Source organism: Rhinoderma darwinii, chromosome 5 (assembly GCF_050947455.1).
Source record: "Rhinoderma darwinii isolate aRhiDar2 chromosome 5, aRhiDar2.hap1, whole genome shotgun sequence".
Taxonomy (NCBI): Eukaryota; Metazoa; Chordata; class Amphibia; order Anura; family Rhinodermatidae; genus Rhinoderma; species Rhinoderma darwinii.
Window position 1 is genome coordinate 174189645 of NC_134691.1, and position 1153433 is coordinate 175343077.

General features: G+C 40.4%; 1 protein-coding gene and 1 long non-coding RNA gene across 2 annotated transcripts; one reads left to right on the forward strand and one right to left on the reverse strand.

Moving 5' to 3' along the window:
* The first annotated feature begins 102208 nt into the window (after nucleotides 1-102208).
* Nucleotides 102209-864485, forward strand: CDH12 (cadherin 12). Its single transcript, XM_075826751.1, has 15 exons — nucleotides 102209-102714; nucleotides 376648-376689; nucleotides 567503-567766; nucleotides 588237-588316; nucleotides 608595-609010; nucleotides 694753-695047; nucleotides 798600-798719; nucleotides 803568-803735; nucleotides 818981-819168; nucleotides 822705-822958; nucleotides 839836-839972; nucleotides 842489-842610; nucleotides 850386-850503; nucleotides 857546-857797; nucleotides 863903-864485. Exons 5-15 carry the CDS (start codon nucleotides 608681-608683, stop codon nucleotides 864397-864399), a joined length of 2481 nt encoding a protein of 826 aa, XP_075682866.1. The 5' UTR covers nucleotides 102209-102714; nucleotides 376648-376689; nucleotides 567503-567766; nucleotides 588237-588316; nucleotides 608595-608680; the 3' UTR covers nucleotides 864400-864485.
* Nucleotides 695513-716784, reverse strand: LOC142652808 (uncharacterized). Its single transcript, XR_012847934.1, has 4 exons — nucleotides 716706-716784; nucleotides 709727-709794; nucleotides 709259-709297; nucleotides 695513-695595 (listed from the first exon to the last, which is right to left on the reverse strand). It is a non-coding gene; the product is annotated as an uncharacterized LOC142652808 (long non-coding RNA).
* Nucleotides 864486-1153433: the final 288948 nt, after the last annotated feature.

Consider the following 1153433-nt stretch of genomic DNA (forward strand, 5'->3'; position numbering starts at 1 on the left):
CACAGGCAATGATTTTGTAATCTGTCTATAACAATTTTGGTCTGTCGAAATTTCTGAAGTGGAAGTTGGCAACCCTGCAATGGGTTCCTGTCCCAACAAAGAATCCAAATGCTTTTGAGTGATTGCAGAAGAAAATGGATAGATAGATAGATAGATAGATAGATAGATAGATAGATAGATAGATAGATAGATAGATAGATAGATAGATAGATAGATAGATAGATAGATAGGAAACTTTGATCAGCACATTCCAGCAAAATGAAAAAAAAAAATGAAAAAACATGTATACAGGTGCAAGTACGCCTGTGACTGCAAAACAATACACAAGAAAATGGTGACAGCACTCTGCGAACACCAATGCCACCATATCCCCTTCCCGACATCCGCCGTATATATACGGCGCACACCGGGTGGGGGAATATGGAGCAGGCTCTTGGGCTGAGACCGCTCCATAGAGCGAGTGTGTCGGCTGTGTGTTCGAGCGCGATCCCGCTTGTTTAACTCGTTAATTGCCACGTTCAATAGCGATCGCAGCATTTAAATGACTAAAAACAGGGGTGCAACCCCCTGTAACGTCCCAACGGCCCCCCCCATGGCGACATTTTTGGGAGCCGTTGGTTGGCACGGCAGCATGGGGGCCTGACGAAGTCCCCCTGGTTTGCCATCTTTGTACTCCTATGAAGCCCTGCCTCCGGCAGGGTTTCATAGGGGACTGTCAGAATCACGATATACTGCAATACATTAGTATTGCAGTATATCGTGCAAGCGATCTAACGATCGCTGGTTAAAGTCCCCTAGGGGGACAAGTAAAAACAGTAAAAAAAAAACAGTAAAATTAAGTTTTTTTTAACAAATAAAAAAAATAAACATAAATTAAAAGCTCAAAAAAAAACACCTTTTCCCATTTTCCCTCAAGCACAATGTGATAAAAATAAAAAGCTAACATAACTGGTATCAACGCATCCGTAAAAGTCTGAACTATTACAATATATCATTATTTAGTCCGCACGGCGAACGCGGTAAAAAATAAAAATGTAAAAACATCAGAATTGCTGTTTTTTTGGTCCCTTCTTCTCCCACAAAAAATTTAATAAAAAGTGATCAAAAAGTCTCACTTATGACTCTCAGAATGTGGCAACAAAACGCAAATTTTATTTTTAACAATCAGTTTTTTCCTTGTAAAAGTAGTAAAACATAAAAGAAAACAATATAAATGTGGTATCAATGTAATTGTATTGACACGCAGAATAAAGTTAACATGCCATTTTTACTGTACGGTGAACGCCATCAAAACAAAACCACCCAAAAGGTTGAGGAATCGCTGTTTTTTTTCTATTACACCCCACATATATTTTTTTCTTATTTCCCACTACATTATATAGTACAATGGTGCTGTGAAAATCTACAACTCGTCCTGCAAAAAACAAGCCCTCATACGGCAATATTGATGGAAAAATGAAGGAGTTATGGCTTTTGGAATGTGGAGAAGAAAAAACAAAAGTGAAAATCCGAAAAATGGCTGCGGAGGGAAGGGGTTAAACACTATATATAAATAAATATGCATTACTGCTGAATCTACTTACAATAGTGAGGTTCTTCGCGCACATTTTGATCCAATTGTGTGAGCCCACCTGTCACGACAAGGTGGATAGACAGACAGATAGATAGATAGATAGATAGATAGATAGATAGATAGATAGATAGATAGATAGATAGATAGATAGATAGATAGATAGATAGATAGATAGATAGATAGATAGATAGATAGATAGATAGGTAGATAGATAGATAGATAGATAGATAGATAGATAGATAGATAGATAGATAGATAGATAGATAGATAGATAGATAGATAGATAGATAGATAGATAGATAGATAGATAGATAGATAGATAAATGTACATAAACTTATGAAGATATTTTCATTTTTGGGGTTTTATTGTCAAATTAGTTGTTACTTCTGGATAAAATTCTTAGAAACTCACAACCAGTTGTCATCTTGCGATCATGTTCTATCAGTTGATGAGAAGGTCATTCAAAAGTGACAAATATGGCGGAAGATCCTGTCATTACATTACAAAAATGTCTGTCACCGCTGAATAGAGAAATGTATATAAATTAAAAAAAGAATAAAAAAGAATATAAGAGAAGATTACTTTATTAATCCCCAAAGGGAAATTCCAGTATCACAACAGCTCCTAGGAGCTACACATATAGTGATAAATGTATAGATTTTACCGCTCAGACTGTATGCAGATAGATAGTTCCAAGTCCCGCTTGTGTGCTATCAGTTATTATCCACCTTGTATTTACACAAGGGATATGGTAGAGTCTCGACCCAGATGCCTCCAATCGATTGCAAACCTATATCTCCAAGGGCGAAACCCAAGGTCGGGCTAGAGAGTTTGGCATGACACATGTTTTTAGATCATGATATGTTTTTAGATTAGTTTATCCTGTGCATATGGAATAAAAGCGTGGAGTTAAACTGTCCCAAAGGTGTTGCAATATCTGTTCCCTTTTTCCTACTGGATATATAGGTTTTTATTTTTTTTTATATAGGTTTTATATAGGTTCTAATAGTATTGGTACTCTTATATTAATCTTTGATGAAACATCCCCGACAGAAAACAGTGCTGAGTTGCTTTCTATAATTCTTAAGAAAGATGGGAAACACTTTTTTAAGGGAATTTGGACCACTCCTTCATGCACAACATTTCTAGTTCCTTGATATTCTTAAATCATCACTTTATGAACTGCCCTCTTTAAAAAAAAACACAGGTTTTCAATTGAGGTCAAATATGGAAGAGAGCCATTAGAAAAACCTTGAATTTGTGATTTATTTTTTTGTAGCAACGAGGGCGTCACCATTGCTCCAAACTGCTTTATCTTTTATCCCCAGTCCATTCCTCCCTCCCTTCCTTCTTTGATAGGACCAGGCAGTATAGAAGACGTAATTACGCCAGGTTCCATATTCTCCTGAGCACGCCCGGTCCTCGGCTTTTGAATTGGTGCATGGGCAGTACAGCAGTGAAGTTTCACCGGTCGAATCGGCTCTACTGCGCATTCACCAATTTACGTTTCACTAAATCCAGGTGGTGCACTGTACATGCGCCGATTAAGTCACACTATACCAGGTGGTGTACTGCGCATGCATCGATTCCGAAGCTGAGGCATGGGCGCGCTCAGAAGAATACGGGGCCATGTGTGATCACATCTTCTACACTGCTTAGTCCTGTCAATCAAAGAAGGAAGGGATGGAGGGATGGACTGGGGATAGAATGTAGAGCAGTTTAGAGCAACGGTGACACTCTCGTTGCCCCAAAAAGATAATTTGCATATTATGAATAAAGTTACTATCGCAGCAACGGAGCCACTCATCTAAAAAAGTGAAAACAGCGTTATATTCAGGTGAGGCTATGCTATATTACTGTGCTGCTGCTTTGATAGGGCAATTTCTGGTGACAGACTCGCCTTAAGGTCTTATCATCAGGCATGGGGTGGTATATGCAGTCTTGGGGCACTGTAGAGTAATGTAAGCTAGCATTTGAACTGATATTAAAACTTCTAAGAATTTAGACTGATCTACTGAGGATTTATTTTAGGTCAGTCAGCGATAAGCTGCCTTACTTATACATTTTGATTTAGATATCAAACACTAGCTTAGTGATACATATTCTGGTAAAATTTCTAGCTCAATATTTTTTTTTTTATATTTCTTATTTTTTTATTCTCTCACACAATATGGTGGCATATATATATATATATATATATATATATATATATATATATATATATATATACCGCCATATTGTGTGAGAGAATAGTGGGATTGCAGTGTTGCAGTGGGATTTATATATGCATATATATATGTATATATGTGTATATATATATATGTGTATATGTGTATATATCTATATATATATATATATATGTGTATATGTGTATATATCTATATATATATATATGTGTGTATGTAAATATATGTATATATCTATATGTTTATATATATATATATATATATGTGTATGTGTATCTATGTATATATACATATATATATATATATATATATATATATATATATATATATATATACAAATATAAATCCCACTGCAACATTTGTAAAAATCTCTTCTTTTTCCTTCACTATAATTTTTAGCTGCAAAGCTACTTCATTTACTATACATCAAAGTCTTCTGGTGTTATTTTCTATAATATGTTTTGCAGTAATATGCTAATATATCAGCATTGCATTTTTAGGTAAGTTTTAGCGATTTTATCTATTCTAGTTATAATTCATAAGCCATCAGTAAATACTTATGTTCGCTATTTTGAGGTTTCGTTCTTATTTTAATTGCAAATATGACATAATGACGTAAGATTCATGTCTATGAAGCAATGCTAATTTGGTTACACCAGCTGCTGTTGATACTTTTATAGCTACTACATAATATCCAGGTTAAGCTCTTTATTACTACAGTTGACGGCTTGCCCGGTATCTGATTCCTGGCCGTGAGCTCAGCAAGTTGCTTATGAAGATATGCAAATTAAAGTTGAATGGCTCTACTTATGCATCACTTCAAGGGAACACCTGCTGTGATCAATGGCTTTTGTTTTGTAAAATGTGTCAAATGTGCAATACAGTTATTGGTAGTGGGAGACTAACATTATAATTATTTCTTAGCAGAAATGGGAAATCTCCAAAGGTAGCCACTTGAATTGTATAGTGCATTAAGTTTAAAATACTCAAATAGCTTATTTTACTCACAAAGACCAGTCATTATGAAAAATTGCAAATGTAATTACATACTTTGTAATACGTTTAAAATACACAGGAACCACAGAAATCACAATTTTTAAGCTTCATTTATTTCTACTATAAAGGTATCTTTTTTTCTGGACAATCATTCTTCAATCCATTTCAATACGTTCTTCTACTTAATAATTTTCTTACTGGTATTTGCATTGGCCATTTCCATTGCAAATTTTAAATGAAATTTAATTAGTTTTGTTTCTGTACTCGAAAGTGTCATTTGATTTTTCTATACCAGAAACATTTAGGGTCATCTATACAACCATGTTACGGATCCGTGTTGTACGGATCTGTAGTGATTGGAAATATATGGGGCCATACTGGACCACTATATACTTCCATATCCCTAAAAAACTGTAGCATCCATTGCATACCATATTATGGAACTATTCTTCCCTAGAAACATTGCTTCTAGAGAAGAATAATGTGCTGCATGGAGGTAGCACACTAGGTCCATAACACGGAGGTGTATGTGCATGAACTTAGGTAGTGTCAGGGATCATTACCATGTATATTGTTTGCAAAAATATTATCCTCACACATATGTATATACATTTCAGTTCTTTGTGTAATATACTGATATATAACAAGTTCTTTGTTCATGTCGGACACGACTATGGAGACACCGCCCCTGGAATGCAAGAGGAATGTACAGAAGAACTTACAGCTGAGGAGCCGGTGGGGCTTGGGCACGTCCCACATCTCTAGGGAGGGGGCATGTGTCTTTTTCTGTGTTTCTTTGCTCTGAATAAAGTTAGTTTACTTCCTGTCCTATCTTAGGAAAGCTGTGTACCAACATCTCTCTGGCTGGTTTACTTCTTTCCATGCATGCATTCAGGTTTCAATTTACAGAGGTGGTTATTCGGTGTGGAATAACAGGGAGAAGGAAGCTACCCTGAAATTCGGACCTGACAGTAGCAGCACACTATATCTGCTTTGAAGTATGGCCGAAGCCCACTCAGAAGCTCACAACCCATCAGCATTAACAACAATGACTAAACATGCAAGGCATAGACGTCTTCATATTGTTCCTGTGAAATAAAGAATTTACAAAAGAAAAAGTAGATTTAGGAAAATACTAGGTTTTTATTAAACTGATCAATCAGTTGCTGAAAAAAATAACATGATGGGATTTCTTATTTGTTGCTTCATCCAGATGTTGCTTTGGTAGCATCAGTATTCTTATCCATGTGTAAGGGTGTGGGAAAAATATTTAAATTGTAGAATTACATATATATATATATATATATATATATATATATATATATATATATATATATATACACACATATCAGCAAAGAGAGACAGCAGCACTTGGTTTTCCAGCAGAAAAGTCCAATAATAGAGGGTGCCAGCTAGTTGTCTTGATCCAAAGACAATGTAGATATCCAGAAATAAATCCAGCAGCACTCCGGTAATCAAGGTGAAAAAAAATGTGGTTTATTGTGCCAACATGGCAAGTGCAATGTTTCCGTCCAACCTTGCTTGAAAAAGGTCCCAAGGTGGGACGGAAATGTTGCACTTGCCATGTTGGCACAATAAACCACATTTTTTTCTCCCTGATTACCGGAGTGCTGCTGGATTTATTTCTGGATATATACATATATATATATATATATGTATATATATATATATATATATATATATATATATATTTATCTATGCTAAAGTGTATGTATACCTAATTTGTGCACTGTGCCACTAAATGCTGCATGTATGATGTTTTTATTTCCCCTAGGTGGCGTTCCACTGTAGGAGTGACCAGTTCAGACTGTGTACTTATGTTGCGTTTATGTGGTAATGCACTGCAACATTTTTATTGTTTATTGCAAGGCAAATTTACAGTTGGCTCACTATAAATCAACATTGTAGGCTCTAGGATGTATGACCTGGATGCCATTTAGACTGCATTGCCATGCCATAACAGCGTCAGGATGATGCAGCGTGGCTATGCCACGCCCTGATGCTGAGCGCAGTGCTAGTTCTATAAAACAGCGGTGTTTCTGCTAGTGAGTTCAGTACAGTGTTCAGTTGGAACGGATGAGTGTTTGAGTCAGTATGATGGAACAGGTCATGTGGAACAGGTCAGTGTTCAGGTGAGGATGATGCAGACTGCCTATACCACGCCCTGATGCTAAGGGCAGCGCTAGTTCTATAAAACAGCAGTGTTTCTGCTAGTGAGTTCAGTTCAGTGTTCAGGTGGAAGATTAACGCCTACCCGCATAACTGCACGTCCTCGTGGGAATTTTCGGGAAGTCCTCGTGGGAAGTCGGTGACAGTGTGCACCGGGAACCGGGAGGTCAGCTGTCTCTGTCTAATTCCTTAAATGCGGCGATCGATTGCGATCTCCACATTTAAAGGATTTGTAGCACATCGGCACCCCCCACGATGCGATTGCGGGGGTGCTGATGGTCGGCATTGCAACCGGGGATCAGACAATGGCATCAGGTCTGCCATGTATGGAAGCCTATGAGGACCTGATAGGCTTCCTGTCAGCGTGACTGTCCGCATCGCAATGACAGTAAGGGAATGTTCACATAGCTTATTTTCATCAGTTTTTTGGGCCCTAAACACCCCGAAAAATGGCTGAAAATACGGAGGCTGAATGACTCCAAACATCTGGCCATTGATTTCAATGGGAAAAACAGTGTTTCGTTCCCATAAGCATTTTTTACGCGGCTATTTTTAATAACGGCGCAAAAAAAGTTCCCCGTAAAATAGAAGTGCATGTCACTTCTTGAGCCGTTTTTGGAGTTGTTCCTTATTGTCTCAATAGAAAAACAGCTCCAAAAACAGCCGTATGAAAATGCTTAAAAAAAACGGATGAAAATCAGAGGCTGTTTTCCCTTGAAAACAGCTCCGTATTATACAGCCGTTTTTGTTAAGAGGGTGAACATACCATTAGAATAAATTACACTATGTAGGTAGTGTAATGTATTATAGCAGCGATCAGTGCTGCAGGTCTTCAAGTACCATAGTGGGACAAACAAAAAAAAGTAAAAAAAAAAGTTGATAAAAATGTTTTTAAAAAGTGTAAAAATAAAAGTAATATGCTAAAAAATCATATAAGTCTCATATTATAGGAAAAAATGGAAACATTAAAAAAGTACACATATTTGGTATCAAAACTATAAAACTATAATATTATTTTTTCCGCACGGTAAATATCACAAAAAAATAAAATAAAACACAATGCCAGAATCGCTATTTTTTGGTCACCATCCCTGACAAAATATTGAATAAAAAGTGCTCTTACACAGCTTTTTGGACTGAAAAATAAAAACGTTATGGCTCTCAGGATATGGTGACACAAAAAGTAAATTATTAAAAATAAAAAAAATATTTCATTGTGCAAACACTGCAAAACATATAAAAAACTATATACATATTGTATTGCCGTAATAGCATCGACCTGCAGAATAATAAAATTTAATTTATAGCGCAAGGTGAACACCATAAAAAAATAAAGTGTTTAAAACGCCAAAATCGATAATTTTGGTAACCTTAGCTCTAAAAATGTAATTCAATAAAAAGTGATCAAAAAGTTGTATGTACCAATAATGGTACCAATAAAAACTACAGCTAGTCCAGCAAAAAAATAAGCCCTCATACCGAGCAATCGACCAAAAAATAAAAACTAATAAAATATAAAAAGACGTATATAAATTTGGTATCACCGTAATCGTATTGAGCCGCAGAATAAAGTTACGTTGTTATTTTTACTGCACAATGAAAGCCGTAAAAACGAAACACAAATAAATCACATTTTTTTTCCATTTTTACCCCCTCCGCAAACTTTCAGTTTAGAGTTTACAATAGGAACTACAACTCCTCCCACAAAAAAATAAGCCCTCACGCCACTCTATTGACTGAAAAATAAAAAAGTTATGGCTCTTGAAAGGCGGGGAGTGAAGAACGAAAATGAAAAAGCAAAAAATGTATCAGTCCTGAACGGGTTAATTTATTTCTAAGGAAAAAACTTTTATGACTACATGTGGGGTATTGCCATACTCGGGAGAAATTGCTTTACAAATATTAACTTTTTCTCCTTTATCCCTTGTGAAAATGAAAAAAATTCAACATTTTAGTGGAAAAAATGTTGATATTCATGTTCACGGTATAATTCCACTAATTTCTGCAAAAAACCTGTGGGGTCACAATGCTAACTATACCCCTATCAAATTGCTTGAGGTGTGGAGTTTCCAAAGGGGGGGGGTCACTTTTGGGGCGTTTCCACTGTTTTGGCACCACAAGACCAACAAACCTGACATGGGGCCTAAAATATATTCTAAAAAAAGAGTCCCCAAAATCCTCTAGATGCTCCTTCTGAGGCCGGTGTTTCAGTCCATTAGCACACAAGGGCCACATGTGGGATATTTCTAAAAACTGAAGAATCTAGGCATTAAATATTGAGTTGCGTTTCTCTGGTAAAACCTTCTGTGTTACAGAAAAAAAAATATTACAAATGAATTTCGGCAAAATAGACAATTTTTTTTTACATTTAAACCCTTCCTGACATGTCATGCATCCATACGCCAAAGTCGGGTAGGGGAAGTATTGAACGGGCTCACGGAGTCACGATGCCAGTGTCGGCTGTATGTTACAGTCGTCACTTCAGTGTAACGAGTGGCATCGCGCTCGATCCCGCTCGTTTATCTAGTTAAATGCTGCAGTCAATACCGACCACAGCATTTAAATCGTTAGAAGGAGGGGGCAACCCCCTCTAACAGCTCATCGCGCCCCCCACAATGCAATCGTGGGGTGGCGATGGTTGCTATGGCTGCCTGGGGGCCTAATGAAGGCCCCCAGGTCTGCCATATTTGTGCCTCCGGCACGGCTTACTAGAAGCCTGTCAGAATCCCAATATAATACAATACATTAGTATTGCAGTATCCAAAAAAGAGAACGTGAAGCAGCACTCAAATAAAGTGAATTTATTCATCCAACATGGAACCACAATCTTTCACCTCCTCTATGAAGGCATTTTCAAGTGCCTTCATAGAGGAGGTGAAACGTTGTGGTTCCATGTTGGATGAATAAATTCACTTTATCTGAGTGCTGCTTCACGTTCTCTTTTTTGGATATCCAACACATAAGGAGAGGTCACTCCTTTATTTTTGAAGCCATGCACCAGCCTAGTCAGGCATATGTTCACAGGGCTGCTCCAATCCTTTGCTTTTTTCTTAGTATTGCAGTATATAGTGCAAGCAATCTAACGATCGCTGGTTAAAGTCCCCTAGGGGGACTAATAAAAAAAAAAAAAAAAATTAGTAAAATAAAGTTGTTTTTTTATGTAAAAAAATAAAAAATATTAAAAGTTAAAAAAAAAACCTTTTCCCATTTTGACCCAAGAGCATAGTAAAAAAAATAAAAAATAAACATAATTGGTATCACCTCAAGTCTGAACTATTACAATGTATCATTATTTAACTCACACAGTGTACGCCTTAAAAAAAAATGTAAACCCCAGAATCGCTCGTTTTTGGTCACCTCATCTCCCACAAAAAATGAAATAAAAAGTGATCAAAATGTCACATGTACCCCAAAATGGTAACATTAAAAAGTAGAGCTTATCCCACAAAACATAAGCCCTCATACCACTCAATCGACGGAAAAACCAAAAAGTTATGGCTCTCAGAATTTTGCGACACAAAATAAATTTTATTTTTTACACTTAGGTTTTTACTTGTAAAAGTAGTAAAATATAGAAAAAACTATATATATTTGGTATGGCCATAATTGTATTGACCCACAGAATAAAGTTAACATGTTGTTTTAATTGCACAGTGAATTTCGTAAAAACGACGCGCAAAAGACAATGGAGGAATCGCTGTTTTTCTCATTTTCTGCCAAACAAATAATTGTTTCCCATTTCCTAGTACATTATATGGCACAATAAATGGTGCTACGAAAAATAACAACTGGTCCCGCAAAAATCAAGCCCTCATAGGACTATATAGACGGAAAAATAAAAACATTATGGCTTTTGGAGGTGGGGAGGAAAAAACGAATATCTAAAAAGGACTGCAGCGGGAAGGGTTTAATACATGTGAAATGCCTAAAGTGTTAAGAAAATTTCTGAATGCTGTCTTAAATACTTTGATGGGTACAGTTTTTAAAATGGTGTAATTTATGGGGCCCTTTCAATATATAAAGCCCTCAAAGCCACTTCAGAACCAAACTGGTCCCTGAAAAAATTGCCTTTTGAAATTTTTGGGAAATTGTGAGAAATTGCTGATAAAGTTCTAAGCCTTGTAATGTCCTAGAAAAATAAAAGGACATTAAAAAAAACTATGCCAATCTAGAGAAGACATATGGAAAATGTTAACTAGTAACTATTTTGTGTTGTATTATTATCCGTTTTACAAGCAGATATATTTAAATTTCCAAAAATTCAAATTTTTGCAAGTTTTCTCGAAATTTTTGTGTTTTTCATAAATTAATATTGAATTTATCGACCAAATCTTTTCACTAACATAAAGCCCAATATGTCATGAGAATACAATCTCAGAATCACTTGGATAGGTAAAAGAATTTCAAGCTTATTACCACATAGGCTATGTTCACACGCTAAAGTAAAAACGGCTGTAAAATACGGAGCTGTTTTCAAGGGAAAACAGACTCTGATTTTCAGCCGTTTCTAAAGCATCAAAAGTTTTTTTATGCATTTTTTTGGAGCTGTTTTTCTATTGAGACAATGAAAAAACGCTCCAAAAACGGCTCAGGAAGTGACATGCACTTCTTTTTACGGGATGGTTTTTTATGCGCCATTTTTTAAAACACCCGTGTAAAAAAACACCCCGTCTGAACGAAACACCATTTTTCCCATTGAAATCAGATGTTTGGAAGGGTTCAGCTTATTTCAGGTGTTTTTTGAGGCGTTTACAAGCAAAAAAACGCCTGAAACACTACATGTGAGCATACCCATAAAGTAACACATGTCAGATTTGAAAAGTGTCCACAAGGCCAAAACAGGCTGTGTCCTGAAGGTGTTAAAGAAAGCCTGGTCTACATCACAAAGAGAGAGAGAGCTGCTGCCGAGCTGTGTGAGGACTGTCGAGCTTCAAGCGTACAATAGCACTTACATTGGACTGGAGTCTGTGGTCCTAGAGGGTGTTGCAAGTGATGGTCAGGGTCTTACCCTTGATTGTGTGCGAGAGTTGTGTGAGCAGTGGTGGGTACAGCAGGAGCCTTTCCACGAGTCAGCAAACATGCAAACAGTGAACCTGTTGTGGCCTACTAGGCTTTACATTGCTAGAACAACCCCTGTATCAGGGAGGGGTGCACTTCTTCCTGTCTGCAACAGCAGGCGAGCCATAATCTGCCCTCCTGAATTGTGTTAAAGACTGTGCCTCTCTTATTGAGTAGCACTGTTGTTGCTTTTTTGATGTTGTGGCCGGTTGTGCAGAGAGTATAGTAAAGTTTGCATTTGCAACAAATCTCCCGCACATTCCATCTTTGCCGCAACTCACCTGTATTGGACCTTACACAGCACCTGTCATCGGCCACATGTATTATGGAGATCCAAATGAGAAATAAATACCAGTAGATTGAAATGTAAAAGGCATTGGGTTATATTAATTAGATGAAATGTGGCAGAAATATGTTAGAAACATGGTGCAAGTGTTATAAAATATAATTATGAAAGACTGAAATATATGAAGAATTGAAGGAAAATAAGTGGTTTGGCTAAATAACAAGGTAATAGTTGCACTATGTTTGATATGAACCTGTGTTATATTTGCATCTTACAATTAAGAGAATTGTCTAGCACACCATGAATTTTGCCATGTAATATATGTGACATAATGCGTACCTATTTAAATGGCGTGCTTGGATTGCATGTTGTTCTTAATACACTGTTTGATGTGTGCCTTAACGAGAGAACATATATACTTTTTTTAAGATTTTGCTATCTTAATCTATTTATTTATGTATTTATTCTTTGTTTGTTTTTCTGCCAAAACGGAACTTTAATGATGTCTTCACTTTTACAAACATCAAAAACAAATTATGAAATCCAGTCCCTAGATACCTTTCTTTTCATGCACTCATGTCCCAGGCTGCCAGCTATTCATTTATTTTAAGCCCAAATAGTAGGAGACATTAGTTGCTTCATCCATCCACCCAATTAACTATACAGAACTTTCCAGAATTCCTTATTTTTTAATAGCATTGACTGGTGACCTTATAGGCTACAAATCAGAGATAGAGTATATTCACTCACGGCAGATTTGTTGTAAAAATGTCAATGCATCACAATGGGGTTATTTCTGAAGTATATGCAGGAATTTCTGCAAGACCTGTTGACAGGAATAGTACATTCACAGAAATTGAAGGAACACATTTGTTTGTGCATGTGAACATACCCTGTCTAGAGCAGCCTTGATGGACAAAAAACGATACCCATTAGTATTTCATACTCTTTAGATATAGGATCAGTAAAGCGTGTCTTTGATCAGTAAAAGGTATTGGAAGGGAGGCTTTTCTCACTGTGATTGACTACCACGGAGACCTGAGAAAGTGAGTGGAAGGACCCCCTGTGTATATGGGTGGCAAAGAAATCACTTACCTAAAAGATGAAGTGCTTGACATTGGTATATGCCAGGCAGCTTCTTTCTGTCCCATAAACAGGGAAGCTTTTTAGCAAAAAATAACTTACAGTACAAGAAAAACAGTGCATGCAATTCCTTAAGATAAGGATCCGGAAGTACAGTCAAACGTTCTCTTTTTTTTTTTTTGCTAAGAGGAACCCATTAAAGGGAACCTGTCACTGGCATTTCACCTATTTCGCCAGCAATACCTGGTAGAAGTTGGTTACATTTTTTTTTTATGTAACCTATAATTACCTTCTAAGTCGGCTCCTTACATTTAGTATTCACTTTTTTAGTGTTCCCGTGCCATATGCTAATGAGCATAAAAGAGTCATATCTTCATTTGAAAAGAGTCATATCTTCATTTCTCAAGCATTTCCGAGTTTACCTCGCCTCCTTACTTTTGATTGACAGCTCCTCCCCTCCCCCCAGCACACGCAAAATCCCGCACTTGTGCATTGATGGCACACCATAGCGGCACATGCGCAATAACTAGATTTAAGGCCCGGACAAAGCAGCGAAGGGTGTTGGACCATACAAGACGGACGTGTGCGCGCTATCTCAGACGAGATTTCGACATTCAGGACAGGCCAGTTTTCGGCGGTGGGTGGGCATAAAAAGAGGAATGAATTATTACTGCCGGATTATTACCATAAAAGGCACAAAATGTTTGCAGACCGTTATTTACGGTCTGAGGAGGAGTTTAGGAGAAGGGATAACGGCAATAAACTTTTGACAGCACCGGCCAGCGAGGGGTGAAATAGGTGAAATGTTGGTGACAGGTTCCCTTTAAAAGTAAATATGTCCTTATCAGCATCAATACCCATCATAACATCTCACATCCTCTCTGTATATCTGCTCATATGATTTGAAAATATAGACAGAATATATTTGGAGATATTTGCCATTCTGCATCAAAAGATTTTGCTTTCTCATTGATCATCGACAAACTCAATAGGTTATCTAAGAACAAACATAATGTACAGCGAATGCTTATGAAAGTCACTTGATTTTGTAAAACAAAAAAGAAAGATGCTTCCAACATTTAATTTTCTATTTTAGGGATTCTTTTCTACAGTTATACGGTCAATTCTAATTTTGTAACACTAGGCTAAAATATCATGATTTGTAGATAATAACTACACGTGTGTAAATATATAACACAAATTATATATATTCTATTTTTTTTATTACTACTCATATATTCTACATTCAATATAAAGGAGTACAAAAATGGTCATTTAATGGTCTTGAAGAGAAAAAGTCCTACAATATATAACACAAGATATTCCTTTCACTCCACTTGACCAATATAACATAGCAATCCGTATTTAGCATAATTGATTATTGTCGATCTGATTCATTCTCGTATTCACTACTGTAACTCATTACTAATCGGTCTAACGCTCACTAACCTTCCCCCTCTACAACCTATTCTTAATGCAGCAGCCAGGCTCATCTTTCTGACCAACCGCTACACCACTGCCTCTACCCTGCGCCAGTCACTGCACTGGGTGCCCATTACATACAATACAATTTAAACATATTACTCTTACCAACAAAGCTCTACACAGTACTTTACCTCCTTATATCTCCTCCCTTATTTCTGTCTACCACCCTACTCACGCTCTACGTTCTGCCAATGATCTAAGATTAACATACTAAATAATCCGAACCTCCTAATCTAGTCTCCAAGATTGCGCTATCCCGAACAATCATATTCGTTTCCAACATTCACAGTTTTAAAGGAACAGTGTCATCAGAAATTATTTTTTTATATGTTAAAGATGTTAGTGCTTTATTAAAAACGTTTACATTCATTTGTGTGTTTGTGTTTTACTTTTTCTTATTTTTACACTTTTTCTTCCCTATGGGGGCTGCCATTTTTTGTTCCATTTCTGTGTGTGTCGATTAACGACACATACAGACATGGAATACGGCAGCCACAGTCCCATAGGGACTGCGAACGGCTCCCGTCCCATTGACTGCAGTGTACGGCGTCTGTGTGGGAACTGCGCATGCGCCGCTCCCACACAGTCCTATTCGAAATTGGCGCCGTCCGGCGCCATTTTCCTGTGGACCGGAAGTCGCGGCCGGACAGTAATATTACTACTTCCGGTCGCGGCTTCCGGATTTGTGCTTCCGGACACATCTTTTTAGATAGTCCTATCACATTCCCTAATCTGACTCCTTTCCTTTACTACCCCCTTCATTATTACATTAGACTTTAGAACCTGACCTCTTCATTTTACAGTATCCCCCACACTCCTTGCACCCTAATCTACTTCATGTCTGTCATACACAGATACTGGCTGGTGACCGGCTCATGCAGCTTTAGGTATACTCCATGTTTATATAAGATAGTTGGACCCTTGTACAAAACATTCACTTTTTACATTTTGTCTTTCCCTTATTTCCTCCTAGATTGTAAGCTCTTGTGAATCAGGGTCCTCACTCCTCTTGTTTGAATTGTAAATTAGTTTTGTCACTATGTAATGTCTGATATTGTCTGAATTGTAAAGTTCTGTGGAATATGTTGGCGCTATATAAATTAAGAATATTATTCTTATTATTGATCATGTTTGGAATTATTAGAATATTTTATAACGAGATACAAATTAGTGGCTTTTGTCAAATTTCTGAATGACCTTATATGTTGTCTAAGGTGAGTTTCTCATCAGCATCATTCATGTCATGTTATCAACAATTCATTAAAGATTTGCTGAACAGACACTTTAATTGTAGCTGACAGTCCTTGAAAAACAGTAAAACACCGGTGACACTGCTTACTGCAACTGAATAATAATAGTACTGCTGTACAAGCTGGGCATGTTTATTAGATAAAATGATCATAATTCCTTAATATTGATTTTTGTGCTCACTTCATAAATAATCTGATTTACTGGTTATTTTTTGTTATTATATCTTCTGTTCTATATTTATTAACATTGATACTCACATGTGTTTGGCCCAGTTCACACAAAGTTTTTTGGTGCTGATTTTGAAGCGGAAACCGCGTCGGAAGCAGCTCCAAAAAAACATCCCAAAACTTCTTCCATTGATTTCAATTGGAGGTAGAGGCGTTTATCCCAAGCATTTTTCTCTGCCTGTGGAAAAAAAAGCATCATGCCCAGTGGTTTCCACCTCTGTACCTCCATTAAAATCTATGGGAGGCAGAAAAGAAACACATTGTTCGTTTGGGGCATTTTTAGAGGCAGGTTTTGGTTTGGTTTTTGTATTTACTTAATTGAAAAAAAGCCCTAAAAAAAGTGTCAAAATATGTCTAAAAAAACTCTTGCATTTGAAAATCTGCCTAAAAAAATCCAGAAGGAATTTTGAGGTACATTTTTGGGCTTGGTAAAAAATGCAGTGTGCACATCCCCTTTAAAGGGATTTTCGCGTGAGAGACATTTATGACATATCCAAAGGATATGTCATAAATGGCAGATTATGCGAGTCCCACCTCTGGGACCCGCACCTATCTCTAGAACGGGGCCCCCTAAACCCTGTTCTGCCGCTCCGTGTTGCGGCAGAAGCACGTGAATTCTGACCATGAATTGGAAGACAGCATAGCTAGATGAGCTTATGCTGTTTTCGTAAGACCCATAGAACTGAACTGTGCTACGCTGTTTTCGTAACTCCCCACCATATAACCAGGACGTGGCTAGGAGGCAGCATGAGCAGAAAAAGATAGAACGGGGTTTAGGTGGGACCTGCACCTATTTGATATTTATGACATATCCTGTAGATATGTCATAAATGTCCCTCATGGGAAAACCCCTTTAAGTCATGATTATTATATGATTAAGTATATATATTTATTTTTGTTACCCTTTTTTTTTTACTGCTCCAATGCATCTGAGAATAAATTCAAAAAAGTCTTATATAAAAAAACACCCTATGCCATGCCATTAAATTAATATAGATTCCCTGAGCCTGCCCTTTACTACTGTATATAATATACCCTCGACACTGCCCCGCACACAGTACAATGCCCCCATAGCTGCCCCCACACAGTGTAATGGCTCCATACAGCCCCAATAGTGCCTAATAACAATAATAAAATACATACTCACATAACTTCCCTCTGCTCCTGTGTAGCTTGGCAGATATTTTCAGATTCCGCTGGACTTCTACCATATACCAGCATTTCAGGCATTCTATTGGTCCACAGTGCCCTCAATGCCCACCCCATTAAAAAAATTGCTTCATTGCCCGCCCCATTTTCTGCTTGTTTAGCGTCAATGTTCACACGCCCCGCAAGCGGACAGTGCCCAGGCCCAATGGTATAAACACGCATGATATACAGAGTTGATGGGGGGCTGTTATATACAGGGATGTGGAGTTATATACAGAGATGAAGGGGTCCCTGTATATAACTCCCATCATCCCTGTATATAACCCCTATCATCCCTGTATATACCAGTCAGCCATCATACCTGTATGTAACCCTCATCATTCCTGCATACAAGGTTGATGGAGTAATATACAGGGATGATGGGGGTTATATACAGGCATGATGGGGTTATATACAGGAATGATGGCTGGTATATACAGGGATGATGGGGTAATATACAGGAACCCATCATTCCTGTGCATACCAACCCGTCATCCTCCCTGTATATTACCCCATCAACCCTGTCTATAACCCGCATCATCCATGTATATACAATTGGGAAGGGCACTGTCTGCTCGCTGTGGCGTGCGGACATTGAGGCTAAACAAGAAGTAAATAGGGCGGGCATTGAGGCGGATAAAAAAGAAAATGTGGCACGCATTGAGGACACCGTGGACCAATAGGATGCCTGAAACTCCAGTATATGCTGAAAGTCCATTGGACTCACAGCTCGGCAGACAGGCGCCAGGCAGTGACGTCATTGTGCCTGTCTGCGCCAAGCCATGAGCGACTGGTGTTACACTGCGAATAGTAGAGCAGGGAACTGACGGCTCCCTGCTCCACCATATTAAAAAGTATAAATAAAACACTGTGCAGACTCCTTTCTATTTTGTTGACATGGAATCAACCAAAAAATTGAACACCAGGCAAGCGGAAGCATTTATGAATATTTACATGACAGAAATCCCTAAATAATCCAGCACTATACAACTTGTGCATGCAGTAGTATTTTTGTTCAATGTATAATACATAGCAGCTCATTATGTTTCCAAGGCTTATCATGTTCAGACTGCCAGGTATGATTCCATATCAACCATAGACAGCAACAGCACAATGAACTGGAATCTGAACCATTAAGCAAAATGAAAAAAAGTATTATTTTAAATAGGCCATCTGCCATACATGATACCCTTTTATCCCCATGCCAGATGAGTCATACAAGATATTTACTACTTGGAAAAGAAGTTATTTGTTATTTGATTCTGCCATTTAGATGGCACTGGGTATATCATTTAGATGTGCCTGTCTTTGGCCTTTTATGCACTATTTCAATACATCAGAGGTGATATTGTGTAAGGGAAGAATATCGGGATGCTGAACACAGCAAGTTGTTTTTTAATAGGCTGATTTGCACAGAAGAAGGCAGTATTGAATTGAGACCATATAGAAATATATCCTAGAGAAAATAAAGAATTGTAGTGTGGAAATTCTTTTCTTCTCATTGTCTATTAGTGATTGTATATTGTATTCAGTTGATAATGGAAACAGCATCAACCACATAACTAAAAACAGAGTTGTAGATAATAATAGTGCAATTCATCTTCCTTCGCTGAAAACTTCTGTGACATAGAAAACAGTGGGCATCCTAAGAACTGCATTAGAAAAATAGGTTTCAGTTTTTCAGTAACAAGAATCTCTAGCTTGTCCCCTGAAGGTTTTGTGGTAATACAAAGACACAATCAACTCAATTAGCCAGTCTACTGACTAAAAGAGTCTAATTGACTTGGCTGGGCTACAGAGACAAATTATTTTTCACTGAAGGACATAAAAGGTTATGATTTTAGGAAGGTTTGATCAATACATAAAAACTAGATGTGTATCATAAGATCCATTTAGAAAATAACCTGTTTTTTTGTATAAAAGGAAAGTAGAAGAACAGTGATAGACATGCAAAGAAACACACAGGAAGTATTTAGATTTGCATGCTATAAATACATTGACAACATTAAAGTCATTTCCATTTAACTGAAGAACATACTTGTATCTTCATGTGCTTTTATTCATAGACTGATTGCTTTCTGTCAAAATCATAGTCTACAATCAGGAAACAGGCAGCACATGCTGGAGCCACATTTAATTTAATTTCAGATGAAAATCATCTTCTTGATGGAATAACACATTTATAGCAGCATCCAATATGTCTTATTTTCTTTCTAAATAAATGAATGTTGCACTATGTTTCAACAGATTATGTGTGTTCCTCCAGATAATTAATGTAAGGAAGAGCATTATTGAACGAAAGAGGTTGGATTAGAGATCGTTTTCATGGATTTATTTGTCTTGTGTTATTATACTAAGGCTCTGTACCGACCCCGTTTTTACACTATGTTTGATGTATATGCTTGGAAAACCAGCCATCATGTAATAAAGTTGCATAGGTTGCATACAGTGCATAGGTTGCCAATATACTTCCATTGTAATAAAGTTAAGCCGATAAATAGCGTCTGAACATATGACCTGCACTCTTTTGGCATGCATTGATCTAATGATTGAGTTTAGTTTTTTGGGACAGATAATTAAGGCTAATTTACAAGTTCCTTAAATATATATTTAATGATCAAAGTGATTAATAAGGGGCATTGGCTACCTGAAGAAGGCAGCTAAGTTCTTTCTCTGGGCTTCAACAATTATCTTAAAGTCAATGTTCACCATTTTTTTTAATCTAAAATGGTCCAAATTTCTTTGCTGATAAATTTAATAATATTTTCAAATCTTCATTCATAGACAGGGAGTTACATAATAAAATTCTGTCTGCCTGCATCCACCACTAAGGGTAGCTTGGGAACATACTTCCTGTATGTAATGTGTACTTTAGACATTCTATAATCCTAAACTTCCCCCTAGTGCCCAAAGTCAGTTGCCCCCTGCAATTTTGCAAGGCTAATATTTCAATAGGAGAATATTTAACCCCTTAACGGCATGCCTTGTACATGTATGTAAGGGGAAGTATGGAACGGGCCGAGCTCAGTCCATACTCAGCGGGTGTCGGCTGTGTAATGCATTACAGAGCGGATACCTCACCGCAACGTGCAGAATCAAAGATCACTTTGGTCCTATCCATTTAACTCTTTAGATTCTGGGGTCAATCACGACTGCGGCATCTAAGACGTTAGAAGCCGACCCCCTCTAACATGCTATCAGCACCCCCATGACATGTTTGCGGGGTGCTGATGGTCGTCATGGCAGCCTGGGGCATAATGAAGGTCCTTCAGGTCTGCCATCTTTGTGCACCTATTGAAGGGTAACTAAACTTTCAGAAAACTTATGACATGTCATAGTGACATGCCACAAGTTTTGACCAGTGTGGGTCTGAGCTCTGAACCCCCATCAACCACTAAAATGAAGTGGCAGAAGCGCTCACTAGAGTGCTTCTGCTGCTTCATTTTAGCAATCGATGGAGGTCTCAGTGCTCAGACCCCCACCAATCAAAACTTCTGACGTCACTTAGACATGTTAGAAATTTTCTGAAAGTTTAGTTACCCTTTAAGCCCTGCCTCTGGGACATATATATATATATATATATATATATATATATATATATATATGTATATATATATATATATATGTATATATATATATATATATATATATATATATATATATAGCAAAAGAAAATTTGCAGCACTCCAATGTGAAAAAAATGGTGGTTTATTCACTCCAGATACAACAACAACGTTTCAATCCTACAATAGGATCTTTATCAGGCTTGATAAAGATCCTATTGTAGGATTGAAACGTTGCTGTTGTATCTGGAGTGAATAAACCACCATTTTTTTCACATTGGAGTGCTGCAAATTTTCTTTTGCTATATCTTACATTCCGTCCAAGGATCGGGACGTTTTGCTGGGCACCTGGTCAATGATTTCTTTGTGAGTGCTGCTGCCTTCTCTTTTGCTATATATATATATATATATATATATATATATATATATATATATATATATATATACATATATTTATATATATATATATATATATATATATATTCAAAAGAAATAAATCTTGAAGCACTCCAACAGGATGAATGAAAAAACGGTGATTTATTCAAGCCAACATATAGCAGTGCAACGTTTCAGTCCTACATTAGGACTTTTTTCAAGCTTGAAAAAAGTTCTAATGTTGGACTGAAACGTTGCACTGCTATATGTTGGCTTGAATAAGTCACCGTTTTTTCAATCATCCTGTTAGAGTGCTGCAAGATTTATTTCTTTTGAATAACGATACAGTCCTTGGATCTGGACTGCTTGCTGGCACCCGTTCACATTCGTAAGCTTTCCTTTTTCCTTTACCGAGACTGAGTGCTGCTGCTGTCTTTGTTTGAATATATATATATATATATATATATATATATATATATATATATATATATAGAGAGAGAGAGAGAGAGAGAGAGAGAGAGAAACAAAGGAAGGCAGCACTGCGCAGCTAGAAGTTTCAAGTGAAAAATAGCATTTTATTTACCCGTTGACAGTGCAGCGTTTCAGCCCCAGCATGGGCCTTTCTCAATTTTTCATACCACTAAATCGAGTTCAAAATAAAAAAGGTTATAGCTCTCAGAATGTGGCGACACAATTTTTTTTTTTTTATTAAATCGTTTTTTTTACAAAAGTGGTAAAACAAAAAAATATACATTTGGTATCGCTGCAATCGTATCAATCCATAGTACAAAGTGAGCATGTAATTTTTACTGCACAAAGAAACGCCATAAAAATGAAACCCCCAAAAAAAATCACTAATTGCTGTTTTTTGCCCATTTCACCCCACATTTATATTTTTTTTAAGTTTCCCAAAACATTATATGGAAAAATTAAATGGTGCCATGAAAAACTACAACTTGTCCTGCAAAAAACAGCAATAGCTGTTGTCGACGAAACAATAAAAAAAAAAATGCTTTTGGAAGGCAGGGAGCAAAAAACGGAAAATGTAATATTGAAAACCGGCCGTGTCATTAAGGGGTTAAAATGGCTACGTCTGCAGTGTGTCTGCACTTAGAAATCATTGATCTCCAATATGGGGCTATGTGAGATCTTATTATTCTACTTATAACTATAAACTATTCCATATTTACCAGATGGAAACATGCACAGATTACTATTACAAATTTGTAGAAATCATTACACGTACTATATATGTTAAAAGGATGTGTCTTCTACCTAATCTGTATCAGTCAGTCATGAAATTTACGTTTCCCTCTTCCATCAGTTTAATTGTATCGCTTTCCACATAAACGGTAATAACTGCCACTTATCTATCCATCACAGTTAAGAAAAACCACAAGTCAATATTCCAGTCAATAACACCACCAGTCAATAACAGTCAATAGCAAAAATAGTCAATAACATAGTCATTTAAACCACAATTCAATAACACAGTAACTAATACCACCATGAAGTACACACTTTACCGTCATCTGAGTTTGGATTAGCATCTGTCATGCTTCATTTATTATCCCTTGCTAAATATAGTCATAAACATATGTTGTATTACCAAACATTAGGTAGGGTACATCAATAATTTCCATCTTACACTATATATACTATATATTTGACTTGCCTCAAGTCTTGTTCCACCAAAGGTAAATATTTAATAACCTCTCATGAAGGTTTCTTGTTTATTTGGCTTTTGCTTTTGTGGGATAAATTATTCTTTCTTATGGTACCAAATTAGAGCCAATATTTTTTTGCATTTGTAAATCTCTGTACACATCTATATCATTAGGTTTCCGTCATCCTATCAATAGAGAAGCAGGAATAGCGTAAGCTTGTTACAAACCTGACAGGACGTATTGGATTTCTGTGTTGAAACGCAGCATCTAACAGGCACCCTGATCTTCACTAGGGACCACCTTGGTATGTTCTTAGCTATCAGGAACCAGCAAGTCGTGGCATTCTAACTGTCCCTTAACATGGCTAATTGGAGACAGGCAGATAACTGTATGATTATGCAGTGCCAAATCGAGGTTCAAGAGAATAGTCAAACGAAGCCAAGGTCAGGGTAAAAGGCAGAGTCACAAGCCAAGGTTTGGTACACAGATAGGCAATCACAGGTACAAGAATAAGAGTTCTGGAGTCAGGATGGGAGCTAATACTGCTGGTGTTCAGAAAGAGCCTTATAAAGACAGTCCAATTAGATAATGTGACACCAGAGGGAGGTCTTCCAATATGAAAGTAGATTCTCATGCTGACCAAATAAGGGAACACTGGCAAGTCATACTGCATTTTGAGCTTTGGCGTTGGAAATTAATAAAAGGAAATGCCAGGGTGAAGAGCCGCAAAAGTGAACAACAACAGACATTATTAAAGGGAACCTGTCAGCAGTTTTGAGGCCTTAAAACTGCTAACAGGGTGATATAGTGGAGGGGGAGAGCATATGAAACTTATCTTTTGTCCCAGTCATGCAAGTTGCATGACAAAGAAAACAATGTTTAATTCCCCCGGCACTCTGATTACAAGTGCCACCGAGGGGGGACTTAATGTGCAAGTGCTCCTACTCTTCATGCTATAAGCCCCGCCACTCTGAATAACGGCTCTAGAGGTCTCCTGATTGGCTGCTAGAGATGTCACTCAGATCAGAGAGTGGCACATGTGACCATGCAATTTGCATGAATTAGACATATGGTAAGTTTAAATTGTGCTCCCACTTCCCCACTATAACCCCTGAGGCTTTAAAATGGCTGACAAGTTTCCTTTAAAGTCAGTAGGATCTGTCAGGGTTCGCTGATATCAGTTTAAAAATGGATCTGACATAACTGTCATGACTCCATTCTAAACAGTAGCAATGATACTTGTGTGAAATGAGCCAAAGGGTACTATTAAAACAGCCGCTTACCCTATTATAGTATATGGATTAAAGAGCAGCTGTCAATCTGGGGGAGTCAGTAGGACCATGTATTATCAAATGAATGAGTGCCAATTTCACCAGAGTGAGAGACACTCTGTGTAGATGCTCATCACTCTGACTAATGGATGAGGGTCCTGAATAAAGGACATCCCTCTCTATAATCCAGCCCTTTTTTTTAATTGATTTTTTAAGTTGGAAAAAGAAGCACATTACATATGAGAAAAGTACCAATAGTGACATACATGACATCATGTCATGAGTAGACAGGCGTTGTTAGCATTATTAAATTACAAATATACTTTTTATGTGCAGATTTCTATGTACCAAACAGCTAGAAACCATTGTTGGAACAAAAAAAAATTAAAGGTAAAGAACTGGGAGTCCATTTCAAGGCCATTGACTCTTTCTCAAGGCTGAGTACTATGTGTCGATCTCTCGTTGTATACCTGCTATGAAGCACTGAAATAAAGAGGACTCCTTTTTTTAAATCGGTAAGTACCTTGGATTTTCTTTTACTACGGAAGTCAAATGCCAAAATGATAATGACGTGTCTAAACTACCATCAAATAAGCAATTATTTACAGAAATCAGCTAATCTTATTGCATAACAAAATGAGAAAGTTAAAAAGAGAGAAAAATAAATATTGGAATTATACAGTACTTTATCTAATGTAGTTATGAACAGAGCTACTTCCTTGAGTTCCTCATTAGAATATACCGATTCACATAAGCCCAAATTCCACCCCTCTGTATTTTTTCTATCTATTTTGAGGAAAAGAAAAAGGGGGAGAGGGGAGATCAAAAAATTGTGGATGCAACCTATCAGTACACAACACACACAGGGGGACCACAACCAGTTTATTGCATCAATTCCTCCTATATTCTGGAGAGGATTGAAACACTCTCCGTTGTGTACAGGTAGCATCAAAGCTTGCCCTTGTCCCCTTAATGGAGGAAGTCAAATCTTCCATGCGCATAATTTCATTGAATCTCTTGAACCATTGTCTTACTGTCGGAGGTCTCCAGTCTCTCCACAAAATACGGAAACAAGCCAAAGCTGCATTTACCAGATGTCTAATGAAGGGCTACTTAGTCAAGGTCTTTCACTGCTGGCACTTTGGAGTCCTCCACGGCCCGTTCAGCTAGCAAACATTTCTTTCAGTTCTGCTTTACCAGCACTTTACCAGTGGTGTGTTTTAAAAGCTATGTACACCTTTGAAATCCCTTTTTTTTTTCATATTAAAAATGTCTATCAGTGTGATTGCACCAATCACACTGATTGACATTTTTATTATGTCCTTTTTATTAAAAATGATTTTTACTTTTTGAGATACAGCTGCTTTGTATAGTGTATACAGTGCAGCTGTATCTTCCGCTTAAACTGTATCCAGCAGGTCCACAGGACTGACGGGTTCAGTAACAGTGGGTCCTGCGTGTCTCTGACATGCAGGATCGAGCTGCTATAAATTACATCTAAGTTTATAACTTAGATGTGATCGATTACAGGTGGATCCTGCATGTCAGAGACACACAGGACCTGCTGTCACTGAACCCGTCAGTCCCCGCTTACCTAACAGATTCAGGTCTTAGCGCAAGATACAGCTGCTCTATATACAGTATACAAAGCAGCTGTATCTCAAAAAGTAAAAATATTTTTTAATAAAAAGTATTTTGAAAGTTGCACCAATCACACTGATAGATATTAAACGATTTCAAAGGTGTACGGTACATAGCCTTTAACAATTTTATTGTGGCTGCCATATTTAATCCATACTTCTGGTCCGACCAGGGGCTTATTTTGTTGCAAGACTTTGGCAGTAGGAGGATAGGGAATTCTTTATTCTCTATTTGTAGCAAAAAATAAAGGCCTTACAATGGTGTGGAGTGCCGTCAGAACAGACCTCCTTGCCTGCAATGGTATTGCAGCTCAAAAGCAGAAAGGGACCGTTTGGGTAGAATCCCAGCTTTCCCTTGGTTATGCCACTGTTACGTGGAAGTTGTTCTTTTAATGAGACAGAAGTCGGTTCATGATCAGACCATTGAATAACTCAAATTTCTGTTTTACTACTCTGTCCACTAGGAATTTATCAATAAGGATCATGTTGCTCTGAGATTAGATTTTTGGTGCGGGGAGTAGTAGGAATAGTTGTGCTCAGTCAAAATATATATGCCATACACAGTATCAAATATAGAGTTGTAAGGGAAATTTGAAGTAAAGTCTAGAACTGGGTTGTTCATTGCGTTGAAGTCCTTGCATAATATTAGGGAACTTTTATCATTTTATGCACCAGTGTCAGAGTTTTGCTTAGAAAGTGACCCTGTTTGTTGTTGGGTGAGTACAAATTTATTATGGTGTAGTGCAGGTTGTTTATAGTGCATGTTACTATTCAGATGTAGTCGTCTTTACCTTGACTTTTAACGCATTAAATTAAAAAGTGGCTAGAACTCTTATCTTGACTTTTTCAATGACTTTTCAATGGCTTTTATTGTGTGATATCACGCTGCAGCAAGTTATCAGAATCAAGTTAAATATGGCTACATCCGTATGTCTGTTTTGGGGGTGAATACACCTTGCGGGTGAAGGAGGAGTGCAAATTATTATGGACCTCTCTGTGGAAAATTTTAGGTGGGTTTTTGTTACATATATGGGCTGCTTGTAGACACTCTATGTCACTATTATTGAGTTTGGCCTGTCTCTGTCCTCTGAGTTGATTACTTTTGCTTGTGGTTTTGAGATTTTTTCTTCCAAGGAGTTACAATACAAGAGGCTGTTGTGGGCTGTATCAACAAAGCCATCTTGTTTTCTATGTGGGAGACTCCTCCAAAATCAGTTCAAGAGGCTTGCAAATGTAATATAATGTTCTTAACGTCCCTGTAAAGGGTGCTTCAGATAGCATATATTTTAGAATAGTTTCTGAGACTGTTTCATCAGAGGTACTGAATGAAATTTGGTAAGTGTGACAGGGATCGTTAGTGTTGGATAGGTTACATGGCTCACCTCCCCTAAAGCTGATGAATCTTGGAGCTTTTGTTTTTGTTTGGCAAAACTGTATGATGGAGAAACAGAGCAGCTTGAAGAGACTTGAGGTGAGGAGACAGAAAAGCTGGAGCCACTATGGTACAAGAGTTGGAGAGGAGGCATGTAGAACCCATCCTCGGGTAGCACTGAGCATTATGACATGGAGTTGGACAGAGGAGAAGGAGCAAAGTGCCAGACAGAAGGTATTTCAAAATGGTATACTGTAGTTTGTGTTTTACCCAGCGATAAAGCGGTGATGGTGTTCAAAAGAGCCTCTGTTACTTTATTCCCTGGTGGTGAAAGGATGTAATCCCTTGCGGAACGGGTCGTGGATCCACTGAGAAGAAGAATTGGCGTGTTAGATTTTTCCTTGACCACTTTTTTCCTGCCCTTGTTGGTATTGAGTTTCCCAAGGGATGGTAAAAGCTTTTTAGCATTTGCTGTCAAAAGTATTTTGAGCGGATAAGGAGCTGATTTAGCAAAGCCCAAGGATCATGTGGCCATGTTTCTCGGCCAAACCATGCCCCCCTTCCCCCATTCAGGCTTCTTCAATAAACTGTGAAATGGCATGGTTATATATTATTATATTATATGATCTTCTCCAACTTATAATACATTATAAACTGCCATTTTCTATATAACTGTGTTTTACGTTTTCTGTTAAGGAATTATAATACAATGTTGTTTCCTCTGTTCATTGCATTATTGTGATCTCTCTTTATTCATGCTTCCCGGTTTTATGTAATGACCATTCTCACACTATGTGTATTCATTATTTAGGCTTCTCAATACTTTACTTGCAAAAGGAGTAATTGTGGTCAACACAGTTTTAATTATTTTCATTTCAAGGGTCTGTTAGTGATAAAGTCATAAAAGAGACGAGTTGGTCGGCACTTTTGTAATTAGGGAAATAACAAAATGATTTAAAGTTGTTTCTTTTATTGTCTCACTGAATAGGTATTAAACATGTCACCTTTAAATCATTTTTGTTATTTTTCTCATTACAGAATAATTTTTACCAACTCATCATTGTTGCCTGTTTGAAAAAAAAAACAGTTCATTTCCAGTATTTGAAACATCTATCCATATCAAACAGGAAAACTGTTTATCAAGCAGAGTATCCTCTTGAAATGCATTTTATATTATTCATTGTCTTGACATCGTCATTAACAATTAATAGCTATAGAGATCATTATTTAATTTAAATAATCTTATAATATACAGCAGAGCTATAAGTAGAGAACAATTCTTCCTTAATGGTTTTACTTTACTGCATATAATTTCAGCGGATATTACAAGTGGTTTGATAAAATGTAAAATATAAATGCAGTGATATAGAGCTTACATATTCAACGTATTGTTTTACATCTATTTCTCATGGTTATATGAATGAATTACCAGAAATACAGTGAATGTCCCAGTTGGAACATTAACTAAATATGCTGAATGCGCTAACAGATGTAGTGTGCATTAACAATACATTAAGCTCACAAAAGAAGGTGGATTTTACTGGGTTGTTGTTTTGCATACTGTATCTAGCATACTGTATGTAATTATGATTTGGTTAAATACAAAAGAAAGAAACATCTGAGTATAATAATACTCCAAATTGTTATATTACATTATTTAATCATATATGTTTTGTAAATAAATAATTGTATTCTTAACCAGTTCATAACCAGGCTATTTTCCCCTTTGAATAACAAGACACAGTTTTGCTTTTTTAGCACATACAGGTTTTTGTGTCTTATTTTCCATGATATATGGTGTTTTATTTTTATATTAGTATTTTTTGTGTTTTTAGGGGAAAGTATGTGAGAAAAAAAGTGTCTGTTTTATAAAATATTTCAATTTGTTGTTTTTTTCAAAGTCCCATTAAAATATTTTTTTTCAATCAATAACTTTTTTTCGTGTTTTTACAGTAGTATTAGAACATAAATGCATTATAATATATAACAGGTAGACCAGCTGTTTTTGTGGCAAGAGATCCAAGCCATAACAACATATATTGCATAACAGAAAAAGTCCAGTAGTGATTGGACCCAACAGAAGTCCATAATAACAATTCAGATTATGCCTACAACTCAGAAAATCCGGCATACATGTAGCAACACATATAAAAAGAGAACAAAATAGAACAAAGCAGCATATTAACATGATAGCAAAGTTATCTCAGCACTGTTACATATCAAAACATGCATATGATCAATAGAGAAGAGTAAGGCTTTGTTCACATCTGCGTTGGGACTTTGTTCATGGCTTCGATCTAAGCTTTCCGTCAGGGGAACCCATGAACGGAATCCAAACTGTAACAAACAAAAACCATAGGTTTCCGTTTGCATCCATCACCATTGATTTGAATGGTGACGGATCCGGTGCAAATGGTTTCCATTTGTCACCGTTGTTTTAGTCGACTGCGCTATTCATTCATTCAAAGTGACGGAACCCTTAAACAACGGTGACAAATGGAAATCAATGGTGATGCAAAAGGAAACCTATGGTTTCCGTTGGTTTCAGTTTGGATTCTGTTCATGGGTTCCCCTGACGGAAAGCTCTGTTGGAACCCATGAACTGAGTACCAACGCAGTAGTGAAAGTAGAGTAATTTAGAAGGTTAAGAAGGTGCACAATTGTAGGAATTGGTAAACCAGCATTCCCATATTTCTGAAAGGTGTGCATTTTCTGATGGGAGCATGTACCATGTAGACTACCTGGGGGTATTTCTTGTAGTGTACCTTGATGACATACTTGTGTTTTCCAAGGACTGGTCCTCCCACATTGAGCATGTCAGGAAAGTGCTCCAGGCCCTTCGGGAAAACAAACTGTTTGCTAAGACCGAAAAATGTGTGTTTGGGGTGCAGGAGATACCATTTTTGGGTCAAATCCTCACTCCTCATGAATTCCGCATGGACCCCGCCAAGGTCCAGGCTGTGGCGGAATGGGTCCAACCTGCCTCCCTGAAGGCGTTACAGTGCTTCCTGGGGTTCGCTAATTATTACAGGAGATTTATTGCTAACTTCTCGGTCATCGCTAAGCCTCTTACGGATCTCACTCGCAAAGGTGCTGATCTCCTCCACTGGCCTCCTGAGGCTGTCCAGGCTTTTGAGGTCCTTAAGAAGTGCTTTACCTCAGCCCCTGTGCTGGTTCAGCCCAACCAAATGGAGCCATTTATCGTGGAGGTTGACGCGTCCGAGGTGGGAGTGGGGGCTGTCTTGTCCCAGGGTACCAGGTCCCTCACCCATCTCCGTCCCTGTGCCTACTTCACCAGGAAGTTTTTGCCCACTGAGAGTAACTATGATATTGGCAACCGCAAACTCTTAGCCATTAAATGGGCATTTGAAGAGTGGCGCCACTTCCTGGAGGGGGCTAGGCACCAGGTAACGGTCCTTACCAACCACAAGAATCTGGTTTTCCTAGAATCTGCCCGGAGGCTAAACCCGAGACAAGCTCGATGGGCGTTATTTTTTACCAGATTCAACTTTTTGGTCACCTATAGGGCTGGGTCTAAAAATATTAAGGCTGATGCACTGTCGCGTAGCTTCATGGCCAGCCCTCCTTCAGAGGAAGATCCTGCTTGTATTTTGCCTCCAGGTATAATCATTTCCTCTATTGATTCTGATTTAGTCTCTGAAATTGCTGCTGATCAAGGTTCAGCTCCCGGGAACCTTCCTGAGAACAAACTGTTTGTTCCCCTGCAATTCCGGCTAAGGGTACTTAGGGAAAATCATGACTCCGCACTATCTGTTCATCCAGGCATCCTGGGTACCAAGCACCTCATTGCCAGAAACTATTGGTGGCCTGGGTTGCCTAAAGACGTTAAGGCCTACGTCGCCGCTTGTGAAGTTTGTGCTAGGTCCAAGACTCCCAGGTCCCGACCAGCGGGCTTACTATGTTCTTTGCCCATTCCCCAGAGAACTTGGACCCATATCTCCATGGATTTTATCACCGATTTGCCTCCATCTCAAGGCAAGTCGGTGGTGTGGGTTGTAGTAGACCGCTTCAGTAAGATGTGCCACTTTGTGCCCCTCAAGAAACTACCTAATGCTAAGACGTTAGCTACCTTGTTTGTCAAACACATCCTGCGTCTCCATGGGGTCCCTGTCAATATTGTTTCTGACAGAGGGGTACAATTTGTTTCATTGTTTTGGAGAGCCTTCTGTAAAAAGTTGGAGATTGATCTGTCCTTCTCCTCTGCCTTCCATCCTGAAACTAATGGCCAAACTGCGAGGACTAATCAGTCTCTAGAACAATATTTAAGGTGTTTTATCTCTGACTGTCAATATGATTGGGTCTCCTTCATTCCCCTCGCCAAATTTCCCCTTAATAACCGGGTCAGTAACTCGTCAGGGGTCTCCCCCTTTTTCTGTAATTTTGGGTTTAATCCACGGTTCTCCTCCGTTTCACCTGGTAGTTCCAACAATCCCGAGGTAGAGGTCGTTCATCGGGAACTGTGCACAGTCTGGGCCCAGGTTCAGAAGAACCTAGAGGCGTCCCAGAGCATACAAAAGACTCAGGCAGATAGAAGACGTTCTGCTAACCCCTTGTTTGTGGTCGGGGATCTGGTGTGGCTATCGTCCAAAAATTTGCGCCTTAAAGTCCCATCCAAGAAGTTTGCTCCTCGGTTTATAGGGCCGTACAAGGTCATTGAAGTCCTCAACCCTGTCTCCTTCCGACTGGAGTTGCCCCCGTCTTTTTGAGTACACAACGTGTTTCATGCCTTCCTCCTTAAACGCTGCTCCCCATCCTTGACTCCCTCGAGGAAACCTCCGGTCCCTGTTCTCACCCCTGAGGGGGTAGAATTCGAGGTGGCCAAGATTGTGGACAGCAGGATGGTCCAAGGCTCCCTCCAGTACCTGGTCCATTGGAGAGGATACGGGCCTGAGGAGAGGACTTGGGTACCCGCCCGGGATGTTCACGCTGGGGTATTGGTCAGGAGGTTCCACCTTCTTTTCCCCAATAAACCAGGTCCACCCAGAAAGGGTCCGGTGGCCCCTCATAAAAGGGGGGGTACTGTAAAGGATCTGCCAGACACAGCTTCTGTGTCAACGCCCATAGGTAATCAGTCTGCACCTGCTTCTATGTCTGTGAGACTGACTCCATCTTCCACCACTCAGTGTGGCAGGCTTAGGAGTGGGAGAGCCTATCATAGCCTTGCCAGACGGAGCTAGCTCTCGTCCTCTGTCTATTTATACCTGCCTTTCCTGTTCCTCCTTTGCTTGTGATTCTTCTCTGCTGGTTTCTTGGCCCTGCTGCAGCTTCTTGAAGTACTACCCTCTGCTTGTTATTGACCTTGGCTTTTCTGACCACTCTTCTGCTCAGCGTTTTTGTATCTCGCTCATCTCCTGGTTTGACTCGGCTCGTTCACCTCGCTTGTTGCTCACGGTGTTCCCGTGGGCAACTTCCCCATTTCCCCGGCTTCTTTGTACCCTTGTCTGTTTGTCTGTCGTGCACCTATTGAGTGTAGGGACCGTCGCCCAGTTGTACCCCGTCGCCTAGGGTGGGTCGTTGCAAGTAGGCAGGGACTGAGTGTCGGGTAGATTAGGGCTCACCTGTCTGTCTCCCTACCCCGACAATACAGCAGCAAGTTATCAGAGTCAATATAAAATTGGCTACATCTGTATAAATTATACATATAAATAATGCCACGATTTACTGTACATATAAAGAATACTGCTACATGCTGTCCTGCACATATATATATATCAGCCAACAAACAGCGACATTTCTGTCCAACAATAGGACCTTTATCATACTATATATATATATAGTAAGAGTATAGCTATTGGAAAACATTATATATAGAGGAGACTACAAATTGTAGTCAATGTCACATATGAAGATACCTATGGGTATCATATGCATCTATAACAAAGGGCAGATTTATAAATATCAACAGGTACAACATAGTCTGTAATCTATAGTGACAGTATAGAGTGGATCCGCATTCTAGTAGAGCAATTCCATATATATTACTGGGAATATTATCATCTCCTAGAGGATTTCAAAATTAACCCAAACCCATAATTATATGGGGTGTATGTATCAAACGTACAAAAATAAGTATGCTCATATTGCTTAGTAGAGTAGACCTGAACTAACTCGTCACATCTCAATATAATGTATAATTTAGATGACAGAGAATTTTTTTTTCCTTTGTGCATATTCTCATAACTACTATAGAATGTTCTCCTTTCCTCATAGACAAAATACATAAAAAACCAATAGATAGGTAGAATTTTTTCACTTTTTCTCAATCTAGGTGCAATGGGTCTCTGCTGCCTTCATATAGCCAACAAATCACTTCACAAATAGTATATATCTAAAAGTACAAAAACTTTCTAGCTCAAGATCCAGGGTGAACCAGTCAATAGGATTATTAGGGCAAAAAGATAGGCCACGATTAAGCACTTTAATCCGAGGGTCAGTTAGTGTAAAAGATGAAATATTCACCACTAGATTTGGGGATTTCTCCTCCGGTTCTGATATTGACGACCCCCCCCCCCCCATGCTGAAATCATCCTGCCTCTGGTCTTGTTGTGGTTCAACCTTTCTCTTATGTTTCCTCCCGCCCCTGCGGGATCACTTTCTCCTACTATTGGAGTGTCCACAGTATCTCCTAAAAAAGGTGCAGAAAATTGATCATCAGAATCTGTAACGTATGGATCCGCTGCTCTATGGCATCTTCTTGGTCCTCTTTCAGATTTCCTATGGTCTCTGGAATCAAATTCTTCATTCTGCTAACAGTAGATTTTCACTGTGGCATATTCATCCAGATCACGTTGCCATTTCTGGCGTATGTGTGTATATATACATATATATATATATATATATATATATGTATATATATGAAAAATAGAGCAAAGAAGCAGCACTCAATAGCAAAAAATGACATTTATTCACCCAACACATCAACGTTTCACTTCCTCCATGGAAGCATTTTCAAGCGAGGAGGTGAAATGTTGCTGTGTTGGGTGAATAAATTTCATTTTTTGCTATTGAGTGCTGCTTCTTTGCTCTATTTTTTCATATACTACATTGGGAGAGCGTCACTCCCTTTTATTTGAAGCTTAGCACCAGCCGCATTTGGTTCTCTTCACGGTGCTGCTCCTATTGTGTGTTTGATCCTATATGTATGTATGTATGTATATATATATATATATATATATATATATATATATATATATATATATATATGTGTATATATATATATATATATATATATATATACATGTTACACACATTTTTACACACATTGCACACACATATCTTAACCCCTTGCCGCTCCTGGACGTACTATTAGGTAATGGCAGCTGTATCGTTCGCGCTCCATGACCTAATAGTAGGTCTCGGGAGTAACGGCCGTTTCGGCCGTCCTCCTGACACATATAGGAGCTGTGACAGCTGCTGTCTTGTTCAGCAGCTGTCACAGCTCCTACAGCGGGGACCGATCGCTGTGTCCCCGCTGATTAACCCCTTAAAAGCCGCGTTCTATAGAGATCTTTTTAGGGGTTAAGCTGCCATCGCCGGCCTGCTACGCGATAGTGGCCGGCGATGGTGACTATGGCAACCGGACACCAAACAACGGCGTCCGGCTATGCCATAGACGGAAGCCTAGTGGGTCCTGACAACGTCAGGACCCACCATGCTTGCTGTCAGTGAGTAGCTGACAGTTCTAATACACTGCACTACGCATGTAGTGCAGTGTATTAGAATTGCTATCAGGGCCTCCTGCCCTCAAGTCCCCTAGTGGGACAAAGTAATAAAGTTAAAAAAAAGTTAAAAAAAGATGTGTAAAAATAAGAAAATAAAAGTTTTAAAAGTATTAAAAGTAAAAATCCCCCTTTTTCCCTTATCAATCATTTATTATTAATAAAAATATATAAACAAACAAATAAACTATACATAATTGGTACGGCCTGAACTACAAAACGCCGTAAAATAAAATAATAATAAACCGTACCACAATCACAATTGTTTGGTCACTTCACCTCCCAAAAGATGGAATAAAAAGAGATTAAAAAGTCGCATGTACCTAAAAATGGTACTGATTGAAACTACAGTTCGTTATGCAAAAAATAAGTCCTCGCACGGCTTTATTGATTGAAAAATAAAAAAGTTCTGGCTCTTAGAATAAGGTAACACAAAAAGTGAATGATTGTTTACAAAACGTATTTTATTGTGCAAACGCCATAAGACATAAAAAAAACTATAAACATAGGGTATCGCCGTAATCGTATCACCCCGCAGAATAAAGTGAATATGTCATTTATAGCGCACGGTGAACGCTGTAAAAATAAAGAATAAAAAAACAATAGTAGAATTGCTGTTTTTTAGTCACCACGCCACCTAAAAATAGAATAAAAACTGATCAAAAAGTCGCATGCACCCCAAGAAAACTATAATGGATTCCTCAAGGGGTCTAGTTTCCAAATTGGGGTCACTTTTGGGGGGTTCCCAATGTTTTGGCACCACAAGACCTCTTCAAACCGGACATGGTGCCTAATAAAAAAGAGGCCTCAAAATCCAATAGGTGCTCCTTTGCTTCGGAGGCCGGTGCTTCAGTCCATTACCGCCCGAGGGCCACATGTGGGATATTTCTAAAAACTGCAGAATCTGGGCAATACGTATTAAGTTGCGTTTCTCTGATAAATCCTTTTGTGTTATAAAAAAAATGGTATAAAGAGGATTTTCTGACAAAAAAAAATGTAAATTTCACCTCTACTATGCTCTAAATTTCTGTGAAACACCTAAAGGGTTCATAAACTTTCTAAATGCTGTTGTGAATACTTTGAGGGGTCTAGTTTCTAAAATGGGGTATTTGATAGGGGTTTCTAATATATGGGCCCCTCAAAGCAACTTCAGAACTGAACTGGAACCTAAAAAAATAAATAAATGAGGCAATACTTCGCTTCTTACATTATACTGATAATGAGCCGTGCCCACCCCGAGATGACCCCAGTTTTGACCGTTTGTATAAACGGAGACCCCTATTAGACCGTTCCAGTGCCCGGTTTTCCCAAGCATACACCCCCGAGAAGTGTATTTCTATTGATGAGTCCCTGGTACATTTTAAAGGGAGGGTTCAATTCCGCGAGTACCTAAGAGGGCAAGGTATGGCGTGAAGATGTATAAGCTGCGAGAGTGCATCAGGGTATACCTACAGGTTTAGGATATATGAAGGAAAGGCCACCCCCAAACCAGACTGCATCCTGGACTACAATAGGTACATGGGAGGGATGGACTTGTAAGATAAAATCCTGAAGCCCTACAGCGCCATGCGGTGTGGTATAAGAAGCTGGCCGGGCACATCATACAGATGGCATTGTATAATGCGTACGTGCTACGTCGATGTGCAGGCCAGACGGGAACTTTCCTGGAATTTCAAGAGGTGATTATCAAGAACCTAATCTTTAGGGACCAAGAAGGGGGGGGCACACAGTACTTCTGGAAGCGGGGCCACACGCATCGTACCAGGGCGGCAACACTTTCCAGGAGAAGTTCCCCAAACTGGCAAGAAGGGAAAAAGTCAAAAGAGGTGCAAAGTTTGCTATAAGAGGGCGATAAGGGATGACACAATATATCAATGTGACACGTGTCCCGAATAACCAGAGCTCTGTATGAAAGAGTGTTTTAAAATTGATCATACATCCCTTGGTTTATAATTTACCCCAATTTTACTTACCCTGATGCACTCCACACAGCTTATCCCCCTCATCTTTCCCCTCTGAGCCCTGCTGTGTGCCCAGGCAGCTGATAACAGCCACATGTAGGGTATTGCCATACCCGGGAGAACCCACATTACAGTTTATGGGGTGTAGGTCTCCGGTCAAAATGCTCACTACACCTCTAGATGAATGCCTTAAGGGTGTAGTTTTTAAAACGGGGTCACTTCTTGCGGGTTTCAACTGTACTGGTACCTTAGGTGCTTCTGCATACATGACTTCGCACTAGAAAATCCCCAGTAGGCCAAATGGTGGTCCTTTCCTTATGAGCCCTCCCATGGGCCCAAACCGCAGTTTATCACAGCAAATGGGGTATTGCGGCACTCAGAACAAATTGCGCAACAGAATGGGGTATTTTGTTTCTTGTGAAAATAAGAAATTTTCAGCCAAAACGACATATTATTTGAAAAAAATAATTTTGTTTTCATTCCCAGCCCAATTCAAATAAGTTATGTGAAAAAACTATGGGGTCAAAATGGTTACAACACCCATAAATGAATTCCTTGAGGGGTGTAGTTTATTTGATACCTCTGGGGCTCTGCAAATGCGACATGGCACCCGAAAACCAATCCAGCAAAATCTGGACTCCAAAGAACACACAGCGCTCCTTTCCTTCTGAGCCCTCCCATGGGCCCAAACGGCAGTTTATCACCACAAATGGGATATTGCCGCACTCAGGACAAATTGGGCAACAAAATGGAGTATTTTATTTCTTGTGAAAATAAGAATTTTTGAGCTAAAATGACATATTATTGGAAAAAATATATATTTTTTTAATTCCCAGCCAAATTCAAATAAGTTCTGTGAAGAAACTATGGGGTTTAAATGGTCACATTACCCATAAATTAATTCCTTGAGGGGTGTAGTTTCCAAAATGGGGTCACTTCTGGTGGGTTTCCATTGCTTTGATACCTCTGGGGCTCTGCAAATGCGACATGGCACCCGAAAACCAAACCAGCAAAATCTGTACTCCAAAGAACACACAGCGCTCCTTCCCTTCTGAGGCCTCCCATGGGCCCAAACGGCAGTTTATTGCCACAAATGGGGTATTGCTGCACTCAGGAGAAATTGGGCAACAAAATTGAGTATTTTGTTCCCTGTGAAAATAAGAAATTTTGATAAAAAATTACATCTTGTTGGAAAAAATGACATTTTTTTAATGTCACAGCCCAATTGAAATAGGTGCTGTGAAAAAACTGTGTGGTCAAAATGCTAACAAAAACCATAAATGAATTCCTTGAGGGGTGTAGTTTCCAAAATCGGGTCACTTTTGGTGGGTTTCCATTGCTTTGATACCTCTGAGGCTCTGCAAATGCGACATGGCACCCGAAAACCAATCCAGCAAAATCTGGACTCCAACAAACATATAGCGCTCCTTTCCTTCTGAGCCCTCCCATGGGCCCAAACGGCAGTTTATCACCACAAATGGGGTATTGCCACACTAAGGACAAATTGGGCAACAAAATGGGGTATTTTGTTCCCTGTGAAAATAAGAAATTTTGATCACAAATGACATTTTATTGGAAAAAATGTCATTTTTTTCATTTCACAGCCCAATTCAAATACGTGCTGTGAAAAAACTGTGCCATCAAAATTGTAACAACAACCATAAATGAATTCCTTGATGGGTGTAGTTTCCAAAATGGGGTCACTATTGGGGGATTTCTACTGTTTTGGCACCTCAACACCTCTTCAAACCTGGCATGCTGCCTAAAATATATTCTAATAAAAAAGAGGACTCAAAATGCACTAGGTGCTTCTTTGATTCTAGGGCTTGTGTTTTAGTCCACGAGCGCAGTAGGGCCACATGTGGGACATTTCCAAAAACTGCAGAATCTGGACAATACATATTTAGTAGTGTTTCTCTGGTAAAACCTTCTGTGTTACAAAAAAAAATGAATAATATTGAAATTCAGCAAGAAAAATGAAATTTGCAAATTTCACCTCCACTTTGCTTTAATTCCTGTGAAATGCCTGAAGGGTTAAAAAACTTTCTAAATGCTGTTTTGAATACTTTGAGGGGTCTAGTTTTTAAAATGGGGTGTTTTATCAGGGTTTCTAATACATAGGCCCCTCAAAGCCACTTCAGAACTCAAGAGGTACCTTAAAAAAAAGGCTTTTGAAATTTTCTTAAAAATATGAGAAATTGCTGTTTATGTTCTAAGCCTTGTAACGTCCAAGAAAAATAAAAGAATGTTCAAAAAACGATGCCAATCTAAAGTAGACATATGGGAAATGTGAACTAGTAACTATTTTGGGTGGTATAACCGTCTGTTTTACAAGCAGTTGCATTTAAATTCTGAAAAATTCAATTTTTTCTAAATGTTCTCCTAATTTTGCAATTTTTCACCAATAAACACTGAATATATCGACCAAATTTTACCACGAACATGAAGCCCAATGTGTCACGAGAAAACTATCTCAGAATCGCTTGGGTAGGTTTAAGCATTCTGACGTTATTACCACATAAAGTGAAATATGTCAGATTTGAAAAATGGGCTCTGAGCCTTAAGGCCAAAATTAGGCTGCGTCCTTAATGGGTTAAACACATATATATATATATATGCACATTACACATGCATATACTGTATATACACACACATTCCACACACATACTATCAGACACTCCCAGGTCTGCCTTCTTTCTGCCTCTGTTAAGACCTGCCTCTGGCAAGGCTTAACAGAAGCCTGTAAAAATGAGAATATACTTCAACACATTAGTGTTGCCATGTATTATACCAGAGATATGACTATGGCAGGTTCAAGTCTCCTAGGGGTACTAATAAAAAGTGTAAAAATAAAGTTTTCAGTAGTGCACAAAAAAGAAAGAAATATTAAAAGTACCAAAAAAAAATTTGCCTCTAAAGTAATGTAAAAAAAAAAAGCAAAATTGGTATTTCCGCGTCCGTAAAATTCCAAACTATTACAATATAACATTATTTAACTTGCATGGTGAACACCAACAAAATGAAAACACCAGAATCACAGTTTTTTTGTCACCTTAGTGCTATTTTTTTTTTTTATAAAAAGTGATCAAAAAGTTGTATGTACCAATGGTAGCAATCTTTTTATAACAAATAGTTTTTTTCTATGAAAAGTAGTAAAATGTAGAAAAACCTATATAAATTTAGTTACACCGCAATTGAATTGAGACACAGAATACATTTAAGTTGTCGTTTTTACAGCTCGGTTAAAGCCGTAAAAACGAAACCCAAACAACAATGGAGGAATCACATTTTTTTCTAATTCCACCTCACAAATATTTTTTTTCCGTTTCTCTGTACATTAGATGGTACTTTAAAAGTGTATCAATAGAAACTAGAACTCCTCCCACAAAAAAATAAGCCTTTTCACCAGTCGATTGATGAGAAAATAAAAAAGTTATGGCTCTTGGAAGGCGGGGAGTGAATAACGAAAACAAAAAATACAAAAATTGGCTTAGTCCTGAAGGGGTTAAAATGCAGGCTGATACAGTTTATCTACACTGATACATTGTTGTAATGCATATAAGGAAAAGAGATATATGTCCTGTTGGTTTATTTACTTAAGAAAAGATTGCCTAAACTGGATATAATTGGAGCAAACTCTTAGGTTCAAAACATTTCAATTATGTATTGGTTGTACACATCTAAATTTAAAACAAATTATTTTCACCGACAGCATGCAGGTTTTGTGACAATTGAGAGTAACTGCATTACAAAGTATATTGAAAGTTTGTATAACTTTCAATTATACAATGGTTTTGCTTTTTTTTATATGACAATGGCCTTACATTTTTGTATTTTATTGTCTCACTGAAAATCTCTAGAAACCGAGGAATTGTCATATTGGCAATAATTTTTTTTTGCAAATGTATGACCTTGTATTTAAAGGATCAATCAATGAAGCCCTTTTAGCCCTAAGTACTAGCAAAAAACATTCAATAGTGTAGCATAGTGTAACATTATGTTTCTATTCTCAATATGAATGCTGTGATTCCCAGTTGTGGTTGTTGTGGTAAAAAAAAAATATAGAAAAAATATATAAATACAAAAGAGTTGTAAAGATAGTATGAGGGAAAAATGTTTCTTGCACACCTACTGTATGCAATAAGATCTTACAACCTATTCATGTTGACATTTACCTTAATATTACGGAAGTAGTTCATTTACACAATACACTTTAAAGCAACTCTCGAATGCTCTGAAAATTCAAGGTAAATATCAGATTATAATATTTGTTAATATGTTATTAAAATTAATTGTATCATTGTGTTTAAGATTAAAAATATGTGGATATTTATGGCAGCAGTGCTCCATAACAATTTCTAATTAGTAACGCAAAATCTGAAACCCTGGGGTTGTGGTAGAAAAATGACAATCATTTATCAAAGCTGTAAATTGATTAAATTATTGGGGCCTTCACCCAGTAATCCTGCCCCCACAGCGCCACTGACCCAGTAATAATGCCCACCTAATGCCACTTACACAGTGATTCGGCCCCTGTGCTCCCCACTCAGTAATGCTGCCCCGTGTTGTTACTTACTTAGTAATACTGCTCCCAGTACCCCACACCCAGTAATGCAGCCCCTCAGTGCCCCCTATTCAGTAATGCTGTCAACCAGTGCCCTCCACCTAGCAATGATGCCCCTAGTGCCCCACACTCAAAAATGCTGCCCCCACTTAGTAATGCTGCCCCCCTTGTGCCCCACACTATAGTAAAGGCACCCCACTAATTGGTCATGAAGATTAAACTAATACTCACCTAGACTTATTTCCATGCTGAGCAGCTCAGTCTTTTCAGGCCCACAGCCTATGAGACGCCAGGATGGGATCAATGCAAAGACCGACGTGATGACATCACTGCATCGCGCTGGCCAGCCAAGAAGTGCTGGGGGTCTCATAGGCTGCATGTCTGAAATGGCCTGTTACCTGAAAGAGTGAACGACTCGGCAGAGAGCTGACAGTTTCCTGCCCCATCATAGTAATTAACTTTATTTGCATCCTGAGAATGCAGATGCAGTTCAAAGTGGCGGTCGTCCAGAGATATGGACCAAGGGCCAAGAATCTGGAGATTATGCAGAGGCGTAGCTAGGTTCTCCTGCACCCGGGGCAAAGATTCAGTTTGGTGCCCCCCCCTCAACTTATTTCCCGACATCTCCTTCCCCCTCGCCATGTTTTCTTTCCCTACCAATCAATGAGATGTAATTTTTTTTCACTATTTTTTTAATGTAACGCGAGTATAAAAGCATTTCTACATTTTACAAGCGATGTAGATCTATAATGTAATTAACATAAAAATAAATTAAAAGAAAATAAATTAAAGAGGCCACACACAGCCCCCTATAGATAGAGCCACACAGAGCCCCCCCTGTAGATAGCGCCACACACAGCCCGCTTCCCCCCTAGTAGATAGCCCCACACTCCCACCCCTTGTACTTAGCGCCACACTGTGAACAGACCGGTGAGCGGTAGCCTAGCGCTACCACTCTCCGCTCTGCCTGGTGTGACTTACCGGAGAAGCCGAGGAGGTCATGCGGGGCAGGCAGCGGCGGAGTTCCTTCTGACTAGGGTCGGTGCAGCCAGGGCCGGCCTTCGCTTGGATGGCGCCCTGTGCGGGACTCTCTATTGCCGCCCCCTGCACAAACCAAAACGTAACCACATATATGGACACGCTGGAACATATATACTGTACATACATAAAGATAGATATATAGACATACAGGCAAATATACATACACACATCTGGAATATATACAAACAGGTAAATATATAGACGTACAAACAAATATATACACACACACACACAAACACACAAACACACACACACACACACACACAAACACACACACGCACACACACACACACACACACACACACACACACACACACACACACACACAGATAAATACACAGACAGGAACATACACAAATACATAAAAGGCACAAATATACAAGCACAAAGACACATTCACAAACAGACCCATATACACCCACACAGGCACATATGTACACAGCACAGATAATGTAGTAGTGTTACCTGCAGTCCTATGTAACACCACAGATAACACAGTGATAACTCTCTGAGTACTGATAATGTAGTTGTGTCACCTGCAGTCCTATGTAACACCACAGATAACACATTGTGCTAAATTACAATCTCAGCTCTGCTACACAGTACAGATAATGTAGTAGATGTTACCTGCGGTCCTATGTAACACCACAGATAACACAGTGATAACTCTCTGAGAACAGATAATGTAGTAGTGTTACCTGCAGTCCTATGTAACACCACAGATAGCACCAGGGGCGTAACTAGGAAAGACTGGGCCCCATAGCAAACTTTTGACTGGGGCCCCCCCTCCCCTGGGTGTCACACACAGCCCCCCCTTCTAGATAGTGCCTTTTTTATAGCCCCCCCTGTAGATATCTACAAAGGGGGCTGTATGGCGTTATCTACAGGGGGGGCTGTATGGCGTTATCTACAGGGGGGGCTGTATGGCGTTATCTACAGGGGGGCTGTATGGCGTTATCTACAGGGGGCTGTATGGCGTTCCCTATAGGGGGGCTGTATGGCGTTCTCTACAGGGGGGCTGTATGGTGTTCCCTGCAGGGGGGAGGCTGTACGGCGTTCTCTACAGGGGGGGGGCGCTGTATGGCGTTCCCTACAAGGGGGGGGCAGTATGGCGTTCCCTGAAGGGGGGCTGTATGGCGTTATCTACAGGGGGCGCTGTATTGCGTTCCCTACAGGGGGGGCTATATGGCGTTCTCTACAGGGGGCTGTATGGCGTTATCTACAGGGGGGTTTGTATGGCGCTATCTACAGGGGGGGCTGTATGGCGTTCCCTATAGGGGGGACTGTACGGTGTTCTCTACAGGGGGGGCTGTATGGCTTTCCCTGCAGGGGGGAGGCTGTACTGCGTTCTCTACAGGGGGGGGCAGTATGGCGTTCCCTGCAGGGGGGGCTGTATGGCGTTCTCTACAGGGGGGCTGTATGGTGTTCCCTGCAGGGGGGGCTGTATGGCGTTATCTACAGGGGGGGCAGTATGGCGTTATCTACAGAGGGGGCTGTATGGCGCTAACGCCATACAGCCCCCCTTGTAGAGAAGGCTACCATACAGCCCCCCTTGTAGAGAACGCCATACAGCCCCCTGTAGAGAACGCCATACTGCCCCCTTGTAGAGAACGCCATACAGCCCCCCTTGTAGAGAACGCCATACAGCCCCCCTTGTAGAGAACGCCATACAGCCCCCCTGTAGGGAACGCCATACAGCCCCTTCTCCCCAAAAAATCCGACCTACAGTGTGTCCTACAAAAGACATGTATCCCCTATCCACAGGATCTCCACAGGATCTCCACAGGACAGGGGATACATGTGTGATCGCTGGCAGCGATAGGGAGAACGGGGGACTGAAAGTCCCCCTGAAGTTCTCCATGACTAACCTTAGACTTCCGGCGTCTGCGCAGCTCAATAAAAATGAAAGGAGCGCTGGTCACGCATGCGCACAAGCACGACCGGCGCTCCATTAATTTCTACGGAGCTCCCGACACAGACCCCGGAAGTCCGAGGTTTGTGATGGAGAACATTGGGGGGGGACTTTCAGTCCCCCGTTCTCCTTATCACTGCCAGCGATCACACATGTATCCCCAGTCCTGTGGATAGGGGATACATGTCTTTTGTTTAATGGCAGAGAGGGGAGATACCTCCCTGCTCTGCCGTAGTGTTCAGTGGCGTCCCGCTGTAGCAGCCATAGCGGCTGCTAGCGGAGCCTCCGGCCATGGGGGGGGCCGTGCCGGCGGGCGACACGGGCCCCCTCATGCCGCGAGCACCGTAGCAGCCGCTACTGCTGCTACGGCGGTAGTTACGCCACTGGATAGCACACTGATAACTCTCTGAGTACTGATAATGTAGTTGTGTCCCCTGCAGTCCTATGTAAAATCACAGATAACACATTGTGCTAAATTACTATCTCAGCTCTGCTACACAGTACAGATAATGTAGTAGATATAAGAGACAAACACATGCAGAGACACAGACAGACAGAGACACACACAGACAGACAGAGACACACACACACACACAGACAGACAGAGACACACACAGACACACAGACACACAGACAGACAGACAGACAGACATACACTCACTCACCATGTCTCCTTGCTGACAAGTGAGGGCGGGCTGTGGGCGGAGCTTCCTCTCTGCTTCTTGGCAGAGCACAGATCACAGAGTGGAGCAGATGCTGGAAGGCTGCAGAACGGGAGTGGACCTGTCCCCTGACCTGAGTTCATCTGACCTCATGTCACTGACGTGAGGTCAGGTGACTGGACTGGTCCACTCCATGGCTGTCACAGACCCCAGTCAGAACGCCCTATATTTCCTGGCTCTTCCTAAGCTGCTGCAGGTGTCCTACATACGGGGCGCCTGTCAGCAGCGATCAGCTGCTCTTCGGCGCCCCCCCCTTCCCTTGCGCCCGGGGCAAATGCCCCGCCTGCCCCCCCCTAGCTACGCCCCTGGATTATGCCACACATGCCCCATGCTAGCAATGCTCCTGCTGGTCTGGGATCTGAATTAACTATGGAGTTTGGTCTAGGTTCTGTAAAGGATCTGCCAGACACAGCTTCTGTGTCGACGCTCGTGGTTAGTCAGTCTGCACCTGCTCCTACGTCTGATAGAGTGACTCTTTCTTCTACCACTCAGGCTGGGAGGCTGAGGAGTGGGAGAGCCTATCATAGCCTGGCCAGACAGAGCTAGTTCCCGCCCTCTGTCTATTTATACCTTCATTTCCTGCTTCTCCTTTGCCTGTGACCCTGCTTGTTTCCTGGCTCTGCTGCTGCTGCTTGTACAATTTGTCCTCTGCTTCATATTGACCCTGGCTTTACTGACTACTCTCTTGCTCTGCGTTTGGTACCTCGTACACTCCTGGTTTGAATCGGCTCGTTCACTACTCTTTTAGCTCACGGTGTTGCCGTGGGCATCTGCCACTTTTTCCCTTAGCTTCTTTGTACCCTTGTCTGTCTGTCTGTCGTGCACATAGTGAGAGTAGGGATCGTCGCCCAGTTGTACGCCGTCGCCTAGGATCGGCCGTTGCAAGTAGGCAGGGACTGAGTGGCGGGTAGATTAGGGCTCACCTGTCTGTCTCCCTACCCCGTCTTTACAGGTTCTTAATTAATTTTAGGATCTGGGGTCTGATTAATTTAGGGATCTGGTCTGCGCTCTGAATAAATTTAAGGGTCTAATTATTTTCCGTGGGGCCCAGCATTTTGTAATTATGTCCTGCTTTTTAGCTAAGTCTGCTTTCTTCTCTATCCCTGTCCTAAGGCACTGTTAGTTTAGCAGTTTAGTATTTGTGTGAATTAGGCAGCACACTAGTTACAATATTGGTGGCAGTAGCATGATGCATGGGGCCTATAGAGGAACAGGTAATGTTTCCATGTAGCTTAAGGTTGGGCCCCCAGGATCAATTTCACTGGTGGGCACAGAGAGCATTCATTTGTAAATTATGGACATTTTTTGGTTATCAGAGGAAGACACCCAGGGAGGGAATGCACCACAATGTTTTGTTTTATTTTGTAAAAGCAGACAAACATTTTAATGTAATTCATGACTTATGGTGTGTCCTACTTAGGCCTTATTCACACGGACGTGTGGCATCAGCATATGGTGCCCGGCTGCGTGATTTTCGCGCAGCCGGCATCATTATGACACTCTGTTTTTATGTTTATAAACAGAAAAGCACGAGGTGCTTTTTTTTTTTCATTCATTCTTTTTACTACTGTTGCGCGAATCACGCGCGGCACCTGGAAGTGCTTCCGTGTGCCGTGCGCGATTTGCACGCACTCATTGACTTCAATGGGTCCGTGCTGCGTGAAACACGGGCAAGTATAGGACATGTCGTGAGTTTCACGCAGCACACATACGCTGCGTGAAATTCACTGACAGTCTGAACGGCCCCATTCACTAACATAGGTCCGTGTGACGTGCGTGAAAATCACGCACGTAGCACGGACGTATGACATGGTCGTGTGAATAAGGCCTCATGCACACGACCATAGCCATGAGCACAGCCGTGAATTTCAGGTCGGCCGGCTGCGGCCATTATTTTCAATGAGCCCGGCTAGCAGAAGACGGCCGTAATAAGACATGTCCGTTCTTTCTGTGGTGCGGGCTCCCGGGCCATGCATGGACCGTAAAAACTACGGTCGTGTGCATGGCCCCATAGAAATGAATGGGGCCGCAATTCTCCCATGGATTTTCGGGGCAATTGCGGCCGCAAAAGCACGTTCGTGTGCATGGGGCCTAAGGCCTTATTGAGTAGATTTTAAAGCATCATGCAATCTGTGCCTACAAGCTCCTGAGATGTAATTCGGGTTCTGGTTGTCTAAAAGACCTTAGACTAAAATATCTCACTGGGAAAAGAAGAGATACACTATTAAAACTTAACTTTTAATAGTTACAAATAATGGTTAAAAATTGGCTTACATACATTTTAACAGAGGATGGATAAAATACTAGTAGAGAAAGTTCTCAGCTGACAAGAAATATAAGAAGAGAGAGCTGATAGAGTAGAGGCTACTGAAAGAGATTTGATTTCTTTCCCCTCTGTGGTGATCAATCTTTTGTCACTTGACTACACAGATAACTACTCCTTGCAAACAAGAGCCCTATTCTAATATTATACTATACTATACTATACTATACTATACTATACTATAATTACATTGTTTTACTAGTGATGATGAAACCTTACAACTTTCTGAGCTAACTGCATGCATTAGTAATAAATGGTGTGCACTCAATATGTTTCAAAGGAGCTGTAAAGTTTGCATTTTTCTAAATTTAAATGTATCTGCTTGTAAGACAGATAGTAATACTGCACACAATAGTCACTAATTAACATTTCCCATATGTCTACTTTATGTTGGCATCGTTTTTTGAACATCCTTTTTTTTTCTAGGACGTTACAAGGCTTAGAGCTTTAGCAGCAATTTCTCCCATTTTCAAGAAAATTTCCAAAACCTATTTTTATAGGTTCAGTTCTGAAGTGGCATTGAGGGCCTTATATATTAGAAACCCCCATAAATCACCCAATTTAAAAAACTGCACCCCTCAAAGTATTCAAAACAGCATTTAGAAAGTTTCTTAACCCTTTAGGTGTTTCACAGGAATTAAAGCAAAGTAGAGGGGAAATTTTCTCATTTTTTTTTTTGTTCGGAAAATCCAATTTAATCCATTTTTTTCTGTAACACAAAAGGCTTTACCAGAGAACCACAACTCAATATTTATTGCCCAGATTCTGCAGTTTTTAGAAATATCCCAAATGTGCTCCTAGTGTGCTAATGGACTGAAACACCGGCCTCAGAAGCAGAGGAGCACCTAGAGGATTTTGGGGTCTCCTTTTTATTAGAATATATTTTAGGCACCATGTCAGGTTTGAAGAGGTCTTGTAGTGCCAAAACAGAGGAAACACCCTCAAAAAGACACCATTTGGCAAACTAAACCCATCAAGGAATTAATCAAGGGGTATAGTCAGCATTTTAACACCACAGGTTTTTTGCTGAATTTAGTGGAATTAGTCCGTAAAAATTAAAATCTAGATTTTTTTTCCAATAAAACTTAGAAATTATCAATTTTACAAGGAAGAAAGAAGAAGAAAAAGCACCCCAAGATTTGTAAAGCAAGTTCTCCTGATTACGGCAATACCCCATATGTGGTAATAAATGGCTGTTTGGACACACAGCGGGGCTCAGAATGGAAGGAGCACTATTTGGCTTTTGGATCTCAAGTTTACTGAATTGGTTTTCTCTATAAATCCAGTGACTTATAGGTGACTTCTCAGATTCTAGTAGTTTTTTCTAGTCTATTTTCTTCTCCATCCGGTGCATACTTCATGACGACTTCTCCTGGCCATGATCCATTTCTGCAGAATTTGCCACTCAGATGTCTACGGCTTCTCCCTTTTCCAACATTTACACACCTATAAACAAAAGTAAAATTCACATGGTGCCACACACTGTGCCTCTAAATATAATAGCACCATACACTGCGCCCCTGAATAAAATAGTACCAAACACTGTCCCCTGAATATAATTGTGTCAAACACTGTAAAGTAAACCCCACATACACAGTGTCCCCTGTAGATAGCACCACACACAACCCCTGTAGGTAGCGCCAAACCCAGCCCCTGTAGATAGAGCAATACACAGCCCCTATAGATAGTGCCACACATCCCCTGTAGATAGCATCACACACCCCCTTATAGATAGTGCCACACACACCCCCTGTAGATAGTGCCAGACACACCTCCCTGTAGACAGCGCCAGAAACCCACTGCGGATAGCGCCACACACACATCCCTGTAGATAGCGCCACACACACCTCCCTGTAGATAGTGCCACACCCCCCATATTGATAGCATCACCCCCTTTAGATAGTATCACACACAGACTCCTCTAGAAATAGTGCGGCACACAGCCACTGTAGATAGCATCAGACGCAGCCACTCTATAAATAGCATCACACCCCCCCTGTAGATAGCGCTATATACCCGCCTTGTAGACAGTGCCACGCACATACCACTGTAGGTAGCATCACACACAGGCCCCCTATAGATAGCATCACACAGCTCTCCTGTAGATAGTGCCACAGAGAACCCCTTTAGATTGCACCACACAGACCCCCTGTAGATAGTGCCATACATACCCCCTGTAGATAGTGCCACACAGACCTCCTGTAGACAGTGCCACATAGCCCTGGGTAGATAATGCCCCACAACCCCCCTGTAGATAGTGCCCCACTCCCCCCATAGATAGTGCCACAACACCCCTGCAGATAGCATCATACACAGTCCCTATGTAGATAGCACCACACTCCCCTATAGATTGCGCCACACATGCCCCCAATAGATAGCATCACACACAGCCCCCCTATAGATGGCATCATATACATCCCCATGTAGATAGTGTAACACACACAGACCCTGTAGATAGCATCACACAGCCCCCTATAGATAGTGTCACAAAGCCCCCCTGTAGATAGCACCACATAGACCCCCTGTATATAGTACCACCCCTCCCTGTAGATAGAATCACACACAGCCTACTGTAGATAATGCCACACACACCCCCTGTAGATAGCGCCACACATTCCCCTATAAATAGCACCACTCACACCCCCCTTAAATCGTGCCACGCCTGCATAAAAAAAAGACCTTGCAAGGGATGTCAATTGTATCTGCGTCCTTTGGACGCGGATACAATTGATTCTAGGTGCCTTCAGTTTTGTCACGTTTTTTCCCGCGATTCGAGGCACAAACGTGCCAAAACTAAGATGTGGTCTTTGGGCGGCCATGGGCCCCCCAGAGAGCCTCGGTCCCCGAGCGCCCACCATTAACTGACCTATGGGTATCTGCCACTGAAGAGGCCTGTGCCTATAGGTAGCCCTGTGAAAAAGGGAACCTGGTCCTCAGGTCAGAGATGTTTTATAGTTCACTAGATAGGAGTTGGTGCAGTATTCTCCATTCAATTCTTACCATTATATGCAAATTTTGTTAAGGTGTCAAATTTCTCACAATACAAATTCAATACAATCTTGCAACATGCTAGCAAAACCCTTGAATTGCTGCAATGCAAATGCACAACCACTGGGTAGCCAAATTTAGACACATATAGCATAGACATCTCACAAAATCAGCTTATACAACAAATATAAACAGTTCACATTGTAACGGCCGCTGATCCCTGCGGCCGCCATATACTTACCTCTCCATGGAGTCCTCTGGCTACTAGACGCTGCTGCATCCCGTTATCACTCCGGGCTGGCCACCGCTCTCCATTGCTGCCACTCTCCTCCTGCACTTCATTGTGCGCGCATGCACGCTGACCCTCCTGCTCTTGAAGGGCTAGTGGGCACCTAATTATCCACCTAACTTTTTCAGGGTATAAAGGAACATTTCTCTGGTTTAATCATTACCTGAGCAATTTGGTTTCTCCCTTCTTGCTAATAATATCCTGCTGATATTTTTTTGGGAATTCCTGTGGTTTCTTTGGAATTCCTGTGTTTGACTCTGCCTGTACCTTTGACTATCCTTGACTGCCGCATGCCCTGACCTTTTGCTCAACAAAGCGTGAGTGCCGTTTACCGTCTGACCTGCTCTTTGCTATACCTAATCCTTCATACTTTCTGTTGATTTAATACTATGCCTATTTACTTTGGCCGTCACCATGAGAGACTACTCTGGGGTAGCGACTTTTGGCTCCCAAGTAGCGAAGTCCAGATCCCTTTATAGGAGATAATGGGTGAATACCTGGGGTCCCATGGTTTAGAACTACATCAAATCCCTTGGTGACAAAGTGGGTCCGCACCATCCTCTGCAGGCCCACGTGATACTCTCTCTTTCCACGAGCCCCGTAAAAATATATAACTACACCGTGTTCCAAATTATTATGCACATTGGGTTTAAGTGTCATAAACATTTAATTATTAGTTTTTCAATTAAACTCATGGATGGTATTGTGTCTTAGGGCTCTTTGGATCATTTTAATCAATCTCAGACACCTGTGATAATTCGTGATCATCATACTGTGAAAAGATTTGTGGCTGATTCAGAGCACAGACGGGTTAGTTCAGATAAAGGCATAATGAGGAAGGTTTCTGCCAGACAAATTAATAGGATTAGGAGAGCAGCTGCTAAAATGCCATTACAAAGCAGCAAACAGGTATTTGAAGCCGCTGTTGCCTCTGGAGTCCCGCAAACCTCCAGGGGTAGGATCCTCCAGAGGTTTGCAAGTGTGCATAAAGCTATTATTCGGCCACCCCTAAACAATGCTCACAAGCAGAAACGGTTGCAGTGGGCTCAGAAATACATAAAAGACTAATTTTAAAACCGTGTTGTTTACTGATGAGTGCCGTGCAACCCTGGATGGTCCGGATGTATGGAGTAGTGGATGGTTGGTGAATGGCCACCATGTGCCAACAAGGCTGCGACGTCAGCAAGGTGGTGGCGGGGTCATGTTTTGGGCTGGAATCATGGGTAGAGAGCTGGTAGGCCCCTTTAGGGTCCCTGACAGTGTGAAAATGACCTTTGCAAAGTACGTATAGTTTATGACTGACCACTTTCTTCCGTGGTACAAAAATAAGAATTGTGCCTTCCGTAGCAAAATTATCTTCATGCATGACTATGCACCATCTCATGCTGCAAGGAATACCTCTGTGTCATTGGCTGCTATGGGCATAAAAGGAGAGAAACTCATGGTGTGGTCCCCATGTTCCCCTGACCTCAACCCTATTGAGAACCTTTGGAGCATCCTCAAGCAAAATATCTGAGGGTGGGAGGCAGTTCATATCAAAACAGAAGCTCTGGGAGGCTATTCTAACATCCTGCAAAGATATTCAAGCAGAAACTGTCCAAATACTCACAAATTCAATGGACACAAGAATTGTGAAGGTGATATCAAAGAAGGGGTCCTATGTTAACATGTAACTTGGCCTGTTACGTTTTTTTCTTATTGAAAGAGCTTTTGATTTCTGTAAATATGACCTCCTCATGCTGCAAATTCAACAAATTACCATTTTAGTTCTCTTTACAACCTTTAAAATGTTTCGATCTCTGTTGTGCATAATAATTTGAAACAGTGCATTTTTTGTTTTTTTACTTCTAAAAAAAAACCCTGTTATCATTAGGAGATTTGTTCAATAAAATTTGAATTTATACTCCAACGGTTGATGGCTTGAAGATTATACTGACTGTCATTTGCATAGACTATTTAGGAAAATCAGCGAAAAATAACATTTCCATAATAATTTGGAACGCGGTGTATATTAAAACAGTGCATAATAGAAATCAATACATCGCACACTATTTCCCTCATTTAATTCTATCATAAAGTAGACACAAATTCTTGACCGACTCTGTTTGTAAGCAACGTCATTTTGTATGCCTAGCAGTCGCTGGTTCGTTGCACTAGCTAAGATTAGTCTACATTGCCTTAGTAAAGCATCAACAATGCTTCTAGCAAATTTCACTAGCCATTCTCTATGCTGTCATGGTAACTGTACACTAAGTGAGAACAGCTCACAGTTATAGACACCTAGAAAGTGAAGTGAATCAATACCAATTGGACTTACTCATTCATTTAGAACGTGCGCCTATTTCATATATGCTATCAGCTATGGTTTAAACAAAGGTAACAATCTCTTTCTGTAGAGGTAATCCGCACTCACGTCATTCATATTATAAACTTAGCTTATTAATAAAGAGTATAAACCCTTGGCTGCTCAAATATTGCGATGTCTTATAATTGTCCCACAAGAACATCAGTCTTCACATAAACCGACGAGAATCACCTGCCCATTGGGAAAGGCAATGTTGATCAGTGTGTGGTGCTCTACTTAGGATGTCCAATATATGATCAGACGGCCACATTGTGCAACTAGACCAAGTTCAAGTACGGTACATTGACAGGCTGAATCTCTCTATAATCTTTCACTGCTATTACAAGGGGCAGTCAGGGTCCACCGCAGGTGTAAATTGAAGCACAACAGATACCTCATCTATAATCCGAAAACCACTGCGCACATTATCTTAAGATATAACAACATCAAATGAGTTCAATACCATTATTTATCAAAGTGCTAACTGTACTGAGATCACCTCACTTTCATTTTGTCAGAATAAACCACTTTATTTGTAATCAATCTCCATAGCGGGAGGGTGAGTGTAATGTGAGATCAATTTTCATCCGACTTTCATGACATTGTCAAAAGTAAGTGTCATCTTTCAAATGTTCATTTTCTGAAATATTCAAAAGACATACATTAAAAACAATGATAAGAAAAATATGGGGTAAATCCACAAAGCAATCTACCATCTAATTGTTTCTAGGTGTCAGGTGTTCCTTCAATGAAAAATATTCATATTTTACTCTAGGTTCAAACCATTGGGAACCAACGTATTGGGTTCATGTATCCATCAGTACATTATCTATTACTCTATATCTTAATTTACTTACATTATGTCCCTTATCTAAAAAAAAATCTACTACTGGTAGATCTTGTTTCTTAAGGGCCTATTAGGCTTCGTTCACATCTGCGCTAGGGCTAGCATTCCGTCGGAGCTTTCCGTCGGAAAGGAGCCCTGACAGATTTCTATGGTGCCCTGACATTGATTTCAATGGTGACGGATCCGGTGCAAATGGTTTCCGTTTGTCTCCGTTGTGCAAGGATTCCGTCGTGGCTTCCTGTGGTTTCCGTTTGTGTCTGTCAGGGCTCCGTTCCAACGGAAAGCTCAGACGGAATGTCGGAACGGAGCCCTAGCACAGATTTGAATGAAGCCTTACACAGCCGACGAGACCCGCATAGACGAGCGCCGACCAACGAGACAGCTCATTGATCGTCGCTCGTCTACTCCTGTCGCAAGGCGCTAGTATGGGGACGAGCGGTCGTTACTCCAATCGTTTGTCCTCAAACATTATTATAATTTCGCCAGTGCATCTCCCTGTTTACACAGGGAAATGCGCTGCAGACAACGATAATATTTCAGTTTTTTTAAAACAATACGATCAGCAGATAAACGAGCCATGGCTCGTTGATCTGCTGATAGCTGCCCTGTCTACACAGGGCAATTATCGTCTATGAACGATCGTGTGCCCGATAATTGGTATATACAATATAGGAGAGAATCCCACAAACATGATGATGGACTTACTGCGGAGCTGTTTTTTTAAAGATGCTTCAGAGTTCCATTGTTTCTATCATCAATGACTTTATTTCTTACATAACATAAAACCGTTAACAAATATAGTACATTTCAAGCTCAAACCAGGCTGTTTCTCAGATGAAAAAAAACACTGTATGAAACTCTGAGGCTGGGTTCACACGACCTATTTTCAGGCGTAAACGAGGCATATTATACCTCGATTTACGCCTGAAAATACGGCTTCAATACGTCGGCAAACATCTGCCCATTCATTTGAATGGGTTTGCCGACGTACTGTGCCGACGACCTGTCATTTATCCTTAAAATGACTGCCTCGTCAAAGAAGTGCAGGACACTTCTTTGAAACGTAATTTGAGCCATTTTTCATTGAATTCAATGAAGAACAGCTCAAGATTACGGGCGTCAATGATGCCTCGCAAAATGCGAGGAGGAGCATTTACGTCTGAAACGACGGAGCTGTTTTCTCCTGAAAACAGTCTGTAATTTCAGACGTAAAAGCCACTTATCGTGGGCACATACCCTCACAGTAGCAGGTGGGTTTAAAGGAAAAAAGCTGACAAACCAACAAACTAAACGGTACACAACATTTTTGAAACTGGGAAAAAAAGAGAAGTGATTTAGATGTACAAATTACAGACTTTACAATTTTATAGTCTAACTGAAATTTATGAAACCATCATCGAAAGAAAAGGCAGAAATAATATTGAGGAACTCTAATATCACATATAAGAAACCCTAATACAGCATATAGGAGTGATTCATAATAGAATAAATCTTGTCATATCTCCATCTTCCATCTCTTTCCTTCCTCCCCCCCCAACTCCTGACAATTCTGCTATCCCTGTTTTATTCCCCCATCCAATACCTCTACTTAGCTCCCCTTTGGGCTCACCCAGTTTTTTAGAAAAATCTTTCCCCATGCCCAAAAATACGCCCCCAGGAATAGTCGAATAAAAACAAGTTAAATACTTAACCCTTTCCTAAAACCAACAATCTTCACTGGAGAGGAGCAACATTATAACTATAGCTCCAGATATAACACTTATAATCTATTACCCCTGGAGTGGTTATCAGCCACAGAGATCCACAACAGATACCGATCCCACCAATGAATATACAAAAGTATAGAAAACTCGACACACCGCCTATGAAATGAAATAATTGTTTAAGTATTTACATCATAAATATTTCCTTATTTAGCATTTTAAGAATCAGTTATGAAACTCTATGTATTAAAATGGATAGGATTATAAGTACATTTTCATTCTTTTTATATTTTTAAACACTAAATCGTGCAATACCATACTTCAACAGATTATTTACCTAAAACAGAAAAAATTCATTTATTTTGTTAGATTTAATTTTAACTTTTTATCTTTTCGCTCTCAATGTGGCAAACTCGATTCTTCCGATATCACGGGTTCTGTACGAGAAAATAAACATTTTCAAAAGTTTAAAAGAATAATAATAACCCTTCCAAACATCACATGCTACCACATATATTTTTAGTATCAGAATTATGCTAATTCTTCCTATGTGATTGTTATGCAATGTGTGACGACGAACTGAACCTTGAACTTTGTTGGTTTGGTGGCTTTTTTCCTTCAAATCTGCCTGCTACTGTGAGAGTGATTTTATCTGAGGAAGAGTCCGGTTCAGGCTTGAAACGCGTTATGCGTTATACTTGTATACTGTTTTATGCTATCTTAGAAATGAAATCATTGATTATAAAAACAACGATACTCTGAAATATCCTTAAAAAAACAGAGCCGCAGTAACTCTTTGTGGGATTATCTCCTATATTGTATAGTTGAGAAATTGACTCCCGATGGGAACACATTCAAGGACAACTGGCCAGCAGTTTCACAGAAGGATTTATATTTATACCTACTGATTAGTCAGCCTCATACACTTCTCTGTACAACACCCAGTTGGTAAAAAGTAAAAACACGCCCAGTTGTCTATTGAGAAACTCATTAGCATAAATCTAAACTAGCTCATAACTTGCTCAAAAATGATTGTTTTTCAAAATATAAACCACTGCTATTATCTACATTACAGCGCCGATCAGATTATGTAGGAGATAGGGCACTTATAATCTGGTGACAGAGCCCCTTTAAGTTGTGTAATTCTATTTTGAAACAAAGTCATATAGGATTCCACTAAATGGTTAGTGTGCAATGGTTGTAATGTACTTTTTTTATACACATTGAAATCCCTCCTACACATTTTTAGATTATCATTTTCATTTGTTTTACACATCAATTGTTCACCTTTTCTCCCAAAAGCCTTGAGACATAAACATCTAAAAAAACATATTTAAATCAATTTCTAACTAATTAATTTGTTCTGTTGGACAAACGAAAGTCCCTTTTTGTGGCTTGGAAAGGTTAATAGAAGAGAAATTCACCACTAAGTTTTCACTCTTGGTGGATTCCTTCTGGGCACTATTTGGCTATGTTCACACGGGGTCTTTTGCCGAGTTTTTTGACGCGGAAACCGCGTCGCAAAACTCGGCAGAAACGGCCCGAGAACGCCTCCCATTGATTTCAATGGGAGGCGTCGGCGTCTTTTTCCCGCGAGCAGTAAAACTGCCTCGCGGGAAAAAGAAGCGACATGCCCTATCTTCGGGCGCTTCCGCCTCCGACCTCCCATTGACTTCAATGGGAGGCAGGAGAAAGCGTGTTTTCTGCCCGCGGCGCTCAATGGCCGCGGGCGAAAAACGGCGCGATCATTGCTATTCACACGGAGTATTTTGGGGGAGGAATATCTGCCTCAAAATTCCGTTTGGAGCTTTGAGGCAGATATTCCTCCCCCAAAATACTCCGTGTGAACATAGCCTTAGTCTCTGGTAGTAGTTTATCATCCTGCTATCGTTTCTTGTGTTTACATCTACCCCTCCTGGTGTGCAATGTCCTTCCATTTCCTCTGGTATGTTCTGCTCTAAAAGAAATGCCTATGGCTACTTGGGTATCGTCAGTGGAATAGGATGCATATTTGTTCAATATCTTCTCAAATCTCTGGCAGGATAATTAATTTGTATAAAAAAATGTGGGTCACAGATGTGGGGGCATCCCTCTGGGGATCCATTGTACTCCATAATACTGGTTAGATGTATTTCAGTTAAGCTATAGGGTAGATTGCTTTGTGCATTGACCCCAGATGTTTATTATCATTGTTATTCATTTATGTCTTTTGAATATTTCACAAAAAGAACATTTGAAGGATGACATTTTTGACGATGACAAGTTGAATGAAAATTGATCTTACGTTACACTCACCCTGCTGCTTTGGAGCTGCTATGCTATGAAATAATATCCTATAAAATAATAATAAATATGAAATAAGATGGTTTATTCTGATGAAGTGAAAGTGAGGTGATATCAATACATGCACCTCTTTAATAAATAATGATGTTGAACTCACATAGCTTGATATCATGTGCACAGTGGTTGCCAGAAGATAGTTTGGGTATCTGTTGTGCTGCGCTTTACACCTGCTGTGGACACTGACTTCCCTTTGTGATAGCAGTGAAACATTATAAAGAGATTCAGACTGTCAACGTACTTGTCTAATTGTACACTGCGGCCAACTGATCATATATATCGGACGCCCTCAGTAGAGAAACACACTGATCAATGCAAGGCCTTCCGCAACAGACATATGATGCTCGTCGGTTTGTGTAAATACTGACGTTCTTGTGGGCCATTTAAAATACATTGTGATAGATGACCAGCCAAAAAGGGTTAAAACCCTATATTAATAAGCTACAATTGTAATATGAATGATGTGAGTGCGGATTTCCTCTGCGGAAAGAGTCTCCTGCACCTCTGTCTAAACCGTAACTGATAGCATATAAGAAAAAGGTGCACGTCCTGAATGAATGAGTAAGTCAAATTGGTATTGATTCACTTCACTCTCTAGGTGTCTTTAGCTGTGAGCTGTTCTCACATAGTGTACAGTTACCATGACAGCCGAGGGAGTGGGTCCGATCCACAAATGAGTGCGGTCCAGCATAGGAAATGTATAATTGGATCAGTTAGAAGTGTTGTTGATGCTTCACTAGAGCAACAGAGGCTTCTCTTTGGTAGTCCGATTAACCAGCCGATGATGGGAATGCGGAATGACATTGTTTACAAATATAGCCTTTGTTATTGTGATACAGTTAGTGTCCGCCCATTAGTGTTTCCACGGCGGCCACTAACAGGCTTTATTCCGATGCAATTGCATTTTTATGGTGCTGCATCTGAATAAATAAATAGAGCAGGGAGCCGTTACCAGAGGTAGCTGAGGGCTGGGAGCATCCCTGCTCTAGCGGGTGAGATCGATATCAGTATCGATCTCACCCATTTAACCCCTCAGATGCCATGCTCAATAGAGAGCGTCGAGTGGTTTTGGAGAGAGAGAGGGAGCTCCCTCTCTTACCCCACCGGCACCCTGTGTGTGGTCACAGAGTGCCGTGTCTTCTATGGCAGCCGGGGGGCTTAATAAAGGCCCCCAGGTCTGCCACTAGTTATGCCGGCTAGGCCATGCCATTTTACACGGACAGGCAGTAATACACTGCAATACAATACAGTATTGCAGTGTATTATAAAAGCGATCGGACAATCACATATTGAAGTACCCTAGTGGGACTAGTACAAAAGTAAAAAAAAAAGGTTAAATAAAGTTAATAAATAAAAATGAAAAACCCACTATTTCCCCTTACAAAATGCTTTATTATTAAAAAAGTTAAAAAAGTTACACATATTTGGTATCACCATGTGTGTACCGAACCCGACTATAAAGTTATTACACTATTTAACCCACACAGTGAACGCCATAAAAAATAAAATAAGAAAACAATGGAAAAATTGCTGTTTTCTGTGAAAAAAATTGATAAAAAGTGATCAAAAAGTCTCATCTTCTCCAAAAGGGTACCAATAAAAACTACAAGTCATCCCGCAAAACAAAGCTCTCATACAACTGAGAAAAGCTGGATGGAAAAACATAAAAAGTAGCTTGGTCATTAAGACCTAAAATAGGCTGGTCAAAAAGGGGTTAAATGAATGATATAGTGTGCGATTATTGATATCTATTATGAACTGTTTTAACGCTGTTATATGAAACGTTTATTATTGATGTATAGACTGATTGGTTAATTGCTGTAGCACTGGGATTGGTCAATGCACCTTTAAAAATAGAGTGTATATAACTGTTGTTTAGGCTTTACGAGTGAGAACCTTCCTATTTATGCGTACTTGCATTTCTTCACTGCTGCAGTCTGTTGCTGTATCAACACGTGGACTTTTGGACTCATCTGGAAATATGTCGAGCCAAGAGGAAAGGTTTCGAAGGACACATCTATACATGCAAGCAAAGTAGCTCTACATGTAACCGCTGATTAAAATACAGTACTGGTTAATATGTTGTCCCTGTCTCTAATACCTTTATAATCTTATTGGAGACTATTAAGCGCCTACAGACTTTTGTCATATAAATCTGGTACTATGATATTTAATACAACAGTATTTTGTTTCCCAGTACCAAATAAACTACATTTCAGAAGATTAGCAATACTCAGCAAGTATGTTTTCTTACAATTGTTAAAAAGAAACAAAATTACTAAAATAATATATATATTATTTTATTTACAATAAAACAGATGTGACAATACTGAGGCATTATACATTGTATCTAGTGGCAAGGTGTATGGAAAAAAAACTCCTTTGTGCTCAGATAAATTTCGACTTCCAAAAAATAGGAATTTATTCACACAGGCGTATCAAATCAAACACTAATGTAACGCCTTTTAACCTCGTCTTCATCGCGCATATAACAAAATCACATCCTTAGGCTTATTCAGACGAACGTGATATACGTCCGTGCAACGCGTGTGATTTTTACGCGCCTCGCACGGAACTATGTTAGTCAATGTGGCCGTTCAGACAGTCCGTGATTTTCACGCAGCGTGTGTCCGATGCATAAAACTCACGACATGACCTATATTTGTGCGTTTTTCACGCATCACGCACCCATTTATGTCAATGGGTGCATGAAGATAATGCGCAGCACACGGAAGCACTTCCATGTGACGAACGTGATTCGCGCAACAGCAGTAAAAACCATGAATGAAAACAGAAAAGCACCACGCAAAAACGCACACGCTCGTGTGAATCCGGCCTAATAAATACTTTTGCTTGATTGCTTAACGACCAATTCAAGTGAAAGGGGTAAAAGTTCATTGTGGGAGTGTTTTAAAATTTTGTTTGTATTGAATTGTTTCATTTTATATTGTGTTTATTTATGACATGACAATAAAAGGTTAGTATTTATTTTGTTTCTTTTAATAAAATTAATACTAAAAAAAGAAACAAAATGAATACTAACCTTTTATTGTCATGGCATACACAAAATAAAATGAAACAATTCAATAAAAACTAAATTTTAAAACACTTTCACAATGAACTTTTACACTTGAATTGGGCGCTAAGCAATCAAGCAAGGGTATTTTATTAGGATGTGATTTTAAGTGATGTTACATGTCTGACAAAGACCTCAGTACGAGGTTGAAACGCGTTGCATTAGTGTTTGCTTTTACACTCTTGTGTGAATAAATGCAAAATTTTTGGAAGCCGACTACAAATTTATCCAAGTACCAGCACAGGATCGCCCCACAAAGGAGTATTTTTTCATACACCTTGCCATTGATTACCAGACTACGGGAGGACCCCCAGCATTGGAGCTACATACCCAGAGTCAACTCCGGGGGCCTGCACACTATGCTGACATTGGGGTCAGATTGACCTGACACGTTCTGTTGAGTTGTGCCGATGATCCTGCACAACTCCACCAGGGGAGTCTACCTAGATTCACTGAACATATATTGTGCATATCAGTGAATGTTATTACCTTAGAGGGGCACCATTTTTTTATTTTTTGTTCCTTTCTTTATAAACATTGTATCTAGTGTAACGCTAATCTGTGCTTAATAGCAGAGACATGAAATTGAATAGTTTTGCACCACTATACTTCCAAGATAAGTAATCAATCACTTGCTCTTCTACATCAGTACAATCTACTGCATAAAATTCCCTCAGTGCAGTAATCTGTTAACCTTCCTCGACCAAAACAATCTAGTGCTAACCTTAAAAATGAATCAGTTTATGTCAAAGAATGAACCTCATAAGAGAATACCAAAATATATTTTAACGTTATCTTCACTTTTATTAAAACCAACAAATGAAACTGAGCAAAATACAAAATACACAATTACATTGACTACATCTATGACTTCTGAGATTGAAAAGGGGCCCAGGTTTCTTAAGTTCAATCTGTGCTAGCTATATATGCTTTTTATTGATCTAGAGGAAAGCAAACAAAAAAAACCAGTGAAGCAATCTTCAATTTTTTGTGGTGCTCAACATAAGGAAATTGAATCTTTAGTCCTTGAAGATTAAAATATGGTCTTTCTATCCCAGAATAAAGCTCCCTACAGACCCAGGCGTCTACTATCTCGGCACATTATTGACTTGTTATTCGCAAATTGGCAAGCATTCCCAAAGGTAGTGTCTTGGTGTTTATTCTTTGTGAACCTTTTTACCAAATATAAGTCTTATATATAAGTTATATCAATTTGATGTTAAATAAGGGGGTTACATAAGTTTTATTTTGTTACATTTCTCTATCTCTCTCTACTATCTAACTTATTCTATAGTAAGTATGTGTTATATTTTTGCTAGGTTACATCAGTGAAAATAAACATTTACCAATGTAAAAAGTCAAAACACTTTGAGCAGTAATAAGTTTTACATTCTTTCTCACTAGTTAGTCTGTCCGTCTATCTATCTATCTATCTATCTATCTATCTATCTATCTATCTATCTATCTATCTATCTATCTATCTATCTATCTATCTATCTATCTATCTATCTATCTATCTATCTATCTATCTATCTATTATACATACAGTAAATTCCTTTTACCCAGTATCAATGGAATTTTATAATTTGTTATGCTCAGTCTGCATCTGGTCTGCATTATATTGCAATTCTGTGCTGGAAACATGTTCTTAATTATCAGACTTTTTTTGATTATTGGATATAAGAATATAGAAATGTCACTGTATATACAAATAAAACCAAATCAAAAAATGTGCACAAATTATTTATTTAAATAATTTTCTGATTCATCACTGTCTTTTGTGTTAAGTAAAAAATTATTGCAAAAGTGAGAATGTGGAGTTACATTTTTACATGTAAGCTGTATAATACAGCCAACTACAATTAATTATTATTAGTAGTATTAATTACTAATTTTGGTTTTATAAAAACCAGCGTTCCTGACAAGCCTCTTTATATGTCCTTCTATTTAGGGTTTATGCACTTGGCCATATTAGGCCGGGTTCCCATATAGCGTAAACGCTGCAGAATTTCCTCAACAGAATTTAGTGCGGAAAATCCGCAGCATTTACAGTAGCAGAAAAGTGGATGAGATTAAGAAACTCTCATGCCCACACATGAATTCAATGGAGATGCAAAAGCTGCAACAGAAAGCCAGTTGTTGCGACTTTTGCGGCGGAACTGCATCGATTCCGCCTCAAATATCGCAACTCTGCAAATAAAAAAGCATACTTACCCGGAACGTTCTCCTTCTTCCTGCTGTCTGGCCTTCAGGGATGACATTGCATCCCATGTGACCACCTCAGCGAATCACAGGCTGCAGCGTCACATGGCCTACAATGCCATCTTAGGATGCCGGACTACGCTCAGAGAAGAGGGTATGATAATATTTTTTTTCTCCACAGCGCTTTTATCAACAGCGGAAATTCCCTTAAAAAAAACACAATATGGTGCAATTTTTCGGTTGAAAGGTGCTGTGGGTTCCAGGTCGGATAGGTTGCACAGTTTTTATGCAGTGTATCCAACCCCTGGGAGCCCAGCCTTACGGATCCATTTTGGTAAGGGGTTTTCCTATGAGAGAAATTGATGAAATATCCACAGTACCACTGGGACCCGCACCTATCTCTAGAACGGAGTATCCATATCGGCGGCTTAGTGGTATGACCCAGTAGATAAAGTGGGGCACCACTTTATCTACTGGGTCATACCACTACGCCACTGAATATGGGTAAGCACTTGACTACGATTTTGTCCGAGTTTATTGAAAACTAGGACACTCTTTATGCTCATTAGACGTGAATTGTGAATACTTACACCTTACTCTCACTTTCTCCTCTTTTTCTTTCTGTCCTGACATATGTCCACCCACATGAGTACGTTTCTAAGAGTGATCTCTTTATATCATACATCACTTGTACTGAACCTCTATCTATGTCATGCATTACCTGTATTCAATTGTTATCAAATATATTTTCATTGTTGATCTAGTTAATATTGCATTTTAGATTCTTATGTGTTGATCAAAAAAGATTTTGTACTTTCTTAAATATTTGGATACTTTGGACTCTTTTTTTCTCTAGTTTATATGTTATTGTTTGGAGTTCGTATCTCCGAAATATTGTGGGTGGTTGAGATTCTATATCCCACCCTTAGGCTTCATGCACACGACCATAGCCGTGTGCACGGCCGTGATTTTCGGGTCGGCCGGCTGCGGACTGTCAGCCGCGGGCCGCCCGCAAATCGCGGGACATGCACATGGCCGCTGTCATTGTTTTCAATGAGCCCGGACCGCAGAGGATGTCCGTAATAGGACATGCCCGTTCTTTCTGCGGTGCGGGTTCCCGGGCCATGCACGGACCCTAAAAACTATGGTTGTGTGCATGGCCCCATAGAAAAGAATGGGGCCGCAATTCTCCCATGGATTTTCGGGGGAATTGCGGCCGCAAAAACACGTTCGTGTGCATGGGGCCTTATACTGTTGTGTCCTGTGAGACTTCTTTTGTTTAAGCATAATATTTACGCTGCATGGTGAACGGTGTAAATTTAACCCCTTAGTGACCAGCCCATTTTAGGCCTTAATGACCAAGCTATTTTATTCGTTTTTCTATAGTCGCATTCAAAGAGCTATAACGTTTTTATTTTTTCATCTACATAGCTGTATGAGGACTTGTTTTTTTGCGGGATTAGTTGTGCTTTTTAATAGCACCATTTTTGGGTACATATAATTTTTATATTAACTTTTATTAACCTTTTTGGGGGGGATTATAACAAAAACCTGAAATTCCGCCATTGTTCTATGCGTTTTTAAATTGACGCCGTTCACTGTGCGACGTAATTAACATGTTACCTTTATTCTATGGGTCGGTACGATTACGGCGATAGCACATATGTAGAGGTTTTTTTATGTTTTACGACTTTTGCACAATAAAAACACTTTTGAACTAAAATTATTTGTTTTTGCCTCGTCGCTTTCCAAGAGCCGTAATTTTTTTATTTTTCCATCAATGTAGTGATTTTTTGGGCTTGTTTTCTGCGGGACGAGACGTAGTTTTGATTTGATTGGTACTGTTTTGGGGTGCATGGGACTTATTGATTCATTTTTATTATGACTTTTTTGGGGGCAATGGAAAAAATTGCAATTTCGCCATGGTTTTTTGCGTTTTTTTTTTACGGTGTTCACCTTGCGGTTTAAATGACATATTAACTTTATTAATGGAGTCATTACGGTCGCGGCGATACCACATATGTGTACTTTTTTTTTTTTTTTTACACTTTTACTAAATAAAACCACTTTTTATGGGAAAAAATGATTTTATTTATTTTTTTACTGTACTTTTTATTAATAATCTTTATTTAACTTTGATTACTTATTTTATTAGTCCCACTAGGGGACTTTACTGTGCGATCTTCCGATCGCTGCTATAATGCTTTGGTATACTTCGTATACCAGAGCATTATTGCCTGTCAGTGTAAATCTGACAGGCAATCTGTTAGGACGTGCCTCCGGCGCGTCCTAACAGGCATATGTCCAGGGCAGACCTGGGGGCTTTTATCAAGCCCCCGGCTGCCATAACACCCCATCGGAGACCCGCGATTGCAGTCGCGGGCCGCCGATGGGTGACAGAGGGAGCGCACTCCCTCTGTAAACAAAGTTAAATGCCGCGGTCGCTATTGACGGCGGCATTTAACGGGTTAAACGGCCGCGATCGAAGTAAACTTCGATCGCGGGCTTTGGAGCAGGAGCTCAGCTGTCATCAGACAGCAGAGCCCCGGCTCCTGCCTGCACGGGAGACCCGTGCAGGACTTAGACTAGGCTGACGTGAAAAGGCGTCAGCCTAGCCTAAAGCCCATTAGTGACTGACGTAAAAAGGCGTATTGGTGGTCACTCATAGATGGAAAAACTAAAAAAATTACTTGGTCATTAAGGCCCAGAATGCATGCAGGGGAGGGGGTAAAATAATACTCCAGTGAAAAATGTTATTCATGCATTCTACACCTATTATGCCAATACATCTATTGGTGCTGTTATAACCTTTTTTTTCTTGTGGCTTTTGATCTATAAAATCACGTTTTTGCATGGTCTATTGGGTCACGTGACCCCTGTGAGCTCTTGGTGTCTGTGTTGCGGGAAGGAGTCACCATCTCCTGGCAAGGTCCCACTTTCAGCAAGGAAGGTTTGGTATGAGTTGGTGACATCATTTGTAGCCTCTCTTTTTGTTCTGACCCGTCATTGCACACCAGATCTCGCTGATAAATGGCTCTACTCTCTGTAGTGCCTCTTAGCTGCGTCGCTGAGTGTGGAGATGCTAAAGGGAGAAATTCCACTAGAATAGAAAGAAGATGCAAGCAAGATTGCAACCAATGATAAAAATGCAGAAAATGCAGTTATGGTAAGTAATGCTTCAAAGAGGGAATATATACCATGATTTAATAATACAAAATATAGAATATGTCCTATTCCAATCACAGACTCGACCATAGAAGTTTATGGACGCATGCAAAATTGCGGATGACTACGGATGTGCATCTGTTCATAATTGTGGGAGCATTGCTATGCAATGGCAGGGGATACCCTAAGAAAATGGTGCCTGAGCCCAATGGGTTGGGATGTGTTGGTGACATCATTTGTAGCCTCTATTTTTTTTGCTGATCCGTAAATCTGGATGCACTACAGACCGTATTTGTGGACAACATGCCAGATATGTGGATGACTTGCGATGACATGCGGATGACTTTGGATCCGTATTTGCGGAGAGTAAAAAACACTATGGTCGTGTGCATGAGGCCTTAATTATGCAATTAGTCAGGAGTGTTCTGTACTTTATTGTTCCAATGTATCTCAAATTATCGAAATTAATCTACTTTGCAAATAGTCTTGTTTAAAAATAGTGTATAGCTCCTATGTATGTCTTTGTCTCCATGGTTATAGTCTACAAACTAATCCTGTGCACTCTGATCCTGCAGTCAGTCCCCCTTTTATCTGTCCCCTCTTCTTCCTTACTTATGAATACTAATGTATTTTAGCAACAAGAGAGGACACAGGGATTGTTCCTAGTTACCATGGAGGCACATAGGTCTGTATAGGAGTAATAGACAAGAAACCATAGGAGATTTTTAGTTAAGACTATTTGCAAAGTTGCTTCATTTTCTTTTGGTTTTAGATGTATTGGAACAAAAAAAAAAAGATGACTGCAAAATTGACATACTCTTTTAGGACATTTGTTATTAGCATGGGATTCCTTTAACTACTTGCCTACTGCTGAATGACTATATAAATGGCAGCTGCTTTAACTATCTGCTGTCAGTGTTGGCAAGTGTAGATCTCTGCAACCACGCTGCTACTATACAGCAGTGGTCACAGGAATAGACCTTGGAGCACTGCTACAGCATTGCTACTCCGTTAACGCCCTAGATGCCACAGTCAATAGGCCACCTCTGTCACCCCATAGGCACCCCAACTATACCAAAGCATTATTAAATTATTATTATTTATTGATTATTGTGAGTCCCCTAGTGGAACCCCCAAAAATTATTTGAGTATAAAAAAAGTTTAAAAAAAAAAAAGTTAAACGAAAGAGTAAAAATAGTAAAACTATTTTTTTCTATAAAAAGGGATTTTATTTTCCTATAAGGGTTAAAAAAAATACACATATATGTTGTTGCCGCAATCGCAATAACCCATACAATAAAGTCAATGTGTTATTTAAACTGCACAGTGAACAGCAAAAAAAATCTTCAAATGACAGTTGCTTTTGCTTACTTTACCCCCCAAAAAATGGAATCAATAAATTAACTGTACCCAAAAATGGTTCTTTAAACAATATGACTTGTCCTGCAAAAAAAAAACCCTTATCGATGAAAAAATATAAAAGTTATGGCTCCTGGAATGCAGTGAAAAAAAACGCTATTGCTATTATTGTCCAACAGTATTAAAATGTTAAACATAAAGCTATACATATCTGTTTTTTCCGTAATCTTACTAACCAAAAGATTAAAGGCAACTTGTTATATAAAAATGTAAATAATAAAAGGTAACCAATATGTGCCCTAAATTGGCGGCAACTCAACACAAAAAACAATGGCTCTCTGAATGCGGTAATCCAAAAATATACCCCCCGGTAATTAAGTGGTTGAACAAAATATTTAATATTAAAAATCTGATATTAATTGTGTAGATTCAGATTGATTTACAGATTGTCAGATGCTGGTTTGTATAGTCATAACTAACAATGTTTTAGAAAAAGTTTTTCCACAAGTTTTACAACACCAAACAGCAATTATTCTCTTTCCTGTAAATCACCATTGAATATGTATGTGATTATCATCCCACTAAGAAGACTCTTTGAGGCTGCAAAGTCTATGAGCCCGGCAGGAGCAGGCTCATGTCATGCCTAAAAGAACTAAACAAACTCTATCATGCATGACATGGAACACTCCTGCTGTGTGCCTATGTGTGTCTGCCAAGCGGATTGTCTCTGCCACATGGGGACACAGGACATCACCAGAAATCACTCTAGCTTCTGTCTCCATATATCATATCTAACGATTTTATATACAAATTGTATAACAAGCATCCCATGCTATTTACATGTAAAAACTGTCCTCTCTTTTCACCTCTTTATATTTTCATGAGTAGACATAAATAATTCCACTTTTGCTTGACATGTTATGTGTAGTAGTTACATAATATCCAGACATTCTACAAGACAGCAAATCTAAGAATACTGAACCTTACTCTGGAAGTTACATCTTTGCCAGCTTTAAACAGTAGAATATAATGGGCAATACAATACTAGGCTGTGTACTGTATTTTGAAATGTATTTATTTTATATAGTAATCAATATTGAGAGATAATGTATTATTATTATTATATAATACTTAAAGCTCTATGCTAGTACTAGATATGCATAACCAGGCTCTGTTAACATCACCGATCTTACCGATCTTGTTTAACAGTAGAGTCTATGTAAAACTTTGAATGTGATTTATATATATATATATATATATATATATATATATATATATATATATACATACACATACATACATACATACATACATACATAGAAGGAAATAAGTATTTGATCCCTTGCTGATTTTGTAAGTTTGCCCACTGTCAAAGACATGAACAGTCTAGAATTTTTAGGCTAGGTTAATTTTACCAGTGAGAGATAGATTATATAGAAAAAAAAACAGAAAATCACATAGTCAAAATTATATATATTTATTTGCATTGTGCACAGAGAAATAAGTATTTGATCCTCTACCAACCATTAAGAGTTCAGCCTCCTCCAGACCAGTTACACGCTCCAAATCAACTTGGTGCCTGCATTAAAGACAGCTGTCTTAAATGGTCACCTGTATAAAAGACTCCTGTCCACAGACTCAATTAATCAGTCTGACTCTAACCTCTACAACATGGGCAAGACCAAATAGCTTTCTAAGGATGTCAGGGACAAGATCATAGACCTGCACAAGGCTGGAATGGGCTACAAAACCATAAGTAAGACGCTGGGTGAGAAGGAGACAACTGTTGGTGCAATAGTAAGAAAATGGAAGACATACAAAATGACTGTCAATCGACATCGATCTGGGGCTCCATGCAAAATCTCACCTCGTGGGGTATCCTTGATCCTGAGGAAGGTGAGAGCTCAGCCGAAAACTACACGGGGGGAAATTGTTAATGATCTCAAGGCAGCTGGGACCACAGTCACCAAGAAAACCATTGGTAACACATTACGCCGTAATGGATTAAAATCCTGCAGTGCCCGCAAGGTCCCCCTGCTCAAGAAGGCACATGTACAGGCCCGTCTGAAGTTTAAAAATGAACATCTGGATGATTCTGAGAGTGATTGGGAGAAGGTGCTGTGGTCAGATGAGACTAAAATTGAGCTCTTTGGCATTAACTCAACTCGCCGTGTTTGGAGGAAGAGAAATGCTGCCTATGACCCAAAGAACACCATCCCCACTGTCAAGAATGGAGGTGGAAACATTATGTTTTGTGTGTGTTTCTCTGCTAAGGGCACAGGACTACTTCACTGCATCAATGGGAGAATGGATGGAGCCATGTACCTTCAAATCCTGAGTGACAACCTCCTTCCCTCCACCAGGACATTAAAAATGGCTTATGGCTGGGTCTTCCAGCACGACAATGACCCGAAACATACAGCCAAGGCAACAAAGGAGTGTCTCAAAAAGAAGCACATTAAGGTCATGGAGTGGCCTAGCCAGTCTCCAGACCTTAATCCCATCGAAAACTTATGGAGGGAGCTGAAGATCCGAGTTGCCAAGCGACAGCCTCGAAATCTTAATGATTTACAGATGATCTGCAAAGAGGAGTGGGCCAAAATTCCATCTAACATGTGTGCAAACCTTATCATCAACTACAAAAAACATCTGACTGCTGTGCTTGCCAACAAGGGTTTTGCCACCAAGTATTAAGTCTTGTTTGCCAAAGGGATCAAATACTTATTTCTCTGTGCACAATGCAAATAAATATATATAATTTTGACAATGTGATTTTCTGTTTTTCTTTTTATATAATCTATCTCTCACTGGTAAAATTAACCTAGCCTAAAAATTCTAGACTGCTCATGTCTTTGACAGTGGGCAAGCTTACAAAATCAGCAAGGGATCAAATACTTATTTCCTTCACTGTATATATATATATATATATATATATATATATATATATATATATATACATACATATATATATATATATATATATATATATATATATATATATATGCATATATATAAAGCCTATCAGTGTGAGAGCGGATCCACCTGTTATCCATCACATCTAAGTTCATAACTTAGGCCCTATTCACACGACAGGGATTCCCGGCCGTGTGACGGATGTTTTTTGAACGGCCGTCACATGTGGCGGCCGCAGTAGGAACATCAAACCCCAAATGGACCTATTCACACAGCCGATTTTTAAACCGGGCCGTCAAAAAATGGTGCATGCCCTATTTTAGGCCGTTCTCCCGGCCACACGGCTCCCGTAGAAGTCTATGGGGCCGTGTAAAGCACAGCTGTCACTCGGATGTGATCCGAGTGACGGCCGAGCTTTCTGCCGCTCGTTCACTCCCTTCTCCACCTGACAGTGCGAAGTGCATGTGAGGAGGCGGAGGAGGGTATTTTTTTGCTCCCTGTAGGAGCGGAATCCCCAATCCCCGGCCATAGCTTCGGCAATGCTGTGGCCGGGGATTGGGGATTCCGTTCCAGGAGAAGTCCCTAACTTCACTGTCCATATATGGACACAGTGACGTCAGGGACTTCTCCTGGAACGGCCCCCTACAGTGGCGCTATCCACAGAAACGTAGGCGGTGCCATCTATGGGGGGTGCTATGTAAAAGGGTGCTGTGTAGAACTACCTACAGGTGGGCTGTGTGGCATTACCTTTAGGGGGCTGTGTGGCATTACTTACAGTGGGCTGTGTGGCATTACCTACAGGGGGATGTGTGGCACTACCTAAAGGGGGACTTTGTGGCACTACATACAGGAGGACTGTGGCAGTATCTACAGTGGGCAGTGTGTGGCACTATCTACAGAGGGAAGTGTGTGGCAAAAAATTGACAAATGAAATTCATCTGTTTTTAAAACTGACAGGAAAAAAAATGGATGCAAAATGGGTCAAAATCGGCCGTTAAAAACGGAAACACGGCCCGTAACAGAAACGGAACGGATGCAAAATGGATGCAAAACAGCCGAGAAAAACAGATCAAAATGGCCATTTTCATCAGCCGACACTCGGACCCTGTCGTGTGAATAGAGCCTTAGAATCTAGGAAAGACAGCACACTAAATTTGCAAAACGGAAAAAAGTGGCTTGCATATGCAACATGTTGGTCCTGTATAGAACCTTTATCAACACTATACATAAACACAGACACATACACACACACACAGACACACACACACACACACACACACACACACAGACACGCACACACACACACACACACACACACACACACACACACACACACACGCACACACACGCACACACACACGCACACACACGCACACACACAGACACACACACACAGACACTCACACACACACACACACACAGACACACACACACACACACACACACACACACACACACGCACACACACACAGACACACACACACACACACACACAGACACACATAAACGCAGATAAGGCTCTGTATGCATCTCCCCTGTCACTTCCTGTTTCTGGGGGAAAAGCTGTACTCTATCAGTTCTTCGAGGCTATAATAGTGTTTGGTATTTCTCTGTCAACTAACTTCCATCTATTGCAGCTGCCATAAAGCACATTCTCTGTGGTGCACTGTCTATACAGACAGTACAGAAATAGTGTGCCTTCAATATGGCCGCCCCTAGGAAAGTTTTGAAAAAATAAAAATAAATAGCCGTATCTTTAAAAAAACACACAAAAAAAAACATTATTTATATTCAACAGACTTAAATCTAATTAATTAAACTAAATTGAAATACATGAGACGTTGTGTTAATGTGTTGTTTTGGCCTTAATGACTGGACACGGTTCAATGTTTTTGACACACATTTTGATCTATTGGCTAGAACATTTTCATCTGTAAAACCTTATTCACGTGTATGATTTGTTTTATCATAATATGGCGTTTTTTGCTGAATCATGGCAAAAAACACTGCAGTTTTGCGAAAATTATGGGTATTATGCAGTATAAAACTTTTCTTTCTTCAGGTATATACTTTCAACTATATAGTCCAATGTGGTGTGAATACAGATACAGTATATAGGGGTACCTTTATAAAAGTATAATTTTGCTGTCAAATTTCCACTAATAAAAGTGGTGCAATTTAAAATTAATTTCAAAATTCTATTCATGGGGGGGGGGGGGGGAAATTACAACATACATCTGGTCTAACCTGTCATTGGCTGGCATAGAAAATGTACACGCCTATAGATATTTATATATACAGTGATTTCTCAAGTTATCATGGCCGTAGGTTACAATATTTTGTCTTACATGGATCATGGTAACTGAATACCACATTCCACATACAATGCTGCAGATGGTGCCAATCTGAAGTGCTTGCGGTTGGCTGGAAAATCCCCCCAATCAGCATGGCCATTTTAGTGGTAAAACACCCATGAATCAGGGCATCACATTGGGGGCAAATAAATACAGTGGGCACTGTATTAATTATATCCATGCACTGATTGGCTGTCTATTAGTGCCTCTCTGCATTACAGTACAGTGTGATATGTACGGTTCTCTACATGTGTCAGGATGAGCTGCTGCTTTGGACACCAGGTGAGGTTTTATTATTACTGTACACATAACCCTAAGGAAGCTCCTGTATTCAAACGATTTCTGACTTTTATACAGTAAGACCTTATTTTATCAGTATTAGTTATCTGCTTGCATTTCTTTAACTTCTTGAGGACATGAACAATTGTTTGATTTTTGTGTCTTTTAATTCCCACAGTCACACCTGTTTTATTTTTTGATCTGCGTACAGCTGTATGAGGCTTTGATTTTGTAGGTACAAGTTGTACTCTATTTATGTGCCATTTTTTTTGTATAATTGCAGTAGGTTTTTGTTTTTATTTATTTATTTACTTTTTACGCCATGCACCATACATCATAAATTATGTTATAAACCGATGTACAGGTTGTTACAGTTGTGGGAATGCAAAAAATCTGTTTGCATTATTTTATGTCTTGGAACTTATATTTAAAATAACTTATTGTAAAAATGTATTTTTGGGTTTTTGGTTTTGTTTTACTGAATTTTTCTAACATTACTTGTTTGTTTTAATATTATAAAAGGGATTTTTCATTTTTCTTTTTTAATTTAAAAAGTATGCTCATTGGGATGAAGCTACTACCTGCCTCTCAAGACAAGCATAGTCCTCAAAGTTTGGCAACCAGTTAATCTTTATTTTTTTCAGATTTGGTTTGCCTTTTTTTTAGGTTTTTGATACCAAGAGTTTTTTTATAGAGTTATTATCTAAAGTTACAATATTTACAGGTTACAATGGTCGTTCTAGAACAAATTAATATTGTAACTTGAATAAGCACTGAACGCTATGCAGCCTCTCATGTGCGGGGGGATTGGGTGGGAGGATGGGTTTTATGTTTATGTAAATGTTTTACTTTTCTAAAAATTGTAAATCTTCAATAAAATTATTTTTTTACTTAAAAAACATTAAGCACTGAACTTGTGCTCAAGTAAGGCTTTACACACACTGTCATATCACATATCCGTGTTGTACAGATCCATAATGTGGCGTGCATAGGCTGCTGTGGGCCAGTGTATGCCTCCATATATACAAAGGTTGTTTGTTATGGATTCATATGGAATCAGTCAGGGAAAAAATTTGTGGCATGAGCCAACACATGCCGTATTACAGTAATACACGTGACACACCGAGCAATGATTCTAGGGTAAAATCTGAAGCTTCACAATGGCGTTAGATGGTGGTTCATGGAGTGCCCATGCTGCCATAAAATGAACCCATATGGACTTGTGTGCCAAAGTACAGGATCTGCGCAAACAAAATGCCAGCTGCAATTAAGTGAAAAAGAAAAATAGAAAATAAAATAAATGGGCCCTAAAAACAACATTCTATTTTTCATTTACGTAAATATATTTAAAAAAATAAATAATACAAAACATTGTAAACAAATATTTTTTGATGGCAAAGAAAATATATGAAATATGACAATGTCACTTTGAATGTAGGCAGCAGATGTGTTCTTTTCAGGGTTATCATGTTCAAAAGTATATTATTGCCAATTTTGAAAGAGGGAAATTAGAGCCAAATATGGACTATGCTTTTATACTGTCTATTGCTGAATATTTGTCGATGGGAAAATAAATAATTAAGCTTCCTTTTTTAAAGGAATTTGTATTTATTTATTTTTTTACAAAACCTCAAATTACTTGTGTTGTCTTTCCTTGAATATAAAAGTTGGTTTTTATTTTTGCATTGAAATGTAAAACATAGAATAACAGGTATACATTTAATTGTGGCAATTTGTAGTGACCTTCAAAGTATCCTAGGGGCTATTCTAAGAAGTGATCATTTCATTACACAACATTTATTCAAGTAGCTTAATCAAAATAAATCTTTACTTACAGCTGCAGGATTTTTATCATTTTGTTTTTGTAGCTATAACAGTAGTAAAATATTTACTATAAATGTTGAATTCTTATCAAATACTCTAAATTATACATTTGTTTCATGTGTATAGTCTGCTGTTATTTACAGTTTCTAATTACCGTGCACAAATGACCCTCACAGTCACCCATCCCCCTTCAAATGTAATTAATTATGACCTTTCTGTATTGCATATACATTTTTGTATCTCTTCTAAATGTTTCATTTTTTTTCAGGAGTCAACACTGTTGATTTATTTTCTTGCCACAGGTTACAAGGCAATTTCCTGTGGTGTTTCAATGAATACTTTGATATCCAAAGCATAGTTCCCATCATATCCCTTAATCAAGAATATTAATGGGTTCTGGCTCTGTTTGATGTATACAGCATATAAACATGTAAATATATGGCAGACATAGAGCAAAGAAAATTTTACTTTATGACAGAATTGGTAATTGGTCTTTGGAAAAGGCTTTCTTGAATAAACATGGCAGGAAGGGCTGTTTTATCCATAGGGCATGAGTACTTTCTCACTGCTCTGCATACTACATTCTTCCTCTTCACTCCCCTCCTTATGGAAACACAGTCACAGCAGTATAGACTGTGTAGGGCTGGAGTCCAACCCTATAGTGACGTGTGACCCTGCCACCTCAGTCACAGATTATTGTGGATCCTCTCCCTTGAACTCCCACTGAAGCTACAGTGCCATCTTCAAAGGGTATGTCACCATTTACCTATACATTATACAACACTATTCATTTGGTCACTATATACATAGAGGGCACCAATATATGTAGTATAGTACAATTTATGATTAAAGATTTGTATTAATTACAAGCTGACAAGCAGACAAACTGGGTATTTGAGCACTCACTTCGAAAATGAGAGTTTCAATGTGGATAACTGATTGTATGCAACTGGGCACTAATAACTTACATGCATCATATGTCATAGGGGCTAACTAGGAGAGTCATTTATAGAGAAGAATCTAGGTGTACTTGTAGATTATAGAGAAAAAATATAAGGAGGGTTCGTCCAGCTCACCTTACTTGCAGATATGTAGAGTCACTCACGCACGGATCCCCGTGTCGGCACACGTGTAAGCATAGGAAAAAAGGCAAAGGATTGGATCCAGCGATGAGACTGTTTGATTCTGTTAAAATATAGGAATCTTCTTCCAAGTTTTATTAGGCGAAGGATAAAACAAGTGCAGTGAAATGTGGGTGGAATCCCAAATACACAATAGTGGGATAATACAGCGATTGGAGCGGTGCCTACGCGTTTCTGACTGCGTCCTTAGTCATGGCTGCTAAGGACGCAGTCAGCGTCAGAAACGCGTAGGCACCGCTCCAATCGCTGTATTATCCCTCTATTGTGTATTTGGGATTCCACCCACATTTCACTGCACTTGTTTTATCCTTCGCCTAATAAAACTTGGAAGAAGATTCCTATATTTTAACAGAATCAAACAGTCTCATCGCTGGATCCAATCCTTTGCCTTTTTTCCTATGTAGATTATAGACTTAGGCTGGGTTCACACGTGGCGGAATTTCACTTAAATTCCGCTGCGGACACTCCGCAGCGTTAATCCGCAGCGGAGCCGTTTGTCCATTGACTTACACTTTAATTTAGCAGTGTTCGTTTAGACGAGGCGTAAAATTCCACTGCGGAGCATAGGCTGCGGAGCGGAATTTGGTGTCCGCAGCATGCTCTGTCTGTTGCGGAGCAGTGGTGGACTCATGGCGGAATTTCTCCATTGACTTCAATGGAGATTCTAATTTCCGCAATGAAGTCCGCAGCTGTCATGCACATGTTATGTGTGCTGCGGATCCGTCTTGCTTTTTTAACTTGACATTTCTTCATTCTGGCTGGACCTATGTATTTCTAGGTCTACAGCCAGACTGAGGAAGTCAATGGGGCTCCCGTAATGACGGGAGCGTTGCTAGGAGACGTCAGTAAATAGTCACTGTCCAGGGTGCTGAAAGAGTTAAGCGATCGGCAGTAACTGTTTCTGCACCCGGGACAGTGACTACCGATCCCAATATACATGTATCTGTAAAAAAAAAAGAAGTTCATACTTACCGAGAACTCCCTGCTTCTGTCTCCAGTCCGGCCTCCCAGGATGACGTTTCAGTCTAAGTGACGGCTGCAGCCAATCACAGGCTAATAACAGGCTGCAGCGGTCACATGGACTGCCGCGTCATCCAGGGAGATCGGGCTGGATGCCGAAGGAGGGACGCGTCACCAAGACAACGGGCGGTAAGTATGAATTTCTTTGACTTTCACAAGGGAAAGTGCTGTCCCTTCTCTCTATCCTGCACTGAATAGGGAGAAGGGAAGTACTTTTACCGCAGTCCGCAGCAGCTAGTCCGCATCAATTTACTGCACATTTTGTGCAGATCCGCAGCAGAATCTGCAACGCAGATTCTGTGCGGCATTGATGCGGACAGTTGCGGAGGAAATCCGCCACGTGTGGTCATGCCCTAAATAACAGCATGCAATGTCAATCAGCTGCTTCTAAAGCCAAAATAATAATGTTGCATATTAAAAGAGACATGGACTCACGGGACAGGGATATAATATTACCTCTTTACAAAGCATTAGTGCGGCCTCATCTAGAATATGCATTCAGTTTTGGGCTCCAGTTCATAGAAAGGATGCCCCGGAGTTGGAAAAAAATACAAAGAATAGCAACTATACTAATAAGGGGAATGGAGAATCGTAGCTATGAGAAAATATTAAAAGAAAAAAAACATTTTTAGTCATGAAAAGTGACGACTAAGGGGGATGTGATTAACTTATATAAATATATTAATGGCACATAAAAAAAAACAAAACCTGTTCCATATAAAACCCCCTCAAAAAACAAGGGAACATTTCCTCCATCTGTAGAAAAAATGGTTCAATCTCCAGAGACGACAAGCCTTCTTCATATAACAGCTTTGCATCTGTTGAATAGACTGCCTGAAGAGTTGGTCACAGCAGGAACAGTTTATGGCTTCAAGGAACGAAAGTTCCACAATTTTCCCCTACCCCTTCCATTCACCAACATTCTATCCCCTACCCTGCTTAAACTTAATATATATGTATCTTTATCCAATGTACTAAATACGTAACTATATGTAATATTTACTATGTTTGCACTGTCTCTCTAGTGTTGTGGGGACAATAACTTTTTTCCAATTTCAAGTGTTGGAGGTTCGAAAATGTGTTAAAGCAACGTGTATGATGAGATCTGATCTCATTTTTGGTTATAAAACATACAAATTTGAACATGCCCTAAGGGAATTACTTTTCATTGGCCCTTACCTTATATTGCGGCGCATGGGAAAAGACAGAAGTCTGCTGTAGGCGAGTATAAGATAATTTTTTTCATGTTACTAACTTTATTTTTTGTTTTGCAGGTTCCGCTGGACCATTTGGACTACGTCGTAGATCCGTTAGACTACTTCAATGATCTCCTTTTTTTTCTTAAATAAAATGTATACTGAGGGTTGCGTGGGGAGTTTTTTTATTTCAATAAAAAAACATATTTTATTCACATAGTGCGGTTTTACTGCGATTTTGACGCACAGCCAAAAACTGCATTGAAAAAGTTGTGGTAAAAAAGCATGCGTTTTTCGATGTGGTTTTCGGCGGTGTGGGAAAAAGGCGCCAAAACCGCACTGTGTGATTACGCCCTTAGGCCCTGTTAACACAGAGTTTTTTGCAGGCTGAACAAAATCTGCCTCAGAATCTCTTCAGGAATGTTAAGGCAGATTTTAAACTGCCTGCACTTGTTTTCCACGGTTTTCGCAGCAGTTTTCGCAGCAGTTTTCACACGGCCATTGAAGTTAATGCAAGGACCACAGGCAAAAATGCCACGAAAAACACTCTGAAACGAGCACCGCAGGTTTTTCCTGCCTCCCATTAATGTCAATGGGAGGCCAGAGGCTGAAACCGCGGCAAGAAAGGACACATCGCTCTTTTATCCTGCGAGCTGCCAAAAGCCTCTCAGGAAATAAATGCCTCTGCCTTCCTTGAAATCAATACGGGGCGATTTCAGGGGTTTTATGGCGCTGATTCCGACGCTGTTTCCACATGAAAAACAGCACCAAGAAACTGTGTGAACAGGGAGTTATGTCTGTGTTTTTTAATACTTTATTGGCACCTTAGAAAATGGCAGTTGTCTGTTTGATAGTGTCCATTACTAAGGCGGGGCTTAGTGTTAGCCAGTAAAATGGTTAGCACTAATCCCCCCATTATTACCCCAGTACCCAGCGGTCATATGGAATGAAATGTAATCCCAGGGCTGCAGAGCGTCAGGACATCAGAGGGATGCGTCGCCATGGTAAGTATCAATTTTTTTTTTCTGGGCAGTTTTCCACAGTGGACATTCTGGCCGGAAAACTGCACTACAATTTGGTGCAGTTTTTCGTCCAAAATTCCCTGCGGCACACAGGTCAGATACGCTGTGTGCTTTTATGCAGCTTATCAGCCCCGTGCGAACATAGCCTAAGGGCAAAGCCCCACGTGGCGGAATTGCTCTTGAATTCCGCTGCGGACACTCCGCAGCGTTAATCCGCAGCGGAGCCGTTTCTCCATTGCCTTCCACTTCTTTTTAGTAGGCTTCGTTTAGATGTGGCTGAAAATTCCACTGCGGAGCATAGGCTGCGGTGCGGAATTTGGTGTCCGCAGCATACAATGGTTGTTGCGGACCAGTGGCGGACTGGTTGCGGACTCATTGCGGAAGTTCTCCATTGACTTCAATGGAGATTCTAAATTCCGCAATGAAGTCCGCAGATGTCATGCACATGTTATGTGTGGTGCGGATGCGTCTTGCTTTTTTGACATGACATTTCTTCATTCTGGCTGGACCTATGTTTTTCTAGGTCTACAGCCAGACTGAGGAAGTCAATGGAGCTCCCGTAATTACGGGAGCGTTGCTAGGAGACGTCAGTAAATAGTCACTGTCCAGGGTGCTGAAAGAGTTAAGCGATCGGCAGTAACTGTTTCTGCACCCTGGACAGTGACTACCGATCACAATATACATCAACCTGTAAAAAAAATAGAAGTTCATACTTACCGAGAACTCCCTGCTTCTGTCTCCAGTCCGGCTTCCCAGGATGACGTTTCAGTCCAAGTGACGGCTGCAGCCAATCACAGGCTGCAGCGGTCACATGGACTGCCGCGTCATCCAGGGAGGTCGGGCTGGATGCCGAAAGAGGGACGCGTCACCAAGACAATGGCCGGTAAGTATGAAATTATTTTACTTTTACTAGGGAAAGTGCTGTCCCTTCTCTCTATCCTGCACTGAATAGAGAGAAGGGAACCACTTTTACCGCAGTACGCAGCAGCTAGTCCGCATCAATTTACTGCACATTTTGGGCAGATCCGCCGCAGAATCTGCAACGCAGATTCTGTGCGGCATTGATGCGGACAGCTGCGGAGGAAAACCGCCACGTGGGGCCATGCCCTAAGGGTATGTTCACTAAACCAAAATATGTCTCAAATTAAATAAACAATTTAGACCTGTATAGTCCAAAATATAATACTTTATTTTATTCCTCCATAAACATGGACACTCCCTTCCCACAATTATATACAAAAATATAAAACACAATTAAAAACCATGAACTCTAAGGCTGGGTTCACATGACCTATTTTCAGACGTAATGCAGGCGTTTTACGCCTCGAATTACTTCTGAAAAAACGGCTCCAGTACGTCGGCAAACATCTACCCATTAATTTCAATGGGCTTTACGATGTACTGTGCCGTCGACCTGTCATTTTACGCGTCGCTGTCAAAAGTCGGCGCATAAAATTACAGCCTGGTCAAAAGAAGTGCAGGACACTTCTTGGGACGTAATTGGAGCCGTTTTTCATTGACTCCAATGAAGAACAGCTCCAAATTACGGCCGTAAAAGATGCCCCGCAAAACGCGAGTACATGCAATTACGTCTGAAATTCAGGAGCTGTTTTCTCCTGAAAACAGCTCCATAATTTCAGACGTAATTGCAGTTATCGTGTGCACATACCCTTAGGGCACATTCAGACGTGGCGGAATTGCTGTGGAAATCCGCTGCAGACAGTCCGCAGTGGAAATCCTTTGCAGACAGTTTGTCCATTGGTTTCCACACCTTTTTAGTTATCATCGTGCAGACGTTGCGTAAAACTCCGCTGCGGAATTTTCAGTCCACAGCATGCACCGTCTGTTGCGGAGAAAAAGTGGAATTTCACTGCGTATTTCAGCCTTTGCAATGCAAAAACGAAAATCTGTGGCAAGTCCGCTGTGATTTCTGCAACGTCTGAATTACCTTTTAAATATGGAAATGTTGGTGCAGATTCGTTGCGTAATTGCCTCAAATCTGCACCAACATTTGCAGTGGAAAAATTCTGCCACGTCTGTACGTGACCTAAGGGTATGTTCACACGCTGAGTCAAAAACTTCTGAAAATACGGAGCTGTTTTCAAGGGAAAACAGCTCCTGATTTTCAGACGTTTTTTAAGCCACTCACAATTTCAAAACAGTTTAAAAAAAGTCTGTGTGAACTGGGCCTAAGGGTCACACACTTTTGACAAACTTACACAAATAAAACCTGAATTATAAAATTAATAAAAATCATATTATACCCTAATACCCATATATTTTTTTGAAAGTAGACACCCGCCACATTGTGAAAATGCCACCTAGTATTGCTCACTAATAGGCATTTTCAAACAACTTTTCATGAAAGCACATTTTTGAAAAAAAAAAAGATGGCCAAAAAAATTAGGTACTGTATGTAGATAAAATTATGACCGGAGCATAGCCGTAGATGCACATCACCTTCTAAAAATAAAAGCTCAAGATGTGCAGAGTACATATATGCCACGTCTGCCTATGTCTACATGTGTATATTATTACAAAATCAACAAAACAGAAGATACTAAGAATATCAGTGATCTAGACGCCAGGAAACATTTGAGCCACAAAGTTGACAAGTGGCCTAATAAGGCACAGGGGTTGATGAGATGTGCAACTGCTCTTTTTCTCACCCCTCTAGTAGAAGAAAGCCCCCCCCCCTCTAAATGTGAAAGCACACGTCATCCGTGATTGGTAAAGGCGATGATACAATGAAGAAAAGTTCTTATATTAGCCCTCTAGGGTCCTCGGAAGACTGTACAGGTGGTGAGATGACAGTAACAGACTGTGTTCTTTCTTCCTGCTTCTTGCAGCTTCTCCCTTACACAGAACCACAAAGTAAACTTTTAATTCTGCTCCACAACTTTATGGGCACGTTCAGAGTTTTTAGACGTTGAAGAAAACACAGGGGATTTGCCACATATTTCATTTTTATGCATTTCAAAGGCTGAAATACGCAGTAAAATTCCGCTTCTTCTCCGCAACAGACAGTGCATGCTGTGGAGGGAAAATTCTGCACCGCAGCTTATGGTCCGCAGCAGAGTTTTCCGCAACGTCTGAACTAACTTGCCTAAAAATGTATTGAAACAAATGTAAAAAACGGCCGCTGGAGAATTCCACAGCAATTCCGCCACATCTGAACCTGCCTTAACCCCTTCCCGACATGCGCCGTACATGTACGGCGCTGTCGGGAGGTGCTTCCCGCAAAGCGCCGTACATGTACGGCGCAGTGATTGTGCGGGCTCAGAAGCAGAGCCGGCACCATCACCGCGGGGTGACAGCTGTATTATACAGCTGGCACCCTCCTGTAACTGCCAGGACCGGAGCTATTCTCCGATCCGGCAGATTAACCCCTCAGATGCTGCGCTCAAAAGAGCGCAGCATCTGATAGGTTTTCACCCGATCGGCAACCCAGTGATGCAATCGCTGGGTTGCTGTGGCAATCGGACGCCAGAAAATGGCGTCCGAGTCTGCCTTGTACGGGAGCCGATGAGGACCCGCCTTCGGCGTGTCCTCATAGGCTTGCTGTCAGTGAATAACTGACAGCGCTAATACACTGCACTACGTATGTAGTGCAGTGTATTAGAGTAGCGATCGGGGCATCAGGCCCTCATGTCCCCTAGTGGGACAAGTAAGAAAAGTAAAAAAAAGATAATAAAAATGTGGTAAAACAATAAAAACACACATTTCAAATAAAAATAAAGCTAAACTGACTTTTTTCCCATAGTTAGTCTTTTATTATGGGAAAAACCGTAAAAATTAAAAAAACTATACATAATTGGTATCGCCGCGTCCGTAACGACCCAAACTACAAAACTGTTATGTAATTTATCCCGCACGGTAAACGCCGTAAAAAAAACCATGAAAAACAACGCCAGAATCTTTGTTTTTAGGTCACATCTCCTTCCAAAAAATGCTATAAAAAGTGATCAAAAAGTCACATTTACTCCAAAATAGTACTAATAAAAACGGCAATCCGTCCCGCAAAAAATAATCCCTGACACCGTTTAGTGCACGCAAAAATAAAAAAGTTATGGGTCTTAGAACATGGCGACACAGAAAACAAATGATTTTATAAAAAGTGATTTTATTGTGCAAAAGCCGCAATACATAAAAAAAACTATATAAATTTGGTATCGCCGTAATCGTATCGACCCGCAGAATAAAGCTAACATGTAATTTAGGGCGCACTGTGGATGCCGAAAAAAAAAACAATAAAAAACTATTCCAGAATTGATTGTTTTTGGTAATTTCCTTTACCAAAAAATGAAATAAAAAGTGATCAAAAAGTCGTATGTGTTCCAAAATGGTACCAATAAAATCTACAGCCCGTCTCGCAAAAAACAAGCCCGCACACCGCTCAATCAACTGAAAAACAAAAAAGTTACGGCACTAGTAATGCGGTGATGAAAAAACATCTCAATGCGCAGGCCGGAGGGGAACATTCCTTCAGTTTCAGGGCCCTAGTATTTAGGAACTAGGAAAGGGAATGGACATAGCACATCCGCTGGAAGCGAGAGTGCCCGTATTATACCAGCGCAAAACTTTCCCAGCAATATTTCCCAAACTACGAAGGAGAAAAAGTCCCCAAAAGGTGCAGAGCGTTACAGAAGGGGGATAAGAAAGAAAACCGTTTATCAGTGAGACACCGGCCTGCGCATAACGGATCGCTTCACAGCGTAACACACATCTATGGATCATTGTATTATTTACCCCATGATTATACCCTCCTATTATGCCCTGATGTACTCCGCACAGATTACATATACCCCTGATATACTCCGCACAGATTACATATACCCCTGATATACTCCGCACAGATTACATATACTCTGATGTACTCCGCACAGATTACATACGCCACCACATTATAAACTGAAATACCAGCAAAACCCCAAACAGAACTATTACCAAGCAAAATCCATGCTCAAAATGGCGGTCTATTCCTTCTTAGCCCTACAGTGTGCCCAAACGGCAATTTATGTTCACAAGTAAGGCATCACCATACCCGGGAGAACCCGCTTAACAATTTATGGGGTAAGATTCTCTAGGGGCACAACATCTTGTGCGGTGAATGGGCAGATCAGTGGAGAAATTGCAATTTTCACTTTGCACCATCCACTGCGTATTCATTTCTGAAAAACACCTGTGGAGTCTAAATTCTCACTACACCCCTTGATAAATGCCTTTTAGGGGTGTAGTTTCTAAAACGGGGTCACTTTTGTTTGGTACATCAGGGGTTTTGCAAATGCAACATGGCGTCCGCAAACCATTCCAGCAAAATCTACGCTCCAAAAGATAAATACCGCTCCTTTTCTTCTGAATGCTCCCATATACGTAAATAGCTGATTATAACCACATATGGGGTGTTACCGTACTCGGGAGAAATTACTTTACAAATGTTGGGGTGCTTTTTCTTCTCTATTCCTTGTAAAAATTAAAAATGTTGATCTAAAACTACATCTTGCTGGAAAAAAAAATTATTTTTCATTTTCATGGCTTAATTCTAATTAATTCAGCAAAAAACCTTTGGGATCAAAATTTTAACTATACCCCTAGATGATTCCTCAGGGGGTAGAGTTTCCCAAATGGAGTCACTTTTGGGGTGTTTCCACTGTACTAGTACTACAGGGGCTGAGCAAATGTGACATGGCGCCCAGACACTATCCAAAATCCAAATGGTGCTAGTTCCATTCTGAGCCCTACCGTGTGTCCAAACAGCCGTTTATGACCACATGTGGGGTATTGTTTTACTCGGGAGAAGTTGCTTTACTAATTTTACGGTGATTTTTCTCCTTCAGTCCTTGTGGAAATGAAAAAAAAATACCTAAACCTACATTTTATTTGAAAAAATGTAGATTTTCATTTTTACGGCCTACTTCCAATAAGTTCTGTAAAACACCTGTGCGGTCAAACTGCTCACTATACTCCTAGATAATTTCCTCATGGGGTGTAGTTTCCAAAATGGGGTCACTTGTTGGGGGTTTCCACTGTTTTATCCCCTCAGGAGCTTTGCAAATGCGACATGGCCTCCGCAAACCATTTCTGATAAATTTGAGTTCCAAAAGCCAAATGGCGCTCTTTCCCTTCTCAGCCTCGCCGTGTCTCCAAACAGCCGTTTATTACTACATGTGGGGTATTGTTTTACTCGGGAGAAATTTCTTTATAAATTTTAAAGTGCTTTTTCTCCTTCAGTCCTTGTGGAAATGAAAAAAAATTAGCTAAACCTATATTTTATTTGAAAAAATGTAGATTTTCATTTTCACAGCCTAATTCCAAAAATTTCTGCAAAAAACCTGTGGGGTCAAAATGCTCACTATACCCCTAGATAATTTCCTCAAGGGGTATAGTTTCCAAAATGGGGTAACTTGTTGGGGGTTTCCACTGTTTTGTCCCCTCGGGGGCTTTGCAAATGCGACATGGCCTCCGCAAACCATTCCTGCTAAATTTGAGCTCCAAGAGCCAAATGGCGCTCTTTCCATTCTAAGCCCTGCCGTGTGTCTAAATAACCGTTTATTACCACATGTGGGGTATTGTTTTACTCGGGAGAAATTGCTCTACAAATGTTGTGGTGCTTTTTCTACTTTAGTTCTTTTGGAAATGAAAAAAAATTAGCTAAACCTACATTTTATTTGAAAAAATTTAGATTTTCATTTTCATGGCCTAGTTCCAAAAATTTTTGCAAAAAAACTGGCCTGTCAAAATGCTTGCTACACCCCTAGATAAATTCCTCGAGGGGTGTAGTTTCCCAAATGGGGTCACTTTTGGGGGGTTTCCACTGTTTTAGTTCCACAAGACCTGTTCAAAGCTGACATGGTGCCTAAAATATATTCTAATAAAAAGGAGACCCAAAATCCACTAGGTGCTCCTTTGCTTCTGAGGCCGGTGCTTCAGTCCAGTAGCACACTAGGGCCATATGTGGGATATTTCCTAAAACTGCAGAACCTGGGCAATAAATATTGAGTTGCATTTCTTGGGTAAAACCTTCTGTGGTACAAAAAAAATGGATTCAAAATGAATTTCTGGAAAAAAATAATGAACTTTGTAAATTTCACCTCTACATTGCCTTAATTCCTGTGCAATGTCTAAAGGGTTAAGAAACTTTCTAAATGCTGTTTTGAATACTTTGAGGGGTGCAGTTTTTAAAATGGGGTGACTTATTGGGGGTTTCTAATATCTAAGGACCTCAAAGCCACTTCACAACTGAACTGGCCCCTGTAAAAATAGCATTTTGAAATTTTCTTGAAAATGTGAGAAATTGCTGCTAAAGTTCTAAGCCTTGTAACGTCCTAGAAAAATAAAATGATGTTCAAAAAACGATGCCAATCTAAAGTAGACATATGGGGGATGTTAGTTAGCAACATTTTTGTGTGGTATAACTGCCTGTCTTACAAGCAGATACATTTAAATTGAGAAAAATGCAAATTTTTGCAATTTTTCGCTAAATTTTGCTGTTTTTCACAATTAAATACTGAATGTATCGGGCAAATTTTGCCAGTAACAAAAAGTCCAATGTGTCACGAGAAAACAATCTCAGAATCACTTGGATAGGTAAAAGCATTCCGGAGTTATTACCATATAAAGTGAAACATGTCAGATTTGAAAAATGAGGCTCTGTCAGGAAGGTCAAAAGCGGCCAAAGAGGGAAGGGGTTAAATGAGTGCTGCTCCTCAAATATCGCACCTAGAGCATTGATTCATTTTAAATCTAAGATTCTGGGCTTTATTACCAGTATCTAATAATTTTATGATGTATTACATACAGTATGTCCTTCCAGTGAAAGGGTTAGTCTTCAGCAGCCAATATATCTAAAAATGTGGGACATGACTATTTCAATAGGAAACAGTTCTAGCAACTTTTCTTTTCTAATAAGTGCATAGCATCACAGACATGTACAAATGTAATTTTTGAAGCGATAATGGTGTGTTTGAGAACCACCACACTATCTCCTTGCATGTGCTAAAGGGTGCCTCAACAGCATTTGGGAGTGTTTCTGATGAATGCTGCTATAAATAAAAACCTATGTTAGGCTGGGTTCAGACAGAGTTTTTCATTTGGAATTTTGAGGCAGATTTTGCTCTGCCTGCACGCTGATTTTCACAGCTTTTTTCACAGCGTTTTTCGCCCACGGCCTTTGAGCGCCGAGGGCAAAAAACACCACAAAATACGTATTCTCTGCCTCCCATTGATGTCAATGGGAGGTTAGAGACGTAAATGCCCCAAGATAGGGCATGTGGCTTCTTTTTCCCACGAGACTTTTTTTCCGCTCACGGGAAAAAACGCCTCCGCCTCCCATTGAAATCAATGGGAGGCATTATCTGACTTTCTTTGGAGCGTTTTCCGACGCGGTTTCCGCATCAAAAAACGTGTCAGAAAACTCAGTGTGAACTGACCCTTAGGTTAACAACACCTATAGGGGCATAGCTAGGGTAGACCTGGAGAGGCATGTGTCTTAGGGCAGATTCAGACGAACGTTGCGTTTTTGCACGCGCAAAAAACGTGGCGTTTTGGGCGCGCAAAAACCACTTGACAGCTGCAATTTTCATCCATGTATGATGTATGATTTTCGCGCAGCCGCCATCATAGAGTTGAGGCTAGTCGACGCCCGTCACTGTCCAAGGTGCTGAAAGAGCTAACTGATCGGCAGTAACTCTTTCAGCACCCTCGACAGTGAATGCCGAACACAATATACAGCAACCTGTTAAAAAAAAAGAAAAAGTTCGTACTTACCGAGAACTTCCCTCCCGGCCGTTTCCTTGGTGACGCGTCCTTGGTGACGCGCCTCTCTTGATATCGGGCCCCACCTCCCTGGATGACGCGGCAGTCCATGTGACCGCTGCAGCCTGTGCTTGGCTTGTGATTGGCTGGAGCTGTCACTTGGACTGAATTGTCATCCTGGGAGGTCAGACTGGAGGAAGAAGCCGGGAGTTATCGGTAAGTCAGAACTTCGTTTTTTTTTTACAGGTTCATGTATATTGGGATCGGGAGTCACTGTCAATGGTGCTGAAACAGTTTAACTCTTTCAGCACCCTGGACAGTGACTATCTCCTGACGTCGCGTACCGGAATTTTTTTTGCCGGGTTCGGCCAAAACGAGTTCGGCCGAACCCGGTGAAGTTCGGTTCGGTTGTCCGGGTTCGCTCATCTCAAAGACACTCCGTTTGGATGTTTGGAAACAGAAAAGCAAATGGTGCTTTTCTGTTTACATTCATCCTTTTGACAGCTGGTGCGCTGTTTCAGTCGGTTCACACGGAAGTGCTTCCGTGCGACCTGCATGGCTTTCACGCACCCATTGACTTCAATGGGTGCGTGATGCGCGAAATACGCGGAGATATTGGGCATGTCGCGCTTTTTGCGCAGCTGACAAACGCTGCGCAAAAAGCACGGACTGTCTGTACTGCCCCATAGACTTGTATTGGTCTGTGTGTGGCGCGTGAAAACCACGCGGCCCGCACGGACACAATACACGCTCGTGTGAATCCCCCCTTAGGCAAATAGCCAATGTGTCAATCTGCCTTGGCCGGATATTTAAATACAGAGCAAGTGCAGAAAACATAAACTTCGCCCCAGCAAAGGAAAACCTAGCTTACCATCTGATTACAGGACACATAGTAGCAGTGTTCATGATATGACCTTGATGAAAATGTTCTTCATGGAGCGGGATGTGATGTTTGCCTATGAGATATATTTTTACCCTGAGGTTAGCTCTGACTGTGTGGTTAAGCGCCGCTTTATGGAAACTAGTAAGCTTCTTGTTCTTCTGGTGTACTTGCACCAGAGTGGGCCCACCCAACCTCTGGGTCCTACAGGAGTAGCAGCTGTAAGGAGCCCACTCAGTCTATGGGACCCGTAGCAGCTGCCATGTCTCCCACACCTGTAGTTAAGACTATATCTAATAATATAATGTTTATAGCAGTTCTAAACAGGTGCTTCTGTTAATACCGCTGGTCTGCTCGTGAATCCTAAGATTGAGTCCACATCTATGCCACTCCTAACAGCGCTTTAATTTACAATATGTTCTTTTTAAACCATAGACACACTGTTTCTCCTAGGACTGTTTTTTTCGAATATGTTCCATTTATCTTTGAGTTACCTATTTCCATACTAATGGATTCATTTAAATCTCTACAGTTCTGGGCAGTTAAAACTCCAGAGTTCAATGCTATGCTAACATGTCCTTTTGCACATTGTTACACATCAGTAGACACCATAATGTTTCCTACATCTGTACTTGACAGTTAAATTGCTTCTGGACGGCTGATGTAGTGTAGCAAAAGTTATCCTATCTGCTGGAGCATTACAACGTGCCAGGTAGTATGTTATACATTAACAGAACTGCCTGATATATTGTTAGTGGAGGCTGTACTTACCAATATCATGTTAGCAATTCATCAGAACATCCGCACAATATCTGTATTTCTTCTCTTGAGCTATATATCTAGATAGTAGTAAGTGCTAAGAAAATCCCGCTGTGTATTTATATCACTGCTATTTTATAGATCTTCACAAAATGATTAATTAAAGTGATCCTCACAAGGGTTTGTGCGACTGTTATTTTGCTCTTAACATGCTTTGTTCAAGAGCAGTCATTTTCAACATCAGTTATTTTCTGCTTCTACATAAAATGACCAGGTATAGCTATAATACATTCTTAGCAACCGATGCCTTCATAAGCATTCTTTCTGACACACAATTTGAAATCTCTGTTGGATGGGAAAAACTAAGCTTCTGACTCTCTTAGGGCATGACCACACATGGCGGAATTCCTCCGCAACTGTCCGCATCAATGCCGCACAGAATCTGCGTTGCAGATTCTGCAGCGGATCTGCACAAAATGTGCAGAAAATTGATGCGGACTGGCCGCTGCGGACTGCAGGAAAAGTGCTTCTCTTCTCCCTATTCAGTGCAGGATAGAGAGAAGGGACAGCACTTTCCCTAGTGAAAGTCAAAGAAATTCATACTTACCGCCCGTTGTCTTGGTGACGCGTCCCTCTTTCGGCATCCAGCCCGACCTCCCTGGATGACGCTCCAGTCCATGTGACCGCTGCAGCCTGTGCTTGGCCTGTGATTGGCTGCAGCCGTCACTTACACTGAAACGTCATCCTGGGAGGCCGGACTGGAGAGAGACGCAGGGAGTTCTCGGTAAGTATGAACTTATATTTTTTTTTACAGATACATGTATATTGAGATCGGTAGTCACTGTCCCGGGTGCAGAAACAGTTACTGCCGATCGCGTAACTCTTTCAGCACCCTGGACAGTGACTATTTACAGACGTCTCCTAGCAACGCTCCCGTCATTACGGGAGCCCCATTGACTTCCTCAGTCTGGCTGTAGACCTAGAAATACATAGGTCCAGCCAGAATGAAGAAATGTCATGGTAGTAAAAACAATACGCTCCGCAGCACACATAAGATCTGCGGACTTCATTGCGGAATTTTGACTCTCCATTGAAGTCAATGGAGAAATTCCGCCATGAGTCCGCAACCAGTCCGCCACTGCTCCGCAACAGACAGAGCATGCTGCGGACACCAAATTCCGCTCCGCAGCCTATGCTCCGCAGCGGAATTGTACGCATCGTGTAAACGAACACTGCTAAATTAAAGTGAAAGTCAATGGAGAAACGGCTCCGCTGCGGATTAACGCTGCGGAGTGTCCGCAGCGGAATTTAAGTGAAATTCCGCTATGTGTGAACCCGCCCTTAAGGTTTGGGGAGCAATGAAAATAAAATTAATTAAGGCCTTGTTCACATCACATTTGTGATGCACGCTTAGTGTGTACGCTGAAGAAAGCTCCGGCGTACCTGCTAAGAATATCCATAAGTCTCCATTAACACAACAGAGGTCAAAGCATGTCTTTTTGGACCCCGTCCAAGTGGTATACGTAGCTATACCACAAGAAAGGTATAGAATAGTGTAGTAGACTACACTCTGTCTGGCTCGTATACACTGGTATACCACAAAAAAAAGTTATGAATAGTGTAGTAGACTACTCTATTCCATTGAAAGCTATACAATAAAAAATTGTATACCGAGCGGAGCTTATGGGAGCGTATAAGCGACATATCCCACTGTATGTCTATACAGTGGGATACATAGCAGCCTTCTGTCGGAAGTAACTGTCGGGAGATCCTCCTGCCGTATACCTCCAATGTAGTATATAAATGTAATGTGAACAGAGCCTTAGGCTGGGTTCACATGACCATGTTACGTCCGTAATGGACGGACGTATTTCTTTGCAACGGGAATGTTGATTTGAAAGTCTGCAGCATGCCCTGATTCGCACATGTATTTTTCCACTACATGTGTATGAAGTTTTAAAATACAGATGTGTCCACCCTTGTCTTGAACTTTGTTAAGGACTCCAATTTAACATGAAACAAATTCAATACAATACTGTAACATGCTAGCAAAACCCATAACAGGCTGCAATACACATCACAACCACTTGGTGACCACCCATAGACACATGTAGCATAGACATCTCGTGATGGAGCATTAATAAATCATACGTTTTTTTAAAGCTGGTCATCTCGTGCCACACATCTCAGGATATGTTGAGATATCATTATGTTGCTAAAAAAGCACATATTTTTTTACTGCTGATTTTACCATTTTCAATACATAGGGTAAAAATGGTGCAGCATTATAAATTTGGCACAACACGCTAGACACATTAGACCCATGGCTGGTGTACATGCACACCAATATTTTTCACTGAAAGATTGAATACGGGTTTAATAAATTTGGTGCATTTTACAACTCCTGTTAGCTATGCCCTTTTTTCTAGACATTTTTTTCAAAACTGTTGAGGTAGGCATTAAAAGGTTTGGCACACATCATGTATTCTACTTTGAGGTGCAATTTGTGACATTATTCTGACACATTTTTACTTAGTAAATCTCCCCACTGCATTTTTGTTTGCAGTGTTTTAACCTGTCAGAAACTAAGCACCCTGCCTGCCTAAATCCTATGAACTCTATGTAACAAACATAGTTTTTCCGTAAACTGAGCATATCACTTGAAGTGCATTTTTTGTATGAGTAAGGTAGATATGACAAGCCATTCACTACTGGAGCATAAAACAAACTTTATTGGTATCATTAAACATGACCTTTCTGCTCATTGTTAAAGAATAGCCTGCACTGTGGTACTAACAATTGAAACCACTTAAACTACACCGATCTGTAGCAGAATGCAAGAACTTTCTGTATGTATAAAATAATTATATGAATTCCTTGCCCCTGCCCTGCAGTTTATTGATACTATATGATAAGCTCAGAGTCAACCACCAATTCTCATGTGACATAGGAGCTATATACATTAAAAAACTAAAGTAAAGAAATATGTGTATATATTGAAGTCAAGCACATGTGTCTCTATTCCTTACAGTGGCATAGCTAGAGGGGTTGCAGGGGCAGAGCAACTGGGCTTCGATACCATAGGGGTCCTATGCCCCCCCCCCCCCGACCACACTAGTACTGTGATGAATCCTGCTACATTGCTTAAAAAATGTCCCCTAGAGATACACACTCATATAGCACTAGTCTGAAAATATGGGTGGCACAACCAGCAGTGTGTGAAATGGACACTCTGCATGTGTCGAGGGGGTGGTGGTTTCTTGTGTAATGAATTCAGGAGAGAACTTATGTTGCCCACTCACTGTGCCACCACCCAGCCAGTGTCTTCTGGATCTTCCCTTAGCCTTTGCCCTCTCTGGGAGCAAGGCGACATATGTAGAGGGAGGGCAAAGGCTAAAGGAACTTTGACTGCTTACTTCTAGGCTGCCCTACCTGCTGCCTGCCATTGCCATTGCAGAAGTTCAAGCTTGATGTTACAGTATTATCAGTACTACCACGGTCCACGGCCTCACTCAGGGATCATTACTGCCAGCCCAGTAAAAACTAAACATCAATTGAAATGAACAGTTTTCAGAATTGTGTAGTAGTCTAAGGCCCATTCACATGTGTTGGATGTGACACGGATTTTGGCGCAAAATCTGCCCCGAATATGATGACACTCACCACAGCACTATATGCATGCTGATGTTTTAATTACTATACTTCTGTTTACTATCAACAAGTCGGAGGCCCCATTCTGGCTTTGTTAGAAGTCCCTATGATTTCTGGTTACACTTATGACTGGCTAAATGGTAATATACTATGAAATGTAAATGTTGTAAGTTTCTACAAAAATATGCTGAATATATAGCAATAAATAAGGTTTTATAGAGGTTTACTGGATATATAGAAAGACTAAAAAAAATAAAAATATATAAATAAAAACAACATACGTTCCAGGACATATCCGGCACACATTGGGAAAGAAAAAAATGGATAGAAATGTATTAAGTCATCAATATAAATAGCATTTCTCTGGCTATTGCCCTAAGTATATTTTACAAAAGATAATACTACAACAAATAAAAAACAACTGGCCAGATAATTAAGAAAACAAAGAAGACCAATTGCAGGATATAGTAATATGAATTTGCATTAATGCATACAAAAAAATGGGGAACATCATAATGCATACACCCGAATGGACATTTAGGATTATCAGGTTCCAAAAACAATAGGCCGTACAGCTAGAGATAAATAGATAAACAAGGACCACCCTAAATACAAGTAATAATGTAGTATATATGTCGCAGTTGTGGGCAAGTTGCAGCCTTTACCTTATTTAAGCGGAGTTTATGCCAGTTGGAAAAAAAATCATAACCATTGATTTGTTTGAATGTAGTTAATGCAAATGAAAAAGACAGCAGTAGCTTTTCAATATTCTCATCTGTTGAAGATTGTGCATATTTATGAGGTCCTATTTCTTTTCACGGAATTTGCACACTTTTCCCTGGTTAGGAAGTGTTGAGGAGATTCACCAGCTGACTTAACTTAGTGTAAATAGTGGGCTGTGCAATAGGAACCTTGCCTTCTTTTAGAGTCCCTCAGACAAATTGCAGTGGAGTTTGCAGGAAAAACAAGAATTTTGGTTCCCGGTCTTAGTGTATACCCTGGGTTTGCGGATAGCATATCGGGTTTCTGTGGCATAGGTGGTGGTTAACCCATGTGGTGTAGCGTTCAAACACGCTGGGTTGATGGAGGGCGTGTTGACGTCCCTCACGTCCATGATGAGTATAGCTGTCAGCTGATTGGCTGACGGATTTCATCCAATTCGGGACTTCCTCAGAGCCATTGATTTACATTGCCTGTATCTACACCTTATATAACACCTTCATTGAAGGTACAGTAACACTCCTACATGAGGAATACATTTCAATCAACAGAAATACACAAATGTATCTGTTACCATTGGGTACAATTCCAGATTATTACAGAGAGTTAGGTACAAATCAGAATTAAATATAATTCATTATTGAATACAAATCCTACCAAGATTGTGAATATGTGATGCCCCCCCTGGGAAAAAAAATCAACAAAATAAGAAATGGGAAAGAAAAAAACCAGATACAATGGTTTACTGTTTGGGATGTATGTAGAAATATAAGGTTCATGGCAAGAGGGGATCAGTCGGGAAATAAAATATTTGCAGACCAAGACCCCCCCCCCCCGACAAAGAACGTGTCTTATCGGGCATATGTAATGAACAGAGAGGATAGAATGTTAATTTTCCGTAAAAGAGAATTTCCCCAAAATTATTTTTTTATCCCAGTTAATTAAATATTTATATAATTGGATATTGCTACTTATATAATCTGTTCCAAATACATATATACAAATAGGAATGGATTTTTCAGAAAATGCAGGACATTGGTTAATGGTAGCAGGGAATCAGTCTAGTGCATTGCCTAATAGGCAGTCACAGACCAGGTCCCCACTAACAAGAACCGATGTCAGCAGTACCCATATGTTCATAGATACAATAAGATATATTGACTGCAAGTTAAATATACAATATAGTAAAGATGCATTGGAAAGATAGCTAGAGGATTCTTTATATAGAGATATTATGGCCCATATTACACCTATTGGAATATTGGTCAAGGTGGAATGGAGCAAGCCAAGGACGGCATAAGTAGTCCTAGAACTGGTCCCCACCACTCAGAACCAAATTGTATATCCCCAACAATTGTGTCTTCAATTTAATGGACAGAGTTCAAAAGGTAACCAATGATAAAAGAATAAAGGGTGTATCCCCATTTCCAAGGACTGCCCCTTAAACATTGGATTTAAGAAAGATAAAGTAATCTTTAACAGGATTATTTCCACTTGACGCGGGGTAAATGGTTATAGCCATCGCAGCAGAGATACCCTTGACACTGATCAAAGTCAGAGATTTTAGTTATACATCATCTACATAAAAAAAAAATTTGAATTTAATTTCATTATTTAGACCACCAGGGGTCAGAGTACCCAGAGTGTAACTCCACATTGTTTCCTTTTGTAATAGTATTCTATTCTTATCACCTCCTCTCCTACCCTCTGGTTGTTGGTAAATTCCCATAAATCTCAGTCCAGAAGGGAACTGTTGGAAGTCACCCTTTCTTATAGCTGAAATATTGTTCACCTATGAGTACCTGCAGTTCAGGTTTTGTTTTTCCTATGTACATCTTGCCACATGGACAGGTAATTGGATATACCACCATACAAGAACGGCTGTTAATAAAGGTATATACACCTTATATTCTCTCTTCTGGTTAGCATCTGTAAACCTATATGATTTTTGAACATATTTACAAGAGGTGCATGACCCACATTTTTACATTCTTTTGGGATGTTTTTTTAACAAAAAAGAGTTGACCAAAAAACTCTTTACTGGATATATAGTGAGTTTAAATTTATATGGAGCTATACTTACTGTCAGCATGGAAGTCAGTCTACTATATGGTGAGATAGGAGCTTCTATCAAATTTAAACTCAGTATTTTTATATGGTGGTGAGCTAGCTTTAAATGGCACACCTATTAAAACTTAATGTAATATGTTCCCCCAATACTTCTGCTTCAGCAGCACTAGTGTGACAGCAATTGACACTACCCAATGCTGGAGTGAGGATATCCAAATTAGTAGTGATTTTTTATATTATGTCAATCTCTGCTATGGGGGTGGGCGTATTATTGCACAATGTGACACACTTGACATTTGTGAATCTGGGTGGCACTCCATTGTGAAGTAGAAGTAATGTGAGTCCAATTCATGGCCAGCCTTGGATACGTTCCACCAGTGTGGTCGCACAGGGCGCCAGCCGCCACACTGCAAGAGGGGCGCCAGCGGTTGTGTGTATCCCCGCGGCGTTGCAACTACCAGCGGGGATACACACTAGCTGCAGTCCCCTTTCCACTCGGGCGCTTCTTAACTTAGTGGCTGTCGCTACCACTGTAGCAGCCATAGCAGCTGCTAGCGGTGACACCGGGCATGAAGGCGGTGGCGCCGCTAGCAGCTGCTGCGGCTGCTATAGCGGTAGCGACGGCACTATAGAAGAGCAGGGAGGTATCTCCCTGCTCTGCTATCTACTAGCGCCACTGTATCTCCCTGAAGGAGCGGAATCCCCATGTGGCCGGGGATTCCGCTCCTGGAGCGCTGCTTGATGTCTCTGTCCATATATGGACAGTGACATCAGGGGAAACTCCTGAAGCGGAATCCCCGGTCACAGCGTTGCAGACGCTGTGACCGGGGATTCCACTCCAGGATAAGCCAATGACGTCATGGACACAGACGACAGGAGCTTCTCCTGGAGTGGAATCGACGGTCACAGCGTCAGCAACGCTGTGACCGGGGATTCTGCTTCAGGAGTTTCCCCTGATGTCACTGTACATATATGGACAGAGACATCAAGCAGCGCTCCAGGAGTGGAATCCCCGGCCACATGGGGATTCCGCTCATTCAGGGAGCTAAAGTGGCGCTATCTATACTGGAAGGGGGGGGGGTTGTTATCTACAAGGGAGCTGTGGGCTGTGTGGCACTACCTACAAAAAGACATCTGTGCAGGAGCACACAAAATACCCAGCTTTCCCGGCTATCAAATAAATGTGTGGAAATAAACTAAGATATAACTTTTATTTAATCTAGCTAAAAGGATTAATCCTTTAGCTAGACTGAATAAAAGTTATATCCTAGTATATTTCCACACATTTATTTGATAGCTGGGGAAGCTGGGTATTTTGTGTGCTCCTGCACAGTTGTCCTTTTTTGAATGTCTATTGCCCGCCGGCTATCAGGGTCATTTTGTAGTCCTTGCATTACAAGGGGGCTGTGGGCAGTGTGGCTCTACCAACCAGGGGGCTGTGGCACTACCAACCAGGGGGCTGTGTGGCACTACCAACCAGGTGGCTGTGGGCTGTGTGGCACTACCAACCAGGGGGCTGTGTGGCACTACCAACCAGTGGGCTGTGTGGCACTCCCTACCAGGGGGCTGTGGGCTGTGTGGTGCTACCAACCAGGGGGCTGTGGGCTGTGTGGCATTACCAACCAGGGGGCTGTGGGCTGTGTGGCACTACCAACCAGGGGGCTGTGGGCTGTGTGGCACTACCAACCAGGGGGCTGTGGGGCACTACCAACGAGGGGGCTGTGGGCTGTGTGGCACTACCAACCAGGGGGCTGCGGGCTGTGTGGCACTACCAACAAGGGGGCTGTGGGGCACTACCAACCAGGGGGCTGTGTGGCACTCCCTACCAGGGGGCTGTGAGCTGTGTGGCACTCCCTACCAGGGGTCTTTGCGGTACTCCCTACCAGCGGTCTGTGCGGCACTCCCTACCAGGGGGCTGTGCGGCACTCCATAGCAGGGGGCTGTGCGGCACGTCCTACCAGGGGGCTGTGTGGCACTCCCTACTGGGGGCTGTGTGGCGCAATCTACAGGGGGCTGTGTGGCGCTCTTTACAGGGGGCTGTGTGGCGCTATCTACAAGGGGGCTGTGTGGCACTATCTACAAGGGGGCTGTCTGGGGCTACCCACAAGGGGGCTGTGTGGTGCTACCTACAAGGGGGCTGCCTGGCGCTACCTACAAGGGGGCTGTCTGGGGCTACCCACAAGGGGGCTGTGTGGCGCTACCTTCAAGGGGCTGTCTGGCGCTATCTACAAGGGGGCTGTGTGGTGCTACCTACAAGGGGCTGTGTGGTGCTACCCACAAGGGGGCTGTGTGGCGCTACCCACAAGGGGCTGTGTGGCGCTACCTACAAGGGGCTGTGTGTCGCTACCTACAGGGGGAATCTGTGAGTGGTGGGTTGATGGTAATTTTACTGTGAGTGGTGGGCTGCTGGTCATTTTACTGTGAGTGGCGGGCTGATGGTCATTTTACTGTGAGTGGGGGGCTAATGGTCTTCAAGTGGTTTCCACCTCTGACCTCCAATTGAAATTAATAGGAGGCAGAAAATACCTGCGGCGCTCGTTTGGAGCTTTTTTTCCTGCGTCTTTTACATTTGCGTCAACAGCTTAAGAAAAAACACAAAAAAAAGGTCACACAATGTTGTCAGTTGCTGAAGGAATTTTGAGGCAGATTTTTTTTGCCTTACAAAAAACGTGTGTGAATATACCCTACGAGTGTAATGCTTGTTCTTAGCCATTTTCTGTCTTTCTCAAAACTATTTTTGGTAGTGGGGCCCTGAGCAAATTTTATTTTTCCAGTGCTGCCTCGAGTCTGAAAAGTTTGGGAAACTCTGTACTAGGCTACAGAATTCCGTCATGGAGCAGCTCAGTTCGTCATGGGAACGGGGACTAGGTGAGTACAATTTTTGTGTTTGTTTGGGGGCACTGTCTACAAGGGGGAGGTGGAAGACTGCATGGCACTGTCTACAAGGGGGAGGTGGGGGACTGTATTGCACTGTCTACAAGGGGGAGGTGGGGGACTGTATTGCACTGTCTACAAGGGGGAGGTGGGGGGCTGTATGGCACGATCTACAAAAAGGAGGTGGAGGATTATGGCACTGTCTACAGGGAGGCTATATGGCAAAATCTACATGGGGCACTATACTGTGTGGGGGCCACTAAGCGGACATTATACTGTGTAGGGGTACTACAGGTGGCATAATACTGTGGGCACAATTAGAGGACAAAATACTGTGTCCTTGAAGGAGTTGTAATATATTATTAAATATTATTATTATACTGTATGGGGACACTAAAGAGGCATTATCATTTTTTATGGGGCATTTTTTCTTAATGATGGGGTGGGGCGCCGAAAGATCATTTCACACAAGGTGCCATCTATCCTAGGGCTGGCCCTGGTCCAATTGCTGATTTATCGTAGCGCAAGACATGCACATACACTCACACACGATATAATATTATAAGGAAATCTAAATTGTAAACTTAAAGACACACCAAAGCTTTAGAGGATTTACTTACTTTATGAAAATGTTTCATATAAAACACATAACTTCATAAAAAACCTGGGCAATGAACCTCCTGCCTTCAGTATTTCAGAGTGATCTCAGCATGTCACGTTCCATTTGAAATTGCAGCGTGAGCACATGTTATCAGAATACTTTTCTCAACAGTTTCATAAAGCTTGTAGGCACACGACTGTCATGCAAGCTGCATTGAAACCCGGATGAAACATGCTACAGCTATAAGGTTCATTACTCCTTATCACTACGTCTATGTCCTGTGCATATCTAAATGTAAGTCCACAGCAACCTGCATCTGTGAGTGAGGAAGACAGGGAGCGAGAGATAGAGAGTGAGAAAGTAAGAGAGAGAGAGATGGAGGGAGACCAAGAGAGAGTATGAATGAGGTGGAGAGGGAGGGACAAAAATATAGAGAAGGAAGAACAGACTAATATAGAAGGAGAGAGAGAGAGAGAGAGAGAAAGGGAGGAAGAAAGAGATAGAGAGATATGGAGGGAGAGCGATAGATATAGAGAGATGAACAGATAGACATAGAGAGAGTTATAGAGATCGAGAGAGTGAGAATGAGGTGGAGAGAGAAAGAGAAAGAGAGAGATGGAGGGAGAGCGATAGATATAGAGAGATTAAGAGATAGACACAGAGAGAGAGATATGAAGAGATAGACACAGAGAGAGAGATAGAGAGAGATGTAGAGAGACGAGGAGAGTGAGAATGAGGTGGAGAGAGACAGAACCAATATAGAAGGTGAGAGAGAGAGAGAGAGATGAAGGGAAATATACAGTGGGATATAGAGAGAGAGAGAGAGAGAGATAGAGAGATGGAGAGAGACGAGGAGAGAGAGTGAGAATGAGGTGGAGAGAGATAGAAAGATAGAGAGAGAGAGATGGAAAGATAGACTGAACCGATATAGAAGGGAGAGAGAGAGAGAGAGAGACAGAGATAGAAAGGGAGAGAGAAAACCACTGACTGTTTTTGAAATTGAACACACAGGTTTATGTGGATGCATATATTATGAAACAGATACTACATTCCCTAATATTCTTTTGTTATCAGACTAGTTCCCTTTATGAGTAGTAGCAGTCTAATAATAGCATGGAATCCACAGGGAAATCAAGTTTCACACACTTGTCCTGCAAAACCATTCGCACAATGTGTACTACTGTTTATGGCAGTCTGTATGGCAGAGCAGACACAGGTTGTCATAAAACCGCTTGTGTTTGCTGATATGATGCATGAAATCTTTAGTGATTTCAATTTCCTTCAACATCCCATCATATCACTCATGCCCACGAGAGGCACAATGGTAATAACTGCATGAAAAATATTTGGCAAATGTTTCCCTAATATAGAAAAATGTAACACTGAACCTGCTTTTCTAATGTATGTACCTTTTTTTTTTTTTGTACCTGATGCAGCAGATCCGATTAGACTTTGCATAATATGTCCCTGAGCATGAAATAACATATAAAGTTTGTATTAATAATGTAATATTTATAACCTGATTGCATTTTAAAGAAATCCATACCATCAATACCAAACTAATTAAAATATAATCACTCAGGGATGTATCATACTCATTTCTCTCCTTTTAGAGCATTCATTTTCTATGGATTTGCTAAACATAGATTTTATATGTTTTCATGAAACAGTATACCAAATTGCTCCATGTCTGCTTGGTGTTTCTGTTTTAGCATATAAAATCATCTATTGATCGTATTCAGTAGCTTGTGTTAACATAGCTCTGTTTCCCCATCTAGAAAAACATCCCTGTAGGAGCAGGAGTTAATTTCTCTCCCTGTCAGATTACAGCTGCTTTGTACTTTTCTGCCCATTGAATGGTTTCCTCTGAAATAATTCAGCATTCCACCGTGGAGTCAAATAGGACTATTTTGTATGGGCGCACATTTTTTTTCTTTTTTTTTTTTGACAGACAAGGCTCAGTAGGACCACCAAATTCATTTCACTGTGCTGTGGCGGCAATGGAGAATCAGTCTCTGGGGTCAGAGAAAGTGTGTTAATCTACTTTATCTGCTAGCTTACAGAAAATTGCATATTTAAGCCTCTTGTTATGAAACAGCTACACCAGTCCCTAATTAATGTGTTGTACATGCAGTCTGAGGCTGAGCTACCTTCACCAGCGCAGTGCATTGCTACTGTATCTCCTCCAGCAGCAGCAGCAGCATCAGCAGCACAGCGAGGCAGGAGCACATTGGTTAACACTGTACATAACCTCCTCACAAATTGCACAGCTTCAGCAGCAACACATCCATTAGTCTGGAAAAGACAGCGTTCCCAAGTGGCTCCTGTGCATTTTCCCCCAATTCTCCTGTCACCGTCCAATCCTCTGTATGCTCTCCCTGTATGTAGGGAGTGCTCAACTCTAATCAGGTCAATGATCATCCCAAGTCTCAAGGGACCTGACAGGAGCCTATTGCCCTAGTTAGAAGATCTCTCTGTGTCCAGGGCACAGTGCTTGGAGATATTATACAGAGATCAGTGGCACAATACTACTCTGTACAAGAGAAGCTCTCAGGATTTCCGCTGGGCTGTAGTCAGAGGAAAAGGGACAGCACAAGCAGCACTTGCTGTACCTGCTGGGTGTTGGTTTGACTGCTTGGACTGTAGGACTGAATTCATCTCAATTAAGGTAAGTGATCCTTTATCTGGGTGAATGCATCCTCCCAAATGTGTGTATAGAAACTTCTGAGTCAACTGGCGGTCTGCACTGCAGCAAATCAGCCTTCTATCTCTGTCAATAAAAAAGGTTTTATTTCTCCCTTTACTATTTCCCCGATTCTATGCTGTCAATTTCTGGAGTGAACTGTTTTCTTTGACCTTTTCATGTTGTGTACTGGCTGGAAGGCTGTCGGTAAGCTTTGCTAAATAGATTGAGACGTAGTATTTAAGGGAAATGTTAATGTCTTTTATATGAATGTGGGAAATAATGCATTGGCATGATGGATCTCTGTAGTATATTATATTTTCTTACTTTGGACTGAAACTTTGGAGTTTAATCAATGCATCATAAAGAAGGATTTATGGCTGGAGTTAAAGAACTAGTAATGTATACAATAATTGGGTCGTAATGGGGGTGGGTATTATATTATTCTACTGAATAGATAAGGTACCAAGCTAAATCTTGTTATGTGTCCACCTGCAGGGTTAATATCAGGGGAACATACATTGAAATGTGATTCTAGCATAGTGGATATCTAGAACATAAAACAAGCCATTAATGTCATCACTGTACTATGTTTCCATCTTTCTCCAAGAACATTTTTATTTATAGAATAATTGACTGTATTAATAGGTCTACAGTACTTAAGAGACAGTGTGGAAGAAGCAAGATATGTGCTTATTGCCGATAAAACATTTAGAAGGCTGGAGGATCTGAATTACAAAGACAACAGCTTGGGAGCTTTCCCCATACATCTCAGTGCCTTGATCAATGTTACACTGAATTACAGGGAAAATGAATAAATCATTTCTAGGTTATTTCAAGGCAGGTGACTATGCTCCCCCAGCCCCCATCAAATCTTAAACTCCAGTAAGGGGAAGGAAATATGACATAGAAAGTGTTAAATCGAGAAGCCAAGTCAGATTAGGAACCAGGTATTTCATCCTGTCACTCTACATTTGAAGTTGGTGGATGATAGTCAAGGACTCTTTTTGTCAGACTAAGGTCACATATTTAAGTTAACAAGAGTCCATTGTCCTCTGGTGACTGACAGCTCAGATTTTCTCTCTCAGGTTGAAAGTACTTAAGGAACTTAATGATATTGTCATAAAGCGATAAGAACAATTATTGTTTTTCTTATACAACATCAATGCATATGTTGTGGATAATATACTTATTGACATGTTATATAGAAGTACGTGTGTGTATTAGTATGTTGTATGTCTGCAGATTTTTCCTACTTGTATTTATTTCAACTAGTACGATTAATTTGAATGGATATTTATTGGTCCGGTATTGTATACGGTATTTACCTTTTGACATTATTCCTGATATAGCTGTCCATTTAAAGAATCTCATTCTGCCGAATAAGAGATATAATGGAATCGGCATAGAAGTATATTAATCCCACCTGTGCATCAGTGATAAAGTGTTCAGTAAAAATTGAATGCCCCTCTGATAAAATTTCAAGAGCTGAAGATTTACAGAGTAGTTAATACAGTCCTCTTAATATCAGCACATTATATACCATTATACGGTTTAGATGATATTTCATTGATTCTCCGAGATGCAGAATAATTACAATGAACTTTTCCGTGCATACCGACCAATGCTGCATACTCCATTTTGCTAGGTTACGTAAATGAGAATGACCTTTGATTAGGTTCAATGTGTTAGGAGACGCTAAGTCACAAATAATAATGAACAGGGAAATGTTAGCAGATTGAATAAGGATTCAATATAATGTTCAATAAGCAAAAGGAGATTTGGATTCTTCCTGTAGACAATGTACAAAAAATCTCTGAAATTATGGCACTGACGTTTTGACGGATCTTTCATTGTAACATTTATGGTATCATAAAAAGTTGTGACCTCTAGCAGTCAGGCTCATGACAAATGTATTGTTTTAGGAAAACAAACTTTCTGTACGGGAAAGTGAAAATGCGTAAGACCTATACATAATGTTATGCACTGTGCACTACCATACTGTCATTTCTATTTGGAGTAGTCACTTTTTTCTGTATCACTAGACATCTGAGGGGCACTAGAAATCCTGAAGTTCATAGAACTACCCAATGCCAGGCCCTGTCTTTGTTTACCCCAATGGAGGGGTGTTAGGGACAGTTGGACTGCGCCCACACAAAATAGATTGTTAATGGAAATAGCGATCATTTGCCAAGATATTTAGTTCGAATACAGTAACATAAGGCTAGAGCAGATGGTAACAATTTGGTTGACTGTTGTGATTTCCCCCTACCTTTATTTACATCCCAAGGCCTCACTGCCTAAGGGTATGTTCACACGAGGGCGTCCGTAACGGCTGAAATTACGGGGATGTTTCAGCCTGAAAACATCCCCGTAATTTCAGCCGTAACGGCATGTGCAGGCGCTTGAACGCCGCGTCAATTACGGACGTAATTGGCGCTGCTATTCATTGGAGTCAATGAATAACGGCTCCAATTACGGCCAAAGAAGTGACAGGTCACTTCTTTGGCGCGGGCGTCTATTTACGCGCCGTCATTTGACAGCGGCGCGTATATTACGCCTCGTGTGAACAGACAAACGTCTGCCCATTGCTTTCAATGGGCAGATGTTTGTCAGCGCTATTGAGGCGCTATTTTCGGACGTAATTCGGGGCAAAAACGCCCGAATTATGTCCGTAATTAGTGCGTGTGAACATACCCTAAAGGTGCTTAGAACCTGTGTATGGTAGAAACTCCCACTTTTAGAAGATCAGAATGGTTTGGGATTATAATCTCCGAGCAAACTATACAAATATGTCTAGGCTCATAGGTCACACAACATAATATGTGTCATACGTAGCATATCTTTTTTTTAATAATATTATATATTGATAGCTGAAATGAAGGGTAAATAGTCTAATATATTATGTTTAACGCTCTCCACTATAAGGTATACCATATAACTGTATATGAAATAGTGAAGAGCTTTTAGGTCAGTACCTCTGCATTATAATGCTTATTTGTTGTTATGTAGCAATACATTATATTAGCCAAAGCCCCTTTATTCCAAAGTGTTGTGTTGGTAACTACACTTTAAATAAAGCTAAGGGCTTATAAACATTAAGACTACTAATAGGTGAATTGAATAACATTAGTTATCTGATTACAATGAAAACTGTCAGGGGTGGGATATATTAGACAGTAACTCAACAGTCAGTTCTTGAAGTTGATGTGTTGGAAGCAGGAAAAATGGGCAACTGTAAGGCCCTGTTCACACGGAGTATTTTGACGAGTTTTTTGGCGTGGAACCTGCTCTGCAAAATTTGTTAAAAACCGGCCGAAAATGCCTCCCATTGATTTCAATAGGAGGCGGGTTTCTCCTGCGAGCAGTAAAACTGCCTCGCGGGAGAAAGAAGGGACATACCCTATTTACACGCGATTACACCTCTGACCTCCCATTGACATCAATGGGAGGCAGAGAAAGCATATTTCGTGGAGTTTCTTGCCCGCAGCACTCAATGGGCGCGAGCGAAAAAACGTGGCAAAAAACGCGGTGAAAATCACGGCAAACGGCGTGCAGGAAGGTCAAAATCTGCCTCAAAATCCGAAATGAAATTTTGAGGCAGAATTTTCCTCCTGCAAAAAAACTCAGTGTGAACACAGCCTAAGGATCTAAATGACTTTGACAAGGGCCAAATTGTGATGGCGAGATGAGTCATAGCATCTCCAAAATGTCAGGTCTTGTGGGGTGCTACCAGTGGTTAGTACCTATCAAGAGTGGTCCAAGGAATGACAACCAGTGAAGTAAGTAAAGGCTAGTTCATCTGATCTGATCCTACAGAAGAGCTACTGTATCACAAATTGCTGAAAAAGTTAATGCTGTCTATGGCAGAAAGGTGTCAGGACACATAGTGTCTCATCTGCCATTCAAGTGAATGTTACTTTCACATACCACCTGTCTAAATATTGTTGCAGACTAACGTCAGAGGCCTCTTTCAGCATGATAATGCGCCCTGCCACATTGCAAAAATTGCTCATGAATGGTCTGAGGTACGTGCATGACAAAAAGTTTAAGATGTTGACTCGGCCTCCAAATTCCCCAGATCTCAATCTGATCACTTTTCTGTGGGATGTGCTAGAAAAACAAGTCTGATCCATGGAGGCCCAACCTCACCATTTAAGGGACTTAAAGGATACACTGCTATGGTGCCAGATACTACAGGACACCTTCAGAGGTCTCGTAGAGTCCATCCCTCAATGAGTCAGAACTGTTTTGTCAGCACGAGAAGGACCTACACAATATTAGGCAGGTGGTTTTAATGTTATGGCTGATCGGCGTATATACTGTGTGTGTGTGTGTATATATATATATATATATATATATATATATATATATATATATATGGATGTAGCCATCTTTATCTTGACTCTGATAACTTGCTGCAGTGTTATATCACATAACAAAAGTCATTGAAAAAGTCAAGATGAAGGATCTTGCCAGTGTGTATTTAATGCGTTAAAGGTCAAGATACAGACGGCTAAATCTGTATATATATATGGATGCTTACTTGCCTCATTTATATAGTATATTTGTGTATTTTAATACATATTAGTGCATCTAGTATAAACGAGATAAGATTGAACTTGATGGACCAGTGCCTTTTTTCAACCTGTGTAACTATGTAATGGCAGAAATAAGACAGTATTTAAAAAAAGAAGGTTCTAGATGATCTAATGACGAATGGCTGAAAGGGTTATAATTAATTTAGCAATTAATTAACTATAATTGATTGAGAAAGGTTAAACTTCATGGACCTGTGTCTTTTTTTAACCTATGTAACTATGTAACTCTAATTTGTACTTGTATACTGTATATATACATGTTTCTGGAGGTAACCATGGAAACCAGGAAGTAAACATCCAGCTTAAAAATGGTATATAAATGTATATTATAAAGATATATATTTCATTATTTTCATCTAATGACTAAAACGTTTATATTAAACTCTTAATGACCACCAATAGACCTTTTTCACAGTGGTCATTAAGGGTACATTAAGGGTCATGGAGCAGTGTCATAATCCCGGCATGGGTGTCCTGTTCCAGCTAGGATGGAATAAAGAGAGAAAAAACACGGCGCCACCTTGTGCAGATCAGTCGGTAAAGGTAGGGCAATGATGCCGTAATATAAGTATTATGCTCACCTAGGTAGGGAGTTTAACAAGCATATAAATGTAACCACAGTGCTGCTGCCAGATCCGAGACGGCATCCAAAAGGACCGTTTGAGAGGAGAGTTTATGCAGGAGAAAAGAGGATCATTCCAGGGGCGCTGCTGAGTGGTGGTAATAACAGGATCGAAGTTCGGAGATAATAAAAATGAAGGACTTTATTGGCTACGCGTTTCGACGATGGACAATCGTCTTCATCAGGCCATATACATAGTACAATGAACACGTCTTATATACCATCATGGTTCATACGTGACACGAGTAAGAAAAACCGCCAAATATGCAAAGGTCAAGGTGCGTTCGTGACGTCACAGCCGGCTTTTTACCTTTGCAACCAATCAAAACTTAACATCGGTGAAAAACAATACCTGTGTTACGTATAACACACATACATGATAAGTTTGTTATATAACATAAGAGTAAAAGACATAAAAAACAAAGTATTGTCGACATATGTATAATCTGAAACAAAAAGTAAAAACAGGCATGAAATAAATGGTTTAAAAAGAACATAATCCGTGGAAGTAAAAAAACTGTGTTTCAGACTTATAAGTTGTTACGTAGCAACGAAGGACGCCGGGACGCGAACCTGGTAACCAAGACAACCTGGCTGCAAACAGTGCTATAGGGAATACGAGGATACGTATCCGCCGTGGAAAACTAATAAAAGTTAAATCTTTATCTTAATCAGTGAGATCCTCAAACTTGAAATCTCTTCAATCAAAGAGGAACTCCTCAAATTTGTTGATCATCATGATTTCCTGAAATTAGAAACTTCCACTAGCAATAGATTGAATGTATATGAAAAAGACATCATTTTAAAAAAGATTAATAAATTAAAAAGGGATCGGAATGATTATACCCTAAATGCTTTAGGTGCCTGGAAACCATCCTTTCCACACATTCCCAAATTAGATAAGGCTGCAACCGTATACAACACCCCATTTAAAACGTATGCAGCACCATTGGATGCCCACTCAAGTTTTAGGGCCCCTTCTAACTCCCGTGCCCCCCATGCTGAGGGTAACACCTATAGTAGGTCTTTTAAAAACAGTTCTAGATTCCATCATGGTTCTAACACTGACAACTCCTTAACCAGAACACCCACCATTAACTTGGCGAAGAAACATCTGGCACGGAACCCCACAGTAGCAATACAACCTTGCATTCACCACCTTAATCAAGCGAACAGTGTGGTACCCAGTAAAATAATTACTGAAGTGCCTGTCAATGCCTGTACCAATGTGGTACCCAGTAAATCAATTACTGAAGTGCCTGTCAATGCCTTCAGAGCATCTGACTTAGAACTCCATCTCTCCAAGCTTTTTTCTACATCCGAACCAATGGAAGTCCCAATGACAATTAACTCTCCTTCTTCCTCACTCAACGACTCCATAGAAAACAGCCTGATATCTTTACTTCAATTATCAGTACACAGCACTCCCCATTCTTCCATTCTTGACACCCAGGAGAGTCCATCTATGGGCCCCTCAACATCGTTACTACTCAATGACAATCATTCTAAAATAGATTTAGTCACTTCCTCGCTAGATACCACCTACGCAGCAACCTCTTTTTTAGGGCTTCCCTCACAGCTGACCAGACCTCCGTTAACCCCCACAGTCAGCAGCAACGACATACTATTACCATTCCTAATGAGCCCCAAAGCCCAGACCATCACGAATTTTTTTCCGAAAATTCAGAAAATTTCAATAAAAAGAAAATTAAATACAGACATAGAGGACGTAGAGGTGGCAAGAAACACATCAAACAACGGTCTGAGAATAAACTCAAAGAAGAATCGAGTAAAACAATAAAAAATTTTAATTTGTCATCTTACCTATTAAACGTTGACGAGACGAATTTACTTAATAGAGGTTTGTCATTTTGCCCTACCTCCTCATCTAATGATTTTGATCTATTCATGGACCTTAACCGTTTCATCAGAAAACTTACTCTTATTAGACATTTTGCGTTACTGAAACCTAACACACTACCATTGGCAATAGATGACCCGCATACACCTGATTTAAGTTCTAAGGCCATCCCAGTTGAAGTTTTTGTAAAATCAGATTTCTATCCTGTCCATCATCAAGGCCCCCTCATTGAAACCTTCTCAACTCTCGTTAATAATGAATTTAGGTCTTTAGAGAACCCTTTTCCTTACCAGGATAATCTGACCCACGATGAAAGAAAGGCCATAAAATCTCTCCAAAATAACGATGACATCGTCATTCGTCCTGCCGATAAAGGGGGTGGCATTGTTATTCAGAATAGGGACAAATATTTGGATGAAACGTCGAGGATTTTAAATGATAAAACATTCTATTGTAAATTAGCGTCAAATCCCCTCCCTACCCATGTTAAAGAATACACATCTATGATAGAGAAGGCTTTTCTTGAAGGTCTTCTTACTAAAAAAGAAAAACGTTTTCTACATGTACCTTTCCCAAATATACCCTTTATTTATCACCTCCCAAAAATACACAAAACACTCATAGACCCTCCAGGACGCCCTATCATATCAGGCATCGGCTCACTAACCAGCAATCTTTCCCACTTTGTTGATCTACACCTGCAACCTTTCGTACTTATGTTACCTTCCTATCTCAAAGATTCCACCCAATTGCTAAACAATTTATTTAACCTCAAAATTGATAAGACTACACCACACATATTTTTTCTAACAGCTGACGTGACCGCTCTGTATAGTAATATCCCCCATAAAAAAGGTATGCAGGTAATAAGATCCTTCTTATCATCTAACACCCTAATCCCTGTCAACCAGGTTGCCTTTCTGACTAATTGTATTGACTTCATTCTCCACCATAATTCATTCACCTTCAATCATACATTTTACAATCAAACAAGGGGTTGTGCGATGGGCTCGAGATTCGCACCTGCCTATGCAAACCTGTACATGGGGGCTTTTGAAGAGGAATACATCTTAGGGGACCATCCTTTTAAGAATAACATTCTCCTATATAGGAGGTATATTGATGACCTGTTTTTCGTATGGACGGGAACAGCAAATGAAGCATCAAACTTTATCAAGCATCTAAATACCAATAGCTATGATATCTCCTTCACACACACTTTTTCGGAAATCTCTATAGACTTTCTTGATCTAACCATTAGCTTTGACATCAAGAATGGACAGTTTGTCACAAAAACCCATTTTAAATCTGTCGATGTAAATAGTTATATTGATTTTAAAAGTGCCCACTATCGCCCTTGGTTAACTAACGTGCCCTTCGGCCAATTTAGAAGAGTTCGAAAAAATTGCAGTACCAACGCAAATTTTAAATTTGAGTGCAACATTTTAGAAAAAAGATTCAGAGAGAAGAATTTTCCTTTAAAATTAATCCAAGATGCTAGATGTAAAGCCTCGGAACTATCTCAAAACTCCTGTCTAAACCAGGTAAAGAAGAAGAAAGTAGAACAAAATAAATACCATACTAACTTCATAACTACTTACACCCGAGGGAACAAGACTGTTAGAACAATTCTGAACAAAGATTGGCATATTTTAAAAAACGACCCTTACCTTAAAGATGTGATACCCTCCCATCCGAGCATCACCTTTCGTCGTTCCCTAACTCTGAGAAATATTCTGGCCCCGAGCAGAATCCGAAAACCCAAAATATCACCAACTACTACGTTGCTATCCAGACCCAATGGTTCATACAAATGTGGCCACCCGCGTTGTCTATGCTGCAATAGTATCAGCAACAATAAATATTCATATACATCAACTGTTACAAAAGAAATCTTCCCAATTAAGTCATCCCTAAGTTGCAGCAGTTCCTACGTTATCTACCTTATGGAATGTACATGTCAACTCCAATACATTGGTCGAACCACACAACAACTGAGATCTAGAATTAATAAACACAGATCCAATGTGAACACAGGTTTTTTGAAGCATAGTGTGTCTCGTCACTTCACTTATGTACATAAGTGTCAATTCAAACATATCACAGTTACACCCATCGAAGAGATACACCGCGATGTCCCCAATAGATATACTAAACTAAAACAGAGAGAAAACTATTGGATCTTTAAATTGCAGACCTTATGCCCAGGGGGTTTGAACGATATCTCTGAATCAACACTTGACTAAGTAATAGTTCTTTCTTAAATGTAAGGAACTACCCAAAATAATGTAACTCTCATCATTACACATAAATAAAATAATGTAACTCTCATCATTACACATTAATAAGTACTAAATAATAATTATATCTTATCCATACCTTCTACTTCCTTCTTTGTAATTTTCCCCGTATTTATTAGGTCCATCATGTTATTTCTCCCGAGTTAGTCATTATATATTCAACTTTCTTTCCGCTAATTCTATCGTAGTTTATATAATGCCGGTTTCCTTTTGATTCCATTATACAGAATTTCATGCATCCATTATAAATCATTGTTGTAAAATATTTAGTTCACTGATACAATACAACACCAGTGCCGAAAAATATGTGGTGCATCCTATGACACTACATAACAATGTATCGTTTTTTTCCCCCGTTTATTTTGAATTGGCATTAAATACTGTTTACTAGATATGGCTTATTAATACTATATACGTAATATTATTATTCATATGTTTAACAAACCTGTCCAGAAGGGTTCTTGCTTTGGTCCATTCACAGTGAGTGCTGATATGTCCTTCGTTCGCTGTTCCCGTCCTCCTTGTTTGTTTTTATCAGTTGCCTGGCAACGTTTCTGTTATAGCCATAAAAATAACCCCAACAATTGCAAGTATTAATTTTGCATACATATTCTTAATAAAGATTTAACTTTTATTAGTTTTCCACGGCGGATACGTATCCTCGTATTCCCTATAGCACTGTTTGCAGCCAGGTTGTCTTGGTTACCAGGTTCGCGTCCCGGCGTCCTTCGTTGCTACGTAACAACTTATAAGTCTGAAACACAGTTTTTTTACTTCCACGGATTATGTTCTTTTTAAACCATTTATTTCATGCCTGTTTTTACTTTTTGTTTCAGATTATACATATGTCGACAATACTTTGTTTTTTATGTCTTTTACTCTTATGTTATATAACAAACTTATCATGTATGTGTGTTATACGTAACACAGGTATTGTTTTTCACCGATGTTAAGTTTTGATTGGTTGCAAAGGTAAAAAGCCGGCTGTGACGTCACGAACGCACCTTGACCTTTGCATATTTGGCGGTTTTTCTTACTCGTGTCACGTATGAACCATGATGGTATATAAGACGTGTTCATTGTACTATGTATATGGCCTGATGAAGACGATTGTCCATCGTCGAAACGCGTAGCCAATAAAGTCCTTCATTTTTATTATCTCCGAACTTCGATCCTGTTATTACCACCACTCAGCAGCGCCCCTGGAATGATCCTCTTTTCTCCTGCATAAACTCTGTTCCAGCTAGAGCTGGTGCCAGGTCCCTGCTCTAAGGGCTGGGACCGAAATTACCTCAGATCCTGGCCATTTAACCCCCTTAGATGCCAGGGTTAATAGCGACCACAGCATCTAAGTGGTTTCAGAGGGAGGGGGCTCCTTCTGTCATCCCATTGGTGGTTCGCCCCTCAATCACAGGGTGCCGATGGTTTTCCTGCAGCTGGAGCTTGACAAAGGCCCCCAGGTCTGTCAAGAGTGTATGCCTGTTAGGCAGGGCCTAATAGAATCCCTGTCAATGTTACACTGCCAGGCATAATACACTGCAATATAGAAATATTGCAGTGTATTTTAAAAGCGATCAAAAGATCGCAAAGTAAAGTTCAATAGTGGGACAAAAAAAAACAAAAAAAACCAAACATTATAGTTCATAATAAAAAATAACAAAAAAATCCCAAGTAAAAAAATGAAGAACTCATTTCCCCCCTTACAAAATGCTTTATTATGAAAAAACAAACAAACAAAAAAATTTACCCATAATTAGTATTGCCGAATCTGTAACGACACAAACTATAAAACTATTATGCGCACGGTGATCGTAATAAACAAAAATAAAATAAAATGAAAAACAATGCCAGAATTGCTTTTCTTTTTATCCTACTTTCCAAAAATGAAATAGTGTTTAAAAAGTCAGATGTATCCCAAAATGGTACCAATAAAAACTACAAGTCATCCCCCCAAAAAATAATCCCCCATACAGCTACGTTGCCAGAAAAATAGAAAATGTTATACAGATGTGTCCTGAGACATATCCTGAGATGTGTGGCGCAAAATGTTCAATAAATGTGTCAAAAAACATATACCTACGACAGATGCCTCAGTCAACCATCCGTCCCCATAGACTATGTGTTATAAAAACATATGCTTTTAACGTATACATTTTCTTTACTGGATGGCTGTAACTGATGCCATTCATCGCCAGTGGACTACCATATTGAAAAAAACATATACATTAATGTCTACTCTTTTTACCGGTTGTTGCAAGATTATATTGAATTGGTAGCATGACAGATAACTTTCTAAAAATGAAGGGTGGACATATTTGTAGCTCTTAGGGTATGTTCACACGGCGGGGGTCCGTAACGGCTGAAATTACGGGGATGTTTCAGCCTGAAAACATCCCCGTAATTTCAGCCGTATCGGCATGTGCAGGCGCTTGAACGCCGCGTCAATTACGGCCGTAATTAGCGCTGCTATTCATTGGAGTCAATGAATAGCGGCTCCAATTGCGGCCAAAGAAGTGACAGGTCACTTCTTCTACGCGGGCGTCTATTTACGCGCCGTCATTTGACAGCGGCGCGTAAATATACGCCTCGTGTGAACAGACAAACGTCTGCCCATTGCTTTCAATGGGCAGATGTTTGTCAGCGCTATTGAGGCGCTATTTTCGGGCGTAATTCGGGGCAAAAACGCCCGAATTACGTCCGTAAATAGGCCGTGTGAACATACCCTTAGATTATGGCAACATAAAAACAAATACTTTCAAAATAAAAAAAGGGTTTTTATTGTGCAAAAGTAGTAAAACATAAAAAAAAAATGTACATTTGGTATTGCCATAATCATAAAGCACCGCAAAAGCAAGTTATCATGTTATTTATGCCACACGGTAAACGGCGTAAAATGAATGACGTAATTGATGTTTTTTTTCATTTCATCATCAACATTTTTTAAAAATGTAATCAATAAATTATATGTACCCCAAAATTATGCCATTAAAAAATTCAACTCGTCCCGCAAAAAACAAGCCCTCTCAGGACTATGTATCTGCTTTTGAAACGCGATCAAAAATCGGAAAAAAATCTTTGGTCATTATAGGCTGGTCACTAAAGAGTTAAAGAGAATCTGTCAAGTGATTTATGTTACCCTATCTGAGAGCAGCATGATGAGATCAGGGATATATAAGTTTATGTAATTTGGTGCATTATCCGCTCTGGGTGCCGCAGGGAATTCTGGTAGAAAAAACTGCATCAAATTGTGGTGCGTTTTTTTCGTCCGGAATGCCTACTGCGGAAAACTGCACATACAAAAAAAAAGTTCCATAGTTACGTAGCCTTGGCGGCGCTTCCCTCCTGCAGGCCGGTCTCCTGGGATGACGTTTCATCCCTTGTGACCGCTGCAGCAAATAATTGGCTATAGCGGTCACATGAGATGAAAAGTCATCCTGGGAGGCTAGCCTGGATGAAGAAGCACAGACTTCTGGGTAAGTATAAGGTTGTTGTTTTTTTCAGAGTTGCGATTTTTGCGGCGGAATCGCAGCTTTTCCGCCGCAAAAATCGCAATATCTTCTATTTGTTGCGAGTTTTACCTCCACATTGAATTCAATGAGGAAAACCTGCAATAGAAAGTCAACGCAACTGCAATAACGCACTGCAGGTTAATTTCTGTGCATTTTTTCCACTTAGAATTTACGCAGCGTGTGGATGAGATTTGTTCACTTGCTGCTACTGTACTATGCTGCAGATTTTCTGCAACAAAATTGTATTTACGCTACGTATGAACTTACCCTAAATCTTGACAGGACTACTAGGAGAGACAGTGAGAGTCCTACTTTCAAAAATATGATTGACAGGTTTCCATGTATAAGTGTATGTATACAGAGAGGGCTGTCAATCACTGTGTGTGGGTGGGATAAGCGGGACTCCCACTGTCCATCCTAGGAGGATTTTCTCTATTTTTTTCTCAGAAAACCTGCTACAAATCATACAAACTAGGATCTCAACTTCTCTCCCTCAATCATATGCTGCTCTCAGAAAAAGTAGCATTAATCACCTGACAGGTTCATTTTAAAGGGACATTTCCATGTTATAAAGCGATGGCATATCGCTAGGATATACCATCACTTTATGATTTGTGGGGGTCCCTGAGAATAAAGGAATCACAGCCCTGATATAGCACTGTACCCCTTCGCTGTATTTTCCTGCACTGCTGGCTTTACATCTATGGAAACAGCTGAAGTTTCTTGCAAAGCAGGATGGCTGGCAGTGTAAGGCCAGGTTCACACGTAGCATAAAAACCGCGGATGTTCCGCAACGTATTTCATTGCGGAAAATCTGCAGCATAATACAGTAGTAGTAGCGTGGATGATATTTAAATAAATCTCATCCACACGCAGCCTAAAATATCCGCCCAAAAAGCGTTCGTAAATTGACCTGCAGTGTGTTTTTTTCATTTATAGCATGTCAATTTATGCTGCGGAATCGCTACTTGTCTGTTGTGGGTGTTCCCCATTGAATTCAATAGGGAGGTATAGCCTGCAACAAATAGCAGATGTGATTTTTGCGTCGGAAAAGCTGCAATTGCACCACAAAAAATCACAACTCAGAAAAAAACCATTATACTTACCCAGAACTCTCTGCTTCTGCGTCCAGCCCGGCCTCCTGGAATGACGTTTCATTCCATATGACTGCTGCATTCAATCACAGGCTGCAGCGGTCATATGGGATAAAATGTTATCCCAGGAGGCCGGGCTGCAATAAGTCATAGGGACGTGTGGCCACGGCTGCAGGTAAGTATAGGCGTTTGTTTTTTTTTGTAACTGCTATTTTCCGCAGCAGACATTCCAGCTGAAAAACTACACCAGAATTTGGTGTGGTTTTTAAACTAGAATTCCCTGTGGCGTCCAGGGCGGATATGCTGTGTACTTTTACACAGGGTATCCGCCCTGTGTGAACATACCCTAAGGGCACATTCACACGTGGAGGAATTGCTGTTGAATTCCGCTGCGGACAGTTCGCAGTGGAATTCTGCAGCGGCCGTTTTTTTCATTTGTTTCTATACATTTCTATGAAAGTTAGTCCAGACGTTGCAGAAAATAACTGTGCGGAAATTAGGCTGCGGTGCAGAATTTTCCCTCCGCAGCATGGTCTTTCCATTGCGGAGAAGAAGCGGAATTTCACTGCGGATTTCAGCCCTTGCATTGCAAAAACTGAAATCTGTGGCAAGTCCGCTGTGATATCTGCAACGTCTGAATTACCTGTCAAATATGCAAATGTTGGTGCAGATTTTTTACGTAATTGCCCCAAATCTGCACCAACATTTGCAGCGGAAAAACTCTGCCACGTCTGAACATGCCCTAACTGTGCAGGAAAAAGGAGATTGCAAAATCAGCATTGTGGCACCTTCATTCTCAGAATCAGTCGGTGTCCCAGAGGTCGGGTGCCCACCGATCATAAAGTGATATCATGTCCTAGTTATATGCCATCACTAAATAGGACTGGAATAATCCTTTAAGATGTGGAGGGACATAATTGGTACTTTCTTGCACTATTCCATACTTTTGGAGCCAAAGAAGAAGTAAGAAGCACATGTGCATTATGTTATTTATTTTGGATCATTATGTGTAGAGAAATATGCGGGGAGTCTTTGATTCTTCCCCTATTACCAAACATGTATTAACTTTTTTTGATTGGGTGGACAGATGAAGATTAAAGGCACATCATAATGCACAACATATCCAGTATATTTATTTTAGGAAATGTTTGTTTCAGCAACTGTTTTGCTTTGATAAGCTCACGAACATGCTGTCAATAAGACTTCCTTGTGCTATTACCAGACACAGCTAAAAAATAGTCTTCTGTACTTTACCTATAGAGTGATATTCAGTGTAACTAGGAAGAGACACCAAGTTGCATCATTGTAAATATACTTGTTAGCAATTCTTGTAAAATGTAGCTGTAAAACATAGCTGCCTGCTGCAAAGGTCACAAATGTGAGTGATCTAAACTCACTATCCACAGAAATGTCATTGAGATGAAACAACAATATTATTAGGTGACAAATTCGACAGAAAAAATCTGATAATTGCAGAAACTATTATTTGTATTATTATTACTTTTATTATCACGCATATGTGTACACAAATATATGTACTGTGCATATAGTACATATGTTTCAGACATGTTATTGAGATATGTGATAATAGTTATATAGGTAGCAGCTGGACTCTACGAATATGAAGATTAAGGAGGTCCTGGTTCAGGTTTTCAGCGTAGTGTCTTCCTAAGCTTCTCAGCATCTACCCTTGTAAAAATGATTACGTCTGAATGATGTCATAATATAATTAGATAGTAAAGCGTATTAAAGAATTTCAATCATAAAATAAATTCAGGTGTTACTCTAACCCCAATTTTCCAAATCCCCCATGTGATAACTCAAATGGATTCGGAATAAGAAATATTTTCCAGTTTTATAGTGCCGTCCAAACTTTGCATAAATCAATAGTACAAGCGAATAAAATAAACTTGAGAGAAAATTGCCCCTTTCTCCAATTATGAGCCACTTCCTCTCATCCCCTTGCCTCCTGCAGGAATCATTCACTTTCAATTCACTGCTAAAATCCATCTTGAGAGACAAGATTGAGTATCAGCTCACAATGGGATCTGGTTACATGTTATCCCTAGAAGTCTATGGAGATGGGATATGGAGGGAGCAGCTGGAGGGAGACAGAGGCAGAGAGACACAGATACACTGCTACTTCTAGTAAGTATTCTGTCTCATCCCAGTGCTGGATTCACAGCTACACTGCTCAGTACTGCTGTACAATGTACTCCATGATGCTGCTGCTTCTAAGGGTGTGTGACAGAGATATAGGAGAGCATGAACTTAAGGTGGAAATATTAGGGTTAGGTGCAGTCTTACCAGAATTTTTGGATGTTGCCCACGCCCAACTTTAGTCCTTACTACACTGTACATTATACCTACCATTTCTGGTTTCTAAAGCATCATAGTTTTATTTAATGCTCTGAAGGATACTAAGGGATAACTGATAAAATATTGTAAGCTTGATGCTGTAAGCATCACTCATGCATTGGTGTCATTGACTTGGACATCCTTTTGGCATTGGAAGCAAACCGCAAACCTAATGCTTCCAATAATATTCACCCAAACATCAAAATGTGTTCCATAAAAACACTGCCTTTGGCTGGGTTCACACGAGCACATTAACGTCCGTAATGGACGGACGTATTTCGGCCGGAAGTCCCGGACCGAACTCAGTGCAGGGAGCCGTTATGTACGACGCTAGGAGTCCCTGCCTCTCCGTGGAACTACTGTCCCGTACTGAAAACATGATTACAGTTCGGGACAGTTGTCCTGCAGCGAGGCAGGGACTCCTAGCATCGTACATAACTATGATGCTAGGAGCCCGGCTCCCTGCACTGAGTTCGGTCCGGGACTTCCGGCCGAAATACGTCCGTCCATTACGGACGTTAATGTGCTCGTGTGAACCCAGCCTTTGAAGCAACAGCCTCGTCACTGATTAAGTACTTTTAACAAACTGTTCAATATCCCTTTTTAGATACCAATATATTCTAACTATACAATGATGCTAATCTTTAAATGTTAAAGTAACACTGCATTTAACTATAGAGGAAATACCTGTCATTGATTAATGATGTAACACATGTTCATAACAAATAGGAGTAACACAGTAAAAGGGTTCTTAATCATTTTCCAGTATGGCTTAAAGGGATTGTTTTGTTTGGGTTGTTGGTTTGGATTGTTGGTCTGGTTTGAATTTGCTGTCTTTCCTGAAACCAACTGATTGGCAGAATTAATGATGCTGGGTACACTCACAATCTGCGGCTATCTCTAGGGAACTGAAATGTATTGGGTTAGTTTCGCTCGAATTAGAAGGTGCCAATTAAAGTTTATAGGTGCCCAAATGCTTGATGTAGCTCCAGGCTGTTGCTAATTGAAGCCTCTTTTCTCTTGGTTTGCCATGCCCTTATAGGGTATATGAAATGTATTTGCAATATACTGTAGTATGTATTTGAATGTGCATTATCTTATAAATCACTTACAGGTGTTAACTTTGAAATGTACTATGTACAAAGTGATCTGAAGTCTAACTGAGGCTTTGTTACATCTGCGTCAGGGCTCCGTTCTGACGTTCCGTCTGAGCTTTCCATCAGAACAGTGCCCTGACTGACACAAACGGAAACCAGAGGTTTCCGTTTCCATCACCATTAATTTCAATGGTGACAGATTCGGTGCCAATGGTTTCCGTTTGTCTCAGTTGTGCAGGGGTTCCGTCATTTTGACAGAATCAATAGTTCAGTCGACTACACTATTGATTCCGTCAAAACGACGGAACCCCTGCACAACTGAGACAAACGGAAACCATTGGCACTGGATCCTCTGGTTTCCGTCTGTGTCAGTTTGTGTCTGTTCAGGGTCCCGTTCTGACAGAATGTCAGAGCAGGACCCCAACGCAGATGTGACCAAAGCCTTATGTAACACTCCGGGCAGCTTGGTGGTCTGAAGTGACATTTAATGCAGGGAATGGTTACGATAACTACTTCACTAACTTGTAAAAGTGGGTACAACCCATATTTAAACGTATCTCATCTTCATACTTCACCTTCAAGTCTAAGGCTTATCTTAGTTTAATAAAACAACTTTCCTCTTGGTAGTGATACCGTCCTTCAGACATCAATTACTTGTTTGGCAGCTTTGTTCACAGCTGGACAACTCATTGAATACAAATTACCGAGGACTCCAAAATCAAGTTTTTGTCTTATTTCAAAGACTGTAAATGTATTGATTTTATATAAACATTGTTCCCAGACCATATTCAAATGTAGATTGTTTAATAATGTATATAATATTTAACACTTTCACATCTTCATATAACATACTTGACCACTAAGTACATGACTCCTGTAGATGTTTTGTGCTTATTTACAAGCGATTCATAATGATAACATGCGTTTTGGAAAACTTAAAAATGGCAGAGTTTCCCTTTACATGACCACTTAATTAATTAAAGCATTTCATTTTATTAAAGTATCGCTGATGTTTCATTTATTCCCAAATTAAGCCATAAGAAATGGGACACTTTGAGTGCCTTGATTTCTTGCATAACAATTCGTTATGTTAGTCTTTTAATTCCATTTATTTATTTACACACATAAATATTCTTCACAGAATAGTTGTAAGAGGTATTTAATTGAAAATATTGGCAAATATCTTTTCACTGACATCAGCAAGCAAAGTGTCCTCCATTTAGTTTGCATTCACAGCGTTTTGCAGCTGTGTATTTTAGGGATTTTTAGCCCCGCTGAGCAGAAACAGCAATATTGTACATGTAATAACTGTATCTGTGGTTTTTATATTGTGTAACACAATGTGGTCTCAACAGAAACAGTTCTAGTAATATTGGCATTAACCATGTCTTAAAAATAATTAAATAAATAAAATTCACCACATTCCCTAATGCGGCCCAAAAAAAAATGTACAAACATAGTTATTGATGTTTTTTTTGTTTTTGTTTTTTTAAATTATGAGCAATCTGGCATTATTGTGTTGCTTTCATCGTCTTCCATGTAACAAAAATGTATCATTAAAATGAAAAAGAACATCATATATATCTAGGAAGACGATCATCTGGAATATTACATGACCAAAATGAAAAAAGTCAGCAAAAAATAACCAATTTACGTTTTTGATTAGGGTTCTCTAACACAGCCATAATTGTGATCTATGGTATTTTCATACATTATTCTTACTTAAATGGAAATGTATTCCTAAATATTTCTTTTTCTGCAATTATTTAATCCCATTTTTTGGCAAAAAACAAACAAAAATAAAGGAAGACAGATTGCAACATGGGGGAATGGTATATTAAGAATAACGTTATATATGGCCAGTCTTAATATAAAAAACACTGCAGTAAGATGCGTCTCATAATTAAGAGATGCATGCCTCTTGATAAATTAGGCGAATCTCTGGCTGTCTGTGCGCCAGAAAGTCAAATACCCCTTAATACCGAAGGTGTTTTAAACCTTAATGACCGAGCAATTTTGTACGTTTTTCCATCGTCGCATTCTGAAATGTCGCCATTTTTTGCGTCTTAATTTTACACCGTTTACCGTGTGGTATAAATAACATAATAACTTTATTCAGCGGGTCGTTATGATTGTGGTGATACCAAATTTATATGGATTTGTTTATGTTTTCCTACTTTTACACAGTAATAACACATTTTTTTCAAAATTATTTGCTTTTGTGTCGCCATATTTAAAGAGCAATAACTTTTATATTTTTTGACCGATGCATCTGTATGGGGCTTTTTTTTTGCAGGGCGACTTGTAGTTTTTATTGGTACCATTTTGGAGTAGATGCAACAGTTTGATCACTTTTTATCAAATTCTTTTGAAGGCAGTGTGAACCGAAAACAGCAATTTGGGTGTTGTTTTTATTATATTTTTTACTGCGTTCACCGTGTGGGTTAAATAATGTAATCGTTTTATATTTGGGTTCGTTACGGACGCGGCGATACCAAATATGAGTAACTTTTTACTTTTTTCATAATAAAGTATTTTGTAAGGGGAAAAAGTGGGGGGTTTTATTTATTTTTTTACTTGGGACATTTATTTATTTCAAACTTTACTTAACTTTTTTTTCACTTTATTTTTAGTCCCACTGGGTAACTTTACTGTGCAAACTTTTGATTGCTATTATAATACACTGCAATATTTGTTAGGCCCCCAGGCTGCCTTAGAATCCATCGGCACCCCGCGATGCACGCGGGGATGCCATTGGGATGAGAGAGGGAGCTCCTTCCCTCTAAAATCACTCAGATGTGGCGCTTGCTATTGAGCGCCACATCTGAGGGGTTAAACATGATCGGAGAACGCTGCTAGTGGTCGTTGACCCGAAGCCCGAGGCTGTTAGAAATAGCACAGGCTTCAGTAGATCCCCGCACAATGCGGGAAAAGTTCTTCGACGTGCCGACGTGAAAAGGCAGCGCTTCAGAAGAACTACCCTGAACGGCCGATGTAAAAACACTATACGCCGGTCGTTAAGGGGTTAATAAATTCCCCCCATGATCTTGCAAATTGGATTTAAAGGGGTTTTATCCACAGGGTGTGCTACTGGAACCCCAACCTATCAGAATAGAAGAGGTCCCCTATTTAGTTTTACTAACAGATGCAGCCGAAGGTGTCTGCATCCAGATGGAGATTGAATGGAAAGGTGACCACATATTTATAGCCACAATTGTTTTTTTACCATATAAAGAAATTCTCAGAAGACAGATGAATAGCATCAGTACAATACCTGTCCCCTTCTGTAGCCTGAAATGTTAATGCTATATTTGTACCGGGATTAACATAACGTCGCAATATTATCTAAAAATATTAACACTATTAATAGTTCTGTTCTAGATATGAAATCCAGGAAGCATCTTCACTTCAATATTAATATACAGCTGATACTCCACTAACATATTGTAATGATAGTAGAAATTTATTCACTCCATGTTGCGCTAAGATAAAAGTAATGAATATCATAAAAGGCATATTACAGCGATGACCTGCGTCATCAATTTAAATGGCATAGATTGATGCAGCACTGCAAATTGCAATATCGGGCAATAATTAGTGTTCTTATCTGTCAGTCTTTTGAGTTATTTTAATATTTTCCACACTTTATAGACATCATTACTTCTGTATGCAGGTGCATATTTCTATTGCTGTATTTGCACATAGATAGAATTGAGACCTATGTTCACTTTGTGATGTTCCACACATCACACTGAAGAAAAGGGCATGAAATAAGCCAGTCAAGCATTGAAATGGTGGAAATGAATATAAATTCTTGACTGACATACAATATCAGGCTATAAACTCATATGTCACAATGTCACTGCTGTTTTCAAGAGTAAAAATTCTTTATCCTTTTGACATTGGAGATTTTTTTTAAACACATCATTAGGAGTTTTGACTTTCTAACTTACACAATATTTACTAAGCTAACAGTTATAGCAAAGTACATGACATTGACTTGTATATGATCAGACTGTCTGTCCTTATGTTTCCTAACCGACCTTGATACAATCTTTATTTCCCCCGGCTTTCTTTATTATACTGGATATTCACATTGTCAATTACCATTGATCATCCCTCCAAAACAACCATTGATTCTTCACCTTCTTCTTTCATAACAAAAGGAGAGCAAAAACATCCACGCGTAGCAAGTATACAGCAAATTACCAGTTTTATTGTAGAATTTTACTATGCAAAACTAAAGAAATGTAGGTGGATCTGAACATATTTATGTTCATACCATAATACAACAATTTTTATAAGATAAAGTTTATTTTCTGAAAATTGCACAATACACTTTCACACCTCACCGGTATTCTATGCCTGAACTAAAACGCAAGTTACTGGCCAGTTTCCAAATCAATAAATCTCATTTTGAATACCTACCCTGCACCAAGCAAGAAGTGAATAGCTTTTGTGGTTCTGGACTGGGGAACACAGGAAAAGAAATCTTGGACTAGTTATAGATGAGATATATTTCATCAAGGAAATAGCAGCAAGTACTGTAATTATTATTGATGATAACCTGGAAAGCTCGACTTTACTACTTCGATAAAATGTTTTTCTTGTCAGACCCAAAGGTAGTATTTTTTCTGTTTTAAATTTTGATATTTTTTTTTCCATGTATTGATTTGAATTTATACAACAGAGTTTCTGCATAGCTGCAACACAAATGATTAAAGGGGTTGTTTCATTATCTATCATACTGGTTTTATCGATAAATTTTTTTAATTAAAGGGACTCTTCTGGAGTAAGTCTTAAAAGAGCACAATAAATATTAATAGAGAACAAAAAATGCTATCATTTCTTAATACATTCTATACTTAAATTTGATCCGTAGGCATTAATGTTGAGGAGAACCTGGGCGGAGAGGATGAGCAGGTTACGGTTTGCTTCAAGGATGGGACAAACTCTTTTGGTGGCCAAGGCAGGGGTTTCCAAAATGCGCTCCCGCTTGGCCTCTGAGTTTCAGAATGATAGATGTGGGATGCACAATCATTCATTTATTTACCCTATGTCCTACCCTACGAATGTAAAGCACCCATCAGAGCCCCAACAACTACAGCATTAGCATTACGGCATCTTTGTCACAATGTGCAATTAGTTGAACAAAGAAAATTTGAAGTCATAGAATTGTTTTTGTATTTTTTCTCTAACACATACCCAATTGACGGCTTTGGTTTTGCATACATGCTGCATGTTCATCCTAATGGATGGAATATATAGATGGAATTCAATGAATAAATCCATGTTCATGGGATGTAATGTAAGTAAGCAAATAATTGAGCTCTGTCAGTATTGTCTCAAAGATCAATGATCTAGGACCGGATTGTAAAACAGAGAATAATGGGATAATACAGCAAATCTTGTAGCCCGTAAAATGGAAATGTCCACACCTGTTTATTCCATCTCTTTGCCGCTCATAAGAAAAAAAAAACTGAGATATGGATCCATATTTCACTATTCAGCATTCCTTTGTCTTTTATATAGCACACATCACAATAGTAATATCCAACCGTCAATGGATTTTCAGTTTCTTTCATCTCTATCCATGACTTAAAACTTAACGCTAGCTCATGCATCCACAAAATAGGAAACTAACTATATTCAAACTTCTGTGATAAAGCTCTTTTGAGAAATTGGGTGGCAACTGAATTTGAATATGAATTTCTTGGACAGTCAGCAGAACAGAGAGAAACTCTCATGAAACAATATGATTTATTAGTAAGAGTAGGGAAATACAATGCTTGATACTTCTAACATGATAGAGATATTCTGATTTAAAAAGGGTCTGTTCTGGTAACTGATAAAAAAAACACATATATTCTATTCTTACCAGTCACATACATAAGGTTAATATAACTGTTAGTAACGGGGATAAAGCTGTGATGATTTCTTATACATATTTATTAGCAAAAAGGATAATTAAGGCTCTGTTCACATTTATGTTTAGAGCTTCTATTTGGTGAAGATGAATCTTTCTACCTTTTCAACTGTTAGTTGTGTCAAGTACAACTTTAAACAATGGGAATTTGCCCTATTACTACAAGTCAGTGCTGCTATTTTTCCTACAGTACATCTAAGGCTTTGTTCACTTCTTTCCGTCGGAACGGAGCTCTGACAGATACAAACGGAAACCATAGGTTTGATTTCAATGGCGACGGATGCAGTGCCAATGGTTTCCGTTTGTCTCCGTTGTGCAAGGGTTCCGTCATTCTGACAGAATCAATACCGTAGTCGACTACGCTATTGATTCTGTCAAAGCAACAAAACCCTTGCACAACGGAGACAAACCATTGGCACTGGATCCGTCAACATTGAAATCAATGGTGATGGAAAAGGAAATCTATCGTTTTTGTTTGTGTCTGTCAGGGCTCCGTTCTGACGGAAAGCTTCAATGGAATGTCGGAACGGAGCCCTAGCACAGATGTGAATGAAGCCTAACCGACTTATGTATTACAATAGCTACAATGTTCCTATGAATTTTGAACATTTGAAAGAACAGCACCACCAAATTGAGAATAAAATGATAACTGAAGGGTTGGGGGTGGATTTCATGTTTAGCTACCTTTTATTTGTTTCAATTAAATGAACATCAACTTATTCGTTATAAATGATTTGTTCACTGTTATAAATATAATGTTTTATTCTATGTATATTGTATGTATGTAGTTAAAGAAGGCGACTGGAAACTCATGTAGTAATGAAGTATGCCCCATCCTGTAAAGGCCATAGTCCAGAGATTTGGTCATTTGCATATTTAGTAAAATATACTTTTTTCCTTTATTTCCCTTATGCACAGACTTGCGCAAATGACCAACACCTTACAAGACTGACATAAGTGGTCAGTCAATTGCATATAGCATATACCGGGGATCCAATGGTATGGCCACTCTCAACTTTCTCCTCTGCAGCAACAGTTGACCACAGATTTGCGGTGGAAGAGAAGGCCTTCTGCGCAGCTTTCATACTTACGTCTTGACTCTTAAACAGTGATACAGATTGGCGAAATTACATTATCTCACCGGTCTATATCAGCATTCAGGAGTAAGGAGACAAGATGGGGAACCATGCAGAAGGCCTTCTCTTCCTCTGCAAATCCCGGATGAGAAGCATAGACCAGTGTTCTCCAGCTCCTAAGAAGCTCCAAGTAAGTGAGCATACTGGGCATTGTAGCAGAGCACTAAACAGAGCAGTAATGAAGCTCCCTGCACTCCCATGAAGCAGTCCGCCTCTTGTACCAGGTACACCCCACCCCTACTAAGCCCAGGTCAGTCATTGCAGGATTTAAGTGATTTAATATTGCACCTGGGCACTGAACAGAACTAAATAGTAAATGGGCACAGAACTCAATACCTCCTCAGTGACCATTTGTCATTCATTACCCCTTTAGTGCCCTTCTGTGACAGAAGGAAGCGAAAGGTGCAATGAAAGTTAAATGGGCTTCCAGTGAGCATAAACACAACGGTGCATTGAACTCTGTGCAATTTGCATTTTCTTGGCCCTTTAGTGTCCTCTCGTTCAGTCCCCCCTTTCTTCCCTATTGCCATTTATTGCCTCTTAAGTGCCCAAGTAACAGAAGGGTGCAAAAAAAACAAACAATAAATGTAAAATTGGCACCAAGGGGGCACTGAACAGATGGGCTTGACAGGGACAAACATTAACCATTTAAGCACAGTAACTTTCTGCCACTTTTTTGCGCAGGGAAAAAAGTGGTGAAAAACATAAAACATAAACCATGCCTACAAAAAATGTGTAATTAGTCTAAGAGTTTTTCAAGATAAACATTTTTTTCCAGGGGTTCTCCAATGCTAAAAAGGTTGGTAATCGCTTGCCTGGAAGTTGGAATCCAGGCCATGACCTCTATCCAAAATTGTAGATGCTATATATTAATAAAGGAAGTGGCCAGCCATTACAGATTTTCTCTCTATTCACACTGTGTTTTTTGTTTTTTTTAATGTCCAAATAAAAAAAAATATATATCCAAAATCATTTTATTCTGCCCATGTAAACTACACACATACATATAGCAACAGTACAGTGAGTACTGAACAATACATTTTAAGAAGGTTCTTCCCCAGTAATGTCAAGTGATGCTTGAAATCACGCTTAATGCATACTGTGATGCTACAAAGAAAAAGATTTACCCATGTTGCATTTTATCAAGTTGATTCTTTAGTATGATCACTTGATATTAGTTTAAGAATATCAATGGAAAACTGTTTTCAGAACACATTAATATTGTACTGAATACGCGCCTTCCTCTTCCTTTCTTCACTTCACGTATAATTAAGCTTAAAGTTATAGCTGTAGTGAGACCCTAGGAGCAGGCTTGAGTGCTGTTGAGCTGTGTGAGACAAGAGTAGAGTCTTGGGAGCATGGTGCTTAGATCTGATTACTTATTGTAAACACCAAAACAGTCATTTTCCGTGCTAAGAGAACCAGAGGGCTATAGTTTTAAGGGCTCTAAAGATTTCTAACAGTGGTCTAGGCATAGAGAAAGAGTGATCATTTTCTAGTTAACTGTAAATCCTTATGGGTTTAAATTGTTATCTGGCCTTTATTTGAAAGCCCACAGCAATAAACTGCTTTTATTGACTTAAAAAAAAATCACAAGACAATCTTTAAAGCAAGAAGAGATAAAGAAGATCGGGCCTGACCCCCAGAGTAGAAGAAGAGCGGCATCTACTTTAGTCCTCTACATAATAATTTCCTTCCTCTTTAATGCAAGATCTTTTAGAATTTTTTTTTTTTTTTAAAAAGTTGCATCCCCATCACAAAGCTCGAACACTGAAAATTTGCTGTCTTTTCAATGACATTGTATCTTGATGTGATAATTTACATTTTTGCTCCAGGTGGTGCTGGTTTAGATTTGGGAAATTGAGAGGCTTTTGGGAGGAGATCTCTGTCATCAATAAAATATCAAGTGCTGATGAAAATGTATTTCTGCAATCAAAAACACTTTCTGATTTGAGGTTGAATAAATGAATGTGGCACAAAATCTGCATGAAGCTTCTTTGATCAAATGCAGATGTATTCTTTTACTTGTGTAGAAACTGGAAGAAAACTTAGAAATGTATTTTGAAGATTAGACTTTGTTATTTTACTGTAATAATTTGTTTTCTTTTGTTTTAGTAGAATCCTTAAACCTGTAAATCATTTTTAAGATAGTAATGTAATTTCCTCAGTTTATATTTATGTTTGTACATTAAAGACAAGCATAACGTCTCAAAAGAAAATTATCTCTAATATGCCAAATACTTTAAAGTTCCTCCAGTAAAGCTGAATATACATATTCTAAGGAGTATTACAAAACTCTGGCTTAGTTGATTTTATTTGCTTATTTTTTTAAATGTCCAACTTACAGGTATACTATTGGTATTGTGTCAGAATTCTAGACAAAGTTGCACCTTCTTTCCGACTTGTCTAACAAAGAAGCACGGTTTAGTGGAGAATTGGGTGTGACTTAAGAGACCTTAAAGAAGCTCTGTCACCACATTATAAGTGCCCTATCTCCTACATAATGTGATTGGCACTGTAATGTAGATAACAGTGGTTTTTATTTAGAAAAACGATAAATTTTGACCAAGTTATGACCTATTTTAGATTTATTCTAATGACTATCTTAATAGACAACTGGGCGTGTTTTTACCTTTTTACCAAATGGGCGTTGTAAAGAAGTGTATGATGCTGACCAATCAGTGACCAATCAGCGTCATACACTTCTCTCCATTCATGTACTCAGCACATCGTGATCTTGCGAGATCACGATGTGCTGTCACTTACTCACACATTAATGACAGCAAGCGTGATCTCGATGTGTTGTGTGAGTAAGTCACACACAAACGTTACCGAAGTGTCGGGATTGTGAATAGACATCGCGTCCTGGCTGGAGGCAATGTCTATTCACTCTCAAGACACTTGAGTAAAGTTAATGTGTGAGTAAGTGACTTCACATTGTGATCTTGCAAGATCCCGATGTGCTGAGTACATGAATGGAGAGAAGTGTATGACGCTGATTGGTCAGCGTCATACACTTCTCTTTACCACGCCCACTTTGTCAAAAATTAAAAACACGCCGAGTTGTCTATTAAGAAAGTCATTAGCATAAATCTAAAATAGGTCATAACTCCGTCAAAATGTATTGTTTTTCTAAATAAAAAACACTGCTGTTATCTACATTACAGTGCCGATCACATTATGTAGGAGATAGGGAACTTATAATCTGGTGACAGAGCCTCTTTAAATTGCACCAACATTTTGGCACAATAAAAATTAGTCAACTTAGAGGTGGTATAAAGTTAGAAAGAAGTGTCTGAAGTGCACAAAAATGTATTATCCAGCATGAGCCCCTGTGATGAATCTAGTCTTGTTCTCAGCTGTCTGAAATTAAGACGGTATTAGTAAATCTGCCCTAGTCTGTTTAAAAATTGGGTGCTCCATGTTGAGTTTGGTGCTTTGTAATGCTTGTCTTCAAAATATTGACTCTTTGGAATTGCAAGGCACTGTGCAAAGGAAAATATGCAAAAAGTTTGCACACAAGTTTGCTCCCACATGAACCTATCCAAAATGATTGATTTGTGTCCGCCTTTGGATGGGTGGTGTCTTGTGTAGTTGCTTCTATTGACACCCACCATATAGTACCCAAGTGATACAGTGTAGATATAATTATACCATACAGTGCCCATTTAACGCTGCCCAATCGAAAAACTAGGGAATGTAAATCATTCTGTTCAACTGTCTTTCCAGTTTAAGGCAGCTAGGGTAGGATTGCAAGCTTCTGTTACCCAGGCCACCAGGGCCCTTCAGTAGTGACAAGTGATGCATTATGTGTGACCGCATAGGTCACACACCCCTAAGGTCATCCCTGCAAAAATAGCAAGGACCATATGGATCAGTTATTTTTACTGATCTGCTCCATCTGGAGTCTGACGTGATGAATTACCATACCAGTTTAGGCCTTTATGTGTCCCAGACACTTTATATTTTGTTAGGTTGCTTTTTCTATAGATAATGCTGCTCCTTATGTTTAATATGTTGACATGAGGATCCTAGATATTGTAGGAAATAAATCAATATTCCTTACACTACCAAACTATTATGCGCTACGGATTAGTCTTTTATATTTCTATTATTAATTTTCTGAAAATTTAGATTTGCTCAGATATGCAAGAATAAAACTTGGCAAGATTGACACATTCAAAAAGCCATATGTGATAACTTTGGACCTCTGTGTAAAAGAACGACTTGGAAAGTATAAAGATTTAACTCATTAACAAAGGGAATGGAAATGTAAATGACACTGGATACAAAGTTGATAAATCAGGGCTATTACCCTGTGAAAAATGTGCTAAGCGGTAACTTAATTAATGTCTGCAAACATCTTAGAGGTCGCTAAAAAGATTTTTGTAACACACAAGTCATACAGAGTCCTAGAGCAAGGACAAGGAATCACGTCCTTCAGCTGGGAGCTAGTATTTTTTCTTCTTTTATTACTTCTTCAACACTAATTAATGTAGTAGGTAGACAATGAATTTTAACAAATCTTTCTGAAGTTTGAATAACTCTTTTTGTTTGTTACCTGTTGGCGACTAAAATACAAATCCATAACTTAGTTTCCATTGACTTATAAGTTTAAATCATCGTCAAAGCAAATAAACTGATCAGTATGTTTGTGAAGTTTAGGAGGTAACTGTAGTAAAATCTACAGAGGAGACTCAAACTCCAGAGAAAAAACATACAAACTTCACGCATATATTGACTTGGTCAGATTAAAATTGTCATCTTACCATTTAAACTCATTGGGCTGTTTTTGGCCAGTTTTATGGTGATAAAGAAGTCACAAATTTTGACACACGCCATAGTTGCGCTACCAGTTTCTGAAAGTGGCGAGAAAAGTAGGTTGGGTTCAGCCAAAAAGGGCAGGACTTCAACCAAAATGACAGATTTATCATGCACTGGCTTAAATTATGCCGTACATCTACTCCTGCTTATAGCAGGCATAGATTTGTCTTTCTGTCACATGGACAGCCGAAGATGCGCCAAATATAATCGGTGCATTTTTCACCAACGTAAATTCATTTAAGACGCCTACAATTCCATACACTGTACCAAAGTTTACATTATACAATGGAACCTATAGCACAATTGATCCTGTTCAAAAATGTAATTCTATTACACAAAACGAGCAGAGTGAGATTGTAAAGGTAGTCAATAATGATTAACCAAAGGTGGCAAAAAAAAGAAGAAGGCTCCTGTGCAACAACAGCATATGGACCCCTTATTCTTTAATAGCTCATTATAGATTCTATAGGATAAATTTACTAAGACTGGCGTTTCATATGCCAGTATTGAACTCAAGTGCGCTGAAATACAATGCACCAAATTTATTAAGAGGGACATGCCTCTTAATAAATTTGACTTATCTTTTGTTGCTTATCCACCAGAAAATTAAATCTATGCCTGCTATGAGCATTTCTGCCACTAAACCCTGTCCACTTTTCCTGGCACTTTTAAAAAGTGGTGACAGGTGCGCAAATATACTGTGCGCCATAACTTTTCCTTGCGTTAAAAGTGGCATAACAATACGCCAGTAATTGTGAGCCATGAAGTTGATTAGCTCATTCCCTTTCATGCAATCTAGTTTGACAGTGGGTCCCCTTACCTACTGTATTATTTAACAGAAATTGCCAGGAGGCAAAACAAGACACTATTTCTACAGTACTTGTTTTCTAAGTAATAAATAAAACATAACTTTTGTTACTAATACTATGTCCAAAGACAGACTAAAATTTAATTTGAATCCCCAGACTAATAGATGTAGAGGTATACAACATTGGGGGTTCAGCTAAATGCAATATTACCACATTCGATCTCAGTGCAAAGAAATGCTTGCAATTGTGCTGCAGTCCGCAAAGGGAATAATTTGTCAATACTTGGATTATCACATTAGGATTAGACTAACAGAACAACCCCCCCCCCCCCGACATGTTTTGCCATGTACCGACGTCCTCAGGGGTATATAGGGCTAAGAGCGACCGATCGCCTCACTAGGTAAATTTATAGACCTGTTGCGTGTAACGTCTATGGCCGAGGGCCGTCGTTCAGACATACCCTCTGACTGTCCCGGCCATGGATATCTGTGTCCTCGGCGACATCTTCCTCCAGGGAGACGCCGGCACTCACTTCCGGGTTCTTGGACTGTTACCCGCAGGGTGCTCGCGCCCGCGCGTGCACAGCCTTAAAGGGCCAGTATGCGTCCAGCTGTCATTACTCAATAATTAGCCCAAATGGCTGCTGGACTATAAAAATGGCTCTGCCCACTTGATCCTTGCCTGAGCGTTGTTGTTTACCTAAGTTTGTCTTGCAAATGGTCTCCCAGTGTTATCCAGTTCCCAGTGTTACCCGTTCCTGCTGCCTGTACCCTGTACCCTGTACCCTGTATCCCGTGCTATAGTATCTACAGTGAGAGACAAGTCATGTCTTCCGCTGCATCTACTAGCCATCTACAGTGAAAGTCAAGTTGTGTCTCCACTACTGTCTTCATTGCCTCAGGTACCAGTTCTGGACTATAGACATTGTTTTGTACCTAGTTGGCCAGCTGCTATCCCGCTACGTGGTACGGCCCAGTGGGTCCACACCCCGCGCCGTGACATTGCGTGATTGGGAATCAGAGGTAGAGTTCAAAAACATGCCCACTTATAGAAATTGATGTATATGGTAATAGACCAATAGACAATTATGGTGCTGACCAATCAGAAGGGACCTTTGGTGCATGTGTATATGGCAGAAAGTAAAACAACTGCATAGTGTCGACCAGTTATTACTGCGCATGTCAGGATACTTAAAGATACAATTTTGATGTTTCGCACTGTGCATGGTCATAGAGCAGCGGCCCAAATAATTTGGAGTGCGCATGTCAAGGGACTTTACTAAATCCATCAGAAAATCGATTTACTTGTGCATATTTAAATGCTTAGTGCAACATATCTTAATATACAGACTCAATTATATTGTTACACTATTAGTATAATAACTTAAAGGTTTTTCCGGAACCAATTGACTAATTTCTATTTCGCTGCACATATAAAAATAATGGAATTTGTAATATACTTACATTTTGATTTCATCTTCTAACACCTGATTCCAGTGGTCGCCACGTGATGCATCTCCAGTAGCAAAAGCCTTACTTCCGGCGATCTGAGTTCCGTTTTCCGGCTGGCTCAATGTACGGGTACACTCCTGACGTCACTGTACACTGAGGGAAGTGGTGGACCGTTTACTCCCTTACTTCTGATAGTTTCTGGTCTGCTGCTAGGGAAGAGAAAATGACATGCAGGGGCTGTAACAGCGCAGGAGTGGGCATGCGTGGTAAGCACTGCTAGTCTCTGAGCATATGTGGTTTCTACACTAGCAGTGTTTACCACGCATGCCCACTCCTGCACTATCACAGCCTCTGTGTGTCATTTTCTCCCCCCTAGCAGCGGACCGGAAACTATCAGAAGAAATTATGTCAGGAGCCAGTAGTTAGTTGCTAGTAGCGCTCTGACAAGGACTCTGGTGCTGGGGTTAGGGGATTCCACATAGTCCCGGAGCAGAGCCTATATAAGCACTCTGCCCGGGACTCCGGCTCTGAGGAAGCCCCTGACAATACTGTCCATATATGGATAGTGATGTCAGGGGATTCCACAGAGTCCCGGAGTAGAACATATACTACTGCTCTGGTCGGGACTCCGGCTCTGTGGAAGCCCCTGACAACACTGTCCATATAAGGACAGTGATGTCAGGTGATTCCACAGAGTCCTGGAGTAAAGCCTATACTAGTATTCTGCTCTGGGACTCCGGTTCTGGGGTCAAATGAAGTTTTTTTTTTTTTACCATTATGTAAGAGAGTGTTGTTTGGTACAGCACTGATATGTTGCATGTTTATCGCTAGCTCTCACTGATCTAATGAGAGCAGTTAACTGGCAACAGAGATTAGAAAATGTTTATAGCTGAGTGTAGTAGGCGTGATGAGACCCTGCTGCCGGCGCATTGCATGCTGGGACACAAGCGGTGCATGCCGGGAACTGTATGACCGGAAGAGCAAGACAACGAACACACAGAAGTAAACAAACCTCAATGTAAACAAAAGAGAATAATGGTAAATTAAAAAATAAAAATTTAGGTAACGATATTCAGAGGGTATTAATAGATAAATTGGGAAGCGTTGCAGTAATTACAAAAGAAAAAAAATATTTGAAAATCCCAATGGCCTGGCTGTGGATTCCACTCCTAGAGGGAACATGATAGGTGCTACATCCAAGGAGGGTGGCTGTGTGGAATTACCAGGGAGGGGGGCTGTGTGGCACTTTCAAGGGGGTGGATGTGTGGCACTGTCAGGGAGGGGGGCTGTGTGGTACTACCTGAGAGGGGGGCTGTTTGGCACTACCTGGGAGGAGACGGGCTGTGTAGCACTACCTGAGAGGGGGGCTGTGTGGCACTACCTGGGAGACGGGCTGTTTGGCACTACCTGGGAGGAGACGGGCTGTCTGGTACTACCTGGGAGGGGGGCTGTGTGGCACTATCTACAGAGGGCACTACATTTATGGGGGTACTAATTGGGGGCCTAACTTCTATATGGGGCATAAACATGGCCTAACGTCTATATGGGGGCACAAAGTGAAATTTTCGGCCATTTTACTGCCACCGTGAGTTCCCCGCAAATTGGCCTACTCAGTCTGTGTCACCCAAGAACCCACATAAACCTGGAGCGGGCCCTGATGGGTCCATTAGGTTTCTATCAGGGTTTTGTTTTTTTTTGACAGCAAGAATATATTGATGGAGACTGTGCTTGTCATTCTTGTCATCAAAAATAACGAAACCCCTGATGAAACAGGGAAAATGGTAGTGTGAACAGAACTGAAGACATATTTAATATATCTCTTTGCTGTTTTCAATTTTAAAAAACACACTTCTATTATGCCTAATGTGTGAGTACAGCCATAATAATCATTAGAGGGTTTCTCTTTTTAGGTTCACAGCAACAGAGCTGCAGCATTATTTCATGAATGCATATAAAACAGAGTTTTCACTCTCAGCTCAGTTAGAGATAACCGTGATGAAAAAAAAAGAGTTAAAATTGGCTTTCCTAAGGAAAGTTCAACAAGTTAACATGAAACTCTTGGGCTAGAAGTCCTTTTTAATTTATCTTTTAAGATTTTCTTTGATAGAATGCAGTAAATTCGGAAGCACCTCGTTGTAAGTAGAGGAATGTGATCAGGACAGTAAATGTACAACTACAACATACAGTTACAAAGATAGGCAATTGCACCATCCCTTTAATTTCTTTTTAATGCCTGAATTACACATGAACGTCTTTAATTGCCAGCTATTACCTTGTTTTCATTTAACCTAGCACCCGGATTAATTTATTCCTATAAAATGTTAAGGTTAAGCACATTTACTTTACCTAGTCATCAGCGGCAATTGAGATTCATCGGTTTAGTTTTTTTTTTTAACTATCTCAATAGTTAGAGCTGAGCCTGAAGCATGCTCATTAATGCTGACAGGAAAAAAACTATCCACCATTTCATCTAAGAACTTTTTCTTTGGGCTAATCCGTTAGAAAACATGACACAGATAAGAAAGAAAAAGCTATAAAGTAAAATGTTAAATCTAAGCTTAAATATTAAAATAAACTAAAAAATGTAGAAAATTATTTTCAAAACTCAAGGAGAATTTTAAGATGAAAAAAAAAATACAGTGACCTTGATCATCTTATAAAGAATTGAAATGTCTATATGGGTGACTTTCACTGTTAAGCCAAAGTACACATGTGCTTGTGAGTGACATTTACTTACGTGTTATCTTGTGAAGGCGCCTTAACAAGGTAATACCCATTGAAACTTTAACGCAAGACAAGTATAAAAGGTAATTATCTTGTGAGAGAAGGCTCTCAAAATCCTGGGTGGTTTGAAGCCTTATTTTCGTAATGTGAGCATTTTAACACATTTGACACTTCTTCATTAATGTGTGTAAAAAGCTTTCAGCTTTATAATAATAAGTTATGTGTAGTCACCACTTCTGATTTAAAATGACCATCAAGAGATTATGAGAGCGAGTTATATTTTCCTTGGTTTCAGAAGTTTTTGTACCAATTTTTATACCACATCAGTTTTTAGATTGTCAGTCACAGTGATGAAAAATGGGCAGAACTAGATCTTCTAAAGGCCCTTTTACATGAGCCAATGATTGGATGAACGAGTTCCCGATCATAGCACCTTTTATGTGGCTAGTCATCTGGAATGTGTGCTACAACATGATGCAAAAGCATGGGAAGGAATGGTCGTAGTAATGATCATTCAAACCCACAATAACAATCATTGCTACGTTTCAATGGAGCAAACGATCGACAAGCTCTATTGTTGATCGGTGCTTGGTAAAGGATACATGGGCGAATATCTATCAGTGTAAAACCATCTTTAGTATGTAGTAAGAAAAATACAGCACCTCAAAAAGGAAAGTTGTTTTAGAACATTATCTATCTGTCTGTCCGTCCGTCCGTCCGTCCGTCTATCTATCTATCTATCTATCTATCTATCTATCTATCTATCTATCTATCTATCTATCTATCTATCTATCTATCTATCTATCTATCTATCTATCTATCTATCTAGGGTTTTTGTGTTCCAATAAGTTGTGCAAATGGATTGTTCTTGCTGATCTTCTGTTAACACCTTGGATCGTGTCCCTTTTTCCTTGTTTTGATCATTGCTACATCCAACTATTAGTCCGCTTTTTCATCCCGTATCTTTATTAGTAGTTAGCCTGATTATCATTTCTCCCATAGATTACTTTTTTGGAATCAAAACCTACAGTTCCTTTTGAAAGTGTTCCCCCCTTAGTGTTTTTCCTGTTCTGTTGCATTTAGCTGGATTTTAAATTTGAATTTATGTACTTGACCTGACAAAATAATTATAGTAGAATGATATAAAATACCTTGTTAAAACAAACTTAAAAAAAAAATAAAAATAAAATAAAAACTGAAAAGTTGTGAGTGCATATGTATTCACCCTCTTTGTTATGAAACACCTAAATAAGGTCTGGTCAAACCACTTATCTTTGGATGTCACAGCATAAATTGAATAAGTTGTCCCTGTGTGCAATCGAAGTGTCACATGATCTGTCACATGATGTCCATATAAATACACCTTTTCTGAGACAATGTTGTGGAGAGTTATAGATCAGTGTTGAGTTACAAAAAAATATCCCAAACTTTGAACACCCCACAAAGCACCATTAAATACATTAAAACAAAATGGGGGAAAATCTGACACAATTACAACCATGACAAGAGAAGGTTGTCCACAACCTAAACTCACAGACCGGTCAAGGAGGGCATTAATCAAAGATTTAACAAAGACACCAACGAGAACACTGAAGAAGCTCCAAAGATCCACAGCAAAAATGGAAGTTTCTGTCCATAGGACCACTATAAGCCATACACTCCACAAGGTGGGGCTTTATGGAAAAGTGGCCAGAAAAAAGCCATTGCTGAAAGAAAAATATAAGAAAATATGTTTAGAGTTTACCGAACAGCCTGTGCCAGATTCCCCAAACACAGAGAAGAAGGTTCTCTGCTCAGATGAGATTAAAATATAACTATTTGGCCTTCATGGAAAATTCAATGTGTGGCGCAAACCCAACACTTCCCATCACCCTAAGAACACCGTTCCCAGTGAAGCATGGTGGTGGGGATGATTTTTATCGGCAGGGACTGGAAAACTAGTCAGGATTGAAGGAAAGATGATTGGCAGTAAAAACAGGGCAGTTATTGTGGAAAACATGTTTCAGTCTGCAAGAAATTTAAAACTAGGATGGAGGTTCACCTCCCAGCAGAACAATGACTCTAAACACACTGCTAAAGCTACACTGGAGTGGTTTAAGGGGAAATATTTAAATATCTTGGAATGGCCGAGTCAAAGCCCAGACCTCAATCCAATTGAGAATCTGGGCATAACTTGAAGATTGTGGTACACCAATGCCTAGATGTACGAAGCTAATAGAGACATACCCTAAGAGACTTACATCTGAAATTGCAGCAAAGGGTGGCTCTACAAAGTATTGACTTTCAGGGGGTAAATACTTATGCACATCAAAGTTTTTTAACTTTATTATTTTTTGTGTCACAGTAAAAAAAAATAATGTTGCACCTTCAAAGTGATAGGCATGTTGTGTAAATAAAATGGAACAAACCCCCAAAAAATACATTTGAATTCAAGGTTGTGATGCAACAAGGTGGTTTTTTTTCCATTTTACTGCAACAATTTGGACCATTTTGTCATGTCCATTACATAAAATTAAATTTAATATTAATTTTAATTTTATATTATAATGCAACAAAACAGTAAAAACACCAAGGGGAAGGGGGTAATACTTTCCGAAAGCACTGTAGGCATCCACAATTTTTCGTAAAGAGTGTTTACTTTATACTCTGTATCCCCTTTAACTAACAACAGCCCTGTAGAAACAAAACTAATCCACATACACAATCATGGAACCCCAAAAGGATACGAGAATTCAATTATTTGCAACTGATAACTTATGTTAAATGGGAGATATTGACTAGTACTGGCCCCACTATGTGAATGATGCACCAGATTTACCCCCATGCAGCATGCACCATGCACCATATTCATCTACACACCCCTTGCTGCAAAATTTGGTGTAGGCTAAAGTATTTGAAAAGTTCAGAAACAGTTAATAAATGAGTTGCTTGGCATTACTCTGAAGCCTTGCTTACTTTTTCTGTCACATTTGTAATGCAAGGCCTTCAGAAATATGGTGTTTCGTCTGAATGCCATACAGTACGTTTCAATGTATTTACACCAGCCAACTGTAATGCTGGGTTCACACAACCTATTTTCAGACGTAAACGAGGTGTATTATGCCTCGTTTTACGTCTGAAAATAGGGCTACAATACGTCGGCAAACATCTGCCCATTCATTTGAATGGGTTTGCCGACGCACTGTGCAGACGACCTGTCATTTACGCGTCGTCGTTTGACAGCTGTCAAACGACGAAGCGTAAAATGACTGCCTCGGCAAAGAAGTGCAGGACACTTCTTTGCAACGTAATTTGAGCCGTTCTTCATTGAAGTCAATGAAGAGAAGCTCAAGATTTACGAGCGTCAAAGACGCCTCGCATAATGCGAGGAGGAGCTTTTACGTCTGAAACTACGCCGCTGTTTTCTCCTGAAAACAGTCTGTCTTTTCAGACGTAAAAGGCACTTCTCGTGTGCACATACCCTTACTGTATTTGTATGTCGTTTTGCATAGATAAAGGGTTTAACTTAGAAACTTACAACTACCTTTTGGAATGTTTACTGAAAAGTTCCTTCTTAATTTTTGGAGCTTTAGTAAGCTTTCTGAAAAGGAAAACCTGAAATTATACTCCCTATAGCCAATGGTAAAGTTATCTGTAGTTAAGTTTATTTAACCTTAAAGGGGTTGTACCATAAATAAATAGTATATTCATTGCATAGATCATAAAAAAATTCCAATTACCAAAAAACATCCAGTGAAGAGTTATGACACTTATTTACATACAGTGCCACCCGGAGTTCAAAGTGTAGAGCAATGTGCACATCCACCAATTGAACTGAGTATGCATACTCAGTCATTCTCCCCACAGCCAGTTCTCTTGATAGTGATACACTTCATAGTGGCAGCCAATAGAAATAGCTTTCTGCCCTACTTGTCAGGGAAGGAGCGGAGCCTCTGCAGTAGCATAGCAGTATAAGCTGGGTAGACTCTTTCTTAGCTTTTTAGAATTGTACATTTCTGAAACTTGACAAAATATATGAACCCCGCAAATGCCCACTCAGTTTTTATTGCTTTATTTTACCCCTTAATGACCAGCCTATTTTAGACCTTAATGACCAAGCCATTTTTTACGTTTTTCCGTCTCATTCAAAGAGCTATAACTTTTTTATTTTTGCGTCGACATAGCTGTATAAGGTCTTGTTTATTGTGGGACAAGTTGTAATGTTTAATAGCTCCATTTTGGGGTGCATAGAATTTATTGATTCACTTTTATTAACTTTTTTTGGGGGGAATAGAAAAAAAACTGCAATTTTGCCACACTTTTTTGTGTCCTATGTGCCGTTTACCGTGTGGTATAACTTTATTCAGCAGGTTTTTGCAATGATACCAAATTTATATAGATTTTGTATGTTTTACTACTTTTACACAGTGAAAACACTTGTTTTCAAAATTATTTGTTTTTGTGTCTCCATATTTGAAGAGCCATAACTTTTTTATTTTTTCGCCGATGCAGTTGTATGAGGGCTTTTCTTTTGCGGGACGACTTGTAGTTTTTATCGGTACCATTTTGTAGTAAATGCAACATTTTGATCACTTTTTATCACATTTTGTTTAAGGCAGGATTCAAAGAAAATAGCAATTTTTGCATTGTTTTTTATTTTATGTTGTACGACATTCACCATGCGGGTTAAATTATGTAATAACTTTATAGTTGGGGTTGTTAAGGACGCGGCAACACCAAATATGTGTAACTTTTTAACTTTATTTTGATTTTTAATAATAAAGCATTTTGTAAGGGGAAAAAGTGTGTTTTTTTTTTTCAAAATTCCACTTTTTTTTCTTACTTTTTATTAAACTTTTTTTTCCACTGTTTTACTAGCCCCACTAGGGGACTTCACTATGCGATCCTACGAACAGATTTATAATACACTGCAAAACTTCTGTATTGCAGTGTATTATGCCTGTCCGTGTAAAACATTTTTTTAAAAATTAACTTTATTAAACTTTTTTTTTACTTTTTTACTAGTCCCACTAGAGGACTTTAATTTACGATTCTCCGATCGCTATTATAATACACTGCAATACTTTTGTATTGCAGTGTATTACTGCCTGTCCGTTTAAAACGGACAGGCATCTGCTAGGTCATGCCTCCGGAATGATCTAGCAGGCATTTACTACAGGCAGACCTGGGGGCCTTTATTAGGTGCCCGGCTGCCATCGGAGACACAGATACTCGGCAATCTTATCGCCGGGTGTCAGTGGGATGAGAGGGAGCTCCCTACCTCTCTCTAAAACAACTCAGATGCGGCACTCGCTATTGAGCGCCGCATCTGAAGGGTTAAACGGATGAGATCATTAATGGCTCCCTGCTCTGTTTACTTATTCCGATGCAGCGCTGTAAAAAGGCTATTGCATTGGAATAAAGCCCATTAGTGGCCACCGTAAAAACACTATGGGGTGGTCACTAACGGGTTAATTATATTTTCATTGGTTTCTTAGGGAGTGCATACTATGGATGTCACACAGTACACATCTTCACTACTCTGGATCCTATGTTACCTATCTGCAGGAAAACTAAGAAGGGACTATGTTGTTAGCTGCCAGAGGGGGAAGGAGACTGATTTGCTCAGAGCTTGTCCTCAGCAGCAAAGAATAGCAGTAGCACTAAGGGGGACACAGGAAAGCATAAAGAGATAAAGAAGGTATATGTATCTGCGAGGAAGACTGGGCGTTACTTTACTGTGCATTTGCCATTCATTGCCCCTTTAGTGCCCTTCTGTTCAGTGTCCGCTGGATGTCAATACGCCATTCATTGCCCCTTGGGCACGAATTTTTCACAGAAAGACACTAAAATTCAAACATGAGTTTGCATGCACATGTCATAAAGGTACATACAACAAAGGGCAGCAGAAGTAAATGAGTGACTATAGGACCTCTATATTCAGAAAACACCAATCTGGCCCCAGGAGCTGTCTACTGCTGCAGCACCCTCCCATGCAGCTCCAGATAATGCTCCTAGCACACAGTACTACTCCCCCATCCTTCTGCTCTTTCAAATACCTCTCACTAGTCCATCCCTCCCTCCTACTGAGTGCTGCTCCCTGCTCTCTCAATTTAACCCCTTCGGTGGCAGAGCGTGTAGTCATGACGCACAGCGCTGCTAAGCGACGTCGCTAGAACAGCAATGACACTCCCTTTGTGTCCCAGTTGCACTCCCTGATGAGTACACTGTGGTGGCTTGGGCAGCCATGAGCCCTCCGGGAGTCCTGGGCCCCGGGCGACCTCCTAAACAAGACATATTATAATCCACCATTGCTTTATTGACACACCCCTAGAGATATGGGAGAGACTTTCTTTCTCTGAATGTTACAAAATCAGCACATTTAGAATTTACTCTATCGGACCCCCACTGGTTTCTTTGTAGTTTCCAGTTATTCATCTTCATTATCAAGGGGCATCACTGAATATTAGGGCTGGTAGATTAATTGCTGTTTTCCCACGTTATATTATCACCAGTCATCTCTTGCTTGCATATTACAGTACATCATAAAGAATAGGGCTGGTTGTATTTTTCATGTCCTCTCTGTTCCTGTCCTATAATAGTTACTCACTTCTCTGAGTGGTTGTTATAGCTCCTAACCAGTCCTGTTTATTACTACCATACACATTTATGGCATAGCCATAACAAGTGCACAGCTGTTTCTGTAAATCCCATAGACAATAATAGAGAGAGACGTGGCCAGTGCTCTCCGGCTTGTCATTGAGGCAGTCTTAGCCCTGCTGATATTGCAAAATTGGGTAATGGGACCACCCTCTCCCAGATGTGTAAGCACATAAATGTCTGTGGTAAGAATACTTTTTAATCAACATTATTGTAAGAAACATATGTTGTACCCTCTACTATTTGTGCACTCTTTTTACTGTGTACAGTTTTTTCTCATTAGATTTTTTTTTCTTTTTACAGTGGCAAGATCCGTCCCTGTGAAAGTGTTAATAAATGTGACTCACAGTGTACGTCAGATTTGTTCAGGTGCTGTTTTCTGCTCATTATTAATATAGAAAACTACATTGTGTTACATCTGTTTTCTAGTCCCACCATTGAGCACAGCTGCATATATTTCTATGGAGCAGTATAGCCATATTTACAGTATTGTGACAGCTCCGGAGATAAATCATGTGATGGTTAAAGGGCAGATAGCACAAACATTTCTCTATGTTTTGTGAGAAACATGCTTGTAGCAGAATGTTAAGGAGAAAATAAATTGCAAACAGACTGATGTTTATTCACTACAGACAGGAAAAATATCTGATTCACATCCTGCACAGTGTGCTATAATAATTCTGTAGGAACATACATTTTGTCATGTTATTTATTTTGTTTGCAATTACACAAAATAAATAGATTGAAATATACACTTGTTATGAAACTTGACATAGATGGTGAAAAGTACTTTGCTGTCCCTTCATGAATTATAACAACATCCTCGACACCCCACATGGCAATAACATGCAGTCTTTGTAAACCAATAGTCCAATTGTTAGTGTTTTCTTTCATACAGTATCTGTGTACATGTATGATCTGAAGATGTTGATGACAATATCTGTACAGCATTGCTAAATATATTGGTGCTATATTATAACATACTATATACTATATCATGTTGCATATATTATATTCAATATGATATACTAATAAACAAATGTATGTAGCTCTCAGCATGAATCCTATTTACACATAGTTGCCCATTTTTTGTGACCAGAAGGATATTCTATGTAAAGGGATTATTGTTTAGATATTGCTGATGTCAGCTCACCAGAAGATATTAGAAGCAAAAAGCTTTGAGCTTAAGTTCAGTGTTTAGAGACAAATAATAGTAAGCGATGTGATCACACAAACTTGGAATGTGGCATGGTCGCGGATGAAGCGCTGGTGCGAGCAAAAATAAAAATATTGCACTTGTCAATTTATTCAATAGCAGAAGTTGTTAAAGTCTTCAGAGGGTGGAACATAAGACAAAAAAACAGGGGCTGAATGCAATGTCTGTGTGGTAAGTAGCTACAGATGCTGCAACTGAGTGGATGGATGTTAGACTTGAAAAGAAACACAGACATGTAACGTACGGTAATTCGAAACAGGGGCCATGTCACATCTCAGTCTTTCAGCATACAGTACTACTTATACATTACAAAGTATGGGGATGGTCAAAAGGGGGCCCAAAAAAGTATTATATAAAGAGACAGAAAGAGAAAGAGAGAGAGATTGAAAGAGGAGATATACCGTATACGCAGGAGATAGAAACACAATTCCTATTGACATAAGATTAAAAAAAAACATATAACGTAGGGTAACTGCTCAATTCAAAATGGTTTTTTTTACACAAAATATCTACACATATTTTTAAAATCCATTAAAACCCTTTCTTCATGTTAGTGGTAAATTGTTTAGAAGTTAATGTACAAGGAACAAAGACATAGATAGTATTAGAGTGAGTCATCTTCTCAACAATTGCTGAATTTCTTAAACTACTAGAGCTTTTACCACCCACATTGCTCTTTAAATGGGCACATGTGGCAATTGTTACTTTTATTAAAGAAAATAGGTGAATTGGTATGCAAATGTTATTTGTTATGATTTGGCAGTGGGCAGACACTCTTAATTATATAAATAAATGAATTGACATTGTTGCTGCTAATTATTTGTTGTTGTTATTATTATTATTACTATAATTATTATTATAATCTATACATTTGAATATTCAAATAACTTCTGCAGAAACATAAAGAATTAATAATATAACATCATATGAAACTTGGAGAATTATACATGGATAGATCTTTTGCTTATAAGGTTCTTAAAGACAATTATAGTTAACTACTTGCCGACACAGGACGAGAATGCTCATCCTGAGCGGCGGGTACTTTGCGCCTTAAGACTAGCATTCTCGTCCTGTGTGACAGCCATGTCCAAGTGCGATCAGGAGCGGGGCAACGGCTGTAATACACATCCGCAGCCCTGCTCTAACAGCAGAAACAAGACAAACACTCTTCTCTCCGCCGTTAACCCCTTGAATGCCGTGATCAATGCTGATCGCAGCATTCAAAGTAAATAATAGCAGGGGGGCCTGCACTTTGATCACGCCACAGAAAATCCCTGTGACACAATCAAAGTCCATAACTTGTATGGTCCATTGAAGGACCCCAGGGCTCTCTGACCATATTTCCTGTTGCTAGGGCATACTGAGGTATGTCCTAACAACTGCCTGTGTAGAATCAATACACAGGCTAATGTACTGGCATATAGATCTATGCCAGTAGATTACCGTTAAAAAATATAAATTAAAAATCCCTCTATGGAATGAAAAAAAAAAATATGTTAATTGAAAAAATTTTTTTTACAAAAAATACACAGAAATACACATTTTTTTTACAATAAATAAACTTTTTAGAATATAAGTCCCAAAACATAAACAATATACACATATTTGGTATTGCCCCAACCGTAACAACCTGTACAACAAATATATTACATTATTTATGATGATCTGTGTAGTAATAATAATAATAATAAAGCTGCAGCGGAACTGCTTTTTTTCTGCATTATCACCAAAATAAAACTTTATAGAAATTAAACGATAATGTATTTGTACCAAAAAATGGTACTTACATAAAGTACAACTCGTCCCGCAAAAAACAAAGTCTCATACAACTACGTCTCACAAAAAATAAAAAAGTTATGAGCATCGGGATGCAAAGAGGGAAGTATAAAAAAAATGTTCTGTCCTTAAGGTCAAAATTGGCCGTGTCCTTAAGGGGTTAAAATCATACTCTTTTATCTTAGTGCCATCTGTATACTTTATTCATTCTCTCTAATTAATCTGGTTGCTTGGTAGCCAGACCCCTACAGCCCCCCATGACCACCACATTGGTACACGATTGAATGGTTTCTATCTATATGTATTAAACATAAAGTTTGATTATCTCACAGAGACATATGAACACCATAGAGGGGGATCTCCCACTTGGTCCCCCTCTCTATGAGTCAAGATGGAGAGGGGAGACTTTTGCAGGAGAAATATATAGCATAAATTCAACATTTGCTAAGGGTTTACTTATCTGCATTAAGAATTCGGAAATATGACAAAATAAGCTTTTTAGCCCCAGCCTTAATTTTATCTGAAATTTCTAACAACATTATCCCATACTATTTCTGCATTATGTCCTCTAATGTTCATTTTCTCCTTAAAAACATATTGTCATCTGCCATATGTAATAAAAGAAGACAGAAGGATGAAAAGCTGGCCCAAGAACAAACTCTCTAGTCCGTCAGTCTGATTTGCATTTTGAACTTCCAGGCTACAGTAGACTCTACTTCAGGCCAACTGCCAATACATCACACAACTTTCTTGCTGTGTAGACTGCTGGAAACCTGCCAGTTAAAGAAACAGTCTCTCTTCTAGACAGTAAGTTCTAAAGAGAATTTTTTTTAAATTAAAATCCTGTTTCTTTTCTGTCTAAGAATTCTGAGGATAGTAGCTGTAGCATCAAAATGACTATTAACATAATTGGGAAATTAACTGCAAGCCATTTCAAAGGCAGGAACAGTAGCATTGAAATAATAATAAAGAACATTAATTAAAAAAACGAATGCGGGGTCAGGTACATAAAATATTTAGCTATATTGAACATTATAGCAAGTTAAGTATGAAAGTGGAGGAAATGGCAGGATGGCTGTTTCATGTGATCCCATCTATTTCAGAGACTTAATTGCTAGAGCATGAACATTTTTATCTAGAAATAGCCCAGTAGCCAAAGACTGTTTGTCATGTTTCTTTTTACTTTAAGGCTGCACTAACCAGTCTTTTGCAGTTGGATCGGTCACAATATTGGTTGTCACATTTGAATTAGCTTCCAACCAATATGGCGGAAGAACCTGTTATTATTGTGCTTTGGATGTTGCTGTAATCTCTGACTTACTAATATATAATCCTCTATTTTTGTAGAAATGTACTTTCAATGCATACATGGCAGCTACCTGACAGACATTTCTGACTGATAGTTTAGTTGCTTGCAGTTTATAATCACTACATCCTTGCTAAAATGGAAATCAGCACTTAATGCACTGAATTTCTGGTGGGCTTGTGCTCATACATAGCAGCTAATCTGAAAAAGCAGAGCTGCTGTATAAAAGATTTAAATTTCATACTACCTAAAACTTTTTGTTGACAGTGTAGAGAATAAATACCAAATAAGCATTACCTATAAATAATAGGATGTTATTCACAACTGGGCATCTATTTTAAGATAAATACACATTGCATTTCAGGGATGAAGGAGAAACATTAGAGTTAAGGACCATGATTATGTTAAAAGTTACAACCAATCCTGGTGATGCGTCTCATTTCATCTTCTTTCTTTGATGTCTCATTAAAAGCTACTCTGTTCATATCGAAAAATCTCATTACGTTACTTTTTAATGGCATCCATAGTGGAGATGATTATTTTTTAATTTGCTGTTAATTACATCTGATTTCTGTTTCATGTAAAGTGCCAGCTGATTTGTAAGAAAGCATATGGCTTTACACAATGGTCAATAAGATGCAGTGTTGTATATAGTGTTATGTGCCTGGGTAATATACTGTAGAAGCCATATGACATAGGGTCCATGGACAGTCCAGAATTCAGTGCTGATATTTGAGCTGCTTTAGGGCAAGGCCCCACGTGGCGGAATTGCTCTGGAATTCCGCTGCGGACACTCCGCAGCGTTAATCCGCAGCGGACCCGTTTCTCCATTGCCTTCCACTGCTTTTTAGTAGTGTTCGTTTAGACGATGCGGAAAATTCCGCTGCGGAGCATAGGCTGCGGTGCAGAATTTTGTGTCCGCAGCATACAATGGTTGTTGCGGACGTGTGGCGGACTGGTTGCGGACTCATTGCGGAAGTTCTCCATTGACTTCAATGGAGATTCTAAATTCCGCAATGAAGTCTGCAGATGTCATGTACATGTTATGTGTGCTGCGGAGCGTATTTGCTTTTTAACATGACATTTCTTCATTCTGGCTGGACCTATGTATTTCTAGGTCTACAGCCAGACTGAGGAAGTCAATGGGGCTCCCGTAATTACGGGTGACTACGTATGTGCACCCATAATTACGGGTGACTACGTGTGTGCACCCATAATTACGGGTGAACACGTGTGTTGCCAGGCGACGTCAGTAAATAGTCACTGTCCAGGGTGCTGAAAGAGTTAAGCGATCGGCAGTAACTGTTTCAGCACCCTGGACAGTGACTACCGATCCCAATATACATCAACCGGTAAAAAAAATAGAAGTTCATACTTACCGAGAACTCCCTGCTTCTGTCTCCAGTCCGGCTTCCCAATATGACGTTTCAGTCTAAGTGACGGCTGCAGCCAATCACAGGCTGCAGCGGTCACATGGACTGCCGCATCATCCAGGGAGGTCACCAAGACAACGGCCGGGTAAGTATGAAATGCTTTTACTTTCACTAGGGAAAGTGCTGTCCCTTCTCTTTATCCTGCACTGATAGAGAGAAGGGAAGTACTTTCACCTCAGTACGCAACGGCCAGTCCGCATCAATTTACTGCACATTTTGGGCAGATCCGCAACAGAATCTGCAGCGCAGATTCTGTGCAGCATTGATGCGGACAGTTGCGGAAGAAATACGCCACGTGGGGCCATGCCCTTAATTTGAGAATACCCACAGCCAACATGTTTATGAATCCTGTGCATAATTTTATACATGTTAACCTATTATCATCATAAATTATATATTACACGTGTTGCAGAGCTGAATTTTTCGCTTTTCTTAGTATTATAGTTCTGATAAAATCAAAACTATGCAGTCCAAAAGAGTAAAATACCAAATTAATCTGTGCTCCATCTTTAGGCTTTTTCATTATTTTCAATCATATTACTATTATATTATTATCTACTAGTTTTTAAAGACATTATTTTCTACATTTTTACTATTACGCTAAACCTAGTAGTACTGAAAACGTGTGCATTTTCCAAGACGACTTCTATTACTGAGGACAAAGTCATATGCTACCTCTGTACATATTCATTAGCATAATAAATCCTTGCTTGGCAGAAAGTGCTAACTACAAATGGAAATGAGCTGTCAATGGTACAAAGTGACACAAATGTTGATGTATTGGATATTATGATACCATCCCTGTGATTCAGATGAAGAAGTTCATTATTGGAAACAGGGTTATAGACAAGATTGCTTCTCATTTGATGTTCTGCAAGAATTTATTTCCACACTGTATCTTGTTACACAAAGTATGGAAAGCCCTGACACTCTTTCCATTAGACACACTCTGTAATGTTCTGCTGTACACTACATATTTTAGTTGACATTACAGAGGAGTGCACTAATTAGTCATGTGCACGTTGCAGGCAATTTCACTTTTAAACGCAACCAATCATGGCTTATATTTTCTCGCAAATTGATGAAGTAGTTAATTATTTTTATGGCTTCTGGAACACTGACATGTATTACATTACTAGTGAATAACAAACTATAGTATTGGCTTCTTAAATGGTAGAGTAGCTATTGGTATGTGCTACTAAATGTGACAAATATATACATGTCTATATATGTATATATATATACACGTGTATATATATATATATATATATATATATATATATATATATATATATATATATAAGTACATATATATATACTTATATATAATTTTTATGTTATTTGTATTATTATTATTTTTTAGAATTTACGTTTATACTTAAAAGTGTTGTCCTATTGACACATTTTTTATGTTAGAAGGATTCCTCAAATAAGCGGGTCAATGGATGTACAGCTGCTGGGACCCCAGTAATTCACTGTACTCGGTAGAGAACCCTGCTGTAAGCAATTCTACCAGAGGTACAGATGAAGCCATCTTTATTTTGACTCTGATAACTTGCTGCAGCATGATATCACACAACAAAAAACAAAAGCCATTGAAAAAGTCAAGTTAATGGACCTTGTGTATTAAATGTCAAGATAAAGACGGCTACATCTGTAAAACATTAAATGGTGAAATCAATAGGAGATCTGTGTAATGCACACATGCGCTGGGTCGAATAAAGAAAGAGAGACACTTTGTAGCCATTCTCTGCTCTGGCTAATTGATGGAAGTCCAGAATGTAGAACTCTTCTCTGTTAACCTTCAATGCCCTAATAGGGTATTTGGAAAAGGGTTTACTAATTTAGATAACCCCTTTAGGCAACATATGGTTGAAGGAGAAGAAGGGATAATGTATAAAAATGAATTGCCCGTAAGAACCAATGACACCCTTGCTTTTATTTCCCAATCTGTCTGTAAAATGCTTGGGCCTCTTGGGTAGAGATTACACATCAATTCAGACAGTATATTGGGCGGTTCTGGGCTCTAACCAATTTAGTTTTATATTTCCAGAATGGGTTGAAGCTTGCTGCAAAAGAAAACTGTCTTACATAATATAAAACATTAAACCACCCTTAGGCTCAGTTCACACAGAGTTTTTTTACCGCTGAATTTGACACCGAAACTGCATCGCAACGCGCGGCAAAAGACATCCGAAACCGCCTCCCATTGATTTAAATAGGAGCTGCAGGCTCTTTCTTGCCGTGGCTTTGTCTCTGATCCCCCATTGAAATCAATGTGAGGCATTTTTCGCTACATTTCTTGCTCACGGCAAGAATCTGCAGGCAGGTCAAAATTTGGCTCAAAATTCCTGAAAAAATTTTGAGGCAGATTTTTCAGCCTGCAAAAAAACTGTGAACAGGGCCTTAAAGGTCTTTACTTTTCCTATTTGAAATCAGCGGAACGGTCCTCAGCAGCGCCACAGGCTGATCGTCTCCATGTCACGCCACATTGATGCAGTAATTCATGCAAATAGAGCCCCGACCAAGTACTGAGGGCATATACTGTACATACTTTTCAGTAGACCTACATTTCGGTATTACAAATCATTTTTGAATTGGGCTTATTTAATATTCTAATTTTCTGAGAGACTAAATTTTGGATTTTCATTAACTTTTAGCCCTAATCATCAACATTAAAAGAAAAACATGCTGGAAATAGATCACTCTGTGAGTAATGAATCTATATAATATAGGAGTTTCACTTTTTAAATTGAATTACTGAAATAAATTAATTTTTTGATGATATTCTAATTCATTGAGAAGGACTAGTATATATAGATGTAGCAGCCTTTATCTTGACTTTTAACGCATTAAATAGAGTGTCAAGATCTCTTATCATGACTTTTCAATGGCTTTTGTTGTGTGATATCACGCTGCAGCAAGTCAAGATAAAGATGGCTACATCCAATGTAAAAAAATACTTCCAAAGGTATACATAGCCTTTAAATGTACATGATCATGTGCATGAGGCCTAATAGGTACTAGAAACTTCTAAAATGGGCCTGTTCCTGAAGGACCAAAATGACCTGAACCGGAGCCATTTAAACTGTGTATGCAGTACCTCAGTGAAGGTGGGCTTTATTACAGTATAAGGGCATGTGCAGACGTGGCGGAATTGCTGCAGACCCTGTCCGCATCAATGCAGCACACAATCCGCGTTGCGGATTCCGTTGCGGATTTGGCTAAAATGTTAGGTAAAAGGCTGCGGATTTGTTTTTGCGGATTCAGGTTCGGATCACACCCTGCTCTCTTTCAAACATTCCATCCCAGTCTGGGTATAGACCTCGACACACATAGGTCCAGCCTTGATCCCGTGTGTTGCGCTCACTATACACTGCACTGGAGGTATCCCACAATTCGGGACGGTTATGTACCTGAAAAACAAACAGTGCATATTGAACTTTGATTTGTACTTATGAATATGTTATATATGTTATATGTTTATCTGTGTTATAATGTTTACATACTGCAGATGCTGCTATTCAGACATCATACATACAAGTAAACTAGTGAAAACATGACATAAACATGTAAAGTTACTTACAAGGTTAATAAGAGTGGACACTTCCATATCCATTCACCTATATCTGGCCATGGTTAATAGCTCTGTGTTCATGTAATAAGCCTGGAAAGCGAAAATGGAGACTTTCTCTTCCTCATCAGAATGATGTAATATCCTGTTCCTGAAAGAAATCCGCAACGCAACATACAGCAAATACGCAACACACATTACATCTGCGGATTTCATTGCATCATTTTGAAACTCCATTGAAGTCAATGGGGAAATTCCGCAACAAGTCCGCAACAGACAGTGCATGCTGCGGTCTGAAAATTCTGCACCGCAGCCTATGGTCCGCAGCGGAGTTTTCCGCAATGTCTGCACGAAGTTAACAGTTAATAATGTATCCTCTTTAAATACCAATGAAAATATTCATATTTTTACCATATTCGTTATTTCTGCACAGTTACATTAGGCCTTTTTTTTTTCAGTCCCTAGCAGAAATGAATATTCCAGGGCATGTCTTATTGATAACAACCATTAGCAGGTGGGCATCACCCTCTATAATAAAATAAGACATATAGTAATAAGAGTTGCACTTTGATGAGGAAAAATATGAAATCTTTCATGTCTTATTCATAACTAAAATAGCAATGCACATTGGTGGTATAAATGTAATGTGGTAAAATGTGAATGTTTTGGACTATAAGATGCAGTTTTTATCTTAGAACCTGAGCTGTAATCTCCTGCTGCGTCTTATCTCCTGAAGGCCAACAGATGCCAGGAGCAGGAGACTGAGCTCCGAGCTTCATAGGTCCTTGCAGTGCAGTGTAAAGGAAGCTGCATGTCCTGTGCTGTGTGTAAAAGATCTCTGAGTTATCTGATCACTGAACAGTCACATCTTACACACAGAGTTCTGTTGACTGTTCAGTGAGCAAATAACACAGACATTAGTACACACAGTAGAATAAATCTGTGCAGGTCCTGATCTGCAAGGACCTTCTAGCCACGCCCCCTCCTATGTACAGAGCCGCAAGACGAGCAGATTCAACACCATTAACCCCTGCCACTCCACACCTCTGATGTCTGGTGAGCTCAGGGGAGGGTGAGAGCACTATAGCTGCCAATATCTTATATTTCTGTGTCTGACATTGTTATGAGGCACTGTGGCTGGCATTGTATTGGGGCACTTTGGTACCCTATTGTCTCAATATTACCCAGGATATGTACAGTTAAAGGCAAAACCTTTTTTTTCTCCACTTTTATGCCTCAATTTATGGCTGCGTCTTATGGTCCAGTGCGTCATATAGTCCGTAAAATACGGTATATTAAATTGGCAAAGCAAATGGTAATAGGAAGGCTGAAAATGATAAAATATTAGTTCTAATAGAAAAGAGAAATTGTGATATGTTTCTTTGGTTTAGTGGTTATCACTTTGCAGATGGGGTGCTCTTCATGGTAGTGAAAGTGAATGCTAATGAAAGTTTAAAATCATGATAATATATACTTTGTACATATTGCCTTTCATACATCTATTTCATTTTAAACAGTTAGAAGCTGTAGAGATATCTGCTCCTGAGGCAGCCTCTTACTAGAGGGTAAAATAAAAGCTTTCCTGTCTGTAAATCTGCAAGTTAATATACTTCTGTAAAGCCTTTGACCTAAGATTCCTAAGAGACTGAAACACTGTATATTGAACAGGGTAACTACTGAGATTAGCGCACACGGGATATGCTGATGCGGTTCCACTGAAAGAATAGAAGGAATGCTTCACTTTTTTTTTTTTTTTTTTATGCTTGCTGAAATTTAGCAGTTTGGTGTAGAATAAGAAAATTAGTAACTTATAAATAGAGATGGTAGAATTGATAAGTCAGTGAAGTGGATCTAGGGAAATAATTACAAAGTGAGTATGCAAATTTTTCTCCCGACTATTTTCAAAGTATTTGATATTTGTTCCCTTAAATGTTATATGCACTAGACAGATCCTTTAACCAGTTTTTGACAGGTACTGTATATGTACAGCGCTGCTGCCAAGGGGTTTGCAGAAGCTGAGCCCGCAACATCAGCAGCGGGTGTGAACAATAACATACAGCTGACACTATGCTACAATGACCAACTGGCTTCAATCCTAACTGTTTAACGCTTAGATGCTGAGGTCAATAGCGACCTCGTCACGGGTGCCATGGTTTAACATGGCAGCCCGGGGGCTAACAATGGCCCCCAGGTCTGGCATCTTAGTACACCGAATAGGATGCCTGTCAGCATAACGCTAATAACATTCCATAATATACTGCAATACAGAAGTATTGCAGTGTATTATATGAGCGATCAAGCAATCGCAGTCTAGTCCCTTAGTAAGACTGAAAAAAATGTTTTTGAAAAAGTTAAATAAAATAATGTTTCAAAATATATAAAAGATAAATAAACACAAATCCCCGTTCCATGACCCAACTTTAAAACAATCATGATATTTAACTTGCATGTGACTGATGTAAAATTCTTCATTCCCCATCCAAATAAATGGAATGAAAACTGCTAAAAAGTCGTATGCACCCCAAAATTTTATTAACTAAAATGTCAACTCCTCCTGCAAAAAACAAGCCCTCACACAGCTCCGTCAAGGGAAAAATAAAAAAGTTATGGCTCTCGAAATATGTCAAAATAAAAATTATATGTCATTATTTTTACCACAAAATTGTTCTATTAGAAAATATAACTCACGCTTAAAAAAACAAGCTCTCAACTATAGCTCTCAAAAAGGCTACAGCTGGGGGCTTAACAAACAGAAGTTAATGAGTTAATCTGTAGAAATGTGTGAGTCTATGTGGAAGTCCCTGAGCTTAATTGGCACATCTTATAGTTTGAGAGGGCTCAGTAAAATATAGATTGGTTAATATTGCTCCCCCAAATAAAGGGGGTAGGGCATTTTTTTTTTTGTGCATATGCTCCCACTATGTTTTTGTTTCTAGTTTATTAAATAATCTAATGACAAAATATCAGATTTGATTGTAAAATTTTCCCCAGATCTTGTGAACTGTGACTATGATTACACATGAATGTCCATGTAGTACTGCATATTGATATGGTGTATATTGTGTCTGCTGTGCTGTGTGTAAACAATGTATACATACTGTACAGTGGGGACCTGAGCTTAAATATTTCAGACTGTGGTAGCAGGGCAGTTTTTAATTTCTCTGTCCATTTAACAGTGAATATGGATGGGATGAGTCATTTCCTCTCTTTGGACACCCTGAGCATACATGAGCGGGGCTAGCTTTAGCACTAGTTTAACATTTGCAGATACCAGGGACCAAAGCGCTTGGAGGGTCCATGGAAAGCTTGGTAAACATGTCCTTCATTTGTTATGTCAATTGTGATGTAGAAAGGGGGATCACTGCAACTCCTTCCCCAAAATACCCACATACTGTACATCTGAAGCCAGCCCTGTACATGAGAAAACAAATAACCAGTCTTCTGCTGCCATCCCCAGAATTGTGGATATGTACCAAATTTTAACGTACAAAAGTGTCCACGCTTACCTTTGCTTGAATTTGGTTAAGGACTCTAATTTCTCATAAAACAAATTCAATACAATATAGCAACATAGCAAAACCACTGAGAGGCGGCAACCAACATCACAACCACTGAGTGGCAACACACAGACACATATAGCACAGACATCTCGTGACATAATATTGTGAAATCATGTTTCTCACATCTCAAGACATGTGGAGAAAATAGAAAAGGTAAGAAAGGTCACATCTGTAAGTTTTATGTTACTCTTAAGGCAGTGTCTTGCAAGGGAATTAGAGGACTTATATAGACTGAAGAATTAGAGTGAAAATGAGGCATGTATAAGGCATTTATATACAAATGTTCTACGTCTAACGAGAATGAATCAATATAAGTAGTCATTTGGGCAGAAAAGTGAATTATGAGCCTCTGTGTTGCAAATGCAGAGGAATAACTGCTATGCAAACGTGATAATTCAGCTAAATGGATTACAAGGATAGCTAAGCGACTTTATGTTACCGTACATTGAAGCACATTTGAAAAGTTTGATTTAAACTTTAGTAAAAGAGCCAAAATTATTGTATAATTCAGTAAGTATTACAAAGTATATAGAGTTGAAGAATATAATATATATTGTAAACAGTCAGTAGGAAGACTGGTAGAGGGTAGGTATGTGCCACTGAGATTTCTTATCTCAGTGGTGTAAATCTCTGGGAAGTTCGTTGCTCAGCAAGGTTAGTTGGTGAGCAGGGGTTTTTAGGCTGGATTTTAGGGTCCGGGATTTAGGAATGGCTGTAGAGATTCTGGGTGGGATGGTCATTCCCATACCTCCACTCCAGGTTTTGGTTTCTAGAGGTTCTGAGTCTCAGCTGGCCCTGATTAAAAGGGAAGCTGACAGTGTGACGTGAGAGAGATTGAGGAGGAAGGAGGTTGTTATTCCTCCAGGGAGACTGCTATGACCGAAGCACCTAACAAAGGGGATTTGCACAATCAGGTGGTGGCTGCTATAGGGTGAGAACTTTAACCCCTTCCCGACATTTGACGTACATGTACGTCATGGAAAGTACTGACTTCCCGCATCTTGCCGTACATGTACGTCAAACGTTTGGCACCGGCTCAGAAGCTGAGCCGGTCCCATCATCACCGGATCTCAGCTGTATCTTACAGCTGACATCCGACTGTAACGGCGGGGACCGAAATTAGCTTCGATCCCCGCCATTAACCCCTTAAGTGCAGCGCTCAAACGCGATCGCTGCACTTAAGGTGTTTGCAGCTCATCGGAACCCCAGTAATGAAATTGCCGGGGTTCCGGTGGCTGCAATGGCAACCGGAGGCCTAATACTGGCCTCCCGGTCTGCCTAGCACCGAAGCCGGTCAAGATCCGCCCGGCGGCGGAGCCTGATCGGCTTCCGTAGCTGCCGGCAAGATGGCGCCGGGTCAGGAGCTGATCCGGCGTCATCAGCGGTGGAAGTCAGCTGTACTGTACAGCTGACATCCACCTGTAACGGCAGGAACCGGAGCTAGCTCCGATCCCTGCCATTAACCCCTTCGATGCAGCAATCGAAAGCGATTGCTGCATCGTAGCGGTTACAAGCAGATCGCCAGCCCTGACAGGCAATCGGGACTGGCGACTGCTGTTATGGCAACAGGAGACACAATGGTCTCCTGCTCTGCCATTACGGAAGCCGATTTAGGCCCCGCCGGGAGGCGAAGCCTAAACGGCTTGCTGTCAGTGAATGACTGACAGATCTAATACATTGCACTACATAGGTAGTGCAATGTATTAGAAAAAAAAAAATCTGACCGTTGGACCTTCAAGTCCCCTAGTGGGACTTGAGAAAAAGTGTAAAAAAAGTATAAAAAAGTGTAAAAAAAAGTGCAAAAAATAAAAGTTTGAAAACAATAAAAGTTTCAAGTAATCAAATAACACACAATCCCCCTTTTACTCTTATCAAGTCCTTTATTATTGAAAAATAATAATAAACCATATGTATTTGGTATCGCCACGACCGTAACGACCGGAGGTATCAAAATATTATATTATTTATTGCACGCGGTGAACAGCGTAAAAAAAACCCGTAAAAAACGTTACCAGAGTTTCTGTTTTTTAGTCACTTTGCCCTACAAATATTACAATAAAAAGTGATCAAAAAGTCGCACGTATCCAAAAATGGTACCTATAAAAACTATAGCTCGTCCCGCAAAAAACAAGCCCTCATACAACTCCGTCGACAAAAAAATTAAAACGTTATGGTTCTCACAACTTGGCGACAGAAAAAATACATTCTTTTTACAAAAGTAATTTTATTGTGCAAAAAGTTGTAAAACATAAAAAAGTTCTATAAATGAGGTATCGCCGGAATCGTACTGACCCGCAGAATAAAGGTAACATGTAGTTTATAATGCGTGGTGAACTCTGTATAAAAAAAAACCAAAAAAAGCTGTGCCAGAATTGCGTTTTTTGGTTTACCTGGCATCCCAAAAAATAGGATAAAAGGTGATCAAAAAGTCACATGTACCCCAAAATGGTACCAATAATAACTACAGCTCGTCCCGCAACAAACCAGCCCTCATACCGCTACGTCTATGAAAAATAAAATTAGTTATGGCTCCAATAAGTCAGGAAATAAAAAAATATGCAGTTGTGCCCGAGGAGAACATTTCTTCTGTTTCAAGAGGCGATTTATCAAGGACCTAAAATTAGGGAACCAGGAAGGGAGGGCCCAATCATATCCGATGGAAGCGACGGTGCCCGTATTATACCAGGATAATACTTTCCCAGCAAAATTCCCCAAACTACAAAGGCGCGGAGTGTGGACCAAAAGGGGGATAAGAAATGACACCATTTATCAGTGCGACACCGGCCTGTGCAGAAAGGATTGCTTCACAGCGTAACACACATCTATGGATTATTTTTATTTTTTTATACCACCTGACTATGCCCCTTATATACTCCGCCCCGCTTACATGTACCCCCACATTATAAAACACCAGCAATACTCAAACAAATATAGTACCAAGCAAAATCCGCTCTCCAAAAGCCAAATGGTGCTCCCTCGGCCCTGAACCCTACAGCGTGCCCAAACAGCAGTTTCCTTCAACATATATGGCACCGTCATACCCGTGAGAACCCTTTTAACAATTTTTGTGGTGTGTGTCTCCAGCGTCATAAGCTGGGCATGACATATTTGCCACTGAATGGCATATCTAGGGAAAAATATAAATTTTTAATTTGCACCATCCGCAGCGCATTCATTTATGGAAAAGACCTGGTTTTTTTTACGCTGTTCACCGCGTGCAATAAATAATATAATATTTTGATACCTCCGGTCGTTACGGTCGTGGCGATACCAAATACATATGGTTTATTATTATTTTTCAATAATAAAGGACTTGATAAGAGTAAAAGGGGGATTGTGTGTTATTTGATTACTTGAAACTTTTATTGTTTTCAAACTTTTATTTTTTGCACTTTTTTTTACACTTTTTTATACTTTTTTTACACTTTTTCTCAAGTCCCACTAGGGGACTTGAAGGTCCAACGGTCAGATTTTTTTTTTTCTAATACATTGCACTACCTATGTAGTGCAATGTATTAGATCTGTCAGTCATTCACTGACAGCAAGCCGTTTAGGCTTCGCCTCCCGGCGGGGCCTAAATCGGCTTCCGTAATGGCAGAGCAGGAGACCATTGTGTCTCCTGTTGCCATAACAGCAGTCGCCAGTCCCGATTGCCTGTCAGGGCTGGCGATCTGCTTGTAACCGCTACGATGCAGCAATCGCTTTCGATTGCTGCATCGAAGGGGTTAATGGCAGGGATCGGAGCTAGCTCCGGTTCCTGCCGTTACAGGTGGATGTCAGCTGTACAGTACAGCTGACTTCCACCGCTGATGACGCCGGATCAGCTCCTGACCCGGCGCCATCTTGCCGGCAGCTACGGAAGCCGATCAGGTAAAAAACGTTACCAGAGTTTCTGTTTTTTAGTCACTTTGCCCTACAAATATTACAACAAAAAGTGATCAAAAAGTCGCACGTATCCAAAAATGGTACCTATAAAAACTATAGCTCGTCCCGCAAAAAACAAGCCCTCATACAACTCCGTCGACAAAAAAATTAAAACGTTATGGTTCTCACAACTTGGCGACAGAAAAAATACATTCTTTTTACAAAAGTAATTTTATTGTGCAAAAAGTTGTAAAACATAAAAAAGTTCTATAAATGAGGTATCGCCGGAATCGTACTGACCCGCAGAATAAAGGTAACATGTAGTTTATAATGCGTGGTGAACTCTGTATAAAAAAAACCCAAAAAAAGCTGTGCCAGAATTGCGTTTTTTGGTTTACCTGGCATCCCAAAAAATAGGATAAAAGGTGATCAAAAAGTCACATGTACCCCAAAATGGTACCAATAATAACTACAGCTCGTCCCGCAACAAACCAGCCCTCATACCGCTACGTCTATGAAAAATAAAATTAGTTATGGCTCCAATAAGTCAGGAAATAAAAAAATATGCAGTTGTGCCCGAGGAGAACATTTCTTCTGTTTCAAGAGGCGATTTATCAAGGACCTAAAATTAGGGAACCAGGAAGGGAGGGCCCAATCATATCCGATGGAAGCGACGGTGCCCGTATTATACCAGGATAATACTTTCCCAGCAAAATTCCCCAAACTACAAAGGCGCGGAGTGTGGACCAAAAGGGGGATAAGAAATGACACCATTTATCAGTGCGACACCGGCCTGTGCAGAAAGGATTGCTTCACAGCGTAACACACATCTATGGATTATTTTTATTTTTTTATACCACCTGACTATGCCCCTTATATACTCCGCCCCGCTTACATGTACCCCCACATTATAAAACACCAGCAATACTCAAACAAATATAGTACCAAGCAAAATCCGCTCTCCAAAAGCCAAATGGTGCTCCCTCGGCCCTGAACCCTACAGCGTGCCCAAACAGCAGTTTCCTTCAACATATATGGCACCGTCATACCCGTGAGAACCCTTTTAACAATTTTTGTGGTGTGTGTCTCCAGCGTCATAAGCTGGGCATGACATATTTGCCACTGAATGGCATATCTAGGGAAAAATATAAATTTTTAATTTGCACCATCCGCAGCGCATTCATTTATGGAAAAGACCTGTGGGGTGAAAATGCTCACTACACCCCTTAATAAATGCCTTGAGGGGTGCAGTTTCCATAGGGGGGGTCACTTATCAGGGGTTTCTTTTTATTATTTCACATCTGAGCCTCTGCAGTTGTGAACCAATACTTTGTAAATCGCCAAATTAGGCCTCCACTCCGCATGGTACTCTTCACTTCTGAGCCCTGTCATATGTCCAGACAAAAGATTAGGGCCACATGTAGGGTGTTTCTAAAACCGGGAAACACCGCATAATAATTAGAGAGCTGTCTTGTTATGGTGGCACAAGCCGGGCACCACATATTGGCATATCTATGGAAAAAAATCCCATTTTCACTCTGCAACATTGAGCGCACACTAATTTCTACAAAACACCTGCAGGGTTAAAATGCTTACTACACCCCTTGGTAAATGCATTGAGGGGTGTAGTTTACAAAATGGGGTCACTTCTGGGGGGTTTCCACTGTTTTGGGCCCACAGGTGCCCAGAAACCAATCCAGCAACATCTGCACTCCAAATGGCGGTCCTTCCCTTCTGAGCCCTGCCGTTTGCCCAAACAGCAGTTTATGACCACATATGGGGTATTGCCGTACTCGGGAGAAATAGCTTTACAAATGTTGGGTTCTTTTTTTCCTTTATTTGTTGAGAAAATGAAAAAATTTGCGCTAAAGCTACGTCTTATTGAAGAAAAAGGACTGTTTTTATTTTCACTGCCTAATTCTAATAAATTCTATGAAACATCTGTGGGGTCAAAATGCTCACTACACCCCTAGATGCATTCTTCAAGAGGTGTAGTTTCCTAAATGGAGTCCCTTTTTGGGCGTTTTCATTGTTTTGTCCCCTCAGGGGCTTTGCAAATGTGACCTGGCCTCCGCAAATCATTCCTGCTAAATGTGATCTCAAAAAGTCAAATAGTGCTCTTTCCCTTCTAAGCCCTGCCGTGTGTCCAAACAGCCGTTTATTACCACATGTGGGGTATTGTTTTACTCGGGAGAAATTGCTTTACAAATTTTGTGGTGCTTTTTCTCCTTTAGTCCTTCTGGAAATGAGAAAAAATTAGCTAAACCTACATTTTCTTTGAAAAAATGTAGATTATTATTTTCAGGGCCTACTTCCAATAATTTCTGCAAAAAAACTGTGGTGTCAAATCGCTCACTATACCCCTAGATAATTTCCTCAATGGGTGTTGTTTCCAAAATGGGGTCACTTGTGGGGGGTTTCCACTGTTTTGTCCCCTCAGGGGCTTTGTAAATGTAACATGGCCTCCGCAAACCATTCCTGCTAAATTTGAGTTCCAAAAGCCAAATGGCGCTCTTTCCCTTCTCAGCCTCGCCGTGTGTCCAAACAGCCGTTTATTACCACATGTGGGGTACTGTTTTACTCGGGAGAAATTTCTTTACAAATTTTATGGTGATTTTTCTCCTTTAGTCCTTGTGGAAATGAAAAAAAATTAGCTAAACCTACATTTTATTTGAAAAAATGTAGATTTTCATTTTCACAGCCTACTTGCAAAAATTTCTGCAAAAAACCTGTGGGGTCAAAATGCTCACTATACCCCTAGATAATTTCCTCAAGGGGTATAGTTTCCAAAATGGGGTCACTTGTTTGGGGTTTTCACTGTTTTGTCCCCTCAGGGGCTTTGTAAATGTGACATGGCCTCCGCAAACCATTCCTGCTAAATGTGAACTCCAAAAGCCAAATGGCGCTCTTTCCCTTCTCAGCCACGCCGTGTCTCCAAACAACCGTTTATTACCACATGTGAGGTATTGTTTTACTCGGGAGAAATTGCTTTACAAATTTTGCGGTGCTTTTTCTCCTTTAGTCCTTGTGGAAATGAGAAAAAAAATCGCTAAACCTACATTTTCTTTGAAGAAATGTTGATTTTAATTTTCACGGCCTACTTCCAATAATTTCTGTAAAAAACCTGTGCGGTGAAAATGCTCACTACACCCCTAGATAATTTCCTTGAGGTGTCTAGTTTCCCAGATGGGGTCACTTTTGGGGGATTTTGACTGTTTTGGCACCGCAAGAGCCCTTCAAACCTGACATGGTGCCTAAAATATATTCTAACAAAAATAAGGCCCCAAAATCCACTAGGTGCTCCTTTGCTTCTGAGGCCGGTGTTTCAGTCCAGTAGCACGCTACGGCCACATGTGGGATATTTCCTAAAACTGCAAAAACTGGGCAACAAATATTGAGTTGCATTTCTCTGGTAAAACCTTCTGTGTTATAAAAAAAATTGTATTAAAAATGTATTTCTGCAGAAAAATATGAAATTTGTAAATTTCACCTCTACTTTGCTTTAATTCCTGTGAAATGTTTAAAGGGTTAAGACATTTTCTAAATGCTGTTTTGAATACTTTGAGGGGTGAAGTTTTTAAAATGGGGTGACTTTTTTGGGGTTTCTAATATATAAGGCCCTCAAAACCACTTCACAACTGAACTGGCCCCTGTAAAAATAGCCTTTTGAAATTTTCTTGAAAATGTGAGAAATTGCTGCTAAAGTTCTAAGCCTTGTGAGGTCATAGAAAAATAAAAGGATGTTCAAAAAACGATGCCAATCTAAAGTAGACATATGGGGGATGTTAATTAGCAACAATTTTGTGTATTATAACTGCCTGTCTTACAAGCAGATACATTTAAATTGAGAAAAATGCTAATTTTTGCAATTTTTCGCTAAATTTTGGTGTTTTTCACAATTAAATACTGAACATATCGAGCAAATTTTGCCAGTAACATAAAGTCCAATGTGTCACGAGAAAACAATCTCAGAATCGCTTGGATAGGTGAAAGCATTCCGGAGTTATTACCACATAAAGTGACACATGTCAGATTTGAAAAATGAGGCTCTGTCAGGAAGGTCAAAAGTGGCTAAAGAGGGAAGGGGTTAAAGATTGTTTTTCAACAAAGTTATATTGTTTTGTTATTGCTTTACCCAGTGGACGCAAACTCTGTACTAAAAGGATCTGCTTGTTTGGTGCAAATAAAAAGTACCCGCTGTGTCTGTTTTACCCTGTTTCCGTGTGCGTGACTGCCCAATACAGCAACCCAAGGGGGACGCCAGCTCACAATATATATATGTATATATATAAAATTAAGTGGTTCTAAAATTACTCAAGCACACAGAAACTTACTAAAGCCTCAGAAGCTAATAAAGATCCCCTATCTCAATATCAGTACAAGGCATAGAGCGCCAGAGGTGCAGGAGTAAAGAAGAAATTATCTTTGATGTTCTTAGTAGCAGCAAATACTGTGAAACATCCCTCTAAGAATGCACCCAAGATGACATTCAAACCATGTTAGTGCCCCTAACATGGTTTGTGCCACCCTATCCACAGAGTAGGTCATCAGTATATGATTGGTCGGGGTCCAGTGCCTGAAGGGCAGTCAGAGAGGCTGATCGGTGCGGGGTCCGGTTGTCGGACCCCACCGATCATATACTGATGAGCTATCCTGTGGATAGGTCATCGGTATAAAAAACAGCCCCATAACCAGACAACTCCTTTAATCGAAACACAGATTAACTCCACTAGGGGGTAATGAGCGTATGGTTACAATACGGCACTTATCTTGGCGATTACAGAAAATAGTACACACCGTACTGGTTACAGTCACAAATGGGTACATGCGTAACCACTTGCAGAGGGCCTCATAGTCATCAGGACCCAAGTCACTCACAGCAGCCGGCTCAGATCAAGGTAAACTGGCGGCAGGATTCACAGCGACAAATGCTGTCACAACCCAACTCCTCTCTACGGACCTTCCTATATACTGTAAGTCCCATGCGGTATCTTCTACTCGCACCCAACACCTGTAACACACTGTATCACTCTGACTCTCTCTGACATACACTCACTCTCTGGACATTACACGCTCTCTCTTTGTAAGGCAATCCACAGCACCTCCTCAAACAGACTGTGTTACCTCTCCACTGAGCAATGCGGTGCCATGCTTAGGCTTCCGCACACATGGCCAGAGCCGGCCAATATTTATTATGTGCCCACCGTGCTGCCAAGTCATCATGGCTTCTCAATTAAAGGTACAGTGTCAGCATATCAACAATACAGCATATCATGTGCAAACAGATATAAATACAGTGACACAAAGCAGTTTTCAGTGCATTTCTTTCGTATGGGATGCTGTTCAGTTTAAGTCCACCTCTGCAGGAGCATCTCCCTACATATTGTCTTGGTAGAAAGCTTTAACCCCACTAAGTAGTCAGTATAGTCAGCAAGACTGTGGGGAATTGGCTAGTAACAGTGATGGACCTTCTAATATGGCACAACTGTTAACATGGAGTCAGCAAAAGGCTCCCCTTTTACTAACAGCAAATGTTGAATCATTTTTACATGACTATTGTTTGTCCTAAGTTTTACAGTCTGGTGGGACTAGGAGGCATTGCAGTTTATTCAAATTAATAAAATGGAGAGTTATTTTTTAAAATATTTTTTTTGCCTGCCATAGACAACATGTAAACTTTTTACCTGCACTAGTTTATAAATCTTTTTTTTTTTTGTGATCATAATGTCAGGCACAATCTAAAAAGTAAAGATTTGTAAGCAAGAGAGGAATAGCAGTTAAGTATGAAATTGCAGAGGTCAGGGGAAGAGCAAAATACAATGATATCAATCAATATGGTGACTTTCATCTAGAAGTATTGAATTCTAGATTACCATATCACTTAATGCAAAAGCCTTGAGGCATTCACAAGGGCCACAGCTAATATAATCTAATAGTGAGTTTGTGAGAGTCGCTTCCCAATTAAATTTGGTAGTCACCCAAAGTGGAACAAGAATTAAGAAAGTTTTGGAGCGTGTTAAATGTGGTACATCCAGCCGGCTGCCTTGATATTCTGCCACACATTCTAAAATTGGCATATTAAATTGAAACTTTGAATTAGGAGTAGAGTAGAATGATCTACTACATTGTACAAGAGGGTTGAATGTTATTTGAGAACCATTAAACGGAACCTGTCAACAGTTTTAAGGTCTCAAAACTGCTGACAGGGTGATATAGGGAAGGGGAAGGGCATTTAAATCTTACCTTCTTTCCCAGTCATGCAAGTTTCTTGACTGAGAATATTATGTTTCATTCCCCAGGGGCGTGCCAATCGCAAGTGGTACTGAGGCGGGACATGATGTGCAAGTACTTTTGCACTGCATACTGTAAGCCCTGCCCCTTTGATCTAAATAACAGATCTAGGAGTCTACTGATTGGCCGCTAGAACCGTCACTCAGATCAGAGAGTGCCACTTGGGACCGTCTCATCTGGGGAATTAAAACATCAGTTTCTCGGTCATGCAAGTTGCTTGAATGAGAAAAAAAACTAAGTTTAAAATGCCCTTCCCCTCCCCTAAATCACCCTGTCAGCAGTTTTGAGCCCTCAAAACTGCTGAAAAGTTCCCTTTAAGGGGCAAAAAGAAGTAAACCTTAAACTCCCCAACTTCATAGAAACAGGAAGGGATTTCTTTCTATTCAAGTCAGGGCTGGAGAGAATTTCTTAAATAGTCCATCTATGCTCTTCTAAATAACTCACTGGATACATTTTGTCTCTATGGAGCTGGTCGATGACCCCTGATTGGAACTTTAATGTGCTACGTAGAGGATGCAATCTAATATCACAAGAACCAATTCTGATGACAGATCAGGATTCTTTATCCTCTTTTACACCTCTACTTGGTCACATGTCAAAAGTGATTCAAAGAACAAGAGGAGTGGGAACATACAATCATTTTCCTATATTACCTGACAATCAAAATCCAGATATACAATATGATTGAATTGGTTCCTATAGACGCTGCTATGAGAATTATGTATTAGCTACTACAGTACTGTCCAAGTAAATTCACATGTCTTTATCTGTTATATCAGCTGGTATATATAAAGGAGAATTATTTTTGCAGTTCCAGCTGTGCTGCATAGAATCCTACAACTGTTTATTTGGCTGATATAAGATAGAGTTCTGCTTCAAATAAATGTTCATTTTCTGAATGTAGGACATAGACATGTTGTTTTCTGTATGGTATTCACTATTCGGTAAAGATATATTGCAGACAATAGTCATGACATTTGCTGCAGAAGTGATTAATGATGTGCAGGTCATATTATCGACTGGATATCAGAGAAGAAATATACACCATGCTCATTTACAGTAATGTATCTTGTCTAGCTTGGGGGGGCTATTTCCTTCTTCAATGATATATGGCTTATTTTGCTTAGTGTAGAAATACATAGCTCATAATTTCAGGTGAATTAAGCAGTCATTGTAATATCTTGAATGATACTGTTATTGTAGAGCAGATAGATACAGATCAGCAGCACTGGACAAACAAATTGGGTGGGTGCACAGTCCAATGACCCTTCAGTATAGCAAAAACTAAAACTGAGGCAGAACAACCAAATAGGTGAAAAAGTGATCCTGTTTAATTCCACATGCAACATTTCAGCTCAGTGTCAGCCTTTCTCAAGCATAACAGTGTAACAGTGCACACACACACACACACACACACACACACACGCACATGTATATATATATTAGAAAAGGGCACCACTACTGCCATATCTCAAACAGGTTTGTCTAAAACCCACCAATCACAGATGAATCCCAACTAATAGGAGGAATGCTGAATGGATCAATTCCATTTTGGAACACTTTAACTCTATATTCTACAGTATATACCATCTTGGTACACCCCAGCACATAATTGCGGTATATATCTCAACTGCAGGTATATAATTTAAACTTAGTCAGCGATCTAATATATATTTAAACCAAATAGGATTTTGTTAAAGTTGGAATTTTATTGGCTAATGTATATGAATATTGAAACAAAAAATAGTATTTTATCATGGTCATAATAAGATCCACCATATATGGAATATAACAGATTCCCCCAAATAACCAATATAACCACTATCACCATCCTACACCAATTTTAGGATGGGTCATGCAATATATTCCACAGGAAAGTCCCAATCCAATCAGGTACCATCAACGGAATATAATTTAAATAAATATATACAGGGGAGTATATTTTCCATAAAGAGAGAATATTCATTCATTATATCTAGACATTCTTCAAATTTAATAGATATCAAACTGACGGGATTTATATAGAACAAGGCAGTAGTGAGATAATTGAAATCTCACTAATATAGTGCTGAAAAAAATTTTTTTTTTGCTAAACAATTGATATATGGATATCCAAGGCAGTATGTGTACGCTGTCAGCCTGTCCCAGAGAAGAAACTTGAGGACATAATTCTCTGAAGAGAAAGAAAAAAAAATTAGAAGCAGTGGTATATTTTATGAATATTACGTGAAATTTTTTATAAAATTTTTAAAAAATAGAAGAATTTTTTTTATATAATGTCTTAATAATTGTTCTATTACTGTTTTCAAACTCAAAGAGAATTAGAACGTTGAATCCAACCGGAGTATGGGGGCAAGTAATCATATCCAGGCACAACTGTAGTTCATCTAGAGAAACTAGGGGAGATTTAAAATCCACATGAAGGCCTCTACGGAATAGGGTGTCTAACTTGAAAATCCATTATAATTCCGATTGTTTTAACTTTGAAATGATATAGCCTCCACGTCTATGGCGTGGTACATGATCCACAATAAAAAGTTTAAAGTTATATTCAACATGGACCTGCTCTACAAAATGCCTGGGCAGGGGTAAATCGGCCTTCTTTGGGCATATTGTAGATTTATGGTTGTTAATGCGTGTTCTACACTCCAGAGTAACTTACATGGGCATTGTATTATGTGATCTGATGTACAAATGAAATCATTTTTCATTTTATGCACAGTACCTTTCATTGGATGGATAAATATTTCACTCCTAACCACATTTCTACAGTTTCTGCACCCCAGACATAGGTAACAACCTAATTTTCTAGGTGCAAGGTAAGTTTGATGGATTTTAATTGAAGAACCCACATTTGCATGGACTAGACAGTCCCTAAAATTTTGAGGTCTTCAATAGGCCATGCGTGGTAGAATTGAAAATTCTGGAATATCACAATAAATATTCCTCAAGATCCTCCATTCCTTCCTAATTATCTTTGCAAATTCATTACTCATATGGGAATATGTTGATAACAACGCTAATTTATGTGATATAATTGTGATGTACTCTTTTTTTTCTAGGAAATTCCTCCACTTTCAATCTTTTTTTGGCCAATAAACTTTTTGGATAGCCACGATATTTACATTTTTTTGTCAAATCATTCAATCTAGTCTCAAGTGCAGAGGGAACTTGTACGATTCTTTTTACCTTCAACATTTGGCTAAAATTTAGTGATGCGGTCATAGAATTAGGATGAAAGCTTTAAAACCGCAACAAATTATTACGGTCCGCTAGCTTGTTGCATAAATCAGTTCATAATTTGTTATCTACTCTGAAAACTCTTGTATCAAGGAACAGTATGGACTCAACGGAGGATTCCATAGTAAATTTGATGTCACTGTTTACTTCATTCAAAAATAAGAAAAATCATTATAAATCTTTCTGAGAGCCAGTTCAAATGACGAAAACATTGTCTATGTATCTCCACCACCTCAATATTTTAGTAAAGTGGGGAGGCACATAGACATTTTCCTCGAGGGCCACCATGAACATATTCGCATACGTGGGCGCCACATTTGAACCCATGGTCACCCCTCTTCTTTGAACATAAAAATTGTCACCATGTAGGAAGTAATTGTCAGTTAAGATAATCTCCAATAGCCCCATCGAAAAATCGACACAATCATTAGTATAATCCGAACTACGTAAAGCATTAAAAACTGTACACAACGCTCTAGTATGGTTAATTGATGTATAGAGACTGCATACATTGAATTATACAATATGCTGTCACTCAATCTCATCTAATTTGACCAGGAAATCTTTAGCATCCTGAATATATGACTTAGCAGATGTTGCAAAATTTCACAAAACATTATCCCAAAAAACAGCTATCGGGGAAAAGATAGAACCACAACCAGATACTATAGGTCTGCCAGGAGGATTAACCATGGATTTGCAAATGTTTGGAAGACAATATATGACCGAAAATACTGAATACTGACTGTCATAATATCTCTTAAATCTTTGTCAATGATAACAGAACAGAATGTTCTTTCAATAGTTTATCTGTTCTTACCTTAATTCTAAATTTAGGATCACTGGGCAGTATTTCATAGACATTTTCATCATCCAATTGCCTAGCTAGTTCAGCCAAATACCGTGATGTGTCCATGACCACCAAGGCACCACCTCTATCAGTGGGCTTGATGGTCAGGGACACATCACGAGATAGACTGTCAACTGCTAACATTGTATCCCTAGTCAAATTAGGGCGACCCACAAAATGGCCATGATCATTTTCCCTCAAAAAATATGTTTGCTGTTTAACAACATTTACAAAGGCATCAATAGCAGGTTCATTGATCATAGGTTGGTTTGTACTTTTCTTATATAACACCATCTCTTTTAGAGTTAACTCGGTACATTTTTCACATTTAGATTCCATATTTTTATCAGCAAATACAACTTGGAATTTAATCTTACGATAACATCATATAAGTCCAATTCAAGTTTGAACCAGTCCATACTGGTAGTGGGACTGAATGATAAACCTTTATTCAAGGTTGAGACTTCAGCAGTTGACAAATCATGTGATGACCTATTTACCACAAGGGTTTCTGTGGGTTATTGGACCCCTTCTGTTCTCTGTTCAGAGGTTGTTTACGGTCCTGTTTTGCTTTGTATGCTTGGGTCCTTGTACCTCCTCCTATGTTTGCACCCCCCTCGTCTCGGGCGTCTCTGTCCAGAGGGATGCCTAAAAAGGTAGGGGTTTCTAAATGATCAGAATCAGAAGTATGAGAAAATAATTTAATCTTTAAGATGGAATTGGTGGGTATTTTACCCTTGTTAACAGTGAGATCTTTTTGCCAATTGTATACTTTTCCAGATTCATAATCTTCAATATCACAATGCCATTTCTGACGATTGACATTTTCACCATTACATCTGAATTTCTGCATGGATTCAACCGCCCGTTCCTTGAAACTCTTTAACTCCTCGTCATACAGAAGAGATTTAAGGGTGTCATCCAAAGCTTGAATTCAAATTTTAATCTCACAGAGTTCCTTCTGAAGAAATTCAATATTTAGCAGCATTATATCATGTGAACGCATGATGAGAACGCTAGATTAGATCGCATTCCACATGGTATATGGTTGGCTTTACAATATTCTCCCAATGTGATCAAATGCAACTCAATTGTTATAGGAACTTCAAAGAAACAAATAAATTCAGTCTGTGCACACTTTGGGGTGTACCAAGGTGGTATATACTGTAGAATATAGAGTTTAGGTGTTCCAAAATGGCGTTGATCCATTAAGAATTCCTCCTATTAGTTGGGATTCATCTGTGATTGGTGGGTTTTAGACAAACCTTTTTGAGATATGGCAGTGGTGGTGCCCTTTTCTAAAACGGTGCCCACTGCATTCAAAGAAACAAATGCTCATGCTTAATGTCATGACGCACATATACGCAAATTTAAAAATGACATAATCAATGGACATGAACAATGGACAGTGTAGGACGCTGACAACCGACCCAGTGATGGTGGAGTAATTTATTTTTATTTATCTATATTGTATACACCTGATAATATAATGTTCGTATTCACAGATGTGCTGCCAATCCTATTGATTTACCTTATTGACATTATGATTATTACTCTGCATATATCACTTTATTAATATATTTTTATGTGTGTGTATATTTCCACATGATCCTATTGATATAGGATTTCATGTGAGATTTTGTATTGTTTTCACTATTTTTATACGAAATGTTCTTAATGAGATTTATAATTGTGAAACATATATATATATATATATGTATGCACACTTTGTTACACTGTTAGGGTATGTTCACGCGGCTTATTTACGGACGTAATTCGGGCGTTTTACGCCTCGATTTACGTCCGAAAATGCGCCTCGATAGCGTTGGCAAACATCTGCCCATTCATTAGAATGGGTCTTACGATGTTCTGTGCACACGGTCATTTTTTTTACGCCCCGCTGTCAAAAGGCGGGGCGTAAAAAAGACGCCCGCGTCAAATAAGTGCCTGTCACTTCTTCAGACGTAAATGGAGCCGTTTTCCATGGACTCCATGGAAAACCAGCTCCATTTAACGTCCGTAATGGACGCAGCAAAAAGCGCCTCAACATGCCATTACGGCTGAAATTACGGAGCTGTTTTCTCCTGAAAACAGCCCCGTCATTTCAGCCGTTACGGATGCTGCCGTGTGAACATACCCTAATGCTTGAGAAAGGCTGACACTGAGCTGAAACATTGCTTGTGGAATTAAACAGGATCACTTTTTCACCTGTCTGGTTGTGCTGCCTCACTTTTCTTTTTTGCGTTTTTGTAGAGCAGATGTATAGTGAAAAGGGCTGAAAGCGAATTGATAATATGTCAGCAGAGATATCCCTTGGCAGGGAGGTTGTTGGGGCCATGCATATTAAAAGCCAGCTAGAAATAAAAACACTTTAACACTTTTAGCACTCATTAGTTATAGGATAAATCTGCCAAGATTCTTTCCAACTATAATAGAAATATACCATAATATAGAATTTTATCTGAAAAATCCACAACTGATTTTTGCCCTTAGGGACAGTGACAGATAAATGAAGCCTTTTGTCAATGCCCTTTGAACCATCAGTAGCAGCCTTCAATCTACATATGGCACAGAAGATGTTTTTTGACAGGCTGACAAGGAATTGAAAATCCTGACAGTTTCCATCACTGTTATTAGATAACTTCTGCTAATAATGATAGCAACCCTGATACTAGAATTATTTTAGGTTATTCATGATTCATACAATACCATGGTAGCCTCATAATTGGACTACCATACAACTGGACGACCAGAGAAAATTATTGTGTGGTCTAACCAATATTTATCAACATATCACTTTTATTTCCTTTGTAAATTCTGCTGTTTTTATTGTATTCATTGTCTGATGCTATTTGTAGTAAAACCCATAAACCGAGCAGCAATAGATCTGCAAATGAGGTTTTCTGTGCCAAAAATTATGAGTTATGTGTCTGTGTCAGGGGTGTAACTAGAATTCATAGGGCCCCATTATAAAATGAGATGGGCCCCCACAACCCATTGACAGCAAACTGTAAGGCCACGTTTAGACGTGGCAGAATAGCTGTTGAATTCCGCTGCGGACAGTCCGCAGTGGAATTCTGCACCAGCCTTTTTTACATTTGTTTCTAGGAAACTTAGTTCAGACGTTGCAGAAATTAACTGTGTGGAAATTAGCCTGCGATGCAGATTTTTCCCTCCGCAGCATGCTCATTACATTGCGGAGTAGAAGCAGAGTTTGACTGCGGATTTCAGCCTTTGCAATGCAAAAACTGAAATCTGTGGCAAGTCCACTGTGATATCTGCAACGTCTGAATTACCTGTCAAACATGCAAATGTTGGTGCAGATTCGTTGCGTAATTGCCCCGAATAGGCACCAAAATTTGCAGCGGAAAAATTCTGCCACGTGTGAACGTGGCCTAAAAGTGGCAAGAGTAGCAATAATTGCAAGTATGGATGATAGTGTCATATATCAGAGAATGCACATAGTGGTGCTAGGTAGCAAAGAGCTGTCACCACTGTGAAGACGCCCCACCGTGTGTATTAAAAACGTATTAAACAAAGAAATACAGAGTTCTGATTCAATTTGTGAACCCTCTATAACTCAGTATTTTGTAAAGATATCAATCCGGAATCAGCATTTAAACATGGGCATAACAATAGGTTTGACCCTAAAACACACTAGAGTCCGTGATAACCGCACCGGAAACTCCTAATGCTAAGGTATACAAACAATGCTAGTGTTCCCTATGCTAAAATTCCTCCTAACAACCGACCCTACACGTTTCAATACTTATCATCAGGGGTCTGCACTTGGTCACTCTGGCCGGGATGCCAGCGATATTATTTCAACAGCAGATATTCTGCTGTACACCACGGAAGCATGCTCGCATAGATGTCAGCGGCATGTCTTTACAAAATACTGAGTTATAGAGGGTTCACAAATTGAATCAGAACTCGGTATTTCTTTGTTTAATACGTTTTTAATACACACGGTGGGGCGTCTTCACAGTGGTGATTGTACCCCTGTTTTTAGAGAGTTATAAAATAAATGTTATATTTTACTCATATATCACTTCAGTGAATCTACTAATTTTCCTATGTTGTGGGAGCACAATTATATATATCGTTTAATACAGTGAATATAGGTAGCAAAGAGCAACCAACTTGTTATCCCCCACAAAATGTTCTTGCACTTGATTGGGCACCCTTAACCTCTTTTCCCTATAGCAGCTATGGCTGCTTTAGCTATAGTAACGCCCATGGACGCTACTATTTTGGGCCTTAAAGACAAAGCAATTTTTTTGCTTTTTCCTCACTTTTACATTTTTTCATCGACGTAGCTGTACAAGGGCTTGTTTTTTGCAGGAAGAGTTGTATTTTTTAAAGGCACGATTTTCAATTGTTTTTTTGCAGGAAGAGTTGTATTTTTTAATGCCACCATTTTAGGGTGCCATATACAGTATAATATATAATGTATTTTTTGGGCCATACATTTGCAGCATCTGGTGTTTACTACATAGCGACAGTGCGCCACATGTACAGGGTTTTGCGCCAAGAGGTTAATTCAGAACCTACATCAACCTGAAGAATTGCTGGTGGGTGTATTCAATCCTGTACAGTTTCAACTTTGGTTTACTAAACATGAATCTCCACTTTCATCTAAAGTCTGCTAAAATAGAAATCAACATGAATGATAATGCAAATAATGGCAATAAAAACAACACTTGTAATAAATACAATGTATAGGCAGTATGGAATCAGTTTAGATCAGAGCTTCTCAAACTGTGAGGTGGGCTTCTCAAACTGTGAGGTGGGCTTGTCTAGTGGTACGCCCCACAGTTGTTAGAAAAATGCAGCTGATGAGGCAGATTGGACAGAGGTGATCATATAATGGAAAGTACTTTCTCTGGCTTCACAGGCCTTTCTCTAGCTACATAATTTAAGTTTTTTGCTTATTTTAATTTTATACTGAGTTCAGGAGACAGACTTTTGCCATGGACATTGACTAATGGTGAGGCCTAGAAATCACAATTTTCTGGCAGATGAGGCCCTAATAAAAAAAGATTGAGAAGCCCTAATTTAGATCATGTAACGATACTGCCTACTTTATGTAATATGTGATTTTATAACATTGACTGATCGCTGTTCGCTTATAACAAAGATGCAAATATCTATAAAAACATATATAATGGGGCACCATCTGTTAATGCAACACTACCACTTTGTTTGCTGTGATACTAATTATTAGACGTATATATACACACACACACACACACACACACACACACTCAGTTTTGGTTCTCTGCCTTATTACTGTGGGAGTATTTAAATTTTTGAATGTACCTCAAAAAGTCCAAAATATAAATTTTTAATAACCTTATTACTAGTGTCCTTTTTCCTGTATAAGTATTGAAAAACTATAAGATAACGTGAGGTGCATTAAAGAGGTTGTCTAGTTTGGACCACCCATTCTTAGATTGTGGATAACCTATAGATAAACTAATTCCACCTCTGGGAACTACCTATTTAGTGCTGGATTTCCCTACATCTCCTAAAAACATTACATGACAGGTTGATCTTTGAAATCAATGACCGACAATTGATTTCTATGGATGCTGAATGTCCTCCAGCACAGAGACCTGTACTTGACACAGTTCTTGGCTCTAACTAATAGAGGGGGTTACCCTAATCTGCTCAACATGCCCTTAATCTATTTCAGAAAACCCATTTTACATCATTGAGCTACATAAAGTATGTTCCTGTGGGCAATATTAGTTTTGGAATATGTAAGTTAATTTTATTTAGAGAAATCAGTGGGAAGTCAAAAAACTAAATCAAATAGGAAAAATATGAATTTCCGAATAATGAATATAATTTCCTTTTGGCTGTAATTAAATTGCTAGTAAAGTTAATTAATCATTTTTATGTAGGTGTTGGAGGATCCCGAGCACGTCATTGCTGAATAAATGTATTTTATCTATATAATAAACTGTATATAATAATGTTGTTCAGTACACATTAGAATAATTAATTTAACACTGTGATATTGCTTAGTCCATCTTCTCACTTGACTGGAAAATCAAAGATCTTCTTGAGACCAAGCAAATGACAAAGAAACTAAACTCCACAGAGAGCTAGCTCCCCGTGGTTTGCTGTTCTTGGAAGAGACTTCTGAAGGATTGCTTTAGCAGTGGGGTGTGATTTACAGTATGATTAGATTTTGAGATTTTCTATTATTTCTTTTGTTTGACATTGGCAATAAAATGTGTATACCTTGTTGACAAAAGTTTAATGCTGACTTTTGATTAATTATTATTGCCAACATTTTACATAAGAAATCAGTCTAAACTTCGTTGTGAAGCAAATATCAAATTGTGTTCTCAATTATGTGTTCACGTGGTACTCGATCACTAGATCACTGAACAATGCTACGTAGGCCATTAACTATACATATTAACCAATTAAATTATCAGATTATAAAAAGCAACTATAATATTTAATCCTTACCATTATATAACAATATTAATCAATATATTTACAATTTTTTTTATTAGATATGGGTGGACAATAGTGAAGAATATTGTAAGATGAGCCTGAAGGCAATGATCAAGATAAACAATGAAAGGCTATGTTTGCAACAGATGAGATAGTTAGGCTGGAATTGGCCCAGAAAAGAGGATCCTAAAGAGTTGAGTGACTGATGAGGCATTATTATATTATATGTTTGTAATTTTAGAAAAATTCTGGTGAGTCCTATCTCACCAGCTAAATAGTTCTTCCAACCTACGTATTTGTTTAAGTTTTTCTTGCCACATTGAAATAGTCAGTGGGTCTGGATGAAGTAACTTGGTGGAATCTAAAAACAGATGTGGTACAAAAATTGGTAAAAAAAAAACAAGGAGAAAATAAAGAAGATGCAGGCAAGCAGACACATGTACAGTATGTCTGACAATAGTAATATGACCATTATAATAGCAACACTATCTAATTTATACTAAGGGCTTTCACACCAACAAAAATAAATTGGCTGAATGAAAACTAAGATAATATTCAAGAGTGTGAATAAGTAATTATTTGCTGCAGCATACGAAAATTAGCAGTTGTATATATGTGTATATTAATTCATGTATTGTGAAACATCGTCAATGATTTAAGTATTTTCATAAATACGTCAAACACTGTAATATATTTATAAATTGTTTTATAAAGTGTTCCTGTGTAAATACAACATTTTACATTTGCAGCTTTCTGGCAGCAAGAAAAAAGTGATGTAATTATATTAGTTAAAATTGGATCTAGAATAACAATAATTAGTAGGACAACACAGTCATAAGGAAACATCCTGGTACAGTATGTAGTACTTTAGGGTCACTGAGACAGAACTTTGTGGTCAACATAGGACTTATTGCAAAGAAAGTGAATGAAAAATATTTTTTTTTTTTTAAAGGCTATGTAAACCTTTGAAAGGGATTTTTTTTGAATGAAAAGATCAATCAGTGTGTTTGGTGTAACTTTATAATTCGATTTTATTAGAAATTAACTTTTTGAGATACAACTGCTTTGTATTCTTCATACCGAGCAGTTGTATCGTTTTCTGAATCCTGTACCCGTCAGGTCCGCGGTCCTGCGTAAGTTCATAACTTAGATATGATAGATTACAGGTGGATCCTGCGTATCAGAGACACCCAGGACCCGTTGACACTGAACCCGTCAGGTCTACGGGACTGACAGACTCAGTTTTTAGCGAACGGTATAGCTTCTCTGTATACAGAATACAGAGCAGCTGTAAATTGAAAAGTAAAAATATTTTTTTTCAATAAAAATTAATTATAAAGTATCACATAACACACTGATTGAACTTTTTATTAAAAAAAATCCCTTTCAAAGGTATTCAGAGCCTTTAAGTTCAATGATGTTGTTTTTTTATTGGATAAATATGGTATGTTATTATGGCATAATGTCTCAGTTCCATGGCTAGCTTGCTTATAGGTGCAGATAGTTGCATTTTTAGGAATGAGAACACACTATACCTCATGTATCATGATTCACTTTCTATGGTAGATAAATCTTAGCGATCTTCCCTTGGATGACGTATTACATATTTTTCACTGGGTGGATACCAATGGGAATTTTTTTTTGTTACAACGTAACCTTCAATATAAGATTTGTTTCACTCTTTAGAAATGTATAATTATGATACAGTTGTATCTATACAGATAATTCTACATATAAATTGTAATTATAATTTAATTATAAATTGATATAAAGAGTGAAACAAATCTTATATTAAAGGTTATGTTGTAACACAAATTAATTTCCATTGGTATCCACCCAGGGAAAAATACCTCATGTATCATGCCAACCAATCACATTCAATGTTTCATTTGAAAACTGAACATGTATAAGTTGCTACATTGTTATATGTTGCTGTGGCCAGAATCTCTCTAAGGCCTCATACACACGACCGTAGCCATGTGCACGGCCGTGATTTTCAGGTCGGCCTGGGGCGGAGTGTCACCCACAAGCCGCCCACAAATCGTGCGCCGTGCACATGGCCGTGGCCGTTATTTGCTACGAGCCTGGACCACAGAACATGGCCGTAATAAGACTTGCCCGTTCTTTCTGCGGTCCGGGCTCCTGGGCCATGCATGGACCATGGAAACCACGGTCGTGTGCATGGCCCCATAGGAATAAATGGGGCCGCAATTCTCCCATAGTTTTTTGGGGGAATTGCTGCCGCAAAAGCACGTTCGTGTGCAGGGGCCTAAGATCATTTTAATACATGATCCCCATGTTTGTAAGTGAGCTTTATTTAATCTGATTTCTTGTTTTAAACTCTGTTAGAGCTCATTTTAAATTCAGATCCAAATCTTGTACATTGCATATAATATATGGAATGATGAGTCCTTGAAAATTGCAACCAAGGGCGCACATGAGAAGAATGGCAGAGGTAGCATTTTTCATTCCTCCACAGTGTACACTACAACCCTGCAAATACACTATGAATTACACTTGATCAATAAGGGCAGATTGTACAAACCCTGCTGCAAGAATTCAATATACTGGATGTTAGCTAATTCCAAAGCAGCTTTTGTGTGTGGATTTATGTGCCCAATCTGGTAGCTTAACTGCTGTATAACAGTTACATCGGCAAAGGAGTGATTGCGGTTTCATTGACATATATTCATTAGCAAATAGAGCTTAATGATTTAATAAAGGCCGCACTATAACTCCTGTGACACTGGGTGTCTAAATTTAGTTATTAATTTACATTATACATTTCTAAGCAGGGACAACCTACCGGAAGTCTTTTTAGTTTTGTAATTTAAAAAGGTTGTATGAGATTAGAAAAAAAGGCCTGTTTTTTCCTGAAAGCCTGAGTTAACACGGGGCAGATACGCTACGTAAAAGCGCGCAGCGTATCCACCCTGTGCGCCGCAGGGAATTCCAGGCGAAAAACCGCTCTAAACTGTGGTGCAGTTTTTCGGCCAGAATGTCCACTGCAAAAATCTGCAGCATTTAGATGGCTTGCTAGCAGGCCAGCCTCCTGGGATGATGTTTCATCCCAGGAGACCGCTGCAGCATGTGATTGGCTGCAGTGACGGTCACATGGGATGAAACGTAATTCCCGGTGGCCGGCCTTCTGACATCATCCAGGCCGGCCTCCTGGGATGACGTTTCATCCCATGTGACCGCCGCTACAGCCTGGGATTGGCTGCAGCGGTCTCCTGGGATGAAATGTCATCCCAGGAGGCCGCCCTGGAGAAAGACACACAAACTTCTGGATAAGTATAAGACTTCAAAAGTCATAACTTTTTTTATATTTTCGTCAACATAGCCCTATGAGGGCTTATTTTTTGTGGGACAAATTGCAGTTTTTCATGGCACAATTTATTGTACTGCATGATGTACTAGGGAACGGTAAAAAAATATTTTGTGGGTGAAATAGGCAAAAAACAACGAATACGTCATTTATTGTGAAGGCTTATTTTTTTGTGGGGCAAGCTATAGTTTTTATTGATACTGTTTTGGGGTACATGTGACTTTTTATCACTTTGTATTCCATTTTTTTAACGAGCTAAGGTAACCAAAAACAGCAATTTGGGTGTTAAATAATGCGCGTTAAATAATGCTATATTGTGATAGTTTGAACTTTTACAGACGTGGCAATACTAGTAATGTTATTTATAATTTTTTTTCATTGCTTTAGGGAAAAAAATTGGAAAATATTTTTTTGAACATGTAAAAAAACTTTATTTAACTGTTTTTTACATGTCCCCATAGGGGACTTGAACAAGCTATCATTGGATCGCTTGAATGATATACCACAATACTAATGTATTGCAGTATATCGCTAGCAATCTTCTACAAATATGGCAGACCTGGGGACCTTCATTGCATCACGGGGGCCGATTGCACTTCACAGGGGGCGCCCCCTGATCCTAACAATATTAATGCTGCGGTCAAACGGGTGGACTCAAAGTGATCTTTAATTCTGCCCGTTGCAGTGAGGTGTTGGCTGTATAACACAGCGTTCACCTGCTAAGTATAGAGTGGGATCAGTCCTATACTCTGACTTAAAGTACGTGGAATGTCGTTAACGGGTTAAGTTAATATTAACAAGTTGGTCTTTTATTCTAGATAACCCTGATGCTTTATATGTGCAAAGCTCTTAATATACTCTCTAAAGGGGGTTTTACACTGGGCGATTATCGGGTAGACAAGCGTTCATAGAACGCTCGTTGCCGATATTTGCCCTGTGTAAACAGGGCAGCGATCAGCAGATGAACGAGCAAACGCTCGTTCATCTGCTGATCATATAGTTTTAAAAAAAGTGAAATATTATCTTTGTCGGCAGCACATCTTCCTGTGTAAACAGGAAGAGGCGCTACCAACATGATAATAATGTATGGGGACGAGTGATCGGAGTAAAGACCGCTCCCCCCCATCCATAGCTCCATGTGATAGGAGCAAACGAGCGACGGTCAACGATGTCTCGTTGATTGGCGCTCTCTGCACCAGCCGATTATCGGCCCATGTAAAAGGGCCTTAAGTGTCTACACAACTAATCTCAAATAACCATTACCATTGTTCTACGTACTCATGATCTTGTGATGGTGACGATGACTTTCTCACAGTCACTGTCAGCATTAACATAATGGTGGTTGCTATGACAATTCTTAACCCTAAATAAAGACATGATAAGTATCTCTGGATTTTCTATCATGGTGAATGATCTTGCCAAGGTTAAGCTCTGTGTTTTACTTTCCTGAGACTATGCATTCAGCATATTGGAAGAATACTATAGTTCCCACTTGGAGATTTAGTTAAACAAAAATAATTTGATCAATATGTTTAAAATGTAGGAGATTGGTATGTTACTAATGTAGAAAAGCCAACCATGTAGAGAAGCCAACCATGTTACAATTTATATCTTAAAGGGAATGTGTCATCAAAAAATGACCTATTGTTTAAATCAAGTTTTTATGTTAAACATATTTTATAAGAATTTATGGTGAGTTTTCTTAATTTCTATGTCATGATCTATATTAAAAAATAATCCTAAAAACATCCAGTTGTTTCTCTGGCCACTAAGCCTCACAATAGACTGACACTTTCTGTAGGGATTCATTTTCAGCAGACATGTCATTATTTTACCAGGCATTATAACAATGAAAGGTAACACCTCTATATAGATGTAACGTCTGTGGTCGCTGACCACAAACTCCATCCATCTGGTCAACGCCCTTCACTCCAGAGATGTCTGCACATGCGGCCGTCCTGTTCCACAGTGACCACCAGGGTGCACTCGCGAGCTCAGTTCAGCTTTGGAGCCAGAGCTTACACAGGTTTGAGATTGAGCGGATTGCTCCCAGAGCACCCTGGACTATAAGAAGGGCTCTGCCCCTTCCTGGCTTGCCTGAGCCTTGTTGTCGTTATCCTAGTATGTCTATGCAAATGGTCTCCTAAGTGTTTTCCAGTTTACAGTGTTCCCCGTTCCTGCTACCTGTAAACTGTATCCCGTGCTATCCTGGTCAAGTGCCATGTTGAGCTGAAGTCGTGCTATGCTGTGTTCCATGCCTGTCCTGCTACACCATGCCTGGTGCCTGCCTGCGAGCCAGTCTTGCTACTCTCTAAGCTACCACAGGTACACTATACGAACTATAGACTGTGATCTGTGTCCTGTTGGCCAGCTGCCATACCGTCAAGGCGGTACGGCCCAGTGAGTCCACATACCCAACGTGACAATAGATAATACAGGATCCACCATTGATAATAGGTGATGGACACAGCTCCCCTCTAATCCCTTCCTGCACAATGACCTCTACACAGATCACAGAGCATGCCTAGAATCTCTCCCATAGAAGTCAATGGGTCTCTTCCTGTTCACAGGTTTCTATGATCTATAAGGCTGCTGTAAAGCATGTCTCTAAATGCTGTTAACAGCAGGTCATGAAAGATGGCAGCCCCTATATCCATGTACAGAAAAAAAATAGATCTAAAATAAAAACAGATTAGTAGAAAAGATTATGTTTCACTATGTGGTTTTAATTAGGAAACAATATATTAATTATACATTCCCTTTAAAGGGGTTTTCCCATACTGGACATTTATTTCATAGGGAATACTCCTATAAATTAAATAGTGCATATGTAACTTTACTGTTATTATTATCTTTATATACCACTGGGCTCATGTATCAATTGTTGCCAAACATAAAAATGGAGTAACATGTAGTATGTTTTACATTATTGTTTATTTCATGTACGAACAACTCGGACATTTTTAAAACATGTGGCGTGGCGTGGCTAAGCTATACACGCATGACCAACCATACCAGTTATAAGGACCTCCAGTTCAAGATGCAACAAATAAAACTTTCAAAAACATGTATTATATTTAGATTCAGATTTCAAAAGGGGCATCGGTATGGTATTAAAACAAATGTCTTGTACAAACTGTCTATACATATACTAGACAGAACATGCGTGGTCACTGGTATTGTCACAAACAGGCCTCTGGGCAAAGTGTGAATGCATTGTGTCACTATTGAATTTGATGCATGGCTAATGCAGAGGACAAAGTCTAAGGGATTGTTTGATACTCCATTTAAAAGGGTTATGTGGGGACCGAAAAGTATTAGCAGTGTACACTCGCTAATATACATTCTGGTCCCCTGTCACGCTGATTATAAGATTTTAATAGATTTTTATAGTGCTGGCATGGGACCGTAAGTCTTTCTTAATGATGACACGACTGTACTACTGCTACAGCAATTACATAGAGTTCAGCGGTGCCGGTCATATGACGAAGAGTCGTAAACTGGTTATCCACAGCACTCACTTGATCAGAAAATAGCTACTTAGTTTCAGCGGGATGCAAATTCCAAGTCCAGCGATCCGTTCTGGACAATCAATTCCTGCAAACAACTTGAGGACAGCAGCCATATGGCAAAAGTAAAAAAGTGTTTATTAACACATCCCAATATCAAAGTGCTACGTTTCGACTCCGCAGGAGCATACTTGATAAAGACTCCTGCGTAGTCGAAACGTAGCACTTTGATATTGGGATGTGTTAATAAACACTTTTTTACTTTTGCCATATGGATGACGAAGAGTCGTGTCGCCATGAAGAAAGACTGTGCCACTAGACTTCCGGTCCCCCTGCCAGCGCTATAAAATTCTATTAAAATGTCATAATCAGCGTGACGGGGAACCGGAATATATATTCACAAGTGTACTCACATATTGCAGTGAGTACACAGCTAATATGTTTCGGTCCCCACATAACCAGTTTAAAACATCCCTTCACGGTGGTATGACCTTTGCAAAGGGAATCCTCAATTTGCATCCCCTGTATAGTCTCAAATAACGACTGCTGACATTATTCATATGCATTCTGTAGCATGGTACAAAATCATAAGGCAGAAGTATGGTACTACAAATGTGTGTAAGAAAGCAGTCCAAAAATATCAAACATAATTCCATCATCATACATGAACAGGTATTAAGGAATCTTACTGCTCAGGCAAGTTATGGGCCTCCTGAGCAAATTTAAATATTCAGTGGTGCTCACCTGTGGACTAAGCACCAAACATATGTCATGTTCTTGGCCCTTTAAGAAGGCACACAACCAGTGCTTATTACTGAGCGATACAGAGTGAGATATAGAGTCAAGGAGTAGACCACAGAGGTAGTTGCAGCGGCCAGCATCCCCTATCTGGTATATTTGTTATATTATCACCCAGGTAGCTTATAACATATTGTGTAATGAAGTGGACAGTAACATTTCCTATGCGACTCCCAAGTGGTTTTTGACTTAGCTGCTTCATTTTCATGGTCACACTTAGGCTGTGCCCTAGTAGAGGACAGTGGGGATCCCCAGAACGGCATACTTTCAGTATAGGAACCCTTGGGGACAAGAAGAGATTTAAAGCCTGTTCAGGAGCTGAATTTTCCATTTTTCAATTTTGAATTGGATGTCTGTTTTGGACAATCCTCTCTAGTAGGGTGTTTAAAAATGATTTTTCTAAACCAGACATCCACTTTAATGTTTCACCTCTTACAAACAAATGCATTACTATGTTAATGCTACTGTACCTGTAATTGTATCTGAACTTTTATTAATGACAATTACAGTATAAACTGTGGGGATGCTGGCAGCATTTTGCTCCTGTGGCTAATATCAGACAGTGAAATTGTGTATCCATGGACATTAGACATGATATTATTGGACATAATAGGGGCATATGGTTTTCAATCCCATTGGATTTGGTGATGATTTATTCATCATTTACATTTCAAATGGGTTTGGAAAGATTTCCCGAAGAAAAAAATTATGTTACTAGCTTCCGGTGTTAGTTTGTTTGATATAGATAATGAATGCAGAGAGATGAACAGATTGTCAAATTTGGAGTATTCAACATTTTATTATTTGAGTGTAAATTGGCTTCTTTCTGAAAAAGGGTTTATTATTTGGAAGAAAACAATAGGATAAATTGAATGGATTTACGTCTTTTTCAATCTTTTTAAAAACAGTTTCTCTATATGCAGTATAACTCTGAAAGATGTGGAGTTCCAACTTCTAGGACATCACCAATCGAGAGCCAGGGTCCTGTTTAAAGTGGCAGTGCTCAACTCTTCCTGTAACTCCCATAGACTTAAATGAATAAATCTACGCAGGTGTTGTCACCTCTACCTTGACTTTAGTAGTGAAAGGTGGCCACTGGGCGGTTGGTTTGAATCAGAATATGAGGGTTACAGGACCACAATTCTTCCAGTAGTTTAAAGTCTTAGAAGTGGGGTTCCAGAAGTGAGGTTTCCAGTAGTGGAATCCCCACCTATGAGACATTTACGTTCTGGGAATATGCCATAATTGTCTATATTGGAAACACAGATTGATTGAAAAATTGCATCAATGGTAAAAAAAAACTATGCTTTTTATAACCATTAAAGGCTCATGCACATTGTACAGCAGTGTGTAGAGCCTGTATGGTTTCTTTAATACGGAGCCAAAGTCATACCTGTGTGCATGGAGGTGTTGCTTCTAGGAAAAAATACAGTACCTGTGTACTCTACATATGGAGTCCAATGGAGCATGCCAGGATTTTTTTCTGACTGATTCAACACATTAAAAGAAAAAAAGCATTGTACCTCTGTATGAATCGGACGAATACAGTGTTTCAGTAGATTGGTCGTGCACCTTTATGGAAGCCTTCTTACGGCTTTGTACAAATCGGAGCTGTAATATGGCAATGCAGTGGCTGATTAAGTAGACCATAGGCCCTGGGCTGTTCCTCAAACTTGGGCCCCCTTCTCCACCGCCACCCAGCTATGCCGTGTCTATAGTCAACCCACATCCTCCTGACAAAGAGAATGGTAACACCCAATTGTCTATTAGTCCTCGCCTACACAAATACTTTTTGTAGAATACAAGGATTTCCTATAACAGACATGTCAGGAGAAGTGACAGCTCCTCTGTAAATGCAGTAACACTTAGGTGAAGTCTTCTCTGATGGGAGTCGTTCTCCATCTGACACAGACCTTTATGATGACTTCTCCTGACCACTGCAGAGTTTCCTGGCAAGATATTTTTGCTCTTTGCTTCTGCAGCCATTTCAAGCCTCTATAGCAACACAAATATTCAGACACCAAGCGCCTTAAATTGTTCCATACCACAGACCAGATCCCTAAATTATTCCAGACCGTAGACCAGACCCCTAGATTATTCCAAATTGCAGACCAGACTGTTAAGCAAATCCAGACCCCAGGCCCATACATTAAGTCAGACCCCAGACCCTAGAATACATAGAAACCCCAGACCTTCTAAGCTATTAAAGTCCCAAGACCACACACTCCTTAAACAAATACAGACCTCAGCATAAACACCCTAAATAAATACAGACCAGAAACCAGATGCCTAAATAGAGACCCCCAGACCTGACCCCCTAAACTAATACAGATCTCAGGCAAGAACCCTAAATTCAGATCATCTAAACTAATGCAGACACCAGACCAGACCACTAAACTAATACAGACCCCAGACCAGGCCCCCTAAACTAGTACAGATTCTAGACCAGTCCCCTAAATACAGACCTCTAAACTAATGCAGACCCCAGACCGGATCCCCTTTTGCTGGTCATACACTAGGCAGTTTTGTCACAGTATTTTATTAGTAGTTTTACTCTTTAAGCGGGCATGAGCCCCTCCAGGGAGCTTCGGGCCCAGGGTGGCCGCCCCAAACGCTCCTATGGTAATCCGCCACTGCGGCCATGTGTATGATCCATAAGGTACATATAGTATACAAAGTATACGGTTGCATATAATTGCATGCCTTTTAACAATATGTTTAAACCTGGTCTGTCCTTTGTTAGAATAACTCTACTTTTCCTTCAGTATTATGTAAAACTATAATTAACAGAGTTTTCTGGGCCAAAAAAATAAATTGCTAAGAGCAGGAAAGTTTTCGATCTCCTCCATCTCCAGTGCTGCCACTCCGGTGCCACCGTTATGGTGGAACCTGACGGTCTTTGTTGACTTGTCCTGCAGTGATGACGTGCTGTTCATGTACCTGACTGCTTCAGCCAATCACTGGTATCAGTTGTCTAGTGCAGCATCATATTTGAGGCCAGCGATTGACTGCAGCAGTCACATGCATAAATGAGATGTCACCCCTGCAGCGAAGTCAACAGACTGGCAGACGCCACAAGAGTGGCACTGGAGTGGCAGGGGATTGTGAGTATTTTTATTTCTTGGTTTTGCTATATAATCTCTTTCTATTTTTATGTTATTTTGTGTGGCCTTGAAGCACCACACATATAGAACCTTTGTTGACAAATTATAATTTTTGCCTTGAGGCCCACTTTTGCCTTAGCAGGTATTTGACCTGTGGTGATATAAATGTCTTCATGTTGGGTATACAATTTTTCATTTTCAATATATAAGTTATTTAAATTTCATTTTATAACTAAAGTGGAAAATTACAAGTTGAGAAAGATCTCACTGAGAATACAGTTCAGCTTATATAGTGAGAATGCCAAAGTACTGACGTGAAATATAAAGAAAACTTAAGTGGGAGCTAGAGTGTGAGTCAATTAGTCTAATTAAAGAGTGACTAAAATAATGAAAAGCAGCAGGCTTATCATAAGAGTTGTTAGTCCAGGTATGTGCATTCATTCCTAAATAATGTGTATGTGTTATTACAATCATCAGGCACTGTTTGACATTCTCATAACTGTGGTCTCTAATCAAAAAAATTTCTCTTCACTATGAGATGGTAGAGGAGGAAAAATAAAGTTTGTCCAACAGTATCTATATTTGTTTTTATTTTATTATTAATAATAATAATATAATAATATTAATAATAATATCTATTATATTCAATCACTTTAGATAATAAAAATAGCTATTATCATATTCAATGACCTTAGTGTTTCTCAAACTCAAGTACCTGCTCCCAACATGTGATACTTTGAATATGTATTTTACCCACTTAAGGATCAGGGTATTTTTAGACTGTAGGACTGAGTTGCCCTGTTACGGATCCATAGACACTCTATGTGCCAATGAATGATGCATCCATGAGACATCATTTTCTCATGGATGCATCATTCAGTGGCACATAGAGAGTCTATGGATCTGTAGCAGGGCAACCTGGTCCTGCAGTCTAAAAATACCCTGGTCCTTAAGAGGGCAAAATAAATAATCAAAGTATCACATGTTGGGAGCAGGTACTTGAGGTTCAGAAACACTCATCTAAGGTGATTGAATATGATAATAGCTAATAAGGTGATTGAATATGACGATAGAAATGCTACTTTTTTTTCTCATGTATTCATATACAGTATATCCAACACCAGAACCAAGCTGAGTACATAAATACAACACCAGAACAAAGCTCATTAAATAAATACAGCACCAGAATCAAGCTCAGTACATATATACAACATCTGTATGGGAGACATACCTCTTTGTGCATCCCTATGAAATCAGTTAGAGGCACAGTATTGCCCTATATCAGGCTATAGTTGACGTATTACATCTGTATCATATACACTATATGGACAAAAGTAAAAAGTATTGGGACACACCTCTTAATAATTGAATTCAGGTGTTTCATTCAGTCCGGATTGTCACAGGTGTATAAAATAAAGCACCTAGCCATGCAGTCTGCCTATACAATCAATTGTGAAAGAATGGGCCATCCTAAAGAGCGCACTGAATCCCAGCGTGGTACTGTAATAGAATGTACCCTCAACTATCACCCCCTGAGGAAGCTATCTTAGAGAAACGAGCGTCGGGGCGCTACTATCAGGCCGCAGTGTGGGGCTACAACATCATTCATCCCTATGGGTAAGCTTGGATAAACACTGGGTAACATGTAGCAGACTTTTCTGTTACAAGCTTACCACAGATGTTAGATCCCTCTTTCCATTTGTACTTACCTTGACTGTGACTTTTTCCTCTGGACTTTTCCCTAAATGACATTAGCCATGTAATCCTTTTTCTGTGGGCACCTAGGAGAACATGATTTTGCATAAACTCTCTGTATCCCCCTATCAGACTTGTCACTTTATAAACTAGGATACATGTATGCTTATAAGGTATCATCCTGATACTTAATTTTGGTCTTTGTGAGGTAGATACAATTATTAAAAACTAATACATTAAAGCTTTTCTGGATTTAAACTAGTTGATACAACCACACTGATTTTTTTTTAGATCCCTTTAAATTTTATATCATGTCATTTTAGATTGTATGTTTCAATAAAATTTTGTAATTATTTTTTAAATTAACTGTGGCGTTTTGGCTTCTTTTTCTCAAATTATTTCATAATATTGTGAAGCTTGCTATGATATAACCAGTTACTGGAGGTGCATAGACACTTGTCAGGGGCACCTAACCTTTGATTTGACCTGCTGAGTCTTTATATTTAAACTATTACAACAAGCCAGTTTGTTAAATTTCTTCCCTCATAAATATTCCACAATCAACTGTGAGAGAGATTATTGCAAAGTAGGAGCGTATATGAACGACAACAACTCATAAAGATACGGAGCATGGTCGCTGAGTGCTGAGGCACATAGTACATAAAAACCACCAAGTCTATCCTGACTTAATAGCTGCAGAGTTCCAAACCTCTTCTGGCATTAACATCCCCACAAAAGCTGAGCTTCATGGCATGGGTTTTCATGGCCGAGCAACTGCATGCAAGCCTTACATTACCTAGCACAATGCAAAGCGTCGGATGGTGTGGTGTAAAGCACACCACCACTGGACTCTGGAGCAATGGAAATGTGTTTAACAGTCTGATGTACGAGTTTCAGTTTGGTGAATGCCAGGTGAACGTTACCTGCCTGACTGCATTGTGTGAACTGTAAAGTTTGGTGGAGGAGAAATAATGCTATAGAGTTATTTTCCAGGGTATGTTCACACGCTTACTAAGTAACGTCTAAAAATACGGAGCTGTTTTCAAGAGAAAACAGATCCTGATTTTCAGACATTTGCAATTCAAAGTTGCGTTTTTAGCGGCCGTGTTTGGAGCTGTTTTTGTATAGAGTCTATTAAAAACGGCTCCAAAAAGTCTCAAGAAGTGACATGCACTTCTTTTTCGTGGCCCTTTTGAAAAACGGCCGCGTAAAAAAACGGCCCGTCGGAACAGGACGCCAATTTTCCCATTGAAATCAATGGGCAGATGTTTGGAGGCGTGTGAACATACCTTAATAGTAAAAGCTACATGCAAACTTAATGAGGTTGAATTTATTAAGACTGATGTAGGTTTCCTGTATAATTTATGCCAGTTTCTGATGTAAATGATAGTAAATGCTTTGGACCGCAAATGCCCACACCCTCTTCTAATAAGCCCTGCTCATTTTTTAGAAATGTGGCAAGAGCAGATAAAAGAAGCCAAAAGTTTACATTTTTGTGACTCTTGACCCGTTTGTAATTTTTCTACACCAGAAAACTGGCCTAGAAAAGTTATTAAATTACGGCAATGTTGTTACATGACTCCACTAAAAGTACAGGTACATTATATATGAATAAAGAATAGCACAGAGGATAATATTGTAGTAATAGAAAAATGCTAAAAACACTACTGTAACAACTGGCAGGTATGTGGACCTACTGGTACACTCCACCGTAATGGAGCAGCTGCTGATCAACAGAGTCTATGGGAGTCAGTGATGATAAAATACCTGGAAAGTCAGAGGTGGTTATATGCCAGACACTCAGGGGACGCAGGTGTGCAGGACAATGATACTTGGCTAGGACACCAGACAGGAGTAATGCAGTCGTCTTAGACACTGGGCTTGGCTAAGACACCAGACAGAAGTAGTGCAGTCGTCTCGGACACTTGACTTAGCTAGGACACAGGACAGGAGTAGTGGAGTTGGTAGGTAGTGGTTCAGAATGCACTAGACCAAAGTAGGTGCACGAATAGGGTCCCAACCCAATCGTGTTTGAAGAAGTATTCGGCACACAAAATGTAGTTTTTAAATTCTTTAGATTTATTGTATTCGATGCAAGAGGCTTAGTGCGTGCGACGTTTCGGTCAGGAGACCTTCATCAGGCACTATTGGTGTACAGAATATTACGAGTAAATATATTTGCATCATATAAATACGTAAACAATAAGTATATCATATATCATAACATAAAGAAAAGAGAAATGAAATTAAATTAAAAAGATAAAAATACAAAATAAGATAAGAACAGTCATTTGACCAAGATACATACAAAGTTACTACGTCGTAGAGATTTTCATGACATTTGGTAGAGAAAAATAATAAGGATAGATAAATATAAGTGTATGTATGTGGATGGATGACATCCTAACTCTGGGCACAATATCCATATTCAAGGCAAAGGTATAATGTAATACACGGCAGAATATCTCATAGAGATCGTACAGAAATTCAGCACCACATAATGATCAAGAATATCCCTCAAGTGAAAGACAACACATATTAATGATAAAGGGTCTTGTCACTGGCGTAGCTATAGGGGTCGCAGCGGTCGCAATTGTGACTGGGCCCTGAAGCCAGGGGGGCCCACGGCCCCCCGCACCACATCAATAAAAAGTTACTATAGTAACTCGGGCCGCGGGCCCCTGTTACTATAGTAACAGACTGTACTTACCTTCCTGGTTCCGGATCGCAGCGGAGGTCCTGACGTCAAGCGCTGTGCGCAGCGCATGACGTCACAGCACTATGCGCCGCGCACAGCATCGAGACGACAGAACTACCGCCGCGGCTGAAGAGGAAGGTAAGATTAGCCCTGACTGGCGGGGTCCGACTCCCTGGACCCGCCAATCAGCTGTTTTGAAGGGGCCGCAGCACTCGTACGAGAGCTGCTCCCCTTCATTCCGGTCACACTGTGAATCGGTGTCGGCGATTCACAGTGGGAGCAAGTAAGTGAAATGAAGGGGAAGCAGCTCTCGTACGAGTGCTGCGGCCCCTTCAAAACAACTGATTGGCGGGTCCCGGGAGACGGACCCCGACACATCAGCTATTGATGGCCTATCCTGTGGATAGGCCATCAATGTTTAGGGACTGCACAACCCCTAAGCCTACGATGTAGCAGGCTTAGAGGGCCTATGAGACAGGATCACAGATTGTGTGATCCTGTCTGCTGGGCCCTGTATCTAAGCCAATCACAAGGTAGGCTTAGATACATGGCCCATGCGTGATCCTTTCTGATGGGCCCTGTATATAAACCTACCACACTGTAGGTTTAGATACAGGGCCCCAGCACACACTAATCTTATACCGTATAAGATTACTGTCTGCTGGACCCTGTATCTAAGCCTACCTTGTGGTAGGCTTAGATACAGGGTCCCACATACAGTATCACACATGGGCCCTGTATCTAAGCCTAACACATGTGTTACTAATCGTTTTTTTTGTGTGTTTTCTTACAGGTTCGGTCGTTGGACTATGGCGGATTCCAGGACTACTTCAATTACGGCTTTTTTTATTATTATTAATAAAATGGTTAATGAGGGTTGTGTGGGTTTTAATTTATTTCAATAAAATATTTTTTCTATGTCTTTGTTTTTCCTTAAACTATATTACTACCGCCTTAGTAATGGCCGCCGGCTAATTGACAGCATCCATTGTTAAGGCGGGCGGGGCTTAGTGTTAGCCGATGCAGAGGCGAACACTAACCCCCTTTATTACCCCGGTACCCACCACCACCAGGGGTGCTGGGAAGAGCCGGGTACCATCCAGTACTTGACCATCTGTAGTGATGGTCCGCCACTGGGGCGGCCGCAGGCTGGTAGTATCAGGAGGGGAAAGACCAGATACAGTGGCCCTTCCCACCCTGGTAATGTTAGGCTGCTGCTGCTTTATTGTATCTGGCTGGTTATGAAAAATGGGGGGGGACCCCACGTCATTTAAAAAAAAATAATAATAATAATTGGAAAGAACGATGTCGGGTCCCCCCCCAATTTTCATAACCAGCCAGATACAACACAGCAGCAGCAGCCTAGCATTACCAGGGTGCCACTGTTTTTGGCCTTCCCCAGCCTAATACTACCAGCCTGCGGCCGCCCCGGTGCCTGACCGTCCCTGCAGATGGTCAGGTACTGGTTCGTACCCGGCTCTTCCCAGTACCCCTGGTGGCGGTGGGTACCGGGGTAATAATGGGGGTTAGTGTTGGCCTCTGCACCTGCTAACATTAAGCCCCGCCTTAGTAATGGAGGTTGTTAATCAGCCAGCGGCCATTACTAAGGCGGTGATAATAAAGTTTAAAAAGATACAAGCACATAGAAAAAATATTTTATTGAAATAAAAAAACACAACCCTCATTAACCATTTTATTGAGAATAAAAAAAAACGCCGTCATTGAAGTCCTCATATCCGAAGTCCAACAACCGAACCTGTAAAAAAAACACAAGCACACAAAAATAATCAGTAACACATAAAGAAGCAAAATTATTATTCTTACCTTTCCTGGGTCCAACGCTGGAGCCGCAATGTCAGCGAGCTGGGCCATGTATCTAATCCTATCATGTGTGATACTGTCTGCTGAGCCCTGTATCTAATCCTATCGTGTGATACTGTCTGCTGGGCCCTATATCTAATCCAATCATGTGTGATACTGTCTGCTGAGCCACTGTATCTAATCCTATCATGTGTGATACTGTCTGTTCAGCCACTGTATCTAATCCTATCATGTGTGATGCTGTCTGCTGAGCCACTGTATCTAATCCTATCATGTGTGATACTATCTGCTGGGCCCTATCTCTAATCCTATCATGTGTGATACTGTCTGCTGAGCCGCTGTATCTAATCCTATCATGTGTGATACTGCCTTCCGAGCCACTGTATCTAATCCGATCATGTGTGATACTGTCTGCTGGGCCCTATATCTAATCCGATCATGTGTGATACTGTCTGCTGAGCCACTGTATCTAATCCGATCATGTGTGATACTGTCTGCTGAACCACTGTATCTAATCCTATCATGTGTGATACTGTCTGCTGAGCCACTGTATCTAATCCTATCATGTGTGATACTGCCTTCTGAGCCACTGTATCTAATCCTATCATGTGTGGTACTGTCTGCTGAGCCACTGCATCTAATCCTATCATGTGTGATACTGTCTGCTGAGTCATTGTATCTAATCCTATCATGTGTGATACTGTCTGCTGGGCCACTGCATCTAATCCTATCATGTGTGATACTGTCTGCTCAGCCACTGTATCTAATCCAATCATGTGTGATACTGTCTGCTGAGCCACTGTATCTAATCCTATCATGTGTGATACTGTCTGCTGAGCCACTGTATCTAATCTTATCATGTGTGATACTGTCTGCTCAGCCACTGTATCTAATCCTATCATGTGTGATATTGTCTGCTGAGCCACTGTATCTAATCCTATCATGTGTGATACTGCCTTCTGAGCCACTGTATCTAATCCTATCATGTGTGGTACTGTCTGCTGAGCCACTGTATCTAATCCTATCATGTGTGATACTGTCTGCTGAGTCATTGTATCTAATCCTATCATGTGTGATACTGTCTGCTGGGCCACTGCATCTAATCCTATCATGTGTGATACTGTCTGCTCAGCCACTGTATCTAATCCTATCATGTGTGATACTGTCTGCTGGGCCACTGCATCTAATCCTATCATGTGTGATACTGTCTGCTCAGCCACTGTATCTAATCCTATCATGTGTGATACTGTCTGCTGAGCCACTGTATCTAATCCTATCATGTGTGATACTGTCTGCTGAGCCACTGTATCTAATCCTTTCATGTGTGATACTGTCTGCTCAGCCACTGTATCTAATCCTATCATGTGTGATACTGTCTGCTGAGCCAATGTATCTAATCCTATCCATAGTTTATAGGGTCGTAGTGCTAAAGATATGCTATGCTGTCTCCTATACACACATTTTTTTTTGGGCGAACACATATGTATTGGGGCTATTTCCCCAGACATTTTAAGCCAAGTTCACATGGCAGCGTCCGTTACGGCTGAAATTACGGTGCTGTTTTCAGGAGAAAACAGCACCGTAATTTCAGCCGTAATGGCATGTGCAGGCGTCTTTCGCTGCGTCCATTACGGACGTAATTGGAGCTGTTTTTCCATGGAGTCCATGGAAAACGGCTCCATTTACGTCTGAAGAAGTGACAGGCACTTCTTTGACGCGGACGTCTTTTTTACGCGCCGCCTTTTGACAGCGGCACGTAAAAAAAATGACCGTCGGCACAGAACATCGTAAGACCCATTCAAATGAATAGGCAGATGTTTGCCAACGCCTTTGAGCCGCATTTTCGGACGTAATTCAATGCTAAAAAGCCCAAATTACGTTCGTAAATAGGGTGTGTGAACCCAGCCTTAGTGACGCCCCGGCTGCTAGTGCTGCATTGTTGGATCACTTAGGAGACCCAGCGTTGCAGCTGAAAGCTGCGGACCGTCGGCCATGAGACGTTTGCGGGGGGGGGGCCCAATAAGAACTTTTGCATCGGGGCCCATGATCCTTTAGCTACGCCCCTGGGTCTTGTGGATTCTTTGTGTATCTGGTCCCAGTATTTAAGGAAAGAAGATATTGCAAAATTTTCTGTACGATCTCTATGAGATATTCTGCCGTGTATTACATTATACCTTTGCCTTGAATATGGATATTGTGCCCAGAGTTAGGATGTCATCCATCCACATACATACACTTATATTTATGTATCCTTATTATTTTTCTCTACCAAATGATATGTATGTCATGAAAATCTCTACGACGTAGTAACTTTGTATGTATCTTGGTCAAATGACTGTTCTTATCTTATTTTGTATTTTTATCTTTTTAATTTTGTTTCATTTCTCTTTTCTTTATGTTATGATATATGATATACTTATTGTTTACGTATTTATATGATGCAAATATATTTACTTGTAATATTCTGTACACCAATAGTGCCTGATGAAGGTCCCCTGACCGAAAAGTCGCACGCACTAAGCCTCTGGCATTGAATACAATAAATCTAAAGAATTTAAAAACTACATTTTGTGTGCCGAATACTTCTTCAAATAGGAGTAGTGGAGTTGTCAGGTACACTGGACTTGACTAGGACACCGGACAGGAGTAGTGCAGTCATCTCGGACACTGGACTTTGCTAGGACACCAGACAGGAGAGGTGCAGTGATCTCGGACACTGTACTTGGCTAGGACACCAGGCAGGAGAAGTGCAGTCATCTCAGACACTGGACTTTGCTAGGACACCAGACAGGAGAAGTGCAGTCGTCTTGGACACTGTACTTGGCTAGGGCACCAGACAGGAGAAATGCAGTCATCTCGGACACTGGACTTTGCTAGGACACCAGACAGGAGTAGTGCAGTCGTCTCGGACACTGGACTTGGCTAGGACACCAGACAGGAGTAGTGCAGTCGTCTCGGTCACTGGACTTCGCTAGCAGACTGGACAGGAGTAGTGCAGTTGTCAGGGACACTGGACTTGCCTAGGACACCATACAGGAGTAGTGAAGTCATTTCGGACACTGGACTTTGCTAGGACACCAGACAGGAGAGGTGCAGTCGTCTCGGACACTGTACTTGGCTAAGACACCAGACAGGAGTAGTGCCATCGTCTCAGTCATTGGACTTGGCTAGGACACCAGACAAGAGTAGTGCCATCGTCTCGGTCATTGGACTTGGCTAGGACACCAGACAGGAGTAGTGCAGTCATCTCGGACATTGGACTTGGCTAGGACACCAGACAGGAGTAGTGCAGTCATCTCGGATACACTGGACTTGGTTAGGACACCGGGCAGGAGTAATGAAGTCACCTCAGACACTGGACTTGGCCTGGGAACCGGACACAGGTGGTGAAGTCGTCTGGGACACTCTATTTGGAACGGGCACCGGACACAGAAGTTGAAGTCGTCTCGGACACCCGATTTGGCACTAGAACCGGACACAGATACTTGATATGGAATTCAGGATAGGGATACAGGATACAGCTAAGGAACCATTTGCGGGACAAACATAGGGAAGACACAACATTGCTCAGGCAAGGAAGGAGTGGGCAGAGTTCCTTTTAAAGTTCCACGTGTGCTGGGATAAGTTGGGGAAGGATTTCCTGGTGTGTGTTGGCCCTTTAAGAGCGGGTCGGGCAGGAGTGCGCTCCCTATGGGCATCAGCTAAAGAAGGGAGCAGTGCACGCCGGCGTCTTTGAGGGAGGAGACGCCGGCAAGTCTTCAGATGTCTGCAGTCGCGGCTGCCGGTAAGTGGAAGATGCCGGTGGTCAGCGACTGTGGCCATTACAACTGCACATAAAGAAATTATTTATGTTGCTTCAGGCTAACACATACATGTGCCTATTTATTATTTTCTTACTTTGTTTCCCATTGCTTATATAGCAACATTCTTCTCCTATCTCAGTAACTCACCCACACTAGGGATAATTTCATAGGAAGCCAATTAACCTATTGTTACTCACCTTCTTCGTGGTGGCCGCTGGCTCTCTGCACACAGCCACGGGCCACGTCGAGATTCTATGATTACAGGCCCGCTCTGATTAAATCATGCAGCAACAATCCTTGCCTGTGGATTGTGGTGCATTCTGTTTAAGCTAACTACTTTGTTTTGCTCATTTGGATTTGTCACCTGGTTCTTATAATTTGACCTCTTCGTTCCAATCCCTGGTCCATCTTTCGGTTATATCACTTCTCTTGTGGTTTGCTGCATCCTGACCATGAAAGAACATACCCCTTGGTGGAAATTCTATGGTGAAGCACATGGAGATTCGTTAAACTTCACACTACATTTTAGCCAGAATCAAGCCAATTGCGATTTTAGTATACATGTCCCGTTGAGCTTCATAACACCTATCAGAGTTATTTATTTTTCTTTATTTGTTTGATTGTTTTTTGAGTGTGGAAGAAAATCAAAGTACATGGAGGAAACCCCCAGAAATGCAGAGATCACACAAACACCATGCAGATATTGTGCTTGGTTGTTTTTTTAACCCAGGAACCCAGTACTGCAAGGCAGCAGTGCTACCCAGTGAGCCACCATGTTGCTCAATTTACTGCTTATCTGCTCACTAAAGGGTCAGGTTACAGCTGCCCATAGAAGTCTATGGAGAGGGGAGGGGGTTGAGGGAGCAGAGTGAGAGAGAGGCAGAGCGACACAGAGACTAGAAATTGTTATATCTTACATCAGTCCTGGATTGACCGTTACACTGCTCATTACTGCTGTATGATATTCTTCATGCTGCTACTTCTATATATGTGATAGATAAAGATAGGGTTGCAGGACTTTTCTCTTCTCTATGTGTGTTGTGTATGTCAGACATGATAACAGTAGGGCTACATCCATTAGCTAAAAAAACAACTGAAAAATAGAGAGAGAGCCTGCAGAGGGGGAAACTGCTAAAAAAAAAAATAGGATACAAGTCATATAATGGCTAGAAATAGTGTTATTCCTCATGTACACACATATCACAGCTTATTCTGAAAAGTCATCTGAAAATTTAGGTACGCTTTAACAAGAATTATCGATTGACTAGCATTAAGCACCCCTCCTCTTAACCTCTTAACAACGAGTGACGTACATATCCGTTACAAGCAGGTGCTAGTTCCCACATTGTGAAGGATATATCCATCACTCTGATCTCGTGGGTACTTCCACTATACCCACGAGATCAGCGGCAGGATCACGGCTGTTATACACAGCCAGGCTCCTGCTGCAACTGCCAACATAGAAGAGCTCGCTGATGCCGTTGTCAATAGCGACCATGGCATCTAATGTGTTTGACAGAGGAAGGGAGCTCCGTATGTCACCACATCAGCACACCAGCGACAAGATTGCGAGTCGCTAATGAGTTTCCATAACAGCTGCAGGGGCCTAACAAATACCCCCATGTCTGCCTTCAGCAATTGCCTATTAGGCCATGTCAGAGGAATGGCATAATAGATTGCCTGTCAGTTTTACATTGATAGTATACCAAAGCATTATTGCCTAAGTATACCAAAGCTTTATATCTGCGATTAGAAGACCGCAAAGTGGAGTCCCCTAGTGAGACAAAAAAAAAAGTAAAACAGTTAAATCAAGTTTAGAAAAAAAAACAACCGATTACAGTAAAAATATATATATATTTTTTTTATTTAAAAGGGCTTTTATTGTGCAAATGTAGGAAAACATATAAAACCTTTAAATATTTGGTATCCCCGTAATTGCGCTGACCCATGGAATAAAGGTAACATGTTATTTACGCCTCATAATGAATGGCGTAAATTTATAACGCGAAAAACAATGCTGCAAAAGCTGTTTATTTTCAATTCTCTCCTAAAATTAAGTTAAAGTTAATCAATATATAATATGCATCCAAAAAATTTTGAATTTAAAAATACAACTCGTCCAGCAAAAAAACAAGCCCTTATATGGCTATGTCAGCGGAATAAGTGAAAAAACAAAAAATAATCCTTGGTCATTAACGCACAAAAAGACCTAGTCATTAACGGGTGAAACAGAATCTGCAGCAGATGAACCAATCAGCGTCATACACTTCTCTTCATTCATGCCCAGCTTTATTCAGAGCACAGAGTGATCTCGCAAGATCACATTGTGACGTCACTTACTCCTGCAGTTCCTTCAGCGGAGCGGCGTGAGAATGACCAGACATCGCCTCCAGCTGTGCCATGACTGCTGCTGAGGAGGATAATCGTCCTGGCACAGCTGGAGCCGATGTCTGTTCATTCATCCGTCGCTCCGGTGAAGGAACTGCGGGAGTAAGTGACGTCACAGCGTGATCTCGCGAGATCACGCTGTGTTGCGAATAAAGCTGGGCATGAATGAAGAGAAGTGTATGACGCTGATTGGTCAGTGTCATACACTTTTCTTTTTCAATGCCCACTTGGTGAAACAAAAAAAATACACCCACTTGGGCATTTAGGAAAAAATAGCATAAATCTAAAAATGATCAGAACTTTGTCACTAATAAACGTTTTTCAAAAAAGACAAAACAGTAGTTACCTACATCAAAGCGATTATTAGATTAGGTAGGAGATAGGGAAATATTAAACTGGTGACAGAACCTCTTTAACTCCATATCAGTCAAAGACTGGGAGAATATTGCTTTTGATGTATTGATCACAAAATAATTGCAGTATTCAAAGGTCAATGAAATACTGATCTTGCTTGAGATTTAGTAGGGCACACATTTGCACACATATGTCTGGTATACAAAACAGAAATATTAATGCTAATTAAACAATGTATCCACACCAGAACATTTTACACTTAATTGAATATCATTAACCTTGATAATTGAGTGATTTTTGCCATACTATCTGCCGGAGTTCTTGCTCTTATATTTCAATTAGCAACTGGAAGCACAACATGATGAATTAAAACAGGGAATTCAGACATTCATGGGCCGAGTACTTTAATATCGTCATGACTGAGGTCACCCATTTGCTTTGAGGCTAAAATAACATAAGTAATGCTCCTCTTTATAGGCTTTGCTTTTTGTTGTTATTGGTATTTAGTCATGCATGTGATTATTTTCTTGTTACTCTTGTCATTGCATGGAAAAACATTAATAGATTTGGACACATTTATAAATTTTTATTTTTGCTTCAGTTTTTCATTGAAAAAACACAAGATTGCCTATGTTTTAAGTAGACACTAGGATTACAAAGCAGAATGTTCTGTTATGAAATGTGTTTAGAGCTTAGCATAAACCAAAGGCTGGCAAATACTGTACTGAGTTCTTTTTTGTGCCCTTATCTTCTCAAAGGCCAAGTCAAAAATAGAAGAGGCAGTAATATACTACAGAAAGGGGAAGACCTGGCTGAAAACAGCGTAGGCGGCTTCCCAAGTTTTTCTTTCATATACTGTAAATTGATTAGACACAGGAGTCACTGTTTTTGTTGAATTGAAGAAAATAATGGTTGTAGACGGTCAAGATTCATGGACATGATTGATCTGCTAACTATTCTTGGCAGGCATTGTGTTGTCGTTTCCTGGTACTGCTCGGTAATTCATTTTCTTTGGATTCAAAATAAGGTTTCAATGTTTACAAAAAATTATTTGAAAAGTAAAGCAACTGTGATTCATGTTAAATAAAAGAAAAAAATGTAAGGTTAAATACATCGTCCTTCAACTCTTATCTTTATATTACTATTTTTTATATCATTGTAGTTTTATGGTAGGAAGAAAATGTACGATCCTTTTCTTTTGGCTTGTGTGTCTGCATCTTCATTCTTCTACTTTCATCTTTAGAGACAGGCAAGACATTGTGAATTCAGTTTTCGGTCTTTAACACCTCTCTAACATTTGACGTGACTGCATGTTTAACCACTTAGATGCTGCGGTCAATAGTGACCGCGGCATCTAATCTTCCCCATCATCCCATCAGACTCCCAGCAATGTGAGGCAGGGCTTAATGGGTTTTTCCAGCTAATAACATGATTTTACTCATTTTACTGTGCCGAGAGATGTAACATATAGATCGATGCTCCGGAGGTCAGATGCACCATTCTGCTTAGTCCACCGTTATTAGGGCCAGTTATGTGATCATGCCACTCCGTTCTCCTTTCAGAAGGCATTCCAATGGGCAGGTCAATTACATAATGTGCAGCCCGATCCCTTCCCTCTCCTCTCTACATCTAGCCCAAGCAAGAAGATGTATTTGGTATGGTCTGAGCGGACATATACAAGTAGTTCTCTATTTATATTTAAATGAGCAAAAAAAAAAAATATTAGCTGGAACACCACTTTAATAGGAGCCTGTAAAAATTACAATCCACTGCAATACATAAGTATTGCCGTGTATTGTACCAGAATTTAAACGATCGATTGTTTAAGTCTCCTAAAAGGACTAAAAAAATAATAATTAAAAACACAGTTTAATAATGTTTTATGTAAGGTAGAAAAACAATATTAAAAGTTTAAAAAAACTTTTCTAATTTTTACCATATTCACAAGTAATGTAAAAACATTTCTAAGAAAACAGAAGTGGTATTGATGTTTTCGTAAAAATCCAAAGTATTCTGATATATTGTTATTTAACCTGCAGGTTAACCCCTTAAGGACTGAGACATTTTTTTTCATTTTTGTTTTTCACTCCCCTCATTCCAAGAGCCATAACGTTTTTATTTTTCCGTCAATAGAGCAGTGTGAGGGCTTATTTTTTTGGGGAGGAATTGTACTTTCTATTGGCACCATTTAAAGTAACATATAATGTACTTCCAAATGGAAAATATATATATATATCTTTGCTGGCTGAAATTGGAAAAAAACTGTGATTCCTCCATTGTTATTTGGCATTCGTTTTTACAGCTTTCACCGTACGGTAAAAATTACAACTTAACTTTATTCTGTGGCTCAATACAATTACGGTGATTCCAAATTTATAGAGGTTTTTTTTATATTTTATTACTTTTACAAAGAAAAAACTATTTGTTAAAAAATAAAAATAGTTTTGTGTCGCCACATTCTGAGAGTCGTAACTTTTTTATTTTTGCGTGGATTGAGAGGTGTGAGGGTTTATTTTTTGTGGGACGAGCTGTAGTTTTTATTGGTACCATTTTTTTGGTACATTCATTTTTGACTGCTAAGGTAACCAAAAAACAGCGATTTTGACAGTTTAAAGTTTTTGTTTTTCACGGCGTTCACCATGTAAGTTAAATAATGGTATATTGTAATTGTTCAGATTTTTACAGATGCAACAATACCAATTTTGTTAATTTTTTACATTACTACTTAGGAAAAATGGGAAAAGAGTGTTTTCTGAACTTCTAATTTTTTTATTTTTTTTCCCAATACTAATAGTTTTACTAAACTTTTTTTTACACATTTTATTAGCCCCCCTAGGGGACTTGAACCAGAAATCATTAGATCTCTGGTACAATACACTGCAATACTAATGTATTGCAGGATATTGTCATTTTTACAGGCTTCTGTTAAGCCCTGCCACCTGCCACATTGTGGCGAGGCGATGAGCTGTCTATTCAACTCCTCAGATACTGCGGTCGCGATTTACCGCAGCATTTGAGTGGTTAAACGGCTAGCAACAGTGCGATCGCCGTTCCTGGCCATTAGTCCCAGGTGTCAGCTGTAAGGCTGGGTTCACACGTGGCGGAATTTCACTTAAATTCCGCTGCGGACACTCCGCAGCGTTAATCCGCAGCGGAGCCGTTTGTCCATTGACTTACACTTTAATTTAGCAGTGTTCGTTTAGACGAGGCGTAAAATTCCGCTGCGGAGCATAGGCTGCGGAGCGGAATTTGGTGTCCGCAGCATGCTCTGTCTGTTGCGGAGCAGTGGCGGACTCATGGCGGAATTTCTCCATTGACTTCAATGGAGATTCTAATTTCCGCAATGAAGTCCGCAGCTGTCATGCACATGTTATGTGTGCTGCGGATCCGTCTTGCTTTTTTAACTTGACATTTCTTCATTCTGGCTGGACCTATGTATTTCTAGGTCTACAGCCAGACTGAGGAAGTCAATGGGGCTCCCGTAATGACGGGAGCGTTGCTAGGAGACGTCAGTAAATAGTCACTGTCCAGGGTGCTGAAAGAGTTAAGCGATCGGCAGTAACTGTTTCTGCACCCGGGACAGTGACTACCGATCCCAATATACATGTATCTGTAAAAAAAAATGAAGTTCATACTTACCGAGAACTCCCTGCTTCTGTCTCCAGTCCGGCCTCCCAGGATGACGTTTCAGTCTAAGTGACGGCTGCAGCCAATCACAGGCTAATAACAGGCTGCAGCGGTCACATGGACTGCCGCGTCATCCAGGGAGATCGGGCTGGATGCCGAAGGAGGGACGCGTCACCAAGACAACGGGCGGTAAGTATGAATTTCTTTGACTTTCACAAGGGAAAGTGCTGTCCCTTCTCTCTATCCTGCACTGATAGGGAGAAGGGAAGTACTTTTACCGCAGTCCGCAGCAGCTAGTCCGCATCAATTTACTGCACATTTTGTGCAGATCCGCAGCAGAATCTGCAACGCAGATTCTGTGCGGCATTGATGCGGACAGTTGCGGAGGAAATCCGCCACGTGTGGTCATGCCCTAATACACAGCTGACACCCACTGAGTATGGAGCGCGCATGTCGATGGAAAAATAAAATAGTTATGGTTATGGTGGCAAGGGGTTAAGTACAATATAACAAAGAAAGGTTAAATGTTTATGGCAAAAAGACCAAAGACAGACACTGTTACATTTTAAAAACAGACATAAAATATGTGATAGATATTTTAGCATGTAATTAAAGGCTTTGTAAGGCAATGTTTTAAAAATAATTCAATAATATATAATTAGTGCAACTTTCTGAACAGTTTTTATTAAAAACATTTTTTTACTTTTTGACATACAGCTGCTTTGTATACTGTATACAGAGCAGCTGTATCTTTTGCTAAATCCTGCTCCCGTCAGGTCCGCAGGATTTACAGATTCAGTGCCAGCGGGTCCTGCGTGTCTCTGACACGCAGGATCCACCTGTAATATATCACATCTTATTTCATAACTTAGATGTGACAGATGACAGGTGGATCCTGCGTGTCATACCCGCAGGACCCGCTGACACTGAACCCGTCAGGTCCGCGGGACTGACGGATTCAGGTCATAGCGAACGATACAGCTGCTCTGTACAGAGAATACAGAGCAGCTGTATGTCAAAAAGTTAAAATCATTTTTAATAAAGACTATTTTCAAAGTTGCACTAATCACACTACCTAACATATGTGTATGTGTATATATATATATATATATATATATATATATATATATATATATATACATACATACATATGTATACCTGTATATACATACGTCCTCCTCCATTCCTGAAATCCTGAAAATGCATTTTTGGAGCAACCTAAGCTTCTTTCTCAGTAGCATACTGTATAATTCCTACGTATCTCCTTTTGCTTGGACCTTATATACAGTAGGCGTAAGTGTTTCTTTAAACAATTCGACAATTGGACTGAATTGGTAATGGATATTTTCCTCATAAGGGTAATACTATATCATTATGCAAATATGCAGGTTTCTCCAAAATGTGTCATATATATGTGAGTCTAGCCATAACTACAGCATCTCTTATATCATTTCATCATCACTGCATCAAAAAACAAACAAACAGTGTTCATGCTGTTACCCAGCAAGCCAATAGCTGAGTCCAAAATCTGATGCAAAAGCACTGCTGCGCAGTCGCACTGACTTAGTATCATTTTGCTATTTACCAAGTAGCGCTATAACTGTTGCGGAGCAGCATATTAGCTTAGTGAGAGACTGAGTGTACAATTGTTGCTAAGAGACTCTACATCCCGGAGTTTCAACTATGCTATGCCAATGTAATGTCACTCTACAGTTTAACAAATGGGGGCTATCCTACTTACCTTCAGCAATTTTATCTGGAAGACTTTACTATACCCTACAGCCCTCCAGGAGTAGTGAGAAAACACTAAACAATATTACAAAATACTATTAGCCACATGATATTTATGTGAAGATACTGAATCATATACATTTTTGCCTATTTAACATTTGCTCTATTTCAATTACCAAAGTCGGTGACTTCTAGTTTTTAGCAAGGTCTCCACTGCAAGTCTTCTGCAGTGAATTTTGTTCTAAGTCTCCTGGACCGTGACTGTTGCGGAATGTAATGAGTGTTGCTATTTTTTTGCTATTTTAGATATTGATATACTGCTATATTAATAGGATCCAGTTTTTTGATACATTGTTAAGATTTATTATAAGCATCATGTTATTTTACCTTTTTACTTTGTGAATATGGCTATTACGAACTTCCTTTTATCTGTTGTATATAACATATATTAGAGAACACTAAATATATACCTTTTACATATTTGAACCCATCTGTGTGGTGTCTTGAGTGCAGAAATCTATTTTAATGTATGTATTTTTAAATGTGTTTACTGGAAACCATAGTGACAATTACATCACTATGCACTAAATATAAATTAATGTAAATGTGTTATCTGATGCTTATATTCATTATTATTAATGCAGGCTGGTTATCAAGGACAGAGCTCCCTAACACCACCTGAAATGAAACACTTCCGTAATTTCAGTAGCAAACATAACTGTATATAAAGTATAGACACCTGCATGTAACACAGGAAATACCCATACTTGCTAACAGTCCTGATTTTGCCAGGACAATCTTCCGCACCAGACCGCATAGGGGTAGAGCCCGGGCGAGAGGGTTTAGCATGCCTCCTAGAAATTGTAAAGATTTTTACCTACCTTGATGCTTTTATTTCTTGTTACTTCTGTGAGTATGGATTAAACTTGGCGTGGAGCAATCTTTTTTCAGAGGGTGTTGCACTATGTGTCTTCCTTTTTCCATCTATTAGAGACATAAAATCCTTTTCCTACCAGGAGTTCTTTGAATGTGGAGAGGTACTATAGGATTACTAGTTCCTGCACGTGCGCCTGTGGCTTCCGCAACAGCAGCATCTTCCATAGGGGAAGTTGTAGCTGAAGCGTCCGAAGCAGTACTGGTAGTGTCATCATCACATATTTCCACTTCTGAAGCAGTTCCTGTGTCCCTGCCTGAATCAGGGCACAAAATAGCATAAGCTTGCTCTGCGCTGCAAAGTTTGCGCGCCATTCTAAGGGGATGTTCACACGGAGTATTTTGCCGAGTAAAACTGCCTCGCGGGAAAAAGAAGCGACATGCCCTATCTTCCGGCGCTTCCGCCTCTGACCTCCCATTGACTTCAATGGGAGGCAGAGAGAGCGTATTTCGCGCTGTTTTATGCCCGCGGCGCTCAATGGCCGCGGGCGAAAAACGGCGCGAAAATCGCCGCGAAAATCGGCGTGCAGGGAGAGGAAAATCTGCCTCAAAGTTTCAAACGGAATTTTGAGGCAGATATTCCTCCCCCAAAATACTCCGTGTGAACATAGCCTAATACCTTTCCTCTCTAATAACAGTTTTTTTAACTAAATTTTATTTAATTTTTTATAATTTTTTTTTTTTATGACATTTACAAAAAAAAATAAATAAACACTAACTAAATAAAAACAGGGGGGTTATTACAATGTAATGTAATGTAATGTATTTTCACTGTTTGTATTTATTTGTTTAAATTCTCTCCAGGGAGGAGGCTGTGTGACACTGTCTACAGTGGGCAATACATTTATGGGGGTACAAACTGGGGGCATAACTTCTTTATGGGGGCATAAACAGGGCCTAACTTCTATATGGGGGCACAAAGTGACGTTTTCTTCCATTTTACTATGTTTTCTACATGTTACTAATTTCCCCCGCAAAGCGCCCCACTAAGTCTGGATTGCACCGGCCTATACTAGGATCCCAATTCAGTGTCTTATAGGCTGCAGGACTGAGGATGTGGAGCTACGTTCATTGCAGGAACGGGCTAGGTGAGTATAGTTTTTTTTTATTTATTTGGGTGGTACCCGGGCACTATGTACAGGGTCTGGCACAATCTATAAGGGGGTTTGTGTGGCACTATCTACAGGTGGCTGTGTGATGCTATCCACAGGTGGCTGTGTGGTACTATTTACAGAGGGGCTGTGTGGCACTATCTACAGGGAGCTCTGTGTGGCACTATATACAGATAAAGCAAAGGAGAAACAACAGGAACCTCTCTGATAGCGCTGCTGACTAAGACTCAAGCAGTAGAGATAGTATATAGTATAGCAAGATTACTTTATTTATGGCTACGCGTTTCAATGCTATACCAGCATTGAAACGTGTAGCCATAAATAAAGTAATCTTGCTATAATATATACTGTCACTATTGTAGATTCTTAGTCAGCAGTACTCTCAGAGAGGTTCCTGTTTCTCCTTTGCTTTATCTTGTCTACCAGCGGTGGAACGTTGTGCCCTCCGGTCGCAGCCCAGCTGAAGCTGACATATTGTTTTTCCTACACACACCAGGGTTGTGCCTGCCATTTCCACAATCCACTCAGGTGAGCACTTTTTCACCGCATTGCTTCACCACTTTGTGAATAGGTGACCTTCACAATGTATCATTGTTCTCCTTTAGGACTATCTACAGGGGGCACTGTGGCATTATCTACAGGAAGCGGTGTGTATAATATCCCCAAGGAGCAGCATGTGGCACTATCTACTGGTAGCACTGTGGCACTATCTACTGGGGGCACTGTGGCACTTTCTACATGGGCTGTGTGTGGCACTAGCTACAGGCGGCAGTGAGCATGGCACTATCTACACTAGTTTTTACACAACCAGTAGTGGTCAGCACATATTCACTAGCCATTTTCGTTTGGAGCTTGTATTGTAAAGGGCTAGGCTGGTGGATAAGTGCAGACTAACACTCGTAGTGTAAAAGCCAGTGGTTAGCAGGAGCATGACAAAAATAACTTGGTTTAAAATGTATGTTTGGAAACCCCCTTTACAAATCCTGTGTTTGGCCCTGTGCAGATATGTAACCGCACAGTGAATACAGCTCTGTCTGCTGCTGACAAGAAAGGAGGGCAATTTGTCTCAGATTATTTAGTAAGGGAGCACTATCATTGGCAAATAGTCTGTGTGAATATTAGTCCATCACTGACTGAAGGAGAATTTTTTTTATCATGTTGCGATGAGGTATGTCAAAACTATCTACCTCATAATCAACCTTAACAAATATATACCAATATATTTATTAAAGCAGATCTTTAACTAAAATGTGCTGCCCTTTATAAGGGCAGCATATTATGGGGACATGTCTGCCGTACTATTAGCCTAAATTGCACAAAAAAATGATTGTGTGGCTATTAACAGCTAACATAGAATACAGGGGACTCAAAGTTATGAGTTTATTGTATTTATTAGGGGAGCACTCCTAGTGTCTCTCCTGATCTCCTCCCACCCCCATCATAAGTGGCTGTTGGCTGCTGTGTATCTGCATATATGCACAGTAGCTGTCAGTAATGAGGGGGGAGGAGGAGCGTAAGGAGGTGGGGGAGCGCTCCCCTATATTTTGTTTTAACTGCCATTAGGCCTTTTATAGGGTCCATAATAATAAAAGATCCGCCTTATTGAAAAAAAATGGCAGAGAACCCCTTACAAGAAAGCTGTTCTGGGAAATGTTTTTTTAAACGTGGATATATATCCCCAATAAAAGACAATGAACAAAAATTTAAATACACAACATGCCCTTGTTTCATACATGGAAACTACCAACATATAAAAAATAAAGAGGTTCTGCAAAGAAGAGTGGGCTAAATGTTTACAGTAGTGATGGGAAGGACTAAGTGAATGAATTATAAGTTTAGATTTTTCTAAGGATCACCAAAGGTAAACTTAACTAATGATGCTTATGAAATAGACTGGTGTCACATCATTTTAGAGGTCTCATTTTACAGGGATGCACAAGCTATTTGGTGAAATGGGAAACTTGCTTCAGGCGGTGCCCCGTTTAAACAAAGGGGAGCAACAAATCTGGGAGGACTAAACTTACTAAGTAGTAGTTCTATGTGCCATGCTACTCTACACTTCGATGGAGCCACGTTTACATGGAAGCTTTATTCACTAGTTGAATAAGCCAATAGGCAGCTGCTGAAGTATAATGAAGGAGCCAAGAAGTATAGAGAGCAGTACAGTCACTGTTAACAGGACTACATAGCAAGGGCGGACTAACCATTTGAACACTGCCCTAGGACTCATGGTCAGCGAGGGCTCTAGCGTGAAGCTGACTGGTGTGCAATATAGTTCAGTTAAAGGGACAGCCGTTGTGATGGGAGCATGTGTAGAGGAGGGTAATATCCAGTATGAGTGCTGGCCTTACTGATAGTTATTAAAACAGAGAGATTAAGCATTGACTGATTAACTGAATCATTAATAATCTCATTGGAGATTTGGCTAGAGCAGTTTATGTCTACTCAGCTCTAAAATGTAAGGAACAAGGCAATATTATCCTGTGTAAGGGTATGTGCACTTGTAAACTGCATTTACGTCTGAAATTACGGAGCTGTTTTCAGCAGAAAACAGTTCCGTAATTTCAGACGTAATTGCTCGTCCTCGCATTTTGCGAGGCATCATTGACGGCCGTAATTCATAGCTGTTCTTCATTGAATTCAATGAAAAATGGCTCAAATTAGGTCCAAAGAAGTGTCCTGCACTTCTTTGACAAAGCAGTCATTTTACGCGTCGTCGTTTGACAGCTGTCAAACGACGACGCGTAAAAAGACAGGTCGTCGGCACAGTACATCGGCAAACCCATTCAAATGAATGGGCAGATGTTTGCCGACGTATTGGAGCCGTATTATCAGGCGTAAATTGAGGCATAATACGCCTTGTTTACGCCTGAAAATAAGTCGTGTGAACCCAGCCTAACTGGAGCTGCCATGACAGTAATATAAAAAGTTAATATAAAGTTACAATGATACCCAAAATTCTCTATTCAAAAAAATAATCGTATTTAGTAAAAATAAAAAATATATACAAATAAAGTAAAACAAATGTAACCCCTATATTAAGTTTATGGAGAACAAAAGGCACTACTATGGCCAGTCACTGGTGAACGGTACTGGTAGGACTGCATTTCCCAACTGTCCTTGGGGCAGTGAGCTGGGGCCGAGCAACTACCACTGAGAAAAATAACTGACATTTTAGGTGTGTGACAAGTTTTTTTTGGAGAGGAGAGACGGCCATCTACAACAAGGCTGGAAAGATGGACATCTGAGATAGAAAGGAGAAGGACTGAGCGAAGAAATGATTCACCAACACTAGTGGGTCTCCTAAGACGAGTCTCATCTCAGGGTGCTCATCAAAAGAGGGTCCTTCCATTTCTTCTAACTGTAAGCTAACACTTAACCACTACTGCACATAATTGGAGGCAGTTGGAGGCCTGAACCAAGCCTTATTTCCACGTCAAAAGAAAAGTGAGTAATCTACTGTGTCAAACCCCTGCTGGTTGGGATATTCCTGGACGGTGATAAATAAAGACTCACAGCTTTGTAACTGCTGGAATCGATTTCTCCAACAAGACCTAGTACTTCACCTAATGCTCAAATTACAAATCATTCCCTTGTTAAGTGCACCTACGATTTCTAAAGCTTGTCAACATTCGCGGCAGTGGGGCCCCAACATATTGATAAACAGACTGTAGCAAAATATATTGTTTATTGCATATATTTAGAGTGTGCACATACATATAAGTAGATTGGTAGAAAGTGTGGGGTGGCTGTGTATAAGAGAATAAGCAAAGTCATCCTATAGAGTTTATTATATTAATATGGTCAAACTATTAATATTTTGTAAGATTGTTACTGTTACTCCTATCTGGATGTCTTAGGTGGTTGTATCCAACTGTCAGGGGGAGAGAATTGTATACTACCATGCTATATTCCTTTACCTTAGTTTGTTTACTCACAACCAAGTTGTAACTTTACCTGATCCAAAATCTAAATATGAAATAGTTTCCTGGTTCCGTGTTACCTTTCTCTGTTAGTATATAACTTCATAGTGTATTAAGTGTGTATCACGTAGGGTGGGGATTTCCTGAGCCAACAACTGACAGAAGAGACAAGCTCTTCTGTATACCTCACAAGCTCCTTGTCACGTTGGGTACGTGGACCCACTTGACCGTACCGCCTTGACTGTATGGCAGCTGGCCAATAGGACACAGGTCACAGTCTATAGTTCGTATAGGTGTACCTGTGGTAACTCAGACAGTAGCAAGACAGGCTCGGCTGGAACTTAGGCAGCAGACAGACACCAGGCGTGGTGAAGCAGGACAGGCGTGGTACACAGCACAGCAAGACTCCGACTCAATATGGTACTTGACCAGGATAGCACGGGATACAGGTTACAGGTAGCAGGAACGGGAAACACTGGGAACTGGAAAAAACTTAGGATACCATTTGCATAGACAGACTAGGGTAACAACAACAAAACTCAGGCAATACAGGAAGGGGCAGAGCCCTTCTTATAGTCCAGGGTGCTCTGGGAGCAATCAGCTTAATCTCACACCTGTGTGCACACTGGCTCCTTAAGGCTGGACTGAGCGCACCCTGGTGGTCACTGTGGAATGGGACGGTCGCATGTGCAGACATCTCTGGAGAGAACGGCGTCGACCGGATGGAAGGAGTTTGTGGTCAGCGACCACGGACGTTACACTCTTATCAAGACTCAGGTGGAGGCACTGCGCTAAAAAAGAAGAAAGATCCATTAAATCCCTATTATGTTAGAGACTTAATTAAGGGGTGTTACACAAAAATAAAAAAAAAGTGGTTAGCAATTATGCCCGGCAGCTATACGTAAACACAGTCACATCAGGTGACTGTATTGTCTATTTCCTCTTCCATTGTATGCTGCTATGACCCAATTCAGGTCCAACCACTTTAATAATTGTATATAGCTTACCAGTGTGTGTGTATGTGTTTGTATATGTAATTCAATGTATCATTCCATGAGATATAACCCAGTGTAGGCCATAATGCATAGAAAAACAAAACGTAAATAAGATATTCACTGTACTGTGACTGATTGTTTGTTCTGTCTGTACATTCTGTGCAAGACCATACCTTACATAGGAAATAAGTGACACATATTAACAATAACATGCTGAGACAAGTAAAATCACAGCTATGTACTAGCTTCAAGTAATGCTAATGATGCAGATACTGAAAGCAATGCAACATTAAATTGGATAAAAAATAGCACAGCAAGGGGAAGTATAAAGCAAAGTAATTGAAAGGCCTGGTTCTACCATGTCAGTAATATGAATATAAACTATATATCACATGTAATAACAGTAACTAACCAGTTTTAGAGAAAGAAGATGATAGATAGATAGATAGATAGATAGATAGATAGATAGATAGATAGATAGATAGATAGATAGATAGATAGATAGATAGATAGATAGATAGATAGATAGATAGATAGATAGATAGATAGATAGATAATAGATGAGAGCAAGAGATAGATTAGATAGATAGATAGATAGATATGAGATAGATAGATAGATAGATGATAGATAGATAGATAGATAGATAGATAGATAGATAGATAGATAGATAGATAGATAGATAGATAGATAGAGATATGCGACAGACAGACAGACAGACAGATAGGTGTAAAATCAACATGCAATTGATTTACTGTATGAAGCCGAGAGACCAATACAATGTGCATTTCTCAGTTGCTTCTTACATGCAGGTACTTTTCTGTCTTTTTATAATCTCGGATAACCCCTATAACACATTCTATTACTCCTTTTTTCAGAACTCTTTAAAAAAACTCACGTCTTTGGCTCCTTTTTGACATATTTTATGATAGAATTAGGATGCGTCCTGCTTAGTAAATCTATAAAATTGTAGACTTAGGCGGGATTCACACGACCGGGTCGCGTCCGAGCCCGAGTGCCGGCCGGTAAAATTGGCCATTCTGCCCGGCCGGTTTGCATAAAGTTATGCATCCGTGCCGGGCCGGGCAGATCCGGACAGTGACATCAGCGGCAACTCCTGAAGGGGAATCCCCATGTGTTCGGGGATTCCGCTTCAGGAGTTTCCCCTGATGTCACTGCCCAGATATGGACAGAGACATCAAGCGCTCTGTCCAGGAGCGGAATCTCCAAACACACGGGGATTCCGCTCCTTCAAGGAGCTAAAGTGCGGCTAGCACATAGCAGAGCGGGGAGATACCTCCCCGCTCTGCTATAGTGGCGTCGCTACAGTAGTAGCAGCAGCAGCAGCTGCAGCTGCAGCTGCTAGCGGCGCCATCGAAGGTGTCGCCGGGCCAGGGTGCTTTTAAAACAAGCAGGAGAAGGGAGCCAGCGCAGCGCTCCCTTCCACCTGCTGTACACCTCGGCCCTGCCACACCGTGTACAGCGATGCCATTCGTCAGAATGGCATCAACTCCTCCTCACATGCACTCTGCGCTGTGAGGAGGAGGAGATAGAGCGCAAGAGCCGGAAAACCCGGCCGTCACTCGGGACACATCCCGGTGATGGCCGGGTATTACCCGGCCCCATAGACTTCTATGGGAGCCGGGCGGCCGGGTACCCGGGCGAAAATAGAGCATGTCCTATTTTTTGACGGGCGGTTTTCCCGGCCGTCAAAAAATCGGTCGTGTGAATAGCCCCATTAGGGGTCTATTATTTCTAATGCAGCCGGGTGCCGGCCGATTTATGAACGGTCGGCACCCGGCCGGGAAACCCTGCCGTGTGAATGAGGCCTAAATTGTTATTTTGTTTTTCTGAATTCATACTTATTAGCAAGGACAAACAACAGAAGTACAAAACGACAGAATGGTTTGTAACTAGAACTCCCACTAGGCAGTACATAGCAGATTGGAAATAGAGCAGAGATGTTTTCTAAGTGTCTTCTTTTTGTCTCAATTTCTTAGCGAGTTTGTTTTAATAGGGATTATGCTAAGTAGAAGAAAAGTTAACCCTTTCAAGACCGAGCTCATTTTGGCCTTCAGGACCAGCCCCATTTTTTAAAATCTGACATGTGTTACTTTATGTGGTAATAACTCCGGAATGCTTTTGCCTATCCAAGCGATTCTGAGAGTGTTTTCTCGTGACATATTGTACTTTATATTAGTGGAAAAATTTGGTCAATAAATTCATTGCTTATTTGTGAAAAACACCAAAATTTAGAGAAAATTTGCAAAAATTATGATTTTTCTAAATGTAAATGTATCTGCTTGTAAAACAGATAGTAATACCACACAAAATAGTTACTATTTCACATATTCCATATGTCTACTTTATATTTGCATTGTTTTTTGAACATTATTTTATTTTTCTAGGACGTTACAAGGCTTAGTACTTTACCAGCAATTTCTCACATTTTCAAGAAAATTTCAAAAGGCGATTTTTACAGGGGCCAGTTTAGTTCTAAAGTGGCTTTGAGGGCCTTATGTACTAGATAGACCCCATAAATCACCCCATATTCAAAACAGCATTCAGAAAGTTTCTTAACCCTTTAGGCGTTTCACAGGAATTAAAGCAATGTAGAGGGGACATTGACAAATTATTATTTTTTTTGCTGCAAATCATTTGTAATACATTTTTTTCTGTAACACAGAAGGTTTTACCAGAGAAACGCAACACAATATATATTGCCCAGATTCTGCAGTTTTTAGAAATATCCCACATGTGGCCCTAGTGTGAAAATGGACTGAAATACTGGCCTCAGAAGCAAAGGAGCACCTAGAGGATTTTGTGGCCTCCTTTTTTTAGAATATATTTTAGGCACCATGTCGGGTTTGAAGAGGTCCTGTAGTGCAAAAACAGTGGAAATCCCCCAAAAGTGACACGGTTTTGGAAACTGCACCAATCAAGGAATTTTTCTAGGGGTATAGTTAGCATCTTGACCCCACAGGTCTTCTGCTATATTTATTGGAGTTTGCCTGTGAAAGTGAAAATCTACTTTTTTTCTGGAAAAATATTTAAAAAAAAGATATTTGCAAGGAATAAAGAATAAAAAGCACCCCAAAACTTGTAAAGCTACTTCTCCCGATTACAGCAATATCTCATATGTGGTACTAAACTGCTGTTTGGACCCACGGCAGAGCTCAGAAGGGAGGGAGCGCCATTTGGATTTTGAAGCGCAGATTTTGCTGGATTGGTTTTCAGTGCCATGTCGCGTTTGCAACGCCCTGGAGGGAGCAAAACGGTGGAAACCCCCCAAAAGTGACCCCATTTTGTAGACTACACCCCTCAAGGAATTTTTCTAGGGGTATAGTTAGCATTTTGACCCCACAGTTTTTTGGCTGAATCTAGTGGAATTAGGTCGTGAAAATGAAAATCTACTTTTTTTCTGAAAAAACATAGAAATTTTTAATTTTTACAATAAATAAAGGAGAAAAATCACCCCAAAATTTGTAAAGCAATTTGTCTCGATTACAGGAATACGCCATATGTGGTAATAAACTGCTGTTTGGACCCACGGCAAGACTCAGAATTGAAGGAACAATATTTGGCTTTTGCAGCTCAAATTTAGCTGGAATCGTTTTCGGGTGTTATGTCGCATTTGCAAAGCCCCTGAGGTACCAAAACAGTGGAAACCTCCCAAAAGTCCCTTTAGGGGACTGGAACGAGCGATTATTAGGTCGCTGGTACAATACACTGCAGTACTAATGTATTGCAGTATAATGTCATTTTTACAGGCTCCTGTAACAGCGCGATCGCTGTTCCTGTCCATTAGTCCCGGGTGTCAGCTGTAATACACAGCGGACACCTGCAGAATATGGCACGGGCACAGCGCATGAGCCCGCTCCATATATAACCCCCCGCACCACGACATGCTATTAAGTCGTGGTGCGCGAAGGCGTTAATGCGCAGCGGATGGTGCAAAGTGAAAATTAAAATTGTCTACTAATATGCCATTTTAACGCACAATATGTTGTGCCCAGTTTGTGCCACTGAAGACAAATACCTTATACAATGTTGAGCGGGTTCTCCCGGATATAAAATATCATATATGTGGACGTAAGCTGGTGTTTGGGCACGCTGTGAGGCTCAGAAGGGAGGGAGCGCCATTTGGCTTTTGGAGCGCAGAGTTTGCTTGGTAACTGTTCTGTTTGGGGTTTGGCTGGTATTTCAGTTTATGATGTGGGGGTATGTGTAAATTGGACAGAGTACATCAGGGCATAATAAGAGGGTATAATAATTCGGTAAATAAATAATAATCAGCAGATATGTGGCCGATGTCGCACTGATAAAGCGACCGATCTTATCCGCTTTTGGACACTGCACAATTTCAGTCGCTATATTCTGAGAGCCAGAACTTTTTTTATTTTTTCTTCACCGGAGCCATGCGAGGACTTATTTGTTGCGGGACAATATGTAGTTTTCATTGGTACCATTTTAGGGTACATGTGATTTTTTTTATCATTTTTTATTAGATTTTTTTGGCAAGCAAAGTGACAAAAAAACAAATTCTGACAATGTTTTTTGTCTTTTTTTTTTTTTTTACACTTTTCACCGTGCGCTATAAATGACATTTTACTTTATTCTGCGGGTCAATACGATTACGGCGATACCAGATGTATATAGTTTTTTTTTATGTTTTGTGGCATTTGCGCAATAAAATCACTTTTCGATAAAATTATTTATTTTTTGTGTCACCATATTCTGAGAGCCATAACTTTATTATTTTTCAGTCAAAAAAGCTGTGTAAGGGCTTGTTTTTTGCGGACGGGTTGTCGTTTTTATTGGTACTATTTTAGGGTACATGCGACTTTTTGATCACTTTTTATTCTATATTTTGGAGGGTTGATGACCAAAAAAATAGTGATTCTGACATTGTTTTTTAATAATTTTTTTTGCGCTGTTCACCGTGGGGGAAAAATAATATTATAGTTTTATAGTTTGGGTCGTTACAGACGCGATGATACCAAATATGTGTACTTTTTTAACATTTTCATTTTTTTCCTATAATAAAAGACTTATTGTAGAAAAAAAAAGCATTTTTTGTTTTGGTAACTTTTATAACTTGTTTTTACACTTTTATAAAACATTTTTATTTTATTTTTTACTTTTTACTTGTTTTACTTGAAGACCTGCAGCAATGATCGCTGCTATAATACATTACACTACCTAGGTAGTGTAACGTATTATAAACGGTCAGTGTGACGCTGAGACTCACACTGACAGGAAGCTTATGAGGAAGGGCCTCCGGCTGGTTCTCATAGGCTGCCGTGCATGGCAGACCCGGGGGTTGTGTGGCCCCCAGTTCTGCCTTATAACCGACGGCAGCACCCGCAATCGGCCCCCCGGAAAGTTTGTTTTAGCAACAAACTTTCCAGTTTGTTGTAGTAACAAACTTTCCAGGTCGTTGCTACAACAAGCTTTCCCTGCGATCACATGACCGGGACCTGAACCAATTAGGTCCCGGTCATGTCTCCGGGACCAGAGGCAGGGGTTAACAGCGAGATCAGGGTGTCAGCGCTACTCTGAGACACCCGGATCGCGCTTTTAGCACCCACCGTGAATTCACGTCGGCACTGCACAGAGCCCAGCAAATACTGACGTGAATATAAAGTGGGCGGTCGGGAAGCAGTTAAACAGGTTGCGTGGTTCTAAACCAGTCAACCAATAATTTGCCACTGAACCAGATATCCAATGAGAAAAAAAAAAATTACTTTATTCCATCAATAAATACATACAGAGTAAGGGCTTCTTCACACGTAATGGAATTGCTGCGTATTTTCTGTCCGGAATTACGGACGGAAAATATGCAGCGGAATACATTAGCAGCAAAGTGGGTGTGATTGAACAAATGTCATCCACACTCAGCGGAAAAGTTCAGTCCAGAAATTCAGCTGCGGTGCGTAATTTTAGCTCCGCAGCATGTCAATTATTGTTGTAGAAAGTGGACTGATTTCCTGCATTTTTCTGATGTACTGCGTAATTTGCTACGGAAATGCTGCAGAATTTCTTACAGGAGGTGGAAATGACATCACAGGGAGAAAAAATATCAATAGCTATAGAAAAAAATGCACCAAAAAATGGCACCAAAATTCACACTGTTTTCCACAGTAAAAAAATGCATGAAATAGTGCAGATTTTCCGCAGCAGATTGTCTGCTAGTTGATGTGTAAATCCTGCAGAAATTTTCTGCAGCAAATCCGTTACGTGTGGACAAGCCCTAAAGGCTAAACTACTTTGTTACATAGAGTACACTGGACACAATGAGGACAATTATCAATAGTGTTGTGTGGTGCATTAAAAGGGGATTTCTCATCGTAAACATTTATGGCATATCCCCAGGCACCTTTTTCTAGCCAATTTTTAAAACTCTTGTGATAGGCGTAAATACGGTCAAAATCACATAATTTTGACACGCCGTGGGCTCCATTTTTGGGTGCATTTTGGTTAGTAAATCTCCCCTATAGTATGCAATATATACAGTTGCGGATTAAGTAGACCATAGGCCCTGGGCTGTTCCACAAACTTGGGACCCCCTTCCCCAACCGCTGCTCTGCGGTGCCTATAGTGAACACCACTTTTCTGTGAGAGCATTGAAAAATGGGTGTTACGATTTCTCTTGACAATGGGCTGTGTCTCTACATACTGACAGTCTCCAATGATCACTGACTGTATCACACTGTGTAGGGACACTTCCTCATGACAATAGGAATGGTAACACACATTTGTCTATTAGTCCTAAGTACACAAAGACTTTATGTGGAATACAAGGACTTCCTACAGCATGTCAGGACAGTGGACAGATACTCTATAGATCCAGTGACTCACAAGTGACGTCTTCTCTGATGGAAGTCATTCTGTTTTCTTCTGCATCTAACACACACCAGTATGGGAGACTTCTCCTGATGAGATATCTTTGCTCCTCACTTCTGCAGCCTTTTCCAGCCTCTATAGAAACACACAAATTCAGACACCAAGGCCCAGAACCATACATTACATTAAAGGGGTTGTCTGGGCATGGACTGGTTTTTCATACTGATGACCTATCGATGTGCCTGGACAACCCCTTTTACTCAGACTAATAAATACAGATCCCAGACCTTCTAAACTATTGCAGTCCCCAGACCAGACCCCCTAAATGCATACAGATCCCAGAACAAGCACCCTAAATAAATACAGACCCCAGAACAAGCACCCTAAATAAATACAGACCCCAGAACAAGCACCCTAAATAAATACAAACTCCAGAACAAGCACCCTAATTACAGACCTCATACCAGACCCCTAAATACAGACCCCAGACCAGACCCCCTAAACTAATATAGACCGCAGACCTGACTCCCTAAACTAATACAGACCCCAGACAAGACCCCCTAAATACAGACCCCATAAACTAATGCAGACCAGATCCCCTAAACATAGACCCTAGACCTCCTAAATACAGACCCCAGACCAGACCCCTAAATACAGACCCCTTAAACTACTACAGACTCCCTAAATACAGACCCCATAAATGAATACAGACCCCAGACCCTCTAAACATAGACCCCAGACAACCTAAATACAGACCGCCTAAACACAGACCCCAGACCCCTTAAACAAATCCATGATCCCCTTATACTTATCTCGCAGCTCACCTCATGGTCTTCTTTCTTGCTGCTGGTCTAGAAGTTGCGGTCATGTAACCAGCAGATCTCAAGAACTGCAGACATAAGGTCATGTGACCTTTATGTCTGCAGGTCCTTTACAGGATATACACAATGCCGTTTTGTAGTGGTTTATGCCGCGATTCGCAGTAAAATCGTCTCAAATACTAAGTGGCGATGATGGCACATTCCATCATGTGTGATGACATGACCCTATATATTATCTATATACAATCTAAAATCAGATATGTGGTGAGATAGTTGTATGTAGAATGCCCTTGTACCTCCATAGTTATAGCATATAGTGCTGCTGTTCTCACATCAGTGTATTGGTGCCAATACTTCCCCCTACACTAAAGACCCTGATCTGAATGGTAACTCTTTAAGATGTATAGCTACGCCACTAACATTTATGGTAAATCTAGGAAATGGGGAAGGACAATTGCTGTAGAACTCCTTTTTTTTCCTCCAACATGTCAGTAATATTTAAGAATCAGCACAAGAAAAAAAATCAATTAGACTAAGCGACATTGAATGTAGAATGTGTTCTCTATAACAACTATTGTGTAGACCATACTTTGTCATCAGAGATATAATAACGGTGTCTGGCTTTTCAGACATCTTAAAGTGTGCATTGCCCAGATTGCAACCTTACAACTTTACTACGGAATTTATGAGCTCAATCAGCATAATATAATCCAAAATCCTTTGTGTAAAGCAGGGGTCAGCAACCTTTGGCCCTCCAGCTGTTGTGAAACTAACTACATTTTCCAGCATGCCCTGATAGCTAAAGGCTTGATTATTCCAGCCAAAGGCTGTCAGGGCATGCTGGGAACTGTAGTTTCAACAATTCCCACAACAGCTGGAGGGCCAAAGGTTGCTGATCCCTGGGTAGAAAAAACCTAAAAGTAACATGTATAGAAAATAATATTGAAATGATGTTATCAAGATAGTAATACATGATGCCAAAAAGCCACACAATGTGACAATATGACAGGGATGAGTGACTTTAAGTCTAAAGGGGTATTGCTATCATGGGATATGCCACAAATATCTGAAATATTTGTGTCCCATGTCTGGGACCCCCACTTATCTCCCTAACCGGGTTCCCCCGACTCCGTCCCACATCCAGGAGCAGGTAACACAGCCGCAGGAAATCGACATGTTTCTGCTGCAACATGCACAGCAAAAACTGCGACGGATTTCTGTGACTGATTTGCCTGCAGTTTTTTTTAGATTTTGCTGCATATTTTCTGTTGCAGAAAGTCTGTAGCATCTCCTGCCTGCGGGAACATACCGTAAGTTTGGGTTACTACAGGGCAGATTTGCTGCATATTTTGCCTGCATTTTGTAAGCCAAAACCAGAATTGGATCCAGCAGAGCAGGTCTATAAGGCCTTTCTTTGTATATCTCATTTGTTTAGGTTCTGTTCCTGGTTTTGGCTTAAAAAATACATGCAAAATCTGCAGCAAATTTGCACTGTGGGAATCCAAGCTTACGCTAACTGTGTATTTTCCTGCAGCTGCACTTAAGGCTGTATTCATACGGTGCAGTTTTGCTGCGCTTTTTGCCACGCGGTCAAAAACCAGACCCAAAAAAAACATGTTTTTTTCTGTGTTTTTTTTTGCTGCACAGCAAAAAAAACATACCAAAACCACACCATATATACTCTTAGGCTATGTTCACACAGAGTTTTTTGCAGGCGGAAATTCTGCCTCAAAATTCAGTTTGGAAGTTTGAGGCAGATTTTCTTCTCCCTGCACGCTGATTTTCGCTGCGTTTTTAGCAGAGTTTTTCGCCCACGGCCATTGAGCGCCGTGGGCATAAAACGCCACAAAATACGCTTTCTCTGCCTCCCATTGATGTCAATGGGAGGTCAGAGGCGTAAACGTCCGGAGATAGGGCATGTCCCTTCTTTCTCCCGTGAGACGGTTTTACCACTCGCGGGAAAAAGACGCCTCCGCCTCCCATTGAAATCAATGGGAGGCATTTTCGGGCCGTTTTTGACGAGTTTTGCGGCGCGGTTTCCGTGTGAACATAGCCTTACTGTGTATTAGACTATTTTTCAGGGTTCCCACCCTTTGTTATGTTTATTGGAAGTTTTCTGGATTGTTTTTAATATGTTCATCAAAAGAAGATTTTTTTTATGTTATATTGTGTGGTCTAGCACAACTTTTTCCAATATAGGCTTGGGATTCGCAGCCCAATTAGAGTGATAGGTGTTTTTGCTGAATCAACGGAATCTGTAACTACTTATCTTTTTCTGATTCTGAGTTGCAGCTTGTGTTATAGTCCAGAACTCCGTTTGCAATCCCCTAGATTTCCGTACGGGCACAATGTCAGCACACAGCTTGCTCTGGTCATTTAAGGTGCACATATACATTATATGACAGTTGGCCAAACTCGACCAAGCGTGCATGTGTATGGGGGAGTCGGGAAGAACAGCTATCTAAAGTGGACAGCTATCTAAATGTATGGCCACCCTAAAAGCCATTCCAGAGTTAGAAGAGCCACATCTGGTCCCTGCAGGGGAAATGTAGTATTATATCCTGGCTATCGAAATGAATGGATGGCCATCTAGTTTATGGACAGGCCGGGTCCACCAAAAAAAGTGCCATTTTTCTTAGACAGAGCCCCACCCTGGCTCATAGAGTGGGGTCCCGAGCTGGGGACCCCACTGTATGATGCACATGTGCCCTAATATGACATAACAAAAGGCGTTGTCATACCCTTTATTTATGAAAACTGCTGGAAACAATAAATATAATTTGTTTGCCATGTTGATCAGATTCTACCAATAATTTCTCTAGTGAGAAAACAGAAATGCTCAAGGTTTTCCACTACTAGTCATCACATGTGCACAGAAATGTTTGTAGATGGTGCTCCACTTTTTATTTCTAGAATAATTGTACACTACAGCATTGTTAGAACTGGTTTTGGAAAATTTCTGAAAATGTGAAAAATGTCTTTGATCTATAAAAAAAATGTTAATTAGATTTGGTGCCTGAAGACATAGTGTATGGCTGTATTACTGACACATGTCCTTTCAGTCATTCTGTTCATGGCTGAATGCAATACATTTCCATATAACACGGCTTGCATCAATCTTCCGCTCCTTCATGGTGTGTCTTTTTGTCCACTGTTTGTAACGCATGTTCTTCTATAAAGATTGATGATCACATCTATCACCCGGCTAACAGAGTATTCATTCCTTGTTCATACCAATGACTCAACTTTTTTAATTAAATTAAAACTTTACCTTTCCCACATTACATTCAAAACTTCTTTTCTATTTGGATGCCTTATTATAGATCTATTCTTCCCTGTTACTATCCCTTCAGGGATGAATATCTCCATAATGCAGAATACAGAGGCACCATACCATGGCCAATGGAGTGCCTATTGCTTCGCACTATGGAGCTGCAGGGATTATATGTGCATCCATACACGCTCTGCCGTACATGTGACGGGCTGACCATGTTCAACTCCCTCTTCCTACCCTGCAGTGATTAGCACATGGAGTTAATGTGCTGCTGTGATTTAATGCCTGTACTATTATCTCTTTGATAAGGCTGAGAACTAAATGAGCACTCTGCCCAATTACTATGGAAGTAATGTGGGGGTGATTTAACCACCTGGCTCCTGGATGAAAGACTGTTCTGCTACCCTTTTGTGTTTAAAACCTCAATTTACATACTAAGGGGCACATTAATAAAAACGTTCATAGTCTTGTAGTCAAGATATTGACAACAAAAGTCAAAAGCACGTGAGATGTATTTATAAAGCATGGGGTCCTGTTTTTGATGTTAAACACCAGAAAACAGACTGTACACACGGTCAGACCAAATGTACACTGCATAAGGCTGGGTTCACACATGGCGGAAATTCACTTAAATTAATCCGCAGCGGAGCCGTTTCTCCATTGACTTCCACTTTAATTTAGCAGTGTTCGTTTAGACGATGCGTAAAATTCCGCTGCGGAGCATAGGCTGTGGAGCGGAATTTGGTGTCCGCAGCATGCTCTGTCTGTTGCGGAGCAGTGGCGGACTGGTTGCGGACTCAAGGCGGAATTTCTCCATTGACTTCAATGGAGATTCTAATTTCCGCAATGAAGTCCGCAGCTGTCATGCACATGTTATGTGTGCTGCGGATGCGTTTTGGTTTTTTAACTTGACATTTCTTCATTCTGACTGGACCTATGTATTTCTAGGTCTACAGCCAGACTGAGGAAGTCAATGGGGCTCCCGTAATGACGGGAGCGTTGCTAGGCGACGTCAGTAAATAGTCACTGTCCAGGGTGCTGAAAGAGTTAAGCGATCGGCAGTAACTGTTTCTGCACCCGGGACAGTGACTACCGATCCCAATATACAGCAACCTGTCAAAAAAAATAGAAGTTCATACTTACCGAGAACTCCCTGCTTCTGTCTCCAGTCCGGCCTCCCAGGATGACGTTTCAGTCTAAGTGACGGCTGCAGCCAATCACAGGCCAATAACAGGCTGCAGCGATCACATGGACTGCCGCGTCATCCAGGGAGGTCGGGCTGGATGCCGAAGGAGGGACGCGTCACCAAGACAACGGCCGGTAAGTATGAATTTCTTTGACTTTCACAAGGGAAAGTGCTGTCCCTAGTCTCTATCCTGCACTGATAGGGAGAAGGGAAGTACTTTTACCGCAGTCCGCAGCAGCTAGTCCGCATCAATTTACTGCACATTTTGTGCAGATCCGCAGCAGAATCTGCAACGCAGATTCTGTGCGGCATTGATGCGGACAGTTGCGGAGGAAATCCGCCACGTGTGAACATGCCCTCAGGGTTTGTAATGTACAATACATGCACCAATTTTTATTAGTGCAACTATTTTTATAGGTGCAAATTTTGTAAATGCCACAAGCTAAATTTTGCCAACGAAAACCAGCAAAATAATACTTTCTATCAATATTTTTGTCAGAAGTACAAGCCCTTATTATTATGCCATATACCGTCTGTATTGTTTTTTGTCTATCCTAAGAACTGTCCTCCCAGGATACAGCAGGTGACCACAGATACATTTATATATAAAAATAATAATAATAATAATGTCATATTGTCAACAGATATATTCATCTCTAAAAATGTGGTGTTTGTTTGCAAACTCCCAAACGAAAAGCTATTATACATAGTGGACAGATGCTTTATTAATCTACAGCTTGTGGTTCTATGTTTTACTCAATACCTACTCCAAAACCATATCTGTGAAAAGTCTTATAAATGAGCTCTACTCTGTTTACTACACACAGCTTGGTCACCCACTGTACATAGGAAATCATTCACAGCTGGAGACAATGAGTCCATCAAAACATGGGAATGGATGAAAACTCCAGCAAACAAAAAACTAAAAAAAATCAATAAAAAAAAATCGTATTTAACCCTTTCATGGCCGGAAGTGTTTTTGGCCCAGAGTGAAATTTAAGCTTTTACTTAGGAAAATAACGGTCCAAAACGCAAACCTTATTTGAGATTTAAATGTATCTCAGCCTCTCTACATGAATGACAATCGTCCAGGTACATCATTTTTTTTCGTTAAGGCACAAGATCAGATAAGGCCAGGGTAGAACAAGAAAAAATTGATGGCTGGGGGTAATTATTGTATGTTTAGGGTAAAGTACATTTTGTGTGACAGAAACATATTTAAGCCTGAGCACCTGACGCACATGCAAAATGTGTTTTTGTCATGCAAAAGTCTAAAATTGGTTTGTGTGGGTTTGGAGAGATGTGCACTTTTTGAAAGGTGGAGGGCTTTATATTTTTAGATTTTTTTTCCATTGGTTATTGTTTTATTATGTCTTTCTTATTTTTTTTATTTATTTACATTTTGCTATATTTATTAATTTATTTAATTCTTACTATTGGGGCACAGGTTAGTATGGAATACATTATATACAGTGTGTGTTTCTTGCTGTCCCCATATACAGATTACTGATAACAGTGATCTAATGGCAACAGTCCATTAGATTACTGTTATCAGTGATCTGTATACACTGGTAACTGGTATACGAGTCTGTATACAATGGTAATTGGTATACGAGCCCCTTCTTGACAGTGAATCCCTATGACGTGAATCCTTGTGACATGATGTCACTGGGTTTCCTAGCAACCACCTGAATAACGAAGCAGTAGCTTCTGCATTCTGTAACACAGCACACAACATGAGCGCTGTGTTCAGAGGTATTTAGTAACAGGGAATGTCGGCAATGCTCTGTCAGGGGATTCAGCTCCAGGCGTAGCCCCTGATGTCACTGTCCATATATGGACAGTGACACCATGGGGTTCTCCAGGAGCGGAATCCCTGGCCAGAGTGTCGGAAAATGCTCTGGCAGGGAATTCCACTCCAGGAGTAGCCCCTGACGTCACTGTCCATATATGGATGGTGACGCCAGGGGCTTCTCCAGGATCGGAATCCCTGGCCAGAGCGTTGGCAACACTCTTTTTCAGGGATTCTGCTCCTGGAGGAGCCACTGACATATATAGACAGTGACATCAGAGGTTCACTCTAGGAGAGGAATCCCCGGCAATGCTCTGGCATGGGATTTAGCTTCAGGAGTAGCCCCTGACGTCACTGTCCATGTATGGACAGTGATGTTAGTGGCTCCTCTGGGACTGGAATCCCCAGCCACAGCATGGCCTATGCTCTGCTGACGATTTCGATCCTACAGGGAGCCCCAATGGTGCCATCTACTGGGGGTAGTGCTATCTACAGGGGGATGGAGCTGTCTTCAAATGGGATGTGGCACTATCTACATGGGAACTGCGGCACTATATAGGCACTATCTGCAGCAAGAGGAGACGGGGTTCGGGGCGCAGCGAAAGGGGGCGGGGTGGGTTTGCCGCGAGAGGAGGTGGCGTGGTGGAGGAGGTGGGCAGGCAGTGGGACCAGAGGCATAGCTCTGAAGAGCTCAGGGAACATCCGCCCGGTCCACTACCTGTGCACGTAACTGATGACGAGCCATGCCTTGGCTCAGCCAAAAGTGCAGGCTGAGCTGAGGCACGTACTGTCACAGGAAGTTAAAAATTCACAGACGGTGTGGTCATGTGACCGCATTACTGAAATCAGAAACTCTCGGACCTTCAAAAAGCAAGTATATTAGAAACTGACTGGCAATGGGTAAATTAATGCATATTAAAAAAAAATATATTCCTGGCCAACCCCTTTAACAACTCTGGGGGGCTTATGTTAGGCCCAAGGCTGTAATATAAAGCTGTCAGCCAAGGCGATTATGATGCAGGAGCTAACGGAGAGAGAACAAAGGGAAGCTCCTATCTTTGTTTTTTTTCCTATAAGGTTAATAAGCCAGGATTGATGTCAATCACAGCTGTACTCCCGCAGATAATCTGACGGGTGCTGCAACAGTGCACACAGGAATATTTGGACGTACCTGAATGTCCTAATGCCGTAATTTCTTTGGAAGTACAGGTACAGAATACAAACTAATAATGATGCGCAAAAGCCTTTACAATGTAAAGGTAGGAAAACCATATAAGCAATGTTATGATTTTTAACTGGACTACTCATTTGACCAAAATGACAATTCGACCAAAATCTATCACCAAAATTAGATGTTTTTGTGAATTAGTTACTGATGAAGGTAATTTTAATCCGTCTTTGTACCAATGGTATTGATGACTAAAAGTAAGAATGACAACCATATCAGTTTAGGATTTCTAAAAATCTTTTCACATGTTTCCTGTCACAACTGCTCCACAGTTCCTGTATCAAAGTATCTGAAAATGGCCCATTCCAGTAGGGGCACTTGCCATCGCATATACTCCCTGTCATCCTGGTGGCTATCAGAAATCACAGCATGTCTTTCATCAAGGACAGGCAACAGAAAAAAGAACACTGCACCTTTCTAATATTTATGTCAGCTGTATCACTGTGAGATTTCCGACAGTGAAAATGCAGGTAACCTTTCCGGTGATCCTTGATGTTTCCATTCCATGTTGACAGGAGAGTAGCGGAAAAGAGAATTTTATCAGATTAATATTTTCCATGATGTAATGGTGAAGGGATTGTTCAGGAAAATTACAGAATGTATGAAAATGTATCATGGCTTACTATTAAAAAAGGATAACTGCATATGAATCAACAACAAAAAAAAGAAAGAAATTTTGTCTACAGATCACTGCTGTGTTGCCTCTAATATCACAACATGAGTAGCTTCACCTGGGAGGGACTGTAGTATGTTTTACAGATTTGCTTCCAGGTCCTGTATGCCACTGTCCTGTGCAGAGGATTCACTTTATAGAGCCTGCAGGACTAATTTTCACAATCTTAGGTTATGTTCACATCTGCGTCAGAGCTCCGTTACGACGTTCCGTCTGAGCTTCCCGTCGGAACGGAGCCCTGACTGACACAAACGGAAACCATAGGAAATTGATTACAATGGTGACGGAACAAGTGCTAATGGTTTCCATTTGTCTCCGTTGCGCAAGGGTTCCCTCGGTTTGATGGAATCAATAGCGTAGTTGACTATGCTATTGATTCCGCCAAAACGTGCACATCGGAGACAAACAGAAACTATTGGCACCGGATGTGTCACCATTGAAATCAATTGTGATGGAAACGGAAACCTATGGTTTCTGTTTGTGTCAGTCAGGGTCCCGTTACAATGGATAACTCAGACGGAACTTTGGAATGGGACCCCGGCACAGATGTGAACGAAGCTTTACACTCATACAAATACCTAAATCACAACGCAATCTTTAGTTCGACCTCTTTCTTTGGACAAACCTTGACTTCTCCCTTGGATAGTAGACCACTACAATGTTTATTTAGATTTTTTTTTTTATATAATATAATTGCTATTTATTGAGCTTTATTTACTAGAATCTAGAATCTAAAAAAAGTATCTTCTAAGCATTTTTACATAATACCTATGGAAGCAATGTGAGCTCGTTTTGCTATTTGCTATTAAGTTTCTTTGCTTCAGCCCAGACATTAAGTTTGTGGTGAATTGCCAGTACTGTGACATCACTTTATTGTCTTTTTATATATTGATTTTATTTCTATAAAAAAAAAAATGCTTATTTCAACTAATACATACACATCAAACAAAATGACTGTATTAAAAATGTTTGATTGAAATTGCTGTGCAGCAAGTGTCATTTTCATGAACGTGGATTACTTTGGATGCAGAAAGAATAGCAAACATGAAACCATAACATATTGCTCAGGTGTCAAGTGAAGACATATTTATATACTGTTTTACAGCAGCTGCCAATGTCAGCAATTATACATTCAGCTGCAGAACCTATGGATCATTATATCCAGTGTTCGCATAAATCATATTTGATTACTTTTACAACATTTTGTTAAACTTCACTACCAATTTTAGTTTTTAATTAACATTTAATTGGTATACTTTATGACAGTAAAACAGATGTAAAACATATCATTAGGATTTATTGTAATTTCCCATAAGCATAGACTATAATTTTCTGTCGTGAATTACCAGAATGGTATTTCTACCTGACATAGACAGAATCCCCCCCCCCAAAACAAAAAAAATTTTAATCCATATTTCCCAGACTTCTGAAGAGTCAGGCAGGGTATATATCACTGCATAAATAGTCAGATTTGCCATACAGGGAAAGGGACAACTGTTACAATTATTTTGGAGCTGTAAAAGTGTCTCTAAGGGTATGACCAGACGTGGTGTATTTCTTACGCCACTGTCCGCATCAATGCCGCACATAATCTGCGTTGCAGATTCTGTTGCGGCTCTGCCTAAAATGGGCATTAAATTGATGCGGACTAGCCATTGCGTATTGAGGTGAAAGTACTTCCCTTCTCTCTATCAGTGCAGGATAGAGAGAAGGGGCAGCCCTTTCCCTAGTAAAAGTAAAAGAAATTCATACTTACCCGGCCATTGTCTTGGTGACGCGTCCCTCTTTCGACATCCAGCCCAACCTCCCTGGATGACGCGGCAGTCCATGTGACCCCTGCAGCCTGTGATTGGCTGCAGCCGTCACTTGGACTGAAACGTCATCCCGGGAGGCCGGACTGGAGGAAGAAGCAGGGAGTTCTCGGTAAGTATGAACTTCTTTTTTTTTACACATCGATCTATATTGTGATCGGAAGTCACTGTCCAGGGTGCTGAAACAGTTACTGCCGATCGCTTAACTCTTTCAGCACCCTGGACAGTGAGTATCTCCTGACGTCGCCTATCAACGCTCCCGTAATTACGGTTGCACACACGTAGTCACGCGTAATTATGGGAGCCCCATTGACTTCTATGGGCCTGCCCGTGCCCTAATAACGGCCCGAGATTACGGGCGTTCAATCTGGCTATAGACCTAGAAATACATAGGTCCAGCCATAATGAAGAAAGATCATGTTCTTAAAACCAATACGCTACGCAACACACATTACATCTGCGGATTTCATTTCGGAATTTTGAATCTCCATTGAAGTCAATGGAGAAATTCCGCAATGAGTCCGCAACAAGTCCGCTACATGTCCGCAACAGCCAGTGTATGCTGCGGACACCAAATTCCGCACCGCAGCCTATGGTACGCAGTTTTCCGCAACATGTGCACGAATCTTACTAAAAAGCAGTGGAAAGCAATGGAGAATATGTCCGCAGTGGAATTCCAGAGCAATTCCGCCACGTCTGGCCATTCCATAAGACGGATAATTCTGAAAAAGTTTTGGTAATTTTTGACTAAAGAGCAGAACCAAAACATTTATATTGACTGTTACATTTTCGATTTTAGTTGAAAATGGTTTTCAACTAGAAAGCCTCCAATGTGTGGCCATCTCTATTGTGAATGCCAAAAATCAGCACCTACTACAAAGGATAATTCATCTTTATTCGTAACATTTGTTTTTTTTCACACTGCATTTCTTCATATATATATATATATATATCTCAATTTATTACTTTATACATAATTATTTTTAACAATATTTAATTTCAGTGACTAGTAAATCTACCATGTTATGCTCTGACTATAATGGTTGTCCCTGCAGTCTCCCAGACAAACTCTAGAAGTGGCACTCATAATAAAATGACCACAATGCCTAGGGTGAGACAACCCCTTAAAGCCTATCTCTAACCAAGCATGAAAGCTTGAAATTGCTCCAGTATCCTTAGGTATAGTCACTGTGCACAATATATATGTGGTCTAGACTTTCATCAGGAAGAAGTTGCTTCCTGTCAGTCATTGTTCTCATGGGGTTAATATGTAGGTCTCCCAGTTCAAAATAAAAATATTTGCAAGACTCTCCACATTCTTTCATCTTACTGTAAGACAACCTTCCATTCCTTTTCACTGAGCAGAGATATAATAGTTTGAAGTTATGCCTATGGCTGCAGACGTTGTCAAAGGGCCCCGAGACTGAGGTAGGGAAAAACACGGTGGAGGCTTTCTACAATCTAGCTCTGTTTTCTTCTTTGTAGAGAAGATCTAATATATGTTATGACTAATTATCCTTTAGTTGCTGCATAGAAAATTTTTTTTTTTGGGGGATGACTTAAAGCTGCAATTTCTTGATTGCTTATTATTCCAAAGCAAATTTGCCTGTCAGTGTTCGACTGGCAAGGCCTAATAAACAGATACCTATGGCTGAGGACCTTTTTTGCCCTCAGCTGCAGTGTTAACCTATCAGCACCCCGCGATCGTGTCACCAGGTGCCAATGGGCTAACAGAGGGAGGCTCCTCCCACTGTCAAACGCCTTAGACGCCACAGTTACTTTTGACTACAGCATATAAGGGGTTAAATGGCTGGTATCAGTGGTTTCTATTAGCATCTAAGCTGTTTATGGATATGCCATAAATGTCTGACAGATGCAGGTCCCAGCTGTAGGACCTGCACTTATCTCTAGAACGGGGGTCACACGACCCCTGTTTTGCCAAGTTACGCAATTACCAGCCTACGCACTCAGATGAGAAATCAATGGAAAGGTAACCACGCATGTGAGCGACTCTCTCTGTTGATACCTATGGGAGTTACGGAATCAGCCGAGCCCGCTTTTTCTGTCTTTGTTATTTTAACCATGCTGTACTTATATACAGGTCTAGTGCATGCATCTCAGTGGACAATATAGATAGATTAAAATAAGGCAATTTTTCTACAAACATTTACATGATTTCACTGCTTACCATGCATTAAAGGCTATGTACACCTTTGAAATCTTTTATATATATATATATATATATATATATATATATATATATATATATAAAAAATAATGTCTATCAGTGGGTTTGGTGCAACTTTATTGATCTTTAAGGGGTTAGTAAAAATATTTAGAAAGTTTTACCAAATACACTGACAGACATTGTTATAAAAAAAAAAATACTGGATGCAATGCAGCTGTATCTCAAAAAGTAACAATAATTTTTAACCACATAACGACTTGTCATGTACTAGTATGTGACAGCCATTACGGGGAAGTATAGAGTGGGCTCACACACTCCATACTCAGCGGGTGACAGCTGTGTAATACAGCTGACACCTCACTGCAACTGGCGGAATCAAAGATCACTTTGATTCTGCCCGTTTAACACCTTAAATGCCGTGGTCAATCGTGACCACGGCATTTAAATTGTTAGTATTAGGGGGGTGGCCCCCTCCAACGCGCCATTGCCTCACCCCACAATACGATCAGGGGTTGTGGATGGTTGTCATGGCAGCCTGGGGGCCTAATTAAGGCCCCCAGGTCTTTCGTCTTTGTGCTCCTTTGAAGCCCTTCAAAGGAGACTGTCAGTATCACGATATACTGCAACACAATAGTATTGCAGTATGTCATGCAAGCGATCCAGTGATCCAAAAAAAAAATTAAAACTTCTCCAATTTTTTCACTAAAGCAATGTCATATATATATATATATATATATATATATATATATATATCATGCAAATTGCTGTTTTTGGGTGACCTTAGCTCTCACAAAAAATGTAATAAAAAGTGATAAAAAGGTCTCATGTACCCCAAAATGGTATCGGTGAAAACTGCAGCTTGCCCCGCAAAAGTTATGCCCTCACACCACTAAATTGATGGAAAAATAAAAAAGTTATGACTTTCAGAATATGGCAACACAAAACATTTTTTTTTAGCAAATAGTTATAAATAGTGTTAAAATATAAAACAAAACATATAAATTTAGTATCGTCGTAATCATATCAACCTGTAGAATAAGGTGAATATGTAGTTTTTACCACCTTATGGACGCTGTAAAAACAAAACAACCCAAACCATGGCATAATCTCTGTTTTTTGCCCATTTCACCCCATTTATTTATTTTTTCCCGCTTTCCATTACATTATGCAGTACAATAAATGGTGCCAAGAAAAACTACAACTTGGTCCCGCAAAAAAAACAAGCCCTTATATTGCTATGTGGATAAAGAAATAAAAAAGTTATGGCTTTTGGAAGGCGGGGAAGAAAATTAAAAAAACTAAAATTGGCCTGGTATTTAAGGGGTTAATAAAAGTATTTAGAAAGCTGCACCAAACACACTGATAGACATTTTTATAAAAACAATAAAAATGTCAAAGGTGTACATAACCTTTAAGTTGGACCGAATGTGTTTTTCCATATTACATTATTTGAATGAGGTTCCATTATGCCTGAGAGAGAGAGAGAGAGAGAGAGAGAGACAAGGCATCTATTGTTGTCATACAGACATCTTTTTTTTTTCTGCCCTGGCAGTGCTTGTGTACAGGACATATAGTCCCTGTCAGTCCCCCAGTCCATGATAGTGCTAGGATGCCGTGGGTTTCTTATAGATAACTGAATGTTAATTGTGTCTCCTGACAGTGGCACCTCAGGGTGCACTCACAGAAATGAATAGGATGTGTTAACTAATCCGTCACCGTCAGTTGTTTTCACATAAACATATAAATAAAACAATTCAAAATCTCATTGCAGATCATTTATAAAAATCTATTACCGGTAATCTTATTTGTTGCTTACAATGAATTTACTATTCACCAGTTGGTTGAATACATTGCAGAATACAGTATATAATAAAACAATTTAATCAGGTCTGATAAGTCTAACTAATGACTCATTTTGGCATTAAGACACTATTAGTATTATTATTATTATTATTATTATTATTAACACCTTAACGACCAAGGACGAAAATGCACGTCCTGGTCGGCTGCTAGTTCCCGCACCAGGACGTTCATTTTCGTCCGCATTTCAAACTGTCACTCTGTGTAAACACAGAGTGACAGACCCGCGCTGACAGCTGTCCTAGACAGCTGAGACATCAGTCTCGCCGGACAGCGGACCATCGCCGCTGCTTTCGGCAGTTAACCCCTTAAGTGCGGCGACGGATTGCCGTCGCCGCATTTAAGTGGTTTGAAGCACATCGGCAGCCCCCACGAAGTGATCGTGGGGGCTACCGATGCTTGTCACGGCAATCGGAGGTCAGATAATGACCTCCGGGTTGCCATGTACGGAAGCCTCGGAGGAACAGCCTCCGGCCGTTCCTCCTCTGCTTCCTGTCAGTGTGACAGTCACGTCACAATGACAGTTAGAGTACATTACACTACGTGTGTAGTGTAATGTACTCTAGCAGCGATCAAAGCTGCAAGACTAAGTGTCCCCTAGTGGGACAAGTTAAAAAGGTAAAAAAAAGTAATAAAAATGTTTTAAAAAAAGTGTAAAAATAAAAGTTATAAGTTCTATAAACACAAAATGCTTTTTTTCCCTATAATAAGACTTTTATTATAGAAAAAAAATGAACACGTTAAAAAAGTACACATATCTGGTATCACCGCGTTCGTAACGAACCCAACTATAAAACTATAATGTTATTTTTCCCGCACGATGAACACCCCAAAAAAAAACAATAAAAAACTACGACAGAATCACAATTTTTTTGGTCACCACCGCTCCCTAAATAAAGAATAAAAAGTGATCAAAAAGTCGCATGTACCCGAAAATAGTACCAATAAAAACTTCTATCCGTCCCGCAAAAAACAAGCCCTTACACTGCTTCTTTGACTAAAAAATTAAAAAATTACGGCTCTCAGAATATGGTGACACAGAATTTTTTTTTTTTATAAATAAGTCATTTTATTGTGCAAACGCTAAAAAAAGGACCAAACCTATATACATATGGTATCGCCGTAACCGTACCAACCTGCAGAATAAAGTAAAACTGTCATTTATAGCGTACGGTGAGCGCCGCAAAAAGAAAACCTAAAAAACGGTGTCAGAAATCCTGTTTTTTGCTCAGGATTGCAAAAAAATTGAATAAAAAGTGATCAAAAAAAATCGCATGTACCCCAAAATGGTACCAATGAAAACGACAGATTGTCCCACAACAAATAAGCCCTCACATCGCTCTATTGATGGAAAAATAAAGAAGTTATGGCTCTTGGAAAGCGGGGAGTGAAAATCTAAAATAAGAAGGCAAAAAATGGATCAGTCCTGAAAGGGTTAATTCATTTCTAATGAAAAAACGTATGACCACATGTGGGGTATTTCCGTACTCGGGAGAAATTGCTTTATAAAAAATGGTTGTTTTTTTCCTCCTTTATCCCTTGTGAAAATGAGAAAATGCAACATTTTAGTGGAAAAAAATGTTGATATTAATTTTCGCGCCCTAATTCCAGTAAACTCTGCAAAAGACCCGTGGGGTGTAAATGCTCACTATACCCCTAGAAAAATTCCTTGAAGGTTTTTCCAAAATGGGGTCACTTTTGGTGGGTTTCCACTGTTTTGTCGCAAATGCGACATGGCACCGAAACCATTCCAGCAAAATCATAAATCCAAATGGCGCTCCTTCCCTTCTGAGCCCTGCTGTGGGTCCAAACAGCAGTTTATTACCACATATGGGGTATTGTCGTAATCGGGAGACATTGCTTTACAAATGTTGGGGTGCATTTTCTTCGTTATTCCTTGTAAATAATAAAAATTTCTATGTTGTTTCAGAAAAAAAGTACATTTTAATTTTTACAGACTAATTCCAATATATTTAGCAAAAAAACTGTGCGGTCAAAATGCTAACTATACCCCTAGATAAATACCTTAAGGGGTCTAGTTTTCTAAATGGGGTCGTTTATGGGGAGTTTCTATCGTTCTGGCAGCTCAAAGCTTCTCCAAATGTACAGTGGGGCCTAAAACATTTTCAAGCAAAATATGAGTCCTGAAAGCCTCCGGGTGTTCCCTTCCTTTGGGGCCCTGCCGTGTGTCCAAACAACGCATTAGGGCCATAATGTGGGTATTTTTGAAAATAGGAGAAAGAGGGTGATAGATTTTGGGGTGTGTTTCTTCATTTTCATGTTCGCTTTACAAAGAAATCGGTCTTCAAACTAATACTTTTATGAAAAAAGTGAAATTATTTTTTTTTTCACCTGATATGCATTAAATTTAGCAAAGAACTGTGGGGTCAAAACACTTACTATACACCTAAATAATTACGTTATGGGGTCTAGTTTTCTAAATGGGGTCGTTTATGGGGAGTTTCTATCGTTCTGGCAGCTCAAAACCTCTCCAAATGTACAGTGGGGCCTAAAACATTTTCAAGCAAAATATGAGTCCTGAAAGCCTCCGGGTGCTCCCTTCCTTTTGGGTCCTGCCGTGTGTCCAGGCAGCGCATTAGGGCCACAATGTTGGTATTTTTGAAAACAGGAGAAACAGGGTGATAGATTTTGTGGTGTGTTTCTTCATTCTCATGGTCGCTTTACAAAGAAATTGGTCTTCAAACTGATACTTTTATGAAAAAAAGTGAAATTATTTTTTTTTCACCTGCTATGTATTAAATTTAGCAAAAAACTGTGGGGTCTAAATACTTACTATACCCTTAGGTAAATACCTTAAGGGGTCTAGTTTTCTAAATGGGGTCATTTGTGGGGGTCTCCATCACTCTGAGACCTATGAGCCTCTGAAAACCTGGTTTGGTGCAGGAAAACAAAATGTACTTCAAAATTTATAAAATTATTATTCAATTTGTAAGTCCTCTAAATTGCTGAAAATGTATTTTATTTTTTCAAAAGTGCTGCCAAAATAGAGTAAACAGATATAAATATATATTTAATTAAAAAATTGTACAGTATGTGTGTACATATGTGACATATTGCAGTTAAAAATAGGGGAAAATGGTAATTTTTACAAAATTTCTTCCATTTTTCTATTTTTTAATTAATTTCCGCAAATCGTATCAGTCTACTTTTACCACTAAAATAAAGTACAACATGTGACGAAAAAACAATGTCAGAATTACTTGGATATTCAAAACTTTCACAGAGTTATTCTCTGATAAAGTCAGACATACCAGATTTGACAAATCTGGCTTGGTCATTAAGGTACAAACATGCCCGGTCATTAAGGGGTTAAAGTTAATTGTTAGTCATACTGTGTAACGTTTTCTATATCTGTGGCCACCTTAAGACCTTCCTTCAAGTGTTTTAAAAAAAATATAAAGAAATATTTTTACAAAATAGACAGAAGCAGACCTCATATTTACTCACTAAATCAGTCTGATGCAGCACATAAATCATGCAGTGCGTCATGTTCACAAAATGATTTAAGCATCTCATATAAACAGATCAATTTTTATCATCGAAGCAATGTTTACAATAAGTTTGAAGGATCTCTTTCCTAATTACAATCGGCAAGTTAAGAAAAACAATCTATTCTGAAAAATACATATAGTAAATCAGACGCTCTTAGAAGTGAACCATCCAGGGAGGTAATGGGGCATGATTAAATGTTCAGCCATGCAGTATAGTTTAGCAGGTTTAATAATTTTACAAGTAACATAGGCTTGGTGTCAGATCATGAATGACAGATATAAAATGTAAAGCCAAGCTTTCGCATGTTACAAAAAAAAAACAACTCTTTAATGTCATAAGATAAAATGTATAACTATAACGTAACATAAAATGTAATGTACTATGTTATAATTAATTGATAGTGCCTGCAGTGTATTGTAAATCAGATGTCATGTCAAGTGTGAAAATCTAGTGACATCACCTAACAGGCCCGAGACTTATATGTGGCACATGAATCCTGTATTCATTAAGATGCAGATGAAGAACAGTACTTGCCCGCAAGGTACTTATGAATGTCTCATAAATGAGTTTCAGCATAACAATATACTCACATTTATTTACAATAGCAATTTAGAAATGGCAATGTCAGCTGTTTCTATGCATGGTAGTGTTCTGGCACCCAAAGCATAGACTAACATGCATGCTAACACTTATTATTCATCATCGTGTATAGCAACCATGGTTGTATTCAATGTAAAGTGACACATTCTAATGTTTTACTAATCTGCCCTTTTAATATAAGGTGAAAGGGGCAGAATTAATTAATTCAATCGGGAAGTTGAACTCCACAATCCAATCCTGGTGTAGCGGATATTGCTGAAGATTAACTGTGGAAGCAAAATCTGCAGGTGTGAACTTTGTTTAAAATAATAATTAAAAAAAACAAAACAGTATACTCTCCTTACCAATTCCGTGGTGCTCCCGTGTTGATGCTTTTCCGGTCCCCCGCCACATTCTGTTTACCTGCATCCAGCAATGATGTGTCATCTTGACACGTGAGCGCTGCACCCAATCACAGGCTGCAGTGGTCACTTGTGTCAACACGTCATAGCTGAAGCCATTTAACGGATTCCGGCAGGGGAACAGGGAAGTGTCACCAAGGGAGTGACAGGAGATTGATATACCTTTTTTTTCTACAAAAGAGAAATGCGCAAGTAAATCTGCACCAAAATCGGCACAATTTGGTGGCGATTTGCCGCTGCTGATTTCCTGCACATACTTGGTCAGATTTGCTTTAAGAGTTCTCTTTAAAGCTCTTGACTGTCTATGACTTTTGGCTAAGTGGACGAGAAAAAAAAACAAGTTGATAACCCATCTCTGTTAGACATGGTTGGGCAGTCAGGAAACATAATTCCAGTCCCTATTTTTTTTAGTTGCCTTTGACAGTCTATGAGAAAGTTGCAGCAAAACTATTCTTCACCTTTGTTTTTCCGATAGCTTTAGATGTAGAGTTTCATGCCATTTTTTCTAGTGCCATGGCCTTGAGCTGTCTGCCATGACTGCGGAAAAAGAGCTGTGCAAGCCATAAACACATTGAAAAGTTCTGATACTTCATACCTGTGCGGCTATCACTGTTTTTTGACTACTAAAAGTCAGCATTAGATATGCTTTTATTAACAAAAAACTTTTCACCATCATAAAATGGGTGTGTCTAATAATTCAAGGCATCTTGTAGTCTGAAAAATATGATTCATATAAAACTTATATGCTTTGGTTTTATCAATGCACTTCCTTCAACTTTTATACTGACCTCATTCTAGAGTTACAAGCAGATTACACTTATCTTCGTAAGTAATATTGTAGGTCTTCAGGGCCAGTTTTTATAGCAATAGTTTGCTTTGTGAGCCATTATCTCTCCCTTTCCAGTTTTTACTAAACCCATATGCTTCAGGGTCATGCCTTATCTCAATTCTACAGGGTAGTATTTCATAGATGTCAAAATGGTAAGCAACACTTTTTGTGGAACTCATTGGTAGGGGATTGGAGGCATCATGCTAGAAATAGTAAAAATGATGTCAATTGCTTGTTCATTTCTCCAATGTAACTCCCATAAATATGTGAAAGCAGGATCATATACAATGCCTACACTACATACATGGCCTAATGTGATCAAAATGACAAGTTCCACTTGAACTATGTTTATATTATTTTAATCTCCTCTGTTGCCATTTCTATACCTGATTTTATTCTCTGTTGTTATTAAAAAAAATCATTAGTGGCCGTCTATATTTTTGGGGTTATTTTCAACACATTTTTTAGTAGGCAACGTTCTGCAGTTAATTATATTTTTCACCATTATATTTCTTGTTTACTTTTTAAAATTATATTATTTTGGAGCGGTTGTATGGACAATAACAAACATGGTCTAGGGCAGGGATCGGCAACCAGTGACAATGGTGCCACAGCCGGCTTGTGGGCCATGGTTTGTTGGCACGCTTCCCTCTCCTGTTTTACAGCACCGTTCTGTGCTTGGTGGCGCTGAACACAGTGAAAGAGCGGCACTTCTTGATGCGATTGGCGGCATTGATCACCAGGAGAGAGCAGCACTTCTTCGTGTTTGTCGTAGCTGAACACTTGGCAGGCACACAATGCAGCACTGCTCTCTCTCCTGCCGTTCCGTATCCCAAAACGCATAATGAGCCGCAGCTCTCTCCTGGTGATCAGCGCCGCAAGGACAGAGTTCTGAAACCGCTCTGTAAAAGAAAAAAAATAGCAAAAGTTGGAAACCACCCCAAGCTGGTGTTCAGTGGCCGTGATCTTTCCTATGAACTCCCCACAAATCTGGTGTTTAGTAGTAGCGTTCTCTTCTATGTTTACCACCCAAGCAGGTGTTCAGTAGCCGCGGTCTCTCATATGTGCACCCCGCCCCCAGCTGGTGTTAAGTAGCTTGTATGCACCACAGATGGATTATCTTTGAAGAAAGTCAGGGACAAGGGTCACATTGAAATGTAAGTTTAATTTCTGTATAATTGGTTAAAGTCACATACGTGGTAAGAGTTTGTGTTATATGACTATCATGTTTGCATGGCACACTGTACTTCTTCTTTGCTTTTTTTTTTATTGGTACGCCATACAGAAAATATTGCCTAACCCTAATCTAGGGTATTTGCAGAAATCTCACATATTGCATGTCTATTCACAGCATTGTGCTATGCATAGTTCTTAGAATCCGTTAAACTAGATATAGGTTATTAGAAAGAGAATTAGGAGTCAATGAGATGACCAATTAAACAAAACATGGGTTACCAATATTCACAAATAGCTTATGTAAAAACATGGGTGAATGTAATGTCCGTGGCTGCGGGCTGTCAACTCCAATCCCCTCCTGACAAGTCGGTAAGCGCTGGCCCCAGCCTCCTCCTCAGGAAACGCCAGCGCTTGCTTCCATTCACGTCAGCCGGATCCCGTAGGGTTCGTGCGCACGCTCATGCCCGCTCTTAAAGTGGCAGCGCACGTACCAGACTTTTGATGAACTTTGACCCGAGTACGCTGGACTATAAGAGGGGTCCAGCCCCCTGCTTCTATGCCTGAGCGTTGTTGATGTTTCCTAGTTTGTCTATGTGATGGCCTCCTAGTGTGTTTCCTGTTTCTGTATCTGTTCCAGTTCCTGTTCCTTGCATTCCATAGCATCCTGGTCGAGCACTGTGCTGTGCCAAAGTCATGTCGTGCTGTATCCCACGTCTGACCTGCTTCACCTCGCCTATCGTCTACCTGCTGCCTAGTCCTAGCCGAGCCTGCCCTGCTGCTGTCTGAGCTGCCACAGGTACCTATACGAACAATAGACATTCATCTGCGCCCTGTTGGCCAGCTGCCTTACTGCCAAGGCGGTATGGCCCAGTGGGTCCACAGACCCTTCATGACAGTGAACATGGAAGATATAGGATTGCAAAGCCTGATAGGCGTGAAAATGGGTAGGAAACAAATGGAAAAATAAACATAGTGTGTGGAATTATACAGAATTGTAAGAAGGAATGAGGCAGGGTAAATTGCAATTTCAGGAAACTGTCCTAAGTAGTTACCAGGCCTGAAGTGGAGGGGGAGTGGCAGCTAAAAGGATGACAGAAAGTGAATAAACAATCATTAACCAGAAATAATAACAGAGCATAACACATTAGTTTAACCCCTTAAGGACACAAACCTTTTTAATTTAGTCAGAGACACGGCTTAACAGAGGCAGACAAAAGGCAGACCTGTGGGACTTCATTAGGCCCCTGGGCTGCCATGACAACCATTGGCACCCACTGGTTGTGTTGTGCGGGTGCCGATGAGCTGTCAGAGTGGGCTGTCCGCCTCTTTCCAGCGCTTTAGATGCTGCAGTTTTGATTGACCACAGCATTTGAGGGGTTAAATGACCAGGAACAGCGCAATCGCGATTCCTGGCCGTTAGTCCCGGGTGTCAGCTGTAAAATGCAGATGACACCCGCAGCGTATGGAGCGCGCTTCATACTTCCCTATAACACTTACCACGTACATGTACGTGATAATGCGTCAAGGGGTTCATAGAACATCATTTAAAATATCTTCAATAGTAGAACAAAAGTGGTGTCACTCACCGATATATGCAAATAATTTCTTTATTGAGCGATCATGGTCAATACAATGCGGAAAAAGTCTGGGGCCATTTCAAGTGATTCCACGCTTTGTCAAAGTATGGGTGAACGGGAAACGACTGTGAGCTTTTTCGACATCGTACTGACCAGGAGCGTAGAAATTACTGACACAAGAAACTCTATACAGGTGTAGTGCTGTGTCAGATATCTAAGGGTATGTGCACGCGATCTATTTTCAGACATAATGGAGGCGTTTTACGCCTCGAATTACGCCTGAAAGACGGCTCCATTACGTCGGCAAACATCTGCCCATTGCTTGAAATGGGTTTTACAATGTTCCGTGCAGACGAGCTGTCATTTTACGCGTCACTGTCAAAATAGAGCGTGTAAAATGACGGCTCGTCAAAATAAGTGCAGAACACTTCTTGGGACGTTTTTGGAGCCGTTTTCTCATAGACTCTATTGAAAACAGCTTAAAAAACAGCCATAAAAAATGCTGTGGAAACGCCGCGAAAAACGCCGCGAAATACGTGAGTTGCTCAAAAAACTTCTGAAAATCAGGGGCTGTTTTCCCTTGAAAACAGCTCCGTATTTTGAGACGTTTTTGACTCTGCGTGTGAACATATCCTAATAGTGCCAGCCCTTTTCCCGTCTATCTATGACTGTAATTTAAAATATGTCTATATGTGTCCTCATACCTGTGGAATAAAATAGCACAAAATACTGTAAGCAATAGGCAATGAATAATGCTTTTAAGACAAGAAATTTCTAATTTGTCACAAAGAGAGAGTATAAAAACAGCCAAATCATTCAGGAGCATTCCTACAGTAACCTTGGTTACATCATGTGCACACTATACATGTTAAGGTACATAACTTATACCAACAAATATCAAGGATAGGGAAACAGAACAAACCAAAGAACACTTCACAATTGCAGAATAAAATATAAAACCACAATATTTTACATCTAATCAGAGTACTTGAGGTAAAAGTATATCTAATGACTACCTCCTGTTTCCTTATATTGACCACTTGACCGCTGATCGGCAGCAATTTTATAAAAGATTTCTGGGACCCGTTAGTAGATTAAGTATATTTAGGAAAGCGTTAGAACCAATTATAGTCTGAATGTTAGCATTTAATAGCAGCAATTAGGATATTAATGCGGTTTTCCACGATGGACTATCCACAAGATAAGACATCAGTATATGATTGGTGCAGGTCTGACACCTGCACCCCGCACCGATCAGCTGCTCCGGCTGCCGGATGTTTTGAACAGTATTCAGTAGTTGGAGCCAGAAGGAGATGCTCCGACCACTGCATAACAGCCGTTCTGCATTGCTGCAGCTCAGCTCCTATTCACTTAAATAGGAGCAGAGCTGCAGTACTGCAGCTCGGTCGCTATTCCGTAACTGGAGCCATCTGCTACCGGCTCCAACTACTGCATACCATTCAAAACATCCGGCGCCCATCGCAGCAGGAGCATCTGATAGGTGCGGAGTCCGTGTGTCGAATCCCCACCCATTCAATACTGATGACCTATCCGGTAGCGGGTTGCCCTGCCCCGTTTACTAAGCCCTGCCCACTTTTAAAAAAGAGTAGTAGGGCCATGGAAAAGGGGAAAAGTCGCAAACTATTGTGCTAATATGCCATGTACCATAATTTGTCACTTTTTAACACCACTAAAGTGGCATTAACCTTTTAGTAAATTCCCCCCATAATGTTCAGAGTAACCAATCTTTTCTGCAATTTAGAGTTAAAGGCGTTTTCCGGGACATGAATAATCTGCAGTAGGGCAAGTGATAGAATAAAATAGTAAACTATCAGGTACTCACCACCTGAAATGCCACCCGTTCCAGATGTTTTGCTGCCATGAGCAGAACGTGACCGCAGGGCCAGCAATTGGCTGTAGCCACACGTGACAGACAAAAGGCATGTGACCGCTGCAGGAGCTTCCGGGATCGGAGCTCTCGAGAATGGGTCTTCAGCACCAAAGCGAGGGGCATTTCAGGTGGTTAGTACCTGATAGTTCTTTTTAATTTATACCATACTCTGCCCTATTGCAGATTTTTAAGTAGTTCTAAGGGGAGATTCACACGAACGTTGCGTTTTTGCGCGCGCAAACAACGCAGCGTTTTGCGAGCGCAAAAACCATTTGACAGCTGCGTGTGTCATGCGTGTCTGATGCGCGGCTGCGTGATTTTCGCGCAGCCGGCATCATAGAGATGAGGCTTGTCAACGCCCGTCACTGTCCAAGGTGCTGAAAGAGCTAAATCTTTCAGCACCCTCGACAGTGAATGCCGAACACAACAGCGAAAAACCTGTAAAAAAAAAAGATAAAGTTCCTACTTACCGAGAACTTCCCGGCCGTTGCCTTGGTGACGCGTCCTTGGTGACGCGTCCTTGGTGACGCGCCTCTCTTGACATCGGGCCCCACCTCCCTGGATGACGCAGCAGTCCAAGTGACCGCTGCAGCCTGTGATTGGCCTGTGATTGGCTGGAGCTGTCACTTGAACTGAAGTGTCATCCCGGGAGGTCGGACTGCAGGAAGGAGACAGGAGTAATCGGTAAGTTAGAACTTCGTTTTTTTTTTACAGGTTAATGTATTTTGGGATCGCAAGTCACTGTCCATGGTGCTGAAACAGTTTAACTCTTTCAGCACCATGGACAGTGACTATCTCCTGACGTCGCGTACCGATAATTTTTTTGCCGGGATCGGCCAAAACGAGTTTGGCCGAACCCGGTGAAGGTCGGTACGCTTGTCCGGCTTCGCTCATCGCAAAGACACTCCGTTTGGATGTTCGGAAACAGAAAAGCACGTGGTGCTTTTCGGTTTTCATTCATCCTTTTCACTGCTGTTGCGCGAATCACGCTCGTCCCACGGAAGTGCTTCCGTGTGGTGCGCGTGATTTTCACGCACCCATTGACTTCAATGGGTGCGTGATGCGCGAAATACGCAGAGTTATTGAACCTGTCGCGCTTTTTGCGCAGCAGACAAACGCTGCGCAAAAAGCACGGACTGTCTGTACTGCCCCATAGACTTGTATTGGTCCATGCGTGCCGCGTGAAAACCACGCGGCCCGCACGGACCGAATACACGCTCGTGTGAATCCCCCCTAAGGGTAAGGCCACACGGTGCGGCCAAGTTGCATTTATGTTGCGTTTTTAAACCGCATCAAGTCATTTTTCAATAGAAGTCAATGGTGAAATTTTTGTTATGGACAGACTGCTGCTATTATATTACAATGTGTTTTTTTGTGTGGTTGAACGCATCTTCATAATGTCCGACCACATGCGGTTAATGACCGCGCTGCCAAAGTTGTTGCTGAACTGCTTGCGTTTTTGCTAAGTTTTGCAATGTATCGTAATGAACTATATACAGGAAGCACCTAACAAACTTCAACATGGGTGAAAACTATGTCCATCAATTATTTCCTTTAAAAATGCAACAGAACTACAGCATTACAGAGACAAAAAACACATGCAGTTGACCACATGCGGTTTTCAAACGCAACAAAACCGCATCAACAATGCACCGTGTGGCCTTACCCTTAAAGTGTAAGGGGAATGCAATTTTAAGACTTAAATGAGTTGATAATATGACTCAAATAAATAGTTTTTAACACATTGATTATTTTCATTATTGAAGACTAGTTGGATATAAAAAAAATTATCTCATTTCATTGAGACAATCACCAAAAATTAGTAACAAAAAGAGCAAAAGTCATACAGTATGTAACCCAAGATGATACCAAAGAAAACTACAGCTCGTCCTCGTAATTTGTTTTACACTGACGGGCAATAATGATTTGGTATACTAATTATACAAAAGCATTGTATTTGCCATCAGTATATCGCATTGTGAAGTCCCATGGTGAGACTTAACAAACAAATTAAGACAGTTAGGGCATGACCACACATGGCGGAATTCCTCCGCAACTGTCCGCATCGATGCCGCACAGAATCTGCGTTGCAGATTCTGCAGCGGATCTGCACAAAATGTGCAGTACATTGATGCGGACTAGCTGCTGCAGACTGCGGGAAAAGTGCTTCCCTTCTCCCTATCAGTGCAGGATAGAGAGAAGGGACAGCACTTTCCCTAGTGAAAGGAAACGATTTTCATACTTACCGGCCCTTGTCTTGGTGACGCGTCCCTCTTTCGGCATCCAGCCCGACCTCCCTGGATGACGCGCCAGTCCATGTGACCGCTGCAGCCTGTGCTTTGCCTGTGATTGGCTGCAGCCGTCACTTACACTGAAACGTCATCCTGGGAGGCCGGACTGGAGACAGACGCAGGGAGTTCTCGGTAAGTATGAACTTATATGTTTTTTTACAGATACATGTATATTGGGATCGGTAGTCACTGTCCCGGGTGCAGAAACAGTTACTGCCGATCGCTTAACTCTTTCAGCACCCTGGACAGTGACTATTTACAGACGTCTCCTAGCAACGCTCCCGTCATTACGGGAGCCCCATTGACTTCCTCAGTCTGGCTGTAGACCTAGAAATACATAGGTCCAGCCAGAATGAAGAAATGTCAAGTTAAAAAAGCAAGACGTATCCGCAGCACACATGACATGTGCATGACAGCTGCGGACTTCATTGCGGAACTTTGAATCTCCATTGAAGTCAATGGAGAAATTCCGCCATGAGTCCGCCACTGCTCCGCAACAGACAGAGCATGCTGCGGACATCAAATTCCGCTCCGCAGCCTATGCTCCGCAGCGGAATTGTACGCATCGTGTAAACGAACACTGCTAATTTAAAGTGAAAGTCAATGGAGAAACGGCTCCGCTGCGGATTAACGCTGCGGAGTGTCCGCAGCGGAATTTAAGTGGAATTCCGCCATGTGTGAACCCGCCCTTAAGGTTTATTAAAAAATAAAAATAGATCACAGTAAAAATAAATAAAACCACTTTTTTTGCTTTAAGGGCACATTCAGACGTGACAGAATTTTTCCGCAGCAAATGTTGGTGCAGATTTGGGGCAATTACGCAACGAATCTGCACCAACATTTGCATATTTGACAGGTAATTCAGACGTTGCAGAAAACACAGCGGACTTGCCACAGATTTCAGTTTTTGCATTGCAAAGGCTGAAATCTGCAGTGAAATTCCGCTTCTTCTCCGCAACAGACAGTGCATGCTGCGGACTGAAAATTCTGCACTGCAGCCTATTGTTCGCAGCAGAGTTTTCCGCAACTAACTTGCCTAAAAATGTATAGAAACAAATGTAAAAAACGGCCGCTGGAGAATTCCACTGCGGACTGTCCGCAGCAGAATTCCACAGCAATTCCGTCACGTGTGAATGTGCCCAAAAAGTGGTTTTATTTTGCAAAAGTGCAAAAAAAAAAAAAATAATAAGTATACATATATGGTATTGCCACAATCGTAATGACTTGAACAATTAAATTAACAGATTAATTAAACCACCGGGGGAACAGCATACAAATAAAAGTAAAAAACAACAGCAGAATTTCTTTGTTTTTCCCATTCCCCCCAAAAAATTTTATAAAAGTTAATCAATAAGTAGCATGTACCCCAAAATAGTAGCAATGAAAACTACACCATGTCCCACAAAAAAATAAGCCCACATTTGGCTACATTGACAAAAAAATTTAAAAGTAACAACTCTCGGAATGCAGCGATCAACAACAAATATTTTTTTTTAAAGGGTTTTTATTGTGCAATTGTAGTAAAACATAAAAAACCTATACGTATTTAATATTGCCGCAATCGTACCGGCCCATAGAATAAAAATAACATGTTTTTTTAATGCCGATAGTGAATGGGGTCAATTTGAAACGCGAAAAACAATGCTGGAACAGCTGTTTTTTTTTCCAATCCCTTTAAAAAAAAAAAAAAGTCAAAGTTAATTAATATATTATATGTACCCGCAAATGTTGCAATTGAAAAATACAACTTGTCCCGCAAAAACAAGCACTCATATGTCTATGTTGATGGAAAAAGAAAAAACATAACTTTTGGTATGCGATGGTGAAAAAACGAAAAATAATGCTTGGTCATTTAGGCCAAAATAGGCATGGTCACTTAGAGGTTAATGGGAATGAATGGAAAACAAATGCAGCTGTATAGGCACACCTTTGTCAGACCATTTCAAACGGCACCACCGATTATAATCCCAAACGTGATTTTAACCTAGCCTTCAAATGTTATATTATTAGAATGTTTTGTTTGATTGAAAACTCATACATCACAAACAAAAATGTTAGGAGACCCAAAGAGAAACATATTTGAGTATGTATTATACTAGTTTTGTTGGTTTATTAAAAATGTTGCTAGATTGGCAGTAACATTTCATGTCTTAACCTTATAACCGACACCATAAGGGTATGTTCACACGCTAGACTAAAAACGGCTGTAAAATTCGGAGCTGTTTTCAAGGGAAAATAGCCTCTGATTTTCAACGTTTTTTATAAATGAAGCGTTTTTTTATGCGTTTTTTCCAGCAGTTTTTGAAGATGTTTTTCTATTGAGACAATGAAAAACAGCTCCAAAAATGGCTCAAGACGTGACATGCACTTCCTTTTTACGGGGTGTTTTTTATGCGCTGCTTTTACAGACAGACGTTTAAAAAAATGGGAAAGAAACGCCGTTTTACCTATTGAAATCAATGGGCAGATGTTTGGAGGCGTTCAGCTTTCGTTTTTACAGCCGTTTTTCGGGGCGTTTACGGACCAAAAAACATTTGAAAATAAGCCGTGTGAACATACCCTAACTGGCAAACATTCAGCAGAGGTTTTTGACTGAATATTCCAGGAAGCAATTATATCACTGTATATAGAGAATATGGATCACATCTGATTAAATGTTAATATAGGTTGAATATAATGGAACTTTTCAGTCTGATTTGCTATGTTACTTTAATGTTCTACACATTTTATTTTTTTTCCGATCAAGATAAATGTTTTCAACCATCGAACATTGTACTGTGGTTGATATGCAATAAAGAGGCTTAATGTGATTCCAGTCAGCAGAGGTTAATGGTAAAAGGCAAGTACTAACTCTTGCTTCCTGTGTTGTTTTCATTCAGCATCCTTTTTATGTTTCTATTTTCAATCAGGAACTGCACATTTGTTGCTTATAGATGACATAATTGGTTCAGAATGCTACTTAAGCTTCTTTCTGGTAGAAAACTTTCATGTTTGGGCTTCTTACAGTTATTAATAAAAGACATGTGTCAGCCGCGGGCCAACCTGAGCTGCCAAATCGTTCTCCCTGCTCCAGGGGTGCACGCAGGTGGGGTTTCCAGTTGGCCAAAAACCCCACTGCAGGGAGTACAGGCGCGTCCTATGGTTCTTATATCCCGTCATCCATGCCGTTCACTAGATCTGTGACCGTGGCATCCAGCAGAGACACATTTTTTTTTTTTAAGATCCTTGCACTAGTGCTAAAGCAGAAGCTGGCAGTGGCTTAGCACAGGGATCAAGTGCAGTACTGCCAACCCCTTCCTCCTCTTGGTGCCAGAAGAACTAGGCGGTGGGTGCCTGCACAGTGCTGAGCAGCCATTGACTTGGGCTGACAAAAAGAGCACAGTTCAGGAGGAGGGGGAAAGTTGAACTTCAGTGTAAGGAGCCTCATGGCAACAGCAAGTGCTGGGAGAAGGGTAGAGGTAGTTGCCTCAGATTGACTTTTCAGACTGCACCTATATAAAGTGAATGCACCTACGGAAACTGCATCGAATGTATAAAGAGACTGATATAAAGAGACTGCACCTACATGAAAAGACTGATAGAGAGACTGCTCCCACAGTTGCAATCAAAAGTATGCAACCCATATTGCAAATTCAGTTTATTAGTAAAATTTACAAATTTTCAGCTGTTTTCAAAAAAACTAACAAGAACAATTTAAATAGCTCAACACAACTAATATAACAAGTGGTTTCTAAAAATGTATCACAAAGTGAAATTTTTAATGGCTACAGCAGTGTCAGAATTATTGAACTCCTTCATGACTAGCGTCTTTAGTACTCAGTAGAGCACCGTAGGCTGTTATGACCGGCTGCAAACGTGATGCATATCCAGACACCAGCTTCTGACAGCGTTACTGAGGAATCTTGGCCCATTCCTCATGGGCAATGGCCTCAGTTTGCATGCTGCAACCACTTTCTTCAAATCCCACTAAATATTTTCTATGGAGTTCGAATCAGGCGACTGTGACAGCCACTCCAGAATTTTCCAGGACTTCTGAAGCTGTGCCTTGCTTGGGATCATTGTCCTGTTGGAACGTCCATTAATGCCTAAGCTTCACAGAAGTCATGACATTTTCTCCTAGGATTTCCTGAAATTTGACAGGATTTATCTTGCCCTCCACAGGCTGCAGGTTTCCAGTGCCAGAGGAAGCAAAGCAGCCCCATTGCACCACCGAGCCATCACCATGCTTCACTGTTTTCTTCAGCAAGTGCTTCATTCTTCCTCCTCCACAAATGCCAGGATTCATAGGCACGAAAAGTTTTTGTTTCATCGCTTCACAGAACAGAATCTCTGAAGTTGTGTGGCTTATTTACAGGGTTGTGAGTATATTGGCGCTTTTGGGTCAGTAGAGATGTATGTATTGGAGTTTAGACATGGAGGCCTTTAGCATTTAGTATGGACCTTACTGTGTAAACTGAAACCTCACTGCCTGCATCCACCAAATCTGGATGTAGGACTTTTTCAGTCACTCGAGAGTTTTGGACCAACTGCCTTCTCAGGAATCTGGTGTCAACCGATAACAGCTTCCTCTTTCTGCCACGTTCAGGTAAAGTAGCCAGGGTTCCTTAAACTTCTTTTAATTTTAAACTTGCAAACCATGCTCCCAACTGTATTTCTAGGAACATTCAGTGCCTTTGCTATCTTTTTAGAACATTTTACTAGTTTGTGCAAGGCAATAATCTCTTCTACTAACTGTTTGGGCCACTCTCTTTCGCAAAACGCACGTTCCTGATAATTGTCCTGTGTAAACAGGGCAACGATCAGCCGATGAACTAGCAAACGCTCGTTCATCGGCTGATTGTATTGTTTACGCAGCCTAAAATATTATTGTTGTCAACAGCACATCTCCCTGTGTAAAAAGACAGAAAAAGAAAAGAAAAAAAAGAAAAAAGTTACAGCCCTCAAAATATTTTTAACAAATAGTTTTTTCTTTGTAAAAGTAGCAGATTGTTAAAAAAAAAACTATAAATTTGGTATCGATGTATTGACCCGCAGAATAAAAGTTACAGATGTAGCAGTCCTTATCTTGACTTTTAAGGCATTAAATACACAGTGTCTAGATCATTTATCTTGACTTTTTCAATGACTTTTCAATGGCTTTTGTTGTGTGATATCACGCTGCAGCAAGTTATCAGAGTCAAGATAATGATGTGATGGCTACATCCGTATAATGTCATTCATACCGCACTGTGAATGGCATAAAAACAAACCCAAAAAGCAATGGAGGAATTGCTGTTTTTTTTTCCCATTCTATCCCACAAACATTTTTTTATTCAGTTTGCCAGTACATTATATAGTACATTAAATAGTATGATTAAAAACTAAAACTCATCCCTCAAAATAAACAAGCCCTCATATGGCAATGTAGAAGGCAAAATGAAAATGTTATGGCAATATATATATTGTTTTACTTTTTTCATATATTAATTATTTTTGCTAATTTTGTTTATTTTTATTATATACTATTGGTGCTCAGTTTAGCAAGGAACACATGATCTTTATGTTCCCTGCTGTCCCCATATACAGATCACTGATAACAGTGATCTAATGGCAACAGCCACTGATCTGAGTACAGAGACAGGTAGAGAAGATGCAAACTGCCTCTTCTTTGCATGGCCCCAAGCCCCCTATGTGCAGTGAATCACTTAAATGTCATTAATGACATCACAGGATTTCCTATAATCACCCGAATGCAGAAGCAGTTGTAAGGGACACAGCACTCATAAGGATAAGGAACTGATTTGTTTCAGTTCCCTTTGACAGAACAAGAGCAGGCTGTCAATGTGACAGCTGGATCCTGCCGATGGCACCTCACAATTTCCATTGATCCTATTTTGATAAATATTTTCACAGTTTATTTATTGGCTTTTAGATCACTTTTATCCATCCAAATAGGGTACCTACATGATCTGTCAGACATTAGAAAAGATCTGTTGTTGGTAACCGCCCATAGGTTTTCCTTATGCTTTACATATCTAACAATATTAAAATAATTAACTATAAATAGTAGTAGCAGGGGTAGTATTTTTAATTTGTTAGTTTTCTTTGTCCATATCATTTTTTTTTTTTGCTTTCTTCTTCAATTAATAATAAAAATGTATTTAGATGCTTACAATCAATTAGAGGAAGTCAATATATATTTTCTGTTAAGCAAAACTGATAATATTTTTCTGATACTGAATTACCTGGATTGACAATCAGTCCGTAGCAGAAAGAATCATATACCATTATTTTAATCATATAACGCATATGACCCAGGCTTTGTTCTAAATCAGCTGTATTGTTGTCTATAAGTTGAAAATAAGAGAAAAAAATAAATAAAAAATGAGTAGTACAGTACACAAAATCAAAGAGGTAAAGCTAAGGTTAACACAATAGCACAGATTACCGAGCATGGAGGGCAGCTAGGTGTAATTGGTAATCAAGCAAGGCTTGTATGCCATATAGAGTCTGCTGGCAAAACTAGTCAACACTGACAAATAGTCATTGGTTGACCAAAGGGCATCTCCCATAAGAAAATGACACATGGAAATATAATATTCCGCACTGAGGATTTTAAAACTTTCTATTTATATAAAAGTGATTTATATAGCAGCCTGTAGCAGCCTTACAGTCTGACTGACCTGTATATTTGAGGGTAGTCTGTTTTCTTAATGATGTGCCAAGCTTTCTTGTCAGGCCTGTAAAAGCAGTTCTCTGGGGGCATGCCATGCGGGTGACCGTAGCATGTACTAGAATGCCACGATAATATAGTAGGGCACATACAGTGCACAGGACTATGAAATGCAGTTGTTCCAGTATACAATATAGTGGACTATATACACATTTCTCATTTATTGCTAAACCTTGGAACAGATCTAATGGAGAAATGTAATATAGAACTTTATTTCTCGGGATTCATATGACTCTCTCTCTTTAAACTCTCCCAACCTTCCTCATTTGCATGTTTTGCTGCTCTTTGCAAAGTTTAGGCTTATAAGGAATATGCTCAAATATGTTCACATTTTTTATATATATTAGAAAATGAGTATGAACATAGTTACCGTAACGCAGCAATCACTCATACATTTAATTCTATTCAACTCTGACCAATTAGCTGACATCACTACACCAGCGTTTTGTGAAGCATCTGTGCAAAACCTCCAGGCATCTGTTGTCAAGTAAAAAAGCACTGAAAAATGTCAAAATCCCAGCTGCAAAGTCATAACTTCACTTGAGCAACTACATGACAATGCACACATGCACTGCAGTGCTAACAGGTGTGTGTATATAAACCTCTAGTGCATTGATAAATTATATCTCATGATAGGAAACAATTATCCTCAATGACCATGTGCTTGGAATTTTAGCACTGTAATGTTTCATTACAGATATGAAGATTTTTTGGTGCTTTCAGGTGCAGCCATATTATGTGCGGGTGACTATAAATATCAGTGTATGTAGACATGCTATATATTAATACACATATTATATGCATGGTTTGAAATTCAATACAAGTATACTGTAGTAAATTTCCCAGACTTTTATGAGGGCTTGTAATGACATGGACTAGGAAACTATGACAAAGAATATCTGTCGGTTGCATGAACCTGTGCAGGACTCGCCTCTCCAGAGTAACTCACATAGCGGTAGGATTAGTGGGAAGCGCCATGGAAAGGATGGGGAAATAAACTCCAGCCCCTTCTGTCCTGGGTGCGTAAATTCAGTACCATAATGGGGGGGGGGCCTCATTTTTATTTTTGGTTTTCATCTCTTCTATTTACACCACTGAACTTGAGTTATTTATTTTTCATCATTCACCATGTTGGATCATTCAGAATATTATTTTGTATAAAAATGATCCTTTGGATTCAAACATAGGACTTGCTTAAAACATTTCTCTGATCCAATCACTGTTCTTGCTTAATTTGCAGACTGTACTTGGTAATCTAGGAAAATTATATAATGGAGAATAACAATGATTTCTATTGTTTCAATGAAAACTATTTTTACATTTTCCATCTCACTTAAATATTTGAGGGTAATTTGTCATATTAGACACAAATCTCTTGTAGGGAAATAGGGTAACTTGACTACCCTCTCTTCTTAACGCTAGCACTAGTGACCTTTACCAGTTTTTGTTTTAAAGTTAACATAAATCACTATACAAAATCCTAAATCTTCTAGACACTATATCAACAGAGGCCTCACTAACAGGATTAGGGCTGATTCAGACGACCGTGAATTGCGTCCGCGCAGGACGCGTGGTTTTCACGCGGCACGCATGGACCAATAGAAGTCTATGGGGCACTACAGACAGTCCATGCTTTTTGCCCAGCATTTGTCCGCTGCGTAAAAAGCATGGCACGATCAATATCTCCACGTATTTCGCGCATCACGCACCCATTGAAGTCAATGGGTGTGTGAAAACCACGCAGGTCGCACGGAAGCACTTCCGTGCGAACTGCCTGTTTCGCGCAACAGCTGTCAAAAGGATGAATGTAAACAGAAAATCACGCAGCCGCGCATCATATGATGCTCCCTCACGGAGCAGGTAAGTGGCTTTTGCGCAGGCAAAACGCCGCGTGTTTTGCGTGCGCAAAAACGCCACGGTCGTCTGAATCAGTCCTTAAAGTCAGCATTTAGTTGCAACACAATTACCTAAATTGTAGTTTGGTTTGGTTACTTCTGCACAACCTTCTGCTCAAGACAAAAGAGGACAAGAACCTTCTTTATAATCAACTACAATTAGTGGGTTTTTTGCCGTCTCACAGCCCAAATTAGAACTTGGATTGGTGTCCCAACCTTTTATCCCCAGTCCCATAAAATTCTTGCTAGAGAGAGCACCTTTTCTCTATCCATACATATATTCTGGTAATTTCACAAAAACACATAGTATTTGCATTCATCAGGGTAATAAACACCAATTCCACTTCCTTTAGTAGCCACCTTGCTAAATGTAATAATTTGTTATTGGTACGACCATCTGATTGAGGTCATAATCTTCATGTGTAAGCCCAAAGTCATGAACATAAGAATTAACTGTGCGCTAATTACATGTAACTATCTGATGCTGTAACGTGAGGTTCTCGGGTTGTCCCCCTTAAAAGAAAATTCAAATGCAGATCAGAAAAAAACATTAAACTTTTAGGCCATGTTCAGACGTAGTGGAATTTTTCAGCTGAAAATGTTGCTGCAGATTCATTTGCAGCATCATTTTCATATTTGACAGGTAATTCTTACGTTGTGGATATCACAGCAGACTTGCTGCAGATTTCAGCCTCTGCAATGCAAATGGTGAAATCTGCAGTGAAATTCTGCTGCTTCTCCGCAACATAATGTGCATGCTGCAGAGGTAAAATTCTGCACCACAGCCTAAATACTGCACAGTTATTTTCCGCAACGTCTGAACTAAGTTTCCTAAAAGTGTATAGAAACAAATGTAAAAAACGGCTGCTGCAGAATTCCACTGCGGACTGTCCGCTGCGGAATTCAACAGCAATTCCGCCACATCTGAATGTGCCCATACTAAGCACACAAGTGGTTTTACAGTGCTACAAAAGCATATGGTTACTTTTTTTTTAAGAGGCACAGCAAGCTTGTTGTTTAGAACTCTTTTACTGGGGTCGGTTGAATAAGCGCTTGTACGAACCTTTGGTCCCGATCATTGCCCTGTGTTAACAAAGCGGCAATCAGTCAATGAACGAGCAAACGCTCATTCAACAACTGATCAAATCTTTTATGCAAACCAAAAAATGATCACTCGTCGGAAGCACATGTCCGTGTGTAAACAGCGGGATGTGCTGCCGTCATGATGCAAATGCATGGGGACAAACGATTGGTCACCAGACCCCACCCAGGTCTCTTTACTGAAACCTCCAGTCACTCCAGGATCCAGGTAGTCAGCTCACCACGGCTCTACTCGCAGAGTACACCCACTGCTACTTACTCTGTTGACTTTTCAGCAGCCCAGGTTTTCCCTACAGTTTTAGCCCAGGACTACAAATACAAGGCCACATGTCAGGACTTCAGGGAAACCAGATCCACTGGATTTTCCCTTCTAGGACTATCTATTAGGGTACTTCTGTACTACTACTGTAGGCCCATACTGCTCATTCCCTACTGGTCCCCACTCCCAGGCTCACTATTTCCACAGTCCCCAGCAGACTTTCCCAGAGCTAGCATGCCAGCAAAGCAATTACTCACTCACTGTTTCCGCAATGGCTCACATGTACTCGCCAAGCCATCCTCCTGTACGGCCTGCCTCACTTTATACTAGACTATGTGTAGTCTGATAGCACACCATCTGCCTGTGACTTTTGCGTCCCATTGTGATTTACACCACAGCAGTTTATATTTCCGTTCCGCGCAGGCTTGGATAACCCTCCGGCATCTATCTAACTGTCTGCAGCCTTCAGCCTTCTTCTGCCCTTCCTGCAGCTAGACAAGGCGTACTGATTCACCAAATCTACCAACACATTTCTCTCTCGCTATGCTCTTCTCTGTTTTCCTGGTCTTCCACTTTCTTATATATCGCATTGTATCAATGTCACCATTGGCTCCCCTTTGCTGGTACCAGGCTCTTCCAGCTCCACACAGTATCACAGTCTGAGACTCCAGTGACCTGAAAAATAAGAAGATAGGACAACAACATATGTACAGTGAAGGAAATAAGTATTTGATCCCTTGCTGATTTTGTAAGTTTGCCCACTGTCAAAAACATGAACAGTCTAGAATTTTTAGGCTAGGTTAATTTTACCAGTGAGAGATAGACTATATAAAAATAAAAAAATAAAATAACATAGTCAAAATTATATATATTTATTTGCATTGTGCACAGAGAAATAAGTATTTGATCCCCTACCAACCATTAAGAGTTCAGCCTCCTCCAGACCAGTTACACGCTCCAAATCAACTTGGTGCCTGCATTAAAGACAGCTGTCTTAAATGGTCACCTGTATAAAAGACGCCTGTCCACAGACTCAATTAATCAGTCTGACTCTAACCTCTACAACATGGGCAAGACCAAAGAGCTTTCTAAGGATGTCAGGGACAAGATCATAGACCTGCACAAGGCTGGAATGGGCTACAAAACCATAAGTAAGACGCTGGGTGAGAAGGAGACAACTGTTGGTGCAATAGTAAGAAAATGGAAGACATACAAAATGACTGTCAATCAACATCGATCTGGGACTCCATGCAAAATCTCACCTCGTGGGGTATCCTTGATCCTGAGGAAGGTGAGAGCTCAGCCGAAAACTACACGGGGGGAACTTGTTAATGATCTCAAGGCAGCTGGGACCACAGTCAACAAGAAAACCATTGGTAACACATTACGCCGTAATGGATTAAAATCCTGCAGTGCCCGCAAGGTCCCCCTGCTCAAGAAGGCACATGTACAGGCCCATCTGAAGTTTGCAAATGAACATCTGGATGATTCTGAGAGTGATTGGGAGAAGGTGCTGTGGTCAGTTGAGACTAAAATTGAGCTCTTTGGCATTAACTCAACTCGCCGTGTTTGGAGGAAGAGAAATGCTGCCTATGACCCAAAGTATACCGTCCCCACTGTCAAGCATGGAGGTGGAAACATTATGTTTTGGGGGTGTTTCTCTGCTAAGGGCACAGGACTACTTCACCGCATCAATGGGAGAATGGATGGAGCCATGTACCGTCAAATCCTGAGTGACAACCTCCTTCCCCCCCACCAAGACATTAAAAATGGCTCGTGGCTGGGTCTTCCAGCATGACAATGACCCGAAACATACAGCCAAGGCAACAAAGGAGTGGCTCAAAAAGAAGCACATTAAGGTCATGGAGTGGCCTAGCCAGTCTCCAGACCTTAATCCCATCGAAAACTTATGGAGGGAGCTGAAGATCCGAGTTGCCAAGCGACAGCCTTGAAATCTTAATGATTTACAGATGATCTGCAAAGAGGAGTGGGCCAAAATTCCATCTAACATGTGTGCAAACCTCATCATCAACTACAAAAAACGTCTGACTGCTGTGCTTGCCAACAAGGGTTTTGCCACCAAGTATTAAGTCTTGTTTGCCAATGTAAATAAATATATATAATTTTGACTATGTGATTTTCTTTTTTTATTTTATATAATCTATCTCTCACTGGTAAAATTAACCTAGCCTAAAAATTCTAGACTGTTCATGTCTTTGACAGTGGGCAAACTTACAAAATCAGCAAGGGATCAAATACTTTTTTCCTTCACTGTATGTATATATATATATATATATATATATATATATATATATATATATACATATATATATATATATATATATATATATATATATATATATATCTCCACAAGGGAGAGAGGAAAACCTGGACTGCACATCCACTTGCTGTACTTGATCTATTGCGACTCAGCAAAATGTAAAAAATGTACGAACATTTATACAACACATATTCATTACATCTGGCATCTGGACAGTCTCTTAAAGGACCATGTACCCTATTTACAAAAGGATACTTTCTGCATAGTCTATTGGCTACAATTGACACATTTAGTTTACCTTTACAATGTGCTATTGAAACATTTAGTCTTGTGTTCAGGAGACTAAATGTGGCATGGTGTACAAACAGATGTAGCAAGCTGAGTTTGTTATCTCCTACCTTGTAATAACATATATTAATAGCATTTCTTATCTTGTGAGATTTAATGTCGATTGTAAGTACACCGACTTTGTCTGGGACTCCAGCTCTGGGTAAGCCCCTGACATCACTGTCCATATATGGACACTGATGTCAGTGGCTTTCCCAGAGTTCCGGAGCAGAGCCTACACTAGTGCTCTAGGACACCAGCTCTGGGGTTGCCCCTGACATCACATTCTGGTCCAGGAGGATCCCCTGACATCACTGCCCAGGGCTTCAGCTCTGCTCTGGACATCACTATCCATATATCAGAGCAGGAGTCCCAGGCAGAGTGCTATTGGTGCTCTGCCCAGGACTATATGGACAGTCACGTTAGGGGCTCCTCCAATAGAGGAATCCCCAGCCAAAGTTTCGACAATGATCTGGCTGTGGATTCCACTCCTAGAGGGAGCTCCAATGGAGCTATCTACTGGGGGGATGTGGCATTATCTACAGAGGGCACTGTGGCAACATCTACAGAGGGCAATGTGGCAGTATCTACAGAGGGCACTGTGACAGCCTCTACAGTGGGCACTGTGGAATTATCTACAGAGGGCACTGTGGAATATCTACAGAGGGCACTGTGGAATATCTACAGAGGGCACTGTGGCATTATCTATGTGTGGGTGTGTGGCAGTATCTACAGAGGACACTGTGGCATTATCTAGGGGTGTGTGCCATTATCTACAGAGGGCACTGTGGTATTATCTACAGAGGGCACTTTGACATTATCTACAGAGGGCACTATGGCAGTATCTACAGAGGGCACTGTGGCATTATCTATAGAGAGCTCTGTGGCACTATCTAAAAAGTGGCTGCCCAATCTTGACATTCGTGTGTCTGCCAAACGCTGCCAACTGACAAACTGGAAAACGTGATTGTTGAAATAAGCACGTGGAGAAATCTCGCAAATTTCTGTTAAGTTTAAAAATAGTGGTATTATTATAGTAATGTAGTATTATTATAGTAATGTTGTATTGTAATAGTAATGTACTATTGTTATAATAATTCAAATAACTTATTGATTAACAATAATTTTGTATTGTATCAAATTTTAAAGTAATGCGGCCCATCAACATTAAATTTTTTTTATATGTGGCTCACTCACCCGGACGAGTTTGAGACCCCTGCATTAGACAGTCAATAGGTCCCACGAAATTTAGTTGGATTAAACTGGATGAACTATCTAATGTCTATGGCCACCTGAGGGAATATGTCACTGTCACTTGACTCTTGAGGCACAATTATGTAATGGCAGACATTTTCTTTTGGGTTGTTTCATTATTTTTTTTAACTGGGTATTCCTATCTTAAGCATGTATGGCATATCCACAAGGCATGCCATAAATAGCAGATAGGTGCAACAAACAACTTGTGCGCTTCTCTCTCTGTTAAAGTCTATGGGAGTTCTGGAACGAGCTAAGCACTGCTTGCTGTGGAAATGCCATAATTGCTTAAGATGGTAACAGCCCTTTAATAATAATTGGTTGTAAATTTTAGATACATGTAACATACATTTTATTTTAACCAAAACATTTGATAGACCTTTAACAGACTTCTTTAATACCTAATGTTGTTCAACACCATCTGCTATCTCTAAATGCAGTACTCAACCACCCCACCCCCCAAAAAAAAGAAAAATGTTAGCTATACTGTATGGTGAATTCTTATCCAGATACCTCCATGCTACAGACTGTAGGGATGAATGCCTGCATGTAATTTAAAAGTAACAAGGGTTCACAGTACTATAGAGTCATACCATGCGGCTCAGAGAGAGGGAAGCCCAGCCCTGATTGATCCAATCCACTTCACTACTGGAAAGTGAGAGTCCTGTGCGCTACTCCTCACTTCCGAAGCACTACATTGTTAGCAAACGTGGGGGTGGGAAATTGGCCCGTGTTTATGGAAGCGTGTGAAGGGGGAAACAAACACCAGACCCTTTTGTCCTAGTCAGCAGAATCTGGCACAAAAATAATGGGGTGGGGGGCTATTTTGATTTTGATTTGATCTTCTTTGTACACCACTACATAGGAATCAAAATTAATATTTGTAGTATTGTGGCTACTAACCTTGCTATCACAATCTTTATCTAGCCAACATTCACCTTGTGTCATGATCTGTGGGTATGTGGACATACTAGGCTTCACCGCCATAGCGGAGTACCAGCTGGCAAAACAACAGTGTACCAAGTATATATAAAGTTCAGCACAAGGGTACCTGTAATAGTCCAGACAGTAGCAACGGCACAGATGGGACCTTGGCGGCAGATGATGCAAAACGTGGAAGATGACACCAGATGTGGTGTAAGTCAGCAGGCGTAGTAGACGGCACAAGACGAATCCAACACTAGAGATGGCACAGGAACAAATACAGCACAGGATACAGGTAGCAGGACACGGGAACACAGGGAACAGGATACAGCTAAGGGACTATTTGCAAGACTAACATAGGAATACAAACAACGCTCAGGGGATGAGTAGTCCCGATGGTCAGTGGCCGTGGATGTTACAGTATCCCCCCTCTTATGCCCCCTCTTCTTGGGGTCAGGGTGAGAGAGGAACTTCTTCATGAAGGTGGGGGCATTGAGGTTCTCTTCTGGCTCCCAGGACCTCTCCTCTGGACCAAACCCCTTCCAATCCACCAAATAAAAAGTTCCTCCTCCTACTTTCTTGAAGTCCAGGATCTCCTTTACCTCAAACACATCAGACGAACCGTGGGGAGCAACTGCAGGGCTAGGGGTTTTAGTGTAGCGGTTCAGGACCACAGGCATCAGGAGGGACACATGAGAGGAGTTGGGGATTCTGAGGGTAGGAGGCAGCCAAAGCTTGTAGGTGACAGGATTAATCTGTTGCAGGATCTCAAAAGGTCCGAGGAACATGGGACCAAATTTGTATGAAGGCACCTTTAGGCGGATATTCATGGAGGACAGCCAGACTTTGGTACCCGAAAGATACTGGGGCAGTTCTCTTCTTCTCCTATCCGCTTTTCGCTTCATGCGATCAACTGCCAGCAGAATAGAGGACCGGGTCTGTTGCCAGATTTGCAGACTCAGATGTGGGTACCTAAGAGGTGTACTCGCCCACGGAGGTATCTCTTTGGCAAAGTGTCAGTAGGGATGCAGCCGCTGACGAGACTCCCCCAGCTTCCTCAAATGCAGTGCGGAAAGTCCGTAGGAGACATTGTAGGTCACGGGCCTCCAGTCCCTGACATTCCCAGATGGGGTTCGCCCATGCCAGGGCCTTGTCTGTAAGGAGAGAAGCTATGAATGCGATCCTTGCGCCATCAGAAGGAAATGCACTGGCATGTAGGCTGAAGTGGATCTGACACTGGTTCAGAGATCCCCTGCAGATCCTCGCATCCTCGCATCTCCATCGTAACAGGGAGGCAGAGGCAGAGAGAATAGCGAATCTGTACTGCCAGGAGGTGTAGTAGGAGGAGCAGCAGGAACAATAGGAGCAGGTGCCGCTTGCGTATCCATCAGATGTGCAATAATGTTCACCGCCTGGAGGAATTGGTCCTGTTGTGTCCGGTATGTCTAGCATCTCCGCCCGCATGGCTTGTGACATCGTCGTGTTCTTGGGTTGACCAGCGGGGTCTATGGCCTGAGCATACTGTCACGATCTGTTGGTATGTGGACCCACTAGTTCACACAGCCAAATCAGGGTAGCAGCTGGCCAAACAGTGTGCCAAGTATATACAAAGTCCAGCACAAGGGAACCTGTAATAGTCCAGACAATAGCAATGGCTTAGGCACAGATGGGACCTTGGGGGCAGGTGATGCAAAATGTGGCAGATGACACCAGACATGGTGTAAGTCAGCAGGCGTAGTAGATGGCACAAGAGGACTCCAACACTAGAGATGGCACAGGAACAAATACAGCAAGGGATATTGGTAGCAGGGAACGGGAACACAGGGAACACGATACAGCTAAGGGACCATTTACAAAACTAACAGAGGAATACAAACAATGGTCAGGCAATGAGCAAAAGGGTAGGACCCTACTTAAGTCCAGGGTGATCATGGGCTAATTACTGATGTTTAACATGTGCGCGCACTGGCTCTTTAAGGCCGGGCGCGAGCGGTGCGCGTCCCCTATGGGACACAGCAGAGTGAAGCGGAAGTGAGCGCTAGGGTCTCCTGGGGAGGAGATGCGGACCAGTGCTCACAAGTCCATGGCTGCGGCCGTCTGGTGGTGAGTAGTCCCGAGGGTCCGCGGCCGTGGATGTTACACCTTGTTTAGTTATCCTTTGTTCCTATGCATATAACGAAACACAATTTTGGATTTATTGTTTGTATTATGTTTGGAAAATCAAAATAATTCACAGAACAAAAGGTTAGTGCTGTTTCTTGACTCCTTGAAAGGCAAAACAGTCAATCAAAATTTGTTTCTCAATTCTACGTTTATAAAAAGGTGCCTGTTCATTGTGGCACAAAGAAGTGATTGGCAGGTCTGCAACCTTCACAACTCATTTAGACTGTTTATCAAATAATCCACAATTTTTCTGCTTACTTTCCACACTGTTATTGCTGTTTTTTTTTAGGAATAATACATCAACATTTAGTAAGACAAAGTGTAAGGTCTAAATATACAAACCTTATCTGTTTTTAACTAAGTTTAAGGGGTTGTCTCAGGACATAAACCCCTGTCCATATGCCATATTACAAAATATATACGTCACAGAGAAGTGTCCTGGATTGGGACCCCCCTCTATATGCTAGAATAGAGAGTTGCTCAATAAGTGTAGCTGTGGACTGGAGGACCCCGCGCATCCATGCATTATATGAACGGACATTTATTTAAATGGCTATCATGTACTACTAAGTTTCCCCTGCAGCGGCATGCTTTAGGGGAAATGTATGCCTAAACGAGGCTTCCCCCCGGCAATAAGAGCTGTTATCTCCGGGTCTGAGACAACCCCTTAATACAATGTGTATGATCTAAATATAGACTATAGTACATAAGGTTTAAAGCAAAGATACCTTAAGGAATAATCCCAGACAATGAGAAACACTGATTCTATCGATTTTTCTTGTGTGATCACAGGTATGTATGATATATATCTTATTACTTGACCAACACTGAAATTCAGTGTAGTACAACAAGTGCCATTTTATACTGTTTTTACAATGTTGTTTAAACAAATGTAACAACTGTTTTAAGAAAGAAAAATAAGCATTTAATTCCTCATTAAACTTGGAGGCTAGCCTAAGAAAAAAATTCTGCCCAATGAAAAGTACACCATGTAGATTCTTCAGAACTCTGAATTTACTCAAATAGATGTGATACAATTTCAGTAATTATTTTGGAATATTAGCTTTACAAGCAAAAGAAAAGTGGATGTGTTGAGACCCTAAACAAAACAGGGATATGTTTTCAATTCCCATACTCATGTGGGACCACTGATCAATTACTAGTTGTAACACATCTGCTTTAACATAGTACTAAAATGTAAGCTTTTAATTCAGTTTATGTAATTTAGCAGCTGGCAAAGTGCATCTGTGATTAAAGCAATTTTCCAGGCCCCCACTTATTGTGACTCGTTTGCTTCAGTTCATGAGTTACAGCCACCTGATAATAATCTTATTCTCACTGGGGGTTTAGTTGCTTATAGTTTCTAATCACTCATAAATACAGTGGCGTAACTAGAGTCCTGTGGGCCCCAGGACAAATTTTGCACTTGTAAACACCCCCTGTTGTTGCTCGGATGCGCGGGCCACAGAGATGTTGTGACTCTCAAAGACAACGTACATATAAAACAATTTTCTATGTGTAATAATATACCACTAAAATATACAGTCATAAATTAACAAATACTACCACTATACAAGGCACAAATCGCTCTATACTATTACTGAACAAAACCCAGTATACCAAGGCCAATATTACCGATGATATCACTATACAAGGGACAAATTATACCTCCACACCATGACCAGATAATACCACCACATAGCGAATAAATAATAACACCATACTGTTACTGAAAAATACCTCCACACCATGACCAGAAATTACAACTACATACTGTCTGAATAATACCACCATACTGTTACTGAATAAAACCGCCACACCATGACCACATATTATAACATGGGGGAAAAAAAAGTGGCCTAACTACTATATGGGGGGGCAAACGGGACATAAAAACTACATGGGGGCACAAGGAGATCTAGCTACTGTATGAGGGCACAAAGGGGACATAACTACTATATGATAACATGAAGAAGGACCTAAGCACTATCGGGAGGCACAAAGGGGACCTAACTACTGTATGAGGGAAAAAAGGAAGACATTGCTACTGTGTAGGAGCACATATGGAGGCATTTATTTGTAGGGAGTATAAAACAGGGGGTAAAATTACTGTTCTGAGGGCACTTAAACTGGGTGGGGCACTAAGAGCAGCACTATTAGGCGGGATTCACACGAACGGGTCGTTCCCGAGCCCGAGTGCCGGCCGATAAAATCGGCCATTCTGCCCGGCCGGTTTGCATAAAGTTTTGCATCCGTGCCGGGCCGGGCAGATCCGGACAGTGACATTAGCGGCAACTCCTGAAGGGGAATCCCCATGTGTTCGGGGATTCCGCTTCAGGAGTTTCCCCTGATGTCACTGCCCAGATATGGACAGAGACATCAAGCGCTCTGTCCAGGAGCGGAATCCCCGAAAACACGGGGATTCCGCTCCTTCAAGGAGCTAAAGTGCGGCTAGCACATAGCAGAGCGTGGAGATACCTCCCCGCTCTGCTATAGTGGCGTCGCTACAGTAGTAGCAGCCGCAGCAGCAGCAGCTGCTAGCGGCGCCATCGAAGGTGTCGCCGGGCCAGGGTGATTTTAACAAGCAGGGGAAGGGAGCCAGCGCAGCGCTCCCTTCCACCTGCTGTACACCCCGGCCCTGTCACACAGTGTACAGCGATGCCATTCGTCAGAATGGCATCAACTCCTCCTCCTCACATGCACTCTGCGCTGTGAGGAGGAGGAGATAGAGCGCAAGCGCCGGGAAACCCGGCCATCACTCGGAACACATTCCGGTGATGGCCGTGTAATACCCGGCCCCATAGACTTCTATGGGAGCCGGGCGGCCGGGTACCCGGGCGAAGATAGAGCATGTCCTATTTTTTGACGGCCGGATTTCCCGGCCGTCAAAAAATCGGTCGTGTGAATAGCCCCATTAGGGGTCTATTATTCCTAATGCAGCCGGGTGCCGGACGATTTATGAACGGCCGACACCCGGCCGGGAAAGCCTGCCGTGTGAATGAGGCCTTACTGTGCTGGGCCTAAATTGGGCTATATTACTGTTTGCGGGCACTATTACTGTGTGTTGCTTAAAGGGGGCACTATTACTGTTTGGGAGCACTATTACTGAGAGAGAGATAATTTACTTGGGTGTACTTCACACTAATAATTAGCAGGGGAGCCTGTGACTTGTCACTCATTCACTCAATGCAGCAATACATGCCAGCCATTTAAATGTATGGGCGACCATTGAATGCATGGACAGTCCAGGTCCACCTGGGCAGCAGCTGCTCTCACAGGGTGGGACATCCATTTATATTGTTCATATTCCCTAATAAGACATATGAACTAACCCTTTTAAATAAAACTCAGTGATCTAAGGAGACTTTTTAGAGATAAAGCTAAAATATCTATTTTTTTTAAAGATAGTTCTTTATTTTGGTTTTTTCAATACAAATAAAAGAGAAAATATAACAGTAGTTGCATTATATTTTGTATACATAAGTTATCAGTGTCATTGTACAAAGTAGAAAACAGCCAACATTGAGAGAGCAAATCGCTCTTAGGAGTAGTGATTAAGGGGTTGAAATCAACTTGGAGATGTGCTTCAGCGAGTAAAGGTTAAATTTTGGTCATTGTTAGAGGGCATATGCGTTTTCTATATCACTTGAAGATATTAGATTAATTATAATGTAATATTACAGATAAATATTTAGGTGGATTGGTGTTCTGGTATATTTATGTAGGATGTTGAAAGAGGTATATGTGGCCGCTGAGCACATAAGAAAAAACGAAAAGGCAAAAATAATAATAAATAAAAATGGAAATGTGGTGAGGACATGCCCACCTAAGGGTATACCTAAGGATATAAAAGTATAGTTAGGTGTAGTATTGGTTAAGTTCAGATAAGGAAGATATCCTATCCTATGTATACATGTGGTTAAGTCTAGTTTGGTTGCTAAACTTCAGTAACCTAAGAGAAAATAAGTAAAGGCATGATACATAACACATCATAAACATAGGCACGGGATGGTAATCCTATATAAGTAATTGAACGTTCTGTATTCTTTTAACTGAGTTGTTCAAACCATTGTCTTTTTGACAGAGAGGAAGTGGGCTATGAATTATTAGCTCAGGTTTCCTGGGAGCCCAATTCTTTCTGATTTTTTCTAGGTTAGAGATTGTGCGGCAAATTTTAGTTCCATGCTATGGGCATGTGAGACTGATGTCCATACTTCCGAGAGTGATGGAGGATTTGGGTTTTTCCAATATTTGGCAATTAAGCTTCTTGGTGCTAATATGTTATGGGATGCCCCTGTTCTTGTATGAGGCGGAAGTAAATGCGTTTGAAGAAAAGATAGTGCCAAGTCCGGTGTGGGAGGTATGTTAGTTGACAGCAGGTTTTTTAGACTATTTAAAATGGAGAACCAGAAGGAGTTTATTTTGGAGCATGTCCACAATGCGTGGAGGTAGTTTCCTTGAAAGCCGCATACATTCCAACAAAGGTCATAGTAGGAGGAGTTAGTTTTTACTATTTTTGTTGCTGTCAGGTGCCATCTTAATATCTACTTTCTTGAAAGTTCCCAGTGATAAACTCCTTTGGTGACATGTTTGGCCCATTTAAGAGCTGATTGCCAATTCTCCGGGCTATATGAACATCCTAAGTCTGTTTCCCAATGTATGTATTTAGATTTGATGTCGCCATTATTTCTTGTCAACTCATTGTAGAAGGTTAATATTCCCTTGTTGAGTGGGTTCATAGTGGAAAAAATAGGAAGGCTGTTCTTGGTAAAACTGGATTCTCCAGAGAAACGGAAGAGAGGGAGTGACAGATTTGTAGGTATTTAAAAAAGTCTGATTTAGGTAAGTGGTATTTGGAGGACAATTGTGAGCAAGAAAGCATGTGATGATTATCTATTAAGTCTCGTATTGTTTTTAGTCCATTGTTAGACCAATTGGAGAGACTGGGCCCAGCGATTGTATGCAGGTTATTGGTAGTAATGATATTGAGATTTTACTGTTATCTGGAGTCAGGTGTATATATTTCTTCCAGGCCATTTGAGTGACTTTAATACTGAGGGGTCAATAATATTCTGGTGTTTAGTGTGACTTTGATACGCTGAGTCCCCCACCAGTTACTTCTTCTTTTATTTGTGTCCAGTGTTTTTGGGTTGTATCTGGCCACTAGTACTTGGCTTGAACTAATAAAGTAGCCTTATGGTATTGTTTCAGGTCTATAAGTACCATGCCTCCTCTCCCATTTTAGAGTCATAAGCATGAATTGGGTTCTAGAACGGGAACCTGGCCAGACAAATGAAGAGATTTATTTTTGAAGTTAACTAAAGAAGGTGTTAGGGATTGGGATTGCTATTGTGCGCATGCGATACAAAATGGGTGGAAGGATGGACATTTTAAAGAAAGCAATTCTTCTGGCCCATTATAGTGGGAATATCTGTATTAAATAAGCACGTCCAGATATCATGCACGAGATGATATTGAGGGTGGATTGTTACCTCAATATTGTAAATAGTCAAGAAAGCTAAGGTAGCTACTTAAAAATTAACTTATAATAATTACTCCTAAAATAGGTATAATTTAAACTAACAAGATAAACAGAGTAAAACAAAAAACGAGGTGAGCTCATTCACGTATCACTCTGCTGAGAGACTCCCTTATCCATTGACAGCATTTCATAGGTATGAAGCATAAATAGGTACGTATATGTCTCTACTGAGAGATGGATTTTCAGCATAACAAATATTAAATAGATACTGAAAAGATAATTTGATCTTACCAGATTTGTACGTAGGTACAGCATACCATCTTCACCGGAATTGAGGACAAAGGGTTCAAATGCTTTGCCAAAACTGGTCTGCAAATTAAAGAGACAGTAGCAACCACCCCTCACTTACCCTATGACTAGGAGAACAACAGGGCAGATATTCAGTCCTATTTGCTGACCTAGATGGGAAATTGGCCCATAGGGCCCTAATCCTACACTAAACACACTCTACATATAAACCCATCATCCCAACGCGTTTCTTCCCTCCTGGTGCGTTTCTTCGCTCCTGGTGAATGATATATTGACGTGCTTATTTAGTTTTATTGTATTTGTGGCTATATATGGCTTTCTGACCATAGGCTTGAATACGGATCAATGGCTTATTGAGGCTAAAGAGGTTTTCGTTTGATAAAATGTTTGTCCAAAAGAAATATACTCCCTCATTTAATGCAGCATTCAAGGAGTTGAGTAGAATGTATAAGGAACAGATTATCTCTTGGTAGGAGGTACAGAGCCTGGACAATTATATCAGGCATGGTATTGTTCCACATGGTTTGAGAATGACTTTGACACAGGCACCCAGGTCTAGAAACCCAGGACTTATTAAAAAATGGAAAAAAAGAAGCGACTGGTAGTACACTTTGCTTTATGAACCTGTTTTGGAGGAGGAGAGATCCAATCTTGAGGTTCTTGATGGTAAGCTCAAAGAACAAATAGTGGTCAATCAAAAATTTCAGAGTGAACCAGACTTTTCTAGTAAAGAAAGTGAATTGCAGAATACTCTGGAATGTTTCCAATATCACCTTAAGGAACGTAAGGGTAAACAATTTACCAGAGACTTACAGGACTTAAAAGACAATAAAGTCTATCTGTTTTTGGGAGATAAAACCCAAGAATAGACCAGGATTTGGATCTCTCCTCTGCTGAGACAGAGGAGTCTGACCAAGATGGGTCAGGAAAAATACAGCGTGGTAAGGGTAGAGGGAGGGGGAGAGGTCACAGTATGGGCACTAGACAGCAAACCCCATAAAAACCTTGTTTTTTAGAACAAGGATACCCCCTGAGGAATCGCCACAACCTCACCCCGAACAGCAACTTACTTTAAAGACCCAAGTAGTCAATCTGTCTGATGGGGCCCTCAATGAAAGTGAAATTTATATTCTTAACAAGGGACTATCCTTTGTACCAACTTATGATTGTAAAATGGTTTACTGGGTAAAAGATGTTAATCTGTTTGTCCGACGTTTACGCTGGCATAAATTCTTTCAACAGCAGGAGAAAAGGGAAGCTCTGGACATGAGTCTCCCGAGAGACATGGTAGCCAATGTTAGACTACTAGAGGGACTCCGTGAGCATTTTGGTGATCTGAGGGTCTGTGGCCCTTTTACATCTCTGAGGAACAGGAGTACTAAAATGCCCCCCCTGGGTGATGTGTAATGTATTGATGTATTTGTGAATATGGTATCAAATGAGCTCATGGACCTCAATAGCAGAGACACCACACATAACTGTGTCGAAAAAGAGATGTTGCCATTGCGAATTCTTGAAAATGTTAAGTCTATTACTATCAAACCCTCAGACAAGGGGGGCAATGCGGTAATTATGAACATTACGCAATATTAAAAATGTGTGACAAAGTATTGATTGGCCCTGCTGTGTGTCACTGGAGGTGTGCCAGTGTAACTGGGCAAACTCTGGGTGCCTCACACCAGAGCTACTCCCCTTATACCCATTGACTTGGCCCCCATTTTTTGGCTATTAATTACTACCAGTCTTTTTAATATTTATCTGGTCTGACTCTCTTGGTTGAGCCAGACAGTAAGTAGCTGCTTTGTCTTTTAAACACAGATGATCACCGCTGCGAAGCGTCTGTGTTAGTGTACTAGTACCATGGTAACAATGAATGGTACTTTGCTCCGCCTACCTGGGCGTCTTACGTCAGATACAGAGCAGCGTGGGCATGCACATTCCTCCTCCCTCCCTCTATTATATACTACACAGCATGGATGGTAGGTGGAGCTGAGGGATATTTAAATAAAACAAACCAATGGTGCCATTGAGCGCTGATCTTTGAATGGTTTATTGCTACCTGTTAAATCAGGGGCCTGAGCTTGCCTTTATAGACTTGGGCTTTCTGATAATTCAGCTAGCTTCTTGTGTCCTTCTGGACTTATGGTTCCACTGAATCCTGGCCCTTATCGTTTTACCGCAGTGGTAATGTAATCTTTATTGTAAACCATGCAGTAATAGTGTATGTTTTTCTGCACTTGGTATTGACCCATAGTTCTGTATTGTCAGACTGGGTGTGTATACCATCCTATTATGTTAACGAAGAACCTCATATTCATGTTCATTGATTAATATTGTGGATGTGTGGTCCTTGTTTCTCCTCTTCAACCAGTATGCCATCCTATTATCTTTGTCTTATAACAATTTGAATGATTTTTTTCTGGTACATTACCCTTTAAAAAGTTGTGACCCCATGCTGTTTTTACAAATCTCTGGATGGGGCCATTATAGATAAAAATTGTCTCCAAAGTATCCCTTGTCTTAAAAAATTCTTCAGAAAATTGGTATAAAAACAAATCTACATTAAATCTTCTTGATATATTCCATGTGAATCCCCTGATGACTCCCAGGTGGGAAGAAACGCGTTGGGATTATATGTTTATAAATAGGGTGTGTTTAGTGTAGGGTTAGGGCCCTATGGGCCAATTTCCATTCTAGGGTCAGTTCTCCTAGTTATAGCGTGAGTGAGGGGTGGTTTCTACTGTCTCTTTAATTTGCAGACCAGTGTTGGCAAAGCATTTGAACCCTCTGTCATAAATTCCGGTGAAGATGGTATGCTGTACCTATGTACAAATCTGGTAAGATCCACCTATATTTTCAGTATCTATTTGTTATGCTGCAAATCCATCTTTCTCAGTAGAGACATATACATACCTATTTATGCTTCATACGTATGTCATGCTGTCAGTGGGTAAGGGGGTCTCTCAGCAGAGTGATGCCTCATTTTTTTGTTCTTATCTGTCTTTGTCTTGTTAGTTTAAAATATACCTATTTTAGGAGTAATTATTAAAAGTTCATTTTTAAGTAGCTACCTTAGCTTTCTTGAATTTAGTGTATTGTTGCAATTTATCAGGGATCGTTTGAAGAAGTGGATTAAACTTTTCTTTATATAGTGTTGTGTTGGTGGAAGTTAATGAGATTCCTAAGCATTTTATAGAACTACTTGGATATTTTTTGTTGCTTTTTTTGTGGGATTCCTACATTGAGTATTTGAGATTGTTTTTGTCATTAAAGTAAGATACGTTCTCAAAAGTATTGAGGGTTGTTTGCACAGCTGTAATGGACTATTGTGGGTTTGTTAAGACAATAATTATGTTGTCTGTGTATAATCCAATTTTATGTTCAGTTTTGCCAATTTTTAGCCCTTGTAAATTAGAGTTGGAACGGATAGATTCCGCTAGAAGTTCCATTATTAAGGTAAAGATGATGGGGAAAGGAGACATCCCTGGCGGGTTCTATTACTTGTTTTAAATGGTTTTGATAAGAACCCTGAGTACACTCTCTACTTGAAGGATTGGAGTATAGTGCCATTATGGCTGAGTTTATAAGTCCTGTGAGGCCAAATTTATTTAAGTCTTCTTCTAGGTATCCCCAATGGACTCTATTATGGCTGAGTTTATAAGTCCTGTGAGGCCAAATTTATTTAAGTCTTCTTCTAGGTATCCCCAATGGACTCTATTGAATGCCTTCTCTGTGTCGAATGCTAGGAGCAGGGAAGGCGTTACATGGGTCTCAGCGTGTTGGATCAAATTGATGATCCTGCGGGTTCCATATGGGGCTTGCCTGCCATGTACGAATCCAATATGGTAATGGTAAACCACGATAGGGAGAATGTGAAGAAGGCTGTTTAATTAAATGTTTGCGTATATCTTGACGTCTGTGTTTAAGATATATTTATTTTCAACTTATTTTAATCCACTAAAATATACTTAAAAATGTACTTTTAGTAATAAATTATGTTTAATTGACATTAGGAATCATATTGTTTTCTAACATCTAAATCGGGTGGTGTCTATCATTAACATAAATAGTGCATGTGTTCCACCAATTTTTTTTATTATACATATATATAATGCATAATGAATAAAGGTAATAGAAGTAGTCGTAGTGGTAATAGAAGTTTGGCCTCACCATGTTTTTAAAGAAATAAAAATGTAGAAAGTGGATGTAGTTTACATAAGCTAGAAATGAAGTGAAGAAATGTGAAAACGGCTTTCAACAAAAACAAACATAGTGTATTCCTCCTATAATTTTAATTACATTTCCAGCAAGTGAATGCTATCCTTTTATGCATATATATACAAACATATTTTTTCTTTATTCTAGATTTTTTTCACTTTACTGTAATCTTCTACTTTACTTTAATTGTCTAATTTAATTTGTAAAGATGTTTATATTGTTTTAGACTTATGTAATTATTGTGAAATACAGATCAATGTCTTAACAGCATAAACTAAAATAAATCACAGATGGAATGGATTTTTGGGTATTTTTTTTAATATAATTTTAACCCCTTCCCTTTTTGGCCACTTTTGACCTTCCTGACAGAGCCTCATTTTTCAAATCTGACATGTTTCAGTTTATGTGGTAATAACTTAGGAATGCATTAACCTATCCAAGCGATTCTGAGATTGTTTTCTCGTGACACATTGGACTTTATGTTACTGGCAAAATTTGCTCGATACATTCAGTATTTAAATGTGAAAAACACCAAAATGTAGCGAAAAATTGCAAAAATTAGAATTTTTCTAAATTTAAATGTATCTGCTTGTAAGACAGGCAAAATAGTCGCTAATTAACATCCCCCATATGTCTACTTTAGATTTACATCAATTTTTGAACATCCTTTTATTTTTCTAGGACATTACAAGGCTTAGAACTTTAGCAGCAATTTCTCACATTTTCAAGAACATTTCAAAAGGCTATTTTTACAGGGGCCAGTTCAGTTGTGAAGTGGCTTTTAGGGCCTTATATATTAGAAACCTCCAAAAAGTCACCCCATTTTAAAAACGTCACCCCTCAAAGTATTCAAAACAGCATTTAGAAAGTTTCTTAACCCTTTAGACGTTTCACAGGAATTAGACCAAAGTAGAGGTGAAACTTACAAATTTAATTTTTTGTTGTTGCAGAAATTCATTTTGAATCCATTTTTGAATCCATTTTTTTTGTAACACAAAGTTTTACCAGAGAACCGCAACTCAATATTTTTTGTCTAGGTTCTGAAGTTTTAGGAAATATCCCACATGTGGCCCTAGAGTGCTACTGAACTGAAGCACAGGTCTCAGAATCAAAGGAGCACCTTGTGGATTTTGGGCCTCCTTTTTATTAGAATATATTTTAGGCACCATGTCGGGTGCCAAAACAGTGGAAATCCCCCAAAAGTGACACCATTTAGGAAACTACACACCTTAAGGAAATTATCTAGGAGTATAGTGAGCTTTTTGACCCTACAGGTTTATTGCAGAAATTATTGAAAGTAGGCCGTGAAAATGAAAATCTACATTCTTTCAAAGAAAATATAGGTTTAGCTAATTTTTCTCATTTCCACAAAGACTAAAGGAGAAAAAGCACCACAAAATTTGTAAACCAACTTCTGCCGAGTAAAACAGTACCCCATATGTGGTAATAAACGGCTGTTTGGACACACGGCAGGGCTTAGAAGGGAAAGAGCGCCATTCGGCTTTTGGAGCTCAAATTTAGCAGGAATGGTTGGCGGAGGCCATGTCGCATTTGCAAAGCCCCTGAGTGGACCAAAACAGTGGAAACCCCCCACAAGTGGCCCCATATTGGAAACTACACCCCTTTAGGAAATTATCTAGGGGTATAGTGACCATTTTGACGCTGCAGGTTTTTTGCAGAAATTATTGGAAGTAGGCCGTGAAAATGAAAATCTACATTCTTTCAAAGAAAATATAGGTTTAGCAAATTTTTTCTCATTTCCACAAGGACTAAAAAAGAAAAAGCAGTGCAAAATTTGTAAAGCAACTTCTCCCGAGTAAAACAGTACCCCATATCTGGTAATAAATGTCTGTTTGGACACATGGTAGGGCTTAGAAAGGAAAGAGCGCCATTTGACTTTTGGAGCTCAAATTTAGCAGGAATGGGTTGTGGAGGCCAAGTCACATTTGCAGAGCCCCTGAGGGGACAAAACAATGAAAACACCCAAAAAGTGACTCCATTTAGGTAACTACACCCCTTGAAGAATTCATCTACGGGTGTAGTGATCATTTTGACCCCACAGGTGTTTCATAGAATTTATTAGAATTGGGCAGTGAAAATAAAAACAATCCTTTTTCTTCAATAAGACAAATTTTTCATTTTATCTACAAATAAAGGATAAAAAGAACCCCAACATTTGTAAAGCAACTTCTCTGGAGTATGGAAATACCCCATATGTGGTCATAAACTGCTGTTTGGGCACATGGCAGGGCTCAGAAGAGAAGAAGCGGCATTTGGCTTTTGGAGCACAGATTTAGCTGGATTGGTTTCTTGACACCATGTCGCTTTTGCAAAGCCCCTAAGGTACCAGTACAGTGGAAACTACCTAAAAGGGACTCCATTTGAGATACTACACCCCTTGAGGAATTAATCTAGGGGTGTAGTGAGCATTTTGACCCCACAGCTGTTTCAGAGATTTTATTTGAATTGGGCAGTGAAAATAAAAATATATATTTTTTTTCCAATGACGTAGCTTTAGCGCAAAATTTTGCATTTTCTCAAAAAATAAAGCAAAAAAAGAACCCCAACATTTGTTAAGCAATTTCTTATGAGTATGGAAATACTCAATATGTGGTTATAAATTCATTTTTGGGCACACGGCAGGGCTCAAGGGAAGGAATGCCATTTGGCTTTCGGAGTACAGATTTTGCTGGATTGGTTTCTGGTCGCTATGTAGCATTTGCAAAACCCCTGTGGGACCAAAACAGTGGAAACCCCCAAAAGTGATCCCCATTTTGGAAACTACACCCCTCAAGGTATTCACCTAGGGGTGTAGTGAGCATGTTAACCCTGCAGGTGTTTTGCATAAATTAGTGTGCACTCGATATTGCAGAGTGAAAATGGGATTTTTCCATAGATATGCCAATATGTGGTGCCCAACTTGTGCCACCATAACAAGACAGCTCTCTAATTATTATGCTGTATTTCCCAGTTTTAGAATCACCCTACATGGGGCCCTAATCTTTTGCCTGGACATTTGACAGGGCTCAGGAGTGAGAGAGTACCATGCAAAATTGAGGCCTAATTTGGCAATTTACACAGAATTGGTTCACAATTGCAGAGGCTCAGATGGGAAATAATAAAAGAAACCCCCCAGAAGTGACCCCAGTTTAGAAACTACACCCCTCAAGGCATTTATTAAGGGGTGTATTGAGCATTTTCACCCCACAGGTCTTTTCCATAAATAAATACGCTGCGTATGGTGCAAAGTAAAAATTTAAATTTTTCCGCAGAATTGCCAATTCAGTGGCAAGTATGTCGTGCCACTGTAGACACACACCCAAAAAATTGTTAAAAGGGTTCTCCCGGGTATGGCGGTGCCATATATGTGGAAGTAAACTGCTGTTTGGGCACGCTGTAGCGCTCAGATGGGTGGGAGCGCGATTTGGCTTTTGAAGCGTGGATTTTGCTTTGTAGTAGAGTATTACTGGTGTTTCCGTTTATAATGTGGGGGCACATGTAAGCTGGGCAGAGTACATCAGGGGCATTGTCAGGTGGTATAATAATGGGGTAAACAATAAAATAATCCATAGATGTGTGTTACGCTGTGAAGCAATCCTTTCTGCACAGGCCAGTGTCGCACTGATAAACGGTGTCCTTCCTTATCCACCTTTTGGTCCACACTCCGCACCTTTGCAGTTTGGGGAATTTTGCTAGGAAGTGTTGTCCTGGTATAATACGGGCACCCTCGCTTCTAGCAGATATGTTTGGGCCCCCCTTCCTGGTTCCCTAATTTTAGGGCCCTGATAAATCGCCTTTTGAAACAGACAAATTATTCCGCTCTGATCTGCACAACTGCATATTTTTTTATTTCCTGACTTATAGAAGCCTTAGCTAATTTTATTTTTTCATAGACGTAGGGGTATGAGGGCTGTTTTTTTGCGAGACGAGCTGTAGTTATTATTGGTACTATTTTGGTGTACATGCGACTTTTTGATCACTTTTTATCCTATTTTTTGAGAGGCAAGGTAACCAAAAAACAGCAATTCTGGCATAGTTTTTTTTAGTTTTTTTTATGCAGTGTTCACTATGCGTTATAAATTACATGTTAACCTTATTCTGCGGGTCAGTACGATTCCGACGATACCTAATTTATAGCACTTATTTATGTTTTACAACTTTTTGCACAATAAAATTACTTTTGAAAAAAGAATATATTTTTTTTGTTGCCATGTTGTGAGAACCATAACTTCTTATTTTTTTTTGTCGACGGAGCTGTATGAGGGCTTGTTTTTTGCGAGACGAGCTATAGTTTTTATAGGCACCATTTTTGGATATATGCGACTTTCTGATAATTTTTTATTTCAATTTTTGTAGGGCAAACTGACCGTAGATTAAATAACATAATATTTTTATAGTTTAGGCCATTACAGTCGCGGCAATACCAAATTTGTATGGTTTATTTATTTTTTTCAATAATAAAGAACTTGATGAGGAAAAAAGGGCGATTGTGTTTTATTTTATTACTTAAAATTTTTATTATATTTTTTACAACTTTTTTTTCACTTTTTTTTTACACTATATTTTAGTCCCACTAGGGGACTTGAAGGTCCAACTGTCAGATATTTTTTCTAATACATTGCACTACCTACGTAGTGCAATGTATTAGATCTGTCAGTCATTCACTGACAGCAATCCGATTAGGCTTTGCCTTCGAACGGGGCCTAATCAGCTTCCGTAATGGCAAACAGGAGGCCATTGTTAGATCTCCTGGTGTCATAATAGCAGTCGGCAGTCGTGCGATTGCAGGGCACAGCTGGCGATCTGCTAGCAACCACAAGGATGCAGCGATCGCATCCGATCGCTACATCTGAGGGGTTAATGGCAGGGATCGGAGCTAGCTCCAGTTCCTGCCGTTACAGGTGGATTCAGCTGTAACATACAGCTGATATCAACCGCTGATGACGCCGGCTCACCTTCTGAGCCGGCAACATCTTGCCGGCGGCTACGGAAGCCTTTCAGGCCCCGCCTCTGGGCGGGGGCTGGAAGTTTTCCATGCTAGGCACACCGGGAGGCCAGTATTAATCCTCTGGTTGTCATTACAGCCACCGACAACCCGGCGATTTCATTGCTGGGGTGTCGATGAGCTGCAAACACCTTAAAAGTAGCGATCGCTTTTGATGGCAGCATTTAAGGGGTTAATGGGGGGGATCGAAGCTAACTTCGGTCCCCGCCGTTACAGCAGGATGTCAGCTGTCAGATACAGCTCAAATCCGGGGATGATGGCACCGACTCAGCTTCTGAGCGGGTGCCAAGCATTTGGCGTAAGTATACAACATTTTGCGGGAAGCACTGGCTTTCCATGTCGTATACTTACCACAAATGTCTGGAATGGATTAATTTTGTTAATGTGGAACACATTGTAGTAGTCGGTAGTAGTTAGTTTGTTAGTTTGAAGCAAATTCTAAGGGCATGCCGCAACTGTCCGCATCAATGCCGCACAGAATCTGCGTTGCAGATTCTGTTGCGAATCTGCCCAAAATGGGCAATAAATTGATGCGGACTAGCCGCTGCGTATTGAGGTGAAAGTACTTCCCTTCTCTCTCTCAGTGCAGGATAGAGAGAAGGGACAGCACTTTCCCTAGTGAAAGTAAACAAATTTCATACTTACCGGCCGTTGTCTTGGTGACGCGTCCCTCTTTCGGCATCCAGCCCGACCTCCCTGGATGACGCGGCAGTCCATGTGACCACTGCAGCCTGTGATAGACTGAAACATCATCCTGGGAAACCGGACTGGAGGAAGAAGCAGGGAGTTCTCGGTAAGTATGAACTTCAATTTTTTTTACAGGTTGCTGTATATTGTGATCGGTAGTCACTGTCGAGGGTGCAGAAACAGTTACTGCCGATCGCTTAACTCTTTCAGCACCCTGAACAGTGACTATTTACTGATGTCGCCTAGCAACGCTCCCATAATTACGGGTGCACACACGTAGTCACCCGTAATTATGGGTGCACACACGAAGTCACCCGTAATTATGGGTGCACACACGTAGTCACCCGTAAGTACGGGAGCCCCATTGACTTCCTCAGTCTGGCTGTAGACCTAGAAATAAACATATGTCCAGCCAGAATGAAGAAATGTCATGTTCAAAAACCAATACGCTCTACAGCACACATAACATCTACATTACATCTGCAGACTTCATTGCAGAATTTTGAATCTCCATTGCAGTCAATGGAGAAATTCCGCAATGAGTCCGCAACCAGTCCGTCACACGTCCGCAACAACCATTGTATGCTGCGGACACCAAATTCTGCACCGCAGCCTATGCTCCACAGCGGAATTGTCCGCAACGTGCAAACAAACCCAACCACAAAGCTGTGGAAGGCAATGGAGAAACGGGTCAGCTGCGGATTTCCGCTGCGGAATTCCAGAGCAAATCCGCTACGTCTGGCCATGCCCTAACACTTCCATTCATTGACTTTCCATCCATTAACCAGTTATGCATCTGGGTACTAATAATCTACATGAACTATATGTTCTACGTAGAGCCAAACTAGGAGCATCACTTGTTGAGAAGGATCTGGGTGTATTTGTAGACCATAGACTGAATAACAGCATACAATGTCAATCAGCTGCTTCTAAGGCCAGCAAGATATTGTCGTGTATTAAAAGAGGCATGGACTCGCGGGACAGGGATATAATACTTTACAAAGCATTAGAGAGGCCTCATCTAGAATATGCGTTCAGCTCTGGGCTCCAGTTCATAGAAAGGATGTCCTGGAGTTTGAAAAAATACAAAGAAAAGCAACTAAACTAATAAGGGGCATGGAGAATCTAAGTTATGAGGAAAGAATAAAATTATTTAAACCTTTTTAGCCTTGGAAAAATAAGTCTAAGGGGGGACATGATTAACTTGTACTAGTATATAAATGGCCCATACAAAAAATATGGTGAAAACTGTTCCATGTAAAATCCCTCAAAAGACAAGGGGGCACTCCCTCTGTCTAAAGAAAAAAAGTTTCAAACCCTAGAGGCGACAAGCCTTCTTTACTGTAAGAACTATAAATCTATGGAATAGCCTACCCCAGGAGCTGCTCACAGCAGGAACAGTAGATGGCTTAAAAAAAAAATACCAATTTCTTGTAATAAATTTATATAATCGTCTCTTCTGAATGTGTAGAATTCTTGTTTGAATGTTGATTTTTATATAAGAGGGTGAGTCAAAAATTTCCCGCTCTCCGGTTATATTAAAACTTCAGTTGGCCGCACTGTCTTATTAGTGCTTTCTGTATGAGGTCGCTGTCTCCCCAGTCACTGCTGTGCAGGTTTGAATGTGTTACGTCTGCTTATTTGTGACTGCGGTGGGAGAAAGAATGGCTGCCCCACTTGTGATTTGCACGAAAAATGAGCAGCATGATTCGTTTTTTGTGGTCTGAGGGTGTGTCTGGTGCCGATATTTGTTGAAGTCTTTGTGCACAGTATGGAGAAAGTGTTTTGTCGTGAAGAAGTGTGTATGAATGGATAAAGTTCAAGGAAGGTCACACAAGTGTCAGCCATGAAAAAGGAGCCGGACGCTCGTCCACGTCCACGACTGATGACAGCATTGAGCGTGTATGTAAACTGATTCTATTGGATAGACTATCACCTGTTTGGTCCCCTGAAAGAAGCCCTAGGAGGATGAAGATTCATGTCTGAGATGAAGACAGGGGTGAATTTGTGACTTGCAGCTCAGCCTAAAACTTTTTTAATCTGGGAATATGAAAGATTGTTGACAGATGGACAAAGTGTATTGAAAAGCAAAGAAATTATGTCAAAGTGATGTATTTGTATCTCTATATCTATATGTAGATAGATAGATAGATAGATGATAGATAGATAGATAGATAGATAGATAGATAGATAGATAGATAGATAGATAGATAGATAGATAGATAGATAGATAGATAGATAGATAGATAGATATGAGATAGATAGATATGTGATAGATAGATAGATAGATAGATAGATAGATAGATAGATAGATAGATAGATAGATAGATAGATAGATAGATAGATAGATAGATAGATAGATAGATAGATAGATAGATTGATTGATTTATATATTTAACCTTCCTCTGGATCAATAGGGGTAAAACAAAGTTCTAGAATTTACCCATATCCCTTCCCTTTCTCCCATCCCCTGCTTGAACTTGATGGACACATGTCTTTTTTCAACTGCACTAACTAGGTAACTATGTAACTTGCTTTAGGGTTCATGCACACAAGTGTATTATGTCTCTGTACATCTTACTAGTTGTACAGGGCAGTTATATAGGCCGTAATGTAGGCCCTACTGTACCTCTCTATGCTTTTGATTTTATACTGAAAAATATATATAACCCCAGCACACACAAAGGTACACAAGAGATCCAGATGCAAACTAAATTTTAGTTTTATTGCAACAAAAGTGACAGTGTTGAGGTAGTAAGCGGCTTGGTAAGTGATAGTGTTGTGGTAGTAAGCGACTTGGTAGACGTTTCGGCTGACACTCGGCCTTTGTCACTGTCACTGTTCGTAGATATCGCTGGTATGGGATGTCCGCCGGATCTGCCCTGGGATATCTACGAACAGCGACAGTGACAAAGGCCGAGGGTTGGCCGAAACGTCTACCAAGTCGCTTACTACCTCAACACTATTACTTACCAAGTCGCTGACTACCTCAACACTATCAGTTTTGTTGCAATAAAACTTAAATTTAGTTTGCATCTGGATCTCTTGTGTACCTTTGTGTGTGCTGGGGTTATATATATTTTTCAATATTGTGGAATTCTCGTCCATACCCTACTAGCACCACGCCAACCAATTGAGGAGTGCATCCCAATATCTATTTTTGATTTTATACTGATTTCGTACAGATGCATTTGGAGTTTTTTTTTTCTCTCAGATACCATAAGTATCCAACAGGAAACAAAAAGTGTGTTGTTTTAGAAAGGAAGAGGGGTACCAATCCCCCTAACAATATATGTTTCTTGTTGGTAATTTACACCTGATGTAATCATTCTAAAACTTCTCCATAGTAAAAAAAAAAAACCCTCTTCAGAGGAAAAAATTGTGGCATGCTACTATGGAATATAACTGTAATACTGCACCATATGGCGGCACTTGGTGTGCTTATGGCTCTGTAGTAGTAGTAGTATGGAGCAAGGAGGAGTTTGTGTGGTAAGGACTCTGTGTGCCTATGTATAGCAGCCATGCACACTTTTTTGCCCTAAGTTGCGCCTCTGTTTGAAGATTGTAATATTTTGTAAACGAAATATTGTAGTGTGTGAGCATAATAAATTACACACAGGATGACTATGGATAATGTGCAGTTGCTTTAGGTTATTTGTGCTTTATGGAGCAGTAAGCTCTTTACGTAGAACACTCTTGCAGGGAGTAAAACTCTCAAAATTTCAAGAAGACCCCCCTGCCAAAAAAAAAAAAAGGATTCTCTAATATGCTTATATATCACTGTTGCAGTATTGTGAGTGACTGACCTTTTGTACATTTTTCTTGTGGAACTGCAATATACAAAGCTCTGTAAATGGTAATCAATTAACAAGAGAGAACAAAGAAGGGCATGTTGCAGTTTGGGATAGAGTTATATCGACCAAGCATTAAGGCATACACTTTTGGCCTTGCTTATAATTGTATTGATATTTCTTGTAAGCTACTTAATTTGTTTTACTTTCAAATGATGTCTTTTCATGGAGCACAGGTGCAATGAATATACAGCACTTAAAGGATAAAACACATTCCCAGCATAATGCTTGAAAACCCTTAGCTTTCGGAGATATAAACTGTATTAGGTGGTACTAATCACAGTACAGTTAATTTTACATTGATTTATAACCTAAGTTAGACCTATTTAATTAAATCTCCCCACGTCATGTACAATACATTTTATTTACATATACAGTAATTATTGGTTTAAAATCGAAATAAAACATCAGACGAAAGTCAGCCAAATTCGCAGATTTTGGTGGGATCGGATGATCATCTGGTGCATATGGAGGTTTCCTGAGTTTCAGCAGATGTCGGGGCAAAAAGTGATCGAGCATGTTGGTTTTTAACATGCCTGATTTTTTTGTTCCCGCTAGAGATAAAAAGTTTCTGGCAGTGTCTTATTCCACTCTCCCCATTGAATACACATGCACGCTCTCCCAAGCTGAGCCCACGTATGTTTGTATGCGCGAAAGGAATAGCTGTCGGCCGAACGAGTTATCACCGACAGCTCAGCTTTAAGGTCTGACTATTAGAACCTTAACCTATTATGGAAACTTCATGGACGAATGCAAAGCTGAGCCTGCTAAACTATGGTCTGTCTAGTATTGCAGCAGAGCCCTAGTGAATGGGGTTAACAAGAGTAGTGATGTGTCTGAAAAACAAAAAATTTTTCAATGAACGCCGGGTCCTTCATGCTTGCGGTTGGTCTGGATCCCAGCAGTAGGGTCCCACCGTTCACACATTTCTTGCAAATATTTCAATGCAATATTTAATTATAATATACAATAGAAAGTTTTGCTGCTGCGTTGTTTAACTAATAGAGCATTGCCTATAGTGAATACTGTAATAAACTTGCTGTTTTAAAGATAGGAAAATATCTGTATACAGACAAGAATGTTTCTATTCACAGACAATAAGCAGATGTTTTTGAAATGCTGAAGAATTGAAACACAAAATATATTTGAAAGTTATATAACTTTTCATTATACAATGATTGAAAGGTTCTTCTGGAGTTTTTAATAAAGATTTACTATAGCTAAAACTGGAAAACAAAAAAGTTGTCATAGGCTTTCTTTAGTAATTCTGTGTCGTTCACATACCGCTGCTCCCCATCTCGTATTGTAGTTCCCTTATCCTTCCTGCTTATCATCTGTAGGTGATGATGTGACTTTAATAAGACATCACGTCGTGATGAATGACTGGACATCTGTTATGTAAAAGATGTGCAGTAACAGCAAATAATAGGAAGCACAATCGGCAGAATTTATTAACTTTTCTACGCCAGTTTTCTGGTGTAGAAAAGTCGTAAATGGCACAAAAGTCACAAATTGCAATAACAATTGTGACTTTTCTATCATTTTATGCCTTGTTTCTTAAAAGTGGGTGGAGATTCATGCAAGGGGGTGGGGCCACCTGCCCAACAGGTTTACCATAATTTATTCTAGGTACTGCCATAAACCTATGCCATCTCAAGGCTGGCATATATTACACTTTCTGTAGAACAGACGGCCGGGGATGCACCTAATTTATTGGGAGATGTGCACCTTTTAAAAAACTAGGCTAATTTGACTCCAACTTTCTTTGTAGTAAGACTGGCATTTGAAACGCAAGTCCTAATAAATTCCCCCCAAAGCCTTTAGAATGTAAAGATGACAAACACATATTGTATACGTGATGTCATACAAGATTTTTCATTATTGAGTGGTCTAATCCTTTAAGGGCACGTTCAGACGTGGCGGAATTGCTGTGGAATAGTCCACAGTGGAAATCCTTTGCAGACATTTTGTCCATTGGTTTCCACACCTTTTTAGTTATCTTCGTGCAGACATTGCGGAAATGTCCGCTGTGGACCTTAGTCTGTCGCGGAGAAGATGCGGAATTTCACTGCGTATTTCAGCCTTTGCAATGCAAAAACTGAAATCTGTGACAAGTCCGCTGTGTTTTCTGCAATGTCTCAATTACCTGTCAAGTATGCCAATGTTGGTGCAGATTCGTTGGGTCATTGCCCCAAATATGCACCAACATTTGCAGTGGAAAAATTCTGCCACGTCTGAACGCGCCCTAACTTTTTAACCGTCCAAGTTATGATAATGCAATAGCTTCATCTCCGTGTTCCCTTACCTGTTTTACTGTGTTACTTTCAGTCCTATGCAAAACAATCACACTGTGATATCATAATAAGCTATGCTGCAGAAATACAAGAGTTTACATATTGCCAAACGCAAACTCAGCTCTGCAGATTGGACACTACCTCTAATCTTAGACCCTAGAAAAGAATCTGTCCTCATATGGGTAACTCTTCTGATGAATGATGTTTTTCCGGATGAAAATCACTTGCAGTTTTTCTTAGTGTTTTTTTCATCGCTGAAGTCAATGTGAGGAACAGCATGAGAGCATGCTGTGTCTTAAAAAGCATAACATGGTCTAAAACTGGCTAAAGACCAAACACTTAACTAACTAATGAAATGTGCAAATGGAAATTCATACATTTCTATTCTCGAGCATTGCACCTCTAGTCACTGAGATAAAATACTGAAGCAGAGACAATGTCACACATGTACTCCTTGTGAATGAATCCTTTCAGTGTATCTGCATTGCGATTTAAAAGTTTTTTTTAATGCAAAGTACATTTTTGTTCCTTACAACTGAGAAACGGGAGTCAGACACTATTTATATAGAAAATTAGAAAAAAATAAAATGTGAACATTGAGGAGATATAAAATATATAGAGGATCCAAAAACAAGATTGGACTGTACATGGGCCACACAAATGTACAAATTGGTAGCACAGAAAAATCCTAGTAATTAGTACATGAATATAGGATTAAAACATGCGTGGTACTAATGAGAGGCAGGTAACATCAGGTATTTTATTAATAAAATTGAAATTTTTCTAATTTTCTATATAAATAGTGTCTGACTCACGTTTCTCAGTTGTAAGGTATGATATATTGGAGTTTCTATTTTATAACTCCTCTCCTGTACTCTGGAGGTGTTTAACCCTATGTGGGGATCACCTAGCCATCTGCACGTGTCCTGTAAGACTTATGTTGTTTAAAGTAAATTTTTGAAATCATTTTACAACATTCTTCACATATCATAAGAGTAAAAATAGGGCTACAAAATGACACAAATAACAACTGCATAGCATTAATAATATAATGGTTTGTATGTAGTTCACCATAATATGCCAATGAGCTGTAGGGTACAGTAACACACCAATGGGCCATGTGCTGCTATGGGCAATGTCATTTGATGGGTAAATGTGTACAGTTAACCAGCATAAGCAATGAAAATAAATCAAGTCAGCGCCATTTATTTAGGCCAGATGGTGACACTCACCCAGAACAGATTTCTAGTACAGAACACGAGGAAGCAAAATGCATATTGGATCTGGTAAAAAATATGATGCTCTTCTTCCAACACACACAAATGCCTTTTTACATATTAGGTGTCTTTCTTTATGTATTCATGGTTTAAGTGGCTACTGTATAAGGTACAGTTTACATTTATAGTTGAAGACAGTAGACAGTAGTCACAAAGATACACATTGTCAGCCACACAACTCTGCTAGGCTGTGGCATTTAAATGGTATTTGTGCCAAGAAAACATTTTTCACACCATTATAGTACCATCACCAGCCTGAGCTGTACACAGCAGCCATAAAGATTCATGGGTCCATGTGATGTATGCTGGATTCTCACTCTAGTATCTGCCATGAGCAGTAGAAATCATTACTCATTAGCCAGGGCAATATATATATATATTTCATCAAAATGTGCACTAATAACCTCCCTATTATAAGTAGATTTAGCAGTAATGTATATTTATTTATATTTAGTGGTTTAGGTTGCATTGGTGTTCACAGTGTTCTTTTTCTGCTGTATATATATATATATTAATACTCTATTGTACGGTTTTGGTAAGCATGTGCTCACTGTAACTTCAGTTTCCTGCTTTTAGCTGTCATAAGGAGAAGCCGGTGTATTCTTCTGCTGAAGATGCTGTAATGACTATAACATGGCCGCATCTTAATGGGTTTTTATGGCTACTGAACTTTGTTCACTATGCAAACATTGAAATGCAGGCATATTACAGCTGTCTGATACCAGCCTCGCTCAGTCACATTTATTTTTCATTCTTGGTCTGAACTTATAATAATTGCATGATTGGTTAGTGCATTAACAAGAAAGGGCATAGGTCTACCTAAGAGTTATGATGCATTTTTTTCATTATTTTATGTTCATTTTTTTGTAATAAAAACCCAAAAAACACAGCATGTAAGCAGACACAAAAAAAGAAGTTGCTCACTGTGTGCTGTATAGTGTAATAATGTATTACAACATATGACAACATATTATAGAACCTGATCGTTGTTGTTAAATGGTGTTTTTTCTTTTTCCCCTGATATGTTCTTTTTTATGCACATGGTTTCATAGACTGAATTTCCCTGATTAACCCCTTAAGAACACGGCCAATTTTGGCCTTGAGGACCGAACAATTTTTTTATTTTTCCCTCTTTGCATCCCGGCACTCATAACTTTTTCATTTTTTGTCCGACGTAGTTGTAAAAGACTTTGTTTTTTTGCGAGAAGAGTTGTACTTTATGTAGGTACCATTTTATCATTTAATTTCTATAAATTTTCATTTTGGCAAAAATGTTGAAAAAAAGCAGTTCCGCTGCAGTTTGCTTTATTTTTTTACACCATACACCGATCATCATAACGGACGTGGCAATACCAAATATGTGTATATTTCATGTTTTGGGACTTATATTTTGAATAGTTTATTTATTGTAAAAAATGTGTATTTCTGTGTATTTTTTTTACTATTTTTTTATTATTAACTTAACTTTTTTATTTTTAATCCCATAGAGGAATTGTTCATTTTGATTTTGATTTTTGAATTTTAATGTACTGGCATATAGAAAAAAAATTATCCTGTGAACTGATTGTACACAGGCAGTTGTTAGGGCATACCTCAGTATGCCCTAAAAACAGGGAATATGTTTAGACAGCCCTGGGGTCCTTCAATGGACGATGAGCCATCTGCCCATACCAGGTATAGCCATCGATCGCGTCAGAGGAGTTTTCTGTGCCGCGATGAAACAGGAGTTTTCTGTGCCGCGATCAGCTTTGATCGTGGCATTCAAGGGGTTAACGGCAGAGAGAAGAGGTTTCTCTTCTCTCCGTCGATAGAGCGGGGCTGCGGCTGTGTATTACAGCCTATACAGCCGTTGCCCCGCTCATCGTGGCACGCGGACACTGGCTGTCACACAGGACGAGAATACTCAACCTGATGCGCCAAGTACCCGCTGCTCAGGACGAGCATTCTCGTCCTGTATCGGCAACCTGTTAATTTTATGGGTAAAGAAAAAAATCTACCTTGTTACATGCCAATATCTTAAACTGGAAGAGTTTGCAAATTGTCCGTGCTTTGTAATATTCTTTTCTTATTAATAGGATAGTTTTTGATCTAAAAGTTGTATACATTACATTTATGAATATTAAAATATAATATGGCAAGGTATCTGTATCAAAACCGGTCAATATCTAGCAGGTCTGTATAACTAGCCATACAGATGTTTCCTTCCTTACATTTCCTCTTATCTTAACATATCCTGAGATGCGTAGACTGAGATGCCAAGTTTTTTAAAAAAAAGCAACAACATGATTTTGCGATACTCTATCACGAGATGTCTATGCTATGTGTCTGTGTGTGGCCGCCCAGTGGTTGTAAAGTGAATTGCAGCCTGTCAAGGGTTTTGCTAGAATGTTGCCCTATTATATTAAATTTAGTTCATGAGAAATTAGAGTCCTTAACCAAATTCAAACAAAGGAAAGGGTGGACACATCTGTACATGATCAGGTGTCTCTGTGACAGCTATGGTTAGTGAGACATTTCATTTTACTTAGAACTACAGCTGTGTGATATTGAGGACTTCTGATTGACAGAAGTGCTTGGCAGTGTCCCACACATAGTTGTTGGGAACAGTGACAACATCAACTGACAATGGTAAGGCAAATATATACCGTATGAACAAAGTCCTCATTAAAGAAGAACTGTATGTTGTAAAACCACCCCAGCTGAAGTTCTTGGAGACTGAACTGAAACGGCCAATGATTTACAAATGAATACTTTGATAAAATATAATACCTGCAATTGCAGACAGAAGGAATTGAGTTAGGAGTGGAACATGGATAAGCTCTTTTGGTGCCAGAGACAGAGATTTAACACCCAACCTCCCATAATCGATCACTAAAGTTATGGCCCTTTAAGGACTAATTCACACTAGTGTATTTCACGTCCGTGTTACGCGCATGAAAATAACGCACGCCACACGGACGTATGCAACTCACTGCATGTCCTAGGAATTCTTGTGCATTTTTTGCGCATCAAGCATCCATTGAAGTCTATGGGTGCGTGAAAATCACAGACAACCCACGGACACACATTACATCTTCAGACGTAAATTGAGCCGTTTTCCATTGACTCCATGGAAAAACAGCTCCATTTACGTCCGTAATCGACGCAGCGAAAAGCGCCTCAACATGCCATTACAGCTGAAATTACGGAGCTGTTTTCTCCTGAAAACAGCCCTGTAATTTCAGCCGTAACGGACGCTGCCGTGTGAACATACCCTTATAGCTCCTTGTGAAAGGAGCAAACGAGCGCCGATCAATGAGCTGTCTCTTTGAACAGCGCTCGTTTACACGGCCCACGACGGGCCGTGTAAATGTACCATTAAGCATGAAAGCTGTCACATGCACAATCATTTGGCTTACAGCTGTCGGCCCTGATTCTCCCTATTGACATTCATGCACGTTTTGTTTATGCATGTACTGTACACTTATATACTGTAGGCATGTAGGCATGTAGCCGTAGAGAAAGACTGATTTATTTTCTTTTGCATTTTATTTTAAAATAATTGAATTGACCCCTGACCCAATAGTGGACACCTATCCCACCTACCCCCTGTACCGGCCATGGATTGAGTTATCATTATGCATATTGATTAACTTACAATAACGTGGGACTCTGGGCTTCTTCTTGCCATAGTCAGTACTCAGAACAATGTGAAATACTAGATAAAGACTATATTTGCTTATTTTACTACAGCAGTCAAAGGCATTTTGAGGAAATAGTGTGTTTTAAACAAAATGATTGTTATCATTATATTTTTTTGTACCGACATCATCTAAATCATTGTGACAGTGTAGAAAGCATATGTATGCTTTAACTAAGCAATTTACCAATTCAAGTGGGCTGCCACCACTGTAAGAGTTGAACACAGAAGTGATAAAGCTTGGCAATGCTTGAATAAAATGCAATAAGAAATCAATTTGACAGAGCCCAGATCTCGGTCTGGTCTACTGTTTATTGTCTTTTATTTTCTTTCAAGGTCAACATTTCTAGGTTTATGTGGTCTCGATTGTATATGACAGTGTTCCGGGAAATGTAAGAACACGGAGGTAATGTTTTTTGTATTTTGTAAAGTAGATCAATGAATGTTAACTCCTACTGGGGGAGAGTTTATATACCACAAAGAAAAATGTTACAGGAAGCAAACCACAAAATATAGGATGTGATGTATTAATTATACATTATTCATTCCACAAGCCAAGGCTATCTATCAGAGGAAACTGTATGGTCATGTATCGGTGTTGCATGTTCGCTGGTGTGCAATCTTCAGCTCCAGGACCCATGTAAAATCATTAGTGTTGGAATTCTGCAACAAATGAAACTATATATCTATCCCTTTAAAACAAATGTATTTTGTGGACTGGAAAATCAAAGAATTAATCAAATGCTTGTTTGCCTTCGATGTCTAATCGGTTTTGAAGCAGAACTGAAAACAGCCCAAATTCAATAAAACCAAATCTAGATAGATGTTTGGAAGTATCAGATAAAAGACAGAAATATGTTTATTGTTTACCTGATATACCGCAGATTTGTCAGGTCTCCTGTACTACCATATCAGAGGGCAGCATAGGATAGATGGGAGATGCCGTTGGGAGATATATTGTTTTCTATGTCATGATACTGTTTTTTATGTAAAGACAAATTAATAACTGCCAGGATAGATTGAGCCTGTGAGTCCTGCTTCCCACTGCCCATCTACTGCTGATTGACAGATTGTCCTGTATGAGATTGTTTACAGCTGTCAGTCAGAAGTGTATGGGCGGTAGGAAAGGGTACTCACGGGCTCAATCTATCCTGGCAGCTATGGGCCAGCTTCTTAGATGACAAAAACTGAATTAAATAACATCATAGACTATTATCTCTCCTCTATGATATTCCCTCAGATAGTGTAACATAGGTTACAGAAAACTCATTGAACCTCTTCCCACCCATGCACTGTATCTATGTGGCACTGGGAGCCGGCACTTACTAGTCCTGCCGATAGACTCTGTTTTAGGGTAATTGGGTCGGGGCTAGCGTTTTAACTATGATTAGTGGGAGTTTTTTTGGGGGGGTATTTTATATATTTTTTTTTATAAAAAAGAAATTTCTACTTTTTTTATGATCTGGCCCTCAAAGGTCAAAACAAACCTTTATTATTCTATAGAATTTTTTTCACACTATACTTTTCCACTATAACTGGGGCTGCACACCCCTAGATGCAGAATAAATCAGCCTTGTTAGGGTAAGTTCACATGTAGCTTAAATACTGCAGATTTATATTGCGGAAAATCCGTAGCAGAGTGCAGAGAGGATGAGATTTGAACAAATCTCATTCACATGTTGTATAACTATTAAGCGGAAAAACGCTCTAAAATCGATCTTTAGCGTGTCTTTGTAAGCCACAGCATATCAATTGTATTTGCGTAATTGCTTCTTTTTTGTTGCAGGTTTCCCCCATTAAATTTAATGGGGAGGTAAAACCCACAACAAATAGCAGTTGTTGCGATTCATCAGCAATAATCGGAATTCAGAAGAAAAAAATATATACTTACCCAGAATTCTCTGTTCCTGCATCCAGCCCGTCCTCCAGAGATGATGTTTCATCCCATGTAACTGCTGAAGCCAATCACAGGCTTCATTGGTCACATGGGATGAAACAAACTTTAAACTTTTTTTTTATGATCTGTCCCTCAAAGGTCAAAAATGACATTTATTATTTAATAGAGTTTTTTTCACACTATACATTTCCACTGTAACTGGGGCTGCACACCCCCAGATGCAGAAGTAATCAGCCTTGTTAGGGTAAGTTCAGATGTAGCTTAAATACTGCAGATTTTCCTCAATGCATCCATGGGTAAATATGTAACTTTTTTTTAACATTATGTTTTGCGCAGCGGACATTCCGGCCGAAAAACTGCACCAAAATTTGGTGCTGATTTTCGTCCAGAATTCCCTGTGGTTATTAGGCCTCATGCACAAGGAAGTACCCGTAATCACTGCCCATGATTGTGGGCACTGCCGGCCACCGTCGTCCTCGGACAGCCATCCACATTTTCGGCCTGTTCTCCCTTACAAAGTATGGGAGCACAATCCGTAAAAAGCAAAAGGAAATATCTTCCTAGGGCCCGGACACCTTCCCATAAACATACGGAAAGGTGTCCCTGGTCAATAGAAATGAATGAACAGAGAAAACAAAAGATATGACAACCGCTTCTGTCTTGGCTTTAGGTTCCCTGGCAGTCCCTGACTGATAGGCACGGACATTTAAGCACCTGCAAATTCTGCTGTATATATCCGGTGGTTGGTCATTTACCAGTTTTAAAAAAAAAAGTGTTGCAGAATTTATTTATTTTTGTTATATCCCGTTAAATACAAATAATACGAATTAAATGTTCATTTTAGTGCACCGAAAAAAAACTTGCAAATCAGCATAAATCCCAAAATGCAAAAAACCCACACAGCAAAGTCAGAGAAAAAAATATTAAAGGGGCTCTATGAATGCAGTGAGTCAAAAATGTAAAAATACGCTGCATTAAAGTCTACTTCCATTTTGCAGCCAAACTAAATAAAACAATTTTTTTAAAGTATTTTTCTAGCATACTTGCTTTATCAAATATGCTCCATTTCAGAGATGGAATGATCTAAATGGACTACGGCTGAAGCTGCAGGGCTACCACTACTGCTTCTCGCTTGCCTGTTACAAACTGATGTAAAATCCTTTGTTTGTAAATTCAGCGAGGGATGGGCACAGTGGCGTAACTACCGCGGTAGCAGCCGTAGTGGCAGCTACGGGGCCCTCGGCTTGAGGGAGCCCGTGCCGCCAGCCGACACGCCCCCCATATGCCCGGTTGCGCCGCTAGCAGCCATCAAAAAGTATAGGTCGGGCAACACAGGCCCTCTCATGCCCATAGGCATCGCTAGCACCAGAGGGGGGCCTGATGCTAGCGACAGCCACCCCGTCTTGCAGTAATTGTGCCTGCATCTATAGCACGCAGGTACAAATACATGCATTAGCGCTGAATGGCCGGTCATGTTCCGTGCCCGACCATTCAGCGCCTTACAATGAGGCTGATGGGCGGGGCACAATGACTTGCCCCGCCAATTGGTGCCTTTCAACGATGCAAGCGGCGCGATGACGTCATCGTGCCGCTTCCATGCTTAAAGGCGCTGATTGACGGGGCAAGTAATTCTGCCCTGCCAATCAGCGCCTTTGAACGACGTGTCGTTCAGCTCCAGCAGACCTGCTCAGAAGAGAGCAGGTCTGCATTGCCACCGGACAGCGTGGGGATGGGATCATGTGAGTATGTAAAGTTTTTTTTTTCTTTCTAATAAAACTGTGAGTGGCATAAGATATAGTGGGGGCTCTATCTACAGGGGGGGTCATCTATATGTGGGGATGTGGGCCACTATATAGGGGGGTCTATATGTGGGGCACTATCTACAGGAGGGTCTATATGTGAGGATGTGGGCCACTATATACAGAGGTGGTCTATATGTGGGGATGTGGGGCACTTTCTACAGGGGGTTCTATATGTGGGGCACTATATACAGGGGAAGCTATATGTGAGACACTATACAGGGGTGGGCTATATGTAGAGCACTGACTATAGGGGAGCTATTTTTCGGGCACTTTCTATAGGGTGGGCTATATGTGGGACACTATATACAGGGGTGGGTTACCTGCAGGGCACTAGCTACAGGAGGGCTATATGTAGGGCACTGTATACAGGGGTGGGCTATATGTGGGATGCTATATACAGGGGGGAGCTATATGTGAGACACTATCTACAGAGGTGGGCTATACGTGGAGCACTATCTATAGGGGAAGCTATATGTAGGGCAGCACTGTGGCTCAGTGGTTAGCACTATTGCCTTGCAGCGCTGTAGTCCATATGTGGGCACTATCTACAGAGGGTTGTATGTGGGACATTATCTACAGGGGCTTTTATGTAGGGCACTATCTACAGAGGCTCCATTGGGGTGACTATCTACAGGGGGCTATGGGGGCACTATCTACAGGGGGCACTGTGTGTGTGTGTGTGTGTGTGTGTGTGTGTGTGTGTGTGTGTGTGTGTGTGTGTGTGTGTGTGTGTGTGTGTGACAAAGTGTATGGTACTGTTATAATCAGGGACACAGTTTACGGTGCTATTATAATTAGAGGTGCAGTGTATTGCGCTTTTATTATATTTAGAGGTGTTGAAAATGTTAACTTCGTTTATAGGTGCAGAAATGTTTTAACCCCTTAACGCTCCATGACCTACTATTAGGTCATGCTAACTGTAGCGTTCGCGCTCAGTGACCTAATAGTAGGTCATGGAGTAAACACGGCGCCGTTCGCGCGGGGCGCGTTCATGAGCTGTGATAGCTGCTGTTTCCGACAGCAGACTATCACTGCTCAATGTGCCGGGACCGATCGCGGAGCTCCCCCGCCGATTAACCCCTCAGAAGCCGCGTTCAATAGCGATCGCGGCTTCTTAGGGGTTAATCCGCCATCGCCGGCCTGCTACACGATAGCGGCCGGCGATGGTGACTATGGCAACCGGACACCAAACAATGGCGTCCGGCTATGCCATAGACGGAAGCCTAGTGGGTCCTGACAACGTCAGGACCCACTATGCTTGCTGTCAGTGAGTAGCTGACAGCTCTAATACACTGCACTACGCATGTAGTGCAGTGTATTAGAATAGCGATCAGAGCCTCCTGCCCTCATGTCCCCTAGTGGGACAAAGTAATAAAGTAAAAAAAAAGTAAAAAAAAGATGTGTAAAAATAAGAAAATAAAAGTTTTAAAAGTAATAAAAGTAAAAGTCCCACTTTTTCCCTTATCAGTCATTTATAATTAATTTAAATATATAAACAAACAAATAAACTATACATAATTGGTATCGCCGCGTCCGTAACGGCCTGAACTACAAAATTATTTTGTTATTTATCCCGCACGGTGAACGCCGTAAAAAAATATATTGATAAACCGTACCACAATCACAATTGTTTGGTCACTTCACCTCCCAAAAAATGGAATAAAAAGAGATCAAAAAGTCGCATGTACCGAAAAATGGTCCTGATCGAAACTACAGTTCGTTACGCAAAAAATAAGTCCTCGCACGGCTTTATTGATTGAAAAATAAAAACGTTCTGGCTCTTAGAATAAGGCAACACAAAAAGTGAATGATTGTTTACAAAACGTATTTTATTGTGCAAACGCCATAAGACATAAAAAAAAACTATAAACATCTGGTATCGCCGTAATCGTATCGCCCCGCAGAATAAAGTGAATATGTCATTTATAGCGCACGGTGCACGCTGTAAAAAAAAAAGAATAAAAAAACAATAGTAGAATTGCTGTTTATTAGTCACCACGCCACCTAAAAATGGAATAAAAACTGATCAAAAAGCCGCATGCACCCCAAGAAAACTACAATGGATTCCTCAAGGGGTCTAGTTTCCAAATTGGGGTCACTTTTGGGGGGTTTCCAATGTTTTGGCACCACAAGACCTCTTCAAACCGGACATGGTGCCTAATAAAAAAGAGGCCTCAAAATCCACTAGGTGCTCCTTTGCTTCTGAGGCCGGTGCTTCAGTCCATTACCGCCCGAGGGCCACATGTGGGATATTTCTCAAAACTGCAGAATCTGGGCAATAAGTATTGAGTTGTGTTTCTCTGATAAATCCTTTTGTGTTATAAAAAAAATGGTATAAAAAGAGTAAATTTCACCTCTACTTTGCTCTAAATTTCTGTGAAACACCTAAAGGGTTCATAAACTTTCTAAATGCTGTTGTGAAAACTTTGAGGGGTCTAGTTTCTAAAATGGGGTGTTTGATAGGGGTTTCTAATATATGGGCCCCTCAAAGCAACTTCAGAAATGAACTGGAACCTAAAAAAATAAATAAATGAGGCAATACTTCGCTTCTTACATTATACTGATAATGAGCCGTGCCCACCCCGAGATGACCCCAGTTTTGACCGTTTGGATAAACGGAGACCCCTATTAGACCGTTCCAGTGCCCGGTTTTCCCAAGCATACACCCCCGAGAAGTGTTTTTCTATTGATGAGTCCCTGGTACATTTTAAAGGGAGGGTTCAATTCCGCCAGTACCTGCCGGGTAAGAGGGCAAGGTATGGCGTGAAGATGTATAAGCTGCGAGAGGGCATCAGGGTATACCTACAGATTTAGGATATATGAAGGAAAGGCCACCCGCAAACCAGACTGCATCCTGGACTACAATAGGTACATGGGAGGGATGGATTTGTCAAATCAAGTCCTGAAGCCCTACAGCGCCATGCGGTGTGGTATAAGAAGCTGGCCGGGCACATCATACAGATGGCTTTGTACAATGTGTACGTGCTACGTCGATGTTCAGGCCAGAGGGGAACTTTCCTGGAATTTCAAGATCTAATCTTTAGGGACCAGGAAGGGGGGGCACCCAGTACTTCTGGAAGCGAGGCCACACGCATCGTACCAGGGCAACACTTTCCAGGAGAAGTTCCCCAAACCGGTGGAAAGGGAAAGAGTCAAAAGAGGTGCAGAGTCTGCTATAAGAGGGGGATAAGGAAGAACACAATATACCAATGTGACACGTGTCCCGAAAAACCAGGGCTCTGTATAAAAGATTGTTTTAAAATGTATCATACATCCCTTGATTTTTAATTTACCCTGATGCACTCCGCACAGCTTACCCCCCTCATCTTTCCCTTCTGAGCCCTGCCGTATGCCCAGGCAGCTGATAACAGCCACATGTAGGGTATTGCCGTACCCAGGAGAACCCACATTACAATTTAAGGGGTGTATATCTCCGGTGGCGCATGCTGGGCACACTATATTGGACACTGAAATGGCATATATATATATAAAATTGCAAATCTCACACTGCACCATCTGCTGCGCATTATCTTTTACACAGTACCTGTGGGGTCAAAATGCTTACTACACCTCTAGATGAATGTCTTAAGGGGTGTAGTTTTTAAAATGGGGTCACTTCTCGGGGGTTTCAACTGTACTGGTACCTCAGGGGCTTCTGCATACATGACTTAGCACCAGAAAAGCTCCAGTAGGCCAAATGGTGGTCCTTTTCTTCTGAGCCCTCCCATGGGCCCAAACGGCAGTTTATCACCACAAATGGGGTATTGCCGCACTAAGGACAAATTGGGCAACAAAATGGGGTATGTTGTTCCTTGTGAAAATAAGAAATTTTGATCAAAAATGACATCTTATTGGAAAAAATATCATTTTTTTCATTTCACAGCCCAATTCAAATAGGTGCTGTGAAAAAACTGTGCGGTCAAAATGATAACAAAAACCATAAATGAATTCCTTGAGGGGTGTAGTTTCCAAAATGGGGTCACTTCTGGTGGGTTTCCATTGCTTTGATACCTCTGGGGCTCTGCAAATGCAACATGGCACCCGAAAACCAATCCAGCAAAATCTGGACTCCAACAAACACATAGCGCTCCTTTCCGTCTGAGCCCTCCCATGGGCCCAAACGGCAGTTTATCACCACAAATGGGGTATTGCCGCACTAAGGACAAATTGGGCAACAAAATGGGGTATGTTGTTCCCTGTGAAAATAAGAAATTTTGATCAAAAATGACATCTTATTGGAAAAAATATCATTTTTTTCATTTCACAGCCCAATTCAAATAGGTGCTGTGAAAAAACTGTGCGGTCAAAATGATAACAAAAACCATAAATGAATTCCTTGAGGGGTGTAATTTCCAAAATGGGGTCACTTCTGGTGGGTTTCCATTGTTTTGATACCTCAACACCTCTTCAAACCTGGCATGCTGCCTAAAATATATTCTAATAAAAAAGAGGCCTCAAAATGCACTAGGTGCTTCTTTGCTTCTAGGGCTTGTGTTTTAGTCCACGAGCGCACTAGAGGCACATGTGGGACATTTCTAAAAACTGCAGAATCTGGACAATACATATTTAGTAGTATTTCTCTGGTAAAACCTTCTCTGTTACTAAAAAAAAATTGAATAAAATTGAAATTCAGCAGAAAAAATGAAATTTGCAAATTTCATTTCCACTTTGCTTTAATTCCTGTGAAATGCCTGAAGGGTTAAAAAACTTTCTATATGCTGTTTTGAATACTTTGAGGGGTCTAGTTTTTAAAATGGGGTGTTTTATGGGGGTTTCTAATACATAGGCCCCTCAAATCCACTTCAGAACTGAACTGGCACCTTCAAAAAAAGGCTTTTGAAATTTTCTTAAGAATTTGAGAAATTGCTGTTTATGTTCTAAGCCTTGTAACGTCCAAGAAAAATAAAATAATGTTCAAAAAACGATGCCAATCTAAAGTAGACATATGGGAAATGTGAACTAGTAACTATTTTTGGTGGTATAACCGTCTGTTTTTCAAGCAGATACATTTAAATTCTGAAAAATGCTATTTTTTGTAAATTTTCTCTAAATTTTGCAATTTTTCACAAATAAAGACTGAATATATCGACCAAATTTTACCACAAACATGAAGCCCAAAGTGTCACGAGAAAACAATCTCAGAATCGCTTGGATAGGTTTAAGCATTCCGACGTTATTACCATATAAAGTGAAATATGTCAGATTTGAAAAATGGGCTCTGAGCCTTAAGGCCCAAACTAGGCTGCGTCCTTAAGGGGTTAAAGTGAGTAGCTGAAGACATCTGAGCGGAAAACTGCAGAAATGGATCATGGCCGGTAGAAATACATCATAGATGTCTGGACCAGAGAGAGAAGAAAAGAACTAGAATCTGAGACGTCACCGGTGAGTCACTTAATGTAAATGTTTATTCTGCCTCTAATCAGTACTGTAGCCACTGTATGATCTGCAGCGAGATGATGGTGGTATGATTTTTTTTGTTGTGAAACAGCATCTCCCAGCATATCCTTACCATTGTTCGGGCCATGCTGGGAGCTATCGTTTTACGCGTACAAACCTATACGGCAGGAGTTGCTCTAAATTGAGCTGTATTTGTTCTGGTCTTGTATATATGTACTGATCTCTTGTATATATGTACTGATCTTGGTTCTGATGCTGTATGTAAGTAATAAGCTTTGTTCTGGTGCTGTATAAACGTATGAGATTTGTTTTGGTGCTGTATATATGTAATGAGCTAGGTCCTGGGGATGTATATATGCACTGACCTTGGTTCTGGGGATGTATTTATGTACTGAGCTTGTTTCTGGTATTGTATATATGTACTGAGCTTTGTTCTAGTGCTGTATTTATGTACTGAGCTTGGTTGTGGTACTGTATATATGTCGGAGCTTGGTTCTGGTTCTGTAATTATATAGGATATATTTATAATAACAAAATTTGTGGAATTGTTCTCAATTCATTGTATATTTCATGGGAACCTGTCTGGTAGTTTTAATGCCTTGAATCGCCACCATGCGGTAATACATGACCTGACAATATTTCCAAATGTATAGTTTTTTTCAGATGCAGAAAAATCTTTCATATCCACTTTTAAAACGGTGCACACTATATGCTAATTACTCATTAAAGGGTCGAGGTGCGGTGCCGCTATCCTGAGCAGTCATGTAGTTCTGCCTCCAAACCCAACTTTCCATGTTTGATTGACATAGAGCTGGCTGAAACAACATTCTCGGATGTGCCATTGCCTTGTGGCACTATACACAAGGGGGGGCTGTGTGCCACTATACTGTACACAAAGGGGGGTGTGTGGCACTATACACAAGGGGGAGCTGTGTTGCACTATACACAAGGAGGAGCTGTGTGGCACTATACACATGGGGAAACTGTATGGCACTATTTACAAGGGGGAGTGCTGTGGCTCTATCTACTGGGGGCTGAGTGTGGCGCAATCTACAAGGGTCTGTGTGTGGCACTATCTACTAAGGGGGGGGGGGCTGTGCTGCACTATGTACCAAGGAGGGGGACTGTGTGGCACTATATACAGTGGGAGCTGTATAGCGCTATATACAGTGGGGGCTTTATGGCGATATCTACAGGGAGGCTGTATAGCACTATCTACAAGGGGGAGGTGGAGGCGCTATCTTCAAATGGGGTGTGACACTGTCTATAGGCGGGGCTATATAGCACTGTCTACAGGGGGCTGTATGGCACATTCTACAGGGGGCACTATTTATAAGGGGGGCTGCTGGTGGCACCTAAGGGGGGCCCGGTCAAGAGTTTGTTATGGGGCCCAGTCTTTCCTAGTTACGCCCCTGGATGGGCAGCCATGGAAACTTTAAAGTACTGTCAGCTTAATACACACATATCAATCTTATTCACTAAGGCAAGTATATTAGAAGCTAAAAGCAATTTTCTAATAATCAGTGATAAGCATTGCAATAAAGTGAAGTTAAATGTATAGAATTTTTTTTTATTTTAGAGCAAAGCCAATAAAGGATGCATTAACCATAGTCTTTATAGTGAAGCCCTCAAATGATAAAACTAAGGGTAAATTCACCAACTAAACATCCTCAAACATATCTCCTACTCATAGCTCTCATCTAAGCAAAATAAAGCTTGTATTTTAAATATTAACCACTTGTTGGTGATAATAAGTATCCTTGTACCAGTAAGGCCTCATTCAGACAAGCGTGTTTCAAGTCATTGTGCTGTCCATTGAAATAATTGACAGCACACTGACTAATGCTTTTCAATGGGGCTACTTACACATACGTTTTTTTTTCATGAAGCGTATGCCCGTCGCATGAAACTCACTGCATGTCCTATTTTGGTCAGTTTTTGCAAATGACGCCAATGTTTGCGTGAAAACAATGAACAGCACACAGACAGTGTTTCACTCATCAGTTGCTAAAGAAATGCAGAGAAAAAAAAGTTAGACCAGGAAGTGCTTGTAGAGGAGAAACACGGATGAAAAAAAGAGATGACAAATGGTAACCACACTGATCCCGTATGGACAGTCATATTAGTGAAATACAGCCCGTTTTTTTGCAGAGGCACAATAATCACGCTCGTCTGAATAAAGGCCTAAGGCCTAATTCACAGGAGCATATTTCACATCCGTGTTACACGCGTTAAAGCAACGGACGTCCCACGGACCTATGCAATTCAATGGGGGCATTCAGACATTCAGTGTTTTTCACGCAGCGTGTGTCCGCTGTGTGAAACTCACTGCATGTCCTATACTTGTGCGTTTTTTGCGCATCACACACCTATTAAAGTCAATGGGTGCGTGAAAATCACGGACAGCACACGGACGCAAGTGCATGTGCCATGCGTTTTTCAGGCAACCGTTGCTAAAGAAATGATGTGGAAAAAAACCACCTCCTTCAGTTTATTTTGCTGACATAAAAAATGTGTGACATACGGATAACATACATGCGGAACTGCAACGCAAGAAAAACGCTGTGTTTTTTACGCGCGCAAAATGGACACGTTATTGTGAATAAGGCCTAAGGCTGAGTTTTATTTGGCTGTTTGGTAAGTATTCTACTGGGGCAGGCAATGTAGTTGCAACGTTTGGATATTTTATCTAGTCTACTAGAGATGAGCAATTCTTTGGGTATGTTCACACGGCTTATTTACTGACGTAATTTGGGCGTTTTACGCCTCGATTTACGTCCGAAAATGTGCCTCGATAGCGTTGGCAAACATCTGCCCATTTATTAGAATGGGTCTTACGATGTTCTGTTCCGACGGTCATTTTTTTTTACGCCCCGCTGTCAAAAGGTGGGGCGTAAAAAAGACGCCCGCGTCAAAGAAGAGCCTGTCACTTCTTCTGACGTAAATGGAGCCATTTTCCATGGACTCCATGGAAAACCAGCTCCATTTAACGTCCGTAATGGACGCAGCAAAAAGCGCCTCAACATGCCATTACGGCTGAAATTACGGAGCTGTTTTCTCCTGAAAACAGCCCCGTAATTTCAGCCGTTATGGACGCTGCCGTATGAACATACCCTTTCAAAATACTGAGCTGTATTTGCCACATATAAAAAAAAGAAGCTGAAAGTAGGGACTATGGATCGGTATTTCTGCTTCCATTGTCTTATATGGAGCAAATATGACTCCATAATAGTCCTATAGAGGAGCATTTGGAAAAAACGCTGCTGACCATGAAATTGCCTCAAAAATGCTACAAACCAAAACGCAGTTGTATGCTTAGTGGAATTTATATTTCTCTTTAAACTTTAATGTAACATCTGGTCGTACTAAAACACGTGTCAAAAACAGAACCAAAAAAGCACAAAAAGGTTGTGTGTGATTCTAGCATACGGGTGCAGTCACACACGACAGATTTTGTTGCAGAAATGAGGTTGGGTTCCCACAGTGCAGATTTGCTGCAGATTTTGCATGCATTTGAAAAATAGAAGAAAGGCCTTGTAGTTCTGCTATCCTGTATCCAATTCTGGTTTGGGCTGAAAAAAACCGCATGCAAATCTGAAACAAATCTGCACTGTGGGAACCCAACCAAAATCAGTTTGATTCAGCTGAATAGAATTTGCAGAAATCCACGCACCTGGTACAGAAACAACGCCATTTAGGATGCAGTCACACAAGGCGTACTTGCTTTGTATTTCTGTAACGTAAAAATATGCTGCAAATAACTTTACATTGTAAGGCTATGGGAAAAATATTCTGCAACGCAACAAAATCTGCCGCATGCAACTTCACTCTTGATCCTGGCAGTTAAACAAAGGCACAATATACTAAACAATGATGTTGTGATATAGTTGGATAAAAGCAGTAAAGTAATGTCAAGCTTTTTCCAGGAACAGGAGTAACTACTCTTGCAGTATTGTATTAGAAAAAAAGATCAATATATGCAGGGCTGGCGTCAGCACACAGCAAACCCAGGCAAGTGCCGGGGCCGACAACCCTTCAGGGGGCCTACTCGGCTTCCGTGTGATGACGCTGATGTAATGGATCTTCCAGGAGTGGAATCCCCGGCCAGTGTTGCCGACAGGATTCTGCTTCTAGAGGAAGCCCCTGTCCAGGAGGCAGCATAACTACCGCTGTAGCAGTCATAGCGGCTGCTACGGGGCCTGCAGAATGAGGGGGCCCATCCCCATGCTGTCACTGCCCCCCATTCCCAGTGGCCCCGCTAGCAGCCTTTATGGCTGCTACAGCGGTAGCGATACCAAATTCAATAGTATCTGCATCCATAGGACGCAGATACTATTAAACGCTATGGCAGAAAAGGGAGGTAGCTCCCTACTCTGCCATTTACAAGGCTACAGACTCCCAAGCAGAGTGCTAGTAGCGCTCTGCCTGGGACTTTGACCCTGGGATTGCCACTGACATCACCATCCATATATGGACAGTGATGTCAGTGACTTCCTCAGAGCCTGAGTACCGGAGCAGAGCCTTTACTAGCTCTCTGCCGGGACATTAGCTCTCCTCCGGGCATCACTATCCGTATATCAGAGCAGGAGTCCCAGATAGAGTGCTATTGGCGCTCTGCTCGGGACTATGGCTCTGGGGTTGCCCCTGACAACTGTAATGATGGGCTAGGGAGACAGACAGGTGAGCCCTAATCTACCCGCCACTCAGTCCCTGCCTACTTGCAACGGCCCGTCCTAGGCGACGGCATACAACTGGGCGACGGTCTCTACTCTCACTATGTGCACGACAGACAGACAGACAAGGGTACAAAGAAGCAATGGGAAAAGGGGCAGATGCCCACGGCAAAACCGTGAGCTACAAGAGTAGTGAACGAGCCGAGTCAAACCAGGAGTGTACGAGGTACCAAACGCAGAGCAAGAGAGTAGTCAGTAAAGCCAGGGTCAATATGAAGCAGAGGACAAATAGTACAAGCAGCAGCAGATCCAGGAAACAAGCAGAATCACAGGCAAAGGAGAAGCAGGAAATGAAGGTATAAATAGACAGAGGGCGGGAGCTAGCTCCGTCTGGCCAGGCTGTGATAGGCTCTCCCACTCCTCAGCCTTAGGAGCAGGTGCAGACTGACTAAACACGGGCGTCGACACAGAAGCTGTGCCTGGCAGATCCTTTACAGTACCCCCCTTTTATGAGGGGCCACTGGACCCTTTCTAGGTGGACCTGGCTTATTGGGGAACCGAAGATGGAACCCCCTGAGCAATACCTCAGCGTGAACATCCCGGGCGGGTACCCAAGTCCTCTCCTCAGGCCCGTATCCTCTCCAATGGAGCAGGTACTGGAGGGAGCCTTGGACCATCCTGCTGTCCACAATCTTGGCCACCTCGAATTCTACCCCTTCAGGGGTGAGAACAGGGACAGGAGGTTTCCTCGAGGGAGCCACGTACGGGGAGCAGCATTTCAGGAGGGAGGCATGAAACACGTTGTGTATTCGAAAAGACGGGGGTAACTCCAGTCGGAAGGAAACAGGGTTAAGGACTTCAATGACCTTGTATGGCCCTATATACCTGGGAGCAAATTTTTAGAAGACAGCCACACCAGATCCCCGACCACAAACAAGGGGTTAGCAGAACGTCTTCTATCTGCCTGAGTCTTTTGTATGCTCTGGGACGCCTCTAGGTTCTTCTGAACCTGGGCCCAGACTGTGCACAGTTCCTGATGAACGACATCTACCTCGGGATTGTTGGAACCACCAGGTGAAACGGAAGAGAACCGTGGATTAAACCCAAAATTACAGAAAAAGGGGGAGACCCCTGACGAGTTACTGACCCGGTTATTAAGGGAAAATTCAGCGAGGGAAATGAAGGAGACCCAATCATATTGACAGTCAGAGATGAAACACCTTAAATATTGTTCTAGAGACTGATTAGTCCTCTCAGTCTGGCCATTAGTTTCAGGATGGAAGGCCGAGGAGAAGGACAGATCAATCTCCAACTTCTTACAGAAGGCTCTCCAAAACAATGAAACAAATTGTACCCCTCTGTCAGAAAAAATATTGACAGGAACCCCATGGAGACGCAGGATGTGTTTGACAAACAAGGTAGCTAACGTCTTAGCATTGGGTAGTTTCTTGAGGGGCACAAAGTGGCACATTTTACTGAAGCGGTCTACTAAAACCCACACCACTGACTTGCCTTGAGATGGAGGCAGATCGGTGATAAAATCCATGGAGATATGGGTCCAAGGTCTCTGGGGAATGGGCAAAGAACATAGTAAGCCCGCTGGTCGGGACCTGGGAGTCTTGGACCTAGCACAAATTTCACAAGCGGCGACGTAGGCCTTAACGTCTTTAAGCAAACCAAGCCACCAATAGTTTCTGGCAATGAGGTGCTTGGTACCCAGGATGCCTGGATGGCCAGATAGTGCAGAGTCATGATTCTCCCTGAGTACCCTTAGCCGGAATTGCAGGGGAACAAACAGCTTGTTCTCAGGAAGGTTCCCGGGAGCTGAACCTTGATCAGTCGCAATTTCGGAGACTAGGTCAGAATCAACAGAGGAAATGATTATACCGGGGGGCAAAACACAAGCAGGATCTTCCTCCGAAGGAGGGCTGGCCATAAAGCTACGCACCAGTGCATCAGTTTTAATATTTTTAGACCCAGCCCTATAGGTGACCAAAAAGTTGAATCTAGTAAAAAATAACGCCCATCGAGCTTGTCTCGGGCAGATTCTAGGAAAACCAGATTCTTGTGGTCATTACCTGGTGCCTTGAGTCACTCTATCAGACTTAGGAGCAGGTGCAGACTGACTAACCACGGGCGTCGACACAGAAGCTGTGTCTGGCAGATCCTTTACAACATCACTATCCATATATGGACAGTGACGTCAGGGGCTCCACCTGAAGCGGAATCCCCGGCCAGAGCGCCAGCAATGCTCTGCTTGGGGATTCCACTCCTGGAGGGAGCCCCAAAGGCGCTACCTACAGGGAGGGGGGCTGTGTGGTACTACCAGGGATGGAAGCTGTGAGGCTCTATCTGGAAGGGGGGCTGTGTGGCCCTACCTGAGAGGGGGCTGTGTGGCAAAACCTGGTAGGGTGGCTGTGTGGCACTACCTGGGAGGGGGTTGTGTGGCACTACTTGGGAGGGGGCTGTGTGGCACTACTTGGGAGGGGGCTGTGTGGCACTACCTGAGAGGAGACTGTGTGGCACTACCCGGGAGGGATGCTGCGTGGCACTACCCAGGAGGGGGGCTGTGTGGCACTACCTGGGAGGGGGCTGTGTGGCACTACCTGGGAGGGGGGCTGTGTGGCCCTATCTACAGTGCACACTAAATTTATGGGGGTACAAACTGGGGCCTAACTTCTTTATGGGGGCATAAACAGGGCCTAACTTCTATATGGGGCACAAAGTGACATTTTACTGCTGCCGTGAGTTCCCCCACAAAGGGGCCCACTTGGTCTGTGTCGCCCAAAGGCCCACATAAACCTGGAGCTGGCCCTGAATATATGTTTTAAGCTTCTCAGAGAAATTGAGGAATTATAAAGGCTCTTGGGTAGAGTGCATGAGAGTGCTCCCGAATAGAAACAGTTAAAATGACATACTAATAAGGATCAACAAGCCCATTAACAGCTCCACCTATCTGTAATGTTTTGAATTGTTAACTCTATCATTTCCAGAGCACAAGAATTAGAGGGCACAGTGCCCTCCGTTGGAGAGTTTTACATTAAATGTTTGAGCATCAACTTTTGTTCACATCATCCAGAAACTGATTGCAAAATTCTGAACCAGCAAGCGCGCAGCTTTCTCCATTGAAGAATATGGGAGGCACAGCACTGGAATACTTACTAGCAGGAATACTTACTAGCACAGTATGTGCTTATTTCTGACACCTGGATGGCCAGATAGTGCAGAGTCATGATTCTCCCTGAGTACCCTTAGCCGGAATTGCAGGGGAACAAACAGCTTGTTCTCAGGAAGGTTCCCGGGAGCTGAACCTTGATCAGTCGCAATTTCGGAGACTAGGTCAGAATCAACAGAGGAAATGATTATACCGGGGGGCAAAACACAAGCAGGATCTTCCTCCGAAGGAGGGCTGGCCATAAAGCTACGCGACAGTGCATCAGTTTTAATATTTTTAGACCCAGCCCTATAGGTGACCAAAAAGTTGAATCTAATAAAAAATAACGCCCATCGAGCTTGTCTCGGGCGGATTCTAGGAAAACCAGATTCTTGTGGTCGTTACCTGGTGCCTTGAGTCACTCTATCAGACTTAGGAGCAGGTGCAGACTGACTAACCACGGGCGTCGACACAGAAGCTGTGTCTGGCAGATCCTTTACAACATCACTATCCATATATGGACAGTGACGTCAGGGGCTCCACCTGAAGCGGAATCCCCGGCGAGAGCGCCAGCAATGCTCTGCTTGGGGATTCCACTCCTGGAGGGATCCCCAAAGGCGCTACCTACAGGGAGGGGGGCTGTGTGGTACTACCAGGGATGGAAGCTGTGAGGCTCTATCTGGAAGGGGGGCTGTGTGGCCCTACCTGAGAGGGGGCTGTGTGGCAAAACCTGGTAGGGTGGCTGTGTGGCACTACCTGGGAGGGGGTTGTGTGGCACTACTTGGGAGGGGGCTGTGTGGCACTACTTGGGAGGGGGCCGTGTGGCACTACCTGAGAGGAGACTGTGTGGCACTACCCGGGAGGGATGCTGCGTGGCACTACCCAGGAGGGGGGCTGTGTGGCACTCCCTGGGAGGGGGCTGTGTGGCACTACCTGGGAGGGGGGCTGTGTGGCCCTATCTACAGTGCACACTAAATTTATGGGGGTACAAACTGGGGTCTAACTTCTTTATGGGGGCATAAACAGGGCCTAACTTCTATATGGGGCACAAAGTGACATTTTACTGCTGCCGTGAGTTCCCCCACAAAGTGGCCCACTTGGTCTGTGTCGCCCAAAGGCCCACATAAACCTGGAGCTGGCCCTGAATATATGTTTTAAGCTTCTCAGAGAAATTGAGGAATTATAAAGGCTCTTGGGTAGAGTGCATGAGAGTGCTCCCGAATAGAAACAGTTAAAATGACATACTAATAAGGATCAACAAGCCCATTAACAGCTCCACCTATCTGTAATGTTTTGAATTGTTAACTCTATCATTTCCAGAGCACAAGAATTAGAGGGCACAGTGCCCTCCGTTGGAGAGTTTTACATTAAATGTTTGAGCATCAACTTTTGTTCACATCATCCAGAAACTGATTGCAAAATTCTGAACCAGCAAGCGCGCAGCTTTCTCCATTGAAGAATATGGGAGGCACAGCGCTGGAATACTTACTAGCAGGAATACTTACTAGCACAGTATGTGCTTATTTCTGACACAATCGAAGCCTATACCCAGGGCCGATTCTATCTTTTCTGCTGCCAGAGCCAAAAAGTGAAATGGCACCCCCCAGATTTTGATTGACACCCCCCTGGCTGATCTACATCACTAGCAGCTTCCTCAAATTCTTGCGGATGTGCCGTTGCCTTGTACTAGCATGAGCAGTTCAGCCAAGCAAAGTATACCTCGCTGCACGGTGCGTGCCCAAGTAGTACAAGGCAATGGCGCATCTGAGAAAGTTGAAGGAGACTGGTAGTAATGTATAACAGCCAAGGAGATGTCAATCAAACATGGAAAGGTAGGTTTGGAGGCAGGACTATGTGACTCTTCAGGGTTGCGGCACCGCCCCATGACCCTTTAATGAGTAATTAGAATATATATATATATATATATATATATATATATACGGTTTGACGCTCAGTTTGCCCTGTAGATAGTGCCCCCATAGAGCCCCCTGTAGATAGTTCCCTACATATAGCCCCCCTGTAGATAGTGTCCCACATATAGATCCCCTGTAGATAGTGCCCCACATATAGCTCCCCTGTAGAATACTGCCCAACATATAGCTCCCCTGTCGCTAGTGCCCTACATGTCGCCCCCCTACAGATAGCACTCTACATATTCCTCCCCTGTAGGTAGTGTCCCACATATAGCCTCCCCTGTAGATAGTGTCCCACATATAGCCTCCCCTGTAGATTGTGGCCCACATATAGCTCCCCCCTGTAGATAATGCCACTCACACTTTTAAGTGGAAACAAACATTTTTACATACTCACCTTGATGCCGTTCCCGCTCCGTCCTGCGTCAATGCAGGCCTGCTCTCTTCTAAGCAAGTCTGGTGGGGCTGAACGTCATTGCACCGCTTGCATCGTTAAAAAGCGCTGATTGGTAAGGCAGAAAGCGTCGCGATGACGTCATCTCGCCACTAGCGTCGATGAAAGGCACTGATTGGCCGGCCAGAATGACTTGCCCGGCCAATCAGTGCCTTTCAACAACGGAAGCGGCGCTAGCATCGTTGAAAGGTGCTGATTGGTGGGGCAAGTCATTCTGTCTTGCCAATCAGTGTCATTGTAAGGTGCTCAATGGTCGAGAACGGAACTTGCCCGGCCATTCAGCGCTTTTGAATGTAATTGTATCTGCGACCTATAGACGCAGGTACAATTAGTGCAGGAGGGGATTCAGCATACAGCATACATATTCAGAACACTGAATATAGATGTAGTACCGGCGGCCGTGGGTCTCAATCAGCCCAGCAGCCACCAGCTTACTTGTCCTCTGCCCAGGGACGCCAGCGCACTCTGCTCTCTCCTCCTCCCCAGGCCTATACCTGTAGGGTGCGTGCGCTCACTCTTTCCAGCTCTTAAAGGGACCATTTAAGGAACTCTGCCCACTTCCTCAGTTCCTGAGCAATGTTATCCAACCCAGAGTTAGTCTGCAAATGTTCCGTGTCCAGTTCCCTGTAATCTGTGTCCGGGACTATCCAGTATCCATGTCCAGTCCTGTATCCTGAGTCCAGTGTCAGTCTCCGTGATGAGTCCAGTGTGCGTGACGAGTCCAGTGTCCGTGATTAGTCCAGTGTCTGTGACGAATCCAGTGTTCGTGATCAGTTCTGCTTCCGATAATCCAGCACAAAGCAGCTAACGATAATCCAGTACAAGCCAGCTTCCGGTAATCCAACAGAAGCCTGCTCCCAGCTATCCAGCACAAGCCTACCTCCAGTAATGCGGCACCAGCCTGCTATCAAGATACAATCTACCATTGACTGTCTTATACCTATCTGGCCAGCAGCTACTCCGTTACGGCGGAGTAGCCCAGTGGGTCCACATACCCATTGAACGTTACAATAGAGGTCCCTTGGCAAATTTGAAGTTGGACAATTATTCATTATGGGGACACAGCATTACAGAAAGTATTTCACTTAGACAAGAAGGAATCAAATGGTACTTAAATATCTTAGAATGTGTTTTTATATTACATGAACTAAATAAAAATGCTAAGTTAATGATGACAGTCCCATTTTAAGTAATAATAAGTGCCATGCCTAAAAAAGTAGCAAAGAATGAATTCATATTCCCCATGTGTTTAGAGCCTGTCATCAAACTCTACCTACTCTACAAAGTCTATTTGCGGTATGTCTATAGTCATCTGTATATTTTTGTCTTTGTATTATGAAACAAAACTATAAGAAATTCCCTAATATGTAAAGTCAATTTCTTTAAAAGATGCCTTGAGGAGAATACAGGTGCCATTTATACTGTGAAAAAATGAGAGAGACTGTACAATACTTGTGACAGATTTTCTGATCTGTTCGTTATTAGAATTTTGGTGCCTGTATTCTGTTGATGGCATCTGTACGACAGTCACAGGGAATTTATTGTCACTGGATCTGCAGTTCCCTTATATGCAAATCACTCATTATTGGAAAGAGGGTGATGCAGATAATGGATATATATGAATTAAAGTGGCTCTAATGTGGAACTTCAGTTTAAGGGTAAGTTCACATGGGGCAGATACGCTGCATGGAATTCCAGATGAAAAACTGCAGCAAATTGTCCGCTGCAGAAAATTGCAGCATTAGCCGGCCTGCGAGCAGGCCGACCTCCTGGGATGATGTTTCATCCCATGTGAATGTGATTGGCTGCAGCGGCAGTCACATGGGATGAAACGTCATCCCAGGGGTCCAGCCCTCTGACGTCAGCCAGGCCAACCTCCTGGGATGACATTTCATCCCATGTGAATGCCGCTACAGCCTGTGATTGGCTGCAGTGGTCACATGGGATGAAACGTCGTCCTAAGAGGCCGGCCTGCAGAACGTCAGAGGTAAGTATAAGGTGTTTTTTTTTCTACGTTGTGATTTTTTTTTGTGGCGTAATAGCTACCATTCCACCGCAAATGTCTCAACACTTGACTGTTTGTTGCGGGTTTTAGATCCCAATTGAATTCAATGGGGAAAACTTGTAACAAAATACTGTTGATTCCGCAATCACAACTGACATGCTGCGGCTTAAAAAACTCACTGTAGGTCAATTTGTGTGCAGGATCTCCGTATATCACGTATGCAGTGTGTGGATGAGATTTCTTGAAATCTCATCCACTTCTCTGCTACTGTATTATGCTGCAGATTTATCGCAACAAAATACGTTGCGGAAAATCTGCAGCAGGTACGCCACGTGTGGACTAGCCCTGAATGTTTGTCCTAGGCTATGTTTAGACGTCACAGCTTTGTCAGGGTTATTCTGTGTGAATTACACACAGAAAATCCACAACAATTTACAGTACAATACATGTTAATGGGGTTTTGCAGTAAAATAAAATCAGCACAAAATTCAGGGCATGCAGAGGTGCCCCAACCATTATAACCATATAAAGTTATATAACATGCATTTAAAGGTGGGCATTAATTTTAAGCAATACTATGTAAAATATTAAAGTTTTACTTTATATATATATATGGTGGTGCACTGTACATACATATAATTACTGTATTTATATGTTTTGCTATATATTTTTATAGAAGCCCCAACTGTCATAACATAAAATCCTCATCCTGCTGCAGGCCATTTCTTGTCCAATGTGTTGTTGTAGTATATGCTTAGCTTTTTAGATTGCAACATCAAAACAAGTGATATTTCTTTGAGCTTCCACATGTCACATACAATGTTTTTCCATTTAAAGTACAACAAACGGAATTCCTAATAAATCCACCATCAGATGTTCATCCTCTTGTTTTGGCATTCTCTCAATAAACCCCATACTTTAAAAAATATATATATTTTATATAACCCAGTTAATGTCCTTAAACATTTTGTCTAAAATAATAATAGTAATAATAATAGCCTAAGTTTGATAAACATTAATATGTGAAAAATAAGCATAATACATTATTATACATACTTAAAATAACGTTTGTACAGTTAGTAATTTTTTACTTGCTCAATTTCTCTTATAACATGTCTTGTATTTTTTATACTTGCCCCAAAATAGGCCATGTATACTGTAAAGAGAAAACCTTTTAAGACAAGCTGAATGTAAATATTTATGCGGGTTCTCAGAACTGGAGGTACTTCAAGAACATGAAAGAGTTGCCTACAATAGATAGAAAGCTACCAACATGCACACTAAACATGTCCAAAGGGCTTTATTAGCCATAAGAAAGCTGAAAGACTGGTTTTCCAGCCTCCATCAGGCTGATATACGTTTGTATACCTCTTTTTAGAAGAAAGAAGAAAATAGTAGACTACGCTTTTCCGTCCTTAGGAGTTCCACAAAAAAATGATATATACCGTGCGGTATGTTTTTTTAACATGGGAGTCTATGGATGATTTATGCCACTGTATGGCATACGTCACAGTTCTAAACGTTTAACATAAATGTCTTGGGATTTTTAATAGCATTTCATTGCGTACAGATAATGCAAACCTTAATTTGACCCTGTTCATGGCATATACACATACAGTGACATCCTTGACCCTTAGGCTATAATGGTATCCGTTTAACATATAAGCCATGAGAGTTCATGACATATACGCTTAATGTATACCATTAAACTCTATAGTGAAAGATGCCACTGTTAAAGCATCCATCACAGCCTACATTTAAGTATACTTTGGGAGCTTTCCCAGTTTATATGCGTGGGCCAAAAAAAAAAAACGATGTGCACAGAGCCTTAGAGTGATCTTGGCCCCTGAAAATGTAAGGTCATGGACCCCTTTTAAACCACTGTAGCCATCACTTAGCACTTCTCTTTTATTTTTTCAGGCCCTGCACTGAATTTTTTATTTTTTTTGAGATTTCTGCCTGTAGACATTGAATCAAAACCTTTATTGTTTATATTCAGAGGCTAAAATCTGTCCTGGTCAAGTGATGATCACACTGGTGTGCGGCTTGGTATAAGTGGAACTGTAACAAGCCGCGCACCTCTGTGGTTATCACATAACCAGGGCAGATTTTAAGCTTCTGAATGTAAACAATAAAGGTTTCCAATCAATGACTAGAAGCAGAGAACTTCAAAACCGTGAGGAATTAGAAAATTGGAGAACTTTTCAGTACACAATGAACAAGCTTTATTTGTTGAAACATTATTTTGTAATTACGGGACTATGGGTCCCTTCTGACCATAGACTCTCAGGCACTGCATTAATGTCCAACCCTGGTTTGTGCTGTTTTTTGTTTTTTTTAATCTATAATATAATTATAAGAATAATAATTTTTATTTATATAGCGCCAACATATTTCGCAGCACTTTACAATTCAGGGGGTAGATTGTACAGACAATATCAGACATTACATATTGACAAAACTAATTTACAATTCAAACAGGAGGAGTGAGGACCCTGCTCGCAAGAGCTTACAATCTATGAGGTAATAAGGGAGAGACAAAATGTGAAAAATGCTTGTTAAGTACAAAGGTCCAGCCATATTTTATACACATGGGGTAGTACAAATAAAGCTGCATGAGCCGGTCACCTGCCAGTATCTGTGTATGACAGACATGAAGTGCATTAGAGTGCAAGGCGTGTGGGGGATACTGCAGAATGAAGAGGTCAAATTCTCATGACTAATGTAAAAGGGGGGCCAGGGAAAGGAGTCAGATTAGGGAATGTTATATGCCTGTCTAAAACAATGTGTTTTCAGGGCATGTTTAAAACTGTGGATGTTGAGAATTAATGTGAGTGTGGTAGCGCATTCCAAGGAACTGGTGCAGCACAAGAAAAATCTTGGAGACGAGAGTGGGAGGTTTGGATTATGGTGGATGTTAATCTAAGGTCGTTGGCAGAACATAGAGTGCGAGTAGGGTGGTAGACAGAAATGAGGGAGGAGATGTAAGGAGGTGCAGCACTGTGGAGAGCTTTGTGGGTGAGAGAAATAAGTTTGAATTTAATTCTGAATGGTATGGGCAACCAGTGCAGTCACTGGCAGACGGTAGGACCGTTGATATAGCGGTTGGACAGATAGATGAGCCTGGCTGCTGCATTGCGGTTAGATTTGAAAGGGGAGAGTTTAGTGAGTGGAAGACCGATTGGTAATGAGCTACAGTAGTCAAGACGAGAGTGAATTAGAGCGACAATGGGAGTTTTGGCTGTTTCTACAGTAAGAAAAGGGTGGCTTCTGGAGATGTTTTTGAGGTGAAAGTGACAGGAGCGTGAAAGTGATGGAATGTGAGGAGTTAAGGAAAGATCTGAGTCAAAAGTAACCCCAAGACAGCCAGCGTGCTTGCTGGGTGTTATGATAGTGCCCCACACTGTGATGGAGACATCAGGTTTAGGTAGGTTAGTAGATGGTGGGAACGCAAGAAGCTCAGTTTTAGAGAAGATTAATTTTCAGATAGAGAGAGGACATAATGTTAGAGACAGTGGACAGACAATCACTGGTGTTTTGTAATAGAGCAGAGGTGATGTCATCGGAAGAGTCATATAATTGGGTGTCATCAGCGTAGAGATGGTACTGGAAACCAAAGATTCTGATGGTTTGTCCAATAGGGGCTGTGTAGAGAGAAACAGAAGGGGACCTATGACTGATCCCTGAGTAATCCCTATAGCAAGGGGAAGGGGAGAAGAAGTAGAACCAGCAAATTACACAATGAACGAGCGGTCAGAGAGATAGGAAGATAACCAAGAGAGAGCAGTGTCTTTAAGGCCAATAGAGTGGAGCATGCTAAGTAGGAGTTGGTGGTCTACAGTGTCAAAGGCTGCAGAGAGATCTAGAATAATCAGTAGAGAGTAATTGCCATTAGATTTAGCCGCCAAGAGATCGTTTGAGATTTTAGTAAGGACAGTCTCTGTGGAGTGTAGAGTGCGGAAACCATATTGTAAGGGGTCTAGAATGGAGTTAGCAGAGAGATAGAGCATAAGGCGAGAGTAGACCAAGCATTCCAGGAGTTTGGAGATGAAGGGGAGATTAGAGACAGGTCGGTAGTTGGCAGCGCTGGATGGGTCAAGAGTTGTTTTTTTCAGTAATTTGTTTATAATGGCATGCTTAAAAGAGGAGGGATCGATTCCAGAAGAAGGAGACAGGTTTAAAAGTTTAGTCAGGTGACTAGTGGCAGCCGGGGAGAGGGACTGGAGGAGGTGTGAGGGGATAGGATCACTAGGACAGGTAGTGGGACGAGAAGAAGAGAGGAGCATACACCACCTCTTCTTCTGTTATTGGGTCAAATGCTGAAAGTGAAGAAGAGGGACTGCGGGAGGGAAGGAGATTGATGTTACTAGGGGACTGGGAGTTAATATCATGCCGGATGTTGTCAATTTTAACTTTAACATAAGTGGCCAGGTCTTCAGCACTGAGAATTGTGATCGGCACTTTAGGACTAAGGAGGTAATGAAAAGTATCAAAGCGTAGTTTTGGATTATTAGATAGGGTGGAGATGAGAGAGGTGAAATAGACTTGGTTGGCCCAGTGAAGGGCAGAGTTGTAAGATCTCAACATAAATTTGTAATGGAGGAATTCTGCTGACAAGTGTGATTTTCTTCATAGACGTTCGGCACTTCTCGACCACCGCTGATGAAAGCGGGATTGAGGCGTGTGCCAGGGTTGTCGTTGTCTTTGCCGGGTGATTTGAAGTGTAGGGGGGCTGCTTCATCCAAAGCGTTTTTCAGAGTGTTATTGTAATGTTTTGCGGCCAGATTAGGACAGGAGAGGGAAGGCATAGGGGACAATGTGGACTGTAGACTGTCTATGAGTTTCTGAGTGTTAATGGCATATAGATTTCTGTATGTCTGATGGGTAGGCATGTTGGGAGTTGGTGTTTCAGATGATAGGAATTGTGGAAGCCAGGCAGCAAAATGATCCAGGAATTGATGTGGTGAGCCCGGGGGGCGGTAGACAACTGCCACTCGCAGGGAGAATGAGTGAAAGAGTTTGAGAGTGTGGACTTCAAAAGAGGGAAATGTGAGGGGACAGGGGGAATAACCTAGAAAGTACATTGTGGGGAAAGAAGAATACCTACTCCTCCACCCTGCCTGTTCTCTGGTCGAGGGGCATGAGAGAAAGCCATCATAAGATAGAGCAGCAGGGGAATCAGTGTCAGACAGGTGTAGACATGTTTCGGTAAGAGCCAGAAGATTGAGAGAGTTAGAAAGGAATAAGTCAAGAATAAAGGTGAGTTTGTTGCACACGAAGCGAGAATTCCAGAGCGTACAGTTAAAAGAGATAGAAGACATACCAGGAATGTATGACGATAAACAGAGATAGACTAATAGATATATAGATAATCGATATGAGATGTAGAGATAAAAAACAATGTCTATCTCATATCTATCTATCTATCTATCTATCTATCTATCTATCTATCTATCTATCTATCTATCTATCTATCTATCTATCTATCTATCTCATATCTATCTATCTCATATCTATCTATCTCATATCTATCTATCTCATATCTATCTATCTCATATCTATCTATCTATCTATCTATCTATCTATCTATCTATCTATCTATCTATCTATCTATCTATCTATCTATCTATCTATCTATCTATCTAAAGATTAAATTAGAACAGTACCTAAAAAAATACTGTTGATTTACAGCTTCATACATCACTCAAATTGTTTAGCAATATATTCTACAGATGTTTTAATTTAGGTAAACATTATTGCTATTATTAAGGCGCAAAACCTAATTCCCCTTATTCTAAGGAATTTCTAATGGCACGGATACTATAAAAATAATAATGATGAAACTAAAACTACACTATTTTATTACTGATCACTCAATAGTGCCATTTCTCTTCTGTCATGGTACAGTATGCAGTAGTACAGTACAGGAATAGTTTTCCTTTTTGCTTAGCTTGAGACTTTTTTGCAGTTTTCTTCAAAAGAACAAGCACAGTAAGACACTAAATTATACCTGTATGCTAGATGTATGTACTAAAATAACTGAAATGTTTGCCAGTTATTAAGAAAGAAGCTACAAGTTATTTTAGATTCAGCTGAAAATTATAATAATAGGCTGTATCTTAGTCTTTACATATGGAGAATGCATTTTCCCTTAGCACTAAGCATTTTGCTGAAAGTACTTCACTCAGGAGTCTTTAAAAAGTATTAAAGGGGTTGTCCCAAGTTGATAAATTGAGCTATAAAGCTCCCCCATGTAAAAATAAGAAGAATTCTAATTACCTGTCCGTCGTCCAGCGATGTCGTTTTCTTGATATCGATGATTGAAGTTGCGGTCGGTCCCTCTTTGTATCCTGCTCGTTGCCTAGGTTCCCGGCCACCGCTATTTACCTTTAGCGGTGGCCGCGCATGCGTAATGACATCCTCTGCGTCCTGAGCAGAGGATGTCATTTACTCATGAACGCGCATCTCGGCGCATGCGCAGGAGATGCAAGGAGATGCAGTGGAAGGCACCCGTCGCGAGAAGTCTGCGCTCCGCTAAAGGTAAGTGTGTGTGTGTCTGTGTTTGTATATATGTGTTTGTGTATATGTTTGTGTATATGTGTGTGTGTGTGTGTTTATGTGTGAGTGTATATATGGGTGTATTTGTGTGTATATGTTTGAGTATATTTTTGTGTTTGTGTATATGTGTGTGTGTATATATGGGTGTGTTTGTGTATATTTTTTGTGTGTATATGTTTGTGTGTGTGTGTGTTTTTGTATATGTGTGGGTTTGTGTATGTGTTTGTGTATATATGGGTGTGTGTGTGTGTTTATGTGTGAGTGTATATATGGGTGTATTTGTGTGTATATGTTTGAGTATATTTTTGTGTTTGTGTATATGTGTGTGTGTATATATGGGTGTGTTTGTGTATATGTTTGTGTGTATATGTTTGTGTGTGTGTGTGTTTTTGTATATGTGTGGGTTTGTGTATGTGTTTGTGTATATATGGGTGTGTTTGTGTACATATGTTTGTGTGTATATGTGTATATGTTTGTGTGTATATGTGTGTGTTTTTTGGTGTGTTTATGTGTGTGTGTTTGTGTATATATGGGTGTGTTTGTGTATATGTGTGTGTGTGTTTGTGTATATATGGGTGTGTTTGTGTATATGTGTGTGTTTGTGTATATATGGATGTGTTTGTGTATATGTGTGTGTGTTTGTGTATATATGGGTGTGTTTGTGTATATGTGTGTGTTTTTTGGTATATATGGGTGTGTTTGTGTATATATGGGTGTGTTTGTGTATATGAGTGTGTGTTTGTGTATATATGTGTGTGTTTGTGTATATATGGGTGTGTTTGTGCATATGTGTATATGTTTGTGTGTATATGTTTGTGTGTTTTTGTATATGTGTGTGTGTGTATATGTGTGTGTTTGTGTATATATTGGTGTGTTTGTACATATGTGTATAGGTTTGTGTGTATATGTTTGTGTGTTTTTGTATATGTGTGTGTGTTTGTGTATATATGTGTGTGTGTGTTTGTGTATATATGGGTGTGTTTGTGTATATATGGTTGTATTTGTGTATATGTTTGTGTGTATATGTTTGTGTATATATGGGTGTTTGTGTACATGTGTTTGTGTATATGTTTTTGTGTATATGTGTGTTTGTTTATATGTTTGTGTGTATGTGTTTGTGTGTTTATGTGTGTGTTTGTGTAATATATGGGTGTGTGTTTATATGTGTTTGTGTATATGTTTGTGTGTGGTTGTTTGTGTGTGTGTAGGTGAGTATAAGTATCGGTACTGTTCACATTGATAACTTTTTTTTTATGTTGTTGCAGATTTTGATGTACCAATTGGACTACATCTTTGATTCGTTGGACTACTGCGTAGATTTACGTTTTTGAAAATTTTAATAAAATGGTTAATGAGGGTTTTGTTGCGGATTTCTTATTTCAATAAAAAAAAATTGTCTTTGTGTTTTTTTTTTCAAACTTTATTAGTGCCTAGATAATGGGAGTTGGCTGATTGACAGCGTCCATTATTAAGGCGGTACTTAGTGTTAGCCGGTGCAGAGGCTAGCACTAACCACCCATTATTACCCCGGTAACCACCACCACCAGGGGTGCCGGGAAGAGCTTGGTACGATCCAGTACCCGACCATCTGTTGTGATGGTCGGGTACAGGGGCGGCCGTAGGCTGGTATTATGAGGCTGGGAAGGGCCAAAAACAGTGGACCTTCCCACCCTTGTAATGCTAGGCTGCTGCTGCTGTGTTGTATCTGGCTGGTTATAAAAATGTGGGGAACCCCCACGTCGTTTTTTTTTAAAATTTAATAATAGACGTTGGGTCCCCCACATTTTTAATAACCAGCCATATACAATGCCGCAGCAGCCTGGCATTACACGGGTGGGAGGGGCCACTGGTTTAGTACATTCCCAGGCTAATAACACTGTGTTTGTGGCTGGTTATGATAAATTGGGTGGAACCCCATGTCTATTTAATAAAAATAATAAATAATAATAAAAAATGACGTGGGGTCCCCCCCATTTTTATAACCAGCCAGATACAACACAGCAGCAGCAGCCTAGCATTACAAGGGTGGGAAGGTCCACTGTTTTTGGCCCTTCCCAGCCTCATGATAACAGCCTGCGGCCGCCCCAGAGCCCGACCATCACAACAGATGGTCGGGTACTGGATCGTACCCAGCTCTTCCCGGCACCCCTGGTGGTGGTGGGTACCGGGGTAATAATGGTGTTTAGTGTTAGCCTCTGTACCGGCTAACACTAAGCCTCCCCTTAGTAATGGACCTTGTCACTCAGACAGCGGCCATTACTAAAGAGATAGTAATAAAACTTGAAAAGAAAAGACAAAGATATAGATAAAATATTTTATTGAAATAAAGCACCCCCAACACAACCCTCATTAACCATTTTATTGATGAAAAAAAAGCGTCATCTAAGTAGTCCTCGAAACCGACGTAGTCCAAACACCAAACCTGTAAAAAATCAAAAATATTAAAAAAAAATGAAATAAAACATGTCGTAGGCTTAGTTTCACTTTCATGTGTGATACTGACTGTTATACCATGTATAGAAGCCTGCGGCAAAGTTGGCTTAGATACAGGGCGCCAGCAGACAGTATCATACATGGCCATACAGACATTTATACAAACAAACATACATACATACATGCAAACATACATGCACATATACACATACAAACATGACAACATACATACAAGCAAACATACATACACATACAAGCAAACATACATAAATACAAGCAAACATACATACAAGCAAACATACATACATGCAAACATACATACATGCAAACATACATACATGCAAACATACATGCAAACATACATGCAAACATACATACATGCAAACATACAAGCAAACATACATACATGCATACATACAAGCAAACATACATACATACATACAAGCAAACATACATACATACAAGCAAACATACATACAAGCAAACATACATACATGCAAACATACATACATGAAAACATACATACATACATGAAAACATACATACATGCAAACATACATGCACATATACACATACAAAATGACAACATACATACATACATACATACATGAAAACACATACATGAAAACATACACACATACAAACATGACAACATACATACATGCAAACATACATGCAAACATACATACATGCAAACATACATACATACATGCAAACATACATACATGCAAACATACATACATGCAGACATACATGCATACATGCAAACATACATACATGCAAACATACATACATACATACATGCAAACATACATACATGCAAACATACATACATGCAAACATACATGCACATATACACATACATGCACATATACACATACAAACATGACAACATACATACAAGAAAACATAGATACAAACATACATACATGCAAATATACATACATGCAAACATACATGCATACATACATGCAAACATACATACATACATGCAAACATACATACATGCAAACATACATGAACATATACACATACATGCACATATACACATACAAACATGACAACATACATACAAGCAAACATACATACAAGCAAACATACATACAAGCAAACATACATACATGCAAACATACATACATGAAAACATACATACATACATACATACATGAAAACATGCATACATGCAAACATACATACATGCAAACATGCATGCATACATACATGCAAACATACATACATACATGCAAACATACATACATGCAAACATACATGCACATATACACATACATGCACATATACACATACAAACATGACAACATACATACAAGCAAACATACATACATACATACATACATGAAAACATACATACATGCAAACATACATGCACATATACACATACAAACATGACAACATACATACATACATACATACATACATGAAAACACATACATGAAAACATACACACATACAAACATGACAACATACATGCAAACATACATGCAAACATACATACATGCAAACATACATACATGCAAACATACATGAAAACATACATGCACATATACACATACAAACATGACAACATACATACATGAAAACATACATACAAGCAAACATACATACATACAAGCAAACATACATACATACATACATACATACATACATACATACAAGCAAACATACATACATGAAAACATACATACATGCAAACATACATGCACATATACACATACATGCACATATACACACACAAACATGACAACATACATACATACATACATACATGAAAACACATACATGAAAACATACACACATACAAACATGACAACATACATACATGCAAACATACATGCAAACATACATACATGCAAACATACATACATGCAAACATACATGAAAACATACATGCACATATACACATACAAACATGACAACATACATACATACAAGCAAACATACATACATACAAGCAAACATACATACATACATACATACATGCAAACATACATACATGCAAACATACATACATGCGAACATACATGCACATATACACATACATGCACATATACACACACAAACATGACAACATACATACATACATGACAACATACATACAAAAATAAACTCACCTAAGACGTTCCCACGAAGAGCTGAACGGTCCCGTCACTTTTCTTCTCCCATTCACAATAACAGAGCGGTGGGCGCAGATGACGTAATCACGTGGGCCTGATATGATTACGTCATCTGCGCCACAACGCATTGTTACTATGAATGCGAGCGGCGCCAAGAAGAAGGAAGATGGCAAGTGACGGGACCGTTCAGAGCGCCGTTAGAACGTCTTAGGTGAGTTTATTTTTTTTATATATTTTTAGTTTTTCGCCGGGTGCTGATGCAGCACCGATGCGGCGGGTACAAAAATGTAGTGACAGGGTGGGGGAGGGAAAAGTGGCTTGCCGATACGGGGTGAATGTAGTGTAGTGTTTGTGTATATATGGGTGTGTTTGTGTATATGTGTGTGTGTGTTTGTGTATATATGGGTGTGTTTGTGTATATGTGTGTGTTTGTGTATATATGGATGTGTTTGTGTATATGTGTGTGTGTTTGTGTATATATGGGTGTGTTTGTGTATATGTGTGTGTTTTTTGGTATATATGGGTGTGTTTGTGTATATATGGGTGTGTTTGTGTATATGAGTGTGTGTTTGTGTATATATGTGTGTGTTTGTGTATATATGGGTGTGTTTGTGCATATGTGTATATGTTTGTGTGTATATGTTTGTGTGTTTTTGTATATGTGTGTGTGTGTATATGTGTGTGTTTGTGTATATATTGGTGTGTTTGTACATATGTGTATAGGTTTGTGTGTATATGTTTGTGTGTTTTTGTATATGTGTGTGTGTTTGTGTATATATGTGTGTGTGTGTTTGTGTATATATGGGTGTGTTTGTGTATATATGGTTGTATTTGTGTATATGTTTGTGTGTATATGTTTGTGTATATATGGGTGTTTGTGTACATGTGTTTGTGTATATGTTTTTGTGTATATGTGTGTGTTTGTTTATATGTTTGTGTGTATGTGTTTGTGTGTTTATGTGTGTGTTTGTGTAATATATGGGTGTGTGTTTATATGTGTTTGTGTATATGTTTGTGTGTGGTTGTTTGTGTGTGTGTAGGTGAGTATAAGTATCGGTATTGTTCACATTGATAACTTTTTTTTTATGTTGTTGCAGATTTTGATGTACCAATTGGACTACATCTTTGATTCGTTGGACTACTGCGTAGATTTACGTTTTTGAAAATTTTAATAAAATGGTTAATGAGGGTTTTGTTGCGGATTTCTTATTTCAATAAAAAAAAATTGTCTTTGTGTTTTTTTTTTCAAACTTTATTAGTGCCTAGATAATGGGAGTTGGCTGATTGACAGCGTCCATTATTAAGGCGGTACTTAGTGTTAGCCGGTGCAGAGGCTAGCACTAACCACCCATTATTACCCCGGTAACCACCACCACCAGGGGTGCCGGGAAGAGCTTGGTACGATCCAGTACCCGACCATCTGTTGTGATGGTCGGGTACAGGGGCGGCCGTAGGCTGGTATTATGAGGCTGGGAAGGGCCAAAAACAGTGGACCTTCCCACCCTTGTAATGCTAGGCTGCTGCTGCTGTGTTGTATCTGGCTGGTTATAAAAATGTGGGGAACCCCCACGTCGTTTTTTTTTAAAATTTAATAATAGACGTTGGTTCCCCTACATTTTTAATAACCAGCCATATACAATGCCGCAGCAGCCTGGCATTACACGGGTGGGAGGGGCCACTGGTTTAGTACATTCCCAGGCTAATAACACTGTGTTTGTGGCTGGTTATGATAAATTGGGTGGAACCCCATGTCTTTTTAATAAAAATAATAAATAATAATAAAAAATGACGTGGGGTCCCCCCCATTTTTATAACCAGCCAGATACAACACAGCAGCAGCAGCCTAGCATTACAAGGGTGGGAAGGTCCACTGTTTTTGGCCCTTCCCAGCCTCATGATACCAGCCTGCGGCCGCCCCAGAGCCCGACCATCACAACAGATGGTCGGGTACTGGATCGTACCCAGCTCTTCCCGGCACCCCTGGTGGTGGTGGGTACCGGGGTAATAATGGTGTTTAGTGTTAGCCTCTGTACCGGCTAACACTAAGCCTCCCCTTAGTAATGGACCTTGTCACTCAGACAGCGGCCATTACTAAAGAGATAGTAATAAAACTTGAAAAGAAAAGACAAAGATATAGATAAAATATTTTATTGAAATAAAGCACCCCCAACACAACCCTCATTAACCATTTTATTGATGAAAAAAAAGCGTCATCTAAGTAGTCCTCGAAACCGACGTAGTCCAAACACCAAACCTGTAAAAAATCAAAAATATAAAAAAAAAATGAAATAAAACATGTCGTAGGCTTAGTTTCACTTTCATGTGTGATACTGACTGTTATACCATGTATAGAAGCCTGCGGCAAAGTTGGCTTAGATACAGGGCGCCAGCAGACAGTATCATACATGGCCATACAGACATTTATACAAACAAACATACATACATACATGCAAACATACATGCACATATACACATACAAACATGACAACATACATACAAGCAAACATACATACACATACAAGCAAACATACATAAATACAAGCAAACATACATACAAGCAAACATACATACATGCAAACATACATACATGCAAACATACATACATGCAAACATACATGCAAACATACATGCAAACATACATACATGCAAACATACAAGCAAACATACATACATGCATACATACAAGCAAACATACATACATACATACATACAAGCAAACATACATACATACAAGCAAACATACATACAAGCAAACATACATACATGCAAACATACATACATGAAAACATACATACATACATGAAAACATACATACATGCAAACATACATGCACATATACACATACAAAATGACAACATACATACATACATACATACATACATGAAAACACATACATGAAAACATACACACATACAAACATGACAACATACATACATGCAAACATACATGCAAACATACATACATGCAAACATACATACATGCAAACATACATACATGCAAACATACATACATGCAGACATACATGCATACATGCAAACATACATACATGCAAACATACATACATACATACATGCAAACATACATACATGCAAACATACATACATGCAAACATACATGCACATATACACATACATGCACATATACACATACAAACATGACAACATACATACAAGAAAACATAGATACAAACATACATACATGCAAATATACATACATGCAAACATACATGCATACATACATGCAAACATACATACATACATGCAAACATACATACATGCAAACATACATGAACATATACACATACATGCACATATACACATACAAACATGACAACATACATACAAGCAAACATACATACAAGCAAACATACATACAAGCAAACATACATACATGCAAACATACATACATGAAAACATACATACATACATACATACATGAAAACATGCATACATGCAAACATACATACATGCAAACATGCATGCATACATACATGCAAACATACATACATACATGCAAACATACATACATGCAAACATACATGCACATATACACATACATGCACATATACACATACAAACATGACAACATACATACAAGCAAACATACAAGCAAACATACATACATACATACATGAAAACATACATACATGCAAACATACATGCACATATACACATACAAACATGACAACATACATACATACATACATACATGAAAACACATACATGAAAACATACACACATACAAACATGACAACATACATGCAAACATACATGCAAACATACATACATGCAAACATACATACATGCAAACATACATGAAAACATACATGCACATATACACATACAAACATGACAACATACATACATGAAAACATACATACAAGCAAACATACATACATACAAGCAAACATACATACATACATACATACATACAAGCAAACATACATACATGAAAACATACATACATGCAAACATACATGCACATATACACATACATGCACATATACACACACAAACATGACAACATACATACATACATACATACATGAAAACACATACATGAAAACATACACACATACAAACATGACAACATACATACATGCAAACATACATGCAAACATACATACATGCAAACATACATACATGCAAACATACATGAAAACATACATGCACATATACACATACAAACATGACAACATACATACATACAAGCAAACATACATACATACAAGCAAACATACATACATACATACATACATACATGCAAACATACATACATGCAAACATGCATACATGCGAACATACATGCACATATACACATACATGCACATATACACACACAAACATGACAACATACATACATACATGACAACATACATACAAAAATAAACTCACCTAAGACGTTCCCACGAAGAGCTGAACGGTCCCGTCACTTTTCTTCTCCCATTCACAATAACAGAGCGGTGGGCGCAGATGACGTAATCACGTGGGCCTGATATGATTACGTCATCTGCGCCACAACGCATTGTTACTATGAATGCGAGCGGCGCCAAGAAGAAGGAAGATGGCAAGTGACGGGACCGTTCAGAGCGCCGTTAGAACGTCTTAGGTGAGTTTATTTTTTTTATATATTTTTAGTTTTTCGCCGGGTGCTGATGCAGCACCGATGCGGCGGATACAAAAATGTAGTGACAGGGTGGGGGAGGGAAAAGTGGCTTGCCGATACGGGGTGAATGTAGTGTAGTGTAGTGTAGTGTAGTGTACAGTACATTCACGGTAAGTTCGTCTCAATCGGGCTTACCATGCCCGCTTGAGACGAACATTCTCCCGATGTTGCTAGAACTACAGTATCTAGCAACCTCGGGAGCGCGCACACTGCAGAGCGGAGCGGCTTGATTGACATCGAGCCGCTCACGCCCCTTTTTAGAAAAGATAACCAGCACTTGCTGAGTTATAAAGTGTAAAAAAAGGCACTTAGGAAATGAATTTTTTACATTTTTGAACACCAAATGTTTTAAAATTCATTTCCTGCTTAGAAGGTATAAAAAAAAAAATTTGAGTCAACTTGGGACAACCCCTTTAAGACAACTAAAAAAAACTAGATGAAAAAAAGATATTTCAAGCAGGTAAAGAACAAGTCGCAAATCAGCCAATACCTTGAGACTCTAATCCTGATCATATGTGTATATATTTATATATATGTATATATTTATATATATATATATATATATATATATATATATATATCTAAAAATCATTTTTATGTTTTTGCTTTTATTTTACTTCTAGTGCTGTCTCATGTACACATTGACTTCGTCTATACAGCAAATTTTATGCAGCAACGGCTTTCAGAAATGCTCCTATTGGAATGCATTGTCTGGCATCGTGGTATAATGGCATCAACACTGTTCCCTCTAAGCTGTGCACTCTGGAAGTAATACAGTAAATAATTCAACACCCTGAAGATTGGTAGAACTTTTATTGGGTTTATTGACCTCATTAGTTTCTTGTTTTAACTCTTTGAGAGCACACATCTTTGTGGGGGCACTGGGCACCAATGCAACACAATCATGTGAGTGCAATAGTGGCAAAAATGACCCTTGATTTCTATGGGAGAAAGACTTGGGCTAGGCATTGCACAGTATAAAATCTCCATCTAACCTAGCCTGTAGTTTTTACCAAAATGTTATGACTATGGGCTGTATAACAAGAGTAGATTTCAACCTCCCCAAAATATACATGCTGTTGAAACATATATCTCACTTGTTAAAGATCAGATTAAATCATTGCGGGAAGCACAGAGTGGTACTTGTAGTCAGAATAATTTGACTCGTATAGAACATATGGCACTTAAAGAATTAATGGATAATAAGGATCTTACTATTAAGCCGGCAGATAAGGGGGGTGCCATAGTTGTTATGGACACCTCCCTTTATCTGGAAGAAATGACAAGACAACTGAATGATACTGATGTTTATGCTGCTCTGTTGGGTGATCCTAAGTTCACGTATTTACGTGAATTGGATACCCTAATAGATAATGCATTTAAGAGCAAAATCATAGATAGAAACCTGCATGATTTTTTACAGGTAAAGTTCCCTGTAACTCCTGTCCTTTATCTATTGCCCAAAATTCACAAGGATCCTATTCGGCCCCCTGGACGTCCTATTGTTTCAGGGAGCGATTCCCTATTTGTCCCAGCAGCAATATTCCTAGATAAAATTCTTAGGCAGTTTGCCATTGGTGCAGACTCCCACATCAGGGACACCTCGGACTTCCTGGTCAGAATTCAGGATCTTTTGATGCCTGACCGGTCGGTTCTGGTTACCCTTGATGTGGGAAGTCTATATACTTCAATTGCTCATCAGGAGGGCATTGATGCCTCACTTTTCTATTTGGAAAGGTCTGGCTTTTCTGAGGACAAAATTGGGTTTGTACGATCTTTACTGAAATTTATTTTGGAAAAAAATTATTTCTTGGTGGGTGATACATTTTACCTACAGAAGAGAGGAACGGCAATGGGGTCCAATATGGCCCCCACATATGCCAATATTTTCATGCGGCGGATTGAGGAGGACCTTGTCTATGTGTCCCACCACTTCAGTCATGTACTGCGGTGGTGGAGATACATAGACGATGTCTTCCTCATCTGGACTGGTTCAATAAATCAACTACAGGAATTTGTCATATTTCTTAACGGTTTGAATTCCACTATTCAATTTACGATGTCATTTTCCACATGTTCTATTGAATTTTTGGATACACGCATTTCCATTGTGAATAATAGATTGGTTTCTGATCTGTTCACGAAGAAAACGGACAGAAACAATCTCTTGCACTTCACCAGCAGTCATCCAAGCATGTTGCTGAAATCATTGCCATACAGTCAGCTAATTAGAGTCAAGAGAGTGGTTAGTGAGGAGAAAGAATTATCGCCAAGACTAGACCTAATGTGCAAAAAATTTTCTGAGCGGGGCTATCCAGATTATGTGTTGGATTTTAATAGACGGAAGGTTGAACTATTGGATAGACAGGATCTCCTCGCTGGTCAGGTGGCTGTGCACAAGAATGTCCGTTTACCCTTCATCTCCACTTTCTCCTCATTAAGCCCACAAATTGGTGGGATTCTGAGGAGAGATTGGAAGATGTTAGAGAGAGCCTTTCCGAAGGTTACTGAATTCCAGGAAGGGCCGATGATGGCATATAGGAGAGGCAAAACCATCAAAAATAGTATAGTCAAGGCCGATATTGGGTCACGTCGGAAAAATCAGATGTTCTTAGCACCTCCGAAACATGGATGTTTTCCATGTCTTAGTTGTAACATCTGTGACAATATGATTAAGGGGGGTGTGTTCAATCACCCACAAACTGGTCGGCCAATTACCATAAAGGGTTTCTTTACGTGTCAGTCTTCATATGTCATTTATTTGCTGAGCTGCCCATGTGGGCTCCACTATGTGGGTGAGACCACTACAGAGGTACGTCTCAGATTGAGAAACCATAAATCAAACATCAAGACCAAAAGGCAGGATTTACCAGTGTCGAGACACTTTGTTGAGAAGGGACATAGCCTGTCACAGTTGAGATTCAGAGTCATTGACTCTGTGCCTCAGCTGAGACATGGCGGTGATAGGGGTCGGATGCTTAAAAGAAAAGAGCTCGAGTGGATTTTTAAATTGGAGACCATGTCTCCTAAGGGACTGAATATAGAATATCCTTGTGGTCCACATATTTGAGATAGGGATGGATAATTTCTTCTCGTCTCTCCAGGACTTGTAGAGATATGATAGGTTGGCGTTCTCTAAGGTGTAATTGGTGTCTTTGATGTATGTTTGATTTGAGGTCTTATTTTGACCTTTTTCGAATATGCATATTTTATATTTGATATTTTGTATCTGTTTTTATATTCCATTTATATTGTATATTGTTATATATAATGAATTTCTTCTTTTCACATCTTTTCTTTTTTGTATGCTTTAGATACACCATTATATGTCAAGCAATCTTTGAGAGACATTGGAAAGCGGCAGAAGTCTTCCTGTTTTTTCAAAAAAACGTTTATGTCATGTTTGGAATGGACATTTATTGAGCGTATATGTGTTAGTCCATTTAGAAATAGCATGGATCTAAAATAATTGTCTAGGTGGACGTTATAGTTCCTATGCTGTGGTTGTCTGTATTTCCTCTTTTTTGTATCTATATTCATGTCTGTTCTAATGTGGGCATATCATTAAATATTTGACGCATACTGTCTTATTTTGACAGATGCGTTTTGTTCCTTTCCCTCCCTTATCTAGATAGATTGGAATATTTTAACCCTGTTGGAGGATTTTTCTCTAATATAAAATCTGTATTTTGCCCCATTAGTGATTATAGTCAAAATTACATTAAGTAAATAGGACATGTATATCCAGGTCTTTACCGCTAGGGGGCGGCAAACCACACTGCCTACATTGGTTCGTATCTATGGAGATTATTGTCCAAAACCCAGGTAATGTTCTGGGGGATGGACAATATAGACCAGGATACGAACTTCATTCAATTATAGATCTAGTGCTTTCACTAGCATTCCCCGCTCTATATGTTGTTCAAAATCCCGGCTGGCGCGTGCGCAGAAAAGGTGGAACGCATGTTCCGTCATGGCGCATGCGCAGTGGGGTCTCTGATGTTGGATGCGTTCCACCGGACTTAATATCCGGTGCGGACGCCATCTTGGGACATGCGCAGTAGACACACACGAGTGTGTCAGGCGCATTTCTCTATTTTGTGCATGACTGAACGGCCTACAGTAAGTACACTACCATTTAAACATAATGAGCTTCTGCCTGCTTCCAATTATCCCTTATTGCTCCCACTTACAGTGTTCTTTATTATTGTCACCATACCATGCATATATATTGAATGGTTCTAATAGGTTTTACAATGGAAGGATTATGTGCACTTTGTGAATGTTTTTCTATAACATTAATATACACTTTTTTACATGTTTTGATGGAATTATGCATTTTATTGCTTTATTACTGATGTATGTATACTCCTCCTATAAATACTTTGCACTTTGTTTCATTTTTTATGGCTTGAGAAAGGTTCCTGTTGAACCGAAACGTTGCTTTACTGAGGTGAATAAATCCACTTTTTGCTTTCATCTACTCTGAAGTCCTGGTGCCGTTGCTGTGTTCTACGCCTCTCTCTATTCTTTTTGGGGAATTGATTCACCCCCAGGTAACGAGCACATGGCCTGATCTTTTGGTAACCACTGGAGTGCTGTGTTCATCTACCATTGGACTGTATTTATATATATATATATATATATATATATCTAAAAATCATTTTTATGTTTTTGCTTTTATTTTACTTCTAGTGCTGTCTCATGTACACATTGACTTCGTCTATACAGCAAATTTTATGCAGCAACGGCTTTCAGAAATGCTCCTATTGGAATGCATTGTCTGGCATCGTGGTATAATGGCATCAACACTGTTCCCTCTAAGCTGTGCACTCTGGAAGTAATACAGTAAATAATTCAACACCCTGAAGATTGGTAGAACTTTTATTGGGTTTATTGACCTCATTAGTTTCTTGTTTTAACTCTTTGAGAGCACACATCTTTGTGGGGGCACTGGGCACCAATGCAACACAATCATGTGAGTGCAATAGTGGCAAAGTTGACCCTTGATTTCTATGGGAGAAAGACTTGGGCTAGGCATTGCACAGTATAAAATCTCCATCTAACCTAGCCTGTAGTTTTTACCAAAATGTTATAGCAGTTCAGTCCTCTTAGAATAAAGTAATTTAGGCTTGAACTATACATGAATTTAATAGGATATGTATATAAAGAACGATTCTTGACCTATTTACAAGTACTACATAGATGCTTTCCACTTCATATTAGGTTAATAACATATTGTTTTATTAACTGGCCCTTTTTAGGGATTTACTTAATACTGTAAACATATGAATACATAACTAAGTATCTCATAGCATTTGCCATGCTGTTATCTAGCAGAACAATGCAAAACCGATTGCGACTCAAGGATTCACTTTCCGGTTAGATTCATAACACACAGGATGTATCATAAGTATCTAATTGGTGCGGACCCACCTCAGGAAGAGGACAAGTCAAGCAAATACAGTGAAGGAAATAAGTATTTGATCCCTTGCTGATTTTGTAAGTTTGCCCACTGTCAAAGTCATGAACAGTCTAGAATTTTTAGGCTAGGTTAATTTTACCAGTGAGAGATAGATTATATAAAAAAAAAAAAGAAAATCACATTGTCAAAATTATATATATTTATTTGCATTGTGCACAGAGAAATAAGTATTTGATCCCCTACCAAGCATTAAGAGTTCAGCCTCCTCCAGACCAGTTACACGCTCCAAATCAACTTGGTGCCTGCATTAAAGACAGCGGTCTTACATGGTCACCTGTATAAAAGACTCCTGTCCACAGACTCAATTAATCAGTCTGACTCTAACCTCTACAACATGGGCAAAACCAAAGAGCTTTCTAAGGATGTCAGGGACAAGATCATAGACCTGCACAAGGCTGGAATGGGCTACAAAACCATAAGGAAGACTCTGGGTGAGAAGGATACAACTGTTGGTGCAATAGTAAGAAAATGGAAGACATACAAAATGACTGTCAATCGACATCGATCTGGGGCTCCATGCAAAATCTCACCTCGTGGGGTATCCTTGATCCTGAGGAAGGTGAGAGCTCAGCCGAAAACTACACGGGGGGAACTTGTTAATGATCTCAAGGCAGCTGGGACCACGTCACCAAGAAAACCATTGGTAACACATTACGCCGTAATGGAGTAAAATCCTGCAGTGCCCGCAAGATCCCCCTGCTCAAGAAGGCACATGTACAGGCCCGTCTGAAGTTTGCAAATGAACATCTGGATGATTCTGAGAGTGATTGGAAGAAGGTGCTGTGGTCAGATGAGACTAAAATTTAGCTCTTTGGCATTAACTCAACTCGCCGTGTTTGGAGGAAGAGAAATGCTGCCTATGACTCAAAGAACACCGTCCCCACTGTCAAGCATGAAGGTGGAAACATTATGTTTTGGGGGTGTTTCTCTGCTAAAGGCACAGGACTACTTCACCGCATCAATGGGAGAATGGATGGAGCCATGTACCGTCAAATCCTGAGTGACAACCTCCTTCCCTCCACCAGGACATTAAAAATGGCTCTTGGCTGGGTCTTCCAGCACGACAATGACCCGAAACATACAGCCAAGGCAACAAAGGAGTGGCTCAAAAAGAAGCACATTAAGGTCATGGAGTGGCCTAGCCAGTCTCCAGACCTTAATCCCATCAAAAAAACTTATGGAGGGAGCTGAAGATCCGAGTTGCCAAGCGACAGCCTCGAAATCTTAATGATTTACAGATGATCTGCAAAGAGGAGTGGGCCAAAATTCCATCTAACATGTGTGCAAACCTCATCATCAACTACAAAAAACGTCTGACTGCTGTGCTTGCCAACAAGGGTTTTGCCACCAAGTATTAAGTATTGTTTGCCAAAGGGATCAAATACTTATTTCTCTGTGCACAATGCAAATAAATGTATATAATTTTGACTATGTGATTTTCTGTTGTTTTTTTTTATATAATCTATCTCTCACTGGTAAAATTAACCTAGCCTAAGAATTCTAGACTGTTCATGTCTTTGACAGTGGGCAAACTTACAAAATCAGCAAGGGATCAAATACTTATTTCCTTCACTGTATGATGCCATTTCCATTGAAACCTAAAGAAGTTATGGAAACAGCTAAAAGCAGATACTCTCACATGTTCAGCCTCCTTTCTTCTTCCTCAGCCACCATCAGCTAATCTTGCGGGATGCAATTGAGCCCCTGTTCACCTCATAGGACAAACCCTAAATGTCAATGGTCACAATATCCTTTTAATTTACTCTTACTTGTCACTGCTTCGTAGGAGCAATGAGCAGAGGGCAGTTGCTGTTTATGGCAGTCTGTACTCCATCAATGGGTTGCCCACACTGGTTGCAGAGATATTTGATTAGTCCAATGATGGAACACAGACTGCAGTAAATAACATCTGTATTTCATACATGATATCTATAGGAATTTGTATTTAATTATCAAATTATTGTAATATGTAAAGAAAGTTATTTAATTATAAGATTATTAGGAAATTGCTGGTTATATAGTTACAACATGTATTAATTAGAGTTTCACTATAATCTTTTACTCCCAATATATTACATGAACATTTTTAATAAATCAGAAATGTGGGAACCTTCAGGAATACAGTAATACACGTGTGGCTGGGGGAACTTATTGAGTCATGTATCTCTGACAATTTGTACAAGCTCTAAAGGTCACTTGGTGCTAACAATTTGGGAGACAGTGTTGCTTGTCTTTGTAGAAATAAGGAGTTGTGCACTGAATTCCAATGTACATTTGACCACCCTGGAGATCTAGCGAACACTCTTCAACATATTCATAAAATTCAATGAGAGGACATAAAACAACATGACAGTAAGTTAAACTAATAAAATGTTTTACTAAAGCAGAATTATGGCAAATGTTAACTCAGTATTTTATCACATGGGCAGCATCTGCGTCATTTTAAACAAAAATAAATATAGTAATACTTTAAAAATGTTATATTTTTTTCTTTAAATTTCAGTATCTGTATTATAAAAAATCCTGAAATACTGCAGTTTTCTCCGTGACCACTGAGATCTGACAACAGGCTGACACCTCCTGTATTGTAGATAATCTCTTTTCAGATGTTGCTGTGTACAGGGAGGCAATCATCTTATTATCAAAATGCAAGGCTACAATAAAATGTAATACCACTGTTACAAAGCTGGAAACAGGTAAAACAGGAATGACCCTACATGATGGGGACAGCTCCGCTACTCCTCCATACAATGAGATTATTGTGCATGAGGCAGAGCATGCTCACAACAGTTTCTCATAGATGTTAATAAATCGTTTTCTGATGTCCATGTGCCTATTGTATGGTAATTCACTATAACTACTGGTGCAGTAAGATGGTTACCCCCATAACCATGTGAAGAAACTAGAACGAAAGTATGCAATAAAAAATAAAAAGAGATTAATAAAAGAGACTGTTTCAATATACAGGGTGGGCCATTAATATGGATACACCTAAATAAAATGGGAATGGTTGGTGATATTAACTTCCTGTTTGTGGCACATTAGTATATGGGAGGAGGGAAACTTTTCAAGCTGGGTGTTGACCATGGCGGCCATTTTGAAGTCGGCCATTTTGTATCCAACTTTAGTTTTTTCAATGGGAAGAGGGTCATGTGACACATCAAACTTATCGAGAATTTCACAAGAAAAACAATGGTGTGCTTGGTTTTAACATTACTTTATTCTTTCATGAGTTATTTACAAGTTTCTGACCACTTATAAAATGTGTTCAAAGTGCCATTCTTCATGAATGGAAACCTCAAGGCCACGGGATATCTGAAATTGCTACATGATGATGTGTTTCCCTCTTTATGCACTGAAGCTGGCACGTTCCCTGAGTTTTTCCAGCAAGATTGTGCACCACCACATTATGGGTGTCAGGTCCGAGCATTCCTAGATGAACAGTTTCCTGGAAAGTGGATTGGTCGTCGTGGGCCAGTAGAATGGCCCCCTAGGTCTCCCGATCTGACCCCCTTAGACTTTTATCTTTGGGGTCATCTGAAGGCAATTGTCTATGCTGTGAAGATATGAGATGTGCAGCAACTGAAACTACAGATACTGTAAGCCTGTGCTAGAATTTCTTCTGTGGTGTTGCTATCAGTGTGTGAAGAGTGGGAGAAGAGGGTTGCATTGACAATCCAACACAATGGGCAGCACTTTGAACACATTTTATAAGTGGTCAGAAACTTGTAAATAACTCATGAAAGAATAAAGTAACGTTAAAACCAAACACACCATTATTTTTCTTGTGAAATTCTCGATAAGCTTGATGTGTCACATGACCCTTTTCCCATTGAAAAAACTAAAGTTGGATACAAAATGGCCGACTTCAAAATGGCCACCATGGTCAACACCCAGCTTGAAAAGTTTCCCCCCTCCCATATACTAATGTGCCACAAACAGGAAGTTAATATCACCAACCATTCCCATTTTATTTAGGTGTATCCATATAAATGGCCCACCCTGTATATTTAACCCCTTAATGACAAGCGACGGATAGATCCGTCACCATCAGGTGTTAGTTCCCGCATAGTGACAGATATATCTGTCGCTCTGATCGGGTGGGTACTGCCAGCGTACCCAGGCGATAAGCGGCAGGAGCACGGCTGTTATACACAGCCTGGATCCTGCCACAACTGCCGAAATCAAAGTGCGCCCTGATTACGACAGTTTAACCCATTAGATGCCGCTGTCAAAAGCGACAGCGGCTTCTAAGGTGTTTGACAGAGGGAGGGAGCTCCCTCTGTCACCCCATCGGCGCCCCCGCAAAGAAATTGCGGGGCGCCGTCAGGTTTCCATGGCATGCAGGGGCCTAACAAAGGCCCCCAGGTCTGACTTCAGCATCCGCCTATTAGCCCATGCCAGAGGCATGGCCTAATAGATTGCCTGTCAGTTTTACACTGACAGGCAATATTGCTTTGATATACTAAGTATACCGAAGCATTATATAAGCGATCAGCAGATCACACAGTGAAGTCCCCAGGGTGGAACAAAAAAAAAAGTAAAACATTTAAATACAAAAGCTTACAGTAAAAATAAAATAAAACCACTTTTTTCCCCAAAAAGTAGTTTTATTAAGTAAAAGTGTAAAAAAAAGTTAACACATACAAATATATGGTATCACCGCAATCGTAACGACTCTAAGGGTATGTGCACACACACTAATTACGTCCGTAATTGACGGACGTATTTCGGCCGCAAGTCCCGGACCGAACACAGTGCAGGGAGCCGGGCTCCTAGCATCATACATATGTACGATGCTAGGAGTCCCTGCCTCGCTGCAGGACAACTGTCCCGTAGTGTAATCATGTTTTCAGTACGGGACAGTTGTCCTGCAGCGAGGCAGGGACTCCTAGCATCGTACATAAGTATAATGCTAGGAGCCCGGCTCCCTGCACTGTGTTCGGTCCGGTACTTGCGGCCGAAATACGTCCGTCAATTACGGACGTAAATAGTGTGTGTGCACATACCCTAACAATAAAGTTAATGCATTAATTAAACCGCCAGATGAACAGCGTCCAAAAAAAATTCAAAAAACAATGGCAAAATTCCTTTTTTTTCTCCCATTCCCACCATAAAAAATAAAATAAAAATTAATCAATAAGTCCCATGTACCCCAAAATACTACCAATGAAAACTACACCTTGTCCCGCAAAAACAAGCCCACATATGGCTACATGGACTGAGAAAAGAAAAGTTACGGCTCCTGAAATGCTGTGATGCAAAAATAAGTATTTTTTTTTAAAGGTTTTTGTTCTGCAAACGTAGGAAAATATAAAACCTCTAGATATTTGGTATCCCCATAATCGTGCCGACCCATCGAATAAAGGTAACATGTTATTTATGCCGCCTAGTGAACGGCGTAAATTTGTAACGTGAAAAACAATGCTGGAATTGCCCTTTATTTTCAATTCTTTCCTAAAATAAAGTTAATAAAAGTTAATCAATATATTATATGCACCCAAAAATTATGCAATTGAAAAATTCAACTCGTCCCGCAAAAAACAAGCCCTTATACGGCTATGTCGACGGAATAAAAAAAAAGTTACGACTCATGGAATGCAACAGTGAAAAAACAAAAAAATAATCCTTGGTCATTAACGCACAAAATGGCCTGGTATTAAGGGGTTAAAATAAGTAAAAAGTAAATATATATTTCTAAATAAATAAACAGGATAATAAATTCCTTTTTATTATATTTGTTTCTGAGAAAACTGAATGACAACATCGCTATAATTTGAATCATCCTAGCTCTTTATTACAATTAGGCTTTGTTCACACTAATCCTGTGACCCTTCGTCCGGGATTCCATCACAATTTCTGTGACAACAACGATATAGGCATCGCTATTCTTGCAGTCAAAATGACAGAAATCTCAAAAGACCCCATAATAAGTTAATTGGGTCTGTTGATCAACATGTTGTTCCATCATACGATGGATCAGGTAGAGCATCATAGCTTCCGCTATAAACTATAGCTGTAGATGTAATAAATATTCCTGTAAGTACTTCTTTTCTTTATGGGACCAGTTGTAAAAATCTGAACTGTACTGTGTACAACATTCAATTATTGGTTTTATTATTTTATTAGCGAACCAACATATGTGTATGAGTGAATTATCAAAAAATGTGTTTCTATATATACAGTGAAGGAAATAAGTATTTGATCCCTTGCTGATTTTGTAAGTTTGCCCACTGTCAAAGACATGAACAGTCTAGAATTTTTAGGCTAGGTTAATTTTACCAGTGAGAGATAGATTATATAAAAAAAACTCCTTTGTTGCCTTGGCTGTATGTTTCGGGTCATTGTTGTGCTGGAAGACCCAGCCACGAGCCATTTTTAATGTCCTGGTGGAGGGAAGGAGGTTGTCACTCAGGATTTGACGGTACATGGCTCCATCCATTCTCCCATTGATGCGGTGAAGTAGTCCTGTGCCCTTAGCAGAGAAACACCCCCAAAACATAATGTTTCCACCTCCATGCTTGACAGTGGGGACGGTGTTCTTTGGATCATAGGCAGCATTTCTCTTCCTCCAAACACGGCGAGTTGAATTAATGCCAAAGAGCTCAATTTTAGTCTCATCTGACCACAGCACCTTCTCCCAATCACTCTCAGAATCATCCAGATGTTCATTTGCAAACTTCAGACGGGCCTGTACATGTGCCTTCTTGAGCAGGGGGACCTTGCAGTCACTGCAGGATTTTAATCCATTACGGCGTAATGTGTTACCAATGGTTTTCTTGGTGACTGTGGTCCCAGCTGCCTTGAGATCATTAACAAGTTCCCCCCGTGTAGTTTTCGGCTGAGCTCTCACCTTCCTCAGGATCAAGGATACCCCACGAGGTGAGATTTTGCATGGAGCCCCAGATCGATGTCGATTGACAGTCATTTTGTATGTCTTCCATTTTCTTACTATTGCACCAACAGTTGTCTCCTTCTCACCCAGCGTCTTACTTATGGTTTTGTAGCCCATTCCAGGCTTGTGCAGGTCTATGATCTTGTCCCTGACATCCTTAGAAAGCTCTTTGGTCTTGCCCATGTTGTAGAGGTTAGAGTCAGACTGATTAATTGAGTCTGTGGACAGGAGTCTTTTATACAGGTGACCATGTAAGACAGCTGTCTTTAATGCAGGCACCAAGTTGATTTGGAGGTCTGGAGGAGGCTGAACTCTTAATGGTTGGTAGGGGATCAAATACTTATTTCTCTGTGCACAATGCAAATAAATATATATCATTTTGACTATGTGATTTTTCAGTTTTTTTTTAAATATAATCTATCTCTCACTGGTAAAATTAACCTAGCCTAAAAATTCTAGACTGTTCATGTCTTTGACAGTGGGCAAACTTACAAAATCAGCAATGGATCAAATACTTATTTCCTTCACTGTATGTATGGCTGCACAATATAAGGTTTTGATTGGTGGGGCGCTGAGGCCCCCACAATCCCTAATGTAAAGTGCCAGAAGCATTCAGCTTAGAACTCTGAAAGTCTTTTTCTGGCTCACGTCAAATAATAGAAAGCCCATAGCCTATATAAAGCCAACTCTGCCTCTCTAAGAAGATCCAGAAAATAAGCTGCCATGGAACTTTTGAATTAGCTACTCAGCAACTGATCACATTCTCAGCTAATGCTGTTACTAACAACGTTGCTGAACTTTGACTATCGATACAATGTCTCATCTCTTAGGCCTCATGCATACAGCCATGCCCGCAATAACGGCCCGTAATGGCGGGCATGGCCGGCCACCAACGGCCGCAGCCCGCATTTTCAGCCTATTTTCCCATACAAAGTATGGGAGCATGGCCCGTGAAATATATGAAAAATAGGACATGCTCCATAATTCCCGGCACAGTTCTACGACACGGACACCTATACGTAGCGATACGGAAAGGCATCCGCGGTCAATAGAACTGAATGGGTCCGTAATTGCGGACCGTAAAACGGTCCACAATTACAGAGATTGTTTACAGTAGTGTGCATGGGGCCTTAATCTACAGATGTGTTCTTCTTTACCTTTTGTCTTATATGAAAAAATCTTGAGAAGTGTGGGACAACATGACCAGCTTTAAAGGAAAACTTGATTTTGCGATACTCTGCCACGAGATGTCTATGCTATTATACTATGTTTCTATGTGTGGCCACCCAGTGGTTGTGATGTGAATTGCAGAGTGTCAAAGGGTTTTGCTAGCATGTCGTGATATTGTATTGAATTTATTTAAAGTAAAAATAGAGTCCTTAACCAAATTCAAACCAAGGTAAATGTGGACACATCTGTATGGCTATTTTTAAGTACTCTTCGTTTTCTATTGTATGTGTATAGTTATAGTAAAATCCTCAGGTTTAAAGGGGATATCCGGATTTCTAAATCTGATGAGCTTTCTTAGAATAGGCCATCAATATTAGATCGGTATGGTACTCTCGACACCCCTGCTGATCAGCTGTTTGAAGGTGACCAGAGTCGTACCACACCATTCTAATATTGATGGCCTATCCTAACGATTTTTCTCTCCGCCGTAGCGGAGTAGTAGCTGACCAAACAATAGTCAGTGATAGTCTTTGGGACAAAAGTACCTGGATATATTTGGCAGACACTTGGCGTGGAAGACACTTGGCGTGGCAGGCACTTGGCACAGATGACACTTGTCACAAACGACACTTGGCACAGATGACACTTGGCACAGGTGGTGAGCTCAACTCCAACAATAGACTTCACACTGGAACAAACAAAATTACTGGATACGAGATACAGGATACAAGAACACAGGATACAGGATACAACTAAGGGACCATTTGCAAACGAACATAGGAAGACACAACAACGCTCAGGCAAGAAGGAAGAGGGCAGAGTCCTTTTTATAGACCAGGGTACATTGGGATTGGGTAGGGAAAATTTTACAGGTGTGTGCGCTGACCCTTCAAGGCCAGGAAAACAGTGGAGCAGTGCAGCCATGTGTGCCGGCATCTCCGAGAGAGACTCCGGCAAACTCCAAGTGTCCTGTGGTCGTGGCTACAGAATATATAAAAATAGAGAAACCGCAGCACACATTTCTTGAGGTATCGAAAGGAGTATAAAAAGTATTTATTTCACCATAATAGACAATGAACTTTCAACCCTTAGTGTGGGTCTTTTTCATGCCAGTGAGTATAACGTGCTGGTGGTCAGCGACCGCGGGTACAACAGTAATATTTAAAGCATCTTTTCAATTTGTACGTTGCATTATAAATAAAAGATGAAAGATGAAAAGATGCATTATGTCCTTTGCTAACTGTTTAAATGTGCCATGGATGGCAGAATATGTACTTTGCAATAAACATTTCAAAGTTTTAATTTTGTTTGCAAAGAAGGAACCACTAAGTTAATCCTAAGTTACTGATTGGTATAAGATCAGAATTATAGAAATATAATTAAAATGTAGAGGTTTCAAACATACTTGGATAGGATTTAAGTTTGATAAATGTATTGATTAAGATTAAAATACAGTATCAATGTTTGTTTTCTCAAATGTTAATAAGGAGCAGATGGCAATATACGATGAAACTAAAGACGTAATTCATCTTCATTATTACACAGGTATGATTCTCATTTACACATAGTTCAGGTTCTAAAGTGAGTAGAATACATAATGGATGGTTTAGATATTATACACAATAAAGTTATTTTGCGGAATGTAAAAGTATTAAAAACCTGATTATATTTTAAAGGCATGGTGTCGCCCCAAAAACATGTTTTTTTTTAAAAATTTAAACATTTAGTGTGTGGGTGATTAAACATTGTTCAAATTTTTTTTATTTTTTTCGCGAGTCAGGAAATATTATAAATTTTTTCAAATTTATAATACTACCCATTTTTGGTCACTAGATGGAGCTGTTTGGAGCTAGTTCCCAAAATTGCAGCATTGCAACATTGGGTTAAAAGCTATCGCTCTAGTGAGCGCTCAGCATCCCCCCCTCCTTTATCCTGGCTAGTGACGGGATAAACGAGGGGTTTGAAAGGTTTAACCTGCTACACTGTGCGTCGCCATTTTTTGAGGTAACCCACAGTGTAGTAGGTTTACATGCAGTAGTAAACACACACAAACACTAACATACATTGAAATCGCTTACCTGCTCCTGCCGCCGCGGCCCGTCCGCTCCCTTTGCTGCCGCTGTTCCATGTGCACTTGTCCGGAAGCCGCGACCGGAAGTAGTAATCTTACTGTCCGGCCGCGACTTCCGGTCCACAGGAAAATGGCGCCGGACGGCGCCAATTTCGAATAGGACTGTGTGGGAGCGGCGCATGCGCAGTTCCCACACAGACGCCGTACACGGCAGTCAATGGGACGGGAGCCGTTCGCAGTCCCTATGGGACTGTGGCTGCCGTATTCCATGTCTGTGTGTGTCGTTAATCGACACACACAGAAATGGAACAAAAAATGGCAGCCCCCATAGGGAAAAAAAAGTGTGAAAAAAAGAAACAGTAAAACACAAACACACAAATGAAAATAAACGTTTATATTAAGGCACTAACATCTTTAACATATAAATAAAATATTTGTGATGACACTGTTCCTTTAAGTAAAAATAAGATGTTATATGTGAAATGTTCGATTCCTTTAAAGGGATTTTCCATGTATATGCATTAATGGCCTAACCTTAAAATAAATCATCAATCAGTAGGGGTGGGACCCACAAGACCCTCGCTAATCAACAGATCTAAAGGGCTCAAGTAAATGGTGCTAATCTACAGTAAAAAGTGCAATTACAGATACAGATGAGTCGCTGTGCTTGGATAAATACTGAACGGCCCTTCATTCTGTTGATTGGTGGGGTTAAACGGATCAGACCCACAGGATCACACATTGATGGTCCTGCCTAAGGCCCCAATGAACTGTGCATGAGTCTCGTTATGGTTAGGTTCCCATAGCGTTAGGGGAAAAGGTAAATGTCATTTAGGCATACGTTCAGCCGATATATAACAGTGTCTTATGGAATTTTTTTGGTATGCAGTGGTTAGTACCTACTGTACATAAAGTGGTCCACGGAAGGACAAATAATTAAATAGTGACAGGGTCATGGGCATTCAAGGGTTATTGATGTGCATGGGGAATGAAAGGTAGCCCATCTGGTCCGATAGCACAGAAAAGCTCATGTAGAAAAAATTGCAGTAAAAAAAATAATGCTTGCTATGATAGGTATAGTACTATAACACACAGTGCATTATAGCTTGCTGTGATTAGGGCTGCACAGTCGCAGACAGGTCAGAGTGTCCATGCTGATCCCTATTCATGGCTGAAAGCACCCACAAAGTGTATATGAGCATCAGAACTGGACCATGGAGCAATGATTAAATGTGGACTAGTTTAATGAATGGCATTTTCTATTACAGCATGTGGACAGCTAGGTGCTTGTATTCTGCTTACCTGGGCAAGAGATGCCACCAGGATACACAATGGGAAGAAGGCAAGCCGGCAGAGACAGTGTGATTCTCTGGGCTCTTGGGTTCTGGTATTCATGTGGATATTACTTTGACACGTAGAATCAGCCTAAATATTGTTGCAGACCAAGTAAACACTTTCATGGCAACGATATTCCATAATAGCAATGTCATCTTTCAGCAAGATAATGCACCCTGCCGCACAATAAAAATTGTTTAAGAATGGTTTGAGGAACACGACTGAGTTTAAGATGTTGATTTAGTCTCCGAATTCCCCAGATCTGAATCCGAATGATCACCCATTAGATGTTCTGGAAAAACAAGGCTGATCCATAGAGACCTCACCTTGCAACTTACAGGACTTAAAGGATCTGCTGCTAACATCTTGATGCCAGATACCACAGGACACCGTCAAAGGTCTTGTGGAGTCATTGCCTTGACTGTCAGACCTGTTTTGATGGGATGAGGGGGAAATACAAAATATTAGACAGATTATTTTAATGTTATGGCTGAACGGTGTATTTATATATATATATATATATATATATATATATATATATATTTATTTATTTTTATATGGGAGTCAGCGGCAGAGATATGCAACTACATTGGGTATATGGTTGCATAAAATTGGTGCATTTGTTCAACAGTTTCATGCGTTCCTACTACACAGAATGCCTGAACATAGTGTGAGTCTAGTCTAAAGGCCCTTTTACATGGGCCAATTATCGTGCAAATTATAGCTCATTGCCGATAATTGCCCAGTGTAAGCAGCGATCCGCAGATAAACGAGCAAATAAGCAACTAAAATATTATCGTTGTCGGGAGCACATCTCTCAGTGTAAACAGGGAGACGTGCTGCGACATGATGATAATGTATGGGAACAAGAGATCGGAATAATGAGCGCTGGTCCCCATACTAGCTCCATGTGACAGGAGCAAACGAGTGCCGATCAACAAACTGTCTCGTTGATCGGCGCTCGTTGCATCGGCCAAAATTGACCGGTGTTAGAGGACCTTTAGAGCTATGAGTTTGGTGTCCAGGACAAAAGAGAAATGTGCATTTTCTTTTTTGTTCATCCTTTTGAATGTATTCAATCAATGAATATTTTCATGCACTGACATCAAGCAAGGATCCTGAATATGGAGGGGAACTAATACACAAACTATTTAAGAAAGTTTAATATTTTTAGTTATACAAGAAATAAGCTTTATTTACTTTATTAAACCCAATAATATTTACTTATCTTGTTAATGACACTTTTTTATGCAATAGTTATCTGTCTTTTTCGTTACCTACTGATGCCCCCTGCACACGGTCATAGCCCTAATACCGGTTTGTGATTGCGGCTACGGACGGCCGCGGACAGTTGTCCACATTTTCGGGCCGTGCTCCCATTATAAAGTATGGGAGTACAAAATAAAAATATAGGACATGTCATATTTTTTACGGAAGTTTTCTATGGCCCAGACACCTTCCCGTAAATATACGGGAAGGGTTCCGTTGGCCATAGAAATTAATAGGTCCATAATTACGGTCCGTGATTGCAGTCTGTAATTACGGCCTGTAATTACGGATGAAATCTACGGTCGTGTGCATGGGCCCTCACTACTAAGTTTTTATCAATAGTAATATATAAAGGAAATTGTATGTTTGACAAACCATTAAATAACCCCATAAGTATAAAATCTTTTCATCCTATCACAATGAGAAATATATTTTTATGTTTTCAAAACTATATTTTCCGCCCACTGAATTACTAATGAAAAGAGAACCATCAATATCAACCGAATACAGAAAACTCCTGCTCAGCCTTGTGGATCCTGAACTGTAGCAAAACAATTTTAGCTATGGGGTAGGGACTGCTGGCAGTTCTAAAATGAGTTCATTTAGATCAATTGTTTTGCAACATTTGAATGACTTGCAATTATTATTTTATTTTAGTTATGGTTTTGTTTCATAATTTAACTATGCCATGCTTTTTTAGGAGAAAAAAAAACATACAATGGAAGTATTCTATGTGGGGAAAATATATTTGTTTATTGAAGGCAATTTACTTGTGTTTGTTTTTATTAAATTGCTCATTTGCATATGCACACAGCCTCTGGTTTTCATATTTTCCCTTAACTTGAATAGTTTTTTCTGTGCTATTACATGCAAAATTAAGATATGAAAACAATTAGCATGATTTCAAAGAGTAAGCAGTTCTAACAATAGCCATACACAATTTAATGTGCTATATGCTTAAAATAAATACATTTTAATCTTACTTAGTTAAAATCTGTGTACTAATCCAATTTCACAGATACCTTTGAACGGTTGTAGAATATATTTAATATGTCCATAAATAACTGCTTAATAAGTCCACATTCTGGATATACTGTATGTGTTGATAATGGATGATAATGGATTTATTTTTTTAGCCAAATATGCTGTGGGCTCTTTATTAATCCTTTAAGTTCTCAATATTTATTAAAAAGGTTGCCAAGTCTAATGTAAATAAAAATAATAATTTTATAATTTAACACAAACCTTTTATTCCAGGTGAGTTTTCAGAATGAGCCATCATGTGTGTGTAGTTGAGTAACATCAGTGTTTCTGACCACAATTTTACCTGTATGCAGGGGCGTAGCAAAAGGTTCATGGGCCATCGTGCATGAATTAAACTTGGGCCCCCTAACCCTCCCTAACACCGCCAGACCCCTGCACATGCCTATGCCTAGCTGCCTTGCCCAGCAGGCCCCATGGATGCCCCCACAGCATAATGCTTCCCATAGCTGCCTCCACAGTATAATGTTCCCCATAGCTGCCCCACACATTATAATGCACCCCATAGATGCTCCGACACAGTATAATGCCCCCATAGCCGCCCCATACAGTATAATGCCCCACATACAGTATAATATCCCCCATAGCTGCCCCATACAGTATAATGCCCCCCAAAAAGTGTAACATAATCACTTACCTATCCCTGCTCCCACGATGGGTGGAGGTTCCTTCTCCTCCTCTGCAGTCTGCACTGTACTGTGAGTGACTCGGCGCGGACAGGCACGATGACGTCACTACAATGTGCATGACTTCGCCGAGCCGCTCATGGCACAGTGAATGCTGGAGCAAGGTGCCATTTACTCCTTGCTCCAGCATTGAATTGAACTGTATCTGCGTCCTGAGGATACAGAAATTGTTGGAAGTGGGACCAGCGCAGTTAGCGCTGTGTGGCAACGGGGGCACTGTGGGCCACCCAGGCTTAGGGGCCCGGTCGCAACTACGACCGTTGTGACCCCTATAGCTGTGCCACTGCCTGTATAATATATATATTTCAGCAGTTTTACTCCCCTGCAGACTTTTTATCTGACTGTCAGATTTGTCTGAGCTAAACTCCAAAAAGGGGCGAGCACTACCGACTGATCAGAGGGTCCTGATCAGTGTCTTGGATGAGCTCTCCTTGTTCTCCCAGTCTCAATACTATGTCAACTAAATCAGTTATCTGCTACTCCATGAGACTTGAAAACCTCCTCCTTGCAGAGACAGAAGCAGAGTGTTCGGACATTATAACTAAGATTTTACACATAAAAGACTGAGCAGTCCTTCTTTCAATCAAGCATCTTTCCTATTAGATGATACATGTTCAGCAAGCAAAAAATCTCTAAATGAGAACAGACCTTGTATGTGTGTCTGCAGACAGGCTCCTTGTCTCCCGTACCCTCCTTTACACACTCTCCACAGATCCATCAGAGAAGCAGATAACTCAGTCGACTTTTATCCCTTATAATTAACGTTGGTTTTCAGCGAGGGCAGAGTTTCTCAACAGTTACAGACAGTGCAATAGCACTTATAAGCGGAGAAAGAGGCATTTTATTATTTAACAAGATCTATTACAACATTCATAATGTTTACATACACTATTTTTTGGGGAAAATAAGTGATCGGTATGCTTTAAGGATATGACATTTTCTTATAAAGGATCTCTCTTTGCTGTGAATTTACGCATTGTCTACTATGAGTATTATTAGTGCAGGATTTTTATTCTAGATGTAAACGATGAAAGATTCCATAGGCATTCCATAGGCAGAATAAAATGCTATTATATTGGAGAACATTTTGGATAAAGTTTGGTAAGTATAATAATAGGATAGGTGATGAAAGTATGATTACTGCAAGGCATTGCCCTGAAATGGCGGCTGTCAATACAAGTGCCACCCTAAGTGATTGCATGGGCAAAACTACTGTGCCCCCACAATCACAGCACCATAAATGTACGGCGCTGGACTCTAATTACTATTTTTCAGTATCATAAATTTATTGCAGAGGTCACAAAATAGTTAGTGGTACAGCCGAAAGTAGTGCCCGAACATAGAGTGAACCTAGACTAGCAACTCAATAAAGGAATTGATAGTTATCCCCTAACAGTAGGTGTAGATGTCTTTGGTGTTGTACGTTATATGTATTTCTATTCATAATATTTTCACTTGAGATGAATGCACTCTCAATGGTCTGTTAGCATCAGCAGCATTAAATGAGAAAATAGGGTGAATCAGGGTGGAAGAAAACTGTAGCAGCTTTAAATTAATAATGGGAAATTCAAACGTTAAGATTTATATGAATCGATTAAACTTTCACTTTTGCAAGAACAGCATAATGGAGTCTTGTGTCCCAAACTTCAAACAAGTGTTCTTCTTTCAACAAACATTTTCGCTGTGGATTGAATTCATTAATGCGTCAGATAGAAGGACCTCTGCTGTCATCTCTAATGAAGCAGGTCCTGGCATTTCCAAAATCCTTCATCTCTGCTCAGGCGTTTTGTAATGTGGTGACCCAACACGTTGCTGAATGGAAAAAATCAATGCTGATTGGCTGAAACTTGTCTCTAAAATATATCTCTATTTTTTTTTATATGTTCGTAGCACCCAGGGCACATGGTCTGCCAGCCTTGCTTCCTGCACTCATGCGCCAGTACAATGCTATCAAAGACTCACGCTATGAACATTATTTCTGGGGGAGAATACTTCCTTATGAATGTGAAATTTATTGACGAAATACTCACCATGTATCATAATCCCACGGCTAAAATCGCTGTAAATGGCGTATTGTCTCCCCAATTTTTCATCAGCAATGGTACCAGACAGGGATGTCCATTGTCTCCCCCTATTATTTGTTCTCACAGAGACGCTCCTTCAAAAAATAAGAGCAGATGTGGAGATCCAGGGAATGGTATGTGGTGGAAGAGAACACAAAGTAGCAGCTTTTGCAGCTAAGCTTAATTAAAGTAAATGAGACAGAGCTGCAATGCCACACACAGGACAGGTGTGGCCCTATGTTTGGAAGAAAGCAGCCATGTTGTTCTAAGCCTGGACAACCGCTTCTATATGTAAATACACTTGATACATAAATGAGAAACTTACAGAGAAATATGTATTGGATATTTTTTTGCAATTTACATGATTTCTAGCCTTTGTTATCTAAAATAATTTGTAAGCTTGAATTTTAAAAATTAGATTAATCTGCAATTTTGCCTGAAATAAATATTTTCTTAATTTGATTAAAATTAAGTATATAAGCCTTAATTATAACAAGCCCAGCGCAATAGTCCCAATGGCACAAAGAGCCAAAGTTTCACTTCTGTCATTCACTTGGAGCTAAAGAAGCTTTCAGATTTCAGATTCTATGTTCATTCAACATATCACAAGGGAACTTGCAAGTAAAAAATACTGTTATCTACAACGGGAAAGCAGTGAAACTAGATTTGTAAGAATGCCCACTGTAGAAAGGTCCATCCTATAGTTTGTGCGATCATTAAACTTCACATGGATTCATCTCCTTTACAATACTCATGAGAAATAAGACTCATTGACTAGGGAGAGGTTTGGTCATCCCAAATGTTTTGCTTCAGGCAGGCTACAACTCTGGGATAAAATGATTTCACTGTATTAGAAAACTACATCTGGTATTCTCTTTCTATAATATCATTATGGTTAACTTTACTGCATTTGACAGAATGTTCTTTATTGCCGACGATCACACAGTCAAAAAAGCCAAAATGTAACCAAACTTATGTGTAATGCACATGGCAAACAGGGTATCTACACAGAGTGCATATTATGCACTTTGTGTACCACAGTATGATAGCTCCATGAGGCATCGTATTCTCCTATAGAAGTAGTATTTTAAAACATGGCATGCAATGGAGCGTTACATTTTTTTATGTTAAAAAGTCTCACTTATCTGCAAAAAAAGCCTTCATATAAAACCAGAGGCACACAGATAGGGTATGTGCACACGATAACTGCAATTACGTCTGAAATTACGGAGCTGTTTTCAGGAGAAAACGGCTCCTGAATTTCAGACGTAATTGCACGTACTCACGTTTTGCGGGGCGTCTTTTACGGCCGTAATTGGGAGCTGTTCTTCATTGGAGTCAATGAAAAACGGCTCCAATTACGTCCCAAGAAGTGTCCTGCACTTCTTTTGACGAGGCTGTATTTTTATGCGCCGTCTTTTGACAGCAACGTGTAAAATAACAGGTCATCAGCACAGTACATCGGCAAACCCATTGAAAGTAATGGGTAAGAGGTTTGCTGGACGTATTGGAGCAGTTTACGTTTTTTTCACACGTAATTCGAGGCGTAAAAAACGCCTTCATTATGTCTGAAAATAGGTCGTGTGAACCCAGCCTTACAATAATGGCCAATACCAAGTTACTGGTGCTGTATTACAAATCCAACGTGTGCATGAGTCCTGTTATCCATGAGTAGAACAAAAGGTTGGCTTTTTTTCAAGAAACAGTGCCATATAGCAAACAACCCTACCAGAAAAAAAGTGTGTAAATGTTTAAAGCACATTTCCAATAATCTAGGGGGGGGGGGGAAATCATTCTGGATATAAATTCTATTTTTATTAGATTTTGAAAGAAAAGCAAGTCAGACATCAGCAGTCACAAAATATATCACAGTTTTTATTACAGAAAGAGACATAAACAAAGCACCGAGGAAAAAGTGACAGCATACAGTACAGAACTGACAGTGAGCTGACCTAATCAAATAATTATAGGGATGTGAAGAGGAACTAGAGGTATGTCTAAGGAAAGTACAGTAATACAAACATGAAGGCATAACAATACAGAGCTGGACATGACGGAAGGGCTTTGTAGTGGATAAATGTCTCCAAAGAAATCTAATTTCTCAAGAATTTTTATATAGACTGCATTTTTACTGATCATTTTCTGATAATTACTGTAGATCATATTATTTTGCCAAGTTAACAACCACAGGCCAGGACTTGACCTACCTTGTAATTTAATCATCATTTCCTGTAGCTGCATATATCGATCAAACAAAATTTACATACAATTATTTTATGATTTATCTAACAAATAGCTTATCTATCATACATTGTTCATCAACTTATTAAATATGCAACCAAGCAATATCAGTACTTTGCATTGAAATTATACATAGAAGATAATGAAACCGGAGTAACATACAGTGAGGACAAACTCATCTAACTGAAAATTCATTGGACGAAAACACTCTTTACAATTTCAAATAGATTATACGGTACTATTGTCACTCATGTGAACACTATATAACAACACTATGTTGTTCAAAATACACAGTATCATGAAAACCTTGATTCCTTGACTACAGCTACACATTAAAAAAGCTTAAAGAGAACCTTTCACTCGGGTGGCAATAATAACAGCACCGATATCTCCAGAGTGATGGAGGCTAGACAGGCAATTCAAAGTGTCCCAGGGTATGTTCAGCAGCACCTATAGTGTGGTGCACTCAGCTGCACATCTATGGGGTAGCGAAAGGTTCTCTTTAAAGCTTTTGAACGGGTTGTGTCAACAGAGCGATCAGCTGATTTTAGGGGGGAATCATAGTCAGCCAGTCATGTAATGTAGGATATATAATATACATAATATAGTTTAACTGGTTCCCGACCTCCCACTGTATTTATATGGCAGATGGTCCAGGTCCTTAAAATCTGCGCCATAATATATCTATAGCGCAGGCCTTAGCTGGCTGCCCTAGCAATTGGGCAGCTAAATGTTGTGTGTCCGGCAGTCAGGGAGAAGATAGAAGCGGTTTTAACTCGATGAGCGCTGTGTACAGAATTGAGGCAGTGTCGCTGCCTATATTGGTCCCAGTTATCATGTGACTGGCCACATGATCACTGGGATGCCATTAGTGGAAGGCTGCTACTAGACACAGAACAGCCCTATTAGTGACAATAGTCACTATAACAGGGCTGATTTCCCCCTGTAACTTGAGCTGGTAGGCAGCCCAAGTTACATTGGAAAAACAGAGTAAAAGAAAATAAAAAATAAAAAATTCCCCCAAAAGTCTTTTCTGACCTGTGGGGGACAAGCCATAATAATAAAAAAAAAGTAAAATAAAGTGCAAATAAATAAAATAATACGGATGTAGCCATCTTTATCTTGATTCTGATAACTTGCTGCAGTGTGATATCACACAACAAAATTGAAAACTCATTGAAAAATTAAAGATAAAGGATTTTGCCACTGTGTATTTAATGCATTAAAAGTCAAGATAAAGAGGGCTACATCTGAAAATACACATAAAATACCCACCCAAAAAAAATGTTCCCCCCGCCAATCACTGTCATAACGCTAGCCCTGAACCAATTACCCTAAGTCTATTTTAGGGTAAAACTATATTATTACCAGAAAAAAATAGCTGAAAAGTAAAAAAAACATATTTGTTTTTGCTATAATTTTAAAACTATAAGCCTAAAAATTCTAAAATAGCAAAAAGAATGTGTATAAAAATGATGAAAAAAAAAATCATTGTCTATGAAAAAAATGTCGTGAAAATCACGTCGTCAGCCCAACAAATAAAAATAGCAAAAAGGATGTGTATAAAAATGATGAAAAAAAAAAATCATTCTCTATAAAAAAAATGTCGTGAAAATCACGTCGTCAGCCCAACAAATAAAAAAGATATAGCAGTTTAACTAATGCGTGCTAAAAATGGATAAATGGTGTCTGGTCCTGAAGGCTCAAAATAGACTGGTCCTGAACCGGTTAATACATAGACGGCTTTAATCCTCCAGAGTTTAGGCCATTTTAGAGGGGGGTCCATAGTGGGGGATTCCCCTCTACGGCTTTAATATTTCTTAATATGGCATATGGACAAGGGTTGTCTTTAAGAACTATAGTCTGGTTTTTTTTAGATAATACATAGAACCAACACTGAAGTGACCAGTGTTTCATATGATTTCCATTGATTGATGGCCAGTCTCACACCAATTTGTGATGATCAGGTTAATGTATAGTGTTCATTTACGACTGGCTTTCTACTGTATAATATATTAAAAGATTAAATGTTATGCACATTACCCAGCCCCTAGTGTTTAGTTGTGCACAAGACACCACATCAGGTCTATAGGACCATAGGACAATAGAAACAGTTCACCCTCTTTGGAGCACTCATAGTATACAACTTATATAAACTTTGCTTCCCCTTCTGACCTCAACAGATACAGATAGACTGCCTTTTACATTGTAGTATAGATAAAAGATTAAAGTGTAGCTAAATGTTTAACAAACTTCTGACCTGTCATAGTGACATGTCAGAAGTTTTGATTGGTGGGGTCTGAGCATTGAAACCCCCACCAATGAGTAAAATGAAGCAGCTGAATCACTGGTTTGAGCGCTCAGCTGCTTAGTTTCTGTTCGGCTTTTTCTGGAAATCTAATGTATCGGAGTATGGGGTCATAGACTTTCCATTGAGTCTATTCTCCGATACATTGATTTCCAGAAATATCCGAACAGAAACTAAGCGGCTGAGTGCTCACACCAGCACTTCAGCTGCTTCATTGTTGCAATTGGTGGGGGTCTCAGTGCCCAGACCCCACCAATCAAAACTTCTAACATGTCACTATGACATGTCAGAAGTTTGTTAAACCTTTAGCTACACTTTAAAATTATCAGTTAAAGGTTCTAGTGTTCAGATTCCTGATCTCCACTTAGATTAGACAAACTGTCAGAATTACTGACAGATTGTAGCAACACTGAGGATTTCAAGTTGTTTAATGCAGTAAGGCAGTACATAAGGCTATACTTTGATTCAGTTGGTGATACACCATAGGGCTGTAAGTTCAAAGGGTTTTCCTCCTAAGTATTAAATTGGATATAAGAGTCTATATTTCAAATAAAGTACCTCAGACAGCTATGTGGCCATCAATGAGTATTAGCAACTATACATACATATAATAATGTTCCAATTCCCAATTTTTATTTAAAATACAAAAAAATAATTAGTTTTTTGATGATATATGGATGAATTAGACCTAGGTATTCATCAATTTTCTGAGAATATTACTACCAAAATGCACATGGTTTTCTCAATGGCACTTCTTTTTGAGTTTTATGTAATAATACCCTGTCAAGGTAGTAAGATTGCACAGATCAGTAGAAAAGACGATAAAAATGTTTGCTGAATCCAGAGGATGACTGAAAACACAAATAACAGTAAAAATATACAGTTATACTCTATGTGCAGTTTGGCAGTTGGATCCCACTGAACCTTCTCACTGATAGGTATGCTAGGTATCAATATTAATGAAATATTTTCTCTTTTCAAACATATATAACGATTACTGGGTTGCTGATCCCTTACCTAATGTATCTTGTACAAGATGATGAAGTTTGTTCTGTTCTAAAACATTTGTTTTAAATAAAAGTAAATAAAAAGCTAAATGTAAACTAACTTTTCAAACAATGTATGCTAATACAATAGTATACTTTATATATTAGTAAATTTGTAATTTCCTTACAGTTAAAATTTATTTTATCCATGCAAATTATTTTTGAAGTTACTGCCTCTAGGTGACTCAAGGTGTTGTCAAGCAAAATCAGTCTCTAGATACAGAGCAGACGGACTGCAGAAAGTGAGGGCATGTCTCTGCCAAAGCACACTCCAGTCTCTTCACAACATATCCATTGAATTCTATGGAGAGGGGAGAGGGGAGCAGGAGGAGAGGGCAGGAGCTGAGAGAGACACAAAAGCTGCTGCCTATAGAAGTCTATGGAAAGGAAAGGAGGGAGCAGGAGCAAAGAGAAGAGACACATACATGCTGCCTACAGAAGTCTATGGAGGGAGGGCAGGAGGAAGGGTCAGGAGCAAAGAGAGAAACAGACGCTGCTGCCCATATAAGTCTATGGAGGGGGAAGTAGGGAGCAAAAATAGTAGACACAGATACCCTGGCCATAAAAGTCCATTAATAGGGGTTGGGAGCAGTAGGAGGCAGCACAGAGAGAGAGGAGACACAGACACGCCCATAGAAGTCTCTGAATAGGGGAGCAGGAGGAGGAAGCAGAGAGAAAAGGACAGACACACTGTCCATATAAGTTTATGGAGAGTGGAGGGAGAGCAGAAGGAGGGAGAAGGAGCAGAGAGAGATACAGATGATGCTTATCGTCGTCTATAGATAGGTGTAAAAGGGCTGGTATAATAGTGGGGTTCACCTTCTCGTGTCACCCACTATTACTACCTCCTTTATAATCAGGGTCACTAGGGTTACACCTAATTCCCCTACCTTTCTATTGTACTAACGTTAGTCTACTCGCTTTGCTGCTAAGCAAGTAATACAAACAATAAACACACTTACATATAAAATACACCAAACACAGAACACAGTAAGCGATCACCATATAGTATCAGTATACCCGAATACATATAACACGTTAATATATATTGAGTATACTCACACTATACGTAGTACAGTATAAACACGGTATCACAATCCTACGTTATACCACCACCCACTTACCTAAACATACATAAGAATACAGTTACAATATAATACACATGCTCACTGTTTCTGTCCCGCTCCCTCCTAGCAATAACTGTCCCTGTGCTCTAAATGGTTAACATGGGATAAGGAGGATAAAGGGATGACAAGGGGAATGGGTTGCTGTGTACCAGGGGATAGCAGGTAAATGGTGGGAAAGGGTTAAACAGGTACCAGGGGATGTACAGGTACCAGGGGATATGCAGGTAGAGGGTTGAAGTAAGCAGGGGGGAGAGGGTTACATGTAGTTGCTGCTACACGTGGATACTTACTGGTTCATGTGTTCCAAAGTTAGTGATTTGGTCTCTGTTGAGGGAGGCAGGAAAAGAGGGCGAGTGTAAGACAGTTTGTCCTTTTAAACCCTCCCATGCACATCTGTGTGACATCACGTGCTCATGCACGTACAAGGGAGGGGACATAGGTTTATAGCTCCCCCCATGGAATCTCATTACCTGGCGAGGGGTGGCAAGCAGTGGGAATCTTACACTCCTCCCCCAGAATCTCGAGGGGGAAGGGAGGTAAGTTAATCAGTGGGGATGTCCTATGGTACATGAGTGCATCACAAGATACATCCCCAATTACCTCTCTGGCCCCTGGGACACCAAGATATTATTATATATACATATATATACATACATATGTACATACTACACATACCCCCCCTTCATCTCCATTGAAAGGGACACTTTCCTTTACAATAGGGGAAATGGAAACAGGAGGAATGAGCAAGAGAAGAGAGAGGGAGAGCAGACAAAGGCTGCTGGTAAGTGTTACATGTCACCCCAGTGCTTTATTCTCAGCTACACTGCTCATTACTCTTGTATAATCTCCTCCATGCTGCTGCAGCTTCTGTATATATATGTGATAGATTGAGATAGGAGAACAGGATTTTCCTCTTCTATGTGTGCAGTAAATAGAAAACATAATAGAAGTTAGGCTCCACGAGCTCAGAATTAAATATAAAGCTTGCAGGGGGTAAAGCTGCAAGAAAATGCCATATGATGGCTAGAAATAGTGTTATTCCTCATGTACACACATATGACAGCTTATTCTGAAGTCATTTTGAAGCCACTTAAGCCATACTTTAAGTTTTTTATCCCAATGCCAAGATTCATTATAGCTGTGCTACATATAAAGATTACTACAAAATAGGAAAATTCAGAGGCAATCCCCACCATGTCCACATTATTCATTCTTAGTCACAGAAAGTCACATTTTTCACGACTCTGGGGTATGTGGACACACTAGGCTGCTCCACCGAAGCGGAGTAGCAGCTGGCCAAACAATAGTCAATAACAGTCTCTAGGACAAGAGTACCTGGATTTAAGATTTGACAGACACTCGGCGTAGCAGAGACTTGACTTAGCAGACACGTGGCGTAGCAGACAAGTGGCACATATGACACTTGGCACAGATGACACTTGGCTTATAACTTTTAACAAACACAATTACTGGATAGAGGATATAGGGTATGGGGACACAGGATACAACTAAGGGACCATTTGCAATAACGAACATGGGCAGACACAACAACGCTCAGGCAAGGAGGAATAGGGCATAGTGCTTTTTATAGTTCCTGGTATGCTGGGATAGGATGTGGGAGATGAGTTTGGTGTGCACGCAGGCCCTTTAAGGCTGGGAACGAGCGCACATGCACACCCTATGTGTAGCAGCAGCAGCTGTTGACAGTCTTGTGTGCCGGCGTCTCAGAGGAGGTAGGTCTGCGCTCGCTGCTGTTGGCAGGTAAGTAATACCAACGTTCAGCGACCGCAGCCATTACAATATGTCTGCATCAGCTATAGCCTTGGACTTTGCACACCCTTGTGCTTGTGCTCTGAAGTCGCTCATGAAAAGCTGTGCATGATATATATTATATTATATTATGTGCAATATTAAGTGGATGAACTTTGCATTACATTTTATCAAAATAAAATAATCAACCTTTTTAAAATATACTTACAGATATAGCACTATACTGGATTGGTATTTTAAAGGCTATGTAAACCTTTGAAGACTTTTTTGTTTTAACTAAAATAATGTATTATAGTGTTTAATGCAACTTTGGGATTGTTTCTTTTAAAATAATTTTAAAAAAAAATTAATATGCAGTTTCTATGTATCCTGGGTACACAGAAGCTGTGACTTGCGCTAAAAGCCGAATCTGTCAGGTCCGCAGGACTGACGGCTTTAGTGACAGCTGGTCCTGCATGACTGTGACATGCAGGATCCAGCTGTTATCAATCACATCTAATTTTATAACTTAGATGTGATTGATAACAGGTGGAAAGTCTTCAAAGATTTACATAGACTTTATTTTTTTTTTGCCTATATCATATTAACACACCTAGTTATAGAAAATTTATTCTTTTTAAACAAGGGCATTTATCATATGACCTAATTAAACAGTGCCTGTGGGTGCCATCGATGATTGCCATACATTGCTATTTTGAATTGGCCATACTTTGGGCGCAATATCATTCAAGGACACTCTTTAGACTTCTAAAAGATGTCTTAGTTAAATCCCTTTCAACACATACTTGTAATGACCCATACAATAAAGTAATTTTTTTTTTCAATTAAGGTAAGCAGTAAAAAAATAAATAAAAGCAGTAAAAAAATAAATTTAAAATTGTGGTGAAATTGTGGTGAAATTGCTTTAGTTGACGCACTATATCAAACATTAGTATGACGCCAATATCAAACATTAGTATGAATTAAACGTTAGCTTATGTGTACCTGAAAATCCAGAACTTGTTACGCAAAAAAACAAGACCTTAACCCTTTCACGACCAAGGACGAAAATGAACGTCCTGGTCGGCTGCTAGTTCCCGCACCAGGACGTTCATTTTCATCAGCATTTAAAACTGTCACTCTGTGTAAACACAGAGTGACAGGCGCGCGCTGACAGCTGTCCTAGACAGCTGACACATCAGTCTCGCCGGACAGCGGACCATCGCCGCTGCTTTAGGCAATTAACCCCTTAAGTGCGGCGTCGGATTGCCGTCACCGCATTTAAGTGGTTTGAAGCACATCGGCTGCCCCCACGAAGTGATCGTGCGGGCTACCGATGCTTGTCGTGGCAATCGGAGGTCAGACAACGACCTCCGGGTTGCCATGTACGGAAGCCTCGGAGGAGCAGCCTCCGGCCGGTCCTCCTCGGCTTCCTGTCAGAGTGACAGTTACGTCACAATGACAGTTAGAGTACATTACACTACGTGTGTAGTGTAATGTACTCTAGCAGCGATCAAAGCTGCAAGACTAAGTGTCCCCTAGTGGGACAAGTGGAAAAAGTAAAAAAAAGTAATAAAAATGTTTTCAAAAAAGTGTAAAAATAAAAGTTATAAGTGATATAAACATGAACTTTTATTATAGAAAAAAAATTAACACGTTAAAAAAGTACACATATTTTGTATCACTGCGTTCGTAATGACTCCAACTATAAAACTGTAATGTTATTTTTCCGGCATGATGAACACCCCAAAAAAAATCAATAAAAAACTACGACAGAATCACAATTTTTTTGGTCACCACTGCTCCCTAAATAAAGAATAAAAAGTGATCAAAAAATCACATGTACCCAAAAATAGTACCAATAAAAACTTCTATCCGTCCCGCAAAAAACAAGCCCTCACACAGCTTTTTTGACTAAAAAATAAAAAAATTATGTCTCTCAAAATATGGTGACGCAGAAATTGTTTTTTTTTATAAAAAAGTAATTTTATTTGTCAAACGCAAAAAAAAGGACCAAACCTATGTACATATGGTATCGCCGTAATCGTACAAACACGCAGAATAAAGTCAAAATTTCATTTATAGCATACGGTGAGCGCCGCAAAAATAAAACCTAAAAAACGGTGTCAGAATTCCTGTTTTTTGCTCAGGATTGCAAAAAAATTGAATAAAAAGTGATTAAAAAAATCGCACGTACCCCAAAATGGTACCAATGAAAACTACAGATTGTCCCGCAACAAATAAGCTCTCATAGGGCTCCGGTGGTGAAAAAATAAAAAAGTTCTGGCTTTCAGAATATAACGATGCAAAATGTCCAAAAGCGGATAAGATCGGGCGCCATTTATCAGTGTGACACCGGGCACATATCTATGAAATATTATTTATTTACCCCATTATTATACCCTCTTATTATGCCCTGATGTACTCCACACAGATTACACATACCCCCAAATTATAAACTGAAATACCAGCAAAACCCCAAACAAAACTACTGCTAAGCAAAATCTGCGCTCCAAAAGCAAAATGGTGTCCCTCCCTTCTGATCCCTACAGTGTGCCCAAGCAGCAGTTTGCGCCCACACATATGGCGTCTCCATACCCGAGAGAACCCGCTTAACGTTTTATGAGGTATTTGTCTTCTGTGGCACACACTGGGCACAACATATTATGCACTAAAATGGCATATCAGTGGAAAATTGCAATTTTCACTTTGAACCATCCGCTGCGCATTAACCCCTTTGCGCACTATGACTTAATTCCCCATCATGGTGCGGCGGTTGATGTATGGAGCCGGCTCACATGCTGAGCCCGCTCCATACGCTACGGGTGTCAGCTGTGTATTACAGCAGGCCCCCTCGGTACTAACGGACAGGTACAGCGATCGCTCTGTTACAGAAGCCTGTAAGAATAACAATATACTGCAATACATTAGTATTGCAGTGTATTGTACCAGTGATTCAATGATCGCTGGATCAAGTCCCCTAAGGGGATTGATTAATAAAATGTGTAGAAGAATAAGGCACACAACCTATTTTCAAACGTAAACGAGGCGTATTATGCCTCGTTTTACGTCTGAAAATAGGGCTGCAATACGTCGGCAAACATCTGCCCATTCATTTGAATGGGTTTGCCGACGTACTGTGCAGACAACCTGTAATTTACGCGTCTTCGTTTGACAGCGTAAATGGACTGCCTCGGCAAAGAAGTGCAGGGCACTTCTTTGCCACGTAATTTGAGCTGTTCTTCATTGAACTCAATGAAACACAGCTCAAGATTTACGAGCGTCTCAGAGCGTCTTAGATGCCTCGTAAATTACGAGGAGGAGCATTTACGTGTGAAACGAGGCAGCTGTAAACAGTCTGTCTTTTCACACGTAAATGCCTCTCATCGTGTGAACATACCCTTATAGTTATTAGTAGTGAGAATTAATTTTTTTTAAAGTTAAAAAAAACCACCTTTTCGCATTTTTCTTCTAAAGTAATGTAAAAAAAATGAACAAAATTGGTATAGCTACGTACGTAAAAGTCCGAACTATTACAATATATCATTATTTAATTTGCACAGTGCACACCTTAAAAAAATTAAATAATTGAAACCGCCAAAATCGCTGTTTTATTTATTTTTTGTCACCTTCGCTCTAAAAAAAAAATGTAATACAACTTTTGAATCACTTTTTATGTACCAAAAAATGGTACCAATAAAATCTGCAGCTCCTCCCGCAATAAATAAGCCCTCACACCGCTCTATTGATGGAAAAATAAAAAAGTTATGACTCTTGGAAAGCGGGGAGTGAAAATCTAAAATATGAAAGCAAAAAATGGATCAGTCCTGAAAGGGTTAATTAATTTCTAATGAAAAAACTTATGACCACATGTGGGGTATTTCCGTACTCGGGAGAAATTGCTTTATAAAAAATGGTTGTTTTTTTTTTCCTCCTTTATCCCTTGTGAAAATGAGAAAATTCAACATTTTAGTGGAAAAAATGTTGATATTAATTTTTGCGCCCTAATTCTAATAAACTCTGCAAAAGACCCGTGGGCTGTAAATGCTCACTATACCCCTAGAAAAATTCCTTGAAGGTTTTTCCAAAATGGGGTCACTTTTGTTGGGTTTCCACTGTTTTGGTCCCTCCAGTGCATTGCAAATGCGACATGGCACCGAAAACCATTCCAGCAAAATCATAAATCCAAATGGCGCTCCTTCCCTTCTGAGCCCTGCTGTGGGTGCAAACAGCAGTTTATTACCACATATGTAATCGGGAGACATTGCTTTACAAATGTTGGGGTGCATTTTCTTCGTTATTCCTTGTAAATAATAAAAATGTCTATGTTGTTTCAGAAAAAAAGTACATTTTAATTTTTACAGACTAATTCCAATATATTTAGTGAAAAACCTGTGTGGCCTGCTTCATGCTTTAGGGGATGCCCCGCACCTGGTGACATGCTCCACATATGGTGGTCCTGTCCTAAACTCGTTAGATTCTGGAGCAGAGTCTTTGGTCTCGCTCAGAGTCTGTTTGGTATAATTTTACATAAAGACCCTAAGTTAGCTCTCCTCCACCTCAAACCCTCTGAACTAACGCATGCACAATTTCAATTGTTCTCTTACATCCTATTGGCTGCTAAAATGACTATTGCCCACTCCTGGAAAAAGCAGTCTGTAATTTTTGCAGGTGTCAAAACCAGAATGGACCAAATATTTGTAAACGAAAAACTCACAAGTATTTTATTGGATAGGATTGCCAGATTCGAGTTGCTTTGGCTGCCCTGGATCAATTACGCCTACTCTCACCTACCTGGTGCCATAATCACCGCCTTTTGACAATTTGCTAATAATTTTTCTCTAGATCTCTGGCCGACCACACCTTTACCTTTCCCTGTCTTTTTGTTCCCCTCTCTCCATTCCCTCTTTCCACTTCTCAATTTTGTTTCCTCTTTTTACATGCTCTTATCATTACCGCCCTGACAGTTTGACATACTGACTAGTGCATTGCTGTATCAGTTGCGATATATTATATATTGTGTATCTCCCCCCCCTTTTTTTTTGTGTTTATGCAATATATTTCCTTACTTTGTTGTAAAAACTCAATAAAACTTGTTGAAAAGAAAAACCTGTGTGGTCAAAATGCTAACTATAACCCTAGATAAATACCTTAAGGGGTCTAGTTTTCGAAATGGGGTCGTTTATGGGGAGTTTCTATCGTTCTGACAGCTCAAAGCTTCTCCAAATGTACAGTGGGGAATAAAACATTTTCAAGCAAAATATGAGTCCTGAAAGCCTCCTGGTGCTCCCTTCCTTGGGGCCCTGCCGTGTGTCCAAACAACGCATTAGGGCCACAATGTGGGTATTTTTGAAAACAGGAGAAAGAGGGTGATAGTTTTTGGGGTGTGTTTCTTCATTTTCATGTTCGCTTTACAAAGAAATCGGTCTTCAAACTAATACTTTTATGAAAAAAGTGACTTTTTTTTTTTCACCTGATATGCATTAAATTTAGCAAAGAACTGTGGGGTCAAAATACTTACTATACACCTAAATAATTACGTTATGGGGTCTAGTTTTCTAAATGGGGTCGTTTATGGGGAGTTTCTATTGTTCTGGCAGCTCAAAGCCTCTCCAAATTTACAGTGGGGCCTAAAACATTTTCAAGCAAAATATGAGTCCTGAAAGCCACCGGGTGCTCCCTTCCTTTTGGGTCCTGCCGTGTGTCCAGGCAGCACATTAGGGCCACAATGTGGGTATTTTTGAAAACAGGAGAAGCAGGGTGATATATTTTGTGGTGTGTTTCTTCATTCTCATGGTCGCTTTACAAAGAAATTGGTCTTCAAACTGATACTTTTATGAAAAAAAGTGAAATTATAATTTTTTTCACCTGCTATGTATTCAATTTAGCAAAAAACTGTGGGGTCAAAATACTTACTATAACCCTAGGTAAATACCTTAAGGGGTCTAGTTTTCTAAATGGGGTCATTTGTGGGGGTTTCCATCACTCTGAGACCTATGAGCCTCTGAAAACCTGTCTTGGTGCAGGAAAACAAAATGTACTTCAAAATGTATAAAATTATTATTCAATTTGTAAGTCCTCTAAATTGCTGAAAATGTATTTTATTTTTTCAAAAGTGCTGCCAAAATAGAGTAAAGAGATAGAAATATATATTTAATTTAAAAAAAATTGTACAGTATGTGTGTACATATGTAGCATATTGCAGTTAAAAATAGGGAAAAATGGTAATTTTTACAAAATTTCTTCCATTTTTCTATTTTTTTTATTCTTTTCCGCAAATTGTATCAGTCTACTTTTACCACTAAAATAAAGTACAACATGTGACGAAAAAACAATGTCAGAATTACTTGGATATTCAAAACTTTCACAGAGTTATTCTCTGATAAAGTAAGATATACCAGATTTGACAAATCTGGCTTGGTACAAACATGCCCGGTCATTAAGGGGTTAAAGAGCCTCTGCCCTATGGATACGTCAAATGTCGGGAAAGGGTTAAAGAGGCTCTGTCACCAGATTTATACTTCCCTATCTCCTACCTAATGTAATAGGTACTGTGTTGTAGAAAACTACTGCGTTGTTGTTGTTTTTTAAAAAACGTTTATTAGTGACAAAGTTATGAGCATTTTAACATTTATGCAAATTTTTTGTAAAAGCCCAACTGGGCATTTTTTTTTACTTTAACCAAGTGGGCGTTGTAAAGAAAAGTGTATGGCGCTGACCAATCAGTGTCATACACTTCTCTCCATTCATGTCCAGCTTTAGTCACAGCACAGCGTGATCATGCGAGATCACGCGGGATCATGCTATGCCTTCACTTACGCCCATGGGTTCTTCACCGGAGCGACGAGAGAAAGATCAGACATCGCCTCCAATAGCCTCCTGGCTGTCATAAAGCGTCATACACTTTTCTTTACAACGCCCACTTGGTTAAAGTAAAACAAATGCCCAGTTGGGCTTTTACAAAAAATTTGCCTCAATGTTGAAATGCTCATAACTTTGTCACTAATAAAAGTTTAAAAAACAAACAAACAAAAAAAAAATACACAGTAGTTATCTACAACACAGCACCTATTAGATTAGGTAGGAGATAGGGAAGTATGAAACTGGTGACAGAGCCTCTTTAAAGGTGTTGTCTCACGACAGACATTTATGGCATATCCATATCAACCTCTGCGACCTGCACCTATCTCAAGAACGTTTTCATTCAGTTCTATTGGAGTCACGGAAACAGTGTAGCTCAGCAAGCCCAGCTGTTTCCGAAATCCCAACCACCTTCACCGTCTGGATGCAGTGGCCAGCAGCAGCATCACAAAACAAGGATGGGGTCGGGAACCCCCGTTATTGAGATAGGTACAGGTCGCAGAGGTGGGACCGGCATCTATCAGAGATTTATGGCATATCCTGTGGATGCCATAAATGTCTGTCGTGAGACAACCCCTTTAGAAAGCTATGTAGACATAAATATATAAAAAATATGGTTGATGGAATACGGTGAGGAAAAAACAAAAAAGTCCTGAGGTAACACATCATGATTACTCAGTTAGCAAATTGTGTAGAAGAAACCCTCATTTAGAAATTCAGGTCATCTACATGGTTATTATATCCTTTAAACACAATCAGCGAGATTTATCAATTTGTGATTAGTGAAAACTGTCTCAGGTAAATTGTCTTACCATAATGACAAGCCCTGCTCCTACAACATTATTGATAAATATTTCTCGCTATGACAAGAGTTTACTTAGAGCATTAATGGTGCCGCTCTTTATACAAGCTCTGGAAATGAAAAAAGAAAATCTGTCACCGAAAGCAATGCCTAAAACACTGCATTAAATAATGTTAATAAGTGAACATAATGTTATGTAGAATACAATGATTACTCTTTTGATTTTCAGATGGTTTAGCTTTCAAAACAATGCACCACTTATGCAAATACATCCTTGTTCAGACAAATGCTAGTCTGTTGTTAGACTGAAACAATATACTGCACGCATGATTAGTGTTGTAAATAACTGCAAAACAAACTTAATTGGCCATTAATCTTTTCAACTTTGTTATTATAGGACAGGATGGCTAGAAACTCATTTTCAAGGGACTGCAAAAGCCTAACCAGCTGCCGTAATGAAAGAAAGTAACTCGAAAATGTAGCTGTAGGGAGTAAAAAGTGATGGTTCGCCAACTGTTGTTATTAACTGATCAGTTAAGTCCTAACAGGTTATAGTAATCTAGTACTGACATATAAATTCTTGTGATGTCATTCACATTTGTTGAAGGAGATTTGGTATTAAGATACTACAAAATAGCATAATAGAGATGAGCAGGGGAAGAGTACACCAAATGTAGCTGACTATTTCAAGTCATTGAGCTCTTATGGATGGTTTGATGCACAGAGAGCTACACTACCTCATACAATTCTAACTTGCCAAGCAAGCTAAGTGATATGTCTATCTATCTATCTATCTATCTATCTATCTATCTATCTATCTATCTATCTATCTATCTATCTATCTATCTATCTATCTATCTATCTATCTATCTATCTATCTATCTATCTATCTATCTATCTATCTATCCATATTAATATCCATAGAGGCAAAGCAATTATGCCTATACCAAGTGGTAAAACCAGTTTAAATACATTAAAGCTGGTCAGTGTCTGTAGAAGCAGCACTTCACATACCCAGCATTTTCTCTGCTGCACTCCTAGTTAGTACAGACAGGGAGATAATGCAGATAGATACAATCTTATTTTATCCCAAAAAGTTTAGCGATGATAGAACGGCTGCTGGTCAGATCTCTTAAAAAAAGAGAACCACTCTTCTATTTGAAAATATGAACGTTTTTCATTGATATTTATAAATACTGTAAAATATAAAGCTTCTTAAAGTCCAGAATTCTTACAATTTGTAAAAACAAAAAAAAGTAGAAGCTGTATCTAATACCAGCACATATCAAGTAAAATATAACTAGATGCATAACAACCTATATTTTGTTGAGGTTGAGTTATGCACACTATAACAATGTTTTAGAGCTTTTCAGGGATCGAGAGTGATACGAGTGATTCTGTATTACCTACCCAGTATTTATACTCAAGGCATCCAATAAAGTTTGATGTTTTCACATAATGCTTGTACCAAGGCTTGCCTGGCTAAGATGTTATATTTTAGTATAAAGACGTCTAGCAGTTGCCTATATTGAAATTAATATTATCAGATTGATGTTTTTAAGATAAAATATATTAAATGACCACTTGAAATGCCTACAAAACCATTTTTTAAACATCACAGAATCATATTCTCCATACAATTATAATATGAGATAGGGTACATGCTTATTCCTAGGAATATCCTATTTGCCTAATTCTATATTTGGGACTGCAACAACTTTTCTTAATTTTATTAGTTTATAGCACTGGGTACAGTATTGTAGAGATTGGGAGTGTCAGTGTGTTTCATTTCAAAGAACTTGTGACTGCCCATCAAAGTCCTTCTGTAGAGGAGCCATGCCTATACTTTATATATATAGATTATAATGAGTCAAATTAAAAGATAATGGAGACTAAAACATAGATTTTTTTTATTAGCCATTAGTAATTATTATTGCAATGCTTGCTGCTAAAGTTACATACACTGTAAGGGATCTTCAACAATTGGATTGATTTTACATGTGAATCTTAATTTTCTAAATTGCTACAGATATTTTTTTCTCATCTAATTACTGATTAAATCCTAAAATTAATCAGTAATGACTAAGAAAAAAAACAATGGAATATAAAGATAATTTTAGTACCATGGCGATTATTATTAAAGTTACATCCAGCACCCATAAACTATCATTGGTACACGTTTAATGTATGTCATGAACTCTCATGACCTTTTCATAACATATATGTTTAATGTATCTAATACATAATAGTCTATTGATGACAGATGCCACTATTAGGCATTCTGCACAGGTATCCATGACCCATTGACTATTATGGCGTTTAATGTATACATCATGAAAAGCTATTGAAAAGCTCATGATGTATATATCACCCAAAGACTACAATGTCCAAAAAATATACATAAAATACTATATTTTTCTGTAGGATCCCTTTGTATGGAATATCGTAGTCTACTACGCTATTCAATACCTAAAAAAAAAGTTATACCAACATATATCAGCCCGGCAGAAGCCAAAGGGACATGCTTTTGGCCTTCCTCAAGATAATGGAGCCCTATGGACACATTTAGCGCATACATCAGAAGATTTCCTGGTGTACACACCAAACACATCACAAAGGTGATGTGAACAGGTCCCAATAAGTATTGTTTATTAGGACACTTACACTGTTATTGACAATTTCTTTGGCGAAATTCAAATTAAAATGTAAATTATATGTATGCAAGAGCGGCTGAAAGGCATTTTTTTTCTTCAATATTTACCAGGCACAGGGGCTGTGCCTGGGATTGCAACTCAGTCCCATTTACTTGAATAGGACCAAAACTGCAATCAGATGCATACGGCTATGTGCCTGGTAAGCTATGAAGAGGACACAGTATTCGGCAGTTGGACCCCCACCATTCTGATATTACTGGCCCAAGGATAGGACATTGACCCCTTCAGGACTGAGCCTGTTTTGGCCCTCAGGACAAAGACGATTTTTCAAATCTGACAGGTGGCACTTTATGTAGAATAACTTGGGAATGCTTTTACCTATCCAAGTGATTCTGAGAATGTTTTCTCATGACATATTGTACTTTATGTTAGTGGAAAAAATTGGTTGATAAATTCAATATTTATTTGTAAAAACACCAAGATTTGGAGAAAATTTGAAAAAATTAGCATTTTTCTAAATTTAAATGCATCTGCTTGTAAAACAGATAGTAGTACCACACAAAATAGTTACTAGTTTACATTTCCCATATGTCTACTTTTTGTTTGCATCGTTTTTTGAACATTTTTTTATTTTTCTAGGACGTTACAAGACTTAGAACTTTAGCAGCGATTTCTCATATTTTTAATAAAATTTCAAAAGGCTATTTTTACAAGGACCAGTTCAGATCTGAAGTGGCTGTGAGGGCCTTATATATTAGAAAGTCCCCATAAATCACCCCATTTTGAAAACAGCATCCCTCAAAGTATTCAAAACCGCATTCAGAAAGTGTTTTAACCGTTTAGGCATTTCACAGGAATTAAAGCATAGTAGAGGTGAAATTTACAAATTTCATATTTTTTGGCCAAAATTTATTTGTAATACAGTTTTTTTTCTATACAACAGAAAGTTTTACCCGAGAAATGCAACTCAATATTTATTGCCCAGATTCTGCAGTTTTTATAAATATCCCACATGTGACCCTAGTGCGCAAATTTACTGAAATACAGGCCTCAGAAGCAAGGGAGCATCTAGTGGATTTTGGGGCCTCCTTTTTTTTTAGAATATATTTTAGGTACCATGTCAGGTTTGAAGAGGTCTTGTGGGGCTAAAACAATAAAGACCCCCAAAAGTGACCCCATTTTGGAAACTACACCCCTCAGGGAATTTATCTAGTGGTATAGTTAGCATTTTGAACTCACAGTTTTTTTGCTAAATTTATTTGAATTAGTATGTGAAATTTGTAATTTTTTCAAGGAATAAAAGAGAAAAAAACATCCCAACATATGTAAAGCGATTTCTCCCGATCATAGCAATACCCCATATGTGGTAATGAACAGCTGTTTGGACCCACAGCAGGACTCAGAAGGAAAGGAGCCCCATTTGGATTTTGGATTTCTGATTTTGCTGGAATAGTTTTCAGTGTCGTGACGCGTTTGCAATGCAGTGGAGGGAACAAAATAGTGGAAACCCCCCAAAAGTGACCCCATTTTGAAAACTACACTCATTAAGGAATTTTTCTAGGGGTAAAGTTAGCATTTTGACCCCACAATTGTTTTGCTGAATTCATTGGAATTATTCTGTAAAGGTAATTATTCTGAAAAAAGGTAGCCATTTTAAATTTTTACAAGGAATAAAGGAGAAAAAGCACCCCAACATTTGTAAAACAATTTTTCAAAATTACGGAAATATTCCATATGTGGTAATAAACTGCTGTTTGGACCCACAGCAGGGCTTAGAAGGGAAGGAGCGCTATTTGGCTTTTGGAGCTCAAATTTAGCTGAAATGGTTTTTGGGTGCCATGTCGCATTTGGAAAGCCCCTGAGAGGCCAAAACCGTGGAAACCCCCCACAAGTATTTTGCAGGATTTATTAGAATTAGTCAGTAAAAATGAATTTCAACATTATTTCCACTAAAATGTTGCATTTTTTCAATTTCACAAAGGATAAAGGAGGAACATTTGTAAAGCAATTTCTCCCGAGCACGGCAATACCTCACATGTGGTCATAAATGTTTTTTCATTAGAAAGTAATTAGCCCTTTCCGGACTGAACCATTTTTTTATTTTCCTTTTTAGTTTTTCCCTCCCCACTTTCCAAGAGCCATAACTTTTTTTATTTTTCCATCAATAGAGTGGTGTTAATGCTTATTTTTTTGAGGGACGAGCGGTCACTATTATTGGTACAAATTTTTGGTACATACAACTTTTTGAGCACTTTGTATTTCATTTTTTGGTAGAGCCAAGGTGACCAAAAAAACAGCGATTTTGCAGTTTTAAATTCTTTATTTTTCACATGAGCCCGCTCCATACATCACCCTCCACACTACAACATGCTATGTCGTGGTGCGCGAAGGGGTTAATGTGCAGCGGATGGTGCAGAGTGATAATTAACATTTTCCACTGATATGCCATTTTAGTGCACTACATGTTATGCCCAGTTTGTGCCACTGAAGACAAATACCTCATAAAATATTAACCGGGTTCTCTCGGGTATGGCGATGCCAGATCTGTGGGCGTAAACTGCTGTTTGGGCACGCTGTAGGGCTCAGAAGAGAGGGAGCGGCATTTGGCGCGCAGATTTAGCTTGTTAGTTCGGTTTGGCGTTTTACTGGTATTTCAGTTTATAATGTGGGGGGGCATTTGTAATATGCGCAGAGAACATCAGGGCATAATAAGAGGCTAAAATAATGGTGTAAGTAAATAATAATCCGCAGATATGTGGCCGGTGTTGCACTGATAAATGGCACCCAATCTTATCTGCTTTTGGGACACTCTGCACATTTTTCATCGCCATATTCTAAGAGCCAGAACTTTTTTATTTTTTCTTCACCGGAGCTGTGTGAGGGCTTATTTTTTGCGGGACAATCTGTAGTTTTCATTGGTACCATTTTGGGGTACATGCAATTTTTTTTATCACTTTTTTTTCATTTTTTGGAAAGCAAGCTGACCAAAAACCATCAATTCTGACCATGTTTTTTATTCTTTTTTTTTTAGGCGTTCACCCTGGGCTGTATATGACAATTTTACTTTATTCTGCGGGTCGGTACAATTACGGCGATACCATGTGTATATAATTTTTTAATGTTTTGCGTTAGTGCAATAAAATCACTTATTTATAAAATCAATTATTTTTTGTGTCACCATATTCTGAGGGCCATAACTTTTATTATTTTTCAGTCAAAAAAACTGTGTAAGGGCTTGTTTTTTGCAGGATAGGTTGTAGTTTGTATTGGTACCATTTTGGCGTACATGCGACTTTTTGATCACTTTTTTTATATATTTTGGGAGGAGTGGTGACCAAAAAATAGTGATTCTGGCATTGTTTTTTTACTTATTTTTTTGCGGTGTTCACCGTGCGGGAAAAATAATATTATAATTTTATAGTTGGGGTCTTAACGACTGCTGTGATACCAAATATGTGTACTTTTTTTCCTATAATAATATACTTATTATAGGAAAAAAAGCAGTGTTTGTTTATGTCACTTATAACTTATATTTTTACACTTTTTATAAACATTTTATTCTATTTTTTTTGCTTTTTTTACTTGTCCCACTAGGGGATACTTAGACTTGCAGCTCTGATCACTGCTGGAACACATTACACTACCTACGTAGTGTAATGTGTTCTAACTGTCATTGTGACCGGCCGGAGGCCGCTCCTCCAAAGCTTCCGTACATGGCAGCCCGGAGGCAATTCTCTGGCTTCTGGCTGCCGTGATAAAGATCGCCAGCCGCCGCAAATGCACGTGGGGGGCTGCCGATCTGCTCTAAACCTCTTCAATGCGGCGATCGCAATCGACCACCGCATCGAAGGGGTTAATTGCCGATTTTAGCGGCGACAGGCCGCTGATCGGCAACATGGAGAGCAGGGCAGACACCCTGCACAGTTAACCGCCGCTGCGGTGTAGCGCCGCGCGGCGGTTAACTGTTAAAGCGCGGACGTAACTGCACGCCCAGGAGTTAATTTACGCCAAGGTGCGGGAAGGGGTTAATATATATTTCCCAGAGAAACCCTTTAAGTTTTCTACTTCAACCGTGATCTATAAGTGATATAGTTTGGGGATTGATTTATAAAATAAACTAGTTTAAAATTATAGGATCACTACAAGTGCTCAGTTTTTGTAACAATATTTTAGCTTGAACAATATACAGTTTATTTTGACCTTCTACCAAAATCTTTGCTCAGGTTTGTAATATCTGCCATTGTACCGTACATAGAGAGTCTAAGATCTGACTTGGTCGCTGATTAAGATTATGTGCTACTGTATTTTAAGCAGTGTTACACACCAATTTGCCTGTACAACAAGTCCAACAATGCTGCGTTCAGCACCCATATTCAATATCCATTTCTCACCACAGCACTTTGTTCACTTCCAGTTTATTTCTTACATTCCACCATCTGAAGACTTTAATAGATGCAGTTCTGGAACTATTCACAAGTGCAGTGGCTTTATTTTGTTTACACCAGTGAGTGGTACACCCACAATTAGAGATGAGAAAATCAATACTAAACGATTCAGAAATTTATAAGAGGAATAACGGAGGAATAACTAAACGCAACGTTCTAAGAAAATATGCTCCAGGAATTTTTATTTACTAAAATTGACATGTCTGTAGAGGTGACAGGTCTTATTTAATAGCATGTAGTAATTATTATTAGGCAATGACATTTCCTCCAATCATCATAACTTACAATGGAATGAGCAATCTCTAACCTTAAAATAGATGATGCTGGCTTTCAATGGCAGCCCTTTAAAATGGAAAGTTACTTATCTGTCATCTGAAAGCAACTGAATGACTGGCACTTATGCAGAGCATACAATTTCAACAGTTCAGTCCATCATTTCTTTGCATTTTAATGGTATACCTGTAAAAGAAGGAACATGTCACATAATCATTTGAAATAATGACAGAGGTGGGGAAAGAAAGATTATGTAAGTACAAAAAGCGAGAAACAGTTTAAACATTCATTCAGTATCTAAAATTGCAGCTCTGTCAACATGATTGGCACATTGAGGGTTGACAAGGCAATACCAATCTATAATAGTCAGTGCAAACCCCTAAATTACTTTTAGGATTTCAGCTAGGGAATTTACATCAATTTAACTTGTTCACAAAGCAAACTGTTTTAAGAGCCATGTTTCTTCTTAAAAAAAAATTTGGTTAGATGACAGACACATTTTTGTGAAAATAGTGATTTACCTTATAGTTAAATTTGTATGCCGCACAGTACTAAACCAGAGCATGTATAACCTTTTTTTTTAATACACTCCTCAACATTGAAACTGCAACACCAAGAAGGAGAAGTTTTGTAATTGTGGAAATCACAGGATCGATAGACATGTTAATGATATCCAAATGATAAAAAAATTGGAAACAAAATAATTCTAAATATCTTGATTTATTCAGTATAGAGTATGACCGCTACGTGAAGAAATACACACACTTACACGCCTTGGCATGCTATCAGTGAGGTTATTAATGGTTGTCTGAGGAATGTTATGCCATGCTGAATGCACTTGGGCATGCAAATCATCAAGATTGGCTGCTGTCAGCTTCCCTTGCAATTGCCGACTAATGACCTCTCACATGTGCTTAATGGGAGACAAGTCTGGAGATACAGTAGATGGTAGCATGTTTAGGCTACGCAGGCTGCTCACAGTAACACGAGCAACATGTGGCCTGGCGTTGTCCTGTTGAAAAGTGGCTGCCGTGACACTTTGGAGAAATTGCCGTATCACTGGTTCCACAAACAAATCAATGTAACCCCGAGCTGTTAGTGTATCTGAAATGAGGACTAAATGGGTCCGGCCATCGTACATTATGCCACCCCACACCATAATCCTGGAAGAAGTACCGGTGTAACGTTCTCTTCTGAAGGCCTCTTCATGGCTTTGCCCACTTGGTCTCCATACCAATCTCTGCCTATCATTGCATCCAAGACAAAAGCAGGACTCATTGCTGAAGAAGATAGACCTTTATTCCAGCCTCCATTGCCGCCTTGCTGTTCACCATGATAGCCTTTGGGGGTGGTGGCGTGTGGTCAATGGAACACCTGTAGCTGGATGTCTGGCTTGTAGCCCAGTGTCATGCAAATGCCTTCTGATGATTTATGTCGACACTGGTTGCAGTCCTAGGCTTGGCATGTGACGTCCAATTTCACTTGCAGTACAGAATGGATCACTATGCACTATTCTTCCAATCAGACGATCCATCCGTGCAGAGTTTCGTCTCTGCGCTCCTCTTTCTGTCATTCCCGTTCGTTGTTGTTCTCTCAACCTCCGGGACATCCAATGTTGGACAGTGCTGACATCTCGGCCTAGGCGCGTAGCAATCTGCCAGGGTGATAAACCAAGTTCTCTCAGTTCAAGGATTATGTCCCTCGCAGTTTGCAACAAGTGGTGATAACTGGCATGTCGACTAACAAGAGGCATCGCACAATCATTCCACACCACTTGATTTGATTTTTGAGGTTTCATGTGGCTAAAAACTTTGCTTTCAAGCTGGCTTTTATGTCCCTCTCACATGTCACAGATTGGAGCTAGGTGCTTGAAAATTTGATAATTTGCAGATTTAGCTACACCTGCTATTTCCTTGATTTGCATAACCTCACGGCTTGCCCTTCTTGGTCTTGCAATTTCAATGTTGAGGAGTGTAGTTCAAACGAATGGGAAATGTTTTTTGATATAAGGGATGATTCTCTTTTATCCCCCAACCATTCACATTTGCGTTGGAGGTCTCAGTCGCAGATTCCGTCACATTTTACCAAAAAAATAGCACAGCATGTAGTGCTTTTTTTTTCTGGTAAAATGACAGACAGTACGGCGGTACCTGACAAAGGCCCTATTATAAGTCAATTGGGTCTATCGAGCACCATTGATGTCCGCATGTGATGGAACCAGAACTCTGTCAACTTTGTTGTTCTGCCCCTATGATGGAGAAAAACAATAAAATTGAAGAATGCACATGTGAACGAGGCCTTACTTGATCATACTGAATAGCAGTTTCTAATATTTTAACTTCCTATTAGGCCCTGTTCACATGGAGTTTTTTTTCAGGCAGTTTTTTTTCCGCGTTTTTTTGCCCGTGGTCATTGAAGCTAATGCAAGAACAGTGGGCAAAAAATATGCAAAAAAACACTCATAAACGATCGCCGCAGGATTTTTTTTTTGCCTCCCATTGATTTCAATGGAGGTCAGAGGCGGAAACTGTGGCAAGAAGGGACATGCCCCTTATTTTCCTTCAAGAAACCAAAAGCCACCCTGGAAAGAAAGCCTCTGCCTCCCATTGAAGTCAATAGGTGGCGATTTCAGCCGATTTCCACATCAAAATCAGCACCAAATAACTCTGTGTTTACTGACCCTTAAACCTTCTTGTCAGGCTTTTCCAGTGCTACTTCTCATCAGACAAAGCATAATCGCTTTCTCTAATTCTAAACCTAATTTACACCTTACCTAGGGGACTTAAGGGGGTTTTACACTGGGCAATTATCGGGCAGACGAGCATTCATAGAACGCTCGTTGCCAATAATTGTCCTGTGTAAACGCTTGTTCATCTGCTGATCGTATCGTTTTAAAAAAGTTAAATATTATTGTTGTCGGCAGCACATCTCCCTATGTAAACAGGGAGACACGCTACCAACATGATAATAATGTATGGGGATGAGCGATCACAGTAACGACCGCTCTTCTCCATACATACCTCCTTGTGACAGGAGCAGACAAACATTGATCGGTGTAATAGGGGCTTTACCCTTTACATTGTACTTTCAAATGGGAAGGACTTTCTTTTCTTTTGTATCTTGTAACCGCCATTGTGCATTTGAATCATCATTCTAATATTCTTTGTGACTGTATTTGTTACTTGCTTTATCTTTCTACAACACCATGGAAAATTACAAAGCTATGCATATAAAATAACAAGAATAATAATAAAAAATAACTGTACATTTTTATTGCTCTTTTACAGAAACGTTCCTTAACCAACTGAGTACATTCGTATGAAGACTGGGTGAGTTTTAGTTCATTTCTGAAAACAACTAAGCAGGTCAGCATGGATTAGTGATACATGTTTATGGAAGACAGTGTCCCCTTAAACCATTTGGCCCCAGATCTCAGACCTCCTTTAGTCTGAATGAAAAGTGGAAAACCCCTTTATTTATTTTTAAACGTAAACTATTTTATGGTATATACTTTGTTGTCTGTATATTTGATTTCTGAATTTAGGAATGTTTTAAGGATCAGTAGTACAAGGTAAAGAGATTAGTATGTATTTGTTTGGAAAATCACATAATTTCTCTAAAGACAATGCAAGGAAAAAACACAATAAGCAGTTGTTGGATAATAGCACATTAAGTCAATTGGGAAAGGATGCTATAGAATTGAATGTCGACTAGAAAAGCATTATAAAATATGGAAATTCTACACAATATAATGTTTGCATTTTAATCACTTGATTTTGTTTTACATTATAATGAAATATTCACAGACACAGTCATTAGTTCTGTATCATGCTATCAGCTCTTTGTTATGTTGTATTTGTTAAAAAGAAAAGAGCAGTAAAGTGTTTTTACTGCTTCTTCTAACTAAATGGGATAATATGCCTCAGTAAACATTAAGAGAGATGAATTATTGCAATCACCCTCAAATCAGATTTTTATTCCTTAGGTCTCCTGGGCCCCTATGCAAAAACAGGGCCCCAACCTACCATATGCTATTTATTATACTGGTTCCTTCCTATGTGTAGGAGGGCCTTTGGGCTCCCTCAGGCACCAGGGTGTAACTGTTTTCTCGGCACCTCCTATAACTACTCCCCTGGGCTTTTGTGTAGATATATATATATATACAGTGAAGGAAATAAGTATTTGATCCCTTGCTGATTTTGTAAGTTTGCCCACTGTCAAAGACATGAACAGTCTAGAATTTTTAGGCTAGGTTAATTTTACCAGTGAGAGATAGATTATATATAAAAAAAAAAAAAGAAAATCACATAGTCAAAATTATATATATTTATTTGCATTGTGCACAGAGAAATAAGTATTTGATCCCCTACCAACCATTAAGAGTTCAGCCTCCTCCAGACCAGTTACACGCTCCAAATCAACTTGGTGCCTGCATTAAAGACAGCTGTCTTAAATAGTCACCTGTATAAAAGACTCCTGTCCACAGACTCAATTAATCAGTCTGACTCTAACCTCTACAACATGGGCAAGACCAAAGAGCTTTCTAAGGATGTCAGGGACAAGATCATAGACCTGCACAAGGCTGGAATGGGCTACAAAACCATAAGTAAGACGCTGGGTGAGAAGGAGACAACTGTTGGTGCAATAGTAAGAAAATGGAAGACATACAAAATGACTGTCAATCGACATCGATCTGGGGCTCCATGCAAAATCTCACCTTGTGGGGTATCCTTGATCCTGAGGAAGGTGAGAGCTCAGCCGAAAACTACACGGGGGGAATTTGTTAATGATCTCAAGGCAGCTGGGACCACAGTCACCAAGAAAACCATTGGTAACACATTACGCCGTAATGGATTAAAATCCTGCAGTGCCCGCAAGGTCCCCCTGCTCAAGAAGGCACATGTACAGGCCCGTCTGAAGTTTGCAAATGAACATCTGGATGATTCTGAGAGTGATTGGGAGAAGGTGCTGTGGTCAGATGAGACTAAAATTTAGCTCTTTGGCATTAACTCAACTCGCCGTGTTTGGAGGAAGAGAAATGCTGCCTATGACCCAAAGAACACCGTCCCCACTGTCAAGCATGGAGGTGGAAACATTATGTTTTAGGGGTGTTTCTCTGCTAAGGGCACAGGACTACTTCACCACATCAATGGGAGAATGGATGGAGCCATGTACCGTCAAATCCTGAGTGACAACCTCCTTCCCTCCACCGGAACATTACAAATTGCTCGTGGCTGGGTCTTCCAGCACGACAATGACCCGAAACATACAGCCAAGGCAACAAAGGAGTGGCTCAAAAAGAAGCACATTAAGGTCATGGAGTGGCCTAGCCAGTCTCCAGACCTTAATCCCATCGAAAACTTATGGAGGGAGCTGAAGATCCGAGTTGCCAAGCGACCGCCTCGAAATCTTAATGATTTACAGATGATCTGCAAAGAGGAGTGGGCCAAAATTCCATCTAATATGTGTGCAAAGCTCATTATCAACTACAAAAAATGTCTGACTGCTGTGCTTGCCAACAAAGGTTTAAGTCTTGTTTGCCAAACGGATCAAATACTTATTTCTCTGTGCACAATGCAAATAAATATATATAATTTTGACAATGTGATTTTCTGTTTTTTTTTAAATATAATCTATCTCTCACTGGTAAAATTAACCTAGCCTAAAAATTCTAGACTGTTCATGTCTTTGACAGTGGGCAAACTTACAAGATCAGCAGGGGATCAAATACTTATTTCCTTCACTGTATATACACATGAATATATATATATATATATATATATATATATATATATATATATATATATATATATCCAAGAAGAAAATTCTGCAGCACTCCGATGATGATGAAAAAAAGTGAAGTTTATTGTGCCAACATGGCAAATGCAACGTTTCCTTCCCACCTTGGGACCTTTCTCAAGCATAGTGATACAAACACATTTAGTGGTTTATATAGTGTGTATCCAATATGACTCATCAATCTCATTAGAATAATGAGACTGACAAATATATCTCAAAACAGCGTGATAAAAACAATGAAAGAGTATCGGAATGACATAAATCGATACATATTGTGAAAACAGTGAGTGTATATTAAAAACAACATAAAACATACATGGTTTATGCATGAAAAAGCATAATTACATAAATCGCAATTTTCAACAGCTGGGTGAAAATGGGTGACTGCACGACCACTTAGCCAATCAGAGAGAGGATATTTGATTGTTGTATGGCGTATGTAGTATGTCAATCTCCGCCCGTGTCAACCCAGCTTCAGTGCGTCTGCGTCGGATCAGTCCGGACCGGAAATGACGTATCGCCCTAGTAACTAGGATACCGATCGTTTAGTAAACAGAATCCCCTCAACACTCAATAGTAGGTCATAGATCAGTATATCCCGTAGAGGATGTATCGCTCCGAGAATTTAGATGTCAATCGCTGAAGCGTTTATATGAAACATAAATTAAAAGAACACACTCACTGTCTGTAATCAGTATCTATAGGGTAAATATACCCAAAAATAGTTAGTAAATGGAACGGGCAATATAATAGCACATCAGAATTTGTTAACCAAGAAAATCAATTTATGATAATGTATAAATATATATGGAGCCTACACGAGGAAGGAGGGACCCCGATCACATTACGTGTTCAGCGGTACCCACCATTCAGATTCGTGGAAAGAAACGCACACACCTGTCGTGCACACGGTCCAAACCGCATCCCCTATAACCCGTGTAACAGGCCCAAAGAATCTTGAAATAATAAAACAAAAATAAAAAGGAGAAACGATGTGCTATTGATATAACCCACCCAGAAAAGAAAGAAAATATATAAAATATCAAATATCCTGATTACCAGATACAGTGAGTAGGATAACAATTCATCCATATTTAAATCATAAGTATTATGATATACTGATATAACGTAATTTCAATATAGATGATCGGAAGTGGTCTTGCAGTCCTGCGTTTATCTATAATAGAAAAAATATTTGTTAAGAATACATCAAAAGTTCATGTATCACCATTCACATTTACAAAGGAAGGACACCGCCAGAAGTCAGAACAGATCGGAAGACAACCCTCTCAAGGAACAACCCTAGACACATTAAATTCAACATTAAGACCATTAGGTCGCAAAGAGTTCAATAAAAAGATCCACTTAAGTTCACATTTGTGTAGTGCCCTATGTTGATCACCGTCCCTACACGATAGGGGAATATGGTCCAGGATCATAAATTTGAGATCCTTCTCAGTGTGACCACAATCAGTGAAATGTTTTGCTACAGGCAAATCACATTTCTTTTTTCTTATGGAGTATCGATGATTATTCAATCTAGTTTTAAAATCACATGTGGTTTCTCCCACATACAATAGGTGGCAGGGACACCATAGTACATAAATAACCCAGTCTGAATCACAGGTTACATGATGTTTAATCTTATATGTCGTGTGTGTCACAGGATGTTCAAAAGTATTACCACTATGCATCAAATTGCAATTAATGCATCTGTGGCATGGGAAATTGCCTGGTCTTAAAGATTTTAACAAGGTTTGTTTCCCTTTAGTCTGTTGCTCACCAACCCTAGTTTTAACAAGATTGTCACACAAGTTCTTAGATCTGCGATAGGATATTAGAGGCGGATTGTTCAGTTCACCAATATGGTTATAACTATTCTTAATGATAGGCCAATGTCTGTTTAATATTCTAGAGATACTGCCACTCAACGCATTATATGTGGATATAAATGGTATTCGTTTACCTTGAATGCGATTAGACGTGTTCATCAATGTTTCCCTCGGAATATTTTTAATTTTCATTTTATGTGTATATAGTAAGCGTTTAGGGTACCCCCTTTGTGCAAAATTGGAAATCATGAGGTCTAAAGACTCATCTAAATCACTCGGATCATCCACTATCCGTTTTGCCCTCATCATCTGACTAAAAGGCAAAGACCGTATCATGTTCTTAGGATGACAGCTCTCAAATTGTAAAAGGGTATTACGGTCTGTCTCCTTCGTATATAATCCAGTGGTCAGAACATTATCTCTCAGCATAACATTGACATCCAAAAATTGAACCATCTCACTGGAATAGGACATGGTAAATTGGATATTATGATCAATCTGGTTGAGGAACTGATGGAAAGATTCCAGGTTCGTTACCGTGTCTGTCCAGATGAGGAAGACATCGTCTATGTATCTCCACCACCCCAGCACATGGGTGAAGTGATGGGACACATAGACGCATGTCTCCTCCATCATATCCATGAAAATATTGGCGTACGTGGGGGCCATATTGGACCCCATCGCCGTACCTTTCAATTGAATGTAAAATTTCTCATCGAACATGAAGTAGTTGGAGGTCAAGATGAGCTCTAAGAGAGAAATAATAAACTCCCTACATGGGGCATTATAATCAGAATCATTGAGTCTCCGTCTCACAGCCTCAATACCTCTCTCGTGGCCTATAGAGGTATACAGGGAGATGACATCAAAAGACACCAACAGTGCTCCTGTTGGAGGTTTAATCTGTTTAAGTTTCTGTAGGAAATCTGTGGTATCCCTAATGTAGGATTTAGTGTCAGTTGCAAATTGTCTCAGCGCCTTGTCCACAAAAATCGAAATATTATTTAAAAGGGAACCCCTGTCCGATACAATCGGGCGACCAGGTGGATTCACTAATCGCTTGTGAATTTTGGGAAGTAAATAAAGACAAGGAGTGTTTGGATGATCTATAATCAAAAATGTATGTAATGCAGAATCTATGGTGCCCTCATCGAAAGCTGATGCCAAGAAATTTTTGATCTTCTTTTCAATATCACACCTAGGGTCAATTTTTAACAATTTGTAAACTTCTATATCACTTAATTGTCTATAAGCTTCTGACATATATGTTACAGTATCCATAACCACGACCGCACCCCCTTTGTCAGCGGGTTTGATGGTGAGGTCGTGGTTATGGATCAACTCATGCATAGCCTCCATTTCTGCAGTAGTGATGTTAGGGTGAGTAAGGCTATCTTTATTTTGCGCACGTAACTCGGACAGATCTTTTTTAACTAGCTCAACAAATGCTTCAATAGAATTTGACATCACAGGCGGTTGAAAGCCACATTTGTTGAATAAACCAAAGTCCTTCAGACAAATATGTTTAGATTCAGTCTCCACTACATTATCATGTGGTTTGGAATCAAACCACACTCTAAGTTTAATTGATCTAATAAAATTATATAGATCAAGTTCCAATTGAAACCAATCTAAGACGTGGACTAGGGCAAAAAGACAGGCCTCTGGCCAACAATTGCAACTGTGCATCAGACAAAATATGAGAAGAAATATTTACCACGGTTTCACTAGTTTCCTTTTTTGGTTGGTGTGCAAAGTCCTCTGATTCAATTGACGCTGTTGTCTTTGTGAGCGGGTTCTTCCTTCCTCTGTTTCTTTTACATCCTGCTCTCCTGGTGGGTTTGGGCTTCTGTGTACTTACTATATACAGATAAACGCGGGACTGCAAGACCACTTCCGATCATCTATATTGAAATTACGTTATATCAGTATATCATAATACTTATGATTTAAATATGGATGAATTGTTATCCTACTCACTGTATCTGGTAATCAGGATATTTGATATTTTATATATTTTCTTTCTTTTTTGGGTGGGTTATATCAATAGCACATCGTTTCTCCTTTTTATTTTTGTTTTATTATTTCAAGATTCTTTGGGCCTGTTACACGGGTTATAGGGGATGCGGTTTGGACCGCGTGCACGACAGGTGTGTGCGTTTCTTTCCACGAACCTGAATGGTGGGTACCGCTGAACACGTAATGTGATCGGGGTCGCTCCTTCCTCGTGTGGGCTCCATATATATTTATACATTATCATAAATTGATTTTCTTGGTTAACAAATTCTGATGTGCTATTATATTGCCCGTTCCATTTACTAACTATTTTTGGGTATATTTACCCTATATATACTGATTACAGACAGTGAGTGTGTTCTTTTAATTTATGTTTCATATAAACGCTTCAGCGATTGACATCTAAATTCTCGGAGCGATACGTCCTCTACGGGATATACTGATCTATGACCTACTATTGAGTGTTGAGGGGATTCTGTTTACTAAACGATCGGTATCCTAGTTACTAGGGCGATACGTCATTTCCGGTCCGGACTGATCCGACGCAGACGCACTGGAGCTGGGTTGACACGGGCGGAGATTGACATACTACATACGCCATACAACAATCAAATATCCTCTCTCTGATTGGCTACGTGGTCGTGCAGTCACCCATTTTCACCCAGCTGTTGAAAATTGCGATTTATGTAATTATGCTTTTTCATGCATAAACCATGTATGTTTTATGTTGTTTTTAATATACACTCACTGTTTTCACAATTTGTATCGATTTATGTCATTCCGATACTCTTTCATTGTTTTTATCACGCTGTTTTGAGATATATTTGTCAGTCTCATTATTCTAATGAGATTGATGAGTCATATTGGATACACACTATATAAACCACTAAATGTGTTTGTATCACTATGCTTGAGAAAGGTCCCAAGGTGGGACGGAAACGTTGCATTTGCCATGTTGGCACAATAAACTTAACTTTTTTTCATCATCATCGGAGTGCTGCTGAATTTTCTTCTTGGATATGTATTAGGCCTTTGGATCAGGACTATCAGCTGGCACCCGTTATTACTTGATTTCGTATTTGGAAACAGAGTGCTGCCGTTTTTCTACTGGTGTATATATATATATATATATATATATATATATATATTTATTTAAAAAAACTGTTTTGAATTGTTGTATTTCTGAAGTAAATGTTTTTATTGCTGTATGTTTTAAGGTGTTTTATTAATATAATTCAGAGATTGTTAAATCTGTATAATACTTACCTAATATAAATCAATGCCCTGGTAGAAGCCAGTCTTGGCAAAACTTAAGTCGGGCTGTGTTTATTTGGGCGCCACGTAAACGTTTTAGCATTTTTATACATTTACGTTTGTGAGTATGAAGTAATTTCACCAATATATCTTATGAATTGTTGGATGCTTCATTGTACTATGTCCGTGTGGTGTGTTTTTCACTGAATCTCTGTCTGCACTAAGTCTGAGATTATTTCGGACTGGAGTTGTAGAGCCATGAAATAATCAAATTGATCAAATCAATCAGTTGTATAAATTTGTCAGTTGTATACACAAATTATATCTAATAGATAGATAGTTGGACGGATAGATGGCTTCCAGTACCATCTCTATGCTGATGACACCCAATTATATGCCTCTTCCCCTGCTCGAATACAAAACACCAGTGATTGTCTGTCCACTGTCTCTAACATCATGTCCTCTCTCTATCTGAAATTTAATCTTTCTAAAACTGAGTTCATTGTACTCCCAACATCTACTAACCTACCTAAACCTGATGTCTCCCAGGCAGCACGCCCGCTGCCCTGAGGTTATTTTTGACTTACTCCTTTCTTTCCTGTACTCCTTATATCCAATCATTAACACGCTCCGGTCACCTGCACCTTAAAAACATCTCCAAAATTCTCCATTTTCTCACTGTGGAAACAGACAAAACTCTTATTGTCGCTCTGATTCACTCTCTTCTTGACTACTATAAGTCCTTACTAATTGGTCTTCCCTGCACTAAACTCTCCTCTCTCCAATTTATCCTGAATGCAGCAGTCAAGATCATCCTTCTAACTAAACATTACACCAATGCCTCTACCCTGTGCCAGTCACTGCACTGGTTGTCCATTCCCTTCAGAATAAAATGTAAGCTTATTGCCCTCACCCACAAAGCTCTCCACAGTGGTGCACCTCCCTCATCTATGTCTACCACCCTACCCGTGCTCCATGTTCTGCCAACGACCTTAGATTAACATCCACCATAATCCAAACCTCTCACTACTGTCTTCAAGACTTTTCTTGTGCTGCACCAGTGCTCTGGAATGCACTACCCCAGACAACCAGATTAGTTCCCAATAAATATTCACAGTTTTAAGTATGCCCTGAAAACACATCTTTTTCGACAGGCCTATAACATTGCCTGACCTTCCTTTGCCCCCTTTTACATTTGTCATCAGAACCTGATCACTTCATTCAACCGTATCCCCCACACTCCTTTAACACTAATGTACTTCATGTCTGTCATACAATGACACTGGCTGGTGACCAGCTCATGCAGTTTCATGTGTACTACCCTATGTTTATAAAAAAAATGCCTGGATCATTGCACTGAACAAGCACTTTCTACATTTTGTGTCACCTATTTTCTCATAGATTGTAAGCTCTTGGGAGCAGGGTCCTCACATCTCTTGTTTGAATTGTTCATTTATTTTGTCACCATGTAATGTCTGATATTGCCTGTGCATGTTCCCTCTGAATTGTAAAGTGCTGTGGAATACGTTGGCACTATATAAATAAAGATTATTATTACAGATAGACAGACAGACAGACAGACAGACAGACAGACAGATAGATAGATAGATAGATAGATAGATAGATAGATAGATAGATAGATAGATAGATAGATAGATAGATAGATAGATAGATAGATAGATAGCAGAAAAAGAATGGCGACAGCACACTGCGACACTAATGCCACCTAAACCACTAAATATAAATAAATATGCACTAAAGCTAAATCTACTTATAATAGGGAGGTTCAGACAGGGTTGCCTTCAGTTATCCACTTAAATGCCTCTTAGAATACGCATCTCAGTGTGCAAATGTACGTTTTTAATCTAGAATTTTAGAGTGTTCGTTGCTGTTTATTAGCTGTATTCACTTGCAGACTGCTCACTCCATTTATTTTAAAATGGGGCAAAATAGTAGGAGACTTAAATTACTGCAGCCCATAACTTCTTCCCTGATGAGAGAAAAATGCATACTCTAGAGAGATACCCCTAAAAGAATGTGAATATCTTAGGCACTGTTCACATATGCATAAAGGCATCCATTCATAATGGGAGCCACTGCAACACATAAGTTGTGTAATGGATCATAAAGGCACCCGATGGACTGCATCAACTTATAATGGTGTTCGTCAGAGTTTCGTCAACATTTCTGTCGTTTGACGGAATCTGATACAATTGTCCATGAAGCCTCCAACGCATATGTGAACATAGCCTTACCTAAAGAGGGAATTTCAATCTATCTGTGTGTCTGTAGCGAGAACTTGATAGCTAATAAAGACCTGTTTTGATAGCAACATCACCGCAGATTTAAATGGGCAGTCTGTCTTTCTCTTTTCAGTGTGAGAGGGGATTGGGGTAGTGTAATTTTAGCTTGAAGGCTCGTAGACAGAGTGACCGTGACTTGACTGCAGCTCCACTGTATAAGTAACAAGGCAGACAATGATAACAACTTATTAACCTTGGAAGGGTAAAACTTCTCAAAGGTACTGGACATGAGGATCTAAGAGCACTGCAAACTTTGTATTATTCATTAAGGTATGCTTTAAGATGGCTTAGTAGTTTTATTTGCAGTTGTATGAGAATAGATTGTGACTGTGCAATATGCCTAAATACTAGACCCAAAAGTCAACGTTTATGGACCTCAATAGAAATAAATGCATTTATTTATAAGAGCTATTAGGTTTAGTAAAAAAATATATATAAATAAATAATATATGATAGCCAATGAAATCATTGATGTTGGTTAAATCATCACTCTATTAACTGATAGGGGATGTGAAGATAGAATGATACAATTCTTATAAATCAAGTAAAATTCATGTATTTTCATGTACTTTATAGTATTCTGATTATTTTGTCTTTTTATGTTTCCTATTTGAGCTCTGAAGTCCTTTATTATATTTTTGCATTCTATTCATTTCACTTGAATGCTGTTATGCAAAATTCTGACATACTTATAGCAATCATTCACATCCACTCTATCAGTACTTAAAATTGAAGGCTAAAACTAGATTTAACTTGCACAGATATATACAATTTTGCTGGGGAATAAACTAAATTGATTATTGTAACAATATTGAAGAGGACCAAAAAAACTGGAGCTGACATCTTAGTTGGATTGCAGGCGCCTCACAGATTCTGCCGCTTTTTATCTTTTTCTTATAGACACCACAGTTCCTGAGATATTGGCGCCGTTATTTCTGGTGTCCGATATGTAAATGAGGCATTTGACTCTCAAGTGGACAGTTACCCCTTATCAAGTGACAGGTGCTACCCACCCACTTGACAGTCAAAGGCCTCATTTGCATATTGGGCACCAAAATTAATTGCACCGATATCTCAGCAACGGTGTGGGCTAGAAGAAACAAATAAAAAGCGGCCAAATCTGTGAGGCACCTGCAATCTACTTGAGATGTCAGCTGCAGTTTTTTGGGCAGGTGACAGGTTCTCTTTAAGACCTAAATACAGTATATAAGGCTGTGCTCACACGTGCAGATGTATCATGGAGAATACATTAATGGATGTAGTAATAATATTAAATTATAATAATAATAATAATAATAATTATCACAACAAATAAAGGAATATCAAACCTAAATTTGAAAGCTTTAAAAATTACAAGATTTTGGACATTTTTGGGAAAATACAATATCCCTGCTCCTCCCACAAAAAAAGTTTACTCCAATGTAGTTAAAACTAACATTAAATCTATTCCTACTCACCAAGACAACTTCTTTTTAAATGAAGCCAGCTCCTCTAACCTCCGGCAATTTGTTATAACCAGAGGCAGGCATGTATGGCCACTCATGAAATTAATAGCCATCTACGTAATGCGTAGATGTAATGCATGCACCTGCAGAGTTGCTCTCGGTTCTGGCTCATTGTAGATTTTCCCAAGTGGTAGACCCCTCTGTGACGTCCATATACCCTAATAGGGTTTATGGATGGGGTTTTCCTTATGAGACAACCCGTTTAATATCAAATACTGGAGATAAAGGAGCTTCATATCACCCTTTTGCCAATGAAACTTTTAGTTTATATAAATACTCCAATGGATTAGCTGGATGTATATTCTTAATATGCGCTAATAAGTATTGACAACCAGAAACTCCTGACCACAATCTTCTCATATTTATATGTTTTTTTTACGAGACCCTATGGATGATGTATGTCATTGTATGTCTATACAGTTGAATACAGATGTAGCAACATTTAGCTTGACTCTGATAAATTGTTGCAGCATGATATCACACAATAAAAGCCATTAAAAGCCATTGAAAAGTAAAATTTAAGTTTCTTCCCACAGTGTATTTAACGTGTTAAGTTGAAGATTGCTACATCTGTATGTCGGAGCATTCCATCCATGGTATAAATTCAGAAATACTCCCGAGATATTTGTCTGAATCGATGACAATGACGTGATGTATAAGCCGGGCAAGAACAGCATCAAATAAATATTTATGCACAGTACCCTAATATTTAAGCTTGTCTAGGGCAGTGAAGGGGTTAATATCAATATATCTAGTGGTCTAGGATAGTGAAAGGTTAATTTCAGTATACTTGGTGGTCTATGGCAGTAAAAGGGTTAATGTCAGTACACAGTATCTGTTGGTCTAGGGTTAAACTTTTATACCTGTTTCATACCTGGGCTCCAGTGGTTACTCACCTCTCCAGGCTCCAGCATTGTCCAGGCTGTAGCAGGAAGCTTAGCACTGATCGTTCAGCTTCCTGTTCTCTTACAACACTGATCATAGAGATCAGTGCAGGGAGTGGATAGAGAGCACAGAGTAGCTGTAACTGAACTGCAGCATGGTTCTCTCTTTGATTAGGCACAGCGTTTCAGGAGGACTCTTCCTGATCATCAAGGGGGGAGCTCAGGGAGTCTGCGCATGAGCACACTTTCCCTAAGTGAAGATAGCTTCTAAGCAGCATGACCATGCTTCCATGCAGATTAAAGGGAGCAGTGGGGGTGACCCTTCCTGACATTAACAGACAGTGATTTACTCTTCTGTAAACATGTAATTTCCCTGTGCATAGCGGAGTGATATTTTTGTAATGTATGATGTTGCTATAGCGCCAAGAACAAAGACCTTAGCTTTAGACGTGGGCTCTGTACATGGGTACGTTTTTTCGGTGAAAGCACAAAAGCAGATTGAGCTTGGTTAGAGCATGAAAAAATTGGTGGCCAGGGGTAATTATAGTACAGTATGTTTAAGGTAACATACATCCTCCATGACAGGAACATATTAATGCCTAAGCACCCGACACCTATGCAAAATGTGTTCATGTAATGCATATTACTGAGGGGTTCAGAGTGGTTTGTACTTTTTAGGTAGTACTGTTTTTTTGTGTTTTTGATTGTTCTATTATTATTTGTTTTCATTTATTTATTTGTATTTATTTATTATTATTATTTCATTTTTTTTTTTTTTTACTTCAGGGGCACAGGTCATCAGGTAACACATAATCTGTGCGCTCCCTGCTGTCCCAGTATACGGATGACTGGTAATAGTGATCTAAAAGTAGCAGCCTAGTAGATCACTGTATACACAGACATGCCGAGAAGACGCAGGTTACATGTTTCCAATCCAACAGGTAATCCCTGTGATGTCATTAATGGCAGCATATCGTTTCCTTAGCAACCGCCAGAATGCAGAAGTGGAGCTCAATATGAGCCCTGTGTTCGAGAGTTTTTAGTGACAGGTAACTGATTATTCCATTAGCCCATTAATTATTTTAATAGCCCCTTAATTTACATGTGGTGAGCAGAAAGGGATTAATGATTAAATCAAATTCTAGTGTGTAGACAAATGCAACACAGTTTCAATCTAGTAAATGGGGTTGTGTTGTAGTTGTCAGATGCATTCTGTGCAGGGATACACTGTGAAGGAGTCGCAACGCTCAGCTAGTCCTTTCATTCTAAGAATTGTGGGGGCCCAGCAGTTGGGCCATTCACGATGAGTAAGTGATAGCATATTCTAGCTATATGTCATTAGTCAAAGAACTTGTTTAACTGTATAGAATAGCATACGCTGCTACCTTGTGCAATACAGCAAAATAATAACGTTTGCACTACAGTATACAGTTAATGGAATACAGTTGCATACGAAAAGAAGAATAAAAATGTGTTTTATTTATTTAAGTATGAATTCATTAGAGTGAAGTTTACTTTATTTCAGTCAGTAGGGGCAGAATTAATAAAAAGTGTCAAAACTGTGTCAAGGAAAAATTATTTGTGTATATGGGACTTCATACCTTTCCATTGACTAACAAATAAATGTGCTAGAAAGTCAGCTACAAAAATAAATATAAAAATTTAAACAAAATTACTGTGTCGACACTGCCTTGCCTTTGTCACATAGTAAAAGTTTGCTGCATTTTTAAAAATTTGTTATGTTTTTCTTGGGATCTGGCATAGTTATAATGGCTTTGTTATAAGAAAGCAATGATGTTAGGTTAAATAAGCCTCTACCAAGACTAAACAGAGGAATAAGTATAGTAAAAGAATTAATGCACATGGTCATATAAAAATTGCTTACCAATACAAGGTTCTATACTGATGCACAAACTGAGCTCCATATGGCTTGCTCTATGGGTTCCGTATGCAATCAATTTTACTTGGTGACTTGTATTTGCTTTTTATTTGCTTTATAAGAAAAAGAGATTTTAAGCATATTGCAGTACTCACATGGAAGCCATGAGGCCCAGTTTACACAGAGATTTTTGGCGCTGATTTTGATGTGGAAATCACATCGGAATAAGCCCCAAAAAATGTTTGAAATTGCCTCCCATTGATTTCAGGCAGAGGCGTTTTTTTACCGGACGACTTTTGAGCTGCTCGTGGGAAAAAAAACGGCATGCCCTTTCTTGCTGCGGTTCCAACTCTGACCTCCCATTGAAATCATATATGGACAGTGATGTCAGCGGCTCCCCTGACGGAATCCCCTGACAGAACATTGCCAATGCTCTGACCGGGGATTCTGATTCTAGAGGGAACCCCTGATGTCACTGTCCATATATAGAAAATTGAAAAAGGAGAACCTCTTATTTTATTATTTCTTTATTTCAAATTTTTAAAAATGACCATTCTTGCCCTGGTGTGCACCACCCTAATAAGTCATAAAAATTGTGGGTATAGGAAAAGAAGGAAAATGGAGCAAGAATAATCAGTGTAATGTCGCCTTCAATTATTTTTATTGATACCGACAGTTATAGGAAAAAGGAATATATTGTGCAATGTCCCCTTATATTGCACAATCAAACCATTATGTTTTTTTTTTTTTTTTTTTATTTAAATATTGCTTCATTTATTGCAAATATTTATATTTTTATGTTTCAAATCCCATTGACTAAAGAGACCATCATGTCTAAATGGCCAATCAGTATCAATGGAAAAAAGGAGGGAGTGCTCCAAAATGCTAATTTGCGTAGCTTAGTGTTCTGATTAAACCTTAGTCCATGGATTCATATGACCATGCATATATGGACAGTGGCGTCAGGGGCTACTCAAGGAGCGCAATCCCCAGCCAGATTGTCGACAATACTCTGGCCTGGGATTCCACTCCTAGAGGGAACCCCTGACATCACTCTCCATATATGGACAGTGATGTCAGTGGCCTTATCCAGGAGCAGTATCCCCGGCCAGAGTGTTGTGGAACATCTGGTCGGGATTCCGCTCCTTGAGAAGCCCCTGCCGTTACTATATATATGGACAGTGATGTCATGGGCTACTCATGGAGCAGAATCCCCTGCCAGAGTGTTGCCGATCCTCTGGCTGGGGATTCCGCTCTCAAAGGGAACCCCTGACGCCACTGTCCATATATGGACAGTGACATCTGGGTCTCCTCCTGGAGTTTAACCCCCAGCCACAGCATGGCCGATGCTCTGGCTGGGAATTCCGCTGCTAAAGGGAGCTTCAATGGTGATATCTACAGAGGGTAGCGATATCTACAGGGGTTGTGTGGCACTATCTACATGGGCTCTGTGGCACTATATAGGGTCACTATCTAGAGGGGACACTTGTGCTATCTACATGCGCACTGTGGCACTATCTATGTAGGCACTGGCACTTTATATGTGGGCCTTGGCACTAGGGGCAGCTAACGGGGCATTATACTGTATGGTGGCAGCTAAGGGGGCATTATACTGTATAGGGCCAGCTATGGGGGCATTATACTGTTTGCGGAACCTATTGTGGCATCATAATATATGGGGCAGGTGTGGGGGCATTATACTGCATTGGGCAGCTATGGGGCATTATACTGTATAAGGGCAGCTATTGGGGAATTATACTGTATGGGGGCAGCTATGGGGGCATTGTGCTGTATTGGGGCAGCTAGGGGGGCATTATACTGTATGGGGCATCTGTGTGGGCAATATACTGTATGGGAAAATCTGTGAGGGCATTATAGTGAATAGGGTTAGCTATAGGGGCATTATACTGTATGGGGAAGCTAAGGAGGCATTATACAGTATGGGGCAGCTACGGGGGCATTATGCTCTATGGGGGAATTTGTTTGGGCATTATACTGTATGGGGGCATCTTTGTGGGAATTATAATGCATGGGGGCATCTGTGTGGGCATTGTACTGTAAGGTGGCAGCTGTGTGGGCATTATAATTTATGGTGGCAGATAGAGGGCATTATACTGTGTGGGGCAGCTATTTGGCATTACACCGTGTTGGAGGCACTATGGGGGCATGATATGGTATGGGCTGAACCGTGTGTGTATGGACGGGGATTGGACGGGATTAGAGGCGTGGCTTAAAAAGAAAACATTTGCCGTGCTGCTCTACACATCGGTTGTCCCTCTTTGTGATGCTTGAAAGTTGGGAGGTATGATGTTGAGCCTCAGTAACTTACTAGGGATGAACAAGGTCTTAGACTAAACTTACCAAACTATAATTAAACCAATAATTCGTTACATTAGATCTATCATCCCTTAGGTGCTGGGTTAATGAAAAATAACATTAATATTAATAATATTTTTAATTAACGTAACACATATTGCACTCACATTTACAACTTGGGTTTTTGAAAATATATTTTAACAAGAACCTAAGGCCACGTTTACATAAATTGGCCAAAACCTGCATCAAATCCATCCCATAATTCATACGGAGAAGATTTGAAGAGAAGCAGAAAAAAGAGAATTGACATGTCACTTCTTTACATGGTTTCCTAGCAGAAACTGCATCGGGAAGCTACATGTGGATATGCCATATTGAATGGGTCTAATCCGCATGTGGATTTGTGGCAGATGAAACTGCAAATCCGCTGCGTGAATCCCAGGGTGAGCCTTGGATTTCTGCCGTAGATTCTTTGGCAAATCAGCAATGCCTTGTAAACATACGCTAAAAGGGTATATGTAAAAAATGTCTGATAGGTGAATGAATTGCAAAAGAAACGTAAAACTGAACACATCACCCCGATTTGTACAACTTCTCATAGGAAGCCATGCGTAAGGTGCTGCAAACTCTTTGCAGTTGCAGATGTGGTTCAATTAGTTAATTGCTAATGTGTGATTCCTAATTGACCACTTGCTGATGTGATAAATATGAGAGTAATTAGTATTGAAATAGTAATCTGTCCTTTGTTCACAGATTTATATGCTAATTGATTAATTTATCAAGGTATTATCCTTCATGTATTCTGTTATTATTTCATAGAACGAGCAGTTTTTGTCAAATAGACAACAATTATTAAAGACCTAATAAATCATCACAAAACTCTTAATGCAGCATGTTTTTCAACTAAATTAAAGAACCGTCAAAACAAAAATTGCAGAAGCTTCAAATTTAATTATGTGAATTTTAGTTTCTGCCAATCAGTACAAATAGTTTATACTTGACAAATTTTACACATTCTGTGTGGCTCAGTAAGGCTATGTCTGCGTCTGTCACAGATTCCATCAAATTTGACGTGAAAAATAATGCTTCATGCAGCACTATTTTTCCTGTCCAAATGACTGACACATCGGCAGAAGCCAAAGAACGATATTGTAAGTCAATAGGGTCTTTTGGGCGCCACTGGTTTCTGTCAAGCGATAAATCCAGCACTGCATTGCGGCTTCCGTTATTAAATCCTCTATTGACACAGATGTGAACAGAGCCTAAAATATAACAAAACAAGAAAAGAAGATTTTTGCAGGTTTTTATTATCATTTTTATACTCACAGACTTTTAGATTTTTTTTAGAAATTCTAGCCTTATAGTTTGAAATAAGTGGTTTAAAAAATGCTTTTTGTAATAATATAGTGTTACCCTAAAATAGACTTTTTTTTTAGTGTTTGTCATTGTCTACTGTAAATTTTGATGTATGCCATCTACTTTAGGGTAATTGAGTCTTAGCTAGCAGGACGACAATGATTGGCGAGGAGAGCATTTTTCTGAAAAGTGGGTTATTTTATGCTGGCGCTGTCTGTATTCTATATATAGTGCTCAGCAATAATAACAGAGAAGACTGCAATGGTAAAAACTGCTTCTGACTTCTCCCCATGCTTTCTCACTGCTGCTCACCGAATGTTTGGCTGCTCAATCGACTTGGTAGCAGAGTTACGCCCGCACCATATATAAACTTTGATGCAGGCTTTGAGGACCTGGATTGCCCACCATTAAGCGGTTAAATATTTATTTTCTCCATTGTTACTTCAAATATTTATTTCATCTGTCGGACTGGTATACGTCAGTATACCTTCATTCTGCTGTATGAACCATTCAGGGGCATCCAGTAAAAAATGTATACGGAGTGGTATACATTTTTTAACATGGGAGTCTATGGGCGACGGATGCCACTGTATGTCTACATAGTGGCATCCGTACACGGCTTATCTTTGCTTAAACATTGTTTTGGACTCCAATTTATCATAAAACTATAGTGGCATGCTAGCAAAATCCTTGACAGGTGGCACTTCACATCATAACCACTGAGTGGCCACACTCAGACACATATAGCATAGACAACTCGTGACAGAGTAGCGCAAAATCATGTTGTTTAAGAAAAAAAAAACTTGTGCCACACATCTCAGGAAATGTTGAAATGAGAGGAAAAGTAAAGAAGGACACATCTGTGTATGTCGGAGGTAAATGTTGGAGAAAGCATTTGGATGTATACTGCCGAAGCAGTGTAAAAAGGGCCTTAGCAGAACATCAGTTGTCAATGACAGATAAAAAGATCCTGTAGACCAGTGGTCTCCAAACTGTGCCTCTCCAGCTATTTTAAAATTGTAACTTCTAGAATGCCCTGACAAGTCTATGGCTGTCAGAGCATGCTGGGAGTTTTAGTCTTGCAACAGTTGGAGAGCCACAGGTTGGAGACCACTACTGTAGACTATTGTGACGTACAATGGAAGTAAAATTCAAAATATTAAAAATAACTTCATATCTACTGGTATCATTGATGTTAATATCATTTGAACTTCAAGTTTTGCTGTAACATGGGAAGCGAATACTCCCTATCGCACTGTGCTTTCGCAAGTGTTTATACTTGTTATCTTTGAAGATTACTACTACATTGTTCCAGACAGAAATCTGTTGTGATAGATGGCTGTTATCACATAGAAGTCGTCAGCTTTAGTGCTGACGTCTGTACTAGTTAACATTCAGTTCAAGCTGCTGAGCCTAAATTTAAACAGCACTAAATCATTGATGGCTCCATATACTTCACTGGCATGTTTTAATAATTCAAGGATGTAATTCCTAAAGGGTTTTAATGAATATTCTTTAAGAAAATTGGCTTAATTTATAAAGACAATGTATCTCTTTTGACAAAGGGGTTAAATTGATTTCAACACTGCATTTTGGAATAACCATAAAGCCTATATTTTACTTAAACAGAAATAACATAATGCTGTCATTGTCCTATAATGAATGGTGGCCACTAGCCATATATATAAAAAAAAGTAATACTAATGAACTCAAATATAAAGGGAATACTACAGGCCTTGTGCTTTGGTGCTATGACTAAATTTGGATGTGAATTCTAATATGGTGTAAAAATGACAGGAAGAATAATGTTAATATAATCTTTATAAGAAATAGGACCTGTACACACAGCAGAATTTTTGCCGGGGATTCCGCTGCAAAGTTCTGCTTCCCATTCATTTCAATGGGAGTCGGACACTTCTTTTTACCGTTAGCTGATTTTTTTCAGCTAACGGGAAAAAGAAGCGTCCTGCCCGATCTTCGGACGGATTCTGCCCAAACCTCCCATTGAAGTCAATAGGAGGAGGAATCTTCCCGCTGACGGCAGGACCCGCTACCCAAAATCCTCCATGAGAACTGATCCTTAGAGGTCTTGTTATGGACTAGAAAAAAGTACCTGCTGTTTTACCAGAAACAGCACCACATCTGTCCATGGGCTGTGTCTGATATTACAGTTCAGCTCTATTCACTTGAACAGGAATGAGCTGCAATACCAGACACCGCCAATGAACAAAAGTGGTGCTGCTTATGGAAAAACAGCAGACACTTTTTTTCTAGTCCTGGACAACCCCATTAATCTTTAATTTCAAATAATAATTGTGGGCAGGAGTGTCATATCCAGGACATTCAGGACACCTACAATGCTGTGAAAATTGCTTGCCTGATTTTTTTTGTTATTTTTCATTTCCAATAGTTTCAGTTCTATAAATAAAATTGAATTTACAACAAAGACAATCTGAGTAGACCTAAAATGACGTTTTTAAAAAATTATTTATTGAAGGAAAGACAATAATTAAAAATAGAAAATATCATGGAGCTGTAAATGATCTTCCAAAGGCACTATTGAAGGGCGGACATATATCTCTATTTGCCCCATAACTTTTCTAAGGTGGGGGAGCATAATGGATGGAAAATTAGCCTTCTGGAGTCTAAACGTTTCACATATATTTATGTGCACTTCCTCCCACAGTCAAAAAACGTACACAAGCCAACTGATATCCTTTGAAATGAGCTCTGGTGTAAGTGTGTCTGAGATTGTGAGACCCACTGGGGCAAGGAAAAATGCTGTTCTGTGTACATAGCTGTATGATATACGACAGGTGCATAGCTAAAGGCTCATGGACCCCTGATGCAAAAGTTCTTCTTGTGCCCCCAAACTTCTCTTCATGGTCGATGGTTCACAGCTGTCAGCTGCATCGCTGGGTCTCCTAAATGACCCATCGATGCAGCACTAGCAGCCAGGGGCGTTTCTAAGGTCTTATAACATCAGGGGTAAAAGCCTCAATACATATGTTCCCCCCAAAAAATGTAGGTCTACGAACCCTATAATTATGCCACTGAATAGGATTACATATGGCGGCTAAGCAGACGGTATCACACATCATAGTGTTAGATATAGGGCACAGCAAACAGTATCACACATGATAGGTTTAAATACGGGGCCCATCAGACAGTATCACACATTATAGGCTTACATACAGGGACCAGCGGACAGTATCACACATGATAGACTTAGATACAATGCCCAGCAGACAGTATTACCCATGATAGGATAAGTTTCAGGGCCCCAGCAGACAGGATGACACATGATAGGCTTAGATAAAAGGCCCGGCAGACAGTATCATACATGATAGGCTTAGTTTCAGGGCCCCAGCAGATAGGATGACACATGATAGACTTAGATATGGCAGACAGTATCACACATGGTAAGATAAATTCAGAGCCAAGCAGAATCAGTATCACTCAATCGCATATGGTAGGCTTAGATACAGGGTCCAGCAGACAATATTGCATCATGTGGGATACTGTCTGTATCATGTCTAGGCCTACCATAAGCTAGGCTTTGATACAGGGCCCAGTAGACCGTATTGTTAAACTTAATCTTTTCGCTCCTGAGCAAGGTCCTCTTCGACTCCGGGCGCAGCACATGTCCTGACGCTATTCAGCATTACAATGTTGTGTGTGGTGTAAATAACGTTGTGGCGCTGAAAGGCGTCAGGACCCTGCTGCGCCAGACCTGACTCAGGAGGAAGGAGGCTAAGTATATGGCTACTATAGTAACAGAGGCACGTGTAGTTTACTACATAGGCCCCAGTTACTACAGTATAGTAACTTTGGAAAGACGTGGTGCGGGGGTCATGGCCCTCTTGGCTTAACAGCCAGTAACAATTGCCACCACTCCGACCCCTATAGCTACGCCACTGATATATGTTATCACTATATAAATGTCTGGAGAAGTTGATTCTCATTATACCTTGAATTAAACATTTTCATGATAAAATAGAAAGTGATCAACCCCCTGAATACAGCGTTCAGGTATTTGGAAATCCAATATCAATAGTTATTGTGAATACATTTGTGGTTTAGGTGAAATGTTTGTCAGTGGAGCATGTAAGAGACAGGTAAATTAGGCATTTACACAATCCTAGCAGATGTTGTGTTTGTTTTATAGGTCAGTTATAAACTCCTTCAGAAATTAATATTATTATATCTTTCAAATTTGTTGTGTTTGTCTGTAATATATTATTTGTTGGCTATTATGATGGATTTTTACAAATGTGTTACACTTTTACATTACTGTAAAAAAGTATTTGCACCAAACACACATATTCATGACACAGAATGTTTTTATTTTTCCTATTTATTTTACCAAATTTCAATGTTAGACAAAGGTTATTTAAGATAATGCACACTAATTCAACAGCCATATGAACCATGTAAAAACTATAATTTTATGAATAAATGAAAGCGCATTCTGTCTTTCACATAACTGTTGAATTTTAGCCCAGTCTTCTTTGCAGAACTACTTTCATTCTCACACATTGGCATTTTTATTTGTATATAAACTGCTCATTTTGGGTCTTGTCACATCATCTGATTTGGACTCAAATCAGGACTATGACTAAACCCATCCAAAAGATTTGTTTTACATGACCTATTTTGATGCATAGTTTTGTTCTTCATGAATGGCCTTATTATGTTTTAGAATTAAATTACAAAAAGATTACTTGAAGCCCTTAGTGACCAGCCCATTTTAGGCCCTAATGACCAAGCTATTTTTGTTTTTTTGTTTTTCTATAGTCGCATTCAAAGAGCTATAACTTTTTTATTCTTCCGTCAACAAAGCTGTATGAGGACTTGTTTTTTGCAGGATTAGTTGTACTTTTATTGGCACAATTTTGGGGTAGATATAATATTTCAATTAACTTTTATTAACTTTTTTTGGGGGGAATAGAAAAAAACCACCTGAAATTCCGCCATTGTTCTATGCGTTTTAAATTTCACGCCGTTCACTGTGCGGTGTAAATAACACATTACCTTTATTCTATGGGTCGGTACGATTACGACAATACCACATATGTATAGGTTTTTATGTTTTACGACTTTTGCACAATAGAAACTCTTTTGAACTAAACTTATTTATTTTTGCATCCTCGCTATTCAAAAGCCGTAATTTTTTTATTTTTTTGTTAATGTAGTGATATGAGGGCTTGTTTTTTGCAGGTCAAGATGTAGTTTTGATTGGTACTGTTTTGGGGGACGTGGGACTTATTGATGAACTTTTATTATGACTTTTTGAGGGGCAATGGAAAAAAATTGCAATTTCACCATTGGTTTTTGCAGGTTTATTTTACGGTGTACACCTTGCGGTTTAAATTACATATTAACTTTATTGTTTGGGTCATTACGGTCGTGGTGATACCATATATGTGTAGTTTTATTTATTTTTTTACACTTTTACTAAATAAAACCACTTTTTATGGAAAAAATGGCTTTATTTAGTTTTTTACTGTCATTTTTATTAATAATTTTTATATCACATTTATTACTTATTTTATTAGTCTCACTAGGGGACTTTACTATGCGATATTGATCGCTGCTATAATGATTTGGTGTACTTCACATTTGTGGGCCGCCGATGGGTGACAGGTGGAGCTCACTCCCTCTGCAAATGATTTAAAGAGGCTCTGTCACCAGATTTTGCAACCCCTATCTGCTATTGCAGCAGATAGGCGCTGCAATGTAGATTACAGTAACGTTTTTATTTAAAAAAAACGAGCATTTTTGGCCAAGTTATGACCATTTTTGTAGTTATGCAAATGAGGCTTGCAAAAGTCCAAGTGGGTGTGTTTAAAAGTAAAAGTCCAAGTGGGTGTGTATTATGTGCGTACATCGGGGCGTTTTTAATACTTTCACTAGCTGGGCGCTCTGATGAGAAGTAACATCCTCTTCTCTTCAGAACGCCCAGCTTGTGACAGTGCAGATCTGTGACGTCACTCACAGGTCCTGCATCGTGACGGCCACATCGGCACCAGAGGCTACAGTTGATTCTGCAGCAGCATCAGCGTTTGCAGGTAAGTCGATCTTACCTGCAAACGCTGATGCTGCTGCAGAATCAACTGTAGCCTCTGCTGCCGATGTGGCCGTCACGATGCAGGACCTGTGAGTGACGTCACAGATCTGCACTGTCAGAAGCTGGGCGTTCTGAAGAGAAGAGGATGTTACTTCTCTTCACAGCGCCCAGCTAGTAAAAGTATTAAAAACGCCCCGATGTACGCACCTAATACACGCCCACTTGGACTTTTACTTTTAAACACACCCACTTGGACTTTTGCAAGCCTCATTTGCATAATTACAAAAATGGTCATAACTTGGCCAAAAATGCTCGTTTTTTAAAAATAAAAATGTTACTGTAATCTACATTGCAGCGCCTATCTGCTGCAATAGCAGATAGGGGTTGCAAAATCTGGTGACAGAGCCTCTTTAAATGCCACGGTCGATATACCGGCTATTAGGCTGCATTAGGTGAAATGATTTGTCAGGTTTGAAATGTAATTCTCCCATTGTAATGTATAAACCGCCATATCTGGGAATCAGGCAAAACAATTAGCTTATCTCCAGTCCAAGTTATTGTTGCTAAAGGTAGTGCAACAAGTTATTAAAAAGTTTGTTTCATTACAGACAACACTTTAATTTTATACCCGGCTACAGGTTCAGCTCCTGAGACCTCCCAACAAAAGAGGATTTGTCTGGGAGATGTTGCGGCTGCAAGGGAAATGTGGTATTACAAGCAGCCATTGGAAAGAACGGCCGTCCATGTAAATATGCACATGAATGGGCCAGGTCCACCTGAGCAAGAGCCGCAGCTACCTTTAGTTGGGGACCTCCCATCTTTGATATCCATATGCTCTAATAGGGCATATGAAAAAGCATTGTTGACATCAGACAATTTCATATAGTTGTGGTTGTTAACTTTAGATAACTTTGGATGAGGTATTATTCAGTTTAATTCATTTTCCAATTTTTTTTTAAAGATCAGAAGCAATAAATTATGTAGGAGTCAATTGGAAGATGGCATATATGTTTTCACAGCTGTTTATAACAAAGTTGTACAAATCAAGAATGTAAACACTAAATTGTAAGGCCCTGTTCATAACAGAGTATTTTGCAGGCAGAAAAAATCTACCTCAAAATTCCTTCAGGTTTTCGCCGGTGTCTTTTGTGGCGTTTTAAGAACGCAGCCAATGAGCACTGTGGACAAAAAACGCCGCGAAAAAATGCTTTATCTGCCTCCCATTGATTTCAATGGGAAGTGAGAGGCGCAACCGCTTGAAGAAAGGACATGCCGCTCGGGGGAAAACATGCCTCCGCCTCCCATTAAAATGAATAGGAGGCGGTTTCTGAAGTTTTTTTTATGTGAACTGTGTCTTATTGTATGTTTTTTGATTAAAAGTTTTTTGTAGCTGATAAGGGAATTGTAAAAAAAAACAGTGTTTGTAAAAATAAAATAGCATAGTTTGTAGCTCTGTTAGGTCTGCATTTCGCCAAAATAGAAATGGGTAATATCAAGATATTAAATATATTGTCTGGTGAGACCACGCTGACCTTGTTTAGAAAATTCTTATCTACAGATGTCTGGAGTAGTCAGAAATTCATTGAACTTTTACTATACTTGCATGATTGTATTTTGTATAAAAGAAATCTGCGAGTGGCCAAGATATTTTAACAACTGTGTTGCCTCTATTCATGTATTCCTGCTTTGTTCTTCCTGGCTGCAAATAAATCTTTTTACTTTGTTAAGGCACCTGGATGAGCCTGACTCTTTAAGCTGGGATTCTACAAGACTGAGCAACTGGGTACAACGATGTAAGATTAATCTAAAAGCAGTTATCCTATTACAGGTTTGTCACCTGTTCATAAGTACATTGTCCGAGCCCACAAAGCTGAGTTATGCCTATTCTATTTTTTATTGCATTTGACAATATTAAATAAAAGAATAAAAAAAAGCCTCATAAAATGTTATCTAATGTGGTAAGCAATCATGCAGAGAGATATTTAGATGAGGTTACAGTGTGGATAAAAACATAGCTGGAAGTTCTGTTATGTTACCTGGCCTGAAAGCATTATTATTATTTTATTTATTTTTTTCTTACCAGAGGTAGTCTTTTTTCTTATATCCTTTGTATGCTTTGGAAGAACAAATGTTAGATCCAAATAGCATTTTTCAAATGCTCCCATCTGCCACTATTTTTTTTTTCAAAGATTCAGAAAATGGAAATGTGAACTTCGACATTTCATTTTCTTTTCTTTTGTAATATATATAAAGATATGAAGGCATGAACTTGTGTCTGAATTTCATATTTTGTATGCTGCCTTATTGTTGTGTATTAACAGGAAATATTATATTACTGTATAGTTAAACCCCTTGGCACCATCCACTGTACTACCGTATATACTTAGCACCAAGAGCTGTAAATGTATGGCGCAAGGATGGTTCGGGCCCACACTATCTGCAGCAGATGTCAGCTGTATATTACATCTGATACTCTGCTGCAATAGTGGGAATCAGAGATACCTCTGATACCGGAAGTTGAGTCTCTCAGATGTCACGGTCAATAGTGACCACGGCATCTAAGTGGTTAGACAGGGAGAGGAGGCTTCCTCTTTCACCCCATAAGGGCGATCACGGGAACCCAATAGGTTCACATGGCAGTCAGGGGCCTAAAGAAGGCCCCAGGTCTGCCATGTCTGTATGCCTATTGACCCCGATCCACACGAGTAAGTAACTATATGTCGTCGCGGGAGGTTACTTTCCGCACGAGGACGTATAGTTACCGAGTTGTTTCCGGTGCACATTGTCGCCGACAGTGTGCACCGGGAATCGGGAGTTCAGCTGTCGCCGACAGCTGACACTCCACTCTTGCCGGCCAGCAGTCCTTTGCCACTGATTTCGGCAACTTAACCCCTTAAATGTGGCGATCGGTTGCAATCGCCGCATTTTAGGGGTTTCTAGCATATCGGTAAACCCCGGTCCGAAATCGTGGGATTTGCCGATAGTTAGCATGGCAAACGGAAGCCAAACAATGGCCTCCGTGTCTGCCATGGACGGAAGCCCATCAGGACCAACCTCCGGCTGGTCCTGATATGCTTCCTGTCAGAGTGACAGTAAGTCACTGTGTCATTCCCGATGCACACTGTCGGCGACAAGGTGTGCATTGGGAACTGGGAGGTCAGCTGTCGCCGACGTCGCCGCTATTTCGGCAATTAACCCGTCAAATTATGGCACTCGATTGCGATCTCCGCATTTAGGGGGTTTGTAGCACATCAGCAGCTCCCATGCAATTGTGGGAGTTACTGATGCTTGTGATGGCATCCAGAGGCCAGGCAACGGCCTCTGGATTTGCCATGTATGGAAGCCTATGAAGACCAGCCTCTGGCTGGCCCTCGTAGACTTACTGTCAGAGTGACTGTGACGTCACACTGACAGTTGGAATACGTTACACTACCTAGGTAGTGTAATGTATTCTAGCAGTGATCAGAGCTGCAGGTAAAAAAAATAAAGTGTAAAAAGTAAAAAAAAAAAAGTTAATAAAAATGTTTTATAAAAGTGTAAATATAAAATGAAACCGTTAAAAAAAGTACACATATTTGGTATCACCGCGTTCATAACGACCCAAACTATGAAACTATAATGTTATTTTTTACACACGGTGAATGGCGCAAATAAAAATAAACGGAAAACTATGTCAGCATCACTATTTTTTGGTCACCACCCCTCCCATGATATAGAATAAAAAGTGATCAAAAAGTCGCATTTACCCCAAAATAGTACCAGTAAAAACTAAAACCGGTCCCGCAAAATACACAGGACCTCCCACAGCTTTTTTGACTAAAAAATAAAAAAGTTACGGCTCCGAATATGGTGTCTCAGAAAATAAATTATTTTATAGAAACTTAATTTTATTGTGCAAACGCTGCAAAACGTAAAAAAAAACTATATACATATGGTATCGTCGTAATCATAATGGCCCGCAGAATAAAGTAAAATGTAATTTATTGCGCACGGTGAAAGCTGTAAGAAATAAATAATTTAAAATGCCAAAATCGCTGTTTTTTGGTCACCTTAGCTCTAAAAAAGATGTAATAAAAAGTGATCAGGAAGATGTATGTACCATAAAATGGTACCAATAAAAGCTACAGCTCATCCTACCAAAAATAAGCCCTCACAGCGCTCAATCGACCCAAAAATAAAAAAGTTCTGGATGTCAGAATGTGATGATACAAAACAATTTTTTTTTTAACAAATAGTCTTTTCTTTGTAAAGGTAATAAAATATAAAAAAAAACATAGAAATTTGGTATCACCGTAATCGTATTGAGACGCAGAATAAAACTAAAGTTGTCGTTTTTACCACACGGTGAAAGACTTAAAAACAAAACCCCAAAAACAATGGAGGAATCACAGTTTTTTCCAAATTTAGCCCGCAAATAATTTTTTTGCCGTTTCCAAGTACATTTTATGGTACTTTAAATTGTGTTACTAGAAACTACAACTCTTCCCGCAAAAAATAAGCCCTCACACCGCTCTATTGACGGAAAAATAAAAAAACGCATGGGTCTTGGAAGGTGGGGAGTGAAAAACAAAAATGAAAAAGCAAAACAGGATCAGTCCTGAAAGGGTTAATTAATTTCTAATAATAAAATATTTATTACCACATATGGGGTATTGCCGTATTTGGGAGAAATTGCTTTACAAATGCTGGGGTGCTTTTCCTCTTTTATCCCTTGTTAAAATTAAAAAATTCAACATTTTAGTGGACAAAAATGTTGATATTTATTTTCACAGCCTAATTCCACTAAATTCTACAAAAAAACCTGTTGGGTCAAAATGCTAACTATTCCCCTAGAAAAATTCCTTGAGGGGTGTAGTTTCCAAAATAGGGTCACTTTTGGGGGGTTTCCACTGTTTTGGTCCCTCCGGGGCATTGCAAACCTGACATGGCACTGAAAGCCAATCCAGCAAAATCTGTGCTCCAAAATCCAAAAGGCGCACCTTCCCTTCTGAGCCCGGCAGTGGGACCAAACAGAAGTTTATTACCACATATGGGGTATTGCCATAATCGGGAACAATTGCTTTACAAATATTGGGGTGATTTTTCTCCTGTATTCCTTGTAAAAATGAAAAAATTCTATGTTTCCACAGAAAAAAAAGGTGATATTCATCTTCACAGAATAATTCCACTAAATTCTGCAAAAAAAACTGTGGAGTCAAAATGCTAACTATACCCCTAGAAAAATGCCTTGAGGGGTGTAGTTTCCGAAATGGGGTCACTTTTGGGGGGTTTCGACTGTTTAGGTACCACAAGACCTCTTCAAACCTGACATGGTGCCTAAAATATATTCCTAAAAAAAGGAGGCCCCAAAATCCACTAGGTGCTCCTTTGCTTCTGAGCCCGGTGCTTCAGTCCATTTGGACACTAGGGTCAGATGTTGGATATTTCTAAAAACTGCAGAATCTGGGCAATAAATATTGAGTTGCGTTTCTCTGGTAAAACCTTCTGTGTTACATATTTTTTTTTATTACCTATGAATTTCGGCAAAATAAATGAAATTTGTAAATTTCACCTCTACATTGCCTTAATTCCTGTGAAACGCATAAAGGGTTTAAAATACTTTCTGAATGTGGTTCTGAATACTTTGAGGGGTGCAGTTTTCAAAATGGGGTGATTTATGGGGACTTTCTAATATACAAGGCCCTCAAAGTCACTTCAGAACTGAACTGGTCTCTGAAAAAATAGCCTTTTGAAACTTTCTTGAAAATATGAGAAATTGCTGCTAAAGTTCTAAGCCTTGTAATGTCCTAGAAAAATAAAAGGACGTGAAAAAAATGATGCAAACATAAAGTAGACATATGGGGGATGTTAACTAGTAACTATTTTGTGTGGTATTACTATCTGTTTTACAAGCAAATACATTTAAATATAGAAAAATGCTAATTTTTGCACATTTTCGCTAAAATTTAACGTTTTTCACAAATAAATATTGCATTTGTTGACCAAATTTTTTCACTAACATAAAGTACAATATGTCACGAGAAAACAATCTCAGAATTGCTTGGATATGTAAAAGCATTCCAGAGTTATTACCACATAAAGTGAAAAAATCATCTGTATCCACGAGGCCAAAACAGGCTGTGTCCTGAAGGGGTTAAGCCCTGAGCCAAATTAGGGCCTTATAGGATGCCTGTCAGTTTTACACTGGCAGAAATAATACACTGCACTACATAAGTATTATGATGCGATCAAGCAATGCCATGGTCAAGTCCCCAGTGAGACAAAAAATGTTCAGAAAAAAAAACCAAAACGTTTTTTCTCCTCACAAAATGCGTACTTCTAAAAATTGCACATAATTGGTATTATTGCAACTGTAGTGACCCATATTATAAAACAAACTCATTATTTTTTCAGCATGGTGAACACCATAAAAATTTTTACCCCAAAATGGTACCAATAAAAACATAGAGCTCCGTCAAAGGAAAAGTTAAAAAGTTATGAGTCTCAGAATGTGGCAACATAAAAACAAATAATTTTGTTAAAGAAGTGTTTTTTTGTATAAAAGTAGTAAATCATAAAAAAATATATAGACATTTGACATTGCTGTAATCGTACTAACCAAAATAATAAAGTTATCATGTCATTTAAACCGCATGCTTGAGAAAGGCTCAAACTGAGCTGAAACGTCGCACACATGTGGAATAAAAGGATCATTTTTTTCACAAATTTGGTAGTGATGCCTCACTTTCCTTTTACTTGTATTGAAGGGTCATTGGACTCTGACCTAAGAGGCTTGCATCCAACCTATATCTTCTTGTCCAGTGCTACTGATCTATACTTGTAAACCGCACGGTTATTGCTGTAAAAACAAATGGTTGAATTGCTTTTTTTTTCCATTCACTTGCTAAAACAAATTATACAAGTTTTTCAATACATACCGTATAAATGTACCACAATATGGTGGCATGTAAAATTTTAGGTATGAATCTCGAAATGCAGTGATGAAAAAACTAAAAATGGGACAGGTATATGTGATGCAACAAGGTAATTTCAGATGTAAGCCCTACTTTTGAATGCCATTGACACACTAATGTTTATGCCCTCAAGACAATACTATAGTGAAGGTACACAGGCATAATAACACACATGAATTCTGCCAAATAGTTATGCCAACACATGGCAGACAACCCCCACACTACAACCATATAGTACCTACACAGTGATACTACCTTGTAGATAATAATCCTGCCTATTAGTGCAGTAATACAAGACATAGAGGGATTCCCACTCTTGTCACATTTAGTACTGTGAAAAAGCTTTTGCCCCTTCCCAATTTTTATTATTTTTGCATATTTGTCACACTTGAATCTTTTAGATCATCAAATTACTTTAATATTAGACAAATATTCGACAAATATTCGACAAAGATATTGCATGTATTAAAAAACTTATAATAATAAGCTGTTCAGCCTTACCTGCCCTATGTGAAAAAGTAATTGCCTCCTTAGCTACTAAATCAACCAGTTAACCAAATTTAATTAAACATTTCACTAGCCACACCCAAGCATGATTACTGCCAGTCCTGTTGAATCTAAATATCACTTAAATATAACCTGGTTAGCAATATGAAGCAGGCTCAAAGGTCTCAAAAAGCAGCACATGATGCCACGTTGTAAAGAAATTCAAATCCAGATGCAAAACCAAGTCATTAAAATCTACTAGTCTGGAAAGGGTTACAAAGCTATTACAAAGCTATTGCTAAGGCTCTGGGACTCCAGCAAGCCATTGTTGGAACCATTATCCACATATGAGCAAAACAGAACAGTGGTACAATTTCCCAGCAGTGGCCAGACTACCAAAATTTCACTGAAAGTGCATCTACAACTCATCCAGAAGGTCACAAAAGAACCCAGACAAACATTGTTAGAACTTCAGACCCCACTTGCTTCAGTTACGGTCATTGTACACGATTCCACAATAAGAAAGACACTGGGCAGAAATGGCATCCATGGGAGAGTTGCAAGGCGCAAACCACTGCTACCAAAAATAACACAAAGTCTTGTCTCGCATTTCCCAAAAAAATCTAGCTGTCCCAAAGAATTTTAGGATAATATTCTACGGACTGAGTCAACGGTGGAACTTTTTGGAAGACATTGGTCTCGTTACATCTGGTGTTAATCTAGCACAGTCATAAAAACATCATACTGACAGTCAAACATGATGGTGTGATGATCTGGGGCTGCTTTACTCTTGCAGGACCTGGATGACTTGCCATAATTGATAGAACCATAAATTCTGCAATCTATCATGAAATCCTTATGGAGAATATTGCACCCATCAGTTTGTGACCTAAAGCCCAAGCACAGTTGGGTTATGTAGCGGGACCAGGTCTTGATTTTGGTTTTAACGCTGGTCTATTTCACAGCTTCTACTTTAGCTTCAATATCCTTACTAAGTTGTAAACATATTGAAATGGTGAAATATTTGCTACTAGAGTACAAATACAGTAGAAATAATTTAGACATTTAATATGTGTACTTCAGTGTTTTTGTGAATTTCGTTTTTTATTGATCTTTTAACAAAATAGCAAGGTACATATTTTCCATGGTTGAAGACACAACAGGATTCCTTTCATGGTATATGACTAGTAGAATACATGCTATAAAGACTTTAATCAGTTAGGTTAAAAAATCATTAAAAGGGTATTCCCAACTCATACATTTATGGCATGTCCACAGGTGACAGGTGGGACCTGTACCTATGTGGACATTGGGGGTTGCACCGACCCCTGACTCGCCTGGTGAGGCTGCCACTGACTGACGTATCTAAGCAGAGAGTAAATGGACAGTTGGATGCTCCCCTCTCCATTCAGGTCCAGGGGAGTTACGGAAGCAGCCGGCAAGTGAGAACATGTGCGGCCACCTCTCCATTCATTCTCTGCTGGCAGCCGCCTCACCAGATGGGACAGGATATCGCATAAATGTTTAAGTTTGAAATACCCCTTTAAAGTCTCATCAGTAAAATAATGTATTTCCTAAATGTTGTGGATTTGACAGAATGGGTAAGAAAATATGCAAAAGAAAGGATGTAGGCAAAGCAAATAAAGGTCAATATTAAGGGACCATATAAGTATTAACTGAGCAACAATAAGTCATGAAGCAACTTACTGTGTGTTTGTAATCATAAAGCACAATGGGGGTACGAGTAGGTCTAACACATTATGACAAGAATTGAACAATTGAGGAGAAATAAAAACTGTCCTCTAACGTTGCTGCCATTACCAATAAAGATAGAGAAAGGACCTTATCTTAATTATCCACAATGCTAGTCATCATAGTTTTGGTCTTCATAGTTACCAAGTATAATAGCAAAAACAAACTGTAAATTTAAAAACAGAAGTCCATAAAACATATATAAGATATTTGATAAACTCAGAGATTTAGGAACTTAAGGATAATAACCACAAAGTAAACACCTCATGGCTAAGAATCAAAGATAATAATAATAATAATAATAGTTACAAAGTAACAGAGATAAAAATCCATTAGTTAATATGCAGTTTGCATTTACTAAAGAAACATTAAAATGCATTGGATAGGTGGATAGGAGTTTCCATGCCTGGTCAAAATGGTAAAGGAATTTGCAGTAACTAAAACTTCAATGGGACAATGTGCATTGTATGATTATATGAAGACTATAGTGCAAGTGGAATGTCATTTTCTACTTGCCACTAAAGTAAATAGGAATCTCCCGCTATATGGAATATTTCTTTAACTCAGGCATTATGTTAACGGTCTGAACATTGCCTTCTGTTGTAGAGCTTAGCTGACCTTGTACAGTAGTGCTCCATAGATCTAACCACAGTTTCAGGCTTTATTCACATATGACACTGCAAGTTGGAATGTCAGGCAACACCTGTCCAGGCCAAACAAAACAGAACTTCATCTATTTAAAACCTTTTCTGGAACCAGTAGGGTACCAGTTAGATACTATATTTCTATTTTGTTTGCCCTTGTGTCTGACCTCCAAACTCTGATTTTATCCACCCTACCTCTTCTGCCTCATCCGTGGAACCTTGTATAATTGTCTCATTGCTATGCCTTTTCCTAGATACCATTGAGTCTATGCCTAATAATTTAACAATTCCGTACCTCTGTATCTGATGACTTGATGTTGCCTTCACCATGGGTGACCACCTGTTGACGACCTATCTTACACATTTACATCTCACTCTCTCCAATTTCTGTGGGCAACTGCTTGCTCCAGGTAATTAACTTTTTATCTGGTTCTTCATTTAAGTTCTTTATCATGTGGAAAGCCACCTTACACTTAAATCCTGGGGCCAACAGAGAACTGGGAGTCAGAATCTAAGTCTAAAAGAATAGGGGGTCCCAATGATCAATCTATGAAGTATCTGCATAGACTAAAATGCATCACATTTTCGTTATAGGTTTTCAGATCATGCATTCTTTTTCAAAGTTGTTAACATGAAAGACAGTTCAAAGCAATGGACTCAGCAAATGGACACAAACAAAATAATGGAACTCTAATGCTTGAAAACAGCAAATATATATCAAAAACACCTGCACTCATGATTCAACTGTAATAGCCTTTCACTATTTAATAATGTCCAATATTTCTGTTTTCCTTCTTTCAACAGCAAAAAAACAAAACAAACAGAATTATAAATACATTGATGCTTTGCTTACTTCAGCAAATGATGCTATGGACACATCTGCCAACTACAGAAATCTGAATCTACTTTCATATTCCATAGTTCATTTTGAATGTCCACCTTTGAACATCAGTTTACATATGGAATTTATTTACATAAAAAGTAAAGTAGTTTTGTAACTACACTGTATTTCCGGCAAGATTAAACATTCTTTAGTGTGGATTATATGTAGATATACACTGTCAATTGGTATTCAAAGGTGGACATACAGTGAATATATAGGAAGAAAAAGAAGCACTTCAATTGTGTGTGTAGGGCGCCAGATAAACTTGACCAAAGTGTATATAAAAAGAAGAAATCACAGCACACCAGAGCTTTTTCAAATTTAGCTTGAGAAAGGCTCTTTCATAGGGCTGAAATTTTAAATAGCTCTGGAGTGCTGCAATATATATATATATATATATATATATATATATATATATATATATATATATATATATATATATATATATATATACACTGTATATATATATATAAAGCAATGAAAAAGCTGCACCGTTCTTCCAGTATCGGGTGCACAGGTTCTTGTTCAGACACACGACCAGTGTCCCAAATTGCCAGCAAAATCCAAAACTGGAGTGCTGTCTTGTGTTTTGGATTTTGCTATATATATATATATATATATATATATATATATATATATATATATATATATATATTTATATATTTATAAAGTGCTAGCGACAGCCACATTCCCTTGGAGCTGTGTCCCAATACTATAGGCTGCAGGCCACGTTAAGCCTGCAGCATATAATGCGCTGGGAAGAATCCCTGCTCAGGACAGTGTGGTGACGTCACTGCATCACGCTGACCTGGGCAAGGGTTCCGCCCAGAGGCTGTGAAGCACGCCATCCATCCGGTGCAGGAACGGGGCTATATAAATACAATGTCTTTTTGGGGGGGCTCTGTGGCACTATATACAAGGGGAGGGGGAGCTGTGTGCACTATATACAAGTGGAGGGGGAGCTGGGTGGCACTAGATACAAGGGGGCATATGTGGCACTATATACAATGGGGGCTGTGTGGCACTTTATACAAGGGGGGCTGTGTGGCACTATATACAAGGGGGGCTGTGTGGCACTATATACAAGGGGGGCTGTGTGGCACTATATACAAGGGAAGGGGCTGTGTGGCACTATATACATAGGAGGCGGCTTTGTGGTGCTATATATAAGGGAAGGGGCTGTGTGGCACCATATACAAGGGAAAGGGCTTTGTGACACTATGTACAAGGGAGGGGGGCTGTGTGGCACTATGTACAAGGTGGGGCTTAGTGGCACTATATACAAGGGAGGGGGCTGTGTTGCACTATATAAAAGAATGGGTGGCTTTGTTGCACTATATACAAGTGGGACCTGTGTGGCACTATATACAAGGGTGGCTGTGTGACACTATATACAGTGGGGCTGTGTGACACTATATACAAGGGGGGCTGTGTGGCACTATATACAAGAGGAAGGCTGTGTGCCACTATATCTATATACAAGGGTTGCTGTGTGGCACTATATATATATATATATATGTGCTGTAATCACTTAAAGCGGTAGATGCCAGTTCTACACAGGAGATCTGCAGACCATATATGATGACTATATGGTGGTAATATTGGTCTTTGTATAGTGTTTTTTAATCAGTAACAGTATGGGGGTATTATTCAGTAAAGGAATGTTGGTATTATTCAGTCACTGTATGGGGGTATTATTCAGTCACTATGTGGTTATGGTTTGGCGGTATTATTTAGTAACAGTATGGGGATATTATTCAGTAACAGTATGGGGTATTATTCAGTTACTATGTGGTTATGGTGTGGCAGTATTATTCAGTATCAGTATGGGGGTATTATTCAGTCACTATGTTATGGTGTGGCTGTAATATTCAGTAACTGTATGGGGGTATTTTTCAGTCACTTTGTGGTTATGGTGTGGAGATATTATTCCGTAACAGTATGGGGGTATTATTCCGTCACTCTGTGGTTATGGTGTGGCGGTATTATTTGGACCTTATATTTAATCTGGTATAGTTGTATGATTTAATAACTGTATATGTATTTTAAAAATTATTCTGAGAGCCCAAAATTTTTTTTATTGATTGAGCGGTGTGAGGGCTTACTTTTTGCGGGACAAGCTGTAGTTTTATTGGCACCATTTTTTTGGTACATACAATTTTTTTGATCACCTTTTTTTTTTTATTTCATATTTTAAGCACTAAGGTGACCAAAAAACTATTTTGATGATTTACATTTTTAAACTCACCGTGCGAGTTAAATAATGGTATATTTTAATAGATCGGACTTTTACGGACACAGCGATACCAAATTATTTTATTTTTTACATTGTGCTTGGGGAAAAATGGGAAAATGTTTTTTTTTTACTTTTAATATATATATTTTTTTACACTCCTGAAAATTTATCTAACATTTTTTTTTTTTTTACACATTTTATTAGTTCCCCTAGGGGATTTGAACCAGCGGCCACTTGGTTACATGTGGAGTTACTGAAACAGCGTAACTCGCTGAGCTACACTATTTCCCTAACTCCAATAGTAGTAAATGGCAGTTACGGAAGCAGCGTAGCATGCGAGCTACACTGTTTCCGTAACTACAGTTCAGTTCTATGGAAGTTACGGAAAAAGCGTAGCTCCGCGAGTTATGCTGTTTCAGTAACTCCACATGTAATCAAGTGACTGGGAGAGCACAGAAAGCTAGAACGGGGTTTAGGGGGCCCCGTTCTAGAGATAGGTGCGGGTCCCAGAGGTGGGACCTGCATCTATCTGACATTTATGACATATCCTGTGGATATGTCATATATGTCCTTCATAGAAAATCCCCTATAAATGTCGCTATTGACCACGGCATTTAACTAGTTAAAGGGTTTTGACATTTATCCCCTATCTACAGGATAGGGGCTACGTATGAGATCTCTGAGGGTCCCAATGCTGGGCCCCCCAGCGATAAAGAGAACAGGGGACCGAAAGTCACCCAGAGCGCTACACGAGAAGGCTGGACTTCCGGGGACTGTGTCCGGCTTATCTGTTCTGCAGCTCCATAGATATCAATGGAGAGTCGCTTGCGCATGCGCAGAAGTATCCCATTGATCCCTATGAAGCTGCCGGACACAGAACGCGGAAGTCACAGCTTCCCATGCAGCGCTCTTGGTAACTTTCGGTCCCCGTTCTCCTTATCGATCACACATGTATCCCCTATCCTGTGGATAGGGGATACATGTGTTTTATGGCAAAAGCCCTTTAAACTGCCAAGAACAGCGAAATTGCTGTTTCTGGTTGTTAGAGCAGCATGTCAGAAGCTGACACCTGCAGTGTATGGAGCGGTGTCAGCGCGTGAGCCCGCTCCATAAATCACCCCCCCTCCAGCTCCATGATGTCCCGGCACGTAATGGGTCGGGAAGGGGTTAATGAAGCGGGCATGGCGCCCGGCAGTCCCTTGACTGCGGACTATAAGACGCAGGGACTTTTTAGCAAGATTTATTCTTGCTAAAAACTGCATCTTATAGTCCGAAAATTTGGTAGATAATTTTTTTATGTCAGATGGGGGACATTTGCTTTGGGGCTTGCAATACTCCTAGACGCGCTAGAAATCAGCGATTCAGTTCTTTGCACACATCCTTTTGAAGTGACTGCATTATTGATACAGTAATTCAGCATTTGGGGCCCCACATTTAACTTTGCCCAGGGCCACACTTTATCTAAAACTGGCCCTGCTAGCTGCCAGTAGGGAACTGTGCATCAAAAGGAGATTTTGGTCAGTGTATATAGAGCCGAAATGCAACACTCATAGAAGTCTTTAGTTCCCTATTCTACCTCCATTTGCCTCTGTTCTAATATAGATGCATACAGATGTTTTTTTCTGTCTGATTATGTAAGAATGGTGCCATGTTCTACTAGACGACAAACTATGGAGCTATTCTCCAAATAAAATATCTATACACAGGGAGGCACCATAAAACAACATGTGAAGTGCCTTTCAGACACAGGGGGCCCCTGTGCAGGCATTGCTACGTTAAATTATTTGTTCCGCTCCATGTCACACTAAATAGTTTACCTTAAAAACATATAGTATTACACAAAAGGAACTGCTAACATATGCATATATATTTTTTTAATTATTGCTGCATTTATTTAACTCTTTAAGGACCAAACCATTTTTTAACCACAGGAATTTTCTTTAGCTTTTGCCTCCCATTCCAACAGCTGTAACTTTTTTAGTGTTATTTTATTCTTTTTGCATAGCTGTATAAGGTTTTTTTAGCTTTTGTTACAAATTATTTTTATTTTCTTGGTTCCATTTTGGGATACAAATTAGTTAGAGTTAACTCTCCCTTAATATTCTCTGAGGGATAAAAAAAAATCTATTCCGCCACTGTCTTATATATTTATTTATTTTTTATGCTTCTCACCATAATACCACAGTAGATTTATTGTATAATGTTGTTATATTTACAAGGATACCAAATTCAGCTTGGATCCCCCTACCCCTCCCCAACACCACCACCACCAGACCCCTGCACGCGCCTATGCCCAGTCGCCTTGCCCAACAGCCCCATAGTATAATGCCCCCACATAGTATAATGCTCCCATAGCTGCCCCCACACAGTATAATGCCCCCATAACTGCCCCACAAATTATTATGCTCCCTCATAACTGCCCCATACAGTATAATGCTCCCCATATCAGCCCCCACAGTATAATGCCTCACATAGCTGCCCCCAAAGAGTATAGAGCCCCACATAGCTGCCCCCATACAGTATAGTGCCCCCCATATCAGTCCCCATACAGTATAATGCCTCCCATATCAGCTCCCCATACAGTATAATACCCCAATATCAGCTCCCCATACTGTATAATCCCCCCATATCAGCTCCCTATGCAGTATAATGCCCCCACATATCAGCTCCCCATACAGTATAATGCCCCCATATGAGCTCAACATACAGTATAATGACCCCATATCAGCTTCCCATACAGTATAATGCCCCCCATATCAGCCCCCCATACAATATAATTCCCACGTATAAGTGCCCCATACAGTAGGCTCAACGCAGCACAATACATTACAAGACAACACAATACATTACAAGACAACACAATACATTACAATACAAACTTTACAGCTCACCTGGAGTCCTCCGCACTGGCTCTTCCACGCTGGCTGGAACGCCCCTAACGTGACGTCACGGTCACATGGTACACTAAGTGTACCATTTGACCGTAACCAGGAAGTGCCGGCTTCACGGCACAGAAAATTTATTTAATCAGCACGCTGTATGGCAACAGGGGGCCCGTGGGCCCCTCAGGCTTAGTGTCCCTGTCGCAACTGTGACTGCTGCAACCCCTATAGCTATGCCACTGTGTACATGTCTTTAAAAGTTTGTATTACATTAATTTAACAAAAAAAGTTCTTCAAAAGAATAAGTTTATTTCATTTTTCTTTTTTTCCTCTTGCAACTTTTGCTTTTTTATTTTTTTCTTATTCACTCCTTGTAGTAGACTTTAACTTTTTATTTCTGTTTCTTTTTTTTGTATTTTGTAACTTTAATGTATTGGAATACATGTGTATTCCACACATTCGTATCCATGTGTTGGCATCTATTAGTTATGCCCTAACAGGCATTATTTTCAAAGTGGAATTAGTGGCACTGCATGAAGATAAATGCTTAAACTTGATATTTATTTTCAAGTATAGTAAAATGAATGACGATGAAAACCGGACATTTTGGTCGATCCCGGACCTTTCTCAATGAGCATCTCTGTGGTGACACACTGATAGAGTGAGCTCACTGTATTTGAGAATAAATATCAAGTTTACGCATTTATCTCAGTGTAGGAGGACCACTTTGAAGACTGCCAAGCCATATTGGCTCTACGGGGCACATGCAACCTTCATATGGTGTACTGATCAACTCAACTAATCTAACAGACATTAAGACATTACGGACTTGGGTGCCTTTTTTAGCCCTGGGCTGTCATTAGCTGTCTGTCAGCTCTGGCGAACACGTCCGAACTGACAGAGGTTTTTGTGCATGACCTGCCTAATCTCGGTTCTACCACAGAGTCTCACTTGGGCTCAAGTCATGACTTTTAGAGAGGATAAATACTTTCTCACTGCATTGGATGTTTGAAAAATGTTGACGCTGCCGGGTTCCAGTTAGGCATCTTTAGTGATGAAATTTAAACTTTGATGAATGAATATATTGTCTGTTCAACTGCATAGGAGTATGTCCGTGTCTTGCCTTAAAAGAACTGTTAGTCAAAGTACTGTCTCATCCTTTCATAGTAACTCATTGATCTATCCTCTCTCTCTAATTTAATTGATGTATTTCCAATACCATTCCAATTTTAATTAGCATTTTGGCCTAAGCTCAATTGTGAAGATTTGTCAAAACTAGGGCAAGAACAAAAGTGACGGAGTTGCACAAAGCAAGCAAACAAATCCTAGCTCTAAATTAGACTCTTTTAGAAAATGGGAGCAACATTATTTAATTTAGGCTATATTAGCTATTTACTGTAATTGCATAAATTGTTATGTTTAATGGATTTTTCAGGGGCCTAACCATATATTTAAATAAAATAAATGTGCTATAAATGCAAATGTAAGACAATTATAAATAGAAAGTTATTTAGATTTTTCCCAGGGCTCCCATTGTGGAAAAACTGTGGCCATATGTAATCAATATAATCCCGTTAGGACATGCACATATAACCATATAATACAAGCTTATGGACAACAAGTTCATGCAGCTATTACATGGGACTGCATGGACTTGATGTCACCAGTGTTCCCCCAAAGCTGAGCGCTCTGGAAAGCATATACTAATAAGGTCAATAAACCCGATAACAACACTATCTAACTGCAGGGTGCAACTTTTTTAGCTCTATTTTTCCAGAGCGCACAGGCTAGGGCAGGTTCTAATAGGCTGTTGCTTAGTAAAACACTGACAGGAAATAATACACTGCAGTAGAGGATTACTGCAGTGTATTATGTAAGTGTTAGGGTATGTTCACACGGCAGCGTCCGTTACGGCTGAAATTACGGGGCTGTTTTCAGGAGAAAACAGCTCTGTAATTTCAGCCGTCATGGCATGTTGAGGCGCTTTTTCGCTGCGTTAATTACGGACGTAAATGGAGCTGTTTTTCCATGGAGTCCATGGAAAATGGCTCCATTTAACGTCTGAAGAAGTGACAGGCACTTCTTTGACGCAGGTGTCTATTTACGCCCCGCCTTTTGACAGCGGGGCGTAAAAAAAATGACCGTCGGAACAGAACATCGTTAGACCCTTTCAAATGAATGGACAGATGTTTGCCGACGCTATCGAGCCGCATTTTTGGATGTAAATCGAGGCGCAAAAAAGCCAGAATTACGTCCGTAAATAAACCGTGTGAACATACCCTTAAGGAGATCGCATATTCAAGTTCCATGATGGGACTAAAACAAATCATTAACAAATTTGTAAAATAAAGTTTACAGAAATAAAACATAAAAAAACCTATGTGGAAAAAAGACACTATATATGATTGGAATTGCAGAAAATATAACAACCTGTATTTTTTTAATAATTACGTTATTTGTCACGTATAGTCAATGAATGGTGAATGCATAGCAAAAAAACGGAATAAAAATTCATGTGTACCTTGTGTCATTCAGTGTCATTCAGTTTTCTCAGAAACAAATATAATAAAAAGGAATTTATTATCCTGTTTATTTATTTATATATTTATTAACTTTTTTACTTATTTTAACCCCTTAATGACAAGGCCATTTTGCGCGTTAATGACCAAGGATTATATTTAGTTTTTTCACGGTCGCATTCCAAGAGTCGTAACTTTTTTTTAATTCTGTCGACATAGCCGTATAAGGGCTTGTTTTTTTGCAGGACGAGTTGTATTTTGTAATTGTACCATTTTTAGATGCTTTTTATAATATATCGATTAACTTTTATTAACTTTATTTTAGGAGAGAATTGAAAATAAGCAGCTATTCCAGCATTGATTTTCACATTATAAATTTACGCCGTTTACTATGCAGCGTAAATAACATGTTAACTTTATTCTATGGGTCGGCACGATTAACCCCTTAAGGACGCAGCCTAGTTTGGGCCTTAAGGCTCAGAGCCTATTTTTGAAATCTGATATATTTCACTTTATGTGGTAATAACGTCGGAATGCTGAAACCTATCCAAGCGATTCTGAGATTGTTTTCTCGTGACACATTGGGCTTTATGTTAGTGGTAAAATTTGGACGATATATTCAGTGTTTATTGGTGAAAAACTGCAAAATTTAGAGAAAACTTAGCATTTTTGAGAATTTAAATGCATCTTCTTGTAAAATAGATGGTTATACCACCAAAAATAGTTACTAGTTCACATTTCCCATATGTCTACTTTAGATTGGCATTGTTTTTTGAACATTCTTTTATTTTTCTTGGACGTTACAAGGCTTAGAACATAAACAGCAATTTCTCATATTTTTAAGAAAATGTCAAAAGCCTTTTTTTTAAGGTACCTGTTCGGTTCCGAAGTGGCTTTGAGGGGCCTCTGTATTAGAAACCCCTAAAAAGTATTCAAAACAGCATTTAGAATGTTTATTTAACCCTTTAGGCATTTCACAGGAATTAAAGCAATGTAGTGGTGAAATTTGCAAATTTCATTTTTCTTGCTGAATTTCAATAGTATTATTTTTTTTTTCTGTAACACAGAAGGTTTTACCAGAGAAACGCTACTAAATATGTATTGTCCAGATTCTGCAGTTTTTAGAAATGTCCCAAATGTGTCTCTAGTGCGCTCGTGGACTAAAACACAAGCCCCAGAAGCAAAAAAGGACCTAGTACATTTTGAGGCCTCTTTTTTATTAGAATATATTTTAGGCAGCATGCCAGGTTTGAAGAGGTGTTGAGGTGCCAAAACAGTAGGAATCCCCCAAAAGTTACCCATTTTGGAAACCACACCCCTCATGGAATTCATTTATGGTTGTTGTTACCATTTTGACCCCACAGTTTTTACACAGCACGTATCTGAATTGGGATGGGAATTAAAACAAAATATTTTTTTTCCAATAAGATGTAGTTTTAGCTCAAAATTTCATATTTTCACAAGAAATAAAATACTCCATTTTGTTGCCCAATTTTTCTGAGTGCGGCAATACCCCTTTTGTGGTGATAAACTGCCGTTTGGGCCCATGGGAGGGCTCAGAAGGAAAGGACCACCATTTGGTCTACTGGGGATTTTCTGGTGCGAAGTCATGTATGCAGAAGCCCCTGAGGTACCAGTACAGTTGAAACCCCCAAGAAGTGACCCCGTTTTAAAAACTACACCCCTTAAGGCATTCATCTAGAGGTGTAGTGAGCATTTTGACCGGAGACATACACCCCATAAACTCTAATGTGGGTTCTCACGGGTATGGCAATACCTACAATGTGGCTGCTATCAGCTGCCTGGGCACGCAGCAGGGCTCAGAAGGGAAAGACGAGGGGGGATAAGCTGTGCGGAGTGCATCAGATAAGTAAAACTGGGGTAGATTAAAAATCAAGGGATGTATGATACATTTTAAAACACTCAGAGCTTTGGTTTTTCGGGACACGTGTCACATTGATATATTGTATCCTTCCTTATCCCCCTCTTATAGCAGACTTTGCGCCTTTTGACTTATGCCCTTCTTGCCAGTTTGGGGAACTTCTCCTGGAAAGTGTTGCCCTGGTACGATGCGTGTGGCCTCGCTTCCAGAAGTACTGGGTGCCCCCTTCTTGGTCCCTAAAAATTTGTTTTTTGATAACCACCTCTTGAAATTCCAGGAAAGTTCCCCTCTGGCCTGTACATAGACGTAGCATCTACGCATTGTACAATGCCATTGGTATGATGTGCACGTCCAGCTTCTTATACCACACTGCATGGCGTTGTTGGGCTTCAGGACTTGATCTGACAAGTCCACCCCTCCCATGTACCTATTGTAGTCCAGGATGCAGTCTGGTTTGGGGGTCTCTGTACTGGTACCTTGCACAGGTACATGGGTGCTGGTGTGGCCATGTATTGTTGTCAATACAAGGACATCTCTCTTGTCCTTGACACACAATATGTTGCTGCTAGAATGTGCCCTGCTCTCACCCCTTCTTGTTTGCCCAAGCAGAGTCTTAGGGAGGCCTCTCAGATTTCTTCTAGCAGTGCCGCATGCCGCAGTACTTCTGGAAGCGAGGCACTTGAAGAGTGGGACGCTGGTATAAAAATTATCCAGGCAGAGGTGGTAACCCTAGTCCAGCAGTGAAGGCACCAAATCCCACAGAATTTTTGCATAACTCCCAGTAAGGCTGGATTCACACACACTATTAACGGACGTAATTCGGGCGTTTTAGCCCCGAATTATGTCCGAAAATGCATCTCAAAAGCGTCGGAAAACATCTTCCCATTCATTTGAATGGGTCTTACGATGTTCTGTGCCGACGGTCATTTTTTTTACGCGCCGCTGTCAAAAGGCGGCACGTAAAAAAGACGCCTGCGTCAAAGAAGTGCCTGTCACTTCTTGAGACGTAATTGGAGCCGTTTTCCATTGACTCCATGGAAAAACAGCTCCAATTACGTCCGTAATTAACGCAGCGAAAAGCGCCTGCACTTGCCATTACATCTGAAATTGCGGAGCTGTTTTCTCCTGAAAACAGCTCCGTAATTTCAGCCGTAACGGAGGCTGCCATGTGAACATACCCTTAGGGGGAGCATTATGGGGGCTGAATACTGGTGCCCTTCCCTTCATATAGCCTAAATTTGTAGGTATACCCTGATGCCCTCTTGCACAGCTTATACATCTTCACGCCATACCTTGCCCTCTTACCCGGCATGTACTGGCGGAATTGAAGCCTCCCTTTAAAATGTACCAAAGACTCATCAATAGAAATACAATTCTCGGGGGTGTATGGTTTGGAAAACCGGGCACTACAATGGTCTAATAGGGGTTTATACAAACGGTCAAAACTGGGGTCCTCTCGGGGTGGGCACTGCTCATTATCAGTATAATGTAAGAAGCGAAGTATTGCCTAATTTATTTATTTTTTTAGGATCCAGTTCAGTTCTGAAGTTGCTTTGAGGGGCCTATATATTAGAAACCCCTATGAAACACCCCATTTTAGAAACTAGGCCCCCTCAAAGTATTCACAACAGCATTTAGAAAGTTTATTAATCCTTTAGGTGTTTCACGGGAATTTATAACAAAGAAGAGGTGAAATTTACATATTTATCTTACCATTTTTTTTATAACACAAAAGGTTTTATCAGAGAAACGCAACTCAATACGTATTGCCCAGATTCTGCAGTTTAGAGAAATATCCCACATGTGGCGCTAGTGCGGTAATGGACTGAAGCACCGGCTTCCGAAGCAAAGGAGCACCTAGTGGATTTTGAGGCCTCCTTTTTATTAGGCACCATGTCCGGTTTGAAGAGGTCTTGTGGTGCCAAAACAGTGGAAACCCCCAAAAGTGACCCCATTTTGGAAACTAGACCCCTTAAGGAATTCATTGTAGTTTTCATGGGGTGCATGCAGCTTTTTGATCAGTTTTTATTCTATTTGTGGCGTGGTGACTAAAAAACAGCAATTCTACTATTGTTTTTTTATTCTATTTGTTTTACAGCGATCACCATGCGCTATAAATGACATATTCACTTTATTCCGCAGGGCGATACGATTACGGCGATACCATATGTTTATAGTTTTTTTTTTTATGTCTTATGGCGTTTGCACAATAAAATACTTTTTGTAAAAAATCTTTTACTTTTTGTGTTACCTTATTCTAAGAGCCATAACTTTTTTATGTTTCCATCAAGAAAGACGTGCGAGGACTTGTTTTTCGCGTAACGAACTGTAGTTTTGATCAGTACCATTTTTAGGTACATGCGACTTTTTGGGAGGTGAAGTAACCAAACAATTGTGATTATGGTGTGGTTTATGATTATTTTCTTTTACGGCGTTCACCGCGCGGAATAAATAACAAAATAATTTTGTAGTTCAGGCCGTTACGGACGCGGAAATACCAATTATGTACAGTTTATTTGTTTGTTTATATATTTTTATTAATAATACAGGACTGATAAGGGAAAAAGGGGGATTTTTACTTTTATTACTTTTAAAACTTTTAGTTTCTTATTTTTACACATCTTTTTTTAATTTTTTTTTAACTTTATTACTTTGTCCCACTAGGGGACTTGAGGGCAGGAGGCCTTGATCGCTATTCTAATACACAGCACTACATGCGTAGTGTAGTGTATTGGAGCTGTCAGCTACTCACTGACAGCAAGCATAGTGGGTCCTGACTTTGTCAGGACCGACAAGGCTTCCATCGATGGCATAGCCAGACGCCATTGTTAGGTGTCCAGTTGCCATAGTCACCATCGCCGGCCGCTATCGTGTAGCAGGCCGGCGATGGTAGCTTAACCCCTAAAAAGCAGCGATCGCTATTGAATGCGGCTTTTAAGGGGTTAATCAGCGGGGACACAGCGATCGGTTCCTGCTATAGGAGCTGCGGCAACTGCTGTACGAGACAGCAGCTGTCACAGCTCATGCATGTGTTGGGAAGACGACCGAAATGGCCGTTACTCCCGTGACGTACTATTAGGTCATGGAGCGCGAACGATACTGTTACTATGACCTAACAGTAGATCCGGGAGCGGAAAGGGGTTAAGGGGATATCAAATATGTAAAGGTTTTATATGTTTTCCTACGTTTGCACAATAAAAACCCTTTTAGAAAAAAAGTACTTGTTTTTGCATCCAAGAGCCGTAACTTTTTTATTTTTCTGTCAATGTGGCCGTATGTGGGCTTGATTTTTGTGGGCCAAGGTGTAGTTTTCATTAGTACTATTTTGAGGTACATAGGACTTATAGATTAACTTTTATTTAATTTTTTATGGGGGGAATGAGAATTTTCCCGTATTTTTTGAGTTTTTTTGGACGCCGTTCATCCGGCGGTTTAATTCATGTGTTCATTTTATTGTTCAAGTCGTTACGATCGCGGAGATACCATATATGAGTATGTGTTATTTATGTTGACACTTTTACTAAATAAAACCCCTTTTTGTGCAAAAAAAGTTTTATTTTATTTTAACTGTAAATGTAAGGGCAGGGGGGTAGGGAAACAGACAGTGAGCCCTAATCTACCCACCACTCAGTCCCTGCCTACTTGCAATGACCCGCCCTAGGCGATGGGGTACAACTGGGCGACGGTCCCTACGCTCAGTAGGTGCACGACAGACAAACAGACAAGGGGACACAAGCAAAGGGAAATGGGACAGTTGCCCACGGCAACACCGTGAGCAACAAGAGAGGTGAACGAGCCGAGTCAAAGCAGGAATGTACAAGGTACCAAACGCAGAGCAGGAGAGTAGTCAGTAAGCCGGGGTCAGTATGAAGCAAGGTCAAATAGCTAGGAGCTGCAGCAAGGCCAGGAAACCACACGAGAAGAATCACAAGCAAAGGAGGAACAGGAAAGGCAGGTATAAATAGACAGAGGGCGGGAGCTAGCTCCGTCTGGCCAGGCTGCGATAGCCTCACCCACTCCTAAGCCTGCCATCCTGAGTGGTGGAAGCTGGAGTCAGTCTTAGAGACATAGAACCAGGTGCAGACTGATTACCCATGGGCGTATACACAGAAGTTATGCCTGGCAGATCCTTTACAGTAAATTTATTTTTTTCACAGACTTTATTTTAGGGGGGATTCACACGAGCGTGATTTTTGTGCGTGCAGGCCGCGTTTTTTTCGCGCGCCACGCACAGCCCTATAGAAGCCAATGGGGCAGTTCAAACAGTGCGTAATTTTTGCGCAGCGTTTGTTCGCTGCGTACAAAATGCGACAGGTTCAATATCTCCGCGTATTTCGCGCATCACGCACCCATTGAAGTCAATGGGTGCGTGAAAACCACGCAGGTCGCACGGAAGCACTTCCGTGCGAACCGACTGAAACAGCGCACCAGCTGTCAAAAGGATGAATGTAAACAGAAAAGCACCACGTGCTTTTCTGTTTCCAAACATCCAAACGGAGTGTCTTTGAGATGAGCGAACCCGGACAACCGAACCGAACTTCACCGGGTTTGACCGAACTCGTTTAGGCCGAACCCGGCAAAAAAAATTCCGGTACGCGACGTCAGGAGATAGTCACTGTCCAGGGTGCTGAAAGAGTTAAACTGTTTCAGCACCATGGACAGTGACTTCCGATCCCAATATACATGAACCTGTAAAAAAAAAACGAAGTTCTGACTTACCGATAACTCCCGGCTTCTTCCTCCAGTCTGACTTCCCGGGATGACAATTCAGTCCAAGTGACAGCTCCAGCCAATCACAGGCCAAGCACAGACTGCCGCGTCATCCATGGAGGTGGGGCCCGATGTCAAGAGAGGCGTGTCACCAAGGACGCGTCACCAAGGCAACGGCCGGGAGGGAAGTTCTCTGTAAGTACGAACGTTTTCTTTTTTTTAACAGGTTTCTCGATATTGTGTTCGGCATTCACTGTCGAGGGTGCTGAAAGAGTTACTGCCGATCAGTTACCTCTTTCAGCACCTTGGACAGTGACGGGCGTCGACTAGCCTCATCTCTATGATGGCGGCTGCGCGAAAATCACGCAGCCGCGCATCATACACGGATGACACACGCAGCTGTCAAGTGGTTTTTCCCTAAAGGGAATGTGTCGCTAGAAAATTGTTTTTGTTTTTTTTAGTTAAACAGTTAGTGTATACATGATTAGACATTGTTATAATTTTTTTAATTTTTTCACAAGTCAGGAAATATTATTAATTAGATTCTAATTTATAACATTTCCCTGTGCTGGTCACTAGAGGGAGCAATTCCCAAAATTGCAGCATTGGCATGTGGTAAAGCAACCACATTGCTTTATGCTGCAAAATTTGAGAAAACACACTCGTTCTAGCATCCTCAAACAATCCCACCTCCTTTATCCTGGCTAGTGCCAGGAGAAAGGAGGGGATTGAATGTTCAAACCTCCTACACTGTGTGCCGCCATTTTTTGAGCGAATACACAGTGTAGTAGGCTTACATACAGTGGTAATCACACACTAAAACACGAACATACGCAGACATAACTTACCTGCTCCTGCCGCCGCCGCTGCCGCCGTTCCCTCCGGTCCGTCTGCTCCTAGTGCTTGCTTCTAAACACATGTCCGGAAGCCGCGACCGGAAGTAGTCATCTTAATGTCCGGCCGCGGCTTCCGGTCCACAAGAAAATGGCGCCGGACGTTGCTCGGCCGAAGACCTTCCATTCGGACTGTGTGGGAGCGGCGCATGCGCCGTTCCCACACAGACGGCGTACACCATAGTGAATGCGAACGGCTCCCGTTCGCATTCTCTATGGGGATGTATGTGCCGTATTCCATCTCTGTATGTTTCGGTAATCGACACATAAAGAGATAAAAAAAAATGGCAGCCCCCATAGTTAAGAAAAAGTTAGATAGATAGATAGATAGATGGCTATGTGTGTATATATATAAATAGAGAAAATCGAAGATAGGAGCAGCACTGTGGTTCCACGCCTGGTAAGGCCGGTGCTATGCTTCAAAACAAGGAGTGACCTCTCCTTGTATAATGCACGAAAATGAAGAGAAAGGGCGAAGCAGCACTAAAAAAAATTGGGTTTATTCATCCAACATCCACTACAACGTTTCACCTTCTCAATGAAGGCATTTTCAAGCTACCGTTCAAAAGTTTAGCGTCACTTAGAAATTTCCTTATTTTTGAAAGAAAAGCACAGTTTTTTTCAATAAAGATAACATTAAATTAATCAGAAATACACTCTATACATTGTTAATGTGGTAAAAGACTATTCTGGCTGCAAACGTCTGGTTTTTAATGCAATATCTACATAGGTGTATAGAGGCCCATTTCCAGCAACCATCACTCCAGTGTTCTAATGGTACATTGTGTTTGCTAACTGTGTTAGAAGGCTAGTGGATGATTAGAAAACACTTGAAAAATCTTGTGCAATTATGTTATCACCGCTGTAAACAGTTTTGCTGTTTAGAGGAGCTATAAAACTGACCTTCCTTTGAGCTAGTTGAGAATCTGGAGCATTACATTTGTGTGTTCAATTAAACTCTACAAATGGCTCGAAAAAGAGAGCTTTCATGTGAAACTCAACAGTCTATTCTTGTTCTTAGAAATGAAGGCTATTCCATGCGAGAAATTTCCAAGAAACTGAAGATTTCCTACAACAGTGTGTACTACTCCCTTCAGAGGACAGCACAAACAGGCTCTAACCAGAGTAGAAAGAGAAGTGGGAGGCCCCGCTGCACAACTGAGTAACAAGACAAGTACATTAGAGTCTCTAGTTTGAGAAATAGAAGCCTCACAGGTCCTCAACTGGCAGCTTCATTAAATAGTAGCCGCTAAACGCCAGTGTCAACGTCTACAGTGAAGAGGCGACTCCGGGATGCTGGCCTTCAGGGCAGAGTGGCAAAGAAAAAGCCATAACTGAGACTGGCTAATAAAAGGAAAAGATTAATATGGGTAAAAGCACACAGACATTGGACAGAGGAAGATTGGAAAAAAGTGTTATGGACAGACGAATCGAAGTTTGAGGTGTTTGGATCACACAGAAGAACATTTGTGAGACGCAGAACAACTGAAAAGATGCTGGAAGAGTGCCTGACACCATCTGTCAAGCATGGTGGGGGTAATGTGATGGTCTGGGGTTGCTTTGATGCTGGTAAAGTGGGAGATTTGTACAAGGTAGAAGGGATTTTGAATAAGGAAGGTTATCACTCCATTTTGCAACGCCATGCCATACCCTGTGGACAGCGCTTGATTGGAGCCAATTTCATCCTACAACAGGACAATGACCCAAAGCACACCTCCAAATTATGCAAGAACTATTTAGGGAAGAAGCAGGCAGCAGGTATTCTATCTGTAATGGAGTGGCCAGTGCAGTTACCAGATCTCAACCCCATAGAGCTGTTGTGGGAGCAGCTTGACCGTATGGTATGCAAGAAGTGCCCATCAAGCCAATCCAAATTGTGGGAGGGCCTTCTGGAAGCATGGGGTGAAATTTCTCCCGATTACCCAAGCAAATTAACAGCTAGAATGCCAAAGGTCTGCAATGCTGTGTTAATGTTTTGTTTTTTTTAGAAATAAGTATCAAAAAGGCAACACTACAAAAACTGTGGTCAGATTAGATCAATTAGTTATAGTTAGAGTTTTCTTAACAGCTGAATATTTTTATGAAGATCAGGCAAAGAAAGAGCTTGATTTTTAGGACACGTGTTTTGTTTCTTATTACAAAGTTGTCACACACAGAGAAGCACAGTTGTTTTAGATGAAGGTATTGACCGAATTCCTGTCATATGGATCCAGCCATTCACACTGACATACTTCTTTTGTGTGACAGAAAGTACTGAAACAATCGGAAATATAAAAGATAATACCATAGACTTTAATATAGACTACTAAATAAAGGAACATAAAGTGTGTTCTGCATTGATTAACCCCTTTAGGACACAGCCTGTTTTGGCCTTGTGGACACAGCCTATTTTTTCAAATCTGACATGTGTCACTTTATGTGGTAATAACTCCGGAATGCTTTTACCTATCCAAGCGATTCTGAGATTGTTTTCTCGTGACATATTGTACTTTATGTTAGTGAAAAAATTTGGTCCATAAATTCAATATTTATTTGTGAAAAACTTCAAATTTTAGCAAAAATTTGCAAAAATTAGCATTTTTCTAAATTTAAATGTATTTGCTTGTGAAACAGATAGTAATACCACACAAAATAGTTACTAGTTAACATCCCCCATATGTCTAATTTATGTTTGCATCATTTTTTTTCACGTACTTTTATTTTTCTAGGACGTTACGAGGCTTAGAACTTTAGCAGCAATTTCTCATATTTTCAATAAAATTTCAAAAGGCTATTTTTTCAAGAACCAGTTCAGTTCTGAAGTGGCTTTGAGGGCCTTATATATTAGAAAGTCACCATAAATCACCCCATTTTGAAAACTGTACCCCTCAAGGTATTCAAAACCACATTCAGAAAATATTTTAACCCTTTAGGCGTTTCACAGGAATTAAGGCAAAGTAGAGCTGAAATTTACAAATTTCATTTTTTTTGCCGAAATTCATTTGTAATAAAAAAAAATCTGTAACACAGAAGGTTTTACCAGGGAAACGCAACTCAATATTTATTGCCCAGATTCTGCAGATTTTAGAAATATCCAACATGTGGCCCTAGTGTCCTAATGGACTGAAACACAGGCCTCAGAAGCAAAGGAGCAGCTAGTGGATTTCGGGGCCTCCTTTTTTTAGGAATATATTTTAGGCACCATGTCAGGTTTGAGGAGGTCTTGTGGTACCTAAACAGCCGAAACCCCCCCAAAGTGACCCCATTTTGGAAACTACACCCCTCAAGGCATTTTTCTAGGGGTATAGTTAGAATTTTGACCCCACAGTTTTTTTGCAGAATTTAGTGGAATTAGTCTGTGAAGATGAAAATCACCTATTTTTCTGTGGAAACATAGAATTTTTTCATTTTTACAAGGAATAAAGGAGAAAAAGCACCCCAAAATTTGTAAAGCAATTTCTCCCGATTACGGCAATACCCCATATGTGGTCGTAAACTGATGTTTGGAGCCACAGCAGGGCTCAGAAGGGAGGGAGCGCCTTTTGGATTTTGGAGCGCAGATTTTGCTGGATTGGTTTTCAGTGCCGTGTCGGGTTTGCAACGCCCCGGAGGGACCAAAACAGTGGAAACCCGCCAAAAGTGACCCCATTTTGGAATCTACACCCCTCAAGGAATTTTTCTAGTGGTATAGTGAGCATTTTGGCCCCTCAGGATCTTTTTTAGAGCTAAGGTGACCAAAAAACAGCGATTTTTGGCGCTTTAAATTCTTTATTTATTACAGCGTTCACCGTGCGCAATAAATTACGTTTTAATTTATTCTGCCGGTCGGTACGATTACGCCGATACCATATGTGTATAGTTTTTTTTACGTTTTGCAGCGTTTGCACAATAAAATTAAGTTTCTATAAAATAATTTATTTTCTGGGACACGCTATTCTGAGCCGTAACTTTTTTATTTTTTCATCAAAAAAGCTGTGGGAGGTCTTGTTTTTTGCGGGACGGGTTGTAGTTTTTATTGGTACCATTTTGGGGTAAATGCGACTTTTTGATCACTTTTTATTCTATATCTTGGGAGGGGTGGTGACCAAAAAATAGTGATGCTGACAGTTTTCCGTTTATTTTGTTTGCAGCGTTCACCGTGCGGAAAAATTAACATTATAGTTTCATAGATTGGGTCGTTACGAACGCGGCAATACCAAATATGTGTACTTTTTTTAACGTTTTCATTTAAATGACTTATTATAGGAAAACAAAACCTTTTTATTTTTACACTTTTATAAAACATTTTTATTAACTTTTTTTTACTTTTTACACTTTATATTTTTGTTTATGAACTTTTCTTTTACTTTTTACACTTTCTTTTTTTGACCTGCAGCTCTGATCGCTGCTAAAATACATTACACTACCTAGGTAGTGTAATGTATTCCAACTGTCAGTGTGACGTCACAGTCACTCTGACAGTTGGTCTACGAGGATCAGCAGAGGCTGATCCTCATAGGCTGACATACATGGCAGACCTGGGGTCCGTTGTCTGGCCCCCGGGTGCCATCACAAGCATCAGAAGCCCCCACGATTGCATGGGGGCTGCTAATGCGCTACAAACCCGCTACATGCGGAGATCGCAATCGAGCCCCGCATGTAACGGGTTAATTGCCGAAATCAGCGGCGATGAGCCGCTGATCGGCAACACTGGAGAGTGTCAGCTGTCGGGGACAGCTGATCTCCAAGTTCCCGATGCACACTGTCACCGACAGTGTGCATCGGGAACGGCACAGTGACTTTCTGTCACTCTGACAGGAAGCCTATCAGGACCAGCCGAAGGTTGGTCCTGATGGGCTTCTGTCCATGGCAGACCCGGAAGCCATTGTTTGGCTTCCGTTTGCCATACTAACTATCGGCAGACCCCGCGATTTCGGACGGGGGTCTGCCGATATGTTAGAAACCCCTAAAATTCGGCGATTGCACCCGATCGCCGAATTTAAGGGGTTAATGCGCCGAAATCAGCGGCAAAGGACCGCTGACCGGCAAGAGGGGAGTGTCAGCTATCGGCGACAGCTGACCTCCTCGTTCCCAGTGCACACTGTCGCCGACAGTGTGCACCGGGATTAACTCAGTAACTGTACGTCCTCGTGCGGGAAGTAACTTCCCGCAACGACGGACAGTTACGTCCTGGTGCGGGTAGGGGTTAAAGATGTATGTAAATATGGTGAAATGGTTAACAGGCTGCAAAATATATCTCAAGTAATTATTTGTATAGGTATGTGTTCAAGTGGCATTATATACACTGATCAGCCATAACATTAAAACCACTGACAGGTTAAATGAATATCATTAGTTATTTCATTTCAATGGCGCCTGTCAAGGGGTGGGATATGTTAGAAAGCAAGTCAATACACAGGTCTTGAAGTTAATATGTTGGAAGTAGGAAAAATGGGCAAGCGTAAGTATCTAAGCAACTTTGACAAAATCATATAGTGACGGCTGGATGACTGGGTCCGAGTATCTCCAAAACTGCAACTCTTCAGAGTTGTTCCTGCTATGCAGTAGTTAGTACCTAAGAAAAGGGACTGCGCTATAGAATCCGTAAAAAAACGGAAGTCTTATGGAACGGGGATAAACGGAAACCATTTGCAATGGAGGTGTGAAGGTGTGAATTCTAGTTACAGCACAGCTTCTGCCCCTGTAAATACTAAGGTACACAATGTGTGCAATTCAATCTGCATGCTTAGAAAAGTTGCACTTGATTGTCAAAAGACAATAGTACTCAAATAATAATGGACATTTTGCAACAGCTGCTCAGCTAAAAAAGATAATGGTTAGTAATGATACCACTAAACATAAGACACCAATATGCCAGCTCTACAATTGACTCCCAGGCTCTGGTATGTAAAATGTACCAATGACCACTAGTGAATAAATACTGAATGTTCCACTGAGTACTAGATAAAAGACAATGACCCACATTTATTATTCAGTTTACGCCTGATTTTGTCAAAAGCTGTGACGTTTGTTTACTTACTCCAAAAAAGCAAACAGGCAAGAAAGTGGGCACGGTCAAGCTGTCAATATACTTTTAGACTAATTTATCAAAGATAAAAGTTAGCAAAGGCAAAAATTAGTGGTGTAAATGTTCTTTATGATAGGTAAAGCCATACAAGTTATGTGATTACTGTGTAACGCCGATGTCTCCCAGCATGCACATTTTCCAGTTACCTTTGGTATACACTGTACGGTTCCTGGATCTTCACACCGCACTTCCTTTTGCTGCTGGTGTGGCAGAGTATGCCAAAGGCGGGTGCTTGCTCACTTCCTAGATCTTATAGGGTCAGCCTATCCCTGTCAATCGCAAGGTATATTAGTCTGCTTCACGGGTCACACCCTGCCTGAGCAATATTGGAACAACCTAGAGTTATCCAGCAAAGGTTCCTGTGTGCACCTGATCCTGTATGCTATTGTTAACAGTTATCAGCCTGTATACAGTTGTCCGTTATCAGACTGACTCCTGTCTGCTATTGCTTTCAGTTGTCAGCCTGTATCCAGTTGTCCGTTACTATCCTGTATCCTGTCTGCTACTGCTATCCGCTACCAGCCTGTATCCAGTAATCTGGTACCAGCCTGCATCCGGTAATCCGCTACCAGCCTGCATCCAGTAATCCATTACCAGCCTTTATCCAGTTACCTGCTGTCCACCAGTGATCAGCTACCTGTTACCTGCCTGTGTCCTGCTACCTGCCTGTGACCAGCTACCCACCATCTACCTGTGACCTGTTATCAGTTGCCAGCCGCTACTCACACCGGAGGAGAAGACCAGTGGGTCCACAACCCGCTGGTCGTTACATACTGTAGGTAAAAAGCATAGTCTTAACAGATGCCATACTGAGTGAGTGTACTGCATAATTCAATGCATAAGTTCAAGTTCTGGGAGGTTTAGTGAAGGCTTTTGTGGAGCACTGGGTTTGCAGCACAGGCTCCTGTAGACTTGTATATGTACACTATATGGCCAAAAGTACCTCTACTAAATATTAAGTTGTTACTAATTTCTCAACAAACTTTGCATAAATCAATAATACAAAATATTATAAGAAACTTGTGTATATATATATATATATATATATATATATATATATATGTATATATATATATATATATATATACACACATATGTATGTATGTATGTATGTATGTATGTATATATTAGAAAAAACATATTTCTTTACTTATCAGGCACTTCTCCCCTTAAGCCCTGCTTTCCGTGTTAATCATTCATTTAAATTCACTGCTGAAATCTGTCTTGAGAGTCGAGAAGGATTATCAGCTCATTGGAGGATCAGGTTACATTCTGCCCATATAAGTCTATGGAGAGGGGAGGGAGAGGAGGATTTAGAAGCAAAGTGAGAAAGAGGCAGAGAGAGACGCAGGGACGCTGCTGCAGCTTCTAGTAAGTGTTCTATCTCACTCAGTGCTGGATTCACAGCTACACTGCTCATTCTGAGGATGTGCGACAAAGAGATTGGGGAGCAATATGCTCTCTTCTCTATGTGTGCTGTGTGTGGAAGAACTCCACTGATTAGCTCAGGGAAAACTGAGAACTAAAAATAGAGCATGCAGGGGCATAACTAGAATTCATAAGGCTGTAAGATGATTGCCGCAAAGACAGAGAAAAGATTCTTTAATTTTTTTTCAAATGGCTTTTATTAAACTTTCGATACCCTTTAGGTAATCTACTCCTTTTCAATATATTTTTAGAAAGGATTGTTATCTTTAACCCACCAGACTATGGCCCAGGTTCATGCACTAGACAGCAGTAGAGCCTAGTGTTCTCACACGTGGCAAACACCACACACTTCTGGCCCTCCTCCTAAGCTGCCTCTATTTAAGCTCCTCTTTACGTCTACACACTCGGTAGGGTGCTGCTATGCACATACGTGTTCCCCCTCCCACACAGTAGGCATAGAATTCCCTCCACCCTCTGTGTCAGCGGAATCACATTATGACACATGATACTACTAAGCTTTGTTCCCATAACAACAACAACGATCACTTCCTCCGCTCAGTTTTGGTGCTGACTGCTCCCTTGCTGAGTGTCGTGAACCTACCTCCACTGATGCCTCCATCTCCCCTTGTTCCAAACAACAGCAGATGGAACACAGGAAACATAACGCCACACAGAAGGATGCATACAACTGGGACAAAGACAAGACCTAAGAGGGCACTTGTAATGAATGGGTGGGTGGCTTCAAGTGATACTCCCCCTTACAGGGCTCATAGTAAAATGAGATGGTCACCGCACCACCAAGTGACAGGAACCTGAAACAGCAGCATAAGTAACTATTATTGCAGGATAAAAGTGCCGTATATCAGAGAATCCACATAATAGTTCTAGATAGCAGAAAGTCACCAAATTGTTAGGCCCCATGCACATGACTGTAGATATCATCCGTATTTGCAGACCTCAAATATGGTTCACAATTACAAACCCATTTGCTTTAATTGACCACGGACACCTTCCCGTATATTTGCGGGAAGATGTCCGGGCCATAGAAAGCCTCCGCAAAAGATAGGACATGTCCTATCTTTTGCTTTTTATGGCCCGTGCTCCCATAATTATATGGGAGCACGGGCAAAAAATGTGAGTGACTGTCCACGGACGCCAGCGGCCATGTCCGTAATCACAAACCATGGTTACGGGTACGGCTGTGTGAATGAAGCCTTAGTCCAGACAAAAAGTAACAATGTTAATTAACCTGAGTGGGTCCCCTCAACCCCTGGGCCCCATAGCAGTTGCTATGACTTCTACAGCTATAAATACGCTCTTGATACAAGTCATATAATGTCCAGAAATAGTGTTATTTCTCATGTAAAGACAAATGACAGCTTATTCTGAAGGTCATCTGACAGTTATTTCAGTGTTTTAAATACATACAATGCAAACAGGTGCATGAAATCAAGCACATAGCCATGGACAAACATTGGTAGTACTAGTAGTATTTGACATACTTAAGAGCTTAGTGACTTAAGACATCGCACTGTCATGATCTGCCAGGGTCAACTGTAAGTGCTATCATTGTGAAGTGGAAGCCTCTCAGAACAATAACAGCTCATTCACAAAGTAATAGACCATGCAAACTTAAAGAGCGGGACTGCCAAGTGCTGGGGCGTTTAAACATTGCATATCTTCTTTTGCATCACTCATTACAGAATTACAAACTGCCTGATAGTAATATCATCACAAGAACTGTGCGCCGGGAGCTTGAAATAAGTTGTCATAGTCGAGTAGGTGCACACAAGCCATTCACAATGCAAGCATCGACTGGAGTGGTGTAAAGCACGCCACCACTGGACTATGGCAAATTCTCTGCAGTGATCAATCATCTTTCATTATCTGGCAGTCTGATGGACCAATATAGGTTTGGCGGATGCAAGGAGAATGCTACCTTCCATAATACATAGTGCCTACTTTAATATTTAGTGGAGGAAGGATAATGGTCTAGGACTGTTTTTCAGGGTTTGGGTTAGGTCAATTATTTCAAGTGAAGGGTAATGTTAATGCTACAACATACAAATATATTTTTTAGACAATTGTAGACTTACAACTTTGTGGCAACTGTTTGTGGAAGACCCTTTTCTGTTCCAGCATGACAGTGCCCCTGTGCAGAAAGTGAGATCCATAAAGACATAATTTGACGAGTTTGGTGTTGAGTGGTCTGCACGGAACCCTGACCTCAACCCATTGATGAATTGGAATGTCAATTGTGAGCCAGATCTTCTCGATCAACATCAGTGCCTGACCTCATAAAAATTGTTGTGACTGAATAGGCAAAAATACTCACAGACACATTTTAAAATCTTGTGGAAAGCCTTCCCAGAAGAGTGGAGGCAGTTATAGCTGCAAAAAGGCCCCAACTCCATAAAAATGCCACTGGTTTTGGAATAATACATCCAACAAGCTAATATTAATATAATGGTCAGGTGTATATCCTTCCTATATGTAAACCTTCAACTATAAGCCATGGCCCATGGACATGAAAATGCAAAGTGAACCTAAAATAAATCTATAATATAGAACAACCTTAACCTGTGTAGTAATCATCAACAAATAGAACCATTGCATGATGTGTATTCACATATAGAACAAAAAACTACTGGAAATTCCCCACTGCATGAACTATTATCCACTTCGAGTCCTAACCTTGGGAAAGAGGCACTTTATTCTTATTGACGTAAAATGCAGTACATACAATTTCTAAAGAGGATGTACTTTATAAGTTTTATTACTTTGTGATAATATTGAAAGCTGCGCTAAGGAATGTTTAATGAAGTCAATGAAATTAATGTACAGTGCATTTACAACATAAGTAGGGTAATCAGAAATTAAGAAGATGCTCTGTTTATTTTGCAAGAGGCATTGCCAGGCAAAAGTATTTCCTTCTGTGTAAATATGCTTTAACTGCTATCTGTATGTATGTAAATTGTACTACTTATTTATTTGTTAATTTAATGTTGCTATTCTTACTACTATTTTGTTATAATAGCAAAAATATTATTATTATTATTATGGAGCCCTTCAACATAAGACTTCAATTGATGCAGCTCAGACACTGAAAACAGCCTAATTTAGGTTCAGTCAGGTATGTCTGTTTACTTGGTCTAAGCGAACCAGTACCAGCCTTCACCAGTCTGTCTCTCAAACTTCTGGATCTACTGTAAGAAAGCAGAGGGTAGTTTGGATCTACGACACATCTTTGGATTTACAACACATCTATGTTGCCAGTATCTTCCTTCTGGGAATGTGGTGATGGATACTGATAGAATGTCCATTGACCCCTTTTCCCTCTCAATTCCCATATCATGTGTATAAGGGGTCTTATGGGTGTTCCATAATCCACTCCTTTGGGATGTTACAGAAGTGTTTTTATACAGACAGTCATTTTAAACATGTGCCGTTTTTTTCAATTACTCTCCTCAGGTACTTAATATCTTGTCTCATTATCCTCTAATATCTAGGGGCACCTCTATATAATATATTTTGCTGTTTTGTGTCTTTTTAGACACTTAAACAGTTGCCCTATATTGACTTACCTTCTTTCCCTGTTCCAAGATGGCCGCAACTGCATCTTCTTTTCACGGCGCATGTGCTCATGATTGACGGATATCCTGGATACACTGAACTTGTTAAAATTTCCACGCATGCGCAATAGCGCTACATGGGCGCCGCCATGGCGGTTTTGTGATTATGAGGTCCCAGCGAGTGAATTCCTTTCAATTTTTATATATTTTCACTCATCACACATGTTTTGCCACTTTTATTTAATTGGATAATTTACACTTGGTGCTATTTTTTTAGAACATATTTTATGTATTATCCAACATACTATGACACAATGTGTTTGTATTTCACGTACTGTTTGACATTGTACAATTTGTATACTTTTGTATATTGTTTTGGCATCTATTATGCTTGATTGCTTATATTTTGTATTTCTGATTGGCACCCTGTTATAAACTTTGAATGTTCACATGTTAGTTGCTTGAGAAAGGGTCTAGAGGCCAGAGCTGAAACGTTGCACATGGGGCAATAAAGTATCCTCTTTTTTTTTTTTTTTCACATACAACAGAGCACTGCCTGTTTTCTGACTGCTGTATAGCTGGATCCTTGGTCTGTTCCTTTTGCACCCAAATTCTACCTGTGTTGCGGGACTTTCTGTTTTTATATATATATATATATATATATATATATATATACACCATTTCAACAGTTTAACCCCTTCCCGACATTTGACGTATCCATACGCCAAAGTCGGGTGGGGGAAGTATGGAGCGGGCTCACGCAGTATTGCAGTATATCGTGCAAGCGATCTAACAATCGCTGGTTGAAGTTCCCTAGGGTGACTAATAAAAAAAGTAAAAATGAGTTAAATAAAGTTTTTTTTTGTGTAAAAAAAAATGAAAAGTTAAAAAAAAAAAACCCTTTTCCCATTTTCCCCCTAGAGCATAGTAAAAAAAGAAATAAATAAACATAACTGGTATCGCTGCGTCCGTAAAAGTCTGAACTATTACAATATATCATTATTTAACCCGCACGGTGAACGCCGTAAAAAAAATTGTAAACGCCAGAATGTCTATTTTTTGGTCACCGAATCTCCCATAAAAAATGAAATAAGAAGTGATCAAACCATCGCATGTACATCAAAATGGTATTAATAAAAACTACAGCTTGTCCCGCAAAAAATAAGCCCTCATACAACTTAACCGACGGAAAAATAAAAAACTTATGGCTCTCGGAATTTGGCGACGTAATATAGATTTTCTGTTTTACACTTAGGTTTTTACATGTAAATGTAGTAAAATATAGAAAAAACTATATATATTTGGTATCGCCGTAATCTTATTGACACAGAGAATAAAGTTAACATGTCATTTTAATTGCACAGTGAATTCCGTAAAAACGGCGCGCAAAAAACCATGGAGGAATCGCTGTTTTTTGTAATTTTGTACCCCACAAATATTTTTTTTCCCGTTTCCTAGTACATTATATGGCAAAATATATGGTGCTTTGAAAAACTACAACTCGTCCCGCAAAAATCAAGCCCTCATAGTACTATATTGACGGAAAAATAAAGGCGTTATGGCTTCTGGAATGTGGGGAGGAAAAAACGCAAATGAAAATCTGAAAGTTGTTTACGACGGGAAGGGGTTAAGTTGGATTATGATACAATTCTGTATTTTATCGCCTCAAATGACCTGTGCAAACTTGGTGGGGGGTTTAACACTGTTGCCTAGGGTTTCACATCATCTACACAGCTGAGGCATGGATTTTACTACTGTACAGCTAAAATGTGACAAGTGTTTTTTTTACCTCTGCACTGTTAGTCTCATTACAACAGTTAACCCCTACACTGCTGAACTCCTACGTGTATGTTTTGCTGTGATATAATTGAGAGCATACGATCAGTTTTGTGTTATAATTTTTCTGTATGCCTTCATTGGTGTTAATATATTTTCAGAATTTTTAGCATTTATAAATCTTTACGGTTTTACTTTTGTTATTATTATTATTATTGTTTTATTATGTTTGGGTATCATTAAGCCTTTTCTCTGTATAAATTACAATCAGCGCCTCCTAATGACATCAAGATATGTAAATGCTCCATCTCCAGCATGACTTTTTAGATTTCTGTGCAAAGTTGGGGAGTGCAGATGGATACCAGGCATAGCATATACAGATAATAAAAAAAGAAATGTTGACAGTAAGAGTAGTACATTGCTTATTACATATAACTTCAATGCAATGTAAGAATACAGGACTCCACACCTGAATGAGAAACTTGCCCAGTTTTGAAACATGTTTTGTAAAATGAAAAGAAATAACAAAGCAGCGCTCCTAGAATAGCCTCCTATTCAACTGTTAAAAATTAATTCTACTGGACTATCTCAGATAGTTGGAGGAATGGGAATTAGCATTGCATACTGTACACTTTGGTGTGCCAGTTTTGCACAACTACTAAAGGTGGTCTACTTTGTGGTACCATGCCCCAAAAATGTTTTGCACTAGGGCGACACTCTTGTTTTCTTTTTTTTAGACTACTAAGCCAGGGAGAGTTTCTCCATATAAACAGCATTTGATCGAGCATGCACTAATTTTATTTTTGACTATAAAAGAAAAAAACTTCATATGTAACAGTAGAGGTCTCTATTGGATGAGGCCTGAGTTCCTTAAATTTCTTATGCCTTTAAAAAAACAACTAAACTAGGTCATGACTAAATTTAAAAATATTGAACCAGTCAAGTCCTTGTACTTTTATGGGAGAATCGGGGAGATTCGTACATATGACATGACACAACTTTTTTTTTTCTTTCAGATTTGCACAGAATCAAACAGAAATTACCTCTGTATCTGTTTGTATGAAATTGGCCCAGTAAGGACCATGTTCATTGACTCTAACAATGCATTGTTGCTCACTTGGTGGTTTATGTGTGACAATTACTAGATTTGAGATACCCAAAACACACTCTCTGGCACATGCAACCAAGTTTTGATGAAAGTAAAGGCTCTATCACACCAGCCCATTTTTGCCATAGCAACGATCGCCGATCAACGAGACAGCTCATTGATCAGCGGTCGTTTGCTCCTGTCACATGGAGCTATGTATGGGGACGAGCGTTTGTTACTCCCATCGCTCATCCCCATACATGTCTATCATGTCGAAAGCGCATCGCCCTGGGAGATGTGCTACCGACAACGATAATATTTCAGTTTGTTATGAAAAATTACGATCGTTTGCTCGTTCATCTACTGACCGTCTGTTTACACAGGGCAATTATCAGCAACGAGCATTCTATGAATGCTTGTCTGCCCGATAATTGCCCAGTGTAAAACCCTCTTAACTCTTATCAGATTACATTTCTTCCCAATGCTAGTGTTTGGTCTGAAAAACAACTGGACTTCTTGATCATATCTGCATGCTTTTAGATGATTGACATGATTAGGTGATAAGGTTTTTTTCATGAATATGTGGATGTAAAGGTCAGTAAAAAGTGGCCTTTTAACTTCTGTAAGTTCTAGTTGCTTCATTTGTACAATTCCAATAACTAGAATTAGGGGAACTGTATACTGTGTTTGGCATCCACCTGAAATGAGCATTTGTAGAAGAGTGTCTTGCCAATCAGCTTGAGAATGCTACTAGTAAAACTGATTGACTGAGAGCAGCTGACTGCCACAGTGAACCCCTAATGTTTTTTTTTTTTAAATCTAGGTAGTAGAGATTGTATAAAGTAACTTCCAACATTTTAGTTCTGGTAGCTGTATAATAGGATCTCTTTGCATTTATCCCAAACTGGTTCACCCCTTTATTGATACCTTACAGATGCCATTGTTCAGAGTACCAGTGTCTCATTACAGTTGTGCTTTATTCCAAAGTCTAAGGAATTCTATGTGATGGAATGAAAATCTAATTTATTGATTGTCTGCCTACTTTTCTTTTTCTCTCCCTAATATCTTTCAATCTCTTTATCTTTCACTCCCATTTGTGCATTTTTTTTTTTTTTACCTTCTTGAAGTTTTAATGTGATAATAGATTGAGCCTTCATTGATTTACACAGTGCAAATTGGGGTCAAATAGCAAAGTTGTTGAATTCTTTTGTTTACCTCTTTTATTGAAACTGTGAGATGCTAAAGTGGTCTTGATAGCACGAGCTTAAGCCACTTTGATTAGATTCAGAAATTTCATTGGCTGGGCACTTCATACGATCTTCTGATTGTTTGCCTCTTGACTTTTAATAAAGACATCAGTAATTGTAGAAAAACAAGTACTATGTCTCACAAGTGTTGTACTTTGAAAGCTGACTTAGTTATATGTATGTTAAAAGTGTAAAGTGGACAGGATGCAAAAGAGTAAAGGTCCTATTACACAGCTCGATGAGGGTCGTGTAGAATAGCACCGATCAACGAGACAGCTCATTGATTGGCGCTCGTTTGCTCCTGTCACAAGGAGCTATTTATGGAGAAGAGCGCTCGTTACTCCGATCGCTCGCCTCCAGACATTATTATTATGTCTTCAGTGAGATGTGCTGCCGACAACGATAATATTTTGATTTTATAAAACAATACGATCAGCCGCTGAACGAGCCATTTGCTCATTCATCTGCTGATTGCTGCCCTTTACACAGGGCAATTATCGGCAGCGAGCGAATGAACAATCGTTTGGCCGATATTAGGCCTATGTAAAAGGGTCTTTACATATATTGTAGTTACAAGCGTGAAGCAGAAATAATTCAATGTATTCACAAATCTATCAAGAGTTGTGTATATAATTACAAGAGAAAAGTTTACGAGTTGAATTTTTCGTTAATTAAAGCAACCTCTATAAATATATTATAAAAACAATAAAAATTGTTGTATATATTATGAGTCATACAAGTGTCTACCGTTTGTAACAAAATGTAACTTGTTATTGTTCAAATGGTCGGTGAAAATGTTTGAACTAAGCAATTCGTTATAATTCTAATATTTATTACAGGTAATTGTAAATGATTTGATTTTTCTTGAACAAAATTGTTATGTTTTTGGCACTAACACCATTTTTTTCTGGCACATGTAAGTGAGCTCTATTGGAAAATGTTATAGCACACAATGTTTCTTAAATTATCAGTGGTAAATGTAGTTTGATAATGTTATGTTAAAGAAATATACATGTGGGTTATAATATGTTTCATAAGAAAAATCATTTGAATGGATGAAAATGCCTTAAAGAGGCTCTGTCACCACATTATAAGCGCCATATCTTCTACATGATATGATCGGCACTGTAATGTAGATTACAGCAGTGTTTTTTATTTAGAAAAACAATCATTTTTAACGGAGTTATGGCCTATTTTAGATTTATGCTAATGAATTTCTTAATGCCCAACTGGGCGTGTTTTTACTTTTTGATCAAGTGGGCGTTGTGGAGAGAAGTGTATGACGATGACCAATCAGCATCATACACTTCTCTCCATTCATTTACTCTGCACATAGTGATCTTGCTAGATCATGATGTGCCGTCACATACAGACACATTAACATTACTGAAGTGTCTTGACAGTAAATAGACATCGCTTCCAGCCAGGACGTGATGTCTATTCACAATCCCGACACTTCAGTAACGTTTGTGTGGGACTTACAGCACAGCAAGCGTGATCTAGCTGTAAGTTGTCATTTGCAGCGTGATCTCGCAAGATCACGCTTGCTGTGCTGTAAGTCCCACACAAACGTTACTGAAGTGTCGGGATTGTGAATAGACATCACGTCCTGGCTGGAAGCGATGTCTATTTACCAGTCTATTTACCAGTTGGGCATTAAGAAAGTTATTAGCATAAATCTAAAATAGATCGTATCTCCGTCAAAAATGATTGTTTTTCTAAATAAAAAAACACTGCTGTAATCTACATTACAGCGCCGATTACATTATGTAGAAGTTAGGCCACTTATAATGTGGTGACATAGCTTCTTTAACCCCTTCCCGCTTCGGCCACTTTTGACCTTTCCGACAGAGCCTCATTTTTCAAATCTGACATGTTTCAATTTATGTGGTAATAACTTCGGAATGCTTTCAACCAATCCGAGCAATTCTGAGATTGTTTTCTCATGACACATTGGACTTTATGTTACTGGCAAAATTTGTTCGATATATTCAGTATTTAAATGTGAAAAACACCAACATTTTGTGAAAAATTGCAAAAACTAGCATTTTTCTAAATGTAAATGTATCTGCTTGTAATACAGGCAGTTATACCACACACAATTGTTGCTAATTAACATCCCCCATATGTCTACTTTAGATCGGCATCATTTTTTGAATATTGTTTTATTTTTCTAGGACGTTACAAGGCTTAGAACTTTATCTGCAATTTCTCACATTTTCAAGAAAATTTCAAAAGACTATTTTTACAGGGGGCAAATCAGATGTTAAGTGGCTTTGAGGGCTTAATATATTAGAAACCCTGAATAAGTCAACCCATTTTAAAAACGTTACCCCTCAAATTATTCATAACAGCATTTAGAAAGTTTCTTAACCCTTTAGCCGTTTCACAGAAATGAAAGCAAATTAGAGGTGAAATTTCCAAATTTCCTTTTTTTTTGCAGAAATACATTTTTAATCAAATTTTTTTGTAACACGGAAGGTTTTACCAGTGAAATGCAACTCAATATTAATTGCACAGATTATGCAGTTTTTAGAAATATCCCACATGTGGCCCTAGTGTGCTAAAGGACTGAAGCACCGACCTCAGAAGTAAAGGAGCACCTAGTGGATTTTGGGGCCTCCTTTTTATTAGAAAATATTTTAGGCACCATGCCAGGTTTGAAAGGCTCTTGCGGTGCCAAAACTAAATAAAATGGTCGCTAGTCGGCGGCACATCTTTCTGTGTAAATACGGAGATGTGCCGTCAACTTGAAGGAAGTGTTTGAGGACTAATGGTGATTGTTCGTCACCATACATTATCGATCATAACTCTTAGTGAAAGGAGCAAACGAGTACCGATCAACGAGCTATTGATATTAAGTCATGTAACATGATGCTTAGGACTTATTTGATTAAAGATTGCATGAGCTTTAGCTTCAATGCTTAGGCGATATCCAGCCAGAGGTAATTTTTTTAGCTGTCAAGAGAGCAGGGAAGATAACATGAGTCAGGTCTTCTGTCAGTGCCCTCATTACAATATGTTTACAATATTAGAGCAGATTCAGAAGGAAAATACAAAAAAAATATTATTATTTAAAATAAGAACAAATTGTTTGGTTATTGTCTGTGAAAGGAGCCAAATGAGTGGGTTATTAATGTGACAAAAAAGGAGAGAAATCATTACACTGGTAAAGTAGGATCCAAATGGAAGACTGGAACCAGGTATTTATGGGGCATAGCTAGGGGGCAGGCACAACTAGGAGGGAAGGAAGGGGGTCGCTACAGCAGGTGCTGCTGGTACAACTTCTGCCAGTGGCAGAAATGCAGTGATAGCAAACCGCGGCATGAGGGGGCCCTCGTTGCCCGGCCCTTAACGTGCCAGGCCAGGCGGCCCAGGCCCCCTCATTCCCGGAGGTGTCGCTTGCACCGGGCATCCAGGATGCCGGGCAACTGCCACATTCAATTGTGTCTGCGTCCTTAAGACACAAATCCAATTGAATACTATAGAGGAGCATGGAGCTAGCTCACTGAGGCCGGATCCCTGCGCAGGCCAGTGCGATGACGTCAATGGATCAAGCCGGCCTACGCAAGGATTTAGTCTCATAGGCTGCTGAGAAGGCTATGGAGCAGTTCCGTTCTACAAGAGGGGGCTGTGTGGCACTATCTACAAGGGGGACTGTGTGGCACTATCTACTGGTGGTGTATATGGCATTATCTACAAGGGGGGTGTGTGTTTTTATTTACAAGGGGGGTGTGTGGCACTATCAACAGGGGGGGGGTTGCTTGGCACTATCTACAAGGGGAGTTGTGGCACTATCCAAATGGGGGGTTGTGGCATTTTCTACCAGAGGAGAGTGTGGCAATATCTACAAGGGGGCGCTGTGTGGCAGTATGTACAAGGGTGGGGTGTGTGGCACTATCTACCTGGGGGGCTGTGTTGCAGTATCTACAAGGAGGGGTGGCACTATCTACAAGGAGGCTCTTCATTATGTCACCATATAGTCTCATTGGCCTCAGTTATACAATCTGTTTCAGTCAGGCACACTGACCTCTTTACTTAATTTTCTTTTCATTTATTGTTATGTTAACTACCTTATATAACTATATTGCTTGTAAAATGTAAAAATGGTTTTATGCTAGAGTTACATAAAAAAAAAGTGAAAAAAATTTACACCTTATTAATTGGTAGAGAAAGCAAAAATGGTGAGCGGAAGGAGATGTTTGCAAAAGAAGTTGGGGGGGCAAACAGAATCTCTGCCCTGGATGCAGGAGAACCTAGCTATGCCTCTGGCTTATTTAACCCCTTAACGACCGACATATAGCCTTTTTACGTCGGCCGTTCAGGGTAGTTCTTCTGAAGTGCTGCCTTTTCACATTGGCAATTCAGAAGATCTTTTCCCGCATTGGGCGGGGTGCACTTGAAGACCGGGCTGTTGCTAACAGCCTCGGGCTTCAGGGCAACAATCGGAGACTACTAGCAGTGGTTTCCGATCATATTTAACCCCTCAGATTCGGCGCTCAATAGCGTTCGTCACATCTGAGTGGTTTTTTGAGGGAGGGAGCACCTTTCTCTTACCCCTTGGCACCCCGCGTGCATCGCAGGGTGCTGATGGTTTCTATGGCAGTCTGGGGGCCAAAAAAAAGGTCCCCAGGTCAGCCTTAAGTAATTACCTGTTAGGCCATGTCAGATACTTGTCAGTTTTACACTGACAGGCATAATACACTGCGATACAGAAATATTACATAGTTACATACATAGTTACATACATAGTTCGTACGGTTGAAAAAAGACAAATGTCCATCAAGTTCAACCAAGGGACGGGAAAAGGGATGTAAAAAATGTATACACATAAGAGCTTATATTTTTTTGTTCTAGGAAATTATCTAAGCCTTTTTTAAAGCTATCTACTGTCCCTGCTGTGACTAGCTCTTGCAGTAGACAATTCCACAGATTCACAGTTCTCACAGTAAAGAAGGCTTGTCGCCTCTGCAGGTTGAACCTTTTTTTTCCAAACGGAGGAAGTGAGGGGGTTTTACATGGTTTTACATGGAACAGGATTTCACCATATTTTTTGTATGTGCCATTAATATTTTATATAAGATAAACATGTCCCCCCCCTTAGTCGCCTTTTTTCAAGGCTAAATAGTTTTAGTTATTTTAATCTTTCCTCATAGCTTAGATTCTCCATGCCCCTTATTAGCTTAGTTGCTCTTCTTTGCATTTTTTCCAACTCCAGGGCATCCTTTCTATGAACTGGAGCCCAGAACTCAACTGCATAGTCTAGATGAGGCCTCACTAATGCTTTGTAAAGTGGTAATATTGCATCACTGTCCCACGAGTCCATGCCTCTTTTAATACACGACAATATCTTGCTGGCCCTTGAAGCAGCTGATTGACATTGCATGCTGTTATTTAGTTTATGATTTACAAGTACACCCAGATCCTTCTCAACAAGTGACTCCCCCAGTGTAGCTCCCCCTATGACATATGATGCATGCAGGTTGTTCGTACCCAGGTGCATAACTTTACATTTATCTACATTAAACCTCATTTGCCAAGTGGACGCCCAAACACTTAGTTTGTTTAAATCCACTTGCAATTCACGAACATCTTCCATAGACTGAACATTACTACATAGCTTGGTGTCATCTGCAAAAATAGAAATAGTGCTAGTAATCCCATCCTCTATATCATTAATAAATAAGCCCACTCCATCTGTTTATATAGCTGAACTTCCATCTCCTCAGTTATATTGGGGTGTCTATAGATTACACCAAAAGTTATTTTTTCAGTGTATACCTCCCTTTGTAATTCCACCCACAAGGTTTCAACCTCCTCACAATCTTCACCCACTAATGTCTCTTTCACACTCACCTTCATATCACTTCTTACATACAGACATACACCACCGCCTTTTCTATTTGTCCTGTCTTTCCGAAACAGTGTAAAACCCTGTAGCGTTACAGCCCAGTCATGTGAAGAGTCTAGCCATGTTTCAGCAAGACCAACTATATCTATATTTTCTTCCAGTATCAAGGCCTCCAGCTCCCCCATTTTGTTTGCTAGACTTCTGGCATTTGTGAACATACACTTTAACTTGCCTTTCAGTTTTTCACTTTTATTATCAGAAATGCGATTATTTGACATTATTTGGGCATTTTTATTTTCATTGCTGTTTTGTAATGAAAGGATCTCCTTATCTTGTTGCCTTGTCCTCTCCCCACAGTCTGTTTCTCCCCCCACCAATATGGTCTGACCCCTCTCTAACCTAACTACCCCTTTATTTTCTACATTGACCTCCCTCCTCAGCCCTGGTTTAAATTCTCCACCACCCCAGCTAGAATTCTCTCCCCCAGCACAGAGGACCCCCTTCCATTTAGGTGCAAATCAGCTGCAGAATACAGTTTGTACCCCAATGAAAAGTCAGCCCAGTGCTCTAGGAACCCAAAGCCTTCTCCTCTACACCAAGACTTAAGCCATGCATTTAACTCCCTGAGACCCGCTGTCTTTCCTGTGATGCGCATGACACAGGCAGTATTCCTGAGAATACTACTTTGGAGGTCCTTCCCTTCAGCTTGTAGCCTAGTTCTTTAAAATTATTCTTAAGGCTCCTCCACCTACCATTTATTCTGTCGTTGGTACCCACATGGACCACAACAGCTGGATCGTCACCAGCCCCTCCCAGCAATTTGTCCACCCGTTCCACCACATGTGGAACCCTGGCACCAGGGAGACAGCAAACCATTCGGTTGAGGCGGTCTTGGCGGCAAAATATTCTATCCGTCTTCCTGATTATAGAATCCCCTACAACTATCAATTGTCTTGCCTTACCTGCATTATCATCCCGCCGACTACTAGCTGGGCTGTTCTCCCAGCTGTTAGGGAGATCAGTATCCACTAGGGCTGCCATTTCTGAGACCGACACCCACACATCATTACCGAACACGGCAATTTTTCTTGGAATATCAGAAACAGGAATGGCCTTCCTTTTCTTGGAACCCTTTCTAGTGCCCCTAACTACATTAACCCAGCTACTTTCCTGATCCTGCTGACCCATGTCTTCACCCTCCAGATCTACCCCATTAACTGCTTGTTCCAATCAGCAGCATGCTCCGCTCAAGATTGTCTATCGTCCTCAGTGTTGCATTCTGCTCCTCCAGTTCTCTAATGTGAGCTTCCAGGTGACCAACATGCTCACATCTGCCACAGAGGTGTTCACCCTGGAACTCCGGCTCCAGTTGTGCATACATATGGCAAACTGTGCTCTGAAGAAAACCTCCAATCTTGCTGTCTATTATCCCAGTTACAAAAAAACTGAACAATTGAAGAAGTAAAAGAAGAGTACTTACAGGGGCTTTAACTTCTCTTTTTAACTCCGGTTTTATAACTCCACTTATATCACAAGCCACTTAATTCAGCTAGCTCAGAGCAGAGCTTGCAGTGTATTATAAAAGCGATCATAAGGTCGCAAAGTGAAAAGTTAAAACAAGTTAAATAAAGTTTGAAATAAACAAATAAAAGTACCAAGTAAAAAAAAATGAAAAACCCATTCCCCCATGTTCTGTTTTCAGTGCCTGAACCGTCGCTTATTAGTGCAGCGCCGGCCGCATCACCTCATGCTGACCATGTGCACTTCCTGTTAGGAGCGGGGCAATGACTGTATTACACAGCCGCAGCCCTGCTCTAACGGCGGAGATAAGAGAAACCTCTCATCTCTGCCGCTATTCCCCTGAATTCTGCGATCAAAGCTGACCGCAGCATACAAGGGAAAAATGAGAAGGGGGATGCCCCTTGGATCGCATCATAGGAAATCCCTGTGATGCGATTGAGGGACATACAATATATGGGCAGACAGCCCAGGGTCCATTGAAGGACCCCAGGGTTGTCTGACCATATTTCTGTTAGGGCATACTTAGGTATGTCCTAACAACTACCTGTGTACTATATACTATATGCCAGTACATTAAAGTTTAAAAATAAAGTAAAAACATAGCGATGTTAAATAAAATAAATACACACACACCTGTTTTATATTAAACATTAAAATAAGCCTCAATACATAAAATTGGCGTGGCCGTAATAACCAGCACAACATTTTTTTGGCATCATTTATGATGTGTACCCTCTAAAAAAAAATATTAAAAACTGCTTTCTTTCACGTATTGTGAGGCACGAGGTGTGATGAATTTAACCTCCATGTGCCTCACATTAATAGTTATTAACCCCATCATGTACCTTACTCATTAACCCATTATGACTGAGAAACATGATGGGGTTAATTGCTATTAATGTGAGGCACATGGAGGATAAATTCACCACACCACATTCCTCACATCAGAAAAAAACCTTATTTTTTTTCTATTACTGTTGGCAAAGTATCGTTTTGGTATCGAAATCGCAATACTACACAAAGTATCGGTATCAAAGTCCAAATTCTGGTATCGTGACAACCCTTGGCAGTTGAGGACGAATGATCGGAGTAACGACCGCTCGTCCCCATCTATATCTCCGTGTGACAGGAGCAAACAAGCGCCGATCATCGATGTCTCGTTGATCGGCGCTTGCTGCACCGGCCTATTGTCGGCCAGTGTAAAAGGCCCTTTAGAGAAGCAGGATTCATAGAGATCAGCTGATCACCGCTTCAGTTTTTATCAAAAAAGGGATGTCTTTGTGAGATAAAGCACATTTGTAGCCAATTTAGCATTTATATACCTTTTAATTTGCTTTTCTACTCACCCTTATATGTTTTGGAGAATCTGCACTACTATTAATGTATTTTATACAGCGCCAACATATTCAACAGCGCTGTGCAGACAATTTAATTCTATATTTTGTGCACAATAACAAACAACACATCATGATTTAAAAATTATTTATGCCAAATGATAAAATAAAATCTGCTACATGAAGAAATTCTTCACTGTTTAATTTTTACCCATAAGGTTAATATGAGAGAAAGGAAAGTTGTCCTGTAATTATCGAATTGCATAAAATGCTCTAATATATTCTTTGTTAAAATTGGTCCCCATGGTGACCATGGTTACAGGGGATGTTAATGCTTGTTTATTATATACTGGTCCATACGCAGGGGACATGTGCGTAGATCTCTTTGGATATATACATTGACGGCAGCTGCAGCCCTTTAGACCTGTGGCAGTGGAATTTCATTTAACACTGCAGTATGATTGAAATTCACGTTGGCTTTTATCTAAGCTACATTTCTAGAAAGCCGTAGAACCTCTTTAAACATTAAGATTAATTCTTGTCAGACGAAAAATAGAATATATCCATTCGTTATCCATTACATTTCTGATCTCAATGGCATTTGCCATGAAACATGAGAACAAATGAATCACAAGGCAATTTTTCTATATTTATCGAACCTTTATCAGTCTGAAGAAAGACACAAAGAAGCCATTTATCATTCAGGCTTTGCTCTAACATTAACAGTAAAGATTCTGTTGTTCATTTTTTTTATAAGCTTGAAGAGCAAATGTTAATGTCTGAGGTTTTTTGCCTCAGATAATTCAAATTGTTTTTGATAGGTACGTGGAATTATCATATGTCAATCTGCAAAGTTGGTTTGAAAAATTTGACCTTGTGGCTTATTCAGATTCCATGAACTGAAAGCTGACAGGATACGTGCACATGATCCTTAATAATCAAGGAAGCAGAGCACTTTGAGCACTGACTTGGATGAAGAGGAAGATTAAAAATGGTTACAGAGTTCCGCCTGAGTTATTAGCTGTCAGTACGCTGTAAACATGACTAACGGATAATGGAATTAGGTTAGCTGAGCAGAAATCATTTAGATGAGCCAAACATTTCTCCCCCATCATTAAATATACCCTGGAAGAGAATAACATCTCTGTGTATGATTTCAGGAGAAAGGGTGGGTTGAACAATGATAGAAATAGCAATGTCTACAGCAGGCAGGAAGAAGAGCTTTAGGATCCATTTGGAGGTTTAATATGCATATAATTTTTTTTTTTTAAATGGATTCTTTGAAATGTAATCTATTTTTAATACGCTATCTGTATTGAAAAGATATGAAAGTGACAATCACAGGTTTGTCTTATAACAAAATGATCTATTTGCCTTAGCTCTGGTTGACATTTTCGCGCAAACATTATTCTGTGCATTGACCTATTGTAAATAAAAAAAATTCTTGTCAACTCGTTTTTACAATGTCTTATTTCTCCTTTTCTTGAAAAATAAATTTATGCACTGACTCTGTAACTAAGTTGTGTGATGATCAATGTTCCTTTATTCACTTGGAATATATATTACAATGACTGAATACAGGAAAACCTAAATAAAATACAACAGATGAAAATAATGTTAAGCTTATGGGATAAATTCTAGCTAGATTGTTGTTTTTTTTAAAATAAACCCTAAAGACATAATCTTAATGGGGTTTAGAAAGAACACATTAAAAAGTCCTATTTGGGAAATCTGAGTTAATAGAGGGGTCGCTCCTCCAGGACCTCTCTACAAGGCAAAGAGGATAGTGTCTAAATAAAGCGCGTCTCGCAGGGCAAGAACCGGCATGTCCGGTTAGTATACAGACAGTCCATTGATGTAAATGGAAACTGTATGTAATAGTTCAGCCTATTGTTGAACATTTACTGCCAGGTTCCCCCACAGATTATAACTGATCACTGGGAGGCCTAGAAGTGGGACTACCTGTGATCAGTTTATGGTCCAGGAACTTTCCAAAATGGATAACCCTTTCATATAATTTGTCTGAAATACTGTATACTATATTAAATTTCAGTAATCAAATTGTAATCTGTCAATATGTATACTACAAATATCATATTGCTATGTAAAACTTTGGACTCTATTACGATTGAATTATATTACTAGTATATTTAATAATACATAAAACAATCATCAGTTGGACGGCATCAGTCTCTGCAGGACACTTTTTGTCCAGTTATCACCACATGACATCAGATTAGAAATCATCTGCAACAAGAAACATATCTTTTCTGAGTTTATGATGTCATTTGTAGCCCTTTTTGAAGGAAGAAATACTTGCATAAACCACAATTACAGCTTTTTTTTTTTTTTTTTCAGAAGGTGAAATTTATTTTTATACCTATAGACTTTCCCAACTTTACACTGATGCAAGAATTAGCCTTTAAGCCATACTTTAAATTCCACAGGTTTTCCTTTATAGATGGAAGTCACTATTGGCTCTAAATAATGCAGAGCTTCACTCTTTATGCTCCCCTATAGAGATGATCTATTTCGTGCTGAATGGAACCTGTCTAAAGTGTGTCATTAACTGATGAGCAATGACCTCTACTATGGTAACACCTTAATCCAGTGCTTCTCAAAAGGTGAGGCAGGCGTCACTATTGAGGCGGTTTTGCTAAGGCGCAGCTGGAGAGACAGTGATCATAAACTATTCCAACTTTTCTCTGTCTGCAGCAATCTCTGGTTTAAAACATAACTGACTCCTTGTGTACTCATTTTAATGTTATACTGTATTTAGAAGATAAATAAAAGGTAAACTGAAATCAATTTTAGCAGTGGCATAGACTTTCTTCTGAAATGATTGAGAGGCCTAGATTTAATCTTTAGGTCAGCCTAGTATTAAGCCTTATACCTCATATGTTGATGTCAACATTTTATAATAAACATATACATTGACTGTACAACTTTTCTTTACCTGTGTAATAGGACTTATTTTCTATATGCTTTATGCTGCTAGTCAATTCTATGATGTAACTTAGGCCCTCTTCACATCACGTTTATAAACTACATTTATTGTGTACGTTGGGAAAGCTTCCGTCGTACATGATAAATGTGTCCATAGGGCTCCATTAGCCTGACAGAGGTCAAAAGAGTCTCAGTTTGTCTGGTATGTGTCAGTATAGCTTTTTTGAAAGATGGAATAGCTTAGTAGACTATGCTATTCTATTCTGAGGGATACCGTAAAAAAAAAAAAAAGTATGCCGCACAGTATACTTTTTTTTTTTAAATGGGAGCTTATGGGTGACAGAAGCAACTGTCAGACATCAAACACAGAATACATTAAACAGTTATATTAACAGTTATGCCACTGGAGCTTCCTACACAGGTCTTTGGCCGGGGCCTCTGGCCCTTTGGAAGCTCCCGACGTCACTGTCCATATTTTGATGCGTCCTCTGCCAGGGACTCCAGCCTTGGGGAAGCACCTAAAGTCCCTGTCCCTATGTGTCATATATGCAATATATGGCATATATGCCACACAGTGGGATACATTGCATCCTACTGATGTGTACCTCCAATGGAAGACCAAAACGCAATGTAAAGAGGGCCTTAGTAGTATTTATTTTACTGCAGTACAAAAGATCAACTCTCCTTTATTTGTCTATGCGTTTTCAGTACCTTTAAAGGGGTAGTTTTAATTAAGGCAAGCCCTGTCCATATGTCCTATTGAGGCATATGGACGTTATAGAGGGCATTCCCTGTTCCTCTATGAGCCAGAATGGGGAGCTGAAGATGTCAATGTATTATATCTGAAAGGCCGCTTTTTAATACTTCCCCTGCAGCAGTCACTGTAGGGAAAATGTCAGGCAGGCTGTGCCAAGATAGACATTTATCACCTATCCACAGGATAGGTGTTGAATGTCTGATCGCTGGGGGCCCAACTGCTGGGACCAGCACAGCCGACCACCCCCGATCACTAGAATGAAGGTGCCAAGCCCCCATTCCGCCTCACTGCATGACTGCCATACATGGCATGGAACTTTGAGAGGAGTGGCGGTCGATCATGAATGATGCCGCTGCATTCAAAGTCTATGAGACTGACAGAAATAGCACTTGGCTGTTTCTGTTAGAATTATAGAGCATGACATTGAATGAAGCATCATGGCTTAACCACTGCTCCATTCAAGCTCCTCTTGAAGGGTGCAGTGAGAAGGAATAATGGGCTCAGGCCCCCAGCGATAAGAGGTGAGAAAAGTCTGATCGCTGGCGGCCTGAGCTTATGTTTTAGACATATGTTTTAAGAATTGTCAGTGATTTTTTTTCCAACTCATTACCAATGTTAAAATAATATCAAGAAAGGTTGTCGTTTTCAATCTGGTGACTTAGGCCTGATTCACGCTGTGTTTTATCCTTTCTGTTGGAGGTATACTTCGGGAGGAGTCCCAACGTATACATTCGACATAGCCATACAATGGGATATGTCACCCGAATTCCCTGGGCAAATGACTACTTGAAGGGCTATTCCCAGGGAAGCCCCTGACATCACTCTCCATGTATGGACAGTAACATTAGGGGCTTTGTATTGCCAGAATCCCCGGCCAGAGTGAAGGAAATGCTCATGCTGGGGATTCCGCTCCGAGAGGGAGCCTCTGATGTCACTGTCCATATATGGACATTGATGTTAGGTGCTTTGAGATGGCGGAATCCCCTGCCAGAGATCTACCAATGCTCTGATCGGTGACTCCATAGTTGCAAGCCCCTGACATCACTTTCCATATATGGACCTTGAAATCAAGGGCTGCCCCATGCCCGGAATCCCCGGGCCGAGGGCTACTTAAGGCTCTTCCTGGGGACTCCAGTCCTGGGGAAGCTCCCCAAGGTATGTGTTTAACGTATACCTCTAACGGATGCCATACAGTGGCATCCATCACACATTTGCTACTATGTTAAAAAAACGCATACCACAGAGTATAGTTTTTTTTTAGCTGGACCCCTCAGGATGGAATAGCGTAGTATACTACGTTACTCCATACTGCAAAAAAAAAAAAAAAAAAGGTCCAGCGGAGGCCAAAAGGACACTCTGTTGGTCTCTATTGGGCTAATGGAGTGCTATAAACACATTAATCATGCACATTGGGAGCTTTCACAACAAACACGATAAACTTAGGGCACAAACATGATGTGAATCAGGCCTTAGCCTCATAATAGACTGACACTTCCTTTTCTGTAAAGATCACTGTAAACATCACATTATCATGTCAGTCAGGATTGCAATGAAAGGGAACAACGCTATTATAAAGCTGGAGGCACATAACACATGACCCACCATTAATGATAGGTGCCCATCATTGATTAATAATCTGATGTATATATAGATGAAGGGTTGAGGGCTTTTTCTTTACTAAATGCCAGAAGTTACATTAAAAACTACAAGACAATTGGAGCTAGTTGCCATATTAGCAGGATCAGGGTTCGTTTGTACTAAAAAGGGTTGCAGCAAGTAGACAGAATCGCCCCGAAAAAAAGGTGTTGTACGGAACTACAAGGAATATAATCTGTGCTAGAGTGAGTGAATAAGTCACGGTGCTGATAAAAACATCAAATTTATTAGGAGGCGCCTCTTAATAAATTTGGTGCTTCATTGGCTGTTCGTACATCAGAGTGTTCAAACCGACGCCTCTTATAAGTAGGTGTAGATTTGTGCCATAATTTACTTCAATTTCTGACGTAAGTTATAGTAATTCTATTGGTTTTGCCCCACTTTTGAAAAGTGGCGAGAGGAGTGAAAATTTTTGCGCAAATATGGCATGTGTCAAAATGTATTCTTTTTCTATGCCTCTATTCCAAATTGTTTAATAAATTCCCCCTATGTCATACATAGGACAAAACAAATGCAATGATTTTTTTTTTTTTTTACCGATGATGCTATCAATACATCAATAATTTAATATAAATAAGTGAAATTTAGAATGAAAACCTAGAAATGTTATCTTCATTTTTAAATTTTTAATCCTGTACAGGATACAATATACACCAGCAACTATCGATCACTGTAAAGTGTCTAGTGATTGAATGAGGAATACGCTGAAGGTCATCTATATATGTGCTACTGATACCTTTTACCAGGGGTCAGTTTCATAGGATCAATATGCAATATCTCCTAAGGCAACACATTCTAGTATAGTATAGCAGAAGTTCTTTCATTTTGCGCTGAAATAATGTTACATTTTTTCTTATCATCTTCTATTATTTGGTCTGTAGTTGAAAGATTTCATATTGTATCTTTGTATATCTACTGGAGAGAATCTAAAAAATTATGAACATAAAAAAACACACATGTGATAGACCAAGTGTTTCAAAAAGCATTATGATTTCCCGCTGGGTTAAGAATTGTTATTACTGAATGTTCTCTTCTCAAAAGACTACACAATTTTCTTTGTTACTTCTGTATATTTTGATTTAGCTACATCTTTAAAGAAATAGAGCCTAAAAATACACTCATGAAAAAGTCATTTTCAGAATAATGAAGACTGTAATGGTACATATAAAAGTTTAACATGGAAAACTTTAATCTCTACGCCATTTCATTCTTTATAAATTTACTTTTCTCCGGTATACAGTTTTTAATTCCCATGACTGTGCTATTGGTAATTATTTATCAAAACTGTTTAACAGAAGAACTGTCCTTGTAGCCCACAGCAACCAACCATAAATTTAGAGGTTGTTTCAAATGTAATGCAAAGTTTTTTGTGCGGAATCTAACCATTGAGGGCTTGTTCACACAGTGCAGATATGCCGCAGATATTGCATGCATATTTTATGCTAAAACCAGGAACGGAAACTAAACAGAAGAAATATATAAAAGAAGGCCTTATAGGTTGGCGCTCATGGATTCTATTCTAGTATTGGCCTAAAAACTGCATGCATAATCTGCAACAAATCTGCACTGTGGGAAAAATGGCTTATAGTACAACACAAGTAAGTGGGGTTATTAAAACCCGATCCACACATAGCATGCTGTGGATGTCCAAATCAGTAGCATGTTCATTCTGTTGCGGAAATGTTGTAGATTTACACAGTGGATGTTACTCCTTGCACTGCAAATTCTTGGAAAATCCACTTAAAATGCATTAAAAAGTAGGAAATTTTGGTGCATGCCATTTTTGTGCGATAATTTTCAACATTTTTTTATTTTTATTTTTACGCTCCAGTAACCACTAACATATATAAAATATTTTTTTTTACATGTCAAAGGTGTCCGTATCCTTTAAATAAATAAATAACACGGGTTTGCAAAAACATTAAACTGTGAATTACAGATTACCCTTAGCATATAGGCATAATATTTGGTAGTGGTATAATTTTTTCATAAACCACTGTTGTGACCTTTTTATGGGTTTACTTTGCTCCATACAGATATCTGCCTTGTGATATATTCTCTTTAATAGATAGTATTTGTAGCATTACTGCCGCTACCCTCACCCCTTTGTACATCTTTGTTTTTATTTCTCCCTAGATACACATGTTTTTATATATTTGTGTACAGTTATTCATGTGACAATAAAGATTTGTCATATTTTGTTACTAGCCTTGTCAGTTTATCTTTGACTATTAAAGAGTTTTTTTCTTTTTTTGGTTATATGATTTAATTTATTACTTTAACGTAGCTTTTAAAAGAGATTGAAGTAGAAAAAGGAATCATTAAAATTTTAGAGAGAACGAGGGGCAGTTATAGTATTAGACATCCCTGTTACATTCCTGTAGACAAGCTCCTGAGCCCTCCAGTGGTTTACAGTGCAAAGCAGATCAGCATGGAGCATTGCAAACTATTATATAAGGTTCAGCAGCAGATATAAATTAAGTTGTTTGCTACATAAGCATAGCAAGAAGCATCCTTGCAGACGACAGCTTAGCCGAATAAAAGAAGCTTTACAGAGAGACAGAAAGAAGGTAACACTATGTCGAAGCCTGCTGAGAAGCACTGCTACAGTGAAACGGGTGGCCCATATTAAAATAAGTCTTCGTTGGCAGATACAGTATGGCCTTATCACTTTAGAATGAATATATTTAGGTATTTGAAAGACCCACATCAAGTATTGAAGCATATCAGGCACATATAGCTTATATTTCAGGTAAATGAAATAGAACAAACGCAAATTGAGTCATATTTGGCATATCCCCCAAGATCATAGCAAGCTATAGAGGACACAAAACCCCAGCTTGTGACTTTAGTAGCACAATTCAGGTAATTAGTGGGATGAGTCAATGTTGCCTAGCGAGGTAGCGAGGATAATACTGATGGAAATGTCCATAAGATCTTCGCCAACAACTTCTCAAACCACAGATTGTTGATCGGTGATTTAAAAAGTTATTGGGGGAATTTATTAAGACCAGCGTATAATATGTCAGTCTTAAACTGAACTGCATTGTAGCAAAATGCGCCAATATTTGTTAAAAGGATATATAAAGTACAGTGAAGTTTACCGCTCAGACGGCACTGGTAACAGTCCAATATCATTCAGTATAGACACTCTCTCCCAGAAAAATGCAGTGGACAGTCCGCAATCCAATGAGGGTGTGGATGGTAATTCTTATCCTTGTAGTTCCACCAAGCTCCTTATCGTCTCCCTCCACATTCAAAGAACTCCTGGTAGGAAAAGGATCTTATGTCTCTAATAGATGGAAAAAGGAAGACACATAGTGCAACACCCTCTGCAAAAAGATTGCTCCACGCCAAGTTTAATCCATACTCACAGAAGTAACAAGAAATAAAAGCATCAAGGTAAGTAAAAATCTTTAAAATTTCTAGGCGGCACGCCAAACACTCTCGCCCGACCCTGGGTTTCGCCCTTCCGGCTTCCTCTGCCCCAGGTGTAGATTTGCATTATACAGATGTAGTGATGGTGGCAAGAAATTTTAACTTGATTTTTTCAATGAGTTTTAATGGCTTAAGTGAATTTGCAGCAATTTCTGTTGTAAAATAATAGTAAATCTGTCGGTTTGCTGGAGGTGATGCCTCTCCTGCTAAATCCTGCATACTTTTCTCGACACTTTTGAAAAATGGAGGGAGAAGCGTTAAACATCCAAGACTCGCAAAGTAGTGTGTAAATATGGCACATGCCATTATATGCAACTACTTAACGCCACAATAGTAGCGTAAAGCTGTAAATAATTTTTCCCCATTGTGTATAAATGGGCTTTACACCTTCATAAGGACCATGACTTTCTGCCTAGATTCCTTGGGAAATTGTGCCTTTATTAAAGCAGAACTCAAAACTTTGAAGCCTCAAAACCATTTTAAAAGTTCACATTATTTTCTGTCGTTTTGACAGGTGCCTTGAAAGTATGAGCTATTACTGAGACAACTATTACAGGCAAAAATTCAGTTTGAGCAGGCTATGCACCAATTCCCAAGGAGTGACATCTATGTCTATAGCCAACATATAGGTCATGCTGTACTCCTGAATTTTACCTAATCTTACCTACATACAGAAGTATCATATTTGTAATACAGTTAGGTCCAGAATTATTTGGACAGTGACACAAGTTTTGGCATTTTAGCTGTTCACCAAAACATATTGAATATACAGTTATATAATCAATCTAGGCTTAAAGTGCAGACTCAGCTTTAATTTGAGTGCATTCACATCCTAATTTGAGGAAGGGTTTAGGAATTACAGCTCTTTAATATGTAGCTGCCGCTATGTCAAGGGACCAAAAGTAATTGGACAATTATCTCAAAAGCTATTAAATGGGCTGCATGGGCTATTCCCTCGTTATTCCATCATCAATTAAAGAGGAAAAATGTCTGGAGGTGATTCCAGGTGTGGCATTTGCATTTGGAAGCTGCTGCTGTGAATCCACAACATGAGGTCAAAGGAGCTCTCAATGCAAGTGAAACAGACCATCGTTAGGCTGAAAAAAAATATGAAGAAATCCATCAGAGAGATAGCACAAATGGTAGGAGTGGCCAAATCTACAGTTTGGTACATTCATGAAAAAAAGAGCGCACTGGTGATCTCGTGAACTCCAAAAGGTCTGGATGTCCATGGAAGACAACAGTGGTGAATGATTGCAGGATCCTTTCCATGGTGAAGAAAAACCTCTTCACAACATCTACCCAAGTGAAGAACACTCTCCTGGAAGTGGGTGTATCAGTATCTAAGTCTATCATGAAGAGAAGACTTCATGAGTGCAAATACAGAGGGTTCACCACAAGGTGCAAACCATTAATCAGCCTCAAAAATAGAAAAGCCAGATTAGACTTTGCCAAACAACATGTAAAGAAGCCGCCCAGTTCTGGAACAGCATTCTTTAGAGAGATGAAACTAAGATCAACCTGTACCAGAATGATGGGAGGAAGAAAGTATGGAGAAGGCTTGGAATGGCTCATGATCCCTAAGCACACCACATCCTCTGTAAAACATGGTGGAGGCAGTGTGATAGCATGGGCATGCATGGCTGCCAAAGGCACTGGTTTACTAGTGTTTATTGATGATGTGACTGAAGACAGAAGCAGCCGGATGAATTCGGAAGTGATCAGGGATATACTTTCTGCTCAGATTCAACCAAATGCAGCAAAGTGGATTGGACATTGCTTCACAGTATAGATGGACAATGACCCAAAACATACTGTGAAAGCAACCCAAGAGTTTAAGGCAAATGAGTGGAATATTCTGCAATGGCCAAGTCAATCACCAGATCTCAACCCGATCGAGCATTCATTTCACTTGCTTAAGACAAAACTTAAGGCAGAAAGACGAACAAACAAGTAACAACTGAAGACACTGTAGTAAAGGCCGGGCAAAGCATCACAAAGGAGGAAACCCAGCGTTTGGTGATATCCATGGGTTCCAGACTTCAGGCAGTCATTGCCTGCAAAGGATTCTCTACAAAGTATTAAAAAAAAACATTTTATTTATGGTAATGTTAATTTGTCCAATTACTTTTGAGCCCCTGAAATGAGGAGGCTGTGTAGAAAAATGGTTGTACTTCCTAAACGTTTCACAGGATATTTTTGTGCATCCCCCATGTGGTGGCATGCAGAGCCCAAATCATGAAGATTGTGTCACTGTCCAAATAGTTCTGGACCTAACTGTATGTATAAGAAGTTGCCTCCTTAATGGCCGAAGTTCTGTCTCAGATGCATACATAATTTGCTGTATAACAAAATGTCAACTTTTACCATTCACTTCTGCTGCCCATAGTCTATAACAAGTACTGAAAATGTGCAATATTTAAAAATGGGCAAAATTGTGAAGAAACAATGTAATTAGTCAGTCCTAGATCTATTGCTGGCAGCCTGTGTACTCTAAACAATTACATTTCCTGCAGTTTTGATGATTCCCAAGTCAAAACCATTTTCTATCCAGTGTAATTCCTTTATTTATTTATTTTTAACTTTCTAACTGCGTAGAAGCCGCCTTCATTTAATTTGGGAATGTATTTATTCAAGTTTTTCATATATTGATGCTATGATGGTAACATTGACAGTAAAGAAAAAAGCAGTGGCTGATGGTATAAAAAATTATTAGAAATACTTGATGCATTACTTAAGGTTAATTAAGCATATTTATTTTCTATTTGGTATTATATGCTAATAGGAATAATGCAATATAGCTGATTTAAGTTAATTTAAGTGGCATAGACAGTCACTTGTAAACTATCATACAAGTGGCTGGTCCCCTGTCAATCAGACACAGACTATTCTGACAAGAAAAACTTTTTTTTTTGTAAATTCATAATATATTTATATGTATATTGCACAGTACAAACATGACTGTACAATAAACAGATATATATATATATATATGTATATATATATATATATATGCCTGGGAAATGTTGTTTTGTTTGATGGAAAATTGCATATCCTGGCTTTCAAAAATAATTATACTGTACACCATTTTTAAGCATCTAGTTGTTTTTACACTAGACAAATAACATACAGTGCTGTATAAAAGTATTTGCCCCTCAGCTGATTTATTTTTTTTTGCTTATTTGTCACATTGTTACATTTCTTCCAACTAATTTTTTTTTGTTAATATACAGTATTTTTATGACATTTTTTATTTAAAACTTGACAAACAGTGGTGAAATATCAGCGCACAGAGATCAAGGTATTAAAATATAGAATGGTACAAAGTACAAATTACGAACAGCAACCAATGTTATTTCGATAGAATGAGAATACAGTGTTAAGGTCAAGTGAAATTGAGACATATCAGAAATGAAACATAGGTCGTACACAGTAGGGTGAGTTCGATATCACGTAAAAACAATATTAGACTTTCAAATATAAGAGCTGGTTATATATTTAAGGGAAGGGGGGAATGAATTAAATTCCTATGACTCTTCCACGATTGTCATATCGAAATGAAAGTTTTTTGTTTTTTTTGTATGAGCCTCCCAGTGGGAAATTTCTTTACACCTACAGATTTGATGTACTTTACTCATCCACTGTTTCAGGGCTGGCGGTTTTGGGGCTAACCTGTGTTGGGGGATAATATGCATAGCAGCAAATACCAACTGTCTAAAATGGAGAGTGAATCAGTTTGGGGTATTTTCTGGGAACAGGGATAGTAGGCCCAGTTCAGGAGAGGCAGGAAATTAAGTATGGCAAATGGAGTTACGTCTACTAAAAATCTTTGTCCACCTGGGAATCAGCTTGCTTCAGGATCACCAAATGTGGAGGAATGTTCATTTATCTCCCAGACATCTCCATCATAAATCATCCTTTTCTGGGGCAAATTTGGCACACATCTATACATTTATTGTAGGTCGGTTTCCCAGTGTCCAATATACGCAGGATATCTAAGGACAATAGGACTTGGAAGCTTTTTATATATTTGTGAGATCATTTTATCTGGGTAACGAGTTTGTCAGTAGATCCTCAAACCACTTAGGGCCCATTCACATGAGCGTGAATAATGTCCATGTGCTGTTCATGTAAATCACGCACAGCAGACGGACCCACTGCATGTCCTATATTGGTGCGTTTGCATCCATGTGCGGTGCGTGGTTTTCACGCACCCATTGACTTCAATGGGTGTGTAGGTACGTGAAAACCATGCACCGCACATGGATGCACATCCGTGTGCGATGTGTGATTTTCGCCTCAATTCGTTTGAAAATAAGAAAAAAAATATGTGCTTTGCGAGTGCGTGAATAACCGCAATTACAGGAGCGTTGCTATGCGACGTCAGGGGATAGTCACTCTCCAGGGTGCTTTCAGCACTCTTTCAGCACCCTGGACAGTGACTTCTGATCACAATATAGATCAACGTCTAAAAAAAAAAATAGAAGTTCATACTTACCCAGAACTCCCTGCTTCTTCCTTCAGTCCGGCCTCCCGGGATGACGTTTCAGCCCATGTGACCGCTGCAGCCAATCACAGGCCAATCACAGGCTGCAGCGGTCACATGGACTGCCGCGTCATCCAGGGAGGTCGGGCTGGGTGTCGAAAGAGGGACGCGTCACCATGACAACAGCCGGGTAAGTATGAATTTATTTTACTTTTACTACAGAAAGGGCTTTCCCTTCTCTCTATCCGGCACTGATAGAGAGAAGGGCTGCCAATTAGTGCAGTGCAATATTGCAGCGAAAACGTGCCCGTAAATACGGGTGGAATACTGGTGACACCGGACCCGTATTTACGGGAATGGGTCCAGAAATACTGGTGCAATACGGGTCGAATACGTGTGACCAAGGACCCGTATTTACGAGAGGAAAAAAATACGTTCGTGTGCATGAGGCCTTACACCAATTGTCAATTGCATTTGGTTAACTGCTTGATTTCGTAGCTAAGGGGACAATTACTTTTTCACATAGGCCCAGGTAGGGCTGAACAGCATTTTTGCTTCAGTAAATGAAATTATCATTTAAAAATAGTATTTTAGTTTTCTTGAGTTATATTTGTCTAATAATAAAATAGTTTGATGTTCTGAAAACTTAAAGTGTGACAAATATGTAAAAATAGAAGAAATTAGGAAGGGGACACAAACTTTTTCACAGCACTGTAACTTGTATTTTAGTTAGAATCTATAGTATAAATTACTTTATAGCAAATATTATAATATCAAGAGGATATGGCTGTATAAGTTCCAATTTCTTAGCATTAAACCAGCTCATGGGCTGCAGGGTCTAAATCAACAAATAAATGTTAATTTTGTCATTCATGACCACAAGCAGCACTCTAAATGTCTGTAACTATCGATCAAGGTATTATCTGATAAAAAGCCTACTCCTTCTATTTCAGGAAGTCTGATAAGGAATTTATATTTATCCAAATTGAACCATATATATAACCAAGATAAGTATCTACCAACAGGTTCTTTATTACCTAGCGCAACAAGGACAACTGTGAAAATTACCAGTTGATTGTATGGCAACAAAAGTAATCAGGAGTACTTAGTAAAGGAGCTAATTTTAGAGAAGGCTGGCAGATGAAAGAGCAATAGTAGGGGCTTTAATTCCTTCTTGGTTTTTTTAATAGGCACGTTATATAGCTCTGATATAGCCCACAATTTGACTGTATATTTGATTGCTTTTGAATTATGGAAGAAAAAAACTGCAGGGCTTCTCATTATCAAATATATGATAACTATGAACACTATTAGTATAAGTAGAATAGATAAGTAGATTAGATTATTGTGTATGTATATATATATATATATATATGTTTCATTGCACTTGCCTGTGCAACATAAACTATAAATAATTATTTTCTGTTCTAACCTGTTTGCTTACACAAGCGTACCATTACATTCTAATTGCGCTCTATTGACCACAATAGGATGTAATGGAATGATTAGTGGATGGCACAGCTGTAATATACAACCAGCATCCTGTTGCAATGACCTGGATCGGAGTTAATTCCAGCTCCAATCATTTAACCCCTTAGATGCAGCGGTCAATGTCGACCGCGGCATCTAAGGGGCTTGAAAGGGAGGGGTCTCCCTCTGTCACCCCATCTTTGACCCATGCCAAGATTGCATGGAGCCGATCGGTTGCCAGGGCAAAATAAGGGGCCTAAAAAAGGGCCCAAGGCTTGCCATGGCTATATGACTATAAGGGTATGTTCACACGGCCTATTTACGGACGTAATTCGGGCGATTTAACCCCCGAATTACGTCCGAAATTATGACAAACAGCTGAAATGACGGGGCTGTTTTCTCCTGGAAACAGCCACGTAATTTTGGCCGTTACGGACGCTGCCGTGTGAACATACCCTAATACTGACAGGCAATAATGCTGTGGAATACTGAGTGTACTAAAGCACTATATTAGTGATCAGAAGATCCCTGGTGAGACTAAAAGAATAGATGAATCAAGTCCTTCACAACAGCCATACGGCTATATATATATTCCAACTGCCGATGCCCTGTGCAGTTGTCACCTAAATAAACATTGGCAGCCTGAAAAAGGGTTTAATATGTGCAGTGCTGCTTTCATGTCTACTGGGGATTTCAGATGCCCAAAATACCCCCCCACCTGTACATTGCACCACACACAACCCCCCTGTAGATAGAGCAAACCCTCCTGTAGATAACGCAAACCTCCCTGTAGATAACGCGAACCCGCCTGTAGATAGCACCACCTAAGCTCCCTCTAGGAACGGAATTTCATACCAGAGTGTTACCGACACTTCGGCTGGGAATTCCACTCCTAGAGGGAGCTCATGACATCACTGTCTATATATGGATAGTAACATCAGGGGCTCACTCTAGATGCGGAATCCCTGGTCAGACGGAGCCCCTGACGTCACTGTCGTATATGACAGAGTCGTCAGGGGCTCCCTCTAGGAGCGCAATCCCCGGCCAGAGTGCTCTGACTGGGGATTCCGCTCCTAGAGGGAACTTAGGTGGTGCTATCTACAGAGGGGCTGGTGCTATCTACGGGGGGTGGTGCTATGTACAGGGGGTGTGGTGCTATGTACAGGGGGGTGCTATCTATGGGGGGCTGGCACTATATGGGCTTTACTTACAGGGGACACTATGCGCTATCTACATTGGCACTGTGTGTGGCAGTATGTGGGCACTATCTACAGTGGGAAATGTGGAACTATGTGGGCACTGTGGCACTATCTAAAGTGGGTACTATCTATATGGGCACTGACTCTATCTACAGTATGAACTGTGGCACTATTGAAAGAGGCATTGTGACACTATCTACCTGGGCACTGTGGTGTTTTCAGGGAGTTGGGACAAAAAAAATCTAACAAGTAACATTCATCTATTCTTTTAACGGCCATGAAAAATGGATGCCAAATGGCGGTTAAAAACAGTCAGATGGCCGGGACATGGATTCAAATTTTGAGACACACTGATGCAAAACAGACAGTTGATCTGTTTTAAACTGCCTCTTTTTTTTTACGTAGTGTGAATATAGCCTTATAGCCCTCTCCACTCTCCCCTCACAGAGATCTAGGCTGACAGAGAGTGAAGACTAATTGTTATAGAGCTGTAACAATGTATGTATATTATATATGTATATATATATATATATATATATATATATATATATATATATAAACACACATATATATGAAATATAGATAAATACACATAAACAATTACAAAAAAGTGTTTTCAAAAAGTGGTTTTAATGTGCAAAAGTAGTAAAATATTATATATATGTATAAATATAAATTTGGTATTGCTTTAATCCTAACGACCCCCAAAATAAAGTTATGTGATTTTTACTGCATGGGGAACACCGTGAAAAGTAAACTCAAAAAACAATTGCAGAATTGTTGATTTTTTTTTTCCACTCCCTCACCAAAAAAATCTAATCAAAGTTTTTAATGCATAAAATGTACTCCACAATAAAAATACAACTCGTCCCACAAAAAAAAGAAGCCTTCATTTGGCTACATGGAAAGAAAAAAAGAAAAAGTTAAGTTCTCGGAATGCAGTGATGAAAAAAATAAAAATAAATTGCTTCATCCTCAAGGCAATTGCAGCATCCTCAAAATTGCTGTATCCTCAAGGCCCAAAATTGCTGCATCCCAAAGGCCCTGAAGCGACTAAAAACTGTTCATTTTGTTGTACATATGAAAATAAGCTCATTATTCCATCCTAATGTGTTAAATTTGTATTTACATGAGTCTTTTTGTTTGCGGCTTTCATTGAGTTTTTGTAAAAACTGCTGTGGTTTTTAACGCATATGAAAATTGTGACAAAAATTACTCGTAAATACACCCTAAGCCAAGCACTTTGCTGCTACTACAAATCAGTAAGTACAGATGTGTCCTTCCCTACCTTTCCTCATATCTCAATATATCCTGACATGTGTTGTGCGAGATGACCAACTTTGAAAAAGAAAACATGATTTTGTGATACTCTGTCACGTGGAAGTTATACCATATGAGTCTATGTGTGGCCACCCAGTGGTTGTTATGTAAGTTGTAGCCTGTCAAAAATGTTGCTAGCATGTCGCGATATTCTATTGAATTGATTTCATGAGAAATTGAAGTTCTTAACCACATTCAAAGAAAGGTAAGGGTGGAAACATTTGTACTAACAGTTGATTTCCCCTCATCACATGGCTGAGTTTCCTAAACAGCTGGTGGTCTTGCAATGAACATTAATAAAAAGTTAGATAACACTCTGTGGTTTGCTGCAGTTAGCAGTAGATGGCTGGTTTTCTCACTCACAAGAATTTTTCAGTAAATCCATTGAAGACATCTCCAGAGAGCACTTTGGAGCTTAAAATTACATAAAAAAGGAAAATACCAAGGTTATTTACAACGTGAAGTTGTCATAGCATGAGAACTTTTACATGTTGATCTGTAAAGGTCTTTTTGTTTGCGGCTTTCATTGAGTTTTTGTAAAAACTGGTGTGGTTTTTAACGCATATGAAAATTGTGACAAAAATTACTCGTAAATACACCCTAAGCCAAGCACTTTGCTGCTACTACAAATCAGTAAGTACAGATGTGTCCTTCCCTACCTTTCCTCATATCTCAATATATCCTGACATGTGTTGTGCGAGATGACCAACTTTGAAAAAGAAAACATGATTTTGTGATACTCTGTCACGTGGAAGTTATACCATATGAGTCTATGTGTGGCCACCCAGTGGTTGTTATGTAAGTTGTAGCCTGTCAAAGATTTTGCTAGCATGTCGCGATATTCTATTGAATTGGTTTCATGAGAAATTGAAGTTCTTAACCACATTCAAAGAAAGGTAAGGGTGGAAACATTTGTACTAACAGTTGATTTCCCCTCATCACATGGCTGAGTTTCCAAAACAGCTGGTGGTCTTGCAATGAACATTAATAAAAAGTAAGATAACACTCTGTGGTTTGCTGCAGTTAGCAGTAGATGGCTGGTTTTCTCACTCAGAAGAATTTTTCAGTAAATCTATTGAAGACATCTCCAGAGAGCACTTTGGAGCTTAAAATTACATAAAAAAGGAAAATACCAAGGTTATTTACAATGTGAAGTTGTCATAGCATGAGAACTTTTACATATAGATCTGTAAAGGTCACAAGATGAACTTTCACATTAGATAATCTAGTGTCTTGTATATGAATTATTCAAGTTGATGGATATCTGTTTTTTTAGGTAATTCTAGGTAAACTGATTAAAATAGTCTGTTCATATTCTCAGTCATATGATTATCAATAATGTATACATGTCTGCATTAATTTACCTTTTCAGCTCTGTTGTAAATGGTGCTTACAGTCTTTTTGTGCTAGGAGCTGACGCTGCTTTTCTTCGCCTGTGGAAGGGTCAGCTTGTTTCTCTCCCTGTTATGAACCTCGTATAAGCTGTAAATGAACTCGATCTCTCTACTCTCAGACTATCACTGGTATTCCTCTTTGTTACAAGGTTTAAGAATAAACATATTTAATATTCCTCTAATAAATGAAGAAGGCTCTGCCTAGGAAAAGCAGAGGCAGGATCTGTATGTCCTGTAATAAATAACATTCACACTATCTGCATTAGTATCAGCACAATAGATAAGCAAGGAGGAGGCTGTATTGGCATTATTGTATAATGTCATATTCAGTGATGGAGGCATAAGGGAATAGAGCACCACCAAGTATTCTAGGAAAAAAGATGTGAGAATAATCTAGTCATTGACAAGACACACTGAGCCACTTTTACTAGCATGGCTTACCAATGAAAAAATACAAATGGTGTAACTGATAGATATAAGCTGAGGGGGTTAGGAAGGCCTTGTGGGCATTGTTTAATTGAGCTTTCCTTTATTCTGCCTGAAATTTGCCTTTAAAACAGAGCCAAGTGCATTAGTTTGTAATACAATTCTACTTATTCTCTTTAGAAGAAGCCCTAGAATATGACTCAAGTATTAGCTAACCAAAGATACCCATTTGTGTGCATATCACACAAATGTAGTCTTTCGGGTGCCAGTCACAATGCAGGGATCTAGTTGGCTGTGGGATTTTTTATACAGCCCCACTGGAATACTCACTGTTCTTAAGAAGAAAAAAAACAAACACACATCCTAAGTCTCTACTGGATTTAGAACTTGACTTACAGTTTATCCCTAGTCGTGGGCACCGTATAGACACCAGAAAGAAATTCCTACCTGACTTTCCGTTTGATTTCCCTTGAGAGGAGTCAATATTTTAAAGAGACCCAATAAGGCACACTCCCGGATAAATGGATATATTGTGTTATGTCTAGTTGCATGACTTCTGTTTTTTGTGTTGTTTGCATCATGCACCACACCCTCAGGCATTGCACTAGGTATAACACAGCGTATAAGTTTAGCCTGAAGTGTTACTTTTAATTATTATTATTAAAGGGGTAGTCCAGAGAAACCAAACTACTGCTTATTAATCATATAAATAGATATTAACTTACCAATAATAATGAATTTTAGCGTTTGTACAGAATCGCTAGACGGGATCACGCTGATGTGACCCCGAAGCTCTGTCGTTTCAGCCTACCTGATGACGCGCCGACACAGTAACATGTGACCTCTGCCGGCATCCTACTTCTGTTGGTGTCAGCGGGTCATCAAACTTGTGATCTAAAGGGGCTGGTTTGGAAAAGCAGCAGTCACAGTGCCAGCCCCTTTAGGTCAAATGTTCTAATTGCAGAATATCTCCGCAAAAAGAGAAGTCTAGTGCAGTATATCATATATATGCACTAACTGCGCATGCTTAATACCTCACACTCAATTAAATCTTATTGAGTGGGACGTAAAAAGCTCCGGTTTGGGCCGACTTATTGATGATTTAGCAAAGAGGGTGGGGATTAGGCAGTAGAAACAAGAGCATGGCATGACAGGTTATGTAATTCCGGAGCGCCCAAGTCCTGCCTTCAACCCGAAAGCGAAGGAGCGTTTGAGGCGCAATATGAGGGGTAAGAAACTTCTAGTAAAATGTATTTATTAGGTAGATAAGGAGGTATTAACACTAGAAAAGCATTTTAGATATGTTTGGGAAATTTTATTTTTTTTGTTGGTGGCCTTCAGACCGTCCCTTTAAGGCGTATGAAGAATGATTATATGTTATGCACGAACACCCTAGCACTTTAAAGTTTGGTTGCACAAATTTTATGCTGCCAGTTTTTCCAAAAGATACATTTTATAGCTTCTTTAAATAATGTATCTACAACTTAATATGTCAGTTCTGCGTTTTGACGGGACATTCATATATAGTGCTTGAACTTTAAACACAATCTGATGATATATTCAAGTATATTTTACCTTCATGAATAAATAGATGGGCTTCATGGATTTTTTAAAAAAAATTGTTGCTTTATACCTTTTTAGCTTCTCTGTGTAGAAGTATTTGCAAGAAAATATTCTTTAAATGGACAGTAGCATTTCAAATAGATTCCAGTAAGTGAATGAAATTATACCTATGGTAAAAAGACCTTTAATAGCATTTATTCCTGTTGTACTCTTTGCACTCCTGGAATAAGTACATTCAGAATAGCAACTTCTGTCCATTATGTTTTAGCTTCCATTAATAATTTCCCATAATGTGCACAATTGTTGCTTAATAAAATGTACATTAATTCAAAGATGTGCCACCAGAGATAGGGCACACTAGTTAAATGCATAGAGTTTAATGAGCCACGTTATATTTTTTTCATATGAGCATTAGTACATCACAGCATGTTGGAACCTAATTTTAGATTAAAAGTTCTCATTAGTTCCTCTATGTTACATGGAGGCTTATTTCTTTAAATTAATACGTTTAAGCATGACTCTAGTGACATTTCTCATTGCATGTAAGTTTCATATATTACATTATATGTTAATCTGGGACATGATTTTTATCTGAAGCTTCTTATTTTCCCTGCACTAATTGAAAGAAACTTCCAACCAATGAAATCTTCAGTATTCTATACTTTTAGAACTGTTTTGGATTGAGTTTAGTTAAAGCTGAATAAGCCCGTAAAGCCTGTTCACTTCAGAGGAATGGTTTTAACCCCGTAACAACAACCAATTTTGGCCATAAGAACCAAGAGAACTTTTTTAGATTTTGCCTCCTCGCATTCCTTCAGCCATAACTTTTTTATTTTCGAAAGCCTACTCTCATGAACAGATACACAATAAACAGTGAGGTCCCTGTTCTTCCCAAACCTCTGTTCCTACGTACTTGTACGACCCGACCTAAACGACGGCGCACAACTGGGCGGCGTTCCCTATACTGGTACAAGTGAAGCTGACAAACAGATAAGACAGAGACATTACGAAATAACAAAGGGTAACCTGTGAAGTACACGGAGGGAGAGGCAGGACAATTGCACTGCGGACAAGTCCGGGCTCAAAAGGCGGAGTCAGGCAGGCAGGGTCAAACCGGGAGAGTGCAGAAAAAACAAAAGTCAGAAGGCAAAGAAAAGTCAGGAGTCCAGCCGAGGTCAGTTCAAAAGAAGTCAAAAAGCAAGTCGCTCAGGGGAGTCTGAAACAAGGGAAAGCACCAGGCAAGGAAACTCTAATTACAGACAAACGCCAACTATCCCAGGCTGAAATAAATAAGGAGAGGGCGGGAGCTCAGGAACATCAGCCAGGCTTTGATTGGCCTGACGCTCCTCAGCTCCAATTGGCTGCGGACTGCCTCAGTCTGCCTCAGTCTGCCAGGCCGGGCGACGCCCGAGTGAGTAACTCTCGATGTCCTGGAGACCGAGGGAGCCACAGGCAGAGAATACGTGACACCTACGTAGCTATTTGAGGCCTTGTTTTTTTTTTTGTGGGATGAGTCATATGATGTTTGGATAATTTTGGGGTAAATATATGGTAGCATTTAATTTATAGTACTTTTTTGTATAATGAATGTATGAAAAAATACAATTCTGCCATTGTTTTTTTAATTTACTTTTTAATGGCGTTCATCGTGAAAATTAATAGAGGGCATAATTTTATCATCATAACAAGTTGGAAAAATATAAGTATATGTTTTACATGTTTTGCAACTTTGATTAAATAAAATTGATCTATTTTAAGAAAATGCATCTTTTGTATCTTTTTGGATTGCAATGTGATTTTTTTTTAATCATTTATTTTATTAACATTTAAAAAAAAATAAAAAAAAATCTAATCCCATTACGATATTTTAACTTTTTTCATATGACAATACATTTCTGTCTGTGCATGTAAAACAGACACTTCAGACACTATTCCTTTATAAGGATCAGGGTTTTCATGATTTTCCGTTCAGTTCAGGCAATTGCGTTGCCAGGGCTGACAGGGACAGGTCAAAGAAAGCCCCCTCTCTTTGTCCACACTATGATTAGCACTGATCCTGGTGCTTGAGGGGCTAAATGATGTTAGAACAGGAATGTGTCTGTCGATCACTCTCGTTCACGATCGAAAGGGCAAAACAGTTGATCAGAGATGACCCATACTTACGGAATCCTGTGGGAACTACATCCCGCCAATGACATACATGTACATCACTCTGCATTAAGGGTTTAGGGGAAAAGGAAAAATGTGCTACAATTAGTTTTTACTTTGTAAATTTCAAACATACAGCTTGCTTCTTTACGCAAATCCTCCGTTGTTTGTGCGCTAATTTTAATTAAGTTTATATTAAGTTGTATCAATAACATAAAGTGCACCACCAGCCAAAAATTAAACTTGATTGTGCTCTTGAACCTTTATGTGCAATAACTATGTAAAATCTCTTTCAAGTTGTTGAAAGCATGGCTGGCCTTAGATAGGTTCGACCAGTGCGGTCGCACAGGGCACCAGACACCACACTGCAGGAAGGGGTGCCAGCGGGTGTGTGTATCCCCGCGCCGTTGCAACTACCAACGGGTCAGGTACCACTCGCTAACTGCACCCAGGGCCGAACTTAGGCAGGCTCCTTTCCGCCCGGGCGCTTCTTCACTTAGTGTCCGTCGCTATCGCTGTAGTGGCCATAGCGGCTACTAGCGGCGACACCGGGCATGAGGGCAGTGGCGCTGCTAGCAGCCGCTGTTGCTGCTATAGCGGTAGCGACGGCACTATAGCAGAGCAGGGAGGTATCTCCCTGCTCTGCTATCTACTAGCGCCTCTGTAGCTCCCTGAAGGAGCGGAATCCCCATGTGGCCGGGGATTCCGCTCCTGGAGCGCTGCTTGATGTCTCTGTCCATATATGGACAGTGACATCAGGGGAAACTCCTGAAGCAGAATCCCCGGTCACAGCGTTTCAGACGCTATGACCGGGGATTCTACTCCCGGAGAAGCCAACGACGTCATGGACACAGATGACAGGATCTTCTCCTGGAGTGGAATCGACGGTCACAGCGTCGGCAACGCTGTGGACAGGGGTTCCGCTTCAGGAGTTTCCCCTGATGTCACGGTCCATATATGGACAGAGACATCAAGGAGCGCTCCAGGAGCGCTCTTTCAGGGAGCTACAGTGGCGCTATCTATACTGGAAGGGGGTGGGGGTTGCTACCTACAAGGCTGAGGGCTGTGTGGCACTACCTACAAAATAGGACAACTGTGCAGGAGCACACAAAATACCTAGCTTTCCCGGCTATCAAATAAATGTGTGGAAATAAACTAAGATATAACTTTGATGTAATCTAGCTAAAAGGATTAATCCTTTAGCTAGACTAAATAAAAGTTATATCTTAGTTTATTTCCACACATTTATTTGATAGCTGGGAAAGCTGGATATTTTGTGTGCTCCTGCACAGTTGTCCTTTTTTGAATGTCTATTACCCGCCAGCTATCAGGGTCATTACAAAGTCCTTGCACTACCTACAAGGGGGCTGTGGGCAGTGTGGCACTACCTACCAGGGGGCTGTGGGCTATGTGGCAATACCAACCAGGGGGCTGTGAGCTGTGTGGCACTACCAACCAGGGGGCTGTGGGCTGTTTGGCACTACCAACCAGGGGGCTGTGGGCTGTGTGGCAACACCAACCAGGGGGCTGTGGGGACTACCAACCAGGGGCTGTGTGGCACTCCCTACCAGGGGACTGTGGGCTGTGTGGCACTCCCTACCAGAGGGCTGTGTGTCACTCCGTACCAGAGGGCTGTGTGGCACTCTGTACAGGGGGCTGTGTGGCACTCCCTACAGGGGACTGTGTGGCGCTATCTACAAGGGGGCTGTGTGGCGCTATCTACATGGGGCTGTGTGGCGCTACCTACAAAGGGGCTGTCTGGCGTTACCTACAAGGGGGCTGTCTGGCGCTACCTACAAGGGGGCTGTGTGGTGTTACCTACAAGGGGCTGTGTGGTGCTACCCACAAGGGGGCTGTGTGGTACTACCTACAAGGGGCTGTGTGGCGCTACCTACAAGGGGGCTGTCTGGCGCTACCTACAAGGGGGCTGTGTGGTGTTACCTACAAGGGGCTGTGTGGTGCTACCCACAAGGTGCTGTGTGGTACTACCTACAAGGGGCTGTGTGGCGCTACCTACAGGGGGAGTCTGTGAGTGCGGGGCTGACGGTCATTTTACTGTGAGTGGGGGGCTGATGGTCTTTAAGTGGTTTCCGCCTCTGACCTCCAATTAAAATTAATAGGAGGCAGAAAATACCTGTGGCGCTCGTTTGGAGCTGAACAAACCCTACGAGTGTAGTGGTTGTTCTTAGCCGTTTTCTGACTTTCTCGAAACAATTTTTGGTAGGGGTGACCTGAGGAAATTTTATTTTTTCAGTGCTGCCTCGAGTCCGAAAAGGTTGGGAAACTCTGTACTAGGATACAGGATCCCGTCATGGAGCAGCTCAGTTCGCCATGGGAACGGGGCCTAGGTGAGTAAAATGTTTGTTTTTGTTTGGGGGCACTGTCTACAAGGGGGAGGTGGGGGACTGTATGGCACTGTCTACACGAGGGAGGTGGGGGGATGTATGGCACGATCTACAAAAAGGAGGTGGGGGATTATGGCACTGTCTACAGGGAGGTTATATGGCAAAATCTACAGGGGGGGCACTATACTGTGTGGGGGCCCTATAAGCGGACATTATACTGTGTAGGGGTACTACAGGTGGCATAATACTGTGGGCACAATTAGAGGACAAAATACTGGATCCTTGAAGGGGTTGTAATATATTATTAAATATTATTATTATACTGTATGGGGGCACTAAAGGGGCATTATAGTTTTTTTATGGGGCATTTCTTTTGATGATGAGGTGGGGCGCGGAAAGATCATTTCGCACAGGGCGCCATCTATCCTAGGGCCGGCCCTGGTTGTAAGCTCAGCCATTTGTTCTCCAGGTTTTTCCTAATTTATAACTTGTTAGTCTTATAATTTCTAACTTTTAAACTTCAGTTGGCTAAAAACACAACAATCTTGTTATATATACGCCACAGTTTTTCATTGTTTTTGTTGACACTGTTTAACTAGAGAAACTGGGTTAGAAACTGAACAGGAACAACATCTGAATGTACTGTATATTCTCCCAATTTTTGTGTGGGTTTCCTCCAGGTACATCGGTGTCCTCTTTAACTCAAGAACATGTTGATAGTTGAATTGGAGTTCTTCAAAACTGGCCCTAATGTATATGTGTGTTTCCCCATTGGGAACAGGGACTGATGTAAATGATGAAAGTGTTGTGGAATCTGTTGGCATGGCCGTCTCTACCGCCGAGGGTGCCGACTCTTTTAAAAGTAGGTGGGTGCAGCAAATTGTTTGAATTTTTTTCAGTTTAATAGCCATGCGCTAGCGTCACTGTTGCATTTGGTAACATCTAGCAGGAACGGGCATCTGTGCCGGAGCAGGCATCAAGCACCAACACTCCTCCCCTCCTCTCTGAATTTTGGAGCAAACTACAGCAACAGGAGAAGGAGGCAAGGAGCAAGAAAGGCACTCCAGCGCGTACTCATAAATGTGGAGCGAGTAGCGGCACCTTGTGTAGCACTGCAGCTAGCAGGCTGTGTGCTAAGAGTCACAGCGTTCTCAGCCTCCTCCATGTCTTTTTAGACCACTGGAGAATGAAGAGGACATACCTAGGGCTGAGGACAGAGTCTCAGCTCTATCAGTCTGTCTGAAAAGTTCTGGAAGGAGGGAAGGCCTTATTTAATATACTTTTAGCACTGGCAAACTCTATCAATGCTATGTCTCAGTGCATTAGGGAGGTGTCAGAGAGGGACAGTAGTACAATATAACTACCCCTCTCTGACACCTCTAAAACTCACAGTCAGAACAGCAATATAATACAGTGTGGAAATAAAAATGATGCAAGAAATGTAATAATTCCCATCTTAGACATTTATGGCATATCCAAATGATATGACATAGATGGCTTATGCGGGTTCCAGCTTTGGGATGAACACCAATTTTGAGAACAGGAGTTCCCTGGTGAGGCGGCTGCTGGCCGAGAGTAATTTAATGTATGAGGCCATGATTTCATTATGGTTTGGAAATAAAAGCCATTTAAGCTATTTTATAATTTAAAGGTGTGTTCCTATCTTAGACTTTTATGGCATATTCACAGGATTCACATATTCACATTGATCTAATTATGCAGCCTTTATCTGCATTATTAGATGTTATGGAGGAAGTGTTTTTTTGTTTTTTTTTATCACTGTTGGCCAAATTTCCTAGAATCTTCCCTGTATGTTGGCACTGAATAAGCAACAAGAAATTAATTAAGAAATCATTACAATAATTAACATTCATATATATAGAATCCCTATAAATCTAGCACGTTTTTCTCTAAATGTAAAGTTATTTATTTTAAGAGGTTGTAGGGTTTGGATGATCTCTTTGTTTTAGATGGGACATCTGATGACTAGATGATTGCAGGAGGTCCAACTTGAACCACCCCAGTCAGTTAGTTGACAGGGGAAGCAGCCGATGCTACAGAGGAAATTACATGATGCAAATTGAAATCAATTATCTGGGTCCTCTGAAACAAGAGTAATACTTTAAAGGGGATCTTTGCTTTAGTTGATAGGAGGGGGGGGGTCTACTTTAGTCAATATATACCAAAATAGGACATATGCATAATCTTAACCAAACAACCCAATGAAAAGGTTAACAAATGATGAAGTGTGGCATGTCCAACTCATTACGTTTCTCGGTATCAATGCTATCAATGCTTAGAGGTACAAGCCTGAAGTCTTCAGCTGGTATACTCCTGTGACTCATGACAACACTGCCTGTTCTGATACCTATATAGTTCAGTGTTATCACAGGGATATTGTGTGAGTCAAAATAACCATCTTTTACATTGTGCACACATATACACCGACATTTATATGAATAGTGTGTTACATGCATTGCAAATGAGTCTGAATATTGGTTATCAACAAAATCTACATTACTTTTAGTAACAATCATATCAGACATCCAATTACAATACAATATTGCGACATGCTAGCAAAAAACTTGGCCGGCTGAAATTTACAACACAACCACTTGGTTGCCACACATAAACACACATACCAAAGACATCCCATTGTGAAATCATGTTTTTTTTTTTCAAAGCTGGTCATCTTGCGCCACACAACTAAAGATATGTTGAGATATGAAGTAAGGGAGCACACATCAGTATTCTGAGCATTGACATTAAACACTAGTCAATAGATGTGTACAGCCTAAAAGTCTATAAAAGGACTAAATATATTGCCTATTAACATTTTCTTTACAAATCAAAGATCCTTTTTGTAACAGTTTTGTAATAAATTAAATATGCTTGACTCAGTTGTTTCCGTCATTCCTATCGACTTTGCATGGAGCGGCAGCGCGCATGCTCGACCACCGCTCCATTCAATGTCCTCCTCACTACAGTCGAGCAGGGATGAAGAACGGGGGTTTGGGACTGCCCTTCTCACGATTGGTGGAAGTCCCAGTGGTGGGGCCCCCAGGCTTTAGAAAATAATTTCCTATTATCTGGATAGCTAATCATTTATGATTGTGGGAAAACCTCTTTAAAGAGACAACGTTGTTGAATACAGTCCTATGAAAAAGTAAGAGAACCCATGTGAAGTATTTAAGAGAAGCTCTAGGCACGTGATTGTGAAAACAAATTCTAGCCAGTATATAAAAGCTAGGATTCTGCTTTCAGAGAGGTAAAGCAGCTATGTGTGATACTTGGTCGGGGACATATGTGTTATTATCCCTCCAAATACTTCCGCAAAAATCCATTCATAAGGCCTTACGCACACGGCCGTGCCCATAATCACACCCTGCGATTGCGGGAATGGCTGGCTGCCGACACCCGCGGGCCGCGGGCCTAATTTTCGTGCCATGCTCCCATACAAAGTATGAGAGCACGGCCCGCAATAAACGAAAATTAGGACATGCTCCATATTTCCTGGCTCGGTTCCACGACACGGACACCCTTCCGTAGCGATACGGAAAGGTGTCCGTGGCTAATAGAACCGGGCCGGTCCATAATTGCGGATCGTATTGCAATCCTCAATTACGGAGTTTTTTTTACGGTCGAGTGTATGTGGCTTTGGTCTGCTGATGGGGCATGTCCTCAGGTCTCCTGTGTGATGATTAACAGCTGCTAATAACACTGCTGAATGCTGCTGTGTGTAGTATTAATCTCTGAATACCAATGTGTTTAATGAGGATTTGTTTTGGAATTAGTCCTTTGTTTTCATGTTAAACACCTGACCACCAATAATGTGTTTACCTGTGCTATCCATAGCTGCCATTTTCTTCCCAGCATGTAACCTATGATGGCTCTTTCAGCTAGGCAGAAATAACCTATTTTCTTATGTCCACACTCTAAAGGATGCCATACACATTAGATTTACTATACTTTGGCTGAATCCGCCAACTTTGGCTGTATATAATATATTGAATGTTTGGCCAACATTAGTTCAGCAGATGTTGGGGAAAAAGGGATCGGTCTAGTTGAATTTCTACATGCCAAATTGTTTGTTCTCAAAGGAGATAACTTGCCGCCAGAGGTGCCAGGCTGCACCTTATTCTCCTATCCCCATTGATTACACTTGCATGCTCAGACGAACCGACCATGCATGTGTTTGAGGAGGTCAGAAGAAAAGGCTGTGAGCCAAATGAACACTCGGCTGACAGCTATTGAAGAAGTATTGCCACATAAGGCAGCAAGGCTTACAATTACATTGTGTAACTATGCAAAAGCATACCAGTAGTAAATCATTGGTGCTTAGTGGGTTAAATTAAGAGAAGCTGTTATCTCTGCCTAGCTGTAAGAGTCTATATGACTACACTCCATCACAGCCTACTAATCAGTTTATGAGGGCTCCCCCTAGGCAACTAACAGCAGTATTACATCACAGATTTATTACAGTGGGCTGCGAGAGGCTGCATTTTAGTAAGAAGACATCTAAAGGAGTAAAACAAATATATTACAAAGGTTTTTTATTTTTTTGCACAAGCAGGCCAATTAGCTGAATTTGTATAATGGTGGATCGTTTTTTTAACATACATGAACATATGATCATTTGATCTTTATTCAAACACTATATAAAGATAAAAGTGATGTCATGTAGCCTGTTGCTTTAATTTGGTGTTGTCCCCCTCGGAAGAAACAGCCTTTAATTTTGTCAGCAATTGACAGCTTCATTTGTTGCTAAGCCGATTTAAATCTATCTATCACCATCTCTTTCCCTCTCCCTCACACACTCTCTCTCTCTCTCTCTCTCTCTCTCTCTCTCTGTCTCACTCTCTTTCTCTCTCTCTCTCTTTCTCTCACATTCAGAAGATTATCAAAGATAAACACAAAATATACAATAGGCCTCTAGTATTAAAACGTCCTAAGAGAAAAACTGCCTTTGTTGCCTAAATAAAAAAATTCATAAAATGTAGTACAATGAAATTATAAGACAAGATCTTTTTTTACCCATATTTTACAGTGACATACTCCATTGTGACATTAGACCAAATAGAACAGTTTTGAAACATTATTCTTTTCATGTAGTGTTTCTACCAATAACGTTTCACTGAATGCAATCTAGTTCAATTGTAAACCCCTAAAAATCCCTTGTATATTTTCATATTTTGTAATTCATAATTCATAAGTTAGAGGACATTGAGTTTTCTTCGGAACAGGCTTTTCATATAAAGTCTTAGTGACTCCGTCTCTGATCCGGCAAGGGTTTACAGTCAGAATGTAATTTGTCTTATGCATCTTCCCCAGTGTGTCTTTTCTTTGTGGCCATTTACATTCAGCGCACATTCACTATTGCTCTCTCTAGACTTCCTAGTGTGTTCCTCTACTTATCTTAATATCAATAGCTGTCTCATTTCTCCTCATCTCCTTCTTTGAGTTACTACACTCTATTGGTGGTGGCACGTGCAAGGCTGGCACAGAACTGAATATGGCATTAGCTTGAAATATTCACTAAGAAAGAGATCTATTATTGACATAAGGGTTTGCAGAAGAAATGCATAGCAAAAGAACTGTTTATTTCCGCTTTATGCAAACACACATTTTGTAAACCGCTCTCCACTTTTTATTTCGAGTGGCTTCGCATATTGACCTTTTTTTCTATTAGCATTATCTCACTTGTATCCTGCTGTAGATAAGCAGCATCTCTGCTACATTACCTTCTCATCTACAGTATTTTCAGCAGAGAAAGAACTGCAGTGCCTTATTTTATATCATTGCTATTGAAATAGCTACTAAAAAGTAAATTACCAGACAACAACACAGTGTGGGAAATATTTCACCACGGTACACTGTCAAAATCAATGAATTGGAAAATTAGCAGTTTTTCTTTCTTTTTCCATATGATTTTGTAAGAAGAGAAGTTAAAATAAGTTTAAAGTAGTATTACGCCTGTGGAGTGTAATGTTATTCAATACATGATTAACATGTACAGGTTGGACACATTTGTAAACATACCTCCATAGTAAGCAGAATATCCTTCAATACAAAAAAAAGAGCATGGGTGAGTGGAATGTACAGTAAGATACAGTTTCCATAAAGTCGGTATTGTACTCTGTATATATATATATATCTATATATATATATATATATATATATATATAGATATCTATATATATATATATATATATATATATATATAGATATCTATATATATATATATATATATATATATATATATATATATATATATATATATATAGATAGATATATATATATATATATTTAAAAAAAAATATATATATATATATATATATATTACCCTAATCACTCATTTGTCTTATGTTGCCTAATGCTTACAGTCCATATAAAGATTAAAAAAGCAGTTGCAATATGCCCACAGTCCTATTAGTCCATCCTTTCACAAGTGCCATAAAAGATGTCTGAATTCTGTTGGTGGCATTGGGAATGCAAATACAGGGATATGGGATTCTACAATGGTTGCCTGATTTGTTACCATCTTTAATGCTGGTATCTGCAAGATAAAACCTAACTTTAAACTTTTTTGCCAGTGTTTTTGTGACATTCGACATGAAGGATTGCTATTAACTAGGACTTGACACATATCTGGTGAAAATTGAATCGGTCAGGTCAAATATTTTCAGCATTTTATATGAGATGCTTCATTGCTCTTGGACCTGGTGAAGTGTTGTTTCTGAAACAAGAGTGTGTTTGTAGTCATGCAATAGTTTCCACTGTGCCACAGACAGATAGTCTAAAAAAGGTCTATCAGTATATAGGCCAAACTACCTGTTATTTCAAAATCCTGTTGCGCTAGTGAGCTGGTAACATTTTTTTCTATTGTCTGTAGACAGATTTACTAATAAGATGAATATTAGTAACAGGGAATCAATTTGAGATATCATTTTTAAATACATGTACATTGACACCAGGACAAAAAGATTATTATAATTTTTTAAAGTGCTTATCTGGTTTATTAAAATTGATGGCCTATCCTCAGAATAGACCGTTAATATTAAATCGGGGGGGGGGGGGGTCCAACTGTCGACCCTTTACATTTGCAGTGGCAATGCAAGATATTGCACCTCTGTAACATTCAAGTGGATGGGACAGTGGTTCAGTACCTGGCACGGCCGCTACAAATGTAACGGCGCCTGCATGAACAGAAAGAACCATGTAAAGAGTGAAGAGGTTGAAGTGCTCGTACAAGCGCCGCAGCCCCTTCAATCAGCTGGTCAGCTGGGGTGGCAACAGTCGGACCCACACCGATCTTATATTGTTGGCCTCCCAAGAAACCGTTTGTTACCCATCACCCATTTTAATGTCCTAGCAATAGTTATTTTATACATGATTATACATTCTCTCCTTTATATTCTCTTATTATATAATATACGATAAATCAGGGATTTGAATATAGGTATTCATATGCCTTCTGTTTCCATAGTCAATCAGTTTTTATTATATTAGGACAATTGTCCCTCCCCATACAGTCAAACTTTGAACAAATGAATGATATTTGCCTTTACCGGGCCTATTACATGGTGTTATTTCTAGCATTGCGCACAGAGATTTTAGCGCATGCGGAATATTCTACGTTTCATACAATTGCAGAGCAACGATAAAACTTCCGATTAAAATAATACGACAAGCGCAGTGGCCCCTTAAGGACGCCATATAGTTAACAATCGCATGGTCTGGTGTAACTACTTTGCCAGTAAGGATTTACATATTTCCTCTCCGATTGGTGAGTGGCTGAAATCCCAACCCTAACACATATTGCTGCATTTTTGATTAAGCATAAATCAAGTTTATATATGTTTATTGTAATGTTTGATTATGTTTTTTTCACTATTAACTAGTCACTAACAGGTATACACAGCTTTTTGATGAATGTTTTATATTATGTATACTTTTGTATCCTGTACATACCACAATCTTTTATTGATTACTCACTATGTAAATTAATCACTTGCTTTATATACCATTGTATCAATGTAACACTATGCTTGAGAAAGGTCCTAAGTTAGGACATAAATGTTGCATCCTTGTTGATTGAATAAACCAAATTTTTTGCTATACTGGAGTGCTGCAGGATTTCTTCAAATACATATATTTGCTGATATATATATATGTATATATATATATATATATATATATATATATATATATATATATATATATATATATATCTTTTATTTTCCCCTACATTTTATTTATGTTCATTATTGTTCTTAAATTGATAGGTGCACTATATGTATTGCCTGCATTGCCCTTTTTAACTGCTTTTTATATTGCTTTTTTCATGTATGCATTTGATTGGCTATTGTGACTGCCATTCATGGCATCATTATGGCTATTTTGGCGTTTCTTGATGCTTTAAAAAACACAATCTACTTGGTGCCTCATGTATATGGTCTGATGAAGACGCCAGTTCGGTGTCGAAATGTGTCACCCTATTAAACCTTATTAAAACGGAATTACGTATTACTTACTGGAGGACGTCTTTAATTTGTGACGAAGTAGCGCTTTTTGGCTTCCACGTTTTTCTGGATTTAGTGCAAAACTACACGATGGAACCCTGTTGCCCCACTGGTTAGGAAGCAGCTGCAACTACATCATTTATTGCTTATAACCAGTGTTGTGCCTGGACATCGCACAACCTGCCCAGGTGACTTTCACTCCTACACCTGTATCATGTATTTTCCAAATTGCATTGGGGTTTCTTCACCATGAGGCGCTTTTTTCTTTAATTTTACACAGATGATCAAGTATCCTGACTCTGAGGATAGTTTATAAACCTGGATAAACCTGTAGCGCCGGTGGCTGTGGGTCTCACTCATCCTAGTGGACGCCAGCCCTCCTGACCTCTACGCCGGTGACTCTCTGCTCTGGGACGCCGGCGCGCTCTGCTCTCTCCACTGTCCTGTGCCCATAGGATGCACGCCCGCACTCGTCCACATTCTTAAAAGGCCAGCGCGTGCACCAGGAGCATTGATCCCTACCTATCCCAGCACATCCTGGACTTTATAAGGAACTCTGCCCACTTCCTCAGTGCCTGAGCAATGTTATTGCTAACCTAATGTTAGTCTGCAAATGTTCTGAAGTCTGTTCCTGATTTCAGTATCTGTGTCCGGTGTCCGTGTCAAGTCCAGAGTCCGTGTCAAGTCCAGTCTCTGTGACAACTTCAGTATCCGTGTCCGTGTCAAATCCAGTGTCTGTGACGACTTCAGTATACATGTCCGTTGTCCGTTTCAAATCCAGTGTCTGTGACGACTACATTATCCGTGTCTGGTGTCCGTGTTAATTCCAGTGTCCGTGACAAGTCCAGTATCTGCGTCCAGTGTCCGAGACCAGTTCTGCTTCCGTTTATCCAGCACAAGCCAACTTCCAATAATCCAGCACATACCAGTTTCCGATAATCCAGCACACGCCAGTTTCTGATGATCCAGCACCAGCCAGCTACCGATAATCCAGCACCAGTCTGCCATCCAGGTACCACCGACCAGTGAATGTCCTATAGTGTTTGACCAGCTCCTACTACGTTACGGCAGAGTGGCCCAGTGGGTCCACAACCCCGGTGGACATTACAGTTTGCTCAGGCCATGGGTCCTACTGGTCAACCCAAGACGGCAGTTCAAGCCATGCAAGCAGACATGCGAGATCTCCGATCACGCCAGGATCAGCTGCTGCAAGCGTTCAATTCTATCGCCAGTCGTCTGGACATCGCTCTTTTTCCTACTTCGGCATCTCCACAAGTGTTAGCCCCAGCTACTCTTCAGCCAGCCATAGTTTCAGTCAGCTCCGGAGCTGGAATTCAATTTCCACTTCTACCCCGCTATGATGGGGACCCCAAAACCTGTCCAGGCTTCCTCAATCTATGTAAGAAGCACTTTCATCTGCATTCTCATCTGTTTCCGTCTGACCAGATTAAAATAGTCTTCATCATCTCCCTGTTGTCTGGCAAGGCCTTGGCATGGGTGAATCCCCTCTGGGAACGTGAAGGACCGGAATCCACTAATCTGCAATGCTTCCTGGACACCTTTCACACTGTCTTTGAGGAACCAGGCCACACATCTTCTGCCTCTGCTTCCCTTCTGTCCCTTCATAAGGAGGTTAGATGGTAGGAGAATATGCCATACAATTTCTAACTCTCACAGGGGAACTTGATTGGAACAACAAGGCCCTAGTAGCAACCTTCTGGCAAGGATTAGCCAGTAGGATTAAAGATAAGCTGGCAATTCATGATCTCCCTACCACTCAAGATGCCCTGATTGGCTATCCGCATAGACTTGAGGTTCGGAGAACGCTATCAGGAAGTCCTCCGAGAGAGAAAGCCCTCTAGACTGGCGCCTAATTTTCAGAGACCGATGCTACTTCCTGCCGCTACTATCTCTGAAGATCCAATGCAGGTTGATGGGGTCATATTATCGGACCAAGAGCGGCAGCATAGACGTGCAGCTAAGCTATGCCTGTACTCTAAAAGAAAGGGTAAATTTGTGCGGCAGTGTCCTTTGAAGCCAGGAAACTCCCGCAGTCCAGTGCGATCACTGTTCCTGGCCGTTAATCCAGGGTGTCAGCTATAATACACAGATGATGCCCGCAATGGATAGAGCATGCTCAGCATGTGAGTCTTCTCTAGACATCACCCTCGCTCCATGGACGTGCTATTACACGAAGAAATAATGACACAAAAGTGAACATAGCCTTAGAGTGTGTTAACCTTTTGACTGCTGAAGAGCGGTGTGTGTGGTAGGCTCTTATCAGCCAAGTTGTGTGTCTGGTATGTGTAGACTGTGTTGGGATATGATGTATTCTCAATTACCAATCCGAGTGGAAAATTGAGTGAGTGGAAATAGATTGACCCATTTCACTTGCACCCACATCACATGCGGTGCAGGTGTGTACATGACAAATAGCCTTAATTTAACTTCTATCCATCTAGTGCAAGTTAAGTAAACCAATGATCTGTCTGACATATAATAATAGCTTTGTGTATATAGGGTGAATGATCAAAAAATACATGACAAATTGCTAATTTCTCATTAATTTAAAAAAATCCTCCCATGTATGTTAGTTTACAGTTATGCTTGTTGGGTATAAACAAAAACTGGAACAAAAGAGATATGCAACAAATTGCATTAGTGAACTTTGGAATATTGTAAATTATTTTATTTTTATTATAACCATGAACTGACATTCTCACATTTATTTGTACAGAAATTTAAATTATATTATATTTAGTTTAATTATTATGCACTATTATAATAATTATTGCTGTCATTTTAATGGTTTCATGTTTTTCAAAGAAAAATGTACAAAAGCATGGAGGTTAGCTAATGTGTAAATCCTGTATGTTTTGTGTAGACAGTAATGATTTTTGTTATCTTTCCTAAAGACTTTACACAATATACAATTCCTAGATAAATATATCAGAGAACTTAATTTACTTTGAAGTTTTGCTGGCAGAGAAACAAACCTTGGTAAAAGGCCATGAGTCATATCTAAAAAAAAAAACCTGACAATTTTCTGTTTTAAAAGATTATTTCACAACCTTAATTTAACTTCTTAAATAAATAATGTATTCTGAATCTGCATGAAGGAAATCATGAATCAAATAAAAAAATGTTAGCTCCATACTAGAATCTTACAAAAAGGGATTCTTTATGCTCTAAATGTGCTATACAGTTACGTCCTTCAGCAGCACAATAATAGGGTATTTCTGCCCCTGTGTACTAGTAGGACAGATGAAAATGTAATGAAATGAAACACTAATTAAATAGAGCCCCCTCCCTACAAAAGGATGTCTATCCCCTCCCACATTGTGTCTTTTTCTGTCCTTTGTGGATTTGGCCAGCAAATCTACCCTGTGTAGATGAAGTATAGAGGCTAGACTGGCTTACGTTTTTAGAACTCTGATCCACTTCATTTTTCGAAAGTCCACTCTACTAGAGCAGTATCCACGTCTTGGGCTGGATAAAGTCTGATCCAGCCGGATCAGATTTGCTGTGCAGCTTGGAGCTCATACTTAATATTTCTCAACCATTATAGGCTGAATTTTAGGTTCTCCGAGGAGACGTCTCCTGAGTGGTCAATTTTAGTTCCACCAGACCAGAGGGTCCTCCCTATGGGGTCACTTCTTGCTACATCCCCATTACTGTGCTGCTGTTGGGATGTAAGGGAAGTGTACATTGCTAATGTTAATCTGTTTTCCCTTAGTCCTAAAAGCAGCACAAGCTTCCTGTCCTGATTAAGGCTACTACTTTATAATAAACACAAGGTGGGAGGGGTCAGATGTCCTTTTATAGGGTCAGGTGGCTCTAGTTAATTAGTGTTTAATTTAATTTTATTAAAAATTCCATCTGTCCTACTAGTACACAGTGGAAGAAATACCCCATTATTGTGCTACTGTTAGGACTAATGGAAAGCAGATTTTTGTTAGAAATCTACACTTTTTTGTAGAAGAGTAGGAAAAGCATTGTAATGGAACTAAAGAGAAATAATTAATTTTTTTTTCTTTAAGTGAATCTCCACCTTTTAATATATTATTTTTAAGTTCAGAATTCTGTGCTGATTAATTTCTTACTATTATTTTGAAGGGGTTTTTCATTCCCTAAAAATTGATGGCCTATCCTCAGAATAGGCCATCAATAGCTGATCAGTCGGGGCCTGAATCCTGGGTCCCCCACCCCTATCAGCTGTTTTGAAGTTTCGTACGAGCGCTGCTTCCCCTTCATTTCCACATGCTCACTGTGAATCGTCGACACAAATTTAGCGGTGATTCACAGGTATTGCAGCCTTCTTCTCCTATTGAAGTGAATGGGAGAAAATGTGTCGACTATTCAAAGTGAGCAAGTAGGAATCAACTTAAAGATTCACTGCATTAACATAAATTTGTTCCTATATTTGGACGTACTATCACATCGTAATTGCATTTTTCTTATCGTAAAAGTATGTCCAGTAAATGGCATGGACACAGGAGCTGTGTCTGAACAATCAGCAGAGGCGGGCTGAGGGCTGTAATATACAGTCGTCATCCTATTGCAACGACTTGCTAAGGTTATTTGCCTATTGGGCCTTTCCAAAGGTGTCACCTACTAGAGTGTCTGTCAGTTTATTATTGACAGGTAATAATGCTTTTGTACAGCAAAGCATTATAATAGCGATCAAACTATGGTAAAGCATTGCATAATCCCATTGTATAGCAGTGGGACTGAAAAAACAATAAAATAAAGTTAAAGTTTATAAAAAAATAAATACATGTTTTGTGTGCAAACTGTTAAAAAAAATCCTATACATATTTGGTTTTGTCACAATTATAACGGCCCGATTAGCAAGTTAACACATAATTTATACTGCATGGTGAACGACGTAAACAATGGAATTGCTTGTTTTTCCAACTGCCCCTGCTACATTGATGAAAAAAAAACGTTATGGTTATCGGAATGCAGCAACATAAGGGCTTATTTAGACGAACGTATAATAGGTCCGTGCAACGTGCTTGATTTTCACGCGCCTCGCACGGACCTATGTTAGTCTATGGGGCCGTGCAGACAGTCCGTGATTTTCACGCACCGTGTGTCCACTGCGTGAAACTCACAACATGTCCTATATTTGTGCGTTGTTCGCGCATCGCGCACCCATTGAAGTCAATGGGTACGTGAAAATCACACGCAGCACACGCAGCAAAATGCACACGCTCGTGTAAATCCAGCCTAAAAATGATTTTTTTTTATCATAAAAAATGCTTTTATTTGGCAAAAGTATTAAATCATAAAAAAAACTAGACATGTGTATTACAGTAATTGTACAAACCAATAGAATAAAGTTAACAAATTATTTATACTGCATTGTGAATGGCTTAAATAAAAAATAATGTTTTTTTCCTTTACCACTAAAAAAAGTTAATAAAACTTAATTAATAAGTTATATGTACCCCAAAATGATGTCGTTGGAACATACAACTCATCTCTAATAAAAGGTGCCATAATGCCATTAATGGAAAAAAAAAAAAAAACAATGGCAGAATTGCCCCCCCCCCAAAAAAAAAGTTACATATTAGTACGTTTGGAAAAAGACACATGTCCATCAAGTTCAACCAGGGAATGGGAGAAAGGGAAGGGCTGAAACAAAATTTCTACACATAGGAGCTAATATTTTTTTGTTCTAGGAAATTATCTAAGCCTTTTTTAAAGCCATCTACTGTCCCTTCTGTGACCAGTTCCTGTGGTAGACTATTCCATAGATTCACAGTTCTCACGGTAAAGAAGGCTTGTCGCCTCTGCAGGTTGAACCTTTTTTTCTCCAGACGGAGGGAGTGCCTGCTTGTCTTTTGAGGAGGTTTTATATGGAGGTTTTCACTATATTTCTTGTATGTGCCATTAATACATTTATATAAGTTAATCATGTCCCCCTTTAGTCGTCTCTTTTCGAGGCTAAATAGGTTTAATTCTTTTAATCTTTCCTCATAACTTAGATTCTCCATGCCCCTTATTAGCTTTGTTGCTCTTCTTTTTATTTTTTCCAACTCCGGGGCATCCTTTCTATGAACTGGAGCCCAGAACTGAACTGCATATTCTAGACGAGGCTTCACTAATGCTTTGTAAAGTGGTAATATTACAGCCCTGTCCCGCGAGTCCATGCTCCTTTTAATACACGACAATATCTTGCTGGCCTTTGAAGCAGCTGATTGACATTGCTTGCAAGTTAATAAAATGTAAACAAAAAAATGAAATTTACCCCCTAAATGGTGCCATTAAAAAAAATGTTCTGCCCTGCAAAAAAAAAAAAAAAAGCTACATCTTTAGAAAAATTAAAAATTTATAGCTCTTGGAATGTGGAAATGTAAAATCTATTATTTTTTCCCAAGAAAATTGCTTTGATTGTACAAAAGTAGGAAAACAAAAACATTATACATATAGTCGTAATTGTATCGAACCATAGAATAAAGTTAACACATGATTTTACATTGAACTATACAATTTCATATACATAAAAACAAGCCTATATATGGTTACATTGACTGAAAAAAAAAGTTATGGCTCTCTGAATGCGCATTTTGAATAACAAATCTGCAACATCACGTTAAAAGACAGAATTTCATTTTAACAATAGAATGCATAGTACAAAGGCATAGTACAAAGAAAGAATTTAACATTTGAGGCAGTCCTGGTGAAGAACATTTGTCACAGTCAATTATGTGAAAAGCCGGCCGCTATTTGCACTGTGGTAACATGACAGAACTTATTCCTCAAACATATTCAACTGTATACCTGTGTGGCATTCTTTTGGCATTTGTTTGGGTAATGATAGCCTATGGTAGCCTATGGTTACATTAAACGTACATGTTAGGAGAAATGCAGTGTAAACCTAGCCTAACATGGTTTTTGTAAGGTCATGATAGTAGATAGATAGGGTAAAGGTGGGCATAAACATTAGATAAATGTCAATCATATGGCATGAGCGCCATAGCCCCCTCAAAACAGCTGATCGGTAGAGGTGCCTAGTCGGACCCTAATCGATCAGATACTGATGGCCTAGCCTGAAGATGGGCCGTCAATTTCTTCTAACAGGAAAACCCATTTAAGCAAATACGCTGCATCATATGCAGTGAGACATAGGTAAATTCTCAGATCTGAAACTATTTACAATTACGTGTTATTATGTATGTATATGATATCATTTATTCAGTATGTGTGTTTTATGACAAAACAAAAAGATTAGTCTTTCCTTCTTTCTTTTCTTTCTTTCTTTCTTTCTTTCTTTCTTTCTTTCTTTCTTTCTTTCTTTCTTTCCTTTCTCTCCTTTTATTAAAAGGACTACTCCATGGTTCAGAAAACATTTTGCCAGACCACTTGAGATGTTAATTTTCTTGGGTAAACAGTTCCAGTAAATCTTTTGTATGCATGAGATGCATTGTAAACACAGTGTTTAAGGATTTTCTGGACCATAGGGGGAAATTATCATGCAAATCCATGTAATTACTTTCTCGGCTGCTAAGCAATAATGCAGTTCCTTTTTAATCACCATTAACAAATATGATATAAAATGTTTCTGTTACTTATCCTCTTCCCCATGCTCTGCTCTTATTTATAAACAGTAAATTCACAAAGGTAGTCTCTACAGATTAGATAGATAGATAGATAGATAGATAGATAGATAGATAGATAGATAGATAGATAGATAGATAGATAGATAGATAGATAGATAGATAGATAGATAGATAGATACCTTGATATAAAAAATTAAATGAGTCTCGTGTATATCTTTTTGAACATTTGAGACGACTAAATACTATTGTGCTTACATAATTGAATTGTATTATTTTGAGCACAAATCTCTGTGGGCACTACAGTGTGAGCACAATTTTATTGTGTGTATTTTGTAATAATGTTTATTTTGTAGCTCAATTGTGTGGGGACATTCTGATACATGGAACAAATTATTATTGAAGTTGAAGTCACTCAGATGCCTAACCGTTCCCCAATGGCAGATTTCAGGGTAAAACTATCCGACATATTGGATTTCAGCATACCCAATCCTTGGTTTCCCCAGGAGATAAGCACCGCCAGAAGTGTCTGGCAACAGCTTATCCCCGCTCTTTATTGAAAAACACATGTATGCTTGGCTAAACCCAGAGTGCATTTTAATGGGATAGTCAGGATCAAAAGCTGTTGGCCAAAAGAGCATTTGACCTACAGCTATCTAAAGTAAATGGCTTACCTTACCTTCGTCACATGTCTGAGTGATAATTGATGCCGTTTGTACCAAAAATAATGATAATGACCATCTGTAGCCCATATACTGTATTTTTGAGTAATAGCTACTTATCTGAGGTTACTATAATGCTATGAAATAAAGTATAAATCCATTTGCATGTTTCAATAGAATTTCTAGTTTCAAACATGCATCCAAATAAATGCAAATAATGTAAAATGTGAACATGATATTTCTATGTTATCAATATGTTCTGTATATCTTAAAATAGATTAAATCGGGGATATTAGAGCTTATGTTTTGAATCACTATTTTGTCATTGAAACATATTATTTACATTGCTTAAAGGAAATTCATTTTGCTGCAAAATTAAGAATGGATGCAATCTCTCGGACATCAGAATTGCTGGAAAATTAGTAATAATAGGGGAATGGCTATGTGCTCTTCTTCTTTATCTTTTCTGCTTGCACATGTTTTTACTGAGATAGAAGGTTATGTAAAGACAAGTATGTTTTTATTGTTTAAGCGGTAAGACGAAGTAGAAAAAGTTTTTTTTACCATTTATTCATGAATTAATTTATTCATATAGTAAGTTTTTTGGACTACCTTTATGGGGTTAGCCTCAATCACTCATTTATTCAACAAATGGGATCACTTTTTCTCTTCTCTGTTTACTCCTGTAACGGTCTAGCACAGAAAAGAACAATTTGCCAATTGTATTATTTTGCTTACATTATACAATTAATAAAATATCACATATATATAATTTTAAGTTCATTATTTATATTTAGATTGTGCTTTATGGCATCTGCTAAAAATATGAGTTTTTGACCTCAGAATCTTGCCTGAGTTAGAGCTGGTTTAGTTGGGAACTGCATATATTTGCAGCTTCTTTTTTATCCTTCGTGGAAGAGGAAACGGCGGGTGAGCAGGGAAGATGCTGGGGGAGGGGTGATATGAATTTTTGTTTATGTTATCACCCCCCCCCTTATCAATCAGGGAGCATACTAACTACTTGCTCTCTGATTTTCACATATGAAGGGTCTTTCTTGTTTTTTTTTAGAAAAGGAGTGAGAAGATGAGCAGTTGCTCATCTAATGAACCCTCTGCACCTAGAAAAGCTTGTTATTTTCTCCACGACCTGGACGTTTACCGGCATCTGGACAGCGGCATGAAATAAGTTGCACCAAACAATTTTACACACACACATCAATAAAGTTGATACATTTTGCACTGTCTGCTTTTCTAGCGATAACTGTTGCATACTACCGTCAAAGCGACAATGATTATCACTAGAGGAATGTCTGTGATTTCTGATAATTGGAAAAGATTTTTGTCAGCAGAAAATTAATTTTTGTTCACTGACGGTCACCATAAATAATTACGTTCAACTAGTTCTACAGCAAAATTCAGTTATAGAAGATAACGCATTAGATTAGGTTTAGGGATTTGCGATTATTGACTAGGTTTGGGCTGTGTTCACACGTCACAGTCAATTTGTCTTTTCTTGCAGTTTTACCATCATAATTTTTTAAATCACGACAAAAAATGAGCATTGACCGCGACGTGTGAATACCGCCTTATACCGAGTTTGTATACGGAGATGGAAATTAATATACAGACAAAATTCCCAATATATATGGTCACTAACTTTTTAACAAACTTTGCATAAATCAATAGGATAAGAGAATAAAAGAAACCTTGTATTACATATATCACATTAGAGAAAAATGCCTTTTTCTCCACTTATCAGGCCCCACCAACCTCCTAAGGCTTCATGCCCACTTCAGTCTTTTTCTTCAGGGTGCTAGCCGTTTTTCAGACGGCTAGCACCCTGACCCATTTATTTCAATGGGGCCATGCACACTTCAGTTTTTTTGACGGTCCCGTTGCTCCGTTCCGATAAAAGTAGAGCATGTCCTACTTTGGTCCGAGATTCCGTGACCGTGAGGCCCATGCAAGTCAATGGGGCCGTCAAAAAAACTGAAGGCACAGGCCGGCCGAGCGGGTAGAGGTACACATACAGACAGATACTGCACTAATCGGCAGCCCCTTCTCTCTGTCAGCACTGATAGAGAGAAGAGGCTGCTGATCAGTGCTTAAACGCAGCGATATTAATAAAAATAAGTTCATACGTACCCCGGCCGTTGTCTTGGTGACTCGTCCCTCTTCTGACATCCAGTCCGACCTAGAGAAAATGTAGGAGGGAACCTCCAGCTCACCTTAAGGCAAAAAATGTCCAATGCCTATTGCGCCAGGATCCTCGTGTCGGCACACGATGGTAGAGACACAGCAAGAAAGTGGGTGTGATCCAGCGCAAGAGAAGAATCATTCAAATTGTATTAAAATGGAAACTGGTTCCGATTTTATTGGAAATGCAAGTAAAAAACAGGGAGAACTTGCTCCCACGGAAGAAGGGTGGATATATGGAGAGAAGATGGGTGTGTGAAGCCTACGCATTTCAGACGATCTCCTCGTCCTTCATCATGGCTGAAAATGAATGGTCTGACACTTGGGGTTAGGGCTTATATCCGGTTTAATACAGATGTATTAGATTGCGGTTCAGGAGAATTTAGATGGAACGCAAACATGTGACTAGTTCTACATCAGCTCGCTTCATCTGTCAAGCTCTGGACGCATGAAAACCACTACGTGGAAAACCGCGATGTACTTGCGGTAAGTATGTACATAAACTTTCGGTGTATTTATTAGTGACAGTTACCTATGTCAATGATATTCTCAATATCGGAGTATATGCAACATTTATTTTTTGAAAATGTTAGTTTATTGAATTTAAACCGGATATGACCCCTAGGTAGAAAACACCTCACTGGTCAGAAATACAGTTGGGTAAGGAATGTTGTGTGAGTGCACTCTAAATGCGGGATATTTAAAATGAATAAAAAGTGACTAGTATTGACATATATATTTACATGCGAGGAACTAGTGTTTGTACACCAAGAAGCATAGTGTACCGATACGACTTTGGCAGTTAGAGATGTTGGTGCGCTGCAAACATAACTATAGATGTAAAGTCAGAGCACATTAGACTGTGACATCCTTGTACCCACAAACACTGGCTGAATGATCTGGTAGGACGAATTTTGTGGAATTTCTTTCTTTGTGGACAACGAGTATAGTGCTTTTATAAGGCTGCTGAATATGATTCAAGATATTTCAATGAATATTAAAAGGAAAAATCTTTCAAATACAAAAATATAATTATGATTATATGTGTGTCTATTTATCGGTTTATTGTTCGGAATCAGGTTCTGCTCTCCTATTAGCTTTGTATTTTTCGAATTTACGAAATGTCATAAGGAGAGGAAAAAATAAAAACCCGACAACCTTTCTTATATTCCAGTCCGACCTCCCTGGATGACGCGGCAGTCCATGTGACCACTGCAGCCTGTGATTGGCTGCAAGGGTCACATGGTCTGAAATTTCATCTCAGGAGGCCGGACTTGTGGAAAAAGCATGCAAGCAGGGAGTTCTTGGTAAGTAGTAACTTTATTTTTGTTGTGTTTTTTTAAAATGAACCATTAATCTATATTGTGAGCGCTGCGCATGGTATTCCCTGTGCAGCGGTAGTCTGTCCAGGGTGCTGAAAGAGTTAAAGGGCTGCACTGATTGGCAGTAACTCTTTCAGCACCCTGGACAATGAGTACCGCTGGACCGGGAATAGCATGTGTGGCACTCACAATATCGTGTACATAGTGTGAACGGGTTTCAGTTTCCACTCACACACGGGAAGCACACTTTTCCAATGATGGACACACGGATCCATGAAAAACGGCCGTGACAACGGTGATGGAAGTGTGCATGAGGCCTAACTGTTCACTCTCTCTAAATTCACTGCTTTTTCCATCTCTCTAAGACGAGACAGACTATCAAATCACTGAAGGATCAAGTTAAAGCTGCCTATAGATGTCTACTGAGAGGGGAGGAGGGAGCAGGAGAAGAGTAAGAGAGAGGCAAAGAGAGAGAAAGATGCTGTTGGAGCTTCCAAGTCAATGTTAGATCTCACCCCAGTGATGTATTTACAGTTACACTGATCATGATTGCTGTATAATCTCCTACATGTTGCTTCTTCCTCCTGTCACTTCTGTAGCGTCTGTGTGAGACTACAGCACAGCACAGAGATCTCGCTGTAAATGACAGCTTACAGCGTATTCTCGCGACACTACGCCTGCTATGCTGTAAATCACAGAGAAGTGCAGAGAAGTGCCAGGATTCTGAATACACATCACGTCCTGGCTGGAGGTAATGTATATTCATTGTCAGGACACTGCAGTAATGTTATAGTGTGTTTATGTGGCTGCACATAGCGATATAGCTATATCGCTATGTGCTGTATAAATGAATGGAGAGAAGTGTATGACGCTGATTGGTCACTGATTGGTCAGCGTCATACAATTCTCTCCACAATGCCCACTTGTCCATATAGTAAAACATGCCCAGTTGTCCATTAAGAAACTCATTAGCATAAAGCTAATATAGGTCATAACTCCATCAAAAATGATTGTTCTTCTAAATAAAAAACACTGCTGAAATCTACATTACAGCACCGATCACATCATGTACAATATAGGCCACTTATAATGTGGTGACAGAGCCTCTTTAACTGGTAAAACAGCTGTATTACTAAAGTGCATGCATTGATTGGCTGTCGAGATGCGCCTCATAAGGGCATGGCCACATCTGGCGTATTTCTGCAGACACTGTCCGAATCAATGCCGCACATAATCTGCATTGCAGATTCCTTTGCGCCTTTGCCTAAAATTTGAAGTAAATTGCTGCGGATTAGTCGTTGCGGATTCAGGTGAAGAGTTCAACCTGCTCTCTTTTAAAACATTCCATCTCAGTCTGGCTATAGACCTCGAAACACATAGGTCCAGCCAGAATGAAGAAATACCCTGTTCGTAAAACCAATCCGCACCGCAACACACATAACATCTGCGGATTTAATTGCGTAATTTTGAAACTCCATTGAAGTCAATGGAGAAATTCTGCAATAAGTCCGCAACAAGTCCGCAACAGCCAGTGTATGCTGCGAACACCAAATTCCGCACCACTGCCTATGGTCCGCAACTGAGTTTTCCGTCACGTTTGCACGAACATAACTAAAAAGGTGTGGAAACCAATGGAGAAACGGTCCGCTGCAGATTTCCGCAGTGGACTGTCCGCAGCGGAATTCCACAGTAATTCCGCCACGTCTGGCTGTGCCCTTACAATACAGTACAGTACAGTACAGTACAGTACAGTATAGTACTGTAAAGTACTACATGTCCTGTATTGCTCTTTTCCTATGCCAGGATGAGCCGCTCCTTTGGACACCAAGTGAGGGCGGTGCAATCTTATTTTTCCTGTACATTGTGTGTACTGTACAGGACACTGAAGAAGCCTCTGTCCTAATCGTATGAGGGTGATTTACAGCTTCCAGCAGCTCTTTCTGACTTTTATATGTAAGGACTTGTTTCATCTGCATTAGTTATTAGCTTAATTATTTTTTTCTCTATTTTTTGGTTGATATTTTGGGGGCTTCAAAACCAATTACTAGTTTTCCATATAGTTATTGTTTTAAGTTGCAACAAATTCAAATTACAATGCTCGTCCCGGAACTAATTACTATTGTAACTTGAAGGACCACTATAATAATAATAATAATAATAATAATAATAATAATAATAATAAATCTATGGAAGAACCATAGAGTCAGCACATTTATCAGTGTCAAGCCTGATTCAAGTATTCAAATCCAAAAATAGCCCCTTGATTATAAAGTTAAAGAGTGCAACAGGTCTTATATAGTGGAATATAAAGTGAGCGTAAGGCACAGAACAATGATCTTTCCCTGCAGGTGGAAAGAGAACATTATTTTCATGCAGTCGTAGCCTTATGTTATCCGCAAAGAACAATGGAAATAGTGCCCATAATTCAAGGACCAAAGCAACATAGTAATCTAATTTCTTAATGTTTCATTTCATAATAGCGATTTTCATCCCTTTGAACTTGTTCACAGCAGAATAAATTATTGCTTTTTGAAGTTTAGATTAAAAGAAAAAATACAACCTTAACATTAGTATGCCATTTAAAATGAATCAGTTAATATTAATTAATTAAACAATTAATTAGGCAGTAATAAAAATCAACTTACCTTCTGGGGTTACAACCTGGTAATCTCATGTCAAAATAATATAGTTTTAGATAAAGAGATCTAGCTTATAGTATGCCATATTGATAAGAACTCAAGCTGTTTAAAGATTATGCTTTAACCCCTTAATGAACAGCGCTATTTTGGACTTAATGACCAAGCATTCTTTTTTATTTTTCTCATCTTCACATTCCAAGAGTTAAAAACGTTTTTATTTTTCCGTCGACATAGGCGTATGGGGGCTTGTTTTTTTGCAGGACAAGTTGTGTTTTTCAATGGCACCATTTTTGGTGCATATATTATATTGATGAACTTTTATAAAAAAATTTGGGGGGAGAGAATTAAAAAAAACGTATTACTGCATTTTTTTGTGTTTTAAATTGATGCCATTCACTATGCGGCATAAATAACATGTTACCTTTATTCTATGGGTTGGTACAATTTAGGCGATACTACATATATATAGGTTTTTTATGTTTTACTATGTTTGCACAATAATAAACCTTTTAAACAAAAATAAATTTTTTTTGCATAACCACATTCCAAGAGCCGTAACGTTATTATTTTTCCATTGACATTGCCATATGAGGGCTTGTTTTTTGCGGAACAAGGTGTAGCTTTCATCGCAACTTTGGGGTGCATGGGACTTATTTATTAACTTTTATTATATTTTTTTTGGTTGGGGAATGGAGAAAAAAGTGATTTTGTCGTTGTTTTTTTGTGTTTTTTTGTACAGTGTTCACTATACAATTGAACTAATGTGTTATCTTTATTCTTTGTGTCGTTATGATTGCAGCAATACCATATATGTGTAATTTTCATGTTTTTTTACAGTTTTATTAAATAATACCACTTTTTATGGAAAAAAGGGTTTTACTTTTTTTACTGTTCACATTTATTTTAAAAAATTTTTACAACTTTACTTAACTGTTTTTGATTTTTTTTTAGTCCCACTAGGAGACTTCACTTTGTGATCTTGTGATCGCAGATATAATGCTTTGGTATACTTAGTATACCAAAGAATTATTGCCAGTTAGTGTAAAACTGACAGGCAATCTATTAGGCCATGCTTCTGGCACGGCCTAATAGGCAAACAGCCAGGGAAGGCCTGGGGGCATTTGTTAGATGGTGGCAGCATCTACAGAGGGCACAGTGGCAGCATCTACAGAGGGCACTGTGGCAGCATCTACAGAGGGCACTGTGGCAGCATCTACAGAGGGCGCGGTGGCAGCATCTACAGAGGGCATTGTGGCAGTATCTACAGAGGGCACTGTGGCAGTATCTACAGAGGGCACTGTGGCAGTATCTACAGAGGGCACTGTGGCAGTATCTATAGAGGGCTCTGTGGCACGATCTAAAAAGGGGCTGCCTAATTTTGACATTTGTGTGTCTGCTAAACGCTGCCAACTGAACTGCCGGACTGCATTTAGTGACACTTAAACTGTAAAACTGGATTGTTGAAATAAGCACGTGGAGAAATCTCGCAAATTTCCGGTAAGTTTAAACCTAGCGGTATTATTATAGTAATATAGTGTTATAGTAATTCAAATAACTAATTAATTAACAATAATTTAGTATTGTATCAAATTTGAAAGTAATGCGGCCCATCAACTTCAGATTTTTTTCTATATGTGGCCCACTTACCCAGCCGAGTTTGAGACCCCTGTCTTAAACTATGTCTGCTAATATTTTTGAGAATATTTTAACCCCTTCAGGACACGGCCAATTTTGGCCTTGAGGACAGAACAATTTTTTTATATTTCCCTCTTTGCATCCCGATGCTCATAACTCTTTTATTTTTTGTACGACGTGGCTGTTTGAGACTTTGTTTTTTGCGGGACGAGTTGTACTTTATGTAGGTACCATTTTTTTTGTACAAATACATTATCGTTTAATTTCTATACATTTTTATTTTGGCGAAAATGCAGAAAAAAAGCAGTTCTGCTGCAGTTTTAATATTTTTTTTTTTTACACCATACACCGATCATCATAAATAGAGATGAGCGAACCGGGACAACCGAACCCGGTTTCGGTCCGAACTTCAGGAAAAGTTCGGTTCGCAGCGAATCCGAACTTTACCGGGTTCGGCCGAACCCGTTTTGACCGAACCCGGCTACATTTTGGCGCCTGCCACATGTTACATCTAAAATGGAGGATTACAGAAGATCACCTGACATCAGGCTACCCCATAATGCCTTGCAAACGGCTCTCCCAGCCAATCGGGAGGCAGCATAGGGGCGGGCTCAAGCCTGCAATAAAAGTCTATGCACGGAGCTCAGCGGCCATTTTACAGACAGGAGCTGTAGGAATAGCATCTCTGTGCAGTAAGGGAAAGCTTTAGGAATCTAAAAGGCAGGAATTCAGAAATCGAAGGGGCTCATCCACTACTCACTACTCAGCCAGTGTGTGAATACGCTTTTATAAGGGGCTCATCCCCGTTGCATCCAACTTGCAATACAGGCAGCCTTTGTAGTAGTGGTAGTAGTACTATAAGGCCCAGCATTCCCTGAGTGCACTGCAGCGAGGCTGATTGAAATTCTCATTCATTGCCATTTGCCAAGCCAGTGTCCGTGTGTGAATACGCTTTTAAAAGGGGCTCATCCCTGGAATAACAATCCAACTTGCCATACAGGCAGCCTAGTAGTACTACAAGGCCCAGCATTCCCTGAGTGCACTGCAGCGAGGCTGATTGAAATTCTCATTCATTGCCATTTGCCAAGCCAGTGTCCGTGTGTGAATACGCTTTTAAAAGGGGCTCATCCCTGGAATAACAATCCAACTTGCCATACAGGCAGCCTAGAAGTACTACAACGCCCAGCATTCCCTGAGTGCACTGCAGCGAGGCTGATTGAAATTCTCATTCATTGCCATTTGCCAAGCCAGTGTCCGTGTGTGAATACGCTTTTAGAAGGGGCTCATCCCCATTGCATCCAACTTGCAATACAGGCAGCCTTTGTAGTAGTGGTAGTAGTAGTACTACAAGGCCCAGCATTCCCTGAGTGCACTGCAGCGAGGCTGATTGAAATTCTCATTCATTGCCATTTGCCAAGCCAGTGTCCGTGTGTGAATACGCTTTTAAAAGGGGCTCATCCCTGGCCGTTATTAACAGGATAACAATCCAACTTGCCATACAGGCAGCCTAGTAGTACTACAAGGCCCAGCATTCCCTGAGTGCACTGCAGCGAGGCTGATTGAAATTCTCATTCATTGCCATTTGCCAAGCCAGTGTCCGTGTGTGAATACGCTTTTAAAAGGGGCTCATCCCTGGCCGTTATTAACAGGATAACAATCCAACTTGCCATACAGGCAGCCTAGAAGTACTACAACGCCCAGCATTCCCTGAGTGCACTGCAGCGAGGCTGATTGAAATTCTCATTCATTGCCATTTGCCAAGCCAGTGTCCGTGTGTGAATACGCTTTTAGAAGGGGCTCATCCCAATTGCATCCAACTTGCAATACAGGCAGCCTTTGTAGTAGTGGTAGTAGTAGTACTACAAGGCCCAGCATTCCCTGAGTGCACTGCAGCGAGGCTGATTGAAATTCTCATTCATTGCCATTTGCCAAGCCAGTGTCCGTGTGTGAATACGCTTTTAAAAGGGGCTCATCCCTGGAATAACAATCCAACTTGCCATACAGGCAGCCTAGTAGTACTACAAGGCCCAGCATTCCCTGAGTGCACTGCAGCGAGGCTGATTGAAATTCTCATTCATTGCCATTTGCCAAGCCAGTGTCCGTGTGTGAATACGCTTTTAGAAGGGGCTCATCCCCATTGCATCCAACTTGCAATACAGGCAGCCTTTGTAGTAGTGGTAGTAGTAGTACTACAAGGCCCAGCATTCCCTGAGTGCACTGCAGCGAGGCTGATTGAAATTCTCATTCATTGCCATTTGCCAAGCCAGTGTCCGTGTGTGAATACGCTTTTAAAAGGGGCTCATCCCTGGCCGTTATTAACAGGATAACAATCCAACTTGCCATACAGGCAGCCTAGTAGTACTACAAGGCCCAGCATTCCCTGAGTGCACTGCAGCGAGGCTGATTGAAATTCTCATTCATTGCCATTTGCCAAGCCAGTGTCCGTGTGTGAATACGCTTTTAAAAGGGGCTCATCCCTGGCCGTTATTAACAGGATAACAATCCAACTTGCCATACAGGCAGCCTAGTAGTACTACAAGGCCCAGCATTCCCTGAGTGCACTGCAGCGAGGCTGATTGAAATTCTCATTCATTGCCATTTGCCAAGCCAGTGTCCGTGTGTGAATACGCTTTTAAAAGGGGCTCATCCCTGGAATAACAATCCAACTTGCCATACAGGCAGCCTAGTAGTACTACAAGGCCCAGCATTCCCTGAGTGCACTGCAGCGAGGCTGATTGAAATTCTCATTCATTGCCATTTGCCAAGCCAGTGTCCGTGTGTGAATACGCTTTTAGAAGGGGCTCATCCCCATTGCATCCAACTTGCAATACAGGCAGCCTTTGTAGTAGTGGTAGTAGTAGTACTACAAGGCCCAGCATTCCCTGAGTGCACTGCAGCGAGGCTGATTGAAATTCTCATTCATTGCCATTTGCCAAGCCAGTGTCCGTGTGTGAATACGCTTTTAAAAGGGGCTCATCCCTGGCCGTTATTAACAGGATGACAATCCAACTTGCCATACAGGCAGCCTAGTAGTACTACAAGGCCCAGCATTCCCTGAGTGCACTGCAGCGAGGCTGATTGAAATTCTCATTCATTGCCATTTGCCAAGCCAGTGTCCGTGTGTGAATACGCTTTTAGAAGGGGCTCATCCCCATTGCATCCAACTTGCAATACAGGCAGCCTTTGTAGTAGTGGTAGTAGTAGTACTACAAGGCCCAGCATTCCCTGAGTGCACTGCAGCGAGGCTGATTGAAATTCTCATTCATTGCCATTTGCCAAGCCAGTGTCCGTGTGTGAACACGCTTTTAAAAGGGGCTCATCCCTGGCCGTTATTAACAGGATAACAATCCAACTTGCCATACAGGCAGCCTAGTAGTACTACAAGGCCCAGCATTCCCTGAGTGCACTGCAGCGAGGCTGATTGAAATTCTCATTCATTGCCATTTGCCAAGCCAGTGTCCGTGTGTGAATACGCTTTTAAAAGGGGCTCATCCCTGGCCGTTATTAACAGGAATAACAATCCAACTTGCCATACAGGCAGCCTAGTAGTACTACAAGGCCCAGCATTCCCTGAGTGCACTGCAGCGAGGCTGATTGAAATTCTCATTCATTGCCATTTGCCAAGCCAGTGTCCGTGTGTGAATACGCTTTTAGAAGGGACTCATCCCCATTGCATCCAACTTGCAATACAGGCAGCCTTTGTAGTAGTGATAGTAGTAGTACTACAAGGCCCAGCATTCCCTGAGTGCACTGCAGCGAGGCTGATTGAAATTCTCATTCATTGCCATTTGCCAAGCCAGTGTCCGTGTGTGAATACGCTTTTGAAAGGGGCTCTGAAATGTCTGGGAAAAAAAAGGTTGTGAAAGGACGGGGTAGAGGAAGAAACACCCATGCCGTCTCCTCTTCCAGTCCAAATGTTGGATCTGTTGGTGCCAGACCCAGTAGCAGCATTTGTGGCACAAGACATGTGCCCAGTTCCACTAGTAGCAGCTGCCATGTGCCTGCTAGTAGTAGTATCAGCAAGCCAGACTTGTCCATCTCCTCCGGTGGGCGGGTTACTTTAGACAATACGGCCATTGTGGACTGGTTGGCTGGCTCGCGGTCATCTCAGCAGGAAGACTCTGACGATCTGGCTTCAAGCCAGGTTTCGTTGGATTCCAGATCCTCTACAGTTCCTTGGCACGGTGACAGTAGTAATATAGGTATTTCTAGCGTTTCCATTCCATCATCTATGTCTTCGCTCCCCCTTCCTAGCGGGAAGCCATCTTTCCTGAGAGTCCTAAGAGACATCTCCTCGGGTGCGAAGGAAGATACTGAACAACATAGTGATGATGATGATTTGTTTTCCGCGAGTCAGCCAACGGAGTGTGTTGCGGCGGTGGTGGAGGTGGAAGCGGTGACCGAGACGCATAGCTGCGGTAGTGGGGGTGTTGGTGGTGGTAGCCGTGGTGGCAGACGCAGTAATGAGGGGGGGCATGGAGCCCGCCATGATGTCACATCACATTCACAACACAGTGACAGAAGTGGCGGGGATGATGAGGAAGGCTATGATGATGATGTTGTTTTAGACAGGACGTGGGAACCAGGTGACGAGGTGATGACGGCGTCAGAGGAGGAGGGTAGTAGTGGCGGCACTGGATGTGATAAACAGCCAAGCCGAGGTAGGGGCAGAAGTCAATCTGCAAAACGTTGCAGCGGTAGGGTCAGCTCAGGAGCCGGTGACGGCGACACAGATGCTGGTGTAGGTTCCCGAAAAAAGCCTGCCAGACAAGGGGCAAGCTCGGGTGGTTGTGGTGGTGGTGGTGGTGGTGGACGTGGTACTACCTCTTTACGGTACTCTGCCGTGTGGCAATTTTTCTGTACCTTCCCAGAGGAGGAAAACATGGCACAGTGCCGTATCTGCAAGCAGAAAGTAAGGCGTGGGCAGGGCAGCAATGTAGGAACTACTGCTCTACGTAAACACATGGAACGGCATCACAAGGCCATGTGGGACAATCAACATGCCCCACCATCATGTACATCTAATGAAGACCCCTCTTCCGCTGCTGCTGCTGCTCCGAGTCCCTGTCATCTAAGTAGTAGCCAGGCCTTATCCACCATGTCGTTGTCATCATCATCATCACTGTCATCTAGTGCTCCTCCTATGTCCCGTCAGTTATCCATTACGGAATCGTTGTCCAATAAGCAACAATATATACCCAGTCATCCACTTGTCGTGCGGCTTAATTCACACCTGGCAAAGTTGTTGGTGGTGCAGTCGCTGCCGTACCACCTGGTCGACTCCGCCGGCTTCAAGCAATTGATGGCGTGCGCTCAGCCTAGGTGGCGAATACCTAGCCGACATTACTTCTCCAAAACAGCTGTCCCTGCCTTGCACAAGCATGTGGAGGAAAAGGTGTCCAAGTCCTTGCAATTATCCGTGTGCAGCAGGGTACATGCCACCGTCGACACGTGGAGCAGCAACTATGGGCAGGGACAGTACATGTCTTTCACGGCCCACTGGGTCAATATTTTGCAGTTCCGATGCACCACCGCAGCAATGCCAGGCATTACCACCTCCACGCTTGTATGTTTCTAGTTCAACTCCGGACACCAGGCGCCTACCATCCTTCTCCTCCTACTCCTCCTCCTCCTCCTTGCCTTCCTCCTTGGAGGTCTTCCCGTCCCCGACAGGACACAGCGTATCTTCCACTCCTCCTCCCTCCTCTTTTCATAGGTGCAAGGTGAAGCGCCACAACGCTGTCTTACACCTGCTGAGCCTGGGCGAGAAAAGCCACACAGGGCAGGAGCTGCTGCTGTGCATCAAGGAGGAAATCGCACGCTGGCTGTCTCCTCTGAAACTCACACTGGGCAATGTTGTCTCTGATAACGGCAAGAACGTTGTGGCTGCACTGCGTCTAGGTCACCTGACACACGCTCCTTGCATGGCACATGTGATCAATCTGGTCATAACACGCTTCTTAAAGTCATATGTTGGTTTGAAGGGTGTGCTAGCCATGTCCAGGAGGGTTTGCGTTCGCTTTAGACGTTCGTATGCATTTAAGCACGCCCTCCTGGACTTGCAGCGTCAAAACAATCTCCCAGAACACAGCCTGATTTGCGACGTTCCAACACGATGGAATTCCACCCTGCACATGTTGGACCGTCTGTACGAACAGCGGAAAGCCGTGAATGATTTCCTGATGCAGCAGACGGGCAGCGTTTGGAGCCAGTGTAATTTCGAGCTCAGGCACTGGCAGCTGGTTAGAGACGCATGTCGCGTTTTGAGGCCCTTTGAAGAGGCCACACGATTTGTGAGCCGTGACGCTAGCGGAATGAACGATGTTATGCCGCTGATATTCATTATGGAGCAAACGCTCACAGCGATGATTCAGCAAAGGATGGAGGAAGGATCACATCTGGCTATGGATGTTGAGGAGGAGGAGGAGGAGGATGAGGAAACAGGACCTGAAGAGGAGCTGGATTTGGAGATGGAATCACAGGAAGGGATAGGGGACGAGGCAGCCGCACAACATGACAGTGATGGTGGTGATGACGAGTCTGACGACGACCTTGATGATGGACAACCATGGCAGTATGGGGCGGAGATGGAACCAACCGGGCCCTCTGAAACGCTGGCCAGGATGGCGAGCTGTATGCTTCGTTACTTGCGCGCTGACTGTCGTATTGTTAGCATGAAGCAAAGAGATGACTACTGGATAGCCACACTTTTAGACCCTCGGTATAAAGCCAGAATGGGGGAGTTTTTTGCGCCTTCCGAGAGGGAGGCAAAATTGGCTTATTATAGAGAGAAGCTATGCAGCCAGCTTGTCATGGCTTTCAAACGGCAGACACCCGCTGCAAGCATGTCTGACCGGGGGGCCACTCTCCGCTCCCCACTGTCTCATCGTTCCACCGCCTCTGGCAGAGCTACCTCTGCAATAGGCGGCAGCCGTGGCAGCAGCGGCAGCAGCAGCAGCAGCAGCAGCCAATTCAGTTTGGAAAATATGATGACAACATTTTTACATCCAATACCCCGACCTGACACACATCGTAGCACTAGTCACCAAAGGGATGTTCACCATCTCCAGGTGCAGCACCTAAACAACCAGGTTCACTCGTACTTGGACTGTGCCCTTTCTCCGTCAGAAATGCTGATCCCAGACCCCATGGACTTCTGGGTCAGCAGATTGGATCATTGGCAAGAACTGGCCCAGTTTGCCATGGGTGTACTGTCTTGTCCACCCTCCAGTGTAGCGTCAGAGAGGGTATTCAGCGCAGCAGGGGGCTTCGTCACCCCTAAGCGAACAAGATTGTCCGCCAACAGCTTGGAAAATCTCACGTTTCTGAAAATGAATCAAGCGTGGATCGGTGAGGATTTTAAAACCCCTGTACCTGATGCCACTGATTAGATCTTACATTGCTGCTGCTGCTGCCGCTGCCGCCTGCTACTGCCGCCTGCTACTATGGGATTCTGTCCTGTCCACTCTTTTTTTAATGTGCCGCTGTTGGTGCTGCAGCTGCTACTACTTCTACCACCAATCCACCCCAGTGCCGTCTGCTACAAGCAGGCCTGCCCCACCAGAGGGCTTTGTCCTGTGACTCTCCAGTCTCTTTTTTTAATGTGCTGCTACTACTGCTACTACTGCTTGCACCCTTGCTGTCTGTGTTGGCTAGTACCTCTACTACCACCAATACACCTACACTGCCATCTGCTACAAGCAGGCCTGAGGCCTGCCCCACTACAGGGCTTTGTCCTCCTGTGACTGTCCAGTCTCTTTTTTTTAATGTGCTGCTACTACTGCTACTACTGCTTGCACCCTTGCTGTCCGTGTTGGCTAGTACCTCTACTACCACCAATACACCTACACTGCCGCCCGTCTGCTACAAGCAGGCCTACACCACCACAGGGCTATGTCCTGTGACTGTCGTCCAGTCTCTTTTTTAATGTGCTGCTGCTACTACCAGTCCTACCACCCTTGCTGTCTGTGTTGGCTAGTCTACCTCTACTACCACCAATACACCTCCACTGCCGCCCGTCTGCTACAAGCAGGCCTGAGGCCTACCCCACCCCAGGGCTTTGTCCTCCTCTGACTGTCCAGTCTCTTTTTTTAATGTGCTGCTACTACTGCTACTACTGCTTGCACCCTTGCTGTCTGTGTTGGCTACCTCGGCTACTACCACCAATACACCTCCACTGCCGCCCGTCTGCTACAAGCAGGCCTGAGGCCTGCCCCACCACAGGGCTTTGTCCTCCTGTGACTGTCCAGTCTCTTTTTTTTAATGTGCTGCTACTACTGCTACTACTGCTTGCACCCTTGCTGTCTGTGTTGGCTACCTCGGCTACTACCACCAATACACCTCCACTGCCGCCCGTCTGCTACAAGCAGGCCTGAGGCCTGCCCCACCACAGGGCTTTGTCCTCCTGTGACTGTCCAGTCTCTTTTTTTTAATGTGCTGCTACTACTGCTACTACTGCTTGCACCCTTGCTGTCTGTGTTGGCTAGTACCTCTACTACCACCAATACACCTACACTGCCGCCCGTCTGCTACAAGCAGGCCTACCCCACCACAGGGCTATGTCCTGTGACTGTCGTCCAGTCTCTTTTTTTAATGTGCTGCTGCTACTACCAGTCTACCACCCTTGCTGTCTGTGTTGGCTAGTCTACCTCTACTACCACCAATACACCTCCACTGCCGTCTGCTACAAGCAGGCCTGAGGCCTGCCCCACCACAGGGCTTTGTCCTCCTGTGACTGTCCAGTCTCTTTTTTTTAATGTGCTGCTACTACTGCTACTACTGCTTGCACCCTTGCTGTCTGTGTTGGCTACCTCGGCTACTACCACCAATACACCTCCACTGCCGCCCGTCTGCTACAAGCAGGCCTGAGGCCTGCCCCACCACAGGGCTTTGTCCTCCTCTGACTGTCCAGTCTCTTTTTTTAATGTGCTACTACTACTACTACTACTACTACTACCACCCTTGCTGTCTGTGTTGGCTACCTCTACTACCACCAATACACCTCCACTGCCGCCCGTCTGCTACAAGCAGGCCTGAGGCCTGCCCCACCACAGGGCTTTGTCCTCCTGTGACTGTCCAGTCTCTTTTTTTTAATGTGCTGCTACTACTGCTTGCACCCTTGCTGTCTGTGTTGGCTAGTACCTCTACTACCACCAATACACCTACACTGCCGCCCGTCTGCTACAAGCAGGCCTACCCCACCACAGGGCTATGTCCTGTGACTGTCGTCCAGTCTCTTTTTTTAATGTGCTGCTGCTACTACCAGTCTACCACCCTTGCTGTCTGTGTTGGCTAGTCTACCTCTACTACCACCAATACACCTCCACTGCCGTCTGCTACAAGCAGGCCTGAGGCCTGCCCCACCACAGGGCTATGTCCTCCTGTGACTGTCCAGTCTCTTTTTTTAATGTGCTGCTACTACTGCTACTACTGCTTGCACCCTTGCTGTCTGTGTTGGCTACCTCGACTACTACCACCAATAAACCTCCACTGCCGCCCGTCTGCTACAAGCAGGCCTGCCCCACCACAGGGCTTTGTCCTGTGACTGTCGTCCAGTGTCTTTTAATGTGCTGCTACTACTCACCCTTGCCAATAAAAAGGGTCAATTTTTGGAGGGCTTGTGAAAAGCCATTGCTTGTTGCTTTTACATCCATGTATGGAAGAACCCCGGCAGGCATCTGCCAATAAAAAGGGTCAATTTTTGGAGGGCTTGTGAAAAGCCATTGCTTGTTGCTTTTACATCCATGTATGGAAGAACCCCGGCAGGCATCTGCCAATAAAAAGGGTCAATTTTTGGAGGGCTTGTCAAAAGCCATTGCTTGTTGCTTTAATGCTTTTACATCCATGTATGGAAGAACCCCGGCAGGCATCTGCCAATAAAAAGGGTCAATTTTTGGAGGGCTTGTGAAAAGCCATTGCTTGTTGCTTTAATGCTTTTACATCCATGTATGGAAGAACCCCGGCAGGCATCTGCCAATAAAAAGGGTCAATTTTTGGAGGGCTTGTCAAAAGCCATTGCTTGTTGCTTTAATGCTTTTACATCCATGTATGGAAGAACCCCGGCAGGCATCTGCCAATAAAAAGGGTCAATTTTTGGAGGGCTTGTCAAAAGCCATTGCTTGTTGCTTTAATGCTTTTACATCCATGTATGGAAGAACCCCGGCAGGCATCTGCCAATAAAAAGGGTCAATTTTTGGAGGGCTTGTCAAACCCATTGCTTGTTGCTTTAATGCTTTTACATCTATGTATGGAAGAACCCCGGCAGGCATCTGCCAATAAAAAGGGTCAATTTTTGGAGGGCTTGTGAAAAGCCATTGCTTGTTGCTTTTACATCCATGTATGGAAGAACCCCGGCAGGCATCTGCCAATAAAAAGGGTCAATTTTTGGAGGGCTTGTGAAAAGCCATTGCTTGTTGCTTTTACATCCATGTATGGAAGAACCCCGGCAGGCATCTGCTAATAAAAAGGGTCAATTTTTGGAGGGCTTGTGAAAAGCCATTGCTTGTTGCTTTTACATCCATGTATGGAAGAACCCCGGCAGGCATCTGCCAATAAAAAGGGTCAATTTTTGGAGGGCTTGTGAAAAGCCATTGCTTGTTGCTTTAATGCTTTTACATCCATGTATGGAAGAACCCCGGCAGGCATCTGCCAATAAAAAGGGTCAATTTTTGGAGGGCTTGTGAAAAGCCATTGCTTGTTGCTTTTACATCCATGTATGGAAGAACCCCGGCAGGCATCTGCCAATAAAAAGGGTCAATTTTTGGAGGGCTTGTCAAAAGCCATTGCTTGTTGCTTTAATGCTTTTACATCCATGTATGGAAGAACCCCGGCAGGCATCTGCCAATAAAAAGGGTCAATTTTTGGAGGGCTTGTGAAAAGCCATTGCTTGTTGCTTTAATGCTTTTACATCCATGTATGGAAGAACCCCGGCAGGCATCTGCCAATAAAAAGGGTCAATTTTTGGAGGGCTTGTGAAAAGCCATTGCTTGTTGCTTTTACATCCATGTATGGAAGAACCCCGGCAGGCATCTGCCAATAAAAAGGGTCAATTTTTGGAGGGCTTGTCAAAAGCCATTGCTTGTTGCTTTAATGCTTTTACATCCATGTATGGATCCATGTATGGATAGAACAAAAAAAATATTAGCTCCTATGTGTAGAAATTTTTCCTTCCCTTTTCCCTTCCCTTGGTTGAACTTGATGGACATGTGTCTTTTTTCAGCCGTACTAACTATGTAACTATATATGTAACTATGTAACTATGTATGGAAGAACCCCGGCAGGCATCTGCTAATAAAAAGGGTCAATTTTTGGAGGGCTTGTCAAAAGCCATTGCTTCTTCTTTTACCACCTTATATGTATGAACCCTGGCAGGCATCAGCCGCCTAAAATGGTAAATTTTTGTACCTTTTTTAACAATGCATTAAGCATACAACATGCACAAGTGCAGTGGTTTCTGTTAGTTATCTCCGTGTCCCATCCGTTTTCCTAGAGCCATACATGTTGGCGTAACTTTGACACCAACTTTGCATTAAAGACAGCTCAAAAGTACTTGGATACACTCATGGGTGACCTAAGAGTGTTATACAGGGCTTCTAGGGCTTTAAAACAGTGTTATACACGATTTTTAGGGGCTTTCTTGTATTACAGGTTCGGTCAGAACTAGTTCGGTCCGAATCGAACTTTTGCACGAAATTCGGCGAACTTGCCGAACCGAACTTTTCATAAGTTCGCTCATCTCTAATCATAAATAATGTTATACATTTGTTGTACAGGTTGTTACGGTCATGGCGATATCAAATATGTCTATATTATTTCATGTTTTGTGACTTATTTTTTAAAAAGTTTATTTATTATAAAAAATGTGTGTTTCTGTATATTTTTTTTACTTTTTATTTATTTATCATAAAAAAATGTACATTCATTTAGCTTTTTTTTTAATCCCATAAAGGGATTTATCATTTTTATTTTTAACTGTAATGTACTGGCATAGATCTATATGCCAGTACATTAGCCTGTGTACTGATTGTACACAGGCAGTTGTTAGGGCATACCTCAGTATGCCCTAACAACAGAAAATATGTTCAGACAGCCCTCGGGTCCTTCAATGGACCCTTGGATGTCTGGCCATACGAGTTATGGGCTTTGATCACGTCACAGTTATTTTCTGTGACGCAATCAATGTGCAGTCCCCCCTCCTTGAACGATGCAATCAGCTTTCATCGCGACATTCCAAGGGTTAACGGCGGAGAGAAGATGTTTTTATTCTCTCTGCTGTCAGAGCGGGGCCGTGGCTGTGTATTATAGCCGTTGCCACGCTCTCGATCGTGCGCACAGACGGCTGTCTCACATGACGGGAATGCGCGTCCTAATGCGCGAAGTACCCGCTGCTCTGGACGAGCATTCTCGTCCTGTGTCGGCATCCAGTTAATATCCACATTTAATAAAGAGATGAGTCTGTTATTATTCTTACCTTTCCTGGGTCCAGCGCTGGAGCCACAATGTCAGCGAGCTGGGTCCTATATCTAATTCTATCATGTGTGATACTGTCTGCTGAGGCACTGTATCTAATCATATCCATAGATATAGGGTCGTAGTGCTATAGATATTCAGTCTCCTATACACCCATATACAAACACACACATTTTCTTGTGGGGGACATATGTATTGGGGCTATTTCCCCTGACATTTTAAGACCTTAGTGACGCCCCTGGCTGCTAGTGCTGTATTGTTGGGTCACTTAGGAGACCCAGCGATGCAACTGAAAGCTGCGGGCTGTCGGCCATGAGAAGTTTGCGGGGGCAATAAGAACTTTTGCATCAGGGCCCATGAGCCTTTAGCTACGCCCTGTGTGTAAACCGCACCGATTTGTAGTGAAACGGCATGTGCTACGTGTTGTACTGGACACTTGTTGTTGCGATCTGATTGTTTGCATTAAACCAGTGTTTCTCAAGGTAAAGTACACGTACCACAAAGGGTACATGCTGCACCCACAGGGAGTACGTGTTTAGCACAACCCATTAGGGTAGGACCATACTATGCAGAATCAGGACTAATGTGCTGTGTAAAACTACACAGCATATCCGCCCTTGTAGCCGCAGAAGATTCCGTCCAAAAAGCTGCATCAAATTGTGGTGTGGTTTTTGTGGTGGTATGTCTGCTGTGCTTTACCCAGTGTATTTGTCCTTATTCCGCCTAGTGTGTTCATATCTTAAAAGTTGCCCTACCGTTCAAGACTCATTTTTAATTTGTTGGCAGATGATTGATGTGTGAGCCGACTTGCTTACAGAGTGAGGGCAAGGATACACAGGACGGATACGCTGCGTAAAAGTACACAGCACATCCATCCTGGAAACTTCAGGAAATTCCGCCCAAATGATTGTACCAACTTGTGGTGCAATTTTTCAGGCGGAATGTCCGCTGCAGAACATACTGAAGGAAAAAAAAGTTTATACTTATCACTCGGGCGTCGTCATGGCGATGCGTCCTTCTTCTCTGAGAACAGGTTTTTTCTGATTGGCAATTTTTGCAGCGGAATCAGAGCTTTTCCGCTCCAAAAATTTAACGGAAACCTCACTGGCTTAGCTCGCTCCATACATAGCTGATGATGGCTGTGTTACGCAGCTGACACTTCATTGCAATGGGCGGAATCAAAGATCACTTTGATTCCGACAGTTTATCACCTTAAATGCCGTGGTCAACGCGACCGCTGCATTTAAAGTGTTAGAATCAGGGGGGTGCCCCCTCAAACAAGCCATTGTGACCCCCTGCGGAACGATTGGCCGGTAACAACGGTTGTTATGGCAGCCTGGGGGCCTAACAAAGGCCCCCAGGTCCGCCATCTTTGTACTTTTTGAAGCTCTGCCTCCGTCAGGGCTTCAAAGGAGACTGTCAGAATCCCGATATACTGCAATACAGTAGTATTGCAGTATATTATGCAAGCGATCCAATGATTGCTGCTTCAAGTCTCCTATGCGGTACAATAAATGGTGCCATGAAAAACTACAACTTGTCCCGCAAAAAACAAGCCCTCATATGGCTATATAGACGGAAAAAAAAATATATATAGCTTTTGGAAGGTGGGAAGGAAAAAACCAAAGTGAAAATCCGAAAAATGGCTGAGGAGGGAAGGGGTTAAGAATTATGATGACAGATCCTCTTCAAGATCTGTGGCAACAAAAACTGCTTTTATTTATTTATTATTCTCTCTATTATTCCTGGAATAAAAATCTGACTTATACAGTGTATTCTAAATTCAAACCAGGGGGTTATCAGTGGTATAGTACATTGAAGAATACAGTAATTATGGTTGTTTTGCTTGTAAAAGGAAAGTCGTACTCTAACCTTGATACTGTATATTTTATTTTGCTTTCAACACTATTGTCTTGAGCAAACATGTCAGCTTTGTTACAGCACATCAAACTGTAACTGTAGCAAAATTTTCAAAAAACAGTTCTACAGAAAAAAATAATAATAAGTAAGACTTCTGCCATCATGTATAACTGACCTTCCATTGTTCACTGTAAATATGTGAAATACAAAAGAAAAAAAACATGACATAACACTAAGGATAGGATGTCTCTAGGATGTAAAATCTTACTCGTGATAATCCAAATATTATATTTTTAGTACAATAACAGGAAAAGTTTTCTTTTATTTAAAATAACTTTTAAAAGAACTTTCAAAAAAGTTTTTATTCTGTATCTTTTGTGAACTTTTCATGTAACTTTTTTGTAATTATAAAATGTCTTGAGCGATTTTTTTTCCAGCTATATTGGGTTAAAATTTTTACACAGTAATTCTTTGTATGATAGTTAATTCCCTGAATATAAATACAGAAGTGTGTATGTTATACATTTTTGTACTGATGTTGCTACATTATCCCTATTCTGATGGATATTTTTACTAAGCTGTGCATGTATTATGTAGCTGTTTACGCCGTATCAGCAGGGGTCATGAACATATGTATACTTGGGGAAAAGTTATCTGTTCCCTAATACATCTATACCTTGTCATTGTTCTGTATATCATCTCAGCTCTACCACTCTCCATTACGGTTTATTCCCTTCTCCTTTTTTATCCTGTATTATATATTTTTTTTATGTATGTTCACAATAAGGCAAGTTTTGTATTTTTCATATACACCAATTTGTCCTGTGTTTTTATGAAAGAGTAGCCAGAAAAAAAGCCATTGCCTTTAAAGAAAAACATAAGAAAACACGTTTTCAATTTGCAAAGCATTATGTGGCAGACTCCTCAACACATCATTCTGTAGGGATGCTTTTTATTGGCAGGCAATTGAGAATTTGTAGCATGACTTGAAAACTGCTGCACACCAGCACAACCCATCTAACTTCAAGGAGTTGGTGCAATTTTGCCTGTAAGAATGGGCACAATTTCCAGTGTCTAGATGTAAACAAATAGAGACATAACCCAAAAGACTTGCATTGTAATTGCAGCAAAAGGGGGCTTCACAAGTATTGACTTTCAGGGGGTGAATACTTATGCACATTAAAGTTCTCTGTTTTTTTGTGTTGATTATTGTCTGTGTCATAGTAAAAAATATTTTGCACCTTCAATGTAGTAACCCCACAAATATCCAGTGTAGTGTGCAGTGTATTGTACCAGCGATCTAATGATCACTCGTTCTAGTCCCCTAGGGGGATTAATAAAATGTTTAAAAAAAAAGTTAAAAAAGTTATTATTAGTGAAAAAAATATATAATATATTCAAAGTCCAAAAAATCCCCCTTTCCCATGTTTCCTCTAAAGTAATGTAAGAAATAAAAAAATAAACAAAATTGGTATTGATGCATCCGTAAAAGTCCAAACTTTTACAATATACCATTATTTAACTCACACTGGGAACGCCGTAAAAAATAAAGAATTTAAAACGCCAAAATCTCAGTTTTTTGGTCACCTCAGCTTTTAAAAAAAAATCATAAAAAGTGATCAAAACGTTGTATGTAAAAAAAATTGTTACCAATAAAAACTACAGCTTTTCCTGTAAAAAATAAGCCCTCACACTGCTCAATCGACCAAAAAATAAAAAAACTGATGCCTCCCGGAATGTGGTGAAACAAAACGTTTTGTTTTTTTAACAAACTGTTTTTACTTTGTAAAAGTAGTAAAATATAAAAAAAACGGTATAAATTTGGTATCACCGTACTTATGGTACTTAACACAAAAGGTAATTAACAGCTCCGTATGTCAGCTGCGTATGATGCGTGGCTGCGTGATTTTCGCGCAGCCGCCATCATTATGACACACTATTTGTATGCTTGTAAACAAAAAAGCACGTGGTGCTTTTCTGTTTTCATTCATACTTTTTACTGCTGTTGCGCGAATCATGCGCGTCACACGGAAGTGCTTCCGTGTGCTGCGTGTGATTTTTCACGCACCCATTGACTTCAATGGGTGCGTGATGCGTGAACAATGCACAAATAACGGACATGTCGTGAGTTTTACGCAGCGGACACACGCTGCGTGAAACTCACGGACAGTCTGCACGGCCCCATAGACTAACATAGGTCCGTGCGAGGCACGTGAAAATCACGCACGTTGCACAGACGTATATCACGTTAGTCTAAATAAGCCCTAACGGACAGGAACAGCGATCGCACTGTTGTAGGTGCCTGTAAAAATGAAAATATACTGCAATACATTAGTATTGCAGTGTATTGTACCAGCTATCTACTGATTGCTGGTTCAAGTCCCCTAGGGGGATTAATAAAATGGGTAAAAACAAAAGTAAATAGTTATAATTAGTGAAAAAAATATATATATATTTAAAGTTAAAAAAAAACCTTTTCCCATTTTTTCTCTAAAGTAATGTAAAAAAAAATTATTAAATACACAACATTGATATCACTGTGTTTGTAAAAGTCCAGACTATTACAATATACCATTATTTAACTCACACGGTGAACGCCGTGAAAAATAAAGAATTTAAAACTGCAAAAGTGCAGTTTTTTGGTCACCTTGGCTCTACCAATAAATATAATAAAAAGTGCTCAAAAAGTTGTATGTACCAAAAAATGGTACCAATAAAAACTACAGCTCGTCCCGCAAAAAATAAGCCCTCAAACCGCTCAATCGATGAAAAAATAAAAAAAGTTATCACTCTCGGAATATGGTGAAACAAAAAAAACTTTTTTTAACAAATATTTTGTACTTTGTACAAGTAGTAAAATATAAAAAAACAATAGAAATTTGGTTTCACCGTAATAGTATTGAGTGGCAGAAAAAATGTAAGTTGTCGTTTTTACTGCACGGTGAATGCAGTAAAAACAAAAAACAATGGAGGGATCGCAGTTTTTTCCAATTTCTGCCTACAAAGAATTGTATTTTCAGTTTCCCAGTACATTAAATGGTACTTTAAGGGCATGACCACACATGGCGGAATTCCTCCGCAACTGTCCGCATCAATGCCGCACCTAATCCGGGTTGCGGATTACGGCTGCGGATCTGCCCAAAATGTGCAGAAAATTGATGCGGACTGGCCGCTGCGGACTGCAGGAAAAGTGCTTCCCTTCTCCCTATTCAGTGCAGGATAGAGAGAAGGGACAGCACTTTCCCTAGTGAAAGTCAAAGAAATTCATACTTACCGCCCGTTGTCTTGGTGACGCGTCCCTCTTTCGGCATCCAGCCCGACCTCCCTGGATGACGCTCCAGTCCATGTGACCGCTGCAGCCTGTGCTTGGCCTGTGATTGGCTGCAGCCGTCACTTACACTGAAACGTCATCCTGGGAGGCCGGACTGGAGACAGACGCAGGGAGTTCTCGGTAAGTATGAACTTATATTTTTTTTTACAGATACATGTATATTGAGATCGGTAGTCACTGTCCCGGGTGCAGAAACAGTTACTGCCGATCGCGTAACTCTTTCAGCACCCTGGACAGTGACTATTTACAGACGTCTCCTAGCAACGCTCCCGTCATTACGGGAGCCCCATTGACTTCCTCAGTCTGGCTGTAGACCTAGAAATACATAGGTCCAGCCAGAATGAAGAAATGTCATGGTAGTAAAAACAATACGCTCCGCAGCACACATAAGATCTGCGGACTTCATTGCGGAATTTTGACTCTCCATTGAAGTCAATGGAGAAATTCCGCCATGAGTCCGCAACCAGTCCGCCACTGCTCCGCAACAGACAGAGCATGCTGCGGACACCAAATTCCGCTCCGCAGCCTATGCTCCGCAGCGGAATTGTACGCATCGTGTAAACGAACACTGCTAAATTAAAGTGAAAGTCAATGGAGAAACGGCTCCGCTGCGGATTAACGCTGCGTAGTGTCCGCAGCGGAATTTAAGTGAAATTCCGCCATGTGTGAACCCGCCCTAAATTGTGTCAATTGAAACTACAACTCCTCCAGCAAGAAGTAAGCCCTCATGCTACTCTATTGATGGGAAAATAAAAAAGTTATGGCTCTTGGAATGCGGGGAGGGAAAAATGAAAAAGAAAAAGCAAAAAATGGATCAGTCTAGAAAGGGTTAATTCATTTCTAATGAAAAAACATTTAGAACCACATGTAGGGTATTGCCGTACTCGGGAGAAATTGCTTTACAAACGTTGGGGTACTTTTTCCTCCTTTATCCTTTGTGAAAATGAAAAAATTCAACATTTTAGTGGTTGATATTCATTTTCACGGCCTAATTCTAATACATTCTGTGGGGTCTAAATGCTCAGTATACCCCTAGATAGATTCCATAAGTGGTGTAGTTTCCAAAATGGGGTCACTTTTGGAGGGTTTCCACTGTTTTGGTCTCCTAGGGGCTTTGTAAATACGACATGGCACCCGAAAACCATTTGAACTAAATTTGAGCTCCAAAAGCCGAATAGCGCTCCTTCCCTTCTAAGCCCTGCCGTGTGTCCAAACAGAAGTTTATTACCACATATAGCATATTTCCGTAATCGGGAGAAATTGTTTTACAAATGTTGGGGTGCTTTTTCTCCTTTATTCCTTGTAAAAATTAAAAATGTCTATGTTTTTTTCAGAAAAAAAAGTAGATTTTTACCTTTACAGACTAATTTCAATGAATTCAGCAAAACAACTGTGGGGTCAAAATGCTAACTATACCCCTAGAGATTCCTTGAGTGGTGTAGTTTCCAAAATGAGGTAATTTTTTGGGGGTTTCCACTGTTTTGGTCCTTCCAGTGCATTGCAAATGCGAAATGGCACAAAAAACTATTCCAGCAAAATCAGAAATCCAAAATCCAAATGGTGCTCCTTCTCTTCTGAGCCCTGCTGTGGGTCCAAACAGCAGTTTATTACCACATATGGGTTATTACTGTAATCGGGAGAAATTACAAATATTGGGGTATTTTTCTCTTTTATTCCTTGTAAAAATTAAAAATTTCTACTTTTTTTTGAGCAAAAAGTAGATTTACATCTTCACATACTAATTCAAATAAATTTAGCAAAAACACTGTGGGTTCAAAATGCTAACTATACCACTAGATAAATTCCTTGAGGGGTGTAGTTTCCAAAATGTGGTCACTTTTGGTGGGTCTTTACTGTTTTGGCACCACAAGACCACTTCAAACCTGACATCGTGAGTAAAATATATTTTTAAAAAAAAGGAGGCCCCAAAATCCACTTTGCTTCTGAGGCCTTTGTTTCAGTCTATTAGCACTCTTGGGCCAAGTGTGTGTGTGCATGCGTGCGCGTGTGTGTGTGTGTGTGTGTGTGTTTGTGCATGTGTGTGTGTGTGTGTGTGTGTGTGTGTGTGTGTGTGTGTGTGTTTGTGTGTGTTTTTCCCCTGAAAATTTTTTTTATATAGAAAATATTGCTTCTGCTCTCAGTTGCAGTCAGTTGCAGGATGAAAAAAATAATGATTTTAATGCACTTTGTGAAGTTGAAGTGAATGTGTAAAAGTAGAACATAAAAGTTTAGTAGCATTGCATTTGTAAAACGTATTTAAAGGAAACCTATTAAAAGAAATATATGAAAAGCCCTTCAGTGTTCATGGTAAAAGGTAAAAACAGTTTTTATATAGCTTACTTTTACTAGTTGCATTAATTCTAGGTTCTCATGATAAGACGTTATGTCCTGATTCCTGTAAGTTTACATAAAAACGGAAAGGAAAAATGTTAAATACTGGCCAACTGTGGATACAATCGGTGTACTAAATATGTCGTACACAGCGCAAATTGTCCTAAATACATTGAAAAATGTGTATCTTTCTATGGATCCAAATCACCATTCCCATCAATGCCCACAATCTAATTGGGCGGAATAGTAGCACTTATGCATGTACAGTATATTTGTGGACATTGATGTAGAGGGTGATTTGGATCCACATAATATTCCTAGTATAATATTAAATGGACAGAAATCAAAGTAGTATTGTCACAGTAGTACTGCTGCATGTTTTGGGCCTATAACATCAAGTATTAACCCCTTGAGTACCCAGCTCATTTTGGCCTTGAGGACCAGACCCATTTTTTCAAATCTGACATGTATCACTTTATGTGGTAATAACTCTGGAATGCTTTTACCTATCCAATTGATTCTGAGATTGTTTTCTCGTGACATATTGTACTTTAGTTTAGTGCAAAAATTTGGTCGATAAATTCATTGCTTATTTGTGAAAAACACCAACATTTAGCGAAAATATGAAGAAATTATGATTTTTCCAAATTTAAATGTATCTGCTTGTAAAACAGATGGTAATACCACACAAAATAGTTACCAATTAACATCCCCCATATGTCTACTTTATGTTTGCATCGTTTTTTGAACATCCTTTTATTTTTCTATGACCTCACAAGGCTTAGAACTTTAGCAGCAATTTCTCATATTTTTAAGAAAATGTCAAAAAGCTATTTTTTCAGGGACGAGTTCAGTTCTGAAGTGGTTTTGAGGGCCTTATATATTAGAAACCCCCATAAAACACCCCATTTTGAAAACTGCACCCCTCAAAGTATCCAAAACAGCATTCAGAAAGTGTTTCAACCCTTTAGGCGTTTTACAGGAATTGAAGGAAAGTAGAGCTGAAATGTTCAAATTTCATTTTTTTTTACAAAATTCATATGTAATACATTTTCTTCTGTACCACAGAAGGTTTTACCTGAGAAACGCAACTCAATATTTATTGCCCAGATTCTGCAGTTTATAGAAATATCCCACATGTGGCCCTAGAGCGCTAATGGACTGAAACACAGGCCTCAGAAGCAAAGGAGCACCTCTTGGATTTTGGGGCCTCCTTTTTTCAGAATATATTTTAGGCACCATGTCCGGTTTGAAGAGGTCTTGTGGTGCCAAAACAGTGGAAACCCCCAAAAGTGACCCCCATTTTTTAAACTACACCCCTCAGGGAATTTATCTAGGGGTATAATTAGCATTTTGACCCCACAGGTATTTTGCTATATTTTCTGGAGTTAGTCTGTGAAAATGAAAATCTACTTTTTTTCTGGAAAAACGTAAAAAATTCTAATTTTTGCAAGAAATAAAGGAGAGAAAGCACCCCAACATTTGTAAAGCAATTTCTCACGATTACGGAAATACCCCATATGTGGTAATAAACTGCTGTTTGGACCCACAGCAGAGCTCAGAAGGGAAGGACCCCCATTTGGATTTTGGAGCTCTGATTTTACTGGAATGGTTTTCAGTGCCGTGTCACGTTTGCAACGCCCTGGAGGGACCTAAACAGTGGAATCCCCCCAAAAGTGACCCCATTTTGGAAACTATACCCCTCAAGGAATTTTTCTAGTGGTATAGTTAGCATTTTGACTCCACAGGTTTTTTGCTGAATTTATTGGAATTAGTCTGTGAAGATGAAAAGAGACTTTTTTTTGGAAAAAACACAGAATTTTCTAATTTTTATAAGGAATAAAGGAGAAAAAGCACCTCAACATTTGTAAAGCAATTTATCCTGACTACGGTAATACCCCATTATGTGGTAATAAACTGCTGTTTGGACCCACGGCAGGGCTCAGAAGGGACGGAGCACCATTTGGATTTTGCAGCTCAGATTTTGCTGAATTGGTTTCTGGGGGCCATGTCGCATTTGCAGAGTCCCTGAAGTACCAGTACAGTAGAAATTCCCCAGATGTGATCCCAATTTGGAGACTATACCCCTGAAAGAATTAAATTAGAGGTGTAGTGAGCATTTTGAGCCCTCAGGTGTTTTATAGATTTTATTAGAATTGGTCCGTGAAAATGAAAACATTTTTTTTTTTTAATAACCTGTAGTTTTAGCTCAGAATTTTTCATTTCCACAAGGAATACAGGAGAAAAGACACCCCAAAATGTGTTACACAATTTCTCCTGATTACGGAAATACCCCATATGTGGTTGTAAACGGCTATTTGGACATACGGCAAGGGTCTAAACGGAAAAAGTGCAATTTCGTTTTTGGAGTGGAGATTTTACAAAATTTGTTTTTGACGCCATGTTGCATTGCACTGAGGTACCAGTACAGTGAAAACTCCCAAGAAGTGACCCCATTTAGGAAACTACACCCCTCAAGGAATTCATCTAGAAGTGTAGTGAGCATTTTGACCCCCAAAGGTTTTGCAGAAATTAGTACACAGTGGATGTTGCAGATTGAAAATTGACATTTTCCACATATATGCTATTTCAGTGCCCAATGCGTTGGGCCCAGCTTGTACCACTGGAGACATACGCCCCATAAATTGTTAAGCGGTTCTCCAGAGTACGGTAATACCCCATATGTGGTCATAAACTGCTGTTTGGGCACACTGCCAGGCCCAGAAGGAGCGCCATTTGGCTTTTGGAGCGCAGATTTTGCTTGGTAGTAGTTTTGTTTAGTGTTTTACTGGTGTTTCAGTTTATAATGTGGGGGCATATGTAAGCTGGGCGGAGTGTATCAGGGTATATGTAAGCTGTGTGGAGAACATCAGGGTATATGTAAGCTGGGCGGAGTACATCAGGGTATATGTAAGATGCGCGGAGTACATCAGGGTATATGTAAGCTGTGCAGAGTACATCAGGGTATATGTAAGCTGGGCGGAGTACATCAGGGCATATGTAAGCTGGGCGGAGTACATCAGGGCTTATGTAAGCTGGGCGGAGTACATCAGGGTATATGTAAGCTGGGCGGAGTTCATCAGGGTATATGTTTGCTGGGCGGAGTGTATCAGGGTATATCTAAACTGTGCGGAGTACATCAGGATATATGTAAGCTATGTGGAGTACATCAGGGTATATGTAAGCTGGGCGGAGTGCAATAGGTCATAATAGGGTGATGTAATAATGGGGAGAATGAATAATAAAATTAATTATCCCTGGATAGTGACGTACGCTTTGAACCAATCCTTTATGCACAGGCCGGATTATTGGGTGCAGGAGTCGCACTTCTAAAGGGTGTCTGTGGTGTTGTACAAAATATCCGCACTCCAGTATTGCCTAATCTTTGACTTCTTCACTAGCCCCATATGTAGCACAGACCCCAAAATGTCATAGTTTTCGCTGCATTTACAGGGTCTACCAATGGGGGCTGCAAATGATGACGTGGGGTTTTAGGTGAAGAACTGCTGCACATATAAATTAGTCTGGGCCGTCGTTTTGCATTATTGCGTTCCAAGAGTCAGAACTTTTTATTTTTCCGTTGACGAGCTATGTGAGTGCTTGATTTTCATGGAACGAGCTGTCGTTTTTATTAGTATCATTTTGGGGTACATGCGATAATTTGATCAGTTTTTATTCAATTTTTTCTGAGGTGAGGAGACCAAATACCAGAAATTCTTTCACAATTTTATTTATAATTTTTTACCAACGTTCTCTGTGCAGTATAAACAACATGTTTACTTTATTCTGCGGTTTGATACGATTATGGCAATACCAAATTTATATCGTTTTTTATATGTTTTACTACTTTTACAAAAAAACAACAACTTTTTGCTAAATGAAATGTTTTAGTGTCACCATGTCCTGAGAGCCATAACTTTTTTATTTTTTTGTCGACGGAGCTTTGTGAGGGCTTGTTTTTTGCGTGACACACTGTAGTTTTTATTGGTACCATGTTTGGCTATGCGCGACTTTTTGATCACTTTTTATTCCATTTTTTTGGAAACAACGTGACCAAAAAAGGAAATTCTGCCATTGTTTTTTATGGTATTTTGTTTACGGTGTTCACCGTGAGGGATAAATAATATGATATTTTTTTAGGTCAGGCCAATACGAACGCGGCGATACCTATTATGTCTAGTTTTTGTCTTTTTTTTCATTTTTTTTCTAATTATAAAGGGCTTGATCAGGGAAACAAGGCGATTATTGTTTTTATTACGTAAAACTTTTTTTTCACTTTTTTTTCACTTTTTTTTTTTACACATACTAGGGGACTGGAAGATCTGATCTTCTGATCCCCTGCACAATACACTGCACTACTTCTGTATGTACTGATGTAGTGCAGTGTATTGTAACTGTCATTTTACAACTGACAGTTGAGCCTATTACATCCTGCCTTGGGCAGGACCTAATAGGCTCCCGTACCTGGCAAACAGGAAGCCGTTGCTAGGCTTCCTGGTTGCCATTGCAACCATCAGAACCCCGCGATTTTTCGCGGGGGGGCAATGGGGTGCAGAGGGAGCCCCCTCCCTCTGTATCAATCACTTAAATGCCGCTGTCGCTATTGACAGCGGCATTTAAGGGGTTAAACTACAGCGATCGGAGAGGACAGTGATCGCTGTAGTTGCAGTGGGATGTCGGCTGTATATTACAGCCGACATCCGATGAAGATGGAGCGAGCACAGATCCTGTGCCCGCTTCATCCTCAGAGCGTTACTATACGCCCATTTTCGGGAAGGGGTTAATAAAAATAGTGGTTTTTTTTTTACACCGCTTTCTCTGATCTCCTCACGTATCTCACAGAAGTGAGGAGATCAGAGAAAGTGACAGGAGCTTTCTCCTGCAGACGACGTCACAGACGGCTGTGATTGGTCAGTCTTCAGAGACTGACCAATCACAGCAATCGCCGGCATTGGGGACTGCTAATTGGTCCCCAGGTCGGTAGCAGAGATGGTTATCTGTCAATGACAGCTGCCGCCGCTGTTATGTCACTATGTGACTTCACATAGTGACAGTTTATTCCTGCACCGTAATAGTACGGCGAAGGTACGCTGGAATAAGCGGCCAGCGACGTACTATTACGGCGAAGGTACGCAAGGGGTTAATAACTAAGTCAAGTAAATATTGAGAATTCTTTCCCCACAATAGAGGATCTTTCAATCTGTTTATTACTGTTTTTCTCTTGTTTTCTTGTCTTGCATTATGAAAACATACAAATTGACTGGTGGGAGTGATTCTAAAGATTCATGCCAGGGTCATATTTGCAATTCCCAAATATAAATCTATGGGCTTATATTGTATGTCATGTAGGCACACATGTTTTTTTTTTTCTGTGGTATGCTCCATGTGGTCTTACAGAGCTATTCTCCCATAGAAGTATTGCTTTTAGGTGAGTATATGGTGATTGGGAAATCTTAGGTGAGTATATGGTGTCTCACGAGACCATTCTAGGTCTGTACAGAAAATATATAGTGCAGTCTGTATACCACTGAATGGCTCAGTGTGCATGGAATAGCCATGTGTATGAGGCCCAAAGGTTATTAAAAGTCTGACAAAACACTGGGTGAAAAGGTTTTCTCATTCGATTTATGCAGTATGGCATTAATAGAAAGAAAAATAAATCAGTATTCTATTATCAATTTGCATAACCTCACATAAAATTGAAATATTATGAACTTGTTCCATTAAAAACGAATGAAATGAGCCTACCTACATTATACTAAGACTTCTCCAGATCCTAAATAAAATAGTCATGTAGTAGAAATTCAGCTTTTGTGTCAATGATAAATTCTCACTGTTAAACATGAAGTATAGCAGCAAAAATCGAATTTCTCCATCTTTTTCTATCACCCGGTTTACAGGTAGGGCTTAAAGAAGACTTTCAATGTATCAGAATATTTTATATGGACAAGTTGTAGTGCAGCAAGTTTCTCACTGAATAAAAATGTACAACAGATTCCCAAGGGTTATTTTGCATATTGCTTTATGCAAATTCTATTTGAAGGAATATCAAGAGAATATTCTCCTCCATGATATTATTAGCATTTCCCTGCCAATGGAAAGTAATGGCAATTCATATAACACTGTCCCTGGGGAAGAAGTAGAGAAAAGATACCCACATCTGAAGTAATAATTGTGCAAGTATTGTAGTGAAGATATAAATGTGCTAGTAAGTATGAACATACACATATTTTAATAACAATAAAATATGATATGGTAAGCACACGATAGGTTATAGTGTATGTATTTGCATTATGTTGTACACTGACTGACAGAAATCTTTATGTCTAATGTGATATCTTTTATGCAAAATGGCATTTACTATTTGAATTTAAATCTGACAGGCATCTGTTAGGGTAGGGCCACACGGAGCGGCCCTGACACGGTCGCAACGCAGCTAACAACCGCGCCGGCACCATGTTCGGTGCAGCTACCAAATAGCCTGTTAGTGGCCGCATGTTAACGCGGGAAAAAGCGAGCCTTTATCTGAAAAATTGTTCGGCCATTATTTAATACACCCTTTATGGCCGCACGATTTTGCAAATTACAATAACTTATTCCCTATTCATTCTCTATGGCAGCGCCGGAAATAGCCAAACACTACACTCGGCTATCTGGCGCTCCTATAGAGAATGAATGGAGCGGCAGTGCGCATCCGCATGTAACCGAAATACCTCTTAATGAGGTATTTGACAGCCGCTCCAGCGTGGTTGTTGGCCGTGTCAGGGCCGCTCTGTGTGGGCGTACCCTAATTGAGAAAGTTATTTTGCTCTTTAACCCTTTCGGGACCGAGCTCATTTTGGCCTTCAGGACCCGCCCCATTTTTTTCAAATCTGACATGTGTCAATTTATGTGGTAATAACTCTGGAATGCTTTTGCCTATTCTGAGATTGTTTTCTCGTGACATATTGTACTTTATGCTACTGGAAAAATGTCAATATATTCAGTGTTTATTTGTGAAAAACACCAAAATTGAAAGAAAATTTGCAAAAATTATGATTTTTCTCATTTTAAATGTAACTGCTTGTAAAACAGATAGTAATACCACACAAAATAGTTACTATTTCACATATTCCATATGTCTACTTTATATTTGCATTGTTTTTTGAACATTCTTTTATTTTTCTAGGACATTATAAGGCTTAGAACTTTAGCAGCAATTTCTCACATTTTCAAGAAAATTTCAAAAGGCCATTTTTTCAAGAACCAGTTCAGTTCTGAAGAGTCTTTAATAGCCTTATGTACTAGACAGACCCCATAAATCACCCCATATTAAAAACTGTACCCCTCAACAAAGTATTCAAAATAGCATTCAGAAAGTTTCTTAACCCTTTAGGCGTTTCACATTTTATTTTTATGCTGAAATTCATTTGTAATACATTTTCTTCTGTAACACAGAAGATTTTACCAGAGAAACGCAACTCAATATTTATTGCCCAGGTTCTAAAGTTTTTAGAAATAATCCACATGTGGCTCTGAATGGACTGAAACACAGGCCTCAGAAGCAAAGGAGAACCTAGTGGATTTTGGGGCCTCCTTTTTTTAGAATATATTTTAGGCACCATGTCAGGTTTAAAGAGGTCTTGTGGGGCCAAGACAGTGAAAATCCAACAAAAGTGACACGGTTTTGGAAACTACATACCTCAAGGAATTTATCTAGGGGTATGGTTAGCATCTTGACCCCACAGCTTTTTTGCTATATTTATTGGAGTTTGTCTGTGAAAGTGAAAATCCTACTTTTTTTCTGAAAAAATATAAAAAAAATAATATTTGCAAGGAATAAAGAATAAAAACCCCCACAAAACTTGTAAAGCTACTTCTCCCGATTATGGCAATACCCCATATGTGGTACTAAACCTCTGTTTGGACCCACAGTAGAGCTCAGAAGGGAAGGAGCACCATTTCGATTTTGGAGCGCAGATTTTGCTGGATTGGTTTTCAGTGCCATGTCGCGTTTGGAACACCCTGGAGGGACCAAAACAGTGGAAACCCCCCAAAAGTGACCCAATTTTGGAGACTACACCCCTCAAGGAATTTTTCTAGCAGTATTGTTAGCATTTTAGTGAGTTTTTTTGCTGAATTTAGTGGAATGAAAATCTACTTTTTTTCTGAAAAAACATAGAAATGTTTAATTTTTACAATGAATAAAGGATAAAAAGCACCACAAAATTTGTAAAGCAATTTGTTGTGATTTCAGCAATACGCCATATGTGGTAATAAACTGCTGTTTGGAACTACGGCAGGACTCAGAAGGGAAGGAACAATATTTGGCTTTTGGAGCTCAAATTTAGCTGGAATAGTTTTTGGGTGTCATGTTGCATTTGCAAACCCCATGAGGTATCAAAACAGTGGAAATACCCCAAAACTGACCCCATTTGGGAAACTACACCCCTTAAGGAATCTATCTAGGGGTATAGTGAGCATTTAGACCCCACGGGTCTTTTGCAGAATTTATTAGAATTAGGCCGTGAAAATGAATATCAACATTTTTTCCACAAAAATGTTGAATGTTTTCATTTTCACAAAGGATAAGGGAGGAAAAAGCACCCGAACATTTGTAAAGCAATTTCTCCCAAGTACGGTTATACCCCACATGTGGTCATAAATGCTTTTTCAGTAGGAATTAAGAAACCCTTTCAGGACTGATCCATTTTTTTGCTTTTACATTTTAGTCTGTCCCTCCCCGTTTTCCAAGAGCCATAACTTTTTTATTTTTCCATCAGTAGAGTGGAGGAGGTAGTTTCTAGTAACACAATTTAAAGTACCATTTAATGTACTGGGAAATAGAAAATAAAATTCTTTGCAGGCTGAAATTGGAAAAAGCTGCGATTCCTCCATTGTTTTTTGGGTTTCGTTTTTACAGCTTTCACCGTGCGGTAAAAACAACCACTTAAATTTTTTCTGAGACTTAATACAATAACGGTAATTCCAAATTTATACCGTTTTTTTAAAAATATTTTACTACTTTTACAAAGTAAAAACTGTTTGTTAAAAAAACAAAACGTTTTGTTTCACCACATTCCGGGAGGCATCCGTTATTTTTTGGTTGATTGAGCGGTGTGAGGGCTTATTTTTTGCGGGGTGAGTAGTAGTTTTTATTGGTACCATTTTTTTTTACATACAACTTTTTGATCACTTTTTATGATTTTTTTTTTTAAAAGCTAAGGTGACCAAAAAACAGAGATTTTGGTGTTTTAAATTCTTTATTTTTTACGGCGTTCCCAGTGCGAGTTAAATAGTGGTATATTGTAATAGTTTGGACTTTTACGGATGCAGCGATACCAATTTTGTTTATTTTTTTATTTCTTACATTACTTTAGAGGAAACATGGGAAAGGGGTATTTTTGGGACTTTTTTTTACACATTTTATTAATCCCCCTAGGGGACTGAAACGAGTAATCATTAGATCGCTGGTACAATACACTGCAATACTAATGTATTGCAGTATAATGTCATTTTTACAGGCTCCTGTAACAGCGCCATTGTTGTTCCTGTCTGTTATTCCTGGGTGTCAGCTGTAATACACAGCTGACACCTGCAGAATATGGAGCGGGCGCAGCGCATGAGCCTGCTTCATACATAACCCCCCGCACCACGACATGCTATTAAGTCATAGTGTGGAAGGCGTTAATGCACAGTGGTTGGTGAAAAGTGAAAATTAAAATTTTCCACTGATATGCCATTTTAATTCACAATATGTTGTGCCCAGTATATGTAAGCTTGGCAGAGTACATCAGGACATAATAAGAGGATATAATCATGCGGTAAATAAATAATAATTCATAGATATGTGCCCGGTGTCGCACTGATAAATGGCGCCCGATCTTATCCGCTTGTGGACACTGCACAATTTCTGTCGCTATATTCTGAGAGCCAGAACTTTTTTATTTATTTCACCACCGGAGCTGTGTGAGGGCTTATTTGTTGTGGAACTATCTGTAGTTTTCATTGGTATTATTTTAGGGTACATGTGATTTTTTTATCACTTTTTATTAGATTTTTTTGGCAAGCAAAGTGACAAAAAAACATAAATTCTGACAATGTTTTTTGTCTTTTTTTTTTTTACAGTCTTCACCGTGCGCTATAAATGACATTTTACTTTATTCTGCGGGTCAATACGATTATGGCGATACCATATGTATATCGGATTTTTTATGTTTTGCGGCGTTTGCGCAATAAAATCCCTTTTCGATAATATTATTTATTTTTTGTGTCACCGTATTCTGAGAGCCATAACTTTTTTATTTTTCAGTCAAAAAAGCTGTGTAAGGGCTTGTTTTTTTGCGGGACGGGTTGTAGTTTTTATTGGTACTATTTTGGGGTACATGCGATGACTTTTTGATCACTTTTTATTCTATATTTTGGGAGGGGTGATGACCAAAAAAATAGTGATTCTGACATTGTTTTTCAATTATTTTTTTTGTTCATCGTGCGGGAAAAATAATATTATAGTTTTATAGTTTGGGTCGTTACAAACGCGGTGATACCAAATATGTGTACTTTTTTAAACATTTTAATTTTTTTCCTATAATAAAAGTCTTATCATAGTAAAAAAACATTTTTTGTTTTTGTAACTTTTATAACTTGATTTTACACTTTTATAAGACATTTTTGTTACTTTTTTTTTACTTTTTACTTATTTTACTTTGACCTGCAGCACTGATCGCTGCTATAATACATTCCACTACCTAGGTAGTGTAACGTATTATAAACTGTCAGTGTGACGCTGAGACTCACACTGACAGGAAGCCTATGAGGACCGGCCTCCGGCTGGTACTCATAGGCTGCCGTGCATGGCAGACCCGGAGGCTGTTGCATGGCCTCCGGTTTTGCCATGCAACCGACTGCAGCATTCGTAATCGGTGCCCGGGAAAGTTTGTTATAGCAACAACCTTTCCAGTTTGCTACAGTAACAAACTTTCCAGTTCGTTGCTACAACAAACTTTCCCTGCGATCACATGATCGGGACCTGGATCATGTCTCCGGGACCAGAGGCAGGGGTTAACAGTGCGATCTGGGTGTCAGCGCTACTCTGAGACACCCAAATCGCGCTTTTAACACCCACCGTGAATTCACGTTGGCACTGCACAGAGCCCAGAAAGTACCGACGTGAATTTACTGTGGGCGGTCGGGAAGCGGATAATAAGATGTAGTATTGATTAAAAGACTTGTTTTGTGCTAGAATATTTTAACTATTTAGCCTTCTAGCCATAAAAGCCAAAAAGTAATCTAAAAATTAGAAAGATTTTTTCCTAAATCAGTTTGGTATATAATGAGTAAGGGAAAAGATGAGAACTAGATTATACGCAATTCTTAATGTAATCGCATGAGCAGTCATTAGCTGAAATACTATAAAGTGTTCTTAAGGGAATAGTATTAATGATAAGGGACAAACACTCAAAATGATAATGTGCTTTAAAAGCAAACTCACCGTAAAATACTCAGCTGGTTATTTTGGAGTTTGATCCATCCAACACATTGTCTCCTGATGCCCATTGGTGCTTGGCAGACACTGTTTTGTTTATTATATTTCTAACAGCCTATTCACTAACATTTAGCTGAAGTATCTGCATCTCATTGTGGCTTATATTTGTGACACTGGTGTATTTTCACTTTAGAACTTGACCACAACATCTTGGCTGAAGCAAGGCTAGGTTCACACTACTTTCAAGGGGGTTTCCCACTGATCACTTTTATCACCTATCCACAGGATAAGTGTATGATAGCTCTGGGCCCCACCACTGGGACCCTCACGATCACTAGAACGGGGGTCTCAACTTCTGTTCCTCCTCACTGCACGATCGCAGTAAGGGCAAAGCCCCACGTGGCGGAATTGCTCTGGAATTCCGCTGCGGACACTCAACAGCGTTAATCTGCAGCGGACCCATTTCTCCATTGCCTTCCACTTCTTTTTAGTAGGCTTCGTTTAGACGACGCAGAAAATTCAGCTGCAAAGCATAGGCTGCGGTGCGGAATTTGGTGTCCGCAGCATACAATGGATGTTGCGGACCTGTGGCGGACTGGTTGCGGACTCATTGCGGAAGTTCTCCATTGACTTCAATGGAGATTCTAAATTCCGCAATGAAGTCCGCAGATGTCATGTACATATTATGTGTGCTGCGGAGCGTATTGTTTTTTTAACATGACATTTCTTCATTCTGGCTGGACCTATGTATTTCTAGGTCTACAGCCAGACTGAGGAAGTCAATGGGGCTCCCGTAATTACGGGTGACTATGTGTGTGCACCCATAATTACGGGTGACTACGTGTGTGCACCCGTAATTATGGGAGCGTTGCTAGGCGACGTCAGTAAATAGTCACTGTCCAGGGTGCTGAAAGAGTTAAGCGATCGGCAGTATCTGTTTCAGCACCCTGGACAGTGACTACCGATCACAATATACATCAACCTGTAAAAAAAATAGAAGTTCATACTTACCGAGAACTCCCTGCTTCTTTCTCCAGTCCGGCTTCCCAGGATGATGTTTCAGTCTAAGTGACGGCTGCAGCCAATCACAGACTGCAGCGGTCACATGGACTACCACGTCATCCAGGGAGGTCGGGCTGGATGCCGAAAGAGGGACGCTTCACCAAGACAACGGCCGGTAAGTATGAAATTCTTTTACTTTCACTAGGGAAAGTGCTGTCCCTTCTCTCTATCCTGCACTGATAGAGAGAAGGGAAGTACTTTCACCTCAATACGCAACGGCCAGTCTGCACATTTTGGGCAGATCCGCCACAGAATCTGCAACGCAGATTCTGTGCGGCATTGATGCGGAAAGTTGCGGAAGAAATACACCACGTGGGGCCATGCCCTAAAGGAGGACTTTGAATGGAGTGGCGGTTGTGACAGTCTATGAGAATGACCGAAACAGCCAAGTGCTGAACTCGGTTTTTTCCATCGGGTCCATAGACATTGAATGGAGTGGCAGTGCATTGCCACTCCATTCAAAATCCTTCTAACTGTGATCATGCAGTGAGGAGGATGGGGGGTCGGGCCCCTAGAGATCATACAAATACCACCTATCCTGAGGATAGGTGATAAATGTGATTAGTGGGAAAACCCCTTTATGTCCGGCGGGACATGTTTAAATGTTTGGTCCAACATAGGCCATAGATGTATGCAAATGTACTAATGCATATATATGACCATTGACTCCCATGGTAAAAAAAAAATTAAAACATGCAGCAAAACATTTTTTTGCATACAGTCATATTGAAAAGTATACTTGACTATGCTTTGTAATACATTTGAGACAAAGGACACTCTTTTGACATATGTTTGGCTACTGTTATTCAGAATGTTAGATGCATAAATCAGGAGTATTTCCTGGTGTATACATTGAGTGGAGAACTCATATGTGATGTGGACCTACCATTACTTGATTTAGCAAATGCAACAGGGTCTCCTGCAACCTCTGTGGTATAAGTGCTACAGGCAACAGTAAGTAACTTTGTGTGACTAGCTGTATGGTTAGGCTCAACATATTTTGGATAGTGGAGCATTCATTGCTTTAATTAGTCAGTTTTGTTTTACATTTGTTTTATTTTGTCGTTTTGCATTCAGACATTTATAAGTTGTTTTTTTTAAAATCTGATGTGGCTGTATGAACTCTTCGTTTTGTTTTTGTTTTTTTTGCAGGACAAATTATACTTTATTTACATGTCATTTTTGGTGCATGCAGTATGCGTTAGAAATTCATTTATATAAAATTTTCTTTTGGCAAAAATGCAGAGAAAAAAATTCCATTTCAGTTCTTTTTTTCTTACTTCATACACTGATTATCATAAATTGTGTAATTATACAGGGTGTCGCAGGTCAGAAAATACCAAATATGTATATATTGTTTTATGTCTTGGGGCTTTTGATTGGTCAGCGGCATACACTTCTATTTACAACGCCCAGTTAGTAAAAAGAGAAAACACGCCCAGTTGGTAAAAAGAGAAAATATGCCCAGTTGTCTATTAAGAAACTAATTTGCATAAATCAAAAATAGGTCATAACTTGGTCAAAAATAATCGTTTTTCAAAATAAAAAGCACTACTGTTATCTATATTGCAGCGCCAATCACATTCTGTAGGAGATAGGGATTTTATAGTCCGGTGACAGAGCCTCTTTAATAACATTTACAAAAAAAACAATGTTGGTGTGGTTTTTTTTATTTTTTACCGATTTCTTTAACAATTTTGTTTTTTTTACATCTATTATTTTACATTTTTTGACGTTTATTTTAAAACATTTTAAACCCATGTGTGAATTAAAAAAAACAACAAAAAAACAATAGTGTTTTGGCATATATCTATATGCAAATACATTGTCCTGTGTACTAATACAGTACCTTAAGTATGCCCTAACAACAGGGAATAGGGTCAGACTGTCCTTTAATGGACACTGGGTTGTCTGCCCATACAAGGGCCCGATCGAGACACAGGAATTCCCTGTAATATAATTAAAAGTGGATCCCCATCAGACTCCCCCTTTGTATGTGTTGATTGCAGCATACAAAGAATTAAATGACAGAGTAGAAAGGTTTCTCTGATCTCCGATTTAGCGGGGCTGCGGCTGTGCTTGTGATGGTGCGGATACTGCCTGCTGCACATGACGTGATGTTAATGTTTTGCCAACCGGTTAAGATAAGGCTTAGTATTTGATGTTTATTTCAACATCCTCATCTCCATAGTCTTCTAAACTAATATTTTTTAACAAGATTTTACCAATTACCTGCAATAAATGTTTTCAAGTAAATCTCTGTAATACTGAAAAATAAAACTTACAGTAAAATCAACATACGTCTGGTTATATAATGATACTTTAAAAAAAGAAGGTTGATACAAAACAAAATATGATCGTTTATATATGCATGTGAATATACAATATCTAGAAGTTGTATTTTCACCTTTAAATAAAGCCATCAGATATTCAGTAGGTCTAGTTTCATTATAATTACAATTAATGTTGACACAACTTTAAAGGTTTAGCAAGAAATAGTCATTCCTGCACAGTTCTTAATCCATCCGTCTCAGGAGAAAGACAGCAAATTAGTGTAGTGAACACTAGGTCACAACATGCTGCATCTATTAAATTGGAGATTTAGGAAAATGTATGAGCATGGCTCTGAATGCTTTAAATGGTAATAGTATTCATAAAGATAGGCATAGAACCCCCCCCCCCCCCGCCAAAGTTTTGACTTTGACTCCAAATTTTGGACTCAAATTGGGTTTTGATTTCACGAAAAATAAAATAAATAAACATGGTTTGAGAAATTCTGATTTTTCCTATCCTATGTTACGGCTCTAGAAACCTATATTTTGTATTCTGTACTAGGGATAAGTATGTTTATGGGTTCGCACCGATGGACCCATACACCAACTGGAAGTTTTCCCTTATTTTCTTTTTACGGAATTGTAATGCTGCAGTAATGGCTATTAGGGTTTGGTAATGGGAACAGGAAATCTGGGATTGCTTGCATTTGCCGTGTAGCCCTTTTTTCACACTGAGGCTGGGTTCACACGACCTATTTTCAGACGTAAACGAGGCGTATAATGCCTCGTTTTACGTCTGAAAATAGGGCTACAATACGTCTGCAAACATCTGCCCATTCATTTGAATGGGTTTGCCGACGTACTGCGCAGACGACCTGTCATTTACGCGTCGTCGTTTGACAGCTGTCAAACGACGACGCGTAAATTGACTGCCTCGGCAAAGAAGTGCAGGGCACTTCTTTGCAACGTAATTTGAGCCGTTCTTCATTGAAGTCAATGAAGAGCAGCTCAAGATTTACGAGCGTCACAGACGCCTTGCATAATGCGAGGAGGAGCTTTTACGTCTGAAACGACGCAGCTGTTTTCTCCTGAAAACAATCTGTCTTTTCAGATGTAAAAGACAGTTCACGTGTGCACATACCCTAACAGTATGATGCTAGGTAAAATCGGATAAAGAAGCAAGGTTACAACCAGCAAATGCAACTAGCAAAGTAGAAGACTGCTGCGAGGACATGATCTAAGGAACACTGGGCACTGCTGCTGAGTTCTGTACACTGACATATATAGTGGTGCTGTGTCACATGACTTCGAACAACATTGTTAATGAACAGGTTTTTGTTTTTTTGCCAAATCCCACAGACTAATTTTGCTGAGAATCTCAAATGCAGAAAAAAAATCACTTATCTCTAGACTCACACAATGCGGTTTTAATGCGTTTTTAAACGCTTTATACACATATTATAAATTATATCACAAACACTTGTCATTACCTATAATGGCATTTACAGTATCCCATGTTCACCCTAACCAATAAGATTACTTTTCACAACTTAAAGACATGGATGGGAATAGCATTGAACTAGCCAATCATGGGTAGGCTAGTAATTGAGTCCCCAATTATACAATAATAGATTGATAAGAGATTTAAATAAATCATATAGAGAACATGCAACTTGTTTAGAATACAGAAAAATATATTTCAACCCTATAATTTTTGTGCTTTGTTAGCAAATTCCTAATCACCATTTTAAATACATTGCAGCCAAGGATTACATAGTAAAAGGAAAAATAAATTCTCAGCTTTGTCTGCCCATTGTATTATCAACAAAGAACCAAGAAAACAGCTCTACATTGTTTGACATATTGTGCATGCATCTGTTTCACTCTGCTTTCTATAATCTAGCACACGTCTACGAAATGTTCCGTTTTCACAAGGCAAAACACATTAATTTTTTATTCGTTCTATAACAGTTATTTACTAAAAAGCAAATAGCGGCAATGTTTTACTGAAGGTTGAAAAACATCACAGCACAGCCTGAAATTATGTGGAAGAGCTTCACTTTTTATGACTGATAAGATGTAGCTGGGATAGGGTGTAAATATTAGCGGGTTAATTATACTGACATTGGCTTTCGGAAGACTTCCTATTTTATATTTTGAGGCTAGAAGTTATTAGTAAGGCCTCATGAACGTGACCATATTCGGCTATGTACACATCTGCATCAGGGCTCCGTTCGACTATGGTATTCATCTCGTCAAAACGACAGAATCCTTGCACACCGGAGACAAACTGAAACCATTGGCATCGGATCCGTCAACATTGAAATCAATGGTGGAGGAAACGGAAACCTTTGGTTTCAGTTTGTGTCAGTCAGGGCTCCGTTCCGATGGAAAGCTCCGATGGAACGGAGCCCTGACACAGATGTAAATGAAGCCTTAGGAAACCATAGGAAGAAAAATCAATGATGCAGCATTCCAAAAAAGCCATTTTTATTGCCCAATAGTACAAACAACAGCAACGTTTTGGCTGTAAGTGAGCCTTGCTGCTGGTGTCTGTACTATGGGACAATAAAAATATTTGCTTTTTTGGAATGCTGACATTATTGTTTCTTCTTCCTGTGAGCCCTTGAGTGAGCTGGAGCTGGCCCATAAAGACATTTAAGGGCATTCTAACATCCCCATTTGAAGTGACGGTGGTGCTGTTCTCATCCCTATTTCTACATATTGGGAAACGTTTCACACAGATCCCAAATACAGTGCTAAATGGACACTAACTTTTAAAACAAGTTATGCTAATATAACAATATGCAGTACTGCACACACCGTGTACACATCCGCCTCTTACAGGAGTCTAAGTTAATAAAGAGGGGTGCAATAGCATCTAAAGTGCAACACATTGTACTCTAAAGACACTCCACAGTCCATTTTTTTAGGTGTTTATTAAACCAGAGCACTATAGACAACTCAGATTTCCCAATCTCCAATTCGACTCAGGTGCATATACACAGGCAATCTATGTATGAGCATTACTATAAAAATAACCACATAGATCTTAACCAGTTGTGGACCGGCCATAGACTATGAATGTCTGGGCGGCCTGCACTTATCTCTGCAAAGAAGTTCCAGTACGTGCGGCAGTTAGCTAGTTTGCCGCTCCCCGAAGGCATTTAGCTCCGTGATACAGCTGTCTCTAGACAGCTGTTTCACAGGGCTTCAAATGGAGACCACTCAGCATTGTCTCCTGTCGTGGTCGTTGTGACAACCTGTCACAACGATCACATTAATCCGCCCAGCAGTGCTAACGCGTCCACTGTGAGGAGCTCTGTCATACAGCAAAAAAATCAAAACTGTCGTGTTGCAGTTACTTGCAGGTCGCAACGCGACCACATTGACTTTCGTTACTTGTGGTGTAGGCTATGGGATATAACGATATTTGACTGTGCCACTTATGTCGTGGCCAAAGTCACCATGTAGTCCCAGCCTTAGCGTGATTTTACACGTGGTGGGTTTGCACTGGTAAAGACTGCAATGGATTTCAGTGCAAGACAAGTAGATGAGATTTTACAAATCTCATCCACATGCAGCAGACATTTTTCACTGCAGATCAGTCGGGGCCCGACACTCGGCAGCCCTGCCGATCAACTGTTTTGAAGGCGTCACAGCACTTGTACGAGCGTTGTTTCCCCTTCACTTCCTTTACTGCTCACACTGTGAATCGCCAACACATTTGTAGCGGTGATTCACAGCATTACAATCTGTTCACTTTAATGGGAGAAGGCTGTAATACTGTAAACTACCACTACAAGTGTGTTCGCGATTTACAGTGTGAGCAGTAATGGAAATGAAGGGGAAGCAGCACTCGTACTAATTACACAGGAAGATGTGCTGTCCACAACGATGATTTTTAATTCTGCTTAAAAGAGAAGATCACCCTGTGAGCGAGCGTTTGCTCATTTATTGGCCAATGACCGGGAATGAGCATTCATATGAAAGGCTCGTGTAATAGGGCTTTTAATTGAATCTGTTTTTATCTTTGGCTGTCTAATCAGAGGGGAGCCCCTCTCTGCTGGACAGCATTACCTTATCTCTGTATTGTTGTACTATCTTCAAGGAATGGACTCTGGTTTAATAAACACCTAAAGGAATGAACTGTGGAGTGTCTTTAGAGTACAATGTGCTGCACATTTTAAATGCTACTGCACCCATCCTTATTGACTTAGGGCCCTGGAAGAGGCGAATGTGCACATGGTGTGTTATATAGACACTATGTGACATATCTACATCTAACGTTGGCGATGTGCCTCCATTCGTTTGCAGACGATTGTCCCGTCTGGATTATATGGTCCTTGAGGATAATGATGTACTAGGTCCTTAAAGAGGCTCTGTCAGCAGATTGTAAATGCCCTATCTCCTACATAATCTGATCGGCGCTGTAATGTAGATAACAACAGTAGATTTTATTTTGAAAAACAATCATTTTTTGAGCAAGTTATGAGCAATTTTAGATTTATGCTAATTACTTTCTTAATAGACAACTGGGTGTGTTTTTACTTTTTACCAACTGGGCGTTGTACAGAGGAGTGTTTGACGCTGACCAATCAGTGACCAATCAGCGTCATACACTTCTCATTGTTCCAGCCCAGCTACTTTCACTGCACAATCACACTGTAACAATGGGCTGGAACAATGAGAAGTGTATGACGCTGATTGGTCAGCATCATACACTCCTCTGTACAACGCGCAGTTGGTAAAAAGTAAACGCCCAGTTGTCTATTAAGAAACGAATTAGCAAAAATCTAAAATTGCTCATAACTTGCTCAAAAATGATAGTTTTTCAAAATAAAAATCACTGCTGTTATCTACATTACAGCACCGATCCGATTCTGTAGAAGATAGGGCACTTATAATCTGGTGACAGAGCCCCTTTAAGACCTCCAACAAAAAAGGTTTGACTGATAGGGCAAAACAGTGGAGGTGTTGTTTGTTAAATATAAGCTCCTGGGTTACAATGATGTGGAGATTTATCTCCTGTTACAAAACACTGTATAGAGCCCGTATCAATATATTACGATTATCTTTTATTTCTAGAGTATATCAGTAATACTGTGCCCTTAGTTTAGATGGCCGAAAAGCCTATAGAAGCGCACTGAGCATGCACCGGATTGGTCTTATAGGCTGTAATATGCGCTGAATACAAAGGACTCATCATGACTCTTACTAATTGCAATGTGCACCCTGCGCATAGGCACAATGAGAATGCCGAGTTGTCTGTCAACTTTCACCATATCACAAACTATATGATGAGGTGGGCCGTCGAATGGTGAGACTGATAGCTAATAATTTATTTTCAACTTTTGGAACTGTAACCTAATAATAAGCATTTAGCACTTTATGAAATATAGGAGACAGAGTTATGGCATGTATGGCTAACTTTGTACTTAGAAGATACCTGTATGAATTGCACAGAGTCACCTTTGGTATTTGTTTACACTGTTCATATTCATGTAATATACATTTTAATGTTTGATTAATTTATAGTTAATTGATTAAATCTGTGTATTTAAGCATTCACTGCTCACTAGTCACATTGCTTGAGAAAGGCCTCATTGAGAAGTCATGTTTGATTAAATAGATGATCCTTATTTTTTCACTAACATTAGAGTGCTTCCTCATATTTGGATTTTTGGCTACAAAACTTATGACACTGGTCATGTGTCTGGCAAGGATTTGCACCCTATAATACTAAAGGTGGTGCTGCTTTTTTAGGTATTTATACATAAACATATATATATATATACGACAAAAAAGTTTGCAGCATATATATATATATATATACTATATATCTGCCTGCTCTTAATATACTGTTTACAGTACATATTTTATTTGAGTTTTTATATTGCCCATTCTTTGGTGTCTGCCTTTCCCAACCAATCTGAAGTGTGCACATGTGCCGACATACATAACGCCACTCGGTCTCTGTATCCTGGCAACGGCATTCTCATGTCACGCGCTATGTAAGTCAAGTGGCGGCGTGTGAGTGTGATCGCATCTGTGACGCCAGGAGACGCAGTAATCCGATACAGGGCGATGGCCAGCATTGCGGCTCATGACACCATGTACGATTTCAGATATGTGGCAGGTAGGACAAACAACTCTCTGATGGTCAATGTACCATATATCACTGCCCCTGTGAAGAGATGACGCCACCCCCAGACCAAGGCTGTACCCAAATGCGCTTCGGGGTTGGCACCATCCCGATTTGCAACATACAGATGGGTAGGCATGAAGGCATTGTATTTTACATGATCCATTGTTCTATACATGTTATTTACACGCTGCTATTTATATATACCACTATATACGTTTGTATATTTCTGTGTCTACTCACTATATTTATGACACTCGTTTCTATGCAACTCTATAATTGGCAGCACGTAGCACTTTATTACAATATTTACCTATGAAATATATACCAGTTGACTTGAACATATGTTATTTCTGTATGCCTCAAACCGGTGATGTCACTTTATCCATTGTTGGACACTTATTGTGTTTCATAGGCTAATAAAGATATTTTTTCTATATTCTTTTATATTACTGTGGTGCTTTATCCCATTATTTTGTAGGTTTATATAGCTATTGACATCTGTTTACAGCTGATGTGCCCCATGAAATCCTCCTGAAGTAAGTCTACTTCATTAAGTTTTTAGGCAAGGCAATCCATGACCTGCATACTTTAAATATCATGGAGCGCCGAGGGTTAAAATATATTTATGACACCATTTCCCTAATATATTTTGTATAATGGGCAAATATAGAATTTTACATAGAATGGGAGGTTACAGTGAAAAAGTTATAGATATTTCACAACACTTAATTCTCTCATATATGCCCACACATGCAGGCATCCAATGTGTTGCTCTCTTATGCAAAAAAACTCATACACATGACCACAATACAGATCTGTGCTGTATAGATATGTAATCTGATGCCCATAGTCTGCTATGGACTAATACTATTCTCTGTGTGTCCCTATTTTTATACAGACACACGCAGATTCTCATGGAAAGCATTATAGAGTGACACAAACAGTGCCTATGGGACTGTAATATGGACCCATAGGGATTCCAAGTGATGCTATACAGGGTCTGTGCATGTTAGAGGGTCTGTGCAGGAGGCTATACCATATCAAGTGCATGGACCCATATGCCTAGGGCCTGTTTTCAGCTTCTGTAGATTAAGTAGGTATAATAATATACCTGGAGATTCAGGGATTTAATTAGACCTAAGTATTTAGTGTTTGTTTTTAATTTTCAAAGCATTTGGGTTGTAATGGTCTATAACTTCTGTGGTTGGCTCATCACATATGTAGATCCTTTTGTATTTTGGTCTGCTTTTATGATCAGTTTATGGTATTGCAGGACAGACCCTATGGTATGGCATGATTGACTAGTGGATGTGGTAACTCAGTACTGTAATATCTCAACCGGATGTAAGAAATGGACAAATGTATGCCTGATTCTGCAGGTTTGAAGGCCATCTCTTTAAGCAGCCCTTCTATTTTTATAAATAGCTTTTGATTTGTACAAAGTTCCTTACTTTCATGGAGCATGTTAATGGACTAGTAGCAAAGGATTTTTTTCCCCCAATACTGTATATTGCTCTTAATATAAATGAATCCTTGATATCCTGTAGAGAGATAGGAATTTGCTTCAATTTGTTACTAACGAACAATTCCTTTATCCTTTGATCTTCATTTCGTTCATTCATATGGAATGATTCAATAAGAATGGGCCATTAGGATAGTTAGTTAATTAATTACCAGAGAAGAACGCAAAGCAGTTATTACTTTAGAAATTAACACGTCCATTAAATTCCAAGCATATGTCAGTCAGTTTATGCATTTGTGGACATCACACTTGAGTGCATTCAAATCTGAAAATGTTCGCTAAACGCATAATTATTCATCATCACTATATTTTTACACAGTTCAGTATTTAAAAAAAGTAAAACATTTGACCCACTTATAAATTTGTATTATACATTTATGCAAAAACTTAATAGCAGAAGGACATATAAACATTGATTAAAATGGTGATAAGGATATATTAACACTTGGCAGATTTGTTGCAGAAGTTTCTGTGACTGTTCCATTCATCTGCGTTGGACATGCAGAAATAACCTCATTCAGATATATGGAAAGGATTTCAAGATGCAGAAGTGTTTGCAACAAATCTGTTGCATGTAAATATACCCTTTGTGTATTTTGAATTAATAGTGGGTGTCAGGGATGGCTTAAGTTTACCATGGGCACCGGGCAGTTCACAAAGTGTGGGCCCCACCCCAGAACTCTGAAGACACTACCGTATATTTGCAGATTTGTGTTTAGGCGGCTACAGATCTGGCACGGTTTTGAATTTGCTATAAAAGCAGAATGAGCCATACAGAAGAGAAAAAAATGAATATTTTGAGAGCCTAAAAAGGTCGGGAGCTTTAAATTGTTTGTTGTTTCCGTTTAAAAAAATCTGCTGTACATGAATATATATAGAACCCACCAGATCCAAGCTCAGTACATATATACAGCAGCAGAACCAAGCTTAGTACATATATACAGCTCCAGAAACAATCTCAATACATAAATACAGTACCAGAACCAAGCTCAGTTCATATATACAGCACCAGAACCAAGTTCAGTACACAAATACAGTACCAGAACAAAGTTCAGTATAAATATATAGCACCAGAACCCAGCTCAGCACATACATACAGCACTAAAACAAAGCTCAGTACATATATACAGCACCAGAACCAAGCTCAGTACCTAATTAGAGCACCAGAACCAAGCTCAGTACATAAATACAGCACCAGAACAAAGCTCAGTACATAAAAACAACACCCACCAGAACCAAACTAAAGTATATACAAACTGCTCCAGAAACAAGTTCAGTAAATATATACAGCACCAGAACCAAGCTCAGTACATATATACAGCACCAGAACAAAGCTCAGTACATATATAAAGCACAAGCATAAATACAGCTCAGTACAGAGATCATTTGAAAATTCAGTTTAACCCCTGCTATATAAGTTTGTACCATGTGTAACTACAGCTCCCAGCATTGCCTGATCAATAATTAGGACATGCTGGGAGTTGGCATTTCACAAAAAAAAGGGAGAATAAACATTCACATTTAGACTCACAGGTGATGTCTTCTAAGATTCTAGTAGTTCTTTTTTTCTTTTCTACTTCATCCTGAACAAACATCCATGATGATGTTTCCCGGCCACAAACCATTTCTGCAGTTTGCCGCTCATATGTCTTCAGTTCCTCACTTTTCCAATATTTCTGCACCCATAAACTAAGATACTATTCTCATGGTGCCCCACACTGCCCATCTGATTATAACAGCATCATACACTATGCCCCTGAATATAATAGCACCATACACTGTAAAATAGTGCATCATACACACAGTGTCCCCTCTAGATAATGCCACAGTGCCCTATGCAGATAGTGCCACAGTGCCCTCTATAGATAGTGCCACCCCCTGTAGATCGAGCTACACAGCTCCCCTGTAGATGGTGACACACAGCCTTCCTGTAGATGGTGATACACAGCGCCCTTGTAGATAGTGCCACACATCTTTCTGTAGATAATGCCACAGTGCCCTCTGTAGATAGTGCCACACACCCCTCCCCATAGGTAATGCCACAGTGCCCTCTGTAGATAATACCGCAGTCCCCATTTGTAGATAATGCCATCAGCCCCATGTAGATGGTGCTACACAACCCCATGTAAATAGTGCCACACAGATGCCGGGATTCCTCTCCTGGAGGTGCCCCTGATGCTACTGTCCATATATGGATAGTGATGCCAGGGGCTCCTCCAGGAGCGGAATGCCCGGCCAGAGCATCAGCAACACTCTGGCCGTGGATTCTGCTACAGCAGCAGAGAATGGCTGAGAAGGGAGCGGATAGTTTCCCGCTCTGCCATAGTATTCAATTTTATCTGTGACCTGAGGGCACGGATTCAATTAAACATGGCATTTGCCCGGACAAGTCCAGAACAGCAATTTGCCGGGACTGTCTTCAGAACAGTCCCAGAAAATTCTGGACAGTTGGCAATTATGAATTGGGGGCAAGGAGTTTGGCCCCCTTTTAGCCTCAGGCCCCATGCACTTGTCCAGATTGCCCTCATTATAACCTGCCCCTGGTCGGGGGTTCCCGAATTAGCAAACCCCTTTAACTGACAAGGTGAAACATATTTGTTGAGCAGGAATTCAAGGAGCAGCTGCACAATAAAAAAATATATTTTTTTCATTATATTTGGAGGATTATTTGTTATACTTATTTTTTATTTACACTTATAATAATATTTCTGAGATATAAGTATATAAGTCTGAGATGCTGCAAGTAATAGGGTTGTTTTGACTTTTTATGGTCATATGCTTTGTAATTGTATTTTTACGGTTTTACAGTGGTGCTTGAAAGTATGTGAACTCTTCAGAATTTTCTATATTTCTGCATAAATTTGACCTAAAATGACATCAGATTTTTACAAAAGTCCTAGAAGTAGATAAAGAAGAACAAATCAATCAAATGAGTCAAACATATTAGACTTGGTCATTTATTTATTGAGAAAAATATTCCAATGTCACATATCTGTGAGTGGCAAATGTTTGTGAACCTTTAGGGCTAGCAGATAATTTGAAGGTGAAATTAGACGCATGTGTTTTCAATTAATGGGATGACAATCAGGTGTGATTTTGCGACCTGGTTTATTTAAAGAACAGGCATCTATCAAAGTCTGATCTTCACAACACATGTTTGTGGATGTGTATCATGGCACAAACAAAGACGATTTCTGAGGACCTCAGAAGAAGAGCTGTTGATGTTCATCAGGCTGGTTTAAGGTTACAAAACTATCTCTAAAAAGTTTGGACTCCACCAATCCACAGTCAGACAGATTGTGTACAAATGGAGGAAACTCAAGACCATTATCACCCCCCCCCCCGCCCTCCCAGGAGTGGTCGACCAACAAAGATCACACTCAGAGCAAGGCGTATAATAGTCTGCAAGGTCACAAAGGAACCCAAGATAACTAGTAATCAACTAAAGGCCTTTCTCTCATTAGGCAATGTTTATGAGTCCAGCATCAGGAGAACACTGAACAACAATGGTATGCATGGCAGGATTGCATGGAGAAAGCCGCTTGTTTCCAAAAATAACATTGCTGCCCATCTGCAGTTTGCTAAAGATCACCTGGACAAGCCAGAAAGCTATTGGAACATTGTTTTGTGAAAAGATGAGACCAAAATAGAGCTTTTTGGTTTAAATGAGAAGTGTTATGTTTGGAGAAAGGAAAAAACTGCATTCCAGAATAAAAACCTCATACCATCTGTGAAACATGGTGGTGATAATATCATGGTTTGGGCTTGTTTTGCTGCATCTGGGCCAGGATGGCTTGCCATCATTGATGGAACAATGAATTCTGAATTATACCAGCAAATTCTAAAGGAAAATGTCAAGACATCTGTCTGTGAAATGAAACTTAAAGAGGCTCTGTCACCAGATTTTGCAACCCCTATCTGCTATTGCAGCAGATCGGCGCTGCAATGTAGATTACAGTAACGTTTTTATTTTTAAAAAACGAGCATTTTTGGCCAAGTTATGACCATTTTTGTAGTTATGCAAATGAGGCTTGCAAAAGTCCAAGTGGGTGTGTTTAAAAGTAAAAGTCCAAGTGGGCGTGTATTATGTGCGTACATCGGGGCGTTTTTAATACTTTTACTTGCTGGGCGCTCTGAAGAGAAATAACATCCTCTTCTCTTTAGAACGCAAAATCTGGTGACAGAGCCTCTTTAAGAGGGTCATGCATCAAGACAACGACCCTAAGCACACAAGTCATTCTACCAAAGAATGGTTAAAGAAGAATAAAGTTTTGAAATGGCCAAGTCAAAGACCGGACCTTAATCCAATAGAAAGGTTGTGGAAGGACCTGAGGCGAGCAGTTCATGGGAGGAAACCCACCAACATAACAGAGTTGAAGCTGATCAAGCCGATGTGCAGGACTAATAAACAATTACCGGAAATGTTTAGATGCAGTTATTGCTGCACAAGGGGGTCACGCCAGATACTGAATGCAAAGGTTCACAAATGTTTTTTACTGACAGATATGTGATATTTGACCATTTTCCTTATTAAATAAACAAACAAGTCTGATATTTTGACTTATTTGTTTGATTTTGGTTCTCTTTATCTAATTTTAGGACTTGAAAATCTGATTTTGTTTTCAGTACATTTTATGCAGAAATTTAGAAAATTCGGAAAGGGTCAAAAACTTTCAAGCATTACCATAAGTGTTTTTGAGCTTCTATTCATGCCATAATTGTCCATACAGTTGGTCTGGAACAAAAACACTCAGATGTATAAATGTGTCCACCCTTAACTTTTCCTGAATTGTGTAAAGTTATACAATTTTTCATGATATCAATTCAATACAGTTTTATGCTATCCAGTGAAAAAAAAGTTTACCTAAGCGGATACATTTTTTTTCATGGGAGTCTATGGGCGATGGATGGCCGATGGATTGCATCCGTCAGAGTCATTTCTCCAGGTCCAGTTAAAAAAATAACATATGCATTAAACGTATACCTTTTTAACATGGGAGCATATGTGTGATGGATGGCTGATGGATGGCATCTGTTGCTGACTTCCTCGAAGGTATACTTTTGTTACATGTTTCTTTAACATTTCACTACACGCATCTCGGAATATGTCAGATTTAGAGATAAGTTAAGAGAGGACACATCTGTATACTGTACAGCATCCATAGATTGTAATGGGGGAACACATATAATAAAGTGTGTAGTATATGTCAGACAGGTTTCTGGCAGGATAACTTTTTTTTTTACTGTATAGAAATGTGTTGGCAGGTATACATTTTTAAAAAAAGGAAACCACTTATAAACAATATATATTGATGTTTGTTTGCTTCTTTGTAGTTTTAGTAGTCAATGGCAGACAGATCCAAATGTAAGGGTACACATTTAATACACTAGAAAAGTTTACATTTGTATCTTTGGATTTATCTAACAGGACCAAAATTTGCGCAAATGTATACATAGAACAGTAAACAAAAAACAAGTATATAGTTAGCATAATGTTGCATCCCATTTCTGCTATATGCATTTCTCTTAAACAAAAATAAATTAATAAAAATCAATGATATGGACAAAAGTATTGGGACACCTACACATTACCCCTACAGTAGATTTTATGATATCCCATGCTAAATCCATAGGCATTAATATGGAGTTGGTCCCCCTAAAACAGCTTCCACTTTTCTGGGAAGGATTTCTACAAGGTTTTGGAGTGTGTCTGTGGGAATTTTTGCCCATTCATCCAGAAGAGCATTTGTGTGGTCAGGCATTGATGTTGGTCGAGAGGGCCTGGCTCACAATCTCTGTTCTAGTTCATCCCAAATAAGGTTAATGTGGTTAAGGTCAGGGCTCTGTACAGGCTAGTCAAGTTCTTCCACACCAAACTCCCGCAACCATGCCTTTATGGACCTTGCTTTGTGCACAGAGGCACAGTCATGCTGGAACAGAAAAGGGCTCTCCCGACACTATTCTAACAAAGTGGGAAGCATATAATTGTCCAAAATGTTTTGGTATGCTGAAGCATTAACATTTCCCTTCACTGGAACTAAGAGGCCTAGGTGAACCCCTGAAAAAATAACCCCATAGCATTATCCCTCCTCCACTAAACTTTACAGTTGGCACAATGCAGTTAGGCCGGTAACGTTCTCCTGGCAGTTGCCAAACCCAGACTCGTTCATCAGACTGCAAGATAGAGAAGCTGGATTCGTCACTTCACAGAACACGTCTCCACTGTTCTAGAGTCCAGTGGCGGCATGCCATACACCACTCCATCCAACGCTCGGCATTGTGCTTGGTGATGTAAGGCTGCATGCAGCTGCTCGGCTATGGAAACCCATGCCATGAAGGTCCTGGCGCACAGCTTTTGGGCTGATTTTAATAGCAGAGGAGGGTAAAAACTCTGCAGTTATTCAGTCAGCAGAGCGTTTGCGACTTTTATGCATTATACGCCTCAGCACTCGGCGACTCCGCTCTGTAACTTTACATGGCATGCCACTTTGTGGCTGAGTTGCTGTGGTTCCTAAACGCCTATACTTTGCAATAATGCCATTCACAGTTGATCGTGGAATATCTAGGAGAGAAGAAAAATGACGAACCAGCTTGTTGCAGTGGCATCCTATCACAGGACCACGCTCAAATTCAGTGAGCTCTTCAGAATGACCCATTTTTTCCTCAAATGTTTATAAAGACAGACTGCATGGCTAGGTGCTTTATGTTATACACCTGTATATATATATATATATATATATATATATATATATATTAATATATATATATATCTGTCTATATATATATATATATATCTATATAGATATATATATATATATATATATATATATATATATCTATATATCTATATATATCTATATATCTATATATATATATCTATATATATATATAGTTTGAAACTGCACAAATGTGGTGTAAACCCAACCTCTTTTTATTCATCTTTGCTTGTATGATAATATAAACATTTTATAGATATATTTGTCTTATAAGGTGTGCATTATCATTATTTTTTTTGCCAGGAGCACTGTGTTCTTTATTACCTTTTCATCATATATTTATAACATAACATAGTGCAGATGTTTATTCCTGAATTACAAAATATAAAATCACAAGACAAGTTAGTCTTGTGCAATCAAGTTAGTTACAGAATGTAATTCCCAATTTGAGACAGAATCACTTAACACATTTTATATGCATAATGCAAGTGTTATCATTATGAAAAACCGGCATGAAGTTGCTGAGATTAGCACATTTTAGATGTTGTCCATTTAAACAAAAGTTTGCAGGAGTTAATGTAAGCAATATTGTATGATATAAAATATCCAACTAGCCAGGAAATGTAATCGTGGATATGAGTCATCTTGCAAATGTTACCCCAGCTGTTTGTGCAGACTAGGACAATTAGAAATAAAATCATCAGTTACTTACAAGCAGCAATTACAGTCATTTTTATAGTCAGAATGTCCAGCATTCACAAAATGTGGTTTGACTAAGCAACAGTTATTTGTCGGTAAATCTGGTATTTGAATTTAGTCAATACCATAACTTGAAAAAAAAAAAAACCTTGACCCTGGCTCAGTTGTGGTAAATAATGTAAAATGATTACAGGAGTCTAAAGAAGATTACGTAACATTATGTATGGCTTCTGATTAAATATTTCACAATTCATTTGGTTGGATTTTATTACTAATATGACGTCAATGTGACTGAAGAATAATATCAATAATACTAAAAAATTGTGATGAAGAATCAGTTCATGTAATGTTTTATTGTCCGTGGGACTGTTCACACCTATCTGTTATTGTTTTTTTTCTACTTTTATCAACATTTTGTAAGAAAAATATTTTTGGAAATGGGTATCAAAAAGTATCCTATTTATTTCAATGAGATTGTGTTCAATTGCTTTTCATCACTGCCATCGTCTCCTTTCCAGGTCAAACAACGTCTGTACCATATGTTAGAACATTAAATACTAAACAATATAACCCAAAAGATTTCAACAAGTATAATGTATGCTGTCAATGTCCGATTGGTGTGAGTCTGACTGCTGTGACTCCCGCCCTTCGTAAGATAAACAACAATGATTAATAATATTTAATTATATAATAATAAATATAAATATTAAAACTAACTAAAAAACAGAAATTAATAATTATATATAACACAAGTAATAATAAAAAACTAAAGAAAACTTATTACAATAAATTGAAAAAATGTAATGTTTATAATGACCAATAAAATAATACCTCTAATAGGCCAACCATGTGGCCTTTTAAAAAAGTGATGCCGAGCCGCCAACAGGAACAAAAATGGCATGGTGCTTTCCCACTGCTAGCACCTTTTTACAGCAATCAGCAGAGTTGCTAAGATTAAACCCCCATCGATTAAACATTGTTGGCATATCCTAGAGAAATGTCATAAATGTATTAAAAAGGATCCGTCACTAATTTAGTAATGCCTTATTTCCTAGCTAATCTAATAGGTGCTGTCACACTGATAGTGCAAGGGAAAATTGTGTCTTAAAAATGTCATTATTTTAGAAGTTAGGAGCTTTTTTTCTAAATATGCAAATGAGGCTATACTAGACAAGAGGGTGTCAACACCAGCGGTTCTCCTAAAGTTAAATATATAGTAATTGATGGCTCTTCACTCAAAATGTGTTATGGTTAAACTTGACCAAAGCAGGTAAAAATTAAATGTTGGGTGAAATCTTTAACCCCTTCCCGCCGCAGCCCTTTTTCAGATTTTCATTTTCATTTTTTCCTCCCCAACTTCCAAAAGCCATAAAGTTTTTAGTTTTCCGTCGATATAGTCCTACGAGGGCTTGATTTTTGCGGGACGAGTTGTAGTTTTTTGTTATCTTTATTCTGTGGGTCAATACGATTACGCTGATACCAAATATATAAAGTTTTTTCTATATTTTACTACTTTTACAAGTAAAAACCTAAGTGTAAAAAAAAAAAAATTATTTTGTGTTGCCAAATTCCGAGAGCCATAACTTTTTTAATTTTTCCGTCGATTAAGTGGTAAGAGGGCTTATGCTTTGCAGGATAAGCTCTAGTTTTTAATAATACTATGTTGGTGTACATGTGATGTTTTGATCACTTTTTAGTTAATTTTTTGTGGGAGATTAGGTGACCAAAAAATAGAGATTCTGGCGTTTACAATTTTTTTTATGGCGTTCACCGTGCGGATTAAATAATGATATATTGTAATAGTTCAGACTTTTATGGACGTGGTGATACCAATTATGTTCATCTATTATTTTTTTACTATGCTCTAGGGGGAAAATGGGAAACTTTATTTAACTCATTTTTACTTTTTTTTATTAGTCCCCCTAGGGGACTTCAACCAGCGATCATTAGATTGCTTGCACAATTTGCTTCAATACTAATGTATTGCAGTATATCGTGATTCTGCTGGGGCAGAGCTTAATGGGTGCACAAAGATGGCGGACCTGTGGGCCTACATTAGGACCCCAGGCAGCCATAGCAACCATCACCCCCTCACGATTGCGTTGCGGGGGGTGCGATGAGCTGTTAGAGGGTGTCGCCCCCCTCTTTCTAACGATTTAATGCTGTGGTCGCTATTGACCGCAACATTTGATGAGTTAAATGAGCGGGATCACACTCAAGCATGATACCACTAGTTACTCTGAAGTGTCGACTGTAACAAACAGCCGACACCGGCATTGTATGGAGCGGGTTCACTCCGTGAGCCCGTTCCATACTTCCCCTACCCGACTTTAGCGTATGGATTTGTCAAATGTCAGGAAGGGGTTAAAACCCCAAAATTATGAACAAATATATAGATCTTTTTACCGCTCAAACGATCAGTAGTAAAGGCAGTCCAAACGTCCAACAGTATTTTCGAGGGCATACTCTCCTCCAGCCTGTGTGCAAAAATATATTCCAAGTCCACCTTGTGTGCTCTCAGGTCTTGTTCACCTTGTAGTTCCGCAAGGGGTACGGTCATCTCTCGATCCAGGATCTCCTAATCGGTCGCTAACCTATATCTTCAAATAGGAAACAAGGGAACAGATAGTGCAACACCTTTTGGGCCACTTCACTTCACACTTTTATTCCATACATACAAGATAAATGAGCATAAAAAAATCAAAAAGCATGCGGCACGCCAAACTCTCTAGCCCCGGGCTAGACTGTGACAGACTGTAACAACCCTTTGAGAAGGGTCAAATATTTAGTAAAGCAGGTATGTCAGGAGAGCTGACAGGACCTCTTGTATCAATACTCAATTTACAATATCTAAACATTTGTAACATTGTTTGCCAATGGCTTCAAATATGGACATTGGATAATTATTTACAAAATAACCTAGTAAGGTTGAAAAAATCAAAAGTCTATCTAGTTTAACCTATAATACCACAGTGTTGACCCAGAGGAAGGCAAACCAACCCTTATGAAGTAGAAGACAATTTCCCCATCTTAGGAGTAGACTATCCTTCCCTACTCCAAATATGACAAAATATACTATAAGGCTGACAACTTTTTGTAAACAATATCCAGTCATTCATTATTCTATTGTCTACTCATGGTTTATGGGTCAAATCCATATCCATATGCTGTTATAAAGATCCTTAAGGTCTGTCATTGCATATAATTACTTTAACCACTCTAGATTTGTCAACAGGCAGCCAATATATTAACACACTATTCTAAGGGAATGTTCACACGGTTAACAAAATATGGCTGAAAATACGGAGCTGTTTTCAAGGCAAAACAGCTCCTTATTTTTAGGCATTTTTAAATCAAACTATCGTTTTTCACTGCGTCTTTTACGGCAGTTTTTGGAGCTGTTTTTCTATTGAGAAAAACGGCTCCAAAAACGTTTCAAGAAGTGACATGCACTTCTTTTTATGGGGCGTCTTTATATGAGCCATTATTCGAAAATGAGGCGTAAAAAAACGCCCCATCGTAACAGAATGGCGTATTTCCCATTTAAATCAATGGGCAGATGTTTGTAGGCATTCTGCTTCCGATTTTTCAGCCGTGTTTGGGGACGTTTACAGCCCAAAAAATGGCCGAAAATAGCCCGTGTGAACATACCCTAATACTGGTGCAAAATGGCAAGTGTCTTAATACTTTATATTCCCCAGGATATCATGAAGAAAGAGATTTCTTTGCAATTTTTAGTGTGCATGTGTTATATAAATACTTTCACATCAGCATCATATATTATAGATGGCTACAGAATAAATAACACATGCTGTACTACTTATGCTTTTCACTTTTCAGATTAAATATTGTATCTAGCTTTTCCTTTTGGTGCATGCAATATTGAAAAGTAGAGGAAGAAAACATTGAGGCAAATTACAAATCTTGACATGTCAGGGAACATGGAATGGAAAGATAAGAAAACAAACAGTTTAATTGTCAGCCAGTGGTTTTAAGACAAATTAATGGTAGAATCTCATTTTCAATTCATCCACTATTGATATAATAAAACTGAAATGGAAAAAAAAAAAAACTGAATATCAGCGGCATGAAAATGGCCCTTTAATAGAGTTTTGGACATGATAGGTGCTCAAAGTGGCAAACCCTTATCACACATTCAGAATAGCATAAAAGATAACCTGTAGGCCTGTCAATTTTAGAATGATGACAATCATCAGTTGTGGAAAATATTTAAAATGTTAGGAAACTTCAAGAAATACATTGGAGAGAAAAAATATTTATTATTTTACTTACATTTTCAGTTAAGCTAGTTTAAAAAATATATAATGACTATTTTTTTTAAATATTTTTCATATTATTTACATTTTGCACAATTAGTATCGAGCAGGCCAGGCTTTCAATGTATTGGAAACTCAAAACGGCAATACACTTCATTTGTTCAGTAAGTTTTTTCTTATATTTCTTGATTCCATTTAAAATTTTGTAAACAGCATGTGGAATGTAACTAAAATAATTTCTTCCAATATGTTCTATCACTAAACAGATGTATTACTAAACAGCTCTGTATTTTCAGACATATTTTGTTAATCGTGTGAACATACCCTAAGGGTATGTGCACACACAAAGTCAAAAACGTCTGAAAATACGGAGCTGTTTTCAAGGGAAAACAGCTCCTGATTTTCAGAAGTTTTTTAAGCCATGCGCGATTTTCACTGCGTTTTTCGCTGCATTTTGCACAGCTGCTTTTGGAGCTGTTTATCTATAGAGTATATGAAAAACGGCTCCAAAAACATCTAAAGATGTGTCCTGCAGTTCTTTTTCATGGCCGTTGTTTTACGTGGCCGTTTTGAGAAACGTCCGTGAAAAAAAAAACGGCCCGTCGGAAGAGAACGCCGTTTTTTCCATTGAAATCAATGGGCAGATGTTTGAAGGCCTTCTGCTTCCGATTTTTCAGCTGTTTTTCGGGACGTTTACGGCCTGAAAAATGTCTGAAAACACTCCGTGTAAACATACCCTAATTCTGCATAGTACTGAGGTCTTATTCAGACAGGCGTATTGTTCCCATCTTTAACAGTCTTTATTCCCGATGTTACACACAGATTCCTACTGAGCCAAATTGACAGTATCATAAAGAACTTACAGCACCATATATTCGGTACAAGAGAACAGCAGGGGGTCCAGGTGTTACATCCGGAATAAGAACTGTTAAACACAGGTACAATACGCCTCTCTAATTGAGGCATAATTCTGTATTGTTAAAGGAAATCTTAGAGACACATGCAATAAAGTGTGGAAATACTTGGCATGCAAATAGAAAAACAGATGTATTAATGCAAAACCCATCTGGTCTTAATGTTCTGTAGAGCAATGCAATATATTTACCATGTTTAAGTCATGGAGTAGGTTACTATTTAGTATTTATAGGTGATGGCTAATACTTATGTTCTCTTATTTAAATGTATTATATATTAAGTTCCAGATTGTACAAGATCAAAAAAACAACTAAAACTTTTCTTATATAACAGTCTAATTACCATCTAACAAGAAATTCCATTCCTACACAGAGGCAAATTCCTCTCTTATTTACTGTTTTGTATTTCATAGTCATTACCAAATGGACAATTTTCTCTCTAGTGTCACTTATACATCTGGAGTACAAAGAAATAGCTCTGTAGATACTTGTTATTTTAGTAATGGATTATAGCCAACAGTTGTAACTATATTATATTTTGTGTATTGATTTCATCACTGTAATACTGTGTTGCATTTTTCATTCAATAATGTACTGTACTTTATGCATGCATTCAGAGAATGTAATCTTTAGGGCATATAAACAGCACTTCTCATCCAATGGTTTACATATTTACACTGGAGTATTCTACATTTATATGCTTAGTTTCTTCACTTTAATGTACATTAAATATTTTAGACTTGACAGATTCTACAAAAGTAAAACATTAAGGCTTAATTCACATGACTGTGAAAAAAAATGTCCATTAAAAACTGATCAACTGACAGCTTTTCATGGCCATTTTGCATCAGTGTGTCTCTAAATTTTCATCCATTTCCAGTCTGTCTGTGTTTTTAATGGTCGTTTGACTTCCGTTTTGCAACAGTTTTTCATGGCCATTAAAAAACTGATGAATTTCAGTTGTCAGTCTTTTTTTGTCCCAACCCCCTGAAAACCCCCAAAGGAAGGTCACATGTTCACCTAGACACTATTTACAGCCTCCCTGTATATGATGCCACACACATCCCTGTATATAATGCCACACATCTCCCTGTATATGATGCCACACATCTCCCTGTATATGATGCCACATGCCTCCTGTATATGATGCCACACACCTCCCTGTATGTGATGCCATACACCTCCCTGTATGTGATGCCACACACCTCCCTGTATATGATGCCACACACCTCCCTGTATATGCCACACAGCTCTCCTGTATATGATGCCACAAAACTCTGTATATGATGCCACACACCTTCCTGTATATGCCACACAGCATCCCTGTATATTCCACACAGCCTCCCTGTATATGCCACACAGCCTCCCTGTATATGATGCCACACAGCCCTTCTGTATATGATGCCACACACCTCCCTGTATATGATGCCACACAGCCTCCCTGTATATGATGCCACACAGCCCTACTGTATATGATGCCACACACCTCCCCATATATGATGCCACACACCTCCCTGCATATGCTGCCACACACCTCCCTGTATATGCCACAAAGCCTCCCTGTATATGCCACACAAACTCCCTGTATATGAGGCCACGCAGCCTACCTGTATATGATGTCACACAACTCAATGTATATGATGCCACACAGCCTCCCTGTATATGATGCCACACAGCCTCCCTGTATATGCCACATCCTCCCTGTATATGATGCCACACAGCCCTCCTGTATATAATGCCACACATTTCCATGTATATGATGCCACACACCTCCCTGTATATGCCACACACCTCCCTGTATATGATGCCACACAGCCTCCCTGTAGATGACACACAACCTCCCTGTAGATGACACACAGCCCCTTTGTATATGATGCCACACAGCCCCTATGTAGATGATGCCACACAGCCCGACATGAATGCCCTACATACTCACTGATGCAGCGCTGTCTTCTTCAGGTAACATCTCTCATCTTCACGGAATCTGCGAAGGCGGCATGATGACGTCAACATGTCGCCTTCGCAGAACCCGTGAAGATGAGAGACCACACCTGAAGAGGTTGGCTCTACATCGGTGAGTGTGTCATCAAGCCGCCAATAGCCAGCAAGGGAACTAGTAATTCCCTTGCCAATCCCCATGTCACAGATTTGTTTTTAACGGTTGTTACATGTATTGACAGCCGATAAAAACGGATCCATTGACTTCTATGGGGGCCATCAGGCTGTTAAAACGGCCAAAAATAAGACATGTCCTATTTTTTGATGGCCAATATTCACGAGCCATTAAAAAAACGACCATGTGAATACACCCATAGTACATCATTGTTCGTGTGACGAACGTTTTTCACTGTTGTGTGAATAAGGCCTAAGTGGCCTGTTGTTGCTATATTTAATATATTGAATGTTTAACTGAACATCTCAGTATTTTGACTAATTTTCTAAATGTTTTTCACAATTTTTTTTATTAGAAAACTGGCAGTAAATAACAACAGGTGAGACCTCGCATTGTTCCTTAGTGATGGCTATATCTTCTAACATGCATGCACACTATTGGAGAATAAAGCCCTCACTACCCTGCTTTATAGATTAGTATACTGATAAACCGGTATACCAGTCATTATAAATACCCCTTTGATGTTAATGAAATTCTCTAAAAATATAACCCATACACACACACACACACACACACGCACACGCACGCACGCACACACACACACACACACACACACAGTTCTTGAAGTTGATGTGGTGGAAGCAGGAAAAATGGGCAATTGTAAGAATCTGACAGATTTTGACAAGGGACAATTTGTGATGGATAGACAACTGGGTTAGTGCATCTTTTTTAAATACCAGGTCTTGTGGGATATTCCCGATATGCAATGGTTAGTGCCTGCCACAAGTGGTCAAAGGAAGGAAAACGAATGAACCGGTAACTGGGTCATGCGCACCCAAGGCTCAATGATGTGTGTGGGGAGAAAAGACTAGTTCATCTGGGCAGATCCCACAGAAGAGCTGCTGTAGCACAAATTGCTGAAAAAGTTATTGCTGGCGATAATATAAATTAGTCAGAACACACATTGCATCACAACTTTCTGCTTTTGCAGCTGCGTAGCTGGAGACCAATCAAAGTGCCTGTGAGCATCAGAACTGGAAGAAGGTGATCTGGCCTGATGAATCACATTTTATTTTACATCAAATTAACAACCGGGTGCGTGTGCATTGCTTATATATGGAAAATAAGACTCCAGGGTGCACAATGGGAGGAAGATAACCTGGCAAATTCAGTGTGATCTTCCGGGCAATGTTCTGTTGGGAAACCCTGGATCCTGGCATTCATGTGAATGTTACTTTGGCATGTACTACCTAACTAAACATCAATGCAGACCAAGTATTCCTAAGTATATACCATGACAATGGTATTACCTAACAGAAGGTGCCTCTATAAGCAGGATACTGTGCCCTGCCACACTACAAAAATAGTTTAGAAATGTTTTGAGGAACATGATAAGGAGTTCAGGGTGTTGACTTGGCTTCAAAGAAACCCAGATCACAATCAGGTCAAGAATGTGTCACGGTCACAGGGTATGTGGACCCACTAGGCTGCTCCACCATAGTGGAGAGGCAGCTGACCATGTCTCAGTCTATACAAAAGTCTACAGCAGTTTGTAACACTCGGGTACCTGAAATAGTCCAGACAGTAGCTGTGGCTTCAGCATGGATGGAGGTCGGTGCAGCAGTTTGCGCCAGACGTGGTGGGCAGTACAAGATGTGGCAGAAGACACTGGACGTGGCAGAAAACACTGGGTGTGGCAGAAGACACTGGACATGGCAGAAGACACTGGACGTGGCAGAAGACACTGGACGTGGCAAACACTAGTAGGCAGGAACAAGAACACAGCACGGGATACAGGTAACAGGTAACAAGGCACGGGTAACAACTGGAACGGGAAACACTAAGGGACCATTTGCAAGACAGACTTGGGATAAACTAACAACGCTCAGGCAAGGATCAGAAGGGCTAAGGCCTTCTTATAGACCAGGAAATCATGTTGGTGGATGATGATGATTTTCATGACCCTTTAAGAGCGGGCACGAGCTTGTGCGTGCGCACCCCATGGGACACAGCGGGCCGCAGCGGAAGTGAGCGCTGGTGTCTCCTAGGAAGGAGATGGGGACCAGCGCTCACAGATCCATGGCTGCGGGCGTTGGGTGAGTGAACCCGACAGCCCGCGGCCATGGACTCTACACGATCCATGGTAGGCCCACCTTGCAACTTACAGGACTTAAAGGTTCTGCTGCTAATGGCTACAGGACACCTTCAGAGGTCTTTTGGGGTCCATGCCTCAACAGGTCAGAGCTGTTTTGGTGGCACACATATATAGTGTGAAGCAGTGGCCAAAGGGGATATAAAAGTAAAATATTTGTTTCTAAGAAATCACACACTAGATTTTTTTTATGCAGTAAAAAAAGGAACAAATAAAAATATGTTGGGAAAAAACCCTTTCATTCTTTTTATCAATGATCTTATGATGGAATAGAACGTAAATTGTACGTTTTTTGATGACACAAAATGTAGAATACCAAAAACTCATCTTAATTGTGAATTATTACATGATGTGTGGAATTTAATATTGATAACTGTAAAGAAATTAACCCAGCTGATAGTAACAGTATGTCTGTCTGTACATTTAATGATATACAATATGGGATAATAGAGCAGGATAAAAACGTGGGCATAGTGGTTACTAGTAAAGTCAGCCACAGAACTGAATGCCAACAGAGACTAGAGGATTTAAAAGCAAATAACATTGTGTGTGTGTGTGTGTGTGTGTGTGTGTGTGTGTGTGTGTGTGTGTGTGTGTGTTAAAAAAAGTATAATAATTGGTTATTGACCCTATATAATATAAAAATATTCTTTGATTTAAATACATAAAATAAATATTAAACCTTTTTTGATATTGTCTGGAACATGTAGTCCAGTTTTAGTATCCACATTGTAAAAAGTATATAGGAGAGTTGTAAAATATTTAAAGAATTGCAAATAGATTAATAAATTTGATGGAGAGCTCTTATAATGAATGTCTGGAACATTTGGGCTTGCTCAGCTTTGAATAAAGGAGATTGTACTGATATGTATACATATATACTAGGTTAATGCAAAGAATTAATATATTCACTATTTATTTAAAGATCTCTGCAACAAAGTTATAATTAATAAGTGGGGAGAATGATATTAAATTGATCCAAGAAAATTAAATTGAATTCAATTAAATTTGTTGGGTCAGTAAATAATTTGGGGGGCTGGGGCTAATAATCATTGGGCAAAAAAAGACACCCACTCACTATTGATCACAGAATTGCAAGGGTTATCACAATAGGCTGGATCAGAGAGGTCAGACTTTGGCTGTTGCCACGGAATGGAGGCTGTGGATTTCAGCTGCTCACGTGTGGATGATTGCGTGGGTGCATTCACTGTGCCCCGGTAATCACAGCACCTTAAATGTAAGATGCTGGGAATTAAGGGCATGCTCCCAGCCTCGTACATTTTTGGTTCAGGGTGGAAAAGAGTTTAATAAAAAATACAGCCTGTAATTCACATTTCTATTAGTTAAATGCAGACATTTTCAGTGCACAAAATGTACCTCACTATGCAGAATAATCGTTAGATTATTTAAATCAATGTTAACCTTGTGATAAATTCTTTTTTTTCTACTTGTTAACTGCTGTAATACATCTGTGGAAAGTGGAGAACTCCAGAGATTAGATGCTCTAAATCCTTTTTTTGAAGGTCACAGATGTAGTGAACTTGTTATAATTTTACAATGATATTACTATTAAACTATTGTCTATTTTTAAATTTGTATTTTAAAATGCTTAAAGACTTTACCAGAAGTAAAACTATGATTAAATTATATAAAATTTGTTCAATAAATGTTGTACTGTAGGCTTTAACAAAAGCGTCTATTAACAGTATACTCCAATTATATCCGATCCTATTATGCAATATAGATTTGTCATTGGGCCCAAGAGCTTTAAGCTACTCCCCTGGTCAAAGGGTTACTGTAATTTAAAAATATTTGACAAGTTATAGTGACTCTGCGCAATGTTGTACAGCATCAGCTCCTGTCAGCTTTGATCTGCTCTTGGAAAGCCGTGTACAGACCATAGAAACATCTCTCTGTGGAGTTGTTAGGAAACGTCTGTCACTTTTAGGTTGTCATGACTACTAGCTAAGCTTCTGGTTGGCCTTGGTTTGAAATGCAGAGCCAATCTGTTTTCTCTGTCTGCAACCTATCAGGGCCAAGGGTGGCGTATTTGTGTCTGTTCAGTTGTTTGTTTGTTGCTTGTGATTTTCTTGCGAATGCATGTGTCGGATCAAGCTCCTGTTTACACCCTGAATCACCTTGACTACTTGGACTTGAATTAGGGGCCTCCATTGCAGATCAGGCAGAGATTACCGGAAAGCTGCGCTATTGTTTCTGGTAAAACCACGGACACCCCGACAGAAAGCCGACAGAACCCATTTAAGTCAAAGAATTCCATCAGCCGCAGGTGGTGTCCGTGTTGCAATGGAACCGTTGCATCCGGCATACACTTGTTCTGCTCCTCTGATGGAGCAGGACAACGGAATGCCCCAAAGAAGATGTGCATAGGGCCTTAGATCGAGGTCTGCAACCAAAAATATAAATAATTCTTAAAATAATAAAATTAAATATCTAAATAAAAAAATAATAAAATATCTAAATAAAATACTAAAATAAAATCTCAAAATAAAAAAAAATATTATTAACTCAATCAAATAGTACACATAATAAATAAAATACTACTTTTTTAATCTATAAAATGATGATGAGTTTTGTGCTAATCATATTAATTCCATATTTTATTGCATACATGTATTACTACTGGTAAAAAAAATTGGATGAAATTGATATTTCACACAATATTGTAGAGATGCATGCTTGCAACACCTTGCATAATAAATTTGGCAATAAAAACCAGCTATTTTCTATATTTAATATAAGACAGTCACTGCTATATTTTATAGACTTAGCCTGCACCAGCGTTATGTATTTTCTCTTCTGTAACATTTGGTAGTCGACTGCAGTCTCATAAATTTGTGGCACTGTTAACATTTGGATTTCAAATAATTTGCAAACTGCACACAGGAGCACAAAATTTCCACTGTCACCAACTATAAAAATGTGGCTAGTGAAGCAGATATTTATTTGAATTATTTTCTCTACAGTATCAGTTTTTTAAATAATGATCTTTTAATAAGCTACCGACACATAAATTAGAACATAACAGCTTTTAATGTGAGATATTTAATTCTAAAATTGCATTATCACTCAAGGTAGAGTTGTAAATTAATTCTAAGCTTGGAGCGTAATGCATGAGGGAATTTCTTGCAGTTACAAATCACAAAAATATTCTCATGCAGCCAAAAATCCATATGCTTCAACAAATATTGCAAATACGCAGTCGCTGAGAAAATTTTACTCCACCCTATTGTTCAGGTTAGCAACAACGATAAATGTTATGCCAGATTGAATGATAAAATAATGCTTATAGTTTTTTGTCATATATTATTGACATGTTTATGTGAAGAGGCCAAAATCTAAGTTAACTAACATATAAAGGGGGTGTCTACTTTTGGGCAAGCCATTTTCAAATGCTATTTTAGCATGAGAGAAGGGGAAACATTCCTGAAATATCTATAGTATGCATAGAGTGATGAGTAATTTCTGCTATGCATCGTATTCATGTAACCGGTTCAGGACCACGCTGTTTGAGCCTTCAGGACCAGACATACTGTTTTGACATTTTTAGCATGCGTTAGTTAAACTGCTATAACATTTTTATTTGTTGAACTAAGGACATAATTTTATACATATACTTTTTGCTATTTTCTAATTTTTAGGCTTTCAGTTTTAAAATATTTATTTAAAAAAATAAGCTTTTTTACTTTTCAGCTAATTTTTTTCTCATAATAATATAGTTTTATCCCAGAATAGAGTTTTTATTTGTTCATCATTGTCTACCATAAATTTTGATATATTACATGTCCATTTAAGGCTTAAGGGTTAATAGGTCAGGGCTAGCATTAAGTCAATGATTTGCATGGAGAACTTTTTTGGGGGAGTATTTTATGTGTTATTTTTATTTAATTTATTTTTACTTTATTTTACTTTTATTTTCTTATTATTATAGCTTGTCCCTCAAAGGGTCAGAAAAGAACTTTGGAGGACTTTTTTTTTTTCTTTAACACCATACTTTTCCACCTCAACTGGGGCGACAGAAATCAGCCCTCTTAGGGTATGTTCACATGGCTTATTTTTGGCCGAAAAATCGGAAGCAGAATGCCTACAAACATCAGCCCATTTATTTCAATGGGAAATACGGCGTTCTGTTCTGACGGATTGTATTTTTACATAAAAAATGCTGCAAAAAACATGAGTTGCTTGAAAAATGGCTGAAAATCAGGAGCTGTTTTCCCTTGAAAACAGTTCCGTATCTTCATACGTAATTCCATACGTATTTTCAAACGTTTTTTAGTAAGCGTGTGCACACACTCTTATAGTGGCTATTGTCACTGATACCGCTGTGCTGGGTCTTATTAGACTCAGCAGCAGTCTTCCACCAATGGCATTTCAGTGATCATGCTGCCAATGCCTCTATTCTATACACAGCGCTAATTTGGCACTGTGTATAAGAAATCAGAGTAGACTATCTTTTCTCCAGGGTTCCCGGGCAGCCATCTTAAACCCATGTCGTAAATACACTATGGGGCGGGTTTTAAGAACCTCGACCACCCGCCGTATAATTACCGTGAGCGGTCGGGCACCAGTTCACAAATTAGACAACCTAAAAGCATTTAAACAAAACTCAAATACCAGCTACTGTATAAGAAGAAAATAACATCAAGCAATGTGGACTGAATAATAAATGAAAATACAATAAATGATCTAAAAAAAATAAATATATAAGGGCTTGTTCACATCACCGTTGCCCTTCTGGTGAGGAGTTTCGTTAGGGGTTTCCGTCGTTTTAACCCCTTAATGGAAAGGCAAATGGAAACCTAAGCTTCCGTTTCCCTTACCATTGATATCAGCCCCCAAAGTTTCATGTAAGGGGCCTTTACAGAGATCCCCTGGTGTCCCCTACAAGGTGGCGGCTGAAGCCTGTGCTGACCCTAACAATAGAGCAGTGCCGTCCTGAGACACTTCAGAGACAGTATAGGAAATATACCCAAACAGAAACACGTGATTTTACAATGATGACTACACCCCTGCAGGATATTATGAGAACACCAGTGATGATGAGGCTTGGACAATGTTAACATGTATAAAAACCTATTTCAGTCAGGCTCCATGATACATTGTTCATTGTCCCAGCCTGGGAGGGGCTTACTTATGCGCACCCGCCCACCAATATCTATGTAAGGAGAGGTAAGTAACATGCTGCTGACTCGATGTCATGGAGTGATGGAGATAGCAGCCACTTGATGCTGCAATGTAGAAAATACGTAGTAACAGCAAATAATTGAAGCACAAAGCATTTACAATGTAAAAGTAAGGAACACATATAAACATCATGTGCTAGATGATTTTTTATTGAAGTGATCCAGGGGACTTTTTTGTGGTTTTGTTGACTTTTTTTTCAGGTTGCTAACTATATTATTTTATTAAAAAAACAGGGCTTCTACTTGTACTTGAATTGCAGTATTTCTTTTTTTGTTAAACACTTATCTTTTGGTAGGGGATCTTTGGGATTAAAAATATTTTTACAGAAATGTATACTTTCAAGGTTCTCACATGATTAAAAGGTTGCAAAAGACTTTTATATGACATCAATCTGTTATTAGAGTCTGAACTCTTGAACTCCCTCCAATCACAAAAACACCATGGCCTCTTCATAGTTCTACCAGACACAGCACCACTTTCATCTATGCAATTGGCCTGCTATTGCAGCTTACTCCCATTCAAGTGAAAGGGGTTAAGCTGCAATGCCTGAGATATCAACTTTACCCTAGCAATGACTCTGAACACATGACACCTTATATTGCAGAATGTTGCAATTTATTAAAACTGTGAAATAGATGTTAAAAAGGATGTCCCATAATCAACAATTACAATTGTATGATCGTTGGGGGGCCCCACCGTTTGGACCCCACCTAAGGTGAGAACGCGAACCCCTAGATCCTCCTGACTGCATCCCTGCAGGAGCTTGAATAAAGTGGCGATCGAGCATGGGACTGACTGAAACAGACAACCGCTGTACTCGGCTGTTTTCCTCATTCCCATAGACTTTGGATGTAGCAGCAGTGCGCATAATTGATTACAGCTCCATTCAAAGTCCTCCTCACTGCGGTCAAGCAGTGAGGAGTAACAGGGGGTTCAGGAACCCCCTTTCTTTCAAACTGTGGCCTCCAGCAATTTAGACAATTATCATATATCCTATTGATCGGTAATATTGTCGAGTACCTATGATACCCCTTTAATTTATTCGATTTTCATTTTTTTACCTCGTTGACTATGATTATCAAACATTTGATTGTGTGGGTCTCATGAATCAACAGTTTGATTGTTGCATCCTTTTAATAGATATTTTAAATTTTATGCCTGTTCAGTGTTAGATCTTTTTTGCATATTTTACCTGTTGTACAAGAAAAAAAAGGAATATGAGGCTACTATCAGAAGTGTGGCTAAAGGAGAACAGAGGTAGCAGTGCCTGAGGGGGCACAAAAGACCCCTCTGCAACTTAAAAAGACACCAGTATTATAAATTAAAAACGCTCACAATCGCACTCCTTCCCCTCAATAATAATATCAATTAATCTTCAATGCCAGATAACGAACATGAATGACAGGTATCTGCAGAGTAAGCCACAAGTAACAATTTTAGTTTAGCATAAAGACAAACTGACTGACCTCATTGGCAATTTGTGCCTGTACTTGTGTTCCAATAGTCCTCTAACATTAGTCTGTTTGACAAAGAGGCAATATGCTTTGTTCTAGTCTCATCCACAAAAAAATATCTGGGAGTGTAAATAAAAACGTACCTGTCATCCATGTTGGCATTTTGTGTTTTACAATTTACTGTCAGCAAGTGTCGGCTGCTTTCGTAACTGACATTTACTACTATGGGCGTTACGGAAACAGCATAGCTCAGTGATATGTCATAAATGTCCCTCATGGGAAAACCACAATAGCGACTGCGGCATTTAAACCCGCGAGCCCAACTGCCCCCCCTGCAACGCGATTGGGGGGGCAATGTTTGTCACGGCAGCCGGGGGGGGGCCTAATGAAAGCCCCCAGGTCTGCCTTCTGTCTGCCTCTGCTAAGACATGTCTCTGGCAGGGCTTAGCACAAGCCTGTAAAAATTACAATATACTGCAATACTGTATTGCAGTGTATTGTACCAGCGATCTTGGTGTAACTAATAAAATGTGTAAAAAATTTAGATACATTTCCAGGAGTGAAAAAAACTTTAATAAATATTAAAAGTTAAAAAATTCCCCATTTTTCCCCAAGCACAATGTAAAATAAAAACAACAAAAACAACTGGTATAGCTACGTCCATAAAATGCATAATTATTACAATATACCATTATTTAACTCACACGGTGGACAGCGTAAAAAAAATAAATATATTTAAAACAGCAGAATCGTTGTTTTTAGGTCACCTTAGGGCTAAAAAACAATTAAATAAACTGTGATCAAAAAATCGTATGTACCATAAAATGGTGCCAATAAAAACTACAGCATGTCTCGCAAAACATAAGCCCTCACACTGCTCAATCTATGAAAAATATAAACGTTATGGCTCTCAGAAAGTGGTGAAACAGAACATTTTTTTCTTTGTAAAAGTAGTCAAATATGAAATATTTTTTTCCTCTTTTCTGTTGTCTGGGTGCGTCTTATAGTCCGAAAAATACGGTATATAATATCTATCTATATATTTTTATATACACACATATATATTGGTTTTGGATACACCTCGTTTTGGTTTTGAATGTCTGTGGCACAGGTGTCCATCTTTTTTTGTGTATTGCAGCATTAGAAACGGCAAATGGTAGATAGGGGCCCTGTTACAGATTTTGCATTGTGGCCAAGGAGTTACAAGTCATGCCCCTGGCTTCCGTCACTTTAAAATACACTCTGTTTCATGAAGCAATTACATTGCCTCAAAATGATTCTCTCCTGTGATTACATGGTTTGGAATTGGAGAATGTGAATGGAAATAACATATATGATCAAAATGCAAACTTCCTCAACAAATAGGAATGCACTGTATCAGTGTATATATATATATATATATATATATATATAGATGCATGTATATATATATATATATATATATATATATATATATATATATATATATATTTAGATGGATATTCTATATAATATTTTATATATATATACAGTTCTTAATATTTATAAAATATTGTTTCTTTTCTCTTACAGGTCATATATACTGTAGTTTGTTCTTTTCTCAAATAGTCCAGAAAACCGGGGCTTGAAAATTTATTTTTTCTCAAAGTCTGTGTGTCAGAAAAATATGAAGCTGTGAAATTCAGTATCTGATGAGGAACATATGAAACTATAAACGCTTCCAGGAACGGACCACGGTCTTGTTGGAACTGTCAGTTATGATGGGTCTCTCAGAGCCTTTGTGTTAGTAGATAATCCATTGCCTATTTGGAAAGGAAGTTTTCTTATATAAAACAGGTGAGAGGAATAAAATAATGATTTTTATAAGCAAAAATTAGAATTTAGTATGATTTGGTAGCCATGTTTTTGTAAATATTGCAATATATATGTATATAAATACCTGTACACAGTACAGTTGTTGCAAATTTAAAGACAAAGGAGTTATTTTTTTGCACCTTAATGGATTAATTAACACGGTACAAGAAATGTAAAACAATTATATTTCAATGTTTTATCATTACTTATATATAATACTGTAAACAGTGGACACGTTAAATTTGTTAATGTTTTCTTTTCTATTATGACTATATAAGTGAAATGTTAACCTTCTACGACACTGAATTGTAAATGCAACGGCAGAGAATAATATATATGAAGCCAAATGACAATATAAAATACAGTATTTAATTTAAATCAGAACTAGATTTATTTTTAAAGCGTAGCTAACATTTCGGGTGACTTTTCAGAATAAGCTGACATATGTGTGTACATGAGACATAATACTATTTCTGGCCATTATATGACTTGTATTCTGCATTTTGTTTTAGCAGTTTTCTCCTTTGCAGACTCTATCTCTAATTCTGAGTTGTCTCTGAACTAGTGGGTAGAGCCTAACGGCTATCATGTCTTCTGTACACTGCACACAGAGAAGAAGATAATCCTGCTCTCTTATCTCTATCTATCACATATATAGAAGCTGCAGCATCATGTAGGGCAGCAGTACTGAGTAGTGTAGCTAAGAATCCAGCACTGGAGTGACATAGAAATCTTTCCAGCAGCTGGAGCACGTGTCTTTCTCATACTACTCCTGCTTTCTCCCCCTTTCCCCCTCCCCTCTCCATAGACTTCAATGGTAGGCAGTGAAGTGACAAACCAATGATAACGACCCTCTGAATATAGTTATTATGTTATTTACACCACCCGGTAAACAGCGTAAATTTCAGACACAAAAAAAGAGTGGCGAAATTTATAAATAAATTATATGTAACCCAAAACGCTATTAAAAAATACAACTTATACAGAAAAGTTCTTATACAGATATATTGAAGGAAAAATAAAAAAGTTATAGCTCTTTGAATGCGACGATGGAAAGCATAAAAAATAGCTGGGTCATTAAGGTTTAAAATACATTCGGTATTAAGAGGTTAAATACTTAAGGGGAGTCTGACACCAGAAATTTGCACTGTTTTAATTTTTCAGATGAGTGGCTCCGTTGCAGCAATGATCACTTTATTCCTCATGTGCAATGAGCTTTTTGAAGCAACGAGAGCGTCACCGTTGCTCCAACCTGCTCTACCTTCTGTCCACAGTCTGACTCTCCCTCCTTTCCTTCTTTGATTGACAGGACTGAATCGGTGCATGAGCAGTACATCACTGAAGTTTCTCCAGTCTAATTGGCTGTGCTGCGCATGCGCCGATTATGTCACACTATACACGGTTGTAGTGTGACGTAATCGGCGCATGCACAGTATAGCTGATCAGACCAGTAAAACTTCAATAATGTACTGCGCATGCACTGATTTGGAAGCAGAGGCACGGGCGCACTCATGGAGAATATGGGGCTAGGCGTGATCACGGCTTCTACACTGCATGGCCCTGTCATTTACAGAAGGAAGGGAGGGTCATTGCTCAAAAAATCTTGAGGAATAAAGTTATTATTGCTGCAACGAGCCACTCATCTGAAAAATGAAAACAGCATTATATTCCAGTAAGGCTACACTATATTACTGTGCTGCTGCTTTGATAGGCCAACTTCTGGTGTCAGGGCATGACCACACATGGCGGAATTCCTCCGCAACTGTCCGCATCAATGCCGCACCTAATCCGGGTTGCGGATTACGGCTGCGGATCTGCACAAAATGTGCAGAAAATTGATGCGGACTAGCTGCTGCGGACTGCGGGAAAAGTGCTTCCCTTCTCCCTATCAGTGCAGGATAGAGAGAAGGGACAGCACTTTCCCTAGTGAAAGTAAAAGAAATTCATACTTACCGCCCGTTGTCTTGATGACGCGTCCCTCCTTCGGCATCCAGCCCGACCTCCCTGGATGACGCGCCAGTCCATGTGACCGCTGCAGCCTGTGCTTGGCCTGTGATTGGCTGCAGCCGTCACTTACACTGAAACGTCATCCTGGGAGGCCGGACTGGAGAAAGAAACAGGGAGTTCTCGGTAAGTACGAACTTCATTTTTTTTTTCAGATACATGTATATTGGGATCGGTAGTCACTGTCCCGGGTGCAGAAACAGTTACTGCCGATCGCTTAACTCTTTCAGCACCCTGGACAGTGACTATTTACAGACGTCTCCTAGCAACGCTCCCGTCATTACGGGAGCCCCATTGACTTCCTCAGTCTGGCTGTAGACCTAGAAATACATAGGTCCAGCCAGAATGAAGAAATGTCAAGTTAAAAAAGCAAGACGTATCCGCAGCACACATGACATGTGCATGACAGCTGCGGACTTCATTGCGGAACTTTGAATCTCCATTGAAGTCAATGGAGAAATTCCGCCATGAGTCCGCCACTGCTCCGCAACAGACAGAGCATGCTGCGGACACCAAATTCCGCTCCGCAGCCTATGCTCCGCAGCGGAATTGTACGCATCGTGTAAACGAACACTGCTAAATTAAAGTGAAAGTCAATGGAGAAACGGCTCCGCTGCGGATTAACGCTGCGGAGTGTCCGCAGCGGAATTTAAGTGAAATTCCGCCATGTGTGAACGTGCCCTCAGACTCCCTTGTATCATTATAAATAAGCAAATATGCACAGTTTGAAATTTGTGGCAAATACTGTATTTGTTGAATTGACGACTAAAACCAGAGTAGCCTTTTGTATTACTGTATCTCTAGAATTTTGGATTTTTACTTTTCTTTTCATATTACAGATATACAATACATATACAGTATGTAATATTTAGAAGTCAATTGATAAAAAAACATAATAAGACTTAATCAACTTCTATGGAAAAATAAAGATCACATATTTTTAGATTCCATTTAGCTTATCAGACAGAAACATACTAATAACAAATTAGCATGCTCACAAGCACAAATAAGCAGACAACAATCTATACGTATTAGGCCTCATTTACACGAGCGTATGCGTTTTGCGCGCGCAAAAAACGCTGCGTTTTGCGCGCGTATGCATGGCGTATGCACTGCGTATACGCAGCCTTGTTGCGTTTTAAACGCGCAAAAGGCATTTGACAGCTCCGTGTGTCATGATGCGCGGCTGCGTGATTTTCACGCAGCCGCCATCATAGAGATGAGGTAGTCGAGGCCCGTCACTGTCCAAGGTGCTGAAAGAGCTAACTGATCGGCAGTAACTCTTTCAGCACCCTCGACAGTGAATGCCGAACACAATATACACCAACCTATGAATAAAAAAAGACATTCAAACTTACCATGAACTGCCTGCTTCCTCCAGTCCGGTCTCCCGGCCGTTGCCTTGGTGACGCGTCCCTCTCTTGCCATCCGGCCCCACCTCCCAGGATGACGCCGCAGTCCATGAGACCGCTGCAGCCTGTGATTGGCTGCAGCCTGTGCTTGGCCTGTGATTGGCTGCAGCTGTCATTTGGACTGACTGTCATCCCGGGAGGTCGGACCGGAGTTATCGGTAAGTCAGAACGTCTTTTTTTTTTTACAGGTTCATGGATTTTCGGAGCGGAAGTCACTGTCCATGGTGCTGAACCAGTTTAACGCTTTCAGCACCGTGGACAGTGACTGTCTCCTGACGTCGCGTACCCGAACATTTTTTACCGGTTTCGGTCAAAACGAGTTTGGCCGAACCCGGTGAAGTTCGGGGCGCTCATCTCGAATTTGACACTCCGTTTGGATGTTTGTAAACAGAAAAGCACGTGGTGCTTTTCTGTTTACATTCATCCTTTTGACAGCTCTGGCGTGATTTTCGCGCATGCAACGCAGGACCGTCAGTGTGGCATGCGTTGTTTTCACGCACCCATTGAAGTCAATGGGTGCGTGTTGCGTGAAAAACGCAAGATTATAGAACATGTCGTGAGTTTTACGCAACGCACTCACGCAGCGCAAAATACACGCATCGTCTAAACAGCCCCATAGACTATTATAGGTCCGTACGACACGCGTGAAAAGCACGCGCGTCGCACGCGCGTATAATACGTTCGTGTAAACGAGGCCTTACACTTATGTACTGAATACTTCAATTAGCTCCATTAGACAATTTTTTTTCATTCTTAACCCCTTCCCTCTTGACCACTTTTGACCTTCAGGACAAAGCCTTATTTTTCAAATCTGATAGGTTTCATTTTATGTGGTGATAACTTCAGAATACTTTTACCTATCCAAGCGATTCTGAGAATGTTTTCTCATGACACATTGGACTTTATGCTACTGGCAAAATTTGCAATATATTCAGTATTTAATTGTGGAAAAACACCAAAATTTAGCGAAAAATTGCAAAACTTAGCATTTTTCTAAATTTAAATGTATCTGCTAGTAAGACAGATAGTAATACCACACAAAATTGTTGCTAAGTAACATCATATGTCTACTTTAGATTGGCATCGATTTTTGAACATCATAAGCATAAGATTTACCAGAGATATGCAACTCAATATCTATTGCCCAGAGTCTGCAGTTTTTAGAAATATCCCACATGTGGCCCTAGTGTGCTTATGGACTGAAGCACAGGCCTCAGGAGCAAAGGAGCACCTAGAGGATTTGGGGCCTCATTTTTATTAGAAAATATTTTAGGCACCATTTAAAGTTTGAAAGGCTCTTGCGATTCCAAAACAGTGGAAGTCCCTCAAAAGTGACCCCATTCGGGAAACTATACTCCTTGAGGAAAATTTCTAGGGGCATAGTAAGCATTTTGACCCCGCAGGTTTTTTGCAGAAATTATTGGAAGTAGACCGTGAAAATTAAAATCTACATTCTTTCAAAGAAAATTTAGGTTTAGCTAATTTTTTCTAATTTCCACAAGGACTAAAGGAAAAATAGCACCACAACATTTGTAAAACAATTTCTCCCAAGTAAAACAGTACCACACATGTGGTCATAAACATAAGCTGTTTGGACACACGGCAGGGCTTAGAAGGGAAAGAGCACCATTTGGCTTTTGGAGCTCAAATTTAGCTGGAATGGTTTGCGGAGGCCATATCACATTTGCAAAGTCCCTGAGGGACCAACAAAGTGACTCAATTTAGAAAACGACACCTCTTGAAGAATCCATCTAGGGCTGTAGTGAGCATTTTGACCCCACAGAGTTTTCATAGATTGTATTAGAATTGGGCAGTGATGATTAAAAAAAATCTTTTTTTTCCAATAATACGTAGCTTTAGCTCAAAATGTTTCATTTTCTCAACAAATAAAGGAAAAAAAGAACCCCAACATTTGTAAAGCAACTTCTCTGGAGTACGGAAATACCCCATATGTGGTCATAAATTGCTGTTTGGGCACATGGCAAGGATCAGAAGGGAAGTAGCGCCATTTGGCTTTTGGAGCACAGACTTTGCTGGATTGGTTTTTCTGCACCATGTCGCTTTTGCAAAGCCCCTAAGGTACCAGTACAGTGGAAACTCCCCAAAAGTGACTCCATTCCGAAACTACACCCCTTGAAGAATTTATCTAGGGGTGTAGTGAGCATTTTGACCCCACAGGTGTTTCATAGATTTTATTATAATTGGGCAGTGAAAGTAAAAAAAATCCTATTTCTTCAATAAGACGTAGTTTTAGCTCAAAGGTTTTCCTTTTCCCAACAAATAAAGGAAAAAAAGAACCCCAATACTTGTAAAGCAATTTCTCCCGAGTACGGCAATACCCGATATGTGGTCATAAACTGCTGTTTGGGCACAGAGTAGAGCTTAGAAGGGAGGTAGCGCTATTTGGCTTTTGGAGCGTGGATTTTGCTTGGTAGTGGATTTGTTTGAATATTGCTGGTGTTTCCGTTGATAATGTGGGGGCATATTTAAGCTGGGCAGATGTCACTGCGTGGGGTTTGGACCCACTGGGCCGTACCGCGTAGCGGGGTAGCAACTGGCAAACAAAGAACAAAACAATGTCTATAGTTCAGAACGGGTACCTGAGGCAATGTAGACAGTAGCAGAAGCACGACTTGACTTATACAGCGGTTGGCACCGTGGATGCAGCCGAAGACACAACTTGACTTTATCAGCAGGTACGATAGCATGGGATACAGGGTACAGGCGGCAGGAACGGATAACACTGGAAACTAGGAAACACTAGTAAACAGGAACTAGGAAACACTGGGAGACCATTTGCAAGACAAACTTAGGTAAACTACAATGCTCAGGCAAGTAACAAGTGGGCAGAGCCCCTTATTATATTTCAGAAGCCATTTGGGCTAATTATTGATGGGTGACAGCTGGACGGGTACTGGCCCTTTAAGGACGTGGTCGCGCGCGCCATGCAGGAAACAGTCCGAGGACCCGGAAGTGAGTGACGGCATCTCCCTGGAGGGAGCTGACGCCGCCAAGACAGATATCCATGGCTGGGGCCGTCAGAGGGTAAGTCTAAACAACGGCACCCGGCCATAGATGTTACAGCAGAGTACATCAGTGGCATAGTCAGGTGGTATAATAATGGGTTGAAAAAACAGAATAAAATAATCCATAGATGTGTGTTACGCTGTGACACAATCCTTTATGCACAGGCCGGTGTCGCACTAATAAATGTCCTTCCTTATCCCCCTTTTGGTCCACACTCCGCACCTTTGCAGTTTGGGGAATTTTGCTGGGAAGTGTTGTCCTTGTATAATATGGGCACCCTCGCTTCCAGCAGATATGTCTGGGCCCTACCCTTCCTGGTTCCCTAATTTTAGGGACCTTGATAATTTGCCACTTAAAACAGAAGAATTGTTCCCCTCGGACCTGCACAACTGCATAGTTTTTCTTTCCTGACTTATTGGAGCCTTCACTAATTTAATTTTTTCATAGACGTAGTGACATGTGGGCTGTCTTGTTGTGGGACGAGCTGTAGTTATTATTGGTACCATTTTGGGGTACATGCGATTTTTTGATCACTTGTTATCCTTTTGTTTTTGAGAGGCCTGGTGACAGAAAAAACAGCAATTCTGGCATATTTTTTTTGTTCTTTTTATATAACGTTCACCACGCGTTAGTACGCGTCAGTACGATTCTGGCGATATCTAATTTTTCATGCATCCATTAACCCCTTCCCGCTCCTTGACGTACTATTACGTCATGGCAGCTGTATCGTTCGCGCTCCATGCCGTAATAGTACGTCTCGGGAGTAACGGCCGTTTCGGCCGTCCTCCCGACACATACAGGAGCTGTGACGCTGCTGTCTTGTTCAGCAGCTGTCACAGCTCCTACAGCGGGGACCGATCGCTGTGTCCCCGCTGATTAACCCCTTAAAAGCCGCGTTCTATAGAGATCGCGGCTTTTTAGGGGTTAAGCTGCCATCGCCGGCCTGCTACGCGATAGCGGCCAGCGATGGTGACTATGGCAACCGGACACCAAACAATGGCGTCCGGCTATGCCATAGACGGAAGCCTAGTGGGTCCTGACAACGTCAGGACCCAATATGCTTGCTGTCAGTGAGTAGCTGACAATTCTAATACACTGCACTACGCATGTAGTGCAGTGTATTAGAATAGCGATCAGGGCCTCCTGCCCTCAAGTCCCCTAGTGGGACAAAGTAATAAAGTAAAAAAAAAGTTAAAAAAAGATGTGTAAAAATAAGAAAATAAAAGTTTTAAAAGTAATAAAAGTAAAAGTCCCACTTTTTCCCTTATCAGTCCTTTATTATTAATAAAAATATATAAACAAACAAATAAACTATACATAATTGGTATCGCCGCGTCCGTAACGGCCTGAACTACAAAATTATTTTGTTATTTATCCCGCACGGTGAACGCCGTAAAAAAAAATATTAATAAACCGTACCACAATCACAATTGTTTGGTCACTTCACCTCCCAAAAAATGGAATAAAAAGAGATCAAAAAGTCGCATGTACCTAAAAATGGTACTGAAGGAAAATACAGTTCGTTACGCAAAAAATAAGTCCTCGCACGGCTTTATTGATTGAAAAATAAAAACGTTCTGGCTCTTAGAATAAGGTAACACAAAAAGTGAATGATTGTTTACAAAACGTATTTTATTGTGCAAACGCCATAAGACATAAAAAAAAACTATAAACATCTGGTATCGCCGTGATCGTATCGCCCCGCAGAATAAAGTTAATATATCATTTATAGCGCACGGTGAACGCTGTAAAAAAAAAAGTATACAAAAACAATAGTAGAATTGCTGTTTATTAGTCACCACGCCACCTAAAAATGGAATAAAAACTGATCAAAAAGCCGCATGCACCCCATGAAAACTACAATGGATTCCTCAAGGGGTCTAGTTTCCAAATTGGGGTCACTTTTGGGGGGTTTCCAATGTTTTGGCACCACAAGACCTCTTCAAACCGGACATGGTGCCTAATAAAAAAGAAGGCTCAAAATCCGCTAGGTGCTCCTTTGCTTCGGAGGCCGGCGCTTCAGTCCATTACCGCACTAGGGCCACATGTGGGATATTTCTCTAAACTGCAGAATCTGGGCAATAAGTATTAATTTGCGTTTCTCTGATAAATCCTTTTGTGTTATAAAAAAAATGGTATAAAAAGAGTAAATTTCACCTCTACTTTGCTCTAAATTTCTGTGAAACACCTAAAGGGTTCATAAACTTTCTAAATGCTGTTGTGAATACTTTGAGGGGTCTAGTTTCTAAAATGGGCTGTTTGATAGGGGTTTCTAATATATGGGCCCCTCAAAGCAACTTCAGAAATGAACTGGAACCTAAAAAAATAAATAAATGAGGCAATACTTCGCTTCTTACATTATACTGATAATGAGCCGTGCCCACCCCGAGATGACCCCAGTTTTGACCGTTTGTATAAACGGAGACCCCTATTAGACCGTTCCAGTGCCCGGTTTTCCCAAGCATACACCCCCGAGAAGTGTTTTTCTATTGATGAGTCCCTGGTACATTTTAAAGGGAGGGTTCAATTCCGCCAGTACCTGCCAGGTAAGAGGGCAAGGTATGGCGTGAAGATGTATAAGCTGTGCGAGAGTGCATCAGGGTATACCTACAGGTTTAGGATATATGAAGGAAAGGCCACCCCCAAACCAGACTGCATCCTGGACTACAATAGGTACATGGGAGGGATGGACTTGTCAAATCAAGTCCTGAAGCCCTACAGCGCCATGCGGTGTGGTATAAGAAGCTGGCCGGGCACATCATACAGATGGCTTTGTACAATGCGTATGTGCTACGTCGATGTGCAGGCCAGAGGGGAACTTTCCTGGAATTTCAAGATCTAATCTTTAGGGACCAGGAAGGGGGGGGCACCCAGTACTTCTGGAAGCGAGGCCACACGCATCGTACCAGGGCAACACTTTCCAGGAGAAGGTCCCCAAACCGGTGGAAAGGGAAAGAGTCAAAAGAGGTGCAGAGTCTGCTATAAGAGGGGGATAAGGAAGAACACAATATACCAATGTGACACGTGTCCCGAAAAACCAGGGCTCTGTATAAAAGATTGTTTTAAAATGTATCATACATCCCTTGATTTTTAATTTACCCTGATGCACTCCGCACAGCTTACCCCCCTCATCTTTCCCTTCTGAGCCCTGCCGTATGCCCAGGCAGCTGATAACAGCCACATGTAGGGTATTGTCGTACCCAGGAGAACCCACATTACAATTTAAGGGGTGTATATCTCCGGTGGCGCATGCTGGGCACACTATATTGGACACTGAAATGGCATATACATATATAAAATTGCAAATCTCACACTGCACCATCTGCTGCGCATTATCTTTTACACAGTACCTGTGGGGTCAAAATGCTCACTACACCTCTAGATGAATGTCTTAAGGGGTGTAGTTTTTAAAATGGGGTCACTTCTCGGGGGTTTCAACTGTACTGGTACCTCAGGGGCTTCTGCACACATGACTTAGCACCAGAAAAGCTCCAGTAGGCCAAATGGTGGTCCTTTCCTTCTGAGCCCTCCCATGGGCCCAAAGGGCAGTTTATCACCACAAATGGGGTATTGCCGCACTAAGGACAAATTGGGCAACAAAATGGGGTATGTTGTTCCTTGTGAAAATAAGAAATTTTGATCAAAAATGACATCTTATTGGAAAAAATATCATTTTTTTCATTTCACAGCCCAATTCAAATAGGTGCTGTGAAAAAACTGTGCGGTCAAAATGATAACAAAAACCAAAAATGAATTCCTTGAGGGGTGTAGTTTCCAAAATGGGGTCACTTCTGGTGGGTTTCCATTGCTTTGATACCTCTGGGGCTCTGCAAATGCAACATGGCACCCGAAAACCAATCCAGCAAAATCTGGACTCCAACAAACACATAGCGCTCCTTTCCGTCTGAGCCCTCCCATGGGCCCAAACGGCAGTTTATAACCACAAATGGGGTATTGCCGCACTAAGGACAAATTGGGCAACAAAATGGGGTATGTTGTTCCCTGTGAAAATAAGAAATTTTGATCAAAAATGACATCTTATTGGAAAAAATATAATTTTTTTCATTTCACAGCCCAATTCAAATAGGTGCTGTGAAAAACCTGTGCGGTCAAAATGATAACAAAAACCATAAATGAATTCCTTGAGGGGTGTAGTTTCCAAAATGGGGTCACTTCTGGTGGGTTTCCATTGCTTTGATACCTCTGGGGCTCTGCAAATGCGACATGGCACCCGAAAACCAATCCAGCAAAATCTGGACTCCAACAAACACATAGCGCTCCTTTCCTTCTGAGCCCTCCCATGGGCCCAAACGGCAGTTTATCACCACAAATGGGGTATTGCCGCACTAAGGACAAATTGGGCAACAAAATGGGGTATGTTGTTCCCTGTGAAAATAAGAAAATTTTATCAAAAATGACATTTTATTGGAAAAAATATCATTTTTTTCATTTCACAGCCCAATTCAAATAGGTGCTGTGAAAAAACTGTGCGGTCAAAATGATAACAAAAACCATAAATGAATTCCTTGAGGGGTGTAATTTCCAAAATGGGGTCACTTCTGGTGGGTTTCCATTGTTTTGATACCTCAACGCCTCTTCAAACCTGGCATGCTGCCTAAAATATATTCTAATAAAAAAGAGGCCTCAAAATGCACTAGGTGCTTCTTTGCTTCTAGGGCTTGTGTTTTAGTCCACGAGCGCAGTAGGGCCACATGTGGGACATTTCTAAAAACTGCAGAATCTGGACAATACATATTTAGTAGTGTTTCTCTGGTAAAACCTTCTCTGTTACTAAAAAAAAATTGAATAAAATTGAAATTCAGCAGAAAAAATGAAATGTGCAAATTTCATTTCCACTTTGCTTTAATTCCTGTGAAATGCCTGAAGGGTTAAAAAACTTTCTATATGCTGTTTTGAATACTTTGAGGGGTCTAGTTTTTAAAATGGGGTGTTTTATGGGGGTTTCTAATACATAGGCCCCTCAAATCCACTTCAGACCTGAACTGGCACCTTCAAAAAAAGGCTTTTGAAATTTTCTTAAGAATATGAGAAATTGCTGTTTATGTTCTAAACCTTGTAACGTCCAAGAAAAATAAAATAATGTTCAAAAAACGATGCCAATCTAAAGTAGACATATGGGAAATGTGAACTAGTAACTATTTTGGGTGGTATAACCGTCTGTTTTTCAAGCAGATGCATTTAAATTCTGAAAAATGCTATTTTTTGTAAATTTTCTCTAAATTTTGCAATTTTTCACAAATAAAGACTGAATATATCGACCAAATTTTACCACGAACATGAAGCCCAAAGTGTCACGAGAAAACAATCTCAGAATCGCTTGGATAGGTTTAAGCATTCCGACGTTATTACCACATAAAGTGAAATATGTCAGATTTGAAAAATGGGCTCTGAGCCTTAAGGCCCAAACTAGGCTGCGTCCTTAAGGGGTTAAAATAGATATAAAAACAGTATAATGCCCTTTGAAACCAGCATTTATCAGTGAAGTCAAAGCATTCTCAGGGCAACCTGACATTGATATTGTTTACAGAGTGTCCTAATATTAGACAAGGTTTTATTTTATTCAAAGTTATGCCTCTATTCTGAGGCATTTTGATTATTATATTAGGGAACTGTATTATGGACAATGTCATAATACAATAATCAGATTTTATACATATACAAGCAGCAACAATTCCTGCAATAAGATGGTAGGGCGGCAGAAATGTCAAATTCCCTCTATTTCTCTGCGGTCAGTGTCAGCAGAATAGAGGAGCTGCTTACATCAGCTTGTATATTGTGAATTGAATTTTTACAGTGTTTCTTGTGAAGCACATTAACAAAATCTGATCTATATAATAGCATGCATACTTCAATAACTACTATATTACTATAACTACTATAATAACATAATAATAGAAAATTACTTGTGATGCCATTCCCATACATAATAGTAAAATGGTTTCAAACGAAATGTTATTCACAATACTTTAGGGAGACGTTTTGATTTTTTATTTTTTTTTACACGTATTGAACAAACCTTTATCTATTCACAAATGAACTGGTATATTCTAGTTCATAATTATATAATAATCACTGACATACTGTCATAGAAAACCAAACTATTTTGTAGCTGAGATTAGTTTTTCCCTGCTGGCACAAAGTTGTATCTAAACATGATCCTCCCAGCTGAGCACCATCTGTTTGCTCATAAGGTATGTACTTAACATGTCTTGCCTATTCTGAACTGCTTCCACTTTAAAGATAAATGTTTTAATGTCCCATTGAAAACACATCTGTAGTTTATCTGCATAATGCATACGGCAAACAGATCCATTGATGGGTGTTTCTAAATTGTAATTTGACCATTTACAGACAGTAAAATAAAACCCTACCAAACCTTTTGCAAAAAAATAAATAAAAATTGTAGCAGCATTTCACATTATTGTGCTTAAAATCTCCAATTGTTCATATGTTATAGTCTTCATTTCTGTCACTTGTATTGTATCATCCATGAAATGAGAAAAAAAAATGTACAGATTTCCAGGCGTAACCCAATGATGTTATCAATCATTATATTACGCACCTCAACATGCTCCAGTGCTGGTTGAACCTCCTGCCCCAGGTTGTGGTGCATTACTGTGGCAATCAAACCTACCATGCTCCATTTCCTGGCTCCTAAATAAATCTAGATACATCCCTTAGGGTATGTGCACACGTAGTGACCAAAAACGTCTGAAAATACAGAGCTGTTTTCAAGGGAAAACAGCCCCTGATTTTCAGACGTTTTTTGAGCAACTCGCGTTTTTCGCGCCGTTTTCGCGGCGTTTTTTACGTCCGTTTTTGGAGCTGTTTTCATTGGAGTCTATGAGAAAACAGCTCCAAAAACGTCCAAAGAAGTGTCCTGCACTTCTTTTGACGAGGCTGTATTTTTACGCGTCGTCGTTTGACAGCTGTCAAACGACGACGCGTAAATTACAGGTCGTCTGCACAGTACGTCGGCAAACCCATTCAAATGAATGGGCAGATGTTTGCCGACGTATTGTAGCCCTATTTTCAGACGTAAAGCGAGGCATAATACGCCTCGTTTACGTCTGAAAATAGGTCGTGTGAACCCAGCCTTAGTATATCATTTTGGATAAAAATATCAAGTTTTGAATGATGAGATTAGAAACTATGTAGACCATTTTAGCACATACAGAAGTGAACTGGAGATCAGGAGAGCACTTCAAACTGTATTGTGCATTGACTGATGAAACATTGGCATGCCAAGCAGTTCTTACCAAATCGACTTGGCATATTTTGAACTGCAGGAGGCACTGTTGAAGTCTTGGGTAAAGGAACAGAAAGATAACGAGTAACCAGATGAGCAAAGAGATTTTAGAGAGTCTGGATAATCTGATTTTGTTTGCTACCTACCTGATGACCATAGCCAGGTCATTCACACATCAGAAGTGGCCTGAATGTATGGTAACGGACCTGTTTGTGGATCCCCTGCCAGAAGAGAAATCAGAGAACAGAACCAACAGATGATTGGAATGAGAACGGCAACCCATAAGACAAGACAGGAATCACGAACCAGGATTCAGAGCTGCCTTAAAGGCAGATGTTAATAGTCAAGGATAAAATCACGTAGCAGTCAAGGCTAGAGTCAGAAATATACACTGAAGCTCAGGTCAAAAATGGCTGAACAAATCAAAGTCAAATAATCTGTTGGCTGATAAAAAAAATCATTGGGCTATGCTGGTTTCCTAGAGCAGGAGGTAGAAGTAGTACTGGAGCATGTGGAATCGAGTAAAATAACCCGGCAAATTCCCTCAAGTACTGTCCCCTCACCCTGCACTACAGTTTGTATAATACATATACTGTGGTGTTGGAGTACTACATTAATAGGGGTTGTGGGAGCACAAACATTCTGGGCAATGTAATTGTTGCCTGGAATACCATTTTAAGTATAACTTGAGGGTAAGGCCACACAGGGCGGCATTGGCTATGAAAAGCACTCCGGCATGCTATTTGGCGCGGTTGTCAAATTGCTTGTTAATTGCCGGTAAAACTGTTGTTTACCTGTAAAATTGTACGCCCATTAATGAATAGACCTTTATGGCCGCACAACTTTTCAGGTAACCAGCAGTTTTAACCACAACACCATGCACAAATTAACAAGCAATTTAAACATTTCCGCCTGTATCGTTCTTGAGTTATTGCGCTCCGTGCACCCTTACCCTGACTGTGTGAAGCTTCATTAGAAATGAATACTTAATTTTAATTAAAAAATAAATATACAAAAATGCCTATTTGAACTTAACATCATAAAAATAGATTTTTGAGAAGGTAGCAGGTGTCTACTAGTTTTGTGTACATCCCCAACAGTGACTACCGTTTTATGCATCAGTCTACTCTATTTGTACATTATTATTCATGTCTTACTTCCAGGTGTCATCTCTTATCTTGAATTATTTGTTCATTTTGTTTGTTTTAGTCAGTTGGCTGGTCTTCCCTGATGTGAAGGTACAAGTGATAATGTTAAGTACTCTTGTTCATTAAATCTGCAGAGGGAAAAAAAAGCATTTTAAGTAAACAAACAGACATTTCAGCTTCCTTAAGACATGGTTTGGGATTAGAAAACATGTCTTCAATTTATTCTTCACCCTTCTTATTAACAACTCCATCTGTTCTCCGAGATAGAAGTTGTGATTGGAGTAATATTAGACATATGTTCAAAATAGGATTCTGCACATAGTTAGTTAGTACGGCTGAAAAAAGACACATGTCCATCAAGTCCAACCAAGGGAAGGGAAAAGGGAAGGAAAAATTTCTACACATAGGAGCTAATATTTTTTTGTTCTAGGAAATTATCTAACCCTTTTTTAAAGCCTTCTACTGTCCCTGCTGTGACCAGCTCCTGCGGTAGGCTATTCCATAAATTCACCGTTCTTACTGTAAAGAAGCCTTGTCGCCTCTGCAGCTTGAACCTTTTTTTCTCCAGACGGAGGGAGTGCCCCCTTGTTTTTCGAGGGGGTTTTACAAGGAACAGGATATCACCATATTTTTTGTATGTGCCATTAATATATTTATATAAGTTAATCATGTCCCCCCTTAGTCGTCTTTTTTCAAGGCTAAATAGGTTTAATTCTTTCAATCTTTCCTCATAACTTAAATTCTCCATGCCCCTTATTAGCTTCGTTGCTCTTCTTTGTATTTTTTCCAACTCCAGGGCATCCTTTCTATGAACTGGAGCCCAGAACTGAACTGCATATTCTAGATGGGGCCTCACTAATGCTTTGTAAAGTGGCAATATTACATCTCTGTCCCGCGAGTCCATGCCTCTTTTAATACACGACAATATCCTGCTGGCCTTTGAAGCAGCTGATTGACACTGCATGCTGTTATTGAGTTTATGATTTACAAGTACACCCAGATCCTTCTCAACAAGTGAATCCGCCAGTGTAGCTCCCCCTAGGACATATGATGCATGCAGGTTGTTGGTACCCAGATGCATAACTTTACATTTATCTACATTAAACTTCATTTGCCAAGTGGACGCCCAAACACTTAGTTTGTTTAAATCTGCCTGCAATTCACAAACATCTTCCATAGTCTGAACTATATTACATAGCTTGGTGTCATCTGCAAAAATAGAAATAGTGCTATTAATCCCATCCTCTATATCATTAATAAATAAGTTGAATAATAGTGGTCCCAGCACTGAACCCTGGGGTACACCACTTATAACCGGTGACCATTCAGAGAAGGAATCATTGACCACAACTCTCTGGATACGGTCCTTGAGCCAATTCTCAATCCAATTACAAACTATATTTTCTAAACCTATAGTCCGTAATTTACCCATTAGGCGTCTATGGGGGACAGTGTCAAATGCCTTTGCAATGTCCAAAAACACTAAATCCACAGCGGCCCCTCTGTCTAGACTTCTGCTTACCTCTTCATAAAAACAGATTAGGTTAGTTTGACAACTTCTGTCCTTAGTAAAACCGTGCTGGCTGTCACTTATAATGCTATTTATTGTCACATAATCCTGTATATAGTCCCTCAATAGCCCCTCAAACATTTTCCCCACGATGGATGTTAAGCTTACTGGTCTATAATTACCCGGGGAAGACCTAGAGCCCTTTTTGAAAATAGGCACCACATTTGCCCTGCGCCAGTCCCTTGGCACTATACCAGTCACTAGAGATTCTCTGAATATTATGAAAAGGGGGACAGAAATAACTGAACTAAGCTCTTTAAGAATTCTAGGGTGTAACCCATCTGGTCCCGGAGCCTTGTGCACATTTATTTTATTTAATTTAGCTTGGACCATCTCTACATTCATCCAATTCAGTATATCAGCCGATATATTAACAGCACTGGCACCGGCTACATCAGCTGCTCTTTCTTCAGTTGTATATACAGAGCTAAAGAACCCATTTAGTAACTCTGCCTTCTCTTGATCCCCTGTGATCAACTCCCCATTACCATTATCTAGGGGTCCTACATGTTCAGACCTTGGCTTTTTTGCATTTATATGCTTGAAGAATTTTTTAGGATTTGTTTTACTATCCTTGGCCACCTGCCTTTCATTTTGTATTTTTGCTAATTTTATTACATTTTTACAGATTTTATTAAGCTCTTTATATTTTACAAAGGCTACAGCTGTACCCTCAGATTTGTATTTTTTAAATGCCCTTTTTTTGTCATGTATTGCCCCTTTCACAGAAGGTGTAAGCCATGTGGGGTTTAATTTGAGTCGTTTATACTTATTACCTGTAGGAATAAATTTTGCACTATAATAACTCAAAGTAGATTTGAAAATCTCCCATTTATCATTTGTTCCATTATTTGACATTAGTTCTTCCCAGTCCATATCCTGAATTGCAGCCCTCATCCTGGGGAAATTGGCTTTCTTAAAATTAAATGTTTTTGCCCTCCCAGCCTGCGTTTGTTTTTTACAGTATAGGTAAAATGTAACTATATTGTGATCACTGTTACCGAGGTTTTCACGAACATTGACATTCCCAACAAGATCTGCATTATTAGAAATGACCAGATCCAACAGAGCTTCACCTCTAGTCGGGTCTTCCACAAACTGGCCCATAAAATTTTCCTGCAACAGGTTGAGGAAATGTCTCCCCTTTGCAGTTGAAGCCGAACCATGACACCAATTAATATCCCGGAAATTAAAATCTCCCATTATCACTACAGTACCCGCCTGTGCAGCCCGCTCCATCTGTTTATATAGCTGAACTTCCATCTCCTCAGTTATATTGGGGGGTCTATAGATTACACCAAAAGTAATTTTTTCAGTGTTTACCTCCCTTTCTAGTTCCACCCACAAGGTTTCAACCTCCTCACAGTCTTCACCCACTATTGTCTCTTTCACACTCGCCTTCATATCACTTCTCACATACAGACATACACCACCACCTTTCCTATTTGTCCTGTCTTTACGAAAAAGTGTAAAACCCTGTAGATTTACAGCCCAGTCATGTGAAGAGTCCAGCCATGTTTCAGCAACACCAACTATATCTATATTTTCTTCCAGTATCAAGGCCTCCAGCTCCCCCATTTTACTTGCTAGACTTCTGGCATTTGTGAACATACACTTTAACTTGCCTGTCAGTTTTTCACTTTTATTATCATAAATGTGATTTGACATTAATCGGTCCTTTTTATTTACACTGATGTTTTGTAACGAAAGGATCTCCTTATCCTGTTGTCCAGTCCTCTCCCCACATTCTGTTTCTCCCCCCACCAATATAGTCTGACCCCTCTCTAACCTGGCTACCCCTTTTTTTTCTACATTGACCTCCCTCCTCAGCCCTAGTTTAAATACTCCGCCACCCCAGCTAGAATTCTCTCCCCCAGCACAGCGGACCCCCTTCCATTTAGGTGCAAATCATCTGCAGAATACAGTTTGTACCCCAATGAAAAGTCAGCCCAGTGCTCTAGGAACCCAAATCCTTCTCCTCTACACCAAGACTTCAGCCATGCATTTAACTCCCTAAGCTCCCGCTGTCTTTCCTGTGATGCGCATGGCACAGGCAGTATTCCTGAGAATACAACCTTGGAGGTCCTTCCCTTCAGCTTGTAGCCTAGTTCTTTAAAATTATTCTTAAGGCTCCTCCACCTACCATTTATTCTGTCGTTGGTACCGACATGGACCACGACAGCTGGATCATCACCAGCCCCTCCCAGCAATTTGTCCACCCGTTCCACCACATGCCGAACACTGGCACCAGGGAGACAGCAAACCATTCGGTTGAGGTGGTCTTGGCGACAAATAATTCTATCCGTCTTCCTGATTATAGAATCCCCTACGACTATCAATTGTCTTGGCTTACCTGCATTACCATCCCGCCGACTACTAGCTGGGCTGTTCTCCCGGCTGTTAGGGAGATCAGTATCCACTAGGGCTGCCATTTCTGAGACTGACACCCTCGCATCATCACCCAACTTGGCAATTTTGCCTGGAATGTCAGAAACCGGATCGGCCTTCCTTGTCTTTGACCCCTTTCTACTGCCCCTAACTACATTAACCCAGCTACTTACCTGATCCTGCTCACCCATGTCTTCACCCTCCAGTTGTAACCCACTAACTGCATGCTCTGTGAGCAGCAAGCTCCGTTCAAAATTGTCTATCCTCCTCAGTGTTGCATTCTGCTCCTCCAGATCTCTAATACGAGCTTCCAGGTGAACAATATGCTCACATCTGCCACAGAGATATTCACCCTGGAACTCCGGCTCCAGTCGTGCATACATATGGCAAACTGTGCACTGAAGAAAACCTCCAATCTTGCTATCCATTATCCCAGTTACAAAAAAAACAGCGAACAGGTGTTAATCAAAAAGATAAAGAAGTAGAAGAGCACTTACTTGGCCTTTAACTCCTCTTTTGAACTCCGGTTTTTGGAACTCCACTTAATATACAAACCACTTGGTATTCAAGCCACAGAGCAGGCTCTACAGAGTAGTGAGGCCTGATTTATACCACCTGGTAGCAGCTAAGCCCTCCCCCTTACTCAGCTACTCAGGAAACTGCAAAGGAAAAAAAAGGTTACAAATTATGTCACTTTTGCAAACTTTGTAGCAAGCAAGCAATCAATACATATATCACATACAATGGCCCCCCACTTTGTCACACACAACACAGTAAATCAATCCGGTTTTTGGAACTCCACTTAATATACAAACCACTTGGTATTCAAGCCACAGAGCAGGCTCTACAGAGTAGTGAGGCCTGATTTATACCACCTGGTAGCAGCTAAGCCCTCCCCCTTACTCAGCTACTCAGGAAACTGCAAAGGAAAAAAAAGGTTACAAAATATGTCACTTTTGCAAACTTTGTAGCAAGCAAGCAATCAATACATATATCACATACAATGGCCCCCCACTTTGTCACACACAACACAGTAAATCAATCCGGTTTTTGGAACTCCACTTAATATACAAACCACTTGCAATTCAAGCCACAGAACTAGAATATCATGAGATAATAAAACAGGGTCAACTTTAGAAGTTTATACTTTGGAATATGTTTTATTACAGTATAAGTCAAGTACAGGAGTTCTCTGCTGTCTACATTTTTTACTACAATCATAAGTGCACAATGCTAAACAGAAGCTCGGCACCATCGACAACCTTATAATCCCATTATTACTTAGATTCCCCTTGATTCTGAGCAACAGATACTTGAAGACATGCAGTTTATTATCTTCTCTAGTGCTGTGCAGATCATCAGTCTGTTTCAACTCCCTTGTGACAGATACATATTGATATATTTTGCTGAAACTCATACGTGGCATAGTAATACAATAACCGCTTTCCTGCAAGTATTTTCATCAGAAATTCTCTACCTTCTTATTTCGCTGCATCAATAGACAATCTTTCTTGAGAACAGTATAGCATACCAACGTACCTGTAGCCCAATATCTATTGAATAACTGCAGCATGTCTAGAGTGTGTGTATTAATTCAGTACAATATAACACGGGTATATCTTTCTATTGACAGCATACACATGACGCACTTGGTGTGGAGAAACAGAATACTCTGCGTTGTTGTGCCAATGGGGAATCAGTCTTTGTAGCTATGTAAGTATATTGCTCAATTGTTATGCATATATATATATATATATATATATATATATATATATAAATATATATGTTTCTTTATAACTCTAGTGAATAAGAAATATTTATTTAGGGAGACAAAATGGATGTTCAAATAATAGAGAAGGGGGTCGAATGAGATTAGAAAAAAATGGTTGGTGCGCCATTTATCTTCATGGATTATGTCTGGTATTGTAGCTCAGCCTTCAAGTAACACTGGACATGTAGAGCAGATAAAAATTAGGTTCAAGAAAATGTGTTATTTATGGTGATACATTTTTAAATATCAACATAGAGTAAAAACACCAAAATTATATTAAAAAAAACCTATAACTATTTATGACATAACTAAAGAGCCCCTACAGCAATAACAACATAAAAATGAAAAAAAATCATGGCTGTTAGAATTTTTTTTTAATTTCTCTCTTCCACCATGTAGTACCTCCTTTTTATGTATGATTAGACAGAACTGTTGTGATTTGACTGCCACATCCTCCTTGATGATCATCAAAAGTAGTGTATTTGTGCTTGTATTGCCATCATTTCTATCCAATCATGCTTTTGCAAATTTTATTTGCTTGTGGGGGTTGTTATATTAAGGTGGCTTTGCATGCCAATGCTTTTTGTGGCATTTTTCCTGGAGTTTTTTATTCAAAAAATGCTGTAGCCAAATGTTATCTTGTAGTAAATCTAAAATTCTTAAACCCTTCCCGTATACTTACGTCATAGCTGGGTAGAGGGGTATGGATCTCGCTCGTTTACCCCTTAGATGCCAGCGTCTTAGCTGTTAGAAAAAGGGGAATGGACCCCTCTGACAGCCCATCGGCCCCTTGACCCAATCGCATCTCGCCAACGGTTGTCATGGCAGCCTGAGTGCCTAATGTAGGCCCCCAGGTCCTCTTTGTACTCTTTGTACTTATGTTCAGCCCTGTCTCTGTCTTAATAGGAGGCTGTCAGAATTGTGAAAGCAATCCAATGATCACTGGTTCAAGTCCCCTAGGGGAACTGATAAAAGAAAGTAAAATAAAGTTTTTTTTTAATGTACTTTTATAATAAAAGTTAAAAAAAACAACTTTCCCCACTTTTCCCCTAATGTATAATTTATTTGAAAAAACGGGACCCCATACGGCGCTGCTACTCAGGAACGGATACAGTAGTAGTTTAGAATTGAAACTTTATTGTAGGCTACGCGTTTCAATGCCGCACCGGCATCTTCCTCAGGCCACAAACATTGTAGTGCTGGGGGAGAGAATTCTAGCTGGGGTGGCGGAGTATTTAAACTAGGGCTGAGGAGGGAGGTCAATGTAGAAAAAAAAGGGGTAGCCAGGTTAGAGAGGGGTCAGACTATATTGGTGGGGGGAGAAACAGAATGTGGGGAGAGGACTAGACAACAAGATAAGGAGATCCTTTCGTTACAAAACATCAGTGTAAATAAAAAGGACCGATTAATGTCAAATCACATTTCTGATAATAAAAGTGAAAAACTGACAGGCAAGTTAAAGTGTATGTTCACAAATGCCAGAAGTCTAGCAAGCAAAATGGGGGAGCTGGAGGCCTTGATACTGGAAGAAAATATAGATATAGTTGGTGTTGCTGAAACATGGCTGGACTCTTCACATGACTGGGCTGTAAATCTACAGGGTTTTACACTTTTTCGGAAAGACAGGACAAATAGGAAAGGTGGTGGTGTATGTCTGTATGTGAGAAGTGATATGAAGGCGAGTGTGAAAGAGACAATAGTGGGTGAAGACTGTGAGGAGGTTGAAACCTTGTGGGTGGAACTAGAAAGGGAGGTAAACACTGAAAAAATTACTTTTGGTGTAATCTATAGACCCCCCAATATAACTGAGGAGATGGAAGGTCAGATATATAAACAGATGGAGCGGGCTGCACAGGCGGGTACTGTAGTGATAATGGGAGATTTTAATTTCCGGGATATTAATTGGTGTCATGGTTCGGCTTCAACTGCAAAGGGGAGACATTTCCTCAACCTGTTGCAGGAAAATTTTATGGGCCAGTTTGTGGAAGACCCGACTAGAGGTGAAGCTCTGTTGGATCTGGTCATTTCTAATAATGCAGATCTTGTTGGGAATGTCAATGTTCGTGAAAACCTCGGTAACAGTGATCACAATATAGTTACATTTTACCTATACTGTAAAAAACAAACGCAGGCTGGGAGGGCAAAAACATTTAATTTTAAGAAAGCCAATTTCCACAGGATGAGGGCTGCAATTCAGGATATAGACTGGGAAGAACTAATGTCAAATAATGGAACAAATGATAAATGGGAGATTTTCAAATCTACTTTGCGTTATTATAGTGCAAAATTTATTCCTACAGGTAATAAGTATAAACGACTCAAATTAAACCCCACATGGCTTACACCTTCTGTGAAAGGGGCAATACATGACAAAAAAAGGGCATTTAAAAAATACAAATCTGAGGGTACAGCTGTATCCTTTGTAAAATATAAAGAGCTTAATAAAATCTGTAAAAATGTAATAAAATTAGCAAAAATCCAAAATGAAAGGCAGGTGGCCAAGGATAGTAAAACAAATCCTAAAAAATTCTTCAAGCATATAAATGCAAAAAAGCCAAGGTCTGAACATGTAGGACCCCTAGATAATGGTAATGGGGAGTTGATCACAGGGGATCAAGAGAAGGCAGAGTTACTAAATGGGTTCTTTAGCTCTGTATATACAACAGAAGAAAGAGCAGCTGATGTAGCCGGTGCCAGTGCTGTTAATATATCAGTTGATATACTGAATTGGATGAATGTAGAGATGGTCCAAGCTAAATTAAATAAAATAAATGTGCACAAGGCTCCGGGACCAGATGGGTTACACCCTAGAATTCTTAAAGAGCTTAGTTCAGTTATTTCTGTCCCCCTTTTCAAAATATTCAGAGAATCTCTAGTGACTGGTATAGTGCCAAGGGACTGGCGCAGGGCAAATGTGGTGCCTATTTTCAAAAAGGGCTCTAGGTCTTCCCCGGGTAATTATAGACCAGTAAGCTTAACATCCATCGTGGGGAAAATGTTTGAGGGGCTATTGAGGGACTATATACAGGATTATGTGACAATAAATAGCATTATAAGTGACAGCCAGCACGGTTTTACTAAGGACAGAAGTTGTCAAACTAACCTAATCTGTTTTTATGAAGAGGTGAGCAGAAGTCTAGACAGAGGGGCCGCTGTGGATTTAGTGTTTTTGGACTTTGCAAAGGCATTTGACACTGTCCCCCATAGACGCCTAATGGGTAAATTAAGGACTATAGGTTTAGAAAATATAGTTTGTAATTGGATTGAGAATTGGCTCAAGGACCGTATCCAGAGGGTTGTGGTCAATGATTCCTTCTCTGAATGGTCCCCGGTTATAAGTGGTGTACCCCAGGGTTCAGTGCTGGGACCACTATTATTCAACTTATTTATTAATGATATAGAGGAAGGGATTAATAGCACTATTTCTATTTTTGCAGATGACACCAAGCTATGTAATATAGTTCAGACTATGGAAGATGTTCATGAATTACAGGCAGATTTAAACAAACTAAGTGTTTGGGCGTCCACTTGGCAAATGAAGTTTAATGTAGATAAATGTAAAGTTATGCATCTTGGTACCAACAACCTGCATGCATCATATGTCCTAGGGGGCGCTACACTGGCGGATTCACTTGTTGAGAAGGATCTGGGTGTACTTGTAAATCATAAACTCAATAACAGCATGCAGTGTCAATCAGCTGCTTCAAAGGCCAGCAGGATATTGTCGTGTATTAAAAGAGGCATGGACTCGCGGGACAGGGATGTAATAATGCCACTTTACAAAGCATTAGTGAGGCCTCATCTAGAATATGCAGTTCAGTTCTGGGCTCCAGTTCATAGAAAGGATGCCCTGGAGTTGGAAAAAATACAAAGAAGAGCAACGAAGCTAATAAGGGGCATGGAGAATTTAAGTTATGAGGAAAGATTGAAAGAATTAAACCTATTTAGCCTTGAAAAAAGAAGACTAAGGGGGGACATGATTAACTTATATAAATATATTAATGGCACATACAAAAAATATGGTGAAATCCTGTTCCTTGTAAAACCCCCTCAAAAAACAAGGGGGCACTCCCTCCGTCTGGAGAAAAAAAGGTTCAAGCTGCAGAGGCGACAAGGCTTCTTTACAGTGAGAACTGTGAATTTATGGAATAGCCTACCGCAGGAGCTGGTCACAGCAGGGACAGTAGATGGCTTTAAAAAAGGGTTAGATAATTTCCTAGAACAAAAAAATATTAGCTCCTATGTGTAGAAATTTTTCCTTCCCTTTTCCCTTCCCTTGGTTGAACTTGATGGACATGTGTCTTTTTTCAGCCGTACTAACTATGTAACTATGTAACTATGTAACTATGTAACAGCCCTTTAAATACACCACGCGGGAGAAAAAAACCGCCAATGTAGACAGGGTTAAAGTGCAAGATGACGTAATCACTGTGAACAGTTCAAACATGACAGGTACAAAAAAAGAAATCCAATTATGTATAATGCTAATTTAAACTAAAATCGGCAGAGTGGAAATAAAATGCGGTATGGGATCTTGTCATAAGAAAAAAGGGGGGGGGGAATTGCAGACAATCATATAAAACATTAATATCCATATCGATGAATTTAAGCAGTTGCTAAAACACAATAAAATATACAGAAGTTTAGCGATGTATCGTACTTGCAATATTTCGCGGTAATTCACCATTTAATTAGGATGAAAACGAATTGAAACAAAATAAACTGAATAAGTGAAAATCATAAAAACTGCTATTGAACCCATATAGCTGGGAACTCAACTGGACGTGGAAACCATAAAAATAATGTATATTTCAGTGAAAAAACAACAATCAACCATTAAGTTGATCTGAATGTCATTTATATTTTTATTTCTAGTAATTATCCTATGGAATAAAATAAGAACATTCCATCATATAAAGATGTAGGTGTCAAGTAATTTGGATGAAAGGGAGGGCTATTTTAGACAATCTAAAATATGATTAAAGATAAAAGTTTTAAAAGCTCAAGAAAAAATACAGAAGTTTGTGCTGTATCAAAACAGCGATATTTTGCGGTAATTCACCAATTATTTGCAATCCAAACAAATTTATAAAAAAATGGATTCAGGAGGAGAAAATGATTAAAAATACTATAAACCCGTAGCGGCCAGACCCCAAAATAATCAGGGAAATTTCACCCAATGATATTAATATTAATAGAACCATTACTCATCCTTTACGATGATCATGATAGTATTAACAGTGATTACCCTGTGTAGTAAAATGTGGAAAATTCACTACAGATTCTACCAAAAAAATATATAAGTATTAAGTATACATATATAAGTAAGAATTGGGTCCTATATGCTAAAAAAACACAAATGTAACTGTGATAAAAAGGGGCATTAATCAAGATTAGTTTCTGAAATGTCATTCAAACCGTTTGGATGTAGGGTCAATAATTTAAATATCCCAAAATTTTCTCGTTGCTTGAGTTTTTGGAACCGGTTGGGAACGTCACAAGGAATTTGCTCAATAGGCGTAATAATAATTCTATTAAACTGGCAGTTATGGGATGAAGCACAGTGTCTCGAAACACTGTGTTTTAAAAACCCCTTGAGGACGTTATATCTATGTTTGTTGATTCTGCTTCTCAAACATTGAATGGTCCTCCCAACGTACTGTAAGTGGCATGAACACTCAAGGAGGTAAATTACAAAATTACTACCACAATTAAGGAAAGCCTTAATAGGGAAAATTTCTTTGGTTGTATTGGAACAGAAGGTCAGTTTTTTGTGTGAGATATTATTACAACACAGACAAAGTCCTTGGCTACACTTAAAGGATCCATTCAAAACTGGTAAAACTCTGGGAATAGAAGGTTTAAGATTGTTAATACCACTAGGGGCCAATATATTCTTCAAATTAGCTGACGGTCTAACTCAGGCAACCACTACTATCAAAAAATATTCCTCCTAACAGAGTTGCATTTACCACAGATGTACTTCAATATTTGTCTCCTACTTTTGTGAGGTCTTCTAGAAATAACCCGAAATATAGAAGTAATGAAATCCCACATTCAGGGATCAAAAATCCTCAACGTAATTTTAATATAACTGGTTCTACCACTTGCCCCAGCAATGCTAATGGTATCATCACTGAGAATAAGAATCCATCCACATGCTCTCGGTCTACTAGTTCTGGTGGCATTATGTGTCCATCCGATCACCGACTTTCAAACATACCCATTAACGCCTTCAAGTCCATAGATCTTGAGACGGAACTATTGCGTTACAATATAAAGACCGGTGTTTCTTCCCCTAAATGCCCCCCGTCTCCCCATCACAATGACTCAGTTTACACTCTAGATCAGGATAGTAATTCATCATTGATGCAATTGTCTGTGCATAACAATTCTAACGAACAATTTGACCTGTCAGTACATGATGTGGAGTCATCCCTCATTTCTGATGACTCATTTTGTGATGACCGACAGAATGTATCAATTCAAAAACCATTAGGAGTTCCCTCTGACCATCCCTCCTTATGTATGGACAACACACTTTCCGCTGTTTCTTTTTTAGGGCTCCCGTCCCAATTAACTATGCCTCCAATAACCCCAACATTAAAAAGCAAGGACTGCTTGGTACCATACATTACGAGTCCCAAAATTCAGACAATAACCAGTTTTTTTCCTACCATTCAAAAAATGTCGACAAAAAGAAAATTAGAAGCAGACAAAGATATAGAGGAAAGAGGGGTGGAAGGAGCCGTAAATCTGTCACTAATTCACTTGCAGTCCAAAAAACAAAGGAACACACAGTGAAACTTTTTAATTTGTCCACCTACAAATTGAATATTTGGGAAACCAGTTTATTGGGCAAAGGGCTTTCCTTTTGCCCAGTAGCCCCTCCCGACACTTTTGAACTCTTCATGGACCTCAATAGGTTTGTCAGGAAGCTGACCCTATCCAGACATTTTTCCTTGGCCGATGATTCCTCATTAGCTCCTCCTAAAAATGATTCAGTTGAAAGGATGCCTAGCCAATTGGCTCTAAGTGTGGATGTACATCCCAAATCCAATTTTTATCCAATACATCACCAAGGTCCGTTTCTGGAAATCTTCTCCACACTCGTTGGAAATGAATTTAGGTTGCTTGATAAACCTCAATTTATGCCAGACAATTTATCCAGTATAGAGAGAAAAGCTATCAAATCCCTACGGAATAATAAGGAGATTGTGATCCGCTCCGCAGATAAAGGAGGGGGCATCGTTATACAGAACAGGTGTGATTATCTCAAGGAGACCTCCAGAATTTTATCAGACAGTTCATTTTATTTAAAATTGGAGGCTAATCCTCTTTCCTCATATATAGATGAATACAGAACCTTCATAGACGCAGCTTTTTCAGAGGGTTTACTGACCAAAAAAGAAAAAAATTTCCTTAATATGCCATGTCCTAGTTTACCATTTATATATCACTTACCAAAAATACATAAATGTATGAATAATCCTCCTGGCCGTCCTATCATTTCTGGCATTGGATCCCTTACCAGTAATTTGTCACACTATATAGATCTACATCTACAGCCTTTTGTATTACAACTACCCTCTTATTTGAGGGATTCCACTCAACTTATTAATGATTTACAAAATCTTTTGACTGTACCCCCCTTATCTAAAGTGTGTTTCTTAACAGCCGACGTCACAGCCCTATATAGCAATATTCCCCATGACAGAGGCCTTGAAGTGATTGAATCGGTCTTAGCTTCGAATCCCAAAATTCCAACTGCACAAATTCTGTTTTCAACGAACTGTGTGGAATACATCCTCAAACACAATGTGTTTAGCTTTGGAAACAATTTTTATAATCAAATAAAGGGCTGTGCCATGGGCTCCAGATTCGCTCCGGCATATGCCAACTTATATATGGGTGAGTTTGAGGATAAACACATTTTTAACGGCCATAATTTTAAGGAACAAATTTTACTCTACAGACGTTTTATAGACGATTTATTTATTGTATGGAAAGGTGAAGAAAAAGAAGCTACTGATTTCATGGAAACATTAAATAGGAATGACTTTGGAATAACTTTCACTTATACTTTCTCCAGTACATGTATTGACTTTCTAGATTTAACCATTGATTATGATGACATTAACAGCAATTTTAATACCAGAACACACTTCAAAAACGTTGATGTTAATAGCTACATCGATTTTAGAAGTGCCCACTACCCCCCGTGGATTAAAAATGTACCCTTTGGCCAATTTAGGAGAGTGAGGAAGAATTGCTCGTCTGAAATTAATTTTTTAAGGGAATGTGAGGTTTTGGAAAGTAGATTTAAGGAGAAAAATTTCCCTAGACAACTTATTAAAGGTGCACGTTCAAAAGCCACAGAATTGACCCAAAAGTCCTGTGTTAGCCAAACTAAAAAGACAGAGGATACTACCGATTGCACTAATAAAAATGGAAAAACTAATACCAACAAGATTAAGTTTACAAATAATTTTATTACATCATATAATAGTGGACATAAATTGGTGAGATCTATTTTGTCCAAACATTGGCATATCTTGAGAAATGATCCTTTCCTCAAAAATTCTCTACCTGACAAACCAAATATCACCTTTAGACGGTCAGCTAATTTGAAGAATATATTGGCCCCTAGTCGTATTAACAATCTTAAACCTTCTATTCCCAGAGTTTTACCAGTTTTGAATGGATCCTATAAGTGTAGCCAAGGACGTTGTCTGTGTTGTAATAATATCTCACACAAAAAACTGACCTTCTGTTCCAATACAACCAAAGAAATTTTCCCTATTAAGGCTTTCCTTAATTGTGGTAGTAATTTTGTAATTTACCTCCTTGAGTGTTCATGCCACTTACAGTACGTTGGGAGGACCATTCAATGTTTGAGAAGCAGAATCAACAAACATAGATATAACGTCCTCAAGGGGTTTTTAAAACACAGTGTTTCGAGACACTGTGCTTCATCCCATAACTGCCAGTTTAATAGAATTATCATTACGCCTATTGAGCAAATTCCTTGTGACGTTCCCAACCGGTTCCAAAAACTCAAGCAACGAGAAAATTTTTGGATATTTAAATTATTGACCCTACATCCAAACGGTTTGAATGACATTTCAGAAACTAATCTTGATTAATGCCCCTTTTTATCACAGTTACATTTGTGTTTTTTTAGCATATAGGACCCAATTCTGACTTATATATGTATACTTAATACTTATATATTTTTTTGGTAGAAATCTGTAGTGAATTTTCCACATTTTACTACACAGGGTAATCACTGTTAATACTATCATGATCATCGTAAAGGATGAGTAATGGTTCTATTAATATTAATATCATTGGGTGTAATTTCCCTGATTATTTTGGGGTCTGGCCGCTACGGGTTTATAGTATTTTTAATCATTTTCTCCTCCTGAATCCATTTTTTTATAAATTTGTTTTGATTGCAAATAATTGGTGAATTACCGCAAAATATCGCTGTTTTGATACAGCACAAACTTCTGTATTTTTTCTTGAGCTTTTAAAACTTTTATCTTTAATCATATTTTAGATTGTCTAAAATAGCCCTCCCTTTCATCCAAATTAATTACTTGACACCTACATCTTTATATGATGGAATGTTCTTATTTTATTCCATAGGATAATTACTAGAAATAAAAATATAAATGACATTCAGATCAACTTAATGGTTGATTGTTGTTTTTTCACTGAAATATACATTATTTTTATGGTTTCCACGTCCAGTTGAGTTCCCAGCTATATGGGTTCAATAGCAGTTTTTATGATTTTCACTTATTCAGTTTATTTTGTTTCAATTCGTTTTCATCCTAATTAAATGGTGAATTACCGCGAAATATTGCAAGTACGATACATCGCTAAACTTCTGTATATTTTATTGTGTTTTAGCAACTGCTTAAATTCATCGATATGGATATTAATGTTTTATATGATTGTCTGCAATTCCCCCCCCCCCTTTTTTTCTTATGACAAGATCCCATACCGCATTTTATTTCCACTCTGCCGATTTTAGTTTAAATTAGCATTATACATAATTGGATTTCTTTTTTTGTACCTGTCATGTTTGAACTGTTCACAGTGATTACGTCATCTTGCACTTTAACCCTGTCTACATTGGCGGTTTTTTTCTCCCGCGTGGTGTATTTAAAGGGCTGTTGTTCAGACTACAATGTTTGTGGCCTGAGGAAGATGCCGGTGCGGCATTGAAACGCGTAGCCTACAATAAAGTTTCAATTCTAAACTATTACTGTATCCGTTCCTGAGTAGCAGCGCCGTATGGGGTCCCGTTTTTTCAAATAAATTATACATTTACATCGCGGTGGTCCTTCAAGATTGACCGACTGGGATCTCGGCAGCAGCACTCATCCATTATTTATCTACCTACTATACGCTCCTGACATTTTCACCTGTGGTAAGCCTCCATCTGTCAAACTAAGTTTGTTATTTCTTGGGCTTACTCACACTATGTGGCGCCGTGCTTTTCTCTCTCAATTCACTTTTCCCCTAAGGCATTGTAAAGAAAAATAAATTAACATAATTAGTTTTGCCATGTCCGTAAAAGTCTGAACTATTACAATTTAATGTTATTTAACCCGCACAATGAACAGAGTAAAAAACACACACACACACACACACATATATATATATATATTAAATGCCAGAATGCTGGTTTTTGGCCACCTCATCTCCCCAAAAAAATTGAATAAAAGTAATGAAGAAACTTACATGTACCCAGAATTTTTATAATTAAAAATTACAGCTCGTCTCACAAAAAAATAAGCCCTTTTACTGCTCAATCAACAGTAAAATAAAAAAACTTATGGCTCTCAGGATGTGGCGACACAAAACAAATTAGTTTTTCCTGGTAAAGGTGGTAAAATATAAAAAAAAAACTATACAAATTTAGTATCACTGTAATCATATTGACCCGCAGAATAAAGTTAATATGTCGTTTTAACCACACGGTGAATGCCGTAAAAATGAAACCCAAAAAACAATGGATGACTTGCTGTTTTTTTTCCCATTCCACCCCAAGTAATTTTTTTCCAGTTTCCTAGCACATTATATGGTAAATAAATGGTGTCATAGAAAACTACAACTCGTCCCACAAAAATAAAGCCCTTAAACGGCTTTATCGACAGAAAAATTAAAAAGTTATGGCTTTTGGAAGGTGGGAAAAAGGAAAAAATTAAAATAAAAAAAAATGGCTGTGGCGGGAATACACTAGAATCATTGTTTTTTTGTGGATTTTTTCTAATTTGTCTTGCATTTTTTGAATCAGTGGCATATTTACAAAATCTCAGCTTTGGCTTTTTTTCCGAGCATTTAGTGGTGTTTTTCCCCCATAGACCTTCATAGGTTTTTTTTGCCTATTAAAAATAACTGCAATTGTCAATTTGTGTGGTATTTTTTTTATGGCTTTTCTGGTGCCATTTTTTCAGAATAAATGATGTGTGCAAAGGGGAATATTTGCATCACATAATTTGAAATGTAAAAAATGCATATAGTAAAACACACAATTTTGGAAAATAATCCACAAAAAAACTCATTACCATTTTCCAAAAAAAACTATCTTAAGGGCACATTCAGACGTGGCGGAATTGCTGTTTAATTCCGCAGTGGAATTCTGCAGCAGCCGTTTTTTACATTTGTTTCTATACATTTTTAGGAAAGTTAGTTCAGATGTTGCAGAAAATAACTGTGCGGAATTTTCCCTCCGCAGCTTGCACATTACGTTGCGGAGAAGCAGCAGAATTTCACTGCGGATTTCAGCATTTGCACTGCAAAGGCTGAAATCTGCAGCAAGTCTGCTGTTATATCCACAACGTCTGAGTTACCTGTCAAATATGAAAAAGTTGCTGCAAATTCGCAAAGAATCCGCAGCAACATTTTCAGCGGAAAAATGTTGCCACGTCTGAACATGGCCTAATAGATGCATTTTTTGTGCCAAAAAAACTCAAAATGTTTGTGTGAAGGAAGCCTTAGGGCATGTTCAGACGTGGCGAAATTGCTGTTGAATTCTGCTGTGGACAGTCCGCAGTGGAAATCCGCAGCAGCCGTTTTTTTCATTGGTTTCTATACTTTTTATGTAACTTGGTTCAGACGTTGAGAAAAATAACAGTGTGGAATTTAGGCTGCGGTGCAGAAATTTCACGCCGCAGCATGCACAGTCTGTTGCGGAGGAGCAGCGGAATTTCACTTCAGATTTCAGCCTTTGCAATGCAGCAGAAATGTTTTGCCACGTCTGAACATGCCCTTATAGTACAGTCAGACTTCAATCTCTGGACCTCTAGATTAAATGTCACTTCTTAACAAAAAGTTCTATGCAAAAACTTGAGTTTTACCTAGACTACGGTTGATCTTAGATCTTTACAGCTTATGTGGCCACCAGGATTCGATACATCGGGCAGTCTCCTACAGTATGCTTGATGTGACATAGTAGAGCTTAGGGCTTGCACAGAGGAGTGTGTGTGGAACATGTAGTCAAGCTAGTGAAAATCTAACGTCATACTGTTTTATCACTGCTTGTTTTTCAGGAATTAATTTGGAGTGTAATACTTCAAAAGAGGCTCGAGCCTTTTGTTCTATGAGGCTGAGAAGAACATTTTTGTGCTATCAGCCATTTAATCTTTAAAAAGTCTGAACTGCAGAAAAACCTTTTGATACATTTATTATAGTAAAAACGTACACAACAATGGAAAGCTATGACCATGATTTTATGCTCCAATAACTTTAATCAAGGTTGGTTTCTACACTTTAATGTGTAGTGGTCTCTTGGTGAACTACAAAAAGGATGCAGAGCTTTTAGAGACCAAATCTTCTTGCAAGACTTGTACTTGTAGTAAATATGCTCTCACTGGATTATATGTCCAAAAACTAATGATGCAACTGCAAGAAAATGTTTTCTTATGCACTTAGCTTAATCTCACTTTACAAAATGTTGTTTAGAGTAGCATGCTGCTGACAAAGTATTACGTTGGAATAAACATTAATACCATCTTATTCTGTTTTTATGGTGTTCATTTTTTGTAATTGGAATCTCATTATTGAGTTGTCATGATCTGGTTCATAAAACTTTATAGTTTTGTTTTCCATGTTGCACATACATAAATGCTATATTGTTTTATCTCATATATAATGAAACATTTTTACAGTACATCCTGCAGTGCTCTCTTGCTTTGCTCTGTTCTGCAATTGCATATTTGTGTGCAGTTTCTAGTATCTGTTTTAGCTTGACTTATAAGTTCATTAAAAATAGAATTGGGCCTACTAAAGTATTCTTGAAAATGTTTAACAATTAATATAATTTGTGCATAAGTCATCGATGCTCAAGTAGTATGATGTAGAACAATAGAGAGATAATAGAGTGCAATATGAGACACTGTGAATGTAAAGAGGAGTTAACAGAATTCTAAAGGGGTCATCTGGCTTAGAAAATACATTAAAAAATACCTTATTACCTTAAAGTGTAGATATGCGTTTGACACACTTCTGAAATATCAAAGTGACATGTCAGAAGTTTGGATTGGTGGGGGTCCGAGCACTGAGACCCCAACCAATCGCTAGAACGAAGCAGCTGAAGCACTCGTGTGAGCGCTCAGCCGCTTTGTGTCTGTTCGGCTTTTTTCCGGAAAGCCGATGTATCGGAGAACGGGCTCATAGACTTTCTATTGAGTCCGTACACAATACATTTATTTCCGGAAAAAGCCAAACAGACACGAAGCGGCTGAGGGCTCACATGAGCGCTTCAGTTGCTTCGTTCTAGCGATTGGTGGGAGTCTCAGTGCTCAGATCCCCACTAATCCAACTTCTGACATGTCACTATGACATGTCAGAAGTTTGTCAAACATTTAGCTACACTTTAACTAATTCAGTCAAAGTTTTAAAGACAGATACAATTTTAAATATTAGAAGAAAATAAATGTCTGTAGCAGAGAAAAATGATCCAATCCTTCTTTCCATGATACTTCAATAACCCCCTTGCTGCCAATTTAATTTGGCAAAAAAATTACTTTAGCACCTATTTTGTATTCCAAAAGGTATTTTTATTATTTTACTCTAAGGCTTCTAACATTTGTGCTGCACTAAATTTAGAAACAAGGCTTCATGGGTGTACACGAGATCATTTCTCAAATATATATATTTTTTTTAGGTTCCCACCCCCTCATTAAGGAGATAGCAGGAACTAATGTAGTTCAGCCTCAGCCATTCCTCATGCAGTCTTCAAAGAATCCAAACTACTGTAGTTCACACTACACTAATTATGTTAAATACAAATTAAATTGCTTATCTCTATATAGTAGATACATTTGATAAGCTTAGATAAGAGTTAAGGTTTTAAGGCTACCGTTAACATTACTTCCTGACTGAAAGTCGTTTCAGCCATTATCAGATCAGATCTCCATCTAATCACATTAGCATAATCCTAGAGCGAATGTTTTGAAAACTACTTGTTGATATGCCCTAGCAGCGCTTTTGCTCAATACCAGGAAAGTACTCTGTTCTGCAAAGGGGTAAGGAACTTTAGTGCAGTCACTTATTCACAGCACAATTTTTTGGTAGGTGCCAAGCACATTTTTCTTTTTAATAAACTTTAATCTATTACATACTATTTATTTTTTTAGGTTTTACAGCGGTAGCACTTTTATTTTTATTTGTATTTTTTTATATATTGAAGTTTTATTTAAATTTTGTAATACAAACGGAGACAACAGAATAATTTTACATGCAAGAAATATCTGTCTTTACACACATAAGTAACAAGTATCCATATGATTGCACTTTTATGTATGATACATTTCATACATTACGTAGATACTTGCACAATAAACAAAAAGAGAAGTCAAAAGACTAGACTATAAGGGGGGGCAATAAAGGGATGAGGATGTGACAATAAAGACATTAACGACTGTCTACATGGAATATGAAGTATCCACAAACCTCCAGCTGTCAAGACTGCCTCCTTACGCTTGGGAATATTATTTCAAATGTATAAACAGTAGATAAAATCAATCCATACAGTATTAATCTTAAACCCACCCCTCCCAATCAGAGCCGCAGATAGACAATCTGTTACCTGGGGCAAAGGTTTTGTTTGCTACCGCTATCCCTGTATCTAAATACGCTATCCTGGTGAAGGCAATGTGGCATGTTGACACCCCACCTGGCTACCAGCACTCGGGGGAATATGCCCCTGGTACCCCGCCCTTCAAGCTATGTCCCTGCTCCCAACTCCTTAAGGTTACATAATAAACACAGAAAATAAAAACAAAATAAAACTTTTTTAGTTTAACACGAAGCATTTTATGTAAGCCTAGGCTACCTTATTCTAACTAGGGTTTCCATAATTATTTTTTCAAACTGCTCACCTAGGTTATAATTAATATACCAATTTTTTTTCATATTCCATTACATGGTTAACTAAATTCTGCCACTTTGAGATCCATGATATTGTAGAGCTGAGTGAATCTTTGAAAATCTGCCATGTCTGCATTTTGCCAATGGGTGAATTTTCTATTATGTTGATTTTGCCACATATAAGACAATGGATACAGAAATACAGATCAATTTTCTAGTATTTCAGTATCCATTGACTTATATGCAGTAAATATTGCTCCATTAAAAGAATTGCCTGTCAGCAAAACTTCAACATAGCGAATTGTAAAAAATTCGCTCATCTCTAGTGTCTAGCAATCGCAACGCATATATAGATTCTGTCTAGGAAATACACTGCATAAAAAAAAAAAGGTTTTATTATGAAGTCTGGATGAGTCCCTAATAAATAATTATTGCACAATGAAAAACTAGAGTCGATTTTGTTGGATTTGTAGATAAAACCTGTTATATTTCCAATTGTTCTTAATAATATACTAGGCGATTTTATATACAGAAATTGATATATTATAAATACATATTTCCATATTTTCATATTATATCATAAACACATTCCCAAATTGACATAGTTTAACCCCTTCCCGCACCTTGGCGTAACTGTACGTCCAGATAAGCAGTAACTTCGCGCACCTGGGCGTACAGTTACGTCCGCGCTTTAAAAGTTAACCACTGCGCGGCGCTGCACCGCAGCGGCGGTTAACTGTGCAGGGTGTCAGCCCTGCTCTCCCCGTTGCCGATCAGCGGCCTGTCGCCGCTGAAATCGGCAATTAACCCCTTCGATGCGGTGGTCGATTGCGATCACCACATCGAAGAGGTTTACAGCGGATCGGCAGCCCCCCACATGTATTTGCGGGGGCTGGCGATCCTTATCATGGCAACCAGAGGCCAGACAATGACCTCCGGGTTGCCATGTACGGAAGCCTCGGAGGATCAGCCTCCGGCCGTTCCTCCTCTGCTTCCTGTCAGTGTGACAGTTACGTCACAATGACAGTTAGAACACATTACACTACGTGTGTAGTGTAATGTGTTCCAGCAGCGATCAGAGCTGCCAGTCTAAGTGTCCCCTAGTGGGACAAGTAAAAAAAGTTAAAAAAAGATAATAAAAATGTTTTGAAAAAGTGTAAAAATCAAAGTTAGAAGTGACATAAACAAAGAATGCTTTTTTTCCTATAATAAGACTTTTATTATAGGAAAAAAATTAACACGTTAAAAAAAGTACACATATTTGGTATCGCCGCGTTCGTAACGACCCCAACTATAAAACTGTAATGTTATTTTTCCCGCACGGTGAACACCGCGAAAAAAATAAACGAAAAACAGTGCCCGAATCACAATTTTTTGGTTACCAACCCTCCCAAAATATACAATAAAAAGTGATCAAAAAGTCGCATGTACGCCAAAATGGTACCAATACAAACTACATCCCGTCCCGCAAAAAACAAGCCCTTACACCGCTTTTTTGACTGAAAAATAAAAACGTTATGGCTCTAAGAATATGGTGACACAAAAATTTATTTATTTTATAAATAAGTGATTTTATTGCACAAACGCTGCAAAACATAAAAAAATTATATACATCTGGTATCGCCGTAATCGTATCGACCCGCAGAATAAAGTATAATGGTCATTTATAGCCCAGGGTGAAGGCCATAAAAAAAACAAATAAAAAACATTGTCAGAATTGATGGTTTTTGGTCACCTTGCTTGCCAAAAAATGGAATAAAACGTGATAAAAATTTTTTCTGGTACCCCAAAATGGTACCAATGAAAACTACAGATTGTCCCGCAAAGAATAAACCCTCACACGGCTCCGGTGGAGAAAAAATAAAACAGTTCTGGCTCTCAGAATATGGCGATGCAAAATGTGCAGAGTGTTCCAAAAGCAGATAAGATCGGGCGCCATTTATAAGTGCGACACTGGCCACATATCTGCGGATTATTATTTATTTACTGCATTATTATACCCTCTTATTATACCCTGATGTACCCCGCACAGATAACATGTACCCTGATGTATCCCGCACAGATTACATATGCCCCCACATTATAAACTGAAACACCAGTAAAACCCCAAACAGAACAACTACCAAGCAAACTCTGTGCCCCAAAAGCCAAATGGCGTCCCTCCCTTCTGAGCCCTGCAGCGTGCCTAAACACCAATTTACGTCCACAGATATGGCATCGCCATACCCGGGAGAACCCGGTTAATATTTTGAGTTATTTGTCTTCAGTGGCACAAACTGGGCATAACATATAGTGCACTAAAATGGCATATGAGTGGAAAATTTTAATTTTCACTCCGCACCATGCGCTGCGCATTAACCCCTGCGCGCACCATGACATAGCATGTCGTAGTGTGGGGGGTGATGTATGGAGCGTCTCACGTAAAAAATAAAGAATTTAGAACGGCAAAATCGCTGTTTTTTTGGTCACCTTGGCTCTACCTAAAAATGTAATAAAAAGTGCTCAAAAAGTTGTATGTACCAAAAAGTTGCACCAATAAAAACGACCGCTCGTCCCTCAATAAATAAGCCCTCATACTGCTCTATTGACTGAAAAATAAAAAAGTTGTGGCTCTTGGAACGCGGGGAGGAAAAAACTAAGAAGGAAAAGAAAAAAATGGATCACTCCAGAAAGGGTTAATTACTTTCTAATGAAAAACCATTTATGACCACACGTGGGGTATTGCCGTACTCGGGAGAAATTGCTTTACAAATGTTGGGGGGGCTTTTACCCCCTTTATCCTTTGTGAAATTGAAAAAAATGCAACATTTTAGTGGAAGAAATGTCGATATTCATTTTCACGGCCTAATTCTAATAAATCCTGCAAAAGACTTGTGGGGTCTAAATGCCCACTATATCCCTAGATAGATTCTTTAAGTGGTGTAATTTCCACTTTTGGGGGGTTTCCCCTGTTTTGGCGCCTCAGGGGCTTTGCAAATGCGACATGGCACCCAAAATCCATTTCAGCTAAATTTGAGCTCCAAAAGCCAAATAGCGCTCCTTCCCTTCTAAGCCTTGCTGTGGGTCCAAACAGCAGTTTATTACTACATATGGCATATTTCCGTAATCAGGAGAAATTGTTTTACAAATGTTGGGGTGCTTTTTCTCCTTTATTCCTTGTAAAAATTAAAAATGGCTACCTTTTTTCGATTTTTAACTTTACAGAATAATTCCAATGAATTCAGCAAAACAACCGTGGGGTCAAAATGCTAACTTTACCCCTAGAAAAATTCCTTGAGGGGTGTAGTTTCCAAAATGGGGTCACTTTCCGGGGGTTTCCACTATTTTGTTCCCTCCAGTGCATTTCAAACGCGACATGGCCCTGAAAACCATTCCAGCAAAATCAGAATTTCAAAATCCAAATGGTGCTCCTTTCCTTCTGAGTCCTGCTGTGGGTCCAAACAGCAGTTTATTACCACATATGGGGTATTGCTATAATCAGGAGAAATTGCTTTACATATGTTGGGGTGTTTTTTCTCTTTTATACCTTGAAAAAATTAAAAATTTCTACGTTTTTTCAGAAAAAAGTAGATTTTCATCTTCACAAACTAATTAAAATAAATTTAGCAAAACAACTGTGGGTTCAAAATGCTAACTATACCCCTAGATAAATTCCCTGAGGGGTGTAGTTTCCAAAATGAGGTCACTTTTGGGGGTCTTTATTGTTTTGGCCACACAAGACCTCTTCAAACCTGACATGGTACCTAAAATATATGCTAAAAAAAGAAGGCCCCAAAATCCACTAGGTGCTCCTTTGCTTCTGAGGCCTGTGTTTCAGTCCATGACCAAACTAGGGCCACATGTGGGGTATTTCTAAAAACTGCAGAATCTGGGCAATAAATAATAAGTTACATTTTTTGGGAAAAACCTTCTGTGGTATAGAAAAAAATGTATTACAAATGAATTTTGTATAAAAAAAATGAAATTTGTAACTTTCACCTCTACTTTGCTTTAATTCCTGTGAAACGCCTAAAGGGTTAATACACTTTCTGTATGCTGTTTTGAATACTTTAAGGGGTGCAGTTTTCAAAATGGGGTGATTTATGGGGACTTTCTAATATATAAGACTCTCAAAGCCACTTCAGAACTGAACTTGTCCTTGTAAAAATCGCCTTTTGAAATTTTCTTTAAAATATGAGAAATCGCTGCTAAAGTTCTAAGCCTTGTAACGTCCTAGAAAAATAAAATAATGTTCAAAAAACTATGCCAAACTAAAGTAGACATGTGGGGGATGGTAACTAGTAACTATTTTGTGTGGTATTACTATCGGTTTTACAAGCAGATACATTTAAATTTAGAAAAATGCTAATTTTTGCAATTTCTCGCTAAATTTTGGTGTTTTTCACAATTAAATACTGAATCTATCGGGCAAATTTTGCCAGTAACATAAAGTCCAATGTGTCACGAGAAAACAATCTCAGAATCGCTTGGATAGGTAAAAGCATTCCGGAGTTATTACCACATAAAGTGACACATGTCAGATTTTAAAAATCGGTTTCGTCCTGAAGGCCAAAACAGGCTCAGTCCTGAAGGGGTTAATATCAATATCTTGTATTCTAGTAATATAAGAGTTTAGAGTGCATGGGACTCCTTTGCACTCAGAGCAATACTATACCTTCAATTGTTTATAATATATTTACTCACATATGTCTTTATTCAGTATACCATATTAAAATGCAATAACTGTTGTTAACTCTACTCACTATAATGTTTATTAGGATAACTATCTACTTTACTTTACTACGTTTCTATACGATCTATGCAAAGAATAACATTTATTTTGTGTTATTACAGGAATCCATTGGTTAAATTCAATGTGAGGTCAAAACTGCCAGCTGAAGAAATACTTTTTATGCTCTTTTTACAACAGTAGAACTTGTATGGTGTGGAAAAGGTGCACATCAAGCTGGATCCTACAGTTTTTCAGCAAGTGTTGGAGTTTTAACTACCAGGCTGTAGGGACGTCTTTTCCAATGCTTACAAGGAACTGCTTATCGCTGCTTCTTTGGTTCCTTTTTGATGGAGGTCTTTTAACACCACTGCATTCCCAGCAGCCACCACAAACTTCAGCGTCCAAGCAAAAAGAAAATGTTATCATCACAATGTCGGGAAGGAGATCAGCAGCACAAAGAGTTAAACGTGGTTGGGTCTGGAATCAGTTCTTTGTGCTGGAAGAATACATGGGATCTGAACCACAATATGTGGGAAAGGTACTGTTTTTATGAGACTGTTTAGTACCTGATGTCAATATATGTAGATATAAAAGTGCTAAATGAAACTCAGTGGGCAGATTTATCAAAAATAGTGTAAGGGGAAAGAAAAGCCACTGCCCATAAGAACCATTAACATTCCAGCTTCCATTTGTATAAGTACCTTTGTAAAGTGGAAGTAGTGACTTAAATGGTTGCAATGGGCAACTTCTCCACTTTTTCCTTGCACTAGTTTTTAAAAAACTCTTTCCAAATTTTATTTGTGTTATATAAGATCTATAGTATAGAGGGAAAAGCTACACCTGTTGAGTTTTTATCTCATTGGGGCATGTTTATCAATGCAATTGTGACAATTTTCTGGTGCAATGGTATTGAAAAGAGTGGCATTAAGGTCTAATTTCCCATTTACTGAGCTCTAAGGCTATGTTCACACAGGGTATTTTGTCGAGTTTTTTGCCGCGGAAACCGCGTCGCAAAACTCGGCAGAAACGGCCCGAGAACGCCTCCCATTGATTTCAATGGGAGGCGTCGGCGTCTTTTTCCCGCGAGCAGTAAAACTGCCTCGCGGGAAAAAGAAGCGACATGCCCTATCTTCGGGCGCTTCCGCCTCTGACCTCCCATTGACTTCAATGGGAGGCAGGAGAAAGCGTATATCTCGCTGTTTTATGCCCGCGGCGCTCAATGGCCGCGGGCGAAAAACGGCGCGATAATTGCCGCGAAAATCGGCGTGCAGGGAGAGGAATATCTGCCTCAAAGTTCCAAACGGAATTTTGAGGCAGATATTCCTCCCCCAAAATACTCCGTGTGAACATAGCCTAAACCTTTCTTTTTCCATCACTTGTAAAGTGTGGGGAAAAGGGGCATGCTAAAGTTTCATGCTTTAAAGTTTTATGTTTTGTGACATATAAAAGAAAATACAGTACCGCCATTAATTCACTCAAAAATGTCACAGTGAGCTATAACAGGTAATACCTTGTCACACATGCAGATTTGATGCAGCTTTTGGTGCAGTGTTTGATGCATTTTGTTTTTCAGCCAAAGCCAGTAATGGATCCAAAAGAAATAAAATATATAAAGGAAAGACTTATATTCTTTTATATACCCTCCTGTTTTGAGTGATAATCTTAAAGGCAATGCATCATCAGAAAATAACATATTATTTGAATAAAATTGTTATTATTAAATATTTAAAGTCATGGCATCACAAGCAGCCTGTTCAGGGAAGGCATTCCAGTGTCTCATAGCATATAGGCCTAAATTAGCTGAGGAGGCCTGTAGCTCTTTTTGCCATGATAGGTGAATATAAGTCTTATTTAATGGGCCATTACTACTGAGTTCAGGGCTGAAGGGCACCATTACTGAATTGGGGCACAAAAGAAGCTCAATTACTGATTGGGGCACTAGAAGACATTATTATTGCGTGGCGGTAGTAGGAGGCATTATTATTGAATGGGGGCACTTAGGGTATTATTACTAAGAGGGGGCCATAGGGGGCATTATTACAAAGTAGGGGGCAATAGGGGTTTTTATTACTGAGTGGGGGGCACTAAGAGGTGACCTATGAGGCATTATTACTGAGTAGGGGTACTAGGGGGGATTGTTACTGAGTGGAGACACTACGGGGCAATTTTACTAAGTAAGGGGCACTAGGAGGAATTAATACTGAGTGGGGTCACTAGGAAACATGGAGGCATTATTTCTGAGTGGGGGACTATGGGTCATTTTTACTGAGTGGGGGGCATTAAGAGGCATTATTGCTGAGTGGGGGCATTAGGAGGTATTCATACTCAGTGGAGGCGCTAGAGTCATTATTACTAAGCGTGAGCACTAAGGGACATTATTACTCAGTGGGGGGTACTAGAAAGCATTATTACTATTTAGGGGCAGAATGAAGCTCTTTAGCAATAAGGTCATTTTACAGTTTTTTGCTGCACAGCGGTGCAACCCAGCTGTGCAACTGTGTAGGGTACTGCAACCCAGCTCCTAAAATGGGGGGTTATCAATGAAAGGAGTTACATTTCAGTTGGGGAGGGGGTGCCAAACTAAAGTTTTGTGAAGAAAAGTCTAGCTAGGCCTCTGAAATAATGGTAGATAAAAGAATCACACAATATGCTTACATATAGAGAAACTATTTTTTACATTTTGGTTTACTCATCATGTAGTAATACATGTGGACTACTGCTCTCATATAGGAGATATTTTGCATATCTTTTAAATTATATTATAAAATTAGTTTTTTGTCGCTATATTCTGAGAGCCATAACTTAATTTAATTTTCCATCGATGGAGCAGAGGAGAGGGCTTGTTTATGAGGTACTTATGACTTTTTTTTATCACAATTTGTTCCATTTTTTGGGGGGAAGTGTGGTGACCAAAAAACAGCAATGCTTGCATTTAGATTTTTTTTCCTACGGCGTTCACCCAGCGGGATAAATATTGTGATATTTCACAATTTTTTTGTTTACTTTTTATATTGCTTACATACTGTATATTTTTGTAAAAAATTGGAAAATGTTTTTTTATCCTTTAGTGAATTTTTTATATACATCTTTTAAAATGTTTTTAAAACTTTTGATTTAGTCCCCTCAGGGGACTTCATTATGCGAGCATTAGATAAATAAACTGACATGCTTATGTGTTGCAGTGTATTACCTTTATCTATACTCTACTATTAAGTCTTGCCTCTGGCAAGGCTCAATAGTAGGGCACTGATGACAGACCTGAACCTTCAATAGGCCTCAGACTTAAATGGCAACCATTCCTAACCTGAAGATTTAGTCGCTGGGAGAGCGATCAGAGGACAAAGGCAGCCCTAACTTTGTCTAACCGCTTAGATGCCGCAATTGCTATAAACTGGTGTGTTTGAAAGCCTGCACCATCTTGGGGTAGCACATATCCGACATACTTCTACGTCAGATGTTGCTACGCAGTTAATGTAATTAAGACAAACTAGGACAGTAGTTTTCTTACAAATGGATCTGGATAAGTTGGAGACTTGGGCAGAAAAATGGCAAAGGAGCTTTAACACTGATAAATGTACGGTTATGCACTTGGGAAGGAAACATACATGTCATCGTTACATACTAAATGGAAAACGCTGAATAAAACTGACATAGAAAAGGACTTAGGAATTTTATTTCACAGTAAACTTATAGGGAACCTGTCATCCACATTATGCTGCCCTCACTGAAGACTGCATAATGTAGTGACAGATGCTCTGATTTCAGTGGTCTACTACTTATTTGCTTGTAAAGCCATTTCTGAGAACTTACATGCAGAGCCTAGGCAGTTCTGCCACTTTATAAATCTTTGTCAGACTGCACATGGAATATTGTGGACAGTTTTTGGCACCAGTGCACAAGAAAAACCAAGTAGAGCTTGAGCAGGTTTAAATGCGGGCAACTAAAGTAATAAATTGAATGGGTGGACTACACTACCTAGAAAGATTAACAAAATGAGGGTTTTTTAGTTTAAAAAAAGATAGCGGAAGCATGACCTAAAAACTATGTATAAATATATCTTTAAAGAGAACCTTTCACCTCCCCATACATGTGCAGCTGAATGCAGCATGTAATGGGGAGGGCTGCACAAACCCTGGGGCACTTAACATTTTTTTTCTACATCCCTCCGTTATTTAGATATCGGTGCCGTTATATCTGGCGCCCAATATTTAAATAACCCCCTGAACAGTCAACGGGGCATGTACTGGCCTGGGGGCATGTTACTATGGCTGTGACACTGTCCAATCAGATATGGACAGTGCCACAGCAAGAGCGAGGAGAGAGAGTGTGCGATTGCTGTCTTTTCACCCGAACTGGCAAGGGGGCGTGTCACTGCTACGGACATTGCAAGAGCTGTGGAGAGGAGAGCGCGCATGCTCGCTCTCATCTCTTCAGCTCTTGTGAGAGAGCAGTCTTGTATTGTCTGCCGAACTGGCAAGGGGGCGTGTCACTGCAACGGACAGTGTAAGAGCTGGAAAGCGCTTACACTGTCCGTAGCAGAGACACGCCCCCTTGCCAGTTCGGCAGACAATACAAGACTGCTCTCTCACAAGAGCTGAAGAGATAAGAGTGTGCTCTCCTTTCCCCAGCTCTTACACTGTCCGCAGCAGTGATATGCCCGCTTGCCAGTTCGGCAGAAGACTAATCTTGAAAGCTGAAGAGTGAGAGTGAGAGCGTGTGTGCGCGCGCGCACACACTCTCCCCTCGCTCTTTCTGTAACACTGTCCATATCTGATTGGACAGTGTCACAGCTATAGTAACACGCCCCTTTGCCAGTACACGCCCGGTTGACTGTTCAGGGGGTTATTTAAATATCGGGCGCCAAATATAACTGCACAGATATCTAAATAACGGAGGGAGGTAGAATTTTTTTTTTAAAGCTCCCCAGAGTTTGTTCAGCCCGCCCCATTATATGCTGCACATGTATGGGGAGGTGAAAGTTTATCTTTAAGGTCAATACAGAAATCTCTCTCATGATCTTTTTATGCCCAGAACTGTAAATATAATAAGGGGACATCCTTTACGTCTAGAGAAAATAAGGCTTCTACACCGACATATAAGGGGATTCTTTACTGTAAGAGCAGTGAGACTATCATAATGCCCCTATAGCTGCTCCCATACAGCATAATGCCCCTATAGCTGCCCCATACAGCATAATGCCCCTATAGATTCCCCATACAGTCTAATACCCCCATAGCTGCCCCATATAGCATAATGCCCCCAAATCTGCCACATAAAGCATAATGCCCTTATAGCTGCCCCTATACAATATAGTGCCCTATAGCTGCCCCCATGCAGTATAATGCCCCATAGCTGCCACCATACATTATAATTCCCCTACAGATGCCCCATATAGAATAATGCCCTATAGCTTCCCCCATACAGCATAATGCCCCTATAGCTGCCCCCATACAGTTTAGTGCCGCCTTAGATGCCCCCATACATTATGATTCTCACTTAGATGCCCCTAGTGCCAGTGCCCACATAGATAGTGCTACAGTGCCCATGTAGATAGTGCCCACATTACCCATGTAGATAGCACCAGGGTCCCCTGTAGATAGTGTCCCTATATAGTGCCACAGTGCCCATGTAGATAGTGCCACACTCCCTTGAAGATAGCACCTACCGTCCCTGTAGATAGCGCTCACTTCTAAACTAGAGCCATTGGGACTCCCACTAGGAGCGGAATCCCCAGCTAGAGCATAGGCCGGGGATTCCACACCTAGATGCTACTGTCCATATATGGACAGTGACGTCAGAGGCTACTTCTGGAGCGGAATCTCCTGCGATAGCATCGGCAATGGTGATTACGCTTCAGAGAAGCCTGAAGTCACTGTCCATATATGGACAGTGACGTCAAGGGCTTTCCCAGGCACAGCGCTTAAAGGATCGCTGTGCCCGGGAATTCCACGGCGAGCGGAGGAGCTCCCCCTGCTCCTCCGGTCTGAAATAATACTGAAGCAGGGAGCTGATGGTTCCTTGCTCCACCATTAAGTTCAACTTTATCTGCGTTCGGAGGAAACAGATACAGTTGACTGCGGGACATACCACCGGCTGCCGGGGACGGTTGGGAGGTATGATTACTCACCTGGAGGAGGAGCCCCTGACGTCACTGTCCACATATGGATAGTAATGTCAGGGGAGATTCTGCCCCAGGAGGAGTATTTAATTGTATATGCGCCCGGCCCAGTGCCCCCCCTAACTTCTCTCACAGTTACGCCCGGGGCACATGCCCCGTCTGCTCCCCCTCCTAGCTATGCCCCTATCTTCTGGATCAACATTGCAGAATAATAGGCTGAACTGGATAGAATTTTGTCTTTTTACAGCCCTACAAACTATTTTACCATGTTGCTACAGTGAAGGAAATAAGTATTTGATCCCTTGCTGATGTTGTAAGTTTGCCCACTGTCAAAGACATGAACAGTCTAGAATTTTTAGGATAGGTTAATTTTACCAGTGAGAGATAGATTATATAAAAAAAAAAAAAACAGACAATCACATTGTCAAAATTCTATATATTTATTTGCATTGTGCACAGAGAAATAAGTATTTGATCCCTTTGACAAACAGGACTTAATACTTGGTGGCAAAGCCCTCATTGGCAAGCACAGTAGTCAGACGTTTTTTGTAGTTGATGATGAGGTTTGCACACATGTTAGATGGAATTTTGGCCCACTCCTCTTTGCAGATCATCTGTAAATCATTAAGATTTCGAGGCTGTCGCTTGGCAACTCGGATCTTCAGCTCCCTCCATAAGTTTTTGATGGGATTAAGGTCTGGAGACTGGCTAGGCCACTCCATGACCTTAATGTGCTTCTTTTTGAGCCACTCCTTTGTTGCCTTGGCTGTATGTTTCGGGTCATTGTCGTGCTGGAAGACCCAGCCACGAGCCATTTTTAATGTCCTGGTGGAGGGAAGGAGGTTGTCACTCAGGATTTGACGGTACATAGCTCCATCCATTCTCCCATTGATGCGGTGAAGTAGTCCTGTGCCCTTAGCAGAGAAACACCCCCAAAACATAATGTTTCCACCTCCATGCTTGACAGTGGGGACGGTGTTCTTTGGGTCATAGGCAGCATTTCTCTTCCTCCAAACACGGCGAGTAGAGTTAATGCCAAAGAGCTCAATTTTAGTCTCATCTGACCACAGCACCTTCTACCAATCACTCTCAGAATCATCCAGATGTTCATTTGCAAACTTCAGACGGGCCTGTACATGTGCCTTCTTGAGCAGGGGGACCTTGCGGGCACTGCAGGATTTTAATCCATTACGGCATAATGTGTTACCAATGGTTTTCTTGGTGACTGTGGTCCCAGCTGCCTTGAGATCATTAACAAGTTCCCCCCGTGTAGTTTTCGGCTGAGCTCTCACCTTCCTCAGGATCAAGGATACCCCACAAGGTGAGATTTTGCATGGAGCCCCAGATCGATGTCGATTGACAGTCATTTTGTATGTCTTCAATTTTCTTACTATTGCACTAACAGTTGTCTCCTTCTCACACAGTGTCATACTTATGGTTTTGTAGCAAATTCCAGCCTTGTGCAGGTCTATGATCTTGTCCCTGACATCCTTAGAAAGCTCTTTGGTCTTGCCCATGTTGTAGAGGTTAGAGTCAGACTGATTAATTGAGTCTGTGGACAGGAGTCTCTTATACAGGTGACCATGTAAGACAGCTGTCTTTAATGCAGGCACCAAGTTGATTTGAAGCGTGTAACTAGTCTGGAGGAGGCTGAACTCTTAATGGTTGGTAGGGGATCAAATACTTATTTCTCTGTGCACAATGCAAATAAATATATATAATTTTGACAATGTGATTTTCTGTTTTTTTTTTATATAATCTATCTCTCACTGGTAAAATTAACCTATCCTAAAAATTCTAGACTGTTCTTGTCTTTGACAGTGGGCAAACTTACAAAATCAGCAAGGGATCAAATACTTATTTCCTTCACTGTATGTGCACCTTTTTGGGTGCAATTTGTGCAATTTTTGTCATCTCATTAATTTTTGCAGCTACAATAGAATTGCTAACACCTACCTACTTATCATATATTTATCTAAAGTCTGTCCAAAAAACCCAAAATCTACCTTTTATCCATGAAAACCTACATCTATGCTTTATCTGTGCTGCTTATTAGATAAAGGGATATTTATTCCTTTAGCATTTCCCTTTTTGGTTATATTTATTAGCCAGCTAATGGTTGGCCTTTCTTTACATAAGTTATATTGCTTAACACAATCACAACTACTTTGAAATAGCCTTGAATTGGAGCCAATGTCTTTGTGAAGGCTGCTTCAGGCAAAAAAAAAACCTTGTGCAGAATGTTAAGTGAGTCGGTGCTTACACAGGTCATGGTTTGGGCAGCAACAGGTTGTCGCTCTCCAGGTAATATGTACAGTAAGCTTGAGGCACATAACTGCAAGGTTAGTACAGCTTTTTAAAATAAGACAGACAAAGTTTACATCTCCCTTTGAATGGTCTATTGGGAAGAAAACAGTCAGGATCTCACATATAATTTAGCAGACACCATTTCTGGGATACAATGACATTTACGGTAAAACAGAGCAAAAGTTTTTTTTATCATTTATTTTTATTCTAAATATTATTATGAAAGGAATTGCCTCATGATTGCTAAAAAGATATGTAAAGATAAATATTCCTTTTGATGCATTCTGTAATCCACTTTGGAATTAACTGGGCATGTTGGTTAAACTTTGGCCATAGAAGCTTATTATCAAATCTCCTCTGTTTTTTTCTCCCCAAAGAAGCAGTGCCACTCTTGTCCTTGGACTATATCTGGTATTGCAGCTCACATATCAGGATTGTGCTGTTGTTTTTTTTGCATAGAGAATCCGTTGGGATGTATATGGCATAATATTTTTGTATTTTTATTGTATAATTTTGGTACATTGATTTGAATAGTAATATATACTTTATAAAAATAAGCAGTATGTATATTTGTTATTTGTAATTGACCTCGCAACCGGAAATTAACTTGTATGATTCAGCTGTTTGACAAATGATAGGTACTGCAATAATGTCATTGTGCTCAAAAGTATAAAGAAGGACGAAGAAGGATGGTTCGGCCAGAAAACTGGCTTCAGGGCTGAGGTGGAAATTTCCCTGTATGACTTGCATACAACTGCGCTGTGGAGCCTGTCTCTTTTCTATTTTGATCGGAGCTCCCTATTTCACAAGCAGCAGTGCATAACCAACAGAGTGTAGATTCTAGACTCCAGTTATGAGACATTCCTCTTAACACTTAAAAGCTATGTACACCTTTGAAATCTTTTTTTTTTTTTTAACAAAAATGTCTATCAGTGTGTTTGGTTCAACTTTCTAGAACTTTTTATTAAAAATTATTTTTACTTTTTGAGATACAGCTACTTTGTATCCTGCATATAGAGTAGCTGGTTCTAGCTCTGAAACCGGTATCCATCTGGTCAGCGGCAATGATGGGTTCAGTGTCAGTGGGTCCTGCTTGTCCCACATCTGAGTTCATATTTAGAAAGTTGTGCCAAATACACTGATAGGCATTTTTATAAAAATTATGATTTTAAAAGTGTACATAGTCTGTGATTGCAATGTTAAAAGAAGGTTGGTCCTTCCTATATGAAGTCACTGTGAACTCTTTTTCACATGCTTAGAAAGGCAGCCTAGGTCATTTGAAAGGTATGCTCTAACAGATGCCTAGGTATATTACTATGCATAGACTTAAAGTATATACATATACGAGTATATTACAGTTAGAACTAATGAGCAAAATTAAAATTACCTTAATGGGCTGTGAATTTTTTTAAATAAAAATGATTAAAAAAGTTGTAAAACATACATTAAATATATCACACAACAGTGAATATTAAATACAGATTTGGTATACACATGAAAATCAGTGCTATAAAGTTAACGAATAAAATGTCCAATATAGTGAATAGTGTAAAATGTAGGATGGAATCATATTTTCTGCATTTCCTAAATTGTATGAATTAATATAAATTAGACCATATGGTGCGTAAAAATTGCAACTCGTCTGCAAAGAAACAAAGCCTCATATAGATACATTGACGTGAAAGTTAAAAAGCCATGCCCGCTGAAATGAGGAGGGGAATAAATGAAAATAATAAATCTATTGGTTCTTAAGGTCAAGGCCTCATCACAGACTGCCTTTGATTTTGCTGGGGGAAGCTACGACCAGACAGACTTTTTCTCTCTCTCGGTAGTACGTGGACAGCCCAAGTTTGACAGAATGGTAGACGCTTTGCCCATAGAGGAGAGTCCCCCCCCCTATTACCTATAGTATATAACTCATATGGCATATGGATAAGGCTTGTCTTGAAAGGACAACCTCTTTAAGGGGTTCATATATTGTCTTCTTAAACTTAGAATAGAGCTTTTAATTATTATTTTTTTTTAAACTGTCACACTGAGATATTAATATCTTTATGTAAAAAGTATGAAGTCTCCAAAAAACCAGTCAGTCATTAAATGATTCAGTTTATTAATTACTGGCTAATTTTGTTTGTGAGGCCGTACACACGACCACAATGTTGTTTACATGCAGTCCATTTTATTTTCCTTTATAAAACAAAGCCAATGTTGGGCTTATGCAAGTCAAGGGAGCAATGCACACGTGTTTTCACCGCCATATTTATGTACAAACGTGCATGACTCAGAACACAGCATGCTCCATCAGATGTCAGATATTAGCCATTATCACCCTAAGGAAGTCCATGAAACAGGAAAACAAAGGGAACAGTAATAAGGATGCATATTTAACATTTATAACCTAGATGAAAATAGACAGGAACATTTTAATAAAAAATTGTTTTGTATTCAACATTTGGGCTGATTAATTTAATGATATAATTTCATATGGGTTGAAGTTCCATATCCCCTGCTTCCCTTCACATGGCCAGAGAGTTCAGATCAATATTTTGAAATCTGGGACCAATGGAGGATAAAAATAGGGACGTAAAAAAACGGAACATTCTGACTATATGTATTATCATTTGAATGTGTGTATTAGTAATGTATATTGTGCTTTATAAATTCATGTTTATTTCCACATTTGTTCCATATTCTCTTCATATGTTATAGGGTGCTTGCTATAGGTCAACTCTTACCCGCCAGGACTTCAATGTAAAATATTTCATATGGAACACATACAGATGTAAATTGTCCATAATTCATCATCCGATAAGGCATGCTCGTTCTGCATGAAAATGCGGTCAGTTTATGAAACTTCGTTCATAAGCAAATAAGCAGCTGCCGTATGCATCATGTTTTTAATCTATTTAATCTGCATCTTATAAAAATGTAGCCCTTTCACAGATATAATACAGTTCTCTGAATAATACTTCAAAGATTAAATTGTTGCTTCCTGCAGTCATCACAAATGGGGAAGCTTACTGCGTACAAATATATTGTATATAGCTCCCACTGGATGCAATAATAAATCAGTCTACAATAAGCTCCCCCTTGTGGTAGCTGCAGGCAGCCAGAATTTTATAATTTAACTCATAAGCTGGGTGATGGGAAGCAAAGCCTTTGAAGCTCTGTATCAGAAAAACAAACTTTGACCATTCTAAATCTGTTATTAAATTAAATTAATCAGCACAACATTTTTTTACATAAAAATGAAACGATGTTAAAAGTTTGAAGTACACTTTAAAAAATAAAATGCTCACACAAAACTGACATAAATATAGAGCTAGACACAGACATCTAGTCCTTACATCCCCTTCGAAGTATTCATCATAACAAATCAACAAAGCATTTTAACTGAATCATTTCATCTTCACTCAGTGTGAAATAGAAGTCTGAAAAAAAAAGAAAACATTAATCTAGTCAATATTATCTGTCAGTATTTCAAAAACAAGCTGGGCTATTTGTGCTTTGAGCACTGCCAATAGATGGAAGCACAGCAGGCTTATACCACTCTACATTCCTATTCATACTCGAATATGGAGGCCGCTACTAAAGAGGTTCAATTGCTAATGTAAGGTAAATAGTTTTGCATACTGTGCTTGACTTATTTTTCAAATCTTCTATAAATGTTTCGGATTTATCTGGCCGAATACGTGGAACTCTTTAACATTGGAATTATTCCATCTATCTATCTATCTATCTATCTATCTATCTATCTATCTATCTATCTATCTATCTATCTATCTATCTATCTATCTATCTATCTATCTATCTATCTATCTATCTATCTATCTATCTATCTATCTATCTATCTACGTGACTTCTATGTATGTGTCACAGTCAGTGAGTATGTGGACCCACTAGGCCGCACCGCTGTAGCGGGGAGGCAGCTAGCCAAACAACAGAGCACCCAATAAATACAAAGTCCAGCACAAGGGTACCTGAATAGTCCAGACAGTAGCAGAGGCTTTAGCACGGATGGGGCTGGATGTGGCAGGTTGCGCCAGACATGGCGGATGACAGCAGGTTGACCTAGATGTGGTGGACGGCAGTAGGTGCTGCAGGTCACGACTCCAACACTAGACAGGCTCAGGAACAATGCACAGCACAGGATACAGGATACTGGTAGCAGCGCATAGGAACACTGGGAATAGGATAACACTGAGGGACCATTTGCAAAGACTAAGATGGGAATGACTAACAACGCTGAGGCAGGGAGTAAAGGGGCAGGGCCCCTTAAGAGAGATTGGGGCTAATTTAAAATATAATTAATGTGTGTGTGCTGGCCCTTTAACCCCTTAATGACCAGCCTATTTTAAACCTTAATGACCAAGGTATTTTTTAAGTTTTTCCATCGTCGCATTCCAAGAGCTATAACCTTTTTATTTTTGCGTCGACATAGCTGTATATGGTCTTGTTTTTTGCGGGACAAGTTGTATTTTTTAATAGCACCATTTTGAGATACATATTATTTATTGATTAACTTTTATAAACTTTTTTTGTGGGGGGAATAAAAAAACCTGAAATTTTGCCACTCGTTTTCGCGTCCTAAATCTACGCCGTTTACCGTGTGGTATAAATAACACAATAACTTTATTCAGCAGGTTGTTACAATTGCAACGATACCAAAATTTGTATAGATTTTGTATGTTTTACTACTTTTACACAGTAAAAAGTTGTTTTTTTCAAAATTATTTGTTTTTGTGTCTCCATATTTGAAGAGCCATAACTTTTTTTATTGTTCTGTGAATGCAGTTGTATGAGGGCTTTTTTTTTGTGGGAAGACTTGTAGTTTTTATTGGTACCATTTTGGAGTAGATGCGACTTTTTGATCACTTTTTATCACATTTTTTTAAAGTCAGGATTCACAGAAAACAACATTTTTTCCATGGTTTTTAATTTATTTTTTTTACGGAGTTCACCATGCGGGTTAAATAATGTAATAGATTTATAGTCGGGGTCGTTATGGATACGGCGATACCAAATATATGTAACTTGTTTACTTTATTTTGGTTTTTTAATAGCAAAGCAGTTTGTAAGGGGAAAAGGTGGGTTTTTAATTTTTTTTCCACATTTATTTTAATTAACTTTATTAAACTTTTTTTTTACTTTTTTACTAGTCCCACTAGGGGACTTTAATATGCGATCATCCAATCGCTATTATAATACACTGCAATACTTTTGTATTGCAGTGTATTACTGCCTGTCTGTTTAAAACGGACAGGCATCTGCTAGGACATGCCTCCGGCATGAACTAGCAGGCATTCAGTACAGGCAGACCTGGGGGCCTTTATTAGGCCCCCGGCTGCCATAGAAGACACCGACACTTGGCGATCTTATCACCGGGTGCCGGTGGGAGAGAGAGGGAGCTCCCTCTCTCCAAAACAACTCAGATGCGGCGCACGCTATTGAGTGCCGCATCTGAGGGGTTAAATAGGTGAGATCGATACTTATATCGATCTCACACGTTAAAGCAGGGATGCCCCCAGCTCTCAGCTACATCTGGCAGCTGACAGCAGGGAGATTTGACAGCTCCCTGCTCTGTTTATTTATTCTGATGCAGCGCCGTAAAAAGGCTTACACATCAGAATAAAGCCCATTAGTGGCCACCATGAAAATGCGTATTGGCAGTCACTAACGGGTTAAGGCTGGGCATGAGTGACTCCTAGGAGTAAGATCCCAGCCAGCACTCACAGATCCATGGCCGTGGCCGCCGAGGGGTGAGTAGGAACGGCGGTTCGCGGCCATGGATGCTACAGTATTCCCCCCTCTTACGCCCCCTCTTCTTGGGACCAGAGAGAGAGAGAAATTTCTTAATGAGGGTAGGGGCATTAAGGTTCTCTTCTGGCTCCCAGGACCTCTCCTTAGGACCAAACCCTCTCCAGTCCAACAAATAGAAAGTCCTTCATCTTACCCTCTTGCAGGTCAGGATCTCCTTCACCTCAAACACATCAGATGACCCGCTGGGAGCAACTGTGGGACTAGGAGTCTTACTGTAGCAGTTTCAGGAGCGACACATGAAAGGAGTTGCGGATTCTGAGGGTAGGAGGCATCCAAAGCTTATAGGAGACAGGTTTTATCTGTTGTAGTATCTCAAAGGATCCGAGGAACCTGGGAGTAAACTTGTACGAAGGCAACTTTAAACAAATATTCTGTGAGGACAGCCAGATTTTGGTATCTGGAAGATACTGAGGTGGCTCTCTCCTTTTTATATCCTGCTTTTCGCTTCATGTGATCGACTGCTAGCAGAATAGAGGACCGGTTCTGTTACCAGATCTGCAAAAAGTCCCCAAATGCAGAGTCAGCAGCAGGTACCTGAGATGTAGCCGACACAGGAAGAGGGATTCTAGGATGTTGACCGTACACAATGTGGAATGGTGTGGAAGTGGTGGACTCACTTGTGTGATTGTTGTATGATAACTCGGCCCATGGAAGAAGCTGTGCCCAGTCATCATGCAGCATGGAGTGGTGGAGATAATTCTCCATGATCTGGTTAATCCTCTCTACTTGACCATTGCACTGGGGGTGATAAGCTGAGGAAAAGTCCAATTTCACTTCCAGAAGTCTACAGATGGCTCTCACGAATTATGAGGTGAACTGAATCCCCCGTTGTGAAGGGGCAAGCCATGCAAACGGAAGATGTGCTGGATAAAGAGATTTGCCAGTCAAGGAGCAGATAAATGCCGGTCAGCAAAATAAAATGTGCCATCTTTGAGAACCGGTCCACCACCACCCAGACAGTGTTGCATCCTTCTGAGGGAGGAAGGTCTGTGACAAAGTCCATCACAATGTACTGCATTGTTTACAGGCAGAGGTTGGCGCAGTCTGGCAGGCTTGGAGTGAGCAACCTTGTTAGAAGCACACTCCGTGCAGGAAGAGACAAAGTCCACAACATCTTTGGGTAGCGTAGGCCACCAGAAATGACGAGTAATCACATCTCGGGTCTTATGAACACCAGCGTGCCCATCCAGCTTAGAGCTGTGTCCCTAGCGGAGAATTCTTCTCCTGTCTGCCAACCGAACTAAAGTCCTCCTCAGAGGCATATCTCTAGCTTGCAAAGGAAGGTAGTGACAATGCAGGACGGGTCTATGATACTTTGAAGGGTCTCCACCATGTCATCCATCTCAAATGACCTGGACAGGGCATCGACCCTCACATTTTTGTTAGCAGACTGTAGTGGAGCACAAATTGGAATGGGTGAAGAACAGCGGCCACCTGGCTTGACGGGGGTTTAGTCGTTGAGCCAACTGGAGATAGGTGAGGTTCTTATGGTCGGTGTATATCAGGATGGGGTGAGCTGCGCTTTATAGCATATGTCTCCACTCCTCCAAAGCCAATTTGATGGCCAGTAGCTCCCAATCTGCAATAGAGTAGTTGTGCTCTGCAGAGGAAAAAAGTATTGAGTAATAGCCACATACTACTGCCATTCTTTTGGATCTGCTCTGGAACAGAAGTGAACCTGCACCAACAGAAGAAGCGTCCACTTTCAATGAGAACTGTCGAGACAAGTCAGGATGATGAAGGATCGAGACTGAAGTGAAGGCTTTCTTGAGGCTATTAAATGCAGATTCTGCCTCTGGAGTCCACACCTTGGTGTTCACACCCTTCTTGGTAAGGGTAGAGATGGGAGCCGTCAGTAATGAGAAGTTTGGGATAAAATGCCGGTAGAAGTTGGCGAATCCCCAAAAAAACGCTGTATGGACCGCAGGCCCTGAGGACGTGGCCATTCCAGGACCGACTTTACCTTCTCAGGGTCCATCTTGAGACCTTGATTTGAGATGATGTAGCCCAGGAATGGCAGAGAATTTTTTTCAAAAACGCACTTCTACAGCTTGGCATACAGATGATTCTCCCTTAATCGCAATAGAAATTGACGAACATGCCTCCAATGTGTCGTCGGATCTTGAGAAAAAATCAAAATGTCATCGGGATAAACCGCAACACAGACATAGAGGAAATCTCGGAAGATATCATTGACAAATTCCTGGAAGACCGCGGAAGCGTTACATAGACCAAAGGGCATCACCAGGTATTCTTAGTGCCCGTCGCGGGTGTTGAATGCCGTCTTCCACTCGTCGCCTTGACGGATTTGGAACAAATTGTAAGCCCCACGCAAGTCTAGTTTCGAAAAAATCCTGGCTCCTCGTATACGGTCAAACAGTTTGGATATTAGTGGCAACGGGTATTTGTTCTTGACCGTGATCTGGTTGAGATCACGGTAGTCAATGCAGGGTCGAAAAGATCCGTCTTTCTTTTTAACAAAGAAGAACCCGGCCCCGGCCAGGGAGGAAGACTTTTGTATGAAACCCCTCTCTAGACTCTCCTTGAGGCTTACATGGCAAGGAGAGAGTATATACCTGTCCACGGGGAAGAGAAGCATTTACAACCAGTCCAATTGGACAGTCGTAACACCGGCGTGGAGGAAGCATCTCATCCTCCTTATTGCTAAAGACGTCTGCAAATTGAGAAAAATGAGTAGGCAATCTCGCCAATGACTGAGGCAGAGACGGCTGGATGGGATGGATCTGTAACAAGCAGCGGTGGGAGCATTTGGTGCCTTATTGGAGAAACTCTCCGAACTCCAATCCAGGACAGGAGCATGCAGTCTGAGCCAAAGCAGGCCCAGTATAACGGGATTGATGGCTTTAAGCAAGATTAGGAAGGTAATTAGTTCAGTATGAAGGACTCCAACTTGGAACCTCAGTGGCTTGGTTTCAGACAAGATTTGGTCAGGCAGAGGAAAACCATTCACCGAGGCAACAACCAAAGACGTCTCCAGAGGAACGGTAGGCAACTGGAGAAGATCCACTAGGTCTTGCTGGATGAAGTTTGCTGCGGATCCTGAGTCCAGAAAGGTAGAAACCCGGTGTGTCTTCTCGCCGGACACTATGGTCACAGGAATGGTCAGTTTGGAAGATAATTTTTTATTTAGTGCCGTTCCGCCTAGGGTTGTCTCTCCAATCAATCCTAGGCACTGGGGTCTTTTTGGCTTCTGGGGACACAAACGCACAACGAGGCCTCCGAGGCCGCAATACAGACAAAGTCCTGAGGTGCATCTGCGTTGTTTCTCCTGGGTACACAATTTGGCCTGGTCCACCTGTATAGGCTCCTCTGGTGGGACGACTGAAGAGGACAGTAGGGATTGCTGGAAAGTAGAAGCCAGCCTAGGACATCCTCTCTCCCGGTGAACCTCTTGGGAAAGCACCCGGATCCTGATGTCAACCCGGGTGGCTAGTAAAATGAGATCATCCACTGTAGGTGGTAGATCGTGAGCAGCAAGCTCGTCTTTAATCCCAGAAAACAGTCTCTGCCAGAATGTAGCCAACAAGGCCTCGTTGTTCAAGGTTAGTTCTGCAGCCAGGGTACAGAACTGAATGGCATACTCGCCCACGGAGAAATCTCCCTGGTGTAGGGTCAGCAGGAATGGTGCAGCAGAAGAAACTCTCCCAGGTTCTATAAATACAGAACACAAAAGTCTGTAAAAAAATACTGCAAGTCACGAGTCTCTGATCCCTGATGTTCACAAAAAGGGATTCGCCCATGCCAGGGTTCTGCCAGTAAGGAGAGAGATTATGAAGGCGATTGTTGAGTCATCAGAGGAGAAGGCCTTTGCATGTAGTCTGAAGTGGATCTGGCACTGGTTCAGAAATCCCCTGCAGAACATTGTGTCTCGGTCATAGCGAGGAGGTAGCGGCAGGGAGCATCGGGGGTCGGCACTGTTACTGACAGGAGGTGTAGCAGGAGGAACAGCAGGAATAGGTGCGGTGATGACTCTGGCTTGTGATTCCTGCCAATGTGCAATAGCGTTCACTGCCAGGAGAAGTTGGTCTTGTCGTGACTGAAGTTCTTGCATGTCTGTCTGCATGGCTTGTGTCGTCGTAAAGGTCTTGGGTTGACCAGCGGGGTCCATAGCCTGAGCGCACTGTCACGGTCTGTGGGTATGTGGACCCACTAGGCCGCACCACCATAGCGGGGAGGCAGCTGGCCAAACAGCAGAGCACACAATCAAAACAAAGTCCAGCACAAGTGTACCTGAATAGTCCAGACAGTAGCTGAGGCTTTAGCAAGTATGGGGCAGGATGTGGCAGGTTGCGCCAGAAGTGGCGGATGACAGCAGGTTGCACCAGATGTGGCACACGGTAGTAGGTGCAGCAGGACACACTCCAACACTAGACAGGCTCAGGAACAACGCACGGCAAGGGATACAGGATACAGGTAACTGGGCACAGGAACACTGGGAACAGGATAACACTGAGGGACCATTTGCAAAGTCTAACATGGGAATTACTAACAATGCTCAGGCAGGGAGTGAAGTGGCAGGACCCCTTAAATTGTCTAGAATGATTGGGGCTAATTAAAAATATAATTCATGTGTGCACACTGGCCCTTTAAGGCCGGCCACCCTGCGGGACTGTGCCGAGCGGAGTGGAAGTGAGTGCTGGCCTCTCCTAGGAGGGAGGCCGCCGAGGGGTGAGTAGGAATGGCGGTCCACGGCCATGGACGCTACAGTATGCATCTATCTACGTCATCTATCTATCAGTCTATCTATCTGTCTATGTAATATCTATATATTTATCTATTAGAGGCATATACTGTAGCTAAGAATATAAAAAACCTTGATAAATTCATTTTTAGATGGTTGTAACCCAAGATTCCTCATTTCTATTAGACTAGTGACACTAGTTTCTTACACACCATGATATATTGTATGCCCTGCAGTAACCTATTGCAGAATTTTGATCTAATGGCATACTTAAAAAAGAAAAAAAAGAAATTTGAAAAAATACAGTATATATGCACAACATATTCTGGAGTTTATCATTTTAAGGTTAGAACCAATTTCAGAAGAACTAGAAATGTTTAGGATTCATTTAGATGTCACACTTATATGACCAATTGGGCATTTAACACAATAAAGAGTAAAAGTAGAAGCTTAAAGCGATTCTCCAATTGGAGGATCACATTTCATAAAAAGGCAGTTCCTAACTAGCTGTATTCAGCGCTGACATTTATAGCAATAGAAGTTGCCATAACTTCAGACTACTGCTTTCTCATAGGAAATAAGGAGAATCAGTAGTCTGAAACTACCTCCAGGGACAGTACTGAAAACTAGTATTAGGCATTTTGCGGCATTTTTTGTGGTGTTTTTAACCCTTTCAGACCGAGCTCACTTTGGCCTTTAGGACCAGGCCCATTTTTTCAAATCTGATATGTGTCAATTTATGTGGTAATAACTCTGGAATGCTTTTGCCTATCCAGGCGATTCTGAGATTGTTTTCTCATGACATATTGTACTTTATGCTAGTGGAAAAATTTGGTCAATAAATTAATTTCTTTTTTGTAAAAAACACTAACATTTCAAAAAAATTTGCAAAAACTATGATTTTTATAATTTTAAATGTATCTGCTTGTAAAACAGATAGTAATACCACACAAAATAGTTACTATTTCACATACTCCATATGTCTACTTTATATTGGCATTGTTTTTTGAACATTATTTTCTTTTTCTAGGACGTTACAAGGTTTAGAACTTTAGCAGCAATTTCTCATATTTTCAAGAAAATTTCAAAAGGCTATTTTTCAAGGACCAGTTCTGTTCTGAAGTGGCTTTGAGGGCCTTATGTACTAGAAAGACACAATGAATCACCCCATATAAAAAACTGCACCCCTCAAAGAATTCAAAACAGCATTCAGAAAGTTTCTTAACCCTTTAGGCGTTTCACAGGAATTAAAGCAAAGTAGAGAAGAAATGTACAAATGTTATTTTTTTTGCTGAAATTCATTTGTAATACCCTTTCTTCTGTAATACAGAAGGTTTTACCAGAGAAACGCAACTCAATATTTATTGCCCAGATTCTGCAGTTTTTAGAAATATCCCACATGTGGCTCTAGTGTGCTAAAGGACGAAAACACTGGCCTCAGAAGCAAAAGAGCACCTAGTGGATTTTGGGGCCTCCTTTTTTAGAATACATTTTAGGCACCATGTCAGGTTTGAAGAGGTCTTGTGGGGCCAAAACAGTGGAAATCCCCCAAAAGTGACACTGTTTTGGAAACTACACACCTCAAGGAATTTATCTAGGGGTATAGTTAGCATCTTGACCCCACAGGTCTTTTGTTATATGTATTGGAGTTTGTCTGTGGAAGTGAAAATCTACTTTTTTTCTGAAAAAAATATAGAAAAAAATAATATTTGCAAGGAATAAAAAATAAAAAGCACCCCAAAACTTGTAAAGCTACTTGTCACGATTACGGCAATACCCCATATGTGGTACTAAACTGCTGTTTGGACCCACACTAGAGCTCAGTAGGGAAGGAGCGCCATTTGGATTTTGGAGCGCAGATTATGCTGGAATAGTTTTCAGTGCAATGTCACACACCCTGGAGGGACCAAAACAGTGGAAACCCCCCAAAAGTGACCCCATTTTGGAGACTTCACCCCTCAAGAAATCTTTCTAGGGGTATAGTTAGCATTTTGACCCCACAGTTTTTTTTTGCTGAATTTAGTGGAAAATCTACTTTTTCTGAAAAAACATAGAAATGTTTAATTTTTACAATGAATAAAGAAGAAAAAGCACCCCAAAATTTGTGAAGCAATTTGTTCTGATTACAGCAATATGCCATATATGGTAATAAACTGCTGTTTAGACCCACGGCAGGACTCAGAAGGGCGCTGCACAGAGCCCAGCAAGTGCCAACGTGAATTTACTGTGGGCGGTCGGGGAGCGGTTAAAGGTGTTTCTTGCTGCGTTTTATCATGCAGTTTTAAGTGCAGCTAGATTTTACATTAAAGGCTATAGTAAAATATCAAAGGCACTACACACAACTGGGTTTTGGGTTGTGGCGTTTTTTAGGTAATTGTGTGGTACGCAGTATGCTCTTGGTATGGCAGTTTTTTTTTCCAGGTATTTTTCCCATAGGCTTGTCGATAGGACCTCACAAACACCAGAAAAAAAAGCATGTACAAAATAACTTCAAATAAAAATGCCCCAAAAAATGAATGTTACGTTTTTTGATGAAGTTTAAAATGCCCAAAAAATTCTGTGTGTCAAGGAGGCCTTAGACATCACAACAGTGACCTCTATGGAGGAGGCAGATAGAAGCTATTGACATAATCCACTAGCATTTGCCCGCCCGCATCACAATGTAGTGCTTCAATACGAAAGCATAACATTTTCTTTCTTTTTTTTATATGTAGAACTATGTTTTACATGCTATTTATAACGCAAAGGGAACTTGCTCAGAGGGCAAAAGTCCCACTTTAATCATGTTACTATATTCTATTAATCCTTACCCATGGCTTCAGACTATCATCCTTTAAGGCCTCCTTCACACACAGAACATTTCTGGTGTTTTAAACTGCATAAAAAAAAACACTTCTAAATATGCCTATAGATGTCAAGTGGTGTTTTAATACCTTCCACCAAAGGTTTTTTGAAATATTAATGCTCTATTTGGAATTGATGAACAAATCACTGGAATAAGGATAGAGCTTATAAAATATAAATTTTACTTCTTATTTGTTAAAAATGTGCAAATACATACACAAAGAACAAATTTATAGGATAAAACTGTACTCCCTTTTGTGAGAGAAAAATGACATTCTGTTTGGTCATGAATTACCCATTTGTGCAGGTTGTGACCACTTTTGTACAGCGTAAATACAAAGCTCCAAATGTTACTGCATAAGGAAGAGGTTTATTTGGGGTAATCCACCCCCCTACCCGTTCTATAGTGTATCCAAGTCCATCTTGATTCTGTAGCTGGGGACTGGGAAACCTTCTATTTTCCTTTTATGTGTATCCAGACAACTAGTGTTATGCCTTCTCCCTAAAAATGCCTAGCAGTTTTCAAATGTAATTTGTTTTTAGTGGCATTTTTTGTGGCATTTTTCATGTTGTGGCATTTTGTACTTGCTTTTTTTCTGTCATTTTTTAAGTCCTATAGAAAAGCCTATGGTAAAAATGCCTGAAAATATGCCATACCCAGAGCATGCTGTGTTTGTAAAAAACGCCACTGACCTCAAAATTGCCTCAAAAACGCCACAAATTAAAACACAGTTGTGTGTAGCGATTTGATATTATAAACTTTAGTGTAACATCGGACCGCAATAAAAAAATCCATTTAAAAACGCCGCAGAAAACGCAATTTAAAATGTCAAGAAAAGCGCACAAAAACACAGCAAAATGCTGTGTGAATCCACCCTTTGTCAGATATTATTGACTATTGTAAAACATTGGTGATATATCGCTAGGATATGCCAACATAGTCAGATTGGCAGGAGTCCAACTGCTGTGAACCCTTGTAATCATAGAACAAAGTGACAGCAGCGCTAGTTTGGCTTTCTTCAGAGGCTGAATGATTAGCCCATTATAGTTAATGACCAACCTTGCCACCTCTTAGAAAAAGCCAAGCGGAGCTGCCACTTTATTCTAACAATCTGTGGGGGTTACAGCAGTAGGACCTCCCTATATGCCTATTTGATGTAGTTAGCCACCAGGGCATGGAGCTAGCTTCCCTTCCTCTGATGCTGACCAATCAAGCTGCCTCACGCTGATTGGTAAGCATCAGAGGCAGGGAAGCTAGCTCCACTCCAATGGCTAACTACAGCAAATTAGCATATTGGGAGACAACAAAACAGTGGGTTGTATCTCTGGAGCAGGGGGGTCCAGGGAAAAAAGAAAAACACAGCTGGAATCAGTTAGACAGGTCAGTTGCCTAGTTTAACTTATATGACCTACTGACAGGTCCTCTTTAAATTCAAAATGAGGAGTAAATGCAAAGAAGAGAAGTATAAATCTTTCTTTTCTATTTCCCCTGTGTTTAAGATCCAGTCATGTTTTTGGCTTACAAACTCTGATGTAAAATACTGACTGAGGCCCCATGCACACGGCCGTAATTTTGATCCGCAATAACGGACCATAATACGGACCCATTCATTTCTATTTCACACGGACACCTTCCCATATATTTACGGGAAGGTGTTCGGGTCGTAGAAAGCATCCGCAAAAAATAGGACATAACCTATTTTTGATTTTACAGATCGTGTCCCATACTTTATTATGGGTGCATGGCCCGCAAATGGGGATGACTGTCCGCGGCTTGTAATTACTGATCAGGTAACGACAAATGAAATTGTGGACACATTTATTTCTATAGACCACGGACACCTTTCCGTATATTTACGGATGTGTGTCCGTGCCGTAGAAATGATCTGCAAAATATAGAACATGTCCTATTCTCGTCCGTGACGCAATAGAAGTCTATGGGCGCTTCCGCAATTGCGGACAGCTACTGATGTGCATCTGTATTTGCGGATCCGTATTAGCGGACAGTAAGGGTATGTTCACACGGCGGGGGTCCGTAACGGCTGAAATTACGGGGATGTTTCAGCCTGAAAACATCCCCGTAATTTCAGCCGTACCGGCATGTGCAGGCGCTTGAACGCCGCGTCAATTACGGCCGTAATTAGCGCTGCTATTCATTGGAGTCAATGAATAGCGGCTCCAATTACGGCCAAAGAAGTGACAGGTCACTTCTTTGACGCGGGCGTCTATTTGCGCGCCGTCATTTGACAGCGGCGCGTAAATATACGCCTCGTGTGAACAGACAAACGTCTGCCCATTGCTTTCAATGGGCAGATGTTTGTCAGCGCTATTGAGGCGCTATTTTCGGGCGTAATTCGGGGCAAAAACGCCCGATTTACGTCCGTAAATAGGCCGTGTGAACATACCCTAAAAGCTCTTACGGTCGTATGCATGAGGCCTTAATCTGCAATGTGTATATTACTTTACAGTATTTTTTTTTGTTTCTATCAGTGATTATACCAGCAGTATGATTCATTGTTCAATACCTTCATATAATAAGCTTATGTTACAGTTATAAATAATGTTGATTTTTATTTAGTGGAGACCAAAGTCCGGTCTATCCTACTTAACTGAAGGCAGTTGCTGAGGAGTCAGTCATCCATTCAGAATCAATAGAGCAGAATAGAAATATATTATTCTGATCCACTGAATCAGACTAAATGGTTTGAGACATGTTACTGCTTGTACAATAGTGTTTCCCCTCAGATATGTTCTGCTTCACTCCCAGTTTTATGTCATCAAGTCCAGGTGGAGTGACAGGGCTTAGAAGGGATGTGAAAATATACTGTTTTTATCTACAATGTTCTCATATAAATGTAGCAGGCATCAGTGTGTCACTTGAATTTTTTTATCTAGGTTCCAGACTTATACAAATAAAGATGAATCAGTACATAATGAGAAGTTATGCAACTTTCTATTTTACTTTGCACTACTTTCAAGATCGCTGCCTGCTGTTTACAAATTAGGTTAGCACTCTGTTACAATGTATCAGCATAGAAAAGAGCTATCAGCCTTTACAAAAAAAGAGAGAGATCTGTGCTGTTATTGTGTTTATTTCATAAAGAATTGGCTAGAGTCCAGTGGTCTGCAATCAGCAGCACTTCAGCTGTTGTGATACTACAACTTCCAGCATGCACTGACAAACTGCGCCTGCCAGGGCATGGTGGGAGCTGTAGTTTCACAATAAGGCTGGGTTCACACGACCTATTTTTAGGCGTAAACGAGGCGTATTATGCCTCGATTTACGCCTGAAAATACGGCTCCAATACGTCGGCAAACATCTGCCCATTCATTTGAATGGGTTTGCCGACGTACTGTGCCGACGACCTGTAATTTACGCGTCGTCGTTTGACAGCAGTGTATGTCCGCTGCATAAAACTCACGACATGTCTTATACTTTGCCGTTTTTCGCGCATCACGCACTCATTGAAGTCAATGGGTGAGTGAAAATCGAGCACGGCACACAGAAGCATTCCGTGTGACGCGCGTGATTCGCTCAACAGTAGATAAAGAAATGAAGGAAAAAAAAAAGCACTTCCATAATTTATTTTTCTAAACATCAAAACTGCGTGTCATAAGCATGGCATATGCGTGAAAATCACGCAGCCAAGCAGCACATACTGATGACACACGCAACTGCAACACGCAAAAAACGCTGCGTTTTTTCACACGCGCAAAACGCACACGTTCGTGTGAATAAGACCTTAAATGTATGGACTCAATAGAGGAACAAGAATGAATCAGACATTGTTGCTGTATTCCTTATTGATGTGGTTACGAAATTGGGAATTGAGTAACAATGCATAGGGGCTTGTCTAGAGATGTGAATGTTCCTAGAAGCCCTTAAAGACTGCCATTATTCCTAGATGGCAGTGTAAGGATGGCACTTTTTCTGGAGAAACTGTATGGCTAATATTATGCTTTTGGGCCTTGTGTGGCTTGTACTCTTCCTTTAAGCATTATCAAAGGGGGCACCATATGGATGCCGCTAGCACTGTTCTTTTTGGCACTGTATGTTAGACACTGCATCCTGGCCATTTAACTCCTGAAATTCCACAATTTGTTGTGATCACAGCATCAACAAAGGGAGGGATCTCGCTTTGTGCTATTATTGTCATCCAGGGCATTGTGATCATACAGTGAAGCAACAAAGGTTCCTAAATGGTTATTCCCAACTGAGAGATTTATGGCATATCCATAGGACATGTCACAAATGACTGATAGATTTGAGTCCCAACCATTGAGAACGGGTGTCACCTGACCCCATTTTTGCCTGGCAAGAAGGTGGCTGACTGCCAAATCCAGACGGGGACTAAGTAGAGAGGGCACCACATATGCGCCTGGCTCTCTCCATTATGTCCTGTGGAAGTTACAGAAACAGCCAGGCTGCACTCCATTGTGGGCTGCCACCTCTCCACTTAGTCCAAACCTGGAATTAGTAGTTAGCGGCCCACCTCACCAGGCAAAACGGGTTGGGTGACCCCCGTTCTCAATATAGGTGTGGGTCCACGGAATATGCTATAACTGTCTAAAAGATGCAGGTCCTTGCACTGGGACTCACACCTATTTCCAGAACAGGGTAATCCAGCCCCTGTCCTACCTGCTGGGGCAACTACCAGTGGCAGACTAATTAAAAGTTGCCCGCTACTCTCTCTATATATTTGTAATGTCAGGATAGGGAGACAGACAGATGAGCCCTAATCTACCCGCCACTCAGTCCCTGCCTACTTGCACAGCCCGTCCTAGGCGACGGCGTACAACTGGGCGACGGTCCCTACGCTGAATATGTGCACGACAGACAAAACAAGACAGGGTACACAGAAGCAAGGGAAGTGGGGCAGTTGCCCACGGCAACAACGTGAGCAACAGAGTAGTGGACGAGCCGAGTCAAACCAGGAGTGTACGTGGTAACAAATGCAGAGCAGGAGAATAGTCAGTCAAGCCAGGGTCAATATTTAAGCAGAGGTCAATGGTAACAGCAGAAACAGCAGAGCCAGGAAACAGGAGAATCACAGGCAAAGGACAAGCAGCAAATGAAGGTATAAGTAGACCAAGGGTGGGAGCTAGAACCATCTGGCCAGGCTGCGATAGGCTCTCCTACTCCTCAGCCTACCAGCCTGAGTGGTAGCAGATCGAGTCACTCTAGCAGACCTAGGAACAGATGCAGGCTGATTAACCACGGGCGTCGACACAGAAGCTGTGTCATGCAAATCCTTTACAATATTCCTATTGGAGATACAGATACAGCTGAGCGATTTCCAGTCATGCTCAGCCTGGATGTGGGGGCAGGGGTTAGACGACCACCATTCTGGAGATGGATTCAGGTCTCAAAGGTTACACCTGTATCTATCAGATATTTGTGGCATATCACGTGGATATGCCATAAATGTCTGAGTTGGGAATAACCCTTTACAGACAAAATTGGATGTGTCCTTAAGAGGTTAAACAAAATTGTCTTTGTTTAATAAACAAATGAGTGGAGTATGGCGCTATATTTTGTAGATATTCTCACTTAGAAGAATGGAACAATAGCTCCATAAGGGAGCGTCTCATGGAGCATGCCATGATTTTTTTCTGTTGCTCCAATATGTAATCTGTAAAAAAAAACAATAACATTGTATGCCTCCTTATAAAGTAGGAAGAATACAGAATATATGTAACACCCATGGCCATGGGCCGTTGGTAGGTGAGTAACAGCCGCAGCCATGGATCTGTGAGCGCTGGCCCGCATCTCCTTCTCAGGAGACACCAGCGTTCACTTCCGCTTCATTCTGCCGTGTCCCGTAGGGTGTGTGCGCACGCTAGTGGCCGTCCTTAAAGAGCCAGCACGCACACATGAAGTAACTATGTAATTAGCTCAAACTCACCCTGGACTATAAGATGGGCCCTGCCTCTTCCCTCATTGCCTAAGCATTGTTGTGTTTACCTGTGTTAGTCTTTGGAAATGGTCCCTTTGTGTTTTCCAGTTCCCAGTGTTCCCGTGCCTTCTACCTGTATCCTCTATCCTGTGCTACCTTGTTCCTGTGGCATAGAGAGTTGGAGTTGTGATGTGCCATATACTACACCTTCTGTGTTACACCGCGCCTGGTGTCTGCCTGCTGCCAAGGTCCCATCCGAGCCTAACCATTGCTACTGTCTGAATTACCACAGTTACCGTTATTCGAACTATAGACATTGACTTGGTATCCTGTTGGCCAGCTGCTATCAGGCTAGGGCGGTACGGCCCAGTGGGTCCACATACCCACAGATCGTGACAATATAGAGGTACAGTTGGACCTTACAGAAGTCTACTGGTGGCGTATTATTGCTCCGTATAGCTCAAATGGTGTGAAGAGCCGTAATACACTTGTGTGCATGAGGCCTCTATTTTTAAATAATGTTGTTTTCCCCCCAAAAAAATTATAATGGTTTTGTTAGATTAGGTAATATTATTAGGGACCATAAAATAATAAATGAATAATTTGTGCAGGAAATGTTACAATATACCAACTTAAGGTTCTCTAAATAAAATTACACTTTTCTAAATTTTTAGAAATCTTTTAATCACATATATGTCTAAATCATCATGGAATAAGATACCAAAGTGTAAAGGCTAAAATGCAAAGCAAAGAGTAAACGAAGGGAAGGCACAAAGACAGGAAATACTGAGATACATCACATGAAAGGGAAAAGAGGTCTTTGAAATTGAAGGCAAAATAAATTGTGTGGGAGCTTAATCTCCAGATCTAAAAATGTCACACATCCATTTAAATTCCTATAGGCACATTTTTTAATGACAATAGAATGGAAAATTCCACCTTTTGTATTATTTTAGCATAGTATAGAGAAAAGGCAATAGAGAATATAAGCAGGTGTTCTTGAGCTGGGACCTAACCAATTTTCATAACAAAGGCACTGCGGTGCTCTCTTAAAGCACCCAGTCCCCACGAGATCTTGTTTTAATCCTCCCAACACATAAAGCCCCACTAATGTTATGTGCTCACATGCCTCTTTAAACTGAAAACATTACAGATGGCTCTGTTTTCATCAATCTTATATGTAACCAATGATATATAAATTATATATATATATATATATATATATATATATATATATATATATATATATATATAAAATTATATTTACATACGACCTCTATCATGAATGGCAATGTGAGTTTGCCTTCATAGCTCTAGTTCTAGGAATTAACTAGTTCATACATTTTTGATTCACCCGCTGAAAATCTGACAAGCGGATGTGTATTGCTAACTGTAGAATTTATTACAGTAAAAATAATGATCAGCGGCTATTTTTCATAACATTTTATTGCCAAATTATTTTACAGCACACAAAGCAAGATCCATAAAAAAGAGGGTTTCCAAGCTTGCTGTGGTGGGACTTGACTGGACTGCACAGAGCTCTAACATCTACTTAGACTGCACGTCTAATCCATCAATCATCCTTGAGGTGAAGAGGAATGAAAAGCCAAGCCATATTGCCAATAATTAGTGTCAAACAGCTCCGGATTTACATCTCCAAGAGCCTATAGACACAGATTATGTGTGGCCTTAGACTCTGCCCATCAAGAAGGTCACAACATAATTTATAGTATGTATTTATATTGTTTGCAAGATTAATAAAGTAGAACATTATGGTGCACTCCTGACGGCATCTTGTACCCCAGGGGCTTCCATAGGAGGGTTTCCTTGCACCCCAAAACCCCTTTTCAGTCATTCAGTAGTAAACATAGTTAAATGATAAAATTCTTTAGCATCTGCTTCTGCATTCGGGCGGTTGCTAGGTAAACCTGTGACTTCATATAGGCCTGTTTACATCACATTTGTGATATTGCATATATGCCAGGAAAGCTCTAAATGTGTTAATAGGGTTACATTAGCCCGACGGAGGAAAAAAACGTGTGTCATTTTGGACTCTGTTGGGCCAGTAAACATAAATAAACATATAAAAAAATGGTGTTGAATAGCATAGTAGACTATGCTATTCCAAACAATGGAGAACAGAGTTCCGTAGAAAAGTGCACCACGCTATGGAATACGTCACAAGCATCTGTTTAACATATATGTGACTTTTTCATAGTTTTTATGCTAAACGTATGTCATAATAGCTTATGGGTGATAGATGCCACTGTTATGCATACGTGACAACCTTCATTTAATGAACACTTTTTCCTGAAGTTGTGCTAAACCTATTGCTAAAAACGTGATGTGAATAGGTCCATAAGTATGGTATTTTTAAACTCTAAAAATGTATCATATTACTACTAATATATCTACAATCTATGGAAAGATTTACTAACATAAAAAAAGTTAATTAGAAATAATTATTTTAAACTAAAATCTCATCTTACATACTATATAGTAGCTTTTAAAGAAAGATTCCTAGCAATGCTGATATACTAGGGGAGATATATCAAAACTGGTGCAAAGGAAAGTGGAGTAGTTGCCCACAGGCTGCTGTTTCATTTTCCAGAAGGTCTCTGAAAAATGAGAGGTGGAATCTGACTGGTTATTATCGGCAACTGGTCCACTATTCCTTTGCACCAGTTTTTATATATCTCCTCCTCTGTGTTATGCCTAAGGCATGAGGAGGTGGTGCATGACACCGAGATTCCCTCTTTGCTGCTCTTTAACTCCTAAACGACCGCCCACTGTGTTTTGATGGCAGGTGGTGCAGGTGCTTTGCGACGTCTTTTGGCATCGCTGTAGAAGAGGCTGATGAGCGCTCCTGTGAGCAGGAGTTGTAACTAACAGCTCCTGAACGTAGAGCAGCCTGCTGACGACAGCTGGGATTGAAAAACATTCCAACCCCAGTTTTTTAACCCTTTGATCGCGTTGGTCCGTGACCGTGGCACGATCAAAGGGAACTCACCCCTTTGATTGTGCCACTGGAAATCCGGTGGCGTGATCGAAGACTGGAGAGTCCCTCTGCAGTCAGCCCTGGGGACCTAGAAAGGACCCCAGGGCTGTCAGTTCAGTTTTCCTGCTGTTAGGGCACACTAAGTGCTGCCCTAACAGAAGCCTGTGTCATAGTGACACAGTTTAATGTATTAGCATACAAGACTACAGTATGCTAATACATTATAAGTAAAAAATAAAGTTGAAAATAAAGTAATCCCTTAATGGTATTAAAAAAAATAACAAAAAAACAAACAAAAAGTCATTATTTTGCATAGAATATATTTGATTGCCCATACGGTAGACTACATAAAAATAAAAAACCTACACATATTAGGTATCTACACGACCGTAATAGCCTGAACAATTAATTTAACAGGTTATTTAGCACTAAACATGAATAGGATAAAAAAGAAACAAAAAAAAACAATGCAGAGTATTGCTTTTTCCTATATTCATGCCATAAAAAGAAATTATATAACTTAGACAGTGAATTTTTTTCTACTCCCAAACTGTGCAAAAACAGAATACAATTTCTCCTGCATAAAACCAGGCCTCATACAACCACGTCAATGAAAAAAATAAAAAGTTATGACTGCAAGGAAAAAACAGAAAAATTTAGCTGCTCATTAAATCCCTGCAGTATGCACCGCCCCCTCAGGTTTGCACTAGTCATAATAATGTGTATACATTTTGCACAAAGTCTTTCTTTAAGAAATGTATACAATGCTGTGTGTACATATATATATATATATATATATATATATATATATACTGTATATACATATATTCTGTATATATAACTCTATATATATATATATATATATATATATATATATATATATATATTATAATGTACTTCCCATAGATTGCCATGATAAGTAGCTTTACGCTGCTTTAGTGTAGCAGAGCGCAATTAAGTTACAGGTTTAAAAATGCACAGCAAATTAGTATAATATATTCTAAACATAATAAAAGTTCACAGACTGAATCATTAACCACGAAAAAAGTGCTTTCAGATTTTTTAGAAGCTAGACCGTAAGAAATTCATTCAGCTTTGGATTTTAATATAGCATTAATAGAGAAAATGTAAAAGCTCGTATTAGGATTATAGTTACTTAGCAAATTTCCGTAGTGTATAATAACTAATTTTACGGAAGTGTTTTAATATATTGAGCATAATAAGGTGTTTGTTGTAGGATTACTGTGGTAATAATGCTTGCATTTAAAGATTTTCAATGAAATAATATTGCATAACCACTCATAACTGCTCATGTTTTATTGTACTCTATTTGTCTAAATCTTGAGACGTATATAATATGTCTCTGCTTGATTATTGAAGGTTTTATTAGAAGCCAATAGACTTGCATAATGATTCAAATATAAAACAACGCAGACCATGTCATAATAGCTCGATTTTCAGCATGAATAATATAACATTTTCCATCTGAATACATTGACCAGGCAGCTGCAATCCAAATTCCCAAATACACTGTCAACCATCGAATGACCACCGACAGCTGGTTGCATCTATAGCCTACAAGCTACGTTCACACAGTGCGTTTTTGTTACATTTTTAACATGCATATTATTTTTATTTTATTTTGAGAGTTCATGAACGAAATAAAAAATAAATAAATAAACCTTCTGTAAAGTGACCTTGTCCCGCAAAAGGCAAGATGACTGGATTTTTTTTGACGGTTGCAAAGTCACTCTTGACTTTGCTTTACATGGGAAAACACAGAAGTAGCTTTGTGGATTCGATAATTCCTTAAACATTTACCTTGACTAACATACTGCCAAATGTTGCTGTTAAGTCTCAGGTTAAATTCACACAAACATGGGGAAACTCGGACGTGAAAAAAGTGACGTTCTTCACGTCCGAGGTGCCCCCGTGCGGGTCCCGTTTTCACGGATCCCCATAGACTTAAGCCTGAGGAGAGATCCATGAAAACGGAACAAAATAGGACAGGTTCTTTATTTCAACGGACCCTTCACATGGTCCATTGAAACAACGGCCGTGAACGGGCCCATTGAAAAACATGAGTCCGTGTTCAACGCTCGTGTGAATTTAGCCTTAGATAGTAAACTATCTTTTAAATCCTCATAGAAGTAATAAGTTCTTTTAAAAATTGTATTTTTGCATTATTATTATTATTAGTAATAACAATTATAATAATAAAAACATTATAATTATATACATCATATAAATTAGGAATATGACATCTCTGATAAATTAAGGCTCATAAGTGTCACAAAGATTAAGAATGTGACTAATATGTATAGTTCTTTTTTAAAGTGTTTTGAATTTCTTAGATCAATGGGTTTTACCAGGCAGGGCCATTATCTATTTGTTTGCATATGCTTCCTTCTTCCTGTGCTCAAGTTCTTTCTCACAATTCTCAAAACATGCCTAGGTTAATTGACTTCCTATGATATTGACCCTAGAGAATTTGTGCTTAAGGTAGGAAAATTAGATTTTAAGCCTTACAATCAGAGCCTTTGACATGTACTGGTCTTATGTAACTATGGGCTAAATACAAAATAAAATGCACATGGCTTGAAATAATGGTGCTTCATGAAAAAATAGATTTTATTATATATAATAATAACTTCTATTTCAGAAATATCTATGACAAGGCATATGCCCTCTTAGAATGAATTAGATGCCCAAACACTAAAGTAAGAGACCATAGGCAGTTCAAATGACGTGAAATTACCATGCATTATAGCGGTGATATGCAGAAGAGCAGCTCTGAAACAACAGCACACTAAGCTTTAAAGTGGATGGTCCATAGAAGCAGAAGACAACACTGGGTTCACTTATTGTCAACTAAGAACAGGAAACTGGGGCTGCAGTGAGCACAGACTCCCCTAATATGGGCAGGTAAAGACTGGAAACAGCTAAGGTAGAGATCTATTAAGTGCATTGTGCCACTTTTAAAGTTGGCGGGGCTCGAAGCGCAGGCCTACCTACAGCCTGCTAAAATTTACACCAGAAATTTGCGTAAATTATAGTGGAAATCTTTGCTAGCTCATAACTGACATAGATTTCAGTTTGTGGTGCATGGACAGTCCAAAATGTTGCCATTTTATTAAGAGGTGAGTGCCTCTGAATACATTTAGCACGTCTTCCTCCTGCAGCCTCTTATAGGGTTCTTCACTGTATATAGTTCTCATTTGATTTTACTGTTTAGGTGGGACATGTGGCTGTGCTATATATATATAGGGGAATGTAGGTGGACTTTATATGGATGGCATGTGGCTGGCACTGTATATGAACAGTAGGTGGATGGCACTGTATTTGGGAGCCCTGTGGTTATCACAGTATATGGAGACGAGTGTAAGAGGTGTTGTTGCAGGCCCTACATTTGCTCCCTGCAGTTGGCATTGTTAAAGAGAACCTTTCACATGTCCATACATGTGCAACTGAGTGCAGCATGTAATAGGCAGGGCTTCACAAACCCGGTCTCACTTTACATTTTTTTCCTATCTTTCTCCGTTATTTACATATCGGTGCTGTTATATTTGTGGTATTACATTTTCTTGGAGCATGTTAAGGTACGGGTCTGAGGTAACCGTTGGATTGCACAAGATAGGTCCAATTACCCCTTTACATGAAAACTGTAGCCCCAGGTTGATTCAACTGTTCTTCAATTGTTGCAAGGGGGTTTTCTGTTGAGTAATAAACACAGTTGTGCCTATTAACAGCACCTGAAATTTTTAAGTTGGCTTCATCGGACCAACGGACAAAGTTATTTTTCTAATAATGACGTCTCATTGTGTTTCTTCATTATAAATTTTCTCACAAAATTTTAATTAAACTGTTTGAAAAATCTCCCCCTGTATACCCACTTATGCATCCCCCTGTATGTATATATATATATATATATATATATATATATTTTTTTTTTTTTTTTTTTTTTTTATTTGGAATTACCATAACTGCCTGTACTATAAGATTTACATATAAGCATGATTGCTGAATAGCACAAAACAACCTTTAGTAAAAGATTTTTCCCTACATTATCTGCATAATAAATATCTATATAACTTAAATGCTAAGTTATCTTTACCCCCAGAATGGTGCCTAGAAAATAAAACTAATATGACAGAAAACCAAAGTATCATGGCCTCATGATATCCATACTTTGAGAGGTTGAATCCATATCTTGAAGAATTTAGTATGTTCTTAGAACAAAGGGAGGTACTACCTAGTATTATAAGGGTTTGTGCACATGGCTGTATTATGGATCCGTGTTATAAAGATCCATAATATGGAACTCACAGAAATGTTATGGACTCATACTGTACCTATGTATGCCTCTGTTTTTATATGGAGGCATACGGTGGCGACATGTTCCATCACATGCTGTATTTTACGGAGCTATTAGTTACTAGAAGCATTGCCTCTAGGGAAGAATATGGTGGCACCATACATCAGCACACAGAGCGCATGCCATCCCCCAATACTGAACTTAATCCCACTGTACAGCCAAAGAAGGGTGCAAGAGGCCTAAAATTGTACCTAATAAATTGGCCAGAGTATATATACTGTCAAGCCGTACAACAAACAACCGGAAAATAACGAGCATATACTGTATAAATCAGTCCCACATTAAACAAAAATTTTTTATTTCTCTTTCTAATGGTCATTTACCAGATATAAATTAAGTTAAAATGAATGACTATTTATATTGTGTCATGCCTTTATTGTGCTAATAATTAGTAGTTATTTATTTTAGAAAAGACGACCAAGCTGTGCAATTTGCATAATGGGCTCATATTTTGTAGGCATTCATTATTATCCTATTATATTTGACAAAAGAGTATATTTCATCAAGCTTTGTAATAATAGTATAGATATCATGCAACATGTTGTATTGGCAACTTGTAGTATAAATATTGTCATTTATGAAAAGGATTTCTAAATGAATAATCATCTCCGCTATAGTTGTATGATGTTGGAGTAAATTGCAGTTTGCATGGCTTAACAAAAATCACTTATTGTTGATGTAATGCGCTTAGAATAGTAACTGGTCTCTGACCTAATTAATTAAAATGACTATTTGCCAAGGGGTAAAGAATCATAATTTGTATTGCATTAGTTATGGAAAGGAAGCACTTTGGTTTCTATAAATGATTCAAAATGAATTAAACATATTTCTGACAGCCGTGTGTCTTTATTACTTCTAAGCAATGAGAGAATTGTTAACACGATTTAATAAATTCAAAGTATGGTTATTGGATAAATAATTGGATTTGTCTCTTAAAGGGTAAGAGGGAAAGTATCTATTTTACAGCATAACGTAGTCACAGAATTGGGTGCCCATGCCCATGACATCCCAAAGCTCAGAATATAGATTAGAGCCGCTTACCGTAAAAGTAAATTGTACTGTAAAAAGTAATAATAAGATAGAAAAACACATATTTTCTGCAGCTGGCACACCTAAGAATAACTGCTTTGTACAAAAAATTTAGAACACCTTCAAAGACCACTGAATACTACTAAATAAGAAAATCAATGGAAAATTAGCAATAAAGATTTATTATTACTGGATATACGGTAGTTCACAACAAGATATATTTCCTTTGTTCTTTTTTACATAAATGGAAAATATTAACTGCCCTGTAAAGTGAGAGGCTTCTTCAGTACCAGAATACCAGATGCCTAAGGATGTGTTCACACATGAGATAATAGCTGTAGAAATTTTTGTGACAGAAAAATCCATTCCGTGCACCTGACTGTGGTTGGTTTGGTGGCAAGCACATGGATTTCTCTAAGATTTATTTAGGTAAATTTAGATAAATGGGACAGTCTTTCTGCAAGAAATTACTGCCACATGTGAAAATAACAGGAAAATGAACCTATTAATTACCAGACATTTATCGGCTATCAGGACTGAGAATTTTTTTTATTTTTTTAATTTACACATTCCACGAGACAAAACGCTTTTATTTTTCTGTCGCTATAGCTGTTTAATGTGTTTTCTTTGCGGGATAAGTTTTAATTTTCACTGCCGCTATTTTGGATTATGTATAATTAGTTTATTCACTTTAATAAAAAAAATGGTTAAGGTATTAATGGGAAAAAAAACGGGTGTCAAATCGGCCATGAAAAACTTCCATTTTTCATAGCCTTTTTGCACCCGTGCGAGTACCCGTTTTCACAAATCCCTCTTAGACTTGAGTCTATTGCACTTAGAGAAAGCTCCTGACCAGGTCCCTGTATAACAGGTGGTTCTGCACTAACAATGGGGAAAGCTAAGACCAGAAACTCCCTCAATGGTTCCCAGACGACTGGGGCATGAGATGTTCCAATTAGGAACTTTTTTCAGCTGCTCCAAGAAACGCCATTGTCGACAGAAAGTGAGTCAGGCATTAACTCGACCCTGCCGGCGCCATCTTACCCATCTCTTGAGGCCGCTGCACCTTTTCCGGGACCTGCCCAAGAAACTGTGGAGGACTCTAATCACCATGATGCTGGGCACACTGACTGGGGTAAGAGAATACCTGCCGCCTTTACTCTGTTTCACGATCCGGATGGACCAGACTTACGCCACCGAGACCCGCTATCCACTCTTGCAAATCCGCTGAGCACCGGAGCCGAAGTGGCTATATTAGGGAATGATGCCACCACTTCCAGCGGAATTGTGACACCCTCAAAACCCGACTTTGCTGATCCACACACTATGCACAGGCAGACTCCCGCCAATGGCCCTCTCAACCACCGTCACCCTGAAGAAGCTCAGAGGACGGTCTTAGCCCTCTCCAAAACATACCCTGCAGTGTTAACGGGATCGGCCGTGACCCCCCAATTATGCTGAACTTCAGGACTCTTCTTCAAACGATGATGAACCTCCAACCATCCAAAATCAAACCTGACAGCCACGCTCCACAGACTTTTGGGAGATATAAAGAAACCTCCAGCACTTCTGGCTTGCCTCCACCTGACAAAGCGTCTAATACCTTAAGACTCCCAGAATTACAGGCATTACTAGGCCTTCTGCCTACCAAGACTGATATGACCCTTCTAACTGCAGATCTCAAGACAGCCTGGCGCCAAGACCTTCGTCAGGTTTGAGCGGAGGTCAGTGAATTGTATATTAGAGTAGATGTCTTGGAAGCGCTCAAATGTTCCATCTCAGAGACTGTGCAAGATTTAAAACATACCTCTGCAAATCATACTATGCAGCAGCGTTTTCTTATTTCACAGCACGACAATTTTTAGAATAGGAGAGGCCTTCCGGAGGCGACACGCATACCTGACCTTCTTCCTACATTTAAGGGTATCTTCAATGGCCTCCTGAAAAAAAACAGTAGACTCTCATATTGAAATTGATAGGGCTCACCGTGCACTTCGTGCTTGTAGTGTCAATCCAAACAAACCACGTGATGTAATTTGCCGCATTCATTATTTTGCGGTGAAAGAAGAAATCATGCAAAAGGCTAGAGCTCTCCAGACTATTGACTTGATGATGCTGAACTATCACTATTTCCGGACTTATCACGACGTACTCTTAGACAAAGGGCATCTTTGAAACCACTCCCCTGGTCGAGAATGGTTTACAGCAGCCTTTTACAAATCGTTCGCTGATGAAGTTTCCCTGGCTTTGTTTGAGGCTGTACAAGCCCTTTCCCGAGGTTTTCCAACCCCCCCCCCCCCCCCCGAGTTTTTACTTGCACACATCACTGTAAACCCCAAAGAGGGCAAAGACCCTCAACTATGTGCTAGTAACCGTCTTATATCCTTGATAAACACTGATGCGAAAATGGATACAAAGCTTATAGGAAATAGACTGGGTGGCCTACTTGAGTCCCTAGTTCAACCGGATCAGGTTGGCTTTGTTCCTTCTGGAGAAGCTTGTGATAATACCCTTAAATCTTTCTCTTATTAATTACGCCAAACGTAACTCTATTCCATGTACTGTATATTACTCTCGCTAGACTCAGAGAAAGCTTTCCACCGGGTGGACTGGGGATTTCTGGTGGAAACACTGGTGCAGCTTGGGGTTGGTCCGGAAATTCTTCAGAGTATTAGAGCCCTTTATTCAGGTCCCCAGACCGAGGTTCGTGTGAATAGCTTTTTATCTCCCACTTTAAAAAATAGAAATGGCATGCGCCAGGGATGCCCCCTGTCTCGATGTTCTATGCCCAAGTGATGGAACACCTTCTGAATGCAATAAGAAACAACACCGACGTTAGAGGTTTTCAGATTGGACAACGTCATGTTAAATGCTCAGCTTTTTGATGTTGAAGTTATTTTATATATTTCTCAGCCTCTTACTTCCCTTCCCACACTAATGTCTAGTATTGGGAAATAAAGTCAGAACAGCAACTTTAAAATCAATCTCACTAAAAGTAATGCTCTAAATATCTCTCTAGACACTCACCTTGAACAGTCCCTAAAGCCCTCTTTTTGTTTTCATTGGCAGCATAAAGCCATTAAATATCTGGGCATCATGATACCATCAGACCTCACGAACACCTATACTCTCAATTACCTACTACATATTATCCGATGAGATCTCACTAATTGAGAAGGTAAATTACTGTCTTGGCTAGGCAGACTAAATATCTTTGTCCTGCCCCACTTGTACTTTTATCATACATTACATGTACGCCCAAAAACATTATTTCACAATATAAATACAATTTAAAATGCTTTGTATGGGCGTCCAAAGGCCCAAGAGTAGCACGTCACATTTTAGTGCAGAAGAAATGGAAAGGGGGACTGGCACTGCCGGACTGCTTCTTTTACTATATGGCCGCAACCTTAATGAGAGTCCTTGATATTTCACATGATCCCTCCCGCAAACTGTGTATACAGCTAGAAAGTGCCCAGATGGACTTACCCCTGATGTCTCTTCCCTGGTCCCCCGGGGCGACTTGGTCAAAAATCCACTTTTCTGAACCTGCCATATGTAATTGGGGGTGTAATCACAACCTGTAAGATGTATTTATCTAAGACTGGACTTTTCTGAAGAGTTGGATCCTCGCGCTTCACGGCGCCAAAAGCAATTGCTCTCATTTATGATCTTCTGTTAAACAAGGGTACTGATGTGAAACCCTCCTACAGTGAAGGAAATAAGTATTTGATCCCTTGCTGATTTTGTACGTTTGCCCACTGTCAAAGACATGAACAGTCTAGAATTTTTAGGATAGGTTAATTTTACCAGTGAGAGATAGATTATATAAAAAAAAAAAAAACTGAAAATCACATTGTCAAAATTATATATATTTATTTGCATTGTGCACAGAGAAATAAGTATTTGATCCCTTTGGCAAACAAGACTTAATACTTGGTGGCAAAACCCTTGTTGGCAAGCACAGCAGTCAGACGTATTTTGTAGTTGATGATGAGGTTTGCACACATGTTAGATGGAATTTTGGCCCACTCCTCTTTGCAGATCATCTGTAAATCATTAAGATTTCGAGGCTGTCGCTTGGCAACTCGGATCTTCAGCTCCCTCCATAAGTTTTCGATGGGATTAAGGCCTGGAGACTGGCTATGCCACTCCATGACCTTAATGTGCTTCTTTTTGAGCCACTCCTTTGTTGCCTTGGCTGTATGTTTCGGGTCATTGTCGTGCTGGAAGACCCAGCCACGAGCCATTTTTAATGTCCTGGTGGAGGGAAGGAGGTTGTCACTCAGGATTTGACGGTACATGGCTCCATCCATTCTCCCATTGATGCGGTGAAGTAGTCCTGTGCCCTTAGCAGAGAAACACCCCCAAAACATAATGTTTCCACCTCCATGCTTGACAGTGGGGACGGTGTTCTTTGGGTCATAGGCAGCATTTCTCTTCCTCCAAACACGGCGAGTTGAGTTAATGCCAAAGAGCTCAATTTTAGTCTCATCTGACCACAGCACCTTCTCCCAATCACTCTCAGAATCATCCAGATGTTCATTTGCAAACTTCAGACGGGCCTGTACATGTGCCTTCTTGAGCAGGGGGACCTTGCGGGCACTGCAGGATTTTAATCCATTACGGCGTAATGTGTTACCAATGGTTTTCTTGGTGACTGTGGTCCCAGCTGCCTTGAGATCATTAACAAGTTCCCCCCGTGTAGTTTTCGGCTGAGCTCTCACCTTCCTCAGGATCAAGGATACCCCACGAGGTGAGATTTTGCATGGAGCCCCAGATCGATGTCGATTGACAGTCATTTTGTATGTTTTCCATTTTCTTACTATTGCACCAACAGTTGTCTCCTTCTCACCCAGCATCTTACTTATGGTTTTGTAGCCCATTCCAGCCTTGTGCAGGTCTATGATCTTGTCCCTGACATCCTTAGAAAGCTCTTTGGTCTTGCCCATGTTGTAGAGGTTAGAGTCAGACTGATTGATTGAGTCTGTGGACAGGAGTGTTTTATACAGGTGACCATGTAAGACAGCTGTCTTTAATGCAGGCACCAAGTTGATTTGGAGCGTGTAACTGGTCTGGAGGAGGCTGAACTCTTAATGGTTGGTAGGGGATCAAATACTTATTTCTCTGTGCACAATGCAAATAAATATATATAATTTTGACTATGTGAGTTTCTTTTTTTTTTTTTATATAATCTATCTCTCACTGGTAAAATTAACCTAGCCTAAAAATTCTAGTCTGTTCATGTCTTTGACAGTGGGCAAACTTACAAAATCAGCAAGGGATCAAATACTTATTTCCTTCACTGTATGCGCTTAGCTTGGAAAAATAATTAAATGTTTCAATATCTTCTATTTAAAGGTCTAAATCATTCACTTTATGTCATAAATTCTCAATTTCCTGTAAGGCTCAAAAAACAAACTTTAAAATATTATCTAGATGGTTTAAAGTTCATGTACTCTTGCATAGGATTTATCCTATCACGTCTAATCAATGCTGGTGTTGTGGACGGGCGAGGGGGACAATGACTCACATATGGTGGGAATGCCCACCGATACACTCGTTTTGGTGTTTTATTGTTTCTCTGATTCAGAAAATTACTGAATTCCCATTGGATAATAACCCAGCTACATTGTTACTATCCATAATTCCGGGTTCCCCTAAGTGTCTATCACGTACTCTACTTGGCTATCTGCTGGTTGCAGCTAGAACGGTAATTCACAGGCACTGGAAGAGCGCTGTTAGCCCCACTATCTCTGAATGGTCCATGGAGGTGACTCATATACAAAATAAGGAAGAATCAATGGCCCTTTCTCACCAGCGCTCAGATTCTTATTTTAAGGTTTAGCAAAAATTGCTGAATTTTCGGAACTCACTGGACTTTCATGCTCACTTGTCACTGAGTCCCTGAGCTCCCCTAATCCCTAGCATCTAGATCAGGATTGGATCTGCCAAGGGGATCTTTATTTGAGTTGGTCTGACCTGACACCGATTTACACTCCTCCTGCCTAAAATATCTCTCTTCTTATCTTCTATAGCTTATCCAGACTCCCTACCATTCACATTTACCCTCTCCTGCCTCCTTCCCCCTAGAAATTACCCTTGTTAACACTTGATTTTAATTCCATTTGTCTGAATGATGCCTACTGTCTTAAGAACTCTGTATATCCCTGTTGATATATGCTACATTGGCTGACTTGTAACCTTTTCATACTTTATGCCGTGATATATTGACTACTGTGTTAACTGATCAGATGCATGTTATAATGTTTAGTATTCATTGACGATATGTATTTCATTGTGCAATTTCTTTGTTCAGTCCCCTTCCCTTTTTTACTTTTTTGTATCCCTTTTGCAATATTTTGAACAATTCTCTTAAATTAAGAATTTAACAAATAAAAAAACAATGGTCATGTGAATAGCCCCATAGACATGCATTGATTTTAAAGAGGCTCTGTCACCAGATTTTGCAACCCCTATCTGCTATTGCAGCAGATCGGCGCTGCAATGTAGATAAGAGTAACGGTTTTATTTTTAAAAAACGAGCATTTTTGGCCAAGTTATGACCATTTTTGTATTTATGTAAATGAGGCTTGCTAAAGTCCAACTGGGCGTGTTTAAAGTAAAAGTCCAACTGGGCGTGTATTATGTGCGTACATCGGGGCGTGTTTACTTCTTTTACTAGCTGGGCGTTCTGACGAGAAGTATCATCCACTTCTCTTCAGAACGCCCAGCTTCTGGCAGTGCAGACACACAGCGTGTTCTCGAGAGATCACGCTGTGACGTCACTCACTTCCTGCCCCAGGTCCTGCATCGTGTCGGCCACATCGGCACCAGAGGCTACAGTTGATTCTGCAGCAGCATCAGCGTTTGCAGGTAAGTCGATGTAGCTACTTACCTGCAAACGCTGATGCTGCTGCAGAATCAACTGTAGCCTCTGGTGCCGATGTGGCCGACACGATGCAGGACCTGGGGCAGGAAGTGAGTGACGTCACAGCGTGATCTCTCGAGAACACGCTGTGTGTCTGAACTGCCAGAAGCTGGGTGTTAACGAACAGAAGTGGATGATGCTGATTCGTCAGCATCATACACTCCCATTCCTAACGCCCAGCTAGTAAAAGAAGTAAAAACGCCCCGATGTACACACACAATACACGCCCAGTTGTACTTTTACTGTAAACATGCCCAGTTGTACTTTTGCAAGCCTCATTTGCATAAATACAAAAATGGTCATAACTTGGCCAAAAATGCTCGTTTTTTTTAAAATAAAAACGTTACTGTAATCTACATTGCAGCGCCTATCTGCTGCAATAGCAGATAGGGGTTGCAAAATCTGGTGACAGAGCCTCTTTAATGCAGCTGTGTGACGGCCGTTAAAAAAACTGCCGTCACACTTCTTATTAAACCTGTCGTGTTTATAAGCCCTTACTCTACGGGTCAGTTAGAATATGACGATACCCAATTTTTATAGCTTTTATATGTTTTAGTTCTTTTGCACAATAAATTCATGGTTTATAAAAAATTATCATTTTTATTTTACCAGTTTTTGTTGTACTATTTTGGGGTAGATTTAATTTATTTAACCCCTTGGCTACATATAAATGGCAACTGCCAAGGATGAAATATGAAGCGGGCTTAGCCTACTAAACGGGTTTCAGCTGTGTTACAGCCAACACCTCACTACAACCTACAAGATCAGATATCTCCAATTCCGGCCATTTAACCACTTAGATGCCACGCTCAATAGCAACCGTGGCATCTACGACGTTAGAAATTACATAACCAGTTTTGCTGCATCCATAAAATGTAGAAGTAATCAAATATATTGATATTTAAATGGCATGGTAAATGCTGTCAAAAAAATGCTAGAATTTATATTTTTTTGGTCCCCGTAGCTCCCCAAAAGAATTTAATAAATAAATTATCAAAAAGTCACATGTACCCCGAAATCATACCCATAAAAACAAGACCTCACATTACTCAATCGAATGAAATCTAAAAAAAAGTTATGGCTGTCAATATATGGCGACACAAAAAAAAAAATGCTATTTTTTTTCTTTGTAAAAGTGGTAAAACATAAAAAAATATATCAAATTGGTATCGCTGTAATTGTATAGACCTATAAATCAAAGTTAATGTATTGTTTTTGCCACACAGTGAAGTTAGTTTGTCTTATTTTCCTCCAATGTGGAAAATGTATATGTATAATTATTCTAGTGATTTCTAGCTAGTGATTTTTTTGCATATTATTTTCTCTTTTTTTAAATTCAGAAATGTTTTTGCATATAAGTACCTATGTCGTACAGCACAAGGCACAAGATTATTGGTCAGTATGGCCGGGGCAAAGAATTTCAGCCTGGACAGGTAACAAATGTGCAGAACTGTTCCTGTTCAGGTATATGTGTGTAAAGGGAGACAGTCTGCTGCAAGAGCTTTACAGACATGGAGACAGCCTGCTACAACATCTGCTTTGCAGGGAGAAGCTGCATCACAGAGCTAGTGCCACAGAAGCTGCATCACAGAGGGAGAGATGCCATGACCTGAGAGGCCTCCATGGAGATCCCAGTCAGCGTCAATACCTGGGGAAAGTGGAGGTGGAACCCAGAGCTAAGCTGCAGTGACCAGACCAAAGAAAAAGGACACCTGGTGTATAGAGCAACTAACGTAGAGGGATATACAGACATCAGCTATTACAGAATCTGTCCTAAAAGTTTTCCATACAGTTGGATAGTTCCAGTAAGATGGGCTATAACCTGGTGCTTTCATTGTTGCAAGGAATATAAAGACTGCTTAAGCACCAATATTGAATCATATTCATGCCATTGCTATTGCACTGTTCTAGTTTGTTTGTGGCATTCTTTAAAGGAAAGAAAGAGTTAACTGCAACTATGTCTCAGACATTTTGCCCATCATCCTGCACCTTACAACTTAAGATTCTTTGCCCGGCTTTAGAAGGAAGAAGAGACACTGTCCCAGTCTGTGAAGGGCCTACAGGAAGTGATGGAAATGTTACAGCGGAGATAAGAACAATGGGCCATGTCCTTTACTAATTCTGAAGTCGTGCTGCAGGATCACTTTGTGTTAGGCCTTAGAAATAGCCAATGTGGAGAGCTCTGCTGTAAAAACACAAGTGGGAGCCTGAATTGACTACACACCAGGTGCTAATTACTTAATTGATGTTTGTGTGTGTTGCCACTGCTTGGTGCAACTTATTTGATGCGGCAATCCAAACACTCATAGCCACCTGGGTCGTGGAGTTAATAAACTACCTAATTAGGCTACTGCTCATCTTTTCAATCCTTTTCTGAGAAAAACAAACCCCCATATGTGACAATCACAGAGCAAGTATGCTCTCTGATTGATAAGGGATGCGATAACATGAAGTTCATGTAATTCCACTCCTGGGGTCATTTAGAGCCATACAGGAACAGTAGTAGTATCACAGCATGTGCCCTTGCCACCCTCTCTTCTCCTTCACACAAGCTGAAATGGAAGCTGCGTATATATGCAGCTTTTACTTCAACCAATTCTAACTCAGACTGGATTGTAGCTAGAGTTAGATTCTTAGCTTTCAAACAAGCCCTGCATCGCAGCTAACAAAGACGTATCAGGTACGTCCTTCGCTACTGAAGTGCCTTTCTGCCAGGATGTATGAGATATGTTAACGGAGTTGAGATCTCCTAGCTAGGGGATATCACATCCCAAGTGACAACCATGGCCGTGTTTGAAACTCATATCTCCTCCTTGTTATGTGAAGAATACTGGAGCAAATGGGGTGTGCCTTAAGCTAACTGCTTGCCCATCCCCATTGTAGGAGTGATGCAAGTAGACATTTCACTATGGGGCCAGGAGTTGAGAAATAAATAAGTGGTGGTGTTGGAGAGTGTGATTGATTCGGATGTTTCAGTAATTCTTGGGATAAATGTATTGCAATAGTTAGATAGACTCATGGCCCGTGAGATGCTTCTAAATTTGCCCGAGAGAATAGGATGGGCATGAGGGCTCCCCCTCCAGACCACTAGAAGTTCCAGCTGGCCATGTAGTATTACTGCTCCTACCAGTCGGCACCAGCCAAGGATTAAGAGGAGTCACCGTTTTGACAGAGGCAGCACTGCAAGGAGAAGGAATAGTTGTGGCCAAAACCCTGTGCACTGTCTAGACCAGACAGTTACTGCTGGGAAGGGTAAATGTCACCAAGCATAATGTGACACTTGCGCCCTGGAAACTGATGGCAGAAGTGTTCCTATAAGAAAAGAGGTTGAACAAGATTCGCCCTGGCGGAGTAAGCCTATATAAGTGCACCGCTAAACTCAGTGTGTCCAGTCAGCTGTAGTTCAATGACTAATACTGGGAAACAGCTCCTAAGAAGGACAGCTGGAAGGTGGGAAGCTGTCTGCCTTTGAAGTGGGAGAGGTGGCTGAAGTTCCTAGAGCGAAACCCAATGCTTGCTTTCAGAATAAGGCAGATTTTGGGTTGACCCATACCCTGGTTATGGGTTGCTAAGAAAGACCAAGCAAAGCCACATTCATAACACCAATGGGGCTTTTCAAGCAAATGCAAATGTACTTTGGCCTCACCAATGCCCCAGCAACCCTTCACAGGACCACAAAATAGTGGAGAAGTAAACGGTGGCAAGAAAAGCTCATCAATGGGTGCCATCCCAGCCACCGGGAAAGAGAGTGTCTCACTTTCACAGGAAGGCGACTGCTAGAACAGCAAGAATGGTGGACCATTCGAGCAGGATTGCTATATCGATGGGTGAAATTGCCAAGTACCCAGATGGATGCATGAAGAGAAGGGACATTTTGAGCCTGTGGAAATGTTTGCCTAATTTTGTCGGGTGGTGGTGTCAAATACACCTAGGTTGCAGTGACAGCAACCGTTAAACAGGGAAAAGGTGAAACATACAGAGACACTGCTATAGCATCTAACTCCTATATACCTGTATTATACGGCAAAGGGCGCCAGGCAATTGGTCAGGATGGCTTTGAAAGTAGACAGGAAACGGATGTGCAGAGATGTTCCTGTTCAGGTACCTCCGGGGCATGGAGATTTGTCATGGCCATAAAATGGTGAAACATGTACGCGGCTCTTTGCAAAAGTGATCTCTGACAACATGAGCAGGACAGATTTTCATTTTCTGAAAGGAAACAGTAAAGGTTTGTATGGACAGCAATTATTAAGTATGTTACAAAATTGCATAGCTATTCATTATATTATGTATTTTTCTTGTAATACACAATGCAATGCTTTACTTGGGGAAACCAGACTACCAGCAATGGTTACATACAGTAGTTACATAGTTGATAAGGTTGAAAAAAGACACAGGTCAATCAAGTCCAACCTATAATCCTACCTTTTTTAGAACTAGAGGATGCCCAATTGTCCTTGTTACAGGTCTAGGTGTAAAAAGATCATTAGAAAGATATCTGTCCTGTCCAATTATATTTTTGTACATTGTAATTAGATCGCCCCATAAACATCTTTTTCTAAACAGAAAAGCCCCAAATTTGATAACCTTTCTTGGTACTGCAATTCCATTCCCTTAATTAACTTGGTCGCCCTTTTTTGCACCCGTTCTACTTCAGCCATGTCCTTCTTATACACAGTCGATGTGTGGTCTGACTAGGGATTTGTATAGAGGCAAAACTTTATACTTGTCATGAGAATCTATGCCTCTTTTGATGCATCTAATGGTTTTATTTGCCTTGGCAGCAGCTGCCTGGCACTGGTTGCTAAAGGTAAATGTACTATGCACTAATATCCCCAAATCTTATTTAGCAGTAGTTTTACGCAGTGTTTTACCATTTAATGCATAATTTTAAAATTTGTTTTGTTGGCCCAAGTGCATAACCTTACATTTATCCACATTAACCCCTTAATGACCAGCCTATTTTAGACCTTAATGACCAAGCTATTTTTTTACGTTTTTGAATCGTCGCATTTCAAGAGCTATAACGTTTTTATTTTTGAGTCGACATAGCTGTATAAGGTCTTGTTTTTGCGGGACAAGTTGTATTTTTTAATAGCACCATTTTGGGGGACATATTATTTATTGATTAACTTTTATTAACTTTTTTTGGGGGGGAATAGAAAAAAATCAGAAATTTTGCCACTCTTTTTTGCGTCCTAAATCTATGCCGTTTACCGTGTAGTATAAATAACACAATAACTTTATTCAGCGGGTTGTTGCGTTTGCAACGATACCAAATTTGTATAGTTTTTGTATGTTTTACTTCTTTTACACAGTAAAAACGCTTTTTTTTCAAAATTATTTGTTTTTGTGTCTCCATATTTGAAGAGCCGTAACGTTTTTATTTTTTCGCCGATGCAGTTGTATGAGGGATCTTTTTTGCGGGAAGACTTGTAGTTTTTATTGGTACCATTTTGGAGTAGATGCGACTTTTTGATCACTTTTTAATCACATTTTTTTAAAGTCAGGATTCACAGAAAACAGCAATTTTTCCGTAGTTTTTTCTTTAATTTTTTATGACGTTCACCGTGCGGGTTAAGTAATGTAATAGATTTGTAGTCGGGGTCGTTATGGACGCGGCGAGACCAAATATGTGTAACTTTTTTACTTTATTTTGTTTTTTTTTAAACTAAAGCAGTTTGTAAGGGGATAAAGTGGGTTTTTCATTTTTTTTTCACATTTTTTTTTATTCACTTTATTAAACTTTTTTTTTCACTTTTTTACTAGTCCCACTAGGGGACTTTAATATGCGATTCTGCGATCGCATTTATAATACACTGCAATACTTTTGTATTGCAGTGTATTACTGCCTGTCCGTTTAAAACGGACAGGCATCTGCTAGGTCATGCCTCCGGCATGATCTAGCAGGCATTCATTACTGGCAGACCTGGGGGCCTTTATTAGGCCCCCGGCTGCCATGGGAGACACAGACACTCGGCGATCGTATCGCCGGGTGTCGGTGGGGGAGAGAGGGAGCTCCCTCCCTCTCTCCAAAACCACTCAGATGCGGTGCTCGCTATTGAGCACCGCATCTGAGGTGTTAAACGGGTGAGATCGATACTAATATCGATCTCACATGGCAGAGCAGGGATGCCCCCAGCCCTCAGCTGCCTCTAGCAGCTGAGAGCAGGGAGATTTGATAGTTCCCTGCTCTGTTTACTTATTCCGATGCCGCGACGTAAAAAGTCTATGGCATCGGAATAAGGCCCGTTAGTGACCGACGTAAAAAGACTATGGGCCGGTCACTAACGGGTTAAACGTAATTTGCCATTTCTCTGCCCAAACCCCCAGCTTTCCCAAATCCCTCTGTAATATCACATTATCCTGCTCTGTGTTGATTACGTTACAGAGCTTATCTGCAAATACTGAAATTATTCTCTGAAAATAAGAGGGTCCAATACTGATCACTGTGGAACCCCACTGGTAACTGTGACCCACTCTGAAGATGTACCATTAACCCCTTGGTGACCACCAATACACCTTTTCACGGCGGTCACTAAGGGGCCTTAGCTTAGGCCACTGCCTTTTCACGGCGGCCCAGTCTAAGTCCTGCACGGTTGTCCTGTGCAGGCTGGAGCCGGGACTTGGCTGTCTGATGACAGCCGGTCTCCTGCTCCACAGGCCACGATCAAAGTTTACTTCGATCATGGCCGTTTAACCCGTTAAGTGCCGCGGCCAATAGCGACCGGAGCAGTTAAATCATTTGCAGAGGGAGGGAGCTCCCCCTCTCACCCATCGGCGGCCCGCAAATGTAATTGCGGCCCTCCAATGGGGTGTCATGGCAGCCGGGGGCCTGATAAAAGCCCCCAGGTTTGCCCTGGGCATATGCCTATTAGGACGTGCCAGAAGCACGTCCTAATAGATTGCCTGTCAGATTTATACTGACAGGCAATAATGCTCTGGTATACTAAGAATATCAAAGCCTTTTAACAGCGATCTGAAGATTGCATAGTAAAGTTCCCTAGTGAGACAAAAAAAAATAAGTAAGTAATGTGAAATAAAAATTATTAATAAAAATGACAGTAAAAAAATAAATAAAACAATTTTTTTCCATAAAAAGTGTTTTTTTTTAGTAAAAGTGTAAAAAATATATAGACGTACACATATATGGTATCGCCGCAACCGTAATGACCCAAACATTAAAGTTAATATGTAATTTAAACCGCAAGGTGAACACCGTAAAAAAACCGCAAAAAACAATTGCAAAATTGCTAATTTTTTCCATTGCCCCCCAAAAAAGTCATATTAAAAGTTAATAAATAAGTCCCACATACCCCAAAATAGTACCAATCAAAACTACATCTTGTCCAGCAAAAAAATAACCCCTTAGCTAACTACATTGATGGAAAAATAAAAAATGACGGCTCTTGGAAAGCGACGATGCAAAAAGAAATAATTTTAGTTCAAAAGTGTTTTTTTGTGCAAAAGCGGTAAAACATAAAAAACCTATACATATGTGGTATTGTCGTAATCGTGCCGACACATAGAATAAAAGTAACATGTCATTTACGCTGCACAGTGAACGGTGTCAATTTAAAACGCATGGAACAATGGCAGAATTTCAGGGTCTTTTTCTATTCCCCCCCAAAAAAAGTTTATAAAAGTTAATCAAAAATTATATCTACACCAAAATGGTGCCATTAAAGAGTACAACTAATGTCACAAAAAAAAGAAGTCATCATACAGCTATGTCGATGGAAGAATAAAAAAGTTATAGCTCTTTGAAAGCTCTATTCCTTATAAACCCATGCTGATGCTGCGATAACATTTTTTTTTCTATGAGATACTCCAGGATAGCATCTCTTAGAAAACCCTCTCATATTCTACCTACAATGGAGGTTAAACGTACAGGACTAATGTTTCCGGGCTCATTTTCTGACCCCTTTTTGAATATTGGCACCACATTTGCTATGTGCCAGTCCTGTGGAACATTCTCAGTCATTATAGAATCTTTAAATATCATAAATAAGGGTCTGTCTATCACGGTACTTAATTCCAGCAGAACTTGGGGGTGTATACCATCCAGACCTGGTGATTTGTCTATTTTAGAGTTTTTAAGGTGGCACTGCACTTCATTCTGTGTTAATCAGGTGACATTTAATATAGAATTTACTTTATCTCTAATCATGTCGCCTGACATTAGATTTTCCTGTGAAAATACAGTAGAGAAAAAGGCGTTTAATAGACTGGATTTTTCGTCATCCTCTTCCACCATTATACCCAAATTATTTTTGAGAGGGCCTACATTTTCAGTTCTCGGTTTCTTATTATTTATGTATTTGAAAAATATTTTTGGGTTATTTCTACTTTCGTTGGCAACGAGTCTCTCTGTTTTATTTATGTGTGAACCATAGATAAGTCAATAGTAAAGTCCCAAATCCCACAAGCAATTAGTTGCAGTAACGTAGTAAAGGCCCATTTACACGGGCCAATAAATTGTAAGAAAGCTTGTTTCCATTTATTGGACCATGTAAACATGACAGTGATCAGTCGACAAACGTGTAAATGCTCGTTTGTCGGTTGATCACATCTTTTCTGCAGCCTAAAAAATAATATGCCGATAAAATGCAATTTGTATGGAAACAAAACAATTGTATTAACTTTTATGAAAGGGCTTTTAGACGAGCTCCAATCAACATAAGGCCAACCAGTTCAGCCTATTATCCTGCATTACTGATCTAAGGAAGGCAAAAACTCCTATGCGGCCAATTTTCCTCATCAAGGGAAAAAAAAATCCTTCTCGACCCTAAATATGGCAATCAGAATAAGTCCCTGGTTCAATAACCCAACTCCAAAAATCGAGTAACCATAACTTGTCATTTTATTACACTCAGGAAAGATATCCAGTCCCCTTTTAAACTCTTTAGTCAATTCACCATGACAACCAGAGGCGTAGCTAGGTTCTCCTGCACCCGGGGGAAAGAATCAGATTGGCGCCCCCCCCCACTTATTTCCTGACATCTCCTTCCCCCTCGCCATGTTTGCTTTCTCTACCAATCAATGAGGTGTCATTTTTTTCAAAAAATTTTTGAATGTAACTCGAGCATAAAAGCATTTCTACATTTTATAAGAATTATAGTTATATAACGTAGTTAAAATAAAAATAAATTAAAATTAAATTAATTAAAGAGGCCACACAGAGGCCCCTGTAGATAATGCCACACACAGCCCCCCTTGTAGTTAACACCACACAGATCCCCTATCGTAGATAGCACCACACAGCTCCCCTGTTGTAGATAGCGCCACACACCCCCCCTTGTAGATAGTGCCACACACATCCGCCTTGTAAATAGCGCCACACGGACCCCCCTTGTAGATAGTGCCACAAACATCCCCCTTGTAGATAGCAACACACACAGTCCCCCTTGTAAATAGCACCACAGAGCCCCCCTTGTAGATAGGGCCACACACAGCATACTTCCCCCTTGTAAATAGCGGCACACTCCTCCCCCCTTGTAGATAGTGCCACACAAAACCTGCTGCCCCTTTGTAAATTGTGCCACACTCCCCCCTTGTAAATAACGCCACATTCCCTCTCTTTTAAATAACGCCACACTCCCCCCTTGTATTTAGCGCCACACTGTAAACAGAGTGGCGAGCGGTAGCCCCCCCCCACTTATTTCCTGACATCTTCTTCCCCCTCGCCATGTTTGCTTTCTCTACCAATCAATGAGGTGTCATTTTTTTCACAAATGCCCCCCCACTTATTTCCTGACATCTCCTTCCCCCTCGCCATGTTTGCTTTCTCTACCAATCAATGAGGTGTAATTTTTTTCACAATTTTTTGGAATGTAACTCGAGCATAAAAGCATTTCTACATTTTATAAGAAATATAGTTATATATAACGTAGTTAAAATAAAAATAAATTAAAAGAAAATTAATTAAAGAGGCCACACACAGGCCCCTGTAGATAATGCCACACACAGCCCCCCTTGTAGTTAACACCACACAGATCCCCTATCTTAGATAGCACCACACAGCTCCCCTGTTGTAGATAGCGCCACACACCCCCCCTTGTAGATAGTGCCACACACATCCGCCTTGTAAATAGCGCCACACGGACCCCCCTTGTAGATAGTGCCACAAACATCCCCCTTGTAGATAGCAACACACACAGTCCCCCTTGTAAATAGCACCACAGAGCCCCCCGTGTAGATAGGGCCACACACAGCATACTTCCCCCTTGTAAATAGCGGCACACTCCTCCCCCCTTGTAGATAGTGCCACACAAAGCCTGCTGCCCCTTTGTAAATTGTGCCACACTCCCCCCTTGTAAATAGCGCCACATTCCCTCTCTTTTAAATAGCGCCACACTCCCCCCTTGTATTTAGCTCCACACTGTAAACAGAGTGGCGAGTGGTAGCCTACCGCTACCACTCTCCGCTCTGCCTGACGGGACTTACCGGTGGAGCCGAGGAGGTCCTGCTGGTGCAGGCAGCGGCGGAGTTCCTTCTGACTAGGCTCGGTGACAGCCAAGGCTGGCTTTAGGTTGGATGGCGCCCTGTGTGGGACTCTCTATTGCCGCCCCCTACACAAACCAAAAATTAACCACATATATATATATATAGACACACACATCCTGAAACATACATACTGTACATACATATAGACAGTTATTTAGACATACAGGCAAATATACATACACACACATCTGGAATGTATACATACAGATGTGCAAACACATACACACTCACACATACACACACACACACACACACACACACACACACCGACAGATAAATACACAGACAGGAACATATACAAATACATAAAAGGCACATATATAGAAGCACAAAGACACATTCACAAACAGACCCATACATACCCAGTACAGATAATGTCGTAGATTTCATGTGCAGCCCTATGTAACACCACAGATAACACAGTAATAACGGAGTACATATAATGTAGTAGACTTTACCTGCAGTCATATGTAACACCACAGATAACACAGTGATAACTCTCTGAGTACAAATAATGTAGTGGATGTTATCTGCAGTCTTATGTAAAACCACAGATAACACAGTGATAACTCTATGAGTAGAGATTATGTAGTAGAGGTTACCTGCAGTCCTATGTAATACCGCTGATAACACAGTGATAACTCTCTGAGTACAGATAATGTCGTAGATGATAACTATACCCACAGACACATATAAACACACACAGAGGCATATATATAAGGGCAGCTGGGTAAATAAGGGCAGCTGGGTAAATAAGGGCAGCTGGGTAAATAGGGGTCAGCAGGGTATATAAGGTGCAGCAGAGAATATAAGGGACAGCAGGGTATATAGGGACAGCAGGGTATATAGTGGGCAGCAAGGTATATAAGGGCAGCAAGGTATATAAGGGGTAGCAGGGTATATAGGGTCAGCAGGGTATATAAGGGGCAGCAGGGTATATCAGGGACAGCAGCGTATATAAGGGGTAGCAGGGTATATAGTGGCATCAGGGTATATAAAGGGCAGCATGCTATATAAGGGGCAGCAGGATATATAGGGGACAGAAGGGTATATAGGGGCAGCGGATTATATAGGGGCAGCAGGGTATATAGGAGGCAGCACAGATATCTGCATTTTATCTGTTCTACTTTAACCCCTACCCGCACCAGGACGTAACTGTACGTCGTTGCGGGAAGTTACTTCCCGCACGAGGACGTACAGTTACTGAGTTAATCCCGGTGCACACTGTCGGCGACAGTGTGCACCGGGAACCAGGAGGTCAGCTGTCGCCGACAGCTGACACTCCCCTCTTGCCGGCCAGCGGTCCTTTGCCGCTGATTTCGGCGCATTAACCCCTTAAATTCGGCGATCGGGTGCAATCGCCGAATTTTAGGGGTTTCTAACATATCGGCAGACCCCCGTCCGAAATCGCGGGGTCTGCCGATAGTTAGTATGGCAAACGGAAGCCAAACAATGGCTTCCGGGTCTGCCATGGACAGAAGCCCATCAGGACCAACCTTCGGCTGGTCCTGATAGGCTTCCTGTCAGAGTGACAGAAAGTCACTGTGCCGTTCCCGATGCACACTGTCGGCGACAGTGTGCATCGGGAACTTGGAGATCAGCTGTCCCCGACAGCTGACACTCTCCAGTGTTGCCGATCAGCGGCTCATCGCCGCTGATTTCGGCAATTAACCCGTTACATGCGGGGCTCGATTGCGATCTCCGCATGTAGCGGGTTTGTAGCGCATCAGCAGCCCCCATGCAATCGTGGGGGCTTCTGATGCTTGTGATGGCACCCGGGGGCCAGACAACGGCCCCCAGGTCTGCCATGTATGTCAGCCTATGAGGATCAGCCTCTGTTGATCCTCGTAGACCAACTGTCAGAGTGACTGTGACGTCACACTGACAGTTGGAATACATTACACTACCTAGGTAGTGTAATGTATTCTAGCAGCGATCAGAGCTGCAGGTCAAAAAAAGAAAGTGTAAAAAGTAAAAGAAAAGTTAATAAACAAAAATATAAAGTGTAAAAAGTAAAAAAAAGTTAATAAATTTTTTTTATAAAAGTGTAAAAATAAAAGGTTTTGTTTTCCTATAATAAGTCATTTATTATAGGGAAAAAATGAAAACGTTAAAAAAAAAGTACACATATTTGGTATCGCCGCGTTCGTAACGACCCAATCTATGAAACTATAATGTTAATTTTTCCGCACGGTGAACGCCGCAAACAAAATAAACGGAAAACTGTCAGCATCGCTATTTTTTAGTCACCACCCCTCCCAAGATATAGAATAAAAAGTGATCAAAAAGTCGCATTTACCCCAAAATGGTACCAATAAAAACTACAACCCGTCCCGCAAAAAACAAGACCTCCCACAGCTTTTTTGACGAAAAAATAAAAACGTTACGGCTCAAAATAGCGTGTCCCAGAAAATAAATTATTTTATAGAAACTTAATTTTATTGTGCAAACGCTGCAAAACGTAAAAAAATCTATACACATATGGTATCGCCATAATCGTACCGACCGGCAGAATAAATTAAAACGTAATTTATTGCGCACGGTGAACGCTGTAATAAATAAAGAATTTAAAGCGCCAAAATCGCTGTTTTTTGGTCACCTTAGCTCTAAAAAAGATCCTGAGGGGCCAAAATCTCACTATACCCCTAGAAAAATTCCTTGAGGGGTGTAGATTCCAAAATGGGGTCACTTTTGGGGGGTTTACACTGTTTTGGTCCCTCCGGGGCGTTGCAAACCCGACATGGCACTGAAAACCAATCCAGCAAAATCTGCGCTCCAAAATCCAAAAGGCGCTCCTTCCCTCCTGAGCCCTGCTGTGGGTCCAAACATCAGTTTACGACCACATATGGGGTATTGCCGTAATCGGGAGAAATTGCTTTACAAATTTTGGGGTGCTTTTTCTCCTTTATTCCTTGTAAAAATGAAAAAATTCTATGTTTCCACAGAAAAATAGGTGATTTTCATCTTCACAGACTAATTCCACTAAATTCTGCAAAAAAACTGTGGGGTCAATATGCTATCTATACCCCTAGAAAAATGCCTTGAGGGGTGTAGTTTCCAAAATGGGGTCACTTTGGAGGGGTTTCGGCTGTTTAGGTACCACAAGACCGCCTCAAACCTGACATGGTGCCTAAAATATATTCCTAAAAAAAGGAGGCCCCGAAATCCACTAGCTGCTCCTTTGCTTCTGAGGCCTGTGTTTCAGTCCATTAGGACACTAGGGCCACATGTTGGATATTTCTAAAATCTGCAGAATCTGGGCAATAAATATTGAGTTGCGTTTCCCTGGTAAAACCTTCTGTGTTACAGATTTTTTTTTATTACAAATGAATTTCGGCAAAAAAAATGAAATTTGTAAATTTCACCTCTACTTTGCCTTAATTCCTGTGAAACGCCTAAAGGGTTAAAATATTTTCTGAATGTGGTTTTGAATACCTTGAGGGGTGCAGTTTTCAAAATGGGGTGATTTATGGGGACTTTCTAATATATAAGGCCCTCAAAGCCACTTCAGAACTGAACTGGTCCCTGAAAAAATAGCCTTTTGAAATTTTATTGAAAATATGAGAAATTGCTGCTAAAGTTCTAAGCCTTGTAACGTCCTAGAAAAATAAAAGTACGTGAAAAAAAATGATGCAAACATAAAGTAGACATATAGGGGATGTTAACTAGTAACTATTTTGTGTGGTATTACTATCTGTTTCACAAGCAAATACATTTAAATTTAGAAAAATGCAAATTTTTGCAAATTTTTGCTAAAATTTGAAGTTTTTCACAAATAAATATTGAATTTATCGACCAAATTTTTTCACTAACATAAAGTACAATATGTCACGAGAAAACAATCTCAGAATCGCTTGGATAGGTAAAAGCATTCCGGAGTTATTACCACATAAAGTGACACATGTCAGATTTTAAAAAATAGGCTGTGTCCACAAGGCCAAAACAGGCTGTGTCCTAAAGGGGTTAATATTGAACACAGACTTTTACAAAGAGACATAAACACATGCAGAGACATATAGACACACACACACACACACACACACACACACACACACTGCAACATATACACATACAAACACAGAGACACATACTGTGTACCCACTACACACACATATGCACACAGACACACATAGACACTCACCATGTCTCCTTGCTGTCAGGATCACAGGTTTCTTGCAGGATGGGCCGTGGGCGGAGCTTCCTCCTCTGCTACTCGGCTGTTATTCACGCCGTGTGTGTAAAAACAGAGCACAGAGTAGAGGCAGAGCCCAGTGGTGTCCCCTACATGCTGGGAGGGTGGAGCGCCCTGTGCGCTCGCACACCCCTAAGTCCGACCCTAGTTACAGCCTGGGCGTGGACCAGTCCAGTCACCTGACCTAAATCATCTGACCTCATGTCACTGATGTGAGGTCAGATGACAGGTCAGGTGACTTTACTAGTCCACTCCCTGGCCGTCACAGACCCCAGTCAGAACGCCGCTGCATGATCTCCTGGCTCCTAAAGCTGATCGCTGCTGAAGGTGTCCGACATACAGGGCGCCTATCAGCTCGATCAGCTGCTCTGCGGCGCCCCACACTTCCCTACCACCTAGTTGTGCCCGGGCATATGCCCCGCCTGCCCCCCATAGCTACGCCCCTGATGACAACTTCCTCTGGCAGAGAGTTCTATAGTCTTACTGCTCTTACAGTAAATAAACCCTTTCTATGTCAGTGTAGAAACCTTCTTTCCTCTAGATGTAAAGGATGCCCCCTTGTTATCGTTACAGTACTGAGTATAAATAAATCATGAAAGAGATCTCTGTATCGACCTTTTATATATTTATACATAGTTATTTGCTCACCCCTTCAGTCATCTTTTTTCTAAACTAAACTGCACTAATTTCTGGGTTAGACAGGTGACATTTAGTGGAGAGCTTACTTTATCCCTCTGCAATTCACCTGATTTATTTTCCTCTTGGAACACAGTGGAGAAAAAGATGTCAATACAATTGCTTTCTCTTCACCCCTCTGTATGACTTCTCCCTCATTACTTTTCTAGGGACCAACACATTGTCCTTTTTACTATTTAAATAATTGAATAACTTTTTAGGGTTAGTTTTACTCTCTTTGGCAGTGTCTTCCTGTCTCCAACTTTGCTGCCTATCTATTTTTTCATTTTTTTTTCCTTATAGCTTTTCAGTGCTTCTTCACTGCCTTCCTGTTCCAGTAGTTTATTTTTTATTCCCATACAGTACTATATGTCCCTCTCACAGTAACAATTTCAGGTGTTTTTAAAAATATCCCATTTAGTATCTGTATTTATATTTTTTAAGACATTGTCCCAGACATTGAGGTTAAGACAGGGGAAGTTTATTATATAATGTTCGCTATTTTCTAGGTGCCCCGCTGTAAAGGATCTGCCAGACACAGCTTCTGTGTCGACGCCCGTGGGTAATCAGTCTGCACCTGCTCCTAAGTCTGAGAGAGTGACACGATCTTCTACCAGTCAGGCTGGAAGGCTGAGGAGTGGGAGAGCCTATCACAGCCTGGCCAGATGGAGCTAGCTCCCGCCCTCTGTCTATTTATACCTGCATTTCCTGCTCCTCCTTTGACTGTGATTCTTCTGTGTCCTGGCTCTGCTGCTGCTTGAACATTTTGTCCTCTGCTTCATTTTGACCCTGGCTTTACTGACAATTCTCCTGCTCTGCGTTTGGTACCTCTTACACTCCTGGTTTGACTCGACTCGTTCACTACTCTCGTTGCTCACGGTGCTGCCGTGGGCAACTGCCCCCTTTCCCTAACTTCTGTGTACCCTTGTCTGTTTGTCTGTCGTGCACTTATTGAGCGTAGGGACAGTCGCCCAGTTGTACGCCGTCGCCTAGGACGGGCCGTTGCAAGTAGGCAGGGACTGAGTGGCGTGTAGATTAGGGCTCACCTGTCTGTCTCCCTACCCTGTCATTACACCCACAATCTGAACTTGTTATTCTGTCAGGTCTATTGATTAATATTAAGTCCAAATGGGTTTTCCATTCAGGAAAGGTATCTTTAGTAATTGGCAGAAACCGGTTTCCTTTATTAGATCCACAGGTTTCAGTTTCCCAATTTACTGTATATCTGGGTAGTTGAAGTCCCCCATAATAATAAGCTCATTGTTATCTACTGCCTGATATATTTCCCTTACTAAAAGATATTCTGTGGATTCTGATGTATTTGGTGGCTTATAGCAAACCCCTATCAGTAATATATTATTTGTCACGCTTGTGGGGTATGTGGACCCACTAGGCCGCTCACCGTAGTGGAGTAGCAGCTGACCAAACAACAGTCAATAACAGTCTTTGGGGTGAGAGTACCTGGGAAGCTGATCAGGCAGATACTCTAAGTAGCAGGCACGTGGTGTAGCAGACACTTGGTACAGATGATGCTTGGTGTGGCAGATGACACTGGACATGGCAGATGACACTGGATGACACCAACACTAGCTTACAGCTCAGGAATAAACACAGTTATGTGATACAGGCAGCAGGATACGGGAACACTGGGAGCAGGATAACAACTAAGGGACCATTTGCTTAGACTAAAGTTGGAATACAACAACGCTCAGGCAAGGAGTGGAAGGGCAGAGCCCTTTTTATAGTCCAGGACAATCTGGGGATTGGTTAGGGAACATGTGCAAGCGCTGGCCCTTTAAGGCCGGGGCGAGCGGGTGCAACACTTTCGGACACTGCAGAGCAGTACGGCGGCATTACGGCAGCAGAACGGTGTGCTGCCGTCTCTGTGGAGTGAGACGCCGGCAGGAAGTCTGAGGTCAGAGGTCTGCGGTCACGGCTGCCAGGAGGTGAGAGAAGGCGGCTGTCCGCCACCGCGTCCGTTACATTAGTGTTTTGTCTTCCATGTATTTTTTACCCATATAGACCTACATGTTCATTGCCCTCCCATATATTGTCCCGTAGTGTGAGCTTTAAACAGGACTTTACAGAAAGGCAAACCCCTACCCCTTTCCATTTTTTATCATCCTTTCTAAACAAACTATAACCCTGTAAGTTAATCGCTGTCATATCTATCATCCAGCCATGTCCCCGTTATTCACACTATGTAATATTTTTACTAAGATATTATTAATTAATTCTAGTTAATCAATTTTATTTATTAGACTTCAAGTGCTCAGAAAAGTTCTTTAAAGTTTTAAAGCTATGGGATGCCATAATAGATTTGTTTTAACATAAAGTATTTTCACATATTAATAAACAATACCCTGAATATACATTTTTATTAAATTATTCCATAAGAAATGTAAACACAAAAAATAGAGTTGATCAGAGAACCTGTAAAGTGTTTACTGGGTTACCACCACCACCTACTGATGGGCCTTTGTTGAAACTGTACATGATATGTTTTAAAAGTAGCTGATCTGCTGCATGACGTGTGGACAGTGCATGAAGGGAAGAATGATCGTCCAGGGATTAATTATACTAGACTTTTGACAACTCAACAGGAAATCACTTGGAGCAAATGCATCAAAAGGAAACTATTTCAACAGATCTTAAATGTCAAACAAAGTTTTATATTCCCATTTCAAATAATCTGTCTAAGCTATAGAAAAGTAATTTTGCTGAAATAAGTAAAAAAAAAAAAAAGAAGAAAACAATGTATAGAAGATATTTTTAAAATATGGTTCAAATGTTTCCATACTGACTGTACTTGTAATTGTATCAACCCCACAACTTAGTGGGGTTGATACAATGTCAGTGGCATACTTTTCATAGAGACAAACCACACGGCTGCTATGGGGTCCATGATGAGAGGAACTGAACTGCTTCTACTGCTTCCCAACTCACTACTAGGGGAGCTCACTGCATAGAGATTTTTACAGATCAATTTGAGTTTAATAGGAGTTGTATAAATTGATATGCACTAAGCTACCCCTAATGATGGTTGTATGCAGATAGAATTGTATAATTCACTGTGTGAAGGGAAGCAAAGGATTCCAAGCTCTGCCTGTGTGGAACCAGAGCTCCAATCTGATGCCCCATATTCGCAGATAGAGAGATTTGCAACTTTGCTGTTTTACCTATCAGTAAATATTTTGCCTATTTGAGACAATGATGTCTTAAATTTAGATAAGTAGTTTAGCCTCCAATTAAGATTTTGTTCCCACATGCCTGTCATAGAAAAATACATTCAGCGTAAATATTTGGCACATAGTAAATTATTATATTAGAATTAGAAATGTCAATTGTTTCCAAGGGAAAATTTTTGGAGTAATAGATCAATATTTCTGTGGATATCTAGATCCAATAAGAATTACAATTAGGTGCATCTGCTCAGAACCTGAAGGCGAGAGACTGCTGAGGTGTACCTTTTAATTTTGGATTCATTTCCTTAGACATATGATGAATGCTTATGAACTACTAACTGGCAAGTATAATTTATGTTAGGTGTCTTTTCTCCTGAGGCAGGTAGCTAGCAATCTATCTGTCTCAAATGACTCAACTGTTCAACAAAAAGCTTTATTGGCACTGTGCTGCATAGAGAAGAGGGAGGCACATAGCAAAATAATTAAATGGGCTCCCCTACTGGTTTATGTCATCACCACCACCACACACACTATCATTACTCAAAAAGAGAAAACAGTATCCCCTGCTGGAGATCATTTATTTACCTAATGTTGCCGGGACTTTAGAAAGATTTCACACCCGTAGTTCCTACCAACCAATGGTTCCTACCACTTATGGGGAAGGTGAAGGGGAAGAACCTGTACTGGACACCCCTTCACCACCTGGGCACCTTTGCAGCTCAATAATATGCATTCTCTTACTGACAACAAAGATGAGAAAAGCATCTTAGCAACAGTGCAGACAACATTGTGGTATCATGGTACACTACAGGATCTAACATAGGAACATGAGAGGTCTAAAGTGGCAGGGCCGGTGTTAGGGGGGCAAACTGGGCAATTGCCCAGGGCCCGCATGCCTAAAGGGGCCCCCTCCTTTAGCATTGTTGTTCAGCTGCCCGTCCATGAAAGCAAGTGGGCGGATAGCTGAAAAGCACAGTCAGGTCGAGAGTCTCTGCCAAAAATCAGCATGAAGACAGGAGGCGGCGGAACATAAAATAAAGCAGCTACTTCCGCCCAGCAGAAAAGAGATCCCGTCCACCAGTCAGGACGTCTCCTGAGAGCGAAACATTAGCGGGTACCTGCAGTAGGATCATCAGCAGGCATCAGCGATTCCCCTGCTCCTTAGAGACTGCAGAGGGCTGTGACCATAACTACACCACTCCTACAGTAAGTGATCCCCCAATCACTCATCTTTACATGACTTTACATTTTTTCCCCAATTTTGTTGCGTTTTGTGCTGTGATTTTCACAATCGCGGAAATACCGCACCATTTTTGCCACGATTTTTGTAATTATTTATTAATTTCTTAAAATCTTATCTACTTTGCTGCTACTGTATTATGCTACGGATTTTCTGCAACAAAATCCATTGCACAAAATCTGCAGTATTTACTCTACGTGTGAACTTACTGTGGGTTGAAAATACAGTATTTTTGCTCCTTTATTTCCTGACATGACTTGTACAAAATCGTGAAAAGAAATTAATGGAAACATATCCTAGGGCCCTATTTACACGCTGGGGATTCTTTCAGGATTTAGGTATGGATTTGGTTCCTAAATCCAAACAGAATCCGCCAACATTCCATCAGCAATGCAGTATTTTTTTTTACCTTATTCACAGCCTCAGGACAAAAGCTAGAAAACTGTGGTTTAGGGCCTGTTCACATTACCTTTGCCTTCTATTTGGTCTTTCCGTTCATCTGTCCCGTCAGAGGAATGGATGAACGGAAACATAAATGTAAAGTATTGTTTCCGTTTGCATTACTATTGATTTTAATGGTATTTTTTTGGTTTCAGTTTGCTTCCATTTCGCTAGGTTTAAATTTTTTTGATGGAAAAAATAGCGTAGTGTGCTAACTCCAAGCTGCAGTACTCAAGGGAATGTAAGCAGATTTGCAGTTCCGCAGCACGGCACTATGCAAGGTACGGAGCCATCTGCTTCTGGCTCTGTACACTGCATAACATCCGGTGCTCGGGGACAGTTGTCTGGTCTGGGGCCTGAATTTTTTTTTTTAAATTCTCGGTTATTATGACATTATTATATTATGACATATATTATCAGTGATCTGAATATATATTGCTGCAATAATACTATGCAGCCAGAGTAAAGTAATGGAAGGGAAGTAATGGAAGGTTGGTGTTCTGTAGACCAGTAAGTGTGGTCTGAGCAGGTTAATTCTGGAAGTAAGTGTGGGGCCAGATGTTGTAATTTTATTGTGCATTTTGCCTTTTCCAAAAAATTGCCATTGAACTGTGCTAAAACAGCATAGGTATCGGGTCATTAGCCCCGATACCCCTGAAAACGCTACATCTGTAGCGAAACATGTCGGGGGGGGGGGGCTTTTCTTGAATTTTAATGCATGGTCTTGCTGACTCCCTAGAATTTAACTGTGAACTTGAATGCTGCGAACTGCAGTCGCCAGCACTCTCTTTTCTCTGATTGAGTCTTGACACATTGCACTATGCTGATCTTTGTCAGCAATGGACCTGAAATTTTAATTTTCATGTAGTCTGTCTTTTGTTAAAAATACCTAATAAAAATGTGTTATTTTAATTAGTGGTAGTTGGGAAACAGGGCTTTGTTTGCCGGCAGGCATTCCTTGCATTGAATTTTACGTGCCCACCAACTATTGGGGTCCATCCCTTTAGTAAAAACAGCAAAAGAGTCGCTAAGTGTGACCGCACCCTAAATGGAACGGCTCACTTTTTCTTTCTTCTCTGGACCTAAGGTACCTGGCCATGCTCAGAATACATAGTAAGATTAAAATCAGGCATCAGAATACAGTTTACTGTACAGTATAGCCTCTGGTGATTGGCACAGTCCATTGTATATACCTGTATGGCTCTATGTATCAACAATGCACATATGTTAAAAATTTCCTTTAACATGGGACTCCTGAAAAATATAGAATAAGGAAATATTAACATTTATAGAAAAATATTGCATCATGTCTATATGTTTTAGAAAGAGTTCCTTCTTTGTCAAGTATTGCAAATAGCTATGCCACATCAGAAAATGATATTCACTTTGATCTAATTTTTAAAGGAATTCAATATAAGCTTCTTAACTTCACTTATGAAGGATAAAATAGACAGTCAGAGTTGAAAATCTTTTATACATTTATATATTTTTTGGCCAGCTCAAACATAAAACAAAATGGATAGTAAATAGATAGATAGTAAACATCAATGGCATGTTCTATCCTTTCTTTCAAGCATATCCTTTGTTAACCTGGTTACGATAAATTTTTACTTTATGTTCAAATACATATATATTTATGGTTCATAATTTATACACTTTTAACTTTTAAGGTTCATTTATGTTTTGATGCTTTTTCGTGTGCACGCGCATGTATGTGTGTGTGTGTGTGTGTGTGTGTGTGTGTGTGTGTGTGTGTGTGTGTGTGTGTGTCTTTCTGTAAATGTTCAGAAAGCTCTTCAGTACCTAAAATATGTGTATAGTGGTCATATTTCTGATGCAAAGAATAGAGTGGCATCATTTGATGGCAGTTCTGTTCTCCCTGCCCCAGACTATTCAATGCATGACCTGGAAGATGCATTTAAGCCACCATGAGGAGCTTGCATGTATCTGTCAGGTACTGCCCTTCATTGGTCAAGCAGGGAAATGTAAGTAGTAATGGGGAGCAAAGTGGCTGGTGGCACTAGCAAGAGAGGGACTTCGACTCTCACTAATGGTTGTACTGTTATTGGCACTAATAAGGGGACTGTATCTGGCACTAATGGTGGTTTAGGGGGTTACTGATAGGGAAGCAATGTGGCTGTCACTGTTATGAGGGCACTGTGTCTGTCATCATTATAAGGAGCACTTAAAGGATAACTGTTGCTGGCACTAATAAGAGGGACTGTGACTGGCACTAATGGGAAAAACTGTATCTGGCACTAATGAACGGCACTATGGCTGTCTCTACTAAGGGGGCACTGTGGTTGTCACCCTTCTATTTTTAGAAACTTAAAGGACTACTCTGGGCAAAACTGATACACTGTGTCATGACTAGTGCAGGGTCTGAGGGGACTATGCATGACACAGTTTCTCACTTTGTTGTGCTTTAACCCCTTACCGTACCACAATGTACATTTATGCCATTAGCAGGAGATAGTTCCTACACAGGACAGCACGTGGTGGCACAAACTCAAGAGCTGAGACCACGCCATCAGTAGCGAGTGTCATCTGTCACATGTCCGCATGTAATATTTAACCCCTTAGATACCATGGTCATTAGCGACCACACCTAAAGGATTTTACAGAGAGAAGGGGATCGCTCTGTAAGCCCATTGGCACCCCCGTGTTGCAATCACAGGTGTGTAGATGGGTTGCCATGGCAGCCGGGGGCCTAAAAACGGTCCCCGGGTCTGCCATGGACTTAAGCCTATTAGGACCTGCCTAAAGCAGGACCTAACAAGCTGCCATTCAGTATAACACTAACAGGCATAATACTCTTAAATACATAATTATTACAGTGTATTATAGAAGCACTCAAACAAACGAATGTTTAACTCCTCTAGCAAAACAATTCTTTTTTTAAACTCATAAATAATAATATAAATAATAAAGTTTATAAGAAAAAAAAAATTACCTGCACAATAATGCTTTATTATGAGGAATAAATAAAAACACATACTGTAAGTATTGGCACATCTGTAACGACTTGCACTAAGCAACAATGCCAGAAAAGTTCTTTGTTTGTCCCGCCTCCGCCCCAATAAATGGAATAAAAAGTAATCAAAAAGTCATATGTACCCCAAAATAGTACGAATAAAAACTTCAACTGGTCCTGCAGAAAAAAATAAGCTCTTATAGAGCTATAATTACAGAAAAATACATGTTTTTATTATGAAAAATTAGTAAAACGTAAAAAAAATATACAGAGAATAAAATGATCATGTTATTTATACCGCACGGTGAATGCCATAAAAGCAAATCTCAAAAAACTATGGCGGAATTGCTTTTTTTTCCAATCCTCCACAAAATGTTATAAAATTCATATAATACATTATATGTACCCCAAAAATGGACCATTAACCCCTTGTCGCCGCAGCCATTTTTGGTTTTTCATGTTTTACTTCCCGCCTTTCAACTTATCGCCTTTCAAGCCCTAACTTTTTTTTTTTTTCGTCAACATAGCCATATGAATGCTTTTTTTTCTTGCGTTATATGTTGTCGTTTTTAATGACAACATTAATGTACCAGATAATATACTGGGAAATCATTGTAGGGAGTAATGGAAGAAAAACAGGGATTTCTTCATTGCCTTTTCGGTTTAATTTCTACAGCTTTTACCGTATGGTAAAAAACGACATGCTTACGTAATATGATTACGGCGATACAAATTTTATCTAAATTTTCTTTTCTATAATGTACTACTTTTACAGAGGAAAAACAATTTGTTAAAAAAAAATTGTGTATCGAGAATTTTTTTTGTGGCCCTTGCAAGTTTCACAGAAGGGGAAGCAGCTGAATTGTCTGTCTCTCTCTCTCTCTTTTTCTCTGAAACTACATGCTGTACAAGAAGAGGGGGAAGACATCTGATTGACTTTTACATGACACTAGAAAGAATCACCCCAGGAGACATGGAGACAGAAAACATGTCTTTTTTTATTTGGAATGGTATGCTTTACTTATGTATGTGTATATGTATAGATTATATGCACTGTGTATGAATACATGTAGGGTTCTCTGATTACAACACAGCATGTTTACATGCAAACCGTGTTTTAAATAGAAAGAAGAAAAATCAGTTGTAGAATGGCAAAAGCATAGTGTGCTGCTTCAGAAAAGCTTGTGAACAAATAACCATGACCTTAGCATTTACTGTGCTCATTGTACCAAATTCATAATAACATGGAAGAAAAGGAAAAAAATAATAAGTTCAACTGCTGCATGTTCCTTATTTAAATACTTATGCAGGTCCTTTCAGCTTTCTACAAGCCGTATACTAAAGATCAAATGTTCCCCTGCTAATCTGCCTATGCGCCACGACAATTTTCAACGGGCATTTTAAATATTCTGGCACTATATTATTGAAATGGTACTGTATTTTATTTTAATTTATATTGTGGCAACAAATGTTGTAGAATTGTACACAGAATGCACTCATTTCTATAGCTTTATGTCCGCAGTGGGGCTCACAAACATATAAGCTAAATTATATGTTATGTCAATGGCTTCATACCTGCTGGATTAGTGTTGTAAAAGTTGCTCATATTGTGCATATCTAATTTATTTTTAAACCCTCACCAAAATATGTGAAATTTAAAAAATGATTGTACTTTATTTGCTCTAATGACCTTCTAATAAACTCTGATTATTTAGTAATCACATAAAACTCATTTTTGTATATTCTTCATTTAATACATTTTGATCTGCCTTATCAACACTATGTTGAATTTACATTATTTGACCTTATATTTTATTTCTAAATACTTCTCTTCCTCTATATGTGCATGTTTAGTCAGCTTATGAATAAGAATGGTTGTCAGTATTTACTGAAGACAAAAAAAGGAAAATGTACAAGTTGACCATAGTTGTGGAACTCAATTTCACCCAAACAGGCCACATAGCAATCTTGTACAGAGCTTAACTAATACTCTCATATAGTGCTGACATGATACAACTGTACAATAGCTAAATATTACTGAAATGCAATGCTCTATTATCTGTGCTCTTCTATACCAATATAATATTCATATACACTGCACTTAACATAGCAATCAACAATACCATCATATAGTCCCCATATACCATCACCATATCATGCCCAAATAATAATGTAATTGAAGGCGTTGTGTCACTTCATTCATTTTTGGCGTATCCTGTTGATATGCCATAACTAATAAATGCGGATCCCACCTCTATCTTCTTAACAGGGATTCCCGACCACCCACTCTGCCTGGTGAGGCAGCCACTGACTGCCACATCCAGACGGAGCATAGGTGCACAACAGGGCGGGAATCTGGAAACAGCTAAACTTCCCAAGGAGGTGAATGGGAGTAGTGGAAACAGCATAACTCGCTGCACTATGCTGTTTCCATAACTCCTATTCACATCTATGGGAGTTACAGAAACAGCGTAACTCAGCGAGCCCAGCTGTTGCGGGATTCCCATACCGTTCTGCACCTTTGCTCCACCTTTGCTCCACCTGGATGCGGCGGCCTACGGCCGCCTCATCAGGTTTAGAATGGGATTGGGATTGGGAGACCCACATTTGGGAGATAGGTGCGGGTCCCAGAGGTGGGACCCACATCTATCAGACATTTATGGCATATATTGTGTATAGGTCATAAATCTCTTAGGCGACACAACCCTTTCAGTAGCAAAAAAAAAGTTGCTTAGAAGCACATTGCCCATATAATACCATGAGAAACTGTCCAAATAACAGTAGTATAGTAATATAGTGTAAACATTATACGGTACTCAAACAATACTGCCATATGCTGTCCGAATGATACTGCCATACATACGTAGTCTAAATCTCTTATTCTATCAACAACATCCCTATTAGCCAGAACATGCTTATGCCTGACGCTCACCAGTGGTCATGCCAAAATTAAAAAGATTGTATTTTTCTCCAGAACTCAGTATAACAATAAAATAAGCAGACAAATAGTCAATAATGTTGCTAAACCAGTGAATTCTGCAGCCAGTAAAAGGCTTGTGAAGCATATGACCCCTCCTCATAAACAGTGAAGTCTGCCTCACAGTTTGAAAAACACTGGTCTAAATAATACTGCCATTTAGTGATCAAATAATACAGTTAAGATACGGCCATATGGAGCTCAAATAGCCACAAAAGTATTGCTATACAGTGACCACTCTACATTATATGTAGCAGGGGCAAAACTAGGAAACACTGGGCCCCATAGCAAACTTTTGACTGGGCCCCCTCCCCTGGGTGCCACACACAGCCCACCCCTGCAGATAGTGCCCTCCTGTAAATAGTGCCCTCCTGTAAATAGAGCCATACAGCCCCCTCCTGTAGACAGTGATATACAGCCCCCCTGTAGACAGTACTATACAGACCCCCTTGTAGAGTGCTATACAGCAACCCTAGGGACAGGGCTATACAGCCTCCATATACAGTGCTATACAGCCCTCCCTGTAGACAGTGCTATATTTTCAAGTATCACAAAGCAGGACAATCGATGCAGCGTGTAGTGGAATTTTTTTTTAAGCCACGCCTCTAATCCCACCCAATCCTCGCCCATACAAACCCAGTCCAGCCCACACAGTATCATTCCCCCATAGTACCCTTCACACAGTATAATGCCCCCATAGCTGCCACCATACAGTATAATGCCCCCACAGTGTAATGCCCACACAGATGCCCCATACAGTGTAATACCTACACAGATGCCTCATACAGTAAAATGCCCACACAGATGCCCCATACAGTATAATGCCCCCACAGATGCCCCCATGCAGTACAATGTCCAAACAAATTCCCCCATACAGCATAATGCCCCACAGCTGCCCCATGCAGCGTAATATCCCCTTAGCTGCCCCATACAGTATAATGTCCCCCCATAGCTGACCACCACGGTGTAATGCTCCCCATAGCTGCCCCACACAGTATAATGCCCCATAGCTGCCCCCAAAGTATATTGTTCTCCATATCAGCCCCAACAGTAAAATGTGCACATATTATAATGCCACCCATAGCTGCCCCATACAGTACTATGCTCTCCATAGCTGCACCACACACAGTATAATGCCCCCATAGCTGCTCCAAACAGTATAATGCCCCTCATAGTTGCCCCATACAGTATATTGCCCCATAGCATCCCCCAGAGTACAATGCCACACACAGTATAATGCCCCCTCATAGCTGCCCCATACAGTATAATGCCCCACTTAGCTGTCCCAACAGTATAATGCCACCCATAGCTGCTCCACACACAGTAAAATTCCCCCCATAGCTTCCCCCATACATTATAATGCCTACATAGCTGCCCATAAAGTATAATGCCCCCATAGCTGCCCTCACAGTATAATGCCCCACAGTATAATGCCCCAACATTATAATGCCCCATAGCTACCCTGACAGTATAACACCCCTATACAGCATAATGCCCCTCATACAGTATACTGCCCCCATACAGTATAATGTCCCCACAGTATAATGTACCCATAGCTGTCCCCACAGTATAATGCCACCCCTATAGTATAATGCCATAATGCCCTCATATAGTAGAATGCTCCTATAGCTGCCACCGTATCAGCCCACCTTCCCTACCCAGTATGATGCCTCGTAGTGCCTAATAGAAAAATAATAACATAATTACTTACCTATCCCCATTCCCGCAATGGGAATGGGCCACTCAGGCTTAGGGGCCCAGTTGCAATTGCGACCGTTGTGACCCCCTAGAACTACACCACTGATATGTATCCATATGAACAAGATATACGATACAGACAAAAAACAGGTCAATGCCCTGCAGCTGCAGTATAATAGATTCACAGCCCACACGATGGCCATTGTTACGTCTTGACCCGTATGTGTGATTGTGGCAACACTCAGATACAACCTTTACCCCACGTCCACACAATAAGCAAATTTACAGTAAAGTGTACAGTGACTGCAAACTTGTTCAATAATAACACAGAAAATACAGAGAAAGTAATAACACAAAAAAACTCACTCCAACCCACACACTCCTTGGCCAACATGCCTAGTTAGCCTAATTTAGAGGAACAACGAGAAGTCACAGGAGAAAATAAAAAAGGCATTTAGAAATTTTCCTTGTGAAGACAATGATCCCTGTGTTGACAGGCATTGCCTCACAAAGCATTAAGCTCCATCTAAGATATAACTGGCATAAGCAGAGATGTTAATAATGTATGTATGTGGGTACTCAATTACTAATTTGATTCTAGGGGAACCACAATGGTGTCCAACAATAACTTTTGGAAATGCTAGTGACTTTGTTGGCAGCAATTCCCATTATTATAATCTAATAAGAACCCAATTTTCTCTATTACATTGTCACCCAAAGCTTTCACTTCTGAGGGGGAAAGTAGTTGTTCTTGCTGAGGTAAAATCCCTGATGGAGAAGTTTGCATAAAGACTGAATGAAGCTGCAAATGTGTCATGTTCCTGGGTTGTTTTCCACTTTATACACTCAGATAATAAAAATAAAATATATGTATTCCAACTTGGTAGAGAACAGCAGAGATAAAATTGACTGAGGGATATTGAAAACTGACACATACCACAAAGTGACCGGCACATCCAGCTTGTATCCACTTTTATAAAACAACAACATTTTAATAAATCCTTTAATGGTTTTGAGTAAATAATGAAGTCAAATGGTAATTCCAATGAATATATTTGATATATAACGCAAGGTTTAATAATGTTTTTAAGTCAATATTGATTAAAAATCAGCAGCCATGCAAGCAAATGTGTCTAATGTCTAAGATTAGAATCTCGTCCAGCAAATGTTTTCTGTTTTCTTGTCTTTCCTAATAGCACTCTGCTTGCAGCTGTTGATAGTTCATTACCATGGGAATAAATTAGCTAACTAGCAGTTTAAATGTCATTGGGGCATAGTCATTAAAGACCAATTTTGTTAATGTACAGTAAAATGAAGAAGTAAAAGCAGAAAAAAAGGGAGGAAATAAATTGACAATGGATAAGAGTTAAACTGTTGATTTAAAAATACGTAAATTTTATCAGTCAGTTAATGGGTAACCGTAAAGTTTTCTTTCTATTTTTGATATTCAGTTTTTTCGATTGGGAATATTCTCACCTGAATGAAAGAAATTCAGTGCTTAGGACAAAGTCTCGTAAAGAACATGTCTCATGTATTTTTATTTTTGTTTCATTAGTTAGATGTAAGGCTATGTTCAGAGCTGCGTTGTGTTATTTCATCGTTCTACTCTGTCAGAGGAGCAGACCAAGGGTGTAACGGTAGCAACGGTTACGTTGCACAATGGATACCACTGGCGTCTGACAGAACCCATTGACTTTCACGGGTTTTGTCGACTTTCCGTCGGGGTATCCGTGGTTTTACCGGCAACAAAAGCAAAACATACTGCGCTATTGTCTCTATTGGCAACGAAGGAAGTAATGGGGTACAGCCTCCTCCCCCAGAGATCAGGGAGTGACTAGGGGACATATATACAGAGGATATATGTGTATAGTGTTGCTATCATACCTTATCTAGGCCTCCAACAGTACAACAGAGCTGTTATTATCTTGCCCACCCTCTAATGATAACGAGATGACTGCTCTGTCTCACTCTGTATAGCAAAGCTGACAAGTGAGCTATAGGACACTGGAGGCGGGTGTGTACTCCAGCGGCCAGTGTGAAAATGGCAATATTTTGAGATTATTTTTTTTATGTAGAGTAACAAAAAAAAACACCCCAAAAAATGTTGTTTATAATAAAAACCTGATTTAAATAATACATAATGATATGGTCCCTTTAAAAACTATATTTTAAACAAAGAATCATAAATCCTATATGTCTGAATTTGATTATGTCAAACAAATATCCTTTGTTGAATTATCACATGACTAGAGTATTATTTTTTCTTATACCACTGGGAGGGAGTAGTGAACCTCATAGAGTGATGCTTCTATTGTTGTAGTCATTGTTTTTCGTTCCAGTGTGGGGTATTGAATTGCTGAATGATCTTTATTGACCTAGTGCAGATCTTGAAGCCTACAGAGAACAATAGATTGCATTCAAGTACAAAAAAAGAAAGATAATATAGAGTTTAATGTATACAAGAAATAGAATTCAACTGTTTCTTTCAGAGATTATGTTATGTCAGATAGGCACGTTATTGAGTGCTTTTAATAAAACCTATAACTACCATGATTTTCCATTATAGTACCATAAAATCACTAGATATTGAAAATGTCCCATTTTTCTTGGTCGATGCTTTTTTTCTTTAAAATAAAAAAATAAAGCAACATATTCAATGTAAGAAGGTAAAAGAACACCTTTTGTTTGGCTTTAGCAATGGTTTTAACCCCTTAATGACCAGCCTATTTTAGACCTTAATGACCAAGCCATTTTTTACGTTTTTCCATCGTCTCATTCAAAGAGCTATAACCTTTTTAATTTTGCGTCAACATAGCTGTATAAGGTCTTGTTTTTTGCGGGACAAGTTGTAAATTTTAATAGCACCATTTTGGGGTACATAGAATTTATTGATTAAATTTTATTAACTTTATTTTGGAGGGAATAGAAAAAAAAAACAGCAATTTTGCCACACTTTTTTGCTTACACTCCCTTTACCAGGACCATACTGCTGGCCCGTCAATAGAGTGTCTGCTGTGCTGTCCAATGCACCCAATTAAGGTACTACAAAAACAGTATAAGAGCCAAGCAGATACCACCTCTAAAAATGATTATGACATACAGATGGTGGCCAAAAATAATTATGTACCCAACAGCAATAGTGTTGACCTAGTGCCCCCAAAAATAATTGTCCCAAGTAGAAAGTGCCTATGACAGTATATTGTGCCCCAAAAATCATTAAATCTAATACTCACCTAGCAACATTTTTACATCACATGCAGCAGTGCTGGCTGCAGGCCTCTTCCATTCTGTAGCCAGAGTTGTCTGCAGTCCAATGCAAGCTGGCACAATGATGTCATTGTTGCAGTCTGCACCAGAGATTCACCCTCTGATAGGCTGCAGGGCTCATTAGTGTGTTTACGGTGGCCACTAACGGGCTTTATTCCGATGCAATTGCCTTTTTATGGCGCTGCATCGTAATAAATAAACAAAGCGGGAGCAGTTGAATCTCCCTGCTTGAAAGGGCGGGATCGATATCAGTATCGATCCCGCTTGTTTAACCCCTCAGTGAGCGCCACATCTGAGTTGTTTTGGAGGGGGGGCTCCCTCTCTCACCCCACTGGCACCCTGCTATACCATTGCAGGGTGCATGTGTCTTCTATAGCAGCCCGTGGCCTCATAAAGCCCGCCAGGTCTGCCTCTAGTTAATGCCTGCTAGGCCATGCCAGAGGCAAGGCCTAGCAGATGCCTGTCCATTTCACACAGATAGGCAGTAATACACTGCAATACAAAAGTATTGCAGTGTATTATAAAATCAGGTGATCGTATAGTGAAGTCCCCTAGTGGGACTAATAAAAAAGTAAAAAAAAGTTTAATAAAAGTTTATAATAAATAAATAAAAATCCAAAGTAAAAAAAAAAGAAAAACTCACTTTTTCCCCTTACAAAATGTTTTATTATGAAAAAAAAGTTACAAAGTTAAACAGAAATGTATTCATGTGTTCGTAACGACCCCAACTATAAAGTTATAAGTAAAAAAAAAAAAATGCCCTCATACAGCTGCTTCGGCAAAAAAGTTATGGCTCTTTAAATATGAAGACACAAAAATAAACAATTTTGAAAAAAAGCTTTTTTACTGTGTAAAAGTAGTAAAACATAAAAAACGATATCAATTTGGTATTGTCGCAATCGTAACAACCCGCTGAATTAAGTTATTGTGTTATTTATACCACACAGTAAACGGCATCAATTTAGGACGCAAAAAAATAGTGGCAAAACTGCTGTTTTTTTTATATTCCCCCCCAAAAAATTGAATAAAAGTTAATCAATAAATTATATGTACCCCAAAATGAAGCTATTAAATAATACATCTTGTCCCACAAAAAAACAAGACCTTTTACAGCTATGTCGATGCAAAAATAAAAAAAATATAGCTATTTGAATGAGAAGGAAATGATGGAAAAATGTAAAAAATAGCTCGGTCATTAAGGCATAAAATAGGCTAGTCACTAAGGGGTTAAATGTTGCCCTTTCCAGAGCTTTCATTCTCATTGTATACTGATTGACAGCGACAAATTCCCCACATGTAGACATGTGCCCAGGGGGCTCAGTACTAGCAATGCCACTGGTAACTTCACCGCAACATGGCAGAACAATTCTGGAGCCCAAATAAGTTTTACATTGGAAATTTTTTTTACATATTCCATTTACCCACAAGTTCATTGGGTAGAGGGCAAAATAATGATAGTAAAAAACCTAGAAAGTGCTTCAATAATGTTTGAGTGTTGTACTGCTGATAGTGGGTGAATAAGATACCTATATTTCATGTGGATTCAACAGCTTTTCTTTCCTTTGGCAATTTTTTTTATAAACATTGTAATAGACTTTAATTTAGTTTATTATAACATTATGATGTCAGCTACTTAATGGGATCCGACACAATGACAATTTTATATTAGATTCAATTTGAAATATAAGCTGCCTATCAGGAGTCACAATTTAGACAGAATGTAACCATGTCTCAATAACTCCTCTCCAGATATATAGATTGTTACGCAAATAGTGTTTAAACTACTTTCACTGATCAGTAGTATTTGTTTTCTTGGTGAAAACAAAAAGCAAATCTGACTTTGTAAATTACATTTTGCACTGATTTTGAGGTTGATTTTGAAGGTCACTTTTACTAGAAACTATCGGAAAATATCACCCAAGGCATAGCTGTAATTATGAAACAATTTCTCAAAAGGTACATTGTATTCAGCCTATGGTCTTGAATTTCCAGCATACAGATTACTAAAATTTCTTGTTACTTTACTTAAAAAAAAAAAAAAAAAAAAATAGCTATACCTTTTATACCTACTGTATTTGAAAAAGTTCTACTCATTATAGAGAAAACCGATGAGCATCTACCATGTATTTTATTTCTATTTTTTTTTTTTTTGCATAATGTGAGCGTTTCAGGGTGATTGTTTCATCAATCTCTGAAAATTGCAATTCACATGGTAATGGAAGAATGAGCTCTAATGCCCACCAGGTCTAACGTAAAAAAAAAACTATTACTAATAAATAAGACATTTTAGCTCTACTTTCCGTTGTACATTATGAGAAATATTGATCATGTGCAGACGGAACATTACATCAAACAAAGCAGTAAGTGGGACTTTCATCACCACAGGGAATAATTCTGTTTTATATATAATTAGCAGCAAAGGTGCATCATCCAAACCAAGAAGTTGAAAGATAGCTTGTACTTAAAAAGGAATATTTATTGACAGCCAACATTCAACATAATTTAAAGAAAACCTGTCAGTACTCCTGATAAATCTGTTTTAGTAGATACTTATATTCACATATAAGTACATTGAATACATTGAAAACTGGGTTACAATTCAATTTGTTAATTTGGGGGCTACACAGTCTGACACTGACAGCACTCATTGGACAGTGTCAGACTGTGTATGGGCTTACCGCATTGACAATCAGAATGGTACAGCAGTTGTCAATTTATTTATACATTTTCAAGAGGAATAACAGAGGAACAGCCCAACACAGAGTTCTAAGAAAAGATGCATCAGAATTGCTATTTCAAGGGCAAAACAAGTATATACTAAATCAGACATGTCAGGAGAGATGACAGCTCCTCTTCAAGGAGGCTCTGTCACCAGGTTATAAATGCCCTATATCCTACCTTATCTAATAGGCGCTTTAATGTAGATAACAACAGGTTGTTTTTTTAAAAAACAAAGTTTATTTTTGACGAAGTTATGATAGTTTATAGTTTTATGCTAATTTGTCCTTAATGCCCAACTGGGCGTTTTTTAGCTTTTCACCAAGTGGGCGTTGTAAAGAAAAGTGTATGACGCTGACCAATCAGCATCATACACTTCTCTTCATTCATGCGCACTTGTTTCACACCACAGCGTGTTCTCGGGATCACGCTGTGACGGGACTTCCTCCCACAGGTCCTTCATCAGAGCCATGGAAGACTGAACAGATATCGTCTCCAGCCGCTGCAGATTCGGATAAATGTCCTGGCATGGCTGGAGGCGATGTCTGTTGACTCTTCCGTCGCTCCCGTCACAACGTGATCTCACGAGATGACGCTGTGCTGTGAAACAAGCTGGGCATGAATAAAGAGAAGTGTAAGATGTACATTGGTCAGCGTCATACACTTTTCTTTACAACGGCCACTGGGTGAAAAGTAAAAAAATGCCCAGTTGGACATTAAGGACAAATTAGCATAAAACTAAAAATGATCATAACTTGGTCAAAAATAAAAGTTTTTAAAAAAAACGTAAACTGTGGTTATCTACTCTAAAGCACCTATTAGATTAGGTAGGAGATAGGGCAATTATAGACTGTTGATAGAGCCTCTTTAAGCTTTATCAATAGTAAAATACAATGTGCTTTGTAAATTAAGTGTTCTTAACAACCTAACTGGTTATGCATTAATACATATACTTTAGAATACTTAGTTCATATTTTTCTTCTTTTAAAATATATGAAAACTTGTCTTTTCTATAATGCCCCGAAAATGTGCTTTCTGACAGATACAATTTATGCAACATTTTTTCATTTAACCTTACAGCACTCTATACTAAGCTATAATAACATTTGCAATAAAGTACTATGAAATATCTTAAAGTATCTTTCCAGTATTATGTAACTGAAGATTAAAGTGGTATTCCCCACTTTGCCATTTACGGCATATCCTCGTAACATTCCATTACTGTATAAAATTTGTACTATCCAGCACTGGGACCCGCACCTACTTCCAGTATAGGGTTCACCCAGCCCCCCCACCCTGTCCCACGTGGTGAGGTGGCCGCCAGTGAAGGATAAATGGAGAGATGGCTGTGCGCCTCTCTCCACTTTTTTCTATGGGAGTTATAGAAACAGCTGAGCATGCTCCATTCAAGCTCTGCCTAGATGTGACGGCTGGAGCAATCCTGCACCAAATTAGGCTCACTGGGTCAATGTTTTACTTGTCAGCCTAGTTTGGTGCAGGACTGCTGCAGATTTATGATCCTAAAGGTACTTTTAGACCGGCCAATTTTGGCCGGTGCAACGAGCGCCGATCAATGAGACAGCTCGTTGATTGGCGCTTGTTTGTTCCCTTCACAACGAGGAACGCTCATTCCCATACATTTCTATTATGTCAGAAGCACGTCTCTAAGCATCTTTTGAATATCTCTGTTTGTAGTCAGTGAATGGGAAGCTTCATTTTTTTCTTTCTAGAAATTTTATATTTGTCCTGGTCATGTGATGAACACACCGAAGCTTGGTCCGTTACAAGACAGAGCTCTGATAGACATACCGTAACTGTAAAAAGTCAGGCACCTTTGTGATTATCACATGACCAAGATGCATCTTCATCTTTTGGATGTTCACATTCACTTAATACAAGCATAGATCTTATAAACCGTGAGGAATTATTAATAGTATATTAGAAAATTGCATAAACTATCATTATATAATAAATATGATTTATTTGCTGAAACAGGAATACCCCTTTAACTAGACATTGTAACTCCTGTATTTGTATTTGAGAAATTAATACACATGAAAGTCAACAATAAAAACTTTGCATATCAACTTTTTTGTATTATATTTGACACTTTAGGCTATGTTCACAAGTTGAGTATTCGATATTTCATCGGAATTTGCATCAAATCCACTCATAATCCACCTCCAGTCCAACTGAATTAGATTTTTGTAAACTTATTCACATGCTTTGAAAAAAAAATCTGTACAGATTCCCCACCACAAAAGAAACAAAAAAACAGTAGGTAGAATGCTCATTCTTCTCCTGGATTCAGCATGGAAAAGCAGCTGATTTGCCCCCATTGAATTGCCATGTTACTCATGAGGAACTGCTGACACATCTGTCGTAGAAATACCATTGTCAGGCTTGGATTTCTCCCCCGCATTCTTTTAAAAATCCATGCCGGATTTGCCTATGGTAACGCGTGATTATACCCTTAAAGGGGTTTTTCCATCTTGATATGCCATAAATGTGTGATAGATGCGAGTCCTACCTCTGAAATGTGGCTCTTTCCGTAACCCCCAACCATCTAATCAGGAAGTGGCTGGGAGGCAGCGGGAGCCAAGTTAGGTAGAACATGGTTTAGGGGGCCCCTTTCTAGGGATAGGTGCGGGTCCCAAAGGTGGGACCTGCATCTATCAGACATTTCTGGCATGCACTGTGGTTATGGCATACATGTCCAAGATGGTAAAATCCATTTAAAGAAGCTGTAATAATGCAGTGAACATATTTTTCACGCACATGTCTTTTATCCACATAAAACAGGTCTCCTACCAGTCACCTGTCTATCATATGCTCTAATCTCATATCACGCTGAAACAAGCTGTAAATATGTTGTATAGACTTTTACTGTCTAGCTGAATTACAGTTATGACTTCCTATAGTTTAGTAAAAAAAATATTAGTAGAATGATGGGTTTGCAATAAAATATTAGTTTAAAATTCCAGTTATATACATACAACAATTTACAAGATCCTGCATGGAGATACTGAGTGCATCAGCGATCAAAGTGACAGTGTATCCCAGAATGATGAAGCAATTTCTCACATATTACAGCATTTATCACCTATCAGTTATGTATTCAAATTGAATTTACTGCTTGTCAGTTAGGTTAGCATGATAAATTATTTTCTATCCCGGGGAATATAACTTTCAAGTATAAAGCCATGCATTAAATACCAAATAAAAAGACTATTTGAAGAAAATAACATCTCTTCCCAAGTCTTGCTCACAAAAGTAATTGAAAAAGGAAAGTTTATTGCTAGTTTTATGTCTTTTTATTATTAAAATAAATGTTGTAAAATCTTTGTGCAAAATGTAAAAACGTATAAACGATCCTGCATTTTTGTTCTTCATTCATATACTATAGTCCTCAGAAAATTGTATATGGTGGAAATAGTATCAGCATTATTTCAATTAGGTTCAGCTCTTCTTATAATGTTTGTGGTGGCATCCCTAATCCCAGCCCTGAACAGTCTTCGTCCTCTTGAAGACACATTTGGACGGTCTGTTCTCCTGTAGGTCTTTTTAGAACAAAAGGAGGATTAGATCATGGCACAAGGCAAAGGGAAAACATTCCCTGTGCAACATTCCCTAGTGTTATGAACCGATCCTCCTGTTGATCAAAAAGGACTTACGGGTCAGCAGATTTCCCAAATGTGATGTCCATGGGGACTTAGTCCACCCCTGTTGTTATTGTTTTAGTTATAGACGTTAAGAAATATTTTTTTAGAATTTTTACATATAACGTTGAATCGCCCCAAGAGAATAATGTAAGTTAGATAAAAATTTTCCCCCCAAAGATGATCTAAAGAGATTTTTAATAGAAAAATGCAATAATAAATAAAATATAATATTTTTCCCATATTTCCGTTTTGACAGTTAGAACATCCTCATAATTTTGAATAAAATGGAAACAAATTGTTCTCTAAATTATTAGGATACCAAATCTGTGCTCAAAAAGTGTTATGTTCTAAAAATGTTATTCGAGTGACATGTATTAATAACAATTTTAATTTTAAAAGTTTACAAATTCATTACAAAAATGTCAAAAGGATAGTTCAAAAACGTATTACAACTTTAACCCCTTCCCGCTCCTGGACGTACTATTAGGTCATGGCAGCTGTATCGTTCGCGCTCCATGACCTAATAGTACGTTTCGGGAGTAACGGCCATTTCGGCCGTCCTCCCGACACATACAGGAGCTGTGACAGCTGCTGTCTCGTACAGCAGCTGTCACAGCTCCTACAGCGGGGACCGATCGCTGTGTCCCCGCTGATTAACCCCTTAAAATCTGCGTTCTATAGAGATTGCGGCTTTTTAGGGGTTAAGCTGCCATCGCCGGCCTGCTACACGATAGCGGCCGGTGATGGTGACTATGGCAAACGGACACCAAACAATGGCGTCCGGCTATGCCATAGACGGAAGCCTAGTGGGTCCTGACAACGTCAGGACCCACTATGCTTGCTGTCAGTGAGTAGCTGACAGTTCTAATACACTGCACTACGCATGTAGTGCAGTGTATTAGAATTGCGATCAGGGCCTCCTGCCCTCAAGTCCCCTAGTGGGACAAAGTAATAAAGTAAAAAAAAAGTTAAAAAAAGATGTGTAAAAATAAGAAAATAAAAGTTTTAAAAGTATTAATAAAATTAGTAACAATCTTATAAACCTGTTTTCGTTCTGTTAAATTCTCTGTTTAAGAAGAGAACAACATCTAATAGAGTTAAGTCTTGAGCACGGTGATGCTCTACGCATGGATTGCTTCTGGTAATCCAGTGCTAGATCCCCATGTGAATAATATATCCTCTTTTCGGATCTCTGACGTTACTAGGGACGCTGAGCGTCTGGACTACCCTAGATTGGTTGCCGAGATAAGGAGGCGCGCCACAGTCCTGACAGGTCACTAGTGACGTGTCGTATCTGGATTGGCGGCGGTCGTGGGCATGTCAGTGTAGGAGGAGGGCTTGAGCCGTTTAAAAGACCGGCACCTCGCCGGCTCGTGTGCGACTATTATACCACAGTCGTGCACGGGCCGGGAGGTTATATGAAGCACACAAATGTGCGATTCGGCAATATTGTGAAATAACAATTTAAAATACCAACAATCCCTGATGATGCACCATAAACACTGGTGGTGCAGAAACGCGTAGGATTAGCGCAGTATATCACAATAAACATTGAGTGAATGTGGGGCAGCAATTGTAGAACAAGGTGTATGCTACTTATCACCGGAAGTTGTTGGGTTCGATTGCTGACCATATCACTGTACTTGGCTTAAAGAGCCAGACTAGCGCGGTGTAGCGCATGGTATAGCGTGGTACAGCGCAACTACCTTTCAATTATTGTGGTTCAGCAATTATAATATAATAGTAAAGACTGGTCTGGGGGTTAATACTACCTATTGCCTTTTAGGCCATGTCTTTGCTGCTGACCCTATGATTGAGCCTGTTATTTTTGGCTTTAAGGGCCCATTTTAATGATTATCAATTAAAATTAATTTTAATCGTTCATTTCAGGCAGTAAATTTTAAAAGTATTAAAAGTAAAAATCCCCCTTTTTACCTTATCAGTCATTTATTATTAATAAAAATATATAAACAAACAAATAAACTATACATAATTGGTATTGGCGCATCCGTAACGGCCTGAACTACACAATTATTTCGTTATTTATCCAGCACGGTGAACGCCGTAAAAGAAAATAATAATAAACCGTACCACAATCACAATTGTTTGGTCACTTCACCTCCCAAAAAATGGAATAAAAAGAGATCAAAAAGTCGCATGTACCTAAAAATGGTACTTATCGAAACTACAGTTCGTTACGCAAAAAATAAGTCCTCGCACGGCTTTATTGATGGAAAAATAAAAAAGTTATGGCTCTTAGAATAAGGTAACACAAAAAGTGAATGATTGTTTACAAAACATATTTTATTGTGCAAACGCCATAAGACATAAAAAAAAACTATAAACATCTGATATTGCCGTAATCGTATCGCCCCGCAGAATAAAGTGAATATGTCATTTATAGCGCACGGTGAACGCTGTAAAAAAAATAGAAAAAAACAATAGTAGAATTGCTGTGTTTTAGTCACCACGCCACCTAAAAATAGAATAAAAACTGATCAAAAAGCCGCGTGCACCCCAAGAAAACTACAATGGATTCCTCAAGGGGTCTAGTTTCCAAAATGGGGTCACTTCTGGTGGGTTTCAATTGCTTTGATACCTCTGGGGCTCTGCAAATGTGACATGGCACCCGAAAACCAAACCAGCAAAATCTGTACTCCAAAGAACACACAGCGCTCCTTCCCTTCTGAGGCCTCCCATGGGCCCAAACGGCAGTTTATCGCCACAAATGGGGTATTGCTGCACTCAGGAGAAATTGGGCAACAAAATGGAGTATTTTGTTCCCTGTGAAAATAAGAAATTTTGATAAAAAATTACATCTTATTGGAAAAACATTACATTTTTTTAATGTCACAGCCCAATTGAAATAGGTGCTGTGAAAAAACTGTGAGGTCAAAATGCTAACAACAACCATAAATGAATTCTTTGAGGGGTGTAGTTTCCAAAATGGGGTCAATTCTGGTGGGTTTCCATTGCTTTGATACCTCTGAGGCTCTGCAAATGCGACATGGCACCCGGAAACCAATCCAGCAAAATCTGGACTCCAACAAACACATAGCGCTCCTTCCCTTCTGAGCCCTCCCATGGGCCCAAACGGCAGTTTATCACCACAAATGTGGTATTGCCACACTAAGAACAAATTGGGCAACAAAATGGGGTATTTTGCTCCCTGTGAAAATAAGAAATTTTGATCACAAATGACATTTCATTGGAAAAAATGAAATTTTTTTCATTTCACAGCCCAATTCAAATACGTGCTGTGAAAAAACTGTGCTGTCAAAATGGTAACAACAACCATAAATGAATTCCTTGAGGGGTGTAGTTACCAAAATGGGGTAACTATTGGGGGATTCCTACTGTTTTGGTACCTCAACACCTTTTCAAACCTGGCATGCTGCCTAAAATATATTCTAATAAAAAAGAGGCCTCAAAATGCACTAGGTGCTTCTTTGCTTCTAGGGCTTGTGTTTTATTCCACGAGCGCAGTAGAGCCACATGTGGGACATTTCTAAAAACTGCAGAATCTGGGCAATACATATTTAGTAGTATTTCTCTGGTAAAACCTTCTTTGTTGCAGAAAAAAAATTGAATAAAATTGAAATTCAGCAAGCAAAATTAAATTTGCAAATTTCACCACCACATTGCTTTAATTCCTGTGAAATGCCTGAAGGGTTAAAAAACTTTATAAATGCTGTTTTGAATACTTTGAGGGGTCTAGTTTTTAAAATGGGGTGTCTTATCAGGGTTTCTAATACATAGGCCCCTCAAAGCCACTTCAGAACTCAAGAGGTACCTTAAAAAAAAGGCTTTTGAAATTTTCTTAAAAATATGAGAAATTGCTGTTTATGTTCTAAGCCTTGTAACGTCCAAGAAAAATAAAAGAATGTTCAAAAAACAATGCCAATCTAAAGTAGACATATGGGAAATGTTAACTAGTAACTATTTTGGGTGGTATAACCATCTGTTTTACAAGCAGATGCATTTAAATTCTGAAAAATGCAATTTTTTCAAAATTTTCTCTAAATTTTGCATTTTTTCAACAATAAACACTGAATATATCGACCAAATTTTACCACGGACATGAAGCCCAATGTATCACGAGAAAACAATCTCAGAATCGCTTGGGTAGGTTTAAGCATTGCCACGTTATTACCACATAAAGTGAAATATGTCAGATTTGAAAAATGGGCTCTGAGCCTTAAGGCCAAAACTAGGCTGCGTCCTTAAGGGGTTAACAAGAGAAATTTCTGACATATACTGTATACTATATCCATCCAGGCTGTCGTATACTGTATGTACTACTGTTTTTTGCTTTACAAAACACCAATATATTATGATTAAATATATGTTACAATATATTCAACTTCCGTTTGCTCATACTCAAAGAAACCTAGGAAGCTGAGTTAAAGGGCTGTGTTTTGAGTCAACTCATCTTAGAGCTTTACTTTACCTAATAGTTATTTTTGAGTGTCAGAACTATGTTTTTTTTTATATTATTATTATTTTTTATTATTATTTAATTACTATATTTTCACTGGCGGCCACTCGTGGTCATCAACTATTCAATGTGACGACCTCACTAAGCAATCATCCATAGGTCAGCTTCTTGTACCCTTGCTGTAAGTTTGACATAGGAAGACTGAAATACTAGGTTAACTGCAGTTACTGACAACTAAATTTCCAGATTAGGCTTCAATGTGGAAGCACTCTTATTGGGTATCTAGTCTAAAAATAAAAATTCTAAAGTGAAATAAATTTCAAATTTAAGCATATAGACATGATATAGGAAAGCCCCCGCTATAAGCCAGAAAAGAGCTCTGCTTTCAAACAGCGGACCCAATCCATCCTAGTTTCATATGGATGGCCATTTATTTGGATGGCCGTAATGAAATGCTACATTTTTTTCTCCAGAGGCCACTGCTGATGAAATGTCTGGCCAAAATGTGGCTCCCCCAATGATAACAGCTGATCCCTAGGGGGTTAGAGAAGCTATGCCGGCTTCCATTTGAAAAGGTTTGTTCTTAATAAAACAAACCCTATAAAATCAATAAAAAGTTAAACAAAAAAGCTATGACATTGAACTTTATTTGTTGTTTGTCTCATTTTGATTCAGTAATTAAATATATGATAGTTTACAACATCCGTACTGTTCCCAGCGTTAAAAGTGTGGGGGGGGGGGGGGACGACTGCATCTGATATAGCTTGGTGAAAAAATTACTTGTATTATAATAATCTGTTCTACAAATGAATTTCAAACACATACATATGCTAATTTGATGGATTTAGATATAGGCAGAGATTTTATAAGACGAGACTAGCAGAGGAAATATATTTAGGCCTTCTGTCCGATCATAAACCTTGTGAAACTAGGTTCTTGCTTATAAATTATGATAGCTATTATAAAAATAAAATAAATCGAGTTTGGTTATAAACAAACTTACACAGTAATGTAATGGTAAAGGAATGGATAGTATGTTTTGACCTATATCAACTGATAAAAAAACAAACAAAAATAATCTTAAAATGCCTAGTCTAAAAAAAGATCTAGTCTATTTCCCCTGAGGAGTTAAATTGGTTAACTTGTATATGCAAAAATCAATGTATATAGTTTTTACAATTCACTGTGTTATTAATCATATAATATCCAAGCGTCTTTGGTAGAAAGTACATAATACAGTTACACAGGCTATTAATCATTTGACCTCTTCCCTTTGTATTTTATAGCTTCACTCTGACATGGACAAGGGCATTGGATCAGTGAAATATACCCTCCTAGGTGATGGAGCTGGTACAATTTTCACAATTGATGACACTACAGGTGATATCCATGCTATTAGAAGTCTGGACAGAGAAGAAAAACCATTCTATACATTACGTGCTCAAGCTGTGGATATAGTTACTGGGAAACCAGTGGAGCCAGAATCTGAATTTATTATCAAAGTTCAGGACATTAATGATAATGAACCAAAGTTTTTGGACGGCCCTTATGTTGCCAGTGTTCCTGAAATGTCTCCAGTTGGTGAGTAAAAAAAGAACAAAGTTAATTCTTTGTTCTGCATTATGCTTTATTACAATACAAAATTATTATAATAAAATTATCTTTCATAAATAATAGACAAAAATCGTCTATTATGCACATATTGTTCCAGAACCATTCCACTCCTTTTTGGTTAATAACAGTTTACTTACAGTAATGTGTTACCAGGACAGGTACTCTTTAGATTATGACATGTCCTATCAAACCTGGACTATATCTACTGAATGACCCCTACGCAAAGCACAAATCTGTGGCCCAAACAAAAAGAACATAAACCCTCAAATTCTTGGGACCAGAAATATTCCAAACAGGGTTGCGGAAAAGTGAATCATATGACCCCTCTCGACTTTTCTCAATTACATTTTCTAAATCATCATGGAAATTGAAAGAAAGTGTATACAAATGTCTAAAGTGTCATACATTTAGTTGACTGTTACATAACAACCTAGTATATATCAGCCTACGGCTGTCAGGGCTTGCTCAGAGCTGTAGTTTTGTCACACATCTGGAGAGCCACCGGTTGGAGACCACTGCTAGACATAAAAAGTAACGATTATTACATACATAATAACACTTATACGTATAACTTATTCATACAGTATAATAATATACAGTATAATAAATTTATAAAGAAAACAAAACTTTTTTTTCACTAACATAGAACACGTATTTATGTAAAGAGGGTAGCTGTTGAATATTTATGTTCAGAGACTCCAGTATGTAAAACAGGTAGGATTTGCCTTTGGCAACACACAGCAATAAAGTTGAAAATCCTTTGAGAAATGATGATCATTGAGAGGGAAAAGCATTTTTGAAAGAGATATGAATGGCAATAGTGCATTGGTATAAAGAGTTGACATATTTAATTGTATTTTGACTATTTTTTTACTATGGTTTAAATCCTCAATTTTCCTACTGTATAAACTACTGCATTTATATACTGCTGTTAAACTACTGAGACACTTTTGTGCTTCGTCTTTTAGAATGGGCATGACAGGGATGTGGCCTGTTATTCTAAATTGAGTGACATATTTATAATATTTTTTTCTTACAAAAGTGGAGCACATTTGGGACAGTCAAAGCCGGTGTTGAGATTGCGTCTGTTTTGTTTTTTTAATAGAAAACAGTGTTGGACTAGGGTTCCCTAGTAGACCAGAAGAAATTATTCTCAAGGGCCACTTTCAATCTGTACAGAACTTGTACACTTCCACTTTTAATTGCATCATAAACTTTGTTATCACTGCAAACACCGAACATATCCTTAACCCCTTCCCGCTCCTTGACGTACTATTACGTCACGGCAACTGTATCGTTCGCGCTCCATGACGTAATAGTACGTCACGGGAGTAACGGCCGTTTCGGCCGTCCTCCCGACACATACAGGAGCTGTGACGCTGCTGTCTTGTTCAGCAGCTGTCACAGCTCCTACAGCGGGGACCGATCGCTGTGTCCCCGCTGATTAACCCCTTAAAAGCCGCGTTCTATAGAGATCGCGGCTTTTTAGGGGTTAAGCTGCCATCGCCGGCCTGCTACGCGATAGCGGCCGGCGATGGTGACTATGGCAACCGGACACCAAACAATGGTGTCCGGCTATACCATAGACGGAAGCCTAGTGGGTCCTGACAACGTCAGGACCCACTATGCTTGCTGTCAGTGAGTAGCTGACAGCTCTGATACACTGCACTACGCTTGTAGTGCAGTGTATTAGAATAGCGATCAGGGCCTCCTGCCCTCATGTCCCCTAGTGGGACAAAGTAATAAAGTAAAAAAAAAGTTTAAAAAAGATGTGTAAAAATAAGAAAATAAAAGATTTAAAAGTAATAAAAGTAAAAATCCCCCTGTTTCCCTTATCAGTCATTTATTATTAATAAAAATATATAAACAAACAAATAAACTATACATAATTGGTATCGCCGCGCCCGTAACGGCCTGAACTACAAAATTATTTCATTATTTATCGCGCACGATGAACGCCGTAAAATAAAATAATAATAAACCGTACCACAATCACAATTCTTTGGTCACTTCACCTCCCAAAAGATGGAATAAAAAGAGATCAAAAAGTCGCATGTACCTAAAAATGGTGCTGATCGAAACTACAGTTCGTTACGCAAAAAATAAGTCCTCGCACGGCTTTATTGATTGAAAAATAAAAACGTTATGGCTCTTAGAATAAGGCAACACAAAAAGTAAATGATTGTTTACAAAACGTATTTTATTGTGCAAACGCCATAAGACATTAAAAAAAACTATAAACATCTGGTATCGCCGTAATCGTATCGCCCCGCAGAATACAGTGAATGTGTCATTTATAGCGCACGGTGAACGCTGTAAAAAAAAAAGAATAAAAAAACAATAGTAGAATTGCTGTTTTTTAGTCACCACACCACCTAAAAATAGAATAAAAACTGATCAAAAAGCTGCATGCACCCCAAGAAAACTACAATGGATTCCTCAAGGGGTCTAGTTTCCAAATTGCGGTCACTTTTGGGGGGTTCCCAATGTTTTGGCACCACAAGACCTCTTCAAACTGGACATGGTGCCTAATAAAAAAGAGGCCTCAAAATCCACTAGGTGCTCCTTTGCTTCTGAGGCCGGTGCTTCAGTCCATTACCGCCCGAGGGCCACATGTGGGATATTTCTAAAAACTGCAGAATCTGGGCAATACGTATTAATTTGCGTTTCTCTGGTAAATCCTTTTGTGTTATAAAAAAAAATGGTATAAAGAGGATTTTCTGACAAAAAAATTTTTTAAATTACACCTCTACTTTGCTCTAAATTTTTGTGAAACACCTAAAGGGTTCATAAACTTTCTAAATGCTGTTGTGAATACTTTGAGGGGCCTAGTTTCTAAAATGGCGTATTTCATAGGGGTTTCTAATATATGGGCCCCTCAAAGCAACTTCAGAACTGAACTGGTACCTTAAAAAATAAATAAATGAGGCAATACTTCGCTTCTTACATTATACTGATAATGAGTCGTGCCCACCCCGAGATGACCCCAGTTTTGACCGTTTGTATAAACGGACACCCCTATTAGACCGTTTCAGTGCCCGGTTTTTCCAGCATACACCCCGAGAAGTGTATTTCTATTGATGAGTCCCTGGTACATTTTAAAGGGAGGGTTCAATTCCGCGAGTACCTGCCGGGTAAGAGGGCAAGGTATGGCGTGAAGATGTATAAGCTGCGGGAGTGCATCAGGGTATACCTACAGGTTTAGGATATATGAAGGAAAGGCCACACCCAAACCAGACTGCATCCTGGACTACAATAGGTACATGGGAGGGCTGGACTTGTCAGATCAAATCCTGAAGCCCTACAGCGCCATGCGGTGTGGTATAAGAAGCTGGCCGGGAACATCATATAGATGGCTTTGTACAATGCGTTCGTGCTACGTCGATGTGCAGGCCAGACAGGAACTTTCCTGGAATTTCAAGAGGTGATTATCAAGAACCTAATCTTTAGGGACCAAGAAGGGGGGGCACCCAGTACTTCTGGAAGCTGGGCCACACGCATCGTACCTGGGCGGCAACACTTTCCAGGAGAAGTTCCCCAAACTGGCAAGAAGGGAAAAAGTCAAAAGAGGTGCAAAGTCTGCTATAAGAGGGCGATAAGGGATGACATAATATATCAATGTGACACGTGTCCCGAATAACCAGAGCTCTGTATGAAAGCGTGTTTTAAAATTTATCATACATCCCTTGGTTTATAATTTACCCCAATTTTACTTACCCTGATGCCCTCCGCACAGCTTATCCCCCCTCGTCTTTCCCCTCTGAGCCCTGCTGTGTGCCCGGGCAGCTGATAACAGCCACATGTAGGGTATTGCCATACCCGGGAGAACCCACATTACAGTTTATGGGGTGTAGGCCTCTGGTCAAAATGCTCACTACACCTCTAGATGAATGCCTTAAGGGTGTAGTTTTTAAAACGGGGTCACTTCTTGCGGGTTTCAACTGTACTGGTACCTCAGGTGCTTCTGCATACATGACTTCGCACTAGAAAATCCCCAGTAGGCCAAATGGTGGTCCTTTCCTTCTGAGCCCTCCCATGGGCCCAAACGGCAGTTTATCACAACAAATGGGGTATTGCGGCCTTCAGAACAAATTGGGCAACAGAATGGGGTATTTTGTTTCTTGTGAAAATAAGAAATTTTCAGCCAAAACTACATATTATTTGAAAAAAATAATTTTGTTTTCATTCCCAGCCCAATTCAAATTAGTTCTGTGAAAAAACTATGGGGTCAAAATAGTCGCAACACCCATAAATGAATTCCTTGAGGGGTGTAGTTTCCAAAATGGGGTCATTTGTGATTGGTTTCTATTGCTTTGATAGCTCTTGGGCTCTGCAAATGCGACATGGCACCCGAAAACCAATCCAGCAAAATCTTGACTCCAAAGAACACACAGCGCTCCTTTCCTTCTGAGCCCTCCCATGGGCCCAAACGGCAGTTTATCACCACAAATGGGGTATTGCCGCACTCAGGACAAATTGGGCAACAAAATGGAGTATTTTATTTCTTGTGAAAATAAGAATTTTTGAGCTAAAATGACATATTATTGGAAAATATATATATATTTTTTAATTCCCAGCCCAATTCAAATAAGTTCTGTGAAGAAACTATGGGGTCTAAATGGTCACATTACCCATAAATAAATTCCTTCAGGGGTGTAGTTTCCAAAATGGGGTCACATCTGGTGGGTTTCCATTGCTTTGATACCTCTGGGGCTCTGCAAATGCGACATGGCAGCCGAAAACCAATCCAGCAAAATCTGGACTCCAAAAAACACACAGCGCTCCTTCCCTTCTGAGGCCTCCCATGGGCCCAAACGGCAGTTTATTGCCACAAATGGGGTATTTCTGCACTCAGGAGAAATTGGGCAACAAAATTGAGCATTTTGTTCCCTGTGAAAATAAGAAATTTTGATAAAAAATTACATCTTATTGGAAAAAATGTCATTTTTTAATGTCACAGCCCAATTGAAATAGGTGCTGTGAAAAAACTGTGTGCTCAAAATGCTAACAACAACCATAAATGAATTCCTTGAGGGGTGTAGTTTCCAAAATGGGGTCACTTTTGGTGGGTTTCCATTGCTTTGATACCCCTGAGGCTCTGCAAATGTGACATGGCACCCGAAAACCAATCCAGCAAAATCTGGACTCCAACAAACATATAGCGCTCCTTTCCTTCTGAGCCCTCCCATGGGCCCAAACGGCAGTTTATCACCACAAATGGGGTATTGCCACACTAAGGACAAATTGGGCAACCAAATGGGGTATTTTGTTCCCTGTGAAAATAAGAAATTTTGATCACAAATGACATTTTATTGGAAAAAATGAAATTTTTTTCATTTCACAGCCCAATTCAAATACGTGCTGTGAAAAAACTGTGCGGTCAAAATGGTAACAACAACCATAAATTAATTCCTTGAGGGGTGTAGTTTCCAAAATGGGGTCACTATTGGGGGATTCCTACTGTTTTGGCACCTCAACACCTCCTCAAACCTGGCATGCTGCCTAAAATATATTCTAATAAAAAAGAGGACTCAAAATGCACTAGGTGCTTCTTTGCTTCTAGGGCTTGTGTTTTAGTCCACGAGCGCAGTAGGGCCACATGTGGGACATTTCTAAAAACTGCAGAATCTGGACAATACATATTTAGTAGTATTTCTCTGGTAAAACCTTCTGTGTTACAGAAAAAAAAATGAATAAAATTGAAATTCCGCAAGAAAAATGAAATTTGCAAAGTTCACCTCCACTTTGCTTTAATTCTTGTGAAATGCTTGAAGGGTTAAAAAACTTTCTAAATGCTGTTTTGAATACTTTGGGGGTCTAGTTTTTAAAATGGGGTGTTTTATCAGGGTTTCTAATACATAGGCCCCTCAAAGCCACTTCAGAACTGAACTGGTACCTTAAATAAAAGGCATTTGACATTTTCTTAAAAATATGAGAAATTGCTGTTTATGTTCTAAGCCTTGTAACGTCCAAGAAAAAAAAAAGGATGTTCAAAAAACGATGCCAATCTAAAGTAGACATATGGGAAATGTGAACTAGTGACTATTGTGGGTGGTATAACCGTCTGTTTTACAAGCAGATGCATTTAAATTCTGAAAAATGCAATTTTTTCAAAATTTTCTCTAAATTTTGCAATTCTTCACCAATAAACACTGAATATATCGACCAAATTTTACCTTGAACATGAAGCCCAATGTGTCACGAGAAAACAATCTCAGAATCGCTTGGGTAGGTTTAAGCATTCCCACGTTATTACCACATAAAGTGAAATATGTCAGATTTGAAAAATGGGCTCTGAGCCTTAAGGCCAAAACTAGGCTGCGTCCTTAAGGGGTTAATAATGTCTAGTAGGTTGTGAATCAACCTAGAAGAAAAAACCCTAGTGGCAAATGATTGGCTGCAAAGTCTGATCCAAATGAGGGTGTCTTCTGATCGCTCTATTGTGCCCATTATTGTGTTATAGCCTGTGCCCAACAGAGGACCCTATGGTACTCAGGCAGACCAGTTTGACACAATTGTTCATTTTAGTAGCAAAAGTAGCTATTACAATATTTATCATAAGTCTTCCAATACAAATATATTACAGATAGAAGACAAATTAGTGACATAGCACCAACACATGTACCTGTATAAATAAAGATGAATCTATGAAAATGTTGAAATAAAACAGGTTATACACTTGAGTGTAGAGTTCTCAGAAATAAAAGGGGTTGTCCCTTTTTATTGGAAAGGACCCCTGAAAGAATACTGATCGCAGGGTATCCTGCTGCTGGAACTGTCTACAATAATATACTAACATGTATACTTATGTATAATGTAACATGAATAATATTATTTTTCTTTTTTCTTTCAAGTCCCCATTGCTTGAGGACATATGAGTTACCTCATGGGATTTTTGATTGACTTTATCTTTCTTCAACACTTGCAAAATGTCAAACTACAGTATTTAGAGTTCTAAATGTGTTATGAATTTTAAAATGCTATTTTTACATGCTATAATGATTTACAATCCTTTGTGCAAAAGTTCCAGGATACAGAATCTCTTCCTAAGGTCTAATACATCTACCACCTCGGTATAATATATATATATATATTTTTTTTAAAAAGCCACTTAAAGGGAATGTGTCGCTAGAATTATTTTTTTTCAGTTAAACAGTTAGTATTTAAGTGATTAAACATTGTTTTCATTTTTTCACAAGTCAGGAAATATTATAAATTAGATTCTAATTTATAACATTTCCATGTGCTGGTCACTATAGGGAGCAATTCCCAAAATTGCAGCATTGCAATGTAGTAAAGCAACCTCATTGCTTTACGCTGCAAATTTGGTGTAGACACACACGCTCCAGTGAGCTCACAGAATCCCCCCTCCCTTATCCTGGCTAGTGCCAGGAGAAGGAGGTGGTTGAATCTTCTAATCCTCCTACATGTGCATTGTACGGAAGGCACGGTTCTTCTTTTTGTACCATGGAAGAAAGTGGTCAGTCATGAACTCTATGTACTTTGCAGAGGTCATTTTCACACCGTCAGGGACCCTAAAGGGGCCTACCAGCTCTCTCCCCATGATTCCAGCCCAAAACATGACTCCGCCACCTCCTTGTTGATGTTGCAGCTTTGTTGGGACATGGTGGCCATTCACCAACCATCCACTACTCCATCCATCTGGACCATCCAGGGTTGCATGGCACTCATCATTAAACAACACGGTTTGAAAATTAGTCTTCATGTATTTCTGAGCCCACTGCAACCGTTTCTGCTTGTGAGCATTGTTTAGGGGTGGCCAAATAATAGCTTTATGCATACTTGCAAACCTCTGGAGGATCCTACACCTTGAGATCCGCGGAACTCCAGAGGCACCAGCGGTTTCAAATACCTGTTTGCTGCTTTGCAATGGCATTTTAGCAGCTGCTCTCCTAATCCTATTAATTTGTCTGGCAGAAACCTTCCTCATTATGCCTTTATCTGAACGAACCCGTCTGTGCTCTGAATCAGCCACAAATCTTTTCACAGTACGATGATCGCGTTTAAGTTTTCTTGAAATATCCAATGTTTTCATACCTTGTCCAAGGTATTGCACTATTTCACGCTTTTCGGCAGCATAGAGATCCATTTTCTTTCCCATATTGCTTGAAACCTGTTGCCTGCTTAATAATGTGGAACGTCCTTCTTCAGTAGTTTTCCTTTGATTGGGCACACCTGGCAAACTAATTATCACAGGTGTCTGATAATGATTACAATGACCCAAAGAGCCCTAAGACACAATACCATCCATGAGTTTAATTGAAAAACTAATAATTAAATGTTTATGACACTTAAATCCAATGTGCATAATAATTTGGAACAAGGTGTATAGCAGCAATCTGAAGATCGCACAGTGAAGTCGCCTAGTGGGACTAAAATAATAAGTAATTAATGTGAAATAAAAATTATTAATAAAAATGACAGTAAAAAAATAAATAAAACCATTTTTTAACATAAAAAGTGGTTTTATTTAGTAAAAGTGTAATAAATAAATAAAAGTACTATCGCTGCGACCGTAGTGACTCAATTAATTAAGTTAATATGTAATATAAACCGCAATGTGAACACAGTAAAAAAAAACGCAAGAAACAATGGCAAAATTTTATTTTTTTCCATTGCCCCCCAAAAAAGTTATAATAAAAATTAATCAATAAGTCCCATGTACCCCAAAATAGTACCAATCAAAACTACGTCTTGTCCCGCAAAAAAAAAGCCCAACAAATCACTACATTGATTGAAAAATAAAGACATTACGACTCTTGGAAAGCGACGATGCAAAAACAAATAATTTTAGTTCAAAAGTGTTTTTATTGTGCAAAAGTCGTAAAACATAAAAAACCTCTACATATGTGGTATCGTCATAATCGTACCGACCCATAGAATAAAGGTAATGTGTTATTTACGCCGCACAGTAACGGCATCAATTTAACCCCTTCCCGCTATTGGGCGTGACTGTACGTCCAAATTCAAAGTGCTTTCCCGCACACGGGCGTAAAGTCACGCCCTGTAGATAAAGCGAGCACAGGAGCTATGCGTGCTTTATCTTCAGCGTCTGTCAGCTCCCTTTGTACCCCCCCCGGGTCCCCCTGCGATAGATCGCGGATGGCGATGGTTGCTATGGTAACCAGGAAGCCAGTGCTGGTTGCCCAGGTACGGTAGCCTATTAGGTCCTGCACGAGGCATGACGTAATAGGCTAACTGTGAGCTGAAGAATGACAGTTACGATACACTGCACTACATAAGTAGTGCAGTGTATCGTACCGGGGATCAGAAGACCAGATCTTCAAGTCCTCAGGTAAGTGTAATAAAAAAAGTGAAAAAAGTAAAAAAAAATGTGAAAGAAAAATAAATAAATAAAAGTTTTCACTAATAAAAACAACACTTGCCCTGTTTCCCTGATCAACTCGTTTTATAATTAGAAAAAAAATGAAAACATGAAAAAAACTATGCATAATAGGTATCGCCGCGTTCGGAACGGCCTGATCTATAAAAATATCACATTATTTTTACCGCACTGTAAACCCCGTAAAAAGTTTTAATAAAAAACAATGACAGCATTTTATTTTTTGGTCATCTTGTCTCAAAAATTTTTTAATAAAAAGTGATCAAAAAGTTGCAAGTAATGCAAAATAGTAGCAATAGAAACTACAGTTCGTCACGCATAAAACAAGCCATCCCGCAGCGATATCAACTAAAAAATAAAAAAGTTATGGCTGTCAGAAAATGGCGACACTAATACATGATTTTTTTAGAAAAGAGTATTTTTATTGTGGAAACGTAGTGAAACGTAAAAAAACTATATAAATTTGGTGTCGCTGTAATCATATTGACCCGCAGAATTAAGTTAACATGTTGTTTATACTGCACGGTGAACACTGTAAAAAATAAAAAAAACAAAACCGTGCTGGAATTGCTGTTTTTTGGTTTCCTCATCTCCCAAAAAATGGAATAGATAGTGATAAAAAAAATTGCATGTACCCAAAAATAGAACCAATAAAAATTACAGCTCGTTCCACAAAAAACAAGCCCTTACACAGCTCCGTCAACGGAAAAATAACACGTTATGACTCTCAAAACGCAATGATGCAAAATGATGTTAAATGACGGCCCAGACTAATTTTTGTAGCCCTGATGTACTACGCCCAGCTTACATATACCCTGATGCACTCCTCCCAGCTTACATATACCCTGATGTACTCCGCCCAGCTTACATATACCCTGATGTACTCCGCCCAGCTTACATATACCCTGATGTACTCCGCCAAGTTTACATATACCCCTGATGTACTCCGCCCAGCTTACATATACCCTGATGTACTCCGCCCAGCTTTCATATGCCCCCACATTATAAGCTGAAATACCAGTAAAACACCAAGCAAAATCTGCACTTCAAAAGACAAATGGTGGTCCAACTGAGCCTGGCAGTGTGCCCAAATGACAATTTATGACCACATATGGGGTATTACTGTATTCTGGAGAACCCGCTTAACAATTTATGGGATGTGTGTCTACGGTGGTACAAGCTGGGCACAACACATTGGGCACTGAAATAGCATATCTGTGGAAAACAGCAATTTTCATTCTGCAACATCTATTGTTTACTCATTTTTGCAAAACACTTGTGCGGTCAAAATGGGGTAATTTTTCAGGGGTACCATTGTACTGGTACTATAGCTCAATGCAACATGCTGTCAAAAAACGAATCTTGTAAAATCTCTGCTCCAAACACTAAATGGCGCTCCTGCTCCAAATAGCAGTTTATGACCACATATGGGGTATTTCCCTACTCTGAAGAAGTTGCTTTACAAAGGTTATGATGCTTTTTCTTCTTTATTTGATGAGAAAATGAAAATGTTTGAACTAATGCTATGTCTTATTGGAAAATGATGTAATTTTTAATTTTCACTGCCCATTTCTAATAAAATCTATGAGACACCTGTGGGGTCAAAATGCTCACTACCCCCCTAGATGAATTCCTCAATGGGTGTAGTTTGCCAAATGGAGTCACTTCTGGGTAGTTTCCACTGTACTGGTACCTAAGGGGCTTTGCAAAAGCGACATGGTGCAGAAAAACCAATCCAGCAAAATCTGCTCTCCAAAAGCCAAATGGCGCTCCTTCCCTTCTGAGCCCTGATATGTATTCATACAGTGGTTTATTACCACATATGGGATATTTCCGTACTCTGGAGAAGTTGCTTTACAAATGTTATGGTGCTTTTTCTCCTTTATTTGATGAGAAAATGAAACATTTTAACCTAAAGTTACGTCTTAGTGAAAAAAAATGTCATTTTTCATGTTTACTGCCCAATTCTAATGAAATCTATGAAAAACCTGGGGGGTCAAAATGCTCACTACACCCCTAGTTGAATTCCTCTAGGGGTGTAGTTTCCCAAATGGAGTAACTTTTGGGGGGTTTCCACTGTACTGGTACCTTAGGAGCTTTACAAATGTGAAATGGTGCCGAGAAATCAAACCAGCAAAACCTGTACTCCAAAAGCTAAATGGCGTGCCTTCCCTTCTGAGTCCTGCCGCTTGCCCAAACAGCAGTTTATGACCACATGTTGGGTATTTCCATACTCTGGAGAAGTTGCTTTACAAATGTTGGGGGGCTTTTCCTCACTTATTTGTTAAAAACATAAAAAATTTCTGAGGTAAAGCTACAACTTATTGGAAAATAATGTAATTTTTCATTTTCACTGCCCAATTCTAATGACATCCATGAAATACCTGTGGGGTCAAAATGCTCACTACACCCCTAGATGAATTCCTCAAGGGGTGTAGTTTCCTAAATGGAGTCACTTTTGGGGGGTTTCCACTGTACTGGTACCTTAGGAGCTTTACAATTGCGACATGGTGCAGAGAAATGAATTCAGCAAAATCAGCGCTCCAAAAGCTAAATGGCGTGCCTTCCCTTCCGAGTCCTGCTGCTTGCCCAAACAGCAGTTTATGACCACATGTTGGGTATTTCCGTACTCTGGAGAAGTTGCTTTACAAATGTTGGGGTGCTTTTCCTCATTTATTTGTTGAAAAATGTAAACATTTTGAGGTAAAGCTACATATTATTGGAAAATAATGTAATTTTTCATTTTTACTGCCCAATTCTAATGAAATCTATGAAACACCTGTGGGGTCAAAATGCTCACTACACCACTAGATGAATTCCTCAAGCGGTGTAGTTTCCAAAATGGGGTCTTTTTTGGGGTGTTTCCTTTATTTTTGCACCACAAGACCTCTTCTAACCTGACATGGTGCCTGAAATATAATTTAAGAAAAGGAAGGCCCAAAAATCCTCTAGGTACTCCTTTGCTTCTGGTGCTTTTGTTTCAGTCCAGTAGCGCACTAGGGCCACATGTAGGATATTTCTAAAAACTTCAGAATCAGGGAAATAAATATTCAGTTGTGTTTCTCTGGTAAAAACCTTCAGTATTACAGGAAAAATGGATTAAAATGGAATTTCTGCAAAAAAAAATGAAATTTGCAAATTTTCCTTCCACGTTGCTTTAATTCCTGTGAAACGCATAAAGGGTTAAGAAACTTTCTAAATGCTGTTTTGAATACTTTAAGGGGTGCAGTTTTTAAAATGGGGTGATTTGTGGGGGTTCCTAATATATAAGGCCCTCAAAGCCACTTCAGAACTGAACTGGTCCCTAAAAAAATAAGCTTTTGAAATTTTCTTGAAAATTTGAGAAATTGCTGCTAAACTTATAAGCCTTGTAACGTCCTAGAAAAATAAAAGGATATTCAAAAAACTATGCCAATCTAAAGTAGACATATGGGAAATGTTAGCTAGTAACTCTATTTTGTGTGGTATAACTATGTGTCTTACAAGCAGATACATTTGAATTTAGAAAATGCTAATTTTTTGCAAATTTTCTCAAAATGTTGGTGTTTTTCACACAAAAATATTGAATATATGGACCAAATTTTTTCACTAACTTAAAGTACAATATGTCACGAGAAAACAATCTCAGAATCGCTTGGATAGGTAAAAGAATTCCCAAGTTATTACCACATATAGTAACACACGTCAGATTTAAAAAATGAGGCTGTGTCATAAGGTCCAAAAGTGGCTGCATGCTTAAGGGGTTAAAACGCATAGAACAATGGTGGAATTTCAGGGGTTTTTTCTAATCTCCCCCAAAAAAAAGTTATTAAAAGTTAATCAAAATATTATATGTACCCTAAAATGGTGCCATTAAAAAGTACAAATAATACTGCAAAAAAACAAGTCCCCATACAGCTATGTCGACAGAAAAATAAAAAAGTTATAGCTCTTTGAATGCAACTATAGGAAAACGAGAAAAAAAAATAGCTTGGTCATTCGGGCCTAAAATAGGCTGGTCACTAAGGGGTTAAGGATACATTTTATTGGGATTTACCTTCAAATGCCTTTATAACTGCTGCCCCTTCCACACTTATCTACGAATACTCCCTGAACCACTCATACTTCACCTTTTTCCTATTTTCCTGCTTTCTTCTCTATTTTACTTTTTCAAATAACGCATGGTTGGTCCATTATAGTCAATCATTGGTATAGTGAATCGCTGGTCCTTTCCAGTACGGCTACCACTTTGTTCTAGCAATCGATTATGGTCACAGCAGTTGCTGCCCCACCAATTGGACATTGATGGCATATCCTAGCGCTATGCTTTCTATGTCTTTAATGAGAAGACTCCTTCGTGCAAGGATTTTAGTGGCTTATCATTAAAACATAGCTTCTATATATTGAATACCAGTATTTACAAGGCAACATTTTCTTACAGTTCAAATACAGATCAAATAATGTAAGCTGATTAAAGTGTTACCTGCATGAATTGGTTAAATAACTGTACAAGTATAATAAATTAATTGGTACTGGAAGATAGATGTTATGCCAGCCTGTGTGAATTGACACATAAAATATGCAATTTAGTACAAGTGAAACGGATTTTGATACTTAGGGCTACATTGCTACAGGTCTCAGACAGATTAATGTGATTGCCCACAGCTGTATGTTCTACCTCAGGTCTCATTCTATCTTTTTCATAAAGTGTAGGCCAAATGACATTTTTGAAGAAATGAATAATGCATCTATTGATTTTCTTGCATGTTCTACCAGGTTACATAAACTGAAACAGCACTCTTGTGATTTTGAGAGGGGAAAACACACAACATTACCTTGATTGTATATGAAGGAACTTCGGGCCTCTAGCTGTCCTTAAAATCCAAGGTCACCATAAAATAGTTAAAATATAACAAATAGTTGATTATAGTTTAAAAATTACAAAATCACAATGTTAACACTGTCTAACCCATCTATATATGTCTATTTTTGTGAATTTATAGCTGAAATACTGTACAGTATTACATAAAAATAATCTGTCAATAGCTAATACTTGAGAAAGACTTAAAGGGGTTTTCCTTACGTAGACATTTATGGCATTTCAACATGATGTGCCATGAATGTCTGATAAATGCTCTGGGACCCCGCAACTATATAGAGAACAGGGGTCTACCGACCCCCGTTTCATCTGGCAAGACGGCAGCTCATAAGAACGCACATTTGCAAATCAGGCGTCTCAAGCACACCTCATGCAGCGTATCAAGGGTTTCATTAGTTGTTTTAGGTGTAAACACATCAAATACCTGGACTGGTTAGGGGTTTGTTGACTGTGATGTCTGATTACATATTAGAAATATGTCAAGAGAGTGGTCTAAAAAATAAAGAGAAGAGATCATTACCATGCACAAAAAAGGAAAAGGATACAAAAAGATAGCAAAGTCCCTGGATGTTTCTAGAGATACAATTGGAGGCATGGTTTGTAAGTACAAAGTTAAAGGAACCCTGGCAGAAAGTGGAAGCTGTCACCAGCTGCCACCTGATTCCTGAGGAGGCATGTGGTCAAAAACCCTCGAGTGATTGCAAAATACCTACAACCAGATTTGGTGGCAGCAAGCACAGAGGTTTCAGTTTGCAAAGTAAGGCGCATACTAAATGCTGAAGGTCGCCATGCTCGGACTCTAAGAGGTACACCTCCAATGACCCAAAAGCACAAAGAAAGTCTGCTCAAATATGAAAAAAATTCTGGGATTATGTTCTGTGGAGCAATGAAACAAAAATGGAACTAATTGGGCCTATGGATCAGCGGTTTGTCTGAAGGAGGAAGAATGAAGCATACACTGGAGAGAACACCCTGCTAATAGTGAAGCATGGTGATGCTCTGGGGCCGCTGATTTGCTACCTCTGACACTAGGAACCTGCAGCATGTTCAAGCAAGATAAATTTAAGCAAGTTCAAGGAAATCCTAGGAGAAAACGTGATGCCTTCTGTGAGGAAGCCGAAGCTTGGCTGTCATTGGACTTTTCAACAGGACAATGACCCCCAAGCATTCCTCAAAGTCCAGCAAAGCTTGGTTTCAGAAAAAGTCCTGGATGATTCTGAAGTGGCCGTCACAGTCACCTGACTTGAACCCCATAGAAAACCTTTGGTGGGATTAGAAGTCGGTTGCAGCACACAAACCCAAGAATATTAGTAAACTGGAGGCCATTGCCCATGAGGACAGGGCAGAGATTCCTCAGTAACGCTGTCAGAAGCTGGTGTCTGGATATGCATCACGTTTGCAGTCATAACAGCAAATGGTGCTCTACTAAGTACTAAAGACGCTAGTCATGAAGGAGTTCAATAATTCTGACACTGCAGTAGCCATTAAAAATGTCATTTTGTGTTACATTTTGAGAAACCATTTGTTATATTAGTTGTGTTGAGCTATTTTAATTGTTCTTGTTTGATTGTTTATTGCAAACAGCTAAAAATTTGAAAATGTTGCTAAAAAAACGATTTTGAAATATGGGCTAAATAGTTTTGATTGCAAAATGCTGCACATGTATGTCATGGTGATAGCACAGACACAGCAGCTGCGCCTGCATGGGTATCAGCAAGATGCCAGCTGTTATTGACAGATGTACTCTGGTATTATCGGCCATAATGAGCGAAAACTACAACCCCAGCCTTTTTTACGTCTAAAGTGCAACAATCAATACAGAATGTGATGCTAACAACGGCAGGGTGATCCTTTAGTAAATTCTCTGTAGTTCCAATATTGTACAGGCAGTGGGCCTTCAAGATTGCACACCTCTGCACCCTCTATAAGTACACCCCTGAAAACCTAACCTTAAAAAGCCCTAATGCAGTCACTAGTGGGGAAATACATGGGTTTTCTCAAGGAATATTTGTAGGACTTTCAAAGGAGATCCATTGGATCAGAGCTGCCATTGTCAGGGCGAACACCCTGCATTTTTGGCAAAGGGTCAGACCCAAGTAGAGAATAGGTCAATGTAAAGAAATGATCATCACCTGAATGTGCTTGGATATACGGAGAGAAAACTATGCAGAGATTAGAATGTTATCGCTTATTTGAGATTCCTATGACTGGCAAATGTTACTAAACCCATTCAGGAGTAATTTGCTCTTCTTTTTGCTCCTGTGTTTGGGTTCCAGCATTTTTTGTTCTAGATTTTGTTAATATTGATAACACAAATGTAATAATACAGCACAGCATAGGCACAATTCACACAGCGTTCAGTGTTTATTTTGGGCCAGGCCATTTGAAACAGTCCCGCCAAACTTATGTCTAGATGTATGCAACTGTATGGATAAACAGTTAACAGATATAGTATACGTTTCAGATATGGTATACCGTTGTATTTTTTTTTATATTAGCCTTGCTTTTTAATACAGTTGGAGCTTAGCAAAGTGGCCAAACACATGCCAATAGGGCACCCCTCATGCGACAATTAAAAAAGTCTATGGGCAAATATGTCTTAAAATGTTCCTATTATATGACCCAACTGTGCACAACAGACCAGACGTGATGTCAATTGTGTCTTAATCTGTACATATGCATAGTTTATATAAGAACTTTCCTCTGCAGGAAATGGCATGTAGAAAGACTAGACATAGCTTCCATATCACATTTTGGCCATACAGTTTATAGGCATACTATACTTTACTTATAGGCATACTATACTTTTTATGTATTTTCTTGCTTAAGAAAAATGCAAATGCGTTTACAGCTGTATCACATGCAGATGTACGTAAAACTACAAAGCATATCTGACCAAGAACCCGCAGGAAATTCCACCCATAAAACAACAAAAATTGTGGTGCAGGTTTTCCGGCGGAATCTCCGTTGCGGAAAGCGGTTGTAAAAAAAAAAGAACAAAAAAGCCCATGCTTATTCTCGGCCCTTGTCATGGCGACTCGTCTGTCTGTTCTGAGTGCAGCCCGGCTTCCTGGGATGACGCTGCAGCCCATGTGACCGCTGCAGCCTGTGATTGGCTGCAGGTGTCACATGGGATGAAACGTCATCCCAGGAGGCCGGGCTGCACTCAGTACAATTCAACGTGTCGCTATGAAAATGGCTGGGGTTAAGTATAACCTTTTTTAAGAATCTTAAATCAAATAAAGCATTTTTTTTTTCTTATTTCCATTTTTTGCGGAAGAATCACAGCGTTTCCGCTGCAAAAGTTGCAACACTTGGCTATATTTTTCAGGTTTTGAATTTAATGGGTAAAACCCGCAACAGAAAAGCAATGAATACGTAGCATAAATTGGCATACAGCGGGTTTAAATACTGCACCGCAGGTCAATTTATGAACAGTAGTTTATGTTATTACCATATTCTACGGGAAAACTCTTTTTTTTGTTACCATACTGACTGACACATTGCATGTGTGCCAGAAGTATCCATAGGGCCCCAACATTAGATGGATGCCAAAAGAGTGTCATTTTGGCATCCGTCGGGCCATACACATTCTTATACCTTTTTTGTCAACTCTTTGTAATAGTGTAGTGGTCTACGCTATTCCATACAAAGGAATCCATAAAAAAAAAGTAATCATAAACAGATGTAGCAATCTTTTAACTTGATACTTAACAGGTTAAATACACTGTAGCAAGAAACTTTAACTTGTCTTTTCAATGTCTTTTCAATGGCTATTGTTGTGACATATCACGCTACGGCAAATTATCAGAGTCAAGTTAAACTTTGCTGCATCTGCACCGCACAGTAAACTTCTTTTACAATGGAAGCCCATGGGCAAGGAATGCCACTGAATGCCTATACATAGGCATACGTCCTAGGCATACGTCATGTCAGAGGTATACATAGGGAAATCCTCCTGATGCATAGTACCGATGTACACTGCGAAAGAGTGTGAAAAGAGCCTTAGTTCTTTGAAGAAAATATGGTGTGTTTCTACCGTTCAAAAGTTTAGGGTCACTTAGAAATTTCCTTATTTTTGAAAGAAAAGCACAGTTTTTTTCAATGAAGATAACATTAAATTAATCAGAAATACACTCTATACATTGTTAATGTGCTAAATGACTATTCTAGCTGCAAACGTCTGGTTTTTGATGCAATATCTACATAGGTGTATAGAGGCCCATTTCCAGCAACCATCACTCCAGTGTTCTAATGGTACATTGTGTTTGCTAACAGTGTTAGAAGGCTAATGGATGATTAGAAAACACTTGAAAACCCTTGTGCAATTATGTTAGCACCGCTGTAAACAGTTGTGCAGTTTAAAGGAGCTATAAAACTGACCTTCCTTTGAGCTAGTTGAGAATCTGGAGCCTTACATTCGTGGGTTCGATTAAACTCTCAAAATGGCTAGAAAAAGAGAGCTTTCATGTGAAACTCGACAGTCTATTCTTGTTCTTAGAAATGAAGGCTATTCCATGCGAGAAATTGCCAAGAAACTGAAGATTTCCTACAACGGTGTGTACTACTCCCTTCAGAGGACCGCACACACAGGCTCTAACCAGAGTAGAAAGAGAAGTGGGAGGCCCCGCTGCACAACTGAGCAACAAGACAAGTACATTAGAGTCTCTAGTTTGAGAAATAGACGCCTCACAGGTCCTCAACTGGCAGCTTCATTAAATAGTACCCACAAAACACCAGTGTCAACGTCTACAGTGAAGAGGCGACTCCGAGATGCTGGCCTTCAGGGCAGAGTGGCAAAGAAAAAGCCATATCTGAGACTGGCTAATAAAAGGAAAAGATTAATATGGGCAAAATCACACAGATATTGGACAGGGGAAGAATGGAAAAAAAGTGTTATGGACAGACGAATCGAAGTTTGAGGTGTTTGGATCACACAGAAGAACATTTGTGAGACGCAGAAGAACTGAAAAGATGCTGGAAGAGTGCCTGACGCAATCTGTCAAGCATGGTGGAGGTAATGTGATGGTCTGGGGTTGCTTTGGTGCTGGTGAAGTGGGAGATTTGTACAAGGTAAAAGGGATATATACACTACCGTTCAAAAGTTTGGGGTCACCCAGACAATTTTGTGTTTTCCATGAAAACTCACACTTATATTTATCAAATGAGTTGCAAAATGACTAGAAAATATAGTCAATACATTGACAAGGTTAGAAATAATGATTTTTATTTGAAATAATAATTTTCTCATTCAGACTTTGCTTTCGTCAAAGAATGCTCCATTTGCAGCAATTACAGCATTGCAGACCTTTGGCGTTCTAGCTCTTAATTTGCTGAGGTAATTGGGAGAAATTTCACCCCATGTTTCCAGAAGTCCCTCCCACAAGTTGGATTGGCTTGATGGGAACTTCTTGCGTACCATACGGTCAAGCTGCTCCCACAACAGCTCTATGGGGTTGAGATCTGGTGACTGTGCTGGCCACTCCATTACATATAGAATACCAGCTGCCTGCTTCTTCCCTAAATAGTTCTTGCATAATTTGGAGGTGTGCTTTGGGTAATTCTCCTGTTGTAGGATGAAATTGGCTCCAATCAAGCGCTGTCCACAGGGTATGGCATGGCGTTGCAAAATGGAGTGATAGCCTTCCTTATTCAAAATCCCTTTTACCTTGTACAAATCTCCCACTTTACCAGCACCAAAGCAACCCCAGACCATCACATTACCACCACCATGCTTGACAGATGGCGTCAAGCACTCTTCCAGCATCTTTTCAGTTGTTCTGCGTCTCACAAATGTTCTTCTGTGTGATTCAAACACCTCAAACTTCCATTCGTCTGTTCATAACACTTTTTTCCAATCTTCCTCTGTCCAATGTCTGTGTGCTTTTGCCCATATTAATCTTTTCCTTTTATTAGCCAGTCTCAGATATGGCTTATTCTTTGCCATTCTGCCCTGAAGGCCAGCATCCTGGAGTCGCCTCTTCACTGTAGACGTTGACACTGGCGTTTTGCGGGTACTATTTAATGAAGCTGCCAGTTGAGGACCTGTGAGGCATCTATTTCTCAAACTAGAGACTCTAATGTACTTGTCTTGTTGCTCAGTTGTGCAGCGGGGCCTCCCACCTCTCTTTCTACTCTGGTTAAAGCCTAAAAACCTATAGGGTTGAGGGTTCAATTAACACATGACAATGTTGTATGGAGAAAAATACAAACTTTATTCACAAAAATTGTAACAATATAGATTAAAAGATGAGTCATGCAGAGCATAGACAGGGCGTCGCTCCTTGCAGGGATAGTATATTCACAAACTATGTAATACATGGGCATGAATGAATAAATGGATAAAGTAAATGGTGCAAACTGTTCTATGTCGACAGTTAATCCCAGATTGAAGCGGTTGCTAATGACACATAAAGAAAAGTAGCTGTGCCTGGAAACATTGTGCCTGGGAACATGAAAAACTGCTGTTACATACCCATGTGGTGAAGCCTGCTGGAGAGAGACGCCAGACCCGACGCGCGACTCTAATGTACTTGTCTTGTTGCTCAGTTGTGCAGCGGGGCCTCCCACCTCTCTTTCTACTCTGGTTAAAGCCTGTTTGTGCTGTCCTCTGAAGGGAGTAGTACACACCCGTTGTAGGAAATCTTCAGTTTCTTGGCAATTTCTTGCATGGAATTGCATGGAATAGCCTTCATTTCTAAGAACAAGAATAGACTGTCGAGTTTCACATGAAAGCTCTCTTTTTCTAGCTATTTTGAGAGTTTAATCGAACCCACAAATGTAATGCTCCAGATTCTCAACTAGCTCAAAGGAAGGTCAGTTTTATAGCTCCTCTGAACAGCAAAACTGTTTACAGCGGTGCTAACATAATTGCACAAGGGTTTTCAAGTGTTTTCTAATCATCCATTAGCCTTCTAACACAGTTAGCAAATACAATGTACCATTAGAACACCGGAGTGATGGTTGCTGGAAATGGGCCTCTATACACCTATGTAGATATTGCATTAAAAACCAGACATTTGCAGCTAGAATAGTCATTTAGCACATTAACAATGTATAGAGTGTATTTCTGATTAATTTCATGTTATCTTCATTGAAAAAACTGTGCTTTTCTTGCAAAAATAAGGAAATTTCTAAGTGACCCTAAACTTTTGAACGGTAGTGTATATATATATATATATATATATATATATATATATATGTGTATATATATATATATATATATATATATATATATATATATATATACATATATAAATCGAATTATTTATATTCAGATAACTTTATCTGAATTAGAAATCCTTGTTTTTGGGGCAAAGAAGCATTTGTTGATCTTTTACAGTCAATTATTATTATTATTATTATTATTATTATTATTATAAAAATAATATTAACATGATGACCTGGCAGCAATAGGCATCTGTAGGTAATGTCTCTTAAAGTGCAGCTTCTATTGTTGCACAAAAAAACTGTAGCAAACCTGAAATTAAATGGATAATTATTTATTTATTTGTATTTATCTATTTATTTATTTATTTATTTAGTATACATTCCTAAAAATATTGAAATAATATTGATGATACTAATAATGTATTTTTTTTTTATATTGCCCATAAGTGGTCATGTTACTGGAGATAAAATAACCTAATTAGCTATAAACATGTCTATTACTGTGTATTACACCCACTACTTAGCCTGTACAATGCAGGTCACATGGCCACTGTATGCAGCTGTTCTACATTCAATATAAATAGAGAGGGGTGAGCCATGTATGGGCTAAACTACATTGCATTGTTTTACATGTGGTCACTGCCAGCCAGTATGGAAATAAAAAATAATAAAAGGTACAAAATAATATATAAAAATCAATTAAAAAGTTATCTTATATCCAGTAAAATGACCACTTATGGCAATAAAAGGGAAGCAAAACTCAATACCAAAAGATCCCTTTAAAAGCTTATTCCTATCTTAAGCGTTATTTTTTTCCACTGATGCAACAGATGATCCAAATTAAACCTACTCGATATCTCTGACTAATCTACCCCATTTTCTTCATTATCAGACACATTTGTAGGCTGTACAAGCCCTCCCCTGATGTCATGCCTTGATGCTGGTGCACTCTCCCGATGCTGCCAGACTATGATATTACAAGAGTTGGGATTTTCAGTGTCCCTTTTTTATTGGCTCCTGTTTGCTAAATACAATCCAGCAATCCAGTCCATGTTGTAAGCTGTAGATAAATCCATTGTATGAGGCAGTGACCTGCTCTGTCTCCTGTGCTCACATCGGCAGTACAGTAGCCCTCACTGATACACTGATACAGGGGTGGCTTCCTTACAGCAGATGGGAGCACAGGAGACAAAACAGAATGCGGTCTCATGCAGCCGATTTATGTACAGCTAATAGCACAGACATCGGCCAGTCCATTCTTGTGTATAGCATAAGGATGTAACAGTCTATACTCGGCTACTCTTCACTCATGTGACGAAAACAGGATGACTCCAGGGCTACTGCGCATGCCTGGGGGCCATCCTATAGACTTGAATAGAACTGAAGAGAGGTTGTTGGGCAGGGAGCTACTCTAGCATGCCCGGGGGCCATCCGATAGACTTGTATAGAACTGAAGAGAGGTTGTTGGACAGGGAGTTACTCTAGCAGGCGCGCTTTCCAGATCCTGGCCATCTTCACTGCAAAATAAAGCGGTAGAACACCCTAGCGGTGGTCGTAACAATAAGCAACAGATTACAAACAATGAAAGGGAGCTTGGCTGGAGAATAATTCATTTCTGCAAAATAGTACACATTTTTAAAAGATTGACAATATCTAACCGTTAAATATGATTGCTGAGATGGGAATATCCCCTTAAGCAAACCTCTAATATATTTGTGTAGCTTACTAATTAGATATTTTCTTAAATTTAGAATTCAGACCTTGAATTTGATTTGCATGGGGATAATATGAATCTGTAATACAAATTCATTATACTAGTCCAGTTTGCTTTGTCCCCATGGAAGTCAATCTGCAAGTATTTTCATTCTAAATTTTTAAAACAAGGGTGGACATTTTTTAATGTAAAACCTAATATTAAATTAAGTTACTTTTAAATTACAAAATCTATAAAAAATAAAAAGATAAAACATCTACCTGCTTGTCAGTCTGCAAGATCTTCAAGTCTCCTGAAAAAAAACCTAAAGCCTGGTAGCTATCGGGCCTTGAGAAAACAGCAGTTGTTTCAATTTTTGCTATAAAATCTGTGTAAGGGTGCATTCAGACGTGGCAGAATTGCTGTTGTATTTCGCTGCGGACAGTCCGCAGTGGAAATCTGCAGCAGACTTTTTTTTACATTGGTTCCTATGCATTTTTAGGTAACTTAGTTCAGACGTTGTGGAAAATAACTGTGCGGAATTTAGGCTGTGGTGCAGAATTTTCACTCCGCAGCATGCACATTTTGTTGCGGAGAAGCAGATGAATTTCCCTGCAGATTTCAGCCTCTGCTATGCAAAAACTGACATTTGCGGGAAGTCCACTGTGAGATCCTCAACGTTTTAATTACCTGTCAAATATGCAAATGTGCTGCAGATTTGTTGTGTAATTACCTTCTTCACACATAAATATTTTTCTGCAGTTTTTAAAATATGAGGCTTGAATGACACATGCAGTTTTTGTGGCAGTTTTTTTTAATCTAAATCTATAAAACACTGCTAAACCACCAGCATAACCCCTTCACGCACCTGGATGTACCATTATGTCCTGGTGCAAGGGGTGATGTTTGAAGCACGCTCACGCGCTGAGTGTGCACCATATGCAGCAGGTGTCAGCTGTGTTTTACAGCTAACTCCTGGGACTAAAGGGCAGGAACAGCAATCACACTGTTTCCGGCCATTTAAACCCTCAAATGCTGCGGTCAATCGCGACCGCAGGATCTGAGACGCTAAAAAGAGGGGGGCGGCCCCCTCCGACAGCTCATCGGTGCCCCAACAATGCGATCAGGGGGTTCTGATTGTTGTCATGGCAGCCCAGGGGCCTGATGAATGCCCCCAGGATTGCCTTTACTCTTCCTCTGTTAAGCCCTGCTTGTGGCAGAGCTTAACAGCAGCCTGAAAAAATGACTATACACTGCACTACATTAGTATTGCAGTGTATTGTACCCTGTAGGGCCCTCAAGTCTCCTAGAGGGACTAATGAAATGTGTAAAAAAAAAAAGTGAAATAAAGTTTTTAGTAATGTAAAAAAATAATAAAATATTAAAAGTAAAAAAAAAAACTTTTCCTATTTTTCCTCTAAAGTAATGTAAAAAATAAAAAAGTAAACAAAAGTGGTATTGCTGCGTCCATAAAAGTCTGAATTATTACAATATACCTTATTTAACGCGCACAGTGAACGCCATATAAAAAATAATATTTTAAGGCTGGGTTCACACGTGGCGGAATTTCACTTAAATTCCGCTGCGGACACTCCGCAGCGTTAATCCGCAGCGGAGCCGTTTCTGCATTGACTTCCACTTCTATTTAGAAGTGTTCGTTTAGACGATGCGTAACATTCCGCTGCGGAGCATAGGCTGCGGAGCGGAATTTGGTGTCCGCAGCATGCTCTGTCTGTTGCGGAGCAGTGGCGGACTCATGGCGGAATTTCTCCATTGACTTCAATGGAGATTCTAAGTTCCGCAATGAAGTCCGCAGCTGTCATGCACATGTTATGTGTGCTGCGGATGCGTCTTGCTTTTTTGCCATGACATTTCTTCATTCTGGCTGGACCTATGTATTTCTAGGTCTACAGCCAGACTGAGGAAGTCAATGGGGCTCCCGTAATGACGGGAGCGTTGCTAGGAGACGTCTGTAAATAGTCACTGTCCAGGGTGCTGAAAGAGTTAAGCGATCGGCAGTAACTGTTTCTGCACCCTGGACAGTGACTACCGATCACAATATACAGCAACCTGTAAAAAAATATAAGTTCATACTTACCGAGAACTCCCTGCTTCTGTCTCCAGTCCGGCCTCCCAGGATGACGTTTCAGTCTAAGTGACGGCTGCAGCCAATCACAGGCCAAGCACAGGCTGCAGCGGTCACATGGACTGGTCGCGTCATCCAGGGAGGTCGGGCTGGATGCCGAAAGAGGGACGCGTCACCAAGACAACGGCCGGTAAGTATGAAATTCGTTTACTTTCACTAGGGAAAGTGCTGTCCCTTCTCTCTATCCTGCACTGATAGGGAGAAGGGAAGCACTTTTCCCGCAGTCCGCAGCAGCTAGTCCGCATCAATTTACTGCACATTTTGGGCAGATCCGCAGCAGAATCTGCAACGCAGATTCTGTGCGGCATTGATGCGGACAGTTGCGGAGGAAATCCGCCACGTGTGGTCATGCCCTTAAACGCCCAATTTGCTGTTATTTGGTCAACTTAGCTCTCAGAAAAATGTAATAAAAAGTGATCAAAAAGTAAAAAAATAAGCCCTCACACAACACAATTGACGGAAAAATAAAATATTATGGCTTTCTGAATTTGGTGAAACAAAATAATGTTTTTTTAACAAAACTTTTTTTGTTTTAAAGTAGTAAAATAGAAAAAAACAATATAAATTTGGTATCACCGTCATCGTATTGAGCCACAGAATAAATATGAGTTGTCGTTTTTACCACACTGTGAAAGCCGTAAAAACGAAACCCAAAAAACAAGTTTTCACAGTTTTTTCAAATTTCAGCCCGCAAATATTTTTTTGCCGATTTTCCAGTACATTATATGGTACTTTAAATGATACCAATAGAAACTAAAGCTCCTCCAGCAAAAAATAAGCCCTCACACCACTCTATTGACGGAAAAATGAAAAAGTTACGGCTCCTGGAAGGCGGGGACTGAAAAACGAAAATTAAAAATCAAAAAATGTCTCAGTCCCGAAGGGGTTAAAATGTAACATGGAGTGTTAGGGTATGTTCACACGATATCAGGCATTTACGGCTGAAATGACAGACTGTGACGCTCGTATATCTTGAGCTGCTCTTCATTGAGTTCAATGAAGAACGGATCAAATTACATTGCAAAGAAGTGCCCTGCACTTCTTTGCCGAGGCAGTCAATTTACGCGTCGTCGTTTGACAGCTGTCAAACGACGACGCGTAAATTACAGGTCGTCTGCACAGTACGTCGGCAAACCCATTCAAATGAATGGGCAGATGTTTGCCGACGTATTGTAGCCCTATTTTCAGGCGTAAAACGAGGCATAATACGCCTCGTTTAGGGTATGTTCACACGCTAGCTGTCATTTACGGCTGAAATAACAGCCTGTTTTCAGAAGAAAACAGCTGCGTCGTTTCAGCCATAAATGCTCCTCCTCGTAATATACGAGGCGTCTGTGACGCTCGTATATCTTGAGCTGCTCTTCATTGAGTTCAATGAAGAACGGCTCAAATTACGTGGCAAAGAAGTGCCCTGCACTTCTTTGCCGAGGCAGTCAATTTACGCGTCGTCGTTTGACAGCTGTCAAACGACGACGCGTAAATTACAGGTCGTCTGCACAATACGTCGGCAAACCCATTCAAATGAATGGGTAGATGTTTGCCGACGTATTGTAGCCCTATTTAAGGCATAAAATGAGGCATAATACGCCTCGTTTACGTCTGAAAATAGGTCGTGTGAACCCAGCCTTACGCCTGAAAATAGGTCGTGTGAACCCAGCCTTACATGGAGTGATCAAAAAGTAAAAAAAATCAGCCCTTACACAGCTAAAAAATGGCTCAGTCCCGAAGGTGTTTTAATGTAGAGGAGTTTTGAAGGAGGTTTTAGTGGTGGTTTTCTTGGCACTTTTCATGTAATGTCATTTTTACTTTTTTTCTGTCATTTTTTAAGTCCTACAGAGAACGCAGCATGCTCTGGCTATGGCATTTTTTCAGGCATTTTTCCCATATTCTTCTCTATATGACCTCACAAAACGCAAGAAAAAAAGCATGTACAAAATAACACAAAATTAAAAACGCCACAAAAAAAGTCACTAACAGCGCCTTAAAAAACACATGTTACATTGGAAAAATACTAGCATTTTTAGAAGCGTTTTTGAAGTAGTTTAAGCCTTCCCGACATTTGACGTATCCATACACCTAAGTCGGGTAGGGGAAGTATGGAACGGGCTCACGGAGTGAACCCGCTCCATACGATGCAGGTGTCGGCTGTTTCTTACAGCCGAAACTTGAGAGAAATGAGCGGGTCAATAGCGACCGCAGAATTTAAATCATTAGAAAGAGGGGGCAACGTAATTGCGGGGTGGCAATGGTTGCTATGGCTGCCTTGGTCCCCAGGTCCCCAGGTCCACCGTCTTTGTGCTCCTATTAAGCCCTGCTTCTGGCTGGGCTTAATAAAAGCCTGTCAGAATCACGATATACTGCAATACATTAGTATTGAAGTATATGGTGCAAGTGATCTAACGATCCCTGGTTGAAGTCCCCTAGGGGTACTAATAAAAAAAATTTAAAAATGTGTAAAATAAAGAGGTTTTTTTAGGAAAAGAAGATAAAAAATGAAAAGTTAAAAAAAAAACTTTTCCCATTTTCCCCCCTAGAGCATAGTAAAAAAATAAATAAACAAACATAATTGGTATTGCCACATCCGTAAAAGTCTGAACTATTACAATGTATCATTACTTAACCCGCACGATGTATGCCCTAAAAAAAGAAAAATGTAAACGCCAGAATCGCTGTTTTTTGGTCACCTCATCTCCCATAAAAAAAATGAAATAAAAAGTGATTAAAACATTGCATGTACCCCAAAATGGTATCATTACAAACTACAGCTTATCCCGCAAAAAATAACCCTTCATACCACTTAATCGACGGAAAAATAAAAAAATTATGGCTCTCAGAATTTGACAGCGCAAAATAAATTTAATTTTTTACAGTTAGGTTTCTACTTCTAAAAGTAGTAAAATATAGTAAAATATATATATTTGGTATCGCCATAATCGTATTGACCCACAGAATAAAGTTAACATGTTGTTTTAATTGCACAATGAATTCCGTAAAAACGAAGCACAGAAAACAATGGAGGAATCGCTGATTTTTTCATTTTCTATCCCACAAATAATTTTTTTCCCATTTCCTAGTACATTATATGGCGCAATAAATGGTGCTACAAACTACAACTCGTCACGCAAAAATCAAGCCCTCATAGGACTATATAGACGGAAAAATAAAAAAGTTATGGCTTTTGGAAGGTGGGGAGCAAAAAACTAAAATGAAAATCTGGAAAATGGCTGCGAAGGGGTTAAAACGCAAAAAAATATTCTATATGTGAAGGAGGCCTAAAGGTATGTTCAGGAGGATAAAGTCTGCAGCAACAGTGGATTTTAACAATCATAACTAGGTTCATTGGTCTATATCTCAAATTTACTTTTTAATCATAAATGCATATTTGTATAATGTATGAATACTTAAAAAGTGTCAAGGCTACCTAGAGAGATTATAAATGTAAAGATGCAAAGCAAATAAACAAAGATGATGGTAGACAAGCATCACATCTTATACACAGTGGAAAAAACATCTCAGTTAAAAAGAGTCAAAGCCATTGAGTTCTGCATCTTGATGTACATAATTAATGTGTAAGTCCATGGTCTGTTAATCAAGGTTTGATCTAAAGAGGTAATGGTCAGGAGATTAGTATACAGAGTTTACCACCTGGAATCATAGGCTAAAATGAACCTTTTTCATAGAATGTTGAAATATTAACATAAATACTGTAGTTTTTTTCTTTCTGAGATCCTTTTCTAACTAGAACTGTTATATATATATATCAGGTATATACAACAGAGAAGTGGATCCTCTAAGCTGCAATCAGTTCGTTTCTTGCTATACTAGGGTGCAGAGTCCAAGGAATGTTGTCGTTTTGCAAACTTAACTCCCGTTAGGTATGGACTTTAGTGATTGGATTCCCAAGTTGTGATCCCCTGAGTAGCCACCGATTGGCGGCAGATGCGCTGATGTAACAAATTTGTAGCAAAGTCAGGATCATAGCCGGGTCATCAACAGATAAGCAATCAGAATTAGCAGTCAGCAGTCAGGTACAGAGTCAATAATAGATAGGAGTAGTAGCCAGACTAGAGGGGTTTCTGACTTGGCGGCCAGAGCCGGCAGCCTCGGTCCGCCCTCTTTCTCCTCCTCTTATTTATTAAGATGTGGACGCTAAGAAGGAGAGACAGAGGTGCACAGTGCCAAAGCCAGCCATACTCACTCATGTCGAGCTCCCTCTCACTCTGTATAAGCCTTTTAGCCTGTATAGCAACACAAACAAATGAATACCCACACCAAACCCCTTAATAAATTCAAACCCCAGATAAGACACCTAAATTAATCCAGAGCCTAGACCCCTAAATTAATCCAGACTTCAGACCAAACCCCTAAATTAGTTAAGACCCCAAATCAGGACCCTAAATAAATTCAGACCTCTAAATAAATTCAAACCCCAGACCAGACCGTTACATTATTTCAGATCCCAGACCAGATGCCTAAATAAATTCAGAGCCCAGGTCAAACTTCTAAGTTCCGTCCCCAGACCAGACCATAGAAAAAATACAGACCCCCATACCGATCCCATGAATGCAGACACAGAAATAAATACAGGCCCCAGACCTCCTAAACTATATATACTGAAATCTGCTTATTCATTTCTGTATCCTGTCTGTTGACAATAAAGCAACGTTACAGTGGATATCCTCTATAAGATACGGTGACCCAGGAATGGCGTGGGTCTATAGAAGCCTTTCCACTAATGATGCTGGAGCAGTTTTGGTTATAGAAGCAGTTGCCGGATGGAAATGCCAGCTTTTTTTGTTGGTTTTGAGGGCAGAGTAATGTTTTTGAGGGCAAGAAGGTGGACTTTCATTTGGGATTACAGCTCTCTATAAAGTGCCTTGGCCTTCTAATAGTGATTTCACCGCATAGGACCTGTAGTTTATCTGAAAAGCCCATTTACACCAAATTTGAGCCCTCTGCAGGGCTAAGGTAATGGATCTCTGTTCTCTCATTCACACAATTATAGAGGGAACTAAGTAATCAAATAGATGGAAAGACCCAGTTACTCCTGGAAGTGATGGAAGGTTGCTTGCTGCAGACAGATAGTTGATCCTGTGCTTTAGGATAGTGGAGCTTGAGTACTACATCCCTTGGGATATCAGGATTTCTAGGCCTTTTGAGAGCACTGTGAATTTTGTCGATGCAGAATAACGATGGTCCGATTAAGCTAGCAATGTGCGGAATATACTCACAACAGTCTTAGCAAGGTTAGTAATCGACTCGGGTTGCCCACTTAGTCTCAGATTTTCCCTCCTCTACCTGTTTTCTTGGTTTTCCAGTTTGAAATCCACAGCCTCTAATCAGGAGTCGTGGGTGTCTTACTCCTTGTGGTCCGCCTCTAGGACTGTGATAATTTTATTGTTTTTGCCCTCAACATCAGCTACCCTTTGGTCAAGATCCTGGATCTCTTACTGTATGTAAACTCAGAGATGGCCCATGAGAGCTCAATACAAAAACTTATCTGGATATTGTGGATAAAGTTTATTCCAATCTTGATCCGCCGTTAATGGAGAGCAGGACCTCGATGATTCTTGATCTCTGTCAAGGGAGGAGAAACTAGTTGCAGGGGAGGCTAGACCCACCATTTTGGAGGCTTGAGCGAAGCTGAAAATTTCTGGAATTGTCTAGGAAGGAGGTTAACTGCTTTAAGCTGTAGCATTTTGTTCTCATCATTATTAGCGCCAGAAATCTGCAAGGTTTCTGCTTCTGAGCTGCCATAATAGTGTGGAAGTTGGCCTACAGGTTGTGTGGGGCATGGAACTCAGATCAGGACATCTCCCTAAGTGAGAAGCGTGCATGCACCTCCCTGTTTTCTTCTCTAAGAGACTCTTGGTTGCAACACAGTAAAAATGAAAATATGAAAATTTCAGAGAACAGGTTGTAGGACACAATCTTGAAAAATTGAGACAATGTCCTTTCTAGTTTATTAAATCTGCAGAATCTCTAGATAAGCCTTTGTTGCTTTTAATAGATAAATTGTACACTGGGTTTAGTCAATCCTTGAAAAATTGGGACAGAGTCCCCCAGATGTAGTGAGCTATGCAGACAGGAGATGGGCATTGCACATTGGCCAGGTTGGTACCTGATCCCTATTTCTACTAAGGTGTAGGTCCGGGTAGGCTGTGGTGTGAAGGCAGGTAGCCCAGTGGGAAGTTTAAGCTGCTCACCTTACGGGGCTATTGGAGAGCACCTCTTCCCTAGTGCCAGTAGTGTCTTGGCTTGCTGGCCGTTAGACTGTGGGGTCGAAGCCTGCTGTGTCCTAATATAACCTAGCTGGAGATCAGGGCTGCCACTTCTGATTCAGAACGGCGTCCTTCTCACCCGAAGGTGAGTCAGCAAATGCAGCTGATGCCTTTAATTGTGCAGGGGGCCGTGATCTCCTTTTGGCCAAGGCTTTTTCTGAAAAGGTTGGCCAATAGCCACTATTTCAGATCTATGTGCACAATTCTCCCCACGTTAGATTCGGGAAGGTGTGGAAAGCTGAAGGTTGCTGGTGTTAAGGCTGTTAAGGGCTTTTTTCATCTGGGATTAATCAGATTGGGTTATTGGCTGAGAGAGAAGTTTAGATGCCTCTTCCTGCTCAGCGCCTAAGCCCTTCCCCCTCCTTTCATTATTATTTAAACTGCATTTAAGTCTCTGCCTTCTAACAAGCAGTGCACACATGTTCCTTTTTTTCTGCTTTTTACAATGTACCAGACTCAGAAGCACTTCTGTAAATGTACTGTTCCATACACAGCCCCATGTACGCAAGCACCTCTGTATTTGGTAGGACAGTGAATGGGCCGCAGTGCTTGATTGATATCTGATACCTTCAGTGTCATCCACTGACCTGCAAAGATGTCATTGAAGCCTATAACGGAGGGATTGCCGCTGTGATCGCAAGACACTTCCCTGCTAAAGGAACGCCCAGTGGACACTTCTAAAGTAATTGGCATACAGCATAGGAGTTAATAGAATAAAAGTAAGCTTTATTATTCCTGGCACAAATGGATATGTTTATAAATTAAGTCTGTTTGAAATCTGTAGAGGAGAAGCTAATGTTTGTGTTTGGGGTGAGGGTGGGATTCATATGCTATTAACCATAATATTTTTCATGACATATTTCCAATATACTTTTTTTTTTTAAAAAAAACCTTAAAGAGGATCTGTCACCAGTTTATTAATTCCCTATCTCCTAACTAATCTAATAGGCACTTTGCTGCTGATAACTACAGTGTGATTTGTTTTAAAAAATGTTTATTTGAAAAGTTATGAGCATTTTTCTAAATATGCTAATGTGACTCTAATAGCCAAATAACCGAAAAAAGCTAGTGCTATACTCTTAGGGTCAGCTCACACGTTGCGTAAATCTTGCGGACTTTCCGCAACAGAATTTGTTGCAGGAAATCCACAGCAAATACAGTGGCAGCAAAGTGGATAAGATAAAACATATCTCATCCACACTGTGTAAATACTGAGCAGAAAAAATGCTCAGAAATTGACCTGCAGTGTGGATTTTTATTCTGCAGCATGTCAATTCTATTTGTTTGAATGCTGCTTATTTGTTATGGGTTTTCCCTATTGAATTCAATAGGGAGGTAAAACCCCCAACAAATAGCAGTTGTTACATTTTTTTGCCGTGGGTTCGCAGCGACTGCGCCGCAAAAAAATGCAACACAGAAAAAAATAATCTTATACTTACCCAGCAGTCTGTGTTTCTTCCTCGAGGCCAGCCTCCTGGGAAGACGTTTCATCCCATGTGATCGCTGCAGCCAATCACAGGCTGTAGAGGCGGTCACATGAAACGTCATCCCAGGAGGCCGACCTGCTAGCAGGCTGGCTAAGTGCTGCAGTTTTCCGCAGCAGACATACCGGCCAAAAAACGGCACCATCAGTTTGGTGGTGGTTTTCGGAATGTCCTGTGGCGCACAGGGCAGATACGCTGCGTGATTTTATGCAGCGTATCCGACCCGTGTGACCTCAGCCTTAGGGTAGAAATACACACAGCATAAAAACCGCAGCATAATACAGTAGCAGCAAAGTGCATGATATGTAAACATATCTCATCCCTACACAGAAACTGTTCCTAACTTGACCTGCGGTGCGTTTTTTTAATCTGCAGCATGTCAATTTATGCTGTGGAATCGCTGCTCTTGTATTGTGGGTTTTACCCATTGAATTCAATGGGAGGTAAAGCCTGCAACACATAGCTATGTGTTGCGGCAGAAACGTGATTCCGCCACAAAAATCTCAAATGAGAAAAAAAAAGCTTATACTTACTCCCGGCCATAGTCATAGCGACGCAAATTCTGTTCTGAGCGCAGTCCGACCTCCTGGGATGATGATTCATCCCATGTGACTACTGCAGCCAGTCAAAGGTTGCAGTGGTCACATGTACTATAGCATCATCCCAGGAGGCCGGACTGCGCTCGGAACAGAATATGTGTCTCTATCACTATGGCCGGGAGTAAGTATAAGCTTTTTTTAAATGATTATTTCTGCAATCTTTCCGCAGCGGATATGCCGCGCGAAAAGCTGCAACAAAATTTGGTGGAATTCTCTGCGGTTTCCAGGTCGGATACTCTGTGTAGTTTTATGCAGTGTATCCGCCCTGTACCATATAATGTACTGGGAAACGGCAAAAACATTATGTGTGTGGTAGAATTGGAAAAACTGCAATACCTCCATTGATTTTGGAGTTTCCGTTCTAATGGCTTTCACCGTGCAGTTAAAAACGACAACTTAACTTCTTTCTGTGGCTCAAAACGATTACGGTGATAACAAATTTGTATAGTTTTTTTGATATTTTACTACTTTTACAAAGAAAACAATTTGTTAACAAAAAAAATTAGTTTTGTATCACCACATCCTACAGCGATTGAGCCGTATGAGGGCTTATTTTTTGCGGGATGAGCTGTAATTTTTATTGCTACCATTTATCGGTACATACAATTTTTTTGATCAATTTTTATTAAAAAAATTTTTTATAGCTAAGGTGACCAAAAATCAACGTGTTTTACTTTTTTTTTATGCCGTTCACTGCACGAGTTAACTAATGTCAAATTTTAATAGTTCAGACTTTTACTGATCTCCAGCATTGGAGAGGGTCTACATCTTTGTGTCACAGCTGACTCCCCGCGCCTGATCGCATGGGCACACTTGCAAATGCCTGCCACTCAGGGTGAGCATACTTGTCAAGTGGTTAATCGTTATGGTGGCTTTAAAGAAGCTTTGTGTTTCACATAAGTGTAGTATAATGTCAAGTAGATTGTCATAAAGAACTGAAGTGTTCTGAGTTAATCAAAGGCAATTGAGATTATCAGTATATTATCTCGTGGAAAGAAAAAGAGGAAAAAATAAACAAAATAGGCGCTCCTCTAAGGTAAATATTGTCAGGATCCATGGGGTCAATAGCAAACAGCAAGAGTGGCATACGTGAGTAAGTAGCGGTAATCAACTCACAAATTTGGGTTGTGCAGGATGGTCGGCACAACTAAATTTTCAGACATTTGGCAGTATGTCACTGCAATCAAGAGAGCCACAGTATGCAAAGCCTCCAGAGTGTGGCATCGGCTGTGCTTAGGGAAACGACTTCAACCGATGATAGATCTAGAAATAACAAGGGAAAGGAGAAACTCCTGGTGGTGTCGCTCCTGTGTCTGTTCTGTCAATGTGAAAGCTTCAAATGGTGAAGACAACTGCAGTTTCAGGAAAATAAAACCTTTTATTAAACCCCCGTTACAGAGGGGGTGAAAAGTAATAAAATAACTGCAACGTGTTTCAACCCTTTACTAGGGTCTTCATCAGGCATCAGTTATGTTTGATTTGAAGCTTTTGCATTAACAGAACAGCTACAGAAGCGCCTCCATCTGGAGATTTTCCTTTTCCTTGTTACTCCTTACTAGCATATTATCATACAACATGCCAGTGGATTAAAAAAAACAAAAACACCCTTCAAATCTAACTATAGACATTCACAACCCACTGTTGCAGCTCTGTAACAATAAGGATATGTTCACACGGCTTAGCAAAATACGTCTTAAAATACAGAGCTGTTTTCAAGCGAAAACAGCTCCTGATTTTCAGACGTTTTTGTAGCAACTCGCATTTTCCCCGGCATATTTTACGGCCATTTTTAGAGCTGTTTTTCAATGGAGTCAATGAAAAACGGCTCCAAAAATGTCCCAAGAAATTACCTGCACTTCTTTTTATGCGGCGTCTTTTTACACGCCGTATTTTAAAAACGACGCGTAAAATTACACCTCGTGGGAACAGAACACCGTAAATCACATTGTAAGCAGTGGGCAGATGTTTGGAGGCGTAATGGTGCAGTTTTTTTCAGGCATAATTCAAGGTGTAAACGGGCCGAATTACGTCTGAAAACACATTGTGTGAACATACCCTTAGTCTTCTTCTCTCTCCGTCAGCCTGTATCGCTGTGAGGGGAGAGTGAAGTGGGCTATATGACTATGTTCATAAGACGTGAAAAAAGCGCAGTTAACAACGGATCAACTGTCAGTTTTTCATGGCTGTTTTGCATCACTGTGTCTCAAAATTTAAATCCATTGCCCAGCTGTCTGACCGTTTTAAACGCCATTTGCCATCCATTTTTCATGGCGTTAAAAAAAAAAATGGATGAATTTTATTTGTTAGGGTTTTATTTTCCCAACCCCCTGAAAACACATACAGATGTAGCCATCTTTATCTTGACTTAAAACACATTAAATATACATTGTCAAGACATTTTGTCAATGACTTTTGTTGTGTGATACCACGCTGTAGCAAGTTATTGGAGTCAAGATAGACTTGGCTTCATCTGTAGATAGTGCCCACTGTAGATAGTGCCATAGTGCCAGAGTTCCCACTGTAGATAGTTCCCACATAGTGACACAGTTCCCACTCTAGCTAGTTCCACACACAGTGCCCATGTAGATAGTGCCACAGTGGCCCCTGTAGGTAGTGCTCATATAGTACCATAGTGCCCATGTAGATAATGCCACACCCCCTATGTATAGCACACCCCTGTAGATAGTACCACACCCAATGTAGATAGTGCCACCCCCTGCAGATAGTGCCACCCCTGTAGATAGCACTACCCCTTGTAGATAGCACCATCCCCCTGTAGATAGCACCATCTCCCCTGTAGATAGCGCCAACCCCCTGCAGATAGTGTCACCCCCACTGTAGATCGCATCCCCTGGTAGATAGCACCAGACCCCTCTGTAGATAGCGCCACCTGAACTTCCACTAGGAACAGAATCCACGGTCAGAGTGCTGTGGCCGTGTACTACTGCTAGAGGGAGACCCTGTCGTCTCTGTCCATATATGGACAGTGACGTCAGGGGCTCCCTCTTGCACTGCACTCATGAAACTGGAGGCTGCAAACGTTTATATGCGTGATAACTGCACGGGGCATTGGCAGTTGGCATGTATATAGCCATATGGCTGTCTTAAAGGGGTTAATGTGAGCAATAGCAGCTCAATCCTGCGTGTCGACTTGGTGACACCGAGCCCATCAGTACCGCAGGCCTCATAAATACAGGTTTCAGCACTAGATACAGCTGCACTGTATACAGTATACAAAGAAGCTGTATCTAAAAAAGTAAAAATAATTTTCAATAATCACTTGAGAAAGGCTCCTGTGTTGAGCTGAAACGTTGTGTGTATATGGACCAATAAAGCACCTTTTTCTACCTTGCTTATACCTTGGAGTGCTGCCTGATTTTTGGATTCTACTACAGAAGGTCTGTTAGCCCTGACCTGGGCAGGTCGGCACCCACCTACGATTTACAAGGCTGTGCGGCTGACATTGTATTTGGACTTTTATATATATATATATATATATATATATATATATATATATATATATATATATATAAACCAAAACGATTTCAAAGGTGTACATAGCCTTTAAGTTGTAATAATGAAAGTAATATGTAATAATATTTGATAGAAAAATAGCATGTCCTCTTACAATTAGAAGTAAGGCAAGATAAGAAACCCACTTCAGTATGTAAAGAAGAGCTTCAAACTTGCTGAGTCCTTAATACAGATTTGCTTCAAGGTCAATGTTCACTGATATGGGAAGTGTCATTATTACTTTTATAATTAGCACAGAGATCACCGTGTTATTACAAATTACTGAGAATTACGTATTTATACAAAATAGACGCATTTCTCATTTCCATATGATTTGAAAAGATATAAGGGCTGTGAATCCATTATAAACAGCAGCGTGACATATTTAGCAACAGGTGACTAATGAGGACGGAATTAATGAAACCTAAAATGTATTCAAATAATGTATTTGTCTTCCTGCTTGCACCACATATGAACTGATCCATATGCCATTGACCTATTTATTTATGTTACCTATTTCATGGCATTGGGCACTCCTAAGAACAGTCTCATCAACTTGCATTAGTTCCCTGTTGGAAAAATCCTATAACACAGTGTCTGCCATGGGAACCTGTGATGTCATTGATGACATCATGGTATTCTTTCTGGTAGAAGTGCCTGGAAGGTATGATAAGAAGACACAAGTTGTGTCTTCTATGCATATTTTTATCTGTGTACAGATAACCGGTATTAATGATCTAATGGGCAGTTATCATTATATCAGTATTTGTGATCTGTATATGGTGACATGAGTATTAATACATTCATAACATGTGAAATGATTATTACCCCAAACATACAAAAATGACATTTGTGATTCTAGCCCCATCTGTAGAATCTGCATGTGTAGCTAAGAGTATGGGGGAGGGGGGTACATCTAAAACTTTAGAATGTAGTGCTCTAAAATGTAATAATAAAACTGATATGCACATTTTTTTCTATTTTTTTTTCATTGCTCCAATGTATATAAAATAAAAAAATAGATTTTGAAAATACTGTAGTTAAATATTTAAAATATAAATATATTCTACGATCTTGTGCTTACAGTTCCAATGCAAGTTTATGTGCTGCAGGCTACAAAAAAAACCTGTGTATAGAAGTCTGCAGTCATGTGTGTGGCCCTATTCACATCACGATTGTGATCTATGTTTGGCGTGTATGCCAGGAAAGCTTCTATCGTACATGCTAAATGCGTCCATAGGGTTACATAGGAGTACCCTTTTGACCTTCACCAGTTTGGTGAACGTCAGTATAATGCAAATAGAGGTATCGAATACCATATCTGATTACACTATTACAAACAATCTAATCCCGTAAAATAAATATATAAATAAATAATGTAATAGCTGTATAGATGGTGTCATTATGGATGTGGCGATACCAAATATGTGTAACATTTGAACTTTTTTTTTCATAATAATTTTTAAGGGGAGCATTTGTTTTTAACATGGGAGCCTATAGGTGATGGATGCCACTGCATGGTTTCGTCACAGGAATCCGTTTAACCTATACGGTTTCAGTTTATAATGAGCTTTTCATGACATATGCGTTAAACAGATACCATGATAGCCTAAGGATGACACATGTTTGTGACAAATACCTAACAGAAGTGTCTGTCACCCATAGGCTATTATGGAATCCGTTTAATGCATATGTTATGAAAAGGATCATGAAAAGTCACGATGTATATATTAAACGTATCCCATAATAGTCTGTGAATGGCATATGTCACTGTTAGGCATCTCTCACAGTCTACGTTTAACGTATAAGTCGGGAACTTTTTCTGGCATATACACTAAATATGTGGTCAAAAACGTGATGTGATTAGAGCTTAAAGGGGTTTTCCCACGAAGGACATTTATGGCATATCCACAGAATATGTCATAAATGTTAGATGGATGCGGGTCCCACCTCTGGTCCCTAAACCCTGTTCTACCTCTGTGTGCGTCAGCTGATTTCCGACCATGAAGGTGAAAGCAGTGTAGCTTGGTGAGCTACGCTGTTTTCGTAAGCCCCATAGAACTGAAAGGTAGCTACGGACACAGCGTAGCTCGCATGCTACGCTGCTTCTGTAACTGCTATTCACTACTTTGGGAGCTACGGAAACAGCGTAGCTCAGCAAGCTACACTGTTTTCATAACTCCCAGCCATAACGTGAGGAAGTGGCAGAGGGTCAGTGATAGCAGACAAAGCTAGAACGGGGTTTAGGGGGCCACGTTCTAGAGATAGGTGCGGGTCATATGCTCAAATCCTCTCTCGGGCATTCACTTTGGTATTTTTGGATTCTGGATGGTAAGCAATAATTAGGTTCATTTCTTATGATCAATATAAATGGTCACTGGGAAAACTCCTTTTCCAAGAGGGGCCTCCACTCTTCTAAAATGAGCATGATTGCAAAGAGCTCTTTATCCTTAATCCCGTAATTCTTCTTCCCAGGAGAAAACGTTTTGTAAAAGAACACACAGGTATGCAACTTTCCAGTGGGTTTCCTCAGGGACAGGATTTCTCGTATCACAAATGAGGAGGCGTCCACCACTAGGAAGAGGCTCCACCCCTTTTCTCAATTTGATTGAGAATTGTGTTAGATAGAATGGTTTTTGTTTACTATTTTTAAACTTGAATGGCCTCTGGTGACCAATGCTTAGTATCAGATGCTTTCTAAGTTAGTGCTGTAATAGGCGCTACCTGTAAAAATAATCCTTTGATAAATTGTCGATAATAATTGGCGAATCCAAGAAATCGCTGGGTAGCTTTCAACCTGGTTGGTTGCAATAAGTCTTAGATATCCTGAACCTTCGCATGGTCCATCTGGAGCCCAGTACCAGACAGGATATAGCCTAAGACTGAAAGGGAAGATCGCTCTAAGAGGTATTTCATTGTAGAAGATGGTTTTCTCCCAGTTGGGATACGTGTTGTTGGACATATTCCAGATGACATGGTAATGAGTGTGAAAAGAGGATGAGGATATCATTAAGGTATACAATACATTTTGGAATACTGCATATGCATTGTTTATACCAAAAAGCATCACTAAATACTCATAATGGCCATAACGGGTATTAACGGCCGTTTTAGACTCATCTGCATTTTATGCACACAATATTGTATGCTCCCTTCATGTTGAGCTTGTTAAACACCACATCTCCCTTAATTTGGTCACATAGCTAACAAATTAGTGTAAGGGGGTAATTTTCCTCTCTTTTTTGTAAAATCATTTTTATTGATTTTCAAAAGAAACCAAACATATATTACATTCATAGAGTATATATATTTATATATAATGCACAAATAGGACACAAACGTCATAATGTGGTAAGTATTAACATCAGTATAGTGTACATATCAGGAAATATAAAGCCAGAATGAATCGAATAGAAACATATCTTAATTACAACCTCAAATACCCTCCCCCACCCCCCTATGCCAATGGATCTCAGGTGCATAACCAGCTGATCAATTTAGAGTAAAATTATTATTTCAGAGGAAGGTCACATATTTTTGCTGAATGCCCTATTGTTTCAGTCGATCCAGTATATCTGCAATAGTTCCAGTGAGGTACCAGGTAGTTTGTTGGAAGGAGTTCATCAACTCCGTAATTTCATGTGTTTGCAGATGTTTACAGACAAATCTCTTCCATTTCTGGAAGTACTTCTCTGCATGTGTCTCCGCAACCCTCTCAGTTTCCAGTCTATCCATCAGATTATATTTCTTCATGTGTGTCACAACCTCGGTCAGGGACGGTGTTTGCTGTTTGAGCCAATGCATAAGTATGCATCTTTTGGCCACCAATAGCAAGGCATGCAATGCCAAAGGACTATGACATGCATCTGGCATCGAATGAAATAACAGAGGTAGTGGCGTGTTATCTAAGGTTAACCCCTAGGTGTCTTTTATCAACGAAATGACGTCCACTCGATATTGTTTCATTGCAAGTCCACATGTCATGAAACAAGTCTGGTTTTTGGTGCATTACATCTAGTACATGCTATCAACCTATCCGGAGCATTAGGGTGTTGAGGTATATTGAAACCATATATTGCTTTATGGATAAACTTGAAATGAGTTTCCATCCACGGTTCACATATGACTGTTTTTTTAACTTTATCCCAATCTTCCAGTATCCGAAGAGATAACTCCGAGTTTGGGACATCCTTATTCCACGTTTTTAATATATTAGTTGATATAGTTTTAGCAGAGCTTTTTCTTATACTTCTATATATGAGTGAGAGTGAACTTTTTGTATCAGTATGCGCAATCAGCCAATCTAGTACGTTGCCTGTGCATTCTGGCGTAACATCACAGAGTTTGGATTTCAGGAAGGACAGCAACTGGCAATATTCTAGTGGGTGATGTATAGGGATGTTGAAGGTGGATTGCAGTTCTGCGAAAGACAAATATCTCCTATCAGACGCATGAAAAAGTTGACGTGCTGTATTGATACCCATGGAGAGCCATTTATGGAAGTGGGCGTTGTTTCTTCCCTGAGGAAACTCTGGATGTCCCCAAAGATACATATCTTTAGACATACAATATGGTAATTTAACAGATGTTCTAGCGATTTTCCACGTCATTATAGTATCTCTAAATAACAGTCTTTGTTTAGTTGATTTTGGTAGCACATTCAGGGCAGTGTGTAATATGGACGATAAGTGAAAGGGTTGCACTATCCCCGCTTCCAATTTATAATTGGAATAAAAGCAGGACTGTTATATCCAATCTATACAATGACGAAAGAGACACGCCAAATTATAGCTACCCAAATCTGCTAAGTTAAGTCCCCCCATTGTCTTTGACAGCATCAATTTCCAGAGCGCTATTCTAGGGCGTTTTAGGGACCATATAAAAGACGAAAAAGTGGAGTTAAATTTAAGGATATCTTTGTTTCAACAAAAGTGGAATGCTTTGCATTGGGTATAACAGTTTGGGGAAGCTGAACATTTGAATCAACTAACAATTACCCAGAAAAGGTAGTGGAAGGTGTTTACACTTGCTTAAGTCATTAGAGATTTTATGTATTAAAGGAGGGTAGGTAAGTGGATAAAGGGAATCAGGGGTACGACCAATCTGAATCCCTAGGTATTTAATAGACGATTTTGCAATTGTTACGGGGATATCTAATGATGACCATTTGACATTCACCTTGAAGCCTGATTGTGCCCCAAATGAGTTTATATAGTCAAAGACAGTGGGAAGGTCCCTCATAGGGCTAGACAGAAATAACAATACATCATCTGCAAAATAAGTTGCTTTCACTACTTTAGGTCCTACTTTTATACCTTGGATACATTGATCTCTGTCTATCGCTCTAATGAAACGTTCTAATGAAATGTTAAATAGCAGGGGTGAAAGCGGACAACCTTGACACATTCCCTTAAACAATGGGAAGGATGGTGAAAGAAAGTCTGGGGTATAAATCCTGGCCTTAGGAGATGTGCATAGGGCTTGTAAGTAAGTCAGGAAAGGCCCCTTCACCTGCATGTGATCCAACGTCTTTCCCAGCCATCCCCAGTTCACCATATCGAAAGCTTTCTCTGCGTCGATAGTAAGGAGAGCTGGGGACATGTGCGGAAGGATCTAGGTTAATGTCATCTAAGGCAGTCAAAATCTTACGTATGTTAGAAACTAATGAGCGGCCTTTCACAAAGCCCACCTGGTTGGGAGAAATAAACCTTGGAAGTATACTAGCCAATCTGTAATTTTTCTTTAAAGGTGATTTTTTTTAACCCCTTAATGACCGGGCCTGAAAAAACCTTAATGACCAGCTAAATTTTTCTGTTTTTGCCTCTCTGCGTTTCAGCAGCCATAATTTTTTTTATCTTTTCATTGACGTGGCCGTATGAGGTCTTGTTTTATGCGAGAGCAATAGTATATATTTTTTTCCAACAGTTTGGAGATGAGAAATTTTTTTCTTACGGCGTGAATATAGGAAAAAGCGATTCTCGGAATAGTTTCTTTTGTTTATTTTTTATCCCGTTCACGTTTCACGCTAAATAACCCATTAAATTAATTCTTCAGGTTATTACGGTCGTGTAGATACCTAATATGTGTAGGTTTGTTATTTTTATTTAGTTTAGGGGCAATAAAATGTATTTAATGCAAAATAAAGACTCTTTTTGGGACTTTTTTTTATTTATTTATTTGTTTTGTTACTTTTTTTTTTTTAATCCCATCAAGGGATAACTTTATTTGTAACTTTATTTTTTACTTGTAATGTATTAGCATACTTCTGTACGCTAATACATTACACTGTGTCACTATGACACAGGCTGCTGATCAGGCAGCACATAGTGTGCCCGAACAGCAGGCAAATGGAACAGACAGCCCTGGGGTCCTTTGTAGGTCCCCAGGGCTGACTGCAGAGGGATTCCCCATTGTTTGATTGCATCACTGGAATCCCGGTGATGCAATCAAAGAGGGAATTCCCTTTGATCATGCCGCGGTCACGGACCGCGGCAATCAAAGGGTTTAACAGCTGGGGTCCGAATGTTTGCCGACCCCAGCTGTGTTCAGGAGGCTCCTCTATGATCAGGAGCTGTTAGTTACAGCTCCTGCTTAGAGGATGAGTGCTCACACGAGCGCTCATCAGCCTGATCTACAGCGATGCCAAAATACGTCTCTGTAGATTAAGCACCTGCACCGCCTGACGTCAAAAGACAGTGAGCGGTCGGAAGGTGTTAAAGCCCTCGATAATCAATGCATGGCTGGATGACATATTTTTTTCTCAAATAAAAGAGAGAAAAAAATCCCAGTAGGTGATAAGGAATGTTGTATGAAGCCTCACACAAGGTTATCCTGTATATATTTTAACATTGACTGTGTTTGGAAAGGGAATAAGTACGTACTAGAAAAATAGTGGTACCCAGCAACAATCAAACGTCACAGTCCCATTTCCTATGAGGTGGCATTTTTTTAAATTTTTTTTTTTGCTAAATACGTCTGTGGAGGAGGCATATTGGGAAGGAATGGAACGCTTGATGTCAGAGATGCAGTGAGGGATGCCATAGGCCCTCTTCACACTGAGTTTTTTTACGCTTTTTTTACGTGGAAAACGCGTCAGAAAACGCGCCAAAAAATGGGCGAAAACACCTCCCATTGATTTCAATGGGAAGCGGAGGTGTTTTTTTCCCGTGAGTGGTAAAACCGGCTTGCGGGAAAAAGAAGCGACTGTCCCTATCTTCGGCCGTTTACGTCTCTGACCTCCCATTGACATCAATGGGAGGCAGAGAAAGCGTTTTTCGCAACGTTTTTGCCCACAGCGCTCAATGGCCATGGGAGAAAATCAGCGCGAAGAACGCCGCGACAAACGTCGTGCAGGCAGATCAAAATCTGCCTCATAGTTCCAGACGGAAAAAAAACTCAGTGTGAACAGGGCCTAAGTCTTTTTCCCCAGATACGATAGGTGGGAGCGTAATGGCTGACGTTCAAGAAGTCTTGTCGAAGGCAAAAAGCAAGGTGGCAGCTGCATAAGACACTCTTCTCGGCTCATTAAAGATTTTAAAGAAAATGTTTCTATAAAGGCTGTACATTTATTCAGGAATGGGTGATTCTGTTGCCACAGAGAAGATGCACAGACAGCAAATCATTTGTGAATAATCTTTGCAGTTTGGCAGGGCACATTATTGAAAGAAGCCACTGCAATATTGGAAAACAGTTGCCTTGAAGAGGTGTACTTGGTCTGCAACATTTTTTATGTAGGTGGTACGTATCAAAGTAACAACTGCAAGAATGCCGACACGCAATGTTTCCCAGCAGAGTATTGCCTAAAGCATCACATTGCATCCGCCGACCTGCCTTCTTCCCATAGTATGTCCTAGTGCCATCTCTTCCCCAGGTAAAGCACCAGGCCATCTATGTGATGTTAACCCTTTCAAGACCGAGGTCATTTTGACCTTCATGACCAGCCCCATTTTATCAAATCTGACTTGTCTCTTTATGTGGTAATAACTCCGGAATGTTTTTGCCTATCCAAGCGATTCTGAGATTGTTTTCTCGTGACATATTGTACTTTATGTTAGTGGAAAAATTTGGTCAATAAATTCATTGCTTATTTGTGAAAAACACCAAAATTTGGAGAAAATTTGCAAAAATTATGATTTTTCTCATTTTAAATGTATCTGCTTGTAAAACAGATAGTAATACCACACAAAATAGTTACTATTTTATATATTCCATATGTCTACTTTATATTTGCATAGTTTTTTGAACATTATTTTATTTTTCTAGGACGTTACAACGTTTAGAACTTTAGCAGCAATTTCTCACGTTTTCAAGAAAATTTCAAAAGGCTATTTTTACAGGGACCAGTTCAGTTCTGAAGTGGCTTTGAGGGCCTTATGTACTAGATAGACCCCATAAATCACCCCATATTAAAAACTGCACCCCTCAAAGTATTCAAAATAGCATTCAGAAAGTTTCTTAACCCATTAGGCGCTTCACAGGAATTAAAGCAAAGTAGAGGTGAAATTTACAAATTTTATTTTTTTTGCTGAAATTCATTTGTAATACATTTTTTTCTGTAACACAGAAGGTTTTACCCGAGAAATGCAACTCAATATTTATTGCCCAGATTCTGCAGTTTTTAGAAATATCCCACATGTGGCTCTAGTGTGATAATGGACTGAAATACCGGCCTCAGAAGCAAAGGAGCACCTAGAGGATTTTGGGGCCTCCTTTTTTTAGAATATATTTTAGGCACCATGTCAGGTTTGAAGAGGTCTTGTGGTGCCAAAACAGTGGAAATCCCCCAAAAGTGAGACGGTTTTGGAAACTACACAACTCAAGGAATTTATCTAGGGGTATAGTTAGCATTTTGACCCCACAGGTATTTTGCTATATTTATTGGAGTTTGTCTGTGAAAGTGAAAATCTACTTTTTTTCTGAAAAAATATTTAAAAAAATAATATTTGCAAGGAATAAAGATTAAAAAGCACCCCATAACTTGTAAAGCTACTTCTCCCGATTACGCCAATACCCCATATGTGGTACTAAACTGCTGTTTGGACCCACGGCAGAGCTCAGAAGGGAAGGAGCGCCATTTGGATTTTGAAGCGCAGATTTTGCTGGATTGGTTTTCAGTTCCATGTCGCGTTTGCAACGCCCTGGAGTAAGCAAAACAGTGGAATCCCCCCAAAACTGACACCATTTTGAAGACTACACCCCTCAAGGAATTGTTCTAGGGGTATAGTTAGCATTTTGACCCCACAGTTTTTTTGCTGAATTTAGTGGAATTAGGCCGTGAAAATGAAAATCTACTTTTTTCTGAAAAAACATAGAAATGTTTAATTTTTACAATGAATAAAGGAGAAAAATTACCCCCAAATTTGTAAAGCAATTTGTCCCGATTACAGCAATATGCCATATGTGGTAATAAACTGCTGTTTGGACCCACGGCAGGACTCAGGAGGGAAGGAACAATATTTGGCTTTTGGAGCTCAAATTTAGCTGGAATGGTTTTCGGGTGTCATGTCGCATATGCAAAGCCACTGAGGTACCAAAACAGTGGAAACCTCCCAAAAGTCCCTTTAGGGGACTGGAACGAGCGATCATTAGGTCGCTGGTACAATACACTGCAGTACTAATGTATTGCAGTATAATGTCATTTTACAGGCTCCTGTAACAGCGCGATCGCTGTTCCTGTCCGTTAGTCCCGGGTGTCAGCTGTAATACACAGCTGACACCTGCAGAATATGGAGCGTGCACAGCGCATGAGCCCGCTCCATAAATAACCCCTCGCACCACGACATGCTATTAAGTCGTGGTGTGCCAAGGCGTTAATGCGCAGCGGATGGTGCAAAGTGAAAATTAAAATTTTCCACTGATATGCCATTTTAATGCACAATATATTGTGCTCAGTTTGTGCCACTGAAGACAAATACCTCATACAATGTTGAGCGGGTTCTCCCGGATATAAAATATCATATATGTGGACGTAAGCTGGTGTTTGGGCACGCTGTGGGGCTCAGAAGGGAGGGAACACCATTTGGCTTTTGGAGTGCAGATTTTGCTTGGTAACTGTTCTGTTTGGGGTTTTGCTGGTATTTCAGTTTATGATGTGGGGGCATATGTAACCTGTGCGGAGTACATCAGGGCATAATAAGAGGGTATAATAATGGGGTACATAAATAATAATTCGCAGATATGTGGCCGGTGTCGCACTGATAAATGGTGCCCGATCTTATCCGCTTTTGGAACACTCTGCACATTTTGCATCGCCATATTCTGAGAGCCAGAACTTTTTTATTTTGTCTCCAACGGAGCCGTGTGAGGGCTTATTTGTTGCGGGACACTCTGTACTTTCATTAGTACCATTTTATGGTACATGGGATTTTTTTTAATCACTTTTTATTAGATTTTTTTGGAAGCAAAGTGAAAAAGAAACATAAATTCTGACAATGTTTTCTGTATTTTTTTTTTTACAGTATTCACCGTGCGGTATAAATGACATTTTACTTTATTCTGCGGGTCGGTACGATTACGGCGATACCATATGTATATAGGTTTTTTATGTTTTGTGGCGATTGCGCAATAAAATCACTTTGATAAAATTATTTATTTTTTGTGTCACCATATTCTGAGAGCCGTAATTTTATATTTTTCCGTCAAAAAAGCGGTGTAAGGGCTTGTTTTTTGCGGGACAGGTTGTAGTTTTTATTGATATTATTTTGGGGTACATGCGACTTTTTGATCACTTTTTATTCTATATTTTGGGAGGGTTGATGACCAAAAAAAAGTGATTCTGACATTGTTTTTTAATTATTTTTTTTTGCGGTGTTCACCGTGCGGGAAAAATAATATTATAGTTTTATAGTTTGGGTCGTTACGAACGCGGTGATACCAAATATGTGTACTTTTTTAACATTTTCATTTTTTTCCTATAATAAAAGACTTATTATAGGAAAAAAAGCATTCTTTTTTTTTGTAACTTTTATAACTTGTTTTTACACTTTTATAAAACTTTTTTATTACTTTATTTTTTACTTTTTACTTGAAGCCTGGCAGCACTGATTGCTGCTATAATACATTACACTACCTAGGTAGTGTAACGTATTATAAACTGTCTGTGTGACGCTGAGAGTCACACTGACAGGAAGCTTATGAGAACCAGCATCCGGCTGGTTCTCATAGGCTGCTGTGCATGGCAGACCCGGGGGCTGTTATATGGCCCCCGGTTCTGCCTTATAACAGACTGCAGCACCCGCAATCGGTCCCCGGGAAAGTTTGTTGTAGCAACAAACTTTCCAGTTTGTTATAGCAACAAACTTTTCAGTTCGTTGCTACAACACACTTTCCCTGCGATCACATGACCGGGACCTGAACTAATCAGGTCCCGATCATATCTCCAGGACCAGAGGCAGGTGATAACAGCGCGATCCGGGTGTCAGCGCTACTCTGAGACACCCGGATCGCGCTTTTAACACCCACCGTGAATTCACGTCGGCACTGCACAGAGCCCAGCAAGTGCCGACGTGAATATACAGTGGGCGGTCGGGAAGCGGTTAAAGAAAATGTGATTCATCTGACAAGGCCACCTTTTTACATTGGTCCATGGTCAAGTTCTCATGCTCACATGCCTATTGTAGGCACTAGGGGTTGTTAAGGGCTTTGACCAATCTGTGGCTATGCAGCAAGCTCTTCTTCTAAGATCAGCAACAAAACGTTTAACTATCAGAATTGTTCATAAAGTAGATTGGAATTATTTCTTGATTTTTTTTTTCTTCTCTCGGGAGAAGTTTGACAAATGTACAAAAGTTTACACCATTCAGTCATAACATTAAAATCACTGACAGGTAAAGTGAATAACATTGATTATCTCATTACAATGGCACCTGTCAAAAGGTAGGATATATTAAGCAGCAAGTGAACAGTCAGTTCTTGAAGTTAATTTGTCGGAAGCAGGAAAATTGGGCAAGTGTAAGAATCTAATCGACTTTGACAAGGGCCAAATTGTAATGGCTGGACGCCTGGGTCAGAGCATCTCCAAAACAGCAGATCTTGTGGAGTGCTCTCGGTATACAGTGATTTTTACCTAACAAATGTGGTGCAAGGAAGGACAACCAATGAACTGGCAAAAGGATCATGTGCGCCCAAGACTCATTGATGCACATGGGGAGAGAAGGCTAGCCCATCTGGTCCGATCCCACAGAACAGTTACAGTAGTGCAAATTGCTGAAAAATTTAATGCTATCTATGATAAAGAGGTGTTAGAACACACAGTGCATCACAGCTATTGTGTTTGAGGCTGCATATCCGCAGGCTGATCAGAGTGCCCATGTTGACACCTATCCATCATCAAAAGTGCCTACAATGTGCACGTGAGCATCAGAACTGGAATATGGAGCAATGGAAGTACGAGACCTTGTCTGATGAATCACGTTTTATTTTACAACAGGTGGACAGGCGGATACATGTGCATCGCTTAGGCTCTGTTCACATCTGCGTTGGGGTCCCGTTCTGTCGGAGGTTTCCGACAAAGCTATTGCTTTCGGAAAAAAGCGACGGATCCAATGCACAAAAGAGACAAATGAAAACTACAGGCACCGGCTCCATCACCACTGAAAGCAATGGTGATGGAAACAGAAACCTCTGGTTTCCGTCGGTGTCAGTTTGTGTCTGCTCAGGGTCCAGATCTGATGGAAACCTCAGACGGAACATCAGAACAGGACCACAACGCAGATGTGAACAGAGCCTTACCTGGGAAATAGATTGCAATAGGACACACTATGGGAAGAAAGCAAATCAACGGAGGAAGTGTGTGGCACTGGGCAAAGTTCTGCAGTAAAATCTTGGGTCCTGACATTCATGTGGATGTGATCTTTGACAGGTAGCACCTCCCTAAAGATTGTTGCAGACAAAGTACACCCCTTCATGGCTACACTATTCCCTTATGGCAGTGCCATCTTTCAGCAGGATAATGCTTCCTGCCACACTGCAAAAATTGTACAGGAATGGTTTGAGGAACATGACAAAATGTTGACATGGCCTCAAATTTCACAGATCACAATCCGATCGAGCATCTGTGGAATGTGGTGAAAAGACAAGTCTGATCCATGGTGGCCACCCCTCAAAATTTATAGGACTTAAGGGATCTGCTGCTAACGTCTTGGTGCGAGATACCAAAGGACACCTTCAGAGGTGTTTTGGAGTCCATGCCGATCAGAGCTGTTTTGGTGGAATCAGGGGAACTTACACATTGTTAAGCAGGTGGTTTTAATGTTATAGCTGATGGATGGATGTATGTCTGTATGTATGTATGTGTCTGTGTTTCTATCTATCTATCTTTCTATATATATATATTTCTATATAGATATGTATTATATATTTCTTTTTGTGTCATGCTGTATTTATTTCCTAGAGGCATTCCTCAAATGGAACTCCCCCACCTTCTCCTCACAGCATAAGTAGGTATACTTTACAGCTGAGTCATTGAAATTTAGGACTTAAGATAGGCAATGATCCTCATCATAGTCACATATAGTCTTACCTCTTCACTTTGATTTGATGTACAGTATATCTGAAACCTGGCAGAACGATTGTACCATATTTAATCAGAAATATAGATCCAGGCACAGTAATCATATTTTCCTTTAATATTTCACTAGAACTTACAAATGTTAAAAAACCATAGCAGCCATATGAACACCTCAGAGTATAGAATGTTAAGAAAACAGCATTCTGTGCTTTTTAGTGTAGGCAATTCTCTGTCTTGTAAAGATTCTAGTGTTTCATTCTCCCTCTCTTTGGAGGAGGGAAAGAAAAGTCAATGGTTCTAAATACATTTAATACTCAGAGATGAAGCTGTCATTTTTTCTTCCTTCCCCAGGCTTCCTTCATTATTCCTTCACCAGGCTTTTTTCCAACACTGATTATCATGTTATGGGTAAACATACACTTGCCATTTTCAAGATCCTAAGTGACCTATGTATGCCTTCTTTTCATGTATATTCTAGGTTGTTGCGAATGGCTATAAACATTTTAGTAACTTACTTAAACGTACTCAAGAGATTACGTCCCGTATGCCAGACATTTGCAAAGGGAATAGTGAAGCTGACAGGAATAAGGGCAGTTTCACTGTTCTTTCTGCAGAGGTATAGTGAGCTGGGGCTTTAAAAGGGTTGTCCAAGAGTTTTACTAATAACACTAACTGCAGTATATGTATTTCACTGTATATTGATTTATATATAAATTATTGGGCTCCCATAATTTAAATTATTTCAATTCACTGATAATGACTAAGAGTAGAACAATTTTATTAAATATCAGTTGTGGATCCTATAGATGAACAAACTAGTATTGATTCTTGGAGGTAATTGTGAACATATAATGTTCACACTTGATACCAGCGACACGCTAAACACTGGAAATGAGAACTAATAATAATAGTGTGGATGCATGGGTGGCATATTGCATTGTCTTATAATGCTCATGCCTTCCCTGTACTATTTATCTACATTGTGTCTTTATATATACTACACATTAAATCATCTTTGTATGGATCTTTGTCTTGGGAATCTATCCCTTCTAAGTGGGGGATTGGCATAATGGTATTATGCACAGCTCCGAGAGGATACGATGTCTACTGTAGACATTTGTCTATTGCCCTTAATATCGGATCTGCCCTCCCTGATGACGAGTCGTGTTCCCTCCTCTATAGGCGTTCCCCCTAGCTCTCAATACGCCGTTGCTCTCTCGTGGGCGGTGTGGATGTGATTGGTTGGGGAGGATCATGTGTTCCGCCTCACTTTGAATAGCAACACGTCACTAGTGACATCTGCGTTTTGGATTGGCTGGCGGGGTGGCATGGTCGGAATGAGAGGGGAGAAGCGAGAAGTGCGAACACGCTATGTTACAATAACCAATAAATTATATGAATTTTTGCTGCCACAATGGTCAGTTTAACCTTATCCTGAATAGAGCCCTGATGACATAGGATTTAGAAATGCGTTGGGTCAAAAAAGTGAGGGAATAATTGCAGGTGACAGCATATTTAGATCTTTTAGCCCATTTACCTTGGTCATTCAGGGAATGCCCTGTTTGTCCAACTAGAGTTAGGGTTGGTCTGCTGTAGCAACATGGTTAGGCACAATTAGCTCCAAGTATCGATACTAGTTTGTTCATCTATAGGAGCCACAACTGGACCAAATGATGAATATATACAGTTTTTGTCTGTTAATCTTGTTATTTTGAGCACATCGGGTTATGACGGGGATTGTTTTGCTGTTTTTTAACAAGATATTTAATAACATTTTTCTACTCTTAGTTACTATCAGTGAATTTAACTGCAGTAAATGCTATACAATAAAAAAAAACAAAGGTTATTCACCTGTTATATCCCCCACTGCTCTAGCACCGATGCTCCGGTGGTGTCTGCCAGTCTTTGTGTACTTTTCATGCAACGATGACATGAGACGGTTGGAACCAGTAATTTGCTGCAGTGGTCCCATGGATGTACGGTACATCATTACTTCAGGACAAGTAGACAAAGACCAACAGGGACCACCATGGCATCGGCACTGGAGCTACATGAAATTTAACACATACGTAACCTTTTATTTTTTTTATAACATATATGGCATTTAGTTTCATTAGTAAAACTCTTGGACATCCCTTTCAGGCAAACATGGGGTCACTATGGGATGGGAGAAAAAGTACTAAGCAACATGGTTAGATTTTTTGCAATGGTTGCAAAGATGCTTACCACTTTGGGCTTGTCCACACGAAACGGAACTGCTGCAGAAAATTTCTGCAGCAATTCCGTTGACAGTAGCAGACTTTTCGCTGCGGCAAAAGCGCACCATTTCCTGCTTTTTTGACTGCAGAAAATGGTGCGGATTTTGCTGTGTTCTTCTCAATGCTGGGAGATGGTGACATCACCTCTGAAGACTGCAGCAATTCAGTCCAAATTCTGCAACAGGAATTGACATGCTGCGGTCCAAAAAGTATGCACCGCAGGTTAATTTCTGCTCTGAATTTTTACGCCGCGTGTGGATAAGATTTGTTCAATCACACCCACTTTGTTGCTACTGTATTTTGCTGCATATTTTCCATCCGCAATTCTGGATAGAAATTTTGCAAAAATTCAAACATTGAAAAGCATTACCGTAATACTGCAATTTTACCGTAGCTCACATACAGTTAAATGTTGCCATGGCGCTTGATCCTTAATGATCTTGTGAGAAATAGGAAAGTCAGATAATGAGCCTATCTATTGGCATTTTCTGTACAGTACCAGATAATATGTTAATACTATACAAATAATATAAGGAAACACATTCAAAAATGACTAAAAGTGTTACTCTAAGATCAACTCACTGTCTTTTTTTGCGACTTGCTTCAGTTGCCCCAATAAATGTCACAATTCAAAACAAAATTGTAATAACAATGTGAAAAAAATGAATCTGTTATGTAAATGTTAGCTGCAGTAGCAGAGGCGATATCTAATTTCTACTGTGTCTATTTTCCATATGATACACAGCAAAAAAAAAAAAATGACTGCAAGATACCAACATTGATCTTACTAAAGTTTCAAAACCGTTCGAGGCACAATTGATATTAATTTCCACCCAAAGAATATTTTGTTGCATAAAAAGCATTAGCTGTAATATAATAGTCCCAATGTTCAGTGAATCTCTGTTTTATATTGCTGTGTCTGTAAGTCTTCGGGGAGTTAGCACGGCATCTGATGTTGAACATGTTCTTTAATAGCTTCTCTGAGAATCGACTCTAGGTGGTTTCTAATTAGACACTCCCAGATGGTAAAGAAAAAGCAGCTGCAGTCCCAGCTGGATATACAAAATATGAGGCACTTCTTATACTTTATGTACAGGGGTTAATATGTTTTCTAGAGAGATTTACATTCCAGACTGTTCCTTCATTTCGCCAGTAGAAGTCTCATTCCTCTACACATCAATATGCCGATTGCAGCTAAATAAATCCTAAAACAAGACATTTGCAGCTTTCAGAAGTTTTCTTCACGGACTCAGATTATATGCTACTTCTGAGAGTACAGCAAGGAAAAAAGATGCCATTTTATTTAAGACGGGAATTGTTGCTTTTTGAGCCGTAACACTTGCATCAGCAGAGTCACAAGTTGTGACTCTCAGATGCGCTTTTAATGGTTTGCTACTGCCGCAGAAAAGAAATGTAACAATGCAAGCGGAATGTACCAGGTTATGCAAGTTGCCCTTTTCTTTTGTTGTATATAGACTAATTGAGCAGTATATGAAACCATAGAAAATGAGAAAATGTGTTACAAGGTATTTCATAAAACCTTAGAATGGATAAGTGCACAGTAGAAAAAGAAGACAGATGGAAAATTGCAATTCTATAATGTCCTTTCTAGCGCCATGTATTTATGATATCAACATGGTGTACATTATAGAATTTCTTTAAAATACACTGGGGTACACATTTTACTGAGAGAAAGCTTCCCTACAGAGAAAATGGCACCATTTTTATTGGCTTTTGTTGGCAATTTGGCACAAGTATTATAATAATAATAATAATAATAATAATAATAATAATAATAATAGATTTACTACTAAAATAATTTGCGGTATGCTAGCTCTACTTATGTGTCTAGTGTTCTGCTTTTATATATATTTTACATTAACAGCTGGGCATTTTTCACTAAGATTTGGCTCAAAAGCACACCAGACCTGTACTTGTATTATGCTGTTCTTAAAGGGGTTGTCCTAGTAGAGATCTATTGAACAAAGCAGCTCCTGCTCTAGAGAACTCATCGTAATGTTGTATTACATCTACGACCACTCAAATGAATAGGAACTATGTAATACCATATATCCCCTGCAGCAGCCATTGCAGGAGAAATGTTTGCAGTTTTCCTCAGGGATAACAGTTGAGCATTTAGAAAAGAAGTTGTCAAGATGGGACAGCCCGTTTCATTAGGGCAGCATATTGAGTTGAGAAATCTGTTTTAATATGAGGTGGTACTATTCTGATTAGCCTTACTGAGCATTAATAACTGATAAGCTGGCATCCAGTATCTGATTGGGGATCATTAGGCCTACCCGAGGAAATGGTTCTGTGGGCCCATCTTCAATCTATTCAGAACATGTCCTCTTTTAGTAATATAGTAAACGTTGTTGTTATCATTGCACACACAGGTCATATCAATAAGGTTTAATAGGAAAGTTGTGGATCAATCTATTAGAAATATACTCTAGTAGAAAGCAATTGGCTCCACAGTCAGCTTTAAATCGGTTTGGCCTCTACAACTAATGGTAGGTCTTTTAGATAGGAAATCAAAGGTATTAGCAAATAAGTTAAAAAGGCCAGCATGCAGATATATTAGGCTCTATCTACACTGGGGTCCATTTCTGTTGACATTGCACCAGAGATGAGATATAAAGTTACGTTATTGGGGTAATAACTTCTGGTTGTAATATGAATATTATTGTGCTTCACTAGACATTGTCAATGCCATAATGCTTAGTTAGAATAAATTTTATTAGAATATACTCTTCAACAATATAATGGTTACTCTTAGAAATATACAAATGTTCAGCATATCTGATTATGTACAGTATGATACATCATGTCAGCATATATACATTTAAATCCCAGATCAAACATTATGATCATGTATACAATTTATTTTGAATCTCTACAGAAATGTTTTGCATTAAAGTACAATATTACAAGGTACAATATTAATTTATTCGGAACAATCATTGTAGCCTGAAAATATTGTAACTTGAGAGACTCCATGGAAAAGTGGTAATTAGTTCTGAAGCCTCCATAATGTCAACCTAAAACAAGTAGAAATGAGGACTAAAAAAGATGAAACAGATAACTAATCTAGAAAAATCATGTCACTACATAGAAAAGTCAGAAAGTGCTGCTGGGACCTGATGTTTAGGACAGGAGCTTTTTTAGGGTCATGTGTACAGTACTCGCAGTGTACAGTAAAAAAAAGAAAGAAAATGGAGCTACTCTGACCTGATGTCCATAGAAGCAGAAATATGCTATTAGACACCCAATCAGTGCATGCGCTTCACTAATACAGCAACTTCTGATTGGCTGTACTTTCCACCAATGTGATGCCATGATTCACCAGCCTGTTACCAGTGAAATGCCCATGCTGACTGCCTGAATCTTGCAGGAAAGCACACGGGTCGCCGATTGGCACTGAATGTACTGTAGTTTCAAGTTACGTTGGCCCAGGAAACCATGCAAGTTGAAAATATATTACAACCTGAGAACTACTGTTTATACCAATTCTTAAGAAATCATTTTAAAATGTGCTAGAACTATAGATAGGGCATATTAGTGCAAAGTGAGATTTAAAGCATGTGTTAGTGTAACGTAATGTGTTTCTCTGCCTGATTAGCTGAGAGGTACAGTACCACAATGTCATAGCCCCAATGCCATGTGATGCTCCATGATCAATTAGGTGTCAATCCAGGGCGCTGTTCATCGGGTGCAATAGCATCCGCTGATGTATGTCCCATAAAGCATGTAATAGATGCTCTTGAGATTAATGTTGTTGGTATTTATTTGCAATATATGTGTATGGGTGTATGGGGGCTTCCTGACTGTCCGCCAACGACAGATGTGTGTGGGGGGAGTGGGGTAGGTAGTCTTTGTTTTAGCAGAAGATGAGCTGTCTGTCAACAGCTTGTCATCCTCTACCCTCTGGGCATGGGGGATAACTATCTGAGTTTTATAGAGGTTCACTCAAAGGGGTTAGTCCTAGGGGTAACATTTTATCTTTAATTAATCAGACATGTAAAAGCCTTACATTTCAGTATGTTAGTCATGCACTAATTAAATAAGCAGTGAAAAAGACATATTTCTGCAGCAGTCAACAGGTTTCTGCAACTTCGGATGTGGAATCCCTCAATATTATTAGCAGACATTTTTAGATGTAATACTAGTGACAAATAACCGATTGTCCCACCCCAACATAACAGTGCGTCAAGGGCCTTAGGCAGTTAAGACACCGTATCGTACTACTACATGAAGGTGATTTCACGGGTATGTGCAATCACCAGTGAGAGGAGGGTTGTAATACACAACAGCAGTTCTGATGCAACTGCCGGAATTGAAGAAAACATAAATTCTGGCAGTTAACCTGTTTAGTGCCGCAATCAAACCTCCTTATAGCCATTACCGCTATGGTTAGCATCCCATGGAGACAATCTTGGATTAAATATAGGTACTTAGGGTTGTGTCTTGCACAAGCTTGTTAGGATTGCACATTTGAATGCATATAAATATACAGTAATATAATCTCCACATATTTCGTATTGCAATACACACTTACTTGGCATGCATAAAACAAGACTTCCATAATGCTGAATTAATGCAAAAATAAAGAAGTTCTTAGTTTAGAAAGCCGAGATGAAAAATTGATTGTCCGTAACTGCTCTGCAAATCCTGCAGAATAGTACAGTGTCACATGTACTATACCACTATCTACCTGTATTACATATACTGTACTGCTATCTACAAGTGCCATATGTACTGTACTGCTTTCTTGTTGCCCTACATGTACTGTACGCTGCGGTGCACCCAGTTTTTCTGCTGTTTGAGTCAAATAGTAAACTGGTGTTCCCCCCTCCCCCCAAAAAAAAGTTGCTAATGTACACACAAATACACCATCCTGTACACATAAATGAAGCCACCATATTGTATAAAATAAATGTTCCTGTGCATACAATTTTTGATCTGCTAGATTTGCCCCCTTTAACTGTAAGTGCGATAATTGTGAAATTAGTGTTTAGGAATAACAAAAGCTCAGCCACGAAGAGGAAGACTCACAGAGTTTGGCCTCTCAGTGCTGAAGCATGTGGCGTGTAAAAATTGCCTATCCATCTGTCAACAATCTTTTTTATTCCCAAATTAAAAAATCTTTTAGTCTGAGCTGCGAGCCACTAATGCACCACTGTCTTCACCACTTCATCAGACATGAATCTTCGTCCTCGTAGAGCTTCTTTCATGGGACATAATCCACTGATACTCGTCTATCTGAATCAGTTCACGTACAAGCTCATTGTTGTCATCAGTCGTGGACGTGGACAGGCATCCGGCTCCTTCTTCATGGCTGACACTTGTGCGACCATCCTTGAACTTCTCTCTCCATTCATACACGCTTCTTTGCAACAAAAACCTTTCTCTATACTGTGCACAAAGTCTTTAAAATATATTGGCACCCTCAGACCACAAAAAAGAAATCATACTGTTCATCTTTCATGCAAATCACAAGTGGAGCAGCCACCAGAAGTTTTAATATAACCGGAGTGCAGATAATTTTTGACTTACCCTCGTATATATACCCCAAAATGGTATATGTAGAAACTACAAGTTGGTCTGCCAAAATCAAGACCCCAATTTGCTGCTTTGGAGCAAAAATAACAAAATTAATATTGTAGTTCCAGAATGCCGGGATAAATAAGCGATGGTCCTTCCTATAACCCCTTCTTGTATTTATATTTACAGCATTCCGCACAGCGTTAAAATATCGCACAGGAAACAAGGGCCACATCTCCTTTAATATACAGCTAACACCCCACTGCAGTATCTGGCATTGGAGATAATTCCATACCCTGCCGTTTAGCACCTTAGATGCTGTGGTTAAAAAGCAATTGCTGCATCTAAGTGTTTAAAGAGATGGATGGTGCAAATCAATTGCATTATGCATCTTTTTAATTTTGTGTTTTTTATCTATTGTATGTATTTGTAGGGGTGTTTCCCAGTATTTGGGATAATAAAGATTATTATTTTTCTAAACTAGTGGACTACTTTTTGTATTTTTGGTTTAGGCATAATTTAGTTTTTTTGTTGCAAATATAATTATGTCTTGATTGTGTACTTTGTGCTTGGGATACATATTGGTATACAATTGCATGATGCCGATGGGTTTCCAAAGTAGCCGGGGGACTAACATAGGCTCCCAGGTGTGCCATAGCTAAATACGAATTAGGCCCTGCCAGCACAATGGGTTTATAGGTTGCTTGTCAGTGTAACATTGTCAGACATAATATATTGAAATACAGAATAATTACAATGTATTATATTAGTGACTGTAAAATGTTAGAAATAAAGGCCCCTGTGATTTTCATTTTTTTTTTTAAAAATGTTAAAAGGACCAGTCACTAGGTCATATGAGTTGAACTGGTTAACTGACCTGAATAGCGCTGTTTCCCTGATTCCAGCGCTGTTTTTGTTTTTCCTGGAACCACCCTCCCTGTTCGAGTGATATGGCCCACTGTTTTGTCAGCTCCCTATATGCTAATTTGCAGTAATTAGCCAATGGGTGGAGCTAGCTTCCCTGCCTCTGATGCTGACCAATGAGTGTGAGGCAGCTAAACGGTAGTTCACGCTCTGTTGGCTAACTACAGCAAATTAGCAAATAGGGTGCCAACACAACAGCGCTATTCAGGTCAGTAAACCAGTTTAATTTAGATGACCTAGTGACAGGTCCTCTTTAATGATTATATATAATACTAACATTCCAGAGAATTCATAATCCAAATGACCAAAAATGTTAGTGTATACTCTTAATGTGGCATGTGGATTTTTACTGCACCTAAAATGCTTCCAGCATAAATACTAGTGTTATGGGGTATATATAAAGCAAAGAATTAGCAGAATTGGCACTCCTGTTTTCTGCAATAAAGGTCAAGCTGAGCTTATTTTCTGTAGCAACCCTAATGCATTTGGAATAAAATATAGATAAACCTCCATTTCTGTGGCTTACAGTGTATGCTGTCTGTTTCTTTGAAAAATATGCTGCTTTATCAACTGAAGAAAACATGCCTATCTAAATGTGAAATGTTGCTGAATCTGTAACTACTTTTGCAAGATGCTGGAGGAACACAATAACAAATGCATTACTGAATATATATTTAAAACCTTTGTACTCTGCACTGGCAGATTGTTAATCTTAGCTAATGCTTGTTGGGCTGCATGTTAAGTACTCGATTTGCAAAACATGAAATCAAGAAGGTTTGCCAGACATGTCATAATAATATACATTTATGTAATAGGATTGAAAAGTGAACATTTTCTGTGACCCTAGGGAACTTTGTGTATATAAGGAACATCAACATACAATAGTTTAATTTTAAACACAATGGTAATTGGGTTGTCAATATTTTCCATATCAATGATTCAAAATATTATCTTTTAAAAAAAAAATATTTGAAGCTTTCCGGCTTTGTTCAACTGGCAGCACTTACACAAATTGGTAAATATTACCAGACTGCTTTTATATGATGCTGCCTCCGATGCGCCATATAAAAACATTTTTGAAATCCAAATTCTAATTCAAATTCTAATTTCTATTAAAAAAAGTACACGTTAGTAAACAAATAAAAGCTTAATTGAGTTTTAAACAAGTTGTGTATCTGTGAGTAACTGTTATTAATTTGCTTCTCAATATCAATTTAGTTTATACGTACGTACCGAACAGACATTTGTAATAATCTGTTCAGGCAAAGTATTCATAGATAAGAATTATTGCAATAATGGATGACAGACCATAACTGAATAGTTTATTATAAAAGCAGGAGTGATTCTAACATAGACAAGAGCAGCCATGTTGAATTCAAACTCCCTTATGGTTGCCCTTAGCTCCCCTCAACAAGCTATAGACTTATACAACTAGAAAGTAAGAAGGTTATTTTATGCAATTAAATAATATTTGTGTAAATTACATAATAATAATAATAGTAATAATAGTAGTAATAATAATAATAATAATAATAACAAAAATAATAATAATAATAATTCAGTGATCCCTTAGGTCACACTGGATTCAGTTTACAACATTTACATAATGTGAAACTCCATTAAACTTACAAATTGGTAGGCAATACTGATACTTATGTGATTTGCCTCAAAATCAGCTTACATATTTCATCTGTAAAATGCCTCAGATTGGCCACAACACATGGGGGCAAGTAGAGACAATAAGTGGGCACTGCATTACTAAGGAGTATCTCGCTTCTGCAAAATAATAGTTTCTGCAGAATACTACGATGTCTAATAGTTTCTGCAGAATATTACAGTAGTACATGTACTGTACCACTATCTACCTGTATAACATGCACTGTACTGCTATCTACTGTACATGCACAACATGTACCGCTCTATACCTGTCTTAATTGTACTGTACTGAGAGATGCACCTAACCTTACTGGCGCCACACTCTGCAAGATGAATGGCTCACCTTGATACATAAATAATGCCACCATAAACTGCCCAAAGATATAATTGCTCTATACAGTACTAATACATTTTGCTGTAAATAGACCATCCTGTACACATAAACAAAGCCGCTATACTGTGCAAAATAAATGTGCCAGTTCATGAAATTTCTGTTATGCTAGATTTGCCCTCGATCAACTGTAACTGTTATTATTGTGAAGTGGAAGCGTCTAGCTCAGTAGCGAAGTGGTAGACCAAGCAAGCTCTCAGAGCATATTTTGAAATGCATGGCAATTAAAAAGTGCCTACTTTCTGTTGCATTGATACAAAGCTCCAAACTGTCTCTGGAAGTGACATCAGCACAAAAACTGTGCATCAGCAGTTTCATGAAATGGGTTTCCATGGTCAAGCAGCTGCACATCTGTCTAAAATCACCATACGCAATGCCAATTGCCGGCTGAAGTGGTGTAAACCATGCCGCCAGTGGCTTCTGAAATAGTGGAAAACGTCACTTGAGTGTAGAATCATGTTTTAAATCTGGCAGTCTGATAGGTGAGTCTAAGTTTTGGCTACCTACCAGAATAAATAGCACTCACTGGTAAAAATTACAAATAATTTGTTTTTTTTCCAGTGCTTTATAACAGCTGTTATACAGGGTACCACACATGTAGTGTGGCAAATATCCGTTTCACTTCTTCTGATGGTCTGGCCAATTAGCTGGCCAGGAGCACGGGGGTCTCAGCTAACGGCTGGTTCTTAGATTTTTTGCCAGTTAATATTACTAATCCTGGTTTATGTATTGCTATCCTGAATATTTATCCAGCTTCCTTTGACTACTCTTCTGATTAACCCTCTTTTGCCTGTACTATGTATGACTCTGGATTACCTGGCCCTCCATTTGCCTGCTGTTTCATCATTTGTAGTACTTCTAAGTTCCTTTTTCTGAGTTGGATATTGTTTTGGCTTCGACTTTCTTATCATATTTCCCAGTATTGACCCTTGCCTATTTAGCCAGTGCCTGTTTGCTCAACCAGTCAGCGTCTAGTCTTCAGATACAACCTGGGGATTGGTGATAGCGAAGCTCAGATACCTGTATAAGAGTTAAAGGGTGAAAACCTGCTGTCACTTAAACTCTGCTAACTAAAGTAGCCATTTGCTTGTTTTTTTAAGTAGGGCCGACAGTTTACCTTTAAGAAAGAGATTCCACAGCACTGGACCACAGATGGGTGCGCGCCTCAACAGGACCTGGTCCACGGTCCTCAATATCAAGCAAGCAGAAATAGACAGAGAGGTAGCACTTCCAAAAATATCAGCTTTTAATCACCCATGTGATGTTTCAGTCCGACTGGACCTTTCTCAAACATAGTGAACACATCAAATCACAGGTATATAAGGACTCACAGAGTCAATTGGTAATAAAACAGTGATCAAGACAAAAACACTTTAAATGTATCTAAATGTTGTATACAATACAATCTAAAACCACAAGCTATGAATATAGGTGAAAAATGCATATATATATATATATATATATATATATATAATATATATATATATAAGTTCTAAGGGACTGGTACAGCAATAAGCAGTCCAGATATCAATAATACATTAGTAATTAATAACTCATCCAAGTGTGTGTGTGTGTGTGTGTGTGTGTGTGTGTGTGTGTGTGTGTGTGTGTGTGTGTGTGTGTGTGTGTGTGTGTGTGTGTAATAAAATCGATTGCAGAATATCTGGATGGACATGCTCCTCATGGATTATGGCGTCCATGTGTACATACTGCGCATGTCACACATGTGAACAAATAGGAAAACAATGAATGAGTTGACTACATCGCAACATCCCACGAGATTACGTTAGGTACTTCCCGCGCATGCGTGTTGTGTAATTCACTGTGCGGCGGCCATCTTGGGAACTGGCAGGTGATCAGTCAGAGGGTAAAAAATTGCTATCTTTGATTAACTATGCAGCAACCAGGTAGGAAATTGGCAAAAGATCGAAATAATGAGGATTGCAAACTCTATAAAAGACGCTGTAGAGTCCAATATTCATATCGGAAAATGGACGGTAAACGGAGGGAAGGGGGGAAGAAAACTTCACCCAAAACTCCAATCTACATCATGACGTATAGTCAAAAATAATGCACACAATCTGATGTGTAAACATACAAAAAGGTGCAAGAGCAGTGTAGAAATGTTTCACCTTTCCTTTATTCCTGCATAGAATCCCAATACGTTAAATATCTTTTTTCCCCCAAAAAAATAAATGAATGGCGATCAAATAATGTGGACCAATATCTCCAAACCTAATGCCCCAATCCCTAGATGACCAAATAGTATAAAATAATGTCAAATTGTAAGCGATGTAATAGATGTGAACTATACAAACAAATGTATCAAGACAGAGGAGATAGTCCAATCTGCAAACTGAATCTGCAAATGACAATGAAAGAAATATATATATATTAAAAATCCATATGTTGCAATAAACATGTCATCATAATAGATGTGTTCAGATTCAAGTAGATGAGGAGATAACATGCAAGGACCACACAAGGCACATGAGGGGAGCCTTAGCAACCCAATCCGTGATCCGATCAATTAATGACCGCACTGACCTTAAAGTCAATATTAAGACCCTGTGGGGATAGAGAATTCAACTTGAAAATCCATTCAAGCTCCCTGCGTTTGTGTCTAGAAACTCGATCTCCACCCCTCCGATGCATAGGTATGTGGTCAATGATCCAAAATTTCAGTTCACCGACAACATGCCCCGCCAAAACAAAGTGTGCGGAAACCGGGAGATCTAGTTTTTTCGTTCTGATAGTGGATCTATGTTTATTCAGACGAGCACAACATTCTTGAGTGGTTTCTCCTACATATATCAATTTGCAGGGACATTGTAATACATACACAACATGGGATGATGCACAAGTCAAGAAATGTTTAATGTGGAAAACCTTGCCACTTACCGGGTGTACAAATGTATTCCCTTTTACCATGTTATTGCAATTTATGCAATTTAAACATGGACAACACCCCAATTTTTTCGGGGCCAGAGTTAGCTGGCGGTTCATGTGTAAAGATCCCACGTCTGCATGTACAAGTTGGTCCCTCAAATTTTTTTGACGTCTAAAGGCCATACTCAGAGGACAACCAAATTCAGTAACAGCATCAGAGAGGTTCCTAAGAATGTGCCACTCCTGGCATATGATGTTGGAGACCCTACAGCTAATATCAGAATATGTAGAGACAAAAGCTAGTCTACTGGAAGACTCTAGTTTACGTGATGTCAATAACTGTTCTCTTGCAATAGTTTCAACCTTACCCCTCTGTTTCTGTAGGAGGGCCAATGGGTATCTACGCTGGGCGAATTTATCGCTCATTTCATCAAGGCGTAGTGTGAGATGTTGAGGTTCTGCTACTACACGTTTAACCCTTAGCATGTTGACTGTCATAACGCAACAAACTGTTGCGGTCAGTGGCCTTATGGTAGAGATCGGTAACTAAATTATGACCCACCCTATAAACAATGGTATCCAAAAAGTGAAGACATGTGGTCGAAGATTCCATCGTAAATTTTATGTCCTCATCAATGGAATTGCGGAACCCAAAGAAATCCTCCAGCTGCAACATAGTGCCAGACCAAACGACAAACACTGACCTGAAGGCCAGCATCCCGGAGTCGCCTCTTCACTGTAGACGTTGACACTGGCGTTTTGCGGGTACGATTTAATGAAGCTGCCAGTTGAGGACCTGTGAGGCGTCTATTTCTCAAACTAGAGACTCTAATGTACTTGTCTTGTCACTCAGTTGTGCAGCGGGGCCTCCCACTTCTCTTTCTACTCTGGTTAGAGCCTGTGTGTGCTGTCCTCTGAAGGTAGTAGTACACACCGTTGTAGGAAATCTTCAGTTTCTTGGCAATTTCTCGCATGGAATAGCCTTCATTTCTAAGAACAAGAATAGACTGTCGAGTTTCACATGAAAGCTCTCTTTTTCTAGCCATTTTGAGAGTTTAATCGAACCCACAAATGTAATGCTCCAGATTCTCAACTAGCTCAAAGGAAGGTCAGTTTTATAGCTCCTCTAAACAGCAAAACTATTTACAGCGGTGCTAACATAATTGCACAAGGGTTTTCAAGTGTTTTCTAATCATCCATTAGCCTTCTAACACAGTTAGCAAACACAATGTACCATAAGAACACTGGAGTGATGGTTGCTGGAAATGGGCCTCTATACACCTATGTAGATATTGCATTAAAAACCAGACGTTTGCAGCTAGAATAGTCATTTAGCACATTAACAATGTATAGATTGTATTTCTGATTAATTTAATGTTATCTTCATTGAAAAAAACTGTGCTTTTCTTTAAAAAATAAGGAGATATCTAAGTGACCCTAAACTTTTGAACGGTAGTGTATATATATGCATTTTTCATCTATATTCATATCTTGTGGTTTTAGATTGTATTGTATACAACATTTAGATACATTTAAAATGTTTTTGTCTTGATCACTGTTTTATTACCAATTGACTCTGTGAGTCCTTATAAACCTGTGATTTGATATATTCACTATGATGAGAAAGGTCCAATCGAACTGAAACGTTGCATGGGTGATTAAAAGGTGATATTTTTGGAAGTGCTGCCTCTCTGTCTATTTCTGCTTGCTCAACAGTTTACCTTGTCACTGGATTAAACAATTGTATGCTTCCAACTGTGTCTCTGTGCACAAGGCGAAGTCCATAAACACATATTTTGACGAGTTTGGTGTGGAGAAACTCTAGTGGCCTCCACAGAGCCTTAACCTCAGCTCCATCAAGCGACTTTGGTATGAATTAGAACACCGATTGTGAGACAAATCTTCTCATCCCACATCAGTGCCTAACCCTTTACAATTGCTCGTTTGAGCGGTCACACTCCAAAATCTTGTGGAAAGCTTTTCTAGAAGAGTGGAGGCTGTTGTACTGTAGCTGCAAATGGAGGCTCAGTTCCATATTAATGCCTATGGTTTTAGAATGAGATGTGCAAAAAGGTCATATACTGTAGGTGTAGTGGTCAGGTGTCCACTTAGATAGCTGGTTCTGCATTGAAGGAAGCTTCCAGTGGACACCAGCTAAAGGGGTTTGGCACATGGCAGGACTGAGAGCCTCCTTTATGTATCAGAAGACACTTTCCCTCTCCATTCTAACTATTAAGCTGTATCATATTAAATTGTGATTCCCATTTTGCCTTATAATAAGTGTAGTCCTGACTTTACTGCTATCTACCTGTACTGCATGAACTTTCCCTCTCCATCCAGACTATTAACCTCCCTCTTCATCGAGGCTACCATTTTATATCATATTACAACAGTCAGAGGAAGCTCTGAGCAGCTCCGTCGGAAGATTAAAAAGCGGAGGGAGATTATTAAAAGAGCAACTCACATTGCAGCTTCTGATAAGTGGCATGGACCACTGCTGGCAGCTCTTAGCCAAAGCACCATACACCTCTGACATTCTGCAGATGGCTGTCTGCTCTTTACCTGTACTGCTCTCTACATGTACTACTTTTACTGTTCTGCCTTTTTCTTGTACTGCATGTACTGTACTGATCTCTACCTGTACTACATGTACAGTACTGGTCTCTAACTTTACTCTGTATACTGTACTGCTCTCTACCTGTACTACATGTACTTTATTGCTGTCTACCTGTACTACATGTACTGTACTGCTCTCTATCTGTACTACATGTACTGTACTGCTCTCTACCTGTACTACATGTACTGTACTGCTCCCTACCTGTACTGCTTGTACTGTACTACATTGTACCTGGACTGCATGTACTGTACTGCTCTCTACCTGTACACAATATACAACATATACTTCACTGCTCTCTACCTGTACTATATGTACTGTACTGTACTGTACTTTACGTGTGTGACAAATACTGCTAAACTCTCTACCTATGCCACATGTACTGTACTGCTCTCTACCTGTACACAATATATAACATATACTGCTCTGCTCTCTACCTGTACTATATGTACTGTACTGTACTGTACTTTACGTGTGTGACAAATACTGCTCTACTCTCTACCTGTGCCACATGTACTGTACGGCTCTTGACCTGTACTACATGTACTGTACTGTTCTCCACCTATGCTACATGTACTGTACTGCTCTCTACGTGTGCTACATGTACTTTACTATTCTCTACCTGTACTACATGTATGACACTGCTCTCTACCTGCAGTACATGTGCTGTACTGCTCTCTACCTGTGCTACATAAACTGTACTGTTCTCTACCTGTACCACATGTACTGTACTGCTCTCTACCAGTACTATATGTACTGTACTGCTCTCTTCCTGTATTACATGTACTATACTGCTCTCTACCTGTACTACATAAACTGTGCTGCTCTTTACCTGTGCTACATGTACTAGACTGTTCTCTACTGGTGATTTTTTTACTGTACTGTTCTCTACCTGTACTACATACACTCTATTGCTCTCTACCTGTATTACATGTACTACATTGCTCTCTACCTGTTCTACATGTAGTGTGTTGTTATCTACCAGTGCTGCATGTACTGTACTGTTCTCTACCTGTATTATGTGTACTGTACTTCTCTCAGCCTGTACTACATGTACTATACTGCTTTCTACCTGTACTACATGTATTATACTGTACTGCTCTCTACCAGTACTATATAAACCGTACTGCTCTCTATCTGTACTACATGTACTAGACTGTTCTCTACCTGTGGCTCATTCACTGTACTGCTATCTGATAAATTATATAAGAAGATAAACATTTTATGAAGAGTTAAAAAAAACTATTCTCCCAAGAAAATTCCTTGGTGTAGTACCAGTAAATTAACCAAATTAACTAACAAGATCATTAAATTGCCATCAATATGCTATGTTTTGTTATGCCATGTTTAATCTGATATAGAAGAAATGTCACAGCTTTGTCTCCTATAATATAAATAAAGTGGAGTTGTGGATCTACATTTATATTATAGGATTAGCCCTAGAATAAAGTTACACAAACCCTTTGGTTCTTACCCTTAACCTATGCTAGATATGGAACTTAATGCAATAAGTATGACTTCATAGTAGTTTCCTGTAGGCAACAGTAAGGGTATGCTACATGCAGATTTTGTTGCAAATTCCTGGTCTTCTGAAACTTGATCACTTCTAAGCAGGTTATAGCGCTGGGAAACGTGCCTCAAATCTTTAACTGTTCAGAGCATAGAGAATTCTAGCTCTTGGCTGCACTGATGCTGAATCAGCAGAATATAGCCAGGGTTCACTTACTGTTATAAATTAGTTTCAGAGTATTCAGTTTGCAAAAAATTATATTTTATGGTACAATACATTCTGCAGTAGATCATCTTTTATGCCTATAGACAGCACAGTGAGTGACACATAATAAAACAAGTGCTTTTTTCTAAACAGGCGCTATTTTCTTTGTCCAAGTTAGCATTTAGACAGTGCATCGAGCCATATTAATGGTCTTGTATAGTAGCACAATGAGTCTCTATAGTTCTATAGTAATAGGGACACAAAGGCATTGTGCGTTGCCATTTTGGGTTGGATGAGTGATCTTCTAGTGCACCCTCAGAAATGTCATTTTATAGAGTTTAATTAGTTTATTTGGATCATGACATGGTAAGACAAGTGACTTGCAAATATAGAGTCCGTATTATTATTGCAACCGGTCAAGTGTTCCCTCTAAGCTGTGCGCGCTGAAATTTAAAGAGTTAATACAATGTACTAATGAGATCAACAAGTCCAATAAGGGTTTTACCTGTCTACAGGGTGTGTAATTTATAACTCTTATCTAAAACAGCTTAGAAGAAACAGTGACCTGATAGCTGCTTCAAAATAAAAGTATTCTGCAGCAGGCACCAGATCAAAATTAATATGGAATATATATATATTGGTCCTTTAGTCCCTTACTATATTCTGCTGATAGGAACGTTTTTTTAAACTCTTTCATAGTCCTTTTTACCCCTTAATGTTAGTATGTCATACATGTACGTCATCAACAGGGGTTAATTCCTGCACAATGCCATACCATGTACATAAAGGTGATCGCATGAGCACAAAAGTTGTGCTTGCATGATCACCAAAGGAAAGGTTATTATGCAGAGGGTTGCTTCCTATGTCTTTTCTCTGTAAGCCTTGCTGACTGTTTCATATCAGCAGCCAGTGGCCTAACAAAGGACCCCAGGACTGTCCAGTATTAGTACCTATTAGAGCATATCTTAGGTATGCCCCAACAGATGCCTGTGCAAGGTCATAAATATTAAATTACATTATAGTTAAAAATATAAAATAAAAGTAAAAGTCCCCTAATAGTGCTAAATAAAACTGTTAAAAATTATTATGCAAAACTATACAAATACTATAATTTTTTTTCAAAATAAATAATTTTCATTTAAAAAAGTCACTAAACAGTATAAATATACGCATATGTAGTGTATAATGTCTTGGCACTTGTAATGACCAGTACAAAAAAGTTATGCTGAATACGGTAAAAAAAAAAAAAAACACAAAAAAAACATGGCAAAATAGCTTTTTTTTATGAATTCCATCATTCTAAAAAATAATATAAATAATTAAATGCTAAAAAGACAAGATCTCAAACAGCTACGTAGCCTTAAATATTAATAAATATGGCTAAGGAATGTGAAGAGAAAAAATGAAGAAAAAAACAACTATTGGTCTTTGAGGCCAAAAATGGCTTGGGCCTCAACTGAAAAAATAAAATACTGGTTTAGACTATGTATCACACAATAAACTTAAATTTGTTTTATTTCCATGGATTGCAATTAGAGAAGAGTGAACTTCACAAATTTCGTTTCAGGTACGATTTTATCAAATCGACCGTAAGTTTCAGTTTGGTCCAAATAAATTTGCTGCAAATTGCAAATACCAGATTGCCCTGAAAATGATAAACTTATTGGGAAAGTGTACCTTCAATTACTTTGGCCCAAATACATTTTTACACTGGTCAATAGAGCATGAGAAAAGCAATCCAACGATACCTAATTTGTCTTGATTAGTTATTTTTGCACCCAGTTCTAGCCACTGATCTTCTTTCTGCTTTTCATGTGAAATCCTCTGCAGTTTTTTCTTCAAATAGCTGTGCACTTCCTGTTTGTGACGTTAACTAAGGAAATGCAGTTCACTTAATTCCTATGCTGCCATGTGTGTCTTTTCCTGAACGCACTCGGCAGCACAACCAATTAGCAGTCAGAATCTCCTGCTCCTATCTTTCCCAAGCGTTGCTATGCAAACTTCATCTGTAGAACAATGTTGAGGTAAGGCACAGTGCTGAAAATGGATAATCGATGGATCAGGATACATTGGTTAGTATAGTACTTAGTAATCCTACCAATAACCACCAATAAAAAGTATGATTAATAGCCACTTCATCACCAATGTTACTATACCTATATAAGTGATATTACAGAAAATAAACAGACTTTGTAGGCTTTGGAGAGTGAAGACATCATGCTCTCGCCATCTTACTCACTATTTGTGTGCCGCGAACCACAAAGGTGTAGGATTTAGCTAAATCCAAAACAATGGGGAAATCTGTATCAAATGTGAATTATGTAGGAGCATTATTTCGAATCGGTCATCTCTAGTTGCAATAACAAAATATTTATAATAAAATGGGAGCCGCTACATGTTATCTAAGATCGAAAGTATATATATTTTGTGTTATACAATACTGTGCAAAGTTTTAGGCAGTTGTGTAAAAATGCTGCAAAGTAAGAATGCTTTCAAACATAGAAGTGATAATAGTTTTTTTTTTATCAATTAATAAAATACAAAGTGAATGAACAGAGGAGAAATCTAAATCAAATCAATATTTGGTGCTTGAGAAAGGTTCAGGTGTGAACCGAAACGTTGCTCATTCTTTCCACCTGGTGGTGAATAAACCAACATCTCCCCAACATTGAAGTCCTGGTGCTGTTACTTGTCCTCTGTTCCTGCTCTCTATATATATATATATACACACACACACACACACACACACACACACACACACACACACTCACAGTGCTGTGCAAAAGTTTTAGGCATTTGTGGGAAAAATGCAGCAAAGTATGAATGTTTTTTTTTAATCAAATAACAAAATACAAATTGAATGAACAGAAGAGAAATCTAAATCAGATCAACATTTGGTGGGACATTACAATGAAGGAAGATAAACAAATAAAACTAAGAAATTCATAAAAACATCTTCCTATTCAAGGGAAATCAAAATTGTATCCAATTTATCATAGCGGGAACTACCTCTAAACATTTTATGTTAGTTTCTAATGATTTAAAAAAACAACAACACGTAACCAGGTAACAAAAATGTAAATAGGGAAGAAAGGAAATTATTGAAAAATCTACAAAATGATTCTGAAATTCGTATTAGATCTGCTGACAAAAGAAGGGGGGTACTGTCATCTAAGACAAGGAGATGTATAACAATAAAGCCTTAGGGAAACTATCTGATCATAAATATTATCAGGTTTTTGATATAGATCCCTCAAAATATTTCTCTAATTAATTTAGCCAACTAATAGAAAGGGCTTTTGAGAAAGGCCTTCTAAATACAAATATAAACCAAAACTTTCTTATGGTTAATAGCCGCAAACCCCCTTTTATACAAGCTGCCTAAAATGCCTTAGTATGTAATGTGCCCTCATATCGGTAAAAAGTTCCCTAACTAGCCAATTATCAAATTTTTTAGGCCTTCATCAACCCAATTAATATCCTACCTCAAGGACTCGACTAGCCTTATTAGAGATTTAAAAACACAATGTTGGCAAGATAACCTAATCTTAGTCACCTTAGACGTAACTTCATGTAACGCTAACATCGAACATAACCTGGGAATACAAGCAATTACTTATTATTTAAACCAAGAAGGGACACTAATGAATGAGCAAGTCCATTTTCTTATACAAGGCATGGAATATATTTTGAACAAAAACATCCACACATATGATGGCTAACTATACAATCAAATGAGGGGTACAGCAATGGGGACTCGGGTCACCACCAGTTATGCAATTCTCTTCATGGGGGGATTCAAGTCCCTATTCATTGAAAGAGGTCATAAATACATCAAAACCTCATTTAATATCAATGTAAAGATGACTTTTTCTGATTATGGTCAGGAATGATAGAACAAATATCAGACTTTGCATCAACCCTTAATAAAAATGACTGCTGTCTCACTTTCACACCCACCTTTTCAAATACATCTATAGTATTCCTTGACTTAGAAATAAGTCATAATGAGAACATGTTCGAAACCAAAACCCACTTTGAAAAATGGAATAACCGTGTTTTCGATTTTAAAAGTGAACATTTCAAAAAGTGGACCCTGAATATTCCCTACATTGGTTCAGATGTGTAAGAAAAAATTGTCAACGTTCACCTATAGAGATCAATTGGAAATCTTGAATCAAAGATTTTTACAAAAGGAATATCCAGAAAAAAGCTGCATGCAACAATAATTTTGCTTTGTCCCAGGAACAGTGTCTTACCGAAGCGAGCCCTCTTACAATTGGCAAAAATAGAAAAACGTAAACATTTTCAAGCAAATGTATCAGTACTTGTAATTCAGGGAATGTGTATGTGATAAAAACCTCCTGAATGACTCAATTTTAAATAAAATAATTTCAGAAAAACCCAATATCACATTCAGAGGAGGCTGAACAATTAAAAACATAATTGCCCTAAGCGGACTTAGATCATGGCAATTGTCGAGACCACGTTTATTTTCAGATATCTGGGATTTTAAAATGTGGCAGAAGGAGCTGTCTGTGCTTTGAAAGATTTGCATCCGTAAAAAATAAAACTGTAAAATCAAATGTATCAAAAGTGAAATTTATCATCAAATCCTTCCTAAATAGTAGTTCTGACTATGTTATATATCTGATTAAATGCGAGAGTGGCATCCAGTACATCGGAAGGACCACACAAACACTGCACAGCAGACTAAACAGCCATAGATTCAATTTAAAAAATATATTAAATACATAGTTTATCCAAACATTTATTGCAGTGCCACAACTCTTCTTTTAAAAACATCAAAGTGGGCCCAAAAGTGCAGATTACACCTCACCAGCATAATTGAATTGCCATTTTAAATAAACGGAACGTCATATTGGATTTTTAACTTTCAAAGATGGCTTAAAGAGTCTCTGTCACCACATTATAAGTGCCCTATCTCCTACATAATCTGATCGGCGCTGTAATGTAGATAACAACAGTGGTTTTTATTTTGAAAAACGATCATTTTTTTTAGCAAGTTATGAGCAATTTTAGATTTATGCTAATTAGTTTCTTAATGCCCAACTGGGCGTTTTTTAACTTTTGATCAAGTGGGCATGGTAAAGAGAAGTGTATGATGCTGACCAATCAGCGTCATACACTTCTCTCCATTCATGTCCATTTGTACTCTCAGCACAGCGTGATCTGGCTGTGCTGTCACATACACCCACATTAACTTTACTGAAGTGACTTGAGAGTGAATAGACATCACCTCCAGCCAGGACGCAATGTCTTTTCACACTCCCGAACACTTCGGTAAAGTTTGTGTGGGACTTAATCATAGCACTGCGTTATCTCACGAGATTACTTTGTGAATGACACCTTGAATGACACCTTAAATGACACCTTAAAAAAACAACTTACCTAGCCATGGGGACACATCCCTCTGCCGTCCTCCAGCCCAGCCTCCAGGTTTTATGTTTTATCCCATGATTGGCTGCAGCGGTCACATGGGATGAAACGTCATGCTAGGAGGATGGCCTGGACAAAGAACCACAGACTTCTGGGTAAGTATAAGATTTTTTTTTCTCTGAATTGCATTTTTTGCAATGGAATCGCTCCGATTCCGCCTCAAAAAAACACATCTGCTATTTGTTGCGAGATTTACCTCCCCATTGAATTAAATGGGGAAATTCCGCTACAAATAAGCATCATTTACTCAAATACAATTGACATGCTGCGGATTAAAAAAAGCAACGCATGTCAATTTCTGAGCGTTTTTTTCTGCCCAGCAATTATACAGTGTGTGCATGAGATTTGTTTAAATCTCATCCACTCTGCTGCTACTGCATTGTGTGAACTAACCCTCTAAATTGTCCACTGTAAAACATTAGATCAGGTGCTTTAGAAAAATTTAATGAATAACAAGAACATAAAATCTGATAAAAGTTGCACAATACCCGTAGTCTTCCTTTCTGTTGATTGGAACATATCAATTTTATAGCAAAAACAACTTAAAACTTTTTTTGACACTTCTTGGCCATCATACAAAAATAAACAAAAAAAGAGGTAACATAGCATTACAATGCCGCTACGTAGTCTCTATAGAAAGGTTTACAAGAGGGTAACCTAGTAATATAAGATGCTAATTGAGAAACTAAACATTTTTTACTAGCACCCGATGCGGAGCACTTTGAATAGTAATGTAGCAAAGTCACAGCTAACGATCTTCATGGCGACTTTTTCTACAATTCACCTTAAAGTTATTTTACTTACACTAAGGCATTGATACTTTATTTGCCTGAACTCCAACGTTAGGTTTTTATGGTAAAGGCACCACGCCGGTAAACACACTGTGCTCTCTGTAGGCTATAGACGTTCCCAATATATTTTTTTTAGCTTTTGAAAACACATGTTTTTAGTAAGTATGTTTAAAAGTATTTATTGTACCTGACGGAATTTGCTATATTCTCTTTTATTAGATATTTTAGGAGTATACGCTTATACGCTGACTGTAAGGAGCTCTGTCTAGAGACAGTTGTATCACGGAGCTTTCACCCGGAGACCCGGTCTCCAGTCATGTGATCGCTGTGACAGCCTGGCACATTGCTCCTCCCAGCGGCGCTTGCCGATCAACTGTTTTGAAGGGACCGCGGCACTCGTACGAGCACTGCTTTTCCTTCATTCCTGTCACTGCTCCCACTGTGAATCACGGACACACTTGTAGCGGCAGTTCATAGTATTACAGTCTGTTCACTTCAATGGAAGAAGGCTGTAATACTGACTGTGAACTCATAAGAGCTCTGCGGCTCCTTCAAAAACAGCTGATCGGTGGGGGTGGCAAAATTCGGACTCCGACAGGTCAGATGTTGATGACATATCCTGAGGATACGCCATCAATTTTTTTGGGACTGGATAACCCCTTTAACAGTGTTATGGAACTACACAACATTTGTAATGATCATATGGGATCAGCAAACCAGCTTTGGAAAATTGCTATCCAAAAGTTTGCGCACCATTCATTGTAAGCTCTGCCTTGCGCCCAGGGTGTAAGAAATGCGCACATATTTGTATCGCTGAATTTGACAAAAGTTGCCAAACATGTATGCAGGTGTGTTTACCAAGTGGCATGAACCAGATGTAAAAAAAATCACCTAAAGTCACATATTCACACTTTTTTTCCATTTTTCCCATCTTTTTTTTTTCCATTTTTCCTTCCATAGTTTTAAAAAGTAAAATATATTGCTTTTTTTTACACAATATGGAAGGCCAATATGTTCTGAGAAAAACAAGACAAAATGCATGTAGGTTACAAGAGTAATAGAAGAACAATTTGCTTTGAAATTGGCACATGGCTAAAACTTGAAAATGGGCCTGGTCAGGAAGGGGGTAAAGCTTCTGGTCAGGAAGTGGTTAATGAGAAAATCTGTTCCCCACTACTTTGTCTTTTTCTTCATTTTAAGCCACTATATTTTTTATACAGTTCAGCAGACCCTGTTTGGCCCATATGTTAGGTTGATAGATGTAGGATGTGTAAGGCGGGTAAAAAAATATATCAGCAGATGTTGATGCACAAAGCGTGCATAGGGCTAGTGTTATAGACATAATCTTTGAAACTTGACTTGTATGCTGTGCATATGTTCAAGGGATTCTGTTTTTTTATGTATCCTAAAAAGGGTAAAAGGTAATACACATAGGCATTCATTTACTTTAAAACTACTGATGCTGATTTTATGCAACAACAGCCTATTAACATCTTCTGGGATTAGATTGTTTACATTTCTGCAGTCAAAAACCTGAAGCTAAACCACAAAATTAAATTAATTTGCTTAATAAAACAGATACAATTACATAATATGTTATTTAAAATTAAACATTCAAGTCAGGGCTCATTTAATATGGCTGGATGCCAAAAATGATATCTTAATAAGGAACATGGGCAAGTCTGCACCATTGGGTGCAACATAGGCATAGCTTAAAGCTCCTCGGCCCCAATGAAAAATTTGTATCTCTGCACCCCCTATAACTACATCCCTCGGGTGCCAGATGACACCTTTATCTGACCCGTTGCCTGTAGCATGTCTGTGTAAACCTGGCAACCTGCTTTTTGTGTAGTTGTGTTTGTTAGGCTTTACAGGTACAGAATTACATAACTATTATACGATTATTATGAAAAAGATAAATTGATTATGGAATGCAACAGACTTTTTAAGATAGTCCTAGTCCGCCAACCTTCAGCAAATAGTGTCAAAATGATTGTTTGTCACTGTAACCTACTAAGTGGACTACATGGCACTTCTATTTTCTTCCAGATACAATGGCATTCTTGTCCGATGGCTGTGTCTAGTATTGCAGTTTTGTTTTATTTCCTTACAAGCTGGAAGAAAAGCAGCTATTTTCCATGTAAATGCTATACAGTGTAGCAATTTAATTATTATATGTTACTGAATTACTAGGGAGTTGCATTTTTTAGATTTTTTTTTTAACCCCTTAACAACCAGGCTTATTTGGATTTAATGACCAGGCATTCTATTGAATATTTTCATCGCATTCCAGGACAATTTTTCCATCGACATTTGGGGGCTTGTTCAATTGCAGAACAAGTTGAAATTTTCAATGGCATAATTTTTGGGTATATATAATATATTAACCCCTTCCCGACATCCGCCGTATATATACGGCGCTGTAAGGAAGGGGTTCCCGCAAAGTGCAGTACAGTTACGTCGCAGTAATAGTGCAGGCTCAGAATCTGAGCTCGCACCACCATTGCCGGGTGTCAGCTGTATGTATGTCAGCTGTAACGGCCAGGACCGGAGATTGTCTCCGATCCGGCCGATTAACCCCTCAGATGCTGCACTCAATAGAGATCGTAGCATCTGAGAGGTTTTTAGCCACCGGCATCCCAGCGACGCAATCGCTAACCCTAACAATGGCCTCCGTGTCAGCCTTGTACAGATGCCTATGAGAACCCGCCTCCGGCGGTGATCATTCGGGCATAGTTTCTGTGCCTGCACTATTGCTGTCACGTACGTGCACGTCAGACTGCGCTGCGGGAAGGGGATCCTTCCCGTACGTGCATGTATGTAAAAACGCATTACAGGACAAGTCGTTCTAGATTAAAAGGTGGAGAAATTCTGCACACTGCAGGGTTTATCAACTTGAGATAACCATGTTACTTATTAGGTTATATGGTATTAAAGTGTATCTTATCATTACAGGTGAAATGTCACAGTCGTCGTGTGTGTATTTGAGTAATAACACAATTGGACCTGTATGAAGAGTTTTTAGCAGTTTTATCCTGCTGTAGACTCTATCTGTAATTGTCAGTTTTTACTGAACTCAGCTCCAGAAGGGGTGAAGTATGTTTTCTCACAATCAGGAGCTTTAATCCCCCAGCCTACATTTTTGGGCCTGCTCCTGCAGAACTAGTAGAGGGTTCTGATCAGGGTTCTGATACAGATTAATTGCCTGGCCCCATGCCGGGCCCCTTTGCCAGGGCTTCCCCTAGATATGACACCAGTCCCCAGATCAGACACCCTCCAGAAATGAAAAAAAAAAGCATTTACTTACCTCTATTATGCCTTTTCTTGTCTGCAGAGGTCCCATTCTAAATCCCCTTAAGACCGCCACATCAAGCCCGATCTATGCCACGCAGTATACATGGTCCAAACGTCGTGCAGCATCAAATTGTTGTATGCGACAAAACACAGGATGTCCAACATCAGAACGTTGTGTGCTGCATAACAAATAATGGCCTGGCGCTACTCGGCATCAGAACATTGTATTTTGTGCGGCACAAACTGCCTAATAGGGTAGCCTGAGGGGATCAAAGATGGGCTGCCCTGCAAATGCCCTTCCCCTCCGGGCCTGTTTGCGGTCACATACTCGGCGGGCGCGATCGTAATGCGCCTGGTAACAGAGCGGCTCTCAATAAAGCACTGTGTGAGATAGCTAATACTTGTGAGACACTGACCTGCAGAGTTTCTGAACAGTCACATACAATAGTCAGGTATAAAGGAAAGTGGTGGATGCTATGCAGCACAATAAATATTTCTCTTTATCATTATATATAGCAAAGATAATTATTTTTGCAAACAAAAAAAACTAACAAAATGTACACTTTAATAAAGGAGTTCTCTATCAAGACTCTCATGTATAAGGCATGGCAGAGAGCAAGGACACCTACCCGTGTAATACAAATATGTTCATTGACTAGTAAGCAAATAAAAAGCTGCCCCTTTCTCGAGCAAATATAACTGAATCCACAGCGGACTACCCCTAAAAAGTACAAGCACAAAAACATTTTCTCTCTACGATCTTATATAAATTCTAAGAATATATCAGCGACCCTTTGATGTTTACATAATTGATAAGACTGAATGAATCTGTGCCAGAAGAATGCACCAGAAGCACTAAAATGTAAGCATAAAGATGAAAGCTTTGAATCATCTGCTCAGAAAATGCATAGAATTCAAGGTTACCCAGCAGAATGATGTATGAAATGGCTATAGGAACCTAAAGATGTTTTCCACCAAAACATAAAAATTCCCGTACACAGTATTAGTAAATCAGAAGTCAGAGCAGCAACGGAAGAGATATTGTCCTTTTTCTGTTTTGTTACCTGGCAATTTTTTTACAAAAGTGATAACTGGAAAAACAGCCATTTTTACTGTCTAATTTACATTATCTTCTTAGAAACTGATGGTAAAACTGTCATTCCTTCAGCATGTGATTAACATAATCAATAACATAAGGACCGATTTACCATCTGTTGCTGAAAAGCTAATTAAAAAAAAGATACCCAAAATTGCCGCACACAAATTTTGCAAAATTGCAGTATCTCCATATATTATACAAACATAACTACTGAACTGTGGCTGCTGGTCTTACTTTATTTGTACATTTTGCAGGATAATACCCTTTAAACTATATTGGCGGCTAAGAAGTTGCCACCTACAATATGAATTTGTTTTTTGGTTTTCTTTCATCAAGTGTACTATCAAAAATAGATTATATATATTCACCTACCTGCTTATTTTTGTCATTACTATCATCTTCACACATTATTTATTCATTTATATAGCTTTAGTATTTGTATTTATTTCTACAGTCACCCAAGTCATCTTTTAGGCCTCCTGTACACGACCGTAATAGTTTTTACTATCCGCAAATACGGATCCAACGGCTACGGATACACATCCATTCCCATCCACAATTGCGAAAGCACCCATAGATTTCTAAGGGTGAGTCTGTCCCGCAATTGCGGACAAGAATAGGACATGTTCTATATTCTGTGGATCATTTCTACGACCGTAATTACGGATTCCTTTATTACGGATACAAATTACAGTCATGTGCATGGGGCCTTACTTTCCAGTACTATTGTATCTATAATATCAGCAATGCCAGTAGATGATAATGATGATAGTATTATTATTAATAATAATAATAATGTAATAATAACAATAATAATAATAGTGTTATTAACAGTATATAAAGCTACATGAAATTGCTTATTAACAGGATCAATAGAAGGCAAGTAAAACTACAAAATGTCCCCATTTGCTACAGTACATATCAAAATGTTCCATTATTATTATAGATATGTCAGTTGTTTTGCTGAACTTACATTATTAGATATAGTCTTGTGAACGTGAACATGCATCCAATGTCCAAAACACAGCAGAAATACAACATTTGACACAGCACAGCATGTGCTGGAGCCACGTCCCGGAATTCAGATCGACTCAGAGCCCTGCACTCTCCTTGAAACATAATTACTATGTACTAAAGTACATTTTGGAAGCCAACTCAATGAAATCGCATTATACTACAAAGTGGGCTGCATCATTTAACCCTGCATAACCATTGAAAAAATAGTTCTTTAATGGCACTTTTCAGATATTTAGAAGAACAAAAAAAATAAATGCATTTCAACAACTACATTTAGAAAGGCTACATACTGTGCCAATTTTGCTGAGGATTTCACTGAATCACAGCTTCAATGTCCTAGAAACCCTACTAGGATATGGAGATTTGTAAAATTTGGACAATTTAAACCATTAAAATGTGTCAGCAGCACATTTAACAAAAAGGTTTTTATTCACTGACATCAAACAGATCTCTTTAAAATGTGAGGGGAGTATGTTAAAATGCACAATAACTTCCCATTAAACTAGAGACCTGCATTTAAAGAGGCTCTGTCACCACATTATAAGTGCCCTATATTGTACATGATGTGATCGGCGCTGTAATGTAGATAAACACACTATAACATTACTCCAGTGTCCTGACAATGAATATACATTACCTCCAGCCGGGACGTGATGTTTATTCAGAATCTTGACACTTCGCTAACACAATCCCGACACTAAAGCACAGCAAGCGTAATCTCGCGAGATTACGCTGTAAACTGTCATTTCAAACGAGATTATGCTTGCTGTGCTGTAGTGTCGGGATTGTGTTAGCGAAGTCTCAGGATTCTGAATACACATCACGTCCTGGCTGGAGGTAATGTATATTCACTGTCAGGACACTGCAGTAACGTTATAGTGTGTTTATGTGGCTGCACATAGCGATATAGCTATATCGCTTATGTGCTGTGTAAATGAATTCGGAGAAGTGTATGACGCTAAATGGTCAGCGTCATACACTTCTTTCCACAATGCCCACTTGGTCAAAAAGTAAAACACGCCCAGATGTCCATTAAGAAACTCATTAGCATAAAGCCATATAGGTCATAACTCCGTCAAAAATGATCGGTTTTCTAAATAAAAAACACTGCTGTAATCTACATTACAGTGCCGATCACATCATGTACAATATAGGGCACTTATAATGTGGTGACAGAGCCTCTTTAAGGCTATGTTCACATCTCATTTTGAACCTACGTTTATCGGGCATGTCGGGAAAGCTCCCTAAACATGTCGATAGTGCTGCATTTGCCAGACAGAGTCCAAAAGAGTCTCCTTTTGGTCTCCATCGGGCGGTTATACTTTTTTTTTGAAGAATGGAATAATGTAGTAGACTACGCTTTTCCATCCAGAGCGATCCTGCAAAAAAATCATATGTTGTGGTATACATTTTTTTTTACATTGGAGTCGCCTATCACAGTATGCCATCGGTCACAGGTATACATTAAATGTATACCTTGGGGAGCTTTCTCAGGCGTGGAAACCTGGGAAGAGTATCAGGGGATTCCGGCCCTGAGGAAGCCCCAGACGTCACTGTCCAGGTAAATGTCAGGGACTGTTAACTAGGGAGTCCCTGGCAAGAGCATCAGTAGCTCTCTGATCGAGGACTATGTGACTGGAGAAGCCCCTGACATAACTGTCCAAATATGGACAGTGATGTCTGGGGCTTTTTACTGCAGTCCCTGGCCAGAGCATCTGTAGCGCTCTGGCTGAGGACTTCGAGACTGTAGAAGCACTGGAGTTACTATCCATATATGGACAGTGAAGTAAGGGGCTCCTCCAGTCCTGGAGTCCACAGCTAGAGCGCATCAGATGCTATGGCCAGGGACTACATACACTACCATTCAAAAGTTTAGGGTCACTTAGAAATTTCCTTATTTTTGAAAGAAAAGCACAGTTTTTTTCAATGAAGATAACATTAAATTAATCAGAAATACAATCTATACATTGTTAATGTGCTAAATGACTATTCTAGCTGCAAACGTCTGGTTTTTAATGCAATATCTACATAGGTGTATAGAGGCCCATTTCCAGCAACCATCACTCCAGTGTTCTAATGATACATTGTGTTTGCTAACTGTGTTAGAAGGCTAATGGATGATTAGAAAACACTTGAAAACCCTTGTGTAATTATGTTAGCACCGCTGTAAACAGTTTTGCTGTTTAGAGGAGCTATAAAACTGACCTTCCTTCGAGATAGTTGAGAATCTGGAGCATTACATTTGTGGGTTCGATTAAACTCTCAAAATGGCTAGAAAAAGAGAGCTTTCATGTGAAACTCGACAGTCTATTCTTGTTCTTAGAAATGAAGGCTATTCCATGCGAGAAATTGACAAGAAACGGAAGATTTCCTACAACGGTGTGTACTACTCCCTTCAGAGGACTGCACAAACAGGCTCTAACCAGAGTAGAAAGAGAAGTGGGAGGCCCCGCTGCACAACTGAGTAACAAGACAAGTACATTAGACAAGTACAGGTCCTCAACTGGCAGCTTCATTAAATAGTACCCGCAAAACGCCAGTGTCAATGTCTACAGTGAAGAGGCAACTCCGGGATACTGGCCTTCAGGGCAGAGTGGCAAAGAAAAAGCCATATCTGAGACTGGCTAATAAAAGGAAAAGATTAATATGGGCAAAAGCACACAGACATTGGAAAGGGGAAGATTGGAAAAAAAGTGTTATGGACAGACAAATCGAAGTTTGAGGTGTTTGGATCACACAGAAGAACATTTGTGAGACGCAGAAGAACTGAAAAGATGCTGGAAGAGTGCCTGACGCTATCTGTCAAGCATGGTGGAGGTAATGTGATGGTCTGGGGTTGCTTTTGTGCTGGTAAAGTGGGAGATTTGTAAAAGGGATTTTGAATAAGGAAGGCTATCACTCCATTTTGCAACGCCATGCCATACCCTGTGGACAGCGCTTGATTGGAGCCAATTTCATCCTACAACAGGACAATGACCCAAAGCACACCTCCAAATTATGCAAGAACTATTTAGGGAAGAAGCAGGCAGTTGGTATTCTATCTGTAATGGAGGGGCCAGCGCAGTCACCAGATCTCAACCCCATAGAGCTGCTGTGTGAGCAGCTTGACTGTACGGTACGCAAGAAGTGCCCATCAAGCCAATCCAACTTGTGGGAAGGCCTTCTGGAAGCATGGGGTGAAATTTATCCCGATTACCTGAGCAAATTAACAGCTAGAATGCCAAAGGTCTGCAATGCTGTAATTGCTGCAAATGGAGCATTCTTTGACGAAAGCAAAGTTTGAAGGAGAAAATTATTATTTCAAATAAAAATCATTATTTCTAACCTTGTCAATGTCTTGACTATATTTTCTAGTCATTTTGCAACTCATTTGATAAATATAAGTGTGAGTTTTCATGGAAAACACCAAATTGTCTGGGTGAAAGCAAACTTTTGAACGGTAGTGTAGTTTAAATATATCCATATATGGGGATTCCATTATCTTAAAGCCCCTAACGTCACTGTCCATGTATGGACAGTGACATCAGGGGCTCTTCCAGGAGCAGAATCCCAGGCAAGTGTGTTGCCAATGCTCTGGCAGGAGATTCCGGCACTTCAAAGCCCCCAACGTCACTGCCCATATATGGACAGTGACATCAGGGGCTTCCCTGGGCTAAAGTAGCACTGTGCCCAGGGAGTTCGGGCAACATATCTCACTGTATACCTATACAGTGGGATATGTCGGTGTCTTTCATCGGATGTATACATCAGGACTCCTCCCGAGTCCCAACGTATACTTCCAATGAAAGAAAGAAAATGAGATGTGAAAAGGTAATGCCTGGTAAGGACTAGTATTAGCCAGGTCAATTCCAAAACAAAACAATGTTCAACCCCTTAGTGACCACTAATACGCCTTTTTACGTCGGTCACTAATGGGCTTTAGGCTAGGCTGACGCCTTTTCACGTCAGCCTAGTCTAAGTCCTGCACGGGTCTCCCGTGCAGGCAGGAGCCGGGGCTCTGCTGTCTGATGGCAGCTGAGCTCCTGCTCCAACGCCCACGATCGAAGTTTACTTTGATTGCGGCCGTTTAACCTGTTAAATGCCGCCATCAATAGCGACCGCGGCATTTAACTTTGTTTACAGAGGGAGTGAGCTCCCTCTGTCACCCATCGGCGGCCCGCGAATGCAATCGCGGGTCACCGATGGAGTGTCATGGCAGCCGGGGGCCTGATAAAAGCCCCCAGGTCTGCCCTGGACATATGCCTGTTAGGATGCGCCGGAGGCACGTCCTAACAGATTGCCTGTCAGATTTACACTGACAGGCAATAATGCTCTGGTATACGAAGTATACCAGAGCATTACAGCAGCGATCGGAAGATCGCACAGTAAAGTCCCCTAGTGGGACTAATAAAATAAGTCATCAAAGTGAAATAAAGATTATTAATAAAAAGTACAGTAAAAAAATAAATAAAACCATTTTTTTCCATACAAAATGGTTTTATTTAGTAAAAGTGTAAAAAAAAAAAAAAGTACACATATGTGGTATCGCCGCGACCGTAATGACTCCATTAATAAAGTTAATATGTAATTTAAACCGCAAAGTGAACACCGTAAAAAAAAAACGCAAAAAACCATGGTGAAATTGCAATTTTTTTCCATTGTCCCCCAAAAAAGTCATAATAAAAATGAATCAATAAGTCCCATGCACCCCAAAACAGTACCATTCAAAACTACGTCTTGTCCCGCAGAAAACAAGCCCAAAAAATCACTACATTGATGGAAAAATAAAAAAATTACAACTCTTGGAAAGCGACGATGCAAAAACAAATAATTTTAGTTCAAAAGTGTTTTTATTGTGCAAAAGTCGTAAAACATAAAAAAACCTCTACATATGTGGTATCGCCGTAATTGTACCAACCCATAGAATAAAGGTAACATGTAATTTATGTCGCACAGTGAACGGCGTCAATTTAAAAACGCATAGAACAATGGCGGAATTTCAGTTTTTTTTTATAATCCCCCCCAAAAAGGTTAATAAAAGTTAATATAAAAAATATATGTACCCAAAAATGGTGCTATTAAAAAGTACAACTAATTCCGCAAAAAACAAGTCCTCATACAGCTATGTAGAAGAAAAAATAAAAAGGTTATAGCTCTTTGAATGCGACTATAGAAAAACGAATAAAATAGCTTGGTCATTAGGGCCTAAAATGGGCTGGTCACTAAGGGGTTAAATATTCTCGGACTCTCAGGGTTCCAGTTCTGGAAACATCCAGAAATATTTAATAGGATAAAGTAGTGACGATGGGGCACTTTTCTGGTCTTCTATTAAGTAAATGTGTTTTGTCCCTAAAATGATTCCTTACATTAAACAATATATTGTATTCCAATTCATAGCAAAGGCAGGAATGATAAAGTTAAAGTTTAATGTCCCATCAAGTATATGTTGTCCAACACTACTATACTTTCCATAACCTGTACCTAGCAATAGTCAAAAATGGCAATCGTGGTTTAGGAGAATTTTCATATCATATTTTAAAGATACTCTGCAAAAATATTTTTTCTAATGGTTTTACTGTAATTGCTGTTTTTAATTGCCTGAATACCCCTTTAATAGTCATTGTGGAGAGGTGGGGAATATTTGTTAAACTGTATGAAATCATATCATCTGTCTATAGCATTTTTATTAATAACTAGTCTGTTTTTCTTAGGCTGCATGCACACTTCCGTCAGCCGTTGTACGGCCGCTAATGAAGGTTATGTGAAACACGGGCCACACACAGATGGCTTCCATGTGCAGTCCGCTGTTTCACGAACCAAATCAATGAAATGGCCGAGACTGTTCCGTCAAAAATGGGCAGGAGTAGGATCTGTCCTATTTTTGACGGAACGGCTGCGCGGTTCCGTTAAAGCAACGGAAGTGTGCATGGCCCCATTGAAATGAATGTGTCAGGGTGCTATCAGTTAAAACAACGGATAGCACCCTGACGAAAAAAACTGAAATGGTTTACTAATGGCAAATGAGTGATTCCTACATTAAAAACAACCACATCTTGCTTAGGAGGAATTGGAGTACAGAGTCTGTGAAGGTGATTGGCGCCATCTTCTGGTCATACAATGGTATATATTTAACATTAGAGAGGCTTGAAAAGTATCCTATTTATTTCCTTTGTGCTAATGTACTGTTAAATATCTGAAAGATGCTATGCTAGTTAATTCCCTAATAATTCAGATGCTTCCGTTCAGTCGTTTCTGTAAAATAGCTAATCGTTTAATAAAATGTCATGTCCTTTACTCATTGATGCAAACATAAAGCTGACAAAAAGATTATTTCTATGAGTTTATACAATTTTAAATGATTTATCAAGTGTTACAAATGTTTCAGATGTTTTGTGTCTAATGCTTTACAAAGGGCACATTGTCAACTGAGCATTGACAGGGTAAATTAATGTAGCGACAAAATACCACATGAAAATAAAGATTATAAAGTACAATAATACAAACAATTGATAAAAGGTAAGACATTTACGTAACCTTGAACACTGTCAGAACAGATGAGATTCAGAGTACAATTTAAGAAAAGATAGCATAGACAGAAAGGAGCAAATTACAATAATCTACTATCATTTATTCAGACAAAGCCTTCAATAAAAATAGACTTCCTGTCACATTGGGTATGTGGACCCACTGGGCCGTACTGCCTTAACGGTATGGCAGCTGGCCAAATGGACACAGGTAAAAGTCGATAGTTACTATAGGTGTACCTGTGGTTTCTTCAGACAGTAGCGAGGCAGGCTCAGAAGGGACTTTGACAGCAGGCAGACACCAGGCATGGTGTAACAGGACAGGCGTGGAACACAGCACAGCATGACTCCAACTCAATATGGTACTTGACCAGGATAGTACGGGTTACAGGTAGCAGGAACAGGAAACCCAGGGAACTGGAGGACACTAGAGACCATTTGCAGAGACAAACTAGGGTAACGACAACAAGGCTCAGACAATACAGGGAGGGGCAGAGCTCTTCTTATAGTCCAGGGTGCTCTAGGAGCAATTAGCTCAATCTCACACCTGGCTCCTTAAGGCTGGACTGGGCTCGCGAGTGCACCCTGGTGGTCACTGTGGAACAGGGCGGCCGCATGTGCAGACATCTCTGGAGAGAAGGGCGTCGACCGGATGGAAGGAGTTCGTGGTCAGCGACCACGGACGTTACACTTCCAAACATTGAAATATGCCGTCAAAAATTTAAAATATCCCTGTATGGTTTTATGTAATTTTAGTCCCTCACTTCTCATAAATAAAAAGGTAATTCCATTGGATTACACATTAATGTCTGAATAAACATTTTTCTTCTTTGACACCTAAAGTATCAGGTCAAGCATTAAAGGGGTTTTCCATAATCAATACTTATTATCTATCCACAGGGTAGTTGATAAATATCTGATCGGTGGGGGTTGAATCCCCACCGATCCCAAGAACGGGCTTACCTTGGCGACCGTGTGTGCACTTTATGAATAGAGCGGTACTGCACATGCTTGGCGACCACTCCATTAATTTCCTATGGATGAGAGAGAGATGGTAAGCAGAAGCCCCATAGAAAGTGAATGAAGTGTTGGTCGAGCATGCTCTGAAGTTGCAGTAGAGCGCTAGCCTTAGCCATATGCAGTAAGCTCCCTTTAGTGTTGGCTGCAGGCAGTCTGCATTTTAAAACGTAACTCTATGTCTATACATGAAATTTGGAGAGCATTTTGCTTAGTAAATTTTCCCCATGTACGTGACCGTATTATGGCTAGGGGTATATACCCTAAAGTGCAAAAAGCAGTGCTGTATGCATCCAATTTCATATGGAGGCATAGAGGTTTCTCTACAGAAAAACAAATTGTGGTATGCTCCATCAGATGGTGTATTACAAAGGTATTCTTCCCTAGTGGTATTGCTTCTAGAATAGAATACCTCCAATTACATATGCACATTGAGTGTCTCTGTAGTACAGAACCACAAGCACACTGTTCTTCCGTACAGGCTCAATGCACACAGCTCCATCGTATACATGGTACCTAATTGTTCTAAAAAAAAAAAGTTCACTGAGGTCTGCAAAAAAGTAGCCTGATAAAATATTAGTTCCTTCTGTTTCTCCTCATCTAGATGAGGGCATTACATAAGCAGTAAGAATTTGTAGACCCATCCTGTGTAGATTTCAAGATTTATTAAAGCTAATGATAGTTGTGAATGATCTGGATATTTCTTTTTCTAACATTCATTAGGAAGTCTTAGATTTGTTACATACAGCAATAGAGAATCTCCAGTATGAATATCAAGAATTACGTTCTAGTTGATCCATTTCTCAATAGATGCTTAAAGTGGATCTAACCTGTCATGTGACTTTTCATAATAAGTTATTATGTGTGTGTACATGATGAATAACACAATTTCTACCCATTATATGACTTGTATCCTGCATTCTTAAGCAGTTTTTCCCTCTGAAAGCTCTATTTAACCCCTTAATGACCAGCCTATTTTAAACCTTAATGACCAAGCCATTTTTTACGTTTTTCCATCGTCGCATTCCAAGAGCTATAACTTTTTTATTTTTGCGTCGACATAGGTGTATAAGGTCTTGTTTTTTGCGGGACAAGTTGTATTTTTTAATAGTACCATTTTGCGGTACATATTCGTTTTTGATTAACTTTTATTAACTTTTTTTCGGGGGGAAATAGAAAAAAACCTGAAATTTCGCCACTCTTTTTCGCATCGTAAATCTATGCCGTTTACCGTGTGATATAAATAACACAATAACTTTATTCAGCGGGTTGTTACGATTGCAACGATAAATTTGTATAGATTTTGTATGTTTTACTACTTTTACATAGTAAAAACGCTTTTTTTTCAAAATTATTTGTTTTTGTGTCTCCATATTTGAAGAGCCGTAACGTTTTTATTTTTTTGCCGATGCGGTTGTATGAGGGCTTTCTTTTTGCGGGAAGACTTGTAGTTTTTATTGGTACCATTTTGGAGTAGATGCGACTTTTTGATTACTTTTTATCACATTATTTTAAGTCAGGAGTCACAGAAAACAGCAATTTGTCCATAGTTTTTTTATTACATTTTTTACGGCGTTCACCGTGCGGGTTAAATAATGTAATAGATTTATAGTCGGGGTTGTTACGGACGCAGAGATACCAAATATGTGTAACTTTTTTACTTCATTTTGGTTTTATAATAGTAAAGCATTTTGTAAGGGGAAAAGGTGGGTTTTTCAATTTTTTTCAATTTTTTTTTAAATTAACTTTATTCAACTTTTTTTTACTTTTTTACTAGTCCCACTTGGGGACTTTAATATGCGATTCTCCGATCGCTATTATAATACACTGCAATACTTTTGTATTGCAGTGTATTATTGCCTGTCCGTTTAAAACGCACAGGCATCTGCTAGGTCATGCCTCCAGCATGATCTAGCAGGCATTCGCTCCAGGCAGACCTGGGGGCCTTTATTAGGCCCCCGGCTGCCATTGGAGACACAGACACTCGGCGATCGTATCGCCGGGTGTCGGTGGGGGAGAGAGGGAGCTCCCTCCCTCTCTCCAAAACCACTCAGATGCGGTGCACGCTATTGCGCACCGCATCTGAAGGGTTAACGGGTGAGATCGATATTTATATCGATCTCACACGGCAGAGCAGGGATGCCCCCAGCCCTCAGCTACCTCTGACAGCTAGGAGCAGGGAGATTTGACAGCTCCCTGCTCTGTTTACTGTATCCTGATGCAGTGCCGTAAAAAGGCGTATGCATCAGAATAAAGCCTGTTAGTGGCCGCCGTTAAAAGGCGTATTGGCGGTCACTAACGGGTTAATTCTCAGTTATCTCTGAGCTAGTGGGTGAACCCTAAGGGTATGTTCACACAACAGCTCCTGATTTTCAGACTTTTTTAAGCCACTCGCAGTTTTTGCAGCATTTTTTACGGCCGTTTTTGGAGCGGTTTTCAATAAAGTCTATGGAAAAACTGTGACCTGCACTTCTTTTTCGCGGCCGCTTTTTTAATGCGGCCGTTTTTCAAAACGGCCGTGCAAAAAAACGGCCCGTCGGAACAGAACGCCATTTTTCCCATTGAAATCAATGGGCAGATGTTTGGAGGCATTCTGCTTCCAATTTTTCGGCCGTTTGGAGGTTGTTTATGGCCAGAAAAATGGCCGAAAATAAGCCGTGGGAACATACCCTGACTGCTATCATGTCTGCCATACACAACACACATAGAGAAAAAAACATCCTGCTACCCAATCTATAGCACACCCTCAGTAGCAGCAGAAGCAGCATGGAGTACTTCATACAGCAGTAATGAGCAGTGTAGCTGTGAATACACTAGGATGAAATGACAAACATAATAGAAGCTGCAGCATATCTATGTGTTTCTCTTTCCTCTAGCTCCCTCTGCTATCTCCCTCTCCATAGATTTCTATGGGCAGCATGTAACCTTATCCCCCAGTGAGTGGAAAATCCATCTCCTGTCCCAAGACGTATTTTAGAAGTGAATGATAAGTGCAAAAGGCAGGGGGTGGACCTTAAAAGTGGAGGAAGAGGCATTTCCTCTAATGAGATAGAATTTAATCAGTTTCTTATTTTTGTTTGTATAAACACTTGGATTTTACTTAAATGGACTAAAATAAATAGGCTGTTTATTATTTGAAATCAATAAACTGTAGTTATCTATTTGTGTGAATCCTAGAAAAAAAAATTTCAAACACAATATTTTTTATTTCTCACTTTTTATCTAAAAAGCTAAAAGAGGATTTCAAAGTGACAGTTTACCCTCAGTTTCCAATAAGTAAATTCAAGGGTGACAATTAATATGCAGCACTTAATCTTGTGAAAATAACTGCCTCAAATAAAACAGTAAAATGCCAATATCACAATGTTAATTTACATTTTCCAGTCATTATGGCATTTTTGGACTTCAAGTTTTACATCAATGCAAGGCCAATTGATATAAATTAATAAAGCTAACCCACAAAAAGTTGCTGTACCTGTATACGCTATAATGTTCGTATTGATAGTATCTTGCACTGCGACACATTTTGGGCTTTAGTTGACCATACACTTTAGACAGCTGCAAGCCAAATGCTTTTTTTCCCCCAATTTTTCAATCAACATGCATGCTCAGATCTTTTTTTGCATAGGAGTAGGGAGATAAGCAGCTATAGGATACCTCTGGCATAGATTAGCTCTTGGTAGAGCAAATAAACAGTAATGTTAAACTATGAAGCTTTCTTTATTGGTCTAATGCATTTTATAATTTCGTCAGGAACATATTAGAAATTATACAAACAATGACGAATTAAAAAAAAATTGTCATGTGACTAGCAATTCATCATAAATAATACAGAATCTACTGTATATTATATACCTGTATAACCGCAAAAATTTGTCAACAGCGTGCGTTATTTTTTTAGGTGTAAAATATTGGTATTGGTATCCAGTATTAATAAATCTTCCCAATTATATAAAGTTTTAGTAGCTGTAACACTTCTTTCTCTTCTTCATGTTTCCCCCTTTTGGGGGTATGACCCATTTTAAGATTTGTTACGCACCTAATTTGATAGGGGATTAATATATTTATATTTTATATGTTCTCTTTTGTTTATTTTGGATATATATCTTATGGTAAAATATTACAAGATAGGGTTAATAATAAAATAAAAAATAAAGTAGCAATTGAGTGCAAAATGATAATAAATAATACAATAGCTTAGGAAGACATGGCCTTCTGTGGAGGCAAAGAAAAGCATCATCATTGTCTGGAGCACTGAGTCATTGAGGAATATAGCTTTGTGATTGTGTCTGCCTCTAAAGATATTAATGATGCAGGCAGGCTTGTGTTACTAGGACAATATGGTGAAGGACCCTTAAACTAGGTCATTATTCTCAGGTGAAAAATTTCCCTTTTATTATTCCAACCGAAGCTAGCTTAAGGAACATTTCAGACTATATTACTATTAGTTTTTCATGGTTCATGTTTTTATGTTAAGGCATACAAGGGCAATGTCAATATCTTACTTTATAGATGCATAAAAATACGAACATACATAGTGTACTAAACCAAATATGAAATTACTATTGACAATACTAAGGCAATGGTTCATGAGCAAGGCCTCCCTTTCAATGAAACTTGAAATCTAATGAAGTGCAACTTTTTTTATTGTTATACAGTAAATAAAATCAAGCAAAGTAAAATGTTAGACCACAACTAGAATATGATCACTTACGTTTTACCTTGGGAAGCTGATGATAACATACGTTTCTGGCTGCTCATAAAACAATGGTCACTTTAGTCAAACTTTGTCAAGACATCGCGACAAGTAATTTTACTTAAGTTTTCATCTATAAGTCATTATTGAAACAGAATAAAGGTTTTTAACATGTTATAAGTTAGTTATTTCATTGTCCATTTAATTTAAGCTTGGGCAAGAATACAAAATAAACTATATACCAGTTTAGGATCGTAGTTTTCAAGAAAGTTTAATCTGATCTGCAGAAGCTACATCTCCAATGTTTTGTTTTTTTTATAATTTCAAAAATAGTTTGAGTTCTTCTGTATCTTCTTTTATCAATATTGACCCCCCCCCCCCCCCCTATTATCAAAATAGACATCAAATGTTGCCTGGCTGTTGACTACCCTTAGGTTAACTCTCTGTAATGTTGCTATAATGTGTTTGCTCACTAGAAAAATAATTAAAGAGTATTCCGTAAATTTATTGTTCATTTTATGTGTTAATATTTAAACAGTGTATAAAATGCAAGGAAAGTACAACAGTGTATAGAAATGATAACATAAATTGTGTAAATATGTAAATCGTAAAAAGCTCTGGATGTAAACAACCCATATGATTACATTGTAATCCTTATACTAAGAGAATTGCATTAAACTGTATTATACTGGAGAAAAACTTACCCTAATTCTTATTAGAAAATGCATATAGAACATAACTTATGAATTAAAACAAAAAGTAGTGTTCTGCCCTCGTATTTTTTACTAATCAGTGTTTTCATAGAAATAAGAACAAAAGCAATCGGTGGGGAAAGGGGTGACAGGTGACATGCTACCGTGCTTGGGAGAGAATTCATTTTAAAACCATTAACTTGGGCACTAACAAAGCATGTCCTGCCCCTGGTATGTAGTAGTATTTTTTATTAGTCCTTTTCTTGATTATTATACTAACATAGCTTCCACTTCATTCTGTACAACACATTGGGGGAATTTAGAAATGTTTCTATGCCAGTTTTCTAGCGTAGAAAAGACGCAAGCAACTCTAAAGTTGAAAAACTATGACTTCTGGGACGTATCCGCCATGCTAGCCACTTTTCAAAATAGTGGGCAGGGATAAGTGGAAGGGGCCATTCCAAGCCCATCGCATTTACTATAGTTTACGCCACAAACTGGCGGAAATTATAGAGGAAATCTACGCCACCCATGGTGCATGAACAGATATTGATGCAACAAATTTATTCAGGGGCGTTTGATTTAGCTGGTTTCCTAATAAGACTAGTGCATGAAACACCAGTTTTGATAAATTTCTCCCCTTGTCTGTCTCCATGCTTGCTGAGCGAATGGGGTCTTCCTGGTGTGATATCAGAGCTAAGCTGTGTGCTCTGACCAATCAGATTCAATAAATAAAAACAGGTAACTCTACATCGTGCTCAGGACTGCCATGTTTTTATGCCTGAAAGGCTGTGCTAAGGCATTATAGAAGCAATCAAAAGATTCCATTGTGACATCCCCTAGGGGTACCTAAAGAATAATTATATACAGTTTAATAAATTTAATAAAGTGGTTGTCCGGGATGTACGATTTTTTGGCTGGGCTGAAAATAAAATAAATGTATCCAAAAAAACAACAATGACCTATCCTTGACCCGGCGACCCAGTGCTGACGCTCCACCGGTACTCCCGGTGGTTGTTTACATGTATGTAGTATTTGGCCAATGCAGCCAATGAGAGGGCTCAGCGGGGCTCAGCAGTCATGTGTTATATTTCTGGCATTATGCCAGAAAATGACATGACAATCATCGGCACCGCAGGATTCCACTTATTGTAGTGAAGTGTTGGCTGTAGCATACCATCGACACCTAATTAGTATGGAGCGTGATCACGGGCTTCACTTGCCGGCTATGACATACAGTGAAGGAAATAAGTACTTGATCCCTTGCTGATTTTGTAAGTTTGCCCACTGTCAAAGACATGAACAGTCTAGAATTTTTAGGCTAGGTTAATTTTACCAGTGAGAGATAGATTATATAAAAAAAAAAAATAGAAAATCACATTGTCAAAATTATATATATTTATTTGCATTGTGCACAGAGAAATAAGTATTTGATCCCTTTGGCAAACAAGACTTAATACTTGGTGGTAAAACCCTTGTTGGCAAGCACAGCAGTCAGACATTTTTTTGTAGTTGATGATGAGGTTTGCACACATGTTAGATGGAATTTCGGCCCACTCTTCTTTGCAGATCATCTCTAAATCATTAAGATTTCGAGGCTGTCGCTTGGCAACTTCAGCTTCCTCCATAAGTTTTCGATGGGATTAAGGTCTGGAGACTGGCTAGGCCACTCCATGACCTTAATGTGCTTCTTTTTGAGCCACTCCTTTGTTGCCTTGGCTGTATGTTTCGGGTCATTGTCGTGCTGGAAGACCCAGCCACGAGCCATTTTTAATGTCCTGGTGGAGGGAAGGAGGTTGTCACTCAGGATTTGACGGTACATGGCTCCATCCATTCTCCCATTGATGTGGTGAAGTAGTCCTGTGCCCTTAGCAGAAAAACACCCCCAAAACATAATGTTTTCACCTCCATGCTTGACAGTGGGGACGGTGTTCTTTGGGTCATAGGCAGCATTTCTCTTCCTCCAAACACGGCGAGTTGAGTTAATGCCAAAGAGCTCAATTTTAGTCTCGTCTGACCACAGCACCTTCTCCCAATCACTCTCAGAATCATCCAGATGTTCATTTGCAAACTTCAGACGGGCCTGTACATGTGCCTTCTTGAGCAGGGGGACCTTGCGGGCACTGCAGGATTTTAATCCATTACGGCGTAATGTGTTACCAATGGTTTTCTTGGTGACTGTGGTCCCAGCTGCCTTTAGATCATTAACAAGTTCCCCCCATGTAGTTTTCGGCTGAGCTCTCACCTTCCTCAGGATCAAGGATACCCCATGAGGTGAGATTTTGCATGGAGCCCCAGATCGATGTCGATTGACAGTCATTTTGTATGTCTTCCATTTTCTTACTATTGCACCAACAGTTGTCTCCTTCTCACCCAGCGTCTTACTTATGGTTTTGTAGCCCATTCCAGCCTTGTGCAGGTCTATGATCTTGTCCCTGACATCCTTAGAAAGCTCTTTGGTCTTGCCCATGTTGTAGAGGTTAGAGTCAGACTGATTAATTGAGTCTGAGGACAGGAGTCTTTTATACAGGTGACCATGTAAGACAGCTGTCTTTAATGCAGGCACCAAGTTGATTTGGAGCGTGTAACTGGTTTGGAGGAGGCTGAACCCTTAATGGTTGTTAGGGGATCAAATACTTATTTCTCTGTGCACAATGCAAATAAATATATGTAATTTTGACTATGTGATTTTCTTTATTTTTTTTTATATAATCTATCTCTCACTGGTAAAATTAACCTAGCCAAAAAATTCTAGACTGTTCATGACTTTGACAGTGAGCAAACTTACAAAATCAGCAAGGGATCAAATACTTATTTCCTCCACTGTAAGTATACGTCAAATGTCAGCAAGGAGATAAGAAAGAAAACAGTGTTAAATTTAGCCTGAGGTTATGTGCACACACAAAATCAAAAACGTCTGTAAATACAAAGCTGTTTTCAAGGAAAAATAGCTCCTGATTTTCAGTCGTTTTTTTTAGCAACTCGTGATTTTTGTGGCATTATTTACGGCTCTATTTGGTGCTATTTTTCTATAGAGTTAATGAAAAAAAGCTCCAAAAACGGGTTAAGAAGTGACATGCACTTCTTTTTCACGGCCGTTTTTTTAAAGCGCCCGTTTTTTTTAAAAAGCGGCCCATCGGAACAGAACGCCGTTTTTCCCATTGAAATCAATGGGCAGATGTTTGGAGGCGTTCTGCTTATGATTTTTCGCCCATTTTTGGGCATTTATGGCCCAAAAAACGTCTGACAATAAGCGTGTGAACATACCCTTAAAGACGAAGCCGATTTTTTCAAATCCGACATTTGTCAATTTATGTGGTAATAGCTTTGGAATTCTTTTACCTATCCAAACAATTCTGAGATTGTTTTCTCGTGACATATTGTACTTTATGTTAGTTAAAAAATATGGTCGATAAATTAAATATTTATTTAGAGAAAATTTGCAAAAATTAGCGCTTTTCTAAATTTAACTGGATCTGCTTGAAAAAAGAGAGAGTTATTACTACACAAAATAGTTACTATTTCACATATCCCATATGTCTACTTTATGTTGGCATCGTTTTTTTGAACCTTCTTTACTTTTTCTAGGACGTTACAAGGCTTAGAACTTTAGCAGCAATTTCTTACATATTCAAGAAAATTTCAAAAGGCTATTTTTTCAGGGACCAGTTCAGTTGTGAAGTGGCTTTGAGGGGCCCATACAATATAAACCGCCATAAATCACCCCATTTTAAAAACTGCAACCCTCAATGTATTCAAGATAGCATTAAGAACGTTTCTTAACAATTTAGGCATTTCACAAGAATTAAAGCAATGTAGGGGTGAAAATTACAAATAATTTTTTTTTTTTGCAGAAACTCATATTTAATACTTTTTTTCTGTAACACAGAGGGTTTTTACCAGAGAAACACAACTCAATATTTATTGCCCAGAGTCTTCAGTTTTTATAAATACCCAAAATATGGCCCTAGTGTGGTGATAGACTGAAGCACCGCCTCAGAAGCAAAGGAGCACCTAGATGGTTTTGGGGCCTTGTTTTTATTAGAATTTATTTTAGGCACCATGTCAGGTTTGGAGAGGTTTTATGGGGCCAAAAACAGTGGAAATACTCCCAAAAATACACCATTTGGCAATCTAGACCCCTCAAGGAATTGATCAAGGGTTATAGTGGGCATTTTGACCCCACAGTTTTTTTTAATGAATTTAGTAGAATTAGGCCGTGAAACTGAAAATTTTCATTTTTTCCAATAAAACTTAGAAAGTTTCAATTTTTTCAAGGCATAAAGGACAAAAAACACCACAACATTTGAAAAGCAATTTCTCCCGATTACGGAAATACTCCACATGTGGTAATAAACTGCTGTTTGTATACACGTCAGAGCTCAAATTTTGCTGCAATGGTTTTCGGGTGCCATGTTGCATTTGCAAAGTCCCTGTGGGAGTAAAACAGTGGAAAACCCCCCAAAAGTGACCCCATTTGGGAAACTACACCCCTCAAGGAATTTATCGAGGGGTATAGTAAGCATTTTGACCCCATAGGTTTTCTGCTGATTTTGGAATTAGGCCGTGAAAATGAAAATGTACATTTTTTTTCTAATAAAATGTAGTTTTAGCTCCGATTTTTCCATTTTTACAATAAATAAAGGAGAAAAGGCACCCCAAAAATTGTAAAGCAACCTCTTCTGAGCACATCTATACCCCATATGTGCCAATAAACTGCTGTTTGGACACATGGCAGGGCTTAGAAGGGAAGGAGCACCATTTGGCTTTTGGAGCTAAAATTTTGCTGGAATGGATTGCAGCGCCATTTCACATTTGCAAAGCCCCTGAGGGACCAAATCAGTGGAAACCCCCAAAAAGTGACCCCATTTGGGAAACTACACCCCTGAAGGATTTCATCGAGGGGTATAGTGAGAATTTTAACCCCACTGGGTTTTTGCCGAATTTAGTGGAATTAGGCCATGAAATTGAAAAGCTAATTTTTTTCTGATAAAACATGAACATTTTTACAAGGAATAAAGGAGAAAAAGAACCCCAACATTTGAAAAGCAATTTCTCCCCGTTACGGCAATACCCCATCTGTGGTCAAAAACGGCTGTTTAGACAAACTACAGGGTTCAAAAGGGAAATAGCACCATTTGGAGCTCAAATTTAGCTGGAATTGTTCTTGGGTGCCATGTCACATTTCAAAAGCCTCTGCAGATCAAAAACAGTAGGAGCCCCCCCAAAAGTGACCCCATTTGGAAAACTACACACCTTAAGCAATCTATCTAGTGGTATAGTCAGCATCTAGACCCCACAGGTCTTTTGTAGAATTTATTGGAATTAGGCCGTAAAAATTAATATCAACATTTTCACAAGGGATAAAGGAGAAAAAGCTGCCCAACATTTGTAAAGTAATTTCTCCCAAGTACGGCAATATCCCATATGTGGTCATAAACTGTTATTTGGACACACAGCATGGCTCTAAAGGGAAGGACCACAATTTGGTTTTTGGAGTGGAGATTTCACAAAATTAGTTTTCTGACACCATGTTGCATTGAGCTAAGATATCAGTACATTGGAAAGCCCTGAAAAATTACCCTATTTTGGAAACTACGTCCCTGAAGAAATGTATCTAGAGGTATTGTGAGCATTTTGACGCCTCAAGTGTTTTGCAGAAATTAGAGCACAGTGGATGTTGCAGATTGAAAAGTGCCTTTTTCCCACTGATATGCCATTTCAGTGACCAAAATGTTGTGCCCAGCTTGTACCATTGGAGACACACACACCTTATAAATTGTTAAGCAGGTTTTCCAGAATACAGTAATACCCATGTGTGGTCATAAACTACTGTTTGGGCACACTGTCAGGGTCAGAAAGACCACCATTTGGCTTTTGTAGCGCAGATTTTGCTTGGTAGTAGTTTTGTTTGGGGTTTTACTGGTATTACATCTTATAAAGTGGGGGCATATGTAAAATGGGCGGAGTACATCAGGGTATATGTAAGCTGTGCGGAGTACATCAGTGTATATGTAAGCTGTGCGGAGTACATCAAGGTATATGTAATCTGGTCAGAGTACATCAGGGTATATGTAAACTGGGTGGAGTACATCAGGGTATATGTAATCTGTGAGGAGTACATCTGGGTATATGTAAACTGTGCGGAGTACATCAGGGTTTATGTAAACTGGGCGGAGTACATCAGGGTATATGTAAGCTCGGCGGTGTACACCAGGGTATATGTAATCTGTGAGGAGTACACCAGGGTATATGTAAGCTGTGAGGAGTACATCAGGGTATATGTAATCTGTGAGGAATACATCAGGGTATATATAAACTGTGCGGAGTACATCAGGGTTTATGTAAACTGGGCGGAGTACATCAGGGTATATGTAAGCTGGGCGGAGTACATCAGGGTATATATAAATTGTGCAGAGTACATCAGGGTATATATAAGCTGGGCGGAGTACATCAAGGTATATGTAAACTGGGCGGAGTACATCAGAGTCTATATAATATGTGAGGAGTACATCAGGGTATATATAAGCTGGGCGGAGTACATCCAGGTATATGCAAGCTGGGCAGAGTACATCAGGGTACATGTAAACTAGGCGGAGTACATCAGGGTATATGTAAGCTTGGCGGAGTACATCAGGGTATATGTAAGCAGGGAGGAGTGCATCAGGGCATAATAGGATGATGTAATAATCGGGTGAATGAATAATAAAGTGAATAATCCATGGATTGCTGTGGTACGCTTTGAATCAATCCTTTATGTACAGACCAGGTTTTTTGGGTATTATACCAAATATTGCGCTCCAGTATTGTCTAATATCTGACTTCTTCACTAGCCCTATAAGCAGCACAAGGCCCTCAAGTTTCCTCATCTCCGCTGCATCTACAGGGTCCACTAGTGGGGTCTAGTGAATGATGATGTGGGTTTTTTTGTGAAAAACTACTGGACCTAAAAAATGTGTCTGGGCCGTCATTTAGCATCATTTTGCATCATTGCGTTTTGAGAGTCATAACGTGTTATTTTTCCGTTGAAGGAGCTGTGTGAGGGCTTGGTTTTTGTGGAACGAGCTGTAATTTTTATTGGTCCCATTTTGCGTTACATGGGATTTTTTTTTATCACTATTTATTCCATTTTTTGGGAGACAAGGAAACCAAAAAACAGCAATTCTAGCACAGTTTTCTTTTTTTTTCTTTTTTACAGTGTTCACCATGCAGTATAAACAACATGTTAACTTTATCCTGTGGGTCAATACGATTACAACGAACTGTAGTTTTTGTGGGTACCATTTTGGGGTACTTGCGACTTTTTGATCACTTTTCATTACATTTCTTCTGAGACAAGGTGACCCAAAAAAGAAAAACTGTCATAGTTTTTTATTGAATTTTTTTAAGGTGTTTACCATGCAGTAAAAATAATGAGATATTTTTATAGTTCAGGTTGTTCCAAACGCGGCGATACTTATTTATGTATAGTTTTTTTTTCGTTTTTTTCTAATTATAAAGCACTTGATTAGGGAAACAGGGTGATTACTCTTTTTATTACTTAAAACTTTTATTTATTTTTCTTAAACATTTTGTTTTTACTTTTTCACTTTTTTTTACACTTATTTGAGGACTTGAAGATCTGATCTTCTGATTCCCTGTACAATACACTGAACTACTTATTTAGTGCAGTGTATTGTAACTGTCATTTTTCATCTGACAGTTAAGCCTATTAGGTCCTGCCTTGGGTAGGACCTAATAGTATTCCATACCTGGCAACCATCGCAACGCGCGATCTACCGCAGGGTGGGGGGGCTGGTGGTACAGAGGGAGCCTCCTCCGTCTGTCAACCACTTCAATGCAGCGGACGGCATTGACTGCCGCATTGACGGGGTTAAACAGTGGCTATTACAGCTGACACCCGCTGAAGATGAAGCACGCACAGCTGCTGTGCCCGCTTCAGCTTCATGATGGGTCTGGTACGTCGGATTGCGGGAAGCTGCTTGTTATGCCGATGTCCAGACCCATCAAATTGTGTGAAGGGGTTAAAAACATTTTTGCCATTGAAAGTGTTTTTATTTTGCTAAAGTCTTAAAAAAAAAACACATATATGATTTCTCCGCAACCGTACCAAACAGTACACAATTATTTTTTTTTCTATTCTCCCCAAAAAAAGCTAATGAAAGTTAATCAATAAGCTTTATGTACCTCAAAATGTTTCTAGCAAAAATGATGACTCGTCTCGCAGAAATAAGCTCTCATACAGTTACATCGATGGAAAAAAAGTTATAGCTCTTGGAATGCGACGCTGAAAAAACTCATAAAAGATCCTAAATACCCAATATAGGCCGATCCTAAAGGGGTTAAAGTAGCTGCAGGAAATATTTTAATATATAAAAACAAAAACTACTCACCTGTTAAATCTACTGCTGCTTCAGCACTGATGCTCCTATTGTCCCTGACAGTTTTTATTTACTTTCTTGGAGCAATAACGTGCCATACGTCCATGTAACTACTAAAGCCAATCAGTGGCCTCAGCGGTGATGCTAGCATGTACGACCTACGATTTGTCTCCTGTAGATATATAATAGCTGGTAAGAAATTTTTAACAAGATTAAAGGGAATAGGCCATCAATAGCCGATGGGTTGGGGTCCGACTTCCAGAACCTCCGCCGATCAGATGTTTTGAAGGGGGTGCAGCAAAGGGGGTGCAGTGATGGGTTGGGGTCCTGAAAGTCGGACCCATCAGCTATTGATGGCCTATCCTGGGGACAGACTATCAATTTTAACTTGCTGGAAAACCCATATAAATACTGAAATACATTTGTTGCTCTCCCCTAAACCTTTTATATTCCAAGATACTAATGCCATACCTGCCAGATTATTTGTTTATTGTATGAAATTCACCCGTGAAAAAATAGGTTACCAGCATTCAGCGATACAACAACACAATAGGGAGGAGAAAGGAGAAACGAAAGAGTAGCAAAATCTACCAGTTCAGACTTTCAACCAACAAGTACAACTGCACATATTTAATATGTCGCTTATTCCTATTCCCACATCTAACCCCCAACCTCCTCTCCAGTATATCCAGAAAAAACTTTCATTTTCCAGCAACATAAGTAATAATGAAGTTAGAGTGCAAAATATCCAAGTGTTAAACAATCCATTTTCTGTACATCCACCTAGAGGCATCTAAGAGAAATATGTTGAACCCTCATATATGACTCTAAGCCTGGCTGGGCGCAGCATGCAGTGTACAATGTTCACTTGTCTAAATCTCTATTTTTTGACCCATCATTTTTTACGCTTCTTCTGGACATAAATCTAATAATCTGGGAATAACATTATAGGGCTTTGAATTTTATTTCCATACATGGACCTGGATTTCTTCAAAATATCTTTATGCTGAGACAAAACTTTTATCAGAATTAGTCTTGGCAGGACTCCTGGATTATTTTTTAATAGTGGTATCCTATATGCCCACACTATGGTAAACATTTTAGAAAGAGATTCCACTCCTATAATCTCTACCAACCAGGAGCTTACAAATGAGGTGCAATATGTGCCTTCTGCCCCATTTACGAAGCCCACACATCTCAGGTTGTTTTACCTAGTTTATCCTCATTGTCAGTGAGTTTATAATGAAGTGAATATCAATGGCACCTAAACACTATAAATAAATAGATATGCATTGCTGTTGAATCTACTTACAATAGGGAGGTTCTTAGCGCATATTTTATTTCAAATTGTGTGAGCCTACCTGCCGCAACAAGGCGTCCTATATAAGGTCGGTCCCTACACAGCTCATACACCCAGAACTGGGACAAAGCTTACATATACTTGGAGATGGTAGGAACCACCATTAAACCAATTAAAATCACCCAGGGCAGAATGGGAGGAGTGCAAGATCAAGAAATGGAGGCAGTCACTAACGCCACATATATGCAATACATAAGAGACAAGAAAGTTTGATCAGCACATTCGAGCAAAATGAAACAAAACAAGTATACAGATGCAAGAACGCCTGTGACTGCAAACAATACAGCACACAAGAAAATGGTGACAGCACACTGCGAACACTAATCGCACCTAAACACTATCAATAAATAAGTATGCATTGCTGCTAAATCTAGTTACAATAGTGAGGTTCTATCTATCTATCTATCTATCTATCTATCTATCTATCTATCTATCTATCTATCTATCTATCTATCTATCTATCTATCTATCTATCTATCTATCTATCTTTTCTGCACTTCCTTTTGTCAGTCCTTTCATATGACTTTATGCAGTTTTGTGCTAATCTACAATCATGTACAATCACAAATAATACATAGATAATCCTTATTTCTTCTCATTCCAGGTGCCTACGTACTTCAGGTCAAAGCAACTGATGCAGATGATCCTACATATGGAAGCAGTGCCAGAGTGGTTTATAGCATTCTTCAGGGACAACCTTATTTTTCTATTGATCCTAAGACAGGTACAAATATATTATTGCATGCTTTAATTAAAGCAATTTTTTTTATTTGGTCATGTAAGGTATAAAAGGGGAAATCCAGTCAAATTGTCTTCTGATATATCATAGATACATGTGAGAATATCACATTGGTAAAGTCTATTATCTTGGATCGCTACTGTTTTCCAGAGTGAAATGACTCAGCAAAGGACTTAAATCCCTTTGGCAGTGTTTAGAGATTTCTATGACTTCAAGTTTGATACATGTAAGGCCCCCGGAAGAAGCTACGTGCTAAACATGTGTTGGGGTTTGGATCCCCTCATTGCCCTGGTCTGTATGCCTCACTTTATTTGACTTGGTTATTGGCTATATTTTTTTTTTTACCTCCTTGGGCTATATTGTCCATGTCTATGTATGTTTATATGGCTTACCTGTCTCTTTTTGCACTATTTGCACTTTATTATTATATGAGGTTATAGGACCTGGTCCAAGAGGGGACCAATCTTTGTGGGTAATGTGTACTTTTTATAACGGTTTTTAGATGTGTGTATTTCTAATAAAGAATTGTTATATTTGATAGTGAAGGTTCCTGTGTGTTTCTTTTATAGGTGGTTATATCTTTATATCACACAGAACAGTGGAGGTTTCTACATGTGTATATTGGCCTAAGTTTCTTAGTAGGTGTTATGTTGAATGTCAAGTTCAAGATTGCTACATCTGTACAATGAGTTGCAGGGAATTGCAATTTCCCTTTTTTGCGTTTCCCTGGAAGTGTTGTATCATAATCATGTTGTTTATGGTATTTCACAAGTTGTCTATTTAAAGTTAAATCACAGGCAACATATAAAAACTTTGTTTTTGATGAGTCCCATAGAGCACTATATCTCCCAAAGTTTTATCTACCTGAATCCCGCATTCAGAGATCCCCACTGTCCTCTACTAGGCCACAGCTGATGCCTGTGCTCTCCATAAAACATGACAAATGAGCAACACTGGCAAGAGCTCTTTGGCAGGTGGTATAGTAAATACTACAGTCGCCAACTGAGGTGATTGTAATATATAGTATTTCCTATACTACCAACCAGGTGGTTCATGCCAGGTCTGCTGGGTAGTCATGTTGTCAGGGCAGCACAGACTTTATCTCCCGCCTAACAGAGGACAGTGGGAAATCTCTGGAATAAAAGTTGTGAGTTCTCTATGTTATGTCATTTAGACTAGACAACTGATCTTACTCCAAGTCTAACTTATCTGATACAGTGAGAGTCCATTAACATTCACTATATTTAACAAACCTTTATATAAATCCAGCATCTAAATCCTTGAATATGACAGAATAAAAATTATTTAAAAATCCTCACAGGTCCATTCAGGAGCTCTTCATCAAATTATTCATGTGATGTTTTCACATTTGTACATTTAGTATTTAAAAAGACAGTCTCTTTTATGCCTTATTTCTCAATAAATAGGCTTTATTATTTTGAATACATAGTGTTTATTCTGAATAAATGAGCATTTGCTGGCTTCAAGGCAATGCCAAAAATTATATTTAGCAAAGAACAGCTTGGTTTCAGTTTTTATAAATTTTCTCATGCCAAATTATTTTCATTGGGCAGAGATTAAGAACATAATAATAACTGGACATTACACTATTCAGCTCATTTATATTTTAGTATTATTTATTTATTTATGTACTCTAGGCCTCATGCACATGACCATAGCCTTGTGCATGGCCCTGATTTTCTGGTCGGACAGCCGCGGAGTGTCATCCGGGGGCCGCCCGCAAATTGCTGGCCATGCACATAGCCGCGTGCATTAACTTCTATAAGCTTGAACCTCAAAAGGCGGCCGTAATAAAACATGTCCGTTCTTTTTGCGGTCCAGGCTCCTGGGCCATGTGCGGACCGTGGAAACCATGGTCGTGTGCATGGGCCCATCTAAATGAATGGGGCCGCAATTCACCTGCAAAATACGTTTGTGTGCATGGGGCCTAAGGGCATGACCACACGTGGCGGATTTCCTCCACAACTGTCCGCATCAATGCCGCACAGAATCTGCGTTGCAGATTCTGCTGCGGATCTGCACAAAATGTGCAGTAAATTGATGCGGACTAGCTGCTGCGGACTGCGGGAAAAGTACTTCCCTTCTCCCTATCAGTGCAGGATAGAGAGAAGGGACAGCACTTTCCCTTGTGAAAGTCAAAGAAATTCATACTTACCGCCCATTGTCTTGGTGACGCGTCCCTCCTTCGGCATCCAGCCCGATCTCCCTGGATGACGCGGCAGTCCATGTGACCGCTGCAGCCTGTTATTAGCCTGTGATTGGCTGCAGCCGTCACTTAGACTGAAACGTCATCCTGGGAGGCTGGACTGGAGACAGAAGCAGGGAGTTCTCGGTAAGTATGAACTTCATTTTTTTTTACAGATACATGTATATTCGGATCGGTAGTCACTGTCCCGGGTGCAGAAACAGTTACTGCCGATCGCTTAACTCTTTCAGCACCCTGGACAGTGACTATTTACTGACGTCTCCTAGCAACGCTCCCGTCATTACGGGAGCCCCATTGACTTCCTCAGTCTGGCTGTAGACCTAGAAATACATAGGTCCAGCCAGAATGAAGAAATGTCAAGTTAAAAAAGCAAGACGGATCCGCAGCACACATAACATGTGCATGACAGCTGCGGACTTCATTACGGAAATTAGAATCTCCATTGAAGTCAATGGAGAAATTCCGCCATGAGTCCGCCACTGCTCCGCAACAGACAGAGCATGCTGCGGACACCAAATTCCGCTCCGCAGCCTATGCTCCGCAGCGGAATTTTACGCCTCGTCTAAACGAACACTGCTAAATTAAAGTGTAAGTCAATGGACAAACGGCTCCGCTGCGGATTAACGCTGCGGAGTGTCCGCAGCGGAATTTAAGTGAAATTCCGCCACGTGTGAACCCAGCCTTAGCGGACTCCTGAACCAGGGACTTCAGAAAACTCCCTGCAAGGCCCAATGCACATGACCGTAGATTTTTTCCGTAACTGCGGACCGTAATTACAGTGACCCATTCATTTCTATTGATCACGGACACTTTCACGTATATTTACGGGAAGGTGTCCAGGACGTAGAAAGCCTCCGCAACTTATCGAACATGTCCTATCTTTTGCTTTGTACGGATAGTGCTCTCATACTTTATATGGGAGCACGGGCCAAAAATGCAGAGAGCCACCTGCGGACCGTAATTACGGGCACGGCCGTGTGCATGAGGTCTTACCCATCTGTTTTCAGGTGGATACCATGAGTAAGCTCTACGAGGTTTGTTTAGGGTTTGTCCTCAAAAAGCACATTTAAGTTCTTGATCCTGTGAGAAAGAAAACGTCGTTAGTCTCGCCATTTGGAGAAGATGTTCATCAGTGTTTAGACTTTTTTTTATACTCTACCAGCAATAAACTAAGTGCTGGGGAACCGGCACAACAAGCTAGCCCCCTTCTTGATATTTATAGGGGCAAACATAGAAATGTTAAAGGGGCTTTTCCAAGATATTGGTGGTTTCCATGAAGGAGGAGGCAATTCCCTCTCCAATTACATTTACTTTGTTAACTTCCTACAGGCATTATATGACACATTTTTATATAGTATTGTTTAGAGGTTAGAGATCGTACTTCTATAAAGTTCATGGTGGTTTGGAGTGGTTTGGTGGTTATATCTGGTGGTCTAGATTAATGAAGGGGGTTAATATTTATATCCATTATACATGATGGTCTAGAGTGGTTAACAGGGTTGTCCAGATTAGAAAAGCCATTTTTATATATCCTATTAGGGAATTCTGTGTTAATAGAGATAAGGATCCTCATCTCTTCGAGTGAGGAGAGTGGTTAAAAAGTGCATCTCTCGCACTCTTGTGGACTTATCCTGCATTACACAGACAAAGCATTAATTTGAATTGCCACTGTGTAATGTTTAAAAAGACTCTGTTACCACAGAAAACTCCACTAAACTACAATAATCAGTATATAGCTTAAAATATGCTAATTCCAAATCAGTAATTTTTATCTTTCTACTAACCTGCATTCCTCCGATGTTAGCCCACAAATGGGCCGTGAGGTGCATGCGGGTGCATAGAGAGGACTCCTAAGTTAGGCAATATAATGGAAAGGACTTCTAGAACTTATCATCAGCATTCAGTGCATGGTTTGTTTGCAGGCTTATAGGAAGGGAATCCAAGTGAGTAGAAAGATAATACTTACAGATTCGGAATCAGTGTTTTTTAAGCTATTAAAGGCTATGTACACCTTGGAAAACAATTTTTGTAATTATATTTTATTAAAAATGATTTTTACTTTTTGAGATACAGCTGCTTTGTATCCTGTATACAGAGCAGCTGTATCTTGTGCCGAGACCTGAATCCGTCAGGTCATGTGGACTGACAGGTTCAATGGCACCAGGACCTGTGTGTCTCTGACACACAGGATCAATCTGTTATCGATCAAATCAAAGTTATTTGAAAAAGTTAATTAAATGTAATTACAAAGTTGCACCAATCACACTGATACACATTTTGATAGTTTTCTAAGGTGTACATAGCCTTTAACTGATTATTTTTGTTTAGGAGGGTTGAGTACAGTTAAATCAATTAATTACTGTGCTAAATATTACTACAACTGTACATTATGAGATTGGATTGTTTATAATGTTGTAACCCAATAGGCATTTAAATAACACATTTGTTTTAAGAGAATTTCTACCGTTTCATGAAATCTCCATTTTAAGTTTATTGGTTTAAACATTTTTAAGATTGGTTTAGTCATATAGTATTATACCAGATTATTGTAAGATATTACATTGTTTTTACTTCTAAACTGACTTTAATTGCTATTTTCTTGGAAGGTGTCATCAGAACAGCTTTACCAAACATGGACCGTGAAGTCAAAGAACAATACCAAGTTCTTATCCAAGCCAAGGACATGGGAGGGCAACTCGGTGGCTTGGCAGGAACTACTACTGTCAATATAACACTTACTGATGTCAATGACAATCCACCCAGGTTTCCCAAAAGTAGGTATCTAGTATAAGCTTTTCTATTACATATTTTTTTGTAAAAATAACTTTCTTTTGTATATACTGAGTAATAGGCCAAACATTAATAAAAATATATTTATTTATTTGTGTCTGTGATGCACATTTAGCTGATGTTGTCAAGGTAATCTTCTGCAAGTAAATAGTTTTTTTTTGTTCAGCTTTATTGAAAGAAAACTGGTGGAGGGGTGAATAATACTCCCTAATATAATATTCTGAGAGGCAAACATTTAAAAAATTTACACAGCATATGTTTACTTTGCGAAAATACAAAACAAGTAAACCACGTTTTTACGTCTGAGTTTCACGTGTGTGGGACCCGTTTTCTGAGTCTATGGAAGGATCCGTGAAAACAGAAGAAAATAGGACATGTTCTATTTTTCAACAGACCCATGACACGGTCCATTGAAACAACGGCCATGTGAATGGCCCCATTGAATTACATGCGTTCATGTGACGGCCGTTGTTTTAACGGCCGTCACATGGACGTATTCAACATTCATGAGAATAAGCCCTAATAATTATACACTTAATTTGGGCTAATGCAATGAATTTGAGAATCCCTGATCACTTGCTTTAGGCACCTTGCTCATTTAGGCCTTGATTTTGCCTGCATTTTTAACCCCTTAATGACCAGCCTATTTTAAACCTTAATGACCAAGCCATTTTTTACGTTTTTCCATCGTCGCATTCCAGGAGCTATAACTTTTTTATTTTTGCGTCGACATAGCCGTATAAGGTCTTGTTTTTTGCGAGACAATTTGTATTGTTTAATAGCACCATTTTTAAGGTACATATTATTTATTGATTAACTTTTATGAACTTTTTTTTGGGGGGGGAATAGAAAAAAAACCTGAAATTTTGCCACTCTTTTTCGTGTCCTAAATCTACGCCGTTTACCGTGTGCTTTAAATAACACAATAACTTTATTCAGCCAGTTGTTACGATTGCAACGATACCAAATTTGTGTCGTTTTTGAATGTTTTACTACTTTTACACAGTAAAAACGCATTTTTTTCAAAATTATCTGTTTTTGTGTCTCCATATTTGAAGAGCCATAACTTTTTTATTGTTCCGCCGATGCGGTTGTATGAGGGCTTTTTTTTTTGCTTGACAACTTGTAGTTTTTATTGGTACCATTTTGGAGTAGATGTGACTTTTTGATCTCTTTTTATCACATTTTTTTAAAGTCAGGATTCACAGAAAACAGCAATTTTTCCATAGTTTTTTATTTAATTTTTTATGGCGTTCACCGTGCGGGTTAAATAATGTAATAGATTTTTAGTCGGGGTTGTTACAGATGCGGCGATACCAAATATGCGTAACTTTTTAACTTTATTTTGTTTTTTTAATAGTAAAGCAGTTTGTAAGGGGAAAAAGTGTGTTTTTAATTTTTTTTTATTAACATTTTTTTTACTTTTTTATAAGTCCCACTAGGGACTAGGGGACTTTAATATCTGATTGCTATTATAATACACTGCAATACTTTTGTATTGCAGTGTATTACTGCCTGTTCGTTTAAAACGGACAGGCATCTGCTAGGACATGCCTCTGGCATAGCCTAGCAGGCATTCACCATAGGCAGACCTGGGGGCCTTTATTAGGCCCCCAACTGCCATCGGAGACGCAGACACGCGGTAGATTAGGGATCTTATCGCCGAGTGTCAGTTGGATGAGAGGGAGCTCCCTCCCTCTCTCCAAAACAACTCAGATGCGGTGCACGCTATTGAGCACCGCACCTGAGGGGTTAAACGGGTGAGATCGATACTTATATCGAGCTCACACGTTCGAGCAGGGATGCCCCAGCCATCAGCTACCTCTGGCAGCGGAGAGCAGGGAGATTTGACAGTTCCCTGCTCTGTTTATTTATCCTGATGCAGTGCCATAAAAAGGCTTATGCATCAGAATAAAGCCCGTTAGTGGCCAATGTGAAAAGGCGTATTGGCTGTCACTAACGGGTTAAGTCAAAGCCAGAATTGGATCACAGAGAGAAGACCTGTTTAAGTTCCGATCCTGGTTGAGTCATTGCCCTAATGCCCACATTGTCAATCCGCCTTTGAATGATGCAACAGTCCAGCAAGAAAATGCAGTTTGATTTATTTTTATATATTTTTTTCTTATACAGTTTTTTTGTTTTTCAATGTGAATTTAAAAGGGGCCCACATTTTTTTTTAGGACACCTCTGATCTATTGGTTTTTCCCAGCAGCGTACATAACATTTGCAAAATGTTTTTTTGAAATACGAATGGACAAAACATAATTTATGCTGAGCGCGACATAAACACTGTAAGGATGACCTTCTGTAGAGAGAAGAGTGAGATAAAATGTGCCCTTTATAAGGTTCATGCATTAGAAATTAATGAAATAGATGTGGTTTTCTTTAATTCTTAATGATCTAGTTTACTTCAAAATGACTAGTAACCTGAGGCTCTTTGCTTTAGACTACATTCATCATTTTCATTTCATGCATCTCAAAGACCTGCAGATAAAAAAATTTCCCCTGACACACTCTGTGCTACTATTCAGTCAAAATTATCTCTCTTAACATATTATTAGATTTTAACAATATCATTTTTTTAAATGAATGACTTAAGCAGCCAAAAGAAACGATTATTATAATCTTTGGCTATCATTTCACATAGTACATTTGCAATCTTTGTGCTTTCCGTACAAATTTGATGAAAAATCAATCTTACTCTTTAACCCTTGGGCCACATCCAATTTTCACCTTCATGACTTAACAATTTATTTATTGTTTTTTCTTCCCCACATTCTGAGAGCCAAAAGGTTTTAATTTTTCAGTTGACTAAGCCATATAAGGGCTTCTTTGTTATGGGATGACTTATAAGGGCACGGCCAGACGTGGCGGAATTGCTGTGGCATTTCCAGCGGCCGTTTTTTACAGTTGTTTCAATACATTTTTAAGCAAGTTAGTTCAGATGTTGTGGAAAACTCCGCTGTGGACCATAGGCTGCGGTGCGAAATTTACCCTCCGCAGCATGCACTGTCTGTTGCGGAGAAGAAGCAGAATTTCACGGCGGATTTCAGCTTTTGCAATGCAAAAACTGAAATCTGTGGCAAGTCCACTGTCTTTTCTGCAACGTCTGAATTACCTGTCAAATATGCAAATGTTGTGCAGATTCGTTGCGTAATTGCCTCAAATCTGCACCAACATTTGCAGCGGAAAATCTCTGCTACATCTGGCCATGCCCTATTTGTTAATGCAACATTTTGAGTTACATATAATATATTGAAGAAATATTATTAGTTGTTTTGAGGGGGAATGGAAAAAAATCCAGCAATTCCTAAATTATTTTTTTTATAATTTCACGATGCGCACGATGCCGTACTTTAACATGTGATTGCTTGCATTATACACTGAAATACTTCAGTATTAATGTGTATTATTGCCTGTCAGCTCGCATCCTGGTAGGCCCTGCCAGTATGGTAAGATATCAGACCTGAGGGCCATTGTTAAGCCCCTGGCTGCCATAGCAACACTTCGGCACCCTGCGATTGTGTCAGGGGAGGGCGGTGGGTTAACAAAAGGAACATTTAAGCACTTAGATGTTGCGGTCGCTATTGACTGTAGCATCTAAGGAGTTAAATGTCTGGTATTGGAGTTACATTCGATCCCGGCTGTTACAGTAGTAGACGTGTCACTGCAAAGCTCTCGTGTTGATCGCTTGATCACCATGACGTACATGTATGGCAGATTGCGGGAACTACAGCAATAATTTAGAGTTTACATCTATATCAGATATATGATGGGCCTCATTTATGAATCCTAGTGCAGACAAGAACTGGGGTTTTACCCTTAGCAACAATCAAATCATTGCTTTTGTTTTTCCTGAGCAGGTTTTAAAATTAATGAAGCAATCTGATTGGTTATCAAGAGCAATACCTCCAATTCTTGCCTGCTCCAGGTTTAAGAATTGAGGCCTATTGATATATAAACTGGCCTTAGATGTGATATGGGAAATGACTGCCAGATGGATTAACAGTACTTTTGGTTGTCAGCAGGCACCAAAAAGTGGAATAAAAAACGACAGCTCACCCTGCAAAAAAAAGCACTCACACAGCTCCATCGACAGATAGTTATGGGTCTCAGAATATGGCAACACATTTAATAATTTATTTTTATTTTTTTAAAGTAGTAAAACATAAGAATAACTGTATAAATTTAATATCGCAGTAATCATACTTAATAAAGTTAATATATATTTTTGAACACACAGTGAACGCTGTAAAAATGAAACCCAAAAAACTAAATGGAAATTGTTTTTTTTCCAGTTAGGGCATGACCAGACGTGGCGTATTTCTTCCGCCACTGTCCGCATCAATGCCGCATATAATCGGCGCTGCAGATTCTCTTGCGGCTCTGCCTAAAATGGGCATTAAATTGATGCGGACTAGCCATTGCGTATTGAGGTGAAAGTACTTCCCTTCTCTCTATCAGTGCAGGATAGAGAGAAGGGACAGCCCTTTCCCTAGTAAAAGTAAAAGAAATTCATACTTACCCGGCCGTTGTCTTGGTGACGCGTCCCTCTTTCAACATCCAGCCTGACCTCCCTGGATGACGCGGCAGTCCATGTGACCACTGCAGCCTATGATTGGCTACAGCCGTCACTTGGACTGAAACGTCGTCCCGGGAGGCCGGACTGGAGGAAGAAGCAGGGAGTTCTCGGTAGGTAGGAACTTCTATTTTTTTTACAGGTTGATGTATATTGTGATCAGAAGTCACTATCCAGGGTGCTGAAACAGTTAGGGTACAAAAAATGACCGTCGGCACAGAACATCGTAAAGCCCATTCAAATGGAGCCGTATTTTCGGACGTAATTCGAGGTTAAAACGCCCGAATTACGTCCGTAAATAGGGTGTGTGAACCCAGCCTAACTGCCGATCGTTTAACTCTTTCAGCACCCTGGACAGCGACTATCTCCTGACGTCGCCTAGCAACGCTCCCGTAATTACGGGTGCACACACGTAGTCATCCGTAAATTACGGGAGCCCCATTGATTTCTATGGGCCTGTCCGTGCCGTAATAACGGCCCGTGATTACGGGCATTTTTACGTTAGTGTGCATGGGGCCTCAGTTTGGCTGTAGACCTAGAAATACATAGGTCCAGCCAGAATGAAGAAATATCATGGTCGTAAAACAAATACGCTACGCAACACACATAACATCTGCGGAATTTTGACTCTCCATTGAAGTCAATGGAGAAATTCCGCAATGAGTCCGCAACAAGTCCGCTACACGTCCGCAACAACCAGTGTATGCTCCGGACACCAAATTCCGCACCACAGCCTATGGTCCACAGCGGAGTTTTCCGCAACGTGTAAACGAACCTCACTAAAAAGCTGTTGAAAGCAATGGAGAAACGTGTAAGCTGCGGATTTCCGCAGCGGACTGTCCGCAGCGGAATTCCAGAGCAATTCCGCCACGTCTGGTCATGCCCTTACACTCCAATTATGTTTTCAAAGATTCTCAATAAGTTATATGGTGAATTAATTTGTATATTTAACACCTTAGTGACCAGCCTATTTTAGGCCTTAATGACCAAGCTATTTTTAATGTTTTTCCATCGTCGTATTAAAAGAGCTATAACTTTTTTATGTTTGCGTCGACATAGCTTTATAAGGATTTGTTTTTTTGTGGGACAAGTTGTATTTTTGTATAGCACCATTATCGGGTACATAAAATTTATTGATTACGTTTTATTAACTTTTTTTTGGAGTGAAGAGGAAGAAAAACAGCAATTTCGGCACACTTTTTTTGCGTCCTAAATGTACGCAGTTTACCGTGTGGTAAAAACAACATAATAACTTTATTCAGCAGATTGTTATGATTGCAACGGTACCAAATTTATATAATTTTTTATGTTTTACTACTTTTACACAGTAAAAACACTTTTTTTTCAAAATTATTTGTTTTTGTGTCTCCATAAGAGCCATGACTTTTTTATTTTTCCGCCAATGCAGCTGTATAAAGGCTTTTATTTTGCTGGACTTTTTTATTGGTATCATTTTGGAGTACATTCGAATTTTTGATCACCTTTTTATCACATTTTTTGTAAGACAGGATGAACAGAAAACAGTAAGGGCACATTCACACGGACAGTCCGCAGTTGAATTCTGCAGCAGCCGTTTTTTACATTTGTTTCTATACATTTTTAGTAAAATTTGTTCAGACGTTGCAGAAAATAACTGTGTGGAAATTATGCTGCGGTGCCGAATTTCCCCTCCGCAGCTTGCTCATGACGTTGCGGAGAAGAAGCGGAATTTCACTGCGTATTTCAGCCTTTGCAATGCAAAAACTGAAATCTGTGGCAAGTCTGCTGTGATATCTGCAATGTCTGAATTACCTGTCAAATATGCAAATGTTGGTGCAGATTCGTTGCGTAATTGCCCCAAATCTGCACCAACATTTGCAGCGGAATAATTCCGCCACGTCTGAACGTGCCCCAATTCTGGCATTGATTTTTATTACATTTTTTAGAGCGTTCACCATGCTGGTTAAATAACATAATATCTTTAAAGTTGGGGTGATTACAGACGGGGCAATACCAAATATGTGTAACTTGTTTACTTTTTTTATAGTAAAGCAGTTTGTAAGGGGAAAATGTGTTTTTTTTTTTATTTGGGATTTTTATTTATTTATTATAAACTGTATTTAACTTTTTTTAACTGTTTTTCCAAAACCACTTAGATGCGGTGCTCGCTATTGAGCGCCACATCTAAGGGGTTAAACAGGTGGATTTCGATCCGTCCGCTTGAGCAGCGCTGTTCCATGTCCTCAGCTAAGCAGGGAGTTTTAACTGCTCCCAGCGCCGCAGATTTTTTCTGATAAAATTCTGTGAAATTCCTTGAAAATGCGTATGCATCAGAATTATGCCCGTTAGTAGCCGCCGTAAAAAAGCGTATTGGCAATCACTAACGCATTAAAGAATAAAACTTATCCTGCAAAAAAAACAAGCCCTCATACACCTATGTTGAAGGAAAAAATAAAAAAAGTTATGTCTCTTGGAAGACAGAGATGTAAAAAGGAAAAAACTAAAATTGTCCTCAATTGGTTAAAAACTGTATTGACCTACAAAAGTCACCCATCCATATGTCTGGAATTTGATATTTTATAAAAATGCACCACATCTCTGGTGCAAAACTCCAGGCAAAAAAAAAAAGACACTATGTTATGCTTTGTCTTGTGCAGGGCCTCCAGGCACAGTCGCTTGTACTGATAGGCCGTTCATTGGAGCATTGCTGTCCTTTGATTGAGTTGATTAGTGCGGTCCTCGAAAATCCTTTTAAATCCTTCAGTCAAAATTTTATGACTGATTTCCAAACTTCATTGTGATTGTGGTTGTGAATAATAATTTTTATATAAATTATATTAGGAATAGGAATATAAAATTATATTAGTCTCAAAGTTAGAATAAATGTAATAAAAATCATTTTGCAAAATAATAGTGATAATAATAATAATAATAATAATAATAATAATAATAAGAAGAAGAAGAAGAAGAAGAAGAAGAAGAAGAAGAAGAAGAAGATTGTCCAAGCATATTTCAACCCCCTTTAATTCAGTGTTTTCCTTGGCTGATAACAGACCAGACATGATGAAATATCATTATGTATAACCAAAGTCACAGTATATGATGTAAAAGGATAAAAGATGCTCAAGGAAAACATTTACTTGTCAGTGTTGAATATATAAAAAGCTTACACTGTTTGCATCAAGAGTATAAAGTGCACTGCAAGCTGCTAAAATTTTAAATAAATCAGTATACAGCACAATAAAAGCGAAGATAATAGAATTAATCAATCCTTTTTAATATGTTTTATCTGTACAATAATATACTTCATAAAAAAATTGTCGATAAAACCATGCATTGCACATGAGAAATTTTCACATTCTGTGCTCTGCCTTTCTGCATCATTGTTCAAGGCGGGCTGGATTCACTTACTTTTAAGCCAAAAAAGAATACCTATAAATTCAAGGTCATATATCAATGAGTAAAGTTGCATATATGGGACCCCATGCATAGAAACACCAAAAAGTTATCCCCATATGCTATAATAAGACAAGATCAAACGTATCTTAGAAAAAATACAAAATGACTTTATTAAAGACAGACAGCACAGTTGATCAAGACACTTAAAAAATTACCACCCATAAAAACAATGTACAACATTACACAGAAGATAGACAGTGTTGAATATGAGGCAGGGCAAACAATGGTAGTATAACAATATCAACGACTATAAAGTATGTATACTGATAATAATCACCATAACAAGGGCCTATAAAATGGCCACAAAAATTGTAAAGTCACAGTCATAGAAAAGAAACTCATTGAGACCTCAAGATACGCATACCAAAAGACCCACCATGCGCCATTCCACTGCCACAACACTGTCAGAACACCCCAACGCGCGTTTCGCACCTGGCTTCGTCAGGGGGTGCTGAAAGAGTGTGATCAGAGGGTTTAAATAAGGGGTACACAGCTGAACGGTGTACCACACTTACTTGTCCATAGGATGTTCAGCTGGCGCCTGCACGAGGAGAGGCGGCACCTCAATCACGCAGTGCATGGTGTTCGGATGTGAGCAGTGCGCAACTGCACAGAGCCCAAGTCCATGTTGCGCCGTGAACTACGTGATGAACGGCCCCCCGCCCCGCGCATGCACAGAACAACCACAGACCACTGCATCCATCTTGGAATAGGGCAAGGCAGCCGCAATTGCCCATATCCAAAAATAGAAGGCGGTATGTATACAGGAGCGCTATTAACAGTTAGAGAATATATATACATGTTTACTACATTACAGAATAGCAAAAACATTGTAAATGAGAGCATATTTAGACATCTTAAAATGTATGGATACATCATAAATCAAACATTGGTTCCGATAGATCGAATACAGGCAACAGCATATCATGCAATAATATAGATGAACAAAGTGTACAGAGGGGGACCCAATGCATGCCTAGGAGCCCACTGTGCACACCAGTCAAAAATATTTAGGGTGGATGACCAGATAGTGCGGAGTCATGATTTTCCCTAAGTATCCTTAGCCGGAATTGCAGGGAAACAAACAGCTTGTCCTCAGGAAGGCTCCCGGGAGCTGAACCTTGATTAGCCGCAATTTCAGAGACTAAATCAGAATCAATAGAAGAAATGATTATACCAGGAGGCAAAATACAAGCAGGATCTTCCTCCGAAGGAGGGCTGGCCATGAAGCTACGCGACAGTGCATCGGCCTTAATTTTTTTAGACCCAGCCCGATAGGTAACCAAAAAGTTGAATCTGGTAAAAAATAACGCCCATCGAGCTTGTCTCGGGTTTAGCCTCCGGTCAAATTCTAGGAAAACCAGATTCTTGTGGTCGGTAAGGACCGTTACCTGGTGCCTAGCCCCCTCCAGGAAGTGGCGCCACTCTTCAAATGCCCATTTAATGGCTAAGAGTTCGCGGTTGCCAATATCATAGTTACTCTCAGTGGGCGAAAACTTCCTGGAGAAGTAGGCACAGGGACGGAGATGGGTGAGGGACCTGCTACCCTGGGACAAGACAGCCCCCACTCCCACCTCGGATGCGTCAACTTCCACGATAAATGGCTCCATTTGGTTGGGCTGAACCAGCAGCGGGGCCGAGACAAAGCACTTCTTAAGGACCTCAAAAGCCTGGACAGCCTCAGGAGGCCAGTGGAGGAGATCAGCACCTTTGCGAGTGAGATCCGTAAGAGGCTTAGCGATGACCGAGAAGTTAGCAATAAATCTCCTGTAATAATTAGCGAACCCCAAGAAACACTGTAACGCCTTCAGGGAGGCAGGTTGGACCCATTCCGCCACAGTCTGGACCTTGGCAGGGACCATGCGGAATTCATGAGGAGTGAGGATTTGACCCAAAAATGGTATCTCCTGTACCCCAAACACACATTTTTCGGTTTTCGCAAACAGTTTGTTTTCCCGAAGGACCTGGAGCACCTTCCTGACATGCTCAATGTGGGAGGACCAGTCCTTGGAAAACACCAGTATGTCATCAAGGTACACTACAAGAAATACCCCCAGGTAATCTCTTAAAATCTCATTTATGAAATTCTGGAAGACCGCAGGAGCATTACACAACCCAAAGGGCATGACGAGGTATTCGAAATGACCCTCGGGCATGTTAAATGCAGTCTTCCACTCATCCCCCTCTTTGATGCGGATAAGGTTTTACGCCCCCCATAGATCAAACTTAGAGAACCACTGGGCCCCCTGAACCTGATTAAAGAGATCAGGAATCAAAGGAAGGGGATACTGGTTCCTTACAGTGACCTTATTCAAGTTACGGTAGTCAATACATGGCCTAAGAACACCATCCTTCTTCCCTACGAAGAAGAAGCCAGCACCTACCGGAGAAGTAGAGGGGCGAATGTAACCCTTGGCCAGGTATTCCTTGATATACTCTCTCATGGCTTCACGTTCGGGACAAGAAAGATTAAATATCCTACCCTTAGGGAGCTTAGCTCCTGGTACCAATTCGATAGCGCAATCGTATTCTCTATGAGGAGGTAACACTTCAGAGGCCTCCTTAGAGAAAACATCAGCGAAGTCCTGAATAAACTCAGGTAGCGTGTTCACCTCCTCAGGGGGAGAAATAGAATTAACAGAAAAACATGACGTCAAGCATTCATTACCCCATTTGGTAAGATCCCCAGTATTCCAGTCAAACGTGGGATTATGCAACTGCAACCAGGGAAGGCCTAAAACCAAATCGGACGATAATCCCTGCATCAACAGTACAGAGCACTGCTCCAAATGCATGGAACCAACAAGGAGTTCGAAAACAGGGGTATGCTGAGTAAAATAACCATTAGCAAGAGGAGTGGAGTCGATACCCACTACCGGGACAGGTTTAGGCAAATCAATCAAAGGCATAGCTAGAGACATAGCAAATTCCACAGACATGATATTAGTAGAAGACCCTGAATCCACAAAGGCACTGCCGGTAGCAGACCTACCACCAAAAGAGACCTGAAAGGGAAGCAAGATTTTATTACGTTTCATATTTACGGGAAATACCTGTGCGCCCAAGTGACCTCCCCGATGATCACTTAGGCGCGGACGTTTTCCGGCTGCTTATTCTTACGCCTAGGACAGGTGTTCACTTGATGCTTGTCATCCCCACAATACAGAACCGATAAAAACACAGGGACATATACAAAAACACCAAAAAAGGCCATACTTACAAATGGACACAGCCAGGCCAGAAATGCTGATGAAAGGGCGAGCAGGTGCTTTAAATAATAATAGCCACTCCCACTAGTCTTGAGGGGAGTGGTGTGTGGCGCATGGGATGTGTAGTAAGAAATAATAAATGAATAGTGTGTGTACAAGTGTAATACTATAAGTGAAATATAGGGGGCAGTAATGAGTGAAGTGCCTCAATAGAAATAAATGGATAATGGGGTGCAAGTGAGTGAAACATGGAGGGATAGTGTGTACGTCATGAGGCACAACGTGTATAGCCAGGTTATACACGTTGTGCCTCATGACGTACACACTATCCCTCCATGTTTCACTCACTTGCACCCCATTATCCATTTATTTCTATTGAGGCACTTCACTCATTACTGCCCCCTATATTTCACTTATAGTATTACACTTGCACACACACTATTCATTTATTATTTCTTACTACACATCCCATCCCCACAATAGAAGCAGAGACCATTCTTCCTGCGGAACTCCCTACGTTGTCGGGGGGACACGGAGGCCCCGAGTTGCATAGGTACCTCCGAGTCTTCCGTGGAAGAGCGAAGCAACGGGACCTCGGGAGGCATCATGGGGGAGTCAGAGGGGAAAACACAAAAACTTTCAAGTTGTCGTTCCCTGAGACGTCGGTCAAGTCGTACTGCTAAAGCCATAACCTGGTCTAGGGAGTCAGAAGAGGGATAGCTAACTAACAGGTCTTTCAGGGAGTTCGACAGACCCAATCTAAACTGGCACCTCAAGGCAGGGTCATTCCACCGAGAAGGTACACACCATTTCCTAAAGTCAGAACAGTACTCCTCAACGGGTCTCTTTCCCTTACGTAAGGTCACCAGCTGACTCTCGGCAAAGGCAGTCCTGTCAGTCTTGTCATATATGAGCCCGAGAGCCGAAAAAAAAATCAACAGAGGAAAGTTCAGGGACGTCAGGAGCCAAAGAGAAGGCCCATTCTTGGGGCCCGTCCTGGAGCCGGGACATAATTATACCCACTCGCTGGCTCTCAGAACCTGAGGAGTGGGGCCTTAGGCGGAAATAGAGCCTACAACTCTCCCGAAAGAAGAAAAAAGGTTCCCTGAGAACCGGTCAGGCAACTTGAGGTGGGGTTCAAGAGGTGAGGTGGGGGGCACTACCAGGGTAGCATCATAATGGTTGCCCTTCTGAGCCAGGGCTTGGACCTGTAGGGAGAGGCCCTGCATTTGCTGAGCCAGGGTCTCAAGGGGGTCCATAGTTGTGTCAGGGACCAGGGTAGAAACGGTATATGGGCCTGTGATTATGTAATGACGGGGTAAGGAGACAGACAGGTGAGCCCTAATCTACTCGCCACTCAGTCCCTGCCTACTTGCACGACCCGTCCTAGGCGACGGCGTACAACTGGGCGACGGTCCCTACGCTCAATATGTGCACGACAGACAAACAGACAAGGGTACACAGAAGCTAAGGGAAATGGGGCAGTTGCCCACGGCAACACCGTGAGCAACAGGCGTAGTGAACGAGCCGAGTCAAACCAGGAGTGTACGAGGTACCAAATGCAGAGCAGGAGCGTAGTCAGTAAAGCCAGGGTCAAAATGAAGCAAGGTCAATAATAACAGCAGGAGCAGCAGAGCCAGGAAACAGGACAGAATCACAGGCAAAGACAACCAGGAAATGAAGGTATAAATAGACCGAGGACGGGATCTAGAACCGTCTGGCCAGGCTGTGATAGGTTCTCCCACTCCTGAGCCTACCAGTCTGAGTGGTAGCAGATCGAGTCACTCTATCAGACCTAGGAGCAGGAGCAGACTGATTAACCACGGGCGTCGACACAGAAGCTGTGTCTGGCAGATCCTTTACAGAATGCCTGCTAGATCATGCCTCTGGCATGACCTAGCAGATGCCTGTTCGTTTTACACAGACAGGCGTAATACACTGCAATACAGAAGTATTGCAGTGTATTATAAATGCGATCAGACCATCGCATAGTGAAGTCCCCTAGTGGGACTAGTAAAAAAGTTTAAAAAAATGTTTCAGAAAAAGTGAAAAAAAAAAAATGAAAAACCCACTTTTTCCCCTTACAAATTGCTTTATTATTAACAAACAAAATAAAGTAAAAAAGTTACACATATTTTGTCTCGCCGCGTCCGTAACGACCCCAACTATAAACTTATTACATTATTTAACCCGCACGGTGAATGTCGTAAAAAAATTAATAATAAAACATGCAAAAATTGCTGTTTTCTTTGAATCCAGCCTTAAAAAAAATTTGATAAAAAGTGATCAAAAAGTCGCATCTACTCCAAAATGGTACCGATGAAAACTACAAGTCGTCCCGCAAAAAAAAAGCTCTCCTACAATTGCATCGGCGAAAAAATAAAACCGTTACGGCTCTTATGGAGACACAAAAACAAATAATTTTGAAAAAAAAGTGTTTTCACTGTGTAAAAGTAGTAAAACATACAAAAACGATATAAATTTGGTATCGTTGCAATCGTAACAACCCGCTGAATAAAGTTATTGTGTTATTTATACCACACGGTAAACGGCGTAAATTTAGGACGCAAAACAGTGTGGCAAAATTTCAGATTTTTTTCTATTCCCCCCCAAAAAAAGTTAATAAAAGTTAATCAATAAATTCTATGTACCCCAAAATGGTGCTATTAAAAAATACAACTTGTCTCACAAAAAAAAAAAGACCTTATACAGCTATGTCGACGCAAAAATAAAAAGTGTATAGCTCTTTGAATGAGACGATGGAAAAACTAAAAAAATGGCTTAGTCATTAATGTCTAAAATAGGCTGGTCATTAAGGGGTTAAGCACGATATAAGAACTGCAGTAATTCAAGAAATAAAGCTGATGTAATGTTGTGTTAGAGAATGATGCTATAAGAGTTAGTACTAAATTGCCGGGCCAGAGTGTATTAATGTATATATAGAGTTCACACTGCATAGTATGTTTGTAAAGTCAGGCAATGCATATGTTATTATTTATTTATTGTTCTATTTCTTTATAGAACAACTAAATATTTAAGTTAAAAAAATAAATTTATTTATTTTTTCAGATCAGCATGTTCAAGTTCAAAAACTTGGTACCAATATTATGGAAGATACTCATCACAGATCAGCTTTATACTTTTTCTGTGCTTTCCTTATTAAAATATTACACTTTAATGAGCATCTTAAACTTGGAAACGTCTTACACATATAGGTGTGAACATACGGCAGAAAACTATTCCCTATAACTTAATGTGATTTGTAATAACCATGTGCACATGCTACAGAAAAAAAAAACATTCAGATGTATAAAGAAAGCTGTCATGTATTCGGTCTCATGCACACAACAGTATTACGGCTCAGTTTTGTATAGCCAAGATACAGTATGACTCCCATTCTAGCAAATGGGATCTCTACCTCTGTGCATATCCAGTTTCATACAGATGCATTCAGAGGTTTTCTTTGTCAGATTCAATCTGAATCTGACAGAAAATTGTGGTATGCTCTATCGGATTCCTTATAAAATACTTAAGTCGATCGGTCACTATTTTTTGCTCTCGTGAAATAAATATAGAACAGTGTACTGATGCTCTAAACATTGCTAGGGGTCTTTTTTTTTTTAAATTGGATGTCAGTCTATATAGAGATTCAAAGCCTTAAAATCTGTCCTGATCCAAATGCAAATTATACCAAACAGGGAGGAGTCTTTTCTACTTGTCAAGTGCAGCATTTTAGCCAATCACATGAAAAGTAGGGTAGCTTCTTTATCACGTAATCAGTTTATAATCTGCACATGGCAAGTAAAGTGGGACCCTCTGCGAGAGAGTGGGACTTCTGGGATTTGCATAAATTGCATTAGCAGTAGAAAACCATTTGAAGGGCTCCAAGTCCCACTCTGCATTTTATAAAATTAAATGTATATTTACCTATATAATTGCAATATTTTGTATACTTTTTGAAAGATGTTTAACATGTGTCATTTATTCTATCTGCCTTTATCAGGTATATTTCATTTAAAAGTACCAGAGAGTTCCCAGGTTGGGTCACCCATTGGGAGGATACGAGCAGTGGATCCTGACTTTGGGAGAAATGCAGAAATTGAGTACAATATTGTCCCTGGAGATGGTGGGAATCTCTTTGATATCATAACTGATAATGATACACAGGAAGGAATTTTAATTCTAAAGAAGGTAAATCACCATACAAAATGTCCAGATGTAATTGTATCATAATGCCATAATTGTGCAGAACAGAAAAGTACATAACAGTACAGAACTGATCCTCTGGTACAAGGTATATGTGAGGAAAGGCCTATGTACTGACAACAAAATAAACTCTTCTACGTTCGACAAATCTTTCATGACCGGAGACAAAAATAGGAAACAATTTGGATCTACCCTATGAGCAAATTGAAGTCAAACATTGTTGTTGTTGTTGCTCTTCTTCTTCAATTTAAAAGCTATGTATTCCTCCAATGAATCTATTATTACTTTTTTTAAATGAATCAACTGCAAATATTCTTGGTTAAAAAAATATGTTACCATTTTGGGTCTACAGAGTTTATGCAGAAAAATAAAACATAAAAACGAGAAAATAAATAAATTAAGATCCCTTCTCAAATAAAAGTACACACCTCTCTCTACCCACGCACACACACACACGCATACACACACACACACACACACACACACACACACACACACCATTTTTAGACATTATAACTGCTTTTGTGCCTTTAGTAAAACATTTCTCGGATGATTATCCCCCCATGTACAGAGGCTGTGTTTAACCCCTTAAGGACCTATGACGAAAATGAACGTCATGGTCGGGTGCTAGATCCGTTCATTTTTATCATTGCTTTAAACTGTTATTGTGTGACAGGACTGTGCCGACAGTTGTCATAGACAACTGATTGTCGCAGTCAGTGGCTAGGGGATCTCAGTGGTCCCAGCCTGGTGATCGCTGTGATTGGTCAGTCAGTGAAGACTGACCAATCACAGCTGTAAACGTCATGAAGGCAGGAGATAAAGCCGGTACGCGGCTCACTTCTGTCAGAAGTTGTGAGGAAAACAGAGCTGCGTTAGCCTGTCCTCCTCTCAGAGTTAAATAAAGACTTAACCCCTTCAGTTCTGCCCAGTGCCCCTGTGATCTCACCTCACTCATCCATATACCCACGGCTTTCATTTTATAATTTTTATTTTGTGTGTGATATAAATGAAAATATTTGATTAGGTATAAAGCATTTGGTAGCGTTAGGTATCATTAGGTATAGAGCGTTAGGCAGCGTTAGGTCTAGGGTGTTAGGTAGCGTTAGGTAGCATTAGGGTTGGGCGTTAATTTCCATTAGCTATGTGTAGGGCTTAAGGTAGTGCTAGTAAGGGTTATGCTCTTAGTTGTTAGGATTTAGTATAAAAAAATATATTAAAATATATTTAAAAAATACAAAAAATATGTTAATATAGTTATAAGTTAGTCTCAGTTATATAGACTAGATAGATAGATAGACAGATAATGCAATGCAATAAAATGTGGGGTGCATTTCCTCAGTTTACTTTGCTTTGTACAAAAACCTTTCATGAAAGTGACACATTTGTGGGAAAAAAAGCAAATTACAATTTTTCACACTTGCTTTGCATAAATTCTGTGAAAAAATGGGGGGTGGGGGGGGGGGGGTCTAAATGCTCAATACACCCCTACATAAATACCTTAAGGGGTCTAGTTTTCAAAATGGGGTAATTTATGTACTGTTAAAATATATTCAAATTGTAAATAAATAATTTGTGTCAATTAAGAAAACATGGAAATTTATATTTATTAACAGATTTATACAATATACTCATATCGTTTTTTACATATAGCAATTAAAATGGGGAGGGGGAATATATATTTTTTTAATTTTATAAACTTTTAAAAAGTAAATATAAACCATATTAACAAAATTTTACCACTAAAAGAAAGTACAATATGTGATAAAAAAAAAAGATACCAATGTCAGAATCACTTAGATGCACAAAACAATTAAAGAGTTATCCCCTGATATATTTTCACGTCAGATTTCTAAAATTTGTCTGGGTCCTTATGGCCCAAACAGGCTGGGTCCTTAAGGGGTTAAAGCTAAGGGAGGGAGATACATTTAAGACTAAAAAAGGGTTTTTGTACATGGCACTATAGCAACTTCATATTTTACACGATGTACACATATTTGACATCTTTATGTGCGGGAGGGCTAGACGGATAAAAAATTGGGTAAATATTATTCATTGAACAAAACCTTGAAACATAGAATTAAAAAAATTAGAAAAAGCTGTATGTTTTACTGTTTCTGACCATTTTTCCCTAAAATGACCTGCAAAATGAATTGATATTGGCTACAATTTTTAACGATAAAAAATCCTTATTTATCCCGCAAAAAAGGAAATTAAAAATTGGGGGTAGACTAAAACACAAAAATAAAAATTCACCTTTAGGCCTGGTTTCCACAGGTCGGATACATTGCCTAAAAATGGCGCAACTCTCCGACCTGGAACCTGCAGCACCTTATGTCTGAAAACCGCACGTCGAACGGAATTTCCGCTGCAGAAAAAAGCACTCATACTTACACCCTCCGCCTTCTCTGCGTGTAGTCCGGCCTCCTACGATGACATTGCAGGCCATGTGATGCTGCAGCCTGTGATTGGCCGCAGTGGTCACATAGGATGAAACGTCATCCCAGGAGGCCAGACTGCAGGAAGAAGTAGAGCGTTCTGGTTAAGTATAATTTTTTTTTCCCGAGTTGCGACTTTTGTGGCATAGTGACCGCAAAAGTCTCAACACTTGGATTTCTGCTGCAGGTTTTGCATCTCTATTGAATTCAAAGGGGATAACCCGCTACAGAAAAATAACGAAAACGCAGCATAAATTGACATGCTGAAGAATTAAATTCCGCACTGCAGGTCAATTTATTAATGTTTACGCTGTGTTTTTTTCTGCAGCGTGGGCATGAGATTTTTTAAATCTCATCCATTTTTCTGCTACTGTAAATGCTGCGGAATTTCTGCACAGAATTCTGTTGCGGAAATTCCGCAGCGTTAACGCTACGTGGGAACGTGACCTTAGAATGCAGCATTCCCAAAGGTTAAATCATGCACTGTGCAAAAAGACCCAAAACACCCCTGCTCATGAAAGGGTTAAGCAGCTTATTCTAATGTCCAATATTTAGATGTGCTATGTTAATCTTGATCAACTTGTTAAGAAGATGTCACTCCGTTCTAGTTCAGAAAATACAAACCAGAAAGCATTAAGATGCATGGAGTTTAAAATAAGTAACCATTGACTGCTATAAAACAGTCTTATATGTGCGGATTGTATTCTGAAGCATCATGAAGAAAGTAGTTTAATACGTATCATTTATTGTTTTTCGTTTTAGTTGCGATTAGAACTTGGAATTGGTCAATAGGTAGGTTTCCAAATCACCACTAGATGTCCCTCTTGGATAAGGATTATTTATGTTCATTTAAATGTTTCTTTTGCCTTCCACAGTACTTTTTGAGGATATGTTTCCATTTTCTGATACTAATATAAAGATACTTGTAAATAAAAAAGTTTTTTCACCCTATGAGTAATCATAGTAATTGTTTTATAGTTCTGGGATTGACAGAAAATATCCTTCCTGGTTTGTTGTAAGGAAGACAGGTCCTTTTTTACAGGTTTTAAAGAGTCTTATAAAATATTATATTTTATCTTCCAGCCCCTGGATTTTGAAACAAAAAAGGCATACACGTTTAAAGTTGAGGCTTCCAATGTCCACCTGGATCATCATTTTAACTCAGTGGGACCCTTTAAAGACACTGCAACTGTAAAAATAAATGTTCTGGATGTGGATGAGCCTCCAATATTCAGCAAACCGTTCTACACCATGGAAGTGTATGAGGACACACCTGTTGGCATCATCATAGGAGCTGTTACTGCACAGGATCTAGACATAGGATCCAGTCCTGTTAGGTAATTATTCAAATGCTTCAATACTAATATACTATTATCTTATTTTGCATTATTTTCTAAATTTAATTAAAGTGAATAAATATTTATAATATTTCCCCACTTCAATGTAAATTGTTAAACTATGCAAATTAAATTAGCAATACAAGTAGCAAGATGTGTGCACTGGAAATGATTATGCAGCAAGTGATTCCTTCCCACCACCAGCGTATTACTCCCATTGTTCTATAATGCATATTGCTTGCATGAGTCTCTGTTTGTCGTGAGAGTTGAACATTCTTCACGATGAGAAAACAGAAGGGGGCGATCTGTTCAAAACTATGAATAATAAATCTCACAGGCCGCTTAAACCCTCACATAACACATCTGAGTTATGCAGAACGCGAATAGTGGGCCAAATACGATAGTGTGAATCATAATTGCTAATAGTGTCAAAATATTTTTAGTCAGGCAGACTATATGAGAAGTTAAGAGAGTTGAAAGCTCAACATATATACATTTGGATCACTTAAGTACACTCCTTATAAAAGAGCTGCTAATGTAATTTACTCATTTGTGCAAATGTTTCTGGGGGTTGTAAGAACCAGAGGTCTGTGAGATAAAGTATTATTCATGGTGCACTTCAGGTAAGTAATCCAAGTAATCCAAAGTGAAGTTATACTGTATGTCTAATGCATGCCTCCCAACTTTCAAGTATCACAAAGAGGGCAGCACGGTATTTTTTTTCTTTTAAGTCACGTCTCTAACCATGCCCAATCCCGCCCATACACACCCAGTTCAGCCCACACAGTATCATGCACCCATAGTGCCTCCCCACAGTAGAATGCCACCATAAAACCCCCACACAGTATAATACCACTATAGCTGCTTCCCAGACAGTATAATACACCATAGTGCCTCCCACACAGTATAATGCCAAATAGCTGCCTCCGCACAGTTTAATGGCCCATACAGTATGATGCCCCCATACAATATAATCTCCCCATACAGTATAGTGCCCCATACATGCACCCATACAGTATAAAGCAAACACAGATGTCCCTATCCACTATAATGCACACACAACTGCCCCCATACAGTATAATGCCCCCATACAGTATAATGCCCCCATCGCTGCCCCAATACAGTATAATTCCCACATGGATGCCCCCATACAGTATAATGTCCACATAGTGCCACAGTATCCATGTGTATAGCGCCCATATAGTACCACAGTGCCCATGTAGATAGTGCCACTGTGCTCATATAATGCCACAGTGCCCATATAGTGCCAGAGTGCCCACATATAAAGTGCCAGTGCCCACATTGTGCCACAATGCCCATGTAGATAGTTACACCCTGCCTGTAGATAGCGCTAAACCCCCCAGAAAGCTCCATTGGAGCTCCCTCTAGGAGTGTAATCCCCAGCCAGAGCATCGGCAACACTCTGGACGGGGATTCCGCTTCAGAAAGAGCCCCTGACGTCACTGTCCATATATAGCTATTGACTCCAGGGGGTTCTCCAGAAGCGAATCCCCGGCCAGAGCGTTGTGCGCTGGCTGGGAATTGCACTCCTGTAGGAGCCCCAGACGTCACTGTCTATATATGGACAGTAATGTCAGGGGCTCCCTCTAGGAGCGGCATCCCCGGCCAAAGCATAGGCAACGCTCTGGCCGGGGATTCTACTCCTGGAGGAGCCCCTGACGTCAATGTCCATATATATGGACAGTGATGTTAGGGGCTTTAAGATGTTTTCCAAAACAGGAGTCCCCGGCCAGAGAGCTTGTGCTGCTCTGGCCTGGGACTCCATAGTTGATTGCTGAAGCATGGAGCTGATGATTCCCTGCTTCAGCATTGGATTCAACTGTAACTGTGTCCTGAGGACACAGATACAGTTGAATCCAGGACATACCATTGACCGCCCGGGACAGTGGGACGCCGGCCGGAATGCGGGACTGTCCCACTGAATCTGGAACGGTTGGGAGGTATGCCAATGTAATATGTAAAACATAAATTACTATTCCTCATTTTTACTCGCTAGCCAATGAATCCAAAGTGCATATACTGGGGTCATTCTGGGTTTATGTAAATTCAGCTTAATTATTACATAAAGCAAAGTTCTGAAACTATCTACTGTATTTTGTGATTCAATTTCTCATCACTTTCCAGATCTCTGTTTGCTGTTAGTGGGTTACAATTTTTTTGTATACATTCAGAAGCAGACAAAAGTACAGGCGTAATGCATTTCCTACTTGAGAGGGGGATATAGTTACAGTGAAGGAAATATGTATTTGATCTCTTGCTAATTTTGTAAGTTTGCCCACTGTCAAAGACATGAACAGTCTAGAATTTTTAGGCTAGGTTAATTTTACCAGTGAGAGATAGATTATATATAAAAAAAAAAAAAACAGAAAATCACATTGTCAAAATTATATATATTTATTTGCATTGTGCACAGAGAAATAAGTATTTGATCCCTTTGCAATCAAGACTTAATACTTGGTGGCAAAACCCTTGTTGGCAAGCGCAGCAGTAAGATGTTTTTAGTAGTTGATGATGAGGTTTGCACACATGTTAGATGGAATTTTGGCCCACTCCTCTTTGCAGATCATCTGTAAATCATTAAGATTTCGAGACTGTTGCTTTGCAACTCGGATCTTCAGCTCCCTCCATAAGTTTTCGATGGGATTAAGGTCTGGAGACTGGCTAGGCCACTCCATGACCTTAATGTGCTTCTTTTTGAGACACTCCTTTGTTGCCTTGGCTGTATGTTTCAGGTCATTGTCGTGCTGGAAGACCCAGCCACGAGCCATTTTTAATGTCCTGCTGGAGGGAAGGAGGTTGTCACTCAGGATTTGACGGTACATGGCTCCATCCATTCTCCCATTGATGCGGTGAAGTAGTCCTGTGCCCTTAGCAGAGAAACACCCCCAAAACATATTGTTTCCACCTCCATGCTTGACAGTGGGGACGGTGTTCTTTGGGTCATAGGCAGCATTTCTCTTCCTCCAAACACGGCGAGTTGAGTTAATGCCAAAGAGCTCAATTTTAGTCTGATCTGACCACAGCACCTTCTCCCAATCACTCTCAGAATCATCCAGATGTTCATTTGCAAATTTCAGATGGGCCTGTACATGTGCCTTCTTGAGCAGGGGGACCTTGCGGGCACTGCAGGATTTTAATCCATTACGGCGTAATGTGTTACCAATGGTTTTCTTGGTGACTGTGGTCCCAGCTGCCTTGAGATAATTAACAAGTTCCCCCCGTGTAGTTTTCGGCTGAGCTCTCACCTTCCTCAGAATCAAGGATACCCCACGAGGTGAGATTTTGCATGGAGCCCCAGATCGATGTCGATTGACAGTCATTTTGTATGTCTTCCATTTTCTTACTATTGCACCAACAGTTGTCTCCTTCTCACCCAGCGTCTTACTTATGGTTTTGTAGCCCATTCCAGCCTTGTGCAGGTCTATGATCTTTTCCCTGACATCCTTAGAAAGCTCTTTGGTCTTGCCCATGTTGTAGAGGTTAGAGTCAGACTGATTAATTGAGTCTGTGGACAGGAGTCTTTTATACAGGTGACCATTTAAGACAGCTGTCTTTAATGCAGGCACCAAGTTGATTTGGAGCATGTAACTGGTCTGGAGGAGGCTTAACTCTTAATGGTTGGTAGGGGATCAAATACTTATTTCTCTGTGCACAATGCAAATAAATATATATAATTTTGACTATGTGATTTTTCTTTTTTTTTTTTTAATATAATCTATCTCTCACTGGTAAAATTAACCTAGCCTAAAAATTCTAGACTGTTCATGACTTTGACAGTGGGCAAACTTACAAAATCAGCAAGGGATCAAATACTTATTTCCTCCACTGTATATCAGGTCTAGGAAGTTCTCTTGGAGAATTGGTTACATAGTTAGTACGATTGAAAAAAGACACATGTCCATCAAGTTCAACCGATACAATTCTCTGGATAGAATTTTATACACTTCTGAACTGTGACCAGGAATATGTTTTCATTCCAGTGGGGTAACTTGAAACTGCTGGGAAAAAAGGCAAAATCTGATACAGGGCCCCTTACCTACCATGTGCCATTTATAATACTGGTGTCTTCTTAAGTGGTAAAGGGTCCTTTGGGTTTCCACAAACACCTAGGCCTTGATATGATTGCTACCTCTGAATCCCCTGTAGCTACTCTCCTGTTTCAGTGGCAGCAATCAGCGGTCTTGAAAAAGTTATTGCCACATTACTTATTTGTAGGTCACGATTATGAAGGGGGTGTATGAAGCGGGCTTATGGGCTGAGCTCGCTCAATACTCAGTACGTTACAGCCAACACTTCACTGCAATGACTGGGTCCGACGTTAACTCTGATCCCAGATGTTTTTTTTTATTTTTTTTTTTTAAATTTTTTATTGAAAGAATAACGCATTACAAAGTAAAACGTAAAAATGTCAAAGGAAAAAACAAGTAAACAAAAAGAAAACAACAAACATAAAACAAATTACATAGTACATGCATGTTCATGCAATTTTGCAGTATTCAAAGAAAGTGCAAGTATTTATATGAGCAGATAGTCAAATACAATTATACAATATCATCAGTTTAGATGAGATAAAAACAAACTAAAAGGAAATCTTCTGCCTCAGAGTTAACCTGGAGAAGATACAGACATTGGAGTATTTAGAGGTATCATCTTTGGTTATGAGAATTTTCTGTATCTCCTCCAGGGTTCCCATATTATCAAGAAAGTATCTCTGGAATAGCTTTCCCAATGAGAAATTTCTTCCATTCTGTAAATTTGGTCTACTTTCGCTATCCAATGTGCAACCGATGGGGTTTCAACAGATAACCAGTAAGAGGGGATCAGTAGTCTCGCAGCAATTAGCAGAATCTGAAATAATTTTGAGGGTAGGGTCGTAGTAGAAGGGGGGTTGATTGATAACAGAGCAAGGTCTGGGGAAGCTGTGACCTTAGTGCCACATACATTGTTACAATAGGCAAAGACATCTTTCCACCATTTTTGAATGACGGTACAGGTCCACCAGATATGTAAAAAAGTACCTCTTTCTGAATTGCATCTCCAACAAGTGTCTGAGTGTGTCGGTGTGTATATTGAGGTTATATCCGGCGTTTTGTACCACCTGGATAAAATCTTGTATCCATTCTCTTGGATACGGACACATCTGGACATTTTATGAGGAGCTATCAACAATTTGTGAAGTTCAACTTCGGAGAAGGACCTGTTAAGATCTCTTTCCCATATTTTAACAAAATACGGGATTGTAGATGAGTTGGGTGAGATGAGTCTTTTATACAGTAAAGAAATTGGTTTGAGGACTGGTGATGTCTGTGACAAAAGCTTTTCAAACCAAAATAGAGGGCGTGTTTCGATAATTGTTTGCCCTAGAGCCCTGACCTTAAGTCTAATGAAGGAGAGCAAGGGATAGTGATGAATGGGGATACTTAGTAAAGAGGACAGAGACGAGTCATCTTTTATATCACCAAGGTCATCAAAAAGCCGTATCACCGGGCATTCTGAGGAGGCAATCACACTAGGAACACTGTCCTTCAAGGCACCTTGAGCAAGGCTCAATATATCTTTAACTTGTAGTAGAGGGGAAGGGACTGAACAATTGTCTGAACATAGTAGAAAGGAGCGCCAGACCCTAAACGTCGCCATTGTAATTGGATTATATATCTTGGCCTCCTTTGTAGAGTCTCCTATATATAATACTAGTGTGCGGAGAGGAATGGAGGAAAGATCATTTTCTATTGACACCCATAACTTATATAACGGGGCGTGGATCCAATCTATGATCCTCGATAGATGTATGGCCTGGTAATATTTTTCAGGATCAGGTAGACCTATACCCCCCTTTGATTTGGGTCTGGACAAGATGTTTCTAGCAATTCTAGCTTTCTTGTTCTGCCATATAAATTTAACAAATAATCTATTAACCTCCGTAAAGAATGTCTTATTAAGTGGTATCGGCAGAACTTGCATAAGGTACGTAAGCTTAGGGAGAATAAATGACATTAAAACATTCTTCCTACCAAACCATGAGATAAAAGGGACTTCAAACCTCTTTAGTTGGTCCGGCAAAGCCGCAAGGAAAGAGGCATAGTTTAGGGAAAATAGATTATCCAAATTATGCCCAATCTTAATACCCAAGAACTTCAGGTAGGGAGAGGTCCAGTCATAGTCAGAACCCCTTGTCAGTTGTTTCTTCCGAGCCTCTGGTAAGGAGAATCCTAAGGCCTGAGATTTCCCTCTGTTAATTTTAAAATTGGACATATTACTAAATAAATCAAAAACGTATTGGAGTCTGCGGAGAGCAGTTTCGGGATTTGTGATCATCAATAACATATCGTCAGCGTATGCCGCTACCTCATGCACTCTGCCCCCTAGGTGTATTCCATGAATTTCAGTATCTAATCTTATTGCCTGCATGAGGGTCTCCATAACTGTCAAGAACAATAACGGAGATAAAGGGCAGCCTTGTCTTGTACCATTACGTATCTTAAAGGGGGAAGATAAGACCCCATTCACCATGACAGATGCAGAGGGAGAGGCATACACTGAAAATATAGCGTCTATGAAGGGGATAGGAAAATTAAAGGACAGCAGAACCTTCCTCATGTATAACCAGTCAACTCTATCAAATGCCTTCTCGGCGTCTGTGCTGAGAAGGACCATAGGAAGTTTATGTCTGCGTGAATAATGTAAAACGTGCAGGACTCTAAGAGAATTATCTTTACCCTCTCTATTTTTAACGAACCCTACCTGATCGGGAGAAATAATATCAGGAAGAATATGTTTAAGTCTGTTTGACAATAATTTAGCAATAAGTTTTAGGTCTGCATTGAGAAGAGAGATGGGCCTATAATTGGAGCAAGAGGATGGATCTTTACCCTCTTTAGGAATAAGAGTAATATGTGCATGAGTGATATCAGAGGAAAGTGGATGTCCCAATAAAGAGAGGTTCGCTAATGACAACAATCTAGGAAGTAATACATCCCGAAATGAGGAGTAATATATAACAGGTAGGCCATCTGGACCAGGACATTTACCTGGGGGAGTTTGCCTCAGGGCAATTTCTAATTCCGTCATAGTGAATGGCTGAATCAGCCCCTCACTTTGGGAGGGAGAAATCTGTGGTAAAGATAAGGATTCCAAAAATTTAGAAATGAGCGAGAGTCTGTCTGTCTTAAGTGAGGAGGTGTCAGCTGTTGTTAGATTGTAAAGATTGTTGTAGTAAGAACGAAATTGTTCAGCTATAGAGCTTGAAGAGTAGATATAAGCGCCTGTCGCGTCTTTCAGCATATGTACATAGTTAAGAGTATGTCTTTGTTTAAACTTTTTAGACATAAACTTAGAAGCTTTATTTCCATGTGCATAAAATTTATGTCTAGAATGCATAAAGGACTTGGCTGAGGACAAGTTCAGTTTATTTAATAGCTGAGTTCTCAAGGAAGTCAACTCCTGTGTATGCTGTATCGCGACAGATGCCTTATTCAATCTCTCCACCTTCTGAATTTTAATTAAAAGTTCGTCAACACACTTAGTTCGTTCTTTTTGTAGGTGGGAACAGTAGCTAATAAAATGGCCACGGATAAACGCCTTATGAGCGTCCCAGATTACTTCAGGGGAAACTTCCGGGGTTTCATTAATTTGGAAGTAATCATCTAATTTAGATTTGAAAAGCTCCTTAACAGTCAATGAGCTTAGTATAGAATCATTTAACCTCCAGGTAGATGAGCGTTTGTGCCTGTTCGGGAAATTTAGAGTTAGAAAAATAGGAGCATGATCGGAGTGCAACTGCGAACCTATCTCTACTTGGGAGCAATATTTAAGTGAGGATTTGGAGAGAAAAAAATAGTCTAACCTGTGGTAGGAAGAATGTACAGATGAATAATAGGTGTAATCCAACTGAGTCGGATTTAGACATCTCCAAACATCTATTAAACCATACGACATTAGTAAAGATTTAAATTTACATAGTGCATTAAACGATAAAGCTGACTTCTTGGAGGAGGAATCAACCAATGGATCAATAGTTAAATTGAAATCTCCACCAATAAGAACCAAGCCTTCTGAGAATGAATCTAAGAGAGCAAACGTAGACAACAGCCATGCAATTTGACCCGTATTTGGAGCATAAAGATTCGCAAATGTGAACGTTTGATCTCCCACGGTACCTTTCAAAAATAAATATCTTCCCTCTATATCTTGGAGATGAGACGAATAATTAAAGGGATAATTACGTCGGAAGCCTATACTCACTCCTCTAGAGGCTGAGTGTGGAATTCCGCAATGATGCCAGACAGGAAAATGCGAGAAGGAGAAATTAGGGAAATGGTTGTTCTTATAGTGAGTTTCCTGTAGCATTATGACATCACAAGATGCCTTTTTGAGAGATGAAAAAATCTGACATCTCTTAGAGGGGGAGTTAAAACCTCTGACATTATATGAAACTATCTTTAAGGACGCCATGATACAGCATTACTATAGATTCGAATGTAGTAGAAATATACATGTACCAGCAGTGAGAGATAACCCTGTCTAGGCAACCTGACAGTTAACAACAGAAACAGTAGCATTAGAGTAAACCCTAATTCAACCAGTGGTTTTACAGAAGGTGCATCCATGTCTATGAACATGACAGGATATATATCAGCAGCGTCTGTAAATAACAATGGAGTGTAAAACATTAAAATATAGTGTGGGGTAATAGCCATAATAGATTCCAAACCCACAATTTGCGGATTCTACAATGGCAATATGAGTACAGTTGCATAAGATAACTACTATAAGTAGAGAAATAATGAACAGACTAGGTCATAGCAGATATGCATTACATCATGGTAAGTGAAGAAAATAAACTTTGCATATTTAGCTAGCTCAGGGAAAATCGAACGAAAGGACGCATAAACGCATAGATCAGTCATTATCTTCCACCAATCTCCTCGGAGTCATACGACCTGCTCGTTTCCTATGCCTCGGCGCTTTGAACGCAGGATTCTGCTTCCATGGAGTGGTCTGAGTGACCGGAGGGAGAGAAGCGAGATCCGTAACAAGGTCCCAATCTTCAATTTGCAAAGGAGCAATTTCTAGGTGATCGTATATTTCAGCAAGATCGCCCACCGACGAGATGTTAAACCTGCGGCCCCCCACCGAGAAGGATAGACCAAAAGGAAAGTTCCAACGATATAAAAATTTTCTTGCTTGTAGGAGATCTGTAAGTGGTTTAAGCTTACGCCGCTTCTGAAGGGTGACCGCTGCTAAATCTTGGTAAATGGAGATCACTGTGCCTTTAAATAAGAGTGGTGCAGCTTCCCGCGACTTAAAGAGGATTTTATCTTTCACTTTGAAGTTAAGATATTTGCAAATTATATCTCTAGGCGGCTCGTTCACCTTAGGCTTCGGGCGTAGTGCTCTGTGTGCTCTTTCAATAATTATTTCCTCGTCAGAAAAAGTATCCCCCAGGATAGAGCGGGATATGGACATAATGGCATCCGAAATTTCTGTCGGTGATACCGATTCAGGGATACCACGAAAACGTAGGTTATTTCGGCGGCTACGATTTTCTTGATCCTCAAGAGATCTAAATATAGTATTGAATGTAAGTTGGCAAGAGGAGAAACTTTGCACTGTTGCTGCATTAAATTCTAAAATGGCTGCCTGGTTATTTTCCAGGGTCTCAACCCTGTGGCCAATTTGCTTGATATCTTGCTTTATCTCTGCAATATCTTTTATAGCCGGTTCCAGAGTTCTGGTAAGTACCTGAGTGATAAAGTGTCTCGTCAATGGTAGTTCCTCAGCGTGCAAGGTATCAGCATTTTCTCCTTCCACATCAGAGGCGTCTGCACTCGTGTCTCCTTGCTGTCTGTGAGAGGACGGCGCCATCTTGGGGCCTCTCAGCGGGAGGGAGACGGCTCGTTTTTCGAAGTATTTCTCCACCTTTGCTTGTGAGGGGGTCGGAACAATGGTCTCCGATGCTTCCCTCGCCTTACTGCCTCCATACTTCACCATTGTGAAGATTTATGCCGCTTATGTTAGCTTCTGTGGGTCACTGGATGTACGGAGCTCAGCGAGACACGTCCATGCAGTCTCAGCGCTAGCTCCGCCCCCCCTGATCCCAGATGTTTAACCACTTTGATGACGCGGTCAATAGCCACTGCGGCACGTAAACCGGAGTAAAACCAAAGATAGTTTGTATCGCCGCTTCCAATAAAGTGCAAACTATTATAATATAACGCTATTTAATCTGCGCGATGAACGCTATAAAAATATGTTGTTTTTTTGGGAATCTAACCTTCCAAATAAAATGGAAAAAAGAGTTATCTAAAAGTTGCATGTACCCCAAATTGGTACCAATAAAAACTATAGCTCACATTGCAAAAAACATGTCCCCACACCACCCAATCGACTCTATTGCAACACAAAACAATTTTTTTTTAACAACTTGTACATCATAAAATAAACAATATAAATTTGGTATATCCCATAATCGTATTGATCCACTAAATAAAGTTGACAGTCGTTTTTACTACACGGATCCAGCTAATATCGATCACATCTAAGTTATTAACTCTGATGTGATTGATATTAGCTGGATCCTGTGTGTCAGAGACATGCCCAGCCGTTAGGTTTAGCTGAAATGACATATTCAGCTGAGAGAGAACGATACAGCTTCTATCTATACAAGATACATAACATTTGTGACGTAAAAAGTAAAAAAAAATAATAAAAGTCAATTTGCAAGCTGCCTAAAAACACATAACACATTGATTTAATAATTTTAAATTTTTATTTTTATTTTTTATCAAGCACTGGTCTGTAATAAAAGTATTGCTGAATGTCTTTCATTTATAGCACTCACGTGACATTTTCTACAATCTCAATGACAACTTCACTGCACTAGACCACAAGGGATTTTTGTATAGACACTAGAAAATTATTTATCCAAGACGTGGCATTGCATATGTGGTGGCTGTATGGCTGATTATTTAGCCTCTATATGGTAGTATTTATTTTATTCTGCTTTGCATTGCCGGGCTTTGATAGGAAATGTCCAGGCTCATTACTGCCTGCTCCCTACAATGGCTTATGCCATACATTGCTAATTCATTGATTATGGGTCCTTAATACGGTGGTCTGTGCATGAGTTCTAAAGCTAAGAGAGATTCAAGGAATATAACCATATAAACCTATGGAGAACCTATGGTGAAAAACTAAGCACCTTCCACCTCACCAGTTTTCTCCAAAGCTAATCTTGGACAGGATTGATGTACAATTTGTTTTATTACTTTCCCTTTATATAAATCACTGCTTGTCAGGTGGAAAATGAATACAATAATACACACCATTGATGGCTATCTGATAATCACAGACACTACAGTAGTTTCTCTTGGACTAATGATTTCATCTTGCAATTAAAGGCAAGTTACCAATTATATGATAATGGTTATTTAACTGTGTAATATGTCTCCAGAACAGTTTTAATCTAAGAAACAAAACAAGCTGATTGAATGGTACAGGCTAAAACAAACAATTGACCAAATGACTTTTAGTTTTATCGCTATTATAGTCCATTCCACAAGTAAATATGGCTGCCTGGATAAATGCATACAATTACTACTTTACATGAGAGAGAAAAAATATAAGCTGCATAGAATCATAGCATATAGCTGACACCTGAATTCAATTATGGCTTTTAATAATGATTATACCAGAGTGATGGTCACCTACTGAGAACCTTTTTAATTAAAGTTCAAATAAAATCTATTTTTAAAAGTCTGCTGGGAAAATTGTAGACTAGAAACACATGAAATGCTGTTATAAAAATAGAGCAATAAGATATAATGCTTACTGTACTGTAGCTTGCTAGCTGTTGGCTGAAGGTTATCATCCATTTTTTTTTTCAAAAACATTACTTTGTATATAATTTTCTATTCAACAACTTTAGAAAAGACTTTCAATAGTTCAAATCATTAAATGTTTAAAAAAAATAAAAAAATCAAATCAAGAAAAATACATAAAAAAATAAACATCCACTTTTCTAGAGGCAAATCTTCTTTCTCCAGCACTGAAGCTGAAGTTCTGGCAGATCATATCAATATATATAAGCCACCCTTATGGCCCTTTTACACAGGCCAATGATAGGACAAACAAGTGTTCATATGAACGCTCCGTCCCAAACATTGCCCTGTGTAAGCAGTGAAACGATCAGCTGATTAACGTGGATATGCTCGTTCATCGACTGATTGCATCTTTTATGCGGCCAAAAACATATTTGCTTGTAGGCAGCACCTCTACCTGTATAAACAGAGAGACATGCTGTTACCATAATGCAAATGCATAGGGACGAATGATCGTGGTAATGATAGTGCGTCTCCATATATTACGGATCATAGCTCTTTGTGAAAGTAGCAAATGCTGATCGACAAGCTTTCAGCGTTCATTTTCATGGCCCATATCGGACCATGTAAAAGGACCTTTACTGTGAATTTGGGTGACATACTTAAACTTCTTCTAGGGCATGGAGATCAACTCTTGGCACAGCAGCTCAACGACCAAAACATATTTGGGTTGATGCGTAACAAAAGACATAAACAAATAATTATTTGTAGAGTCGGAAGACTTAAGGACTTCATATTGAAATCATTATTAATGACATAATAATAATAATAATTCAATAATCGTATCGGAACATTTTAGTCTTTTGCCATAGTAGAGCTCTTTATTCTGATGATTGCAGAGCTTCCTGGAGATGATTGATCAAATATTAAGAACAGACCATCAATATTTTTTTTTTAAGCTCAGGCCCCTGGACAATAGCATGGAACCACTGTCACTATTAGATTTGGCTTAGGGCCAAGTCAAGTGGTCTACAACATTTTTTATTTTTTTTTCCTCACAGCAGTATGGACTTTTCACAAAGAATCATCAAGTCACATACCTGTAGTAGTCGACTCTCTAATACCAACCGCTAATGGCTTTCCGATGACGTTTTCAAAGCAAGGTACTAGAATCAGTGAACAGAAGTGTTGAGACAGGCACAGGTCAGGGCAGGCAATGATCCAAGGAAAGAAAACAGTCTGAGTCAAAACCAAAATAGCAAACAATAAACACTTTATAAAAGGGATCCGTGTTTAGGCAAGTTGTGGTGGTTATGACATTAGCACTAGCAAAGTTAGGCAAATTCCAGGACATCAATGTTAATTTACCACTTCTCAGTGCTCAGAGAATGTCTTCCTTTATTTAGTTATTTTTCAACTTGTCTCCTGGGGCTCAAACTCATACAGGGGATATGCCAAAATGCCCTAAAACTTGTGTTGTTCACATGCATAATGTACTGGCATATCTGTATATATCTCTTTATGCCAGTACATTATAGTTAGAAAAAACGATCAAACATAAAAATCCCCTAATGAAACTAAATACATGTATTATTCTTTTTAGTTGAAAAAAAAAAAAAAAAAATGGTGGCAGAAAATGCAACAAACATGATTTTCAATACACTTTGCTAAATAAACAATACAATTCAGTAAATAACATGGATATATTTGGTATGCTCACAGCCGTAACAACCCGTACAATACAGTGAAAAGTGGAATTATTGGTAGAAATAATAGTACACTAAGTAGATGAAAGAAGACAGGGGCCAAGAAGATAAAGGGGCCTACTGTGACTCTACTACCAAAGAGCCTACATAAATCTGAACTTGACCATGAGTTATGAGCAGGTTTAATTTAAAAAAGGGCACTTAGCCCTTAAACTGAGGACCAACAGCTAATATTGGCCTGTCCTTTTAAGATACCATTTTGTGTGCACACGCTGCTTTGGAGAGGGAGCAAAGCTTCTCTCCCCAAAATCATATGCTTCTATCAGGACAGTTTAAAACACCTGGCAGGATCACTTTAAGGTATTCTGTTTTATTAGAAAAACTCAATATAGGTTTTATGAAGAGAAGGTTTCAGACTTGCACACCAGAGTACCAAAGAATCCTCCAGTGGACTCAGGCTATATGACAGAATTGTGCCACAACAGGTAACCCTTTTTGGAGGATATCACTTGCCACTGTGGTTTTATCCTTATGGGCTAATTCACGAGTAATCTATTTTAAGTTATTGATATTATCCTGTATGTGTGCAGTGATAATGACACTGTTTATGATGCAGTTAATATGGATGTTCACGTGACCTGTATAGATGGAAGAAAAGCTCCAGAGAATAATTTCCCCATGGAATCTATTGTGCAATTGTAATTTCTGCTCTGATACATGACTACCATGTTCTGCTTTCTACAGGGTGGGCCATTTATATGGATACACCTAAATAAAATGGGAATGGTTGGTGATATTAACTTCCTGTTTGTGGCACATTAGTATATGGGAGGGGGAAACTTTTCAAGCTGGGTGTTGACCATGGCGGCCATTTTGAAGTCGGCCATTTTGTATCTAACTTTAGTTTTTTCAATAGGAAGAGGGTCATGTGACACATCAAACTTATCGAGAATTTCACAAGAAAAACAATGGTGTGCTTGGTTTTAACGTTACTTTATTCTTTCATGAGTTATTTACAAGTTTCTGACCACTTATAAAATGTGTTCAACGTGCTGCCCATTGTGTTGGATTGTCAATGCAACCCTCTTCTCCCACTCTTCACACACTGATAGCAACACCGCAGAAGAAATGCTAGCACAGGCTTCCAGTATCCGTAGTTTCAGTTGCTGCACATCTCGTATCTTCACAGCATAGACAATTGCCTTCAGATGACACCAAAGATAAAAGTCTAAGGGGGTCAGATCGGGGGTCATTTCTTCTGCGGTGTTGCTATCAGTGTGTGAAGAGTTGGAGAAGAGGGTTGCATTGACAATCCAACACAATGGGCAGCACTTTGAACACATTTTATAAGTGGTCAGAAACTTGTAAATAACTCATGAAAGAATAAAGTAACGTTAAAACCAAGCACACCATTGTTTTTCTTGTGAAATTCTCGATAAGTTTGATGTGTCACATGACCCTCTTCCCATTGAAAAAACTAAAGTTGGATACAAAATGTCTGACTTCAAAATGGCCGCCATGGAAAACACCCAGCTTGAAAAGTTTCCCCCCTCCCATATACTAATGTTCTACAAACAGGAAGTTAATATCACCAACCATTCCCATTTTATTTAGGTGTATCCATATAAATGGCCCACCCTGTATAATGACAAGCATGTCTTAAATATACATTCATAAAATTTTCATTTAAGAGGTTATTTGGATTTGAAAAACATTTTCAAATTAGCCCCCTGTTTAGGACCCTCATCAATTAGCTAGCATAGAGAGTGACTACAGAGAGCTTCTCCATAACTGGAGGACCCAGCATGTTCGTGCATTATATCGAAAGTCAATTGATTTCAATGAACAACATGTAATATTTTATTTCCCCTGTGCTAGCGTTAAATTGAACACTTGCTGCCAGATGTTCCCATGGACATCCTCGGATTAAAGAGGACCTATGACTAGGTCATATAAGTTGAACTGATTGTCTGACCTGAATAGCGCTATCTTTCTGAATTCAGCACTTTTTGTTTTTCCTCGACTCCCCTTCTCCCCCATTCTAGACATATGGCCCACTGTTGTGTTAGCTCCCTATATGCTAATTTGCTGAAGTTAGCCAACAGAGCGCCACCCTAAATAGTCAGCTTCCGATTCAGGGAAGCTAGATCCACCCTGTTGGCTAACTGCATCAAATTAGCATATAGGGAGCTAACACAACAGGGTGGCCATATCTCTGGAACTGGGCGTCCAGAAAATAAAACAAGACAGCGCTGGAATCATAGAGACAGTGCTATTCAGGTCACTTAACCAGTTCAACTTATATGACCTAGTGACAGGTCTTCTTTAACTTATTATTTGGGGGACCCAAACAGAGCTATAAAGCTATAAACTTTTAACCGGAACAATGAATATATAATTAATAATGGTTTTATCGAATGATTTCATTTCATACTTAAAGGGAATGTGTTGCCAGAAAAACATGTTTTTTTTTTAAAAATTAAACATTTAGTGTGTGGGTGATTAAACATTGTTCAAATTTTTTTTATTTTTTTGCACGAGTCCATGTAATATTATAAATTATTTCTAATTTATAATACTACCCATTTTTGGTCACTAGATGGAGCTGTTCCCAAAATTGCAGCATTGCAACATTGGGTTAAAAGCCCTCGCTCTAGTGAGCTCTCAGCATCCCCCCCTCCTTTATCCTGGCTAGTGCCGGGATAAACGAGGGGTTTGAAAGGTTTGACCTCCTACACTGTGTGTCGCCATTTTTTGAGGTAACCCACAGTGTAGTAGGTTTACATACAGTAGTAAACACACACAAACACTAACATACATTGAAATCTCTTACCTGCTCCTGCCGCCGCGGCTCCCTCCGGCCCGTCCGCTCCCTTTGCTGCCGCTGTTCCATGTGCACAAGTCCGGAAGCCGCGACCGGAAGTAGTAATATTACTGTCCGGCCGCGACTTCCGGTCCACAGGAAAATGGCGCCGGACGGCGCCAATTTCGAATAGGACTGTGTGGGAGCGGCGCATGCGCAGTTCCCACACAGACGCCGTACACGGCAGTCAATGGGACGGGAGCCGTTCGCAGTCCCTATGGGACTGTGGCTGCCGTGTTCCATGTCTGTGTGTGTCGTTAATCGACACACACAGAAATGGAACAAAAAATGGCAGCCCCCATAGGGAAGAAAAAGTGTAAAAAATAAGAAACAGTAAAACACAAACACACAAATGAAAATAAACGTTTTTATTAAAGCACTAACATCTTTAACATATAAAAAAATTATTTGTGATGACACTGTTCCTTTAAATACTGCCATATTTAGTTAATTGTTGTTATTTTACAGATATTATATTGATGAAAAACGTGACAAGGGCAAACATTTTGCTGTTGACCCAACTGAAGGAACAATCGCAACAAATGAATTACTGGATCGAGAGAACACTGCACAATTTAACATATCAATAATTGCAAGTAAACTTAGTAAGTATTGTGGCACAAACTTAAAATTAACTGTCTGTAAAATGTTTCTTACTAAACTTTGTCCGAGCATTTTAACAACATCCAATGAAGACTCAAATTCAATTACTGCCAAGATGTTTTCTTGATAAGGAATCTATAGTACTTCAAATAGCAAAGATAAATTAAAAAGAATTACAATTATTTGCTTTATTTCTGTGTGATAAGATTTTGGCCATTATACCTCCAAATTTCACCCTTCTGGGGACAATTTTAATTTAGAGATTAATGCAATTAGAAAATACTAGATCCCCAGAATTGGGACTATGATACATTGTTGTGAGTAGCTACATTTCAAAGTACATTTGCAGACTTGAGGCACTTTAGATAAAATACAAGGAAAGTCTGTAAACAATGACTCCATAGTCGTGTCAAGAAGATGTATAGGTCAAAAACAGAGATACATTTAAATCTGACATATCTAGGCCGATAATAATGACGGGGTGAGTTGAGTTTTAGCTAAATTTCTTTAAAAGTATTAAATCATTTTAAAAAATAAAGAAAATCCACGAATATGAAATCATACCATGAATGTACCTTTAAGAATATCAATCACATATAGATTTTTAGAACATGCTACAAGGTTGCAGTCAGTGCATATTAATAAATTACTGTAGTCCTTCTGTTATACCTAGTGATTTAAGTTAATGTTATAGTAATTACTTTACTAGACGTTCCTTTAACATTTTTCACTTCATGATACCGTTATAGACCCAATAACATATAAAGATAGGGAAAACAAAAATTCTTCTAAATTTGTTTATTATCACATGATGACTTGCACTGACAGTTATTTACTGGTGAAATTCAAGATACTTCTTAGATCCTGTTTTTCAATACGGAAAATCGTCTTCTAGGAGCTTCATTTGCAACTATGATAACATTACCATAAATTCTACATCTTAGGCTTCGTTCACATCTGCGCCAGGTTCCCGTTCCGTCGGAGCTTTCCGTCGGAACGGGACCCTGACTGACACAAACGGAAACCGAAGTTTTCCATTTCCAGTGCTAATGGTTTCCGCTTGTGACAGTTGTGCAAGGCTTCCGTCGTTTTGACGGAATCAATAGCGTAGTCGACTATGCTATTGATTCCGGCAAAACGACGGAACCCTTGCACAACTGAGACAAATTGAAATGATTAGCACCGGATCCGTCACCTTTGAAATTTATGGTGATGGAAACAGAAACCTATGCTTTCCCTTTGTGTCGGTCAGGGCTCCATACTGACGGAAAGCTCCGACGTTCCGTTGGAACGGAGAGCTGGTGCAGATGTGAATGAAGCCTTACAGTATCTAACAAACATAGACTGGGTGCCTAATGTTCAAAGACCTGCCTTGTCTATGCATCTTGTATTGCTGTAGGGCATGTATGATTGACAATAAATGCTATTTCATCACATTTGTTTTGGAAAACTACTATTGCAGTTTTCTGTGAACTTTAGAACTTTAGAACTTGTTCTACAATGAGAGAATTGTTACATTTCAGTCAGTCTTGACACAAATTTTACTTGACAAAAGAATGTAATCCTTCTAAAAATACAGCTGAAAGGCAATTCTAACACAACACTTCCAACTAAATATTAATGCAATGTTTTGCCTCCGGATGAAGATATTATTGCATGTGTCAGAAGTTTTAGTATGGGTTTGCCAAGTGTTTTACTGACACACTTTCTGTTCACAAACCATACTTGACAGTCACAGACAGCTATAAAATATTCATGATTGTAACAGCTGGGATCTACTCTTTATGCAATGTGAGAGTTGTCTGTGGAGGTGTTTTTATTTGATTTCTATTAGAATCACATATATAGAAAAGGGAAAAACAGCCATAGAAAACGAAAGACTCCTGCAGGCAGTTGCTTCATCTGCACGCGACAGCACAGTGGTATACTGGTTCTGTCAGAATTTATCATCTGCCATGTTCCAGCCTCTTTAGTAAATATTTTGCGTACTTATTAAGCAGACTAGGATACATAGGTGTTGCAGTGCAGTATAGTGTGGAATATTTTTAGAAGGGCTTTCTAAATTTATATACAGTTTATTTGTTTTTTCTTCCCCATCTCTTAAAGGGAACCAGTCACCAGCATTTAACCTATTGAACTCTATTCACCCCTTGCTGACCGCTGCTGTCAAAAGTTCATTGCCATTATCCCCTCTCCTAAACTCTTCCTCCGACTGTAAATAACGGTCTGCAAACATTTCGCACCTTTTATGGTAATGATCTGGCAGTCTCGTTTGTTCCTTTTCTTATCCCCCCCACCGCCGAAAATTGGTTCGCCCTGAATGCCAAATTCTCATCTGAGATCGCGCGCATGAGAAAATATTGGGTGGTCATGTATGGACAAACCAGATCCACACTCTGCATTTTGATTAATAGAGGGGGGGGGGGGTCCAATGTCTTTTATATCCATATGCAATAATAGGAACTCTAGAAAGGGATAAATCATTTTTCATTTTATTGTATATGATTTTCTTCTACAGGTAATCCACAATTAACCAGTTCAGTCAATGTCATCGTAAATGTTTTGGATGTTAATGAATTTGCCCCTGAAGTGACAATACCATATGAAACTTCAGTATGTGAAAACGCCAAACCAAGACAGGTAAAGTACATTTCACTGAGATTTAGTATATATTTGTTATAGTTACAATGATAAGTAATCAATCCTACAGAAAGTAGAGCAATAACTTTCTTTTTTTACTTACATGGGAAAAATTCAAGCTGTAAAACGGGTAATGCTATGGACAGGACAGGTCCTCCACTATTTATCCTTGCTAGTTTTTATCCATATGGTCATATGTTATAGCACACAATAATATACCAGACCACAATAGTATAATTTTATACTACTTAACTGGTTGAGCAAAGCGTATTTACAATGTAACCCCTGGCAGAACATATGGGACCAATACAGAGTTAAGGCAAGTTCACATAAGCTTCTCTTTTAGTCATGTGATACTATAAGCTTAATGTGTGGAAGAGATTGACCAATTTATACATTTTTCTGTATTTACTTCAATGTACATTACTTTGTTATATAAGAATACCTGCTTTGATCTAAAAAGTAATGTGATACCAGTGACTAGTGTGGTGTAACGGCAGGGGGTAGGGAGACGGACAAGTGAGCCCTAATCTACCCGCCACTCTGTCCCTGCCTACTTGCAACGACCCACCCTAGGCGACGGGGTACAACTGGGCGGCGGTCCCTGCGCTCAGTAAGTGCACGACAAACACGACAAACATACAAGGAACACAAGCAAGGAAAAGGGGCCGTTGCCCACGGCAACACCGTGAGCAACCAGAGTGGTGAACGAGCCGAGTCAAGCCAGGAGTGTGCGAGGTACAAAACGAAAAGCAGAAGAGTAGTCGGTAAGCCAGGGTCGGTATGGAGCAGGATCAAAAATAGCAGGAGCTGTAGCTGGGCCAGGAACCACAAGGAAGGAAACCAAAGCAATAACAAGCACCGAGGGACAGGAAGTGCAGGCTTAAATAGACCGAGGGCGGGAGCTAGCTGAGTCTGGCCAGGTTACTATAGGCTCTCCCACTCCTAAGCCTGCCAGCCTGAATGGTGGAAGCAGGAGTCAGTCTCAGGGAAGTATTCTCAGGTGCTGACTGATTAGTTCTGGGAGTTAACCCCGCAGTGCCTGGCAGATCCTTTACAGTACCCCCCCTTTTATGAGGGGCCACCGGACCCTTTCTAAGTGGACCTGGCTTACTGGGGAAACGCAGGTGGAACCTCCTGACCAATACCCCAGCGTGAACATCCCGGGCGGGTACCCAAGTCCTCTCCTCGGGCCCGTATCCTCTCCAATGGACCAGGTACTGGAGGGAGCCTTGGACCATCTTACTGTCCACAATCCTGGCCACCTCGAATTCCACCCCCTCCGGGGTGAGGATGGGAACAGGAGGTCTCCTCGAGGGAGCCAAGGACGGGGAGCAGCGTTTGAGGAGGGAGGCATGAAACACGTCGTGTATCCGAAAAGACGGGGGTAACTCCAGCCGGAAGGAGACAGGATTGAGGACCTCAATGACCTTATACGGCCCAATAAACCGGGGAGCAAACTTCTTGGACGGAACCTTGAGACGCAAGTTCCTAGACGACAACCACACCAGATCCCCGACCATAAACAGGGGGTTAGCAGAACGTTTTTTATCAGCCTGAGTTTTTTGTACGCTCTGGGACACCTCTAGGTTTTTCTGAACCTGGGCCCAGACTGTGCACAGTTCCCGATGAACGACCTCTACCTCAGGATTGTTGGAACTACCAGGTGAAACGGAGGAGAACCGTGGATTAAACCCAAAATTACAAAAAAAAGGAGAGACCCCAGACGAGTTACTGAACCGGTTATTAAGGGAAAATTCGGCGAGGGGAATGAAAGAGACCCAATCAAATTGACAGTCAGAGACAAAACACCTTAAGTATTGTTCTAGAGACTGATTAGTCCTCTCCGTTTGGCCATTGGTTTCAGGATGGAAGGCAGAGGAGAAGGACAGATCAATCCCCAACTTCATACAGAAGGCTCTCCAAAACAATGAAACAAATTGTACCCCTCTGTCCGAAACAATATTGACAGGGACCCCATGGAGACGCAGGATGTGTTTGACAAACAAGGTAGCCAACGTTTTGGCGTTGGGTAGTTTCTTGAGGGGCACAAAGTGGCACATCTTACTGAAGCGGTCCACCACCACCCACACCACCGACTTGCCTTGGGATGGAGGCAAATCGGTGATAAAATCCATGGAGATATGTGTCCAAGGTCTCTGGGGAATGGGCAACGAACGCAGTAAGCCCGCTGGTCGGGACCTGGGAGTCTTGGACCTAGCACAAACCTCACAAGCGGCGACGTAGGCCTTAACGTCTTTAGGCAACCCAGGCCACCAATAATTTCTGGTAATGAGGTGTTTGGTACCCAGGATGCCTGGATGGCCAGATAGTGCGGAGTCATGATTTTCCCTAAGTACCCTTAGCCGGAATTGCAGGGGAACAAACAGCTTGTTCTCAGGAAGGTTCCTGGGAGCTGCACCTTGATCAGCAGCAATTTCAGAGACTAAATCAGAATCGATCGAGGAAATGATTATACCTGGAGGCAAAATACAAGCAGGATCTTCCTCCGAAGGAGGGCTGGCCATGAAGCTACGCGACAGTGCATCAGCCTTAATATTTTTATACCCAGCCTTATAGGTAACCAAAAAATTGAATCTGGTAAAAAATAACGCCCATCGAGCTTGTCTCGGGTTTAGCCTCCGGGCAGATTCTAGGAACACCAGATTCTTGTGGTCGGTAAGGACCCTTACCTGGTGCCTAGCCCCCTCCAGGAAGTGGCGCCACTCTTCAAATGCCCATTTAATGGCTAAGAGTTCGCGGTTGCCAATATCATAGTTACTTTCAGTTGGCGAAAACTTCCTGGAGAAGTAGGCACAGGGGCAGAGATGGGTGAGGGACCTGGTACCCTGGGACAAGACAGCCCCCACTCCCACCTCAGATGCGTCAACTTCCACGATAAATGGCTCCATTTGGTTGGGCTGAACCAGCACCGGGGCCGAGACAAAGCACTTCTTAAGGACCTCAAAAGCCTGGACAGCCTCAGGAGGCCAGTGGAGGAGATCAGCACCTTTGCGAGTGAGGTCCGTAAGGGGCTTAGCGATGACCGAGAAGTTAGCAATAAATCTCCTGTAATAATTAGCAAACCCCAAAAAACACTGTAACGCCTTCAGGGAGGCAGGTTGGACCCATTCCGCCACAGCCTGAACCTTGGCGGGGTCCATGCGGAATTCATGAGGAGTGAGGATTTGACCCAAAAATGGAATCTCCTGTACCCCAAACACACATTTTTCGGTTTTGGCAAACAGTTTATTTTCCCGAAGGACCTGGAGCACCTTCCTGACATGCTCCACGTGGGAGGACCAGTCCTTGGAAAACACCAGTATGTCATCAAGGTACACTACCAGAAAAATCCCCAGGTAATTTCTCAAAATCTCATTTATGAAATTCTGGAAGACCGCAGGGGCATTACACAACCCAAAGGGCATGACGAGGTATTCGAAATGGCCTTCGGGCGTGTTAAACGCAGTCTTCCACTCATCCCCCTCTTTGATGCGAATAAGGTTATACGCCCCCCGTAGATCCAATTTAGAAAACCATTGGGCCCCCTGAACCTGATTAAAGAGATCAGGAATCAAAGGAAGGGGATACTGGTTCCTTACCGTGACCTTATTCAGGCTACGGTAGTCAATGCATGGCCTAAGACCACCATCCTTCTTCCTCACGAAGAAGAAGCCAGCACCTACCGGAGAAGAAGAGGGACGAATGTAACCCTTGGCCAGGGATTCCTGGATATACACTCTCATAGCTTCACGTTCGGGACAAGAAAGATTAAATATCCTACCCTTAGGAAGCTTAGCTCCTGGTACCAATTCGATAGCGCAATCGTATTCTCTATGAGGAGGTAACACTTCGGAGGCCTCCCTAGAGAAAACATCAGCGAAGTCCTGAACAAACTCGGGTAGCGTATTCGCCTCCTTAGGGGGAGAAATAGAATTAACAGAAAAACATGACGTACAACATTCATTACCCCATTTGGTTAGTTCCCCAGTATTCCAGTCAAACGTAGGATTATGCAACTGCAACCAGGGAAGACCTAGCACCAAATCGTACGATAAACCCTGCATCAACAGTACAGAGCATTGCTCCAAATGCATGGAGCCAACAAGGAGTTCAAAAACAGGGGTATGCTGTGTAAAATAACCATTAGCAAGAGGAGTGGCGTCGATACCCACTACCGGGACAGGTTTAGGCAAATCAATAAGAGGCATAGCAAGGGACATAGCAAATTCCACAGACATGATATTAGTAGAGGACCCTGAATCCACGAAAGCACTGCCGGTAGCAGACCTACCACCAAAAGAGACCTGAAAGGGAAGCAAGATCTTAGTACGTTTCATATTTACGGGAAATACCTGTGCGCCCAAGTGACCTCCCCGATGATCACTTAGACGCGGAAGTTCTCTGGCTGCAACCTTACGCTTAGGACAGTTGTTCACTTGATGCTTGTCGTCCCCACAGTAGAAGCAGAGACCATTCTTCCTGCGGAATTCTCTACGTTGTTGGGGGGACACGGAGGCCCCGAGTTGCATAGGTATCTCTGAATCTTTCGGGGAGGAACGAAGCAACGGAGCTTCGGGAGGCATCATGGGGGAGTCGGAGGAGAAAACACATAAACGTTCACGTTGTCGTTCCCTGAGACGTCGGTCAAGTCGTATCGCTAAAGCCATAACCTGGTCTAGGGAGTCACAAGAGGGATAGCTAACTAGCAGGTCTTTCAGGGCATTCGACAGACCCAACCTAAACTGGCACCTTAAGGCAGGGTCATTCCACCGAGAAGCTACGCACCACTTCCGAAAGTCAGAGCAATACTCCTCAACAGGTCTCTTACCCTGACTTAAGGTCACCAGCTGACTCTCGGCAAAGGCAGTCCTGTCAGTCTCGTCATAAATAAGTCCGAGAGCAGAAAAGAAACGATCAACGGAGGAAAGTTCAGGGGCGTCAGGAGCCAAGGAGAAGGCCCACTCTTGGGGCCCTTCCTGGAGCCGGGACATAATTATACCCACCCGCTGGCTCTCAGAACCTGAGGAATGAGGCTTTAAACGAAAGTAAAGCCTACAACTCTCCCGAAAGGAGAGAAAAGTCCTCCGGTCCCCTGAGAACCGGTCGGGCAACTTGAGGTGGGGTTCAAGAGGTGCGGTGCGGGGAACTACCAGGGTAGCATCAGGCTGGTTGACCCTCTGAGCCAGGGCCTGGACCTGTAGGGAGAGACCCTGCATTTGCTGAGCCAGGGTCTCACGGGGATCCATAGTGGTGTCAGGGACCAGGGGTAGACTAGGTATGGGCTTGTTATTATGTAACGGCAGGGGGTAGGGAGACGGACAAGTGAGCCCTAATCTACCCGCCACTCTGTCCCTGCCTACTTGCAACGACCCGCCCTAGGCGACGGGGTACAACTGGGCGGCGGTCCCTGCGCTCAGTAAGTGCACGACAAACACGACAAACATACAAGGAACACAAGCAAGGAAAAGGGGCCGTTGCCCACGGCAACACCGTGAGCAACCAGAGTGGTGAACGAGCCGAGTCAAGCCAGGAGTGTGCGAGGTACAAAACGAAAAGCAGAAGAGTAGTCGGTAAGCCAGGGTCGGTATGGAGCAGGATCAAAAATAGCAGGAGCTGTAGCTGGGCCAGGAACCACAAGGAAGGAAACCAAAGCAATAACAAGCACCGAGGGACAGGAAGTGCAGGCTTAAATAGACCGAGGGCGGGAGCTAGCTGAGTCTGGCCAGGTTACGATAGGCTCTCCCACTCCTAAGCCTGCCAGCCTGAATGGTGGAAGCAGGAGTCAGTCTCAGGGAAGTATTCTCAGGTGCTGACTGATTAGTTCTGGGAGTTAACCCCGCAGTGCCTGGCAGATCCTTTACATGTGGTTTGTGACTGGGAGCCACCTTTCCATGATCTATTGAGCTTCATGAATTCCTATGCATTAACCCCTAACATAAAAATTGGAAACACTGTCCCGGAAATGTCACATTTTTTTTACTTTTTATTGTAGACATTTCCTTTATGTCTTTCTGTGAATGAGCTTGGATCCCTTTAGTGCATATTAATGCCCTAATGATCTTGCCGATTTTCCGTGGGAGGTCATATTTTTTTTGCAATATGAGCTGTACATTTTTTAGGAACCATTATTAGGGAAAATGTATACAGCATTCAATTTATTTTATGAGGGAAATACATAACATTGAAAAAAAAATGTTTCCAGCAGAATTTGTATTTTTCGTCATTCACTGATCATCATGCATGTGTTTTGTATTCAATGGGTTATTATGGATATTGTCAAATATCTGAACGTATATCTTTTCTAAAATGTTTTTTATTTATTTTTCTACACCTTGTTACATTGAATTGTATACATTAAATTGTAGTGGAATAGGAGGGGGTTTGTAATTCACAAACAAAAGGAATCAAGAAGCAGAAAGAAAGAAAACAAGGAGAATTGGACAGGGGAGCTAAGGTGAAGGGGAGAGACAGAGCACATAAAGGATGGATCAAGAGGAGAGGATAGTGAATATTGAAATACTGTTTTCCCCACAGTTTTTTATCACATTTTTGACAGCAATTTCTTTTTTTTTTTTTTTTTGAATGGCAGTAAAACTTTTTTTTTGCCATTTTAACAGACAATGTTAGTCTGAACTATTACTGTGCAGGGTGGAACTGCTACTGATTACAAACAGCTCTCCTTGCACAAACTTCTGCCTGAGAAAAGCCTTTATTGTACATTAAGTCCTGCCGAGCACTGCTCCAGATAATCAATAGGAGGGTAGAGCTCCTTCTAGTGGTGGCTGTAGGTAAGGAGCATTTTACCATTTACAGAAATGCAATGGTTGTGTAAAGAGAAACAGGGGATTAGGATTTCTTCACTAGGACAAAATGGAGTTCCAGACTTTTTAAAGAATCCCAAAACTATTTGGATTGAATAAAATTAATTTAAATTATAGGTGCACTTTCTATCCCGATAGCATCACTGTTAACCCCTTTACCATCTTAAACAATGTATAACTCTATTAATGTCTAAATACTTGAAATACTAGTTATTAACCACTAAACTACCAGACATATTACAGGAATACTATCACTAACTCCTAAACCACCATATGATAAAATATATGATGTAATGTATGTAGAAATTTGAATATAATTTGGGGTTGGGGGGCAATCTTGGCAGCCATCACTATTATTTGCAATAGCACACTTGGAAAACCCTGTGTTTGCCCTTGCTCATTGTATATACATTTTAAGTCTATTGTAAGATCTACAGACCTTCATTTGTCTAGTAAATTAAAAAAAAATTTGCCACTAAAATATTTATATGGTATCTAAAGAACTAATGAATTCCATCTGAATGTGGCTTCATGTAAAGAAGTAAGACATTGCTTGCACTAAAATAATCTAAAACAATACAAATATTAGAAACAAAATATTTTCATCCCGACATAGACTTCATAATTAATCTAAATGTAATGATTATTCCTAAATAAATGCAATAAAGTTGTATTTTTATAGATTTAGTTATTAAATCTGCTTTCCAATTCTGTAAGTAGTGACTGCTAGCTATTTTATGGGTTTCATATTGAAAGGTTTTACTGAAAAGAATGGCTGTACTGTAAATTAAATTTACATTTCACTTTCTTTTTCTTCTTTTTTTTATCCTCTAAAAGCCTGTGAACAGTAGAATACATATTCTGGTTGTGTGAGGAAGGTTATTGTACATAGTGTTTACTTAAAAAAAGCTTTGACTGGTATGTGATTTCTGTCTGCTTGACTGCTTTCAGATCATCCAAATTATTGGTGCTGCTGACAGAGATATGTCACCTACAGGACAGAAATTTTCCTTCAGACTGCCACCTGATGGTTTGACAAATGCCAATTTTACCATCCATGACTATAAAAGTAAGGCTTATGATTGCATATATTACTTTATATTTTATATTCTGAAAGAGCTTCATGCATTAGTAACCCACGGACCAAATATCTTGATAAATGTTTCCACACACTGCTGGAATTGTGTCAGAATTATTTCCTAACACACCACAATAATGCCTTCAGCAAAATCTATACACTTTATCTCAAACTATTCCTGTTAGCGCAGATTTAGGATTATATATGGAATAAACTTTCCATAAAGGTTTATACTGCAGCCAAAATAAGGGGGTTTCTGGATTCTTAAAAATGAAACTCTCACATAATCTTAACCCCTTAAGGACGCAGCCTAGTTTTGGCCTTAAGGCTCAGAGCCCATTTTTCAAATCTGACATATTTCACTTTATGTGGTAATAACGTCGGAATGCTTAAACCTACCCAAGCGATTCTGAGATTGTTTTCTCGTGACACATTGGGATTCATGTTCGTGGTAAAATTTGGTCGATATATTCAGTGTTTATTGGTGAAAAATTGCAAAATTTTGAGAAAATTTTGAAAAAATTGCATTTTTCAGAATTTAAATGCATCTGCTTGTAAAACAGACGGTTATACCACCCAAAATAGTTACTAGTTCACATTTACCATATGTCTACTTTAGATTGGCATCGTTTTTTGAACATTCTTTTATTTTTCTTGGACGTTACAAGGCTTAGAACATAAACAGCAATTTCTCATATTTTTAAGAAAATTTCAAAAGTCTTTTTTTTAAGGTACCTCTTGAGTTCTGAAGTGGCTTTGTGGGGCCTATGTATTAGAAACCCTGATAAAACACCCCATTTTAAAAACTAGACCCCTCAAAGTATTCAAAACAGCAGTTATAAAGTTTTTTAACCCTTCAGGCATTTCACAGGAATTAAAGCAAAGTGGAGGTGAAATTTGCAAATTTCATTTTTCTTGCTGAATTTCAATTTTATTCATTTTTTTTCTGTAACACAGAAGGTTTTACCAGAGAAACACTACTAAATATGTATTGTCCAGATTCTGCAGTTTTTAGAAATGTCCCACATGTGGCCCTACTGCGCTCGTGGACTAAAACACAAGCCCTAGAAGCAAAGAAGCACCTAGTGCATTTTGAGTCCTCTTTTTTTATTAGAATATATTTTAGGCAGCATGCCAGGTTTGAAGAGGTGTTGAGGTGTCAAAACAGTAGGAATCCCCCAATAGTGACCCCATTTTGGAAACTACACCCCTCAAGGAATTCATTTAGGGTTGTTGTTACCATTTTGACCGCACAGTTTTTTCACAGCACGTATTTGAATTGGGCTCTGAAATGAAAAGAATGTCATTTTTTCCAATAAAATGTCATTTGTGATCAAAATTTCTTATTTTCACAGGGAACAAAATACCCCATTTTGTTGCCCAATTTGTCCTTAGTGTGGCAATACCCCATTTGTGGTGATAAACTGCCGTTTGGGCCCATGGGAGGGCTCAGAAGGAAAGGAGCGCTATATGTTTGTTGGAGTCCAGATTTTGTTGGATTGGTTTTCGGGTGCCATGTCGCATTTGCAGAGCCTCAGAGGTATCAAAGCAATGGAAACCCACCAGAAGTGACCCCATTTTGGAAACTACACCCCTCAAGGAATTAATTTATGTTTGTTGTTAGCATTTTGACCACACAATTTTTTCACAGCACCTATTTCAATTGGGCTGTGACATTAAAAAAATGACATTTTTTCCAATAAGATGTAATTTTTTACCAAAATTTCTTATTTTCACAGGGAACAAAATACTCAATTTTGTTGCCAAATTTCTCCTGAGTGCATCAATACCCCATTTGTGGCAATAAACTGCCGTTTGGGCCCATGCGAGGCCTCAGAAGGGAAGGAGCGCTGTGTGTTCTTTGGAGTACAGATTTTGCTGGTTTGGTTTTCATGTGCCATGTTGCATTTGCAGAGCCCCAGAGGTATCAAAGCAATGGAAACCCACCAGAAGTGACCCCATTTTGGAAACTACACCCCTCAAGGAATTCATTTATGGGTAATGTGACCATTTAGACCCCATAGTTTCTTCACAGAACTTATTTGAATTGGGCTGGGAGTTAAAAAAAAATATATTTTTTCCAATAATATGTCGTTTTAGCTCAAAAATTCTTATTTTCACAAGAAATAAAATACTCGATTTTGTTGCCCAATTTGTCCTGAGTGCGGAAATACCCCATTTGTGGTGATAAACTGCTGTTTGGGCCCATGGGAGGGCTCAGAAGGAAAGGAGCGCTGTGTGTTCTTTGGAGTACAGATTTTGCTGGATTGGTTTTCGGGTGCCATGTCGCATTTGCAGAGCCCCAGAGGTATCAAAGCAATAGAAACCCACCACAAATGACCCCATTTTGGAAACTACACCCCTCAAGGAATTCATTTATGGGTGTTGTGACCATTTTGACCCCATAGTTTTTTCACAAAACTTATTTGAATTGGGCTGGGAATGAAAACAAAATTATTTTTGTCAAATAATATGTCGTTTTGGCTGAAAATTTCTTATTTTCACAAGAAACAAAATACCCCATTCTGTTGCGCAATTTGTTCTGAGTGCCGCAATACCCCATTTGTTGTGATAAACTGCCGTTTGGGCCCATGGGAGGGCTCAGAAGGAAAGGACCACCATTTGGCCTACTCTGGATTTTCTAGTGCGAAGTCATGTATGCAGAAGCCCCTGAGGTACCAGTACAGTTGAAACCCGCAAGAAGTGACCACGTTTTAAAAACTACACCCTTAAGGCATTCATCTAGAGGTGTAGTGAGCATTTTGACCGGAGACCTACACCCCATAAACTGTAATGTGGGTTCTCCCGGGTATGGCAATACCCTACATGTGGCTGTTATCAGCTGCCTGGACACACAGCAGGGCCCAGAGGGGAAAGACGAGGGGGGATAAGCTGTGCGGAGTGCATCAGGGTAAGTAAAATTGGGGTAAATTATAAACCAAGGGATGTATGATAAATTTTAAAACACTTTCATACAGAGCTCTGGTTATTCGGGACACGTGTCACATTGATATATTGTGTCCTCCCTTATCCCCCTCTTATAGCAGACTTTGCACCTCTTTTGACTTTTTCCCTTCTTGCCAGTTTGGGGAACTTCTCCTGGAAAGTGTTGCCCTTGTACGATGCGTGTGGGCTCGCTTCCAGAAGTACTGGGTGCCCCCCCTTCTTGGTCCCTAAAGATTAGGTTCTTGATAATCACCTCTTGAAATTCCAGGAAAGTTCCCGTCTGGCCTGCACATCGACGTAGCATGTACGCATTGTACAATGCCATCTGTATGATGTGCCCGGCCAGCTTCTTATACCACACCGCATGGCGCTGTAGGGCTTCAGGGCTTGATCTTACAAGTCCATCCCTCCCATGTACCTATTGTAGTCCAGGATGCAGTCTGGTTTGGGGGTGGCCTTTCCTTCATATATCCTAAACCTGTAGGTATACCCGGATGCACTCTCGCAGCTTATACATCTTCACGCCATACCTTGCCCTCTTACCCGGCAGGTACTCGCGGAATTGAACCCTCCCTTTAAAATGTACCAGGGACTCATCAATAGAAATACACTTCTCGGTGGTGTATGCTTGGAAAAACCGGGCACTGGAACGGTCTAATAGGGGTCTCCGTTTATACAAACGGTCAAAACTGGGGTCATCTTGGGGTGGGCAGTGCTCATTATCAGTATAATGTAAGAAGCGAAGTATTGCCTCATTTATTTATTTTTTTAGGTTCCAGTTCAGTTCTGAAGTTGCTTTGAGGGGCCCATATATTAGAAACCCCTATCAAATACCCCATTTTAGAAACTAGACCCCTCAAAGTATTCACAACAGCATGTAGAAAGTTTATGAACCCTTTAGGTGTTTCACAAAAATTTAGAGCAAAGTAGAGGTGAAATTTACATTTTTTTTTTGTCAGAAAATCCTCTTTATATCATTTTTTTTATAACACAAAAGGATTTATCAGAGAAACGCAACTTAATACGTATTGCCCAGATTCTGCAGTTTTGAGAAATATCCCACATGTGGCCCTAGTGCGGTAATGGACTGAAGGAGCGGCCTCAGAAGCAAAGGAGAACCTGGTGGATTTTGAGGCCTCTTTTTTTATTAGGCACCATGTCCAGTTTGAAGAGGTCTTGTGGTGCCAAAACATTGGGAACCCCCCAAAAGTGACCCCAATTTGGAAACTAGACCCCTTGAGGAATCCATTGTAGTTTTCTTGGGGTGCATGCAGCTTTTTGATCAGTTTTTATTCTATTTTTAGGTGGCGTGGTGACTAAAAAACAGCAATTGTACTATTGGTTTTTTTTCGGTTTTTTTTACAGCGTTCACCGTGCGCTATAAATGACATATTCACTTTATTCTGCGGGGCGATACGATTACGGCGATACCAGATGTTTATAGTTTTTTTTTATGTCTTATGGCGTTTGCACAATAAAATACGTTTTGTAAACAATCATTCACTTTTTGTGTTACCTTATTCTAAGAGCCATAACGTTTTTATTTTTCAATCAATAAAGCCGTGCGAGGACTTATTTTTTGCGTAACGAACTGTAGTTTTGATCAGTACCATTTTTAGGTACATGCGACTTTTTGATCTCTTTTTATTCCATTTTTTGGGAGGTGAAGTGACCAAAGAATTGTGATTGTGGTTCGGTTTATTATTATTTTATTTTACGGCGTTCACCGTGCGGGATAAATAATGAAATAATTTTGTAGTTCAGGCCGCTACGGACGCGGCGATACCAATTATGTATAGTTTATTTGTTTGTTTATATGTTTTTATTAATAATGAAGGACTGATAAGGGAAAAAGGGGGATTTTTACTTTTAATACTTTTAAATCTTTTATTTTCTTATTTTTACACATCTTTTTTTTTTTACTTTATTACTTTGTCCCACTAGGGGACATGAGGGCAGGAGGCTCTGATCGCTATTCTAATACACTGCACTACATGCGTAGTGCAGTGTATTAGAACTGTCAGCTACTCACTGACAGCAAGCATAGTGGGTCCTGACGTTGTCAGGACCCACTAGGCTTCCGTCTATGGCATAGCCGGACGCCATTGTTTGGTGTCCTGTTGCCATAGCCACCATCGCCGGCCGCTATCGCGTAGCAGGCCGGCGATGGCAGCTTAACCCCTAAAAAGCCGCGATCTCTATAGAACGCGGCTTTTAAGGGGTTAATCAGCGGGGACACAGCGATCGGTCCCCGCTGTAGGAGCTGTGACAGCTGCTGAACAAGACAGCAGCGTCACAGCTCCTGTATGTGTCGGGAGGACGGCCGAAACGGCCGTTACTCCCGAGACGTGCTATTACGGCATGGAGCGCGAACGATACAGCTGCCATGACGTAATAGTACGTCAAGGAGCGGGAAGGGGTTAACCTCCTCTTCACATAATTTTCTGGTTTATCTAAAAGGATGCACCAAAAAACTGCTCCAAAAAAATGAGGTCTATGGGTAGAAATTTCCATAACAAACAACACACCTAGAGCGTGCTGCATTTTCATAGAACTGTCACAAAGGAAAAGTAGAAGAGTTGCCTATACCAACCAATCAGCATAGCTACAAAACAATGGCTGAAAATATATAAACACCACTAAAATGATATCTTCTTGCTAAAAATTATGTAAGCAAATGTTCATGTATGGCCTCCTTGTTATGTACATATAAATGTAACCCTTCCATGTTGGGGTGTGAAGCTTAAAATATGTCAAACACATGTCATTGATCCTGTAACATTCAAACTGTCATTATTGAAACTAAGAGGCTATGGAAAAAATAGTTGCTGATCATAAAGTCAATTTCACACGAGTGTAATATGGGTGAACTAGTGATTTATGATGTGGTTAGTTCAGGTTATTATACCCATGGTAGGGCTGGAATTTGAGGTCATAATACGGAATTCGCCTGTAATATGCTTGCATAAAACTGGCCTTAGACTTGCAACCCAAACTATACAATTTCTTCTAATTCTTCTAACATCTGTCAAACCTAGGTTCACCCTTAGACTACCAGGTGGTGAAGTATGATTCTTAACTCCAGAAGCAGTCCTAGAATTAGTTCACAATGGGGATTACATGGCACCTGCCAACACTTGGCATTGCATTTTTCCAGGTTGTGCGTAGCTTCTTGATTGTGAACGCCAAATCCCAAAAACTTCTTACAGTTTTTATGCTGATTTTGGTAAAAAAATTGTCAATTGGTGTTGCAACTGAAGGCAGATGATTTTTTTAAATCTTTTTTTGCAATTCTTTATCTAGGTTTTTCTATTAGTTAGCTTGTAAGGTCTACATGGCGAATTGTGGCTGAGGTGCTTTGACCCCATACATCAACAATAAAATGACTAACCATTGTCAGGAAAGCTCTAAGGTTTTATATTTACTTGCCAAATGGCACTGGCTGTTTGCCATGTGGACAATCACCGCATGGCAAAAGCGTGCATGTTTTACCATTTTTTACCATTCAACATGTGAGAACACAAATTTGATGATCTGAAACCATGTTGTATAACTCAAGAAAGAAAAATGTGTTAAGCAAATTAGAATATTTTTTCCTGTACTGTGAAAAGGGATAGGAAATGGAAGTGAAATAAATAAATAAGATGGCATTGCTGATACAAACTTAAAAACAAAGGAAATATTTTAAGTGAAAATATTTAACATAGTTTGTATGTTCAGGTATATGTTGAATGGAATATATACATCAGATGTAAAAATAAAACTCCAAAATAACAGAATAAGGCTTCGTTTACATACGCATCAGGAGCCCTGACTGAAACAAACGGAAACCATAGGATTCTGTTTGCATCACCATTGATTTCAATGGTGACGGATCCGGTGCACATGGTTTCCGTCGTTTTGACGGAAGCAATACCGTACTACGAATTCCCCTAATGGAAAGCTCAGCCGAAACACCTGAACGGAGCCCTGACGCACATGTGAACGAAGCCTAATAATCCTGCTATTGTATATTGAAGTTTTACTGATAAGTCAGACCTGAGAAATATATAATTTATTTATATTATTTTATCTTTTTGTTTTATAGATAATTCAGCTGGCATTGAAGCACAGAGACATGGGTACAGTCGGAGAGATAAAGAGTTCTATCTCCTACCAGTAGTAGTAGAAGACAGCAGTTACCCTATCCAAAGCAGTACAAGCACATTGACCATCAGAGTATGCAGATGTGACTCAAGAGGGGTTATCCTCTCTTGCAATGTGGAAGCTATTTTTTTACCAGTTGGATTAAGCACTGGTGCTTTGATAGCAATTTTGCTGTGCATTATTATCCTTTTAGGTAAGATTTATTTAAAAAATGAAATAAAAAATAAAACACAGTAACTACTGTATATATATATTTTTTTTAGTATTTTTTTTTTGTATGATATATGTAGATAGATAGAGATATATACAAATAGAGACACCAACACACCTTTATGACCTGATTGGACAGCCCATCCCCAAACCATGGCTGAAGTTTGGTCTTTTTTGCAGCTATAACAGCCTCCACCCTTCTGGGAATGCTTTCCACAAGATTTTGGAGCATATGGGAATTTGTGCTCAAAAGAACATTTGTGGGGTCAGGCACTGATGTTGGATGAGAAGGTTTGGCTGGCAATTGACATTCCAATTAATCCCAAAGGTGTTTATCAGACTGCCAGATAGTGAAACATCAAGTAGATACAGAAGAAAAAGAGATGTTCACCTGGGGCGCTACATCTTGAAAAGGAAGTAAACAGCTAGGACATCAGAAGTCTTTTAGCAGGATCTTTTTAGATCCTGTTAAAAGACATGATGTCGTAGTTATTTTCTTCCTTTACAAGAAGTGGCACCCCAAGTGGAGATCTCTTTTTCTTCTGCATCTACCTGATGATCATCACTGACTGATCCAATTGGACATTGAGCCTAGTCCACTGTAGCAACTTCATATCATTAGCATAGATATCAAGCCTACCACATTGTTGTGCACCAGGTCATCACTGGTGCTTTTCCCCAAACACTAGTTATTCACAGTTAATGTTTTATGTAGCGCTTTTCTTACAATTCAAGATACAGTGCAACATAATTCATCACTTCAGAGAACCTTTTTTTCACCGCTCCAGAGTTCAGTGGTGGCATGCTTTATAACCCTCCAACAGCTGCTTGCCGTTGCACATGTTGTATGCGACTGCTTGACCACGGAAACACATTCTTTGAAACGTATAGTTCTAGTCACTTCCAGAGGCAGTTTGGAACTCTGTAGTAGGTGATGTAATAGATGCTAGACAACTTTTACACGCCAAACGTGTCCACACTTGGTGGCACTCTGTGACTTTCCATGATCTACTGCTTGATGGCAGAGCTGTTGTTACTCGTAGATAATGCCACTTGACAATAAAAGCACTTAGCTGACTGAGACAGATGTAGCAGATCAGAAGTGTCACAAACTGACTTGTGCCAAAGGTGGCATCATATGACAGCGCCACGTTTGGTCTCACTCTTTAGTATGGCCCATACTAATACCAATGTGTGCTTGATTTTCTGCGTCTTTTTTTCCATGAGTGTGGCAAAACACCTAAAACTTAATAATTAGGATGGCTAGCTACATATTTTGGCCATAAAGTGTATTTATGTCATTGTAGGTTAGAAAAAGTAAATAGCAATATTAACTGGTTGCCGACACAGGACGAGAATGCTTGTCCTTAACGGCGGGTACTTCACCCTTTGAATGCCGTGATGAAAGCTGATCGCGGCGCCAAGGGGAGGGGACTGCACTTTGATCGCGTCACAGAAAATAACTGTGACGCGATCAAAGCCCATAACTTGTATGGCCAGACAGCCCAGGGTCCATTGAACCTGGACCCCAGGGCTATCTGAACATATTTCCTGTTTTTAGGGCATACTGAGGTATGCCCTAACAACTGCCTGTGCACAATCAGTACACAGGCTAATGTACTATAGATCTATGCCAGTACATTACAGTTAAAGAATATAAATAAAAATGATAAATCCCTTTATGTGATTAAAAATAAATAAAATGAATGTAAAAAAAAATTATGATAAATAAAAAGTAAAAAAAACACACAAACACCAATTTTTTTTATAATAAATAAACTTTTTAAAATATAAGTCAAAAACATGAAATAATATAGACATATTTGGTATCGCCATTATTTATGATGATTGGTGTATGGTGAAAAAAAAAATATTAAAACTGCAGCAGGACTGCTTTTTTTCTGCATTTTCGCCAAAATAAAAATGTACAGAAATTAAACGATAATGTATTTGTACCAAAAAATGGTACCTACATAAAGTACAACTCGTCCCATTAAAAATAATGTCTCATACAACTATGTTGTACGAAAAATAAGAGAGTTATGAGCGTAGGGATGCAAAGAGGGAAATATAAAAAAATTGTTCTGTCCTCAAGACCAAAATTGGCCGTGTCCTTAAGGGGTTAAAGACGTTGTCTTCTGATTAGCTGATCACCATGGATCGAGCCTTTGAAACCTCCAGAGATCAGTTAAAAATTGCCAGAGGACGCTACGGCTGAACACTCCTTTCCATGGACATTGGCGAACTGGACACACCATACATAGTGAAAGTTGCTCTTTGTTACTGTCTCTCCGAGTCTGGCTCATAGAGTAGTGGGATCTGAGCGGTGGGGAGTCCTTTCTGTGATGTCCATGTGCCCCCCTTTAGAAAACAGCCTGTTTTGGCCTTGTGGACACAGATGATTCTTTCAAATCTGACATGTGTCGCTTTATGTGGTAATAACTCCGGAATGCTTTTACCTATCTAAGCGATTCTGATATTGTTTTCTCGTGAGATATTGTACTTTATGTTAGTGAAAAAATTTGGTCCATAAATTCAATATTTATTTGTGAAAAACTTCAAATTTTAGCGAAAATTTGCAAAAATTTGAATTTTTCGAAATGTAAATGTATTTGCTTGTAAAACAGATTGTAATACCACACAAAATAGATACTAGTTAACATCCCTCATATGTCTACTTTATGTTTGCATAGTTATTTTTCACGTCCTTTTATTTTTCTAGGACGTTACAAGGCTTAGAGCTTTAGCAGCAATTTCTCATATTTTCAAGAAAGTTTCAAAAGGCTATTTTTTCAGGGACCAGTTCAGTTCTGAAGTGGCTTTGAGGGCCTTCTATAGTAGAAAGTCCCAACAAATCACCCCATTTCGAAAACTGCACCCCTCAAAGTATTCAAAACCACATTCAGAAAGTATTTTAACCCTTTAGGCGTTTCACAGGAATTAAGGCAAAGTAGAGGTGAAATTTACAAATTTCATTTTTTTTGCCGAAATTCATATGTAATAAAAAAAAATCTGTAACACAGATGGTTTTACCAGAGAAACGCAACTCAATATTTATTGCCCAGATTCTGCAGTTTTTAGAAATATCCAACATGTGGCCCTAGTGTCCTAATTGACTGAAGCACCGGCTTCAGAAGCAAAGGAGCACCCAGTGGATTTTGGGGTCTCTTTTTTTAGGAATATATTTTAGGCACCATGTCAGGTTTGAAGAGGTCTTGTGGTACCTAAACAGTTGAAACCCCCAAAAGTGACCCCATTTTGGAAATTACACCCCTCAAGGCATTTTTCTAGGGGTATAGTTAGCATTTTGACCCCACAGTTTTTTTGCAGAATTTAGTGGGATTAGTCTGTGAAGATGAAAATCACCTTTTTTTCTGTGGAAACATAGATTTTTTAAATGTTTACAAGGAATAAAGGAGAAAAGGCACGTCAACATTTGTAAAGCAATTTCTCCCGATTATGGCAATACCCCATATGTGGTCATAAACTGATGTTTGGACCCACAGCAGGGCTCAGGAGGGAAGGAACGCCTTTTGGATTTTGGAGCGCAGATTTTGCTGGATTGGTTTTCAGTGCCATGTCGGGTTTGCAACGCCCCGGAGGGACCAAAACAGTGGAAACCCCCCAAAAGTGACACTATTTTGGAAACTACACCCCTCAAGGAATTTTTCTAGGGGTATAGTGAGCATTTTGACCCCACATGAACTTTTTTTAGAGCTAAGGTGACCAAAAAACAGCGATTTTGGCGCTTTAATTTCATTATTTCTTACAGTGTTCAATAAATTACGTTTTACTTTATTCTGCGGGTCGGTACGATTACAGCGATACCATATGTGTATAGTTTTTTTTACGTTTTGCAGCATTTGCACAATAAAATTACGTTTCTATAAAATAATTTATTTTCTGAGACACCATATTCTGAGCCGTAACTTTTTTATTTTTTCGTCAAAAAAGGTGTGGGAGGTCTTGTTTTTTGTGGGACGGGTTGTAGTTTTTATTGGTACTATTTTGGGGTAAATGCGACTTTTTGATCACTTTTTATTCTATATCTTGGGAAGGGTCGTGACTAAAAAAAAAACGATGCTGACATTTTCCGTTTATTTTGTTTGCGGCGTTCACCATGCGGAAAAAATAACATCATAGTTTGGCTCGTTACGAACACGGTGATAAAAATATGTGTAATTTTTTTCACGTTTTCATTTTTTTCCAATAATAAATGACTTATTATAGGAAAACAAAAACTTTTATTTTTACACTTTTATAAAACATTTTTATTAACTTTTTTAGTTTTTACACTTTCTTTTTTGGTTTATTAACTTTTTTTTACTTTTTACACTTAATTTTTTTTTACCTGCAGCTCTGATCGATGCTAGAATACATTACACTACCTAGGTAGTGTAACGTCTTTCAACTGTCAGTGTGACCTCACAGTCACTCTGACATTAAGTCTACGAGGACCAGCCAGAGTCTGGTCCTCATAGACTTCCATACATGGCAGACCCGGAGGCCGTTGCCTGGCCTCTGGATGCCATCCCAAGCATCAGCAGCCCCCACAATTGCATGGGGACTGCTGATGTGCTACAAATCCCCTAAATGTGGTGATCGCAAGCGAGCACCACATTTATCGGAATAATTGCCAAAATCAGCGGCAATGAGCCGATGATCGGCAACACTGGAGTGTCAGCTGTTGGGGACAGCTGATCTCCCAGTTCCCGATGCTCACCTTGCTGCCGACAGTGTGCATCGGGAACGACACCGTGACTTCCTGTCACTCTGACACGAAGCCTATCGGGATCAGCCGAAGGTTGGTCCTGATGGGCTTCTGTCCATGACAGACACGGAAGCCATTGTTTGGCTTTCGTTTGCCATGCTAACTATCGGCACACCCTGCGATTTCGTACCGGGGTCTGCCGATATGCTAGAAACCCCTAAATTTCGGCAATTGCAACCGATCGCCGAATTTAAGGGGTTAATAAGCCGAAATCAGCGGCAAAGGACCGCTGGCCGGCAAGAGTGGTGTGTCAGCTGTCGGCGACAGCTGACCTCCCGGTTCCCAGTGCACACTGTCGCCGACAGTGTGTACCGGAAACAACTCAGTAACTATACGTCCTCGTGCGGGAGGTAACCTCCCGCAACGACGTACAGTTACTTACTCGTGCGGGTAGGGGTTAATAGAGCATATGGAAAGGAGTTTTCTTAGTGAGATAACCCCTTTAATTTGTAATGTTGCAGAATACCAATTGACCTATTCTAAATGTTTTTCCTAACATATTGCTGTACTAACATCCATTATTTTATGAAACAATGGAAAAACCATACCCACTATTATCACACACTCGTAGGAATAATAACCTAATTCAAGTTATAAATAAATATATATTGTTGCACAATTTTTTAAATCAACAAAACACCAATAATAATTGGTAATAATAGCATAGCCAGTAATAGTGGGTACTGCTTTATATCTTTTTTTCTTATTGCATTTGCTCAGTACTCTGTCTGCACCTCATATTACCATTTGGTCAGTGTCTTTTCATTATTTATATATATTTACCATTCATTATTTTGTCATATTCTATTACAGCTCATTAGGTTGTAGTACATGTCATGTTTTAAAAATCTACCACACACTGTGCTAAATTTCAGGCACCCAAACACTTAGTTTGAAGCGTAAAATATTACTGCAGCCTATATAGATTATGTAGATGTTTAACTATTTTGTTTTTCCAAATGTTCCAATAATTATAGTCATTATAGTGGGCTGTCAATAGCTCTGAATCTCATCTAAGATATAGCACTGCTTCTGTTTATTTATGTAATGTATATACAATGTAACACACCCAACAGCTGTATAAGTATGGTTGCTGCAGTACATCCTTACCAGGATGGGTAGCCAGCCTCTTAATATACAACAAGGTATGAACCACAAGATATATCAGTAATTTACAAAACTTTTTATTGTACTATGAATAAGCCTTTTTATATGACTAAAGAACCCATGTTAAGCTTTGTTTAAATTCATATTATATCAAGTATATCTAGCAGAATGGAACAAAATCTATCTAACTATCTTTAATGTTTGGTTTAGTTATAGTGGTACTCTATGTAGCATTAAGAAGACAGAAAAAGAAAGATGCTCTGATGACCTCAAAAGAAGATATAAGAGATAATGTAATCCATTACGATGATGAGGGAGGTGGAGAAGAAGACACTCAGGCCTTTGACATTGGTGCCCTGAGAAATCCAAAGGTAATTGAAGACAATAAAGGACGCAGAGACATAAAGCCTGAACCTTTGTGTCTGCCTCGTCATAAACCACCAGCGGAATACAATAGTGACATAAGAGATTTCATCAACGAAAGGCTGCAAGAGCACGATATTGATCCAAATGCTCCACCATATGACTCATTAGCAACATATGCCTATGAAGGCTCTGGATCTGTAGCTGAATCACTGAGCACCATAGAGTCTCTAAGTATGGAAATAGATCAGGATTATGATTTCTTAAGTGACTGGGGACCTCAGTTTAAAAGCTTGGCAGAAATGTTTGGAGAAGAACATTTCAAGAAAGACAAAATCACTTAACTTACAAAAATGGCAAGCAATCAAAAAGCTTTATCTAGACTATGTAAAAAAAAGTTTTATATTAAAATGCTACAATATTTATCATACTGTCAGTTTTTGTTTGTTTCACAGATAAAAGATTGATTCTGTAATGAAATATAAAAAAAAATGTTTTTGCTATTTTTCATTAAAGTAAAAAAACTCAGGTGTGACATCTACAATTTACTGAAATGATACTTAGAATATATTTGATGTACTGACATTATGGTGGAAACAAAGAATTTTCTTAAACTGGAGTGCCTAGGAAAACATGTTTCCCTGACCTATGCAGTATTAAACCTTATGCACACGGCAAAGTCCTATGCAGGAGGCTGTAAGGAGGCACACAGAGTCCCCTAAGGCTTTGTACTGCATGAGCCCTAACTCAAAGAAATAATTGTATAAGAGGGATCTCCAAATTCAATCTTTCAAATGTTATATACATTTTACTTTTCCAAAAATGTTATCTCATGTGTTCCCCTTTAGCTTTCACACCTTAGTTTTACCTCACTATAAGAGAACTCTACCCAAAAAAATTTTGACGTCATAAAAAAACATATGGTTGGAGTATGTGAGTTCATACCTTCTGTTAAAGCGGTTGTCTGGTCATGGGGGGGTTTTTCATACTGATGACCCATCCACAGGATAGATCATCAGTATTTGACCAGTGGAGGTCCGACACCTGGACCCCGCACCGATCATTTGTTCCGGCTTGCTCTGAGCTGCAGTACTGATCATACACTGATCAGTACTGCAGCTCTGCTCCTATTCACATTAAGAGAAGCAGAGCTGTAGTGTTGCACAGCCACTACACAGTGGTCAGAGCCATCTGCTTCTAGCATTGACCACTCCAAAACTTCAGGTGCCCGGAGGCAGCCTGAACAGCTGATTGGACCCACACCGATCATAAACTGATGACCTATCCTGTGGATAAGTCATCAGTATGAAAAACCGCCCCATGACCAAACAACTCCTTTAATTTCCAAGCTTTAGTTATCGGAAGCCTTTCAATATCACTTCTAAACAAAGGCCTGTGTTTTGCCAGTAGCCAAAATCTCTTGGAGCTACCAAAGCAACTGGCACATTATAGTTTTGCTGTAATACCTTAGTTCTGGAAATCAGTTACATCAGGTTGCAAAGTGAATATAAAGCACACGCTTAAACAGTCCACACACCCCAGACACACAACTCTCTGCCACCACCTACCGAGTTCTAGACCGACAGGTACCCAACACACACTGGTTAACACACTCTAAAAAAGGCTATGGATTCTCTAGAGCATACAAGGACCAAACTTATTAAAGTTTTAAGTTGTAATATAAAAAGTACAGTGCTCACAAAAGGGTAAAAGATATGACAAAATAAAATGACATACAAAAAAAAAATGCAAAACAGCATTAAAATACAAACAACAGAAAGACTTAAACACTTAGAATCCTTAGAGTCTCTTCTGTTTCCTTAAGAGTAGAAAAAAACTAAGAATGCACACCTCAGACGAGGATCTGACCCCCACATTGTGAACCACTTTCTATTGTCTAAGTCATATTTTATACATTGAATTCTTGGTTCGGGTTGCCAGGCTGCCCACTAGTTCATTCTGTAAATTAGATGTTTGTGAATGGACAGTGAAGTGCTAAGAGGAAGGGACCATGAATATTACATTTTAAATTAATTTTCCTTTTATTTACCTCACTATGAGCCCCTACGGATGGGGAGATATCCATTTGCCCACCTTTAAAGTTGCAAAGACTAGTCATACTGTAGGTGTTAAAGTTGACACTATAGAGGACATTTGCTTTATGGCAGTTTTCTGGTGTTAATAGTTGCATATTATACTAGAAATTGTAACTGGCATAGATTTTACTATGTGACTCACGGACAGCTCTTAATAAATTTGTTGCATCTTGCTCCTGCTGGCTTTAACCCCTTAATGACCGGGCCTGTTTGGGCCTTAATGACCAAGCCAGATTTGTTAAATCTGGTATGTGTAACTTTATCAGAGAATAAGTCTGCGAAAGTTTTGAATATCCAAGTAATTCTGACATTGTTTTTTCGTCACATGTTGTACTTTATTTTAGTGGTAAAAGTCGACTGATACGATTTGCGGAAATGAATAAAAAAATAGAAAAAATTAAGAAATTTTGTAAAAATTATCACTTTTCCCTATTTTCAACGGCAATATGTCACATATGTACATACATACAGTACAATTTTTTTTATTAAATATATATTTCCATCTCTTTACTCTATTTTGGCAGCACTTTTGAAAAAAAATTATTTTTTTTGAGCAATTTAGAAGACTTACAAGTTTAGTAATCATTTTATACATTTTGAAGTACATTTGGTTTTCCTGCACCAAGCCAGGTTTTCAGAGGCTCATAGGTGTCAGAATGGTGGAAACCCCCACAAGTGACCCCATTTTTCAAACTACACCCCTTAAGGTATTTATTAAGGGGTGTTGTAAGTATTTTGACCCCACAGTTTTTTTTGTAAGAATTCATGCAAAGCAGGCGTAAAAAAATATAATCTCACTTTTTTCATAAAAGTATCACTTTGAAGACCGATTTCTTTGTAAAGCGACCATGAGAATGAAGAAACACACCCCAAAATCTATCACCCTGTTTCTCCTGTTTTAAAAAATGCCCACATTGTGACCCTAATGTATTGCCTGGACACACGGCAGGGCCCCAAAGGAAGGGAACACCCGGAGACTTTCAGGTCTCATATTTTGCTTGAAAATGTTTTAGGCCCCACTGTATATTTGGAGAGGTTTTGAACTACCAGAACGATAGAAACTCCCCATAAACGACCCCATTTAGAAATCTAGACCCCTTAAGGTATTTATCTAGGGGTGTACTGAGTATTTTGACCCCACAGTTTTTTGCTAAATTTAATGCATAGCAGGTGAAAAAAAAAAATCACTTTTTTCATAAAAGTATCACTTTGAAGACAGATTTCTGTGTAAAGCGACCATAAGAATGAAGAAACACACCCCAAAATCTATCACCCTGTTTCTTCTGTTTTCAAAAATGCCCCCATTGTGACCCTAATGCATTGCCTGGACACACAGCAGGGCCCCAAAGGAAGGGAACACCCGGAGGCTTTCAGGTCTCATATTTTCCTTGAAAATGTTTTAGGCCCCAATGTACATTTGGAGAGGTTTTGAGCTGCCAGAACGATAGAAACGCCCCATAAACGACCCCATTTAGAAAACTAGACCCCTTAAGGTATTTATCTAGGGGTATAGTAAGTATTTTGACCCCACAGTTTTTTGCTAAATTTAATACATAGCAGGTGAAAAAAAATTAAACTTCACTTTTTTCATAAAAGTATCAGTTTGAAGACCGATTTCTTTGTAAAGCGAACATGAAAATGAAGAAACACACCCCAAAATCTATCACCCGGTTTCTCCTGTTTTCAAAAATGCTCTCATTGTTGCCCCAATCTGCTTATTAGACGTGTGGCTGGGCCAAAAAGAGAGGGAGCACCCTTTGGCTTTCAGGGCACAATTGAATAAATTCTTGGCCCCATATCATGCATTTAGAGGCATTGAGCAGCCTGAACAAAAAAAAAAAAACCACGCAGAAATGACCCCATTTTAAAAACTAAACCCCTAAAGGTATTCATCTAGTGGTGTAGTGGGCATGTGGACCAAAAAATTTTTAAAGGAGGAAATAATGGGTATTATTTCAGACACTATGGGTATATAATGTTTTCTTCAAACTTTTATTACATTTCCAGATAAAATAGAGGAGACGTGGTAGAAGGTTATTTTGTTAGAAATATGCCACATTAATAAATTTGTGCGGCATATAACAGAGAAGTGAAGCCGTGTATTCATAACGGATACATGTCGCTATAGACGTATTTGCCTGTACTTATGACTATGTCTTGCTGAAGAAGCAGTTGGTGCCATTATGATGTCATTGTGGACAGAATTCTGTCCTAATATAAAATCAGTCAGAGAGGAAAAAATAAACTGTACTGGAGTGACGGGCAACATCTTCAAACAAATGGAGGAAAATGTATCCAACTATGTTGCAAACTCGAGTCTGTTCACTAGATAGAAGAACACCTGCAGGGCTGTCATGACAAGGTTTTTTTTTTTTTCAGTGACTGATTGTACAACGTCTCTTTAGCTCCATCAATCCCTATATGAGGGACAGTGTCCAAAACCATCTATAGGAACAGTAAAGGATCACTAATCCCCAAAATGATGTCAGTATTTCCAGAAGAACCGTAACAAAGCCAATGGTGTATTGATAAGGAACAGCTCGATTATTAGAGATCCTCCAAAAAAAAAATATCATGCCCGTATCACGGTACAGAATTAGGAATGTAACAGCTGTATGTGGCAGGACATAGTCATAAGAAAAAGGAAATACATCCCCAATTTATTCTTGTAATCATTGCTAAAATGCACGACTTCCACTAATTCAGGGGCGCCACGGGCCGCAGGTGTTGGATTTATCTACTAATAAATGCAATGCCCACATTTATTTTTTATTTCAAGAACACTTGTGGGGTCCATGTTCTGAATAGACAGATGTGGGCTCCTGCACAATAAACAGTATTCATTTGTGAGTGATCAAGTCCTGCATTTAGTTGTCCAAGAAATGTATAAAAAAAAATCAAAAAAGGGGAAAATTAGTTTTACAGTCTGAAAAAAATAATTTACTACCTCCCCATGAGAATCCCTCCCTCCCTTGGAAAGCTCAGAAACAAAAAAAAAAATATGAATAAATGAAATTGACTCCCTAAAAAGAATCCCCCCAACACCACCCTTTTTGGTGTTCCCTAAATTATAGATAAAATTAATAATTAGAAACGGTGTGGTAGGTCTCAAAACAGGGGTAGTTGCACAGGCCTGGATTTGAAGGGCACATGGGGCAGTAAAACCGGGTAGAGAGATGAGGGGTCTCAACTTGTTGAGGCGATCATGGCCTGGGTCACTTCTTGGGGGGATTTGGGAGTTGTCCGAGAAGTGCATGAAGCGCATTAGCGTCTCATAGCGCGTTCGGGTCATGACAGCAGCAAATACAGGGGTGCTATGGATAGTGCTAGTAGCCCAGTAAGAGCGGATAGAAGGTTTTTTTTACTATCCCCATATTTAGTGTAATTCCCCAAAAAAATTTCATTTCACAGACGGTTGTGGGGATCCATCCTCTGGAATAGTAAGACCTGGGATTTTGGGTGACAAATTGCGTGGCGTATAAATTTGTCTGCTGGACAATTAGTTCCAGGACCTGATCGCCTATAAACAAATGAAAACAATTATAGGGGGTAAAATTTGTGACATCAGAGTTGATGCCTGGAGTCGCTGTAAATTGCGGAATTTGGGGGGAAAAAGAAACTGCAGGATCCCACATTGCGGGAGGGACTGCAGTACTAGGCCCGGCTCCTGACGCTTCACCGGTGACCGCTGCGTCCACCACCATAGGGCTGGGGGGTCCAGTGGCAGAAGCAGAACTTGTGTTGCTTTCTGAGCCAAGTTCTGCTTCTGACGCAGTGTCCGTATCACTGCCGGAACCGCTAGAGCATAGCATGGCGTATGCCTGCTCTGCAGAGAACATTCTGCGGCTTCTGCGGTTCATTATTTTCTAACACTAAACTAACAAGTATATATTTTTTTTTTTTGTATTTGAAATTTTTTTTTTTTTTTTTTTTTAATATAATATAGACACAACACTAACAGAAAAAAATAAAAAATACGGTAAACCACAGTCAATTATAGCAACTAAAACCAGTTCAGCGAAAAAAGAAAAGAATTACGGAGATAACAAGTAATTACCGGTAACCTGGCGTGATTACGGGTAATCTGGGGTGATTATGGGTAATCTGGGGTAATTACGGACAATATCGGAACACTGGCGAGTATGTGGTGTATTTTACAGTATAATACAGCACAAGATTTCTATAGTAATTCTCTCTCTCCTCTCACAGATCAACTACAGTGAGAGGAGGGAGGGAAAGAGCACAAATCCTGTGCTGTATTGTGAAAATATGGGACTATGGTCACTGTGATAGGTATATCACAGTGACCATCTGATCAGGGACCAATTATCAGGGTCCCTGATCAGTTTCTATTTACAGGCAGAATAGCTGCCTTAGACTCACAGCACATGCGTGCGCCATTTTTATTTTTTTCTCCGGCAGTTAGGGAAGGGGGGGGGGGACACGATCGGTGGCAGCCGGGGGCCTAAGAAGCAGTTTTTTTTATCTCCTCTCAACACACATACATGGTGAGAGGAGACAAAATCCTCATTTGCATCGGCACATTTATTGTAACGGCGGTTGCCAGTGTTCGTTGAACAGCGGTCCCCAGTCACTGCTCCAAGCCCTCAGCTACCTCCGGCAGCTGAGAGCATGGAGGTAAACCTCCCCCCGGCGGCGCTATTTTATTCCGATGCCGCAATGTAAAAAGTCTATGGCATCGGAATAAAGCCCGTTAGTGACCGATGTAGAAACACGATGGGCCGGTCACTAACGAGTTAAGCTAAGACTGGACTATGAAATGCCAGTCTTAGTAAATCTACCCCTATGTCTTCTCCAAGTGACAGTTCTGGCTCTGGTCACTGCTATAAACTATGGAACAGCTCAACTAGAACTACAATAAAAAATTCCCAGGAACTCAGGCCAATTCCAAGATTTAAAAAAAATAAAGGGAAAGGGAAATAAGATTTGGAAAGTTGGTATAACACTAAAAATTAACTTTTATAAAATATATCTCAAATATTGCAGAGTATACAAATTTAAATATTATTACTCTTCAGAAATATTGTCTCTCATTACTGTAAGTTTCCTGCTATTTATTTTTAATATAGTCAAGTTACATGGCTTTACTTACTCAATTGATTGTGTTTATGCACTTATAGTAGATCATGGAATTAAATTCCTCCTTACATTGCCAATGGATTTCTTTTTTTAAAGTAGCTTTGACATGTCTTCTATACTACCCTATCTGAGGGCAGCATAGGATAGAGCAGGAGATGCTGAGCCCTGTTTCCCAAGGTCAAACACTACTGATTGATATATATATATATATATATATATATATATATACACATACATAAAACAACCATAGAACAAAATAACGGCACCAGGACTTCAGTGTAGATGAAACACGGTGGATCGGGACTAAACCTGCATATATCTTGTTCCTGCACTCGACCCATTTTGCCCTGTGTGATTTTAATTAGATTAATGCTTTTTTTACGGATCCGTAAATACGGATGAAATACGGATACAATACGGACCGTATTTACGGACACCCTTCCATATATACAGCTTAAATATGAATGTCTACTGATCCGTATTTACGAACAGTATTTCGGGATAGATGAAAATACGGTTGATGTGTGCATGGAGCCTAAATGAACAGAAGAGAAATCTAAATCAAATCAATATTTGGTGTGACCATCCCTTGCCAGCCATCCTGAAGTCCAGATGCTGTTTCATCTATTCATTCAAGTCAATGAGTTAATGTATCCCTTGTGTTAATGTGCACATGGCCTGATTTACAGTGTTTTAAGAAGTGTTGTGTTTGTCTTTTTGACAAAAATGCACCAGCGGGCACCGCATAAATGTTGCCACATGCCCTTAAAAACTACAATGAATAAAGACAAAGAACACGCACGGGTATGTATATGGCAAAAAGTCTATAGAAAAAGAATATATAACAAAGTGTATAAATTTATTAACAAAAAAATACTCCACAAACATGATTAAAACATTTAAAAAGAATATGGCTGCTATAACTGGTTCAAATGGGAGATACTGCCCTGATAAGCAGCCCAATACTAACTCCCCCAGAAAAGAACCTATCTCAAATAACCCTCACGTAATGATGACAAAGATATAGACACAGATAAAAAGTGTATTGCATCAGACCATGGGAATAAATGAGTCCTGAAGGCGTAGTGAAGTGTCCAAACAGAGGCGTTATGGAGGTATAAAGCGCCCCGCGTATCGCCACAATGTGGCTTCCTCATGGGGTACTGAAGTAGTGAAGTGAGGTGTATTATATAGGGTAGAGTTTTAATTATAATGATTGTAAGCTGTGTGCTAGGAGAAAGGAAGGGGGGAGGGGCGCACATACTTAACTCTTCCTTATGTTTGTCTTTTTGGTGGACTTTGTATATACACTCCTCAACGTTGGAATTACAACACCAAGAAAAGCAAGCCGTAAGATTATGCAAATCGAGGATGTAGCAGGTGTCGCTAAGATCTGCAAATGATCACATGTGGCATGTGGGAGGGGCATAAACGCTAGATTGAAAGCAACGTTTTTTAGCCACATGAAACGTCAAAATTTGAATCAATTAATGCGGGATGATTATGCGATGCCTCCTGTACGTCGATGTGCCACTTATCGCCACTTGTCGCAAACCGAGAGGGACAGAATCCTTAAACTGAGAAAACTTGGTTTGTCACCCCGGCAGTACTTTAACACTGCAACTTTGAAGGACTACGATTCATTCCTTTGCCTACACTTATGAACCCTGGTTCACGGTCAATTTCGCATTGCACTCTATAACATCGACTTGGATGTGCCGCTATACTGTACCATATGTATATATATAGTTAAAAGAAAGCAACAGCACTCTAAAAAATACAATAAATGAGCAGAGTGCTAACGAATGATCCGGATTCAAGGATCTTCAATAGTAGTAAGAAATGCTTGCAGCACACCCAGAATAAGTGAAAAATGCATTTGAATCCCACTCTGGGATATATATATATATATATATATATATATATATATATTCAAAAAATAGGCAGCACTCCGCAGTAAATGTGAAAATAGGGTACTTTTATTGCCCCCTGTGCAACGTTTCAGCTCTGTCCTCTAGAGCCTTTCTCAAGCAAATAACATGTGATACATTCCAAGTATATAACATAGTGACAATCAAGTGTGTGAATCAAACATAATCAAAGAAAAAGTATATAACAGCAACAAAAAAATAGCGTAATAAATATATAATAAAAAGTGACACATCAGAATTAAACATATAGTGTCAAAGTAAGATGGATAAGCAACAGTTAATGTGCATATAACTCACAATACAGTTAAAGTATCCAATTAAGAGTAGTGTTCACATGTGTGTGAATCATGTGTGAAACATAAAAACAAATTAAAATTGAAAATCACCTCATAGGACGTGCTATCACGGCGCCGCCATAGCGGTAAGCAAAAAAACGCTATTGCGCATGCGTTGGAATATTGGCATGTTCTAAATATTGCGGATATCCGGTATGCATTCGCGCATGCGCAATGAAGCGCAGACGCGATGCGGACATCTTTAAATAGGGAAAAGTCCCATTTGTTTAGGGTTATATCAAAAGGTATGTGTATATATATCTTAAATAACCGAATCATACCATAATGGGGACTATATAGTTCCCAATCTAAGATAAAGCTTTATCAATGGAGAGTGTGAATACATTCAAATGAATGTCCCAACAGGGCATCCAAAGAGGAGAGAGGCATAAGCGCAGCGGTACAGCCCTGTTCACACCAGAGTTTTAAGTATTGTTGTTAGAAATGGAGTTCAAGGTGTGGCCGGTGGCCATTCTATAAATGCCCATCCCCACCTCACTAGTGGGTAAAACAAATGCAATGCAGACATGTCATATGTCCCCTTGCCGTATTGTTTCCCGTAACTCCTATATTTGTTCTTTGAGAAGTCAAAAATAAATACCGCATCTACGTCCAAACCTCTCAATCCTATAGGTTCTATCGATATGTATATAATACACCCTCTAGAGATATAATAGCATACTACATATACTGATATATATTTTTTTATAGATTATTATAATATGATATCCGCAAAAAATAAAAATAAAAATTGCAAAAATTCCATGAAAAATATAATAATTTTTAATAATATTTGATAAGAATTATACACAGAAAAATCCGTGATATTCTTCGTCTGTCGAGGTAATCTTCAAACAGGTTCAAAAGAACGCTCTAAAGAAAAATAGAGAAAAATAAATATCAATATTTCAAACAGGTAATAAAACCAATAAGTATACATGTTAATAATTACTGATAATAACATCAAGTGTATCGACATAATGGGGCATGATGGAAAGAGGAAGGAAAATCTCTCACATTACTCCACTAAACGCATAATCGACATTGAGCCCATTTGGTTTCAGGGTGTTGAGCCTATTGATCCATTGCAACTCCCTAGTTTTTAATAGTCTAGTCCTGTTGCCACCTCGTCTCAGGGGGGGTATGTGATCCAAGATCCAAAATTTTAGTTGCTGTTCTGTATGGCCCATCTCCGAAAAATGTTTCGAAACAGGTAAATCCAAACACTTTTTTCTAATCGTATACCTATGTTGGTTTAATCTGATTTTTAACTCAAGTGTTGTTTCACCCACATATAGTAGATGACAGGGGCATTGTAGAACATAAACAACAAAATCTGTGTTGCACGTTAGAAAATGTCTAATCTGGAAGATTCTTTGCGTGATGGGGTGTGTAAAAGTGGGGCCTTTTTGTATAAGCTTACAATTTATACAATTTAAGCAGGGGAAACAGCCAACCCTGGGTTTAGCCAGATATGTCTGTCCAGTGGATTTAAGGGACCCAACATCGGTTTTCACCAATCTGTCCCTAAGGCTTTTGGATCTGCGATAAGAGAGCAGCGGATATTTCGAGAATTCAGGAATATGTGTCAAACAATTGTTTAACATAGGCCAGTGCCGTCTGATAATATCTGTAATAGCCTTACTCTGATCTGTAAATGTTGAAATAAATGGAATACGATCCATTTTTGATTTAGTTTCCTTAGGTCTAAGAAGTGTGTCCCTATCCATTAGAGCTACTTTTGACCTATGCTTATTCAATATTCTTGCTGGATAACCCCGAGTACGGAATCGATTGATCATGTTTCCGAGAGTCACGGTGGCGGTGTCTGTGTCACTGACTATCCTTTTGACCCTCATCAGTTGACTAGTTGGTAAATTCTCAACCATACTACGTGGGTGGTTGCTGCTATATAGAAGTAGATTGTTGCAATCTGTAGGTTTTGTGTAGAGCTCGGTACTGAAGGTGTTGTTATTGATCTTAACCAGGACATCTAGAAACTGAATCTCAGTATCTGACTGTACCAATGTAAATTTGACCTTATCATCATGCATATTAATGCATGAAAAGAAGTCCAAGAGAGTATCACTATCCCCTGACCAAATCATGAAAATATCGTCTATGTAACGCCACCACTTAATAACATGTTTAAAGTGGTGGGATCCATAGACAAACTTAATGAAGTAGTTCTACCTGTGGATACGAAAGTCACATTAGTATTGTTCGATGTGGTTAATTTATACACTGTGATAGACCATACCAGGGGTATACAGGCGGTCAATAATTTCCTCAATTCATCGGATTATACACCTGACTGCTGCACCTTCCTTTTGCAATTATTAGAGATTATTCTAAGTATGAATTACTTTCTCTTTGGTGACAATTTTTATCTCCAGCTACAAGGAACGGCGATGGGGTCAAATATTGCCCCCACTTACGCCAATATATTTATGCGATCATTTGAGGAGGCCTTTGTCTATGGATCCCACCACTTTAAACATGTTATTAAGTGGTGGCGTTACATAGACGATATTTTCATGATTTGGTCAGGGGATAGTGATACTCTCTTGGACTTCTTTTCATGCATTAATATGCATGATGATAAGGTCAAATTTACATTGGTACAGTCAGATACTGAGATTCAGTTTCTAGATGTCCTGGTTAAGATCAATAACAACACCTTCAGTACTGAGCTCTACACAAAACCTACAGATTGCAACAATCTACTTCTATATAGCAGCAACCACCCACGTAGTATGGTTGAGAATTTACCAACTAGTCAACTGATGAGGGTCAAAAGGATAGTCAGTGACACAGACACCGCCACCGTGACTCTCGGAAACATGATCAATCGATTCCGTACTCGGGGTTATCCAGCAAGAATATTGAATAAGCATAGGTCAAAAGTAGCTCTAATGGATAGGGACACACTTCTTAGACCTAAGGAAACTAAATCAAAAATAGATCGTATTCCATTTATTTCAACATTTACAGATCAGAGTAAGGCTATTACAGATATTATCAGACGGCACTGGCCTATGTTAAACAATTGTTTGACACATATTCCTGAATTCTCGAAATATCCGCTGCTCTCTTATCGCAGATCCAAAAGCCTTAGGGACAGATTGGTGAAAACCGATGTTGGGTCCCTTAAATCCACTGGACAGACATATCTGGCTAAACCCAGGGTTGGCTGTTTCCCCTGCTTAAATTGTATAAATTGTAAGCTTATACAAAAAGGCCCCACTTTTACACACCCCATCACGCAAAGAATCTTCCAGATTAGACATTTTCTAACGTGCAACACAGATTTTGTTGTTTATGTTCTACAATGCCCCTGTCATCTACTATATGTGGGTGAAACCACACTTGAGTTAAAAATCTGATTAAACCAACATAGGTATACGATTAGAAAAAAGCGTTTGGATTTACCTGTTTCGAAACATTTTTCGGAGATGGGCCATACAGAACAGCAACTAAAATTTTGGATCTTGGATCACATACCCCCCCTGAGACGAGGTGGCAACAGGACTAGACTATTAAAAACTAGGGAGTTGCAATGGATCAATAGGCTCAACACCCTGAAACCAAATGGGCTCAATGTCGATTATGCGTTTAGTGGAGTAATGTGAGAGATTTTCCTTCCTCTTTCCATCATGCCCCATTATGTCGATACACTTGATTAATTATTAACATGTATACTTATTGGTTTTATTACCTGTTTGAAATATTGATATTTATTTTTCTCTATTTTTCTTTAGAGCGTTCTTTTGAACCTGTTTGAAGATTACCTCGACAGACGAAGAATATCACGGATTTTTCTGTGTATAATTATTATCAAATATTATTAAAAATTATTATATTTTTCATGGAATTTTTGCAATTTTTATTTTTATTTTTTGCGGATATCATATTATAATAATCTATAAAAAAATATATATCAGTATATGTAGTATGCTATTATATCTCTAGAGGGTGTATTATATACATATCGATAGAACCTATAGGATTGAGAGGTTTGGACGTAGATGCGGTATTTATTTTTGACTTCTCAAAGAACAAATATAGGAGTTACGGGAAACAATACGGCAAGGGGACATATGACATGTCTGCATTGCATTTGTTTTACCCACTAGTGAGGTGGGGATGGGCATTTATAGAATGGCCACCGGCCACACCTTGAACTCCATTTCTAACAACAATACTTAAAACTCTGGTGTGAACAGGGCTGTACCGCTGCGCTTATGCCTCTCTCCTCTTTGGATGCCCTGTTGGGACATTCATTTGAATGTATTCACACTCTCCATTGATAAAGCTTTATCTTAGATTGGGAGCTATATAGTCCCCATTATGGTATGATTCGGTTATTTAAGATATATATACACATACCTTTTGATATAACCCTAAACAAATGGGACTTTTCCCTATTTAAAGATGTCCGCATCGCGTCTGCGCTTCATTGCGCATGCGCGAATGCATACCGGATATCCGCAATATTTAGAACATGGCAATATTCCAACGCATGCGCAATAGCGTTTTTTTGCTTACCGCTATGGCGGCGCCGTGATAGCACGTCCTATGAGGTGATTTTCAATTTTAATTTGTTTTTATGTTTCACACATGATTCACACACATGTGAACACTACTCTTAATTGGATACTTTAACTGTATTGTGAGTTATATGCACATTAACTGTTGCTTATCCATCTTACTTTGACACTATATGTTTAATTCTGATGTGTCACTTTTTATTATATATTTATTACGCTATTTTTTTGTTGCTGTTATATACTTTTTCTTTGATTATGTTTGATTCACACACTTGATTGTCACTATGTTATATACTTGGAATGTATCACATGTTATTTGCTTGAGAAAGGCTCTAGAGGACAGAGCTGAAACGTTGCACAGGGGGCAATAAAAGTACCCTATTTTCACATTTACTGCGGAGTGCTGCCTATTTTTTGAATATTATCAAGTTTGGAGCGTGGTCTGTTCCTGAGGATTTGCACCCACCATACACCGGTGCTGCTAGATATATTTGTTTATCTATATATATATATATATATATATATATATATATATATATATATATACATATATATGTACACATATATATATACACCAGTAGAAAGACGGCAGCACTCTGTTTCCAAAAACGAGATCAAGTAATGAAGGGTGCCAGCTGATAGTCCCGATCCAAAGACCATACACATATCCAAGAAGAAAATTCAGCAGCACTCCGATGATCAATGCAACGTTTCTGTCCCACCTTGCTTGAGAAAGGTCCCAAGGTGGGACAGAAACGTTGCATTTGTCATGTTGGCACAATAAACTTCACTTTTTCACCTTGATCATCGGAGTGCTGCTGAATTTTCTTCTTGGATACATATATATATCCTTAAGTTTAACGTGCTGATAGGATAGCATAGGAGAGCTAGGTTTTAACGTGTTTTTCAGTCTGGAAGTGAAAACCGTAGGGTATGTTCACACGCTAAACTAAAAACAGCTGTAAAATACGCAGCTGTTTTCAAGGGAAAATAGCCTCTGATTTTCAGCCGTTTTAACATCAATCGTTGGAGCTATTTTTCTATTGACACAATGAAAAAAGGCTCCAAAAATTTCTCAAGAAGTGAGATTCACTTCTTTTTTTACGCACCGTTCTTTCAGCCATTTTTCGAGGCGTTAACGCCACGAAAAATGGCTGTAAATAAGCCGAGTGAATATACCCTGAAGCTATTTCTTAAAAAATGTGAGAATCATGCTAACCAAGTCAGGGCAGAATAAAGGATATACAATTCTCAATCAGATCTTCCCAGTCTTAACCAGAGATCCAAAGTGTCATAAATCTCTATGGACAAATATTAACAACCAAAATAAGCACGCCCTTGGAAAACAATTCTGCCTTTTTACATTGAGAAGCCTTCTTTGGATTCTTAAAGCATTCTGCCAGTTAAAAAATATATACGACTAAAATGTATTCTACAGCGCTGACTCCCATGCCGAAGACTGTAGCCTAGGCCGGCTCCTGGTTTATGTGGACCCTTGGGCGACACTGACTTAGTGGGCCCCTTTGCGGGGTAACTCACGACGGCAATAAAATGGCAGAAAATGTCACTTTGTGCCCCCATATAGAAGTTAGGCCCTGTTTATGCCCCCACATAGAAGTTAGGCCCCCAGTTTGTACACCCATAAATTTAGTGCCCTCTGTAGATAGTGCCACAGTGCCCCCTGTAGGTTGTGCCACACAGCCCCCCACATAGTTAGTGCCACACAGCCCCCCCTTGTAGCAACTCCCACACAGCCCCCCTCGTAGGTACTGCCACAAAGCCCCCCTCATAGGTACAACCACACAGCCCCCCTCATAGGTGTAACCACACAGCCCCCCTCATAGGTGCAACCACACAGCCCCCCTCGTAGGTACTGCCACACAGAACCCCTCCCTGGTAGTGCCACACAGAACCCCTCCCTGGTAGTGCCACACAGCCCCCTTCCCTAATAGTGCCACACAGCCCCCCTCCCTGGTAGTGCCACACAGCCCCCTCCCTGGCAGTGTCACGCATCCTCCCTATAGGCAGCGCCTTTAGCGACGCTTTTGCCGGGGATTCCTCTCCTGGAGGAGCCTATGATGTCACACTCCATATATGGACAATGACGCCAGGGGCTCCTCCTGTAGTGGAATCACGCTGTGGCTGGGGATTCCGCAAAAGGAGGATACCCTGAAGTCACTGTCCATATACATATATTGACAGTGATGTCAGGGACTCCCTGTAGGAGTAGAATCCCCGGCCATCAGCAATGCCCTGTCTAGGGATTTCACTCCTAGAGGAAGCCCCAAAGGTGTTACCTACAGGGAGGGGGGCTGTGTGGCACTACCAGGGAGGGGGCTGTGTGGCACTACCTGTGTGGCACTACCAGGGAGGGGGAATTCCGCTGCTAGACAGGGGCTCCCTCTAGTAGCGGAATCCGATGTAATGCTCCGGCCGGGGTTTCCACTCCTGGAGGAGCCATGATGGCAGCATCAGCACCCGGCTACCGAGTGGGCCCCCAAGGGCAGTGGGCCCGGCACTTGCCCAGGTTCACCGGGTTCTGACGCCGGCCCTGCCTAGGGGGCAAAGCAGGACACTCTTGTCTCCAACTGTATAGTGTGCAGCCCACAGCACAAACTGCAGCAATTTACCCTAATGCAATGATTTAGAGAAGCGATTATAGTGCAAACTCTTGCATTACAATTGTTTTATTTTATAAATGGTGGCAGGCTTTATGAGTTTCCTGTTACACATTTTTTAATACTGTAAATGTTCATAAACAATATCTTATACTGGGCCATAAGAAAAACTTGTTCCAGCTGTTTCAGAGGAAACGTTGATCTGCTTGTAAAACTGCTTCAAATTCTTGAAACTAATCAGCTGACCTGGATGGATGCCTACTTCTATGATCATACATTATGTAGTGTTCACGGCCGTGGACCGTTGGGATTATTAACCCCCCCCCGACACCAGCAGCCATGGTTCTGTGGAGACGCCAGCGCTCACTTCCGCTCTGTTCTGCTGTGTCCACATGAAAATAATCATCAAACCAATGAACTATTAAAAGGGCTCTGCCCTTCCACTCATTGCCTGAGCATTGTTGTGTTTACCTGTGTTAGTTTTGCAAATGGTCCCTTAGTGTTATACTGTTCCCAGTGTTCCCGTACCTGCTACCTGTATCCTGTGTCCCGTGCTACCGTTGTTCCGGTGCCTTAGAAAGTTGGAGTCATGTTGTGCCATTGGTCACACCTGCTGTGTTACATCATGCCTGGTGTCTGCTGCCAAGGTCCCATCTGAGCTAGCTGTTACTACTGTCTGAACTGCTACAGGTACCCTTGTGCTTGGACTATATAAACATTGACTTGGTACACTGTTTGGCCAGCTGTTATCCCGCTACTGCGGCACGACCCAGTGGGTCCATATACCTACATATTTTTACACATTACACCTAGTTGGTCATCACTAAAATTGACATCGCTATTTCCACATGTTATACTCTTTTATAACATATGGCATCAAACTCACAATGCATGTCAATTCATTAAAGGGGTTGTCCGGGCACGGGGCGGTTTTTCATATTGATGACCTATCCACAGGATATGAAAAGATATCCACAGCACTCACTGCATCAGGAACTTCCCACTAAGAGATAAAAGGGATGCAAATTATATATCCAGAAATCCCATCCAGATATTCTTTAAATAGTGAAGAAACTTGAGGACAGCATCCGTGTGGCAAAATAGTAATGGTGTTTATTAACACATCCCAGATATACAAAAACAAATGCTACGTTTCGACCCCGCTGGAGTCTTGAAAAGTACTTGAAAAATACTCCAGCGGGGTTGAAACTTAGCCTTTGTTTTTGTATATCTGAGTTGTATTAATAAACACCATTACTATTGTGGCACACGGATGCTGTCCTCAAGTTTCTTCACTATCCAGAGGATGGGTTAGCAGAATATGGTTGGTGGAGGTTCAACAACTCGGACTCCGCACCGATCAGCAGTTCCGGCTGCCTACGGTTCTCTGGATGTTATGCAGTGTTCAGTCACGGAAGCAGATGGCCCAGTACACTGTATTGCGGCTGTGCCGCAGTACTGTAACTCTGCTCCTAATCACAAAATAGAAGCAGAGCTGCAGTACTACGACCGAAACCATCTGCTTCTGTCATGGACATCCTGTCCCTGGAGGCAGCCGGGACAGCTAAACAGTGCGGAGTCTGGGTGTCGGACCTCCACCAATCAGATTCTGATGACCTATCCTGTGGATTAAAAAACACCCTGGGCCTGGACAACTTCTTTAAGTACCTGTCGTCCACAAATAATTAATTGAAAATTAATTAATTCACTCATACAGCAATAGCCTGAGCATTAAAATCTTAAATTTCACAACATTACAGCTAAACCCAGCTATAAGCAACATGTCCACGAGAATAAACTGGGGAACATTTTTAGGACTTTTATTAATATTTATGACATGCCAGAACTTCATTTTAGCTGGATTTTACCTTTTGTGGTTTAACCACTCATTGCTTCACGTGAAATCAGCTGGTACTTAGTGATACAAACTGGCCAATGCAGGAATTAGTCATGTAGATGTTTGAAGAATTGCTCAGCATATTTAACCCCTTCCCTCTTTAGCCACTTTTGACCTTCCTGACAGAGCCTCATTTTTCAAATCTGAAATGTTTCACTTTATGTGGTAATAACGTCGGAATGCTTTTACCAATCCAATCGATTCTGAGATTGTTTTCTCATGACACATTGGACTTTATGTTATAGGCAACATTTGCTCGATATGTTTAATTGTGAAAAACACCAAAATGTAGCGAAAAATTGCAAAAATTAGCATTTTTCTCAACTTAAATGTATCTGCTTGTAAGACAGGCAGTTATAACACACAAAATTGTTGCTAACTAACACCCCCCATATGTTTACTTTAGATTGGCATTGGTTTTTGAACATCCTTTTATTTTCTAGGACGTTACAAGGCTTTGAACTTTAGCAGCAATTTCTCACATTTTCAAGAAAATTTCAAAAGGCTATTTTTACAGGGGCCAGTTTAGTTGTGAAGTGGCTTTGAGGGCCTTATTTATTAGAAACCCCCAAAAAGTCACCCCATTTTAAAAACTTCAACCCTCAAAGTATTCAAAACAGCATTTAGAAAATGTCTTAACACTTTAGACTTTTCACAGGAATTAAAGCAAAGTAGAGGTGAAATTTACAAATGTCATATTTTTTTGCAGAAATTAATTTTTAATCCAATTTTCTTTATAACACAGAAAGTTTTACCAGAGAAATGCAACTCAATATTTATTGCCCAGGTTCTGCAGTTTTAGAAATATCCCACATGTGGCCCTAGTGTGTTACTGGACTGAAGCACCGGCCTCAGAAGCAAAGGAACATTTAGTGGATTTTGGGGCCTTATTTTTATTACAATATATTTTAGGCACCATGTCAAGTTTGAAGGGCTCTTGCAGTGCCAAAACAGGGGAAATCCCCCAAAAGTGACCCCATTTGGGAAACTACTCATCTCAAGGAAATTATCTAGGGGTATAGTGAGCATTTTGACAGCACAGGTTTTTTTACAGAAATTATTGAAATTAGGTCAAGAAAATTAAAATCAACACTTTTTTCAAAGAGAATGTAGGTTTAGCGATTTTTTTTCTCATCTCCACAAGGACTAAAGGAGAAAAAGCACCACAAAATTTGTAAAGCAATTTCTCCAGAGTAAAACAATACCCCACATGTGGTCATAGACGGCTGTTTAGACACATGGCAGGGCATAGAAGGGATAGAGCACCATTTGGCTTTTGTAGTTCACATTTAGCAGGAATCGTTTGCGGAGGCCATGTCACATTTACAAAGCCCCTGAGGGGAAAAAAACAGTGGAAACCCCCCAAAAATGACCCAATTTTGGAAACTACACCCATTGAGGAAATTATCTAGGGGTATAGTGAGCATTTTGACCCCACAGGTATTTTGCAGAAATTATTGAAAGTAGGCCCTGAAAATAAAAATCTACATTTTTTCAAAGAAAATGTAGGTTTAGCTAATTTTTTCTTATTTACACAAGGACTGAAGGAGAAAAAGCACTGCAAAATTTGTAAAGCAATTTCTCCCGAGTAAAACAGTATTCCACATGTGGTAATAAACGGCTGTTTGGACACACGGCAGGGCATAGAAGGGATAGAGCACCATTTGGCTTTTGGAGTTCACATTTAGCAGGAATGGTTTGCGGAGGCCATGTCACATTTACAAAGCCCCTGAGGGGAAAAAACAGTGGAAACCCCCCACAAGTGACCCCATTTTGGAAACTACACCCCTTGAGGAAATTATCTAGGGGTATAGTGAGCGTTTTGACCTCACAGGTTTTTTGCAGAAATTATTGGAAGTAGGCCCTAAAAATAAAAATATTTTTTTTTTTCAAAGAAAATGTAGGTTTAGCTAATTTTTTCTCATTTCCACAAGGGCAGAAGTAGAAAAAGCACCACAAAATTTGTAAAGCAATTTCTCCAGAGTAAAACAATACCCCACATGTGATAATAAACGCCTGTTTGGACACACGGCAGCGCTTAAAATGGAAAGAGCACTATTTGGCTTTTGGAGATCCCACTTAGCAGGAATGGTTTGCGGAGGCCATGTCACATTTGCAAAGCCCCTGAGGGGACAAAGCAATGAAAACGCCCAAAAAGTGACTCCATTTAGGAAACTACACCCCATGAGGAATTCATCTAGGGGTATAGTAAGCATTTTGACTCCATAGATGTTTCATAGAATTTATTAGAATTGGGCAGTGAAAATAAAAACAATCCATTTTCTTCAATAAGACGTAGCTTTAGCGCAAAATTTTTCATTTTCTCAACAAATATAGGAAAAAAAACAACAACATTTGTAAAGAAATTTCTCCCGAGTCCGGCAATACCCCATATGTGGTCATAAACTGCTGTTTGGGCACACGGCAGGGCTCAGAAGGGAAGGAGCGCCATTTGGAGTGCAGATTTTGCTGGATTGGTTTCTAGGCGCCTGTGGGACCAAAACAGTGGAAACCCCCCAGAAGTGACCCCATTTTGGAAACTATACCCCTCAATGCATTTACCTAGTGGTGTAGTAAGCATGTGAACCCTGCAGGTGTTTTGTAGAAATTAGTGTGCACTCGATGTTGCAGAGTGAAAATGGGATTTTTTCCATAGATATGCCAATATGTGGTGCCCAGCTTGTGCCACCATAACAAGACAGCTCTCTAATTATTATGCGGTGTTTCTCGGTTTTAGAAACACCCTACATGTGGCCCTAATCTTTTGCCTGGACATTCGACCAGGCTCAGGAGTGAAAGCGTACCATGCGAAATTGAGGCCTAATTTGGCGATTTACAAAGTATTAGTTCATAATTGCAGGGCTCAGATGTGAAATAATAAAAAGAAACTCCTGAGAAGTGACCCCATTTGGAAACTGCACCCCTCAAGGCAATTATTAAGGGGTGTAATGAGCATTTCACGCCACAGGTCTTTTCCATAAATGAATGCGCTGCGGATGGTCCAAATTAAAAATTTATATTTTTCCCTTGATATGCCATTTCAGTGGCAAATATGTCATGCCCAGCTTATGCCACTGGAGATACACACCCCAAAAACTGTTAAAAGGGTTCTCCCGGGTATGACGATGCCATATATGTGGAAGGAAACTGCTGTTTGGGCACGCTGTAGGGTTCAGATGGGAGGGAACGCCATTTGGCTTTTGGAGAGCGGATTTTGCTTGGTAGTAGATTTGTTTGAGTATTGCTGGTGTTTCCATTTATAATGTGGGGGTACATGTAAGCTGGGCCGAGTACATCAGGGGCATAGTCAGGTAGTATAATAATGGGGTAAAAAAACAATAAAATGATATATAGATGTGTGTTACGCTGTGAAGCAATCCTTTCTGCACAGGCCGGTGTCGCACTGATATATGGTGTCCTTTCTTATGCCCCTTTGCAGTTTGGGGAATTTTGCTGGTAAAGTACTGTCCTGGTATAATACGTGCACCGTCGCTTCCAGCGGATATGTTTGGGCCCTCCCCTTCCTGGTTCCCTAATTTTAGGTCCTCGATAGATCGCCTCTTGAAACAGAAGAAATATTCCCCTCGGGATGCACAACTGCATATTTTTTATTTCCTGACTTATTGGAGCCGTAACTAATTTTATTTTTTCATAGACGTAGTGGTATGAGGGCTTTTTTTTGCGGGACGAGCTGTAGTTATTATTGGTTCCATTTTGGGGTACATGCAACTTTTTGATCACCTTTTATCCTATTTTTTGGGAGGCCAGGTAAACAAAAAACCGCAATTCCGGCATAGTTTTATTTAGTTTTTTTTATACAGCGTTCACCATGCGTTATAAATTACATGTTAGCTTTATTCTGCGGGTCAGTACTATTCCGGCGAAATACCTAATTTATAGAACTTTTTTATGTTTTACAACTTTTTGCACAATAAAACTACTTTTGTAAAAACAATGTATTTAAGTTGTGAGAACCATTACTTTTTTATTTTTTTGTCGACGGAGCTATACGAGGGCTTGTTTTTTGATAGACGAGCTATAGTTTTTATGGGTACCATCTTTGGATACGTGCAACTTTTTGATCACTTTTTATTTCAATGTTTGTAGGGCAAAGTGACCAAAAAATAGAAACTCTGGTATAGTTTTTTACGTTTTTTTTTTTACGCTGTTCACTGCGTGCAATAAATAATATAATATTTTGATACCTCATTTCGTTACGGTCGCGGCGATAGCAAATACGTATGGTTTATTTTTCTTTTTTCAATAATAAAGGACTTGATACAAGAAAAAGGGCGATTGCGTTTTATTTTATTACTTGAAACTTTTATTGTTTTCAAACTTTTATCTTTTTCACTTTTTTTACACTTTTTTATACTTTTTTTACACTTTTTTTCAAGTTTCCACTTTATTGAACAGTCCTATACATATGTTACACACCGGAGGGAGAACGCACTGTAGGTGGTCTCTAGAAGGCAAGTGATGGAAGCCTACGCGTTTCGAATACAGGCGGTATTCTTAATCATGGCTGATTGGTTATCAGCCATGATTAAAAATACCGCCTGTATTCGAAACGCGTAGGCTTCCATCACTTGCCTTCTAGAGACCACCTACAGTGCGTTCTCCCTCCGGTGTGTAACATATGTATCGGACTGTTCAATAAAGTGGAAACTACGTTTTCCTTTACTCACTGCACGTCGCTGGATCCTTTTTCGTTTTCTTCATGCCATTTGCCGTGTGCCGTCGCGGAGATCCGGGCGAGTTCTGAGGGTAGGACGCTGAGCTGGTGAGCAGGAGGATCCCTCCTCCCCCCATTTCCCCCTTGCTTTTTAGAGGACAGTCAGGCTCTGGAATTATGGCATTCAAGTAAGTAAAACATTTTGGGAAATGTTGTGGCTCAAAAGTTTGACTTAAACTCCAGTTTTGTCCTTAGACGCTAAATTCTAAAATTGTGTCTCATATATAACACATTTTAATTTATAATGCTTAATATACGCATCCATTTAACAGGTGCCAGGTTATCTAGTGTTGCATGCTAATATTATGTGGCAGCATTTTATATTAAACATTAAAAGTTGCAAAGCAATGATGGGAAATTTCTTCAGAGGTAAATAGCTTTTCAATAAGGACAACAAGCACCAAGTATTATATCTGTACATCACTGAAAATTTTTTGTCATTCACATTTCATGAAATAAATTTAGTACAAACAGTAAATAGATGTTCACATGTCACAAAATTTTCATAGGCAAATCCGGCGTGGATTTTTCACAATACCCCCAGCGGAAATCCACAACTGATACTCAAATCTCTGCCGCAGATTGGCCTGTGAATCTGCACACCTGACGGTTCTAGCTCCCGCCCTTGGTCTACTTATACCTTCATTTGCTGCTTGTCCTTTGCCTGTGATTTTCTTGTTTCCTGGCTCTGCTGTTCCTGCTTTTACCATTGACCTCTGCTTCATATTGACCCTGGCTTGAGTGACTATTCTCCTGCTCTACATTTGTTACCACGTACACTCCTGGTTTGACTCGGCTCGTCCATTACTCTGTTGCTCACGGTGTCGCCGTGGGCAACTGCCCCACATTCCTTTGCTTTTGTGTTCCCTTGTCTTGTTTGTCTGTCGTGCACATATTGAGCGTAGGGACCGTCGCCCAGTTGTACGCCGTCGCCTAGAACGGGCTGTGCAAGTAGGCAGGGACTGAGTGGCAGGTAGATTAGGGCTCACCTGTCTGTCTCCCTATCCTGACATTACACCTGTAGCCCTATTGTAATTCATTGGAGCCAATTTGCCGATTTTCAGTGTGGACTCCCCGTTATAATGAATATGCTATCAATTTTTAAAACCATAGTGCGTTCATTATTTCACGTAGATATTTTTCTGATTGTGTAAATTGTGTCAAAAAATACCCCATGCACATGCATTGCCGGTGGACTTTGAGCACATTTGAAATCTGCGGTGACATCCCAACATAATCTTCAAGTGTGAACAAGGCCTAAGTCATATCACAGGAAATATTTACATAAATACATTTGGTTAAATTCTCATAAAGTATTTTTTGCTTCAAATTATAATAAACACGTAAGGGAAGGGAAAGTGGTCTGTGATATATATTACTGCTACAACTGATTTAATATAATTTTGAAATAACTTCAATAAAGTAATGATTTCTCACTAGAAGGCAATAGATGCCAGAGAAGAAAACAAATAAGTCATCCCTTATATTGGTAAAATTTGCTCTGCAGTAGTTTTTATTATGGTGTCTAGTGTGAACACAAAGCAGTTTGTTATGATTCCTAAGGTCCACTAGGAGTATATGTAGGTTACGTGATGTCCAGAGGAACAGGAAGATTAGATGCATGGTTTTCAGTAAAGGAAAGTGGAAATGTTTATTGGGAAATCAATAGGATGGCTAGGATTTATAAGGGCCTTAGGTTCAATGGAAAAGTTTGGTAGGTCATCATGTCCAGTGGAAAGGGTAGGTACTAGTTACAATGCCACCATAACTGTTATAATAATAATACGCCAGCATCAGCAATAATTACCCCTTAGCAGTGCCAGCCATGGTGCCTATAACATGAACCATTGTCCATTCGGGGTAAGTTTCTGGTCTCCACTTCTCTGTTGCTTAGTGGTTTGTATTGAGCATTTGGAAATGATTTAGTAAATGTGGTGACCTAAGTTGAGGTGGCCCAGCAAATGACAGAAAAGGTCTGTACTGATTTGGCTTAAGGGTGCATTAATTGCCCCTGCTACAGGGGGTGTCACGGATGACCTGCAACCCGTAGTTTGAGACCACCATAAATCTTAATATTTATTGTATAGCAATATGTTTTCACTGTATGTTTGTAACATTTGAGTACTGTATCGTAGATTTCACATTAAGTGACATTGCTATTATGCACTGTAAGGTATATTATTATCGCAGTGTAGGGTGGTGGCAACACTTTATTGCGTTGTTTTTTAGGCAACTGTATGGAAATATTATTCCAACATTAAGCACTGTATGGCATGGTTATTTGTACACAGTAAGAACATTGAAAATATATGGGGGCGCTAAATAGGTACGGATGTAGCCATCTTTATCTTGACTCTGATAACTTGTTGCAGCATGATATCACACAAGAAAAGCTATAAAGAGCCATTAAAATGTCAAGTTAAAGCTTCTTGACGCTGTGTATTTAATGCATGAACAGTCAAGATAAAGATGGCTATATCTGTACCACACTGGGCATCCTTCAACATAAAGCAGGCCTTGGGTCTGTAGACAGTACAACAGAGAGCAATCTGCTCCACTATTAGCATCCATAGGGTTGCTTAAAGGGTGTAAGTTGTAGTGCAGATCTTGCACATAAACTTCAATGGGTGCTGCATCTGACTAGCAAGCTGCAAAATTGCTTTAGCCATGAGTCCCCGGGTACTGACAAAATGCTGAATGTTCAGGTTACTCAGTGTAAACGTTAATATAAAACTAATTTTTAGGGCGGGTTCACACATGGCGGAATTTCACTTAAATTCCGCTGCGGACACTCCGCAGCGTTAATCCGCAGCGGAGCCGTTTCTCAATTGACTTTCACTTTAATTTAGCAGTGTTCGTTTACACGATGCGTACAATTCCGCTGCGGAGCATAGGCTGCGGAGCGGAATTTGGTGTCCGCAGCATGCTCTGTCTGTTGCGGAGCAGTGGCGGACTCATGGCGGAATTTCTCCATTGACTTCAATGGAGATTCAAAGTTCCGCAATGAAGTCCGCAGCTGTCATGCACATGTCATGTGTGCTGCGGATGCGTCTTGCTTTTTTAACTTGACATTTCTTCATTCTGGCTGGACCTATGTATTTCTAGGTCTACAGCCAGACTGAGGAAGTCAATGGGGCTCCCGTAATGACGGGAGCGTTGCTAGGAGACGTCAGTAAATAGTCACTGTCCAGGGTGCTGAAAGAGTTAAGCGATCGGCAGTAACTGTTTCTGCACCCGGGACAGTGACTACCGATCCCAATATACATGTATCTGTAAAAAAAAATGAAGTTCGTACTTACCGAGAACTCCCTGTTTCTGTCTCCAGTCCGGCCTCCCAGGATGACGTTTCAGTGTAAGTGACGGCTGCAGCCAATCACAGGCCAAGCACAGGCTGCAGCGGTCACATGGACTGGCGCGTCATCCAGGGAGGTCGGGCTGGATGCCGAAGGAGGGACGCGTCATAAAGACAACGGGCGGTAAGTATGAATTTCTTTTACTTTCACTAGGGAAAGTGCTGTCCCTTCTCTCTATCCTGCACTGATAGGGAGAAGGGAAGCACTTTTCCCGCAGTCCGCAGCAGCTAGTCCGCATCAATTTTCTGCACATTTTGTGCAGATCCGCAGCCGTAATCCGCAACCCGGATTAGGTGCGGCATTGATGCGGACAGTTGCGGAGGAATTCCGCCATGTGTGGTCATGCCCTTATAATACTTTATTCAACTGATGTGTTATTTATGTTTGATATTATACTTCCACCTTCTCTACAAATCTGTACCACACAAACTCTTTAATTCTTTGGCACGGACTGAAAAATATAGCAGTTTCTTGATTTCTTACAATAAAATAGACATTTACATTTTATGCAAGATCAGTGATTGGCACATGCACCTTTGGGTTTTGCACATCTATTTTGGTACGAGAGTACTTAAGAGCACTCCAGTAATAAGAATATTTAACTTTGCACTTATATACTTGATTGCTAGTCGTAATTCATTAAGTAGTTTGGAAAAATTACAGTTATTAGATTTTTTTTTTTTAAAGATTAAACCAAGCCTTGCCATTAATGTTTCACCCAAGTTACTGCACTTGACACATTAGTAAAACTTAGCACTCATTTTGAGTGACCTAATGTTAGACAGATATATGTAAACGATAAAAAAATAAAATTCAATATTGTATTTTGGTTTCAAAAGTCTAGCAGAGGACAAAGTATTTAGGTCAAGACATACAAATGAAGTATCATTTAGGCTGGGTTCACACAACCTATTTTCAGACGTAAACGAGGCGTATTAAGCCTCGTTTTACGTCTGAAAATAGGGCTACAATACGTCGGCAAACATCTGCCCATTCATTTGAATGGGTTTGCCGACGTACCGTGCAGACGACCTGTCATTTACGCGTCGTCGTTTGACAGCTGTCAAACGACGACGCGTAAAAATACAGCCTCGTCAAAAGAAGTGCAGGACACTTCTTTGGACGTTTTTGGAGCTGTTTTCTCATAGACTCCAATGAAAACAGCTCCAAAAACGGACGTAAAAAACGCCGCGAAAACGGCGCGAAAAACGCAGCGAAAAATGCGAGTTGCTCAAAAAACGTCTGAAAATCAGGGGCTGTTTTCCCTTGAAAACAGCTCTGTATTTTCAGACGTTTTTGGTCACTACGTGTGCACATACCCTCAGTGTTTTTCAATATTACAGTGTTCCTGGTGTTTTTGAACTTTCTACATTATAACTTCACATATTATGTAACATTATATTTGGTTACATAAAAAATATGGTAAAATTGAGTCTCTGGTAAGTTTTGTTTCTTGGTGTCTGATGGGGAAAATCCATCCCTGTAACTCTATGCCATATAAAAAGTCTGAGCTGCCATACATGACTGATCTTAGGCTTCCTTCACACTGGTATTTTAAACTGCCTGAAAAAATGCACTTTAAAACGCCAGTATTTTTTAAAATTTTGCCTCTCTCTTTAATGGCATTTTTAGTGCCATTTTTGCTGGCGTTTTTCATTTTGTACATGCTTTTTTTGTGGCATCCTGAAGTCTTATAGAGTGGCCTATGGAAAAATTGGCACACGTAGAAAATGCTGCATTTTGATAAATAAATACAGCAGATCACAAAAATGTAACAAAACGCCACAAGCAAAAACGGTGTTTATGCAGTGATTTTTATATTTTACTATAGACATTGATGTAACAACTGGCTGCACAATACAAAGCACCACAAAAACGTGAATGTCATTTATTAATCTCATTCATTGTTGGGGCACATACTTTCACAGCTTAGTGGAAAATAGTGGGGTCATCTGAGGCTCAACATATTTAATATAACTTATGCCAGAAACTAAAATAAATTATAGCAGAAATCAGCTGACATAGACTTCCATCTGTGGTGTACAGACAGCTAGAGAAGCGCCTAATTTATAAACATGCATGCGCCTCTTAATACCTTAAGCGCAGTTTACTTCAGCGCTTTTTAAATTAAAACTGCCATATGAAACACTGGTCTTAATAAATGTCCCTCTATATTTTATCTCTTCAAGGCTGGATTCACACAGTGCAGTTTTTGCATGTTTTTTTTTTTTTTACCGAAATTGGAATTACAGCCATGAAAAGAGGAGTATAAAGATTTCTTTAGCTTTTGTTCACACAGGGTGAATAAACTATGGAAAAATCCGTAACAAATCTGCAGCAAAATATTTATCAAATATCTGCATCATGGTTGTGCAGATTTTAATGTGGATTTACCTGCTGAATTCACCGAACGACGGAGGGTTCCCTATACACATCCTGATGTACATGAGCCTGACTGTGACTGACAGCAGGACTCCTGCTGCAATGGTTGGGATTAGATGTAACACTGATCCTGGCCGTTCAACCCCTTAACCCTTTCCAGAACCATGACAAATCTGTACGTCATAGTGCACGGTGGTGGTGAAATTTGGAGCTGGCTCACGCGCTAAGCCCGCTCCATATGTTGCAGGTGTCAGCGGTGTATCACCGCTGACATGCTGATCCAATGGCCAAGAACAGAGATAGCTCTGGCAATTTAACTAGTTAAATGTTGCAGTCACTACCGACCGCGGCATTCAAACCGTTAGAAGGAGGGTGGTTGTCCCCTTTGGCAGGGCTTAGCAGAGGCCTAAAAAAATTACAATATACTGCAATACATTTGTATTGCGGTGTATTATACCAGTGATCTAATGATCGCTGGCTCAAGTCCCCTAGGCGGACTAATAAAAAGTGTAAAAAAAAAAACTTATTCAGGAGGAAAGGATCAGCACTCTTTGTGGAATGTAAAACTATATCTTTTTTTTTTAGAATAGCCATCGGATAAAACCAAGCAAATGAAGTGGACAGATAACAAATAATGCAGAGCTTGTTGTGAACGTCAATGTTCGTGAAAACCGTAACAGTGATCATAATATAGTTACATTTTACCTATACTGTAAAAAACAAACGCAGGCTGGGAGGGCAAAAACATTTAATTTTAAGAAAGCCAATTTCCCCAGGATGAGGGCGGCAATTCAGGATATAGACTGGGAAGAACTAATGTCAAATAATGGGACAAATGATAAATGGGAGATTTTCACATCTACTTTGAGTTATTATAGTGCAAAATTTATTCCTATAGGTAACAAGTATAAACGACTCAAATTAAACCCCACATGGCTTACACCTTCTGTGAAAGGGGCAATACACGACAAAAAAAGGGCATTTAAAAAATACAAATCTGAGGGTACAGCTGTAGCCTTTGTAAAATATAAAGAGCTTAATAAAATCTGTAAAAATGTAATAAAATTAGCAAAAATACAAAATGAAAGGCAGGTGGCCAAGGATAGTAAAACAAATCCCAAAAAAATTCTTCAAGTATATAAATGCTAAAAAGCCAAGGTCTGAACATGTAGGACCCCTAGATAATGGTAATGGGGAGTTGATCACAGAGGATCAAGAGAAGGCAGAGTTACTAAATGGGTTATTTAGCTCTGTATATACAACAGAAGAAAGAGCAGCTGATGTAGCTGGTGGCAGTGCTGTTAATATATCAGTTGATATACTGAATTGGATGAATGTAGATATGGTCCAAGCTAAATTAAATAAAATAAATGTGCACAAGGCCCCGGGACCAGATGGGTTACACCCTAGAATTCTTAAAGAGCTTAGTTCAGTTATTTCTGTCCCCCTTTTCATAATATTCAGAGAATCTCTAGTGACTGGTATAGTGCCAAGGGACTGGCGCAGCGCAAATGTGGTGCCTATTTTCAAAAAGGGCTCTAGGTCTTCCCCGGGTAATTATAGACCAGTAAGCTTAACATCCATCGTGGGGAAAATGTTTGAGGGGCTATTGAGGGACTATATACAGGATTATGTGACAATAAATAGCATTATAAGTGACAGCCAGCACGGTTTTACTAAGGACAGAAGTTGTCAAACTAACCTAATCTGTTTTTATGAAGAGGTGAGCAGAAGTCTAGACAGAAGGGCCGCTGTGGATTTAGTGTTTTTGGACTTTGCAAAGGCATTTGACACTGTCCCCCATAGACGCCTAATGGGTAAATTAAGGACTATAGGTTTAGAAAATATAGTTTGTAATTGGATTGAGAATTGGCTCAAGGACCGTATCCAGAGGGTTGTGGTCAATGATTCCTACTCTGAATGGTCCCCAGTTATAAGTGGTGTACCCCAGGGTTCAGTGCTGGGACCACTATTATTCAACTTATTTATTAATGATATAGAGGAAGGGATTAATAGCACTATTTCTATTTTTGAAGATGACACCAAGCTATGTAATATAGTTCAGTCTATGGAAGATGTTCATGAATTGCAGGCAGATTTAAACAAACTAAGTGTTTGGGCGTCCACTTGGCAGATGAAGTTTAATGTAGATAAATGTAAAGTTATGCATCTGGGTACCAACAACCTGCATGCATCATATGTCCTAGGGGGAGCTACACTGGCGGATTCACTTGTTGAGAAGGATCTGGGTGTACTTGTAAATCATAAACTCAATAACAGCATGCAATGTCAATCAGCTGCTTTAAGGGCCAGCAAGATATTGTCGTGTATTAAAAGAGGCATGGACTCGCGGGACAGGGATGTAATATTACCACTTTACAAAGCATTAGTGAGGCCTCATCTAGAATATGCAGTTCAGTTCTGGGCTCCAGTTCATAGAAAGGATGCCCTGGAGTTGGAAAAAATACAAAGAAGAGCAACGAAGCTAATTAGGGGCATGGAGAATTTAAGTTATGAGGAAAGATTAAAAGAATTAAACCTATTTAGCCTTGAAAAAAGACGACTAAGGGGGGACATGATTAACTTATATAAATATATTAATGGCACATACAAAAAATATGGTGAAATCCTGTTCCTTGTAAAACCCCCTCAAAAAACACTCCCTCCGTCTGGAGAAAAAAAGGTTCAAGCTGCAGAGGCGACAAGGCTTCTTTACCGTGGGAACTGTGAATCTATGGAATAGCCTACCGCAGGAGATGGTCACAGCAGGGACAGTAGATGGCTTTAAAAAAGGGTTAGATAATTTCCTAGAACAAAAAAATATTAGCTCCTATGTGTAGAAATTTTTCCTTCCCTTTTCCCGTCCCTTGGTTGAACTTGATGGACATGTGTCTTTTTTCAGCCGTACTAACTATGTAACTATGTAACTATGTAACTATGTAACTATGTAAAGTGAACAGTCTGAAGATTCACAGAAGGAAAACAAAGGAAACAGATTTGGGAAAACAAAGACTCCACGCTTTATTCCATACTTACAAAACGTAATGGATTAAAAAGCATATATCAAGTAAAATGTGTTACGCCAAGTATCTGCAGCCCAACCCTGGGTTTCGCCTTTCTGGCTTCCTCTGGGGCATATAGGCATGTACATTTGATGTGTATAGCCGCCCAGAATCAACATACAATGATGCCAACGATTATATAAAGTTAAATAAAATAAAATTACTAAAAATTCATCGTATAAGTAAAGGAACAATACATATTACAAAAGAATGTACAAAGGAATAATACATATTAATAGTTTTAAAAATATACAATAATGAATGATACAGAAAAGAAGGAAAAATTCATATATCTAGCAGTGCACACCTCATTTGTTACATGTGTTTATTTAGTTTTAATGCCGCTAAGTATGCTAGATATCCATATTGCTAAATAACTCCCTTCTCATCCTGTAAACTTTATTCTGTTTATATAGTTGTATTCATGTATATATATAGCAAAAAATCCAAAACACAAGACAGCACTCCAAGTTCAGTGAAAAATAGGATCACATTAATCACCCCTTGCGACGTTTCAGCCCTACTCAATGGGCCCTTTCTGCTTGAGAAAGGCCCCATTGAGTAGGGCTGAAACGTCGCAAGGGGTGATTAACCCGTTAGTGACCGACCCATCGTGTTTCTACGTCGGTCACTAACGGGCCTTATTCCGATGCCATAGACTTTTTACATCGCGGCATCAGAATAAGTAAACAGAGCAGGGAACTGTCAGATCTCCCTGCTCTCAGCTGCTAGAGGCAGCTGAGGGCTGGGAGCGTCCCTGCTCTGCCGTGTGAGATCGATATTAGTATCGATCTCACACGTTTAACCCCTCAGATGCGGTGCTCAATAGCGAGCACCGCATCTGAGTGGTTTTGGAGAGAGGGAGGGAGCTCCCTCTCTCCCCCACCGACACCGGGCGATACGATCGCCGAGTGTCTGTGTCTCTAATGGCAGCCGGGGGTCTAATAAAGGCCCCCAGGCTGCCTGGAGTGAATGCCTGCTAGATCATGCCGTAGGCATGACCTAGCAGATGCCTGTCCGTGTTAAACGGCCAGGCAGTAATACACTGCAATACAAAAGTATTGCAGTGTATTATAAATGCGATCGCAGAATCGCATATTAAAGTCCCCTAGTGGGACTAGTAAAAAAGTGAAAAAAAAGTTTAATAAAGTTAATTTAAAAAAAAATGTGAAAAAAAATGAAAAACCCAGCTTTTCCCCTTACAAACTGCTTTACTATTAAAAAAACAAAATAAAGTTAAAAAGTTACACATATTTGGTATCGCCGCGTCCGTAACGACCCCGACTATAAATCTATTACATTATTTAACCCGCACGGTGAACGCCGTAAAAAAAATAATAAAAAACTATGGAAAAATTGCTGTTTTCTGTGAATATTGACTTTAAAAAAATGTAATAAAAAGTGATCAAAATGTCGCATCTACTCCAAAATGGTACCAATAAAAACTACAAGTCGCCCCGTTAAAAAAAGCCCTCATACATCCACATCGGCGAAAAAATAAAAACGTTACGGCTCTTCAAATATGGAGACACAAAAACAAATGATTTTGAAAAAAAAGCGTTTTTACTGTGTAAAAGTAGTAAAACATACAAAAACTATACAAATTTGGTATCGTTGCAATCGTAACAACCCGCTGAATAAAGTTATTGTGTTATTTATACCACACGGTAAACGGCGTAGATTTAGGACGCAAAAAAGAGTGGCGAAATTTCAGATTTTTTTCTATTCCCCCCCAAAAAAAAGTTTATAAAAGTTAATCAATAAATAATATGTACCTAAAAACGATGCTATTAAAAATACAACTTGTCCCGCAAAAAACAAGACCTTATACAGCTATGTCGACGCAAAAATAAGAAGGTTATAGCTCTTGGAATGCGACGATTGAAAAACGTAAAAAATAGCTTGGTCATTAAGGTCCAAAATAGGCTGGTCATTAAGGGGTTAAAGTGATCCTATTTTTCACTGAACTTGGAGTGCTGTCTTGTGTTTTGGATTTTTTGCTGGCTATTTGGGACACTGGTCGTGTGTCTGAACAAGAACCTGTGCACCCGATACTGAAGAAAACGGTGCTGCTTCTGCTTTGCTTTTTCATGTATATATATATATATATATATATATATATATATATATAATAAATCAACATTCATAAAAATAGTAACAAAGATCTAAACAATCATGATGGATAGGGATTGAGCCAGTGATATTTGCTGGAGAAAAAAAGGTTCAAGCTGCAGAGGCGACAAGGCTTCTTTACAGTGAGAACTGTGAATTTATGGAATAGCCTACCGCAGGAGCTGGTCACAGCAGGGACAGTAGATGGCTTTAAAAAAGGGTTAGATAATTTCCTAGAACAAAAAAATATTAGCTCCTATGTGTAGAAATTTTTCCTTCCCTTTTCCCTTCCCTTGGTTGAACTTGATGGACATGTGTCTTTTTTCAGCCGTACTAACTATGTAACTATGTAACTATGTAACATGATCTTTCATTTATAAGAATGGTAGTGAAAGTGTCCACTGCTTTAATGGACACTTGGTTGCTACTTCTCTACCCAATACACACAATGTATTAAACTATTAATTTCATTGAGTGAATAGAAACATATTGCAAATTAATTAACCAGACCCATACACTTAATTTATAATTAGAAGACGGCTTAATAAAAACAGGTGCTTCCAGCCATTACGTGCTCCGTTAAAAACAAGTTTTTAATTGTGAGGTATGGTTTAAAGAAAAAATTTCAGTTCAAAGTCTACATTTAACCCTAATGGGCATAATGTTTTTAAATGATAAATCCAATAGGATTCTTTTTTACTCATTTTTTTTATGTAGTTGTCCCCTCGCCAATGATTTTCAATCATTTAAATTCCATAAAATTGTGTTCCTTTCAAATTTTTGGTATGAAATTTAGTATAGTGCGCAGACACACTAAGGTCCATTTTCCCTTTTTGAATATTGTTGCAAAGTTCAACCAACCGTGTTTTTAATTTCTGTTCTACCCACATATATGAGTCCGCATGGACAGATTAACATATATATTACGCCCTTAGTATCACAAGTGATGAAATGGTTGATGTCATATGTTTGTGTTTTTTGGGCATTTGTAAATGTTTAATGAACACCTTTTATTTTATTATAGTCGACGTCTTTACATGCTTTACATAAGTTACAAGAAAACAAACTTTTTATATGAATAATAGGCTTAGGTATGGTTTTTATATATCTATTAGTTAATGTATTCTTAACCCTTTCCCAACCGATGACGAAAATTAATGTCATGGTCGGCTGCTAGATCGCGCATCATGACGTTCATTTTCGTCAGTATTTCAAACTGTCACTCTGTGTAAACATTGCGCGGATTTCGCTGCGGATTTTGCAAAAGTGTTGCGGATTTCGGTGCGGATTTCGGTGCGGATTTCCAAGGCAAGTTTTGAAATAAAGGAACGGACATCATTTGTGAGGTCATTTCCTATGACCACGTGCTGGACACACCCATGGCATGTATAAGTGTGGCCAGGAAGAGAAGGGAATCTGCCTGGAGAAGTATATTAAACCGAAGTGTGGGACAATGCCTGACATCCAGGAGCGACCACTTAAATTACGCCGACAATATCTGATTCTGCTGCTGCGCACCATAGTGAGCATTGTCCGTCGTTGGCGAAGGCAACGTGTAAGTAATATTTTGTTGCCTCCAAACGTCATAGGCAAAAGTATATGTTTCTGTATGCTAATGATATAGTAACACATTTCTTGGATTTCACAAACATTATTTGCACGCAGGCTGAAGAAAGAGGCCGTGTCCGACTGTGGGTTCACCCTTTGGTTGCTGAAAGACCAACCAAAGGTAATTTTGCACTTCTTTACCGCGATTTAAGAAGGTATATATTTTTAATACAATATTTCATTGTCACTGCCCCTGAGGTTCTGTTGGGTAACTTATCATAACATGCATAATATGTATTGGAATGAGTCTCTGCTCATCTGGCTGCTACATGTGAGGGTAGGGTGTAGTAAAGTGTTAGCCAGGCTTTAAAACGCGCTGTTCTGTGCACTGGATAAGCCATTGATTTCTGATCGCTTGGCCTCTGACAGTCGTCCCTGTCACCGATCAGTTGTGGTGAAGGGTCCAGAGTATTCGTATACCCTTCTTTTGCTTAAGTTGCTCACAATTCAATAGCTAACACAGCTCCAGTGGCCAATCACACAATTTCAAACCCTATCCCATTGAAGTGCATCTGAGAAAGATCGCATAGTAGTAACATACGCTACATGTGTGTCGACGATTGACAGTGTGATCAAGTCAAGTAAATCAAGGGGTAGCAGCGGTCGTCCGAGCACAGCGGCCACTTCCAAACAGCTAGACCTAAAGTTCGGAGTCTGACACACCAAAATAATTTAAAACAAAGGTTTCTTTATTAAATACATCTAAAAAGTAACATAAATTAAAACAGAGATGATTTCCACAGTGCAGAAAGACAACCAGATTACAAGTATATAATATAATATATCCAAATATATGGGTGATGGGCGACACTGTTTAAAATCCAGAAATGCAAAAATACATCATCAGTATATTACAATTATATGATGTGCATATTCTGTTACATAAACCAGCAGAAGAAACTATTCAGCAGCAGGACAAATCTTTATATATTTATCACATATTTTTCACATTGGAGGTAAGATTTGATATAAATGTAAATTCATTAAAGCGTGTACAGCAGTGTTAATACCCCTGACTAAAGCCAGATAAAGGGATCAATAATAGTACTATACATACAAAATATATGGCTCAGTTTACCCCATAAGTAAAGAAGCACAAATCAAAATTGGATCAGGAAAAGGAGAAGGGGAAAAGCATGTGGTCTGTGAGAAAATTAATATATAACTTTTATTGTTTTTACATTAAAAGGAACAATGTGATTAAAAGGTCCAGTGGTGCAATTTGGTATGTGTGAGTGACCCCTCAGTTCACACACCCTTGGCCATGAATCATATGATAAGGTGGTATATAATATTGCTGTCAATATGCTCCGTTAATAGTACTTGGTGAATAGACTGTAACTGCCACAAATTGCATTACAAATGATTGAAGCTATTGGACTGAAAGCTATGCCGATCACTCTATCTTTAATAAAGACTTGCTGTGTTACTAAGGTTGGGATTATAACTGTTACACTATGCAACAAACAACGCAGCTGGGCCAATTGATATGCCGTGCTGCGTGTTGAGAAGGAAAATTGCTGTGCTGAGCGAGGTGAAGCCCCGCAAACTTAACTCCCCTGCGTTAGTGTTGGTGTAACAATGTGAACAGTAACTTAACTGTACCCTCACGCTGGTGTCCCTGCAAATCAGAGCAGCAGCGTGGGGAACGGCCGTGTATGAAAGTGACAATCCTCTCAGCTGTCAGCCAAGAGACAATAGAAAGGAGTCATTCACTGGAATGACTCTGCTATTAGGGCGGTCGTGAACAATAGTAGCCGTGCTCAGCTGTCAGCCGAGAGGCAGTGTCACGATAACCGCCCGCAGTTTGCCTATGTTCTACAGCAAGATGTGCCTCAGTATGAACCTAGGCAAAAGCGGAGCAGCAAGGGCTAAGGTCCGAGACCGAACCTCACCCCCAGGATGACTGTTAATGTGCGGCGGGGCTGCGGTGAATCCCCGCAGGTGAATGTAGGTCACCAACGGGAGTCGGCACAGGGGCCAGACAGAATTCAAACACCCAGCTGATAAGACAGCGGCAATGGGGCGCACTGCAGCCACGAGCACATTAATGTGTGGCGGGGCTGCTGTGAGAACCCGCAGGTGAATGTAGGTCACCAACGGGAGTCGGCACAGGGGCCAGACAAAATTCAAACACCCAGCTGATTAGACAGCAGCAATGGGGCGTACTGCAGCCACGAACACAGGCAACCAGCAGGCAGCTAGCAGCCGTGAGCGCACAAATGAGGATCGTAGAGCTAGTAATAGACTGTACTGGAGCATAGACGGCTAGGGCCAAGTAGTGCACCAGTGGATTGTTAAAATTGCTGCTAAGCACCCGACGCGCGTTTCGCCAGGATTCTGGCTTCTTCTATGCTATTTTTTCCGCAAAACGAGCCTTCTATTTCAGATTATAACTATTGGGTAGTGGTTGTCTGCACTTGTGGCTGACAACACAGCCACAGCCCTGATTCTGATTTGTGCTTCTTTACTTATGCAGTAAACTGAGCCATATATTTTGTATGTATAGTACTATTATTGATCCCTTTATCTGGCTTTAGTCAGGGGTATTAACACTGCTGTACACGCTTTAATGAATTTACATTTATATCAAATCTTACCTCCAATGTGAAAAATATGTGATAAATATATAAAGATTTGTCCTGCTGCTGAATAGTTTCTTCTGCTGGTTTATGTAACAGAATATGCACATCATATAATTGTAATATACTGATGATGTATTTTTGCATTTCTGGATTTTAAACAGTGTCGCCCATCACCCATATATTTGGATATATTATATTATATACTTGTAATCTGGTTGTCTTTCTGCACTGTGGAAATCATCTCTGTTTTAATTTATGTTACTTTTTAGATGTATTTAATAAAGAAACCTTTGTTTTAAATTATTTTGGTGAGTCAGACTCCGAACTTTAGGTCTTGCTATTATTCAGCGGGTTCACCGTTATTACCATGCTTTATTCCCCATAAGCTATTATGTAATAAGTCAGACTTGTGACTACAATAAATGTATCCGGGGGATTTTTTTCGTGGTGTTCTTCATGTAGGTATACTACTTCCAAACAGCTGCTCGGTGACGGTCTCGTCTGGAGGACCCAGAAGGATCATATCTTGATGGCCTATCCTGAGCATACCATATTCATTACTCGTGTCTGGACCACACCTGTGTCAAACCTCTGAAAAAGTAGTAGAGAAGGACGAAGGGATTCATTCGTGCACACCACATGGTGTCTGTAAATTCTGGCATGTGTTTCCGAATTAGGCTGTTTAACCACCATTTTGGTTCATCTTCGTGTTTTGTTCTAGATATCCTGACAAATTTACGGGATTCTGCCGACTGAACATCGAAGCATTTGACAGGCTGCTAGAAATTGTCAGGCCTCACATTACCAAGCAGAATACCGTGATGAGGATGGCGATTGCTGCTGAGGAAAGGTTGCTCATCACCTTGCGGTAAGTGGCCACATTTATGAGTGTCATCTAACATTGAATCAATGTCCCTATTGAGCAGTTGTTGATATTGGGCAAGTTTCTTGTTTTTAGAAACATATGTATTATAGTCTCCCTACATGTTGTTCTTAACAAATTGTGTTATGTAATGTAATTAATGCTGTGGTTTTGTTTTTTTTCAGATTTTTGGCCACAGGCGAGACGTATGCATCCCTGCACCTCCAATTTCGGGTTGGCAAATCAACAATTTCACAAATTGTGAAGAGCACATGCCAAGTTCTGTGGGAAAAGTTTCAGCCCATTGTCATGCCTTGCCCCACTCCAGATATTTGGTTAAAGGTCCCAGCAGGCTTTCAAACTGTAACCAATTTCCCTAACTGCATAGGCGCAGTTGATGGGAAGCATGTAAGGGAGCAGCAGCCATCATACTCAGGATCACGCTTCTTTAACTACAAGAAGTATTTTTCGGTCGTCCTGATGGCGGTGGCTGATGCACATTACAAATTTGTTGCCATTGATGTTGGTGCCTATGGTAGTACTGGGGACTCACAGGTGCTGCGAGCCTCCCAGATTGGCCTACAAATTCTCCAGGATCGCATGTCTCTACCGCCTCCGACACCTCTTCCAGGAACCACGCGTCCAGTCCCCTTCATGATGGTATCGGATGAGGCATTTCCATTAAGCCCTAACCTGCTGCACCCATACCCACGAAGGGGACTGAATGTCCGTAGGAGGATTTTTAATTATAGGCTGAGCAGGGCACGACGTTTCATGGAGTGCACGTTTGGCATCATGGCAAATCAGTGGAGGGTCTTTACCTCGGCCATCCAACTGGAGGAAACCAGCATTGATGCCGTCATCAAGGCATGTTGTGTTCTCCATAACTACCTCCAGGAATACTGTCAAGAAGTTGAAGGGGACTCACTTCTGTCCTATGTTGGCAGTGGCATTAACTGGGGTTCTGTTGGGCAGTCCAGTTGTGGTGTACGAGTCCGAGATATTTTCTCTGATTTTTTCATGACTTCTGAAGGGGCAGTGCCTTGGCAATATTCCTGTGTTGGTGGTGTGCAGCCTACCCAGCAGTAAGCCGTCTCATGTACAAACAGTAGGCTCTTCTGTCAATGATACTCCTATGGATTGTGAAATTGTCTGTTTGATCTGCTGCCTTTAAAATAAACAACTGCCCGATTATTCTCATTTTGCCTAAGTGTGTGTATTGGAGTAATCACATGTCTGAAAAGCGAGTATGATGTTCAGGTTGGATTTATTTGTTCAGCACACCCTAGGATACCCACCCACACACTATCTCCTTCCTGAAAGCGACCACACCGAGAACATTCGGTATAGTCCCCTCGATACCCTTCAACATTTTGACGACCACACATTAAATACGGCAACGACACAAGCCAGAGTCAGCAATTCAACAAAGCTTTTATCAAACATTGACGTCTTACGTCAACACATGTCAACTATACGCCCTGAGAAAAATTCAGGGAACAACTTCGTGCATAACCAATACCACAGTAACATGGCATGACACCGTCAACCTCCCACAAAACTAGGCCCAACAATGGTCAAGAGTAGCGACAAACAAAAAAATCCAACTACTGGAAAGTATGGTAGTGAGGAGGGGTCAATTGGGGACACGAAGAGGGGACAGAGGAGGAGGTAGTGGTAGGAGGCATGTATGACGCAGAGGTGGTAGGATGAATCTGAAGAGGTGGAAGATTAGAAGAGTAAGAGGTGGGAAAAGTGGATGGGACATTGGAGTAATGCCGGAAAGAGGAAGAAGAAGGATGTCGATGAGACCAGGGGGAAAACAATTGGTCGGGCTGCAGTGAGTGTCCAGAGGCAGCAGGTGGAGCGTGTGGCACAGCAGCAGACGGGTCAGCTCTACGCCCAGTCAATGTGCGCATATGAAAAATTATGTCGGCCACATCGAGTAGGGGCTCGGGGGCCTCAAAGATATCTGCCAGCGCGAACACACATGTCATATACGCCGCCTGCCTATTTTGGGGCATCCTTCTACAGCGGCCAGCTATGGAATATCCAAAATTGTGCAGGTCATCCTCGGCCTCCACCCTCCGGATCATCGTCAAGGCCTGGGACTCCACCGTGTTGGCATTTTCGGGTGTGTTCGCGCGTTTTCGCCCACCCACTCGTTGCCTTTGACGGGGAGGTCCTGCCGGGGGGGCTGGACAGGTGTGTTCCAGAGTACTTGCTGTGGCCTGAGTAGACTCGTGGGGCACATCTTCATCAGCCATGTCGTCGGCCTGCATTTCCCCCACAACATTGTCGGACAATGCTCCCACCGGCTGCTGCTGCACCTGGGCAAGGCCACTCACTTGCGGAAGGCGAGGTGGTACATTGCCCTGAGATCTACAAGCAAAAAAAAGGCCACTGAGTTTTTGGATTTTTTACACATTTCCTTGACACTTTGTCAGTCGCAAATATCGCTAACATTGCTGTTTGCCATTATACACACACACACGATCTGACAGCAAGCAAAAAAAAAAAAGGAAAAAAAAACTATATGCATATGGTATCGCCGTAATCGTACCAACTCACAGAATAAAGTAAAAATGTCATTTATAGCGTACGGTGAACGCCGCAAAAAAAAACCACTAAAAAAATGGTGTCAGAATTCCTGTTTGGTCAGGATTGCAAAAAAATGTAATAAAAAGTGATAAAAAAAAAAATTGCATGTACGCCAAAATGGTACCAATGAAAACTACAGATTTTACTGCAACAAATAAGCCCTCACACGGCTCCGGTGGTGAAAAAATAAAAAATTTCTGGCTTTCAGAATATGGCGATGCAAAATTTGCAGAGTGTTCCAAAAGCGGACTGATCGGGCGCCATTTATGAATTATTATTTATTTACCATATTATTATACCCTCTTATTATGCCCTGATGTACTCTGCCTAGCTTACATATGCCCCCTCATTATAAACTGAAATACCAGCAATACCCCAAACAAAACTACTACCAAGCAAAATCTGCGCTCCAAAAGCAAAATGGCGCCCCCTCCCTTCTGAGGTCTACAGCGTGCCCAAACAGCAGTTTGCGCTCACATACATGGCATCGCCATACCCTAGAGAACTCACTTAACGTTTTATGAGGTATTTGTCTTCTGTGGCACAAACTTGGCACAACATATTATGCACTAAAATGGCATATCAGTGGAAAATTGCAATTTTCACTTTGAACCATCTGCTGTGCACTAACCCCTTTGCGCACTATGACTTAATTGCCCGTCATGGTGCGGGGGTTGATGTATGCATCCATACGCTGCGGGTGTCAGCTGTGTATTACAGCTGACACCCAGGATTAACGGACAGGTACAGCGATCGCTCTGTTTCAGAAGCCTGTAAGAATAACAATATACTGCAATACATTAGTATTGCAGTGTATTGTACCAGTGATCCAATGATCGCTGGATCAAGTCCCCTAAGGGGATTAATAAAATGTGTAGAAGAATTAAAGTTATTAGTAGTGCAAATTTTTTTTTAAAGAAAAAAAAAGCACCTTTTCCCATTTTTCTGCTAAAGTAATGTAAAAAAATGAACAAAACTGGTATCGCTACGTCCGTAAAAGTCTGAAATATTACAATATACCATTATTTAATTCGCACAGTGAACACCTTAAAAATGTTAATAATTAAAACCTCCAAAATCGCTGTTTTTTTTTGTCACCTTAGCACTAAAAGTAAAAAGTAATGCAACTTTTTAATCACTTTTTATGTAACAAAAAATGGTACCAATAAAAACTGCAGCTCCTACCGCAAGAAATAAGCCCTCACACCACTCTATTGATGGAAAAATCTAAAAGTTATGGCTCTTGGAAGGCGGGGAGTGAAAATCTAAAGTAAGAAAGCAAAAAATGGATCAGTCCTGAAAGGGTTAATTCATTTCTAATGAAAAAACGTATGACCACATATGGGGTATTTCCGTACTCGGGAGAAATTGCTTTATAAAAAAATGGTTGTTTTTTTGCTCCTTTATCCCTTGTGAAAATGAGAAAATTCAACATTTTAGTGGAAAAAATGTTGATATTAATTTTCGCGCCCTAATTATAATAAACTCTGCAAAAGACCCATGGGATCTAAATGCTCACTATATCCCTAGAAAAATTCCTTGAAGGTTTTTCCAAAATGGGGTCACTTTTGGTGGGTTTCCACTGTTTTGGTCCATCCAGTGCATTGCAAATGCGATTTTGCACCGAAAACCATTCCAGTAAAATCAGAAATCCAAATGGCGCTCCTTCCCTTCTGAACCCTGCTGTGCGTCCAAACAGCAGTTTATTACCACATATGGGATATTGTCGTAATCGGCAGACATTGCTTTACAAATGTTGGGGTGCATTTTCTTCGTTATTCCTTGTAAATATTAAACATTTCTATGTTGTTTCAGAAAAAAAGTAGATTTTAATCTTTACAGACTAATTTCAAAGTATTTAGTGAAAAACCTGTGTGGTCAAAATGCTATTTATACCCCTAGATAAATACCTTAAGGGGTCTAGTTTTCGAAATGGGGTCGTTTATGGGGAGTTTCTATCGTTCAGGCAGCTCAAGTCCTGAAAGCCTCCGGGTGCTCCCTTGCTTTGGGGCCCTGCTGTGTGTCCAAACAACGCATTAGGGCCACAATGTGGGTATTTTTTAAAAGAGGAGAAACAGGGTCATTTTGTGGTGTGTTTCTTCATTTTCATGTTCGCTTTACAAAGAAATCGGTCTTCAAACTGATACTTTTATGAAAAATAAGTGAATTTATTTTTCACCTGCTATGTATTACATTTAGCAAAAAACTGTGGGGTCAAAATACTTACTATACCCCTAGATAAATACCTTAAGAGGTCTAGTTTTCTAAATGGGTTCATTTGTGGGGGTTTCCATCATTCTGAGACCTATGAGCCTCTGAAAACCTGGCTTGGTGCAGGAAAACAAAATGTACTTCCAAATTTATAAAATTATTATTCAATTTGTAAGTCCTCTAAATTGCTGAGAATTTATTTTATTTTTTCAAATGTGCTGCCAAAATAGAGTAAAGAGATGGAAATATATATTTAATTAAAAAAATTGTACAGTATGTGTGTACATATGTGACATATTGCAGTTAAAAATAGGGACAAATTTAAATTTTTACAAAATTTCTTCCGTTTTTCTATTTTTTAATTAATTTCTGCAAATTGTATAAGTCTACTTTTACCACTAAAATAAAGTACAACATGTGACGAAAAACCAATGTCAGAATTACTTGGATATTCAAAACTTTCACAGAATTATTCTCTGATAAAATCAGACAAACCAGATTTGACAAATCTGGCTTGCTCATTAAGGTCCAATGGGTTAATATATCTTGCCCAACAATATGTGATGGTAGGATTCTCTGGTAGCAATGGACCTAATATTGGATCATTTTTAAGGATGTGCCAGTACTATTTAATGGTCTTTTTAACTAGTGGTGACCCTGAAGAAAAGGAGGTAATAAATGGTACCCTCACAAAGTCTCTCTTCGTTTTATTGTTATTTTTTTTTAGGTTTGTTTGTTTCTGATTATTTTATGGTTCTCCCTCAAAATCTTTAAGTGCAGTGTTGATAATGTGTGTATCGTAGTTGCGATCTATAAGACGTGATTTCATAATTTCTGATTGGGTGTAAAAATCTGTTGTTTTAGTACAAGTCCATTTAATTCTTTTAAACTGTCCCTTCGGTATATTATGTAACCAAGATCTATGGTGACAGCTCGTGTAGTCAATATAGCTATTGCAATCAGTTTTTTTGAAAAAAAAGTTGTACTTACATTTTTTCCATCTTTGAAATCGTCTAAATCCAAAAAGATAATATCTGTTTGACTATATTTGGTAGTAAAGACTAAATTATGGTATTTCTATTCATGTAATCAATAAAGGATAACAGATCTTCCACATTCCGCTCCCAAATGATGAACATTTGTCTGTATAGTGTTTATACATCTTTAGGTTTTCTAAGAATACATTTTTATTTACCTGGACGACCGATTGTGGCAGGGATCGACTCTTTAAGGAGTCAAATTTCTGAATACATTGATGGCTTTCTTCAAAATTTTGTTATAAATACTAAGACTTACCTTAGAGACTCCACTCATTTAATCAATGAATTAGTAGATAAAAATATTAGTGAGAACACCATTTTGTGTAAATGTGATGTATTTTGTTATACACCTGTATACCTCACCATCTAGGATTAGATGCAGTACATCATACATTTGATCTAGATATTAATAGGAAAACAGAACAAAAAGATTTTTATCTTAAAGCTGATTCAATTTAGTCCTGAAAAACCCTACTTTTGGTATAACGCACAATATTACCTCCAGACTGTGGGTACAGCTATGGGTGCGAAATTCACACCCAGTTATGCTAATTTGTACCTGGCAATCTGGGAAGATAACTATATCTATTCAAATAAAAATGTATTCTTAGAAAAGTTAAAGATGTATAAATGCTATATAGACAATATTTTCATCATTTGGGAGAGGAATGTGGAAAATGTGTTATCCTTTATTGATTACATAAATAGAAATACCAATAATTTAGTCTTTACTACTGAATATATTTAAACACATATTAGCTTTTTGGATTTAGAGTATTCTATGAGATCTATGAGTAATAGATCTTGAGAGCCTAAAGACACGTCAGAGGGGATGGACGCTTTATGTTATCTGTCCACTTCATATTGCTTGGTTTTATCCGCTGGCTATTCTAAAAAAAGAAGATATATTTTTACATTCCACAAGGAGTGCTGATCCTTTCCTCCTGAACACTGTCTGTGGTGTGGAGATCGCTGTCTACTTCATGCACCTGGGAGGGTGAGCTGACATTCCTACACTTATTTACAAAAAATAAAGTCAAACACATTTTTTAGGAGTGTAAATAAAAAAATAAACAAAATTGTTATCGCCGCATCCATAAAAGTCTGAATTTTTGCAATATAGAATTATTTAACCCGCACGGTGAACGGCATAAAATAAAACAAATCGTATGTATCAAAAGATCTTACCAATAAAAACTACAGATGGTCCCGCAAAAAATAAGCCCTCATTTTGCTCAATCGACGAAAGAATAAAAAACTTATGGCTCTTAGAATGTGGTGATACAAAAAAATTTTTTTTAAACAAATAGTTGTAGCTTACAAAGTTTGTTTGTAAAAGTAGTAAAATATATAAAACAAATAATATAAATTTGGTAATCGTATCGTACGTAATCGTATTGAGCCGCAGAATAAAGTTAAGCTGACGTTTTTCAGCACGGTTAAAGCTGTGAAAATGAAACCTGAAAAACAATGGAGGAATTGAGGTTTGTTTTCAATTCCACCCCACAAAGATTTTTTTTCCATTTACCATTTTTACATTATATGGTACTATAAATGGTGCCAATAAAAACTACAACTCCACACACAAAAAATAAGCCCTCAAACCAGTCTATTGACGAAAAAATAAAAAAGTTATGGCTCTTGGAAGGCAGGGAGTAAAAACGAAAACGTAAAAAAGGAAAATTGTCTGGGGTTTTAAAGTTTTAAATGCTATGGTCTATGTGACTGCTGCATTTAAGTGGTTTAACAGAGGGGAGCTCCCTTTGTCACATATCGGCGATAACAGATAAGTGGTTTGAATTTGTAAAAAAAAGTGTTTAAAAACAAATTATAAATACACATATATGGCATTGTCACGATCATAACGATCTAAATCATATCTAAATCGCAAGCTGAGCACCATACAAAAAAATTAATGTTATCTAAATCGCAAGGTGAACGATGTACAAAAAAGTGAACAGAAGAATGTTTTTTATTCATCTCCTCCCCAAAAAATTTAAAAGTTAACCTATAAGTCCCGTGTACCCCAAATTGGTACTAATAAAAACGACATCACTTCTCTCTGCAATTCAGTATTTCTTAATACGGCTTTTTTATTCTTTGTGGATACCAGCGTGCATCCTTGTTTGTGTTAGCTATGTTCATATAAGAACTTTATTTTACATTTCTAACTGATATAGATCTAATAAAAATACAAATTTTAAAATTATATCGCGTCCCATAAAATAAAAAGCCCACATATGGCTACATCGACAAAAAAGTAGTAAAACATAAAAAACACACATATTTGGTATTGCCATAATGGCACATCCCATAGAATAGAATAAAGGTAACACGTTATTTACGCTGCAAAAGCTATGACAAAATAGCTTTTTTTCTCAATCCCCCCCTCATAAAAAAAATTCTTGAAAATTCTTGGAGGGCATGTCACCAGACACATCCATCAGCAACCTCCATTGAAAAAATATTTACATGTGCTAGATTCCTAAGTGCAGTGTTTTTCAACAGAGATTACTGATGGACGTGTCTGGTGACATGCGACTGTTTTCAAGACGATAGGTCTGCGCATTACAGTTGTCCTTTGTTACAGTGCTTTATATCCTCAATGAATGTTTTTTGTTAGTTATGCCAATATAAAGTCCAATTGTTTTCAATGGGATTTTTCTGATAGCAAATGGCAGGAAAAATAGCCATTAGGCCCACTGCACATGCTGCAGATTTTATTGCAGATTTTGTGTCTACTGCAGATACAACCCCATACAAGTCAATGGAACTGATTTTCAGTCGCAGAAATTTCTGCAACAAAATCTGCAACGCGTGCAAGGGGCCTAAAAGGAGTTGTTCATTTCAGCAGATTAATGCTATCTTTTGTATAATTGAAAGTCATACCATTATACTTCCTGTATTAATTCCTTATGGTTTTCAAGATATCTGCTTATTGTTATTTAGTAGGAAAATTCACTGTTTCCATCCAGTAGATAAAGCTCTGTCCAAGGTGATGTGATCGACACACAGGTGCTGGTATGTGTATTAGGCCTCATTTACACGAGCGTGTGCGTTTTGCGCACGCAAAAAAACGCAGCGTTTTGCGTGCGCAAAAGGCACTTGACAGCTCTGTGTGTCATCAGTGTATGATGAGCGGCTGCGTGATTTTCACGCAGCCGCTATCATAGAGATGAGGCTAGTCGACGTCAGTCACTGTCCAGGGTGCTGAAAGAGTTAACTGATCGGCAGTAACTCTTTCAGCAACCTCGACAGTGAATTCCGATCACAATATACAGCAACCTGTGAATAAAAAAAAGACGTTCATACTTACCAAGGACTTCCTGCTTCCTCCAGTCCGGTCTCCCGGCCGTTGCCTTGGTGACGCGTCCCTCTCTTGACATCCGGCCCCACCTCCCTGGATGATGTGGCAGTACATGTGACCGCTGCAGCCTGTGATTAGCTGCAGCCTGTGCTTGGCCTGTGATTGGCTGCAGCTGTCACTTGGACTGAATTGTTATCCCGGGAGGTCAGACTGGAGGAAAAAGCCGGGAGTTATCGGTAAGTCAGAACTTCTTTTTTTTTTTTACACGTTCATGTATATTGTGATCGGAAGTCACTGTCCAGGGTGCTGAACCAGTTTAACTCTTTCAGCACCCTGGACAGTGACTGTCTCCTGACGTCGCGTACCGGAACATTTTTTGCCGGGTTCGGTCAAAACGAGTTCGGCCGAACCCGGTGAAGTTCGGTTCGCTCATCTCTAAGACACTCCATTTGGATGTTTGTAAACAGAAAAGCACGTGGTGCTTTTCTGTTTACATTCAGAGTTTGACAGCTCTTGTGCGAATCGCGCAGTTCGCACGGACGTGCTTCCGTGCGACCTTCGTGGTTTTCACGCACCCATTGACTTCAATGGGTGCGTGATGCGCGAAAAACGCAGAAATTTAGAACATGTCGTGAGTTTTTTTCAGCGCACTCACGCTGAGCAAAACTCACGGACTGTCTGCATGCCCCCATAGACTTGTATAGGTCCGTGTGACCCGCGTGATAAGCACGCGCGTCGCACGGACGTATATCACGTTCGTGTAAATGAGGCCTAAGAGACACAGCTCTGATACACATACTGCATCTGTAACGAGCCATGCACCTGTGTGTCCATCACATGACCATGGACAGAATTTTATCCACTGAAGGTAAACAATGAATGTTCCTGCTGAATAACTGCAAGCAGAGATCTTGAAAAAATGAGAGGAATTAATACAGTAGGGTATATAGGAAAATTGTATAACTCTTCAATATACAAAAAATAACATTAATTGGCTGAAACTGAACAACCGCTTTAAAAAGAAAGGAAATCTGTTGTGCTATTATTTTCACTTTTAGGGTATGTTCACATGCTAAATGGCTTTTACGGCTGAAATGACAGCCTGTTTTCAGAAGAAAACAGCTGCGTCGTTTCAGCCGTAAATGCTCCTCCTCGTAATATACGAGGCGTCTGTGACGCTCGTATATCTTGAGCTGCTCTTCATTGAGTTCAATGAAGAACGGCTCAAATTACGTTGCAAAGAAGTGCCCTGCACTTCTTTGTCGAGGCAGTCAATTTACGCGTCGTCGTTTGACGGCTGTCAAACGACGACGCGTAAATTACTGGTCGTCTGCACAATATGTCGGCAAACCCATTCAAATGAATGGGCAGATGTTTGCCGATGTATTGTAGCCCTATTTTCAGACGTAAAACGAGGCATAATACGCCTCGTTTACGTCTGAAAATAGGTCGTGTGAACCCAGCCTTAAAGAGGCTCTGTCACCAGATTTTGCAGCCCCTATCTGCTATTGCAGCAGATAGGCGCTGCAATGTAGATTACAGTAACGTTTTTATTTTAAAAAAACGAGCATTTTTGGCCAAGTTATGACCATTTTTGTAGTTATGCAAATGAGGCTTGCAAAAGTCCAAGTGGGTGTGTTTAAAAGTAAAAGTCCAAGTGGGCGTGTATTATGTGCGTACATCGGGGCGTTTTTACTACTTTTACTAGCTGGGCGCTCTGATGAGAAGTATCATCCACTTCTCTTCAGAACGCCCAGCTTCTGGCAGTGCAGACACAGCCGTGTTCTCGAGAGATCACGCTGTGATGTCACTCACAGGTCCTGCATCGTGTCAGACGAGCGAGGACACCGGCACCAGAGGCTACAGTTGATTCTGCAGCAGCATCAGCGTTTGCAGGTAAGTAGCTACATCGACTTATGTGGTGCATGGTTGCGGTCCTTGCACCACATTTGTGGCATACAGCCTGGCCAAAAGATGCGACACAATTATTAAGAGGCCTTCGCCTCTTAATAAATGTATGGCCCTCTAGTCCAAATATTATTTTATCAAGACTGGCGTATGAAATGCCAGTCTGAATAAGTTTCCCCCAAAATGCTTAAATTAATCCATTACAATTTGATTCATGTAAGGCCCCATGCACACTAACGTATTTTTGCGGCCGCAATTCACCTGCAAATCTGCGAATGAATTTCGGCACCATTCATTTCAAAGGGCCCATGCACGGTCCGTGCATTGCCCGGGAACGTGGACCGCTTTGCGGGCGTCCGTGGGTGACACTCCGCGGTCGTCCGAGCCACAAATCACGGCTTGTGCACACTACCACGTGGCGGAATTATTCCGCTGCAAATGTTGGTGCAGATTTGGGGCAATTACGCAACGAATCTGCACCAACATTTGCATATTTGACAGGTAATTCAGACGTTGCAGAAAACACAGCGGACTTGCCACAGATATCAGTTTTTGCATTGCAATTCCACTTCTTCTCCGCAAGAGACAGTGCATGCTGCGGAGGGAAACATCTGCACTGCAGCCTATGGTCCGCAGCGGAGTTTTCCGCAATGTCTGAACTAACTTGCCTAAAAATGTATTGAAACAAATGTAAAAAACGGCCGCTGAAGAATTCCACTGCGGACTGTCCGCAGCGGAATTCCACAGCAATTCCGCCACGTGGGAACATGCGCTAAGTGTGATGCTAGTTTAAACATGGTCTAGAAAAGAAAATTTGCACCATATGCAAAAAAAAATCACAAATTTCTTTATAAAATATATATAAAGCATGCAGTGTTATTAAACTTGCACCATTCTTACAGGCAGTTAAAAATATGAATATGCTCCCTTGCTTATTTAAACATAGAGCCTATTAATACAGGTTTACAATCTAGTGAAGTGTAACAAAGCTCTTATAATCTATTTCTTCATATTACACATTTGGAGTCTTACATAAATCATACATACTAATTTCTGTTTATCCTAATCTGCTGTCAGAGCCTACATAGTCTTACATAAAAAAGTGAAATCTCATTTTTATCTAAAGCTTTTCTTCCTTCATGCCCCATTTACCTTTATTTCCCATCTAACTTAAGTATGCATTTTCAACTTTCTCTAGGGTATGCTAAAAGAATAGCTTTAGCTTTCTAACAAGGTCTATTACACCCCAGTTTAATAGTTCTTACTATTATTCACACTGTATTTACCTTTTAAGACATCCAATAAAAATTTTCTATTTCACTAATTGTTCGTTCAAATTAAAGATCTAACGTACCAATATATACAGTATAAAATATACTGCTGTGTCCCCATAGTATTTTTTTCCATATTAAGAAAGTCAACAAATTCTTCTTTAGAGATAGTTGATAAAAACTCAAAACAAACATAAAAGAAAAATTACTGGCTCTTCAAGGGAAGCTACGAACATAATCTATTGAATGCACACATGAAAGGCATGTAAGGCTTCGTTCACATCTGCGTCAGGGTTCCGTTCTGGCATTCCATAGTACCGGTATTGATTCCGTCAAAATGACGGAACCCTTGCACAATGGAGACAAACAGAAACCATTTGCACCGGATCCGTCACCATTGAAATCAATGAAGATGCAAACGGAAACCTATGATTTTCGTTTGTTTCAGTCAGGGTTCCGTTCTGAAGGAAAGCTCAGACGGAATGCCAGAATGGAGTCCTGATGCAGATTTGAACAAAGCCTAAAAGTGAGTGTGAGAACCCCAAATCTTAACCCCTACCCGCACCAGGACGTAACTGTACGTCGTTGCGGGAAGTTACTTCCCGCACGAGGACGTACAGTTACTGAGTTAATCCCAGTGCACACTGTCGGCGACAGTGTGCACCGGGAACCAGGAGGTCAGCTGTCGCCGACAGCTGACACTCCCCTCTTGCCGGCCAGCGGTCCTTTGCCGCTGATTTCGGCGCATTAACCCCTTAAATTCGGCGATCGGGTGCAATCGCCGAATTTTAGGGGTTTCTAACATATCGGCAGACCCCCGTCCGAAATCGCGGGGTCTGCCGATAGTTAGTATGGCAAACGGAAGCCAAACAATGGCTTCCGGGTCTGCCACGGACAGAAGCCCATCAGGACCAACCTTCGGCTGGTCCTGATAGGCTTCCTGTCAGAGTGACAGAAAGTCACTGTGCCGTTCCCGATGCACACTGTCGGCGACAGTGTGCATCGGGAACTTGGAGATCAGCTGTCCCCGACAGCTGACACTCACCAGTGTTGCCGATCAGCGGCTCATCGCCGCTGATTTCGGCAATTAACCCGTTACATGCGGGGCTCGATTGCGATCTCCGCATGTAGCGGGTTTGTAGCGCATCAGCAGCCCCCATGCAATCGTGGGGGCTTCTGATGCTTGTGATGGCACCCGGGGGCCAGACAACGGCCCCCAAGTCTGCCATGTATGTCAGCCTATGAGGATCAGCCTCTGCTGATCCTCGTAGACCAACTGTCAGAGTGACTGTGACGTCACACTGACAGTTGGAATACATTACACTACCTAGGTAGTGTAATGTATTCCAGCAGCGATCAGTGCTGCAGGTCAAAAAAAGAAAGTGTAAAAAGTAAAAAAAAAGTTAATAAACAAAAATATAAAGTGTAAAAAGAAAAAAAAAAGTTAATAAACAAAAATATAAAGTGTAAAAAGAAAAAAAAAAGTTAATAAAAATGTTTTATAAAAGTGTAAAAATAAAAGGTTTTGTTTTCCTATAATAAGTCATTTATTATAGGGAAAAAATGAAAACGTTAAAAAAAAGTACACATATTTGGTATTGCCGCGTTCGTAACGACCCAATCTATGAAACTATAATGTTAATTTTTCCAGACGGTGAACGCCGCAAACAAAATAAACGGAAAACTGTCAGCATCGCTATTTTTTGGTCACCACCCCTCCCAAGATATAGAATAAAAAGTGATCAAAAAGTCGCATTTACCCCAAAATGGTACCAATAAAAACTACAACCCGTCCCGCAAAAAACAAGACCTCCCTCAGCTTTTTTGACGAAAAAATAAAAAAGTTACGGCTCAGAATAGCGTGTCCCAGAAAATAAATTATTTTATAGAAACTTAATTTTATTGTGCAAACGCTGCAAAACGTAAAAAAAACTATACACATATGGTATCGGCGTAATCGTACCGACCGGCAGAATAAATTAAAACGTAATTTATTGCGCACGGTGAACGCTGTAATAAATAAAGAATTTAAAGCGCCAAAATCGCTGTTTTTTGGTCACCCTAGCTCTAAAAAAGATCCTGAGGGGCCAAAATGATCACTATACCACTAGAAAAATTCCTTGAGGGGTGTAGATTCCAAAATGGGGTCACTTTTGGCGGGTTTCCACTGTTTTGGTCCCTCCGGGGCGTTGCAAACCCGACATGGCACTGAAAACCAATCCAGCAAAATCTGCGCTCCAAAATCCAAAAGGCGTTCCTTCCCTCCTGAGCCCTGCTGTGGGTCCAAACATCAGTTTACGACCACATATGGGGAATTGCCGTAATCGGGAGAAATTGCTTTACAAATTTTGGGGTGCTTTTTCTCCTTTATTCCTTGTAAAAATGAAAAAATTCTATGTTTCCACAGAAAAATAGGTGATTTTCATCTTCACAGACTAATTCCACTAAATTCTGCAAAAAAACTGTGGGGTCAAAATTCTAACTATACCCCTAGAAAAATGCCTTGAGGGGTGTAGTTTCCAAAATGGGGTCACTTTGGGGGGGTTTCGGCTGTTTAGGTACCACAAGACCTCCTCAAACCTGACATAGTGCCTAAAATACATTCCTAAAAAAAGGAGGCCCCGAAATCCACTAGCTGCTCCTTTGCTTCTGCGGCCTGTGTTTCAGTCCATTAGGACACTAGGGCCACATGTTGGATATTTCTAAAATCTGCAGAATCTGGGCAATAAATATTGAGCTGCGTTTCCCTGGTAAAACCTTCTGTGTTACAGATTTTTTTTTATTACAAATGAATTTCGGCAAAAAAAATGAAATTTGTAAATTTCACCTCTACTTTGCCTTAATTCCTGTGAAACGCCTAAAGGGTTAAAATATTTTCTGAATGTGGTTTTGAATACCTTGAGGGGTACAGTTTTCAAAATGGGGGGATTTATGGGGACTTTCTAATATATAAGGCCCTCAAAGCCACTTCAGAACTGAACTGGTCCCTGAAAAAATGGCCTATTGAAATTTTATTGAAAATATGAGAAATTGCTGCTAAAGTTCTAAGCCTCGTAACGTCCTAGAAAAATAAAAGTACGTGAAAAAAAATGATGCAAACATAAAGTAGACATATAGGGGATGTTAACTAGTAACTATTTTGTGTGGTATTACTATCTGTTTCACAAGCAAATACATTTAAATTTAGAAAAATGCTAATTTTTGCAAATTTTTGCTAAAATTTGAAGTTTTTCACAAATAAATATTGAATTTATCGACCAAATGTTTTCACTAACATAAAGTACAATATGTCACGAGAAAACAATCTCAGAATCGCTTGGATAGGTAAAAACATTCCGGAGTTATTACCACATAAAGTGACACATGTCAGATTTGAAAAAATAGGCTGTGTCCACAAGGCCAAAACAGGCTGTGTCCTAAAGGGGTTAAAGGGAACTTTTGTGGATCTATTGTACATTTGTATACAAATGCCGTCAGGGCAGTACAGCTAGTACTGCAGTCAGGGGCCCAGCCCCAATGCTAGAAAAAAATGGGCCTGTCCGCTTCTTAGTAACTGTAAACATTTCTATAAGGGCCCCAGCGTTAATTACTTGGAAAAAGGAACGCCGTTCCTTCCTCCGAATTAACTTTAACGCTGGTACCCTGAGAGGACAGTAGGGGAATCTGCTGCATGAAAGCAACTCCATGTGGAGAGAGCCCGCCCATCAGACATAGCCGACAGGACACTGGTGAGTGCCCCATGCTCCTTCACATCCCTCCTGACCCCACCTGTAGAAAATAAAGTGTTGTTTTTTTTGTTTACATTGCGTTAACCGCATTATTTGTGCCGCAATTACAAAATTTACATAAGAAAAATAATGGCACAAAACATTAAAAAAAACCTGTGTGCGGGGGCGTGGCCAGCTATGGGAGAGTGAAGACGTGCTCTCTCCAGCTCCTCTAACAGCGTGTCCAAAATCGGCTGACATCCACTCCCAGATATGGGGAAGAACTCAAAAAAAACAAAGCCAGCAGCCCCTTCATGCCCCTCATCGCCCCAGCGCGATATCGGGGATTATTTTGGGCGACAGCCCCAGATGCAGCTGCGGGCAGCGACGCGGGCCGAGGCCGGTGGTCAAGATGGCCGCCCGACCTCTTCAGCTTCAACGGCCCAGTGCTCAGGGGCGACGGAGACGACAGCAGGGCAAATTCACTCACCTTCTGAGGTGCAGCCCTTGATGGTTCCCGGTCCTCTGTCTCCTTCCCGGGCGGTGATAGTTCCTGCGGCACGGCCGACAACGCCTGCCGATTTCCAAGATGGCCGCCGGGACCATGAGGCGAGCGGATACGGGCCTGCTCTGGAGAGCACGGTCCTTCTTTCAGCCGACCCGGAAGAGAGGGGACCAGCACAGAAGGTACCGGACCCAGAGGCACCAGATCCCCGGTCTAGCTGGGAGGCATTGGGGGCCCCTGCAGCGGCGGATGCCGTTCCCCTGCCGCAAGACCATGAGGCCTCTCAAAATGGCTCTCTGGAGGGCCTGCGCATCCCGGGACGACACCCTCCCCCGTCACTGCGCTCATGGCCTGCGGGCCTTCTCCTGCCGAGACCCGACAGCGGCCTACTTCCATCCCCGGGAATGAGAGACACCACACCTGCCCAGCCTGCAGTTCTGCAATTGGAGGAGCTAGCTAGGAGGCACAGTGAGTACCTAGGCCCTGAGCCTCCCATCACCCAGCCCACCTCACACCCTATGGGACCGATAGCTCTGGTGCTTCCCCTCCCGCCCGGGGACCCTGGGCTGGTGGTGGCCTCTCCCTCGTGGCCCTCTGGCTCCGCATGGCACAGCTTCCCCAATGCCCAAACAACCACAGCCTTGACCCTACCTGTGGGGTCTCCCCAGCACCCTGGGAATATGCCTGCATTACGTGCAAGTGGCCAAGGTCCTCCAATACACCCACTCCCGTCCCCTGAAGTGGACACGCTAGCCAGTAGTGGATTAAGTTTTACCGACCCGTCGTCTGGATCTATGTGTGAAAATCGGCCGGCGACTCTCTCAGATATCCGCCAGCTTGTTCAATTGTTGCCTACTAGGGCTGATATGACTTCCTTTGCCAGACAGATCGTTGAAGAATGCAAGATGGAGGTTACACAGTTTCGTGCTGAACTTTCCTCACTTTCTACGAGGGTGGACACTCTTACGCAGGACCGGGTTGCTGATAATGCCACTATTGCAGATATCCAATCCACTATCCAGCAGCACTCAGCTCAGTTGTTCACTTTGCAGCAGCACCTTGATGATATTGAAAACCGCAATAGGAGGAACAACCTACGTGTTCGAGGGTTGCCCGAATCTGTTGCTGCGTCTGATCTGTTTTCGACTCTCTCCACCATCTTCAATACTTTACTTGGCCGTCCGCCGAATACCCATATAGAGATCGACCGGGCGCATAGAGCTCTCCGCCCTGTAAGTGTTGACGATCCTCGGCCGAGGGATGTCATCTGCCGAATCCATTTTTATGCAATCAAGGACTCTATCCTCCAAAAAATCCGACGGCAGCCCATCATTCTCCACCAAGGCACGCAGTTACGTATTTTGCCGGATTTATCTCGACATACGCTGGCGCAAAGAGCTGCTCTCAAACCCCTGCTGGAGGTGCTTCGGAATCGGGACATCATCTACAGGTGGGGCTTCCCGTTTGCCCTGATGGTCCGACAGGAGGGCCATACCTACACTGTGCGATCCCCGGCCGACCTGCCTGGTTTCTTGTGGGACTTGAACCTTCCTCATGTTGCACTACCGGAGTGGCCCTCGTTGTTATCCTCTGCTGGCGGGGGATCGCGGGGGAGACGCCGTTCTCTGGGCCCCTGGCTGTGGTGGAGGGTCGCCCTCCGCGTGGACCTCGCAGACAATCTAGGCGCCGACAAGAACGGGACCCTACTCCACCCATGGAATCAGCCCGTTCGGCGTGATGACCCGGACTGCCGCTCCTGGAATTCCTCCTTTTACTTACTTGCTGTCTGATTTAAAGATTACTTGTTGCTATGAGTATTTCCTTCAGATGCCTTCCAATGTCTTCCTATCTCGTTATTTAAAATGTGCAAATGATGTTAAGCTGTTAATACTTATATTATTATACGCTAAGGAGTGCGGATAACTCTTATGCATAGTTGTCACCTTCCCCCTGTAGGTTTTGGACCGAATTTTTGGTCCTCCGTAATTGTGCGCTTAGCTTGTGCGGCAGTGGTTTTCGTACTGCCTTTTTGGTTTGATTTTATGTTTGTGTTTTTCTCTAATGCTTTGTTCTTTACTCCTAGCTTGTTTCCCTCCTCTGCTTCCCTCCTGGCGATCCTGGACTCCGATCCTTTGTGCGCTACCCGGCATACCTCAGCGAGCCGTTTAGTCTGCATCCATGGCTGACCTTACTATTGCCTCCTTCAACGTGAAGGGGCTGAATGTTCCTGAAAAGCGGGCGCAAATTTTACACCATCTACACAAGCGTAAGGTACACATCGCATGCTTCCAGGAAACACATTTTAAGGAGGGACATACCCCTACTATCAAGCACAAACATTACACTATGTGGCATTTCAGTAATAATCCCCTTTCCAGATCGTGTGGAGTTGCCATAGCCCTTCACAAGTCTCTCCCCCATCAGGTTGTCAATCTTGTTGTGGATCCCGATGCGAGATACCTCATCTTAGTGCTTAATATTGGTGGGAGGGAATTCACGGTGATTAACGCTTATGTTCCTAACCAGGGTCAGGTGCCCTTCATTCTCCAACTTATAGAAACCGCCCTTCCGGTGGTCCGGGGGACTGTGGTGCTGTGCGGAGACTTTAACCTTACCCTGGATCCGACGGTGGATAATTCTACTGGTCGCTCTAGTCTTGCATACGGTGCTATTAGGCGGGTGAAGCGTGCTCTCCTACAACTGCAATTGTGTGATGCATGGCGTATTCAACATCCCACGGATAAGGATTATAGTTTTTACTCCCATCCGCATGGCACCTACAGTCGCTTGGATTACATTTTCCTTCAGCAACATGCTCTCCCCTGGGTAGCCTCTACGTCCATTGGCAGTATCCTGTGGTCTGACCATGCCCCGGTATATTGCACCTTACATCTCCCCTTCATCACTAAAGGCCCCTGGACTTGGAGACGGAATGAGTCCCTGCTCCTGGATGGCGTGTGCCAGGCTGATTTGCTTCAAACGGTGGAACATTTCACACTTGATCATGCCCAGGATGACACGTCCCCATTGGTTCGGTGGGAAGCCCTTAAATGCGTTCTCAGGGGAGTCCTCATAAAACACGGGGCGCGCCTTAAAAGAGAAAGGGCCCAATCCCTTAAAATTGCTCTCCAAAAAATTAGCGCTCTTGAACTGGCTCACAAGCGTGCGCTGTCTCTTCCGATTTTAAGGGAGTTACAGGTTGCCCGACAGGACGCTAGACAGCTGTTGGACTCTGCCCAGCAGCGCGCTCTCCAAGTCTGTCGCAGTAAATTCTACGAGTTTGGCAATAAGAGCGGACGTATGTTGGCCAGAGCTTTAAAAAATAGAATCGCCCAGTCACACATCCCAAATACTAAGGCTCCTTCTGGCCAAGTTGTTCACACGACCCCAGAGATAGCGGAGTGCTTCCATAGCTTTTTCTCTGATCTTTACAACCTTGACCCTCCCACCTCCGTCCCCTCCCATCTACCGGACCGGGATTCTTTCCCATCTCCCTTCACACAGTTGTCGGGGGAGATAGCTGAGGAACTTGATATGGATTTCACTTCCTCGGAGCTCCTCAGGGTTATAACCGAGCTTCCTGGGGGAAAGAGTCCTGGCCCGGATGGCTACACTGCCAAGTTTTACAAGGTGTTGGCGGACCGGTTGCTACCGCTTTTGTTGTTAGCTTTTAACTCTATTTCCCCGGAGGTCCTGTTTCCTCCTAGCTCCACCTTGGCTCATGTCGTGGTTATCCCTAAGCCGGGGGGAAGGACCCTCAACTATGCTCCAGTTATCGTCCCATCTCCTTGCTCAATGTAGACCTAAAAATTTACGCTAAATTGCTCGCCAATAGATTGAATAAATACCTGCCTGACCTAATCCACCCGGACCAGGTGGGGTTTGTGCCTGGTCGGGAGGCCCGTGACAACACCCTTAAAACTTTCGATATCATTCACCACGCCCAGACTAACCGAATCCCGCTCATGATCCTGTCCCTAGATGCTGAAAAGGCGTTTGACAGAATATCGTGGCCTGCCCTTTACCAAACCCTTCGGCATGTGGGAATAGGACCCTCTCTTTTGGCAAAAATTATGGCATTGTATCGCACGCCTTCGGCCCAAATAAAAATAAATGGCTCCCTCTCGGCACCTTTCCCTATCTACAATGGCACACGACAGGGCTGTCCCCTATCCCCCCTGTTGTATGTCCTGGTTATGGAACACCTCATGGCCTCCATTCGGAGCAACACGGATATTAAGGGTATTAATATTGGAGGGAAGGAATACAAGTGCTCAGCATTTGCTGATGACCTATTGGTCTATCTAACAGACCCTCATGTCTCTCTGCCTTCACTGATGTCCGAGTTGTCTCGTTTTGGAACATGGTCTAATTTCAAAATCAATTTCTCCAAGTCAGAGGCGTTAAATGTTTCTCTCCCAGGGCCGTTAGTATCGCTTCTCCAAAGTAATTTCCCCTTTTCATGGCCCTCCAGAGGTATTACATATTTGGGTGCCCGTATAAGCGGGGATCTTACACAATTGTTTGCAAATAATTTTATCCCCCTACTGGCCAAGTTTCGCACTGATCTTAATTCCTGGCATAAGACTGAATTTTCCTGGTTTGGTCGTATCAATATTATTAAGATGTCTCTCCTCCCCCGCTTACTTTATCTCCTGCAGACGATCCCCATCTCTATCCCATCCTCCTATTGGTTGCGGCTTCAGAGATGCTTCGGCTCCTTCATTTGGCCAACCGGTCGTGCACGTTTGAGCCGGGCTCTGCTGACTCGTTCCAGGGGTACGGGTGGGGTTGGTCTGCCGGACTGTCGGCTCTACTATCTGGCGGCAACTCACGCACGGGTTTTAGATTTTTTTCATAACCGTGAATCAAAACTATGGGTCCGGTTGGCTCAACAACTATGTCCCAGTACCCTATCATCCCTGCCGTGGATCCTGCCCGGGAATAGACCGACTCAAGCCTCCTTTGTTGTTTACCATACCCTCATGGCGTTGAGGTCCCTAGGGCCTGGAAGTACGCTTGTAGACCCTCTGGGTCCTTTAACTCCTATCACAGATAATCCAGACTTTCCTGCTGGTAAAGCTGGTCGCTCCTTCCTAGGCAGGTCGTCCACCGGCCCCATGTATTTTGCCCAGGTCCTCTCCGCTTCCTCTCTTCTCCCTCTAACCTCCATCTACCCCGATGCCGTGCCCCTAACTCGCCATATATATGAGTATGCCCAGTTAAAACATTTTTATGGAACAGTTAACCGGCGCGCACATCTTCACAGGGGGTTGACGGACTTTGAGCGCCTATGTGTCTCCTCCCAGCCACCTACCCATACCATATCCACAATATATAAATTACTCCTTTCACAGCGTTCCCAACAACTCCCCTCCTTCTGTGGGGCCTGGGAGAGAGAATTACATACTACATTTACTGACGCACAATGGAATAGGTGTTTCTCCCTCTCACAAAAAGCCTCTATAGCCATTAGGGCCCAGGAAACTAGCTACAAAATTGTCTCTAGATGGTATAGGGTCCCGGCTGCGCTTCATAAATGGTATCCGTCTGTGCCTGACAAATGTTGGCGCTGTGGTGCTGCGGGAGGCTCCATGTCACATGTCTGGTGGAGTTGTCCCTTGTTGAGGAGTTTTTGGGATGCGGTACTTAAATTGATATTGGAGGTTACTGGAGTCTCTGTCCCCAACTCCCCGGAAGCAGCTCTTTTATTCATGTTCCCGATGCCAATACAAGTTTATAAAAGCTCCCTAACTAGACATCTCCTTCAGGCGGCAAAATCAGTGATCCCGCGCAGGTGGAAAACGGCCATACCCCCAACATTAGATGAGTGGTTTCGGGAAGTTGCCTTGATACAGCGAATGGAACACTTGGTGGCTCACTCCCCGGCAGCTGTGGTAAAATACACGTCTACATGGTCTCCCTGGATAGTGTTTCTTTCTTCTCCTTCCTACCTCATGGCTGTCACCTGAGTCGGCCTATGCCCCTGTGAAATGTACTATGGCTTTTGCTCGTTGCTGATTTTCATTCATAATACGCCAAAACTGGAGTCCAGGATCCCCTTGTCCTCTCCCCTCCCTCCTATCCCTCCCTCTCTTGGGGCCTTTCTCTATACTTTCTCTTCCCCTGTCTAGGGTAATGTGCCTCTTCTTCTCTGTTTGAATTAAGTGGTCTTGCTGTACCTCCTGTTGTTATGCCTCAAGGATTACTCATGCTACTGTTGGACACCGACCATTCTTTTGCATGTTGAGATGTGATGCACATTATTGATTTTTCCCTTTGGTGTTTTGTTTGTTTTTGCTTTGGTCCACTGACCTTGTTTGTTTTTTATTTAAGGTGTGGAGGTCTCCCCTCCACTATGTTTTGTAACTTTTGTGTTCTGAAACTTAATAAAAATTTTGAATAAGAAAAAAAAACCTGTGCTTTTAGGCTATATTCTCACAGTGCATTCAAATTACGGTTTTGCTGCGATTTTGCAAAAATCGTGGCAAAAAATGGGATTTGACTGCACTGTGTGAATAGACCCTAAAGACTGATAATCGGCCGGTGCAGCGAGCGCCGTTCAACGAGACATCGTTGATCGGTGCTCGTTTGCTCCTGTCACGCGGAGCTATGGATGGGGACGAGCGGTCGTTACTCTGATCGCTCGTCCCCATACGTTATTATCATGTAGGCAGCACGCCTCCCTGTGTACACAGGGAGATGTGCTGCCGACAACGATAATATTTTACTTTTCTAAAACGATACGACCAGCAGATGATCAAGCGTTTGCTCGTTCATCTGCTGATCGCTGATCGATGCCCTTTTTACACAGGGCAATTCTATGAACGCTTGTCTGCCCGACATTCGCCCAGTGGAAACCCCCTTAAGGTCACATCAGACATGGTGGATTTGTCTCTTGTTTTCGGTGCTGATTGTACACTGAAAATGCACTACAAATTACAATACAATTTATGGAATGGGGTTTTTAAAACCCCATTCACATGCAGCAGAAATAAATCTGCATGAGCTTTAGGGAATTCTGCTGATTGTTAATTCAGCAGCATGCTTATTATGTTGCAAAATTGCCACACATTTCACCCGTTACAATGCAAAGGGTTAATTTGCTGCAAATCCTTAGCAAAATCTGTAAAGGTAAATTCACAAGTAGCATAAACACTACGGATTCTCCGCAATGGATTTTATTGTGGATAATACACAGTGTAATACAGTAGCAGCAGAGTGGATGAGATTTGAAAAAATCTCATCCACACACTGCGTAAAAAATGCACTAGAAAATTGATGATAAATTGACCTGCGTTGCAGTTTTTTAATCCGCAGCATGTCTATTTTTGTTGCAGAATCGCTGCTTTCTGTTTTGGGTTTTCTCCATTGAATTCAATGGGGGATAAAACCCGCAACAAATAGCAGATGTTGCTATTTTTGCGGGGGAAAAGCTGCAATTCTGTCACCAGAAAATTGCAACTGAGAGAGATGCGTGGCATGGAAAGTATAAGCCTTTTTTTTTAACCTGCTTTAGTGCTCCTTACATCCTCAGTGCTTCACTTTCTTTTAAAGTGCCCTCCACATCATGTTATCACCCTACGTTTATCTTGTACGTCGGAAAATAAATGTGTTCATAGGGCTCCAGTATGTCCTATTGTTCTCCGTCGGGTTGGTATACTTCGGTATACCTTTTTTATTTTTTTTGAAGGATGGAATAGTGTAGCAGGCTCTGAGAGATCCTGCAAAAAGAAATGTATACCGCTCCTGACAACACTATATGGACAGTAATGTCAGGAGCTTCCCAATGCCGGAGTCTTCAGGCAGAGCACCACAACCACTCTGCCCGTGGACTTGGCCCAGGGAAAGCTCCTGATATCTCTGTCCATTTATGGACAGTGACTTCAGAAGTTTCCCCGGGGCCATTCCCCAGGCGACGTATCCCATTGTATTCCATATGTTTTCGCTGAATTCAATAAAATCCAGGGTATTAACCCCTTAACGACCGGGCCATTTTGCACGTTAATGACCAAGGATTATTTTTTGTTTTTTCACGGTCACATTCCAAGAGTCGTAACTCTTTTTTTATTCCGTCGACATAGCCGTATAAGGGCTTTTTTTTTGCGGGACGAGTTGTATTTTGTAATTGTACCATTTTTAGATGCTTATAACATATTGATTAACTTTTATTAACTTTATTTTAGGAGAGAATTGAAAATAAGCAGCTATTCCAGCATTAATTTTCACGTTATAAATTTACGCCGTTTACAATGCAGCGTAAATAACATGTTAACTTTATTCTATGGGTCGGCACGATTACGGGGATACCAAATATGTAAAGGTTTTATATGTTTTTCCTACGTTTGCACAATAAAAAGCCTTTTAGAAAAAAATGACTTGTTTTTGCGGGACAATGTGCGGGACAATGTGTAGTTTTCATTAGTACTATTTTGGGGTACATAGGACTTATAGATTAACTTTTATTTTATTTTTTATGGGGGGAATGGGAGAAAAGAGAGAATTTTGACGTTGTTTTTTGCGTTTTCTTTGGACGCCGTTCATCCGGCGGTTTAATTAATGTGTTCATTTTATTGGTCAAGTTGTTACGATCGCGGGGATACCATATATGTGTATGTGTGATTTTGTTTTAACAGTTTTACTAAATAAAACCACTTTTTGGGCCAAAAAAGTAGTTTTATTTGACTTTGGCTGTAATTTTTTTTATTTTTTTTTTCACAAACTTTATTTAACTGTTTTACATTTTTTTTTTTAGTCCCACCAGGGGACTTCACTATGCGATGTGCCGATCGCATATATAATGCTTCGGTATACTTCTTATACCAAAGCATTATTGCCTGTCAGTGTAAAACTGACAGGCAACCTGTTAGGTCATGCCTCTGGCATCGCCTAACAGGCAGACGCTGAAGACAGACCTGGGGGTCTTTGTTAGACCCCCGGCTGTCATGGAAACCCGACGGCGACCCGCGATTTGTTTGCGGGGGCGCCGATCGGGTGACAGAGGGAGCTCCCCCCTCTGTCAAACACATTAGATGCCGCTGTCACTATTGACAGCGGCATTTAATGGGTTAAACTGCCGGAATCGGAGCGCGCTTCGATTCCGGCAGTTGCAGCAGGAGCCAGGCTGAGTATAACAGCCGTGCTCCTGCCGCTGATCGCGTGGGTACAGTCTCAGTACCCGCGCCATCACAGGACGGATATATCCGTCCTCCTGCGCGAACTAGCAGCTGCAGAGGACGGATATATCTGTCCTTCGGCGTTAAGGAGTTAACTGGTCACTGACTGTTTCATGGTTTTGTTCACTGTAACTTGACGTCGGTAACAAAATACTTACTGCATATAGCGTAAAACGTGAGCGCCACACTTTCCGTTGCCCACACCCGGTAATGGAGGGGGGGGGCAATCTCTTTTGCTTTATAGGGCCATAAATCCCTGATGTATATACAGATGTAGGAAGGACACAGCCTGTTTTGGCCTTGTGGACACAGATTATTTTTTTAAAATCTGACTTGTGTCGCTTTATGTGGTAATAACTTCAGAATGCGCTTACCTATCCAAGCGATTCTGAGATTGTTTTCTTGTGAGAGATTGTACTTTATGTTAGTGAAAAAATTTGGTCAATAAATTCAATATTTATTTTAGAAAAACTTAACATTTTTTTTTAGCAACATTTGCAAAAATTTGCATTTTTCTAAATTTAAATGTATCTGCTTGTAAAACAGATAGTAATATCACACAAAATAGTTAGTAGTTAACATTTCCCATATGTCTACTTTATGTTTGAATCATTTTTTTCACGTCCTTTTATTTTTCTAGGACGTTACAAGGCTTAGAACTTTAGCAGCAAATTCTTATATTTTCTAGAAAGTTTCAAAAGGCTAATTTTCAGGGACCTGTTCAGATCTGAAGTGACTTTGAGGGCCTTATATATTAGAAAGTCCCCATAAATCACCCCATTTTGAAAATTGCACTCCTCAACGTGTTTAAAACCGCATTCAGAAAGTATTTTAACCCTTTAGGCGTTTCACAGGAATTAAAGCAATGTAGAGGTGAAATTTACACATTAAATTTTTTTGGCTGAAATTCATATGTAATACATTTTTTTCTGTAACACAAAAGATTTTACCAGAGAAACGCAACTCAATATTTATTGCCTAGATTCGGCAGTTTTTGGAAATATCCAACATGAGGCACTAGTGTCCTAATGAATTGAAGCACCGGCCTCAGACGCAAAGGCGCACCTAATGAATTTTGGGGCCTCCTTTTTTTAGGAATATATTTTAGGCACCATGTCAGGTTTGAAGAGGTCTTGTTGTACCTAAACAGTCGAAACCCCCCAAAAGTGACCCCATTTTGGAAACTACACCCTCAAGGCATTTTTCTAGGGGTATAGATAGCATTTTGACCCCACAGTTTTTTTTGCAAAATTTAGTGGAATTAGTCTGTGAAGATGAAAATCATCTTTTGTTCTGCGAAAACATAGAATTTTGTAATTTTTACAAGGAATAAAGGAGAAAAAGCAGCACAACATTTGTAAAGCAATTTCTCCCGATTATGGCAATACTCCATATGTGGTCATAAACTGATGTTTGGACTCACAACAGTGCTCAGAATGGAACAAGCGCCTTTTGGATTTTGGAGCGCAAATTTTGCTGGATTGGTTTTCAGTGCCATGTCGAGTTTGCAACGCCCTGGAGGTACCAAAACAGTGGAAACCCCCAAAAAGTGACCCCATTTTGCAAACTACACTCTCAAGGAATATTTCTAGTTAGCATTTTGACCCCACAGGTTTTTTGTAGAATTTAGTGGAATTAAGCCGTGAAAATTAATATAAACATTTTTCACAAGGGATAAAAGAGAAAAAGTCGCCCAACATTTGTAAAGCAATTTCTCCCGAGTACGGCAATACCCCACATTTGGTCATAATTATTTTTTTTTATTAGAAATTAAATTAACCCTTTCAGGACTGATCCTTTTTTGCTTTTTCATTTTTTTTTTCACTCCCCGCCTTGCAAGAGCCATACCTTTTTTAATTTTTCAATCAATAGAGCGGTGTGAGGGCTTATTGTTTGTGAGAAGAATTTTAGTTTATATTAACACCATTTAAAGTACCATAAAATGTACTGGGAAACGGAAAAATAATAATTTGCGGGCTGAAATTGGAAAAATTAGTGATTCCTCCATTGTTTTGTTTTTTTACGTCTTTGACCGTGCGGTAAAAACGACAACTTTAGTTTTATTCTGTGTCTCAATACAATTACGGTGATACCAAATTGATATAGGTTTTTTAGATTTTACTACTTTTACAAAGAAAAGACTATTTGTTAAAAAAAATTAATTGTTTTGTATCATCAGATTCTGAAAGCCATAACTTTTATTGGTACCATTTTATGGTATATACAATTTCTTGATCAATTTTTAGAGCTAAGGTGACCAAAAAAACAGCCGCATTCACCGTGCGCAATAAATTACATTTTACTTTATTCTGCGGGTCGGTACGATTATGGTGATACCATATGTATATTTTTTTATGTTTTGCAGCATTTGCACAATAAAATTACGTTTCTATAAAATAATTTATTTTCTGTGTCACCATATTCTGGGAGCTGTAACTTTTTTATTTTTTTTTAGTCAAAAAAGCTGTGGGAGGTCTTGTTTTTTGCGGGACGGGTTGTAGTTTTTATTGGTACTATTTTGGGGTAAATGCAACTTTTTGATCACATTTTATTCTATATCTTGGGAGGGGTGGTGACCAAAAAATAGCGATGCTGGCATCGTTTTTCGTTTATTTTGTTAGCGTCGTTCACAGTGCGGGAAAAATAACATTATAGTTTCATAGATTGGGTCGTTACGAACGCGATGATACCAAATATGTGTACTTTTTTTTAACATTTACATTTTTTTCCTATAATAAATGACTTATTATAGGAATAAAAATCCTTTTATTTTTAAACTTTTATAAAACATTTTTATTAACTTTTTTAACTTTTTTTTTACTTTTTACACTTTATTTTCTTACCTGCAGCTCTGATCGCTGCTAGAATACATTACACTACCTAGGTAGTGTAATATATTCCAACTGTCAGTGTGATATCACAGTCACTCTGACAGTAAGTGACTGGCTGGTCCTTGTAGGCTTCCATACATGGCAGACCCGGAGGTCATTGCCTGGCAGACCCGGCCTCCGGATGCCGTCACAAGCATCAGCAACCCCCACAATTGCATGGGCGCTGCTGATGTGCTACAAACCCCCTAAATGGGGCGATCACAATCGATCGCCTCATTTAAGGTGTTAATTGCCAAAATCAGCGACACTGGAGTGTCAGCTGTTGGGGACAACTGACCTCCCGGTTCCCGATGCACACCTTGTCGCTGACAGTGTGCATCGGGAACAACACAGTGACTTCCTGTCACTCTGACAGGAAGCCTATCAGGACCAGCTGGAGGTTGGTCCTGATGGGCTTCCGTCCATGGCAGACACGAAGGCCATTGTTTGGCTTCCGTTTGCCATGCTAACTATTGGCAAACCCCGCGATTTTAGACTGGGGTCTGCCAATATGCTAGAAACCCCTAAAATGCGGCGATCACAGCCGATCGTCGCATTTAAGGAGTTAATTAGCCGGAATCAGTGGAAAGGGACTGCTGGCCAGCAAGAGTGGAGTGTCAGCTGTCGGAGACAGCTGACCTCCCGGTTCCCGGTGCACACTGTCGCCGACAGTGTGCACCGAAAACAACTCAGTAACTATACGTCCTCGTGCGGGAAGTAACCTCCCGCGACGACGTATAGTTACTGACTCGTGCGGGTAGGGGTTAACTTGACTCTAATTACTTGATGTAGGGTGATATCACGCAACAATAGTCATTGTAAAACCATGAATGCGCTAAGAGTCAAGATAAAGATACTGGTACATCTGTATGCCAGAATGTGGTTTATCTCACTAATGCACTGTGCCTATAAATTTTGTGTTTTTGTGCTGTTTGTCTGGGAAGAGTGGCCTGTCTATCCTGACACATGTTTATGTGGCCAGTAATGGTGCTTATTTATGTTGCTATGCTTTTAATTGTGCTTTTCCCCAAAAGGGGTGATACCTCTCTTATAAGATATGTTGGGCTGAGGTTATTGAACTGTAACATTATTTTTATTTTGTACAGGTGAAGTGGAGTGATGGTTGGCTTGCTGGTGAACTACATTGTTTGGCACCAGATTGAACATCACAGCCGCAATATTAGCTTACTCTTTGGCTACTCCATAACAGCTCGAGAACGTCGCAGCATGGCTATGCCCCATCCTGATGCGTCCTGTTTTATTGCATTAAAACCTTGAATTAAGGTGAATTTTGTAGGGGGTTGGTACCATTAGAAATACACAAACATGCCTACTACATTGAAGTTGCAAATTATGTGTTACTGTGACAAACAAAAATTAGGATAAAATACAGAGAACTTTTATGTGCATAATTATTCACTCCCTGAAAGTCAACACTTTGTGAAGCCACATTTTGCTGCCACTTTCTTGGGGTATGTCTAAAAATAGGCGAATTTACCGAAATTTGTTTAATCAAACTGACCGTTAGATTTGATTTGGTCTAAATAAATTCATCTTTAATCGAAAATGCCCTGTCATGTATAACACACTATGAGGTCTTCTAGGACTGAATCCAACCCCTTTCCATCTCTTTAACGCCAAGACAGCATTAGTAATGAAAAAGTGACATGAACATATATGGCTATGGGTAAAGGAATGGTAAAAAGCAGCCTGTTTAAAAACACACTGCACTGTCGGATTTTTAATGCTTTTTAAAATAAAAAAACTTCACTTGGACACAGACTGAAGGATAACTGTGCTGTATAAATGCTTGACACAGGACATTACACCAATTTTTGTGCCATTATTATTAGAAATTAGATATATGCATAACAATGAATGACGTCAAGTCTGTGAAGTCTGTATCAGCAGGCAGTGGTGCACTATCAGCACCAGGATTTTAATTTAAATCTATTTATTTGAGAAAAAAAATGCCACTTGGATACAGACTGAACTATTACAACACTGTATAAATGCTTAACGCGGAACAATATGCCAGTTTTTGGTGGCACTATAAGATAGAACAATGAGTGACGTTTAAATAGGCAGAGGAATGCTATCTGCACCATGTGTACCTATGTGTACCTATACTTTCAAAAATCTTTTGAAATATCATAGTGACTTGTCAGATGTTTTGAAAAGGGGTGCCCGAGCACTGAGATCCCCACCGATCCCTAAAATGAAGTGGCAGAAGCACTCAGGTGAGCGCTGTGCCACCTAGTTTCTGCTCAGCTCTGTTCGGCTTTCTTCAAAAAGCCGAGCGAGCAGTCTACAGACTCAAAGACTTTATATTGAGCCCATACATATATGCAAAACAATGATTGATGTCCCGTACATGATGTCTGTTTCAGAAGGTAGTGGCACACTATCAGAACTAGGATATAAATTATTCAAAAACATTAGTAAATGATGTAATGAAGATTAGTGATTCACAAACCAATGTAAGAATTGTATAGCGGCAGCAGCACTCACTCACAGCAATGACTGCCTATCCCTACTTAACTAAGAAATTTACACTGACTGACTCCTAGCTCTTTTTTAAATCTATCTCTCTATCAAATTATTGTAAATCTAACTATCTATTCTCTTCTCCTCACTATGAAACACACTCACTGACACTAATCCAATATCTATCTGTAATCTGTGTTTTACTATCTCTCACTCTCTGCCTGACATCCTCTCCCCTATCTGTATCCTCACAAACTGAAAGCATTTCCTAGTTGGGCTTTTTATAGTGGCTATAATTCATATGACTGTTATCTACTGAGTTATCAGTAACTCACACCTATACCCCTCAAGATTGGCTGTGGTTAAGAGAGGACTACCTGCAAGGGATTATGAGGAAGCATAGCTAGCGGGGAGGGGGGGCAGGGTTTGGTGGCCCCGGGCCCACCGAGATGGCGGGGCCCACCGCGACCGCCCCTGCCATGACCGCCGCTCCCGGTGCTCCACACAGGGCTGCCTTCTGCCTGTCTGAGGGGGTGGCGGCACAACTGAAACCAGCCACTGCCACCCCCCTCCTTCACTAATTGTACCTGTGTCTATAGGACGCAGATACAATTACATGCATAAGCGCTAAATGGCAGGGCACATTCCATGCCCAACCATTCAGCGCCTAACAATGACTCTGTTTGGCAGGGAAGAACGCCTTGTCCCGCCAATCAGTGACTTTCAATGATGCTAGCGCTTCCATTGTTGAAAGGCGCTGATTGACGGGGCAAGTCATTCTGCCCTGTCAATCAGCGCCCTTTAACGACGCAAGCGTCGTTCAGCCCCGGCAGACCTGCTCAGAAGAGAGCAGGACTGCATTGACATAGGACGGGGCGGGGACGGGATCAAGGTGAGTATGTAAAGTTTTGTTTTTTGACTTTAAAGTGTGAGTGGCATTATCTACAGGGGGAGATATATGTGGCACACAATCTACAATGGAGGCTATATGTGGGACACTATCTACAGCGGGGGGCTATATGTGGGGCACGGTCTACAGGGGGGCTATATGAGGGGCACGTTCTACAGGGGGGCTTTATGTGGGGCACTATGTACAGGGGGGCTATATATGGGCACTATCTACAGGGGGCTATATGTAGAGCGCTATCTACAGGGGGGCTATATGTAAAGTGCTATCTACATGAGGGTCTATCTGTAGAGCATTATCTACAGGGGGCTATATGTGGGGAACTAACTACAGGGGGCTATATGTGGGGCACTATCTACATGGGGCTGTATGTGGGTACTATCTACAGGGGGATCTATGGGGAAACGATCTACAGGGAGCACTGTGTGTGTGTGTGTGTGTGTGTGTGGGACACAGTGTATGGCGCTATTATAATCAGGGACACAGTGTATGGCGCTATTATATTTAGGGGCGTAGTGTGTGGCACCATGAGAATTTTATCTTCATTTATAGGTGCAGAAATGTTTAAAAAGTGAGAAGCTGAAGACATCTAAGCGGCAAACTGCAGAAATGGGCTGTGGCTGGGAGAATTCACCATAGAGGTCTGGGCCAGATGGAGAAGCAAAGAGAAAAAGAACAACTAGAAACTGAAAAGATGTCACCGGTGAGTCACTTAATGTAAATGTTTATTTTGCCTCTAATCAGTAATGTAGTCACTGTTTGATATGCAGCCAGATGATAGGTGGTATGATTTTTTTTTTTGTGAAACAACAACTCCCAGAATACCCTTACCATTGTTCGGGTCATACTGGGATTAGTAGTTTTACGCCGTACAAACCTATACGGCATGGGTAGCCTGGCTGGTATATACAGGGATGATGGGGTTTATATACAGGAATGATGGTTGTTATATACAGGGATTATGGTTGTTATATAAAGGGATTAAGGTTAGTCCAGCCATCATCCCTGTATATAACCCCCATCATCCCTGTATATATGAGCCATCATCCCTGTGTATAACCAGGCTGGTATATACAGAGATTATAGGGGTTATATACAGGGATGATGGCTGGTATATACAGGGATGATGAGGGTTATATACAGGGATGATGGCTGTTATATTCAGGGATGATGGGGGTTATATACAGAAATTATGGGGGTTATATTCAGGGATGATGGCTGGTATATAAATAGAATGTGCCTCATCAGTTGTAAACATGCGTGAGGGGGGCCCACTGGGTTGGGACCCACTCAGATATGTCCCCCCCCTGTGCTAAACCCTTAGCTATGCCTCTGCCGCAGAGATGTTGCTCAAGGTCATCTGATCCTTCTTTTCTGTCTTCTTCTGCTCTGTAAAATGGCTGCAGCCATTTTGAACAATTCGTTTGGGACGAATCCCAAAAGTTTAGGAAACTCTTAGGAAATTTGTAACAAATTAGACTTGTACGGAATCGATTCACTTATCTCTAGGTATGTCTCTATTAGCTTAGCACATCTAGACACTCAGATTTTTGCCCATACTTTCAGGCAAAAACTGCTTAAACTCCTTCAAGTTTGAATGGTTGCGTTGGTATACAGCAGTCTTCGAGTCATGTCATAGATTCTCAACTGGATTGAGGTCTAATCTCTGATTAATCCCCTACTTGCCAGGTCTGTGAGTTTTGGTAGCTGGCCTTCTCTTGTCAACTTTGTATTTAGGCCATATTTTTTTCCGTTTTGTTATATTGCATTTAATGGTGCTCCGTGGAATTTTCAAAGTTTAGGGTATTTTCTAGAATCCAACCCCGATCTAAACTTCTATACAACTTTGGCTGTGACCTGTTTGGAAAGCTCCTTGGTCTTCATGTCGCTTGCTTAGTGGTGTTGCAGACTCAGGCATCGTTCAGAACAGGTGTATTTATTCTAATATAATGTGACATATCATGTGACAATTTAATAGCAAACAGGGACACCTCATTCAACTTTTTATGTGACTTCTGAAGTTAATTGGTGACCAGACCTTGATTAGTTGTTTTTATAGCAAGGAGTGAATACATATAAACTCACAACTTTTATATACTGTATATATATTTATTTTTAAAACAAGGTAATTTTTTTGTATCTGGTCCATAACATAAAATCTAATTTAAAGTCCATTTTAATTCCAGGTTGTAATGCAACAAAACAGGAAAGACACAAGGGGGTATGAATACTTTAACAAGGCACTGTAAAATAGCTGCTGTTCCCGCCAATGTTGTTCAATGAGTAACATTGCTTTATTGACAACAGACAGGATACAGGATATAGTACTTAAAAACACAGTGCCATAAAAATGCAAAATGCATAAAAAAATATTTTCAACTTTACTTTTACATCTTGAATGTCCTGGAATTGGAAATTTTAGAACAGTCCCAGTAGCAGACGAAAGAAACTGTGATAATGTAACAATCAGGATTGTGCTGTTTCTATAAAGAGCCAGAAGCTTGGCCACAGTGCACTATGATTCTTCATGCCAGACATGGGGTAAATTGCCCAGGGGCCTGTACCAGCTCCACAAACTGGCTGACAATTATGTTTTGCCATACTCGCCCCCACTCTCTCCCTTGTTAGTTCTAAAAGTATTATCCACATGTGTACATTGAACCCCTTGTCAAGTATTAGCCCAGATCCCTAGGACACTGTATGAACCCAAATCAACTTCCATAACCTACCTGTCTATCTTTAACTGTTAATTATGGTGTTGACATTATGTACATGGAGATGAGGACTACACTGTATGTATGTTAATACACTCAGAACTTATTAGAGTTCACTCAGCCAATATAAAGATAAGTAAGATGTTCAAAGAAGCCTATAGATTACATGGATTTTTTAGAAGTCTTTATAATGAGAGAGAGGAAAATATACGGTAATAAATTGCATATGCAGCTTTTTGTGTACTACCTTATTTTTTTAATACAAGATGGCTGGACCATTTTACAAAAAATACACTTTTTACATTTTGTGTCACCCCTTTTTCCTCATACATTATAGCCCTTTCAAGCAGAGTCCTCACTCCTCTTGTTTGACTTGTTAATTCGTTTTTTCACTTTGTTATGTCTGATTTTGTCATTACATGTACCCTCTGAATTGTAAAGTGCTGCGGAATATGTATACATATATAAATAAAGATTCTTACTATTATCATGCGCCAAATTTATCACAGGGCTAATTCTGGATGATAAAGCTGGCACATCTTTCAATACTTTTGTCTAAAGGGGGTTTTACACAGGACGATTATCAGGCAGACGAGCGTTCGTATAAAATGGTGTAAAAAGGGCAGCAATCAGCAGATGAACAAGCAAACGATCATCTGCTGGTCCTGTCGTTTTAAAAAAGTAATAGATTATCATTGTCGGCAGCACATCTCCCTGTATAAACAGGAAGACGCGCTGCCGACTTGATAATAATGTATGGGGATGAGCGGAGTAACGACCGCTCGTCCCCATCCATAGCTCCGTGTGACAGGAGCAAGCGAGCGCCGATCAACAATGTCTCATTGTAAAAGGGCCTTTACTCTTTCACCATTTGGTTGGCTTACTTTAGACCATTTTTTTTATGCCAAAATGTTAGCACAGTTTGATATATCTTAAGCCACATCCCTATTCTATTAAGATATACTTCACAAACATTGGTTCTTTTTGGCTCATTTCATCGATGAATTTGTCTAAAATGAAAGAATGTGCAACATAGGACAGAATTCTGGCCAAACACCAATGGTAAATCTGCCCCATTATCTTTCTTGCTCTTACCTAGACATGAAATAGGGTTTGGAAACTGTCCTAAATAACTCTCCATTTTTACAGGAAAAAAGCATACAGTGAAGGAAATAAGTATTTGATCCCTTGCTGATTTTGTACGTTTGCCCACTGTCAAAGACATGAACAGTCTAGAATTTTTAGGCTAAGTTAATTTTACCAGTGAGAGATAGATTATATAAAAAGAAAAACAGAAAATCACATTGTCAAAATTATATATATTTATTTGCATTGTGCACAGAGAAATACGTATTTGATCCCTTTGGCAAACAAGACTTAATACTTGGTGGCAAAACCCTTGTTGGCAAGCACAGCAGTCAGACGTTTTTTGTAGTTGATAATGAGGTTTGCACACATGTTAGATGGAATTTTGGCCCACTCCTCTTTGCAGATCATCTGTAAATCATTAAGATTTCGAGGCTGTCGCTTGGCAACTCGGATCTTCAGCTCCCTCCATAAGTTTTCGATGGGATTAAGGTCTGGAGACTGGCTAGGCCACTCCATGACCTTAATGTGCTTCTTTTTGAGCCACTCCTTTGTTGCCTTGGCTGTATGTTTCGGGTCATTGTCGTGCTGGAAGACCCAGCCACGAGCCATTTTTAATGCCCTGGTGGAGGGAAGGAGGTTGTCACTGTAAAGGGAAATGTCCATATATGTATATATATATGTATATATAGTATGTATGTATACAGTGTGTGTGTATATATATATATACACATATATATAATATATATGTGTATGTATAGTACATATAATGTATCATGAGCCAGGGCTGTAACAACAACAGCCCTGGTCATGAATACGGTTGGAAGCAGAGCAGGACAATTAGCATGTCCCTGCTTTGTTAGGAAACCATGGAGACAAGGGATAGTTATCCCCTGTCTCCATTTCAAGTCTCCCGCGCGCACAGACTGTTTCGTGCGGGCTCTCATGAGTCGGCTGGTGATACATTATCACCATGCCGACCCATGCTAGCCTGGGGCAAGCGCCACACTCCCCGCTGCGAGCGTACCGACAGGGTTAAATAGCCCTGCGTCGGTACGCTCAGTAGCCGAGCTCAGGAGCCGAAGCCGAGCTCAGGAGCCGAAGCTGAAGAAGATCAGCTGAGAGCTGCCTTCACACACCACAGACGACGGCTCACCTCTCTCTCTCTCCTTCAAAGACCTGGGTTCCTTTTGCTGCCTCTGCTACTCCACAAAGTCACGCTAAGTATCAAGTGTAGCAGCAGCTACACTTAACCCTGTCTCTCCCTGTCTCCTCCTGCTGTAACCCTTGCTTCCCTGAGTTACTGTCCCTACTGTCCCTGAGTTAACCCTTGCTTCCCTGAGTTAACCCTTGCTTCCCTGAGTTAACCCTTGCTTCCCTGAGTTAACCCCTTGCTCTCCCTGAGTAAGTTAACCCCTTGCTCTCCCTAAGTTAACCCTTGCATCCCTGAGTTAACCCCTTGATACTGCCCTTGCTTCCCTGAGTTAACCATTGCTTCCCTGAGTTAACCCCTTGCTCTCCCTGAGTAAGTTAACCCCTTGCTCTCCCTAAGGTAACCCTTGCTGTCCCCTTCTTGCTCCTTATCCCGTATTAACCCTTAGTGTATAGGGAAAGTTATATTAGGAGGGAGTGGTATAGAGATAGAGAGTGTGTGAGAATCACAAGTAACTTATGTTTATTGTGTTGAAACTTAACTGTATTCTGTGTATGTTTCTGTAAGTGGGTGGCGGTATAATATATTGATACCATGTTTATACTGTACGTTGATTAGTTACTGTATTATACATATGAGAGTGATTACTGTATGTTAATAAATATTACCTTTATTTACTATACGGTCTTATTCCCTTGAGTAGCCGCTAAAGCAATTAGATCGACGTTAGTATAAGGAAAAGGTAGGGGAACTAGGCATAACCCTAGTGACCCTGTTTATAAAGACGGTAGTAATAGTGGGTGTCACTAACCAGTGAATCCCGCTATTACCCCACCCCCTTTAACAGTCACTCAGGATTTGACGGTACATGGCTCCATCCATTCTCCCATTGATGCGGTGAAGTAGTCCTGTGCCCTTAGCAGAGAAACACCCCCAAAACATAATGTTTCCACCTCCATGCTTGACAGTGCGGATGGTGTTCTTTTGGTCATAGGCAGAAATTCTCTTCCTCCAAACACGGCGATTTGAGTTAATGCCAAAGAGCTCAGTTTTAGTCTCATCTGACCATAGAACCTTCTCCCAATCACTCTCAGAATCATCCAGATGTTCATTTGCGAACTTCAGACGGGCCTGTACATGTGCCTTCTTGAGCAGGGGGACCTTGCAGGCACTGCTGGATTTTAATCCATTACGGCGTAATGTGTTACCAATGGTTTTCTTGGTGACTGTGGTCCCAGCTGCCTTGAGATCATTAACCTTCCTCAGGATCAAGGATACCCCACGAGGTGAGATTTTGCATGGAGCCCCAGATCAATGTCGATTGACAGTCATTTTGTATGTCTTCCATTTTCTTACTATTGCACCAACAGTTGTCTCCTTCTCACCCAGCGTCTTACTTATGGTTTTGTAGCCCATTCCAGCCTTGTGCAGGTCTATGATCTTGTCCCTGACATCCTTAGAAAGCTCTTTGTCTTGCCCATGTTGTAGAGGTTAGAGTCAGACGGATTAATTGAGTCTGTGGACAGGAGTCTTTTATACATGTGACCATTTAAGACAGCTGTCTTTAATGCAGGCACCAAGTTGATTTGGAGCGTGTAACTGGTCTGGAGGAGACTGAACTCTGGAGGAGGCTGAACTCTTAATGGTTGGTAGGGGATTAAATACTTTTTTATCTGTGCACAATGCAAATCAATATATATAATTTTGACTATGTGATTTTCTTTTTTTTTTTTATATATATAATCTATCTCTCACTGGTAAAATTAACCTAGCCTAAAAATTCTAGACTGTTCATGTCTTTGAAAGTAGGCAAACTTACAAAATCAGCAAGGGATCAAATACTTATTTCCTTCACTGTAGATGGTTAAACAAGGCCTACAAAAAGCAAGTTCTAGCAGAAATATTGATGGCTTCAAGAAAGGTTTAGATTTTTTCTTAGAACAAATTTGTTAGGACCAGAGGGTTGTGGACCCATTGTGCTACTCAACCAGTTTGACTTAGGGCCACCACTAAGGGCATTATCTAAGTAGCCTCCCCGGTACATACCCTTTAACCCCCATACGTGCATCTGGACTATGCTGCGGGGAGACTACCAGCTCGCTACCTCTTGAGGTGGTCTCCGTGTGAGTAGAAGCTGGCCCAGTATACCAGAAGACAATGGTGTAGTACACCGAGGGTACAGGCACTGGCAGATGATACCTTGGGGGACGAATGTGGAATAGAAGTCACATTTTGTACCAGGTAGAAGGCCTCAGGTTTGTCTCAGGTAGCTGGATACAGACTGGCAGCATATAGCATGATGTAGACTGATAGCAGGTAACAGGATACGGACTGGTAGCAGGTAGGAGAATGCAGACTGTTAGCGGATAGCTGGATACAGACTGATAGCGGGTATCTGTATATAAACTGGAAGCGGATAACTGGATATGACTGATAGCAGGTAGCGAGGTGCGGACTAATATCAGGATGGAAACAGGAACATTCACAGGAAACAAGGCTAAAGTTGCTCAGGCACTAGGTGATCGAAAGAGCTGCCTTAAATACGCCTGGAGCAACGGTGATTGGATAGGGAGAATTTTAAAATGCATGCACTGGCCCTCTAAGAGGCGGCCAGGGAGCAAGTGTGTGTCCTAAGGAAGATGAGGCCGATGACAGGAGATGAGATGTGGCCACAGGAGGTAGGTTGGAGACTAAAGCCATTCCAATCCACAAAATAAAATGTCCTCTTCCCTATTCTCTTGCAATCAAGAATGTCCCCAACTTCAAACACATATTCAGGACCAACAGAAGAAGTTCTAGAATATCTCTTCAGAACCACAGGCTTAAATGGTGACATATAAAAAGGAGTTAGGGACCCGGAGGGAAGGAGGCAGAAAAAGTTTATAGTTAAAAGGATTTATCTTCTTCAAGACTTCAAATGAGCCTAGAAAACAGGGATCAAACTTGCGTACCTTCAGACTGATGTTCTTTTAGGAAAGCCAGACTTTATCCCCAGGAGAATTCTGTGCAGAAGAGCTTCTCTTCTTATCTGCATACCTTTTCATATGAGAAACAGCTTGAACAATGGCAGATTTAGTTTGCTGCCAGACCAGCAAAAAATTCCCAAAGGTAGAGTTGGCAGTGAGAACTTCAGAGGAAGAGGAACAGGGAGAGGTATCTGAGAATGCTAACTGTATACATTGAAGAATGGAGTGATTGTTATAGGAGAATTCTGCCCAAGGAACAAGACTCACCCAGTTGTCATATTGAGCAGAAACAAAATGATTAAGAAAATTATCCAGAACCTTGTTGACCCGCTCTACTTGACCATTGGACTGGGAATAATACGCAGAAGAGAAGTCTAGCTTGACATCCCGAAGACCACAAAGAGCTCTTTAAAACCTTGAGGTGAACTGTACAATGCGGTCTGAGACAATATGGGGAGGCAGACAATGCAGATGGAAAATATGAGGAGCAGAAGGAAGACCAGGTAAGGGGACAAAGTGAGCCATCTTATACAAGTGATCCACAACTACCTAGACAGTATTGCAGCTGGTTGAGAGTGGCAGATCAGTCACAAAATCCATTGCAATGTGTCGCCACAGAGAATCGGTGATTGGAACAGGCAGAAGAAGACCAGCTGATTTAGCTTTGGAGACCTTGTTTCGGGCACATCTAAAACATGTGGAGACAAAGTCTTGAACATTCTTGGCAAGGGATGGCCAACAGAATTAACAAGATGAGTTCAGAAGTTTTACGCACTCCAGTGTGACCAGCCAATTTCGAGTCATGTCCCCAGGTTAGAATTTCCTTCTTCTGGTCAAAGGTCCAAAAGTTTCACCAGTAGGAATATCCTTCAATAGAACTGATGCCACCGGGATAACATAGGAAGTATTTATGATATGATGTGGGTCTTCAGTTTTGGTCAGCAAAATCAAAGAACCGGGACAGGGCGTCTGCCTTGGTATTCTTCTCGGCTGGACAGAAGTGTAGCCTGAAATTAAACGGGTTGTCCACTGCTGAACAACTGATGACCTATCCACTGGATAGGTCATCAGTTTATCAACGGTGCGGGACCGCACTGTTAGGCTTTCTCCGTGCACCGGATGTTGTGGTCCATTATACGTTGTACGGAGCGGCTGGAGCGGCTTAACGGTGCGGGGTCTGAGAGTCTGACCACCATAGATCATGTACTTATAAAAAAATTGGATAGCACTCCTGGTAGAGATGTTGAGGTGCTGTGAGGGTTCGGGTTTAGCAAACCCACAATAGTCATTCAGCAAATAACCCAAGCACTCAAACGTATGAATGAATAAGATTCGTTTAATTCTTGTATTATTTAATTTTCAGTTTATTCTTCACTGAAATAAATCTTCACAAAATTTCAGTAATTGCTAACAAGCGATTGTAATCTTCAGTAATTGCTGACAAGCGATTGTAAATTTGACGTTTCGGCCGACTCTGGCCTTTTTCAAAATCGCTTAAACTGAATGGAGCTGTGGAACTGTGTAACAAGGCGTCTACCAGACGCTCTGCATGTGTGTCTGCTCGTGTCTTACCTCTTTGCATCCCGATGCTCATAACGCTTTTATTTTTTGTACGACGTAGTTGTATGAGACTTTTGTACTGATTGTACACAGGCAGTTGTTAGGGCACACCTCAGTATGCCCTAACAACAGGAAATATGTTCAGACAGCCCTGGGGTCCTTCAATGGACCCTGGGCTGTCTGGCCATACGAGTTATGGGCTTTCATCGCGTCACAGTTATCTTCTGTGACGCAATCAAGGTGCAGTCCCCCCTTCTTGAATGCCGCGATCAGCATTCATCGCGGCATTCAAAGGGTTAACGGCGGAGAGAAGATGTTTCTCTCCTCTCCGCTGTCAGAGCGGGGCCGTGGCTGTGTATTACAGCCGTTACCCCGCTCTTGATCGCGTGCACAGACTGCTGTCAAACAAGACGAGAATGCTCGTCCTAATGCGCAAAGTACCCACCACTCAGGACGAACATTTGCGTCCTGTGTCGGCAACCAGTTAAACCGAACAAAGAAGACCGCGCATCTAGCCTGACAGGCAAAATTATTAGAGGATGTACGGACCCTTCAAGCATATGTGTCCAGTCTTCCAGTGCCATTTTAAAGGCTAGCAGCTACCTAGTATAGTTCCTCTCGGCAGGAGAAAATAATTTAGAGAAGAAGCCACAGGCAACAGTCTTCCCAGTCGGACTCATTTGCATCAGGATTGCAGTGGCACCAAACAGAAGAGGCATTCACCTTTAAGAAGAATTGTTTAGAGACATCTGGATGTTGCAGAAATGGAACTGCAGCAAAGGATTCCTTTAACTGAAAAAATGCTGCCTCCGCCGGCGGAGTCCAACTTTTGGCACCTACCACCTTCTTCGTTAGGTCTGTTATTGGAGCCAGCAATAAGAAGAAGTGAGGAATGATTTGCCGGTAGTAGTTTGCAAATCCAAGGAAGTGCTGAATTGCTCAAAGGCCCTGTGCACGAGGCCAATTCAATACGGCAGAGAAGCGGTCAGGATCCATCTTTAATCCTTGGTCAGAGACTATACAGTGAAGGAAATAAGTATTTGATCCCTTGCTGATTTTGAAAGTTTGCCCACTGTCAAAGACATGAACAGTCTAGAATTTTTATTCTAGGTTAATTTTACCAGTGAGAGATAGATTATATTTAAAAAAAAAGAAAATCACATAGTCAAAATTATATATATATTTATTTGCATTGTGCACAGAGAAATAAGTATTTGATCCCCTACCAAACATTAGGAGTTCAGCCTCCTCCAGACCAGTTACACGCTCCAAATCAACTTGGTGCCTGCATTAAAGACAGCTGTCATAAATGGTCACCTGTATAAAAGACTCTTGTCCACAGACTCAATTAATCAGTCTGACTCTAACCTCTACAACATGGGCAAGACAAAGAGCTTTCTAAGGATGTCAGGGACAAGATCATAGACCTGCACAAGGCTGGAATGGGTTACAAAACCATAAGTAAGACGCTGGGTGAGAAGGAGACAACTGTTGGTGCAATAGTAAGAAAATGGAAGACATACAAAATGACTGTCAATCGACATTGATCTGGGGCTCCATGCAAAATCTCACCTCGTGGGGTATCCTTGATCCTGAGGAAGGTGAGAGCTCAGCCGAAAACTACACGGGGGGAACTTGTTAATGATCTCAAGGCAGCTGGGACCACAGTCACCAAGAAAACCATTGGTAACACATTACGCCGTAATGGATTAAAATCCGGCAGTGCCTGCAAGGTCCCCCTGCTCAAGAAGGCACATGTACAGGCCCGTCGGAAGTTTGCAAATGAACATCTGGATGATTCTGAGAGTGATTGGGAGAAGGTGCTGTGGTCAGATGGGACTAAAATTGAGCTCTTTGGCATTAACTCAACTCGCCGTGTTTGGAGGAAGAGAAATTCTGCCTATGACCAAAAGAACACCATCCCCACTGTCAAGCATGGAGATGGAAACATTATGTTTTGAGGGTGTTTCTCTGCTAAGGGCACAGGACTACTTCACCGCATCAATGGGAGAATGTATGGAGCCATGTACCGTCAAATCCTGAGTGACAACCTCCTTCCCTCCACCTGGACATTAAAAATGGCTCGTGGCTGGGTCTTCCAGCACGACAATGGCCCAAAACATACAGCCAAAGCAACAAAGGAGTGGCTCAAAAAGAAGCACATTAAGGTCATGGAGTGGCCTAGCCAGTCTCTAGACCTTAATCCCATCGTAAACTTATGGAGGGTGCTGAAGATCCGAGTTGCCAAGCGACAGCCTCGAAATCTTAATGATTTACAGATGATCTGCAAAGAGGAGTGGGCCAAAATTCCATCTAACATGTGTGCAAACCTCATCATCAACTACAAAAAATGTCTGACTGCTGTGCTTGCCAACAAGGGTTTTGCCACCAAGTATTAAGTCTTGTTTGCCAAAGGGATCAAATACTAATTTCTCTGTGCACAATGCAAATAAATATATATAATTTTGACAATGTGATTTTCTTTTTTTTTTTTTAAATATAATCTATCTCTCACTGGTAAAATTAACCTAGCCTAAAAATTCTAGACTGTTCATGTCTTTGACAGTGGGCAAACTTACAAAATCAGCAAGGGATCAAATACTTATTTCCTTCACTGTATAACTAAGAAAGGGGAGGAAGGATCTCTTGAAGACACATTTTTCCAATTTAGCATAGAGATTATTCTCCCACACCTGTTGAAAGACTTGACAGACATGTTTCCATTGAGTAGTCAAGAGAAGATCAGGATGTCATCTAGATATAGAAGGTCCTGGTAAATATCATTCATGAACTCTTGGAACACAGCAGGAACATTGCACAGTTCAAATGGCATGACAAGGTACTCATAGTGACTATCACGAGTATTGAAGGCCGTCTTCCACTTGTCACCTTTACGAATGTGGATCAGGTTGTAAGCTCCACGCAGATCCAAATTGGTGAAGATCTTAGCTCTACTGATCCTGTCGTAGAATTCAGCAAGCAATGGTAGTAGGTATTTGTTTTTCACAGTGATCTTGTTGAGACCACGATCATCTATGCACGAATAAAGGGGTCTCTTCTTTTGGACAAAGAAAATTCCAGCTCCTGCCGGAGAAAAGGAGTTCTAAGTAAATCCCATTTCCAGGTTTCCTCTGATGTACTCAGACATTGCTTGAGTTTCTGGTAGAGGCAACGGCTAGATTTGACCCCGAGGAGGAATTGTTCCTGGCAACAGGTCAACTGGACAGTCATAGTGTCGATATGGAGGTAAAGACTCTGCCTCCTTTTTGCTGAAGATATCAGCATAGGATGAGTAGCAAGGAGGCAGGCCAGACAGGTTCTGTGGCACAGGCGGTGCGGAGAGAGGTTTAACACTCGCCAGGCAGCTAGTTCGGCAGCTGTACTCCCACTGAAGGACTTTATCAGAATTCCAATCAAGGACTGGGGCATGTTGCCGTATCCAAGGTAGTCCCAGAAACAAGGGGTTAACCCCTAGGCGCACGAGGACACAACTGTACGTCCATGCTGCCAGTGACTTAGCACACAGGGACGTACAGTTACTGAGTGGATCCCGGTGCACACTGTCGGCGACAGTGTGCACCGGGAACCGGGAGGCCAGCTGTCCCTGACAGCTGACACTCCACTGTATGCCGATCAGTGGCTTATTTACGCTGATATTGGCAATTAACCCCTTGATTGCGGTGATTGATTGCAATCACCGCATTCAGGGGTTTCTAGCTCATTGGCAGACCTCACGATAAATCGTGAGGTTTGCAGATGGCTAGCATGGCGATCGGAGGCCAAGTAATGGCCTCCGTGTCTGCCATGTACGGAAGCCTTTCAGGATCAGCCTCCTGATAGACTTCCTGTCAGTGACAGGACGTCACTGCCGTTCGCGATTCACACTGTCGATGACAGTGTCTGTGACACTGTCGGCGACAGTGTGCATCGGGAACCGGAAGGTCAGCTGTCCATGACAGCTGACACTCCACTAGCTGCCGATCAGCGGCTCATTGCCACTGATTTTGGCAATTAACCCCTTACATGCGGGGCTCGATTGTGATCCCCGCATGTACAGGGTTTGTAGCACATCAGTAGCCCCCATGCAATTGTGGGGGCTGCTGATGCTTGTGATGGCACCCGGGGGCCAGACAACGGCTCCCGGGTCTGCCATGTATGTCAGCCTATGAGGATCAGCCTCTGGTTGGTCCTCGTAGATTAACTGTCAGAGTGACTGTGACGTCACACTGACAGTTGGAATACATTACGCTACCTAGGTAGTGTAATTTATTCTAGCAGCGATCAGAGCGGCAGGTAAAAGAAGAAAGTGTAAAAAGTAAATAAAAAATAAAAAAAAAGTTAATAAAAATGTTTTACAAAAGTGTAAAAATAAAAGATTTTTTTTTTCCTATAATAAGTCTCTTATTATAGGAAAAAAATGAAACCGTTAAAAAATAGTACACATATTTGGTATCACCGCGTTCATAACGACCCAATCTATAACACTATAATGTTGTTTTTACCGCACGGTGAACGGCGCAAAAAAAACAACAAACTAAAATCAATGCCAGAATCACAATTTTTTGGTCACCACCCCTCCCAAAATATAGAATAAAAAGTGATCAAAAAGTCGCATGTACCCGAAAATAATACCAATACAAACTACAACCCGTCCCACAAAAAACAAGCCCTTACACCGCTTTTTTGACTGAAAAATAAAAAAGTTACGGCTCTCAGAATATGGTGACACAGAAAATAAATTATTTTATAAAGAAGTGATTTTATTGTGCAAACGCTGCAAAACATAAAAAAACCTATATACATATGGTATCGCCATAATTGTACCAACCCGCAGAATAAAGTACAATTGTAATTTATAGCGCATTATGAACGCCGTAAGAAATAAAGAATTTAAAACGCCAAAATCACTGTTTTTGGCCACCAAAGCTCTAAATAAAATGTAATAAAAAGTGATCAAAAATTTGCATCTACCAAAAAATGGTACCAATAAAAACTACAGCTTGTCCTGCCAAAAATAAGCCCTCACACCGCTCAATTCATGGAAAAACAAAAAAAGTTATGGCGTTTGGAAGGCGGGGAGTGAAAAACTAAAATGGAAAAGCAAAAAAGGATCAGTCCTGCAAAGGTTAATTCATTTCTATTAAAAGAATAAATTATTACCACATGTGGGATATTGTCGTACTCGGGAGAGATTGCGTTACAAATTTAGGGCGACTTTTTCTCCTTTATCCCTTGTGAAAATGAAAAAATTCAACACTTTAGTGGACAAAAATGTTTATATTCATTTTCACAGCCTAATTCTACTAAATTCTGCAAAAGACCTGTGTGGTATAAATGCTTACTATACCCCTAGAAAAATTCCTTGAGGGGTCTAGTTTCCAAAATGGGGTAACTTTTTGGGTGTTTCCACTATTTTGTTCCCTCCAGGGGGTTGCAATCGCGACATGGCACTAAAAACCAATCCATTAAAATCTGCACTCCTAAATCCAAATGTCGCTCCCTCCCTTCTGAGCGCTGCCTTGGGTCTAAACAGCAGTTTAATTACCACATATGGGGTATTTCCGTAATCTGGAGAAGATGCTTTACAAATGTTGGGGTGAATTTTCTTCTTTATTCCTTGTAAATATTAAAAATGTCTATGTTATTTCAGAAAAAAAGTTGATTTTCATTTTCACAGACTAACTCCAATAAATATAGCAAAATACCTGTGGAGTCAAACTGCTAACTATACCACTAGATAAATTCCTTAAGGGGTCTAGTTTCCAAAATGGTGTCACTTTTGGGGAGTTTCCACTGTTTTGGCACCACAAGACCTCTTCAAACTCGACATGGTGCCTAAAATATAATCTAAAAATAAGCAGGCCCCAAAATCCTCTAGTTGCTCCTTTGCTTCTAAGGCCAGTGTTTCAGTCCATTACCGCACTAGGGCCACATGTGGGATATTCCTAAAAACTGCAGGACCTGGGCAATAAATATTGAGTTGTATTTCTCTGGTAAAACCTTCTGTGTTACACAATTTTTTTTATTACAAATGAATTTTGGCAAAAAAAGGAGAAATTTGTAAATTTCCTCTCTACTTTGCTTTATTTCTTGTGATTCGCCTAAAGGGTTAAAATACTTTCTGAATGCTGTTTTGAATACTTTGAGGGGTGCAGTTTTTAAAATGGGGTAATTTATTGGGGTATTCTAATATATATGGCCCTCAAAACCACTTCAGAACTGAACTGGCCCCTGTAAAAATAGCCTTTTGAAATTTTCTTGAAAATGTGAGAAATTGCTGCTAAAGTTTTAAGCCTTGTAACATCCTAGAAAAATAAAAGGATGTTCAAAAAACGATGCAAATATAAAGTACACATATGGGAAATGGTAACTAGTAACTATTTTGTGGGGTATTACTATCTGTTTTAAAAGCATATACATTTAAATTTAGAAAAATGCACATTTTTGCAAATTTTCTCTAAATGTTGGTGTTTTTCACGAATAAATATTGAATTTATCGACCAAATTTTTCCACTATCATAAAGTACAATATGTCACGAGAAAACAATCTCAGAATCGCTTGGATAGGTAAAAGCATTCTGGAGTTATTACCACATAAAGTGACACATGTCAGATTTGAAAAAATCAGCTGTGCCACAAGGCCAAAACAGGCTGCGTCCTAAAGGGGTTAATGGAAAATGGTGTTAAGTAGAAGGAGATTTTCTTTGAATGAAGTACCCCCATCTGTAGAGTCATTGGCTGTGTGATGAACAGAATGGGGTCAGGAATATATTTGCAATCATTGGAAGCCAACGCTAAGGGTTTCATCAGATGAAAAGTTGTCAGTCTGAGTTGCGTCACTATAGCCTGATTGATAAAGTTTCCTGCGGTGCCAGAGTCAAGATAGGCCTGAGTAGTGGTACTAGTATAACCACAAGACAACTTTACTGGCATAGTTAACTTCGGAGAAAAACTCTCTCAAACTAGAGTCATCCCTCCTACCAACCCTAGGTGCTGGATTTTCACTGCTTCAGATGTCACTTATGGACAATGTAATCCTTGTCACCACAGTACATACTGAGGTTATTCGCACTCCTAGGGTATGTGCACACGGCAACGCCAAATACGTCTGAAATTATGGAGCTGTTTTTAGCAGAAAACAGCTCCTGAATTTCAGACATTTTTGCATGTACTCGCGTTTTTCACGGTATCTTTTAAGGACGTAATTGGAGCTATTCTTCATTGGAGTCAATGAAAAACTGCTCCAATTATGTTCCAAGAAGTGTCCTGCACTTCTTTGACGCGGGCGTAATATTACGCGCCGTCTTTTGACAGCGAAGCATAAAATGACAGCTCGTCTGCACAGAACATCCTAAGACCCATTGCAAGCATGTGCAGATGATTGCCGACGTATTGGAGCCGTCATTTCAGGTGTAATTCGAGGCGTAAAACGTCTGAAAAGAGGTTGTGTGCACATACCTCTACGCTGGCGTTCCTGATCCGTAAGCTTGACTCGCTCAACATGCAAAGGCTCTTCAGAAGCTCCTGGGTGCGTTCTCTGAATTCTTGTGGCAAGAGAAATGAGTGCAGACAGAGAGGAAGGTAATTTATGACCTGCCAGTTCATCTGTTATTCTGCCAGCCAACACCTGCCAGAAGGTTGTGACCAGAGTTCGTTGTTCTAGGCCAATTCTGCAGCAAGGGATTGGAACTAAATAGCAGACTGACACACCGTCAAACTAACTTAGCAGAGATTCAGGAGCGCTGCTGATGCCGACGAGGTTCAACCAGGTTCCTCAAAGACAGTCGAGAAGGTCTCTAGGAAATCAGATCCCTCACATTCCCGTAGGGGATAAGCCCCTGCCAATGGTTGGCCCGACAGCAGAGAGACACAAACCCAACCTTGGTCTCGTCGGTGGGGAAGAGTTGGTCATGCAGTCGGAAATGGATCTGGCACTAATTTATGAACCCATGACAAGCTTTGGGATTCCTACCATAGCATATTAGCAGGAGCAGATGAACTCCAGTGGGGTAGTGGATGAGTTTCTGGAGCCGCAGCCTGTGGCACGGGAGATGCTGGAGGTGGATTAACCCTCTGTTGCGCAACCAAAGTGTTCATAAACTGCAGCAACTGATCTTGATGTTTGCTGAGGTATTTAATGGCATTATAGAGGGTCCATGACCTGAGCAAACTGTAAGGACCAGCGGGTTTTGGACTCATTGTGTTACTCAACCGGTTTGACTTAGGGCCACATCTAATTGTGTTATCTAAGTAGTGTCCTCTGTATATACCCTTTAAACCCCATTTGGGGATCTGGACTTTGCTGCGGGAAGATTACCGGGTCGCTACTACTTGAGGTGGTCTCAGTGGGAGTAGCAGCTAGCTCAATGGACCAGGCGTAGTCCACCGATGGTACTGGCAGATGATACCTTGGCATATGGGTGTGAATCAGAAGTCACAGTTCAGAACAGGTAGAAAGACTCAGGCTCGTCTCAGGTAGCTGGATACAGACTGGCAGTAGATAGCAGGATACAGACAGAATGCGGCTTACAGGATACAGACTGGTAGCAGGTAGCAGAAAGCAGACTGGTAGCGGTTAGCTGGTGCATCAAGTCTATATAACTGGTAGCTAGTAGCTGGATACAGACTGGGAGCGGGTAGCTGGATACAGACTGGTAACCGGATACAGACTAGTAGCGGGTAGCTGGATACAGGCTGGTATTGAATAGCTAGATACAACTGATAGCATGTAGCGAGGTGCAGACTGGTATCAGGCACACAGGAACCTTCGCAGAAAACAACAAATTTGCAGCAAAGTTCCTTACGCACCAGGCTCGTCTCAGGTAGCTGGATACAGACTGGCAGTAGATAGCAGGATACAGACAGAATGCGGCTTACAGGATACAGACTGGTAGCAGGTAGCAGAAAGCAGACTGGTAGCGGTTAGCTGGTGCATCAAGTCTATATAACTGGTAGCTAGTAGCTGGATACAGACTGGGAGCGGGTAGCTGGATACAGACTGATAACCGGATACAGACTAGTAGCGGGTAGCTGGATACAGGCTGGTATTGAATAGCTAGATACAACTGATAGCATGTAGCGAGGTGCAGACTGGTATCAGGCACACAGGAACCTTCGCAGAAAACAACAAATTTGCAGCAAAGTTCCTTACGCACCAGGTGAAGAGAGGAGCTGCCTTAAATAGGCCTGGAGCAACAGGGATTTGATAGGAAGGGTTTTAAAATGACATTTATCACCTATACTCTGGATTGATTATGGGAAAAGACCTCTAACTTGATACCTTACAGTCTATTCACACCTTTAAATTATTTTTTTTAATATATATATATATATATATGTGTGTGTGTGTGTGTGTGTGTGTGTGTGTGTGTGTGTGTGTCTGTGTGTGTGTGCGTGTGTGTGTGTTTGCTTAGTGCAACTTTCTATTTACTCTTTATTAAAAATTATTTTTACTTTTTGAGATACGGATGGTTTGTATCCTGTATCCAGAGCAGCCCTATCTTGCACTGGACTGAATCCTGAATCACGGCACTGAGTGACAGAGGGTCCTCTGTGACTTGATGGGTTTAGGTCTATGTACAGTGAAGGAAATAAGTATTTGATCCCTTGCTGATTTTGTAAAAAAAAACAGAAAATGACATAGTCAAAATTATATATATTTATTTGCATTGTGCACAGAGAAATAAGTATTTGATCCCCTACCAACCATTAAGAGTTCAGCCTCCTCCAGAGTTCAGCCTCCTCCAGACCAGTTACACGCTCCAAATCAACTTGGTGCCTGCATTAAAGACAGCTGTCTTAAATGGTCACCTGTATAAAAGACTCCTGTCCACAGACTCAATTAATCAGTCTGACTCTAACCTCTACAACATGGGCAAGACCAAAAAGCTTTCTAAGTATGTCAGGGACAAGATCATAGACCTACACAAGGCTGGAATGGGCTACAAAACCATAAGTAAGACGCTGGGTGAGAAGGAGACAACTGTTGGTGCAATAGTAAGAAAATGGAAGACATACAAAATGACTGTCAATCGACATCGGTCTGGGGCTCCATGCAAAATCTCACCTCGTGGGGTATCCTTGATCCTGAGGAAGGTGAGAGCTCAGCCGAAAACTACACGGGGGGAACTTGTTAATGATCTCAAGGCAGCTGGGACCACAGTCACCAAGAAAACCATTGGTAACACATTACGCCGTAATGGATTAAAATCCTGCAGTGCCCGCAAGGTCCCCCTGCTCAAGAAGGCACATGTACAGGCCCGTCTGAAGTTTGCAAATGAACATCTGGATGATTCTGAGAGTGATTGGGAGAAGGTGCTGTGGTCAGATGAGACTAAAATTGAGCTCTTTGGCATTAACTCAACTCGCCGTGTTTGGAGGAAGAGAAATGCTGCCTATGACCAAAAGAACACTGTCCCCACTGTCAAGCATGGAGGTGGAAACATTATGTTTTGGGGGTGTTTTTCTGCTAAGGGCACAGGCCTACTTCACCGCATCAATGGGAGAATGTATGGAGCCATGTACCGTCAAATCCTGAGTGACAACCTCCTTCCCTCCACCAGGACATTAAAAATGGCTCGTGGCTGGGACTTCCAGCACGACAATGACCCGAAACATACAGCCAAGGCAACAAAGGAGTGGCTCAAAAAGAAGCACATTAAGGTCATGGAGTGGCCTAGCCAGTCTCCAGACCTTAATCCCATCGAAAACTTATGGAGGGAGCTGAAGATCTGAGTTGCCAAGCAACAGCATCGAAATCTTAATGATTTACAGATGATCTGCAAAGAGGAGTGGGCCAAAATTCCATCTAACATGTGTGCAAACCTCATCATCAACTACAAAAAACGTCTGACTGCTGTGCTTGCCAACAAGGGTTTTGCCACCAAGTATTAAGTCTTGTTTGCCAAAGGGATCAAATACTTATTTATCTGTGCACAATGCAAATAAATATATATAATTTTGACAATGTGATTTTCTGTTTTTCTTTTTATATAATCCATCTCTCACTGGTAAAATTAACCTAGCCTAAAAACTTCTATACCGTTCATGTCTTTGACAGTGGGCAAACTTACAAAATCAGCAAGGGATCAAATACTTATTTCCTTCACTGTATACAGGATACAAAGCAGCTGTATCTCAAAAAGTAAAAATATTTTTTTATAAAAAGTAATTCGAAAGTTGCACCAAACACACTGATACACATTTTTAAATATAAAAAAATATATATGTTTTCAAAGGTGTACATAGCCTTTAAAATGGGCCTCCAACGATCAAAATAAAAACCTTTGGGGATATGTGCCCAAGTCTGTACGATAAAGTTTCTTTATAATTATTTAAAGAAGTGGCAGCTCTAGCCTGTTTTACAGCCTAATTTATCTGCTGGCCTTGCACTCCTCTACAGTATAAGGCAAAGTAGCAGGGACTGCAGTTCTGTACTGCATCTTTCTGATGATGCCAGCAACTACAGTACCCAACATTCCTAGATGCGTGGAAAGATACATAGACATAGCTTTGGCAAAATCCCTAATATTTTAAGAGGTTCACTATCCAGGTGTGCTGCCTTCCTGTAATGTGGCCAGGCTTAAAGTTCATCTGTGAAAAAGCATGCTGAACTGACCAGTGTAACTAAGAAGCAGGTAGAAGGGCTGGTCTATGAGAGGACATAAGGATTAAGTGACAGGCACTGAGAATAGTGAGAGGGGCTTATCTTTGGGGGATCAGCACTGACAGGCACAGAGTACAGTGAAAGGACTAGGCTATCAGAGGGTATTTTTTAACCCCTTCCCTCTTTAGCCACTTTTGACCTTCCTGACCGAGCCTCATTTTTCAAATCTGACATGTTTCACTTTATGTGATAATAACGTCGGAATGCTTGTACATATCCAAGCGATTCTGAGATTGTTTTCTCGTGACACATTGGATTTTAAGTTAGTGGTAAAATTTGGTCGATACATTCAGTATTTAATTGTGAAAAACACCAAAATATAGTGAAAAATTGCAAAAATTAGCAGTTATAACACACAATATTGTTGCTAATTAACATCCCCCATATGTCTACTTTAGTTTGGCATTGTTTTTTGAACATCCTTTTATTTTTCTAGGATGTTACAAGGCTTAGAACTTTAGCAGCAATATCTCACATTTTCAAGAAAATTTCAAAAGGCTATTTTTACAGGGGGCAGTTCAGTTCTGAAGTGGCTTTGAGGGCCTTATATATTAGAAAACCCCAAAAAGTCACACCATTTTAAAAACTTTACCCCTCAAAGTATTCATACCAGCATTCAGAAAGTGTTTTAACCCTTTAGCCGGTTCACAGGAATTAAAGCAATGTAGAGGTGAAATTTACAAATTTCGTTTGTTTTTTTTGCAGAAATTCATTTTTAATCCATTTTTTTTGTAACACAGAAAGTTTCATCTCAACTCAATATTTATTGCCCAGATTCTGCAGTTTTTAGAAATATCCCACATGTGGCCCTAGCGTGCTTATGGACTGAAGCACCGGCCTCAGAAGCAAAGGAGCACCTAGAGGATTTTGGAGCCTTGTTTTTATTACAATATATTTTAGGCACCATATCAGGTTTGAAGAACTATACCCCTTGAGGAAATTATCTAGGGGTATAGTGAGCATTTTGACCCCACAGGTGTTTTGCAGAAATTATTGGAAGTAGGACGTGAAAATGAAAATCTACATTTTTCCCAATAAAACGTAGGTTTAGCTAATTTTTTTTCATTCCCACAAGGACTAAAAGAGATAAAGCACCACAACATTTGTGGAGCAGTTTGTCCCGAGTAAAACAGTACCCGACATGTGGTCATAGACTGCTGTTGGACACACGGCAGGGCTTAGAAGGGAAGGAACACCATTTGGCTTTTGGAGCTCAAATTTAGCAGGAATGGTTTGCGGAGGCCATGTCACATTTGCAAAGCCCCTGAGGGGACAAAACAGTGGAAACTCCCCACAAGTGACCCCCTTTTGGAAACTACACCCCTTGAGGAAATTATCTAGCATTTTGACTCCACAGGTTTTTTGCAGAAATTATTGGAAGTAGGATGTGAAAATGAAAATCTAAATTTTTCCCAATAAAACGTGGGTTTAGCTAATTTTTTTTCATTCCCACAAGGACTAAATGAGAAAAAGCACCACAACATTTGTAGAGCAGTTTGTACCGAGTAAAATAGTACCCAACAGGTGGTGATAAACTGCTGTTTGGACACACGGCAGGGCTTAGAAGGGAAGGAACGCCATTTGGCTTTTGGAGCTCAAATTTAGCAGGAATGGTTTGCGGAGGCCATATCGCATTTGCAAAGCCCCTGAGGTGACAAAACAGTGGAAACTCCCCACAAGTGACCCCATTTTGGAAACGACACCCCTTGAGGAAATTATCTAGGGGTATAGTGAGCATTTTGACCCCACCGGTTTTTTGCAGAAATTATTGGAATTAGGATGTGAAAATTAAAATCTACATTTTTCCCAATAAAACGTAGGTTTAGCTAATTTTTTTTCATTCCCACAAGGACTAAAGGAGAAAAAGCACCACAACATTTGTAGAGCAGTTTGTCCCGAGTAAAACAGTATTCCACATGTGGTCATAAACGGCTATTTGGACACACGGCAGGGCTCAGAAGGGAAAGAACACCATTTGGAGTTCAAATGTAACTGGAATGATTTGCGGTGGCCATGTCACATTTGCAAAGTCCCTGAGTGGTCAAAACAGTGGAAACTCCCCAAGAGTGACCCATGTGGGAAACTACACCCCTCAAGGAATTTATCTAGGGGTATAGTGAGCATTTTGACCCCACAGGCTTTATTCAGAATTTATTGGAAGTAGGCCATGAAAATGAAAATCTAAATTTTAATCAATAAAACGTAGGTTTAGCTAATTTTTTTTCATTCCCACAAGGACTAAAGGAGAAAAAGCACCACAACATTTGTAGAGCAGTTTCTCCCGAGTAAAAAATACCCCACATGTGGTCATAAACAGCTGTTTGGACACACGGCAGGGCTCAGAAGGGAAAGAACGCCATTTGGAGTTCAAATGTAACTGGAATGGTTTGCGGTGGCCATGTCACATTTGCAAAGCCCCTGAGTTGTCAAAACAGTGGAAACCCCCCAAGAGTGACTCCATGTGGGAAACTACACCCCTCAAGGAATTTATCTAGGGGTATAGTGAGCATTTAAAATAATGTTTCAATTAAAATCCATGGATGTGTGATAAACTTTGAAGCACTTTTTTATGCACAGGCCAGGTTTGTCGGGACAGTTTACACAATGATAAGTTGTGTCTCGTCTTCTCCCCCTTTTGTACAGACTTTACACCTATTTTGTCTCCTTCCCTTTTTACCAGTGGAGGGGATTTCGCCAGGAAAGTGTTGCCCTGGTACAATACGTGGGCCATTGCATCTAGAAGTACTGGGGCCCTCCCCTTCCTGGATCCCAAATACAAGGGCCTTGATAACCGCTTCTTGAAACTGAAGGAATGTCCCTGTCCGGCCTGCACATTGGTATAGCACGTAAGCGTTATACAATGCCATCTGTACCATGTGCACGGCCAGCTTTTTGTACCATGCCTTTGTTTTACGCATGGCACTGTACGGCTTCAGTACTTGATCAGAGAGATCAACACCTCCCATGTACTTATTGTAGCCAAGGATGCAGTCTGGCTTGGGGGTCATTGTGGTGCTACCTCGGACAGGGACAGGGGTGCTGCCACTACCGTGTATTGTGGTCAACATAAGGACGTCCCTCTTGTCCTTATACTTGACCAGGAACAAGTTATCGCTGTGTAGTGTCCTGCTTTCTCCTTTTCTTAGGGGTTGCCCAATCAGATTTTTAGAGAGGCCTCTCTGATTTTTGCGCACGGTGCCACATGCTACAGTACTTCTGGTGAAGAGGCATTTAAATAGTGGGATGCTGTTATAGAAATAATCCACGTACAGGTGATAACCCTGGTCCAGCAGTGGGTGCATCAAGCCACACTATTTTTCCACTAACTCCCAGGACAGGGGGGCATTCTGTAGGTTCTATCCTGGTGTCCTTCCCTTCATAAACCCGAAACCTGTAGGTGTACCCTGAGCTACTCTCGCACAGCTTGTACATTTGAATTCCATACCTCGCCCTCTTGCTTGGCAGGTATTGGCGGAATTTTAGTCTCCCCTTAAAATGTACAAGGGACTCGTCTATTGCTATGTTCTTTTCGGGGGTGTACACTTCCTGAAATTTGGTGCAGAAATAATCAATCATAGGCCTGATTTTGAATAGGCGGTCGTATGTGGGGTAATCACGGGGCCGGCACTGTGCATTATCATTATAATGCAAAATTTTCAGAATAATTTCAAATCGTGCCCGGGTCATTACCATGCGGTATAATGGGGTGCTGTATAAAATGTCCGCACTCCAGTATTGCCTAATCTCAGTTTTTTTTACTAGGCCCATATGTAGGACAAGGCCCCAAAATGTTATCATCTCCGCTGCCTCTATGGGGGTCCACCTAGCAAATGATGACGTGGGGTTTTGGGCTAAAAATTGTTGGGCGTATAAATTTGTTTGGGCCGCCATTACATTAACAAAATCCTCAGAGAAATGAGCTTGAAATAGTCAATTTCTGCGAGGCCTACAGTCTCAAATCGAATTCCTGAGCTCCCTGTGAAATCTGGAATGTGAGGCTCATAATTATCATGGGCTGGGTTCCACAGGGTATCACTCATTTGGGGGGTTGCCTCAGCTGATGTCCTGGGGCGTCTTCGCGGGGGTTCCTCATCACTGGATGAGGATGATGAGGTCAAATGAATGGGGCAATTTCCTCTTTTCCCTCGCTGGCCGATTCAGTGTCAAAGGCCAGGATGGCGTATGACTCCTCAGTGGAGTAGACCCTTTGAGATGATTGGGGCATTTTTATTAGGGGGGTATGTAGTGCTTCAACACGTGTAATACTCTTTATAGAGGTGGTTGTGTATGTTGCGCTTTTACACGTGTAATATGAAATTTATAGGAAAAAAAAAAGAAGAGAAAGAAGAGAAGAATAAGAAAAATGTAGGAGAAAGAAATTTATTGAACGTTCAATATAGAACTGTAAAAATTTTTTAGCTACAACTGTGTCACTACGCTATCAAACATTTTGTGAACAAATTTCAGTTAAAAAAACCTGAATGTATGTCACTAAACGGACGCTGACTATAACGCTATAAATTGATACTAACTGTCACTACGCTATCAAAAATTTAGTGAACGAACTTCAGTTAAAAGAAACTGAAGGTCCGTCACTAAACGGACGCTGACTATAAGATGTAAATTTATACTAAAACTGTCGCTACGCTATCACAAATTTAGTGAACGAACTTCAGTTAAAAAAACTGAATGTCCGTCACTAAACGGACGCTGACTATAACGCTATAAATTTATACTAACTGTCGCTACGCTATCACAAATTTAGTGAGCGAACTGAATGTCTGTCACTAAATGGACGCTAACTATAAGATGTAAATTTATTCAAACTGTATAAAAAAATATATATCTATAACTTCTGCTACATATTTTTTTTACAAAACGGACGTCAGTAAACGTCCGCTACTCTAATGCTGCTCTTTTTTTTTTACAGTTTTATAAAAACAAAAAAAAAAGGCCAAAAAAAAACCTGTGTAAACAAATTACCACTGAGGCTGATTATTAGACTCAGCACTCAGTAGCCGCAGGGCGCACGCAAAAAAAGCTGCAGTAATAAAAAAGGACAAAAAAAAATAAAAAATTACCACGGATGCTGATCAGTGATGGCGGTCACTGATCAGCACTCAGTGGCCGCAGGGCGCACACAGGGAGGTGCAAAAATACTCGTTGTTTTACCGGATGCAATAGCGTAGTTGACTGCGCTATTGCTTCCGGTAAAACGACGGGTTCGGTGCACAACAGACACAAACAGGAACAATGGACACCAGATCAGTCACCATTGAAATAAATGGTGATGGAAAAGGAAACCTCTGGTTTCCATCGGTGTCAGTTTGTGTCTGCTTAGGGTCCCGTTCTGACGGAAACCTTGGACGGAATGTCAGAAAGGGACCCCAGTGCAAAGGTGAACGAAGGTACCGGACCCTCTGCAGTATCAGGCTGGGTTCACACGACCTATTTTCAGGCGTAAACGAGGCGTATTATGCCTCGTTTTACATCTGAAAATAAGGCTACAATACGTCGGCAAACATCTGCCCATTCATTTGAATGGGTTTGCCGACGTACTGTGCAGACAACCTGTCATTTACGCGTAGTCGTTTGACAGCTGTCAAACGACGACGCGTAAAAATACAGCCTCGTCAAAAGAAGTGCAGGACACTTCTTTCAGACGTAATTTGAGCTGTTCTTCATTGAACTCAATGAAGCACAGCTCAAAATTTACGGCTGTCAGAGAAGCCTCCCAAAATGCGAGGAGGTGCAATTACGTCTGAAACGAGGCAGCTGTTTTCTCCTGAAAACAGTCTGTCATTTCAGACGTAAAAGCCTGCTACCGTGTGCACATACCCTCAAGGGCTGAGCAAGCACAGAGGACTGCAGATTCAACACCTTTTTAGGAACTAACAGTCACCTGAGGAAAAGTAGTTGCTCCTAGGCCTGAACAGTCACTGGCCCTTACGCCATAACACTCCTAGCAAGCTAGTGAACGGAACAGTTATTGGGTCAATGCACATTTGAAGTCCTACATTTCCCCCAAGTGATTGTCAGTGGCCTGTATCCCTGGGGTTACCTAAGAAGAGTATGCAATCTGTAGTTACCCGTTTTTTTCCCAACTACATACTACCTAATAGAATAGGATAGTACAATAAATGAAATACCTTTATTAAATTAGGGACAAACCACATGAAAATGTAAAACTACAATGTGTACTGGCACATGCAATTTTCAGACATAAATCTGTCTATAGAACATGAGAGATATAACCCAATGCAAAGTTGACACTGAGTATAACTGCTAGCTATAGTCAACTATATGAAGTATCAGCTCCAGTTAACATTTCTCTAAAAGGCTAGTATAGCCTCCCCGACATGTTTCGCCACAGATGCAGCGTTCTCAGGGGTTTTAGACGCATATAGTGACACGCTCCAAACATAACAGCCTCTTTATGGACTTCCACTAGAACGCGAACAGGTGTGTGGCTATTTCTAGCCAATGAATGCGTGTATTTACCCTAAAGAACCTCCTCCCTGCCAGATAGACTTGAAATGTGGCCAATAGTAAGCCGATGCAACATGGCCAATCACAAGCAGGCGCCCACACCTGCTCACTAATGCCATTGACAGATACCAAAACTAAGTAAAAAATCAGCGCTACTGAGCATGTCAAAGGACTTAGAAAAAATATCAGACAAGCTGCTAGGAGATCCCGAGACTAAGTGGAAAATCAGCGCTACTGAGCATGTTAAAGGACTTAGATGATTTTCCACTTAGTCTCAGCATCTATTAGCAGTTTGTCTGATATTTTTTCTAAGTCCTTTGACATGCTCTGTAGCGCTGATTTTTTACTTAGTTTTGGTATCTGTCAATGGCATTAGTGAGCAGGTGTGGGCGCCTGCTTGTGATTGGCCGTGTTGCATCGGCTTACTATTGGCCACCTTTCAAGTCTATCTGGCGGGGAGGAGGTTCCTTAGGGTGAATACACTCATTCATTGGCTAGACATAGCCACACCCCTGTTCTCGTTCTAGTGGAAGTTCATAAAGAGGCTGTTTTGTTTGGAGCGTGCCGCTATATGCCCATTAAACCCCTGAGGACACTGCATCTTTGGCGAAACATGTTGGGGGGGGGGGGGGCTATACTAGTCTTTTAGTGCAATGTTAACTGGAGCTGATTCTTCATATAATTAACTATAGCTAGCAATTATACTCAATGTCAACTTTGCATTGAGTTATATCTCTCGTGTTCTATAGACAGATATATGTCTGCAAATTGCATGTGCCAGTACACATTGTAGTTTTACATTTTCATGTTGTTTGTCCCTAATTTAATAAAGGTATTTTGTTTATTGTACTATCCTATTCTATTAGTTAGTAAGCAGTTGGGAAAAAAAACGGGTTCCTATTGCCTCTGCAATTTTTCTATATATTTACGTTTTTTACCCGCCAACTACTAGAATCTTTTTCAATTTTTGTAAAGCTATCTGTAGTTACATCACTGAGAAGAATATTTTGAACTGTTAAGTGTATAAATTGCTTGTGGCTTGGAGCAGACAGGATAAACAGACAGAGTGACAGAAATCCGTATTGTACTAACACAAGGACATTGAACAATTTGTACTTGTCACCTGTGGCTGTTTAGTTGCTTCCTAGGTGTGCCTGAGCAGTTTGGTCACTGACTGAGGATGGGAGAGGGTTGCCACGAAAGGTGGTGGTAAGCTCTGCAAGGAACCGTGGCGGTGCCCGTAGGCCCAGTTAGTCCACTGACTCCCACAATGCAACCCATGGCCGAGAGTGTGGCTATTACCTAGGGGTATTCTGGCAGTAGTGGGTAGCTCCCACAGTGACTGACAGAGGCGTGTTGGTGCCAAAGCTTTGGTAAAGTGGGGGTTTATCACAACCTCTCTCAGGGGGACTCCAGCGGGTTCAATGTCCCCAACCTCAATAATACTGTCTGCTCCGCTTAAGAAGAGAATCCAGTTTCGTATTAACTTCAGTAAACAGTTAAAACAAGAATTTGTGTTTCATCTAATACCCACGTCGGGGAAACCCACCTACAAGTACCACAACCAGCTATGTACAGTTGCACAAAATGGTAGGACAGTTTCAATGAAGACTATTTAAAAAGTTATTTAAAAGGGTTTTCTCATGACAGACAGTTATGACATCCATAGGATATGGCGTAAATGTCTGATAGATGCGGGTACCACCTCTGGAACCCGCACTTATTTACAACACAGGCTACTGTGTGTACGGTGTCTGTGCTGTCTGTTGAGGCAGCCTCTGGCCGTCGCATCTAGGTGGAGATTTAATGCAGAGCATGATGGGATTTCAGAAACAGAGGAACTCGCTGAGCTATTTAGTTTCCGTAACTACCATAGAAGTGAATGAGACTTACGGAAACAGCGCAGCACAGTGGCTGCCTCCATTCAGGAGATTGCTGCAGGTCCCAGAAGTAGGACCCGCATCTATCAGAAATTTATGACATATATCTTGTGGATATGACATAAATGTCTGTCATAAGATAACCGATAATTTTGCAATTAGGAAGAAAGTGAACAAAAAAAAATCTAAAAAATCTGAGTACATAATACTTATATTGACTACTATTAGAAAGAATAAGCTAATTATTTTAAACATTCAAATTCATAAAGGACTACTATCAGTTCTATGCAATCTTTATAATAGAAAAGGAGGAGGTGAAAATCTGACAGAATAGAGCTAACAGTAAGAACATTAGTCTTTTGCTAACCAGTCCTGCCTAATACTGCTCTTTCCATTTCTGTCTTTCCTGCCTTGATCACCTCGTTTCTTCACAATACTCCTCAATACGCAATATCCTTTGTCAGAGGCGTAGCTAGGTTCTCCTGCACCCGGGGCAAAGATTCAGATTGGCACCCCCCCCCAAACTTATTTCCCGACATCTCCTTCCCCCTCGCCATGTTTTCTTTCCCTACCAATCAATGAGGTGTCATTTTTTTTTCACAATTTTTTTAATGTAACGCGAGTATAAAAGCATTTCTACATTTTACAAACGATATAGTTCTATAATGTAATTAACATAAAAATACATTAAAAGAAAATAAATTAAAGAGGCCACACACAGCCCCCTGTAGATAGTGCCACACACAGCCCACTTCCCCCCTAGTAGATAGCGGCACACTCCCCCCCCCCCTTGTAGATAGTGCCACACACAGCCTGCTGCCCCTTTGTAAATAGCACCACACTCCCCCCCCCTTGTAAATAGTGCCACATTCCCCCGTTTTAAATAGCGCCACACTCCCACCCCTTGTACTTAGCGCCACACTGTGAACAGACCGGTGAGCGGTAGCCTACCTCTACCACTCTCCGCTCTGCCTGGTGTGACTTACCGGAGGAGCCGAGGAGGTCATGCGGCGCAGGCAGCGGCGGAGTTCCTTCTGACTAGGGTCGGTGACAGCCAGGGCCGGCCTTAGGTTGGATGGCGCCCTGTGCGGGACTCTCTATTGCCGCCCCCTACACGAACCAAAAATTAACCACATATATGGACTCGCTGGAACATATATACTGTACATACATAAAGACAGATATTTAGACATACAGGCAAATATACATACACAAATTCTGGAATACATACATACAGGTAAATATATAGACGTACAGACACATATATACACACACAGGCAGATAAATACACAGACAGGAACATATACAAATACATAAAAGGCACAAATATAGAAGCACAAAGACACATTCACAAACAGAGCCATATATACCCACACAGGCACATATGTACACAGCACAGATAATGTAGTAGTGTTACCTCCAGTCCTATGTAACAACACAGATAACACAGTGATAACTCTCTGATTACAGATAATGTAGTATTGTTACCTGCAGTCCTATGTAACACCACATATAACACATAGTGATAACTTTCTGATTACAGATAGTAGTGTTACCTGCAGTCCTATGTAACACCACAGATAACACAGTGACAACTAAGTACAGATAATGTAGTAGATGTTACCTGCAGTCCTATGTAACACCACAGATAACACATAGTGATAACTCTCTGATTACAGATAGTAGTGTTACCTGCAGTCCTATGTAACACCACAGATAACACATTGTGCTAAATTACAATTTCAGCTCTGCTACACAGTACAGCTAATGTGGCAGACGTTACTTGCAGTCCCATGTAACACCACAGATAACACAGTGATAACTCTCTGATTACAGATAATGTAGTAGCTGTTGCCTGCAGTCCTATGTAACACCACAGATAACACATAGTAATAACTCTCTGAGTACTGATAATGTAGTTGTGTCCCCTGCAGTCCTATGTAACACCACAGATAACACATTGTGCTAAATTAAAATCTCAGCTCTGCTACACAGTACAGATAATGTAGAAGATGTTACCTGTGGTCCTATGTAACACTACACATAACACAGTGATAACTCTCTGAGTACAGATAATGTAGTAGTGTTACCTGCAGTCCTATGTAACACCACATATAATACATTGTAGCAGAGCTGAGATTGTAATTTAGCACAATGTGTTATCTGTGGTGTTACATAGGACTGCAGGTAACAGCTGCTACATTATCTGTAATCAGAGTTATCACTGTGTTATCTGTAGTGTTACATAGGACTGCAGGTAACATCTACTACATTATCTGTACTCAGAGAGTTATCACTGTGTTATAGGTGGTGTTACATAGGACTGCAGATAACATCTACTACATTATTTGTACTCAGAGCGTTATCACTGTGTTATCTGTGGTGTTACATAGGACTGCAGGTAACATCTACTACATTATCTGTACTCAGAGAGTTATCACTGTGTTATCTGTGGTGTTACATAGGACTGCAGGTAACATCTACTACATTATCTGTACTCAGAGAGTTATCACTGTGTTATCTGTGGGGTTACATAGGACTGCAGGTAACATCTACTACATTATCTGTACTGTGTAGCAGAGCTGAGATTGTAATTTAGCACACAGTACAGATAATGTAGTAGATGTTACCTGCAGTCCTATGTAACACCACAGATAACACAGAGATAACTCTCTAAATACAGATAGTAGTGTTACCTGCAGTCCTATGAGTACAGATAATGTAGTAGATGTTACCTGCAGTCCTATGTAACACCACAGATAACACAGTGATAACTCTCTGAGTGCAGATAATGTAGTAGATGTAAGAGACAAACACATGCAGAGACACACACACACACACACACACACATACACACACACACACACACACTGTAACATATACACACACACACTGTAACATACACACAAACACACATACACACACACACACACACACTGTAACATATACACACACACAGACACTCATCATGTCTCCTTGCTGACAGGTCAGGACGGGCTGTGTGTGGGCGGAGCTTCCTCTCTGCTTCTCGGCGTGTGTGTAGAGCACAGAGTAGAGGCAGATGTAGGGAGGCTGCAGCACGGGAGTGGACCTATCCCCTGACCTGAGTCATCTGACCTCATGTCACTGACATGAGGTCAGGTGACTGGACTGGTCCACTCCCTGGCCGTCACAGACCCCAGTCAGAACGGCCTAATTTCCTGGCTCTTCCTAAGCTGCTGCAGGTGTCCGACATACGGGGCGCCCGTCAGCAGCGATCAGCTGCTCTTCAGCGCCCCCCCCTTCCCTTGCGCCCGGGGCACATGCCCCGCCTGCCCCCCCTAGCTACACCCCTGCCTTTGTCCAGCACACCATCAGTGCTGGATGTGATCTTTTAATTTTATTTTAAAGGAAAGTGCTCCTGATGTTGCAGGGAATGATTAGTCTGCTGAAAGGTATAGGTGTTGGCTAAACCGACACTTTATTTGTAGTGGTCAATTTAACAGCTCTCTATAGTTATGCATTAAGCTAGGGATAGTTGTGATACATTTCTGTCCATAGGAATGTATTGATTAGCTTATAAATCTCTTCAAAATCGCTCCTGACAAGTTTGTAGCCCTGAAATCCTAGCATGTAGCAATAAAAAAAAATCCCTAGCAAATCGCTTTACTGGAGCGATTTTGAAAAGATTTTCAAGCTACTCAATGCATTCCTACATACATCAATTAATCACAGTGATATCACAGCGTTTTTTTGTATTGAGATAAATAGCCTTAACCTAAAGCATTCATATGGACAGTGATTAAGCCCTTCCCGACATTTGTCGTATGGATACATCATGGAAAGCCAGTGCTTCCCGCAAATTGCCGTATCCATACGACAAAGGCATGGCATGGGCTCAGAAGCGGAGTCTGTGCCATCAGCTGCGGGTGTGAGCTATATGTTACAACTGACACCCTGCTGTAATGGTGGTGACCGAAGTTAGCTCCGATCTCAGCCATTAACCCCTTAAATGCAGCGGTCAAAAGCATCCACTGCATTTAAGGTGTTTGAAGCCAATCACTACCCAGCAATGAAATCGCCGGGGTACCGATGGCTGTAATGGCAACCAGAGGTCTAACACTGTCCTCGTCTGTCTAGTACGGAAGCCTCTTAGGCCCCGCCGCAGGCTCAGAAGCTGAACCTGCGTTATTAGCGGCAGGTGTCAGCTATATGTTACAGCTGACACCCTGCTGTAATGGCAGGAACCGAAGCTAGCTCCGATCCCTGTAATTAACCCCTAATATGCAGTGATATAAAACGATCGCTGCATCTTAGTGGTTTGTAGCCAAATGGGCAGCCCTGTGAGGCGATCACAGGGGTGTCCCGACGGCTGCTATGGCAACAGGAGGCTTAACAATGTTCTGCCATTATGGAAGTCAATTAGGCCCCACCCAGAGGCGGTGCCTAATTGGCTTACTGTCAGAGTGTAATGTCCGTGGCTTTGAGCCGTCAGCTCCAATCCTCCCCTGACAGCCGCAGCCACGAGTCGGCAAGCACTGGCCCCAGCCTCCTCCTCAGGAGACGCCAGCGCTCGCTTCCACTCACCTCAGCCGGATCCCGCAGGGTGCGCGAGCATGCTCGTGCCCACTCTTAAAGGGGCAGCGCGCGTACCGGACTTTTGATGAACTTTGACCCGTGAGTACCCTGGACTATAAGAGGAGTCAAGCCCCCTGCTTCTATGCCTGAGCGTTGTTGATGTTTTCTAAGTTTGTCTATGTGATGGCCTCCTAGTGTGTTCCTGCTCCTGCTATCTATACTATCCTGGTCGAACACTGTGCTGTGCCAAAGTCGTGTTGTGCTGTATCCTCGTCTGACCTGCTTCACCTCGCCTTACGTCTACCTGCTGTCTAGTCCCAGCCTAGCCTGCCTTGCTGCTGTCCGAGCTGCCACAGGTACCTATACGTACTATAGACATTTACCTGTGCCCTGTTGGCCAGCTTCCTTACCACCAAGGCGGTACGGCCCAGTGGATCCACAGACCCTTCGTGACAGTACGCTCAGGCCATGGACCCCGCTGGTCGATTCAAGACCATGACGACGTCACAGGAGATGCGAGCGGATATGCTGGATCTCCGGTCTCGACATGACCAACTCCTCTAGGCGTTGAACATTCTTGCATGTCGGCAGGAGGCACAAGCTGTTGTTTCTCCTACTACACCTCCTGGCAGTGTTGATCATCAGACTACAACTCTTGGCAGTGTTGAGCCGCATGTTTCTTTGCCACTTCCTGACCGCTATGATGGAGAAGCAAGTACCTGTCGTGGATTTCTGAATCAGTGCCAGATCCACTTCAGCCTGTATAATAGGACATTTTCGTCTGATGGTGCAAGGGTCGCTTTCATCATCTCTCTCCTCACTGGCAAGGCTCTTGCATGGGCAAACCCTATCTGGGAGAGACAAGGACCAGAGACCCGTGACTTTCAAGCCTTCCTCCGGACTTTTCGCATGGTGTTTGAGGAGCCTGGATGGGTCTCACCTGCAGCGGCCTCTTTGATTAACCTATGCCAAGGAGACACCTCCGTGAGTGAGTACGCCATCCACTTTCGCACCCTGGCGGGAGAGCTGTTATGGAACAATGAGGCTTTGGTTGCCGCATTTTGGTATGGACTGGCTCCTAAAATTAAGGACGAACTTGCCGCTCGGGATCTGCCATCTACCCTGGATGACCTCATCCTTCTGTCCTGTCCGCCCGGATTGATATACGGATCCGAGAACGCCTCCAAGAGGTTCGACTGGAGGGAGTCCTTCCCAGTTTGGCTCCTACTTTGCAGCAACCCCTGCTGTCCTCAAATGTCGATCCTTCTAAAGAGTCTGTGATAATGGACCAGTGTAAGTTATCCACCCAGGAGAGACAACGGAGACGCACGTCTGGACTCTGTCTTTATTGCGGCCTCTGTGGCCATCTTGTGCGCCTGTGTCCCCAAAGATCCCAAAACCTAGGGTTGCTAGGAGTGACAACCTTGGGTAAGAATGGACTTCCATCTAAATCGTCCATACCTGTGACCATAGTGTCCGGTGAGAGAACGCATCAGGTCTCTGCGTATCTGGACTCTGGATCCGCTGCTAATTTCATCCATAGAGACCAGGTGGACCTACTGCAATTACCCACCACCCCGCTGGAGAGCCCGTTGACAGTTGCTTCAGTAATGGACTACTTCTGCCAGACCCAGTTATAGCTGTGACCAAGCCGCTGAGGCTCCAAGTGGGAGCCCTTCACTCCAAACTTCTGTCTTTCTATGTGCTATCCAAAGCTGTTAACCCTGTGTTGCTGGGTCTGCCTTGGCTCCGACTGCATGCCCCAGTCCTGGACTGGAATTCTGGAGAGGTTCTCCAGTGGGGCCCTAAGTGTCAAGGCCGTTGCCTGGTGCAGATTCGTTTGGCTGAGCCTTCGCTGCCTCGGTCATTAGCAGGGTTGCCGAGTCATTGTGCTGCATTTTCGGAAGAGGGGAGAAGGAGACATTGCCTCCAGATCGGGCGTATGACTGCCCTATCGAACTGATTCCTGGTGCATGCCTTCCCCGTGGTAGGGTATATCCTCTCTCCTTGCCAGAGACTATGTCCATGTCCGCTTATGTAAAAGAGAACTTGGAGAGGGGCTTCATACGAAAGTCTTCCTCGCCGGCAGGAGCCGGGTTTTTCTTTGTCAAAAAGAAAGATGGCTCTCTTCGTCCTTGTATCGACTACCGAGGCCTCAACCAGATCACGGTGAAGATTAAATGTGGTTGCCTCCAGCGGCCCTTCTGAAACCTTTGAGGTTAAGGTATCTTGGACACCAAAAAAGTGAGAGGAAAGACCTTTTATTTGGTGGATTGGAGGGGCTTTGGTCCTGAATTCTTGGGAGCCAGAGGAGAACCTCAATGCTCCTACTCTTCAGAAGGAAGAAGTTTCTCTCTCACTCTGGTCCCAAGAAGTGGGGGAGTAAGAGGGGGGATACTGTAATGTCTGTGGCTGCGGGCCGTCAGCTCCAATCCTCCCCTGACAGCCGCAGCAACGAGTCGGCAATTGTTGGCCCTAGCCTCCTCAGGAGACGCCAGCGCTCGCTTCCACTCACCTCAGCTGGATCCCGTAGGGTGCACACGCTCGTGCCTGCTCTTAAAGGGGCAGCGCACGTACCGGACTTTTGATGAACTTTGACCCGTGAGTACCCTGGACTATAAGAGGGGTCCAGCCCCCTGCTTCTATGCTTGAGCGTTGTTGATGTTTCCTAAGTTTGTCTATGTGTTGGCCTACTTGTGTGTTCCAGTTTATATTTCTACTTTCCATACTTTCCTGGTCGAGCACTGTTCTGTGCCAAAGTCGTGTTGTGCTGTATCCACGTCTGACCTGCTTCACCTCACCTGACGTCTACCTGCTGCCTAGTCCCAGCCGAGCCTACCTTGCTGCTGTCCGTGCTGCCACAGGTACCTATACGAACTGTAGTCATTTACCTGCGTCGTATTGACCAGCTGCCTTACTGCCAAAGCGGTACGGCCCAGTGGATCCACAGACCCTTCGTGACACAGTGAGCCACTGACATTAACCACTGACAGTTCTAATACATTCCGCTCCATAGGTAGTGCAATGTGTTAGAACGTAAATGAGACAGTTAGACATTCAAGTTCCATAGTGGGACTGAAGAAAAAAAGTAAAAACAGTGAACAAAAAGGTGTAAAAAATAACATAACATAACATAACATAAGTCCTTTATTATTAAAAAATATATATAAACCATACATATTTGGTATTGCCGCATCTGTAACAGCCTGAACTATAAAAATATTATATTATTAATCACACTTGGTGAATGCCGTAAAAAAATAAACTGAAAAGCAATGCCAGTTTTGCCGTTTTTTGATCGCCTTGCCTTGCAAAAATTGGAATGAAAAGTGATCAAAAATTCCCATGTATACAAAAATGGTACATATAAAAACGATAGCTTGTCTTGCAAAAAACAAGCACTCAAACAGCTCCGTCGAAAAATTAAAATGTTTTGGCTCTCAGAACCTGCCAACAGAAACAAAACATTACTTTTACAAACGTAATTTTATTGTGCAAAAATTTGTAAAACATAAAAAAAAGCGCAATAAATTTGTTATTGGCAGAATCGTACTGGCCCGCAAAATAACGTTTACATGTAATTTATAATGCATGGTGAACGCTGTATAAAAAAATAATGAAAAACGATGGCAGAATTGCTGTTTTTTGGTCACCTTGCCTCCCAAAAAAAATAGAATAAAAAGTGATCAAAAAGTAGCATGTACCCTAAAATGGTACCGATTAAAACTACAGCTTGTCCCACAAAAAACAGCCCTCATACCACTACGTCTATGAAAAAAATACAATAAGTTATGGCTCCAATAGATCAGGAAGGAAAGAATATGCAGTTGTGCAGGCCTGAGGGGAACATTTCTTCTGTTTCATGAGGCGATTTATCAAGGCCCTAAAATTAGTGAACTAGGAATGGGAGAGCAACAACATATCTGCTAAAATTGAGGGTACTACCACATATATGGCATAGCGATACCCGGGAGAAGCCGTTTAACAGTTTGTGGGGTGTGTGTCTCCAGTGGCACATGCTGGGCACAACATATTTGCCACTGAAATGGCATATCTAGGGAAAAATTTTAATTTTTACTTTTCAGCATCCACAGCGCATTCATTTATGGTAGAGACCAGTGGGTGAAAATGATCATTACACCCCTTAATAAATGCCTTGAGGGATGTAGTTTCCAAAATGGTGTCACTTCTCTGGGGTTTCTTATATTATTTCACATCAGAGCCCTGCAATTGTGCACCAATACTTTGTAAATCGCCAAATTAGGCCTCAATTTCACGTGGTACTTTTTCGCTCCTAAACCCTGTTGAATGTCCAGGCAAAAGATTAGGGCAAAATGGAAGGTGTTTCTAAAACCGGGAATCACAGCATAATAATTAGAGAGCTGTCTATTCATGGTGGCACAAGCTGGGCACCACATATTGGCATATCTATGGAAAACTTGCCATTTTCACTCTGCAACATCGAGTGCACACTAAATTCTAAGAAAACATCCGGGGGTTACATGCTCACTACACCCCTAGATGAATACCTTGAGGGGTGTAGTTTCGAAAATAAGGTAACTTCTGGGGTTTTTCTACTGTTTTGGTCCCACAGGGAATTTGCAAATGCAACATAGCGCCCAGAAACCAATCCAGCAAAATCTGCACTCAAAAGCCAAATGGCACTTCTTCCCTTCTGAGCCTTACCGTGTGCCCAAACAGCAGTTTATTACCACATATGGAGTATTGCCGTACTCGGGAGAAATTGCCTTAACAATGTTAGGGTGCTTTTTCTCCTTTATTTGTTGAGAAAATTAAAAATGTTGCGCTAAAGCTACGTCTTTTTGAAAAATATGACATTTATATTTTCGCTGATCAATTCTAAGAAAATCTATGAAACACCTGTGGGTCAAAATGCTCACTACACTCCTAGATGAATTCCTTGAGGGCTGTAGTTTCTCATATGGGGTCACTTTTGTGGAGTTTCCACTGTAGTGGTACCTTAGGGGCTTTGCAAATGCAACACAGTGCCGAGAAACCAATCCAGCTCCAAAATCCAGCTCCAAAAGCCAAATGGTGATCCTTCCCTTCTGAGCCCTGTCTTGTGCCCAAACAGCAGTTTATGACTACATATGGCGGTTTTCTCTAGAGAAGCTGCTTTACAAATGTTGTGGACTGTTTCTTCTTTATTCCTTGTGGAAATAGTTGTTTTTTTTTAAGCTGAAACAACATCTTATTGTGAAAAAATTTAATTTTAAATTTTTTTACGTTCAAATTCTAATAACATTTATGAAACATCTCTGGGGTCAAAATGTTTTGGCATCACAAGACCCCTTCTAACCTGACACGGTGCCTAAAATATAATCTAATAAAAAGAAGGCCCCAGAATCCTCTAGGTGCTTCATTGCTTCTAAGGACTGTGCTTCAGTCTATTAGCACACTAGAGCCACATGTGAGATATTTCTAAAAACTGAAGAACCTGGGCAATAAATATTAAATTCAGTGTTCAATAAAAAAAACTTCAGTGTTACAATAAAAAAGAGGAGTAAAAATGAATTTCTGCAAAATAATTTAATTTGTCAATTTCACCCCCCCATTTGCTTTAATTCTTGTGAGATGCCTAAAGGGTTAAGAAACTTTCTAAATGCTGTTTTGAATACTTTGAGGTATGCAGTTTTTAAAATGTGGTGATTTATGGGAGTTTGTATTGTATGGGCCCCTCAAAGAAACTTCACAACTGAACTGGTCCCTGTAAAAATAGCCTTTTGAAGTTTTCTTGAAAATGTGAGAAATTTCCACTAAAGTTCTAAGCCTTGTACCATGCTAGACAAATAAAAGGATGTTCAAAAAACGATGCAAATCTAAAAGTAGAAATATAGGAAATGTTAATTTGCTACTAATTTGTGTGGTATTACTATCTGTCTTGCAAGCAGATACATTAAAACTTTGAAAAATGCTAATTTTTGCAATTGTTTGCTACATTTTTGGTGTTTTTCACAATTAAATAATGAATGTATCGAGCAAAATTTACCACTAGCATAAAGTCCAAGGTGTCATGAGAAAACAGTCTCAGAATCGCTTGGATAGGTAAAAGCATTCCAAAGTTATTATAACATAAAGTGAGACATGTCAGATTTGAAAAATGAGGCTTTGTCAGAAAGGTCAAAAGTGGCTGCAGCAGGAAGGGGTTCAATTGTTTACTTCTAAAAAAAGGTCTAGCTACTAGCCCCAGCCGAAGAGTGCAGCAAAAATCAGAGAATGAATGCAGTACTCAATGCTGAGCAGCATATTATCAAAAGAGGTACATACAGTAAATACGTAAATACATTCAGTCACAAACATACACACACACACACATACACACACACACACATAAACACACTGTTGCACACATACACACACACTGTATGCACACTGTGACACACATAGAAACACTTATACGTACATTCACAAACACACAAACACACTGAGACACCCAAACACACACATACAGTACTGTGCAAACATTTGAGTCTGTTGTGGAAAAATGCTGCAAAGTAAGAGAAGTGTTAATAGATCTTTATCAATTAACAAAATACAAAGTGAATGAACAGGAGAGGAATCAATGAATAAGGCTCCTTTCACACTACCGTTCAGCTCCGTTTAGCTCTCTACCGTCAAAGAAAGAGATGAACGAGAGCCCAAACTGAAAACATTGCTTCTGTTAGAATTACAATTGATTTCAATGGTAATTGTTTTATTTCAGTAGCTTTCCCTTTGCCTCCATTCGCTAGGTTTCCAGGTTTTTTTTTACGGAAGCAAAAGTGCTGCAGACTGCACTTTTGCTTCAGTCAAAAAAAACTGAAACCTAGCGAATGGAGGCAAATTAAATGCATCTGAAACAAAATACTTACCATTGAAATCAATGGTTATTCTAACAGGAGCGATGCTTTCTGTTTGGACTCTTGTTCATTTCTTCCTCTGACGGAAGATAGCTAAACGGAGCTTAACGGTAGTGTGAACTTAGCCTAAGGCTGTAAAAAAAATCTAGCCAATACACTAACCACGTGAATGTGATTTCTATATACAATACTGCAAATTATTGATAAGATTCAGGAAATGAGAACTGTCCAAAAGGGACTTGACATGTAAGATTAGAAACAAGGTTAGCACATCATTGAAAAGAATCTGGTTTAAAAATGTTCCTTCAACTAACTATAGTAAAACTGTGTCTAAAAATAATATTAGCAAATTAAATTATAATATATCCCCCAGTTCCGTAATTACCGGGGCCCGCGGCTTGAGGGGGCCCGTGCCGAATGCCGACGCACCCCCTCATATGCCCGGACGCGCCTCTAGCAGCCATTATGGCTGCCACAGCAGTAGCGCCGCTACTATGGGGCCCGCGCCGCCGAGCCTCCAACAAGTATTGGCCGGGCGACATAGGCCCTCTCATGCCTGTAGGCGTCGCTAGCAGCGGAGGGGGCCCCGGTGCTAGCGACAGACAAATACATGCACTAGCGCTGAATGGCTGGGCATGTTCCATGCCCAACCATTTAGCACCTTACAATGACGCTGATTGGCTAGTGGCGAGATGACGTAATCGCGCCGCTTCCATGCTTGAAAGGCCCTGATTGACGGGCCAAGTCATTCTGCCCCGCCAATCAGCGTCATTGGATGACGCTCGTTCAGCTCCTGCAGACCTTCTTAGAAGAGAGCAGATCTGCATCACCAGTGAACAGGAATGGGATAATGTGAGTATGTAAAGTTTTTTGTTTTTTCTCTCTCATAAAACTGTTAATGGCATTATCTATAGTGGGGGCTCTATCTACAGGGGGGTCGCCTATATGTGGGCCACTATATTCAGGGGGGTCTATATGTGGGGATGTGGGGCACTAGCTACAGGGGTGGTCTGTATGTGGGCCACTATATACAGGGGGGGTCTATATGTGGGGCACTATCTACAGGGTGGTCTATATGTGGGGCACTATATACAGGCGGAGCTATATGTGAGACACTATACAGGGGTGGGCTATATGTAGAGCACTATCTATAGGGGAGCTATTTTTAGGGCACTTTCTATAGGGGTGGGCTATATGTGGGACACTATATACAGGGGTGGGTTACTTGTGGGGTACTAGCAGCAGGGTGGCTATATGTAGGGCACTGTCTACAGAGGTGGGCTCTACATGGATCACTACCTATAGGGGAAGCTATATGTAGGGCAGCCCGGTGGCTATGGGGGCACTATCTACAGGGGGCACGGTGTGTGTGTGTGTGTGACAGTGTATGGTACTATTATAATCAGGGACACAGTGTATGGCGCTATTATAGTTAGAGGTGCAAGAGGTGTTGAGAATTTTAACTTTGTTTATAGGTGCAGAAATATTTTAAAAGTGAGAAGCTGAAGACATCTGAGCGGAAAACTGCAGAAAAGGGTCATGGCAGGTAGAAATCCATCATAATTGTCTGGACCGGAGGGAGAAGAAAATAACTAGAATTTGAGACGTCACCGGTGAGTCACTTAATGTAAATGTTTATTCTGCCTCTAATCAGTATTGCAGTCACTGTATGATCTGCAGCAAGATGATTATGATATGATTTTTTTTTGTGAAACAGCATCTCCCAGCATATCCTCACCATTGTTTGGGCCATGCTGGGAGCTGTAGTTTTACGCCGTACAAACTTATACGGCAGGTGTTGCACTACATTGGGCTGTATTTGTCCTGGTGTTGTATATATGTACTGATCTTGGTTCTGATGCTGTATGTAAGTACTGAGCTTTGTTGTGGTGCTGTATATACTGTAAGGGAATTAGGTAGCGGGACAGTCGTCTCCTGGGGTAGACAGGCACTCGGTATCAAACACGCCAGTAAATTTCAGTCCGCACAGCAAAGATGTGGTACTACTGGCCTCAGCCAGTTTTATTTACAGGTTGTACATGAATAAAAAGAAAAGCAAATAAAAGAAAAAACTCTATGCCTGTTCGGCACTAACTATACAGTCAGGTATCCTAACTAACACAGTGCAGGCCTAATGCCTGGTGCCATAAACCATGCAAACCATACAACCTGTTATGAATACAGCGGGTTTGCTCTCACAAGCTCCTCTCCCAAGGCTGAGAGAGAGTGTGACTGAACTGCATCCTTTTTAAAGGGCTATCACACCTGACCCCTGATTAATAGCTAGACAGGCCAAGGCCAGGACTGTGTGGATGGAGTGGGGACCCACCCATCTCACCCCACTCCAACAACCAGGCCCATTTCCAGGTTTTAGATAAAACCTATTGCAGAGTGAGAACCACATTATCTTCTGAATTTATTCCCTGGTTGTTTTCAGATAGCAGAAGACAGAAATCTTGGGGAAATATAGACCCGATCCACAACCTCTCCACATGGTCTGTCACAATACGTATGAGATTGGTTTTGGTTCTGTGTATATATGTACTGAGCTTGGTTCTGGGGATGTATTTATGTACTGAGGTTGGTTCTGGTGCTGTATATATGTACTGAGGTTTGTTCTGGCTCTGTCTATATGTACTTAGCTTGGTTCTAGTGCTGTATTTATGTACTGATCTTGGTTGTGGTACTGTATTTATGTACTGAGCTTGGTTGTGGTACTGTATATATGTCAGAGCTTGGTTCTGGATCTGTAGATTATATAGAATATATTTATAATAACAAAATTGCAGGGCAGATGGAATTGTTCTCAATTTATTGTATATTTAATGGGAATCTGTCAGGTAGATTTAACCCCTTGAACCGCCACCATGCAGTAATACATGACCTGACAATATTTCCAAACATTGCCTTGTATGTTTTTTCAGATGCAGCAAAATTCTTAAAATCCACTTTTAAAACGACGCACACTATATGCTAATTACTCATTAGAGGGTCATGGGGCAGTGCCGCTATCCTGAAGAGTCACATAGTCCTGCCTCCAAACCCACCTTTCCATGTTTGAGTGACATCTCTGGCTGATACAACTTTCTCGGATGCGCCATTGCCTTGTGGCACTATACACAAGGGGGGGACGGTGTGGCACTATACACAAGGGGGAGCTGTGTGGTACTATACACAAGGGGGAGCTGTGTGGCACTATACACATCGGGGAGTTGTGTGGCACTATACACAAGGGGGAGATGTGTGGCACTATACACAAGGGGGAGCTGTGTGGCACTATACACATGGGGAACTGTATGGCACTATTTACAAGGGGGAGGGTTGTGGCTCTATCTACAGGGGGCTGAGTGTGGCACAATTTACAGGGGTCTGTGTGTGGCACTTTCTACTAAGGGGGGGGCTGTGCTGCACTTTCTACTAAGGGGAGGGCTGTGTTGCACTGTATACAGTGGGAGCTTTATGGCAATATCTACAGGGGGGCTGTATGGCACTATCTACAAGGGGGAGGTGGGGGCGCTATCTACAAATGGGGTGTGACACTGTCTATAGGTGGGGCTATATAGCTCTGTCTACAGGGGGGCTGTATGGCACATTCTACAGAGGGCACTGTTTATAAGGGGGGCTGCTTGTGGCACCCGGGGGGCCCGGTCAAGAGTTTGCTATGGGGCCCAGTCTTTCCTAGTTACGCCCCTGATAACCCCCATACTGCATATTCCCATTTCAAGAAAACAATATATATAAATATATTCTCAGGTAGTAAATAAAACAATCTAGCACATTGTGTTCCATTTTGGCTGATGTTTAAGTTTGATGAATCCTTTTTCTGTTTACCAGCTGCATGTTATTCCTTTCTGACAGCTGTAATGTAACTACCAGCTAAATTAAGCAACAAGGTAGATTCTATTTCTTTTTTTGTTTTACAGCAGCCCTGAATTATGACTGTAGGGTATCAAACTTTATTTGATAAGTATAGATAGACACAGTCAGTAGAATATAAATGAAATGAAAAGGCATCTAGTCAGCAGAACACGGCTCCTGAATTCATGTCACTTGTTCAATTATATTATGATGATTGTGGTTGTTTATAGTTATTTTTTCTGATATCCTTGCAGGTTTGTACACATAGAAAGTTGTGCAATAAAATATATTGAACAACTGAAAACCTTCAGCAGTTTCCCTATAATTAAGTGGTTATCTCATCACAGACATTGGTAGCATATCATTAGGATATGCCACCAATGTGGCAATCAATCTCTAGAATGAGCAGTCAATCACTAGAATAAAGTGGCAGTGACACTAGGAAAGTAACATGCCACTTTGTCCCCTTTGTCTGCTTTTTCTGGATGGCCAGAAGGTCGTTTATTGTAGTCGATGGCAGTCCATGTGACCACCCTGAAAAAACCGAGCAGAACCAACAAATCATGAAGTGGCATGACACTTTTCTAGCACTACTGCCTTTTTTTTCTAGGGAATGAAGGTGGTAAAAATGGAGAGAGAAATAATTTAACAGTTGGTGTATATCTTAGCGATGTCTGTGAAACAACCTTATTTATTTCACCTATTGAAGTTTAGACATTTCTAATTATCCTAAAGCTACATACATTTAGGTGTTGAGAAAAATAATTTAATTACACATAAATAATATATAAAAAAAAGTGATTTAAAAATCCTACAAGCTGTACTAACAATTGTCTTGCTGGAACAGTTCTTCCATTGAATTCTGCAATTCATTTAGAAACAAATTATTAAAATAGAAAGTATTATTTCAAATACTGTGTCTGGTTACATTATATGCTTCATTATATCATAATTGCATTGGTGTTCAGGGCCTTGATAAAGTGTAATTTATATGTTTGTTGGAATGGAAAGAAATCAATGCATTTCAGTCGGAGTAGATTATTAACACTCAAATCATAAATAGGAACACAAGATTCATTGTAAATTGTTTTTTTCCTAAAGTACATTTGTCAAGCTGAACTAGCTCACACTATCACACATGTCAAGGGAAATAAATTCTCAAGTATTAAGATCAGTATTCTTTGATGTGCACTTCAAAAGTGTAGATTAAATGTTCTCTTTTTAATATTATATTACAGTGTATTAGTAGATGTATTATACATATGCAAGTCCCTCACTGGAGAAAAGCAGCTTTTGTAGAAGAATACAACAAAGGCTGCTCCATTGCTAATCATTGAAGCTTCATTTCTTTAGGAAATAAGGAGTATTTGTTTTTTTATATGAACATCAGAATGTCACAATTACTTTTTATATTGCATGCCTTTTCTTGTCTACTGGGCAGTGATGTTTCATCTGCTTAATTCTCCATAAGCTTTAGCTATTTATTTGCATGCCAATTCATTGCAAAACCTTATTAAAATCAATCTCTATGAAGACAAAGGTATTTTTCTTTGGCTGATTTACTTTTTTTGGTGGGAAGGAGGTTATTCAAGGCAAACATGTTAAAAATAATAAAATTATCATAGTTGGCTGTCACAGCCCAGGGCCCGTGGATAGTGAAACTACTATGGGACCTGCACAGAATGGTGTGGACCCATTGAGTGCATGAGACTCAGGAGGAGAATGGCAGCGAGGTAGGCCACGACCAGCAGAGAGTGAGGAAAGAAAGCGGCACTGTGCAGGAACTAGAGAAAGCTGAGGGAAAGTAAGTACACAGCGGCGGGGAGCAGCGGCAGCCATTACAGTACCTCCTCCTTACACCTCCTCTTTTTAGGTTTTTGGGAAAAAAAACATTAAAATTCCCTGAGAAAAAATGAAGCGTGAATATTCTCCACAGGTTGACAGGATCTCTCCTCACAACCAAAGTTCTTCCAATCCAAAAGGTACAAGAACTTCCCTCTAGACCTCTTAATGTAAAGTATCCTGCTGACCTCATAGTCAGTATTAGGGCCAAAAAAAGGCAGGAAAATAAGGAGTCTTCCTGGAGAAATAATTCAGGACCATCGGCTTTAGGAGAGACACATGAAAATAATTGTGGATCTTCAAAGACTGGGGGAGACGGAGCTTGTAGGAAACTGAATTGATCTGTTTTAAAGTGACATAGGGACTCAAGAACCGAGGAGCAAACTTAGAACAGGGAATCCTCAAATAAATGTGCTTTGAGGATCGACAGATATTGTTTCCTGGGCAAAACTATGGAAGAATTCCATTGTCTGTATTTTCTTAAGCGGACTACAGATGTATAGACTTATAGAATGAGAAAAGATGGCTGCTGTTAGGAAAGTTTTATTTTAAATTTATGTATCGGAAACTAAAGTGTGTATTAAGCTATACAAGTTTCTCTGCAAAGGTTTTTTTGCTGACAAAATGTTTAATATGTTATCAAGTGTGATGGGGTCGGCAGTTGAATTTCTTTAGAGAGAGAATTGAAGTATTTACATAAGTATCGAGGTCGAGTAAAGAGATAACAAAGCTATCTAAAAACTAGTTTGAACTATGTTTATCGCATGTATAAAAGCTATAATACTGAAGGTAGCAGCAGATATTTTGCCTTACTGTCTCCTTATAGATAAGAATAAAAGTCGCGCATCTCTATTCAGGTGACTCCTTGAATCTCTTTGATAAGTACATAAATTCTTCTAACAATTGGTTCTTCAAGCCAGAAATCCAACATCTCCTGACCCCTCGTCTACCCGAGGACTGCATACCGTGCATGGGGTGAGTTATTCAATGAACTCACTAAATATAAAGAGCTCTGGCTGAATTGTCGTTAAACAGAGGCCAGTCTGATGGGATGGATGGGGTGGAGTGAAGGATTCTAAAAGAACGTATAGAGAAGAATTGAGGATTCAAGTTTTCATCTGAATAAAGGTATATCAATTTGTTTATATATGTTTTTATTATTTTTCATATTTAGATGTTCTAAGGTTTAGTGATAACTTAAGTTGGATCTTAGGTACTAAGACTGGGTCTTAGTTATATTAAGCACAGGTCTTAATATAAAACCCTGGGAATAACGGTTCTCGAGGTAAGAAGTCCATAGCCTGTGTGAGAATTCTACAGGTAATAAATAACTCTGTACAGCACGTAAAAGATAAAGTACTTGGAGATTTGGAGGATCTCCTATAGATTAAGGATTATAGAGTATTAGCATTATTTGTTAGATAAAGTTCAATATTGTGGTTAAAAGCATTGAATGATTGAGATATGAGGGGAACAGTTTTGTCTTTGTAAGTGTCTGAATTGTGCTGTGTAAGGTAATGATGTGTATAGGTTTATGCTTCTGTGAATGTATGATATGAAACATATATGAAACTCTTTGACTGTGAAGAATGAATGTATGAGGGTTAAATAAATAAACCCCTTTGTGTATAAGGGAGTCCAATTAGGTATGTTCCTAGGTAAAATTATTACCAGGACAAATTAGTAGACAAAATACAGTTAAAACACCCAGGAACATTAAATATGACTGATCAGCATAATACTTTTAAATATTGGTGTGAGTGTGATAGAAAAAAAAAAAAGAAATTAAACTTTTTACTAATGTATTAACATGGAGAATAATGACATAATAATGTTAATAATAATAATGTTCTTGTAGGAGAACAGAAGTTATAATGATTCTATTGTGTGAGTTACCAGACAGGGAGTCACAGGAATTCCATCTGTTCAACTAACCATTGCATACAATAAATTAACCTTTATCTTTACCACATTATATTATATAGACATGTGCCTGTGGTATTGTACACTAGGTCTCCCTATCTCGTGGTGTGCATAAGTCATATTAGCTATATAAGCTGCTGTAATTAATGATTTGATGTCCAATCTCCATAAGAAGACTTTGGTTTATATTATAGAGTGCAGAATATGTGTAATATTGTAAAATATGTGTAGAATTGTTATGCTAACTATATGTTTGCTGTTTGAATGAACGGAAGAATATGGTATAGTCTCTGTATTTTACAGACTTATTTGCACCAGAATGTGGGTCTAAGTAATGATGCTTTATTATAAACTCTGTGCGTGAAGTGGTGAGTAACCACTCCCGTCCGCGAATTTGGACAGCACTCTTGCACGTCCACGTTGTGACTATTATTGCGTTCGTGGTCAGGAGTTAGCGAGTTAACAATTGAGAAAAGTAAGTTCTGCATCTTTTCTGTTTGGGTTATAAGCCTTTTCTACTATTAGATTGATGCTCTTACAGCATTTATAACCCCACATGCTTCATCAATGTATTGTATGTCACCTAACAGGATGATTATGATGATGATGATGATCTACTAACCATGATAAGTAGAATGTCAAAGCCTAGAACAGGGGAATATATCCAGTTAGTAAGTTACAGTAAGTAAAATAAAGTTTTATGACTGATGGTTACACTAATGTAGATATCTCCAATGTGATTAAGTCTAGGTGATTATAGAAAGCCTTGAACTTGTACTAAATTGTTGGTGTTGAAGAGAAAGGTAATAATAATAATAAAATTATGCCATTATATTGATCCTGCATGCAACCTTTGTGTTAAAGCTAGTCTATAAAAAAATAGCTGATTTCAGAGAAAAGTAGCTACAAGAACAAGAGGTTAACAAAGACTCCTGGTGGAATAATACCTTTTCTTTCTTAAAATCCAGCTAATTGATTTAAGGGAATAGCAGGATGGCTGATGAGTATACTTCAAACTGTGTTTCAAATTATTTTGTTTTGCATATTTGGCTATATAGGCTTTCATTTGTTAATATGGCTAATGAACTGAAATATAAGGTTGTGTAAAAAGACTGTTTTGTTGTAGTTTTTTATGTACCGTATCTATAAGGTTTAAATAATTAAAGTTATCTGTGTACAGTCAGGTTTTAGCATTATAAATATAGCAGAAATTGAGTTTCCTTACAGCATTTTGGCTCACTGAAGCTTATTAGTTCTAAAAGAAAAGGGAAGAAAAGGTGGGGGCTGAGGGCAGCAGCTGAATGCAGTGCATGAGCATGTTAGAAGGAATGTAAAATGCTGCTCTCTCTTTCTCTCTCTCTCTCTCTCTCTCTTGAAATATTTAACAAACATGGTCTGCATAAATGATAGATTGCTAAGTTATCAGGTAATAAACTGATAACTCCCATTGTGTCTCCCTATAATATCCGTTTTTTTCTCTATCCTTCTGTCTCCGGATTGTTACTAATATTTTGCTTTACACACAGAGGCAAACAGTATGTTTTGTTTTTTTGCTTTCTTTTTTTTTTTTTTTTATTCAATACAATTCAATACAATATAAAATTCCATACAAGTAAGGAATAAAGAAAATACAATTATACACATATTTTTACATTTTCCCCCTACTCCCACCCCCCACCCTCTCAAGACCGATCTTGGTAAAAGAAAAAAAAAAGAAAAAGAACAAAAATTCTTACCACTCCCCCCAATAGGTTTTACAGTGTTTGCCTTGATTATAGATTTTCTCATATTTCATTATAATTTTCACATTATTTACCCAAGCATTAAACTCCGGTGGGGAGCTAGATATCCACTTTCTAACTATTAGTAATTTTGCAATAAATAATAGTTTTATTAATCCACATTTTTTTTCCTTAGAAATATTTAATTTGGAATCATCCCCCAGCAATACCAGTTGAGGTTGAAACACTATATCTGGATCTATTTTTTCCAAAATGTTTTTAAAAATTATATCCCAGTAATCGGCAATCTTAATATAATTCCATAACATGTGCAAATAGTATGCTTTCGCTGTACCACATCTGGGGCAGTTAGAAGCTTTATTAATAGACTTACTCAAAAGGGTTGGTGTATAGTAAAGCCTATGTATCAAATTGAACTGAATAAGCTGATGGTTCATGCTTATCGATACTTTACAAATATTTTGAAATATTATGTTCCAATCAAGAACACAATCGTTATTCATATCCTTCTCCCATTTTATAACACAATTAAATTTTATTTTCCTTGACTTTATTTCCATCAGGGATTTATACAACCTGGAGAGAGGTTTTTTTTCACATTTCTATTTTGTCAGTTTTTTGTAAAAGTCATCCATATGGTCTTTATTGAGAGGATTGCCATCTTTAAATTTATCAAATGCGTGCTTTAATTCGATATAGGAGAATCTTTCCTTCTCCGTCAAGCCAAAATCAACTGATAATTTTTCCCATGTTTTGATTTTTCCTTCTTCCATTATATCTAGTACATATCTAATCCCTCTAAGTTTTAACAGTGGTAACTCTGGGATAGCCTTACATTCTTCTATATTAAGATTGTGCCATAACGGGGAAAAGGATAAAAAAACATTTTGACCAGTCATATTTCTTAAACTGTTCCAGCATTCATGCAGGAGTTGTGCTGTCAACACGTTTTCCATAACTCCAGATTTTAATTGACCAGATTCTAACACCTCATAAATATCTGAAAAGCAGCCTTTAATGTTAGTGATCAACCATTGTAAGAACTCGGCCTTATTTCATTCTTGTATGTATTGTAATTGTGCTGCTAAGCAATATACTCTAATATCTGGAAATGCTAGTCCTCCTTGTTCTCTTGAAGGACATAAGTAGTCTAGCTTAATCCGAACTCTCTTCCTTCCCCAAATCAGGTTATTAAAGATAGTTATGATTTTCTTAAAATATTTATCTTGTATCCACACCGGGATAACCCCAAAAACACATAAAAGTTTGGGGATTAGAACTGTTTTAATCAAGACAATTTTATCGGCTTTTGATATTGGCAATTTGTTCCATATTCTTATTTTTTTTCCATTTCGTTTATAAGGGGGAGCAAATTATAATCCAAAAATTATTTTATATTATTTGAAATTTCTATACCCAAATATCTAAAGCTTTCTCCTGGATATATGATTCAAATTTTTGTTTGTAGTACTAAATCGCTTTTATCTAGTGGCATTAATATGGATTTTTCCCAATTGATCTTTAGACCAGAATAGAATCCAAATCTTTGAATAATAGATATAACATAATCCAATTTTTCTTCAGGGTTCGTCAAAAAAAATAAAAGGTCCTCAGCATATAAAATAATTTTATCCTCTTCCCCCCTAGCTCCAAAACCCACAATATTTCCATCCTCTCTGATCAAACAGGCGAGAGGTTCCATTGCTAATGCAAAAAGTAGGGGAGAAAGAGGACAACCCTGTCTTGTGCCCCTACTTAAATTTATGTTAATGTTTGCTCTAGGACCATTATATAATAATTTAACCATTCCTATAAAAGATTCTCCAAAACCTTGCTTTCTCATGACTGCCCATAAATAGCCCCACTCCACTCTGTCAAATGCTTTAACTGCATCGAGAGACAGAATGGAGCGGGGTGTCTCTCCTGGTGTAACTTGAATATTCCCAAATACCCGACGAACACACTGGTTGACCGTTCTACCAGAAATAAATCCCTGCTGATCACTATGTACTACAGTAGAGATTACTTTAGCCAACCTTCCCGCCAACACTTTGGCGAAAAGTTTAGCATCCGTGTTCAACAGGGAAATAGGTCTGTAAGATTCCATCCTTTCTGGGCATTTACCTGGTTTCAATATCAAAGCTATATTAGCTTCTACCATTGAACTTGGCAATTTGCCCTCTACCACTGCCGAACCCAATGTTTTTAACAGGGCTGGTAATAGTTCTTCCCCAAATGTTCTATACAGTTCAAATGGGAAACCGTCCAAACCTGGAGCTGTATTTCCTTTAACACTAGTCAATGCATTTCTTAATTCTTCCAGGGAGATTGGTCGATCCAACTCATCTTTCTGAATATCAGACAAGGGGGAGAAAGACATTGAATTTAGAAAGAGCTCCAATTGTTCTTCATTATACTTTTTTCCGGAGCAATACAATTCTGAATAATAATTCAAGAATTCTGATCTAATTTCATAATCTTGCTTAATCATATTCCCTCTTTTATCAAGAATTACCAAAATATTACTCTTCTGACTTTGATTTTTAATGATACCCATTAATATTTTATTTGGTGTTCCTGATTCACAGAAATTTTTCTGCCCCAGAAAAAATAATTTATTTTGTGCTTTCTCGATTAACCAGGCCTTATATTCCTCTTGGGCCTGAAGCCACAACTTTAAACTATCTTCCGTAGGGGTTTCAAAGTAATTTGCCTCCAACAAATTTGCACTTCGTTCTTTTCCCTGCTCAATCTTATTATATTCTCTTTTTAATCTTATTATTCTTTCAAAAAGGATACCCCTTATACAGGCTTTTAATGTTTCCCAAACAATTAAGTCTGGGGCCGTCTCCCAATTTAGTGACAAAATATTATGAATTTCAACTTTAATATTTTCAGGCTCTTGTAATAATGAGAACCAATGTGGATTTATTTTTATAGGCTTAATTAATTCCTTTTTTTCATTTATTTTTATGTCCACAATAAGTGGCGTATGATCCGAAATGCTTTTGTTGTCATATTTTATTTTCCCAATAGTTATAACAAGTGATTCACTACACAATACCAAGTCAATACGTGACATGGTATGGTGTGAACCACTATAACAAGAGTACATTTTCTTTTTAGGGTTTTTCAGTCTCCATATATCTACTAGACCCATTTCTTCACTTATCCTCGCCAATGGTGTTTTAATTGGGCTCTTATTTCTTCCCTTAGAGCTAACCCTATCCATTACCTCATCCATAACACAATTCATATCCCCCAAAACCATTACAGGACAATCGCTTCTACTAATAATATAATTACATAATTTCCTGAACACCACGGATGAAAACGGAGGTGGAATGTATACAAAAGCTAAAATACAAATTAATTCCTTTAATCTACAGTGAATAAAAATGAATCTACCTTCGTTGTCTATATTTTTATCAAGTATCTCACATTGCACTCCCGAGTGAATAAGAACACTCACTCCCCTCGAATAGGAGGAGTGTATAGAATGAAACTGTTGTGACCACCACCTATTTCCCAATCTTGACATTGTTTCTTGTGTCAAATGTGTTTCTAACAAACATGTAATTGATGGAAACTGTTTTTTTTATATAATTCTTAATAGTAAAACGTTTTAATTTTCCCCCATACCCCTAATATTCCATACCACAATTTTAGTGTTCATCCGTGCATTCTAACAGAATGAAAAGTGACAAATATTAGAAATTTTATATAACATATTCGTAAAAAATTCTTAATGTATTCCAATACCAGACCGGTCTTGCCCCACCCCCCTCCCCTTCCCTTCTGTTGACTTGTCATTTTTTTAACAAGTCTCTCAACCAACGCATGTTCCCCTAATACACCATTAATTAATTCATAATGATTTCAAACTTGCTAACCACTTAAATGTCTCTTCCTGTGACAAATGAAAATTAACCTTACCCTGATATTCTGTTCTCAATTTTGCTGGATACATTAAAGAATATTTAATCCCTGCCTCTCTGAGTTTTTTCTTGACTGGACCAAAAGCTTGTCTCTTTAATTGAGTGTCATATGAGTAGTCAGGATATATTGCTATTTTTGAATTGTTATGGAATAGATTTTGTAACTCCCTTGACTTTCTCAATATATTATCTCTATCCCGGGAATTTAGAACCTTGGCTATTATAGCTCTAGGTCTAGAACCAGGGATAGGCACTCTTGCTGGTACTCTATGAGCTTTCTCTATGCCAAGCAAAGGAGACAGATTTTCAATTCCTATTTTGTTTTTGATCCAATTTTGGACAAAAGTTTCAACACCTTCCCTTTCTTCCCCTTCTGGAAAACCCAATAATCTGATGTTACTCCTTCTGGAGCGATCTTCTATATCAACCATTTTATTGTTTAGTGTACTATTTCCTTCCACTATCCCCTTCATCTCCTTTTTCAATTGGGTAACTTCATCTTCAAGTGAACTCACTCTATTTTCCACTTCAGTATATCTTTCTTTAATTTTACCCATATTCTCTCTTATTATTGCAATTTTTATACTAATGCTACCTACTTGAGAGGATACTTTATTTATAGCTTCTAAAATTTCAGTCAATGATGGTAGAGCTTGGTCGCTCAAAATCTCCCCAGTTGTTTTATTTGCTGTTCTAGTTTTCCCTACTACAAGGGGGGACATCATATATCTGTCCATCTTGCTTGTATTCTTACCCTCCTTACTAGGGCTCAAAGATTTTCTACTTTTAGCTGGCATTTTCCCTGATACTTCCTTCCCCCCTTTACTCTCTCCAGACACACAATACACAAAACACAAAAACAAACAAGACAAAAAAAACCAGTATGTTTGGTTGGTGCTTCCCCAGGGTGCAGCAAAGTCCCCTGATATTGTCATCCGTGCAATGAAAGAACTGTTGTATAAGTGGTCCCCCAAACACTCCACCACTTGTCTATTGCAATATGTTGATAATTTATGTAAAATGACTGGTGTAGTGGTGGATTTAACTTGCTTGTTTCACCCACTATTACTACCTCCTTTTCCTTATACTAACGTCGATCTAATTGCTTTTGCTGCTACTCAATGGAATAAGACCGTATAGTAAATAAAGATATTTATTAACATACAGTAATCATTCTCATATATAAAATACAGTAACTAATCACAGTACAGTATAAACAAGGTATCACAATCCTAATATACCGCCACCCACTTACCTAAACATACATAGAAGTTACGTTACAACACAATACACATAAGTTACTTGTAATTCTCACACGCTCACTATCTCTGTCCCACTCCCTCCTAATATAACTGTCCATGTACACTAAGGCTGGGTTCACACGACCTATTTTCAGGCGTAAACGAGGCGTATTATGCCTCGATTTACACATGAAAATAGGGCTTCAATACGTCAGCAAACATCTGCCCATTCATTTGAATGGGTTTGCTGACGTACTGTGCAGACGACCTGTAATTTACGCATCGTCGTTTGACAGCTGTCAAACGACGACGCGTAAATTGACTGCTTCGGCAAAGAAGTGCAGGGCAATTAGAGCCGTTCTTCATTGAAGTCAATGAAGAGCAGCTCAAGATTTACGAGTGTCACAGACGCCTCGCATAATGCAAGGAGGAGCTTTTACGTCTGAAACGAGGCAGCTGTTTTCTCCTGAAAACAGTCTGTCTTTTCAGACGTAAAAGACAGTTCACGTGTGAACATAACCTTAGTGTTAATAATCAGGTAAAAGGGCCAACAGTGGGAAGGGTTAAATGTTTCAAGGGTTAAATTAGGGATACAACAGGGGATGCGCAGGTCAGTAAGGGGTTAATTCAGGGACTGCAAGGAAAGTAAGGGTTAACTCAGGGCAGCAATGGGTTAACTTCAGGGACTGCTAGGGTTAACTTCAGGGACTTCAAGGGACTCTGGGACAGCAAGGGTTACTCTGGGACAGCACGGGTTAACTCAGAGCAGCAAGGGTCAACAGGGAGGTCAACAGGGACTCAGGGCAGCAAGGGTTAACAGGGACTCAGGGGCACCAAGGATTAACAGGGACTCAGGGGCACCAAGGGTTACTCTGGGACAGCAAGGGTTTACTCAGGGCAGAAAGGTTCAACAGGGACTCAGAGCAGCAAGGGTTAACAGGGACTCAGGGGCACCAGGGGTTACTCTGGGACAGCAAGGGTTAACGCAGGGCAGCAGGAGGAGACAGGGAGAGAGACGGTTAAGTGTAGCTGTTGCTACACTTGATACTTAGCGTGTCTCGTTGGTGGAGCAGAAGCAGAAGCAGGAGCCATAGCAGGAGACAGCAGCAGGTCGTTGGAGGAGAGAGGAAGGACAGGAGAGGTGAGCCGGTTCGTGGTGGTGTGGAAGGCAGGCAGGTCCCAGCTGCTCCTCGTTGGTGGAGTGGTGAGGTGGTCTTCAGCTGCTGAGCGTATCGACACAGGGCTATTTAACCCTGCCGGTACGCTCGCAGCGGGGGGACGAGTGGCTAATAATGGTGATAATGGTTGACATGGTGATAATGTATCACCAGCCGACTCATGAACGCCTGTGCATAATCCCACGCGCGTAATACAGATTTGAAATGGAGACAGGATAGATCAAACTATCTCCTGTCTCCATGCTTTCCAAACAAAGCAGGGCAATGCTAATTGTCCTGCTTTGTTTACAACCGTATTCATGACCAGGGCTGTGTTTCTACAGCTCCGGCTCATGAGACATTACATGTATTATATATATATATATATATATATATATATATATATATATATATATATATATATATACATAAATAGGGACACTTCCCTTTACAATTTACTTTTGTGTTGTATTTCTGTTGACATATGTGCTTTGGAAACTGTCTCATTATTGTTGTAATTTTCCCATATAGGTTTACTGCTATCCAAGACCACCCAGTCCCACACAACCATCACTATGCCTATCGTTGTAGAGAAAGGAGGGGAAAGGGGGGATGCCAGACCCTTAATGTACGAACTTGAAAATGACAATGACTTGCTTGATATGGAACATGGGCCTGATTGTCACAGATTAATGCAACTTGACGCCCAAGGGTTACCAGGTGTCACTGATGTACCTTTGACTAACTATGATGTTCAGTATTTTGTAGACGGATTCAGATAATGGAATGAGCAGACGGGACATTTCACCACCGGGTATGCAGTAGTCCAGGAAGGTAAGACAGTGCTGCAAAAGTCACTGCCCTCCAGCAGCTCTGTCACAGAGGCAGAACTCATGACACTCGCAGAAGCATGTAAGTTGGGCACAGGTAAAAGGGTGAACATCTATACAGACTCAAGGTACACCTTTGGAGACAATATGGTGAGCAAGAGGCTTTCTGACTTCAGCAGGCGAACCAATACAACACTGGTTTACCCTTGGTTTTCAGAACGCAGCTTGTCGACATGTAGAGGGTTGCCTTACATGCGCCAGACACAACCCCGGTAAAATGACAAAAACACCCAGTAAGCACATGCCTCGCCCTGATTACCCCTTCCAGCGACTGCAGGTGGACAACATACAGCTACCAGAGGTAGGCGTATATGAATATAAGAAAAAACCAGAGAAGATCCAGCGAATGAAATATCAATAGGAAAGACTAAGTTTCCACTTTATTAAGGTACAAGCTAGGTGCTTGAAAAAAACACCAGGAGGAAAAGACAAGGTGGTGATATGCGGCCGAGCGACTTAGCCATGATTAAGGGCACAGCCGGTGCCTGAAACGCGTAGGCTATCTATTGCCGCATATCACCACCTTGTCTTTTCCTCCTGGTGTTTTTTTCAAGCACCTAGCTTGTACCTTAATAAAGTGGAAACTTAGTCTTTCCTATTGATATTTCAATCGCTGGATCTTCTCTGGTTTTTTCTTCAATTGCTGCCGTGTGCCGTCGCGGCTGATCCGGGCGACTACAAACACAGGAGTGTTAGATTGGTGAGCTGGAGGTTTCCTCCCATTTCCTTTTTCCTCTGTTATTTTTACTCATGTATATGAATATACCCTTGTATGTACTGACTTGTTTTCAAACTGGCCTGAGGCATGGCCAGTAAACAAAGCCACAGTTAAAAACACTGCTAAGAAAATACTCAGTGATGTAGTATGCCGATATGGGGTCCCTGAAGTAATTGAGAGTGACAGAGGAACCCACTTCACAGGAGAAGTACTAGGGCATACACTTACTAGCCTCGGCAACACGCAGGCATTTAATACACCATATTACCCAAGAAGGTTAACATCTAGATGAAGGAAGAAAGTCAGCAATACTCTAAGCACCGAAACCTCTGACAAAAAGACAAATTATGTCTTTTTTGAGTATGATCAACTTCTGCAGAAGTTGGTTAGCCAATTATGCTGCTATTACATGACCATTGATGTGTTTGATTCATGAGGATTCCCTTGCAGCCCAGCATTCCATTGAATGGACTCTTGAAGCTGAGGAGGCATTTTTTTTTCAGATAAAACAGGTAGATCAAACTGTAGATTATAAAAATGGATACATGATTTCAGTGCTAACACAGGAGTATGGAGGAAAGGATAGACCTCTAGCTTACTGCTCATCAGAACTTGACCCAGTAGCTAGAGCCTTACCTCCCTGTGTTCAATCAGTTGTAGCCACTGCAGAAGCTATAAGAGCTTCCGCCACATGAGTCTTATTTATGATATAAAGATGTACCACTTTAAATTATTCGACCTTGATGCCTACTGCTCAGGATCGTGCACCACATGATTGCCTATCCTCCATAGCAGAAAGGGTGGAACCAAGATCAGATCTTAAGGCTATTCCACTTACCAAATACACTATACCAAATAGTGATCTCATACTGTTTGTAGATGGATCTTGTAAGAACAAATGCATCCTACCCAGCAACTTATTCAGATATGCAGTCATATTAAGCCATGGGGCAAGCCATGTTTCAACAGGGGGGATGGTAGAAATCATATCTAAAATGTTCACGGCATATGGCTTTACTAACTACTCTAAAAAATTTGTTTAACCCGTTTAACATGCGCCAAACATAATCCGCAGGGGAATGTAAGACCAAAAAGAGGACAGTTCCCAAGTCCACAATATAATTGAATTTTAGCTTCCTACAATATTAGGTATATGTATAAGGGTGTTAATTTGAATTTCAGAGTAGGTAAGAAAAAATTTGGTTTGAGTCACTTGTCAGATAAAATATATGATATTTGTGAATATTTATGTGAGTAGGAGCTGTTACAGGTAATCAGGTCAGATCAAGGCACAAATCCTGCTGAAAAGAGTAACAACAAGTGCAAATAAAATGTACCCAGTAACTACATATTTCTATGTGCCTTGTCCAGAGGGACAGATAAGTTTTTTTTTATAAAGGTGTTTGTTTGTTTGTTTGTTTGTTTGTTTGTTTGTTTGTTTGTTTGTTTGATCTGATGTATAGGACTTGTCAATAAACGGATGGAACCCAAACCTGAGGCGTGACAGCATGAGATTGGTGATAGTATTATTTTATTAGTTGAGACCCTATTGTCTATATTGTCTGAGGTTTATAATTATAATGTATGTAAATATGCCACGGTGCTGCAAATTACAATCTGAAGTGTTTTTTGTGGAGGTATGAGGTGAAGTTCACTGGTTGTTGTCACTCATAAGTAAGAAGTACATCGCAGCAATGAGAGCCCGGAGGTTATGTTACCTGGGTGTCTATAGGTTTGAGAAAGATGCTGCCCATGACCTGTTATATCTGCAGGGGTAAAAGTCCCATTAGGACAGTAAGTGACAGTGTGACACAATTATGACCAATATATACCAGGGCAGGACAAGTTTGGAATATTGCCAATTAGTAGGTTTAGCAGTAAAGAATGCTCATGATAAAGAGAAAGTGGCCGACAGATTGGAGACTGTTACAGATTATGTTTTTGATGTTTTGAATGCTGTCCAAGAGGGCATTTGCCAAGTAGTTGGCCCAGCCTTTTGCCACTGTATAGACCTTTTTGGCACTATGCAGGACAAGTATGACCGTAGTGCAAGCTAAGAAAATAAAGTCCGTAAGGGGGATAAGCCGTCTTTAAAGTACCTGGCTTGGGTACAAAATGTCCTCAAATAAACAAAAGGTGATAAATATGAAAGTGATTAAAATAATGTTTAAATTAATTCATTTTTTGCAGCAGCCATCTTGTCTGGAGACGCCATCTTGTTCTTATGTAGTGAATAAGAAAGACATTGTTCTTTTAAGTCAAGTATATTAATGCTGATTTTGTATGTTATTAAAGTTAGTTATCTTTGACCTTGGTTCTCATGCGAAACTCAAAGGGAAGAATTGGGTATATTGTTTGCCATTAGTAGTCCTAAATATGCATGTGACTACTACAACATCAGGTTTGACACCTTTTGAAATGATGTATGATAGAGCATTTGTAATACCACATTTAAAACCATTCTCTAGGATGGATGAAGAGTCTGATTTTACATTTGCTGAATAGATGGCAAAAATGTTAACCAACAAGGAAGTTCCTATCTCTAATTGTATTCCAGGTGACCCTGTACCTGAACCTGTGAAGTCAGGAAATTGGATCCTGATCAAAGTTATAAAAATAAGACCCTGTTATCATCCTCGTTGGGAAGGACCATATCATGTTCTATTTACCACACCTACGGCCGTACAGATAACCGAATGTACCTTTTGGATACACTTATCACAATGTAAGGTAGTTAGGGAATTGCCACTATCCTCCTAGGCTATAAAAGACTGATTACAAAGGGTGGTCATTTGTTTGAAGTGACTGGTCTCAAACTTCAGCAAATAAAACATCCAAAGCCTGGGGGGAGACAGGCCAAAATGTTATAAGTTATTCTAGGCATCCTATGGGGGTCCAAGGTGTGTTAGCCTAAGGTATGGGATCCCTGGGAAACAGGGTCAGAGGAAAGGATTCCCTAAAGCTTAGAGGGGTTAAATATTTTAATTTCGCTGAAGGTGAGATGGCAATATAATGAAAACAAGAGATGGGATCCTGCAGATAACATTAATTCAGGAACTCCAGGTCAATGGAAATAGAATGTGGTTAGCCTTAACTTTAGTGAAGGACAAACAGCCACATTGCAGGTAGACTTTTGTGACCTGCTCAGACTCGGAATCAATGGATGGTTAAAATGTAATCTAAATAGGAGGAGAATCAGCCAAGTTAACAAGGTCAGGCAAATACATCTATGCTATACAAACACATAAAAATCTAGGATGTGCTGTCATGGACTTTGGCTGTATGGATTACGGCTATGCCCGACTATGGATATTATGCCAGTAATCCCTCTTTAAAAGAAAGGTTAATTATTATTAAGAAACCTACCTCTCCTTGTACAAATTCCACCAAATGTAACCAGCCATATTTGATAGGAGCTGATGTTTCAGGTACTGACCCTATAGTGAATTTTTTTTATGTTAATGAAAAGGATGCAATTGAAAGTCCTTTAGCCCCGAAGATAGACCTACCCTCTATAGTCTATGTGGCAAACTTCACTTATGAAGATAAATTGGCATTAGAAACAGGTTACAGTGTTAAAAATGAATGATTAGCCTGGATGGGATACACTGCAATCCAAAATATAAGAAGTAACTGTATCGCTTGTGCAAAAGCTTAGCCACATCTGGCTGCTATACCTTTCAGGATATCAGATAAGGAGAACACACAAGGTCTGCAATGCATGTTATCGTTATATAATGCATCATATAATCCAGGTGATAAATTATGTAAGACATTCTCTTTATTGTACCCCCCCCCCTGTGGGGAGAGATGAAATCCCTCCCTTAGTAGTTGCTTACCCAGGCAACTACACCTGCTTTCTGAGGAATGGGCAAGGTAAGAAAATAGGGAACCTCACTGAAGAGTTTTGTGAAACCACCAGAGATATTGGTACCGATAATGGTAATTACTCCTCTAATTGGTTTAGCAACCAGACAAGGGCAAGGACTGATCTTGGATGGCTATGTGGAGACAGAAAGCTGAGACCTAGGCTACTGTCCAAGTGGCGGAAGCTGTACTGTGGTTCAGTTTCTGATGACATCCACTTGTTTTCAGCCCCTGAGTTTCGGAGAATGAGAAAATAGCCCTGGAGACTATCTGAATCGCTATAAGCGGTCTATCCCTGGAGGTTCCTTTGACCATAGAATATACATAGATGAAAGAGGAGTACCCCGAGGGGGGCCAAATGAGTTTAAGGCCCGAAATCAGATTGCATCAGGCTTCGAGTCTGTATTTTTCTGGTGGTCTACGTCAAATAAGAATATCGACTGGATTAATTATATTTATTACAATCAACGGAGAGTTGTTAATTATACCAGAGATGCAATAAAGGGCATTGCAGATCAGTTGCGACCTATATCTTTAATGACATGGCAAAATAGAATGGCCCTGGATGTGTTACTAGCAGAAAAGGGGGTGTCTGCAAAATGTTTGTATCTTCTGTTGTACTTTTATTTCCAATAATACAGCTCCTGATGGTAGTATTACCAAGGCATTGGAAGGACTCAATTCCTTGTCTGAAGAGCTTGTGAAAAACTCTGAAATAAATGACATCTTCACTAATTGGCTTGAAGGGTGGTTTGGAAAATGGAGTAATCACATATTCAGTCTATTGATTTCCTTAGCAACAGTGGCAGCCATACTTGTAATTCGTGGATGTTGTTGCATTTCTTGCATAAGAAGATTAATTCAGAGACTCATTGACACTTCAATTGCTAAAACAATGTACTAAGTGATTCAAAAGGAGGACTTATGCGATGGCTTAGAAACACTCCATGATGACGGTCAAGTTTCTGAAGGACTGGTGAACACTTGAGGAGAAAATCAGTTTTGGATGTCTCACAACATTTATTGATAAATTTACAACAGGGGGAATGTTAGGAAAGTTTTATTTTAAATTTATGTATCGGAAACTGAAGTGTGTATTAAGGTATACAAGTTTCTCTGCAAAGGTTTTTTTGCTGACAAAATGTTTAATATGTTATCAAGTGTGAGGGGGTAGGCAGTTTAATTCCTTTAGAGAGAGAAGTGAAGTATTTACATAAGTATCGAGGTCGAGTAAAGAGATAACAAAGCTGTCCAAAAACTGGTTTGAACTATGTTTATCCCATGTATAAAAGCTATGATACGGAAGGTAGCAGCAGACATTTTGCTAAACAGTCTCTTTATCGATAAGAATAAAAGTTGCGCATCTCTATTCAGGTGACTCCTTGAATCTCTTTGATGAGTACATAAATTCTTCTAACACTGTTGACACTTCAGAAAGTGTTGGAGCATGTAGAGGGATTCTGAGATGTTGCTCATATACCAAAACGACAAATGATGACTGTGTATTGCCCTGTATGGTTATTATAGGAAAATTCTGCCCAAGGTAGTAGATTTGTTTAGTCATCCTGAAGATGGAACAGGAAATTCCTGAGAAAGTTCTCAAAAACCTTGTTGATATGTTTCACTTGTCCATTAGATTGAGGGTGGGGGGGCAGAAGAAAAGTTTTACTTAGCCTCAAGTAACTTTCAGAGTGCTTTCCAGAGTCTTGAAGTGAACCTCTATCAGACACAATATGCTTAGGAAGTCCATGCAGGCAAAAAAAGTGTTTGGTGAAGAGAGTAGCCAAGTGATTAGCATAAGGAAGGCCAAAAAGTGAAATGAAGTGTGCCATCTTTGAGAAACAGTCAACATTTACTCATATCATAGTTGTTGTGCCCACCTTCGCTGACCACCGGCATGTCCCACCTAAGGCAACCGCGACCGCAGGACAGTTCCCATTACACCCTGGACTTTAAAAATGGTACTCCCCTTCCTCTCCTTGCCTGAGCATTGTTGTTGTCTTCCCATGTTAGTTAAGTAAATAATGCATTAGTTGTATCCTATTCCCAGTGTTCCCGTATCCGGCTTCCTGTATCCTCTAAATGTGTTTGTTCCTGAGGTGAAGTCTAGTGTTGGAGTCGTGTCTCTACCATCTGCCACGCTAAGTGTCGTCTGCCATGTCCAGTGTCGTCTGCCACGTCCAGTGTCATCTGCCACTCCAAGTATCATCTATGCCACAAATCATCTGTACCAAAGTGTATGCTACATTTTGTGTCTGTTTGGACTCTCATACAGTTACTCTTGTGCTAACACTTTTGCATTGCCTGTTGTTTGGCCAGCTGCCACTCCGTTATGGTGGAGCGGAATAGTGGGTCCACATACCCCAGAATTGTAAAACAGTACACTCAGGTCATGGAACCCGCTGGCCAATCCAAGTCCACCATTCAAATTAAGCAAACGGACATACGTGACCTCCAGGCACATCAGGATCAGCTACTGCAGGTGGTGAACTCCATCATAATTCATTTGGATAATCCTCCTGCCCCTCCTCTGGCTGTTCCTGCTGCTTCACCACCTTCTATCCCTCCTGCCTTCCTCGATCCTGCAATTTCATTACCTCTACCTCCTCGCTATGACAGGATCCCGAGACCTGCATAGAGTTCATCAATCAGTGTGCCATCCATTTCAGGTTACGTGCTCACCTCTTCCCCTCTGATGACGCCAAAGTTGCTTTCAATATTTCCCTCCTCTCCGGCAAAGCTATGGCATGGGCAAAACCCATCTTGGAACGAGAGGGCCCAGAATTTTCTTTTCTGTCGCTATTTCTTTTTGTATGGTGTTCAAGGAACATCTTCAGCCGCTGCCTCACTACTGACCCTCAAATAAGGGGAATCGACTGTAAATCCTTCCAAATCCTCTCCCAAATTGTCCATCCCAGTAACCATTGCCTCTGGTGAGAAATCACACACCCTTTCTGCCTATGTGGACTCTGGAGCGGCTACAATTTTTATTCAGCAGGACCTAGAAGATGGTTTCCATCTGACCACGGATCCTCTGGAGAGACCCCTGGCAGTCGCCTCTGTGAATAGGCAACCCCTGCCCGATTCTATTCTGTTAATCATGGAACCATTGAGACTACAAGTCAGAGTCCTTCACTTGGAACAGTTTGCCTTCTTTGTCTTGCCAAGATCTATCAACCCTAATCTGCTGGGCCTGCCTTGGCTTCATCTACATGCTCCGCTTCTGGAGAAATCATCCAATGGGAATTCAAGTGTCTTCCTCGCTGCCTGCCACAGGTTCATCCTGTTTTTCCTCCTCTGCCTAAGTCACTTTTCGGACTACCAACATATTATGCCAGCTTTGCAGACGTCTTTAGTAAGAAGGAGTCAAAGGTACTTCCTTCCCATCGTTCCTACGATTGTCCTATTGAACTACTTCCTGACGTCTCACCTCCTCGTGGATGGGTCTATCCTTTCTCCTTGCTAGAGACCCATGCCATGTCAGCCTACAGCAAGGAGAACCTTGAGAGGGGGTTTATCCAAAAATCTTCTCCAGCCGGTGCTGGATTCTTTTTTTTTTAAAAAAAGATGGATCACTTCGACCATGTATTGATTAACGTGGTTTGAATCAGATCACAGTCAAAAACAAGTACCCCATGCCACTAATCTCAGAGCTCTTAGATCGAATTTGTGGAGCCAAGATTTTTACAAACCTGGATCTACGCGAGGCTTATAACTTGATTCAAATCCGTCAAGGATGGTTGAATGCAAGACCGCATTCAACACCCAAGACGATCACTATGAGTATCTCGTAATGCCTTTGTTCTGTGTAACGCTTCAGCGGTATTTCAGAAATTTGCAATTGACATCTTCCGGGATCTTCTGTATGTCTGTGTGGTGGTATATGGACGACATCCAGATCTATTCACCAGATCTGATGACACGTCGGAACATGTACGCCAAGTCCTGTCACAGTTAAGGGGGAATCGCCTATATGCTAAACTCAAGAAGTGCAGATTCGAGAGGAACTCGCTGCCCTTCCTGGGTTAAATTGTCTCAGATCGTGGTCTCAAGATCGATCCAGAAAAGGTGAAGTCCGTCTTAGAGTTGCTACATGGGATTTTCAAATTTTTACCAGCAGTTTATTCCAAACTTCTCGTCTATGACTGCCCCAATCTCTGCTCTTACTAAAATGGGGGTTAACGCCAAGATATTGACCCCGGAAGCTTAACATTTTCTAGTCTCAAGAGCGCATTCACTTTAGCCCCAGTTCGTCATTCTGACGTGTCTTGACAGTTCTCACTAGAGGTAGATGCTTCTTCCGTAGGTTCTGGAGTACTACTGTTTCAAAGAAACTCCAAGGGTAAGTCAGTGGTTTATGGCTTCTTCTACAAACTATTCTCTCCTGCAGAGCACAACTACTCCATTTGGTATCGGGAGTTACTGGCTGTCAAGTTGGTCTTGGAGGAATGGAGACATCTGCTGGAGGATGCTACTCACCCAAACCAGCATCTATACGGACCACAAGAATCTTATGCACCTGCAGTCTGTGAAATGATTAAATCCTTGTCAAGCCAGATGGTCGCTGTTTTACGCTCTGTTCTAGTTTCTGCTCCACTTCCGTCCAGCAGATAAAAATGTGAGGGGCAATGCTCTATCTAGGGGCATTTGAGACCAGTGACACTGAGGAGACTTCCCAATAAATCATAGATCCTACCAGGATTATTGCCATGAACACGCTGTAAATTAAAGACATGGGACTTTATGTCTCGTCATTACTGGTGGCCCACGCTGCCTAGAGATGTGGTGGATGTGCCCAAGACCAGTCCTCACATTCCAAGCCTGCTGGCCTGCTTCAGCCTCTGACCGTTCCTAATGGACCTTGGCAACACATTGCCATGGATTTTATCATCTTTATCCTTCTGCAGGTTAAACTACTGTTTGAGTCGTGGTGGATCACTTTTCTAACATGGCACATTTCATCCCACTAACTGGTCTTCCTTCTGCTCCTCGTCTTCTGCACGTACTACTCCTCCATATTGTGTCTGATCAGGGGTACAATTTACTTAAAAATTCTGGAGAGCCCTCTGTAAACTCATTGATGTGAAATTGTACCTTTCTTCTGTGTATCATCCTCCGTTTAATGACCAAATTGAGAGAATTAATGAAATACTGGAGAATTACCTTCATCATTTTATTCCTGTTCAACACGACAACTGGGCGCAGCTTCTTCCTTGGGCCGAGTTCTTCTACAACAACCAGAAAAGTGAATCTACTGCCTCTACCCCATACTTCATTGTATAGAGCCAACATCCACGTGTTCCTCTTCCAGTGCCTGCTACATCTCAAGTACCCGCACCTAACTCTTCATTTGGAGACTTTCTTTATATCTGGCCGCAGACCAAGTTCTCTATCCGACCACATGAAGAGAAATGCTGATAGGAAAAGAAGAAGACCTCCACAGTTTCTTCCCGGAACCAAAGTCTGGCTATCTTAGAATAATATTTGTTTGAAAATCACCTCTTACAAATTTTCTCCCAGACTTCTCAGTCCTTTTGTAGTTCTTCATCAAATCAAACATATAAACTACGGCTGACCCAAAGGTGGACATAGCTTTTAAAAGGAATCTGTCACCAGATTTTTCACTCCCGAGCTGCTTACACCACTGATATAGTATTGAGAAAAGCATTGCCCACATACCTTTCTAAGATGTCTTGGTTCTATCAAAACGCTAGAAATGAATGCCTCCACGCGCCGTATGCTAATTAGCCATAAGGAGTCCTCCATAACAGGAAGAGTCCTGCACTTTTCCTCCTATCGCCTCCCCTTTCCCTCCCCTCTCAACCTCTCTGACGGATCCTGTCTGCACGGCACAAGCTTTGGATTCGGATTGAGCTGCATTTGATGCAGCAGCTTGCCAGGTATTTTGAGAGGGGAGGGAACGGGAAGGCGTTAGGAGGAAAAGTGCAGAACTCATCCTACTATGAAGGACTAGTCATGGCTAATAAGAAAATGGTGCAGGGAGGCATTACAGTTCATTTCTAGCATTTTGATAGAATAAATACATTTTATAAAGGGATATGCACAATGCTTTTTACAATACCATACCAGTGGTGTAAGTAGCTTGAAAGTTAAAAACCTAGTGACAGACTTCCTTTAATAACAGATAATGTATCAGTGATTTATCATAGTTAACATTAAAACTATGCAAGTTGGCTAGCTATATGTTTGTAATTGCACAGTTTTAATAATCCATATATTTTTACAAACATATAAGGTACAGTATATACAGTATAACATCACTTGTGACATGCCGTGTATGGGCTGTTCTGCTGCACAGCCCGTAAAGTGCATGTGTGGTCCCTGCTGCTCTCGCGGTCCCTGCTGTTCTCAAGATAACAGCAGGGACCGCGGATACGCGTTACAACAGAACAGCCCATACAGGGCACATCACAAGTGACGTGTCATATACACGGAAAAGGATTGAAGATCAACACAGCGGCCAGAGCCAGTGCGTTGAGTGACATCACCCGTCAAGTACCCCCCGGATCTGGAAACGGAGCCACTTTGGAAAATGTATTTACATATATAAATTACAAGCATTAACCTGTTAACGCCGAAGGATGGATGCCAGTGTACCCACGCGATCAGCGGCAGGAGCATGGCTGTTATACACAGCCTGGCTCCTGCTGCAACTTCCGGAATCGAAGCGCGCTCCGATTCTGGCAGTTTAACCCATTAAATGCCGCTGTCAATAGTGACAGCGACATCTAATGTGTTTGACAGAGGGAGGGAGCTCCCTCTGTCACCCCATCGGCGCCCCCGCAAGAAATCGTGGGTCGCCGTTGGGTTTCAATGGCAGCCTAACAAGGACCCCCAGGTCTTTCTTCAGCAAATGCCTGTTAGGCCATGCCGGAGGCATGACCTAATAGATTGCCTGTCAGTTTTACACTGACAGGGGATAATGCTTTTGTATACTAAGTATACCAAAGCACTATATATGCGATCAGCGGATCGCATAGTGAAGTCCCCTGATGGGACTAAAAAAGAAAAATATAAAGCAGTTAAATAAAGTTTGTGAAAAAAAAAAGTTACAGTCAAAATTAAAAAGTGGTTTTATTTAGTAAAAGTGTCAAAACAAATAACACATACACATATATTGTATCTCCGTGATCGTAACAACTTGAGCAATAAAATGAACACATTAATTAAACCGCCGGATGAACGGCGTCCAAAAAAAATGCAAAAAACAACGGCAAAATTCTCTCTTTTCTCCCATTCCCCCCATAAAAAATTAAAAAAGTTACGACTCTTGGAATGCGACCGTGAAAAAACAATTCATTAACGCGCAAAATAGCCTGGTCATTAAGGGTTTAATACATAGTCATGTTATATCGGACAACCCCTTTAAGCTGATATATAGCAGAGTCATGTGTGCGTTCATCAATTCCCCCATGTGACTATACAGAGGTATGGAGCAGGTCTGACTAGCTGTCTATGATGTAACTTGGCTGCAAACCAGAAAATCAACCGCAGTGTGCTGGCCATTGTTATACATTGTTATACATAAGGCAATATTATACATATATCTATGCACATTCTAGGAACAGCTGCAATGGGGACGTATGCTGCACGCAGTGAGAAGGCAGCTGTGGGAGGACAATCTGGAGAAAGCAGATACAAGGCATCATGGGGCTTGTAGGAAACTGCAAGAGCAGTGAGACTATGGAATGCTTTGTTACCAGATGTTACAGTATTATGGTTAATTCATTGAAAAATGTAAAAGGTGTCTAGATGTACATTGCTAGAGAAGGGTCATTAATTCAGAGATTTATTCTGATTCGGACTCTTCCAACAGTCTCGTTCGTTCCTCTCCTTATGTTTGCCCACTGTCGAAAAATTGCCCACCCTGAATGCCAAAATCTCGTCTGAGATAGTGTGCATGCGCCCATCATGTATGGTGCGATACCCTTTCCTGCTTCGCCCAGGCGTTAAATCTAGTTACTGCGCAGAGCAGGACATCGATGTGCAAGCACAGGTTTTCGTGTGTGCTGGGGGAGGCAATGAGCTGTCAATCAAAAGTAAGGAGGTGGGGTAAACTTAGAAAGGCTTGATTAATGAAGATATGACTCTTTTATGTTCATTAGCATACAGCACGATAACACTAAAAAACTGAATACTAAAGGTACTAAGCCTAATTAGAAGATAGTTACATAAAAATTATTTTTCACCCACTTCTACAAGATATTGCTGGTTTAATACGTGAAATGCTGGTGACAGGTTCGCTTTTAGGCTGGTGACTTAAAACAAAATACTGCATGGTTTGGTGTAAACCATTCACTACTGCCGCTTTTTTGGTGTACTTTCAGAATATGCCAATGCTATAGATAAATGACATGATCTGGAATTATTACTGAACATTTGGGTGAGTCTGGAAGAGCATTATAGCTGGAATCCCATTTCTTGATATTGAAAATGTTATGTCGATCAGGAGAAATATACTATAAAGGTTTGATTGTAATATATTATTAAAGGGAATTTAGAATTACATTTTCAAACAATACTCATTTATATATTCACAATAAATTAATGACATCCACATAATGCAAGTAAATTATAATTTATAATTTTAATGAACAATATTAACAAAATTCTCCACAAAATCACTCTTTAACATGTCTTGCATTTTATTTTTTTTATACAGCTCTAGCGTTGTAATCATAGTAAAGAGGTTTATAATTTCACACCAGTTCTACTTTTCTATTTTTGTCTGAGTTTCTTTTAAGCTTAATTAAAATGTTGATTAACATATTCTTCTTGGATTTATTTCTTATCACTGGCAAAATTATGTGGAACAGGCATAAAATTGGAATAATGAGAATGAAGCACTTATACTTTATGCAATTAATGTGTATGTTGCCTGTTTAACACATATAATAAAGAACAAATGTGTGAGGTTTCAAATGTAGGAGAGCTTAGCTTGTCATTTTACTCAACTTATTTTGAGCGTTATCTGAAATTTTAGATTGGGTTACAGGTAATCATGATAGTTAGAGGAGTAGAACAAGTCAAAACTGGAAGCGACGGTTACGTTGCCCCATGGACACCATCGGTGGCCAATGGAACCCATTGACTTGAAAGGGTTCCATCGGCTACACATCGAAGTGTCCGTTGTTTTACCGGAAACAATAGCGCATCATGCTGCACTATTATTTCTGGTAATATTGGAAAAATCTGCGACAGAGGCTCCTAACCGAGCCTCCAACACAGATGTGAACAGAACCTTATAGTACCGATGTCCTTTTATTCTGGCACTATGCCTGGGTATGACTGTAACCTCTACTTCCTCTATAACTTATGCACCTTAAAGTTATCATTGTATGCAAGCACTTCAGTTCTAAAGAGTTAAATAATAGAGATCTACTCAGGGGCGTAACTAGGAAAGACTGGGCCCCATAGAAAACACTTGACTGGGCCCCCCCAGGTGCCACAAGCAGCCCCCCTTACATAAAGTGCCCCTGTGGAATGTGCCATACAGCCCCCTGTAGACAGAGTCACACCCCACTTGTAGATAGCGTCCACCACCTCCCCCTTGTAGATAGTGCCATACAGCCCCCTGTAGATATCGCCATAAAGCCCCCCCTGCATATAGCGCTATACAGCTCCCACTGTATATAGTGGCACACAGCCCTCCTCCCTTGTATATAGTGTCACACAGACCCCCTTAGTAGATAGTGCCGCACAGCCCCCCTTTGTAGATAGTGCCACACACAGACCCCTGCAGATTGTGCCACACACAGACCACTCTAGATAGAGCCACAGCCCACCCCCTTGTAAATAGTGCCATACAGCCCCCCTAGTAGATAGTGCCACACAGCCCCCCCCCTCAGTAGTGCCACGCAGTCCCTTGTATATAGTGCCACACAGCTCCCCATGTGTATAGTGCCACACAGCTCCCCTTGTGTATAGTGCCACACAGCTCGCCCTTGTGTATAGTGCCACACAGCTCCCCCTTGTTTATGGTGCCACACAGCTCCCCCTTGTGTATAGTGCCACACAGCCCCCCCTTGTGTATAGTGCTACAAGGTAATGGTGCATCCGAGAAAGTTGTATCAGCCAGGGGGATGTCAATCAAACATGGAAAGATGGGTTTGGAGGCAGGACTATGTGACTCTTCAGGAAAGCGGCACCGACTCATGACCCTTTAATGAGTAATTAGCATTCAGTGTGCACCGTTTTAAAAGTGGATTTGATATATTTTGCTGCATATGAAAAAAACATACATTTGGAAATATTGTCAGGTCATGTAATGCCGCATGGTGGCGGTTCAACTGGTTGAAACCACCAAACTGGTTCTCATGAAATATACAATGAATTGAGAACAATTCCATCTGCCTTGCAATTTTGTTATTATAAATATATTCTATATAATTACATCTCCAGAACCAAGCTCTGACATTTACGGCTCCAGAACCAAGCTCAATACATATATACATCCCCAGAACCGAGCTCAGTACATATATACAGCACCAGAACAGAGCTCAGTACATATATACAGTACCAGAACAAAGCTCAGTACATATTTACAACACCAGAACTATGCTCAGTACATATATACAGCCCCAGAACAAAGCTTAGTACATAAATACAGCAATAGAACCAAGTTCTGACATACATACAGCACCAGAACCAAGCTCAGTACATAAATACAGCACTAGAACCAAGCTCATACATATATACATCCCCAGAACCAAGCTCAGTACATAAATACAGCACTAGAACCAAGCTCATTACATATATACATCCCCAGAACCAAGCTCAGTACATATATACAGAGCCGGAACAAAGCTCAGTACTGTAACGGCAGGGGGTAGGGAGACGGACAAGTGAGCCCTAATCTACCCGCCACTCTGTCCCTGCCTACTTGCAACGACCCGCCCTAGGCGACGGGGTACAACTGGGCGGCGGTCCCTGCGCTCAGTAAGTGCACGACAAACACGACAAACATACAAGGAACACAAGCAAGGAAAAGGGGCCGTTGCCCACGGCAACACCGTGAGCAACCAGAGTGGTGAACGAGCCGAGTCAAGCCAGGAGTGTGCGAGGTACAAAACGAAAAGCAGAAGAGTAGTCGGTAAGCCAGGGTCGGTATGGAGCAGGATCAAAAATAGCAGGAGCTGTAGCTGGGCCAGGAACCACAAGGAAGGAAACCAAAGCAATAACAAGCACCGAGGGACAGGAAGTGCAGGCTTAAATAGACCGAGGGCGGGAGCTAGCTGAGTCTGGCCAGGTTACGATAGGCTCTCCCACTCCTAAGCCTGCCAGCCTGAATGGTGGAAGCAGGAGTCAGTCTCAGGGAAGTATTCTCAGGTGCTGACTGATTAGTTCTGGGAGTTAACCCCGCAGTGCCTGGCAGATCCTTTACAGTACCCCCCCTTTTATGAGGGGCCACCGGACCCTTTCTAAGTGGACCTGGCTTACTGGGGAAACGCAGGTGGAACCTCCTGACCAATACCCCAGCGTGAACATCCCGGGCGGGTACCCAAGTCCTCTCCTCGGGCCCGTATCCTCTCCAATGGACCAGGTACTGGAGGGAGCCTTGGACCATCTTACTGTCCACAATCCTGGCCACCTCGAATTCCACCCCCTCCGGGGTGAGGATGGGAACAGGAGGTCTCCTCGAGGGAGCCAAGGACGGGGAGCAGCGTTTGAGGAGGGAGGCATGAAACACGTCGTGTATCCGAAAAGACGGGGGTAACTCCAGCCGGAAGGAGACAGGATTGAGGACCTCAATGACCTTATACGGCCCAATAAACCGGGGAGCAAACTTCTTGGACGGAACCTTGAGACGCAAGTTCCTAGACGACAACCACACCAGATCCCCGACCATAAACAGGGGGTTAGCAGAACGTTTTTTATCAGCCTGAGTTTTTTGTACGCTCTGGGACACCTCTAGGTTTTTCTGAACCTGGGCCCAGACTGTGCACAGTTCCCGATGAACGACCTCTACCTCAGGATTGTTGGAACTACCAGGTGAAACGGAGGAGAACCGTGGATTAAACCCAAAATTACAAAAAAAAGGAGAGACCCCAGACGAGTTACTGACCCGGTTATTAAGGGAAAATTCGGCGAGGGGAATGAAAGAGACCCAATCAAATTGACAGTCAGAGACAAAACACCTTAAGTATTGTTCTAGAGACTGATTAGTCCTCTCCGTTTGGCCATTGGTTTCAGGATGGAAGGCAGAGGAGAAGGACAGATCAATCCCCAACTTCATACAGAAGGCTCTCCAAAACAATGAAACAAATTGTACCCCTCTGTCCGAAACAATATTGACAGGGACCCCATGGAGACGCAGGATGTGTTTGACAAACAAGGTAGCCAACGTTTTGGCGTTGGGTAGTTTCTTGAGGGGCACAAAGTGGCACATCTTACTGAAGCGGTCCACAACCACCCACACCACCGACTTGCCTTGGGATGGAGGCAAATCGGTGATAAAATCCATGGAGATATGTGTCCAAGGTCTCTGGGGAATGGGCAACGAACGCAGTAAGCCCGCTGGTCGGGACCTGGGAGTCTTGGACCTAGCACAAACCTCACAAGCGGCGACGTAGGCCTTAACGTCTTTAGGCAACCCAGGCCACCAATAATTTCTGGTAATGAGGTGTTTGGTACCCAGGATGCCTGGATGGCCAGATAGTGCGGAGTCATGATTTTCCCTAAGTACCCTTAGCCGGAATTGCAGGGGAACAAACAGCTTGTTCTCAGGAAGGTTCCCGGGAGCTGCACCTTGATCAGCAGCAATTTCAGAGACTAAATCAGAATCGATCGAGGAAATGATTATACCTGGAGGCAAAATACAAGCAGGATCTTCCTCCGAAGGAGGGCTGGCCATGAAGCTACGCGACAGTGCATCAGCCTTAATATTTTTAGACCCAGCCCTATAGGTAACCAAAAAATTGAATCTGGTAAAAAATAACGCCCATCGAGCTTGTCTCGGGTTTAGCCTCCGGGCAGATTCTAGGAACACCAGATTCTTGTGGTCGGTAAGGACCGTTACATGGTGCCTAGCCCCCTCCAGGAAGTGGCGCCACTCTTCAAATGCCCATTTAATGGCTAAGAGTTCGCGGTTGCCAATATCATAGTTACTTTCAGTTGGCGAAAACTTCCTGGAGAAGTAGGCACAGGGGCGGAGATGGGTGAGGGACCTGGTACCCTGGGACAAGACAGCCCCCACTCCCACCTCAGATGCGTCAACTTCCACGATAAATGGCTCCATTTGGTTGGGCTGAACCAGCACCGGGGCCGAGACAAAGCACTTCTTAAGGACCTCAAAAGCCTGGACAGCCTCAGGAGGCCAGTGGAGGAGATCAGCACCTTTGCGAGTGAGGTCCGTAAGGGGCTTAGCGATGACCGAGAAGTTAGCAATAAATCTCCTGTAATAATTAGCAAACCCCAAAAAACACTGTAACGCCTTCAGGGAGGCAGGTTGGACCCATTCCGCCACAGCCTGAACCTTGGCGGGGTCCATGCGGAATTCATGAGGAGTGAGGATTTGACCCAAAAATGGAATCTCCTGTACCCCAAACACACATTTTTCGGTTTTGGCAAACAGTTTATTTTCCCGAAGGACCTGGAGCACCTTCCTGACATGCTCCACGTGGGAGGACCAGTCCTTGGAAAACACCAGTATGTCATCAAGGTACACTACCAGAAAAATCCCCAGGTAATTTCTCAAAATCTCATTTATGAAATTCTGGAAGACCGCAGGGGCATTACACAACCCAAAGGGCATGACGAGGTATTCGAAATGGCCTTCGGGCGTGTTAAACGCAGTCTTCCACTCATCCCCCTCTTTGATGCGAATAAGGTTATACGCCCCCCGTAGATCCAATTTAGAAAACCATTGGGCCCCCTGAACCTGATTAAAGAGATCAGGAATCAAAGGAAGGGGATACTGGTTCCTTACCGTGACCTTATTCAGGCTACGGTAGTCAATGCATGGCCTAAGACCACCATCCTTCTTCCCCACGAAGAAGAAGCCAGCACCTACCGGAGAAGAAGAGGGACGAATGTAACCCTTGGCCAGGGATTCCTGGATATACACTCTCATAGCTTCACGTTCGGGACAAGAAAGATTAAATATCCTACCCTTAGGAAGCTTAGCTCCTGGTACCAATTCGATAGCGCAATCGTATTCTCTATGAGGAGGTAACACTTCAGAGGCCTCCCTAGAGAAAACATCAGCGAAGTCCTGAACAAACTCGGGTAGCGTATTCGCCTCCTTAGGGGGAGAAATAGAATTAACAGAAAAACATGACGTACAACATTCATTACCCCATTTGGTTAGCTCCCCAGTATTCCAGTCAAACGTAGGCTTATGCAACTGCAACCAGGGAAGACCTAGCACCAAATCGTACGATAATCCCTGCATCAACAGTACAGAGCATTGCTCCAAATGCATGGAGCCAACAAGGAGTTCAAAAACAGGGGTATGCTGTGTAAAATAACCATTAGCAAGAGGAGTGGCGTCGATACCCACTACCGGGACAGGTTTAGGCAAATCAATAAGAGGCATAGCAAGGGACATAGCAAATTCCACAGACATGATATTAGTAGAGGACCCTGAATCCACGAAAGCACTGCCGGTAGCAGACCTACCACCAAAAGAGACCTGAAAGGGAAGCAAGATCTTAGTACGTTTCATATTTACGGGAAATACCTGTGCGCCCAAGTGACCTCCCCGATGATCACTTAGACGCGGAAGTTCTCTGGCTGCAACCTTACGCTTAGGACAGTTGTTCACTTGATGCTTGTCGTCCCCACAGTAGAAGCAGAGACCATTCTTCCTGCGGAATTCTCTACGTTGTTGGGGGGACACGGAGGCCCCGAGTTGCATAGGTATCTCTGAATCTTTCGGGGAGGAACGAAGCAACGGAGCTTCGGGAGGCATCATGGGGGAGTCGGAGGAGAAAACACATAAACGTTCACGTTGTCGTTCCCTGAGACGTCGGTCAAGTCGTATCGCTAAAGCCATAACCTGGTCTAGGGAGTCACAAGAGGGATAGCTAACTAGCAGGTCTTTCAGGGCATTCGACAGACCCAACCTAAACTGGCACCTTAAGGCAGGGTCATTCCACCGAGAAGCTACGCACCACTTCCGAAAGTCAGAGCAATACTCCTCAACAGGTCTCTTACCCTGACTTAAGGTCACCAGCTGACTCTCGGCAAAGGCAGTCCTGTCAGTCTCGTCATAAATAAGTCCGAGAGCAGAAAAGAAACGATCAACGGAGGAAAGTTCAGGGGCGTCAGGAGCCAAGGAGAAGGCCCACTCTTGGGGCCCTTCCTGGAGCCGGGACATAATTATACCCACCCGCTGGCTCTCAGAACCTGAGGAATGAGGCTTTAAACGAAAGTAAAGCCTACAACTCTCCCGAAAGGAGAGAAAAGTCCTCCGGTCCCCTGAGAACCGGTCGGGCAACTTGAGGTGGGGTTCAAGAGGTGCGGTGCGGGGAACTACCAGGGTAGCATCAGGCTGGTTGACCCTCTGAGCCAGGGCCTGGACCTGTAGGGAGAGACCCTGCATTTGCTGAGCCAGGGTCTCACGGGGATCCATAGTGGTGTCAGGGACCAGGGGTAGACTAGGTATGGGCTTGTTATTATGTAACGGCAGGGGGTAGGGAGACGGACAAGTGAGCCCTAATCTACCCGCCACTCTGTCCCTGCCTACTTGCAACGACCCGCCCTAGGCGACGGGGTACAACTGGGCGGCGGTCCCTGCGCTCAGTAAGTGCACGACAAACACGACAAACATACAAGGAACACAAGCAAGGAAAAGGGGCCGTTGCCCACGGCAACACCGTGAGCAACCAGAGTGGTGAACGAGCCGAGTCAAGCCAGGAGTGTGCGAGGTACAAAACGAAAAGCAGAAGAGTAGTCGGTAAGCCAGGGTCGGTATGGAGCAGGATCAAAAATAGCAGGAGCTGTAGCTGGGCCAGGAACCACAAGGAAGGAAACCAAAGCAATAACAAGCACCGAGGGACAGGAAGTGCAGGCTTAAATAGACCGAGGGCGGGAGCTAGCTGAGTCTGGCCAGGTTACGATAGGCTCTCCCACTCCTAAGCCTGCCAGCCTGAATGGTGGAAGCAGGAGTCAGTCTCAGGGAAGTATTCTCAGGTGCTGGCTGATTAGTTCTGGGAGTTAACCCCGCAGTGCCTGGCAGATCCTTTACAAGTACATATATACATCCCCAGAACCAAGCTCAGTACATATTTACATCACCAGAACAAAGCTCATACATATATACAGCACCAGAACAAAGCTCAGTACTTAAATACAGCATCAGAACGAAGCTCAGTACATATATACAACACAATGAACAACTACAGCTCAATTTAGTACAACCCCTTCCATATAGGTTTGTACGGCGTAAAACTACAGCTCCCAGCATGGCCCGAACAATAGTAAAGATACGCTGTTTCACAAAAAAATCATACCACCCATCATCTCGCTGCAGATCATACAGTGACTACAGTAATGCTTAGAGGCAGAATAAATATTTACATTAAGTGACTGACCGGTGATGTCTCAGATTCTAGTTCTTTTCTACTCCCATCAGTTAAGACCTCTATGATGGATTTCTTCCGGCCACGCCCCATTTCTGCAGATTTCCGCTCAGATGTCTTCACATCACTTTTAAAACGTTTCTACATGTATAAACTAAGTTAAAATTCTCAACTCCTCTAAATATAATAAAGTGCCATACACTTCACCACTAACTATAATAGCGCCATACACTGTGTCCATGATTATAATAGTACCATACACTGTGTCCCACACACACACACCGTGCCCCCTGTGGATAGTGACCCCATACAGCTCTCTGTAGATAATGCCCACTTATGGACTCCAGAGCTGCAAGGCAATATAGCTAACCACTGAGCCACCGTGCTGCCCTACATATAGCTTCCCCTATAGATAGTGCTCCACATATAGCCCACCTCTGTAGATAATGCCTCACATATAGCCCACCCCTGTAGACGGTGCCCTATATATAGCCCCCTGTAGATAGTGCCCCACAGGTAAACCACCCCTGTATATAGTGTCCCACATATAGCCCACACCTGTAGATAGTACCCTACAAATATCTCCCCCTATAGATAGTGCTCCACATATTTATCACATCTGTAGATCGTACCTCACATATAGCTCCCCCTGTATATAGTGTCCCACCCCTGTAGAAAGTGCCATACATATAGCCCCCTGTAGCTAGAGCCCGACAGGAAACCCCCCCGGTATATAGTGTGCCACATATAGCCCACCCCTATAGATAATGCCCTACAAATAGCTCTCCTATAGATAGTGCTCTACATATAGCCCACCCCTGTATATAGTGGCCCACATCCCCACATATAGACCCTCATGTTTATAGTGCCCTACATCCCCACATATAGACCCTCCTGTAGATAGTGCCCCACAAATAGAACCCCCTTTTATATAGTGGCCCACATACCCGCATATAGACCCCCCTGTTTATAGCGCCCCACATCCCCACATATAGACCACCCCAGTAGATTATGCCCACATAGAGAACCCCCTGTATACAGTGGCCCACATCCCCACATATAGACCCCCCCCTGTATATAGTGCCCCACATCCCCACTTATAGATATTGCCAGTCCCAGTTTTATTAGAAAAAAAATTAAAAACTTTACATACTCACGTGATCCAGTTCCCGCGCCGTCCGGTGGCAATGCAGATGTGCTCTCTTCTGAGCATGTCTGCTGGAGCTGAATGACATATCGTTCAAAGGCGCTGATTGGCAGGGCAGAATGACTTGCCCCGTCAATCAGCGCCTTTCAAGCACGGAAGTAGCGCGATGACATCATCGCACCGCTAGCATCGTAGAAAGGCGCTGGTTGGCGGGGCCAGTCACTGTAAGGTGCTGAATGGTCGGGCATTCAGCGCTAATGCATGTATTTGTACTTGCGTGCTATAGACGCAAGTACAATTACTGCAAGAGGGAGTGGCTGTAGCTAGCCCCGGTGCTAGCGATGCCCCCGGGCATGAGGGGGCCCATGTCACCCGGCCCATAAATATTAGAGGCTCGGCGGTGTAGTCAATTTTAATTCTGACTAGATCTTTAGAAGACACTTGCTAAAGGGTTCTATGCTTCAAGTTACTGAATACTAAAATAAACATATTAAACATATCATATATTCATTATTAAAATTCAGGAACAGCCGCAAATACCTGGAGACCAGTATTTATTTATTTCCATTTCTTATAAAGTACTAACATATTCAGCAGCATATTCAGTGCTGCAAGGCAACAGTACTAACCACTGAGCCACCGCACTGCCCATGAAAGTGTTTTGCTTATTTACACACATATCCACACAAAGCTTTATATATGGTTATGTTGCATATACAGTATTATTGTCTAGCTGCTCAAAAGTTCATAAAATGCACTGCATGGACATGAGTGTAAAAAAAAAAACAATAAAAAAAGATCAGCAACATTTGGTTTTGGTCGCTAAAGTCTAATATGTGGAACCAAACTTTAAATAAGAGTATAACACAAAGTGCTGGACATTTGGAGTGGTCAGTTATGTTATTTATTTATATATACATTTATTAAATTGTTGAAATCTTCATTTAAAGCAAACCTGTCACCAGCATTTCACCTGTTGAACTCTATCACCCCTCGCTGGCCGCTGTTGTCAAAAGTTCATTGCCGTTATCTCCTCTCCTAAACTCCTCCCTCGACTGTAAATAACGGTCAGCAAACATTTTGCACCTTTTATGGTAATAATCTGGCAGTCTCATTCGTTCCTCTTCTAATGCCCGCCCACCACCTTAAACTGGCCCGCCCTGAATGGCGAAATCTCGTCTGAGAGAGTGCGCATGCGCCCGTCATATAGGTTCCTACACCCTTCCCTTCTTCGTCCAGGCCTAAAATCTAGTTACTGTGCATGTGCCGCTATGTTGTCCCATTGTGCACATGCACCAGAACAGGACATCAATGCGCAAGTGCGGGATTTCATGTGTGCAAGGGGGGGGGATAAGGAGCTGTCAATCAAAAGTAAGGATGTGGAATTAACTCAGAAAGGCTTGAGGAAGATAAGAATCTTTTCAATCAAAGATATGACTCTTTTATGCTTATTTGCATACGGTGGAGGAACACTAAAGAACTGAATACTAAAGTTACAGAGACTACTTAGGAGATAATTATAGGTTACATTAAAAATATTTTTTACCCAGTTGTACCAGGTACTACTGGTTTAATAGGTGAAATTCTTGTGACAGGTTCCCTTTAAAGAGGTTGTCTTGTCTTGCACATGTTCTGTTAGGGCATATGGAGGTCATTGAGGGGCATCCTCTATTTAGGAACTTCCCCTTCTATGAGCCAGAACAGAGAGACGCTCTAGCGGACCTAACCCGTCACATTACATAGACGGGCATTCATATTAATTATAGGGCTACATCTATTAAATTTTCACTACAGTGTCCACTGCAATGCAAATCAGTGGGCAGATGCGGTTTCTTCTGGAGATAACAGCTGATGCCGAGGGTTAGGGAAGCTGCACCTGTTGTGATGAGCTGATCTATACCTATAAACCATTGTTATACGTAAAAAGCCCTTGTAGCAACATTTTTACAATACATTTGCAAGCCTAGCATAATGACCTGGCAGGATAATGGAGGGGAAAAGAAGTAGAAAAAACAACAGATAGCGACCTTGACAGTAAGGGTAAGTTCACTCCGTATATGTGCCTCAAAGGGCTACATAGTGCCCCAAGTATAATTGTGTCAAGAAAATACCTTTTGCGTCATAGACTCGACTTCTCATAGGCTCCAGGCCTAAAGTGGCCTATGAGAGTGAACAATGCGGCCGGGAGCCAATAATTACTTACATCACTGTAGATAGACTAGATAGATAGATAGATAGATAGATAGATAGATAGATAGATAGATAGATAGATAGATAGATAGATAGATAGATAGATAGATAGATAGATAGATAGATAGATAGAGTGTGGAATGGAAAACATATGTGAATACCCCTCCATAATTATTGCGTTCTTTGCAAACAGGAACATAAAATCAAGCATGCAGCTATGCAATTTCAGTGACATTAAACGTGGCATTGTTATAGAATATCAGCATTGTGAGAAGCTAGACATGGTGTAATGACGGGGTAGGGAGAAAGACAGGTGAGCCCTAATCTAACCACCACTCAGTCCCTGCCTACTTGTACGGCCCGTCCTAGGCGACGGCGTACAACTGGGCGACGGTCCCTATGCTCAATATGTGCACGACAGACAAACAGACAGGGGTACACAGAAGCTAAGGGAAAAGGAGCAGTTGCCCACGGCAACACCGTGAGCAACAGGCGTAGAGAACGAGCCGATTCAAACCAGGAGTGAACGAGGTACCAAACGCAGAGCAGGAGCGTAGTCAGTAAAGCCAGGGTCAAAATGAAGCACGGTCAATAATAATAACAGGAGCATCAGAGCCAGGAAACAGGATAGAATCACAGGCAAAGACAAGCAGGAAATTAAGGTATAAATAGACCGAGGGCGGGAGCTAGAACCGTCTGGCCAGGCTGTGATAGGTTCTCCCACTCCTGAGCCTACCAGCCTGAGTGGTAGCAGATCGAGTCACTCTATCAGACCTAGGAGCAGGTGCAGACTGATTAACCACGGGCGTCGACACAGAAGCTGTGTCTGGCAAATCCTTTACACATGGACTGCACTTCCACAATACATACATTGATCTGAGCCGCTAGGCACAATTTATAAACATGAACATGAGGTTCTTTGTAAACATTTTGATCAATCCGTATTGTGGCCGCTGCCACCACAGCACCGCTGCTGCCGAGGAAGCAACCCAGGGGCCCAGCTGTGCCAAGCCTCCTTGGCTCTGGGCCAAGTCCCCCTAAAAGTGCAGCACTACAGCAACAGACACCACCCCACAGCACCACAACATGTGAACAGATGGAATAAGCTCACCTTACCTTGCGCCCACAGTGGCCAACTGAGTGCACAAGCAAGAGCAGAAGCACTTATAAGGTCATTACTAAATTTAAATAAGCTTGGTCAAATGTGTGGAGTGCTGGTGCCAAGTAATACAAAAAAATTGAGGAGGATAGACTATATAATATCAGCATTGTGAGAAACTAGACATGGATCGCACATCCACAATACATACGTTGATCTGAGCCGCTAGGCATAATTTATAAACATGAACATGAGTTTCTTTGTTAACATTTTGATCGAACTGTATAAGCCCACTTGCCACTTCACAGTGACCTCTTACAAAGTGGGTCCCTACTCAATCGGTTGCAGCACCGCATGGTGGCCGCAGCAATGCTCCTGCAGAGGGAGCAACCCAGGGGCCCAAAAGCACCTATGCTATTAGGCTGTGCCAAGCCTCCTTGGCTCTGGGCCACGTCCCGCCCACAAGCACAATAATTGCTTTTATTGTGAAGTTGAAGCGTCTAGGAGTAACAAGAGCTCAGCAGTGGACCAGGCAAATGCACTAAGTGAGACCGCTAAATCCTAAAGCATGTGGTGTGTAAAAATTGCCTATCTTCTGTTGCATCACTCACAACAGAGTTCCAATCTGGCTCTGGAAGTGACACAAAAATTTTGTGTCAAAAGCTTCATGAAATGGGTTTCCATGGTCGAGCAGCTGCACACAAGCCTAAGATCACCATGTGCAATGCCAGCAACAGCTGAAGTGGTGAAAAGCACGACTCCACTGGTGCAGTATTTCTAGAGGAGTCGCTGGAGTGATGAATAATGTTTTACCATCTGACAGTTTGATAGACTAATCTGGGTTTGTCAGATGCCAGGAGAACACTCCTTTAACGATGCTATTTGTCGGTTTAGAATCCAATAGGCGAGGCAATAACACAGATCACAATAATGGCTAGTAGTAATGCAGAGTTCATAGCACTTTTAGGAGTTGTACCTCAAGGAATTGTAATGCAGCAAGCTGGGATAAGGAACAGCCATATTTGGCTTGGTGCAGGTAAACCTGGGGTGTGGAGTCTAAGAAATACATAGGCCATCACTTTGAACCCCCACAAGGGAGTGTGGACTTTGCTGCAGATGTATTCCCAAGTTGCGGTCCCTGGATAGTCCCCAAATAGTTGCAAGTGAAGAAGTGCACTGGAGAGAGAGGGATAAACCTTGGTCAGACGTATGAAAAGTTCAGTAAACATACGAGCAGTAGTGGTTGAGCACAGATAAGCTCAAATACTGGCAGGACAAAATAATCAGGCCCAGGAAGTAAAAAGCTATGAGTTAGGGCTTATTCAGACGAACGTGATATACGTCCATGCAACGGGCGTGATTTTCACAAGCCTCGCACGGACCTATATTAGTCTATGGGGCTGTGCAGACAGTCCGTGCTTTTTACGCAGCGGGTGTACACTGCGTAAAACTCACATCATGTCCTATATTTGTGAGTATTTCACGCATCACGCACCCATTGAAGTCAATGGGTGCGTGAAAATCACACGCACCACACGGAAGCACTTCCGTGGGATGCCCATGATTCGCGCAACAGCACTGAAAAGTATGAATGAAAACAGAAAAGCACCACGTGCTTTTCTGTTTACAAACATCCAAACAGAGTGTCATAATGATGGTGGCTGACCCCACATATATGAATCACATAAACACAACATATTGAGCAGCACATTCCAACAAAATAAAACAAAATGTGTATACAGGTGCAAGAATGCCTGGGACTGCAAATATAGAGCGTACAAAAAAATGGCGACAGCATACTGTGAACACCAATGTCACCTAAACTGCTAAATATAAATAAATATGCATTACTGCTAAATCTACTTACAATAGGGAGGTTCTTAGTGCACATTTTGATCAAAAAGTGTTTGCCCACCTGCCATAACAAGGCGTCCTCTATAGGTGGGAACCTACTCTGCACATACACCTAGAACTGCGACTAAGCCTACATATATCTGGGGATGGTGAGAACCAGCATTAAACTAATTAGAATCACCCAGGGCAGAATGGGAGGAGTTCAAGATCAAAAAATGGAGGCAGTCACGAACCCCACATATATGAATCACATAAACACAAAAGATTGAATAGCACATTCCAACAAAATGAAACAAAATTTGTATATATATATATATATATATATATATATATATATACACTACCGTTCAAAAGTTTAGGGTCACTTAGAAATCTCCTTATTTTTGAAAGAAAAGCACAGTTTTTTCAATGACGATAACATTAAATTAATCAGAAATACACTCTATACATTGTTGATGTGCTAAATGACTATTCTAGCTGCAAACGTCTGGTTTTTAATGCAATATCTACATAGGTGTATAGAGGCCCATTTCCAGCAACCATCACTCCAGTGTTCTAATGGTACATTGTGTTTGCTAACTGTGTTAGAAGGCTAATGGATGATTAGAAAACACTTGAAAACCCTTGTGCAATTATGTTAGCACCGCTGTAAACAGTTTTGCTGTTTAGAGGAGCTATGAAACTGACCTTCCTTTGAGCTAGTTGAGAATCTGGAGCATTACATTTGTGGGTTCGATGGAAATATCAAAATGGCTAGAAAAAGAGAGCTTTCATGTGAAACTCGACAGTCTATTCTTGCTCTTAGAAATGAAGGCTATTCCATACGAGAAATTGCCAAGAAACTGAAGATTTATTACAACGGTGTGTACTACTCCCTTCAGAGGACAGCACAAACAGGCTCTAACAAGAGTCGAAAGAGAAGTGTGAGGCCCCGCTGCACAACTGAGCAACAAGACAAGTACATTAGAGTCTCTAGTTTGAGAAATAGACACCTCACAGTTCCTCAACTGGCAGCTTCATTAAATAGTACCCGCAAAAACGCCAGTGTCAACGTCTACAGTGAAGAGGCGACTCCGGGATGTTGGCCTTCAGGGCAGAGTGGCAAAGAAAAAGCCATATCTGAGACTGGCTAATAAAAGGAAAATATTAATATGGGCAAAAGCACACAGACATTGGACAAAGGAAGATTGGAAAAAGGTGTTTGGATCACACAGAAGAACATTTGTGAGATGCAGAACAACTGAAAAGATGCTGGAAGAGTGCCTGACACAATCTGTCAAGCATTGTGGAGGTAATGTGATGGTCTGGGGTTGCTTTGGTACTGGTAATGTGGGAGGTTTGTACAAGGTAAAAGGGATTTTGAATAAGGAAGGCTATCACTCCATTTTGCAACGCCATGCCATACCCTGTGGACAGCGCTTGATTGGACGCAATTTCATCCTACAACAGGACAATGACCCAAAGCACACCTCCAAATTATGCAAGAACTATTTAGGGAAGAAGCAGGCAGCTGGTATTCTATCTGTAATGGAGTGGCCAGCGCAGTCACCAGATCTCAACCCCATAGAGCTGTTGTGGGAGCAGCTTGACCGTATGGTACGCAGGAAGTGCCCATCAAGCCAATCCAACTTGTGGGAGGGCCTTCTGGAAGCATGGGGTGAAATTTCTCCCGATTACCTCAGCAAATTAACAGCTAGAATGCCAAAGGTCTGCAATGCTGTAATTTCTGCAAATGGAGCATTCTTCGACGAAAGCAAAGTTTGAAGGAGAAAATTATTATTTCAAATAAAAATCATTATTTCTAACCTTGTCAATGTCTTGACCATATTTTCTAGTCATTTTGCAACTCATTTGATAAATATAAGTGTAAGTTTTCATGGAAAACACAAAATGGATGACCCCAAACTTTTGAATGGTAGTGTGTATATATATATATATATATATATATATATATTGGAGACAGCAAATTCTATAGAGCTACGACACCTATAGCTATGCCACGGGAAAGGATTAGATTTATAGGCTCAGCAGACAGTATCACACATGATAGGATTAGACAGAGCAGTCCAGCAGACGGTATTACACATCATAGACTTAGATACAGGGTCCAGCAGACTATTTCACTCATGATAGGATTAGCTAAAGGGCCCAGCAGACAGTATAACACATGATAGGCTTAGCTACAGGGCCCAGTGGACAGTATCACACATGATAGGCTTAACTACAGGGCCCAGCAGATAGCATCACACATGATAGGCTTGGATACTGGGCCAAGCAGACAGTATCACACATTATAGGCTTGGATACTGGACTCAGGAGACAGCAGCCTACATGTAGGCTTAGATACAGGGCAGCAGAAAGTTTCACACATGGTAGGTTTACATAAAGGGTCCAATAGGCAGTATCACACATAGTAGGCTTAGATACAGGGCCCAGCAAATGTGTGATGCTGTCTGCTGGGACCTGTATCTAAGCCAACCACGTGACAAGCTTAGATACAGGGCCTTTACAGACAGTATTCTTATACTTTTCCTCCTCGCTCCTGAGCCGCCTCCGGACGCAGTGCGAATCCTGGCATCATTCAGAGTCACAATGTTGTGTGTGCACAACATCGTGCCTCTCAATGACATGAGGACCAAGCTGTGCCCAGACCCGACTCAGGAGTGACAAGGGTAAGTACACTATTACTGTAGTAACATGGGTCCATGTAGTTTATTACATATGCCCCAGTTACTAGAGTAACAGTGGATAAACGTGGGGCATGGGCCCCCATGGCTTTTCGGCCCAATTGCAGTTGCGACCGCTATGACCCCTAGAGCTACGCCACTGATTATAGCCCCAAAATGCAGCCAAACTCCATATTAATGCCCATGATTTTGGCTTGGGATGTCCAACAAGATCATACATGTTGGTGTGATTGTCAGGTGTCCACATACTTTTGGCCTTAAATTGTACGTAGATCGATAGACTTATGTCAAACCTTCAACACTACTGCTTTAGAAAGTAGAGCACAGTCTTTTAAGCAGGGACATTTTCTTATTTAAACTTAAGTTTGAAAATAAATCAAATTAAAATATTTCAGACTTTTTACATATTACATATTAATAATTTACTTATTTTAGTATCAATGACATGCAAATTATTTATGTAATTATAGTAGAACAAAATATTAGTCACATCTGAAATTTAGATTTAATCATGATATATAAAAATATTATATCTAAATGCAAGCCTTTGGAGATTTTAATGCCCTGTATTTAGAGAAGAAACTTTAATTATATCACTTGTATAACATGCTTTTATCTCAAGTGACTCAAGTAATTAACATGATTAGAAAGTTAGTGGATTCAATTTTGTAAGGCATTCTACAGGGAAAATATAGAATAGAAATATTTTAAAATGTACAGTATGTCTACCTTTAAACATCATTTTGTAATGTACTGTATGTAATTGACATAAAAACTTGTGTAACTTTGTATTATCTTATGCTGAACCTAAAGACCCTTTTACACTGGGCAATTATCAGGCAGACAAAAGTTCAGAAATCAGCAGATGAATGAGTAAACGCTCGTTCATCTGTTGATCATATAGTTTTAAAAAACTGAAATATAATCGTTGTCAGTAGCACATCTCCCTGTTTAAACACAGAGATGCGCTGCCGACATGATAATAATGGATGGGGACGAGCGATCGGAGTAACGACCGCTCGTCCCCATACATATCTCCTTGTGACAGGAGCAAACGAGCGCCGATCAACGAGCTGTCTCATTGATCGGCGCTCGTTGCACCGGCCAAAATTGGCCTGTGTAATAGGGCTTTTAGTTACATCCTATAATATAGCCTAAAACAATCAACAAGTTTTTTTTTCCATTCAAATGTTTTGAAATTTTAGACAACTAAGACAAAAACTAAAAATATCATCAGAATAGAATTGAAGGCAGAACACGCAAGGTCGCACAAGTACATGTGATATCCATTACTTGCAGTGGTCAATTCTCACATTACATGGACTGTTGAAAAGAATTAGGAGAACAAAAAATACAGAAATAAGGTACAGGGAAATGTAAAAGCAATCTAATCTGATTAGCCAAACAAAACACACACACAACGAAACAAATAGAAGTCGAGACTTGTTTGTTGAAATGTTATGAGAAATTGTAGTAGTATCAGAGCTGTCTGAGTGGGGTATCGCTCCAGAAAGTGTCTTGTATTTCTACCAATTTATAAACGTAGCAGATATGAGATGATCAGAAGTCTGCAGCAATTCAGTTACGTATGGACAAGCCCAAAAGGACTTAATAAGGCAAAAAGGGGGATTTTAATTTTATTACTTGAAACTTTTACTTTTTTTTTTTAGCCCCACTAGGGACTTGAAGGTCCAAATGTTCAATCGTTGGTATAATATCCTGCAATATTTATTTAATGCAGGGTATTATCCCTGTCAGTTTCAGACTGCCAGGCAGCGTATTAGGTCCTGCCTCTAGCAGCTCTAGCAGGACCTAATCTCCTTCCGTAGATGAGAGATTCCGTTGTTTGACCTCCGGTTGCCATAGCAGCCATCGGCCGTAGGGTCCTGGGGAGTTGTAACCCCTTAGATGCGGCGGTCGCTATTGACCGCCGCATTTAAGGTGTTAATCGGCGGGGACCACAGCTTTGATCCGACCCGATGTCTTCCCCCAGTACTGAAGCTGCCAGTAGTAGCCAGCAGTAAGAGATCCCAGGCATAGGAGCATCACTGTGCGCTCCTTTAGAGAACATGTAAATTAACAGGCACAAGCACCAGCACCGCTGATGTAACGGCCAGGACCGGAGCTAGCCTCCGATCCAGCCAATTAACCCCTCAGATGCCGTGTTCAATAAAGATTGCAGCATGTGAGGGGTTTTTAGCCACCGTCACCCCAGCAACGTGATCGCTGGGTTGCCGGTGGCTGCAATGGCAACCGGAGGCCTAATACTGGCCTCCCGGTTTGCCAGCAATGGAAGCCTCCTATGCCCGACTTGGAGGCAGGGCCTAAAAGGCTTCCGGCACCATCGGCATGGTGGCGCAGGCTCAGCTTCCGGCTCAGTAGCTGAGCCAGCGTCATCAGCAATGGGTGCCCGCTGTATGTTACAGCGGACACCCAGCTCTTAACGGCAGGAACCGGAGCTAGCTCTGATTCCTGCCATTAACCCCTTAGATGCAGCGATCGAAAGCGATCGCTGCATCTTAGTGGTTTGTAGCAAATCGGCAGCCCTGCCATGCGATGGCAAGGCTGCCCACTGCTACTATGGCAACAGGAGGCCTAACAATGGCCTCCTGCCTGCCATTACGGAAGCTGATTAGGTCCCGACCAGAGGCGAAGCCTGATCGGCTTACTGTCAATGAACAACTGACAGTTCTTATACATTGCACTACATAGGTAGTGCAATGTATTACAACATCAATCAAACAGTTGCTCCTTCAAGTCTCCTAGTGAGGCTAAAGAAATGTGTAAAAAAAGTGTAAAAAACTTAAAAATAAAGTTGTAAAAAATAAAATAAATATTTAAATGAATAAAATAAAACACAATCACCCTTTTCAACAAAAAAAAGTCATTTATTATTGAAAAATAATAATAAAACCATACACATCTGGTATAATCTGAACTATAAAAAATATTATGTTATTTGCCCCGGCAGTGAACGCCGCTAAAAAAACAACTAAAACAGAAATAAAAAGGGATCAAAAGTCGCATGTATCCAAAAATAGTACCTCTAAAAACTATATCTCGTCTCGCAAAAAACAAGCTCCATACAGCTCTGTCGATAAAAAAATTAAAAAGTTATTTTATTGTGCAAAAAGTTGTAAAACATAAAAAAGTGCTATAAATTTGGTATCGCCGGAATAGTACTGACCCGCAGAATTAAGTTAAGATGTAGTTTATGACGCGTGGTGAATGCTATATAAAAAAAGTTTAAAAAAAACTATGCCAGAATTGCTGTTTTTAAGCTACCTTGCCTCCCAAAAAAAAAGGATCGAAAGTGATCAAAAAGTCGCATTTACCCCAAAATGGTACCAATGATAAATATAGCTCGTCCCGCAAGTAGACAGCCCTCATACCACTACGTCTATGAAAAAATAAAATAAGTTAAGGCCCCAATAATTCAGGATAGTAAAATATGCGGTTGTGCAGACTGGAGGGGAACATTTCTTCTGTTTCAAGAGGCGAAGGAAGGGGAGGGCCCCAACATATCTGCTGGAAGCAAGGGCGCCCGTGTTATACCAGGACAACACTTTCCCAGCAAAATTCCTCAAACTGCAAAGGTGCAGAATGTGGACCAGAAGGGCGGTAAGGAAGGACATAATTTATCAGTGCGACACCGGCCTGTGCATAAAGGATTGCTTCACAGTGTAACACACATCTTTGGATTATTTTATTGTTTACCCCATTTTTAGACCACCTGACTGTGCCCCTGATGTACTCTGCCCAGCTTACATGTATCCCCACATTATAATCTGAAATACCAGTAATAATCAAACAAAACTACTACCAAGCAAAATCCATGCTCCAAAAGCTAAATGGTGCTTCTTCCCTTCTGAGCCCTACAGCGTGCCCAAACAGCAGTTTACTTCCACATATATGGCATCGCCATACCCAGGAGAACCATTTTATCAATTTTTGGGGTGTGTGTCTCCAGTGGCAAAAGCTGGGCACAACATATTTCCCACTGAAATGTCACATCTCGGGAAAAATTTAATTTTTTACTTTGCACCATCCGCAACGCAATCATTTATGGAAAAGACCTGTTGGGTGAAAATGCTCACTACACCCCTTAATAAATGCCTTGAGGGGTGTAGTTTCCAAAATGGGGTCACTTCTCAGGGTTTCTTTTATTATTTCACATCAGAGCCTCTGCAATTGTGAACCAATACTGTGTAAGTTGCCAAATTAGGCCTCAACTTCGCATGGTACTCTTTCACTCCTGAGCCCTTCCAAATGTCCAGGCAAAAGATTAGGGCCACATGTATGGTATTTCTAAAACCCGGTAACACTGCATAATAATTAGAGAGCTGTCTTGTTATGGTGGCACAATCTGGGCACCACATATTGTCATATATATGGAAAAAATTCCATTTTCACTCTGCAACATCGAGTGCACACTAATTGCTGCAAAACACCTGCGTGGTTGACTTGCTTGTTACAACCCTAGGTGAATACCTTGAGGGGTATAGTTTCCAAATGGGTTCACTTCTGGGGGGTTTCTACTGTTTTGGTCCCACAGGGGTTTTGCAAATGCGACATGGCGACCAGAAACCAATCCAGAAAAATCTATACTCCAAAAGCCAAATGGAGCTCCTTCCCTTCTGAGCCCTACTGTGTGCCCAAACAATAGTTTATGACCATATATGGGGTTTTGCCATACTCGGGAGAAATTGCTTTACAAATGTTGGTGTTCTTTTTTTCCTTTATTTGTTGAGAAAATAAAAAATGTTGCGCTAAAGCAATGTCTTATTGAAGAAAAAGGATTTTTTTTTTATTATCACTGCCCAAGCAAATCTAATAAAATCTATGAAACATCTGTTAGGTCAACATGCTCACTACACCTTTAGATGAATTCCTCAAGGGGTGTAGTTTCCTAAATGGAGTCACTTTTTGGGTGTTTTCTCTGTTTTGGTTCTTCAGGGGCTTTGCAAATGTGACATTGTCTCCGCAAACCATTGCTGCTAAATTTAAGCTCAAAGTCAAATGGCGCTCCCTCCCGTCTAAGCCCTGCCGTGTGTCCAAACAGCCGTTTATATCCACATGTGGGGTATTGTTTTACTCGCGAGAAATGCTTTACAAATGTTATGGTGCTTTTTCTCCTTTAGTCCTTGTGGAAATGAGAAAAAATTAGCTAAACCTACATTTTCTGAAAAAAACCTGTGGAATCAAAATGCTCACTGTACCCCTAGATAATTTCCTTAATGGATATTGTTTCCAAAATGGGGTCACTTGAGGGGGGTTTCCACTGTTTTGTCCCTTCGTGGACTTTGCAAATGCGACATGGCCTCTGCAAATTATTCCTGCTAAATTTGATTTCCAAAAGCCAAATGGTGCTCTTTCGCTTCTAAGCCCTGCCGTATGTCCAAACAAACATTTAGGACCACATTTGGAGTACTGTTTTACTCGGGAGAAATTGTTTTACAAATGTAGCAGTGCTTTTTCTCCTTTAGTCCTTGTGAAAATGAGGAAAGTTTGCTAAATCAACATTTTCTTTGAAAGAATGTAGATTTTAATGTCCACGGCCTACTTCCAATAATTTCTGCATTAAACCTGTGGGGTCAAAATGCTCACTATACCCCTATATAATTTCCTTGAGGGGTTTAGTTTCCCAAATTGGGTAAATTTTGGGGGATTTCCACAGTTTTGGCACCGCAAGAGCCCTTCAAACCTGACAAGGTGCCTAAAATATTTTCTAATAAAAAGGAGGACCCAAAATCCATTAGGTGCTTCTGAGGCCTGTGCTTCAGTCCATTAGAACACTAGGACCACATGTGTGATATTTCTAAAACCTGCAGAATCTGGGCACAAAATATTGAGTTGCATTTCTCTGGTAAAACCTTCTGTGTTACAAAAAAAATGTTTAACAAAAGGGAATTTCTGAAAAAAATATATGAAATTTGTAAATTTTACCTCTACTTTGCTTTAATTCTTGTGAAACGTCTAAAGGGTTAAGAAACTTTCTAAATGCTGTACTTTGAAGGGTGACGTTTTTAAAATGTGGTGACTTATTGGGGGTTTCTAATATATAAGGCCCTCAAAGCCACTTTACAACTGAACCGGACCCTGTAAAAACAGCCTTTTTAAACTTTCTTGAAAATGTGAAAAATTGCTGCTAAAGTTCTAAGCCTTGTAATATCCTAGAAAAATAAAACGATGTTCAAAAAACAATGCTAATCTAATGTAGACGTATGGAAGATATTAATTAGTAACAATTTTGTGTGGTATAACTGCCTGTCTTACAAGCAGATACATTTAAATTTAGAAAAATGTTGTTGTTTTTCACAATTAAATACTGAATATATCGAGCAAATTTTGACAGTACTGTAAAGTCCAATGTGTCACGAGAAAACAGCCTCAGAATCACTTGGATAGGTGAAAGCATTCCGAAGCTATTACCACATAAAGTGAAACATGTGAGATTTGAAAAGTGAGGCTCTGTCAGGAAGTTCCAAAGCGGGAATGGGTTAATTGTACTCCACAAAAAAGAAGAAAAAAATCATTGTGTTCGACTGGAGTTTAAAATAAAATATAACTTTTACTTAAGCACAATATAAAAATAGTTAGACTGAAGTACGTGCATAATAGACAAAAACAAAGAAAAATAAATTGTAATTGTATCCCCTGTAGTAGAAAGATATAAAGGGTTCCAAATTTATGGACTCTTTATGGATTGTTCTTACAATGTAAAGTGATTAGTTGCCACAAAATATAATAAAAATTGTAGGAGTGTAAATTGTATCTCATATTTTTAGGGTTCCCGACTTACATATATTGACAACATTATTTAGGATTGTAGTTGCATTGGGGTTTTATAAGATTACCCCCTACCCGTTTCTGTTGTGGATCGCTCTCAATCAAGTCAACTTGTTTAGGGAAATCCTATTTACACTCGTAGGTCAGAAGATCTGAACAGTTTATAGAATAGAGTTTTAGAGCATCTGGGTGATGTGGAACATAATAGAGATAAACCTGTAGCGCGTCATGTACATAAATTCCATGTCTGAAATTTACAGCCATAGAACTGATACATCCAAATCTGAGAGGGGGGGATTTGGATAGGGTGGTCCTATAGTGATATATATGGAGGGAGGGGGATAAAGATGGAGAATAGCGATGTAACAAAAAAAAAACTTTTATTATTCTTTAAAAAAGATGCTTCTGCGGGGGCGGAGCTTGCTGCGCTGAGCGATGGTAGTGTGATCCCGGAGCTCTACCTCACACTCGTCGAAACCAGCGGATAACACCGACAATTTGCCGTCAAATATGGGGAAAACAGGGAAGGACAAGACTAAGGACACTTTGGGGACCCCGAGACCTCCTAAATCATTGCCGGAGATGGAGAAATTCTTTAAGAAAAGAGGGGCTTCTCCGGGGAGGAGATCCAAGATGGCGCCGGACAGAGCACACGAGGATCAAGGAGCAGAGGACTCGGACAGCTCGTATGCTCCGTCGGAGTGTGCAGGAGAAGCGGATGCCGATCCTATCTCGAAGGCTTATCTGAGGGAGACCCTGATGCAGGCTCTCACACCAGTGGTGAGTGAACTCAGAGAAATAAAAACGGATTTGCAACACATAGGTCACAGGGTCCTGGCGTTGGAGGAGTCACAGGCAGCAGTTATGGATCAACAGGCTACTCTGCATACGACCGCAAAAGAGCATACTAACCACCTGAATGCCTTATACTTACATATGGAGGACCAGGAAAATCGTAGTAGAAGGAAGAATATCAGGCTACGGGGTCTTCCGGAATCTGTTGCTTTTGATTCCTTGGCAGGTACTGTGACGCAGATTTTCTCCTCCTTGATAGGGGCTGACCGGATGGCTTCATTGGTGATAGAGAGAGTTCACAGGGCGCTGAGGCCTAAACCTGCAGCTACGGAGCCTCCTAGAGATGTAATTTGCGGTATTCTCAGTTATGTACATACGGCAGCCATTTTAAAGGCCGCAAGGGACAATCCGGAGATAAATTTTGAAGGAACTAAACTTGCGGTGTATCAGGATCTGGCAGCTAGCACGCTGGCAAAACGTCGCATCTTGAGGCCTGTTACAGAGGCGCTGAGGGCTAATAAGCTACCAATTAGATGGCTTTTTCCGTTTGGCCTGGCGACAATGAGAGCAGGGAGACAGATAACTATCCGTACGCCGGAAGATTTGGAGCGAGCTTGGAAGCCGCTAGATTTGGATCCGATTGATGTCCCCTCTTGGATGCCAGTGGCAATGGATCTCTCAAGGCCCCGAATGAGCCGCCCATGGCAAACGGTGGGGTATTCCAAGTCGCCTCAACAGAAGACCCGTCTGCCAGTTGTAGATAATCCATGAAGGTTCGATGGACCTGTATGATGGCGGATGACCAGAGCAAATCTGGAACGGCAGTCGGTAGATAGTATTATCTAGGATTATCTTTTGATTTGGACTGCTGTCACAAGAAGGACTATCTGCTGGATCAGAAGGTCGTGCTTGTTTGTATGTGAGGATGCCACACGGCAAATGCCTAGTTTCTTTTGTTGCTTTGTTCTTTCTCATTTTCTTTAGCCCCTGTATTCCCCCCCCCCCTTGCTATCCCCCCCCTCTCCCCCTTCTTCCTCCCATCCCCCTTTTCCCCCCCTTTTTCCTCCCATCCCCCTTTTCCCCCCCCTTCCCCCCCTTTCCTTCCTCCCACCCCCCCTTATTTCCTTGCCCCCCCCCACCTGCCCTCCCCCCTTTACCTTCCTTCTCTACTTCTCCCCCTTTCAGATATGATTTCTTACGTTACAGGTGTGGGTTGGCCTCACTACACTAATACCTTGTACATTTTGCATGACCTGATAGTTCTATTTTCAAAGTGGTGTTTAACTGTAATAACTTTTATTAAGCACTTTAAGTTTCGACGAAGTGTTTACTGTCTCATGGTGGGCTTTGTTTATCCCCCCCCCCCGTGGACAGGGGTCAGTTTTGAGGCCTTTGTCTAGGGTCTTTGTTTCTCCTTATTCTGGGATAATAGGGAGGATCTTATGTAATTTCTTATGGTATTATGTGTTTTTGTATGTCTTTTTATTTTCTTGTTTTTGTGTATGTTCATATTTGGAAGGTATCTCCTTTTTCCGTATTGGACGGCTGGGGCTGGGTGTCTCTCGGATGAAGCTCCACGGCTTGGGGTCTATTGAGCTAGTATCTGGTCAAATATATAAATGGGCAGGTTGAAATTTTGCTCCTTTAATGTGAAGGGGCTGGGATCTCCTCAGAAGAGATCTAGGGTCTTTGCCTCTTTACGTTTACAGGCCCCTGAAATTTTATTCCTACAAGAGACACACTTCCGACCGGCACATATCCCTACGCTACCTGTACATACATATTCACAGTGGTTTCACAGTACCTATTCCTCTAAGTCACGGGGAGTATCTATAGCTATTCATAAGAATGTCCCTTTTCAGGTGGAGACATCTAAAATGGACGAAGGAGGGAGATATCTTTTCTTAAAGGGCCAGATGTTTGGAATTAAGTTTACGTTCGCTAATTTGTATGCTCCCAATGTTGGGCAATATAGATGGTTGCGATCTACTTTAGTGTCCCTTAAGGCCTTTACAGAGGGTCAGCTTATTTTGGGTGGAGACTTCAACGTTTCCCTAGATCTGCCAATGGATTCCACCTCGTTAGTGCAGGCGGTGACACCTCTGATGCTCCGCAAACTTAAATTGCTCATGTCTAGATTGGGCATGGTTGATGCTTGGCGGGTGGGGAATCCTTCGGTTAAGGATTTTACATTCTATTCTGCTCCTCATGGTACATATCATAGAATAGACTATTTTTTCCTTCCCTTGTCTCTGTTACCGAACCTGCGGCACGCCGAGATTGGAAGTCTCACAGTCTCTGATCATGCGCCAGTTAGTATTGTTTTGGAGTTGGGATGTGTTCCTCAAAGGGAATGGCTCTGGAGACTCAATGACAAGATCATAGCTCAGGACGATAATAGTGCATCTTTGGCCTCTAAATTGGAGGAATTTTTCCAATTCAATGATTCTCCACTGGTATCCAGACCCATTTTATGGGAGACACATAAAGCGTATATGAGGGGGGAGCTTATTGCGCTAGCCTCTTATCTTAAGAAACAACGGTCTAAACGGATTCTTAGCTTAGTGTCACGGATATCTGAAACTGAGAGATTGCATAAACAGGGAGACCCCCTTGTAGATTATAAAGGGCTGTGTTCATTACGTCAGGAACTTAGAGACCTACTAAATTATAATGCCGCTAAGGCGTATAGAGTGGCCTGTGGTCAGACATACATGCATGGAGATAGGGGATCTAAGTTGATGACTAGGCTAATCAAACAAAGGCAAGCTAAAGTGTTTATAGAAGCTGTTAAAACTGAACGAGGGGACAGAGTAACCTCAACGCCACATATTGCTAAGGCCTTTCAGACATTCTATTCAAAATTATATAATTTATCTGCTTCCGCCGAGGGGGCCCTTCATCCTATTTTAGATAAACAGGAGCGCATTACTGCCTTCTTGTCGGACATAGTGGCTCCTCATCTCACTCAAACTCAGTGTGAGACGTTGTTGGCACCTGTCACGAAGGAGGAGGTGGAGAAGACCTTAGATTATATCCCTTCGGGGAAGAGCCCGGGCCCGGATGGGTTGCCTATCTCCTTTCATAAAAAATTTAGGAGTCAATTAGTACCAAAATTTACAGAAGTCTGTAACTCCTTGTTGTGTGGATCCTCTCTCCCTGCACAATCTTTAGAAGCTTTTGTTACTATTCTTCCCAAGGAGGGGAAGGATCCTGAGCAGTGCGGAAGCTATAGACCCATCTCGTTATTGAATTGTGACGTTAAGTGGTGGGCAAAAATTTTAGCGACACGCATGCAACCGCTTTTACCCTTAATTATAGGAGAAGAACAGGTGGGATTTGTGAAGGGGAGAGAGGGCAAACACAATGTGAGTAGAGTTGTGCATGCTATTCTGCAGGTGCGTAAGTCCGGAGGTTCTATGGTTTTGTTGGGCACTGACGCCGAAAAGGCTTTTGACCGGGTCTGCTGGGAGTACATGAGGAGGGCGCTATTGAAGTTTAATTTCCCAATCACATTTATAGATGCTATATTCTCACTATATAAAGGGCCCTCTGCTAGAATCCAGGTTAATGGATCCCTATCCACCCCCTTTCCCATCTCGAATGGAACTAGGCAGGGATGTCCCTTGTCTCCGTCCCTGTTTGTTATAATGATGGAGCCCCTGCTACTAAAATTTCGTCAGAATGAGGGAATCCAGGGTCTTAAGCTCGGGGGACGCATACATAAGACAGCGGCCTTTGCAGATGACCTGTTGCTCTTGGTTACGAACCCACTTATGGCACTCCCGCGGGTTTTAGATGTTTTCACTCAATTTGGGGATATATCTAATTTTAAAATCAACTATGGGAAATCTGAGGCCATGGGTATATCAATGCCACATGACAAGTTAGAACACTTAAAATCCATCTCCACGTTTAAATGGCAAGACTCGGCCATCTAATATTTGGGCATTAAAATCCCGGCGGATCCTAAACATATCTTTTCCATGAATTTCGCGCCTCTTGTCCCGAAAATCCAAAATTTTTTAACCAAAATCGACATTCCCTTCCTCTCTTGGATGGGAAGGAAAAATTTATTAGCTACCTATGTGCTCCCACAGATCTTGTATCCATTGCAGAATATTCCCATAGACCTTCCGGCTAGCTATTTTAATAGATTCAAGAGACTATTTACTAGTTTTCTTTGGAGAGGAAAACGTCCCAGATTGGCTCATAGGTTACTTATTCTAAAAAAGAGACAGGGGGGATTATCAGTACCGGATATAGGGTTGTATTATACAGCGATCCAACTTCTCCGCTGGTCACAGCTGGCTAATGATTCTCTCAAACATGGGTATCTGGATCTGGAAAGAAGGGTCCTCTCGGATGAGTACTTGCATTTACTCTGGATTAAAGCACCGTTACCCCCAAAAACTATTTTAGTCAGTGACATGACGAGGGGTATGCTCAAAGTTTGTCAAAAGTCTACAGTATTGAATATGGCTAAGGGGGACCTCTCTCCAATAGCTCCATTAGGGACTCTACCTTATTTCAAGGAAAAGGACACATCCTTAGGGGTGATACTTTGGCCTTTACTGGGTTCACTTCGGGTCAGGGAGGTCACTGCTGGGAGAGTAGTTCCGGATTTACAGGTGCTAATAGGTAGGGTAAGGGAATCTGGAGAGGCTCCATGTGCTTCGCCCGCGACATTCCTTCATCAGAGGGGCTTTGAATTGGCGTGCTGCAGGTTCTTGTTTGGGGCCCCTGCCCCATATCCAGATCCTACCTGGATGGAGAACTACACTCTTTTGCCTCAGTCTCCGATCAGGGCTCTGTCAAAGATTTACACCAACCTTTTGTTAGACTTAGCCCCAACCAAACCCTGTTTCTTATTGGCCTGGGAGAAGGAGTTAGATATTATCCTTACACAAAGGGAAGTGTCCTATATTCTGACTAGATCCCATGGGTTCTCGTGTTGTGTGAGGCACCAGGAGAATTCCTACAAATTGCTGACCCGCTGGTATAGAATCCCTGCTTACTTATATCAGATTAGGCTTATTGCATCGGATGTTTGTTGGAGATGTGGCATATCTCCTGGGACCTTATCACATATATGGTGGTTTTGCCCCAAAATTAAACCCTTCTGGGCTCAAGTAGAGAGAGCTATTAATGATATAGTGGGAGGCTCTGTGGAGTTGACGCCCACGCTGATACTTTTATGGCTTCCATCTGGAGACTTCACCCCTGTACGCAGAGACTTAGCTACTCTAATGATCTCAGCGGCTAAACTGCTGATACCGCAGAAATGGAGAAGTGAGAACCCCCCATCGATAGATATGTGGTGGGCCAAAGTACATCAATTACACTCAATGGAAGAGTTGGTGGGCTGGCATTCTTTCTCTAGGGCTCTGTTTTTGAAGGTTTGGAAGCCATGGAGGGAGTATCATAAGAAAGGAGGTACAGGAGGGTGAGGGGGATGGGTGAGATAAAGAGATAAGGAGACAAAGGGTAGCGGGTACGTAATGAATGAAGGGGGGAGGAAGATGCAGAGTAAGCGTTCTTGGAAGGTCAACATGTGAGGGGAAATGCGGTCTATTGTCCTCTTTACCTGGCGTAGGGGTACTGGATAGGTGTCAGACCCTGCGGGGGGTGCTAACTAGGAGAGGATGGTGTCCGGGAGACAACCAGCCCTATGGATATAGGGATATGAAAGTATTAGCGAGCTCTGAGATTCGATGGATCTTATAATGTATGCAGAAGACCTAATGAGCTGGAGATATGGGTTATTACCTTATGATGAGCAATTTTCTTTTCTTTTTGTTTTGAATGTATTGTATTGTATTTTATTTTATTGTCAGTTATGGTATTGTATGTTATTTTCTTTTCTTTATGTATATCTTGATATGAATCCAAGAAGAAATGACTTTTATGTGAGATGCATCTTGAGGATCTTAGATATGCGGGAATTGCCTATTTGCAATTTGGATTGTGAAAGTCATTGTTTCTGTTGCACTGCCTTTATATTGTTAAATGTTAATTTCATATGCTGAGGTCATATGATGTTTGTATCTACTGCAAATTGTTGTAAAATACAAAATAAAGAATTTATAAAAAAAAAAAGATGCTTCTGCATACTTAATTTTTTGGGTTCAATGGTGTTAAAATATAACACTCATTCAGGGTGTAAGATAGTAGCTCGGCTGTGTAAAGTATATTATACCAGCAGGGAATAGAGTGAGCGGTCCCTTTAGAACACCCTATATATTCAATACAATCCCACTTGGTTGGTTTTATTCTATTTTATTTGAAAACCACCAAATGGGATTGAGGGATAAAGATTTAAAGACCAACATTATTTTAAATTTAAATTTTTAAATTTTTAAATTTTCACATCATTCACACTATACTATGTTTGTGAACGGAACAGTGCATATTTTTTATTCAATTCTAAATAGACTAAGGTGTAAACACGCTTGCATAAGGTCTATCACCTACTGTGTAATATATCAGCTGTCGGGGATAACTGTGAGGGTATGTTCACACACACTAATTACGGACGTAATTCGGGCTTTTTGCCCCGAATTACGTCCGAAAAATGCGGCTTGAAAGCGTTGACAAACATCTGCCCATTGAAAGCAATGGGCTGACGTTTGTCTGTTCACACGAGGCGTATATTTACGCGCCGCTGTCAAAAGACGGCGCGTAAATAGACGCCCGCATCAAAGAAGTGACCTGTCACTTCTTGGGGTGTAATTGGAGCCGTTATTCATTGGACGCGGTATTCAAGCGCCTGCACATGCCGTTACGGCTGAAATTACGGGGATGTTTTCTCCTGAAAACATCCCCTTAATTTCAGCCGTTACGGCCGCTGCCGTGTGAACATACCCTGAGTCAGCAATAGCAACGTTTATCGCTGCCCGCTCTGCTGATTCACACTCTATGCCCGGTCACTGTTTCAGTAAACTGGGTATCAGAGGTATCATATGTCTCTGTACACACTGCCCTCTGTAGAAAGCAGTAGCAACGTGTGAGACTCTCTCCCCGTTCACTCCGATTAACGAGCGCACTGTTGATAAGCTTTTTGACAGCACAGCTGATCGCACTGTTTGTAACTCAATGCAAGCGGCGTGATATACTGCCTGCTTCGCTGGGTTACACTAGAAGCCTGGTCACTGCATTCAGTGACCAGGCATAGGAAACCAGCTGATTAGCTAGTTAGCTGTGTGACAGCACAGCTGATCGCGCTGTTTGTAGCTCTATGCAAACGGTGTGTTTCACTGCCTGCTGCGCTAAATTATACTACATGCCCGGTCACTGCATTCAGTGAACCGGGTATAGAACAGCTGTAAGGTCTAATTAATCCCTCAATAAGTTTATTTATATCCCTATCTAACAGCCGGGCTCTTTACATTGTAAGAACAATCCATAAAGAGTCCATACATTTGGAACCCTTTATATCTTTCTACTACAGGGGATGCAATTACAATTTGTCTTTTTTTCTTTCTTTTTTTGTCTATTATGCATGTACTTCGTTCTAACTATTTTTATATTGTGCTTAAGTAAAAGTTATATTTTATTATAAATTTCAGTCCAACTCAATTATTTTGTTTTTTTTAACTGTATGAAGTTAATACACAAAAGACCTTCCAACAATTAAATGTACACTGATTATGCATACTAAACCACACCAAAACACCCAAATAGTAAGAAGGCAAAGTTTGATTTTAAGATAGAAATGTCAATGTAATAGGGAAAGTGAATATATCCCCCAAACCTTATGTACACTGCTCAAAAAAAATGAAGGGAACACAGTATAACCACAAGTCCATTAAACTGCAGAGATATCAATCTGTCTAATTAGGAAGGTTAAGCGATTGCAAATCAATTTCACCTGCTTTGGTGCTAATGAAAGTGACAACAAGTGCGCTGTAGAGGCATCAGCAATAGAACCCCCAAAAAGGGAACAGTTTTGCAGGTGGTGACCTCAGACAATTCCTCTCTCCTTTTCCTTCCTGACTACTTCTTCTTAAGTTTCACATTTTTGCTAGTGTCCTTATCACTGTTGGTAGATTGAGATGTTACAGTGTAGCTACAGGTAATTTCGTTTTCACAGGTAGTCTAGCTCCTCCATAATGGCACATCCATACGTACTGCACAAGAAGGTTGAAGGTTTGCTCTGTATCTCAGCACAGTCTCAAGAGTATGGAGCAGATACCAGGACATGGGTTGTTACACGTGGAGAGCCAGACAGGGCCATATAAGTGCAGCAACCCAACACCTGGATCAGTATCTGCTCCTTTTTTGCAAGGAGGAACATGAGGAACACTGCAAAGCTCTGCAAAATTATCTTTAGTGGGCTACTGGTGTGCATGTTTCTCACCAAACTGTCAGAAACAAACCCCATGAGGATGGAATGAGATTCTTACATACTATAATGGTTTCTGTCCTTACAGCCCAGCACCATGTAGCTCAATTGGCATTCGCCAGAGAACACCAGAATTAACAGGTCTGCCATTGGCATGCCATTCGCTACACAGATGAGAGCAGGTTCACACTAAGCACATGTGAAAGAGTCTGGAGACACGATTGTGAACATTATGCAGCCTGCAACATCATCCAGCATGACCGGTTTGGTGGTGGGTCATGGATGGTCTGCAGAGCTATAACCTTGGACAAAACTCCAAGTGATAGCCAACGACACCTTTACTGTTGTTAGGTAACAGGATGAAATCCTCGGAGCCAATGTCAGATCTTACGCTAGTGCAGTGGGCCCTGGGTTCCTCCTGGTGTAGAACCTCACAACCTTATGTCGCCTCAGTGTGTAGGCAGTTTATGGATGATGAAGGCATTGATGCCATTGTCTGGCCCTCACATTTCCCAGACCTGAATCCAATTGAGAACATCTGGGACATTATGAATCAGTACATCCGAAGCCGCCAAGTATTGCCACAGACATTTCAGGCGCTCACTAATGTCTTGATCCAGATGCCTCATCAGGAGCATGCCCAGACATTGTCAAGAGTGCATTCAGGCACATGGGGGACATACAAACTATTGAGTAACATTATGAGTTGAGATTAAATTCATGCAAATTGGATCCAAATGTGATTTACATTTTTTACTTTGATTTTCAAAATGATTTGGTTGATGATTTTGGTTTTCATTGTCCGTTGATGTTCTCAACTAACACAATTTCCATCAGTAAAGATTTTCAACTTGAATCTTTCGTTCATCGAGATCCGATGTGAGATTTAAATGTTACCTACATTTTCTTGAGCAGTGTACTTCCTGAAAGCAATAAATCGGGTGTTTTCAATAGTCTAAGCAAACTATTTACAGCCATGACCATCTTCATGCAAATTTGTAACAAAGAAGAATATTTGTAATAAAAAAAATGCATGAAATCTCACATTGTGACTAAAATATCCAAGCATCGGCTTACACACACAATTCAGGTTCATATAAATCACACATGCCTATATCTACAAGATCTTGTGCTCACAACAACACTGAAACAGCAGCCATACAACATCTGGTTTTGATCTACAATTATGATAAAAAATATATATCGCACACCCCATTCATACACTGTACTACTGAAATTGAATTATTTTGTTTCAGAAAGCTAACAATAAACAGTCAATAAATTAAGCGTACCTAACTTTTCAGGTGATATTTCAGAATAAGCTGTCTTCCAGTATGTGTGTGCATGAGGCATAACACTATTTCTGGCCATTCTATGACTTCTACCTGACAGTTTTTGTAGCAGTTTTTCTTTCTGCAAATTCTACCTCTAATTCTTAGTTTTCTGTATATGGAAGCTGCAGCAGCATGGAGAACATTATAAAGCAGTAATGAGCAGTGAAGCTGAGAATTCAGCACTGGGGTGACATATAACTCTTACCAGCAGCCTGTGTCTGCCAACTCTGTCTCTCTATTTTCTCCTGCTCCCTCCTCCTGCTCCCCCATCTCCTCTACTTAGACTTCTAAGGGCACTAGTGTCTGTGTCTCTCTAACTCTGCTCCCTTCTCCCTCCTCCTTCTGGCTCCATCCCTCTCCATATACTTCTATGGGCAGCGCCTGTGTCTCTCTCTCCCTGCACCTTCCTTCTGCTTTCCCTCCCCTCTTCATATACTTCTATGGACAGCAGCATCTAGGTCTTTTTCTCTCTGTTCCTGCTCCCTCTTCCTGTTCCCCCCTGCCCTCTCCATAGACATTTATCTGCAGGCTGTGAAGAGATACACCCCTATTTCCTGCAGTCTGTCTTCTCTGCTCTGTAACTAGGGATTAATTTTGCATGACAACAGGGGGTGGACGGCAGATTCAAGGAAACAAAACACCTAGTGGCAGTAACTTCCCATAGAATTGGCATGGATAAAACAACTACATTTTAACAGTAAGTAAATTGCAAAGTTGATATATATCAGATATACTATTAGATTAGCAGAAGTTGTTAGTAAAATTAGTGTCCGTTTAAGCTCACAACTGCTTTCATGTCACTTTGCATCAAAAAATAACTTGCAAATCCCAAATACATGAAACAGATCCTTAAAAAAAATACTTGCAAGGTGTACAGAATTCATACAAACCCCACATACGCATACCGATCCTTCAAAATTGCAAGAATTATGCAAAATATGAATTATATTGTTAATGTTATTGTACATTCTAAATCAACATATACACTCCTCAGCATTGAAATTGTAACACCAAGAAGGGCAAGCCATAAGGTTGTGCAAATAGAAGTAGTAGCAGGTGTTACTAAGATCTGCAAATTATCAAAATTTCAAGCACCTAACTCCAATTTGTGGCATGTGGGAGTGGTCTAAAAGCCATATTAAAAGAAAAGGTTTATAGCCAGATAAAACCTAAAAAATGGGTCAAGTAGTGTGGGATGATGATGTGATGCCTCCTGTTCATTGACGTGCCAGTTATCACCACTTGATGCAATCTGAGAGGGACATAATCTTTGAACTGGAAGACCTTGGTTTATCACTCCGGCAGATCCTTGCGTGCCTAGGCTGAGCTATCAGCACTGTTCGACGTTGCGTGTCTTGGAGGTTGTGAGAACAACAATAAAAAGGAATGACAGCAAGAAGTGTGCAGAGGTGAACCTCTGCACGGACGGATCATCTGATTGGAAGAATGAGTGATTCATTTTGTACCATAAGTGACATTGGATGTCACATCCCTAGCCTAGGGCGGCAACCAGTGTCTACACAAACGATCAGAAGGCATTTGCACGACATTGGGCTACGAGTCAGACGTCAAGCAACAGGTGTTCCATTGACCACACACCACCACCACTCACAAAGGCTATTCTGGTGCACAGCAAGACGGCAATGGAGGCTGGAATGAAGATCTATCCTCTTCAGGAAAGAGTCCCGCTTTTGTCTCGGGCGCAATGATATTGGAGACCACATGAGCTACGCCATGCAAAGGCATTCACAAAGGAACGTCACTCCTGGGATTATGGTGTGGGTTGGTATAATGTAAGGTTGCCGGACCCCTCTAGTCTTCATTTCAGGTACACTAACAGCTCGGAGTTTCATTGATTTGGTTGTGGAACCAGTGGTACGACTATTTCTCCAAAGTGTCCCAGAAGCCGTTTTTCAACCGGATAACACCAGGTCGCATGTTGCTCGTGCTACTGTGAGCCACTTGAGTGGCCAAAATTTTCTACCATGGACCGCAGCGTCCTCAGACTTGTCTCCTATCGAGCACATCTGGGACATAATTGGTGGGCATTTGCAAGGGAAGCTGACAGCAGCCAATCTTCATGATTTGCATGCCCAAGTGCATTCAGTGTGGCATAACATTCCTCAGACAACTATTAATAACCTCATTGATAGCATGCCAAGGCGTGTAAGTGCATGTATTTCTGCGTGTGGCACTCATACTCGATACTGAATAATTAAAAATGTTTGTAATATTTTGTTGCCATTTTTTTTATCATTTGCATATCATTAGCATGTGTAAACGATCCAGTGATTTCCGCAATTCCAAAACTTTTCCTTCTTGTTGTTGCAATTTCAATTGGAGTGTAAAACAGACCATACATACATTGCTTTTTTTATTTCTGTATTCTAAAGTGTTTCTGTGCCATTGTGCTGCAGCTGTGTACTTTGGATCCATATTGCATTCATTCATTGAACAACAAGACAACAAGTTACAGTTAAGTTACATGATTTTGCTTCAAGACGGACAGATGGGCTGTACAGGAAAATTTTTTCAAGAAGAGTCTTTCTTTATTACACCTGTAAATAAGTTGGACTGTTGTTATGTAATTGTTAAAACTTTTGTTCAGGGATGTAAGTAGATAAGCGGGCCCCCATATGGTATTGTTGATGCCACCACATCCCCAAGCAGCCTGGAGCAGGAGTAGTTCGTGTTTTTTTTGCCTAAGGCTGGGTTCACACGACCACATTAACGTCCGTAATGGACGGACGTATTTCGGCCGGAAGTCCCGGACCGAACTCAGTGCAGGGAGCCGGGCTCCTAGCATCATAGTTATGTACGATGCTAGGAGTCCCTGTCTCTCTGTGGAACTACTGTCCCGTACTGAAAACATGATTACAGTACGGGACAGTTGTCCTGCAGAGAGGCAGGGACTCCTAGCATCGTACATAACTGTGATGCTACGAGCCCGGCTCCCTGCACTGAGTTCGGTCCGGGACTTCCGGCCGAAATACGTCCGTCCTTCACGGACGTTAATGTGGTCGTGTGAACCCAGCCTAAATCTCTTTTCCATGATGTTTTCATTCCCCACCATTGTTTTCTAAACTTGCCCTGTGGAGAGGAAATGTATAGTATGCATAGCTTCTCACCACCCATTAAAATAAGTGATGCAACCAACTTGGGCTGTTCCCAGAGGACCCATGGCAACAGCATGCACTGCCCATATGGTACAATATGTATGCCCTTGCTGATGGTGTCGTTTCTGCAATAGAAGTTAACTAAATAAATCTTCATTCTACATGGATCCACATATCCATTTAGTTCTTCTACGATGTTATTATTCTGTTTTTGTCACTTAAGACTCTATATTTAAATACATTACAGACATATTAATGATTTTCTAGTAATGATTCTGCTTATTCCCTTGTGCACTCTTATTATTCTTTTACACGTACAGTACTTCAAGTTTCAGACCTGTCCTGACCTCTGACTTTTCTTTCCTGACGTTTCTGTGTTGTCTTTTTCCTAACATTGTTTATCAGTTATTGGGTTTAGATAACCGTCTTTCTTTTATTCACCTACTCTTCACCTGAGTTGATTTTCCTTAATATTGTTACGATTTGCTAGTCTCTGGTAAATTATAATACCACTTGCAGTAACTCATTTACGACAAGGCATTGTGTATAGAATACACATCATTATTTTGCCCTACGTTTATCGTGCATCTGGAAAGCTCCCGACGTACATGCTAAACATGACCATAGGGTTTCATTGGCCCAAAAAATGCGGATGCCTGTGAGGGATGCTCAACAGTGGCATCATCACCTGTAGACTATAATGTTATCCTTTTAACGTCATGAAAAGGATCATGAGAGTTCACGACGTATCAGTTTAACAGATGCCATTATAGTCTGAGGGTGAAAAATGCCACTGTTAGGCGTCTGTCACAGCCCATGTTTAATGCATACATTGGGATCTTTACCCTGCGTATACTTCAAACATAGGCCAAAAAACATGAGGTGAATTTAGTCAAGCAATTATTTTCCTCCCTCTTCACTGCGAAGCTAGTCCCGGTAGAAATTAATACTTTTTAAACCAATGTATGTTTTGTCAGTGGTTTAAAAAGTTTCTCTATGTAAAGGAGCCTTTTTCATCTAGATTACTTGTGTCAATTAGTCATTGTTTGTCACAGCATTCAAGCCGCATTGGCCCCCCTATGACCAAGCAGTCTGTATTACATTGTACACCAATTGACTTTCAGCAGCTTATTTTGCTCCAGATTCCAGTGTAACTTAGGATAATATTTAAGTTGATTATCTGTGAGAGTAAGCTATGCAATCTGTTACCAAATTTTCCACAGTCTTTTATTATCGGATCTAGTCCTATGAAGCAGTGGCATTGCTTGTCCCAGGTATTTTGCCCTGCCTAGCAATCGCCACTTTCCATTGTATCCATGGCACTACTGTGTCTCCTGCCCTTGCATAAGGAAAATAAACATACCCCCAATATAACTAAAACCCATACCCAACCAGTGTATCAAAGTGTCCTTGGTGTTTTCATAGCCCAGAAATGCCCCTGGTAAGAATCGAGGAAACTAAGAAAACAATGAGCTAAGAAAACAATGTAGGTGAGCAGGTTCATTCTCTAAGCAATAATAGAGTAATGTAACCTAAGTTGTTCTGATATCTCATTTTCTGATTATGCCTTTGAAGACTGTGATGCTGCTAATTTTTTTAAATCACGATTTGTTAAGAGAATGAATATTCTATTGCTTCTTACAAATTCACATTAACATTTTGTCTGAAAATGTTGTGTCAAAATGTAACTGAATATTTCACTCCTGATGTTTCTTACTTTTTGGAAGTTTGAATACTCAAAAAAGTGTTTTTGTTTGTTTTAGGCTATGTTCACACGCTGAGCCAAAAATTTCCGGTCCCAGGCGAAACACGCGTCGAGGTGCTCTTTTTTCTGTGCCACATCTAGGCTGATGTTCATCTCCTGCCACCATGTCTATAGGTATGGTTAATTTTCGGTAGTGTAATGCCTTTCTCCTATTAGATAGTACTCTATTCAGGGTTATACATATATGGCTATTAACTTTCTGTATTTACCTATAGTTATAATTTTTGTTTGGGCTGTGTATCTTTGCTGTCTTTTACAGCTACACATGTCCTGTATATTTCATGGGGTTTGCATGATTTGACATCTTTTGTCTCTAGATGGGTTGTTCTGTATACCCTCAGGTATAATTTCATCTATACCATTCTGATGCTGTTCTTTGGAATCCGACTTATTTTTATCATTGTCATTATTTCTGATATCACGTATTGCTATTCATTATGTACCAATAAAGATTATAATATTTTATGAAAATACGTGTGAGTTATAGATTCATAGGTATAATAGTGGGTGCTATGTCCCCTATGTTTTTTGGTTGTTCTACAGTTTGTGGGGACTCTCTGTTTCTTCTGTTTTGAGGTTGTTTTTTAGGTTTATTAATAATAATAATAATAATAATAATGGAATACGGGGAGGCAGAAATGAAATAATTTCCTTGGTCCTAAAGGTCAAAATTCTCTCGCCATTAATGGCTATATACACCTTTGAAAATGTTTTTTTTTTTAATAACAATTTCGAATTACTTTTTATTAAAAAGTTAAACTTTTTGAGATACAGCTGCTTTGTATCCTGTATACAGAGCAGCTGTATCTGGTGCTGAAACCTGTATCCGTCGGATCAGCAGCACTGATGGGTTCAGTGTCAGCGGGTCCTTTGAGTCTCTGACTTGCCGGATCCACCTGTTATCCACAGTTATGAACTTAGATGTGATCAATAACAGCTCGATCCTGCATGTCACGCTGACATGACCCGCTGATACTGAACCCATCAGCGCTGCTGACCCGACGGATATAACCTAGTTAATGCTTGTTAGGCCATGCCAGAAGCATGGCTTAAGGCCCCATGCACACGTCTGTACCCGTATTCACGGGCCGCGATGTCCTATCTTTTTCGGTACACTTCTATGACCCAGACAACTTCACGTAAATAATCAGGAAGGTGTCCATGGCCAATAAATGTGAATGGCTCCGTAATTGCGGACTGTAATTACGGTCCGCAATTATGGACAATTTCTAAGGTCGTGTGTATGGGGCCTAACAGATGCATGTCAGTTTTACACTGATAGGCATAATACTCTGCAATACAGAAGTACTGCAGTGTATTATAAAAGCGATCAAATGCTCGCATAGTAAAGTCCTCTAGTGGGACCAAAAAAAGTTCAAAAAAAGTTTAATAAAGTTTGTAATAAATTAATAAATATTCCAAGTAAAAATAAAAAAATAAAATCTCACTTTTTTCCCTTACAAAATGCTTTATTATAAAAATAAAAAAAATAAATAAAAATTACACATATTTGGTAGCACCACGTCCGTAACGACCCGGACTATAAATATATTACATTATTTAAGCCATACGGCGAACACCTTAAAAAATAAAATAAAAAAACAATGCCAAAATTGCTGTTTTCTGTTCATCCTGCCTTCAAGAGATTTTGATAAAAAGTGATCAAAAAGTCGCATGTACTCCAAAATGGTAACAGTAAAAACTACAAGTCGTCCCACAAACAAAAAGCCCTCATACAACTGTATCGGCAGAAAAGCAAAAAAGTTATGGCTCTTAAAATATGGTGACACAAACACAAATAATTTTGAAAAAAAAAAAAGTGTTTTTACTGTGTAAAAGTAGAAAAACATAAGAAAACTATATCAATTTGGTATCATTGTAATCGTAACGACACGCTGAATAATGTTATTATGTTATTTATATCACATGGTAAACGGCGTAAATTTAGGACGCAAAAAAGTGTGGCAAATTTGCAATTTTTTTCTATTCCACCCAAAAAAAGGTAATAAAAGTGGTGCTATTAAAAAATACAACTTGTCCTGCAAAAAACAAAACCTTAAACAGCTATGTTGATGCAAAAATAAAAAAAATATCAATGGTGGATAAATATAGTAGCATATTGGGCGGCCGTCCATGGCCAAAGGCTCCCGGGTGGCCAATGGCCGCCCACAGTTCATTGCAGTTTTGTTGCATTTTTGCCACGAATCGAAACCAAAACTGCAAGAATGTCCTGCAAAAAGACCTGCAGACATAAGGTCACATGAAGTTATGTTTAGGGACCTGAAGGTTACATGACCGCAGGTGCTAGTACAGCAGCAAGACTCCGTAGAGAAGACTGTGAGCTGCTATGTAAGTATAAGGGAGATGGATTAGTTTAACCTCTTAAGGACATGGACAATTTTGGCCTTGAGGATCAAACAATTGTTTTATATTTCCCTCTTTGCATCCCGACTCTCATAACTTTTTTTTTTTTGCACGATGTAGTTGTATGAGACTTTGTTTTTTGTGGGACGAGTTTTACTTTATGTAGGCATCATTTTTTGGAACAAATAGATTATCGTTTAATTTATATAATTTTTTATTTTGGCGAAAATGCAAAAAACAAGCAGTTCCTCTGCAGTTTTAATATTTTTGTTTTAAAACCATACAAGGATCATCATAAATAATGTTATACATTTGTTGTACAGGTTGTTACAGTCGTGGCGATACCAAATATGTCTATATTATTTCATGTTTTGGGACTAATTTAAAAAAGTTTATTTATTGTAAAAAATTAGTATTTCTGTGTTTTTGTTTTTATTTAAGATTATTCTTTTACATTAATTTAACTTTGTTTTTTTAATCCCATAAAGGGATTTTTAATTTTTATTTTTATTTTTTAACTGTAATGTATAGGGAAATATCTATATGCCAGTACATTAGCCTGTGTACTGATTGTACACAGGCAGTTGTTAGGGCATACATCAGTATGCTCTAACAACAGGAAATATGTTCAGACAGCCCTGGGGTCCTTCAATGCAGCCTGGGCTGTCTGGCCATACAAGTTATGGGCTTTGATCGCGTCAAAGGGGTTTTCTGTGACGCGATCAAAGTGCTGTCCCCCCTACTTGAATGCCACGATCAGCTTTTATCGCGGCATTCAAGGGGTTAACGGCGGAGAGAAGATGTTTCTCTTCTTTCCGCCGTTAGAGCGGGGCCATAGCTGTGTATTACAGACGTTGCCCCGCTCTCGATCGCGCGCGGAGACAGCTGTCACACAGGAAGAGAATGCTCGTCCTAATGCCCGAAGTACCAGCCGCTCAGGACGACCATTCTCATCCTGTGTCGGCAACCAGTTAAGTCTATATTTTGAAACGTTTATTTATAGTAAAAAAAAAATAATTTTGTGTATTTTTTTTTTATATATTTTTCTTATTTAACGTTACTTTTTTTTTTATTAACTTAACTTTTTTTTTAATGCCATAGAGGGACTTCTCATTTTAATTCTTGAACTTTAATGTACTGGCATATATCTATATACCAGTACATTAGCCTGTGTACTGATTGTACACAGGCAGTTGTTAGTATGCCCTAACGACAGGGAATATGGTCAGACAGCCCTGGGGTCCTACAATGGACCCTGGACGGTCTGCCCATACAAGGTATGGCCATTGATCGCGTCACAGGGATTTCCTGTGACGCGATTAAAGGGGAGAACCCCCTTCTCACTATAGCTTTGAATGCCGCGATCAGTTTTGATCACGGCATTCAAGGGGTTAACCGCGGAGAGGAGAGGTTTCTCTTCCCTCCTCCATTAGAGTGGGGCTGCGGATGTGGAATACAGCCGTTACAGCCATTACCCAGCTCATCGTGGTGGGCAGACACTGGCTGTCACACAGGACGAGAATACTCGTCCTGATGCGCCAAGTACCTGCCGCTCAGGACGTGTATTCACGTCTTGTGTCGGCAACCAGTTAAGGGGTCTGGTGTCTGTATTTTTTTTAAACTAATTTTATTTAGAAAGAATGTTGATTTGCAACAGAATGAACTATAAAAGGTATAAGACAACAGTGTCCCTATAAATGTGACAGGGCACATACAAGTGGCAATTATGACATTACATTAGACTGACTCCAGATGCCTTAACTCCTAAGTCATCACCCCTATAACCTCAGTTTTATTGCCCCGGCTTATCTTAATGATGTATCACCTCATGTACTAATTGTCTTTGTGTAACATCTAAATGTTGTGCTTTTTTCTAAGTCATTCATTTGTAAACTGCCTGAAGAAGGGGCCCCTGTGCTCTGAAAGCTTGCATATAGAACTTTTATGGTTAGCCAATAAAGGTATCATACCTATTATACTTTTGTCTTTTTTGACCCAAAAGTATTTAACATTTCAACAGTAGATATGAAAACAGTAGTGATTAGTAAAGTAACAAAAGGCGTAGGAAATATCAGTCAGATTGTACATAGTATAATATTTATGGAATTATGTAAGAGGTTCAGGAGTACAGCACCAAGTGATCATAAACATCCACTACCTCCCCACACTTCCAGCAACCGTAGCCACTGCTAAGTCTAATTGTCTGGAGCAGTAGGCAGTATCTGGAGATCTGCACCATGAGTCCCAAACTTTAGAGAATTTGTCAGGACAGTTTCTATGTTTGAATATAATACGTTCGTACAATACAGTAGAATTAACCATGATTTTTTCAAATTTAGATATTGGGAGGGCGTCTATCCATCGTTTATACATGATTTTACGAGCCAAAAACAGTGTCTCACATAAAAAAATTCTCGCATGATGAGGCCATAGTTCTACTTCCAAAATGCCAAACAAACAAATTTCCGGTAAACAAGTTATAGACGGGTTTAATATCAAATTAAGGAAGTTAAAAATCGCTGACCAATATGACCTTATGGAAGGGCACATCCATACCATATGCCAAAAATCTGCTGAAGCGTAAGAGCATTTAGGACAAGGAGGTTCAGGAATGTGATTCATTTTAAATAACCACAGAGATGTCAAATATGCTTGATGTATGCAATACATCTGAATGAGCTTGTTGTTGGCCGTGGTTGAAACATGTAAGTGGGAGGTTAGTAATTTCTCTATAGTACCTTCCTTAAGCAACTGATGCAATTGGGACCATTTTGAGGTAGTTGACAAAGAAATAATAAAAGCCTTTGTTTCAATTAGATGGGTGTAGATAGTAGAGATTAAACCCTTAGGACCTTGGGACCTGATCACTCCAATGAGAGGATAGGAGGAGATGGGCTGGCATGGTTCTGGGAATTGTGTTGCAAGCAGGTGTCGCAACTGGAGGTATCGAATGAAATGCTGTCTAGGTATACAAAACCTCTCTTGCATTTGTTCACGTCATATACCATAGATCATCTAGCACTTTGATTCCTTTATCAATCACCTCTGGGTCTGAGCGTATGGTTATGGCTAGTGGCTCCATTGCAACAGCAAAGAGTAGGGGAGTAGGGGTGACAGGGGGCATCCTTGTCTCGTGCCCCTGCCAAGCGCAAACGAGGTGGATGTCAGACCATTTAAAGCTATGGTGGCCTTTGGGTTTTTGTAAATGACCTGTATCGATGACACAAATGCAGGGCCAAAGCCAAAACTGGAAAGTACTCTGGAGAGATAAAGCCATTCGATGGAACCTAATGCCTTGGCGGCATCAAATGACGCCGAGGCCCAGTCTTTATTTCCGTATTCACCCATTTGTGCCACAGCTTGAACCCTCCGAAGATTGTCAGATGTGCTTCTTCCTGGTATGAATCCTGATTGATCAGAGTGGATAAGATCGGTAATTACTGAGTTCAGTCGGATCGCAAACACTTTGGTCACAATTTGTAGTCCATATTGAGCAGGGATATAGGCCTATAGGTAGCACAATCTAGAGGGGATTTATCTGGCTTCAGAATCACCACAATGGTAGCGTCAAAAAATGAGGTGGGTAAAACTCAAATGAAGTGTGTAAAATAGTAAGTAACTGGGGTAAAAGCTGATCCTGATATTTGATGTATATTTCTAGTGGTAGTCCATCAGGACCTTGCGACCTTCCCTTAGCCAATGAGGATAAAGCTTAGTTTAATTCAGCTATAGTGCAGGGGCAACCATTAATTCTCTTTGCGATGCCGTCAAGATGGGTATATTTATCTCCTCTACGTAGTCACGGATATTCGTCGAGGAGACTTGTAGGTTAGAGCTATAAAGATCCGTGTAGTAGTCGGAGAAACATGTAAGTATATCAACATTATAATGTAGAGTATCACCTGACTATTAATTTATACGCAATATAGCTGGTGAGGAGGAGTTACAATGGATGAGGTGTGCCAACAGGCTACTTGATTGGTTTCCAGACTCGAAGTATCTCTGATTAGAGAAGAAAGTACATAGTTTGGTCTTTTTGTGAAGAAAGTGTAAATATTCTGTACCTTTCTGTAGCCACTGTTTTTGGTTGAGGGGCTAAGGATCAGCAATATACGTGGAATCTAGATTTGTATAATCAGTTGTCAGCATCTGTTCTACTCTAGAGGATTGTTTCTTTTGATATGAGATTGAAGATTGTAAGCAACCACGTAGATAGGCCTTAAATAGGCTCTGTCACCAGATTATAAGTACCCTATCTCCCACATAATCTGATTGTTGCTGTAATGTAGATAACAATAGTGGTTTTTATTTTGAAAAACAATAATTTTTGAGCAAGTTATGAGCAATTTTAGATTTATGCTAATTCGTTTTTAAACCCCTTAACGACCGGCGTATAGTGTTTTTACGTCGGCCGTTCAGGGTAGTTCTTCTGAAGTGTCGGCTTTTCACGTCGGCACTTCAGAAGAACTTTCCCCGCATCGTGCGGGGTGCTGCTGAAAACCGGGCTGCTGGTAACAGCCTTGGGCTTCAGGGCAACGATCGGAGACCACTAGCAGTGGTCTCCGATCGTATTTAACGCCTCAGATGCGCTGCTGAATAACAAGTGCTGCATCTGAGTGGTTTGCGAAGGAGGGGGCTGCATCAGAGCGGGTTTTCAGGGCGATCTCCTGAAGTACAGGCTGCTGGTAATAGCCTCGGGCTTCAGGGCAACGATCAGATACCACTAGCAGTGGTCTCCGATCGTATTTAACCCCTCAGATGCGGCACTCAATAGCAAGTACCGGCCGTATCTGAGTGGTTTGGGAGGGAGGGGACCGCATCGGAGCGGTTTTCCCGGTCATCGGGTAATCTGCTTCTGAAGCCAAGGCTGTTAGCAACAGCCTTGGCTTCAGAGTGATGATCGGAGACCAATAACAGTGGTCTCCGTTCATGTGGTCACTGTGAGAACCATTCACAGTGATCACAAAATGAAAAACGAAGTGTTTCTCCTACCTGTCTCTCTGTCTCTCCTCACACTCTCTGCATGAGAAGAGACAGAGAGAGAATTTTACTGTGACACCAAAGACACAAAATTACAAAAAATCTAATATATAAACTTTATATAAACTTCAATTGTATACCTAGGCTAGGGTTACCCTTAGGGCATGTTCACACGTGGGGGAGTTTTTCCGCTGCAAATGTTGGTGCAGATTTGGGGCAATTACGCAACGAATCTGCACCAACATTTGCATATTTGACAGGTAATTCAGATGTTGCAGAAAACACAGCGGACTTGCCACAGATTTCAGTTTTTGCATTGCAAAGGCTGAAATCCGCAGTGAAATTCCGCTTCTTCTCCGCCACAGTCAGTGCATGCTGCGGAGGGAAAATTCCGCACCACAGCCTATGGTCCGCAGCGGAGTTTTCCACAACGTCTGAATTAACTTGCCTAAAAATGTATTGAAACAAAAGTAAAAAACGGCCGCAGGAGAATTCCACTGCGGACTGTCCACTGTGGAATTCCACAGCAATTCCGCCACGTGTGAACGTGCCCTTAAGGTTAGTCTAGGGTTATTCTAGGTTCTTTTCTAGAGTTAATCTAGGGTTAGACTATAAAAAGTTTTATAGTCTACGTGTTTGTTCGACATCAGTTTTTGTGATGTCCGTGTATTTTCGTCTGTGAAAAAAATAAAAGTAAAGAAAAAATAATAACATTTGTCTACGTGCGCGTCTGTTAATTTCTGACACTGATGAAAGCAATACAGAAACCGCGTCCGAGGTAGAAATGTTGTCTACCAGTGATAGCGAAGACAGTGATACGCTTTCTGCAATTCAAGTGTCTCTGCAGAGTCCACAAGCACAGGGCATGTCGCAGAAGTACCACAAAACACGGCTCACTCTATTCCCCCAGAATATATTGAGTGGGTACCCACAGAGTCATTTTCCCCTAATATCCCAGCATTTATTGCCACACCAGGGATAAATATTAATGTGGAAAATTTTACAGCCCACAATTTTTAAAAAAATATTCATTACAGATGAACTATTGGAGCTGGTTGTCAACCAAACCAATCTGTATGCTCGCCAATTCTTTGCTGAAAAGCCAACGTCCTCCTATGCAAAGGAGTGGCACCCCACAAATACTGGCGAACTTAAAAAAATATTTGGGGCTCATCCTCAACATGGGGTTAGAAAAAACTCCCTCAATCCGGTCATATTGGGCATCAAGCCCTACACATGCCACACCTGTTTTTCCAGCCGTTATGACCAGAAGCAGATATGAAGAGCTAATGCGCTTCCTTCATTTTAACGACAATCACCAGCCCCCCCCCCCCCCTCATACAGATCCAGGCCGTGACCGCCTGTATAAAATAAGGCCCCTGACAAACATTTTGGAGGAGTAATTTATGCCGGTGTACAACTCCGAAAAAAACCTAACGATGGATGAATCGCTGATGAATTACAAAGGCAGGCTCTCATTCCGCCAGTACATCCCCTCAAAGAGAGCAAAATATGGGGTTAAAATCTACAAACTCTGTGAGAGCAGTACAGGCTACCACATCTACCTTTAGAATCTATGAAGGCAAAGACCGTGATATTACCCACATTATTAACTCATTTACTTTCACACTGTTTTTGTAGGGAGAACCAAAAGGGAGGGTTGCTTATTGGATAATGTTTCACTGTAAAAATGCAGCAATACTGTATTTTCTGGAAAAAACTATTTTTTATTTCTTTCCACCTATTAAAAATACTCACTATACCCCTAGATGAATATTAGCAGGACATTTATACTTGTCAAAATGACCTGCAGTACCACGGCAAATACAGCGTGGTTCCCTAAAATCAGCTCTGGCGTAAAAAGACCCCCAAAAGCCAAAACGGACTCCTTCTATGATATGCCCTATAACGGGTCCATATAATAGATTAGACACACATATTTGGTATCACCGTACACGGGACAAATAGCAGAATGTGGAAAGGTGTCACTTTTACCAATATGTCATATGGTGTTTCGAAATGGCTTAAGAAAAGTGCCACTTTTGTAAAAAAAATGGAATTGACATTTTTTTTGCCCAAGTTTGGACAAATTATGTAAAAAGTGTCAAGCGTTAAAACAGAAATTGAACCACTAGAAATAGAATTTGGAGTGTGTATTTTTGTGTCTCATGGTCATTTTTGGTAAATTCTGACAGTCTGCCACTCCAGTACTAAGGCAAATGCAGCATGGTGCACTAAAATTAATTCTGGTGTGACAGGCCTCCAAAAGACAAAATGGACTCCTTCTATGATATGCCATATAACGGGGTCCATATAATGGATTAGACACACATATTTGGTATCGCCGTACACGGGAGAAATCGCAGAATGTGGAAAGGTGTCACTTTTACCAGTATGTCATATGATGTTTCGAAATGGCTTAAGAAAAGTGACACTTTTGTAAAAAAAAATGCAATTTAAATTTTTTTGGCCCAAGTTTGGGCAAATTCTGTATAAATTGTGAAGGGTTAAAACAGAAATTGAACCGCTAGAAATAGAATTTGGGGTGTGTATTTTTGTGTCTCATGGTCATTTTATGGTAAATTCTGACAGTCTGCCACTCCAGTACTATGGCAAATGCAGCATGGTGCACTAAAATTAATTCTGGTCTGACAGGCCTCCAAAAGTCAAAATGGACTCCTTCTATGATATGCCATATAACGGGGTCCATATAATAGATTAGACACACATATTTGGTATCGCCGTACACGGGAGAAATTGCAGAATGTGGAAAGGTGTCACTTTTACCAGTATGTCATATGATGTTTCGAAATGGCTTAAGAAAAGTGACACTTTTGTAAAAAAAAATGCAATTTACATTTTTTTGGCCCAAGTTTGGGCAAATTCTGTATAAATTGTGAAGGGTTAAAACAGAAATTGAAACGCTAGAAATAGAATTTGGGGTGTGTATTTTTGTGTCTCATGGTCATTTTATGGTAAATTCTGACAGTCTGCCACTCCAGTACTATGGCAAATGCAGCATGGTGCACTAAAATTAATTCTGGTGTGACAGGCCTCCAAAAGCCAAAATGGACTCCTTCTATGATATGCCTTATAACGGGTCCATATAATAGATTAGACACACATATTTGGTATCACCGTACACGGGAGAAGTAGCAGAATGTGCAAAGGTGTCACTTTTACCAATATGTCATATTGTGTTTCGAAATGGCTTAAGAAAACTGCCACTTTTGTAAAAAAAAATGGAATTTACATTTTTTTGGCCCAAGTTTGGACAAATTCTGTAAAAAGTGTGAAGGGTTAAAACAGAAATTGAACTGCTAGAAATAGACTTTAGAGTGTCTAGTTTGTAGAACACAATGTTTTTTTACCATTATTTATTGGACTTCAAGTCCATTACCCATACATTACTGCCATGGTGTAAAAAACAAAATTAAGACATTTTAGTGCGCAATTGAAAAAAGGGGCACTTGTGTTTTATACTATATTTAGGGTAAATAAAAAAACAACTACACCTCCAAGTCAGGTATCCTTATGATCAGGATAAATGAAAAAATATATTTCAATACATTTGTATGATACAATTACTTTTATTTTCAAACTGTTACATTTTAAATGAGGAAAAATCAAAATTTTTCTTTTTTTTCTCTTTCCACGGCTATAAAAAAAGTAACAAAAATGTTACCTATACATATATACCACAAAAAGGAAGCACTACATGTCCCAAGTAAACAGTGCAAAATTCACATCAATACATAAAACACATACAAAGTTATACCGCGTTACATCTGTGAATAGCAAAACTGCAAAAATTGCTCTGGTCACTAAGGTTTAAAACACCTTCGGTATAAAGGGGTTAATAGACAACTGGGCGTCTTTTTACTTTTGACCAAGTGGGCATTGTGAAGAGAAGTGTATGACGCTGACCAATCAGTGTCATACACTTCTCATTGTTCCAGCCCAGCTTCTTTCACTGCACAATCACGCTGGAACAATGAGAAGTGTATGACGCTGATTGGTCACTGATTGGTCAGCGTCATACACTCCTCTGTACAACGCCCAGTTGGTAAAAAGTAAAAACACACCCAGTTGTCTATTAAGAAACTAATTAGCATAAATCTAAAATTGCTCATAACTTGTTAAAAAATTATTGTTTTTCAAAATAAAAACCACTGCTGTTATCTACATTACAGCAACAATCAGATTATGTAAGAGATAGGGCACTTATAATTTGGTGACAGCGCCTCTTTAAGTGAATCCCACAGTGCTAAATTATTATCAAAAGGTATGTTATTGTCATAGAACAGCGTCAATTGGTCCTGTATACGATCCTGATCCCCGAATAGTGTAAGCCAGAAAGGATGTATCCTCCTAGGGCCTCTGCGCATTATTTGTTGATGTAAATTGATCCTAACAATTATAAGTGAGTGATCCGACGTGGCTTGGGGTAAGTGAGATATCAACTCCAGCATACTATATACTTTAGAATTACTGCACAAATAATCTATTCTTGATAAGGAATTCCTCCCGGGAGTGAAGCAGGTAAATTCCTGTATGGTTCGATTACATTGCCTCCACATGTCAAGCCAGCCCATCTCCCCCAATAATCCAGCCAGGGGCGAAGACGTAGATGAATGTTCGGGCGGTCCCTGCGGGAAGAATCTGTCCTTAGAAGGATACAATAAAATGTTAAAGTCTCCCATTCAAATCACTCCCGCCATGGGATATTGGGTTGCAAATTTTGCTGCTTCATAGAGAACTGCCATAGGTGCCGGGGGCGGAAGATACAGACCAATTAGCACAAATGATTGGCCCTCTATCCAGGCATGTATAAGAATTTATCTCCCTAGCAGATCTTTCTGAACCACATCAGGCTCCCATCTGACTGTTTTGTGCACTAAAATGGATACTCCTCTTGAGTAGGAACTATGTGTGGAATGGGCTGCCCATTGAATCCACACCCGGTTCAGCCAGTGGGTAGTTGATTGTGTGGGATGTTGTGGCGAAACCGGGTCAGTGGGGGTCGGTTTACGCCAAGAGAATGTGGGCGATAGATTCAGGTGACACAGATTAACAGGGGACAAGCCACAGCGGCGCGTTTATTAACAGGGACAGACACACACAGAACCAATGCATCGCTGCTTCTCCCCTCTGGGCTGGATGGGACAGGCTACCTCACTATGGGGTCTCTCCACTGTACCTTTCATCCTTTGGGGTGTCTCTAGATCCTCCTTAGTTAGATGGGACTCCAGCACTTGTCCTCTATTACTGTCCCTAGGTCAGGTACCATCTCTGAGGTAGACAGCCCCTGCCTGCAGCTCACACTGCTATCTCATCCTCTCCTGGGCTCCAACTAAAATGAGAACTCATCCAGCACAGCTATATCCCTCACTCAGGAAACAGGCCCCCTCCTTTTTCTTATTTACATTACACAAGTTCCCACTCTCAGCCTGTGACTCATTCTCCTTCAGTATAAGATTAACCCTAGAGGGGGAGGACAGTGAAGCAGCACTGAATACAATACAATATAAAACAACTGGTTATCCAACATAACGTAATGCAGTTTTAGGGGACATATCCCCATCTAGCACCGGGAGCCATCTAAGCTATGGCATCCGGATGGCGGGAGTGCGACGGTTTGCGACAGGCTTAACCTTTATCTGGGTACAATGCCTGTAACCGTCACCCCTTCCGCCATAGACCTCCCCCAGCTTAGATCCAGAATCAGTCCTGCTGACCCTCTGTCGGGTCAGTGATGAGATCTTGGCCCAGTGCTGTCAGTCTCTGCGCATCAGTGTCCTGCTGCCGAGAGAGTCCATCAGCATTCCCATGGTCCCGGCCCTTTTTATGAGAGATGGTAAAGTTATAGGATTGTAAGGCCAGGCTCCACCGTAGTAAACGCCCATTGTCCCCGGCGGTTCGGTTCAACCAACTGAGAGGACTGTCAAGTCGGTCAAGGGCTTTGCCAGGGTACTATACTGCGGGATGAATTTTCGGTAGTACCCTGTGACTCCCAGAAAGGCCCTAACCTGCTTCTGGTTGGCCGGCCGGGGCCAATGGAGAATGGCCTCCACCTTGGCCGGCTCGGGGCGGATCTGTCCGCTGCCCACTCGGTGCCCCAGGTAGGCGACTTCTGCCATCCCTATCTGGCACTTGTCGGGGCGGATGGTGAGGCCGGCGTACCGGATGCGCTCCAGGATCTGCGCCACGTGCCCCAAGTGTTCCTCCCAAGTCTCGCTAAAGATAGTGATATCGTCCAGGTAGGCCTGGGCAAACTCCTGACACCCCACGAGGATCCGGTCGACCACCTTCTGGAAGGTCGCGGGGGCGTTCTTCATCCCGAACGGCATGCACGTAAATTCAAACAGGCCGAACGGGGTGATGAACGCCGAGCGCTCTTGGGCTTCCTTGGTCAGAGGAATCTGCCAGTAGCCCTTGCTGAGATCCAGAGTGGACACGAAGCGTGCCCCTCCCAGCCTATCGAGCAGCTCATCTATCCGGGGCATCGGATAGGCATCCGTAACGGTTACCTCGTTCAGCCGCCGGTAGTCTACACAGAACCTCGTGGTTTTGTCCTTCTTGGGGACCAACACAACGCCGGCGGCCCAAGGACTGTGAGATGGTACAATGACCCCCATCTCCAGCATGTCTTCTACTTCTTTTCTCATCGCGGTCAGCACTGAGGGAGCCACTCGGAACGCGGGCTGCCTCAGGGGTCGGGCTCCTCCAGTGTCGACCTCGTGAGCGACTAGGGAGGTACGTCTGGGGGACGCGGTGAACAGGGCCTCCTGGGCTGCTAACACCTCCCCCATCTCCCTACTCTGCAAGCGCGATAGCTGGACTTCAAGCTGCACATCTGTCAGCCCTGTCTGGCGTCGGGCCTCTGCCAGTATCGCGACCGCTCCTACCTCCCTTACCACATAGGCCTTGAGCCAGTTTATGTGGTAGTTCCGTACCCGCTTTTCTGCTTTGTCGTGGGCTACTAGGTAGTTTGTCATCCCCTGTCGCCCCACTACAGTGTACGGTCCAGCCCAATTGGCCTGCAACTTGTTGCCTTGTACTGGCGCGAGGACCAGTACCTTCTCCCCCACCCCCAGCTCTCGGGGTCGGGCGCTACGGTTGTACTCGTCCCGTTGACGGCTTCGAGTTACTTCCAATCGCTGATGGGCCAAATCCATCAGCCGTGCTAGGCGCTCCCGCATTTGGCTCACATAGTCTACTACCGGGATCTCCGGGCTTGCAAACTTCCCTTCCCAACCTTCCCGGACTAAGTCCAAGGGTCCCCGGACCCGCCTCGCGAACAGCAACTCGAATGGGGAGTGCCGGGTAGACTCCTGCGGCACCTCTCGATAGGCAAAGAGAAGCTGCTGCAAGGAGCGGTCCCAGTCTCTCCCCTCCGAGTGGACGTATCGGAGTAGCAACTGCTTGAGGGTACCGTTGAACCTTTCACACAGTCCGTTCGTTTGGGGGTGGTAGGCGGTGGTTCTTAGAGAACTCACCCCGTGCCGATTCCAGAAGTCCTGCATGAGTTCTCCCTGGAATTGAGATCCCTGGTCTGTGAGTACCTCACGCGGGAACCCCACCCGGCTGAAGATGTCCATGAGTCCCTGGGCGACGTGCTCAGCATCTATGGAGGACAGAGCCACTGTGTCCGGGTATCTGGTAGCGAAGTCTACCAGGGTTAGGATGTAACGCTTTCCCCCTCGGCTGAGGGGATTAATGGGGCCAACCAGATCTATGGCCACCCGCTGGAAGGGCTCTCGGATGAGGGGCAGCTTCCTGAGCGGCACCTTGCGCAGGGCCCCCGCCACCCGTTGGCAGACAGGGCACGAAGCTCGGTACCGCCGCACGTCCTCAGTCAGCCCTGGCCAAAAGAAAGCCTTCGAGAGCCGGGCCCTGGTGGACCTGGTCCCAGTGTGACCCGCCGCGGGTATATCGTGGGCCAGGGCTAACAGTCGTGCACGGTAGGCTTGGGGAACAAGCAGCTGTTTGGAGGCGGTCCAGGGCGACTCGGGCTTGGTCGGGGCTTCAACCCAGTACAACAGCCCGTTGTCCCACTGGAACCCTGCCTGGGTGGTCGATCGGCCAGGCTACGGGCAGAGGACAGGGAAGGATCCGTATGCTGGGCCTCCCTAAAAGCGACCCTATCCACCTCCCCCAGGTCTGTCGGGGGGTTCGTCAGGTCGGTCAGTTGTGAGGCGTCAGGAGCTTGGGTACTTACCACCGGCGGTTCGGGGGCGGGGCTTCCGGGAGAGGAGCCTCGGTGGTTACACGGGTCGGTGGTGGAGGCCGGTAAAGGTTCTCCCGGGCTTGGCTGCAGGTCACGGCCCCAGCGAACTGACTTGTGAGACCGTTCCCAAGGTCGTTTCCCAATAAGACATCGGCGGGGAGATCCGGCATGAGCCCGACTTCGACCTCCCCTTTTTCGGGCCCCCAGTCCAGGTAGACTCTGGCGCGGGGAATGGACCACTGCTGTCCGTCCGCCAGGGCAATCCGGGCTAATCGCTGGGGAAGAACCTTAGACTGGGGAACCAGGTCCGCTCTTACCAGGGTGAGGGATGCCCCCGAGTCACGGAGTCCTTGGACGGTGCGGCGTCCCAGCACCACGGGCTGTCGGTGGCCCTGCATGTTGGCAGGGACCTGGTTCGTCACGAGGCTCGCAAGCTCTACGTGGTAGACCACCTCCTCCACCTCTGGTGCATCTAGGAGGTGGTCACACTCATCGGGGTCGCCCGCCTCCGGGCAAAAGGCGACCCGGGTTGGGGTTGGTCTGGGAAAGGGCACCGTTGATTGGGCCAGGGGGCAGTCCCATCGGATGTGCCCCGGCTGGTGGCACCCATAACACTGGCGGGAGTCTGTAGGGCCACGGACCCTTGGAGGGATCGGGGCGGCCGTAGGCTGCGGCTGGGGTCTCATCGAAGTTGGCCGGGGTGGTTCCGCTATTTTGGTAGGGGCTCGGAGCTCTCGGCGTTGGTCCTGGCGCAGAAGGCTTCTCCACTGGGGTCGGTGGGCCAAGAACTCGTCGGCCAGGGTGGCGGCATCTTCAGGGGTGCTGGGGTGGCGGTCCGCGACCCAGGCACGAACGGGGACCTCCATCCTGGAGAGGAGTTGCTCCAAAATGACGAGGTCCTCCAGGGCCTCCCGACTGAAGGCCTTCTTCCCCTCGGCCCACCTGGAGCAGCTTAAGCGGAGCTGGGCTGCCAGTTCCACATGGGTACCCTGGCCGGCGAGCGTCAAATTACGGAACCGCTGTAAGTCTCTGGAGTGATCGCGTACCTCTTCAGCAGGGCGTCCCGGAGGCAACCGTAGTCCCGTCCGTCCTCTGGACCTAGGCTCCGGTAGACTTCAAGGGCCCTCCCTTGAAGGCTGGGTCCCACGTAGCGAGCCCATTCGGTGGTGGGGAAGTCATGCACCTGTAGCTGTGTCTCCAGCATGGTTAGGTGCGCATCGATATCCGTGGACGAAGGATCCAACTTGGGGAGGTCGTTGTATCGTAGTTGGGGTATTCGGGGCCCGGCAGGGATTGGGGTTGTTGGTTCTGGGGGTGCCACTGCACGGGCCACGGCCCCAACGATGATCAGGCGCTCGGCCTCGGAGCATTGAGGCCCCAGAGCGGTCAGCAGATCCCCCATCCGCAGGGCCTGGGCATCCGAGATGGTGCTACGGCCGGTTCCCTGGCGACTGGCCGATTCTTCGGGGCAGTAGTCAACGTCACCCTCGGCCATCTCTCCCATCTCGGCCAGGTTCGCCAGGTCCCAGGCTTGGAGCTTCTCAATCAGCCGATCCTTGATGTCGCGGGACGAGAAGGCAATGCGCCGGAACCGGCACAGCTCTTGGAGTGTAATTCGGAGGTAGCTGCCATAGGGGACATCCTCTGCTCCGCCGGGAGGATCCATAGAGTCAGGCTCCATGACTGGGGATTTAGGTGCCTGTGGTCCCCCTGTACTGCAGCACGTGTGGCAGTCCGCCCTTGAGGTCTGGCCGCGAAGAGCCGGATGGTACCAGGGTACCTATCCCCTGCCGCTTCCCCAGGAACGGGCTGAATCTATCCCACCGCTGCCACCAAATGTGGCGAAACCGGGTCAGTGGGGGTCGGTTTACGCCAAGAGAATGTGGGCGATAGATTCAGGCGACACAGATTAACAGGGGACAAGCCACAGCGGCACGTTTATTAACAGGGACAGACACACACAGAACCAATGCATCACTGCTTCTCCCCTCTGGGCTGGATGGGACAGGCTACCTCACTATGGGGTCTCTCCACTGTACCTTTCATCCTTTGGGGTGTCTCTAGATCCTCCTTAGTTAGATGGGACTCCAGCACTTGTCCTCTATTACTGTCCCTAGGTCAGGTACCATCTCTGAGGTAGACAGCCCCTGCCTGCAGCTCACACTGCTATCTCATCCTCTCCTGGGCTCCAACTAAACTCAGTTCTCCTCCAGCACAGCTATATCCCTCACTCAGGAAACAGGCCCCCTCCTTTTTCTTATTTACATTACACATGTTCCCGCTCTCAGCCTGTGACTCATTCTCCTTCAGTATAAGATTAACCCTAGAAGGGGAGGACAGTGAAGCAGCACTGAATACAATACAATATAAAACAACTGGTTATCCAACATAACGTAATGCAGTTTTAGGGGACATATCCCCATCTAGCACCGGGCGCCATCTAAGCTATGGCATCCGGATGGCGGGAGTGCGATGGTTTGCGACAGGCTTAACCTTTATCTGGGTACAATGCCTGTAACCGTCACCCGTTCTGCCACAGATTTGTCTCTTGAATTTGTGGCCCTTGGTAGCGGATAAAGGAAAAAGTTTGATTTCTCTTGTGGGTGTCTCCAAGATCACTTGCATTTACAAACAAAATATTCAATGTCAAGTCACTCCAACACCATACAACAGCACAGTGCTAAACTTGCCAACTAAACAGTCTAGATAACTGAATAATAGGTTGGTTATACCTGTAGATATGTAAGGGATAGAATTCTGTAACAGTAGGAATTACAAGTGCAAGGTATAAAACACTATTGCATTAAATAATGTACATAAGTAGGCAAGCCAATTGTATTATTCACAATATATTATATTATTCTGGGGCAATAAACAGCAGTACCATGACACATTTTAGGTTTACAAGACAGCAGATATGGAATTTAACCAAGGCTATTCAATCAAGGCCCTCAAATATTCCAGATAACAACCTGCCGTTATATTAGATTCAAGTGCAATTTCAAAATTTCCGATTGTCTAATCTAACAGTATAATAAAGACCATATGTACACTGCATGTATATACTCATCTGGGATTTCGAGACAATCACTCTCTTAGGTAGGTGAATAAGTATAATATACATTGTCATGGGGTTCATTAGGTTAATACACGATCGACAGAGCCAGTGACTACAGGGCAACTCCAACAGGGTTTATTTCATCCAATGCTGACAGAACAAGTAGCCTTTAATGCAGGAACAGCACACAGTCCACAAAATCAGGTAATTACGGGAAACTCCTCAGAGCGCTGGCCTCAGCTTCAGCTCTCATTAAAGTCTACATCCAGGAGATCTCCATCCTTCCCAGGACAAGCTCTTATATACCCCTCAGCAGGGCCGCCATCAGGAATTTCAGGGCCCCCTACAGCTAAATTTCTGGGCCCCCCTACCGTGGCACCGCCTGTTAACGGTACTCCGTCCAGAACTATATCAGCACCGTTCGCTTCCGTTCCGGGGTTCCGTCTGAGGTTTCCGTCGGGTGAACCCCGCAACGGAAAGTGAAAGTGACAGCACAGCTTCCGTTTCCGTCACCATTAGCGCAGTCGACTGCGATATTGATTCCGTCCGAAAACCAGCCAGAATGGTGACGAACGGAAACCATTAGCGATGTTTCCGTCACCATTGAGATCAATGGTGACTGAAACGGAAGCTGTGCTGTCACTTTCCGTTGCGGGGTTCACCCGACGGAAACCTCAGACGGAACCCCGGAACGGAAGCGAACGGTGATGTGAACAGGCCCTAACACAAAAGTTTTGTATTTTTTTAAGCTGGTTCACAAAAAAAAATAATTCCAAATTCTACTGGACCAACTGCCTATTTAGAGACCGGCAGCAGCTCCAGGAGCGACATCATAAGGGACACACTAGGCGGATATGCTGAGTAAAACGACACAGCTTATCCACCCCGGTAGCCGCAGGGAATTCTGCCAGCAAAACCGCACCAAATAGTGGCGCAGGTTTCGTGAGGCGTGTCCGCTGCGGGAATCCTGCAGGGAAAAAAAAGTTTAGACTTGCCCCGGCCGTAGTTTAGGTGACGCGTCTCTCTCTTCTGAACGTAGCCCCGCCTCCTGGGATGACGCTGTAGACCATGTGACCACTGCAGCAGTCACATGGGATGAAACGTCATGACAGGAGGCGGCGCTGCGCTAAGAATAGAGGATCGCGTCACCAGGACTACGGCCGGGGTAAGTCTAAACTTTATCAATTTAAAAAAGTACCTTCTTTTTTTTTCTCATTTGTGATTTTTGCGGCAGAACCGCAGCATTTCCGCAACAGAGGAGCAGCGATTCCACAGAATACATTGACATGCTGCGGCTTAAAAAGCCAAAAGCCGCACTGCAGGTCCATTTTTTTTTGCAGTGTGTGGATGAGATTTGTTCATATCTCATCCACTCTGCTGCGACTGTAATACGCTGCGGATTATCCACAATAAAATGTGTTGCATAAAATCCGCAGCGTTCATGCCTAGTGTGTTCCTACCCTAAGGCCGGATTTACACGAGCGTGTGCTTTTTGCGTGCGCAAAAACGTGGCATTTTGCGCATGCAAAAGATCCATAACCGCTCCGTGTGTCAGCAGCGTATGATGCGCGGCTGCGTGATTTTCGCGCAGCCGCCATCATTATGACACTCTGTTTGTATGTTTGTAGCACGTGGTGCTTTTCTGTTTTCATTCATAGTTTATACGGCTGCGGAAGTGCTGGGCGGGATTTTCATGCACCCATTGACTTCAATGGGTGCGTGATGCGCGAAAAATGCACAAATATCGGACATGTCGTGAGTTTTACGCAGCGGACACACGGAGCGTGAAAATCACTGACAGTCTGCACGGCCCCATAGACTAACATAGGTCCGTGCGAGGCGTGTGAAAATCACTGACAGTCTGCACGGCCCCATAGAGTAACATAGGTCCGTGCGAGGCGCGTGAAAATCACTGACAGTCTGCACGGCCCCATAGAGTAACATAGGACCGCGCGAGGCACGTGAAAATCACACGCGTTGCACGGATGTATTACACGTTCGTCTGAATAAGCCCTAACAATAAGGCCCAGTTCACAGAGTTTTTGGGCCTTGATATTGACTCGGACGCTGCGTCAGAATCAGCACCAAAAAACTTCCAAAACCGCCTCCCATTGATTTAATCTGAAATCAATGGGAGCCAGTCGCGGAAAAAAGAAAAAGCAGCACGTCCTTTCTTGCCGCGGTTCTGCCTCTGACCTCCCATCGAAATCAATGGGAGGCAGAAAATGTATTTTTTGAGGCGTTTTTTGCCTGCTGTCCTCAATCGCCGCGGGCAAAAAACGCAGCAAAAAAATGCGGCAAGATAGTGTGTGCAGGTCAAAATCTGCCTCAAAATTCTTTAAAGAATTTTGAGGCAGATTTTTTTTCTGCCTGCAAAATACTTTGTGCGAACAGGGCCATACATAAACAGCACTTTGACACACTTTACGCACCGTGTCAGAAGAGCTGCTGCTTCCACTCCAGTCCTCTTCAGGCGAGGTCCTTCAGGCGAGGTCTTCCAGGCGAGGTCTTCGGTCCAGACGTCCAGTCCTTCACCTCCAGCCAGGCTCCAGGTAAGTTGGGTCCATGTGTGTCCGCGGGTGCGCGCGTGCTGTCGAGGCTGCGAGCGTGCGTGCTGTTGCTTCTGCGAGCGCCCGTGCTGTCGCGGTTGCGCGCTTTTGCCGGGTGCGTGCTCGGACGGTCGCGAGTTTGCGGGTGCGCGTGATCGGTCGGCGGTGTTTGACGGCCCCCATGAGAGGGGGGGCCCGCAGCTCATGACATTCATTTGGTGAAAAAAACGGGCCCCTTTGCAGAGGCCCGTTTTTTTCTACCAAAGACAAGTCGCAGCAGTGGCCGGGCCCCCCTTTCAATTAGGTTTGGCCGGGCCCCTCACACCACTACCCCTAATACCCCCCTGATGGCGGCCCTGCCCCTCAGGGGGAGGAACATCTTGGCAGTTTCTAGTCACCATGATTTGTTATATCGACTTTAGTTTTATATTTCTACTGTCTGTATGTGAGTTGTGTGTTTTGTACTATTATGTGTATTGCCACAGGCAGGATGAGAACACAGTGGGGGGAAATAATTGGATCTGCTTTGTTTGCTGGTCTGCACTCTTGCTGAGTGATTGTGGTACCTCCTGATGATTCCCTGTGGAGACTGGAAAATGAGGACACTTTATGTCTTGTGGCTGCACCTCTGACTCATCTGATTGTCCATATGCTGGAGACATTACCTGTGGTACCTGATTACAGAATCATTCCTCTCTGCTGAGGGCTCACAATAAACTGCACATAATAAACCATCACATACATGCTTGGAAGTAACAGATGAAGCGAAAAGTCTCATGTTTTATCGACGAGGATAACGACCAATGGAACTAATCCAATCGTCAGCTTCGGAAGGAGTATTGAAGAATATAATCTTTTCCTGATGAGTTACTCTCAAATGTGCTGGAAACGCCATGGAGTAGGAGATTTTGAATTCCCAAAGTCATCTTTTGACCTGCATGAACGAGGCCCGTGTTTTCTGTAGTGCAGCTGAAAAATCTGGGAACAGCAATATGATAGCATTCTGAAATCGGATTTCCCCATGTTTACGGGTAGCCTGTAAAATGGCATCTCGGTCTCGACTGCTGAGAAGGCATGCTAACAAGGGTCTTGGAGGAGCTCCAGGCGATGGGGGCGAAGATGGGGACCAGGTTGGCACAGGATGTGCCCGTTTAATGTTATAGGAGGATGACAATATGACGTCAGGTGAAAGTTCTATGAACCAGAATTCAATAAACGAACATGGGTCTCTACCTTCCCTTCGCTCCGATAGTCCTAGAATCCTGATATTGTTACGGAGTAGGTGGTTTTCAAAATCGTCTGCACATTGTATCCATTGATTAGACACCTTTTCCAATTGAGCCAGTTTAGTTGCATGTGGCGCCGTCCTGTCCTCCAGACCAGAAATGTGGTCTTCCGTTTCTTTCACTCAGTCTCTCAATTTTGTAAGTCCTGCCTGATTAGACCCACATCAGACTTTACATCCCCTATCTTCCTGTTCAAGGATGACATTGACTGCTGGATCGCGTCTAGAAATTTAGAGGGGACTCGCGCTAGGGTGAGTACAGGCTCTGCATCAGACGGTGGATCAAACTACTCTACCTCTGAAGAAGGAGCCGGCGATGATACAGAGTCCCTGGCGTCATCTTGAGGAGCAGCGCGCGCAATCTCTTTCAGCCGTTCAGCCTCCAAGGATAGGCGTGTTCAGTTCATTGCAAAGGCACCTCGTTGATGATGTCATCTGATAGGCTGTAGAGGACTTTGTGTGGTAGTGTCAGCAGGATAATATGCGGAAAAACTCAGCTAGGTGCTCCTAAATCATGCGTCTGTCCATGTCGGCAGTTGGCCACTCCCCCTGTTGTCTGTATTTAGGGGTTCTGGTATGGGGTCTGTATTTAGGAGGTCTAGTCTGGGGTCTGGTTTAGTTTAAGGGGTCTGGGGTCTGCATTTAGTGGGCCTGGTTTGGGGTCTGTATTTAGGGGGTCTGGGGTTTGTATCAGTTTAAGGGGTCTGGGGTCCCTATTTAGGAGTTCTGGTCTGGGGTCTGTGTTTAGGGGGTCTGGTCTGAGGTTTGTATTAATTTCAGGGGTCTGTGGTCTGGATTTAGGGGGCCTGTTCTTGGGTCTGTATTAGTTTAGGGGTGTTTATTTAGGGGTCTGTATTTAGAGGGTCTGGGGTTTGTATTAGTTTAGGGAATCAGGTCTGGGTTAATTATTAGTTTAGAGGGTCTGGTCTGGGGTCTGTATTTTGTGGGTCTGATCTGAGGTTTGTATTAGTTTAAGGGGTCTATATTCTTTATTTAGGGGGTCTGGTCTGGGGTCTGTATTTAGAGGGTCTGGTATGGGGTCTGTGTTAGTTTAAGAGGTCTGGGTCTGTATTTATGTGGTCTGGTCTGGGGGTCTTTATTAATTTAAGGGGTGTTGGTTCTGTATTTAGGGGGACTGGTCTGGGGTCTGTATTTAGGCGGTCTGGTCTGGGATCTGTATTAGTTTATAAGGTCTGGGGTCTCTATTTAGGAGGTCTGGTCTTGGGTCTGTGTTTAGGGGGTCTGGTCTGAGGTTTGTATTAATTTAAGGGGTCTGTGGTCTGTATTTAGGAGGCCTGCTCATGGGTCTGTATTAGTTTAAGGATCTTTATTTAGGGGTATGTATTTAGGGGGTCTGGGGTTTGTATTAGTTTAGGGAACCAGGTCTGGGTTAATTATTAGTTTAGAGGGTCTGGTCTGGGAGTCTGTATTTTGTGGTTCTGGTCTGGAGTTTGTATTAGTTTAAGGAGTCTATGGTCTGTATTTGAGGGGTCTGGACTGGGTTCTGTATTTAAAGGTCTGGTCTGGGGTCTGTATTAGTTTAAGGGGTCTGGGTGTGTATTTATGGGGTCTGGTCTAGGGGTCTGTATTAGTTTAAAAGGTCTGGGCTCTCTATTTAGGGGGTCTTGTCTGGAGTCTGTATTTAGGAGGTCTGGTCTGGGATTTCTATTAGTTTAAGGAGTCTGTAGTCACTATTTAGCGGGCCTGTCTGTGGTCTGTATTAGTTTAGGGGTCGTTATTTAGGGGTCTGTATTTAGGGGGTCTGTATTAGTTTAGGAGGTCAGGTCTAGGGCTGTATTTAGCGGTCTGGTTTAGGGTCTGTATTTATTTACAGTGTTTTTTCTGGGGTCTGTATTTGTTTAGGGGGTTTGGTCTGGGGACTGCAATAGTTTAGAAGGTCTGGGGTCTGTATGTATTCTAGGATCTGGTCTGGGGTCCGAATTTATTAGTCTGAGTAAAAGGGGTTGTCCGGGCACGTAGATATTTCATCCATATGAAAAACTGGTCCATGCCCAGACAACTCCTTTAAGTATGGGCTTGGGCTTTGGTGTCTGAACTTTTGTGTTTCTATAGATGCTGGAAATGGCTGCAGAAGCAAGGGGCAAATATATCTCATCAGGAAACTCTGCAGTCATCGGGAGAAGTTGCCATAACAGTCTGTGTCAGATGGAGAAGAAACAAAAAGAGAACGACTCCCATCAGAGAAGACGTCACTTGTGAGTCACTGTATTTATAGAGGATCTGTCACCTGTCCTGACATGTCTGTTGTAGGAAATCCTTGTATTCCACATAAAGTCTTTGTGTACCCAGGACTAATAGACAAATGTGTGTTACCATTTCCATTCTCAAGAGGATGTTTCCCTATTCAGTATTATACTTTCAGTGATGGTTTGAGACTGTCAGTATGTAGGGACACAGGGGAATAAAAAACACTCATTTGTCAATGCTTGCACAAAAAGGTAGTGTTCAGTATAGACACAGCAGAGTGGAGTTTGGGAAGGGGAGCCCAAGTTTGGGGAACAGCCCAGGGCCTATGGTCTGCATAATCCGCAACTGGGAGTAATGAATCAGTTTTCACTATCTGGCAGCCTGAGGGAAAAATCTGGATTTGTCGAAGGCCAGGGATGCACTGCATACTGGGATGCATAGTGCCTAATGTAAAATTTGGTAGATGAGTGCTTATGGCTTAGTTCTGTTTTTCAGGATTTGGGAAAGTGCCCATATTTTCCAGTGAAGGCTAATGTTAATGATACAGCATACAAAAACATTTTATACAATTGTATGCTTTTAACTTTTTGGCAAAAGTTTGGAAAAACCCTTTCAGCAGAAAATGAGGTCCTTAAAAGGCATGGTTGCGTGAGATTTGTTCTTGGTGCGGGGGAACTTGATTAGCCTGCCAAGATCCCCGATCTCAACCCATTTAAACACCTTACAGATTAATTGGAATTTTGATTGCAAGTCAGACCTTCTCGTCCTACAGCAGTGGCGGACCTCACAAATGCTATTTTGGCTGAATGGGCACAAATTCCCACAGATACACTTCACAATTGTGGAAAGTTTTCCCAGAAGAGTGGAGCCTATTATAGCTGCAAAATGGGTTCCAGCTTCATATTAACCCCTTAACGCTCCATGACCTACTATTAGGTCATGCTAACTGTAGCGTTCGCGCTCAGTGACCTAATAGTAGGTCATGGAGTAAACACGGCGCCGTTCGCGCGGGGCGCGTTCATGAACTGTGATAGCTGCTGTTTCCGACAGCAGACTATCACTGCTCAATGTGCCGGGACCGATCGCGGAGCTCCCCCGCCGATTAACCCCTCAGAAGCCGCGTTCAATAGCGATCGTGGCTTCTTAGGGGTTAATCCGCCATCGCCGGCCTGCTACACGATAGCGGCCGGCGATGGTGACTATGGCAACCGGACACCAAACAATGGCGTCCGGCTATGCCATAGACGGAAGCCTAGTGGGTCCTGACAACGTCAGGACCCACTATGCTTGCTGTCAGTGAGTAGCTGACAGCTCTAATACACTGCACTACGCATGTAGTGCAGTGTATTAGAATAGCGATCAGGGCCTCCTGCCCTCAAGTCCCCTAGTGGGACAAAGTAATAAAGTAAAAAAAAAGTTAAAAAAAGATGTGTAAAAATAAGAAAATAAAAGTTTTAAAAGTAATAAAAGTAAAAGTCCCACTTTTTCCCTTATCAGTCATTTATAATTAATTTAAATATATAAACAAACAAATAAACTATACATAATTGGTATCGCCGCGTCCGTAACGGCCTGAACTACAAAATTATTTTGTTATTTATCCCGCACGGTGAACGCCGTAAAAAAATATATTAATAAACCGTACCACAATAACAATTGTTTGGTCACTTCACCTCCCAAAAAATGGAATAAAAAGAGATCAAAAAGTCGCATGTACCGAAAAATGGTGCTGATCGAAACTACAGTTCGTTACGCAAAAAATAAGTCCTCGCACGGCTTTATTGATGGAAAAATAAAAAAGTTCTGGCTCTTAGAATAAGGTAACACAAAAAGTGAATGATTGTTTACAAAACGTATTTTATTGTGCAAACGCCATAAGACATAAAAAAAAACTATAAACATCTGGTATCGACGTGATCGTATCGCCCCGCAGAATAAAGTGAATATATCATTTATAGCGCACGGTGAACGCTGTAAAAAAAAAAGTATACAAAAACAATAGTAGAATTGCTGTTTATTAGTCACCACGCCACCTAAAAATGGAATAAAAACTGATCAAAAAGCCGCATGCACCCCAAGAAAACTACAATGCATTCCTCAAGGGGTCTAGTTTCCAAATTGGGGTCACTTTTGGGGGTTTCCAATGTTTTGGCACCACAAGACCTCTTCAAACCGGACATGGTGCCTAATAAAAAAGAGGGCTCAAAATCCGCTAGGTGCTCCTTTGCTTCGGAGGCCGGTGCTTCAGTCCATTACCGCACTAGGGCCACATGTGGGATATTTCTCTAAACTGCAGAATCTGGGCAATACGTATTAAGTTGCGTTTCTCTGATAAATCATTTTGTGTTATAAAAAAAATGGTATAAAAAGAGTAAATTTCACCTCTACTTTGCTCTAAATTTCTGTGAAACACCTAAAGAGTTCATAAACTTTCTAAATGCTGTTGTGAATACTTTGAGGGGTCTAGTTTCTAAAATGGCGTATTTGATAGGGGTTTCTAATATATGGGCCCCTCAAAGCAACTTCAGAAATGAACTGGAACCTAAAAAAATAAATAAATGAGGCAATACTTCGCTTCTTACATTATACTGATAATGAGCCGTGCCCACCCCGAGATGACCCCAGTTTTGACCGTTTGTATAAACGGAGACCCCTATTAGACCGTTTCAGTGCCCGGTTTTCCCAAGCATACACCCCCGAGAAGTGTTTTTCTATTGATGAGTCCCTGGTACATTTTAAAGGGAGGGTTCAATTCCGCCAGTACCTGCCGGGTAAGAGGGCAAGGTATTGCGTGAAGATGTATAAGCTGTGCGAGAGTGCATCAGGGTATACCTACAGATTTAGGATATATGAAGGAAAGGCCACCCCCAAACCAGACTGCATCCTGGACTACAATAGGTATATGGGAGGAATGGATTTGTCAAATCAAGTCCTGAAGCCCTACAGCGCCATGCGGTGTGGTATAAGAAGCTGGCCGGGCACATCATACAGATGGCTTTGTACAATGCGTACGTGCTACGTCGATGTGCAGGCCAGAGGGGAACTTTCCTGGAATTTCAAGATCTAATCTTTAGGGACCAGGAAGGGGGGGCACCCAGTACTTCTGGAAGCGAGGCCACACGCATCGTACCAGGGCAACACTTTCCAGGAGAAGTTCCCCAAACCGGTGGAAAGGGAAAGAGTCAAAAGAGGTGCAGAGTCTGCTATAAGAGGGGGATAAGGAAGAACACAATATACCAATGTGACACGTGTCCCGAAAAATCAGGGCTCTGTATAAAAGATTGTTTTCAAATGTATCATACATCCCTTGATTTTTAATTTACCCTGATGCACTCCGCACAGCTTACCCCCCTCATCTTTCCCTTCTGAGCCCTGCCGTATGCCCAGGCAGCTGATAACAGCCACATGTAGGGTATTGCCGTACCCAGGAGAACCCACATTACAATTTAAGGGGTGTATATCTCCGGTGGCGCATGCTGGGCACACTATATCGGACACTGACATGCCATATATATATAAAATTGCAAATCTCACACTGCACCATCTGCTGCGCATTATCTTTTACACAGTACCTGTGGGGTCAAAATGCTCACTACACCTCTAGATGAATGTCTTAAGGGGTGTAGTTTTTAAAATGGGGTCACTTCTCGGGGGTTTCAACTGTACTGGTACCTCAGGGGCTTCTGCATACATGACTTAGCACCAGAAAAGCTCCAGTAGGCCAAATGGTGGTCCTTTTCTTCTGAGCCCTCCCATGGGCCCAAACGGCAGTTTATCACCACAAATGGGGTATTGCCGCACTAAGGACAAATTGGGCAACAAAATGGGGTATGTTGTTCCCTGTGAAAATAAGAAATTTTGATCAAAAATGACATCTTATTGGAAAAAATATCATTTTTTTCATTTCACAGCCCAATTCAAATAGGTGCTGTGAAAAAACTGTGCGGTCAAAATGATAACAAAAACCATAAATGAATTCCTTGAGGGGTGTAGTTTCCAAAATGGGGTCACTTCTGGTGGGTTTCCATTGTTTGATACCTCTGGGCCTCTGCAAATGCGACATGGCACCCGAAAACCAATCCAGCAAAATCTGGACTCCAACAAACACATAGCGCTCCTTTCCGTCTGAGCCCTCCCATGGGCCCAAACGGCAGTTTATCACCACAAATGGGGTATTGCCGCACTAAGGACAAATTGGGCAACAAAATGGGGTATGTTGTTCCCTGTGAAAATAAGAAATTTTGATCAAAAATTACATCTTATTGGAAAAAATATCATTTTTTTCATTTCACAGCCCAATTCAAATAGGTGCTGTGAAAAAACTGTGCGGTCAAAATGATAACAAAAACCGTAAATGAATTCCTTGAGGGGTGTAATTTCCAAAATGGGGTCACTTCTGGTGGGTTTCCATTGTTTTGATACATCAACACCTCTTCAAACCTGGCATGCTGCCTAAAATATATTCTAATAAAAAAGAGGCCTCAAAATGCACTAGGTGCTTCTTTGCTTCTAGGGCTTGTGTTTTAGTCCACGAGCGCACTAGAGGCACATGTGGGACATTTCTAAAAACTGCAGAATCTGGACAATACATATTTAGTAGTATTTCTCTGGTAAAACCTTCTCTGTTACTAAAAAAAAATTGAATAAAATTGAAATTCAGCAGAAAAAATGAAATTTGCAAATTTAATTTCCACTTTGCTTTAATTCCTGTGAAATGCCTGAAGGGTTAAAAAACTTTCTATATGCTGTTTTGAATACTTTGAGGGGTCTAGTTTTTAAAATGGGGTGTTTTATGGGGGTTTCTAATACATAGGCCCCTCAAATCCACTTCAGAACTGAACTGGCACCTTCAAAAAAAGGCTTTTGAAATTTTCTTAAAAATATGAGAAATTGCTGTTTATGTTCTAAGCCTTGTAACGTCCAAGAAAAATAAAATAATGTTCAAAAAAGGATGCCAATCTAAAGTAGACATATGGGAAATGTGAACTAGTAACTATTTTGGGTGGTATAACCGTCTGTTTTTCAAGCAGATGCATTTAAATTCTGAAAAATGCTATTTTTTGTAAATTTTCTCTAAATTTTGCAATTTTTCACAAATAAAGACTGAATATATCGACCAAATTTTACGAGAAAACAATCTCAGAATCGCTTGGATAGGTTTAAGCATTCCGACGTTATTACCACATAAAGTGAAATATGTCAGATTTGAAAAATGGGCTCTGAGCCTTAAGGCCCAAACTAGGCTGCGTCCTTAAGGGGTTAATGACCATGGTTTTGAAATGGGATGTCCAGTGAGCTCAAAAAGGTGTATTATTGGTCATCTGTCCACATACATTTGGCCATATAGTGTATAGATAATGCAGCAGCTGTTGTTGTTTTTTGTTTTTTTCTCTCAGAGGAAAGACTACCAAACTGATGTTAGCATGTACAGAGTCTCATTTCCATATTATACATGCAGTATGACAGTCCTTTTTCATGGTGAACACTGTCATAGTACATTTCAGTATTAACTTATTTGTTTACACTAAATGTGAAATACAAATCTAGGTTTGTCTGCTAGATGTCACTGTTTCACAGCAAAAAAAAAAAAGACAATTTAAAAAACCTCAATGTACTTCCAGCGACATGCATATATAACAAACTGAATAAAAAGTGAATCAATCAATTATGAGGTAAAACATTCTCTTACTAGTACATTGTTGCTTAGTCACACGCCTAAAATATAGTTCTGTAGCTCATCAAGATTAAATGTGAGAAATCAATCAATAGAGAAAAATAAATTGTATTCATATTGAAAAAATGTATATAATTCTGCTAAATTTCTTTCCCTACCATGTTATTAATACTGAAGTTTTAAGACAGTGCTACATATGCATGGTGCAGCGGTAGCGCAATAATAAACCTATTTATGTTTTCTTAATTAGCAACATAATTTCAACTTTTTTTTAACTGTTAATTACATTTTTCCTGTATTTCATATAACAACTTCCTCTGTATTAAAATATTGTAGACATTTTCCAATTATTATTTATAGCAGAAGCAATAATCAGAGGTGTAGCTAGGTTCTCCAGCACCCGGGGCAAAAATTCAGTTTCCTCTTTCCTAAAATCTACTTCCCGCTCGCCATGTTTGTTTTCTCTACCAAGCAATGAGGTGTCACATTGTTTTTTATGTAACTCCAGAATAAAACCATTTGCACATTTTACACGCAATATAGTTCTATATACGACACCAGAACCAAGTTCATTACACATTACATATATATAACACCAGAACCAAGCTCATTACATATATACAGCACCAAAACCAAGCTCATTACATAAATACAGCACCAGAACAAAGCTCAGTACATATATAGAGCACCAGAACAAAGCTCAGTACATATATACGCACCAGAACCAAGCTCAGTACGTATATACGACACCAGAACAAAGCTCAGTGCATATATACAGCATCAGAACCAAGATCAGTACATATATACAGCACCAGAACAAAGCTAAATTCACATATAGGTATAGAGGAACAAAAAACACGGCGCCACATGGTGCAGGTTACCCATTTAAAATGTAGTCAATTAAATTAGATACTACTAACCTGGTAAAGGGTGATAAAAGGCTCTTAGTCGTATGTGTGCTGCTGCCAAGACTCAATGCCGGTGATCCGAAAGAAGACCGCAAATAGTGTGCTGAAGGTGCAGGAAAAAGAGAGTCTCCAAAGGGCGCTGCTACACTTAGGTTAACAAATCAACCCGTGAACTGTAATAAGTCACGTAAGGATGTAAATGATAAAAAAAATGTTTTTTTATTGATAATAGAGGCTACGCGTTTCAATGCCGCACCGGCATCTTCATCAGGCCATAAATAACTGTACAAAGATCACTGCTTAAATACAACCGTACTATTAGAAAAAACCTGCCAATGTGACCGGGGTCAGAGTACCTCAGTGACGTCATAGGTCAAGGTTTAAAATTAGAGTATCAATTTTAGTAAAGACAATAAATAGTTATACATATGTGAGGTGATGAACATCGATATGTTACAATAATATAGAACAAGAACATAAAACATTAGAAAAATGACATATAGTGTGATAAACTTCACTTAGGATACTAACGCGGCGTGCTAGACATACAAAAGGATGATAAAAACAAAAACATCCATTTGGATGCTAAAGTAACAAGCCTAACATCATATTTGGATGCAAAAAATACATATAAGACATCCATTTCGATGCTAAAGAAAGGGGCATCAGTTTAAATGCTAAACTAAGCATATTAAACATACTTTTGGATAGTAAAACACAACGCGTCCCGCGTAAGAGCTGTTACACATCAATTTGGATGTTAGTAGGATAAAAAAGCATGTTTAGTTTGATACAACGGTATAACGGATACGATGCCCATTGGTCAGCTCCACACTTCAAAAGCACTGGCACATTCTCACTAATGACCAATACATGAAAAATCTTATCCCAGCTAAGTCCAAGATAACCTATAGAAGGGCTAAAACTCTGAGAAACTTAATTGCACCCAGCAAATTGCGTACCATCCAACAGCTCCCCCAAAAAACATCTTTGTTATGTTTGGCTCTTTCCGTTGTGGAAAAGCAAGATGCCTGTGCTGCCTGAGTATCAATACCAAGATATCTAATTTCACTTCCGTAGTAACCAAGGAAAGTTTCTCAATAAAAAGTTTTCTAAATTGTGGCAGCAACTATGTGGTTTATCTATTACAATGCACATGCAATCTCCAATATGTAGGTCGCACAACCCAAACCCTCAGAAATAGGGTTAATAAGCATAGATTTAATGTAAAAAATGGTTATCCCAAACATAGCGTATCCCGACATTGCGCTCTGAAACATAATTGTAATTTTGATGTCATGACTGTTACTCCCATTGAAAGTATTCCATGTGAATCATCGGATAGATTCACCAGACTCAAACAGAGGGAGAACTTCGGGATTTACAAGCTGGGGACCCTAAACCCCAATGGTCTTAATGATATCACAGAATCTGCATTAGATTAATTCCGCTATTCATTCCTCCTTTGATATTGATATAATTTATGATTTTATGAATATTTCCTACCCTACTGTGTGTATACTTTATTATATCACTATGGCATTTCCTATCATCAAATTAATTATCCCCTTGTTTTTTTTGTACATGTACTCATATATCTCTATTACAATTATGATATTATATATATATATATCACATATATATATATATATATATATATATATCACCTACATTTTGTACAGCAATGGCATCTGCGATTGCTAATTAGCATGCGTTTGAATCCATTATTATTGTATCACCTACATTTTGTACAGCAATGGTATCTGTGATTGCTAACCAGCATACGTTTAAAGCCACTATTATTGTATAAATTGAAGTATTTGTTGTTACCGTTCTTCCCTACACCTGGCTTTGTGTGGTCCTTAATGCATTTGCGTTCCATTATGCTTCCCAATGAGTTTTTGCTCTCATGAGCCACCGTAGTTGCCATGACTCCCACAAGCTGTACACAGTACTGATTACGCGTGCGGTCCATTATGCGTTCGAGTTCTGCTGTTCATGGTTTCCATGACTCCCGCATGGTTGATTCCTTTCTTCCGATGTACAGTAAGACATTTTCTGGTATAATTTGTAATGTGGCATCTTATCTAATCAATCACTTGGGACTAGATTCCCATTTTTATGTTTTTACGTAATTTTAATAGATTCTTTGGGCATCGTATCTGTTATACCGTTGTATCATATTACAATATTATATTATCATTATTATTATATTACATGCATCGATCATTGCCTTTCATATTATATATTTGTTCTTTTCTCTCCATATGTTTCTAAACATGCAAAGTATTCGTTTCTTTTTGACCTTTGACCTCCCTTTGTTTTGACGGTTTTTTTCACTGCCACGTCTGAACTGGCCCAATTAATGTATTCACCTGTCTGTGTATATATACTTGTATTTTCCTTGTATGTTTTATTGCCTGAGGAAGACGCCAGTCCGGCGTTGAAACATGTAGCAAATTGTTTACCTTGCTTTTATATGCAATAAACCAACTGATCATTTAATACAAGCAGCGCCTACAGCATCCCTCTTTTTTTCGGCTTCCATGCATTTTCTATGTAAGGCAACTCCTTAGGGTGTTTGCGTTGGGGATCGGCAGCAGCTTGGACTACTTTGCACATACCTGCCAGTATTTGAAACTAAAAAGGGAAGCAATCCCTCTTAAGAATTTACGTCTTTCACCACAGTCTGTTTGGCGCCGTGTCCATTTTTTCCCATTATAATTTATTACCCCTGTATATAGTGCCTCACATTTAGCACAACCCTATAGTGCCCCATATATAGCCCACCCCAGTATATAGACCCCCTGTAGATATAGCCGACCCCTGTGTATAGTGTTCAACATATAGTGCACCCCTGTAAATAGTGCCCTGCATATATCTCCCCCTATAAATAATGCTCCACATATAGCCCACCCCTGTATATAGTGCCTCTCATATAGCTCCCCCAATAGTGATCCACATATAGCCCACCCCTGTACAAAGCCCCCCTGCAAATAGAGCCAACTGTTGTAGATAATATCACTCACCTTTTTATTAGGATAACAAAAAAAAAACAATAAAACCTTTACATACTCACCTTAATCCTGTTCCTGCGATGTCCATTGGCAAAGCAGACCTGCTCTCTTCTTCGCAGGTCTGCTGGGGCTGAACGACCCAAGTGGTGTGATGAAGTCATCGGGAGAAAGGCGCTGATTGACAGGGCAGGTCATTCTGCCCTGCCAATCAGCTCCTTTGATAGATGCAAGCAGCGCAATGACATCATCACACAATTTGTGCCTATGAAAGGCACTAATTGGCAGGGCACTATGACTTGCCCTGTCAATCATGCCTTTCAACGATGCAAGCAGCGCAAATAAGTAATTGCGCCGCTTGTGTCATTGAAAGGTGCTGAATGGCCGGTGCTCCTTCATTTGTGAGGCCTGTGTTTGACTTAAGTAGCACACTAGGTCCAAATATGGGGCATTTGTAAAAACTGGGTAACAAATATGTAGGCCCCTCACAGACACCTTAGAACTGAATTGGTCATTTTCTTAATAAAAAAGTGCTGCTAAACTTACAAACCTAACTTCCTAAAAAAAAGAAATGGATGTTTAAAAAATTAAGCCAACATAAAGAAGACATATAGGAAATGTTAATTATGGACTGATTGGTGTTGTATAACTTACTGTCTTACAAGCAGAGAAATTTTTGGTGTTTTTCACAAATAAAAACAGAATGAATTGGCCAAAATGAGATAAAGTACAATTTGTCACGAAAAAACAATCCCAGAATTTCTTGGATAAATAAAAGCATTCAAAAACATATTATCACATAAAGTTACACGTCAGATTTGAAAAATGTTGGCTTGTCAGAAATGCCAAAACTGGCTGCTGCAGTGTAAGTGTATGTTCACACGCTTAGCAAAAAACGTCTGAAAATACGGAGCTGTTTTCAAGGGAAAACAGCTTCTGATTTTCGGACGTTTTTTAATCAAACTCGCGGTTTTTGCTGGGTTTTTTTACGGACGTTTTTGGAGATGTTTTTCTATAGAGTCAATGAAAAACGGCTCCAAAAAACGGCTCCAGAAGTGACATGCACTTCTTTTTAGTGGGTGTTTTTTTACATGGCCGTTTTTCAAAACGGGCGCATAAAAATGGCCCGTCGGATTTCAGATTCAGATTTTTCGGCCATTTTTTGGCCATTTTCTTGGAATTGGTTGTTTTACTAACATTTCATTTTTCTCACTCTATGAGCAGATACTTGCTATGGTGCACCACCTTGCTTGGCACATTTGTTGCTTATCTAGGGATTGATGGAGACATTATACAACTAGTCGTTTTAAAAAATGATATGTCATTATTAGGTGTTCTTTTATCATGGGAACATGCTTGAATAATTCACATAGTAGTATACATGTGTCCTCTTTTCCTATAATTCAATACAGTTTTTACAGTTAGTCCACAGGACAGAAGTGTGGACCCACTGTGTCACTGTTATATTAGGCTAGGGCTAAACTCAGCTTGTAGAAGAAGGAAGGGTTAATATTTAAAATTTAACCTGTAATAATGTCCATATAAAAATGGAATATCATTATAGTATAGTTATACTGTTGAGTTTCTCAGACACACACAATATACTCTATTCACAGTGATGTATAGAGGGTTCCAGTTTCTTGTATATATAGCAGAGTATGCTTGGATCATGCACGTTTGCGCAATGCCATTCTGTGTCTTCCTTAAGCCTCACACTCAGCCCTCACTTTTGACAACGTAACATGCACCCGTTCTGAAAAGAATGACCCTGTTGTATCCGGAGCCTATCCCTAAAATTGTATAATAATTCCATAACTAAAGCTTGTGCTCCAACGCTGGTTCGTCAGGGAGATATTGAGCATAGTAGCATAGCAGATCAGTTGGCAGTGGCAGTGAGTGCTTCTGACCGCACTCCTTTTGTATGTCAGATCGCCCCGCCTGCAAGTCGCTGCCCGCCAGGAGCAGAAAAAGCCTGCCCGCATTTGAGGAGAAGGTGAGCAATCACCCTGGCCCGCCCCGATGGCTTGCGTTATAAAAATATGCAGGGATAATGGCTCCTTTAAACAGGGATGATCTCGGTTAATACAGGGATGATGGCTGCCCATCATCCCTGTATATAATCTCCACCATCCCTGTATACAGCAACCATCATCCCTGTATATACCAGCCATCATTCCTGTATATAACCTCCGTTATCCCTGTATCTACCAGCCTGGCTGGAGGATATGTACAGGAATTATGGCTGGTATATACAGGGATGATGGGGGTTATATACAGGGATGATGGGGTTTATATACGCTGATAGCTGGAAAGGCATCATCCATGTATATAACCCTCATCAACCATGTACACATCCCCCTATCATCCCTGTGTATACCACCCATCCCTGTATATAACATCCATCATCCCTGTATATAACCCCCATCATCACTGTACACATCCCCTATAATCCCTGTGTATACCACCTATCCCTGTATATAACATCCATCATCCCTGTATTTAATGCCATCATCCCTGTATATACCAACCATCATCCCTGTATATACCAGCCAGGCTGGTATATACAGGGATGATAGGAGTTATATTCAGGGATGATGGCTGGTATATACAGTAACAGGGATGATTGTTGCTATATACAGGAATGATGGGGGTTATAGACAGGGATGATGGCTGGTATATACAGTCATATATATATATATATATATATATATATATATATATATATATATATATATATATAATGTGTTTGGTACAAATTTCTAATTAGTTTTTATTAAAAATTATTTTTACTTTTTGAGATACAGCTGCTTTGTATCCTGTATACAGAGCATCTGTATCTAGGTATCTAGCTGAGACCTGAATCTGTCAAGGCTGGTGGGACTGACGGGTTTCTGACACGCAGGATCCACCTGCTATTGTTCACATTTGCGTCAGGGTTCCATTCATGGATTCCATTCCGAAACCATTAGCAACGGAAGCATTACAATTGAAATCAATAGTAATGCAAACAGAAAGTTTTGGTTTCAGTTCGGTTTCCGTTCATGGATTCCCTGACGGAGAGATCTGACAGAACCCATGAACGGAAGCCCGACGCAGATGTGAACGAGGTCTTAGATGTGATCGGTAACAGCTCGATCCTGCATGTTACATGTTTTGGGGGGCCCACTCAGATACGTTTCGCCCCCCCTGGGCTAAATCCCTACCTATGCCTCTGATGTATGTGATTTGTGCAGGGAAACCCCAGGTCACATCCCCAGCTGTGCCAGCCTTATGTTGGATGGCGCCCTGTGCGGGACTCTCTACTGCCGCCCTCCACAATCCAAAAATTAACCACATATATAGACACGTACATATATGCTGTACATACATAGAGACATATTTAGACATACGGGCAAATACATATACACACATACATATGTATAGGTAAATATATAGACATACAGACACACACACACACACACACACACGAACACATATAACAAGTAACAGCACCGGGACTTCAAAGTTGGGGAGATGTTGGTTTATTCACCACCAGGTGGAAAGAATGAGAAATGTTTCAGTTCAAGCTCGAGCGTTTGAGAAAAGTTCAGGTTCATATATTAATTGCCATGAATTGGTTAACGTTTTATAGATTACCATATATGAAAATGTGGTGCTTGCTTTAAGGGGCGGCAAAGTATATAAGGGGCAGCAGATTATATAGGGGCAGCAGAGTATAGAGGGGCATCAGAGTATATAGGGGCAGCAGAGTATATAAGGGGCAGCAGAGTATATAAGGGGCAGCAGAGTATATAAGGTGCAGCAGAGTATATAGCGTCAGCAGAGTATATAATATAAGGGGTCAGCAGAGTATATAGGGGCAGCAGAGTATATAAGGGGCAGCAGAGTATATAGGGGCAGCAGAATATATAGGGGACAGCAGAGTATATAAGGTGCAGCAGAGTATATAGCGTCAGCAGAGTATATAATATAAGGGGTCAGCAGAGTATATAGGGGACACAAAAAGGGGGGGCTCCTCTTGCAATTAGTGTCAAGGGTTAGATGCTGTAAGCGTAAAGCATACTACCAAAATAATCTATTAGGAAGGCACTCCTAGATAAGCATTTTATACACAAGAAAGAACAAGGAGTATAGAGGCCATATAACAAAAGAAATCTTTATTACATAGGTTATACACATAACACAGAAGAATTATTTAACCCCTTCGCGCTCAGGTCAGTAATAGTACGTCCTGCTAAGTAGAACGTTCGCGCTCAGGTCAGTACTATTACTGACCTGAGTAAACACGGCGCCATTTAATCCCGGCGCGTGTTTGAACTGTGATACCTGCTGTTTCCGACAGCAGGCTATCACAGCTTAGTGTGCAGGGACCGATCGCGGTGGTCCCCGCCGATTAACCCCTTAGAAGCCGCGTTCAATAGCGATCGCGGCTTCTTAGGGGTTAAGCTGCCATCGCCGGCCTGCTACACGATAGCGGGCCGTGATGGCTACTATGGCAACCAGAATCCTAACAATGGACTCTGGCTACGCCATCGACGGAAGCCTAGTGGGTCCCGACAAAATCAGGACCCACTATGCTTGCTGTCAGCGAACAGCTGACAGCTCTAATACACTGCACTACGCATGTAGTGCAGTGTATTAGAATAGCGATCAGAGCCTCCTGCCCTCATGTCCCCTAGTGGGACAAAGTAAAAAAAGTGTAAAAAAGTAAAAAAAAGTTGTGTAAAAATAAGAAAATAAAAGATTTAAAAGTAATAAAAGTAAAAGTCCCCCTTTTTCCCTTATCAGTTCTTTATTATTAATAAAAATATATAAATAAACAAATAAACTATACATAATTGGTATCGCCGCGTCCGTAACGTCCTGAACTACAAAACGATGTCGTTATTTATCCCGCACGGTGAACGCCGTAAGAGAAAATAATAATAAACCGTACCACAATCACAATTGTTTGGTCACTTCACCTCCCAAAAAATGGAATAAAAAGAGATCAAAAAGTCGCATGTACCTAAAAATGGTACTGATCGAAACTACAGCTCGTTACGCAAAAAATAAGTCCTCGCACGACTTTCCTGATGGAAAAATAAAACAGTTATGGCTCTTAGAATAAGGTAACACAAAAAATAAATTATATTTTACAAAATGTATTTTATTGTGCAAACGCCATAAGACATAAAAAAAACCTATAAACATCTGGTATCGCCGTAATCGTATCGCCCCGCAGAATAAAGTGAATATGTCATTTATAGCGCACGGTGAACGCTGTAAAAAAAATTGAATAAAAAACAATAGTAAAATTGCTGTTTTTTTAGTCACCACGCCACCTAAAATTAGAATAAAAACTGATCAAAAAGTCGCATGCACCCCAAGAAAACTACAATGGATTCCTCAAGGTCTCTAGTTTCCAAAAAGGGGTCACTTTTGGGGGGTTTCCACTGTTTTAGCACCACAAGACCTCTTCAAACCGGACATGGTGCCTAATAAATTAAATTAAATTAATTAAATGTCACCTCTACTTTGCTCTAAATTCCTGTGAAACGCCTAAAGGGTTAATAAACTTTTTAAATGCTGTTGTGAATACTTTGAGGGGTCTAGTTTCTGAAATGGGGTGTTTGATAAGGGTGTCTAATATATGGGCCCCTCAAAGCAACTTCAGAACTGAGCTGGAAACTAAAAAATAAAATAAAAATGAGGCAATACTTCGCTTCTTACATTATACTGATAATGAGCCGTGCCCACCCCGAGATGACCCCAGTTTTGACCGTTTGTATAAACGGAGACCCCTATTAGACCATTTCAGTGCCCGGTTTTCCCAAGCATTCACCCCCGAGAAGCGTATTTCTATAGATGAATCCCTGGTACATTTGAAAGGGAGGCTTCAATTCCACGAGTACCTGCCGGGTAAGAGGGCAAGGTATGGCGTGAAGATGTATAAGCTGTGCGAGAGTGCATCCGGGTATACCTACAAATTTAGGATATATGAAGGGAAGGACACCAGTTCTCAGCCCCCAGAATGACCCCCCTTACTGGGAGTTAATACAAAAATTGTGTGGGATTTGGTGCACCCACTGCTGGACCAGGGTTACCACCTCTACCTGGATAATTTTTATACCAGCGTCCCACTCTTCAACTGCCTCGCTTCCAGAAGTCCTGCGGCATGCGGCACTGCTAGAAGAAACCTGAGAGGCCTCCCTACGACTCTGCTTGGGCAAACACTCAGAAGGGGTGAGAGCAGGGCACAATCTAGCAGCAACATATTGTGTGTCAAGTACAAGACCAGGGAGATGCCACACCAGTACCCATGTACCTGTACGAGTTACCAGTACAGGGACCCCCAAACTAGACTGCATCCTGGACTACAATAGGTACATGGGAGGGGTGGACTTGTCAGATCAAGTCCTGAAGCCTTACAGTACTTCTGGAAGCGGGGCCACAGGCATTGTACCAGGGCAACACTTTTTAGGAGAAGTTCCCCAAACTGGCAAGAAGGGAAAAAGTCAAAAGAGGTGCAGAGTCTGCTATAAGAGGGGGATAAGGAAGGACACAATATATCAATGTGACGAGTGTCCTGAAAAACCAGAGCTCTGTATGAAAGAGTGTTTTCAAATTTATCATCCATCCCTTTATTTTTAATTTACCCCAGTTTTACTCGCTCTGATCCACTTCGCACAGCTTACCCCTCCTCATCTTTCCCCTCTGAGCCCTGCTGCGTGCCCAGGCAGCTGATAACAGCCACATGTAGGGTATTGCCGTACCCGGGAGAGCCAACATTACAGTTTATGAGGTGTATATCTCCGGTGGCGCATGCTGGGCACAATATATCGGACACTGAATTGGCATATATGTATAGAAAATTGCAAATTTCACTCTGCACCAACTGCTGCACATTATCTTTTACACAATACCTGTGGGGTCAAAATGCTCACTACACCTCTAGATGAATTCCTTAAGGGGTGTAGTTTTTAAAACGGGGTCACTTCTCGGGGGTTTCAACTGTACTGATACCTCAGGGGCTTCTGCAAACACGACTTAGCACCAGAAAATTCCCAGTAGGCCACATGGTGGTCCTTTCCTTCTGAGCCCTCCCATGGGCCCAAACGGCAGTTTATCACCACAAATAGGGTATTGCCACACTCAGGACAAATTGGGCAACAAAATGCGGTATTTTATTCCTTGTGAAAATAAGAAATTTTGAGCCAAAACTACCTCTTATTGGAAAAAATATATTTTTTTTTAATTCACAGCCCAATTCAAATAAATTCTGTGAAAAAACTGTGGGGTCTAAATGGTCACAACACCCATAAATAAATTCTTTGAGGGGTGTAGTTTCCAAAATGGGGTGACTTCTGGTGGGTTTCCATTGCTTTGATACCTTTGGGGCTCTGCAAATGCGACATGGCACCCGAAAACCAATCCAGCAAAATCTGGGCTCCAAAGAACACATAGCGCTCCTTTCCTTCTGAGGCCTCCCATGGGCCCAAACGGCAGTTTATCATCACAAATAGGGTATTGCCGCACTCAGGACAAATTGGGCAACAAATTGGGGTATTTTATTCCTTGTGAAAATAAGAAATTTTGAGCCAAAACTACCTCTTATTGGAAAAAATTACATGTTTTTGAATTCACAGCCCAATTCAAATAAATTCTGTGAAAAAACTGTGGAGTCTAAATGGTCACAACACCCATAAATGAATTCCTTGAGGGGTGTAGTTTCCAAAATGAGGTCACTTCTGGTGGGTTTCCATTGCTTTGATACCTTTGGGGCTCTGCAAATGCGACATGGCACCCGAAAACCAATCCAGCAAAATCTGTGCTACAAAGAACACATAGCGCTCCTTTCCTTCTAATACATCCCATGGGCCCAAACGGCAGTTTATGGCCCCAAATAGGGTATTGCCGCACTCAGGACAAATTTGGCAACACAATGGGGTATTTTATTCGTTGTGAAAATAAGACATTTTGAGCCAAAACTACATCTTATTGGAAAAAAGTTTTTTTTTTTAAATTCACAGCCCAATTCAAATAAGTGCTGTGAAAAAACTGTGGGGTCTAAATGGTCACAACACCCATACATAAATTCCTTGAGGGGTTTTATTTCCAAAATGGGGTCACTTTTGGTGGGTTTCCATTGCTTTGATACCTCTGAGGCTCTGCAAATGCAACATGGCACCCGAAAACCAATCCAGCAAAATCTGGACTCCAACAAACACATAGCGCTCCTTTCCTTCTGAGGCCTCCCATGGGCCCAAACAGCAGTTTATCACCACAAATGGGGTATTGCCGCACTCAGGACAAATTGGGCAACAAAATAGAGCATTTTGTTCCCTGTGAAAATAAGAAATTCTGATCAAAAATGACATCTTATTGGAAAAATTGTCATTCTTTTAATTTCACAGCCCAATTCAAATACGCGCTGTGAAAAAACTACGGGGTCAAAATGGTAACAATAACCATAAATTAATTCCTTGAGGGGTGCAGTTTCCAAAATGGGGTCAGTTTTGGGGGATTCCTACTGTTTTGGCACCTCAACACCTCTCCAAACCTGGCATGCTGCCTAAAATATATGCTAATAAAAAAGCACCACCAAAATGCACTAGGTGCTTCTTTGCTTCTGGGGCTTGTGTTTTAGTCCACGAGCGCACTAGAGCCACATGTGGGACATTTCTAAAAACTGAAGAATCTGGACAATACATATTTAGTTGTGTTTCTCTGGTAAAACCTTCTTTGTTACAGAAAAAAAATAGAATAAAATTGAAATTCAGAAATAAAAACTAAATTTGCAAATTTCACCTCCACTTTGCTTTAATTCCTGTGAAATGCCTGAAGGGTTAAAAAACTTTCTAAATGCTGTTTTGAATACTTTGAGGGGTCTAGTTTTTAAAATGGGGTGCTTTATGGGGGTTTCTAATACATAGGCCCCTCAAAGCCACTTCAGAACTGAACAGGTACCTTAAAAAAAAGGCTTTTGAAATTTTCTTAAAAATATGAGAAATTGCTGTTTATGTTCTAAGCCTTGTAACGTCCAAGAAAAATAAAATAATGTTCAAAAAACGATGCCAATCTAAAGTAGACATATGGGAAATGTGAACTAGTGACTATTGTGGGTGGTATAACCGTCTGTTTTTCAAGCAGATGCATTTAAATTCTGAAAAATGCTATTTTTTCTAAATTTTCTCTAAATTTTGCAATTTTTCTCAAATAAAGACTGAATATATCGACCAAATTTTACCACGAACATGAAGCCCAAAGTGTCACGAGAAAACTATCTCGGAATTGCTTGGATAGGTTTAAGCATTCCGACGTTATTACCACATAAAGTGAAATATGTCAGATTTGAAAAATGGGCTCTGAGCCTTAAGGCCCAAACTAGGCTGCGTCCTTAAGGGGTTAAAAAAAGGTACAGTTGGAAAGAGTGACTCTGTGAAATATCCATTGCAGAAGGGCAGGCTCAGTTATTCAGGTATAAAGATACAGGAAAGTTACCAATAGCATGTGTGAATAGGGGCAACCATGGATACCAAAGTGCATGACATAAAATACATGCACAGAATTACAGAATATAGAGGCACAGTAATATACATGTGTAGGTCTCTAAGTCGTATCCGATTAGTGGGCAATGTAAAGCTGTCAACATTTAGTATCGTGGTTAGTAGAGTTAGCAATTATAACCCAAATGCAAAAAAGGTATCTTACCCATGATGAGATGTACTTGGAGCCTGACGGACGTATGGAAAAACCCCAACGCGCATTTCGCAGTGTGCTTCCTCAAGGGGTATAAAGTGTCTGGTGCACGGCAGCCTTAAATGCTATCGAGAACAGGTGTATGCGATATCACCTGATCCAAGGAGAGTGCAGCGCATATCTCCCGCCGACAACCGGATGTGAGGCATGCCCCACTTCCAGGCCCCAGCGCCGTAGCGCACATCCAGGGTCCCCGAAGCGTACAGGGACCCCGGACATGCGCAGTGCGCTACAGGGGCGGGAGCGGGGCATCAACACAGCGGTGACGAACGGGAGAGACGCGCTTCTCATTGGACGAGGGACAAGAAGGGGAGGTAAGGGAATCCTATAGGTCGGTTTTACGTTCAAGGTGGATATTATATTTGTTGTGTCAATTTACATTTCTATGACAAATAGTGTATGCGTACACAGATGGAAGTGAGTGCATAAATAGTCGTGATCAAAAAAGAAAAAAGAAAGGACACATCGTACTCCCTTCACAGAAGAGATAGGGTGTCTTAGATATGTGAGTATACCGTGAATACCACTAACTCAGTTATAGGCAAGAACGCAAGTTTTGTTACACAGTGTGACAAAATAAAATTCACAGATACAATTACAACATATTAGTACCCCATAATAGTACAGGGTAAGTGAACAACAAGCATTTATGATTAATGAATGGCCGAATGTATACAATAATAAATTGTACACATGAGGCCAGTTAGAACGAGTGATTAAAATGACAGTAAAGGATCCAATATCTCAATACATAAGATGGTCTGAGAATACGCTATCACAAAAAGTACAGGAATGCCCTAAAAAAGGGGAACTTATTATCAGTACATCATAGAACATAAGAAAGGATTAATGACACTGTACACAACAGATATTTCCCCTCCATTAATGCTTCAACCAGGATCCAGCTCTAGGTTTGGAGTTTGCATCTAATAAAGGCTGTCAGACGAAATAGGTACCTAAATGACACAGTAAAAGATACATGTTAAAAATAAATTAAAAGCAAAAAACAGAAGGTGGTAGGATGCTTGGGGGAAATTTATAGAAAGGATGCAAAATTTAGTTGTTCATTAAGGCCATTTGGCATCATAGAACCCAGCTTCACAATCCACATACATTCTCTTTGGGCCAAAACCTTCTTCAAATCGCCCCCTCTGATGCCACAATGTATACGGTCGATACCACGAATCATGAGGGATCTTGGACTGCAATCGTGACATTCTTTAAAATGTCTGGGCAATGTTTTTAATTGTCTTGGGTCACTGATTTTCTTAGCTCCAATAATGTCCCTGACGTGCTCCCTAGTGTGTACCCTCAACTGTCGGGATGTTAGGCCCACATAAATTTTAGGGCAGCCGCATAGGGCATAATATACAACGTGTGTGGTACTACAAGAGATATAGTCTCTGATTGTAAATGTTTTACTGCCATCTGTTGTCTTAAAGTCATTTGCTCTGCTAATATTTGGACACGCGACACAGTCGCCACACGGGTAACATCCAATTATGGGTTCCCGTGCACCAAAAAGGTTGACAGTTTTGGGTACATAGTGGCTTTTGGTCAGGAGGTCCTTGAGATTTTTACTCCTCCTAGCTGTCATCATAGGTTTTAGCGATAGGCTCTTTGCTAGGGCTGGTTCTGACCTTAAAATGGGCCAATGTTGTGCTAAAATAGACCTCATTTTATCCCATTGATTGTTGTATGTCGTGATGAAACGAGTTTGGTTATCGACAGTGGGATGACTTTTGTTTTTTAAGAGCTCGAGGCGCGGAGTTCTTTTAGCCCTATTATAGCCTGATTTAATGAGGCGTGTGCTGTATCCTCTATCTGTGAATCTGGATTTTAGGTCATCTGACTGTGGCTCAAAGAGTCTATCGGTGGAGCAGATCCGCTTCATCCTGAGGAACTGCCCAACCGGGATGGCTCTGACAGTGGACCGGGTGTGAAAAGAGGTGGCATGCAGCAAAGAGTTTACTGATGTGGACTTCCGAAAGACATCAGTCTGAAGGAATCCGTCGCAATCAGTAAAAATTTGTATGTCCAAAAAATCTATTTGTTGTTTATGTAATTTATAGGTCAACTTGATATTGGCGGAATTCAGATTTAATTGCCGCATGAATTCCACCAGTTCACACTCGGAAACCCTGCCATATAAAAAGGATGTCATCAATGTACCGAAGCCAGCACTGCACATGTTCAGCGGCCCGGGCGCCATCCCCAAGGGGGCAGCAGAGTATACAGGGGCAGCAGAGTATACAGGGGCAGCACAGATATCTTCATTTTATCTGTTCTACTTTAATATTGAACACACACTTACAATGAGACACACACACATACAAACATACATACATACATACATACATACATGCATACATACATACATACATACATACTGAAATATATACATTCACAAACACAGAGACACTTACAATCTCTCCTTGCTGACAGGATCACAGGCTTCTTGAGGGATGGGATGTGGGCGGAGCTTTCTCCTTGGCTCCTGTTTGCTCCGTGTGTGTAAAGAGGAGCTGAGGACAGAGCAGAAAAGAGCCCAGTGGCGCCCCCTACGTGCTGGGAGGGTACAGCGCCTTGTGCACTCGCACAGGTCGCACACGCCTAAGGGCGGCCCTGATCCCTAGAGTACTCTCCAATAGAAACTGCTTGAAGATTATATTTCTGAAGTGAGGTACCATATTCAATATGGCCGCCACACTTCCATTTTCAGAACATTGATGTTCTATGGGTGTATTCACACGGCTGTTTTTTGAATAATGGCCATCAAAAAATAGGACATGTCCTATTTTTGGCTGTTTTCACGGCCTAACGGCTCCCATAGAAGTCAATGGATCCGTGAATATATGTAACAACCATTAAAAACACATCTGTGACATGGGGATTGGCAATGGAACTACTATAGGCGGCTCGATTACATACTCATCGATGCAGCGCCAACCTCTTCAGGTGTGGTATCTCGTCTTCACGGGTTCTGCAAAGGTGATGCGATGACGTCATCGTGCCGCCTTTGCAGATCCCGTGAAGACGAGAGACCACACGTGACGACGAGCTGTATCGGTAAGTGTCATTACATCGCCTTTGCAGGTCCCGTGAAGACGAGAGACCACACGTGATGATGGGTTTCATTGGTGAGTGTTATTGCGTTGCCTTCGCAGATCCTGTGAAGATGAGAGACCCAACCTGAAGAAGGCAGCACTGCATCGGTGAGTATGTAGGGCATTCATGTTGGGCTGTGTGGCATCATCTACATCAGAGCTGTGGGGCATCATATACAAAGGGGCTGTGTGTCATCTACAGGGAGGCTGTGTGTCATCTACAGGGAGGCTGTGTGTCATCTACAGGGAGGTGTGTGGCATCATATACAGGGAGGTGTGTGGCATCATATACAGGGAGGCATGTGGCATCATACACAGGGAGGTGTGTGGCATCATATACAGGGAGGCTGTAAATAGTGTCTAGGTGAACATGTGACCTTCCTTTGGGTGTTTTCTGGGAGTTGGGACAAAAAAAGCCTGACCAATGAAATTCATAAGTTTTTTTTTTTAACAGCCATACAAAACTGATGCAAAATGGATGTCAAACAGCCATTAAAAATGGACAGACGGACTGGAAATGGATGAAAATTGGAGGCACACTGATGCAAAATGGCCATGAAAAACTGACAGTTGATCAGTTTTTAATGAACATTTTTTTTCACTGTCGTGTGAATATAGCCTAAGGCCTTATTCACATGACAGTGAAAAATGGCCGTGTGACGGCCGTTCTTTTAACGGCCATCACAAACGGATCTGTAACATGGGGATTGGCAAGGGAACTACTAGTTCCCTTGCTGGCTATCGGCGGCTCAATGACACACACTCACCGATGTAGTGCCAACCTCTTCACGTGTGGTCTCTCGTCTTCACAGGTTCTGCGAAGGCGATGTGATGACGTCATTAAGCCACCTTCGCAGATCCCTTGAAGATGAGAGACCACACGTGAAAACGAGCTGCAACGGTGAGTGTCATTGCGTCGCCTTCGCAGATCCAGTGAAGACGGGAGACCTTACCTGAAGAAGACAGCGCTGCATTGGTGAGTATGTAGGGCATTTATGTCGGGCTGTGTGACATCATCTACATGGAGGTGTGTGGCATCATATACATCGGGTCTGTGTATCATCTACAGGGAGGTGTGGGGCATCATATACATCGTGGCTTTGTGTCATCCACAGGGAGTGGTGTGGCATCATATACTGGGAGGTGTGTGGCATCATATACAGGGAGGTGTGTGGCATCATATACAAGGAGGTGTGTGGCATCATATACATCATATGCACTCACCGCAAAGTACCTTGCTGTATCACAGTTGATTGGAAAGAAGGATGCCATCGGTATGTGCGGTGTATACGGTGAAACCTCTCACTAATGGAGCCTCCAACGCAGATGTGAACGAGGTCTTAGCTACCCATAAAGGTGCATGGGGCCATATTTTGCCTCTCTATGCCCCCTGATTTCATACGGAAGCATACAAATTATGGTATAGTTCATCAGATGCTGTATTACAGAACTATTATTCCCTAGAAGCACTTCTTCAATGGAAGAAAATCTTCCTTAACAAGTCGCCTGACAGAGTGTGGTAAAGTGTCACGGGACTAGACTACTGCCTCTCGTGCAAGTTTGCAAAAACTGTTAAGTCATATATAAATGAACAAAAGTCTTTGCCTCATAATAGTCACAGTATAGTGTTTTTATATGACAGTCCACTAGCAATTGATTTGGGAAATGTAATATTTTGTCTCCGAAAGGATAGTTGGAAGATGTATTGCATTGTTATTTTTTTTTGTATTTCAAACTGGTGAGTTTTACTCCTCTAGAATGATTTAAAGCTCTAATTCTTGCAGAAGGGAATGACTGTTGTTTTTTCTGACCATGCGTAACGTGTTAAAATTAAAAATTGGGCTGTAAACTTAAGATGCTGACAGAAGATTCTGTCACTGTGTTTTGCAGCTCATCAGGCAAATTTAATTCATATACTCTTCATTGCTATTAGATGTGAATTTGTACTCTCGGAAATTGACTTTAATTATCCTCTTCAGATGCAGGTAAAACACATTTTATTTAGTATGTGGAGGAGAATTGTAAATGGCAATGCCAGTGACCTTCATCTGAACTCTGCTGTAATGTGTAAGGCTTGATTTCTGGGTATCATAAAGAAGATATTGTACCATTCTATCAGCTTTGAAGTATGCAGTTATTTAAAGATTGTGCTGAAAAATGAATTAGGTTAGAAACGACATCAGTGGGAAATATACTCAACCCAGAAGTAGTAGATTACTCTTTATAGATGGATTAGGTATTATAAACCCGATTTATTGGAAATGTTCTGCTTGTATGTCAATGTACTTTAACATAAGTCAAGATAACTATCGGAATTTTAAACCTCTGCATTCTCTTTTAGCAGTTGTGTCTGAAAGTATATATATATATATATATATATATATATATATATATATATATACTTAAAAATCATGTTTAGACAAAATATAAAATTTGTGAAACTAGTAACACAGAAAATTTGTCTGATCATAGAAGAATAGTGTTGACCAAGTTCACATAGGATATTTTTTGGCCACTTTGCTGCATTCTTTTTCAACTAAAGTGCCAGATATACAATGTTAGAACTTGTGCACATAACAGGGCTGTGTTTGGAAAGCTGTATAGGGGGACACAGGGTCCTATTCTGTTCCACAGAGCCGCATAGGGCTCCATCGGCTGCTGGATGGCAGAGATGTTTTCGCCTAGAAGCAATACTTTTCATTGTTTGCGATGGAGCTTGCCACAATCATGTCCCCTGAATTAGTGTAGGACTGCAATTAAATGCAAAGTATAGTATCAATTTATTATAATTTATTGTACTTTATTTATTTTATTATACTATATTGGTTTTCAAGATAGTTTTAATTTAAAGGGTAACTAAACGTTCAACAAACTTCTGACATGTCACAGTGACATGTCAGAAGTTTTGATTGGTGAGGGTCCGAGCACTGAGACACCCAACAATCGCTAAAATGAAGCGGCAGAAGTGCTCTTGTGAGCGCTCAACCGCTTCATTTCTGTTCGACTTTTTCCAGAAAGCCGATGCAGCGGAATATGGGCTCATAGACTTTCTATTGAGTTCGTACACCACTACATCGATTTCCGGAAAAAGCCAAACAGAAACGAAGCAGCGGTGAATTTACACGAGCGCATCTGCCGCTTCGTTTTAGCGATTGGTGGGGTGTCTCAGTGCTCGTACCCCCACCAATCAAAACTTATGACATGTCACTATGACATGTCAGAAGTTTGTTGAACGTTTAGTTACCCTTTAAAGAATAATATTCATTGTTCAAGATTAATTTTAGTAGTTCACAATGTATGGTCCTATAATCTAGGGTGTCTTTAGAACATTGAATACTAAAATAAGTTTTTCAATAAACCTTACATAATTTAGATGGTCGCAGAATTTATCACTGGACTGATCAATATAGACTTGTATATGGTTCCCACTGAATAGGAGTGCATTTTTATCATTTTGACTACTTTTTCATCCACTCCAAATGCCTTGATCAACTTGGCTCCTTTAGTTTTAAACATCATCAATATGCTGTTGATACTAAAAATCTCTCAGGTCTCAATTATTATAACCTAATACTTTGTGTTCCTAGCTATGTATAAACGTATTAATCTTCCATGCTTTCTCACTTTCTCAAGCTTAACTTGACTAAGAAAAAGAGATCAGCAGTCCCACTTGATCACATCCCACTAGCAGTGTTCTCTAACCTGTGCGCTCTGGAAAAAGAAAGATTTATAACAACATTTTAATGAGGTCAACGAGCCCAATAACAGCTCTACCTGTCTGCATGGAGTAGAATTTTTAACTCTTTCATCTCCAGAGCACACAGCTTACAGGGAATAGTACCCACTTATCTTTTTTCCTATAACTTGCTTAATTGGGAGTAACTAAACCTTCTCTCTCTTTTAAACCTTACATCTACACACTTACTTAATCCTAACATTTTCAATTCACAAGCAATTCTCACATTTGAAATAAATGTGTGAAGGGAAGAATCCACGGCACACAACATTTAGCAAAAAAACTTCTTCCATTTTTTTTTTGGGCACAGAGCAGATTTTTAGTGTAGACTACGGCCATTTTACATGTAGCCACGCTTTGTCAAGGTCTCGGTGTCCAAAAGACACCCCACTTTGTATACAAAAAAATAAACTATATAATGACATAGCAATGTTGATATGTAAATACACAACACATTCTATTTAGACAGGGTCTACACAGTTACATTAATATAAAACAGGTATAATTATATATATAAGCTTAAAAATTGACTTAAATCGTTGCGGTCATTCAGACCTAGCAGACCTAGGGGTTCCACCCGTAGAATCAATTCCGCCTCATTTTGCAGCAAAAGATTATATCTATTCCCCCATGTAAGAGGTTGTTTAGTACACATGAGACCCGCAAAACACATATCTCTGAGATTATTTCCATGGTACGTAAGCGTATGTTCAATAAAACGAAGAGAGCCCTCTCTTTTGGTCAGTGATCATACATGCTCCCTGAATCTCTTGAACATCGGGCAGATAGTTTTCCTAAGTCGTCACAGTGGTCTTGGCCGGATGGAAAAAAAAGGAAAGGTGAACGACTTTATTCAGAGAAAACATCACCTGTGAGCGACTATATATAAATACGCTGTAATCATTTATATAATAGAAAATCTGGCACTCAACAACTTTTTCTTGGATCAATAGTATTTGTATTTGCAATCCACAGAAATAAAAGATGAAGTTTCGGTCAAAACACTATGACCTATCTCAAATCCTCGGATTGCGTTTGTATACTGGTAAACACGCTAATGTGAGCTCATTTCCCTTCTGGCGACAGATGTCGCAGTTAACGTGTTTTCCCTGTATACAAACGCAATCCGAGAATTTGAGAAAGGTCATAGTGTTTTGACCGAAACGTCATCTTTTATTTCTGTAGATTGCAAATAAAAATACTATTGATTCAAGAAAAAGTTGTTGAGTGCCGGATTTTCTATTATATCTTATGTATTTGAAACCTATCCGAGCAACTTGATTTTGAGTGCCGTGGTCCCCTCAAGATTGTAATAATTTATATTGTCTGCAGAGCTTCTGTGTATAACTGGCATCTACCACTATATGGTCACTATATGGTGGTAATATTGGTCTTTGTCTAGTGGTTTTTATTCAGTATCAGTATAGGGGCATTATTCAGTCACTATGTGGTTATATTGTGTTATTATTAGTAATATTGGTCTTATAATAGTGAGTTGTGTTCAGTTACAGTATGCAGGTAATATTTAATCTGGTATAGTGGCATGATTTAATAACTGTATATGTATATATCGTATTTTTCGGACTACAAGACGCACCTGACTATAAGACGCACCCAGGTTTTAGACAAAAAGAAAATAGGGGGGAAAAAGCATCTTTTATTAGTTTTATAAAGCAAAAACTATTTGTTAAAAAAAAAATTGTTCTGTTTCACCACATTCAGAGAGGCAATTTTTGGTACATCCGATTTTTTTTTCACTTTTATTTCATTCCTTTTTTTTTACATTGTGCTTGGGGAAAATGTTTTTTTTTTTAACTTTTAATATTTTTTTACACTCCTGAAAATGTATCTAACTTTTTGTTTACACATTTTATTAGATCCCCTAGGTTACGCTGTTTCTGTTACTCGAACATGTACTCTGTTTTTGGAGCTGCCGAGTTCCGGAAACAGCGTTGCTTGCCGTGCTACGCTGTTAACGTAACCCCATTCACTTCTATGGGAGTTACGGAAACAGAGTAGCTCAGCGAGCACTCGGCTGTTTCTGTAACTCCCGACCGCCTAACCAGGAAGTGTCCGGGAGACAGCGGAGTGAGTAAGCTAGAATGGGGTTTAGGGGGCCCCGTTTTAGAGGTGGGACCCGCATCTATCATACATTTATAACACATCCTGTGGATGTCATAACGGTCCTTCATGGAAAGACCCCTATAAATGCCGCGGTCCCTATTGACCACAGCATTTAACTAGTTAAATGGCCAGGAACAGTGCCATCACTGCTCCTGGCTGTTAGAGCAGCATGTCAGCTGTAAAACACAGCTGACACCTGCAGTGTATGGAGCAGGCTCAGCGCATGAGCCCGCTCCAAACATCATCCCCTCCCCGCTCCATGATGTGCCGACACATCATCGGTCAAGAAGGGGTTAAGTTACAAAACATTCAGGTGGTCCCTTGACTGCTGACTATAAGACGCAGGAACTTTTTAGCAAGATTTATTCTTGCTAAAAACTCCATTTTATAGTCTGAAAAATACGATATATATTTTTTTGTGAGAGATGGGGGACATATGCTTTGGGGCTTGCAACACTCTGGACACACTAGATATCAGTGATGCAGTTCTCTGCACACCACCTTCTGGAGTGACTGCCTTATTGATACAGTAATTCAGCATTTAGGGGCCCCACTTTTAACTTTGCACAGGGCCACACTTTGTCTAAAACCGGCCCTGGTACAAGCTCATTGAAAAGGGAAACCTAGAGTAACATTCAAAGACTTGAGGGTTTTTTTTATCCAAGGTAAAATTCTCAACAAATCTGTGATTTGAACTTTTGTTTTATTTGTATTTTTCCAGTACACTTTATTTGTTTATCTCAGGTATAAACTATGGAGCTTATGAATTCATTACTGTATTTCCATAGTCATCTTGTCATAGTTACAAAAGTCCCAATTTTATAATTGGAATATTTATTTTTTCTTGTATTGGTGCATTTCCCTCATATTTTGAGAAAAGTATAATAGTTAAAAAATGGTTTCGATTTAAAGGACATTTTATTACTTGTTAGCATAAAGAAGCTAGTTTTCAGAATTCTGTTAACAAAATATAGAAATGGAACTTTAAATATTAGGAAAATGTACTTAATATAACATATTTTCTATTTGCAGAGTTGAAAATATATCTGTGACTGTACAGTATACTGTTTGCCAGTTTATTAATTTGTCAATTTTATTTGTCTGTAGGAGTAAAATAAAGGCAAATGACTGTAATAAGGTAGATATGAGGTTTTAATGATGAAGCCTCATAGTCTTAGAGCACATCTTATAGCACAACACACACATAAAGATATTACATGAATCACATTCATTTTGTAACTAAAGAAAATTAAAATGCTCGTAGAGGGGGATATGGTAAGTTGAAAAACTAGCCAAGCAGTTTATTCAATGCAGATAAACCAGCCTCTGCATGAAATAAACCTCTAGGCTGTTATTGCTTACTCCTTGTGTCTCCTCCATGAATTACTTTCCGGTATTTAATCTTCTGCATGAGAAAGAAGCCATCTGGGAAATTATTATTATCTTTTATTTATGTAGCGCAATAATATTCCAAAGTGCTGTACAGCACAAAGAATAAATAAATACAGATATTTTGGTAACAACATTCGTAAATTAGTCAAAAATCTAGCAACTACAATTCAAACAGATGCATATTGTTGAAATGATTTCCATTGTAAACTTCTAAATAATAATCATGTTGATGTACAGATGTAGCCGTCTTTTATCTTGACTTTTAACGCATCAAATACACAGTGGCAAGATATTTTGTCTTTACTTTAAAGATGGCTACATCCATACCTAATTCTACAGAAATGGAGTAAAAAAAAAAATATAGCATGTTTTCTTACTTTATGATAACTCATTCTTGTGACCTTCATGTTAGGCCTCATGTCCACTTCAGTTTTTTTTGTCAGGGTGCTATCCATTTTTTTTAAAAGATAGCACCCTGACACATTCATTTCAATGGGGCCATGCACACTTCCGTTGTTTTAACGGATCCGTGCGACCGTTCTGTCAAAAATAGAACAGGTTCTACTCTTGTCCGTTTTTGACGGAACAGTCTCGGCCTTTTCATTGATTTGGTCCGTGAAACAGTGGACTGCACACGGAAGCCATCCATATGCGGTCCGTGTTTCACGGAACCGACATTAGCGGCCGTACAACGGCCGACGGAACTGTGTATGCAGCCTTAGTTTTGTGGAGACCAGCTTAGTGTTTACTTATATCTTATTATTTACATACTGTCTATGGCTGGCTTCACATACTGTATAACAGTTGTGTCTGGCCATCTGTTTTATGCCTCAGTCAGACACATCTAATGACAAAAATTTGCGCTTTGCGTACTGGTTCAGCGACAAAATAACACTGCGTTCCAGAGGGAAACAAAACAAGATTGCCAGACATACGTATGTGAAGGTGGTCTTAGACCACCACACAGCGGGTAAAAAAGAATGCATTGACACCAATTAATTTGATATTACAGTTTCGGCCAAAAATTTTATTCTTTGTATAAGGAAAAGTTATACTAATTTCCATTATAATTTCTGTATCAATTTCTCACGGTTTTCAAGATCTTTTTTTGCTGTTATTCAATAGGAACATTCATTGTTTATTTCCAGTGAATAAATGTCTGTCCTGTTCATGTGCCCTGGTCGTGACGAAACAAATAATAAACTGTTTTAATTGTAACAATCATCACTTGCCCAATACAGATGATAATTCACTGAAAATAAACAATGAAAGTTTCTATTGACTGAATGAAAAAAGAGATTTAGAAAAATGTGAGGACCCCCACTTAGAAGAACAGAAGTCCCTAGCAGTGGCCGCCTACAGGAGTAGTCTAGATAATAGATATCTATGTAATAAATAAAACACTCTCTCCTCTGAAGTACATGCAAGTGTCGGAAACAACTGAGCAGGCTTAATCATAGTTTCTTTTTCACTTTGTCGGTATGAGTATTGGGGAAGATTTGCTCCTTCAGAAAGCCAGTAACAATAAAAAAAAAGTCCTACATTTTCTCTTCTCTCCTTTATCTTATATTAGATTTTATTTAAAGATTAGAAACATTTGGTGTGACAAATATTGAGTAACAGGTGACATCTGGAAGAGGGAATTTGTCACATCACAGTATATACAGTATCTTCAATCATAATACCAAGAAAGCCAAGCAGATGGAAGAAAGAAGAAAGTAGTAGGGAGAGGGAGTAAGATAAACCGACATTGGCACTAAACAAGAACATTTGATGCAAGATAATTCTTTATATGACTATACCCACAAAATCACTTAATAATAAAAGATTGTTATTTATTAGAAATGATCATAAATAGTTTTTTTTTTATTGTTCTTGGTAGACTTCACATTGATAAATATTTTGAAGCTAGTATGGACAGCCTATTATCAGCCTAAAAGATAAATAAAAAGGAATGCTGCATGTGTAGTATGCTCAAGTGCTTTCAAGAGCTTTAAAATATTATGTTTTGAAGACTTGGCTTGAAGTGATTGAGCTCTGCTATTGTGTATAGAAACTGAAGATCTCTTGACAGCTTTTTGCCAGATGACAATCACATCCAGGTCATTGAAAGTTTGTGAATTAATAAAAGAAAAAAAAAAATAATATATATATATATATATATATATATATATATATATATATATATATATATATATACAGCATATATATTTTGGTATTGAGGTCAAAAATATTTTTTTTAGGTTGACATAGCTGTATAAGGCCTTGGCTTTTTTTGCGAGACAAGTTGCACTTTCTTTAGGTGCCATTTTTTTGGTACTAATACATTAACTTATTTTTATTTTTATTTTAGGAAAAATGCTATAATATCTATTACACCACTGTTTTTATTTTATTCATTTATTTTGTTTCCTGTATACAGATTATTGTTTATTATATTATAGATTTATTGTACAGGCTGTTATTGTTGTGTGAATGCTAAATATATTGTTTATGTCTTGGAACATATTTTATTCACAAACTATTTCTACAGATTATGCAGTGTCATATGTTTGTGTAGATAAGTTGTGTGCCGTCATACCTGCAGAGGAAGACCTGGGAGAGAGGAGAGGGGAGTGACTAATATCGGCCATTTAAAAAAAAAACAAAAAAAAAAACTGTCTCCCCTTTGTCTGCAGGACACTGTCTGGAACAAAAATTTGATAGGATTGCCCCTTAAAAAATAGGTTCAATTCTGGCAAATTTGGAACTATTGGCAACTATGAGTAGTTTCCCCTTTTGCTGCCAAAACAGCTCTGATCCATCTAGGCATGGACTCCACAAAATCTCTGAAAGTGTCCTGTGGTATCTGGCACGTTAGCAGTAGATACTGCAAGTCAAGTAAGTTGTGAGGTGGGGACTCCATTGATCAGACTCAATTGAGAGGATTTTAAGGTCAAGTCAACACCTTAAATGCTTTGTCATGTTTCTCAAACCATTCCTGAACAATTTTTGAAGTGCGGTATAACAGATTATACTGAAAAATAAACCACTGCTTTTTGGGAATACCATTGCTGTGAGGGGTTGTACTTGGTCTCCAACAGTGTTAAGGTAGGTGGTACGTGTTTAAGGAACATCCACATGCATTCCAAAACCCAAGGTTGCAAAGCCTTACTAAATAGGTTATTTAGCTCTGTATATAAGACAGAAGAAAGAGCAGCTGATGTAGCTGGTGCCAGTGCTGTTAATACATCAATTAATATACTGAATTGGCTGAATGTAGATAAGGTCCAAGCTAAGTTGCTAAGTTAAATAAAATGAATGTGCACAAGGCTTTGGGACCAGATGGGTTACACCCAAGAGTTCTTAAAAAAATTAGTTCAGTTATTTCTGTCCCCCTCTTCATAATATTCAGAGATTCTCTAGTGACTGGTATAGTGCCAAGGCAAATGTGGTGCCTATTTTCAAAAAGGGCTCTAGTTCTTCCCCGGGTAATTATAGACCAGTAAGCTTAACATCCATTGTGGGAAAAATGTTTGAGGGGCTATTGAGGGACTATATACAAGAGTATGTGACAAATTTTTTTATTATACTTGACAGCCAGCATGGTTTTACTAAGGAGAGAAGTTGTCAAACCACATTGATTTTTTTTTATGAAGAGGTGAGCAGAAGCCTAGACGGAGGGGTCGCTGTGGATAGAGATGAGCGAACTTATCAAAAGTTCGGTTCGGCTAGTTCGCCGAATTTCACGAAAAAGTTTGATTCGGACCGAACTAGTTCGGACCGAACCTGTAATTTCCGTGCGCCGAGCATTGTACTGTCCAGGGTGCTGAGAGAGTTAATGGGCTGCACTAACTCTTTCAGCAACCTTGACAGTACATGCTCGGCATGCGGAAAATACAATTTTAATGTAATAAAAAAATAATAATAATTTGTTCATACTTACATTCCTCCTGTCCGGCCTCCAGCGATGACGTTTCATCCATGTTGCAGCTGCAGCCAATCACAGGCTGTAGTGGCGGTCACGCACGTCAGGATGACGTCAGAAGGCCGGCCTCCAGGGATGACGCTTCATCCTACGTGACCGCCTCTGCAGCCAATCACAGGCTGCAGCGCACTCTACACTACACTACACTACACTACACTACATACATTACATTACATGCGTTGTGGCGCAGATGACGTAATCATATCAGGCACACGTGATTACGTCATCTGCGCCCACCGCTCTGTTATTGTGAATGGGAGAAGTAAGAAGAAAAGTGACGGGACCGTTCAAATCTTCGTGGGAACGTCTTAGGTGAGTTTATTTATGTATGTATGTTTGCATGTATGTATGTATGTATGTATGTTGTCATGTATGTATGTGTATATGTGCATGTATGTTTGCATGTATGTATGTTTGAATGTATGTATGTTGGCATGTATGTATGTTGGCATGTATGTATGTGTATATGTGCATGTATGTTTGCATGTATGTATGTTTGCATGTATGTATGTTTGCATGTATGTATGTTGGCATGTATGTATGTTGTCATGTATGTATGTATGTATGTATGTATATATGTGCTTGTATGTTTGCATGTATGTTTGCATGTATGTATGTATGTATGTTGTCATGTATGTATGTGTATATGTGCATGTATGTTTGCATGTATGTATGTTTGCATGTATGTATGTTGGCATGTATGTATGTTGGCATGTATGTATGTGTATATGTGCATGTATGTTTGCATGTATGTATGTTTGCATGAATGTATGTTGGCATGTATGTATGTTGTCATGTATGTATGTATATATGTGCTTGTATGTTTGCATGTATGTTGGCATGTATGTATATATGTGCATGTTTGTATGCATATTTGCATGTACAGTGAAGGAAATAAGTATTTGATCCCTTGCTGATTTTGTAAGTTTGCCCACTGTCAAAGACATGAACAGTCTAGAATTTTTAGGCTAGGTTAATTTTACCAGTGAGAGATAGATTATATTAAAAAAAAAAACAGAAAATCACATTGTCAAAATTATATATATTTATTTGCATTGTGCACAGAGAAATAAGTATTTGATCCCTTTGGCAAAGAAGACTTAATACTTGGTGGCAAAACCCTTGTTGGCAAGCACAGCAGTCAGACGTTTTCTGTAGTTGATGATGAGGTTTGCACACATGTTAGATGGAATTTTGGCCCATTCCTCTTTGCAGATCATCTGTAAATCATTAAGATTTTGAGGCTGTCGCTTGGCAACTCGGATCTTCAGCTCCCACCATAAGTTTTTGATGGGATTAAGGTCTGGAGGCTGGCTAGGCCACTCCATGACCTTAATGTGCTTCTTTTTGAGCCACTCCTTTGTTGCCTTGGCTGTATGTTTCGGGTCATTGTCGTGCTGGAAGACCCAGCCACGAGCCATTTTTAATGTCCTGGTGGAGGGAAGGAGGTTGTCACTCAGGATTTGACGGTACATGGCTCCATCCATTCTCCCATTGATGCGGTGAAGTAGTCCTGTGCCCTTATCAGAGAAACACTCCCAAAACTTAATGTTTCCACCTCCATGCTTGACAGTGGGGACGGTGTTCTTTGGGTCATAGGCAGCATTTCTCTTCCTCCAAACACGGCGAGTTGAGTTAATGCCAAAGAGCTCAATTTTAGTCTTATCTGACCACAGCACTTTCTCCCAATCACTCTCAGAATCATCCAGATGTTCATTTGCAAACTTCAGACGAGCCTGTACATGTGCCTTCTTGAGCAGGGGGACCTTGCGGGCACTGCAGGATTTTAATCCATTACAGCGTAATGTGTTACCAATGGTTTTCTTGGTGACTGTGGTCCCAGCTGCCTTGAGATCATTAACAAGTTCCCCCGTGTAGTTTTCGGTTGAGCTCTTACCTTCCTCAGGATCAAGGATACCCCATGAGGTGAGATTTTGCATGGAGCCCCAGATCGATGTCGATTGACAGTCATTTTGTATGTCTTCCATTTTCTTACTATTGCACCAACAGTTGTCTCCTTCTCACCCAGCGTCTTACTTATGGTTTTGTAGCCCATTCCAGCCTTGTGCAGGTCTATGATTTTGTCCCTGACATCCTTAGAAAGCTCTTTGGTCTTGCCCATGTTGTAGAGGTTAGAGTCAGACTGATTAATTGAGTCTGTGGACAGGAGTCTTTTATACAGGTGATCATTTAAGACAGCTGTCTTTAATGCAGGCACCAAGTTGATTTGGAGCGTGTAACTGGTCTGGAGGAGGCTGAACTCCTAATGGTTGGTAGGGGATCAAATACTTATTTCTCTGTGCACAATGCAAATAAATATATATAATTTTGACTATGTGATTTTCAGTTGTTTTTTTTTAATATCATCTATCTCTAACTGCTAAAATTAACCTAGCCTAAAAATTCTAGACTGTTCATGTCTTTGACAGTGGGCAAACTTACAAAATCAGCAAGGGATCAAATACTTATTTCCTTCACTGTATATATTTGTATGTATGTATGTATGTATGTTTGCATGTATGTATGTTTGCATGTATGCATGTTGGCATGTATGTATGTTGGCATGTATGTATGTTTGCATGTTTTTATTTTTGCATGTATGTTTGTATGTATGTTTATATATATGTGCATGTATGTAATTATGTTTGCATGTATTTATGTTTGCATGTATATTTGTGCATGCTTGTATATATGTATGTATATTTGCATGTTTGTTTGTATGTATGTATGTTTTCATGTGTGTGTATGCATGTATGTATGTATGTATGTATGATAGTTTGCATGTATGTATGTATGTATATATGTGTGTATGTTTGCATGTATGTATATTTGCATGTATATATGTGCATGCTTGTATATATGTATGTATGTTTGTATATATGTTTGCATGTATGTTTGTTTGTATATATGTCTGTATGGCCATGTATGATACTGTCTGCTGGTGCCCTGTATCTAAGTCAACTTCGCGGCAGGCTTCTATACATGGTATAACAGTCAGTATCACACATTAAACTGAATCTAAGCCTACGACATGTTTTATTTCATTTTTTTTTTATTTATTTTTTTACAGGTTTGATGTTTGGACTATGTCGGTTTCGAGGACTACTTAGATGACGGGTTTTTTTTCTACAATAAAATGGTTAATGAGGGTTGTGTCGGGGGTGCTTTATTTCAATAAAATATTTTATCTATATCTTTGTCTTTTCTTTTCAAATTTTATTACTACCACTTTAGTAATGGCCGCTGTCTGAGTGACAACATCCATTACTAAGGCGAGGCTTAGTGTTAGCCGGTGCAGAGGCTAACACTAACCACCATTATTACCCCGGTACCCACCACCACCAGGGGTGCCGGGAAGAGCCAGGTACGATCCAGTACCCGACCATCTGTTGTGATGGTCGGGCTCTGGGGCGGCCGCAGGCTGGTATTACGAGGCTGGGAAGGGCCAAAAACAGTGGACCTTCCCACCCTTGTAATGCTAGGCTGCTGCTGCTGTGTTGTATCTGGCTGGTTATAAAAGTGGGGGGGACCCCACGTCATTTTTTTAAAATTATTATTTTTTTATTTTTTTAAAAAAAGACATGGGGTTCCACCCAATTTATCATAACCAGCCACATACAACACAGTGTTATTAGCCTGGGAATGGACAAAACCAGTGGCCCTTCCCACCCATGTAATGGCAGACTGCTGCGGCCTTGTATGGCTGGTTATTAAAAATGTGGGGGACCCGTCTATTGCTAAATTTGTTAAATTAAAAAAAAAAAACGACGTGGGGGTCCCCCCCATTTTTATAACCAGCCCGATACAACACAGCAGCAGCAGCCTAGCATTACAAGGGTGGGAAGGTCCACTGTTTTTGGCCCTTCCCAGCCTCATAATACCAGCCTACGGCCGCCCCAGTACCCGACCATCACAACAGATGGTCGGCTACTGGATCGACCAAGCTCTTCTCGGCACCCCTGGTGGTGGTGGGTACCGGGGTAATAATGGGTGGTTAGTGCTAGCCTTTGCACCGGCTAACACTAAATACTGCCTTAATAATGGACGCTGTCAATCAGCCAACTGCCATTATCTAGGCACTAACAAAGTTTTAAAAAAAACACAAAGACAATTATTTTTTATTGAAATAAGAAATCCCCAACAAAACCCTCGTTAACCATTTTATTAAAATTTGAAAATACGTAGATCTATGCAGTAGTCCAACGAATCGAAGATGTAGTCCAATCGGTACATCAAAATCTGCAACAACATAAAAAAACAGTTATCAATGTGAACAATACCAATACTTCTACTCACCTACACACATATATACACGCACACACAAACAAACAACCATACACAAACACACACATATATACACAAACACAACAAGATATACACACACACACAAACAAACAGACAAACACACACACACACACACATATACACGAACTCACACATATACAAACAAAAACACACATATCCAAACACACACATATACACGAACACACACATATACACAAACACACATATACAAAAACACACACACAAACATCTACACACAAACATATCCACAAATACACCCATATATACACACACATATACACAAACATATACACAAACACATATACACAAACACACCCATATATACACAAACACACATAAACACACACACACATATACACAAAAACACATATAAAAACAAAAACAGACAAAGACACATACCCAAACACACATATATACACAAACACACACATACACAAACACACACATACACAAACAAACACACACATATATATATATATATATATATATATATATATATATATACCGTGCGACTGGTGTCTCGCCTGGTGTCTCGCCACATTTATCAACTTGGGAATAACCCTTTAAACTCTGTGGACAGGTCAGGATCCTGTTTCTTTTAAATGCTGCTGGGGAACCCGCTCGATCCACTATATAAGGCTGCGCTACAGTGCAGCATTTAAAAGAAACAGGATCCTGACCTGTCCATAGAGTTTAAGGCAGCACAGAGTATTTCAGGAGATGAGTGTGCAGATTCAGTGCTGCTGTGAACTCTGCTCTTACCATTACGTAGCTCAGTTGTACCTCTCCTCCACTCCTGTCCTCAATAACACCTTCACATGATTGGCAAGTCACCACGTAATGGTAAGAGCAGAGTTCACAGCAGCATAGAGTATTTCAGGAGATGAGCGTGCGGATCTTGTGCGGGGTGGTGACTTGCCAATCATGTGAACGTGTTATTGAGGACAGGAGTGGAGGAGAGGTAACAGACTGAGCTACGTAATGGTAAGAGCAGAGTTCACAGCAGCACAGAGTATTTCAGGAGAGGAGCGTGCAGATTCTGTGCTGCTGTGAACTCTGCTCTTATCATTACGTAACTCTCAGTCTGTTACCTCTCCTCCACTCCTGTCCTCTATAACACCTTCACATGATTGGCAAGTCACCACCCCGCACAAGATCCGCATGCTCATCTCCTGAAATACTCTGTGCTGCTGTGAACTCTGCTCTTACCATTACGTGGTGACTTGCCAATCATGAAGGTGTTATTGAGGACAGGAGTGGAGGAGAGGTAACAGACTGAGAGCTACGTAATGGTAAGAGCAGAGTTCACAGCAGCACTGAATCTGCACGCTCATCTCCTGAAATACTCTGTGCTGCCTTAAACTCTGTGGACAGGTCAGGATCCTGTTTCTTTTAAATGCTGCACTGTAGTGCAGCCTTATATAGTGGATCGAGCTGGTTCCCTAGCAGCATTTAAAAGAAACAGGATCCTGACCTGTCCACAGAGTTTAAGGCAGCACAGAGTATTTCAGGAGATGAGCACGGGCAGCCGGTCGTTTTTCCGAGCCGTGCTCCCATTATAAAGTATAGGAGCACGGCCCGTAAAATAAAAAAATAGAACATGTTCTATCTTTTTAACGGCACGGGCACCTTCCCGTGAGAAAACGGGAAGGTACCCGTGGCTAACAGAAGTCTATGGGCCCGCTATTTTGGGTCGTAATTACGACCCGTAATAACGGGTGTTTTTACGGTCGTGTGCATGAGGCCCCGTAATGACGGGTGGCTACATGTGTGCACCCGTCATTACGGCATCGTTGCTATGCGTCGTCAGTAAATAGTCACTGTACAGGGTGCTGAAAGAGTTAACTGATCGGCAGTAACTGTTTCAGCACCCTGAACAGTGACTACTGATCACAATATAGAGTAACCTGTAAAAAAAAAAGCCGTTCATACTTACCGAGAACTTTCTGCTTCCTCCAGTCCGGTTTCCTGGCCGTTGCCTTGGTGACGCGTCCCTCTCGACATCCGGCCCGACATTCTTGGATGACGATACAGCCCATGTGACCGCTTCAGCCAATCACAGGCTGCAGAGGCCTCTGCAGCCAATCACAGGCTGCCGCGTCAGAAAAGAAGGTCGGACTGGAGGAAGAAGAGGGACTCGTCACCAAGACAACGACCGGGTACATATGAAATGCTTTTTATTTTATTTTTAATCAGCAGCCTATTTTCTCTATCAGTGATTGATAAAGACAAGTGGCTGCCGATTTGTATAATATTTTTGACCGGGTTCGGTCAAAACGGGTTTGGCCGAACCCGGTGAAGTTCGGATTCGCTGCAAACCGAACTTATCCGGAAGTTCGGACCGAAACCGGGTTCGGTTGTTCCGGTTCGCTCATCTCTAGCTGTGGATATAGTGTTTTTGAACTTTGCAAAGGCATCTGACACTGTCCCTCATAGACGTCTAATTGGTAAATTAAGGACTATAGGTTTAGAAAGTATAGTTTGTAATTGGATTGAAAATTGGTGCACGGACCGTATCCAGAGAGTTGTGGTCAATGATTCCTATTCTGAATGGTCCCCGGTTACAAATCGTGTACCCCAGGGTTCCGTGCTGGGACCACTATTATTCAACATATTTATTAATGATATAGAGGATGGGATTAATAGCACTATTTCTATTTTTGCAGATGACACCAAGCTATGTAGTATTGTTCAGTCTATAGAAGATGTTCATAAATTATAAGCCGATTTGAACACACTGAGTGTTTGGGTATGTACTTGGCAAATTAGGTTTAACCCTTTCATGACCAAGGGTCATTGATACTCCTTGTGTCCAGGTAAAATTTTACATTACTGATATGTGCTTCTTTAAACGATAATATCTTTGCAACCGCTTTGATTATCGCAACTATTTTTACTTCATTGTTTACAAGACTTCCGAGGCTTTTATTTTCTAGAGTAGTTTGATTAATTACATGTTTTGAATTTTTATTATGATCAGACATATCATGAAAAATGTGAAAAAAACACTTTTTTGTAATTTTTTATATATATTTATCTATATTATAATATATATATATATATATACATATATATATATATATATATATATATATATATATATATATATATACACCGTACAGCTCTATAACAATTAGTCTTCTTCACTCTCCACCCCCCCTAGATTGCTGTGAGGGTAGAGTGAAGAGGGCTATAAGGCTATATTCACACGACTTCAAAAGAGGACGGTTTGAGGAGTTTCTCAAAGCTACTCAATCCATTACAAACTCTATACTGCTGAAATACGTAGACATGAAACTACTTAATGTGGCCTTCTCACAATTTATCTGACGTCCTAGGATAGCACTATCTAAATTAATGTGCTGTACGGAGGAGGCTATAATCTAGCATGTCTATTCCACCATTTGCTGGATTGGTGGCATGGCACTAATCACTTCTCGAATTGGGAGTTGGAAAAACAACTACCATCCCCATGGAACCCGCTGTCCTTATTACATACTAGGTTTGCCAAGCTTCCTAGCAATGCAAAACGCTCTCTTTTACTTAGAGACACTATAGCGACGTGGAAGATAATAAGAAATTTTTTTAATGAACCATTTATGCTATCCAAAAAGATGCCGCTTTGGGACCATCTGGAATTTACCCAGGGTAGGGACAATAGCCTGTTTAAGGAATGGAGGAACAAGAACATTATGGTTGCATTCTACAATACCGAGATGGCTCGCTATGCTTCAGGTAAAGGAAAATATAACTTAACTGACAGAGAAAACTTCCCCATTATGCAAATTATGAAGTTCTGTAAAGACAGACTACACTCGTTACATACAGAGGCGACCGACCACACCTTTGATGAAATTATGGCCCTAGAGCAGAGAAGGCCACTATTTCCTCTATATACAATACCGTCAGCAACAGGGTCATTAAACTACAGCTGAAAGAATGTTATAAAGCCTGGGAAAGGAGAATGGGAAATATAGACATAGCTAATATCATACTAAACGGTTGGGAGATAGTACACAAGGAAATCATTAACGAAAGATGGAGGGAATCCTACTTTAAACTCATGCACAACACAATATATGGTTTCAATATTCCGGCCTCAGTCTTGTGTCCCGATAGGATCACAGCAAGCCCTAAGTGAAAAGCAACTAGATTCGATATGTGGCATGGCATTTGGGCGTGCCCAGATACCCAGACGTTCTGGGAAGCCACAGGTCGATTTATTGAGTCATTTTGGTCATAATCCCTACCATCATCACCACAATGCATGTTATTTCACCAAGTGAGGCCCCTGATGAGGAGACTTCTACTTCAGAGGGTATTCCCTCGGTGGTTTATATTACCTTATTGGTGGCAAAGAGATGTCTGCTGCTACACTGGTTAAGTCCTAGCGCTCCTACTATCATGGAGTTGACAGCCCAATTGAAAAAACTTCTGGGCATAGATCGCCTGGATATGGTGAGGCCTAAAGAAAGAGCGACAGAGAGTATTTTCAGGAAATGGAGACACTTTATTGCACGGTATCTGAACAGACAGGAAATTGTCGATTTGGTGTCTCCTTTTCGTCATACAGCATGGTATGCAAAGGAGTCGCTAAATGGATCTCTGGGACCACTTGATATCTCAGGGAGGGGATAACTCTGGATAAGAATAGAAAAGGAAGGCTTCCTGGGGGATAGATAGAGGGTCCACTAATGACAATTTATACTTCATGAATGGCAAACCTGTAATAATTCGACAGTTGTCGAGGATTGTGAATGTTTTCCGCTCTATATGATATGTCTGTTTCCTTTGATTGCTGTAACTTGCCACATCTGTCCTGCATCTTGATACTCCTGGGCTTCATTTCAGAGGAATAACGACAATAAGCGACATAAGTACCGCAATTTTGAACTGTATTGTCATTTCTCAACCTCGTGTATTTGGCAATGTTGTTGTGTTTTATGTTTTGTTCAACATCAAAGAAACAGAATATAAAAAAATAAAATATGTATAAAAAAAAAAAAAATGGGCAGTTAACAATAGATCAACTGTCAATTTTTCATGGCTGTTTCTACTCAATGTGCCTCAAAATTTGAATCCATTTTCTGGCCGCCTGACCGTTTTTAACCACCATTTGCCATCCGTTTTTTTATGGACAGTAAAATAATTGATGAATTTTATTTGTTAGGTTTTTTTTTGTCTCAGCCACCAGAAAACACCACAGTGCCCATGTAGATAGTGAAGCAATACCACTGTATATAGTGCCCACATAGAAGGTGCCTACTGTAAATATTGACACTGTGCCCACATAGTGCCACAGTTCCCACTGTAGATAGTGCCCACATAGTGCCAAAAACAGTACCCATGTAGATAGCGCCATAGTGTCCCCTGTAGGTAGCACCCATATAATGCCACAGCACCCATGTAGATAGTGCCACACCCCCTGCATATAGCACTCCCCCTGCAGATAGTGCCACCCCTGCAAAAAGCACCACCCCCTACATATAGCACCCCCTGCAGATATCGTCACTACCCCTGTAGATAGCGCCACCCCCCCCCCCCCCCCCATAAATGGCGCAACCTTCCTCTAGATAGGACCACTGTAGCTTCCAGTAGGGGCGGAATCCCTCTGGCTGGGGATTCCGCTCCTAGAGGGAGCCCCTGATGTCTCTGTCCATATATGGACAGTGACATCAGGGGCTAACTCTAAAAGCGAAATCCCCTGCCAGAGCTCCACGAAGTATAAGCAGCACGAAGTATAGCAAACTGTGATGCACCGTGTGTTCTGACATCTTTGTCATAGCAAGTATTAACTTTTTCAGAAATATCTGTTACAGTAGCTCTTTTGCGGGATCAGACCAGGCATGCTAGCCTTCACTCCCCACATGCATCAATTAGCTTTGGGTACCCATGACCCAGTCACTCTTTCGCTGTTTGTCCTCAGACATTTTTTGATAGGTACTAACAAATGCATACACGGAACACCTTACAAGACCTGCCGTTTTTAATGTGCTCTGACCCAGTCGTCCAGCCATCACAATTTGGTCCTTGTCCAAGTGATTCAGATCCTTACACTTGTGCATTTTTTATGCTTCCAATACATCAACTCAAGTACCGACTGTTCCCTTTGTGCCTAATATATCTCACCGCTTGACAGGTGCCATTCTAACTATAAAATCAATGTTTTTCCCTTCATCTGTCAGGCAACACATCTTATTTAAAATGCTAATTGAAATGTATGTTTAGTCAAGAGACATATGACAATGTTTCTGAATTGGCAAATTTAATTGTTTTAATATAACTTATTGAACAGTAGAATTAGAAAAATAGTATTTATAATCAGGTGCTAGTGGCAATATTTCAAATGGCACAGATGAAACTTTACTCTACCTATAGAAATGGTTTAACGAGTTCATCTTTTCCTAATTGCCATTGGCTATGGTTTTAATTTCTACTGTTCAGCTCAGTTTTATAGATGTGAGTCAATATTTGTAATTAAATATGATTGATTTCATTCAGGGGGTACATTGTTCATTTAAACCGTTCTCGGCATTATTCAAGCGATGTTGGATAACTGCTATGTATCATTGTTTAGAAAAGAAAGCTCTTCGATTTTTGCATATTAGGTTGGTTTATCACTGTTAAGTCAGGAAAAGCAACAGCCAATATTAGTTCAGCTAACTGCACATTACTTTCACTGACAACAAATATTAATAAATCTTCCACAATGAGGGAAAATTAAAAAATTATTCTCATTATTTAGTTTCTTTTCTTTTTTAAAATTCATGTTTTATTTAAATTTTGGACTACACACAAAAAGATAACAAGCAAATTTACATGTGGTATACATCCATATTTACACCTAAAGACAACAAATAACTTCATAACAATATGTTCATATTGAAAATTCTTGAGATATCACAGTATAATGGATTTCACCTTAAAATTAGAGAGGGTGCGAAAAAGAGAGAGAAGTTTTGTGAGGTGTGCGAGATGCGTCTCCGGGTTAGTAACCACAAATAATAAATCATTAGCAAATGCAGAGGCCTTCAATTGAGAGTCTTGTATTTGAATTCCCTAATCTCATGGTCATGCCTAGAGATGAGCGAACTTATGAAAAGTTCGGTTCGGCTAGTTTGCCGAATTTCACGAAAAAGTTCGATTCGGACCGAACTAGTTCTGACCGAACCTGTAATTTCCGTGCGCCGAGCATGGTACTGTCCAGGGTGCTGAAAGAGTTAATGGGCTGCACTAACTCTTTCAGCAACCTTGACAGTACTGTGAGTGCAATTTAGCATACACTACGCCTTGAGTTCCATCCAGCTCCAAATTAGCTTTTAAAAATCAATTTATGAGTACGAGCAGCTCGGAGTAGCAAAAAGACACAGACACGTTACTGTATGAAAATGCTTCTACTTTATTCTTATCAGCACGGATATTTATAACAAAATTGCAACAACAAATGAGTCAGAAAGTTTAGATAAAGTTCCACAACTTAATTGGCTCTTAGGGGGGCCGTTCCCTCAACTTCCCAATTATTGCTGCGTAGTGCTTTGCACACAGCACTATGATTCTCCATTTTAATTCTTATTATTGCTGCGTAGTGTTTTGCACACGCACTATAATTCTCCATTTTAATTATTATTATTGCTGCGTAGTGCTTTGCACACGGCACTACGCCTTAAAGTCCCAGAGCATCTACCTTCTAATATAACTAACTTGTACAAGCATATAAGGATATGAGTATATAAGGTATACAGTAAGTCTAAAACACTTTGGAAAATATTTTTGCTTTCACAGTACCATGCTCGGCGCGCGGAAAATAAAATTTAAATGTAATAAAAAAAAAAAATACGTTCATACTTACATTCCTCCTGTCCGGCCTCCAGCGATGACGTTTCATCCATGTCACCGCTGCAGCCAATCACAGGCTGTAGTGGCGGTCACGCACGTCACGTGACCGCCTCTGCAGCCAATCACAGGCTGCAGCGGCCTCTGCAGACAATCACAGCCTGTAGTGGCGGGCACGCACGTCAGGATGACGTCAGAAGGCCGGCCTCCAGGGATGACGCTTCATCCCACGTGACCGCTTCTGCAGCCAATCACAGGCTGCAGCGACCTCTGCAGCCAATCACAGGCTGCAGCGACCTCTGCAGCCAATCACAGGCTGCAGCGGCCTCTGCAGCCAATCACAGGCTGCAGCGGCCTCTGCAGCCAATCACACGCTCCTCTCCTGAAATACTCTGTGCTGCCTTAAACTCTGTAGACAGGTCAGGATCCTGTTTCTTTTAAATGCTGCTGGGGAACACGCTCGATCCACTATATAAGGCTGCGCTACAGTGCAGAATTTAAAAGAAACAGGATCCTGACCTGTCCACAGAGTTTAAGGCAGCACAGAGTATTTCAGGAGATGAGCGTGCAGATTCAGTGCTGCTGTGAACTCTGCTCTTACCATTACGTAGCTCTCAGTCTGTTACCTCTTCTCCACTCCTGTCCTCAATAACACCTTCACATGATTGGCAAGTCACCACGTAATGGTAAGAGCAGAGTTCACAGCAGCACAGAGTATTTCAGGAGATGAGCGTGCAGATCTTGTGTGGGGTGGTGACTTGCCAATCATGTGAAGGTGTTATTGAGGACAGGAGTGGAGGAGAGGTAACAGACTGAGCTACGTAATGGTAAGAGCAGAGTTCACAGCAGGACAGAGTATTTCAGGAGAGGAGCGTGCAGATTCAGTGATGCTGTGAACTCTGCTCTTACCATTACGTAGCTCTCAGTCTGTTACCTCTCCTCCACTCCTGTCCTCAATAACAACTTCACATGATTGGCAAGTCACCACCCCGCACAAGATCCGCATGCTCATCTCCTGAAATACTCTGTGCTGCTGTGAACTCTGCTCTTGCCATTACGTGGTGACTTGCCAATCATGTGAAGGTGTTATTGAGGACAGGAGTGGAGGAGAGGTAACAGACTGAGAGCTACGTAAAGGTAAGAGCAGAGTTCACAGCAGCACTGAATCTGCACGCTCATCTCCTGAAATACTCTGTGCTGCCTTAAACTCTATGGACAGGTCAGGATCCTGTTTCTTTTAAATGCTGCACTGTAGCACAGCCTTATATAGTGGATCGAGCGGGTTCCCCAGCAGCACTTAAAAGAAACAGGATCCTGACCTGTCCACAGAGTTTAAGAGAGCACAGAGTATTTCAGGAGACGAGCACGGCCGGCCACGGGCAGCCGGTCGTTTTTCGAGCCGTGCTCCCATTATAAAGTATAGGAGCACGGCCCGTAAAATAAAAAAAATAGAACATGTTCTATCTTTTTAACGGCACGGGCACCTTCCCGTGAGAAAACGGGAAGGTACCCTTGGCTAACAGAAGTCTGTGGGCCCGCTATTTCGGGTCGTAATTACGACCCGTAATAACGGGTGTTTTTACGGTCGTGTGCATGAGGCCCCGTAATGACGGGTGGCTACATGTGTGCACCCGTCATTATGGCAGCGTTGCTAGGCGACCTCAGTAAATAGTCACTGTACAGGGTGCTGAAAGAGTTAACTGATTGGCAGTAACTGTTTCAGCACCCTGGACAGTGAATTCCGATCAGAATATAGAGTAACCTGTAAAAAAAAAAAGACGTTCATACTTACCGAGAACTTTCTGCTTCCTCCAGTCCGGTCTCCTGGCCGTTGCCTTGGTAACGCGTCCCTCTTGACAGCCGGCCCGACATTCCTGGATGACGTTACAGCCCATGTGACCGCTGCAGCCAATCACAGGCTGCCGCGGCCTCTGCAGCCAATCACAGGCTGCAGAGGCCTCTGCAGCCAATCACAGGCTACCGCGTCAGAAAAGAAGGTCGGACTGGAGGAAGAAGAGGGACTCGTCACCAAGACAATGACCGGGTACGTATGAAATGCTTTTTATTTTATTTTTAATCAGCAGCCTCTTTTCTCTATCAGTGATTGATAGAGACAAGTGGCTGCCGATTTGTATAATATTTTTGACCGGGTTCGGTCAAAACGTGTTCGGCCGAACCCGGTGATCGGCATCAATTCCAAAAAAGACTAAAGGGATATTGTGGGAATGAGCTAACTGAATAGCATGGAAAAGTTTAGTCTAGTTGTCCTTGTCTTCCCTTCCCTTGACAAATCCGATTGATTTACATGTACCAAAGTAGGGATGATTATACTTAACCTAGCGGAGATGAGCTTAGCCCATTTCTTTACATCTAGATGAAATCAAAAGAGAAATAGGCCGGTAACTACTACATGACAGTAGATCTTTACCCTCCTTCAAAATCAAAGTGACATGTGCTCCTTGCGCCTTTCTAGGAAGCGATGAACCCAACAATATGGCATTACAGGTAAGTGCGGGAGAAGAACCTCCTGAAATTTTCTATAGTAAAGTAAAGGAAAACCATCAGGCCCCAGGCTCTTCCCTGGAGGGAAGAATCTAACATTTTCTGCAATTCAAGTAAGGATACCGGTGCTAGAAGACCAGAAGCCGTGTCATCGTCAATAACTGGGAGATTAAGTGAAGTGAGGATGGAAGCTCATCCCTATCAAGCAAAGGAACCAAATTTTCAGACTAGTGTAGATTATAGAGTTTAGAGTAAAAAACTTGGAAAGCCTGTGCCATATCCTTCGTGAAGGTTTTCACTGTACCTAGCTCATATTTGATTGCGCTAATATGAGCTTTCGCCTTTGCTTTCTTTACGAGTGATGACATCAATTTACCCTCTTTATTACCATGGGTGTACACTTTATGTTGAAAATAGAGGTGATTTTTCCCGATCTAGCAGTCAATAGAGCTCGCAACCATTCCCGAAAGGCAATAAGATCATTCTGCACTAAAAGGGTTTTAGAGTATTTATGTACACGTCCTAACGCTGCGATCTGTGATAAAAGAGAGTCAAAATCTTTTTGTCTGCTCTTCTTAACTCTAGAGCCAAGCGCTATCAGAAACCCACGAATGTAAGCCTTATGGGATTCCCAAACCACTGGTTGTTTATCAATGCTAGTAGTGTTAAACCTAAAAAATTCTTATAAAATATAATGAGACTCCAAATCTAATACAGATTAATTTAAGTGCCATCTCCATTCCTTCGCTGGCAATGAAGTTAGTGTAAGATGTGTACCGAAGCATGATCGGATATTGTAATATTTCCAATCTTAAGATAAGCGGTATGTGGCAGAAGTGTATCTGACATAAAAATATAATCTAGTCTCTGAAATGATCTATGTACTGCGGAGAAATAAGAGAAATCTACAGCTGCTGGGTTATGGTGCCTCCAAATATCTACAAGGTGAAGATCCTGAAGTACCGAGTACAATTTACGTATGGCTGCCTGAGAAACATGAGACCTTTTTGAGGAGGAGTCCAACAGCGGGTTTAAAGTTATATTTAGATCTGCCCCTAAAATTATAGGACCAACTGCAAACAACTTAAGGTGATCTAGTGTCTTTAGTAACCATGAGACTTGATTGACATTAGGTACATAGACATTTACTAATGTGTATGTAGCTGAGGTGATAGTACCTTTTAGGAAGAGGGAACGACTCTCCAAGTCAGCGTACTGTTGGGTAAATTGAAAAGGGATAGATATTTGGATCGCTCTGCTGACACTCTGGGAAGTCGAATGTGGATGACAGCAATGAAACCATAGTGAAATATAATTTTTGGCGAGATTTGGAATTTTATTGTTCTTAAAATGGTAATGCTAGCCTTAATTTTGCGGGAGAGCATAATTACATGATGTCTTTTGTCAGGGGAGTTCAGTCCCTTAATATTGGACGAAGAGACTATTATATCTGCCATCTAATCAGGAGTCGTCTGTATCTAAAACTTAAGCTCTTGGGACAAAAATATTAAGGGAGGGATGTGTGGGTTTATGGGGAAGTATAAAGAAGTTGGGAAAGACAAATATACAATAGAGAACAAACGAATGATAGCAAGGCTTGCCTGAAAGCAATGCTATACTAGAAACGAATGTACCTACTAGCCTATAATCCAAGATCTAGTCTCCCAATACACAAGAATGGGTCGTCAAACAAAAGGTAGCAAGGTATTTTGGCTAGTCTGGGGACAAAGATGGGGTCCTGATCAAATAGGTATATCGATGAACCACATCTAGTCCTAAAAAATGTAATGACGAAACTTCAAAGCACATTTAACTTGTTACAAGACTTGCACTGCAACAGAAGTAAATGGTAATAACAAGGATCCTTAGACAGTGCAAGAGAGTTATAAAGGGTCAAGCGGGGGGCGTGGCTTAGCTATGGAGCTGTGAGCACGCGTTTTGGGGGAGCTCCGCACTAGCAGCTGAATAACAGCCATCTTTCCCGGGTAAAACCGGCAGGCGATGCAAGGAAAACGAAGGGGAACCTGCCCTGGAACTTCCCGGTCCTTACCTCGCTCCTCTGGCCGTTGCAAGAGCATGGAGCGCTTTCTTTCCTCCTCACAGTCGGCCGCGGACGAACGAGCAGCAATGGCGGACGCATTGCCACCACATCCGGCCTCAGACACTCTGGCTCCTTCTCCTCCTGCTCCCCTGTTGCAGTCAGCACAAGCGGCCACGTCTGCTGATACGAGTCCTCCCTGCTGCAGATATCAGGATGCGGTAAGCCTTGTCTCTCCCCTCAACATGTCATCAGTGAGAGATTTCCCCGCCATTATACCACACACATATGCCCCTGAAGTTCAGGCTGGGCCATCGGGCTTACATGCTGACCTACAACTACTGAGGGAGATGATACCAGCCCTCCCTACCCGACAGGATCTTGACTCTTTGGTGTCCAGGGTTGAGCAGGCACATCAGCAAGACATAGCTGACTGTGCGTCAGGATGTGGTCAGACTAGACTCTAGGGCGCTTACATCTGAGAATACTGTGTCGGCCATTGACTCTAGAGTAACTGCATTGGAAAAAGCTGCCACGGATACTAGAACACATTTACAATCCTTGGCGCTTCAATTAGATGATCAGGAGAACAGAGGACGCAGAAACAATGTACGTCTGAAGGGCCTTCCAGACCTCGGCCCACGAGATGAGCTGATGTCTAGAGTATCTATTATATTCAACAAGCTCACTAACCGACCATCAGAAGCGACTTTTCTCCTAGATCGAATTCATAGAGTTTCGCGCCCAGGCCCGCTCGATTTGTCCTCTCCTCGCGACGTGTTATGCCGCCTTCACTATTATACCGATAAAGATGCAATTATCCGGGGGGCATAGTCACATGGTCCGGTCTCAGTTGAAGGAAGTACGGTTACCATATACCCTGATGTCTCCCCACGGACACTCTATATGAGACGGCTCCTACATCCTCTGCTTGAAAAAATCAAGTCCGCAGGCGCCACTTATAGATGGGGACACCCGTTCCATGTTGTCGTGAAGAACAACTCTGGCTTCTACCTCCTGCGCCACTCCTCGGATCTTGAGGGCCTATTTCGATTTCTTCAGATCGAGCCGTTCCCAGTCCCGGATTGGCTAGCCCTGGACAGAATTGAGCAACCTCAACGTCGTCGCCTCAACAGGACTAACCTGCCCATACGAAGCAGATCCATCCCGGGTGCACCACATTTGCCGTTAATCGACCTCTCCCGCCGGGTCCCGCCTGAGGCTTAAAGAGGACTTTCCTGCTAATATCCTTTTATTTGTCAATGTGTTGCTAGGCCGCCGGCAGCATTGCTGCTCAAGGGACTTAAGGTCGTCAAATGTTATTTAGCTCACATAATGTTTTGATGGTTATCTAGCAGGGCTTTTTTGCAAATAAGTGTTTTGCCCAGTTTTTTCATAGGATACTCAGGTTTCGTGTATAGATAGAATGGCCGCAAGGGGCCTTCACTTAGCCCTCAGGAAATACGTGCTGCTTATACCGTATTAGTTTAAAAGTCAATTGTAGATCGCCACATGAGGTGTGTGGGTCTGAAGTTGTTTAGAGGATGTGTTATCACCTGCAGCGCTGGAGACATTTAACATACTGGTACCTCCCCCACCCACACCCTTTTGCTGGTTAAATATATTAGACAAAAGTTTGCTATGCGGGATATGGGGAGTTCCATATAATTCTGTTAGTCGGTATATCTGATAATTTTAAAATGCGATGTTTGCCGGGCATACATCAGTTGCGCGCTAAATTTCAAATCCTCTTAGCAGCTAAGAGGTCAAATTTCTGGTTGATAGCCGGTTATAGCAGCCTTGTATACTTAAATAGAAGGATGTGACGTCGCTATAGGTTGTTCATCAGAGGTCATGGCTATTAGCACAGGTTTTGGGTTAACCTCCCTTGGCTAGTGGTAGCTGAGAGATACGCGTCGGTCCTATCAATGATTGTGCCTCTGTCGCCTCCCCAATGGTAGGCGATGGAGGAAATGTTTTACTGTTTGATGATTATGTATGCGGTGCAGGGTTCCCCCCCCCCCCCCCGTGGTTTTCCAGGTCCCCACAAATTTAACAACCTTCCTTTACAGGTTTTTACACCGTATAGGAGTCGGCCTGCGGGCCTCTTTCTTGTGTATCGTCTTATTCTCTTTCTCTTCTATCTTTATCTGTCCTCCTCTTACCCTTTACTTTGCTTTCCCCTCCCCCTCCCCCTCCACCGCAGCCCAGGACAGATATGTCGCAGTATACACAAACGGACCTGACTATTGGCTCATTAAATGTCAAGGGGTTACACAGCCCTGGAAAACGATCCATACTTTTCAATTTGCTGAAAGGCAAAAATATACAGGTGGCGTTCCTCCAAGAGACGCACCTATGTCAGCAAAAACCTTTTAAACTCTCTAACGCATGGTTCCCCAATGCATATCATAGTCTTTCTCCGGACACGAAATCCAGGGGGACAAGCATTTTGATCTCTAGATCTCTTCCTTGGGAGTTCAGGGGGTCTCGCAGTGATGAAGTGGGACGAATGCTCTTGATCAAAGGAGTTATTGACTCTCAAATATACACTTTTGCCTCTTTTTACCTACCCAACTCTGGTCAATGCACAGCCCTTGTTGGCTTTCTGAATGCCCTGGAGGAGTTTGGGGAGGGTACCATTGTCCTGGGAGGGGATTTCAATGTTGCGTTGGATCCCGCACTAGACACGTCCGTAGATGCTTCTTCATTCTCGAGGGCACATCTGCGCCGCATTATGAAATCATTTCCCGAACACCAATTAGTGGACACATGGCGTCTCCTACACCCAGCATATAGGGACTTTTCCTTTTACTCCGCAGTACACGACAAATATTCCAGAATTGATCTTTTTTTCGTCAAACATCACTCGCTACATTCTATACGCGCGGCCGACATTGACTCGATTTCCTTTTCAGACCATGCATTAGTCACATTGACCCTCTCTTTGCATTCCCCTCTATACCGCCAATCTCAGTGGAAACTGAACCCAACGCTTCTCTCGGATTCAGTGGTTACTGCTGATATCCAACGTAATATAGCTGACTACTTCACAACTAATGCCACAGAGACCATTAACCCTCGCATTATCTGGGAGGCGCATAAATGCGTAATCAGGGGTATATTTATTAAGCATGGTGCACGTCGGAAAAAAGAAAGGGCGGTGGCCACGGTCCGCTTGCTGTCTGAAATTGAAGTACTTGAGATCTCACATAAATGTTCCCATGACCCGGAGTGTAGGATTGCCCTCCTCCGTAAAAGAGAGGAGCTGCGAACCTTATTGATGGCTCGAGCCAAGGCTACGCTTTCTAGATGTAAACGTCATTATTACGAATATGGCAACAAAAGTAGTAGGTCTCTGGCTAGAGCATTGCGGACCCAACAAACCCAGAATTACATACCCTCCATAGTATTCCCCTCACAAACACGGCATCGTTTGCCGTTGGACATAGCTTCCGCATTTCGGGATTTCTACGCTGCCCTATATAATATTGACTCTACCAATCCGTCTGTGACGTCCAGTGAATTCAGGTCTAAAATTTCTAAATATATCGCGGATTCTGGTCTACCTGCCCTATCGGAAGACCACATCATTAGCCTGGAAGAACCACTTACCACACAAGAACTCTCATACGCTTTAAAACATTCCAGAACAGGAAAGGCACCTGCCCAGACGGATTTACAATTCAATATTATAAAAAGTTTATGACGTCCCTAGGCCCACATTTTCTAGCCTCCTTTAATTCATATTCGGCCTCCTCCCCTATCCCTCCTGACGCCCTCAGGGCGCATATCGCGGTGATCCCCAAACCTGGTAAAGACCCTACACAATGTGCCAGCTACAGACCCATATCCCTCCTCAATACAGATATCAAATTGTTTGCTAAAATTCTAGCGGATCGTCTCACTCCATTGATTGGAGGAATCGTACATACTGACCAAGCAGGGTTCATGGCAGGTAGAGAGGCACGAGACAACACAACTAGAGCCATCAATTTGATCCACAAGGCCAAAATCTCCAATATACCTCTTATGCTTCTATCTACAGATGCGGAAAAAGCGTTTGATAGAGTTAACTGGACCTTTATGGAAGAAACCCTCTCACGTCTGGGCCTTGGATCACATATGCTGGGATGGATAATGTCGCTATATTCATGCCCATCCGCCCGAGTTCGAGTAAATGGCCTTCTCTCAGACGATTTTGCTATACACAACGGCACCAGACAGGGTTGCCCCCTTTCACCCTTGATATTTATATTGACACTAGAACCCCTTTTACGCCATATACGTGCAAACACGGATGTGAAGGGACTAGAAACGAATACCTCAACTAACAAGGTGGCGGCCTATGCAGACGATCTGCTATTTTTCCTGACCAATCCAACTGTCTCCCTTCCTAATCTCATGCGGGAATTCCAACGGTTTTCAAGTTTATCCAACTTTAAAATTAATTTCTCTAAGTCCGAGGCCCTGAACATCTCTCTTTCACCTCATCTTTCCACAATCTTAAAACAATCTTTCAGTTTTAAATGGAACCCAACAGCGTTGAAATATCTTGGGGTTCGCCTGACAGCAGACCTGAGAGATCTCTTCCAACTAAATTTTCCTCCACTCCTTGCTGAGCTTAAGGCAGATTGTGCCAGATGGGCCAAAGGTACCTTTACTTGGTTGGGCCGTTGTAACATCTTCAAAATGAATGCTCTCCCTAGGCTACTATATTTATTTGAAACCCTTCCCATAGCCATCCCAACACAGTTCTTCAAAACGGTCAATTCTCTTCAGATTAAGTTTGTATGGAATGGTAAGACTCCACGTCTGTCCCGCACGTTATTATGCCGATCTAGGGCATCGGGGGGGTCTATCATTACCTGATGTCCGCACTTACTACATTGCATCTCATCTTGCTCAGGTAGTTGATTGGTGCAGACATGCGACCGTTAAGTCTTGGGTGTCTTTGGAGCAGAGTTTTTACTCTATTCCAATATCGGCCCTTCCATGGCTGCACCGTAGCCAACTCAGACATCTCCATCATCACCCTACTATAGGCCCAACACTAGTATGTTGTTCTCTCCCATCGGTAAGGGCATCTTGTTTGCCTGTCCCTTCCTCTATGTTTCCGATACTGGGCAATCCATCCTTTCCCACTGGCTTGACGGACCCAGTTTTCCGTATGTGGCAATCCTCGGGATGGTGTCGTGCAGATCGGTTCTTAAAGGATGGTGAATGGCTTTCTGTTGCAGACCTGGCCCAGATTGCTGACCTCCCTCTGTTGGGGCAATGGCGTTCGCTGCAGCTGCGACACTTTTTGACGTCTATCCCAGGCCCTAGGTCCTACCAGGAGGGAAAAACTCCACTAGAGACCCTCTGCACAGGCTCTGACCTGATTAGACATACATTGTCCGCTATTTACAGAATTCTCATGGACCCCCCAGATATGCCCAATCCTATATACATGTCAAAATGGGAAGAGGACCTGGGGATATCCTTCTCCCCCGCACAAGGGCAGCGTATATTCCTTATGGCTCAAAAAACCTCCATCTGCTCAAGATACCAAGAGGCAAGCTTCAAACTACTCTCACGTTGGTATAGGACCCCAGCCCGCCTACATAACATCTTCCCCACAGTGTCCCCTATGTGCTGGAGATGTGGGCAAGACAGTGGTACCCTCCTCCACACCTTCTGGTCATGTCCTCTCCTTACCCCATTTTGGGAAGGTGTAAAGAGGGTGATAATGGAAGTTACAAATACAAATATAACTATGGATGCGGCCCTTTTCCTTCTTCATCATTGCGACATTCCAGCGAACAAGTATAAGCGTTCCCTGCTTCACTTTCTAGTGATGGCAGCTCGTCATTGCATCCCACTAAGATGGAAGGATCCATCTCCCCCAACACTATCCCTCTGGGTTTCACAGGTTAACGACATCATGCATATGGAGGACTTGACATCCGTTATCAACGACTCAAGCTCCAGGTTCTGCCAAACTTGGGCCCAATGGATGGTTTTTCAGGATTCGAACTCCTATAAAGACATCATCTGAGAACCGTATCCTTTTAATCGGCCGCAATAACACCCTGGTCTGTGGGATGCTGTGGAGGGTCCCCCCCCCTCTCCTTCTTCTTTCCGCTCTCCCCTTCTTTCTTCATTCCCTTGTCTGGGAGCTTAGCTCCATCTACACTTTGGTGATTCGTGTTCCTGTGTCGTTATTCCCTCTTTTTCATTCAGTATGCCATTATATAACAATGTACTTATTGTTTTTTCTGTACATTTGCCTTTGGATTATGTATTCTAAATGTACATTACCTTGTTGTATGTTCCCTTTATGTTATAAAATGGACCTCATAGGTCAACAAAAATAAAGAATTTCAAAAAAATAAAGGGTCAAGCAGTAGAACCAAGATACAAACTATAAACCGTCACTGCACATTCAGAAACAAATATAAATATACAGTTTCCGAGTGACTCACTGCACAAATTCGCCTGAAAGTCCACGCGACATCTTCAGGTAGGATAAAACCATGTCAGACAACTTCTTATGTTTTGGAGATTTGGGTTTACGCACCACCGTCCATGGTGCAAATTCCGGAAGAGATAGTAGAGGTACCATGTTCGATGTCGGCATCCAACAGGCCACTTCAACCAGCGGTATTCCCAAAATCGTCCATATCTCTTCTAAATCAGTCGGAGTATGAATCGTAAGTCTTCTACCATCATGTAGAATAGCAAGGCCAAATGGTAAGAGCCAGGTATATTGCATATTGTGGGCACGCAAAGTCTCTAAGAGCGGATTCAGATGGCGTCTTTTTGCCAGCGTTGTAGTCGCTAAGTTCTGGTAGAATGAAAGTTCTGCTTCTTGATACAGAAAGGAACGTCTTTCCCTCACAGCAGATAAAATAGTAGCTGTATCCATATAGGAAAGTAGACCACAAATAACATCATGAGGCTGGTCGCTCGGCTTAGGCCTCGGCTGCAGGGCTCAATGAACCCGTTCGATGGTTACGGTAGCAGTTCTATCAGGGCCTAAGAGGTCAGAAAAATAATCCATAGTCACCTTCTGCAGTGCTTCCACAGCCCAGGTCTCAGGTAATCCTTTGATGTGAACGTTCCTCCTCCTGCTACTGTTTTCCTTGTCTTCGATCAGGGTGAGGGCTCTATTAATATGTCCCGTATGTTGGGAAATAGTGGAGGCGAGTACTGTAGAATGCTCTACAATATAATTGCATGCCAATTCTAGATATTCCACTTTACGGCCAATTTGCTGAACCTCCGTCTTGATGTCAGCTAATTCGGTCACGACTGGCCTGAGGGCCTGAATAAGAGCTCTGTGGAGAAACCCCTTCGAAATCGGTGCGAGAGAGATCTCAGCTTGTTCCCCATCCGACACGCTGTCAATATCAGACTCTGCAGTTTCTGCTGCTGCAGCCGAGTCCATCGCCATTGTAGATGACCTCGCGGGCGAGGAAGCACATCCTTTCTTCCAGTATTTCTGGAGGTCCAGCTTATTTCTCGAATTGGGAGTCCCAGGCTGGTCACTGGACTTCTCCTTAGCAGACTTGACTATTTTGTCGCTTAGAAGGAAGCTTTATAAGCGGTCCTATCGAACCCAATGAAGGAGCCAAAGGCTTAATCATCCATCACGGTTCACGGTCAGGCTTCATCCCCCATTATTTAGTTTCTTGATATCTATTACATATCTATAGACTTTTTTTATTTTTTATTTATAAATAAATCAATGATTTGTGTTCTGGGTACAACATGAATATGTGTATAGATGTTAAATTGTACTTTGTTTTTCTCACTAAGATTATATATAGTATTTTTCTAATCATTGTTTTATGCTTTTGCAGAACCAAAAATGTATGACATATAATAAGTTAGCAAAAAAAATTTGAAACAATTGAATACAAGACATAGATTACAACAATAGTTTATCTAAATATTTATATAATACCTCGTTTACATAGTTTAGAAATGGTAAACTTTTTTTTAGGACAAAGTAAAGCTGGCAATACTCATTAGACAATTGTCTGAATTTTACACTGATTTTGGCATGATATGACAACAATCTAATGCCCAACTTGAAACATGGATTGGTAATGTTGGATTTGAACTTTTTTTGACAGATGATCCAATCTCTTAGGAGATATGGCTTATTTACTATACAACATGGGACACATACTGTTAGGTCCAGAATTATTTGGACAGTAACACAAGTTTTGGCATTTTAGCTGTTTGCAAAAACATATTGAATATACAGTTATATAATTAATATGGGCTTAAAGTGCAGGCTCTCAGCTTTAATTAGAGGGTATTCACATCCTAATTTGAGGAAGGGTTTAGGAATTACAGCTCTTTAATATGTAGCTGCCTCTTTTTCAAGGGACCAAAGGTAATTGGACAATTATCTCAAAAGCTATTTAATGGGTGTAATGGTCGCAGACCGAAGCCTCCCCTTACATGCTGACGGCCGCTACTGCAGACTTCTTTTCTGTGGCCAACATCTTCGTCCCCGGCCGCTCTGTCCTGCAATGTTTTCGCGAGGGAGCACGCTCTGGTACCCGTCCTTAATGGACCAGGGCGAGCATATGTAATTAATAAATTATTTACCAGAGCATCCTGAAGTGTGAAAAAGTACCCTTCCCTTTCACTCCTTGTCTGAGCATTGTTGTAGTCTTCCCATATTTGTATTACAAATGATCCCTTAGTGTTATCCTGCTTCCAGTGTTCTCATGCCCTGCTAGCTGTATCCTGTATCCCGTGCTGTGTTTTGTTCCTGAGCCTGTCTAGTGTTGGAGTCATGTTGTGCCGCCTGCTGTTGTACGCCATGTCTGGTGTCATTCGCCACCCCTGATATTATCCGCTACGTCTGGCGCAACCTTCCGCACCTACAGCTATACGCTACGTCTGTGGTCATCTGCCACTCTTGGTATCATTTGCCACGTCTGGCGCATACTGTCAAATCTACCCCATCCGTGCTAAAAGCCTCTGCCATTATCTGGACTATCTCAGATACCCTTGTGCTATAAACTCTTAGTATAGCCTTCTGCTACGGAGGAGCGCCCTAGTGGGTCCACAAACCCCTAGATCATGACAGTGGGCTGCATAGGCTCTTCCCTCATTAATCCATCATCAAAAAAGCAGGTAAAAGGTCTGGAGATTATTCCAGTTGTGGCATTTGCATTTTGAACCTGTTGCTATGACCCACAACATGAGGTCAAAGAAGCTCTCAATGCATGTAAAACAGACCATCGTTAGGCTGAAAAAAAATAAAAAAATCCATCAGAGAGATAGCACAAATGTTAGGAGTGGCCGAATTGACAGTTTGGTACATTCTTGAAAAAAAAGAGCACACTGGTGATCTTGTGAACTCCAAAAGGCCTGGACGTGCACGGAAGACAACAGTGATGGATGATTGCAGAATCCTTTCTATGGTGAAGAAAAACGCTTTCACAACATCTACCTAAGTGAAGAACACTCTCCTGGAAGTAGGTGTATCAGTATCTAAATCTACCATAAAGAGAAAACTTTGTGATAGCAAATACAGAGGGTTCACCACAAGGTGCAAACCAGTAATCAGCCTCAAAAATAGAAAGGCCAGATTAGACTTTGTCAAACGACATCTAAAGAAACCAGCCCAGCTCCACATTCTTTGGATAGATGAAACTAAGATCAACCTGTACCAGAATGATGGGAGGAAGAAAGTATGGAGAAGGCTTGGAACGGCTCATGATCCAAAGCACACCACATCTTCTGTAAATGGTGGAGGCAGTGTGTTGGCATGGGCATGCATGGCTGCCAAAGGCACTGGGTCACCAGTGTTTATTGATGATGTGACTAAAGACAGAAGCAGCCGGATGAATTCTGAACTATTCAGGGATATACTTTCTGCTCAGATTCAACCAAATGCAGCAAGGTTGATAGGACGTTGCTTCACAGTACAAATGGACAATGACAAAAAACATACTTCGAAAGCAACCCTGGAGTTTTTTAAGGCAAAGAAGAGGAACATTCTTCTTGGTAAAGTCGATCACCAGATCACAACCCGATCGAGCATGCATTTCATGCTCCACAAAACACAAACAAGCAATTGAAGACAGCTGCAGTAAAGGCCTAGCAAAGCATCACAAAGGAGGAAACCCAGCATTTGGTGATGTCCATGGGTTCCAGACTTCAGGCAGTCATTGCCTGCAAAGGATTCTCTACAAAGTATTAAAAAAAAAAAACACATTTTATTTATGGTAATGTGAATTTGTCCAATTGCTTTTGAGCCTCTGAAATGAGGAGGTTGTAGAAAAATGGTTGCAATTCCTACATGTTTCACAGGATAATTGCGTTCAACCCCTTGAATTAAACCTGAAAGTATACTCTTCAATTGCATGTCAGTTTTTTCCTTTTAAATCCAATGTGGTGGCATGCAGAGCCCACATCATGAAGATTGTGTCACTGTTCAAATAATTCTGGACATAACTGTATATACAAATCTGAGTTGCACAGTGTGCATTTACACTACCGTTCAATAGATTAGGGTCACTTAGAAATTTCCTTATTTTTGCAAGAAAAGCACAGTTTTTTTCAATGAAGATAACATTAAATTAATCAGAAATACACTATATATATTGTTAATGTGGTAAATGACTATTCTAGCTGCAAACGTCTGGTTTTTAATGCAATATCTGCATAGGTGTATAGAGGCCCATTTTCAGCAACCATCACTCCAGTTTTCTAATGGTACATTGTGTTTGCTAACTGTGTTAGAAGGCTAATGGATGATTAGAAAACACTTGAAAACCCTTGTGCAATTATGTTAGCACCGCTGTAAACAGTTTTGCTGTTTAGAGGAGCTATAAAACTGACCTTCCTTTGAGCTAGTTGAGAATCTTGAGCATTACATTTGTGGGTTCGATTAAACTCTCAAAATAGCTAGAAAAAGAGAGCTTTCATGTGAAACTCGACAGTCTATTCTTGTTCTTAGAAATTAAGGCTATTCCATGCGAGAAATGGCCAAGAAACTGAAGATTTCCTACAACGGTGTGTACTACTCCCTTCAGAGGACAGCACAAACAGGCTCTAACCAGAGTAGAAAAAGAAGTGGGAGGCCCCGCTGCACAACTGAGCAACAAGACAAGTACATTAGAGTCTCTAGTTTGAGAAATAGACGCCTCACAGGTCCTCAACTGGCAGCTTCATTAAATAGTACCCGCAAAACGCCAGTGTCAACGTCTACAGTGAAGAGGCGACTCCGGGATGCTGGCCTTCAGGGCAGAGTGGCAAAGAAAAAGCCATATCTGAGACTGGCTAATAAAAGGAAAAGATTAATATGGGCAAAAGCACACAGACATTGGACAGAGGAAGATTGGAAAAAAGTGTTATGGACAGACGAATCGAAGTTTGAGGTGTTTGGATCACACAGAAGAACATTTGTGAGACGCAGAACAACTGAAAAGATGCTGGAAGAGTGCCTGACACCATATGTCAAGCATGGTGGAGGTAATGTGATGGTCTGGGGTTGCTTTGGTGCTGGTAAAGTGGGAGATTTGTACAAGGTAAAAGGGATTTTGAATAAGGAAGGCTATCACTCCATTTAGGGAAGAAGCAGGCAGCTGGTATTCTATCTGTAATGGAGTGACCAGCGCAGTCACCAGATCTCAACCCCATAGAGCTGTTGTGGGAGCAGCTTGACCGTATGGTACGCAAGAAGTGCCCATCAAGCCAATCCAACTTGTGGGAGGGCCTTCTGGAAGCATGGGGTGAAATTTCTACCGATTACCTCAGCAAATTAACAGCTAGAATGCCAAAGGTCTGCAATGCTGTAATTGCTGCAAATGGAGCATTCTTTGACGAAAGCAAAGTTTGAAGGAGAAAATTATTATTTCAAATAAAAATCATTATTTCTAACCTTGTCAATGTCTTGACTATATTTTCTAGTCATTTTGCAACTCATTTGATAAATATAAGTGTGAGTTTTCATGGAAAACACAAAATTGTCTGGGTGACCCCAAACTTTTGAACGGTAGTGTATGTCCTTCACAGAGATGCCTGTGTGCGCGACTGCAGCCATAGTTCCTTGGGCCGCAGATTAAGTAGAGAAAAAGCGTGTTATGGCTCCGTACAACCTCTGAGTTGTACAAGGCCATAATACGGCACTAATAGACTTTATGGGGTTTGATTGTACCTCCATATGAAACGGATTTCATTTAGAGACAATGTAGAGGCTTTTTCTGCACAGATTCTGTAATTTCTGTAATAGATTCTGGTATTATCTATCAGACACCATATCATGGAGGAATTCTTCCCCAGAAGCTTTGTAATATAAAAGCTGGGCAATATAAAGCTTTTATGACTTGGCAGGGTTATATAGTACAAAAAAGTTAAATGGGTTATCCGGTTTGTTTAATTTATTCACAGATGGCTGAAAATATAATGAGTATAAAATAATAACTACCACCTATTCTTTCCCCCAGCATTTCGGCGCTTATGCTCCGGCGGTCCTTTCTGTGTTTGTTAACATGCAGGCAGCATGTGACCTCTGCAGCCAATCAGAGGGATCAGCGATGACGTGTCGTATTCATGGCATCGTGGCACCCATGACAGCAGGGCACCGTGGCAGGAACACGACAAGTTACCGTTGAGGCTTCTTAATTGGCTGCAGCGATGACATGCTGCCCGCATGTTGACAAACACCAGGAGGACTGCATTAGCGCTGGATCAGCCGTCTGTAAAAATTCCCATGCTTGCCATTATCATATTATTATTACTAAGTTATAGTCATGCAGTGACCTCACACTAACAGCTAGAACTTAGGAAAGAGGTTCTCCCATGATTAAATATTACAAGTTGGTATAATTTTAGAAAAAGCTTCTGTATCTAGATATTGTTGTTACATACTTGCTATGGTGTCTTTTTATTCCCTCTCAGAATGTTCATCTAATCCAGGGGTCAATATATGGCACATGTGCCACAGCCAGCACGCGGGACATATTTGCCTGGCACGATGAGTCCCAAAGTTCTCTCCAGCCTGAACCTACACCAAAGTTACCTTGGCTTGATTAACCGCTTAAGTACACAGCCTGTTTTTGCCTAATGGACCAGGCAATTTTTTTAAAATTTGACATGTGTCAGTTTATGTGGTAATAACTTGGAATTCTTTTATTTTTCAAGCAATTCTGAAACAGATGTCTCTTTAACCCCTTCAGGACTCAGACTGTTTTGGCCTTCAGGACGAAGCCGATTTTTCAAATCTGTCATGTGTCATTTTATGTGGTAATAACTCTGGAATGCTTTTACCTATCCAAGTAATTCTGAGATTTTTTTCTGGTGACATATTATACTTTATGTTAGGGAAAATATTTGGTCGATAAATTCAATATTTATTTGTAAAAAACACCAAGATTTAGAGAAAATTTGCAAAAATTTGCATTTTTCTAAATTTAAATGTACCTACTTGTAAAACAGATAGTAATACCACCCAAAATACTTACTAGTTTATATTTCCCATATGTCTACTTTATGTTTGCATCGTTTTTTGAACATTCTTTTATTTTTCTAGGACGTTACAAGGCTTAGAACTTTAGCAGCAATTTCTCATATTTCCAAGAAAATTCAAAAAAGCCTATTTTTTCAGGGACCTGTTCAGTTTTGAAGTGGCTTTGAGGGCCTTATATATTAAAAAGTACCCATAAATCACCCCATTTTGAAAACTGCACCCCTCAAAGTATTCAAAACAGCATTCAGAAAGTGTTTTAACCCTTTAGGCGTTTCACAGGAATGAAAGCAAAGTAGAGGTGAAAGTTACAAATTTCATTTTTTTTTTGCCAAAATTCATTTGTAATACATTTTCTGTACCACTGAAGGTTTTACCCGAGAAATGCAACTCAATATTTATTGCCCAGATTCTGCAGCTTTTAGAAATATCCCACATGTGGTCCTAGTACGGTAATGGACTGAAACACAGGCCTCATAAGCAATGGAGCACCTAGTGGATTTTGGGGCCTCCTTTTTTTTTAGCATATATTTTAGGCACCATGTCAGGTTTGAAGAGGTCTTGTGGGGTCAAAACAATAAAGACCCCCAAAAGTGACCTCATTTTGAAAACTACACCCCTCAGGGAATTTATCTATGGGTATAGTTAGCATTTTGAACCCACAGTTTTTTTGCTAAATTTATTTGAATTAGTATGTGAAGATGAAAATCTACTTTTTTTCTGAAAGAACATAGAAATTTTTAATTTTTTCAAGGAATAAAAGAGAAAAAACACCCCAACATATGTAAAGCAATTTCTCCCGATTATAGCAATACCCCATATGTGGTAATAAACTGCTGTTTGGACCCACAGCAGGACTCAGAAGGGAAGGAGCACCATTTGGATTTTGAAATTCTGATTTTGTTGGAATAGTTTTCAGTGCTGTGTCACGTTTGAAATGCACTGGAGGGAACAAAATAGTGGAAACCCCCGGAGTGTGACCCCATTTTGGAAACTACACGCATCAAGGAATTTTCTAGGGGTAAAGTTAGCATTTTGACCCCACAGTTGTTTTGCTGAATTCATTGGAATTATTCTGTAAAGGTAAAAATCTACTTTTTTTCTGAAAAAAGGTAGCCATTTTTAATTTTTACAAGGAATAAAGGAGAAAAAGCACCCCAACATTTGTAAAACAATTTCTCCCGATTACGTAAATATGCCATATGTGGTAACAAACTGCTGTTTGGACCCACAGCAAGGCTCAGAAGGAAAGGAGCGCTATTTGGCTTTTGGAGCTCAAATTTAGCTGAAATGGTTTTTGGGTGCCATGTCGCATTTGCAAAGCCCCTGAGAGGCCAAAACAGTGGAAACCTCCCAAAAGTGGAAATTACACCACTTAAAGAATCTATCTAGGGATATAGTGGGCATTTAGACCCCACAAGTCGTTTGCAGGATTTATTAGAATTAGGCCGTGAAAATGAATATCAACATTTCTTCCACTAAAATGTTGCATTTTTTTCAATTTCACAAAGGATAAAGGGGAAAAAAGCTGCCCAACATTTGTAAAGCAATTTCTCCCGAGTACGGCAATACCCCACGTGTGGTCATAAATGGTTTTTCATTCGAAAGTAATTAACCCTTTCTGGACTGATCCATTTTTTTCTTTTCCCTTTTAGTTTTTTCCTCCCCGCGTTCCAAGAGCCATAACTTTTTTATTTTTCAGTCAATAGAGCGGTATGAGGGCTTATTTATTGAGGGACGAGCGGTCGTTTTTATTGGTACCATTTTTTGGTACATACAACTTTTTGAGCACTTTTTATTACATTTTTAGGTGGAGCGAAGTTGACCAAAAAACAGCGATTTTGCAGTTTTAAATTCTTTCTTTTTCACGTGAGACGCTCCATACATCATCCCCCACACTAAGACATGCTATGTGGTGGTGCGCAAAGTGGTTAATGTGCAGCGGATGGTGCAGAGTGAACATTTCAATTTTCCACTCATATGCCATTTTAGTGCACTACATGTTATGCCCAGTTTGTGCCACTGAAGACAAATACCTCATAAAATATTAACCGGGTTTTCCCGGGTATGGCGATGCCATATCTGTGGACGTAAACTGGTGTTTAGGCACGCTGCAGGGCTCAGAAGGGAGGGAGCACCATTTGGATTTTGGAGTGCAGATGTAGCTTGGAAGTTGTTCTGTTTGGGGTTTTACCGGTGTTTCAGTTTATAATGTGGGGGCATATGTTATCTGTGCGGGGTACATCAGGGTATAATAAGAGGGTATAATAATGCAGTAAATAAATAATAATTCATAGATATGTGGCCAGTGTCGCACTGATAAATGGCGCCCGATCTTATCTGCTTTTGGAACACTCTGCACATTTTGCATCGGCACATTCTGAGAGCCAGAACTTTTTTTATTTTTTTTCTCCACCGGAGCTGTGTGAGGGTTTATTCGTTGCGGGACAATCTGTAGTTTTCATTGGTACCATTTTGGGGTACCAGAAATGTTTTTGATCACGTTTTATTCCATTTTTTGGCAAGCAAGGTGACCAAAAACCATCAATTTTGACAATGTTTTTTATGGCCTTCACCCTAAGCTATAAATGACCATTATACTTTATTCTGCGGGTCCATACGATTACAGCGATACCAGATGTATATAATTTTTTTTATGTTTTGCAGCGTTTGTGCAATAAAATCACTTATTTATAAAATAAATTATTTTTTGTGTCACCATATTCTGAGAGCCATAACTTTTTTATTTTTCAGTCAAAAAAGAGGTGTAAGGGCTTGTTTTTTGCGGGACGGATTGTAGTTTGTATCGGTACCATTTTGGCGTACATGCAACTTTTTGATCCCTTTTTATTGTATATTTTGGGAGGGTTGGTAACCAAAAAATTGTGATTCGGGCACTGTTTTTTGTTTATTTTTTTCCCGGTGTTCACCATGCGAGAAAAATAATACTACAGTTTTATAGTTGGGGTTGTTACGAACGCGGTGATACTAAATATGTGTACTTTTTTTAACGTGTTAATTTTTTTCCTATAATAAAAGACTTATTATAGGAAAAAAAGCATTCTTTGTTTGTCACTTCTAACTTTTATTTTTACACTTTTTAAAAACATTTTTATTATCTTTCTTTTTACTTTTTTTACTTGTTGATTTCAGCAGCGACAGGCCACTGATCGGCAACGGGGAGAGCAGGGCAGACGCCCTGCACAGTTAACCGCCGCTGCGGTGTAGCGCCGCGTGGCGGTTAATTGTTAAAGCACGGACGTAACTGCACGCCCAGGGGCGCGAAGTTACTGCTCACCTGGACGTGCATTTACGCCAAGGTGCGGGAAGGGGTTAAATAATTTTGTTACTTAAAGGGAACCTGCCACCAGCATTTCACCTATTGAACTTTACTTATCCCTCACTGGCCGCTGCTATCAAAAGTTCATTGCTGTTATCGCCTCTCCTAAACTCCTCCTCTGACTGTAAATAACAGTCTGCAAACATTTTGCGCATTTTATCGTAATAATCCGGTGTCCCTTTGTGCGCACACACCAGAAGAGGACATCAATGCACAAGCGCGGGATTTTGTGTGCTGGGGAAGGCGAGGAACTGTCAATCAAAAGTACAGAGGCGCGGTAAACTCGGAAAGACTTGAGGAATGAAGATATGACTCTATTCAAACGAAGATTTGACTCTTGGTGTGGGAACACTAAAAAGCTGAATACTAAAGCTACAGAGCCGAATAAGAAGACAATTATAGGTTATATAGAAATGATTTTTCACCCACTACCACCAGGTATTGCTGGCTTAATAGGTGAAATGCTGGTGACAGGTTCCCTTTAAATAAATGTGGTAATGCATCATAATAAATTCTTTACCTTGGCTTCCATTATCCGATATTACATTTTGTCTAAAGATTAAAAAACATTCAGAGTGAGAAATATACAAAAATAGGGGACATCTGAAAGAGGAATATTAGTTTTTTATTTATAACTCCCGTACAAAGTTTTCAAATGTTAAACACATATTTATTATATAATAATTCAAAATTTTTCCATCTGAATACTGCTTGAGTTTTGGATAGCAAAAACATGTGTATATTACAATTAAACTAAACTTTAGATTGATTAAATTGTATTTCTATTATATTTTCTCACTTAGACCTTGAAACACATTTTCCTCCATAAGACTTCACAAATTGAATTATTATAAATAATTGTATATTACTAAGTACAAATGAAGGGAGGAGATTATTTTTCACTTTACAAAGTTAATGATTGAAGTAGTTTAACACAGTATAAAAAATGCATGTACGCAAATTTTTACACTTAACAGAAGAAACTGCAGCAGTTTTCAAATTGATACTGAAGTTTATATTCGTCTTATTTCAGATCACAAAGCTGTAATTTCAATAAATAGGTTACATCCATTACAAATATAGAATGTATGATTAAGCCAGGTTTCAAGCAAATTAGCTTTTCAGATGCAGCAGGGGTTGCAGCCATTAACTCCAATAATAGAATACCTACAGAAAAATTATGGGCTTTCAAGTTCCTGTTATAGTGCTACAAAGAAGGTTTTAAAGAATTTATCCTGCGTGTTATTAGACTGTTCAAATGCACTCTCTTGTATGTTTACTATTGTTAGGACTTTTTTTGTGCATGTTGTATTTTACACTGCCTTCTCACAACTCCCGAGTAGAATCAAACATAAAATGTAAATGCATTCGGTAATCTACTGTTATAACTGCACATTAATTAAAATAACTATTCCAGTTATTAACCAGTTTAATTTGACCGATGGCTGACTTGATAAATAAATGAAGGCTAATAATATTTAAATTTGTATTAGCACATTTTTTTTTTTTTGTTCATTGTATCTTGTGTGTGAAGTTATGTTTCTGTCTTGAATTCTTTTACAAACTCCCAAGTTCTTACTTAACTTTATCACCCAGTCCCAGCTTTTAGACATGCTGCTATTAAAGTTTTTGTACGGTCAGTCTTAGAAGGCCAATATATAGTTAGAAATGGACGCTGTGTATTTTGTGCCAAGGATGGAAACAAAGCCCATCAGGATAAAGCAGCTAAACCTTTCCAAAGCAAAACTTTGAGAAATATTTCCTAGCTTCATTCTGATGGGATCTAATTCCATTCCTAGCACAAGCTATGTAGCACACATGGAGTTATTTGTAAGTGGCCTAAAGCTCCACCCTGGTTTTCTCCTAATTTCCTGCCTCTTCCTGTCATTCACAGTACTGACCGAGCCCTGTGCACTGCCCTGGTCGTGTCATTTGACCCAAACTGTCTGCCTTACAAATTTATTGAGTCCTGCTATTAATTATATCTTGACAAAGCTCAAGATTATTTTATAGCTACTTGGCTGCTGTACCTAATGTATACTACAAGTGTCTATCTCATTCAGTATATTGTTATTTGATTTTTTTTTCTTTTAAAGGGATTGTACAGGGTTAGAAAAAAAACATGTCTGCTTTCATCTAAAAATAGTGCCACACCTGTTCACAGGTTGGGTGTGGTATAGCAGCTCATCCCCTGTGTGTGGCATTCACTTCAATGAAGCAGGGATGCAATACCACAGATAACATGTGGAAAGGTTTTGTAAGAAAGTAGCCATGTTTTTCTAATCCTTGGCAGTCACTTTAACCCTATGGCTGTGTAAAGGGATGCAGGGGATTTGGAGTTCAAAATAAAACAAAAAACAGAGCTCCGATACATATAAAGATGTATTATGAAATGAATTGGTAGATCATTTTAAATCTATTTTGATTAAAAAATAAAATGTAAGAAAAAATGGCAATAACTTCAACAGCTGTAAGGAAAAAGTGTTACTATTAGAACTAAAAAACAGATGAAGCAAACAGGGGACTGTTTCTAGAGCAGTGCGCAAAGCAGGGAGAGGAGAAGATGAAGCTCAGGAGATGACTAGGGAACGGCTTTACAAACGCTGTTCAATTGCAGCAAAGGTGTGTATGATAGTTGGGCCAAAGAAAATTTCAGTCCTCACAAGGAGATGAAGGCAAATCAAAATGGCAAAGGTAAAGCAAGACATTTGAGAAAATCAAAGTTTCACTAGAGCAAGAAATAAAAAATTAGCATTACATAGTCTTTTCATATATTCCTTACCTTAACGCAGTGTGCTCCCTATTATTTACAATTACTGCATATTCACATTAAATAACAATCAAGTGTGGTCAGTAATATAAATATTGTTTTTAAAAGAAAATAGAGGGCTGCATAGTGCGTTAAATGTATATACCAAGAAATGGACAAAAGTACAGTGGTGTCGGCGGGCAGGCACTCAAAGCCTGTCAATAAGATGGCAGAAAGGAAGCTGCTGCCATGGGTTGATCCGATATCTTGGACAGGTCGGTCATGTCATTAAAATTGGTAAATGTGAAAAAGTACAATCCACTTACGGGCGCTGCTCCCCGGAGAAGAAAACCAACGAGTAATTAAGATCTCCAAAGCAGAAATCCTCTATTTGTATTAGTGTAACACATTTTAGAGTAGAACGTGCTTCTTTCATCAGACACAGGGGCGGTCATAACATTTGTGCTACCTATGCAGCTGTGCAGGGGCCCAGTAGATAGGGGGGCCCACTGCTACCTTAAAAGCAGCTTTGTACTGCCTATTGGATTCCATGTATGGACTGAGCTACTGACAATGGCTCAGAATTATTGATGAATTGTTAAAGAGACATAAGGAGGGTGTTCTTTGATTAGCTAATGGAAAGTACGGAGCCCACATACTGTTCTTGCATGGGGCCCTCTAATGTCTATGTCCGCAACTGATCAGACACATGTATTTATTAAGTCACAGTACTACTATGGACATTGGTTTCACTACATAACGAACTGGTGAATCAATAATGAAATGGATGAATAAATGAATGAATAATATAATAGATAGGTGTGAGTATAAAAAGTGTTATACTATATACTATGAATACGAGATTTTTCTTTAATATTAGTTTGCATTGCAATTTTTATAAAATGTTATAAGTAGTCCAGAAGTTTTTTTTATGTGCAGTTTTTATTAAAATGTTGCAAATAAGCTGATACATGCTTAGTTTGTTATTACTAATGGGTGGAGATTGACATGTAATGTACAGTACATGTTGGACTGAGGCAAAGCATACATAAAAAAATAATAATAAAAAGTTAATGAAAACTTTTTTGATACATTTTGAAACATTTGTAAGCCTGTAAAATAAGTAACGATAAGGAAACATTATCACTTTATATATTTATGAGTACCAATAGATAAGTGTGCGTCAAAACAATTAATAACAATTTAAACATTTGATAAATAAAGAATATATAACTAAATAAATAAATAAAGGATTCCGTTTAAACCCCAGATGGGGTTGCACAGAAATTTGTTCTATCTAGGACCAGGTGTTGTACATATAAATGATGGATCATAAGTTCCAATTTATGCCTGTATGTATATGTACAAGCTCATAAATTATAAAAATGTATTATTGAGACTGGGGCAAAGTTTTTAGTTTGTACTGTATATCCAGAACATTTCCCTCCTTTTGAGTGCTTCAAATCTGTTATTAGTCTGTTTTCCAGTAATATGGTTGATCGGCCTTATTGTGAAATTATTGACATCATTGTTGTGATGTTGTAGGCTATGCCTTGAAATGCTGTGTTTGGTGAATCCTATGACAACCCATGCATACCGCTTTTGTATGCTTATAAAACTACTCGCGCTTTTGATGCACTTTTTTTCTTGAAATTTGTTCTCTTGATCTACTGGGAGTTTGGATACTTTTGATGGTTGGTGTTCTTCTAAAAGTTACTTCAATTATGGAGGGTAGGTTAAAAGCGAGCAATCTTATAATAAGATGTGTCAATGTTTTCTTAGAGTGGTCTAAATTGGGTTATGTGCTCTATTGTATCCAGTTATGAAGCTTAGAGTTTGCTAAGTGGATTTTAGTTTGCCTTTCTTTTAGTTTTTTTGTTAGAGAGTCGGGTACAGAGAGACTAGGTACAGCTGGCCATACAATTTAGATAGCTGACGGCCAAATGCTAGTTTTTGTTTGAGAGCTATTCCTCCCGACCACCCCCCCCCACCATACACATGTTTACTCGGCCAAGTTTTAATTTGTTTCCAATAGTGAGAAGGGAATAAGCCGCTGCTAGACACTCCTGGCAGCGGCATATCTCTTTACAAATAAAAGGATTGTCAGGTCAAAATTAAACAGCCCGATCCTTCTCTCCCCCGACATCTGCCATTGGGGAAGAGTCGGGATACCGCCATATACATTAAATGGTTGGCTAGGCTCGCCAAAATTTGATGGGTTGTTCTGACATTCATCTAATGTTTATGGCGACTTTTAGTCTAGGAGCTATATTGAAGGCAGCCGTGATTCATGTTTTTTGATAGCCTTTTTCTTTGACCTATTTGTGAGGGACTGTTGCTGAGCAGAAGTCAGTGTCCTGACTGTAGTGCTTAAAGGCTATGAACACCTTTGAAATTTCTTTGTTTTTCTTTTTTCTTTTAAATAAAAATGTCTATCAGTGTGATTTGTGCAACTTTCTAGATACTTTTTTTTTAAAATTATTTTAACTTTTTGAGATACAGCTGCTTTATATTCTGTATACAGTGCAGCTGTATCTAGCGCTGAAAACTGTATTCATCAGCTCAGCGGCACTGACGGGTTCAGTGACAGCGGGTCGACACACAGGATCAAGCTGTTACCGATCACATCTATGTTCATTACTTAGATATGATCGATATCAGGTGGATCACGCAGGATCCGCGGATTCAGGTTTTGGCGCACGATAGAGCAGCTCTGTATACAGGATACTGAGCAGCTGTATCTCAAAAAGTGAGAATAATTTTTAAAGTATTTAGAAAGTTGCACAAAACCAACCTTTAAGTATTTTCTCTAAGAATATATGGCTTATTTACAACATTTTAACAAAAACAGAACATTTAATGTTCAACCAACTTGCAATATTTTATCAAAAGAATATACAAATAAATATACAAAAAAAATCCAATATTCATATACAAAAGCTTGCTATAGCACTTTTTTTTACCGACATTTATCTATTCCCATATCCATTTATTCATTAATTTAACCCCTTCCCGACATCCGCCGTATATATACGACGCTGTTAGGCAGGGGTTCCCGCAAAGCAGAGTACCATTACGTTGCGGTGATAGTGCGGGCTCTAGTGCACCGCACTTCACCGCACCATCACCATCACCGACCGGGGGCCAACTGTATGTTACAGCTGACACGCTGATGTAACGGTTAGGACCGGAGCCAGCCTCTGATCCGGCTGATTAACCACTCAGATGCTGTGTTCAATAGAGATCACAGCATCTGAGGGCTTTTTAGCCACCGACACTCCAGCAACGTGATCAACTAGATAAATTCCTCACAGGGTGTAGTTTCCCAAATGGAGTCATTTTTGGGGAGTTTCAACTGTTTTGGTCCCACAGGGGCTTTGCAAACGCGACATCGTGCCAAGAAACCAATCCAGCAAAATCTGCGCTCCAAAAGCCAAATAGCGCGCCTTCCATTCTAAGCTCTGCTATGCGTCCAAACAGCAGTTTATGACAACATATGAGGTATTTCCATACTCTGGAGAAGTTGCTTTACAAATGTTGGGTTCATTTTTTCCTTTATTTGTTGAGAAAATTAAACATTTTGAGCTAAAGCTACACTTTATTGATTTTTTTTTATCTTTTTTATTTTCACTGCTTAATTCTAATAAAAACTATGAAACACCTGTGGGGTCAAAATGCTCACTACAACCCTAGATTAATTCCTCAAGGGGTGTAGTTTCCTAAATGGAGGCACTTTTGGATAGTTACCACTATACTGGTACCTCAGGGGCTTTGCAAATGCGAGAAACCAATTCAGCAAAATCTGCGCTCCAAAAGGCGCTCCTTCTCTTCTTATCCTTGCCGTGTGCCCAAACAGCAGTTTATGACCACATATGAGGTATTTACATACTCTGGAGAAGTTGCTTTACAAATGTTGGGGGGCTTTTTCCTCTTTATTCCTTGCGGAATTGTGTTTTTTTTTTAGCTAAAACGACATCTTAGCGGAAAAATGTAAAAAATTTTATTTTGACGTCCAAATTCGAATAAAATCTATAAAACACCCGTTGGTTCAAAATGCTCACTACATCCCTTGATGAATTCCTTATGGTGTGTAGTTTGCTAAATAAGGTTATTTTGGGTGTGTTTCTTTCTTTTGGCATCACAAAACTTCTTCAAACCTGACATGGTGCCTAAAATATAATCTAATAAAAAGAAGGCCACAAAATCCACTAAGTGCTCCTTTGCTTCTGAGGCCTGTGCTTCAGTCCATTACCACTCTAGGGCCACACGTGGGATATTTCCAAAAACTGCAAAAGCTAGGCAATAAATATTGAGTTGCATTTCTCTTGAAAAACTTTCTGTGTTACAGAATTTTTTTTGTTAAAAATGAATTTCTGCAAAAAAAATGAAATTTGTACATTTCACCTCTACTTTGCTTTAATTCTTTAATTTATTTAAGACACTTTCTAAAAGCTGTTTTGAATACCTTGGGGGTGCAGTTTTTGATTGTACGAAATACGATTGTATTTCTATTGGTACCTTTTTGGGGTACATATAGTTTATTAGCTTTTATTAATTTTAGGGGGGGGGGTGCAAAAAAAAACCCCCTGCAATTCCACCATTGTTTTTTGTTTTAGTTTTTCCGCTGTTTGTCATGCGGTTAAAGTAACAAGTAATCTACGGGTTGGTACAAATCCAGTGATGCCAAACAAGTATATGTTTTTCTGGCATTTTAGTACTTTAGCATTTTTGTGTTGCTGCATTCCGAGATCCATCATTCTTTAATTTTTCCATCATCTTAGCAGTATATGTTTTTTGTGGGACAGGTTTTAGTTTGTATTGGTACTATTTTGGGGTACATATAATTTATTGACTTATTTTATAATTTTATTTGAGGGGATGCAAAAAAACGCAGCTATTCCACCATTGTTTTTTGCAGTTTTTTTTCCCCACTGTTTAGCGTAGTGTAAAAATAACATGTAAACCTTATTATACGGGTCATTACAATTGTGGCAAAGCAATTATGTATTTTTATATGGTGAGCTTTTTTAAAAATGAAATAATAAAAATATATATTTATTTATTTTTTTGCGGGTGGGGGGCTTTCTTTTTAAGCAAACTTTATTAAACTTCATTGTACTGTTTTTTTTTTCACCAATTCATTACTTACTGAAACCAATGCTAATCCCTGCAGTGATATGCCTGGAACTGTAATTTCTCGTTGCTAGGGTAATGTGCAGCTGAGGCGAAGGATTAAGGCCTGGCTGCAAGAGATGATGTCAGAGGCTGGAGACCTTAAAGGGGAACTGCTCCTGGTATTCCTTGATTCTTTCTTAACCCTGGTTGTGAGTTTCCTGACGGCTTTAATGTAGTTCCCTGTGATTTCCTGTGTTTGAACTGACTTCTCTTGACTTTGATTGATTTGATAATTAGTGCACTGACCTTTGGCCTCACCTTGACCTTTCTTCCTGATACAGTTTTCTGGACCTGACGTTGCCTCCTGTTACCGACCTGAATCCGTTTGACCACCAACTTGCCTATATGTGCCCATCAGCACCCATTTGGAGAAAAAAAATGTGTACCATGTATCTTTAGAAATTGGAATTCCTAATGAAATTCAAGCAAAGGTAAGGGTGGACACATCTGTACATCAAGTAATTGTTTCCTGAGGCTAGCTCATTAAGAGGGGGCAATGCCAGGGATTAAAAAAAACCTGCACAACCCTAAACTGCCCTCCATCTGTCCGATAAGGGGCAGGCCAGGGATTGCACTCACTCTGTCAGAGCATTCCATTAGCTGGGTGGGACACTTGTTTGCTCTGCTGACTCCTGCTGTGATGAATCCAGAGCTGTAGTGTCCTGTTGCTAGAATAACACCACAACCCCCTGTTTTGAACTCTGCTTGGCTGAGCTGCAGGATCAAGGCCCGGCCGCAGGAGAGGACGTCCGAGACTGGAGACCTACAAAGGGTACTGCTTCTGGAATTATTTGCTTGTTTCTCAACCCTGATAACGAGTTTCCTGGCGGGTTTTCTGTTGTTTCCTGTGATTTCCTGTGTTTATCCCAGTTTGTTTTGACTTCACTTGATGCAATAATTTGGTGTACCAACCTCTGGCCTGAACCTGGCCTTGCCTTCTAATACCGTTATCTGGACCTGACATTGCCTGCCTGTTACTGACCCGGACCTATTTAAACACCATAATGCCTATGCCCACCATATGCACCACCAACCCTCTATTGGGACTATCCTGTAGACCGTGATCTGGAAATTCCATCGGAAAAGTCAATATCTACTTAAGGGTAACAAAATAGGTATCCCCTAGACTCCGCACCAAGTTTAGCTTGTGCCAACTAAATAATGATTCCTGTAATTTTCCAGCTGCCTTCCCTTGCATTCTTATAGTTAACTCCACTTTTGACAAGCTTGTATAGTGCCACTGAAGTCTTTCTTCTGTTCCGCTGTGCTGCTCTGCATTACTGCTAAGACATCACCCAAGTTCTGACCTAACCTAGCCAGGGACTGGCATCCAGGTATACTCTTGGGCTTATTGTCAATATGGAACATTAGGGTATGTTCACACTAAGTGTTTTATAGGCAGAATATTCTGCTGGGAAAAATCAGCTCCGGTTTTTTTTTAAGTGGTTTTGCATCACACGCGTTTTTTTTAGTTTTTTTTTGTTTTAAGCTATATCTTCAACAGATATAACAACTGCGTCAAAAACATTGAAAAACGCGTCAAAAATCGTGACAAAAAAACGTGTCAATTTCCGTCTCCCATTGATTTCAATGGGGTTTTTGAGGCGGCAAACGCCTCAAGTTTGGGCATGTCGCTTTTTTCTAGGGAGTGTTTTCTTTTGCTCGCAAGAAAAAAATGCCTCCACCTCCCATTAAAATCAATAGGAGGCAATTTCGGCCATTTTTTGACGCGGTTTTGCCACAGTTTCCGGATCCCTGTGATACTGCCTGAGCAAGGAGCCGGTCCGGCTCCGAAACGCGTCGCTTGTATCCATTCATTTTATTAAAGAACTTTCAAGTACCCACAGTGTTTGCCTCTTTTGCCATGTGATACTAAGGATCCTTTATCGCACTTCCTCAAAAAGGGAACAGTGCCGCTCGTAGGGCTGATTTTTGGGAATTTCTCACTACACTGCTACCATATGGTAATAATGAGCAGTGTAGTTGAGAATCCATCACTGGGGTAAGAAATAACACCTACCAGGAAGTTGCATCACGTGTGTTTATTTTTTTCTCACTCAGCTTCTGATCCCCTCCTTTCTCCATAAACTTGTATGGGCAGTGTGTCTGTGTCTCCTCTCCCTGCTCCTGAACCACCTTCCTCCTCTATAGAGTTCTATGGACAGCGTGTCTGTGCCATACTCTCTGCTTCCTCCTCCCGCTCTCCCCTCTACCAAGACTTATATGGGCAGCTTGTCTGTGTCTGATCTACTCTGCTCCTGCTCCCTCCTTCTCCCATGTGAAGCGGCACCCCCCCACACACACTTTCTGCAGTCAGTCTATTCTGCTCTGTAACTAGGGACGGATTTTGCTTGAGAACAGGAGGTGGACAGCAGATTACAGGAAGGGAGAAACCCAGTGGCAGTAATTTCACACAGAATTTGCATGGATAAAACAACAAAATTTTCACAGTAAATAAATTACAAATTTGTATCTATCTATCTATCTATCTATCTATCTATCTATCTATCTATCTATCTATCTATCTATCTATCTATCTATCTATCATCTATCTATCTATCTATCTATCTATCTATCTATCTATCTATCTATCTATCTGATATACTATTATATTAGCATTGGTTGTTTAAAAAGTTAGTGTCAATTTAGGTTTGCTACTAAAGTAGCCCTATATCTGTGTTGAATCCTAAAATTTACAATAACAATATGTCACGTTGGGTATGTGGTACCACTGAGCCGTACCGCCTTGACAGTATGGCAGCTGGCCAACAGGACACAGGTCACAGTCTATAGTTCATATAGTGTAACTGTGGTAGCTCAGACAGTAGCAAGACAGGCTCGGCTGGGACTAGGCAGCAGGCAGGCGCCAGGCGTGGTGTAGCAGGACAGGACACAGCACAGCATGACTTCAGCTCAACACGGCACTTGACCAGGATAGCACTGGATACAGGTTACAGGTAGTAGGAACGGGGAACACTGGAAAACACTTAGGAGACCATTTACTAGGATACTAGGATAACAACAATAAGGCTCAGGCAAGGCAGGAAGGGGCTGAGCCCCTCTTAAAGTCCAGGGTGCTCATGGGCTAATTTTGTACTAATTTCAGGTGCGCATGCTGGCCCTTTAAGAGCGGGTGCGAGCGTGCGCGCGCATCCTACAGGATCCGGCTGGAAGAAGCGGAAGTGAGCGCTGGCGTCTCTTGAGGAGGAGATGGGGACCAGCGCTCACAGTTCCATGGCTGCGGGCGTCAGGAGATGAGTGACCCTGACGGCCCGCGGCCATGGGCATGACAGTATCCCCCATCTTACGCTCTCTCCTCTTGGGGCCAGAATGAGAGAGAAACTTCTACAGGAGAGCAGGGGCACTGAGGTTCTATTCTGGCTCCCAGGACCTCTCTTCAGGACCAATGCCCCTCCAATCCACGAAGTAAAAGATTCTTCCACCCACTCTCTTGGTGTCCAGGATCTCCTTAACCTCAAAAGTTTCAGATGGACCGCTGGGAGCCACTGCAGGAGTGGAACTCTTGGAGTAGCGGTTCAAGATCACTGGCTTCAGCAGGGAGACATGGAAGGAGTTGGGGATCTTGAGGGTAGGAGGCAGCCGAAGTGTGTAGAACAGGGTTGATTTGTTGCAAAATCTCAAAGGGTTCAAGGAACCTAGAAGCAAACTTTTACGATGGCACCCTCAGCTGGATATTCCTAGAGGACAGCCAGACCTTAGTGCCTGGAAGGAACTGGGGAGGCTCTCGTCGTCTTGTGTCTGCTTTTCTTTTCATGCGGTCGACCGCCAGCAGAATAGAAGATTGAGTCGGCTGCCAAACCTGTAGAAAGTCCCTGAATACAGAGTCAGCTGCCGGCACCTGGGACGTAGTAGAAACAGAAAGAGGTGTTGGCCGCAGACATTGAAGAATGGACTCTTAGTGGTGGACTCACTAGTGTGGTTGTTGTAGGAGAAATGAGCGCAAGGAAGCAGCTGCACCCAGTCATCATACTGCCTGGAAATAAAATGTCGTAGATAGTTCTCCATAATTTGATTTATGCTCTCGACTTGACCATTGGACTGGGGATGGTAGGCAGATGAAAAGTCCAACATTACACCGAGGAGTACGCAGAGGGCTCTCCAGAACTTTGAGGTGAACTGAACCCCAGATCCGATACAATATGTAGAGGCAAGCCGTGCAGATTGAAGATGTGTTTGACGAAGAGATTGGCCACAGGGAAAGCGGATGGTAGGCCGGTCAGTGGAACGAAATGAGCCATCTTGGAGAATTGGTCCACGACCACCCAGACCGTACTGCAACCAGCAGAGAGAGGCAGGTCCGTGACAAAGTTCATAGCAATATGTTGCCAGGGGGTATCCGGCACAGGCAGTGGCTGGAGCAGGCCCGCCGGTTTGGAGTGGGCAACTTTATGTGCTGCGCACACTGTGCATGAAGAGACAAAGTCCATGATGGCCTTGGTCAGCGTGGGCCACCAGAACTGACGAGAAATCAGGTCTCGGGTCTTAGGGACACACGCGTGACCTGCCAATTTGGAGCTGTGTCCCCATCGGAGGATTCTTCTTCTGTCAGCCAGACGCACAAAAGTCCTCCCCGGGGAATGTTTCTAACTTGCAGAGGGTTGACAGGGATGATGCAGGACGAGCTAATGATATTCTGTGGAGACTCCGTAGTCCTCTGTCTCAAACGACCTGGACAAGGCATCGGCCCTCACATTCTTGTCGGCCGGATGGTAGTGGAGCTCAAACTGGAACCGAGCAAAGAAAAGTGACCACCTGGACTGACGGGGATAAGGTCATTGGGCCGTCTGGATATAAGTGAGGTTCTTGTGGTCCGTAAATATCAAGATGGGATGAACTGCGCCCTCTAATAGATGTCTCCACTCCACCAGAGCCAATTTGATAGCCAGTAACTCCCGATCCCCAATCGAGTAGTTGCGTTCTGCCGAAGAGAAGAGCTTAGAGTAATAGCCACATACCATTGACTTGCCCTTGGAACCTCTATGGAACAGGAGTGCACCAGCACCGACAGAAGAGGTGTCCACCTCCAACGAGAACTGTCGAGAAACATCTGGGTGATGGTGGATAGAGGCTGACGTGAAGGCATTCTTGAGGCTATTAAATGCGGCCTTTGCTTCTGGAGTCCACACCTTGGGGTTCATGCCTTTCTTGGTGAGGTTAGAGTTAGGAGATGTCAGTGAGGAGAAGTTTGGAATGAACTGTCTGTAGAAATTGTCAAATTCCAGGAAGCGCTGTATGGCCCTCAAGCCTTGAGGGCTGGCCATTCCAGAACGGCCTTTACCTTTTCAGGATCCATCTTGAGACCTTGATTCGAGATGAGGTAGCCCAGGAAGGGTAGAGCATCTTTTTCAAACATGCACTTCTCCAACTTGGCGTACAGGTGATTCTCCCTTAGCCGTAACAAAACTTGACGAACATGTCATTGGATGTGGAGAAAAAATCCAGATGTCATCAAGATAGACCACCACATAAACATAGATTAGGTCACGGAAGATGTCATTAACCAACTCTTGGAAGACTGCGGGAGCAGTACACAGGCCGAAGGGCATTACTAGATATTCATAGTGTCCATCACGGGTGTTCAATTCTGTCTTCCATTCGTCACCCTGGCGAATCCGGATTAGGTTGTAAGCCCCACACAGGTCTAATTTAGAAAAAATCTTGTCTCCACGTATGCGATCAAACAGTTCAGAGATTAATGGCAACGGATACCTATTTTTTACCGTGATCTGGTTGAGACCCTGGTAGTTGATGCAAGGACGCAGAGAACCATCCTTTTTCTTGACGAAGAAGATCCCGGCTCCTGCCGGGGAGGAAGATTTCCATATGAAGCCCCTCTCCAAGTTCTCTTTAACATAGGCGGACGTGGACAGAGTCTCTGGCAAGGAGAGAGAATATACCCTACCACGGGGAAGGGATGCAGCAGGAGCTAGGTCGATAGGACAGTCAGCGGTTTGGTCACAGCTATAATCTGGCAGAGGTAGTCCATTCACAGATGCAATCATCAACGGCCTCTCCAGAGGGATGGTGATCCAGATCCCTACAAATTAAATTAGCAGCAGATCCAGAGTTGAGATACGCAGAGACCCGATGCGTTTTCTCGCCAGACCCTATGGTCACGAGAATGGACAATTTAGACGAAAGTCCTTCTTTACCCAGGGTTGTCTTTCCCACCAACCCTAGGCTCTGGGGCTTTTGGGGACACAGACGCACAAGATGGCCTTCGAGGCCGCAATATAGACAGAGTCCCGAGGTGCGTCTGGGTTGTCTCGCTAGGGCAGAAAGCTTAACCTGGTCCATCCGAACAGACTCCTTAGGAGGATCAGTATCAGAGGACAGCAGGGGTTGCTGCAAAGTAGGAACCAGACTAGGGAGTTCTCCCTCCGACAAGCCTCTTGGAGCCGTTCTTGGATCCTTATATCAACCCGGGCAACTAGAAGGATGAGGTCAGCCAGGGTAGACTGATGATCTCGGGTGGCAAGTTCGTCCTTAATCTTAAAAGACAGTCCCTGACAGAATTTAGCCACCAGGGCCTCAATGTTCCACAACAGTTCTGCCGCCAGGGTGCGGAAATTAATGGTGCACTTGCCCACGGATGTGTCTCCCTGGCGTAGGTTCAGCAAGGAGGCGGCTGCAGACGAGACTCGTCCAGGCTCCTCAAACACCGTGCAAAATGTCCGTAGGAACCCTTGGAAGTCACAGGTCTCATGTCCTTGTCTCTCCCAGATAGGGTTCGCCCATGCAAATGCCCTGCCAGTGAGGAGAGAGACAATGAAAGCGACCCTTGCGCCATCAGATGAGAATGCCCTTGCATACAGGCTAAAGTAGATCTGGCACTGGTTTAAAAATCCACGGAAGATCTTCACGTCTCCATCATAGTGGTCAGGAAGTGGCAAAGAAAATAAATCGGGGATCAGCACTGCTAGAAAGTGTAGTAGGAGGAACGGCAGCTTGCACCCCCAGTCGACATGCAATGTCTGGAGGAGTTAGTCATGTGGAGACCGGAGGTCTAGCAAATCCGCCCGCATCTTCTGTGACGTCGTCGTGGTCTTGGATTGACCAGCAGAGTCCATGGCCTGAGCCTACTGTCACGTTGGGTATGTGGACCTATGGGTCGTGCCGCCTTGACAGTATGGCAGCTGGCCAAGAAGACACAGGTCACAGTCTATAGTTCGTATAGTGTACCTGTGGTAGCTCAGACAGTAGCAAGGCAGGCTCGGCTGGGACTAGGGAGCAGGCAGGTGCCAGGCATTGTGTAGAAGGACAGGCGTGGAACACAGCACAGCACGACTTCAGCTCAACACGGCACTTGACCAGGATAGCATGGGATATAGGTTGCAGGTAGCAGGAACGGGGAACGCTGGGAACTGAAAAACACTTAGAAGACCATTTGCATAGACATACTAGGATAACAACAACAAGGCACAGGCAAGTCAGGAAGTAGCTGGGCCCCTCTTATAGTCCGGGGTGCTCACAGGCTAATTTTGTACTAATTTCAGGTGCGTGCGCTGGCCCTTTAAGAGCGGGCGCGAGCACCCTACGAGATCCTGCCGAAAGAAACAGAAGTGAGCGCTGGCATCTCTTGTGGAGGAGATGGGGACCAGCGATCACAGTTCCATGGCTACGGGCGTCAGGAGGTGAGTGAGCCTGACGGCCCGCTGCCATGGGCATGACACAATATAATATTTCACATTTATTTCTGTAATACCTTTGTCTCTGAACAATAGACTTAGTGGTCATTTTTTATTAAAAAAAATAATAATTTGTAATATGTGCTTTGCTCTTGTAGCTTTATAGTTGTAAGTATTGAGTTGTAGAAATGCCAGGTTGCTGGCCAGATTGATTAATAATAAAGCTTCTTCGTGCATGTATTTGCAATTAAAGATGACTCAAGCTTGAAAATAAGCTTGGTCAAGTGAAGAAACATAAATAAATATTCAAAACTATGCATTCAAATGAATGTAGACGTGCTCATTTGGTTTTATTCAGATTGAAGTGTTGTTTTTATAGGTATTAATTATTGCTATTTCTTAATGCCCAACTGCTATATTTTTTAAGTCAAACTTTATGAAATGCTAAAAGCATATTTAATGTTTTAATTTTTCTCTTATTTATATAATAATCAGTATACTTACTACAGCATAAATTAATATTAAAATTAATTTCAAGTGTTTAAATTATTTGTAAACTTTTAAAATGAATTGTTCTATATAATAACAGCCCCAATTTGCAGCCGTACATTTTTATAAGCAATCTGCATTGATACCAATTACAAAATATTATTATCAGAAATACTTCCATTGGAATGCTTCTGACCACAACCCAGAGATCAGGATAAAGATAAAACAAACTATATATGTAATACCTGCTAATAAAAGCAGATCTGTCACATTAATATGCTGACTTATTTAAGGGCAGCATAGTATGGGGACAGGTTCACACTACTATTAACCCAAATGGCACAAAAAATATTGTTATGTTTGGCTAGTAGGAGCTAATAAAGGATACAGCTCATACTCTATGAGCCTCTACCCAAAGCCTCTATTTTTCAAAGCAAGGAGTAGGTGCCAAAAAAAAGAGTGAAGCTTAAAGAGGCTCTGTCACCACATTATAAG

Bases quoted from the DNA above. Each gene is read 5' to 3' on its own strand.
- CDH12 (XM_075826751.1), top strand. From the start codon at position 608,681: ATGGTGTGGAAAAGGTGCACATCAAGCTGGATCCTACAGTTTTTCAGC. The intron at 695,048-798,599 runs GTGAGTAAAAAA...TTCTCATTCCAG, and splicing joins TCCTGAAATGTCTCCAGTTG to GTGCCTACGTACTTCAGGTC. The intron at 803,736-818,980 runs GTAGGTATCTAG...TGCCTTTATCAG, and splicing joins TCCACCCAGGTTTCCCAAAA to GTATATTTCATTTAAAAGTA.